This window comes from Lissotriton vulgaris, chromosome 5 (assembly GCF_964263255.1).
Source record: "Lissotriton vulgaris chromosome 5, aLisVul1.2, whole genome shotgun sequence".
NCBI classification, from domain to species: Eukaryota; Metazoa; Chordata; class Amphibia; order Caudata; family Salamandridae; genus Lissotriton; species Lissotriton vulgaris.
Genome location: NC_141693.1, coordinates 809,013,830 through 810,167,262, shown reverse-complemented (window position 1 = coordinate 810,167,262; position 1,153,433 = coordinate 809,013,830). Strand labels below are relative to the sequence as shown.

At 44.6% G+C, this 1,153,433-nt stretch overlaps 1 protein-coding gene across 2 annotated transcripts; it reads right to left on the bottom strand.

Annotated features, from left to right (window-relative positions):
* Positions 1-288,125: 288,125 nt before the first annotated feature.
* MCU (mitochondrial calcium uniporter) lies at positions 288,126-1,062,243 on the bottom strand. Of its 2 annotated transcripts, XM_086922280.1 has the most exons (9): positions 1,062,067-1,062,243; positions 867,190-867,228; positions 557,168-557,237; positions 474,101-474,271; positions 431,570-431,674; positions 398,248-398,408; positions 342,883-343,086; positions 300,725-300,841; positions 288,126-290,125 (listed from the first exon to the last, which is right to left on the bottom strand). In XM_086922280.1, exons 1-9 carry the CDS (start codon positions 1,062,202-1,062,204, stop codon positions 290,048-290,050), a joined length of 1,083 nt encoding a protein of 360 aa, XP_086778406.1. In that variant the 5' UTR covers positions 1,062,205-1,062,243; the 3' UTR covers positions 288,126-290,047. The 2 variants fall into 2 exon arrangements, with proteins under 2 accessions (XP_086778406.1, XP_086778407.1); XM_086922281.1 differs by lacking the exon at positions 867,190-867,228 and having other exon boundaries at positions 1,062,067-1,062,222.
* Positions 1,062,244-1,153,433: the final 91,190 nt, after the last annotated feature.

Below are 1,153,433 nucleotides of genomic sequence, written 5' to 3'. Positions count from 1 at the left end.
CAGTAAAGCACCCCACCACCCTTCTCCCTAGAGTCACAGAATGATATTAGTTGCATCTATCAGTAAAGCACTCCACTACCCTTCTCCCTAGCGTCACAGAATGATATTAGTTGCATCTATCAGTAAAGCACTCCACTACCCTTCTCCCTAGCGTCACAGAACGATATTAGTTGCATCTATCAGTAAAGCACTCCACCACCCTTCTCCCTAGCGTCACAGAATGATATTAGTTGCATCTATATTCTCCCTAGCGTCACAGAATGATATTAGTTGCCTCTATCAGTAAAGCACTCCACTACCCTTCTCCCCAGCGTCACAGAATGATATTAGTTGCATCTATCAGTAAAGCACTCCACCACCCTTCTCCCTAGCGTCACAGAATGATATTAGTTGCATCTATCAGTAAAGCACTCCACTACCCTTCTCCCTAGCGTCACAGAATGATATTAGTTGCATCTATCAGTAAAGCACTCCACTACCCTTCTCCCTAGCGTCACAGAATGATATTAGTTGCATCTATCAGTAAAGCACTCCACCACCATTCTCCCTAGCGTCACAGAATGATATTAGTTGCATCTATATTCTCCCTAGCACCACAGAATGACATTAGGTGCATCTATCAGTAAAGCACTCCACTACCCTTCTCCCTAGCGTCACAGAATGATATTAGTTGCATCTATATTCTCCCTAGCACCACAGAATGACATTAGGTGCATCTATCAGTAAAGCACCCCACCACCCTTCTCCCTAGCGTCACAGAATGATATTAGTTGCATCTATATTCTCCCTAGCGTCACAGAATGATATTAGTTGCATCTATCAGTAAAGCACTCCACTACCCTTATCCCTAGCGTCACAGAATGATATTAGTTGCATCTATATTCTCCCTAGCGTCACAGAATGATATTAGTTGCATCTATCAGTAAAGCACTCCACTACCCTTCTCCCTAGCACCACAGAATGATATTAGGTGCATCTATCAGTAAAGCACTCCACTACCCTTCTCCCTAGCATCACAGAATGATATTAATTGCATCTATATTCTCCCTAGCGTCACAGAATGATATTAATTGCATCTATATTCTCCCTAGCGTCACAGAATGATATTAATTGCATCTATATTCTCCCTAGCGTCACAGAATGATATTAGTTGCCTCTATCAGTAAAGCACTCCACCACCATTCTCCCTAGCGTCACAGAATGATATTAGTTGCATCTATATTCTCCCCAGCGTCACAGAATGATATTAGTTGCATCTATGAGTGAAGCCCTCCACTACCCTTCTCCCTAGCGTCACAGAATGATATTAGTTGCATCTATCAGTAAAGCACTCCACTACCCTTCTCCCTAGCGTCACAGAATGATATTAGTTGCATCTATCAGTAAAGCACTCCACTACCCTTCTCCCTAGCGTCACAGAATGATATTAGTTGCATCTATCAGTAAAGCACTCCACTACCCTTCTCCCTAGCGTCACAGAATGATATTAGTTGCATCTATCAGTAAAGCACTCCACCACCCTTCTCCCTAGCGTCACAGAATGATATTAGTTGCATCTATATTCTCCCTAGCGTCACAGAATGATATTAGTTGCCTCTATCAGTAAAGCACCACTACCCTTCTCCCCAGCGTCACAGAATGATATTAGTTGCATCTATCAGTAAAGCACTCCACCACCCTTCTCCCTAGCGTCACAGAATGATATTAGTTGCATCTATCAGTAAAGCACTCCACTACCCTTCTCCCTAGCGTCACAGAATGATATTAGTTGCATCTATCAGTAAAGCACTCCACTACCCTTCTCCCTAGCGTCACAGAATGATATTAGTTGCATCTATCAGTAAAGCACTCCACTACCCTTCTCCCTAGCATCACAGAATGATATTAGTTGCATCTATCAGTAAAGCACTCCACCACCATTCTCCCTAGCGTCACAGAATGATATTAGTTGCATCTATATTCTCCCTAGCACCACAGAATGACATTAGGTGCATCTATCAGTAAAGCACTCCACTACCCTTCTCCCTAGCGTCACAGAATGATATTAGTTGCATCTATCAGTAAAGCACTCCACTACCCTTCTCCCTAGCATCACAGAATGATATTAGTTGCATCTATCAGTAAAGCACTCCACCACCATTCTCCCTAGCGTCACAGAATGATATTAGTTGCATCTATATTCTCCCTAGCACCACAGAATGACATTAGGTGCATCTATCAGTAAAGCACTCCACTACCCTTCTCCCTAGCGTCACAGAATGATATTAGTTGCATCTATATTCTCCCTAGCACCACAGAATGACATTAGGTGCATCTATCAGTAAAGCACCCCACCACCCTTCTCCCTAGCGTCACAGAATGATATTAGTTGCATCTATATTCTCCCTAGCGTCACAGAATGATATTAGTTGCATCTATCAGTAAAGCACTCCACTACCCTTATCCCTAGCGTCACAGAATGATATTAGTTGCATCTATATTCTCCCTAGCGTCACAGAATGATATTAGTTGCATCTATCAGTAAAGCACTCCACTACCCTTCTCCCTAGCACCACAGAATGATATTAGGTGCATCTATCAGTAAAGCACTCCACTACCCTTCTCCCTAGCATCACAGAATGATATTAATTTCATCTATATTCTCCCTACCGTCACAGAATGATATTAATTGCATCTATATTCTCCCTAGCGTCACAGAATGATATTAATTGCATCTATATTCTCCCTAGCGTCACAGAATGATATTAGTTGCCTCTATCAGTAAAGCACTCCACCACCATTCTCCCTAGCGTCACAGAATGATATTAGTTGCATCTATATTCTCCCCAGCGTCACAGAATGATATTAGTTGCATCTATGAGTGAAGCCCTCCACTACCCTTCTCCCTAGTATCACAGAATTATATTAATTGCATCTATATTCTCCCCAGCGTCACAGAATGATATTAGTTGCATCTATCAGTAAAGCACTCCACTACCCTTCCCCCTAGCGTCACAGAATGATATTAGTTGCATCTATCAGTAAAGCACTCCACTACCCTTCTCCCTAGCGTCACAGAATGATATAAGTTGCATCTATATTCTCCCTAGCGTCACAGAATGATATAAGTTGCATCTATCAGTAAAGCACTCCACTACCCTTCTACCTAGCATCACAGAATGATATTAGTTGCATCTATCAGTAAAGCACTCCACCACCCTTCTCCCTAGCGTCACAGAATGATATTAGTTGCATCTATATTCTCCCTAGCATGACAGGATGATATTAGTTGCATCTATATTCTCCCTAGAATCACAGAATGATATAAGTTGCATCTATATTCTCCCTAGCGTCACAGAATGATATTAGTTGCATCTATCAGTAAAGCACTCCACCACCCTTCTCCCTAGCGTCACAGAATGATATAAGTTGCATCTATCAGTAAAGCACTCCACCACCCTTCTATCTAGCGTCACAGAATGATATAAGTTGCATCTATCAGGAAAGCACTCCACCACCCTTCTCCCTAGTGTCACAGAATGATATAAGTTGCATCTATCAGTAAAGCACTCCACCACCCTTCTATCTAGCGTCACAGAATGATATAAGTTGCATCTATCAGGAAAGCACTCCACCGCCCTTCTCCCTAGCCTCACAGAATGATATTAGTTGCATCTATATTCTCCCTAGCGTCACAGAATGATATAAGTTGCATCTATCAGTAAAGCACTCCACCACCCTTCTCCCTAGCGTCACAGAATGATATTAGTTGCATCTATGAGTGAAGCACTCCACCACCCTTCTCCCTAGCGTCACAGAATGATATTAGTTGCATCTATATTCTCCCTAGCGTCACAAAATGATATAAGTTGCATCTATCAGTAAAGCACTCCACCACCCTTCTCCCTAGCGTCACAGGATGATATTAGTTGCATTTATCAGTAAAGCACTCCACCACCCTTCTACCTACCATCACATAATGATATTAGTTGCATCTATCAGTAAAGCACTCCACCACCCTTCTCCCTAGCGTCACAGAATGATATTAATTGCATCTATATTCTCCCTAGCGTCACAGAATGATATAAGTTGCATCTATCAGGAAAGCACTCCACCACCCTTCTCCCTAGCGTCACAGAATGATATTAGTTGCATCTATATTCTCCCTAGCGTCACAGAATGATATAAGTTGCATCTATCAGTAAAGCACTCCACCACCCTTCTCCCTAGCGTCACAGGATGATATTAGTTGCATTTATCAGTAAAGCACTCCACCACCCTTCTACCTACCGTCACATAATGATATTAGTTGCATCTATCAGTAAAGCACTCCACCACCCTTCTCCCTAGCATCACAGAATGATATTAATTGCATCTATATTCTCCCTAGGGTCACAGAATGATATTAGTTGCATCTATCAGTAAAGCACTCCACCACCCTTCTCCCTAGCGTCACAGAATGATATAAGTTGCATCTATATTCTCCCTAGCGTCACAGAATGATATAAGTTGCATCTATCAGTAAAGCACTCCACTACCCTTCTCCCTAGCGTCACAGAATGATATAAGTTGCATCTATATTCTCCCTAGCGTCACAGAATGATATAAGTTGCATCTATCAGTAAAGCACTCCACCACCCTTCTCCCTAGCGTCACAGAATGATATAAGTTGCATCTATATTCTCCCTAGTGTCACAGAATGATATAAGTTGCATCTATCAGTAAAGCACTCCACCACCCTTCTCCCTAGCGTCACAGAATGATATAAGTTGCCTCTATCAGTAAAGCACTCCACAACCCTTCTATCTAGCGTCACAGAATGATATAAGTTGCATCTATCAGGAAAGCACTCCACCACCCTTCTCCCTAGCGTCACAGAATGATATAAGTTGCATCTATATTCTCCCTAGCGTCACAGAATGATATAAGTTGCATCTATCAGTAAAGCACTCCACCACCCTTCTCCCTAGCGTCACAGAATGATATAAGTTGCATCTATATTCTCCCTAGCGTCACAGAATGATATTAGTTGCATCTATCAGTAAAGCACTCCACCACCCTTCTCCCTAGCGTCACAGAATGATATAAGTTGCATCTATCAGTAAAGCACTCCACCACCCTTCTATCTAGCGTCACAGAATGATATAAGTTGCATCTATCAGGAAAGCACTCCACCACCCTTCTCCCTAGTGTCACAGAATGATATAAGTTGCATCTATCAGTAAAGCACTCCACCACCCTTCTATCTAGCGTCACAGAATGATATAAGTTGCATCTATCAGGAAAGCACTCCACCGCCCTTCTCCCTAGCCTCACAGAATGATATTAGTTGCATCTATATTCTCCCTAGCGTCACAGAATGATATAAGTTGCATCTATCAGTAAAGCACTCCACCACCCTTCTCCCTAGCGTCACAGAATGATATTAGTTGCATCTATGAGTGAAGCACTCCACCACCCTTCTCCCTAGCGTCACAGAATGATATTAGTTGCATCTATATTCTCCCTAGCGTCACAAAATGATATAAGTTGCATCTATCAGTAAAGCACTCCACCACCCTTCTCCCTAGCGTCACAGGATGATATTAGTTGCATTTATCAGTAAAGCACTCCACCACCCTTCTACCTACCATCACATAATGATATTAGTTGCATCTATCAGTAAAGCACTCCACCACCCTTCTCCCTAGCGTCACAGAATGATATTAATTGCATCTATATTCTCCCTAGCGTCACAGAATGATATAAGTTGCATCTATCAGGAAAGCACTCCACCACCCTTCTCCCTAGCGTCACAGAATGATATTAGTTGCATCTATATTCTCCCTAGCGTCACAGAATGATATAAGTTGCATCTATCAGTAAAGCACTCCACCACCCTTCTCCCTAGCGTCACAGGATGATATTAGTTGCATTTATCAGTAAAGCACTCCACCACCCTTCTACCTACCGTCACATAATGATATTAGTTGCATCTATCAGTAAAGCACTCCACCACCCTTCTCCCTAGCATCACAGAATGATATTAATTGCATCTATATTCTCCCTAGGGTCACAGAATGATATTAGTTGCATCTATCAGTAAAGCACTCCACCACCCTTCTCCCTAGCGTCACAGAATGATATAAGTTGCATCTATATTCTCCCTAGCGTCACAGAATGATATAAGTTGCATCTATCAGTAAAGCACTCCACTACCCTTCTCCCTAGCGTCACAGAATGATATAAGTTGCATCTATATTCTCCCTAGCGTCACAGAATGATATAAGTTGCATCTATCAGTAAAGCACTCCACCACCCTTCTCCCTAGCGTCACAGAATGATATAAGTTGCATCTATATTCTCCCTAGCGTCACAGAATGATATAAGTTGCATCTATCAGTAAAGCACTCCACCACCCTTCTCCCTAGCGTCACAGAATGATATAAGTTGCCTCTATCAGTAAAGCACTCCACAACCCTTCTATCTAGCGTCACAGAATGATATAAGTTGCATCTATCAGGAAAGCACTCCACCACCCGTCTCCCTAGCGTCACAGAATGATATTAGTTGCATCTATATTCTCCCTAGCGTCACAGAATGATATAAGTTGCATCTATCAGTAAAGCACTCCACCACCCTTCTCCCTAGCGTCACAGGATGATATTAGTTGCATCTATATTCTCCCTAGCGTCACAGAATGATATTAGTTGCATCTATCAGTAAAGCACTCCACCACCCTTCTCCCTAGCGTCACAGAATGATATTAGTTGCATCTATCAGTAAAGCACTCCACCACCCTTCTCCCTAGCATCACAGAATGATATTAATTGCATCTATATTCTCCCTAGCGTCACAGAATGATATTAGTTGCATCTATCAGTAAAGCACACCACCACCCTTCTCCCTAGCATCACAGAATGATATTAATTGCATCTATATTCTCCCTAGCGTCACAGAATGATATTAGTTGCATCTATCAGTAAAGCACTCCACCACCCTTCTATCTAGTGTCACAGAATGATATAAGTTGCATCTATCAGGAAAGCACTCCACCACCCTTCTCCCTAGCGTCACAGAATGATATTAGTTGCATCTATCAGTAAAGCACTCCACCACCCTTCTCCCTAGCGTCACAGGATGATATTAGTTGCATCTATCAGGAAAGCACTCCACCACCCTTCTCCCTAGCGTCACAGAATTATATTAGTTGCATCTATCAGTAAAGCACTCCACCACCCTTCTCCCTAGCATCACAGAATGATATTAATTGCATCTATATTCTCCCTAGCGTCACAGAATGATATTAATTGCATCTATATTCTCCCTAGCGTCACAGAATGATATTAGTTGCATCTATATTCTCCCTAGCGTCACAGAATGATATTAGTTGCATCTATCAGTAAAGCACTCCACCACCCTTCTCCCTAGCGTCACAGAATGATATTAGTTGCATCTATCAGTAAAGCACTCCACCACCCTTCTCCCTAGCGTCACAGGATGATATTAGTTGCATCTATCAGGAAAGCACTCCACCACCCTTCTCCCTAGCGTCACAGAATGATATTAGTTGCATCTATCAGTAAAGCACTCCACCACCCTTCTACCTAGCCTCACAGAATGATATTAGTTGCATCTATCAGTAAAGCACTCCACCGCCCTTCTCCCTAGCGTCACAGACTGATATTAATTGCATCTATATTCTCCCTAGCGTCACAGAATGATATTAATTGCATCTATATTCTCCCTAGCCTCACAGAATGATATTAGTTGCATCTATCAGTAAAGCACTCCACCGCCCTTCTCCCTAGCGTCACAGAATGATATTAATTGCATCTATATTCGCCCTAGCCTCACAGAATGATATTAGTTGCATCTATCAGTAAAGCACTCCACCACCCTTCTCCCTAGCGTCACAGAATGATATTAGTTGCATCTATCAGTAAAGCACTCCACTACCCTTCTCCCTAGCGTCACAGAATGATATTAGTTGCATCTATATTCTCCCTAGCGTCACAGAATGATATTACTTGCCTTTATAAGTAAAGCACTCCACCACCCTTCTCCCTAGCATCACAGAATGATATTACTTGCCTCTATCAGTAAAGCACTCCACCACCCTTCTCCCTAGCATCACAGAATGATATTAGTTGCATCTATCAGTAAAGCACTCCACTACCCTTCTCCCTAGCGTCACAGAATGATATTAGTTGCATCTATATTCTCCCTAGCGTCACAGAATGATATTACTTACCTCTATCAGTAAAGCACTCCACCACCCTTCTCCCTAGCATCACAGAATGATATTAGTTGCATCTATCAGTAAAGCACTCCAACACCCTTCTCCCTAGCATCACAGAATGATATTATTTGCATCTATCAGTAAAGCACTCCACCACCCTTATCCCTAGCGTCACAGAATGATATTAATTGCATCTATATTCTCCCTAGCCTCACAGAATGATATTAGTTGCATCTATCAGTAAAGCACTCCACCGCCCTTCTCCCTAGCGTCACAGAATGATATATATTCTCCCTAGCGTCACAGAATGATATTACTTGCCTCTATCAGTAAAGCACTCCACCACCCTTCTCCCTAGCATCACAGAATGATATTAGTTGCATCTATCAGTAAAGCACTCCACTACCCTTCTCCCTAGTGTCACAGAATGATATTAGTTGCATCTATATTCTCCCTAGCGTCACAGAATGATATTACTTACCTCTATCAGTAAAGCACTCCACCACCCTTCTCCCTAGTGTCACAGAATGATATTAGTTGCATCTATATTCTCCCTAGCGTCACAGAATGATATTACTTACCTCTATCAGTAAAGCACTCCACCACCCTTCTCCCTAGCATCACAGAATGATATTACTTGCCTCTATCAGTAAAGCACTCCACCACCCTTCTCCCTAGCGTCACAGAATGATATTAGTTGCATCTATCAGTAAAGCACTCCACTACCCTTCTCCCTATCGTCACAGAATGATATTAGTTGCATCTATCAGTAAAGCACTCCACCACCCTTATCCCTAGCACCACAGAATGATATTAGGTGCATCTATCAGTAAAGCACTCCACCACCCTTCTACCTAGCGTCACAGGATGATATTAGTTGCCTCTATCAGTAAAGCACCCCACCACCCTTCTCCCTAGCGTCACAGAATGATATTAGTTGCATCTATCAGTAAAGCACTCCACCACCCTTATCCCTAGCGTCACAGAATGATATTAGTTGCATCTATATTCTCCCTAGCGTCACAGAATGATATTAGTTGCATCTATCAGTAAAGCACTCCACCACCCTTCTCCCTAGCATCACAGAATGATATTAGTTGCATCTATCAGTAAAGCACTCCACCACCCTTATCCCTAGCGTCACAGAATGATATTAGTTGCATCTATATTCTCCCTAGCGTCACAGAATGATATTAGTTGCATCTATCAGTAAAGCACTCCACTACCCTTCTCCCTAGCACCACAGAATGATATTAGGTGCATCTATCAGTAAAGCACTCCACCACCCTTATCCCTAGCGTCACAGAATGATATTAGTTGCATCTATCAGTAAAGCACTCCACCACCCTTCTCCCTAGCATCACAGAATGATATTAATTGCATCTATATTCTCCCTAGCGTCACAGAATGATATTAATTGCATCTATATTCTCCCTAGCGTCACAGAATGATATTAGTTGCATCTATCAGTAAAGCACTCCACCACCCTTCTCCCTAGCGTCACAGAATGATATTAGTTACATCTATATTCTCCCTAGCGTCACAGAATGATATTAGTTGCATCTATCAGTAAAGCACTCCACCACCCTTCTCCCTAGCGTCACAGAATGATATTAATTGCATCTATTTTCTCCCCAGCGTCACAGAATGATATTAGTTGCATCTATCAGTAAAGCACTCCACTACCCTTCTCCCTAGCATCACAGAATGATATTAGTTGCATCTATCAGTAAAGCACTCCACTACCCTTCTCCCTAGCATCACAGAATGATATTAGTTGCATCTATCAGTAAAGCACTCCACTACCCTTCTCCCTAGCATCACAGAATGATATTAGTTGCATCTATCAGTAAAGCACTCCACTACCCTTCTCCCTAGCATCACAGAATATTATTAGTTGCATCTATCAGTAAAGCACTCCACTACCCTTCTCCCTAGCGTCACAGAATGATATTAGTTGCATCTATCAGTAAAGCACTCCACCACCCTTCTCCCTAGCGTCACAGAATGATATTAGTTGCATCTATCAGTAAAGCACTCCACTACCCTTCTCCCTAGCGTCACAGAATTATATTAATTGCATCTATATTCTCCCTAGCTTCACAGAATGATATTAGTTGCATCTATCAGTAAAGCACTCCACTACCCTTCTCCCTAGCGTCACAGAATTATATTAATTGCATCTATATTCTCCCTAGCTTCACAGAATGATATTAGTTGCATCTATCAGTAAAGCACTCCACTACCCTTCTCCCTAGCATCACAGAATTATATTAATTGCATCTATATTCTCCCTAGCTTCACAGAATGATATTAGTTGCATCTATCAGTAAAGCACTCCACTACCCTTCTCCCTAGCGTCATAGAATGATATTAGTTGCATCTATCAGTAAAGCACTCCACTACCCTTCTCCCTAGTGTCACAGAATGATATTAGTTGCATCTATATTCTCCCTAGCACCACAGAATGACATTAGGTGCATCTATCAGTAAAGCACTCCACCACCCTTCTCCCTAGCATCACTGAATGATATTAATTGCATCTATATTCTCCCTAGCGTCACAGAATGATATTAGTTGCATCTATCAGTAAAGCACTCCACCACCCTTCTCACTAACGTCACAGAATGATATTAGTTGCATCTATCAGTAAAGCACTTCACCACCCTTCTCTCTAGCATCACAGAATGATATTAGTTGCATCTATCAGTAAAGCACTCCACTACCTTTCTCCCTAGCGTCACAGAATGATATTAGTTGCATCTATCAGTAAAGCACTCCACTACCCTTCTCCCTAGCGTCACAGAATGATATTAGTTGCATCTATCAGTAAAGCACTCCACCACCCTTCTCCCTAGCATCACAGAATGATATTAGTTGCATCTATCAGTAAAGCACTCTACCACCCTTCTCCCTAGCGTCACAGAATGATATTAGTTGCATCTATCAGTAAAGCACTCCACTACCCTTCTCCCTAGCGTCACAGAATGATATTAGTTGCATCTATATTCTCCCTAGGGTCACAGAATGATATTAGGTGCATCTATCAGTAAAGCACTCCACTACCCTTCTCCCTAGCGTCACAGAATGATATTAGTTGCATCTATCAGTAAAGCACTCCACTACCCTTCTCCCTAGCGTCACAGAATGATATTAGTTGCATCTATCAGAAAAGCACTCCACTACCCTTCTCCCTAGAGTCACAGAATGATATTAGTTGCATCTATATTCTCCCTAGCGTCACAGAATGATATTAGGTGCATCTATCAGTAAAGCACTCCACTACCCTTCTCCCTAGCGTCACAGAATGATATTAGTTGCATCTATCAGTAAAGCACTCCACCACCCTTCTCCCTAGCATCACAGAATGATATTAGTTGCATCTATATTCTCCCTAGCGTCACAGAATGATATTAGTTGCATCTATCAGTAAAGCACTCCACCACCCTTCTCCCTAGCGTCACAGAATGATATTAGTTGCATCTATATTCTCCCTAGCGTCACAGAATGATATTAGGTGCATCTATCAGTAAAGCACTCCGCTACCCTTCTCCCTAGCGTCACAGAATGATATTAGTTGCATCTATATTCTCCCTAGCGTCACAGAATGATATTAGTTGCATCTATCAGTAAAGCACTTCACCACCCTTCTCCTAGCGTCACAGAATGATATTAGTTGCATCTATCAGTAAAGCACTCCACTACCCTTCTCCCTAGTATCACAGAATGATATTCGTTGCATCTATATTCTCCCTAGCGTCACAGAATGATATTAGTTGCATCTATCAGTAAAGCACTCCACCACCCTTCTCCCTAGCGTCACAGAATGATATTAGTTGCATCTATATTCTCCCTAGCGTCACAGAATGATATTAGTTGCATCTATCAGTAAAGCACTCCACTACCCTTCTCCCTAGCGTCACAGAATGATATTAGTTGCATCTATATTCTCCCTAGCGTCACAGAATGATATTACTTACCTCTATCAGTAAAGCACTCCACCACCCTTCTCCCTAGCATCACAGAATGATATTAGTTGCATCTATCAGTAAAGCACTCCAACACCCTTCTCCCTAGCATCACAGAATGATATTATTTGCATCTATCAGTAAAGCACTCCACCACCCTTATCCCTAGCGTCACAGAATGATATTAATTGCATCTATATTCTCCCTAGCCTCACAGAATGATATTAGTTGCATCTATCAGTAAAGCACTCCACCGCCCTTCTCCCTAGCGTCACAGAATGATATATATTCTCCCTAGCGTCACAGAATGATATTACTTGCCTCTATCAGTAAAGCACTCCACCACCCTTCTCCCTAGCATCACAGAATGATATTAGTTGCATCTATCAGTAAAGCACTCCACTACCCTTCTCCCTAGTGTCACAGAATGATATTAGTTGCATCTATATTCTCCCTAGCGTCACAGAATGATATTACTTACCTCTATCAGTAAAGCACTCCACCACCCTTCTCCCTAGTGTCACAGAATGATATTAGTTGCATCTATATTCTCCCTAGCGTCACAGAATGATATTACTTACCTCTATCAGTAAAGCACTCCACCACCCTTCTCCCTAGCATCACAGAATGATATTACTTGCCTCTATCAGTAAAGCACTCCACCACCCTTCTCCCTAGCGTCACAGAATGATATTAGTTGCATCTATCAGTAAAGCACTCCACTACCCTTCTCCCTATCGTCACAGAATGATATTAGTTGCATCTATCAGTAAAGCACTCCACCACCCTTATCCCTAGCACCACAGAATGATATTAGGTGCATCTATCAGTAAAGCACTCCACCACCCTTCTACCTAGCGTCACAGGATGATATTAGTTGCCTCTATCAGTAAAGCACCCCACCACCCTTCTCCCTAGCGTCACAGAATGATATTAGTTGCATCTATCAGTAAAGCACTCCACCACCCTTATCCCTAGCGTCACAGAATGATATTAGTTGCATCTATATTCTCCCTAGCGTCACAGAATGATATTAGTTGCATCTATCAGTAAAGCACTCCACCACCCTTCTCCCTAGCATCACAGAATGATATTAGTTGCATCTATCAGTAAAGCACTCCACCACCCTTATCCCTAGCGTCACAGAATGATATTAGTTGCATCTATATTCTCCCTAGCGTCACAGAATGATATTAGTTGCATCTATCAGTAAAGCACTCCACTACCCTTCTCCCTAGCACCACAGAATGATATTAGGTGCATCTATCAGTAAAGCACTCCACCACCCTTATCCCTAGCGTCACAGAATGATATTAGTTGCATCTATCAGTAAAGCACTCCACCACCCTTCTCCCTAGCATCACAGAATGATATTAATTGCATCTATATTCTCCCTAGCGTCACAGAATGATATTAATTGCATCTATATTCTCCCTAGCGTCACAGAATGATATTAGTTGCATCTATCAGTAAAGCACTCCACCACCCTTCTCCCTAGCGTCACAGAATGATATTAGTTACATCTATATTCTCCCTAGCGTCACAGAATGATATTAGTTGCATCTATCAGTAAAGCACTCCACCACCCTTCTCCCTAGCGTCACAGAATGATATTAATTGCATCTATTTTCTCCCCAGCGTCACAGAATGATATTAGTTGCATCTATCAGTAAAGCACTCCACTACCCTTCTCCCTAGCATCACAGAATGATATTAGTTGCATCTATCAGTAAAGCACTCCACTACCCTTCTCCCTAGCATCACAGAATGATATTAGTTGCATCTATCAGTAAAGCACTCCACTACCCTTCTCCCTAGCATCACAGAATGATATTAGTTGCATCTATCAGTAAAGCACTCCACTACCCTTCTCCCTAGCATCACAGAATATTATTAGTTGCATCTATCAGTAAAGCACTCCACTACCCTTCTCCCTAGCGTCACAGAATGATATTAGTTGCATCTATCAGTAAAGCACTCCACCACCCTTCTCCCTAGTGTCACAGAATGATATTAGTTGCATCTATCAGTAAAGCACTCCACTACCCTTCTCCCTAGCGTCACAGAATTATATTAATTGCATCTATATTCTCCCTAGCTTCACAGAATGATATTAGTTGCATCTATCAGTAAAGCACTCCACTACCCTTCTCCCTAGCGTCACAGAATTATATTAATTGCATCTATATTCTCCCTAGCTTCACAGAATGATATTAGTTGCATCTATCAGTAAAGCACTCCACTACCCTTCTCCCTAGCATCACAGAATTATATTAATTGCATCTATATTCTCCCTAGCTTCACAGAATGATATTAGTTGCATCTATCAGTAAAGCACTCCACTACCCTTCTCCCTAGCGTCATAGAATGATATTAGTTGCATCTATCAGTAAAGCACTCCACTACCCTTCTCCCTAGTGTCACAGAATGATATTAGTTGCATCTATATTCTCCCTAGCACCACAGAATGACATTAGGTGCATCTATCAGTAAAGCACTCCACCACCCTTCTCCCTAGCATCACTGAATGATATTAATTGCATCTATATTCTCCCTAGCGTCACAGAATGATATTAGTTGCATCTATCAGTAAAGCACTCCACCACCCTTCTCACTAACGTCACAGAATGATATTAGTTGCATCTATCAGTAAAGCACTTCACCACCCTTCTCTCTAGCATCACAGAATGATATTAGTTGCATCTATCAGTAAAGCACTCCACTACCTTTCTCCCTAGCGTCACAGAATGATATTAGTTGCATCTATCAGTAAAGCACTCCACTACCCTTCTCCCTAGCGTCACAGAATGATATTAGTTGCATCTATCAGTAAAGCACTCCACCACCCTTCTCCCTAGCATCACAGAATGATATTAGTTGCATCTATCAGTAAAGCACTCTACCACCCTTCTCCCTAGCGTCACAGAATGATATTAGTTGCATCTATCAGTAAAGCACTCCACTACCCTTCTCCCTAGCGTCACAGAATGATATTAGTTGCATCTATATTCTCCCTAGGGTCACAGAATGATATTAGGTGCATCTATCAGTAAAGCACTCCACTACCCTTCTCCCTAGCGTCACAGAATGATATTAGTTGCATCTATCAGTAAAGCACTCCACTACCCTTCTCCCTAGCGTCACAGAATGATATTAGTTGCATCTATCAGAAAAGCACTCCACTACCCTTCTCCCTAGAGTCACAGAATGATATTAGTTGCATCTATATTCTCCCTAGCGTCACAGAATGATATTAGGTGCATCTATCAGTAAAGCACTCCACTACCCTTCTCCCTAGCGTCACAGAATGATATTAGTTGCATCTATCAGTAAAGCACTCCACCACCCTTCTCCCTAGCATCACAGAATGATATTAGTTGCATCTATATTCTCCCTAGCGTCACAGAATGATATTAGTTGCATCTATCAGTAAAGCACTCCACCACCCTTCTCCCTAGCGTCACAGAATGATATTAGTTGCATCTATATTCTCCCTAGCGTCACAGAATGATATTAGGTGCATCTATCAGTAAAGCACTCCGCTACCCTTCTCCCTAGCGTCACAGAATGATATTAGTTGCATCTATATTCTCCCTAGCGTCACAGAATGATATTAGTTGCATCTATCAGTAAAGCACTTCACCACCCTTCTCCTAGCGTCACAGAATGATATTAGTTGCATCTATCAGTAAAGCACTCCACTACCCTTCTCCCTAGTATCACAGAATGATATTCGTTGCATCTATATTCTCCCTAGCGTCACAGAATGATATTAGTTGCATCTATCAGTAAAGCACTCCACCACCCTTCTCCCTAGCGTCACAGAATGATATTAGTTGCATCTATCAGTAAAGCACTCCACTACCCTTCTCCCTAGCGTGACAGAATGATATTAGTTGCCTCTATCAGTAAAGCACTTCACCACCCTTCTCTCTAGCGTCACAGAATTATATTAATTGCATCTATCAGTAAAGCACTCCACTACCCTTCTCCCTAGCGCCACAGAATGATATTAGGTGCATCTATCAGTAAAGCACTCCACTACCCTTCTCCCTAGCGTCACAGAATGATATTAGTTGCATCTATCAGTAAAGCACTCCACCACCCTTCTCCCTAGCATCACAGAATGATATTAGTTGCATCTATATTCTCCCTAGCGTCACAGAATGATATTAGGTGCATCTATCAGTAAAGCACTCCACTACCCTTCTCCCTAGCATCACAGAATGATATTAGTTGCATCTATATTCTCCCTAGCGTCACAGAATGATATTAGTTGCATCTATCAGTAAAGCACTTCACCACCCTTCTCCTAGCGTCACGGAATGATATTAGTTGCATCTATCAGTAAAGCACTCCACTACCCTTCTCCCTAGTATCACAGAATGATATTCGTTGCATCTATATTCTCCCTAGCGTCACAGAATGATATTAGTTGCATCTATCAGTAAGGCACTCCACCACCCTGCTCCCTAGCGTCACAGAATGATATTAGTTGCATCTATATTCTCCCTAGCGTGACAGAATGATATTAGTTGCCTCTATCAGTAAAGCACTTCACCACCCTTCTCTCTAGCGTCACAGAATGATATTAGTTGCATCTATCAGTAAAGCACTTCACCACCCTTCTCTCTAGCGTCACAGAATGATATTAGTTGCATCTATCAGTAAAGCACTTCACCACCCTTCTCTCTAGCGTCACAGAATGATATTAGTTGCATCTATCAGTAAAGCACTTCACCACCCTTCTCCCTAGCGTCACAGAATGATATTAGTTACATCTATATTCTCCCTAGCGTCAAAGAATGATATTAGTTGCATCTATCAGTAAAGCACTCCACTACCCTTCTCCCTAGCGTCACAGAATGATATTAGTTGCATCTATCAGTAAAGCACTCCACTACCCTTCTCCCTAGCGTCACAGAATGATATTAGTTGCATCTATCAGTAAAGCACTCCTCCACCCTTCTCCCTAGCGTCACAGAATGATATTAGTTGCATCTATCAGTAAAGCACTCCACCACCCTTCTCCCTAGCGTCACAGAATGATATTAGTTACATCTATATTCTCCCTAGCGTCAAAGAATGATATTAGTTGCATCTATCAGTAAAGCACTCCACCACCCTTCTCCCCAGCATCACAGAATTATATTAGTTGCATCTATCAGTAAAGCACTCCACCACCCTTCTACCTAGCGTCACAGAATGATATTAGTTGCATCTATCAGTAAAGCACTCCACCACCCTTCTCCCTAGCGTCACAGAATGATATTAGTTGCATCTATCAGTAAAGCACTCCACTACCCTTCTCCCTAGCGTCACAGAATGATATTAGTTGCATCTATATTCTCCCTAGCGTCACAGAATGATATTAGTTGCATCTATATTCTCCCTAGCGTCACAGAATGATATTAGTTGCATCTATCAGTAAAGCACTCCACCACCCTTCTCCCTAGCGTCACAGAATGATATTAGTTGCATCTATCAGGAAAGCACTCCACCACCATTCTCCCTAGCGTTACAGAATGATATTAGTTGCATCTATCAGTAAAGCACTCCACCACCCTTCTACCTAGCCTCACAGAATGATATTAGTTGCATCTATCAGTAAAGCACTCCACCGCCCTTCTCCCTAGCGTCACAGACTGATATTAATTGCATCTATATTCTCCCTAGCGTCACAGAATGATATTAATTGCATCTATATTCTCCCTAGCCTCACAGAATGATATTAGTTGCATCTATCAGTAAAGCACTCCACCGCCCTTCTCCCTAGCGTCACAGAATGATATTAATTGCATCTATATTCGCCCTAGCCTCACCGAATGATATTAGTTGCATCTATCAGTAAAGCACTCCACCACCCTTCTCCCTAGCGTCACAGAATGATATTAGTTGCATCTATCAGTAAAGCACTCCACCACCCTTCTCCCTAGCATCACAGAATGATATTACTTGCCTCTATCAGTAAAGCACTCCACCACCCTTCTCCCTAGCATCACAGAATGATATTAGTTGCATCTATCAGTAAAGCACTCCACTACCCTTCTCCCTAGCGTCACAGAATGATATTAGTTGCATCTATATTCTCCCTAGCGTCACAGAATGATATTACTTACCTCTATCAGTAAAGCACTCCACCACCCTTCTCCCTAGCATCACAGAATGATATTAGTTGCATCTATCAGTAAAGCACTCCACCACCCTTCTCCCTAGCATCACAGAATGATATTAGTTGCATCTATCAGTAAAGCACTCCACCACCCTTATCCCTAGCGTCACAGAATGATATTAATTGCATCTATATTCTCCCTAGCCTCACAGAATGATATTAGTTGCATCTATCAGTAAAGCACTCCACCGCCCTTCTCCCTAGCGTCACAGAATGATATATATTCTCCCTAGCGTCACAGAATGATATTACTTGCCTCTATCAGTAAAGCACTCCACCACCCTTCTCCCTAGCATCACAGAATGATATTAGTTGCATCTATCAGTAAAGCACTCCACTACCCTTCTCCCTAGTGTCACAGAATGATATTAGTTGCATCTATATTCTCCCTAGCGTCACAGAATGATATTACTTACCTCTATCAGTAAAGCACTCCACCACCCTTCTCCCTAGCATCACAGAATGATATTACTCGCCTCTATCAGTAAAGCACTCCACCACCCTTCTCCCTAGCATCACAGAATGATATTAGTTGCATCTATCAGTAAAGCACTCCACCACCCTTCTCCCCAGCGTCACAGAATGATATTAGTTGCATCTATATTCTCCCTAGCGTCACAGAATGATATTAGTTGCATCTATCAGTAAAGCACTCCACTACCCTTCTCCCTAGCGTCACAGAATGATATTAGTTGCATCTATCAGTAAAGCACTCCACCACCCTTATCCCTAGCACCACAGAATGATATTAGGTGCATCTATCAGTAAAGCACTCCACCACCCTTCTACCTAGCGTCACAGGATGATATTAGTTGCCTCTATCAGTAAAGCACTCCACCACCCTTCTCCCTAACGTCACAGAATGATATTAGTTGCATCTATCAGTAAAGCCCTCCACCACCCTTATCCCTAGCGTCACAGAATGATATTAGTTGCATCTATATTCTCCCTAGCGTCACAGAATGATATTAGTTGCATCTATCAGTAAAGCACTCCACCACCCTTCTCCCTAGCATCACAGAATGATATTAGTTGCATCTATCAGTAAAGCACTCCACCACCCTTCTCCCTAGCATCACAGAATGATATTACTTGCCTCTATCAGTAAAGCACTCCACCACCCTTCTCCCTAGCATCACAGAATGATATTAGTTGCATCTATCAGTAAAGCACTCCACTACCCTTCTCCCTAGCGTCACAGAATGATATTAGTTGCATCTATATTCTCCCTAGCGTCACAGAATGATATTACTTACCTCTATCAGTAAAGCACTCCACCACCCTTCTCCCTAGCATCACAGAATGATATTAGTTGCATCTATCAGTAAAGCACTCCACCACCCTTCTCCCTAGCATCACAGAATGATATTAGTTGCATCTATCAGTAAAGCACTCCACCACCCTTATCCCTAGCGTCACAGAATGATATTAATTGCATCTATATTCTCCCTAGCCTCACAGAATGATATTAGTTGCATCTATCAGTAAAGCACTCCACCGCCCTTCTCCCTAGCGTCACAGAATGATATATATTCTCCCTAGCGTCACAGAATGATATTACTTGCCTCTATCAGTAAAGCACTCCACCACCCTTCTCCCTAGCATCACAGAATGATATTAGTTGCATCTATCAGTAAAGCACTCCACTACCCTTCTCCCTAGTGTCACAGAATGATATTAGTTGCATCTATATTCTCCCTAGCGTCACAGAATGATATTACTTACCTCTATCAGTAAAGCACTCCACCACCCTTCTCCCTAGCATCACAGAATGATATTACTCGCCTCTATCAGTAAAGCACTCCACCACCCTTCTCCCTAGCATCACAGAATGATATTAGTTGCATCTATCAGTAAAGCACTCCACCACCCTTCTCCCCAGCGTCACAGAATGATATTAGTTGCATCTATATTCTCCCTAGCGTCACAGAATGATATTAGTTGCATCTATCAGTAAAGCACTCCACTACCCTTCTCCCTAGCGTCACAGAATGATATTAGTTGCATCTATCAGTAAAGCACTCCACCACCCTTATCCCTAGCACCACAGAATGATATTAGGTGCATCTATCAGTAAAGCACTCCACCACCCTTCTACCTAGCGTCACAGGATGATATTAGTTGCCTCTATCAGTAAAGCACTCCACCACCCTTCTCCCTAACGTCACAGAATGATATTAGTTGCATCTATCAGTAAAGCCCTCCACCACCCTTATCCCTAGCGTCACAGAATGATATTAGTTGCATCTATATTCTCCCTAGCGTCACAGAATGATATTAGTTGCATCTATCAGTAAAGCACTCCACCACCCTTCTCCCTAGCATCACAGAATGATATTAGTTGCATCTATCAGTAAAGCACTCCACCACCCTTATCCCTAGCGTCACAGAATGATATTAGTTGCATCTATATTCTCCCTAGCGTCACAGAATGATATTAGTTGCATCTATCAGTAAAGCACTCCACTACCCTTCTCCCTAGCACCACAGAATGATATTAGGTGCATCTATCAGTAAAGCACTCCACCACCCTTATCCCTAGCGTCACAGAATGATATTAGTTGCATCTATCAGTAAAGCACTCCACCACCCTTCTCCCTAGCATCACAGAATAATATTAATTGCATCTATATTCTCCCTAGCGTCACAGAATGATATTAATTGCATCTATATTCTCCCTAGCGTCACAGAATGATATTAGTTGCATCTATCAGTAAAGCACTCCACCACCCTTCTCCCTAGCGTCACAGAATGATATTAGTTACATCTATATTCTCCCTAGCGTCACAGAATGATATTAGTTGCATCTATCAGTAAAGCACTCCACCACCCTTCTCCCTAGCGTCACAGAATGATATTAATTGCATCTATTTTCTCCCCAGCGTCACAGAATGATATTAGTTGCATCTATCAGTAAAGCACTCCACTACCCTTCTCCCTAGCATCACAGAATGATATTAGTTGCATCTATCAGTAAAGCACTCCACTACCCTTCTCCCTAGCATCACAGAATGATATTAGTTGCATCTATCAGTAAAGCACTCCACTACCCTTCTCCCTAGCATCACAGAATGATATTAGTTGCATCTATCAGTAAAGCACTCCACTACCCTTCTCCCTAGCATCACAGAATATTATTAGTTGCATCTATCAGTAAAGCACTCCACTACCCTTCTCCCTAGCGTCACAGAATGATATTAGTTGCATCTATCAGTAAAGCACTCCACCACCCTTCTCCCTAGCGTCACAGAATGATATTAGTTGCATCTATCAGTAAAGCACTCCACCACCCTTCTTCCTAGCGTCACAGAATGATATTAGTTGCATCTATCAGTAAAGCACTCCACCACCCTTCTCCCTAGAGTCACAGAATGATATTAGTTGCATCTATCAGTAAAGCACTCCACTACCCTTCTCCCTAGCATCACAGAATGATATTAGTTGCATCTATATTCTCCCTAGCGTCACAGAATGATATTAGTTGCCTCTATCAGTAAAGCACTCCACCACCCTTCTCCCTAGCGTCACAGAATGATATTAGTTGCATCTATCAGTAAAGCACTCCACTACCCTTCTCCCTAGCGTCACAGAATTATATTAATTGCATCTATATTCTCCCTAGCTTCACAGAATGATATTAGTTGCATCTATCAGTAAAGCACTCCACTACCCTTCTCCCTAGCGTCACAGAATTATATTAATTGCATCTATATTCTCCCTAGCTTCACAGAATGATATTAGTTGCATCTATCAGTAAAGCACTCCACTACCCTTCTCCCTAGCATCACAGAATTATATTAATTGCATCTATATTCTCCCTAGCTTCACAGAATGATATTAGTTGCATCTATCAGTAAAGCACTCCACTACCCTTCTCCCTAGCGTCATAGAATGATATTAGTTGCATCTATCAGTAAAGCACTCCACTACCCTTCTCCCTAGTGTCACAGAATGATATTAGTTGCATCTATATTCTCCCTAGCACCACAGAATGACATTAGGTGCATCTATCAGTAAAGCACTCCACCACCCTTCTCCCTAGCATCACTGAATGATATTAATTGCATCTATATTCTCCCTAGCGTCACAGAATGATATTAGTTGCATCTATCAGTAATGCACTCCACCACCCTTCTCTCTAACGTCACAGAATGATATTAGTTGCATCTATCAGTAAAGCACTTCACCACCCTTCTCTCTAGCATCACAGAATGATATTAGTTGCATCTATCAGTAAAGCACTCCACTACCTTTCTCCCTAGCGTCACAGAATGATATTAGTTGCATCTATCAGTAAAGCACTCCACTACCCTTCTCCCTAGCGTCACAGAATGATATTAGTTGCATCTATCAGTAAAGCACTCCACCACCCTTCTCCCTAGCATCACAGAATGATATTAGTTGCATCTATCAGTAAAGCACTCTACCACCCTTCTCCCTAGCGTCACAGAATGATATTAGTTGCATCTATCAGTAAAGCACTCCACTACCCTTCTCCCTAGCGTCACAGAATGATATTAGTTGCATCTATATTCTCCCTAGGGTCACAGAATGATATTAGGTGCATCTATCAGTAAAGCACTCCACTACCCTTCTCCCTAGCGTCACAGAATGATATTAGTTGCATCTATCAGTAAAGCACTCCACTACCCTTCTCCCTAGCGTCACAGAATGATATTAGTTGCATCTATCAGAAAAGCACTCCACTACCCTTCTCCCTAGAGTCACAGAATGATATTAGTTGCATCTATATTCTCCCTAGCGTCACAGAATGATATTAGGTGCATCTATCAGTAAAGCACTCCACTACCCTTCTCCCTAGCGTCACAGAATGATATTAGTTGTATCTATCAGTAAAGCACTCCACCACCCTTCTCCCTAGCATCACAGAATGATATTAGTTGCATCTATCAGTAAAGCACTCCACCGCCCTTCTCCCTAGCGTCACAGAATGATATTAATTGCATCTATATTCGCCCTAGCCTCACCGAATGATATTAGTTGCATCTATCAGTAAAGCACTCCACCACCCTTCTCCCTAGCGTCACAGAATGATATTAGTTGCATCTATCAGGAAAGCACTCCACCACCCTTCTCCTAGCGTCACGGAATGATATTAGTTGCATCTATATTCGCCCTAGCCTCACCGAATGATATTAGGTGCATCTATATTCTCCCTAGCGTCACAGAATGATATTAGTTGCATCTATCAGTAAAGCACTCCACCACCCTTCTCCCTAGCGTCACAGAATGATATTAGTTGCATCTATATTCTCCCTAGCGTCACAGAATGATATTAGGTGCATCTATCAGTAAAGCACTCCGCTACCCTTCTCCCTAGCGTCACAGAATGATATTAGTTGCATCTATATTCTCCCTAGCGTCACAGAATGATATTAGTTGCATCTATCAGTAAAGCACTTCACCACCCTTCTCCTAGCGTCACAGAATGATATTAGTTGCATCTATCAGTAAAGCACTCCACTACCCTTCTCCCTAGTATCACAGAATGATATTCGTTGCATCTATATTCTCCCTAGCGTCACAGAATGATATTAGTTGCATCTATCAGTAAAGCACTCCACCACCCTTCTCCCTAGCGTCACAGAATGATATTAGTTGCATCTATCAGTAAAGCACTCCACTACCCTTCTCCCTAGCGTGACAGAATGATATTAGTTGCCTCTATCAGTAAAGCACTTCACCACCCTTCTCTCTAGCGTCACAGAATGATATTAATTGCATCTATCAGTAAAGCACTCCACTACCCTTCTCCCTAGCGCCACAGAATGATATTAGGTGCATCTATCAGTAAAGCACTCCACTACCCTTCTCCCTAGCGCCACAGAATGATATTAGGTGCATCTATCAGTAAAGCACTCCACCACCCTTCTCCCTAGCATCACAGAATGATATTAGTTGCATCTATATTCTCCCTAGCGTCACAGAATGATATTAGGTGCATCTATCAGTAAAGCACTCCACTACCCTTCTCCCTAGCATCACAGAATGATATTAGTTGCATCTATATTCTCCCTAGCGTCACAGAATGATATTAGTTGCATCTATCAGTAAAGCACTTCACCACCCTTCTCCTAGCGTCACGGAATGATATTAGTTGCATCTATCAGTAAAGCACTCCACTACCCTTCTCCCTAGTATCACAGAATGATATTCGTTGCATCTATATTCTCCCTAGCGTCACAGAATGATATTAGTTGCATCTATCAGTAAGGCACTCCACCACCCTGCTCCCTAGCGTCACAGAATGATATTAGTTGCATCTATATTCTCCCTAGCGTGACAGAATGATATTAGTTGCCTCTATCAGTAAAGCACTTCACCACCCTTCTCTCTAGCGTCACAGAATGATATTAGTTGCATCTATCAGTAAAGCACTTCACCACCCTTCTCTCTAGCGTCACAGTATGATATTAGTTGCATCTATCAGTAAAGCACTTCACCACCCTTCTCTCTAGCGTCACAGAATGATATTAGTTGCATCTATCAGTAAAGCACTTCACCACCCTTCTCCCTAGCGTCACAGAATGATATTAGTTACATCTATATTCTCCCTAGCGTCAAAGAATGATATTAGTTGCATCTATCAGTAAAGCACTCCACTACCCTTCTCCCTAGCGTCACAGAATGATATTAGTTGCATCTATCAGTAAAGCACTCCACTACCCTTCTCCCTAGCGTCACAGAATGATATTAGTTGCATCTATCAGTAAAGCACTCCTCCACCCTTCTCCCTAGCGTCACAGAATGATATTAGTTGCATCTATCAGTAAAGCACTCCACCACCCTTCTCCCTAGCGTCACAGAATGATATTAGTTACATCTATATTCTCCCTAGCGTCAAAGAATGATATTAGTTGCATCTATCAGTAAAGCACTCCACCACCCTTGTCCCCAGCATCACAGAATTATATTAGTTGCATCTATCAGTAAAGCACTCCACCACCCTTCTACCTAGCGTCACAGAATGATATTAGTTGCATCTATCAGTAAAGCACTCCACCACCCTTCTCCCTAGCGTCACAGAATGATATTAGTTGCATCTATCAGTAAAGCACTCCACTACCCTTCTCCCTAGCGTCACAGAATGATATTAGTTGAATCTATCAGTAAAGCACTCCACCACCCTTCTCCCTAGCGTCACAGAATGATATTAGTTACATCTATATTCTCCCTAGCGCCAAAGAATGATATTAGTTGCATCTATCAGTAAAGCACACCACCACCCTTCTCCCCAGCATCACAGAATTATATTAGTTGCATCTATCAGTAAAGCACTCCACCACCCTTCTCCCTAGCGTCACAGAATGATATTAGTTGCATCTATATTCTCCCTAGCGTCACAGAATGATATTAGTTGCATCTATGAGTGAAGCACACCACCACCCTTCTCCCCAGCATCACAGAATTATATTAGTTGCATCTCTCAGTAAAGCACTCCACCACCCTTCTCCCTAGCGTCACAGGATGATATTAGTTGCATCTATATTCTCCCTAGCGTCACAGAATGATATTAGTTGCATCTATCAGTAAAGCACTCCACCACCCTTCTACCTAGCGTCACAGAATGATATTAGTTGCATCTATCAGTAAAGCACTCCACCACCCTTCTCCCTAGCGTCACAGAATGATATTAGTTGCCTCTATCAGTAAATCACTCCACCACCTTTTTGTCTAGCGTCACAGAATGATATTAGATGCATCTATCAGTAAAGCACTCCACCACCCTTCTCCCTAGCGTCACAGAATGATATTAGTTGCCTCTATCAGTAAATCACTCCACCACCTTTTTGTCTAGCGTCACAGAATGATATTAGTTGCATCTATCAGTAAATCACTCCACCACCTTTTTGTCTAGCGTCACAGAATGATATTAGATGCATCTATCAGTAAAGCACTCCACCACCCTTCTCCCTAGCGTCACAGAATGATATTAGTTGCATCTATCAGGAAAGCACTCCACCACCCTTCTCCTAGCGTCACGGAATGATATTAGTTGCATCTATATTCGCCCTAGCCTCACCGAATGATATTAGGTGCATCTATATTCTCCCTAGCGTCACAGAATGATATTAGTTGCATCTATCAGTAAAGCACTCCACCACCCTTCTCCCTAGCGTCACAGAATGATATTAGTTGCATCTATATTCTCCCTAGCGTCACAGAATGATATTAGGTGCATCTATCAGTAAAGCACTCCGCTACCCTTCTCCCTAGCGTCACAGAATGATATTAGTTGCATCTATATTCTCCCTAGCGTCACAGAATGATATTAGTTGCATCTATCAGTAAAGCACTTCACCACCCTTCTCCTAGCGTCACAGAATGATATTAGTTGCATCTATCAGTAAAGCACTCCACTACCCTTCTCCCTAGTATCACAGAATGATATTCGTTGCATCTATATTCTCCCTAGCGTCACAGAATGATATTAGTTGCATCTATCAGTAAAGCACTCCACCACCCTTCTCCCTAGCGTCACAGAATTATATTAGTTGCATCTATCAGTAAAGCACTCCACTACCCTTCTCCCTAGCGTGACAGAATGATATTAGTTGCCTCTATCAGTAAAGCACTTCACCACCCTTCTCTCTAGCGTCACAGAATGATATTAATTGCATCTATCAGTAAAGCACTCCACTACCCTTCTCCCTAGCGCCACAGAATGATATTAGGTGCATCTATCAGTAAAGCACTCCACTACCCTTCTCCCTAGCGCCACAGAATGATATTAGGTGCATCTATCAGTAAAGCACTCCACCACCCTTCTCCCTAGCATCACAGAATGATATTAGTTGCATCTATATTCTCCCTAGCGTCACAGAATGATATTAGGTGCATCTATCAGTAAAGCACTCCACTACCCTTCTCCCTAGCATCACAGAATGATATTAGTTGCATCTATATTCTCCCTAGCGTCACAGAATGATATTAGTTGCATCTATCAGTAAAGCACTTCACCACCCTTCTCCTAGCGTCACGGAATGATATTAGTTGCATCTATCAGTAAAGCACTCCACTACCCTTCTCCCTAGTATCACAGAATGATATTCGTTGCATCTATATTCTCCCTAGCGTCACAGAATGATATTAGTTGCATCTATCAGTAAGGCACTCCACCACCCTGCTCCCTAGCGTCACAGAATGATATTAGTTGCATCTATATTCTCCCTAGCGTGACAGAATGATATTAGTTGCCTCTATCAGTAAAGCACTTCACCACCCTTCTCTCTAGCGTCACAGAATGATATTAGTTGCATCTATCAGTAAAGCACTTCACCACCCTTCTCTCTAGCGTCACAGTATGATATTAGTTGCATCTATCAGTAAAGCACTTCACCACCCTTCTCTCTAGCGTCACAGAATGATATTAGTTGCATCTATCAGTAAAGCACTTCACCACCCTTCTCCCTAGCGTCACAGAATGATATTAGTTACATCTATATTCTCCCTAGCGTCAAAGAATGATATTAGTTGCATCTATCAGTAAAGCACTCCACTACCCTTCTCCCTAGCGTCACAGAATGATATTAGTTGCATCTATCAGTAAAGCACTCCACTACCCTTCTCCCTAGCGTCACAGAATGATATTAGTTGCATCTATCAGTAAAGCACTCCTCCACCCTTCTCCCTAGCGTCACAGAATGATATTAGTTGCATCTATCAGTAAAGCACTCCACCACCCTTCTCCCTAGCGTCACAGAATGATATTAGTTACATCTATATTCTCCCTAGCGTCAAAGAATGATATTAGTTGCATCTATCAGTAAAGCACTCCACCACCCTTGTCCCCAGCATCACAGAATTATATTAGTTGCATCTATCAGTAAAGCACTCCACCACCCTTCTACCTAGCGTCACAGAATGATATTAGTTGCATCTATCAGTAAAGCACTCCACCACCCTTCTCCCTAGCGTCACAGAATGATATTAGTTGCATCTATCAGTAAAGCACTCCACTACCCTTCTCCCTAGCGTCACAGAATGATATTAGTTGTATCTATCAGTAAAGCACTCCACCACCCTTCTCCCTAGCGTCACAGAATGATATTAGTTACATCTATATTCTCCCTAGCGCCAAAGAATGATATTAGTTGCATCTATCAGTAAAGCACACCACCACCCTTCTCCCCAGCATCACAGAATTATATTAGTTGCATCTATCAGTAAAGCACTCCACCACCCTTCTCCCTAGCGTCACAGAATGATATTAGTTGCATCTATATTCTCCCTAGCGTCACAGAATGATATTAGTTGCATCTATGAGTGAAGCACACCACCACCCTTCTCCCCAGCATCACAGAATTATATTAGTTGCATCTATCAGTAAAGCACTCCACCACCCTTCTCCCTAGCGTCACAGGATGATATTAGTTGCATCTATATTCTCCCTAGCGTCACAGAATGATATTAGTTGCATCTATCAGTAAAGCACTCCACCACCCTTCTACCTAGCGTCACAGAATGATATTAGTTGCATCTATCAGTAAAGCACTCCACCACCCTTCTCCCTAGCGTCACAGAATGATATTAGTTGCCTCTATCAGTAAATCACTCCACCACCTTTTTGTCTAGCGTCACAGAATGATATTAGATGCATCTATCAGTAAAGCACTCCACCACCCTTCTCCCTAGCGTCACAGAATGATATTAGTTGCCTCTATCAGTAAATCACTCCACCACCTTTTTGTCTAGCGTCACAGAATGATATTAGTTGCATCTATCAGTAAATCACTCCACCACCTTTTTGTCTAGCGTCACAGAATGATATTAGATGCATCTATCAGTAAAGCACTCCACTACCCTTCTCCCTAGCGTCACAGAATGATATTAGTTGCATCTATATTCTCCCTAGCGTCAGAGAATGATATTAGTTGCATCTATCGGTAAAGCACTCCACCACCCTTCTATCTAGCATCACAGAATGATATTAGTTGCATCTATCAGTAAAGCACTCCACTACCCTTCTCCCTAGCGTCACAGAATGATATTAGTTGCATCTATCAGTAAAGCACTCCACTACCCTTCTCCCTAGCGTCACAGAATGATATTAGTTGCATCTATCAGTAAAGCACTCCACTACCCTTCTCCCTAGCGTCACAGAATGATATTAGTTGCATCTATCAGTTAAGCACTCCACCACCCTTCTCCCTAGAGTCACAGAATGATATTAGTTGCATCTATATTCTCCCGAGCGTCACATGATGATATTAGTTGCATCTATCAGTAAAGCACTCCACTACCCTTCTCCCTAGCGTCACAGAATGATATTAGTTGCATCTATCAGTAAAGCACCCCACCACCCTTCTCCCTAGCGTCACAGAATGATATTAGTTGCATCTATCAGTAAAGCACTCCACCACCCTTCTCCCTAGCATCACAGAATTATATTAGTTGCATCTATATTCTCCCTAGCGTCACAGAATGATATTAGTTGCATCTATCAGTAAAGCACTCCACCACCCTTCTCCCTAGCGTCACAGAATGATATTAGTTGCATCTATCAGTAGAGCACTCCACCACCCTTCTCCCTAGCGTCACAGAATGATATTAGTTGCATCTATCAGTAAAGCACTCCACCACCCTTCTCCCTAGCATCACAGAATTATATTAATTGCATCTATATTCTCCCTAGGGTCACAGAATTATATTAGTTGCATCTATCAGTAAAGCACTCCACCACCCTTCTCCCTAGCGTCACAGGATGATATTAGTTGCATCTATCAGTAAAGCACTCCACTACCCTTCTCCCTAGCGTCACAGAATGATATTAGTTGCATCTATCAGAAAAGCACTCCACTACCCTTCTCCCTAGAGTCACAGAATGATATTAGTTGCATCTATATTCTCCCTAGCGTCACAGAATGATATTAGGTGCATCTATCAGTAAAGCACTCCACTACCCTTCTCCCTAGCGTCACAGAATGATATTAGTTGCATCTATCAGTAAAGCACTCCACCACCCTTCTCCCTAGCATCACAGAATGATATTAGTTGCATCTATCAGTAAAGCACTCCACCGCCCTTCTCCCTAGCGTCACAGAATGATATTAATTGCATCTATATTCGCCCTAGCCTCACCGAATGATATTAGTTGCATCTATCAGTAAAGCACTCCACCACCCTTCTCCCTAGCGTCACAGAATGATATTAGTTGCATCTATCAGGAAAGCACTCCACCACCCTTCTCCTAGCGTCACGGAATGATATTAGTTGCATCTATATTCGCCCTAGCCTCACCGAATGATATTAGGTGCATCTATATTCTCCCTAGCGTCACAGAATGATATTAGTTGCATCTATCAGTAAAGCACTCCACCACCCTTCTCCCTAGCGTCACAGAATGATATTAGTTGCATCTATATTCTCCCTAGCGTCACAGAATGATATTAGGTGCATCTATCAGTAAAGCACTCCGCTACCCTTCTCCCTAGCGTCACAGAATGATATTAGTTGCATCTATATTCTCCCTAGCGTCACAGAATGATATTAGTTGCATCTATCAGTAAAGCACTTCACCACCCTTCTCCTAGCGTCACAGAATGATATTAGTTGCATCTATCAGTAAAGCACTCCACTACCCTTCTCCCTAGTATCACAGAATGATATTCGTTGCATCTATATTCTCCCTAGCGTCACAGAATGATATTAGTTGCATCTATCAGTAAAGCACTCCACCACCCTTCTCCCTAGCGTCACAGAATGATATTAGTTGCATCTATCAGTAAAGCACTCCACTACCCTTCTCCCTAGCGTGACAGAATGATATTAGTTGCCTCTATCAGTAAAGCAATTCACCACCCTTCTCTCTAGCGTCACAGAATGATATTAATTGCATCTATCAGTAAAGCACTCCACTACCCTTCTCCCTAGCGCCACAGAATGATATTAGGTGCATCTATCAGTAAAGCACTCCACTACCCTTCTCCCTAGCGCCACAGAATGATATTAGGTGCATCTATCAGTAAAGCACTCCACCACCCTTCTCCCTAGCATCACAGAATGATATTAGTTGCATCTATATTCTCCCTAGCGTCACAGAATGATATTAGGTGCATCTATCAGTAAAGCACTCCACTACCCTTCTCCCTAGCATCACAGAATGATATTAGTTGCATCTATATTCTCCCTAGCGTCACAGAATGATATTAGTTGCATCTATCAGTAAAGCACTTCACCACCCTTCTCCTAGCGTCACGGAATGATATTAGTTGCATCTATCAGTAAAGCACTCCACTACCCTTCTCCCTAGTATCACAGAATGATATTCGTTGCATCTATATTCTCCCTAGCGTCACAGAATGATATTAGTTGCATCTATCAGTAAGGCACTCCACCACCCTGCTCCCTAGCGTCACAGAATGATATTAGTTGCATCTATATTCTCCCTAGCGTGACAGAATGATATTAGTTGCCTCTATCAGTAAAGCACTTCACCACCCTTCTCTCTAGCGTCACAGAATGATATTAGTTGCATCTATCAGTAAAGCACTTCACCACCCTTCTCTCTAGCGTCACAGTATGATATTAGTTGCATCTATCAGTAAAGCACTTCACCACCCTTCTCTCTAGCGTCACAGAATGATATTAGTTGCATCTATCAGTAAAGCACTTCACCACCCTTCTCCCTAGCGTCACAGAATGATATTAGTTACATCTATATTCTCCCTAGCGTCAAAGAATGATATTAGTTGCATCTATCAGTAAAGCACTCCACTACCCTTCTCCCTAGCGTCACAGAATGATATTAGTTGCATCTATCAGTAAAGCACTCCACTACCCTTCTCCCTAGCGTCACAGAATGATATTAGTTGCATCTATCAGTAAAGCACTCCTCCACCCTTCTCCCTAGCGTCACAGAATGATATTAGTTGCATCTATCAGTAAAGCACTCCACCACCCTTCTCCCTAGCGTCACAGAATGATATTAGTTACATCTATATTCTCCCTAGCGTCAAAGAATGATATTAGTTGCATCTATCAGTAAAGCACTCCACCACCCTTGTCCCCAGCATCACAGAATTATATTAGTTGCATCTATCAGTAAAGCACTCCACCACCCTTCTACCTAGCGTCACAGAATGATATTAGTTGCATCTATCAGTAAAGCACTCCACCACCCTTCTCCCTAGCGTCACAGACTGATATTAGTTGTATCTATCAGTAAAGCACTCCACCACCCTTCTCCCTAGCGTCACAGAATGATATTAGTTACATCTATATTCTCCCTAGCGCCAAAGAATGATATTAGTTGCATCTATCAGTAAAGCACACCACCACCCTTCTCCCCAGCATCACAGAATTATATTAGTTGCATCTATCAGTAAAGCACTCCACCACCCTTCTCCCTAGCGTCACAGAATGATATTACTTGCATCTATATTCTCCCTAGCGTCACAGAATGATATTAGTTGCATCTATGAGTGAAGCACACCACCACCCTTCTCCCCAGCATCACAGAATTATATTAGTTGCATCTATCAGTAAAGCACTCCACCACCCTTCTCCCTAGCGTCACAGGATGATATTAGTTGCATCTATATTCTCCCTAGCGTCACAGAATGATATTAGTTGCATCTATCAGTAAAGCACTCCACCACCCTTCTACCTAGCGTCACAGAATGATATTAGTTGCATCTATCAGTAAAGCACTCCACCACCCTTCTCCCTAGCGTCACAGAATGATATTAGTTGCCTCTATCAGTAAATCACTCCACCACCTTTTTGTCTAGCGTCACAGAATGATATTAGATGCATCTATCAGTAAAGCACTCCACCACCCTTCTCCCTAGCGTCACAGAATGATATTAGTTGCCTCTATCAGTAAATCACTCCACCACCTTTTTGTCTAGCGTCACAGAATGATATTAGTTGCATCTATCAGTAAATCACTCCACCACCTTTTTGTCTAGCGTCACAGAATGATATTAGATGCATCTCTCAGTAAAGCACTCCACTACCCTTCTCCCTAGCGTCACAGAATGATATTAGTTGCATCTATATTCTCCCTAGCGTCACAGAATGATATTAGGTGCATCTATCAGTAAAGCACTCCACTACCCTTCTCCCTAGCGTCACAGAATGATATTAGTTGCATCTATATTCTCCCTAGCGTCAGAGAATGATATTAGTTGCATCTATCGGTAAAGCACTCCACCACCCTTCTATCTAGCATCACAGAATGATATTAGTTGCATCTATCAGTAAAGCACTCCACTACCCTTCTCCCTAGCGTCACAGAATGATATTAGTTGCATCTATCAGTAAAGCACTCCACTACCCTTCTCCCTAGCGTCACAGAATGATATTAGTTGCATCTATCAGTAAAGCACTCCACTACCCTTCTCCCTAGCGTCACAGAATGATATTAGTTGCATCTATCAGTTAAGCACTCCACCACCCTTCTCCCTAGAGTCACAGAATGATATTAGTTGCATCTATATTCTCCCGAGCGTCACATGATGATATTAGTTGCATCTATCAGTAAAGCACTCCACTACCCTTCTCCCTAGCGTCACAGAATGATATTAGTTGCATCTATCAGTAAAGCACCCCACCACCCTTCTCCCTAGCGTCACAGAATGATATTAGTTGCATCTATCAGTAAAGCACTCCACCACCCTTCTCCCTAGCATCACAGAATTATATTAGTTGCATCTATATTCTCCCTAGCGTCACAGAATGATATTAGTTGCATCTATCAGTAAAGCACTCCACCACCCTTCTCCCTAGCGTCACAGAATGATATTAGTTGCATCTATCAGTAGAGCACTCCACCACCCTTCTCCCTAGCGTCACAGAATGATATTAGTTGCATCTATCAGTAAAGCACTCCACCACCCTTCTCCCTAGCATCACAGAATTATATTAATTGCATCTATATTCTCCCTAGGGTCACAGAATTATATTAGTTGCATCTATCAGTAAAGCACTCCACCACCCTTCTCCCTAGCGTCACAGGATGATATTAGTTGCATCTATCAGTAAAGCACTCCACCACCCTTCTCCCTAGCATCACAGAATTATATTAGTTGCATCTATCAGTAAAGCACTCCACCACCCTTCTCCCTAGCGTCACAGAATGATATTCTTTGCATCTATCAGTAAAGCACTCCACTACCCTTCTATCTAGCGTCACAGAATTATATTAATTGATTCTATATTCTCCCTAGCGTCACAGAATTATATTAGTTGCATCTATTAGTAAAGCACTCCACCACCCTTCTCCCTAGCGTCACAGAATGATATAAGTTGCATCTATCAGTAAAGCACTCCACCACCCTTCTACCTAGCATCACAGAATTATATTAATTGCATCTATATTCTCCCTAGTGTCACAGAATGATATTAGTTACATCTATCAGTAAAGCACTCCACCACCCTTCTCCCTAGCGTCACAGAATTATATTAATTGCATCTATATTCTCCCTAGCGTCACAGAATGATATTAGTTGCATCTATCAGTAAAGCACTCCACCACCCTTCTCCCTAGCGTCACAGAATGATATTAGTTGCATCTATCAGTAAAGCACTCCACCACCCTTCTCCCTAGCGTCACAGAATGATATTAGTTGCATCTATCAGTAAAGCACTTCACCACCCTTCTCCCTAGCGTCACAGAATGATATTAGTTGCATCTATCAGTAAAGCACTCCACTACCCTTCTCCCTAGCGTCACAGAATGATATTAGTTGCATCTATCAGTAAAGCACTCCACTACCCTTCTCCCTAGCGTCATAGAATGATATTAGTTGCATCTATCAGTAAAGCACTCCACTACCCTTCTCCCTAGCGTCACAGAATGATATTAGTTGCATCTATCAGTAAAGCACTCCACCACCCTTCTCCTTAGCATCACAGAATGATATTAGTTGCATCTATCAGTAAAGCACTCCACCACCCTTCTCCCTAGCGTCACAGAATGATATTAGTTGCATCTATGAGTGAAGCACTCCACCACCCTTCTCCCCAGCGTCACAGAATGATATTAGTTGCATCTATCAGTAAAGCACTCCACCACCCTTCTCTCTAGCGTCACAGAATGATATTAGTTGCATCTATCAGTAAAGCACTTCACCACCCTTCTCCCTAGCGTCACAGAATGATATCAGTTGCATCTATCAGTAAAGCACTCCACCACCCTTCTCCCTAGCGTCACAGGATGATATTAGTTGCATCTATCAGTAAAGCACTCCACCACCATTCTCCCTAGCGTCACAGAATGATATTAGTTGCATCTATATTCTCCCTAGCGTCACAGAATGATATTAGTTGCATCTATCAGTAAAGCACTCCACCACCATTCTCCCTAGTGTCACAGAATGATATTAGTTGCATCTATATTCTCCCTAGCGTCACAGAATGATATTAGTTGCATCTATCAGTAAAGCACTCCACCACCCTTCTCCCTAGCGTCACAGGATGATATTAGTTGCATCTATCAGTAAAGCACTCCACCGCCCTTCTCCCCAGCATCACAGAATGATATTAGTTGCATCTATATTCTCCCTAGCATCACAGAATGATATTAGTTGCATCTATATTCTCCCTAGCATCACAGAATGATATTAGTTGCATCTATCAGTAAAGCACTTCACCACCCTTCTCCTAGCGTCACAGAATGATATTAGTTGCATCTATCAGTAAAGCACTCCACTACCCTTCTCCCTAGTATCACAGAATGATATTAGTTACATCTATATTCTCCCTAGCGTGACAGAATGATATTAGTTGCCTCTATCAGTAAAGCACTCCACTACCCTTCTCCCTAGCGTCACAGAATGATATTAGTTGCATCTATCAGTAAAGCACTCCACTACCTTTCTCCCTAGCGTCACAGAATGATATTAGTTGCATCTATATTCTCCCTAGCGTCACAGAATGATATTAGTTGCATCTATCAGTAAAGCACTTCACCACCCTTCTCCTAGCGTCACAGAATGATATTAGTTGCATCTATCAGTAAAGCACTCCACTACCCTTCTCCCTAGTATCACAGAATGATATTAGTTGCATCTATATTCTCCCTAGCGTGACAGAATGATATTAGTTGCCTCTATCAGTAAAGCACTCCACTACCCTTCTCCCTAGCGTCACAGAATGATATTAGTTGCATCTATATTCTCCCTAGCGTGACAGAATGATATTAGTTGCCTCTATCAGTAAAGCACTCCACCACCCTTCTCCCTAGTGTCACAGAATGATATTAGTTGCATCTATCAGTAAAGCACTCCACCACCCTTCTCCCTAGCGTCACAGAATGATATTAATTGCATCTATATTCTCCCTAGCGTGACAGAATGATATTAGTTGCATCTATCAGTAAAGCACTTCACCACCCTTCTCCCTAGCGTCACAGAATGATATTAGTTGCATCTATCAGTAAAGCACTCCACCACCCTTCTCCCTAGCGTCACAGAATGATATTAATTGCATCTATCAGTAAAGCACTCCACCAACCCTTCTCCCTAGCGTCACAGAATGATATTAGTTTCATCTATATTCTCCCTAGCGTCACAGAATGATATTAGTTGCATCTATCAGTAAAGCACTCCACCACCCTTCTCCCTAGCGTCACAGAATGATATTAGTTGCATCTATATTCTCCCTAGCGTCACAGACTGATATTAGTTGCCTCTATCAGTAAATCACTCCACCACCTTTTTCCCTAGCGTCACAGAATGATATTAGATGCATCTATCAGTAAAGCACTCCACCACCCTTCTCCCCAGCGTCACAGAATGATATTAGTTGCATCTATCAGTAAAGCACTCCACTACCCTTCTCCCTAGCGTCACAGAATGATATTAGTTGCATCTATATTCTCCCTAGCGTCACAGAATGATATTAGGTGCATCTATCAGTAAAGCACTCCACCACCCTTTTCCCTAGCACCACAGAATGATATTAGTTGCATCTATTGGTAAAGCACTCCACCACCCTTATCCCTAGCACCACAGAATGATATTAGTTGCATCTATCAGTAAAGCACTCCACCACCCTTCTCCCTAGCGTCACAGAATATTAGTTGCATCTATCAGTAAGGCACTCCACCACCCTTCTCCCTAGCGTCACAGGATGATATTAGTTGCATCTATCAGGAAAGCACTCCACCACCCTTCTCCCTAGCGTCCCAGAATGATATTAATTGCATATATCAGTAAAGCACTTCACCACCCTTCTCCCTAGCGTCACAGAATGATATTAGTTGCATCTATATTCTCCCGAGCGTCACAGAATGATATTAGTTGCATCTATATTCTCCCTAGCGTCACAGAATGATATTAGTTGCATCTATCAGTAAAGCACTCCACCACCCTTCTCCCTAGCATCACAGAATGATATTAGTTGCATCTATATTCTTCCTAGCGTCACAGAATGATATTAGTTGCATCTATATTCTCCCTAGCATCACAGAATGATATTAGTTGCATCTATCAGTAAAGCACACCACCACCCTTCTCCCTAGCGTCACAGAATGATATTAGTTGCATCTATCAGTAAAGCACTCCACCACCCTTCTCCCTAGCATCACAGAATTATATTAGTTGCATCTATATTCTCCCGAGCGTCACAGAATGATATTAGTTGCATCTATATTCTCCCTAGCGTCACAGAATGATATTAGTTGCATCTATCAGTAAAGCACTCCACTACCCTTCTCCCTAGTATCACAGAATGATATTAGTTGCATCTATATTCTCCCTAGCGTCACAGAATGATATTAGTTGCATCTATCAGTAAAGCACTCCACTACCCTTCTCCCTAGTATCACAGAATGATATTAGTTGCATCTATCAGTAAAGCACTCCACCACCCTTCTCCCGAGCGTCACAGAATGATATTAGTTGCATCTATATTCTCCCTAGCGTCACAGAATGATATTAGTTCCATCTATCGGTAAAGCACTCCACTACCTTTCTCCCTAGCGTCACAGAATGATATTAGTTGCATCTATCAGTAAAGCACTCCACTACCCTTCTCCCTAGCGTCAAAGAATGATATTAGTTGCATCTATCAGTAAAGCACTCCACCACCCTTCTCCCTAGCGTCACAGAATGACATTAGTTGCATCTATATTCTCCCTAGCGTCACAGAATGATATTAGTTGCATCTATCAGTAAAGCACTCCACCACCCTTCTCCCTAGCGTCACAGAATGACATTAGTTGCATCTATATTCTCCCTAGCGTCACAGAATGATATTAGTTGCATCTATCAGTAAAGCACCCCACCACCCTTCTCCCTAGCGTCACAGAATGATATTAGTTGCATCTATCAGTAAAGCACTCCAGTACCCTTCTCCCTAGCGTCACAGGATGATATTAGTTGCATCTATCAGTAAAGCACTCCACCACCCTTCTCCCTAGCATCACAGAATTATATTAATTGCATCTATATTCTCCCTAGGGTCACAGAATTATATTAGTTGCATCTATCAGTAAAGCACTCCACCACCCTTCTCCCTAGCGTCACAGAATTATATTAATTGCATCTATCAGGAAAGCACTCCACCACCCTTCTCCCTAGCGTCACAGAATGATATTAGTTGCATCTATCAGTAAAGCACTCCACCACCCTTCTATCTAGCATCACAGAATGATATTAGTTGCATCTATCAGTAAAGCACTCCACTACCCTTCTATCTAGCATCACAGAATTATATTCGTTGCATCTATATTCTCCCTAGCATCACAGAATTATATTAGTTGCATCTATATTCTCCCTAGCATCACAGAATTATATTAATTGCATCTATATTCTCCCGAGCGTCACAGAATGATATTAGTTGCATCTATCAGTAAAGCACTCCACTACCCTTCTCCCTAGCGTCACAGAATGATATTAGTTGCATCTATCAGTAAAGCACTCCACTACCCTTCTCCCTAGCGTCACAGAATGATATTAGTTGCACCTATCAGTAAAGCACTTGAGAGAGCGTAAACTGAATAAAATGTATGAATATATCCGATTTACATGTAGTACGCACAAGTCACGAAGAGAAATGCCATGAGTGCGAATATTATATTCACCTATATCTGAACTGTGTAGCCAATGTAGAGAATATACACAATGAAGTGGAATTAATGTAGAACGAGTATGAAATGTATAACCTTATTAGACGTGATTAATCAGAGTCCATGCTAAATGTAGCTGCTAATGGCAGAAGGGCGTGCTGCAGGGCACAGAAGGGAACAGGCCACATGGCCAGGTCTGAAAGAGTTAGAATGAGATATTTTTCATTTACATGGACAGCACAAGTGTTATAATTAATGTTGTTTATTCGTTAGACTTATATTCTATAGATGTGAGTTCCTTTTATTAATTCAGAAATGATGCTAACATGTTATTTTAGTTAACTAATGCGAGAAGAGTTATAGGCCTGAAAGTTCTAATCTGCACGCAAAGGCACAGGCCGACTTGTGTCTAGAAATTGTTGCAAACTTCTGTTAGAAGTCTATGAGAATGGGGATCCAGCTACGGATGTCTGTCTGCAAATGTGAGGGGGTCTAAAACTAATAAAAGAAATGAATAGAGAACTGTTTAGGAGGTAGACACAGACATGTAGGAGGGTTTGAGAATGTTGGGGTGTATCAGCGGGCCGGAGACGAGTCTGAGAAGCAAGGTCAACTTTAACGCATGAGGCTCGACGGGGAAGATGATGGAAAAAGCCAGAAGAAAACATCACGTGAAGGGGCGTCTCCCAAGGGGCGTCTCAGAATGATATTGTTTTGTATTAGGGACAGCACCCCTGGGTGGAGGTAGAGCAGATGCCTGAGGACCCTTCAGAGAGCGGATGGGTAGGCAGAGAGGGGTTATGACTGGCAAATATAGGTTTCCACTTAGAGATTAGGAGTGGGTGATCTTCTCAGGAAGACATTCACAACTGACACCTTTTGGTAGGATGAGAACTTGTTAAGTAGGGATACCATCCAGATCAGGGTAGGGACAGCCTAACCTGTATTTTCCCTCCTGCTGTAAATGTCCGGGAGATCTCAATACGTATCCATGCTAGTAGCCTTATTATTTTTAGAACTGGTGCTTGTAGTTTTCATTGCTCGTCTGAGGGCTTTCAGAGAGCACATGTATGTAGTTGGGCCTGTATATCTCGTGAATCTCATCTTGAGATGCCTGTACTTGCAACTTATATTGATTTTATAATAAACCTTTGAAAGCTAGAAGTAGTCTGTGGTTCTTCCGAGTCAAGCTGTTACTGGTTGAACAGACCTGGTATTAGATGCACCTTCTTTCCTCAAAGACAGGCAACAAAGATTCAGTCGACCAGAATCGGGGTTAGATCAAGGGTGATAAGATATTGATCTAATCTTGAGCCCCAGCAGTTGGTAGCTATAGAGGATGGTTGCCTTCTTGAGGACGGTGACCTAGGCCAGGTTAGCTTACCCCAAGGCCCCTAGAGATCGATGATCGGAAGAATCGCCCGCCGAAGAAGATCCGGATGACGTGAGACCAGAAAAGCAGCAGTATCGGTCGAGAGTGAGTATAAAGGGTCATGCGTGTTAGATTGCGGTGTTTTTGTGTTGTATCCATGTTGTAATGTCTAGCGGAGTTGAATGCCTGTAGAGTGACTGTGAGACAGGTTGTGAGCGCGCGCAACCGGTGCAAATCTTAAGTTCAAAGAGAGCTTAAGTGGTTCGGGTGAATCGGACATCCAGAGTAATTGTCAACCAGAGTGAAGGGGGTCATGAGGTACCATTGATCGCCCGCAGGACCGTGATAGGGGGAATGAAAGAGTGAGTGCGTGAGTAACGGACGCTGGTCGGAAGTTACGGTGTGTAAGAAACCTATCGGAGAGCAGTTGAGGTGGCAATTACAGATAGACTGTGGACGTACAGTCAAGAGAAGTGACGGCTTGGTCCGAAGTAGTCATTTTTCAGTGTATGAATGGGACGCATGCATAACCGAGAGACGAGCTGAGAAAGGAGGGGTGCTGCTGCGAAGCGGAGACTAGTGACGTCAGAAGGTGCCGCGCTGGGATTGGCCGGTCGGAGCAAGACCGCGCTGTGATAGGCCAGATAGAAAAGCAGCGCTAGGATTGATGGATTGACATCAGGAAGTAAACAGAATAGCGAGGTTGAAAATTGTTTGTGTAATCATGAAATGTTTTAAATGGTTAAGAGCGGCATTTAAGAGAGAAAGGCGGAGATCTTATGAAGGGGAAGAAGCCCCGCCGGAGGGTACGCCGGCTTATTATATGGCGGTGAATGTGGGGCTGCATACCATTATGTGGATCACAGAGTGGAGTAAGATTACGGAAGGAAATGAGGAACTGACGTTCCCTAAATACGGAACGTTCAGATTAGAGGTGCTACATCGATTAAAAGCAGTTATGACCTCAATGAGACCTTTGCCTAGACCGACCCAATTCGAAGCTCTCAATGCCTGGATTAGGGCGGCGCACGAGAGAAACCTGAATAGACGCCAAGAGAGGGTGAAACGATCGGTAAGAGCAGTACAGGATGCTAAGTGGGATGCAGATGCTAAAAGATGGAGAGTGCATAACATTGAAGTAAACAAATTGTACCCAGTATTAGAAGTGGCCCCAAATAAGAGTCCATGTGAGGAGGATGATGAGAGTGAGACGGAAGACAGCCTGATAAATAGGTTACTAACAGATAGGCCACCCCCGTACAACAAAGAGACAGGTAAAGACGAGGCAAGCCGAGAAGGGGGGGCTAGCATAGGGGAGTATGGACCGCTTCCCATAACAGATTGGGATTCCCCAGCTAAGAAAGAACTGTCCCAGCCTAATCCGGTGCAGCAGGTAGTCGGAAGGTTTGTGGTACAAAGGGCCCCAGAAACAGAGTGTGCTACTTCCTACGCACTGCCAGATGCCCTGCAAGTACCGGTTACCATAGGCCCTATTGTATCGATTTATGACCCAGGGAAGGGCAGAGGAGAGGATCAGGTAAGAAGGGACAGAGAGAGAGTAGAAATGGCAAGGAGGAACGATACTAACATCTCCACAAATCAGATGCCCAGGCCGAGAGATTGGAGCACTCCAGTACACACAACAGTAGGTCCAACGGGAGATCCGGAAGGACCTAGATGGCCGACGGATCTAAGAGGGTCAGGACGCAAATCCTTCCAGGAGCTGAACGAGTACATGAAAAAATGGGATGAGGCAGTAGAGGCTCACAAGAGCATCATAGCCGCAGAAGCGGAAAGAGAAAGCCAAGATAGCAGAACCCGGACTCATTGCGGAGCGGACGAAAGTCGCCAAGAGTGGGGCGAGAAGGGACAAGATAGTAGCAGAGATCCTTGCCTTAACAGAAGCCCTGAGTGTGAGGGGGTGTCTCGCCGGATACACAGCGAAGAGGATAGGAGAACGCAGGAGTATAGGAACAGCTTTAAGTGCACTCACCATGCGTCTGGGCAAGACGGACAGAATGGGAGTCGCGAGAGGCCTTGCCATGACCACTGGGATCGCGGACAAGAACGTGGTCCGGGGGGCACGGAGAGCCGAGAAGGAACTTACCATATATTGAGCGACACTAGGCAAGGAGAGAATAGCGACAGGGTAGGGAACCGCAGAGAATCCTGTCTAGAAGAGAGGGAGGCCAGAGAGAATGGACAAAATAGGAGTGAAAGAAACAGGCCCGTGTTTCATCATCCCCCGAGGCCGGATGGTCGAGCATGGGATCTGGAAAGATGGGAACAAGGGAGGAATCTCCTTAATTCCCCGGAGCCTAAGCGTAGAGCCAGGAGCTGGGACGGAAGAGAAGCTAATGGACCACCTAACAAGGACATACTGAGAGCAGAGATAAGAGCCAAAAGACTTGATGTTGCCACCCTAAAGTCTGATCTAGATGACATGGTGGACGGTACCTTACCCTTAGAAAGAATGGACATGTATGAACAGGATGAGATATTGTTCATGTCGAAAGATGTCACACGGAAAGCAAGAGCAGCACATGAGAAGTTAGTTGAATTAGCCGAAAAGTATACGGTAGACCTGTCAAGGACCAGAGCATTACAGGGTAACCACAGGTTACATTATACGGATCGGGATTTAGATGAGAGAAGAACAATAGGGTTAAAAACACACATAAGAGAACTGATAGCAGGAATAAGGACATGGAGGGCACTGGACAAATGGGAAGAGAGATGGTCCAAGAAAGGGACCGTCAGGAGAAGCATGCTTGGTACGACACCTGGAGGATTGCAGGGAATAGAGGCATACCCTTTGCGTGAAGTTGCAAATGGGAACTACGTGCATGTGCCATGGAGTAGGGGAGATTTAGCTGCTTTTACCACGTCCTTCCCCAAATTGCGGGAAAACCCCGTTGAGTGGTACAAGCAAGTGGAGAGGTTTGTAAAAATCTCTAAAGTCCTATGGATAGATCTGAACACTCTGTTCGACATAGTAGTACCAGGAGATTTGTGGACAGCATGCAAGGTTAGTGCTGAGTGGCCCACATCAGAACCAGATAGAGATATACGGACAAATGGACCGTCCGAGACAGTAATGGCCAAGTATGAGAGAGTGATGACTTGGCTGAAAGAAAAGGTGCCAATGCAGGACATCGATTGGGTTAAAATAGATCGAACTAGGCAAGAACCCAAAGAGACAGTTCATGAATATTATGAGAGACTGCTGAAAGCGTTCAAGCAGTACAGCGGGTTGGACGTAATGGACCCTAAAGACATAGGGCAGTTTGTGTCTAAATTTGTTTTGGGTCTGAGACCAGACATTAGTCTAATGATTCAGCAACATTTGATTTGTTGGCAAAACAAACCTTTAGATGAAATCCTGAGATATGCTAGGTACTGTTGTGATGAAATAGATTCTAAAGCAAAGAAACTAAAGGAGAAATTGATGGTAGTACAGATGCAGTCAGCTAAAGGGGGGCCACAGCAACAGCAACAAGGAACAGGTACCGGGGGTAGGAAGCAGTATACCCCGAACAAGGACAACGAGGAGAACTCCACCTTTAAACCCAGGATAGACATAGCTGCCTTGAAGAAAACAACTAGGTGCCACCAGTGTAACGAGGTGGGGCATTGGAAACGCGAGTGTCCCTACAATGTTGAGATAGGGGAACAGGAGATAGAGGAGGAAGAGGTCCAGAGTACGCCTGCGAGAGGGGTAACACCATACCAGGGAAAGGTGCTCAAAGGGGGGACTCCACCTCCACGAGCCCAGTTCCCCCAGCCACCAAGAGTAGGGACTATGGGCAAGACATATAGACAGATGCCTCTGTTTGTAGGTGGAGAGGAATGCTATTACGTAGATCCACTAACTGGACAGAGAGTGGAAAGAGAGGACTGCACCCTCGGGGCAGCCTTGGAGGTGGATCAGAGGGGACCCTATGTTGAGGCCGAAGTAGCAGGGTGCCCCACGACATTCCTAGTGGACACAGGAGCCACTCGATCCACGATCAGATCAGCCGCAGTTCCAGACCTGCCCATGTCTGGAGAGACCATACAAGTGGTGGGGGTCGCAAACAGGAGAATAACCAGCCAATTGACAGAACCAGTACAGGTGAAAATAGGGAAGTACAGCGATGAGCATCAATTTGTGGTTTGCGATTCTAGTCCTGTGTGTCTGCTAGGCAGAGACCTTTTGTGTAAATTGAATTGCACAATATACTGTACGCCTCAGGGAGTAGAGGTATTGACCAATGATGATGACGCAGACTTCAAAGTCGCAAACTCAAGAATATGTGTGGAACTATATCCCACTTTGACAGTGGATGAGCTTCCATGGGACCTAAGGGAGACCGTGGCCCCGGAAGTGTGGGATTTCACAGGGGAGGAAATTGGGCTAGTCAAAGGAGTAGAACCGGTGAAGATAGTAGTAAAACCGCACGCTGAGTTTCCCAGAACACCCCAGTATAAATTGACTCCAGAAACGATTGCCGGTATAAAGCCCGTGATCGAGTCCATGATCAAGCAGGGAATATTGAAAGAAATCGTGGGTAGTCCATGTAACTCCCCGATTATGGGTTTGCAGAAACCAAATGGAAAGTTCAGGATAGTGCAGGACCTTCGAAAGATTAATAACATAGTCTTTTCATGTTGTCCAGTGGTACCGAATCCATCAGTGATACTGTTTCAGATACCATTCCAAGCTGAGTGGTTTACGGTGATAGACCTGTGCCAGGCTTTCTTCTCGATCCCTTTGGACGAAGAAAGCCATTACCTTTTCGCATTTAAGCTGGAAGATCGCGTATTAACATGGTGTCGTATTCCCCAGGGGTATACAGAAAGCCCATCGATCTTTAATCAGCTGTTGAAGAAAAATCTTGAAAGTCTAGTGCTGCCCCAGAAGTCGGTTCTGGTCCAGTACATAGACGACCTGCTTGTGGCGTCAGAAACAGAAGAAGCTTGCAGGGAAGACTCCATTGCCTTGCTAAATCATCTTGCTGTAAATGGGCACAAGGTGTCCCCGGGAAAATTGCAGTATTGCCTGACAGAAGTGCAGTACTTGGGGCACCGAATCGAGAAAGGCAAACGAAAAGTGTCACCAGACAGGATAGAGGCAATCATGAAGATGAATGCGCCTAAAACACAGAGAGAGGTCAGAATGTTCCTAGGGATGGTGGGGTATTGCCGACAGTGGATAGCCAACTTTTCACTGAAAGCAAAACCACTGCAAAAGCTGACGCACAAGGAGGTGAGTGATCCGGTACCATGGGACAAGGACTGTTTGATGGCGTTCCTGCAGTTGAGAGAGGACCTGTGTCGTGCTCCTGCTCTGGGAATGCCTGATTACAATAAAATATTTTTGCTCTACTGTTGTGAGAGAGAGGGTTGTGCTTTGGCTGTGTTAGTCCAAATCCATGGGAATGCCCGTAGACCAGTTGCCTATTTCTCAGCTACTTTAGATCCAGTAGCTGCAGCGTTGCCCGGATGTCTCAAATCCGTTGCCGCAACAGGTGTCAGCATTGAAAGATGTGAAAATATTGTTATGGGGCACCCGTTAGAGGTATACGTGCCCCATTCTGTGGAACTGTTGATGACCAGGACCAAGACACAGCATCTGACAAATAGCAGGCTCACGCGCTATGAGCAAGTCATTCTTGCTGCAGAGAACGTGACCCTCAAGAGATGCTCTGTCTTGAACCCTGCTACCTTGATGCCGCTTCCAAGAGATATAGATGATGAGGATGAATGTACAGACCATGACTGCCTTGATGTGACTGAACTATGCACCAAACCGAGACCCGACATCGTTGATGAGCCACTGACTGACCCCGATGAAGTTTTCTTTGTCGATGGCTCATGTGTAAGAGACGAAGTTGGGCAGCTGAGAGCAGCCTACGCTGTATGTACAATAATGGGAGTTGTGGAAGCCGGATGCCTGGAAGGAGTACACTCCGCTCAGGTAGCTGAAATTGTTGCATTAACGCGTGCCTGCCTGGCAAGCAAACAAATTCGAGTCACCATATACACCGACAGCCAATACGGTTACGGGGTAGTTCATGATTACGGGCAGTTGTGGTCTCAAAGAGGTTACATGACTTCTTCAGGCTCTCCTATAAGGAATGGGGAATTTGTTCGACTGCTGTTAGAAGCTTTGCAATGTCCAGCATCCATCGCTATTGTAAAATGTACCGCGCATACCAGAAATATGGACTTCGTGTCACAAGGCAATAGATATGCCGACGAAGTCGCAAGGTACTGTGCAGAACAAGGGTACTCTTTCACGGAGGTGGAAGTGGGTGGAATACATGTCAGAACTGAATTAGCTATGGTTCTGGAAACTGTTGACTCCTGGGACGATTTAAGGGGCATGCAAGAAAATGCACCAGACTTTGAAAAACAAACATGGAGAACTGCAGGATGTGTGCTAGGTGAGGCCCACTTCTGGGTGTCAGCAGATGGAAGAGCAGTGTTACCCAATGAGATGGTGAGCCCAATGGCCAGGCTGATTCATGGTTCAGCACATCTAGGAAGGGATGCCATGCTGAGAGTATTTAGGCAGACCTGGTACAACCCGAAGTTTAGAGTAGCAGCAGAATCGGTGTGCCAGCGCTGTGTGACCTGTCAGCAGTTGAACATAGGGAAGAGAACACCAGTCGCCCTGAGTCACATAGGGAGGTCAGGGGGGCCATTCAATAGGATGCAAATAGATTTCATCGAAATGCCAAGATGCAACCGCCTTCGTTATGTCCTGGTGGTTGTTTGCATATTTTCCAGATGGGTTGAGGCATACCCTACACGCAGATGCGACACCCTCACAGTAGCCAAACTATTGCTTAGAGAGCTCATTCCGAGGTTCGGGGTGCCGGCCTCTTTGGAATCGGATAGGGGAACCCATTTTAATAGCGAACTTGTAAAGATGATTTGTGCAGCTTTAAACATTGACCAGAAGTTGCACTGCAGCTATCGACCAGAAGCTTCAGGAATTGTGGAACAAATGAATTGCACCATAAAGTCCAGAATTGCCAAGATGTGCTCATCAACGTCCCTGAGTTGGCCTGATGCTCTGCCATTAGTCCTTATGAGCATTCGTAGTACACCAGACAGGAGAACAGGATTGTCACCGCATGAGGTGATAATGGGGAGAGCAATGAGACTGCCGTCTGTGCCGACGGCTGCACTGTTAAACATCACAGATGATATGATCCTGGACTATTGTAAGGGGCTGTCTGACGCCATTCATTCTGTGTCCCTTCAGGTGCAGGCTGCCGAGGTTCCACCGTGCCAGGGCCCGTGTCATGACCTGTATCCTGGAGACTGGGTCCTGGTGAAAAAACATGTGAGAAGAAACTGCCTGGATGTTCGTTGGCGTGGGCCCTACCAAGTTATCCTGATCACAAACACAGCAGTGAAAGTGGGAAGTCTGCCCAACTGGATCCACGCGTCACACACGCGGAGGGTTCCAGCACCTCTGGAAGAAACAGCTCCTCTCTCGGATGAAAGTCTGGAAACGGACAGAGAAGCCACAGAGGGGGCTAGCCAAGCTGTAGAGGTGCAAGAAGAAGCTGGAAGTGTGTCTGACCAGGCGGAGGACGGTCAGTACAACAGTGAAACGGACGACGCTACAGAAGGAGGAAGTAGCTGGGAGGACGAGTCGGACTCCGACCCAGCCGACAGAGAACGTGAGTCAAACCGAAGGAGAAGGAGCAGAAGGGTAAGGCGTGGAGAAGCCAGTTGGCCGCCAAGAAGGAGTACAAGCCTGAGGTCAACGCCAGAGAGAACCCTTGCTCCAATATCGGAAGACTCAGACCAGGAGGAAGGTGCTCAGGGCGCTGCAGCACCAGATCCAAGGAGATCAAGGAGAATACGTGTGCCAAACAGGAGATACGCCACCCGTGAGTGGACATATCTGGAGACAGATGTCTTGGGAATGAGCGACAGGGAGGATCAGGGCGGTGCTGGTGTCCTGCTCTGAACCTATCATCAAGGTGGAAGTAAAGCTGTTAGTGCCCGGAGTTGAAGCAGAAGGGACCCTAACTTTCACACTCCCCAGCCCTCCGCGCTTAAGCAAGTTAAAGCACATGTTTTTCAATGAACTGCAATTCCCCGACTTTGGAAATAAAGTAACCGACCATGAAGAGAACATTCTTCGCTTGGAAATATTGAACTACGCTATTCAAGCCGCAGGCCCAGGCCTTATAGTGGATGCTTAAAAGACTTTGTAAATAAGCAGAAAGAGAAAGAAGATTACCTAGCGCCCAGGAAGCAGAGAATTGTAGGGACTTCCCTATAAGTTGACGGAGAAGGGCTAGGGATGTCTGTGTAAAAAGTTTGAAAGACATTGCAAAAGAGGAGTGCCAGTTCCACAGGTGGTTCTAAAGACTGGAAGATTAAAAGAGACTGTAAAGGAGCAGAAAGAAAAGAACTTTGTGTTACAGAAAGAAGAGAATAGTACCATCTGATGAAATGGAGACCGGCACCCCAAACAGAAAGGCCAAATGTATAATAGGCACACTAATAGTGGGAGTGATTTTTCTTATAGCCTTAGTTGTAACTGTATCTTATGTAATGGGACATGAGAGTGAGGCAAAGGTAACTGATGACAAGGCTGTAGTGACACCGAAACCCACTGTTGCTAGTAAAAAGGGAGAAAATGTACAGGAGAAAGCGTTATTAGCAGCAGAAGTCCATAGGTTACACATAGATGAGTCCCAAGGTGACTTTAGGTCAAACGCTTATGCTAAACTTTTGTATGAATACGTGGATGCCATGGAGGTTAAAGACTGTTATGTCTGCATGCAGTTGCCGGCGTCCGTGGACGAAGGCATTAGATATCATCACCTCCCGCTGACATATGGCATTACATGTAGCTTATTGCTTAGTATATTTTATGGGAGAGATAGTTTTGAATACTATTTCTCCAATTACGATTCTGTGTTACCAGAAGTCCCAAATTATAAACAGATGAATAAATGGGACTACTGGAAGAGTGAAGACAGATTGGCCAAGTTCTTTATTCCTTGGATTACCTTAGATACTTCACATGCCCGTAGAAATAATCTGACATGTAAGGTGTCAGAAGTCGAGAAGAAGTTTATAGGGCAGGTGGATGATCGATATAGAAGGCAAAAGATCCTGAAGAAATCAGGACAGGGAAAAACAGATTGGACCGAAGAGGAGAAGGCACACAAGAGGAAAGGTAGTAGCGGTCCAATAGCTTTAGATAAAACGCAAAGAGGGAAATTATGTCTTCACAGAGCCAAAACGTATTACGAAAATGTATACGTAGGAGAAGTCAGTTGTGAGCATGCTTTCAACATAGAGTACTATACTAAGGACTTCCTGAAAGGGATGCAAGTGTTTCCAAATGTATATTTTGTGTGTGGTAGAAATGCCTACGTGAGATTGCCTGACAACTGGTACGGATCCTGTTATTTGGCAATCATCTTCCCCAAGATATACCATGCCCAAGACTTAGAAATCATTGAGGGCAAAGCTTCAGTGAGGGGGAGAAGAGACCTGAGAGATGCAGAAATGGTCGGAGATGTATTTGGAGCTGTTTTTCCTCTTTTAGGACTGATTCTCAATGATGTCAAAATTAGAAGATTGGCTACAGTTGTGGACAGGTTGTCTGCTAGCACTGCTAGGTCCTTAATGTTGGTAGAAGGAGAGATGCAATCGATAAGGGCCATGGTGCTTCAGAACCGTCTTCCGTTAGACGTCCTGTTAGCAAAAGAGGGCGGAGTCTGTAAGGCTTTGAAGGTCCAGGAATGTTGCACTTACATTCCAGACAATTCAAAACCCTTGGAAAAGGTCATCCTGAATATAACTAATATTCACAAGGAGATCGAAGACCTATCAAAAGAAAATGTTTGGGAAAAAGTGGGTCATGGAATGGGTGAAGTTGGAGGTTGGTTCACCAACATAGGAAGGAGCTTTGTTTGGTACATACTGAAACCTATCATCATAATAGTGATCTGTGTGATCATGTTGTGGGGATTGGTGAGGTTGTATCAATGGTATAGATCAAATGAGTTGGAAAGATCCAGAAGAGAGCAGCTACAGAGATTGGCTGCTATACAAGACAATCAGTACAGGAGCTTGAGAGCTCTTGAAACGCAGAAACGAGGAGCATTAGCAATTACTTCAGTTTAAGTGTTGGTGATGACCCCGAGAGGTCATCAAAGGGGGGAACTGAGAGAGCGTAAACTGAATAAAATGTATGAATATATCCGATTTACATGTAGTACGCACAAGTCATGAAGAGAAATGCCATGAGTGCGAATATTATATTCACCTATATCTGAACTGTGTAGCCAATGTAGAGAATATACACAATGAAGTGGAATTAATGTAGAACGAGTATGAAATGTATAACCTTATTAGACGTGATTAATCAGAGTCCATGCTAAATGTAGCTGCTAATGGCAGAAGGGCGTGCTGCAGGGCACAGAAGGGAACAGGCCACATGGCCAGGTCTGAAAGAGTTAGAATGAGATATTTTTCATTTACATGGACAGCACAAGTGTTATAATTAATGTTGTTTATTCGTTAGACTTATATTCTATAGATGTGAGTTCCTTTTATTAATTCAGAAATGATGCTAACATGTTATTTTAGTTAACTAATGCGAGAAGAGTTATAGGCCTGAAAGTTCTAATCTGCACGCAAAGGCACAGGCCGACTTGTGTCTAGAAATTGTTGCAAACTTCTGTTAGAAGTCTATGAGAATGGGGATCCAGCTACAGATGTCTGTCTGCAAATGTGAGGGGGTCTAAAACTAATAAAAGAAATGAATAGAGAACTGTTTAGGAGGTAGACACAGACATGTAGGAGGATTTGAGAATGTTGGGGTGTATCAGCGGGACGGAGACGAGTCTGAGAAGCAAGGTCAACTTTAACGCATGAGGCTCGACGGGGAAGATGATGGAAAAAGCCAGAAGAAAACATCACGTGAAGGGGCGTCTCCCAAGGGAATGATATTGTTTTGTATTAGGGACAGCACCCCTGGGTGGAGGTAGAGCAGATGCCTGAGGACCCTTCAGAGAGCGGATGGGTAGGCAGAGAGGGGTTATGACTGGCGAATATAGGTTTCCACTTAGAGATTAGGAGTGGGTGATCTTCTCAGGAAGACATTCACAACTGACACCTTTTGGTAGGATGAGAACTTGTTAAGTAGGGATACCATCCAGATCAGGGTAGGGACAGCCTAACCTGTATTTTCCCTCCTGCTGTAAATGTCCGGGAGATCTCAATACGTATCCATGCTAGTAGCCTTATTATTTTTAGAACTGGTGCTTGTAGTTTTCATTGCTCGTCTGAGGGCTTTCAGAGAGCACATGTATGTAGTTGGGCCTGTATATCTCGTGAATCTCATCTTGGAATGCCTGTACTTGCAACTTATATTGATTTTATAATAAACCTTTGAAAGCTAGAAGTAGTCTGTGGTTCTTCCGAGTCAAGCTGTTACTGGTTGAACAGACCTGGTATTAGATGCACCTTCTTTCCTCAAAGACAGGCAACAAAGATTCAGTCGACCAGAATCGGGGTTAGATCAAGGGTGATAAGATATTGATCTAATCTTGAGCCCCAGCACACTCCACCACCCTTCTCCCTAGCGTCACAGAATGATATTAATTGCATCTATCAGTAAAGCACTCCACCAACCCTTCTCCCTAGCGTCACAGAATGATATTAGTTGCATCTATATTCTCCCTAGCGTCACAGAATGATATTAGTTGCATCTATCAGTAAAGCACTCCACCACCCTTCTCCCTAGTGTCACAGAATGATATTAGTTGCATCTATATTCTCCCTAGCGTCACAGAATGATATTAGTTGCCTCTATCAGTAAATCACTCCACCACCTTTTTCCCTAGCGTCACAGAATGATATTAGATGCATCTATCAGTAAAGCACTCCACCACCCTTCTCCCCAGCGTCACAGAATGATATTAGTTGCATCTATCAGTAAAGCACTCCACTACCCTTCTCCCTAGCGCCACAGAATGATATTAGTTGCATCTATATTCTCCCTAGCGTCACAGAATGATATTAGGTGCATCTATCAGTAAAGCACTCCACCACCCTTCTCCCTAGCATCACAGAATGATATTAGTTGCATCTTTCGGTAAAGCACTCCACCACCCTTCTCCCTAGCATCACAGAATGATATTAGTTGCATCTATCGGTAAAGCACTCCACCACCCTTCTCCCTAGCGTCACAGAATATTAGTTGCATCTATCAGTAAAGCACTCCACCACCCTTCTCCCTAGCATCACAGAATTATATTAGTTGCATCTATCAGTAAAGCACTCCACCACCCTTCTCCCTAGCGTCACAGGATGATATTAGTTGCATCTATCAGTAAAGCACTCCACCACCCTTCTCCCTAGCGTCAGAGAATGATATTAGTTGCATCTATCAGTAAAGCACTCCACCACCCTTCTCCCTAGCGTCACAGGATGATATTAGTTGCATCTATCAGTAAAGCACTCCACCACCCTTCTCCCTAGCGTCAGAGAATGATATTAGTTGCATCTATCAGTAAAGCACTCCACCACCCTTCTCCCCAGCGTCACAGAATGATACTAGTTGCATCTATCAGTAAAGCACTCCACCACCCTTCTCCCTAGCGTCACAGAATGATATTAATTGCATCTCTATTCTCCCTAGCGTCACAGAATGATATTAGTTGCATCTATGAGTGAAGCACTCCACCAACCCTTCTCCCTAGCGTCACAGAATTATATTAATTGCATCTATATTCTCCCTAGCGTCACAGAATGATATTAGTTGCATCTATATTCTCCCGAGCGTCACAGAATGATATTAGTTGCATCTATATTCTCCCTAGCGTCACAGAATGATATTAGTTGCATCTATCAGTAAAGCACTCCACCACCCTTCTCCCTAGCATCACAGAATGATATTAGTTGCATCTATATTCTCCCTAGCGTCACATAATGATATTAATTGCATCTATATACTCCCTAGCGTCACAGAATGATATTAGTTGCATCTATATTCTCCCTAGCGTCACAGAATGATATTAGTTGCATCTATCAGTAAAGCACACCACCACCCTTCTCCCTAGCGTCACAGAATGATATAAGTTGCATCTATCAGGAAAGCACTCCACCACCCTTCTCCCTAGCGTCACAGAATGATATTAGTTGCATCTATCAGTAAAGCACACCACCACCCTTCTCCCTAGCGTCACAGAATGATATAAGTTGCATCTATCAGGAAAGCACTCCACCACCCTTCTCCCTAGCATCACAGAATTATATTAGTTGCATTTATATTCTCCCGAGCGTCACAGAATGATATTAGTTGCATCTATATTCTCCCTAGCGTCACAGAATGATATTAGTTGCATCTATCAGTAAAGCACTCCACTACCCTTCTCCCTAGTATCACAGAATGATATTAGTTGCATCTATATTCTCCCTAGCGTCACAGAATGATATTAGTTGCATCTATCAGTAAAGCACTCCACTACCCTTCTCCCTAGTATCACAGAATGATATTAGTTGCATCTATATTCTCCCGAGCGTCACAGAATGATATTAGTTGCATCTATATTCTCCCTAGCGTCACAGAATGATATTAGTTCCATCTATCGGTAAAGCACTCCACTACCTTTCTCCCTAGCGTCACAGAATGATATTAGTTGCATCTATCAGTAAAGCACTCCACTACCCTTCTCCCTAGCGTCAAAGAATGATATTAGTTGCATCTATCAGTAAAGCACTCCACCACCCTTCTCCCTAGAGTCACAGAATGATATTAGTTGCATCTATCAGTAAAGCACTCCACTACCCTTCTCCCTAGCGTCACAGAATGATATTAGTTGCATCTATATTCTCCCTAGCGTCACAGAATGATATTAGTTGCCTCTATCAGTAAAGCACTCCACCACCCTTCTCCCTAGCGTCACAGAATGATATTAGTTGCATCTATCAGTAAAGCACTCCACTACCCTTCTATCTAGCATCACAGAATGATATTAGTTGCATTTATCAGTAAAGCACTCCACCACCCTTCTCCCCAGCATCACAGAATTATATTAGTTGCATCTATTAGTAAAGCACTCCACCACCCTTCTCCCTAGCATCACAGAATTATATTAATTGCATCTATATTCTCCCTAGCGTCACAGAATGATATTAGTTGCATTTATCAGTAAAGCACTCTACTACCCTTCTCCCTAGCATCACAGAATTATATTCGTTGCATCTATCAGTAAAGCACTCCACCACCCTTCTCCCCAGCATCACAGAATGATATTAGTTGCATCTATATTCTCCCTAGCGTCACAGAATTATATTAGTTGCATCCATCAGTAAAGCACTTCACCACCCTTTTCTCTAGCGTCACAGAATGATATTAGTTGCATCTATCAGTAAAGCACTTCACCACCCTTCTCTCTAGCGTCACAGAATGATATTAGTTGCATCTATCAGTAAAGCACTTCACCACCCTTCTCTCTAGCGTCACAGAATGATATTAGTTGCATCTATCAGTAAAGCACTTCACCACCCTTCTCCCTAGCATCACAAAATGATATTAGTTGCATCTATCAGTAAAGCACTCCACTACCCTTCTCCCTAGCGTCACAGAATGATATTCTTTGCATCTATCAGTAAAGCACTCCACTACCCTTCTCCCTAGCATCACAGAATGATATTAGTTGCATCTATATTCTCCCTAGCGTCACAGAATTATATTAGTTGCATCTATCAGTAAAGCACTCCACCACCCTTCTCCCTAGCGTCAGAGAATGATATTAGTTGCATCTATCAGTAAAGCACTCCACCACCCTTCTCCCTAGCGTCACAGAATGATATTAGTTGCATCTATCAGTAAAGCACTCCACCACCCTTCTCCCTAGCGTCACAGAATGATATTAGTTGCATCTATCAGTAAAGCACTCCACCACCCTTCTCCCTAGCGTCACGGAATGATATTAGTTGCATCTATCAGTAAAGCACTCCACCACCCTTCTCCCTAGCGTCACAGAATGATATTAGTTGCATCTATCAGTAAAGCACTCCACCACCCTTCTCCCTAGCGTCACAGAATGATATTAGTTGCATCTATATTCTCCCTAGCGTCACAGAATGATATTAGTTGCATCTATATTCTCCCTAGCGTTACAGAATGATATTAGTTGCATCTATATTCTCCCTAGCGTCACAGAATGATATTAGATGCATCTATATTCTCCCTAGCGTCACAGAATGATATTAGTTGCATCTATCAGTAAAGCACTCCACCACCCTTCTCCCTAGCGTCACAGAATGATATTAGTTGCATCTACCAGTAAAGCACTCCACCACCCTTCTCCCTAGCGTCACAGAATGATATTAGTTGCATCTATCATTAAAGCACTCCACTACCCTTCTCCCTAGCGTCACAGAATGATATTAGTTGCATCTATATTCTCCCCAGCGTCACAGAATGATATTAGTTGCATCTATCAGTAAAGCACACCACCACCCTTCTCCCTAGCGTCACAGAATGATATAAGTTGCATCTATCAGGAAAGCACTCCACTACCCTTCTCCCTAGCGTCACAGAATGATATTAGTTGCATCTATATTCTCCCCAGCGTCATAGAATGATATTAGTTGCATCTATCAGTAAAGCACACCACCACCCTTCTCCCTAGCATCACAGAATGATATAAGTTGCATCTATCAGTAAAGCACTCCACTACCCTTCTCCCTAGCGTCACAGAATGATATTAGTTGCATCTATATTCTCCCCAGCGTCACAGAATGATATTAGTTGCATCTATCAGTAAAGCACACCACCACCCTTCTCCCTAGCGTCACAGAATGATATAAGTTGCATCTATCAGGAAAGCACTCCACCACCCTTCTCCCCAGCGTCACAGAATGATATTAGTTGCATCTATATTCTCCCTAGCGTCACAGAATGATATTAGTTGCATTTATCAGTAAAGCACTCCACTACCCTTCTCCCTAGCGTCACAGAATGATATTAGTTGCATCTATATTCTCCCTAGCGTCACAGAATGATATTAGTTGCATCTATCAGTAAAGCACTCCACCACCCTTCTACCTAGCGTCACAGAATGATATTAGTTGCATCTATCAGTAAAGCACTCCACCACCCTTCTCCCTAGCATCACAGAATGATATTAGTTGCATCTATATTCTCCCTAGCATCACAGAATGATATTAGTTGCATCTATCAGTAAAGCACTCCACTACCCTTCTCCCTAGCATCACAGAATGATATTAGTTGCATCTATCAGTAAAGCACTCCACTACCCTTCTCCCTAGTATCACAGAATGATATTAGTTGCATCTATATTCTCCCTAGCATCGCAGAATGATATTAGTTGCATCTATATTCTCCCTAGCGTCAAAGAATGATATTAGTTGCATCTATCAGGAAAGCACTCCACCACCCTTCTCCCCAGCGTCACAGAATGATATTAGTTGCATCTATATTCTCCCTAGCGTCAAAGAATGATATTAGTTGCATCTATCAGGAAAGCACTCCACTACCCTTCTCCCTAGTATCACAGAATGATATTAGTTGCATCTATTAGTAAAGCACTTCACCACCCTTCTCCCTAGCGTCACAGAATGATATTAGTTGCATCTATCAGTAAAGCACTCCACTACCCTTCTACCTAGCGTCACAGAATGATATTAGTTGCATCTATCAGTAAAGCACTCCACTACCCTTCTACCTAGCGTCACAGAATGATATTAGTTGCATCTATCAGTAAAGCACTCCACTACCCTTCTCCCTAGTATCACAGAATGATATTAGTTGCATCTATCAGTAAAGCACTCCACCACCCTTCTCCCTAGCGTCACAGAATGATATTAGTTGCATTTATCAGTAAAGCACTCCACTACCCTTCTCCCTAGCGTCACAGAATGATATTAGTTGCATCTATATTCTCCCTAGCGTCACAGAATGATATTAGTTGCATCTATCAGTAAAGCACTCCACTACCCTTCTCCCTAGGGTCACAGAATGATATTAGTTGCATCTATATTCTCCCCAGCGTCACAGAATGATATTAGTTGCATCTATCAGTAAAGCACACCACCACCCTTCTCCCTAGCGTCACAGAATGATATAAGTTGCATCTATCAGGAAAGCACTCCACCACCCTTCTCCCCAGCGTCACAGAATGATATTAGTTGCATCTATATTCTCCCTAGCGTCACAGAATGATATTAGTTGCATTTATCAGTAAAGCACTCCACTACCCTTCTCCCTAGCGTCACAGAATGATATTAGTTGCATCTATATTCTCCCTAGCGTCACAGAATGATATTAGTTGCATCTATCAGTAAAGCACTCCACCACCCTTCTACCTAGCGTCACAGAATGATATTAGTTGCATCTATCAATAAAGCACTCCACCACCCTTCTCCCTAGCATCACAGAATGATATTAGTTGCATCTATATTCTCCCTAGCATCACAGAATGATATTAGTTGCATCTATCAGTAAAGCACTCCACTACCCTTCTCCCTAGCATCACAGAATGATATTAGTTGCATCTATCAGTAAAGCACTCCACTACCCTTCTCCCTAGCATCACAGAATTATATTAGTTGCATCTATATTCTCCCTAGCGTCAGAGAATGATATTAGTTGCATCTATCGGTAAAGCACTCCACCACCCTTCTATCTAGATTCACAGAATTATATTAGTTGCATCTATCAGTAAAGCACTCCACCACCCTTCTCCCTAGCGTCACAGAATGATATTAGTTGCATCTATATTCTCCCTAGCATCACAGAATTATATTAATTGCATCTATATTCTCCCTAGCGTCAAAGAATGATATTAGTTGCATCTATAATCTCCCGAGCGTCACAGAATGATATTAGTTGCATCTATATTCTCCCTAGCGTCACAGAATGATATTAGTTGCATCTATATTCTCCCTAGCGTCACAGAATGATATTAGTTGCATCTATCAGTAAAGCACTCCACTACCTTTCTCCCTAGCGTCACAGAATGATATTAGTTGCATCTATATTCTCCCTAGCGTCACAGAATGATATTAGTTGCATCTATCAGTAAAGCACTCCACCACCCGTCTCCCTAGCGTCAGAGATTGATATTAGTTGCATCTATCAGTAAAGCACTCCACCACCCTTCTCCCTACCGTCACAGAATGATATTAGTTGCATCTATATTTTCCCTAGCGTCACAGAATGATATTAGTTGCATCTATATTCTCCCTAGCGTCACAGAATGATATTAGTTGCATCTATCAGTAAAGCACTCCACCACCCTTCTCCCTAGCGTCACAGAATGATATTAGTTGCATCTATATTCTCCCTAGCGTCACAGAATGATATTAGTTGCATCTATATTCTCCCTAGCGTCACAGAATGATATTAGTTGCATCTATCAGTAAAGCACTCCACTACCTTTCTCCCTAGCGTCACAGAATGATATTAGTTGCATCTATATTCTCCCTAGCGTCACAGAATGATATTAGTTGCATCTATATTCTCCCTAGCGTTACAGAATGATATTAGTTGCATCTATATTCTCCCTAGCGTCACAGAATGATATTAGATGCATCTATATTCTCCCTAGCGTCACAGAATGATATTAGTTGCATCTATCAGTAAAGCACTCCACCACCCTTCTCCCTAGCGTCACAGAATGATATTAGTTGCATCTATCAGTAAAGCACCCCACCACCCTTCTATCTAGCATCACAGAATTATATTCGTTGCATCTATATTCTCCCTAGCGTCACAGAATATTAGTTGCATCTATCAGTAAAGCACTCCACCACCCTTCTCCCTAGAGTCACATAATTATATTAGTTGCATCTATCAGTAAAGCACTCCACCACCCTTCTCCCTAGCGTCACAGAATGATATTAGTTGCATCTATCAGTAAAGCACTCCACTACCCTTCTCCCTAGCGTCACAGAATGATATTAGTTGCATCTATCAGTAAAGCACTCGACTACCCTTCTCCCTAGCGTCACAGGATGATATTAGTTGCATCTATCAGTAAAGCACTCCACCACCCTTCTACCTAGCGTCACAGGATGATATTAGTTGCATCTATCAGTAAAGCACTCCACCACCCTTCTACCTAGCGTCACAGGATGATATTAGTTGCATCTATCAGTAAAGCACTCCACCACCCTTCTACCTAGCGTCACAGAATGATATTAGTTGCATCTATCAGTAAAGCACTCCACCACCCTTCTCCCTAGCATCACAGAATGATATTAGTTGCATCTATCAGTAAAGCACTCCACTACCCTTCTACCTAGCGTCACAGAATGATATTAGTTGCATCAGTAAAGCACTCCACTACCCTTCTCCCTAGTATCACAGAATGATATTAGTTGCATCTATCAGTAAAGCACTCCACTACCCTTCTCCCTAGTATCACAGAATGATATTAGTTGCATCTATTAGTAAAGCACTTCACCACCCTTCTCCCTAGCGTCACAGAATGATATTAGTTGCATCTATCAGTAAAGCACTCCACTACCCTTCTACCTAGCGTCACAGAATGATATTAGTTGCATCTATCAGTAAAGCACTCCACTACCCTTCTCCCTAGTATCACAGAATGATATTAGTTGCATCTATCAGTAAAGCACTCCACCACCCTTCTCCCTAGCGTCACAGAATTATATTAGTTGCATCTATATTCTCCCTAGCGTCACAGAATGATATTAGTTGCATCTATATTCTCCCTAGCGTCACAGAATGATATTAGTTGCATCTATCAGTAAAGCACTCCACCACCCTTCTCCCTAGCGTCACAGAATGATATAAGTTGCATCTATCAGTAAAGCACTCCACCACCCTTCTATCTAGCGTCACAGAATGATATTAGTTGCATCTATCAGTAAATCACTCCACCACCCTTCTCCCTAGCGTCACAGAATGATATTAGTTGCATCTATCAGTAAAGCACTCCACTACCCTTCTCCCTAGTATCACAGAATGATATTAGTTGCATCTATCAGTAAAGCACTCCACTACCCTTCTCCCTAGTATCACAGAATGATATTAGTTGCATCTATTAGTAAAGCACTTCACCACCCTTCTCCCTAGCGTCACAGAATGATATTAGTTGCATCTATCAGTAAAGCACTCCACTACCCTTCTACCTAGCGTCACAGAATGATATTAGTTGCATCTATCAGTAAAGCACTCCACTACCCTTCTACCTAGCGTCACAGAATGATATTAGTTGCATCTATCAGTAAAGCACTCCACTACCCTTCTCCCTAGTATCACAGAATGATATTAGTTGCATCTATCAGTAAAGCACTCCACCACCCTTCTCCCTAGCGTCACAGAATGATATTAGTTGCATCTATATTCTCCCTAGCGTCACAGAATGATATTAGTTGCATCTATCAGTAAAGCACTCCACTACCCTTCTCCCTAGCGTCACAGAATGATATTAGTTGCATCTATCAGTGAAGCACTCCACCACCCTTCTCCCTAGAGTCACAGAATGATATTAGTTGCATCTATATTCTCCCGAGCGTCACAGAATGATATTAGTTGCATCTATATTCTCCCTAGCGTCACAGAATGATATTCTTTGCATCTATCAGTAAAGCACTCCACTACCCTTCTATCTAGTGTCACAGAATTATATTAATTGCATCTATATTCTCCCTAGCGTCACAGAATTATATTAGTTGCATCTATTAGTAAAGCACTCCACCACCCTTGTCCCTAGCATCACAGAATATATTAATTGCATCTATATTCTCCCTAGCGTCACAGAATTATATTAGTTGCATCTATCAGTAAAGCACTTCACCACCCTTCTATCTAGCATCACAGAATGATATTAGTTGCATTTATCAGTAAAGCACTTCACCACCCTTCTATCTAGCATCACAGAATGATATTAGTTGCATCTATCAGTAAAGCACTTCACCACCCTTCTATCTAGCATCACAGAATGATATTAGTTGCATCTATCAGTAAAGCACTTCACCACCCTTCTATCTAGCATCACAGAATTATATTAGTTGCATCTATCAGTAAAGCACTCCACTACCCTTCTACCTAGCGTCACAGAATGATATTAGTTGCATCTATCAGTAAAGCACTCCACTACCCTTCTCCCTAGTATCACAGAATGATATTAGTTGCATCTATCAGTAAAGCACTCCACTACCCTTCTCCCTAGTATCACAGAATGATATTAGTTGCATCTATCAGTAAAGCACTTCACCACCCTTCTCCCTAGCATCACAGAATGATATTAGTTGCATCTATCAGTAAAGCACTCCACTGCCCTTCTACCTAGCGTCACAGAATGATATTAGTTGCATCTATGAGTGAAGCACTTCACCACCCTTCTTCCTAGCATCACAGAATGATATTAGTTGCATCTATGAGTGAAGCACTCCACTACCCTTCTCCCTAGTATCACAGAATGATATTAGTTGCATCTATCAGTAAAGCACTCCACTACCCTTCTACCTAGCGTCACAGAATGATATTAGTTGCATCTATCAGTAAAGCACTCCACCACCCTTCTCCCTAGCGTCACAGAATTATATTAGTTGCATCTATATTCTCCCTAGCGTCACAGAATGATATTAGTCGCATCTATCAGTAAAGCACTCCACCACCCTTCTCCCTAGCGTCACAGAATGATATTAGTTGCATCTATCAGTAAAGCACTCCACCACCCTTCTCCCTAGCATCACAGAATGATATTAGTTGCATCTATCAGTAAAGCACTCCACCACCCTTCTCCCTAGCGTCACAGAATGATATTAGTTGCATCTATCAGTAAAGCACTCCACTACCCTTCTCCCTAGCGTCACAGAATGATATTAGTTGCATGTATCAGTAAAGCACTCCACCACCCTTCTCCCTAGAGTCACAGAATGATATTAGTTGCATCTATATTCTCCCGAGCGTCACAGAATGATATTAGTTGCATCTATATTCTCCCTAGCGTCACAGAATGATATTTTTTGCATCTATCAGTAAAGCACTCCACTACCCTTCTATCTAGCGTCACAGAATTATATTAATTGCATCTATTAGTAAAGCACTCCACCACCCTTCTCCCTAGCATCACAGAATTATATTAATTGCATCTATATTCTCCCTAGCGTCACAGAATTATATTAGTTGCATCTATCAGTAAAGCACTTCACCACCCTTCTCTCTAGCGTCACAGAATTATATTAGTTGCATCTATCAGTAAAGCACTCCACTACCCTTCTATCTAGCATCACAGAATTATATTTGTTGCATCTATCAGTAAAGCACTCCACCACCCTTCTCCCCAGCATCACAGAATGATATTAGTTGCATCTATATTCTCCCTAGCGTCACAGAATTATATTAGTTGCATCCATCAGTAAAGCACTTCACCACCCTTTTCTCTAGCGTCACAGAATGATATTAGTTGCATCTATCAGTAAAGCACTTCACCACCCTTCTCTCTAGCGTCACAGAATTATATTAGTTGCATCTATCAGTAAAGCACTTCACCACCCTTCTCTCTAGCGTCACAGAATGATATTAGTTGCATCTATCAGTAAAGCACTTCACCACCCTTCTCCCTAGCATCACAGAACGATATTAGTTGCATCTATCAGTAAAGCACTCCACCACCCTTCTCCCTAGCGTCACAGAATGATATTAGTTGCATCTATCAGTAAAGCACTCCACTACCCTTCTCCCTAGCGTCACAGAATGATATTAGTTGCATCTATCAGTAAAGCACTCCACTACCCTTCTCCCTAGGGTCACAGAATGATATTAGTTGCATCTATATTCTCCCCAGCGTCACAGAATGATATTAGTTGCATCTATCAGTAAAGCACACCACCACCCTTCTCCCTAGCGTCACAGAATGATATAAGTTGCATCTATCAGGAAAGCACTCCACCACCCTTCTCCCCAGCGTCACAGAATGATATTAGTTGCATCTATATTCTCCCTAGCGTCACAGAATGATATTAGTTGCATTTATCAGTAAAGCACTCCACTACCCTTCTCCCTAGCGTCACAGAATGATATTAGTTGCATCTATATTCTCCCTAGCGTCACAGAATGATATTAGTTGCATCTATCAGTAAAGCACTCCACCACCCTTCTACCTAGCGTCACAGAATGATATTAGTTGCATCTATCAGTAAAGCACTCCACCACCCTTCTCCCTAGCATCACAGAATGATATTAGTTGCATCTATATTATCCCTAGCATCACAGAATGATATTAGTTGCATCTATCAGTAAAGCACTCCACTACCCTTCTCCCTAGCATCACAGAATGATATTAGTTGCATCTATCAGTAAAGCACTCCACTACCCTTCTCCCTAGCATCACAGAATGATATTAGTTGCATCTATATTCTCCCTAGCGTCAGAGAATGATATTAGTTGCATCTATCGGTAAAGCACTCCACCACCCTTCTATCTAGATTCACAGAATTATATTAGTTGCATCTATCAGTAAAGCACTCCACCACCCTTCTCCCTAGCGTCACAGAATGATATTAGTTGCATCTATATTCTCCCTAGCATCACAGAATTATATTAATTACATCTATATTCTCCCTAGCGTCAAAGAATGATATTAGTTGCATCTATATTCTCCCGAGCGTCACAGAATGATATTAGTTGCATCTATATTCTCCCTAGCGTCACAGAATGATATTAGTTGCATCTATATTCTCCCTAGCGTCACAGAATGATATTAGTTGCATCTATCAGTAAAGCACTCCACTACCTTTCTCAATAGCGTCACAGAATGATATTAGTTGCATCTATATTCTCCCTAGCGTCACAGAATGATATTAGTTGCATCTATCAGTAAAGCACTCCACCACCCGTCTCCCTAGCGTCAGAGATTGATATTAGTTGCATCTATCAGTAAAGCACTCCACCACCCTTCTCCCTAGCGTCACAGAATGATATTAGTTGCATCTATATTTTCCCTAGCGTCACAGAATGATATTAGTTGCATCTATATTCTCCCTAGCGTCACAGAATGATATTAGTTGCATCTATCAGTAAAGCACTCCACCACCCTTCTCCCTAGCGTCACAGAATGATATTAGTTGCATCTATATTCTCCCTAGCGTCACAGAATGATATTAGTTGCATCTATATTCTCCCTAGCGTCACAGAATGATATTAGTTGCATCTATCAGTACAGCACTCCACTACCTTTCTCCCTAGCGTCACAGAATGATATTAGTTGCATCTATATTCTCCCTAGCGTCACAGAATGATATTAGTTGCATCTATCAGTAAAGCACTCCACCACCCTTCTCCCTAGCATCACAGAATGATATTAGTTGCATCTATCAGTAAAGCACCCCACCACCCTTCTATCTAGCATCACAGAATTATATTCGTTGCATCTATATTCTCCTTAGCGTCACAGAATATTAGTTGCATCTATCAGTAAAGCACTCCACCACCCTTCTCCCTAGAGTCACAGAATTATATTAGTTGCATCTATCAGTAAAGCACTCCACCACCCTTCTCCCTAGCGTCACAGAATGATATTAGTTGCATCTATCAGTAAAGCACTCCACTACCCTTCTCCCTAGCGTCACAGAATGATATTAGTTGCATCTATCAGTAAAGCACTCCACTACCCTTCTCCCTAGCGTCACAGGATGATATTAGTTGCATCTATCAGTAAAGCACTCCACCACCCTTCTACCTAGCGTCACAGGATGATATTAGTTGCATCTATCAGTAAAGCACTCCACCACCCTTCTACCTAGCGTCACAGGATGATATTAGTTGCATCTATCAGTAAAGCACTCCACCACCCTTCTACCTAGCGTCACAGAATGATATTAGTTGCATCTATCAGTAAAGCACTCCACCACCCTTCTCCCTAGCATCACAGAATGATATTAGTTGCATCTATCAGTAAAGCACTCCACTACCCTTCTACCTAGCGTCACAGAATGATATTAGTTGCATCTATCAGTAAAGCACTCCACTACCCTTCTCCCTAGTATCACAGAATGATATTAGTTGCATCTATCAGTAAAGCACTCCACTACCCTTCTCCCTAGTATCACAGAATGATATTAGTTGCATCTATTAGTAAAGCACTTCACCACCCTTCTCCCTAGCGTCACAGAATGATATTAGTTGCATCTATCAGTAAAGCACTCCACTACCCTTCTACCTAGCGTCACAGAATGATATTAGTTGCATCTATCAGTAAAGCACTCCACTACCCTTCTCCCTAGTATCACAGAATGATATTAGTTGCATCTATCAGTAAAGCACTCCACCACCCTTCTCCCTAGCGTCACAGAATTATATTAGTTGCATCTATATTCTCCCTAGCGTCACAGAATGATATTAGTTGCATCTATATTCTCCCTAGCGTCACAGAATGATATTAGTTGCATCTATCAGTAAAGCACTCCACCACCCTTCTCCCTAGCGTCACAGAATGATATAAGTTGCATCTATCAGTAAAGCACTCCACCACCCTTCTATCTAGCGTCACAGAATGATATTAGTTGCATCTATCAGTAAATCACTCCACCACCCTTCTCCCTAGCGTCACAGAATGATATTAGTTGCATCTATCAGTGAAGCACTCCACTACCCTTCTCCCTAGTATCACAGAATGATATTAGTTGCATCTATCAGTAAAGCACTCCACTACCCTTCTCCCTAGTATCACAGAATGATATTAGTTGCATCTATTAGTAAAGCACTTCACCACCCTTCTCCCTAGCGTCACAGAATGATATTAGTTGCATCTATCAGTAAAGCACTCCACTACCCTTCTACCTAGCGTCACAGAATGATATTAGTTGCATCTATCAGTAAAGCACTCCACTACCCTTCTACCTAGCGTCACAGAACGATATTAGTTGCATCTATCAGTAAAGCACTCCACTACCCTTCTCCCTAGTATCACAGAATGATATTAGTTGCATCTATCAGTAAAGCACTCCACCACCCTTCTCCCTAGCGTCACAGAATGATATTAGTTGCATCTATATTCTCCCTAGCGTCACAGAATGATATTAGTTGCATCTATCAGTAAAGCACTCCACTACCCTTCTCCCTAGCGTCACAGAATGATATTAGTTGCATCTATCAGTGAAGCACTCCACCACCCTTCTCCCTAGAGTCACAGAATGATATTAGTTGCATCTATATTCTCCCGAGCGTCACAGAATGATATTAGTTGCATCTATATTCTCCCTAGCGTCACAGAATGATATTCTTTGCATCTATCAGTAAAGCACTCCACTACCCTTCTATCTAGTGTCACAGAATTATATTAATTGCATCTATATTCTCCCTAGCGTCACAGAATTATATTAGTTGCATCTATTAGTAAAGCACTCCACCACCCTTGTCCCTAGCATCACAGAATTATATTAATTGCATCTATATTCTCCCTAGCGTCACAGAATTATATTAGTTGCATCTATCAGTAAAGCACTTCACCACCCTTCTATCTAGCATCACAGAATGATATTAGTTGCATTTATCAGTAAAGCACTTCACCACCCTTCTATCTAGCATCACAGAATGATATTAGTTGCATCTATCAGTAAAGCACTTCACCACCCTTCTATCTAGCATCACAGAATGATATTAGTTGCATCTATCAGTAAAGCACTTCACCACCCTTCTATCTAGCATCACAGAATGATATTAGTTGCATCTATCAGTAAAGCACTTCACCACCCTTCTATCTAGCATCACAGAATGATATTAGTTGCATCTATCAGTAAAGCACTCCACTACCCTTCTCCCTAGTATCACAGAATGATATTAGTTGCATCTATCAGTAAAGCACTCCACTACCCTTCTCCCTAGTATCACAGAATGATATTAGTTGCATCTATCAGTAAAGCACTTCACCACCCTTCTCCCTAGCATCACAGAATGATATTAGTTGCATCTATCAGTAAAGCACTCCACTGCCCTTCTACCTAGCGTCACAGAATGATATTAGTTGCATGTATCAGTGAAGCACTCCACCACCCTTCTCCCTAGAGTCACAGAATGATATTAGTTGCATCTATATTCTCCCGAGCGTCACAGAATGATATTAGTTGCATCTATATTCTCCCTAGCGTCACAGAATGATATTTTTTGCATCTATCAGTAAAGCACTCCACTACCCTTCTACCTAGCGTCACAGAATGATATTAGTTGCATCTATCAGTAAAGCACTCCACCACCCTTCTCCCTAGCGTCACAGAATTATATTAGTTGCATCTATATTCTCCCTAGCGTCACAGAATGATATTAGTCGCATCTATCAGTAAAGCACTCCACCACCCTTCTCCCTAGCGTCACAGAATGATATTAGTTGCATCTATCAGTAAAGCACTCCACCACCCTTCTCCCTAGCATCACAGAATGATATTAGTTGCATCTATCAGTAAAGCACTCCACCACCCTTCTCCCTAGCGTCACAGAATGATATTAGTTGCATCTATCAGTAAAGCACTCCACTACCCTTCTCCCTAGCGTCACAGAATGATATTAGTTGCATGTATCAGTGAAGCACTCCACCACCCTTCTCCCTAGAGTCACAGAATGATATTAGTTGCATCTATATTCTCCCGAGCGTCACAGAATGATATTAGTTGCATCTATATTCTCCCTAGCGTCACAGAATGATATTTTTTGCATCTATCAGTAAAGCACTCCACTACCCTTCTATCTAGCGTCACAGAATTATATTAATTGCATCTATTAGTAAAGCACTCCACCACCCTTCTCCCTAGCATCACAGAATTATATTAATTGCATCTATATTCTCCCTAGCGTCACAGAATTATATTAGTTGCATCTATCAGTAAAGCACTTCACCACCCTTCTCTCTAGCGTCACAGAATTATATTAGTTGCATCTATCAGTAAAGCACTCCACTACCCTTCTATCTAGCATCACAGAATTATATTTGTTGCATCTATCAGTAAAGCACTCCACCACCCTTCTCCCCAGCATCACAGAATGATATTAGTTGCATCTATATTCTCCCTAGCGTCACAGAATTATATTAGTTGCATCCATCAGTAAAGCACTTCACCACCCTTTTCTCTAGCGTCACAGAATGATATTAGTTGCATCTATCAGTAAAGCACTTCACCACCCTTCTCTCTAGCGTCACAGAATTATATTAGTTGCATCTATCAGTAAAGCACTTCACCACCCTTCTCTCTAGCGTCACAGAATGATATTAGTTGCATCTATCAGTAAAGCACTTCACCACCCTTCTCCCTAGCATCACAGAACGATATTAGTTGCATCTATCAGTAAAGCACTCCACCACCCTTCTCCCTAGCGTCACAGAATGATATTAGTTGCATCTATCAGTAAAGCACTCCACTACCCTTCTCCCTAGCGTCACAGAATGATATTAGTTGCATCTATATTCTCCCTAGCATCACAGAATGATATTAGGTGCATCTATCAGTAAAGCACTCCACTACCCTTCTCCCTAGCGTCACAGAATGATATTAGTTGCATCTATATTCTCCCTAGCATCACAGAATGATATTAGGTGCATCTATCAGTAAAGCACTCCACTACCCTTCTCCCTAGCATCACAGAATGATATTAGGTGCATCTATCAGTAAAGCACTCCACTACCCTTCTATCTAGCATAACAGAATGATATTAGTTGCATCTATATTCTCCCTAGCGTCACAGAATTATATTAGTTGCATCTATCAGTAAATCACTCCACCACCCTTCTCCCTAGCGTCACAGAATGATATTAGTTGCATCTATATTCTCCCTAGCATCACAGAATGATATTAGTTGCATCTATCAGTAAAGCACTCCACTACCCTTCTCCCTAGCGTCACAGAATGATATTAGTTCAGTGGCGGCTGGTGACTTTTGAAAAAGGTGGGGCGTAAAAGTTGTGCGTGAGTTATATGCGACAAGAGAGACTGACGGCCAAAAGAGGGGTTCAGGGAATTACCCCATGAGAACATTTTGAAAAAAAGAGTGGCCAAATGGTGCATTTCAAGCAAATTTGAGAAAGCAAGTTGGTTAATAAATCAATAAAAAGATTTCATATGATAATGACATAGGTAGCTGCTTATCTAGTATATCCACAGAACTTCATAACAGACTTTGCGATAATACCTCTGAATATGCTAGTGAAGTATCTTACATCTGATGCTGTGATGGCAGCAGTGCTTCGTTATAGGAACAAGACTTGCTAAGTGTCAGTGGTGGTTGGTGAAGTCTGAGATTGGTGAGCTGAGAGGGGGCACAACATTTTTATGGAAGTCTGTGGCGATTTACTGTGCATTTTTTTATGGGGTTATAGTAGTTCTCGGGCTGATTGACAGAACGGAGTTACACATGTAGGGGCCAGGCAAAGTTCTTTTCATTTTAACAGTAGAGTGCATTGTTTACAATATATATTTTGTGAATGGGGGAGATCAACGCTGGCTCATTAATAGGCCTAGCAAAAAAGTGCCACATGCAGGCAAGTCTGCACCTGCAATGTTTAAAGAGGAGACTCCCTTCGCCTATCCATAAATAAAGTCAAAATCAGTGGGAGTCTGAGACTTTTGACACAAAAGCACGCTACCATCGCTCTCAAGATAAGGGGCTGCAATTACCCCAATTATAGAGCATATGTAATTGTAAAGCGACAATAAAGACAAAAGAGAGTTGATAAGGCCCCATAGCCACAGAAGCTTGAAAACACTGGAGTTTACAGTACCCTTTGATTTATGGCAAGGCAATATTCCCTGCTCTTCACAAGGGCGAACAAAGCGCACCTTTTAACTGTTCCCTCGTTGAAAAAAATTTAAAGAAATTCAGTCACACTTCATCCAAGGAAAAGGCCAGACATTCATTGTAATCTAAAATGTTCGCAATTATATTTACATGATAAAGATTCGTGATTCCATTTCTTCCTTGTCGTTTGTATATGCTGTTGATATATATATATATATATATATATATATATATATATATATATATATATATATATAACCCCACATGGGTAGTTACTAATGGAGAACACGTTTTGCAAAGAAGGGCCTTCACTTTCATCACCAACAATGAGGTGATTGTGCTGTCAATGATATCACCAAAAGCCCCTCAGTCAAAACATCTCTGCTGTGGGCCTCTGCCCATGTACAGTGCTATGATAATGCAGAAGCCCTGCTAATGAGGTACAGCGGACGAAAAGAAGTGTCAGAGATTGTGATAGGCTGTAGAAGCCATGACGTAGCACATAGTGATGTTTGTTTTTTGTAATAATGATTTCATGCACAAAAAGCATATTCCTACTAATCTCTCTTGCTGGTTGTTTAGAAAATACATTTAATCACCAAGATTCATAAGTTATGACAACCAACTAATTTTTCATTTATCAAACAAGAAATACTGTTATGGATAAAAACAAGCAATATATTTCTGAGCCAATACCCTCCCGCTTCAGGGAGCAGTGATTCGGTCGTGGGAAGGAAGGCTGTGGAAACAAGATTTTCAAAGTGAGTCTTCAAAGGCCTTGGCGAGCGAGATGTGGGCTGTCGGGGAACCTTTATTAGGCTGAGGTCGGCCCTAACCCCACAATTCCTTTGAAACGAGTGGGTGTGTCACTTACAACATACCCTTTGCCTGGAAGAACGACCGTCTGCAATGCATTTGTAGTTATTATACCGGATATGAGAAAAATAGTCATCAAAACAGCTATTTACATTTTTGTGGAATTTACAAACAAAACGGTACTAAAGACGGCTAGAAGTCTGTTTCGTGAACCCCCTCCCCAAGGAGCTAAATGAGTGATCGAGTCCTAGGGCTATGGAAGATGATGACGACACAGGAAGTTTCTGTGATTGGGTGATCTGATCTCCTTCAAGCTTTGCTTTTCAGTTCACAATGCTATCGAGTGAAATCGACACATCCACGGAATGCAGTTAGGCGTCTTACATCAAATGACAGCTTTATCACAAATGTCATCAGCTTTCAGTGCTTCGGTCTCCGTGCACTTTAAATGTGAAATTCGTAGTTCTGCAAGACTAAATAAACAGCAGCACTGGCCTACAGCTACATATTCGCACACTGGCGACGGCGGCATTGGCATACCATTAAAACACTCACACTCACTTAAACACAGAAAAGAAAAAAACGGAGTTTACCTTTTGTTTTACTCTGTGTGGCCCACCGCTTCTTCTGTGACTTGGAAGTGGAACATGCTAGTAATTTCGGCCCGCCCGGGTCATGTCCAGTGGCGAGGGGAATCACGAGGTCATGAAAGAAGGGGTCTTGCTTGCAGCGCTCTCTCATGGTTCCCAATGGGCAGGTTGAGCATAGCCAGTCAGCCACCCACCCATGCTCGCCAGCACCACCATCCTCGTGCGCGGTAACTTTACTTAGCCAATCCTGGCGCAGCATAACATCGCCACTGCGCCAGGATTGGCAATAGAGCAGGGCTAAAACTGCCCATACTGAGACCCGGCTCCCCCGGGTCTCTGCCTGTGTGACGGCTTGGGGAGGAGGAGGAGGGAAGGGGCTATTGCGTGTGTGCGCATGCGAGGGCAAGTCATAAAAATGACTTGTCCTAAATGCGCACACTGCTGCTGCCCTCCCTGCCACACTGCTGCTGCCAGCCTGCCACAGGCCCGCCCCCACACCTTCCGCGATGCGATCGTGATGACGTTGTGACTCCGGCCTCAATTATGACAGTCGGCTATTTTTGTGCGCTCTGCGCTGTGCTCATAATTTTACTTTTTGCGCAGACAGTGCAGTGTAAGTGACAGCAGTGAGACGGTCATCAATGTAGCTAGTGGGGCAACGCCCCAACGCCCCCAATGGACGAACCGCCACTGTATTAGTTGCATCTATATTCTCCCTAGCGTCACAGAATGATATTAGTTGCATCTATATTCTCCCTAGCGTCACAGAATGATATTCGTTGCATCTATCAGTAAAGCACTCCACCACCCTTCTCCCTAGCGTCACAGAATGATATTAGTTGCATCTATCAGTAAAGCACTCCACCACCCTTCTCCCTAGCGTCACAGAATGATATTAGTTGCATCTATCAGTAAAGCACTCCACCACCCTTCTCCCTAGCATCACAGAATGATATTAGTTGCATCTATATTCTCCCTAGCGTCACAGAATGATATTAGTTGCATCTATCAGTAAAGCACTCTGTCGTAATTGACATGGCCGCGTTAGCGATTAGCTGAAACTACACGTTTTCTTGCTTAACTTAGCTATACACGAAAACGCCATTTTGAATGTTACGGCGGCCATCTTAGATCATAAGCGGCCTCGTGGCAAGCGTGCCCTTTAGTCCGTTGTCCGTGCCACTGACCATTAGAGTTTGCCCAGCAACAGGCTATTTTTAGTACTGGTCAAGCTTGTACATGCGCAGTCCCCACTGACCAGTCACCCCTCAGGAATGTGCCGCCAAACTGACCAGCGGAGTTGTGCCCCCCTCCAATGAGCTGGCTGTGTTCCAAAACATGACCATATATGTACATAATGCCTTGTAACTTTGTGCCGCCTATCTTTTATTACCTGTAAACTGTATAAAAGACGGAGTCACACCGATGTTCGGTGTGATACCTCTTGCATTACCGAAGGGTGCTGTATGAGTGTACCACCACCCCATGGGGTCTTAATAAACTTGTTCTTTGAATTTTACAGTTTCCGTGCCAACAGTTCTTGAATGTAAGTGGGTTATCTACGGAGCATGTAGGCCTTGGGAACCCTGATTACTTCAAATTGGCGAAGGTTTGGAAACTCGCCATGGACGCGTACGCTGCCACCGAGTGACCCGAGTCTTGGCACCCGCGGTGTTTCTTCCTTTCCTTCCGATCTGACCTTCCAGGTGGCGCCGGTCTCCGACTGAGTTTTCGATCGTCTGCGTTGCTGGGAAAGTGCCGTTTGGCTGATTCGATCACAAGACCTTGGCAGTTGGAATCTGGACATTTGAGATTTTGGGTAAGATTTGTGTTCGGTAAGGTAGTCTTCGGACGCTTACTGAAGTCCTATGATTTGTGTTCGGTAAGGTAGTCTTCGGACGCTTACTGAAGTCCTATGATTTGTGATCGGTAAGGTAGTCTTCGGACACTTGCCGGAGTTCTATGACCTATGATTTTGACTTGAGTTAGCTAACGTTGTGAATTTGTGACTTTTGAATTTATATGTGTAGTGCACTTCACATAGGCAGGCATGTAGAGATGTTTCTCTAACTTTGTTTTTTTCCTCTGAGCGGCACATTTGTGTGAAGTACTGTAAGTGCCATTTTATACGGTATCACGCTTTCGTGATACTTTTCGAACATGCCTGTTTTAAGCACACTCCGAGGGATGTGCTGTCTTGGAAATGGTACCTCAATTAGGTTAGCAGAAGCACAGCCGGCTCCCCCAGAAGGAACACCAAACCGTGATATGTATATAAAATTTGGCCTTCCCCCTATAATGTACAGCAAATTATGGCATAGGTATACCAAGTCTGATCCCGAATTGCAATGGCCTCTACATGGGTCGTTCGATTTGCGAAAAGTACAGTTTGTGGAACAATGTTTGTTTCAACGCAGGTCTAGACAAAACATGTTTGATTGTGTGCGAATGTGGGAGAAAGCGGTGCGTGAACGTATGAAGCGTGAAGTTGCCTTGGCGGACAAAGAGCAGCGTAAGGCTGCTCGGGATAAGGCTTTACAGCTTGAGGAAAAAGAGGCTCAGGAGAAGAAAGAGAGGGAGGAACGGGAACGTAAATTGCAAACGACTGGTCAATTTCCTATTCGCCGACCGCTTTATCCTGTCCTTAATAATGAAATTGATGATTTTTCATTGCTAGATCGGTCACCGCCTCTGTACGTTTCGCCTACGGCTCCAGCTGCAGATTCGGAAGATGATGGACAGGATAAGCCGGAAAAGAAGGGTGTATCCGCTCTCAGGTTTACTGCGGAGAGGTCCGCACATTTACGTAGTTGGGCTCGTAAAGTGAATAAGAACTGTGTTTCTCAGTCTGAGGTGGTTACGGAAAGGGGTAGTTGGACGGATCATGAATTACTGTATTTTCTGTCTAATTTGGCGGAAGAAGTTGTTGTCGCGTATCGTCAACTTTCAGATACGTTAGAATCTAAAGCTGTGTCAGTTCATCGTGAGAATCTGGATAAAGGTTTATTTGCTCTTACAGATGTTGATGACTTTTACAAGCAACTGGTCCAGCTGCGAGATGAGACCACCAGATTGCGGGAGGAGCGGAAAAAGAAACAAAAGGAGTCCGGGCCGGAGTCTAACGAGCGGTCCAAGGAGTGTTCTCTCCGGGGTTCAGATAAGAGTTCTGCACTGCATGTTATGCCTATGCGTGAAGCCGCACCTTTGTATGTCCCTCCTAAAGGGCAAGGTACAGATGAAGATAAATTGTCTAAGGATGCGAAGGGATATTTTATATATAACTGGGTGTATACTCCTTGGAATAGAGCAGATGTTATGGCATTGAAAAATTCTTTACCTGACCTTCGGAAAAATCCGGCGGCATTTTATGAAGGGGTGGAAGGGGCCATTTCGTCTTGTGTAATGACTCTTGTTGATATAGATCTGTTCTTTGGGTTAATTCTTCCACCTGATATGTGGAGACTAATTCGTAAAAATAATGATGAAGCAATACTGGGGGGGACATGGAAAGAATTAAACCAAGCAGATTTAGATAGGGAACCTGCATGTAAGCCATGTGAGTTGATTCTAGACCTTCCGGCGGCTATCCTGACTAAACTAAAAACGCTTGTTCCTTCTAAAAAGATTGATTGGACCATGTTAGCTTCGTGCAAACAAAAGCCTGATGAAACGGTTTCAGATTTCTTTACACGCTTCGAGGAGGCGTTCCATGATTACAGTGGTCAATCTTTAACAGACGATACGGGTCGGCATTTGTTCGTAGATAAGTATGTGGCTAATCTCCTACCGGAGATTGCAAAGCGATTGAAATCGAGTGAAAGTTCCTGGGCCACGGCGACCCCTGCATCTTTGTTAACTATGGCTCAGTAGGGGAGGAGCCAAGATGGCGACCTGAACGGACGCGCAGCTTTCGGCTCCGCCGGCCCCGGAATCCCGCACCGCGATCCTGCCTGCCCGGCTCTCCAGTTTTGGTACTACAAGGTGCGGGAGACGGAGCTGCTGCTGCCGGTGCTCCGCCGGCCTCTCTACCCGCCCGGGTTCGGATGCGGTGGACGGACGCGCCCTGGCCCGAGTCCCAGCTTCTATCGCAGCGCCCGGCTGCCCTCGCTCCCCCTCCCACAGCTGCTCCGTGTCGGTGAGTGAAGCGGCTGGACGGAGCTTCCCAGGGGGAGTGCGACCAGCGCACTGCCAGCCAACGGGGTCTGCAGCGCACTTTCCGGGCTCCATGATGCCGGTCGGCTTGGGCGCTTCGTCAGTGGGACCTTTGTTCTTGGCCGCCATTTTGCTGCTACTTGCTCCGTGCCCCTCTGGCTGCCGACGGCTGACCCAGCCCTGATCTGCGGACCCCCTCAAGGCACTGCCGGCCCTCGGGTGATCCTCTGTGACAGGCGGCCCTCTGCTATCCGGTGTGTGATCGGCGACCGCCTGACCGCGTCTCGCTGCTTCCCCCCCTGCCTCCCCTCGCACTGGGCTGGATAGAATTCATGATGGCGCAGCGGACGACTGCCTACTGCAACACAGTCTGCGCAACCCCCCATCACAGCGGCGAGCTCTCCGGCCCGAAAGAGATCGTAGCAGCGCCTCCCCGCGAGTCTGCGAACGTGGGGTCTTGGCAGCCCACATTCACCCTTGCCGACGTTGTAGCAGCCCTGGGTGAGGTGCAACTGGAGGTGTGGGACACCTGTAAAGCGCTGGGGGCACAACTAGAAGCCTGTTCCCGACAATCCAGCCTGGAGCAGGGGCATTGTTTTCGACAAGACTCCAGGAGGGAGTCATTACAGCCTGAAGCTGCAACATTGTCTCGTGGCAGTGCAGGGGCAGACATTGTAGCCATCGCAGGAGCCGGTAATGGTTTGGTGCCTCTTATCGCTACCGTTAACGACACAGTGTATCTCCCTGACTCCATGCAGTACTGTGTACAGCAGCATGAGGGATCGTGGCCTGGGCTATCAGTGTTGTGTTCTCCTGCCTCACCACCGGCAGGCTTGCCTTGGATTTGCTTTGTTCTACTTTGCGACTTGGACGGCTGGACTACGCTAGAGCGGACTGGGACTGCGGTGGGCACTCATCCTGGGATCGGACGCCATTCTTCCTTCGACCGTACACCTCCCCCCTCCCTCGAGCGGCCTTCCTTTGTTCTCCTGCGCTACACCGGAATAGCGAGCGGAGGGGGTGAGAGACTGAGCCCCAGGACTGGCCAGGGATAAGGGGCTTTCTTTGCTTGATTCCCGGGCGGGTGTGTGGAGGTAGGGTGGACCCCGAACTTGGCTTGCTGTATCGCTGATTACGTACTGATTCACTCCCCACTGTATTGCTTGCTACAGCTTTATTGATGTTGTTATTGGGGTGGGGATTGATTATTGGACTGGCGGAGCCTGCGCGCATGTTTAATTGACCCTCCTCCCGGATCTTTCTTAGGGACGTTCAGGGACGGGGTTCCTGTACATACTCCCTATGCTATTGGAATTAGTTCTTTATTCTTACTTTCACTTTCGCTTTCTCTTTTCCTCCTTTCCCTTTCCTTCCTATATTTCGGGTTTACGGGGCGACAGACACTCTGCTAGGGGGGGGGTAAGCCATAGCCTCTGCATGTGTGTAGGGTGGGGGGTTTAAATATTAGTTGAGTTTTTTCTTTCTATGGTACCATTTTTGCTTTCTTTGATTTTCCCTTCTTTCTTAGGCCCGTGTTGGGTACGCTAGGGGATGGGTGGTGGCGCCATTGGAGATGGGTTGCTGGGATAGCTTCCTGTAGTCTTACTATTCTGTGGCCATCCTCTGGTCGGGACTTGCTTGTTGTGAATTGCTCTGCCAGACATGGATGTTTTTGTCGAGTCCCGCCTACATGGACCTTGGTTTTTCTTTTCGTTGCTTGAGTGCGGAGCAGTACGACCTGCCTTTACTATTTGTGCAAAAAAAGACTTTGAAAATTAACCTACATTGCTCCTGTGCCTAGGTATGACGGCGCTTTCCAGCTTACTCTTGTATGTTACCCACTGTCGTGCCGCATTACCAGGGCATCGTATTGTATGCACCAGTGCTAAATGTGTGACCGTGGCCGGCCGGATGGTTGTGGGCCCGTACTTGTATTGTCTTTTAGCACAATAAAGGTTTTCAAAAATTTAAAAAAAAAAAAACAAAAAACTATGGCTCAGTATTACGAGCGGCAGGAGTTGGAGGCTAAAGAAAGTGTTGATAAAAAGGCGAAAGAATTGAAAACGAAGGTGATGTTGGCGCAGGTTCGGGGAACACAGGGTAGAGGGTATGATAGAGGTAGACGTGGTGGAGGAAATACATCGTATGGTCGTACGGATATAGCAGAGGATCAATGTGCCTATTGTAAAGAGTTTGGGCATTGGGCTGACGATTGTCCGGTACTTCGTGAGCAGCGTAGCCAGCGTGGTCGAGGAGGTGGTAGGTCGAGAGGCAGTTATACGGGGGCGAGAGGCGGTGGAGGTGATCGTGGAAGGACTGAGGAAAGGGGCCGTGGCCAGGACGAACGAAACACTTTTGATAGACGAAATCAATATCAAATATCAGAGGGTGAGAATGTGGAGCACCAGGATTATGTGCATGCATAGGACTGCGTAGGATGGGGTACGGAATCAATCGAAGTGCCGGTAGATCAGAAGGGTCCATATGTAACAGCGGGTATTCTGGGTTCTACTGATCAATTTCTAGTCGACACAGGGGCTACTCGTAGCGCTCTGTCGAAAAACTTGGTTCCGAGGGCTCCCCTGTCTGGCGAAATGATAACATGTGTAGGGTTCGATGGCACGCCCTCCCCTAGCCCATTGTCAAAACCCCTTGCACTATGTCTTGACAAATTTTTCAGTTTTGGTCAATTTTTGTTATCGCCCCATACACCAGATAATATCCTGGGCATTGATTTGCTTAAATATTTTCGAGCAACAATACGGTGCGCTCCTGAGGGAGTGCGGGTTATTCTGAATGACAATTATCCTGACTCAGATAGGTTTTGCACTATATTAGACATTCCAGCTTTGGCCTCTCTACCGCACACGTTATGGGCGACCTCAGATACGGATGTGGGAGAGATGCGTATACCACCTATCCACATTACTGTTAAGGAGGGGGCCTCTCTACCACGAGTGCCACAGTATAAGATTTCGAGAGAAGGTGAAATTGCCTTGTCACACATTGTTCAGGATTTGATAACTGCAGGAGTGGTGGAGGAGGTTCCTTATAATGTTTGTAACAGCCCTATTCTCCCGATTCTTAAGAGAGACACTGACGACAAAGTCTATCGATTTATTATTGATTTGAGAGAAATTAATAAAATTGTCATTCCCCAATACCCGGTGGTGTCCGACATTACGACCTTGCTCACACTGGTGCCACCAACGGCAACGACCTTTAGTGTAATTGATTTGAAAAACGCGTTCTTTTCCATCCCTGTCCATCCTGATAGCAGATATTTGTTTGGCTTCACGTTAAATAATAAATCGTATAGATTTTGTCGTGTTCCCCAAGGTTACACTGAGAGCCCGAGTATCTACAGCCAGGCTTTGAAAAGACAGCTTGATTCCTTTGAGTTACAGACTGGCGTGGTCCTTATCCAGTACGTGGATGACCTTCTGCTTGCTGCAGACTCTTACGCACAATGTGAAGAGAGTACAATTGCGTTGCTTTCTTTTCTGGCACAGAACAATCATAAGGTTTCGAAGAAAAAGCTCCAATACTGTAGACCCAAGGTGACCTACCTCGGTCATCTTTTGTCTAAGGAGGGGCGTGCATTAACATCAGATCGAATTCAAGCGATTTTAGATACACCAGTCCCCCGTACACAGAGAGATGTACGTGCCTTCATAGGGTTAACGTCTTTCTGCAGACAGTGGATCATGGGGTTTTCGCACATTATAAAACCTTTGCTAGCGTTACTGTCCAAAGCTACACCAATGCCCCTTGAATGGACAGATGAATGTCAGAATGCTTTTGAACAATTAAGACAGGCCCTTTGTTCTGCACCCGTATTAGGTACACCAGACTACACAAAACTTTTTACATTGTACGTGCACAAGAATGATGGGTGCGCGTTATCAGTGTTAGTGCAAGCACACGGGGATAAGCAGAGACCATGTGCGTATTTCTCTGCCATTCTTGATCCTGTAGCACGAGGGTTGCCTGGGTGTTTCCGAGCAGTGGCAGCAACAGCAGTAGCTATACGGCAGAGTGAGGGAATAGTGTTATCACACAAACTGTTGGTGTTAGTTCCCCACGCAGTAGATGCTCTGTTAAATCAAACAAAGACCCAATATCTCACGAGTGCACGGCTAACAGGGTATGAGCTTACACTTTTGGCGCCACATATCACACTGAAAAGATGCGCTACCCTGAACCCTGCCACTTTATTGCCCTATCCGGTCGAGGAGGGTCAGGAAGAAAAACACCATGACTGTGTTTTCCTGACCGAGGAACAGACAAAGGGTCGTGTTGACTTACAGGATATGCCACTTCCAGATGTGGATGGGGAACTGTGGGTTGATGGATCGTGTTTGAGGCTGCCAGATGGTACGACTTCCGCAGCCTATGCGATCACGACACTTAAGACGGTGGTAGAAACAGCACGAATACCACAGAAATCGGCTCAGGCAGCAGAGCTGATAGCCTTAACAAGAGCCTGCGAATTGAGTGCTGGACTATGTGTGAACATATACACAGACAGCCGATACGCCTTCGGAGTAGCACATGACTTCGGGCTACTCTGGAGAGAACGTGGGTTTTTGACTTCTCACAGAGTACACATCATGCACGGAGAACTAGTGCGTGATCTCTTAAACGCGTTGCTTTGTCCAAAGAAAGTAGCGATAATAAAATGTAGTGCCCATAAAAAGATTACCGATAAAGTGGGTCAAGGAAATGCCTTCGCAGACAGCATAGCGAGACAAACGGCTATGTCTCGGGCTGACTCCCCCATGTATGTGACACAATCACAGGCTGAGCGATGGAGCGATGCTAGAGCAGAAATATTGGATATTCAGAAATCAGCTACTGAATCAGAACTTGCGGCATGGGCAGCAGATGGGGTACTAGATGATGAAGGTTGTTGGAGAAGCAAGGGCATGGAAAAATTGAAATTGCCTGCAGCTTACTTGCAGGCGATGGTCCAGATGACACATGGATTGGCGCATGTGGGAGCTCTTGCAATCACTCGACTGTTAACACGAGTCTGGGAACATCCCGAGATTGCTAATACTGCCAAGAGAGTAGTGCAGACCTGCCTGGTATGTTTACAACACAATCCTGGAAAGGGGACCCATACTCCGAAAGGAGGGTTCGTTCCACCCTCTGCACCATTTGAGGTACTCCAAATGGATTATATCCAACTTGAGCGCTGCAACAACCTGAAGTACGTCCTAGTGGTGGTATGTGCCTTTAGCAAATGGGTTGAGGCCTTCCCCACGAAAGACAATACAGCCCTAACAACGGCTAAGGTGTTGCTTAAGGAATTCTTTCCTCGCTTTAGAGTTTGCAAATTTTTGTGGAGCGATAATGGGCCTCATTTTGTCGGGAAGATTGTGGAGTATGTACTGAAGGGGTTAGGGATTCAGCAGAAGTTTCACGCTGTGTTCCACCCTCAGTCGGCAGGTCTGGTTGAGCGGTACAATGCTACGTTAAATCTCAAATTGGCCAAGATCGTGGCATCCACGTCGTTGAAGTGGCCTGATGCTTTGCCGCTAGCATTACTCTCTCTCAGATCAGTACCCCACTCGCGAACTGGCCTCACACCATATGAGGTGGTGTTTGGTCGCCCTATGAATATCTGGGGGGTGCCCAAGCCACGGTTAATACATGATGTGCCTTGTATATTGATGAATGATTATTTGGCACGATTAACAAATGATTTGCTTTCTATTCATCAACAGGTTCGAGAAGCGCTCCCTGACAACTCTACTGGAGAGGGCCACGATCTTCGCCCCGGCGACCATGTTATGATTCGGTCGTTTGAGAGGGCGAGCAGTTTGGAGCCGAGGTGGAAGGGCCCCGAGCAGGTCCTCCTGGCAACCCGGACCGCTGTACGAGTGACCAACAGGAAGCGGTGGGTGCACTCGACACACTGCCGTCGTGTCTCTCCTAATCTGGTGAATCCTGCTGTGTTGACCGACTACAAAGAGATTTTGGAGAAAGAAAAGAGCCCAGCTGTGACGTCGGCCGAAGTTGAGGGAGCCTTCCCGGACCACGCTGTTGCCGGACGAGAGCGTTACAATCTGCGGCCACGATAAGAAGATTTTTGGTTTTTTTCAAGACTGGTTGGTTACCGCTCTGGGGTTTGTGAAACGGAAACCCGGAATTCCAAGGGGGGGGGATCAGTTCTGCCAAGTGTAGCGACACCCGTCTTGGCCCGGAGAAGAAAACAACGGCTACCTCGGAGCTCAGCACCGTATTTTTCTTTTTTAGGTATACACACACATGTATTTGAGACTTTGTGAACAATTTGAACTATCTGAAACTTTGTAAGAACTTTTTTCTGAACTATGACGTCTTCTGCTTCACGAGACAAACGAATATTAGGTGCCATTCTTTTTGTCTTGACTATTGTGGTAATAGCTGTAATAGCCTGGGTAGTTGAACTTGTGGTACCTGCACGTGAACATTTGCTGCCGACTACCCCGGCTCCATCTGAACATTTTCACTTTACCTTACCCTACCATGAAGAACGGCATCGACAAACTTATCTGAACAACAGCTTTATCCAGATTCTCCATCACACGCATAATATGACTAATACGTCCAATTGCTGGGTGTGTGGGATGTTGCCGGGGCACCAGAAGAAAGGGGGCACCCCACTCATTCCACTCCCGTTTTCACATAATGGATCCTGCAATGCCTGGTACACCCTCCTCTTTACTCTGAGATGGCCAACGAAAGGGGGGTGCTTTTTCGTTTGAATAAAATATGTTTCCATGACAAGGATGGGTTTCCACGGGCCGAAGGTACTCGATTTGAATGGGAGGAGTACCGGCCCGATAACATATCCGCTCCGCGTGTGTACAGCAATCAACGAAATATCACTGTATCCAGCTCACATGTCATTAATGTTATTGCTACTAAAGCCGATTTGTGTATAAGAAATAAAGGGTCGATTCCAGTAGGGAAAAGTGAATGTAACACCACACTTACTTTTGATAGCCCGAATGGCATCACGTTTGTAGCATCTCGCAATACGTATTTCATTTGTGGAACGAAAGGTTACCATCAACTTCCGCTGGGATGGCTAGGCACATGTTATGTATCGTTTGTACTACCCCCTGTATTCATTGCCCCGCCAATGTATCATAATGACTATGTCTTGTATCACGATTTTGTCCTGAATAGAGTCAAGCGGACTGTTGTTCTGGATGACATTGACCAGACTGATACTGCTTTACAGCAATATGTGGACTTCAATTTGGGACTGTTTTCCTTTGTGGGGGCCGCGTTGAACAGTCGGAAAATAAGACGATTGACACGTGTTGTTGAGGCTGTAGCAAATGATACTGGTCCTTAGAACAACAAACCAATACACGAAAGAATAAATATAAACCAAGTGGTAATATATTCTGGGGAAGTGTCCAGCAGGACAGTTTAATTCCCTGATACAAAAGTACTATAACAAATGTAACACTGGGTGTGATAGAAAACGGGGCACCGTCCGGTGTCCGACTAACACACTGGAAGAACATACAACATACACTTGGCCCGGTGAAACATTCGCAAATGTGTAACTTTAAGGCAATTACCCTCTGTCCTGAGGATGAACCTCTATTAAGTATGGTTCGAAACGTCGTCGACATATTACACTAAATGCAACGAATGCAGATACAATTTTTTCTTGCATATGTGTATATTTTAGATTGTCTGGTGTATGTCTTACTCTAATCAGATGTCTTGCTATTGCCTGTTATTTTGTATGTTGTATGTTCTTCCAGTGTGTTAGTCGGACACCGGACGGTGCCCCGTTTTCTATCACACCCAGTGTTACATTTGTTATAGTACTTTTGTATCAGGGAATTAAACTGTCCTGCTGGACACTTCCCCAGAATATATTACCACTTGGTTTATATTTATTCTTTCGTGTATTGGTTTGTTGTTCTAAGGACCACTGTTCTTGATAATATAGTACCTACCCATGGTCCTTAGCTTACTGCGCCTTGGGTCCCCTTGTTCCCCTGAAATAAAAAAAAGTAGTAAATGATACTGCCATTGCACTTGGGAATATTACTGAAGAACTCCAGATTTCTAGGATCGTTACGCTCCAAAATAGGATGGTGCTAGATGTAGTTTTAGCTGACCGTGGGGGGCATGCAGAATTATCGGAAGTAGCTGTTGTGTGTATGTACCTGACAATTCACCATCTGTTTATGACGCCATATCTAAGCTGCATAAAATAGCAGCTGAAATACACCCGGACAATGGAACCTGGACACTTTCAGGATGGTTCTGGTCAATACTTGCTACTTGGGGCTGGAAACTGTTAACGATTCTATGTATCATTGTAGGGATACTGTTCTTTGTATGCTTATGTATTCAATGTGGCCCAGCTTTGTGTTCTATGTGCTTATCAGCTTGTGTACCATCAAGACGAGCTCTTGCCCATGACAAAATGATGCTTCATAAAGAAGTAACTCAAATAATGCTAATAGATATTGAGGACGAACATCCTGATTATGTTCACTATGAGGTAGCTTCAGCTAAACGCTAAAAGGGTCGTCTGTCGTAATTGACATGGCGGCGTTAGCGATTAGCTGAAACTACACGTTTTCTTGCTTAACTTAGCTATACACGAAAACGCCATTTTGAATGTTACGGCGGCCATCTTAGATCATAAGCGGCCTCGTGGCAAGCGTGCCCTTTAGTCCGTTGTCCGTGCCACTGACCATTAGAGTTTGCCCAGCAACAGGCTATTTTTAGTACTGGTCAAGCTTGTACATGCGCAGTCCCCACTGACCAGTCACCCCTCAGGAATGTGCCGCCAAACTGACCAGCAGAGTTGTGCCCCCCTCCAATGAGCTGGCTGTGTTCCAAAACATGACCATATATGTACATAATGCCTTGTAACTTTGTGCCGCCTATCTTTTATTACCTGTAAACTGTATAAAAGACGGAGTCACACCGATGTTCGGTGTGATACCTCTTGCATTACCGAAGGGTGCTGTATGAGTGTACCACCACCCCATGGGGTCTTAATAAACTTGTTCTTTGAATTTTACAGTTTCCGTGCCAACAGTTCTTGAATGTAAGTGGGTTATCTACGGAGCATGTAGGCCTTGGGAACCCTGATTACTTCAACTCCACTACCCTTCTCCCTAGCATCACAGAATGATATTAGTTGCATCTATCAGTAAATCACTCCACCACCCTTCTCCCTAGCGTCAGAGAATGATATTAATTGCATCTATCAGTAAAGCACTCCACCACCCTTCTCCCTAGCGTCACAGAATGATATTAGTTGCATCTATCAGTAAAGCACTCCACCACCCTTCTCCCTAGCGTCACAGAATGATATTAGTTGCATCTATCAGTAAAGCACTCCACCACCCTTCTCCCCATTGTCACAGAATGATATTAGTTGCATCTATCAGTAAAGCACTCCACCACCCTTCTCCCTAGCGTCACAGAATGATATTAGTTGCATCTATCAGTAAAGCACTCCACCACCCTTCTACCTACCGTCACATAATGATATTAGTTGCATCTATCAGTAAAGCACTCCACCACCCTTCTCCCTAGCCTCACAGAATGATATTAGTTGCATCTATCAGTAAAGCACTCAACCACCCTTCTCCCTAGCGTCACAGAATGATATTAGTTGCATCTATATTCTCCCGAGCGTCACAGAATGATATTAGTTGCATCTATCGGTAAAGCACTCCACCACCCTTCTCCCTAGCATCACAGAATGATATTAGTTGCATCTATCAGTAAAGCACTTCACCACCCTTCTCCCTAGCGTCACAGAATGATATTAGTTGCATCTATCAGTAAAGCACTTCACCACCCTTCTCCCTAGCGTCACAGGATGAAATTAGTTGCATCTATATTCTCCCGAGCATCACAGAATGATATTAGTTGCATCTAACGGTAAAGCACTCCACCACCCTTCTCCCTAGCATCACAGAATGATATTAGTTGCATCTATCAGTAAAGCACTCCACCACCCTTCTCCTAGCATCACAGAATGATATTAGTTGCATCTATCAGTAAAGCACTCCACCACCCTTCTCCCTAGCGTCACAGAATGATATTAGTTGCATCTATATTCTCCCTAGCATCACAGAATGATATTAGTTGCATCTATCAGTAAAGCACTCCACCACCCTTCTCCCTAGCGTCACAGAATGATATTAGTTGCATCTATCAGTAAAGCACTTCACCACCCTTCTCCCTAGCGTCACAGGATGATATTAGTTGCATCTATATTCTCCCGAGCGTCACAGAATGATATTAGTTGCATCTATCGGTAAAGCACTCCACCACCCTTCTCCCTAGCATCACAGAATGATATTAGTTGCATCTATCAGTAAAGCACTCCACCACCCTTCTACCTAGCGTCACAGAATATTAGTTGCATCTATCAGTAAAGCACTCCACCACCCTTCTCCCTAGCGTCTCAGGATGATATTAGTTACATCTATCAGTAAAGCACTCCACCACCCTTCTCCCTAGCATCACAGAATGATATTAGTTGCATCTATATTCTCCCTAGCGTCACAGAATGATATTAGTTGCATCTATATACTCCCTAGCGTCACAGAATGATATTAGTTGCATCTATCAGTAAATCACTCCACCACCCTTCTCCCTAGCGTCACAGAATGATATTAGTTGCATCTATCAGTAAAGCACTCCACCACCCTTCTCCCTAGCGTCACAGAATGATATTAGTTGCATCTATCAATAAAGCACTCCACCACCCTTCTCCCTAGCGTCACAGAATATTAGTTGCATCTATCAGTAAAGCACTCCACCACCCTTCTCCCTAGCGTCTCAGGATGATATTAGTTACATCTATCAGTAAAGCACTCCACCACCCTTCTCCCTAGCATCACAGAATGATATTAGTTGCATCTATCAGTAAAGCACTTCACCACCCTTCTCCCTAGCGTCACAGGATGATATTAGTTGCATCTATCAGTAAAGCACTCCACTACCCTTCTCCCTAGCGTCACAGAATGATATTAGTTGCATCTATATTCCCCCGAGCGTCACAGAATGATATTAGTTGCATCTATCAGTAAAGCACTTCACCACCCTTCTCCCTAGCGTCACAGAATGATATTAGTTGCATCTATCAGTAAAGCACTCCACCACCCTTCTCCCTAGCGTCACAGGATGATATTAGTTGCATCTATCAGTAAAGCACTCCACCACCCTTCTCCCTAGAGTCACAGAATGATATTAGTTGCATCTATCAGTAAAGCACTCCACCACCCTTCTCCCTAGCGTCACAGAATGATATTAGTTGCATTTATCAGTAAAGCACTCCACTACCCTTCTCCCTAGCGTCACAGAATGATATTAGTTGCATCTATATTCTCCCTAGTGTCACAGAATTATATTAGTTGTATCTATCAGTAAAGCACTCCACCACCCTTCTCCCTAGCATCACAGAATGATATTAGTTGCATCTATATTCTCCCTAGCGTCAGAGAATGATATTAGTTGCATCTATATTCTCCCTAGCGTCACAGAATGATATTAGATGCATCTATATTCTCCCTAGCGTCACAGAATGATATTAGTTGCATCTATCATAAAGCACTCCACTACCCTTCTCCCTAGCGTCACAGAATGATATTAGTTGCATTTATCAGTAAAGCACTCCACTACCCTTCTCCCTAGCGTCACAGAATGATATTAGTTGCTTCTATATTCTCCCTAGCGTCACAGAATGATATTAGTTGCATCTATCAGTAAAGCACTCCACCACCCTTCTCCCTAGCATCACAGAATGATATTAGTTGCATCTATATTCTCCCTAGCGTCACAGAATTATATTAGTTGCATCTATCAGTAAAGCACTCCACTACCCTTCTCCCTAGCGTCACAGAATGATATTAGTTGCATTTATATTCTCCCTAGCGTCACAGTATGATATTAGTTGCATCTATATTCTCCCTAGCGTCACAGAATTATATTAGTTGCATCTATCAGTAAATCACTCCACCACCCTTCTATCTAGCATCACAGAATGATATTAGTTGCATCTATATTCTCCCTAGCGTCACAGAATGATATTAGTTGCATCTATATTCTCCCTAGCGTCACAGAATGATATTAGTTGCCTCTATCAGTAAATCACTCCACCACCCTTCTATCTAGCGTCACAGAATGATATTAGTTGTATCTATATTCTCCCTAGCATCACAGAATGATATTAGTTGCATCTATCAGTAAAGCCCTCCACTACCCTTCTCCCTAGCGTCACAGAATGATAGTAGTTGCATCTATCAGTGAAGCACTCCACCACCCTTCTCCCTAGCATCACAGAATGATATTAGTTGCATCTATATTCTCCCTAGCGTCACAGAATTATATTAGTTGCATCTATCAGTAAAGCACTCCACCACCCTTCTATCTAGCGTCACAGAATGATATTAGTTGCATCTATATTCTCCCTAGCGTCACAGAATGATATTAGTTGCATCTATATTCTCCCTAGCGTCACAGAATGATATTAGTTGCCTCTATCAGTAAATCACTCCACCACCCTTCTATCTAGCGTCACAGAATGATATTAGTTGTATCTATATTCTCCCTAGCATCACAGAATGATATTAGTTGCATCTATCAGTAAAGCCCTCCACTACCCTTCTCCCTAGCGTCACAGAATGATATTAGTTGCATCTATATTCTCCCTAGCGTCACAGAATTATATTAGTTGCATCTATATTCTCCCTAGCGTCACAGAATGATATTAGTTGCATCTATATTCTCCCTAGCGTCACAGAATGATATTAGTTGCATCTATCAGTAAAGCCCTCCACTACCCTTCTCCCTAGCGTCACAGAATGATAGTAGTTGCATCTATCAGTGAAGCACTCCACCACCCTTCTCCCTAGCATCACAGAATGATATTAGTTGCATCTATATTCTCCCTAGCGTCACAGAATTATATTAGTTGCATCTATCAGTAAAGCACTCCACCACCCTTCTATCTAGCGTCACAGAATGATATTAGTTGCATCTATATTCTCCCTAGCGTCACAGAATGATATTAGTTGCATCTATATTCTCCCTAGCGTCACAGAATGATATTAGTTGCCTCTATCAGTAAATCACTCCACCACCCTTCTATCTAGCGTCACAGAATGATATTAGTTGTATCTATATTCTCCCTAGCATCACAGAATGATATTAGTTGCATCTATCAGTAAAGCCCTCCACTACCCTTCTCCCTAGCGTCACAGAATGATATTAGTTGCATCTATATTCTCCCTAGCGTCACAGAATGATATTAGTTGCATCTATATTCTCCCTAGCGTCACAGAATGATATTAGTTGCATCTATCAGTAAAGCACTCCACTACCCTTCTCCCTAGCGTCACAGAATGATATTAGTTGCATTTATCAGTAAAGCACTCCACCACCCTTCTCCCTAGCATCACAGAATGATATTAGTTGCATCTATATTCTCCCTAGCGTCACAGAATGATATTAGTTGCATCTATCAGTAAAGCACTCCACCACCCTTCTCCCTAGCGTCACAGAATGATATTAGTTGCATTTATCAGTAAAGCACTCCACCACCCTTCTCCCTAGCATCACAGAATGATATTAGTTGCATCTATATTCTCCCTAGCGTCACAGAATGATATTAGTTGCATCTATGAGTGAAGCACTCCACTACCCTTCTCCCTAGAATCACAGAATGATATTAGTTGCATCTATATTCTCCCTAGCGTCACAGAATGATATTAGTTGCATCTATCAGTAAAGCACTCCACCACCCTTCTCCCTAGCGTCACAGAATGATATTAGTTGCATCTATCAGTAAAGCACTCCACCACCCTTCTCCCTAGCGTCACAGAATGATATTAGTTGCATCTATCAGTAAAGCACTCCACTACCCTTCTCCCTAGCGTCACAGAATGATATAAGTTGCATCTATCAGTAAAGCACACCACCACACTTCTCCCTAGCGTCACAGAATGATATTAGTTGCATCTATATTCTCCCTAGTGTCACAGAATGATATTAGTTGCATCTATATTCTCCCTAGTGTCACAGAATTATATTAGTTGCATCTATCAGTAAAGCACACCACCACCCTTCTCCCTAGCGTCACAGAATGATATTAGTTGCATCTATCAGTAAAGCACTCCACCGCCCTTCTCCCTAGCGTCACAGAATGACATTAGTTGCATCTATATTCTCCCTAGCGTCACAGAATGATATTAGTTGCATCTATCAGTAAAGAACTCCACCACCCTTCTCCCTAGCGTCACAGAATGATATTAGTTGCATCTATCAGTAAAGCACTCCACTACCCTTCTCCCTAGCGTCACAGAATGATATTAGTTGCATCTATCAGTGAGGCACTCCACCACCCTTCTCCCTAGAGTCACAGAATGATATTAGTTGCATCTATATTCTCCCGAGCGTCACAGAATGATATTAGTTGCATCTATATTCTCCCTAGCGTCACAGAATTATATTAGTTGCATCTATCAGTAAAGCACTTCACCACCCTTCTATCTAGCATCACAGAATGATATTAGTTGCATCTATCAGTAAAGCACACCACCACCCTTCTCCCTAGCGTCACAGAATGATATTAGGTGCATCTATCAGTAAAGCACTCCACCACCCTTCTCCCTAGCGTCACAGGATGATATTAGTTGCATCTATATTCTCCCTAGCATCACAGAATGATATTAGTTGCATCTATCAGTAAAGCACTCCACTACCCTTCTCCCTAGCGTCACAGAATGATATTAGTTGCATTTATCAGTAAAGCACTCCACCACCCTTCTCCCTAGCATCACAGAATGATATTAGTTGCATCTATATTCTCCCTAGCGTCACAGAATGATATTAGTTGCATCTATCAGTAAAGCACTCCACTACCCTTCTCCCTAGCGTCACAGAATGATATTAGTTGCATCTATGAGTGAAGCACTCCACTACCCTTCTCCCTAGAATCACAGAATGATATTAGTTGCATCTATATTCTCCCTAGCGTCACAGAATGATATTAGTTGCATCTATCAGTAAAGCACTCCACCACCCTTCTCCCTAGCGTCACAGAATGATATTAGTTGCATCTATCAGTAAAGCAATCCACCACCCTTCTCCCTAGCGTCACAGAATGATATTAGTTGCATCTATCAGTAAAGCACTCCACTACCCTTCTCCCTAGCGTCACAGAATGATATAAGTTGCATCTATCAGTAAAGCACACCACCACCCTTCTCCCTAGCGTCACAGAATGATATTAGTTGCATCTATATTCTCCCTAGCGTCACAGAATGATATTAGTTGCATCTATATTCTCCCTAGTGTCACAGAATGATATTAGTTGCATCTATATTCTCCCTAGTGTCACAGAATTATATTAGTTGCATCTATCAGTAAAGCACACCACCACCCTTCTCCCTAGCGTCACAGAATGACATTAGTTGCATCTATATTCTCCCTAGCGTAACAGAATGATATTAGTTGCATCTATTAGTAAAGCACTCCACCACCCTTCTCCCTAGCGTCACAGAATGATATTAGTTGCATCTATCAGTAAAGCACTCCACTACCCTTCTCCCTAGCGTCACAGAATGATATTAGTTGCATCTATCAGTGAAGCACTCCACCACCCTTCTCCCTAGAGTCACAGAATGATATTAGTTGCATCTATATTCTCCCGAGCGTCACAGAATGATATTAGTTGCATCTATATTCTCCCTAGCGTCACAGAATGATATTCTTTGCATCTATCAGTAAAGCACTCCACTACCCTTCTATCTAGCGTCACAGAATGATATTAATTGCATCTATATTCTCCCTAGCGTCACAGAATTATATTAGTTGCATCTATCAGTAAAGCACACCACCACCCTTCTCCCTAGCGTCACAGAATGATATTAGGTGCATCTATATTCTCCCCAGCATCACAGAATGATATTAGTTGCATCTATCAGTAAAGCACTTCACCACCCTTCTATCTAGCATCACAGAATGATATTAGTTGCATCTATCAGTAAAGCACACCACCACCCTTCTCCCTAGCGTCACAGAATGATATTAGGTGCATCTATCAGGAAAGCACACCACCACCCTTCTCCCTAGCGTCACAGAATGATATTAGGTGCATCTATCAGTAAAGCACTTCACCACCCTTCTCCCTAGCGTCACAGAATGATATTAGTTGCATCTATCAGTAAAGCACTCCACCACCCTTCTCCCCAGCGTCACAGGATGATATTAGTTGCATCTATATTCTCCCTAGCATCACAGAATGATATTAGTTGCATCTATCAGTAAAGCACTTCACCACCCTTCTATCTAGCATCACAGAATGATATTAGTTGCATCTATCAGTAAAGCACACCACCACCCTTCTCCCTAGCGTCACAGGATGATATTAGGTGCATCTATCAGGAAAGCACACCACCACCCTTCTCCCGAGCGTCACAGAATGATATTAGGTGCATCTATCAGTAAAGCACTCCACCACCCTTCTCCCTAGCGTCACAGGATGATATTAGTTGCATCTATATTCTCCCTAGCATCACAGAATGATATTAGTTGCATCTATCAGTAAAGCACTCCACCACCCTTCTCCCTAGCGTCACAGGATGATATTAGTTGCATCTATCAGTAAAGCACTCCACTACCCTTCTCCCTAGCATCACAGAATGATATTAGTTGCATCTATATTCTCCCTAGCATCACAGTATGATATTAGTTGCATTTATATTCTCCCTAGCATCACAGAATGATATTAGTTGCATCTATATTCTCCCTAGCATCACAGAATGATATTAGTTGCATCTATATTCTCCCTAGCATCACAGAATGATATTAGTTGCACCTATCAGTAAAGCACTCCACCACCCTTCTCCCTAGCACCACAGAATGATATTAGTTGCATCTATCAGTAAAGCACTCCACCACCCTTCTCCCTAGCGTCACAGAATGATATTAGTTGCATCTATCAGTAAAACACTCCACTACCCTTCTCCCTAGCGTCACAGGATGATATTAGTTGCATTTATATTCTCCCTAGCGTCACAGAATGATATTAGTTGCATCTATCGGTAAAGCACTCCACCACCCTTCTCCCTAGCATCACAGAATGATATTAGTTGCATCTATCAGTAAAGCACTCCACTACCCTTCTCCCTAGCATCACAGAATGATATTAGTTGCATCTATATTCTCCCTAGCGTCACAGAATGATATTCTTTGCATCTATTAGTAAAGCACTCCACCACCCTTCTCCCTAGCATCACAGAATTATATTAAATGCATCTATATTCTCCCTAGCGTCACAGAATTATATTAGTTGCATCTATGAGTAAAGCACTCCACTACCCTTCTACCTAGCGTCACAGAATGATATTAGTTGCATCTATCAGTAAAGCACTCCACTACCCTTCTCCCTAGTATCACAGAATGATATTAGTTGCATCTATCAGTAAAGCACTCCACTACCCTTCTCCCTAGCGTCACAGGATGATATTAGTTGCATCTATATTCTCCCTAGCGTCACAGAATGATATTAGTTGCATCTATGAGTGAAGCACTCCACCACCCTTCTCCCTAGCGTCACAGAATGATATTAGTTGCATCTATCAGTAAAGCACTCCACTACCCTTCTCCCTAGCGTCACAGAATGATATTAGTTCCATCTATCGGTAAAGCACTCCACCACCCTTCTCCCTAGAGTCACAGAATGATATTAGTTGCATCTATATTCTCTCGAGCGTCACAGAATGATATTAGTTGCATCTATATTCTCCCTAGGGTCACAGAATGATATTCTTTCATCTATCAGTAAAGCACTCCACTACCCTTCTATCTAGCGTCACAGAATTATATTAATTGCATCTATTAGTAAAGCACTCCACCACCCTTCTCCCTAGCATCACAGAATTATATTAATTGCATCTATATTCTCCCTAGCGTCACAGAATTATATTAGTTGCATCCATCAGTAAAGCACTTCACCACCCTTCTCTCTAGCGTCACAGAATTATATTAGTTGCATCTATCAGTAAAGCACTTCACCACCCTTCTCTCTAGCGTCACAGAATGATATTAGTTGCATCTATCAGTAAAGCACTTCACCACCCTTCTCTCTAGCGTCACAGAATGATATTAGTTGCATCTATCAGTAAAGCACTTCACCACCCTTCTCCCTAGCGTCACAGAATGATATTAGTTTCATCTATCGGTAAAGCACTCCACCACCCTTCTCCCTAGCGTCACAGAATGATATTAGTTGCATCTATCGGTAAAGCACTCCACCACCCTTCTCCCTAGCATCACAGAATGATATTAGTTGCATCTATCGGTAAAGCACTCCACCACCCTTCTCCCTAGCATCACAGAATGATATTAGTTGCATCTATCAGTAAAGCACTCCACCACCATTCTCCCTAGCGTCAGAGAATGATATTAGTTGCATCTATCAGTAAAGCACTCCACCACCCTTCTCCCTAGCGTCACAGAATGATATTAGTTGCATCTATCAGTAAAGCACTCCACTACCCTTCTCCCTAGCGTCACAGAATGATATTAGTTGCATCTATATTCTCCCGAGCGTCACAGAATGATATTAGTTGCATCTATCGGTAAAGCACTCCACCACCCTTCTCCCTAGCGTAACAGGATGATATTAGTTGCATCTATCAGTAAAGCACTCCACTACCCTTCTCCCGAGCGTCACACAATGATATTAGTTGCATTTATCAGTAAAGCACTCCACTACCCTTCTCCCTAGCGTCTCAGGATGATATTAGTTGCATCTATCAGTAAAGCACTCCACTACCCTTCTCCCTAGTGTCACAGGATGATATTAGTTGCATCTATATTCTCCCTAGCGTCACAGAATGATATTAGTTGCATCTATATACTCCCTAGCGTCACAGAATGATATTAGTTGCATCTATTAGTAAAGCACTCCACTACCCTTCTCTCTAGCATCACAGAATGATATTAGTTGCATCTATCAGTAAATCACTCCACCACCCGTCTCCCTAGCGTCACAGAATGATATTAGTTGCCTCTATCAGTAAATCACTCCACCACCCTTCTATCTAGCGTCACAGAATGATATTAGTTGCATCTATCAGTAAAGCACTCCACCACCCTTCTCCCTAGCGTCACAGAATGATATTAGTTGCATCTATATTCTCCCTAGCGTCACAGAATGATATTAGTTGCATCTATATTCTCCCTAGCGTCAGAGAATGATATTAGTTGCATCTATATTCTCCCTAGCGTCACAGAATGATATTAGTTGCATCTATCAGTAAAGCACTCCACTACCCTTCTCCCTAGCGTCACAGAATGATATTAGTTGCATCTATATTCTCCCTAGTGTCACAGAATTATATTAGTTGTATCTATCAGTAAAGCACTCCACCACCCTTCTCCCTAGCGTCAGAGAATGATATTAGTTGCATCTATATTCTCCCTAGCGTCACAGAATGATATTAGTTGCATCTATCAGTAAAGCACTCCACCACCCTTCTCCCTAGCGTCACAGAATGATATTAGTTGCATCTATATTCTCCCTAGCGTCACAGAATGATATTAGTTGCATTTATCAGTAAAGCACTCCACTACCCTTCTCCCTAGCGTCACAGAATGATATTAGTTGCATCTCTCAGTAAAGCACTCCACCACCCTTCTCCCTAGCGTCACAGAATGATATTAGTTGCATCTATCAGTAAAGCACTCCACCACCCTTCTCCCTAGCGTCACAGAATGATATTGGTTGCCTCTATCAGTAAATCACTCCACCACCCTTCTATCTAGCGTCACAGAATGATATTAGTTGCATCTATATTCTCCCTAGCGTCACAGAATGATATTAGTTGCATCTATCAGTAAAGCACTCCACCACTCTTCTCCCTAGCGTCACAGAATGATATTAGTTGCATCTATCAGTAAAGCACTCCACCACCCTTCTCCCTAGCGTCACAGAATGATATTAGTTGCATTTATCAGTAAAGCACTCCACCACCCTTCTCCCTAGCATCACAGAATGATATTAGTTGCATCTATATTCTCCCTAGCGTCACAGAATGATATTAGTTGCATCTATCAGTAAAGCACTCCACTACCCTTCTCCCTAGCGTCACAGAATGATATTAGTTGCATCTATGAGTGAAGCACTCCACTACCCTTCTCCCTAGCATCACAGAATGATATTAGTTGCATCTATATTCTCCCTAGCGTCACAGAATGATATTAGTTGCATCTATCAGTAAAGCACTCCACCACCCTTCTCCCTAGCGTCACAGAATGATATTAGTTGCATCTATATTCTCCCTAGCGTCACAGAATGATATTAGTTGCATCTATCAGTAAAGCACTCCACCACCCTTCTCCCTAGCGTCACAGAATGATATTAGTTGTATCTATCAGTAAAGCACTCCACTACCCTTCTCCCTAGCGTCACAGAATGATATTAGTTGCATCTATCAGTAAAGCACTCCACCACCCTTCTACCTAGCGTCACAGAATGATATTAGTTGCATCTATCAGTAAAGCACTCCACTACCCTTCTCCCTAGCGTCACAGAATGATATTAGTTGCATCTATCAGTAAAGCACTCCACCACCCTTCTACCTAGCGTCACAGAATGATATTAGTTGCATCTATCAGTAAAGCGCTCCACCACCCTTCTCCCTAGCATCACAGAATGATATTAGTTGCATCTATCAGTAAAGCACTCCACCACCCTTCTCCCTAGCGTCACAGGATGATATTAGTTGCATCTATCAGTAAAGCACTCCACCACCCTTCTCCCTAGCGTCACAGGATGATATTAGTTGCATCTATCAGTAAAGCACTCCACTACCCTTCTCCCTAGCATCACAGAATGATATTAGTTGCATCTATATTCTCCCTAGCGTCACAGAATGATATTAGATGCATCTATATTCTCCCTAGCGTCACAGAATGATATTAGTTGCATCTATCATAAAGCACTCCACTACCCTTCTCCCTAGCATCACAGAATGATATTAGTTGCATCTATATTCTCCCTAGCATCACAGAATGATATTAGTTGCATCTATCAGTAAAGCACTCCACTACCCTTCTCCCTAGCGTCACAGAATGATATTAGTTGCATCTATCATAAAGCACTCCACTACCCTTCTCCCTAGCATCACAGAATGATATTAGTTGCATCTATATTCTCCCTAGCGTCACAGAATGATATTAGTTGCATCTATCAGTAAAGCACTCCACTACCCTTCTCCCTAGCGTCACAGAATGATATTAGTTGCATCTATCAGTAAAGCACTCCACTACCCTTCTCCCTAGCGTCACAGAATGATATTAGTTGCATCTATCAGTAAAGCACTCCACTACCCTTCTCCCTAGCATCACAGAATGATATTAGTTGCATTTATATTCTCCCTAGCCTCACAGAATGATATTAGTTGCATCTATCAGTAAAGCACTCCACTACCCTTCTCCCTAGCATCACAGAATTATATTAATTGCATCTATATTCTCCCTAGCGTCACAGAATTATATTAGTTGCATCCATCAGTAAAGCACTTCACCACCCTTCTCTCTAGCGTCACAGAATTATATTAGTTGCATCTATCAGTAAAGCACTTCACCACCCTTCTCTCTAGCGTCACAGAATGATATTAGTTGCATCTATCAGTAAAGCACTTCACCACCCTTCTCTCTAGCGTCACAGAATGATATTAGTTGCATCTATCAGTAAAGCACTTCACCACCCTTCTCCCTAGCGTCACAGAATGATATTAGTTGCATCTATCGGTAAAGCACTCCACCACCCTTCTCCCTAGCGTCACAGAATGATATTAGTTGCATCTATCGGTAAAGCACTCCACCACCCTTCTCCCTAGCATCACAGAATGATATTAGTTGCATCTATCGGTAAAGCACTCCACCACCCTTCTCCCTAGCATCACAGAATGATATTAGTTGCATCTATCAGTAAAGCACTCCACCACCATTCTCCCTAGCGTCAGAGAATGATATTAGTTGCATCTATCAGTAAAGCACTCCACCACCCTTCTCCCTAGCGTCACAGAATGATATTAGTTGCATCTATCAGTAAAGCACTCCACTACCCTTCTCCCTAGCGTCACAGAATGATATTAGTTGCATCTATATTCTCCCGAGCGTCACAGAATGATATTAGTTGCATCTATCGGTAAAGCACTCCACCACCCTTCTCCCTAGCGTAACAGGATGATATTAGTTGCATCTATCAGTAAAGCACTCCACTACCCTTCTACCGAGCGTCACACAATGATATTAGTTGCATTTATCAGTAAAGCACTCCACTACCCTTCTCCCTAGCGTCTCAGGATGATATTAGTTGCATCTATCAGTAAAGCACTCCACTACCCTTCTCCCTAGCGTCACAGGATGATATTAGTTGCATCTATATTCTCCCTAGCGTCACAGAATGATATTAGTTGCATCTATATACTCCCTAGCGTCACAGAATGATATTAGTTGCATCTATTAGTAAAGCACTCCACTACCCTTCTCTCTAGCATCACAGAATGATATTAGTTGCATCTATCAGTAAATCACTCCACCACCCGTCTCCCTAGCGTCACAGAATGATATTAGTTGCCTCTATCAGTAAATCACTCCACCACCCTTCTATCTAGCGTCACAGAATGATATTAGTTGCATCTATCAGTAAAGCACTCCACCACCCTTCTCCCTAGCGTCACAGAATGATATTAGTTGCATCTATATTCTCCCTAGCGTCACAGAATGATATTAGTTGCATCTATATTCTCCTAGCGTCAGAGAATGATATTAGTTGCATCTATATTCTCCCTAGCGTCACAGAATGATATTAGTTGCATCTATCAGTAAAGCACTCCACTACCCTTCTCCCTAGCGTCACAGAATGATATTAGTTGCATCTATATTCTCCCTAGTGTCACAGAATTATATTAGTTGTATCTATCAGTAAAGCACTCCACCACCCTTCTCCCTAGCGTCAGAGAATGATATTAGTTGCATCTATATTCTCCCTAGCGTCACAGAATGATATTAGTTGCATCTATCAGTAAAGCACTCCACCACCCTTCTCCCTAGCGTCACAGAATGATATTAGTTGCATCTATATTCTCCCTAGCGTCACAGAATGATATTAGTTGCATTTATCAGTAAAGCACTCCACTACCCTTCTCCCTAGCGTCACAGAATGATATTAGTTGCATCTCTCAGTAAAGCACTCCACCACCCTTCTCCCTAGCGTCACAGAATGATATTAGTTGCATCTATCAGTAAAGCACTCCACCACCCTTCTCCCTAGCGTCACAGAATGATATTGGTTGCCTCTATCAGTAAATCACTCCACCACCCTTCTATCTAGCGTCACAGAATGATATTAGTTGCATCTATATTCTCCCTAGCGTCACAGAATGATATTAGTTGCATCTATCAGTAAAGCACTCCACCACTCTTCTCCCTAGCGTCACAGAATGATATTAGTTGCATCTATCAGTAAAGCACTCCACCACCCTTCTCCCTAGCGTCACAGAATGATATTAGTTGCATTTATCAGTAAAGCACTCCACCACCCTTCTCCCTAGCATCACAGAATGATATTAGTTGCATCTATATTCTCCCTAGCGTCACAGAATGATATTAGTTGCATCTATCAGTAAAGCACTCCACTACCCTTCTCCCTAGCGTCACAGAATGATATTAGTTGCATCTATGAGTGAAGCACTCCACTACCCTTCTCCCTAGCATCACAGAATGATATTAGTTGCATCTATATTCTCCCTAGCGTCACAGAATGATATTAGTTGCATCTATCAGTTAAGCACTCCACCACCCTTCTCCCTAGCGTCACAGAATGATATTAGTTGCATCTATATTCTCCCTAGCGTCACAGAATGATATTAGTTGCATCTATCAGTAAAGCACTCCACCACCCTTCTCCCTAGCGTCACAGAATGATATTAGTTGTATCTATCAGTAAAGCACTCCACTACCCTTCTCCCTAGCGTCACAGAATGATATTAGTTGCATCTATCAGTAAAGCACTCCACCACCCTTCTACCTAGCGTCACAGAATGATATTAGTTGCATCTATCAGTAAAGCACTCCACTACCCTTCTCCCTAGCGTCACAGAATGATATTAGTTGCATCTATCAGTAAAGCACTCCACCACCCTTCTACCTAGCGTCACAGAATGATATTAGTTGCATCTATCAGTAAAGCGCTCCACCACCCTTCTCCCTAGCATCACAGAATGATATTAGTTGCATCTATCAGTAAAGCACTCCACCACCCTTCTCCCTAGCGTCACAGGATGATATTAGTTGCATCTATCAGTAAAGCACTCCACCACCCTTCTCCCTAGCGTCACAGGATGATATTAGTTGCATCTATCAGTAAAGCACTCCACTACCCTTCTCCCTAGCATCACAGAATGATATTAGTTGCATCTATATTCTCCCTAGCGTCACAGAATGATATTAGATGCATCTATATTCTCCCTAGCGTCACAGAATGATATTAGTTGCATCTATCATAAAGCACTCCACTACCCTTCTCCCTAGCATCACAGAATGATATTAGTTGCATCTATATTCTCCCTAGCATCACAGAATGATATTAGTTGCATCTATCAGTAAAGCACTCCACTACCCTTCTCCCTAGCGTCACAGAATGATATTAGTTGCATCTATCATAAAGCACTCCACTACCCTTCTCCCTAGCATCACAGAATGATATTAGTTGCATCTATATTCTCCCTAGCGTCACAGAATGATATTAGTTGCATCTATCAGTAAAGCACTCCACTACCCTTCTCCCTAGCGTCACAGAATGATATTAGTTGCATCTATCAGTAAAGCACTCCACTACCCTTCTCCCTAGCGTCACAGAATGATATTAGTTGCATCTATCAGTAAAGCACTCCACTACCCTTCTCCCTAGCATCACAGAATGATATTAGTTGCATTTATATTCTCCCTAGCCTCACAGAATGATATTAGTTGCATCTATCAGTAAAGCACTCCACTACCCTTCTCCCTAGCATCACAGAATGATATTAGTTGCATCTATATTCTCCCTAGCCTCACAGAATGATATTAGTTGCATCTATCAGTAAAGCACTCCACCACCCTTCTCCCTAGCGTCACAGAATGATATTAGTTGCATCTATCAGTAAAGCACTCCACTACCCTTCTATCTAGCATCACAGAATGATATTAGTTGCATCTATCAGTAAAGCACTCCACTACCCTTCTCCCTAGCGTCACAGAATTATATTAGGTGCATCTATCAGTAAAGCACTCCACCACCCTTCTCCCTAGCGTCACAGAATGATATTAGTTGCATCTATATTCTCCCGAGCGTCACAGACTGATATTCGTTGCATCTATATTCTCCCTAGCGTCACAGAATGATATTAGTTGCATCTATCAGTAAAGCACTCCACTACCCTTCTCCCTAGCGTCACAGAATGATATTAGTTGCATCTATCAGTAAAGCACTCCACCACCCTTCTCCCTAGCGTCACAGAATGATATTAGTTGCATCTATCAGTAAAGCACTCCACCACCCTTCTCCCTAGCGTCACAGAATGATATTAGTTGCATCTATCAGTAAAGCACTCCACCACCCTTCTCCCTAGCGTCACAGAATGATATTAGTTGCATCTATCAGTAAAGCACTCCACCACCCTTCTCCCTAGCGTCACAGAATGATATTAGTTGCATCTATATTCTCCCGAGCGTCTAAGAATGATATTAGTTGCATCTATATTCTCCCTAGCGTCACAGAATGATATTAGTTGCATCTATATTCTCCCTAGCGTCACAGAATGATATTAGTTGCATCTATCAGTAAAGCACTCCACCACCCTTCTCCCTAGCGTCACATAATGATATTAGTTGCATCTATCAGTAAAGTACTCCACTACCCTTCTCCCTAGCGTCACAGAATGATATTAGTTGCATCTATCAGTAAAGCACTCCACTACCCTTCTATCTAGCATCACAGAATGATATTAGTTGCATCTATCAGTAAAGCACACCACCACCCTTCTCCCTAGCGTCACATAATGATATTAGTTGCATCTATCAGTAAAGCACTCCACTACCCTTCTCCCTAGCATCACAGAATTATATTAGGTGCATCTATCAGTAAAGCACTCCACCACCCTTCTCCCTAGCGTCACAGAATGATATTAGTTGCATCTATAATCTCCCTAGCGTCACAGACTGATATTCGTTGCATCTATATTCTCCCTAGCGTCACAGAATGATATTAGTTGCATCTATCAGTAAAGCACTCCACTACCCTTCTCCCTAGCGTCACAGAATGATATTAGTTGCATCTATCAGTAAAGCACTCCACCACCCTTCTCCCTAGCGTCACAGAATGATATTAGTTGCATCTATCAGTAAAGCACTCCACCACCCTTCTCCCTAGCGTCACAGAATGATATTAGTTGCATCTATCAGTAAAGCACTCCACCACCCTTCTCCCTAGCGTCACAGAATGATATTAGTTGCATCTATCAGTAAAGCACTCCACCACCCTTCTCCCTAGCGTCACAGAATGATATTAGTTGCATCTATATTCTCCCGAGCGTCTAAGAATGATATTAGTTGCATCTATATTCTCCCTAGCGTCACAGAATGATATTAGTTGCATCTATATTCTCCCTAGCGTCACAGAATGATATTAGTTGCATCTATCAGTAAAGCACTCCACTACCCTTCTCCCTAGCGTCACAGAATGATATTAGTTGCATCTATATTCTCCCTAGCGTCACAGAATGATATTAGTTGCATCTATCAGTAAAGCACTCCACCACCCTTCTCCCTAGCGTCACAGAATGATATTAGTTGCAACTATCAGTAAAGCACTCCACCACCCTTCTATCTAGCATCACAGAATGATATTAGTTGCATCTATCAGTAAAGCACTCCACCACCCTTCTCCCTAGCATGACAGAATGATATTAGTTGCATCTATATTCTCCCTAGCGTCACAGAATGATATTAGTTGCATCTATCAGTAAAGCACTCCACCACCCTTCTCCCTAGCGTCACAGAATGATATTAGTTGCATCTATATTCTCCCTAGCGTCACAGAATGATATTAGTTGCATCTATCAGTAAAGCACTCCACCGCCCTTCTCCCCAGCGTCACAGAATGATATTAGTTGCATCTATATTCTCCCTTGCGTCACAGAATGATATTCGTTGCATCTATATTCTCCCTAGCGTCACAGAATGATATTAGTTGCATCTATCAGTAAAGCACTCCACCACCCTTCTCCCTAGCGTCACATAATGATATTAGTTGCATCTATCAGTAAAGCACTCCACCACCCTTCTCCCTAGCGTCACAGAATGATATTCTTTGCATCTATATTCTCCCTAGCGTCACAGAATGATATTCGTTGCATCTATCAGTAAAGCACTCCACCATCCTTCTCCCTAGCATCACAGAATGATATTAGTTGCATCTATCAGTAAAGCACTCCACCACCCTTCTCCCTATCATCACAGAATTATATTAATTGCATCTATATTCTCCCTAGCGTCACAGAATGATATAAGTTGCATCTATATTCTCCCTTGCGTCACAGAATGATATTCGTTGCATCTATATTCTCCCTAGCGTCACAGAATGATATTAGTTGCATCTATCAATAAAGCACTCCACCACCCTTCTCCCTAGCGTCACATAATGATATTAGTTGCATCTATATTCTCCCTAGCGTCACAGAATGATATTAGTTGCATCTATCAGTAAAGCACTCCACTACCCTTCTCCCTAGCAACACAGAATGATATTAGTTGCATCTATATTCTCCCTAGCCTCACAGAATGATATTAGTTGCATCTATCAGTAAAGCACTCCACTACCCTTCTCCCTAGCGTCACAGAATGATATTAGTTGCATCTATCAGTAAAGCACCCCACCACCCTTCTCCCTAGCGTCACAGAATGATATTCGTTGCATCTATACTCTCCCTAGCGTCACAGAATGATATTCGTTGCATCTATCAGTAAAGCACTCCACTACCCTTCTCCCTAGAGTCACAGAATGATATTCGTTGCATCTATATTCTCCCTAGCGTCACAGAATGATATTCGTTGCATCTATCAGTAAAGCACTCCACTACCCTCCCTAGCATCACAGAATGATATTAGTTGCATTTATATTCTCCCTAGCCTCACAGAATGATATTAGTTACATCTATCAGTAAAGCACTCCACTACCCTTCTCCCTAGCATCACAGAATTATATTAATTGCATCTATATTCTCCCTAGCGTCACAGAATGATATTAGTTGCATCTATATTCTCCCGAGCGTCTAAGAATGATATTAGTTGCATCTATATTCTCCCTAGCGTCACAGAATGATATTAGTTGCATCTATATTCTCCCTAGCATCACAGAATGATATTAGTTGCATCTATCAGTAAAGCACTCCACCACCCTTCTCCCTAGCATCACAGAATGATATTAGTTGCATCTATCAGTAAAGCACTCCACTACACTTCTCCCTAGAGTCACAGAAGGATATTAGTTGCATCTATCAGTAAAGCACTCCACCACCCTTCTCCCTAGCGTCACATAATGATATTAGTTGCATCTATCAGTAAAGTACTCCACTACCCTTCTCCCTAGCGTCACAGAATGATATTAGTTGCATCTATATTCTCCCTAGCGTCACAGAATAATATAAGTTGCATCTATCAGTAAAGCACTCCACCACCCTTCTCCCTAGCGTCACAGAATGATATTAGTTGCAACTATCAGTAAAGCACTCCACCACCCTTCTCCCTAGCATCACAGAATGATATTAGTTGCATCTATATTCTCCCCAGCGTCACAGAATGATATTAGTTGCATCTATCAGTAAAGCACTCCACCACCCTTCTCCCTAGCATCACAGAATGATATTAGTTGCATCTATATTCTCCCTAGCGTCACAGGATGATATTAGTTGCATCTATCAGTAAAGCACTCCACCACCCTTCTCCCTAGCGTCACAGGATGATATTAGTTGCATCTATCAGTAAAGCACTCCACCACCCTTCTCCCTAGCATCACAGAATGATATTAGTTGCATCTATATTCTCCCTAGCGTCACAGGATGATATTAGTTGCATCTATCAGTAAAGCACTCCACCACCCTTCTCCCTAGCGTCACAGGATGATATTAGTTGCATCTATCAGTAAAGCACTCCACCACCCTTCTCCCTAGCGACACAGAATGATATTAGTTGCATCTATATTCTCCCTAGCGTCACAGAATGATATTAGTTGCATCTATATTCTCCCTAGCGTCACAGGATGATATTAGTTGCATCTATCAGTAAAGCACTCCACCACCCTTCTCCCTAGCATCACAGAATGATATTAGTTGCATCTATATTCTCCCTAGCGTCACAGGATGATATTAGTTGCATCTATCAGTAAAGCACTCCACCACCCTTCTCCCTAGCATCACAGAATGATATTAGTTGCATCTATATTCTCCCTAGCGTCACAGGATGATATTAGTTGCATCTATCAGTAAAGCACTCCACCACCCTTCTCCCTAGCGTCAAAGGATGATATTAGTTGCATCTATCAGTAAAGCACTCCACCACCCTTCTCCCTAGCGTCACAGAATGATATTAGTTGCATCTATATTCTCCCTAGCGTCACAGAATGATATTAGTTGCATCTATATTCTCCCTAGCCTCACAGAATGATATTAGTTGCATCTATCAGTAAAGCACTCCACCACCCTTCTCCCTAGCGTCACAGAATGATATTAGTTGCATCTATATTCTCCCTAGCGTCACAGAATGATATTAGTTGCATCTATCAGTAAAGCACTCCACCACCCTTCTCCCTAGCGTCACAGAATGATATTAGTTGCATCTATATTCTCCCTAGCGTCACAGAATGATATTAGTTGCATCTATCAGTAAAGCACTCCACCGCCCTTCTCCCCAGCGTCACAGAATGATATTAGTTGCATCTATATTCTCCCTTGCGTCACAGAATGATATTCGTTGCATCTATATTCTCCCTAGCGTCACAGAATGATATTAGTTGCATCTATCAGTAAAGCACTCCACCACCCTTCTCCCTAGCGTCACATAATGATATTAGTTGCATCTATCAGTAAAGCACTCCACCACCCTTCTCCCTAGCGTCACAGAATGATATTCGTTGCATCTATATTCTCCCTAGCGTCACAGAATGATATTCGTTGCATCTATCAGTAAAGCACTCCACCATCCTTCTCCCTAGCATCACAGAATGATATTAGTTGCATCTATCAGTAAAGCACTCCACCACCCTTCTCCCTAGCATCACAGAATTATATTAATTGCATCTATATTCTCCCTAGCGTCACAGAATGATATTAGTTGCATCTATCAGTAAAGCACTCCACCACCCTTCTCCCTAGCGTCACAGAATGATATTAGTTGCATCTATATTCTCCCTAGCGTCACAGAATGATATTAGTTGCATCTATCAGTAAAGCACTCCATCGCCCTTCTCCCCAGCGTCACAGAATGATATTAGTTGCATCTATATTCTCCCTTGTGTCACAGAATGATATTCGTTGCATCTATATTCTCCCTAGCGTCACAGAATGATATTAGTTGCATCTATCAGTAAAGCACTCCACCACCCTTCTCCCTAGCGTCACATAATGATATTAGTTGCATCTATCAGTAAAGCACTCCACCACCCTTCTCCCTAGCGTCACAGAATGATATTCGTTGCATCTATATTCTCCCTAGCGTCACAGAATGATATTCGTTGCATCTATCAGTAAAGCACTCCACCATCCTTCTCCCTAGCATCACAGAATGATATTAGTTGCATCTATCAGTAAAGCACTCCACCACCCTTCTCCCTATCATCACAGAATTATATTAATTGCATCTATATTCTCCCTAGCGTCACAGAATGATATTAGTTGCATCTATATTCTCCCTTGCGTCACAGAATGATATTCGTTGCATCTATATTCTCCCTAGCGTCACAGAATGATATTAGTTGCATCTATCAATAAAGCACTCCACCACCCTTCTCCCTAGCGTCACATAATGATATTAGTTGCATCTATATTCTCCCTAGCGTCACAGAATGATATTAGTTGCATCTATCAGTAAAGCACTCCACTACCCTTCTCCCTAGCAACACAGAATGATATTAGTTGCATCTATATTCTCCCTAGCCTCACAGAATGATATTAGTTGCATCTATCAGTAAAGCACTCCACTACCCTTCTCCCTAGCGTCACAGAATGATATTAGTTGCATCTATCAGTAAAGCACCCCACCACCCTTCTCCCTAGCGTCACAGAATGATATTCGTTGCATCTATATTCTCCCTAGCGTCACAGAATGATATTCGTTGCATCTATCAGTAAAGCACTCCACTACCCTTCTCCCTAGAGTCACAGAATGATATTCGTTGCATCTATATTCTCCCTAGCGTCACAGAATGATATTCGTTGCATCTATCAGTAAAGCACTCCACTACCCTCCCTAGCATCACAGAATGATATTAGTTGCATTTATATTCTCCCTAGCCTCACAGAATGATATTAGTTACATCTATCAGTAAAGCACTCCACTACCCTTCTCCCTAGCATCACAGAATTATATTAATTGCATCTATATTCTCCCTAGCGTCAAAGAATGATATTAGTTGCATCTATATTCTCCCGAGCGTCTAAGAATGATATTAGTTGCATCTATATTCTCCCTAGCGTCACAGAATGATATTAGTTGCATCTATATTCTCCCTAGCATCACAGAATGATATTAGTTGCATCTATCAGTAAAGCACTCCACCACCCTTCTCCCTACCATCACAGAATGATATTAGTTGCATCTATCAGTAAAGCACTCCACTACACTTCTCCCTAGAGTCACAGAAGGATATTAGTTGCATCTATCAGTAAAGCACTCCACCACCCTTCTCCCTAGCGTCACATAATGATATTAGTTGCATCTATCAGTAAAGTACTCCACTACCCTTCTCCCTAGCGTCACAGAATGATATTAGTTGCATCTATATTCTCCCTAGCGTCACAGAATGATATAAGTTGCATCTATCAGTAAAGCACTCCACCACCCTTCTCCCTAGCGTCACAGAATGATATTAGTTGCAACTATCAGTAAAGCACTCCACCACCCTTCTCCCTAGCATCACAGAATGATATTAGTTGCATCTATATTCTCCCCAGCGTCACAGAATGATATTAGTTGCATCTATCAGTAAAGCACTCCACCACCCTTCTCCCTAGCATCACAGAATGATATTAGTTGCATCTATATTCTCCCTAGCGTCACAGGATGATATTAGTTGCATCTATCAGTAAAGCACTCCACCACCCTTCTCCCTAGCGTCACAGGATGATATTAGTTGCATCTATCAGTAAAGCACTCCACCACCCTTCTCCCTAGCATCACAGAATGATATTAGTTGCATCTATATTCTCCCTAGCGTCACAGGATGATATTAGTTGCATCTATCAGTAAAGCACTCCACCACCCTTCTCCCTAGCGTCACAGGATGATATTAGTTGCATCTATCAGTAAAGCACTCCACCACCCTTCTCCCTAGCGTCACAGAATGATATTAGTTGCATCTATATTCTCCCTAGCGTCACAGAATGATATTAGTTGCATCTATATTCTCCCTAGCGTCACAGGATGATATTAGTTGCATCTATCAGTAAAGCACTCCACCACCCTTCTCCCTAGCATCACAGAATGATATTAGTTGCATCTATATTCTCCCTAGCGTCACAGGATGATATTAGTTGCATCTATCAGTAAAGCACTCCACCACCCTTCTCCCTAGCATCACAGAATGATATTAGTTGCATCTATATTCTCCCTAGCGTCACAGGATGATATTAGTTGCATCTATCAGTAAAGCACTCCACCACCCTTCTCCCTAGCGTCACAGGATGATATTAGTTGCATCTATCAGTAAAGCACTCCACCACCCTTCTCCCTAGCGTCACAGAATGATATTAGTTGCATCTATATTCTCCCTAGCGTCACAGAATGATATTAGTTGCATCTATATTCTCCCTAGCCTCACAGAATGATATTAGTTGCATCTATCAGTAAAGCACTCCACCACCCTTCTCCCTAGCGTCACAGAATGATATTAGTTGCATCTATATTCTCCCTAGCGTCACAGAATGATATTAGTTGCATCTATCAGTAAAGCACTCCACCACCCTTCTCCCTAGCGTCACAGAATGATATTAGTTGCATCTATATTCTCCCTAGCGTCACAGAATGATATTAGTTGCATCTATCAGTAAAGCACTCCACCGCCCTTCTCCCCAGCGTCACAGAATGATATTAGTTGCATCTATATTCTCCCTTGCGTCACAGAATGATATTCGTTGCATCTATATTCTCCCTAGCGTCACAGAATGATATTAGTTGCATCTATCAGTAAAGCACTCCACCACCCTTCTCCCTAGCGTCACATAATGATATTAGTTGCATCTATCAGTAAAGCACTCCACCACCCTTCTCCCTAGCGTCACAGAATGATATTCGTTGCATCTATATTCTCCCTAGCGTCACAGAATGATATTCGTTGCATCTATCAGTAAAGCACTCCACCATCCTTCTCCCTAGCATCACAGAATGATATTAGTTGCATCTATCAGTAAAGCACTCCACCACCCTTCTCCCTAGCATCACAGAATTATATTAATTGCATCTATATTCTCCCTAGCGTCACAGAATGATATTAGTTGCATCTATATTCTCCCTTGCGTCACAGAATGATATTTGTTGCATCTATATTCTCCCTAGCGTCACAGAATGATATTAGTTGCATCTATCAGTAAAGCACTCCACCGCCCTTCTCCCCAGCGTCACAGAATGATATTAGTTGCATCTATATTCTCCCTTGCGTCACAGAATGATATTCGTTGCATCTATAATCTCCCTAGCGTCACAGAATGATATTAGTTGCATCTATCAGTAAAGCACTCCACCACCCTTCTCCCTAGCATCACAGAATGATATTAGTTGCATCTATCAGTAAAGCACTCCACCACCCTTCTCCCTAGCATCACAGAATGATATTAGTTGCATCTATATTCTCCCTAGCGTCACAGAATGATATTAGTTGCATCTATCAGTAAAGCACTCCACCACCCTTCTCCCTAGCGTCACAGAATGATATTAGTTGCATCTATCAGGAAAGCACTCCACCACCCTTCTCCCTAGCATCACAGAATGATATTAGTTGCATCTATCAGTAAAGCACTCCACCACCCTTCTCCCTAGCATCACAGAATGATATTAGTTGCATCTATATTCTCCCTAGCGTCACAGAATGATATTAGTTGCATCTATCAGTAAAGCACCCCACCACCCTTCTCCCTAGCGTCACAGAATGATATTAGTTGCATCTATCAGTAAAGCACCCCACCACCCTTCTCCCTAGCGTCACAGAATGATATTAGTTGCATCTATATTCTCCCTAGCGTCACAGAATGATATTAGTTGCATCTATCAGTAAAGCACTCCACCACCCTTCTCCCTAGCGTCACAGAATGATATTAGTTGCATCTATCAGTAAAGCACTCCACCACCCTTCTCCCTAGCGTCACATAATGATATTAGTTGCATCTATCAGTAAAGCACTCCACTACCCTTCTCCCCAGCGTCACAGAATAATATTAGTTGCATCTATCAGTAAAGCACCCCACCACCCTTCTCCCTAGCGTCACAGAATGATATTCGTTGCATCTATATTCTCCCTAGCGTCACAGAATGATATTCGTTGCATCTATCAGTAAAGCACTCCACCACCCTTCTCCCTAGCGTCACAGAATGATATTAGTTGCATCTATCAGTAAAGCACTCCACTACCCTTCTCCCTAGCATCACAGAATTATATTAATTGCATCTATATTCTCCCTAGCGTCACAGAATGATATTAGTTGCATCTATATTCTCCCTTGCGTCACAGAATGATATTCGTTGCATCTATATTCTCCCTAGCGTCACAGAATGATATTAGTTGCATCTCTCAGTAAAGCACTCCACCACCCTTCTCCCTAGCGTCACAGAATGATATTAGTTGCATCTATATTCTCCCTTGCGTCACAGAATGATATTAGTTGCATCTATATTCTCCCTTACGTCACAGAATGATATTCGTTGCATCTATATTCTCCCTAACGTCACAGAATGATATTAGTTGCATCTATATTCTCCCTAGTGTCACAGAATGATATTAGTTGCATCTATATTCTCCCTAGCGTCACAGAATGATATTAGTTGCATCTATCAGTAAAGCACTCCACTACCCTTCTCCCTAGCACCACAGAATGATATTAGGTGCATCTATCAGTAAAGCACTCCACCACCCTTCTCCCTAGCGTCACAGAATGATATTAGGTGCATCTATCAGTAAAGCACTCCACCACCCTTCTCCCTAGCGTCACAGAATGATATTAGTTGCATCTATCAGTAAAGCACTCCACCACCCTTCTCCCTAGCGTCACAGAATGATATTAGTTGCATCTATCAGTAAAGCACTCCACCACCCTTCTCCCTAGTGTCACAGAATGATATTAGTTGCATCTATATTCTCCCTAGCGTCACAGAATGATATTAGTTGCATCTATCAGTAAAGCACTCCACCACCCTTCTCCCTAGCGTCACAGAATGATATTAGTTGCATTTATCACTAAAGCACTCCACCACCCTTCTCCCTAGCGTCACAGGATGATATTAGTTGCATCTATCAGTAAAGCACTCCACCACCCTTCTCCCTAGCACCACAGAATGATATTAGGTGCATCTATCAGTAAAGCACTCCACTACCCTTCTCCCTAGCGTCACAGGATGATATTAGTTGCATCTATCAGTTAAGCACTCCACCACCCTTCTCCCTAGCACCACAGAATGATATTAGGTGCATCTATCAGTAAAGCACTCCACCACCCTTCTCCCTAGCACCACAGAATGATATTAGGTGCATCTATCAGTAAAGCACTCCACTACCCTTCTCCCTAGCATCACAGAATGATATTAGTTGCATCTATATTCTCCCTAGCGTCACAGAATGATATTAGTTGCATCTATCAGTAAAGCACTCCACCACCCTTCTCCCTAGTGTCACAGAATGATATTAGTTGCATCTATCAGTAAAGCACTCCACCACCCTTCTCCCTAGCATCACAGAATTATATTAATTGCATCTATATTATCCCGAGCGTCACAGAATTATATTAGTTGCATCTATCAGTAAAGCACTCCACCACCCTTCTCCCTAGCGTCACAGAATGATATTAGTTGCATCTATCAGTAAAGCACTCCACTACCCTTCTCCCTAGCGTCACAGAATGATATTAGTTGCATCTATCAGTAAAGCACTCCACCACCATTCTCCCTAGCGTCAGAGAATTATATTAGTTGCATCTATCAGTAAAGCACTCCACCACCATTCTCCCTACCTTCACAGAATGATATTAGTTGCATCTATCAGTAAAGCACTCCACCACCCTTCTCCCTAGCGTCACAGAATGATATTAGTTGCATCTATCAGTAAAGCACTCCACCACCCTTCTCCCTAGCATCACAGAATGATATTAGTTGCATCTATCAGTAAAGCACACCACCACCCTTCTCCCTAGCGTCACAGAATGATATTAGTTGCATCTATCAGTAAAGCACTCCACTACCCTTCTCCCTAGCGTCACAGAATGATATTAGTTGCATCTATCAGTAAAGCACTCCACTACCCTTCTCCCTAGCGTCACAGAATGATATTAGTTGCATCTATCAGTAAAGCACTCCACCACCATTCTCCCTAGCGTCAGAGAATTATATTAGTTGCATCTATCAGTAAAGCACTCCACCACCATTCTCCCTACCTTCACAGAATGATATTAGTTGCATCTATCAGTAAAGCACTCCACCACCCTTCTCCCTAGCACACTATTTTTTGTTTTTTTATTTAAAAATTGGACTAGTCATCACACATACCAGTTCGACAGAGGGCAGGGAGGTTTGTTTGATTACCTTTTGACTATGTTGAGCATTATTATTTCTTCATAATATGTCTTAACTATTATAGCATTTTGTGCGCCTCACAAATTTATTGGGGAGCATATTGAATGGCACCTTCGCAGACAATTGCAAATGAGATAACAAATGCCTCGGTCTTTGGTACACAATACGCATTGTTAATGATGTCAATAAAAACAAAGTTAAACCTAAAATAATTGTTTAACAATTTTTCTAGCTTGTCCTATTCCCAAAATATGTATTAGGATTTCAATCTGTGCCACAGTGAAAAAATAGCTTTTGGGTAGTAGTCACTGTAAGGACATTTTAACAACTTCTACATGTTCTACTTTTAAAAACCATGCACTACATAGGGTGGTTTATTAATAATTCAAAGGAAAGTTTTATCTTGTCAAAAGGGTTTATTTTAACAGGTCCAATTGCAGAGTTTAAACTGCCACAGTTAAGCTACAGTGTTAGTCCTAAATACATATTTTACACTGTCACTGTAGTGGGTGGCACACTAGGTGCTGTAGTCTACTAGAAACCTTTAACTTAAAGGCCCTGGGTACATTTTGTACCATAAATTATGAATGATTAAAATTAGGAATATGTTAATGTCATCAATTTTAGAGAGGGTGGGCAGGCACCTAGCCACTGGTTAGCAGGGTCAAAGTACACAAAGGTCTAACACCAGCACAAATATTGGGTCAAGACAAAGGCAAAATATAAGGGTGAGCACACAGAAAAGGCTGATTATCTAAAGTAATATACAGCACAAACCTTGTTGGGGAGCAACAAAGCACTCATGGTTGTTGGGAGATAATGCAATATTGTGTCTATCAATTCCAAAATTATATTTCAATTACATATCAGATAAAAGTGAATTTCCATTACAAATCACTCATATTTAGGCACAGGGAGAATACGTGCCTGGACTCATAACTTTTGTATTCAAGTGAGGACTGGAAACCCAGGAGAGATGGTCCCAGAGTCAGACCTTTAGCCACCAAACCACATCTCTAAGCTGCTAGGGTTAGTCCAAAGGGTAGTGGTATAAAAAGGGTAACAAAATGGGTTAGGGTTAAGATAACATTTAAGGCTCAGATTTAGGTGAGAAAAGCAGTGTGATAGAGGTTGCCATTGCAGAGGATTAGTTGTTTAAGTGGTTACATATTAAGTTAAAAAATCAATATGGTGTGTTTATTATTGTGTATTCTCAGTTATGGTATTTCAATGTCATGAATGCCTTGCCAACACATAGATCACTACCCCAGAGCAACCACATGCATTAGTTCTCCACTGCCACTACAATTACCACTACTCAAAAATCACCATTGGTATCGCTCTTCATTAGCCAGGATGAACACCACTAGTCAAGATCCACAACAGGTTCTCCACAGTCATTCCCAGCATCAACCGTCCACAATCACCATGAGCATCACACCTCTACAGGCTTTACAAATATCGCTAACCCTCAGCTACTTCTACTACTTCACAGCCTCAATCAAAGTCATGTTATCGGTTCAAGCCAGCACCGCTTCTCCATGGCATCTATCAGCACTAATATTGGCAAGCACCTCAATCACCACTTCACCACAGCTTGTTCTAACTACAATCCTGCACAAAACTGTCAGTGCCACTGTATTTCAGCCCACCACAATGAAAGCCAGCAGATACTTGTCAACATTTCACCTCAATCTCGAAAACACCCACTCTTCTAAATCATAACACACCAACATAAACCTAAAAAACAGAGCTAATTATCTGTAACACTAAGACCCCATGCAAATGTTAAGCTTATTGTGCACTCTAGGTGTTAAAATGTTTCCCTCTGCAAATGTACACAATGTGGGCTATTATGTATATGTTGCGTATGTTACTGGTGTTGTGCCCCTTCCTGAAAGACATTATCTCAACCTAGAAGCCATTCCTGGTGTCAGGAAACACCTAATGGTTATGGTCCCCCAATATAAGGGTTCATTTCTGTCACAGTTATGACAATTCCTGACATAATATTGGCACTGGCATTATAAGGGTAATGCTTTACATATGCTAGGCATCCTTAGACTAATCATGGCATATTGGCAGGCATCCTTGCCATACTGAGGGTATGTTTGGTTTAACTGTGGCCATCTATAAAATAACTGTGACCATTCATGGAATAATAATATCCATAACTGACATGATACGGTGGTTCTTAGTATTATGATGGGCAGTCATGGCACAGTTGCGTCCCTGACATAATGGAGGGCATCTTTAGCATAATGTAGGCATCTTTGACATTATGGTAGGCATTCTTGTCATGTGATTATAGTAACTGGGCAGGTAGAGAAAAATCTCTCAATGTGATGCATTTGTAGTAAGGTAATATTATGCTAACATTCGGGGACATGGGGTTTCTTGGATTTGAGGAAACCCTCTGTTAAAAATTAAACCTTCCAAGCGAGACCCATTTTGAAACTGTTGCTTTGCCAGTGCTGCACCATCAATTGCTAGAATTGATTAGTAAAGCAATGAATTAGAGTGCTGTTCAACCTATCTACCTCACGACAGGCATGTGGACAGTGTTCAAGTCACAGGCCACATGTGTATCACTTCACACTAGGTCGCCTTCAGTGAAGTTAGCAGGCTAGCCACTGATCTCACTGTTGAGGACGCCTTTTGAGGCATTCAGTACCATGCAACAGTTACAATGTTCTCCATGGAGAAATTAGATAAAGCTGGCAATACCTTGCAATCATTTAACACCAAACTTGCTGCCATTGACAGTGGCATGGTTGACAGAGAATACGTCAGAGTCCTATGTTTATTGCTGTGCATCCACCTAATTGCGCAGGACATCATAAAAAAAGAAGCAGTAGTCAACAATATACTGGTTACCTGTCGCCAGACCTTTATTCATTTCAGTCATTCTGTCAAATTCTGGAAGCAGTCGAAGATTATTTAGAGTGCTAATGTCTGTTTGCAACACTTTTTTGAGCAGTGTAGGTCTATCAATGATCTTATGAAAACAAAAAAACTCGTTCTCCTGAGTTTGGCAAATGATTAGTGATGCTAGATTCCCCTGGGTGCCGTTTGCATCAGTGGGAGGGATTTAAGTATTGCGTAGGTTACCAAATTTACAACTTAATATGTATCAGACCAAAAGATAGCATGAAAACATTGCATACACAAAAATTAAAAGTTTCATTCATTTATTCAAATAATTTAAAAATATTAACACGTTATTTCATAAAAACAATCTTGTGCACATTCGTTTTTGCTGTTAGTCAGCTATATTAAAAAAACTCAAATTTTTAAAAAAAAACTGCTGTTAAGCATTGTTACACAAGTCTACATGTACATCATATTTATTTAGACATAAGGAACAAACTGTCGACGCGGCGTTTCGGTGCATCAAATAATCTTGCACCTTCCTCAGGACTTGTTCATTTAAATCATATCTATAAAAAACATATCACAATACATTTCATTAGGTTCAATATTTAATCTAATAATTGCACATTGATTCATTAACATTTTGGCTAGTCTCCTAATATTTGGTAACCTCGCTATTTTGTAATCCGGATCTATTCCCTACGTCCCCTGTATTACTAAGTGCCCACACCTTAGTATTACTCAGAGCAGGTTCTCTTCCGCTCTTCCGCTCTTGTGTTCTCCTAAGGAAGTTTTTGTTTGCTTTCCTCTTTCTTATTCTAGGAGAAAACGCACCTTATTCTTAGTTACCCTGTTTTTTGGGCTCTTTTCTCCATTTTGACTTAATATAATCTTATTTTTTACCTTATGTATCAGTTTTGTTGGTACTCCACCCGGGTTGATTAGAAATGGACCAACTTCAATCCTATCAAAACAGAAAAACATCTCTTTTGGAAGGAGTTGCCTTTCTATCACCTTTCTACGGTTATTCTCCGCTGTCTCATAGCCTTCTCTCCCTGTTTGTCTTAAAAGAAAGGGCTTACAGGTCCTATTTTCTTGGTGTCTTAAAGGGTTGGAAGGACGCCTCTGGGAGCTACCCATCGCTGTTCTTCTCACCACTTTGTCTACAAAATAATTTACGTTTTAGACTCTCTGGGCTTTAGTTTCCTTCTATTTGTCCTTACCCTCTGTCATAAAGATCTTACCTTCTTGGTGAAAATATTTACAACAAGGGGTGGTGAGGGACAGAGTCTCTGAATTAAGCAGAAAGCTCTCACCCAGTCAAGAGATCAGGGCTAGATCCAACACCGTTTTTTAGCTCACTGCACCATCCCAGTTTCAGAACCTGGCTGTATGCAAATTAGTCTGTTCCTGTCCCAGTGCATGATGGGAACAGGGCAAACCAAACTACAAAAGCCAATTCTTACACTGGGAAGGAAACAAGCTCCCGGGGACCGGTTTCTGGCATTACAGCCGTCTTCGGTCCGGTTTGCTTGAATCCTGATGGTGCAATGAGCAAGGGTCTCACATCTGAGAATACCCTTCCACGCTTAGGGTGGACAAAAATATTTACAACAAGGGGTGGTGAGGGACAGAGTCTCTGAATTAAGCAGAAAGCTCTCACCCAGTCAAGAGATCAGGGCTAGATCCAACACCGTTTTTTAGCTCACTGCACCATCCCAGTTTCAGAACCTGGCTGTATGCAAATTAGTCTGTTCCTGTCCCAGTGCATGATGGGAACAGGGCAAACCAAACTACAAAAGCCAATTCTTACACTGGGAAGGAAACAAGCTCCCGGGGACCGGTTTCTGGCATTACAGCCGTCTTCGGCCCGGTTTGCTTGAATCCTGATGGTGCACTCACCGCTCCATCAGGATTCAAGCAAGCCGGGCCGAAGACGGCTGAAATGCCAGAAACCGGTCCCCGGTAGCTTGTATCCTTTCTGGTGAAGAATTGGCTTGGTAGTTTAGTCTGCCCTGTTCCCATGATGCACTGGGCCAGGGACAGACTGATTTGCATATAGCCAGGTTCTGAGCTGGGATGGGGCAGTGAGATAAATAACGGTGATGGATCAAGCCCTGATCTTTGGACTGGGTAAGAGTGGTCTGCTTAATTCAGACACTCTGTTCATCACCACCCCCTTTTCTGAATCGTTTTTGGCCACTATAGGTGTGGCAGGGTATACTCAGACATGAGTCCCTTTCTCACTGCTCCATCAGGATTCAAGCAAGCCGGGCCGAAGACGGCTGAAATGCCAGAAACCGGTCCCCGGTAGCTTGTATCCTTTCTGGTGAAGAATTGGCTTGGTAGTTTAGTCTGCCCTGTTCCCATGATGCACTGGGCCAGGGACAGACTGATTTGCATATAGCCAGGTTCTGAGCTGGGATGGGGCAGTGAGATAAATAACGGTGATGGATCAAGCCCTGATCTTTGGACTGGGTAAGAGTGGTCTGCTTAATTCAGACACTCTGTTCATCACCACCCCCTTTTCTGAATCGTTCTTGGGGAAAAGACTGCTTTAAACTTGATTTCCTCCTTCTTTTTTTTAGTGTGAAATCAAGGGTCACTTTGTTGGGCTTTCATAAATTAGCTGCCAACTCTAGAAAAGCAACAAATAATGTCTAAATCTACTGTTGAAGCAGTGTTGTATGCCTGCTGCCCATATCTATTTAGGTAGCAAACCCCTCTCTTTCTTACTTGTTTTTGGTAGCTGAGCTGCGTGGCGTCCTCCTCCTTCCCGGGCTGTTTGGTAATGATTTCCTCTCTCAGTGTGCCTGGTATAAGTACTCTCACTAATTGGCTAATTGCTCGCACCTGGTTGCCCTGTTAAGCTCAAGGGGTGTGTACTTAGGAGTTTGATGTCCTCGGCGTGGTCGCCATCTTGTAACGGGTTAGATACCCTTTCTTTATATTATTGAATCACCAATTTATTATTTATTGGGCTGGCTTTCGATCATATCTCATTGGTCATTATTTATCGTATTATTTATTTTCCATTAGGACTCTGATGTGAGAAAACGAAGATATGTACTGTCAGTTCTTCGAATTCTCACTACTGTTTGTTTTGCACTCGGTTCGAGTGCGTCAATTTGTATTGGCCTATTGGTTGCTCTATTGTGGACATTCGGATTCAATTCCTCATTTTGTTCACCATTTCTGTGCCTTCAATCTTGTTCACCATTTCTATGCCTTCATTCCTGATGTTAAGAGTCTGCCGAACCTGGTAGTGCCAGGAAGGAAATACAAACCTGGGTAAGAATATAGAGGTACCTGTGGATGGGACTCTATAATAAAGAAGGGACGAAAATCTGACAGCCCTTTTTTACCTTTATACACAGCCCACTTGTGTCCGACAAAAGTAAATTGATGACACCGCATCCTAGCGATAAAAATATACCACGCTAGTTATGTCTTCCCTCTGAGTAATACTAAGGTGTGGGAACTTAGTAATACAGGGGACGTAGGGAATAGTTCCGGATTACAAAATGGCGGGGTTACCAAATATTAGGAGACTAGCCAAAATGTTAATGAATCAATGTGCAATTGTTAGATTAAATATTGGACCTAATGAAATGTATTGTGATATGTTTTTTATAGATATGATTTAAATGAACTAGTCCTGAAGAAGGTGCAAGATTATTTGAGCCACCAAAACGCCGCGTCAACAGGTTGTTCCTTATGTCTAAATACATATGATGTACATGTAGACTTGTGTAATAATGCTTAACAGCATTTTTTTTTTAATTTGAGTTTTTTTAATATAGCTAACAGCAAAAACGAATGGGCACAAGATTGTTTTTATGAAATAACGTGTTATTATTTTTAAATTATTTGAATAAATGAATGAAACTTTTAATTTTTGTGTAGGCAATGTTTTCATGCTATCTTTTGGTCTGATACATATTAAGTTGTAAATTTGGTAACCTACGCAATACTTAAATCCCTCCCACTGATGCAAACGGCCCCCAGGGGAATCTAGCAACACTAATCATTTGCCAAACTCAGGAGAAGGAGTTTTTTGTTTTCATAAGATTGTTGACTCAATCCTTTACCTGTCAAAAGGGTAGCTCCCTCTTTATCTTTTGATATTCAAGCACAGTTATTTAACTGGGGAGTCTTGTTCTCTCTTTCTCACCCTAGCAGTGAGGCGTTAATAGATACGCGGTTGTCCTAAAGTAAAAATGGACACCTTTAAAGTCCTTAGTTTTTCTGAGGACCAATTTAATAAATTAGTCAAAGGCCCAGAGAAAACTGTTAATACGATATCCACAACCAATACCAATGTAGAACAGTGGAAAGAGCTTTGGAATTTAAAAAAAAAGATAACCAGGACTGAACTACATTCTGATTTCCTGATACAGTACTGTAAGAAGGGGATGATCCCCAAAGGATTACAGGTTAAAAATGAACCCAGTTGATTTGTAAAAAATAAAACGTTCATTGAGACATGGACTTTCATAGCGAATAGGTGTAGCAGGGATTGACTTTTACTAATTATAGAAACAGCGCAAGCCACCCTGATCATAGAGAAGGCAGAACTGGATGAAATGGAACAAAAACTTAAAGATAACACCTCAGTAGAAGATGAAAAACAGAAACTGGAGGAAATCCAAAAGGATCTTGATGGGTACAAAGACTATTTGATAAATAAGAAAAGCAACAAATTCAGGAAAGATCTTAACCAATACAAACAGGAGATAGTCTATCCCTACATGCAGAAGGACTAATTTGATAGACAGAGGGAAGAGTGGCCAGCTAGAAATAATTGGCAATCAAACAAACGCCAAGGCCCCACGAAGGGAGTAACATTCTCTGATACATCATATACGAGTAGTGACTCAGAGAATGAGACTGCGCCAGCAAATCACAGCGAAAAGGATAGAGACATTCCACAGAAACAGAGCAGAGAAAGTCTTGCTTTTTTAGACAGGCGCAAGGAGAATCAAAATCACAACCCAAACCCTTGGCGGGAGAGGGAGAGGATTCTACCAGACAAACCAAGGCCAACAACATCCCTACATGAAGACCAGGAGTCAGAAAGCATGGGACTAACTCCTGAAACCAAAGCACCAATAATACATTTAGCGAATAGGAATATGACAAAAGAGGAAATTAGTCTATTAGAGAAGGGATTAGGCTTTGCCATAGCAGGACCCCCAGATAGATTTACACTAGAGAGGGACTTACAAAATTTTGTACGCAAAATTCGACTATGGACTCCTTTGAGTTCAATGGTGAATAAAAATGTAGAAACCTTTGAAAAGGTGATAACGAGGGGATTGGAAGATATACTAGACCAAAGGATTTAGGTAAAGAATAATCTCACAAAGGAAGAGAAGAAGGCCCTTAGAAGTCCTGAGGAATGCGAGGAGATTACCATTAAACCAGGAGACAAGGGGGGAAGTATAGTTGTACTAGCAACCTGTCAGGACCCTGATTTTTTAGGCTCTCTCTAAGGTTCCTCAGAAGCAGTTCACTAGATCCACCTTCCAGCACCACTTATTCCCCACTTAGCAAGTTAGTCTTGACCAGATAAGGCGAGTTTCAATAATAACAATAATTAGGAACCAATATCATCATTCCATGAAAGAAGCAAAAATGGTTGACATTCAAGTAAGAAGCTTTTATAAACAGTTAGGCAAACTGGCACAGTTACATAACAATAACAGGACCTTCTGCTCTTGCCTCACTTGAGGGATCGAGGTTTCAATTGACCATGAACATTATTATCCAATTCTCATGAAAAGTTTCTTGAAATGCAAATCACAGTAAATCTCACAGCATAACAAATATAAAGTTTGACTTCTGAATGTCTTAGGGTTCAGTACAATATTATAGCCACTCTGTTAAATTCACAGCACTGACTGAAACAATCCCAATGAAGATCGAATGAGAACCAAGTTCCTTAACACTTTTACAATACAGTCTCGTCACAAAATGAAACGGAAGTGAAAGAACAATCAGGCAAAGTCTGAACTCAGCAGAACGAGTTAAATAACTCCGTTCGACAAGCCAAAGCAAATAAAGCCGCCAGGGAAACGCCCCTCGCGCGATGACAGACGAGTGTCCTTGAAGAAATCACCAGCCGGTAACTCAGGACTTGGCACCAAGAACAGAAAAGGATAAATCCTACCTGCGTTTTCAGCAAGCGGATATTCGTGGTAGATTACTACCATTCAAGGAATCTGGAAACTGGAACAGCGGAGAGGTCCACAGCGCGGGAGCGAAGACAGGAAACAGGAGACCTCCAAACTCGGGAACCGGCAAAGAATAATCCGCATGGGGATCTGGGCGTGGCTCCTTTTATAGTCCGGGTTGAAGGTACAGGGGCTGCAGAGGGAAAAAAGACCTCGGCAGCAAATTCGAACAAGACCTTCAAAAGCCCTGGGGCCAACAAGCATTGGTAAAGCGGTAACACGCAAAGAACTACCAAGCGAATGCAACAAGCATTGGCAAGAGGAAACGATCCAAACGGGCACTGACACAGTTCAAGAAGCATTGGTACAGCACAAAATAAATACTATGACACTATAATACACATAAAGCGAAACCAGCAGTGTATCAGTGGTACGGTGCAGGCAAGAAAACAGGATACATAAGACAGTTGCAATAGGGATCCTGACAGTGCCCCCCAACAAAAAAGGTGACACCTCCCCCTGAGGCTCAAAACCGGGAGACCGGGTGCTTGACATGAAACAATCGTATCAAACGAGGAGCATGAACGTCCACCTCGGACACCCAAGAATCCTCCTCAGGTCCGTAGCCCTTCCAGGAAAGCAGATACCATAGTTTCCCTTTGACACGTTTACAATCCTTAATACAACGGACTTCAAATTCATCCTGGCCCTTCACACGTAAGGCCGGAGGACGAGCCCTCCTCTTGGCAGTCGCCTTTTTCAACAGAGAAACGTGAAAAACTGGATAAATTCTCATGCCCTTTGGAAGGAGAAGTTTGTAAGTCACAGGGTTCACACACTGAATCACTTTGTAAGGACCAATGAACTTCGGGTGGAATTTATAACGGCTCCTGAACTGAAAGTTCCTTGTAGAAAGCCAAACCACGTCCCCTATGTGAAGATCAGGACCCTTCTGCCTTTTTCTGTCTGCAAACCTTTTATAAGAGGCTTTAGCTTTAAACACATTAGTCCGCAAGACTTTAGTAACTCGTTCCATTTCACGGAAATGTGAATCCAAGGATGGTATATTGGTTTCAGGATGGGCTAGGAGTAAAGGTGAGAAATGAGGATGTCGGCCATAAACAGCAAAAAATGGCGACAAACCAGTAGAGGCATTCTGTAGATTATTGTACGCAAATTCAGCTTCCCATAACAGAGCTAACCAGGAACCCTGCTTTTTGAACAAAAAACGTCTCAAATACTGTTTCAGGACTTGGTTAACTCGTTCAGTCTGCCCATCTGATTCAGGATGGAAACTAGTGGAAGTGTTAGATTTGATGTGGAGAGCTGAACACCAGGCTTTCCAGAACTGCGAAATGAATTGTGATCCACGGTCTGAAGTTATGGACCTGGGAAGACCGTGCAAACGCACCACGTGTTCCAACACTAACTGGACTAGTTGAGAAGAGGTTGGCAGTTTAGGGCAAGCAATAAAGTGGGCCATCTTAGATAAACGATCCACTACTACAAGAATGGTAGTCATCCCCTTTTCTTCTGGTAAATCAGTTATGAAATCCATTGCAATGTCCTCCCAGACCTGTGTCGGGGTGGGAAGTGGAAGCAGAAGACCTTTTTTACGACCATGTTCCCCTTTTGCTTGAGCACAAACATCGCAGGCTTGTATGAACGAAACTACATCCTTACTCCAAGTTGGCCACCAGAAGTTTCTTTGTAGAAGTTCTTTAGTTTTCGTGATCCCAGGATGACCTGCCAATTGACTTTCGTGACACCACTGTAGTACCTGTGTTTGTAACTTCTTAGTTGGAACAAATAAGAGATTGGAGTAAAAAGGTAAATTCTGATGAATAGTTCTTTTAGGCCCTTCTTGAACCCAGGATAACAGAGTTGGAATTGGCATAGCTTGTCTTATTTGCTGAAAGAAAACATCGGACATTGTGGCACCTATTACTTGACCTTCTGAAAGCATGTTTGTGGGTTTGGGATCTTGAGGAACTTCATCAGGCTTGTGATCGTATCGAGATAAAGAATCTGCTTTATTATTTTTTGTGCCTGGTCTGAAAGTGATGATAAAATCAAACTCTGCAAAGAATAATGTCCAGCGAAGCTGCCTGGGAGTTAAGGCCTTGGCACATCTCAGGAATTGGAGGTTCCGATGGTCTGTGTATACAGTCACCGTATATTTAGCCCCCAACAGGTAGTGGCGCCATTCCTTGAAAGCATAACGAATGGCCAAGAGTTCTTTCTCTGCGATGGTATAGTTGGTTTCTGCAGGCAGGAATTTTCTAGATAAAAAGGCTATAGGGTGCAGTTCATTGGTGTTTTGATCTTTTTGAGATAAAATAGCCCCAATTGCGAAGTCAGAAGCATCGGCTTCTACGATAAAGGGCATCTCTGAATCTGGATGTCGAAGAACAGGAGCTTGAGTAAAAGTTCTCTTAAGAGTTTGAAAAGAAGAGTCTGTGTCGGTGGTCCAAATGAATTTAACATTCTTCCTTAGAAGCTGGGTTAAGGGTGTGGCCAGGGTTGAAAAATTCTTGATAAAACGTCGGTAAAAGTTAGCAAAGCCTAAGAAGCGTTGGATATCTTTCACCGAAGTTGGAATTGGCCAATCCAGGATTGCCTGGATTTTCCTTGGAGCCATAGTGATCCCTGATGGAGAGAGGATAAACCCAAGAAATTCAACCTTGGTAGTATGGAACTCACACTTAGACAATTTACAGAACAAACCATGGGTTCTTAAGGTGTTCAATATAATTTTGACATGTCGTATGTGTTCTTCCGTTGAAGCTGAAAAAATTAGAAGGTCGTCAATGTAAGCTATGACAAACCTATCTAAGAAGTCTCGTAGGACATCATTGATGAAAAATTGAAAAGCAGCCGGAGCATTGCATAAGCCAAAAGGCATTACACAATACTCAAACAAGCCAAAGCGAGTTCGGAAAGCTGTTTTCCACTCATCGCCTGGTCTGATACGTACCAAATGGTAGGCACCTCGCAAGTCGAGTTTCGTAAAAATTGTAGCTGAGCGCACTTGATCAAGAAGTACCGGGATCAAAGGCAAAGGGTATCTATTTTTGATAGTGATGTTATTGAGCGCTCTATAGTCAATACAGGTGCGCAATTCTCCATTGCTCTTAGGCACGAAGAAAAGAGGAGAGGCTGCTGGAGACTTGGAGGGCCTGATGAAACCATTTTTCAAAAATTTGTCAAGGTATTCACGAAGATGAGTGTTCTCCAGTTCGGTCAAGGCATAAATTCTGCTACAGGGTATTTTGGCACCTGGTACTAAGTCAATGGCACAATCATAGTCTCTGTGTGGTGGTAGAGTTTCGGCCTTTTGTTCACAGAAAACATCTGTGAACTCTTCATATACGGACGGTAAGTCTATGTCTTGTTCAGCAGCTGTGGAGATATATAGGGCAGAGGCTGAATGCAGGAGGGTACTAGGAGAGCCCTTTGAATATTTTTCAGGATTGTCTTTACATTCTTGTTTGCACCAAGAGGAATTGAAATCAACAGAACGATCTACCCAATTGATAACAGGATTATGCAGCGTCAACCAGGGGATGCCCAAGATAACTCCAAATTGAGGTGCATCAATTACATCGAAAGAAATGGTCTCTTGGTGTCTTCCTGAACCTACGTTGCAAACCATAGTAATGGGAGTGGTACAGTGAGTGATCATTCCGGAAGTTAGCTGAGTTCCGTCGACTGCATAGACGACTTCGGGTTTCTCTTTCGTGATTATAGGTATGTGTGTTTTTGCAATAAACTTGGAGTCAATAAAATTTCCGGTGGCACCAGAGTCAATCATCACTGCTACCATAATTCGTTTCAAATTGGGCAAGCTAAAGAAAACATTCAAAGTCAAATGAGGCACCGTTAACTGTAAGGTATTCGCAATAGACTGTTCAGGAGGGGATAGCCAACTCGAAAAAGTCTCCTGATCCAAATTCGAGTTCTCTAGTTTTCCGACTTAGTTTCCTTTCTGTCTCGAGACCAAGAGTTCTTAGGTTTTAACGAACATTCTCTAACGAAGTGCCCCTTTTTTCCACAATAGAGGCACAGTCCATTTTTTCGCCGAGTCTCTTTTTCTTCGGATGTTAAGGGTTTCCTTAGACTTCCGATTTCCATGGGCTCAGTGGCTTCCGGGTTATTTGGATGTGACCTTTCCTTGCCTCTAGAAAAGATTCGGACGTCTGTTCTTCTTTTGTCACCTTTGCGATCAGCAACTCGATGGTCCAAACGAAGACTAAGAGCTATAAGATCTGCACAAGTTCGAGGCTGAGGATCAATTGGTGCTATAAGGTCTTTCAATTCATCTTTAAGCCCTTGATAATAAAGAGCCGTCCTTTTTGCCTCTGGCCAATCAGTCTCTGCTATTAGGCGGTTGAATTGAGTAAGATAGTGTATTAGTTCCTTATTTCCTTGTCTTAGTTCTAACAGTTCTCTATCAGCGGACCCTGTTATAGTACGTCTATCAAATATTCTTTCAAATTCACGTTTAAACTGTACCCAATTGTATAACAGAGGATCATCCGCTTGCACCAAAGGAACTGCCCACATAGCTGCGTCACCACTCAGAAAAGAAATCAAAAAGGCAATTCGAGATTGAGCATTTGGAAATGAAGTTGGCTTAACCATAAAATGTAACTGAACCTGGGTTAAAAAGGTCTGGAATTTGTTAGGCTCCCCAGCGAACCTCTCAGGCTGGGCCAACGGAACAGTTGTAGGAACAGTTACAGACACAGAGGGTGATGAGCTAGCTACATTTGCCTGAAGATGGCCTAAAGATGGTGCTGAGTCTATGCGTGACTGTAAGTGAGTTACCTTGTGGGCTAAAGCTGCAGTTTCATTTCTACTAACTTGTAGTTCCGTCTGCAAGTTCCCTATCATTGCACACAGGTCATTCATGGTGGCTTCCATTAGGATGCTGCTCGGGAGGAACTGAATTCGTGGGCGGATTATTCTGTCAGGACCCTGATTTTTTAGGCTCTCTCTAAGGTTCCTCAGAAGCAGTTCACTAGATCCACCTTCCAGCACCACTTATTCCCCACTTAGCAAGTTAGTCTTGACCAGATAAGGCGAGTTTCAATAATAACAATAATTAGGAACCAATATCATCATTCCATGAAAGAAGCAAAAATGGTTGACATTCAAGTAAGAAGCTTTTATAAACAGTTAGGCAAACTGGCACAGTTACATAACAATAACAGGACCTTCTGCTCTTGCCTCACTTGAGGGATCGAGGTTTCAATTGACCATGAACATTATTATCCAATTCTCATGAAAAGTTTCTTGAAATGCAAATCACAGTAAATCTCACAGCATAACAAATATAAAGTTTGACTTCTGAATGTCTTAGGGTTCAGTACAATATTATAGCCACTCTGTTAAATTCACAGCACTGACTGAAACAATCCCAATGAAGATCGAATGAGAACCAAGTTCCTTAACACTTTTACAATACAGTCTCGTCACAAAATGAAACGGAAGTGAAAGAACAATCAGGCAAAGTCTGAACTCAGCAGAACGAGTTAAATAACTCCGTTCGACAAGCCAAAGCAAATAAAGCCGCCAGGGAAACGCCCCTCGCGCGATGACAGACGAGTGTCCTTGAAGAAATCACCAGCCGGTAACTCAGGACTTGGCACCAAGAACAGAAAAGGATAAATCCTACCTGCGTTTTCAGCAAGCGGATATTCGTGGTAGATTACTACCATTCAAGGAATCTGGAAACTGGAACAGCGGAGAGGTCCACAGCGCGGGAGCGAAGACAGGAAACAGGAGACCTCCAAACTCGGGAACCGGCAAAGAATAATCCGCATGGGGATCTGGGCGTGGCTCCTTTTATAGTCCGGGTTGAAGGTACAGGGGCTGCAGAGGGAAAAAAGACCTCGGCAGCAAATTCGAACAAGACCTTCAAAAGCCCTGGGGCCAACAAGCATTGGTAAAGCGGTAACACGCAAAGAACTACCAAGCGAATGCAACAAGCATTGGCAAGAGGAAACGATCCAAACGGGCACTGACACAGTTCAAGAAGCATTGGTACAGCACAAAATAAATACTATGACACTATAATACACATAAAGCGAAACCAGCAGTGTATCAGTGGTACGGTGCAGGCAAGAAAACAGGATACATAAGACAGTTGCAATAGGGATCCTGACACAACCACAGACTATGAAAGGAGAATGAATCTCCTTCTGTCCAACCCAAATCACTATGTAAAATCTAACATGCAAGAGTAGCAAGATTTAGGGTGACATATTAAGAGCCTACTCCTCCTGGCCAAGGAGGATGGAGTAATCAATCACGAAGAGTATAATTTTCTTAACAATTAAATGCCAACCATCCCGGCAATCTACAGGTTGCCGAAGGTACATAATTACATCAGCAATCCGCCCATGCGGCCGATAGTTTCAAGTATCAATTCTCTGACTGAACCTCTGAGTAAATATGTGGACACGTTTATACAACCATTAGTTACAGAGCAACCAGCATATATAAAAGACACCACCGACATGATAAGTAAGGTGGAACATACCGAGTTTAATCCCTACACTCAATAGTTAGTAACGCTTGACATAGAAGCGCTTTACACAAATATTCCCTAAATGACACCATAAAGGTGATTAAAAAGATGTTGGGAAATGAGGACGAGGAATTATCAGAACACTCAATATTTATTATAGAATGTATAGAGCTGATCCTTAAGAACAATATTTTTCTATTCAAAGAAAACATGTATAGGCAAACAAAAGGGACCATCATAGGGGCTACCTGTGCTCCTACGCTGGCATGCCTGTACGTGGCAGACTTTGAAAACAAACATATATTCAATTCATTAGCGCCCTTTTATGAAAACATTTCAAATTGGTCCCGATTTATAGAGGATATATTTTTCATCTGGCAAGGAAATGAAGGAGACCTGATAGAATTCATCACTTGGCTCAATTTAGGAGATGAGAATTTGAAATTTACCTCTTCATACAGTAATGAGGCATGTGATTTCCTGGATATCAAAATAAAAAACGTGGAGGGCTTCCTGGCGGTGGAGTTATTTACAAAACCATCAGATCGTAACACCATGCTCCATTTCACAAGCCATCATCCTGCTGCCCAAAAAAATAATATACCATTTGGACAATTTTTAAGAGTGCGGCGTAACTGCACAACAAAAAAGGAATATGACAAACATGCAAAGACCTTAACTAAGAAATTCCTAGAAAGAGGGTACCCTAAGGCAATGGTAAAGAAAGCTTACAAACGAGCCAAGTACTACAATAGGGAAAGCTTATTTGAACCCAAAACCAAACAAGAAAATCATGTCAAACCCATTGTTTTTGTGACTAACTTTTCCTGCATATCCAATAAATTAAAAAACTGCATTAACAGTAATTGGAAACTGATCAACGAACCCAGTGAAATTCCTATGCCCAAACCTATTTTTGCCTTTAGAAGGAACAGAACAGTTAGAAATTGCTTGGTTCAAACTTACCCAAATAAGAGCAAAAGGAACTCTATTAGGACCATAGATAGCACGACACCAACGGGCAATTTTGCCTGCGGTAATAGCAAAAACTGCCCTCTAATAATACCAGGCCCCAACATAAACTATGGAAGCATAATACACACCCACAAAGCCCTTTATAATTGCAGAACTCAAAATGTCATCTATATGATTAAATGCCCGTGTGAAATGGCATATATAGGTGAAACACAACGGGAAATAAGAGTGAGGATAAATGAGCACAAGTCAGCCATCCGCACAAAGAAGGCAACAGCCCCACTGGTAATGTATTGGATCGAAAAGGGCCACCAGGTTGATGACCTGAGATGGTGCATTCTAGAAGTTGTAAGTCTGAACAAAAGAGGTGGAAACTTAACTAAAAAACGTAAGAAAAGGGAATAATATTACATGTCCAGGTTCAGCACTAACAAAACAGGACTGAATAATAAAGAGGAATGGGAGAGAATCTTATGATGTATAGTCTAAAAACTAAATGACGGGTAGAACAGATGGGAAGAGAACATGGTACTACCAGTGAAGTCCATTCTGCAATAATCCTGTAATAGTGATACCCTCATGTCTGAACATATAAAGAATGTCTTTGGGGGAATAAGAGACAAAGAAGTAAATTAGTTCCAATACTAAAGCAGACATGAAACAGACAGCAAAACAGTGGGTGAGTAAGCTAGCAAAAGTAAACTGGCAGCAGAAGGGGGTAACATGATAGAATAAAGATTGAAACAATAGAGTATAAAATTCCACTGCTAGGATCTATCATCAAAGGTAGGACAATTCGAATATGAAATTCCGGTTGATAGCAATAGAGGAAAAATCCCCTTCCATTGTCCTCTAGAAATAAAGGAGAAAAATACATAGGACAATAGAGTATTAAATCACGTTTTAATAAAGTAGGAAATTCCTTTGTAATAAAGGAGCAAATTCCCTTTTATTATTCGATTTATAAAAGAGAAATAACATATATAAGATACTTGTCCTTTGAAACATCAGGAGGACTAATGATAATTTAATGGTAGATGTTAACAATAAAAAAAACACGACAAAGCATACTACATAAACAGCACGACAATTGCCCAATTCAAAATGGTGGCCGCTTAACAAGTTCGGTAAACGCCGATTGGAACGTCCAAAATTAGAACCAGAGGCACAAGAATGGGGAATAAACCGGGAAACTATTGATAATGTGAAGAATAATGATAATATTTTAACGGCCACAAAACATGAATGATCGTGAATTAAATGTGACCTACAGGTCTTTTAAATCTTGAAATAGCCAATAAAGAGGAACGCATATAAATTGAGTGCTGTCGATAATAAATCGTAGCAAACAAGAACAGGGATCGTGAGAATACTGTAAAACTATTAAATAAACAGTCCGATAGTTTCCCAATTCAAAATGGCGGCTACTTAAAAGGTTCGGCAGACTCTTAACATCAGGAATAAAGGCGTAGAAATGATGAACAAGATTGAAGGCACAGAAATGGTGAACAAAATGAGGAATTGAATCCGAATGTCCACAATAGAGCAACCAAGAGGCCAATACAAATTGACGCACTCGAACCGAGTGCAAAACAAACAGTAGTGAGAATTCGAAGAACTGACGGTACATATCTTCGTTTTCTCACATCAGAGTCCTAATGGAAAATAAATAATACGATAAATAATGACCAATGAGATATGATCGAAAGCCAGCCCAATAAATAATAAATAGGTGATTCAATAATATAAAGAAAGGGTATTTAACCCGTTACAAGATGGCGACCACGCCGAGGACATAAAACTCCTAAGTACACACCCCTTGAGCTTAGCAGGGCGACCAGGTGCGAGCAATTAGCCAATTAGTGAGAGTACTTATACCAGGCACACTGAGAGAGGAAATCATTACCAAACAGTCCGGGAAGGAGGAGGACGCCACGCAGCTCAGCTACCAAAAACAAGTAAGAAAGAGAGGGGTTTGTTACCTAAATTGATATGGGCAGCAGGCATACAACACTGCTTCAACAGTAGATTTAGACACTGTTTGTTGCTTTTCTAGAGTTGGCAGCTAATTTATGAAAGCCCAACAAAGTGACCCATGATTTCACACTAAAGAAAAAAGAAGGAGGAAATCAAGTTTAAAGCAGGTCTTTTCACCAAGAAGGTAAGATCTTTATGACAGAGGGTAAGGACAATTAGAAGGAAACTAAAGCCCAGAGAGTCTAAAACGTAAAATATTTTGTAGACAAAGTGGTGAGAAGAACAGCGACGGGTAGCTCCCAGAGGCATCCTTCCAACCCTTTAAGACACCAAGAAAATAGGACCAGTAAGACTTTTCTTTTAAGACAAACAGGGAGAGAAGGTCCATGAGACAGTGGAGAATAACCGTAGAAAGGTGATAGAAAGGCAACTCCTTACAAAAAGAGATGTTTTTCTGTTTTGATAGGATTGAAGTTGGTCCATTTTTAATCAACCCGGGTGCAGTACCAACGAAACTGATACATAAGGTAAAAAATATGATTATATTATTTCAAAATGGAGAAAAGAGCCCAAAAAACAGGGTAACTAAACATAAGGTGCGTTTTCTCCTAAAATAAGAAAGAGGAAAGCAAACAAAAACTTCCTTAGGAGAACACAAGAGCGGAAGAGAACCTGCTCAAAAGACCGAGAAGGTAGTGCCAGGAAGGAAATACAAACCTGGGTAAGAACATAGAGGTACCTGTGGGTGGGACTCTATAATAAAGAAGGGACTAAAATCTGACAGCCCTTTTTTACCTTTATGCACAGCCCACTTGTGTCCGACAAAAGTAAAATGATGACACCGCATCCTAGCGATAAAAATATACCACGCTAGTTATGTCTTCCCTCCGAGTAATACTAAGGTGTGGGAACTTAGTAATACAGGGGACGTAGGGAATAGATCCGGATTACAAAATGGCGGGGTTACCAAATATTAGGAGACTAGCCAAAATGTTAATGAATCAATGTGCAATTGTTAGATTAAATATTGGACCTAATGAAATGTATTGTGATATGTTTTTTTATAGATATTATTTAAATGAACAAGTCCTGAAGAAGGTGCAAGATTATTTGAGGCACCGAAACGCCACGTCGACAGTTTCTTCCTTATGTGTAAATAAATATGATGTACATGTAGACCTGTGTAACAATGCTTAACAGCATTTTTTTTTAAATTTGAGTTTTTTTAATATAGCTGACTAACAGCAAAAACGAATGTGCACAAGATTGTTTTTATGAAATAACATGTTATTATTTTTAAATTATTTGAATAAATGAATGAAACTTTAAATTTTTGTGTATGCAATGTTTTCATGCTATCTTTTGGTCTGATACATATTAAGTTGTAAATTTGGTAACCTACGCAATACTTAAATCCCTCCCACTGATGCAAAGAGCCCCCAGGGGAATCTAGCATCAATAATCATTTGCCAAACTAAGGAGAAGGAGTTTTTTGTTTTCATAAGATTGTTGACCCAATCCTTTTCCTGTCAAAAGGGTAGCTCCCTCTTTATCTTTTGGTCTATCAATGATTATGTACTACAAAGGAGAGTGGATGAAAATTTCATCACCATAATGATTGAGATTGACAAATTGAGACCAGTAACCAGTTGAGTGCCTGGTTCAACGCTAATGCCTTTTGCGACTTTGACAAAGGAAGTCAGCAAAGAGTGCAGTACAATGAGCCAAATGATCCCTGTTGTTACAAAAGCTGCAGGAACATTGCGGAAAGATAAAACAAACAATCTAGATCATGATCTAGAACACTAACAATTGCATATTCAAGGCCATAGCAGAACTGAAGTGCTGCCGTGAACCACCATACAGAGAGATGTTGGCCTAGAATTGTAAAGCATGTTGCACTGACATGCAGTAGCAGCATCCATCAGTGGTAAAATCATTGCTTGCTACTAAACATACAGCAACAACAGCTTCACTTCCAACATCTGCATTGGGTTGGTTTATGGAGAAAAGAGGACTTAAGTCAAGTGCTTAGGCACCACAGAAACAATAAGTCTCAACAATTGCCCTTGAGACTGTCTGCTCCGGTCCGGATTTTCCAGGGAGCCTGCTGAGTGTGCTGTAAGCCTTTTGCCATTGTTTGCCAAACTGCCATGGCACGGGCGGAATCTGCCCCACAGCTTTCACAGAACTTTTTCAGAAACGTTTACAGAACTTTTTTTGGCAATACTTTTCATCAATATTCCAGGCGCATCTTTCAGCTGGAGGCGTTCACGTGGTGCACCCTTGCTCACTCACTCGCACAGCCCACGCCGCCCAGCTTCCTGTCATCAGCCGTTGCTGCCGGCGCACCCCCCAGTCGGAGCTGGGTGCGGGGAGCCGGGAGTATTGTGTGCGATGCATCATCACGGCATGGCCACAGGCACATCCACCCCTTTCTGGTCTTGCCCACCCTGCCTGCCCAGAGGACCGCTGCTGCTGTAATCACCTGTTAGCGGACAGCCTGACCTCCTCCAGATCACCGCCTCCAGATCACCAGGATGCCAAAAGTTGTGTAGAGGTGTGGCGTGGTGAGAGGTGGGTGAGGTGAACAGTCATATTGGAGTGCACTGGAAGAGAGCCCACTCACCCTCCCAGAACCAGGCCCACTTACTTAATAGAAACTTAAAAGAACTTCAATAGCTTAGCTATCCAACGGGTGAGCAGGGCCGCAGGGGGAGTTGGGGGTAGGGGGGGGTCGGCATTACATCAGCGCTGCACTCTATTAGCCCACTATTAGTCCAACACTATCACCACCCTCTGCCTCCCCCCTGCAAGTGCCTTGACCATAGATCAACCATGCAGATGAGAAACTCAAGTCTGGCCCAGCACCAAGGCAATCATCGCCCACACAAAACTGCAAGGTGGCAAAAGTCAAAGATCCTGTACCCCCTAGGGAGAGGGTGTGCTAAATCCGGGCTATTCCCTAGGGAGGGGCTGCAACCGGGTGAACCGCCAACAGCAACTACAAGCTCATCTGAAAAGACTATACATACTAGCAAAAACTACGATAACCGGTAGTAATAACAGCCTTAAAAGGAGCAATACCACCAATAATGGCAACAGCGATATAAGAGCGTACCTCCATCATAAAACCTTAGAAAATAAGTTTGGGGAATCTGGCAAAGTAGCTCATACGTCCCGCACCGATAGCACTCCTAGATCATCGGCAGACGCCAACAAATATACGGACCCAAGTTTAGGATTTCAACCAGATGTTCCACTGTCTCCGGAAATAACCATCGTCAAGGGAAAAAAAGTCCCAGAAACAGCAACAGATCAAGCATCGTCAAGCCTTAACAACTCTGCATGTCGAGCTGCAGGGTACACAAAAGAGGACGGTGTGGACAAGGGAGCCAACCCTCTTATCACAAACAAACTACCAATGGGTACCATCCCTTACCAACACAGACACCAACATCAACACCTAAACTTGGCTCCTCCGACACCTCAAGGGGGTACACCAACAAATAGCCAGCCTAATGGCCAACCTACAGTGTCATCCTTAAAGGCCCCAAATAATGCTTCACTGTCTAGACTAATAGTTACGCCAACATGCTCCAACAGCAAAAACAGGGCCACAAAAGAAACAAGAGCAGCATCAATGGCAGCCCTAACGGCTGCACATCCTAATGGTACTAATCCAGCGTTTAATAGCCCAAATCACCCGCCAATCTTGAGAACATCAACTGCACTACCCGCAAATCCTTCTGGTTCTCGACTAGCCCACAGTGTTAACAACTCCACAGAAAAAAGCAAAGAAATATTTATTCAGTCAAATTCATCTCCCGGAATGGTAATTCCAGAGTCGAGTGAAGGCTCTCCTATGGCATCAAGAAACAACATTGGCTCATACAGAACTCCTTTAAGGTCTCAATCTGAGCCTGTTGACTCTTCCTTTATGCCTACTGAGTTCACTAGTCATCAACTTTCACCCAAATGATGCCCTAATCTTTCAAATTTCAGCCTTCTCCCACATGCAAACGAGCCTTTGGCTCGCCTAAAACTGGAGCGGAAACTGGTCTGCAACCTTATAATATCGAGAATCATCTTGCTCTGATCAATGACGCCTTGATTACAATGGGAAATTCAGCCATAATGCACGTAGATAAGTTGGATACTCAAACAAACATATTGCAAACAGTTGCTGGCCTGATCTCAGGATTAGACTCAAAACTGGAACACTTAAATTCACTGATCCACAGAGCTCAGGCAAACACGGCTTTAACAGTCAAACAAGAAGATTGGGGATGCAGTCCAATATTGTAGAATCTGGAAAAGCTGCCAGAGATAATGAGTACTCTAGTTAAGGACCTTAAGAATGAGGTTAAAAGGCGACCGTACACCTTATACTCCTCGCTTCAACAAAACTCAAAGCCGACCGCAAGTACGAACAACTTACAAATAAACAATAAGAAAGCCTTGTATGAAACCATAGGGACCATGGGAGACCAAATAAACACTAAGTGCAGAAGAATCAGAAACAAAAGCGTGCTCCTACTTAGCTAAAGGTCAGAAACAGTTAATTAGTTAAAGCCCACAACTTCAGAAAGTCAACATTTATCTAGAAAAAAATAAGAAAAAACTAAAAAAAAGTTAAATAAATCAAAAAAATTCAAAACCCAAAAGGAAGGGTCTATTTTGCATTGGCTCCACCCGGAAAGCAAGGAGAATGAAGATCTGAATAAAGAGCATCTTGAGGCAAACACCTTTCCTCAAAAACCGACTTCAAACAAACGCATGGCACAATCATCAGGAAAACTACCACCCCAGGCACATTAGGGTACCCTGTGGCACATCTGCCTAAAACCCTGGACATGGCTGACCTAGAAGGCACTTTAATAACACACAAGGGCCACAAGTTATAGAAGTAAAACACGAACAGAAGGAACATCTGGAACCTAATTCAAAGTGGTCACTAGTGACTAAAGCGGAAAACATAAACAGGAATAGTCCCCACCAAGGAAAACTCAATCCAAGCTATATAAATACATGTGTTCCAATGCAAATAACAGACAAAAAGCCCCAACTAGTAACCATAACTATTAATAATAGGGAGATGAAGTCCATTCAAACAAGTCCCGACAATTTACTTTTGTCCACCGCCCAAAATGACAATCATAGGAGCAATGCTCAGCGGATAGCAGTAGCCTCAAATCTGCCCTGGGAAGACTTGAACACCTGGGCGGACCCAACTCGGAACCCCATTGAGACCCCTGAGGTGCAGGAGGCAACCCTTTACCAAAATTTGCCACTCTCTGAACAGACGAATGATCAAGAAAAACTAAAAGTACTGTTGTATCCCGAATTTATCTTGATCGGGAAATGTGACATTTTTAATAGAGGCAATCTCCTGAAGCTTTGCTTTATTATTCTGGGCTTAGAAAAAATAAAATCAACTGATAATGACAGTGTGTCGTTCTTCGCCCCCGGACCAAGCGAGACAAACGAGACAACAGAGATAATCTTTGCCAATCTGGCTATGGCCGAGGTCCTGAGAGGAAATAATAAGCAACTGGAAAGACCCTGTCTGTTATAAAATATCCAGCAATCCTAAAAAGTAGAGGCACTAAGGAACAGCTAGGAACACAAGAAACGAAAGAGCAGAAAAGGGTGATCAAAAAGGATTCAACTTACCCAGCAACGACGACAGGGTCCATTCTCCATGGCACCAAAGGCGGACCAAAAATAAATCTGACCAGCGACAGTTCAAAACAAATAAGAACATGCGCAGAAGGGGGCAACTACACTTGTTCGACCATGGGCAACATCAGTAAAGACTGGTCCTGGCTCCCACGGGCTCTAAACCTTAGCCCCTAACATCAGGTCCCCTCAAGCAAGGGGTCTGCGTGGCCAAAGGTTCTGCCCCTCCTAAGAACCAGCTCTGTCCAGTATAGATGCCCTTCGGATAACACCCAAACATTAAATATCATGACTTGGAATGTAGCTGGGATCACCAAGGCTTTGCAAAGCCCACTGACAACTACATTCCTTGAATGTGCCCATTGGGCTACTACACCCATACCAATAGGAGGCTATGCAGAATCTTCCAAACCTGCCACCAAAGGCAATGTTTTCGGGGGACCGTCAGGGGGGCTCTTCATATACTTTAAACACTTGCTGAAAGTACATTTCACAGACATGTTTCTGGCTGGCACCCTGAAAGGCCATAACACAGTTGATGGCCCATTATCAATACTTCTGATTAACCCCCATGGTCTGGGCCCTAAGGACAAGCTTACTCGGTTGATAACTCAGATTGAAACCCTGCTTCTACGGTTTGCATCTATGGAACCCATTATTCATGAGGACTTTAATACTAACAAAATAGGGGACATCACATCTCAAAACCACCGCTCTGCGAGCACTGGCATCTTCAATGCCCTGATGCGGTCATACAACTTGCCAACAACGCACTCTCTATTTACAAAGTTTAAGCCTGGGGCAATCCTGGGGCAATCCTTGCACTTACTTACAACAACCAGACTACAATAGACTATATCTTACTAAGTGAGAGATTACAAAAACTCATGTCGAACTTTACTGTCCACCCAAGAAGTGAAAGCAATCATGCCGCCCTAATCGTTCGGCTAACCATCACAGCGGATACTCGCCATTTTCTTCGCTGTATTGGGGCATCCAAAGGAAAAGAACAGTATAGATTCCTCAGAAGAATAAAATGGGGCCCGATATCTATCAACAAATTTGATTCTTGGAAATTAACATGGAAAAGCTGGTAAACCAGCCCAAATTATGGGGGTATTATAGAGGAATGGGATATTCTCGCCTATGAATTAGCTTCATAACTTCGGGGGAATTCTAAGTACAGAATTCTCATAAACTCCTCCCACACCCTAGGACATGTCCCAGTATTCAAGGAAAGCGACAAACAACTAAATGCCAAATGCAGAGCCTATCAGAAATGCGGGTCAGAGCCCGCCAAAATGCAAATTAAATTAGCTGCAAAAAGCCACTCACAACAGGTTTGGAATGCAAAACGTGAACTCATGGAGGTAAAATGGTTGAAGATCTTTGAGCTACTTGCACCGTGCAACAATTTTGGCAATACTTTAACAACTTAATTCACGGTGCCACTAACAGAGAGAATCCACTTGACGCGGGCACTTGGGTAGCCCATGTGAAAACACTGTATTCTAGCGATTCGAACACCTGTGTAGCCCATTTGAAAACCCTGTACACGATCGATTCCAACACAACACCTCCAAAGAGTCCCTCGATACCAGGGGAGGTAGCAGGCAACACCACAGCTGAGCCTACCTGGGATGAGTCAATGCTCAAGGTAAAGGAATAGTTTGGACAATCCTAAAAAAGATTCAACACAATGGGGCACCTGGCCCCAACAGTCTACCTGGCTCCCTTTTTAGGGAAGACACAGACTTTTAGACGGACAATTTGGCTCAGTTATATGCCGAATGTAGGCGTTTGGGGGTTGTCCCAGATTCCTCGAGGAGCTCCCTGCTGCAACCAATATACAAAAATGGGCCTAACACTGATCCCAGGAATTACCGCATGATCGCCCTATTGGAAATTGAGGGCAAGGCCTATGCATGTACTTTTTTGGCGGAACTAGTAGACTGAGTCTCCACTGAAGGTCTTTAGCCTTTCTTTCAGATGGGGTTCAGACCAGGGGGTTCAACTGTGGACAATATCATCACCCTGTCATGCTTAGCTCAACAAGCGGTGGCCCGTCAAACTCTGCCACGTTTTGCTTGCTTTATTGATTATTCAGCAGCTTTTGACAGGGTAGATCTGGCAGAAAATGTCACTCTGGAACATCAGTCCATCCTTATTACAAGCTATCAGATCCCGGTATTCACGAACCTGGGTAAGGGTCAAACTCTCCAGCGACTTTGCCACAAAGAAAAACGCCATAGAGATAATCGCCACAGATCGGGGCTAAATCAGGGCTTCGTCCTGGCTCCAATGTTTTTCAATTTATACACAGCCGACATGGGCCAAGCTCTGCACGGAGCCACTTTAGCCACCCCCAGGATTGGGCACACAAAGAACCAATTGATGCAATACGCCAACGACCTGGTACTTTTGGGTCATACTAAAATCAGTCTACAAAAAGCGCTCACAGCCCTCGCTGACTACAATGTAAAAAACAAGCTGGTCGATAACCCAACCAAGCCCAGAGTATTGATCTTTGGCCACTACCCGAAAAAAAAGTGGCTAAGTGGAGGCTGGGTCCGCTGACCTTGGACTGTGTACAACATTATAACTGTCTGGGGGCCTGGCTCAGGTAAACGGGCTGTCCACGTGTCCATCTCCACAAACTTCAGCAGAAAGGGAAAAAGGTCGCCTACGCCCTCTGCAAATTATATGCTACCCTAGATAGCCCAACATCAATGGCCATTCAATGAGTACTGAGGGCGATACTACTACCATCACTCAACTATGCGCAACAGGCATTTTCAGGGAAATTTGAACATGACCTAGAAAGAATACACTGCACAGCCTACAAAAAGCTATTTTGTTTACCAGCCTGCACCAGGAACACCTTAATCCATCTGGAATTCAATCTCAATCAACAAATACTGTAAGAGATGGTGAACTTGGCTAAATACTTTTATCAAACAACAGCGGCACCGGAGAACTCTATGAAGGCCGTTATTGAATGCCTCTTCCAACAACCTGGCAATCCTTGGTTGAAACGGTCTTGCCTCAGGCAAATATCTCCTGCAACTCGCAACAGAGAACTGGGACCCTAGCATAATCAAGTCTGCCACTATTAATACAACAATACAAAAGCAAGTATGCCTACGTCCACCTACTTTGGACATTGAATCCTTGGTAGCAACAGCTTCCACGAGACCCAAAGCCTCCCCCACACCCTATCTAGCCTCAAACCTCATCTTACACAGGCGGTAGGGAGACAAGCCCTACACAGGATCCTAGCAGCCAGACTCCATCCTCTCCCTCTTAAAGAACTATATCTAACTGGGAAACTAAGGCCAGTCATCATGGAGTGTCACCTCTGCAAATACAAACGGGTGTCCTTGGCCCACATTTTACTCTGCTGCCCGGCTTTGCTGCTAGTACGCAGAATCTACCTCAGGCCCATTGTCCTCCAACTGGGCATCGCACAGCAAATGAGGCAGTCCATCGACTCTATATGTTGGACATAGTGAAGCATATGGCCAACTTCGGCAAATTTGTCCACTATACTCGTACAAAACTGATGGACAATCTAAAAGACTGATCATCACCTGTACTGTGCTTATTTAAGAAAGCAAAGAAGATATTAGCAATGTTGTGGACATATACTTGTTCTTTTAGATTTTTTATCACCTTCACTGCGTTTATTTAAGAAGGCAAAGGAGTTTTAACAACGGTGTGTACTTGTTCTTTTAGATGTCTTTTATCCTGCCATCTTCATATGTTGCATTTTTGTAATGGTTTTTAGTAATCACACAAATAAAGAATTAATTAATTAATTCATTCATTCAAATTGCCCTTGAGAAGGTAGTGCAGCACCATTTGGTTGACCCAACAGAGGTCAGCATGGATCAGGATCCATTGACCTACTTCCATGGGAAGAAGGAACATTGGCCAGAACTCATCAGGCTGTCTATAATGTAGCTGGCATATCTGGCAGCCAGGGTATCTTCAGAGTGTGTATTCAGTGCAGCTAGGGCAATTGTAATCGCCAGATGACCAGTCTCTCATCTCAAAACACGGAGAGACTGACAATGATTACAATGAATAAATATTTCATACAGAGAAATTAAAAGACTCGAGAAGATACAACTGAGGATGTGGGAAGTTTTGCAAACATCAGAAATCCAAAATGTCAACGATTCAAGGTGTTATTCATAATACAAGTGAAGAACACTGATACTGTATATAAATGGTGCAACACATTCTTCTGGCATTGTCTGTCTTGGGGGCAAGGGTGAACAGCAGAGCAGGAGCACCATGAAGGTTCCACCTCTTTGCATGAAACCAGGTCTATGGAATGAGAAAAGAAAATGACAATATTTGATCATCAAGGTAAACATGGTGCAATAGGGGTCAGAGTGCAAAGCATATGCTAGCATATAGGTAAATTGGGGAAAACCTAGTACCACCAATCCCAGACAACTAGATGCAAGTATTGTGAAGGACGATTACCCAAACAATAAAAAAAGCATAGCTGTCCCATCATCAATGGCCACCACAACCACTTAGGATTTGCCATTCAAGCCACTAGTCAGAGTTATTAGTTTTTCAGTCCACATGGGTAGGCCTTTGAGTATTCTTCTGTAGCATAGAAGCAAATGGACATCGGTCCTTTATTCAAATACTATTGTCTAGACTTGCAGATTGTGTTTCTTTCAGATAAAGACAGACCTATTGATCAAGATAATAAAAAGTATTTCCGTAGTAGTCTTGTCTGGGTAAACTGAGAAGTTTCAGAAGAATAAAGAAATGCCAGTGTGCAAATTACCAGAATGCTAATAACGTAACACCTCCAGTGTCCATCCTGAATCATATGATCACCAAAGCATGAAATACCAAGTTTTTACAAAAAATGAAGCCACCTACTCCAACAACAGACTTACCCATATTCCTTAATCTCTGAAAAACTCACTAAACTAAAAGATAATAAATCAAATCTATTCTATCCCCTTCCCATCTGTTGCCAACTACACCACCCAAAATATACCCTCACCTCTCACTACTGACACCTTATCCAAATGGTCAGTCTTTAATTTCCCTCTGGCTCTGCTTTAGTTTTTGAATGTTTTTGAGACATTTTTGGAGAGGGACCTCCAGAGTTGACGGGGAAGAGGTGGTCACTGCAGTATGAGACGAGGATCCACTCTGCATCTGTGGTTGGGTGGGGTGATGGTGCCTTGCCCTCTGTACCACCAGCTGGACACTGGCCGAAGAGATTGTGGTTGACTCCTCCAGTATCACCGGCCAGGGATACATCACCCCAAACTCTTTCGACAACCATCCTCTTAGGTGGTATCAGTAGATTTCGGCGATGGGTCTGTGACAGTAGGATCTTGTTGTGAGGAAAGAAAAACATAACATGAATTGTAGAACCCATTGCAAGCAGATTTGTATAGTCAGGCACATTGTGGTGATGGTTCTCTAGGGCCACTTGACCTTTTAGGTTTCGGCTACCGTCGCACTGCGTAAGCAGTGGGCAGAGCCGAAATCTTTTGTGTGTAGTATGGGGGCCTAAACACGCCCCTCTTCTCCATTGGCTGGCCTCGTAAATGCTGGCCAGCCATTGGAGGAGAGGAGCATCACTCAGTTCAGGGCCCGCCTTGACGCGATTCGGGGGCGTTTCTGGGTCTTTTTTTAAGTCCCGCCCTCTCCTCTTCCCATTGGCTGGAATTTTACCTTCCAGCCAATGGGAAGGGGAGAGGGCGAAAAACACGCCCCCGAATCGCAAATTGACCTTGTTATTACAATACTCTTGAGCGCGAGCGGACCAAGGTGCCGTCTGCGGGGAGGAGGCGGGGGCTAAATTCGATCCTTTCACTCGCGCGGGAACACGGGGGCGGTGCTGAAGGGCAGCAGAGGTGTCACAGTTGCGCGCATTCTCCAAAGGCCGCGCGCGCTGAATCCGACATTGTACCCAGGAGGTTGTCTCCTGTGGGCTTCCGTCGGTGTGTTGTACTGCCCACCTACTCCCCTCCCTTCCTGCGCGCCTTTTCCCTGTCTGTCCCGGCGATGCGCGAGGAGGAAACCATGCAGGTGAGCGCAACTTTGAGCTGCGGATACAGTGGTGCAAGTGATTCGGAGCTTTTAGTTTGGTACAGTGCCTTGGTTGGTGGAGGGAAATAATCTCACGTGCAGTGTACTTCCGGGTGGGGCAAATGTTTATGATTTCCGCGAACTTCGCTCACTCACCCATCCATGTCTTTGAGTGAATTGTCCCATGTATACGCGTTCCAAACCAACTTTTGATGTTTTGATCTTAGTTTTAGACCCATTCCACTAACGGAGTTTCTTCCCTACAAGAAGACTACATGCAAGAAGTTTCAAGCCGGAAAAGCAAAAAAAATCAAACCATAACGGCCTGCACTCTGGTGTTTTCCTCTAAAACTCTAGTAACCCCGTTGATAGAGCAGTAGTATAAGGAGGTGTAGGTAATGTTTTCTAGCAGTACAAGAGTATGGCGCAAACCTTGGCAAATGGTAGAAGAGTGCAACTTTATATACCTGAGTAATGCCAGCATAAGCAATGTTTAGGTGCGCCCTGGAATTATTATATTGGCTTCTTTCACTTGGCCGAGGTAAAAACATAAAGCACTGAAACGAACATTACCGATGTGTATCTCTTTCTTAATACGAACAGGCAGATATACTAACTGTTAAGTGAGGCACATACATGAGCTGTGTGTAGTGCAGCCGGTCTGTCTCTCCCCACTCTTTGTGCTTTTCTTCCTCTGTTCGCTTTTCTTGCTCTTACTCTCCTTGCTCACACTCCTTTCTGTCCTCTTTTCTCATCCACCTTACTTTCATAATAGGCTCTCGTACACTCTTCTGTCTGCTTTTCCCCCATTGCTTTTTCTTCTCTTCCTTTCATTCTCTTTTCACCTGTCATTTCCCTATTTGGTTCACTCTCCTTAGTAGCGTTTTCTCATACCTGTTCAACCTTCTCTCGCCCTTCTGTGCTCTCCTTTCGCTGGTTACTTTGGTATCTCCCAATCCTTTCTGTGCCTTTTGATTTGCCTTTCTCATCCCTTCATCCTCACTCCTCCATTTTATTTCTCACTAGTGAAAGCTTTTGCAACTATAATTCTGGACCGTACTGGTAGATTGCTTCATGCACCACCTCAAAAACTGGTGAAGCACAGATAAATAAAAAAAACACAGCAGACCACTGAATGGAGCACAGAGCTCTGCAGTTGACAAAAATTGAAACCCACCCACACTGAGAGGCCTTCCTGGTCTCCCAATAGACCACAAATGAAAGCCCTAGTGGCCCTTTTTGGATACAATATTGCCTCAGCACCAAGAAACAAACCGATTTCTTTACTGAGAGTACATTGCATTATTCTCTTAAACAAGGGATGCTCTATCTAGAACCAAGTTTGGGCTGTGTGGGGGTGTAGGTAATTGTGAGAGATTACACTGGCCACTTGGCTTTTACTTTCTCCTTGTGGTGTATTATATTTGGATTTGTATATAGTTTACTAATCTCTGGGTTATTGTTTGGTGGTGAAAGCTGTTGCCCCTGCTGCAGCGGAACAAACTTTGGGAGAGTGTTGACCTCTGCCCGCGCACCTATGGCGCGGACAGGCATCCAATGACGCGCTTCCGCTCGTACCGCAGGAAGAGTTGGTTGCGTGGGTTTAGTCACTGAGCAAATGAAATGTGTCCTTTTGGTAAACAACCACACAATGTTAATGTGGAGCACTTCCGGAGTCCGAGCCTCGAATTTCTTCTGGCACTTAAATTATGCTTGCTATTGCCAGTCGGCGTTACTCATGTTATCGCCCCTTGGACGATGAAAGGCTGAGTTACACTCAAGGGGTTCGGACTCTTGCAGCATGCAGCTCACCGGCTGCTGTTCATCACTGTCATGTTTCTTGAGATGTTAAGTTGACTTATTTCGACAGCTAGAAAGACGTCCTGGTGAATTGGGGGTGCGAGCTGGGCACTGCCGCGGAAGCTGCAGGCAGGAGCCAGTCAAGTGCTGGCATTGCCACCCCTGCGCCCAGGGGGTCTGGGACCAAGGGCGGCCCTCGTGCAAGACTGTGCTTGCTTCCCTGCCCCCTGGCTGTGCTTGCTCCCCTGCCACCTGGCTGTGCTTGCTTCCCTGCCCCCTGGCAGTGCTTGCTCCCCTACCTCCTGGCTGTGCTTGCTTCCCTGCCACCTGGCTGTGCTTGCTCCCCTGCCCCCTTGCTGTGCTTGCTTCCCTGCCCCCTCGCTGTGCTTGCTTCCCTGCCCCCTCGCTGTGCTTGCTTCCCTGCCCCCTCGCTGTGCTTGCTTCCCTGCCCCCTCGCTGTGCTTGCTTCCCTGCCCCCTCGCTGTGCTTGCTTCCCTGCCCCCTTGCTGTGCTTGCTCTCCTGAGTGTGTGTGTGGCTTTGGGTGGGTGTGTGTGGCTTTGGGTGGGTGTGTGTGGCTTTGGGTGTGTGTGTGGCTCTGGGTGGGTGTGTGTGGCTCTGGGTGGGTGTGTGTGGCTCTGGGTGGGTGTGTGTGGCTCTGGGTGGGTGTGTGTGGCTCTCTCTGCGTGTGGCTCGCTCTGTGTGTGTGGGTCTGTGTGTGTGTGTGGGGGGGTCTGTGTGTGTGTGTGTGTGTGGGTCTGTGTGTTTTTGTGTGGCATTTGCCAGAGATTAAACTATTGGCATTGTAAATGACAATGCCATTTATTTATCTGTTTTCAAAACCAACACATAAATACAAATGTTGTCATTTACAATGCCAATAGCTCAAACTTTTCAAAGGGCGAAACCATTGCATTGTAAATGCTTGTTTTTATTTGATTCTCTCCCTGTAACTTACGCATCATTTACATAATCACTAATTGCAGTATTTTGCATCAATGGAACCACCACACGGGTAACTGCTCCTTTACTCCCGGTCATACCATGGCCATAGAATCCACTCCTGCCTTTAGCCTCAGAAACACTGCTGTACAACACTAGGCAAGCGCTGGGCGATGTGTGACTTTGGTTTCATACTTGACCTGTGGACGTTCATGTCCCTGGAAAACATGAGGTCTGCCCTTAAGTAGACCCCACTCGATCTGTTCCTTTATGTTAAATTGAGGCATACGGCCTGACAACGGCTACCTGGGTTCCCGGAAGAAGCAGCAGACTTTACCCCAATAACTGCCTTTATTTAGTCCACAGATGCAACCCAATGGGTTTTCGGATTATACTTGATGTGTGCATCACTCAAACCACAACACATGGACCATTCCAGAAAGGCATGGGGGTGGGCCAAAGGCAACAGTATCACACATGCCCAGTGGCACTTTTGCTGCATGCAGACCCATCCTCGTTTCATTAAGCCCTCACCATAAGCTGTTACACTTTAAATTCATACCCCACACTCACTCTACACCTGCTAAACATCCCAGGATAGATGCTACTAGATCCCTCAAATGTCCCAGATGTGGCAAGGACTGTGCACATGTTATCCACCTGGCCTGGCCATGCCACACCATACAAACATTCTGGAGGGCAGTAGCACACACACTGTCTGACATAATATGCTTTCATATTGACCTACAGCCCCACACAGCCGTCTTGAACCATGCCCAATTTATCCCGCCAGGGGGGTCGTCGGCTAGCAGATTTTGCATTCCTAGCTCAGAGGAGAATCACCATCTGCTGGGAAAGTACCAACTCACTCCGCACACAAGACTGGCTAACGGACCTAACTTCTTGTAACACTACATGTGAAATACAAGCTGAGTTGCAGCTCTGACTTCCCGTCCCAGGAATATATGGGGACCCCTTCAAACCTACATGGCAGGGACTGCAACAGACACCTCAACTGAAGAATCTGACCCTCTGTTGCCAGATGACACATTGGACCTTGCTGACCAGTCATCCCCGTGATCCGCAGCAATCACGTGGGAGACTAGCCGGGTAGTACGGAGTCCCCAACACGCAGTCTCAGCGGCCACCGTAAGCCATTTCAGAATTTACTGCATGTAACTGTGTCAAAGCGTTACACAATGTATCAATATGTGATATACCATGTCTCTGCGTAGTTATTACTCCTAATGCTTCGCCAAGTGGAATATCTCTGTAACATATAATGGCCTCTGTAATCCCTCTATGAGACCTGTGACATACTGTAAGCTTGGCTTGTAGCATGTTATGTACTGTGAAACATTTTAATAATAATAAAAACTTTTTTTTAAATCCACCACAAGCACCTTGAAAATTTAAACATGTGCACAAAGGGTTCAGAAAAGAAAACAGAAAAGTTTAAATAAGTGATTTCTTGGGGGTGACACATTCTTTCGTTGGACACTTATTTAAAGCGTATTTAAAACGTTACTAGACTGCAAAGTTACATACATTGCCATTGTAAACTCTGGTGCTTTACATGTATGCTGCACAATTAATTTTAGTATATCAGGCAACATTATTAGAACTAGCCTGGTTGGGCAGCATGATTTTTAGACAATAGCATAAAACAATGGCACAGAACAATAATTCTAGTGGCCCTACTCATCCGTACTGAGTCCTGCCCCAAGTGAGACTGCCCACACTACAATCTCACACCTACTTTGTTATGGGTACTACAAATATTATTCTTGGGTGGGAGCAAAAGAGTGTTGGGTAATGCTGGTGTTTTAGGTCAGGTTTGGGCTAGGTTTATCTTGGGGTATTGACAGGTTGGGTGGTTAATGCAAGGTGGAAGACAGACCTGATTTACAGATGGCATATGAGGAAGAAATGCAGGAAGTAATAAATGGAGAATGTGTGGCAATTGTCGGGAATTGGGCGGGATGTGCAATGATAGGTATGGTATGGGTAGGAAGTGAACACTAGGCAAAGGCAACATGAACACCCCCCTGTGTCTTTCATTAATTGAAATGGTGGAGGGGCAGAGACAGAGACCTAGGACAGTGAATTGCTTAAAAAGGACTGGGGGTCAGGCTAATCGTGGAGCAAGGAAGGAAAGTAAAACCTTGACAAAATGCAACAAGTGCAGCCGTTTCTACTGAGAAAGGAGTTGGTCCCTGACTTACCACTTGTTCCAGCAGCCACTTGGTCCTCCTTCTGATCTTCCTCATTGCCCTCTTCCTCAGTGTCTGCTCGGCATGTTCTAAAAACAAGGCATTTCTTTAGTAATGTCACTGGCGACGACAGTATTCTCACAAGTAAAAAAAAAAAAACTAACAAATCTGAGTAGCCAAATAAAGACTTTAAAAGGTATATGGCTATATTTAAAAAACAAATATTCAAAAACTGAACGCTATGAACATTGCATTTGCTTGGGAAAGTCTAAGAAATACTTAAGAAAACAATGATGGAAGGAAGGAGAATGAAATGTATAGAGAAATGTAAGTGGAGGAGGGAGAGATTGATTATGTAACAGCACGAAAAGGGGGAAAGAAGGGGAAACAATTAAAAGAGGAGGTAGTAGGCTGTGGAAATAGCAGGGAATATACTGAGCAAAACACAAGGAGACATGCAGAAGGTAAGAACGCTAACTAAATTAGATAAAGGAGAAGTTGGGAAAAATGTATAAAAAATGCAAAGAAATACAGTTTGACAGAAGGCCATTATGTATTACTATTGGTGAGATTGTTGATTGAAATCTAAGAGTAAATAAATAATTATACATCACTTACCAGCACCAGAGGGTAAACATTATGGTGTGGTGATAGCAGAGAGCTTCCCTGTCAGTGGCCTCCTCTTCTATTGTGATCCTGAAAGGGGGAATGAAAAATAAGACACTGAATATTAGTAGGTCTATGTACAATAATATTAAAGCGAATGTGATATTTATAAAGTTTTATATAGCGCCAACTTGATCCCGAAGAATATCTGAGCGCTTTACAATTTGAGGCAATTAAATAACTTCCCACCCTATTCCACTATAAACTCACATCCCACTATGGAACTAAAAATGCAAAATTAGATTTAAAAAATGTAATAACTACTACAATTTTTACACAGATAATAAAAACAAAAAGTTAGATTCAAAACAAAGGCCCCAGGGAGAACTCTGTCCACCTCCAACCGTGATAAAAAAGAAAAAATGTCACTTGTGCTTATACTTTAGATTTGCAGCGCTGTGCTTATTCGAAAGAATTTATAGGCAAACAAATCTACTGCTTCGGTAAACAAAGTCAGGGGCTACAGCAGTCACCTAACAAAAAGATAAGTAAATCAGACAGAGAGCGGGAAATGTGAAACATAAAAGCACAGGGGTGTGTAAAGAAAATAAAGTGAAAAGGAAATTGAAAACAATGGGTGAGTTGAGCAAGAATGAGATGTGATGTATATGGTTGAATGGGTTAGGTAACACAGCCAGGAAGGAGCAGGCTGGAGTCAGAGTGCCAATTTCTCATCAAAATGGCTTCACATGTGTTGGGCTATGTCATTTTGCGCTGTTTTTTTATACGTGAAATGCATTTTCTCATCATAATTTTGCACAAGTCACTCCCCCTTTACAGTTATTTTTTAATTCATGCTGGTCTTCGATTTTACTCTTACTTTGTTTTTCTTTCTGTTTCATGTTGAAGAATGAAAATCTTTCTATGCTGTTTCACCTGCACCGTTCAGAATAAGAAGAACTATGATGTTCCTGTAACATCTTTGCTTTATGGCCTGTTAGGGCACCGTATTAAAGACAATAAATATAACAATGGTATTTTACCAAGGATAGGCAATATGCACTTTTTCTTCCACAATCTATGCCCCACGGAAAATCAATCTCCTTTATGATTCTACCAAAGCTTACCCAACTTGTATGTTCGTTATGTTTATTTTAGTAAATAGACCCTTTTTTCATTGTGTTTTTTGATTTATGATGGTCTTTGTCTTGCATTTTCCACTCACTCTGTTTTTTCGTTTTGTTTCATGTTGCACAGTGAGAATCATTCTATGCTGGTTTACCTGCACCGTTTAGAATAAGAAGAACTTCTGAATAAGAAGAGCCTTGTTTTTCCTGTAACATTGTCCCTTTTTGGACCCGTTAGGGCCACCAACAGTCGTTAATTGTGGAAACACCCATTCACGGGCAGAGAGGAACATTTTGTGTAATTACGTGTAATTGTCTGCATTGTTTTGCGAATTTCACGTGATTACGCTAATGGTACTGGCATATTTTGCGCACTCTTAGACTGTACATGTGGTGTGCACGCATGCGTGCTGTGTTGCCAGTATGTGACTTTATGTGGGTGATATGTTATCAGCATGTGCTTGTTGGGGGTACATATATGCTGATTTGCACTGTGTGTACATTTTGCCTCCCTGTGTATTTGTATGCCTGGAAGTGTGTGATTTGTGTTCCCAGATGCATCTGTAGTTTTGCTTGTGCATGGCTCTAAGTTTCCTTGTGCACATACAAAAAACAAAGCCAGACCCATTGCCTACATCAGTACTTGTCTTCTCGTATCAATCAATCAATCAATCAATCAAATGCAGTTTGTAAAGTACACGGTTGCCTCAAATGAGGCGTCCCAGCGCTCAAAAGTAGAGACCGAAGAACAAGACCAGACACTTATAGCTACACCTGCTTAAAGAGCCAGGTGTTGAGATCTTTCTTGAAGCAGTGCTCGGACTCAGCCATCTGGAGTTTGATAGCCAACATGTTCCAGAGCTTAGCTGTCAGTACTAAAAAAAGACAACCCACCCCGGTGAACTTTGGCAAACCTCGGAATGTGCATGAGTCGAAGATGATTAGATCTCAGGGATCTCTCCTGTTGGTACCGGCTGAATCTATTTCTCGGGTATCGAGGGCCATTAGCCCCTGTGGCTCGGAACATCAATGCCAGGGCTTTGAACTCAACCCTTTTAGCAAAAGGAAGGCAATGAATCTACTTCAAGTGAGGTGAGATGTGTTGGCGAAGGGGACCCATCATATCAGACTGGCAGACACAATTCTGCTCAATTTGAAGTTTAATGATCAAGAAAGCATGAAGATCCAGAAATAGACTTTTGGCGTAATCCAAACACAATGTCACAAGAGCATGGATTATGTTTTTTCATGTCTCTTCCAGAAGCAGAGTGTAGGAAAGTAGGATCTGCTTCTTATAGTTACACCCACTTTTTTCTAAATGTGATACTGTTTTTGACTAGTCTGACTGGGATCCTGCTAATCAGTACCCCACACTATCTGCTTTCTCCCTAAACTGATATTGTCCTGTACTTAGGTACAATCCAGTTTGGATATTGGGGTACCCTTGTCAGTTCCTAGTATGTGAGACCCATGTACCCAGGGCATACGTACCCCAGAGGCCTCTCATGGGCTTAGGCATGTAGTATGCCACCCCTGAGAGATCATACAAAATGGAACCTACAGGCCTGCCATTGCAGCCTGTGTAGGTTGGTGCATGCACTGCTTATTTAAGATATAGGTGTACTATATCTAAGGGTCACTAAACTTAAAATCTATAAGTCACCTCTATAGCAGGCCTTAACAATCTTGAAGGCAGGGTGCTTGGTTCTAAGTGAGAGGGTGCCACTGCATGAGCAGGACACCCCTGCAGCCTACAGAGTCCCTTCTCCCGGGTTGTTAGTGCAGCAGCCATTTACGACATATAGAGTGTCAATATGCGACCGTGTGATGACCAACTCTAAAACGGCTAAAATTAACCCGATTGTGTTTGGTGTCAAACATTATGGAATCATACCCCCACACGGGTGACCACCTCCCAGATTGGATTTAGTGTATTAGGGCTTGGTGGGTTCCGAGTGCCAGCGACGATAGTCTGCATGAGGGGGCACATATGCAATGCATATGCAATGGGGCAAAATTGCCCCCATTGCTTAAAAAAAATGGTCTAGACCCGACCACGCCGTCCAATTTTCGGCCTATATCTCTGCTCCCAGCTCTTGCAAAAATCTGTGAAAAGACCGTCTTCAAGCAGCTGGATAAATTTGTCGAATCAACAGAGGCTCTACATCCAGCCCAGTCTGGCTTTAGGGCCACTTATAGCCCCGAGACGGCCTTAGTTGAAATCTCGGAGGCCATTCGGGAGTGTCTCGACGAGGGTGGCAGAGCGGCTCTGATTTTATTGGACCTCTCTGCTGCCTTCGATACGGTGCCTCACTCCCTCTTACTCGCCAGACTAGCTGATATTGGTGTTACCGGCCTTGCACTTGATTGGCTAACTTCATTCTTAGATAACCGTACACAACAAATTTGGCTGCCCCCTTTTGCCTCCACCCCTAAATTACTCTCTACAGGTGTTCCCCAGGGGTCCATCTTAAGTCCTCTACTTTTTAATGTTTATCTTACCCCTTTGATTTACCTTGCTGAACAGTTGGGTGCAAAAATTATGGCATACGCCGACGACACGCAGCTCTTGTTTACCTGGCCCAGAGGCAATTTAGATACGTCGGTGGCCCAACATTGTTTGTCTTCTGTCTTTCAATGGTTAGCAGGTGCCCAGCTGAAATGCAACGAAAGTAAATCTGAGATCTTGTTGTACGGCTCTTTCCCTGAGGACTTTAATGAGCGTCTCTGGCCTGCTGACCTACCCCCTCCATCAGCCACATCTGGCCCAGTAAAAAACCTAGGAGTCTGGTTCAGTAAGAACCTCAAGTTTGAGGATCACATTAAGAAACTCACGGGGGTTTGTTTTGCCACCCTAAAAACTCTACGTAGGTTCTTCCCTCTCCTGCCAAAAGAAGCAAAAGAGACCGTTATTCGCGCCTTGATTCTCTCTAGGTTAGATTACGCGAATGGACTGTTTGGCGGATTACCAGCATACCTGATTCACCGCCTCCAGGTCATTCAGAACGCTGCTGCCAGGCTCTTATTCAATGTTCCTAGGCGTTCCAGTGCCCACCCCCTGCTGTGTGCTCTCCATTGGCTTCCTGTTGCCCTCAGGATTCAGTTCAAAATCCTAGTGATGGCCTACCGAGCTATACATCAAACTGGCCCTATCTACTTGTGGAAAAGGTTCCGTTTGTATGTTCCTAATCGCCTCTTACGATCGGCCAACCTGTGCCAAATGTCCGTTCCCAAATTCAAATACTGCAGACTTGGCGGCCAATCTATTTCGGTAAGAGCAGCAAAATTCTGGAACACCCTTCCCCTTCACCTAAAAACTGCTCCGACTCTCAATGTTTTTAAGAAAGGACTAAAAACTCACCTTTTTAATACAATAGTTTAAACTTTTTTTTTTTTCTTATGTTCAGTTATTAGTCATTAGTCCTCTCCCAAACTGTTCTGCCTTCAGCGCGCCAGGATACTATTTTTTTAGTAATAGAGCGCGATATAAAAGCCTTTAATAATAATAATAATAATGGTGTCCATGTGGATAGTCCTGTTCAAACCAGTCCTGGGAGCCGTTGGCTCCTGCTCTGGTGCAAAACTGGGAGTAACATCTCCACTGTCAAGACCCTCCACTGGGAGGGTTCCCTGAATCTGTCCAACCCTCTCCTGTGGGTATAAAAGGGCATACCTGGCTGTAGGACCCTAGATTTGACATGGACAAGATTCTGAACCATTAATCATTGAACTTTGACCATCTGGACACACTGGACTTAGCTGGGTTTGTTTTGGCCCGACTTAGTCTACCTCTCAGTCTGAAGCATCATTTGTGCCCATGCACCATACAGTCCCTGTGCAGGACCCTTGGAGTATGAAGGACAACCAAAGATATCTCCCTTGGAGCGAAGGAGTCACCCCACTGCATTCGCAGGCACCACATCATGACTGACTGGTCTGTTGCACCTGAGCTCCTACGGACTCCGAAAGCTCCAGCAACAGAGCAGGTGGGTTTCTACAACCCTCAAGGTTCAAGCTGCCCTCCTACCAAATTCAAAGGCAGAATCCCTCGTGAAGGCTGCAATACCCATACACCTGGGCACTGTGTTCATTTGCAAGTGCATATGCTTGTAGGCATTTCCTGAGCAAATGCATTGGGCTCAGAGTAGCACATATCTCTAGCACCATTTCCTACCAAGAACTCCGGCCTCCTCGCACCGGGTGCTCCGTGGGCTGCTGTTGGATGAAATAGCTCAAGGTCCTCTCGTGACTCCTGGGCCTCCGGCCAGTGCACCCATTTGAGGATCAACTTTGCATTTCTTGGGCTCCCCCGGTTGCTCTAGGCCACTCTGTCTCCCCTTGCTTTGGTGAGCCTCCTGGACTTTGCTGGTCCGAACCGTAACCTTCATTGACCTTCTGCAAAGGTTGCCGCTGCCAAGCCTTTTTGGTGCTCCCGCCAGACACCGACCCCTTAGCACTCAACATCCTTCATTGGACAGCTCGTTTCCGACTCCTGGTTGTCCTCCACATCTCCTGGTCCCCGTGGCTGCAGAGTCAAGAACACCCTCAAAGCACCTGAAGAGCCCAACATCGGTGGGCATTCGTCTACCGAGCCCCTTGTCACTCCTGAATGACCCAGGCTCTGTCCCCTCTGCTTTTAGGTACTCTTCTACAAGAATCCACCTTTGGATTCCAACAGACACTTTTCTTCCTTCGAAGTCCTCCATAGAGATCGACAACGGTTTCCAACGCCACTTCAGACCTATGCACCCAGCTCCTCTGGGATAGGTAACTCTTGTACTACAGTATCCACGGGTGGGGTGGCTCTCCAACCTCCTAACTTCCACAGGGTTTTTTTCAAAGTCCACTGGGAAGAGTTCTTAAACTTTAAAACTTCAACCAGGACTTCCCCATAGAATTGTACGGAGCACGCGGACGTGTTCCCACACTGCACCCACCCTTCGTGGGGTCCCTACTTACTCACGTTGGGTGGTTTCTTTGGGTCCCAGCGATTCTACATCCTCTTGATATTGTCTTGACTCGAGTCGTGGTTCTTATACCACTATTGTAGTATATGGTTTGTTCTCCCCCTGGAACCCACTGTGTATTAGTGCTATTTACTATTGGTACTGTGCTACAGTATTGTGTGCTTTGTGAGTCTCTTTGTGTAAAATATACTGTGTACTACTAGAGAGTGTTATATAAATAAAAACATATTTATAACTACTGTGTGGTTCTCCTTTCATTTAACCAATACTGTAAGATGGCACTCTGGTAAAAGAAGCTACTCAACATTCCTTCAAGACTAAGCCTGAAAGTTGCTCTCCACAGCTACCACTTGGATAGCTTTCTAAGGTTATCTTTGACCTCCTAAATCACCAAGAGGGTAATTTGGACTGGTGCAAGGTGCCCACTTTAATTAGTGGACAGCATATACCAGGCCAACTTCTCACATTGGTGTGCAGCGGTTGGGATTCAAGCCTGCATTGATTTACCAGATACATCTTTGCATTGATGAACTGAAAACCACTAGTACTAAGTACATATAATACTAGCTTAGAATAAGTAAGTTCCTCTGAACTTAGTGTTGTGTAACTCAAAGGTCTAGCACACCCTTTCTCCAACCTCAGAGAGTTTAGTTCCACCTAGGTTAGGTAGGTGCAACACCTCACCACATTTAGTATGTCTACTAAAGGAGATGTTAGTGGCACTCTTGCCTTCTAGATACAGTGAACTTTCATTCCAAGAATTGAAAGCCCTGTCACTCTTGAAAGTTGAAGACAGGGAGAAGTGGCAACACTCAGAGATGTTCCTGTTAGATGACCTAAGGAAGACTCCTGTGTCAGATGAGCAGGACAGAGTGGGATGAGGACTGGTCTGGAGGTGAAACCCTGTTATGACCTGGTATCTAACCGTGAACAAGGAGAACCTAATGGTTCTCCCCTGGATAACTCAGATCTTCAAGAGGAGGATGGAAGAGGCCATGAAAGCCATCTCTTTACTGCTCCTCGAAGAGAACAGAGTTTACCAAGGAGATCTAGATCTCCCTCTGCAGAAGGAAATCACTCAGGACATTCTGTAGGGACATCTGTATCTACCAAGATGGACCACTCTTTTGACAGGGAATACCAATTTCTTGCACTTGAGAAAGCTAGGCTTATGCTCAGGCAAGAACAATTGGCCCTTGAAAAAGAGTTCATAGAAGTCCAGAGAGCTAGAAAACATTAGGGACTCGAGTCCCATGGTCGCAGCAACAGTGTCCCTAGAATTAAGGAACATTCCTTTGATAATTGGAACCTGAGCAAGATTGGCCCTCCCTACCATGTTGGGGATGACATCCATAAGTGGATAACTGCTTTGGAGAGGGCCTGTAAAGTTCAGAGGGTCCCTCATGAGCAGTGGGCAGCTATCGTGTGACTCTCCTTTGCTGACAAAGGTAGATATAAGGTCTTCACTGTTAGAGAAGAGGATGCGGACAACTACTCAGTCTTAAAGAGTACTTTCATTGGTGGGTTTGGCTTAACCACTGAACAATAAAGGATTAAGTTCAGAGACACCCAGAAGACACAGACTCAGGATTGGGTAGACTTTGTGGATAGTGCCATTAAGGCTCTGGAAGGCTGGTTGCTTGGCAGCAAAGTGAATGATTTCAAGGGATTGTACAATTTGATTACGAGGGAGCGGGTCCTTAATAATTGCCAAAATCAGTTATTACATCAATAACTGGTTGACTCTGATCTGACTTATCCCCAAGATTTGGGACAGAAGGCAGATACGTGAGCCAGAACCAGGGTGAAGCAGAAAAACCAGAACAACGGTGGTGGCCAAAAGAAATAAGATTTTAAAACTCCAGATAAGGGTGGGGACAAGGGCAAACATCAAAAACAGACTTCATCAGGGCCCCAAAAACCTGCATCTGGGGGAGAGGGGGGGGGGGGAGTAAAAATCTAACAAAGGGAAAGACAAACATAAACCTTGGTGTTATCTCTGTAAACAGAAGACACATTAGACAAGAGATGCTGATTGTCCAAAAGCCAAGGAAAATCCTCCTACCACCACTGCCCCTAAGGCAACTGCGCCCCCTAACACAAGTACAGGTGGTACAGTGAACAAGGGATTAGTAGGGTTTACCTTGGGCTCTAAGATTGGTTCTGACCTAGTCAAAACTCCAGCTCAGGCTATGCTTGTCCGTGATGGTGGCATGGATCTTGCCACCTTATTTGTCAGTCCCAGTAACATGGGCAAATACAGGCAACAGCCTTTAATTAATGGTAAGGAGGCCATGGCATACAGGGACACAGGTGCAAGTGTCACTATGGTGACAGATAATCTTGTGGGCCCTGATCAAATCATACTTGGAGAAATGTACCAAGTGACCAATGCTAACAATGTCAGAACTGACAATTCCTTGCAGTTGTTAATTTCAGCTGGGGAGGGGTAACTGCCCCTAATAAAGTTGTGGTTAGCTCAGACCTTCCAGCGGAGTGTTTGTTGCACAATGATTTTGAAACTTCAGCTTGGGTTGTGGTGGAACTAAGGACTCATGCAGCAATGTTGGGCATCACTGCAGATGTGTTTGCTGTGACCAGGTCACAGGCCAAACTTTCCAACACTGAACATGGATCCTGGAACAATGGACCAAGGGCCTTCCAAGAGAAAGAACAGGAGGGTTAAGGTTGTGGCTTCCCCCCAGACTCAGTGTGAGGATCAGTCTCTTGAGGGAGATGATTTCTGTCCCTGTGAAGGAACTGTTGCAGATGAACTTGAACCTGATCAGATTGAGTTCTTGGGGACAGAAAGCCCTTTCAGGGAAAACTTGAGTTTGGAGCAGCAAACCTGCCCCTCTCTTGAACCTCTAAGAGAACAAGCAAGCTGCTGCTGATGCTGATGGGTGTGTCAGTGGAACCCACAGGATCTATTGGAATGAGGGACTCGTTTACTCAGAGGATAGAGACCCAAAGCCTGGTGCCACCAGGAGGTTTGTCATACCTCTGAAGTTTAGGGGCTTCCTTCTCACCTTGGCACATGACATTCCCTTAGCAGGTCACCTAGGCCAAAATAAGACTTGGGACAAGATTGTCCCTCACTTTCACTGGCCTCACATGTCAGAGGACACAAAGGAGTTTGGTTGCTCCTGTACCACTTGTTAAGCCAGTGGAAAGTCGGGTGGTACCACAAAGACCCCCTCATACCACTACCTGTGGTGGGGGTTCCCTTTGAGAGGGTTGGGGTTGATATCATTGATCCCATGAACGCTCCCACAGCAGCTGGACACAGTTATATTCTAGTGGTGGTGGACCATGCCACTAGGTATCCAGAAGCAATACCCCGGATGGGAGTTATCTCTCAAAGTTCCTAAGCAAGACATAGGAGACTATGTACTTGGTCTCCGCTCCAGGATGGCTGAGTACAGAAAGAAGGCCATCAAAAACCTTGAGGCCAGTCAAGAACTGCAAAAAGCTTGGCATGACCAAAACGCTGTTGTGACTGTGTATCAGCCAGGGCGGAAGGTGTGGGTGTTGGTGCTTGTGGCCCCAGCAGCTCTCCAAGACAAGTGGAGTGGACCCCATACTATTCTTGAGCAGAAGGGAGAGGTCACCTACCTGGTGTACCTTGGTACTCCCAGGAGTCCCCACAGGGTGCTCCATGTGAACAGGCTCAAGCCGTACATAAACAGGGCTGACATGGCTTGCTCATGATAACTGATGAGGGACAGGAAGAAGAGAATGACCCTCTCTCAGATCTCCTCTCTCAGAACCCTGATGATGGGTCAGTTGATGGTGTAGCTTTGGCAGGCAGCCTCACTGACCAACAGCAGATTGATTGCAGGAAGGTCCTCAATGAATATAGACACATGTTCTCTCTGACTACTTGTCAGACCACCTGGTGTACCCATGCAGTGGACACTGGTGAGAGTACCTGCTGGCTGTTGGCAGATCAGACTAGCTGAGGATGCCAAACCAAAAACAGCATTTCCAACCTCTAGTGGGCATTATCAATTTAGCCGAGCTCACCTGGGTCCTCACTCTTTGCTCCACGCCACTCAACAACAAGGATTACGCCTCCCAGTGTTCTTCGCGCAGGAGCGTATATAAATTGTCAATGCTGCCGCGGTACTTGCGGGGGAGGCACACGGGATAAGGGCGGGCCCGTCCACGTCCGGAGGAGGCCGGGCTGAGCCCCCCCTAACACCTGTGCCGTCTAAAAAGGTACTGTTTGGTTTTTTATTCTTCCTTGCTGTTTGTTTCGATATTATGGGAAAGCACAAAGGCCCTGTGGAGAAGGCGGGTGGAGGCCCTGTAGCAACGCTGGATGCATTTTTATCTAGAGCTGCCAGCGTTCTCAACCATGAAACTGAGTTATCTCAAAGGCACCTGTCAATGAAGCCGCTTCTCTTTCCATCGAGGTCACCTTTGGGGGCAACTTTGGAAGACTCTTTACATGTCTATCCTCCCCGTTTGACAGATTCCTGCGATCTTCCATCTGGGCAACAGGATTCGCTCCCCATGTCCTGTCCAGCTCTTGTTATATCTGAAGAGGATGCAGTCCTTCCTCCAAACTACTACAGCACCAACGGACCTTCAAAATGAGCCCTGGCAAAGCGATGTAGGGCAGGTACAACCAGTATCGCCAAACAGACTAAACCTGCCAAACCCACTCGCAAATACTCTGACTCCAAAATCTTTTATCAATGAGAATTTATGGGCAGAAATAAGTAAAAGGATGATGATACTCTTGGACCCAATTATAACCAAGCTAACCCAGATCGAAGTGAACAGTAGCTGGCTAGCCTAACGACATCTAACCTATCCCTCCACTCTCTGGTCGAATCCACCAGAGCAGATCATTGTCATATACCCGTAGTTGCATCTCCAGTTCTCCCTAGTGCGGCCAGATCTATCTCATATGTACCACCACGGCCCAACACACTTACTACGTATACTCTGGCAAACTGACCGTCCCCTATAGCAAGCTGTCATGTAAATCCACAAAGGGAGTCTCATAACCATCAAGGTACAGCAGGGGGGCAATATGTCCAACAGGCTCTTGGTATAAGTGTTGTACCTTGTGTACTGATTTACATTGTATTATTTCTACTGTATATGTTTTACCCTGTTCTAATAATGTTCCATGGCTCCTAGCAACTGTGCTGGCATTATTCAGTAGAGCTGCAGCTACTGTGGGAGTTGAGTTACCTTCTCCTTCCTCCATGTGTACTTAATAAACCTCTTTACTTCACCTCTGGCCAGCGTGATTACTACAGTATGAGGGTGCTAAATAGAAGGTTCCTTGAAGATACCCGCCGAAATTATACTTATTTTGGTCCAAATTCAAGATCATTCATCGACTATACAATGGTTTTATTGCCATTAATTCCACAGATTCAGCAATACAAAATCCTATCCTCCACATGAAGTGCTCATTCATATCAGACGCTATTGCTAGGGCTACCGTCTCAAAGTCATCTATTCACGCCAGCGGCAACAGGCCTTCTATATTTGACTAATCTAAAGCATCAGAGAAGGAACAGTAAATCGATAGTAGACCTTGCTAACCTGCTGAGAAGCCTTATGACCAATAGCGTACACACAAGCAGCACCAACATAGATGCATGGTCAAAGTTTAGCGTTGAATTGTTAACACAAGCTGCACCCAGGGATGTACATCTACCCACAGGGCAACGTCAGCCAGCTATTCTCTTGGCCCAGTGCACTACTTTAGGAAAAGACCTACAGAAAACCAACCATCAGATGTTCGAGAAATGGAGTGCAGCAGTTTTCTCCTTTTGGAAAAATCTAATTTCCTATAGAAACAGTACAAAAAAAACAATTTTGGGAGTACGGGAGAGCTTCCAATAAGACATCTGGGAGACAATTAATGGCCTTCAGAGACCTGCGATAAGCAACTCTAATATACAAGAGCCACAATGGGTCTCCCATCTTATCAATCTTTTCGTCAAACACTCTGCCGAGCAAGAGAACATCTATCAGTATGCTAACAGCTTAGTTTCAACTAATCTTCTTACATTTTCAGAAGTCTCATTCAAAAAGAAAGAGAGTCACTTGATCTCCAACAATGGTTTACAACATTCACCCTCTGAAGATAAAAAAAAGATATACTTGCCGGACGCTGTGATAGTGCGCCAGGCCTAAATGACATACCATAGGCCAACTATAAAGAAGCTCCCGAGTACTAGTCAGGGGTGTTATCTCCACAATATGAAGACATTCAGAAAAGCGGTGCCATACCAGAGAGCTGGTGAGGCTCCATCATAAGTTTGATATTTATTGGATGAAACAATTATAAGCTCATCGCAATTCTGTATTCTGAATCCAAGTACTACACTTCCCTTGTACTAGCGAACCTGGCTGATTTGTAGCCTCAAGCAATATAATCCTGTTAAACCAATCAGGTTTTAGGGAAGGTGTGGGTACAATAACAAATATCCTAGCAACTACCTTCATAATTGAACAAAGCAAAAGATCAAAGAAGAAATTACATCTCAGCTTTGTTGATCTTAAAGCAGCGTTCAACGGTGTCCGTAAGGGGTCACTCTGGAACAAATTAAGAAAATGGGGAATTCCCATAAGCTGCTTCGAGCAATAGAACAGCTCTCTTCAGAAACTTGTATTAAAATGAAAATCGATGATGGCTTAAGAATATTCAGGGAAATACCAACCAACCAAGGACTTAAACAGGGAAGTGTGTTGACGCCTCATCTTTTTAATCTATTCATTGCAGATCTCTCATCAGCCCTGAATCAGGTAAATTCTCATCCGCCCCAGCTGGGTCTGCTCTGCCTCTCTCATCTGTCTTATGCAGACGATATCATGCTGTTCAGAATGACAAAAGTGGGCTTTTCAAAGATTAGTAAATGCATTGCCCACATATGTCAATATCAACTATCTAGAGGTAAACAAAACAAAAACAATGTCCAAATCCAACCAACCAGGGAGGCTGCCATGATCTTCCTGAAAACACTCCCTTGTAAGCAGTAGGCAGATACAATCGCTTCAGTTTGTACCTGAACTCAAAGGGCATTTTATTCCATCAAAAACAATATATGGTACAGAAAGGGTATGCCCTTACCCACGCCTTCAGTATGTTAGCGAAAAAACTGGATGGTCCCTCCTTTCAGCCGCATTTAGCAGTAATCACTGCAACGTTACTCCCAACACCATATGCAAGTGCAGCCATGAGAGGACAAGACATAGTTGTACTGGATAAACTACAGACCAAGCTTATAGGCGAGCATTCTCCCTGCCTCAGGCATCATCCCTGGCACAAATCCGCCATGAGTTTGGACTCAAAAAGCAAGACCAGGATAGAAGATCAACCACAATAAAATGCTGGTTCAAGATACAGCAAACACTAGATGTCCCACTAAACAGAGCGCTATATGCAGCCCTGATAAATGACCCACTGTCGGCCTATAGTAAATACTTAGAAAAGTCCATCAAACAGTTAGATTTGACTGAATTATGGGCCATTAATCCGTCATGCAATATTTTTAAAAGGGTGACAAATAAAGCTGTAAAACTGCAACTGAGCATGGAAGGCAAAAGTAAACTCAGTGCTCCATCTCATGCCTGGATGGTAAATAAAAATGATGGTGCCCTGAACCCAGGAGCGTATCTAGACATCCGCTTACCAGTGCACCTAAAACACAGATTAATGGCCCAGATTACCAGCATTGGAGAGTCGGCCAATTTGGGACTATAGCAGATCCCCAGAATGCAGACTCTGTAAAGTTAAAACTGAGAAATTCATCCACCTAATCTGTATCTGTCCTAATTTGCACACTCTCCGATCACTGTTATTGAAAAAGGCTTTTAATGACGGAGGTATTCGATTGTGCCGAGAAGCTATCAGATCGGTCCTCAAGCCTGCAGACACCCAATTTAACTGCAAAGTGGTTAAGTTCCTGACAATGGTTCCCATCTGATACACCTCTAAATAATGCCTTGCCATAGTCCTGGAGGCGGCGGGATTAACACCAGTAATTTAGATGATGTATGATGATTATGCGCAGTTGCACCTTCGCTCTTATTTTAGATTGCATTTACAAAACAATAAATACTGGCAGCCGTGATATTATATATATATATATATATATATATATATATATATATATATATATATATATAGTTATGGTTTTAATTAACTAAAAAAATAAAGAATTTTGAATTTGAATTTAATCCAATGAACCTATTCTAAACTAATGAGGACATAGATAAGACACCTGCAAAGAAAGGGAAAAACAAGATACTTGCAAATCGTTTTGACAACGTAACACCTGCACTGAGGCCTGGTTACAGATTAGGCCAACTCTAGATTTAAACAGGTTCTAAATTGATGCAGTTAGCATAAGTGATTATATCAAATGTAATGTTAAAGAAAGCACACATACCTTTCATGGGGATTACATTTATAATTCAGCTAAATATATGAGTATCTCTCACTAAAAGAAGCATAGTCACTTACTAGAATTGATTAATAAAATATACACATATTAATTCAATTAAACACACATTGAGTATATATGTTGCATATGAAAGGGGTGGTAACTAAATGATGCTGCTTCAATCCCCCCCTCTGACGGCTAAAATAGTAATTACACAAATCAAATAAACCTTCTGTGACCACTTCAAAATCTTGCCACCTTCAACATTTTATGCCTAGACTTCTCCAACTCCTTTATCTCCTCTAAGCCTTTGATTGTTTCTCATCTAGCTCCACTTTATCCCTTTTTCTCTTAACTCATTTTGCTTCAATCGCCATTTTCTTTGATCCAATGTATTTAAATCCCTTAAACATAGCAAACAAACTAATCAAGCAAATGCAAATGCAAATAAGCAAAATAGTCTTCACTGAGTTCACTAAACCAACTACATAAAGCAGTAAATCATTTTCCGACTGCTTCCCAAGCACCATTTGCCTCTAATTCTTTAAATTGGTTTTCAACCCTAAGATATTCTTCACAAATCATCTTATCGCTTTGCTGTTATCAGGAATAAAGGTACAACATTGATGAAGCTTAAGTATTTCACAGACTGCGCCCTCTTTTGCCAGCAAAATGTCCAATGCAAGTATGTTTTGCAAAACCATGGACCTAATAGCTACTTGCTTTGTATCCACAGCCAATAATGCATGGGCTGGACTGGCAGTACGTTTGTCTACAATCGTGGAAAGTTTTCTAATTTTCAAATCATTAAGAACCACGCCTATGAAAGGAATCATAGCTCCAAAAATGCTACCTACTATCTGTGAAACACTACTTCCACTATGTTTATGTCTACTAAATGATCCCTCTACAGGCATGTCTAGATTCTTTGCATGGTTGATTTTTGGGAACACTAGAGTAAAGTATGTGCCCAATTTCGATGTGACTTAAAATAGGTACACTGTGCACGCACAAAATAAACTCCAGGAATCACTTTATCTTCCCCTGTAAGTATTTGAGCAGGGCTACCTAAATGTTCAAATTTAGGTTCAAACGTGTTCACCCTTATGCATCTGTTGCCAGTCTAATTCCTTCTTTTTCCACACATTCTTTAAAAAAATCCTCTCTTCCCATTGATCGAAGGTACATCTGAACGCTTTTGGCTTATAACTCATGAATAAACTGTTTCTCTACAGGAGTCATGGAGTATGTCAGATTAAATTTATGGGCACAATTAGTGTCAATATTATGAGGAAGTTGAAAGAAATACCAAGCTGTATCTACCTCATCTGCCTCAGAATGTGAAGTCAATTGTTCATTAAGAGGAACTCCAGAATACATTGAATCATAATTTCAATAATAATACTCAAAGCGTACCTGTATATTTAAAAGACTAAGCAAAATACAACAAGTAATGCCATAAGAAAGAGGAATCTAATGGTATACGACTCCCTCTGCTACTGAAACTTGTAAATGTGTGTATACATAGCAATCCTTCGCTTCCATAGTGCATTTGTACTCATACAGAAGTCTAGAAAAGATGTTAGTAGAATAGTTTCACTCTGAAGCATCTTTGTGTACAACTCCTTGAAAATTATTATAATCTTCAATGGAATGTCTATTCATTTTAGCCTTAGGTGTGGCCCTAACAGGACTATCATCAGCAGAAGAGCATAACACTATTAAAAAGATACACATATATTAACAGCTATTAACACTCCAGCTACAACTTACCTATGCCAATCTTTAATAAGGATACCCATCATTTCTCTACAGGCAGAACTTAGAGTAGAATAGCAGCAAGCAGACATATGAATTCTGCAAATTTTCTACTTGTGCAAATGGCCAAACTTTGTGTAATGCCACAAATAAATTAGTTATATATACAGAGGTTTAGAGAGTCATCCCTATCCCTACTCCACATTAGTCTAAAATGATAGCCCTACTCTTCTACTGGAGCCTTGGCCCTATTGGATCTTCCTAATTCAAGAAATGCAAAGTTCATCAAAGTTTAGTACAACAAAATTCAATGCGACTCAAATTCATAGGCACAATTTGTTACAATGATGACGATCAGCCCAAAACATGAAATGCTGTTGCTGTGTGGGCACGTCATGGAGGCTCAGCTGGGAGATTTCTCTGCTCACCCAGATCATAGGTAATTGGATCAAGTTCATTGTGAATGGAATATGTCCACTCAGGAGCAGAGTATCTTTTGCAAGCTACCCTAGCTTATTTTAATCTCCTTTGTACTGGTTGTTTGTACTTGCTCACTGGAAAGGGAGTGGATCACACCCCGTGTTGGGTGCACAGCTTAAGTATCCATTGCACTCAAAAATGCCATCACATTAGTTCTTTTATCCAAATTCTTTTTTAATTCATCATCTTTAGTCATCTCTTCATCATTTCTTCTTGCTGTTTGCGCAAATCACAAGAGAGAACGCTTACATCTTTACTCGATTCTTACTGAAGCAGACATGCTAATCCAAGCCTTATTCTGCGCCATGACAAGTATCCGTAAGTTTTGTACACATCCATAAAAATTGTTTACCCAATGCATTTTGGGCCTTCAGTCCGGCCCTTCGTCAGGGGTGTTCTAAAATATAAAATACATTCAATTAGACTATGCTAATCCCCACTCTTACACAATCCTGAGTGCACATAATGGCCCAACCCGCTCTCACAAATCAACGTTTTTCCCGCTAGAAACCGTAGCTTAATGCTACTTATTCTGATGAGTATATCTACTCTCCTCCGTGCCTTTCACCTTTTCACTCTTTGTGCCCCTCATACTATACCTCCCAGCCACATTACGTTACTCCCATTCTTCTCATACACTTCAATTCTCACATATCCCCTACTAATCAATCCTGCCTCTTTTTAAACTCCACAACCCTATTTATCGTCCAGCTATATGTTTTTAAACATTATAACCATTGTGAAATCTTCCCAACTCCTTGATGGCGATACCCTATCCATACCTTCCAAAACGATCGCGTTCGTGTTCACTGTTCTCTCACCAAACCGATCTCTACCTCATCTGTTGCTTCCTCTATACCAGGCTCCTCGTACCACAGTTCGTCTCCGCCTCTAAAACACACCTGCTTCCAAACAACCTCATCGCTTCCTTACCCCTCCCCCACTTAATCAACGCCTCCAAAGCCCATCATGCACTATGTATGTAAAACTGTTACTCCGATGTCAGGCACCATATGTAATCCCGCCCGCTGTGTTAATCCTCCTCACTTAACTGAATACCCATCCTATTTTACCCCGCCCACCCGTGAATGTTAAAATCTAACGTTGAAAATGTGGTACGATCTTCAAATGCATCTTGTCTAGATCAAACTAATACGGCAACTCTTACATTCTTTGTTCAAATTATGTTTTAAACATTAAAACATATGCCATTCTACATGTGTATTTCATACATTACAAATCTAATGACAGACGTTGTGAATATATGTGTTTAAACAATTGTCCCTCTTGTGACGTTTTTAGTATTTCTCCAGTTTTATCGTTGTTATTTACTGTGGGTGCTCCTTGTTCAGTGAGCTGAAAACTTTTGGAAACAATGCACTGTAAGGGTTGACAAAGTGCACACCTTATTTCTTTTACTTATGTCTTATTTATACCAACATTTTTCCTTTGGTTGCGTGCTTCCCCAAAAGGCGCGGACAGCCCGAAACCGCGCTGTTGAATTATAAATCACTGGAAAGGGAGTGGATCACACCCCGTGTTGGGTGCACAGCTTAAGTATCCATTGCACTCAAAAATGCCATCACATTAGTTCTTGTATCCAAATTCTTTTTTAATTCATCATCTTTAGTCATCTCTTCATCATTTCTTCTTGCTGTTTGCACAAATCACAAGAGAGAACGCTTACATCTTTACTCGATTCTTTAGGGGAAGCACGCAACCAAAGGAAAAATGTTGGTATAAATAAGACATAAGTAAAAGAAATAAGGTGTGCACTTTGTCAACCCTTACAGTGCATTGTTTGTACTTGCTGTCACTCAATCTACTTGGCTCGGTCTCTTCAATGACAGCTTGTAGAATGGGTTTAAAAGATAGACACAAACTTAGTCTCTCTCAATTCCTTGGCCACTCTTCTCTCCGTTTATCACTTCTGATCTCATTGCTCAGCCCTTCACCAGGTTCTGCATCACCAACCACCTGCACATGAGGCTGATTCACTGTGGTTACTCCAGATTCATGCACCACAGCTTCAGAATTTGCCTCAACTGGGCTTTTCATTACTGGAACTTGAAACATAGGTTAACTTTGAGGGTCTTGGATGTTCACTTGACCCCCTCAGCTCTTTCAATGTATTCACAAAATGGAAGTTGAAATTCAGCAGCAGTTGTTACCACCTCTTCATCTGGGTTTCCCAGTCGCTGGGTATGAGAGTCATGTATCTATTTCGTCAGTCCAACACACTTGACAGCTATGTTGGTTATGAAAATGACCCGATAAGGGTCTTTCCAACTGGGCTCCAGACATGAGTACTGGATATATTTCTTGACCAGGACACAATCTCTGGACAGAGGTTGTGGCACTGTCCTTGCTGAAGAAGTACAGTGGTAGCTTAAACCTGGTGAGAGACAGAATGCAGCACATCAGGCAGTCTTTTACAGTAGTTGTGGACCATTTCATCTGTGATATTTACAAGTGCATAAGCAGACACAACAGGCAATCTCATGGCCCTCCCCATGAAAATCTTGTAGGATGACAGACATGTGGCATATGAGAAGCACCTCAGAGACGCACCAACACCAGAGACAAAGCAACCAGCCACTTCAACGAGGGAGAAGCACACAATTTTAGCCAAACAGGACTTCAACAGCCCATTTATCTGTTCCACAATGCCAGAAGCTTTGGCTTGGTGACTGCAATGCAATCACTGTTTCACCTGCAAAGCCAAACACTGCATTCTCAGGACTTCATTGTTAAAATGAGTCCCTTGGACTGACTCCAGTGAAATCGGTCACCCATACCTGGGTATAAGTTTACCCAACAACTGCTCGGCTAAGACTATCATTCTTCCTAGTCAGATATGCTTTAACCCAATGGTAGGAAATGAAACTATAACCAGGGCATATCTCATCCCCTTACACACAGGCATCTCAATGGAATCTAATTGCATCCAGTTGAAGGGACTTCCTGATCTCCCAATATGAATCACAGTGACTGGGGTTCTTCTCTCTACATTTATCTGCTGACAGACAATGCACCTATGACACGCATTTTGAGCCATTATATTTATTGGGGGTTGAACCAGTTTTGTCTGAACAACCTCACCATCGCGACCATCCCTATGTGTGCCGGACCATGAAAGTGTTTAGCAAACAGTGATAACAAACTATAAGGCAACACAGGTCTTTCATCTCCGGAAACCCACATCTCACCCTCATTCTTCATACACCCTTCTCTAAGCCAGTTTTGCTGTTCAATTTCTGGTCTTCCACCTGCAATCTCTTCAGTTTCTCCCAAGTATCAGCTACAGTCAACAAAAGATTAAAGTCCGTCACATTTTCAGACTCATTTGCATATTCCCTGTGGTTGGACTTGGCCCTTTTCCCTGAAAGTTTTCGCTTTTCGCTCCCCTAATTCAGGATGTCCCCCCATCGTAATGAAGTTGTATAGGCCCTGTGAGGTTGAGATGCCCTGTATAATATTAAAATCAATGCTAAGGTGCAGGTGCTCTCTTCCCCCAACATGGCTGCCACTGGCCCCTGCTACTGCAGTGTGGTCTTTTTAGGTGCACACTAGTTGCCAGGTGCTGGCTGGAACCCCTAAACATTGTGCCATACCAGCCTACCTTGCCTGCCCATAGCTAGACTAGTGAAGCTCCTGGAACCTTCTAGAATAAGGGCAGAGTCTGCTTTTGCCGCCTTAGAGGGTGGTCACCTGACCTGGGCCTATATAAAGAAAAGGAGGGAAAGTTTTCAGGCAGTTGGGGCATCACTGACCTGGGGGATCCTACGCAGGAGACTTAGGCGGTAGGGCCTAGTCAGAAACCTATACCACTGGGGGTGACAGGGTTTAGGCGCTGCCCACCAAGCTGTGTAAGGAACACTGAACTATCTCACTGATCTGGCCCGGCGGGAGGCGAACCCAGGGACCAACCGAAGTGACCTGCTGAGGAATCCTGTCAGCATCCTTCAACTCAACCACCCCCCCCCCACCTCAAGAAACCAAGAATCAGTTATCTACCAAGGGCGCAGGAACCACCAAGCGCCAAGAAGAAACCTCCCTACGCTATCCAGGACTACTGGGGATCAACCAGGTATTGGGCTATGCCATCTCTGCGCCCCGTGCCTCACCAGTGCTTCCCAGTGCTGTCCTGCCTCATCTCGATTGTTGAAACTATCTGGACTGCTAAGCTGTCTGTCCTATCTACCCAGCGCTCTCCTGCTCTGCCCCTGAGAAGCGCCAGAGATTGCCAGAACTGTGGAGTCCTTCAGGGCGATGTGATCTACTCCAAGCGCTATCTCTGCTAAGCGTTGGTCCCACGTGTGCCCTAGCACTGAGGCCCTTGTACGCTGTGGCCGGCCCCCAGCACTGCTGAATTTTGCCCCTCAAGCGCCTGCTGTGTCCTGTAACTGCGCTGTCCTCACCGAGTCACCGCTGCGCCCAGGACTGCCTGCTGTGCCCTGAGGAGCGCCGACACTGCGGACTTCTGCCCCCCACGGCGGCCACAGATACCAGGAGATGGCCGCCGCCGTGTTCCTGATGGTCGCGCCTGGCCTAGGAGAGTGACCGGGAGAGGCGCCGTCATCCGGTGTGCCTGGGGGGCCGATATCACCACCGCACCCCGGCCCGAACGAGTCGAGTCCCCGCGGCGGCCTCTGGAGCCATGAGGAGGCCGCCGCGAATTCCAGTCAGGCCGCGCTAGGCCTTGGAGGCCGGGACACTCATCCCACGTGATGGGGGCACCCGGCCGCATCATTGGCCGCGCCCCCGCCCATAGCCACGCAGCCATTGGCTGCAACTGACCCGCCCCCTGGAGCCGCTCTGCAGTTGATTTCCCAGGCCGCAACCCCTTGCAGGCCACGCTGTGATTGGCGGCCGGCGTCATACCCCTCAAATGAAGCCTACTATTGGCTCCCGGCCTGTGGGAGACCCCGGAAGACTGGAGCAACGTCGGGGCTGCAGGGAGGCCCCGAAGAGAGCGCCGGAGCAGCGCGGGCCTCCACTGACCGGCCCACAATTCACCGGAGGGCTCTTAAGAGAGCACAAGCCCTCCCCTTCATCTGAAAATACAGCAAGGGCTCCCCGAGGAGCCGAAGACTAGGGTAACCCCCGGGGAGGAGGGCGGAAGGCCAGAGAAGGCCCGAGTTTGCCCCTCCCCCGGGGGCCGACTGTTGTTGGCCCCCGTGACGCCCACAAGGGCTTTCTGAACTGGGGAATAGCCCTGTTACTGACTGTGGTTGTGCCTGGGCTAAGAAGATAGTAGGGATCTGCAAGACTGGGTGATTTGATCCTGCTGTTTCCATTGCCAGTGCTAGGCCTTCCGTGGAATGGCCCTTCCTATCTGATGAAAGGGTTATGGTGGCTAATTAAATGTTGTTTACTCCCTACAAAGTGTTATTGCAGAGGTCATTGTGGTAAATGCTGATGAAGTCTTCATGCACCAGAGTTACTTCCGCCTAATGACCTGTTTACTCCTACCTAATGAAAGGTTGAGTAATTTCTAAAAGAGTGGTGCTGCAGAGGTTATTGAGGTAACTGCATTTGTGACCTGGTTAATGCAAATATCAACTGAGTTCCCCTTTACTGAGCTCCTTGCCTGTGCTACCATGAGGAAGGGGGTACAGTTGTGTAATGAAAGGGGTATCCTCACTTCATAACCTGTTGAAGTAATGCCTAAAGATCTATAACGAAAACCTTGCCTTACATAAGGGGATGGTCATTCTTTTACCCACGGGAATGCTTATCTTTGCATAAAGAAATGTTACCTGGGCCACATGTCATGCTTACTCTTGTCCTAGGCGCTATCGGGTGCACCCTAAGAAAGTAGAATGGCTCAAAGTCCTCTTAGGAATAGTTTACCTCTGCTAATTAAATGTTTTAATCCTGTCTAATGCAGTGTTTCCCGAATGCCTATAGGTATATGATGAAATATGTACTCTTGCTTCATGACATGCTCATCCTGGCCTGATGAGCTGGTTGTTCATGCCTAATGAGATGCTCACCTTCGCGGGGTGCCTTGTTATTTAATGCCTAATGAAATGTTCTTCCTGGTGAAGGAGATGTTCACCCTGGCGTAAGGAAGTGTCTTTCTCAGCGCAAAGTGATTACTGAGAGGTTTACTCCTAACAAATGAAATGTTTTCCCCCGGTTTAATGACATGCTGATTCCTGACACAGTGAAATGTTTAGTGCTAAGTAATGAGAGGCTAATCCCTTAATGAAATGGTTATTGCAATATGCTACATTGATTATTGAACTGCTCCCTTTACTCCCCTCTGATGAAATGCTTTGATGAAATAGAGATACCGTGATTTTCCCACTCCTGAACCTTGACCTTAGATAAAAGCTATTTGATTTTTACGCAAACTCACTGGAGTGGCGTCAGTCATTGCGGGCGTTTTATTGTCTCAGTGGATGCGTGTGCTGTGTAGTCACTTAACACCTAAGCTTTCGGGTGCCTACCTGCTCGAGCCAAGCTACCCCTTGGGAACTGGTGACCCCAGTTCCTACACCTGTTAAATGCACAGGACCAGTAAGTGCGTTACTTGGCGCCTTCATTGGCATATTGGTTACCAGCAGACACAAACATTTCCACTTGTGTGTGCTGTGCATCTAACTAATGCAATCTCTCAGGGTATCTGCAACACTTCAAGCAATATCATGCCATATTCCCCATTTCTTATAGGAGATCCAGATGACATCATAAATCCCCTTTGTAACCACAATTCTCCGAAGTCATGGACAACACCAAAGCCATATTGAATTTCAGTAATAATGGTAACACGCAATCGGTTTGAGACATAGCAAGCTCTAGTAACAGCGACAAATGCAATCACTTGGGCAGGTATTACACAGAAGAGACAGGAGGCTTCCACTAAGCCTTGACCAGTACAGAAAGCATAAGCAGTCCTTACAGTTCCCTCATCACCTCTTAAGCAGGAGCCATTAACAAATAATACATAATCAGTCTCTGCAAGGTTTGTCTTTAATATCAGGTCTTGGTTTGGTGCACAATTCCATATCATCGAGACACTCATGCTCAGCTTCCTTCTCCTCAAACTCGGACTTGGGTGGGGGAAACAGTATAGCAGGATATGGGCTATTGCAGCACTTCAATGTAATATTCTCAGCAGCGAGAATAATCTGCTCATATTTAGAGAGTCTACTGCTAGTCAAGTGATGGGTTTTAGTACAAGTAAGCAACATCTCTACAGAGTGACGAGCCATCACAGTAAGAGGATAGCCATAACTATGTTCTCACTCTGTTTGTTGCTGAGACCTCCTGCTGCTACCTCTTTAACCACATGCGCGCTGCTCTTATTCTGCTGGTATGCTGACTTTTTAAAAAACGCACTTTACATGACGAGCTGGGCTCGTCATCAGTGTGCGAGGAGGCTACACCATGACGAGCCCAGCTCGTCATCAGCCTCGAAGGGGTTAAGGCAGCCAGGTAGAACTGTGGCAACACGCTCAAGTATAGTAGAGAAATATGCCACAAGTCTTTGAGACTCTCCATGCATTTGAGTAAGTACTGAGAAAGCACAGTTGTCACTACAAAATAAGATAAACTCTTTAGTGTAATCTGGCATTTCCAGAGCCAGGGAGCACAGAGATTTTCTCTCAGTTTTAGGAAGGTAATCATGCTATCATTGTCCCATGGTATTGAATCAGACACATCCTTGTATGTCAACCTCTGCAGAGATTTAGACACTTGGGAAAAGTTGGGTACCACTGATGAAAGTAGCCCACTATTCCCAGAAACATCCTGACTTCTCTCTGTATAGTTGGAGTGTTCATTTTCAAAATGTCAGAGATTCTCTCTTGCAATACCTTCCTTGCTCCTTTTTCAATTTGATATCTAGGTACAGGGCTCCTTTCTGCCTGTACTGTAGTTTGCTCAGGGACATTTTGAACCAAATTTAGATATTGGTGGATGGGTTTTTCCATCCACAGTGACGATATCCCGTCCACCAAAATATAAATCCCATACATTACAATGAGATTTATATTTTGACAGATGGGATATCCTTCTCCGTTGTGGCGGAGTAGCCCTTCCAACAAGATCTAAATCAGGCCCTTTGTGTCCATTCTCAAACAAATGATTTAGTAGGGCAATATTGTCTTATCTGTAGGCCTCTTTCGACATTGAAGAAACCAATTGGTTATCAATGTACTAAAGAAGGACTGAATGACAGGGTAACTTCAAGACCTCGAAATAGTTTTTCAAGATGTGGTTAAAGATTGAAGGATTTTTCGTAAACCCCTGTCAAGTCAATCACTGTGAACCACTTGGCTTCACAGGGTACCTGTAATAATATCACAGCAGGATTCAGTACCACATGGAACAACAAAATTATTAATTTTTTGTAGGTCCTGCACAATGCGGTACTTGACGCTCAGTTTCTGCAGACCCATACTAGGTAAATTACATGGGCTCCCCATGATTTCCTCTGTATTACTTGTTTTATCATGGAATCAATATCTTGGGCAATACCAGCTTTTGTTTCTGGTGTAAAGTTATACTGTAGTGTCCAAGGATATCCAGTGTAAGGTTTGACAGTAATTTGGACAGGTTCTAAACTGTTAATAAGTCTGATATCTTTACCAGAAAAATCCCAAACTTTGGGTTTCATAGTGTCTTTAGGATTAGCTGCTGAGTCTTTCGCAGTCATCAAAGGAAAGTAGACAACAGATGATCCTTGTATATTCAAAATCAACACCCTAATCATGTTTGAAACTCAGCACCATCCGGTCTACAATATATGGTGCAGTTTAACTTGCACACCAGATCACACGCTAACAAATTGACTGGATTAGAACCAAATATCACAAATTACTGATTTTCTTCAAAGGAACAGATCTTAACTAGAACTTTCTCTGACACAGGGCTAACAATCTGTTTATTTGCAACGCCTATAACCAGGGCCAGACTCGGAACCAAATTTGGCCCTGGTAAACTGCTCGGCCCGGCACCCCCTATGGGGGGTGCGGCCGAGCTGTTTGCTAGCCCCGGTTTCGGCCAATTTTGTAACAGGGGGCCAATATTTATTTATTTATTTATTTAAAGTTTTGTAGAGCGCGTAGTCACCACAGGGGTATCCCAGCGCTAAAACCTTGTTGCTCATGAGGGGGAGCGGATCGGTAAGAAACCGGATTTAGGGAAAGAGGAGGGTTTTGAGAGTTTTTCTGAACCGGAGTAGATCAGGCTCTATTCTGAGGTTCAGAGGGAGTGCGTTCCACTTGAGACCGGTGTTTACCGAGAAGCGGCGGCCCCCTATGCGGGCCTTTTTCACCATGGGGATTGTGATAAGGTTCCCATGCTCTGAGCGGAGCGCTCTCGTGGGTTTGTAGGGGGTGATCCAATTGTTTAGTATGGGGGGACCGGTGTTATGTAGGGCCTTGTGGGCCAGACAGAGGGCCTTGAAAGTGACCCTTTCCTTAATCGGGAGCCAGTGTAGCTTCCTAAGAGCATGTTTGGCCGATGATCTGGCCGGGGTGCTTGTTAGGAGTCGGGCGGCGGCGTTTTGAGCCTTTTGCAGAGTTTGAAAGGTGGATTCCGGGGCGCCCAGGTAGATGGCGTTACTGTAATCCAGCCTAGATAGAATTAAGCCCTGGATCAGTATGAGGCGCGACTGGAAGGGTAGAAGAGGGAGTACTTTCCTACAAGATTTAAGTAACCCGTAGCAGGTTCCGGCCGTCTTTCTGGCCTGTGTCCGGAAGGTAAGGTCGGTCTCCAGCCACACACCGAGACTCTTGACCTCCTTCTTGGGAGTGGGAGGTTCGCCCATGCAATCGGGCCAGAAGTTGGAAGGGATGTTAGTAGTTTTTTGTCCAAGGACCAGGATCTCTGTCTTGGAGCCATTGAGCTTCAAGGCAGAGTCGCTCATCCAACCAATATTGCCAGCTCCTGTAACAAAAACAGCCCCCACCCTGGCGACCCACCGGGGAAACGTCCAGTGCCCGCTATGGCCAGTCTGGCCCTGCCCACAACTTGGATCTGTTTCCCCAAGAGGGGTAGGTTTGGGACATCCACTGTTCTCACAGTGGAATTGGCAGAACTGGTGACTATCAAAAAGGACACTAGGTGGCCATTCACCTAACCTTCTACAAATAGACCATTATGGTCTACCTCCCAGACTGCACCAAGGACGCAATCTTCGACCCCCACCAGGCGCCGTCATTGTGATTAGTCAGAACCGTAACCATCAGAGCATCAGAAACTCGGAAATTTGGAAGGTAACTTGGCTTGCAAAGGGATTCTGATTCACTCTCAGAACCTGGTTCACATTGTACCTCGTATTCCCCATATTCTGTTGGTGCATCAGTGCTAGTGGAAGTTGCATCACTGTGGCTTGATTACTCTTAGGCTTCTGGGGTCTCTGCATTGGCATAGTTTGCATGTGCATAGGATTCACATTCTGCGTTTGACCATCACCATTCAATCTACTGGGATTCAGTCAACAGTCCCAATTCCAATGATCCGACTTATTACAATAGTGACACAGATTTGAATGCTTCAACCTTGCCACCCTGAACTCGGATCAATTGGAATGCCACAACCTCTACCTTGTGGCACTCCACTTCCATTCTGCATCATCTGTCCTCCACTTTACTATTTAGCAACTTGCATTCTCCCAACATTTCCCACATAGGGTCCATTCTAAAAACCCTTCTACGCCAGTTTACTCTTGACCAACGTGAACTTCTCTTTAAGTCTTTTCTGTTTTAACTCTTGTTCATCACTGCAATACTTTGCATATCTTATACAAAGTGTTAATGTTCCAACAAATCACATTCTGCTGAATATGCAGGCTAATCTCTGTGCACAATCCAAGAACAAACTGTGAGAAGAAATTACTCATGTCACCCCTTTCTGCATTCTCCACACCGCTATGTTGTCTGAACACCTGCAACAAGTGCTTGTAGTGAGCATGTACTGACTCCTTAGCCTCCTGAGTAGTTCAGTAAATTTTCAACCGATCAGTCTCCTTCTCTGGGACTTTCCTTTTCAAAAAGTTAATCACTTATTTATACTTCTGCATTGCCATAGGCAATGGTGCATTTCTCCCAGCGACTCTCTGAGGTTCAACATTTGGCGATTGTATCAACACTTTACACTCAGCCGATAAGTCACTAGGAACCACTATATCGAAAAAGGTATTAAAACCCATTTTATTAACAAATTTAATTCAAGTTACAAATTAAATCAATCAGAAAAATTCAGTCTAAATGTATATATAATCAAAAAGAATATGCAAAACAAAATAACAGAGCGAACAAAATATGACCCAAGCAGGTTCTATAAAGGAACTTCAATAGTCTAAATTAAGGAGCTTAAGTAGCGAGGGGAAATTCTAAGAGTAAGGTGCCAGCATCAGTTGAATCACATTTAAGGTTCAATGAAACAAGTTTGAGTATTCATGCATGAAGCTTACCACTTTGGGCAAGTGAAATAAACAGAGTCAAGAAGAAGTCTCTCAGCAAAGTCAGGAATGGGTCTGCTCTACTATTCTAAAAGAACACACAATTAAAGCATGAAAGAACTTTCCATAATTCTTCTGCTTATAATCATCCACCGAACAAATCAATCAAAAGACAGTGTTCTAAGGGAGCAGGTAGACTCCCTAACTTTTCTGGCTTCCACCAAAGAAGCAATTATCTATTCGACCTTGGATGCAACATGAGACTGGTCTGCCTGGTACAGGTTGGTGTCTCCCACCGTCTCAGTCTCTCTATCCAAACCAAAAGTTAATTAAAGGATCAGTGGTCTGCTAACTTAGTACAATGAACCCATTCTAAACTAACGAGGATCTAGATAAGACACCTGCAAAGAAAGGGAAAAACAAGATACTTGCATAATATTTTAGAAAATTTAACATGTGCAGTGAGACCTTGTTACAGATTATGCAAACACTTGTTTAAATAGGTTCTAAATGAATACAGTAAGCATAAGTGATTATATAAATGCAATTTTAAAGAAAGCACACATTCCTTTCATGGTGATTATAATTCAGCTAAATATGCGAGCAGCTCTCATTAAAAGGAGTATACAGCAACAGATTAATAAAGTGCACTCATTAATTCAATTTAACGCATATCATGTTTATATGTTGCATATAAAAGAGGTCGGCACTAAATTATGCTGCTCCAGTCTCATTTCACACTTTAGGCCATATGTTTGAAACTTTGGTTTTGCGATTCTCAAATAGCGATTTTTGCGAATCGCTATTTGAGAATCACAAAATGCTATGTATGTAGGATTTGCAAATAATGTTGCGAATCCTACATATTCCTTAATTGCGAATCGCAAATTGTAATTCGCAATTAAGGAATACCTACCCATTCATTCCTAAGGGCCTTAGGTCCATAGGAATGAATGGGAAGACAATCTCAATTTGTGATTCTCAATTAGAGAATCGCAAATTGAGAATGCAATTTCAAGGGTGCCAGGGTGTCAAAGGGACACCGTGTTGCACCCCTGAAATGCACATGTGTGCACATGTGGCACACATACATGCATGCCCTAAGGGCATGTATGTGCGCCACATGGCACTTTGAAAAATGCAAAAAAGTGCATTTTTCAAAGAAATCGCAAATTACCACCAACTTGAAGTTGGTGGTAATTTGCGATTCCTTAAAGCCAAATTGCCCTTTTTCTGGACCTCTTACATTGCATTTAAGGAATCGCAATTTGCGATTCCTTAAATGAAATCGCAAAATAAGGAATCACAAATTTTGCGATTCCTTATTTTGCTTTCATTCATCCCACTGAGCCAAATTGCGATCGCAATTTGGTATGATACATATGGGCCCACATGCATCATTGTTTCATTTTGCACTTCCTAATCTGCGATTTTTAGGGAATCGCAAATTAGGAAATGCAAAATGGGATGCATGTACATTTTCTCAAAATATTTGAGAATCTGTAAAAATCGCAATTTTTACCGATTCTCAAATATTATGCGATTAGCAAAGTGCGAATTCGCAATTCCCATTCATTCCTATGGGCTAAAATGCCCATAGGAATGAATGGGAATTGCGAATTCGCACTTAGAATATCGCAAATCCAGATTGAATTTCAAGGGTGGAGAGGGGGTTCAAATGACCCCCCCCCTGCACCCATGAAATGTTGTTTTCGCATCATGTTGCACACACATATGTCCTAAGGACATGTGTGTCCGTAACATGAATGTGTAAAAAATGCTTTTGCAGCGTTTTAAACACTTTTTGCAAATTTACCGAGTGGTTCAACCACTCGGTAAATTTGACACCTTAATTGTGAATTCGCAATTATAAAAGTAATCATGCATTGCTTTTAAGAAACACTTTTTGCAAATTTACCGAGTGGTTCAACCACTCGGTAAATTTGACACCTTAATTGCGAATTCGCAATTATAAAAGTAATCATGCATTGCTTTTAAGAAATCGCAAATTTGCGATTTCTTATAAGCAATCGCATTTTTAGAAATCGCAAAAATGTTGCGATTTCTAAAAATGCTTGATGCATTCCAACAAGCATTTTTGGAATCGCAAACGGCCGATTTTAAGGAATCGCACCGTTTGCGACTCCAAAAATGCTTGATGCATGTGGGCCCATGGCCCTTTATCACGTGAATTGCACTCCACAAATACACAGCTCAGCCGGAGATGTCAGAGGCCTCAACATAGGAATATTAAATTGTTTGCATGTTTTGTCAGTACCAGGACAAGGCACTCGTGTGCAACTCGCTTTGTGAACTACAAAGTAGTTGTGTGGATAGAGCAGTGTCTGTGCCACCTCATCAGTAGTTGTAATGTGGTAGGGGACCAAAGGAAGAGATAAACATGTGGCATGGATAGACCGGACAAAGCAATGTGTGTCTGTTACTGCCTGACCAAGTTTGGGACTCTATATTGTTAACGGTTCTGCCTGGCTTCCCTCAGAGCACTCAGCTGTTCCAAAACAGCCTTGGAATCGTGGAATACTATTGGAGGAAATGCAATATTCACCAGCTAATTCCTCATTGTTCAGGGGAACCCCATGGCTACTGCTAGGCCAGCAGAATTAACGGGGTCCCTGGTAATGCTCACTTCGGCTGTGCGCGCGTACCTGACGTCCATCGAGAACATCCTGACGCACTTAATGAAAAAAAAATAATCGTAGTAGTAATGATTGACTTTTAATTTCATTAACTATCTTCACTCGCCCGCTTTCGCCCCATCTTTGTGTTTTACATCAGATGACTGTTTTGATCAGTTCAGTACAACCACTGACGCACTCTAAAACGATTCTTCGTGTTCCTCACGGTATTTAAATAGACAAAAACGAACTTTCTAAGTTGCTGGAGTTACATGCTTACGTTTGCAAGGCATATACAAATCAAAAACAGGAAATAAGATGTCCGGGGCAGAGTGGGGCGACCCTTCCCGGAAACGAATAGCATAACTGTGGCGGGAATGGGTGACGAGATTACGTGTTGCGGTACAAACAAGTGATACCTTCTCAGCATACAGAGCCGCGCGTGGCCTGGACAAAAAGAATACATACAAGTATGCACTATTGAGAGGGACTGCGAAGAAAGTTGATACAATCATGTCACATTTTGAGAACTCTATCAAATTCACCCAGAGTGCACTGCTTTTATAGAAAAACAGAGTAGGATGGCTCGGAAAATTACCCGTGTTGCTAAAATGTGCTGTTATATTACAGCTCTCTTGAGTTCGAATCCTTCCAAGCCATTTCATATGATCTAGGTCGATAAATAATACTTATTTCCCTCATTCCCACCTTTGTCGGATTTTGCTGTGGGGACAGCATGGGGACAGGAATCTCCGATTTTGGCCTATATACACCCCGTACCAAACTCCAGTAGTATCGAGGTTTGTCCCACTAATGGGGAATAACCCCACATACCTATGAATACCTACTTGCGCAAACAATGTCTTAGTTAATTTGTGGGTGTTCAAACAGTTTCTACTCATGCCACAACTTATAATTTGAACTTAAAGGCGATATGGAGTGTAATTGTTTTTGGAAATTCACAAAGGTGTGAGGGACCAATTAGTCCAGTGTATTTTTTGTAAATACACCATCCCAAAGCTCTGCTGCTTGGACGACTCAAGACATCACCCTACACATTCTTCGAATGGCTAAGGTCTAGTGTACCCCATACTCTTGTCCAATACAGTAATGGTTTGAGTTTAGCATTGGAGCTAATCTCGGTGATCACCAAGTTTAAATACAGAGGCCAGAAATAGGTCTCAGCAGTCCTATTGAAAACCCTCTTTCACAGATTGTCAAATGGGTGAGATCTGAATGACCCCATAATTCCGCTCCCCAAAGAGAAGGCTCTGTGCTTTTAATGCTTCCCAGGCTGGAGACTCAAGATGCCCTAATTTTCTACTGCAAAGTGAGCTGTCGCATATGCCTTCTCTTCCAGGACATTTTCAATTTCTTGCAATGTGTTGCTTCCAGGAGATGCAGGAAGACAATCAGATGCCCAGTTGAGGCAATGCTTCCACTTGCTTGAGGTGTGAGTTAACCAAGGTGAAATTATTTATCTTGTTATTATGTGGGCTGAACATCAAACGTTTAAGATGACCAGTGTCTTAACAAAAATCAGGAAAATTTGTCTAATTTGTCTAATAGAAGCTGTAGACCCTTAGGAGTCATGGAAACGAAGAGTGTTGTCAGTAAATAAATGTGTATTTTCTTCCGCCTAAACAGGGGGCGTCATTGGCACAGTAGGTAACCTCCTTGACCACCTCATTTATATACAGTGACAACAGAAGTGGCCCTAAAGAGCATTCCTGGTGGATACCTTTGCTCACGGAGAAAGACTGTATAGTTTTTTTCTCCAGCAGTTTAGAAGATCTGAGAGGATCCCCCATCTCATGTAGAGAGCTCCAAAATAAATGCCTTGGGATGTTACCGAAAGCTGACTGGATGTCCACAAATACACCACAAAGCAGTAGTTTGGTTAGGGCTCCTTTGGACACACCAAGGGAAGATGTTTCAAGATAGAGCTTTGTTATCCTATGTGAGGAATGCCTTTGAATAGAATGTGGTTAGCAAGGATTATCTTTCTCGGGCACACACGTAGCCATCGTGAGTCCTTCTGGAGGTAGAGCCTTAGCTCCCTGTGGTAATTATAGTGGACTATCGATGAGCTTGTTTTCTATCGTCCGAGCTTTGTCTCCTTCTGCAATAACTATAGCCTATGATAACCATTATATAGCTATAGCTTTTTTCGTGGCTTCTCTATGGTGAGACAGCAGTTAAAGGTATAGCATGGTGTTCTCTAAAATGTAATATCTCTGCCCCTACTTGCAATTTGTTAGTTTTCTTCCAGTCTGTGAAAACATTCCTGTATGATCATGCACCGTGGCTTTTCTTGACAAGATTTTGATTTACATGTTGCTTATGAGATTATGACTGGATTGCAATTCGATCCCTTTAACGGAGTTCCTTTGGATGTTTTTCCCTGTATCCTTTTGGACACCACAGATGGTATCCATACCCGGAACACAGCAGACTGCCGTGAGAAGTCATTGTGCCCATGCTTTAGGTCCTATTCTCACACATGACCGCATCTTTACTCTGAAGAGACTCACGGCAGACCTAACCTTTGGATCACCGGCATCACGGTGTTCTTTGACATAACAGTCCACCACTCTAAGCCTTCATACTGCCATTGAGGTCAGAATTATCACCCGTGGAAGAATACCAAGATGTTGGTTCACCATACAGCCCTGAGGAAGTCGCAGAATTAATTTCCAAATGCGACGAAACATGTGTTGGCTGGTTTCTGCTTTGCTCTACTGAAAAAGAAATAAAAGACAAAGCAACTTTCCTCCAAGAAGGACATTTGACCATTATTTCTAATTCACTAGAATTGTGTGAATACAACTACACTGTTTAATTACATTTATGTGTGCCTAGGCTTTTGTTGAACTTTGTAACGTGTAGGATCTTCCTATACAAAATTGAGGGGTTATAGGGTTAACCCCCTTAAATGGTTGCACCATACACTTCTGTGCCCACTAATACATGCGTTTACCAGCAGAGCGCTACATTTCCTGAGTTACTAAAAACCCTCCAACCCAGAATCCTTTTGGACACCACGTGTTTCTCTGGGTATTCAAAATGTCTGCTTTTTTTACCACCTAGTTAATTATTGGTCCTGATGACGATGGAAGACAAATCAGCAATGATACCCTGAAACAAGTATCAACGTTTTTAATCGTCAAATGTTTTACAACCCAAAGTAAGAATTGGAAATGTGATTGATTTCTTTGTTTTTTTTTTGGGACTTGCGGAAAACAACAGGACTGTTTTTAAACTTCAAATGGAATAAATGGGTTTAGCATAACATGTAATGTTTCTGTGTGGTCTTTTCTTGGGAATTATCGTTTTTCACAAGTATATTATTTTATTTCTAATGAATTACATTGGTTAAAATTACTTTTGTGCATTATAAGACATTAGATTGTTTGGAATATTTTCCTGAGAAATCAATGATGAATGTGTTAAACATGATTAATAGTTTAGTTTATACTCTCTACTGCATTATCAATAGCTTTGGGACCAAGAATAGTTTGGGTTGTGCTTTATAGCCGAGTGGGTAGTCTTTTTCGATTTCTCCCACATCCCCTCTCTGGCTTTGGATGTGCATATATCCTCAGCGCCAGGACTTTCGTCATTCTTGCAATGTGTGGTCTCCTGGAAATGAAAGAAGACAAACTGATACCCAGATACGGCAACTATTCCACTTGCTAGAGGGTTGAGTTAACCAAGGAGAACTGATCACGCTATTGTGTGGGTTTAACATCATAAGTTTGGTTTGTGTATATTAATGAGAAGATCTCGGTCTAAAAAAAACAGGCAAATTTGTCTAATATAAGCCGTAGACCCTTTGGACTTTTGGAAACAAAGAGTATTGTAGGCAAATAACAGTGTTCTATCTTCTGCCTAAACAGGGGTTGTCATTGGTACAGTAGGTATCCTCGCCTTGACCACCTGGTTTATCTTCGGTGAAAACAGAAGTGGAACTAAAGAGCAGCCTGGTGGACACCTCTGTTCAAGGAGAAGGATTGTGTTTCTACAGCAGTACCCCATCTAACGTCGGCCAGGTCCCTGTCATGGAGTCAGATCCCAATGTTTAGAAGATCTGAGGGGATCCCCATCTCATGTAGAGAGTTCCACAATAAAGGCGTTGGAGTTTATCAAAAGCAGACTAGATGCACACAAATACAACAAAGATTCTTTCAGTTTGACAAACTTTTTCAAGATGACATGGAGTCTGAAGACCTAGTCTACTGTGCCTATCTTTTTCTTGAACCAAGCCTGATTTATAGGCAGAATTGAACAACACAAGCCAGGACAGTATTACATAAGAGAAATGTATTTGAGATAGTGCGAGAGATTAACAGGGTGATAATTTGCAGGTTCACATCTATCTTCCTTCTTATATATTGATGCTATTTTTGCTCCATACATTGAGTGTGGTGTAGGGCCACCACTTAGTATAACATTACACATAAAATAGGCACAGCGCCCCTAAAGAACAGGATCTGATATGTACAGGTCGGCTGGGACTTTGGCAGGCCTTGGGGTGCGCCCCAATTTTCATTTGTTAATAAATGTGAGAATTTCAGTTAGTGTGAAGGACTCCACTTTTGCGGACCACTCAGTGGCATCAAGAGGGTCAATGACATGTTCTGCCAAATCGGTGGGGTCAAGGTACAAGGTCAAAAAGTGCGTGAACCAGTGATCTTTAGTTATGTGTACTTCAGGTTTTGCCAATTTGCATTTGCCACCATGTGCTTTGATCTTCCAAAACGTTTGTGAATCCGCCCTTTTAAAATCTTGGCATTTGGAGGATTGTCATTGCCCTTTTTTTTGCTTTATAGCAGGGTCTGGTAGTATGTTTTACTGTCTTTAATCCCAGCTTTTGGACTGAATTGTAGGGGCATGAGTAATGCTACCTTCTTCTGTCTACATTCCTTTTAAAACCTAGAATGTCGACTATATCTGATGAAAGAATGGTTAACAATCGATTTAGAAAGTTCAGTGGCTACACTATTGAAGATGGATAAGTGCAGGTTGAATCTTAGAGGAGGATCACGTGATGGCAGGTATGCCATGTCCAAGACATGAGCCAACAAATCATTAATTAGTTGAATAGATTAAAATTATACATGGTCCCAATTTAATTTTTCCTATTGCCTGCTACATAAGTATGAATACTGTGGCTAAGGTCTTCGGGGGAACGAGATGACTGCTTGTAGCAACAGATGGACAGCTAGAGGGCGGTGATCGCTTTCTGGGCTTTCCACTATGACATGTCAAAAATAAGATGCCAGCTAGGGAGATCTACCATTTATAATCTATGATACTCTTATGCGAGCCATTATTTACAAATATGGTGTCTGGGAAAATCTGATTTAGTTGTGCAGTTGCATGAGAGCAGGTGATGTGTTAAGGATAGATTGGCGAGCTGGTGGCCCATATGTGTACTTGAAGGCCGTCCCCTGTACCCAGGGAACACCCCAGACTTGCTTTCCCTCTTCCATGACTAATTTGTAGACACTTGTTGGGTCAAAGGCTGTGTAAAAAAAATCATCTGCAATCTCGAGGGATGGCTTCCAATTACTAGTAGGAGCACACGAAAATGAGTTACATGTAAGAGGTTTACAAAGTTCTTGTCTTCACTCTATTAAAATATTTTACTTTTTTCCCCATTGCATTCAGGTTATGGCTTTTGTTTACAGAAATTAAAATATATAGCAAACTGTAAAAGTCAACGTTTATTTTAGAAAAAGGTGTAGGTAGGAGGATAACAGGAAAGAGTATGAAGAAAAGTAACCCATGATTATGTTCGCCTATCGTATTTTACACAAGTGGGCGCATTCCTGTCTTAATTCTTGGTGGTGTGTGTTTGTTAGCAGTTAATAGTGTTGATACAGTCCTAAGATTCGCCTTGTGTGAGGTTGTAAATTCTTTGGGGGGTGGGGGGATGGGGGGGGGGTGAGGAAAGACTTTCCAGTTTTCTCTAAATAAGGGGCTCAATTGTAATTTTCTCAGCTGAGAATAGAGATTTGTATACAAGCATCACAATGTCCTTTATGACCCGTTACTATATTTATTTTAACGCTGCTTTGGTGCAAGAATGACCTTGTTTTGACCTTTAGCTTTGACAACCCTTTGTCTCTGTTATTGATCAGGCTAAAGGCTGAGTAGTCCAATCAAGAAACAAACTTAGCCCTGGACGTGGTGTTTTGATGACCTAGAAGGTGAACCTGGTGATTCAAAGACAGATCGGGATAGGATACTCCTTGGCCGAGAGAGCGAGAGATTACCCTCTTGTTTTCCAGACAATCCTCCGATCTGGCTAGGATGAACTTTATAAAGAATATGGCTTCTACAACCATTACATTTATGGGTCGGTACGACCTTGTGTAAATTTGATCTTTTAGGTCTTATAGAAAGGGGCAATGATGGAATTTAAATGGGACCTAGGGAACGGAAGAGTAATGCTTAGCTTGACGCCGATGTAGGTAAGAGCGACCCAGGGAGTTCCGCCCCGACATCCCCCATACCACAAGCCATAATCCTGAGCCCCAGACTCAATAATTACTGGCAGCCAGGGCGTTAGAAACAACTTGGAGTATGGCTATCCACCGAGAAAGAAGTTGCATACCGCCGTTCAAGCCAAGAAAGGAGTGGAAAGGAGACAAGCCCCATGAGGCAACACTCAAGATGCCGGCCATGGTGCCGCAAGCTGACAGGACCTGGTTGATCGCGACCAGGGGACACAGCAAATAGACCCCTGTGTGAAGTGCTTGCAAGGGAGAAAGACCAGAAGAGGCCGCCCTGGTTCCCGGAGGGTGTCAACAGTAAGTGGAGCAAAAACTGCACCAGAACCAGGCGAGGATGCGTTGGCGGCTGCTGGGTGAAGTGCAAGACATGAGAGTGTGGCGTCGGCGAGGCAGTGGACCTGCGCTGCCTGTCTGGATGAAACAGAGATCGGAGAGGAGCCTCAGTCCCGACCCCGCAGCCGGGTAGAGAAAGACGGAAAGGAAGTCTGCGGAGGTAGGAGACATCAGAGGGGCGCGACTGCCCTGTTGCTAGCGGGAGGTGCTGTATGGCGATAGCTGTCCAGCGCTGAATCAGGCTTCCCTTCGGGGGATCTGCGGGAGGTGCGGAGAGCGGAGTTGAGTATCGGAGCGGCACACCAGGAGATTTCCTCCCCGGCACAGAACGAGAGCGCCAACGCCTGAGAGCTGTGGAAGGCTGGAATGGTGGAAGGTGAAGCTGAGGGGTAATAGCAAAGGTCAGAAAGATTGAGACCAGGGGTGGCTCTAGGTCAGAGGTCTTCAAACTTTTGTAGGTTGAGCCCCCCCAGCTGCTTTATTTTAGATGTTGGGCCCCCCCTACCACCTCACAAATTTCTGAAATCGACCGCCACGCGCACATCCCGGGCATATCCAGCAAATGTTCAATACAATAAGAGTGTTTAGTAAACTGCAGGTTTGTAGTGAGTGTGGTGAAATGACAGAGGCTTATTACACAGCTCAAAACACCACTTTCCAAGATAAAATATTCACAAATTGTTTTTTCTAAGATGCTTTGTTTTACACTAAACATGGATTGATAATAACACTACCAACATAAATGTGACAGGTGTGCTTTTCAGAGACGGTCAATCTGTGGATTTGGTTTCCGCTCTACATTTAAAGAGCAGATATTCCAACCCTCCCGATTCAGGCGTGAGACTACCGATTTCAAGGCTAGTCTCCCGCCTCCGGATTCCTGCAAGCAAAAACCCGATTCCTGTGGGTTTCGACTGACAGTGCTTGGTATTTATTGTGTAACGTGTTAATTCTTCCAGCAATAGTCGCGATGCAGGGGCTCTAGAATGGGTGAAAAACCAACACAACAAAGCGTCATTAACAAGGGAATGGTCTTTTAAAGACCTGTGAAGTATTGAGGGGGGAGTCGGGCTGTGTGTATGCACAAGAAGCTGTTTTAGCCCGGGCTGTCACACGGGGGTGGGGGAGGGGGAGCATGCACTGCCAGCAACCTGCCAGGCCAGTGCACAACACATGCATCACCCTCTCTCTGCCTGCCATTGCGCTCCGTGCTTCTGAAAGGTAAGAAAAAAAATGCATTTGCGTTTCAAATGTCCGATCCTGCAGCGGCACACCTCCAAAGCCCATACATGCCAGTAACCCGATTCAAGGACACATTCTCCCGATTTTTTTTCTTTTAAGTCTCCCACTTTACTCTTCTGAAATGTTGGCATGTATGAAAGAGACAGTGGGCAGTCGGAGTTTCACACTCTTCTCCTTTGAGCCGGTGGAAATTGTCCTCACACTGAGCTCTTTCCCAGCTTCTGATATACCAGACCACAGAATGATGATTCTTTAGAAAAGTATGCTGCATGCATTAAAAAAATTACAAAAAAAAACTTTCATAGCCCTGTGGGGGGTTGCAGAAGGCAGTAGCACTGCAGGATGGCAGGTGAGCATCGTGCAGGTATCAGTTGGCACGCCTCGGTAGACACACACCCTCAGACTCTACCCCGAGTCTCTGCTTCTCCGGTTATATTTTTCAGCAGAAGGCAAACAGCCTTGAGGCTTCCAGATCAGCTGCTGGCAATTCTAGGCCTGTGGCAACCCAGGGACCTGAGTGCAGCCTGATCGTCTTTGTGCCTGCGAGATAGGAGAGCTCGGGGACAGGTCGGAAGGTACAGAGAGGTCTTCCCACTGAGCCCCCCCCCCCACCCCTTTGTGAGCAGGGGACCAACGCTTCAGGCTCCCCCCTCGTGTGTGTCTGCCCGTTTGCTTCTTAATGAGGCCTTGTTGTTTGTTAGCCCTTCTTGGAGTCCTTGCATCTCGACTCTGCCTCTTTCTGGAAGAATCACACCCCCACCCTCCACCCTCCCCGCAATTTGGATCTAGTTGCGCCTCTGGGTGTGAACAGTCGTGGAGCAGAGTAAAATTAAGGTTATTTACACAGTGAAGGGTTTCAACATCTTTGCCATAACATCAGCGCATTACATTTTTAACTCCTACGTTTGTATTCGAAAAAGGCCCACTTCACCTTTCATCCCAATTAGGCAGACAAGAATAGTTTCAAGCAGGGTAAATAAATGCTAAATAAATTAGCAATAGTGCAACATGCAGCCATGCTAGGACACTACAAAACTTCTGTGAGAGTTGCAGTGAGTTATGTACACGACAGGCACCCACTGTGGCAGCTACCGATGATCGCATGCTCTCTGAAGGAATAATTTAATAATCACACGCACATGGTCCGGTGGCTGCATTACAGCTGTGCTCTCTCACTTACTTCTCTAAGTTGCAGGAGCTCGAGCCACCACAGCATTTACCGTTTGCCGCGTCACGTGCCTCCTCAGAGACAGTCTTCTGGGTCTTATTAACCCCCTCCTGGGACAGTTATCAAAACAAAAGAACAGGTCGTGACGGACGGACGCAGGTAACAAAGATAAGATTGGTGTGGGCTGCGCGCCCCCCCTGGGATGGTGTCAAGCCCCCCCCAGGGGGGCGCCCCCCACAGATTGAAGAACTCTGCTCTAGGTTCATGGCGGCCCTGGGCAGGGAGTGAAGGTAGGGGGCCCGGAAGAGGGGGTCCGGGTGGGGAGGAGCGTGGAGGCCAGTGAAGAGGGGGGGGGGGGGGTCAGGGTGTTTGGAAGTGGAACAGAGCTAGAGGCCGTCAAATCCCTGCCAGGGGCCGCCACGCAAATATGCATCCATCCTCAGAGGATTATTATATTAAGGATATATATTGGTGTGTTGGCCCCTGGGGTTTGGTAGCCCTGTGCAGGTGCACAGCTTGCACATGCCTAAGGCCGCCCCTGTTGAGACTGTTGTGCAGATACCAGTGAGGTCGAGCAGCAGTACGGCAGAGAGAAGAAAGCCGCAGGGGTAGCGTGGACAGCATCCAGACCAGCAGCGGCATTGGAGCGAGGAAGCGCTGGGAGTGCCGGGAGAATGGAGCAGGGAACAGCTGCGGGGTCTAAGAATCATTACCACTGAGTAGTAAATTAGAGATTCTGCGAAGAAGTGAAGGGACACCCGAGGGCAGTATGGTCGACCACAAACGGATTGGTGGTCGGAGGAGAAATGCCATAGTTTGTGAGGGCCTAAGAGACTGCGCAGAGAACTGCCCGATGTGAGTATAAGTAACTGTGCTGGTTGTGGCGGAAAACCTGACCTGGATAGGGGATAACGGTACGTCCGGAGCGATGGGTAAAGTTCTGAAGCGTAGAGGGCTCAGGACCCTCAGCGTAGAGGGGGGCAGCAACTAAACAGATGATTATGAGGAAAGCCGGGATAAGAGAGGTGGGGTTACCCCCATGAAGCCAACTCTGTCAAATATAATGCAAGCTATCACAGCCTCCAGAGCAGCCCTAGAAACCAAAATTGATGCAATAGGAATGGACCTGAATTTATTAAAGGACGACCACCGCAAGCTGACAGAAAGAGTAGAGCACACGGAAAAGACACTCAGACTTACCCACAACAGTGGCAGTTCTACAAAAATCTCTCAGGAGCATTGAAACCAAGCTGCAGACTGTTAAACCTGGCACCCTGGCGAGGGTCTCCCTTCCATTTATTTTGCTGTTGCCTCATGTGTTTTTGCTGGTTATAGATACTTTAGGCACTGTGCCACTGCTATTCAGTGCCACAGTACAAGTGCTCCTTATGGTAAATTGATGTATGGATTAGTGATTCCATGATTGGTTGGTTTGGTTTACTTGTCAGACCCTAGTACAGTGTGTGGAGTGTGCCAGGGCTTGTAAACCAAATGCTGCTGGTGGGCTTCCAGCACTGGTTGTGCCACCCAGAGAATCAGCCTGTAAAAGTGTGTCTCAGGTCTGCCATTGCAGAGCCTGTGTGCAGTCTGGTACTGCCATGTTTACTGGGCAAGTGCAACCACTTGCCAGTCCCTAAACCTTCCCTTTTCTGCATATTAGTCACCCCTAGGTAGGCCCATGGACAGGGTGCATTGTAGGTAAAAGGTAGGACATGCCCTGATGTGTGTAGCATGTCCTAATAGAGAATTACAGCCATTTTCGTTTTTTACTATTGCAAGGCTACCTTTTCCCCATAGGCCAGAATGGGCAGTTTGATTATTACATCTTATAATCCGAACTGACTCAGGGAACTAGGTAGAAATTCGAGTTTAGTATGCCTAGTGAAGTTGGTCTTAACATTCTATGTTTGAAAATACCACTTTTAGAAAGTAGGTATTTTCTTGCCTAACTATCCAAGCCTGTCTCTGCTAGGTTGTGTATTCTTTGTCTGGAGTTTGAGTGACAGGGGCTGGGGGATTCCAGGAGACAGGGTGAGTCAGCACAGGGCTGAATAGAGAGATCTTCATGTAGATGGGAGGGAGGAGTTGCACCTGGGACCTGCATAGGGCTGTGCCTTCCCTCCACAATGCTGGCTCCACCTCCTGTGGTGCGTCTGAAGTCCCTGGCTACACTGTGAAAGGAAAGAAGGAGTCTTGTCAACAAAGTGCTAAAGGACTGACCAGAACTGGTTTGCACTCGGCAAAGGCCTTTCTGCCTTCAGAGAACAAAGAGAATAGGTGTATAAAAGACAGGGCCCAAACCCCAGAACTTTAGATCACTTTTGGGAAACAAGAAGAACCTTGGCTGAGGAGAAGTACCAGAGAAAATGAGGAGTCTATCCCTAAGCTGAGTGCTGTGTGGGGGACAGGCCTGCAGTGGTTGCCTGACTGCCAAAGAAAGGAGAAAGTACTTTCTGCTACTTTCACATCAACTTGTAAAGGATCTCCAAGGGCCTAAACTAGAGCTTGCCTCCTGCTGAAGTCTCAGAGACAACACACTTAACCAACCAGCTCATCAAGAGTTCTTTAGAAGTGCCTGCTGTTGTGTTGGGCCTTCTGAGGGACTGCGTGTCACAAGGAGCTGGAAGCGCGACTCACAAAGAAGAAGTAAGTTGCTGTAGCAGCCGCTGTCGTCGCATTACTGGAGAAGGGTATCACCACTGCCGCTTCACCTCGCAGAAGCACCCCGCATCGCCGGAGAAGAGTGTCGACGTCACATCATTGGAGAAGCGTGACGCCGCCGCAGCCTCTGTCATCACATCACTGAAGAAGGGTGTCGCCACTGTCGCATTTCATCCCCGAAGCGCCTCGCATCACTGGAGAAGAGTGCTGGCGTCGCATCACCGGAGAAGCGTGTCACAGGGCCTGTCGCGGCTCAGAAGAATTGTTGAGTTGCTGCAAGGCCGTCAGGCGTGCACGCATCGTTGTCGCATCAAAAAGAAGACAGCATTTTTGCTTCATTGCACCGGATCTTCATCGCATCACGGCGCTGCTGGTCTCATCGCCACAGAAGCGCAGTAAGAAACCAACGCGTCACCTCCCCACGCTGAGAAGAACCGACTCATCCCCTACACAGCAGTAGGGACCAGACGCATCACCGTTCTTGTGTGTAAGGAACCGACGCATCACATTCCCTGCAACACTTTTGTTGTATAGCGTTACGCATCCAAAGGTACATTGAACTTAAAATGTCGCATTTTACATCTAAAGAGAACTAATCTATTTCTACCATTTTAAAAGTACAGTATAGTGGATTTTTGTAGTTTGTGGTCTTGTGTTAAGTCTATATAAAAATACTTATTTTTATTCTACAACTTGTGTGGTGTCCATCTGTAGTGTTGTCAGGGTTTCTGTCAGGGTGTAGACTAGCGCGCCTACCTAAAAGACTACGTTTCCCTGCACTCCCTGGCAAAGACTACTTTTCCCACAATCCTCGGCGGGATTACAGGATAACACCGGGCGGAGTCCGCCGTTCGGTGCTAGTGATTCCTGTGTTTGGAGGCTGCTGTTCCTCTTCTCCGATGGGTTCCAAGTAGCCGGTTGGTTTCCAGCATTGACGAGTCGAGAGCCTGTACCCTGGTAACTTTTGAATGCGCTGGCTAGCGTGTTCCTTTTCAATACTTTGTATCAGCTTGTTCGTCCAAATCTGAACAGCGCTGAGTGTTTGTTTTGCTTCGCGGCTGCGAGGGATTATGTAAAGAACCTGTATTTTCCTTGCACACGTATTTGGAGGATTCTGGGCGTGTGTGGTAAAGGACTGTGTTTTGGCTATTCAAGTGGCGGAGTGCAGGGGGGGGGGAGTTTGGGACCTCCGCACTACCGTCACGAAGCATTGGTTTGGGGCTACCTTACTCAGAACTAGTGGATATACAAATACCAAAGCGGAGTGCTGTAGTGAAGAAACTACGCCCTGCCATGTTTGGTTATCTTTTTGTACTCATTGGAAGGAAGGAAAACATATGTGCTCTCATTTCACAATGGAGTGGATCTCTTTGCTTTTCTGTTGAGCACAAGGGTGCTCATTTAATCCTGGTGCATTTTGCTTATTCTTTGGAACTATTTACAAGCACATATATGTACAATGGGGTATGTGGATATCAACAACAATGGTTTCTAGATAATGGAGTACTGTGGGTTGTTGCTAATACCTTCTTTTGTGTTGAGCAGGATGGAAGGAAGACGGGAGACACAGCAATAGGGTGGCGTAGAGTCCATGTATTACAGGTGAATTCAGGGGTTATTGACCTAGTGAGGATTCATGAGAGTAGGTTTAAGTATTGTATTTAACCTTTGTACTTTTGTTTTTCAGTTTCTTTTTCCCTGCTGCCCCTTCCTTCTTTCTGGGTTTTTCCCCTTTTGGGGTTTTTTCCCTCACCGTATCATCTGAACACCCTGTGTTTATACTTCAGGGTGTTCGGAGGGTCCGGAGGTGGAGCATAGTTGCTGCATGCGGATCCTGCGGAGTGTACATCTGACAGTTTCTGTATGTGTTCAATTCAATTTAAAAAAACGTTATTGCGGCTATTATAGCCATAAAAGCACATTCAATTTACATCAGTTACAAATCCAAGCTAGATTAAAGTTACAAGATCATAACGTACATTGGCATCTAGGCATAAATAACAAATAGTACCATTGATCAAAAATATAGAATCATCATTATGGGAATTTCATAAGTTTAAAACATACCATAAAAATATAAATTAAGTATAGGAATACATAAAATTCTAAAAATGCCGTGTTCGGCTACCGATCCCAAGATAGATACTACTATAACTCATTTGGGTTTACCTCCGTCCACCTCATACTGGGATTAAGGTTTCCAGAATTAAGTCATAATACCAGGTGTAAGAAAAGAGAGGATGCTATGAATTACGTGTGGTCTACTCCAGTTAACAGATTCCTTTGTGTTGACCATATGGAAAACAAGAATTTTGATATTGCAACCACGTAAAAAGGGTCAGTATCTGTTTTTAGGATCCTAAAAAAATCAAGATAGTTCCTTATACCCAAGTTCCTACAGAGTTGGATAATCCATTTCAGCCTAGCCTGTTTGTATGCCACGCAGAAGAGCATTACATGAACTATAGTTTCTTCCTCCACATGGCAACCAAGACAAAAGCCATTGGATACTCCCGCCCACTTATTTGTAGTCGCGTATAGCGGCAGAGCTCCATATCTAAATTGCAGAAACAACTTCTTAGCTAACATCGGTTGTATAAAATCCAACACCCGCTCGAATTCATAATGACACTTAAAATCCAGAAACCCATAAGTTAGACTTATAGAGTTAACAAACTGCAGGATTTTAATCAAGTTATGCTCTTTTAGTGCACTTGCCAACATTTTCTTAGAGATGGCTGGGTAGGATAATTCTGGGTTAATCCATAGGTTCTCCCTACCAATTGCCCTAAAAGAGTGCCTTACAAATGAAAGCCAGGGTATACTGCCAGTCCCTAATGAGGTCATTACCTCTTAATTCTTCCCTATAGCAGCCCAGCTCGGGAGTACTCCACAACAGCCGGCACTGAGGCGAGAATTATCAGGTCCGTGGAATTTTGAGCCCAAGACCCGCCGAGGCAGGGAATTGAACCCTGGTCCCGGGCTAGACCTCTGCATCAGGGTCTGCCGCTCTAACCATTGAGCCACACTTCTCCACAATCCCCATCCACATCTTTAGGTCTGCTTCCCACCCATCCCACTCTTCTGGCAAATAAAATTTGACATTGCACATTTCTTGGAAGAGGTCTATTGTTATTCAACCAGTAAATCGATTTGTTTTTTAGTTCAATATAAGATTCAATTGCATTGTCGCCCAGTTTGGGGACCCCAGCCAGGACAACTACATAGGGTGCACTTTCGGGGGGTAGATCGATATATGGAAGATTGATCTTCGGTTCTTCAGCATTGGGTTTTCTTTTTGGCATTCTGCCTACAGTTTTCCAATCTTCCTCTCCCGAGTGTTGTAGAGCTTTAGTTGTTTTAATATTGCAGGCCATAGTCAAATGGTCGACTGGGCAAACAAAAGTAATTGGGTGAGTTGTAATATCCAAAGGATTAGAAGGACAACTACGGGTCAGTATGGAATTAGTGGGCAACGGCCCTTCTAGCACATTCTTTGCTTGAGTTTGTCTGTGATTTGCCTTTTTATCCTTAATGAAGTTCGGACTCGACCTAGAGAGTTCTTCAATTTTTGTTAACCTTTGCTCTATTAATAGCAATCTTCCCTCAAGGGGCTGCAGTGATGATATGAAAGCACCCAGTTTCAGCAAAAAGGATTCTTCTGCCAAAGATGGTGTATGGGGAATGTTCACCACATCGGGGACAATTATTGCAGGTGAGATCTCCTGCGAGCCTTTAGTGGCTTTTGGCTCCACAATAACAGAATCCTTATTGTTGTTAAAGCTTTAGCATTCTTAGGTTTTCTACCCCACATAGCAACTCCCGCCAGCTTCCTTTGAGGGATAGCCCCCTTGGTATGCCCACGTGACTGTGAAGGGGTACTGGAAACTTCGGAACTACATACTGCTATGTTCTTATCAGAATGTATTAATAAATTGTCAGTCATTGCTGCCGGTTGTGACAACCCTCCAGTCAAAGGTATATTGCCCATATCTTGAAGTAGCTGAGTGTTGGTCCCACTCGGAAGCCCAACAGCGACGACCCTTTGCTGACAATGCTCCGGTGTACGAGCATCTGACAGAGCCCCTAACGAAGATCTTTTAGTAAACACTGGGTCCTGAGAGAACAGACGCTCTGTTAGGGCTATCTCATGTTCCAAAACAGACGTTGCCCTCGTAATGAATTGATCTAAGGTCCCAGCTACACACCCACCCGTCATCACTTTCTTTGCCCTACCTTCACGCCCAGCAATTTTCGAGATCAAGTGCAATTAGCTTAATGAGTACTTACGAGATGGTGGGGCAACCTTCAATATAAAAAGTACGAGATGTTAGAGGGGGGGCCCGGTCCAGTCTCCTCCGGGCTACAATGGGCTTAAACGGGCCCGCCGCGTCCCGCGAAGTGGGGGCCACGAGCCGTAAAATAGCGCTGTGGGTGGTAAGAGGTTCCAGCAAAGGTGAGCAATGTAGATGGGCTCCTGGTCGTTGTAGTCCCCAGGCTCTACAGGCAGCAACAGTAAGAGCAGCACAAAGTCCGTCCGCGAGCCGTAAAATAGCGCTGTGGGCGGTAAGAGGTTCCAGCACAGGTGAGCAACGTTGATGGGCTCCTGGTCGTTGTAGTTCCCGGGCTCTACAGACAGCAACAGTAAGAGCAGCACAAAGTCCGGCTGCGAGCGGCTCCTGCAAACCGGGGGCGCGAGCTGTAAAATAGCGCTGTGGGCTGTAGGAGGTTCCAGCACAGGTGAGCAACGTTGATGGGCTCCTGTTCGTTGTAGTCCCTGGGCTCTACAGGCAGCAACAGTAAGAGCAGCACAAAGTACGGCTGCGAGCGGCTCCGTCGAAGTGGGGGCCGCAAGCCGTAAATAGCGCTGTGGGGGGTATGAGGTTCCAGGACAGGTGAGCAACGTTGATGGGCTCCTGGTCGTTGTAGTCCCCGGGCTCTACAGGCAGCAACAGTAGGAGCAGCACAAAGTCCGGCCGCGAGCCGTAAAATAGCGCTGTGGGCGGTAGGAGGTTCCAGCACAGGTGAGCAACGTTGATGGGCTCCTGGTCGTTGTAGTCCCCGGGCTCTACAGGCAGCAACAGTAAGAGCAGCACAAAGTCCGGCTGCGAGCGGCTCCCGCGATGCGGGGGCCTTGAGCCGTAAAACAGCGCTGTGGGCGGTAGGAGGTTCCAGCACAGGTGAGCAACGTTGATGGGCTCCTGGTCGTTGTAGTCCCTGGGCTCTACAGGCAGCAACAGTAAGAGCAGCACAAAGTCCGTCTGCGAGCGGCTCCCACGAAGCTGGGGCCGCGAGTCGTAAAATAGCGCTGTGGGAGGTTCCAGCAAAGGTGAGCAACTTTGATGGGCTCCTGGTTGTTGTAGTCCCCGGGCTCTACAGGCAGCAACAGTATAGCAGCACAAAGTCCGGCTGCGAGCTTGTGTGGTGTCCATCTGTAGTGTTGTCACTGGGTTACTGTATGTGTTCACAAATGCTTTACACACTGCCTCAGAAAAAAGCCTATCTGCTCGTGCCAAGCTACCAAGGGGGTGAGCAGGGGTTATTTTAGGAGTACACCCTCTTACCTGATTAGATGCAAGGGTCCCTATTTGGTCAAAGGTACCCACCTCTGCCAACTAGAGACCCCAAATCTAACATTGGTGATCAGCAGTGAGTTTTCTGGGCTTGCATTTGTGACTCATATACACTACTAGTGAGTGCAGACCAAACCCGACCACATACTTATGGTAGATTGTTGTACTTGGGATTTTATATTTTTGCCAAGAACTGCCAAGTTTAACCACCATGGATAAAGCAGCATCCATAGCATCTGTTGATTTTGATTGGGAAGAGGAGAAACTAGAATCCTACAATGTGAAACAGCTAAAGCACTTCTGCAGGAAATTTAAACTTGCTATGACCAGTCTCACCAAGAAGGGTGACATAGATCTTGGAAGTTAGAGCAGAGGACAGCGAGGGGAGGTCCCGCAAAAACAACCTAAGTATAGTAGGGGTGCATGAAAGAGAAGAGGGAAGTGATATGGTCCAGTTCATAGAGGGCTGGATCAAAGTGGAGGTAACGCCGGAGGGGCTTTCACCTTTCTATGCCCTGGAGAGAACACACAGGGTCCTGGCCAGGGCCCCCATCACGTCCCATAGTGGCAAGGCTACTACCCTTTAGGGACCGGGACCATGTACTACAACAAGCCCGCTAGAAAAGAGACCTACAAATAGGCAACAACAGATTGCTGATATTCACTGACTTCTTTTTTTTTTTTTTTGCAGAGATTTATATAGCGCGAACTAGACCTGAATCGAATATGAGAGCTCTTTACATAGCACCAGTTACGTTACATGAGGACACACATTCATTTTAGGCACGGGGAGATTAAGTGATTTGCCCAGAATCAAAGGAGGTTTTGGCGTCGTTACCGGGACTCAAACCCAGATCCCCAGGTCCGAGGTCGAGCGCAGAGACAATGGGCTTCCTCCTGGCAGTCAAGAGGAAACTGTGGCAACTACAGTTCCCATATGCCTTGATGTTCCCAGCTCGTTTGAGAGTGTCCAACCAAGACATGGCGCTGTTTTTTTGTACTCCGCATGAAGCTTGGGAGTGGCTGTACTCTAGACCAACACAGGGAAGGCGAGGGTCCTCATCAGGTCCAGCTTTGAACCAGAAGGATAAGGGCCAGAGCACGGCAAGAGCACCTTCCCCGGCAGAAGTCAGAGGTGAAAGACATAAGGCACTCCGAGCGGTGGCAGAGTTCAACTTGGGGGGCTCTAGCCCTGGATTGAGCAGAATGATCAGGAAGTGGACCGATCCGATGGCTCACTTACGAGTGCAGATGAGGACTCTGAGACGGAGTTACCAAAGATAAGCCCCAAGTCAGTCAATGACATTGTTTAATGCGTGTAGTGACCCCAGGAAAGCTATGAACATTGCCATATCGTGACCTGGAGGAAGAAGCTTCGGGTGTGACAGTGAGTAGGTCGATGACGGAGCAGAGACAGAACGTTAAACTTTGGGTAACTGGGGCTAAAAATATGAACATGATGTTGGAGGATGGGTGGAGGGCGGAGATTCCGGAACAGATGGGTCCGACCTACAACTCCTAAGCTATGAAGATTTCCTCTTGTATGTTCTTTGTTTGGATGGGATGAGGCTACCTAAATCTATCCTGGGGACGGGGAGTTTGTTTGAAACTGGTGTGTTTTTCGGGGACCAGGCGTGCCAGTGACAGGGGAGAAGCTGTAGTTAGGACAAGATCAACCCAATGGCGTCCCCACAGACCTTAGGTGCATCTTGTGGGATGTGTGGGGGATTCATTCCATGTTGAGGAGACATAAAATAAATGCATATTTGATAAGGAGAGGGGCCCAAATCGCTATGTTACAAGAGACACATATAATGGTGAAAGAAGGAGCGGTGCTACAGCGAAGATGGGTTCTATACGAATAATTCAGCATTTGCCAGGGGGTCCTGGTGTGGGTGAGGGCCGTTGTCCCGTTCCAGTGCACTAAACAAATACTGGATCCTGATGGGAGATATGTAATATTGCTGGGTAAATTGGATGGGAGGGATGTGACGATCGGTAGCATTTAGGGCCCAAACATCGATCAGGTTTCATTCCTGTCCCAACTCTCTGGAGCGCTAGCGCCAGCTCTGACAGGTTCAGTGATATTGGGAGGAGACTTCCATTTCATTACAGACGTTCTCACCCGTCCTTCCTGGACTCGCCCATGCGTAGAATAGCAGAAGCGCGCAGGCATTGGCTACAGCAGTGAGGGCTGATTGACACTTGGAGGGCACAACACCGGGAAGAAAGGGATTACTCCTTCTCGTCTCTACATGAACTACATGTCAAGTTAGATTCTATCTTGTGCTCCCTGGATGTACTTGCATGCATACAGATTAGCACATTTTTGGCAAGGACGATCTCGGACCATAACCCCCTGATTGTAGGTTTGATCTGGGCCATGGATAGACCAAAAATTGCGACCTGGCGTCTAAAACATGTGACACTAGAAGACCAGTTCTCCCAGGCCACCATATGCGCAGCAATAGAGCAGTATTTTAGGGAGAATACGGGGACAACCAGGAGTAGACTGATTGAATGGAAGGCCTTAAGGCTGTAATATGTGGCAGAAGCATTTCTGAGGCGATGGGGGTAAGGTAAGTACTCTTGAGGGGCACCATAGAGGCAGAACATAGGCTCCAGGACTTAGAGAAAGAGAGGCCAGAAGGGAGGGATAAACAGGAGGAACTATTGGCGGCTAGAGAAACAGTAGCTGAGCATGTGGAATGATTACGCTGCTTTGACTATAAAAACTACATGACAAGAGCTCATGCTGAGAGAGACAAGACTGGGTCACTATTGGCCTGGTTAGCTAATCCAGCCAGGTGAGGGTTGGCCATACTGTAAATGAGGGGGGATTGAAGGGAGACCTGGCACAGGCAACAGGATATCAACGATATATTTATCAGATACTATACAGACCTATATAAAAGCAGGATATCCCCCCCCAGACGAGGAAGTTGACGAGTTCATGGGAGATACCGACCTACCGTCAGTTGAGGAGGAAGATGCTGAGGCCCTTGGGAAAGACAGATATAGAAGTAGTGAAGCGAGCCAATAAATCCATGTCCAGAAATAAAAATCCAGGGACAGATGGAATCCCAGTAGAGTTTTAATCTACGTTTACTGACATGTTGGCTCCTTGACTGGTGGTCATATATAAGCAGGTGAACCAGGAAGGTCGGCTACCTGGTTTAACAAGGGACGCCGTGATTATTCCACTGTTAAAACCTGGCAAACCCCCAGCTGATAGGGCGGCGTATAGGCCACTGGCTATGCTTAACTTAGACTATAAACTTTTGAGCAAAATCTTAGCCACAGCCTCCTTCCACATATGGTGGACCTCATACACCATGATCAAGCAGGCTTTATACCATCCAGGAACATAGCACTGAACATCAGAGGACAGATACAGATCCTTGAGGCCGACTCCTACTGTAAAGAGGAAGCAGTGATATTTGCGGTAGATATAGAGAAGGCCTTTGACAGCCTTGAATGGCCTTATTTGTTCTGAGTGGTGAAGCCGTTTGGGCTGGAAATTTATTTTCTGGCTTGGATGGCCTTATTGTATGCAAACTCAATGGCCAGGGTCAAAACAGGGAAGCTTATATTAGATAGCTATCAGGTGGAAAGAGGAACACGCCAGCGGTGCCCTCCATCAGCACTGCTATTTGCTCTAGCTATGGAACAGCTGGTGGCCAGAGCAAGGAAAGGTTACTTTTATCAGGGATTGGAGGTCGCTGGTTGCATGCATCACATTGCACTATATGCCGACAATCTGCTCTTATGCTTGGGCAATGTGAATGAGGAATTGCAGGGAGCTAAAGACCTGCTTGCAGCATTGGAAAGAGTGGCATGCCTTAAAGTGAACTGGATGAAGTCATGCCTTTTCCCTGCCAAAAAGGGCAGAGAGGGACCTCACGAAGTAGAAGGGATTCAGTGGGAAAATAGATGTTTATCTTACTTGGGAACTCAGACATACCATGATCAAGGGGACCTCTTTGTGGGGCAACGTGGGAAGATCCCTGAGAGGGGTGAAGGCCAGCTTCGAATGTTGGGGGACCCTTCCTCTATCTGTGACAGGCAGAGTAGCATTATTGAAGATGATGTTATGTTAATTTAATTTTCTAGTGCGCACAGCTACCCAGCAGGGTTTCCCAGCGCAGATCCTGAAAGAGATTTTGCAAAACCTAACATAGAATTATTGGTTAAAAAGACAAGTTTTTAATTGCTTACGAAAAATGGAATACAAGTTCTCTTTCCGTATCATGTCAGGTAAAGAGTTCCACAGGGTTGGACATGTTAGATCTTTCGGCGGCTTTCGACACCGTCCCCCACAAGACGCTTCTATCCAGGCTTTATGACATCGGCCTGAGGGGAACGGTGTTGAGGTGGTTTACCTCTTTCCTGGAAGGCCGCCGCCAGACGGTCTGGGTCTCCCAGAGCTCCGCCGAGATGCCGCCACTGGGAGTTGGGGTTCCACAGGGTTCTGTGTTGAGCCCCACATTATTTAACATCTTTATGTCCCCTCTGGCGGCCTTGGTAGAGGCGTATGGGGCCCAGATCGTCTCTTATGCCGACGACACGCAACTCCTCTTCACATGCGGGAAAGATCAAGAGTTTGTGGGAGAGAGAGTCCGGGACTGCCTTGCGCTGGTCTTCGACTGGTTCCAGCGGAACGGTCTGAGGGCCAACTCGGGAAAGTCTGAGATTCTTTTTTTTGGTTGCGTTGCCGATCCGGATTGGCAGCATTGGTGGCCGTCCGACATGAGCCCTCCTGTACAGTCCTCTGTGGTGGCCAAAAACCTGGGCGTTAAGCTCGACAATCAGCTGTCGCTCCGCACTCACATTCTTGGCCTAGCCGGCACTTGCTATGGACTATTGAAAATGCTCCGCAAATTTTTGCCTTTGTTATCTGAGGAGCATAGGAGGACTACAGTGCAGGCTCTAGTCGGGTCCAGGCTAGATTATGCCAATGCTCTGTTTCTTGGCCTTCCCGACTATCTGGTCCAGCGCCTTCAAGTGGTGCAGAACTCTGCTGCCCGGGCGATTTTTGGTCTAGGGAGACGTGCCCGAGCGTCTGGGTTGCTCCAGTCGCTCCATTGGCTCCCCATCAGGAAGAGGATCCAGTTCAAATCCCTGACCCTGATGCACAAGGCTCTGCATGGTTCAGGAGCGGGATACCTGCAGAGGAGACTGACTTTCTATCGACCGGCGCGCTCTCTCCGTTCGGAAGCTCTGTGTAGAGCTGTGGTTCCACGGGTGAGGAAGGCTCGTGCGGGAGGGCGGTCTTTCGGCTGCAGAGCCCCCCAGCTTTGGAATCAGCTTCCATTCGCTTTGCGGAGCACTGTTAATTTACTCCAGTTTAGGAGGGGCCTGAAGACCTGGCTTTTTAATTCTTAGTGTGTTCATTACTGTTCATTATTGCTTTTGTTCTGCTTTTGTTGCCTGTTTTTAGCTGTGTTGTGTTATTTCATTATGAGCTGAGGGTGGAAAGCGTCGGGACACTCCCTGTGAGTAGCTGCACGCTATATAAAAAACTCTATAACATAACATAACATAACATAACCGAGAAAAGAGAAGGAACGCCCTCCCATTCTCACCATTTTGAACCTGGGAATTTCAAATTTCTCTTCTGTAGAGGAACGTAGCAGGCGGGCAGGGTGGTATGGACGCACCAGGTCTCGCAAATATTTGGGTGCGGACCCATGCTTGATTCTGAACATCTAACACAGAGCTTTGAAATTAGCACGGCTTTCCACCCTGAGCCAATGCAGTTCTCTCAGGGCATTCGACATACTAGCCATTCTAGGGAGTCTACACAACAATCTGGCTGCGGAATTCTGCACCACCTGCAGCTTACGCAACACATCCCTATTTACACCCAGAAACAAGACGTTTCCATAGTCCAGGCGAGATGTTACAAGTCATATACAACTCGGGACCTGTTCATACAGTGAATATACCCCTCCTAATCCAGACCAGCTACTAATGTTTTGTAGATGGGGCAGCGGCTATCACTTTGCCGTCTTGCCTTATTGTATTTGGGTCACCATTTTGCACAAAAGATACATTAAAACCGGTTGCAATGCCTTCCAAAGTAATTCCTCCTTCATTAAGCCCTCCCTTCCCCCAAAGTGTTACGTGGAGTAAGCGAAGAGGAAAAGTGGAGAGAAAAGTGTGAGGGAGGAGTGGTGGAGCCTCACGGGGGTATCACCATGGAGGCTAGCAGGATGGTACTCGCCTGCTGCCTAGGTTCTCATCATTAGCATCCACCACTCCAAACAAAAGTGGTGTGAGAGTGCACAAAGAAGTAATATGTGTGGTGCTAGAGTGTCAAATCCTGCCCGTACAGCCAGTCTGGTGTACCGCAGTTTTGGACCGAAAGAAAAGAAAAGAGAGAATGTGCCCAACCCTATGGCACAGTAATCCTGTGTTATAATGGTGCAGAGACAACGCTCCACGCCAAACGAGGTCCCGGCTGACGGTGGCAGCACGAAGGACGAAAGAGCGAGAGTGACTTATGCACATATCCAAATAAGAGTATAGGTATAGGTATACCTGTTGAGTGCCTAACCTCGGCACATATATGAACATAAGGTGCAGGGTAGAGTGATAGACCCACGCCCTAAAGAAGTTGCCGTAAGTTTTCTAAGGGCAACGAAACATGTCGGCTTTTTAAAGTGAGCAGACACACAGCACAGAATAAAGATTATTTGGCTAGTGTGGTCTGGCTCGGTTTTATAACACGGGATTACTGTGCCATAGGGTTGGGCACATTCTCTCTTTTCTTTTCTTTGATACTCTGTAATTTACATATCCATTTACATTCCCTTTGCCTAAGTAGAAGTTCCTGGTCCCCATCCCTTGAGAATTGCCCTGCTATGCTCTTGAATGCGTAACAACAGAGGACACTAAAAACATAATGTGGCTACCACCTAAACCAAACGTTTTTTTTGTCTGCAAAAACTGTAATATCTGCGACCTGGGGAAAGACAAAACAAAAAGCTTTTCGTATAATGGGTCACAGACATACAACATTGAGGGTTTCATAAATTGAGGCACCACTTTTGTAATCTATATACTGGGCTGCAGTTGCGGGCTAGTATATATTGGCAGCACAAAACGTAACCTAAGAATATGCATTCAAGAGCATAGGAGGGCAAATCTCAATAGGGATTTGAGATATCTCCTGACTGAGCATATCATGAAGACACATGATGGTAAACCAGAATTTTGGTTTCATGCTCTGGAACAAGTACACAACCCAATAAGGGGTGGGGACCGGGAACTTCTACTTGGGCAAAGGGAATGTAAATGGATATGTAAATTACAGAGAATCAAGTATGGGCTGAACTCAGATAATGAAATGCATTATTTTCTGATGTAAGGGATATGGGAAATATAAGATAAATGTGTTTGTCCAACTTTATGAAAAGTAAAACATCTACTAACAATATCACATGGAATCTAACTTCAATGTAAATGTGCCATTGTATATAAATGTCCAAATGTACTATACTAAATCATACTGTCAGATAACATTCCTTGACATGTGACATTGGCTGTTACAGGGATGACAAACAGCCCTGTTAAAGTCCATCTACCCTATTGAAAATCTTCTTTTCTTTCTACCATTACAGTTCTCTTTCCCTTGAATATATGTATACCCATTCTTAAGATGTTTCCATCCCATTGCTCCTATGTGCAGAATGTATCACTTTGATGATAATCTCATATGTCATATGCTTGATCAAGCTAACTATTCCTTGATGATTCTCTCTTACTAGACACAACATTTAAATACTTTTGTAATAGAATGTCTTAATGGTGGCAGAAATCACTAACCATACACCACTCTAAGATGGCGGCCAGTACGATGACACGGGCCCCGTTGTGCAGAATGTGTCACGTTGATGATAATCTCATGTGCCATATGCTTGATCAAGCTATCTATTCCTTGATGATTCTCTCTTACTAGACACAACATTTATAAGCTTTTATAATAGAATGTCCTAATGGTGGCAGAAATCGCTAACCATACACCTTTCTAAGATCACGGCCAGTACGACGACACGGGCCCCGTTTTGATCCTTATCATCTTAGGATCTCTATATTCTTGAATCTATGCTGAATTGCGGGACCGTAGATAGGCTATATAGTCGGTAGTTTGCAGGTAAAAAAGTTTTTCCTGAACTTTATAACTTTCGTTAAAAAATGATAATACCAAATTCGTGCTCCGGGCAACTTTGGCCCAACAAAATCATCTCTCTTCTTTCATTTTGGCTATTACGAATATGTGGACTTTTCGCTGCTTGTTAGCAGACATCTAATACTCGTCTAAGTATATTTAACTACCATTCCAAAATGGCGCCATGTTTGGGCTCAGTAACCATAATATCATATGCCAGAACTTAGCGGGCTTTTTCCAATTAACCTTCACGATTAGGCTAATTAATCAATTGGACCACTCAGCTGGGTCTATTTAAACCGGGAAGCAAACGCTTGCTTTGTTGCGCGGGACTTCCACGCCACTTGCTTCTCTGCTTTTTGAGATTAGAAACTCAGTAAGTGAGGGAGGGGGATACTATGGGTCCGCTTTTTGACACAAATTTTTAATTAACCAGTAGAGAGTTATTATGCTTCTCCGCTCGACACAGACTTTCTTTAAATAATTTTAAAACTAGGGAGTTCCTATTAGCTTAGAGTCACTTTTTACTTTCCGATTTTGCTTTTCTCCAAACACCATGCATCGTGGATATTGAGCCCATGGATGTCGTGTTGTACTTGTGTTTTTCGTTGTTATACTTGGTCTATTTATGATAATGTGAAATCGGTCTTTGTTAATAAGTGACGGTGATGCGTTATGGGACCGTGTTCCGAGGGAGAATATAATGCTCTCGCACAATACCCACAATATATGACTGTACCATTCGGTCTAACGCTGTGGTGATATATCTATTGACATAAAAACGGGATGGGCCATAACACTTTGGCTATTCTTTTATTATTATAGCACATATACTCAAAAAAACTTCTTAATCTTTTTAGGTCCTTATACATGGGACGGGGCCAAGAGGACACATCACACCTCGCCGATTTCAGGAGGAAGCACTGGCTGGCATTCCCCCGAGGATCTGTTGAAATAAAGTGAGATACCATGTGGGCTATTTTCCTTGAGGGATATGCTGTTAAAATTTAGAAAATGGGGTGGAAACCGTGCTATGTGAGTATGTTATGACAACCCTCTGTTAGGACCGAATATCCAAATAATTACCGTGGACTGGATGGCGTTGGTTATATATATATATATTTATATATATATATATATATATATAATTTTTTTATCCAAATATATTATTCTCCTGCTCTCTCTCCTTTTCCCCCCCCTTTTTCTTATCAACCAGAGACACACCCTATTGCACTCTTTCAAAGTATGCTAAATATATAAAATTTAAAAAGTCCTGCTTTCTTACATATTTGATTTGAATTCTTGTTGCACATACAGGACAGACCTATTGATAATCCTGCGCCTGTGATACACTGCCGACGAAGGAACTTTATTACGGGGGTACCACATTCCGCCGTGTACACTTGCATGTCCACATGTTCAACTGTACAACAAAGGTGGGTATGACCCACTATGTGGTTCTAATTCTCAGAGGTGGCTCAATGATTTAACTAGACCCTAGTGGCGGGACATTTGGGCCGACCTGATGATGTTGTAAGATAACTCAAGTTTATTCCTTATGCAATTTCTCTGTATTCGCATCTCTGAGCTGGACACAATCACTAATGTCCCAAATCCCCTCCCCTATATTTTCTAACAGGTCAGAAGTGCAAGGATTTCACCTATGAATACAATTGTCCAATTGAATATAGAATACCGCAAAGATATCGATAGGGTATGTATGGACCACTCACCTTAGTCCTGAATCCCCTTCCCTATTCCTAACAGGTCAGAAGTGCAAGGATCTTACTTGTGAAAATATTTGTCCAATTGAATATAGAAATACGCAAAGATATTAATAGGGTACGTATGGACCACTCCCCTCCATTTCGGCATGTGGCCATGCACAGCTGAAGTGGTCCACTTATCTGATTCTTCTTTTGTTTTTAATATTACAGTCAAGACCACGGCCGACTGACGTTATTCTCATTCCTGGTCCCAGATTTACTGGACTTCAAACTCCATTTATTAATATACTTACTCATCACCAATTCTTGAAAAAACTTTTAAACCTATATGGTAAGCTCTGTGTACTGTACAATTATACTCCATTTCATCTGGGATGTTCTGACATCCGTAGGGACCCTACATAGGATCGCTCTTTTTCCACGGTCCTTTATATAGCTAACTACTTTTGATACTATGATATGGTTACGCTCTTGAAAGGTGAATAACCCTTAACTATGAAAATTATTGTTGTTTCCTTGATTAGGACCCGTTTGATCTTTCTATCATACAAATTATCTCCTTTTCCCTCTCTCCTTTTCTATTTGTGATATGGGGAAGATACAGGGGTCCTTGTAATAGGCTATATGTCCACATGCAGGAATGTTGGGTAAACAACCCATGTCTTTTGCATCCTTCCTGCACTTTGTTTTAAATATATGATTCAAGGCTAATTTAGGTGAACTATCTGGTGCTTTTCTTCATCCCTCTCTTCTCTCCCCCCTTCTTTTCTCCTATTTCTTTTTCTACCCTCCTTTCTCTTCTTTTTGGTTTTGCATCTACTCTTTGCTTGTTTTTTATTTGTTTATGATAACATTATTTGCGCCGTCTTTTTTGTTCTTTAAAATTGTAACAAATGTAAAAATTGTACATGTCTCTTTTAATTTTGGTATTTATACGATCTTATGTGCTTGATTTCAGCCCTGAGGAAGCTTCCCTTGAGGGAGAGAAACGCGTTGGCTGATCTGTTTGATAATGAGAAGCTGTTTTATGAAAAGTATATATAAATAAAGAAACTTTTTGCATACAAATATCGTACTCTTTGGACTTTCTTTAATACGTGCACCCCCAACCAAAATTACAGATATCCTAGTGATCTGAAGCTCTGTGACGTCACCCAGCAGCTGACGTAGGGGTTGTTTGCACAAAACCATATAACTATCTTTGAACTGGGACTAAGGTGCGGCATCTGAGGGACCGCTGCTGCTTTTTGAATCTTTCTATATCCAATTTTCCCGAATTCCTGGCCCGACTCAATATACCAGATGACAGTGGGGGCGATTTTGATGGAATTCTAAATTGAAATTTAATCGCAAAGTGATCGGACTAGCAGAGTGGCAACACATTAGGACAATAAATATTGGACAGATTAGAGAAAATAGGGTCCAATAAGTGACCTGCTATGTGTGTAGGGCCTTTATTACGGAGGGGTAGATTCAACACAGATAAATCTGTGATCAGTGCCCTACTTGCAAAGCAATCATTACTTTCAAAATGAACATTTAAATCACCCAAAACTGTAAAATTAGCCAATTTCACTACCCAAGGGGCTATCAAGTCTTAGAGTAATGACACCCACGAACTGGCCGGTCCTGGAGGGCGATAAATCAATACCCCGGAAAAGGTGAACTGGGGGAGAGAGGAAGTTTAAAAAGGTCTATCAAATGAAGATCCTCCAGTTTACAGGAATAACTTCTTTTAAAAATAATTGCAATTCCTCCACCTTTCCTAAGGATTCTATCTCTCCTTATTATAGTGTAATTGTCAGGAAGAGCGGTAACCACATCCGGGCCTGAGCTATCGTTCAGCCAAGTTTCAGTTAAAAAAATGGAATTGGGTTCTTCACTATTTAACAGATTAAAAATATCCTCCTTATGTTTAGGGAGGGAGCGACAGTTTATACTCCAAAAGTTCAAACTTTTGATATTATAAGGGGACTTTTCCGACAATACCTGATCGCTCGGACCTACCATAGTAGGACAGGTGTCCGTATTCAGACTATAACTATTAAAACAGTAGTTACAGCCATTACACAAGGAGTTAGCCTGTGCAGGATTTAATACACTACACTCCATGCTCCTTCTACCTCGCAATCGAAGCAGCTGATCTGAGGAGTATTGTAGAATAGGCGTATGGGCGAGGACTTTTGGGACATGAATTCTGGCCCCTGGTCCCGGTTGGTCATGGACGGTCGCAGACGGTCTTGCCTTTGTCGCGACATTGGCGCGACCGCTGCTCGTAACCGCTGCTCGTAACCGCTGCTCGTCAAGGCCATGGCTCTTAAATACAGGCAAGGGATCGGGCGGCGTGCAATGTGTGGATCGCTGACCTCCGTCAGCGTATGGCAATTCAAAAATGGCCGCCCGGGGCGGAGCGCTTCCCGAGTGAGCAGGGGTTTTAAAAAGCAAGTACCCCAAATGTCATGCCACTCCGCAAGGCAAAAGTCTCCCCCCTGAGAATGAGGATACTTGGCAGATTCCCAGCACAATTACTATTTCAAATTAAAAGTTTTTGTTTGTTCATAAAAATCAAATTAGCAATAGATTTTAGCAGCAAGAAGGACTATTATCCCCCAACAGTGCAAAGTTTCTCAGTTCCGATTAAAAACACCACACTACTACATAAAAGCTTCAAAGCCTCTTACAGCCCAGCGCGACCAGCCCATGCCCCTTAAATACAGGCAAGGTATCGGGTGGTGTGCAATGTGTGGAGCGCCAACACTACTGTGGCTCCTATATTTCTTTGGAGTACTTCTGGTGTGGATCCCGTTGGGGATGTTTAAACAGCTGCAGGGACAGATAACGGAATTCTTGTGGGGAGCGGGTAGGACGTAGAGTGGGGCTCTCTCAACACTAACGAGACCAAGGGCAACGAGAGGTATGGCTGTTTTTCAGAATTCAAATATTAATTACATAGCAGCCCAGTTGCAATGGCTCACGAAATGGATAGCGAGTCGGGTGTGGGGAGACACGCGTGTCGCAGCAGGGGGGTATGACACTCAACAGGGAACTCCTCTACCTAGTAGTACCAAGACCTCCCTGCAAGAATTGCCTACTGAGCTAAAAGTGGCAAGCAGATGTTGGAATAGAAGTCTACAAAGGGCGGGGACCAAGCGTCCATATGCCCATGAGATTCCGCTAACCATATGTGAAGTACTTCCACATGGGGGGGGGACTGGTGAATATTAGAAGACTGGGAAGATACAGGCGTGTCCACAGTGGGAGACCTATACGAGGAGGGAGGCTTGACCCCCCCTCCAGGACCTTCAAGAAAGATATGACATTTCCGGGGGAGATTTTCTGTTGCATGCTACCCTTACAGCAGCAATATGTAAATACTGGGGAGGGGGACTTGTAGAACCCCAATAAAAGAATTTGAAGAGGGTCAAGGGAATATATTTAACGACCTGTCATTTCATTTCCCTACATCATAGACATTATACAAAAATGTAGAAATGACCGGTCCTCTATGTGTTGCTGTACTAGTAACTGAGAAAACAGGACTCATGCAAATAGTGAGAGAGTTACAACTGGCTGAGATATTCCCATCAGACCACCCTTCTGGCGGAGTCTCATCATATGGGATATTTGTTAATCCATCCAACTAACCGCCCAAGCCATCAAATGATGGTGCGGATATGGATGTGGAGTAGAAACTCTAGCCAGACTGTTACTCAGAGGGTAGTGCTAAGGGTGTGTGGTGCAGTGCTGTGGTGAAGAAAAACTTAAAATTAACGACTCAGACAAAGAATATAGTTAATGAAAATTGTCTAAGTGTCAAGGTTAAAACCACGCCTGGTAGCTTGAATATATTACTACACTGTGGCGCTGTGCAGGACGGTCAACATGTTTCAGCCAAATTGGAAATCTATCCGGCTTTCGTCAGGACCTAGATAATAAGCTACTGCAACATGGAAAACGTGAAAGTGAAAAATAGTAACAAAATTGTTTTAAATTATATAGGAATACTTATATCTACCAGGAACTTGGAGCCCCAATGTTCACAAGGAAGATGTAAATTGTGTCTTAATCCTGTTGAAAGAAGCAAAAAAACAGACACATATTCACATGTATATCCAATTATTCACAAGAGACGGTACAAACAACACAGAAGCGTAAGTAATTTGTACTCCACTTATTCTTGAGTATACTCACTCTTACACAGAAGAAATAGCCTATCTGTGAATACTCACCGCGCTTTGCGTGGGAGATGACCTCACCTCACCCGGCAACCGCTCGGGAATATGAGGCCCCGCTCTAAGGTGTAAAAGGAAGAAAAGGGCATAAATCCCAAGGTTATATGCCCCAGCTAGTAGCTGTTACATCCTATCTCTAACTTTCTAAGTGTGGACAAAGTCAATATAAACCATAGTCACAACCACACAGGTATTGGCAATATCTCAGCCAGTTGTAACTCTCTCACTATTTGCATGAGTCCTGTTTTCTCAGTTACTAGTACAGCAACAAATAGAGGACCGACTTGTAGAACCCACCACGTCGAAGAGTTGTCAGTATGTAGTGACCGCGGCGGGAACGTACAAAGCAGTTACCTGCCTCCATAGGAGACTTCACTGTGAGAGCCTTCCTGCCCTGAATAAAATACACCAGAAGTGGGAAGAGGATTTGGGGCAACCGATTGCTGAGAAAGCATGGGGAGAGAGCGAGTAAGAGTACAAGAAATGCTAGATTCAAACTAGTACACGTATTTTTTACATAGAGCGTAGCTTACGCCGAGCTGCATTAATAGTTGTTTCCACATACAAATGAAGGCATGTCTCGCTGCAATACACAGGGGGCAGAGTTTCTCCATATGTTCTGGACTTGCCCAGAATTGTGATTTCTGAAGGGGAGTAACTACATTACTAGCGGCGATGACAGAAAAGAATGTAGCAACAACGCTGAGTTACTGCTTGTTGCATTGGTTCCCCACACCTGCAAAAATAAAGTGACAAGTAAAATTCCAAGACTTGGGCTTAGGGTTAGCAAAGAGGGAATCACTAGCCATTGGAAATCGCAGCGGGCCCTAATATACACAGGTGGGGGATGGAATTTATGAAATGGGCAGAATGTGAGGGGCAGTCAGACTGAGAACAGCAAAGAATGGCTGCGAAAAACACTACAGGCAGTGAGAGCATGGATGGCGCTGGTGGACCTATTTAAGAACCTTGAGATTGGGACAGAAGAAGGCCCACAGAGGGAGACCCAGGAGGAGGTAGCAGAAATCCATACTCCTTGACATTGCAGTATTGAGCCAGTAAGAAATTGAATGGGAGGCAGGGACTCCTCTCCCTTCTACGGCCATAGGAGCTGTTAGTTCTGACACCATTGACATGGGTCTCCCTTCCATTTTTTTTGCTGTTGCCTCCTATGTTTTTGCTGGTTTAGATGCTTTGGGCACTTTGCCACTGCTATTCATTGCCAAAGTGCATGTGCTCCCTATTGTAAATTGATTATGGATTAGTGATTCCATGATTGGTTATTTGATTTACTTGTCAGTCCCTAGTACAGTGCACCATGTTTACACAGGGCCTTTAAATCAAATGCTGGTGGTCGGCTTGCAGCACTGATTGTGCCACCCACAGAAGCAGCTTGTAAAATGTGGCTCAGGCCTGCCATGGTAGAGCCTGTGTGCAGTCTGGGACTGCCATGTCGACTTGGCAAGTGCACACACTTGCCAGTCCCTAAACCTTCCCTTTTCTGCATGTTAGTCACCCCTAAGGTAGGCCCAAGGTACCCCTGTGGGCGGGGTGCATTGTATGTGAAAGGTAGGACATGCCCTGATGTTTGTGGCATGTCCTGATAGTGAATTACAGGAAAATGTCATATTCACTATTGCAGGGCTATCTGTTCCCATAGGCCAGAATAGGCAGTTTGATTACAACATCTTATAAAAATAACTAACCCAGGGAACAAGATAAGAAAATAAAGTTTAGTATGCCTGAACTCAGAATGTTAAAGTGCATGTTTTCAGTGTGGGTGATTTTAGCATTCCATGTTTGAAAATACCACTTTTAGAAAGTATGTATTTTACTTGCCTAACCATCCAGTACACCTCTGCTAGGTTTGAGTATTGCATGTCTGGATTCTGAGTGACAGGGGGCTGGAGTGGGCTGTGGCTCCAGCAGTCTGATGGTTCTGGCCTGGGCTGAATAGACCTGGGTTGAATAGAGAGTAGGGGGAGGAGATTTCCCTTCACTTGCCTGAGCCTACATTGAATAGAGATTAGGTGAGGAGATTTCCTTTCAGCTACCTGGGCCAGGTCTGCTTTTAACAATGCTGTCTCCACCTCCTGCCTGGAAGTTGCACCAGGTAGGACAGAACTTGTTTTGACTAGGTACAACCACGCTCTGCCTTCAGAGAACAAAGGATTTAGTAGTATTAATATTGGGGTCCAGACCCCAGAACTTCAGATCACTTCTGGGAATCAAGATGAACATTTGCCAAGGAGAGAAACCAAGAAAGCTGAAGGAGGAGACTGCCCCTGTGCTGTTTGCTGTATGGGGTTGGCCTGCAGTGGTTACTTATTGCCAAGGAAAGGAGAAAAGGAACTTTGTGTGTACTTTATCATCTTGAGGAAGATCTCCAAGGGCTTGAAGCTGAGCTTGCCTCCTGTTCTGAAGTCTCAGGGACACAAAGACTTCACCATAGGCTTCCCTGAATTTTCTTGCTGGGAATTCTACCTGCAGAGAGGTGCCTGCAGTTGTTTTTAGGACCTCTAGAGACTGCGTGTCCCTGAGAGCTGGAAGCGCGACGCAACGAGAAAGAAGCGTGCCACCTCTGCAGCTGTTGCCATCACATCGCCGAAGCGTGCCGCCTCCGCAGCTGTTTGACCATGCATCGCCGGGAAAGCATGTCGCTGCAGCAGAGGTTGCCGTCACATCACCGGAGAAGCGCGTCGCAGGGCCTGTCGCGTTTCAAGAAACCACGATTTTGCACACCGTGCACGCATCGTATCCAAGTTGTCGCATCGCATCAAAGATGCCATCATGTCGCATTGCACCAGATTGTCACATCGCATCGAGGAGCAATCTTGTCGCATCGTAAACGGGACACAGTGAGAAACAGACGTATCCCCTCCTCGCCTTCCCTGCGCCTTTTGTTTATATTGCGTTACGCATTCAAGGTACTTTGAGAGTAAAGTGTCGCATTTACCATCTACCTTGAACTAAGCTATTTCTACCATTTGAAAGTCATATTTTTGATTACTGTATTGTGGATTTTTGTAATTTGGTCTTGTGTTAAATCTAGATAAAGATTACTTATTTTTCTAAACTGGTGTGGTGTCCATTTGCAGTGTTTTTACTGTATTACTGTATGTGTTCACAAATGCTTTACACACTGCCTCTGAGATAAGCCTGTCTGCTTGTGCCAAGCTACCAAGGGGGTGAGCAGGGGTTATTTTAGGAGTGTATCCCCCTTTCCCCGACTAGTGGCAAGGGTCCGTATTTGGACAAAGGTGCAAACCATTGCCAGCTAGAGACTCCCAATTCTAACAGGAGCGAAGATCTAACATAACAGATGGAGGGAACATGGGCATCCTTCAAAGTTAGAGAACATAGGAGGACTACAATATATGACATGCCTGGGGGGAGGGGAGGTGGGGGAGGAGTTTGTTAGTTTATATGAGATGTTTGGCTGAGTTGTAATTTGGCCTTTGACACGGCGAATGTGATCAAAATTTTATTTTAAGAAGTGTTAGGATGGGGTACTGAGGGAGTAGAGAAGCGGGGGTATGTATTGTAGTGGAGAGATCGCACAAGCACTAATGTCAAGATGTATAGGTGGTAACGATATTGTTAATGGAAAAGTGCGAGTTGCAAAATAGTATGACCCTAACTGAAATGATATTTGTAAGATAATGTTAGCTTGAATGACGCAATCCTTAATAAAAATTTGTTATAAATAAGAGTAATCCTATCGAAAAGAACGTGTATGTCGAGATCATATCCAACATTCCTTAAAGTGCTCACAGACTTCGTTAGGAAACATTGTATCCTGGAACTTTCTTATTTGAAAGGAGATCAACTGTTCTCAATATGTGGATGTTCCTTCCTACCAATATACTCGTTCTTGAGTGTTGCGAGAGGACAGTCTGTGCTGGGGGATTGTTATGGTACTGAGTTGTGAATCAGTTGCTCGACTACCCACTTTGAACATTTATTCTTATTGAGTGCAGCAGACCTCGCAGGTGTGGCAATACCCTTCTATCTTACTTTCCTCATGCACCCCAGGTGGCCATTTTCCTGAATGCTTTCTTCGGTACCTTTATCTTGGATGCCAGGTGGAGTTCTTTCCGTGTTGTTTTTGAGATATGTTTCCATGGTGTTTGCCAGTTATCTGCATAGTATAACATAACGCGCTGAATAACAGATTTTTTTGATACCAAACTCAATGGTACCTATTTTACTGACATCAGAAGGATTAAAGGCAGAGTGGGCCTGTCTAGGTTTAAACCTATGACCATGTGGTCGAACCCAATACCTCTGCAGTGGAAGCATTAGTCCACTAAGCGACCAGACCCGCCCTGGAAGGCTTAATCTGGAAATCACATTGGTCTTATTCTAACTGATCTTTAGGATTTTTGTTCGTTTAGTACACCTTGATGACCTTTTGTTTCTACTGTAACTGTCAAGGTACATTAAATGTTCACTGTGGCTCATGACTCTCAAGGCCACATCTTATATCCGGTATTCACAGAAGATCACCCTCCTCACGTTGGCTAGGCAATGCAACAACAATGGTTTCATCCTTTGAATAAATTCTTATTTTCGACTAACCACTCATTAAGAAGTCAGTGCCCAATTCAAATCAAGCACGTTCTGGTACAGGCCTTAGTGGGGTAGATAGCAATATCGGTTTAGTTACCTGGTGTCATATTTTCACCATAAGCAGGTTATCCTTATGGTGGTACAAGATTACGAAATGAGCTTGCCTATTGCCATGTTATGCAACAGTGCGGCTAGCTGAGACAAGACCCTCACTGAAGCATAACGACGATAAGCTATTGACTTTCATTCTCTCTACTCTGTGTGAAATTCATTATCACTACCCAATTGTCCTCCTTACTTCCATGCAGATTATCTACTTGACTCCAGCCTGCACTATTACCCTTTAACTCCTGTTTTCAAATGCATTAGGTTCTCATATTTGGGCTGAAACTTTGAAATAGATTTCAAAACTTAAACAAAGGGCAGAGGTGGTTCTATAATGAGCATAGATGTTAAATGTACACAGGGATTTGTTGAGCAATTTCAGATCGATGATTAGTATTGCTGGGGACCAGGAATCCACCTGGTCTATGGTGATAAGTCTGCTCTCATACATATCTGAAGCCTGCCCAAATTACTTACACTGAAGTTAAAAGTGGTGAACCATACAGAAAGAAGTAAAGCCATGGAGATGAAACATTTTCTGCCTAGGTGTCCTGTAATTCCGTAATATCTGCTAGTGGACACCTGACTGTTGGGTTTTCAACTTCTATTCCCAATAGTTTCACATTCCATGACAGGATTATCAGTGTCTGACTAGTTATAGTCGAATAAGGCTTTTGGAAAGGTAATAGCAGACGTCCCAACAAACTTTGCTCATATTTCATTCTGACAGATGTTTAGTACTTGGCTTGCTTACTCCTGTGGAACTGGTGGGTGCAATAAGACAGGAGAAGTTAAAAGGACAGGAAGGAGGCGTATTGGCGATGGTGTAAGGGGCACAATAGTTTTGCATGACAGACTGCAAAACTGGCCAAGAGAATAGAGCATTGCAGAATGGAGGGAGGCAAGATGGCGGTCTGTCCGTAGACCGCGAAGCAGCACCACGCCTGAGCTCCGCTCCGCGTTCCAGGGAAATGTGAAAGAGGGAGAGATAAGGTCCCACTACGCCCCGTTCCTGAAGTGTCAAACCTAATTCAACGACCACCCAGTTTACACAAAATCGCGGTGATCAAAAACCCCCGCATGTTGCTCTTTGAGTTCAACGATCAGCTACAACTCCCTTGCTCCCACAGCATTACGGGAGAGCCGCTCACCTGGCTCTGCAGCGCCGCAACCTATCGGCTTCCCTCTGTTTTGGCTCCTGCTCCAGCCATAGATCTGGATCCAGCTCTGCAGAAAGGAGTCCGCCCACATTCGCAGCCGCAGCAACCTCAGTCACCGCGGCCGCTGCTTTACTATCGCGGCTACACTGTATCCCCCGATTGTTCAACGGGGGTGCAGTGCTACAATTTTTTTTTCTTCTGCTTGCGTGTTCATCGCGGAGCCACTAGACCTGGCTACAACTATGCCCCTCGAAAACGGCTGCCTCAGCTGCGGCGACCAGAGCGCGTGTAGCGAAGGCCGCCAGAATTCTTCGAAAAGAGGCTGAGCGGCAGCAGCATGAGGATTTGTTGGACGATTAGGAAGGAGGCAACATCCTTACCAATTCAGGAAGATCTAAGGCTAGAAAACAACAAGCCTCTGAACAATCTTCAAAACAAGACGCCCACGCTGCTAGAAGAAAGCTGAGCTCAACCGCGGTATAGTACTGGAATTGCCGCTTAAAAAGGGATTGCAGAGCAGACTGCAGAAAGATCCGGTAAAAGAGATTATCCAAGATACACTGAACAACTCTGCCAATGAGGAAATAATCCACAGTCCGGGAGCAAACATTGGTAATTCCGGGAGTCCCATAACAACATCGGAGCCTGAGCCTCTTCTGAACACCACCATGAACTCTTCGGCTGGAGTTACCTCTACTTCTGCTACCACGGCTCCAGGACAGCCCCCCCAATAGTCACCATAACTGTAAGTAACACTGATGCAGTTGAGTCTGCTCAATCTGTTCATTCTCCCCAACCTATTACACCTGATGGGGTCTCGGTGAGTGATGTTGGTCGTATTCAAGAGCTGGAAGGGCGCTGCATGTCGGAGGTGCAAGGCGAATTAACTCCGCTTGGGGTAAATCCCTCAACACAGGTGTTATCTACTGGGCTCCTGACTGTATCATTACCAGCCATATCTGTTGGGCCCAAAACTCACCCCCACCCCTCCAACCCACTGACAATTCTGGCTTGTTGGTTGGGAATCAAGTTTTAAATCAAATTACGTCGGGGGAAAGCTCGTTAAAGTCTTATCTGCTATCTGCTGGAGGAGAAAGATAAAGAACCAAGTGAGTTCTACTCCTTTTCCGACGAGAATGGGATTAATGCAGTAGACGAGTGGTCGGATGAAGGTGACTCTATAGAAGGCTCGGAAGATGGAGAGTCTGAATCAGAACCACTGCTCAGCTCTTCTGAGGGTAGCTACGATGAGGAGAGTTTGAATGTTAACACTGTCAGAGCCAAACCCAAACCGACATCCAGACTTAAACAGTGCGGCTCGGCCGATAACCGCTCAGTTTCTAACCCGGTGTTACATTTGGGGGGGCCCCTACAAACTCAGCTACCTCGGAGATATCACACTCAGCAGTGGAAACTATTTTGCAGGCTATTGCAGCTCATAGGGAAGAGACAGCTCAGGACAGTAAGAGATCCCGGGCTGCACTTCGTAAAATGCAAGGAGTTGTCAGGAAACTCTCAAAGTCTTGCAACCTGATAGGGGAAAGAGTCACAGAGATGGAAGCCAGGGTTATGACGTACGAGAAAGACGCCACTCTGAACTCTGAGCAAATTAAACTTCAGGAAGCCGAACTCATAGACATTAAATGGAAGCTGGAGGAGTTCGAAAATCGACAGTGGCGCAATAATTTGCGAATTCTGGGAATCCCGGAGAAAATGGAGGGGGCGGATACTCGAGCTTTTGTAGTAAAACTATTCAGAGAGTCTATGCCTGATCTTAAAAACTGGAACTGGGACGCCAAAATCCAACGAGCCCACCAGATGCCTTTTAACTTGCCATCTAAACCTGGGGTCTAGCCCGAGCCATTTTAGTATATTTCGGAAATTTCTTGTTAAGGCAGACAGTGGCTGACAAAGCGAGACCAGACCATAAGGTGGTATACAATGAGCTCTCTTATTTCACAAGACCAGACTTTTGCCACGTAACTGTGGAGAGACGGTGGCGGCTACGCTCTCTGATTAAACCGTTCCAAGATAAAGGTGCCCAAGCATAATTGAACAACCCTGCGAAGCTTAAAGTTGTATTTGGTGGCCTCACAAAATTCTTTCATTCCGAAATCAAAGCAAAAGCATACCTTGATGAATTGTCTTAGAAATGACTTATATTATTGACGCTTGTTTACCTAGGTTTTTTTTTTTATAATGATTTTCGGTTTGATTATTTGGCTTGGATTGTTTTAACCTTTGATAAATGCACACATTTAATCAGGGTATGATTTTGATATGATTAAGAAAGGAGGTAGTGAAACAATTTAAGGTTGTCATTTAGCACTTAATTGTATATTGATAGTATAGGTGGTATTTTGGGTCTCCTTTTTTCCCCTTTTCTGGGTATTCATCTATTATTTCGGTACTTTAAATGGCGGTAGCTTAGATGTTGTGCTGTAACTGCATCACCCAGACTATGGTTGAGTCTGTTTGTCTACTGTTTGGGGGGGGGGGTTCAAGAGGGTGTGTGAAGGTAGGGTGGGGAGGGAGGCAGGGAAGGGGGAGTGGGGGTGGGTAGGGGGGTTGAAAATACTAAAAAAAGAACCAGTTTTGTCAGCAAGCGGCTTAAGTAAGGGGAAGTTAAATGGAATAGAACTGGAGCTGGAGCAACGTCCCAAAACAAATTTGTATTTGCTTAAAGTGATCTTACTATCTTTTCCTATAAGCAATGGGTAGATTAAGTGTTCAAACTTGGAATGTTGTAGGGCTCTTATCTGGGGATAAACGAAGACGACTGGCTGAGTTATTGAAACTAAATCCTGTTGATATACTCTGTCTTCAGGAAACTCATGTTCCATGGGTTAAGAAATCATGGCTGAACTTGAAGGGGTATAACTTATTGATAGCCTCTACACAATCTTCGAACATAAGGGGTGTTGCAGTTTTAGCAGAAACAAGCCTTGGGTTAGGACTACGTCACCTTTCAGATCCCCAGGGTAGATGGGCTATTGTTAAACTTGCTTGTGGAATTACTATTTGCACCATATATGGGTCAAACCACGACGATCCAACTATCTTTGAGGTACTTGAAGCTGACCTGGCCACCTGGCAGGGCCCACTAGTTTTGTGTGGTGATTTCAACATCTCACGTATACCGTTGTTGTCCAATACTCCCTCCAAACAGAAATATCATGGTCGTAAACCCAGGGTGTATCAGGCTGTTAAAAGACTCTTGGGTAGCTATGGATTAATTGACTTCTGGTACAAAACAATGCTCACGACCCAGGATATACTTATTTTTCACATCCTCACCAAAAACAAGTTCGGATTGATTACATATTTGTCTCCGGAGACTTAGCACCACAAGCGACAATTAATAAACCCCCATGAATAATTTCCGATCATAATGCACTCATACTTGGGATCACAGCCAATTCACAATACACTCAACGGTGGTCCTGGTCGTTAGATAGGAAACTCTTGTCTAATCACGAGTTCATTACTCATAATAAAAACTGGACAGAAGAGTTATTTAACATAAATCGGTTTAGCGCTTCCAGAAATACAGTGTGGGACTCCTACAAATCCACTTTAAGGGGGGAGATTACTAGCTATCAGTACTTCGCCAGAACCAAATCAAGAATAGAACATGAGTCAAAGGTGTCAGCACTGGCTAAAGCTGAGCACGACCACACTTCTTTAATCGCACAGGGTAGAGATGCTAGTAGCCAGATGCTCCAGGTAGCGGTCATAAAAGCGGAGCTTAATACTAATCTTAGCCAGAAAGCTGCCCAAACCTATAGAGCTCATTTATTTATTTATTTATTATTTATTTTGCATACTTATATAGCGCTAAAACCTGTCACCCAAAGGGCATCCTGGCGCTTTGACTCAGTAGGCCGAACCAACGATGCGGAGCTTAGGCTACTCTAGGACACAGGTGAGTTTTCAGCCCTTTTTTGAAGGCTGGAAATTCACCCTGACTTCTTAACGAGAGTGGGAGGGAGTTCCAGAGTCTGGCGGCCGCAAAACTAAACAACCATCCTCCCATCCTTACTCTCTGCACTCTGGGGACCGACACCAAGTACGCAGACGAGGAGCGAAGGCTCCTAGATGTGGTGTACCAGGAAAAAAGATTCTGTAACAACACTGAGCCCTGCCCATGTAAAGCTCTAAAAACCAGACAGGATGCTTTAAAAAGGATCCGCTGATAAACCGGCAGCCAGTGTAAATCCTGTAGTGCCAGAGTAGACGAGGCAGCGCGCGGTCGAGAAAGTGCCAGCTTCTGAACCCACTGCAGCCTGCCCACCAGCGTTTTAGGTGCTTCCAGAAGTAGTGCGTTGCAGTAGTCCAATCTACTTAGGATCAGACCCCGCATTACTTCTGGCCTAGCCTGGGCTGGAAGAAGTGGTAGGACCTTCCGCAACATCCGAAGCCACGTCATGCAAGTGGCTACGGACTTGTTTACGAAAAGATCCAGTTGAAGGTTGGGGCCAAACATGACCCCCAGATTTCGAGCAGACTCTGCAGCCGTCACTGTCCCAGAAAAGGAAGGAGGCCAAAAATCATCCGGAAGAGCACGCAGTACACGGTCATTGGAGCAGTAGACTATCTCCGTCTTAGATCCGTTGAACTGTAGGGAGTTGGAGCACAAACAGTTCGATGTGGCAGTCAGGCAGCGGTGGAAAGTCTCTAAAGGGACGGCATCTTTGCCCTCCAAGGAGAAGACCAACTGGGCATCATCGGCGTAATTAAACACCGATATACCAAAGGATTTTATCAGTTGGATCAGAGGGCGGAGGTACAGCTTGAATAGTATGGGGCTGATGGCTGAGCCCTGTGGTACCCCCCTGCCCGACTTTCCGCACGTCCGACTTGAAAGGCGGCAGAGCCACTACCTGTTGTCTGTTGTCAAGGTAGGAGACTAACCAGTCCCTAGCCAACCCCGTAACCCCGCTCTCCTCCAGTCTCTTGATGAGGGTGGAGTGGCTGACCGTGTCGAACTCGGCTGACATGTCGAGCAGCACTAGAAAGGCTGCCCGACCTGTGTCGACCCGCGAGCGAAGATTGTCTAGCACGGCCACCAGCGCTGATTTTGTCCCATGCGCTGGCCGAAACCCAAACTGGGCCACATCCAACCATTCGTTATCCTCAAGAAAGCTAGATAGAGAGCGGGTAACCAACTTTTCCAGGATCTTAGCTGCAAAAGGGAGCAGGGAAATAGGCCTATAATTTGACAAACAGGTGGGATAAAGTGAGGGTTTTTTCAGGAGGGGAGAAACAACCGCTAGTTTCCAGCTCTCCGGGACGGTCATGTAGCAAGCGACTGCTGACAGATGGAGTACAGAGGGTGAAAGAGTTCATCCGGGAATGCTTTCCAGATTTTATGTGGAAGAGGGTCCAGCGGAGAACCAGATGATACAGTCTGTGCCAGTTTACAAAGCTCCTCAAAAGAAGGCAGAGAAAAGCAACTCAACTGAGGATGATTGGGAGGTTCAGCCAGAATTCCTCTCACAGGCACAAATATGGTGACAATCACATAGAGATGCTGCAAAATGCTCATAGGAGGAAGGTTTACGAAAGCGGTGAAAAGGTGGGCAAGCAGCTTGCACTTCGAACCCGTCAAAAAACGTAACAAATAACATTTCTACAATTGTAGACGGTGGGCAGACCTTTTCGCAAGCAGCTGATATCATCCTTCAATTCCAAAAATACTATCAAAGGTTGTATTCAGAAGAAGCTGTTACCACCGAAAAAGCTATTGATTACTTTCTGGCGAACTTCCTCAATAACTCGGAGGCTGTTAGCCTATTAGACGATATATCCAGGGAAGAGTTAGAAGGTGAGATCACGTTGGCTGAGGTAGAGTCTGCATTATCGCTTTTAACATCTGGCAAAGCAGCGGGCCTGGATAGATTGCCGATCCATATTTATAAAATTCTTGGCCAACAATCATGTCCCCTTCTATATGATTTATTTCTAGGGATTCAGTACAATGGTGTTCCTCCACACTCCTGGGATGAGGCCAGCATTATTGTATTCCCAAAGAAGGGAAAACCACCTGAGCAATTAACATCCTATCGCCCAATATCTTTGATTAATTCGGACTCCAAATTATACACAAAGGTGATGGCTGTTAGACTCAGTGGGGTCATTGGGCATCTGGTCTCTCCGTGGCAACATGGCTTCGTCCCGGGCAAAGGGACTACAGACCATACCAGTCGGGCTATTGCCCTATTTGATGCCATGTCTGTCACGGGGGGCCAGATGTCAATGATCCTACTTGACGCTGAGAAAGCCTTTGATCGTGTTTCATGGAACTTTTTGTGGGTAGCCATGGCACACACTAATTTCGGCCCTAAATTTTTGAAATCTATTAAATCAATGTATTTACGTCCCAAAGCAAAACTTCTAATGTTAGGGTCAGAATCTGGTTATATTAATATTGTAAGAGGCACAAGGCAGGGGTGTCCCTGTTCGCCCCTTCTTTTCGCTCTCTATATTAACCCCCTAATTCTTAAATTTTTGGAAAGCAATGTTATTAAACCAGCACTCTGTAATCAATTTGAAACAAAAGTGTTAGCTTATGCCGATGACATCGCGGTTTTAACACCTGACCCGATCGAGGCGATCCATGAAATTGAGCGAGTGGCCTTAGAATATGGTAATTGCTCTGGGTATTCTCTTAATAGAGGAAAGACTGTTATCTTATGTATTGATAATATTGTCTGCCCAGATCAAAGAAGAGCCAAGACAGCTACTTATCTTGGAGTAGTCATCTGCTCTAATACTAAGCTTGTAGTGAAACTTAACTTTTATCTGCTCCTGGAAAAGAATAAGATAAAGACTGATTTGGATAGGGTAAATGGTCTCTACATCTCCATTATAGGTAGGGTCAATTATTTGAAAACGAATGTACTGCCTAGATGCCTATATTTATTTCGAGCTATTCCTTTATCTGTTGAACCTAAAATTCTCACATTGATCAACGCCCTCATGTCTAAATTTGTTTGGCAGCACGTCAAGATTAGGCGATCACACTCTTTTCTGTCTCTTCCACTGGATAGGGGTGGGCTTACTCTACCTAATATAACTTTCTACCACTGGGCAGCTTTTCTTAAACAGCTAACTCCTATGGTGCTAATTCGATCGAAGAAAATTGGACTGATACAACGTTAATTCCCTCAATTTATGAGCTCGTACTCGGCCAAGATGCTAAAGGTTTATTACTAAGAAGGACCGAGGCAAGTTATTACAAGAAGAACAAGGGAGAAATCCTAAATAGCGCCTGGAAAATTTGGGATAAAGTAGCCAAACACATGCACATTGGGAAAATCAATCGCTATACACCTCTGTGGCATTCTACTATTACACTTGGTCTTGATTTTGAATCTACTGCAAGGAAATGGGACAGGCTGGGTATTAAAACTGTTAACGAGTTTTTGCTAAAAGGATCAGACACTGTTTTTATTGATTTAAAATCGAAATATGGTCTTTCTAATGGGGACTTTCTTAAGTTTGCACAGTTATTCGCTAAGCTAAGAGCTAAAGGGTCTTCATTGTGTCTTTCAAAAATGGATATAATTGAGGCAATTGTTAGACCAAATACTAGGATAGGAACGTTTTATGACACCCTTCTGACTGAAACACAGGATGACATGGAACAGACAGAAACTAAATGGGCGGCGAAACTTAATAATCCAGATATTGACATAGACAGAGTCCTGGAGTTGAGCCATAAAATATTTATGGCTAGTAACCTAAAAGCTCAACTGTTCAAAACAGTATTCGATCTCTATTTTACCACGGCCAAACTTTTTGCGTGGGGCAAAAGAGAGAGTGATCTGCGCCCACGATGTTTACAAGGACCCGATACTCTAATCCATATGTTTAGCAACTGTTCCGAACTTACTGTTATAAAAAGTATGATTGCTTCCTTTTGGGAGAAATTATTTTGTCATAAACTCCCCGAGTCTGATACCCTATTTGTCTTAGGTCATGACAACTCTTTAAAACTTTCAAAAACTGAAGAAAGATTGTTATTCATTGGTACAGCAGTACTGAGATTAATTCTGTCCGCCCGTTGGAAAGAAGCTTCCCCACCTAGCTTTCAGATGTGGCTAGCCCGCTTTTTAGCGGTTTACAGCTACGAATCGGCTACATTTGCTACTAGAGGCTTTAGAGCAAGGCTTCGAGGGGAGGCGATTTGGCGGGCTGTTTCAAATTGGAAAGCCGGGTTAATTCCAAGTGGAATTGGTTGAGGTTTACAAGATTCTATTTGATTTTATCTATGCCATTTAGTAGCTCTTAGTTTTTGCATTCAGCTCCACAGTTCTTAAATGTTCTTAAATGTATGTATAATGTACCCATTCTTGAAGCTTTATGTTCTGTTTTGTTTTTCTCTATTACCTGTATTTTTTTCCATGTATATACTGTTTAAAATTATCTCCGATTGTCTTATGCTGCTACTGGTTCTTTAATAAAAAAAAAAAAAAAAAAAAAGAGAATAGAGCATTGCTGGGTATTGGTGCGAGGGGTCATACTAGGACTTGGAGGAAGCCCAGCAGGGGACTGCGCAAGCAGGTGGCCGGGAGCAGAAAAAGCAAGGGTTAAATACCAGGTCTAGATGGAGTTTACTTCTAACAGAGATATTGGGTTGGTAACAGGTAGCCCCATTCCAGTAAATGTGTGGAAGGCCTTGCTCAATCTAGAAGAAATGTTCTTAAGCAAGACATACTTATGGGAGGAATAACGAGGGAGGGGCTAGGACTTTTCTGGTAGTTAAAGAAGCAGAGGAGGACTGGAAACCCCCACAACAAGTAAATCTATACAGGGACCCCAAACTAATCCGGCAAACACAAGAATGCCAATATGGTCAAAATATACCCTTTAACAGTGCCAAAAGCCTTAGCAGGCTAACCAGAGACCAAATAACAAAACCTCAGACAAATGTGCAGAAAGGGGGGATCAACGGTTTTGGTAGCACACCAAGCCACTAAGTTTTATCAACGGCAAGCATACACTGTTTTTGTTGAGAGACGTCTGGCTGCCAGAATGACAGACATCCCCAGAGAGGTCAAAACTGCCAACTGCTGCTGCTCAAGCTCCAAGCACGAAGGTGGGGCATGCACAGATTCGGGTGCAGGTTTCTGCCCTGTTGCTGTATCAGCAGATCCTCCTGATGGGGCAGCCTGATCAGAGAACAGATGCTCATACTCAGAAGGTCCAGATACCATACTCTCCTTGCCCAATCCAGAGCCACAAGAACGGCTTGGGCCTAGTTGTTCCTGATCTTCTAGAGAACCTGGGGCAGGAGTGGTATCAATTGAAAGGTATACAGGAGGTTTGAGCTCCACCAAGACGAAAAGTGTCTCCGATCGAAACTCCAGCACCCAGAGTTGTTCACATAGCATGTTCTCGGCAGTGGTAAATAGATATAACCAAGGTTCTCCCCAAACGCTGAAGAGACCGGCACCACCTCTGCATGGAGACACCATTTGAGATCCGCTAGGCACAGACGGCTGAGTTATTCTGCTCTGATGTTACTAGAAATCATAGATTCGCCCCACCAATACGCCCCGAAGTTCTAGCTATGTCCAGAGACGCAGGGCCTCTTAACACAGGGTCAACGACCCTACTCTGTGTTTGTTGCAATACCACAAGGCAATGGTGTGTCCATGTACACCTGAACCAGCCTTTCCTTGACAGAAGGAAACAAGCATTTACAATGCAACGGTCTCGCCTTTGCAAAAGTTAGCGCTTTTGGCATTGTAAATGACAAATGTTTTATTTATGTGTTGGTTTTGGAAACAGATAAATAAATGGCATTGTCATGAGCAGTAGAGAGTGAGTAGTAGAGAGTGAGTAGTAGAGAGTGAGTAGTAGAGAGAGTAGTAGTGAGTAGTAGAGAGAGTAGTAGTGAGTAGTAGAGAGTGAGTAGAGAGTAGTAAGTGAGTAGTAGAGTGTAGTAGAGAGTAGTGAGTGTGTAGTAGAGAGTAGTGAGTGTGTAGTAGAGAGTAGTGAGTGTGTAGTAGAGTGTGTAGTAGAGAGTGTGTAGTAGAGAGTGTGTAGTAGAGAGTGTGTAGTAGAGTGAGCAGTAGAGACTAGTGAGTGTGTAGTAAAGTGGTGAGTGTGTAGTAGAGTGGTGAGTGTGTAGTAGAGTGGTGAGTGTAGTAGAGTGTGTAGTAGAGTGTGTAGGAGAATGTGTAGTAGGGAGTGTAGTAGAGTGTGTAGTAGAGAGTGTGTAGTAGAGAGTAGTGAGTGTGTAGTAGAGAGTGTGTAATACAGAATGTGAAGTAGAGAGATTGAAGTAGAGAGATTGAGGTAGAGAGATTGAATTAGAGAGATTGAGGTAGAGAGATTGAAGAAGAGAGTGTGGAGTAGAGAGTGTGGAGTAGAGAGTGGAGAGTCTGTAGTAGAGTGTAGTAGAAAGTAGTGAGTGTGTAGTAGAGTAGTAGAGAATGTGTAGTAGAGTAGTAGAGAGTAGTAGAGGGTGTGTAGTAGAGGGTGTGTAGTAGAGTGTGTAGTAGAGCGTGTGTGTAGCAGAGTGTGTAGTAGAGTGTAGTAGAGTGTAGTAGAGTGTGTAGTGTAGAGTGTGTAGTAGAGAGTGTGTAGTAGAGAGTGTGTAATGTAGAGTGTGTAATGTAGAGTGTGTAATGTAGAGTGTGTAATGTAGTGTGTAATGTAGAGTGTGTAGTAGAGTGTGTAGTAGAGTGTGTAGTAGAGTGTGTAGTAGAGAGTGTAGTAAGTAGTGACTGTAGTAGATAGTGTGTAGTAGAGAGTGTCTAGTATAGAGTGTGTCGAAGAGAGTAGTGGCTGTAGTAGTGAGTGTGTAGTGAGTGTGTAGTAGAGTGTGTAGTAGAGAGTAGTGACTGTAGTAGAGAGTGTGTAGTAGTGTGTAGTAGAGAGTAGTGACTGTAGTAGAGTGTGTAGTACAGTGTGTAGTAGAGAGTAGTGACTGTAGTAGATAGTGTGTAGTAGAGAGTGTCTAGTATAGAGTGTGTCGAAGAGAGTAGTGGCTGTAGTAGTGAGTGTGTAGTGAGTGTGTAGTAGAGAGTAGTGACTGTAGTAGAGAGTGTGTAGTAGTGTGTAGTAGAGAGTAGTGACTGTAGTAGAGTGTGTAGTACAGTGTGTAGTAGAGTAGCGACTGTAGTAGAGAGTGTGTAGTAGAGTGTGTAGTAGAGTGTGTAGTAGAGAGTAGAGTGCGTAGCAGAGAGTAGTGACTGTAGTAGAGAGTGTGTAGTACAGTGTGTAGTAGAGAGTGTGTAGTAGAGTGTAGTAGAGAGTAGAGTGCGTAGCAGAGAGTAGTGACTGTAGTAGAGAGTGTGTAGCAGAATGTGTAGTAGAGAGTAGTGACTGTAGTAGAGAGTGTGTAGTAGAGAGTGTGTAGTAGAGAGTGTGCAGTGATTTGAGTTTTACATCAAATTAAAAACGGGAACGGAACAAACTCATCCTATACATTATTGTGGTAGGTGCCCACGCATATAGGGTTAAATGATGCGTTAGATGCCACAGGTCCCACCAACACGCTTCCTTTATGATAGGAGAATGCCCAACATTCCGGAGATTTGCTCTCTGCTCTTCCCGGATATTTGTATTTTCAAATGTATAATGTTATCCTGCTAAACGAAGACGATGCTCAAACTATAAAAGAAGAGGGTTTCACAGATATGTTAGTCCTTCCGGGCAAACGAAATGACCCAAAGAAAGATCAAGTGACAGTTTAGAGCTCCAAGTGAGTCTTAATAAAATCAGTGTCTGGAACGCATAGCATCAAAAAACGAGCGGGGCATCAAACTGCAGTGTCATTCAATCAAAGCTTCAAGGCTTCTGAGCGCTAGCCGAGAATTATTTTTTGTGAAGCACTAATCACTGTGGAAGGTGCCCCTGCTATCCCAGATGTGAGAAGTCAGTCTGATATGAAAATAAGCAGTATTTGGAATGAATGTATTTGGCAGGGGGAAGGTGGGGCGGCGCAAGACCGTACTGACGAGTGAACAGGAGCCATTTTGTACCGAGTGATTCTGCCTGTGTGCATGTAGACAAACCAGGCAGCAGCATGAGCATGTGATTCGGTAAAATAACAAGCATTTACAATGCAATGGTTTTGCCTTTGTTAAAGTTAGAGCTATTGGCATTGCTCTTGACACTCTGAAGCTCCACTCTGCACTCTGAAGCTCCACTCTGCACTCTGAAGCTCCACTCTGCACTCTGAAGCTCTACTCTGCACTCTGAAGCTCCACTCTGAAGCTGCACTCTGAAGCTCCACTCTGCACTCTGAAGCTCCACTCTGAAGCTCCACTCTGCACTCTGAAGCTCCACTCTGAAGCTCCACTCTGAAGCTCCACTCTGAAGCTCCACTCTGCACTCTGAATCTGCACTCTGAAGCTCCACTCCGAAGCTGCACTCTGAAGCTCCACTCTGCACTCTGAAGCTCCACTCTGCACTCTGAAGCTCCACTCTGAAGCTCCACTCTGAAGCTCCACTCTGCACTCTGAAGCTCCACTCTGCACTCTGAAGCTCCACTCTGCACTCTGAAGCTCCACTCTGCACTCTGCAGCTCCACTCTGAATCTGCAGCTCCACTCTGAATCTGCAGCTCCACTCTGTACTCTGAAGCTCCACTCTGCACTCTGAAGCTCCACTCTGAATCTGCACTCTGAAGCTCCACTCTGAAGCTCCACTCTGAAGCTCCACTCTGAAGCTCCACTCTGAAGCTCCACTCTGAAGCTCCACTCGGAAGCTCCACTCGGAAGCTCCACTCGGAAGCTCCACTCGGAAGCTCCACTCTGCACTCTGAAGCTCCACTCTGAAGCTCCACTCTGAAGCTCCACTCTGAAGCTCCACTCTGAAGCTCCACTCTGAAGCTCCACTCTGAAGCTCCACTCTGAAGCTCCACTCTGAAGCTCCACTCTGAAGCTCCACTCTGAAGCTCCACTCTGAAGCTCCACTCTGAAGCTCCACTCTGAAGCTCCACTCGGAAGCTCCACTCTGCACTCTGAAGCTCCACTCTGAAGCTCCACTCGGAAGCTCCACTCGGAAGCTCCACTCGGAAGCTCCACTCGGAAGCTCCACTCTGCACTCTGAAGCTCCACTCGGAAGCTCCACTCTGCACTCTGAAGCTCCACTCTGAAGCTCCACTCTGAAGCTCCACTCTGCACTCTGAAGCTCCACTCTGCACTCTGAAGCTCCACTCTGAAGCTCCACTCTGCACTCTGAAGCTCCACTCTGAAGCTCCACTCTGAAGCTCCACTCTGAAGCTCCACTCTGAAGCTCCACTCTGAAGCTCCACTCTGAAGCTCCACTCTGAAGCTCCACTCTGAAGCTCCACTCTGAAGCTCCACTCTGAAGCTCCACTCTGAAGCTCCACTCTGAAGCTCCACTCTGAAGCTCCACTCTGAAGCTCCACTCTGAAGCTCCACTCTGAAGCTCCACTCTGAAGCTCCACTCTGAAGCTCTACTCTGAAGCTCTACTCTGAAGCTCTACTCTGAAGCTCTACTCTGAAGCTCCACTCTGAAGCTCCACTCTGAAGCTGCACTCTGAAGCTGCACTCTGAAGCTCCACTCTGAAGCTCCACTCTGAAGCTCCACTCTGAAGCTCCACTCTGAAGCTCTACTCTGAAGCTCTACTCTGAAGCTCTACTCTGAAGCTCCACTCTGAAGCTCCACTCTGAAGCTCCACTCTGAAGCTCCACTCTGAAGCTCCACTCTGAAGCTCCACTCTGAAGCTCCACTCTGAAGCTGCACTCTGAAGCTGCACTCTGAAGCTCCACTCTGAAGCTCCACTCTGAAGCTCCACTCTGAAGCTCCACTCTGAAGCTCCACTCTGAAGCTCCACTCTGAAGCTCCACTCTGAAGCTCCACTCTGAAGCTCCACTCTGAAGCTCCACTCTGAAGCTCCACTCTGAAGCTCCACTCTGAAGCTCCACTCTGAAGCTCCACTCTGAAGCTCCACTCTGAAGCTCCACTCTGCACTCTGAAGCTCCACTCTGCACTCTGAAGCTCCACTCTGAAGCTCCACTCTGCACTCTGAAGCTCCACTCTGAAGCTCCACTCTGAAGCTCCACTCTGAAGCTCCACTCTGCACTCTGAAGCTCCACTCTGAAGCTCCACTCTGCACTCTGAAGCTCCACTCTGAAGCTCCACTCTGAAGCTCCACTCTGAAGCTCCACTCTGAAGCTCCACTCTGAAGCTCCACTCTGAAGCTCCACTCTGAAGCTCCACTCTGAAGCTCCACTCTGCACTCTGAAGCTCCACTCTGAAGCTCCACTCTGAAGCTCCACTCTGAAGCTCCACTCTGAAGCTCCACTCTGAAGCTCCACTCTGAAGCTCCACTCTGAAGCTCCACTCTGAAGCTCCACTCTGAAGCTCCACTCTGCACTCTGAAGCTCCACTCTGAAGCTCCACTCTGAAGCTCCACTCTGAAGCTCCACTCTGAAGCTCCACTCTGAAGCTCCACTCTGAAGTCCACTCTGAAGCTCTACTCTGAAGCTCTACTCTGAAGCTCTACTCTGAAGCTCTACTCTGAAGCTCTACTCTGCACTCTGAAGCTCCACTCTGAAGCTCCACTCTGAAGCTCCACTCTGAAGCTCTACTCTGAAGCTCTACTCTGAAGCTCTACTCTGAAGCTCTACTCTGCACTCTGAAGCTCCACTCTGAAGCTCCACTCTGAAGCTCCACTCTGAAGCTCTACTCTGAAGCTCTACTCTGAAGCTCTACTCTGAAGCTCTACTCTGAAGCTCTACTCTGAAGCTCTACTCTGAAGCTCTACTCTGCACTCTGAAGCTCCACTCTGAAGCTCCACTCTGAAGCTCCACTCGGAAGCTCCACTCGGAAGCTCCACTCGGAAGCTCCACTCGGAAGCTCCACTCGGAAGCTCCACTCGGAAGCTCCACTCGGAAGCTCCACTCTGAAGCTCTACTCTGAAGCTCTACTCTGAAGCTCTACTCTGAAGCTCTACTCTGCACTCTGAAGCTCTACTCTGAAGCTCTACTCTGCACTCTGAAGCTCCACTCTGAAGCTCCACTCTGAAGCTCCACTCTGAAGCTCTACTCTGAAGCTCTACTCTGCACTCTGAAGCTCCACTCTGAAGCTCCACTCTGAAGCTCCACTCTGAAGCTCCACTCTGAAGCTCCACTCGGAAGCTCCACTCGGAAGCTCCACTCGGAAGCTCCACTCGGAAGCTCCACTCGGAAGCTCCACTCTGAAGCTCCACTCTGAAGCTCCACTCTGCATTCTGAAGCTCCACTCTGAAGCTCCACTCTGAAGCTCCACTCTGAAGCTCCACTCTGCATTCTGAAGCTCCACTCGGAAGCTCCACTCTGAAGCTCCACTCTGCACTCTGAAGCTCCACTCGGAAGCTCCACTCTGAAGCTCCACTCTGAAGCTCCACTCTGAAGCTCCACTCTGAAGCTCCACTCTGAAGCTGCACTCTGAAGCTCCACTCTGAAGCTCCACTCTGAAGCTCCACTCTGAAGCTCCACTCTGAAGCTGCACTCTGAAGCTGCACTCTGAAGCTGCACTCTGAAGCTGCACTCTGAAGCTGCACTCTGAAGCTCCACTCTGAAGCTCCACTCTGAAGCTCCACTCTGAAGCTCCACTCTGAAGCTCCACTCTGAAGCTCCACTCTGAAGCTCCACTCTGAAGCTCCACTCTGAAGCTCCACTCTGCACTCTGAAGCTCCACTCTGAAGCTCCACTCTGCACTCTGAAGCTCCACTCTGAAGCTGCACTCTGAAGCTCCACTCTGAAGCTCCACTCTGCACTCTGAAGCTCCACTCTGAAGCTCCACTCTGAAGCTCCACTCTGAAGCTCCACTCTGAAGCTCCACTCTGAAGCTCCACTCTGAAGCTCCACTCTGAAGCTCCACTCTGCACTCTGAAGCTCCACTCTGCACTCTGAAGCTCCACTCTGAAGCTCCACTCTGAAGCTCCACTCTGAAGCTCCACTCTGAAGCTCCACTCTGAAGCTCCACTCTGCACTCTGAAGCTCCACTCTGCACTCTGAAGCTCCACTCTGCACTCTGAAGCTCCACTCTGCACTCTGAAGCTCCACTCGGAAGCTCCACTCTGCACTCTGAAGCTCCACTCTGAAGCTCCACTCTGAAGCTCCACTCTGCACTCTGAAGCTCCACTCTGCACTCTGAAGCTCCACTCTGAAGCTCCACTCTGCACTCTGAAGCTCCACTCTGCACTCTGAAGCTCCACTCTGCACTCTGAAGCTCCACTCGGAAGCTCCACTCTGCACTCTGAAGCTCCACTCTGAAGCTCCACTCTGAAGCTCCACTCTGCACTCTGAAGCTCCACTCTGCACTCTGAAGCTCCACTCTGAAGCTCCACTCTGCACTCTGAAGCTCCACTCTGAAGCTCCACTCTGCACTCTGAAGCTCCACTCTGAAGCTCCACTCTGCACTCTGAAGCTCCACTCTGAAGCTCCACTCTGCACTCTGAAGCTCCACTCTGAAGCTCCACTCTGCACTCTGAAGCTCCACTCTGAAGCTCCACTCTGAAGCTCCACTCTGAAGCTCCACTCTGAAGCTCCACTCTGAAGCTCCACTCTGAAGCTCCACTCTGAAGCTGCACTCTGAAGCTGCACTCTGAAGCTGCACTCTGAAGCTGCACTCTGAAGCTGCACTCTGAAGCTGCACTCTGAAGCTGCACTCTGAAGCTCCACTCTGAAGCTCCACTCTGAAGCTCCACTCTGAAGCTCCACTCTGAAGCTCCACTCTGAAGCTCCACTCTGAAGCTCCACTCTGAAGCTCCACTCTGAAGCTCCACTCTGAAGCTCCACTCTGAATCTGCACTCTGAAGCTCCACTCTGAAGCTCCACTCTGAAGCTGCACTCTGAAGCTCCACTCTGAAGCTCCACTCTGAAGCTCCACTCTGAAGCTCCAATCTGAAGCTCCACTCTGAAGCTCCACTCTGAAGCTCCACTCTGAAGCTCCACTCTGAATCTGCACTCTGAAGCTCCACTCTGAAGCTCCACTCTGAAGCTCCACTCTGAAGCTCCACTCTGAAGCTCCACTCTGAAGCTCCACTCTGAAGCTCCACTCTGAAGCTCCACTCTGAAGCTCCACTCTGAAGCTCCACTCTGAAGCTCTACTCTGAAGCTCTACTCTGCACTCTGAAGCTCCACTCTGAAGCTCCACTCTGAAGCTCCACTCTGAAGCTCTACTCTGCACTCTGAAGCTCCACTCTGAAGCTCCACTCTGAAGCTCCACTCTGAAGCTCCACTCGGAAGCTCCACTCGGAAGCTCCACTCTGAAGCTCCACTCTGAAGCTCCACTCTGAAGCTCCACTCTGAAGCTCCACTCTGAAGCTCCACTCTGAAGCTCCACTCTGAAGCTCTACTCTGAAGCTCTACTCTGAAGCTCTACTCTGCACTCTGAAGCTCTACTCTGAAGCTCCACTCTGAAGCTCCACTCTGAAGCTCCACTCTGCACTCTGAAGCTCTACTCTGAAGCTCCACTCTGCACTCTGAAGCTCCACTCTGAAGCACCACTCTGAAGCTCCACTCTGCCCTCTGAAGCTCCACTCTGAAGCTCCACTCTGCACTCTGAAGCTCCACTCTGAAGCTCCACTCTGCACTCTGAAGCTCCACTCTGAAGCTCTACTCTGAAGCTCCACTCTGAAGCTCCACTCTGAAGCTCCACTCTGAAGCTCCACTCTGCACTCTGAAGCTCCACTCTGAAGCTCCACTCTGCACTCTGAAGCTCCACTCTGAAGCTCCACTCTGCATTCTGAAGCTCCACTCTGAAGCTCCACTCTGAAGCTCCACTCTGAAGCTCCACTCTGAAGCTCCACTCTGCACTCTGAAGCTCCACTCGGAAGCTCCACTCGGAAGCTCCACTCGGAAGCTCCACTCGGAAGCTCCACTCGGAAGCTCCACTCGGAAGCTCCACTCTGCACTCTGAAGCTCCACTCGGAAGCTCCACTCTGCACTCTGAAGCTCTACTCTGAAGCTCCACTCGGAAGCTCCACTCGGAAGCTCCACTCGGAAGCTCCACTCTGAAGCTCCACTCTGAAGCTCCACTCTGCACTCTGAAGCTCCACTCTGAAGCTCCACTCTGCACTCTGAAGCTCCACTCTGAAGCTCCACTCTGCACTCTGAAGCTCCACTCTGAAGCTCCACTCTGAAGCTCCACTCTGAAGCTCCACTCTGAAGCTCCACTCTGAAGCTCCACTCTGAAGCTCCACTCTGAAGCTCCACTCTGCACTCTGAACGGTCAGACTCCAAAAATCGGCCCTAATCACAATAGTATTATTTCACCTGCGTGAATATAAGTCTTTGAAATTCTGGCCAGTGGTAATACACACAAGTAATATAAAATTGTTGTTCCAAAGAGCATTAAATGGAAATAAAACAAGTACCAGACCCATTGACGCCTGCACCTTAAAAGTGAAACTGACTGAAGCAAGCGCCCGGGCCAAGTTGAAAAAAAAAGCCACACACATTATATGCAGTCAAGGCGCGCTCACGAGGTCAGAAGGCACTCCACAGGAACAACTACCAGACACATTGTTTCATTTCACTCTGAAAGTGCAGGCGTCAAAGTGAAACTGACTAAAGGAAGCGCACAGCCCATTAGATGCAGTCAAGGCGCGCTCACGAGGTCAAATCTCCAAAGGAGAAGCTCGTGACAGCCTGACTACAGCAGAAAAAGCTCGTAACAGTCTGATGTCCACAATATTCCCAGAAAAGTGGCAACATAAGTTGTCTCGCATAGACAGCAAAAGCTTCGCTTTTGCTTTCGTCTAGGCGAGACCTAAAAAGATTTTCAATGCCAGACAAATCACTCAAATCCAACAGCTTGATGTGGAGCTGACACTCCGCCGGAGACAAAAGTCCTCTGATCTCCTCCTCTCACAGATTTCCACCCCACACCAGCCATCTGTCACCAATCAGCTCTGGGTGGGAAAGAGAGAGGGGTCTGCCACCGACTCAATCGTGGTTGGTCAGCCACCACTGCAGATCTTTTGCAATATCTGTACCAGGTTGGAGAAATTCCCCTGATGCTGCACACACTGGGACCACAGGTCCCACTCACTGCAGAGCTCGCATATGCCATCAGGAATGTGTTATACCAGTAGGATGTAGACTGTGAGGTGGGCAGTCTCAGAATCAGTCTCACTGAAATCCAAGACAGAGGCTGAAACAGTGGAAAAAAAGCCTGAGTATTCTGGACTTGCCGCTCCGGTGGATAGGCCAGAAAGTGCACTGTGTCCAGAAGGCTCTGATGAAAGGGAGCATCTGAGAGGGTGTCAGGTGCGACTTTGGCACATTGATAGGAAAATCCCCTGGCGTTCCAGCCATTTCCAGAGATGTAGTGCCTCTTGGCACAGGGTCCATGACCTCACCCCAGCTTATTTGTTGTAATACCACATGGCAGTGGTGTGGTCTGTGAGCACCTGAACAAGCCTCCCTTTGATGGATCGTGGGAAACCTTTCACGCCTAGTGTATGTCGTGCAGTTGCAAAAGGTTGATGTGGAGCTGGGACTCCACTGGAGACCAGATTCCTTTGATTTTCACCTCTCCCAGATATATCCAACCCAGAAGCAATACATCTGTCACCACTGTCAACTCTGGGTGGGGTAAGAAGAGGGGTCTGCTGCTGACCCAATCATAGTCTAATGAACACCACTGTAGATATTTTGTAGTCTTCTCTTAAATCTAGACATAGTGGGAGAAGTCCCACTCATGCTGTACCCAATGGGACTTCCGATCACACTCAGAGCCCGCATATGCAACCTGGCGTTCATGACCAACAGGATGCAGGAGGATCAGTCCCAGCAGCCTCAGTCATCCACAGAGACATCCTCACGAGATCCAGAACAGAGGATGAAACATCAGGATCAGAGCCGGAATGTTCTGGACTACCGTTCTGTGGGGGAGGGGGGAAGGAGGCACAAAACTGCACTGTGTCCAAAAGGGCTCAGATGAAGGGGAGCCGCTGTAACAGTGTCAGATATAACTTCACGCACATTTACAGTGAACCTCAACAAAATGAGGTTCGTCATAGTCTGGAGGTAGGTGACAACTCATGGGTGAGCCCGTTTTCAAGAGTCAGTCATCGAGGTAAAGGAAGACTGGACCCCCTGATCTCCAAAGATGTGCTATAACCTTTCCCATCCCTTTTGTGAACTCCCATGTGGCATTGGTGAGGACAATGAGAAGCACAGAGAGCTGGAAATGCTCCTGCCCCAACATGAACCATATATATATATATAGCACCTGTGGGCCTGAAGGATAGAGATGTGAAAATAAACATCCTTTTAAGTCCAATGAAATCATCCAGTCTCAAGGGCAGACCAGACTGGGAAAATGTGAGCATTTTTAATTGGTTCTTACACAGGAAAGCATTGAGAGGATGGGGTTTCCAATAAGGCAAAGGGCTCTGTTCTCCTCTAGCACCAGAAAGTAGATGGAGTGACAATCAAAGCCTACGTCTTGTGCCAGCACTCGCTCTGTGGCACCTTTGACCAGAAGGGCCTGCACTTCCTGCTGCAAGAGGGAAAGATGTACCCCCACCAGAGACTGTGGATGGCAGAAGGAGCAGGGGGGAAAGGAATGGTAGGGAGTCACTTCGTAGGACAATCTGTAGGACCCACTTATCCAAAGTTATCGACTGGCGGAAAATAACGTATCCTGCCTCCGACATGGCCACTATATGTTATGTTATGCTGGAGTTCATTTAAAGAGCGCCTATCACCGTGAGGTTCCGTGACAATTGTAAGTGGTGTTTCCGACTCGTACGAAAATGGTCGAGTCTGGTATCTATGAACCGCAAATGACGAGTTTAGTAAGTGTGCGCAGTTTCGCTGTGCTAACTTAAACCGTTCGTTTGTTACGTGGGCTTTTCATCTGTACCCACGGGTTCCATCTTAGATACGGCATCCATTTTGTCTCTTGCCCTCAAGTAGCCAGCGAACGGACGCTGTCCGCTTCGCGACCCTGGGACTCCCAAGATATTTGCGGAAGACACATGTCCTTTGAAAGTGTCTTTATGACGAGGGGGTTGCTACTGTAAGGCAGGTGGCGCCGCTCGAGGCTCATCTTGCCGCACGGACTTATTGTCTCAGCCGTGCATCTCATTAGGCACGTCCCTTTGATGCCTGTATCTCGTGCTCCCGACACCTCCCCTTTTACACCCTTTCCGATCTCCCCACTGACTCCGTCTTCCTCTGCACCTGTCTTCGTTCCTGTTTCGATCTACTTGATTGCTGATTGGAATTTGCTAACGGTGGGAAGATGGGTTTTTACAGTTGGGAACCGCCAAATGTTTCCGCACTTATGTTCCGGACCTTATGTGTTTCAAAGCGACCAAAGCGACCCCTCTGGGAGCTCGATGTGGGAACTGAGTTGTAAACCTTTGTGTTCAGTGTTAACCTATGGGTAAAAACTGTATAAAAGGAGCGATCCACATAACCAATTTGAAGCAGTCTCCACAAGTAGCACGCGTTGTACTTGCCGTGATTTCTGTGTTCCCTGCAGTAAATAAACCTTGACTCTTTGACGCCGAAGGAAGTGTCCCGTGTCTCTGTGACTTGTACGCCGGAACAGGTTACCCACGAAGGTTTCAGGTGTTGTGCCCTGGCACCGCTGGGTCCAAAAGAACCCAGTCCTTCAGTTGGCGCCCAACGTGGGGCTGCATCAGTGGTACCGGTCCAAGCCCGACGATCGTGAGGAACTTCGTGTGAAATCTCCGAGGGAAGGTGCACCCCGCTTCATCGATCCTGTTGTCGAAATAAGTGGCCCGAAGACTTTTCCCGCGAAGATTCCCGCCTCCTGACGGCTGCGACGGACTGCTGCCCTGACTGTAGACCTGTTTTGGCGCCTGGCGTAGACCTTGGTATAGCGAGACGATTGACGGGCCTTCCTGAGGACGCCATTGATCTTTGAGTTAAGTATTTGTGGGTCGCTCCCAGAATCCTTGGTTGTAAACACTTTAGCGAGTGTTTTTGTTGTAGACACTTTAGCGAGTGTCTTTGTTGTAAACACTAGTGGCTTTGTTGAACACGCTGTGTGAGTGTTTTTGTCGGTGACACTTTGCTAGCGTACTTTGTTGTTGTATTTGTTTGACGACTGCAGCCGCCAAAGACCGAGGGTTTTGTTCTTGCTGGGACTTGGTAAATCCCGTAACCCTTGAAGTTTGTGAAACTCGGCTAGCGTGCAAGATGCCTGGTCGCAGTACTTTGTTCAGTTGCTTTAGACCTTGTGGTGCGGATTCCCTGCTGGAGGACTCGTGTCCGATACCTCCGGTTGGAACTCCTACTTATGACTTATATAGCAAACATGGGCTAGGCCCGATTGCTTTTAACGATTATTGGATAAAATATACAAAGAAAGACGGCGATCTTCGTTGGCCACCTCACGGTAGCTTCGAAGCGTCGATCTTAGATAATTTGGAAATAAAGTTGTTCGAACGTAAATCTAGGCCGGCCATGTTTGATGCCTTTCGGTTGTGGCGCAAAGAAGCCCGACAGAAAGAGATCAGACAGAATAAACGTAGTGAGCGAGATAATGTTGCTACTATTGTGAAGAAAGCTGAGCAGTTTCAGCGTGATAAGGAGGATAAGGATAAGGAAGTGTTTGAGAGGCTACAACGTATGACCATAGATAAATGCTATCCTGCTTTGCCCACGGAGTTGGATAAGAAGGAAGAGGCAGTTGAGGATCCTTTAATGTCCTATCTTATGAAGTCGCCACCTCCGTACGTACAGGGTACCGCAGCTCCTGTGGTCCCTGCCGTACCTGTTCTTCCACCTGTTATTCCTCCACCCGTTCCTCAACCTGCACCCGCTCTTCCGACTGTTCCTGCTCCTGTGCCTGTTTCTATTCCTACTGCTCCTCCGCTTCCACATACTCCTGCTCGCGCTACTGCCCCTGTGTTGTTAACTCCTGTTGTTGCTAACGCTTCTATTCCTCCTCTTGTTAGTCCTGTGTCTTACTCTTGTCCCTCTACTCGTAATCGTAGTTCTCCCATTACGACAAATTTTTTCCAGTCGCTCGGACCTGTCTTTGGGTCCGCTGGTTCTGATGGTCCTCAGAGACGTAGCCAGCTTCCTGGTAATAGGGAACGCGCTGCGCTATACAATATGGCGATGGGTTGGATGGACAATCCGCAAAGAAATCCACCCCGAGTCGTTCTTGAAACATTTAGTCAATTCAACATACCGACTCAGAGATATGTGTTTGACGAAATGTGTAAACTCCTACATGATCAGATAGCGGCTGTTGCGCCTGACGAGGTGCTGACCGCCCTGTCTAATCTTCGGCTTCAGTTCGCAACTGGACTGATAGTCGATACTAATGTCCGACGTGCTATTGAGCAGTTGCTGTCTTTTCGCCTCGCTCCTATTCCTCACGCACTGTTTGTTGAGGATCTTGAACGCCAACAAGCTGAGTCTGGCCAATATCCTATGCGTGAAGTTCCGCCGGTTTGGGTACCCGCTGATAATACTAATGCTAACGCTCCAGTGGCGGCACATTTCCAGAGAGTATGGATACATCTCCCATGGAAACGATCGGAAGTGCTTCAGGTGAAACAAACTTTGCCTGATCCTCGCAAAAATCCTGCGGGGTATTACAAAGAATTATCGCAGCTTGTGGATGCTACAGTAATGAATCTTGCCGATATTGACATGTTGTTTGGCAACGTCGTACCGCAGCCGGTATGGGCTAAGATTCGTCATCAAGATCACACGAATGAATTAGGTGGTGATTGGGCTGCTATTACAGCGGCAGACGCTGGACAAGCGGCTGCTACTAAACCCGATCAGTTGATTGAACTTCTTCCCCAGCGAATCATTACGTTAATGAAAACGCTCATGCCAGCTATGAGGGTAAATTGGGACAAGTTGTCAGCCTGTAAGCAAAAGAAAGATGAGAGTGTTTCAGACTTCTTTACGAGGTTTGAGGAAACATTCGTTGATCATAGTGGACAGGATATGGGTACTGAGGGTGGACAGAGGTTGTTTGTGGATAAATTTGTATCGAACTTATTGCCCGATTTGTGCAATAAATTGAAGAATTCAGAAAGTGCGTGGGCCGTTTCTACCTCAGCCCAGATTCTGGCTACGGCACAATATTATGAAAATAGAGAGAAAGAAGAAAATGACCGAGCTGATAAAAAGACAAAAGAGCTGAAAAATAAAGTGTTGTTACAGCAAGCATATCCGCCGCGTTCTAATCAGAATGCGTCTCAGCAGAATAGATCACAGTCGCAATCGAATCGATCGCAGTCGCGTAATGATTCCTCTTTCAACAGATCTTCGTTGGGGTACAATCAGTGTGCTTATTGTAGACAGGAGGGACACATTAAATTTGATTGTCCTGCTTTAAATGATCGTAATAGTGGTAATTCGTCTAGAGGAGGCCGTGGTGGTTCACAGAATGCATCACGTGGTAGAGGTCGTGGTGCTCAGAACGACCGCTCTGACAACTCATCAAATTCTAATAACTGTTTCGACCAACGTGGATCATCGCAAGGACGATCTGCGCAGTACAATGTAGACGATTATTACGTCGATCAGGGAACTGACGACAGTAATTACTAGGACAGCCGAAGACAAGGAGAGGGAGTGGTATCAGTTCCGGTTGATCAGAGAGGGCCTTACGTCGCAGTTGCTACATCGGGCGTCGTTGAGCCTTTTCTGTTGGACACTGGTGCAGCGAAAAGTTCCATTATGCATTCGAAACTCCCTGGCGCACCTTTGTCTGGCTTAACAAATGTATCCGTTGGATTCTCTGGCGCCCCCGTTAGCAATCCAGTTTCACGCCCTTTGCCCCTTCAAATTGGGCCGCGTGAGCTCGAAGCTCCACTGATTTTGACCACTGGTTGTGGCGAAAATCTTTTGGGTCTGGATTTGCTTAAACGTTTGTATGCAACTTTGTATTGTTCTCCTGCGGGTGTAAAGCTTACGTTTGGGGAGAAAGTAGTCTCTCCTATGTATTTGTCTCTCGATAAGCTTCCACCGGAATTGGATTCTCTTCCTGCGTCTTTGTGGGCGACGGGTCCAAACGATGTGGGCCTACTTGATATCTCCCCTTATGTTGTTCAGTTGAAATCGAATGTGCGATTGCCACGTATTCCCCAATACCGTATCTCCCTTGATGGTGAACGAGCTTTGTTAGCGATCATCTATGATTTGATCGAGAAAGATGTTATTGAGGAGACTCGAGGAAACGTGTGCAATAGCCCTGTACTGCCCATTCTTAAACGTACTGATCCTACCAAACCGCCTGTTTATCGTTTTGTTATCGATTTACGGGAGGTAAATAAAATTGTGGTTCCTCAATTCCCTGTTGTGCCTGACATCACGGCGCTACTGACTCTGATTCCAGCTACTGCATCATGGTTTTCGGTGATTGACTTGAAAAATGCCTTTTTCAGCATCCCGATTGCCGAAGAGAGCAGGGACCTTTTCGGTTTCTCTCTTGGTGGACGTAGCTTCCGGTTCAAACGCGCTCCTCAAGGCTACTGTGAAAGTCCGTCTATTTACAGTCAAGCCTTGAAGGGTCAACTGGATGCGTTTAGGTTGCCGGTTGGTGCGGCCTTAATTCAATATGTCGACGACTTACTGGTGGCTGCTGATACTCAGGACATTTGCAAAATTGCTACGGTGTCTTTGCTGCAACATCTCTGTGAGTTGAATCACAAGGTGTCACCTTCTAAACTCCAATATTGTTGTCAAGAAGTAACCTATCTAGGTCACTTATTGTCAAAGGAGGGAAGGAGATTGACCCCAGAGAGAATTGCAGCGATTGCGCGAATGGCTGTGCCACAAACCCAAAGAGATGTGCGTGCCTTTCTAGGTATCACGTCGTACTGTAGGCAGTGGATTCCAAATTTTTCATTGCTAGCGAAACCATTGGTGGCTCTTACGTGCAAGGATGTTTCAACTCCTTTACCATGGACGGAAGAATGTCAGAAAAGTTTTTCTGAACTACGTGATTCATTGTGTTCGGCTCCTGTGTTAGGTACCCCTGATTACAGCAAACCGTTCACGTTATATGTTCACGAGAGAGAAGGCTGTGCGTTGAGTGTCTTAACGCAACCTTTTGGTGATAAGCAACGTCCATGTGCATATTTTTCCTCGACCTTAGACCCAGTAGCTAGAGCATTGCCGAGTTGTTTGAGAGCAACTGCGGCAGCTGCGGTCTCCATCCGACAATCAGCAGGATTGGTCATGGATAATATGCTCACGGTGATGGTTCCGCATGCAGTCGATACTCTTTTGAATCGAACGAAAACTCAGCACTTGACGAGTGCGAGGTTGTCTGGGTACGAATTGACGCTTTTGGCAAGCCACATTCAAATAAAACGTTGTAATGTCCTGAATCCGGCAACTTTGTTACCAATTAGTGCAGAGTCAGATGCAGTAACAGAACATGACTGCTACTTGCGTACAGAAGAGGAAACAAAAGGTCGAGTGGACCTTAAAAACACCCCATTGGAAGACCCTGACGGCACTTTGTATGTGGATGGGTCATGTTTTAAATTGCCGAATGGTGATGTGACTACTGCTTATGCTGTTGTGACGTTGAATACTGTTGTTGAGACTGCGAGATTGAATCAGAATTCTGCCCAAGCTGCAGAGCTGATTGCTCTTACTAGAGCATGCGTGTTAGCGAAAGGTAAACGTGTGAATGTGTACACCGATAGCCAGTATGCTTTCGGTGTAGCGCATAGCTTTGGACGATTGTGGCGAGAGCGTGGTTTCTTGACGTCACACGGCACGAAAATACAGCATGGCCAGCTTGTGAATGATCTTTTGGATGCATTGACTTTGCCTGCTCAAGTTGCGATTGTTAAGTGTAGTGCGCATCGTAAAGTAACGGATGATGTTGGTCGTGGTAACGCGTTTGCAGATGAGATTGCTAAGGAGACTGCCCGGAACCTTAGCACTCGAATGTATGTGACGAGTTCGGTTAGGTGGCCTACAGAATCGAGTATGTGTGAGAATACTATAGAGAGCGTGAAAGCAATTCAGAATGAGGCCACCGATACGGAAAAGACGAAGTGGAAAGAAAGTACGGGAAAGTTGGATGTGAATGGTTGTTGGATTGATTTGTCGGATCAGAAAAGATGGATGTTGCCTGATGCGTATGTGCTGGCCGTTGTGACAATGGCACATGGGTTAGCACATATCAGCGCGAAAGGCATTTGCAAGTTGTTGTCGCCTGTGTGGAAGAATGATGGCATTACAAAGTGTGCTGAACGTCTGGTGAAGAATTGTATGGTGTGTATAATGTACAATCCTGGCAAAGGAACCCCAACTCCCCCTGGCAGTTTTGCTCCTCCTTCGTATCCCTTTGAGGTGATCCAATTGGACTTCATCCATATGGAGCGATGCAATAACTTGAAATATGTTTTGGTTGTGGTTTGCGCATTCTCCCGATGGATCGAGGCCTATCCCCTCAAAGACAATACTGCTTTGTCTACTGCGAAAATCCTACTGAAGGAATACTTTCCTCGGTATGGAATGCCTAGAGTCGTGTGGTCAGATAACGGAAGTGAGTTTGTTGGAAGTGTGATGAAGAATGTGTGTAAGGGCCTTGGAATTAATCAGAAATTCCATAGCGCCAATCATCCCCAGTCAGCTGGATTGGTTGAAGGGTACAATGGTACCCTTAAACTGAAGCTAGCGAAGATTCAGGCTACGACTGGACTTTCGTGGCCTGACGCTTTGCCTCTAGCATTACTGTCAACTAGGGCGACTGTACACTCCCGAATAGGGCTTAGTCCCTATGAAATAGTGTTCGGCCGTCCTGCGAATGTGTGGGGGGTTCCTAGGCCAGGTATATTCGTTGATCTTGAGTATCCGATGTTGATTGACTACTTACATGACTTGACTGCTAAACTGAGGTTAATTCATCAACAGGTTTACGACGCCTTGCCGACGCAGACGGAGGGTCCAGGCCACCAGCTCCAGCCCGGTGATTGGGTTGTCACCCGTAATTTCTCACGCAAGAAGAATCTGGACCCCCGTTTTGTTGGACCTCACCAGGTGCTCCTGGCCACGAGGACTGCCGTTCGTCTTGAGGGGCGGAAGAATTGGGTACATGCTACCCATTGTAAACGAGTCCCTATTCCTTTACCGGCAGACCCGTGGGTGAGGAAAGGCATTGCGTCAACAGAAGCAGAGACATTGCCGGCGTTTGTACCTTTTAGCGACGCACAGCTTGTTGGTGAACACTCAGCGCAGCAGAAAGCCACTGTTGGAACATTGTCAGCAAAAGACTCAAGACCAAATCAACAAACTGATCAGCAGGACGCTGTCTCTTCAACGGATCCTTTGTTTGACGAGCAGACACGTCCCGGGAAACATCGATATTCTTTGCGTTCTCATACTAAGGACAAATAAAATTGTTTTCTTGCTTTGCTGAAACTGATAATTGCAATATCCTCGTTCCCCTGATCAACTTTGAACATTCGTATCGTTGAAACTTGTTTTGTATATACATCAAGCTTCTTCCTTGTATCTTTTTCCTTCCACAGCTGAATTATTGTGTTAAATAAATACATATTGTGTATTGAGGGCCGTAGGGCCGCGCGCGTACTTCCTTCTGGACAGTAGGTCTTGACGCTAGGTTGAAGGCCGTCGGTTCCTAGGAACTCCTGGGAATTGACCATTGCTGCACAGAACAAAGTGCGTCAAGAAACGTTGCGGACGGTCATAGGGAAATGGCATTTTCGAAGCTGAACGATTTGGAAGGAGCTCAGGCGTATAGAGTCAAACTGCAGAAACTCAGTCGTACTAAATGTTTTGTATTCCAATTGTTTGTATTGTTCTTAACTGCTTCTGCATTCTTGGCGGGTGGGGTGTATTACGCTATGTCTTACTTTTTACTTCCTACCCCTACTCCTACTTCTTACCCTAATCTTACTCTTACTGCTACTACTGTTTCTCCCCATTCCTTTCACATTTTACCGGAACACGAACAGGCTAGACGTGTAGAATTCCGCAACAATTCCTTTATCCAGCTCCTCCATCAGCATCAGTTAGTGGTTAACACTACTAATTGTTGGGTGTGTGGGTTGATGCCACATACTACGGGTAAGGGAATTCCATATCTGGTGTTACCGTATAGTTCCCAAGGGTCAGCTCGAGCATACCAAACAATGCTTCGAAGCGCACTAGGTTTCCAACCCTCTCCAGAACGTTCCCCCAAACCTGGTCCTACCTCGTACCAGTGGGTGCTATCGATGGCAATACAGGATTTGGAAGATGAGATCTATGATGCTTTTCTCATCCCTAAGGCAGAGGTACAAGCCTATAGGGCACCGGATAGAGGGGAATATAGTATGTTCGCTAATGAAAAGCAGCTTAAAAGCTCGCCTCCAATATGGGTCGTACCCCACACTGGTAATCTTTGTCTTGTGGGTCGTGGTTCGCAAGCCTCACTTGGAGTAAGTGCTTGCACTGAAAGTTACGTTCTGTCAATGTCCCCGATCCCTGTGTTTCTGGCTGCCAAGGGTACGTACTTCATCTGTCATGATCGTGCATACACATGGTTGCCCTCAGACTTCATGGGCTCATGTTTTGTTGCAAATCTGTTGCCTCCGACGTTCACTGTAGATGCCGATTACCATAAGACTAGAGTTGTACGAGGCGTAATTAGCGAAGAGGATACTGCCGGTCAAGAGGCAGGAGACTTTTTCAAGGGTTTCCTCCCGTTTTGGGGACCTATGGTTAATAGTAGGAACCTGAGACAGTTGACTCGAGTGGTAGAATCGACAGCTAATATTACTGCCAGTGCTCTTGGTAATATTACCACTGAACTTCAGGCGGAGAGACTTATGACGTTACAAAACCGTATGGTTTTAGATGTCGTCTTGGCAGATCGTGGTGGGGTATGTAAAGTGATCCATTCGAGCTGTTGCATTTTCATACCTGATAATGCTCCTACTGTCTATCAAGCTATCTCGAAGTTGCATAAGATCTCCGAATCCATACACGTGGATGTAGGGGATTGGACGCTACTCGGTTGGTTTTGGGGCCTGATGTCGACTTGGGGTTGGAAGATTCTGATGATCATCGGAGTTGTGGTAGTGTTCCTGTTCACGTGTTGCCTTTGCGTGCAGTGTGGTCCTGCCTTATGTGGCCTCTGTGCTACAACGTGTATGAGACAACCACCTGTTACCAAGGGGACTCGGTTGGACAAGGCTATGCTACAACGACATCTTGATGGTCTGATGAATATCGAATATGATTCCGACTAGTGCTTGCCTACATGAGGGCAAAAGGAGCGTCTGAGGTTCCGTGACAATTGTAAGTGGTGTTTCCGACTCGTACGAAAATGGTCGAGTCTGGTATCTATGAACCGCAAATGACGAGTTTAGTAAGTGTGCGCAGTTTCGCTGTGCTAACTTAAACCGTTCGTTTGTTACGTGGGCTTTTCATCTGTACCCACGGGTTCCATCTTAGATACGGCATCCATTTTGTCTCTTGCCCTCAAGTAGCCAGCGAACGGACGCTGTCCGCTTCGCGACCCTGGGACTCCCAAGATATTTGCGGAAGACACATGTCCTTTGAAAGTGTCTTTATGACGAGGGGGTTGCTACTGTAAGGCAGGTGGCGCCGCTCGAGGCTCATCTTGCCGCACGGACTTATTGTCTCAGCCGTGCATCTCATTAGGCACGTCCCTTTGATGCCTGTATCTCGTGCTCCCGACACCTCCCCTTTTACACCCTTTCCGATCTCCCCACTGACTCCGTCTTCCTCTGCACCTGTCTTCGTTCCTGTTTCGATCTACTTGATTGCTGATTGGAATTTGCTAACGGTGGGAAGATGGGTTTTTACAGTTGGGAACCGCCAAATGTTTCCGCACTTATGTTCCGGACCTTATGTGTTTCAAAGCGACCAAAGCGACCCCTCTGGGAGCTCGATGTGGGAACTGAGTTGTAAACCTTTGTGTTCAGTGTTAACCTATGGGTAAAAACTGTATAAAAGGAGCGATCCACATAACCAATTTGAAGCAGTCTCCACAAGTAGCACGCGTTGTACTTGCCGTGATTTCTGTGTTCCCTGCAGTAAATAAACCTTGACTCTTTGACGCCGAAGGAAGTGTCCCGTGTCTCTGTGACTTGTACGCCGGAACAGGTTACCCACGAAGGTTTCAGGTGTTGTGCCCTGGCACCGCTGGGTCCAAAAGAACCCAGTCCTTCAACCGGAAGGTCTTTAAGTTCTGCAACATGAATCAGAAGTCCAATATCCCCATGTGCAACTATCCACGACCACCATCAGAGTAAACTTAACTAAACTCCTCTGTAAACAGAAGGGTTTTAAGTCTCCTCCTAAATGGTTGTAGCCTGCTTTCCTTGCGCATACCGGTACAAAAGGGGGTGGTGATGGACGGAGCATCTGAATCAATCAAACACTCACACTCAGTCAAAAGATCTGGGTTTAATCCATCACCGTTCTTTAGCCCACTCTGCCACCCCAGTTCAGACATGGCTATATGCAAATCAGTCTGACCCTGTGCCTCATGGGAACAGTCCAGCCCGAACTGCAAAGCCATGTCTTCCCTGGACCGGAAACAAGCTTCCGAGGACCAGTTTCTGGCATTCCAGCCGTCTTCAGCCCGGCTTGCTTGAATCCAGTGGCAAAGTGAGCAAGGGACTCACGTCTGAGCATACCCTGCCACACTTATGGTGGCCAAAAGCGGTACAAAAGGGGGTGGTGGCAGGGGGCAGCACAAGCACATCTTGGCAACCTAAAAATCAGTCTTGTCGCATCATTCATAACCACTTGTAGCTTCCTTAGAAGTAAATCAGGAAGCACAATGTAGACTGCATTTCCATATTCTAAGCGTGACAAGATTACTGCCATCACGACAGTCTGCATAGTGGAGAAAGATAGCATGGTCACCAATTTCAGGAGTTGTCACATCATGCCAATACAACTCCCTATGACAGCAGAGCTCTTAGTTTTTCAGGGTTAGTCCCGTGTCCAGCTTTATACCTAGGCTCTTCACTGCTGGAACAGAGATTGGAGTGGTGCCTAGCTCACACCTCAAAAGATGCGCTTCAGCGGTATTGAGGCTGTGGCAGCAGGAGGAGGAGGATTGTGTTGCAGGCTGACACTGTTGTCAAGTAGTTTGTGGATACTGCAGCCTCGGTCACGAAAAGGTTGTTGGATTTGCTGGACAGGCTGAACTTGATGGCAATATTGGAAGCTCCACCATAGCCATGGAAGGAGCAAAAAGGTACGTGCAGCTGATATACAGGACGGATAGGAAAGAAAGGGCTTATGCCCTGCTGTCCTTAAAGTGCTCAAGGGCAGAATCTGCATTCTCTTCAAAAAGATGAGCCATCAAAAGGTTTGTCTATTAATGTGGACTAAACATCGCCTCAGAAGCCCATGGATCTCATCCAGGCATACCGTCTGATATCTACATTGGTGGCATTTGCCTGCCTAGGCAATCTGTGGTGTCCAATCCACAGCGGATGGTAAATTTAGCTGCATCACGCCATATTGAATAGGCTGTTTGAGGACAGGATGCAAATCATCAGGAGCTGTGCAATGGAGTTCCAAAGGGCAGAAGTATAAAACCCTAAGAGGAAGCTGCCTTTAACAGATCGTTGTTACAAACATGTGAAAGTAAATATGCACTTCCCAAAGGTTTCCATGCGCACTGACTCCCTATCTAGGGAGTGGTAGGGAAAGAATTAGGGTTGGCCCTGCTTTTTGAGGCCTGCACAACTAGGCTCTCAGGCAGGGATGCAGAATCGAAAAGGCCGGATCACCCAGGGCTTTGATGATTATGTAGCATGGTCTATCCACGAGAGGACCAGAGCAGATATTGTACCCAAGCCCCATGAAGGGTGTCCTTAAGGCATCTTTAACTGTTGCTATGGCTCACTATTTGTTTTCCCAGGCTGAAGCACCTCCAACATTAGTATTCATCCTCATAGGTGGCTACTGGTGGTTGAGAACCTCAGCCGTTCTCTGCTTAACCATTGCAAAGTAGGCAGTTTCTTCCATGGCTGGGCCCGGAAACCAAACATTGCCCACTGTGTGGTGAAGTGTGAAGGCCACTAGCATCATGTGTTACAGCAAACAAATGATGGACGGAATGCTGAGAATGCAAACATTTTTCCCCAGTCAAAATATCTGGGTTAAATTCCATTGTTCTTTTGCCCACTACGCCACCCTAGTTTGGACCCAGCCATATGCAAATCAGTCTTGACCCTGTGCCTCATGAAAACAGGCCAGACCGAACATCCAGGCCTGGTCCTCCCTGGACCGGAAACAAGCATCCTGGGACCAGTTTCAGGCCATGTCACCCTTCTTCAGCCAGGCTAGCTTGAATCCAGTGGCACAGTGCGCAAGGGACCCAGGTCTGGGCATACCCATCCCACTTAGGGTGAAAAGTGTTACAGCAAACAAATGATGGAGGGAATGCTGCCAATGCAAACATTCTCCCCCAGTCAAAAGATCTGGGTTAAATCCACTGTTCTTTTGCCCACTACGCCACCCCACTTTGGACCCAGCCATGTGCAAATCAGTCTTGACCCTGGGCGCAGGGTCAAGACTGATTTGCATATGGCTGGATCCAAACTGAAATGGCATGGTGAGCAAAAAAACAATGGATTTAGACCCAGATCTCCGTACTGGGGAGAATGTATGACATAGTTCTGCATTCTGTCCATCAATTGTTCTTTTTGCATTTGTCACCCCGAGTGAGACAGGTATGCTTAGACAAGAGTCCTGTGCTCTCCATGCCACTGGAGTAAAGTTATCCTGGCTGACGAGGGCTGAAAGCCAGAAACCGGTCCTAGGATGCTTGTTTCAAGTCCTGGGAGTGCCTGGCCTCGCAGCTCAGGCAGGACTGTTCCCATTTGGCGCAGTCAAGCTATCCAGGCGGATGACGGCTGATAGCCAGAAAACGGTCCTAGGATGCTTGATTCCAATCCAGGAAAGACATGGCTTAGCAGTTCGTGCTGGACTGTTCCCATGAGGCACAGGGTCAGACTGATTTGCATATAGCCATGTCTGAACTGGGGTGGCAGAGTGGGCTAAAGAACAGTGATGGATTAAACCCAGATCTTTTGACTGGGTGTGAGTGTTTGATTGATTCAGATGCTCCGTCCATCACCACCCCCTTTTGTACCGCTTTTGGCCGCCATAAGTGTGGCAGGGTATGCTCAGACCTGAGACCCTTGCTCACTTTGCCACTGGATTCAAGCAAGCCGGGCTGACTGATTTGCATACGACCATGTCTGAACTGGGGTGGTATGGAGTGCAAAAAAACGATGGATTTAGGCCCAGATCTCTGCACTGGGGTGAATGTATGACATTGTTCTGCATTCTGTCCAACTGTTGTTTTTGCATTTGTCACCCCGAGTGGGACGGGTGTGCTCAGACGTGGGTCCTGTGCTCTCCACACCACCGGAGCCAAGCTATCCTGGCTGATGACAGCTGATAGCCAGAGACCGGTCCTAGGATGCTTGATTCCAATCCAGGAAAGACATGGCTTAGCAGTTCGGGCTGGGACTGTTCCCATGAGGCACAGGGTCAAGACTGATTTGCATATGGTCATGTCTGAACTGGGGTGGTGTGGAGTGCAAAAAAATTATGGATTTAGGCCCAGATCTCTGTACTGGGGTGAATGTATGACCTTGTTCTGCATTCTGTTCATCAACTGTTTTTGCATACACAAAATGCAGCACTTGTACCGTCAATCACCCATACAATATAAACGATAGACCGTTAAATGTGCTAACAAACCAAAAGGGCCCCCTGTCCAGGAGCACCTTCCCACTGAAGGGGATACAATACAAAAAAACACTGAATTGGTTCCGTACCACAATCTGTCAAAAACAAAATCCGTAGTCACTGCTAATACAAAACCGTCTTGTTTCATTCTTCTGTTTTATTCCATTTAATTAAAAAAATTCACCAGACGACGCGTTTCGTCCTCTTGACTCAGGACTTCTTCAGGGCTGAAATCTAAAAACATATACATGTACAAAACGTTTACAAAAGACACTACATAGACACAACTACAACCATATTACATACCACAAAAATTACCGGAGTCTGATGGTATGCCCCAGGGCTGCGAATGAAATGAAATGAAATTGGATTTCTTAAGCGCATGGCTGCCCAAGAGCGTCCCAGCGCTGATACACACATCTAGCTTCCACGATCCTCAGGCAGCGGACTCATATTCCTCGTGGAAAAAGGAATGTCTTTAAAGATTTCCGAAACCTCTGAAAACAGGGTTCCAGACGGAGAGCTGCAGGAAGATCATTCCAGATCTTGGCTACGTTTACAGAGAACCTCCTGCCACCTGAGCGAGTTCTCTTTACTCTGGGAATAGTCAGTAAATTGCTCCCATCAGAGCGGAGGGGGCGCGAGGACTTGTAGGGGCATATAAGGTCCCTGAGGATTGGGGGACCCATTCCCTGGAGAGACTTAAAGGCGATGGAAAGGGCCTTAAATTTGACTCTCTCCCGGATGGGGAGCCAATGGAGGGCTCTAAGAGCAGGCTTGGCTGAAGTTCTTTTTCCAGTACCTGTCAAAACCCTGGCCGCCGCATTTTGTGCTCGCTGAAGGGTGTTGATGGCTGATTCAGGGGCACCAAGCAGCAAGGCGTTACTGTAGTCCAGCCTTGACAGTATTAGCCCCTGAACCAAGAGTTTCCTAGAACTAAAGGGGAGAAGAGGCAAAACCTTTCGGACCGAGCGTAACAAACCGTAGCAGATCCCTGCCACTTTCTTCGTATGTACTCTGAACGTCAGGTCAGGCTCTAACCACACTCCCAAGCTCTTAATCTCATTTTTGGGTTGGGGCGCCTCACCCAAACAGGGGGGCCACATAGTTTTTGGAAGGGAGGTGGAGAGGTTGCCCAGCATCATAAGTTCCGTTTTGGAACCATTGAGTTTAAGCCGAGATTCTGTCATCCAAGCCATGATACTTGTCAGACAGCACCCGAATCTTTCTGCCGCATTTTCATGATGGGAAAGTGAAACGACAAGCTGGGTGTCATCTGCGTAGGTCACTATTTTCACCCCAAAGGGTGAAACCACATCCTCCAGTGGGGCCATGTAGATATTAAAAAGCGTAGGGCTCAACGAGGAGCCCTGCGGGACTCCACACTGGAGGGGGATCGACTCAGACAGGTTGATGCCATCGCAAACCTGGTAGGACCGCTCATTCAGAAAAGAAGTGATCCAGCTTAAAGCCTGACCAGATATTCCTACCCTAGTAAGGCGCTGAATAAGGATATCGTAATTAACGGTATCAAACGCCGCGCTGAGGTCTAGTAGGACCACAGCTGCGGAGCCTCCTGCATCAAGAATGCATCTGGCTTCTTCCACTACTGCAATCAGGGCAGAGTCAGTGCCCTGCCCAGGGCGAAAGCCTGTTTGCGAGTGCTTGAGTATGTTATGATCTTCTAGGAATCTGGACAGCTGGCGGTTAACAACCTTTTCTGCAATTTTGCCCAGACCAGGGAGCAATGAAATAGGGCGAAAATTCGCCAGGTCGTCAGGATCAAGTCCCGGCTTTTTAGGGAGAGCCTTAACCATCGCCTTCTTCCAGCTAGGGGGGACTTCCCCCCCGCCGAAGGAGGCGTTCATGAGATCCGTGGCCCGCGAGGAGATGGTCTGTGCAATCCTCTTGAGAATATGAATGGGCATAGGATCAGAGGGGGAACCACTTTTAAGATTGGCTAATTCTTTGCGGAAGTCATCCTCAGTTATGGGGGTGATAGCTTCCCACAAAGGGCTCACACCACTCACGACCTGCGTGGTGGATTCAGAGGGAGGAGTGCTAAGGGGAATACTTTGTAAGATTTTCCTGACCTTGTTATCAAAGAAATGTGCAAGCTTGTTGCATCGATCTCTGCTCGTAGCTTGTGACAGTGAAGGAGAGGGGGTGTTCAAGAGTTCCTTCAATATAATAAATGTTTCTCTTGAAGAACTGGAGGCAGTCCTAATTCTCTCTTCATAAAAGGTCGCTTTCGTGAGGTTACAGGCAAGCTTATATGCCCTCATGGCTTCCTGATAGGGAACTTTACTATTATTCGACCAGTCTTTCCGCCAAGCGCGTTCCAAACGTTTGCAGACTTTTCTAAGGTCGCGCAGTTCAGTTGTGTACCAGGGGTTTTTAAACCCATTGCTTTTCTTGGTACTACACTTCTTAGGGAGCACCAAATCCAGTGCCTTTAGTAACCAATTATGGAAACTGCAATCTGCTTCAAGGGGATTTAAGCTCGGGGCAGGAATAGATTGTTCAAGGGCCGTGGTTAGGTCGTCAAAAGACAATTTAGGCCAGGGTCTATAAGAAGATCGACTAGAGCCTTTACATTGAGATCTAGAATCATACATAATTGTCAAATGGAAAGGAATAAGAAAGTGGTCTGACCAGGGGAGGGGACATGGCGGTGAGGCCTTCAGGAGTGAGACATTAGAAAATAAAGGGTCCAATAAATGGCCCTTCAAATGTGTGGGTTCATTATTATGCAGGGTCAGGTTGCATGCTTCAAGGTCAGCCCGCAAATCCACAGCTACTTTATCTCCCCGGTCCTCCAAGTGGAGATTCAGATCTCCTAAAAGAAGGAAATTGGGGGCTGAGGCTGCCAGTGTAAGTGCTGTCTCCAGCAGGGAACTGATAAACTGCTTGACCCCGCCAGGAGGTCGATAGATCAGCAGTCCTGACAAAGAGTAGTTGGGGGAGAGTTGGATGGAAAACCTAATGCTCTCTGCATCAGCGATCTTGCCATTTTCTGTCCTGCAGGCTAGTGTCTCCTTGCGGGCCAAGGTGATGAGGGCTTTGCCTTGATCAAGGTCTGGAATCCAAACAAGGGTTCAAGTATAACACTTAAAATAATAAAAAGATGCAAAATAACCAACCCAAAACCATAGTTAAAATAAAGAGGAGAAAAGAAAGAACACAGACTTAGTGAAAAATACACAATAATGAACAGTGGAAAAATGGGCGTGAAATTGGAACGTTGGCCCCTGATTTTAAAAAATGTGTGTGCATCTTTTATGGTTTTATTTTAACCGAAATAAAGATATTTGATGATAATGAAGACCGTCAAATTTGTCTTACATATGGTAATTTGGACACAATATAGACAGCATAAAAAAATGGATGTAAATTCTTCGTCTAGGATTAGCTACTGACTTTGCCAAATTTAGCACAAAAAAAACAAGCATCGACGCGTTTCGGTGGTATATTAATTTGAGGCTCACACCAATGTTTTTAATATGCACTACAACCGGAACACGTCCCTGGCCCTCGTGTGTTATGAATTGCCAATCTTAATGTCCCTTTTGTTGTTGGCACCCGGTTCATGTATCCATAGCTTTTTATTGCCACAGAATCCGCTCCTCCCAGTGCTTGCTTTCAGTCGTTGTGCTTCATGAATCCGTGATCTGGGTGCCAACAACACAAGGGACATTAAGATCTGCAATTCCTAACACATGAGGGACCGAGACGTGTTCCGGTCATAGTGCATAATAAAAATGTAGGAGTGACCCTCAAATTAAAATCACTCTGAAGAGACAAAAGAGACTGAATCCTCATCGAACCCTGAAAAATGTACTAAAAAAAGATTACTTCTAATTTCACTAAGATTTGTTAAAGCAATCTTTGAAGTACCATCGATTAACTCCCCTTGATTGGGAGAAGTTTCCACCTGAGTTCAGCTGCACCGGAGTGATTACTGATTGAAATGAGATCCATTTACCAAGGAGAAAATAGTTTTGCCCTGAAGATGCTGGTCCCACTGTGACTATACCACAGAAACGCGTTGACGCTTGTTTTTTTTGTGTTAAATTTGGCAAAGTCAGCAGCTAGTCCTAGACAGTGAATTTACATCCATTCTTTGTGCTGGCTATATTGTGTCCAAATTAACATACGCAAGACATATTTGATTGTCTTAATCAACTCTCCTTCTTAGATATATGTAAAACTTAATCTAGGAACCAATGTTTTTAAAGTTATGATATTGTCCATGTGGATTTAAAATTTGTACATTTTTATTTATTAAAAGGATTTCTTATATATATCTACCTGTGTGATATAAGTGGTTTAAATATCCTGAGTGGAGAGTCAATTGTGTTAAGTATGAAAGTGGTCGCAGATTTAGTATAAATCACCTCTGCAGTTCTTACCAAAGGGAACATTTATTTTTAACCTCTGAGATAAACAAGCCATTATTCACTGAGTGGTTTGCCCCATATAAATGAGCTGGCAGGGACACCAAATGGCATAAACCACATTTTGTGAATTACAATTGGTGTGGTCACGCAGGTGATAAGTTATTGTACCAAGTATAACCTGTTTGGTGTTAAAGGTCGAATCACACATGAGGCAATTACCACAATGGTAATGGCCCATGATCTTGTTGAAACCCCACAGTGTAGTCAAATCAGGTGGATCAATGGTAGGTAAGGCAGCCAGAACCAAATGGTCACCTATATTTCTACCTTTCTTAAATAAAAATAGGGGTTGTTCCTTAGGGATGCCAAGAGTTTGGATCAACGGCCAATGTTTTTTTTTTTTTTTTAATAAAACTTTATTGTCAGGATAACCAACATCACATTCATTTCCACATATACAATCCATCTTTGCATGTCAGTTGTATTTTGCAATCTTGAGAAGCAGTTCAAACATGTTATTTTCTATCCTATTACGTGTGCCATCACGATTCGTGCCTGGAGCAATCATGACCAACCAATGTACGGTACCCCTGTCTTATCCTCATAGCGTTCTCACATGTCGGTCCATGAGTAGCCCATTCTTGGAATGTGTGTTTGCTCCCAACATTTCAACTTTTAGATATAATGAAAACAATAAAACCCAACTAAGGTCATCATTTGGCAATGGTTATCTCCTTACACAGTCTGCGGTCGGTCATTCCACATGTGTCTTCACATTCCCATGGTATCATTGTAGCTCTGCCCCCTCCCGGCACACATCAGCACTCAACAAGTAGACCTACGCCATCTAGTCCTCATCTTCCTCGGAGTCCGAGTCCCCCCCTTCTGGCAACGGTTCACATGGTTCCCCCCTATATTTGTTCCAACTCGTCCACACCCTATTCCATTTACGGGGGCAAGCTCGTAGCACATACACCGCCCTCTCTTTTACCATTAGGAGGTCCATGTTCCTGATCCACCCAGCCACCGTAGGAAGTTCCGGGGCACCCCATTTCTGCGCAATGTCTCTTTTGGCCACTGTCACAGCCAGCGTAACCCACAGCTGTCTATACCTGTCCAGGTCGTTAGGGTCCCAAATGTTTAGCAAGCACTTACGGGGTTCAGGCAGGACTGACACTTCCATTGCTTGGGAAATCGTGCGCATGATTTTTCTCCAGACTTCCTGGATCCGCGGGCAATCCCACAAAGTGTGGAGCAGAGTACCTTCATCTCCGCAGCCCCTGAGGCAGTAAGGGTGCGGCGCCCTCTGTATTGTATGTAAAAGTGGTCTAGTGTAGTAAGTGCGGTGCAGAATCTTGAGCTGTACTAATCGGAACCTGGCCGATATGCCTACTTCACGCGGTGATGCAAGCGCCTCGTTCCATTCCGTCTCATCCATCTCCCCCAGTTCTCCCACCCATTTCTCTTTAAGCTTCAGTGTGGGGTCCGGTAAGTTGTTAACTAGTTTTTTATATGTGAGGGAGGTTGCTTTCTGTTCCATGAAATCAGTCAGTAGTCTGTCCTCCATTGGTGATGATTCCGGGAGTGTGGTGTCGGGTGGAATCGCCTGTAATAATGCGTGTCGGATTTGCATATATCTAAATGTCTCAGTGGGGCTTAAACCGTATTGTTGTTGGAGTTGGGAAAGTGCAACCACCGTACCTCCCTCCCAAAGGTCCCCTACCACTGAAATTCCTATGTTGTCCCACTGTGTGAATCCCTTACAGGCCCTCAGGTTCCCCAGCGCTTTAGTGTCCCACAGCGGTGTTAACCTGGTGATTTTGCCTTTCCAACCCAGACGTGATTGTGCTGTGTGCCATAGTTTCGCCGTGTGACGCGTCGGACCGGTTAGGTTTTTAACTTGTGAGTGATTGTATAGCACCGCAAGCATGCCTTCTGTACCCAGCTGTGACCAGTCCGCCCTATATGCAGGGTCCCCCCGTGGGGCGTGGATCCATTGGTTAATTATTTTAAGTTGGGATGCCCAATAATATAGCTGGAGGTTGGGTAGCGCAATTCCTCCCTCATACCAGCTCCTCACTAATTTATCATGCGCTATACGCGCCGGGCCATTGCTCCACAACAAGCTGGATACCAGTGCAGCGACTTTTTTAAAGTATCGCGGGCCCACGATATAGGGGGAATTCTCAAGTACATATAGAAACCGTGGGAGAGCCATCATTTTATATAGTGCTGCCCTTCCAAGGAGGGTCAGCGGTAGTGTGGCCCAGAATTTAACGTCCGCCCGTAGGCGTGTCAGAGGTGGCATCAAATTTCTAGTATAGTACTCCGCAACATCAGTGGTAACGAAAATTCCCAGATATTTGAAGGAGGTGGATGAGATTTTCAGGGGACAGTCGTCACGTAACGTTGGGGCCGGGCCCCTGATTACGTATATTATGGATTTAGACCAATTCAGGGTATATCCCGACGCCTTGCCATGCTCATCGCACAGTGTTAGTAGGGCAGGGATCCCCTCGGTGGGATTGACCATGTAGACCAGCATGTCATCCGCATACAGGGAGACTTTGTCCTCCCACCCTTCCTCCCAGGTAATGCCGCGGAACAGTGGCGTCGCTCTAAGTAGGATTGCCAACGGTTCCAGCACCAACGCAAAGAGAAGGGGCGATAACGGGCATCCTTGTCTAGTTCCCCGCCCCAATGGGAATGGCGGTGAAATGTGGCCATTCGCGACCACTTGCGCGACCGGTGACGTGTATAGTAGTCGCACCCAGGCAAGAAATTTCGGGCCGAAGCCCATTCGGGTCAGGACGGCGAACAGGTATTCCCACTCCACCAGGTCAAACGCCATCCTGGCGTCCAGCGATAATATTACAGCTTGGCCCGTAAGGAGATGCGCCCTCGCTAGCACCCCGTGTAGCCTCCGCAGGTTCAACGCCGTGCTCCGGTGAGGCATGAAGCCCGACTGGTCGGGGTGTATCAGGATGTGTAGGTGCTGTGTTAGGCGACCGGCTAGAAGTTTCGCCAATATCTTTGCCTCGATGTTGAGCAAGGAGATGGGGCGGTATGAGGTGCATTCAGTTGGTGTTTTATCTGGTTTGGGAATGGCTACAATCGTGGCCGTGCGCTGATCGAGTGGGAGCATCGCCCTTTCTACACTATCATTATACATATCCAGCAGGGGTCTTGCCAGCACCGAGGCATTCGCTTTATACCATTCCACCGGTATTCCGTTAGGTCCCAGTGCTTTGCCGGATTGTAATGCCTGTATCGCCAATTGGATCTCGCCCTCTGTTAGCTCCGTTTCTAGGTCTTGTTGCACCTCGTGTGGCAGCACAGGGATCTCGATGTGTTCTAACGAGGCCATTGCTTCCTGCTCCGTGACAGACCGCGCCGGGGTGTATATCTCCTGAAAGTGGCGTGCTAGGGTGCGCACAATGTGCTCCGGGTGTGTCTGTATCTTGCCCTCATGATCATATAGTCTCTGTATCCCTCTATTACTGCCGCCTCGCTTATCTAACCATGCCAGCATCTTCCCGGCCTTGTCTCCTACGTCATATATGCGGTGTGCGGTGTTTGCTAAGTGCCCTTTTGTAATCGCTGTCAGGTGAGCCTGATGTTGCAGTTGTCGGAGGTGTAGCGTATGGGCTGTGTCCGGGGTAGGGTCTAGCATGTGGGCCGTGTTCGCTGCGCCTAGCGCCAGTTCTAAGGTCGCAAGTTCCTTCTTGGAGTCCCTTTTATGTCCAGTGATTGCTGCTATGGCTGCACCTCGCAGGACCGTTTTATACGCCTCCCAGAGTATCGAGGGTGATGAGACCGTTCCTGCATTTTCAGCAAAGTATTGTGTTGTGGCCAGTTTGAGCTTTTTCCTGACTCCAGGAATCTGAAGATAATTGGGATAAATTGGGTATATTCTTGCGCGTTTCGACTCCCTGGTGGTGAGGTGTAGCAGGACTGGGGAGTGATCGGATATGCCCCTGGGTAGAATTTCCAGCTTGTCTATGGAGCCCAATCCTATCCCTAAAAAGAAGAAGAAATCAATACGCGAAAGGCTGTTGTGTGTGGAGGAGTAGTGCGTATATTGGTTCGCCGTGGGATGTAGTTGGCGCCAAGCGTCCGTGAGACCCAGTGCGGTCAGGAAGCTGGGGAGGACCGTAGCCTCCCGTGGGCGGTTTCGTGTGGGGAAGGTGTCAAGTAAGGGGTCGGTGATAGCATTAAAGTCCCCCCCCTATGAGTATGTCACCCTCCGGCAGATCAAGCAGAAATTGCCCAAGTGCCGGTAGTGCTGTGGAGTGCAACGCCGGGGGAATGTAGACCGACACCACATTAATGGCTCTACCCTCCCACTGTCCTGTAAGCGCCGCAAAGCGTCCCTGATCATCCTTCTTGTGGCTATGGACCAGAAAGGGTGAGTTCTTCTTAAGGAGTATCCCAGTGCCCCTGGAGCCCGTAGTAAATTCAGCATGAACTGCCATTGTGTACCCGCGTCTGTCTAGAGCCTTGCATGTGGTTCCTGCTAGGTGTGTCTCTTGAAGCAGAACCAACTCGGGCCCATGGCGTTTGACGGTTTGCAGTACCAAACCCCTTTTAATTTTATCCCCTAGTCCCCTGACGTTCCATGTAAGCAGTTTCAGTGGGGGTACAGTCGTCAGCGCATGTGCACCCTCAGTGGGTGCAGCTTGTTCTTGTTGTGCCATTTGTAGTTAAGAACATTGGCGCCAATGTGTAGCAGTGTGGCGCAACCTGTATGTAATGACGTGCGTCTGAGCACCAAGTGTGAATGACCAGCAATGTGACCGTGTTACTTATGTGTGTAGCGAAGACCAAAAACCATAACAACAACAGTATAACTTCCCCCCCCCCCCTCCCTGCTCCCCTGCTCCACGGACGATGTCCCGCCCGCTTCCCCAACTCGGCAGAGTGCTCAATCCCTTCCCTATCTATCTTACTTGCTCGTGGGGTGGTGAGTCTCCCACAGGCATTCGGCCAATGCCCGCCCTACTCAGCTCCATCAGCTACGAGGTCCCAAGGGTTACAAGCGTGCCGGTCCATCTGTGGCACAATCAATCAACCCCTAACAGGCTGACCTGAGTCGAGAGGGTCCCTCTCTAGATCTGAGTCCAGTCCCGCTGCTCCGTCTTCCGTCGTGGGGCCAGTGGTTTGGTGTTCCGTCGTCCTCCCGTTACGTTGGCTCTGGCGGTCCCTGTGCGGCCTCTGGGGTTGGCCCACCTGCCTCCATCCATCTAGCCATTCTCGTGCCACCTCCGGTGTATCAAAAAACCATGTCTTTCCCTCTGCCACAATCCGCAGTTTGGCGGGAAAAAGCATCGAGTATGGCAATCCCCTATCACGTAGCGTCTTTTTTACTTCCGTAAACGATTTTCGGCGCCTGGCCACTTCCGCCGTATAGTCCGGAAAAAATGCCAAAGTCGAGTTTTGAATTTTCACCGGTGGTGCGACCCTCGCCGCCTGCAAGATGGCGTCTCTATCTCTGAAGTTAAACAGCCTGGCCAAGACAGGTCGCGGTGTAGCTCCCGGTTTGGCTGCACCCCCAGGTACCCGGTGCGCCCTTTCAACAGAGAAGAAGTTTGACAGGCCTTTCGGTTGCAGCTTGTTTTTAATGAGGTCTTCGATGTACAGGTCCATGGCGCCCTTCCCCTCCGATTCCGGAAGGCCTAGGATGCGGACGTTGTTCCTTCTGGAGCGTCCCTCTTGATCGTCGAGCTTGTCCTGCAGCTGTCTTGTGACCTTCTCCATTCGCTCCATCGCCACTTGCAGGTCCGAGGTGTCCTCAATAAGCGACTTCGTGACCACCTCCACCTGGGACACTCTCTCCGACATTTTCTTGAAGTCCGCTCGCAGCAGATTCACCTCGGTGGAAATAGTGCCCACTGTTGCTTTTACCTCAGTGAGGGTCCTCATAATATCCTCCAGGGTTACTTTCTCCGTCCCTTCTGTGTCCGGAGGTGTACCAGAGGAGTTGCGCCCGCCGCCCTGAGAGTGTCTCTGCTGAGTATACGCAAATTTATCCAATTTTGCTTGCGTCGTCGCGCTTCTTGTGCCCTTGTTTGCCATGTCGTCGCGCTCACTGCTGTGCAGTCCGGTCTCCTCCGTAATCCACCTGTCACCAGGCAGCGCTCGCTTAGATGGGGACTCTCCCGGTAGCAGGAGTTTGCACCGTCACCCGCAGCGCCCCAGTATAGCACGGCCGCGTGGTCACTAGTTGTGCTAGGAGGTCCGTCACAGTGCTTTCGTTGCGTGGTCCACCATGTGTGCACTCCGCTCCTGTTCGGTCGAGGTATCACGTCCAGCACCAGCGTCACACGGTTGCCCCGGCGCTCTCCGGGCAGGGAACACCCCCAAAGTAGTGACAGGCTCTCAGTGCGGTTCTGTGCTGCCTTGCCAGGGCGGGTTCCTAATGAGGCTGTTGCCCTGTCCAGTAGTACAAATAGTGCAATATATGTCCCCTCTGGACAGGTTACGTGTGGTGCGGGGCAGGGAGCAGCGCCCGCCCCCCCCCCCCGGTGGGCTCATGGAAATGTCTGTTATGCTGTTCTGTGGGCGCGCTGCTGGGTCCCCAGGTTAATTGGGCTCACCTCTCACTGGGAGCAGTATTCCCGATCTTCACTCTGTCCCTAAGATGGCGTCGCCGGACTCCATGAACCTTTCCACTTGTGATGGAGCACACTCCGTGTGCGTTCGACAGACGCAGCCAGTTCAGGACAAAGCTGCCGATGCTCCCTCCACAGGGGCTCGCTCCGGTAACACGGAGCGGTGAGTCACGCCTTTTTGCGGTGCGCCGCGGGTGCCGGCTGGTATCGCCGCGACTCACCCCGGCAGGGGGCACTTCCGCCCGGCTCCGTCAGTTACGCTGGCCCGGTGCTGCTGGGCAGTTAGAGGCCCCAGCAGTCCGTCTTAGCACGGAACACTTCCCGGCGTCAGATTCGCTCCGGGAGCGGATCAGTGGGTGCCGCTTGGGTCCTGGAGCCGATGTCGCTCCTTCGAGCGGGCGCTGTCAAGGATTCTAGAACGGATGTATGTAAAGGCCGTTATGCCTTGTGGAGCTCCCCGTTCAGGCTGCCGCCATACTCGGCAGTTGGCCACGCCCCCCCGGCCAATGTTTTTTATGATCTCGGTTATCTTGTTACTCTGAGTGCTAAATGGGTGACTCAAGATATGCGTTCCATGGTTTTGGAAGCCCGGGTGAGAATAGAAAATCAAGGTGGTTATACCAGGCTCTCTTCAGAGAACGTTTAACTAGTCTCTTTTGGTAGCCACGGTGTTTTAACTTTCTGGCTAGGATATCCGCCTCCCGAAAGTAATCTTCTTGAAATTGGCAGTTTCTACGGATCCGCAGAAACTGACCAAAGGGAAGGCCATCCTTCAGACTCTTGGGGTGGTGGCTAGTATACTCCAACATGGTGTTGCGAGCAGTAGGCTTGATGTAAAGGTTCCTGGCTAATTTACCCTTAAAGGAGATGATGGTGAGATCAAGAAAGTCAACACATTCATTGCAGGCATGAGATGTAAACTTAAGATCCAAAGACCATGAATTAATTCAGTCCAAAAAAATGGCAAGGCTTGATGTACTACCAGTCCAAATGAAGAAAATGTAATCGATGTAACGCCGCCAGTGACTGACATTTTCAAAGTAAGGCTTATTTTCAGAGTGGTAAATGAAAGTAAGTTCAAAGTTATCAACATGCAATATTGCAAAGTTAGGGGCATAAGAAGCCCCCACTGAAGTTTCCTTTATTTGCAAGTAAAAGTCCCCATCGAACTCGAAATAATTCCGAGTGAGGGAAATGGCCAGCAAATCAATGACAAAATCAGTTGGGACAGTCATCGGCCAGATCGAGTATCCAAAGCCAGCCTAATTACCTCAATACCCTCCAATTGGGGAATATTGGTGTATAGAGACTCAATATCCAAACACAGCAATAATTCTGTTTCAGGTATAAATTGCATTTGCTCGAGCTGAGTAATGATGTTGCCACTTTCCCGTACGTAACTCCTGCTGTTAATGGCCAAATCTTTAAGGAAAAAATCTATGTATTCCGATAGTGGTTCCAGTACTGCCCCACAGCCAGAGACTATGGGTCAGTGGAAGGTTAGTAAGATTTTTATGCACCTTCGGAAGGGTGTTCAGGACAGGGGTCCTTAGAGCTTTAATGTTTAGATAATCAAATTCCTTATTACTGAGACAACCAACCAGTTTGGCCTCAGATTTCATCGTCAAAATACGTTTCTGGTTTTCAGACAGAGGATTAGATCTCAAAATGATATAGTGATTTACATTAGAAAGGTGTCTTTGAATTTCAGCCTTAGCTGGCATGCTAGCTGGGATTAACTTTTCTGTTCCAATATGGGAGACGCATAATCGGCCCTTGGAAACCATGAGCCGTCAGTGCGCATTCCATTTCCATACACTGGACGCTATAATTGCTCAGTGTCCGTCATGTCTTAATCTTTCCAGCCTCACCTTCAGATGTGAGTCAGGTCGTTATACTGGTGGGATCGGGCGACTTTTGAGAGGGGCAGTAAGTAGTAATTACCCCTTTTACTTTCTTTTTTTTTAATCTTGCCACCGCTTTTAGCTTAATACTTGCGACTGTCAGTGAAGAGCAGGGACTCCTGCCTCCTATATTTGCATGCGTTTTTGTGCTGGCACTCCTTGTAGCAGAGTTCCTTAAAACCCCATGTTATTTTTGTTTAAAGACATGGCGAGATATACCGCCTTATTGTATACTTTGCACACCTATCATAGCGTGAGCATGCCTTTGATGAGGTTTCTGCCCTGTGTACTTATTTGTTGAATTTATTTTCGTGGAGTGTTTATTGTACACCCGGGACACTTTGAGTGCATGTAATCTTTTTGGCCAACGATTTCTAGTTACTGCAATTCTTTAGGCTATTATTCGTACTTGGTGTGCCAACTAGGGATAAGATTTGCACAATTTTGTAAGCTTTTCTAAGCTCTTGCACCTTTTGATATATACTGCTGTATACTCTCAGTCTAGGAGAGCCCACCAACCGGGATTTTCAATACCAGCTTGGCCTCTATGCCGTAATTACTCGGCTTGACCTGTTTATAAGTACCTACAGAATTCTTTGCTTGTCTTTTTTTAAGGGTACCACTATGAATCACCCTAGAGCCCCAATTTATTTAATTCCTTTAACAATCTTTTGACTCCTTCCACACTGGCATATAATTAGTTGTCCCTTGAATTGCCATATCAGTGGGTTTGTAAGTATTTATCTTGGACAGTTCTTTTCATATTTCTCTTTTGATCACAATTCCCATGATATGTTACAGTTTTCCTTTCACCTTCTGCATTTTCATCTAAATCGACAGTTAATTAGTGGCTAAACGGAGTCTCTTCTTGATTCTCTACGTTTATCATTCATCCACCTAAGCTTGATATGTCACCAAGTAGGTGGAACCTAGCAATTCTTTGGCTACTATATAGTGATCGATAGGTGTCAGACAGGGTAGTTTAATCTCATCTCCTTTTCATATTGACAGGGTGCGACTTCTTCATTGTGCAGTGAAGCTCTATACCCTCTGCGCTTTAAGCTTCATTTTATTTCTTGATATAGGTGATTATTTCTTCTCCCTTCACTCTTTGCATAATTGTATCTCTTACTCAATTTTCTCTTTTTCACGTGGCCAAGATACTGGCACACTATTTCCATCTTAGCCCTTGAATTATGTATATTGGAAAGGGGAGACCACTCGGTCACCCCGAACGTATGGATGGGTGCCCCGATCCCCCGGGAAACCGTTGCAGGCAGGGGGCTGCAGTGTCCCGGCCGGTATGTCCATAGCGGCGTGGTCGGAGCACGCCCCTGCCGCCTAAAAGGGGTTGTCCTAAACACCCGCCCGGAAGTCCGTGTACCTATGGGCGGGATGGGGGCGCGGCCCCGCCTTCCCGCTGCTGGATAAAAGGCGCGGGAATCCAGGGAAGCGTCCTCTTGTTCCTCCGCTCTGAAGGCTGCACCACTCGTCGCTCGTGAGCCCTCAAGGGAACATGCTGCAGTTTTTTGACCCACCCACCAGCCCCTGTTGCAAGATATTTGGAGTGAAGTCCTATGTTGCTGTTTGATTGTAATAAAACATGTTTTATTGGAATCATTGCTTTCATCTTAAATTGATGACAAGAGTATGCATGTAACTGAATACTTGCTTATAGGCCTTTTTTCCTTTGTAGAAATGTTAAGGAATGTATGCAATAAAGATTGTTCTGTGCTATAGGACCTTTTTTCCTTTGTAGCAATGTTGAAGTCAGTGGATTTATCGAGCTGTCTACAAGAGTAAGCATAGGTTTTCTTTCCCCTAGTAGGTAACTAATTGTCGTATTTATTTAGTCTTCGGTCGGGCGGTAAGGTCATGATCGGTGAGCAGTGATTTCAAGGTCCCTAGGGGGGGCGCCACCCATTATGGATGGGAGCGCCCGGGGGGGGGGGGGGGGGAGGCGGCCATTGGCCCCTCCCACAGGGGGGGCGGCACCCATTACGGATGGGCCACCCAGGGGGGAGACGGCCATAGGCCCCTCCCAGGGGGAGACGGCTATATGCCCCTCCCCAGAATTTCCCGGGGGCCGGATATCCGCTCCGGCGGAAGCAAGTGCGGAAAAAGGGGGGGGTAGAGTCCACGCTGTCCTTCTTACGGATACCCCGCACGGGAACTCGGACGACCTTAAGATGGCGTCGAGTGAAAGAGGGCCCCCACGATAAGGGTCGTTACAGTTGGCTACGAGGGTAAAGTCCTCTGTGCATGCGCCACTCACACGTGAGGGCGGGAATTTGGTGATAGGGATCTGACACCGGTTAAGACCTTGCCGTTGGCCCCTAACGTTAGGATGTACAAATTCGTATACAATGCATTTGTCATGATGTTAGACTTGGCTAGGAAATCTTTGTATTAGAGATTTGTTAATGTTAGCCTGAATACCGGTCTTCATCAAATGCAATGGAAGTTGAATTTGTACATGATACATGAAACGTTTTTAATTTAAAGTTTTACATTTTGTTTACTATTTTAATAAATATGGCCGGGGGGGTCGTGAGGCCCCCCTACCTTCCAAAAGTTCAAACTGTGTCTGTCTCCTCCCATTGGGATTGGTGGTGGAAGGGGTGGCGGGCATACCAGCCCATATGGCTGTGGGTCTTTTTGGCTTGGCACGGAACATTTCCTCTTTTCCTTTTTGCACATTAATTTCCTTTTTCGCACACTATTATTTTTCCAAGAGGTTTTTTGGTGCATCTTTTGTTTTGTAATCAGTCTGACCCTGTGCTTCATGGGAACAGTCAAGCCCGAACTGCCAATAGGTGGTGGTGAGCGCCCATTCCATAGCAGAACAGTCCGCGCTGAGCCACACAAAGCCACTGCTGGATAAATAAAGGATCCAGTTTCAGGACTGTGGAATATACAAAATGTAAGTAATCAGCGGTTAGAAGTAGCTATCATAAAATATATATTTCAAGAGAAATAAACAACACTATTGTACCTTCTGCTTACTGAGAAGCTAGTCTCTAGATGAAGAAAGAAAAAAAATGTATGGTGAGGAGACTTTGCCAATATCTGAAAAGAATGATCTGCACCTCAGGAAGAAAGAACATTTGTGGGAAGGTTAATCTATCTTCTTTTGAAATGGGAGAGAAAAGGATGCCTTGCATTAGGCGCAATGAATGACCTTGCCTATAGCTATGGTAAGGACTCTCCTAGACTAGTATTATGACTAGGAAGATTAAGCAAGGTGGCTATTGCCTGTCTTCCAAGTGCATATCTGTATGTTTGCCCTTGCAATGTGCCCCTCTTTTTTTAGGCCAATATAACTAAATAGAAAAAAATCTATTTATGCTTGTAATATAGTACTTGAGCACAAAATCTGGTAATATATTTACATTCAAGCATGATCTGACCCTACAAATAGTAAGCCTTTCTACACTTTCATTTATCTCGAAGAGATATGGATTCCTTTATAAACTAACTATGTTTACATAGTGCTTTATGCACATTTATGCACTTTGTAACAACTACAATAACAACATTTAATGTCACTCACTTTAAGGATGATGGAAAGCTTACATGGCCATGCAGGTAACAGCAGTGAATTGTAACTGTCCCATGTTGTACGATTTTATAGCACAGGAAAAACATTTAAAGAATCATTGACAGTTTTTTTTATAACTGACAGGCTAGAAGGTATATCCTTTATTTAATCAAGGACATTTGGAGAGCGTGATTGGAAGGCCAACATGGCAGATGCATTTTAGCAGCTCTTCGGCCTATGCCCAGTCACTAGCAGCACCCTTTAGATTTACCACCTACACTTATCCTGTGCCACTGTAGCAGTGTAAGTCCATCCAAGGCAGTGTTCAATTTGTGATTTTGAGTGCTTGGTCGTTAGGTAAATCTGTAGCAGCCCAATCCAGCCACGCCGCATGACTTCAAAATGGCAGCTGGGGGTTTGGCTGGAGAAGACTGGGACCAGTGAGCAGAGGGTACGCCTGGGGCAGGATGCTGTTGCCCAGGTACCCTAGGCAAGGTGGGATCTATTAGCGCAGATGGCCCGTATGCAGCCTATTTACCTGGTCGGCAAGCCTTACCTACTGCTGGTTGCTAGAGTGGGTTGGTGGTGGTGCTTTCCTGATGGGTGGTGCCTTCTGGGAATGGATAAGGGATGGAGAGCATGCAAACAAGGAAGCGGAGGGCTCACACGCCTTATGGTGAAGGTGCTGGGTGTTGGGCCACTGAACTGGGAGCTAAAGACCCTTGGAACCTAGCAGATGAATTATTGGAATGGAGTGCTCCGTTGAGTCTGGGGTCCAAGGCAGGTCTTGGAGGCATCTGCCGCTAGTCCTGCTGTAAACATGAGCAATCTCTTTGGTGACAGAAGCGGACCAGAGTCCACAAGGTGAGGAGATTATATCGCAGTGTGAGTCTCAAGAAACTTGAGCTGACATTTGGTCTTGGGAAGTCACTCAAGGGCAGAGGAAAACTTGGACTACAGGCCATCGTATTATCCTGGCCATCCTGTCTACTTGGCTTGGGCACTTGTAAAGAGGTGGGGTAGTCCTTGCATTGCATGTGGTGCCTTGCTATTGAAGAGGGTCATTCCCCGCCAAGACTCATTATTCGAACAACACAATTAATATGTGCCTTTCTTTTGATCAAACCGGAGTGAAACTTCCAAAGCATATGTGTCCTCCCTGGCATCCTCTAATGTCGCAACTCTCTGTCGAGCCATTGATCTAAGGTATGGGCTGTAAGGCTTTTCTACCCAAAGATTGTGGCAGCTGTCTTCCTTTCTCTATTTTAGAGTGCAGACAGGCAGCATAAGGCCCACCCTCCTCATTTAACCGGGCACACAGAGGCGGGGAGGCAGATACCTATGCACAAACTGCTCACCAGCATGGAAAAGTAGTCCAAACTAAGATGCTGAGAGGACAGCCCATACAGCGATCCTAAGGTCAATTAAACATAAGCTATCCTTTAGGTCTATAGTACCGAAGAATCCAAGATAGGTGTGCTGGGGTGAATGTAGTGCTGCTCCAACAGGACCTACTCAATGTGGTTGACGAGATGGCAGAGCACAGCTGGAGGACATAGTCAAAGATCTCAAAAACAAAGCAACCAATCTCAGCGCAATCCAAGATCCTGTAAGACTATGCAGCAGGCAGGTTGAGCAGAAACAATCTTCACTTCATGGGATTCCCCGAGGAGATAGAGGGCCTCAACCCAGAGAAATTGCTAGAGCAATTAATTGTCTTCTGAATGCTCGTGACAGATTCTCACCATTCTTTTTTCTGGAAAGGTTGCACATAGCTCTGGCACAGCTGCCTCCACCAGGGGCTCCTTCCCAACATCTCATTGCCTGAGTCCTAAATGATAGAGACCAGAAGGCAATCCATAGGGCAGCCAGTGGCACTGAAAAGTTGGCATTCAGATGCTCAAAGATACTAGTGTTCCCTGACTATACCCGCCACATGCAGAAACAGAAAACCCTTTGACATAGCTAAACGCAAACTGAGGACAATGAAAATCAAGTACATGCTCGTCTTCCCCACCAGACTCACGATTATTCATAAATCTCAGACTATCTTCTTTGACACACAGGAGGCAGACTGGAATTGAGTGGCAGAGAATAAAAATACTTGAAGCAGCATCCTACTTAACCAAGGTGGGATATGGTTCATAAGGCAGGTGAAACTGCTGGGAGGCAGTGTTCCACATAGAGGTGATCTGGAAAGGACGAGAAAACCTGGAAAACTTGTGTCCCCAGACATTGAAGAGGATTACTCGTGACATGGTATGGTGGAAATAGTGTCCTTGGTGACTGGTCCTCTCATGCTGCGACTGGCTGGGAGTGAGCTTGGATAGGAGAACTAAGAAGACCTAACCTCAAAAGAAGTCAGTTTTCTACAATACACACAGGTCACCAGCAGATCTTTGTAGACCTTCTAAGTAGTTGGCAAAATATAGTCCTTAATATGGGGTTACCTTAAACAACCTTAGAGTTACACCTCATTTTGTATGCTGTTAATTGGGGTGACATGCTTAATTTGTGGAAGTATGTTGTGGGTGTGTTAGGTAATTGGATTTGTATTTTCGGTTTATCTATTTTAGTATAGGATTACACAAGAATAATGTCCTGACATGCAGTGGTACACTACAGTACATACTTGTATCACTATACAAGTTCTGTCACAAGGTACAATTGACCACCCCTGGAACTTTAATAGCCTGAATGGCAGATTCAGGGGGTGGGCATTTTGCCAAAGGACACCCTGCTGTACTGCTATTCTAAGAAACTCACTTACCTGGGTCCAAATTTTCTTTATTAGGATGGTTTAGATGTGAACAGGTGTCCCACGCAGGATGTACCAGGTCTCCAGATGTGTAGCCATTTAAAATATATTTGGTCCCTGTCAATTACGCAAGTGATGTCGGACAATCAGGGCCGCTACATTACTTACGTTGTTGCGTTGTACAAGCTTTATTCGAGATAAATTCTCATAAAAGCACAGCATAAAATTAACATGACAGAATAAAAACATATCATTTGACAAATACAAATTCATTTAAACATTTTGTGCAGGCTCATACATACATATATAAAAAGATTTACATATATGACACATTAGATTTAATACATTACTATAATGGGTAGAATGGATGGGAAACAATATAACCTGGCTAACGCTAAAGCTCCTTTGTTGGCCAATAAGACTTTGAATGACCTACGATTGATCTTCGAAGTGCTAGCACATGATGGTCTATTTTTGGGGAAAGACTTTACAGCAGTTAGGAGGTGACTGGGCTGCATGGGACATCAGCCCTTGGCAACTGGTCACCTTAACCCCTTCCGTGCGGGCGGTTTTCCCCGCCCATGCTGACTCCGCCTTGCGCGGGCGGAGTCATGACGGAACGGTTCCGTCATCCGCACAGCTCACCCGTAGTGCATGACGGAACCGTTCCGTCAGCAGCATGGAAGGGGTTAAATTAGTTTCTGTGATTTCTGTAGCACCAAATTTATGTCAAAGAACGGATTACTTTTTTTAGGCCTGCCACTGATGTACAGCAGAGTGCAGGCTCCCGAATTCTTCCATGATGACCATGAGGTATTTCAGACCACTCACTGTTGGTAGTGTCAATTGGCTGTCCAAAGGAGGATGAGTGCACCATGGGGAGACTAAATGCTTGGTTTATGAAAGCCCAATGTATCTGGTTTTTAAAGACTGAGCTGAAATCATACTTTGCACTCAACACAGGATGTGTGCACTCACCGGGCACCCAGCCCTGCCAAGTACCACGAATCATGGGTTAGACTAATACATTTTAGCGCAGATGACTGCATCTCCACACTAAAAAGCATTAGTCATGCATTACAGATCCTCCAACTTCATGAATGTGTGATGAGGCGCTGCAGGGATATTTAACAAAAGGAGTCCAGGTGACCTTCTGCTTGCTGTTTTTGCTGCAGCCTGCCTCACACAATATACTAGAGTAAACAAAAAGTGATTGCTGGAATACTTGAATTAATCTCAGACACTTAATTACTCAGGGCTGCATCCAAATCCATTGTTATTTTGCACAACAGGTCACCTTAGTTTGGACTCAGCCGTATGCAAATCAGTCTAGACTCTGCTTCAATCAGAACAATCCAGCCGGCACTGCCAAGCAAGGTCCTTCCTAAACCAGAACCCAACCAACTAAGAACCAGTTTTATCCTCGGTATGGGCTTATCAGCTGGGTACAGGTTGGTTACAGGGACACAGTGTCCACAGGACCCATGCCTGGGCATACCCGTCCACTTTACGGCGACACAAAGAGTATACCAAAAAGTTATGGATGGAATGCTTGAATTAATCTCAGCCACTGGTAATTATCTGGGCTGCATCCCAAACCATCGTATTTTGCACTCTGTGCCACCTCAGTTTGCATACAGCTGGGTCCAAGATGAGGTGGCATAATGTGCAAAATAACGATGGACTAGGATGCGACCCGAGTAATGACCAGTGGCTGAAATTGAATTAGAGCATTCCATCCATCACTTTTTTGTATACTCTTGTGTGTAGCCCCAAGTTGGATGGGTATGCCCAGGCGTGTGTCCTGACCGATCCGGAGTGGTTTGAGTCCTGGTTCAAGAAGGACCTGACTTGGCAGTTCAGGTTGGACTGCTCCCAGTGGACCAGGGTCAAGGATGATTTGCATATAGCTGGGTCCAAACGGATGTGGCATGGTATGCAAAGTAGCGATGGACTAGAATGTGATTCAGAAAAGGGGGTGGTGATGGACAGAGTATCTGAATTAAGTAGAACACTCGTACCCAGTCAACAGATCAGGGCTTGATCCATCACCGTTTTTTAGCTCACTGCACCATCCCAGCTCAGAACCTGGCTACATGCAAATTAGTCAGTCCCTGGCCCAGAGCATCATGGGAACAGGGCAGACCAAACTACTAAGCCAATTCTTTTACTGGAAAGGAAACAAGCTTCCGGGGACCGGTTTCTGGCATTACAGCCGTCTTCGGCCCGGCTTGCTTGAATCCTGATGGTGCAGTGAGCAAGGGACTCACGTCTGAGCATACCCTTCCACGCTTATGGTGGACAAAACGATTCAGAAAAGGGGGTGGTGATGGACTGGAATGTGGCCAGAGTAATTACCAGTGGCTGAGATTAATCCAAGTATTCTATCCATGACTGGTTTGTATGCTTTGAAGTTTCGCCCTAAGTGGGATAGGTATGCCCAGATGTAGGACCTGTGCACACTGTTACTGGAACCAAGCTGTAACCCGCTGATGAGCCCAGGGCAACACTGGTCCTGGGTTGCCTGTGTTCCCGTTTAGGGAGGACCTGGCTTGGCAGTCCGGGAAGAACTGTTCCCACTGGAGCAGGCTCTAGGCTGATTTGCATCTAGCTGGGCCCACACTGAGGTTGCATGGTATGCAAAATAACGATGGACGGGATTTGTCCCAAGCAAATACCAGTGGGTGAGATTAATTCAAGCATTCGATCCATCACGGTTTTGTAGATCTTCAGGAAATTTACTCAACCGCTGCCATCCTGGTCTTGTTAGGGTCACGCTAATCGGAAGTGTATTAAGGTGATACATAATTACTACTGTTTCTGCAAAGGCGCCCTGCTTTGAAAAAAATGCAGAAGCAAAGCACACTCCACAACTAGCAGGAAGAAATCTCTCAAGATATCCACTTCACCATGGATGCCCTGCTGAAAATCAATCTTTGGAATCACGAAGGTCGCTGCCAATTACGATCATGTGAATCCCTAATTGATTGGGTGCATGGCTTATGAACGCTGTGGTGTGTGTGTGTTAACCTTTGCCCCCACCCGACTTGCTGTTCCAGCCAATATATACAATAGACTCTTCTGTTTATGGTTGTGCTTTTGTTGAGAGAGGCAAAAGTCTGGTTAGAAACTCAGGCCCCGGTCAGGAGCAGTGAGTACCCACTCTCCAGCCTATTACCAGTAGAGTGTTATATGGTGATAAAGATTCCTGCTCTTGGTGGCACAAACGCTTCTGAGCCTTTCTAGCCGAGGGAGGAGTACAGAGCAGTTCTATAAATATTTCGAATGCTTCACTGAACATGTTAATTGAACTATCTGCATTGTTTGATAACACTCCTTACGAAGTGAGGCTGAGAGGTGTCCTTTTTAGGTTGGAGCCAACCAGACACTAAAGACATCTTGGGGACATTCGGAAAGTTGACCTAGGAATGTATTCCACCCCTTGCTTTCCATTGGCTTTGTGGTTTGTAACTCACGTTTTCTGCCTTCACCTTTGCTGACTTTATTTGCTTTAGGCTGTCTAGCTAAAGTTCATTCCTACAGTTGCCCAAACGTTGTTTACTTTATTCTACCACAACCTTGCTTTTTGTAAACAGGCCTTTACATCTTGTTCTTATCTTGTTACATATGCTGTGCGCTGTATACTTTTATCAGATAAACTGTATGTGAATGCAAATGTAATGGTCATTTCAATTGGAGACATGCTGTCTGTAATGGCAGTGCGTACAGTACCATGCATACTCCACGTTAGTCCACCTTACTCTGCACCACTCCACACAAATGCACTCTACCATACACTTCACTCTACCCCATTCTGCGTCATCTTCTATGCCACCCTACTCTGCAACACTGCACTCTATGCCAATGCTCTCTACTATGTACTTCATTGTACACCAGGGCACTATGCCAATCCCATCTACGCCACTCTAATCTACTCTGCACTCTAAACTGAAACAATCTACTCTACGCTGCTGCACTCCACTCTTCACCACTCTACACCACTTTACTCAAAACCTCTTCACCACTTTACTCAAAACCAATGAACTATATGCCACTCAATTCTACTCTAACACTGCACTCTCTGCCACTCCTTTGCAACTCTGTATCGCTCAACTCTACACCACTGCACTCTGCATTGCTCTACTCTAAGCCACTCTAATCTACTGTGCACTACTGCACTCTACGAAATTCTACTCAATGCCACTTTACGGACATACTCTATGTCACGCTACTTCACTCTACTCTAAAATCTACTCTGCGCCACTGCAGTCTACACCCCTCCATGCCACTTTGTGCCACTAATCTATGCCACTTCACTCTGTGCATTGCACTTTGCACCACTCTACTCTATGACACTGCACTCTCACTTGCACCACTATAGTCTGCTCTGAAACAACTGCACTGTATGCCACTCTATTCCAAACCACTGCACTCTACACCACTTAACGCAAAACCAATGCACCCTACACAACTGTACCTATGACTACTCTGTAACACTGTGTAACACTGCACTTTGTCACTTTACTCTACAACATTCTACTCTATGCCATTGCACTCAGTCATTCTAAACCATTGCCCTTTATGCCACTCTATTCTACTCTACGTCACTGCTCTCTGCACCCCTCTACTCTGCACTACTCACCACTGCACCCTACACCACAGCATTACTTTACTTTATGCCAACACTCTACACAAATCCACCCTATGCCACTGCACTCTACCCTGCACCACTCCACTACTGTGCATTGCTTCATTCTACGCCACTATATTCTACTCTGCACTACTGCACCGTCCGCCACTTCACTCTACTCTGAGACAATGTTCTCTATGCCGCTACAAGCTATGCCAATCAATTCCTCTCTGTGTCACTCCACTCTATGCCACTCATCTAGACAGCTGCAGCTCCATGCCACTGCATGTCACACCAATGCTCTCTACACCACTTTACTCAAACCCAACACACTATGCCACTGCACTCTATGCCAATTTAATCTGCACCACTGCACTGTAAGCAACTATAATCTATGCCACAGCACTACCCACCACTGCAGTCTTTCTGCAGCACTGGACAATACCACTGAACTCTATGCCACTCTACTCTGCACCACTTTAATCTATGCCACTACAATCAACACTGCACCACTCAACTCTATGCCACTGTGCTCTATCGTTTAACACAATACTCCACCGAGCACCACTCCACTCAGAAACAATCAGCTCTACTCCACTGCACTCTATGCCTCTGCACTCTATATGCCACTGTACTCTAAACCACTGCACTCTACGCCAATGAACTCTTCACCACTTTACTCAAAACCAATTCACTCTATGCATCTGTACCTATGCCAACTATGTGCATCACTTCACTTTACACCACTATACTCCAACACTTTCTACTCAATGAGTCTGCACTCTATGCCACTCTATTCTACTCTGTGCCATTATACTCTACGTCACTGCTCTCTGCACCACTCTATGACCCTGCACGGACACTCTACTCTTTATGACTGCACTCTATGCCACTGCACCAATCCACCCTGCAACACTCTACTCTATGCCACTTCACTCTACTCTTTACTACTACATTCTACGCTACTGCAATCTACTCTGCACCACTAGTTTATGCAACTTCACTCCAGGACACTCAACTTAATGGTGCTCTACTCCATTAAACTCTGATCCACTAACAAGCTACTCCACTCTATGCCACTTTACTCCACTCTATTCTGACACACCGTACTCTACTCACACAATCTATTCTGCTCCATGCAAGTCTACAACAGTCTATGCCACTCACTCTACACCCCTCCACGACTATGCCACTCCACGATAAGCAACTCTAACACCTACTCCACTTCCACCACAACACTGTATGTTACTCCATGACGCTCCCCTCTTCTCCATGCCACTCAACTCTACTATACGCCACTCCACTCTACTCCGCGTCGCCCTCCTTTACCACACTAACTTTTAACCATGCGAAACAGCAGCTAAACTGGTGTACAACATTGCTAAAACATATTGGCAAAGCCAAAAGCTCTTGCATAGGTGAGACCTATTAGCTTTGCCAGTGCTTGTTTTATCAAGTAACCCACTTGATTCAATGACTTTATCTATCACTGTTCCATCCATGACTAACGCATTCCCTTCAGTGTTTTCTTTGAATTCTGGGACTTGTAGTCGTAACTGCTACAATATAATCAAGACAGTCTCAAAAGACAGACATCTTGTGGATTTGATACAGATTCATAAAACAATGAAACATGTGGCTCCAGATAGACTGTGCATTAAAAACCAAGATTATAAAAGGCTCAATCTAGACAAATCAGTGAAACACTCCCTACAATCATTAATTATCCAAAGAGTGTTAATTGTGTACCCCACAAAAGCCAAGTCAGCCTTCCACCCTTCAGTAAATGTATGGTAAATTGATTTGAGTAATAGCAACACTTGTTACGTGTAAATCTCACAAATCAAAAACATGCTGTATGAGGTGTTATGTAAACATATTAGTTGAAATAATATGAACTAGGCCTTCAGCTATTTGTGCAGTACACATTGTCTTTTATAACTATTTGCGATAGTTTCACACGTGGGAGAGGATGTGGCCTAGCGGCTAAGGCGGCCGATCTCAAATCTGGGGAACCGAGTTAGAGTCTCGGCAATGACGTTCATCATCCTGTGATTCTGGACAAATCACTTCCTCTACCGGTGCCTAACAAAAACAAGCATTTGCAATGGAATCTGTCTCGCAATCGAGAGATTTTGAGCAATTGGCATTGTAAATGGCCATGCCTTTTATAATATTAAAAGGCATTGTCATTTACAATACTTTGCCAAAAGCGAGACCTATCGTATTGCAGAGCACGGTGTCTGTTAAGAGGGCGTCGCACTCACCATTATAGCAACAACAAAAAAAGCAGAGAGCAGTGTCCCTGAAGTGGGCAGCACGCCGACCAGTAAATTAAAAAAATAAATAAAAGAAGCAGTGCGGTGTCCCTAAAGCGGGCGCCAAGCTCACTAGTAAAGTATATTGACATAAATAAATAAAGGTAAAACAAAGCGGTGTCCCTGAAGAGGACGCAAGGTTTTCAGAAAATATGTTGCCATTGTACCGTGGAGGTAGGGGGCAGGCACTTTTAAAGTTAGACCAGCATAGCGCTCAATACGAAAGCGTTTGTTATTGTCCTGTGTGGGCGATATGCAAATACAACAAAAAGTAGCCGCCATTGTCCCCATTAGTCAGCAATAGACTAAAGAGTGCTCACCTACTTAGAACGCACACCGTGTAATAAGTGATGTAAAAGTGTCAGTCTTCACGGGAGATAAAAAAATTAAGACAAGGCGGTACTAGGAAGGGACTAACAAGCCAATTTATCAATCAGAAGCCAGCATTTATGAAGGGCAATAACACAAGCCAATGAAAAATATGGGCGGAGAGTGGGCAGGGCTACAAATTTGCACTCCAATACGGCATGCCCTGCAGCGCATGCGCGCGGACTCTAAGCTCGATCTGATGAATGTGTAACACAATTGGTGCTCATGTACAGCGCTCTGATACCGGATACCTTCAGGTCACGTTTGCGCTATATAAAACTCCAGGGGAAAAAAAGAATGTTGGCAAGGACCGGAAATTGGTAGACAGGGTTTCCTCTCTTGTGCATAATGAGCAATGTGGGTTAATCTGCAATTGCAGTATGCAACACTTCATTTGTAGGGTTTGTGTAGTCCTGGCAGAGATGCATGTAGAGATCCCAGTATGCTCATACCGAAAAATTTTGAGAACTCACTTAGAACACTGGTATTGGTCCTTCCTGTTTTGGGTGTTGAGACGGATGGGATTTGGGCCACGTTTTTAGTTCTACATTAGAGCACTTAATGCCTGTTCTCATGCATAGGTCTAAGAATTTGGAGTCCTGTCACCATCATTTCAGATTTATCTCTGTACCATGCAGGGGTGCCCACGGTTCCCCTGCTCTCGTTATGGCGACAGAGCCACTTGTGGCCTGGGTACGGTGAGATGCACAAGGGAGGGACTTTACTGGGTAGGAAGAATGAAGACCCTCATTGCCCTTATTGCAGAAAATGTTGTACTCTTCACGAGTCATCTCCAGGATACTTTACGTAGGTTAATGAAAATGCTTGAATTGTAGGTCGTGGTCTTCAGCCTGAAAGTGAAACAGGCTAAGTCAATCCTGGTCTTATATGTGTCAGATATGTGTGAATACCCAAAGTTTCAAATCCCTTGGCGTGCATATAGTTCCGCATTCTAAACTCATGCGCAGCCTTAACCCGACTTCACTGATACCCAGCATAAATAAATATATGGATGGCTGGGCAAATCTATCTTTGAATGTACTGGGCAGGGTAGCCCTCATTAATTTTGCCAAAACTACTCTACACATTTTAAAATGTACCCCTATAAATCTAACAGGTTTAGATTGAAGACCTTCAGACCAGAGAGCGCTCCTCTCTATAGGCAGGAAAACTCCTATGTATTGCATTCAAAAAATCTATCCAACCCCCTTATGATGGGGTTAAATATAATGGGACAACCCAGTGTCCCTCAGAACCTGGGTACAAATGATAATTGCTTGAATGTGTTCTGTTGGGTCAAACAATTGCTTAGTTTCAAGGAAAATAATCACGATTAATCACTTAAAGCTTGTAAATTCCCCAGATCAGTTGGGACACACCAGACAAGAGAATATAGTTAGTATGTTAGAATTTATATATCCATTAATTGTTGAATGGCTGTTGTGCAGTTACATCACAGGACAAAAATCAGAATGCAATAATACAACATATAACGTGGCGGTGTACCATATATATTTACAACAAATAACTAATACACACATCGAGACAACAACAGAAATTATTTGGACAAGCGGTTTGATTATTACACATATAGTTCAATCTACACCATGTGTTATCCTTAACAATGATTGCAAGGGTGTGGTGACTTATGACGGGATGTTGCTAAGCATCTACGTTTCGAGCCACAATGTATGTGTCAATTGAGAAACATCAAGGGGGTCTCCCTCAGGGCTATTAAGTGTCCTGCCAACAGTCTAAATGGGTAAAAAATGATTACACATAAGTATGGTGTGTCGAATGGCGGAGATATATATAGCACATATTTAGGGGGCCAATTAAGGCAACTCACCGGAGGAAGAATGGTGCAACTAATATGGACTCTTCTTGGTTACGAAGAAATCATAAAGGACATGCACCAATCATTCATGTCCTGGATTCAATTAATGGGATTAACGTGTCCCAATTACCGGAATTCTAAAAATGAAATCAATGAAGCACCATTATAGAGGAATTTCTTGCGTTTACCCTTATAGAGTCAGGGCTCATCAGATCATCCCCCATACACTTGAATTGTGAGTAGAACATGATCAATGAAACTAAGTAGTTGGTCACTTAATTCAACAAAGGGGCGAGACTTACCGTCTAATTTGGTCGTCAACGAGCGTTATGCTTGACATATGAAGCACACTATACAGTACTAAGCATGACCCCCTCTATCGGCGAGTAATAGTCAAGACGCACAACTATAGAACTTCCTAAACCCACCGCACTTACCAAGACCAAATTGTGTCCTTCGATACTTGCCATTATGGATATGCCGCACAAACATTTTCAAAATCTTATAATCCATCACTCCCTGAGGAACTCTATCAGTGTTTCGATATGCGAAGGGATGTCCTGCCCACAGTTTAATAAGTCATGCCACAGGACGTGGCTAGCCATGCATTCCATACATACCTCTCGGATGTGCACACTGACGTAGCAGCCGTCCTTCCTTTCTTAATGAGCAGTCTGCTGACAGGACGCGGTCCTCGTTGCCAGTGCCGTGAATTCTCTGCCGAACGTCGGAAAAGTGAGTCCTCTCCAGACTCTCTTCACTTCTCTAGTTTAAGTAACGTAGGGCCATAGAGTTACATTACATTAATCTCTGCCTTATTTTGATTAGGTCACTTGCAGGCTGATTGAATGAGCCAGGACCAGGGGCGTATTGGCAATGCGGGCATTCGGGCATCGGCCGGAGGGCCGGTATCTCCGTGCCCTCTGTGGGCCGGATTTTTTTCTCCCCTTTCCCAGCCGCAAAGTGAAGCTGCATTAATTTCTCTGTCTCCGTGCTCTCTGTGGACTAGAAAAGGGGAAAAAAAAACGGCCCACAGAGGGCACGGAGACAGAGACAGAGAAATGAATGCAGCTTCACTGTACAGTGATTATCCGCTGTGGCCTCTCCTTCACCCCTGCCCTGCAAAGGGGGGTGATTGTTTGCAAAAATCAGCCTCCCTGGGGGCCAGGTGTTGCTCAGGCCTTTGAGCCATTTTCACCTCGGCCCCCCTGGGGCCCACGCAGCACAAACAGTGTTAGTTTTTTTGTTTTTTTTGTAATTTAATGCGATTTTTATATAGCACAAACTTTACCAGAAGGTGTCAGAGCGCTTTACATAAGAATCAGTTGCGAAACATAAGGATTTAGGATTACATGCGTTACATACAAGATACAAGCAGAAAAAGTTGCAAATGTACAAGATGTAAAGTCACACAAGGAAGAGATACAAACGGAAAGAAAAATTGCAAATGTACAAGTAGTAAAGTCACTCAAGGAAGAGAAACAAATGGATATACATAGGAATGGTAGAGTACAAAGGTCTACTACATATACTAGTGATTAGAGTTATCTCTACATACCTAAGGAAGGGATACTAATGGATATACTCTAGGAGTCACATAGGAATGGTAAATAGTACAAAGGTCTACTTCATATACTAGTGATTAGAGTTATCTCTACATACCTAAGGAAGGGATACTAATGGATATACTCTAAGAGTCACATAGGAATGGTAAATAGTACAAAGGTCTACTTCATATACTAGTGATTAGAGTTATCTCTATATACATACATACATATATATATATATATATATATATATATATATATATATATATATATATATATATATATATACACATAGTAGATTTTCTCAGGCAGAGTTTCATTACGTGGGGTCGGAGGGGGGATGCAGTCACAGCACCAAGGGAGGGTGGGAGGGATACAAGGGTATGGAGAAAAGGCAAAACAGAAAAGGGAAGAAACATTTGAGGATCGTCAAGGGGGAAACGAGGGAGAAGGGTACAAGACGAGGGAATGGACAAGATGGCGGGTCGGGGTCCAGAGAAAAACGGCCGAGGGTATAGTGGGCGAGGAAGAATGGGTCTCACTGTGGGGGCCAGGTGATCTTTGCAACTTGCACCATCTTCACCTCAGCCTCCCCCTGGCTACCATGGATGACCCAGCAGCTGTGTTTTGTGCTCCCCTGCCAGGACATTGCCCTGAGGCCTGGAGGGCTGGGGAGGGCTGATTAATTTACTAATTGCAGGGGCCTTACTGCTATTCATGTGCTCCTGAGCAGAAGGTCTGGGGAGGGCTGAGTCGGTTAGTAATAGCAGGGGCTTCGCTGCTTAATAGGTGCTCCTTCCCTGGAGGGTTCGAATAATTTTGTGACAGAAAGGGGCCTTGCTGTTTTTTTAGTTGCTCAGCATGGCGCCATTGTCACCTTTGCCCTGTGTCCTGTGCAAGAACAGTATCCTCTCACTTTAATTCATTTCTGTGCCAAACAGCTTAAGGATTTTGGGGGCCCTGGGCAGGGCCGGACTGGGAACCAGAACCGGCCCTGGCAAAGTGCTCGGCCGGCCTCCCCCCCCTAACCCCCGGAGGGGGGTGCGACTGCGCTATTTGCCAGGGCCGGTTTTGGGCCGATTTTGTTACAGGGCCGTTTTTGCAGCTTAGCTGCAAAAACGGCCCTGTAACAATACGGCCCCCAGGGGCCCAAAACCGGCGCCCAACCATGCGGCCCACCGGGGGATTGCCCGGTGCCCGCAATGGCCAGTCCGGGCCTGGCCCTGGGCCAAACATTTTTGGCCCCTGTTTGGAACCGATTTGAATTTATAATCCAATTTCTGATCTTTGATGCCCTCTTTCAGCTGGTCACTGGACAGTGCACAACCATACTTGTCCAAATTCCTAATGTATTTACATCTAATATTCAAGGACATTGACATGTGTAACCAAATGGTGTTTCATGAAAGGGCACGCCCCTTGAATGTGGGCCAAGACCCTTAATTGTGGGCCACGCCCCTTGAATGTGGGCCACTTTTTTCGTCAGTGCCCGGGCCAAATTGTGATCCCAATCCGACCCTGGCCAGGACCCTCCATGCACTTAATTCAGCAAAGGGCAAGTCCTTTTACTGTTACTACGACCCCTTGAAGCAAGTAAGGTTCCGTGCCCAAGGATACCTCCATTGTTTTACCATAGAGTTTGATTCGAAAGGACAATAAACGAACCCATCGATGAATTTGTATAGGACCTAATTAGCCATGCCCTCCAACACAATGCTACAGATCCCGACGAAATTAAAGGGTGAGTCACCCCTCCGCCTTTGTTGTAATAAGTGAGCGACTGCTTAGTTTCATTTATCAAGTTCTACTCACATTTAAGATGTACAGGGGCTGATCTGATAAGCCCTGACTTTTTAAGGGTAAACGCAAGAAAATCCTCTTTAATGGGGCTTCACTGATTTCAATTTTGGAATTCAAGTAATTGGACACGTTAATGCCTCTAATCGAATCCAGGACATGAATGAATGACATGTTCTCAATGATTTCTTCGGAACCAAGAGTCAATATTAACTGCACCATTTTTTTGCTCCGGTGAGTTGCTTTAATTGGCCCCGAAATAGGTGCTATTTATATCGCCACCATTCGACATACCATACTCACGTGTATTCATTATGTACCCATTTAGGCTGTTGGCAGGACACTCCGTACAAAGACCCCTTGTGATGTTTCTCAATTGACACATACATCCTGGGTCGAAACGTCGAAGCTTAGCAACATCAGGCCCTGAATCCCTAGACCCTTGCAATCATTAAGGATAACACAGGGTGTAGATTGAACTACCGTATATGTGTAATAATCGGATGGCTTGTCCAAATAACTTTGCTGTCCCGATTCTTGTATTAGTTATATGTTGTAAATATATATGTTCTGATTTTTGTCCTGCGATGTAACTGTACAACAGTCACATATTCCATGCAACAATGGACACATAAATTCTAACATACTAAATAACTATGTTCTCTTGTCTGGTGTGTCCCGACTGATCCAGTGAATTTACAAGCTTTAAATGATTAATCGTGATTATTTTCCTTGACACTAAGCAATTGTTGATCCGACAGAGTATATTGTAGCAATTATCACTTATGATGGGAGTCATTGGTAATGCCAAATTCTGCCTCTACCACTCGGCCTCGCATATCCTGTATATAAATGAAAGGCTCTTCAGGGGACATGGTGACCCAGCGTTTTGCTACAGAACTGGAACTCTTGGGTTCTGAATAGCCAATAAGTGGGTCCTGTGCACCCCAGCCTCTCTAAGAGGTAACCAGGGTGGCCATACCGTGCTGGCACAGGAGGCTCAGTTGGATTCAATGGCATGGGAAAACAACCCTGGATGATGTTATGGCACAAACACGGCTGAAACAGTGCGCAACTGTCAGGCTTCAGAAAGTCGGATCTTAATGGAATCTCTAAATTGGTAGATATGTGGAAGTCAAACACATGAAATCATTCCAAGAGTTCCAAACTGAATGTGAGTTACACAAACCACCATATACAAATACCTCAAATTACAACATGCCCAGCCCACCCAAACACAAGTGATCGAAACCCCAGAATACAACTAACTCATTGGAGGCAAAAGTGGTCCACTGGGCAAAGTGGGTGGGAATCTCCTGTAGGCACAAATCCCTTGTTAAGGATTTACCGGACCAATGTTTAGACATTAGGGTAAAATGGGAGTATTGGGTGGGACAACAGGATGAAAGTAAACAAAGGGATGGTGGTATTGCTCCTCGGGAATCTCCACCAGATTAAAACTTATTTTGTTAAAATACTTATGTAGAGCTGACCTTACTGCGCAAATTCAGGCGATCCTCTCACCAAGTGGTTTTCGTTGTGGTTCCTCTGAAAGTCAATTCTGTCACGTGTTATGGGACTGTTTAGTGATTAAGACATAATGGACTACAATTTTTTTTTACCCTAGTGAAAATATTGGGGAGTCCAATTCAAAGCTCCTTGTATGTCGCCCTCAGGAGAATAGTGGAGGACCATGGAGGCATTTATGTGCAGCGAATGCTGGAGGACAGAGGCAGAGTTGTAGCAAAAAGAGATATTACCAGTTATTCACAGTCCGCAACAGCTCCCCCATTCATGTACTGGCTGAGAGAGATGGATAGGAGTGTGAAATTAAAGGAACCTTTCTATAAGTTGAGTGGCTGTCCCCGTAAGCACATTATGATTTGGGTGAAGCTGTAGGAGCATTACGGCATCCGTTATGTTATGTTATGTTATAACAATTTATTATGCGCACAGCGACTCCAGCGAAGGAGCATCCCGGCGCAGGGACACGGAGCAACATAACACAACAAGGAGATAATGCCACAGAAGGAAGGCTAAAACAGGCTAAAACAGGAAGGCTAAAACAAAAAGGTCTTTATGGCTCTACTGAAAGACAACAGGTCATCAAGCAGCCGAATTTCGACTGGGAGGGTGTTCCAGGTTAACGCAGCTTTCACCCTAAAGGAACGACTCCCCATCCTGCTGAGCCTGAATCTGGGGACAACAGCAAGGGCCTGACCTTGAGATCGAAGGTTGCGGGTAGGGACATAGAAGGAGATGGAGTTGGCCAAAATCTCAGGGCCTATGCCTCTTAGGATTTTAAAGGTCAGACACAAGACCTTAAAAAGAATACGCTTCCTGACCGGGAGCCAGTGCAGGGAGCGAAGGACATGAGACACCGGGCAAAACCTAGGTAGGCCGACAATGGCTCTCGCTGCGGCGTTTTGCACCCGCTGCAGACGGGTTAACTCAGCCTGGTTAGCCCCAGCCAGCAGAGAGCTAGCGTAGTCCAGACGGGAGATGATGGTTGCCTGGACCACAAGCTGTCTGGTAGGGGCATCGAAGAACTTAAGCACTGGCCTTAAACCTCTTAAGAGTCCAAAGCAACAGGCTGCAATTTTTTTGGTGTGCCCTATGAATGTGAGACCAGCGTCTAACCAGACCCCTAGGTTCTTCACCTCCGACACCGGGGTCGGAGTGGGGCCCAGCTCCGGAGGCCACCACTGATCGCCCCAGAGCTCCACTCCCTTCCCGACAACCATAACCTCTGTTTTTGTGGCATTAAGCTGGAGACAGTTACCTGTCAACCAGCTGGCCACCGCCTTCAGTCCAGACTGAAACCTGGGGTCATCCTGTTCCGCATCCCCACTGAGAGTAACTGCCAGCTGTGTGTCGTCGGCATATGAGACCAGAGTTAGGCCCCACTGCCTAGCGACATCAGCCAGCGGTCTCACGTAAAGGTTTAACAACGTGGGGCTCAGTGAGGACCCCTGCGGAACCCCCATGGCCAGAGGCTGGAACCTGGACTTGAAGGGAGGGATGGCAACACAGAAGGAGCGGTTGGCTAGGGAGGAGCGGAACCATTGCAGCGCCTGACCACCGATACCGATCTCCTCGAGCCGCTGAAGGAGGATGCTGTGCGATACAGTATCGAAGGCGGCGCTGAGGTCTAACAAAATCAGCGCCGCCGTCTGCCCAGCATCCAACCTCGCGCGGAGATGTTCCACCATCACAAGAAGGGCAGTCTCCGTGCTGTGGCCAGCACGGAAGCCATTCTGTGTGGGATCGAGGGCATTGGACCGGGCTAGATGTTCAGACAGGGCCAGATTGACATGGGCCTCTGTCAACTTAGCTGGCCAGGGTAGCAGCCGGCTTAGACGGGTCGAGAGAGGGTTTTTTAATGATCGGTGACACCACCGCCTGCTTCCAGCTAGTAGGGACAACCCCCGTCTCTAGGGAGAGATTGACAAGGGAACGTATAGCCGAGCGTCCCAAAAAGGTCTGGTCTCGAAAGAGGGCAGGCCTCACTGGATCAGATGGAGACCCAGACTTAACTTGCATAGCAAGTTTGTCAAACCCTTCCTGGATGAGAGGGGGAAATGAGAGCAAAGTGATCTGGTGAAGTGTCTCCTTGGGGCTACCCGGCACATTACCAGTACAAGGGAAGGTCCGATATATAGCCTGGACTTTTCCCAAGAAATAGGAAGCGAGGGATTCACAGTGTGTGACAGAGCTCTCAGCCGTAGAGGTAGACCGCTTAGACATAAGATCTTTAACCGCCTTAAAGATGGCCTTCGACGGGTCCGTGCTGTTCCGGAATTCCTCGGCGTACAAAGCCGCTCGGGCACGACAAATGGCACGGTGATAGAGCTTGACGGACGCAGCATATGCAGCTTTTAACTCAGCCCCATATGTCTTCCGCCAGGCCCTCTCCGCCCATCTACAGGCTCCCTTCAGGGCGCGCAAAGCGTCATCATACCAGGGGCTCGACACACGAGGATTGATCTTCGTCGTAACAACAGGTATCAAGGCGTAACAACAGGATCACCCCGCACTTAAGTATCCCTCGACAATATGCTACATATAAAGAACTGTTCCACAACGATCCTTTTATTCTACTTTATAATTAAAGTTTATGAAAATAATAAAATACGGTTTAGGAAAATAAACACAGAAGCTTAGTGGCAAGACTCGAAACTGTGGTGAACTTAAATAGGCGTTTTTAGCTAACATTATTTGACGACTTCTTAATGGGGCAACAATTAGCTGCGATGTAATTTCGTTTTAGATCATCTTTCGATTATTCTGTAATTTGCTCCCAAGATAAAAGTCACATAAACAGTGAATGAGTTGTAACATAGTTTAACTTGGACACAGTCAAAAATGTAAAGCCCACCATCTTTGAAGAACATTTCTCAATGAAAGAGCTTGACACTTCCTTTCAAAAATTGAATAAGTATTTATTGTTTCAGAATTACATTTCTCTTTTATACATATTTCATAAATGATACATGATTTTACACACCTTCAATAATTTGCCTAGTTTTTAAAGGACATTTCTTCATGCCCCGCCCACCCCACATACACAAACGCCCAGCAACAGTTGGGTGACAGACCTTGTGTTAAGTGTTTCTTCTCTTTAAAACTTTGCACACACACGTAGGATAAAACTATTAAAAATAACTCAGACCATTCAATAATATATTTATATATATATATATATAAAAAAAAGAAAATGTAAAGGAGGGAAAAAAGAAGGGCTGGAAGGGAAGTAAACATCCACTCCGTCCATCATACTTAGCAGGATGAGGTGGCGACCACACATTCATTTGTCCTTGCCACTGGCTGGTGTGGCAGCGACTGTTTGGTCTGCCTGCTGAAACCTCAACAAGTAGTGTTGGGAACAGATTGCTCAAGAGATCTGCCATACCTTCCAAGAGATGGCAATCTGACATCTGTTTCAACTTCACAAGGCACCTGACATCTGTTATTACCTTTTCTCTGTAAGAGTTTTGATATCTTGAATATTTCTGTGGGGAGAACTAAAAAACGCCCTCCCCAATGTTAAACATATAACCCCCTGCCCTACCCCTATCATGCCATGCCCCAATAGTCCAACAATGTTTTCAGCTAGAGGGAGGAGACTGCATTCTTGACATCCTGGAGGTGAGTTGATAAGAAAATAATGTATCCATTGTACATTTAGTGTACTTTTCACATCCAAGAAAAGGAGGAACAGAGCATCAGAAACTAGACCCACTGGATGTATGGCAACTTCATTTTAGGAGGACAGTTCCAATAAATCCCAGATGGATTTCAGCATCTATCCTCTACAGACAGCCTTTGCTAGGTAACAAAAAAAACATCCAGGAAGATCACGATTTGTGCAATGATGTGCATATTCGTTACAAAAATGCAAATGATCATTGCTTTAGACTTTGGCGCACACACTGCACTTCCATGCAGGTCTCAGTCCTGGTTCAGCAAAAACCCTCAGAAATGACTATTCACTCACCAGCCCAAACAAGCTGTGCTCTAGTCAAGGGCGGTGGGGGAAAGCCCCTCCTCCAACGCGATAAAGAATACATATAAAACCTATCATGCATTAAGCCCACAGACTGAAAGTTAAAAGTGCTAAGAAAGAGAGGAACTTTAAGTGTTAGGAGATTACAACGTGCCATTTACCTGACGTTCTCCACAAAGCTTCTGTTTGGTGTCTGGAGAAATGTGATCCTTGATGCAAATAGAATAGGCGAATGAGTGAGGGGTGGAGGAAATTGTAAAGACATCTGGGTTTGTGCATGGTTAGATGATTCTAGACAAAATACAGCTTAGGATCTTTCCACGGCCCACAGTCAAAAGGTTCTCTTAGAACAATCTCCTGCCACAGCCAGGCATGAATCCTTCCTATAATAAGGGATGTGGCCCAGTCTGAGGTTCCACTCCAATGGCTTTTATTGTGCATGCAACTGCCACGCCTGATCTACCAAGCCTGACCAAAAGGCAGGCATGTTACAGTTATGCAGGCCAAGACAACCCTCAACCAAAAAAAAGAACATAGCACAGTTAACTCAGTATGGAACCTTCTACTTTACATTTTTAAACCCACTGAATTTTCATCCAGAGAGGGAAAACAAAGACATGTATTAAGACAATTTTCCCCAAGCCCTTTACTGAGAGACTTTCAATTCGTACACCCATTCTTCAGATTTTATTTCATTTTATAATCCTCTCTTATTTTATTAATGCTAAAAATAAACATTCCACCCCAAACCACCTCCCAGCCACCACCTGCAACGTTTCATTCAAAGGCAAGAGTTTTCCACAGGTTTTGCCGGGTTATACAGTAGGTCTCTTTTTATCAATCTTTATCGCTGATCTGCTGGATAGGAAGGTTCACCTGTAGAGGGTCACGCAGCCTTTTAAGATCTAACTCCGTCTGCATGGAAAAAGAAAGTGATACGTTTGTAAGTAGCGGCTTACACCAGTAGGGCACAAGACTGTTACACATTTAAACATTTTTATTAAGAGTTAATTAATATATAGTTGTGGAAACACTGAGCCTTGTATAACAGTTTCGAGGCCTGTGGAAAATTTCTACTTGTAAATTGTGCTGCCCTGGTGACGTATTAGAACTATTGCCTGCTATGCAATCCCAACTCAAATCATATTCCTATAAAACTTCTGTGATCCATTCTGGCGATATTTCTAGACAGAGGCAAAGAGCCAAGGGCTAGGCTTTACAGAAACAAACCTCTTTGTTGGGGATTCACAATTATTCTTTCATTACCTTTTCCCCATCTTCTGCAAATATTTGTTTTCGGCGACTCAACTACATTATCTGCTTACAGGCAACAATGATTTTATTCGTTTTTATGCACTAGGGAAAAAAACAAGTTACTTCCCTGCACAATGTGGTTCTCCAATATTGATATATTTTATAGACTCACACGCTTGAATCTTCCTCATCGTCATAATGGGAGTCCCACCATAACATAAGAAATAGCAGTAATGCAACATCACCATTGACCTCCATCGAACAGAAAACGCACTTGAGTAACTTTTCCGAATCATTTTAAAACATCCAAACTTCAGCCAATCACAGTTAAGACATCAGAGTTCCCTTACCCACAGAGCCACAGCACAAGTGAATAGGTATACAAAAACTCTGAAGTAATTGGTGAGCCCAATCGGAGAGGGTCACATGTGAATCTATAAAATATATCAATACTGGAGAACAGGGGTACAGGTAGGCAACTTGTTTTTTCTCCAGTATTGAATCTTTTATAGATTCACATGCTTGAATCCAACTAGTATTATCAAACAGAAAATTACCTGGCCACCAGTTTAGTGTCCTGCTAATTTATTTAGCAGATTCAACATACAACACATTTAGTGATTGTATTATATTTTACCAATTGTACCTGATTCAAATCATTTTTGGGCAACAATTATTCAAATTTGATGCATTGAAAGAATACACATTTCATTCTACATTGTATAATTTTGTAATCTCATAACAAAACATATATTCATAAACTAATAAAGAAAAAAACTGTAAAATAAAATCACTAAATTACACCCGTCGATACTGTAAAATACCTGCCAGCGCTGGGACTATTTTTATTATTCGATTTTTAGGGCGCAAAGACAGGCGTGCTACGGGGATAAGACTTTTGGGGGGCTTTCTCGGGGTATGTTTGATGTGATGACACCCTCACTAGAGCCCCCATCAATGTGGGTCCCTCGTAGGCGAATATGGACGAGCCAACGCGTTTCCAATCCCCCTCTGCCTTAGGGGATTATCATCAGGGCTTGGACCACGGTGTAATCTTATATTCATCAACGTGACTCACTCTTGCAGTGGATATTTCTTCTTCTGTGGTGAATATGTACTCAATATCTTCGCACGTGTGTATTGATAAATTCCAATTTGTTTCCTTGCTCTTTATCAATTAGACTGAGGCTTTTTGTTGAGGGTTTGTAACTCCGCCTTAGAAGTAGTTCCTCATTCTTCAATGAGTGTTTATGGTTTCCACGTACTTCCTAAGTCCGCTCTTTTCAAGTGTAATCTTGATGGCTTTCAGGGAGCTTCTCTTCGACCACAGTTTGTCGGTAGTATATCTGAATGAACATGCATGAATCCAACTAGTAAGCAGTAAAAAACACAATAGGAGAAAAGAAAGGTGGTGGGCAGGCGAACCATACCACCATTACATAAACTTGTAGCATCAGAAACATAGAAGGCTAAAAGACGCCTACGTTAAGCAAAGAGATGCTGAAGTGTAGCTTGTCCAACAGCGATATTTCAATTTTTCCAACCATCCAGGCAGTAATGCTTTGTGAGTGTGTAATCGTTTGCCCACGTTGCCGCCTTGCAAATGTCCGGGAGAGATGCTCCCGCAAAAAGGGCAGAGGTAGTCACCACTTTCCTAGTAGAGTGAGCTTGTGCTTTCACAAAAAGCGGGAGGCCAGCTTTTTCAGGACAGAAGGAAACCGTGGAGGAGACCCAACAAGCAATGCTGGCCAGTGTCAAGGCCTATCCATTCCTGGGTGCTGAGAAAGAGATCAGTAGCTGAGAGGATTTACAGAATGTCTCCGTTATATGCAGAGAATGCAACGCCCTTTCCGCTGCGGAGGATGGATTAGGAAAGGAAGTTGGTAAAACAATCGGCTCATTGAGGTGGTAAGCTAAAGGCACCTTAGGTATAAAAGAAAGGCTAGTGCACAGGATAACCCTGTCTGGCAAAAACTGCAGATACAGTTCTTTTATAGTGAGAGCTTGAATTTCATGGAGCCGTCCGGCTGAGGTAATGGCCAAGAGAAAAGACACTTTCCAGGAGAGGAACTTTAATTCACATTTGTGTATTGGCTCAAAGGAAGGATGCATTAGTTGCGGCAGAACAGTGTTTATTTGCCACAAAACTGTAAGATGCTTAAAAGGAGGAAATACTCTAAAAAGTCCCTTTATAAATTCTTTGACGAGTTAGTTAGACCACAGAGAAGTTTGATTTGAATGTTTTCTATACCTAGAAATTAAAGCAAGATTAACTCTTATGGAAGAGTGAGAAAGTCCTGATTTCGCTAAGTGCAAGAGATAAGGCAGCACCTGCTCCGGAGATTAAGAGAATGGATGCAAAGCTTGCGAGATACACCAAGCACATAATCTCTTCCATTTAGCTGTGTAACATTTCAATGTAGATGGAGCTCGAGACTTCTGTAGTATCTTAGTATACTCCTTGGAAAGCCTCAAATCCCCAAATTCAATGTGGTGAGGAGCTAAACCGGCAAATAAAGAGGGAATTTGTGGATGAACCACTTGGCCCTGGTCATGTAGGGAAGATCCTCCTTTGGAAGAAGAGAATCATAGAACACTCTTATAAGCGATGTAGCTCGGTGTACCGGAACTGGCTTACCCAACCTGGAGCAATGACAATGATCGAACAAGTGTCTTGCTTCATTGTTTGAAGTACTTGAGAAATGGGTGGAAACAAGGAAAAAGCATAGGCGAAAATCCCCGTCCAAGGAAACTGGAAGGCTTCTCCCCATGAATTTTGATGAGGATGTCCGCTTGCAAAAAGAGGACACTTTTTGTTGAGGAATGTAGCAAACAGATTTAATGTTGAATAACCCCAGGATTGAAAAACCTACTTCAAAAGTTGGTCGCTGAGATCCCAATCGTGGCACTGTTTGGAGGCCCTGCTGAGAGAGTCGGCCTTCTCGTTGTGAATCCCTGGCACATGCTCCACTTGCAAGGAGATGTGGTTGACAAGGAGCCATTCCCATATCTGTTGAGCAAGCAGGGAAAGCACTCGAGATCTCGTTCCGCCTTGCTTTCGGAGGTAAAACATTGTTGTAGTGTTGTCCATCCTGACGAGCACCGACACCTTTGAATCGAGGCAGGAAGGCCTTCAGACCTTAAAACAAGGCTTTGAGCTCCAGAATGTTTATATGACACTCTGATTTCTGTTTGGACTACTTGCCATGAACCTGTAATTCTTGAAGGTGAGCCTCCCATCCGTCCATCAACACTTCCAAGGTCATCACCAGTTGTGGTACAGAGTGAATGAAAGACCTTGCGACTGGGTGTTCTTGACCATCCACCAGGCCATAGCGGCAGTCATTGATGGTGAAATGCGAACCTTGTCGTTGAATGAGCCTCGAGACTGAACCCACTGTGCACCAAGCTGTTCCTACAGCAGTCACATGCGAAGCCGGTAATTAGGAATGAGCGGGATAAAAGAGGACATAATCCCCAGCATGGACTTGTACTGCTCCCACAGAAACGAACCTTCTTGTTGAAAGAAGCTTTGTCATATTCATAATCCGCATTATTCTTTCCTGAATGGGAAAGGCTTTGTCCAGCACTGTGTCGAGACAAGCACTCAGAAAGACCAACAATTGACCTGGATAAAGGACCATTTTTCCAGATTGATGCAAAGTCCTTGATTCTGGAAGAGAATCTAACAGGCTCTGGGTGAAATTTCAGCCGCTTGAAAAGACAGAGCCTAGATGAGCCAATCGTCCAGATATGGTAACACCTGTTGACCTGAACTTCTTAAGAAGGTGTAGAAAGGTGGATATCTGACTATATGGTTACCCAAACTTTTTGCCTAGTGTTTAGCTGGTTTTTTACTTAGTTGGCCTGGGATCCTGCTAATCAGGGCCCCAGGCTATCCGCTCACTCTGTAAAATGGACTCCATGTACTTGAAGTACATCTCCAATTGGATATTGGGTCACCTTGTGAGCCCCTGTATAGTGTACCATAGGTACCCAGGGCATAGGTGCATCCAAGGCCTACCAGGGGCTGCAGCATGTATTATGCCACACCTGGCTGGCCATCCAAACTGACAACTGGCTGATCACTCAGCTGGGGCAAGGTCATGTAATCACCCCTTGCTTAGTTATAGTATTCCTATACCTACCATTACATATAGACACATATATACCTATAAGTCACTCCTATGGCAGACCTTGACAATTCTGAAGGCAGAGTGCTTGGTTTTATGTGAGATGGTGCTCTAGCATGAGCTGAGCCTGTCTGCAGCTTTCGGAACCATGTCCTTATAGCTGTTCTATGATATAGCCATACCATATATTCTTAAGTGCATTATAATCCTCGCGGTTAATCCTAACTTTGGTTTGGCTTTATCAAAACATGTCGTGTAAGGTGTCATACGCTTTGGAATACTACCCCGCCAGTCCTGGCGGCGGGGGAAGCATTCCACCTTTCTGGAGGGAGAAGACATGTAGGTGTAGCTTTACCCGGTTAAAGTTAAACAGAGCCTCAGCATCACAAAATGGATGCTTCTGCCACAGACACGAGTCTGACCTCCTGCTGCTGGACGAAACTCCGTCAGGGGAGGCCTGGACAATAGGTTTTCTGCCTTGGGAGGTGCTAGCACCTCCCCAGACAGGTTATAGTGTATTGGGGCAGGGTGGGTTGAATGAAATGACACTGCCTGGGGCACACAAGGTGCTCCATGCATAGCCCGGCTCAAACCAGTTGCTGGGGCACCCCAGCCCCAGCTCTGGCGCGAAACTGGACAAAGGGAAAGGGGTGTAACCACCCACTTCCCAGGTTCCACCCATAGGAGGGACCTAGCAGGTAATCCAGCCCCTTAGATTGGTATAAAGCTAGGAGCTGTGTCTAGAGACATTAGATTATCCTGAACTGAAACAAAACTCTGGACCTTCGACATTCTAATGCAACTAGAAGACTGAAGAATCTCCCTTGTGGGCAAGGAGTGACCACCCTGTGCAATCCGTGACTTGCCGGTTTCCTTTGTCGACGCAGCATCTGGACTTTCAGACTTCTCTGACTCTGACCCACAGCAAAGCTGAGACCCATGGCGGACACGAGAGACGTGGGTCTGGACTACCTGCAGTACCTGCTTTTTGCTAACTGTGCAGCTTCTGAGGCGACCTCGAAGTTGTGCATTAGGACTTGAGAAGCCCCAACCCGAGCCGTAAGTGCACCGAAGCTCAGCCCTCCACTCTCCACGAGTGCCGCGTGGGGCCTGCGCTTGCATTTCTCCACGACGCGTCTTCGCGGTTGCTAGCCCGTTGGCTAGTGGCCCTCCTGAAGACATCCTTGTGAATCAACGCTGCTTGCCTGGTTGCTCTGGGCTTGCTCCTGCTTGCCTGTAAAGGGGAAGCTCCTTAGACCTTACTGGTCTGAACAAGAAGCCGCTCTTCCTTCCTGCGTGGATTGCCTTTGCCAAGGCTTGTTGACTCCAATCCGGAAGCCGACACCGCAAACAGCGAGATCCTTCGTGGGAAAGTCTGTATCCAGCTCCTGGTCGTCGTTGCCTCCTGGTCCACGTGGCTGCAGAGACAAGTTTCGCATCTTTACCTGATTGCAACTCGACATTGCCTGGCTCCTTCCTGGTCACTAGCTAGTGACCCAGACTCGGTACCCTCTGCTTTCAGGTTCTTCACTGCTCCGATCCACCCTTGGATCCATCCGGACATCTTACTCCTGCACGCCTGCAGCATCTTTGTGCAGCTCTCAATAGGATTCGACCACAAAACCGGACACCTATGCACCCTGCTTCCCTGGGTGAGGTAACTCGTGTACTCCGGTGCTCTCGTGGGTAACAACTATCCAAGTGTCCTAGTTTAACTGGGTTTTCCCGTAGTCCATCCGGAAGTGTCCGAAATCAACTACTTTGTAACTTGAATTCCCATTGAAAGCCTATGGTAACTCGCGTGTGTGTTTAGACACTGCACACGCATCCTGTGGGACTCCTACTTCCTAACCTTTGGTTGGCCAGTGTAGCCCCAGCGATTCTCTAGGCCCTAGCCCTATTCACCTTTCCTGAAGTGGTACTTATACCACTTACTTAGTATATGGTTCGTGAGGCCCCAGGGCAGAATTGTATTTGTGCAACTTATAGTATGCTTATTGAGTAACTTGTGCTGTATCTCGAACTCTGACCTCATAAAGAGTGCAGAGGGGTTGTGTTAGTAATAAATACATATATATTTGATATATACTTTGTGTGGTGTCCTTTCATTTGGTATTCAAGGGGTTATTATTGGTACAACAATTGGCTTCACATGCTCTCTGAAGTGTTAGCCTAAGACTGCTTTGTCCCTGGTACCACCAGAATAGCTGGTCTATAAGGTTGACTTTACAACCATCACCATAAGGTTTTTTTTGACTGATACAGGGTGCCCACTAGAATATTGGACATCCCATATCAGGCCAACTTCTCACAGAAGGCTCCTATCGGTGCCATGCACTTTGTGAAAACCGTGGGACTGGACTTTGAATTGGTTAACCATATATTGAATTTTAATGGCGCCTTTGCACCTTGAACTTGAAAAATCTTCGAAGTTGAGGGTGAATGGGAATATGAAAGTAGGCGTCTAGGAGATCGAGAGAAACCAGAAAATCCCTTTTTCCATTAGCAGAAGAATCTTCAGAAGAGAGCACCCTGAAAGATTGACTCTTGATTAACTTGTTCAGCATCCTAAGGTCCATGACCTAAAACCATTTCTCATTTTTCTTTTTGATGCGGAAGAAGTGGGAATGAACACCCCGGTTTTGCTGGTTGACTGGTACTTCCTCTATGGCCTGCTTGAGAAGAAGCAAGTTTATTTCCTTCTGGAGATCTGGAAGGTGACTGAGCAGAATATTGTGCGGTGAAACATTTGGAGGATGCTGAATGAATTCTAGTGTGTGGCCATGTTGGAAGATGTCTAGAACCCATCTGTCTGAAGAAATGGAATTCCACATCTGAAAGGATGCGGAGAAGATGCGATAGTGGTGTGGGACTATGGTAGCAGGGGCCTGATGAACTTCATTGTCTCCTGTTGTATTCTTGGGACTTTCCAGCAGATTGCTGCCTCTTGCGTCCTGCCGGTCTTTAATAAGTCTGAGCGGTGTTGGACTGCAAGGACCGTTTGTACGGCTGGGAGGTAGTCTGCGGATATAGTTGGCACAGCTGCTGAAATTGCGGAAGGGGTAAGAATTTCCCCTGACCTCTGGCCCGAAAACGGCGCTGCTGGAGGTGGTCTACGGCTTTGACTGTGTCCGAATCCTTCTTGATAGATTGGTAAGCACAAAGGCAAGGAGCTACAAACAAGCAATCCCCATCAAAAGTCATATCTAAAACCTTTCTTTGGACCTCTGGACAAAAGGTGGTTGCTTTTAGCCATCCCTGGCGACGCAGGACCGCCGCTCCAGCAAGTTGCCGAAATGCAGTGGATGAAACTTCCGAAGCTATCTCAATGAGCTCCAAAGACGCTCTTTCTGTCTCCAAAAGAATATCTTTTGCCTCTTTCTTTTTATCCTCTGGGAGATACTACAACAGAGTAGAGATGTCCGAACACATCTGCCGGTCATTTCTCCCCCAAATTGGACATGGCATTAGAGGCTCTAATGGAGGTAGCCGCCAAAGCTGAGAATCTCTTACTAATATTGTCGATGCGACAACCCTCTTTGTCCGATGGGGCAAGTCAGGGAGATGCTGGATTATTGGCTCTTCTATGTGCTTCTTGCATGATTACAGAGTCCAGCCTCGGGTGACCAATGAGGCATGCAGGCGAGTCATCAGGAGCCTTCCATTTCTTGTCCAGTTTTGGAATAACATCTGTAATGGAGGCAGGTGTTTTTATTCATTTTAGCCTTTCTTGCCATTTACTGTCAATGATAGGAATTGCTCTCACTGAAAGTCGAGTGCCTGGCTTAAAGTCATATAGACAACACTCCGTCTGTTTGGTTGGCATTGGCAAATCAAAATGTTTGGAAGCGTGCTCTAGAAGATCATAAAATCCCTGATATCTGCCAGAGGGGAATACGCAGCAGGAGGATTATGAGATGGTGGCAAGGGGCTATGTGGTCATCAGGTTCATCATGGGCATCTGTGTCTGCTTGTATCTAACCTTCTTCTGTCTGAGCATCCGGAGTGTTCTCTACAATGACTATAGGAGGAGGAAGGGTCTTCTCTCTTGTGGATTTGGGAGTACTTTGGCCTGGAAGAATAGTGCATACCTCTTGGAGAGGTAAAGGCTTCTGAGGAGCATTTGTGTCCGGAAAACGCTGGTAATAATCGTTAAAGATGTGATGGAGATCCAACACCAGAGACATTGGAACGTTCATTGATGGTTCCCTGAACTGATGACGCTCCTCCTCTCTGTCATCGTAAGGATAACGTTCCTAGAAGGAATCCTGCCTCTGCAAGGCGGATGTGTCTTTCCGCAAAATAAAATCCCCTGGCAGACAAGATGGATCATTGCCCTCAATGTCCTCATAATCAGAATATTGGCACTTGACCCTTATTTGCGATGGACTTTATGCAGGGCCAAACATACCTTCTGCTTCTGACTCTTGGAAGTACAGAAGGCAAATAGGAGGTAAAGGAGATATTTTGGAGAAATCCTGAATTTGCCTGGGCTGAAGGAGACAGATTTTTTCCTCCGTTGGTGGTCTAGTTGATGGGCTTGATGGAAGTTCAACCACCGATGCAATCCTCTGTGGTACAGTCGAAAGTGCGTGGACGGCCTTAGTCTGCGGGGACGCTGTTGCTAGAACAGACAACAGATTGGTGGTGAACTGTAAAATTATTGTCGGTGAAGGCCATCGGTGATGACTACATTACTGTCGTCGAAGCTCCCGTTGACGCTGCTGCCGTCTACGTCTTGACAGTCGCTGACAAAGCTGTCAACAGTGCAGGAACCTCTTGTTTTACTGAGGAGTGAAATCTTCGACGGTCGAGAAGATTGGTCTCTAAGAGGAGTCAGAGAAGCAGATGGAGGAGCTGGAGAGAGGTTTGACACCTCTGCCTGAGGTTTCTTGTGGTGTTTAGGCTCAGATGTATCATGGGACTAAGATCTCTTAGAGTCCCCAAGGTGTGAAGAGGGACTGCCCTCCTTTCTTTTCTTTGAGGAAGAATGGGTCTTTTCCTCAGGTTCAGAGTCTGAATCTGTAGCAGCCTTAGTCTTCATTAGCCAGAGTAACAGCGTACCCTCCCTATCTTTGAGGGTTTTAGCTGAAAAAGTGCGGCAATACTTGCATTCCTCGGGTTTGTGGTCAGGTTAGAGGCAATATAGGCACTGTTTGTGGGGGTCTTCAGAGAATAGCCTATACTTCCCACAGGTGTTACAGGGCCTAAAAAGCCCTTTTTTAGGCTCTGGCATCTCAAAAGCAGGAAGGGCTAAAGAATAAAACCCAAGAAATACCTTGAGAGTAGCTAAAGCCGAGACTGGAGGTCAAAAGTTGAGAAGAAAATACTGTAATGAGCAAAGCTCAGGGAGACTCCCTATCACATAACATGCGGTAAGAAATCTGAGGTATGGTGGCTCTGTGGGGAAGGGAACTTTGAGCTCTCAGCTGTGATTTACCTGAAGTTTGGATGTTTTAAAATAAGGCTGAAAAGTTACTTAAGTGAGTTTTCTGTTCTATGGTGATGTTGTATTACTGCTATTTCTTATGTTACCGTGGGACTCCCACCATGACGACGGGGAAGATTCAAGCAAGTGAATCTATGAAAGATTCAATACTGGGCAACCAAAAATATAAATATTAACAGATTTGTGACTGTTTCCATCTCAAATGAAATTCACTGGTGCAGTGCATCACAACAAAACTCGGCAGAACGGATCTGGCCCGTAACAGTCAACGAAGGGTGTTTGTCATCAGGGTTCACTTAGACAGGAGAAGAGGAACTAAATATCCACTGACTCCCAACATGCTGCTACTAGAGGTTTCGACCCCAAGTTACACATGGTTTAACACAAACTGTATTGGAGGTGGTTTTACACCCAAGTGGACATAGTGAATCTACAACCCATTTTCCAACACACAATTCAACAGTAAAGACTCTGAATGTCAACCGCTTTTGAAGTGCACACCACAACTGTGTCCAATAGTTAGAGGGCGTAGTCATGAGAATTCAAGCTGCAAAGTGTTACTAGTCCTCATGCTTGTGATATTTGATCACAGTTTAATATATATTGGAGGACCTATGACATTATTATAAAGCAACATGAGGCACACCATTTTTTAATGCTATTGCACATTTCTATTACCTGAGCAATTGCATCCTTGAGTTCATTGTATTTGTCTAGGTCAAAACGGGTCTTTTTGGCTCCTTTATGGAAGAAAAGTAAGTACTGTCTGTCCCTTGCATCTGGATAGATGTACTCCTGCAATGAAGCAACGTCAGTAAAATTAGCATGAAGTAACATTTAAGGTTTTGAACAGATTACTGTTGATGTTAAAGGTGTGCTAGAATCCAACAATTTACAACTCAAAGTCAAGTAAATCCATTAAAATATAAATTATGTTGAATATCACCGCAAGTTACCTCAAATGCCTCTATATGAATTATGTCAAGGTGCCAACAATGGATTTTAGACTTAAGAGACTATTTGAAATCTGTGAATACGTTGAGTGCTCTACTGTTGCATCATAAATTAATTATCATGAACAGTATTAAATCTAATCTAAAAAATTGAATGACTCCACAAAGCCGGGTGTATTGCTTATTTCTGTGTTTATAACCATTCACATATGATTTCAGGGTACAAACATTTCTTCTAGTAAATCGAAGAAACCCATTTTCTGTCCAGCTGTTTAAACATAGTTGGATGCAATCTAGGCCCTATGTGTAGGTCTGTTATTGCTATGTTGATGAAATGGGTTTGGTACATTGCCAACCAGGATGAAGTGTTATATGTAATTGTTGGACACCTGTGATCAATGTACTTACTTGAAGAAACGTTTGTACCCTGAAATCATATGTGAATAGTTATAAAAACTGAAATACAACCGGCTTTGTTCAGAATCATTCATTTTTTAGATTTAATTTAATACATGTTCATGATAATTAATTTATGATGCTACAGTCGAGCATCTAAACTATTTACAGATTTGAAATTGCCTGGTAGTTAAAATCCCTTGTTGACACCTTAAACAGATAACCCTTGTTACCCAACCCCACATAGGTAGATTGGGTTGCCCACATTTTGATGATTTTATATCTGAAATAAAGCATCTTAAAAGGAGAATGCAATTTTAAATGAAATGAATTAAAGGTAAGTACTGGCATTAATTAAAGCTAAAATGGCCATGAATGTCACATTGCATGCAAACAGACGCATGATGACTTAAGCAGACAAATGGAAGCGGAGGCATGACAGCCATCTTGGTATAGGTTTTCTATTAAAGCAAAACCACTCAAAATTGAAATTGGTGTCCAATGCATGGGAAAGCAAGGTTTACCATCTTGGAATGGGTTTGTATTAAAGAAAAGCAATTCCAAGTCGGCAGCGATGCATGCGTGTGCATGTATCAAATCCAAATAAGCTGCTGATGCGGGCACATGTATTGTGATGGACTCTGCCATTTTGGCACTTTTATTGTACTGCTTCAACATAGCTGACAGCCATTTTAAAACAGTCATTTAAATGTTGAAAAGATGGTGTAGGGCAGCGTTAAAAAAAATGTGGATAATGGCTTGGAAGCAATTTGCATCCGACGGTAGCCCCCCAACATAATTAAAGTAAAACTGAAAATTGGGAGCGGCAGAAGGTGCATCGGTCACGCAGGAGTACATACAGAGACCATGGATAGAATGATGGCAAAGTTTGATAAACAAATGTAAAAAAAAAAAAGAAAAAAAGAAATACAAACGGGGAATTGAAAGGGTGACTGAGTGAAAAGAAAGTGCGTGGGGGTGGGCCCTGGGATGTTAGAGGAACACGCATGGGAGACACCAAGACAAGTACCCCACGAGTGCCGAATGGATGGATGAAGAAAAATAGTCCCTTCAAGTCAACAGTGAAAGGATACAACTCATTCAATCAGAACACTGAGACTGTAATATCCAGGGGAGGACCAAACACAATAATAGGAAGGAACGCCACTGATTCAAGAGTGGAAATCTGCCCATTCATGGTCAAAGGGCTGACATAAAACCATTGGAAATAGGTATGGACAATTCACAAACATTTTGAACTCTGTCCAGGCCACCCTCGAAGACCATGTAATTTACATCATCAACTGTGAAATCCATCCAAGGAGATGCTATAACACCCCTCTTGAACAGCAAAGCCTCAAACAGTGAAGGAATCTTCTGAGAATTCGTAAAACAGGACAGATCCATTCACTGCAGAAAAATGATATCAGGGATGTAGATGGTCTCACCAACTACCTCCTCATTGCGCACAAATGAAATAATCATTGGTAAAGCAGTCTTCAAGCAACATGATCAGATCAACTAGAATAACGTCCTTCAGAATTAGTCATCCAGATTTGGACAATGTTGTGGCACAGACATTGCCTTCCCTCAGGTAGTTGACAACACCATCCTAATCACAACCAAGAATGACCACTATTCTACTATCCTTCTTGACCTCAACTTCAGCTGTGATTTTTAAAGACTGCAGGCAGAAGGAACACACATCATTCTTGATGGCAGAGTGCTTTGAGCCAAATACACGGGCTACTTGAAAGCCAAAATCTCCAGGAAATAATTCCTTTTGATCGGGGACAAAACTGCCTGACATTCTTTCATATTTGCTCAATGCTGATTCAGGGGGTGGTTCTTCTTGTAAATTCTCTCTGCTGGTGAATCTCTTCAGTAATCCCAGGTAGAAATAATATGCCAGATCTGAATCTAGTACCTATAATTCCTCTTTAGTAGGCTACCACCTCTCTTCTTCCTAATGGTTCTAAGCAATATTTTCTGAACCTTCTTGACTTGCTGGGAGAGAGCTTTCTGCTATAATGCACTCACTTGGTTTTGTATGCAATGCGTGTGCCTCAATTACAGGCTGGTAACTTTACTTTGTGCATTGATGTAATATATAAAAGTTATGCTTCTTTTGATAATTAGGGAATCTAATGTAGAGTTGCCAGTTTCTTTAAAATGTACGCCATGCCATCCCTTTCATGAACAAACAAGAGTACTAGTGAGGCCAAAATGGAGCACTGTGCACTGAAAATGCTCCTTGCCCACCGTGAGCGGCAGGTAATGCTGGAAGGACTGCAGGTTAGGGGTAACAAAAATTAAGTGTCCTGCAGGTCCAACACCACCATCCAGCCACTGGGCTCTAGGGTAATAAGGACCTGGGCTATCATGAGCATCTTGAATTTGCCCTTCTACAGGAAGGTGTTGGGAGCACGGAGATCTAAAACAAAGGCTTTCCTGCTCCTTTGTTCACAAGGACGTAGTGAGAGTAACACCAAATCCCCACTTCCTAGGACATACCCTTCTCTGTGGTCCCTTTGGCCAAAAGGGCCTGCACATCAGAAAGCAAGGCTGAGTCCGCTTTGTCACCAAAACGACAAGTCATCAAAAGGCATGTACATTAAGGATGCTTTGATATCCACAGAAAGGCCTGTAGACTGCATCCAGTCCTGGCGTCAGAGCCACGCTAGTGCCCACTGCTTGACCTAGACAGACAGTCATGTCCAAGCCAGAACATATGACAAACTTTGCAGCATTGCGGCAGTCTTGCATAGCCTGGTAAGGGACGCCCGAAGGTGATTCGGAACAGCTGGTAGGACGAGTGAGACGGTATTCTAAAGAGCATAAGATTAGCAGACTATAAGGCAGCTGACATTCACAAGCTCAGGGCCAGGCTGCTAGAGGGGAAAATAAAAGTTTCCCAAATATTTCTATTCTTTTAGATTCAAAATCAGGTGGAGTGGAGGGAAAAGGGTTGGGATTTACTTTGCTTGTGAATGCCTGTACCACTGGGGTCTCTGGCATCAGGTGTGGAGTAAGAAAGCAAACACAAGGAGATGGATGGAGCACAAACTTTTCAGGCACTCCCACTCCCCCCCCGGTCACAGATCTGGGTTGAATCCATAATCGTTATTTAGCTCACTTAGTCATCCCAGTTCAGACACAGCCATATGCAAATCAGTCTTGACCCAGTTTTGACCCTGTGTCTCATGGGAGCAGTCCAGCCTGAACTACCAAGCCATGTCTTCCCTGGACCGGAAGCAAGCCTCCTTGTATCGGTTTTGGGCTTCAGCCCTCATCAGCCAGGCTAGCTTGAATCCAGTGGCAAAATAAGCAAAGGAACTATGTCTGGGCATACCCTGTCAACTTAGGGCGAACAAAGCAAACACAAGGAGACGATGGACGGAGCGCTGAAACTTTTCAGACACTCACCCCCAGCCAGGCAGGGTCACCTGGTGTGAAACAATGGCAATGAGATACCGGCTAATTAACAGGCAGACCTGAACGTGGTTTTGACCGAGTAGTATCCGCAAGATTATCATTAAATGCGAATAGTGGTTATGTGGGTGCCTGGCCTGGTTGAAGTACTTCAGTCAACACATTAGTCTTCACTTCCACAGTGAGAAGCTGAAAGTCTAGAACTTCTGCTGCCCTTCGTATAACAACTGACAACAAGAAATTTCCTCTATGGTAGAGAAAGACACAAGGCCAGTGCCTGAAGAAGTATCCAGGCAATTGGCACCATCAAATTCTTCAGATCAGTTTTTCACATCATATTGGGGAACTCAGTAACTCTTCATTGCAGTCGTCATTGTCTAAGCTAGTGTCAAAAAGATTGTGTAAAATGTGGGCCCTACCACGTGCTAAGGGCATGTATCAAAATCTGAAGTATTGTCAAGGGACTGCTTGCCAATTGTAGTCGGGCACAATGTCTGTGAAGGTGTTGGTGGATTCTATTAAGAGTAAGATAGCACGATGGCTGTACATCTGTTGTCGGTGGAAAAGGTAACAGTGTAGTGAATGGTGCTAAGACCAAAGTTGGCTTTGAATCGGATACGGAGGCAAGGAGCATAGATTGTGTCAAGGGCTGACCTGCTGGTAGAGGTCCGACTGCAGATCCTTGGGATCGTCGCAGGCCTAGAAGTTGTGCCCTGTCCCCAGGCACCATAAGCAGACTTCATGTGTTTTCAGCAGTTCATACATGGTTTAAATCGAGAGATTTTCCCCTGCACACTTGATAGGTACGGTGAAAATACAGGTCTTAAGACCAGAGAGAAGCACCGGATCAGAGTTGTGAAGGCACAGAAAGAAAGTCCACTTGCCACTTCCGGAAGAGAATTACGTCTGCACATAACTGCATGATGCCACCTGCAGGTACACATGAGTACTGCTTTAAAGCTTTCAGATGCAGTCTGACACCTGGGAAATATGCACAAGGTGAGGAATCTGCAGTTAGAAGTATCCATCAGAAATGTCTTCCAACTGCCCACAAGCTGTAGTTTAGCACCTTCTAAGCTAGCTCACACAGTCTGGCTATTTTTTTTTTTAAAGAAGAGCTACAAAACTGAGGCTTAACGCCCCGAATCATCTCAAATGCTGATCAATATATATGTAAAGTACATGGGCGAAGATTTCTTTAGCAGTGGCAGATAATTGGCAGCACTGACCTTCAAGGTTATCATTCTTGAATCATAACTCACTGTTTTTAACCATATTAATACATGATAATGGACATATCTGGTAAAGCGTGACATTGATTATGCTCCCAGATTAGAGTATTTACCTTTAGAACACTCTCGAGGGGATACTCTCTCCCTTGGCCCCAGAATGGATGTGGATTTCTAAAAGTAACTGCTCTCGCATGCTGATAGGTGGCATTGTCAAACTCCGGGATAGGCTCACACCAGCCGGGAAGTGACAGAGCAGAGCCACATATAGGCACCACGCCCTTTTCCATAAGTGGACCCACCAAGAGAGACTGCTGGGGGTAGTACGCTGAATATAACTTGGGACCTTTTTAACAGTCACCGGTCCACTCCAGAAAATGGAGAGGAGGTATGACATGGGGAGGAATCTGCTGTTAGAGTATCCACCAGAAACCACGTTACTGAAGGAAAGTAACTTGCTCTCTTGATAAAACCTCTAACCTCAAATGCCTAAACGTATGAATAGATAATAAAGCAGTGCCACACAATAAACAGAGGAATTTGAGGAGTAGACAACCAAAAATCTTTCTGGATTGAGAGGACAACATTTCCCTTCACAAGTACCTGTTGAGGTAGAAGTGATTGGTGAATAAATGCACCAATAAACAGGGTGCAGCCTGACAGACGTCTAGGACAGGAACACCCCATGGCCAGCACAAGCAGTGGAAGCAGTCTAGGCACTGGCCAAGGAGCCTGTAGTCCCTCAGTGGGATGCTTCTTAGAGAGGGCATAGCAAGTCTTTATGCACAGGATGATCCACCTTGATAGCGTTAATTTCTGTACTGCTTTACTCTTTTCTTAGCACTGGCAAACCCCACAACAAGCGGCCATCTACTTTTTTGTCCCCTGCATGCACCATGTAGAATATGAAACCTTCATATGGTCTAGAGGGATGGGGTGGAGAGAAAAATTTGAACAGGGTGATGGATTGACCGACGTGAAGGGCACTACAACCTTTTGGCAGAAAGGAAGCAAGAGGTCTCAGAATCACTGACACGAAAGAAAGTGCTGTACGCGCTGCACTGACAGCACCTGAAGCTCACTGCAATGGAGCGCAGAGGTAAATACGATAAGGCAAACAGTCTTGATAGGGAGGAGCTATAGAGATCAGCTATGCATGGATACAGCATGCAGATTAGAAATGTAAGGTTCAAGTTAAGTTCCTATTGAGGCATAATGAAAAGAATGGGTGGAAACGTGTTACACTGCTTTCAGGAATCTCATCATAATGGGTGTCTTGAACAAAGAAAACGTATACGTTTATTGTAAAAACGCTGAGAGAGTCAAAATATAACCTTTAACTGCGCCCAAAATAAATCCTTCCAGGGTTAGACATAAAACAAACCAATCCAAAATTCAGATAGCTTGGTCTCTAGGGGATCAAGGTGACAGCCCCCATATCAGGCCACACATTTCATCCAACATCCCAAATAGATACGTTTACTTGAAGGGCATCTAGCCGCAAGAATCACATCCAATACTTTCCCAGGTATGTTGAAACTGCTCAGTTGTCGGAGCTCAATCTTCATGGATAGAGGTGTAGCCTGTGGAGTTACGGGTACAGAACCTTGCCCTGTTGCTGGGCAAGGAGGTCTTCCTGAAGAGGCTGACAGGTCAGAGGTCAAATACTCTAGCTCATAAAGTTGGAGTACCACACTTTTGGTCCAGTCTGGAGATATGAAAAGGACATAAGCTCTGTCTGTGCTGATCTTTCTTAGAACTCGATGCAGCAGAGGCAGCAGTGGAAAGGTGTACAGGAGCACTGTGCCCAACTACAGACTGAATGGTTCACATAATGCTACTTGTGTTCCGCCATTTGACATCTGCTGAGATTGTCCACCCTGGTTTGGAATGACCCTACCAGCTGATGACAACCATGGAGAAGCTGTGAAAATCCAGTCATCTCCAAACGGTGCTTGATGCAGTACCACATGGCAGTCATGCTGTCCTTCAAGACCCACATTGGCCTCCCTTTGATGTTTGGGAGAAAGGCTTCCAGAGCTAGAAGACATGCAACTCCAGAAGAGTATTGTGGAACGTTGGTTCCAATGGGACAATTGACCCCTAATCACCACCTATCGAAGGACACCCCAAACTGGAGACAATGTATGTATCACTTCTCTGAGCTCTGGGCTTGGACAACTGCCTGCTGCATGACAAGTTGAGGTCCACCTGCCATCAGTGAAGGGTCTGGGCTATCTCTTAGAGGCAGATTTTGTCTGACAGCTGAGCCCAATGGAAATGGAGGCCCAATTGCAAGGCCCACATACTCCAGCAGGCAGGAGGGAGCAGGAGAATTAATGAGATCAGGAGTCAAAGACGTTTCAGAACCGTCATCACTGAGACTCAGAATTGAGTCCAAAACATCAGGATAATATCCTGAATATCCAGGTCGTGCTGCAGGGATGGAAACACACTGAACACCATTGTGTCCAGGATGGCCTTGATGAAGGGGACGCTGTAAGCCGGCTTCAGCTGTAAACTTTGTTTGCAGATGGAAAACCTAGGAGATGAGAGTGTGACCATTATCTGAAGGGGGTCGGAGCATGACTGCAGTGAGCCTATCTTGAGCAGTCAGTCATTGAGGTTTGGGGATACATACATGTGTTTCTGACATGACTTTCATGAACACTCGATAAGGCCGAAGAGCAGAATGGCATGTTGAAACAGCTCTGACCCTCCTATGAAACGAGAGTAGAGTCTTAGGGACTGCATGACGACAGATGAAAGGACACATCCTGCAAGTCCAAGGTTACCATCTGGTCCAACGGTCAGGGCTGAAAAAAAAACCGGGTCTTTGTCCTTCCCTAGGAAGGTGCACTATGAATTATAATGAGTAATACTCATCGCTTTCTTTGACCAAAAGCAATGGGAATTCCTTCAGAAGGACGGCACATCGAGAACCCTTCTTTTTAAACTGAGGCAGAGGCCGACAAAGGGGTGAAAAAAAGTAGGAATCGGGGAGTGAGCTGGGAGGAAGGAGATCAGAACATGAACAAACAGATGAAAAAGGAACCAATACCAGGAACAAGCAAATCAGGATACCAAACACAGATATCAGACTTACAATTGAGTGAAACAATGATGCAGAGATAAAACACCTCAATAAAGGTCTTAGTTTTGCCTCTACCCATCACAATGATTTCCTCAAACTTAAGATGGAGATGGCAGAGTTTCACAGAAAAATTAGACCGGGTTTTCTTTGATAACTCAGGAACAGATGATTAAGATGTACCCAATAAGAACACTGGCTTACGAAATAGATCCACATTTGTTCCAGCTGCATATGAAACTCCTCCAGAAGAGCTAGTATTTTGAACAGGCAAAGAATCAGGAACTAGACAACCTTAAGAAAAAGAGACCATTCTAAAATATTAATAGGAAGGAAAGAGAAGCCCTCCAACAGCTGTCGGGAGATCCTTCAATTGTTTTTCAACCAGCCGATAAAAGTGGAGCTGTGGTTATCCTTCCCATGGAGATGTATCACGCGCAGAATGTCTACGACTGCTTAATGACACAATTACAAACGTTAACAAGAGCCTTGCCAAGCACTGGATGACTAACACAGTGTTCCTAGCCAGAAAGCAATCAAGGGACACATTTTTACATATTCCAAACGGTACATAAGAACATGGAAGAGTTATATTGACTACATCCTCCTTAATTGCAAAAGTGCTAAAGATGAAGTGAAAACTGTTTCAGAATGGCTGAATGAACTCAACCTGCACTTTAACTTAACTTCACTACTAGAATTGAGCAACCGGATTTGGCCTTCTTAGACCTACATATTTACCCAGAGTAGCACTTCAAAGACAGAGGTTTCGTATAATGCAATTGATAGAAATAGCCTTCTCCATTTCATTTCATTTCAATATCTTTATTCGATTGTAGATTTTACAATCATAAAAGTTCATTTTAAAATCACATAATTAAAACGGTTACAGTTCATTATCAAAGGCAATTAATGACACAATAAACAGTACAATATATCAGACAATAGGGCAAGGGAAGTATGTAGTTAAAAATATAAATAACTGTAAGCTTAAAAATCACCAGCACACATTTTTTACATCATGATTAGCCGTCCATGCTTTTCCTAAAGCAGATGGCTTTTTTTAAAAAATTACAAATAAACAGGGTACAGTCAATATTCAGTAGTTGTAAATAATAGAGTGCGGGTTTAATTTGTGTGAAGCTCAATTTTTTAAGACATGGTTTAAGATATAGATTCCGTGGAGTAGAGTAGTAAGGGCAGATAAAAAGGAAGTGGGCCAGATCTTGAGGAGACTTCCCGTCGCAGCCACAAGCTGGCAACACTTCGCCCCGCTGAGCGCCACTGGGGAATGCCAGTAGAAGATGGTAAAGGTCAAAACGGAACCTTATTAAAAGGAACCGTTCATAGCTGGACATGGGCCATGTCAAATAAGGTTCTATTTGCAAGCATGTTTTTAGCAATAGATGATTCCTGACACTGACCTTCTGTGTCTCAGCCTCTTCTCTGTCGGTACATCTTAACAAAACTATGGCATTCTTGACCAGGTTCACATCAGGTTTTCTAATTGTATTTGGGGCATAAAACAAATCACATCGGCCTATTGTCGTTAGGCTATCCTTTATATACTTTACCCACGGTATCTTAAATCTCCCGTCTAGCTGTAGAGCTTCTTTCAGTAGGGCGTGTGTTAGTGGAATTTCGCTGTTTAGCCAACATTTCAGCCAGCATAAAACTGGACTTATTGCTATTCTGTCACCTAGAAAGGGGACCCCCAGCTCCTCATGTACTGAGTAGTTCCCAATACCCCTGGGCAGTCTTAAGATCTTTTTTAAGAAGTTATTTTCTGCGACCTCTAGGTCTTTAACCTTACGATAGCCCCAGAGCTCGCTCCCATAACAGGCAATAGCAACGCTTTTTGCCTGGTACAATTTAAGCAGTGCGGCCAAGGGGCAATTGCCGATCTTTTTTGCAAAGCCAAGGATGGCCGCATTGACCCGTGTAGTTTCACCCTTCTTTTTGGAGACTGCTGGTCCCCATGATAACTTTTGATCTATCAGAACCCCGAGGTAAGAAAAGGAGTTGGTTGAAGGGATTTTTTCCCCGTTTAAACTGAAGTGACCAGGTTTCAGAATGCCCTTACCTGTTTTCATAACGAAAGACTTGGAGTTGTTTATACTTAAACCACGTGACTCCATAAATTTGTGGAAGGAGTTTAAAAGTTTCTGGAGGCCGTTTGCTGTTCTAGAAATAAGAACAGCATCGTCGGCGTAGAGTAGGACAGGTACCCCTAGCCTTCTCCAATTTGATAGTTTCCATCCTCGCTCGCTGAAGGAAAATCTTCGTGTAGGCCAATTATTTCACCTCAGACTAAACTGCATGGATCTGTGCATATATGAGAAACACCCGGAAAAACTCACTAAGAAATTAACAGAAAAGACTTATCCTGATAAAAATATCAGAAAGCTAAGAAGAGGGCAGCAAAAAACAACAGAGAACAGTTTTTGACTCCCAAAGTAAGATGAGATACTGACAAGCTGTTCTGTGTCACAACATTCTGTCTGAGCATTCTTGAAGTTAAGAAACTAGTGAACAAACTCTGGAGAATAGTAAACTCAGGACAAGGGAATACTGACAACCCTTGTTTGCTTTTCGGAAAGGCTGCAACCTATGCAACATGTTAGTCCACACTCATCATGTGAAACCAAACTTTGTCAGGGGCCATTTCCCTTGAGGACACTGCAGTGTTTGTCAAATTTACAAAAAAAATTCAAAGCAACCCCCTGGCAACTTAAGTAGTTTACCAACTCGAACTCCATAAATTTGATCTACATGATAGAATGTCCCTGAAACATTCTATATATTGGAATGAGGACACAAGCGATAAGAATCGGGATTATTAAACATTGCAGTACCTTTATGTGTACCAAGAATTTGCAATGCAATAGGTCTCGCAGCATTAAAGTTTGAGTTAATGGCATTGTATATGACAATGTGTTGCATGATTTTTTTTGTTGCAAACTCTGTATTGTAACTACACCCAGCCATACTAGTCCATCACTTACTGTGTGCCTCTTGTAAAAGAGCAGAATGTTGTCACTCACAGTGAAGGTAGCCCAAAGGATGAAGTAGGCTGACCCATCGCCCCATTTTTTGCTGTATTGGGAAGAGAAAAAACTGTGAATGACAGCCGACCAATGGATGAAGAGGGTTGGCTAAAAGCCCCTTTAACTGAGTATAACGAGCGAGGTAGAATTGGGGACCGGGGATTTTAGAGTATGGTTTCAGATCACATCCCTACCAAAGGCCAATCATGTTAGGTTTTAGAGATGCCTATGCTTCCGTCCATGGTTTTCTAGGTGGTACCAATAAGGCTGGGCAAGGGGGGGAAGTCCACCTTGAATGAGGCGGGGCCCAATGTGCTCTTGAAGGCAGGTTGGCTAGGCAAGGCTCTTGTATTTTTTTCCATTTTCCATTTTATTAAAATAAAAGTCTCATCTGTATAATTCTGGTCACTTCTGCTCTCCAACTCGAGCAAGTGCACTTCATGATTTATTCTGTACGTAAACCAAAATGCATTGCGTTTGATTCTGCTCATCTATGGCCACTGAAAATAGTGGTATCTATTTCGGTTTTCTCACCTGCCAGTAGACACTGTCTTACCTAAATCCATGGAGAGCGTCCGCTCTGCCACCTGCACCGCAGTGCACGTGGGTCCTGGAGTAAACCCAACTCTTTAGTTCTGGTGAGACACCGTGTGGTTCACTCATCACACGACTACTTTCTGGTCCCATGCTGGAGTAAATTCACCCAGCCTAGCCTAGTATTTCAGTTAAATACCTCTGAATGCTGGGATATACGTTCAAGAGCAAAACCATATACAACTTGCTAAAACTCCAGGTTGAGCAGTAGGCGTCACCCATGACGTGGAGCAAAACAAATCGTGATTGCTGGATTCATCAGTAAAACTTCTAATTTATGTGTTAATATTTAGTGCCATGTATTCAAGGGTTAAGGTTAATTAGAGGATTCCCCTGCATCATTGTGTGTCTTTTTCAGTGAGTCATCCTGAGTTGCACTGGTATGCCTAACTAACGCCTTGAAGTTTTTATATACCAACATTGTATAGGGGCTATAGTTTGTAGAAGTAATAACAAACGCACGTCTGCCATTGCTTGTTTTTCCTGGTAAGTTGGAGTGTGGCTAGCGGCTCACCCTACCCCTCTCGGGGTGGGGCCAAGAATACCTGGCATATGGCTGCTCCCTGTCTGGAAAGGTTTAGTCAGCAAAATAAATAAATGATGGAATGTAATAAAATTCATCTAAGGATCACCATCCACCTCTTTTTATGTAAGGTAAGTAGCAGGGTATGTACAATGTACGAGCCGTAGTTCACTCTCCTGAAAGGCCTCAGGGTGCACCTCTCAGGTGTCCCAAAAGCCTCAAACGTCTGGACTGCTCTATGCCTGCTCAAGAGGAGCATAATCTAGCCGCTCAGGCAAGACTTTCCTTGGGTGGCACAGTGAGCAAAAAATCAGATGGAATGTAATGCTCCCAGAACAATTTCCAGTGGTTACGATTAAGTCACTCGTTCTTATTCATAACTTTTGGTCTCACAGACTAGGCACGAGGGCACTTGACAATTATGTATCGGGCAAACTTTAAAAAACACGAGGAGAATGAATAAAACACCACAAAACTGCCTGAAATGGATTGCAGAGCTCCTCAAATAGTCATAACAGTGCACAGCACCCGACTGAGGTGATTTGTAGGACGCAGATATACTACATGGAGCCTCCACGGAGACCAGGAGTAAAGGCTCAAGGAACACAACCTTGCCCTTGTCCTCAATGACCCTCATGGACATCATAGAGCAAACAGAACTGGATGACCTACTAAAATATTACATGAAAAACCACAAATTATCTCCAGTGCTAGCACATTGTCATTATTACTCAATCTGGCGATCTTGGAAAGATGAAAGGTGGAGCCGAGTAAGCCGGCAGTCCTGCTTTGTGTATCACATGTGGCCAGTCCTGACCTTTAGCCTGCGTTAAATTCAATTCCACTCATTGCAGTTTTGCCTGTCACATTACAAGCGTGGACTCTCATACCCCAGCATGTTAAGTGCTTCTAGTAACAAAAGCCAGGGCTGATTAAATATGTTCTTGTGACGTGTCATGGGAACATTAGGCAGCCATCGGACAGGATTCACATCTGCCCGTGCCTATTGGGGGCCAGGTTAATATGTTTCTCCAATGGAATAAAAAGGAAGGTCGGACTTACCTCTGCGTTCCCTGCCGGGCTCCCTTTTCTCGCTCATGAAGGAACTCCTGAGCCCTGGGCAGCTGCAAGTATTGCAAAGTTTCAGGCGCTCCGTGGGTGGGTGGGTGGGTGGAACTAGTTAAGTCAATTTCTGTAATCTGACTTCCTGGTCGGAAGCGCTGCCCTGCCTCGGCCGCTCGTTGGCATTTATACGTCTCTGAATTTCTTCGCACGCATTTCGCTGCTTGCCAAGTGCAGACATCAGAATTGCGGTAAAGGGCACCTGATCGTGCGAGGCCTTCATCCGCTTGTATTCCGGAACTCGGTGTCAGAGCAGGCGCTGGGAGGGGCGACACGACCCGTGCAGCTGCACAGCCCCATCTCCCACTAACCCTTCTTGCACAATGGCATGGGGCCTCGTGCCAGGCCAGTCCTGAAGCCTGACCACACTTCTGCTGACAGAAATCACAAGACGTGCGCGCGCACTGGCAAAAACGAAACCTGTGGTGGGGCGGGACTTCTGTCTTTTGCCAGAAGCCCACGCCCACGGAGTGCCTGGACAGAGAAGCAGTGGAGACGCGGGGCTCCCATGCCCGAGGGAGAGCCCCGCAGAGGCTGAAGAAGTCCGGAGTGGTGGTGAGTGGGGCTTAGTTGTAGGGGGGACGGCGGGGGTCTTGATACGTTCATGTGTGTGTGTGAGCGTGTGTGTGTATGTGTGCGGCGGCGGGAGGGGGGTGTCTCTGTATGTATGTGTGCGTGCGTGTATGTGCGCTCGTGTGCGTCTGTGTGTGCGCATGCGTAAGCAGGGGGAGGTGTGGCTGTATGTGTTAGGGCTTCCCAGGAAACAGGAGATGTGCACCCGCGCGCGCGGCCCGCTCCGATCAGATTATGCGCGCGGCCATCTCTTGTCTCCTGGGAAGCTGAGCCGGTGACAATAGGTCTCTAGCGAGACCGCGCTTTCGCTCGGTAATCGCCACTAGACCTAAAAAGGAGATCAAGCTTACAAAATGTCTTGGAAAAGTTATTCTGCAGATGAACTTCAATTATGTGTCATTGAACACTGTCAAGTAAACCACATGGATATGACTAGACTGCTTTTACGCTATGTGCAATGTTGGATCCACAGACTGAGGACTAATAGAAAGGGGTCAAATGTGAATTCGAGAGTTATAATAACCCTTCTATTTTTCTTTGTGTCAAAAATCGCAAACCGATGGAACGCACCTTCCAATACCACTGTATGGGGCTCTTGATTTGGATAAATGCTTAGAGGAGTGATCAGATGGGAACAATTATTATTGTAATTATTTTTTTAGTGCTCCTCCTCATACAAGTCCCCGGGCATCACAGACAAGAGAACCCTCCTGATCAATCGTACTCCCTCCTGTTCTGCATTCATCTCACCACAGGCACCAACATTCCTTCTTCTACATCCTTATCGATATCACCCCTAAGAATACTGGGTTCTAAGAGTTTTTTAAGGTATTCTCCTTCCCTTAACTATACGTCAACAAATAGGGCTAAATTGTAGTTTGAAAGGTTTTTTTTACCCGTAGAACGCATCGGTTTTGTGTTTCTTCACATTTGCAATAGTTTTACAATAATATGCAGTGTGGTAAAAAAATAAATACACACCGGGAACGGTTTCATAATGTGCCCTTGGGGCGTGCTCCAATCAATCGATCAATCAGAGTACTTGTAAAGAGCGTTACTTACCCGTGAGGGTCCAAAGGCGCTGAGGGGAGGGGGGGGGGGGGGGGGAGGGGGTGCTGCTACAGTAGGTCTTAGGTCTGCCGTATGTGGGTAGGGTGGGTTTTCCAGGTGTTGACGGCGAGGTAGGAGAACGATCTGCTGCCCGAAGTCGTTCGTTGGATGCGGGGGGACAGCGGCGAGGCTGGCGGAGCGGAGCTGGCGGGTGGGGGTGTGGAAGCTGAGTCTGCTGTTCAGCTAGGCTGGTCCGGCGTTGTGGAGTGCTTTGTGTGTGTGGGTGAGGAGCTTGAAGGTGATTCTGTTGTCAACGGGGAGCCAGTGTAGGTCTCTTAGGTGGGGTGTGATGTGGCTGCGGCGGGGGACGTTGACGATCAGTCGGGCGGAGGAGTTTCGGATGCATTGTAGTCGTCGTAGGTGTTTGGCTGGGATTCCTGCTTAGAGTGCATTGCCGTAGTCCAGTCTGCTGCTGACGAGGGCCTGTGTCACCGTTCTTCTTATTTCGGTCGGGATCCACTTGTAGATCCTGCAGAAAGTGTTGTAGCAGGAGGAGGAGACAGCATTGACCTGCTTAGATGGAGAGGGAGGAGTCGAGGATGAATCCTAGATTGCGTGCATGGTCGGTGTCGGTGCTGTTCCCAGTGTGGTCGGCCACCAGGAGTCGTCCCAGGCTGAGGGGGTGGGTCCGAGGATGAGGACCTCCGTCTTGACCATGCTCAGCTTCAGACGGCTGCTCCTCATCCAATCGGCGACAGCCTTCATTCCCTCGTGGAGGTTGGTTTTGGCGGTGTCTGGGTCCTTGGTGAGGGATAGGATGAGCTGGGTGTCATCAGCGTAGGAGATGTTGAGTTCGTGATGGCGGGCCACTTGTGCGCCGCAGATGATGTCGGTGGCTTTGGATCGGAAGGGTGGGAGGCGGACGCTCTGGGTTCTGCCGGAGAGGAAGGAGGTGGTCCAGTCAAGAGTCTTCTCTTGGATTCCGGCTTCTAGGAGGCGTTTCTTTAGAGTGCGATGGCAGACCGTGTCGAAGGCGGCTGACGGGTCCAGGAGGATGAGGGCTAATGTTTCGCCGTTGTCTAGTTGGCGCCGGATGTAGTCTGTGGCGGCGATGAGGGCTGTCTCGGTGCTGTGGTTTCGTCTGAATCTGGACTGGGACGGGTCCAAGATGTTGTCTTCGAGATGGCAGGCCAGTTGCATGTTGACGATTTTCTCAATGACCTTTGCCGGGAACGGGAGCAGGGAGATGGGCCGGATGTTCTTGGGGTACTCTTTGGGCTTCTTGAGGAGGGTGTTGATTTCGGCATGCTTCCAGCTTTCCGGGAATGTTGCTATTTCGAAGGAGATGTTGATGACCTTCCGTAGTTGGGGTGCAATGGTTGCGTCTGCTTTGTTGAATACGTGGTGTGGGCACGGGTCAGACGGAGATCCTGAGTGAATGGAGTTCATGACCTTGCGTGCCTCGTCGTTGTTGATGATGGACCAGGAGGTCAGGCGGTTGGCGCTGGTGGTGTTCACAGGGGAGGTGGAGTCTGGCGTAGTCGGGGCGGTCATGGTGTTGAAGCTGTTGTGGATGTCCGCGATCTTGCGGTGGAAGCAGATGGCTAGTGAGTCGCACAGTTCTTGTGAGGGCGGGATGTCGGCGTTGGCGCTGGGGTTGGAGAGTTCTTTACGATGCTGATGAGCTCTTTGCTGTTGTGTGAGCTGTTATCCAAGCGATCTTTGAAGGAGGATCTCTTGGCTAATCTGATGAGGTGGTGGTGTCTGCGGGTGCGTCCTTGTGGGCTGAGTGGCTGTCTGGTGTTCGTTCGGGGAGCCATGTCTTCTCCAGTTTCCGGCATGCGCGTTTAGAGGTCTGGAGCTCATCTGTGAACCAGGTGGCTCTTGTTGGCGTGGCTGTTGGAGGGTTTCTTGCTTGGGGTGAGGGTGTTGGCGCAGTCGTCGATCCACTGTCGGAGGTTTCGGGCTGTGGCGTCTGGGTTGGTGGGGTCGGTGGGTGGGTTCTTGGCGAGGGAGGTGATCAGCTGGTCTTCGGTGTCTTTGCTCCAGCAGCGGCGAGGCAGCTGTTGGGTGCGGTGGTTGGTTTCTTGAAGGTGAAATGGATGCAGCGGTGGTCGGTCCAGTGGAGTTCGGTGGTGTGGTCGAAGGCGACGTGGGAGCCTTTGGAGAAGACGGGATCCAGCGTGTGGCTGGCAGCGTAGGTGGGTGCAGCGACGAGTTGTCTGAGGCCCAGGTTGGCGGAGTTGGTGTAGTTGTTGTTCTCGAGGAGGAAACAAGGAGGCAGCAAGGAGGCAGGAACCAGGCAGTCAGGTGACTAGCAGTGGCGTGGGGGAGCCCTGCCTGCAAGCAGGGTCAAAGGTCACAAAAAAGCGCAGAAAGGTCACAACAAACGGTGGGAAATGAGTGGCACAAAGGTCACAAGAAAGGGCAGAAAAGGTCACAGAAAACGGGGGGAAGCGTGTGGCACAGAGGCAGAAAAGTCACAAGAAAGGGCAGAAAAGGTCACAGAAAACGGGGGGAAGCGTGTGGCACAGAGGCAAAAAAGTCACAAGAAAGGGCAGAAAGGTCACAAAAAATGGGGGAAACAAATGGCATAGAGGCACAAAGGAGAGTAGAGGCAAGAAAGCCGAGTACAATCAGTGGAGCAGAACGTAAGAAAAACGGGTACAATCAGGGGAGCAGAGGCAAGAAAAACGGGTACAATCAGAGGAGCAGAAGGCACGAAAAACGGGTACAATCAGGGGAGCAGAGCAAGAAAAACGAGTGCAATCAGGGGAGTAGAGGCAAGAAAAACAAGTGCAATCAGGGGAGCAGAAAGCACGAAAAACGGGTAGAATCAGGGGAGCAGAAGGCAAGAAAAACAGGCACAATCAGGGGACAGGAGGCAAGAAAACTGGCACAAATCGGGGGCAGCGAGGGGGAGCAGAAGGCACGAAAAACGAGTGCAATCAGGGAACAGAAGGCAAAAGAACGGGCACAGATAAGAATGCAGGCACATGGGGTAGACAGGCAACAGCGGTCACAGACACCAGGAGACAGTATGGGCAGTACAGGGAAGATAGAACAGACAGACAGTGATACAAACCTAAGGCCTACCACTGGCCACCAGGAATGAGGCACAGGTGGTAGCCTGCGGGTGGAGGAGGGCCTCAACTTCTACAGCAGCGGCAGCTGGGGCAGGGTCATGACACAGGCGGAACTGTGTGGTGGGGGAGCGACCTACCAGCAAGCTGAACTCCTCAGATTGGCAGCACGGCTTTAACACGCCACGGCCCAATATGAAGTCCACCACCTCTTAAGCTGCTTCCGCCACAGTCAATGCATTCCGGACAGCAGATTGAAGGGATATGGCATAGGTTCTCTGTCGGCACACTCCTGGACAATGTGAATAAGTATTTAAGCAGGAGTCGAATGTCTCACGCAGCCTCCCTCTTCTCAGACTTAACATTTTTGTTCCGAATGGCAGCTTTCTCATTTACCTATTAGTGAACCAGCATGTATAGCCATTGATTGGTCCTATATGTGCAATGTTTACTCCTTCTATTAGGGGACCGTTTACTCTTAGTAAACCATCACTGTGCTCAGGATGACATTCCTTGCCCGTAAATGAGGTAACCCAGGTACTTAGTTTAGCGGCCCTAGCTTTTCCTGTTGGCAATAATGAAGAAGCAGTGTCATAATTCAACCAACTGTCCCAGTCCCTCAGAGGAAAGCCAATGACAATTAACCATGTTATGAATATTTATGTAACCCTGTGAGTCATGTATTGAGTTATTATTACATGGTAACGTTACCATGGAATGTATGACGTTACTTAGCATGCTATTACTTCGCATGCCTTTACTACAAAGTTTTTACTTCGCAAATGCCTTTACTTAGCAGTTTTTTATTACGCATACCTTTACTTCGCAAAATCATTAAAAAGCATTAAATAGGCATTACTTAGCAGTACTTTATTCGCAGGATTTTACTACGCATAAAGGTTCTTTTTTTTCTTTCCATACAAAGCAACACTACCCTCCAAGCCCCTTACACTTCCCAAAACACTACCCTACAGATACACTACCCTAAACCCTAAAACACTACCCTACACTACACATACACTACAACACTACCCTAAACTCTAAAACACTACCCTACACTACACATACACTACCCTAAACACTACACATACACTACAACACTATCCTAAACCCTAAACACTACCCTACACATACACTGCAACACTACCTTCAACGCTAAAACACTACCCTACACTACACATACACTACAACTCTACCTTAAAACACTACCCCTACACTACACATACAATACAACACTACCCTAAACCCTAAAACACTACCCTACACTACACATACACTACAACACTACCCTAACCCCTAAAACACTACCCCTACACTACACATACACTACAACACTACCCTAAACCCTAAAACACTACCCCTATACTACACATACAACACTACCCTACACTACACATACACTACAACACTACCCTAAACCCTAAAACACTACCCCCTACACTACCCTAATCCACTACCCTCTACACTACACATACACTACAACACTACCCTAAACCACTACCCCCTACACTACACATACACTACAACAGCATCCTAAAACACTACACCCTACACTACACATACACTACTACACTACCCTAACTACACTGCCCCACTTACCTCTCTCTGCCCATGGTCCACTCTTCTCCTGCGAAGTAACAGCATATGCAAAGTAAAGGCATATGCAAAGTAAAGGCATATGCAAAGTAAAGGCATGCTCAGTAAAAGCATGCAAAGTAAAAGACAATGATAAGTAAAAGATGCTAAGTAAAAGAAGTGCGAAGTAAAAGATGCGAAGTAATGGTTGTTAACCGTTACCATGCTCTAAAAGAACTGCCTACCTTGGTCCTGACCATGGTGTAAGCATCAGCCCACAGTGGGGTAAGTCAGGCTGCCTGAATGTACGCATGATTTTAATTATTGTCCACATATGAAATGTGTTGTTTGCACTGTCACCAGTGAGAAGCATGTGTGCTGCTAATGTTTTTATTTCACAGAGAACGACTCCTATAATTAATATCTGATATAATACTCTATCCCTAGGAAACCGCCTTTGCCTGGTGTAGGTAAGAAATCTTTCTTCCAGCTACATGTAGATGTGCTCATCAACTTTTTAGGGATCCTGTATCTTAATGCCCTAATGAATGCCCTGGACCTTTCTGCCATCTGTTATGGGCAGAAACAGGTCTGCAGATAATTGGATGTTGAAGCTATTGGGCCCACAAACATCCCCTGCTCTATATCCTCCAAAACACGTATTACAAAATCCCAGACGCTGCCTTTCAGGCACTCATGGATGAGATGCAAACACTGCTATGGGACTGCGGCCACCCACGAGTAGCACTTCAAACTCTACAGCGTAGCCAGTACAATGGGGAATTGTCCTCCCAGACATACTGACCTACTATAGGGCAGCACACCTAATAGTTATTAATGAATGGGGGCATGCACCTGGTGATCACCCAACATACACTCTGGAGAGGCTACAATTCCAGAAGCACTCCCACTTACACTACCTCTATGGAGGCCCTGGAATGAGAAGTTAATTACCCGCAACGCAGAGGGAGATTGAAGTCTGAAAAGAGACTGATGAAATGGGAAAAGTGATTAACTAAATCCACGCCGCTATGGGAGGGTAAGCAACTGCCCGAGTTAGCGAAACTGCAGGGCTTTAAAGAGTGGAACACAATTGGGTTCACAACAATAGGGGACATAATAAGGAATGGAGAAATCATAACCTTTTCAGAACTCCAAAAGGAGTATAGTTTGTACAATAAACAACAATACAGATACATACAACTCCAACATGCCTGGAGAGCGCAAAAACCTGATACAACATATCCCGAGTACGCACCGTTAGAAGTCGGACTGTTACAGGAGGAAATACTGTAAAAGGCAGTGTCCTGGACATACAAAAAGATAATTAATAATATTCCTGATACACTATCCCCACTTAGAAGAAAATGGGAGGAAACGATTCGTACACTGGAAGACATCGCGTTAATACATCACAGAGCAGTAGCGATTAAGCTTAGGCTACGCCCAATACAGTTCTAAGTACTACATAGGGTATATTATGACAGAGCGAGACTCCATGCCATGGGCGGAGCACAGACTCCAGAGTGTCTACGATGTAGCACGGAAAAGGGTTCCTATACCCATACTCTGTGGGAGTGTCAATTAATATGCAGGTATTCATTACGGATAGTGACATAGCTTAAATGTAAATGTATTTGTACTTGTATAGCGCACAGCTACCCGCAGTGGGTTTCCCGGCGCTTGCTTAGGGAACCCGTCCTGGTGAGATAACCCCGGCAGGGTATCCACAAGGTGAAAGCCAGGCATCCCGCCGCGAGGGGCCGTTGTGGAGATTAAGCAAGCTATTGCCCAGAGTCGCAGAGTGTGAACCCGTGAGTCGAGAAGGCACCGGAGCGAGAATTATCGAGTCCGTGGAATTTTTGAGCCCAAGACCCGCCGAGGCGGGGAATTGAACCCTGGTCCAGGGCCGATCTCAGCTTCCGGGTCTGCCGCCTCTAACCCCTGAGCCACACTTCTCTCTTAACAATGTACTCGAAACACAGATCCAAAAGGATTCAAAATACATTCTGCAAGGTATAAACAAAGATGTTGATACTCCCAGACACAAATTACTGCTGAGTAACCTAGGCATCATAGTTGCTAAGAGAGCTATGCTAAATACTGGGGTAGGGCAGACTTGCTCACCATGGCTGTATGGCGGGCAAATATGGACCTATATATGGGGGCGGAAAAAACAGTATACGCGGCAAGAGGGTGCCCCAGGAAGATATGGCAGTCATAGCGGAGTTATTATAGCTTAGATTTGATGGATGAGGGCCCGAATGAGACGCAGTTTAGTACACAGGGGTCCACACAAGTGGCGTAACACACTCTGGGTCCATCAAGGGGACATGCTAAATAAGACATGACTATTGTATAGGATGGGAGGGGGGGGGGGGCATGTCAAAAGGAATTGTTTCATGGTTTGGTCTGCATTTCTACAAATAAAAGTTTATAATTTTGTAACCTACGAGATACACCTGTTGACGTTTTGGCTGATTCTTAGAAAAATAAATATAAACAGTTAAATAAAAAAATTTAAAAAAAGAATTAACCAATTGGTACATATTGCATTAAAATATCTCCCCAAAATTACGCAATGTGGCATAACAGCATAATGTCAGTAATTTTGCGTAAATTTTGTTATGTGAAATTATGAAGGTGTAATTAAAATATCAATCGGGATACTCTTGAGTGCTCTTTCAAAGTATTAATCCGAAAGAACCATTTTTACCAATGCTTCGCATTCTGTACCATGTTCAGAAATGACCCAAGACATTGCCCATAAAAAGCAGATCAACATGTCAAAGCCTTCTCAGCATAAAAAAAATCTAAGGAGTGCTTAAGTTTTCCACGCAAATTATTTTAGGGCAAACAAACAAATCTTCATATACTGTAGAATGTTGGCCAGCCTCATAAATGCCGGACTTCACGAATCAATGATGGAGGAAGAACTTTTAGATAAGTGGACAAAATGTTGATGTGGAACTTGGCATCTACATTAAGGAGTGCAACACGTTTTAACAAAGAATGGAGTTATAACAATGTTTTTTTTCTCATAAATGGGGTTAAATGTCTTGGTGTTCCTGGCTGAACAAAATAATTCTATAAGGACATCTACTGAAAGAGCCCCACAGGTTTTAAGGCGGTCTCTTGGGAATCTTCCAAGTCTGGAGCCTTAGGTTTAGAACTTCTTCGGTAATTTTTCGGTTTGTTCCATTTCTTGAAGTTTAGAAGTTGAATCTATGTCAATTAAATAGGCTGGCCTTATTGTGACCCTGGATAACTTTAGTAAAGCTATTGGTATACATGTATAAAGTTTACAACATCTAGGACTGCTTAGGTACCAGAGGGATTTGTTTCCTGCAAGTTCTCATACTTCATCTCAGGTCCACTAACATGCAACCGTATTACCTTTTTCATAGAAATGGTGTTTAAAGAAATATTAGGGGAACTATGTCTACAACTTGCAGATGCGGTGCAGTACCAGTTATTTAACATCTAGCCCCGGGCTCCTGCTCTCACTCCAAAGCTAGCTATTTCCTCATGAACAATATAAATACTGGCAGATACTCTCACAAAGGATTCCTCACCTTTTTACCACAGACCCCAGACTGGATCAGCAACCTTTTCCAGCAATTGTTTCTACGTGCCGATAGGTGTCCCAATCAAACTCTATGATGGCCCCGTCAAGCATCTGGAAGTGATGCAGGGAGCGACATATAGGTGCCACAACTTTGCAGTGATATGGGTTTACAACAAAGCATTCCATGTGGTCAAACGTGGAACGTCAGAGACAGATACATATTGAGGCAGTGTGCAGAAATAGAACATGGAACTTTTTTAACAACTAGACGCCCACCCCACAGAACAGGATGGAAGAATCTGCAGTTAAAGAATCCAACGGAAAAAGGGTTACCGAAGGTTAAGAAATGTGTGAATCATCATTTGAGTAGATTACAAAGCAGGACGGCCTGAAATGTTGAGGGTGTGAGGAGTGGGACTTCAATACATGAAATGCAGCAGGACCAAGCTGGCAATTAGTCCTCCCTATAGACATGAGAGTTAAGGCAATAATTCCTGGTCACTTTGTGGATTGACACCCAAGGACCCTGGCAGCTGTCTAGCACTAGCACACCCCTGTCCAAGGTCAAAGTTGTGGCCTTACTTCTGGTAGAAGGAGCAAGGCCTTCAGGAGGATCTTTTTTGGCCAAGACAGCATATTTTTATGTAAAGAATGAGCCATATTGGTAAGGCCTATTTTTGGACTGCTTAAACCTTCACATCATAACAAGGTTGGGCATCTACTACTAATTCAGCCCAATATGTAAAAGCTAGGGGCCCAAATGATGCAGCTTCTCCTTCTCCTTCTCAGAGGGATGTAGTGGAGAGAAGATAGCTTTGAGTGGGACGGCCTGCCTCACTTGGAAAGGCCAATACGACCTTTTCCAAAAAGGATGCCTAAATCCAAAGCTCCAGTTTGTAAGGAAAGAAGGTGGGATATAGTAGTTACACTGACAGCAGCTTGAGTTCACAAGTGGTAACAAACAATGGGAGCTGGTCAGGCTGAAGTAGAAAGAAGAAGGAGGTCCAACAATTGACCTTTAACCCAGTAAAGCCTTGGTGGACCAAGAATAGGAGGAACAGAAATCAATGAGAAAGCTTAGTTTGCAGGTGATGGACCGAGGGTCTTTGCACCACACCACAAACTTCGTCCAAAATAGATTGACTGACTTCATGAACAGCAAGGGAGTAACCTTGATGACATCCAGTATATCCGTAAGAAGGCGCATGCCTCTCCACAAGTAGTGTGGGACTCATTTAAATCCATAGTACGGGGAGAGACAATCAGCTTTGCAAATTATAAGAGGAAGAAAATCCAAACAGATTTTAAGGAGAGGCTAAATAAGATTAGGATAGCCGAGATAGATCTATCTACTGCTTGCTAAAACAACGTAGGAATAGAGGATGCACAATTACATCTAGTTACTGAACGCTCTGGTCTGCGTATCCATATTGCTGACGAAGTTGCGGCAAAATTCAAGCAATATAAAACTGAACGCTATGAATACAGCGAACGTACCGGAAAAGTCTTAGCTCAGCGCCTGCGACAAAAAGCCTCAGCTAATGAAATACAGTGCGTTAAAGACATGAATGGTGTTTTTCATGAACGTAGGGAAGAAATATTAGAGGCATTCCATGATTTTTATAAGACATTTTATAATGATCTCAGTAATGAAGTTGACAAGACTCTTAATCCTGTAGATTATCTTAGAAGTGCTAACCAACTTTCATTGTGTCCAGAAGAGACAGATTTATTTATAAGGCCAATAAGCTGGGATGAGATTGAGAAAGCCATTATGAGTCTTGCGGCAGGTAAAGCGATGGGGCCAGACCAGATACCTCTTGAATTCTATCGGACATTCAGACATATGCTTAAACCAGAGCTGTTAAAAAATTTTAATTTAGCGTTTCAAGGAAAATCTCCCGATTCTTGGTCTACTGCCACTATAGTTGTCTTTGTAAAAAAGAATAAGGATCCAAAAGAATTAGGGTCCTATCGTCCTATCTCCCTCATCACCGCAGATAGCAAGATCTATTCTAAAATTCTTGCAAATAGATTAAATGATGTAATGGCATCTTTGGTCTCTCATATTCAACATGGTTTCATTAGACATAGGGATACCACAGATCATGTTAAACGTGTTATAACATTATTGGATTGGGCTCAAGCAAAGGAATCCCCAGTTGGGGTGATTCTACTTGATGCTGAAAAAGCGTTTGATAGGGTCGACTGGGTATTCCTTTGGACGGTACTACAATGGAAGGGCTTTCCGTCACAATTTATTAAAGCTATACAAGCACTCTATTCTAATCCCAAGGGTGTAATAAGATTAGGCACTGATACCTCTAGACCCTTTTTAATTACTAGAGGGACCAGACAGGGCTGCCCCTGCTCCCCGCTTTTATTTGCTCTTTATTTAGAACCCTATTTGAACAGACTAATTATGGAACCTGATATTCCATCAGTTCAACTCTACGAGGTAGACCATAAAGTTCTCGCGTACGCAGATGATGTGGCCATTGTAACCTCTGATGCTACCACTGCGCTACCTAAAATAATTGAAGTAGCTCGAGAATATGGTAAATTTTCCGGATACAAACTTAATATTTCAAAAACCCAGATCATACACTCTGAGATTGGTACACCTACTGACATCCCATTAAGTTCTACTGGCACATATCTTGGCGTAACTATTTCTCCTAAAATCGATGACATTGTTGGATTAAATTTGGATCCTTTGCTCATATCTACTAACATAACTTTAGAAAGGTTAAATAATTTACACTTATCTTTACATGGACGAACCAATGTAATCAAGATGATGATCTTCCCAAAATTTCTTTATCTTTTCCGAACTATTCCCCTATTTTTTTCAATGTCTCTTTTTAACAAGATTGACAGGATGCTGTCCAGATTTTTGTGGGGGTACCGCCGCTCAAGAAGATCTTTAAAGTGGTGTACTCTTCCGCAAGAACGTGCTGGGTTGGGATTCCCGAATTTTAGACTGTATTATTGGGCTATTACTCTCAAAGCAATCAGGGTGCTATTATTCCATGACCATGTTACCGAAACCTCTATGGCACCCTCTATTTTTGAAATACTAATGGGCGCTGATGTGCGTCAATGTCTACTGAAGTTCATGGAACCAAGTTACTACAAAAGAACAAAATTCAAGGTGTTTTTATCTGCTTTCTTAGTTTGGAGACAAATCAATAAAACCTTGCGGATAACCTCAAAGCTCAATTTTTATACACCTATTTTTGGTAATACGTCATTACCGGGGATTTTTCAAGATATGGCAATATATCGGTGGCAAATGAGACAGATCCATTTATTGGGGCAACTGTATCAAAATGGGATTTTTGTGTCTTTTTCTGAACTTCAAGAAACATTTGGCCTTTCTAGGAATGAATTCTTTAAATATTTACAGATCCGTAGCTTTTTGGAAAAAAAAAAATCTGTTATATAATGATGCTATGGAGACTATTGATATTCTAGAGAGCTGTAGGAAGAACAGCCGTATTGGTACGATTTATCAATTAATGGTTAATAGGTTGCAGGATGATCTTGATCAGCGGGCCCAGAAATGGCAAAGAAAATTAAGCATAGAAGGAATAGACTTGGCAAGGGCCTTTGAGTTGAGTAATAAAGTACTAATTAATAGTTCTCTTAAAAGTCAACACTATATGTCTACCCTAGACCTCTACTACACACCTGCTAAACTAGCCAAATGGAAGGCCACGAAAGGTATTAATTGTAGCCGTTGTGGAATCCTAGCAGCGGACTCATGCCATATGTTTTACAGCTGCTTTAAATTGGCGTTATATATAGTTAAGATTGAAACAATGTTGACTAACTTGCTCAATGTTAATATTAAACTATGTCCTTCTTTGATTATTTTTGGTATTTATTTTCCTTCTGAAAACTTATCTGCTGATCAAGAATACTTTCTGTTTATTGGAATGGCTGTATATCGTTTCTGTATTACTTCTAGATGGCTGGATATAGATTCACCTACATTTGAACAATGGCTGGGAAAGCTGCTAAATATTTATAGAATGGACAAAGCAGTTTATAAACTGAAAGGACAGAAAAAGAAGATCTTTGCTCGGAATTTATGGTCCCCTATTGAAAATTGGATCTAAACCTAATAATTACTGTTTATTGCAATGATATTTTTTTTTGTTTTTTTTATGCCAATAATGTACCAGAAACTATGTGAATGACGGTCGCTGATTAGAAGCTGTTTTTGTCCTTGTATGTTTTATGCCTCTGCCACAAAATAAATAAAAAATATTAAAAAAAAAAAAGAAGGCGCATGGCTGTTTTTTGCTCAGTCTCCACACTTGGAGGTGTAGGTTGTGGAGGTTCCGGTGTAGCGTACAACCCTGCCATATTGTTGAATCAGCAGGTCTTCCCGTAGACAGAGCCAATGGGAATGGAAAGGGTTGGAGGGCTGAGGAGGGAGAGATCGGGGGAAAGACCCTCAGTCTCAGCAGGTACCAGTGGAGTATTAGATCTTCTGAGCTCACCACAGGGCTAGTAAGATTGAGCTTGCCCCCCCCTCCTGAGCTAATTCAGAACTCAGGGAAGAAGAGGCAGAGATGAGAATGTATAGCAGAATCCACAGGCTTACTGAAGGTGGAATGGTCTCCAAGGGAACACTGAGGCGGACCCTCTAGAAAAAAGCAAAAGCTCAACAATGTGTTCTTGAAGGTTAGCGAAAAGTAGTACTAAAGGAATGTCCCACTGAATAAAAACCACCCTGAACTACTTCTGGGGGCAGACACCACCCAGGACTAGCTAGAGGTACCCTGCCAGTAATCAAAGCTTTCTGGCTCAGCATGCCTTGCTGCAGTACCACATGGAGGTTATTTTGTGCATAAGGACTTGCACAGGACTACCCTCGACGGAAGGAAGAAAGGAAGTGAGAGCCAGTAGGATGGATACAACTCCTGAAGACTGATGTGGTGCCTCTCCACTAACAGATTCCAGGACATTAATCTCCACAATATCCTGGTGGCCTCCTCGTTTCAGGGCAGAGGCATCAGTTACCACTGAAAACTGGATGTGGTAGTGGGAATGCTCAACTACCGGTCAGGCTGCGATCCTTCATCTACTGATTAATGTCCTGGGCCACATTGCCTGATATATATGTTGCCTGAGAGGTATCCCAAGTGCTGGGCCACTGAAGGTGGCGATTGCACTGCAGAGCCCATATGTGCCAAAGGCCACGAGCCACTAGCAGGGTGCACGAGGTTACCACACCAAGAAGACACAGAATCTGAGCACAGGCTGCCCTTCCACAGTCAGTTGTTGAGGTACAGACATGTGTGCACTCTTGAACTGCAGAGGTGGCAGCCACCACCGGCAATACATTCTTAAATACCCATGACACCAAAGAGCAGGAGAGTAAAAAGTGTTCTTTCACCACAAGAAAGCCCCCCGGGGCAATTTCTATTGCATAGACGTAATGGGGCCAGTAGTTGCCGGTTCTGGAAACTACACACAGGAACGACCAACAAACCTAGTATTACATGCCATACTACTTATGGGGGAGGGCAGACACTTAGTCACATGGCTATATAAAGCCGTTCGGGAACTACTACTCAAACCCTTTACTGCACTGCATCAGACATGGGAGGAAGACATAGGTCAGTCGTTACACGACAAGGAGTGGGAACAGGCTTTTGAATACCCCAAAAAGGTTTCCAGAAATGCACGCTTTAAGAATACACAATTCAATATCTTACAAAGGGCATATTTGACACCAAAGCGCCTACACCTCTTCTATCCAGATACGCATTTCCTGTACCCCCGGGGCTCGGCCCCAGCAGCGGACTTCAAACACATGTTTTGGGGGTGTCCCACATTACAACAGTACTGGGATTACATTCACAAGACACTCCAGGCATCCACGAATGACCCAGGGATCATGTCGTGGGAGGCATGCGCAAAAGGCGTGTTTAGAAGATGAAAAACAGATAAAGTACAGGTCTGATTCATATCACTCTCCCTACTCCTGGCGAAAAGAGGAATAGCCATGCATTGGCGAGCCCCCGAGGGACCCCCAGGTGAGGCTTGGGTGGAAGCAGTTAAGAAATGGGGGGTGGCTGAAGAGGAAGAAATACGGGATGAGGAAGTGAAAGGGACACAAACATATTTCCATGGAATGGGCACAACTACTGTACCAATTTGGACAACAAACTCCACGAGACGACCCAGACGAGGCACACCAAACCCAGGCACCACCCGTCACACTGATAAGCCCTCTTAAAAGACATACTGAGGGACACCCCATAGCAACTCTTGCGTATGAGCTCAATTCCAGATTAGCGTCAGGGTGATAATCACCTCCCCCTTATCCCCCCGCATTCAAGGCCGTAGCACGCTGAATCACCAGATTAACTTCGACAAAAGACCTGCCCCCCCCCCTCCCTCAGTCTGCACATCCCCCACCCCCAACCCCGTATCCATACCCCAGTTTAATGCCCCGGTTATTGGCCAGGGATAAAGGCCAGGAATTTAGTATCGACATTAGTTAGCAGATATATAGCCCAACTCTGGGGACAGAAAACCACGGCTCCTAATGACACCAACATCATATCTAACACACCACAACTATGTGAACATATGAATGTACTCTAGGACAAAACAAATGATAAGAGGCTATTACGTGTGAAGATCACCTCTAATGTACAATCTACTGCCACATTAATGTCAGTCTATTTCAGTATGTAATTCATGTGTGAACCTATGCTTCTTTGTATCAACTATCAAAATCTAAAACAAATTTAAACAAAAAAAAGAAAGCATAGGATATGTTTATTGGACTGTTACATGAAAATATGTTATCACAGAAGTCCAAAGACACCACCCAATCCCCAGGATCTAGGGAACAGAAGGGCTAGGACAGAGACCGCATCATAAATGTGAGGAAGGTGTTCAAGAACAGAAGGGACAAAATTGGTCCAAACCCACTGTCTGTTAGGGCACCAAAATGAATTGGAGTAGCACCAATGCTCTTCTTAGGAACTTTTGGTCAGGAATGGCTGAACCTCTTTGGCAAGAATGGAGGTATGTGCTGCAGAGGTCGGAGCAAAAACTGGAGGAGCTGTGGAGTGGTACGTGTGTGACAGAAAGGGAAAGTCTTAACCATGATGCACAATATGCAGGAGCCACTCGTTCAAGGTAACTGCATGTCACTGGGCAGATGAGGAATGGCCATGTTGTTGGTTGACATTACCTCGGCCACTAAAATGCTCACTGGAGCCCGGAAACTACAGGATGGGCTACAATGGCGGTCTCTGCTGTTATACCAAACCTCAGACGTAACCCATGAATTTCTGGTATCGTGACTGGCTACTGAGAAAGGAAGCCAAAGGAGAATGCCTTTGAACAGCTATCTTTAAACCACTATAAAGCTGAATCTGCCCTTTCTCCAAACTGCCTACACCCTTCAAAATGCCTTTCCATGACAGATTCCTGCACATATCTGGAGAAATCCATCGCGAGCATGCAGGTGTGTTGACAAATAACTATACCAGTGTCCATACCACAGCATCCACAGTATGTGGTGTCCAGCCCAGTCTGCAATTTGTATTTGTCTATGTCCTGTCCATTATTAACTGTGCCAAGTTATTTCAAAACTCCTCTCGCCATATCTCAGAGTGGTTCTGTCCAACAGGCAGACCGCATGCTGATCAAAATGCCAAACTGATGGAGGAAAACATCCTTTTGCCAAGCTCTTCAATTGTCTACTATGAAGGGAAGGCATTTGGATTTACTTTGCTGGCCAAAGCTTGCACTACAAAACTTTCCGAGTTGGAGTGCCGATTCAGCCACAAAAGGCCTATGTTTCCTAGCCATTTACAAGTGGTGCTGAGTAAGTCTTCCACACCACAGTCTTTGTCTTTCGTGGCTACAGTTAAAAGTAGCAAAAGCTAAAGTTGAAGGGCCATGTTGCAAACTGTCTGTAAGCGGATTAGCCTTAGTCTCCATAGGTGCCAACTGCAGCTCCAATACCTTGGTAATCCAACATAACACTACAGTAAAGGAGGCGCTCACCCTGGCGCATGGGTTCCGAATGGACAGTCTAATTCCAGCTCTGGTGATATATCAAGAGTACTAGCATTCTAGATGTCCAAATTCTGTCAGTCGCTAATGTGGCGAGGGAGCAATAAATTGTCCACCTCTTCCTCATTATCTTTGTGATATGGAATATTCTTAAGATCATGTATGGCATGCGATTCAAATAAGGCCTGAAGTGGTTAAAAATAATGGGGAAGAGGGACTGCTGGTGAGACTTCGAACACCACTGACTGTGCCTTCGTATTTTGTAACAATAACATTGGTTGAGATCTAGCTGAACTCTGCCCCAGATCAGAGATCAGCGCTGGACCAACTTGAACTGGTATGGCAATCCTCAAAGGAGTAGATGCTCAGTCCAGGGCTTGAGGGTGTTGAGCCCAAGGCCTAACTGGGTACGTTGGCACCAAGGAAGCCCTGCCAGCAGAAATTTGACTGAGGACGGTAGACCCACAGGGCCCGAAGAGGCTCAAAGGTGACCTGGAATCATTCAGAAAATTTGCAGCCTTACATCCTTGAATGATCTGATATGAAGTTTAGGATGGATTGACAAATCGTGGAATGGGGTCGAAGTCAGACAACTGGTGCAGCCGTTGCACAATCTCTCCCTGGAGCAGGTGTGAAAAGGACATTCTTCTGGACTTCTATTTGCAACGAAATGTATCCTTAGACTTCAACTTGAACTTACCCAAGGAAAAGACCTGGCCAGGACGGAGACTGGAACCAGATCCACACATTGGAGTGCAACCAGCCTCAATTTTTGGTCATGGTGATGAAGACCTTTTTCTCTCACTCCTTGATGGTAGTCATGTGCATCAGGGAGCATGTCATGGGACTTCAAATCATGACTGTATCCAAGACATCAAAAACAGACATCGTTAAGAGTCCATAAGCGACATTTGCTGCCTGCAGGTGTGGCAAGGCTTGAAGTCCGACATCTTTGGGGAGAGACATACCTAGCACACTTTCACCAAATAAAACTTATGAAAATTAGTGAAGAACCAACAAAGTTTGGGAATGAAACTCCAGACCCATGTTGAAGAGCATGGAAAAAAGGAACTGACAATGTCTAAGAGTGGTGCATAAACAGAGATCTGTGCTGTCATTTCTGTGTGCAGGGAAGGAGGATGTGGAGCATCGGCCAGAGCGGCTGACTCAGGAGCTTGGGATCGGGGTTAGAGTTTCCGCTTCAGCGCAACAGCCTGTGATTCTGGGCAAATCACTTCATCTCCCCATGACCATGGACAGTTCCTGGATACCCTCAAATGCGATGAGCTGCACTATAAATCCACAAACTAACTTGAACAGGATGAGGCTGCTTCGGAGTCTGATTGCACCACCTATCAAGCACCCAGGAGCAATTGCTAGAAAAAGTTATGGTGTTTGGGTGAGTTCAAAAAGTGAGGACTCAAGTTAGAAGAATTCATCAAAAGAATGGAAAAGTTTCAAGAGTCAGAACCTATTGTGCTTACAAGTGTAGCTGATTGAGACAAACTGCAGCAGTACACTGAGACCTTACTGGGAAAACCGTTTCTGTGGGGACTCTGAGGTGTAATGTGGTACCACAGAGTTCATAGAGAGAAAGAGTAAAAGATTTTTTGTGGATGAGTTCATGAAAGCCTGGCTTCCCTCTGGATGTGGTGGAATAGGGCGGAGTAATTTTCTGCGAGCAATGACACTTGAAGAAAATAAACAGTGATGTATCAATTAAAGGGGGAAAGCTGGCTGAGGGTCCAACATTGCAGAGCCTTTCAGGATAATGAAATGGAACTGGCGGAGTTCTTGGGAGTGACCCTTCCACAGAGGAAACCTTCAATAAGGCCCACCGTAAAAACTTGCAGAGCACTAAGTAAATAATCGATGGAGGACCAGTGCCCCTCTCTATAGTGCAATATGGAGGAAATTAAGATATGCATTCGTTTAGAGGAAAGAGAAGTGATTCCTTGAAATAATACATGAACAGTGTGGCAAAGATAAGTAACATCAGAGGAAAATAGAATGAAGTAAACTCAAATTTAAGAGCCTATGTTTGTTTTGATAGTGACTTTTGAGACAAAAATGGCATTTTTAACTGCTGTTATCCTGTATTGGTATGTTTTATACATTCACATGCTGGAATCATTCCTAATCTTCCAAGTCCTAGGGTACCATAGTAAAGTATTATGTTTAACCATCATAGATAGGCTAGGATGGCAATAGGCCATCAGTTTCATAGCCTATCTATATTCTTTTTGAAATAGACCCAACTGGTGCTAGCACCCTCTAGAATTATCCCAAGAGAGGCTTAGTGCCTCAGATTTTCAAGCAAAAGTGGGAATAATATCTCTATCCATAAGTAGAGCCACTCAGGGAAGGAGAGTGGGTTGCATGTGAATTAAGGGGAAGATGGGAAAAGCGTATGCATAAATTCCGGACCATCACGTCGAAAGGGCATCCCACCACGACCCTGGAAGGGGGTATCGACTGGCATAGAACTAGCATTTGGTGTTGCTGTTTGTCACAGAGATCTAGAGCTGGTTTCCCTCACAGTAATATTTTGTCCAGCTGTAGTTGGTCCAGTTCCCACTCATGGTAACTGTCTATGGGCTGCTTAGTGTGTCCGCTAGGGTGTTCTGTACATGTGTTTGCCCTGCAAGGATATCTTGTGACCGTGAGCCAACTCCAAAGCTCTTGGGCTTCGTGAGAGAGTGTTCGAGATTTGGTACCTCTTGCTTGTTGATAATACATGCTGGTCATATTATCCATCCATAGAAGCACAGAGGATCCTGTTATTCTTGGGAGAAAAGCCTGCAGGATGAGAAAGATGGCTTTCAGTTCCAGGCTGTTAATGTGCATAGTGTTTTGACGTGCAGATCACTTTGTTTGGATCTGTAGGTCCTGCATGTTGCCTGCCCAGCCTTCCAGTAAAGCATCTGTGGTGATGACAAAATCGGGTACCAATGACAGAAATGTGAGGCCTTGTGATAGATGGGAACTGTGAGACCACCACATTATTGCGTCCATCATCCTTGGGATTATGGCTTTCAGGTCCCCCAAGGACCCTTCTGATTGAATCCATTGGAGCTGCATTTCTTCCTGAAATTGTCTCATCTTTAGGCGTGCCAACAGGACTAGGTCGATTGTGAAAGAGATCATACCCAGTTGTGCCTTGAACAGCCTCACTGAAACATACTTTTTTCTTGATGTTTTGTGAGCCAAGTCTACTAGCCTCCTTTGTCTTTCCTGGGAGAAGAAGGCTTAGTTGAATTGTATCATGGTCAGCTCCTAGAAACATCAGTTTGACTGGGAGTAGTTGAGGATTTCCCCCGATTCACAGTGACACCCAGCTTGAGAAAGAGGCAGGCAGGCTTTCATAGCTCTGCCAGCCTGCCTTCTGAGTCGAAGCTTTTAGCAGCCAGTTGTCTAGGAAGGGGAATACCGGATTACATTGTTTCCTCAGATTGGCTGCTACTGGGACCAAGAACTTGGTGAATATGCAAGGGGGCTGACATAAGGCTGAATGGGAGGAGGCTGATTTGGTAATTGAAACCAGCTACAGTGAAGCGGACATATTTGCAGGGTTTGGGATGAATGGAGATAGGGAAATATGCATCTTTCAGGTTTAGAGATGTCATGTAGTCTCTGCTGTTCAGGAGGTGAAGGATGTTGGAGAGAATATTCATCTGAAAGGATTGCTTGTGGAGGGATTTGTTTAATTTCCAGGTCTAGGATGGGTATCCATTCCCCTGATTTGCTGCTTATGAGTAAAACACAGGAGTCGAATCTTCTTCCCTTTTGAGCAACCAGAACTTTCTCGATTGCTCCTTTGGCAAGCATTATGAGGGCTTCCTTCATAATAAGTGAAGACTAGGGGTGCGTGCTCACCCTGGTGGAGTGTTTGGTGGTCTTTTAGTAAACTCTAGGGTATGGCCATAAGTAACTAGGTCCAAAACCCATCTGTCTGAGGTAATGCTTTCCTAATGATGGAGGTAATTGAAGATATTTGCACCTACAGGGTGAGACGCAGGTGGTGTAGCTGGGTGCGGTCTTTGTTTACGACCTGTGTCCCTGTTCTGAGGTGGTGGCCTTATGCAGGGGCCTTGCTTTGTAAAACCAGCTGTGGTTCGATGAGGGTATGCTTGCTGTTGATAAGTAGGCCAGTATTGGGGCTGGCATTGCTGGGAAAGTTGGTATCCACCTCTGTAGGTTGAGAAACCTCACCCACATGCCCCTCAAAATGGCAACTTCCTATGCTGAAGGGTGCAGAAGACTTTGCAGTGTCAGTGTCCAGCTTAATGGCAAAGAATAGCATATTCCCTTCATAGGCCATATCAAGTACTTTGGATTGAATTTCAGGCCCATAAGAGATTGCTTTAAGCCATCCCTAGTGCCCAAGACAGCTGTGCCTACCAGCTGACTGAATCCAATGGAGGCGATGTCCATGGCACAATCTATAAACTAAGAGACAGTGCGCTCACCTTCCTGTAAAATATTCCTAGCCTCTGGTCTTCTATCTTTAGGTATCAGGTCAATGAGGGAACTGATATTCGACCACATCGGCCAGGGCAGCGGCCCAGAATAGCCAGGGAGTTGGCCGCATGAACTGTGATGGCAGCATGGTGGAAAACCTCTTGCCGATGTTGTATCAATGGTGTCCTTTCTTGTCCGGTTGCCAAGATATAATAAGAGCAGACAGGTTTTTTGGAGCAAGATTGTGCCACTTGAAAAATTACTGAATCAGGTTTGGGGTGTCCTGTCAGACATGCAGAAAAATCCTCTGGAACCCTGTACTTGCAAATACGTGGCAGAACCGCCACCACTGTAGCAGGGTTTTCATTAGTATGACACACTTAGTCGATGATGGGCATTGCCCGGATTGACTATGATTGCTTCTTGAAATCAAAGTAAACAGTTGGACTGTTTAACAGATAAAGGGAGGTGGAACCTGGTTGCGGCTCCATCTATAAGATTATGAAACCCTCGGATGTCCTCTAGAGTCTCAAGACAGCTAGGTTAGACCTATTTAAAGTGTGCATGTGTGGCTGCTTGTCGCACGGCGCCTGGCCAAAAATACATGCACACTTTAAAAATAGGGCTTTGCCAGCCCACCCTCCTCCCTGCTGAGTGACATGCTGCTGTCACTCAGCAGTGGCACCTGCCCCGTCCTGATGCTCTGTTCGGGACAAGGCATGAAAGATAAAAAGGTAAAAAAATTACCATTTTTTATTCATCTCAGGGGCTTGTCGGGGAGGGGGGTTAAGTGGGAAGTCTGATGGGATTACCTGCTCTCCTCAGCAGTCCCTTTACAGGACTTAGCTCTCCTATGAAACCTAGAAGAGGTATCAATGGCTTACTCTGAAGATGTTATCTGAGTTTGGGATTTTTGAAGTCACAAGTTGCAGCCTCTTTTCCCTATCCATCAATGTTTTATGAGAATGTGCGACAAATCTTGCACTCTTACCTTATGTTGGGTGTAGAGGCAGCTAAGGCAATCCTTATGTGGGTCATCCACATGTAACATTTTCTTTCCACAGGTCTTGCAGGGACGAATAATGTCAGACATTGTAACAGTAGATAAAGCGTTCAATATCTTTCTTGAGGAAAAAAACTGAGCAGAGCTTTAGAAAAATTCCTTCACACACGACATGCAGTGAAATTTCTGAGGGACTAAGCCTCTCTTGGGCATGTTCTAAAGGGTACTAGCACCTGATTGTTCATGGTTCAAGTTTGGTCCTTTTTTTTTTAAAAGAGCCTAGCTTGGCCATTAAAACTGCCATTAAAGCCTTTAGATAGTTATAAATTCTGCTTTACTATGGTACCATGGGACTCCCACTTTGAAGACAGGGAATGATTCATTCATGTGAATCTATGAAAGAATCAATGCTGGATAACTTTGAATTCTGGGCTTCCCATGGCTCAAAGACTAAGTGGAATGAAAAATGATTGTGTACAGCTTTTCCTGAGACATGATCTTCTGAATGGGACACAAAACAATCTTGGTGAATAAAGGTTCATGTTTACCTACCCGGACAACAGAGGCAAGGATCAAATTTCTAGAATGACGACACTGACTCGGATCAAAAAAACTTTTGGTGTTTAAACGGTGTGAATGTCTAAGATGCTCGGATGACCATAAGATTTGACTCGCACCCTCTTCTCCTCTCCCCCTTAGCCCATATGCTTGTTACCCCCCTGCTCGAACACCCATGTTCTACCATTCACCTGTATCATCTGTTTGTACATTATTGTATATGCTGTGAAGCGCTCTGATACCCCTGGGTCCAGCTAGCGCTATACAAAACTAAAGTAAAAAAATAAATGTAAATGTAAATGTAAATGTAAGCTGTTTTATAGCGCGCTCAATTACTACCGGAGTATCCTGGCGCGAATGACCGCTGGGGAACCCGTCCTGGCTTTCCCTGTGAGATGGTCCCTGCTGGGTATCTCCAAGGCGAAGCCAGGCATCCCCGGCGTCTGTGGGGGGCCGTTGTAGAGATGAGGCAAGCTTAATGCCCAGAGTTACCGAGTGTGATCACTGACCAAAGTGGGCACCGAGGCGAGAATTATCAGTCCGCTGACCCTGGTCCACGACCCTGCCGCGTCGGGAATCGAACCCTGGTCCCGGGCCGTTCTCAGCCTCCGGGTCTGCCGCCTCTAACCAGTGAGCCACACCTCTCTAAATAAATAAAATAAATAAGTGGGGAGAATGTTGGCTGAACTAGAAAATTCTGACAGGCATGAATTGGTCACCGGAAGGGCAGCCAAGAAAGGGAAGATTAGGAGGGATGGCACTAGAAATCACATTTCCTCCTCTGCCCGGGCTCCACCTTGATACTTTAGGGCATAAGCAGGACCTGCCACACTTGGTTATTGAGGCAACTTTGGTGGTTGCCCATTTTGAGATTCAATTTCTAGGGAATCTAAGATCCTATCTGATGTCCCTATGCAAGTCAAAGAGGGTGCAAGTCAAAACCTTACTTTGTTTTGATACACAGATTTTGGTTATATAATTGTTCTGGGTGAAGTGTAGTTTGAAAAACTGAGTACTTCTTCTCTTTTACTCTCAACTCCTCCAAATCTTCATGCAGATATTCTTTATGGGTGGCGTATCTTACTGCTTTAAATGCCAGTAATATGCTAGATTTACAAGTTCTTTTTCTCCACAAGTGAATTTAGGTGCTGAAATCTGCCTGTATCACTGTTTTAATCTTGTGACTAAGCAAAGATTTACATCTAAAACACTGTGGTTCCCCTCACTATTATTTCCTTTTTATGCCTCCTCTGACTTTTCTTGTGTACTGTAACTACTTTCCTTCTCACCACTCCTATCTTGTGGACAATACATTTCCTCACAGAGGTCCTGATTCTGTCTGCAGATCAAATCCATGTAAAGGAATGAATATTTCGCATTCCCATGGTTTCCCAATGCTGGGGAATTTTCATTCCAAATGTGGAACTGCATCTTTCTCAGTAGGAAACAGAACTTATTTACGCTCTATGGCTTATTATATCAAATTTCTATCATATCTAATGTACACATTTTATTGTTAATTAAAGGCTCTTGGTATTCAGTCTCCTTGGCACCCACATGCTGGTCCACTCTTAAATCATTGTGTTTGTTCTTGTCTTCATTTGCAGTCCCAGACTATTATAAGCAACTACACTATGGAAGATTGACCTATCTTTCTTTGATCTTGTCAGATATAGCGATCAGTTGTGTGGTCCTAAATGTATACATCTCTAGAGAGTGTTGGATACGTACCCCAGTAAATAAGTGTGATCCTGGCATCCCTGGGATATTTTTGTAGAATCCTCTCCCACAAGCACCACCTGTGGCGTGCGTCATCTTCGGATCCTCATCCCCTGTACCTAGTGCGAGTGGGTGGCCTCAACACACTTTGTAAGTGGAGCAATTAAATTAAGAACGCGGGATTGTCAGTGATTTTAAATTGTCTGCCAGGTCCTAACTTGCTCTACTACAGACGAAGTGCGTTGAGCCCACCCATCTTGCACACTTCAAACTGAAGAAAACCACTGTGCCTACTGTGCACAACCTGAATCTTTCAGTGCAGGTCAAGTTGGAATACAGAGGACAGACCATCATGCATCTCTGAGACTGGTATTATAGGTTCTAACCTGGACCAATCCCAACAATGCCTTGTATTGAGACAAGAAAAAGTAACCCTAATTCACCATATATTACTACTGGCTACTTCACAATTAATGACATGGGACCTTTGGAGAACCCACACTTTCAAACGCTCACAACAAAAAAAAAAGACATTCTTCCTACAGCAGAATTTCCAGAGTATAGAGAAACGTATTAACCAGACCATCTTTTAAGAGACTGTTCTACCCCCAAGAAAGATCTCCTAATTTAGCAATCAAGGCACATAACAAGCAATGCTTCTCCACTTACTTTCAGATAACTCAATGAGTTAGACCGATCTGATAGTAAGTGGGTGACTTAATGAGTTATGCCGATCTGAAAGTAAGTGGAAAAGCATTAATTTGTATGTGCTTTGACTGCTATTTTCCCCTGGTGTGGTCTTCTATTATTCAGTTTACAGGGGTCTCTTGTACTATGTTGCCATACAAAAAGAACTGAAATGACACTGGTGAACCTTACGACACCAATAAGAACATATGCAGGGAGCAGGGAAACCTGTTAAAATTAAAATAATTAATTGGACATTCTTTGACATCATGTAATTTGTTTGGGATGGTGGGCATCAATAGTTTTAAACCAGGGATGGTTTACTGGAAAACATTTTTGACGTTTTCAATGGTCCAAACTATGTGAAACCATTTAAATGAAATGTGTGCTTTGTTCATCTGTGTTATGTAAAAGTGCGTAAAATTGTTCAAATTTGTAAAACAGCTTATGTTTGTATTATATTTATGTTGGTAGATATTTGGTTTAAATGAAGTGTATTGTGGGAACAAACGAATAGTCGAGGATGTGGCCTTGCCGCTAGAAGTCGCCATTGAAGCATGGAAACCGAGTTCAAGTCTCGGCAACGACGCTCAAACATGCTGTGATTCTGGGCAAATCACGTAATCTCCCCGTGCCTAACAAAAATGAAAGTGTCCTTCTGTAAAGAAACTGGTGCTCATGTAAAGCGCTCTTATACCATATTTCTCGGGCCTAGTTCGCGCTATATGAAAGTCTAAAAAAAAACAACAACAAAAAACACACACTTAAAAGCCTTAAAGAACTTTCATTAGAGAAACAGGGTTTGACATGATGAAAAAGCTCATTGTGCCATTAATTGTCGAGTAACAGCAGTAATTATGGTGGATGAGAGTTATTTTTGTCTCATTTATTGTACCCCTTCCCCCATTTTCTTGAATGGGGTCAAAGCTCATCTTTTGTTGATTGTATTGAGGCTCAGCCCAGGGTGTCAGAAGTAGATATGGAACAGCTAGTCTTCCATGGTTTAGTCCCATTCAGGATCTCTTCCATTGTTTGAAGGTTCTGCACCTTGTGCACGCACTGGACTGCACTTCTAAAGCAGAAAGCCGAGTTGTGGCCAGAATTCTGGGGCTCGATGAGGTGGCTAACTTTCCAATCAGGGAACATCTATGGCGTCGATCTAAAATGTAAGCATTTGAGAGAGGAAGTGAACTGTACCAATGTAGCAGAACACTTCCCACATTCGAGTCTAGAGTTCATTCACAGAGCAGAAGAAAGCAAGGAGGGTAACGCATGAATGTGGTCACTGGCTTCTGCCTGGTAATGTGGGAAACAAATGTTATTTCTTTTGTGTTTTCCCTTTGAATAATCAAGCCAGGAGATGGTGACTTTTTCCAGTATTTCAGCGATGCAAAAACCAGGAGTTCCCTTGAAGCAGTTTAGTTATACTACTCACCCGAATCGTCTATGGTAGGGTTTGCCGCGATATCTATTCGGCCTTATACAGGCCCTCCAAATTCGTGAAGTATAAAAAAAAAAAAGTAAAACCTATACTGTTCTTGAGGGTTTATCTAAATTCTCATTATGCTACAGAGTTCGGACAATGTTCAGTGCGCGCTCAAGAGTTGTCATTCAAGGCAACCTTGAATTAATCCACATTGGCGAATATATTCCGTGCTTTACGGGAGGAAAGAAAGCTGGTCTAATTATATATTTAATACAGAACAAGCATATGGAATGCAAGAGGTTTGTCCTATTACGGCGTGAAGGGAGGTTACTGCAGTGTATGTGAAATAAACAATCTTTGACATCGTTAGTCACAGGGCGTGGGGGGGGGGGCAGAATCAGACCTCAGAGCTTTATTTTAGCTCTGAACATTCAGCAGGGTCCACAAGTTAGCGTGGGCTACATAGTGTTACAAGTGCAGTACACCGAACCTTGATAAACGACAACTACCAATGTTTGCACCACTACAGAGTCCAAGGAAAGGGAGCTCTGTCATTCACCCACCTTCTGGGTTCCTGAACACAAGAACATTTTGAAACCTGTGCAGATAGTTAACTTTGCATAGGCTTTAACATCATCTTAGAAAAAAGTGCCCTAAATGTTGCCTTTCCACGGCAGCTCGTGCGTCTTACCTGACGTGTTAGTACAAAGTAGGCATACATCGCCATGGCACTGCCATAGGTAATGAAGTAGGTAACTGGTTCCATAATATCCCAGGAGTATTCCCACCATGTAAGACGGGCCAGAATGCCGAACTGGGTCGCCATGTACGCCAGACCGCCCCAAAGGACCCATGTAGTGCGCTTCTCCGCTCTCCTCCCAAGGTCTTCCTTTACCTACAAAAGAATCAATAGTCAGTCACAGTAACAAAGTACTTTGCAGCAAGATACTTTAATAAAGTATGAACAATAGCTATATTCAAACCAATATTGTTGTGGACTGTACACCACGCCTTCTACAAAGAAGGTTTTAATTCTCGCTCTACCCCACTCTCTCCATTTATCCAGCCTGTTTATGATCCAGAACTGCTGCAAATCTCTCCATCCCTTAAACTATTTGTTTTTTTGGACTATTCAATACGAAAAGAAAGAAAATTTGTCCAGTTAGTTGTACAAAAGAATCCTGCTCCCTCAACTCCGCCACCTTCCCGGAAAGCTGGAAACACGCAGAACTCAGCGCCCTTCTGAAAAAACCCACAGCTGACCCCACCGAACTCAAAAACTACCGCCCCATCTCGCTTCTTCCATTCCCGGCCAAAGTCATTGAGAAAGCTGTCAACAACCAGCTCGCCGCCTTCCTCGAAGCCAACAAATCCCTCGACTCCTCACAGTCCGGCTTCCGAGCCAAACACAGCACTGAAACCGCCCTCATCGCAGCAACAGACGACATTCGAACTCTACTGGACAATGGAGACACAGTCGCCCTCATCCTCCTCGACCTCTCCGCTGCCTTCGACACAGTCTGTCATAGCACCCTTCTACAGCGCCTCAGAGACGTAGGAATCCAAGGAAAAGGACTGGAATGGATCACCTCGTTCCTCACCGGAAGAACACAGAGAGCCCGCCTCCCACCATTCAAGTCAGAGGCCTCTGCAGTCATCTGCGGCGTGCCACAAGGATCGTCACTCAGCCCCACCCTCTTCAACGTATACATGAGCCCCCTTGCGGCCATCGCTCGCCAACACAATCTCAACATCATCTCCTACGCGGATGACACTCAACTGATCCTATCACTCACCAAAGACCCTACCACCGCCAAAACCAACTTACACGAAGGAATGAAAGAAGTAGCCGAGTGGATGAAACACAGCCGTCTGAAACTGAACTCAGACAAAACAGAAGTCCTCATCTTAGGCACCTCCCCCTCCGCCTGGGATGACTCTTGGTGGCCAGAAGCCCTTGGAAAAGCACCCATCCCGACGGACCACGCACGGAACCTGGGCGTCATCCTGGACTCCTCACTCTCGATGACCAGACAAGTCAACGCCGTTTCATCATCTTGCTTCAACATTCTTCGCATGCTCAAAAAAACATTTCGCTGGATCCCCACCGAAACTAGAAAAACGGTCACCCATGCACTGGTCACGAGCCGCCTGGACTACGGAAACACACTATACGCCGGTACCACCGCAAAACTCCAGAAAAAAACTACAACGCATCCAGAATGCTTCAGCCAGGCTCATACTAGACATCCCACTTAAAGAACACATCTCTGGTCACCTGAAAAACCTCCACTGGCTCCCAGTAAATAAAAGGATTACTTTCCGCCTCCTAACCCACTCACACAAAGCACTTTACGAACTTGGACCCGAATGCCTCAACACACGATTATCCTTCTACACCCCCTCCCGTCAGCTGCGATCCTCCAACCTAGCCCTTGCCACTGTACCTCGCATCAACAAAACCACCATGGGAGGTAGATCCTTCTCCTACTTGGCAGCTAAAACCTGGAACTCACTTCCCACTCACCTTCGCCTTACTCAGAACCACCTAGCATTCAGAAAACAACTTAAAACTTGGATATTTGAGAAGTAATTTCCCCACCCTTCCTCTAGCGCCTTGAGACCCTAAGGGTATGTAGCGCGCTATATAAATCTCTTGACTTGACTTGACTTGACTTCATTGACTCCTAGCCCTCCATCGCCCATCTCTTGTGCTACTCACACATCTGTTTAGATTTAATCGGCTGAGTCGACTGAACATGGCCAGAATAGAGTCGGTGAGAATAAATTAGGTTTATTAATAAAATCGAGTATATTTTACTAATACCAGAGACAATCTAGGTGATCAGCTGTTGCTTACTATATTGTCTAGAACTCTTGCACTTTCAAAACTTTAGGGCATCAGCAGGAGAATGACCCAGGTCGCACTGGACCCAGGTCCGGCTACGGGAATTTTTATTTGGGTGGGCCACTGTGGAAGTCATGGCCGGCATGATTTGTGGGGGTGGGGTTGGGGCGGGTTGTCACGCGGGGGTTTAACTTAATAATACTTTTTTTTTTATAAAAAGGTAGCAGGCAGCCAGGCTCCCTCCCCAAAGCCAATCACAACACTGCAAGCAGCGTTGCGATTGTTCAGGATGACGCCTAGCCAGTGGCTTATGTGCAGGCCATGTACTAAATGCAGGCTGCATGGAGAAGGACAGAGTACGCATGACTAGTTTGGGCGGCCCCAGATTGCTGACCAAACAGTCTTTACGCACTAAGGAGCGGGCACACCACTCCTCCCATTCCAACCCACAATCAAACATAAAATGGTAATAACTGAAAATTATTTTCATTTTATTTTTCTGCTTCTCGCACTGCAAGAAAGCAAAGGGGCGACGCTACTTCGCCCAAGTGTAGGAGCCGCCCCTGCACTGTGGGCCCAATTTGTTGCTTATGGAGGTAGCCTACAACCCTAGATTACATCATATCTACTTGCAAACAGTCACCATGATACAACAGATTGCTTCTGTGTGTATGCAGAGCATATGGAGAGTTATTGGGAAGTAAGAGCAACGTCTGGACCCAACTGCAAACCCTCAAATTCCAGCAGGCTAGGCTTCAATACAAGTACTTGAATGCTAAGCATATTATAATGGTTGAAGATTAAGGAAGTCCCTATTACCACAAGAAAGTCTTGACATCACTGTACTAGAAAGGCTGGCTATTTACTTGTTGCAATTTGTCTAACACTTATTTCTCTGCACAAATGTAACTTGATACATTTTACTTTGTCATTCTTTTGCGATGTACTTTCAAAGATACAAATTCTTGAAAAACAGTAACACATTTGAAAAAAGAGAAAGGAGTATTTTTGAAAACTGAGAAAACTATTCTTTGAAAACTCCCTTACAAACTCATCCATACATAGTTTTGCCATGAGCTCCTTTCTCATGCGCTAAAATAGTCAAATTATGAAAGATAAAGCATTAATCTGTAATGCAAAACAGGAGAATGAGACAACCAACTAGTTGCTGAATTGCACAATGTGAAACCTGAATCCTGGGATCAATACTAGCTTACATGCTTGACTAAATTGTATGATCCTAGCCAAACCTTTATTTCCCTGAGCCTTCTTTATTGTTCATCACATAAAAGGGCACCTTCGAATGCATGCGTTCTAGATGTGCACTGTGCAAAATACATTTTCTGTCTGACTTAGTCTACTATAATAGTGCTTCATCTGGACTAAGAATCTAAGCCACAAGTAGGGCGCATATAACAGACTTGCCTTTTAGTTCACTAAGGGCTAGATGTACAACAGTTTTTTTCAGTCAGTCAAATAAGTACAGTACACAATACAAAATATAATAAAATCACGTAACCCAATAAAACATGAGTGATTTAGAAAAGGAATTAATACAGCAGGATCAATTTTCTAATGCATGAGAGCTTGTAGACCCAAGAATAATTTCATACAGAGATAAAACAGAAGTTTTCTTTATAATACATAGGTATGCAGATTTTAACATAGGGTCCTTTTTTTTCGGAGACGAACTGCTGCCACTAAAAAGCTGGCAATGTTAAACATCTCCCATGGATCGTTAAGCAGTTGAAGATAAAATAAAGCAGGTCTAACCAGTAAAAAACCCTTCCCCTTGACAGAGGAATTAAAAACCTCCTACGAATGGCATTGTAATAGTCAGAAAACATTATGAAATGCATCGTGTCCTGTGATGAAAAATTATCACAAGGACATGGCCCTAAATCCTCCGGTTTACACCAGCCTTGCAGATTACCTAAAGAGAAATGGATTAAATTAAAACGAAACCTAGTTAAAAGCAAACAAAGAGCTTGGTAACAATTCTTAAGTAGGGCTCAATTAATGGAGAGGTTTTTAGCAGAAAGTGAGCCTTAACGGAGGGTTTCAATAACTCTCGCTCCTCACGCTCCACCATCAGTAAATTCAAAAGTTGGGATTTAACCCATTTAGCATCCTCTTTTTTGATCCTATCCGGATGATTAAAAAGATCTGGACGCCTCAATTTAAAAAACATTTTCTTGACGTAATACAACCACGGGATACAACAGGCTTTCTCCAGGGTAACACAGTCCCGAATGATCTGGTGATTCAGGGTTAAGTCTTGCTTAAGCCAGGTCTTGAGCCAGCAAAACCACCAAGGCCAACCTCATCGAATCCGACACATTTCCGAGCCCCAATTCTTGATGAATAGCAAAAGTTGGGGTTGATTGAGGGACCGACAAAAGAGTACGCAGAAATTTATTTTCAGCTATCTGGACCCCTTCCAAATGTGTATAGACCCAGATGTCAGAGCCATAGAGAGCAATAGCCAACCATTTAGATCTATAAATATTGAGCAAGGCTTCGACAGGCCAAGCCCCAAGACGCTGTGCGAATCCTTGAACAGCAGCCGTTGATCTTAACACTGCACTTCTTTTGATTTTCTGTAGGGGCCCCCAGGAAACTCGCTCATCAAATAAAACCACCACATAGGTAAAGGAGGACACCCTAGACACCTCAGCTCCATTGCTGTAAAAAGTTTTTACTTTTCTGTTTCTTTGCCTCATAGACATAACGTGCGATTTCGATATGTTCACTATTGGGTCCAAGGACCTCATATAGGCCCCAAAGGCATCCAGTATCCTCTGTAGGCCTATAGCTGTACGGGCTGATAACACAGCGTAATCTGCGTATAGGAGAACAGGAATACCTCTTTCTCCTACTCGCGGAATGTCCAAACTTGCCAGATCTAAAAGCAGTGGTGCCAAAATACATCCCCGACGACTCCTCTGCCAGATTTAAAATGCCTCCTACATTTTCCTTCCTGGGTGACCCTAACTGTTGCTGAGAGATCCCTGTGTAAATCCGCCAGGAAGTGAACTAGACATGGGTCAAGGCCCATATCAAGCAGGATAAACCACAACTTTGATCTGTTAACCAAATTGAAGGCCGAGGAGAGGTCCAGAAAGGCCAACTGTAAAGTGCCTTCTTTTTCTTGAGCTATAGTATATTTACCTATTATTAGATGTAAGTTAAGGCACTGGTCCATAGTACTCCTCCCTTGTCTAAAGCCATATTGTAGGTTTGATAAAATCTCGTTTTCGTTCACCCAGTCTGTGACTTTAGCTAGGATCACTCCATCTAGGATTTTCACAGCAGAATCAATTAGAGATATTGGTCTGTAACACAGTGGATAACCTCTCTGGCCCTTTTAAAAACTGGGATAATCGTGGATAAAGACCATGATATAGGGAAACCCTAGAAACCTGAGACATTAAAAACATTAGTTAGTATTTTAGCCCAAAATTTTGGATTACATTTATACAGATCTGCAGGGACGGCATCAGGGCCAGGTGCTTTGCTTCTAGACATCTGTACTATCGCCCTTTCTACATCATCCTCCTTAACCCTTTCGATGCTGATGACGAGCTCAGCTCGTCATGGAAAATGTAGTTCACAAAGAGCCAGCACAGCGCAAAAATCACCGCAGCAGCGATGCGGTTAAAGACCACAGGATGAAGAGTCCTATCAGCTTCTTGGCTAGTGTTTGAGGCTACAGTAACATTACACCCATAAATTCCTTCAAAATGGGAATGCCACTAGTCTTCTGTAATATTACATTCCAGAGGGCCATTCTCTGTACCTGAGAAAAAGGGTTTATTAACAATGGCCCAAAATCTGGAGCTGTCCGTAAGAACTTCAACTGTTAAGAGTGCATTCCAGGCTTCCTCTTTAAACTTGTTTTCCACGTAGAAATAGCACTCTTATACTGTTTCCTTAACCTAGCTATCTGGCCCTTATCTCGTGGTATATTTTTGAGGGCTTGAGCCAGGTTACGATGGGCCCGAGAACAGTTGTTATCAAACCACCTTTCTGCCATAGTTAATCTGGATTTACTTGTCATTATCAGGTCAGATGCTACCTGACCGCAAATACCTTCAAAAGCTCTAATAACCTCTATCCCTTGAGTGGTATTATCAAGGCAAATTGCAATATTGTCGTTAGCCTTCTCACATAGGTTCGAAAAGAAGAGGTCCGGGATTACCTTGGCCTATTTAAGCCTCCTCCTGTGATCACTTGTTACCACGCTATTACCTCCCTCTTTCTTTTCCATATTTCCCAAAAGACAAAATTCTTTATTTAACACAAGTATGACCGGATTGTGATCACTAAAGGGGGACAGCCTGGCATTATAAAATAGCACCTGATATAGCATGGAGGGGGAGATAAATATGTAATCTATTACAGTATCCCGCTCCCGTGCTTTAAAGGCTGGGACCCGGTTCATCTCACCTGAGTTATAAAAGTTACAAAGTAACATTTTAGTGAGGTTAGGGGTTATCAGTTCTATAGCCAAGCAAGTGTGAGACCCCCACCTCCAACCATCTTTGAATCCCTTTCAATTTTTAACGAGAACAACACTACAAGGCCCCCCTTTGCTCTACCTGCCTGAGCAGGACGTGCTGGGGAACAGTACGATTTATACCCATCCATCCAAATGTTATATGATTTGTCCCAAGTCTCCTGAAGACCAATGATGTCACATTTTTTTTAAAGGCCCAGCCAGCTGGGATCATCTCTCTTGCTAAGACCCGCTATATTCCAACTAATGATCTTAAAATTGAGGGCTGCATCTACATCTGTTACCTGACCATTACGACTGTCCCCTGGGCTGCTCTCTTGATACTGAGCCGTCTCCAGTCAGTCGTTCATATCTAATTGGGACAGTGGGAGAAATCTGTTTTTTAAGACTAGGTCACCGCCTTCTTCATTCCGCACAATGGACAGGGCTAATTACTGTGGGGCGGATACTGATCTTCTGCTGGGCCTATCAGAGTGGTTCTTCACCTCATCATTTAAAGAGGGCGAGTTACCACCCTGGTTATGCATCATTTGGCAAGCCCCACTTCGGGATCTAAGCGGTACAAAAGGGGGTGGTGATGGACGGAGCATCTGAACCAATCAAACACTCACACCCAGTCAACAGATCTGGGTTTAATCCATCACCGTTCTTTTGCCCACTCTGCCACCCCAGTTCAGACATGGCCATATGCAAATCAGTCTGACCCTGTGCCTCATGGGAACAGTCCAACCCCAACTGCCAAGCCATGCCTTCCCTGGACCGGAAAAGCTTTGTTCGCCATATGTTGGCAGGGTATGCTCAGACGTGAGTCCCTTGCTCATTTTGCCACTGGATTCAATCAAGCCGGGCTGAAGACGGCTGTAATGCCAGAAACCGGTCCTCGGAAGCTTGTTTCCGGTCCAGGGAAGGCATGGCTTGGCAGTTCGGGCTGGACTGTTCCCATGAGGCACAGGGTCAGACTGATTTGCATATGGCCATGTCTGAACTGGGGTGGCAGAGTGGGCTAAAGAACGGTGATGGATTAAACCCAGATCTGTTGACTGGGTGAGTGTTTGATTGGTTCAGATGCTCCGTCCATCACCACCCCCTTCCCCCCCCTTTTTGTACCACTTGGGGATCTGCCAAGTATCTGTGTTCCTCTTGCTGGTGGGTAGAAGCCCAGGGGCAAGGCCCTGATGCCCCCTTTCCCCAACACAGGACTGTCCCAGAACAGCAGGCCACCTATATCTTTTTTATCAAAGTTTACAACAATACAATCGCCTTCAACCTGTTTAGGACGATTGCCAACCCATCCCACACGTCTAGGCATAATGGTGTGAGATGAAACCTTGGGATTGCCACTACATTGTTGGTCACACCAGTATTTAGTTTTCCGTAAAAGGGCCATGGTAGGTTCACCTTTGCACTCTATAAGTGGGGGCACCCTCTATAAGAACAGCTACCAAGGGACTAGCTTCTGGAGGGAGGTTAAGTCTACAATTATTTGATCTAATATTCCTCTCTTGGGTACCCTGGTTCCCACTGGTAGCCAGGATCATGCCATTGGGCAAAGGACTAAAGGGTCTCATCCCGACGAGAGGTCCTCCCCTACTGGTCTCCCTGAGGTTGCACATGAAGTGTTCAAAAGGCAACCCACACTGGTATAGGAATTAGGCTGTATTTGCACCCGGGTTATTGTGGTTGAATTGGAAACCTCACATGGAATTTTCGAGACCCCTAAGAATGTTTCAATACGCTCGCATTTCCTCAAAATACCGTCCACACAAGAGTTCAATGTATTAGTTATATCTTTGGCAATGCTCGTAAGTATAGATTCCAGTCGAGACCTAAATATCTCCTCCACAAATTTCCGCAGTGTCAATTGGATATTCCTGTCCAAACCTTCAGCCTGGGTAGAAATGCCCTTATCGGTTGCTTTATCACATTTACTTGTCCTTTTTTTTGCTCTTTTTCCCCGGAGGACCTGTATAAGCCCTTATCGTTGCCTTTTCTATGGGTGGCATTTTTTTCTTATTCACACTAACCACACCCCTTGTCAAAGTGTCGTCATATGTTAGGTCTTCCCTCACCATTACCACACTTGTTATCAGCACAGTTGTCTCCAGGGGAACAGAGATACTAGGGCTATTGATTACAGTGCGCCCCTTCTCAGCGTCTTGGCTCGCTCTCAATCCCAATTCTTTCTCAGCGTTAGCTATTTCCTTATTGAAGGCACCCACCGCAGAGGTCAGATAAGATATAATGGAAGCACAGAGTTCCTTGGCATTTTGGCTTTTACACCCCCCCCCCCCCCCGGTCCCGATTACGATGTTAGGGGGGTGGCCCAGCCCAGGCGCTGCGTCAGGTTGGCGGTGTTTTTGACGCGCCTCCGTCACAAGGTGCAGGGCTGCTGGGAATGTTAGTCCTGCCGCTCCCCTCACGGCTCGTTTGGAGCGAGACTGGCCGTTCCCCTCACGGTGGCAATGGCAGGTGAAGAACCGGACCTTGAGCATCCCGCTGCGCTGCGGGAAGTCGGCGATGTTTTAGACGCGCCTCCGGGCATGTGTGCTGCGTCACTAGGTGCAGGGCTGCTGTGAATGGTAGCCTTGCTGTTCCCCTCATGGCTCGTTTGGAGCGAGACTAGCCATTCCCCTCACAGCGGGAATGGCAGGTGAAGAACTAGATATTGAGCGTCCTGCGCTGCGGGAGGTCAGCGGTGTTTTTGACGCGTCTCCAGGCACGTGTGCAGCGTCACAAGGTGCAGGGCTGCTGGGAATGGTAGTCCTGCGGTGTCCCTCAGAGCTCGTTTGGGGCAAGACTAGCCGTTCCCCTCACGGCGGCAATGGCAGGTTAAGAACCAGACCTGGAGCGTCCCGAATGGGCAATTGGCCTGTTTGCGACTGCAAAAAAGGGTGTTGGTATGTACGAACGCTATTGGGCAAGCCAGTATTAGGAAGGGCTTTCCAAGAGCGTCCCTTCCTAATAGCGAGCCGCATTTGTATGTATCATTGTTTTGCAATGGCAGTCGCAAAACACTTACAGTTTACCACCTACTTAAAGTAGGTGGTAAGCCACTTGGAAAAGAGGAAGGAGTCGCCAGGGGACCCCTTTCCCTTTGTGAATTGATGCGAAAATATCTTTTAAGAGAAGGCAGTGGTCCCACGACCACTGCCTGCTCTTAAAAAATTAAACAAACGTTTCATTTTTCTTTTGAAATGCATCCCATGTAAGGTCCCTTTGATGGGAAAAGGAGGTTTCTGAGGTGGGAGTATCAGGCAAGTAACACTACTCAGCCCTTGTTGCAGCCTTCAGAGAGAATCTCTCTTCATTACTACCGCCACCTGACCCCGGACTCTGCAGCACACTCCCTTCCAGGCCCGATTATCCATTTTCTACCATCCATATCCAGTGCACCTTATCTCCCAGCGGACCTTGGGCCCCAGCCCCATATCAGCCACCATCCGGCTCCAGTTTTATTATTACCAGTAAAAAAAAAATCGTAAAATCACCTCAAACTTAAAACATTGACTATAACAGTAAATATAAGGAGCGGACACTGTCCAATATGTTCCACAGAGCCCTAATGACCCAACTACTTATTATATGAACAAAAACAGAAAGGCCTTGACAGGGCCAGCTTTAGCGCTGGTGCAAACGTTTTTATTGGTGCTCCAACACTGACCTCTTTCTCTGTGGATACCTTTACTACCAACCTCCAACAGTGCCCTTCATCTCTCTGTAGCCTCTCCCCCTCATGACCTCCTCCTCAGACTCCCACACTACCATCCTCCACTATTGCCCCTCATCTCTCTGTAGCTCCCATCCGCCCTCCACCCCAAGACGACCTCCTCGGATGACCTAATTGCCAACCTCCACCTGTGCCCCTCATCGCTCCATAGCCTCTCCTCCATGTCCTTCTTCTTAGATTCTCTCACTACCACCCTCCACCAGTGCCCCTCACCTCTCCAAAGCCCCTCCCCCTCATGACCTTCTCGTATGCCCTCACTGCCACCCTCCAACAGTGCCCCTCGTCTCTCCATAGACTCTCCCCCAATTGACCTCCTCTGAATCCCTAATTGCACCCTCCAACAGTGTGCATCTCTCCGTAGCCCCACTCTCATATGCATTTCATTTGTTGTATTGCGCTTCTCACAGTGAAGGGTGTCACAGTACTTTACATCATGCACACGTTATGCACACATTATGCAGAGACAATTAATCATACAAGTATGTAAACCAGCCTATAGCTTATCAGGTGTAGGAATCAAGTCATCCATACTGGTGGGCAGTATGTTTTAAGAGAGTTTGGTCTGGAGAAGCACAAACACAGGATTTAAAGCATACCCCAATGTTGGTGGTGGGGGAGGGGGGTTGACTTTACTGATTAAAATGTATATCTGTTCAAACAAACTATGTAGCAACATTAGAATAATGAAAGACTGGAAATATTAACTAAATTGCAACACACACAAAAAAAAAAAACTGTTATACCATTCAGGTTTGTATGCGGTTCTTTGATGCCAGTTCATAGGTCACGGTCTTGTTAGGATTGTAACTTCTGAACTACAAGTAACAAAAGGATCTCTTTAACAAAGGCAGTAAATCACTGAGCTATCCACATAAACTACTGTTTATCTGCAATTCAAAACTAGCAAAAGACAAAGGATTGCTCTCCAGCAGGATAATTAACCACCAGAGTCACTGACATTCACCTAAGTATAGCATTACTTTACCCTTTGTTTTGTCAGTGAGTTTCTAAGTCTTTTTCTTTTTAAATGAAAACAGATCTTTTTATCACACCTAAATATAACGTTACTTTAACCTTTGTTTTTTTTCAGTGAATTTCCAGGTTTTTCTTTTTTACGTAAAGTAGTATTATATTACCATATGTAAAGCTATCCCCCCCACTGAGCATTGAAAGTGTTGGCCACAGGGCCTAGCCTATGGCCATGCCCTGCGGCAAACCCCATTCACAGGCAGCCAACTTTACGCTGCACTTGGCTTTGCGCAGCAGCAGGTTGGCACACCAGGAGGCAGCCAACATCACACTGCACACAGCGCACATGGGGTTGGATTGGCCACAGCGCCTGGTTTGCAGCCAGGCCCTGCGCTCATCTCCCCTCAGGCAGTCACCTGGAGGGGCCATCCTCATGCCACGCGCCGCCTTTTGTCGTGAGTGGTGTGGAGTTAGCTGCAGGTCTTCTTGTACAGCCAGGCCCCAACTCCCCGAAGGCAGCCAACCCCACACTGCACACAGCCTTTGGCTGTGCACAGCGGAAGCTTGGCCAAAGGGCTTGGCCTTTTGCCAGGCCATGTGGCCAAAACCACAGCATGCTGCTACCCCACACTGCACATAGCCTTTGGCGTGCTCACCGTAAGGTTGGCCTTGTGGGCCCATCCACTGGGAAAAACATGTATATTAAGGGAAGCTTGAAGTCCCCCCAAAAACTCTTATTTAGCCACATACCCAGGGTCTGTACCAAAAAAAAGGGACTTTAAAGATCCCGGGGCCAAATACAATTTAACAGGGAAGGAGGGTGTGCAGCCCTCCTCCACGAACCTTAATTGGCCCTAGGGACCCCATCACCCCTGGCCAAATACAACAGAAATGGAAAGGCGGGCCCCCTCCCTGAGCCTTCTTGGGCCACTGAGAGCCCAACCCCCCGGGACAACATCAAAGTGGATGAGGCATGCAGCCACTCTTCCTGAGCCTTATTAAGACCTGCACAGCCACCTTCCCTTTTTGTTTTGTAAAACTGATACCCTAGGGGGTGGGGTCCCCAGGGCATTTTAAAGGCTTGTGCCCCCTTCCCTTAATCAATACTTTGGCCCAAGAGGATGGGCTCCCAGGGGCCAAATAAGGCTCAGGGAGGGGGCGACATATCCCCCTTCCCCATATTAATATATATGGGGCCCTAGGGATGGTGTTCCTGGGGTGCAGTATGACTCCGGGAGGAAGCCCCCCCCTTAATGACATGATGTAGCCCGAGCCGCCATTTTGTTTTCCCCCCCAAGATCACAGCTTACCAATTTTTTTTATTTTATTTTGACTCCCTTGGAGAAGGGGGTTCTCCCAGCCTGGAGGGGCAGGGTAGGCCTTCCCTGCGCCCTTATATAATTTTTTCTTTAAAAGTTCAAGACAGGGAATTTTAAGTACCCGAGCCCTGTAATAGTTGGCTGGTTATAGGGGTGGGTAACCCAATAAACCCTTGCGGGCTTGGGCAGTCAATATGTTTAAAGTAAAAGGTGCCAGCAAGGGATTTGTTTACAAATCAAAGTTAAACAGTGTAGTGAAGTCTATATTATTTGGACTTATCAGCTGAGCAGAACAGCAACTGTTCTTCGTATTTATTATCTGTTTATGAACCGTAAAGAAGCTACCACACTAGCCCCATATAAGTGAAACAAATTAAACAGATAACCAACACTATTTATGATTTTGCTCATTAAATGAACTATTGGAACCAGAAAAGAAGATAAAGCAACACGGAGAGGTTTGTTCTTCAAAGAAATTTTTTATATTCTTTTGAGTTCAAATTGACGAATTATGTAGGGTACACAGTCAATGGTAATTGCATATATATCTAAAGTAAATGGAGATGACAAAACAAACCATTAATACATAAGTAAACAATCCAGTCTAACAGAATATATAAAATGGACTTCTTTTAAAAATAAAAAATAGAAAGTCAAGTGCAGGATGTTGACTTGGACTGGTGTGTCGACGTTTCGGTCTCAAAGGTGAAATCCAAAGACCATCATCAGGACAGTGAATTTAATGCAATGTAGATGAGCCCTATAAGACAAGGTTTATAAAATTAACAAATAATCCTAACACGTGTTGCTAACATGTAACAATTTATTAACATGTGTTTAAACTATTTACATTGCAGAAGTAAATCTAAAAAGGATGGGAAGCTTAACAACCTGGTCAGTGTGGTGACAAGAGTGTGGGCTTATCTAGTTGTTTAAAGTGAAATAAAACTGATGCACTTACTTATGGTGAAATTTAGGACAAGCTGTGAAAAATCAGAGCTGCTGTTGAAAGTCAAGGTTCTTAGCCTGTAGAAAATGGAAATGTATAAGCTCAAAGGAGCCTACAGTGTGCAAAATGAATAGCTTAATGTGTCCCTGGTACAATACAAGAATCCAACTTAATAATCAGTTACCTTGAGGGAACAAAAAGTCTCCCCTGTAATTGTATCCATGTATTTAGGCCGAACGGTATTAAAACCTTTTGATGATGAATCCTTAGTATTCAATCTCAGGAAACAAGAATGCTGAAATATATAAAATTTGCAATTTGGAAACGGATCTAAAAGGGTTCATGTCATTATTTCAATGTCTATCCACTTCTTAAAAAACTTAGGAGAGCGCTGCTTATGATATTAGGGTTGAATGGGTTTATATTGGTTGAAGGCTAAGTTAATCATGAAAACAAATTGTGTTTATAGCCTAATTATGAACAGGAAATGACTCCACGATAATAGCAGAGCATAAGGCCAGCCATTGCGGAAGCCTATACAGATTGAGCATCAACAGCGATCCGAGTGAACTTAAAAGCACAACAATGCTTTTTAGATACTTTACGAGGTTCATATACAAGACAAGAGTTTACACGTATAAAAAGGCGTGGAAAGCTAGAAAAAATCCGTGTCCAAACTCACGAAGAAATGTGTAGATGAAAACATTGTTTATATCAAGGCTTCGAGTGTGAAACTCACTAACAATTTTATTGCAACGCTGCGGCTTGAAAGAAACCAAACGTAGCGGTATAGATGAAGACATTGTATGCATCAAAGCTTCATATGTGGAGCTCAATAACAATTTAATTGCATCGCTGCTGCTTGAAAGAAGCCGAACGCTCGGCGTAACATCTAATTAGCATGTTAGCGTTTTAAACCGCTGTTCACAAGTCTATATTTAAGCAGCGGTATAACATCTAGTTAACATATTAGCATTCTAAATCCGCTGCTCACAGGTCTGTACTTACTTTTGGAAAAATGGCGTAACCGGCGTAAGGGCTCCTCTGCGTCACGTCAAAGGTGATTAGAGGGTAAACCCAATCAAAGTCTTTATATAGTGGCATGACGTGGTGCGTGATAGTCATGTGACCTAAGTTAACCAGATGACTATTGTTTTGTGAATACGGCCGCCATATTGTAGTGCTCATATGGTTAAGTTATAGACACGTCTTGGCATTGCTAAACGAGTCGGCTCGAAGTATAGATAATTATACATGCCACTACAACAAATGTCATAGTATACATCGGTAGAAGGAACTATTCGTAGTCACTTGCATCTGACAGATATACATGTTTAAAGTTGGATATTAACTGAGCTGATATTACTAAAATCGCCCGTTTTAAGATTGTCCATTACTCAAAAAGTGTAAGTTACTCGGGCCTAAAAGTTAATGAATATTGAATATGCAAGATAAGAATCATTTAGAATTTGTTATGTGCCTGTCGCGTTTATAAAGCGCGTACATTCTACAAAATTAAATCATAATACATGTCTCTCGTCAAAACTCGTCAACTGAATGGTACTCACTAGCCTGCATGACTTGATATGCTACGATCTGGCAGAGACTATCCCTCACAAGAACATGACCGCATAATTCCCCAAAGATTGTGAGAGCTTCTGTATTGCGACAGATGTCTACATCATTTCTATACATATATGCATAGAGATACATGTACCATTTTCTGCAAGTTACAATATGTCACAATTTTGAAGAATGTGCGTTTATCGGAAAACATTGGTTTTCATTCCTTTATCTGTATACATAGAGAGACATGTACTATGATTTGTTTTTGTACAATGTATGCGCTTTAGAAACGCACCACATATATGCATAGTGATACATGTACCATGTTCTGCAAGTTACAATATGTCACAAATTTTAAAAATGTGCTCTCATCAGAAAACATTAATTTTTGTCCCTTTAACTGTAGACACCGAGAGACATGTATTATGATTTAATTTTGTAGAATGTACGCGCTTTATAAACGCGACAGGCACATAACAAATTCTAAATGATTCTTATCTTGCATATTCAATATTCATTAACTTTTAGGCCCGAGTAACACTTTTTGAGTAATGGACAATCTTAAAACGGGCGATTTTATTAATATCAGCTCAGTTAATATCCAACTTTAAACATGTATATCTGTCAGATGCAAGTGACTACGAATCGTTCCTTCTACCGATGTATACTATGACATTTGTTGTAGTGGCATGTATAATTATCTATACTTCGAGCCGACTCATTTAGCAATGCCAAGACGTGTCTATAACTTAACCATATAAGCACTACAATATGGCGGCCGTATTCACAAAACAATAGTCATCTGGTTAACTTAGGTCACATGACTATCACGCACCACGTCATGCCACTATATAAAGACTTTGATTGGGTTTACCCTCTAATCACCTTTGACGTGACGCAGAGGAGCCCTTACGCCTGTTATGCCATTTTTCCAAAAGTAAGTACAGACCCGTGAGCAGCGGATTTAGAATGCTAATATGCTAACTAGATGTTATACCGCTGCTTAAATATAGACTCGTGAACAGCGGTTTAAAACGCTAACATGCTAATTAGATGTTACGCCGAGCGTTCGGCTTCTTTCAAGCAGCAGCGATGCAATTAAATTGTTATTGAGCTCCACATATGAAGCTTTGATGCATACAATGTCTTCATCTATACCGCTACGTTTGGTTTCTTTCAAGCCGCAGCGTTGCAATAAAATTGTTAGTGAGTTTCACTCTCGAAGCCTTGATATAAACAATGTTTTCATCTACACATTTCTTCGTGAGTTTGGACACGGATTTTTTCTAGCTTTCCACGCCTTTTTATACGTGTAAACTCTTGTCTTGTATATGAACCTCGTAAAGTATCTAAAAAGCATTGTTGTGCTTTTAAGTTCACTCGGATCGCTGTTGATGCTCAATCTGTATAGGCTTCCGCAATGGCTGGCCTTATGCTCTGCTATTATCGTGGAGTCATTTCCCGTTCATAATTAGGCTATAGACACAATTTGTTTTCATGATTAACTTCGCCTTCAACCAATATAAACCCATTCAACCCTAATATCATAAGCAGCGCTCTCCTAAGTTTTTTAAGAAGTGGATAGACATTGAAATAATGACATGAACCCTTTTAGATCCGTTTCCAAATTGCAAATTTTATATATTTCAGCATTCTTGTTTCCTGAGATTGAATACTAAGGATTCATCATCAAAAGGTTTTAATACCGTTCGGCCTAAATACATGGATACAATTACAGGGGAGACTTTTCGTTCCCTCAAGGTAACTGATTATTAAGTTGGATTCTTGTATAGTACCAGGGACACATTAAGCTATTCATTTTGCACACTGTAGGCTCCTTTGAGCTTATACATTTCCATTTTCTACAGGCTAAGAACCTTGACTTTCAACAGCAGCTCTGATTTTTTACAGCTTGTCCTAAATTTCACCATAAGTAAGTGCATCAGTTTTATTTCACTTTAAACAACTAGATAAGCCAACACTCTTGTCACCACACTGACCAGGTTAAGCTTCCCATCCTTTTTAGATTTACTTCTGCAATGTAAATAGTTTAAACACATGTTAATAAATTGTTACATGTTAGCAACACGTGTTAGGATTATTTGTTAATTTTATAAACCTTGTCTTATAGGGGTCATCTACATTGCATTAAATTCACTGTCCTGATGATGGTCTTTGGATTTCACCTTTGAGACCGAAACGTCGACACACCAGTCCAAGTCAACATCCTGCACTTGACTTTCTATTTTTTATTTTTAAAAGAAGTCCATTTTATATATTCTGTTAGACTGGATTGTTTTCTTATGTATTAATGGTTTGTTTTGTCATCTCCATTTACTTTAGATATATATGCAATTACCATTGACTGTGTACCCTACATAATTCGTCAATTTGAACTCAAAAGAATATAAATAATAATTTTCTTTGAAGAACAAACCTCTCCGTGTTGCTTTATCTTCTTTTCTGGTTCCAATAGTTCATTTATTGAGCAAAATCATAAATAGTGTTGGTTATCTGTTTAATTTGTTTCACTTATATGGGGCTAGTGTGGTAGCTTCTTTACGGTTCATAAACAGATAATAAATACGAAGAACAGTTGCTGTTCTGCTCAGCTGATAAGTCCAAATAATATAGACTTCACTACACTGTTTAACTTTGATTTGTAAACAAATCCCTTGCTGGCACCTTTTACTTTAAACTGTAATAGTTGGCAACAACAGTTTTCTTAGGTTGCTGGCAGCCAATCTGAGTGCTTGCTCTCGCAGCAATGAGCTGGCCCAAGGGAAAAAATAAGACCCCCTGGGCCAAAAGGAATGCCCTATTTTTTACATTAGGTTCGAGGAACTCGCATTTTACACTCAAATCAAACCGTCCAGCTATACAAATATTTTTGTAACCTTCATTTCTGAAAAACTACTGAATGTATTCACACCAAATCACAACAAGCATTTGTAATGCAATAGGTCTTGTAATTGTGAAAGTTAGAGCTATTGGCATTGTAAATGAAATGTTTTACTTTTGTTTGTAGTGGAGTGTGATATAAATAAGAGCCTGTAAATCAGCTGAGTTTTCTAGATATTCATGCTCAGTTGAAGGAGAACCTTGTGCAAATGAATGGAGTTGTGAACTGCTTTATTGCAACCTAATAACATTCGTTTTGGCATCTCAAAGTGTAGGAAAAGGTCAAAGAAATTACAGTTACACAAAAATAAAACTAGACAGCAGGCGGACTGTGGAGTTCCTTAAGTTCTTTCTAGGGCTCGCCTAGACGAAAGCAAAAGCAAAGCTTTTGCGGTCTAGGGAGCCAACTTATGTAGTCACTTTGGGGGGAATGTAGACAGCAGACTGTCACGAGCTTCTCCTGCCGGAGATTTGACCTCGTGAGTGCGCACGCCCAGCCCGGCGCCGTGCACGTCCCTGAACACACACATGCACACGCAGGCAGGAAGGCACTCACACGCGCGCACCCCCCCCTACTTCCCCCCACCGCACACACACAGGAGCACACCTAAACACACGTACGCACACAGACATACAGAGACCCCCCCCCCCAGCCGCCGCATACATACAAGCGGAATTCTGCATGGCTCGCCCCTAACGGCCGAGGACTCCTTACGTGTGAAGTGACACTCGCAGAGTTGGGAGGACGCCCGCTGCTGCTGGCGGGACCTCTGTCGCCCATAGACGGAACACCGCGGGGGAGGCCGCGCTGGTCTGTGGCGGTGAGTTCTTTGTGCCGGTTGTGGACTCCCGCTGCGTCCGCTGTTCCCTTCGCCCCCTGTATTGTACTGACGCGGCGGGTGATCCTGCCGCTTTCTAAGTTGTGTGCTGCAGCAGCAGGGCGTGGCGACGGATGCCCGCCAGTCTGCGGCCTAGCACACTGAGCCCCTGGCTGCGGGAGCTGAGTGGAGTAATCGATCCGAGTGCCTGACTCCAGAGGTGGGGGCTGCCCTGCATGCACCGCTGTGGCCGAATCCGCCGCTGCCATCCTCCTGCACACAGGGCCTGCTGTGCTGCGCTAGTGAGAAATAACCGGGAAAATCATGATGACCACCGTTTCCCTGCTGCAGTGGCGACGCGGCCTTGGCCCTGCTGGAGCATTGACGGAGCTCGACCCTACCTTCATGGATGCTTTGAGGAGCGACGGGGTGGAACGCTTGTCTCCCCTGCCTGTGGAGTCGCAAGAGAGGACCCTGGGGCAACTAACTGAACATCCCCATAAGCTCACACTCAAAACAACTCACCGCTGTGCACCGAACACGGAGGTATACCTGCCTGCCGGGGAGGCACCTATGAGGAGAGACTGCTGACTGATTAGTTGTACACCCACAGAGGCCGAAGGCCCGTCTATCGGCCCCACTACTGTGTTCTCAGTCAACGGCTCACTGAGCGCACAGCCGAAGCACATAGAGTGGAAACTCCGCCACCTCACACTGGCAGGTATACACAGCACGATCCACTGTGGAAGAAAGAGTATTGCAAGGAGACGGATTCCCTGGCAGTAGTCGCACACCACACTTCTGGCCCCCACCATAACTCAGTGAGTGTGCACACCTGGAGTGGGAAACTGCTCTTAAAACTGCTAGTTTGCTCCAGCGTTCCCTCTGTTCTTTAGTAACTTACCACCTTTCTTATCTGTTTCGATCTATCCTCACTAACCTTTCTTTCTCGGTTCCTTCTCAGTACTCTGCTTCCACTTCCCCAATATCTCCTCCCTGCAGCTCTTCTCCGTCCCGCTCTCGCCTTCCCTCTGCCCGCAGCAGAGGCATCAAGGCACAAGTCGGGGGGTGGGGTGGAGTACCCCTCCCCTCCCCACGCTAATCTTAAAAAGTTGGTGCCTTTTTGCACAAGGCTTACTGAGGCTCGTGGGGGAAGGGAGGTGTCCTTTTAGTAGGAACTGAAGTCTGATTGTCTCGTCGCTTCCACCCTCCAACCAGAGCTGCTCTTATTGTTTGCCGTTGTACACAAACATAATGTGGCCTGAGGAGCAGGGGCGGGGGTGGGGAAGGCTCGGACAGCATTCTCCTTATACTTGAGAATGGCCCAGCAGGAGGTTATCAGGACAGGGCTGCAACCTTTGACCCTCTCCTTCCTTAGGAATGTGGAAATCCGACCCGTTTGTGCTTTTGCAAACACGACCAGGGATCAAATGCACGAGCCCTAGTAATTAACTCTTAACCCAAGCGCTTTTATTTATTTGGTAAAAACTTCACTTTTTCAATCCAATTTCTAGTGTATCTCGGGTCAGTATATATGTTTGTGTGTGACCATATGTGTGCGTGCATATGCATGTGTGTATGTCACTCTCAGTCAGTTCTAAACTCCATTATCCCAAAGCGTGGAACATGTGCAGGCAGTTTACAAAAGTGAAGCTGAAATGCAACATGTTCGTGTCACGTGTTTATATGTGAGTGTATTTGTTTTGTGAAGTTCTCCTGCTGTCAAGAGGCCATTTCACAGCCCACATAAAACAAAACTAATCATTTCAGGTATCCCTGGTTAACGCCCTTGATTTCACATCATCAGCTTGAGTTAAACATGTACATGAGTTAAACATGTACATAATCACATGAAACGTAGCGCTCCGTAAGCAACATGTGCATTACCTGACTAACGTATTCTTAATTCTATAGCGGTATGCACTTGTCTTCGCTGTTTGGTAACGTGCAGATTACTGTTCGCATACATTATTTAAATGTAGGGTTTGTTTCCAAAACTTCCTCTCCTTAGAATTAAGACAAAGCGTGTGTGATGTAGATGTGAATACCTGCATTGATACATGATCTTAAATTAATATATCCATCCTTCACCTATTGTATCTCCTCTCGGACCGGTAAATGACCAATCCTTTTAATGAGTGACTAAAGGTAGCATGCCCGCTTACCTTGGTCCAAAAGAAGAAAATAAAGTGACCTTATTTGATGACCATTGCTCATGGAGAAGGCTCCAATACCTTCGGGTCATGTTCGAGCTATATAAAACTACACAAAACATTGGTTGAATTGGTATGTAGATCAGTTAGTTATGTGAAATCATGGGCTCTTGTGCTCCTTGAAAGGGATGCACGGTGGGCGTTAGTGTACTCCTGTAGTGGCTGCTCCGGTTTCACTCCGTTACCCCCTCCCCTTTGGCTGCAGACGGTCACACCTTATGTATTCCTCAGAAGCAGCATTTCGTTGATAGAAGCTAACTCATCCCTTGCTGTGCCCACACTGTTCTTTGCCCTGTAATGAGTGCTAAACACGGGCACTCGGCAAACTATACTGCAGTTCAAATTGAGTAACATTTATTTGCATTCCAGGCATACATTGTCATTTAAGAGATGGTAACACCGGTTTACAGGTTCTCCTTATTAACTTACGAATTACTAATTCTTGACTTGTGTGTGTGGTTCTCTGTGTGTGTGTGGGGGGGGGCTCTCTGTGGGTGCAAATGCAATAGGTCTCACGTTTGAGCGAGATTAAGGTATTGACATTATAAATGACAAAGCCATTTATTTATCTGTTTTCAAAACCAACACAAATAAACATTTTGTCATTTACAATGCCAATAGCTCTAACTTTGGCAAAGGCGAGACCGTTGCATTGTAAATGCTTGTTTTATTTTGTTTTGTTTTAATTAAGGCTGCGGGCAATGGGTGATTTGGGCAAGATCCAAATGGGCTTAAAACAACTTAAGAAAATCTTTAATTATAGTGCTTGGCTAGGAAGACCATGCAAATCTTTTTTGTCAACATGATGCCTTCCACACAGTGTTTCAGAGGTGTGCTATCTATGGACAAGTGTAGAGGTTCCCATTGTCCTTGTTCTACTGTGGGATACATTTTAGGAGCATTGTTTGGGAGATGCTAATAAAGCCACTTGGGCCAGGTAAACAAGTAGACGGAATGGGAGGGATGGAAATAAGGACATGGGGAGTGGGAACAGTGAGACTAGATGGGAAGGAGAGATATGGAGACAGGAATATAGAGTGAAAGGAAAGTCATTTCAAAAGGAACTATTTTTATTTAATCATTTAAACATATGCAATCTAGCTGATGTGGTTTAGTTTTTGTTTTTAGTTTTCAGTATCCTTCGAGAGAAATTAGTCATACTACTGGTTTAAATACGATGAACCTATAAAAGAATACTTTATTAGAAATGATCTGCTGGGGAGTGTTCGTACTACGCCAGCGAATGATTCTTAAATCACTGACCACTTTTTAATTTCCCATTTGGTTTATACATGACTTTTGGTCATGGGACAGGGCTCCGCTTAGTGAGTTATTTTGATGCTAAATGTTTTATCTGATCCGTTTTAGGATGGGTATTTCTCATTTCTTGGTCTCCTACCCTCGTGATGCACATCTTGATGCTAAATTAGATTTGTGCCCATGCGATTCAGAGTCTACACAGAGCACTTTGCACTTTGTTTTTCTTGCAAACTTTATACTATTCCAAGACGTGCTTTTTTAATACCACTGTTAAGAATTTTAAATAAAGTGCAGGCCTGCATTACATTATTTACTCCAACTAAACGGTGAATTTACTAGTCTGATGATTTATAAGTACGTCTACTCATGTACGGTTTCGAAATATTGTTGGAAAATGATTCTTTGTGCACTGATTATGTTGGATACATTTTAATCTGTCAGTTCCTTGAAATGTCGATTTAAGATGTATTCTTTTATGGCTAGCACTCAGCCGAGTTAAGGTTTTTGATTGACTGACGGATGCTAAAGGAATAAACGAGAAATGCAAAGCACCGAACGAAAACAATGGCCTGAGCGGATGATGCAGAGATGTCATCATAGTTAATTTGTCACTATTGGTTGATACCTTTTTGTTGTTGTTGTAGTTTTATATAGCGCAAACTCGACCCCATGGTATCAGCGTGCTTTACATGAGCACCAGTTGGTTTTCAAAAGGACACATTCCTTTTTAGGCACAGGGAGATTACGTGATTTGCCCAGATTCACAGGATGTTTGCGCCTCCTGTCAGACTCAAACCTGATTCCCCAGTGACAAAGTTGGCCGCCCTAGCAGTTATGCAACACAAAAGAATATAGGCATCAATATTAGTGCATCAGCATAGTAATGGGATAAGACACATTGGTATTATTTCCCCATAAAACCCAGGGAGACGTGCCATTGAAAATAGTAGGCAAAAACAGCTGGCACCAAAAACTTTATGGAATGCTCCACCCCACAGGCGTATTTCCCTCCATGCATAAACCTGCTTCCCAGCTGAGAAACAACGCATACATCTGTGGACAGAAGAAACATTTCCAGAGTTATTATCCAAGAAGTAAGAAGTGGCACACGCTGCAAATAATGGCTATGCGACGTAAAGCATGCATGTCTGAGCTGCCTGTGCTAGCTAGAAGTAGGTCTTGTTAGAATTAAAGCCTGACGTGGCTAAACGATGCTTTGTAAAAGGGACAGGTGTAGAAAAGTAAATAAATGGAGCTTGTGAATCATATTCCTCTATTTCAAACATATGTCTGAGCTTCACTGATAATCTCAACCTGCAACATAATGAAAGAGCAGACCTGCTCCTTGTAGAAAGATACGTTTATTGAAGAAGTAAATTACCAGGTATGAAAGAATTAAGTGCTCATATTTTTTCATATCTAGTAGCCAGAAATGTAAAGCCCCGCCAGGATTTCTTGTCAAACTTTTAAGTAAATCATCTAAAATCTCAAAGGAGTGATGCTTAAGTTTGATTTCATTTGGTATGCAACTCTACGAGGGGTATCCTCTGTGTCGTGTCTGCCTTAGGCTGAGTGTTTTGATCACCATTTCAAACAATATCTGCCAAAAGCTAGCCAGGAGGTGAGGCCGCCATGCATGGATCCGGGACTGTAGAGGTGGCAGGCAGGTGCAGCTACTGCTCGCCTAGGGTGGTTGCCCTACTGTGCGTAGCACTTGGGCTCCGGTTTGCTAGGCAAGTTCAGCTTCTTGTTTGGAGTTCCGGCGCCAATGTCTGCAGCTTGTGGAACTCCTGCAAGAGCTTGCCCATCAGACAGGCACTGAGGTTTGAGCACCGCTTTGACATGAGTCTATGCCGGCTACAGGGAGAGAAAAAAAAATTCTTCAGGAGGAAGAGAACGCATGCTCTTGCGCACTTCTGCAAACTACTTGTCAAATATAATAAGTCAAATACCTAGCTTGTCATGCGTAGTTAGTGCAGACTGTTTTTCTAACAGAACTTCGTTCACAGGCAGTGTCTATGAAAACAAGAGTGCAGAACTGTCTATATTCTTTAAAACTAAAAAAAATGCATTTCCATTTGCAGCTCATAACGCGTTCGTGAAAGAAAACATTTTATTAGGTAGATTGCGGTAGCGAAGCAGCGACAGGTGGAAAGCAAAGTGGTTCTACCCAAAGTCAATGGTGCGCCGGAGACTGAAAAATGTGTTCACCCAAACAAACATGAACAATGGAAGCGGAATAAGATTGTACTTGGCCGGTGCTCTTGTGCCACAAAACGGAAGTGACATATGGCTGCATGAACCATTTACAAAGCAGCAACAAAGAGAGAAGCTGTACTGAACCAAAGGGAAGGCAGTGGTGGGAGCAAAGTCCTTTTGGACTAAAGCAGGTCGTCTAGACAACGCATGCACACTGCCTAGGGTCGACCTAAAAAGCACAAACTGCGTACCAAGATCTAGCTTACTGCCAAACTAGTGAAATTCTGTTCAGAAGTTTTTGCTGTAGCCCTGCTTAAAGAAGTCTACGAAAAAAGGAATAGGGATTTTGTGTTTTGGGATGTTTGAAATAAAACGTCATATTACTCGTATTTCATATGATATGTTAGCATTATATAGCCAATTCTTTATATATGCATACTGTATTTACACGCAATTAGTAAATGCAGTTGTTGCGTTTGTTTGGTTGACATTTGTGCCACCATTTTACCTCTCGAAGACGATATTTTCTATTATAATCGAAACGGTTACTTGATTATTTACGAGAAATGGTTCTTGGTAAGTTTTGTTTCTTCTTAGCTGAATCCTGCTCATTAACACATGCCTTTTATGTTACATAGAGGCTTTCTCCCACCTGCCTAGTAGGGAGAATAAGCCGGACGACCTTGGGCAGTAGGTCGCTTGTGCTGATAAAGGGAGAATGGAAGCCCCTTTAGGGTGTGGTCACAAACCATAGGTGAGTCACAAGCCACCGACAGTAGCCCCAGGTCACCGGCGCAAATACTTCACTGAGAGACAAGGAACACAGATATGAGATGACAAAAGCTCATGTTGAAGTGGCACTTTTATTACACAAAAGACATGTATTTCGATAAAACGCATTGCTAGTGAACACTCTTAAGAAAAACTGGCTTCACTCTGCCAGGAGTACATGCTAAATAGCAATCGCTTCGAAAATGCTGCGAGGCAAGCTGAAATGAGTAATCTTTCAAAAAGGCATAAGGGAAAACTGCAAGAGATCCAAAGACATGGAGTACATTTGTTATAAAATCATAGTGTCTAGAATCAAGCCTTTCTGATGAGAACTATAAGGCAAGCTGGAGTGAGGATCCATTAAAAATCACATTTAAATCAGCTAGAGACTCAGAAAGACACAGAATACATTCTATGAAAGTATAGAGAACTTGAAACAAGCCTTCCTGAAGACAATAATTCATGCAGGTTAAACATTTTAAAGAGACCCAGAATGTCTGGGGCCAGGATTATTAAAAAGGCACAATTGAAATTAATTAGGGAATGAAACACACATTTCTGGAGTGAAGGAGAAACTCAGCCAATGCAAAAATATTTTAAATATATGGAAATATTTTCAAAATGAAAACTACTCTTGACTGCAATGCTGGTAATGCACATGTTAAGTTAGGAGGAACAACGTTATTGCTTTGCAATTGCAATAATGTTTTAGAATAAGGGCAATGCAGAGGAGAGAGAAAAAGACCATTTTAAAGTGCCAGAAACAATTAGAGCTTCAGCCAAAGATGCTTAGATAGAGGGCTGAAGGAGACCACACAGGCGTCAGTGACCCAAGGGGTTACTGCAGCGAGGTAGTCTGTTGAATGGACTGAGGAGCAGATCTTTATAATCTGTCAATGATGAACCATTGACCACATAATGACGACATTATCAGGTGTCTTTGACCTATAGGACATGACACATTTTGGTCATGTCTGGAAAATATTTAAGAAAACGGAAGTGCCACCCACGCTACAAAAGGTTTTTCAAAAGGTCACAGGATGTCTGACCATGAATCATAATGAAATTGCACATCTATTGACCAGGATTTGCGTCACTTCAGGGAAACTTTTATAAGAAAGAGGAACATTTAGGAAGATAGAGGTTGCATGTCTTATTTACACTAAAGCTAGCAACAGATACAATAATATGAAAGATGACAGATGGCATGTGGCCCCAACCATCAGGTATTGCGTGAAGTCTCTTTTAGCTCAGGAAGTTCCTTATTCTTTTGGCATTGCTTTTCTTGCGGTATCTACGTGGGTGTAAGAGAAGAGGTGCAGATCGAGGAAGTGGGGGCTCCGGGGGAGCTGAGCCTCACTGAGAAGATGTGTATGAGAGAGACATTTTGGGGCCTATTCGTAGAAAAAGAAAAGCTGGGACAATTGGGTCAATTTAACAGATTCCTTTTATGCTAGCTGGTGGGGGCTTATCAGGGTATCATGCCTCAAGGGTGGGCAGAATTGGCCTGGGGTAAAAAATAGACTCTGCTTCAGTGCCAGGCTGCGGAATCGAAACTTATATTCTGTCCCTCCATTGTATTACGGCATCTACCAGTGTGTTTACATGATAGGCGGGTCTTTGTGGACTCCGCAACATACATAATGTAACTGTATGCTTGTTAGAGTCAGGCCCTCGTCAGGCATCATAGGAGGCTGGTCAGATTGGACTCCACTGCAGTGTATTTTGTGAATAAACTAGTTTGCTTGTATTCTCTACTGCGTCATTGACTCTTCATTATTGGAAGGGTAGAGGAGGTAGAGTGACACGGGTGGCCCTATTTGGGAAATTTCCTTCAGTTGGTGCCCGAACAGGGTCACCCAAAGGTGGCCCATCCCACCCGTATTCGAGCTGTGGGGTCGGGGTTGCGTCCTGTTGGATGGCCGAGCGGGGATTTCCATATGATAGCACTTGGTTCTCATGGCTGCCCCGCCTGTCTGATCTGGCGGCTCCTCGTCTAGTGGCCATCTCGGCTAGGGTCCTGAAAAGGCGAAACCCTCGGATCGGACTGTTTGGTCTGAAGAGCAACCCTGGGGGTAGTTCGAGTAGACACGCTACGCGTACCTACGAGAAGTGCACTTCGCACTACGTAATCTACGAGTAGCTTATGTAGCTGCGCAAGCTGCGTAGTGCGGTAGGGAAAATGCTGCTTGCACTGATTGCACAGTGCCGGATGCTTGTCCGCTCTGTGCAATCATTGCAAACGGTATCTTGCACAGTGCAAGCGGTCGTTTTCTCCAGCTCGAGTAGATTTGTACTCGAGCTGCAGTTTTCTCAACGCGGACTGGTAGTTTCTCATCGCAAGTGGTCGTGAGCATACGTGACCACTCGCAATGAGAAACCTGACCTCCCTACATTGAGAATCTTGCTGGGAATTTTATTTTCCAGGCTCGCGATTGTCAACTTGATGTTGCTGATCGCGAACGAGGTAAAAGTCTTGCCGGGATGTCATTTTGCTCGCTCGCGGTCACCAACTGGACGTTGAGGACCGCGAGCACGCAAAAAATGTCCCCCACGCTGTGCGTTTTGCACTGTGTTACGTGCAATTCGCATAGCGCGTAATTGCGCAAACTACGCAAGCATAGCGTAGTCCTACACCCAGGGTTACTGAAGAGTCGCAGTGGAGAATAACCTTCTTTGACCTGTGTGCACCAGTTGAGTTAATTTTGATTTTTGGTAAAAAGCGGCGCCCTCTTGATTAACTCGGTGGGTCTGCGGACCCTTGTGATAGGGAGTGTTCTTGAACGTTCTGCCAGGCCACTTGTTGAATTTGGATTATTCTTGAAAAGGCCTGGGGCTAGAGCCTATCTTATCTTGGTGCAGTCTGAGGACTGACTTGTCTTGGCGCAGTCTGAGGACTGCTTTTGAGAGCTCTTTTGTTTATGTGTGTTTTTATTGCGTGTATGTGTGTGTTGGTTGAGTGAATAGTGAATGTGTCTGATGCTAGGATGACTGGGAGTAACGTGGGGTGCCGCTGTTGTTCTGCAGAGCATTGCCTGGAGGAAAGACAGCCTGCGCCTCCAGAAGGCACTCCGAGTTTTGAGATGTATGTAAAGCACGGTATTGGCCCTATTATGTTTTGAACGTTATGGCACAAGTACACAAGGGACAATACTGGGCTTCAGTGGCCATTGGAGAGTACCTTTGACGAACAAAAATTAAACTATTGACAGGACAAATTGTTCGCTAGAAGTAGTAGGCAGTCGATACTTTGCAAGTATGGCAGAAGGCAGCTAAGCAGAGGCGTATACTGGCCGAGAAGGAGTCTAGGAAGAAGGCAAAAGAGAGTGTTTCAGAATGCAGTAGCTTATGACAGAGAACAAACCGAAAAGGGTACTGAGTGTGCAGATAGGATGTTTGGGTGACAATGTAATAAGTCTTATGTTGTTCGAGAGGATGAGGATCCTTTTGTAGAGGATCTACTGGAAACTTATCTCCCACCTCCCTTTGCCCCGCAGAGAATATAACCTGTTCCGCCGTCTCAGTCTTCTGTTGTTCATCCGCTTTCTTCTGGTCTACCTGTGGACTCAACCGCTTCGGATCCAGCCCTATCCGTCTCCTCTCCAGCTTCACAACCTGCGAGTGTGGTGACTGCAGGCAGCCCCTCAGTGTCTGCTATTTCTGCTTATGTTTCTTCTCCTTCTCATACACCTACCGCACAGCCATTGTTGACACTGTTCCCTACGTCTGTATCTTGTGTCTTCCCCAGACATTTCATCCACAGTGTTGTGTAGTTTTGGGACACCAGTGCAAGGGGCGGATGGAGGGGATTGGGCGGCAGCACGGGAGCGAATCAAACCGGTATTGATCAGATCTGATGTGGGTGAAAAGGATGGTTGCAAATCAGGCAGCACAGTCAGCTTGGCGTCTGATTTATAGTGTGGAGGATAAATGGAACATGATGAAAGATGTTGATCCATTTGTACAACAACATTCTCTCCAGCATATGTTGAACAATCAAGATTCTCAAATTAGGAGCATGTCCCTTTTGATCAGCTCCACTCCATAAATGAAAAACACATGAATAAGGCAATAGCATCCAATTCCAAACACAGGTACAATATTTTAATCTATTGTATCAATTTCAACCAAGAATATGAAATTCAAAGCTTCAATTTGCAAATCAACACAGAAATATGTACATTGCCCCGTATAAAACGTGCAGCATAGCAAAGGGTGTCAAGAATTGTGAAAGTGATTAAAGAAGAAGGAAAATGAAAATAAAAAAAAGGTGAAATACAGTTCCAATAATTTTAAATGTTAACGAACAGTATCAGGCCTATAAATGCCGGATCTGCATAACCTAGCCACTTAAATTGATTAATCCACACTCTCTCTATTATTGACCTCAAACAGAATTATATGTCATTAATATCTGCACATAATCGTGGGGAGATATATTAGTAGTGGTCCAGGTTTCAATATATTGTCGACGTTTCGACTAGTCTTGCGGCCATACGGTTAATTATGCCTGGGCCATGCGAGTCTTCTTTTTTTAAAAATATTTTTATTAGACATTTTTTAGAAAATTTTTCTGCACAATTCCTGTATGTGTCACAGCACACAACAGTTCCACAAGTGGTTGTACAAGATAACCAAATTACAGCATACTTCTAATACATGGCATCGTAAGAGGTCCCCCAAATAAACATACAGTATAATCTAAACATTCCAGAAAAAGAAAAACAGAAAAAGAGAAATAAGCATCCATACAGATAAGAGAGATATACACAACTTGCATATTGACCTATCCCGCATTATGTGCCTAATTCTATAACAAAAATCAACCTTCCCCCGCCTGTCCTATGTCTAGCCTACGGCTTTTCCAATTTGTTATAGGCTGCCATATCCTTTGACCTAATAGCTTAGCTTTCCTACCTTTCCTATCGTAGATTGCCTTTTCTAGATTATACATAGCAAGTAGGCTTGCAATCCATGCTTGAAACGGGGGGGGGGGGGGGGGGGGGGGGAAAGCCTTGTCCAACCAAGTTCTTGCTATGCATATACGAAACACCGCAAGGGAGACAAACATGAATTCTACTGGCAATCCATCTGACATATCCCCCACCCCCAGAATAATTAGTTCATCTGTGAGCTTTATCTTAATCTTGAGCGTATTATCCAAAAACTCCTCACTAGCCTTTTTCAAGGTGTACAATTGAGGACATCGTGCAAACATATGTACTATGTCTGCATCGGTTGAATCACAGCGGGGGCATGTTATTCCAGTTGTACCGCCCCATTGGGCGATTCTGGGCGGAGTGTGGTACAGTGAGTATACAGTCTTAAAATGTTGTGATTGTAAAGTAGCTGAGCATAGCACCGTTCTTCCCAGATCCAGAGATAACTGAAAGCTTTCTGGCTCTGACCCCAGTTTTTCTGTCCATTTTAGAGCATATTTCCCCCTTTTGTCAGTTTTACTAGCTTTCAACTCCGCGTACAACTGCCTTATAGTACACATATTAGATCCTTCTATGTACTCCATAACTTTACATTGACCCAGCCCTGCGGGGCCGCCCTGTTTTTGCATTAAGAAACTTCTAATTTGCAGGTACTTGTAAAAGCTACGATGTTCTAGCCCAAATTTTGCTTGTGACTCCCCAAACTGTAACATGTTCCCCTGGCTATCCAGAAGATTACCTACTTTCACTATCCCCTTGCCAGTCCCTCATAGTAACATCCCTAAAAATATCCCTGGGTAATGAGCAGTTCGTATACAGTCGTGTATAATTATTGTACCTTCCTAGGCCAATTTTTTTTTGTAATCCCTTTCCAGACCCTGTAGGCCGCCTTTAATGTCTTGAACCGTGTGTGTTTAAAATAACTGAAATCAATTGTGTTTAAAAACCTGTTCTCTGCCCCCTCGCCCAATAGTGTAGTATAAACATTGGTGAATCCCGAGCTACCCTCCGCTGTGTGATCTGTACCTCCGCCTCCTATCAACCCCTGACAATACTGCAAGGCAGCAGCCCAATAGTAGAGCCTAAAGTCTGGTGCCCCCCAACCGCCCTTTTCTCTGGATACCGTTAGATGTCTATAGGCTCTCCTTGTCTTCCCCTTAACCCATATAAACTTATTCAAAATCGCTTCAAGTTTAATAAACCATGTGTTATCAAAAAATAACGGGATGGCCCTAAACAGATAGAGAAACTTTGGGAATGTTACCATCTTTATTACATTGATCCGGCCCATCCGGGTCAGATGCATATTGTTAATTCTTTCCGTATTCTCTTTTACTTTCGCCAGCAGGGGGCCCATATGTATTTCCACTAGCCTGTCTAGGTCGGCTGTAATTTTTACACCTAAATACGTAACTTCTGGAGCCACTCTTGTATCCTGGTAATTGACCAAATTATTCTGTACAATTTGTGTCTTTCCTTTATTTAGGGAGTAACCCGACACTCCACCAAAAGCTGCGGCCTCCTGCTCTATTTCTATAATTGCCGACTCCGGATCTGGGGTGACCACCGCAACGTCGTCTGCATAAGCGAGTGTTTTATACTCATAGCTGTGTACTTTTACCGGGCAAATGCTAGTATTTCCTTCCAGTTTGCGCAGAAGGGGGTCCAAATATAGCGCGAAGAGAAGTGGCGAAGCCGGACAGCCCTGCCGTGTGCCGCGCCTTATTCGTATTTCGGCGGTATACCCTCTGTTTATCCTCACTTTTGCCATAGGTTCCACATACAGAGCCTGAATGGCCTTTATAAAACCTACCCCTATGCCAAACCATTCTAAAACCTTCCATAGATAGCCCCAGGAGTCCCTGTCAAAGGCCTTCTCCGCATCCAAGAAAATGGCCGAGACAGGGTCCCCCGTGGCACCTGCTGCATCCAGTATGGTAACCATCTGTCTTGTATGTTGTGTAGTCCCTTTCCCTGGTATAAAGCCGTGCTGTGTTGCACAGACCAAACCCTCAATCACCTTGCTTAGCCTTTGTAAGAGTGTCTTAGAATAGATTTTTACGTCAGCATTCATAAGTGTTGTTGGCCTGTATGAACCCGGCTCCAAGTGTGATTTGTTTTTTTTCAGAATTACTATGTTTGCTCCGGCCCAAGATCGATGAACAGCTTCCCCCCTCTGTGCTTGTCTTAAGGTCTCCAGCATATCGATCCCCAGGGTATCCCAAAAGGTTCTATAAAATTCCGCCGGAATTTGATTGGGCCCTGCTGCCTTCCCTGAAGGGAGTTTGGTTACTGTGCTTTGACCTTCCACCAATGTCAGTGGCAACTCCAGTGCTTCTTTACTCTCATCACTCAACTCCTCATGTGGGATACCTGTTAAATAACCCTCTATCTCAGCATCTACATTACCCAGGTCTTGATCATATAGATCAGAGTAAAACTCCCCAAACACATCCCGCACATCCTCTACCTTGGTCACGACCCCTCCCCCTCTATCCTTGATTTCTTTTATTTCACCAGCTGCCATATTTTGTCTAATACGGACTGCTAAGATGTGACCTACCCTCATTAAATTCATAGCATTTTTCCTTTTTCATTAAATAATTGCTCGCAGCTTTCCTTGCCAAGCTTTCGCTAGCCTCAGCTCTTTTCAGCTCAATCTCCAAGAAGATCTCCTCGAGTGGGTCTTGACTAATGACTGCTCGAATAAGTTGCTCTTCCAATTCCATTGGGTCATTCAGTCTTTTTGCTAAAGCTGATTTTTCACTTTTACCCCTATGAAGTGTGTAGGCCATTGTTTCCCCTCTACCCCTGCTTTAAAAGTGTCCCAGACCACCCCCGCAGATGCCGTACCTCTATTTACTTCCCAGAACTGCCTAATCCATAACCTCATTCTAGCTACGTAATCTTCTTCCCTAAGTAGCCCTCTCTCAAACGTCCAGTGGTATTCTCTGTGGGCTCCCCTAGGGTTCTGGGGGATAGTTAATACTAAGGGATTATGGTCGGAGAAGACACGGGGGAGTCTCTCTATTTTTAACCCAGACTCTAGAGAGCTAGAAGCCAAAAAGTAATCTAATCTAGCTATAACCCTATGAGGAGCGGAATAAAAGGTACTGCCTGTCCCAGTAGGATTGTTGGCTGCCCAGGCATCTACCAGTGCATTGTGGTACATTAAATTGCCAATAGCCCTACGTGTTCTCTTTTTGCGATCCCCCTGAATCCCCCCTCCCAACGGACCCAACCCCGACAATCCGTTAACATTAAAATCCCCACAAAAGATCACAGGTTATGGCCAGAGGGCCAAATCCATATCTAGAAAGTCAAATACTTCAGGTTCATCGTCGTTTGAGCCGTATACTGAGAAAATAGTGTAGCGCCCCCCAGGTGTTTCCCCTTCTATCATAACCCATCTCCCCCCATCATCTTCCTTCTTTTTCTTCACCTGCATGACCCCCTTTTTAGCAATTATAGCCACTCCTTTTGTTTTAGAATCCTGCTGCGTATATGCTAAGACCTCAAAACCAAGCTGATCCATGAGGTATTTATCCTTTCCCCTCAAGTGTCTCTCCTGAAGGCATATGAAATCCAGTTTCAGCAATCTAAGCATAGCTGCCACCTTCTGCCTTTTCCCGCCCTCGTTTAGCCCACAAATATTAATAGTGGCAATCCTTAACGCCATCTGATCTTAAAGATTGAACTGACCAGTCGCCATCCTCTTAGAGTAACTAACACTTGTTTATTCCTGTATGTCATCCTTTCTTGTGCTGTACATGTCCATGATTTATCTTGCTTGTGGTGGTGATTCAGCGTTAGCATCCTGAGAGACATGAGTGGCATGAGTAACAGCTCCCTCTTCTATGTAGTGCTCCTGATACACTCTAGAGGTATTAGCATAGTGCCAAAGCAATTTCCTATTTGTACTAGATGCCGATCGGTCTCTGTCCCGTCTTATCACTGATCTCTTTTTCTTCTGTGTCTCTTTGCCTCTAGAGGTGCTAGAGCAGGATCCCTCTGACTCTGTCTCTGACGACAGATCTGTAGTACTGCCCTCCTCCTCCGTACCCACTTGTGAGGAGTCAGAGCCTTCAGTTACTGAATAGAATTTCTCCCCTTCTGGGGATCGGACTCTCCTTCCCTTGGCCCCCTTATGCCCCCTTGATGCATGGCTTTCCACGCTTCTCATACTCCCCCAAGTAGCAGATTGCATTAATGTATTTTTGTCTCCGGGGGGTGGGGGGGGGGGGAGGGGGGGGGGACATTTACCTGCATCAAGGCTTCCAACATTTGGGCATTATTATAGTTTCCAGAGTCTCCCAAGCCTGCCCCCGGCTCCTCCAGCTTCCCTCCGCTCACCGTGTCTGCTCCGCTCACCGTGTCTGTATTCTCAGCGTCCTCCTTTCCCAGCGCGGCTCCCGCGTGAGGCGTATGCAGCTGGAGCTCCTGTTGCTTAGCAACCGCCGTGCTTGCGTCCTCGGGGCCAGTGAATGCAGCATCAGCGTTTGTTTCCGCGGAAGCCTCGGGAGCCTGAATCCCCGGCTGGGTTCTGCCCGCAAAAGCCTCTGAGACGGTGAGCTGCCTCGAATCTTTGCTGGGAGCAGCGATCGCTTGTTTTGACCCCCTGCTTTCTTTGTAAAGCGATCCACCGTCTGATTGCGAGCGCCGCTGCTGCTGTCCTTTGATGCCGGGAGTGCCTGCCTGCGCTGCTATCTTGAGTTCCGTCTTTTCTTTACCGGCTTTCTCTGACTTCTCCCCCTTCTTGAGCTGCTGTTTTTTTTGGAGGGTACTGTTCGCCGGGGTAGATCGTTTATTCACACTTGGGAGCTTCGAGACTGCTCCTGAACGTTGTGCCATTTCTGCGATTGCTCTGGCTCTGACCCCTCGAGCGCACAACTTTCTCCAGTGCCTCCCGAGGAAGACGAAAATTGGCGAGAAGGTCTTCCGTATTACGCCAGTGCTTCCTTCGTCCTGGATCTTGCTGAGCCCTTGGAGAATCGGCATGCCTATTCAAGCTGCCAGCCACATGTTCCGTGGGTCAGGAGAGGGAGTAGTTGCGACTGCTCTCTACAGCAGCCTAGCGGCCATCTTGCCTCGTGAATCACACTTTCTGACAATTCGTTCACCTTCCAATGAAGAACAGCTGCTGTTCGGGCCATGCGAGTCTTCTTCAGGACATACTGTAACGGGGCAGAGCAGGGATCTATATGATGACCCCTTCTCGGGAACAACGTGGTTATAATTCCCACATCAATTGCATCGATCAATTCAATCCTAAAAACTTCCTGTTATACGTGCTGGTATGGAGGTTAAACCAGAGTTCCCCTCAATGGTCTAGAATTCTCGTGTCATTGGTTAATGTGCACCTTAGTTTCCCATGTCGTGTTACCAGGTAGCGTATGATAATTCAACACCACAGTCCTGGATTAGTAGTGATGATTTTCCCATACTAATCCAGGACTGTGGTGTTGAATTATCATACGCTTCCTGGTGACACGACATGGGAAACTAAGGTGCACATTTACCAATGACACGAGAATTCTAGACCATTAAGGAGAACTCTGGTTTAACCTCCATACCAGCACGTATAACATGAAGTTTTTAGGATTGAATTGATCGATGCAATTGATGTGGGAATTATAACCACGTTGTTCCCGAGAAGGGGTCATCATATAGATCTCTGCTTTGCCCCGTTACAGTATGTCCTGAAGAAGACTCGCATGGCCCAGGCATAATTAACCGTATGGCCGCAAGACGAGTCGAAACGTCGACAATATATTGAAACCTGGACCACTACTAATATCTCTCCCCACGATTATTTGCAGATATTAATGACATATAATTCTGTTTGAAGTCAATAATAGAGAGAGTGTGGATTAATCAATTTAAGTTGCTAGGTTAGGCAGATCCGGCATTTATAGGCCTGATACTGTTCGTTAACATTTAAAATTATTGGAACTGTATTTCACCTTTTTTTGATTTTTATTTTCCTTCTTCTTTAATCACTTTCACAATTCTTGACACCCTTTGCTATGCTGCACGTTTTATACGGGGCAATGTACATATTTCTGTGTTGATTTGCAAATTGAAGCTTTGAATTTCATATTCTTGGTTGAAATTGATACAATAGATTAAAATATTGTACCTGTGTTTGGAATTGGATGCTATTGCCTTATTCATGTGTTTTTCATTTATGGAGTGGAGCCGATCAAAAGGGACATGCTCCTAATTTGACAATCTTGATTGTTCAATTTGATTGTAAATATAGAGGTCTCGGACCATTGTTCCTCCAGCATATGTTGGCTATATCGATCGGTTTGTGGGAACAGTGTATTGGAGGCACAGCTCCTCAAATATTTATGATATTCGAGATCGTGTATATTCAGCTGGTATAACTCTTGTAGAAGTTCTTCGTAACGTTGGGACACTACTTGGTTATTGTGAAAGATTACATCACCCTACTCAGACTAGTGTATCCCAATTTCCGATGAGGGAGGTGCATCCTATTTTTCACCCCGAGATTCCAGAGCAGCGCAATCAAAGAGGAGATGTGGTTTAACAACGGGTGGCGGCTCATTTTCAGGAACAGTGGGTCTATACCCCCTGGAAGAGAAGTGAGGTGCTAGCTCTAAAGAGTCAGTTACTGGATCCTAAGAAAAACTCTACAGCATATTATAAAGAGTTAACAGAGGCCGCCTCCTTGTCAGTTATGACCTTAGCAGATATTGAGATGTTTTTCGGGCTGTTGGTGCCGGTTGATATATGGAGGCAGGTCCATACACAGGACCACTGAGTGGAATTGGGTGGCTCATGGGATGAGATTAAGGCACGGGCTAAAGAGTGAAAGCCCAGGGAAAAACCTAGGGCTGAGATTCTGGCCTTGCTTAGCCGTATCATCACTTATATGCATTCTCTTATCCCATGCAGACGAGTAGATTGAGACAAGCTAACAGTGTCGTCAAAAGAAAGAGGAGAGTGTGTGATTTTTTACTCGGTTTGAAGGGGTGTTCTTGGATTTCAGTGGACAGTATTTGTCAGTCAAGGGTGGTGTTTGTTTGTTTGTTAAGAGGTTTGTCACAAATGTGCTTCCGGAGAATGCAGCTCGGTTGCAGGCTTCGGTGATATTGAGTATGGCTCAGTACTATGAGCATCGAGAAAATGAGGAAAAGGACAAGGTAGAAAAGAAGAGGGCGAATTTGAAAACAAAGGTGTTGACTATAGCAGGTTGCAAGAGGGTCCAGAAGGGGACGGGGCAATGGTCCGGCTAAAAGGTGATGGGGTACCGGTAGGCCGAATCAGTGTGAGTATTGCAAAAAGGAAGGACATTGGCGCAGCGAGTGTCCAGATTTGTTATAGAAACTTGCAGTACCTAGAGGGCGGGGTTCGGGTAGAAGGGGCAGTTATGAGGTTGGTCAGGATGAGGCTCAAGTAGGTACATCCTCGGGGGGTCGTTCTGATCAGAATTATTTTGATGACCCCCAGGAAGGCAGTACTATCATGATGATTATGATATGGATGAAGCTGCAGGGATGTCCTATGGTTAGGACAGACAGGGAAAGGGACCAGGCCAAATTCCTGTAGATCAGCGTGGTCCTTATGTCATAGTAGATTTGCATGGTTCGGCACAGACATTTTTGGTGGCTACAGGGGCAATGAATAGCTCATTTTCTTGATCACTTGTCCCTGGGGAAGCCTTGAATGGCCGTAATAATGTTTCGGTAGGTTTTTCAGGCGTACCCGTTGTGAGCCCCATTTCTAAACGTCTTGCTTTGACTGTTGGTCCTTTCACTGTGGACTCCCCATTTTTGTTGACTGCAAATTGTAGGGAAAATGTATTAGGATTGGATTTGTTGAAAAGGTTACATGCTACTAGTTATTGTTCCCAGGATGGTGTGTACATGACTCTTGGACCTAATATGGTTAGGGCAAAACCGTGTTTGGCAAAGGATTCGCCGCTTCCTGTTGAATTTAAGGATGTCCCGTCCGCATTGTGGGCCCCAGGTGATACAGATGTGGGATTGTGACAGATACCACCAGGGGTGGTTGAGGAGACAGTAGCACATCCATATGTTTATCGTTTTGTGATTGATCTCCGGGAAATTAATAAGATAGTAGTTCCTCAGTTCCCGGTGGTACCAGATATTACTGGCTCTTGACAAGGATTTCTTCCACTACTTAATTCTTTTCCCGGATTTGAAAAATGCTTTCTTTGGTATTACTAGCCATCCAGACAGTAGGATTCTGTTTGGATTCACTCTGGCTGGTAGAAGCTTCCAATTCGGTCGAGCTCCTCAGGGGTATAAAGAAAGTCCCAGTATTTATTGCCAAGCTTTGAAAAGTCAATTGGACTCTCTCTCTGTCAGAACGGGGCTATTGCCCTAGATGCACAGGAGCAGAATGGTATCAAGTCCCAATGCCCCCACTACAGTTTCCCAGTCAACCACGTTATGCCAAAAACATGAATACCCGAGGAACCCAAAGGGGAGAAAGGGGAATGGGACAGAGAAGAGACAGCTGCACTTCTTCACTCTGGTTCCTCTTCTATAATTCCGCTATCTTCTTTTTTTGCAAGATTGAGTCATCAACATTGGAACTGCAACAAATGTTTTATTACAACTAATACTTTATTCTCTTAACCTCATTACACTTTAATCTTATTTTTCTTTATTAACTGACTTAATTGCACCAACCCGAGTTTCTGGTGACCAATGCCTCTTCTTTCTTCTTTTAATATTTAGTACCCTTTTTCTGTAAATACAATGAGATTTTTCTTAAGTGTCTGTACAATGTTGTTCTATGTTTTAATTATTCCTTTCTCTCTTTCAGACTCTCACCACTTCCTGTACAGAAGGTACCTTCAATGAAGTTCTTATGTATATCTGGTAAGTATCTCCTCTTTCTTATATTTAGATAAGGTTGAAGTATTAACGTATATTTACACCTTTTACAGTTGGGAATCTTATCTCTTAAATAAATCTTTTTCCCTTTAATAATGTAGAATGAACAATTTAGGAATGAATTCCCAACTAAACTTTTCTATTGGAAGGTAAGAACACTCTACAAGGGATATTTAACGGACTACTCTCAAATCCAAATATACAGTATTCACACATTTGTGCTGACTCTGCCTATTGTAAATCACTACATTCCCAGAGTCTGAAGAAATGACCTCTGGGAAAAGCATGCGCAAAGCCGCATTACCAGACTAACTCCTCTTGTACTTTGTAGCCTCCCACATGACTAAACCAAAACTAAGGCTTACTGACTTGCGCCTACTCCTCAAGACGGAAACTCGGTAACACGACAGGAGAACCGTAGAGAAAAAACCAGACGAGTTTTTACCCGACTAAACTTTCGCTGATATCTTCTGAGCTCCTTCCTACTCTAACTCCTCAGGTGTAGTGCGGACTTCAGTGGGAGCTTCACCTGGACATTCTAAATTGCCAACAGGCACTGTAACACTAACCTGATGAACCAATTGTCGCTCCTTGGCGGCTATTTTGGATTTGCTCTGAACTCTCATTTTATGCAAGTACTATCCATAGCTGAATTTTGTGGATCCGCTCAACCTAATGACACTAATTGTAGAACCTTTTTGATAAAAGGGCAGGGTGGTTCTGACCCTCTCTCTTCCCGCAGGTAATGTATTATTTTGATAGCCTCCGATACCGAAAAGGGTTGTCGGGATGCCACTGTAAAATTGTTAAAGCATTTGGCAAACAAAGGACAAAGTGTCCCTCTCCAAATTCCAATATTGTCAACAGCAGGTCACCTATTTAGGTCACCTGCTGTCGAAGGAGGGACGGAAGCTAACACCTGAACAAGTGGATACCATTGTTAAGATGCCTGTCCCTGTGACTCAGAGGGATGTGCGTGCTTTTATAGGCATCACCTCGTATTGTCGACACTGGAAACCCGCTTCTTCTTTATTATTACAGCCCCTGCTTCGCCTAACTAAAGATGAACCTTTGCCCATGACACATGAATGTCAGCATGCTTTTGAGAAACTAAAAGTTGCGCTTTGCAACACACCTGTGCTTGGTACACCCGATTATATGAAGCCTTTCGTGTTGTATGTACACGAAATGGCTGGGTGTGCGCTTTCGGTGTTAACCCAAGTCTTTGGAGGTAAGCAGAGGCTGTGTGCTTATTTTTCTGCTACGCTTGACCTGGTTGCCAGAGCCCTCCCGAGTTGTTTAAGAGAAGCAGCAGTCTCTATACGACAGTCGGCAGGGCTCGTCCTTAATCATGATCTCACTGTAATGGTACCTAATGCTGTGGATGTACTTTTGAACAAGACAAAGATGCAGCACCTTACCAGTGCTCGTCTGACTGGTTGTGAAATTACACTATTTGCACCTCATATTACTATCAAATTATGTGCCATTCTGAATCCAGCCATGTTACTACCCCTCCCTTGGGAAGATGTGGATACAGATGTCCATGATTGTCTCTTCCCGATGGAGGAAGAGACGAAGGGACGGGTAGATTTGATTGATGTTCCCTTATCTGATCCACAAGCGGAACTATATGTCGATGGTTCTTGTTTTAATTTGTCAGATGGCACCACTACAGCGCCGGATGTTATTACCACGCTGCACACTGTAGTTGAGATATTACGTATTCCTTACCAATCCCCACAAGCTGCTGAGTTGCTAGCCCTTTTGGTAGCATGTGAATTGAGCGAAGGACTGGCTGTCAATATTTCTACTGACAGCCAGTATGCTTTCGGGTGGCCATAATTTTGGAGGCCTCTGGGCAGAGAGCGGATTCTTGACGTCACATGGCACGAAAATTCAGAATGGTCCGCTGATAGAAAGGCTTTTGACAGCCTTGACCCTTCCCAAACGATTGGCAATAATAAAGTAGTGCCCATAAAGCACTCACTGAAGATGTGGGGCGAAGGGAAATTCTTTTGTAGGTCAAATAGCAAAGGAGACAGTCAGGTCATAAATGATGAAAATGTTTGTGGGAGGACCTGCTAGATGGGTACCAGATGTTACCATGTTTGAAAATTCGCAAGAGAGTGTTAGGGAAATACAAATTGAGGCAACTCAGAGACACCCCCTCCTGCAACTTGCGCTCAGCTCACCTCTCGCTCCTTTCCACTCCCACTTTCAGACGGAAACATCTTGGAGGCTGCAGATTTGCACCTCTCGCCCCTAGACTGTGGAACGCCTTCCCCTTGGAGATCCAAGCATGCACTGGCCTTCTGAAGTTCAGAAGGTCTCAAAACCTGGCTATTTGCACAAGCCTACAACGGACGTCCCCATAGGGAATGATCAGAGCCTTTTTTTCTACAGCGCCATGAAACCACCCGGTGTACGTGCGCTTTACAAGCTATTCTTAACATTAACAATTGAGGAGTTGGCAGTGTGGGAGGAAAGTACAGGGCGTTTAAACGACGAAGGGTGTTAGACTGACAAATCCGAGAAGCAGAGATGGATGTTGCCTGATGCATATGTATTTCCTGTAGTTACAATGGCACATGGTCCAGCTCATATTAGCGCTAAGGGAATATGTTGGTTATTGGATCCTGTATGGCAAAATTATAATATTCCAAAGGTTGCTGCGCACCTAGTGAAACACTGATTTGTATGAAGTACAACCCTGGAAAAGGTACCCCTACACCTTCTGGTAATTTTGCGCTACCCTCTCTCCCTTGCGTGATACTCCAGATGTATTACATTGAGATGCAACGAGTTAATAATGTAAAATATGTTCTAGTGGTTGTTTGTGCATTTAGCAAACGGATTGAGGCTTACCCAACGAAAGAAAACACAGCCATGGCAAAGGCTCTTGTTAAGAAGTTCTTCCCGCGCTATGGTTTGCCCCGTTTGATTTGGAGTGACAATGGAAGTCACTTTAATGCAAAAATGATCCAGTTGGTGTGCGATGGTCTGCACACCAAGCAAAAATTCCATGCAGCAAATCATCCTCAGTCAGCAGGCTTAGTTGAGAAGTACAATGGTACTCTCAAGCTAAAATTGGCTATGATTAAGGAAAGTACTGGGTTGCAATGGCCAGATGCATTACCCCTTGCTTTATTGTCCACCAGAATGACACCCCATTCTAGAACTGGATTATCGCCGTATGAGGTGGTCTTTGGCCGTCCGCTAAATGTGTGGGGCGTCCCTAGACTGAAAGTTTTCTGAAATTGATTATCCTCGGTTAGTCGATTAATTATACTTGTACTTAAAAAGTTGGACATGTACTTTTAAGTTTTACATGTTCTGGTAGTGAAAAACTATCACATCCGTTTTTTTTTACTATTGCAAGCCCTATCTCTCCCATAGGACAACATTAATAATAATACTAATAATACTAGTATTTATAAAGCGCGAACAGCTGCCTCAACTAGGAGGCGTCCCGGCGCTGTGAGGGCTCAACAAGAAAGCTAGCTGGGAGTCTGCAGCTTAGAGAGGCACCGAGAACAGCCACGACTTAAGCGGTCTCCTAAAACTTGTTTCTGATTGGGCCTTTCGCAGCTCAGGAGGTAGGGAATTCCAGAGACGGGTCACGTTGGCTGAAAAGGTCCGGCTGCCCAATCTAGCCCTTTTGACTCGCGGCACACTCAGTAGCACCTGATCATTTGAACGAAGGGAGCGGGACTGTGTATATCTAGGCAGACGGGCTCTCAAATAATTAGGACAGGTGCCGTAGAGGGACCTATAGGCCAGAGTAAGAGTTTTAAATTTGAGGTACCTCATTACAATTAATATGAGAACTTGTTTGGGAACAGGTAGGACTGTCATGTGTGGTGTCCGAGTAATTGTAATTTACAACCATGTTTAATGGTAAAGTAGGATTTTAAGTCATAAATCTGAAAATTGCACTTTTAGAAAGTTGGCATTTTCTTGTGCTATTTGGTGCCTGCAGCCTGTGTCATGGGTTACATGACTAGGTGTAGCTGGCAACTGGAATTTGTGAATTTCTTACAGATATCTACAAAAAAGAGGGTGTGGGTGTTGGAAGGATGGCCCATTCAAGGCAGGATTGGTAGGGCAAATCTGTGCAGCTGTACTTGCAATTCAAAGACACTGCCTCAGCTCACACAAAGAGCTTCATATTAGCCTACTGTGACTGCAGACAGGACAGGGAGGCAGGTAATTTCAAACATCTGTGTGTGCATGTGGGGGGGGGGGGGGGGGGGGGGGGGGGAAATCACTCCAGAAGTGTCTCCCATTTCAAAGCTAGCAACAAGTATAAAAATAGGACCCACAGACCTACTCTTCCATATCCCATTAGACCGGTGGATACTATAGAAGGACTGCCCTGCTGCTTAAAGCCTGTCCTGCTGAAAGACTTGCCCTGCAACTGTCATCTCAGGCTGAAGAAACTCCAAGGGTTAGCTAACTGACCTCCTGTTCTGAGCTACACTGGCCTCTCCCCGAGAAGCTCCAGAGGCCTCTCTACAACTGCCCAGCTGGACCTGCAATCTAGAGGTAGTTCTTGATCCCAAAGAGATGCCTCCCAAGTTCTGGACCATTGGGGTGGCAACAGTTGAGCTCACTCTAGAAAAAAAGACAAAGTTTTTGGCTCTTTGAGACTGTGAATGGGTCAGTTGGCACCAAGATCTTACCACACATACCTACCACCAACGCAATGCTTCGGTGAACTCAACTCTTCGTACTACAATGACCGCTACAGACGACCAGCAATGTGAGAGCTGTATTTCGCACTACTGCTTAGACAGCCCATGGTGACAGCCATCACAAAGCCAGGATATTTATGCTACAGCAACAATCATCCACGATGCCTGGTAAACAAGTTACTTACCATCAGTAATGATATATCTGTAAGAGACATATATTAGTTATATACTCGGGATAGAGGCTGAAATGTCGGAATCAGAGCCCGAATATCCCGGACTCGCTGCTCGGGAGGATAAACCCGAAACTGCACTGTGTCCAGAACTGCCCCAATGAAAAGGAGCATTTGAGAGGGAATCAGGGCATCAGGTGTGACTTCGGCACGTTGATAGTGAACCTCAGCGAATGCAGGAGATCCGCCGTAGTCTGGAGGTGGGAGACGACAGCTTGGGGCAAACCCGCTAGTCGTTGAGATAGGGGAAGACTGGGACCACTGATCTGCGCAGATGAGCTGCGACCACCGGAATCACTTAGGGGGAACACCAGAGGGGCGCTTGTAAGGCCAAAGGGGAGCCCAGTGAACTGAAAATGCCTGGCGGCCTACCATGAACCGTAGGTAACGCCGGTGGGCAGGCAGGACGGGAATGTGAAAATAGGCGTCCTGCAAGTCCAACACTACCATCCAGTCTCCAGGTCAAGAGCAGACAGAACCTAAGCCAATGTCAAAATTTTGAACGGTTGATGTCCCCGAGATCCAAAATAGGACTCATACCTTTGTCCTCCTTGGGCACCAGGAAGTAGTGGCAATAACCTACTTCTGGCACAATGACTCACTCAATGGCTCCCCTGGCCAAGAGAGCCACAACTACCTGATGAAGAAGGGCCAAGTAATCCTGTGACATGCGATGGAAAGCAGGTGACATGGAGGGAGGGGTTGTTTAAAAGGGGAGGAAGTAGCCCCTTCGGACTATATACAAAACCCACCTGTCCGACGTGATGTTGTGCTAGTGGAGGAGGTGATGGTGAATCCTGCCACCCACGGGCAACTAGTGGCCCAGAAAAGTCTGATTAGTAAGGTTTGGAGGCTGCTACAAAGGGGATCTGGTGGTTTAGCCCACCCGCTGGCCCCCTGTCCCTGGCCACGCAGAGGCTGAACAGCTTGCGCCGGGCTGTGGCTCTGGACGGAACGTGGTGAGGCACCCCTTCCATAGCCACAATAGGGGCAAAAAAGCAGGGCTGCACGGGGCAAGAGGTGGTAGCGAGGCCCAAGGATCTGGCCGTAGTCCTAGAATGCTTAAAGCTCTCAAGCGCATTGTCGGCTTTGTCGCCAAACAATTGACGGCCAAAGGGCATGTCCAAAAGAGTCGATTGGACATCACCTGAAAAGCCAGTGGACCTCAGCAAGGCGTAGCATCGCAGGGCAACAGACATTGAAATCATCCTGCCTAGCGAGTCGGCGGTGTCCAGCCCACATTGTATGGCGAACTTTGCTGCACCTCTACCCCCAGCATTTGCATGGGTGAGCACGGCCCAGGCCTCCTCCGTGCAGTGTGGCAGCACCTGCACAACCGTGTCCCACAGAGTGGGTGTAACGGCCCAAGAGACATGGGGTGTTCACCGACCACAGTCCTAAGCTGGCAGAAGAAAACATCTTACCAAATGATCCAGCTTCTTGGATACCCTATCTGGGGGAGCAGTAGGGAACGCGCCTTTGGACGTTGAGGCTTGGACTACCAAGGGCTGTTGGGTGAAGAAAGTGGGGTTTGTCAGGGCCGGGCAGTGGTGTCAGGCAATTATCCTATCCACAGGGGCCCCTGTGCTGGGCTTGGACCAGGTGCCCAGAAGAATGTTTGTGAGGGCTTCATTGAACAGCAGCAGGGGCTGCTGCTGGTTGAAGAACCTCAGTCAGGAGGTTAGTGCCAACTGCCACAGTAGGTAGCTGAAGGCCCAAGGTCTCAGCCACTCTATGCACCACCACAGCATAGGAGGCTCCCTCCTCCGTAGCCACGGAAGGAGGGGAATGCATGCCAAGGTCTGGGGATGTATCCAGACCACTGGCCTCACCTAGGTCCTCTCTCCAGTCCAACTCTTCCAGCTGGTCTGCTAGAGGGCCAATAGACCTCTCCCAGTCCTCCAAACCCTCCTCTTGCTGCCACTCAGGGCGAGAAGGAACGCCAGGATAGAACAGAAGCACAAAAGTACTGGTCGACGCCAGCCCAGCTAAGGGTCCATGTCGAGGTGGAGTCCGGGGTTGACGCCGGCTGGGGACACAACTGGCGTTGGAGGGGGAGGAGGTGTCGCCAATGGACTTCGTACTGGAGGAAGTGGCGTAAGGTCAACTGGTGCCGATCCGGATCCAGGCCTGAACTCCTGGCGGCCTTGCGGAGCCAAGGCCGCCAGCATCAAAGGGCTAGAACCCCCAGCCGAGTCCTCGGGCCGGCCAAAGATGGAGTGGAGGGCTTCGTAAAAGCTACGAAGTTGGGCAGGGGTCGCCCTAGCTCCCGGGAAGGGAGGGAAGCTCGGGCCACCCAACAGTAAGGTAAGGAATCTATAACTATTAGTCTCTTCCAGAGTGGCGCGTTTTGTGCTTTTAGGCGTTATACTTGCCTTAAATCTTTGAAACTGCATACATCTGCTTCTGACTGGATTTGTATCGTATTGGAGTAAAATATTTATAATTTGTTTATTTTTATTGATAGGGAATATTTTTTGATTTTCAATTTATCACCGTTTGTGTACTGCATAAATACTTTACACATTACCTCTAAATTAAGGCAGGCTGCTTTTGTGCCATGCTGCCAGAGGGTTAAGCACTTATTAATTTACTGATTTTTGTGGTTCACCCTGACAGGGATTGCCGCTGTTGCTTGAGAAGGGCTCACAACTCAGTCAATGAACAACCCAATTTCTCTCTCCTATTTTTTTTAATTTTTATTCAATGCAGGCCTGGATGCATTTTCCTCGGCTGTTTGTTAATTGGCACACAGCATGGTATAGGAGGTCTCTTTCATGGATTTGTTCCTATCCAATATATTGGCACCATGATCTGCTACCTGAGAAATTGGAGGGTCTAACCTTACAGTCCCTTTAAGACAACTACAACTAGTTATCTAAGTAATGCATTTGCAATACACACCAACCTGGCATTTGGGGCTAAGCACAATTGCACCTATCCCTAGTGATTCCTCTGTCTCTAATTTAGGTGCAGCGGACCAGAGATTCAAAACCCCTAAATCTCCCCAGAGACTTGTCTAATTTTGCAACAACATACATTGGTCCTGCACTCTTGAATATAGTTATAGGTCAAATAACAACAATAATTTCATGTCTTAACACAACTTGTTCAATACAGATGATAGGGATTCAGTGGAGCCGTTTGTACTACAAACAGCTCCACTGAATCCCTATCATCTGTATTGAACAAGTTGTGTTAAGACATGAAATTATTGTTGTTATTTGACCTATAACTATATTCAAGAGTGCTGGACCAATGTATGTTGTATCTAAGTAATGCATACCTGAGGAAGCTTTAATGCTCAGCACTGAATAGACTGGGCGCGCCTCTAAAGACCTCACTGTACTTGGAACACAGATCCATCAGTGAGTACTGTCCCCACAATTTCACTATATTGATTATAATTTAAAAATATTAAATTCACCAATTCATAATACTTACGAACTTTCTCCTACCTATCTTTGTGAGTATATAGTTTCACATATTTGGCTGCACACAATACAGCTTATCTATTGCATTTACTCAATATGGCCCCCTTCCCTTGCTTCCCTTTTTCTATCTTCCCCCTGTAGATACTTTTCTAATGACACATCCGGCCTACTTACAGTTTTTCATCCCTAGGACCAGATGAAATGTTATAAGTCACTAGTTTCTGACTCATTTCATTCCCTCACACCTTCCACTTCTTTGACTATCTTCTTTTGTCTCACAAATCTGAGTGTTATAAACTGAGTTTAGTCCAGAAGATGACCTTTAACTTAAGTGAGAGGTCAAAACACCACTAACTTGAATACATATTGACTAGTTAACTATGTTTTTCTGCATACTTTGTTGAGTCAGGAGTTAGTTGTTCACCTATATCCAAATATGCCACTTCTTCATAATTCTTACATTGGGTGTTCAGTGTTCGACTTGACAGCCTTAGGGTGATCTGCCCCCAACTTTTTGCCTACCTACCTCAGTTTGTAGACCTTGTTTTTGCTGGTTTTAGGACTCTGCACCCTTTACCACTGCTGACCAGTGCTAAGGTGCTTGTGCTCTCTTCCCTAAACAAGGTAACATTGGTTTAACCCAAATATGAATACCTCATTTACTTATAATAAAGTGCACTACATGCACCCAGGGCCAGTACATTACAGCGCTGTACACTTTAGTAGCCCTCTAACCATGGCTCAGGCCTGCCATTGCAGAGCTTGCATGTGCAATTTACACTGCCACTTCGACATCACAAGATATACCTCTTCGCAGGCCTTAACCATCCCCTTTTATAAATATAAGTCACCCTTAAGGTAGGCCCGATATGATCCACTGGGCAGGCTGCAATGTATTTAAAAGGCAGGACATGAACTCTTAAGTTTCTCATGTCTCGGAAGTGAAAAACTCGCAATTTCGTTTTTCACTAATGCAAGGCCTAGCTCTCCCATAGGAAAACATTGGGATTAGATCTTTTAAGTTTAATTCCCTAATAGGGAAGAGGTAGGCTTTTCAAGTTTGGTGTCACTAGACTCACAATTTAAAATCACTACATATGGCGAAGTTGGATTTTAAATGACAGTTTACCAAATTACACGTTTAGAAAGTTAACATTTGCTTGCTTTAGCCTTTTGGTACCTGCTGTCTGTCTCTGTTCAGTCTGGGTTGGGTGACAGCTGGGCTTCGTGTATTCCCTCTAAACAGCCACACAGAAAGAAATGGGAGGGAGGAGCTGGACACAGCTTCCACACCTGCATAAGCTGTCTCGTGTCCACACACAAAGGGCTACATACCCCCCTCCATGGCGAGTCTGGAGCCAGGGCAGGGGGGAACTCAAAGATTTCTTTGAAGCAACCCCCACTTCAAAGGCACAACTGGGTATAAGTACTGGATCTCTGACCCTATGACTTCAGTATTCTTCTGGACCTGTGAAGCCAAGAAGGAGAACTACTGTGCTGCTGAAAGGAATGCCACTCTGCAGAACTGCTGCTTTGCTGGACTTTTGACCTGCTTTGTGCTTGTCTTGCTGAGCTGCCCTGCTGCATGGGTGAGAAGAACTGGACCTGCATCACTTGAACCAAGAGTGACTCCAAGGGCTTGCCTCCTGTTCTAAGTATTACTCATTGCAGCTTTTTACCTTTGTGCGCCTATAATTTGTTTAACAGACTTGTGGCTAAGAACTAGTGGGAATAGAGGTCAGTGTTCGTTTTTTAATGGACTATTCCTCTTTCTCCTTCCTCCACCTCCTGATGAACTGTGTGATGATGACAGAAAGTACGTGTAATTCAAGCCACGCCTATTTTCCTCTTGCCTCATCCGAGTGGACTCACTGCATATATATAAAGGTATGCGAGACCAACTATTTCGAGGGATTCCATGTAAATGGATACTGTGATGAGACCCCTCTGTCCTGATTGGACTCGGAATTGCGATTCATTTAGTTTTTGTTATATGTTTATTATAGGAATAATTTCTTATACTGGGGCTAGAAAGTGATTCCCGCCCCGCCCCCCACCCTTGTGTGGGTGGTTTTGTGTGCTGGCCGCCGATATCTGTCCGAGAAATTGCTAGGACCCTGAAAAATAGGTATATATTCTTCCTGTCGGGTGACAGGATCGGGTTTTTTTTAGGCACTGGAGTTCACTGTGGGAGATAATGGGTACATATTTGTGGTGTCCCTTGTGCTCCTTTACACGTTTTTTCCCCACATAGAGATGTGGTTGAGGGTACCTCTGATATACACGTTGTCTTATTTAATTTTTTTCCCTTAGTATGCTTGATCTTTATTTGTACACTGTTGGATAGTATCCCCTATGTTCTGCCTTTCTTTGGCTTTCTCTTCTTCCCCTTACCGGATGAATCTATAAGTAGACCTTGCATTTCCACGCACGGGGGAGATAATGTCACTTGTGCAGCTGTGATGTGATTTTAGTATATGTATTCCTACTTGGCTAGTAAGAAGGTATGATATATGTACATAATTGTTATTACCAGAGTACCCATTGTCCTGATGAAGCCTACATCATCTGGCTGAAACGCGACCGCGACTGCGTCAACACTTTTTTGCTTCGACTGGAGTCCCCTGTTACTATTAAAAAAAATTGTTTGATTTTTGTCTGATTGGCACCAATACAAATATAGACTGGGTTGACGTTTTAACCCCCAGGTGCTTTATTCTTGGGACTACCATTGTGTTGTGCACTCTATTGTAAATTAAGTGGAGGCACTGATCCGAATTGGGATATATATATAATTTTTTTTATATATACCTTGTGTTTAGGGTACATAGAAACGTGATACTGTAAATGTGATGTATATTTGTATATATGTATATGTGACGTTTTGTATATAGACTGTCGGTTGTTGTGCTTTCCTTGATGTCCGCTCATATGTGTGTTGATGAGTTTACATATGTATATTTTTTTCATGTTTGATTTCTGATTCACAAGAGAATTAATTGTTTCTTGCTTGAGAATTCAATTTGGATCAATCCCTTCGGTACCCTTTTTTGCTATTTTCTCATCCTAGGATGTCTCCTGCTCAGGTACGGGAGGGTTAAGTGGGCAGAACCCCTGACCATTTGTTCGCTAGTCCAAGTCTCAGGGACATCAAAGACTTCAACTGATCCTGCTACAGCACCTGGACTTTGCTTGCTGCAAGTCTTGCTCTGCCAAGTGGTGCCAATTCAGTTCTGGGCCCTTGGAAGTGCTGCTACAAACTAGAACGGACGCCTCCTTATTGGAACCAGTGCATCCTCACCTTTGCGCGAGTCAGAACCAGTGCATCCTTGTTGTACGGAGTAGACCTGGTGCATCGCCTTCAGAACCATCGCATCGCCTTTGGAATTGACCCTTCACCTACTGCTGGAGCATCAGCCGTGCACCGCTTTCAGTACCAGCACCTCATACTTCGAGCTGTTGCATTGCTGCAGTAGTGTGGAGCAAAATTGATGCATCTTGTCAACTGCGTGGCTCGACACAGACGCATCGCCTGCACCCTGCATGTTTGTCGTTGCGACCCAGATCAAGGAACTTTAGTTCAGCGGTCCAAGGTGGTCCCTGTATCCGGCCCGTGCTCCATTCCAATCAGCCTGACTTTTGACCTTGCCCGGTCCAGCCCGAACAGATATCCCATTTAAGCACTTATTGCTTCGAAGCAATATTTTACATTTATTCTTTAGAAATTCGCATCTCGACTTCTGCTTGTATGAGTTTCGTCGTTTTGGTCTTGTTTCATTTATACTATTATACTTGGTTTTCCTAACGTGTTTTCGTGTTTTTTTCAGTATGTTGCTGTTTGAAGTGTTGCACAAATACTTTACACTTTGCCTCTTAAGTTAAGCCAGACTGCTCTGTGCCAAGCTACCAGAGGGTGAGCACAGGATAATCTAGAGTGTGTTGTGACTTACCCTGACAAGGATTGTGGTTCCTACTTGGACAGGGTGCAAACCTCTGCCAACCAGAAACCCAATTTCTAACAATCACCCTTTACTTTTGAGCACTCTGCTCTCATTAACTGAATGAATGTCAATTTATTTAAGTTTGTGTCTAATACAGATGCATTGATCGGACGCTAGTATACGGAATTTTAACTGATTTTGGATAGATCACACACCCATAGACTTGGCAATAATAATGGAGTATGCCCTGATAGAACCACAGTATTTTTTTGGGCCACTACTGGTTCTCGATTCTCATACCAGGTAAACCTTCTGTTTTTTTAGCTTTAAAGGATAGAGAATACCTAACTTAAAAAAACAGAAGTACAAGATACCAACATGAGAATGGTTTGAGCAGAAAATGTATTTCCGAAAAAATTTTCACAAACTTCTCTCCCACAGGAAAAAATTATATGAAACCGCAGAATGTAAAATATTCAGAAATTCTACAAATTGCATGTAAAGTGAAAGTAGGGAATTTTGCAAATTTTACCTGCATAATGTACATTTTGTCATGCCCTAATGTGCAAGACACAGGTTTTCATTTAGTCTCGTGTTGGCTGAATGTCATTACAAAATTATTGATATAAAATACGACTGGGGGTGGGTTAATGTGGTAAGGAACACGGTCCATTAAAAGATTGATTATAGAATAGAGCTGGTTTAAACTTCGTTGAAAAACCAATTAATTTCAAGGACTAAGTCCTCACAGCCTTCTGTTGGACTATCTGAATGACCTTCTTTAAAATAGATAAGAAGCATTACACATTATCGTTTGCTTAAGGCCAGTGGGTGAATGAAGCAGCCATGCTAAAAGCCAACAATTTCCAAGAAGTTTTAATTCCATCTTTAGGAAATAAGGTAACCTCTATTAATCTTTAACACGTGTAAGGATCATGGAAATGCAAAGTACACTCTCTAATTTTGGCATCACAATTTCCGAAGAGGAGGTGTAGATTATGTCAACTTCGATTATATTGTGAAACCTCATGTGCTAAGACCATCTAGAGTACTCAACTAGTATGTCCCTAGGGCGTTTATCAGTCTTCACAGGTGATGGGTGTGGGTTGCTTTTCATGCCCGAAGCATGGCATGTGGCCTTTCCTCTTCCACTGCTACATCCAGAAATGGGAACTAAGCCTTTTCGTGTATTCCCATGCTAATTTAGACTGACATAATACAACTGTGTAAGTGCAAAGTACAATACAAAATTCCTCTCACTACAGTGGTCTTCTTGCAGATACAGCTAACTCAGCTCTCTTAAAGGAGAGAGAAACTGAGCTGTTTGTTCGCTTTGAGTTTTGCTTTTCAATTGTATTTCCTCGGTGTTAAGTAATGACTCAGTTGGAGCATTTATTCATCTGCTGTGACCCCATAGTAACCTTAGGACACCTTGAACGTATTCCTATACAAGTATTTGTAAAAAATGAAAAATAAATAGGAGATTGGCGATGATTTCTATATTTAGAAAGCTTTTCCGAAGGCTTACAGGATTACTTTTTTAAATTCCACAAAGTACAGTAATCCAAAATAAATAAAATACTAACGGAGGTCCCAAGAAGGGACAAAAGAGCTTTAGAAAGTATGAATGAAATAGAAAAATGAAATCCAATAAGGGGCAAAGGATCCTTTTCGTGTGCCAAAAACACTTTAAGCAATGCTTAAGGTAACCTTTGCCTACGTAAGACCCACACCCCATAAACAAATGATTTAAGTCACCAGCCTCATTTTGTCCCAGATTTAAATCATAGATGGAAATGCTCCAATCGCCATCGCAAGTGCATGGATAAGACTATTATTCCCCACTCACGAGAAAGATAATTAGTATTTACATAAGTTCAAAAATGGACTCTAAACATCATTGAATACCTGGATTTGATCTTTAACCTTGTAAATCCTACGTTCATATGTGGCTAATCTATAAAGTTCAGCAAGCCATTCTTGATGTGTGGGCGCCTGTGCTGTACGCCAATGCGGTAATATGCAGATCTTAGGCACTATAAGAGCTGTTGACATCCATCTACGCCAATAATAAGTCGTACTATTCAAAGGAACCAAATCATGCAACAAAGCTAGCCTGTCCGATTCCTCAAAGGGAAAAAAACGAGTAGAGCAAAGTGTCATCCATATACAACGCCAATAAATATTCAGTGCAGGACATGACCAGAGTACATGGTACAAATCACACGGAACATCTTCACATCTCCAGGATGCTGCATTAGGAACCAGTCGAGTCTTATATAATTTGAGAGGAGACAAAATACCAATTATGGAGGATTTTGAAATAGGTGATGAGGAATTAAGCACAGACGCTTCCGAGTATTTACTGGATTTAAATAAAGTGAAAAAAGTTTTTATTGTTTCAGTTAATTAAAACCACAACAATACATTTTAAAAATCGACTAATGTGTTTAAAATTTCTTAATATATAAGTGCAATCTCTGTTAGTATATTCTATTTAAATAAAGATATCTATTATTCAAGGAATTAGTTCAGAACTGATGGCAGGGTGAAACCCTAAACATCTCCAATATTGACGGTCCATTTGTTAATGTTAATTTAATCCAAAAGTTGATAACTAAACTGCTCTCCTTCATTGTTTCACTCTATATAACCACTTCCAAATAGTGTAGATTGGCTGTGATAAGTCAGACCCCGCTGCTTTTCCCCGCGGCGTCCCTTGCTGCTCAAATTATACCTCAAACCACTGACCGCAGTTTGTGAGACCAGTGCTGCAATCCATCGGTAAGCCGATGACCCACAAATCTACAGGGCTACCTCCTTATTTTATTTATTTATGACATGACCATTCTATGATCAGTTCTTTTCAAACTCAAATATTGGATTTTTGAGAACTTCCTGAAACTCTACCCCCAAAAGACTTCGTTTTCACTTCTTAACCCAATGCCAATGCCTAGCTCTGCTCAATGAACTGAAAATTGCTATATTTCGTCTTCCCCATCTACTACTGTGCATTTGGTCTTGACCCCCATCTCTCAAAAGTTCCACTTACAAAGTCACTAATGCAGGTCAAACTCACATACTAGCGCTCCAAAAAAAAAAAAAACTAACTGCTTTAGAGATCCAATCGGCTTAATATGGCAGCCAATGCCCTAATACAATAAAGTCTAATCTTACGAAATGGTCTTCTAATGGGGCCGCAATATTATGCATTCTACCAACTTACTCTCATCCAGCAGGAAATGCTATCACATTAGCCACATCCTCCACAATTTATGCTTGCCAAAGAGGCTAGAATAAAGTAAAATTATACCTGTTTAACCTACAAAGCTATTCACTTAATATGCCATGGTATATATCACTAACCTATTTACCATGCCAGCCAAAGTGGACTCAGAAACTTGACATTCAAATTGTCACCCATGAAGCACCAGTCTTTTTTCTGGAGCAGTCATCCTTTTATCTTTTAGTAAATTGCTACCGGTGAACTTGAGGACCAAACATCTCTGCATTTCTGTCAGCAACATCGGATTGTATATTTTTTTCTGACTTTACCTAAGCCAGGAATGCAAACCATCCTCCTGTCGCTGGTTGGATGATTCCTGTGCTCAGGAATCAGTATCTGATCTGTGCTGTTTTCTGTCTTTTAGTGTTCTAAATTATCTACAATTCTTACGTAGCAAAAGCTAGTATTTTATTATACCAAATCACTAGAGTTTTTAGTCATCTGATGCACTGCTTAAGGGGTAAATTGGCTGCAAGGAAAAACTAACAAGGCTAATGGCTTCCTCCAGTCCATAATGCCTTTATCGTAAATTCATAAACAAACTGCTTCGTTCTCAGGCATGTTATCACTTGTAATACCTTTTCTAGGGGTCCAAGTTGCCCCTTAAGCTCTTCTAGCCGCCCTATTAGTTCCCTCTCCTTGCACAGCTGGTGCTCATCGATGCGAAGGGTACTATACAACTGCTGCACCAGAGTCTTCAAGTCATTTAATGTTGTTGCATCTTCATGGCTCAGGAGGTCTGAAATAAAACGAAGGCCGCATTAATGCTACGTCACAATGTACAATCTTACAGGTATACAACTTGCATAAGCGTACATATTTACATTCTAACAGAGTGCAAACAAGCGCACAAACGTAGAAACTAAAGTCATAGTTTTATGGAAGTAGACAGAAACGTAACAACGATTTGTACTGACTGACTACCTGGATTAATCACTTTACTGAAGAACCAATCCATCGCTGACTTTTCCCCAGTCTAACAGACCACTCTCTACCGAGCTCCTATATAAGGATTGCGACTTCACAATATATACTTTTATCAATGCACTTTATTTAAAAATAATGCGTAAACAGACAGTGGATGCACAAGTGAATACATTCGGACTATACTTGGACACTAAATTTCACAAAACATACATGCAGGCACACAAACATACAACAACAAAAAATGACACAAACCCTGTGCAGCAGGATGGCACAGAGTGCAGTGCATTACCATGGTACAGGGTGCAGTGCATGACCATTGCACAAGGTGGTATGCATTACCAGGGCACAAGGTGGTATGCACTATCCGGTCACACGGCGCGGCACCTCAGGGGAGCACAGCCTAGTGTGTCTGTGGGGAGGACAAAGTGTTGAGCATCATGGGGAGAGTAAACCATGTTCAGGTTAGGGGTACAGTGTTTTATGCATTAGGAAGGCACAAGGTGATGCCCCATAGGAGGAGCACTTCAATGTAGTCCATGTGCTGTGGTACAAATTCCGCCAGCCCAGCCCTTGTGGCCAACTGCATTTTGCATGCTCGAATTGAAGCCTTCCCTTTTAATCATAAAAGAAAGTCTTTAAACCTCAAAATAGAAAGGTATATTTAGTAAAACCCTATAATCTTCTGAAGGTGCCACACAATGTTTGCAACTAGGCAGGCATGGGTGGATGGCTGCAAATTAAAATAAAAACTATACTATTCATAATGTTGTTTAACATTTTTATGCTTCAAGACTTTTATTTGGTGTCCGTCATTTAGACTAACACTTTGGGCCTTAAAGAGCAGTTTCAGTAGTCAGTCACAACAGAGGAATTATTCATTACGTCACAGCAATGAAAAACAAAAGATGTTTGTCCCAATCTGCATACGACTATAGAGACCCAAGAGAACCAGTGAAATGTGACTATCGATTTTGCGGCTCACTTGGCTTCTTCTACCTCTCCCAGATCTATGCAGACCAGAGACGGCACAGGCATTACCAACCTCCATCTTTCCTGTTGTCCGCAGATCTGAACAGACAGGAGAAGAGTCCATGGCGGGGTGGCTTTCAGACCTGCTGTCGGCTAGGGGGCTGGCACTCTGCTCTCACACTTACAGCGTAGCACCATCACTTAGGGTACTGGATAGAGAAGGTATAAAGGACGATAAGGAAGGGCAGAAGAACACCAGGTATTAGAGTTTTTTTGAAGGCGGAGATTGGCCAGATTGCAAGGTACATCTAGCCAGAGAGATGTGGTCTATGTCTTCTCCGTGACTTCACAACCCCTTGGCAGCCGATTCATGGTATCAGATGTGCCGGAGGAGCGACTGGAGGTGCCAAACAACATACAAATGCAGATGTCAGCTTCAAATAAAGTAGTGTTCACCAACTTGGAGTATCAGCTGATCTGACAGACAACTTCAGCACCATTCTCGTTCGTTTGATGTCATATGGAACCCCTTGGTGGCAAACAAAGGTTATACTTGTGTTTATTTAGCTTTGCTAACAAAAACAATGCAGAACTTAATTGCTCTAGGCACATAGGCAGAAATGGAATACACTGCAATGAATAGAAAAGGGAATAAAGACATTCGCATGTTTAGTGAGAGTCAGAATAGGTTACAATGTTTAGGGCTTTATTACAAAAATACGTATGCATAATTAACTTGGTTTACATAGGTTTGGCTTAGATAGTAAAATAGGGTAAATAGTGGTTACATAGGTCCGGGTATACATGAGGGTTCCATCTCTGGACAGGCAAGAGGTACAATGACTGGGTTTCATAAGCAGCCATACTATACAAGCGGGCATGATAAAGGATGCAGCGAACATTGAAGTGATACTAAATCATGGTGTTCGAGGAAGTGCACTGTGACTTGAACTGCACGAGACATTGGAATATTGGGAGTACTGGATTTGCCTGAGCAGGTAGCTCCAGAGGAGGGGGGGTGACAGTGACCGAGAAGCAAAGCCTCTGTATTTGAGGTTGATTTCTAGGTGTTCGGGAGACATTCTGGTGCTGAACATATATTGCATGGGGGTGGAGATTACAATTTGTTCTTGAAGGTGTTCGCAGGCTCTGCGTTCGATGCATTTGTTTGTGAGACAGAGAATCCTAAATGTGCGTACACCTTTTAAAGGAGGCACGGAAAACTTCATGTGAGCTGCTACTGGTTTATACTTTTTCAGGGCAACAATATGTCTACCAATTGCATTTTGTAGTCATCACTTAGTAGGCTGACCGACCTTAGTACAAAGTGCTCCTATTTTTGATAGAAAAGTTCAGTAATGCCCTACTCCCATCGGAAGTGACGGGGTGGTTGTCAGATTAGTGGGCGAGCCCATCTTGGAATTTTTATTTGGTGGAAGAAGGATTTTACTATGGCTTACACATGGTGAGCTCAGGCAGAGGTCTAAGTTCTACAATTCTCTTAAGTTTCTAACTTTAGTTTTGATGGGCACATCACCACAAATCTAGGTGGGGTACAAGTGATATTTTCGAAGTGGTGTGGTGGGCCAAAACTAAGATTTTTGAAGGTGAGTAATTTAGTTTTGTGGCTGTCATCTCCCATGGATATTCCATCTTGATGTTTCTGCGCCACTGCTTATGATTTCAAGTGGATTTGAATGTTCTGCGACTTCACAGTACTCCGTATGTCCCCCATGTAGGTGGTGAAAACAAAGTCCAGCAGTGTGTTTATGTCGCTGTTAAAAGATGGTATCCTGTGGGGCTTAACATGTGACCTAGTGGGTGGGACACGGTTTTCCCATTCTCATGTGTTGAGCTAATTTCTCAAGGAATGATTTAGTTTAATCATCTGCTAGAAATTATTTGAGATGTTGGCCACCATTTGGAGTCTGCAGTAGGATGTTGTGGTCTCATGTGTCAAATGCAGCTGAGCGGGATAGTCATATACACACCATGAGTGATCTCTTAGCCACATTTCAAATACATTGTCCCAAACACTATAAGACTATGTTTCTGTTTAGTGTTTGGTTATGAACCTGTAATGGTGTATTTTGAGGATGCTTTGTGATGTGTCACTGGTGTTGGTGGGGGACTTAAAATATATATATTTTTTGGGGGGTTCCAAGGGTGGCCTGCAATATGGCAGCAGCTGTTTGGGTCTGTAGGGACTTCTTTATTTATTTTTGCTAAGGGCGTGATGTTGGACTGCCTATGGGTGCCGAAGGCCTATCCTTCCTTGGAGCTGCTGTTCAGCAGTTGCTGTAGAGAAGAGGTCGCCTGGGTCTATTCCTAGTTTAAGACCTATAAGGAAGGTGAATCAATTCAGCTGCTGTCAGTGGAGTGTAGCTGACATGTTTGTGATCACCTGAGATTACTGAAATGTATGCAGCAGCATTAATATTCATTTAAATAGCAAATATTGGAGCAAGAGGAATGTACTGAGGGAGGGAGGGATGGGGGGGAAGGACCCCAGGTATAAATTATTTTAAGGTACAGATAGGAGGCTGAGGGAGGTGAGGCTAAGTCAGGCATGGATCCTCTAACTTTGTACTGCTAATTCAGTGGATATGGGGAACATGAGAAGGGAATTCGGTGGACATACACAATATAATAATGTAGCTAGGATATGTCACAAATGTGCTGTTTCCCCCCCAAAATGACATCATAGACAACTACTGCCTATTTGATGTGTATTAGAAGCTGTTTGGTGGAAACAACTCCGACTTTAACGGCTATCCGTTCACAATACTATATCTAATTGCAAGAGCCTGCAAAATCAGCATCCGGAAAGTGGCATTAAAAACCCTAGATAACAAATGTCACTTTTTGGAATGGTTACTGTCAAAAGCATTATTTTTCCATCAGCACCATACCAACGAGAACAGCAAATGCTGTTCTGAGAATGTAGTAATGAAGCAAGATTCCATTCTTGAAACATATAGGCAGCTCAACCATCTGTACAGTCAGCAATTACCCGCACCGCTCCATAATTCAATGTTTTCGCATTACCTCTAAAAGGATTTGTGAAATAAATGCTTAATATTCCTAACCTTTCCCTCAACAACTGCATCGAGCTACCGATAAAGTGTATCAAGTCACTCACCAAGTATTTATTATTCACACTCCTGACTTTGTTCTGCATCAGAGCACTCTAAACACAATTACCGATTAAAATACACATAGCACCATTAACAAAGAAGGGCAGAGGCATGTCGGAGGTACACTGCTGGGAAACGCGCAGCAGAATTCTAGAGGCTGGAGTCACGGCTGGGGAAGAGGTGTAGGTGCTGGAGAGAATAAAAACACAGTAGTGTCCTCTGCAAGCAGAATATGGATTTATTTGGCAGTTCATCTGCTGGCAATAGAGGCTTCTGGCTCTGAGAAGCACGGATATACTAGGAGCTGTGATGGATGATGTGTAGTGACAGGATGGCATAGGGGTGGAGGAAAAGATGTTCCTAGGGTAGGGACAGGCTCGAGAGAATCTCCAAACTGGACTTTATATCTCGTATGTATAATCATTTGAAATGGGTAAGCGCCATTTGTGGGGCAAGTGTGGAAATAATGGTACAAGTTACAGACTAGTGTGGCAGCAAAGAACTTTGTACAGAGGAGCTTTAAGTACTACGAGCTGGTCAGATGGGGAGCATAACTAGAGGTGTTAGGAAGGCATGTTGAGAAGTGAGAAAGAATGAAAGGCATAAGCACTATTGCACATGGGCAGCCAGAGCAAAAATAGCTAAGGCTAGGAACGTGACTTCGGACTTCATCCAGTGCTTTCCCCAAACTGGTCAAAGCGGGCTAGCAACAGGTTGCTTTTAGGGATAGTGACCTAGGTTTTAAAATAATTTACCTAGCAGATTGTTTCTTGGCCCTTAGCAAGCAACGCGTTCATTCGAATTACAAATGGCTGGGAGGACAGGTATATGGGAATGTATGACCTCATGACAGGGCACTATCTGCTTAGCTGTCAGGCCATCTAGCCTGAACCTCGGCAGTGCGAGGGCGTCAGAAGCGGGGCTTTGCACGGGGTAAGCTCTAAATCGGTTAATGACCTGTGAGGAGTGATGTAGAGTGCTAAGATGTATACACCAGACAAATGTTGGGGGCTGGACATAAGAGGAGGGTCAGGGAATGGAGGGTGTGGACAGATACAGCAACCAACCTGAAATTCAGCGGTGCCAGGGCCTTGACTGGCAGCAACAGTAGAGAGGCCTCTGGTTTCCAGCTGTCTGTGAAGAGTAATGTAAATTGGTAAACGGTTTTCAACAAATATTTGGAAATGGACGCGCCAAGTAATGTGGGGAGGAGAAGGTAGACATACTGTGCGTAGCGGCACATGAAATGGGAACACCAGAGAGCACAGTCAAGGTATGGAGCTCAGAGTATGAGATTTGGGGAATAAAATGAGAGGGGATATCAGGGCAAGCCTCAATAAAAGAATGAGTGATCAGGGTAGCTGTGGCCAAGAGAAACGGGTACTGATGCCTGGCCAGGATACATCCGGTCAGGTAATGTAGCGGCAGGCATCTGCTATGGGGATGGGGTCAACTTTCAGCAGGTTTATGGATGTAGCAGTGTCAGGAGAACAAGAGATATAAGTTAGGTGAAATTAGAGTAGAATGTACTGTTAAGGGACCTCGGATGAAGAGACACGTGGAATACCTTGCAAGGGTCAAAGGTTGGGAGGACAGAAGGCCAAGGGAAGGTGAGGGGGTCAGGGGAAATATAGGAGAGTAAGAGTGCAAGAGACGTGTCATGGTTGTCAAATTTGAACAGTCAGGAGGCAGATGGTTGGAAAAAGCAATAAAAGGACTTGGGCGGCATGAGGAAAAATAATAAAATAATCACAATTATTGAAACAAGGCGAAGGAATTCATGGAAAGGAGCAATCGGTACACCGAGAAAGGGGCAGCAGGATGAATCGAGGGACAAATACGTTTAGAAAAATGTGTTAAGAAAGCAAGGGAAATAGGTGAGGTATCATGTAAATACACCGAGTGATGCAGAGTAAGTGGGATGGGGCGATTGAGTAGCAGACAGAGGAAAAGGACATGTGAATGGTATAAAAGCCATTCAAAATGGGGGCTAGGGACATGGTGGTTGGAAAATGTGCAGGGTCAGTTTAACAGATGGGTCAGTGGGGAAACCAGGGGAGGTACAATGTGAAATTAAGGAGAGGTAGAATCAAGGAGCAGAGGCCATTATGCATCAGTGGGATGTAGGTGAATGGGACAGTTGGGTCAGCATTTATGTAATGGGAGCTTAAGGAACTATGACAAGTCGAATGTACATGGTAACGGAACAGAAGGGGTGTGGACAAGATTGGTCCAGACGACTTATGGGTTGGGGACACCAGAGGGGCACAAGAGATAAATAAGAAGGGATCAAAGTGAAGGGAAAACATGATGAGGAACTGGGCCAGAAGATGTCAGTGAAGGCAGATATGATCAGGAAGGAAAATAAGTGAAGGTCAAGAAATGCAATACAAGATAGGAGACCGGTATACATGGAAGGAGATATTTTGGAGGAAGGAACTCTTGCACACTGTGGTGGCCTTGACATATGTGGGGAAAGAAGACTGTGGGGGAAGATTTGTATGATCAGGAGATAATCAGAGGGAATGTGGGGGAACATGCGAAAATGTCAAGAGACTCATGGGAGGGAGAAGGGGCAGCAGAGGGTTTTAAGATTGGCATGGAGGGATTCAGGAAGGGGGCAGTGTGGTCAGCAGCACAGTAGAGGTGAATCAGCAGCACAGAGAGAGTCATATTAGGGCACAGAAGGATCAGGAGGGGAATGAGTGGAAATAAGAGGGCAGGAGGCAATCAGGAAGTGAAAGAAGGGAATAAGAAAGGTGGAAGAGAAGAATTAGGAAGAGGGGAGTCAGGAGGGGGCAGAGGGCGAATCATTAGGGGAGACGAATAAGTTACTTACCTTCAGTAGCAACATTTCTGGTGGATACTCTTTCTACCTGTAGATTCTTCACCTTATGAACCTGCCTAAGGCACCAACCTGGATGTGGCATACTTGAAATTACTTTACTGTGCTGGTCAGTGGCGCCACAGCTTCAACACGACTGTGGTGGCTCACCATATGTCAAAACATGGAGCCATATATAGCTCAACCCCCTGAGTTCTGACATCAGTTTCCATCTTTTCTTCCATACCCTTGAAGACATTCTCAGGAATGGAGTGCAGAAAACTGATTTAGGGCCTTATTAAACATATATGAATGCTCCTGAAAATGGGGAGGTGGGTTAGGTCGTGAGGAATTTGCAGGTAGAGTGTCCACTGAAAACGTTGCTACCAAAAGAAAGTAACTTATTCTTCTGATGGACACTTAAACCAGCTGACTCCACACGCAAAGAATCAACACCTATGCACTACTTACGTGGAAGGTGGGCCAAGTGGACAACTCATTAAAAAACCCAAAAATATGTCCATGCCTTCAAGCTCAACATACATTATGATGTCTGGTAATAAACATAACTGACTCACTTGCTACAATGTAACCCAAAGCCCAGGCTAGGAGTACTCTTGGAAAGGGCCAAATAAATGATCTTGTCTCAACAAAGTGGGTCCAACTTCCACAAAAGCACCAAACGGTGATATACCGATTAATAACTTATTTAGTGACTTACTATTTCCTACCTTTCAATTTATTATCTTCTTCCATCCTCGAAAGACCATATAGCTAGGCCACAATCCATTAATAGGCCACCCTCCATTCCAGCCAGCGTATCCAACAAGGACTCGTCAGTCCAGACACTGGCAAAATAAAACAATGTAAAATGCCAAAAACAATAAGAAATTGGTTGAGAATGCCCCTTGTTCTTCTATGGAAGGATAGGGATATTCAAAGAGTACAGAAAGAAGTAGTAAAGCCCATATTAGCAGCACCAGGATGACGGGAAGAACCATAGAAAGGTGGACTACTGATGAAACTCGAAGCTCTGAAATGCATAAAAGAGACATGAAAACAGGAAACAGCCATAAGGAAACGCTGCAAGTAAGATACCATTGATATGTGAGAAACAAACAAAACACGTGAGCCAGGCTATACAAAAAAAAAAAAGAAAAAAAAAAAGAAAAGAAAAGAAATCAACCACCACTACACTGGAAAAATATGAAAACTTCATCAACCTTGTCGGTCCAGAGAGGACATGAGGGGTACCACAACTGATAATTTACAACCTAGGAAAACATCTCATCCTCATCGCCTTAAATATTGTCCCATTATTACGATATAAAGTCACAAATACGGAACAGCGTGGAGTCTAGTAAACAATCCGATACCTTGGGAGCAAATCAAATCAGCACGAATCTCCTCCACCTAACCCTGATCACTGGAGAATCAAACACATAGGTCTGTAATAAGAACCCATTCCTACTAACAAGAGGGAAACCATTATAAACAGAAGTGTAAAACGGAAAGGAAAACCCAAAGAAAAGAGCAACAGAACTACATGTTGCCTCTTTTGCGGCCGATTCCCTTTAAATAAAGTCACAAGCCTTCTATTTTCAAGAGGCTGCTTGGTATCTGGAAGGCATAAGACTGGGAGAAGTTACACAATAGGAATCAAGGTTCTACCCAAAAGGGGAATTCTCCGAAAAATCCTTGAACACAGAAGAGCAGCACAAAATAGAACACCGACATAAGACACAATACAATCTCCAGAAGAAACACCCACTGAAGTATCAAAGTACAACACAACGGTGAAACAACACAAGGAAGAACGCCTCTCCCCACAGCAATCCACGGGGTAGACAAATGGCGACCAACAAGGACTTTAAATCCCAACCAACGTCATAGTCTCAAGGTACCAGACTCTGGAACCATGACCAAAGTCATCCTGTGTGAAAGTAACATCTGGAAAACAGAGGCTTGATGTAAAATGTCAGCCGTCCCGATGACAGTAAGAACTAACACGCCATGTCCCTTTCACCAATAAAAATGTGTGTAGATCCAGGTAAAGTAAAAAACAGCTAAATGATAGAAATGAACATGTTCAGGGCAAAGCAATGTTTCAGTGACTAGCTCGCTGCTGGTATCCAGTGTTTGACACATGCGAACCACTGCGTACCCGGGCACGTAGTGCTAATACTACGCCAAACAGAAAATTTTGTTGAAAATTAATCAAAATAGGGCTGAACAAAAACATCTTCTAAGAGGTTGCAGGACTTGAGAACAATTACCCAAATACCACAGTGGGCATACTGACAGACAATCCGCTTTAAGAAACCCCCTTCCCAAAAGGAAAATATGTGACATAAGGACACATGTCTATAGCCTGGGAAAACTGCTGCGGTTTTTCTTGATAGACCTCAAAGGTCCAAAATAATGGCCCTCAAAGCACAGACAGAGGTTTATCAAGTCTGGACCACAGGTTTTGCCTGTTAGATCGCAGTGTCAGACATTCTTTTAATCACCTGTGCTGCTGGTGGAGACACTCACATTAAAGAATCTAGACCCCCAAGATTGGATAGTGCCAATAAAAGCCAAGGAAGTCTCTCCGCCAAAGTGGTGGAAACCCTGGAAAGCTGTAGCCACTGGATGCCCCTTATGTCGCCATGAATATCACTGGACCATAACCAAGCATGATCCCAAAAGGATCACAGAAGAACCCATGGCCACAAATTCATGGTGTTAAGACTGCATCTAATGTGTTGTTTCAAAGCTCTAAAAACATCGTAATCGTGAAACTGTTCACTCACGTAGTCTAGTAGAAGGGAAACAATCTCTGTGCCATCTCTTAAATAACATTGGAGTAGCGTCAACAAGTACATGAATGAAGAGTCAGGTTCCCTGATGAGAACAATGTCTTTCCTATCCTCTCTGTCCACCAAAAAGCTGTCAGGTGGAGATGATGGAAACATTATTTACAGAAAAATCAGGCGCCCATGGTAGCAGCCACGAGGTGACTTATGACAAGACACACTGAGTTGTCTCGGGCTGAGCGATGAAAATCAGCAACTTGGCAGTGGAAGACCTGTGCAAAGGCTGTCTTTATCGAGGTGGACATAACCAGGTATACAAGGACCTCATTAAAAGGCAGAAAATGTTCCAATTCAAGCACAGGGCTGAAGGATTTCCATCAGCTTGTCTTGAGCTCTGCAACAAGCAGAGGCAGTTCAAGAACCTCAGCGTGCCTTGTGTAATACATTGTACTTTTTTGTTATCGCTCTAGTCTTTATAGAATACCTTTCTAGAATGTTTAATGTGTTCTTTGTTGTCGTATGTCTTGTGGGTTCTATTCTGTGGCAGTTATCTGGTTGCTGCTGCAGGGAAGGGTCCGCTCTTGTTACTACTTTCTTACTTATTAAAGGATTTATTCAACTCATCTGCATCTTCTACGAGTTATTTACAACAACTTTTTGGCGACAATACTTCAAAACCATTGCTTGCTACGAGCCTTGTCTTACTTCATCTTATGGATTTCTACAAGAGCGGATCAAACTCAGTTTCTTTACGTCAGCTCTTTCCTCACTCTTCAATCTCCGTTCAGTTACTTTCGTGAGGTGAGCATTTTATTGACTTTACGTTTATGGACCGTGTATTTGAGTCTTTATAGACTCTGGGTGAAAAAACACTTCCTATTTTAATTGGATGAACTTTCTTCGTGTAAACTCAAAAACGATGCTCTAGACCAGGGGTCTCAAAACCGGTCCTGGAGGGCCGGATCCATGCCAGATTTTTTGGATATCCCCATTAAGATACATGTAGTCATTTTAAAAATCTGGCATGGATCCGGCCCTCCAGGACCAGTTTGGAGACCCCTGCTCTAGACTGTTTCAGGGATTGTGAGCACTCACCTGTTTTTAAGCGTTTGGCTTCAGTGTTTGTAAATCGCGCATTCTCGCCTCTGAGTCGCGTATAACTCTGCCTAACGTTTTTAATGGTTCTGCTCACACTGCATTCCTCTGCAGTTATAATGACGTCATAGAATCTTCAATGGGAGTTGGTGGAGATATTGAGGATGTCTTGCCTAGCAACTTACTATTGACCAATCCGCTTGCTCAAGGTGACTTCTACCCTCCAAGCTCACGCTAACGTGATTTCATCCTATCGACTTCCAGTTTAGTAACCACGTCATCCAAAGCAGCCATCTTGTTTCTCACTGGTTACCACAGCAACCTGTCTCCTCCAATTACTCTGCAGTCACATACCGTGTTACTTTACGAGGTCATTCGGCTTTTTGCGGTTACCACAGCAAACAGAGGAAGTTTTACACGCCGGACAACATTTCTTCTTCAAAACTCCTGTTGGCGATACACACGCCATTTGTGTATCGGATTGCTACATTGGCCAGTTTTATTCTCTGGGTGCTCTCTGGCGATACACACGTCATTTGTGTATCTGAATCACACTGTGATTTATGTCCTAGACGATACACACGTCATTTGGTATCAGGTACTGTCTCTTTGGTTTAAACTGTTTTCAATTCAATTGTGTTTGTTGACAATTACTAGTACCTATTGTATATTTAGCAGCAACCCATCATTACTATGTCAGCACAAAATGCTCCACAGAACTGTACAGTTGTACTTCCACCAAGCTTTCTTCCTAATCCTGGTCAACCTTGCATATCTTGGGAAGACTGGTTTCCTATGTTCGATAATTACTTAGATGCACAGGAGTTTTCTGCCAAGCGAAAAAAGTGCTGCTGTTGAGCTCGTTAGGGAAAGAAGGTCAACGTGTTTTCAAGTTTCTCCCTCAAGTTCTACGAGCAGGAGCTCAAGCTCCTCTAGATGAATACCGAGAAGCAGCTTCTCGCTTGGAAATCAGATATTCTAAAGAAGAGAATCTTGTTATGAATAGGTACAAGTTCTATACCAAGTCTAAAAAAACTGGTGAGTCTATTGATGACTTTGTTTCTAGACTGCGTGAGATGTCAGTTAAGTGCAAGTTTGGGAACATGACTGATGAACTAATCAGGGATCAGCTCATCATCCAATGCAATAATAAAAAAATCCAAGAACACTTGTGGGCAGCTAAAACTCCAGACTTGCAAACTGCTATTGAGTTGGCCAAAATAGAATAGTTCCCACCTAGAACTTGGTTCTAGGCGGGAAAGTGCTGTCTCTGTCAGACCTTTCATCAAGGTTCTGGACGATGTTTCCATCAACAACGATAAAATTTTGCTGAAAGATGAGAAATGTATACCTCCATTTGGCCTTAGGAATAAATTGTTGGCTTTAGCTCATGAGGGTCATATGGGCCAGACTCTTAAACAGCGGCGACTTAAAAGTCACTTTTGGTGGCCGGGCATTGACGCTCAAGTGGTAGAGTGGGTTGAGAATTGTGTCATGTGTAGAGAAGGTGAGAAACGTTTGAAAGTGGGGCCAAAGTCAGTTGAGACACATATACAAAATCCAGGCTTACCTTGGCATACTATTTGTCTTCACTTCATCGGCCCAATGGGAGAACTCAATGTGAATGATAGGTTTGCCATAGTGGTTGAAGATGTTTATTCAAAATGGTTGGTTGTACATTTTGCTCATGACATTACCACTAAGAGTAAGATTAGTTTCTTGGGCAATCTTTTTAAGGATGAGGGCATACCTTCTGTCATTATCACTGACAATGGCATACAACTTATTTCTAATGACATCCAATCATTTTTGAAGGGGTGTAGAATATCACATCACCGCATGTCCTTGTATAATCCTCAGGGTAATGAGATATGTGAGAGGGCCAATAAGGTTGTTAAGGGTATTATACAAATGTTATCCACTAATGGAGGTATTGTTAGGAAAATGGTCAATGAAATGCTTTGGGCCATCGCTCAACTCCAATGATCCATGGGCTGGAGTCACCTTTTCAGTTGAGGTGGGGACGGAGTCCCGGTGTGAAGCTAATACCAGTCTGGATGAAGCAGGTTGTTACGTTTTAAACAGAGCATTCTATCATTCCTGCTGCTGTGAGTATTCCATCTCCTTTCATGGTTGGTGATTTAGTCAAAATTAAGAGTGGTAGGGTGCAGAGAGGTTTGTCAAAATTCAAGGGGCCTTTCACGGTGAAGAAAGTCCTTGATCATTGTGTTATTCTCAACAATGGAGAGTGTTGGAATTTTAGGAGAGTGGCTCTTATAAGCGGAATGGGGCGGAGTTCAATGATAATGTAGATTCTTCTTCCCTTGGTACCATTGGTTATCTTCTAGCGGCTCATGATCTAGTTCAATCTTAGTGTTTGAGTGAAGAAAATAATTCTGGTGCTGGGGATGCTAGTGTTCTTCAGGATCACACTAACTCAGAGTTTACCTGGGTGCGTTTTGTCAAATGAGCGTATTCCAAGATTTCGAAGACCTCCTGCATATTTACAGGACTTTGTTAGTTTTTTGTTTTTTTCTTCTGTGTTTGAGGTATTGTTTCATCTCTTGTTCAATAGAAAGTAAGAAGATGTGTAATAAATTGTACTATTTTTGTTATCGCTCTAGTCTTTATAGAATACCTTTCTAGAATGTTTAATGTGTTCTTTGTTGTCATATGTCTTGTGGGTTCTATTCTGTGGCAGTTTACTGGTTGCTGCTGCAGGGAAGGGTCCGCTCTTGTTACTACTTTCTTACTTATTAAAGGATTTATTCAACTCATCTGGATCTTCTACGAGTTATTTACAACACCTTGCCTAGGCCCACCTTAAAAGAAAATCATCCAACGGGACTACCAAAGACCTATCAGGAATAACCTCTACAAAAGGCACTGAAATCTCTGAATTTCTGGAGATCCAAGCAGGAGACGTCATGAGAGCGAAAAGTGTACGGAGAACTACTTCGTTTCCAAATATGAAATCCTGTAACAAAGCCTGAACAAGGCCCTTAGGAAGCCCAAGGAAGTCAAGCTCATGCTTTTTACTATGGCCAAAACCTCTCCATTCCAAGAAAAATCAAAAAATTGAGCAGCGGATAACGTTACTACCAGCGTCCATACCACAGCAACCAGCAGGGCCTTCAACGGCAAAATAGGACTGCTGTGGTTGGGGCAGCATGTGAAGCATCAACAGTGTTGAATGGGGCCAGGTAAGAGGCTGCCAGCAATGGCACAACCAAAAGTGCTGTGTGGCACGAAAGCGCGCTGAAGGAGAATGGAACACAGCCAGAAAAGCAAGAGTTATAGCTTTCACTTCACCAGGATCAACATCACAAGCTGGAAAGTCTGACAACAATTCCAACAGCACAAGACAGTGCAGAAAGGAGAGAGGACTTGGGCCCATGCCTTCCAAAACCGTGTATATTCCAATGAGGACATCTGGGGAACAGCTAAGCTGACTAGAAGACTTGTCCTGTGACCACGATGAGCATGTCCTGAAGAATATGAGTCCTTTTCAAACTTCTTAAATAAGGAACGCAGAAGACCTGCTTGGGAACAAAGCCGTCCTCCCATACCAGTTTCAAAAGCGGGATCTGACTAAGTGCGGAAACCTGTTGTTGCTTGTTGTGACATCGACATAACGTAGGTCTCCGCTTCGACAGCTGTCACATGCATGACTGTAAGCAGTTGTGGGTGCATGTGCAGGATCAAAGCTCTAAGGACAGTCATGGGGTAGAGGTGGGTGGCCCACAAAGGACCTGTGAGAAAAACAGGAAGGATGTTTAGGAGCTCCTGATCTTTTCCATAGGAGACATTCCCAAAAGGTAGAGAGGAACTACAGATCTGAGTTTGACATGAGCGCACTGGGGATGGTGCCATATATGGCTTTGTGACTTGGCATCTGGTGAGGCACAGAAGTCTAGTTGGCACTGTGGCACAATCTGCTGGCACAAGAGAGCGGTTTCAACTTTTCCTGATCCAGTATAGAACCAGAGTCGGTTACCCGGTGCAGAATCAGTTGATCGAAGGGGGCCATAGAGGATTGGGAGGCAGTTGAGGGTCAGAGGGGATTCAGGGCAGAGAGCCCCAGAGGAGAGCAGAAGTGACTGTCATATAGTACAAAACAGGAGAAAGGTTTCTGTAAGGACATCTTTTGGAGGGGGGCATAATGGGCATTAAGGTGGCCTCTACAGTTGTGGGAAAACAAGGCTGGAGGTGAAAGCGGGTCATAGGGTATGAGATGATCAGAGAAAATGTCAAACAATTTGATTAAAGGTCATACCAGTTGGTGATAAGATGTCAGACTCTGAGCCCGGGGGTGGTGAGAGGTCAGATTGGAAAAGGCTGTACGATCAGCAGTCCTGACAGGGGAGACTATCAGAGGTTAGACCAGGGAAAGGGACGGTCAGGGGTCAGAGTAGAGGGACATCAGATTTGAGGTCAGACAAGGAGAGTGCTGGTCATGGGTTAGGCGAGGGGGAGCAGGAGGAAGTTGGAGTGGTCATTAGCCACTGGCGGTCAGGAGGACGTGAGCATTCAGTCAAACGTTTAATGGGTATGAAGTGGACTGTTGAGAAATGCGGGGAAATGGGGAAATAGGGAACATAGTGACAATGGGGAGACATTTTGAAGAATTGGAGGTGATCTTGGCAGGCAAGGGGTTAGGGGATTGAAAGCCCTGAGACGGTGGCTCCTGGGAACATGGAAGGGGAAGAGAGAATAAATAAGTTGATGTGGGGGCAGGGGTGTGTGGTGGTCTAGATTTATTTGGGATAATGGAATGTAGAGTTCAGAGGATAAGGGGATTTGGAGCTGAGAGGATGAGTGAGATGACAGTGTTTAGAATACAGAGATCAGAGTACTGGTCAAGAGACTGGGGGCCAAGCAAAAGGTGAATGCCCAGAAAAAGAGGGTACAGGATTCAGGAGTGTAAAATCGAGAGGAGCACAGGGTAAAAGTTTGGGTCATGGGGGTTAATGGATGGGTTACGTTACTGGATTTGAGAAATACTAATTATAGTGAAGGTTTGTGGACAAGCAGGGCAGGGAAGGAAAATGGCTCAGTTCAGGGACAATGCATGAGGGCAAGGGTTGCAGAGGAGGCGCAGAGAAAGAAAAGTGACTGCTGAAAGGGCCCGTGAGGGAGGGACACTGGCTCAGAAGTAGGGAGAAAAAAAGGAGCGCAGTGGAGAGATAGGTTATGGTGACAATGGGAAAGAGGAACAAAATGTGTTTGGGGATCAGAAGATGGTCGGAGAAAGAAGAGAATCTACGGAATAGAAGATCATTAGGGGATAGTATGGCCTGTAGAGACATCAAAGCTATAAGGCACAAAGGTTCAAATTACTCAAAACCATTAGTCGATATTAAACAGTTTATTTAAAAATAAAAGTAAAGACAAATATAGCAATATTCCCCAGTAATATGTCGGATGAAGGCATGATTCTTCAGTTGATTCTATAGCGACAAAGCAGATTAACAGAGACAGTTTTTAACTTGATGAAGAGCAACACAGTTAATCAGTGAGGACCAACAGCATCCTGCTAATGAAAGAACAGTGGTCAGAGGCGGTACAAATCGAAATGTTTAGGCTGTCACCATTCTAATGTTCTTTTATACATATCTACTGATTTCAAAATAATACACCCTCATCTCACACAACAGGCAATTCAGGATTATTTACATAATTCAAATATATCCCTCAGCATTAGTTTAGTTTTTGAATTTATAATTAGCAACAGCTACACAAAAAGGGTTTCCCGGCGCAAAGGACGAGTCTGGGCTCAGAGGAGGAGAAATGACAACGCAGTTTATCTGTCGAATAGTCAGGTTTTTAAAGACTTACAAAACTGAATATAGCTTGTCTCATTGCGGAGTGCTGTTGGTAAAGAGTTCCAGAACGAGGGGTCAAGGAAAGAGAAAGATCTACCACCCATCCGGGCTAGTTTGAGTTTAGGGATGATGAACCTTCCTTGGGTAGCAGAGCAGAGATTTCGAGAAGGGAAGTAAAGACTGGCCAAGGACTGAAGATAATGAGGAGCACAGCAAGATTTAATTTTGTGCAAATAGCTCAGAGCCTTGAACTTTATTCGATTTTCAATTTTTAACCAATGTAGCTTGTGTCGATAGGTTGAAATGGAAGTGAACTTTGGGACTCCACACAGAAGTCTGATAGCAGAATTCTGTACCATCTGTAGTCTGTGGACTACAGATTTGTTTGAGCCCAGATACAGGTTGTTTCCATAATCAAGCCTAGATGTAATTAGGGCATCGGTTTTTCTGGTAGATTCTGGAAGCATCCAACAGATTTTCCTTAACTATTTAAGAATGGTGAAACAAGTCAATGCGACTGACTGATTGGGGGTGCATACTGAGTGAGTCATCAATCGTGATACTCAGATTTCGAACTTGAGGGGAAGGGGACGGAAGATCACCCATTTCACAAGGCCAATTTAAGGGGTTCCAGAGATCTTTGTTTTTTCCTAACACCAATATCTCTGTTTTTTCTCCATTTAGTTTGAGAAAATGTAGCTGCATCCAAGATGCTATTTTGTTCAAGCCAATTTTGAGAATAGAAGGAGCGTTTGTGTTATGGGAGGAGAGGGAGAAAATGATTTGAGAATCAACGGAGTAAGAGAAAAGGGATCACCCAAAATGTTCTGCTACCTCAGACAGTGGTCTTCCATATAGATTGGACAACAAGGGGCTGAGGATGGATCCCTGTGGCACCCCATGGGCAAAAGAGTGGATTTCAGAACAGGTTGTTTGTGAGAAGACTTCAAAAATGCGATTTGAAAGGAAGGCAATAAGCCAATTTAAAGCGGGTTAGTCAATACCCTGTGATTTTAGTGTATTTATTAATACAGCATGAGACACCCTATCAAACGCAGCGCTTAGATCTAGTAGAATGAGCGCAACGGTGTCTCCATTGTCCAGATGGTGACGTATGTTTTCAGTGACCCCAAGTAAGGTGGTTTTGGTGGAAAAACCAGCTCTGAAGCCTGATTGGGAGGGATAAAGAAGTCTGTGTGTTGTTACGTACTGAGTTAGGTGTGAGTGGATATGTCTTTCCAGGATCTTGAAAAGACAGGAAGGTGAAATATAGGGCTGTAATTACTGGACATATCAGGGGCAGTATTTGCCTTTTTAAGAAGGAGATGGATCATAGCATGTTTCCATGTTGGTGGAATGATGGCTTCTTGCAATGAGGCATTAAGGAGATCCGTTACCACATAGTGAAGAGTAACTCAACTGCTTTAATACTGAAAGAGCTAATGGATCATTTGGAGATACGGGTTTAATATTATTTAAGAGTTTAGTTAAGCCTTCTGTAGTAAGTAGAGGCCAAGTCACAAGAGAATGGTCCAGGAGATCGGTTTCTCTGCTTTATTTAGGAATGGATCAGTAATACCAAGAGAGAGTTGAGGCGAGGGAGCAGCGGGGGGGTTTTCTTGCCCATTTCAGCACAATGTCTTGATATATTTGATCAACTTTTTGCACAAAAAAAGAGGCCAAGGCATCACATTTGGGTTTAGTTAGTGCTGTGCTTGAGTTTTGGAACCAGCGAGTTCCGTGACAGTGTAAAAAAGCGTCTTGGAGCAATTGACAGCATTTACAATGATAGTGGAAACAATCTGCACAAGCTAATTTGCAGAGTTTATGATGGTTTAAGGCATTTTTGTAGAGAGACTTAGATAAGGAAGTGTAATTCTTTCTCCACTTTCTCTCCAATATTTTACAGTTTGTTTTTTCAATTTTCAGTGATTCATTGAACCATGGAGCCGGTAGTCGATGGTTATAGATTTCTTTTGTTGGTAAGGGGTAAACATATGTTTATGGCGTCTACTAGCCAGATTTGCACTACAAATGATAGCTGGTTTACGTGTTGCGAGGAACAAGGTAGATTGGAGTCCAAAAAAGTATTAAGGGAAGTGATATCTAACTTTTTCCAATTTCTAATTTGTGAAACTGGCGAGCTGGAAAGTATCAGCAGCTAGACTGCTAACCGCAATGCGCGAAATGGAGTCAGCCCGTACTTCCGGTTTCGTGTCGTGTTTCCCTCCACACAAACGGAAGAATCCGTGGTGGACCGGGAAAGATGCTATGGCTGGTTGTAAAGTGAGCTGTGCAGGTGATCGAGTGAATTTCTTTATAAGCAGTGAAGGCTAAGATTTGTAAAAACAGTTTCAAGTGTAAATTCAGGTGACTTTCAAAGATTAAAATGGCACCTTAACAATGAGAAGGATGAAGCCCTTTACCAGGCGTTTTGTTCATCAGCTCATGAAAGACTGTGCATGTCCCTCTAAGCGCGTAGGTAGCATTATGCATGGCTACCTAATTTATAATATCCTTCATTTATTCAGACCTTTGAACTCTGTACAAGTTGTTTGACACATGTATGAAAGAATAACATGTACAACTGAGTAATCATGAGTCTTTACACGTATGTGTGGGAACTGCATGCAAGTGTGTGCCAAATACATATTTGAGTGTATGTGTGTCAGTGAATATTATGTCTCTGTACGGGGGAGAGTGGTGATAGTCTATGTTTTAGAGAGATGCAAATGTTCCTACAAGGATCACATGGGATTTTGGAATACAGAGGTTACTGTGGTCACTGTTTTTCACGAATAAGGATACCTTTTGGGCTAAACAGGGCAAGTGTTCCCGCAGATCGTGCCCACAGAGGAGGCGTACACAAACAAATCAATAAAAACAATGGGGCCTGCCCCCTAGCCACCTCACCTTCCTAAGCCATATTTCAACTTCCATAAGGGCCAGATCAGGAAGGGGTAGTCACCCCCCCCAATTCTCATTATAGTGATATCCTTGATTATATTTCCCTCATCTTATCCCCCATATGTACAAGAAAAATCTGCTCCTCCCAAAACTCTTACATACTATATTTTCCTTGACTAGAAACTTCGATAACCCATAAGCTATGTTTCTGTAATTCCCCTCTTGAGTGGTTAACTGGCTAGGCAGACCTATATAGCACACTGATTTACGGAAGTGGGCCTCCATATGCTTGAGGTCTACTGATCTTCCACTTTACATAGGCATCAAGAAGTAAGGAATTCAAGTTTCCTTCTTAAAGATTTAAAACAATGCTTTGATTAAAAGTACATTTAAAACCCCCTAGTACAAAGGACATGGAGATCATGTCATCAGTAATATCTCTGCAGTTGAGAACATGCCCCCACATTGTGGTAGCAGGGTAGAAGCTTTCTGGTGATTTAGTCACTAATGGTTATTTAGTGGAATAACTTCTGCTACCCAAGTGGGACCACCCCTTGCAGATACACAACATTTGTACATTCCGCTATGAGAACATCAATTAATCATGTTGGAGTCTATTGCCGCTGCATTTCTGCAAAGATGCAGAAGTGCACCGGAAGCCCAAGGATGCATGCTGCTTCCAATATATGCAGCAACATCTGACAGGCACCATCAGAAAAGAGATGATTCTTCTTTTTATGAGCACCTCTTCTTGATGAATTTCTGCATGGGAAATGAATCAAGACTTCAATGCTGGACCAAACATCCAACCACTGGAGTACCAGGTTAGTAAGATTAGGGGAGAACTGCATAGGGCATACAAGTCACCTAACCTCAGGACTACAATCTTTACCTCACCTGGTCGTCTCAGTAGTGATTCGACGGGGAGTGGAGTGACAATTTCTCACCTTACCATGACTAGCCTCCCCAGAGGAGTGGAAGCCTACTTGAATGAGGAATTCAAAAGCACAATACACTAGCTCAGTTCTTCACTCAACATTGTATAGAAGTACCCGCATGTGTCGCATTGCATTCCACTTCAAGATGTCCTTTAACTCCATGAAACTGCCAGAAAATAGCCATGATTTTTGAAGTGGTGATATTCCCCACATTAACTATTGCATCAGCGTCTATGTTGGACTCCCCATAAGTCTATATCTAGGCTCCAACTGGTCTACAAACAGGTTTCCCGTCTTCTGTTTGGTGTAAATCGGGACAACCACATCTCACCAGTGCTACACTCCCTTCCTCCACTAGCTCCCAGTAAAGTTATAAAGTTCAATCCTTTTGTTTCATACACAAAGCACTGCATGTGGATTACCAGACCACTTATACAAGCTGCTGCTCAATTTTCTCTTCTTGATGAGTCGAAGATAATCAAACTGCAATACGCTGCCGATTCGATTTTACTGAAATTTGAAGGCAGGATTTTTCACAACCAAATTTCATTAGATTTGAAGACTGCTAAAACCTCAACTTTTCAATGAACCATAATGGCTAACTTTCTGTGCTGCAGCCTTCTCAGCCTGCCGCTGTCCGGTTACTAGACCAGGCACCGATCGCCATACCATTCGTTCACCCACCACTACCCTAAACCAAAGTGCGCTTGCTGACCTTGGTGCTTTACAAAAATCCCAGATAAATAAATAGAAAACTGTGTTTTACCTGACGAGGATATTATGCACTTCTTCAAATGGTTGCAAGTTGCAACTTGTTACAGTGTTTCTATGCCTCTGTACAGAAACAACTCCAGACCAAACCTACGCCCTCCTCTGAAAAATGGCCGAAAGAGCCCACCAACACTTGACTTATTAAATAATGATCCGACACAAAAAGGTGAATGTCAAGTGCAACTGCATCAGAACGGGTACAATTCTTTGGTGTCCACACCAGTGATGGACCAAAGTAGATTGCTCTCCCACCTGCATCACATTTATTTTATTTTTTATAGTGTGCCCTATGGCTGGGACGAATCGCTCCGAGTGGTACAAACTCCATCCTGAAAGCTATTCCTGCTCCTAGATTAATGTTTGGTTAAAATTCTGTAGCACTTTTTGGAGGAGCACCATTTGAAAGGGGTGCAGATCAAGCGTACTGCCTCCACCTCTTAGGAGGTAACACCCTTTCTCATAGGAGGCCATACCCTTTCCCATAGGAACTGAAATTATGCTTTGTAGCAGGATTATTTTTATCAAGTGAAAAAACTGAAAACAGACATTCTGGCTGGCGTAAAGCATTTCACTTCCTATTCACCATCTGCCATTTCCCCCGTTGACCCGACCTGCTACTTTCACAGTTTCTGGAGGTCTTTAATGCTGTAGGTAGAAGACCTGAGAGGAGCAAGAGAACACTAAGAAATAAGAGTGGCCTTATATGGGTCAAGTGGGTGCTAATCCCTTAACCTGTTCCTTCAATGCAGGGATCTAGAAGAGAGGCACTAAAATGGCCCTCCCCCATTGCAATGCAGAATTATTCCCAGATAAAAGCCGCAGGCTAGAAAAGTATTATACTCAACACTGGAGTCCTGTGCGTCTGAATGAAGCTTTGATGGCATGGATTCGGTCATGTTATCTGTGAAAGAAATCACCTCAGTGCCAGTTCATTGGACAATTCCTCACACATGTTCAGAAAAGATGTTCCAGGCGTCGAAACAGTAGCAGAGGTTCTAAACACAACCTGAGCGTCAACAGCTTCTCTTTGTTAGCTCTAGAAATAATCTTTGTATAGTAAAATGCCTTTAGTTGCGATGATTAATAAGTTTGATGAACTTTGATGAACAATTTGGAAAGTGGATTCTAGCTAAACGGTTTCTAAATTACAGATTCTCTCTTTGCAATGATCCATTATGCTATTTTAACTTTGGTGGAGTGGTGGCAGGCTATTAAGGACTTCAGTGAGCCCATAAATGACGAAGTCAATACTTGAACCAGCCAAGGAAAGGCATAGGGGAACTGACTTCGTGGGAGGTTGGAAAGTATTTCAACAAACATGGTTGTTTTCAAGAATTCTGAGGATTTTGCATCTTGAAAGTTAAAACAAAATGTGTGCATGGGACGTAAAAGAATAAAAGGGAAAAATATATCAATGTATTGCATGTTTTGTGTAAGACAGTTTTGTGTAAAAGCTAGGCCAGGTTCTCAAAGTGGGTTGCTTTGTGATGGCCAGTGAATAAAAGTTGTACAATAAGTGAAATACTGCCATGTGATAGGAGTCGACTACTCTGGCAATATTTTATCATAATCGAGATATACAGTGATGCAACACAACCCAGTATCTGAGATAACTATCTGAGAAAAGTAGATCTGGGCAGATTAAGGCAACTGGGGAAATGGCAATTCAAAGAAGAGTAGGAGCAGTGAAAAGAGCAGTGTCAATCATCAGTTCCTCGTCACAGCAAGGGGTGTACTAATGGGGCAAGTATTGATGCTCAGAAAAATAAGCTGCATCCGGAAGGCACATTAAGAATGACCACGCACGAATCCGAGGATTATCACTCCCAAAGACTCCAAATCATCTCAGCGAACTGCTTACTATTCGTGTTAATTCATTTAGTAATCATATTGAAAACTGTTTTGAATTAAGGGAATGGTCTCTCTCTTGGGCCAAAGTGTCCGTTCACTTGCATTAAAAAAAAAACATGACGCAGTCATGAGAATACGGCCAAGCTAATTTGGAGGTCACAAATCACTAGTACCCTCAACTGGATGTGTTGCAACTTACTACTTATTATTTACAGAATTTTACTTACACAGTCAAACCTAGCCACAAGGGAAGCAGAGCACTCTACAGTGACATGGTTAACAAAAGGAAAAGTAACAGCAGGCACGACTGGAGCAGCACAACTGGAATCATGAATGAGTCCAGAATCTGGAGGAGTGGCGTCTAAGAAGCAGAGTTTGAAAGAGTTGGTTGATAAATCCCATCTGAATGCCAGAAGGGTGGGTTTGGCTTGATATGTTACGGTATCGTTGTTGTAGGAGCCAATACAGCAAACGCTTGTTTTGAGGTTTTAGGTTTTTTTGGGGGGAGAGAATTTCCAGTACTAAGTAGATCTTACTCCTTGCTCATTTTAGGCCTCTTAAAATTTTTCGAACCTATATTTTAGATGAAGAAGGGAGGCCAGCATAATGCAGAGTATTTTGGGGTGATCAGGTCTATTAAGGACCACAAATACTGCATTTCCTCGGTCTAGATGAGACCAGTTATAATGCTATCTTTATGTCCCATGGTGATGTGTAAGGTTTCAGACTTCTCACCAGTTGATGCTGAAATGAGGCAGTTTAAGTTAGATTAAAGATATGTTCAGACATATTGAGATTTTGATTAAAGTTGAAGCCAAGACTACTGGCATATAGAAACAGAGCTATAGAGATTCCAGTTAGATCTAAAGTTCTGAACTGTTTTTACACAAGTTTTTCTAAAACCAGACTGGTATACAGGCAGGTGATCCACCTCATTAGCCTCAATTAGAAGGTCCTTTAATAATAATAATCGTTATTATAATAATTATTAATATTATTATTATAATGAATAGTACTTTGCCTCCACAACCAGAAGAACTAGAAGTCTGCATTTGCTTGCCTACTTTAATCACTTCTCTCGTGTGATGGTATTAGTAAACAGAATGATTTGCACTTTCTATTCTTCTGTAAATTTTATTTAAAATATATCAATTGGTTTTTAAATCCTTATTTTAGAAAACAAAGACCCCTTTCGTTGGGGGGAGTCTTATACAATGTTGCTCTCCCTGGACACAGACGAACTAATTTTTCGCACTAGCACTTTTCTGAGACTTATAACACGTGTACGCAAAATGATGGAAAACCCCTGAAAATATTCTTATGAGAGTTGTATTAGATTTTTTAAATAATTATGAATTCTGTAATTTTGATCTGTCATGTAATTGAATTGTTTTAATGTGGTACTTTTATGAATTTTAAGAAATTCGAATAAAGGTCCTTTGAACTTGAACTTCTCTTTTGTGTACAGGAAAAGGGTGGAGCCCTTCAATGATTCCAGTCTTTTGTTTTTTTTAAACATCTGTTTATTAGTTTTTGATCTTTGTCACAGTTACAATCAATATTGAGTGTATTTTTCAACAGTGATATAGTAGACTATCAATATTTCCTGTTACAATTGATTTTTTGGATGCATACCTTACAACTGCTTAATTATTCTTGATATTTTGGTATACCAGTAAGCATACATTGCCTATATTTAAATCTAAATTGGTTGTTTGCACATATTTAAGCCACTAAACAGATGCCCGTTACAACCGGTATTAACAAACAGTTACTTTTGAGCAATTTCCCTGGCATTCCTTCAGTTATCTCCCTCTACATTTCCTTACACATTATGGGAGATCTAAATCGTGTGCTTCCAGCCCGTGTATGGGAGTGTTATACGAGCTGAGTAGGCATTGCATGTGTCATCATGGTGCGCATGTTTATCAGTTAGTTTGCGCCTTCCAAGAAAACTCTGGCTTGAGGTGAGGGCTGCATGACAACTATGCTTGATTGACAACTGATAGCCGATTCAACATCTATACTATACAAAACATCAACATTGGTTTGTATGCACAAGAAATATTGTTAGACTTGGTCCCCATAACTATGAGAGAGCAACATGGCCTGTCTTAGCCAGTTACACACCATATCCAGAAATAGACATACTGACCGCTCCAGAGCTATGTATGCTATATACAGATCTGGGAAAAACATATAGATGTTCAACGCAATTAGTCAAGCGAGCAATGACAATAAATCCTGCAAGGGCTGCTGAAGCTGCACAACCACAATTGGCTACACCTGGAATTAATCCACAAACCATCAATGCAGTCATGGGTAAGATTCCAATCAGGTGGGAGGAAATTCTGTTCTTAATTACACAAAAAACACAAACCAGCTTGAAGCAGTATTTCCCCATTTGGGACATGAGGAAACACACTGAATTCTCACCATATGTCTGCCAGTGGAGATGGCTTCCCCAGTGGAAGACTGCACCACTTGGAGTATGGTCTTTGCTGCAGCATATACCAGAACACACGGTGCACCCTTATTAGCTGTTTTGCCAGAGGTGCTTAAACAGATGCAAAATGAGTACGGGGCAGAAAAATTGACAAAGAAAAGACTAAATGACCGAGTGAATCTCCTCAACAGGAGACCGCAGAAAAGTGCTATAATCTGCATAATATTAAAACGCCTTAGTTATCCGAATACTGATACACGTTCATCTTGTTCCATTCAGAAGTCACCTGAAAAACACTTGGAGAGAGGTGGACGATGAGAGCACAGATCAAAGGAATACATGAAGCTGAAGGACTCACAAAGCTCTTCTGATTACATAATAAAAAAGGAAGATAAACCCAAACAGTCCAAGCCTCAATTCAAAAAGAAGGAGGCTGGTATTAAAGTAAAGCATGTCACGGATATTGAAGACCCTGCTTCCGAGCAGGGAGTGGGCTCTGACCATACTGGACAGCATCGCAGAAGTCCGAAGAGTTTGCAGGGAGTCTGATGGATTGTCTGGCGGAAGCAGTGTTGAGCAACTATGTCCAGGTGGAAACACTAGACACAAGAGTGAGTTCTAAATCGATTATATGAAATACAACTCAAACTGGAGAGGGACATACAAAGAAACCTTAATACTCCCTTTTGGGAGACCTTTCCATTTGGCTACAATATTCTATTAGCCAGAAAGAATTGGCCAACAGATGGATTGCCCAGGAGGGAGAAATGGTCATTTTACCTGCCTTTTCTGACTTCGTCCCAGATGTAGTTAAACATTCATATGCCAGGGAGTAGGCTTCAGCGCTAGCTCCTGTTTAATAATGCAACCATGTAGGGGTGGATTACTGTTTCCGTTATAATGTAATACCAGTGAGGACAACCCCATAAAGACAATACCCTATTACAAATTAGGCTAAAAAAAGTTAGAGAGATACTCACTCAACTTGAATACCAAGGTGAAATTGAAAGTTGCACCTCCCCTATGAATATTCCTTTGTTTTCAGTGATCAAACATGACCGTTCATATGGTCTAATATTAGATTAGACACATCTAAACAGAGCTACATGCACATTCGCTCTAAGGAACGTGCACAACATGGCACTAATGAATAACAGTGCGGAAAACCAAAACCACTTTAGACATTCCGAATAGATTTTTCTGCCAAAACATAGCGCCTAAAAGCAGGTACTTGACTGCATTCAGCATTCGGTCTCAAAAGTAGTTCTGTTGATTACCCCAGGAGTAAAGGAACAGCCCAGGGTTGTTTTCAGTCCATGTTACAGAACTTTTGCAAGAATATGTTGAGCAGGCATTGTCCTAAGTTGATGACATACTTGACGGATGATGACCTTTCACCTCACTTGGCCAGGGTAGATTGAATAGTGTTGGGATTTGCTCACATGGGCTATAAATTCAATCCCAAAATTTAAAAATAGCCTACCTAAATGTCCTATTTTTATTAGTTGCCAAGTGAAGGCAAAAGCCTAGCAACACATTTCCTTGAGATGCGTGTATTTCTACAAATACCACACACCTTGAATAAACTCCAGTCAATATTGGGTGTCCTGAATTTTGGCAGAATATACATTCCAGACTAGGTACAGTGGGTACAACTGTTCTAAGACTTAAGCACACATTGGACAAATGAACACACAAATCCATTCAGTACAAGCAGACAGGCTAGCTTCCGTACACTTATACGCATAAACACCACCAACTTGGACATACATACAAGTGCGAGTGCATCAGGGTACACCTTCGTCACATTTAATGAAGGGAAAACTGTATCAACTGCAAATAAATGTAATTTATACACCAATGCTAACAAGCCCTGAATGCAGTCACTAGGTGATTGCACAGCACACTTGGCAGAACTGCTGACAACGCCGCAAAGGCAACAGTTTAAACTGCTGCAGTCGCTGCAATTACTTTATTTAAAATATATCAATTGGTTTTTAAATCCTTATTTTAGAAAACAAAGACCCCTTTCGTTGGGGGGAGTCTTATACAATGTTGCTCTCCCTGGACACAGATGAACTAATTTTTCGCACTAGCACTTTTCCGAGACTTATAACACGTGTACGCAAAATGATGGAAAACCCCTGAAAATATTCTTATGAGAGTTGTATTAGATTTTTTTAATAATTATGAATTCTGTAATTTTGATCTGTCATGTAATTGAATTGTTTTAATGTGGTACTTTTATGAATTTTAAGAAATTCGAATAAAGGTCCTTTGAACTTGAACTTCTCTTTTGTACAGGAAAAGGGTGAAGGATTCCACCGTGGCGCGACCACCAAAGACACATCTACAGATCTCAGACAAGCCTCTTGCTTTGGTTTACCTGGACCACTGTGGCCCTTTATAATCAGACGGGGCTTACAAGTACATCTTGGAAGCAGTGGATTCCTGCTCTCAATTCCTATAGCTTTGGCCACAGCAATCGGCTGACGCCCAACTGTTATAATAGATCTGCACGTCTTTATCAGGACGTACACAGTAGCCACATTCCATTTAGACCAGGGTGCAGTGTTTGCCTCAAAAGCTTACAGAGACACTATGGGAAAATTGGGTGTGACTGTGTGGTACTCTTCCCGCAATCATCCAGAGGGAAATTCAGTAGTGGAGATGAGGAGGAGGGGTTTAAAGCAGTCTTAAAAAGAGAGGGTATTGGGTTCAGGTTGCAGTTGAGTCTATCGCCTATATGGGGTACAGAGAGCCCTAAACAATCTGCTTAGAATATCCCTGGGTGGTCGGGCTCCCTATGAAGTCCTGTTTAGAGTTATGATGTGGGTTCCAGACTTCGATAGTCCCGGTACAGTGACGGCAGTAACACCATTTGACTTCAATGAACGTTTGGATATTTTACAGGATCTGAACAACTTGGGTGGTCAGGCTCCCTATGAAGTCCTGTTTAGAGTTATGATGTGGGTCCAGACTTCGATAGTCCCAGTACAGTGACGGCAGTAACACCATCTGACATCAATGAACGTTTGGATATTTTACAGGATCTGAACAACTTTCGAGTAGCTCAGTGCAAAGTCCAGGACTACAGTAACACCACTGGAGAAGTGAAGGAGCACCAGCAACTGATTGGCGAACTAGTCCTGGAGAAGATTGTGAACAAGTAGGGATTCAGGCCATCTTTCAGAGCGCCTGTACCTATCCTAGCCTTTGAAGATATGAGAACTGTACTTCTACCGCCCCTTGCTGGAGACTTGTATCAATAGATCAAACCACACTATGTGACTGGTTCGACACAGTAGGCCAAGAGGGCTCCTAGGTAGTTACCTGCCTCCTCTCACTACCCTACAGGAAGTCCCTATGGAAGCTTTGATTAACTATGAGGACTCCTCTCCCCTTCAGGGGACAGTTAACACTGAAGTATCACTTATTTCTGTTGCATCAACAAACTTCTCACAATCATCATGCACAGAAACACAGATGTCTATTCAGCAAACCGACAAAGATGGTATCTATAGAAACAAATCACCATTTTTGACTACTCCCAGTTCTACACAACCGCAAGAGCTGCCAAATCTAAATCAAACAGCCAATGGCTACTTCATTAACAATGATGGCTTCAGTTTAGACTCATATGACCCCCCTACCGCCCTGAGGTAGAATGTGTGACTGGTTTACCGCGAGAATTTTAGGCAGAGGAGAAGTGAACTATGCAACGGAAGACGGTCGGGCAGAGTTAGCGTTTTTTTTATAATCATCCAACTTACTCTCCATGGAATTACATCCCGGAACTGATAAATATCTTGTATTATCAGAGCAAGTCCCCTCGTAAGAAAACGTCTAACCATATTATTCCGAATAAAAGAACTGCGGAAGCCATTAGCTGACTAGGAGTCAGCCTGATTCATGGAAGACCTTTCATGTGCTACCATAGAGAACTGATCTATTGTTAAGACCGAACCACGTGTTGGACCTAGAACTGGTACCTTATATATATCCTGTCTCTCCAAATTGGTCATCCTAGATGAAAACAGGATCCAAGAAATAGGAAATATCTGTTTTTACCGTCCCCTGATATCTTGGAGTTAATTGCAAGAAAAAGGTCCTGAGGAAGGTGGCGTAGAGCCGCCGAAACGCTTGTTGACCTGGTGCAGGGGTCTCAAATTGTATCGTGAGACCCAAGAATTGGCACTTTGATCTTGCCAACTTAGACTCAGTTCTTCCTTTTTCCGATGGTGTGGTTTGAATGAAGTATGGGTGTGAGAGTGTTAGTATCTTGAGTTTGTGTGTATGATATCAGGTGGTGTTTTCTTAAGTATCTTGTGCTATATTATTTTGTACATATTCATAATTACTTTGTGATATTTGTTTGTATTTGTCAAAGAATCATGTATTTTGAAAAAATATTTATAAAAAATTTACTTGTGATGAAATGCTTTTTATAAACTTAACAATAAGGAATTATATAAAATGAAAATAAAATAAGTGATGAAATAAAACATGTCTAGAATATCTCTGTCACCAAGTTCAAATTAATAGGATGTATACCAATATTTGAAGATTATGGCCATTGATGGAACAAGTCTTTCACTAAATGTGTGACTTATACATTCAGCTGAAAAAGACATAATTTATCCCTTTTTGGATATACATTTGGATTACAATTTTGTTACTTTTCCTCTTCATTTGGATTGGTTTTGTGCCAGTCTTTCTTGATCCTAATCAGACACTAGCTTCTAGAACGCTCTGCGGCTGAACTTGATTTTAACACCCCATTCGTCATCACACAAAGTGAAAAGAGACCTTTCCCAGGTAAACATTTCTGCTATTCCAGTTCCTCATGGAATTGTTTGAGGTAAGGCATTGTATTCTATATTTGGACCAATTGAATTAAATCAAATTCCTTATGTGTTTGAAATGTCTCTGCATATCTTTATCAATCATAGTACTATCTCTGATGACTGGGACATTGATAGTGTGTGGTCTTTCTTAGTTGTGATCCTATGCAGGAAGGATTTGGGTGCCATTCCTAAGAGACCAGAAAGATGTTCTTATCTTATCTGCAGAAGCAGCGCTTAGCCGAGATGGATGAAGGATTTAAGTAAAAAGCTCAGGTTTGAAGTTGTGTTGGCTGTCTGCCTACGACTTGAAGCAGACATTTCTCTTGAAAGAGGGGACTTAACCATACGCTTGTGCTTAAATGTATGTGCAACCTAAAAAATAATTTTTACAGATTGTGTACCGTCATATCATTTGATAATTAGCTAAACCAACGCAAATTAGTTTTATTAAAAAACACCTGAGCTAGACTAGATACAAATGCTTGCTGGATATGTTTATGTATGAATTAAAGCTTTTCAGAGACCAACATTGCAAAAAAATATACATTTTGCCAAAACGTGCAAATGAAAGAATATAATGCAGAAGAAACGTGGCAATAACGCATGCCAAAAACGAAAACCTACCAATTTGGCTGCTGCACACATCAAAAAGAGTAAAAAAAAAATGGAATATATATTTGTGGGCGTTAGAAGGAAAGCAACAGTAAACAAGAAAATATCAAATTGCCAGGAAAGGCAATCTACACCCTCAGAAAGGTCATTTACTAGCTGTTCCATTCGGGGCATAATGCAAACCCCTGCAGTGCAGGAAGAACCCCATTAAGCCTATGGATAGTGATGAAATGTGGGATTCTCTGGAGCTACTGATCACCTTCTGCATGGGTAACCCATAATTGTATGTTACACCACTGATTCTATTACCCTATAAAACTGATTTCATTGCACAGTACTGAAATGCTTCTTATTCAATCACGCACTACGTCAACTGCCACTACTACCCAAGGAAGTAATAAAGAGGGTCGTTGATCAACTTTCAGTCCAAGACTAATGAAATTGACAAATGTCCAGTTTTTCTAAGCTGATGTCAGTGCAAATCCACCCAGAAGTAAGCAGAACTGGCTGCGAAGTAAGGCAGGCACATCAGTTCTAGGAAAGTAACAGTCTCTAGGAACTCTGGCGTGTACCCAGTGGAGAAATTAGGCAAAACAAACTTGAATAGATTCTGACTGAAGTCCCATTTACTAATTATGAATCCGTATTGAAAAATAACCAGCATGAAATCGCTTTTATGTGCTCTCGGTCGAAGCAAGGATTAATGATAAAGTCCCATCAGAATAATAAAATCATCCTTAGGAAAGATCAGCAACATTTACAAACATTGCCATACATTGTTCACCAACTAGAAATCCCTAGACAACTGCACCTTACCACTTAAAGATTCTTCAAACAGGTTTCAATGAGCCAGATATTTGTGAGTTCATGGCCCCAGGCTTTGAAATTACCTCAGTCCACACGAGAGAGTTCAATCAAACCACGTGGTTTAAAACACAGCACTTTTCAAGCTGGTCTATGGAGTACTGGGTGAAAACAGACAAGGATCAACTACCCTTCTCATTAACCAAAGTTGACTTTTCATCTGCAAGTCCTTTTAGACTTCTAAAAAGACCAAATTAAGAAAATCGGCACTTTAAAAACAAAAATACATAATCTGCTAGGAGATAGCAAGTAGCCTGCAGCAGCTTGCACACTAAACCAGTCCCCTTTCAGTTTATGCTTATTCAAAACAGAATGAAGTAGAAGCAAACGTTATGGAAAAGGGGGAACCGGCAACAAAAAGGCCCACTAAGAAATATTCAGAAATGTAAATATTTCTAAACAGGGAACAAGAGCACATACCGAAATCAGTAATTAAGGGCTGAACTGATGTCAGTCTCTTTACTGTAGAAACGTTTGGTCAGCAACTACTGTTGAGCATCTTACTCACTGTAATTTGTTTTCTCCTGTATGGAAAAGGAATTCCATGCTTAGCCGCACAACAAACAGTATTATTTTCACAAGTTAACTAAAAACAAACCAAAAGTCATTGCAATTTCCATGTTTAAATGGGTTTTTCATGAATCTTATCATTCCTGGCTACTGCAGTTGGGTTAAAGTTTGTATCTTTCAGATTTTGTTATTTTAACCCATGATATTTTTACTGATAAAGATCTCATTTTTACTATGATTCAAATGTTCATAATCACGAAAGAGGTAAGCAAGCAATGCCAATTAATTTCACATGAAAATCGTTTATTCACCAGTTTAGTATATGTGTTTGTACTTACAGCACAAATTACATGAACACAATGTTATTCCACATATTCATCCTTCCAGCATAGTGATGAACATATAGCATTACAGGATTGCCACTTGAAGCTTTTTTAATCCCAGTGCTTAATATGTGCCAGAAAGTAAATACATTCTATTTTGTTGCAATATATTATAACAGATGTAGCAGTAAAGATAGCTGTCACTGAGATGTAATACCAAGGTTATACTGGTTATCCATCAAATAGTAAGATGTACCTCTCATTGGTGGTCGCACATGGTAGGTGAAGTCATTAATGGATAATTTAAAATCATCTAGTAGGAGGATGTCGATACCCGTTGAGGAGGCTATCCGCGTTCCGTCTGAAAAAATGTAATAATAATAATAATAATGAGGAGACTATTTCAAGTGAATTTGCGCACAATGAACTTACAAATAAACACAAATCAAGCATTAGTAAACTGCTATGTAGTATCATGGTAGAGCTATAAAGTACCTGGAAATATAAGACTGTTCGAATATCAATATTATTACATTTTTAGTAGCATATACAAGACATTAACATGTCATCCAGCATTTCAATACACCCCCAATCTCATATCCACATTTTACCTTCAACAAAGCCATTATCACACTATCCTTCAGATTATACTGTTAGTCCAGTCACTGTTATTCCAGTCACATCTCTCTGTTTCAACCTGTTGTCTCATTATAAATTTTGACCCTGATCTCAATTATGTGCAATTTCTGCAAGATACAGTGTCACCTATACAGATTTTTAGACTGGCCATTCTCAGCAATGCATCACTTCACTAAAACTATTCCTAAATCTTTGACCCCTTTCTTTGCCGAACACCTTGAGTATTCACACAATAAAGTGAGAATTTTGTTTGTGTGCGAGTTCTAAATTCTGTTCGTCATTCTTGTCTAGAGGCAGCTTTATGAAGAAGTTTACTTTTTTTAGCAGCCCTTTAATTTAAAAGGAGTGATAAAAACAACTTGTGATCCGAAGATGTCGGAATTGATTTGTTTTTATAGACATGGAAATATTTATTTGCTTGCTCTCAAGTCTTCACAATCCCTCCCGTGAACACATCCTTTATTGTGAATCACCCCACCCCATATCCCTTCAATGTCTCTCAATTCCTGGTAAAAAGTCAGGGTTTTTCCAACAGTCATGTGAAGGGTGAAAACAATGATAACCCAAGCCGTGCACTCAACTGATCAAACACCATAAGAGTTGCCCTAACCACTGGGGAGGTGTGTAATCTAACCTCCCGATACTGCCTCTGGATCCAAGGTACTTCTTTTAACATACATCCAGCTAGCATATGATCTACACTCATTTGGTTATTTAGGGGGTTCTGTGGTTTGGTACGGATTAGTAATGAGTGTATGTATATTAGAAGGTCTGGTGCCACAGTTCTAGTTGGGATCTTTGCTGGGTCTCTGCAGACATTCCATAATGCTCTTGCATTTTTCAGATCCAGGAGATGAAAGAAGTTGCTGACTCAATTTAAGGTCAGAGCGTTTGTGGCTGTGTGTTGACAATCACATCTTGTGGTTCCTCCCTTGAACAAGGCTTTGCAAAGGGAGTAATTGCGATTTAAAGCAGGACAAAGATTTCATCTGCCAACAGACAATTGTCATGAGTCGCAAAGCAGGAGGTTCAGTGTGTTATTCTCTTTGTGATCTCCTTTTACAGCTCCCCCAAAGAAGGACCCCCCCTCCTTATGAGAGTCTTGTTTTGCCCCAAGATTTAAGGGTTGTGTTCAACTTATCCACCAATCCATATGCAGAAATGTGCTCCCTCCACTCCACAGAGTATAGGTGAGGATATTTAGTGTGAAGGAGAAGGTGTGTAAACATGGCTACAGCTGTGAAGTGCATGCACGAGGGTGTGCGGAGCATGGAAGAGGAACAAAAGACAAGTTTTTGTACCAAAAAAATGCAGGTTCCTGAATGCTGTGGTCTCTTAAAACATCGCTGGAAAACCAAAAACACATGGACTCCTAATGCTGCTTTAGCTTGGACTTTAGCATCCGTTCACTTACATATTTTTCCGTAGTCACCTTAGGAAATCTGAGGATCTGATTAGATACATTTCCTCAAAACTACCTTTTCTGTTTGAGACATAGGTCCTAGAACAAATATACAACCAGGATACATTAAGGGTCAAATAAACAAGAGAAAAACATTTGTATGAACGAGTGAAGCAATGTGCCAGAAAGGCATCATTCCCATTTACAAAAACCGCTGTATGTAATTTATGTTATACATTTGAGTGCTTACAGTGACAACTTTGTTGTGGGACCTGCTGGTGAGAGTTCGCCATTGACGGTTCCATCCACTCACAATAACCGAATTGCTGACTGAATTACCAAATCATACAAGCAGAAGATGCTTGAGAAAAAAGAAGTTTCAAACGTAGGTAGCAATTTCAAACATCAGAAAACAAGGTTAGCCAATCAAAACTTTTATATATTTGCTTGATTGAATGTTCACTACCATTAAGTAGAATGCGCAAAAGCAGAAAACAAATGTTAAAGAGAAAAGGTCATTATAGCTAGCCACAATACACGAGATTGCTGTTAAATAACCTGGGTCGGGAATCATGATAGGGTACCATCAAAACTGGAGCAAATTATCAGTGAAAAATGTATTTCCTGAAAGTTTGGTGAGATAGCAAAATTTATTTAAATACCCTTCCGGAGAAGTGCAAAATTAGCTCCACAAGTTATGAATATTTGAACAAGGTCAAATGAGACGGCTCAGTCTATCAGACAAAATGGGGGTATCACTGGTAGATTCCTGTGCAAAAAGAAACCCAGAACAAACACGCTAGATCTATAGCTTTAAGTTCTAAACAATGGGCTTTCAAGCTCAAATGTAAGCATATATACCGTTGAGCACCAGGACCAGGATGAGATGTAGATTTATTATCTCTTCTAAGGGCAGCAGTCTGTGCCGTATTCCCTCTGTTAAATGATAGCCTTCACTGTTGCATTCGGTTTCTGATGAACCTTTATGTTTGCAATTAACCGTGACTATGACAACTGCTAGGAAGTGCTTTCTGGTAGCTAGATGGACCAAAAAGATCTAGCCATCAACACTTTTACATCCCTACAATCTGCAAAAAGGAACTCACTTTATTAAAATAAAGCCAGAAAACCTTCACGAAAAATTACATGTCTCCAAGAATAAGAAAAACATTAGTAAACCAAAAAATAATGTACAACACAAGTATACACAGCTGACGGACAAGTGGCAAAAACGTGTAGGTAGAAGGTTGAAGAAGCTTCATGGAAATCACAGGGACAGCAAGGTGCTTAGAAAAACCAAAAAGGCTTAAACGTGAACTACTGTCAAACAGAGGAAACTTATAACGCTTACTTTATGTTGCAAAAACCAGTAGCATAACATTAATAATCACGAACAAAGCAAACACACCCTCATTGCTTCAACATTTCTACTGACCAGACATATAAGTGTTAAGAGAAACTACTCAGTATCTCAGTAGACTGGTTTGCACAGTATCGTAGTAAGTAGTTTCTTCAAGATGATTGGAAAAATCCCATTTCAAAAAGTAGCAGATTAACAAACGCTAAACCCAACTTCGATTTCCTAAGTAGAGAAATATGCTATAGGAATCAAATAAGATTTAAAACTGGACTTTGAAGAGAATATAAGGTAATGGGCACAAGTCACATTACTATGCAGCAGAGGCGTCAGCAAGAATTATTTTAATTACAAAGATTTCCTTTGGAAATGTGGATTTTTTTTTTTTTTAATCAAGAGCTCACCTGTGGTAATAAATTAGCTTGAGGTCTTTGTTCTGAAAAGCATATGGGAATATATGGTACATCATATTTATACACTAAAAACATTTTGAAACGAAGCAAAGAAAATAGTGGTTTGTGTTCGTAATAAGCTAACAACAATTGGGGTAAGGTCGGGGATTTGAGACAACCAACCCCCATGGATACCTTTTTCAATGGACTTCTCATACTATTACACCTTTACACACCAGGCTCAAGACATCTTTTCTTTTTTCGATACTACAGAAGCCATTGTTATTTTTATCTGGAAGCAAATGTAAATATTTTGGGCAGAGATATAAAACCCTTGTTTCATATCTACCTGCTCATTAATACGGGTAGAGAATTCGAAGATGTTAGGAGGTCCACATGTATCGCAAGACTCCTAAAACTGCAGAGCAAGTATTAGTCAATTACGTTATTCTGTCTCTAAACCAGAATTTCAGATGTTAGACTTTATGAAGCAATCCCTTTAGGCAAACTGTAATCTGATTACAAGAAAGCTGGTGTGATTGTTTTTCATTGGTATTGAACGCATAAGTCCCACAAAGAAAAACTACTCTGCCTAGACGTAAAAACCATAGGCCGACAATAAAAATGCTCAATTTAACTTTAAATTTCCCTTGGCATGTAACAGAGGTGAACTTATTGGTACAAAAAAATATATTATAGGCTTTGAATGAAAAATGTCCTAGCTAACGTAACAGAAAGTTTTAATTCTATTAAGGACTCTGAGGCAAGCATTATGCCTTCTTTCTCCACTTTATTGCATAGCAGCGAAGACAACCACAAACTACACTTCCCATGAAACACAGGGAAGAGGAGTAAACAAGAAAATACATGGCAACAGCCAATCACAAGTCCCAAATACAATGTCCAATAGGGGCTAAGGAAGCCCAACATAGTCCATCAACTGTGTTCTCTCCTCCTCTTTCTGGGCTCGTAGCCCAACATCCCCTTACTAAGACTGATGCCTGCTTCCTGCATCACCTAGCGAACCCATCTGGCTATAGTGGGTGAAGAGACTGCCTTAAAAGGCTTATGCAAAGAAATAAGAAGCTGTCTCTCACCAGGAGGTCTGTATTCTACAGTCATCTCCTCATAGGCCTTTAGGTAATTGACCACACAAAGCTTCGGGGAATCCGGAAATTGCGGGTAGGAAATGGATCTGGAATGGCACTTAGTGCGTCTGAGTAGGGTTAAAGTAACTTCATCCAGAGAAAAAATCCTGCTCGAGACGTCCAGAGCTCGGACGTCCGACACCAGTCTACAAGAAATGAGACACAGTAGCATGGCCAACTTCGCCAACAGTTTTTTCCTAGAAAGGTATGTATTTAGTTCCCACAACAAGAAAAGGTTAAGAACCTGATTCACATCCCAGAGATCAGAATAGCAGGACTCCGGAGTCAAAGACAATCGAATGCCGCCCAACAGCCTGCAGACCAAAGGGTGTTCCCCCACTGGAGATCCGTCAACCGGTACATGGCCCGAAGAGTTGGCCGATCAAAAGGTATTGATAGACCTATAAGCCAAACCCTCTGAGGCCAACTAGGCCAGGAAATTCACAATGTGGACCATATCCGTGACCAAGGGATCAAAACCCCATCGCACACACCAACGTGTCCATCTGCCCCATGCAGACCGGTATCTTTTGACAGTGCGGTCTGCCCATGTGTTAGAGATAAAGCTCTCAGCCTCTCGCGAAAGGCCAGGGGCTTCCCATCTACCTCTGAAATTCACCACGCCATGAGTCTCAGAGAACCCGTGGACACTAGAGGATGCAGAGACCCATCCTGAGCTGAGAGAAGGTTCTGAAAATGGGGGAGTAGGATTGGAAAATCCCAGGAAAGTTCCAGAAGAACTGGAAACCCTACTTAAGACCTCCACAGGGGAGTGAAGATGATCAAATCCGCCGATTGTTGACCGACCTGGGCCGAAACCCTCGTTATCGCAAACGGCGGGAATGTTTAGCTCAGCTCTAGGCTTCAATCCTGGAGGAACGCATCCTTTGCCGCCGCTAGGGGGTCTGGACGCCAACTGAAAAATTGGGGAACCTGGTAATCAAGCCTGGACGCAAAGAGGTCCACCGAAAACAGACCCCAAAAGGCATTCAACCTTGCAAAAACTGAAGGATCCAGCCGCCAAATACTGGAATCTCTGAAATGGCAGGAATGGAAATCTGCTTCCAGATTGTCCCGGCCGGGGAGGTATTCCGCCGTGACAGACACCTAATGTTCGAGGCAATACTGCCAAAAACTCGCCACCAGGTCCGATAAGGCCTTCGACCTGGCCCCCCCAGGTGATTGACATAACAAACCGCTAAGACGTTGTCCATTTTCAGGACTACACACGAATGTACTGAATCTTTAGTCCAGCAACGTAACGCAAATTACCCCACCAGAAGATCTAAACAGTTTATGTGTAACTTCTGTTCCTCGGAAGACAACAACCCTCCTGTAGAAAGGTCTCCGCACCCTGCGCCCCAGCCGAGCCTGCTGGCATCTGATTCTATGACCATATCTGGAGAGGAACCAAAAATTGCCCTTCCGTTCCAGGCTTCCATGTGGTCCAACCACCACTGGATCTCAGACCGGGCCTCGTCGGACAAGGGGACCTTATGAGAATACGGATACCCTTTCCGTAGGAAAAAACCTTTCAGGCGTTGCAAGGCTCTATAATGGAGGGGGCCCGGGAAGATGGCTTGGATGGAGGCTGACAAAAGGCCCATCACCCAAGCCAGCTGCCGGAGGGAAATGAGCGGCTTTGCCAGAACCCAACGCAGCTCGTGCCGAATCTTGGTCACTTTCCTGCCTAGAAGGCTGAGTGTTAATTTGGTGGAGTCTATCACAAATCCAAAGAATGTAATGGTCTGAACAGGCTGTAACAGCGATTTATTCTTGTGGATTACAAACCCATGGGCCTGGAGAAGTGATATTGCCATCTGAAGGTGATGCAGGAGACGTTGGGGGCAAGAAGCCATCAAGAGAAGTTCGTCTAGATAAACACAAAGGGGCAGAAGAAAGGCCTAAGGGGAGAGAGGTGAACTCGTAGGTACGGTCGTTCCACAGGAATTGTAGGAATCTGCGGTGGGGAGGAAAAATAGCCACCACCAAGTACGCATCCTTGAGGTCCAGACGGAGTACATCTCAGAGGAGGTGGATCCCCTCCATCTTGAAATGGCGATAAACCAGCCATTGAGTGAACTCGCTTAGGTTTATCACCGGCCTCTTGCCACCATTGGTCTTGTCGACCCTAAAGATGTTGCTCAAAAAACCTCCTCTTCCACTAGGATTGTATCCTGTGCTGAAAACTGAATGGGCCGCGGGGGGAACCTCTGCACCGGGGTCCCTTCGAATTCTATATAGAAACCCCTGACTGTCTGCAGGACCCAAGCATCTCGAGTAACAGTTAACCATGCCTAAAACACCCCGCCAACCGCCCTCCCATTTCCTGAGGGGAAGAAAGAAGAACTCTCACCTGGGCTGGAAGTTGTGGTTCCTCCACGGTAACCTCTGCTCCTTTATACTCGCGTTGAGTAAAAGTTACCAAATCTGGACTGATCTTGGTCAGGGTGCCCTTCTGATTGGTGTGGTGTTGCTGACGACCGGCCGAGTGGCCCCTTCCTCGGCCGGCTCCGCGAAAAACATGGGGAAACACCTTCTTGATGGTCGACTGAGCCCGGTCTAAAGAAGTGAAAGTGTTCACCAATTTGCCCAGCTCCTTAACAAAGGGCTCTCCAAACAGCCTGCCTTGTGCGACGGGGCCGCCTCAGAATCTGCCATGTCCCTGAGCTTCGGATCGATTTTGATGAGAAGGAACCAGCGACGTTCTGTGGAGAGGGCACAGATAGGGTTGTCCATAAATATGATGATTCGCTGAGCCCAGCCGGACAAGGACTCGGGAAAAAAGATGGATCCTGACTCCTTAGCCTCCTACGCCATGCAGAGAATTTTTGTAATCGGGCCCAGGGTGTCCAGGAGTTTATCCTGGCAGGCCCGCCAGGATCTATCTATGCCCTTCTTGGGGTCCCTTATAAACTTCTGGAGGAAAGTACCCATACGGGGATCTATCTCGGGCATAAGAGCGACGTTAGCAACCAGGGAGGGGCTAGGATATTCCGCCCTTAAACAGTTACGTGCCTCTTTTTCCAGGGAACGGCGGATATGGGCAGCCACATAGGCCGCAACCTTATCTTCTGGTGACCACTCAGAGGATCTCGGGTGCACAATGTAATTTGGAGCCAACATGTCTGAGGTATTCGGGGGATCCTTGGAGGTACCAGGGAGGACCCGAGGGACCGGAACCCCCATGGCGGGTGCTGGATCCGGTACCGGTACTGTGGCCGGGGCAGGAGGTACTGGAGCCGAGGCAGGGGGTAACCAAGGAAGAGGAGCAGGACGACTGGCGAGGAAAGCCTGCTAAAGGCGAGCAAAAGCGCCCATGTCCACCCCTGCTTCGCGGGACCTTTTAGGTGGCGGGGAACCCATAGAGTCCTGATCTGCACTGGTGGAAGGGGCGTGGAGCAGGGGGGGCAGTTGTTGGGACAGTTGGGTAAAGGCTTGCTGAATCTGCCAGGAAAACCTATCCTCTAATGGGGACATGGCCTGGTCCACTGCCCTATAAATAAAAGTATCTACCGCCTCATACAAGGAATCTCCCTAGGGCATATGAGCGAGGGGGTCTTCCTCCTCTTCATTGTAATCCTCGTAATACTCCATACCGGGAGGCTCCTAATCATAGAGAGGTAACTCCCGCAGGGCACAACACAGAGGCCTCAAAATGTTGGGTGGCAACCTGAATGTTTTTAAAAGCGGTAAAAACCACCAATTACCGGGTGCAAGCCAGAGGGACTGAATGCTGGCACAGAATTTCAGAATTAACCCCCCTGGAGAAGGGTTAACTGGTCTGGGTGAAATCCCTAGCTGCAGCGCTAATTAGTACAAGACCTCTTATCATGAGGCGTTCACCCACCGCAGTGGAATACTGGCTCTCTCTCTAATCACGAGTGACTAGGCGCGAGGAAGAGCGTAGAAAAATCAAGGAGGAGCGAGGCGTTTTGTTAGTTACTGCTGCCTCATCGCTCTACACCTTCCGGCATCAACATCAGACCAGGGCCTGCTGTGAAGACGGAAGCGCAACCTTTGAAAGTCCCTGAAGAGAGTTTCAACTTTGCGCCACTCTCGCCAAAGCCTCCGCACCCTCTGGCGGCGGGAGGACCGGGCACCTACCAGCAACTCAGCCACGTAGGTACGGACACGACCGTACCAGTGGCTTGCCTCTCCGCAGCGCAGTCCCTGCCACGGGAGGTGGAAACAGACGCCGAGTGTCACAGTGAAACAACGAAAACTTTATCAGGCGTGACTGCGCCAGCCCGTGGAATAAACACCGGAGCGGTCACCGCCAGGAAGCCTCAACGTAAAATAGCATTGACAACAGCCAAACAATCGCAACAGCAATATAAATATCACCAAGATAAAGTTACCAGTGTAGATCAGATCAGATAAGCTTTATTCGATTTTAGTTTAAAAATCATAAAAGCATCAACAATACATGAATAAAAACCATAACATTCCATGGACATCGTAAAAGATCATTACAAAATTAATAAAACAAGATTAAATAAGTATAGCGAATCAGCTAATCGATATGCAAGGGTTTCAAGATCAGTGAAGCAACTCTAAAACAATATACTTATCAATTACATCCTACCCTGTCAGTTTGGCTCAAACTTATAGGTGGCCTTTAAATAGTGGTCTTAAAAATACAATTTGTAGACAAAAGTTCGAAACCTTTACAGCCTAGGAAATTGGTTCTATGTAATATGTGGAGAACTCGGGTAAAAATCGTACAAATCCCATATGCAAATAGTGCCATGTCTTGCTTTGGGGGGGCAAAAGCATAATAGGGGACGACATTTCTATTTTTGAATTTAATTAGTACCAAATCCCCAGCAATGTATTTGGGCAGCGTGCCTAACCATCCCACCCCCTCCTGACACTCAGGATACCACCATCTAACTCGGGTGGCAAAGGTCTATTGTTTTGTAGCCAGAAAATGACCTTATTTAGCAGGTCCTGCTGGGATTCATGTGTTCCCTGGGTGAGGGCAGGGACATCAGAGAGGACAGACACATATGGGGCGGCTTCAGGAGGTAGGTTGATACGTGGAGCGGGTCTAGCCACTTGAGTTTTTGAAATGGGTTTTAAGATTACTTTTGGGCCTGTTTGGGTAGGTATACAGGGAGGATGTAATAAAGCTACACCATGACAAATACCAGATTTATGTTTTTCGGGGACGAAGGGGGGGTTAGGGCAGATGGATGTAGCCGTTTTGATTGTTGGAGGAGGGTGCTTTCTGATTACTTCCTCGATGCTTGTCAGCCTTTCCCCCAAGTCGCTGATTTTTTTAACCAAAGGAGAGATGGCAGTTACCAACAGTTGCTCAATTTGGGCCAATAAATTCAATTGGGGAGACAGGACAGGGTCATCTGATTTGTCCACGGCAGGGTCCTCCATTAATGCTGTTGGGTTAGGGGGAGATAATATTGCGCTGGTACACAAATTTTGTGTACTTACAAAGTTCCCATTGTCTATTTCGCTGTCGTGCTTCCCTCTAATGTTGGGTCCCAGGGGCGAAGTGTTTACTTGGCTTTGGTCTTTATTTACGGGAGGAGCAAGATCCCGTGGGGAGCTATTTGGCGTAACACAATAAGTACCCACAGTAGGGGAGATTGTTAAATCAGGGACGTACTTTGTGCCACACAGGGCGTTGAGCTCTTCCCAAATGGACATTATGTTTTATGGTAATGAATTCGCCAGACAGTCGATAGAAAAGGAGCATCACATTACCTCCTCCTGTGATAGAATCAAATGGGGTGGCCCGTCCCGTCCTCCTCGTGCCTCTGAGGGCCTCAGAGGGCCCACCCTTTGCCCGGGCTTCGCCCCGGCCGCCGACTCGCGCGCGATCCCGCGACGCGGGGGCTCGCGCTGTCCTTAAGCGCAACTCCGGGGGCGGGACAGGAAACACGCCTTCCTAGGCGCTAGCGGTGCTGGGGGATGTAGTCCCTGATCTGCCGCCTCGCCGCGATTATTCGGAAGCGGCAGGCAGCAGGGAGCCTGGTGTGTGTTGCTGCAGAGCAGCGCTGAGGCTGCGGTGGTGGTGGTCAGGAGCCAAGATGAAGGACGACCTCCCAGGTCAGTGTGGCCCAAAGTCCCCCGCGGCTCGCGCTGTCCTTAAGCGCACCTCCGGGGGCGGGACAGGAAACACGCCTTCCTAGGCGCTAGCGGTGCTGGGGGATGTAGTCCCCGATCTGCCGCCTCGCCGCGATTATTCGGAAGCGGCAGGCAGCAGGGAGCCTGGTGTGTGTTGCTGCAGAGCAGCGCTGAGGCTGCGGTGGTGGCGGTCAGGAGCCAAGGTGAAGGATGACCTCCCAGGTCAGTGTGGCCCAAAGTCCACCAGTGTAAACATCAGCAAGGAATAATCCTAAGAACAAGACACACCAACTCAAAGCACTAGACAGTTAAAGAAACTGTAGAGCACTTATCTTGCTGCGTAGCAGCGAAGAAAGAGGATGAGAGAACACAGTAGATGGACTATGTTTGGCTTCCTTGGCCCCTATTGGACATTGTATTTGGGACTTGTGATTGGCTGTTGCCATGTACTTTCATGTTTACTCCTCTTCCCCGTGTTTCATGGGAGGTGTAGTTTGCGATGGTCTTCGATGCTATGCAATAAAGTGGAGAAAGAAGGCATAATCCTTGACTCCAGTCCTGACATAGAATTACTATAACGTGATCACACAGCTTAAACATATAAGGGCAACTAAAAAAAATAAGGAATGGAAAAAAATAATTTGCAATGTAAGAATTGTCCAACAAGCTCTGGCATGGAAATACACGATATATAGAGATATATATATATATATATATATTTTTTTTTAGAGTTAATGTGCACAAGTGAGCAGGAAAAACGCTGTAACGCATACAATTCTTACAGTGCAAGGGAGCCAATGGTTGAATTGGTCTGAACCATTGCCATATGCTCCATATTATGGTGGGCAGAAGCAAAGTGTGAGTGAAAGATAAACAGACAAATGGAAGCAGTGGGCTGACCTAAAGCTTATACATATCCATTTTCATTTATTAATTTTGAGTTTGTGGGGCTGGCAATATTGCTAAAGCATTTCATAGGCTAGACTAAAAATAAATCATTTAAAAAGTTAGAGACATAACTATAATAGGTAGAAATTAAAAGAGCTAAATATCAGACAGCTCTAGATTATAATAAAATAAAATTCAAAGCAGTGGATGTAAAGCAAATTGTTATGAACATCTAGAAAGTCAGGGTAGAATTGAATTACCTCTTTTCATCTTTGTTGTAGGAGAAGAGCATCAATTATATATAATCTTCTTTTGATCCACTCTGGAAGAAGCAATTCAGTCTGAAATACTAGGGCAAGTTTTATTGGAAGAGTAACAAAGATCTTCAGTGGAGTCTCAGCCGTACGTGGCTTCATTGTGAGGTGCAGTCTCCGTCCCTTGGCAAAATGACTATTGGACCCACAGCAGAGCATAGAAATATCAGTGACACAACAGGCAATTCTGGTGTGGGAAGGTTGTGTTGAGAACATACCCCTGCTTGCTGTGTCATATGGGCTCCAGATTCACCTCATAAATGAAGCCAAGCAATGATCAAATCAGGCCTCTCCAACAAGCAGTCTGTGATCTACTAGTAAGTACCTGTAAGTAGCTCTCCTGCGTCAAGCCCAGCCTACGGAATATATGTATACCAACATTTATAAAGTATATTCAAGAAGAAAATGTGTGTATTTTCAGAATTCATAAGCTGATGGTTGTAGCAAAATGATTGAATTCCCAAAATATTTTAAAGCTTACTAATATGGTGCCAGGTGCATTCAAGCTGTAGATATTATGCCTTACATATGTAAAGGCTGTCCAGTCTGACAAAGCCTTCTTAATGTTACTGCTGGCTACTCTACCTGATGCACGAAGGCGATCATGGCTATTAATCCTGGTGTGGCTACTATGTAATTTAGTTTCATGTGATCATAATTATAATATCAATACTACTGGTAGCACAGGATGATTTTCACTGATCTTAAGTGGCTCTTATTACAGAAACGGTTGGGGACCCCAGGCATAAATACACCTCATCTCATACGTGAATTTATGTATGTTGTATTTGTGTAGTGGGAACTTAGCTGATAGGTTGTGGTGAGCTGTACAGGGTCAAAAGCAGAGATACAGTCAAGGAGTGATTTGAGAGGAAGCTGAAGTCTGACAGCGGAGGTGGACTGTAAAGTCATTGTGACATTGCTCTTAAATTTGCTAACTGTAGTTTTTTTTTTTAAAGATTGGATGGTTGAAAGACAGGTGGTCAACATAATCAAAGGATCACCTCCTTGTGGTCTTAATTGCTTGTATTGCCGCTTGCGGTCACAAAAAAGGTTAAGAACTTGGGATTACATTGGATAAGGAGTTCAGCATTATCCATCAGAATAATACAGTAGTACCCACAAGGTTGTTTTTCCAACTAAAGCTGTTACAAAAAGTTTTTTAATTGCAAATAACAGCAGTGCAGGTGGATTCAAGTCTGAACCATGCAAATGCATGCTGTTGAAATCTCCCAAACAAGAGCTTTAAGCAAGCTTCAGTTCATAGAGAACTTTGCAGTAAAAACTTTATTAAATCTTGCAAAATCTGATTTTGTCTCAAGACACCCACTGATCTCTTCATTGACCTTTGGTCAACAGACATATCAAGCTCAAGGCAGTGTGCTATTGCTACAAGACCTTTCACATCAACTCTTTGCTCCTTCATAGACTACTCCCAAAATAATATAATATGTCTCTGAGATCAGAGCATTGATTATTTTTATCAGTGCCACTTATTACAAAATCAAGAAGATGAGGTTCAGAATTCTCTGTTTTAGATCCACTGTTGTGGAAGGCGCTGATGAACTTGCTTAGCCAAAAGCACAATCTGGATGGTTGTTAGCAAACATCTTAAAATCCATCTCTTCTGTTGAGAAGACGGACCGGGTTATAGGGCTTATGTAATTCTTCAGCGCCATGAAGCCTTAAGATTTATTTTTACGCTACATATATATCTGTTAAATTACTCTTCAGGTCTTCCCTAAAATGGATCAGCGTTGAGACAGTCCTGATGTTCCAGTGCTGTTCTGCGTGCAGTGACCCAAGAACTCCAGCTCCACTTCCTGTTGAGGGGCTGCAGCAGGAATTATATGGCAGACCACCTCTGTAATGACGAAGACAAGACACAATAAAATGCAATACTACTGTTAAAGAGAAAAGGAGATCTGCTAATAATGATTTGAAATATTTATCAAATTAGTAGGAACGCAGAGCAAACAACGCTAGCTGCCTCCAAGCTCCAACTGTCTGTATTTTGAACTCAGACCGTCACAGCCAACTCCGCATGGCAAACGGCAACAGCCACACTATGGGATATCAGAAAGAGTTTCATGCCCCATGTTGTTTCTGACGACAAGTGTCCTGAGACATTTCATAATCAGAATCCATCCCCCCACAACTCTGGTCACTCGCCTGAACAACATTAAAATCTTGACCAAAGAAGATCAGATGCATTACACACATTTCTTACACCACTACTAGACTACTGCAAGTACCAATTAGTGTAACATGACTAGCACTCCATGTCTTGGTTTTAGCAATCCAGCTTTTGTTCCACCATCTAACATCTTAGATCCTGACCAAACCTTTGCTGATGTGTTTTATGTGCTGGTGGAAAAAACGTAGACTAACACCTTGAATCAATGTTAGGCCTACGCACACCGACCCACGCACACCGACCCAGTTAACCAGGGAAACACATTTTCTATAGTATGATGCTCAGCATTGCATCACTTACTACTTTAATTTTGTTCATTAATCACTCTCTCCTTCACCTTGGACAAATCCACGTTGACTGTGTTAAGTGCAAAATGTCCAACGTAATCTGGTACTAGTTTTGACACAGGTTTCTTCAGTCCAGTTGTAGAATGAGGTGTGGAGTGATCTCTCCAAAACCTCCCACTTCATTTCAATATCCAAACTAGAAATAAATCAAGTTCAATGGTCTCTTTGACCACTATTAACACATTCAACAACACCATTACGTTGTGAAGACTATGCAGCTATTATGGTATACACAATACATGTTCTGTTCAAACATTCCTTTATCTCTTGAGAGGTGAATTGAATATCACTGTCCGCAAAAATTAGTCTTGGGCAAACTTTGATCGTGCACACATGCTCCAAAAATGTTAGGGCACTACCCATGCTGGAATCCTAAATGGAATCATAGTAACTCCACTTTGAATGGTAATCAACGAACACTATGATGGGGCACATTCCATTTGTCAACTCAGTTCTGGATCCAATAAAATCAATTTCCACTTTTTCCCATGAGTCTATCATGGTCATCCACAGGAATCAAAGGTGTGCTAAATGTTGTCAAGCTTTTGTTGAGAATGAAGTCAGGACTAACACAAACCAAAATGCAATTCCATATCACTTTCCAAATCTGGCCAACAATAACGTTGTTTTAGCCTTCTCTTTGCAGCCCATCATGTCCTTCACAGGACAACCTCACTAACCTAAACTGAACATTAATAGGAACAACCACCTGCCCACATTTTGTAATAAATCATTCTCAATACTCAACACATCCTAGACTTCGGTAATGGTTTGTAATTCACCTTGAGAACACCTTTCCGTTGGCCAACTATGCACAATACATTTGACTTCTTGTAAAACCAGGTCATCATTAAATTCTTTGGACCGTTCCTCCTGACTGTTCGCTTTACCTTGTTCTTCAAACAAATTTTGGAAATCCACAGCATGTTCCACTTTGTAAACCTATTTTCCTCATATCAGTGTCATCCATAGTAAACCTGGACAGAAAGTGAGCTCTCAGATTTTCATGGTAGGTTCACCCCTAAACTTTTTGCCTTTAGCCTCTGGCATGGTGGTACTGATTTTAGGCCTCTGCGCACTTTAGCACTGTGGCCCAGTGTTAAGTGCGTGCTAAGAGTGCGTGTGGTGAGAGTGGTCTGCCCTCCCATAGGAATGCATAGGGAATATGTGTGTCCATGGTAGTTCCTGATATGTGGGGAGTGCAGGGTCAAGTTTAGTATGTGCAAACTCGTGAGAATAAATGCTGGGCAATAGTGTACGCAGATTGATTTTGGTTAGTTTAGAAATGCCACTCTTAGAAGTTGGCATTTCTGTGTGCTGTGAGATGTGAATTGCCTGTCTGGCTTGTGAGTGACAGGGGCGGGCCTGCAGCCGGGCCGGAAGGGCGCCAGAGTAATGTGTTCTACGCGGGGCTCCCGTGGGGTGGAGGGAAGCCCTGCGTTTTGAGGAGGTGAAGCCTGGTGCCTACCTGTGAGAGGCTCCCATGACTGAGGGAGAGCCCCGCAGGCGCCAGCAACTACCGATGGAAGGCGGAGTGGAAGTGCCGCCCAGATCAGCCCGGTGAGTGAGGTAGTGCTGGGGGGCGCAGTGTGGTCAATTGATGGTACCTGATCGAGGCACAGGGCTATTTTCGCGTCCGCTCCAACCTTGCCATATTTGTTTAAGGGGCCCAGCGGGGTTCTCAGGGGTCCGTGCTACCCAAGTTTGAGCATAATTAGTTCAGGAGCCCCTTTACTCCATGGGACATAGGTGTTTTCAGAGCCTAGCTGGCGCCAATGTGTTGCTGATTTGTAGAGCCTAGGTGGCTCCAACCGTGGGCACATTTGTTTCTAAGGGCCACTGAGAGCCCATGCCGCATTTTTCCTATTTTCCAGCTGCCCAGCAAGTAGTGGGCAGCTGCACTGTTTAGGTCTTTCTTTTTAGGGGACATGTTGAATCCAGGAGTGAGTCCACTCCTTCGCCCCCATCTTGACCTGCACAGTTGCGCAGCACTTAGTGCCAGCTGCTACGTTTGTGCCCTACATTTAAGATTCACAGCTGCCCATCAAGTAGTGAGCAGCTGCACCGTTTAGGTTGGCGCCAAGTGGGCACCCTTGACTGTCGCTGCATTGGCATGGCGCGCTGACTTTGGACAGAGGGCATTTGAGCCCCTTAGAGATGGCCAGTTGGCCAAGGAGACTGTTAGATTTGTAGGGCGCCAGGCCCTAGTGTGTTATGTAGGGGCTAGGAAATGTAATGTCTATGCTATGTTTTACTTGATTTACGCTTATAGATGTGATTTTATCCTTATTAAGTTTTACCTACTGTCATATGTTTCATGTGATTCTCTACTGTGGTCTAGGTTTGATGTATTCCCTACTGCAGGTTATGTTATTAAGTTTGTTTCCTAAAGCAAGTTATGTTTAGGAGATTATGGTCTACTATATTTAGGCTTAGGAGGTAGGCGCAGAATAGAGTTCTCGCCTTATGTGATACTGTGCATGTTATGATTTATGTTACAGGTTGACACGGAGTATAGTGTCTGCCAGTGATTACTGGCTGTGTTCTAAGTTCATGATATATTCTTACTTTTACTATTCTTTACCAAGTGATGATTCGGACAGTGGCCAAGTCATGTGTAAATAATGCCCTGTAAATATTGCCCGTGCCAGTTGGCACAGTGTATATTATGTGATTACTATCTAATGTCTTTATGATAATACAAAGGCTATTTTTATATATAACCTTGTGTGGAGTTCCTTTTGTGGTGTGCCTAGTATGTTGTTACTGTGTGTGTTGTGCAAATGCTTTACACATCGCCTCCGGGATAAGCCTAACTGCTCGTGCCGAGCTACCAAAGGGGTGAGCAGGGGTTATCTTTGGCATGTAACTCCCTTTCCCGGACTAGAGTGGTGGTCTCTGCCTGGCTTTGGCGCAAGCCTTAGCCAACCAGATATCCCTATTTCTAACAGATACATTCTAGACAACAATTTGGCCAATCTAGGTAAAGCTCTGCCCATCCCATTTTCACCTATTAAACACCTAATGTTTCTGACCCATACACAATATGAATTTTCTGTCCCAGCCATGCAAACCATGCTGGCCTCCCCATACACATGCCAAGTCCTCCATCTAAATAAGAATGTAATTCTTCGAAGTCTTAAATCAGCAACTAGAAGTGAAAGCTACCGTTCTGACTCGGTCCATATTAATTTTATTCAACATAGCACTTAAATCGTGATTCACTTTAGTTCACAGTTATGATGCACAACTGCCCTTCTACATATGGTGATAATGCAGGGGCCTGAACAATCATGTGCTTAGTTATCTCAAATGCATTGTGTTCATCCTCAGTCTGTTCAAACTTAGCACCCTTCCTAAAAAGTTTTAGAGGTTCAGTGAGAATTGGAATCCCATTCATAAGCCGTGAATATAACTCACATAACCCAGAAATGTTCCACGTTGATCAACGTTATTTGATTGCGGTGCATTGAGAACTGCTTTTGCATGGTCCACCCTGGGTTTAATTCCCTCAGCAGTCCTTAGTATCACAGACTATTTGTGAGAAACATGCCCTTATCCTCCTGTATTGTCATACCATGCTCTTGTAAAATGTCAAGGACCCTGTCTAAAATTCTGTTGTGTTGCTCAACTCCTCTAGTATAAATTCAAATATTCTGAACTTCATATGAACTCCAAGCACTTTTCAGAATACGTTGTACACAGCTTTATGAAATAGTGATGCTGTCAAGTCAGGGCCAAATGGCACATGGAAAAAATGAAATGCATCAAAAGGTGTAACAAAAGTTGGGAGAGACAAACTGATATGCAGATCTTAGGTAGATAGTTGTAAACATTTTAGCTCAACCAAATTGCAAAAATTTATCGTATTATTGACAGAGGATCGCAATCAATTATAATATTCTTGTTTAATGTCCTGAGATTTGCAAAGAAGCGTATTTCACCCCTTCTCTTCGAGGCCACTACCACAGGAACCACCCATTTCGCAGAATCAACAGGCTCAATAACCCCAACACTTACAAATTTTTCTAAATGATCTTGGAGATCTTTACTGTGGCTAAGTGGAACATTATGCACATTTCAGCTATTACTAAGACATTTTTGAAAGATGATCTTTTGTTCATAGCCATTCATAAACCCTAGTGACTGCTGTCATACATCTTACTGTGGGCATCAATATCCAGTTAATCTTTTTTTCTAAAGTAACCAATAATATGAGGCAATCTGCTCTAGGTAGTAACACCATGCCATAACTACCTTGGTCCCTCCATCCCAAAATACTCTATTTTTTTGCAACATTTACTTTCTCTACATTTTTGTGGCCTTATGTACATTTTCCCAAGAATATTCCAACATATTAATTCTTTAATTGTACTATTTGGGGAAACAGAATACACATTCACTCTGAAATCTACTGATCCAATCATTGGCCCACATACTGGGTCTCCCTAGTGCAACTCTTGTTGAATGTTATTTTCACGAACTGATAAAACCATGCCTCGTTTAGTGCAACCCTTTGTTCTGAGTCACGTAATGGGTTTTTGGGTGTTAATTTTTGCTTGCTTTTACATATTTTGCGAAGTAACCTAACTTTCCACATTTGTTGCATGTTCATGACAGGAAAAGCCTCAATATTTGCTAAATGAAAAAATGAAACCTGGATCTACAGCGATATCTACCTTTTCTTTCCCTTTATTATCCATTATATTCGAGCCCACAATACAACATTGTGACTGTGGGAACAGTACTGATCTAACTTAACACTCTTGTTGAGGTTCTTTGAAGCCCACATGGAACGCTCAATTCCTTTTGCTATATCTACAGTTTCACTCAGAGTAGAGTTCTTTAAACAGAACAATTGTTCATATACCCCTCTTCATCCCGATGGCCCGATCAGAGCGAGAGGTAGAACGTTTGTACACTGTCAGGGACACGTGGAGGATAAAGAATACAGAAATGATTAGTCGGGAGTCTGTTTTTTTTGATCAGTTAAAAGGGGAAACGATGCGCAGATAGAAAGCTTAAGAAAGGTACAACAAGGAATGGTTCACAATAAGCGGTACTTCTGTATAATCCAGGGCATGTTGATTAGCGGAGAGATGATAATTTTCTTCTGGGAGCATAGTACAGAGCATTAATTTATTTGGAGGGACAAATGATAACTGTTAATGTTTGTGTACCAGCAGTTGGTAATTGTGTTTTTTCATGATCTTCCACGGTGACCCCCGAAGAAGGGCGATGAACCCGAAATGCATTGGGTCATTTTTTATCGAATAAAATGCTGCCTGAAAGGAATCTAAGCCTCAGTCACGTTCTTAAGGAAAGTCTGGATAGACACACTAGGAAAAGTAGAAACGTGCAAATAAGCTATGTATACTTACCTTGTGGACTCGTTTCAGTGCTTGAAAAATGGGATATAAACATGCGAATACAAGGATTACATGGAGAAAACATTAATGCTTGATACAGATATATGTAGGCCTGAACGGCACAATGAGCTGTGCATTTGATTGGGACGTGACCACGCCCCACCAGTTTGATGGAATATGCTATTTACTAGTATGCATCTGTTCTTGGCATGTAGGGCTGCTGACATTCATATCTGTGCATAGATCGCCGCCTAGTGTTGGGTCCGGATGATTGCACATTGTTGTCCTGGAAGAGTCTTTGAAGTATCACGAGATAGGTGGCTCCTCCCTTGGACTACAGTGCGCATGGGCATCCTCTCCATCCTCAGATTGTTTTTCGCCATTGTGGCAGAGATGGGGTATGATACAGTAAGTGATGTCCATGCTAGAAAGTAATAGTGAATGCTACAGCTCCGACAGGCACCGGGGAGGAGGGTGGGCAATATGAATGTCAGCAGCCCTACATGCCAAGAACAGATGCATACTGGTAAGTAGCATATTCCGTTCGAGGCATGTGGGCTGCTGAATTCATATCTGTGCATAGAATGTATAGCAGTCTCTCCCCTAGCGGTGGTTGCCCGTGCCAGCTGCAGCAGTCTGAAAAAGAGTTTTGAGAACAGCCTGTCCTACAGTTGCTTAGAGTGTTTGGTAAATGTATGTATGGTAGACCATGTGGCTGCTTTACATATCTCCTCCAGAGGAATGTTTCCTAGGAAAGCCATGGATGCCCCCAGTTTGCGTGTGGAATGCGCTCTTGCGGGAACTGTTAAAGTGCGTTTAGCTTTAATGTAACATATTTGGATGCACTTAACTATCCATCTCGCTAAACAATTTTTGGAACTGGGGTTGCCTTTGTGCTGTGGAAAAAAGGCAACAAACAACTTTTGTCTTCCTGAAATCTTTTGTCCTGTCTATGTAATATAGGAGAGCCCTCTTAACATCTAGTGTGTGTAGAGCCCTTTCAGGTACTGACTGAATTTGGGAAGAACACTGGAAGTTCTATTGTTTGATTGATGTGGAAGTGGGATACCACTTTTGGCATGAATTTAGGGTTTGTCCTAAGCACGACCCCATTCGCGTGAATTTGGATGAATGGCTCTTGAATAGTTAGGGCTTGCAGCTCACTAACTCTTCTAAGCGAAGTAATCGCTACGAGAAAAGCCACCTTCCGTGTTAAAAATTGTATTTCACACAAGTGTAAAGGTTCAAAAGTTGGTCCCATTAGTCTGGTTAAAACAACATTTAGGTTCCAGACAGGTGTAGGTGGGTGTCTTGGGGGGGGATCACTCGTTTGAGCCCCTCCATGAACGCTTTAATTGCAGGCACTCTAAATAGCGAAAGGTGCGGCCTGTTCTGAAGGTAAGCTGCTATGGCAGCTAAGTGTATCCTTATGGATGTATAGGCTAGATTGCAGCGGTGTAGGTGCAAAAGATAGCATATGATATTTTGAGTTGATGCGTCTAGTGGGTTTATGTCATTGTTGTTACAATAAATGACAAAACGTTTCCACTTTGCCGCATAGCATACTCTTGTCGTAGGTCTCCTTGCCTCTTTGATAATGTTCATGCAGTCAGGAGGTAAGCTTAGGTAGCCAAACTCTAGGACTTCAGGAGCCTGATTGCAAGGTTCAGCTGCTGCGGATCTGGGTGCTGAATGTCTCCATGGCTCTGCGTTAAGAGACTGGGTGTTAGTCCTAGTCTTTGATGAGGCACCACGGAAAGTTATAAGAACGTGGTGTACCACAGTTGCCTCGCCCGTGTTGGAGCAACCAGGATTAGGGTCATGGAATGCTGGCGCAGTTTGCGTGCCACTAGCGTTATCAACGGTGCTGGTGGAAAAGCGTAGGCAAATTTGCCTGACCAGTTCATCCATATCGCATTGCCCTGAGACTGCGGGTGTGGGAATCTTGCTGCGAAGTACTGGCATTTTGCGTTTTGTTTTGTGGCGAACAGGTCTATCTCTGGTTGTCCCCACTGTTGGAAGTATGGTTGTAGCACTGTGGGATGAATCTCCCACTCGTGCACCTGTTGGCTGTGTCTGCTGAGCAGATCCGCTATTTGATTGTCCTTGCCTGGGAGGTGTTCCGCCATGAGAAAAATGTTTCTCTGAATGGCCCACTTCCACACGCTCTGAGCTAGATGTGACAGCTGTGGAGAGTGTGTTCCTCCCTGTTTCTGTATGTAGTACATTGCAGTCATATTGTCTGTCTGGATCAACACGGTCTTGTTGCAGAGATGTACTTTGAACGCTTTTATTGCCATAAAAATTGCCATCAGCTCCAGTAGGTTGATGTGCATTTTCTTTTGCTGCGTGGTCCATAAGCCCGGCACTGTGTGGTGGAGGACATGGACTCCCCCCATTATCAGGGATGCGTCCGTCGTCAACACTATTTGTGGTACAAGCTCTTGGAACAGTCGTCCCTTGCAAAGGTTTTGTGGATTCCACCAATGCAGAGAGTTGTATACACGACTGGTCACCAACACTAGGTCGTTTAATTGTCCTTGAGCCTGGTTCCACCGACGTGTTAGGCATCCTGCAGCGGACGCATGTGTAGTCTCACGTGAGGGACTATGAAAATGCATGAGGCCATCATGCCTATTAGTTGCATAAACACTCGGGCTGGGAGCGAGCGTTGGGGCCTGAACCTTTGGATCAGCGTCCGAATGCTGTTTATTCTGGCGGAATTTGGCTGTGCTTTTGCTGCCAGAGTGTCTATAGTCGCTCCCAGGTACTGTTGTACGTGGGCAGGCTGAAGATGGGACTTTGGGTAGTTTAGCGAGAAACCTAAACTGTGCAGGAGGTGAATAGTGCCTGACATGTGGCTGGCACATTGCTGGGCTGACTGTGCTTGTATTAGCCAGTCATCCAGATATGGATAGACATGAATATGCTGTCTTCTCAGATGTGCAGCTACTGTCGCTAGACACTTGGTGAATACTCTCGGGCTGTTGTCACCCTAAAAGGAAGGACTTTGAATTGGTAGTGCTGATTTTGTATTGTAAACCTGAGATATTTTCTGTGTGCTGGGTGCATCGGTATATGCAGTATATGGAAATATGAGTCTTTGAGGTCTAGTGTTGCGAGGAAGTCTCCTTGACGCAACAGTGGTAATACCTGCTGTAGAGTGAGCATGTGGAAATGCTCTGATAAGATATATTGGTTTAGGGGCCTGAGGTCCAAAATTAGTCTGAGAAACCGGTCCTTCTTGGGGATTAGGAAGTACAGTGAGTACACCCCTGTACTCTGGTGTTCTAAGGGTACTAGTTCTATGGCCCCTTTTTGCAGCATGCTGATGACTTCTTGCTGCAATAAGTGTAGGTGTTCTGCGGACATAGGACGGTGTCTTGGAGGTATGTTGGGTGGTGTGGAGGTTAATTCTAGGCAATAGCCATGCTGGATAATTTGCCTCACCCACCTGTCTGTAGTTATGTTTTCCCAGACTGGCAGGAACTGCTGTAACCTTCCTCCGACAGGTGTTACATGGTCTGGGGGTAGTGACAAGAAGTAACTGTTTGGTATTGTTAGAGGATCTGGTGGTGTTGTTCCCTCATCCTCTACCCTTGTTGTTATTGCCACGGTATCCACCTCTACTGTTTTTGTTGTAGGTGTTTTGCGTGTTCCCTTTGTTGTATGAAGTTTGCTGTGTTGAGCCTCCTCTTGCAGCTCCTCTGTTGCCGGAGCGATGAAAGGAGCCGCCTCTGTATTGTTGTGACTGCAAGGCTCCCATAAACTTGGCTGTCTTGGTAGCCTTCTTCATTTTGTCTAATATTGTGTCCACATTAGGACCAAATAAATAATCAGGGTTTACAGGTTGATTGAGTAAAGTGCTCTGAACCTCATTTTTAAACCCAGAGATGCGGAGCCACGCATGTCTTCTGAGCATGACACTGGTATTAATAGCCCTGGCTGCTGTGTCTGCTGCATCTAGCGCACATTTGATGGAGGCGTTAGATATTAGCTTTCCCTCTTGTATTAGGAACTCTGCCTGTTCCTTATAAAGGTCAGGTAGATGCTGGAGAATTTGCTCTAGTGTGTCATAGTGTGCCCTGTCATACCTGGCTAACATGGCTTGTGTGTTTGAAATTCTCCATATGTTAGCTGCTTGAGCAGCTACCCTTTTGCCTGAAGCCTCCAGAATTGTAGACTCCTTGTCTGGAGGTGGAGCCTCGCCAGTAGTCTGAGAATTAGCATGTTTACGTGCATTGGATACTACCAAAGAGTCTAAAGGCAGCTGTCCCTTAATGTATGTAGGGTCCACTGGTGCTGGCCTATATTTCCTCTCTATTCTGGGGTTAATGACCCGTGCCGTGGTTGTTTCCTTAAATATGTCCCCTGCGTGTTTAAGCACCCCTTTTAACATTGGCAATGTTTTGACTGATCTTTCAGAAGTGTTGAAAGTGTCAAAGAGGAAGGCTTCCTCAATGGGGTTTGCATGCATTTCCACGTGGTGATTGTATGCTGCTCTTTCTATCAATGCATTGAAAGCAGCTGAGTCCTCTGTAGGCGAAGTCTTAACAGGGCATGCAGTATTGTCTGGAATTGGCTGAGAGTCTGCAAGATCTACAGGGTCAGACCATGGTTGATTCTGGTTGTCCTGGTCATTGTCCACCGGAAAATTGTACAGTTCATTATCCTCATATTCCACATCCTCATCTGTGCGTGTGGGAGAATATGTATAAGTCTCTTGTACATGTGGTCTGATAGGCTCAAAGAGAGTTGGAGATGTAGAAGTGTCTCTTTTCTTTTTGAGTGGTATCTTATCGGTCTCAGCGTAAGTGTCTGGTCTGATTTTCCTCTTATAGAGGGTAACTGCCAGTATCGGGGTCAACATACAGTTTTGAGTGTTCATCTGTTGAGGGCTCTTGCTCTTCAGGTGCTTTAGCTCTTTTCCCCGTTATCGCCTTTTTTGTTTGTGTAGGTTCGATTTCGGTTGTTGGTTCGACCGCTCTTGGCTTCCCGTGTGTTGGAGGACCAAATTCTATAGGTCCGAGGGACTTCTGTGTATCAACAGTCTTTTTAGTCTGTATGAACTTCGAGGCCGTAATTGTTATCGACCCGACTGTTCTCGTTTGTTCGATAACCACTTTTTGGCCTTGTGTCGTAATCGGAGCTTGTTGCTTCGGAGCGATGTTTTGCTGCCTCGGCTCGACCGACCCCTTCGGTTCGATCCTTGCCTTCGGCTCGAGTGTCTTTGTGTGCACCAGCCTTGGTTTGTCCACTTTCTGTTTCGGTTCGACAACAGTCTTCTGCTGGAGTCCTTTGTTTGTGTTGCTTGGTGTCGACATCTATCTTGTCGGTTCGTCGGCCTTTAGCTTAGGCGTGGCAATGGGTGCACTGGCTCTCGGCTCGACAACCCTTATATGAGACCCAGCCGGGTCGACGACCATTTTGTTTTTGGTCGGCTCCGATGGATCCACACCTCTCGGTCCGAAGACTGTAAAGTCTATCAGTTTCGGTTTATGTTTTGGTTCCAGTACTTTCGATTTTACCAAGCTATGGTAATGCTGCACCAATGGCTCTTGTCTTATATTCTTAGCCGGGCTGAATTGCGGGGCTATAGAATCGATGTTATGATCTTGGCTAAGGCCTTCCGGCGATGCCTCGACCTGAGCCTCTGGAAGCGTATCAGTAAATGTACTGGGCTCCACACTCACGGTTGGCCCAGTGTCCTCGCCGGAGTCGTCCTCGACAGCTCCGATGCCTGGATCGTCGTCCCCTACCTCGACGATGTCTTCTTCTTCGTCGAAGTAGTAGTTGAAGTCATGTTCTGACCCCTGCTCCGACTGCTGATCCGAGTCTTCAGCTTCGACGACCTCTTAGTCGTCTTCAAAGATATTTTCCGGGTCAGGCGCTGGCTTCTGCATCGTCTGCCACGCTGTTTTTCGAATCCGAAGTGTCTTCTTTGATCGAAATTGTGCACAAGCTAAGCAGTCTGCTTCATTGTGTTCTGGAGATAAACACTTGTTACACACAGGGTGTTTATCTATGTGTGGATATTTCGAGTTACAGTTGCGGCATCTTTTGAATGGACTTCGTTCCATCGATGATCGGTCCCTTGGTGTCGAAAAGACCACGCGGCCCGATTCGACGTCCTGAGTAGAAAACAACAGGAATAAAGTTGTCGGCACCGATCGAACAACAATACCGACGACCCCGAAGGCCTTTTAGAAAGTTGTTAATCGATTCCGAACTCGGAGTTAAGAAATTACATCTGAACCAATGGCGGAAAAAAACTATCTGAGGAGGGAGAGGATGCCCATGCACACTGTAGTCCAAGGGAGGAGCCACCTATCTCGTGATACTTCGAAGACTCTTCCAGGACAACAATGTGCAATCATCTGGACCCAACACTAGGCGGCGATCTATGCACAGATATGAATTCAGCAGCCCACATGCCTCGAACACTATGTTCCTTTTAGCCACCATAACAGCCAGAGTACCCTATTGCTTTGTATAAGAGGTATGGTCTGTAGGATCCCAAATGTTTAGGAGGCACCTACATGCCTCAGGCTGCAAATCGACAGCAAGTACTTCCCGGAGAGTGCAATGCAAAGCACGCCAGTATGTTTGTATGTGTTCGCATTCCCATATAATGTGAATAAACGTACCCATCTACCCACAACCACGTCTACACTCTCCACAATCTGTTCTACCCATAGAGACCAAGCCCGGCCTAGTGATATAAATTATGTGTAGAATTTTTAATTGCACTAAACACAACCTGCTTGGATCGCTACTTCCCTGGGGGAGGAGACCGCCTCTCGCCAGTCTTCGTCGTCCAGTTCTAGGCAGTCGTTAACCCATCTGTCTTTGAGGGACTTAAGTGGGTCTTCCATGTTATTTATTAATTTTTTGTAGATCATAGAGATAGCCTTCTCGGGAAGATGACCGTCAAGTAGTCTATCTTCGAGGGGGGATGCATCGGGGAGGGAGGGCTTACTAGTTATTGGAGTATGAAGTGCATGCCGGACTAGCAAATATCTATTGTACTCGGTGCCCGCCAGGCTAAATTGCTGCTGAAGGGAGGCGAAGGAGAGAACATTGCCCTTGATTCAAAGGTCCTTGACCTGGGAAATGCCAATTAAATCCCACCCTTTAGTTTGCCAGAGGCTCCCCAGCCGTTCGGAATGCCATAGGGGAGTTGCCTATGTGAGGCTGCGGTCCAATCCCAGGTGCTTGTTAACCTTGTGCCATACTTGGACTGTGTGCGCAATCGGGCCTGTGAGGGGGTATTTACCAGGTTTCAAGTAAATTGCTTTAAGATAGTCCCCACCATCTATCCATGGCGCAGCCTGGATAACCATACATCCCCTGGTGTATCACGGTCAGATGGGCCGCCCAATAATATTTCCTAATGTCTGGGAGACTGATGCCACCATCGTACCAGTTGAGGGTGAGTTTAGCTAGGGCAATCTGAGGTTTGCCTTCCCATAACAGTTCTTTTCAGGGTTTCTACTTCTTTAAAACATGATTTGGGAACTGGGTCCGTGGAGTTTTGAAGGGCATAGAGGAAACAGGGCAGGGCTGTCATTTTAAACAGTACAGCTTTGCCCAGTAAAGGGAGAGGCAAGGGCCTAAAATGGTTGACGTCATTCTTTAACCTCTGAATTGGTGGTAGGAGATTGAGTAAAACGGAGTGTAGGGTCCGATGTGATAAATATTCCAAGGTAACGAAAGCCATATGAAGCTATCTGTATCGGGTATCCGTTTGGAATAACTGGCGGCTTTCCCTGTAGGACATAAATCACGGATTTTGACCAGTTTATAGCAAATCAGGAGTATCTGCCAAAGATAGCGAGGATGTCTAATAGGCATATCAATTAGGCCCTCGGGGAAGTGAGATACAGCAGTGTATCGTCTGCATATAACGATATCCTGTCTTCCCAGTCAGGGGACTATCGCATACCACGGATCATTGGATCTCTAAGAATCCACGCTGCCAAGGGCTCCAACCCCAAGGCAAAGAGGAGTGGTGATAACGGACATCCTTAATTGTAAACAAATATCGCTGCCAATGTTACATTCAAATGTGGTGAAGTCATTAGCCAGTGCATACTGTTTCAGATCTGCCCGGCATACATGCTGGTGGGTACAGACTGATTGATGCACGGTTGTGGAATTCCTCCTCCAGCTTTCAGCCTTCATTTTCCAGTAGGCAGTATCAACATATGCAACATCAACAAGTACTTTGAGGGTCAGTAGAGATTTTCTTTAACTATCATTTTTCAGGGGAGCGGAGCTAACCGGCGTTGATGGCGGACGTCTAAGAGCAGAGCTCCGCGCCATTACCCACATCTATCCTGTTTAATATCCTCTATTGCCCGAGACATCCGGAGCTTCACGGAGACTTCTACCCGTGGGACCCTGCTGATACCGGTGGGGGCTTTTCCCGGCTCCTGGCGACGCCCAGAAACATCTTTTTTGCCTGCTTCGGCTTTGCCGCGGACCAGGCCGAGATCCCCGGCCTATCCTGGAGAGCTGCCCGGCCGACGTGACCCTGCGTGCGGCTTGAGAAGAGGGGGCGAACCCGGCTCGGCCGGAACACTTGCATCAGGAAAGAAACTCTGGACCAGGTGCTGTGTGCCCTAGCTGGAGGGGGTGAGAGCGCACATTGCTGTTGGCGGCGTGTTGGCTTGTGTTTACTCTGCGAGTTAGCCCTGGAGCTCCCTGAGGTCCTAACACCACTCTGGCCCGCTATATATCATGGCGACGAAAAGGACTACCGGTAACTACGAGCTGTGGGCAAGATCCCACGTGGGCGCTCCTGAACCCTCCCCCCAGCTGCCATTTTAGAACACACGCTCGGCGACATGGCGCAGCATCCAGCAACGGAGTGAAGTACATTCTGGCCGCCGACGGGGAACGGCTTCAGTGAGACTAGTTGGTGTGGTCGATTCGTACTCGCCTCGATCCAGGTGAGAGGTGGTCGGGGGGCGCTCCCCTGGCTTGATCGAACTAGCAGCTCAGCATGGGCAAGCCTGATAAGACCCAGCCCAAATTGACTTGACTTTCGACCATCGGAGAGCGAAGGGCACAGAGACCCAGGTGCCTGAGGGGTCGCCTCGGAAAAGCACCCCCGAGACATCGCTTTGCGCGGACATCCGAGAAATGCTGACTACGATGGAGAAGGGCCTACAGGACAGCATGGCGTCCATCGGCTCTAAAATGGACGCCCTCACATACCGTATGGATCGTATGTCAGAGCGGGTGGACAAACTCGCGGAGCGCCTTGACATGTCCGAACGACGTATAACAGAGGTGGAGGAAGCCCAGCCGGAATGGGACAAGGACCGCAAACAATTTGGCAGGCTCCTTCAGGTCATTCAAGATAAGTCGGAGGACTTGGAGGCCCGCTCGAGGCGATCGAATATACACATAACAGGAGTGGCGGAGACAACGCAAACCGGAAGAATTGAACTCTTTGTTGGAAAGCTGCTCGTCACTCTACTGGGTCTGTGGTCAAGTGATGTGGAAATGAATAATTGTATACTTGCTTTGAATAGATGCCGAATACATGTCATCTTTTCATTGAACTCTGTCAAGGGATGTGTGAGCACTTATAAATATGAGAAACTAACAATGTACATAAGGATGGGTAAAAAGAGCTTACCATATAAGAATACAAGGGACACTTTACTTAAATGTCAATTTACTGAGTGATTATATGTATGTAGACATAGTTGGGTAGAACATAAAAAATGTAAAATTAATACAAAGTGAGAGGAACATGATTTTTCGAATATAAATGTCTGTTTACTCTTTTGACGTCTCTCTGTTAGGTTTAATAATTGAATTGTGGATGAGGAAAGAAAGTTATAGTCCTGAAGGTGTCCTTATTCATCTATGACCACTGAAACGCATCAACGCAGTGGTGTTTGTTAAATGTGAGGTGTGGCAGTGGCCATTTAGACAGGGACGGTCTTACCCTGCTAGGTGCTGTCATAATACAGTTCAGATGAACAATTCAAAGGCAAAATTCACTGTCTTGTGCAGTTTCCTTTCCAGGGGGTTTACCCATTTATGAATCTGTACTCACTGAGTTAGTCGGGAGTTTTTAAAATCTTTTATTGTGTTTCTTTAGTGTGATGCCATACAATGTGTATTGTTTTTTTTAATGTATTTTTATGATTTGATGTAAAAAAAATTATGTTTGATTTATTAAAATGTGTACATAAGTACTTCCACATCTTGAGTAAAGTGTTTCTATTAATTTAATTTATAAAGTTTGTTTAAATGGTGATGGCTGTCCTGGAATGATGTATGCTTGATATAAGAGTAATGAGTGCTACTATTTCTATAAGGAATATGTTGAACTGTTCCAAAGGAAATTTCGTTTTTTAACTACTTAGTTATTTTGGTGCTCTGTCCCTTTGGATCTGAAGAGCCCCTCTCCTTGGTTTGAAGGTTTTCAGAACAAGCAGTTGGTTGGAGAGTTAAATATCTTGACAGTTGTTAAACATCGTTTTTTTCATACAATTTGATCATGGACCCATTCAAAACGTTTAGGTCCTCTGAGGACCAATATAATACAATTATTGGCTACTCATCAAAAACAGGAAACAAAATCATGGTAATAAGAGGGAATAACGATAAATGGGCAAAAGCTCTCAATCTAAAAAGAAATTAGTGCGCACTGCGTTGCACGCCAAATTTCTTATTGAATATCTTAAAGCAGGGGTAATCCCAATTGGATTTCAAGTCAGAAAGGAACCTGGCCTATTTGTGGAGAATAAAACGTTCTTAGACACCTGGACGCATATGGCGAACAGATGCATTCGCGACTGGATCCTTCTCATTATTGAAACAGCGCAAGAAATGATTATTGTTGAAAAACAAGATATTGAGGAAATCGAAAGTATCCTTAACGAAAGTACAGCATTAGAAGATGCTAAAAGGTGGTTAGATGAGCTTAATCAAGAGGTAAATGGATATAAGGAGTACCTTATTAATAAGAAAAACATTAAACTAAAGAAAGATGGGAATACATTAAGTCTTGAATTAGTTTATCCATACACCACAAAAAATTATTTCTAGCAAACAAGAGAAAAAAGGGGTGACAAACAATATGAACCAAGGCCCATTTATTCTAGAGGGGGAAAGAAGGGAGTAACTTTTTCGGACACCTCGGGATCAAGCAGGAAAGAAGAGGGCCCCTCTGGCACTGACCAAGGTGGACATACTCCACGCAACAACTATGGGGATTTTTTACATCACCGCAAGAGGAGGGAGACAAGGAAACTCAAACCCAAATAAAATCCAGCTGAGAGGTCAATATCAGCGGAACCCACCCTAGGAATCTCTAACCACGCAACCAGAGATATTGGCGTTAGATCAAGGAAGTCATAAAATCCCTATACTCAATCTTTCAAAAAGGGATCTAACACAGAAAGAAGTTGAGGTTTTAGGGAGAAGCTTTACCTTTGCACCCACGGCAAATGTAAACAAATTTACTTTGGAAAAAGATCGGAGTGCCTTCTTTAGAAAGATCCAACTAAGTAGATTCTTCGAGAATAGGGACTATGTAGCACCAGATATTTCTGTTCTAAAAGGAAAATCCACTTTCACACCGACAATTACACAAGTGTGCAAAATCTTAGAAACTTTTGAAGGGGTGTTAGACACAAAGGTTAAGAGAATAATTAAAGAAGCACACCCTGATTTTAATAATATGTCAAGAAACCTTAGAACAGCCATGAAGACTTTGGAAAGATGATACCAGCCTGACCATTAAACCAGCTGATAAAGGGGGAGGTGTGGTTGTCTTCGACACACAACAGTAGGATGTTAGTACTCCTTGGTGTCGCGGACCATTACACTAAAGTACCCGACTCCAAAATGGAGATTTTAGAGAAACAGGTAGCAGATGTCCTTTCCAAAGCGGAGAATAACAATTAGATCTGTGAGGCGGAATCTAGGTTCCTTAAAAATGAAAATGCTATTATTCCAGCCATCTATGGGTTACCTAAAATTCACAAAGATGAAAGAGACCCCCCATGTGACCCGTAGTTGGAGGCATTGGCTCTTTATTGGAACCCTTCAGCCAATATGCGGATACTTTTTTGAAGCCTTTAGTTTTAAAGCAGACGTCCTCTATGAGCGACTCAGCTCACATTTCTATGACCAAGAGCACCACCTTTAAGGATGATAGACCATGGTTGGTGACCCTCGACATATAAGCTTTGTATACAAATATCCCTCAGGACGACACTATTAAAGTTATTAGTGAGATTTTAACTCTTGAAGATTTAAGAGGAACTAACAAAGAATTGGTCATTGATTGTATCACTCTGGTGCTCAAGAATAACATGTTCCTGTTCAAAGAAGAGCTGTATCTCCAAAGAAAGCATGCCTATATGTTGGATGCTTTAAGGACAGACATATCTTCAATGAGGCAGCGCCATTCTATGAGAATATTATCTTGTGGCGCGCTGCTTCATTGATGGCATATTCTTCACCTGGGAGAGTGAGGAAACTATTTTGTTACAATTCCTGGAATGGTTATATTTGGGAGACCAAAACCTTAGATTTACGGCCCATTATAACAAAGGTGCAGTTACATTTTTAGACATTACTATCAAAAATGTACAGGACACATTAGCAGTTGAATTATTTACAAACCCAACGGACAAGAACACGTTACTACATTATAGGAGTGATCACACTCAGGCCAAGAGGGACAACATACCATTTGGTCAGTTTCTCCGCTTATGGAGAAATTGCTCCTCTCTAGAGGATTTTTATAAACATTCAGATAATTTAAAAAGCAAACTCCTAGATCGTGGATACCCAAAGAAACTAATAAAACATGCCTTTAAACGTGCTAGGTTTTATAATCGTGAAAGCATGTTAGAACAGAAGCCATCTGAGAAAAACAAAAAAAGATATGGCCTTGAATAAAAGAATTGTATTTGTAAGCCAGTTTTCCAATATCCGCAATAAACTGAAAAATTTAGTCAATTCAAATTGGAGTATCTCAAATGAAGGTAACGACATCAAACTTCCGAAACCACTCTTTGCATTTAAGCGAAATGACAACATTCACAAGAGTTATAATACTTATAGAGCCCCGCGCCCTATGATACAGAGTACTCTTCAGATGAGTAAAGTTCTAGGTAACTATAGATGTGGAACCTGCAGTATCTGTGATCACGGTTTGGTAACCAAGACACTTACCTATAACGGTTACACCATGACCGCTAAAAGTCGTAATAACTGCAGAAGTATTAACGTGGTATACCTACTACGCTGCCCCTGCGGGCTAGCGTATGTGGATGAAACCGGAAGGGAACTTAGACTTCAGCTATTGGAACACCGTTAAGCCTTGAAGACCAATAAACCTAATGCACCTTTCGTGGAACATTACAATTTGTTAAAGCACAAACACAGAGTTTCAATGGTTTGTGATCGAAAAAAATCACCACTAACAAAAGAGGAGGGAACACTGAAGTTAAGAGAAAAAACAGGGAGCAGTGGTACATCTCGATTTTAGATACCATCAACAAAGGTCTTAATACCAGGGAGGACTGGTTGAAACTGGTAACCTAAAAAAATATTTTAAATAACAGCCATTGCTTGTAGTAATCTAACTATGTTATAGTTATAGGACAAAAGTATAATCATGTTCCAAACTATGCCCAAATTACCATGTAAATCATAGCTGCCAAGGTTTCAGATTGCTATGTGTGACATTTTCATTTTTTCAGTGTAAATATGAGTGGCATTTCACCGACTATGAGTGACAATTCCTTGCGCGCAAAATCAAGCAATGACAATGAGGGAATCATATAAATATGAGAAAGTAGACCTATTTGAGTAATGGGATGGTCTTTAGGATCATGTGTTCAGCCACACGTAGTTAAGCTAAAAGGGTGTGGACCAGACTGGTGACCAAAAACGCTAAAAAATGATAAAACAGGCAATTGACTTTCTCCATGTATGCATGAAGGATCTGGAAAAACATTCCTGTACCATCAGGACTACCTCAACACTGCTCCAACTGAGGAAAGAGTTATAGAAGAGCATGACAGCACAATGTAGTAATATTACATGTCTCCTCAGTCCTCACAGAACCCAGGTACCTCTCCCATCACTCGCTGACTGTACTTGTGCCTTTGACCCTGTACAGCACTCCACTGGTCTTGGTTTGTGCTATTAAAATAGCATATACTTAGAATAATCTCCCTTCACTGACATAGAACTTCAGAGTACACTACATGCACACGTACAAGAATGCAAACGTGTTGCTAAGCCATTTATGGTGACTACTAACTAGAATGTAAGAAGAGAAGCGATGTTCAATACAATAATCAAATTTAACAACCTTTTTATTTAAAAAGTAGCACTACAGATCTGGAATAACAATGTTGGAGTTAATAAAATAGTAATGTATTGCCAATGCACGCTTAAACAAATGAAAAATGTTTATTTGCTATCATTCTTGTACCCGAACTCAGTTCCAACAGTGCACCTGCCTGGAAACCCTCGCTGCCTGTGTATTTACGTAGCTCCAGCAGTTCCTAGAGGCCCTGGCTGCCTGTGCCGTAGCTCGGGTGTAAATGTCTGAAAATCCCCCCCCCCCCCCCCCCCCTGCTGCAGACAGAACACGACTGATATAGTGAAAGGCTTTAGAGCAGCCCTGTCTGCAATTGTGTCTGAAATTAAAGGAACAGATCTTGCTGAGCGTGTGCTCGGCTCAGCGCTGTGTGTGAGACAAGTTACAACAGACACACACACGTCTGAGGCTGCCTGGTGACTAAGTACTTAAAATACTAATGAACTTTACTTAAGTGCTGCTTTCAGAGGTGGAGGTCGGAGCCCAGTGGAAAACCTAAGGTGCCACGAGACAGAGAGCAGCTCCCCACTGCGGCCTGCAGATCATGAAAGCAGGAGGATGGGAGAAGCCCTGCCTGCAACAGTGTCTGACAAGTAAGACCACAACTTCACACATACTACAACGTACGTCAGTGGCAGCATTGCACAGGCAGCTGCCTGCCATTACTTACTTCTCTCTCGGAGTCACGTCACTGAGCCGCAGGGGGGTCTCCAGACTCTCCCTCTGCAATATGGAAGATCAAAATGCCTGATGCGCGGGCGGCCCATGCCGAGAGTCAGTTATTGACAGGTGTGGGGCACTGCGGTAATAATTACATTTTTTTCAGTTTAGTAAAGTTTTATTTTGTTTAAGAAGAATAGTACAGCATAATATAACAGTTTATATGAACCGCAAGCTCTAAGGCAGCAGAAGCTCGACTCTCTCTAAGTCTCTCCAGTCCCCCGCTACTTCTAACGACTTCCTGAGTTCTGGAGGCAGCCGGAATTGAGGTCCCAACATCCGATAAACCCCCTCCCATCTCTGTCGAGCTGAGGGCAGGAAGTCTTCAGTGATTGACAGCCGCGCCGAGGGCCCGGGGTGCGCAGGGTCCGTCGCAGCGGCAGATTGCAACATTGTAGCATCTCGGACTCTCGGAGGAGAGACAGATTTAACTATTTAACTATCTGATGGAGCCAGCTGCAGTAGTGAGTCTGCAGCGCCGGGGAGCAGCCGAGCCAGCACATAAGTGAAGCACGAGTTTCAGGGAGTGCCATTATGCGTGACAATGCATTTCAGTGCGGTGATGCGGATCACTGCACTGAAATGCGTTAGAGTCACACCTGTTGCGTGACACTTGACAGGACTGCTAAATACATTAAAGCTGTAGGATAAAAGCAAAAGGGTGCCCCCAAACTATATTGTTTGAAACTAGAGAGTTTGGGGGAAGAGGCCATAAACAATCTAAATTCTTTTTTATTATTGTAATACTGAGTTTTTATTTATTATTAAATATTTTGATGGGGTCTATATGTAGACTAGGCAGAACCTTAATACATACCGCCATTTTAATGGGTTAAAATAGCTTCATATTAAAAACACTTTATGAGACAACATATAAAAAAATGCGCTCCTAGGTGGAATTGGTACAATTCACAATTGGATTTTGTGATTACATTCAATTACACTGAAATGAGGAATGCTGAATCAGACCGAGAAAAATTATTAGTGGAAATTGACCGCATTAATAATCTCCTGGAAGCTACAGGTGAGACTGATTTTATCATCAAAAGAAAGGTGGAAATTGACATTCGTGTTAAAAAATTGGAATAAACTATCATAGAAAGAAAAATCACAAAGTTCGCACGGGACAAAAATGATTACGCTATGGGGAGAATCTTCATGTTCTCTAGTAAATACGACTACCTAAATTCTTTGACCTTTAACAGTGATGAGGGTGGATCTGAAAAATCAGCACCAGTCCCAAGTATCTGTGACAATTATTCACTAGTTGAGGAGCTGAATTTTGTCAGCGAGGACCGACGTTATTCCCTGCGCTCCCGGAATCCTCAAACAAAGCAAGGAAATCAATCAGCCAACGCAGGCGCGCAAGGAAGCGGATCTGCAAACAAAAGTACCTCAAGGCAAAACAAAAAAGAGTTGGAGAAGATAACAAGCACAATGGAAAATACGGTTATCAATCTTACTGATCTTGTCTTGTATAAAGCTGAACAACAACTACTCTCTTTAGGACTTTCTTATTGTCCGCCAAATAGGTTTTCATACAACCAAACACGGATTGACGTTTTTAAATTTATTCGCAAAATAAAACTGATAAAACATTACCAACTTGAATCCAAGCGAACTAAAACAGTCAACATGCCTTCAACTGAAGATTCCACACCAACCCTGCAAGTACGTGATATCAGTGGCTTACAAAACCTATATGATTTGCCATATAATGATGACTCACAAACTCCACCGATGGCGAGTCAAGCTATCAATATGAACTGTCCAGTCACAAGTCCTTTCCGTCCGAAATCCACGTTTTTGCCTTTGATGCCAAGAGACACAGTGGATGTGTTTAACGATAGAGTTACAACAGAACTAAAAGCTTTAAATATACAAGTCATGACTCAAAGGAAACAGCAAGATTATAACAACCACCAATACCATCTGCTTATAAAAAAACTACAAAACAACAAGGATGTGATAATAAAAAATGCAGACAAGGGAGGAAATACGGTTTTATGGCAATTGAAGGACTACATGATTGAGGCAGAAAGACATTTATTGGATACCTCGTGTTATCTAAAATCTACACAATTTGCTATGTCTCAAAGTCAGGAAAAAACTCGTAAACAAATTGCCAATTGGAAAAGACTAGGTTTACTATCGAAAGAAGAAAGTAAATTCTTAACCAATGAACATCCGATTACTCCGAATCAATATTTCCTCCCTAAGATCCACAAGCAAATCACACCTACTCCTGGTCGTCCCATTATATCTGCGATTGGAAGCACAAATGAAAACATATCTAAATATGTAGACCTCTTTTTGCAACCCCACATGACTAAACTAATGTCTTATCTAAAGGACACTACAGACTTCCTAACCAAAATTGAGAATGTAATATGGTGTGAGAACTATCTATTCCTGGTAATAAACATCGAATCATTATATACCTCTATTAACCATCAACAGGGTATCAATGCTTGCAACTTCTATCTGAGCAAACGTGACATATGTTTCCGTGATCATAATGTGATGTTGATCGAAATTATCAGAATTTGCCTTACTTCTAATTTCTTCCGTTCTCATGGTAACATCTACCAACAGCTACGTGGTGTGGCAATGGGCTCGTGCTTTTCCCCCAGCTACTCATGCTTGCATGTGGGTTGGTGGGAGGAGCACGAGCTCAGAATCACGCATCGGCACTGGTTGAGTAACATCGTCAATTATTGGCGTATTATTGAGGACGTGTGTATAATCTGGAAAGGGACAACAGATGAAGCGTTATCTTTTGTATCTGATCTAAACACCAACACAACCAACCTTAAGTTCACGGCCTCTATCACTTCTGACACGGCAGAATTCCATGATGTGCAGATGTTGATAAAAGACTCTAAACTTGAGACGCGATTACACCGCTTATCTACAGCGGGCAATTCGATCCTGCTTGCCGGGAGTGCTCACCCACTACATACCATTAAAAGTATCTCTTATGTGGAATTTATTCGTACATGTAGAATTTGCAGTGATGCCACAGCACTTGATGAGTGTTTAAATGACTCTAAATTGCATTTTTTAAGTAGGGGGTTATTCTGAAAACACTCTGGATCAGGCCCTAATTAAAGCTAGATCGCTTGATCGTAAGTCCCTACTTGCACCGAAGAAATCTGATAATTCTGATAACATCGTTTCTGAATGCTCAGTTAGACTGATCACAACTTTTTGTGCTCAGGAACGTAAAATATGACGTATCATTTGCAAGGAATGGCCAATAATACTAACGGATGTCATTCTTGGTCCCATTTTACCAGCTATTCCTGATATAACCTTCAGGAGGGCACCTTCAATGCGTGATGCGTTGGATAAACCATCACCTGAGGTCTTTCCGAAAAAACCTTGGTTTCACAAAACAGGATTTTTTTAAGTGCACCTCTTGCCGTGCTTGCACGTTTGCAAAGAATAGTACCCACTACAAGACCGTATTTAGTGAGGTTCCTGTGCCTATTCGAGAACATCTAACTTGCAGATCAGAATATGTAATTTATAAACTAAAATGTACCGGCAATCTCGAATATATTGGTAGCACGAAGCTTCCCGTGCATAAACGCATCTTGCAGCACATACAAGCTATTATTAATAGCGATGAGAACTATCCTGTAGCAAGGCACTTTCGATCTGTATATAATAAATTGCTTAAAGATCTGGAATATACTGTGCCAAGTTCAGTGCCCCAGCCCGGACGGGGAGGGAATCGGGACAAGCTACTGAGGCAAAAAGAATCGCACTTCATACTCGCTTTAGACACCAAGGCCCCTAATAGGTTCAATTTAACGGAAGACTTAAATAACTTCCTATAGACCTGGTTGGAAGTATTGTTCTGTCTTAAAATATCTATTCAGAATGTTTGAAAATCATATATTTTTTCTATACAATTGCTCTACATGAATTTGGTCATCGGCTGATGACCATTACAATTACATTGGTTTCATATATGAATTCCACCATAATCCTGTTTCTATAGAATATCATCTTTATAAAACACTGTACATTTCAAAGTAACTGTCTTTACTGCTTACTCGGCTGTGAGCAACATATTTTTATTCACATTTAATGTGGGTTTCAATTTATTATTTATGTTTTTTGGTAACAAAACTGCACATTTTTAGTACTTTTTGTTTGGCAAACCATAAAGTTGAAATAGATTAATACGAAAATGAATTATTAGGCATGTCTGTAACATTCTAGACTGGTATATTGATAGTCTACTTACTGCAAAACTGATATAATGAATTATGAATTTGAACTTTTATTAAGTGACATTCGTCAAATGACTACAACTGTTTGCAATTGTGAATTTTTATTAAGACACTATGTCGTAATTGTAATGATGTTCATCATTTGCAATCATGGTCATTAATCATTGATTATGTATTTATTTATTAACTGTTTTGTTTTTCATTCAACCACAAAATGTTACTTTCAACATTCATACATCAAATTGATAATGTAATCTAATCTTGGTTAACATAGCCATTTAATAATGGCGCTTGTTTGTATTTTCTAATATACCTTTACATATTGGTCTGTCATTTGTTTCTATCACCTTCACTGCGAGGCGGTGCACACTTTTGATTTGTCCCACTATTATGTTTATTATAAATTTGGCTGTTCTTCCTGAGCGCGTTATGTGAGCACACTCCCTTGAGGAGTGAAACGCGTCGTCGGTTGGACAGTTGTCCTTTATTTTTTTAATAAAGCACTCTATTCTGCTATCCATTTGAGGAGTTGATGATCTTCCTTGGAACGATTTATGCGCTGCAAAAAGTGAGTTTGGTTTTAGGTCTGCATCTGGAGTGATTCCGTCCTCCATTGGCGGAACAGGACTGATATATATATATATATATATATATATACATATATATATACATATACACACACACACACACACACACACACACACACATGGATGGGTTTAAGCAAACAGGAAAATAGAACGTAGGCGGGGGGAAAGGATAAAGAGAGCACAAGTTCCCGATATTGTATCGATCACAGAAGTTAACAAAAAATAAAAACCCTGTGAGGGTTAATGGGGTAAATTAAGATAGGAGATTCCCCAAATAGACAGACTAAAATAGTTGTTATTGTGTGTGATCTTACAGCCTACCCAGATGTGCTCCGGCTAAAAAAAGACTAAACAGACCACCTGCCCTCCCTTTTGAATTCCAGAATCCGCAAAGTGAATACAAGGTGAGACATAGGTCATAATGACCATAGCTATAATTATTAAATAACAGACCTCCATTATAAAAATGAATTAGGTGTGTAAACAGCCTCTTTCTATAAATTGAATTCTCGAGATTAACCAAGACGAGTTCCGGTTTCGTTGTGAACTGGCATCCGCCTATATCTTTTACCAATCCGAGGTGAGATCTAAAAACGTCAAATAGTGCTTATGAACATTAAACGTGATTCCCTCAATGATCGAATAAAAGACTTATGAACCAATGCACCTATTATTTATACAGGGAGGTGTCTGACCAGAAGCTTAATTATCCAAGAAACAGATGTTCTTGTTTAAACAACATAACCAGAGAAAGTTATAGGTCCTACATTTTAACACTCTATAAGACAGCACAATAACTATAGAAAAATGTGGGAGTCTAATGCAAGTTGTTTAAAATATCTTTCAGTGACTAATAGGAAAAAAATCAGTATATTTCTTCACATATACGTGGGTGCACTGGTGAGAGTAGGAAAAAAACTCTTAAATAAGGGAGAGTGCGTGATTGTATACTTGCTTTGAATGGATGGCGAATACATGTAATCTTTTCTCTTTGAACTCTCTCAAGGGATGTGTAAGGACTTATAAATATCAGAAACCAACAATGTACATAAGGGTGAGTAAGAAGAGCCTCCCCCAAATATGTATTCGATACGGACCCAGTCCAGTGCACCAAGCAGTCCCAGAAGAGATAAGGCAAAGCCGGGGTGAGAGGAAAGTCAGCAATAGAGACGGGCCAGCAGAGGTCCAGCCACTGACCCAAGAGGAAAAGAGGGCACGGAAGCCCAGCCACAGTCCAGCCGATCGTCCAGAGGCTCTACTACCCCATAACCAGGCACAAAGTCTCGTACCGCCGGCTGCCCCGGTCCCAGAGAGCGAGTTCGCCGTCCAGAACGGGGGCTGAGAGGGCATCGCTGATGGGAGGGGTATGTCACCCCAGTATGAAGGGAGAGGGTGAGTCCACCGCAGTACTCCTCCCGGTAGGCCTCAGCATGCAGCGTCAGCTATCCTCCCTCCAGCCCACTGCCAGATCCAATGAGTTCTCGGGCTGTTTCTGGGCATTTTCCTGACCAGTTCGCGTGGGTAGGCAACAAATGAGGTGGGGGTACACGATCCGATTAGAAGCCCCCCCCCCCATGCCCAGCAGTTTAGGCCCATCCGTAAAGTGTGCCCAGCGGCGCTCCAAGAGATGCGATTTCTTCTGCCACCATCTTGGACACACCCCTGAAATTGTTTTTAAACAATGTGTAACCTGTGCAGGGAATTATGGGTAAGAAAAAGTGGCGGTATCCTCATAAGCCACAACATACAGGTCTTCTACAGGTTCTAGTGTTTAACTTCATCAGGGGTTGGTGCGCTTCTATAGTTGTCGTACAACCCCAGAGAAAGTAAGATGCAGTTCGTTTTTTCTGAAGCTAAGAAAAATTCAAAAACGCATTAAGGCGTAGAGATGTGCTCTGTGCCCCAAGCAAGGAACAAGACGCTTTGTGAATTTTTTTTTTTTTAAGGCTAAAGAAAATCCGTGCTGAAGCAGAGACTCCGCTCCTCTGGACAGAGAAGCACTGAAAAGAAAGGAGGTGCATGAAACTATCATTAACTGGGACCCGGAAGGGAAAGTCTACGAACAATCCTAATCCATCCCCTTTCAATACCCACCTCCTGGTGTGTTTCTTCTGTTGGTGGGTTGGTAGAAGTAACAATGAGAAGAGATTTACTGATCCTCCTTCCCTCCCTTTCTCCCACATCCCTCCATCCCAACAAAAAAATAAAATGTCTCAAGCGGGTAGCCATGGTTACAGAGCTGTTGAAGTAGTAATATATGTCCTTAATTTTTTTCGGTGGGCCCATCAACCAGCTCAATCCTTAGATAGACCTGGGAGGAGCAAGGGAACCCCTCCCAGTCCCTTCCAATACGTGTGTAACATCATTAGTGATATTACATGGACATTAAGAAGCCAGCTCAGAAGTGAGAACTGGGAACCTGCAAACTTGTTTCATACCAACCCCATGACCAGGAAGAGCCCCGTGATATATATACATAAGTACATCATTCTATGATGTATATAAATATTAATAAGGTAGAAAAGGGGTTAAAAAAACATAGTAAAAGCCAATTGCGGGATGACCAGAAGTCCACTCTTTCTACACTGTATGTGCATATTGCATATATTTAGCAGAGTACTGGTAACACGAAATCTATGACAGGCAGTTACAGCGGTCTGTAGGCAAGACCTAAAAAGTGCTTTTAAGTTTAAAAAATAAGTTTAAAAAATAAAAGAGGTACCTGATGAGTAGATCGCAACTCGGTCAATTCCCCGGTCTTCTGCTTGAAGCTGTTGCAAAAATACGCCTACTGAGTCTGAGATAGGTTTTAGTGTAAACTGGCATCGCTCCCGTCGAGATGGTAAGCTAACAGAGATAACAGGTAGGCCATTTTGGTAAACCACAGTTACTTCTGGAAAGAAAGAAAAAACAAAAATACTAACGGTAAACCTAGGTTTAAAATATACTGTTGCACAATAAATAGGAGCATAAGCATTTCTATATTGTAAGGATCAAGATTAGAAATGTTACAGTGCCTGAATAGGTTTGCATTGTGTTGTTCTTCTATCACAACCATCACAAATGATTAAGAAGTAGAAATAATATTTTTGTCAGTTATAAAATGTTAGAAATTAGAAAACATTAACGTGTGGCTGAAAAAGCACATACAAAATCAATATGAATTATTTCAATGAAAAAATGATCAAATTAAGCAACAAACTAATGCATTAATGATACAGAGAAGTAATAAACCTGAACAGAAATATCTACAACACTCTAAGAACGAGCTCCTGTAAAGCAGACTTGAGAGAGGCTACACAAAATTTATTTAGATAAGCTAACACTTGCTTGCACTTGTACATCAATTACAAAACAGCAGAAAAACATGAGCCATACTATGTAGGGTTGTCAGACTTTAAAGGATGTGCCTATAAAAGCCAAGCTTCCCTTTGCGCTATGTTTGCTGAGGTGTGCCGGAGGGTAAGGGTGCTCTGGTCTACCTAGGGAGCTCGTAGGGTTTTAAATATGCTTCGTTATTTAGAAATCACTAGGAACATAGAGGCACAACAAATCCCATCAATATGAAGCATGGAAAACACCAGCTGTCCTACTTGACTTAGTAACAACGATTAAGATATTAATCAAGGCGCTAAAGCAACAGTTCTTAACCTTTTGACTTGTTTGGACCACCAATGAACCATTACTAAAAAACAGGGGACCTGTTCCCACACAATTTCTAGGATTTGAACCACAAAACATAAAAACAAGTATACAATCAAAAATTCCCCAAATGATTAAATATTTTAATTTATAAACAGTACAGAAAATTCGAAATTTTGATGGGAAGGTTGGACCTTTTCTAAATTCAGATTTTAATTTAAAACGTTGAAGTGATATGCTAGACTCTAGCTCGTCACTCTAATTGTGTTCTTAAATGCTTGCTCTCTTTTTGTCTGTGTTTGAGTTGAGGCCACACATCGTCTATACTATATACTGATTGTTTTGCCTGCACTGCTCCCACGAATCAAGCTAAACATACCAACTTTATTTTAAGCTTCTAATTTGTAAATTCCTTCTTCATAAATTTTTTTTTTACATTTCCAAAACAGTTGCAGACCCCAGGGGTCTGCAGACCACAACTTTACAACCACTGCTCTAGAGGACGAATCTACGGACGAATCTACTGAGAGCAAGAGATGTAGATTAAAAACTCTAAGTAAGCAAATAGCTAAACACTCGTGTTGGGAGTAAAAACATTGGTGACTTGTTTGTTCACTAGTTTACCGTAAAGATTTCGACAAAGTCTTTTATAAGCTGAAGGTGCATCTTGCACAGCTTTTAGGCCACCAAATTCTTCTAGTTAGCCCAGTCATTCTCAATCTTTTTCAGTGTTCGGGCTAACATGTAGGTTCATTTATTTATTTTGAGTTTTATAGAGCGCAAACTTGACCCGTTAGGGTATCAGAGCGCTTTACATAGTCAAAGAGTTGTACAAAAAGCATGGAATCACGAGAGTATACCATAGATTGGGAGGGTGGGTGGGTGCTGAGTAAAAGGGGGATGGAAAGAACACAAAGTACAGTTAGCTTTACAGTTGCTGAGGACACAGGAGGGATGGAAGGATACAAGGTACAGATAACATAGTTGCTGAAGAAGACCCCGGGTTTCATGGTAGGGTGGAAAGTCGACGGAAGAAGGCAATAGTCTGTTGGAGTTGCAGGACAGGGTTTAGTCGAGGAATTTACTCATGAGGATGGATTTGGCCTCCTTTTTGAAACGTGCAAGAGGGGATTTTTCTGATGGCGGGTGGGAGGGAGTTCCATATTCTTGCCGCAGCCCCAGCGAACGCCCGATTATAATTTTTTTTCTTTTTTTTTCAAAAGCGTGCGGGTGTGAATAGGAGGTCTCTGGCGGACCGTGAGTTTCTGGTTCCTCCAGCTAACACAAGTTTCTGTGCAAGATATGAAGGGGAGTTTGAGTATAAGGCCTTGTGCATGATGCATGCCAGCTTAAGCTGTATTCTGGCCTCGAGAGCAAGCCAGTTCGGCGGTTTCAGGTGTGGAGAAATGTGATCAAACTTCCTTGTGCCGGTGAGTAGTTTGGCTGCCGCATTGAGGCAGGCTTTTAAGGGTGCTAGGGAGATCTTGGATAAAGCAGAGCGGGTGGAACAGCCATTTTCCAGTCTAGAAAGGACTAGTGCTTGGACCGCCATTTTAAGGTCGGGAGAGTCAAGGAAGGGTTTGTTTCCATAGGTAGTTCAGGTGGAATCTGGCAGATTTGGCCATCGAGCTGATGTGGTCTTGCATGTTCAAGAAGCAGACAAGGTTATTCCCAGCGATTTAGCTGAGTTCACAATGGTCGGTGGACAGTTTAAGGCTGTGATGGTCTTAATCCAAGTCTGAATCTCGGGTCGGTTTTTGGAGGGGAAATTAGAAGAAATTCAGCTTTCTTTGCGTTGAGTTTGAGTTGATTGGAGGCGAGCCATTGGGCGGTCTGCTTCAGGGCCTCACTCAGGGAGAGAACCTCCTCGATAGGTGAGATTTTGATGTAGATCTGCGTGTCATCAGCGTACATATGGTAGGAGATATTTGCGGTGTGAAGGACTTCGGCAAGTGGTTCTAGGAAACGGTTGAAGAGGGTGGGGGACAGCGTTGAGCCTTGAGGGACTCCAACCGCGATCGAAAAGGGAGCGGACAGGATGCCGTTGATTAGGAATCTCTGAGATCGGTTTTGGAGGAAGCATCTAAACCATTCAAGGACGGTGCCATCTGGTACCATCCTGAGTTTTAGACGTTCGAGAAACTTCTCATGGTTGACTGTGTCGAAGGCAGAGGATAGATCTATGAGGATTGGGAGACAGGTTTTGCCTTGGTGAAGGGCTTGGCAGGCATCATCGACGATGTGGAGCATGGTGGTTTTAGTGCTGTGTCCCGGTCTAAATCCAGATTGGAAGTCAGAGTAGGTTGAAGTTGTTGATGTGACGTCTTAGCTGCAGTTGCACACACTTCTCCAGGTCTTTAGCAAAGAGAGGGATGTTGGAAATAGGTCTGAAATGGTCAGGTGAAGCTGGATCCAGAGACTGCTTTTTCAGAATGGGGAGGACTTGGCCCACTTCCAGGGAGTCAGGAATTGATCCCTGCTGGAGGGAGGCATTAATTATCGTAGTCCAGCTAGGAATAATGGATTGGGCGACGGTAGCTAGGCAGTTGGAAGGGAGCAGGTCGTTGAAGTGGTTGTTCGGGTTTAAGGTAGATAGGATTTTGGAGACAGTCTTCGTCATAGAGTGTGAAGTCGGTCCAGTTTGCTTGATTCTTGGGCGAAGCCTGTTGGGGCGACATGGGTGGAGGAGGCAGATCAGAGGTGGGGGGGGGGGAAAGGGGGGATGTAGAGAGTATGGGGCGGAACAGAGTTCTTTACCTAAGGTTTTAATTTTGTCCGCAAAAAACAAGGAGAATTCCTCTGATGAAATAAGAGACTTGGGGTTTTCGTTCGATGTTTTGGCCAATTTGTTGGATTGGTGTTTGACAGTTCGAAGAGTTTGCGGGGCCTGTTCTGAGCGTTCCCCAGTTCCGACCTGAAGAATTCTTTTTTTGAGTTGAGGATTTTCTTGTTGTATGTATTTCTGGCCTGGCGGACAGGTTTTAGCTGAGCGGCAGAGGGGTGCTGTCTCCAGATCTCCTCTCAATGTTGAGGGATCCAGTGAACCAGGGGTTTCTATCTTTGATTTGAGTTTTTTAGTTTTAGTGGGGCTAGGTCATCCAGAATGTTGGACATAGTTGCAGAATAGTGACTGTTGAGGTCACTGACCGTTGTGGTATGCGCGGGGAGGGGAGGTCAGATTTGCCTCGAGTTCCTTGTAGTCTAGGTTCTTAGTGTCTCGGACCCAGCGTTTAGGAAGCACCGGGTGTGGTGCCCTTGTCTTGAGGGTGCCAGATAGTAGGAAGGCAATGGCGTGGTGGTCAGACCAGTCACAGGGGTCTATTGAGATAGGCTCTATGGTTGTTTCCTTAGAGATGATCCAGTCAAAAGTGGTCCCTTTCGAGTGAGTTGGGAGTAAACAAGATTGGGTCAGGGCTTGATCGGTCAGGAGGTCTTTAATGGCGTGGACATGAGGATCCTTGAGGTCGTTCCAGTGTAAGTTCAAATTGCAGAGGAACATTTTTTTTGCGTTGGAGGAACTCTTTGCTGTGAGGATTTCCATGAGGAGGTCAGTGAAGGAGTCGTTCATGCCTGGGGGTGGTAAAAGATGTGGAGGTTGCATAGTTGGGTGGAGTTATTGCAAATTGAGAGGGCGTGGTATTCGCAGGAGTCGGTGGTATCCGCCAGAATTTCCATGACATGAAGGCTAGAGCGATAGATGCAGGCGATGTCCCCTCCTTTCTTGCTATGTTGTCTGTCCAGCCTAGCAATGTTACAGTTGGGAGGGACTAAGATGTCCAAGCATGGGGATGAGGAATCGTTTAGCCATGATTCTAATAGAACTGCTAAGTCGAACTTATTGTTCATGATGAGAGCAGCAACATCAGCAGTGTGCTTTACAGCAGATTGGCAGTTGATTAAGAGACCAGTCAGGGAGCCGGAGGGGCTGTCAGGTGTCGAGGCAGACAGAAATACAGGCATTAGATTGCTTCTGGTCACACTTCTGTTGCAGAGGGTAGCAGATCTGCAGGGGTTGATAGCGACTGTGCAGATGGGATGTTCTTCACTCACGTCTGATAGACATGGGGTGACTGGGGCTGTATTGTGTTCCGGTAGAATGGCGAGAATTTCTTTTTCAGTGAGGTCTAGCAGATTTGGTGGGGCAAGGGGAGGGTTGTAGGAGAGGACGAGAGCTAGGGTTTCTTCCTCCGATAGGTGGCAAGGGTGCTTGCGAGGGCGAAGTTGCCTCAGGGATGGAGTTAGAGGGTGTTTGGAGAGCACTGTAAAAGGTGGGGAAGTGGAGTTCAAAAGTGGCTTGAGGCTGACGACTGAGAGTTCAGCGAGGTGGAGGAGGTTTGTTAGATCCAGGATGGAGAAATGGATGCTGTGGATTATTTTGGTGGCTCTGGAGTGCAGAGTATCGATATCCATATAAGAGGGGGCGAGGTAGGGGTGCTAGGAGGGTTAGGATCAGCTGTATTGGGAGCAGGCGCGATAGGGGTGCTAGGAGGGTTAGGATGGGCTGTATTGGGAGCAGTAGGGGGGTGGTTTGTGGGCTAGCAGGGTTAGCTTGACCTGCATCATAGGTCATTAGAGGCTTACCGGTCTCAGAGTCCGAGTGGGGAGCTAGACCGGAGGAGTCCAGGGGTTTTGGGTCGATTGCGTTAGCAGGGCCGGTAGCAGAGCAGAGGGGGTTGGGGTGACCTGTGTTAAAGCCCTCCGAGACCGTAAGGTGAGAAAGAGGGGAGGGGACCAGGGGTCTCGGGCGGTAGAGGTGGCAGGGCCGGTAAAGGAACTGGAAGAGTTGGGAGGAGTAGTGTTGGAGAACCTTAGAGAAGTGGTTTGTGGGAGGGTAGATATACGGGGCGGGCCGGTCGGAAGATCGAGGCGAGTGTTGGTCGCCCTGCTAATGTCATGCACATGGTTTTGAGGAGGGTAAAAAGGTCCGCAAATGTATTAAGGTTTTTGGTTGAGTCTTGGACCAATTCAATGTTGCTTTTATAAAGGGTGAAGGTACGGTCGGCTCGCAGGGCTGCTGAGGGCGCTACTGTGAGCTTAGTGCCATAGGGAATGTTCCTGGTTGAGCGTACATTAAGGAGTTGCTCAAAGGTATTTCGCCAAGCGGGGGTTCTTCTGGAGTAGAAAACAAGGTCGTTGATGACTGTGCCGTTGTCCGCCTGAAACGTAGGTCAGAGATCAGAGTCTCAGGGTGAATTTGCAGGGTGAGGTGCTTGAATTTCTTTGCGGCGGTTTTGGAGAGGGTCGGGGGGTAAACCAGGGTGTATGCGTTTACCCCCCCACATTGTCGAACCTACGACCCATCTCACTACTTCCGGCCCTGTGTAAGGTTACAGAGTCAATTGTAAATAAACAACTTACTCGTTTCCTGGAAGAGAGTGAGGCATGGCACCCTAACCAGGCGGGCTTCAGGGTCCAACATTCCACCGAATCGGCCCTCCTGTTCACCACAGAAACTATCCGCTCAGCCCTAGACCAAGGTAAGAAGGCCGTCTTGATTTTATTAGACCTATCGGCGGCCTTCGACACGGTCTCACATGCCATCCTATTAGACCGGCTAATAACATCTGGCGTCACCGGGACAGTGCTTGAGTGGATAAGAAACTTTTTAAGTGACAGGAGGCAAGTGGTGACCCTGGGGGAATTTTGCTCCAGTGAAAAAGCGCTGTTGACGGGAGTCCCGCAGGGTTCGAGCCTGAGCCCGACCCTGTTTAATGTCTATACCGCACCCCTGATAAAATTGATTTCGTCATTTGGCATAGACGCCATAGCCTATGCCGATGACACACAGCTTATCCTGGTAATGGATAAGGATAACCAAGCCTGGGAGGAAAATCTCAAAGGTTGCCTAACGGCCACCTTTGAATGGATGCGTCTAAACCATCTGAAATGCAACACAGGCAAAACGGAGATCATGCCTATAGGCCCAAATAATGAGTTCATCCCACGATTATGGTGGCCAGAAAAAGCTGAAATACCACCTCATACAACCAACTTGGCCCGTAATCTGGGGGTGCATTTTGACTCTGACCTGTCTTTTAGACAACAAGCGGCTAGAGTGGCAGGCATGTGTTTTGGGGTAATAAAGGGGCTGAGAAAGTTCTTTGATCTTTTGCCCCTTGAAGCAAGGAAAACAGTTACGGTTGCACTAGTAACATCACGCATCGATTACTGTAATAGCCTCTACGCTGGCACAAATAAAGCTGTCACACACAAACTTCAGATGGTGCAACATGCAGCTGCGAGGTTGGTTTTAAAGTGGCCGAAAAGATCATCTGCAACCAAAGCCCTTAAGGCACTACACTGGCTGCCTATTATAAAAAGGGTCTTGTTTAAAGTACTCTTAATTACTTTTAGAGCGGTCCACAACTTAGGCCCATCCTACCTGAGGAAAAAATTCAGCAGATACTGCCCAACCAGAGCACTGCGTTCTTCAACGGCCAACTTGCTTACTGTCCCAAGTTTCAGACTTAAAACTCGAGGGGGTAAATCCCTGGCGGTACTGGGAGCAAAAGCATGGAATTCCCTTCCCCCCCAGTTGAGATCACTGGATAAAGAAATAGATTTCCGTAAACACCTAAAAACCTGGATCTTTAATCTACAAGACACGACTGCCCAAAGTCTAGTGTAATTCGGGTCTCGGTCAAGTAAGCATAGGAACTACCTAACATCTGGTGGTCTTTTCTGGGCGCCTAGATGCTCCTTGGAGCGATTGTCGCGCGTTATAAATTGGTATTTACATTTACATTTACATTTACCCCAGTAGCAGTCAGGCCAGGGCCAACCAGGATGACAAGGGTTGGGCACTAAAGGAGCGACCTGGGTCGGTAATCAGCAGAATTCCTTATATCCGTAGTCATTGGGATAGTAACTTTGGGACATCACTATTAAAAATTTAGCCGGGTCGTAAGTGAGACTAAATTCCTGGAGCTTTCCAAGGACCAACAGGCTTTTATTGATTGCTATAGCAGGTCAGTGCCACCAAGATGGCCGCCACTCGAGCGAGCATGGCTCAGGGTGCAGTTATGGGCCCTTGTTTGTTGAGAAGGTGCAGTCCTCTTTCTGTTACCACTGCTAATCAAGCCTGGCTGGGGTACAGCTGTGGACCCTTGTTTGTTTCTATTGTTCAGTACTCTTTCTATAGCCATTTCAAGGTGCTGCCATTTTCGAGGGCGGACTGTCTGGGCAGCGTGGAGGTGCAGTTTTGTGAACAAAATGGCAGGGGCAATAAAGCTGCCGTTGTGCCATAGACTGGCCACTTCACTGTACCGCTAAGAATTCCGATACCAGACCCGCCTTTGTGTCTGGATATCGCTATGTTCCTGCTAATGCACACTGCTCACTCTGTGCCTGCCATATTGTGGGGGGCTTCCCATCTGTTGGCAGAGTTAACCGCCTGTTGCTCTCCATGAGTAAGTCTTCAAAGGCAGGCACACCGTTCACAGCCTTTGAGCTTACTGCTGCTTTAAGTGTGGTTACTGTGTCGGGGGCGGGGCTTTGTCTCGAGCCGTGAGCCCGTTCACCAGCTCCACGCAGCTCGTGGTGTCCCTGCCGCCCTGAGCGCGATCGGAACGGCAGTACTGCATCGGGTTGTTAAAGATTGCAGGGATTTGTTAGCATGAGCTGAAAGCCATTTTGTATTTGGCAGCCATTTTAGGTAGCCATGTGCTCGCCTTATGCTGCTTCCCTCTTCAGAGCCTTGCACATGCTCAGAGAGGTCTAGCTAGTAGAATGCGCCTGCTCCTCTTATATAACTGTCAGGCTAATCTTGCTGATGTATGGAGAAGTAGCTCTCCTCCCACTTTGTTGAGCAAGCAAATCTTGTATACCCATATTAGTCATTTTGCATGCTTACATGAGCCAGGACCTCCCATTGGTTTTATGCTGACTATGTAACCCTAAGCATATATAAGGTCCTTGTTTTCTGTACTCCTTAGACTTCCTCATACAGGTTCTGAGGGTACTGTGTGACATAGTCTCCCTCATCTGAGGTTAATAAAGAGGTTACTTTGATATGTCAGCTTCTGTGCCAATTTCTTCTTTGTTGGTTTAAAGAACCAGGTTTATCAGTGAGACCCCTGAGAAGGTTTCTATGTTCTACAAATGGCGCGCCAACGTGGATCTCATCAGAGAAGTGGCTATCCAAGGGAGTGATCTTGACAGGAGACAGGAATCTACTGAGGAAGCGAGGACAGGACTCTACTAAGGAGGTACTCTGTGCACTGAGATTATGGGGATTCTCTGTCTCTGCAACCCAGTATATTTCTGTTCTTCCTGATTTTGATCCTCCACATGTTTACCGCTCCTGACTGAGAACCTTTTTGGTGTGAGTATTCTAAAAATTGACCGTTAGGTCATTCAGAACTTGGCAGTTAGAATAAGGACACCAGGGATTGGTAAGGGTCGTTTTGATGCGACACTTGCTGTTCGTTTGATACCAGGGATTGGTAAGGTTGTTTTATGTGGCTTACTGTTTGGTTTTGTATTGGCCAATTTTGGGATTTTGATTTGGTAATTTATAAATTGCAATTTGTGTGGGCAGGTAATGAGGAGACACTTCTCTACTTTGTATAAGATTTGAACGGCACAACGTACAAGTGTACTTTAAGTGCTACTTCCGTATAATATTTGCATATGTTGCAATAGCTACTTCTGTACTTCCGTATAATATCTGCACATGTTGCAATATTTTTAACATGCCCGATTCAAGCGCACATCAAAGAATGTGTTGCTTTTTGGAGGTACCATAGTGAGATTTGAAGTGAATTAGCCGGCTCCCCTAGAGGGAATACCTAAATAGTTTAGGTATAAAAACATTTCTTCCTTGGTGATTCTGTACCCCATGGAATTAAAATATGGACATAAAACAAACAAGGATCCTATTCTGCGCACTTTTATAAATGGAGTTATGCAGAGCGATTTTTGATGTTCTGCCAGCCAAAGCTAGTGAATTGAGTGTATTTTGGCTTCTTGAAAATAAAACCGTCTGTTGGGCTGTTTTGTGTAGTCTTTTGGAATACTATTGAGAAGCTCTTCTTGTAAATATGACTTACAACTAGTATTTACAAATGGTTTGGTTTAAGTACAGTCTGTGGGCTGTCCTTTGTTTCTGTCCTAAGTGTTGATCTGTGGGTTAATCATGTGTTTAAATGTCTATGTGGTTTCACATTAGTGATACTTCTGTGAGTAAATAGCGATTGCGCTCTTTGTGAAAGAATGGCTAGTCTTAAGCGCGCTGTATTGTGTGTTCTGAGTATGATCCCCTTACGTATGTCTGGAATGAGCTCAATGTGTGTGTTTGTGTTTTTTTTTGCTGGGATTCCCTGGGATTCTCAGCTAACGCAGCACTTTAATACCTGACAAGGTAATATGTTAACTACTATACAGCGCTACACTAGAAAGATATGAATTTGGAGCTTAAGGTTTCTTGTGAAATTGGATTCAAATGTGGAAACTGATGCGAATAAACTTGACCTAAAAATAATCAATTCAAATTGCCATCTATTCTGAAACAAAACTTGTAGAACCATGCTGGGGAAGGTAGAATAAAGTGACAAGTGATGTACTGTTTCTCCATTGGTATAACACTACTATGGCTACTCAAAGAGTCTCCTTGAACCTACCTTTGCAGTCCTCCTAGCTGAGAGAATGTTAAATCAAAAAAAATCTGCTCTGTTAATAGTAAGATAATAAGGTTAAACGTTAACATGATATTAATATAGGCACAATCTCAAACTGGATGCTGCAAAATGCATACATAGAATGAAAAGAAGGGAGCAGGCGGAGGAGGTGGTTGAAACAGAGGTGCCTTCTACAAGTAATGTAGTACTAATTCCAATTGTAATCAAGCATTAGCAATTCAATAGGTCTCACATTCGCGAGAGTTTGAGCTACTGACGTTGTAAATGACAATGTCTTTACTCATGTGTTTTGGTTTGGAGTGGATGTATTAAAAAGCATTTGCAAAGCAATCCGTATTGCATTTGTAAAAGTTAGCGCTCGGCGTTGAAAATGACAAAGTTTTTTACTTTTTTTTGTATGCGGCGGGGTGATATTTGCATAGCGCTATTTCCATTCATATGACCTCGCAGGGCTGGAGAACCACAAAAAGGAAATGGGTTATGAGGGAGAGGATACAAGAGTAATATACTGGCTGAAATAAAAAAGTAACAACATTTTGGAAATAGCAAACACTTTAAGGGAATGCAAGATGAAGTAAAGCATGTACAATGTTAGCAGCAACAACATAGCTACCTTAATGCTTTTACATTTATTATTCGGAAATCATGGAGTGTTTTTGCCTGAAAAGTTAGGAACATGACTACAGGGCTGGAAGTGACCTGTTTCAATGTCCATTGCTTATATTCTTATTAAACTTAACCAGTACAGTTTTAAAAGACCACATCCCCGAATATAAAGCCACAGTACACATTTTATGAACTAAAACAAGGAAAACCACTGATAAGGATTACATTAAATATTTACCACTTTACTCATCAACCAGGTATTGCAGTACCTCCAGGAATGGTGTACTTCCCCACCGGTGAAAACAATGTTGTTCAAAGAAAGCGTAAAAAATGAAAGGAGCTCTTCACTGGCAAACTCTGTAAAGTGGCGCTAATGTGTGTGGTTGTGAACAAAACCTTTCTGATAACTTTGCAACCACTGTCTCGCTTTATTTAGAGTTTATCGTATTTTTAAACTTGTTTTTCTGTCTGTCCAGAGTCTGCACTTTTGAATAGAAAAAATGTCTGAAAAAGATGACATTTGCAGCCAAAGTGTTTTTTGGATCGATTCCACAGGAGAACACAAAGGAAAGGAGAGGAAAGAGGGTAAGATCCATTTTTTGAAGTCCTAGTTTTCATCAAGTGAGGAGCAAGACAGAGACAGAAAGAAGAAATAAGAAGAGGAACAAAGAGAAAGGGGGAGGTGCAGCGGCAGAGCAGAAGTGAACACTGTTCAAAGAAAAAAGAGAAACCGCTTTACTGGCAAACTTTTTTAAAGTGGCGCTAATGTGTTTGGTGTGAATAAAATCAATCTGGCCACTTTTCGTATTTTTAACCTTTTTTTCCCTCTCTATTTCCGAAGCTACACTTTGGAACAGAAAAATGTCAGAAAAAGACGACATTTGCAGTCAAAGTGTTTCTTTCTTTTTTGGATCAATTTCATGGGAGAAAAATTCAAGGGGAGGACACAGAGGGTAAGAGCAGTTTGCTGAAGTCAAGGTTTTCAGCAAGTGAGCAAAGGAGCAGACCTAATACCGTCCGATGACTTTGTTGGAAAATGGTTGCACGGCAAGCTGCCATTTTGGAACTGGAGCTCATGTAAAGCGTTCCAATACCTTCCGGTCTGGTTAGCGTTACAACTGCAAAACAAATATCAGGAAAACGGTACCTCCATTGGCGTGCGTAGACACCGAATTCCTCTCAACTGTGCATGCCTAATTGCAAAGTGAAATTAAACATGCTTCATATTAGTGCACAGAGCAGTTGTGCCAATTATAATACAAATGTCCTCGTTGGAAAATGTTAGAGCAGTGAGCTGCCACTTTGAAACAGAAGGTTTTGTAAAGTGCTGCAAAACGTCTGGTCGGGTTCGCACTACAACTACAAAAAAAACAAGCAATGTTGTGAGGGTGCAGTATCATGGGCTGTCACAAAGTGTCCCTTGGGACCTCTTTTGGCTACATATGGCACTGCACCCTGCAACATGGCTAGGCACAGGATATGGCGCAGCGGTGAGAGCTGCTGACTGTTGAGCTGGGGATATATGCTCAAGTCTGCGATCGGCTCAACATCCTGTGATAATGGACTGATTGTTTAATGTCCCCAAGCCCATGGCTAGATGTGCTATATAAATAAAAACATTTACCATAGGAATTCGATGCAGCAATCTCTGGGTGGGCAAGCAGTGTCCTGCAGGAGGGTGGGGGTAGATGGCAAACTGATATTAAACAAGGGCACTGCATTGCAAATTATGCATAAAGTAACCAAAAAACAAGCAAACCAGCAGTTGCCTCAGACAGGTTGTGGTGGCCTGCGAGCAGTGTGATGGGGAGGCACGGGAGATTAGGGGACATGAAGCAACAGAAGCAGTGTTGTGGGAGGGGGGAGGCACAGGAGATTAAGGGAAATGAAGAAACCGAAGAAGTTGTGCGGGAGGAGTGAAGGGGAGGCACAGGGAAATAAAGCGACAGCAAGCAAATGATGCAACCGAAGTTTCATTGCACAAGTAAACAGAACAGTTAAGAAGCAAATTGGCAGGCCAACTAAAAATAGGTTTCTCTCGAAGTATAAATCACCTGAACAGTAAGAACACATATAAGAGGGCCAGTCTTCATGGGAGGATACAAAATACCAAATACAGGGACTACTAAGTGTATTCACCAATAAAAAGCATTTCTAAAGGAGAGCAACAGGAACCAATGAAAAAGATGTGTTTTTTCAAGCCTATATCCTAGATACAGAATGTCTTGAAGAGACAGCACAAGTGCTGCCTAGGTGAGACCTAAAAAGGAGAAGCGTCATGTCAGAGGGCAAGACTAGAGGAACAGATAGATCATCACTACGTTGGAAAAATTGCAACATTGTTTGCCCAAAGCTGATATTACATTTTAATTGCTTATGCCAAATAAATATGGCCATCTTTGGACAACCCCTCACAAATTGCTCAAAGCCACAGTGAAGCGTTCCTAAGCAAAAGACAGGCAAGTTGAGCATTCCCATGGATCCACTAATGTACAAACTGGTCAACCTTCGGTTGTGGCCAAGACTAGCACAATCATTTGTGTGAATAGTAGCCAAATATTTGGCCTGACAGCCGTTGTTGATGCAATCTATTTTCCACAAAGTTACATATTTCAAGCCGGGTATACAAGTTGCAACAATTACTAATATAACGGACCATTACTTCCTTAACTATACTAAATATGCCCTAGAAAAGAGTATAGAATTGGCTGATTTCACTTTTGTTGCGGATCCCATCCTAGCTCATAAAACAAAACCAGCATTATGCTAACATTGTTGGATGCGCGCCACTGTATTCTTTCTGTCAGCGAAATCATTTTGTCTTGTTTTATTCTCACCTACACAATTCGTGTACAAACTCCAGCAAAATATAGTCCATCTGGGAAGAATGTGTCAAAAAGTAACCAGTGAAGCTTGAGCTGTCTCATATAAACCGGAGGGCCACTCAGCACAATTCAGGAGATTAATTAAAATTGCTTGAATAACAACAAAAAAATTGTTGGCTAGGGACTGCGTTCTAAAAGTGGTGATGCTTTCTTTTAAAATGTTTAACTCCTTAACTACTGAGACTTTTTCATCCCAGTGCAGGGCTCTTTTTTGGGCATTTGGGGTACTTCATGCTTGGCCTCCATTCCCTTTTTTTTCCACATAAGGTATCAATGCAAATTTGCATCCTTTTTTGCAACATTCTGGGATTGTAAAACGTACCCAGGATTTGAGGATTCCCCTTGAGGGGGGAGAGAAAATAGCCAAAATATATCTACATTTTGAGTTTTGGGGGAAGAAGAGAAAAAAGTGCTCTGCAAAGAAAAATATCTTTTCTAAAAATGGCATCAACGAAAGGCTTCCTGTGCTAAAATCACCATCTTCACAGCTTTCAGAAACTTGCAGATCCGAATTAAATATATATATATATATATATATATATATATATATATATATATATATATATATATATATATATATATATATATATATATATATATATATATATATATTTTACCACAGTTTTGGAATTTTTCAAACAGGTGGCACATTTGTTTTCTAATTTTTATGCCTGCAACCTACTTGCAGTTTGTGGTGGAAACTGGTGTGAAACCCATGGGTGATCCTGGAAAGCTATAGATTTGTGAAAAGTAGACAACATTTTGAATTCCGGAAGTGGTCATTTGCACAAATCTCTATGGTCATTTGTGTAGATCTCTAAAGGTTTTCCCAAAGAAACAAACTGCTGAAATAAAAATATATAAAAAATTATTAGGAAAAAATTTCCATGTGTGACAACGTTTTCATCTGTAACTTCTGGTCACTATGGCAGATTTACAAAAGTAATGCACAATTACATCCGCTTGACGCTACTGGTTGAAGAGATGTATAGTTTGTAAGCTGTCCAAGAGCCCAACGTACCGAGAACCAACAACTGACCTGCACCTCAACATCAAATCAAGGTCAATGGGAACCCCCTGCAAGATTTACCATTGACCCCAGTTTGATCGTTTCTGTTGCAGCTCACACCCCCCCCCCCCCCAAATAAAACTGCAAAGCTTCGTGCTCTTGTGTGTCTAGAAGGAAGATGGGTGATAAACAAGCACCCGAGGGTCTTTTGAAGACCTTCTTAGTGTCAGCCAATGTCCGACAGATGCACTGGGGAGGTAGTGCAGGCATCGTCCATTGGCCAACAGCAGCACTAAAAGATTAAGAATAAATATTGTTGCAGGATTCCACTTTCATATCACTGGTTTCGTTCTGGTATACCTAGGTCTTTCTGCTCCACATACCTTGTAAGATAAGCTCATATTGGTTTTGGGTAATCTGGTCATCACATTCTCTATAATTATTGCCTTTTTAGTTTCCACACAAGTCTCCTCTTTTGGATGAAGGGGGAGCGGTTACTCAGTTTTGCCAGTCTCTAGAACTATCTTTGTTGGTAGAAGACATCTCACTCTGCAGATCATATTTTAGATTTAATGGTCGACCCTTAGAACTTTGATCAATCAATCAATCGAGAATTTGTAGAGCGCACTACTTACCCGAGAGGGTCTCAAGGCGCTGGGGGGAAAAAAGGGAGGGGGCGCTACTTGTCAAACAGCCAGGTCTGGAGTAGCCTCCTGAAGGTTAGCAGGTCTTGGGTCGTAGGCTCAGTGGGAGGGTGTTCCAGGTCTTGGCGGTGAGGTGGGAGAAGGATCTGCCGCCGGTGGTTGTTCTTCGGATGCGAGGGACGGTGGCGAGGTCGGCGGAACGGAGCAGCCGGTTGGGGATGTAGAAGAAGTCATTTTTTGAGGTAAGCTGGGCCAATCTTGTGGAATGCCTTGTGTGCATGGATGAGGAGCTTGAAGGAAATACTCTTGTTGACGGGAGCCAGGGCAGGTTTCTCAGGTGGGGGGTGATGTGGCTGTGGCGTGGAACGTCGAGGATCAGGCGTGCAGAGGAGTTTTGAATGCGTTGCAGTCGTTTGATGAGCTTGGCCGGGGCTCCCGCGTAGAGGGCGTTTCCATAGTCGAATCTACTACTGAAGAGGGCCTGGGTAACTGTTCTTCTTGTATCTGTCGGGATCCACCTGTAGATCTTTCGGATCCCTGCGTCGTGGAGGTGTGGGCGGTGGCAGACGGTGTCGAAGGCAGCAGAAAGGTCCAGGAAGATGAGGGCCGCGGCCTCACCGTTGTCCAGCAGGTTCCTGATATCGTCTGGGGCAGTGATGAGGACAGTCTCGGTGCTGTGGTTGCCGCAGAACCCGGACTGGGATGGGTCCAGGATGCTGTTTTCTTCAAGGTATCGGGTTAGGTGTCTGTTGACGATCTTCTCGATGACCTTGGCTGGGACATGAAGCAGGGAGATGGGCTGGAAGTTCTTGAGGTCTCTCGGTCCGCCTTGGGTTTTTTGAGTAGGGCGTTGATCTCTGCGTGTATCCAGTTCTCTGGGAAGGTCGCGGTTTCGAAGGAGTGATGGAGCTGCTGGCTTTGTTGAAGATGTGGTGCGGGAGTGGGTCTGACTGGGAGCCGGAGTGGATTGTGCTCATGGTCTTGATGGTGTCATCTATGTTCACATTGGCCCAGGTTGGCACGGGGTCATGGTCAATGGTGTGCGGGGGTGTCTGTCGGTTGGGGCTGTCTGGGCGTTGAAGCGGTCGTGGATGTCAGATCTTGCTGTGGAGGAAGGTGGCGAGGGAGTCACACATGGCTTGCAACGGCGGGATGTCTAGGTTGGAGCTGGGGTTGGAGAGTTCCTTTACGATGTTGAAGAGCTCCTTGCTGTTGTGTGCCTTGTTGTCGAGGCGGTCTTTGAAGGAGGTCCTTGTTACAGACCTGATGAGGTGATGGTGTTTACGGATGGCGTCTTTGTGGGCTGCGAGACTGTCCGGTGTATTTTCATTGTGCAGTTTCTTCTCTAGTTTCCGGCATGTTCGCTTGGAGGCTAGGAGTTCTGGGGTGAACCAGCTAGCTTGATGATCTACACTGTATTGATCCCCAGATTTGGGTGACCATTTTCTGTTTCCTTTTGACATTATGCCTGGAAGTGCCACTTAATACGGATTGCCATCACCCTCACATTTTGGTGGGAAACTCCCCGAATAAGCGGAGTATGGATGAGGCCAAAGTCAAATTTTGATGCCACTGGTTAGTTTTCTCCTGAACTTGCCACATGTTTCTAGAGACTGTCTCAGGGAGTCTGTTCACACTGTACACATTATCTTGGAAGGGAATACTCTCCACCACTCCTTCCAATCGTTATTACTCGCGGAATTTCAAGTTGAAAGGCGAGTGAAATGCTAATGTAGTCTTACATATTCACATATTCAGAAGAATCAAATTATGAGCACCATCAGCAACAGAGACAGTATAAAATGCCTGAATATGGACCTTGTAAAGCAAACAAAAGTAGATGGGCAAGCTTCTAACACCACGAGGGGACTATTCAGAGTGGGCAACCTCATCCTTCATTCACAACTGCTGTGTGAAAAATTGGCTTCCACTTCTCTGATAAATTACAAAGCATATACGAGAACATGAAAACTGGGAACTTTTCCTTAGAAACAGTCTCTGTTGAGGGCTCTCATACTTTTGAGATTCCATTCAAGGAAGTCCTCCTAGTTATCTCTGTGATCCAAGTGATTGTCTTGCTATACACAAAAGGGTCTTGCTCACCAGATTCTGCATGCCCAGTGTCAGTATTTCAACCCTGCGTGCTCTCAGTGGTTCCAGCCATTACCTCCTTTTTCTGGATACCTTTCCCTGCTTCAGCTATCACACTTAGTTCAAAGCAGGTGGTGCTTGCGCCCTTGTTTCAAGGAGAGCGTAGAGCCTTATCATAGACCTACTCTATTACTCCTGGCAATATCCAAGATATGTGAAAGAATAAATGGCTGACTAACCATCTGGGGGAGTGGTTCATCCAGCTGGTCTTATACCAAGAAATGGGGATAGAAACCACCCGGACAGTAGTCCTGGATGACCTAAGAACGGGTAGCTCTGCCAAGGGTGGCATTAACCGGATTCTCCTACTTTTGCCTCTGGCTGAAACAGGTTCTCCCATGGGTTCCATCAGGCACTTCTCTCTCCCTCATTTTATTTAATGTAAAGGCCTCCACTGGGGCGAATTTAGATATTTTGACATAGGTTCAGTTTCCGACACTGATAATACCCATCTTGACCCGCACTTCAATCAACATCCATTGGAGATTCAGCCCACACTTTATTCCTACCCATCAGCCGCCCAAGCCCCAATGAAAATTAATCATGTAAAGCTCTGTACCCGCAAAACGGATTAGCCAGGACAGCCTGTAAGAGCACACTTTATTGCCCCTTAACAAAGGCTGTCCTATTTCTAAAGTATCAAGGTCAAGAATCGTCGATTCTGCTTTGCAGAGTTGCTGTCCTTTAAGCAACATATTAATAGTATGGCTTTTGTGTTTTTACCACAAGGCTACTGGTGATGGTCCTCTATTTTGTTCCACAACATCATTGCGCTCCTTTTTTTGGATTACTTTTCTATTGAGGCTAGACTATTCCAATCTGCATTATGTGGCTTTTTCATTTGGGACAACAGCGAGGCTTCCGATAATTTAGAATAAGGTAGCTGGACTAGTTTTACATTTTTGCACATTTGCCCACGTTTCTTCTGCCCACCTTTCCCTCCGCTGGCTACCTACAAATAAATTATCATTTTTAAGTCCATGTGCTTCGTTTATCTGTACTTTTATGGCCAGTGGTCTAAATGTACTTGTTTGGCTGCTAAATTTCTGTTTTCCATCTTGGATCTAGCTCTCTCGCTCTTTTCACGATTCCATGGCTCAAGTGATCAAGGAGTGGTGGCTAGCTGTTTCTGTCCTTGTCGCTCCAACTTAAACAGTCTGCTACACTTAGTCTGTCTAATCCAGGCTTCTCAACCCAGTAGTTTGTGACCTTCGGGTAGCTCTCCAGATAACACTAAGTAGTTCTCCTGTGTGTAGCCCATCCTAATTAATTAGGAAAGCGTGTATTTGAGACAGAAATTGGTGTAAGTCAGAACTCATAAAAGGATGTTTGGTGGAAAATGCTTGAATTTCCAAAATATTTGTAAAGTTAATATTTGAATGATTAATCATGTGGCAATGGAGAAAATTACTAATAGTATTACATATGTAACCTGCGTAAAGGCATTCCAGATTGTAAAGGCTTGTTTTATATTTTTTCTGGCAATCCTTCTTGATGTACAGAGTTGATCATGGCTTGTATTGTTTCATAGGATGAACACTAATTTAATCTTGCTGATGTGGTCTATTACAACAGTGATAATATTAGAAACTTAGTAGAGCGGGGTAATTGTCAGTGAACTTGGGTAGCTCTTGTTACAGGAAAGGTTGGAGACTCCTGGTCTAATCACGTATCATGGACATTGTCATAAAGCACTTGAACCTAATTAGCATCACAAGCCTCAAGCTATTGTTGTCTTTTCATTCAGTCCTAGCACCATCAAGCATTTGTGTGACTGACTCTTGATAATTTACTCACTCATTCACTTAGAAGACCTTTTTGGATACATTTGCATCATCTTTGCGATTCTGTTTTGATACAAATTTAGAAACAGTTACTGACAGAGGTGATCACCAATATAATCATACACCCTAGTACAAACTACAGCATAAAATAAATATATTTAGATCGTAAAGCAGACATTTCCAAACAAAAACACCAATCTGTTTATCTGTCAGGAGTAGAGCTATTCAGAAGCCGCTGGCTTCAGTGAATGCAATTCCAAAAAATGGTTTAACAATGTTTTCTGGGGGCTATTGGGTATAGTTTTCCTTTTGGCTCAGAGCTGAGAACATGCGAAGGCAAATCATTAAGGCACCCTCTCATTCACCATTCTCCATGTTGCAAGGCATTTGTGATGGCTGCCTACCCTCGCTGAATCATCCTTTCTCTTGATGAGAGCATGCTCTTGCCATTTCAAAAGTGAGATTGAATAGATGTATTAAAATATGTTGCATATTCAATTTACGTTTTGATGCACATAACTATTATGGAGTAGTCTACATTTGTCTACGTCAGAGTCAAATGCAAACTGAAATCACAGCTACTGAGCGGAGTGTTATTCCATACATCAAGTTTGCTGGAAATCTCATGTTAACAATTGTGTTTTAACGGCAAAAGGTCTCTTCGGGTACAGTGGTGTATAAGTGTTCATATCTCTCAAAACCTTTCATTTAGGAACTAGGAATAGCAAGTACTAAATTCCTAAGTATAGAGATAAAGAAAGAAATAGGTACAGTCAAACTCTGACTTGTGGTTTGGTTTGGGTAGCGGCAGATGTATTATGGCACATTTCATGTTCATTTCTAAAAATAAATTAGAGAAGTTAATCATAGGCTCTGAAAGTAAACGTTCTATAAGTCTAACTGTCCACCAAAAAAATGTAAGTATTTTATACAGCTGAGTTGGTCTACGAATGTAGAAAAAAATGCAAGATAAAGCCATTAAGGCTAAAGCAAAGTAAATTGATGCTTCACAAAATGAGACTAATTGCTAGCCAGCATAGCATTATCCCTTTAGAGTCATCATATCAGCAGTGCCGGCTTAGAGTATAACATTTCTTGAAAGCCAAAGTCCTGCAAAATCTTGACTTACAAAGCGGGCATGTGGGCTAGTCATACCTAGCCAAAATAAAGTCCACAATTGCCTAAAGGGGTACTGCACTGCAGTGGAGGTCGCGGAGGATGAGAAATGGTAAAAATACTGTAGAGAAACAAAAACATTTTCTTACTATTTACTTGAATGATCTAACACGTAAACAAAATAATTCAGTTGTTTTCTTGTTATGTTCTTTTTCTTGAGGAGACTAGACTGGGGGATAGGGTAGATCTTCGAGCTAAAATTCAGTCTTTCTGCACCATAGTTATTCTTCCTCTTGGCAAACCAAACTTAATTACTGTTAAGAGCATTTTTGCATGATGGAGACACAGATTGAGAGGCGGTAAGGCGGCCTTATTTGCATCTTGGTGAACATAATCTACTTCTACAGAAAAACCTTAAAGATGGTAAGATAATAAGCACCACTGGAATCAAGGCATTAGGTGTACATTCACTATTGTACTTTCCTGCATGATCTGGTTTCTGCCATTGTTATTAGTATTACGGGGATGCACTCTTGCAATGTATGCACTAAGTTGTTGACGGTCCTCATTTAAAGGGAAATGGTAGAAGCACAGGGAATCCAAACGATGTAACACCATTTAACAAGCTCTAAAATAGACAGGATGCAGGACGCAATACTATATACGAGTGGGACTCCCAAATGCTATCATACACAGACAAGAAATAGACAGACTGGAAAACGAATGATGAAGGTGGCCAACACAGTCAGCAAAGTTGGTCCAGGTTTTGGGAACTGTTTTGTGTGAAATAATTGGAGAATATAAATTTCACCACAAAACAAATGCGCGCAAAGCAGATTGCATGTTGGTATAAGAAATGTGAGGTTTAATCGCTTTAGTTTAGATAAAGCTCTTCTACAGTTAATATTTCAAATGAAATGTGTTAGTTAAGTGTGTGCAATATATAAAGTCATACAGTAAATAAAGAAAACAAACGTTCCTTTGCCTGTTTGGTGGTGTTCCTTTGCTGCTCGCTACACCACAACCACCCTGCTAAGTACCCCTGGTGGGACAAAGGTCCCAGGGGCAACGCAACCAACGCTACCACTGCTGCGCCATCCGCGCTGGTCTTTACACTCGGGAATGGACAGCAACCCCCAGAGTGCACCGCTATTTCCGTTGTTCCCCGCAACTGCCACAAGTGAAGGGGAGGCGTGGCCAACGCGCTCATAGCGCAGCTTCTCCTCCCGCGGGAGTTCCTTTACCTGTTTGGTGGTGTTCCTTTGCCGCTCGCTACACCATAACCATCCTGCTAAGTACCCCTGGTGGGACAAGGGTCCCAGGGGCAACGCCACCACTGCTGTGCCATCCGCTCTGATCTTTACACTCTGGGGTGGACTGCAACCCCCAGAGTGCACTGCTGTTCCCCGCAGCTGCCGCGAGTGAGGGGGAGGCGTGGTCAATGCGCTCATAGCACAGTCACTCCCACCGCGGCGCGGGATGCAGCCCGGACGAAGCCTGGACCAAGGGCTTGCCCGTCTGTGCCTATCCGGGGCCGTCAGAGGCCGGGATGGGCCACCCCCTCTGACATCTCCTACCAGCCGCGCCTTGCAGTGGTGAATCTGATCAGTTTCATGTCTGGGGCAGCAATCATCATGGGCAATTGAGCTAACTGAGAGGCGCTTGTCCTTGGGCTCAATAAAATCCCATTTTCCTCTACAAACCGAGAATACTGATAATAGTGACTCTCAACCAATGTTGCCCACACAAGTTGATCATAGTTTACATTTGCCAGTCCGAGAAAGCGATCTGGGCGCTGAGGGAATTGTGGCCATTGAACGTATTGGGGCAATGGAGGATTCTGCATCCATGGTACACTCTTGTATCGGCAATTGTGAATGTCTCCCCGACCCCTGAAGTTACTGGTTCAAAAAGGAAATGGAAACCAGCTAAGCCGGTCTGTTCTAAATGGAAACAACCCCCACGTTCAAATTCCCAACGCACTGCGCTAACTACATGGATTCAGGGTTCAACAGCTCCGTCCGACTTATGATTTCCGCCGGAAATCATACGAGATACTACACATTAAAGATCCCTGAAGAATTATATTATATTGTGTTCGCCTTTGATACAATTGTATACTTTACAATGGAATGTCTGTTTGGTGTGATAGCGATTTGCATACATTGTTGTTGATCCACGATCATAATTTTGGGGTAATTTGGATGATTAACCCCTCTCTAAGCACCCAATACTAATATTAATTTCCTGTATAATCTCACCGAAATCGAGAAGCGCCTTTTTTACCCAGGAAAATAATCATCCAATGACGTTCGTACTCTGTGTATATACTCAAACTGAATCAACACCAACACCTTTTTCTAATCTTAGACTTGGGGATACAATGTATGAGGAAGTTAAAGAGCTTGCAGACAAGAATTTTGCCGCATTATGGAAGCGTTTAGACTGTTTAGAATCTCTAACCAATAAGTTAAATTTGCCCAGTAAGGTATCTAAGCAGTCATCTCTACAGGATAGCACTCATAAAATACAGACCCTGAGTGAATGTACTCCCAAAGAACAACAGGGGATTATAATTTCCACGCAAGCTCTTGTGACACGTGTCGTAAAGCCAAAGATTGTATCCTTCGTAAACTTGCACCAGACTCTGCTAAAACCCAAAATTTAGCCTTTACCACTACATTACATCCATCTGGACAAATTGCTGCTCACGTTCTTCCAACCGCTTCTACCAATACCATCAGTAACAATGCTAGCGGGTCTGCTGAGTCATGTAAAGAAGTTTTAAGTCTACCACCAGCAGCCTGTCCTTATGTCCGGATTCTCGCAGGGGTTCCCTCATTAGAGAAGAATAAATTAGAGTCTTGGGACCAACCACGGAATTAAAGTATTGATTGGCTGGCTAAACAAAGGGTACATGAGGTTTAACATTAATGACATTTTAATGGTACGTAGGGTTGGTTGGGTTGGATCGTTAGAAAAGACCATTGAGGGAGATTGCATTGTTATTAATTTTTGACGTCCAACACTTGTTAGATCAATACTGATGGCAAAGGAGATTAATTGCTCCTTACCTACAAATATTTGGGCATTGCTTCTTGGCTTCTTTTATTAACCAAACTCTGAGCAGCAACCTTCAATTACACCTTCATATCTGTTTGTAAATGGGTTCTCTGCCCTTTCTGATCTTAACAGCTTAGATTGACCGTCATTTACACCAAAATCTACTGAAATTGCCCCTCTGACATCTATGTTGGCCATCTCAGAAAATGACGGTTTTAAGCCTTATGACCCAATGTTACACGTGCTAAGCTGGAATGTCGCCGGCTTGGCCTCCAAACTAAGTAGTGATGATTGGGTCAAGACGGTAAACAAATACGATTTCTTTATGTTTCAAGAGACTTGGGCAACAACATAGTTATTATTATTATTAAATGGGTTTTATTAAGCGCAGACTACCCGGAGGCCTCGTAGCGCTGAATGTGACTGGGGGGCAAGTGAGGGTAGTGTGATTTACGTGAAAAGGATAGTTTTTAATTCCTTCCGGAATTTTAGGAGATTAGGTTCACCGCGCAGGGAGACTGGCAGAGAATTCCATGCCTTGGCCGCATTCCAGGAAAAGGAGCGGCCCCCCCATCTGGCACGTTTGACTTTGTTCTCAGTGGCCAGAAAGGCTGTACTGGAGCGCAGCGACCTGCGGGGGAGATATGGAGTAGCCAACAAGCAGATCATTGCTGGTGCTTCCTTCCACATAGCCCTATGCATGAAGCACATTGATTTAAACAGTATTCTAGCCTTGATGGGTAGCCAGTGGAGCCTTTTTAGAGCAGCAGTCCCCGAGTCCCGCCTGTTGAGGCCCAGCAGGAGGCGGGTTATATACATATATATACATAGTTATATCTTGAAGGGTATGAATGCCTCAATACTACCTCACCCCCCCCCCCTAAACAAGAGGCAGACCCTCTGGTGGTTCATCCATCTGGGTGAGCATCTCATCTGGTGGCAGTGTAAAAACAATCCCCACCAAAAGTGCTAACATTCAAGCCTTGATATACACACACGGGGGTTTCGATTTGTTTTATTAATTTTTTATAATATTGATTTCTTAACCACACCTAATATGAATTTTGTCAACCTTTTTAACTTTATTTTGGATATACTTAATTTTATAGGATATCAAACACTTGCAGGAATTTTTTCGGGTGGTGATTTTAATGCACAGAAGCAGATGGAAACATTTCAACTCCCCTCTATCACCCTCTGGTCAATCCATGCGAAAGGGGGTTTGAGTTATTGGATCATCTATCAAATAGTAGCCTATCAAACGTAATGGACATCGCAGCTACAAACAACGGGGATAGCCTAATACCCACCATTTAGAGGTAATGGCTGGACCTCAACAATAGATTACATTTTTATAACGGCCACATTAGAAGTTTACCTAGTTACAGCAGAGGTTAAACCATCCACTTTTGGGATCCTAATCCTATTTCAGTTTTATTCAGGGTCGCCCCCAGATCTGATCTTAGAAAAGAGATAGGGGCCGGTAACTTAGAATCCTCAACAGACAACTTAAGGGTCAAATGGAAAGGTATTGATAATAGCAGTGGGTTCCTAAAATGTAAAAAAATTATCGATCACTCTGTGAGACTTGTCTTTCACCTGTTGATCCTAACCCTAAGGTAGTTTCAACATTTGCTCAACTATGTGCAGGCATTAAAAAATTGATCTCAAGACCCGCACTTGCACCCAACTCTAACCCTAGGTGGTTTAACAACATTTGCTCTCGGCCAAACAGAGAGCTCAGAGCTGCACTCTCAGCTTCTCCAAGGGATTGTAACCTAATCAGATCATTGAGGCATGAATACAAAAGAGTGACTAAGCAGAGGAAAGACGAGATCTTAAAAGAACAATGGAACAACTTGGCTTGTGCTTCAAGATTTAAAAACTGAAATGGTTTTTGGACAGCGGCCAAGTCACTGAGATCATTGGGCAATACACTCACTCCTTTAAGTTGTATTAGAACATTGGAATGTTGGGAGCTCCATTGCAGACAATGGAGTGCTCCCTGCTTCTATGGGCCGGTAAAGGCCCACAGAGCAACATTCCAATGTTCTACAAAGGTTTCTCGAAGCTCGAGGGGATTTATATCCCCTCGAGCTTTGAGAACCCTTTGTTTAATTTGTTAGAACATTCTGCCCTCTAGTGGCAGAATGTTCTAATAGCCTTATAGCCCTTCGTAGCAGGGCTACACCGGCTATTAAAGTCCCACTGTCTCGTTAAAGTCCCTCGCCTTCGGCTCTGGCCTTTAACGATTCAGCAGGCCTTTAATAGCCGGTATAGCCCGCTACGGCGGGCTAAAAGGCTATATTATAACGAGTGAAGCCTGGGTAGCCAACTTTTCCAATATATATGCTGCTACATCCCAGTGCGAGGATAGGGTTGATAATCTCGCTGCTACCCAAATTCAAATATCATTATCAGAGGTTGAGGATGCTGTTGACCAAAGTCTGGGTAATAAGGCCCCTTGCCCAGGCGGGCTTCCCATTGATCTTTATAGATCAAACCGGAGTTGTTATAGAACAATTTCTTTAATCAACAATACCCTTAAGATATTGGGGAAGGTATTATTTAACACAATCAGAACCTAGGCCGAGGAGGAAAACATTTTAAATAGATGTCAGCTAAGTTTCAGAAGCAATCTTGGAACGGTGGAACAGTGTCTTAACCTTAATTTTAGCATAGGTAAATACAGTATAGTTCGACACAACCCCATCTACACAGCATTTATGGACCTCACCTCGGCCTTTGATTTTGTTAATAGATCACGGCTCTGAAAATGCCTTTTAAACTACAGGTTGGATGAGGACATAGTGCACTTTTTTGCATATTTACACAGAGGCTTAAGGGCACGGGTGAGAATTAGCACGGACAGGGCAGTGTCAGGGGACATAGTGATTGGAAGAGGGGTAAGACAAGGGTGTGTCTTAGCCCCACTCTTGTTTATTTTATATATTAATGAGCTACATAATGTGTTGTCTGAACTGACTACAGATGTCCCAATGATTAATGGTAATAAACTGTCCGCCCTTTTATATGCGGACGATGCTGTTTTAATGGGTCGTACACCCAATGCATTGCGTATATTAGTTGGAGGTTTTGTTGATTTTATGAATGGCCTGAACCTTTGTACGAATTTTTAGAAATCTTTTTTATTTAATGTATTGCGGTCATAAAAAGTGTCTTAATAATGCTATTACTTCTGGTTCTGAAACTTTGCTACGTACACACGTTCCCATATTTGGGCCTCCAATTTTCAGACAATGGATCCTGGGCATCTCACTTGGCATATGGTCAGAGTACATTTTTAAAGGCAGTTAATTTGGTCTTACATCTCCCCAACCAAAAAGAATTGAGGTAGTATTGTCCCTACTCAAAATCTATAGAGCACAGTGTGTACCCACTATAACATACAGCCAGAAATCAAGGGCTTTATAAATTCTAAAAGCTTCCTGGTCGAAGAAAAGAGATTTTGTAGGAGAATTTTGGGGATACCTTTTTCCTCTTCATCCTTTGTACGCCATAACGAGTTAAAATTATTTTATTTAGAAGATATTAGGTCTCGTCCTGCCTTGTTCTGGTTGAATGTTTCTGGAAACAATGGTCTTGGAGGACGCCTATCCGGTCCTCTAGCAGCCTGCGCTGAATAAGTTTTGAAAGGGGGTTAGATCAGTTTAAACAAATTACACAAACGGGTCCAGAGAGTACTTAGTTACTTAGTTTGCACGGACACAGGATTTGGATAGTTTATGACAACAAATGTATTATCTCCATAAATTTGCTTTATCTTATATTTGCTTCGTGATATATTGTGCTCACAGAAACAGTTTAAAAGTGCGTGAAGTGAAGGTGTGTAGGTGACATTAAAAATGACACCGCATTGTACAACAATCTGATTTTTCAAAACTCCACAGTTAAATGAAATAGGTGCTGGAGTTTTTGTTGGGAAGGTCGACGGCGTTTCGATCTCAGGTTACTGAGATCATCATCAAGATGGCAGCCTGTGAGCACTAACTATCTAAATGGGGAAGGAGAAAGTATAGTAAGGTACTGGTCCGTGCGGGACTGAAAACACATATACATAAGATCAATAGAGTATAGTGTAGTGAGTACAGGAGCAGGCGGTGGCTTGCATGTACTTCCACTCTATTAAAGGGCTGATCAATGGGGGCGTGGTTTTACATTGTAGTGCAATGCCTGGGAGCACGTTCCAGACTAGTCAGAAAGTGCTGGATCACTAGTCTGATCGATTATACTAGGTTAAACGATCAATTCCACATCATTTATCAGGTGGTATTGGGGTTACTATTATATGTGGGGGTCGGGGAGCACTCCTATTTATATTGTTTTTAATTAAACGCAATACTTTTAACCCTGCGTGCTACTAAGGCAAACTCACTGTCCTGGTGTGTTGTATCTATAAAAAAAAACATCAGGTGCTGCCACCTGGCCTTTGCGCACTATTGCAATTCCACCCTTCTGGTGGCAAGTTTAACACATTTTTAACATCAAACTTAATCAAAGAAATTTCAATATCCACTCAATTGTATATGTTTAAACCAAACAGGTTTGATCTTTTACTTTCATATTATTATTGTTATGAAAACCTTTTTATATTACATTCTAAATCAAACAATAAATCATATCATCAAAAACATTTTCAGGACTGCCCAATGCATTTCGGGCCCTTGGCCCTTCTTCCGGGGCTTGATCTGTGTATCTTAAATAACAAAGAATCCTTTCCTGTCAGGAAGCAGAAATTTTGCTTAAACTACATTAAATGCATATTTCTAGTATATAATTAAAAACTGTACATGATCTTATGGTCATATGATTAACGTTGCATCTCAACTGTGTGACTCAGTCGTCATTAAACTTATAAAACATAAAATGGAAATAGGAAGAGTGAGGCTAGAAGAACAAAGTAGTGAAAATGAAAAGCTTCGACTTCTTCTTTATAGGTATATCTGTCATTCATACCTCTTTGTTTATCACCTTAATATGTCGCCCATGAAAAACACGTAAACAGTGTGTAACACTCATGTATGATCTGCGTCTTGTTACCGGTTATTATGTCGGTAAAGAAGATATGAATAGAAGTATGCCTATGAAAATAACAAAGTGGTTCTCAAGCCTAGTTTAAGCGAAAATGCTCCAACCATAGAGCTCCTAGAGTCTTATCTGATCCACTAACATGAAGAAATGAGCGATAAGTCATCCCGTAGTACGCTGACACACTCTAGTAATTCTCGGCTCTAAAAAAAATAACACGACAAAACCTTGAAGGAATCTTTTCAGTATAAATCCCAGATGCCAATCTAAGTATCATTACTGATAATTTGTGGACGTACCTTTTTGAACAGAGAGTTTTCTCGCTTTTACTTTTAACACTCCTTCATCGATTTTCAATAAAGTTTAGACAAGCTGGAAACCGCGACGCATGCGGATTTAACCCTAATCTTAGAGCTGTGACAAAGTAAGCTACTCTTTCATAAGGATTCACAGACGACCAATAAACAGAGCATTAATCCTTATGATGAACAGACCGCGTTATCGGTCCATATCTCAAAATGAACTGAAAAAATTGTTGAACTATTCTCACAACGATATAAGCCCCTTTGTTTTGAATGAAAAAGAAAAGTGAATAATTACCAAGAAGAAACAAACAGAAAGATCTAAATTGTGTTTACATGAACATATGCGATACATACATTTAAATATAACTGTACCAGTTCTGTTAGAGCTTCATAATACCTCACGTATTCACAACATCAATCAAATGAATAAATGTACAGGTTCATCTATATACATCAAACGCCTACCTAGCCCGGTAGTAAAGTGCAAGTTATAAGAAACATCCTAGACCTACTCTATCATTGATCCCTTTGGGATCTTGAGTATCTAAACGTCTGATCCAAAAGATCTCTTTTTGAAGCAATGTTTTAGTTAGGTCCCTTCCAGGTTCGGTTTTCACTACTTCGAGAACCTGAAATTTTAATTGTGCTATGGTGTGTCTGTTGGCTGTCCAGTGGACTGCTAAGCTGCTGTTGACGTTATTATTTCTGATGGTACTTGTGTTGAGATATTCAAATTTTTATTTTTCGTTCTGTTTTGCCTATGTATAACAGGCCGCAAGGGCATTTTATAGCATAAATTCAATTAGAGTTACAGTCAGCATTATTTTTAGTGACAAGGGTCTCTCCAGTCTGTGGATGCTGAATTCCTCTGCTGTCAATCACGTTGTTACAATGAACACAATTCTGACATTTTCGTGTACCTTTGTAAGTTTCCACTTCATTGTTGATTTGCATTTTCAGAATCTCTTTGATGTTGCGTGACCTTTTGTAGGCAAAAATTGGTTTATTGACAAATAAATCCCGGAAATCACCTTCATTCACTAAAATATCCCAGTGCATATTGATGCTTTTCTTAATTTGGCTTGAACTGGTGGAGTATCTTGAAACAAATACTTGTCTGTTAGTTTCAGGTTTGGTTTTGGTTTCTAGTAAAGTTTGTCTTTTTTGTTTTTCCACCTTCATCTTGGTTTCATATAAAAGTTTATTTGGATAACCTTTAGTACCATATCTTTGCTCGATGATATTAGTATTATTGTGAAAAGCAGTTTCTTCCGAGCAAATTCTCCTTGCTCGCAGCATCTGTGAATAAGGAAGATTTATCACATTTTTTGAATGAAAACTAGAATACAGTAAAGCAGTGTTCTTGTCTGTTGATTTGTGGTATATTTCTGTCTGAATTTGTTTGTTTTCTATTTCTTCCAACACATCCAGAAAAGGTATCTTTTTCGTTTCAATTGTCCTGGTGAACTGTATGTTTTCATCATGGTCGTTAAGTTGTTCTGTTTTAAACTTCAACAGATCTAAACTGTTGTCCCATATCAGGAAGATGTCATCAATGTATTGACATTACAACTGCATGTTGTCCATCCATTCTTTGTCATTGAATATAAATAATTCCTCAAATCTTGCCATATAGGTGTTGGCATATGCCGGTGCCCCGGAAAAGCCCATAGATGTGCCTTTTAATTGCAAGTAAAACAGGCTGTCTCACTGAAAATAACTATGGTGAAGACAAAAATGTAGCATTGAGGATAAAAACCTTATCTGCCCTCATTGCATCTTGTTTTAATAAAGCCCATTCAACTGCGTCCATGCCCCCTTGGTGTGGAATAGAGGTATTCAAGGCTTTAACATCCAATGTACACAAAATAGAATTTTCGTTCAGTGCAATAGTTGCCAGTTTCTGTAGAAAGTGAGTAGTGTCTTTCGTGTAAGATGTCCAGGCCTGGACAAAAGGCTGTAAAAAATAATCAATGTAATGCCCAAGGGGCTCAAAGATAGTGCCTCACCCGGTTACAATTGGCCGAAACGGTGGATTGGTTAAGTCTTTATGGATTTTTGGTAGCATGTACATCCCCGGTCTTTTTGGGTTGTTAACAGTGAGGTATTGTCTGGTGTTCCCTGAAATCCATTTCATTTCCATTGCATGATCCAAAATCTGATTGAGAGTAAAGAGCACTTCTTTCATGGGATCTTGATCCAATTTTAAATATGTGCATGTATCCGAAATATGTTCAATCACTTTAGAATGATAAAACCCTTAAAAAGTTCCCGCACATAAGTGATAGTTCAGACCGGAACCAGTCCGCATCCCGGCTAGCTCAGCAGACCCCGGATACCAAACTTGCCTCTCCCACTAACGGGGTATGCCCTTCCCCACCAAGCCACCCAACGCGGTGCACCTCCTAATCCTTCACGATCACGCACGTGATACGGGGAAGCATGCCCCCGACCCATCCCTCCCTCCTCTAAGTAGAGTATGCAAGACTGATCCTTTATTACAGTACAATCTTTCTCTCAGCAGGGTTCTTGATAAAACTAGCCCTGTACTTGTCAGCAGCCGTTACCAGCTGTACCTTGCTCAGGCCACGAACCACTTGGCAACCAGCACCTCATCACCACTCCTCACGATAGTCACGCACATGAAGACTAAACCTGAACTAGCTTGCAGCCAATTCAGCGCTAAACCCACTTTTTGGGCTCCTCATGGGAGTAACCCCAATACCACCTGATAAATGACGTGGAAATGATCGTTTAACCTAGAATGATCGATAGGAGTAGTGATCCAGCACTTCCCGACTAGCCTGGAACCTGCTCCCAGGCTTTGCACTACCATGTAAAACACGTCCCCAATGATCAGCCCTTTCATAGAGTAGAAGCACGTGCAAGCCACCACCTGCTCCTATACTCACTACACTATACTCTATTGATCTTATGTATATGTGTTTTCAGTCCCGCACGGACCCAGTACCTTAATATACTTTCTCCTCCCCCCATTTAGATCGTTAGTGCTCACAGGCTCACGTCCTGATGATCTCAGTAACCTGAGATCGAAACGCCGCCGACCTTCCCAACAAAAACTCCAGCACCTATTTCATTTAACTGTGGAGTTTTTAAAAATCAGATTGTTGTACAATGCAATGTAATTTTTAATATGTCACCTACACACCTTCACTTCACGCACTTTTAAACTGTTTCTGAGAGTGCAATATATAACAAAGCAAGTACATGATAAAGCAAATTTATGGAGATAATAAATTTGTCAAACTATCCAAATCCTGTGTCCATGCAAACTAATTAACTGAGTCCTCTCTGGACCCCTATGTGAAATATATTTAAACTGATTTAACCCCCCTTTCAAAACTTATTCAGCCCAGGTTGCTAGAGGACCGGATAGGTCTCCTCCAAGACCATTGTTTCCAGAAACATTATACTTTACCCCAGGTCTTACTACGGGGCTAACCTTGTTTTGCTAAATCATTTTCTGGTTGAAGGTCTGGCAAAATCTGGCAGCCTCGCTAACCGGGGAAATTATAGTCGACTGTTTAAAATGCGACAAGGGCGGAGATATGCCATGGCTCGCAGAAGTAAGGGCAAGTTTAACTAGAGTAAATCTTGGACTCTTTTTTCATAAACCAGACCAGTTAGAGGGAATTAACAAAAAGTCTATCCGAGAAGCTATATATAAATACTATGGGGACATAAGATACGCACAAGAGCTCCCTAAAGTATCCGTCGCCCGTTATATAGCAATAGTAAACGACGGAGGCACCCCTCTTACTTACCAGTTAAGTTATCTTTTAAGAGACATTACCCATTGGGATCGAAGTTTGCTCTTTCGTCTTAGAACTGGCAAATTAACATATTTGTTGTGGTTCCCCATAGGTTTCCAGCCCAACATTGAGGAATTGTCTTGCCCTTGCGGCAATTTAGGTAAGCAATCCATGTTACATTTCCTGTTCTTTTGTAATTTTTATCAAAGGTACAGCAAGCAACTTCGGATTCCCATTTTTAGGGCCAGTGGAATAACGGACTTCAAGGTTGCTTACGGGATTATCCTTCAGCTTAATCGGGAAGACTTAACACTCCGTGTCTGTACTTTTTTGAAAATGGCTATGCTTTTATGAACCCCTGATAAGCTGACCCAATTGTATTATATGCACTTATTGGTTTTATGCTGATAAAGAAATATGCTTTTTGGTTCTTGACCTATGTCCAAATCTGTAGAGTTTTATGCATTGAATTCAATAGCTTATTTTCCCCTGCTGCTACTCCCCCCAAAACCATTTGCGCTTTATTATATGATACTGGTATATAACTGGATACATTGTTGGTCTTCGTGACAACTTCATGATGATTCATCTAACTGTTTTTATATAGCTAAAGCTTTGCTGTAGGTTTTAAACCCAGATTAAGCTTTTTTTTTTTTTTTTCATAACCAATTTTATTATGAGTTCAAGCAAAGCTCAACACAGTCCTCCACAGTCAGGAGGGAACTGTCAAAGACAGACAAAAAGAGATACATCAGTAGCACAGCATCGAACCCATCGTTATATAGTAAATGGCGTCGAACCACCCCTCCCACCCAACCCCAAAAACACCAATCAGCCCCGCCCGCAACTACCCACCCCTTATCCCACCCTAACCCAGTGCACGCAATCACAGTCCAGCAACTTGAGACAGTCTGCAAAGGTGGAGCCGGCCAGCGGCCTAAGGTGCGGGATCCACATCCAGCTGTAATGCATCATCAATGTCCACGGGAGGGTCAAGGAGCAGGCCCCGGTAATCCGCCCACCGTTTCCAGATTTTATAATGTTTGCGGGGACAGCCCCGGGTTTCAAAAACAGGCTGCTCCAGACCCATGAGGAAGTCCAGTCCCGCCCTCCAAGCCCCGAGGGGGGGGGGGCGCGCTCGCTCTTCCAGGCCTGCGCCAGATCCCTCTTCGCCACCACCAGCCCCAGTAACAGCAAATGGCGCTTGTAAATATTGCCCCCAACATTCTCTAGAACATGACGAAGACCCAACCTGGGGGTACGGGGCAGGTCCCAGCCCAGCACCTCTGACAGGCAGTCCCAAACCCCAGCCCAGAATCGAATCAATCTCTCACAGGACCATACAGTATGGAACAGGGTGCCCTCTTCAGAACCGCACCTCAGGCATTCGGGAGACGCGACAAGGCCCGCCCGCCATAGACGGTGTCTAGTAAAATATGCCCGGTGGAGGTATTTGAACTGGATGAAGCGAAGGCGGGTGGCTATAGCAGCACCTCGGGGAGATTCCAAGGCCTCACGCCAGTCGTCATCGTCCAGTGGACCTACATCAGCCTCCCAGGAGGCCCGCAGCGCTGCGAGTGAAGGGGAACAGTGAGTGACCAGAGAGCGATATATCTGCGAGACCTTCTTGTCCCCCAGGTCTCCCATAAACAGTTTAGCTTCGATAGGACTAAAATCAGGGAGCTGTTCCATGCCCACCAGACTTGGAGTAAGCGCGTGGCGGAATTGAAGGTAGCGGAAAAACTGGGTCTTGGGCATGCTAAATTCGGAGCTAAGCTCTTGAAAGGACTTCAGGGTAGTACCAGAGAGGACATGACCTAGGGAGGAGATCCCAATCGCATCCCAGCCGTCAAATCCGGACAGGGACGCCAGCGCCGGTAACAGACCATTTCGCCACAGCGGGGTTTCAGCCGTAAGGCGACCCCACCAGCCCATCCGATGCAAGGCCCGCCGCCAGACAGCGAAGACCACTTGAGTGACCTGCGGAAGCAGTCGCCTCCGCCTAGCCGAGTACAACAGGGTATGAAGGGAGGCGCCACCCATCAGGGAATGTTCAAGGGCATAGGCCGGGTCACTACGGTCGCCATACCACCACTCGTTGAGCACAAGGAGATGGGAGGCCTGATAGTAAGATAAAATATCCGCGGCCGCCAAGCCGCCGCATTAGGTAGAGAGGAAGCATGTGCGCAGTGCCACCCTAGCGGCACCGCCAGCCCATAGAAACCGGCCCAGCACAGAATCAACAGTACGGAACCACTGCGGGTCGACCTGGAAGGGATGATTCTGCAATTGGTATAGCAGACGGGGCAAGGCCACCATCTTGAAGATGGCCGATCGGCCGTAGATATTAAGCGGCATGCGCGTCCATGTCTTGACGTCCAGTTGGACCCGATCCCATACAGGCAGAATGTTACGGTCCCATGCCACTGCAGGCGAGGCCGAGAGGAAGACACCCAGGTACCTCACCCCCTCAACTGCCACTTGAAGGGATGCAGCCCACGGGCAGTCCACTGCGGCGCCCCCCAGCACCCACATGGTCGATTTGCGCGGGTTAAGGAAGAGCCCCGATGCCCGACCAAACTCCTGCATCAGCTCCAGAACACGAGGACCCGTACGCTGCAGGTCGGTCATGAAAAATAGCACATCATCCGCATATAAAGCTATGCGGTCCGAGTGATCTGCTCCCCAGACGAAGCCACGGTAGAGCTCATCGCGGCGCACCCTGGCGGCCAGCGGCTCCATGGCCAGTGCGAAAAGGTAAGGGGAGAGCGGACACCCCTGACGCGTGCCCCTGGACACCGGAAAACGGGCAGACGTCGTACCCGAGATACGCACTGAGGCCGTGATCTCGGTGTAGAGCAGCCTGATATAGGAGAGAAACACCGGGCCGAGATTCAGCAGCGGCAACAGGGCAAAAAGAAAGGTCCAGCTGACCGAATCGAAGGCACTATCAATATCAGCCAGCAGGAGCGCCGCCGGGTCCTCCGAAGACTCAATCGCTTGTATCGCGGCCTGCGCCCGTCGTATATTGTGTCTCGTTGCTCTTCGCGGCATAAAACCCGCCTGATCTGGGTGGACAAGGGCCGAAATGTGTGGAAGTAAACGGTTCGCCAGCGCCTTTGCCAGGAGCTTGGCCTCGAAGTTGATGAGGGATATGGGGCGATAAGAGTCATGGCGATCGGGGGGCCTACCTGGCTTCAAAAACACCACTATTTCGGCATGACGCCAGTCCGATGGGAGGCGACCAAGCTCGCGTGCCTGTTCCAGAGCCCGCAAATAATGCGGCCCGAGCTGCAGATGGAACTTCTTATAAAATTCGCTGGGGAAACCGCTCGGCCCCGGCGCCTTGCCTACATTTAACTGACCCAGTGCATCACCCAGCTCCTCGGCCGACAGGGGAAGGTCTAGGGCCCCGCGCACTTCATCAGATACAGCAGATGGGGGAACCGAAGCAATATAATCAGCGATAATGGCAGGGGAGAGAGTCTCCCGAGAGGCATACTGGCGCCCATAATAGCGCGCAAAACTCGTTGCGAGAGTTGCCGGATCTGTGATTGCCACTCCTGCACCATCAACAAGGCCCGGCAGCGTAAGAGGCTGTAGGGTCTGTTGGCACAGCCTATGGAGCATGGTGCAAGACTTGTCGCCCCACTGGTAGACCCGACTACGAGTGGCTAACCACGCCTGACGAGCCTCATCCAACAGGACCGAGGAATAAGACTGTTGCGCCTGCAGGAGTAGCCGCAGTGCCAAATCATCGGGTGCCTCACCGTGTCGAGCCTCGAGCTCCTCCACCCGCTCCGCGGCCGCAGCAATGCCTCCCAGCCGAGTCCGTCGAACAGATGCACACCAAGCAATATCTATGCCCCGCAGGGTGGGTTTCATAGCCTCCCAAACTGTCACCGCATCCATCCCTTCAGTAAGGTTGTCCTGCCAATAATGGGCGATCGCGCTACGCAAATGTTGGGAATAATCAGGGCGCTGCAGATGCCACGCGGACATTCGCCACCGGAAGGGGGAGCGTGCTTTGCGCAAGTCAATTTGTACCGCCACTGGGGAATGATCAGAGAGCCCGCGAGGCCGAATCGCTGCCCCCTTCACTCTGTCCAGGAAAGCCCTCGGGACAAACACACAGTCCAAGCGTGAAAGGGAGCCATGGACAGCCGAGACAAAGGTGTACTCTCGCCGCTCCGCATGCAGATGCCTCCACACATCTACCCAGCCCAGACCATCAACCATAGCCCCCAACCGTGTAGGGGAGGGTACAAGTGCCACTCCCGGCCTCCTCTGCCGGTCCAAAGCCACATCCATCACATCGTTCCAGTCTCCGCCAATCACAGCCATGGAGCGGGGGAGCTCAGCCCACACAACAAACAACCGTTCAGCTAAGGTCCACTGCAAGGGGGGGGGGGGGCATACACACAGCCAAATACAACCGGCTCCACCCCGACTTTCCCCTGTACAAAGACAAAACGGCCCTGGGGGTCAAGCCACTGACGCTCATGTACATACGCCAGCCGTCTATGAATAAGAATGGCTACACCTCTGGACCCCCTGGTGAATCCGGCATGGAACACTTGATGGAAGCCAAAGCGCTGCAAGCTCAGGGCTTTCGTACCTAGCATGTGCGTTTCTTGAAGAAGGAGTACATCTGCCAAGTCCCTCTTAGCCCATCGAAGCACCGCCCCCCGTTTAATCTTGTCCAATAGTCCCCGTACATTCCAGCTAAGGACACGCATGGACGCGCCATTGGGCGCCAAGTGAGGAACATCAGCCATGATCCCAATGCTCCCAGCCCCACGCTCCCAGACCCCCGGCCCACATCCCAGACCCCACAGTTGCAAAATACACAAAGACCACGTGCACCCCCAGAACCAGAACCCCATACCCCACAAATCCCGAAGCCCCAAACCCTACTACCCCTCCAACCCCGACCCAACCCATAATCAACCAAACACCCAGGTTCCCCCCAACCCCACCCCCATACTTCAAGGAACAATGAAGTACCTGTCGCGGTATACGGTACTTCAGGCCCAAAACGCAGCACCCAAAGCCAGCCATACCAATGGATCCCAACTAGTCCCCCCCTTAACTAATCAGACACACCCAGAACCACCTCCCAGTCCCGACAGGAGGAGGCAGCCCAAAGTACGTGCCCTGAACCCCAATAAACACACAGTAAAGTCATAAGCAGAGCACCACAAGAAAGTTACAGCCCACGAAGGCCCCGGCATTCGCCAAGAAGGAAGCCATACTGCACCAGCCAATGTATGTCCCATCGACCACAGCTCGGCCTCCGCCAGATATGGTCACATGTAGAAGGCAGCCAGCAGACAGTCCCCATGACGGGCGATCAAGAGCCTCCATCAGATTGGTCCGCATCCGGCTGTGTGTCCCCCAAGAGAGGGTCCCGGGACAGGGACCTCCGCCGGGAGCGGGACTTGCGATGACGTTTCCCTTTGCCAGACGGGTTGCTCCTGTCCTGAGACGAGCCACGCGATGATCCAGAGTGCAGCCCCGGTTGGACGTGAGGTCGGATCCTGACTGTTTCATCGGTCCAGTTGAAGACGGCCTCCGGTGTATCAAAGAAGAGGGTCTTGGAGTTGAAGATCACCCGGAGGCGGGCCGGGTAGAGCAGCGAGTATTGAATTTTCAGGCCACGCAACTTGGCCTTGGCATCCAGGAACGAGTGCCGCTGTTGGTGGACCAGTTTGGTATAGTCCGGGAAAATCATTATTTTATGATTGTCATACAGCAGGGTGTCCTTCAACCGCGCCTCCCGGAGGATGACGTCCCTGTCGTGGAAGTTGAGGAGCCTGGCGATGATCGGGCGAGGCCGCTCCCCGACCGGCGGCTTCTGTGTCAGGGCGCGGTGGGCACGTTCCACTATGAAACATCGCGACAGGGAGTCCGGAGGTAGCCAGCTCTCCAGCCACCGGGACAGAAAAGCGTCCATGGGTCCCTTCTCGCAGTCCTCCGGAAAGCCAACGAAGCGTAGGTTGTTTCGCCTCGCCCGACCCTCGGCATCCTCCACACGAGTCGCCAGGCCCCGTTGGATCTGTTCCATGTCGGCAATCTTCTTCTTAAGGGCACCAACATCACCCTCCACTGTCGTGACCCTGGTCTCAGTTTCAGTAATGCGGGCGACTGCATTGCGAAGATCCTGACGCAGCAGCATCACATCGGCCCCCACCGCGCCGATCTTCGCATCCAGCATGTCACGGGACTGTGTAATGGCTGCCATCAACGCCGCGTTGTCCGGTCCAGCAGGATGACTCCCACCAGCCGCCCCGGCCCCTCCACCATGGCCAGTGAATTTGTCAATGGGTCCCGTCTTAGTGGCGGCCGAGCCCCTCGTCATGACGGCCGTGAGCAGTGACACGCACCTGTACTAGGGCCGCTTCTCGCAGTAGTCCACCAGCCAGGCCCCGGCCGAGGCGTCTCGAATACACCAGGCCACCCGAGAGTTCCTCACCTCCGGCCCACCGATCGGGTTACACCCCAGGCAACGCTGCTCCGCCAAGGTGTATGAAATCGTCTTCGCGCCCAATGGATCCGGGCCGGTGATTCCGGGTGGGGACCACCGATCCAGAGGTCCCGACTGCACCAAGGCCAGGCAAGTCGCAGAGCTTCCAACAACTCCTCCAGTCGCAGCGAGGAAGGGCCGATGATCCCACTGTAGGTCGTCAGGAGCAGGGGACCCCGGATCGCGGCCAGCCCAGGCTGCAAAAATCAATGTCCCGACTGCGCCCGGGCCACCAGGCCACCTCTGCCGCTCCGGCCCCTTCGCCGCGTCCACCCCACTGGTAGGTTCAGCCAAGCCCTGGGAGGATAAACATTGGTCCAGGGTCCAAAGCTTGCCGCGACCCTTTCTGGCACAACTCCTCGCAGCAGCCCCCACTGCGCCGGTCAACAAGGATAGAGGACACAGTTCTCACCGGCAATGGAGCCGCCGCCAGTCCCAGCGGGGGGGCAATGCGTCTGCCAGCAGTGGGGGACAGCAGTAGCAGGATGTCCGGACCCCAGTGTAAGCGTCTTCGGGTGTCGCCAAACTCGAGGCCCCGGCTCCAACAAGGCCAGGTAGGCCGCAGTCCCTCCGAGGCCCCCCACCTCGGCCCCCGCCACCGGCAATGCAAGGACAGGCCGGGCACTCCGCTGTGAGTCGCCGGCAGTAGATAGCCCTGGATCGTGGTCTGGGAGCGGCTGCGCCGGCTCCGGGTCAGGTCCCCCGGTCGGGGACGCCAAAATCGAGGCCCCGGCTCGTCCGGCGGGCACCAGGCCGCTCGCCGCACTCACTTGCCCCACTGCCGCAGGCGGTCCCGGCGCGTTATCTCCGGCACCGGACTGCTCCCGGTGTCCTCCGCCAACACTGCCCGGGATGTGGTGTACTTTCTGGGGTTCAGGGCCAGGATAATTCAAGGATAAGCGGCGGGCCGGCGGGAGCTCTTAGGCAGCCACGTCCGCCATGCTCGCCCGCTAAGCCACGCCCCCCCAGATTAAGCTTTTTTATGTAAATGTTTAAGTGATTAACTTTGTGAGAATTGGTTGTGCTTTTATGGACACGTTATATCCGAATAAAGATTATTGAATGAATGAAAAAACAAATTGATAGAATTTGATAAAATAATTAGCCTTGTCATAGTAACTACCCAATATTTTTGGGTTAATTCATATATTTCACAAAATTATGTTTCAAACTGCCTTCCATAGTGTTAAAACATGTCAAAATTGCATCTTTGCAAGTACCTATGCCAATTTTTAGGTTTAAAGTATTTTATTAAGGTACAAAAAGAACACGGGGAAGGGAATAGGAGGTCAAGCGAACATACAGTACAAGAAGCGGAACGTTGCTGCGGTTCAGAAGGAAAGTAGGGAGGCAGGAAGCCCCAGAGGGTAACAAGGCAGAAGTCATAAGGCAATAAGGCATTGTGAATGGCCCCCCAGTAGACCCCCATTCCCTGAGCAAAGCCGAGCTGTAATAGCGTCCCGCAACACAGCAAAAAAGAAAGCACACCATCCCTCCAACCCCCCGTCCCCGGAAAAGGAGAAGAAAGAGAAACAAAGAAGGAAAAGAAAGAAAACAATACCCCAACATCCCCGTCCGTAAGTCAGCATTAGAAGCATATAACCCCGCCCCCCACCCCCAGCCCCAGACCCCAGATCCCGCACCTTCACTCCGCTGTAGCCGCCGGCGGCGTCAGCCTAAGGAGTCGCAGGTACCGTGGACATGTGAGCTCGCGAAATTCCGTGGACAGCAGTGCCAAAAAGGGGTGCCAGAGCTCTTCAAACTGGTCAACATTCCCAGCCACCGTTAGCGACATCTTCTCCATGCCCAGTACCTGCCAGAGCCTGTGTAGCCAACCAGTGATAGAGGGGGCAGCGGGGGTACGCCAGAGTACAAGAATGTTTTGAACCGCGGAGCCTAGCGCAATCGCAATCTGCCTACCCCTACGGGACTTCAGCGGGTACATCCGGTCATTGGGGAGGCCTAGCAAGACATACGCAGGGAAGCGCGGGAGCTCGATCTCAAAATGCCTATCCACCTCATCCAAGACCTCTTTCCAGTAGGCCGACAGCACCGGGCACTCCCAGAGAATGTGCGTGAGGGTGCCCTCCTGTCCGCAGCCGCGCCAGCAGCCCTTATCGCCGATTTTGCGCATCTCGTAAAGCCTCTCCGGGGTGTAATACCAGTAGGTGGACACCTTAGTAAAGGTCTCCGTCAGCCCAGTGTGGTACGCAGAGTGCCTCGCCCGATACGCAATCCTGTCCCACTCCTTGTGGCTCAAGGTCCTACCCAGTTCCCTGTGCCAGCGCTCCCTCCCTGGGTTATGGTAATGAAACGGCGGGGGTTGGAGAAACTTGTACAAGTCGGTGATAAGCTTGGCATCCGAGGTCCGGGTTACCAGCCATCGCTCATAGGGCGTAATCGAACGGTCAGCGACGTCGCGTACTGGGGGTTGAAGAGCCCAGTGGCGGACTTGCATATAGCGCAATCTGTCCCCCTCCGTCAGGCCAAACTCCTGTCGAAGCTGCTGGAAGGGGAGCACACCCTCCGGCCCGTAAATCTGGAAAAGCGCCCTACAGCCTGCGCTCACCCAGTGGGAAAAGGCTCCCGGTTCCAGACCCGGAGTGAAGTCCGGATTGCCAACAATGGGAGTGAACGGCGATGGAAAAGTGGTGAGCTCACGAAGCTCACACACCGTGTCCCACACTCTCAGCGGAACCCGGGTGATAAAGGAGGCGTAGAGGTTGTGCGGGCGGTGAGTGCGCCGCAGGAACGGAACTTCCTGGAGGGTACGGCCCGCAACTGCCTGGTCTTGAAAGAGCCAGTGCTTGTCCGATTCCCACCGGCTCCACTCCACCAAGTACCGAAGTTGCGCCGCCTAAAAGTACTTCCGGAGGTCCGGGACCCCGAGACCCCCCGCCTCCGGGGCAAGCATGGAGAGGACCCGCTTCATCCGAGGCTTACGGCCCTGCCACACAAAGCGGGAGATGTCTGCCTGCGCCTGCCGTATCCAACCCACAGGGGGCTGGAGAGGTAGAGCGCGAAAGAGATACAGGATTTGAGGCAATATCGTCATCTTCACCGCTGCGATACGGCCCAGCCACGAGAGCAGGCCTTTGTTCCATCGGCCTAGCTCCTCTTTGATCTTTTTGCCCAGAGAAGAATAGTTAGCTGCGACCATTGCAGGCAAGGAGGGTGCAAGCAAAATTCCCAGGTAAGGCACCGTGGAGGAGGACCATTGCAGGGGAAAAAGACGCTGGAGGTCCCGCCTGGTGTCGACAGAGAGCGACACGTCCAGGGCAGCCGACTTAGTCATATTCATTTTAAAGCCCGCCACGCGGGCAAAGGAGTTTAGTTCCTGGACGCAGGCAGGGAGCGACCGCTTGGGGTCATCCAGGGTCAGCAAGACATCGTCCGCATATAGACTAACAGTATGCGTGTATTGCCCCATCTTCACCCCAATAGCATCCGGGTTATCACGAATCCTCTGGGCAAACGGCTCCATATAGAGGGCAAACAGGAGCGGCGAGAGGGGGCAACCCTGTCTCGTGCCGCGCTCAATGGCAAAGCTGCTGGAGCTGTGTCCATTGACACGCACAGATGCTGACGGTCTCCTATAGCAATTAAAGACCATAGTGCGGAACTTCTCGCCGATCCCCAGTTTCCCGAGAACCAGCTCGAGGTACGGCCAATGAACCCTATCAAAGGCCTTCTCCGCATCGACCGATAGCAGCATCCGCTCCCCCGGAACGCGTGAGGCCTTTTCAAGCACGTGCGTCACCCTCTTGGTGTTGTCGACCGTCTGCCTACCGGGTACAAAACCGGCCTGGTCCGCCTCCACCAAACCTGGTAGATGTAGACCCAATCTGGCCGCCAAGATCCCCGTGTAAAGCTTGAGGTCCACATTTAGAAGCGAGATGGCCGATACGAGCCACATAGAGTCCGGTCCTTTCCCGGTTTCGGGATAACCGACACAGTCGCCGAGAGAAGGTCCGGTGGGATGGCTCCCGGTTCGGAGAAGGAGTTGAATAAGCGAGCCAGGAGAGGTGGGGCAGAAGGTCTTGTAAAACAAGGCCGTATAGCCATCCGGGCCCGGGGCCTTGCCGTGCTTAAGCCGTGCAATAGCGGAGATGACTTCTTCCACATGAATATCCCTCTCCAGGTGGTCCGCCTGGGCGGGATCCAGGGCTGGGAGGGTTACGGAGTCCAAATAGGCCTCAGCCTCTCCCGGTGGGGAGGGCTCTGCAGTGTACAGCGCCTCGTAAAAGGCACGAAAGGAATCCGCCACCTCCGCATCACCGGATACCGGGACCCCATCCACTCCCACTAGCTCTTGTACTACGTTGCGTTGCTGCGCAGCCCTGAGCCGGTGGGCCAGGAGCTTACCGCATCTATCTCCGCCGGTGTAAAAGGCATGCTTCAGGCGCAACGCCGCATACTCCGCCCGGTCCAGGTCCAACGCAGAGAGGAGTTTCCGCGCCGCCTTCAGCTGCCTCCAAACACGAGGAGCCCCCGTCCGGCGGTGAACCTGTTCAAGTTCCCTGACCTGCGCCGTTAGTTCCTCCCTTTTGCGTTGGCGCTCCTTGTTCTCCGCCGAGGAAATGGAGATAAACTCCCCTCTGACGACCGCTTTCAAAGCCGCCCACTGCGTTGCCAGGGACGTGTCGGAGTTGTTATTGTGGGTCAGGTACTCCTGGATGACCTCCTCCACTCGCTTCACCACCGATTTCTTATGGAGAAGCGTGTCCCGAAGCCGCCACATCCTTCTGGAGGGGGGGGCTGCCGGCCAAGCAAAGACTCCGGAAACTGGCGCATGGTCGGGCAGGGACAAGACCCCGATGTCCGCCGTCGTGGCGGCCGAGCGAAGCGGTCCGCTCACCAAGAGGTAATCCAACCGCGAATAAGTGCGGTGTGCGTGGGAGAAATATGAGTAGTCCCTATCGGTAGGGTGCATGGTGCGCCAGAGGTCATGCAGATCCATCTCTGCAATCTGGTCCTGTACCGCTTTAGAAAGCTCCCCCGTCTGCGGAAAGCGCTGGGCGGACCTATCCAGGGTGGAGTCGAAGACCATGTTCAAGTCTCCCCCCAGGATGATATGGCGATCGGGCGAGGCAGTAACGTCCACCAACACAGATTCCAGGAAACGATCCTGGTGGTCATTCGGGCTGTACACGGAACCAACCGTAAAGGCAACACCTCCCAGACGCATGCGATACACTAGAAGCCTCCCCTTCTGCTCGGCATGTTTATATAACACCTCACCCCTGAAGGAGCTGGCTAGAAGAATGGCCACCCCTGCGGTCTTAGTCGCAGCCGAGGAAAAGAGTTGCGTGGGGAACTTGGCAGAGCGCAACCTATGGCAATCTTTAAAGAGTAAATGGGTTTCCTGCAGGAGGCAAATATCCGCCTGCGACCCCTCTAGCAGAGAAAGGATCGCCCTACGCTTCACAGGGTTATTCAGACCCTTAACGTTAAGGGTCACTACTTTCAGGGGCGGCATCTCTCCCGGGGAAGCAAAGCGCTATGCAGCAAGCGAGGGACTAGTGGAAGGGGCGCGCGGGGCAGGGGCGCAGGGAAGGCCAGAGTCGGCTTCGCATGTGGTCGGACAGTATCGGACGGGACCCCCCCAACATCAAACCAGTTCTTAAACCCCCCCAAAACCAACCCATGGGAACCAGCCAAAACCAAAAACAAGAAAAAACACCCCATTGTCTCAGTCAAGCCCAAGTGGGCGAGTCTGCAGAAAAAAGTCAAGTGGACGTCCAGCCACACACCTCCAACCTCTCCCCCCCATCCCCCAGCCCCAACCCAGCATCGTAGAAGCTAAGAGACTCTCCCCCCGGAGTAAAGTTAGGCCGTCTGGGCCACGCCAGTAGATTCAGGCAAGTTCCTGGCCGCAGTCCTCAGGGCCTCCGCCATGTCCGCTCTGATGGTAGGGGAGTCAGGGCGACTCGCCGCCGCCGACGAATGGCGCCTCCTCGATCTCCGTCGGCCCTGCCGCTCGGGGCGCCTCCACGCGGGGGTAGCCCCTTCTTCCTCTGTAGCTGTGAGTCCCAGCACCCCACAGACATCCTGTAAGGAGCGCAGCTGATGTAGCACCCCATTCCATCGAAAGATAAGACGGAAGGGGTGACCCCAGGAATAGGCCGTTTCATGCTCCCGTAGAAAGTCCGTGGCGATGCGGAAAGACCTGCGTTTCTGCAGTGTGATGGCGGACAGGTCTTGATAGAGCGCCACGGGTCGTTCTCGAAAGGACAGCGGCTGCTTCCTGCGGGCCTCCGTCATGATGCGCTCTTTTAGGGGGAAATCCGGTAGGAATGCCAGGATATCAGGCGGGGGCGCCGATGACTGGCGCTGGCGGCCCACCCTATGCGCTCTGTCGATGCGGATCGGGAAGTCCGCTCCTTCTTTCAAGATGTCGCGGAACAGGTCCTGCAGATAGGCCACTAGGTCCGTACCCTCATCCGCGGATGGAACGCCTCGCACCCGGATGTTATTCCGTCTGGACCTGTTCTCAAGGTCCTGCGAGTGGGCCTGGAGCTCGACACACTGCTCCCGTAGGCGAAGGACGTCCTGCTGGAGGTGGACTATCTCCTCGTCGCGACGCTGGGCCGCCGTTTCCACAGTGTCGACCCGCTCGCCCAGGCCTTCGACTTCCCTACGCACTTCACGGACCTCCCCGGCCACCTCGGTCTTGAGAGTCTGAAATTCCTCCTTGAGAGAGCTGAATAAGTCCTCCATGAAGGACCTCGTGACTGGTGGTTCGCCTCCGGTGGCGTCCGTTGAGGCCCGGGAGGACCCCGGGGACGGCTGCGTCCTGTTGCGTAGTTGCTGGGTCCTGCCGAGCATTTCCGGCAGAGTGCGATCTCCCCGTGCCGCGCCTCGTCGCCCAGTCATCTTGGCTTCCGCGGTGGATGAGGCCTAAAGCCAGCCGCTGTGGACGTGCCCAACTGCTCGTGGGCACCAGATGCGAAGTCCTCACCGAGGACAAGGGTAGTGCGTCACAGGCGACAAAATGGCAGCCCGGGTCAGGGCGAGACGACCATCGGGCCAGTCGGGGTGGTCAGCAATGTTCAAAACGGAGGCTTCCAGCCATGTGTTCCCAGGGGGGACAGTAGATGCGCAGGCACCAGAATGAGCCAAGGCGTCTGCGAGGCAAGGGCGCGGGCGAGGGCCACCAGTTCCAGCTCCACAAAGACAAGATGGCGGGAGGGCGGAACCCAGATGGACAGCATAGGCCAGCAAGTCTATGGGCGACCCTCAAACAGCAATGGATCGTGAAGGTGCGAAACCAATGTCCCCCATTAGCACCGGCCAATACGCCCGTTCCGGGCACCGCTCAGACTCCGTCGTCCTTCGCATCCAGGCTCGGGGTCCGCAAGGCGTCACACACCGACATCCATGGCAGGGGGGTGGATCGTCGTCGCAGGGCTAGGGTCTGTCGTCCGGCGATGGTTCTTGCCACAAGGGCGCCGGCCAGGAAGCCTCCACACTCCGCGGAGTCCGACTAGTCCGCTCCCCCAGGGTCTCCAGCGTTTCAGCACTCGGCCCAGCCGAGGCGCGCGGACAGCGCCGCAATACGCTCCGCCTCCAGGCCCTTCTCCTCGGGGCGACCCAGGCTCCACTCCTCGGGGCGATCGTTAAGCATACTTTTCGGGGACTTCCCCCGAGGCAACAGAAGTCAAAGTGGTATCAAAATGCGCCCCAAGAACTCCGGCACAGTTCTCTCGCCCGCAGTGCAGCCGCGGGGGGAGAGAAGCGCAGGAATCGGGGCTCGAGCTGAGCTGGGCCGGGGGAGCTACGGGAGGAAGCGTCCGCTCACCCCGCCATCTTGGCCACGCCCCCCCCCATGCCAATTTTTAATAGTGCTGGTGCTAGAAGCATTTTGCGTCCGAGAAGGAAGGCAGGGCAGCAACATACATGTGCATGTTCTCTTTTCATGAATTGTAACAGATGTATGTAGCAATCAAATATTTAAATTTCCACAGCTGCTTGACATCTCCTAAAGCTGATGAAGCCAAAATGCAGACTAAAGTAATGCTGCTGATGTTCCCATGGTATGGTTGTGGCTTGGTGGAGTTGTACTTTGTGTCAGGTTCCTTGATTCCCAAGAAGTGGACCTGGTTTCTGAAAATCGAAAGATACATTTTATGCGAGTTGTGAGTAATGGAATTACTCAAGTGAAGCTTGAAGTTGTCAAACAAGTCTAGCTCCCACAGCAAAACCATTTTAGATCTTGTAAAATTGAATTTTTTTTAACATGCTAGGGAGTATTACAAGAGCAGTTTCGTTAGCCTAATTCTTTTCTAATATTGCTTTTTCCGATTTTTTAGGATAACCCAGGGCAGGGGTGCCATGGTCACTAGTGCCGGGCTGGGGACATCCACTCCTGCAATTGTCCACAACTCTATATGGGTACTCCTTTATATGGTAAAACACAAACAATTGAAGAAGGGTCTGAGGGAAATGTTAAGACCTGCCCAGTTCGTATCCCCCTAACTGTAATCCTAACAACAAAGAACCGGGGGTCTATAACGGAGCTTCAAGTACTCCGGGCTGCTGCAAAACTCCTACATAAGTGAGTTAGGCGCTAATAGAGCTATATAAGTCTCTATATCAGAATGTGTGCCAGGACAAACCTGTCGAAGGACCTACTGAGATTGTTGGTAAGACCCGTACAGAGATGTGTTGGATTCCCATCAAATAGGTATGTAGATCAAGTGTTCTCATTTGGTCATCCAAAAATGGGGTGGTATGTCTCTTGATCAATGAGACCCATCCATCGCCCTTACTCAATTGGGTCGCACCATCAATCGCTAAGGTACCCATGAACAAATGATAAAGATGGGATCGAGTGCAGTGCAAAAATCAAAAGATGTGGGAGTTAAAAACAAGGGGTAAAAGGATCAATAGGCGAAAAACTAATGTAATTTGTCATTTCCCCTCAAACAAACAAGAACAATGCAGAGGAAGCAGTCTAAACATATAACTGCATTTACAAGGCCAACATGTTTCAGCCGGTAGGGACAAGATCCCATGGCTTTCTTCAGGGCCAGAGTTCCAAGCATTAGCTACTGCATACATAAAGTGAACGTAACGACAATCTGTAAAGGATATACATAAATAGTCCAAAATCGTGTTCCTCTGTACCAAACGGTGTCTCTTACATCTGAATAGTACAGGGAGTGTACCTCACCTCTCCTGGAACCCAGATCAGGAAAAAGGAGGCCCCGCTCTGTCCGGCGTTGTCTCATTGCCTCCCACGAAGCTCGGGTCCTGCAATGAGACAACGCAGTAGCTAATGCTTAGAACTCTGGCCCTGAAGAAAGCCATGGGATCTTGTCCCTACCGGCTGAAACATGTTGGCCTTGTAAATGCAGTTATATGTTTAGACTGCTTCCTCTGCATTGTTCTTGTTTGTTTGAGGGAAAGGACAAATTACATTAGAGTTTTTCGCCTATTGATCCTTTTCCCCCTTGTTTTTAACTCACACATCTTTTGATTTTTGCACTGCACTCGATCCCATCTTTATCATTTGTTCATGGGTACCTTAGCGATTGATGGTGCGACCCAATTGAGTAAGGGCGATGGATGGGTCTCATTGATCAAGAGACATACCACCCCATTTTTGGATGACCAAATGAGAACACTTGATCTACATACCTATTTGATGGGAATCCAACACATCTCTGTACAGGTCTTACCAACAATCTCAGTAGGTCCTTCGACAGGTTTGTCCTGGCACACATTCTGATATAGAGACTTATATAGCTCTATTAGCGCCTAACTCACTTATGTAGGAGTTTTGCAGCAGCCCGGAGTACTTGAAGCTCCGTTATAGACCCCCGGTTCTTTTGTTGTTAGGATACTCCTTTATATGCCCTTGGGATGTAGGAGGAGAAGGTGGCTACACCAGAGGACCAAGTTATGGCCCCGGCTGCTCAGGCTCACCCTCCTGACTGGGTGCCAGGGATTTTCCCTTAATCGGATTACTCTGGCATGTATATTTAGGAGGGGCTTGTTGCTTTGCTTGCCCTAGCTTCCTCTATCTTGAGTGTGCAGAGAATCAACCTTGTAAATCTGTTGAGGGACCCAGAAATTACCGGGCCCAAGTCAATTGATTTATGCAATGCCCTAGGATCGGAGGGGTGGTCAATCATGACTTAAATGAATGTGAGAATATGTTGGTAGGATATTGCTTATATTAGTCAAAAGACTGTACCAATTTGGTATATAAATACAACTGCTGAAGTTTGATGTCGTGTTTATGAAGTGGAATAAACACGGGCAGAGAATATGGGCATTCTCTAATGCAAGAATGGTGGCTGTCATTGCATCATTTGTGGGGTACCGCTTTGCTCTAGTTAGGGAGGGCAATCGTAGTCATCTTTCCCAGCCCACTGGTGTCACAACAGTCCCTCACATGTTGACCAAGGGCCGCATCACCCCCCTTCAAAGGGCCCCGAAGACAGATGCAGGCTGCAATGGACCAGTCAGTCAGTGGCCCATTGGAGGCTGAGTCATGAAAGGTTTTGCGGGTTTTGTGGGTGGCAACGATTGGTTGCCAAGAAAGGGGGGCAGTGGGGTTGCCTAGGCAGTCAGTATGGGCGACTGTACAGCTTAAAAGGGTCAAAATTACTCTGAAGGACACCTTGGTGCCCGTCTGCTCCAGAGGACTGTCGGTGCATGTTGCCCCAAACTACGGAGGAGTTTCTTTTAGCCCACCCACCCTTCCATTTAGCAGCGACAATCTTTATGGGGGACGGTTAAGGAATCCTGTTTTGACCACAAAACAGGTTGCCAATATGTGCATCACAGATCTAAGCGCAGGTGGATTCAAGGCGTTTTTTTTTTTTTTAGAATAACCAGTTGCAGGGCTACCACGATCACTAGTGAAAGGCTGGGGCCATCGGTTACCACAATTGTCCATAGTACTATATGGATACTCCTTGATATGCTCCTTGGGATGTAGGAGGAGATGGTGGCTGTGCCAGGGGACCAAGGTGTGGCCAAGGCTCATTGTACCAATTGGGTGCAGGAGATTTCTCCTTATTGGGTTGCTCTGGCATAGTTATTTTGGGGGCCTGCTGCTTTGCTGGCCCCAGCTCCCTATTTCTTGAGTGAGTGGAGGGTTTGCCTTGAAAATCTGTTGGGGGACACAGAAATTACCCAGGCACAAGTCAATTGGATTATGCGATGCCACTAGGAACTGAAGGGATGGTCAATCATGACTCTTAATGAAATATGAGAATATGTTGGTAGGAGATTGTATTAGTCAAAAGACTGTACCAATTTTGTATATAGGGAAAATGTCTTTCAACATAAAGATAACAGCTGAATTTTGATGTTGTGTTTATGAATTGTAATAAATATGACCAGAGAATTGGAGCATTCTCTAACGTAAGAATGGGGGCTGTCATTGTATCATGTGTGGTATACCGCTGCGCTTTGATTAGGGAGGGTAATAGTCTTTGTTCCCAGCCCACAGGTCTCACAACAGTTCCTAAACTGTATGGTTCTAAACAACTTGCTCTGTACCCGTCTTAACCAAGAGTTCAATTCAAAGGTAAAACTTCTGATCCATAGCTTAACAAGAGTAAATATTTTGCCTCAATAGCTTAACGAGGAGTTATCACGGACCATCAAGGTTCCTAGATAAACTTAGGATAGCAAATCTTAGTGTGGCACTTAGTTTTTTTTATCTAAAGCATAGAGTTGATTGTCCTCTTACATGGAATTTATCTCCCATGCACGTCTAGGTTTGAGATCTTGAGCCTGTTCCCTAGCTAGATTTCAAGTGTAGCATGGATCATGTTTCAATCAAAATCTTAGGACTTTTATCATTATGTATTGCCCAGTTGCTCAAATCCTCCAACAATAAAGATGTGAAATATTCTGAATCGACATCCATGAGGACAATCATTCTGTTTTAGGCTGTTAAGGGCTTGCCACGAGTTCGGAACTGTACTGATAATGTAACATCTCTCAAATAGATTCTCAAAGGTTTCTACCCAACAGCTTTGCTGAACTTCAAAACTGATGTAGGCTAATTTGCCAATGACGACATGTTTTTCCTACTTCTATTGATATTGCTTAATAGTTGCCCAATACGCGAGGAATGAGTCATTTATTTCTTTGGGCCAAATGGAACTGGTTGGGGACTTTTTGGTTAGGTTTACAGCCACATGTTTTAGGAGTCTCTTTGGGGTAACAGATTTCAGTTTAGGATTGTCAAACACAGAGATTTCATGTATGAGAACTACAGGCGTATTTAAATTATTTCATAAAAGGATGCCTCCAGAGACTGGGATCTTATTTACATAAAACCATAAATCTCCTGAATTTAGAGAATGGCAGGCTCTTTGGAGAAATAACCACTCCTTCCAAGAGCGCATGTTTGGTGTTCCAAAAAGGTTTTTGTATTGGTGACCAGGACTTTAAATCTCCAAACTAAGGTCCACATTTCTATTTGTTGTTGTTGCGATTTTTGCTTTCCTCGCAGGTTTTCTATTTTCTTGGCTTAGTTCTAGTGTGAACCATATATTTGTAGTTTTTCCTTTCTTGCGTATTGCATGGTGGAAGTTTATTAGATTGTTTTTAAATATATCTGTACATCGATCCTAAATTAACAGATCAAGTGACTACTCAGTTTGTGATGTCCAGGTATTTGCTATCCAGGTTTCTAATGTGTTTTCAGTTAATGATTCTTTAGCTTCTCTAGAAAATTAGCATGTTAATACTGTTCACAATTGCAAAAATATTCTCCCAAAAAAAATGGTCCTTATATTTCGAACTTAAATAATTATCACCTTGCAAAAATGTGCCTAGAGTTTAATTTCTAAATCTAGCTAAATTCACATTCCACACACTTTAGGTGTGCAGTCAGAGTATTCTAACTCCAGTCCTAGACTATTTCCAAACAAGTGCTTGTTTATCTGCAGGTCTATACGTTAGTGGGTTGCAGTTTATCAAGTCCATGGTTTAAAATCTGTTTATTTTTTCACAAACTAGGTTTTGTAGTCTGTTTTTACATGGCTAATCTATTCCTCACATTTTGATCCTCCATGTCCCTAATCCCATAACTCAACAAAATCATAAGAATTAAATAAAATAAAAAAGTAGGTGAAATTTAAATCAGTATTTATGTAATTACTCATACAGACCGATAAATCAGAAATTCTTAGAGTGCAAGTACATCTCTTACCCAGGAGTTGAAAAGGTAAAAAAGACTGCCTCCAGTAGTTTCTCTTAAATACTTGTGATGTGATAAGCTATGTGCAATTGTTTCCTTGTATTACATTGCACTGGTGTTATGCTTCAGATGGCTCCCAATCAGAATGATCCTGCAGGAGGGCTGATTGCCTTTGTTCTGCTCTCAGCTGGATGTTAAAACAAGAAAGCTCCCCTCCCTGCCAGCACGTTTGCTGCACCAAACTGAATGCAGGCAATGTGTGGGCACTGCTGAAGTATGTCCTGGTGTCAGAAAATAAGACCAGGACAAATTCAGAATGTTTTTAGGTCGAGCCTTAGCGCAGCACGCATGCGCTGCTCTAAGGATACGGCCTCATACAGCTGACCAGGACTTTTCATACGCCTGTGGGTGTGTTTTTTTTTGCTTATTTTAATTGGGCTCTGCGTGCTGTCTTAAAGAAAAAAACAGCACGCAATTTGGCAAATGCGGGTGCATATCCCGCCTTTGCTCCGCCCACAGGCTAGGGCTTGCGGTTACCCGCACGGGCGACATCGGTTTCCAATTGTAGTGCCCAGATCCATCCGCGATAATTGAAAACTGATGGGCTGCTCCCTCACACAAGCGTGTACCGCTTTTGGCCGCCATAAGTGTGGCAGGGTATGCTCAGACGTGAGTCCCTTGCTGACTTTCCCACTGGATTCAAGCAAGCCGGGCTGAAGACGGCTGGAATGCCAGAAACCGGTACTCGGAAGCTTGTTTCCGGTCCAGGGAAGGCATGGCTTGGCAGTTCAGGCTGGACTGTTCCCATGATGCACAGGGTCAGACTGATTTGCATATAGCCATGTCTGAACTGGAGTGGCAGAGTGGGCTAAAGAACGGTCATGAATTAAACCCCGATCTTTTGACTGGGTGTGAGTGTTTGATTGGTTCAGATGCTCCGTCCATTACCACCCCCTTTTGTACCCCTCACACAAGCGTGCGCACCACTCGCAGGCTTGCTTTTGTAACAAAGGTGAGGCACGGCATGCCCTAGATACGGGAGAACAGTGTGTGGAGGAATTCCCCCTCCCCCAATTTGTCTCTAATTGCGCATCTGTCCCGACGAGAGTGCTAGTGTTTGCCTTATAACGAGCTCCTTGTCTATTTGTCTTCATTGGGTTGACTTTCCTTTGAGCCCGCTACTGGGCATAATTCCTGCTATTTCCTTTTTAAATCTTTTCTTTCGGCTCTTTTTCACTCCAATTTTAATGTGATTTGATGATTGGTTGTTAAGAACCCTGAACTGTTTCTTGGAGTCGCAATTCTTTTTTTTTTTTTTTTTTTTTTTTTTTTTGTGTTGAAATTTTTTATTGGAGATTTTTCAGATAAAAGTACAGATACAAAAGATAAAGCAGGGTAATATCTTTGACAAGTAAAATAATACAAATGAGGAAAGGCATTACACGAAGTATGATAAATATGAGGACATAAAAATATCGTATATTCCATAATCTTAAATACAATAATAATGAGAAAGTATCAAAATAAATACATTACAGAAGAAGAATAAAGAAAAGGAAACAGGAGGAAAAGGAAGAAAAGAAAAATGAATAAAAGGAAAAGGAAGAGAAAAAGAAAAGAAAAAGAATAAGCAAGAATCCCAGAGCAACATGAGTAAGCACAAAAGAGGTAAAGGAGAAAAAATGTAAAGCTGAGCAGTAAAAACCTAAAAGAAAAGAATTAAGAAGGTGGAACAGTCAAAAGAGAAGGAGAAGTGGAAACAGAGTCACTATGCACAGTGGCTTCCAAAAAAGGAGACCACACCTGGAGAAAAATGGAAGTTTGATCCTGCAAATTATAAATTGTACGTTCATGTAGAGCTGTTTGCATCATTGCTACCAACCACTCTTCCTGCGAAGGAGGCAGAGGCGATTTCCAGTGCCGCAGTATACAAATTTTTGCCGTGGCCAGAGCCGTGTGGAGAAGACGAGTTTGCGGCTTAGAAAACTTCGGAAGGCTACGAAAATCATGCAAAATAATATTCAGAGGAGTAAGGGGCTGAGGGAGTGACATGGTATTGTCCAATGTCTTCCATACAAAACGCCAAAAAGGTGTCGTACGAGGACATTCACAAATAATATGCGTAATATCACAGCCAGAAGCTGAACACCTCCAACACAAAGTATGTGATAACAATTTAGCATGATGCAATTTGACTGGAGACCAATGCCATTCATGTAAAATTTTGAAAATGCAAAATTTAAGACGGGCTTCACGGACTCCCTTATGCAACCCTTCCAAGATTTGGTCCCATTGAATATTGGAATATGTAACCGATAGGCGAGATTGCCATTTTAACTGGAGAGCTTGCGAGAGAGGCTGTGAAAATAAAGGATGCAAAAAAGTTTTATAAAGACCAGAAGTCACACCTTTAAGATTCCCCCATGACTGTAGGTAAGACAAAACAGGAGATATAGATATTAAGTCAGGTGGAGGATCTAAATGTTTTGTAAGAACTTGTTGGAGCTGAGTGTATTTGCAGGATTGTGTAGATGGCAGATGAAATTCCTCACAGAGTTGAGAAAAAGATTTAAAAGAGTTATTATGAAATAATTGATCTATAGTCTGAATACCAGCTTCATGCCATATAGACCAGGACAGAGTGCGACCCCCAATGCGAACAGCAGAGTTAGTCCATAAAGGGGCTTTAAAATGGATACGTGGGTTAGATTTAAGTATACGATGACTTCTCTGCCAGGATTTGTGCATTGCAGATAAGATAGGGTTTTTAGGATCAGAAGAACTGACCCCTTTACCATATAAAAGGGACAAACCAAGACCCGAAGCTAATAAGTGTCGTTCAAGGGGGACCCATTGAGGTATGTCTTTAGATTTGGGTAGAAAAAAAACAAGTTGTGAAAGATGAAGAGGGAGTCGCAATTCTTGAGTTGCATATTTAGGAAGCCTGTTATTTCATTATGATGCAGCACCAGACTTCTTTAAGTTAGTTCTCTGCGTGTCTGTAATTCTGTCTGCCTGTGCATCTCCGTGTCTCAGTAAGATTGTGAATGAGTGTGTGTGGTTTGTGTGGTTTGTGAGCATGTGCGGCTGCCTCTCTGCATGTGTGTCTGCCTCTGTGTGCTTGCGTGTGGAGAAGGCTGTGTAACTGCCAAATGGTCCTTTCAGAGCACAGCCCAAAAAACTCTTCGAAATCAATCAACAGAACCACTCCTTGAACCAACTCAAGGACTCCATCTTAAGGAGTGAAGAATTCTCCGCCCACTTCAATGAAAAAACAAGAAAGATCAAATTAGATTTGCAACTTTCCTTACCAGACTCTCAGAATCAGGCACACTAAGCTCCTGACTCAGGGTGTCCTTAAACGGGCTCTCCTCTGTTTGAATTGGTTGCCTATGCTCCGAAAAATGATGGGTGTTGGAATACATTCAGACTATTGGGTGATGCTGAGCTGCTTAACATCATAGCTACAGCAAAACAGTCAAATCACTTCAACGATCCAATGCCCACCAAATTCTTTAGAGAGCTTATCTCGCTAATTTTCCCTCGCTGGTTGAAGATTGTACATGAATCTCTCATGCAAGGCTTGATTCCAGATTGCCTCAAGACTGGACAAGTCACCCCATCCCAAAGAAACCTAGGGCAGACTTATAAGGTCCTAACAATTTCCAACCAATTTCTAACATCATGGCTTTATCCAAACTACTTGAGGATTATGTTCATGCACAACTCTGCAATCATATTGAACATTTTCAACTATTTGACCAATACAATCTGGCTTCAGGTCTGGACACAGTAACGAAACCGCGTTCACATACATAGTGGACGATGCCTTAAGACTACTTGACCAGAACAAACCTTACCTACTTATACTGTTTGTTATTTCCTCCGCGTTTGACACGGTCAAACACTACAAATTAATCGACCTTCTAGAAACAAAGAAGGGGTTCAGGTCCAGTCCTAAATTGGTTTGCCTCGTTCCTTCAAAATAGAACTCAAAGAATCAAAGTCAACAATGACCTTTCCAACAGTGAGCCGGTCTTCAATTGGAGTTCCACAAGGATCAGCACTCTCACCCACTCTTTTCAACCTCTTCTCGGAACCTCTCACCGAAATTCTGAAACGGTCTAACATACAATATCACAAGTACGCGGATGATCGTCAACATAAAAATGTCTTCCTGGACAACATTACTACTCTCAACTATGCTCTTCTGAAAACCCAACAGTGGTCATCTCACAACCACCTTAAGCTAAATACACTCAAAACGGAATTCCTCTTGCTTGCCTCCCACAAACATACTGCATCCATTCAGGACTGGCTCAAACTACTAACAGCCCGCAATTGCACCCCTTATGGGAACTCTACTAGATCATTAGGCCTAATCCTGGACAAATACCTGAATATTCAACATACCATCGGTGCAACAAGAGGAGCCAATCACCAACTCTGCACATTAAGGAAAACCAAACCGTTCGTACTGCCTACTGACCTGAAACAAGCTGTTGATACCCTAGTTAACTCCCATTTAGACAATGGAATTGCAACCTTGGCAGGGCTACCCAAAGTTAAACTGTCCCCTTTAAGTACCACTAGTGGAGAAGTGTGGCTCAATGATTAGAGCGGCAGACCCTGATGCAGAGGTCTAGCCCGGGACCAGGGTTCAATCCCCCACCTCGGCGGGTCTTGGGCTCAAAATTCCACGGACCTGATAATTCTCGCCTCAGTGCCTATTCAAATCATGGAGTCCCACTCTGCAACTCTGGGCAATAGCTTGCTTAATCTCCACAACGGCCCCCACAACGCTAAGGATGCCTGGCCTCCACCTTGGGGGTGCCCAGGAGTGGACGCCTCACAGGGAAAGCCAGGATGGGTTCCACAGCGGTATTCGTAGAAGCGCCTTGAGACCCTTGCGGGTGAGTAGTGCGCTATACAAGTATCAATTTATTTTTACAATTTACTCTGAACTCTGCCGACAGACTCATCAAGGGCTCAAGAAAGCGTGACCACATCACACCAAACCCTAATCCAACTCAACTGGCTCTCCATCAATACAAGGATCAGATATTAGATACCCTGCTTGGCACACTTACCTGGCAAATGAACGTGACTATAGGGTGGGAATCGCGCACTAAGAAGTTCAAACACTCTACTGCTATAACCACCAAATTTCAAAAAGAAGAAAACCTACAGCTGTGCCTTCTCAGTCTCTCAGGGAATTTGGAACGCTTTCCCTGCCGAAATCAGAATGAACCCCTTGATCTCTGCATTTAAAAATGAAGTCAAAGTTTGCTCCTGAATAGTTATATGTGACAATAATACTGTATTCTTACAAACTAATGGAAATGACCTTACAACACTGCCTTCCCCTATCTGCTATGCAATCTACATCTTGTTAACTGTTTATATGTCTTGTTTTATCTCCAATGTGCCTCTGATGCACAAGCTTAGTTATCTATTATGTTTTCCAGTTCCACCTTAACCAGCTGGCTTTGTGGTACAGGGCTCTGATACCCTGACAGATCTTGTTTGAGCTCTATAAAACTTTTTTTGTCACAAATCTGTTTATAAAAAGTTTATTTTTTCTTTTAAAAAAATTATACAGTCCGGCACATGGCCACACGTCATATCCCGCCAGCATCCCTCCATCTACAGTGTACACAGTTTCTTAATATTCTGGAAATCATAAGTACCTGTGCCTCTGCAGGCCTCCATTGTGCCAACATCATATGATCCGAACTATAGAACATAAAGAAATTAAATAACAAAACCCTTCCCACCCCAATCCCTCCTCCCCTGTGGTGGAGAAGCCACGCTACCCAAATTCTTACTCCGTACTGAGTGTGATTAACTAAGTGAGTACTGTCTATGTATCGCCAATAGTGACCCCCAACTTCTTTAGGGCTGTGGTGTGGTGAGATTACCCCGCTAAGCAACCTACAACTGAAATAGATAAAGGCCTCATAATGTGGGAGGGCATACCGCCAATGGGAGGCCCTTAGTAAGCTATGTCACCAAAGGGCCCCATTCATACTCTAAGTTCTTTTATTTGTCTCTAAAGATATCTGCCATCTGTTCGAATATAAGAATTCTCCATAAACAGGAGTGCCATTGTCCAATGCTGGAGCCTCCTCCTTCCAGTTCATTGCTATGGCCTTTTTTGCTGCCCCAACACAAGCCTACATAATCGCCTTGTCTGCCCTGGTTTGATGCTCCAGATAGACCCAAGAGGGTCGCTTCTATGGAATTCGGTAGGGGGTATGACAGCATTTCCTTAATCTGGGCCAGAATCACCTCCCAGAAGGGTTTGATGGCCGAACAGTCCCACCAAATGTGGCGGAAGTCTCCCAGCAGTCCACACCCCCTCCAACAGAGATCTGAAGATTGGGGGAAATATTTTTGTGTTTTGTTGGGTATAGGTACCAATCAAATAACGTTTTGTAGTGTGCGTCTCCGAATTCTAATGAATGATTGTATTTAGCAATGTCTGCCCATAAGTGTTTCCACTCCCCCCTCCAATACTTCTCTCCCCAGTGTCCGTTCCCAGGAATGTGTGTACCTCGGGCTCTGTGTTATTGTAGTGGAGACCAAGAGGTCATATAGGTGGGAAATACCTCCTCTCGTGGATCCTGCCTTCTTTACAAAGGATTCTACTGGAGTCAGTTCCCGGGTTGCCACCTCCTACACCTGTGGATGTAGTGCCCAGCGTTTCAGTTGTTATGTAATGGAAATATTCCGATGATGGGATGTTAAAGTCCCTCTGGCAGTGTTCAAAAGTGAGGATGTCTTGATTGTGAAACAGGTCAGTGAGCATAAAACACCCTCCATCTCTCCAAGCATAAACGGAACCTCCCTCAGCGCTGGTGAGAACACTGGATTGAAGTGTACGGGGATGAAAAAGAAGTCCACCCCTATCCGTGCGTCACCTCGTCCCATAACCTGAAAGTGGTTCTGGTGGGGGAGCTTAAGTAGGAAATAGGGGGGGCTCTCTTTTTTGGGTTTCCAAAGAACGTCCTATACGGTCCTACCCACAATAGCCCGATCCATGTGGAGCCAGTGCTTATCAGATTCCCTTTTGGACCATTCTGATATCACTCGCAATTGTGATGCCTTGTAATACAACCCAAAGTCTGGCAATGCTACTCCCCCCTCAGACTGTGGTTTCCTCAGCACCTGGAATGGCAGGCGTGCCCTCGCATTTTGCAAATGTAGCGCAGAGTCATGGAGTGGACCCTGGGGATGAAATGCTTCTCCAATTCTAACGGGAGCTCCTGGAATAGGTATGATAACTTAGGGAGAACAGTCATTTTGACAGCATGTATCCTCCCTGGCCACGAGATGAACAGCGGCTTCCATCTCCTAAGCTCCTTCTGTATCTGGGAGACCAAGGGAAGGAAGTTCTCCTTAAACAGGCCATCTATACGTGAGGTGATCAGGATCCCTAGGTATGTTATTGTGTGTTTGGCCCAGGCAAAAGGGGATTCTCCCTGAATTCGAAGACTCTCCCCCTCCGTCACTGTCAGATAACTCGGAAACTCGCGACTGCTTCGAATTTCTACAATTCCCCTTGGAGGGTTCGCAGAGATGTTCTGGGGGAAGTAAGCGTAAAAAAAGAACATCGTCCGCGAAGAACGAGACCCTGTGTTCATCCCCTCCGAACCGAATACCCTGTATGTCCATTGATGCACGTACTCAGGGCAAACAGGGGTAGAGAGGGCACTCCTGGCGTGTTCCCCAGGCAAGCCTGAAAGTGTTTGAACTGACCCAGTTTACCTGGACCCTGGAACTCAGGCTCACATAGTTTGTTCTAATCATTTGAATGAACTTATCCCTGAAACCAAAGCGTTTTAGAGTAAGGAACAGGAAGTGCCAATCCACTCGATCGAAGGCTTTCTCTGCAACCAGCCCCACCACCGACATTGGATACAGTTTCCACTAGCTGCAGTGTTCTACGAATATTGTTGTGCGTCTGATGCCCTTTCATGAATCCGGATTGATCCGGGTGGATAATATCGGGCATTAATTCCTCTAGGCGGGACGCTAGTAAAGCAGAGTATAATTTGGCATCCAGGTTGAGCAATGCTATTTGTCTGTAGGAGGCACAATATTGAGGATCCTTTCCTGGTTTTGGAATAACTGTACTCTGAGCCTCCGACATGGATGCAGTCACCCTCCCGTCCAGACGCAATGTCATTGAATAAAGTGGTCATATGTGGTATCAGTTCGGGTGCAAATGGATAAATTACTTACCTGTAATCCTGGTTCTCTTCCAGGGGTATCCTCATCAAAGTCATAAGCACTGAATATTCCCGCCCATGTGCGGGACCCCGGAAACAATATAAAAAATATATATGTAAAAACACATATCTAGCTCCACATATATGTACGTACATATATTATTTTTCTCATACCAATGCAGCCTCAAACAGAGGCTAACACAATGTAAAATCTTGTACATGTACTGCAATTATAAAGGAAACAAAGAACACAAATCAAATATCCATTGAATTTTGAGTTTTAATTAGTAAAACCACTCATAACTCCTGAAAATTGCTCATAAAAAGACATGGTTAGCCTCAGGCTGCATGGAAAAGCAATAACAGAAAATTAAAGCATTTTCAACAAAAAACTGACACTGTGCCTTTAAGGCAGCCCTGACCCAGGCTTCCCATCATGCCTCAGGGGTGACAGTTAGGTCAGTTGTTGTGCATAACCCTGATGTCAGGGCTAAATACAAATATAAAAACGTACAGCTCTCATTTACCTGGGGAGGCGGTGGGTTGCTTATGACTTTGATGAGGATACCCCTGGAAGAGAACTAGGATTACAGGTAAGTAACTTATCCTTCTCTTCCAGGGGATCCTCATCAATAGTCATAAGCACTGAATAGAATAGCAAGCCCAACAACCACCTGCAGGTAAATGAGAAGTACATCTTCTACCTTAAAAGACCCAACATCACAGCCCAGACTGGCTGTTAAACAGATTTCGCAAGGAGGCTTGGCCTACTTGGGTATCTGCTCTCGTGTCAGAAACAAGACAATAATGTCTGGTAAATGTATGGACAGACCGCCAGGTCGCCGCCTTACAGATCTCAGACATGGGCACATTATTGAGAAAAGCCGTAGTCGCAGCTCTTCCCCTGGTGGAATGCGCCTTGGGAGAAAACCCCAGGGGCTTTTGCGCAGCTGGTAAGTAAGTTTAATACATGAAACGATCCATCTGGAAATGGAACGTTTTGAGCAGCATGGCCTGTCCTGATCGATCCATAGTTAACGAAAAGATGATCAGAATGACGAATCACTTTAGGCATGTCAAGATAGAATTTTAAAACCCTTTTCAGGTCTAAAGAATGCAGAGCCCTCTCAGCTGGAGTAGAGGGGTTGGGAAAAAAGTGGGCAGAGAAATGGTCTGATTTACATGAAAATCAGACACCACTTTAGGCAGAAAAAATGGATGCGTCCGCAGCACCACCCTTCAAATTGAACACTGTATAGGGTTCTGATGCACAGAGGGCTTGAATCTCGCTCACTCTGCGAGCTGACGTGATAGCCACCAAAAAAGCCGCTTTCCATGAAAGATGTTGTAAAGTAGCTTTGTGAATGGGTTCAAAAGGAGGAGACCCATTAACTTTGATAGCACCAGGTTCAACTCCCAGGGTGAAGAAGGAGGACACACTGGAGGGTATACTTTTTTCAAACCTTGCAGGAAGTCCTTGACAGATGTTAGCTGGAAAAAAGAGGTTTGAGAAGGTGACCGCCTATAAGCCGTTATGGCCACTAGGTGCACCTTGATGGAATTAAATTTTAAACCTGCTTTAGCCAGATACAACAAATAAGGAAGAACTAACTGCTTCTTCTTGATATTTGATCGGATCAGGACTATTCTGTATACACCACATATAGAATCTCTTCCACTTGCATGCATACGAATTTCTGGTGGAAGAACGCCTTGCCTCTTTCAGAATGCACATGCAGTCCTCTGGCAAACCTAGATGGCCTTATTGGATGACCTCAGGAGCCATGCTGCCAAGCTCAGTGACGGAAGGTTGGGATGGTAGATCCTCCCGTCCATCTTGGACAACAGGTCCGGCCTGCATGGTAGCCTCTTGGGAGGAGTCACTGACAGGTGAAGCAGGTCCGTGTACCACCATTGCCTCGGCCAATCGGGAGCAATCAGAATCATTGTTGTGCACGAGTGTGTTAGCTTGCTCACCACCTTCGGAATCAACAGGAGAGGTGGAAAGGCGTACACAAATTCGTTTGACCAGTCGATCAAAAGAGCATTCCCTCTCGAGCCTGGCCGGTGGAACCTGGAGACGAAGCTTCGGCATTTGGCGGTTTGGTTGTCCGCGAACAGGTCTATGGTGGGACGACCCCAGGATTGAAAAAGTTCCTCTACCACTTCGTCGTGAAGAACCCAGTCTTCCTTGTTGGCGAAATGACGGCTTAGAATGTCTGCCCTCACGTTTTTTCTCTCCTGGAAGGTGAACCGCCGTGATAGACAGCCGGCGAGCCAGAAGCCAATGCCAGATCCTCTGCTCTTCCAATGACAACGTCCGGGAGTGCGTTTCCCCCTGCTTGTTCAAGTAGTACATCGTGGTGGTATTGTCCGTCTGTACTAGCACGGATGCCTCTTGGATTGAGGGGAGGAACGCTTTGAGAGCTAGGTGGACTGCTCTCAGCTCCAGCATGTTGATATGGTAAGTGCTTTCTTTGTGTGACCACTGACCTTGCACCTGCAGTGGGCCCATGTGCGCTCCCCAGCCCAGAAGGGAAGCGTCCGTGATCAGTGTCTGCACAGGGGGAGGTTGGTGGAACAGGACTCCCACCTGCATATTCTGAGCTTTTGTCCACCGCGGAATAAAAGCACGAGCTGCGTCTGAGATGGTGATGTGATCGTCCCTGCGAGCCGATTGTTGATCCCACTTGTCCTCCAGATCCTGCTGAAGAGGACGCATTCGAAGTTTGGCATTCGGGACCAGGAAGATGCAAGACGCCATCGACCCTAGCAGGGAGGCAATCCTGCGCACTTTGAGCCTGCCGCGAAGAATCAGTTGACATTTCTGGGTGATTGATGATTGTCTCTCCTCCGAAGGAAACACTTTTCCAGCTTCGGAGTCTAGCAGAGCTCCAAGGAAGTGGATCCTCTGGGTGGGCTGAATGACTGACTTTCCGAAGTTGACATGTAGCCCTAGTCTCTGGCAGAGCTGTATACAAGTCTGGAACTGATTTCTTATGCTGACTGGGGAAGGTATAGGTATAGGTGCCCGAAGACCCCTCTGCGGCGTAGAGCACCTGCCACCACTGCAACACACTTTGTGAACACCCGAGGGGCCGACTTCAACCCAAATTGTAGGACTTTGAACTGATAATGGGAGGTCCCCACCCTGAACCGAATAAATCTTCTGTGACTGGGGTATATTGGAACATGAAAATAAGCATCTTGCAGGTCCAGCAAACACATCCAATCTCCCTTCCTGAGATGTGGATATATTTGGTGAAGTGCCAACATGCAAAATCTTTCCTTTTGGCGTGCAGATTTAGTGTTCGCAAGTCCAGAATGGGTCTGTATTCTGCCTTCTGTCCTTTTTTCTTGACCAGAAAATAATGGGAGTACACCCCTTTTCCCCTCAGAGACCGCAACTTCAATAGCTGACTTTGAGTAGAGTGGCGACTTCTCTTCGCAGTAGGTGCAGCTGATGATTTGATGTAGACATCGGGGAACCGGTGGAGGCAGATGATTGAAACAAAGACAGTACCCATTCTGAAGTCTTGCCGGTGTTGTTGCCTTGGCATTGATTACTTCCTCCCTTGTAATTACGCTTTCCTTTGTACTGGGACTTTTGCTGCCCCTGCTGATCGTGGCTCTTCTGCCAGTTCGGGGTTTGAACCCGCTGCTTTGTAGAGCCCTTGTTGAAGGAGCGGAATTTCCGCTTGAGCTCCTTCTCAAGACCCACCGCCTTGAGAGTTTCCAGCTCTGCCTTCATGCGCTGAATCTCTTCGTCCGGACTTGTGCCAAGCAACGAAGCACCTGAAAAAGGCAAGTTCAAGATGCGCGCTTGGGCTTCTGGTTTCAAAGCAGTTATGTGCAACCATGATGACCTCCTTGCCGTTATCCCATGAGCCTACCCATGAGCTGCTAGGGTAGCCCCATCCGCTGCTGCGCTTATCACCTGGTTGGAGACTTGACTGCCTTCCAGGAGGATTTCTTTAAAGTCCTTACGATCCTCTGCTGGGAGTTTCTCCACAAAACGCTGCAGAGAATCCCACGGGGATCGGTCATACCGCCCCAAGAGGGCTTCCACATAGGCAAGTTTGAGAAAAGCCGCTGATGTATTGTAGACCCGCCTTCCCCCACGAGTCTAGCATCTTACTGTCCTTATCCGGAGGCACAGTGGAGGATGAGGTGACTGCATTGGACTTCTTCGTCGCCGCGATAATCACCGAGTCCGGAGGAGGATCAACTCTGAGGAATAGCAGGCCGTCCTCTGGAGATTTGTACTTTAAGGATCCTTGCCGGAGCCGCCTTGACCGTCGCTGGGGTTACGGAGACGTCCATAACTGGCTCTATAATCCCCAGCACCGAAGGCTGAAGAGGTTTGGGTGCAGACCTATGCTGTAGTGTTTCACAAATTACTGAGGTCTTGATCTGTGGAGCTTTTAAGGTTAACTCCCAGCTTAAGAGCTCCCCTACCAAGTATGTCCTGAAAAGTGAAGATATCATCAATTGGAGATACCCTCGTTGAAGGAGAGTCCGTTAGCGTAGGAGAGTAGCCTCTGTGAGAGCGGGTCGAGGAAGAAGAATTAGAAGGAGTTCTACGCTCTCTCCTTGTGCTTCATGATCGTGATCTACGCCTGCTGGTTGGCACCCTGGAGCGTGATCTTTCCCTCTGGCGAACTGGGGAGCGTGATCTTTCCCTCTGGCGAACTGGGGAGCGTGATCTTTCCCTCTGGCGAACTGGGGAGCGTGATCTTTCCCTCTGGCGAACTGGGGAGCGTGATCTTTCCCTCTGGCGAACTGGGGAGCGTGATCTTTCCCTCTGGCGAACTGGGGAGCGTGATCTTTCCCTCTGGCGAACTGGGGAGCGTGATCTTTCCCTCTGGCGAACTGGGGAGCGTGATCTTTCTCTTTGCCTCACCGGAGAGCGTGACCGTTCTCTAGGCCTAGGGAGCAGTTGCTGCATCCGATACGCTGCTTCCTTGTCCTTAGCCCAGTGATGAAGTGGCCTGTACCATCTCGGTGAAAGCCTGACAGTAGGCGACTTTGGAGCTGAATCTTTCACTGGAGAAAGTGATTGAGGTGTTGCATCCCTTTACGAATGCCTGGATTCCTCGCTGCCAGACTTATAATTAATTAAATCCGGGCTAGAGTCTGAACCTGAGCCAGCCACAGACCTGGAGCGACTGCGAGAGTCCCTCTGCTCTGGAGACCTCTTCCGCTTGGCAGCGTGACTGTCATTCACTTGCGAGCCCTGATCATCCTCCGCAGCTGAAGCGGATCCAGAAGACCTCAGAGACTGCTGCGCCACTGGTTGAGGCTGAACCACTGGAGTCCCATGCCTCAATGTCGACTTCCGAGGAGGTGAAGTCCATAAAGGCTTTTCCAACGTCGAACTTTGTTCATCTCTCGACGGCGAGTGTCGATGTCCTGCCGACACTTGTGAATGCCTAGACGTCGAGCGTCGATGGTGTGACGCAGACGGAGGAAGCTTCGACGTCGAACTACCATGGTACTTCGACAACAATGAATGCCTCTACGTCGAGTGTCGATGACCTGGCGGCGACGGAGGATGCCTTGAGGTCGATCGCTTCTTCTGCGTCGATTGCCGATGACCTGGCGACGACAGTGGTTGCTTCGACGTCGATCGCCGATGACCTGGCGACGACTGAGGATGCCTCAACGTCGAACGTCGATAACCAGACGTCGACGGAGGCTGCCTCAATGCCGAGCGGCGATGACTAGGCGACGGCGGAGGCTTAGACGTCGAAGACTCTACCTGAGCCTTCGACGATGGAGGTCTCGACGTTGACCCGCCCTGCTTCAACGGTGATCTCTCTCGATGCTGAAAGTCGCCTGGTTGACGGCAGCGGAATTTTCTTGACTTTCGACGCTGAAGACATCACCTTCTTCGTCGTTGGAGACCTCGACGCTGATCCTGACACCGAAGGAAAGCAGGTCAGGACTTTTTTCGACGTCGACCGCTTCTTAAGTCTCTTTGGAGACCTACCTCTCTCAGAAAGTCCATAAATCCTGCTTCTTTTTCTGGCCTTGATAGTTCTGGATGACAAGGACTGGCAGTGGACACAAGATGCTACCTCATGAGAGTCCGGTAGACAGCGAATACACACTGGATGTGTATCTGACCAAGCCTTTCTTATGCCAACAGGCAGGGCAGGTGTCAAAAAGAGCCTCCTTAGGCATTTTGACAAAAAAATTACCTTTTTTTGAGCCCAAAAAAGGTATAACTATCTCTCTAGAGTAAAAAACCGTCGAGTGAGATCAAAAAATTGAAGAATACACCAAGTAATTTAGACAGTCAAAAAAAAAGGTGGGAGCTGTTAACCAGGGCCTGACAGAAGGAGCCGGAAAGAACAACTGACCTAACTGTCACCCCTGACGCATGATGGGAAGCCTAGGGTCACTGCTACCTTAAAGGCACAGTGCCAGTTTTTTGTTGAATATGCTTTCATTTTCTATGTTATTGCTTTTCAATGCAGCCTGAGGCTAACAATGTCTTTTTATGAGCAATTTTCAGGCGTTATGAGTGGTTTTACTCATTAAAACACAAAATTCAAAGGATGTTTGATTTAATGTGTTCTTTGTTTCCTTTATAATTGCAGTACATGTACAAGGTTTTACATTGTGTTAGCCTTTGCTTGGGGCTGCCTTGGTATGAGAAAAATAATATATGTACGTACATATATGTGGAGCTAGATATATGTGTTTTTACATATATATTTTTAATATTGTTTCCGGGGTCCTGCACATGGGCGGGAATATTCAGTGCTTAGGACTATTGATGAGGATCCCCTGGAAGAGAACTATATATATAAAAAGGAATGTATGTCTGTCTGTTTGTCCTTTATGCATTAATACACCATTCATCCAATCGGCATGAAACTTTGGGAAGTTGTTGAGTACACTCCCGCGAAGGTTTCTGGCAAAAAAAAAAAAAAAAAAAAAGAACTTTGTTAAATATCGCCCCCCCCAGGGCCCTCATAATATTTCCAATACTGAACGTTTACAGTTACTGCTGCGACTCGCTTTTGCAATGACCATCAACAAAGCTAAAGGACAATCGCTGCAAGTGTGTGGACTAGATTTGGAGAATCCGTGCTTCTCACATGGACAACTGTATGTGGCCAGCTCACGCGTCGGAAAACCTTCTGATTTATTTGTGTACGCACCAGACGGAAAAACAAAAGACCGTGTATCCACAAGCACTCGAATAAATAAACAGAATTAAAACACTTTAAAATGTTTTCCATATTAAAATGAATAAGTTTCAATAAAAATGACACAATGTAAATTCAATGTGATCATAACAAGTTTCCTTAAATTTCCTTTCTTCTGAGATCGCAGCCACGCTTGACGGGTAAGCTAGTGTTTTATAAAAATGAGTGGTCAGTTTGTCACTCCCTGGCGATTTATGGGCCTTTAGTGCCTTGATGGCTTGACTCACCTCCTCCTCAGATATTGGGGTGTCTAACTGTTCCTGCCATGTGACTGGGATCTGAGGGAGCGTCAGTAGAGACAGATAGTCTGTCTGGGTTAGCCATATATAGCTTCTGATAAAACTTGCCGAATATATTTACCTTGAGCTGATAGTTCAGTTCAAACTCCCCATTATTGCTGTTGATCCCCCCCAATATACTCTCTTTCTCTTATCTCTTGAAGTTGACGTGCCAGATGGGTACCCCCTTTGTTTCCATGGGCGTACGCATTGAGCCTCAATCAGAGCAATGTGAATCCTGCTGTATGGGTATATATCGCACCAATTTCCTTTTCAAAGAGTTCAGCTAGCGCTTCAAAGTGCGTGTGGGGGGTCTTTTTATATTCGCATTCTATCTGGGAAAGACTAGCTTCTAGGTAAATCCTTTCTTTTGCTATCTGCTTGTTTAAAGCGGAACTCAATGTAATGCATTTCCCCCTCAGAACAGCTTTAAAAGCGTACCAGTTGACTTGAGGAGACGTATCTTTTGGGTACTTCAGCTGGAAGTATTCATTGATCGTTTCTCTCCAATAATCCCTGAACAATCTATCTGGGGTCAGAGAAGTTGGAAAACACCATCTCAGGGGTCCCTGTTGTGTCCCCCCCACCCCACCCCAACGGAGACAGATGGCCACTGGGCTGTGGTCTGGCAAGGATAGGGGGAGAATTTTGGCATCTTGGAGCGTGCCCCTTAATCCTTGGGACAGGAAAATGTAATCCAACTGGTAATACAACTGGTGTGGATGAGATAAATCTAAAATCTTTAGTAGTCGGATGGAGCTCCCTGCAAGTGTCTATGAGACCCAAATCAAGGAATGCCCGCTTCAGTGAGTTGGGAAAGTTTCAGCCCGCCGCTCTATGGGCTTCTCCACTCCCCCCCCCCCACCCCCACCCCCTCACCAGAAAATAAAAAATAAAAATAAAAATGATAAAAAAATACTTCAACTCAGAAAAATTTGAAACCCGATACGTGGGACTAATTACTGCCCGCTTTGGTAACGGTCAGGCCAATGGGTTTCGGCTATAGCCACTGCCCAAGCCAGTCGCCCCCATTGCTGTTCTAGAGCACACAATATTGCCCCAGAAAGTTAAAGTTCAATGTGCTATAGGATCTCTGATGAGAACACACCAGAACGAGTGGCCAGAATTTATTTTTACTCTAAACAGACCAAACTGTTGAGTCTAGAATATCCAAATTATCGCCTCTCTCAACCTCTAGTTTCAGGACTCAATACCATAGCCTACCCTGAGATTAAATAACAGCCCTTCTATCCCTTGGTTCAAGTCTTCGTTTGGCGACCTTTCAAAAACGCTTTCTACTGTGTTGTTTTCGTACGAGACGACTCTCCCACTCCCCCCCCCCGCCATTTTGGGAGTGTCCTCATCAGGTGCCGGCAGACCAAGAATTTCCAAACCTTCTCTGAGTTCCGTAATGTGGCATTGTTAATTCTGATATTTGAAGTCTAAACCGAAAGGGAATGTCCAACGGTATCTCACCTGGTCCCCACGTAGTTTCTCTGTAAGTGTCCTGAAGGCCTTGTGTTGTTGTAAGGTCGCCTGTGATAGGTCTTGAAAGAGTGAGCATCTGAATCCTTGGAAGGAAATTGCGTCTTTTTTCCTGGGTTCTTTTAGTATTGCCTCGGTTTTAGAACGAGTGGCATTTACCGGACATCTCTTGTGCGTCTTCTCTCCCCGGGTGCCACCGGCCCAACTCTGTGGCTCTCTCTATTTTGATCTTCATCTGCTTCAGCACATGAATCTCTGCAAAGAGCCCTTCTATACAAGCCTCCATGTCGGGCCCTCCGCCTCCTCCTCCATGTCCCCGATACATATATTGTCTCTCCTGGACAGGTTTGCCAAATCTTTGTTCTTCAAGAATGAAGTCTGTAGCCGTGCGTGCATTTGTTGACACTTCTCCTGTGTGTCAGGCATTTTTTTATTCAGTTCTTGAGTTTGGGCTTCAGTCTCTAGTAACCTTGTCCCTATAGAGTCTACATCTTGCTGCATCAGTCATCTTTTCTGATAGGTCGGCTTTGAGTTGTTCCATTGAGGCCTGGAGGTCTCCCTTTAGTTCATTAAGCAGCTCCATCTTGAAGTCCTTCAAGGATGCCAACACTTCCCCCTTAGTCAGCGCCATTCCCCTCTGCTCGTCTGGATGCTTCTTCTCTGCCAGGTTAAAATAATTAGAGAGAAAGAGAAAAAGAGGAAAAAGAAAAGAAGAGAGCAAAAGAGAAGAGAAAAGAGTAAGAGTAAGAGTGAGGGGGGATGCACTGCATTTATTATGATGCATCGTGGCAAACTGAGTGCTGAGTGTGAGGCAGTGTGCGCCCACCCCCTGCTAGATGAGTTACAGTGTTGCCCTTCCTGTAGTCACCTTTTAACCCTTTGAGTGCTCATCACGGGCGGCGTGTGATCATGATGGCGTGGAGCCGTCATGCTGCTGCCGCTCCGCCCACGCGGCACTAATTCTACGCCTGTGCGGGTGAATTATTGAGTGGGCGGGGTCATGACTGCTCCACACCGCCCTGAGCACCCGCCGCCTGTTACTCATGACGGCGTGGATTGCAACATAATCCTAGTGGCCGCGTCTAGAAACCAACAGGTTCAATTCTAGCAGAGTTCAGTGTCCCCTGCCTCAGACATATACGTGTGCATGCGTAGGTAACAGGTCTCATCTGCCGCAAGACACCTCAGTGGATTCATGCAACTGTTGCAGAAGGGGGTCAATTTCCAGGTCCAGTCAGATTATTCTGTAAATTAATGCGCCTCGTGAAGAGAACTGCGTGTAACATGCAGACCACAGATTTCACTGCCAGTGACTCTTCTGTGGGCTCATGCACCTTTTGTTAAGAAAATCATTGTGCAACCTGTTGGTTACACAATGTTAAACAACTGCGGCCACTGCACGTAAAAGCGGTGAGGCCAGCTGAGGGGGGATTTCGAGAGACTACCACAAGGAAACATCAAATAAACTATTATTTTTCCCCCGTGGTCGTCTTTTTCAACAGGTTAAAACGCCTACAAGTTAAGGCTTCCAAGGGCAGTGACAGTTCGTGGGGTTAAAGTGCCAGTTGTAGAGATGCTTGTGCCACCTGCAGCTCACCGATTTCTTAGGATAGACCAGTGAGTTAATTCACCTGCTGTAAAAAAGATGGGTTTCCCCTGCACTTCACAAATTTCAAACACTGTGTACCCCTGGAAGAGAAATTTGTGTGTCCTGCTAGTCACGTGGGTCCATCCCAGTACAATGGTTCCAATGGTGAAAACACTTCCTGCAAATCTCTGTATCCAACTTAAAGATTAACAAGTCAATTGCCAGCAAAGTTTAATGGGTTTATGAAATGTCAGTGATACATGTTTATAACCCGCTAATCACAGGTAGCATGCCAAGTGAAAGGCCTCAATGGGCTAATGCAAAACTGTGCTATAATTATTATTATTGTAAATTAAACTTCTACATTTATTTAGAATGCAGGACAAAAAAAAGCCAGAGCACTTTTATCCTAACTTTGAATCAAATCTTTAATTTAAATACATTAAATTCAAATAAAATTATTTTTCTGAAGTTTAAATTTAAAAAAATCCCTCATTAAGAAAAACAAATTGCATGAATAATTATTGACATGGATATGTGTCATTAATTAAAAATAGTGTCATTTTTTGACAACATTAATTTATAAATTTAACCAAGGGCGTTGTATATTTTAGAATTAAATAGGTTTTATTTTTGGATTTATGTATATGTTAAATTATATTTATTTATATATTAAACGATTTTAAATAATGTAATCTATTTTCTGTGGGTTGTATTTTAAGTCACCACTTCTTTTATTTTCTATGGTAGGGTGTTCAAGTATCAGTGGTTAGCCATGTGTTGTGCTGGACTCACTACTGTTTCTTTTTGGCAGTCGTAACTTACACTCATTAATTTGACCCATCCCATTTTTCAAGGGATTGCGATATATATGTCTGCACTTTTGAGTAACTTTACACTTGGATTCTGTGAATAACCAAAAGTAGTAAAGTTACTCAAAAGTGTCAGTAATTTACACATGAAAATTACTTACAAGTGTAAGTTACCTCCATGACTAGCCCCGGAAGTGTTACTCAAGTGCAAATCCGCACCAAAATTGTAAGTTTCCATCCAGTTGCTCTTTTGGGTAGAGTTCAGTCACAAACACTATGGGAAAGATTCACAAAGGTGTAGCATCATGTTAGCGTTGCTTTTTTAACGCACACCCAACACTAACCCTGTTTGGGGAGTCACAGCATTTGTTTGTAGGGAAAAGTAACGCAAAGCAGCGTGAAGCGCTCCTTTGCATTACTTTGCGTCAAGGAGGCATTACATTGGTGGTACATGGGCGTTTCCATGCGACCACCTACTAACATTAGTAGACCAGGTTTAGTGCCAAAAATTAAAGCTGCTGGAAAGCAAACATTAAAAGAAGTCATTTTCATTTCTCCTTGCTTTTCGGACTTTGCATGTGTGCTGCACTGTGCAGCACACATAAAAAGTAGGAACATGTTTTAAACTTGTCTAGCCATACTATATTGTACAGGAAGGGTACCTTTCCTGTGCAAAACCTATGGTAGACTCATGCACGCCCCCTAGCACTATGGCGCTAAGGTGTGTCCCTGGCACATGGCAGCTGAAACCAGCGCCTCGCTAGGGAGAGGAGAGTAGAGAGCCATATCTCTATGAATATGGCGCTCCCCTATTTTCTCCCTGTCACGCAGCGCAGTCTCTTTGGGTGCTGCACTGCTTTGAGTGACACCTTTGTGAATCTTTACCTCTGACACTGCTGCAACTGCTATTAGTTTGCGTGCCCTCCATCCATTCCCCTGCCCTCAACTTTTAGACCCGACATTGTGGGATATATTTACTATGATTTAGCACAGTGTTTGCATCACAAAACTGATGCACATCGATGTTAAATCTTTTTTTTATCTATCTACTTTCCAGCGCAAAACCTGTTTAGTGCTGAAAATCACTTGAAAGTAAGAAAAGCAATGCATAGTGCTGCTTTGCCTTACTTAGCGACAAGGAGCGTTCCATGGGTGGTGCATGGGCGTTCCCATGCAACCACCCAAGGTTTTTGACTCAAAACCCTTATTACCTAAAAAAGTAGACTGAGTTTTGTGGCAAAAAACTGCGACCATTTCAAATAGGCGCATTGCAGGTTCTCTTTCCCCTTGCATTTTGCACCAAGAAAAGCATTGTGAAACCTGCAAGGTGAAAACGTCCCAGTAATGAGGTCTAGAGGAGGGGAGGGATGTGCTAATTTTAACACCAAGTGTCTCATGCATTGATGGCCTTATTTAGCGTCTGGTAATTTCACCCAAAGGAAAAATCCAGTTACTAGTGCCACTGAAGTATACGATTCTGCACCTGCATTTTACTCCTAATTATGGATTTTCTTCATTTGCTTCATAAACCTTCACCTACTGCATAAGCTGCAGATTTAACAGCAAATATAGGGGCATATGCATGACAAAGTAACGCCGCGCAACGAGTAACCTTGCCTCACTGCGTGACCGGGAAAGGGCAAAATGTGCCCTATTTATTCCAATATGGCACATTGTTGTACTTTCCGCAGTGCTGGAGCACAATGTACTGCCTGGCGCAAACACAGGCCCCCGTTCAGCATGGGGCTACGGTACCTCTGTTGCATGCAGGATTGTTTTTGTGCAAGAAGGGGCACCTTCCTGCACACAAAAAGACCTTAAGGCATATTCCTCTATCTATGTGTGCTGAAAAATGCAGCACGCATATAAAGAGGAAGTAATGAGGAGAAATAAAGATTTTTCTCCTCATTACTCCCCCCTGGGAAGTCGTAACATGATGGTCCATTTGCAGGTGCATTTCCAGGTCTACTAGTAATAGTTATTCTGGGAATGCATCAAACTCCATTAATGCTGCATGGGAACACCTATGCATTGCTAATGGAATGCCTACACACGGCAGAGTAACGCTTCGCTGTGATTTGCTCTGCGTTACTTTTGGTATATCAAGCAACTCAGGGCTAAGCAAGAAGGCCTTGCATGGCTTGATAAATTGCATTTTGGGTTTGCGTCACGCTATCACCATGTTGCAAACACGATGCAAACCCCTTCATAAATATGCCCCATAGTGTCTGGCTTAAACGGTTCAAAATTACTAAAAGTGTGACCAGTGTTACTGAGCAGTGGAAAGTCCTTCACAAAGGTTGACTGGTCACTTTTCTGTTGCTTTGTGCTGTATTTCAGTGTCAGAATGGTACTAGTGAGGTGAAACCTACGCCCAGATAGTGCTAACGTGTATGAAATAACAATTTAACTTGCGGTATCGGAGTTACTGAGATTTACATATTTTCTGACCTCTTTTCTCTGTGCTCATTTTGCCAGGTGCCGCCTGGTGAAATAGCTACGTGGACAATCTCTGAAGAGTACACGTTTTGCCCACCTGCTAATATCGAATCAGCGCAAAGTAACGTTTGTGCCAGAGTTCAAACGCCAAATCAAGGCGCTAATGTTGAGGGCCAAGTGGTAGCTCATTTGAGAAGCTGCACGAGCTTATTGGCATTATCTTCATGAATAGGTTATTACATTTGGAGGGAATATGGGACGTATTTTGTCAGGGCTGGATTAAACCGGAGGGGAAGAAGATGAGGGCACATGTGCAGTGTTCCAGGGACCCTGTTTTATGACGACACCCTGTGGTGGTCTAAAACGTTCTCTGTTTTAGACTACAAATGCCCTACTTGGGCCACCTGTTCAATAATACGTTTTTTAGGTTTCACCTGGCGTTCACTGCACAGCAGTGTTGCGCAGGTGACATTTTTTGATCTCCAGTATGGGGCTTTCACCCGTCTCTCTCTTCCATTGGCTAGCTCCATAAATGGAGGCTAGCCATTGGAAGAGAGATGTGGCAATCCTTCTCGGAGCAGATTCGTGGGCGTTTCTGTGTTTTTTAGCCCCGCCCCCTTTTCTCCGTCATGCAGCGGTGGGTGTTTGTTTATTTTTTTTTTCAAAGCTTTGTTTTTGTCATTCCTCTTAAGATCGATTTACAAAAGGGGGTGGTGATGAACAGAGTGTCTGAATTGAGCAGACCACTCTTACCCAGTCCAAAGATCAGGGCTTGATCCATCACCGTTATTTATCTCACTGCCCCATCCCAGCTCAGAACCTGGCTATATGCAAATCAGTCTGTCCCTGGCCCAGTGCATCATGGGAACAGGGCAGACTAAACTACCAAGCCAATTCTTTACCAGAAAGGAGACAAGCTACCGGGGACCGGTTTCTGGCATTTCAGCCTCTTCGGCCCGGCTTGCTTGAATCCTGATGGAGCAGTGAGAAAGGGACTCATGTCTGAGTATACCCTGCCACACCTATAGTGGCCAAAATCGATTTACAAAAGGGGGTGGTGATGAACAAAGTGTCTGAATTGAGCAGACCACTCTTACCCAGTCCAAAGATCAGGGCTTGATCCATCACCGTTATTTATCTCACTGCCCCATCCCAGCTCAGAACCTGGCTATATGCAAATCAGTCTGTCCCTTGCTCATTGCACCATCAGGATTCAAGCAAGCCGGGCCGAAGAGGCTGAAATGCCAGAAACCGGTCCCCGGTAGCTTGTTTCCTTCCCAGTGTAAGAATTGGCTTTTGTAGTTTGGTTTGCCCTGTTCCCATCATGCACTGGGACAGGAACAGACTAATTTGCATACAGCCAGGTTCTGAAACTGGGATGGTGCAGTGAGCTAAAAAACGGTGTTGGATCTAGCCCTGATCTCTTGACTGGGTGAGAGTATTCTGTTTAATTCAGAGACTCTGTCCCTCACCACCCCTTGTTGTAAATATTTTTGTCCACCCTAAGCGTGGAAGGGTATACTCAGATGTGAGTCCCTTGCTCATTGCACCATCAGGATTCAAGCAAGCCGGGCCGAAGAGGCTGAAATGCCAGAAACCGGTCCCCGGTAGCTTGTTTCCTTCCCAGTGTAAGAATTGGCTTTTGTAGTTTGGTTTGCCCTGTTCCCATCATGCACTGGGACAGGAACAGACTAATTTGCATACAGCCAGGTTCTGAAACTGGGATGGTGCAGTGAGCTAAAAAACGGTGTTGGATCTAGCCCTGATCTCTTGACTGGGTGAGAGTATTCTGTTTAATTCAGAGACTCTGTCCCTCACCACCCCTTGTTGTAAATATTTTTGTCCACCCTAAGCGTGGAAGGGTATACTCAGATGTGAGTCCCTTGCTCATTGCACCATCAGGATTCAAGCAAGCCGGGCCGAAGAGGCTGAAATGCCAGAAACCGGTCCCCGGTAGCTTGTTTCCTTCCCAGTGTAAGAATTGGCTTTTGTAGTTTGGTTTGCCCTGTTCCCATCATGCACTGGGACAGGAACAGACTAATTTGCATACAGCCAGGTTCTGTAACTGGGATGGTGCAGTGAGCTAAAAAACGGTGTTGGATCTAGCCCTGATCTCTTGACTGGGTGAGAGTATTCTGTTTAATTCAGAGACTCTGTCCCTCACCACCCCTTGTTGTAAATATTTTTGTCCACCCTAAGCGTGGAAGGGTATACTCAGATGTGAGTCCCTTGCTCATTGCACCATCAGGATTCAAGCAAGCCGGGCCGAAGAGGCTGAAATGCCAGAAACCGGTCCCCGGTAGCTTGTTTCCTTCCCAGTGTAAGAATTGGCTTTTGTAGTTTGGTTTGCCCTGTTCCCATCATGCACTGGGACAGGAACAGACTAATTTGCATACAGCCAGGTTCTGAAACTGGGATGGTGCAGTGAGCTAAAAAACGGTGTTGGATCTAGCCCTGATCTCTTGACTGGGTGAGAGTATTCTGTTTAATTCAGAGACTCTGTCCCTCACCACCCCTTGTTGTAAATATTTTTGTCCACCCTAAGCGTGGAAGGGTATACTCAGATGTGAGTCCCTTGCTCATTGCACCATCAGGATTCAAGCAAGCCGGGCCGAAGAGGCTGAAATGCCAGAAACCGGTCCCCGGTAGCTTGTTTCCTTCCCAGTGTAAGAATTGGCTTTTGTAGTTTGGTTTGCCCTGTTCCCATCATGCACTGGGACAGGAACAGACTAATTTGCATACAGCCAGGTTCTGAAACTGGGATGGTGCAGTGAGCTAAAAAACGGTGTTGGATCTAGCCCTGATCTCTTGACTGGGTGAGAGTATTCTGTTTAATTCAGAGACTCTGTCCCTCACCACCCCTTGTTGTAAATATTTTTGTCCACCCTAAGCGTGGAAGGGTATACTCAGATGTGAGTCCCTTGCTCATTGCACCATCAGGATTCAAGCAAGCCGGGCCGAAGAGGCTGAAATGCCAGAAACCGGTCCCCGGTAGCTTGTTTCCTTCCCAGTGTAAGAATTGGCTTTTGTAGTTTGGTTTGCCCTGTTCCCATCATGCACTGGGACAGGAACAGACTAATTTGCATACAGCCAGGTTCTGAAACTGGGATGGTGCAGTGAGCTAAAAAACGGTGTTGGATCTAGCCCTGATCTCTTGACTGGGTGAGAGTATTCTGTTTAATTCAGAGACTCTGTCCCTCACCACCCCTTGTTGTAAATATTCCTCTTAAGATGGCGCCTGGGCAGTAGCTTACTTGCGAAGCTGCTCTGCAGTGCGGTGCGGTCTTGTTTTTTTTTTTGGTGCGTGCGGTTTTATCATTGTTGCCTCGTTCTCCTTTTTTTTTGCTGCTTGCGGTTTTATCATTGTTGCCTCGTTCTCCTTGCTGGAAGGAGGCACTGCAGAATATGCAAATGATGGCTGCCACGGCTGCGCAACTTTACTGCCGCACGGCCAATGCTTGTTGCATCTTGTGCTGCTCGGTGAAATCAGCGCCCGCCATGTTGTGCTCTTCTGAGTCACAGCCGGAGCCACCCCCTCGGTCGAGTTCCTGACTGCGTCGGCGCTGCACACAGCAAGGTGAGGAGTCCGTGCCTTCCCCGGGAGAGACAGAGCAGGGGGCGAGCTGCTCTCCATCGTCTACCTTGTTTATCTTGCTCGCTTGGAGTAACTTCGCAGATCTCTTTGACATGCAAACTGAAATTTTGGATTTTGAAATGGAGACGGACGGCATATCGAGACGCGTATATTTCAAAGCACGAGTGCTGTTTTGCTTTTTAATGGCGTGGGCTGCAGTTGCTGGACAAATCCGCTATACCATTCCCGAAGAAATGGAAAAGGGGTCGTTCATTGGAAACGTCGAAAGGGATCTCGGACTCCAAACTGTAAAGCTGTCGGAGCGCAGCGTACGGATTGTTTCCAGAAGTAAGACGCAGCACTTCAGCTTCAGTTTGACAAACGGCTATCTCTCCATCAGAGAAAAGATAGACAGAGAGAAGATATGTGCGCGCGCGAGCCAATGTCTGTTAATTTTGGAGCTAATTGCGCAGAATCCTCTCGCACTTTACCAGTTTGAAGTCGAAATTCAGGATATAAATGACAATGCGCCCAGCTTCCAGGAAGAGGCGCTGTTGCTGGAAGTCAGTGAGATCAGCGCCCCAGGAACACATTTTTCACTGCCTAAGGCCAGCGACCAAGACGGGTCTGTGAATTCTATTCAAGACTATCACCTGATGGAGGATGCAAATTTTAAAATAGTTGTCAGCAGAACCAGTGATCAAATGGAGGCAAAACTAGTTTTAGAAAGTGCCCTAGACAGTGAAAATGTGTCTGTGCATCACCTGATACTGGTAGCCACAGATGGGAGACCCCATCAGGTCAGGAACATTGCAAATCCGAGTGTTTGTTTTAGATGTTAATGACAACCCACCGGTGTTCAGCGACTCTGTGTACAAAGTGACTGTCGAGGAAGATGTGGCAGAAGGCACCCTGCTGACTATAATTACAGCAGCAGATGCAGATCAAGGCATTAATCCGGAGGTCATCTATTTTGTTGGTCTTCTTCCGTTGGGGCTCCCTCAAAAAGCACGCATTGACTCTCAGACGGGGGATGTGGACTTTGAAGACACTGCATTCTATGAAATTAAAATTCACGCAAAAGATAACGGAGGTCTAGTAGGTGAAAGTAAACTTGTGATAGAGGTTATTGATAGAAATGATAACTCTTCCACAATTACCACCACATCTCTCTCCACACCCATTTCAGAAGATTCGGAGCCTGGCACAGTGATCGCTATCTTGAATGTGCATGACAGAGATTCCCTGGAAAATGGCAGAGTGACTTGTTTCATCTTGGGACATTTCCCATTTCAATTGGAATATTCTTTTAGTATTTACTACAGTCTAGTGACGGTACAGCCATTAGACAGAGAAGAGGCCTTTGAGTACAACATATCGATTGTGGCTGAAGACCATGGAACACCTTCCCTGACAACAAGTGAAACGATCAGGCTACTTATTTCAGACATAAATGACAATGCACCTGTCTTTGATAGCCCGTCCTTTACAGCCTATGTCAAGGAAAACAACCCAAAAGCAGCCTTGATTTTCTCAGTGAAGGCCAGAGACAGTGATTGGGACCAGAATGCTAGAATCACATACTCTTTAATGAACAGTTTTAAAGAGGATGCTCCTCTTTCATCATACCCCTTACACAGTTTATCTGGCTAGTCTTCTCCAGTATTTATCCAGCTCCCCCGCTGTGTGCAAGATATCAGTTTTATATCCAACTGCTCCATACTCGTTTTACTGAACTGCCCCCCGCCATGTCCAACTCAATACATTCAACTGCTTTGATGTCGAACAACCCTCTATATTGAACTCCCGCTTTTAAGCATAAAGTCACCAAAAGCCCCCCAGACTACACTGCCTATCAGCCCCTTCTCCAGTAGTTTTAGATCTTTGATCTCTTCCCTGACCTGGCACACAAGTAATGCACATAACAACTGCTACAAACATTTGTTTCAAAACGGTGTGTTACACACAAAAGTGTGTGTGTACATATATTAATTGTATGGTAACTGCAAATGGTCGCTATGGTCACAGCTTCTCCGAATAGAGGTGAGGACACTCATTCTTGCATTCTTACCAGTGTAGGGTGTCAGAGTACTTTACATCTAGCACACTACACATAGACAATCAATCATAGGTGTGCAAATCAGTGTAAAGGAAATCTTACAGAAGAAAGAGGACTACAAGGTGTAGGAGACACATGTCATTCATACTGGTAGGCAGGATAGTATGAATGCTTAGCCTGGAAGAGCACAAAGTAAGAATTTAAAACGTAACACTATGGTTGGGGGTTCTCTTTAATAAGTTTTCTTTAATATTCAGAATTGATTTATATCCAAATGAACCCTATTTCCAACGCTAGGATAAAAAAACAGACGGGAAAAAAACAAAGCTCTAATCTATACCTTGCAGTTTGCATGCAGCTATTTGATGACAGTTAATCGCTCACTGTGCTACATTAGGAGTATAATGTGCGTAAGTCGGGCAGTGACTGAAGCGTGGAACCCCCTCTTCTGGGGAGAGCACCGTGACTGGTATATTGGGTCCTGTTCTCAACTTCTCACTCCAAAAGATTTCACAATGCGAACGTGTGTTTGTTTTCGTTGCTCCGAGCGAGGTGTGACGTCAGCAGTGCTCCTGCCACCCTTGGCAGGCCGGGCCCACTGGTCCGAGCTGCCAATCTGTCAGAACGCTGAAGCTTGTGGTGTGGTATCCTTCACCGGGGGACTTTTAAAGGTTTGCCAATCATTGGGTAATACTAACACAAAAACAAAACTTTCACTTGAAGTGGCTTCCCGCTTCTAATCTTACACACATTTTGATGCTGTGTGTATATCTAATTCATTCACACATGTATATGTGGCTCTGTGTGTAGCTCTGTGTGTGTGTGCGTGTGGGGCTCAGTGTGCGTGTGGGGCTCTGTGTGCGTGTGGGGCTCTGTGTGCGTGTGGGGCTCTGTGTGCGTGTGGGGCTCTGTGTGCGTGTGGGGCTCTGTGTGCGTGTGGGGCTCTGTGTGCGTGTGGGGCTCTGTGTGCGTGCGGGGCTCTGTGTGCGTGCGGGGCTCTGTGTGCGTGCGGGGCTCTGTGTGCGTGCGGGGCTCTGTGTGCGTGCGGGGCTCTGTGTGCGTGCGGGGCTCTGTGTGCGTGCGGGGCTCTGTGTGCGTGCGGGGCTCTGTGTGCGTGCGGGGCTCTGCGTGCGTGGGGGGCTCTGCGTGCGTGGGGGGCTCTGCGTGGGGGGCTCTGCGTGGGGGGCTCTGCGTGGGGGGCTCTGCGTGGGGGGCTCTGCGTGGGGGGCTCGCTGTGTGTGGGGGGCTCGCTGTGTGTGGGGGGCTAGCTGCGTGTGGGGCTCTGCGTGTGGGGCTCTGCGTGTGGGGCTCTGTGTGGGGGGGCTGTGTGGGGGGGCTGTGTGGGGGGCTCGCTCTGTGTGTGGGGGGCTCGCTCTGTGTGGGGGGGGCTCTGTGTGGGGGGGCTCTGTGTGGGGGGGGCTCTGTGTGGGGGGGGCTCTGTGTGGGGGGGGCTCTGTGCGGGGGGGGGCTCTGTGCGGGGGGGGCTCTGTGCGGGGGGGGCTCTGTGCGGGGGGGCTCTGTGCGGGGGGGCTCTGTGCGGGGGGGCTCTGTGTGGGGGGGGCTCTGTGTGGGGGGGCTCTGTGTGGGGGGGGCTCTGTGTGGGGGGGGCTCTGTGTGGGGGGGGCTCTGTGTGGGGGGGGCTCTGTGTGGGGGGCTGTGTGTGTGGCTCTGTGGTTGTGTGTGTGGCTCTGTGGTTGTGTGTGTGGCTCTGTGGTTGTGTGTGGCTCTGTGGTTGTGTGTGTGGCTCTGTGGTTGTGTGTGGCTCTGTGGTTGTGTGTGGCTCTGTGGTTGTGTGTGTGTGGCTCTGTGGTTGTGTGTGTGTGGCTCTGTGGTTGTGTGTGTGTGGCTCTGTGGTTGTGTGTGTGTGGCTCTGTGGTTGTGTGTGGCTCTGTGGTTGTGTGTGTCTCTGTGGTTGTGTGTGTGGCTCTGTGGTTGTGTGTGTGGCTCTGTGGTTTGTGTGTGGCTCTGTGGTTGTGTGTATATGGCTGTGTGTGTGTGTGGCTCTGCGTGTGTGTGTGGCTCTGCGTGTGTGTGTGTGGCTCTGCGTGTGGCTGTGTGTGTGTGTGCAAATGCAATAGGTCTCGCATTTGCGAGAGATTAAGCTATTGGCATTGTAAATGCCAATGCCATTTATTTATCTGTTTTCAAAACCAACACATAAATAAAAATGTTGCCATTTACAATGCCAATAGCTCTAACTTTTGCAAAGGCGAGACCGTTGCATTGTAAAAGCTTGTTTTATTGTGTAACGTGCAGGAGCTCTAGAAGGGGTGAAAAACCAACAAAGTGTCATTAACAAGGGAATTGTCTCTTTAAGACCTGTGAAATACTGGGGGGGGGGGCGCGATGTGGCTGGGTGTTGTCCTGGGAAGTTGTTTCAGCAGGGCCTGCCACACAGGGGGCGGGGCGGGCGGGGGGAGGTGCATGCAATGCCACTTGCCAGCAACCAGCCAGGCCAGTGCACAACCCTTGCATCACCCCATCTCTGCCTGCCATTGCAATCCATGCTTCTGAAAGGTAAGAAAAAACGTGCATTTGCGTTTCAAATGTCCGATCCTGCAGCAGCACACTTCCAAAGCCCATACATGACAGTAACCCGATTCCAGGTCCCATTCTCCCGATTTTTTTTTTAATCTCCTACTTTGCTATTCTGAAATGTTGGCATGTATGCATTACTAAAAATAATAATTAATAGGACCACAAGGCATAATTAGGAAAATAAACATTCTAATACTCACCATCAGAGGGCACCGCCGTACTACAAAAGACCACTCTCTGGCTGTGCCATGCGGGGAGCCTCTGATGTACCTACAAAATGAACGAGAAAAAGTTAGAATATTTCGCAAGATGGACACAGGTGCTTTCCCAGAGCCCCACTCTCCCTCATTTCCCCATCCCACTTTAAGGTGCAGCCTCGATCAACAACTAAATGTAACCCCAGCAGCTGGTGTGAAGTTTTTACAAAACTTTTGAATCGCACTGGAAATATTTCGTATTCATCTAATGTCAGTGTCTCATTGATAAACGTTCTAAAGCATACCGGTGTACACTAGAGTAGCGATAACGCGAGTCTGACGACGAGATCTTGTGCAAGGCAATAGACTGGGTTTTAGCACAACAGCAACACCGCGGGGGTAGCGGAAGTGAATTCCGCCTCCTTTATATGCAAGGGGCTCTACTGACGGGCAATTCACTTTTTTTTGGTTTTAACAATGCCCACCGCAAACTCGTGGCTGCAGCACTCCAGGGCCGGCTCTAGGCTCATGGTGGCCCTGGGCAGGGAGCATAGCTAGGGGGCCCGGAAGAGGGGGTCCGGGCGGGGCGGAGCGCGCAGGCCAGTAAAGAGGGGAGGGGGTCAGGGAGTTTAGAAGTGGAACAGAGCCGGAGGCCGCCAAATCCCTGCCAGGGGCCACCACGCAAATATGTATCCATCCTCAGAGGATTAATATATTAAGGATATATTATGCGCGTGGTGGCCCCTGGGGTTTGGTGGCCCTGTGAAGGTGCACAGCTTGCACATGCCTAGAGCTGGCCCTGAGCACTCTACTGAACAATGACCTATTAGACACAAAACCTTGATATGAAAGTCTAAAAGTTAAATATGTAATTACTTCTAAAAGTAGCGCCACCCGATTGGTAAATCCCGAGGATTGAAAAGTACTTAAGCACAATTAAGCTTCAACACCCAAGATGCAACTAGTTATCATAATGGACATCCACGAGATACATTTTCCTAAGGCTGTCAGCTCAAGTTTAATTACGTGGGAAGTACAGAAGCCTTCTATATAGCTCAGTGATTTTTCTTTTTTTTTTTAAGCAGACACGCACATACAAGTATAGCTCTACCCTGATCTGCGATGGGCGTACAAAGTGTTTGCAGCACACAGAAACATCCCAATCCATCCCTCGTACCTGCTAGTCAAGTATATAAGTAGGTCGGAACAGAAACCGACCGAAGCAAGGTAATGGAGCAATGCCAGCCTCTGAATAAGCAGAGTGCTGAACGCTGCTTAGCATCATCCTCAAGACCTGCACAAAAACAGAGGGGCAGCAAAAATGACAACGCGAAATCTTGCATACAGCTCAACCCGCGCTTTGGACGTCACACACGATTCACACATGTTCGCTTCTTCATCGAAACAAGTCACCAGGATTTTAAGAGGGATGGAAAAAGTGTGCGAGTGTCTGGAGAGCTGTATCTCCAAAAGGGTGTGGGCTATTAAGTTAAACTAGGGATTCTTTCCAAGAGGCATATATAAGCCTTATATAATATAGTTAAGGGAGGGCCTTTGAATGTGTGAACTAAAATCTTGTGCTTCCCATAGCTCCCGCCCAACCGGCATTTTGTTGCCTCTGGCTCTGAGCTTTCCGTTATTGCATTCAGATATACATACATACCAAACAGGAGCGAACATGCACCTAAAATAGCCAAACCCATTGTCTTTGCTTGTTAGCAGTGTCAGATAAATGAGTAACAACGATGTTGTTGTGATTAATAAGAATTTATAACGTTACAATTCGGAATATATGAGGCAGTGAATTAAACACTACTAAGAAGGTCTTAAGGTCCGTGGGAAGGATACTAGACTTCAGAGTGTCACTTCGTGTTTTTGCCAATAACATGAAGGATATGACTATGGGGCCGACGATGGGGACCCGTTACAATCTCAGTTTTTAATTACTGTAGAGTATAAGACCCGGTGGGACCATCGTAGCGTGCTCTCCACTGGGCATTTCCCTGGTGGGCTGGGGTTCTTGGATGCCGATTTTGAAAGCACTGGGCCGCCTCTGGTGCCTTTGTCACTTTTTCAAGCGACTCGAGATTAACAGCAGCAGGCACAGTGAGGCTTCAAAGGAGAGGGAGGGAGGGAGAAGGGAGGAAGAGAGAAGGAAGGTAGAGAGAACACTATCAGAAGGAGAAGAGAGCAAGGAGAAAGTGTTCACGGATGGATGGAAAGCCACAAATAGCTCAAGGAGACAAATGGAGTGGGATCACTTGGGAATCTTTGCTACAGCTGCTTTTGGTTCCACAGTCCGGCCATGTACGTGTGTGCTACTTCAGCTATAGGTGTGGTGCTTGTGTGCCTGAAGACGCCAGTAGGACTCCAGGGAAGGTCGTATTGCACACTGTCATTGTTTGCACCCGGCCCAACTCATTCTGCCCTCACTGCAGCCTGCTTGCAACCGTTCTGTGTTTTTACAGTGCAGGCGGCAATCCGCAACCTGCCTGCACTTTTAAAGGGGATTAGAGATCCCCGTGCAGGCGGAGTCAGTGACTGCACCTACCAACAAGGGGATGTCTGGAGTGTCCCTGGGACCTGCTCTCATGGAACGCACTGACAGTGCGTCACCCGAGAGCTCTTTGCCTCTGCACCCACGTCTATAATATGCCATGGGCGCGGAGGCCAAGGAATCCCTTCATTTGCACAGGGCACGTCCCTAGGCAAATGAGGGAACGCCCCCTATTGGTAGCGCCGATACTTTAAGTGCGCCAGCGCATCACAGAAGGGGACTCGCAACCATCTGCATCCCCTTCTGTAATACCAAAGTGCACTGGGGCGTGAAAAGCCGGCGCAAACCCCTGTTGCGCCCCGGGTCACTTATTGTAATATGGCCCCAGGTCAGTAACTGATTACTGTCAGTACAAGGGTCAACTGTCTACTGCTGTGCCCATCATCTGTCTTCGTAGTGCTGGTTTCTCCTCAGTAGTGAACCTGTTTAAATTGTTGAGAGCTACCAGGGCATTGCCTGATTTTAAAGGCCATTACAGGTATAGGGAGACCCAAAAAAAGTCTGGACCTGGGTGACGTACGGTATAGAAAACAATGGTCCTCAAACCAATGATTTAAACAATTGATACTATTTCAGTGTTTCCTTAGTTAGGAGCTAAAGTAAAGTTAGTGCTCCTTAAAGGCAAACGTGTCCAACCATATACCATTCCTTGTTTTGTAAAACCATCTGTGTATAAATGAAACCTACATTTTCAAAAACATGACAAAGTGGATGTGCAGAGACTTCAATTTGGTAAGTCAGCAGCATGAATTTATTTTCATTCCAAACTTATTTGCATTTTATCAACAATAATATCAGTGGTTGCTCCACGGGGAACGTGCAGAGAAGGAGTGCTCGAAGGTTTGGGTGGGTGGGGAAGTATTCCCAATGTGGGATTAGAAGAAAAGGTAGAAAGATTAAAGGTGAGATTGATCAAGTGTATCAATCAAGGTGTCCTGACCCAGTGGTCTATTTTACATAGTCTATTTACAATTGTTCATACAATCACAGATTGTAGTCATCTGTGGCGCGTATTCATTAGGGACGCCGTGGGTCCAGGTACAGGGGGATGTGTTCGTCGATGTTTCGACTCGACTTGTGGCCTATGGGAGAGTTGAGCCTTTGCCTGTGAGTCTTCCTCAGGACAGCATGGGGATGAGAAGGGGGGAAATCAACTTGTGGTTAATAACTCTCGTCCTCACTGGTCATAGTGGGAAGGGTAGCCATATCATAGGACTAATTCAATCTCAATCGGATGCCTGGAAGGTCAGTCCTGAAGCCAATTCAATTGACGAGATCTGTGAGATGTGTTCCACAGCGGACAGTTATAATAAGTTATAATGAGATTTTTTTTTCAATAAACTTACATTATCTTCCTCAGCCATGCAAGACTAAAGTCTGATATTCTGAGTAAAACGTACTTGGCAACGTCATCGGAAGTCTTCTGCAGCTTCCCACAGTGTTCTACAGAATAACTAGAGCTCTAACAATCTGCATTTATGAGAACAGTATAGAAATCCTCAATGTAATAAAAGCTGTTAAACCATAAACATTTCCTTTATAAATCAACATAATGAGGAAGAACTAGAGCACTAAATTTGTATTCACGAAAAAAGTGTGGCACGCCTGAAGTCATTTTGATGAAGCCAAAGCTGAAAACAAAGAATTCCTTAAGAAAATAAAACAAGGGGGCTATTTTTGTCATAGAAATTATGGTTAGTGCTCTACAAAGCAAACATGGGGACACATTTTCTAGGAGTTCTCAAATACCTTCCTCAATGTTAGTAAAACATTCTGACATGCAAATTCCAACATGTATTTCCAACACCACAAGCAGTCTTTCAGCTAACTCCCTAGTAATCAACTGCATTGTAACAGAGTTCTAATGAACAACTGACATTTTGTATTAAAGACAAAAGTGAGTCACTCATGAAAGTCATTTTGTTGGATGAGGAGCTGTTTAATTTGAAGCTTACAGTGGAAACACCCTGACCGGATTTAGACTAGACTTGGCATTAATACAGACCTTTACTCAGAATCCATGGTTTTCTGGTTTTGGTATACGCATTTAGTAGTTTAAAAGATGTTTATTGAAAAAAAGGCCCCTAATGGGCGTGAGAGAGTTAACACGTGAGAAGCAATTTCTTCCTGTTTGATGAATATGTATTCTAGGTTTAGCATATTCTGAAAATTTTCAAATTCATGCCAACGAGTTAATGGGGAGAAGGGGGGGAGGGGGGGGGAGGCAGATACAAAGGGAGGGCCAAAATTGTTAATTGCCAATAACCTAAGAAGGATGCTAGCGGTCCCAAATTTAACTTCCAGTACCATCATCCATCTTAAATTCTGCCTACAGCCCATAGCGGCAACCACAGCAGCGAGACATCTACTGCTTTGGCATTCAATCTGGTTGAAACGTGTAGTTTAACTAACCCTGGATATCATTAGGGATTGTATGTCGTTAGACCAAGTATATAAAGATAGTCTTCGGTCATAAAGTCCCTGCTAATCATAGGAGATGATATGAATGTGTGGGAAACCCCTAATATGCTCAGAAGCAAATGATAAAGGAAAAATTCGGGCAAGCTACTAAAATTGTGAAGGAGATACCAACGACAGTTGCGTTATACATATCATACCTTAACCACCATGGACTTCAGAACTACCTGGGATGGGTTCACAATTCACATCACAGGTTTTTACTACCGAGACTCAGGTTTTCCATCTTTCATCACTTGGTAGTATTTCAATTCACACCAAGTGGGCACATAAGGATTTCAAATGTCCCTGTGATAATGTAACAACCCAATGTGGAGAAGTGTGGCTCACTGGTTAGAGGAGGCAGACCTGGAAGCAGAGGTCAGCCCGGGACCAGGGTTCAATTCCCGGCTCGGCGGGGTCTTGAGTCCTAAAATGTCCATGGACTCGATTCATGGGTTCACACACTGCGACTCTGGGCAATAGCTTGCTTAATCTCCACAACGGCCCCTCGCGGCAGGATGCCTGGCTTTCACCTTGCGGATACCCTGCCGGGGTTATCTCACAGGGGAATACCAGGACGGGTTCCCTAAGCTGCGCTTAGAAACCGGTTGGTTATTTGCGCTATATAAATTCCTGTACATCTACACTGTAAGTAACCATCTTCTGTAAATTTTAAAATGAAGGTAGAAAAAAGTACCTAAGGCCCTCCTTTTAAGTGAAGGTTTGGACACATAGAAAATAGCGTACCAATACCTGATGGAAACGCAGGATATAAAGACTATTTTTGCTATAGCGTCCTTCCTTACCTATGTAGTAAACACGAGGAAAGTATTAAGGTTTATATGTCTATGTAAGTAATTTATAAAACTTGACTGTTACTCTGAGGAGTGTCCTGGCGCTGTAGCATAGGAGCCGTCAGCAGGAAAATAACAGAGAAAAAGTCTAGGTGGAGGAAAAGAGTATTTCCGGAATACCAGTGTTTCCTCGATGGCTCGGAGAGTCAGTGGCAGCTTGTTTCAAAGGGAGAGGCCTAGGAAGGAGAAAGATCTGCCCCCTTATACGATGACTGGTGGCAGTCACTTTTCGTAGGTGTAGATTAGGCTCATCCTACTTTGGTTTTATTTGATTTTTTATTATAGGACCATTAATTTAATTTTAAAGAATATTTATCTGCATCTTGTCTATTTTTTGTTATAAATGTGTGATGGTTTTTCAATCAATCAATCAATCAAATACACTTATAAAGCGCGCTACATACCCGTAGGGTCTCAAGGCGCTGGGGGGGGGGGGGGGGGGGGGGGTGGGGGTGCCGCTACTGCTCGAACAGCCAGGTCTTCAGCTTCTTCCTGAAGGAGAGGTGGTCTTGGGTCAGGCGCAGGTCGGACGGGAGGGAGTTCCAGGTCTTGGCGGCCAGGTAGGAGAAGGACCTTCCTCCTGTAGTCGCTCTTCGGATGCGGGGGACGGCGGCGAGGGCGTGGTTGGCTGATCGGAGGTGGCGTTTGGGAGCGTAGAAGTTGACTCGGCTGTTGAGGTAGCTCGGGCCTTGGTCGTGTAGGGCTTTGTGTGCGTGGGTGAGGAGGCGGAAGGTGATTCTTTTGTTGACGGGGAGCCAGTGAAGGTCTCTCAGATGTCCGGAGATGTGGCTGGAACGTGGGATGTCGAGGATGAGTCTGGCTGAGGCGTTTTGGATCCGCTGGAGTCTCTTCTGGAGCTTGACGGTGGTCCCGGCGTAGAGGGCGTTGCCGTAGTCCAGTCGGCTGGTGACGAGGGCCTGGGTGACGGTCTTCCTGGTCTCTGTGGGGATCCACCAGAAGATCTTCCGTAGCATGCGTAGGATGTTGAAGCACGCCGAGGAGACGCTGTTGACTTGCCTGGTCATGGAGAGGGAGGAGTCCAGGGTGAAGCCCAGGTTTCGTGCATGGTCTGTCGGTTTGGGTGCGGTGCCCAGGGCGGGAGGCCACCAGGAGTCGTCCCAGGCGGAGGGTGAGGAGCCCAGGATGAGGACCTCCGTCTTGTCCGAGTTCAGTTTCAGGCGGCTGGTCGTCATCCACTCGGCTACCTCTTTCATCCCTTCGTGCAGGTTGGCTCTGGCGGCGGCGGGGTCGTTGGTCAGGGAGAGGATCAGCTGGGTGTCGTCGGCGTAGGAGATTATGCTGAGGTGGTGTTTGCGTACGATGGCCGCGAGGGGGCTCATGTAGACGTTGAAGAGGGTGGGGCTCAGGGATGATCCTTGGGGGACGCCGCAGATGACTTTGGAGGCTTCTGACTTGTACGGTGGTAGGCGGACTCTCTGTGTTCTTCCGTCCAGGAAGGAGATGATCCATTCCAGTGCCTTGTCCTGGATTCCGATGTTGCTGAGGCGCCGTACTAGGGTGCGGTGGCAGACCGTGTCGAATGCCGCGGAGAGGTCTAGGAGGATGAGGGCCGCTGTTTCTCCATTGTCCATCAGGGCTCGGATGTCATCGGTGGCGGCGATGAGGGCGGTCTCGGTGCTGTGTTTGGCTCGGAAGCCGGACTGTGAGGGGTCGAGGGATCCGTTCGTCTCGAGGAAGGCGGCCATCTGCTTGTTGACGGTCTTCTCGATGACTTTGGCTGGAAACGGGAGAAGCGAGATGGGGCGGTAATTCTTGAGGTCGGTGGGGTCCGCTGTTGGTTTCTTGAGTAGAGCGCTGAGTTCGGCGTGTTTCCAGCTTTCAGGGAAGATGGCGGTGTCGAAGGAGGTGTTGATGGTGTCTCGCAGGTGGGGTGCGATGACAGCGTCGGCCTTGTTGAAGACGTGGTGAGGGCAGGGGTCGGTCGGTGATCCGGAGTGGATGGAGTTCATCGTGCGGATGGTGTCTTCGGTGCTGATCGGGGTCCAGGCGTGGAGGGTGGTGGTGGGGGGGGGTGGCTGGTCGGTCGTGGTGTGCGTTGGTTGGTTGTTGAAACTGCTGTGTATGTCCGTGATCTTGTTGTGGAAGTATGAGGCGAGGGAGTTGCAGAGGTCTTGCGATGGGGTGATGTCGTTGTTTCCTGCGCTGGGGTTGGAAAGCTCTTTCACGATGTTGAAGAGTTCCTTGCAGTTGTGTGCGTTGTTGTCCAACCGGTCCTTGAATGCAGTTTTCTTGGCGGCGCGGATCAGCTGGTGGTGTTTCCGGGTGGCAAGTTTGTAGGAGGTTCTGTTGTCCGGTGTCGGTTCCCTTTTCCAGACTTTCGAGGGCTCGGCAGTTCTTCTTGGAGCTTTTGAGTTCGTCGGTGAACCATGGGGCCTTCTTGCTGCCGGGTCTGCTGGGCGGGGTCCTCAGCGGGGCGAGTTCGTCCGCGCAGTTGCTGATCCACTTCGTGAGGTTGTCGGCGGCCTGGCTGGGGTTCGCTGAGCTGGCAGGAGGGTGTTGGCTCAGGGAGGTGGCGAGCTGGTCTGCTGTGATCTTGTTCCAGCTTCTGCGGGCGGTCTGTTGCTGGTGTTGGTGGGTCGTCGTTCTCTTGAAGGAGAAGTGGACGCAGCTGTGGTCCGTCCATTGAAGCTCTGTGGCGTGGCTGAAGTCGATGTCTGTGCTGGATGAGAAGACGGCGTCGAGTGTGTGTCCGGCGAGGTGGGTGGGGGTGGACACCAGTTGCTTGAGTCCCAGGTTGGCGAGGTTGTCGAGCAGGGTGCTGGTGTTGCGGTCGTTGTTGTTCTCCAGATGGAAGTTGAGGTCCCCCAGGAGGATGTAGTCAGCGGAGGGGAGGGCGTGCGGGCTGACGAAGTCGGCGATGTCCTCGCTGAATTGCGTGCGTGGTCCCGGGGGTCGGTAGATCAGGGTGCCTCTGAGGGTGGTGTTCGGGTTGGTGTGGATCTGGAAATGCAGGTGTTCGGCGCTGGTCAGGGTGTTGTCGGTGCTGGTCGTGAGACGGATGGTGTTCCTGTGGATGATGGCGATGCCTCCTCCCATCTGGTTGGCGTTTCGGTCTCTCCGGACGATCTTGTAGCCCTCTGGGATAGCGATGGCGATGTCGGGAGCTGAAGAGGCGTTCATCCAGGTCTCCGTGAGGAAGGCAACGTCAGGGGCTGTGGCGTCTAGAAGGTTCCAGAGTTCGATGGCGTGTCTGTGGACGGAGCGGGTGTTGAGCAGGATGCACTTGAGGTGGGAGCTGTTGGTGTTCGACTTGGCGGGTGCTGGTGCGGGGCTGGTCCGGATGCAGGAGAATTTGCAGGCGTGGCAGCTGAAAGGTCCGTGGGTGCGTCTTGGAGTGGCTTGGTGGCATTCTGGGGGTCGGCCGGTGTTGAGAGCGATGAGGGTGGCGGCTGAGTACGTCAGGCGGGTGCGTCGAGGTGCTCGAGGACCAGGGGTCCTGGCGCTGGTCGCGATCCGGTCGCGGACGGGCGCAGACGGGCTTACCTTTGGCGCGCCTTCGGCGCACAATCGGCGCGCCCGCTGCGCGTAACCGCTGCGCGTTCGCACGGTCGCCATTTAAGGCGAAGTGCGCGGGTGGGCGGAGCAGCTGGGAGGCGGGAGCGGGGAGGGTTACAGAAGGCAAAAAAGGGGCGGGGACAAGCGGCGGTGGCGGGAAGGGAGGGAGGGGGGCGGCGAGGTAGGCGGACAACAAGGAAGGAGAGCCAAACACGGGGAAAATGCAAAACAGTGGAACAGGCACAAAGAAACGACAAAACAGGGGAAAAAAGACAGTAAAACCTTAACAAGCACAAAAAACCGTCAAAACAAATGGCAAAAACACTCGCAGCGGCGGCGGCCGGCAAACGAGGCAGCAGCGAGGCAGGGGCAGGCAAGGGGCACACGTAGCAGCTGGTGGCCGTGCGGCGCGGGGGTGTCCCACAAGTGGGTCACACTCACCTGCGTCGCACGGTCGCCATTTAAGGCCAAGTGCGCGGGTGGGCGGAGCAGCTGGGAGGCGGGAGCGGGGAGGGTTACAGAAGGCAAAAAAGGGGCGGGGACAAGCGGCGGTGGCGGGAAGGGAGGGAGGGGGGCGGCGAGGTAGGCGGACAACAAGGAAGGAGAGCCAAACACGGGGAAAATGCAAAACAGTGGAACAGGCACAAAGAAACGACAAAACAGGGGAAAAAAGACAGTAAAACCTTAACAAGCACAAAAAACCGTCAAAACAAATGGCAAAAACACTCGCAGCGGCGGCGGCCGGCAAACGAGGCAGCAGCGAGGCAGGGGCAGGCAAGGGGCACACGCAGCAGCTGGTGGCCGTGCGGCGCGGGGGTGTCCCACAAGTGGGTCACACTCACCTGCGTCGCACGGTCGCCATTTAAGGCAAAGTGCGCGGGTGGGCGGAGCAGCTGGGAGGCGGGAGCGGGGAGGGTTACAGAAGGCAAAAAAGGGGCGGGGACAAGCGGCGGTGGCGGGAAGGGAGGGAGGGGGGCGGCGAGGTAGGCGGACAACAAGGAAGGAGAGCCAAACACGGGGAAAATGCAAAACAGTGGAACAGGCACAAAGAAACGACAAAACAGGGGAAAAAAGACAGTAAAACCTTAACAAGCACAAAAAACCGTCAAAACAAATGGCAAAAACACTCGCAGCGGCGGCGGCCGGCAAACGAGGCAGCAGCGAGGCAGGGGCAGGCAAGGGGCACACGCAGCAGCTGGTGGCCGTGCGGCGCGGGGGTGTCCTGCACAATTGGTATATTTTTATTTTATGTGCTTTTATAGTCATATTGTTACGTACCGAATAATGATCTTTGATTAATTAATAGATAGTAAATGTAGCATATTCTGAAAAATTTCAAATTTATGCCTACGAATTAATAGGGGGGGGGGGTCAGATTACAAGGGAGGTCCAAAACGGTTCATTTTCTATTAACTTTGGCGCGGTTCGACAAATTTAGCACACACGTTGGCAAAATTTAGATGGACATTCATTTAATTTGCAAGCTATTTTTGTGCCAATCCATCAGGGGGGCGAAAGTTAAAGGGGGAGTTTATAACCTTTATATAGGCTAATAACATTAGCGCTGTTTCAAGACTCTGCATGAATGTGGCAGGAAGTTATGAAGTTACACCCAATGAGGGTATTTCTAGTTTTCCTGCAGATCCAATATATGAAGTAAAGTTCAAAGAGAGGGTTAAAAATGATTGCATTTTCTATTAATACTGAAATTGTTTAAGGGGCCAGCCTGAAATTTGTCAGCATGTTTATCTTGCTCTTTGCATACTTAGTCGCATGAAGATAGGTTAAGGGAACAACTTAAAGGGAGTCAAAAGAATGGTTTTCGTACCATGTAAAAATATTTCACAAACTGTGTCAGATCTGTTAAGTTTAAAGGGGGGTTTGGGGCAACAAATGTAATTATGGACACGGTTTGATGAATCTGCCTGAACTGAGCAGGCAGTTACCAAGTGAATCCTAGTGTGGGCATGTTGTTTGAAGGTATGGTGTGTGGTTGTTTGATGGTGGGAAAAAACACATCTAAACACTAACAAATCATTTACAGACAACCACCATAAACCATAGTGCCGATATCCCATCGCCTCCCCCCCAGCATGCAATTGAGACATGAAATGAGCGACCCAAACCAGGACATCTTATTTTTGTTGGAGGAAACTTGCTGAATTTCGAACATGAAGGCAAGATGAAATTGGATTAGCTTACAGACGATCCAGGTCAGCCAGTGGATGCAACCTATACTGACTGCCCACCTGAGTGAGGAAATAGCACCTGGACTACATACCAACAGGCGATATAACTCTTTGGGGTCCTCACTATGTGAACCTCCTAACACGGACAACCGGTTGCAGACTGGTACCAGGCAGGCCCCCAGGTACTCAGGTTTACAACAGCCCATGGGACTAATAGGGTGCTGTCGTTTAGCCCCAGGACCCTGCCATAAGGCCTCGTGGGAAGTTGACCTGGAGAACACCCTCTGTACTCCTTTTGGTTGCACTCTGCACCAGAAAACCTTGGATCACCCCATAACTGCGCCTCTAACACAAAACAAATTAACCACTGCCAATATAAGAAAATAATCAATCTACAGCAAACCTAGGTAGAGGGAGGGTTGGTCGCTGTCGCATGAACGCCATAAGAGGATGAGGAGTCGCGGCAGCCAGGTATTTATCCCACTGCCCACAGTCCCTCCCCCAGGGTGTGCCTGCCCTGGAAGAGCCCTCCTTGGCCCCCAGAGATGGGCTAGTAGAAGTCTGCTGGCTTGAACCCCAACAGAACCGGATCCTCTTGGGGAGGGGAGCGGCTCATGGGGCATGGTGACGCAGCACTAGGCCTCTGCCAGTCAAGGTCACTGCCTTGCATGCACAGCGGGCAGCCCAGAGAGCTGATACCCCATAGACCCCTTCACCCCCCAGCATGCAAGGGACACATGAAATCAGTGACCCCAACAAAAGACCAGGACACCAAATTTTTGCAGGAGGAAACTTGCTGCAGGTTCATTTTGCACATGTAGGCAAGACAAAATTGGGTTAGTTTACGGGTGATACAGGATGGCCAGTGGATGAGCAACCTATACAGACTTCTCACGTAATTGGCCAAATAGTGCCTAGACTACATACCAACAGGCGCTATAGCTCTTGGGGATCCTTACCCCTGGGACTCCTAACAATGAACTTGCGCCATGTGACGGAGTGGTGCCGGGCAAGCCCCATGTTTCTCAGGTTTACAACTGCCCAAGGCACTAACTGGGCGCTGTCACATTTTTCCCTGGGGCCTTGCAGATAGTTGGCCAGGAACACATCTCTGTGCTCACTCTTTGGTTGCATTCTGCACCAGAAACCCTTGGATCACCCCGTAACTACGCCAAGCCCACAAGGGAGGCTATCGTCAACACTGCTCCACCCTGCTCCCCACCACCATCCCTTCAAAGCTGCCTTGCCAACCTATTACCTGCATTCTGCTCTCTCCAGGACTTCCTGCAAGTCCAGCAGAAACATATCTGTGCCAAAGTCCGAAAGGTGGACTCTGTCCTCTGCAAAGAAACCTTTGGTTTGCACACTGATGAGACTGTGCCTTATGAAACCCCATCTCATTTGTTCCGAAAACTTCCAGATGGAGCAGTTGGTCCATCTGCATGACGCCTCAACAGCCGCCCCCAGTTTGGGTCCCCCTCCAGAACCTAAGTGGACCACACAAATTTGCAGAGCCCCTTGCATTTGCTAACTTAGCACAGGCCATAAAGGAGGCATAGGTGGACAGAGGAGCCTACCAATTGTGGTCAAATTGTTGGCCGACAGGAGGATTATGAGCATCTTGGGGCCCCTTGGGTCCCTAGCTAGTCCCTGGCGCACTCTAGTCATGAGGCTTGCCCAGCGCATGCCTGGGAAACCCATCCAGGTAATGGCAGTGTGGAGAAAGCCCTGGCTCCAATTCCATTACTTTGCTCGTTGTACCGCCCTTAAGACAAAGGAGTCGCCGATGACTCAGACTCTGCGTGATAGGATCTATGGTGCCCTATGTGTAAATGTGTGCCTTTCTGATTAGGATTTTGCTATGCCCTGGGTTTACACCACACTGACCAGGCCCCGGGTTCAGGGTTTACTGGTAACCATATGCCGCACTAGCATACCACCCAGGCGAATTACTAAAGTGTGGGAAGGGGGACCCACTCCCCGCTAGTTTCTGCTGCATTTTGGTGATCGCTTCCCAGGTCATGAGCATATTTGTTAATAAGTTATTGTTTGTGGTAGACACAATTCAACCATCTTTATCCACTTACTCCTGTTTGAACTGGAGTATGGCACAGGCATAACATAGGACCCCTTCAGGAGGATAATGCCTTTTAATGACTTGGAGAGTGTGGAGTATTACCCCAGATCGTGCCACTTTATTGCTTGGGCTGGGGTGGAAGATCTAGCCATGCCCCACCTTGCCATCCCTGGCCGTTAATATGTCCCTAGGGGTTGAGGCTGTGTCATGTCCATTCATGGATGCCCAGTGTGCATTAACTGATCATTCTACATGAAGGGTGAGGTGTCTACCGCAGCCAGTAACATTAGAGATTATGATTATGCCCCTTATTCTGCTGGGTACACACTGTTACATATTTGATGAAAAACTCCTTGTCACGTAATACATTGGGAAGAAAATTAGTGAGGAATAATTGCTCTGTATGCAATGAATCTGAGCCTTCCCTGAACTGTGCCCAAGGAAACACCAGGCTCATTAAAGGAAAGCTGTTCCATGATAATGGTCTGCACCGGAAACTTGATCCAGCAGTTGTTAGTGTGGAAACTTATCCTGTAGACCCCAAGTAATTCCCGCCCCCCCAATAATTGTGGCCTTGTAAACGTAGTGCTCTGATACTGCAGCATATCTTACAAATTGCAACAATAGAAGAGACAAACCAGCTTTCAAAATGAGCCACTGGAACCTGCATATTTTACCTTTCCATATTCCCGCGCTGGAACCACGGAGCCCTCACATCGAAAGGTGTGGCACAGAAACATGCATCGTAACATTTGGTACCCAGGCTGTTTTAGCAGCCCCTTCACACAAATCGGAACCAAAGTTATTCTCTAGCAGTACTCAGTTTGTGGCCCTGGGAATAGGCTGCGATGGTCATTGCCACTTTCCGATAGTCAGCGGCCATTTCCATTTGAAAATGCAAGGTAACAGCTGTTAACTTACATTTTCTTCCTCCAACTGCAAAATAAAATCTACATATATATAAAAACGAAAGTATGTCTGTCTGCCTGTCCTTTATGCATTACTACACCATTCATCCGATCACCATGAAACTTTGGGAAGCTGTTGAGTACACTCCCGCGAAGGTTTCTGTCAAAAAATTGTTTTTAAAATCGGCCCCCCAGGGCCCTCATAATCTTTCGAATTCTGAAATAGACAGCGAATTTGCAAGCATCGTTGACAGTTATGACCCCCAAACGGAAATCGATTGGTCAATCTACATCAGAAGCGCGAAAGAAAAAAGCATTACAAGCTTCAGAAACAGACAAGCAACTGGAAGCAAGATTAGAAGCTGTTCGAATACAAACTGCTCAAGCCCGTAATTCCCAAACAAGCAACGAGAAACAAGATTGGAAGCCAATCGGGGACGCACTGCTCAAGCCACACTTTGAAATGTTTAAAAAAATAAAATGAATACGTTTCAATTACAATGACACAATGTAAATTTAATGTTATCATAACGAGTTTCATTGAATTTCCTTTCTTCTGAGAGCGCAGCAACGCGCAAGCTAGTACCTAATAAAATTAACCAGAAATTCGTAAGAAGACATAACAACATTCGACCTCTGTCTTTGAAGCGTAGCGAGCGTGACAAGTCAAAAACATAGTTTAAAGGCATGACAAGTCAAAAACATAGTTTAAAGGCATCTTTATTTAACATAACTTTACAACCCATGCTTTAACTGATCCTTCTATCTGAAGGGTGTGGTGCATCCCACCGCCCAGAAAATGTAGGTGTGCACAGATACATGCATCGTAACATCTGAGGCCCAAGCTTTTTCAGCAGTCCTCTGCCCCAAATTAGAACCAGACAAAGTTATTTCCTGCCAGTGATCTATTTATGTCCCTTGGAAATAGTTGCAAATGGCCCTGACACTTTCCAGTGGTCAGCGGTCATCTCCGCTACTCTGAACCTAAACCTCCATAGGATGCCAATGCATGCTTATCTGTTTATTAACCTATTATTACCCAACTAATGTTGCTTGGTTAATTATTAATTTAAACCTAAGCAAAGTACAGTTCCGGTTGCTTGAAACGTAACTCACATCTACACTATCTTCCACATGGTCTCAAGTTTATGAAGGGCATGTATATCTAGATCACAGGACTCAAATGGGTAAGGTGTGGGCTACTGGTAGCTTGCGAACACCCATGGAGTGGCTCTCCAACCTGAATCTCCGCCCTGTTCAAATTCAGAGGGTTCTTGTACATTAAAGAAGGCAGCATTGTTCATATTGGGACCCTTAGAGTAGAAACCAGCCGAGCCACTTAAATGCCCTCATGCTAAAGCTCAAACACAAAATGACCAGTACGTGACCAAATGTATCCACAAAACTTTGATCTGTCAGACCAAGAGCTGGAGTCGGAGCAGTGTCGCCTTAGAGCGGGCCAGAATTGAAGCGGTATCTGAATGAAAATTGTTAATCTTCACAAACTGATATGCTGATAAAGACAGAACGGTTGTATTTCGAAATATTTTAAAGCTAATACTTGAATAGTAACTCAAACTGCACTGGATAGACTTATTTATTACTGTTGTAATGTCTTTAGTGTTAGAAGGGCATGTGGGCGATATTGTACATCGATAACATTTATTAGTGGCCGCAGATGATTTTCATTTAGCTGAAATAGCTCTCATTACAGAGAAAGTTGGAGACCCCCGCTCTGGATGGAACAGACTAGTGAATCTGCACCTTACTGGGGAAAATTGTGAACCCTTGTGCCTATTGTTGGTGGCACTGCTCACCTGGACAAGAGAATGAACATCTACTACATTAGGCTTCTTTCACATAAGGCTAACTGCTTTGGTTCTTTTGAGTACACATGGTACAGTAACTGTATCGACCAGTTCTAGGGCACGGACTATTTGGCTTTGCATGTTGTAGAATTGGGTTGCCTAAGCCCCACTGCCCTTTTGAGGCCGGTTGCTTTGTAAACCCCCATCTTACCAGTACTCTAGTATTGCAACCCAAGGAAGAGTGATTGGTTGATAAAGTGGAGTGATCTGAACTGCTATGACCACGCTGCTTGAAAAGCAGATGTGCACACAGTTCCATCTAGTGACACACCTCTGATGAGTGGCCGCGGCAGCCAGGTATTTATCCCCTGCCCGCGTCCCCTCCCCCCAAGGCAGTGCTTCCCAAACGTTTTAGAACCATGACCCAATTTTTCGTATAACAGACATTTGCAACCCACAGAGTTTTAAAAGACATAAGAATGGCGATTTTTCGTGTGCTATTCATTATTATTTGCAGGAATGCTCATTTCCCACTGAAATGGTCACTAAACTTGCAGACAGTTTCAGTGAATAGTTATTATTTGTGCAATACCAAATAAAGTATCTTGATTTGTTCTGATCCTACTAAATCTGCTTCCATCACACTTCAGAATTAAAAAAAAAAAATTGCTTTCCAACTGCTGAACGTTTACAGTTCATTCAACAGGTATTTACATTTTGTCCAGCTTTCCTTTTACACTTCATCTACCTCAGCCGGATTGTCACATAATACACTTTATTTTTCTTTCTCTGACTGCAACGTGAGAAGAGTTTGTAAACACCAATCTCTGTGTCAAAAATATGCAGTAGAAGATGTAGTCATACATTTGGCCTTGGTCTTTGAAACACAGTAAATGTGACCACGATAAATACAGAACTTGAAGGCATCTGCATTTATTGCCTGGACTTTGGCGACCCACAAAACATCAGCTCCCGACCGACTAGAGTGTTGGGACAACCAGTTTGGAAAAACACAGCCCTAAGGTGTGCCTGCCCTGGAAGAGCCCACCTTTGCCCCTGGTGTGCTAGTGTTAGCCTGCTGAGTGCAACTACCCAAAACCAGGTGGTCTTGGAGGAGGGGAGTGGCTTGTGGCGCATGGTTATGCAGTGCGTCTCTGCCTGTCAAGGTGGCTGCGCGCGCTGTAGGCAGCCCCAGATGCGCCCTTATGCACCCATACACCCATCATGAGACATCCAAACAGCCAACATGAAAACTTTTTTTTTGTTAAATTCACTACACGAAACTATTCAAATATGGCTATGGCTTGCGTAGTGTATTCCATTTCTAATTGTATGCCAAAGCCAAACAAAATCACTGACAAAACTATAGCTATGGTTGGTTCATTGAAAATCCTGGCAATGCACCAGTTATGGAATACTACAAGGATCATAACTTGTGCCCTCATCATGCTCTGCTCATGAAGTCACGTCCTCACTGATGACACCTCAAAATACATCATATTACCACACACACATTAATACAGCCGTTTTCACACACCCACCACATAATATACATATACCCGCAACAAGATCACCTAATCCATCAGTTGACACATGATCACACATCCACCACCAGAAGGCCCCACACAAGTGATCATATGGTCACCCTACCACCATGGGGGGAGGGGGCGGGGCATCAAACATTCACTACCGTAAACCAAAGACACACAATCACAATCATACAACATATCTACCATCTTATACAAAAACAAAACCGGCACACAGCCACACACACCGTCATATAAGACCACAGAAGCTGCAGCATGCTCTCAGTTAAATGGCATCACATCCACCAACAGTCACACTATCAAAACCACTATCATATTAAAGAACACATAGCCAATAACATGCCAACACACATACATCATAACACTACCATACATCCATAGTAAAACATACACCCATCATTATTTGATTAAACACACTCATTATATGGTTAAACACATTCAAATCAAATTGTAATAGCCACCCCGCACACTACCATCATACACCAACAGAACCACTAATTAATGGGAAGTCATCATCACATACCCAATATCGTACACAAGCACAATACCAACAACATATGCTCACGCACCCACCGTCACACAACCAAGCATTAATCAGTCACCCAGACACAGACCATCATGTAGCCAGATAACAGCCAACATACAGACAGGCACCAACCATCTTATGAATAGAACATTTTGAGAAATTGGTTTCACATACGTGGTGTCATTGGTAATGTCATCAATGGAGTAATGTGAGATGCCATATGATGTCATAGGCAGTGAATAGCTCGGATGCAAGTTATGATTCTCGTAGTGTGCCACAACTGGTGTTTGTCGGTTGCTTTATAAAGTTTTTCAAATGAACCATAACATCACTAACTGTGGTTTAGTCAGTGAATATATATGCACACAAGTATATCAATATTATAGGTATTAAGATACTGCTTAAGCTCATTCGACAGAAATTCAGTGCATTGTTATCTTTTATCCCTTACCTTTGCATCTGGAATACGAGACTAATAGTGGATTGTTCAGGAATCTGGCACTCCTCAATTCTTTTTTAAATACATAGCATCCTGTAACCTCCACCTCATTAAAAACGTGTATGGTAAAGAGGATACAGGTGTGAATAGTTGAGCTATAACAATTCTGTCGAGTTTGATGGATTTCATAAGTTATTTTAACACAAAAATCCTACCAACATGGCAGAGCATGCCTTGTAACATGGCCACAACAGCCCTAATGGGCCTCTGGTGTCATATTTTAGTAGCAAATCCAGTGAAGATTTTTTCTGATACCTGGCACTCGAAAATTTTAAATGGCGTAGATAGGATTACAAGTAACAGAACACAAATCTAGAAACTGGAATGGATGGGCTGATCGCAAATGCACCTGTAAAAGCGGAATGCTCTGGATCACTTTCAGAAGAGTATCCAACGTATACCATTTCTTTTGCATTGCATGCCTGCTTTATCATTTATTTAACAATGCTGCGTGTGCACTAGAGAATAAAAAAACGAAAAGTACAACGGCAGAATATAAAATACAATTTTTTAAAAATAAAAAAGCTAATTTGGCAGAATATTCATTCAACGCCAGCTTTAACCATTACGCTTCTACAACTCACATTTTAGAAGAGTACATTCTTGTAACATATATCATACAGTTGTCAAACGTGATCTAGAAAACAAAGAAGGTCGAAATGACCCAGCAGAAGTTAAGCTGGAACACAAATATATTCGCATTCCACATTCGCTTTAAATGTCAAATATCAAACTAATGTGGAGTTGATTTTAAATCCCTGGGATAGGCTTCGAATATTCGGTTTGAGACGACTACATTCTTGAAAAATGTTTGCACATTTTCAAAGGCGACAGCACGAATAAGTCATAAGGTTCTCCTGGAAGCTATGCTCTACCGTGAAGTATGTGAAAAACTTGAAGGAGGAGGTTGCTATAAATATCTTCTCTGTGATCATCCCTGACGCTTGCTTTACAGAGAACAGGCAGCGTGGGGCGGTAATGTTGGTGAAAAGAGAAGGCCTGCACACGGAAAAGGACAGGCATAACAGTGATGGATTTGGCAGAAGGGGAAACTCCGGACAAGTACTAAAATCCAACACCAGTTATGTCTGCAAGCGTTGACTGGCAAAAGAAAGGTTGCGATACAATAACACATCTAAACTGAAAAAACCTATGCAGAAGATCATAATATATGCAACTGCTCAAGATTATGCCAGGCTTCCTCTACTGAAGGTCTGGGAAAAAAATAGGTTCTATCCCATTACCAATAACCATGCAAGTGCCTATCAAATTATAACAAGGACAAAACAACTCAATCCAGGGCACCTTGAAGCTAGTTGTGCTCATGCATTATTTACAAGTTATAAACACAATAAATACAAATACAAAACACAACTACTAACACTTATTCACTTAGCATGAAGTTCATCGGAAGTGCTTTTCTACATACTAGTGGTAATGTATTTGTAGCACAGATATGCCACGCAGGACTGGTTTCCAACTTCACTTCTAAAGTTGGCAACAACTCTTTGACCATTCACCATTTCTGTATCACCCCTACCCACCTTAGTGTAACCACAAATTCTCAATTGATGCAACTTTCTCTGTACATTGTGGCAGTTGATGCGGACATCAAAGTCGAAGTTTATGTTCACCAAAGGTGACCCAACAAGTGAGATCTGGGTAAATGGCTCGCATAAGACTGCTAATTTAAGGCTCGTCCTTTTCCCTCTGTTTTTTCACAATGACTAACAGAAGTGCAGAGTGCTAACTCACAGAGTGCCCCTATGTAACAAGGTGAGGAGCCGAAACCAGAGGGTGGCAGGAAAGACGTGCTGGAAACCATTGTATACAATGGCTTCCCAGCTAGTCTCTGGAGGCAATCAGCAGCCGATGCCCATTAAGGGATGCCAAAATAACCCATAACATGGGGAACAACCTCAGCGACCTTTCTTTGGGGGAAGGGGGGGGGGGTGTTGGCGGGGAGATGCAGGGTTCAGAAGCATGTTTTAGGTCCTGTTTAATTATTTTATAAACTGAAGAGAATCAGGAAATATCAAAATCATATTTGATATTTTGGCTGCGTTTGATTCTTTCACGGATAGGTAAATTGGCTGGTTTCATAAGAATCTTTCCTAATATGTGTCATCACATTTACCCACAGAGAATGGGTAAAAACCCTTAATACATCAGCCCCCAGTTTCTAGTGAGTCAGTATTGATAGTAGGTGAATTGCCAACACCTCAGGCTTTAAACATTCAATGCAAGGTATAGTGGCAAGTATATGTGAAAAGAGCTATCACAAAGCATCTCGGATAGTGGTGAAAACAGGACACCAGACTTTTGGAAAACATGGAATGCAGCGTCACTTGAAATGCTCTGCAAAAAAGGTTCTTTCCAAGTTTAACCAAGATTGGAGGGATATTGTTGGTAGTGATTCAGCCGTGTATGAACATTGTCTGTGATGACCTGTCAAAATTGATACCAGAGCTGAAGTGATTCCCTGTAAGAGATCCGTGCCACTTGTTAAATGGTATGCTGAAAGCATCTTTACAATCTTCAGAGTTAATGAGGAATGCTAGGACTTTAGTCCATTCTGGTGCACGGTTTTCTTATACACGGGAAATAAAACGCAAATATTTATCATTTCGTGCTTTGTGTGGCATCAAAGAAAGTCATACCTTAGCTGATGGATCTCAGTCAAAGGCGCTATGAATATTATGTTATCCATGTGGCAACCATTTACAGAATTTTTGCTGAGTGATGATGCCAAAGGCAAGAAATGTGAGGATCTTTGGTCGCGCATTGATAGAGATGTGAAAAAAAGTACACTACTGCATTCTTGGATTTTTTACAGGAAAACATAACTGCTGTAGTGGAAATAATAAAAATCTAGAGTCTGAAAACACCCTTCTCTGCCAAGTGTTCAACATAATTTGTGCAGATGTGAAAAATCTCCTGGAGAGTAGGCTGGGCGACACCTTTAGTGACTTTAGCACTGCAACATGTTCCATGTTAGAGTGCTTTCCACTTGGTAAGCAAAGCAATGTTGAAGAGCAATTCAGGAACTTTTTTTTTTTACAATGTATGAAAAATGGCTTGCAATGATGCATAGAAATGTCCCTTCACCACTAACGGCATTTGAAGTCAATGAAACCTCACTGTGGTACACTGTACAAGTTATATATCCCTTCAGTAAAAGGGGATTTCCTCTGTAGTTTCAAAACTGTTGATTCATTTTTGACTGCTTCAATAACTGAGGGCAAAAGCCCCCAGCACAATGCAATTGTTGTAGAACCTGCCCTGAGAATCACAATCTTCAAGTGCACCAGTATTGGCATGGAAAGCTGTCAGTTGCCAGAGTTAACTTGTGTACTGGCTGTTTTGGTGTTGGCCTTCTCAAGTGCCAATGTTGAGAGGGCCTTTTCACAGAAGTTTACATGGGAATGAAAGAGCGAGCTGCACATGACCAAGGACTCACTGAAGAAGTATTGTATGGTGTATCAAAATAAGTTTAATTTGCAAAAATCTATTTGGACCTCATATACACTATACGTACACTGTCTATGTACACTGTCTCTATACCATGCACTATCAGGGCAGAAAGCAAGCAATAATAAAAGCAAACCTTCCATAACCTCTGGAAAAGCACGGTCTGTTTTTAATGACACAAAAATGTTCAACCACTGTTTAACGTATTGAAATCACTTTAAAAACACTGAAAAAAAACACCAGAATTGACCAAATATGGAAACTGAAAACAGGAAAGCCTATTTATAGTCTATATTCAGCATTCACATTGGTCGATAAGTTTTGTGGTCATATGCAGTCCACCCGGCTTCAAAAAAGATACTACCAGGGTCTCTGCTCCAAGCTTGGCAGGCGCCCCATGTCCTGTGCTGTGCTGTTTTGAACAGATCCACTAGTTTGGGCTAAGACAGCCGTATATTTGTCGTAGAACTCTATGGGGAGTCCGTCCGTCCCAGGCATCTTGCCACAGGCTAGACCTTTAATTACCCCTTGTATTTCAGGTAAAGTGATGTCATCACCAAGCTGTTCTATCTCCTCCAGTGTGAATTCGGGAACCATCATTGGTGTCTGGAAAGCCTGTATCGTGTCCTCTGTGACACTGGCATACAAGGCAGTATAGCACTGGTAAGAATGAGGACTTATCTCCTTCTGCCTGTATATTTTGCCCACTTCATCAGTGGTGAGCTCTATCAGCTGGCCCCTTTTTGATGGCTCAGCCACAACTACTTTTCGTGCTTGGCCACGTACAGCTTTGCCTCCCAGACCTCGATAGCCCTCAGTTGCGCGATGGCACTTTTATCACAAAACTTCAAGTTGTGGCCTGAGCTCAGACAAACACTTCATTTTGGTCCTTGACTGACATCTCTTTTTTGTAATCACAGCATGGTTTGAAACCTGCCATTTTGGTTGGGGACATTTAGCTCTAAAAGTTGTTAAAAACTTACGAGATTAGGAGCGGAGCTCCGAATCGCCATTAGAAGGTGAAGAAATAGAGGGACAAATTAGAGCGCAGGGGTGGCGCTTATATACGGCATCGCTGTCTCATTTCTAGGTGTTATGGAATCAATGCACAGCTGCTCAGCCACATAGTTGCAAGCTCTAGCATTGCTGAAGAAACATTTCCGGATTCAAAAACTCAAGCTAATATAGCACACCCTCGGTCAATGTTACTGGGTCCCCCACAAAAAACAATATTAAGGAACAGGATATATCCAAGATCATAGAGAAACAATTGACCAGCACATAAAGTCCTATACGGCAGTACAGCCTTCAAAAAGATTAGATCAACAGTCCATGAGGCTCCAGTAGAAAAATATTTGTTTTAATTCGCAGTTTTCAAATCAAAAGCCCACTGCACAAGAACAGCCAACACGTGTTTCGTCTGTACTAGTTCGTACTCCGACTTTATCAAGGCTATCTGGTGATTCTGTAAAGTCCAGGATCACCTCAGAAGTAATGGAAGGTGTAGGGGCACTATAAATGAAATCCAGGCGACGACATAGAATTCAGTAATGGTGGTCACCACTGGTAAAGAAATGTGGCGAGTTCAAAGTATATCCCCATCTGATAAAGAGAATCACTGCTGTGTGATGCCCGTTATTGAAAACTCCTCTATATTTGGGTCGCCATGAAAATATTCACAAAACCAGTATGAATTCTTCCAGATAAAAAATGTCACACCAAAAAGTAGGAAAAGTAGTGCCAATAAAACCCTTCTGAAACCAGGGTTACTGGGTAAAGTTAGGAGAAAAGTAATGTCTAAACGGATCCTCCGACCCCAGTATGCCAATTCCTCAAAAGCAACCAAATTGTCTTGGTTGCTTTTGAGGAATCGGCATACTGGGGTCGGAGGATCCGTTTCGGCCTTTGCACACATACAGGGATCATTAATTGTACAGAATAAATTTGTTGTGCAATGATTAATTTTACATTATTTAGCAGTTGAGCACAATGTTCATTGTTTGCATATCAACAATGACTGCACCAGAAAGCTTCCACATTCATGTGCTTGCTCTTTGGGAATCAAGCTATCAAATTTAACAATGGAGTACAATGTTATCCAGTGGGCTTCAATTCTAGAGTTGAATGGGGTCTTAGTGGAAACGGATGGAAAAGAATCACCAGGATGGCGGCCAAGCATCAATTATTATGGAATGTGTTTATTATGTTCCATAAAGGAGAGATTCCTAACAGGAATGGAGTATAGATGGATAGCTTCATTTGCCACAGGTGAAGAAATCTTGTGACAGAATGCCGCATTTTTGAAAAGCCATGAAACATATTTGGCTGTGCCACAGTGATTAATTTTAAACCAAAGTATATTAGAAAGCTGGAAGACATCTTCTAAAACTCTGCTGGAGATTATATGCAGGATTTCAACACCCAGGTGTAAGTGTGCACTACACAAAGAAAACAGACAAACCAGCAGTATAATTGGGGTAGATCCCATTCACTGTTGGAATCATCTCAAATGCAGTGGGAATGAGGGGATAATAGGCATTGTCGTTTTCGCCTTTTTTTTTTCGTTTTCGCCTTTTAATGCTTTCCTGTTTTCGTTTGGTTTATTGGCATTTCAAAGGAATAATTATTTCAATGGTACTACAAGAACACATAATGAAGGAAGTTATAAGAAGCTTTGCACATTTTGTGTGTGTGTGTGTGTGTGTGTGTACATATGTGCAAAATGCATAAATGTTTACATCCTTTGCACGTGCATGCAGATACTAAAATAGAGACATGATTATGGATATGTACATATATGCACATACAGAGGTCTATACTTCGTATAGGGATGACACGTATCTGTATTTATATGTGGATATATAACTATAAGTATGTACGTTTTCTATGTCAAAATCTATTTGTAAAAAAAATGAAAGTGCTCCATTTATAAGACATTTATGCTAATACATTACATTCTTCAGTACCCCATTGTATATAGAAAATAAATACGTAAATGAGTGTCGACATATATGCCTCTACTGACATACGAGTAGAATATATAAATATGATCATAGGGAAAAATAATATTAGTATATAACAATATATTTTCATTTTAAAAAATATGAGAAAAAATACTGCATATATAGTTTATATATACGCCCAACATACATAGGTATATCTGGGTTCATGCCTTTCATTGAAACTTTTTAAAGAGTCATTTGTAGATTTACACATGCAGATCACTACATATTTAGATGTGTGGGAATGCTTACATACATGCATATGTTAAATTCAGTTATTTGTTAAAAAAACATATTCCCTTCAATCATTGTCCCATCCCTCCTCGCTTGAACTCATCTCAAATCCTGCCTACTACTGTGAACTATCCAACATCCCAATATTAACTTACAGCTTTCCTTTTCTAATCCACTCCCATCATGCTATTCCTATAAAAATACTACTAAAAGCATGGGAACCTGAGAGCACACATTTACGACAATTAATCCACAAAGACTATTTTTTCCGTTTGTGGCACCACTTTGCTACTCCTCAACACAAACTCAACGCAATTTACAGCTCTGCCTTTTCAATTTCACAGGGGAGAACAGTGAAATTGTGCTCCGATTTGTTGGTATAATTGGTAAGGGTGTGTTTCCGTGGAAATGTTTAAAATATGCAGCTAATCAACTACTCACTGGCTCTTTGTTCAATTCATTCAATATCATACCCAAACTGAATGCTGCTCCTCTCACTTTCAGTGACCCACTCCCAAGAGACTGACTCCTGCTTTGAACATTAAATAGAAATGCACTAAAATTCGGACTACACACCTTTCCTCCAGTCATGAAAAATTGTGTGTAACATTTATGCATGAATTACATTTTCTGCAATTATTGGTATATTACACAAATGTTCGTCACGTTTGGACAATTAGAATACTACACAACTTTTTTTTTTAACGTAATATTTTATTGAAACAAAGGTGGCAATCCATACATTACAGAATAATCCTACACAACTTTAAAGCAATAACTGTCTTGTTGTCATAGTTTAACGACTGACCTCTATAAATTAACTTAATTCACAAAAAAGATCAAACCGAAGTCGCTACCCCTAGCGCGGTGCCCCCCCACAACTGCAGATGTGCATCACACTATGGCAGGAGCTTTCACCTGCACCAACTGCCAGTTCTCCAGCACGTTGCAACTCACACAAACATCAACAATGGCTTCAAGACCCGTCCCCACACATGCATCAACAAAATCCTACACCCAAACCTAGACCACACGCCACAGGAAACTCGCATGTTGACACCCACTTGCATGCATGCTTCTCAACACACAAACAAAATAGGAGACCAGCTGAGCAGCGCTGCACCAGACATCCTCTTTATCAAGAGACCTGGCTCAACCCCTCATTTAATCTCACCATCCCCATGGCAATCCAAGCAGGCTACAATATTGCTCCACAGGACTGCCTTAAGCCAGGTGGAGGGCTCCTCATCTTCTACAAGAAATCCTTCATATGCACAACTTCCACAGAGAAAGCCACCCAAATCATCAAACACCTGCACTTCAAGCAGCAAATCTTAGTAAACTTTACCACGAGCAGACACCTTACCTACCAACCACCCGGACCATGAGCCACCTTTACCAACCTAATCACCTAGTTCGTTGTTCTGCTCACCATCGACTTCAGAGCCTACAATCTCCTCCCGACCTCAACTTCACCTGGAATACCGAAATGATCCTTGCTCCACAGTGATCCACAACACTCCACACCGTTCATATGGACCGACCCCCCTCCATCATCAAGTTCCAAATCAGCACACCTCAAAGCACCACCCCTATCAGGTTCAGGATTGCAAGCTGCAGTTGGGGCAAAATCCCAGAAGTAGACTGCTCAGCGTCCTCAGCGCAGACCAACCTAGTTCCACAGACAACCTCAACATCAACAAATGAAACAAGAACTGGCAGACTCCCTCACACAAATCAAACCCAACAAGCATAGGAGACAAAACAAGCCAGCTGGTACACAGAATACCTCAGAGACACCAACTGACACTATAAGCAGCTAGACAGAAAATGAAGAGCCAGCTACAACACCACAGACGGAACTACCTACAAGACTGCACTCAGATGTTATCACCAGAAAATGAGAGACCAAGAAAAAAGCCTTAATAGACCGCATCGAAGGAAGCTCCAACAGCTGCAAGGAAATCTTCTAGATCATCAGGGATTTCACCAAGCCCTCAGCCACTGCCAGAAATATTGCTGCCTCCCAACAACCTTGTGGCAACCTATCCAACTTTGTTGAGCCCAAAATCGCTAACATCTAGAGCAACATTGCCACCAACCCAAGCCCAGAGAACTCATTGTTAACCTACCCACCACCAAGCAAGACTGCCACCTGACCGAATGGAGAACAGTCACTAGAAACGGCATAGCGGCAATCATGCAGACTATCCACACAGGAGCCAGAATGGACTCATGCCCCCACTTCTACAACCTGCGATTATCACAAATCAGCACCACACCAACCCACATGATCAATACCTCCATCACGTCAGCCACTTTCCCAGATGAATGGAAACCTGCAGAAATAGACACCCTCCTCAAGAATCCTACAGTCTATCAGAATCAACTGAGCAACTTCCAATCCATCTCCCTGCTCTCCTATCCAGCTAGTGATTCAGAATGCCATCAACAAGCAACTCACAACCCACCTCAAACTTCATCTTCTAGACAACTCTCAATCGGGATTCAGAAACACTCAAAGCATAGAAACAGCACCATCCCAACCCTCAACAACATTCTAATCAGCCTGGGCTGAGCATAAACAGTGGCCCTCATCCTGCTCTACCTCTGCACAGCCTTAAACACGATCTGCCACAGAACTCTCCTCAGACGACTCCAAGAAATTGGCATGAAAGGATCAGCTTTCAAATGGATCTGTTCCATCCTTACAGGTAGAACCCAAAGGGTCAGAATAACACCCTTTATACCAGAGATCAAGAACACGATATGTGGAGTACCACAGGGATCATCCCTCAGCCCAACCCTTTTTAACATACACGACTAAGCTCGCCATCATCATCCAATCCCAAAACATCAATCATCTGCTACGCCGATGGCACCCAACTCATCCTCTCCCTCACAGACAAGACAACTACCAGAACCGACTTGAACAACTGCATGACCTTGGAGGCAGACTGGATGCAAACCAACTGCCTGAAGCTCAACTCCAACAAGATTAAAGTACTGATCTTCAGCAACAAGACCTCATCGTGGGACTACACCTTGGGGCCATTGGAGCCAAGACCCAAAGACCAAGCTAGAAATCTAGGGATCATCTTATAGGAAAAGCTCACCATCGCTGCTTAAGTCAATGCAGTGTACAACTCTGCTACCACATCCTACACATGCTGATAAAAATCTTCGAACAGCTGCCTCAGAACACATGAAAGACCATCACACAAGCACTCGTCAAAAGCAGGCGAGACTGCGGCAGCACACTCCATGCTTAAATCTTTTAACAACTCCTACAGACTCCTGACCATTCAGAACACCGCCTCAAGGTTCCTGCTCGACCTCCCACACCACACCCACCGCACCACACCACAGGAAGCTTCACTGACTTCCCATTCACAAATGCAGCCAATTCGAACTTCTCACGCACACTAATAAAACCCTACACAGCACATGACCAAAATACCGGAACAGCTGCAAACACGGTCACAAACCCACCAAACGCTGACGCTCTACCACACACTCGCACAACCTGCCCACAAAAGCAAAACTGGAGTTCATTGATTCTCCTACATCGCACCCAAGACATGGAACATCCTCCATCAACACAGAGTGCCCTCCTCATTTCTTTAGTTCCACAAGAAGATAAAGAACCTGCTCTTAATATAAGCACCTTGGGGACTGCAAACCTACACACCTAACATGCTATGTTATCCAATATGTTTCCCTGCATTACCTTCAACCACATGGGGTAAGACGCAGATCTTTGGCGTCCCGCATTTTGAAATTATCACGGCACAGGAGCCAATTACTAATCAACTAACCTGGATACAGGGGGGTATAGTTCGAATGCTGGGAACATACTGGATACCACAGCATGTTTGCAATTCCTTACACAGATAGGATTTTTTTTTTTTTTAAGCGAGCCCTGATGAAGTCCACTGAAGCTGGCCGAAACACGTTGGCTGCTCGGCTGTTTATCTCAAGAGAAGAATAAAGTAATTTAATAGTAATAACACTGGATGAACCCGATTATTTGTGAAACATTAACTTGGTGGTGCAATCCACAGTTGCAACTAATTTAATTCTGGTCTTGGAGACTGCTCTCTGGAGGCAGCAGGAGCGGTCGAGGTGCACACCACTGGACTATAATACTCCAAGCATTGGACTTTTTGTGGAGAGTTTCGGTTTTTTCTTCAGTGGGAGGTGTGTCACATATACACAGTAGTGTGTATGTATGGTCCTGCTGTTTCACGTTGGTACTGTAAACCTACACACCTACCCAATCGCCTGCATACCCTTTCATGTGATTAATGCACTATACAAATCAACAAAGTAGGCCATATCTCCTTGATGAAGGCACTACAAATCTGATCACAAGTTTGTATATTCAAAGAAGTGAAGAGTAATCACCTAGCAAACATTTTCCAAAGTTACTTTATTTGTTAGAACTCTACACAATTAAAAATCATTCAGTGTTAGAAATGCTCACAACACTTTAATCTGGATTAAAAGTAGTCTGCACAAATTTTGTAAGGCCGACAGAGTTGCAAATGATATAAATAGAAAACCAGCGAGCTCCTTTTGAAGCAGGGGTAAAACAGCACTACACAACAGACCTGTTTTTCCTGTCTTGGCAAGAGATTCAATCAGTGTACTTTCAAAGGGCAGCTATACACACACACACACACACCAATACACCTTTGTCTTAATTGATTCTTCAGGGCAGATTAATCAACCTGAGCATTAACTCCATTGTTAGTATCCAAGCACCAGTGTTTATTGAAAGCAGAACCCAAACAAGAGTTGTGGTCACATTTCAGTGAGAGGAATACCGTACACGACTGGTTTCATTTCGAAAATACGTTTTGTGGAATCAACTATGTGAGCATTCTCAAATGATAGATAACAGAAGTTGGAAAAATTATCCAACTTTGATATACTGCTTTCAGCAACAGACCTCCCTCTTTATTTGAGTTTTATATAGCGCTGGCTAGACCCGGCGAAATCAGAGCGCTTAACATGAGTTTCCACATAGTTAAAAAGTGACATCAGTTACAAGTCACATCTGTTGCTAGAAACATTTAAAGAGCATAGAAGACGAGATAAGTAATGGATTGCACCCCGGTTGTGAGTGGCGGACCCCCAGAGATGTGGAAAGAAGAGTGAGGGGTGGCCCCGTTGCTGTGGAGGTGTGGGATGCCCCCCTCACCACAGCAGGATTGCCTATACGTGGCCCGGGTGCCAAAGCTGAGCTTTGGCAGTGTGCTGCTGCATCCGCCCGAGTTCCCGGTTATCGCTGAGGGTCCTGGAGGAGCGCACATCGTGGTAAGTGTTGGCATTGGGGTTAGGCTGTGGACTGCCCACCCGGATCACTGTTGAACACTGGTGGAGCGCGGGAGCCTCCCCCGCCCTTATATTACTGAACCGGGCAGCGTTGGGGTCTACTGCCTGCATTCCCAAGTCTAGCAAGTCTGCATTAAGGTTTTCTGCCATCGATGTGATAGATAAGCGTGAGGAGCCAGTGTTATTAGTTTTTGAGGACTTATTGACAACGATGCCAACCGCAGATTCTAGATGTCTTGCAAGATGTACGGTGCTTGACCCTAAAATGGCGGCCGTGTAAGATGTAATAGATTGCTTTATGTTTCTGATGTTATCGGGCTTGGTGTAATAGCTGTATAAACAGTGGCAAGGCGGACTGTGTGTACTGGGTCTGGACTGTGGAACACAGTGGCGGTGGCCCACCATGAGGGATGTCAATCTCCTAAGGAAATCCTCTAGCGAAAGACTAATATGGGTACCGGCTGTTTCTATCTCCGAGGTGAGGATCCCTGGCCTTCCCCCAAGATTGCTGCCACAGTTTTTCCCCTACCACCAGACTCCGACCAGACCTTGATCACATCCCCCATGGGCCTATTTGGTAGCCCCACTCCTTCTTTTGCTTGTTTTTACTCCCTCTCCCCAGCCTCCTTCTGCTACCTCTATCTTCGTAGCCTATGTATCTATTAAAAACTGTTTGTTCCCTGAAAGTTGAGACTTGAGCAACATGACTGTTGCCCGGTGGAGTTGCTAGGCAGCTAATGAGGAGATTGGCCCTGGTTTCCCCCTCGGCCTTCACCTACCCAACTGGACATCAGACACAGTTCTTCCTCGTCTCCCGATTATGGCTCCTTCCCTACAAATTCTCTCATCCTTGTTGTTACTGGACTGCACCTTACTAAGCTATTGAAATTGATGTAATTTGAAATGCAATGTTCATCTTGTACAGCGCTCTGATAACTCCCGGTCTTGCCAGCGCTATATAAACCTTTTTAGATATACCTTGTAATGCAACAATGCTCTGGTTTTGGGCTCCGACACCTACGGGTCTAGCCAGCGCTATATTACCTTTCCCAAATCAAATAAACTAAAATCTGGTTTTCCTGAATGCTGGGACCTGAGCAACATGGCTGATGCCCGGTGGAGCTGCCTGACAGTTAATGAGGAGATAGGCCCGGGTTTCCCCCTTGACCATCACCTACCCAGCCGGACATTAGGCACAGTTCCTCGTATTCTCCCTGCTCTTATTCTTTCCTCCCCTCCCTCCTACGAATTTGTGAATCATTCTTTATGTGTACTGTATCTTACTAAGCTCTTGTATATGATGTAACTCTTAAAGCAACGATTCTAACTGTAAAGCGCTTGGATACCCTCTTGGGTCTAGTTTGGGCTATATAAAACTTTATAAATAAATAAGAGACGAAGGAAAGTTTGTCCAGAGTCCGGCTGGGTAGATGACGGCCAAGGGGGAAGTCAACAGTCTATCTCCTCTATAGCTAGCAAGGTAGCTCCACCGGGCAATGGCCAAAATGCTAGGTCTCAACGGTCGGTGGCAAGATCACAGGTTCAGTGTCCTGAAGGGTGAGCCGGATGGGGGATATGCTTGAGGTCTGGACAATGTCCAATTTTTGTCAAAGAGTAGTACCTCATCGTGGTAACGGACCACTGTGGCGGACACCTTGGGATTAGGCAAGAAGCTCTGCCCCTGGTGTTCCATTCGGCCGGACTCCATTTTTTCTTTCCCCTTTGTATTCTCAGTGCCCTCAAGGGTACTTTGCGCTGCTCTTTAGGTGTCTCCTGGGTGGTCTCAGTAGGCTGCCTATTAGCCGCCATTTTAGGGTCAGGTGTGCAGGAAGAGTACTTATGGTGCCTTCAGCAGGGGCCGGGTGGGAGGTTGCCTCACCACTTTTAGAAGGTTTGTCTGGGTGCCTGACACCATACAGGCAGAATCTCCAGGGGCAGGGACTTCGAAGGAGGCCCCAGACACACATGGGCAATCCAGCACTATGGAGCCGATGGGGGAGGGGCTCGACCGTGTGCTCTGTATGGAACAAAGTTTGGTGCGCACTTTCACTGGCAGGGGCCAGGCCTCCTTCCCTCCCTCCCTCTGTCCCCGGATTGTTCCGTGGGGACCCTCAATGGTTCAGAAGGGGAGTATCACTCACACTGAACCTGAGGGGCTGCGAACGTCTCAGCAGCTGCGTCCGGCATCACCCCCCTAGCTCCGGTAGCTCCCTCTGTAGCATGTTCCCAGAATTATTGGGATGTATCACCCCCGAGATGCACCCATTCCACAAAACTAGCAACAACTTTCCTTTTATCATATATAATAAATGCTACTTAGAAGTAGCTGAAGAAATAAATGTAAACAGAAATTACAACGGAAGGAAAATTATTATCTATATAGAAAATAAACTGGATAAAATCTACATAGTCTTTAATCCTAATAAATTACTAGTCAATAAATCAAAAATCTTTTTTCGACATTTCGAAATGTCATAAAAGTATACATTAATAAAATACGTGCAAACATAAGCCAAATCCATTAAAATATCAAAATGATTTAAAACTACATCTCATTCAAATACGGACTATTGAGTCCGGTGTGTGAAACTAAAAGGATCCTTTTTAAAAGTTTTGCTGTTCATAGCGGTTTCTTATTTTCATGGCGTCCTTAATAAAATTCATATTTCCAATACATATTTTGACCAATAGTAACCTTTGTTAAAAAATTCCACTGTGGGCATAGATTTTATAACCAGCTTGTCGCAGTACAGGTTTTAGGAAAAGCGATCTAGGGCGTGCTGCTTTCAGGGGTTAAAACAGATTAAAGTGACATGTGCATTGTCTAGTTACTGGATTACAATGACATGGTGGCAGGTCATGGCTCCAGGTACACTGAGTGGAGAAAGCCACTGGAAAATGTATAACATTTAGTCTAAAAAGTGTTACAAGCAAATGATTAAAAGAGTTATCAATCAAACATAAATATGGTTAAAGGCATTTAACTGACACAATCGATATGAAAGCTTCCACCATCTTTATATTCAACAGTTTACATAATCTTTTGTTGACACAAAATTCCTGAAAAAGCAATGTCACAGTCTTTTGCAAGGTCATTAATTCCAGATGGAACAGTGAAATTTTTCTGGAGGCCTAGATTAGCAAAGCATCATCAAATCATTATTTTCGGTCGTACAAACATAAAAATGCAGTGAGCAATACAACTCAAATAAAAATACATTAAATATAATAAAACATGTTACACAATAAAAACAAGTATAGACTAGGAGCAGAATTACAGTCATCAAGGTGGACAGATCTCTCTGTAATGCAAACATAGCGATAACAACAAAAAACTCAGAATAGCCACGGAACACTAACAGGGTCCGTTATGTTGTCAATGTTCACCTACTACATTGCTACAACTAGGCCTTTAATACTTCCCCATTCAAAAGACGTAAATGATATCATCATGGGACTATATTTCAATCAATATATCTTAAAAAGCACAGAACACCTCATTGAAGCAATGGAATAACAGACAGATCGGTCATAAAATACAATATGTCAGGGATGTGGAATTCCTATAGTCTGACGCCGAGGAATATTGTTTGGGGTAAAGGGAAACAAGTTTATGTGTATTTTGTCCTTGGGACAAGTAGGCCCAAACCCTTGCAGTACAAACCCTTTGGCTGCCATTTTACAGTACCAAATTATGGATCAGGAAAGGGCACTGTCTGCAGTTAAGGTAATATTTTTGTCTATATGTTAAGGCTGTTTAAATTTGTATTTATGGTTCATTAATTGAAAGCCTTTATTATTTAGGTGAGTGCTCTAAGAAAATGTTGTAAACTCTGACTGCAATACTGATGGTTCCAGTATAAAAATATGTACATCCGTTTTCAAAGTTCAGCAACATGAGGCAATGTATAATGCTCCCAGAATGCTCTCTGATTTGATGCAAATATTTGCAAAAGTTTGACAGCAAGATTGATGAATCTGCTTTCAAAATAAAATGCTCATAAAAAATGAGAAAGAATAAAAACATTTTGCTAAACTACTCACCATTATAACAAACACTGGCAAAAGCAAAAATTGTTTTTGGTCTTAAAAAGCACACACTGCCACAGTAGTTACTGGCACTGCACACAACTATTTTGTGAGCCGATATGCTCCTTGTGAAAGAGCAGAATGCTTTCACTCACAGTGAAGCCAGCCGATACAGAGAGACAGAATTTTAATAAACGTAAAAGGTCATGGTCAACGTCAGACCAAATTTGTGACCCAATTATTAAAGAAAGTCTCAAAAGTGCATCCATGGCATATGCCCTTGCATTAAGTGCAGTTATACAGCTTTCGTGAATTCCCAAGAAATTACAGAAGTAGGACAAGAAATAGTACTCCTAGAAAAAAAATGGTGAACTGCATTTTAACATGAGCAAATATGCACGTGTAGATTTGCTCATGCGAAAAATCTGAGTGTTTGCAAGTTCATTTTCCCTCCAACCCCTTTTTTTCCAACTCTGGAAGAAGGTTTATGTCTGCCATTGTAGCAAATTTCCAACATTTCTCAGTATGGGAAAAGATTAGACAAGAGTTGTTGAAACACCTTAAAACATGCAAGTTAGTAGGTTTGCACAGACTCAAAAGAGCATTCTAACCCTGGAACTATTGCTTACCACTACCTTCAACCCCAGTATGCAGATCTGTGGAAAAGTGGCAACAGAAGGGGAATTGCAAGTATTCAAACACTACTATGGTATGATCCCTGGGGTAATCAGAGAGGCTCTATCCGAGCTCCTATGTAAGCTGCCATCATTTGTAGCAGCAATACATGGCACAAAAGGGACAAGTAGATTTTGTTACAGGCCAAGTAGATTTCTGAAGCAACCTGCTCAAAGGACAAGTAGATATTTTATTAAATTCCACACCCATATATGTACAATAAAAATATAAAAACAATTCATAAGATACATTTGTCTTGCATAATCCAAAGTGCGTGCCAGTATTTGGCCAAGCAAAAAACGGTTATCCTGCTAGTGTCCATGGAAAGAATTCTCAACACCGCAAGATGGTGACCACGGCCAACCAATCTGCACAATGGAATTAGCAAAGCATGTTCAAGATATGACAAACCAAGGTATTTGACATTTTGAAAGGAAAAACTATCAGCTATACACTATCTCGTCAAGCTTGCCTCAGGATTTAGCCTACATTGCAACATGAGAGAAAGTGGAGCCAGTTTAATTTGAGCCTCTAAAAATGGCTAGTCAATGGACATGACATACATTTCACCAAGTTCGGTATAGAGAATAACAAAGGAAAGAAGGCCACTTTTCAGAATAAACATGTTAAATCACAATGAGACATGGGTTCAAAAACTCATCCCATAAGCTTAGGTATAGAATACATTTCCAAGTCACAGATGAGTGTTTTCAAGGGAATTTTCCTTTGAGGCATGCAAAGGAAGTCATGAATTTTTCGCACTCTGATAAAGAAGACGGATTAGACCTTGCAGATTATTTCGTGATGGACGAACATTTTACCAAGTTAAAATCTATGCAGAACTGAAAGACAAAGATGCACCAACATATAAAAAGTGGGAAACAGCCTCATCATAAATATTTAAATGATATTCACAATTTTTATTTGACCTCCCGGAGCAAGATATTGTGGATGGTGAACTCACAAAGAGAAAATTGCAATGGGTTCAAAAAGATTCACCTTTTTAGGTTCAGAGTGTTAGTGTAAGGTTCTATGAAAATCATGCAGAGCCTTTTGGATTTTTGGATAAGGCCTTGGGATAAAACGCTTTTTCAAGGTTGGAAAAGTGGGAATGGAGCCGGGTCTGGTGGCTCAGTGGACTAATGCATCCACTGCAGGGGACTGTGTTCAACCTCATGGTCACACATTCAAATCCCGGCCGGTCCACTCAGCCTTTCATCCATTTAAGGTCGATAAAATTCGTACAGTAACCATTAACATCTGTTACTCGGCGCCAAGAGACCTACGGGTGAACATGCGCTTTACAAATACACATGTTTTATGTTAAATAGTATCTCACACCCTGTCTAGAGTAAGAAACATGCCATACATGCAACAGATTCGGGTTCCAGGTGAAATCTGTCCTTCCACACCCAAGAAGTAAAGCCATTCACAGATATCTTAATATCTATCACAGCCCCCTTGTCAAAATGGCAATGTTTACTTTCTACTGCTTGTATGGGTATTTCATACTGATAATCAATACACTAACAAAATACAGAGATAAAATCCAAACACTATATGTAATGTAGTATATTTGATACATTTTCATTTTAACAATGGCATTTCAAGCCACAGAATATTATTTATCGATACATATATCTCAAATTAGGTTTTTCAGATGAATCTTTTTAAAAACACATTTACAACTTATGGGAGCTCTTTCACGTTTTAGAATATCTTTAAAATGAAATTAAAATAACATGTCTAATACCAGGTGTCTACCCATATCTTTCAAGGTAGTGTAAATATGTATCTGGAGTTATTCCATTTATTAAGTCGTTTGACTATTGTAGAGGCAGAGCTTCGTGAATATGAACAGTTGACCACCATGGGAGGCAGATCCTTTTCATACCTGGCTGCTAAAACATGGAACTCACTCCCCGCTTACCTTCGCCTTACCCAGAACCACCTAGCATTCAGAAAGCAACTTAAAACGTGGATATTTGACAAGTAATCCTCCTCCCCTTCCTAAGCGCCTTGAAACCCTCTGGGTATGTAGTGCGCTATACAAATTATATGACTTGACTTGACTTGACAGTCGCAGTGATTCACGCTACTCATCCGGGAAACGCATTTCAGCACTACAAACACAATCAACAACCTTTTGAGACCTAAAGCCCCCCAAAAGCAGCTTCATGGCTTTTATTACTTGACAGCTGTACATGTAGGCTTCAACTTGGTTTCTAGAAACACGTATTCATTCACACATGACATTTGTTTCGGTCTTCATATTACTGCGCCATTCAGTGTGAGCGTGACCTTATTTGGAAGCAGTAGAATTATTCCCATGGCTGCCTGTGAAACAATGTTCTACCGTCGTTGTAAAACGAACGGTGCTCAATGCTTTCAACGGGCATTCTGTCGGAGGTGGCAGCTGCCTTTAACTGTTTTCTGATGAGGTCTTCAGCAAAAAATAATAGAGTGTGCATTATGCGGCAAGAAGTTTAGATAATCACATTTATGATCGCCGATTAATAAAGGGAGCTAAATAAAAGTGTTTTATCACATTTACTTATTGTACAAAGCCAAACACAACCGGAAATATTACAGGAAAAAACCACAAGGAAGTCTCGCTTTCACCCACAGGAAGAAAATCCATCCAGCTGACATTCATCTTGACGCATTTCAGCTTTTCCGACCTGCTGCCAAATGACAGACATGCATTCCGACAGTGCTCTGCAGACAGAATGTGTGCTGAATATATTCCAAGCCAGCAGATCACCAGGGACAGAGGAAGGTTATGAGAAACTGAGCTCCTCTCTGTTTGATCAGATAGAACCCGAGCGTTTTCTCAAGGGCTGGACTCTGAAATGGTGAGTTAAAAAAACGGTATTATAGAAAAGCAGGAAGAAGTTTGGGTAGGAAAAGCGAACTGACACAGGAGAGGGAATATATATATATATATTTTTTAAACGGACAGGAAATGGGACTTTCGAGTATCCATAAATAATAGCACAAAACCAACTGACAACAACCCCCCCCCCCCCAGGAACGCAGGCGTGGAGGCCAATGAAGGGGGGGGGGGGGGGGGGGGGGGGCAGGGTGTTTGGAAGTGGAACAGAGCAGGAGGCCGCCAAATCCCTGCCAGATTATATATATATATATATATATATACACACACACACCAGCAATTCCAACCACTTCCGTTTGTACGGCGAAGCAGGAACTCAGACCGACCACAGCATATTCAGGCATGGTAAAGTTTTATTTTCGTTCCTTCACAGCCAGCAAGACGCGTTTCGGGCTTCAAGAGCCCTTGATCACATATCTGTATGCCACTTTACTTTTTTTTATTTAGTGCTTAACACAGTACACACCCCTTCCCAGGTGATTGTGCGGGTCATGTGATCATAGATAGTAACAACAACTACTGCCACTACCTGCTGTGTGAGTTTAACATTTCTGCCTCAATGCATACACATTTGACACAATATGGCACTTCATATTGATTGTGCAATCATATTAATACCAATTCAATTTGCAGTTTATATACTGCTGTTTTATATATTATAAATAATATTATTTAAAACAATATAACAAAGAATTGTTTATAGATGGATAAATCCACGATGTAATAAATACATTATTTTTCGTTCACTGTAGAGTTGGATATTCGTTAAATCTTAATTTTGCAAACCTCATCACATTCTACTGATCAACTTATTGATCCAGACATTGATTTACTTGTGAAAATACGTAAAAAAGTGCAATTGTGCTTTCTTATATCTAGTGCAATCTTCATAAATAAAGTTCTACAAGATATGTGCAACATTAAGCCAATAATAAATATAAAGTGCATTTTCATAAATATATACATTAACAAACAATTATAGATGGGTTTATATCTTAGAAAAAGCAAAATTAATTTCATCCAATCTCAACAGTGTAAAATTTTAAACCCAGCCGGATAAAAAAACACTATTAAAAGATATATGTAAAAGATTTGTAAAATTGCTTATAAGTATAAAACCAACAATGTTTGTTAAAATTCAGAGAGAGTACTAGTAACTGGCAGAAATTGTAGATAATCTTAAATATTTCTACAAAAAATGGGCCACGACTGATAAAACCTCATCTTTTATATTATCATTTTTTCTTCACAGTGGTGTATATTCTTCACAGTTCATATTTTCTGCCGTATTTATATGTAAGTGTGCATATCCTCAGCGTTATTCAACCCTCGTGGCCATTTACTGTCAAGAGTAAGGATAAAGGTGGTTTCCAATTGTCTTAATTGTGTGTCTCGATTCCCTCCTCTTTTGTTAGCTGGTACTGCTCCAATAACAAAATAAGACAGACAATTTATATCCCTCTTATGACACTTGTTGCAGTGTCGCGCCACGGGGTATGCTGTGTCATGATGGAGAATAGCTCTTAAATGTTGTAATATCGTGACTTTATGTCAAAATAGAATTTCCCTTTGGGCACATTAATGTAAGGACATCAACTAATACAGACAAAATCAACATCAATTATACAAACAAAGACTTGGAGCAATGCATTAAATAACAAATTTATGTTAAAACAAATGGGTTCAATATGCACATTTTATTAAAACAATTAAAAATTAAAAATTATGTAAAACTTGGGAACACAGAGAATATAAGAAGGAACAAATCAATTATATAAATTAATCCAATCTATTTCCTAAAGCAAACAAAGGGGAGGTACAAAATAAGGTATATTCAGCAACAGTCCGAACACTCCTAAATCAATATATAATGTACTTTTCCCTTAAATTCAAAATTCAACGCGTTTCGACGGACAATTGACATATAGCCGCCTTCATCAGGAAAGTATTAACTGTACTCCCAAGAAATCTGATTAAAAAGCTCGCCTTCGAAGATGGAGTAATACCACCTTCCTCGTACACGGAAACAAAATTCTCAGGTGTGACGATGTCTATTTAAACCATCGCTTGATCAACCCTGTTCGTTTGTTGATAGCGTTCTAACGGATGGAGTGTAGTTGGCTCTTTTTAAGTGATTAAAAGAGTGAAGCTTAAAAGCCGTGATTTCTGATAAAAATGGGCACGCGGTACTTTGCCAAACTCACTGATATTTATTCAGAGTCCATAGAGATATTCAGAAACTTGGAATGCAAGATTATTCTGTATTGATAAACCCGAGGCCTGAGAGCTATATCCAGTCTCTTCAGTCTTTACACTTTACAGCCTCTTGGATTAAAGAGCGCCTAACGTCCCGCGTGCCGTTCCGTACGTGACACGTGGCACATCATGTATGACATCTCAACATTCCTTCCTAGATCATAATGAATCCTGCTTATTTCTCCTCCTAGACTTATCTTCTGCCTTTTACACTGTGAACCATATCAAACTACTATCTACTCTGGAACACAGAATGTGCTTTTCTGGGTCGGTATTTAAGTTGTTCACTTCCTTCCTTCAAAACAGATCCCAAAGCATAAAGATGAATCAATCTCTTTCCCAGCCCCAACAGTAACTATGGGGGTTTCACAGGGGTCCGCCATATCACTCATACGGTTCAATTTATTCTCGAAACCGTTAGCAAATGCCTTGAACTCCACACTCTTTTTCATATGTATGCAGACAACACTCCTCCATTTGAAAAACACGCCCCCTGAAGACATCTCACTAAACTCAATCCTGATGAATACTCACAACTGGCTCATGGACAACTACCTCATGCTCAACTCGTCCAAAACCAAATTCCATCTAATCGCGCCCCCCTCACTCAAATCACATTCACAAGACTGACATTTGGATGAAACACCTCACAACCTTCAGCTGTTATCCCCACATCATTGAGTCAGCTAAATCGCTCAAATCACACTAGATTTGCACTTGAATATGAATCATATCAACAATGCAAACAAGGGAGCTAATCATCAGTTGAGTATACTGAGCAATCTCAAACTATTACTTCCACAGAAAGTCTTCAAATGGACGGTACAAGCTATAGTTTTGCCAGGACTAGACTACGGTAGTTCCACACTATGTGGTCTCCACACACTGAGCCTGGCCCCTCGAAGGGGTTCCCTGAAAGCCGCAGCTATACGGATTAATGGAACAAAAAGAAAAGAACAATTTTACCTAGCCCTAAAATTCCTAAACTGGTTACCATAATAGGCCAGAATTCACCTAAAATTGCCTGCATGACGCACAAGCCCTTCACTTCAAGACCCCCATCTATCTGGTTCAAAAACTAGGACTATCAGGGGGCTGAAGAGCGTCTTGAAGTGCAAGTACGATGCTACTGAAACCGCAGCTCTTCCACAAAGAGTAACAGTGCCTTCTCTGGCATTGCACCAAAGATTTGGAACATTCTTCCTCCGGAAATCCGTACAAGCTCCTCGACCGCTTCCTTCAAAAAGGAAGTGAAAAAAATCCTAACACTCAAGCTCCTGCCTGAATTGGCATTGACTACTTGACTCCATTACTGCCCTCTATTCGGTATTCTTGATTAACTTTGAACATGATTGTATACCTGGAAATGACATTGTTAGCATGCTCTGTACATACATATGTTTGAATGTTCCTCACACATTGTTGTATCCATCCTATCCTTATGCCCTACCCTTATGTGAAGAGTTACGACCTACATGAGTCTTGTACACGTCTTGCATAATTATGTAACGAACAAATGTTTTGCCTCCCAGTATTGTATACTGTATATTCCCAATTTATATCTATTACCCAAAACTGAAAAGAGCTCGGATACCTGCAAAGGTTATGTTTGTGCTATACAAACCTTAATAAATGTAAATGAGAATATTTTTAAAATATAGTTGATGCTCGGCAAATCTACACGTTCCCATTATGGAGACTGAGGCCTTTCAATCTGTTTTCCAGGTTTGTTTTATGCTTTCACGTTATTATTCCTTACAGCTAGTCAACGTTCCAACAATATAGAGTTTGCTTTCCTCATTCTACCATTAGCTCTCGAATACTATTTTCATATTAGATGAACAGTGATGCCTCAACTAAATGGTACCCTCTACCAAAGTATTAATAAGAATCAGGGTCTCCTCTCTAATTGTAAGTGGTTGAAAATTTTCTGGCGGGACCAGAGTAAATTTGGCAACCAGGTCCATTGCCATCCGAATTTTCTCAGTTTTAGTGAGCCCCAGTAATCTGTGGCTCTCTGTGTCGCACAAAGTTGGACAATTTTGGTAGGCAGCATTACCATGCCAGACTGCATGTCCTTGCATCCACTTTATCCCTTCCATGGAAGGCTGTCGGGCTTGGGGGTGTTAGAATCGGGGTGTGGGGCTGGGTGGGGGTACGAGAGAGGGCACATCAGGAGAGGAAGACAAATACATTCAGTGAAGTCCCTTCTTGTTTTTGGGGTTCCCCTTTATATACAGCACAGCTCCAGAAGTCGTTATCTTAGGGCGATTCAGTACTGCAAAACCCACCCTACCACTTACCCTTACTGACACATTTGTGATCACTTATCTAAAGCAAATGTTGGGATTTATGTTTGTCTTCTGTTCTGCATTGCAGACGTAGTTACATGGTGACCCAAAAGACTATGGTGTATAAAGCAGCCACAAGAAAAAGCAAAGGGGGCTTTTTGCTAATACCCCAATAGTCCCTACAGAAAGGCGCCAGAATAAAACCAACAGCGTCTCATTCCCACAGGCAATTGTAATCCATAGCAACTGGGGACATGCCTAGTAAATCTCCACCTCTGGGTAGGTGTTATTTTCCTTCACTTTTGGGTCCAGATCTGGGGTGCACCACCAAAAGTTAAGAACCAGATATTGTGTTTGCCTTGTCATCATTGGCTAATCAGGCGGGCAGCCAGCCTAGTCATATCATCACTGGCAGCCCTTGGATCACCCGGAAATTAGCCCATTACTTTATCAAATACGCCTGCAACATAACATCTCCAAAACAAAACTGGTGTTTCTCAGTCATTTGCAAACTTTTCCTTGCATATATTTATTCAGTGTGATTTGCACCTGGCAATGGGATATCTGCACTGCGTACGGACATCAATCCTAAATGTCTATTTGGAAACTTCACAGAAGTTGAAATGAAAAGCATTGTATTCCAATAGTTCTGACTGTACATTTAACCAATAAGCAGACTACCTTTAGAATTGGTACAGAAGAAAATGGGGGGGGGGGCTAAATATCTTTAAAAAACAAATGTTTGTCAACATTTTAAAAATATAGTTACAGCAGGTACCGAACATCTTGAGGAAACTTTACAAACTAGTCACAAAAAGAGTGAATTTAACAATATAGGGATGGCATACTACCTAGTTTACCCAAATCTTTGACAGTAAATACCAAGAAGTTCAGAATCAGTATTCAGATAATGATCATACAACATCTCTGCTCTCTAGACTTCAATTTTGAGGCTTGCCTGAGTAACAGAATTGTTCAAATCAAAAAAATGGAGGGAGACAGAAGCAGAGGTTCATTCAGCTTCCAAGGATATGTGTCATCAACCAAACCAAAGGGAAGAATGAAACCACATAGGTACCAATACAATAGTGTCTCGGAGACCCTCAAACACATGTTCACAGTCTGCCATGGCGGTGTATATAATCTCAGCTTAGTGTGGTTCGGTGGATAGTGTCATCATAGGGTCTGTCACTTGGGTGTCCTGTTCTCCAAGTGACATCATAACCTCCACCAGGAGGGAGACTGTCTAGATAGGGAGGATATTCGCTTTGTTTACCCAATCTTCTAGCTACCACCTTACTGGGGATATCTAGCAGCATGATCATACAGTTGCTAGACTGTAGGTACCACTTCCCCTTTTTATGCAGTAGGACCATAATACTGCCTTTCCAGGTTCCTGGAAACGCTTGGCCGCTTATTAATGCTCCAAATATCGATGCTAGGACTTGGGCCCACAAGTTTGAGTTAAGATTATTTATTACGGAGGGGAGGCAGAAAAGTTGCATGCACAAGCTGCACATATTACACACAGTGGTGTGGAGTGCAAAAAAACGATGGATTTGGGCCCAGATCTTTGGACTGGGGTGAATGTGTGACATTGATCCACATTCGGTCCATCAACTGTTTTGTTTGCATATTACACACAGTGACACATGAAATTTAAAAAAAGTTCGTAGAAACACCGTAAAGGTGTGCTTTAAAACTTGTGTGTGTGTTTACTTTACCTCACTAGACAACACTAATACATATAAACAAATTGCACTGATAAATCTCTTAATACATATGGTGCTTATCTTCAGTAGGAGTATCACTAAACTCTCAAAAAATTAGAAAGATGTCTACTATTGTTGATAAACTTGCCACCAGTACAACTGGGGGTTTGGCTATTGTAAACAAAGATATTACTTCTATAAGATCGTGGGGGATTCATAATAGACTTGCCCTTGATATCTTCCTCACAGGGAGGGCGGAGTCTGGCAATTGAAAATCTAACACTGTTGTACATATATACTTGACAGGAGCAGGTACTTTCAAGGTTACATTAGAAACATTAGTGACTTGAACAAGAATTTAAAGACTTAAAAGCAGATAGTGCTTGGGAAACCATAGGTGAGGGCTTGTTGAGAGTTATCAGCTGGTTGGAAAATTTAGGAAATGGATTAATATTTACATTTGGAGACGTGTAGTAGTGATCTTTGTGCATAATGCTGCTCATATTGTCAATCAAATTTTGAAGATGCCAAAAGGCCAAAAATCGTGGAGTGAAAAGTACAAAAGCGGATCTTGAAATGGAGGATGCACAATGGAAATTTCATGGTAAAATAAATGCCTTAAAAGAGTAGAAGAACGAGGTTAAAGATAACACCCATAATCTGTGATGAGATCTGATGTGGTTGATAAGATGGCTTGATTTGCCATCAGAGGGCGGGGCCTGATATAGCATGATTTTAAAAATCATAATACAGGACGTTTATTCACAGAAGACCCAAAAAGTTTGAAGTACATCGAACACGTTAGACACAGTCACACATGAAATTTCGACAAGTGTAGGAAAAGCACTGTTAAAGCGTGCTTTAAAACGTGATGAAAAAAACACACACACACACACACACACACACTAGCCAAAACGAATACATAAAAACAAATTGCACTTCTAAATCTCTAATGCATGTGTTGCTTATTAACATATATTGATGGAAAATGTTGATTGATGTTAAGTGAAGTGGCTTTGTGTTTTAAATCCTTTTTGCTGGGTGCGCCCCCAACTAGAAAAGTCAGTGCAAAATTGTGTAGAAATGAAGTACAATCTTGAAATTTTGTACAGTGATACTAGAGCTTCCGTTTATGAAATCAATATTTGAAAAATTACAAGAAAATATGCCCTTATATGAAAATTTGTGGAAGTAGGGTATTTCTAATGTTCGTTATTTTCAAGTAATAATACTTGGTGAAATTTTTATATACTCTTTAATTTAATTGATTTCATTTTGCTATATTCAATATTGGTCTAAATCTCATTTCATTTAAACGTGCGATGCAAACTTAAATGCCTTCTCGAATTGCTTTTTTTCTAATGCTGACCATCCCCTGATTTAATAAAATAGATCATTTTCTACAAGTTAAATGTTGCTTATTTCTCCCATACATGTACACACCTTGACATTCCCGAATGTTTCTTCTATGTTCACAGTGAAATATTCCTGTGGAAATAGAATTTCAGCTATTGCTATAAATTGCAACTTTGCATTTCTTTTCTACCAATATTAGGTCTATGAGGACTTTTGACTCCCTCATTTCTCATGACTAGCTTAGGAGACCAGCTCAATGTTTAATCTATCTCAGGTGGAGGTGTGAATATGGACAAGTAACGGTCTTTCAATGGTGGTATGATGCCACGCTACTGCACGCTGCTGAAAACTCTATAAAAGAAGACATCCAGAAGAAGGGGAAACAACTGCCACTGTGATCTTTTCTACTTGAGACCTGGATGCTATTCTAATCGATATTTTACTCTGGGTTGTTTATTGATGCTATAATCTGTAGCTGATGAACTCAGACCTTTGCCAATTTTTTTATTTCTATTTTTCATTTTCATTATATCTCTAGCTCTAAGTTAGTTAATGGACTCGCCCCAATGGACTTTAAGTCTGAAATCTTTCTTTCTTTCTAGGTAGGACTCTGTAACTCTGCAACTGAATTTTATTAATATCTATTCAATAAAGATTTGCCTAAATGTTTTGTGCTTTATTGCAAGCTGTAATATTCTTGACCGAAATTCATAAAAAATTGTAGGGAGAATCATCGAGCTTTGACAGAACATCAGGTGTTACTTTTATCTTGCATTGTTGTTGCAGAGCTTTTGGTCTGCATAATCCTAACGACTTAACTTTAGGAGGTTGGGTCTTCCTGTTGCTATCGTTTATTTCTACCACATGGTCTTAAGAGTGGTGTACCTAAATTTGATCTCTCATTTGTGAGTTGGCTGTCAATTAATATTCCTCATTGGACAGCTAATGTGGAATTTGGTCACTATCATTTCCACCCCTCCTAAAAACGGGGAAAGATTCATCAGTGGATCATGGCCTCTGTGGTAGATGAAAGTGGTGCAGTTTATCTAATCGTTAAGAATCCAGTAGGATTAAAGGAGTAAATGAGAGTAAGCGTATAATAAATATTTGTACCACGCTTTATGCTGCAACAAATCTGAGGGAGAACTCTGGTGATAAAACGCTCTCCAATCTTAATCCTTGTTCTTCAATAGTGATGTGCAAACTGTTCAGGAACATGGGGGGGTACAAATAGACTAGAGAGAAGGCACCGTGAAGCTGTCGTATAAGCACATGGACGCAAGAGCGACTTGGGGGATAAGGCACACACCAGCTTTAAAGAGGAGGCCGGGGGAGAAGCCCACTGTCAGTCAAATAGTAAAACTAGCGCAATTGAGGGAGAAAAATATACGAATGAGAAAGTTGGAAAACACACATGAGTTCTTAAACAAAAAGAATAAAGTATTACATTAACCCCTTCGATGCTTGTGACAGAACCATTCCGTCATCAGTCACGGTTGGTCTGTGCTGATGACGGAATGGTTCCGTCACAACCACACCCATTAACATTGGGCCCCAGCACAGGAGGAGAATTCCATCAGCAGCGATGGTGTTAAAGGGATCAGTGGAAATGCACAGTAATAAGTCCATGCTCCAGGGAAATGTAAGGAGAGGAGGGAAATATCATACATGCTAACAAATAAGAAATCAAATGAGTGACAATGATGCCTGAAGCCAGATAATGGTAAGCAATGGGTGGACTTTAGGCCTGCTGAAAGGTAATAATATATTGCTGAATGCTGTCTAAAAACGAATTAAGACCTTTCAGTTATAAGTATTCTTTGGTTCAAATAGAAATCTTGGGATAACTTAAAACTGCTCCTGAGCTACACTAGTCCTACTTGTCTTCAGGTCTCTCATAAACAAGCCACAAAATCTCTCAATGCTTATGCACCTGAAGATCTGAAGCAGGACTTACTAATTCCTTGCTGAAATCTCATTACTTGTATCGGTCAGTCACAGCAAACTATCAGCTGATTTCTGAACCCCAATCTGTTTCTCTATGAGAAGGTGCACTGGTGTCATATAAACCATCGATGTACTAGAAATGAGTCCTCCATTTCCAGCTGGGCTTTGGCCTTCGGCATAATAGCAAAACCGTGATTTTGATCTTCAGAGTGAACTGTAAACTGCTCTTCACAATATACTCCCTTTGTGCATTAAGAGCATCTGTAGTATATAAAGTGCAGTACTGCAAATCCTTTCTGTCACAGTACAACCAGGAGGTGAAGTGGGCATCTTCCTTTGAGAGACCACCTTTTTTTCCTACACTTTGCCTCAAGTCTACACGGTCCTTAACCCTGTTTAAGGAATATATGGTCTAACCCACACATGTTCTTGAAAACCACAACATATATATCATATACATGCCGAAATTCTTCTGAATACCTAGCTTACCGAAAATCCTAGGAACCGACATCAGGTAATAGACTTATTCATGCAAGTCAGCATTGAATTCAAAATACTATTGTAACCAATATCTGAAAGACCCAGTGCTTCAACTACAGTACATAACCTAGGAGCTACCATTGAGGAGGATGTTTTTCACCTAAATTAAACAAGCATTTGCAATGTGCTTGGGCTTTTATTCATTCATCAAGATCTACTACAATTTGCCAAATGGCATGACATGGCCATTGAGGCTATCAGTCAGTCAAAACAACTTTATTCGTCTAATAAAAGCCATAAAAGAAGACAGTTAAAATCATTTTAAGAGACTTTAAAAAGCAATCAATGCATTTGAGAAGAATAAATTGCACATAGCCCATCATACAAAGTTGTGTATCCTAAGGTAAATCACTTAACAGTTAAAACTAAAAAACTCATTATGGAGAGTCAAGCCACAAATACCAAGACGCTGTTAAAAATACAACAAATAAAATGCCAAATATAATTTCTTAAAAAGGACCAGCATAATTGAACATTTAAAAAACTACTCAGAAGTGCATCTAATGTGTTAACCATGTTTAAATAAATGTAGTGTGACTACTGCAGGGGCATCTTCTTACTAATCCTTAAGGCCCCCACTAGATAGCTCGCAACCCCAAAGCACACCATGCGAGAGGATAGAATCTGTAAAAATAATAATGCAGGTCTTACTTGGACAAAGTTGGCCTCTCTAAGTAACGGCAATATACATTTTTTGCGCAGGGGGGCATAAAATTCACAAAAATAAAAATGCAAGGTATCCTGCACCGAAAAGTTGTCATAGGGGCACGGCTTTAGGACACCCGGGAATGCATGTCCCTTAGGGAAGGTGGATATCCAGGGTACCTGGTTCAGCCGAAATCTAGTTAAAAGAAAGCGATGTTGCAGGTTCGAGACTAGTGACAGGTAGGGCTGTAACTGTGGAGACCGACTTATAGTGACGTGACTTCTCAGTGACGGCTTGGCTATTTCTATGCCCTCCCTAATCGCCTGCTGTCTGGCCTGAAATTTCATGTTTAAGTCCCTGATGGCTGCTGGGCCTGGGAATCTTGGTTTAATGTACATATCAGGGCAGCCCAACTGCTTCATTTGCTCCAAATTTTATTTTAGCCACGGACTACGTAAGGCCCTCTCATGAGCAATAACGTTTGTTATAACCAACTGATTCAATGTAGTGGTTGTGCTCGACCAGATCCTCAACCAACTTATCAATGGCGCAGCGGCAATATGGGCCGAGATGTACCTCACGCCAAGCTTTTTGTGCACAATAATTGCAGGGGTACTTGAGGGGACAGCAAGGTGGTAATGTATGAATTTGTTTTCAAACCCCTGTATGTCCCTCAAGTCCTTATAGCCCCAAACATCACACCCATATGTGGCCATAGGATACATTTGTCTTTGTAAAGCATAAGGAGGGCAGTTAATGCATTTGCAATGCAATAGGTCTCGAATTTACGAGAGTATGAGCTATTGGCATTGTAATTGACAATGCCTTCTATTGATGCGTTTTTAATACAGATACATAAAAGGCATTGTAATATACAATACCAATAGCTTAAACAAGAGACCTATTGCAAATGCATTTGTGTAATAATTTTTTTAAAGCATTAGCATAAAGTGTGTCCTGCCTGCATCAGCAGGCAGGACATAGCTATTTGAGTATATAGTGCATGGAGGCTGCAATGAAAGCGTATAGAGTAACACGTAACATGGGGTGTCGCCTTCGGAGATTACAAAATTAGACAAAGCGGTACTAAGGAGAGACACCTAAGCCTATTGACCAAAGAACATCTACATTATACAGCAGACAATGACAAGCCAATGAAAAATATGAGTGATGAGTGGGCGGAGCTTCAAGTCCCTATCTGAATTCAGCATGCCTTGCAGAGCAGCGCATGCGCTGCCAAGGCCTGACCTAAAATCAAGACCAAAACAGTTGTTAGCACTAACTCACCAGAGTACAGAAGTCCAAGCAGTTGTTTCTTGATGAACTGACTACTGCAATGAAGTCTTCATGGGCCTCATTGCCAAAACAAGGGGCATTCTTTGGCGGGTATATAACATGTTCTCTTCGGCTGATAGGGACAACGTTATGAGAGGTAACCTGTAGTATTCTGGTTCAGACTGGAAGCCGTGCTGTGCAAAAAAGTTTGTACAAATCTAGTACTAACTCACGGTTGGAATGCTTTTTGCAAGTCAGTTGAAGCCAGACATCGGACTGTAGTTTGAAGGAAGAAAAAGAGAAGCAGGAAAAGACGCAGGGCAAAAGTTAAGAGGAAAACTGAAAGGAGTGGGAGAAAAAAAGGCCCGGTAGGTCTGATACATAGAACTCAAATTTATATACGGTCAGATAGTAAATCGGAGGCCAATTTAGTGTGCCACTGCCAGTTTCGTGTTTTTCATGTGACCCACACGTAGTGCGAACCTTGTAAGTATACCTTTTGTAGCCAATCAAAACATTTTCTAGAAACTCAAGACAAAATGACGTTTTAAAAGCCCATGCAAGCGCCGGGGCACTCCCCGGTATAGCCGAGCGCTATATAAAACACCACCTAACATTAACATTAACCAGGGGCGGTGCGTCCATTAGGGTGCTTGGGCGTTGCCCTGCCAATTTGAGCCACTCGCAACTGAGTTGCCTTGACTCACTCACATCATTTATTTAAATACCTGCACCCGCCGGAGGCAGTCGGCTCAGAAGGGGGCGGGGCAGCAGGAGTTCAGTCCAGGGTCTGTCTCATCATGACATCGATACGGTTGGCGGAGCCCACAGCAAGAGTGTGCATGTTCTGTTTAAGGCTTAAAGAATTTTGCACCAGCCCGAACATGCGCACTAGGCCGCTCATTAGAAGAGCGAGGGTTGTTCTATGCCGCTCTTCTAATGAGCAGCCTAGTGCGCATGTTCGGGCTGGTCGCAAAATTCTTTAAACCCTAAACAGAACATGCGTACTACCTGAGATGCAGGCGGCACTTGCCAGCCAGGAGCGACGAGCCAGACACACCTCGTGTTCAGTCCGGCCGCGGCTGCTATGCACAATCATGCAGGAATGCTATGGTAATGAGAGCAGAGAGCTCTCAGCGCCTGGATCCGAGACTTCCTCATGAGCGGTGTGTAGAGGTGCCAGCCAGGTAGGTTAAAAGTTCTTTGCTGTCTAAACTGAAATTGCTTGCCAACAGCTCCGCCATTCACCCAGTGCCCGCCTGTACAGGCAAAGACCATTACGAGAGAATTTGGTGGCATCATTATGCGATCCCTGCTGAGTTTGTCCCTTGAGATACAGATGACGCCGGATAGCGGATTTCCCGTGACTGTTCCCTTGAGAAATCAGGGATTGCCGTTGGATTTCCTGTGTAATTCCCTACTTCCTTAAAATGTGATGAGCAGTCAAAACCGGTAAATGGTGCAGGTTTATTTTAGTAAGAGTGTCGTATGCCCCACTGTGTAATATTGTATGTGTGTGCGTTTCTCAGTGCGTTCTCCGGTCTGAAGTAGCGGAATGGATGGATGCTTGAATGAATAGTGCACCGATTTATTTTTGAATGGTTTCTTTTAGTTGGGAGCAGAACTAATTTTAGGTTAAACGAGTTTTTATAATAACGTGAAGTAGGAAATGGTGTATTTCTGGAGGAGATTATAGGAGAGTTAATAAGGGGTGCCCATCACAACAAAAGACAGCGTGTGTGTGTGTACAAACCCGTTCATGGTGTCAGTAGTGTTACATCTGTTACTGCGAAAACAATCCGAAAGTGTTTTGTTTAAATTCGAGCATTGAAATGGGTACCAGGTAATAGGAACGTATAGAGATGAGGGGACCCGGTCACTTATAAAAACACACATTAAATGAAGAATGCAGCAGCATGAACCAGAAAAAGTACGAGGGAAGTAAAGGGCGCGTGAGAGCAGACATCGGGAAAAATGTGCCTGATGCAGAGCCCTGCAGGTTGCAGTTTTGATTCATGGCAGGCCTAAGATAGCATTCCATCTTCCAGAGGCCGATACATGAGAACCACTCTTAAAGGATATGGTAACATGGGTTATTTACAGTGCTCAGAAATTGAAATATACACGGAACATTTTCAATGTTAATTATTTATAAAAATACATGGCAGCAAGTGCTCTATATTGTTTTACAGTGATTTGCACAGCGCCATATTTCCATCAAACTGGCCTCACAGCACTGTCAGAGTTTGAATTCCTTACAGCCTGCATATGTTGATTCGTTCTCCTTACGCCCTACCGGTTTCAAATTCCACCAGCCGCCACTGACATTAACACACAATCACCACAACTGCTCTTCTCCAGCTCACCACATCTCTAATCCCCTTGTCACACTTAGTACATCAAACTTTATCTCAAGCATTTAATGCCCACATTGAGGGGTGTAGCCACTGCTAACAAACACGCTGCCAAACACGTAGACAAAGAACGACTGGGTACTTAGCAGAGTTCCCACTAAAAATCCAGTACTAACGACATTCAGAGCAGAACAGCAGGTATCGTAGCAAAAAACTGAAAACAGACAGATTCAATGACCTAAAAGACGGACATAGTCACTGAAATTCAATTAAATGCATTCATCCACTCGTAGCCAAAATTAAATATTGAAAGATACAATTACAATTTAAGCACTACGTGGAAGTCAGAGGCCCTGTGACAATACCCAGCCACGTTCACTCTGTGAACCAGTGCATGAATATTCATTCTTCGTCATTCACCGTGCGGAATTCCCTTTCATTACCAAGGCAGTTGCGTCTCATATTCCAGCGTGACTGAATTGGCTGAGGCCGGCAGCATTCCAGACTCCGCACGCGCAGCGCCGTCTCCTCTTGCAGTGGAGAGTAATGGCATGCGAGGACTCTACTGAGCAAAGCAATATTTTTGTCCTGGCTCATCTGTTCATTTCATTTAGCACTGCCCGTTTCTCACAACATTCTTTTTTTAGTTTGTAGATCCACTAACGAAACCTAGATTAGCCAAGAAAAATGTTCGAGGAGTTGAAAATATAAAGCTTTCCACATAATGAAATCTCCTGGATTAGAATCCCCGTAAATGTACTTATTTGGGTACTTTTATAAGCGGCCACTGGACTTTTTAACACACAACAGATTTCAATACTAGAAACTAAAGCAATTAATGCGAGGAACAGAATGTGGTATTGCCATAGTGCAGGGAGATGAAAGTGGAGTCTGGGACACCTGTATTTACTACTCCATTAAATGTTTTTTAAACAGGTAGGGTCATCAGGAATTTTCGGAATCCCATTGACATTGAGAATATAGTCTCAATATACCCAGGAAATCAATCAATATGTTTGGGGCTAGAATACTTGGCTGGCTATTTGAGTGACTCTTACAATATCAAGTATCTAACAAAAAAGTGGAGACTTCAAAAAATTGTAAAAACACATTTTTATAAGTAATACAGGCAGATGTACAGAGTGATATATAATCTATTACCATTGTGGAGTGTGTGGAGGAGCCATGACACAAGAGGTAACACTTTAAGGGGTCAGGATATTGTTCCTCACCAACGACCCAGCAACCGCCAGAACCAACCTACACGAAGGGATGAAAGACATAGCCGAGTGGATGATGAACAGCCGCCTGACACTGAACTCAGAAGACGGAAGTCCTCATCCTGGGATCATCACCCTCCGCCTGGGACGACACCTGGTGGCTCCTTGCCCTGGGCAGCGCACCCAAACCAACGGGCCACGCACGCAACCTGGGCTTCATCCTGGACTCCTCCCTCTCGATGACCAGACAAGTCAACGCCGTCTCCTCGTCATGCTTCAACATCCTACGCATGCTACGGAAGATCTTCCGGTGGATCCCCACCGAAACCAGGAAGACGGTCACCCAGGCGCTCGTCACCAGCCGACTGGACTACGGGAACTCCCTCTACGCCGGAACCACAGCCAAACTTCAGAAAAGACTCCAGTGCATTCAGAACGCCTCAGCACGACTCATCCTGGACATCCCCCGACACAGCCACATCTCCGGACACGAGAGACCTGCACTGGCTCCCCGTCAACAAGAGAATCACGTTCAGACTCCTCACCCACGCACACAAATCTCTCCACAACCAAGGCCCCAGATACCTCAACGACCGCCTGACCTTCTACATCCCAACCCGCCAGCTACGATCGACCAGCCATGCCCTCGCCGCAGTTCCCCGCATCCGAAAAGCCACAGTGGGAGGAAAATCCTTCTCCTACCTGGCGACCAAGATGTGGAACTCCCTCCCCATCCACCTCCGCCTGACCCAAGACAACCTCTCCTTCACAAAGCAACTCAAGACCTGGCTGTTCGAGCAGTAGCGGGGCGGGACGGGCCACCCCCCCCAGACCCTAGCGGGTGAGTAGCGCGCTATACAAATGCCTTGATTGATTGATTGATTCCTCTCTCTCAGCAATGGTAACAGCCTATTATTGCCTGTCCATCTGTAAATATGTTTTCTGCCATGACATTGTATGTCCGTCATGCTCTTCCTCTTTATGTTCTTTCCTTTGTTTCGGTCTGATATGAGATGGGTCAAATAAATCATATATGCATATGTCACATATGTGATATTTAGTGCAGAAAAATGATATTGCAAAACCAACGATATCTGGGTGTCTACCATCTTGGTACAGTCACGTGTATGAAAAGGAAAAGCTAGGAACAGAAAATAAATGCTTTTTTCGCAATGCATTTACCATTTTCCCCGTATGCATTTACTACTGCAGCACATTCAACCAAGTGAAAAATGAACTGCAGAGCAAGTACAAGGCTTCACATTTCCAGAGAGTAAAAGACAGAAACGTGATGGTATTTCAGATGACAACAGTACCAGAAATCCACAGAGCATGTGAGTAAGAGGTTGACAGGAGGCCCAAGAGGCAGCTTTCACAACACGACCATAAAAAGGAAGTTAAACCGAGTGAAACAGATGGATGGTGAATTATTGTTTCTTATTCCAGGCTTCAGCTGCACTTGGTGACACAATCCTAAGAAAGAAATGCTACTGCGACGCGCGTGCCTTTATGGCAACGCGACACCCCTTGCATGCATGCATGCTACATTCCCGCGGCAGGGGCCGCCAGCACGCAGCGTTTATCCAGTTAGTTAGTGCCTTTATCATTCTCCCAAGCACCTCCTTTGGCAGGGCCCTCCAGTTATCAGCCAGCAACAGACTTCCTCGACTTATGCAACGCAGCCCCTAGAGGTCTAGCCCTCTGACGGCATCTGGGTCCCCTGCTCGGCGGATTCCTACATTAGAAAAGCATTTATAAATTGTGGAGTGAGGGTACATCTTAAGAAAGATGCTCCAAGAATAGGGCTCTCTGACGGAGCGCGCACCATTCAACGCACTCTTAAAACACACCACCTGCACTCGGACTAGTTGATACTGTACAGCGTTGGTGCGAGTTGGAGATTCATAGTGCTCGCCTATAATCCGTTTTTTCAGGTCCGACAACAAAGCAGCAATCTCTAACCTACCGCAGAATACGCCCTCCCAGAACTATTGACGCTAAATAAACAGTAATGTTCAGAATACTGGGACGAGCGCAGCCTCTACGTATAGTTCAAAGAGGTGTCTTTCTCACATCAGTAAAGTTCCCAAGGTTTTAAACTTCACAACCTCTGCGCAGTTCTCAATTTATGTGCCGCTTCGTCCGTGCAAAGGTTTCTAAGGGTCTCGAGATAATTTTAATCAAACTGAGACAAGATGAAAAAGTATACATGCAATGTTCCTGCACGTTCATCTTTTTGCATAGGTTTTTCTATGAAAAAAAGCAAATCTAGCTTGAAAACTTCTCCTCAAGTTAACCTTCAGGGGCATCAATTATTACGAAGTCCCTATTTTCACGCACAAATAGGGCCCCGTAGACCGCACATTTTGTGTTTTTATTTGTTTCTACAATCCTAATGTTTTACATCATTTAAGATTCAATGTATTTCACGAAAACTGGATCAATACTGTAGGTAGTTCCTTAGAAACCATGTTTAATAGATCGAAGCCTACCAGGCAGCGCAGCTACCTGGTTTGCTAACATCTTGGAGACCTTTGAAAAGCTTCCCTGAAAATGACATTCTGCCCATTGCTTACCATTTGGCTTTGTGGTTTGCAACACACATTGCTTGGCTCCTATTGGCTGGCTTTATTTGTTTTAGTCTGTCCAGCTTGAGATAGTCCATCACCTGCCCAACATTTAATTTACAGTATCCTTCCACCATGCTATATTTCTGTAAATAGGCCTTTAAATCGTGTTCTTATATTGTCACATTTGCAATGCTTTCAAAGACAAAGTTCAAATGTCAAGCTCTGTCTTCCCTGACTGAGCATGGTGTTTACTTTTCTTTCTCGGACTTCCAAGACAGAGGATTTATGTGACAATCATGCTGGCTACTGGGGCTAAAATAATACAATAGGTGATAAGTTACACACATTATTTGTGTGCTGTATACATTCATCAGTTAAACTGTATGTCTGTGAAAATGTATTGGTCATTTCAATTGAAGATGTGCTGTCTGTAATGACATTGTGCTACCACACCATGCATACTCCACGTTACTGCACTCCACTCTGCGCCACTACACTCTACTCTACTCTGTACCACTCCATGCTAGTGCACTCTGCCACTCTACCCTCGACAACTCCACTCAACACCATTCACTTTATGCCAATGCACTCCACTCTGCATCACTCCACCTCACTTCTCTACTCTGAAACAATATGCTCTGCACCACTCGTCACTGCAATGCACACTGCACCTCTTCACACCACTCTACTCTATGCCGCTTGACTCTACTCTGCCCCACTTGACTGTCACTGTACTTTACTCCAACCACTGCACTCTACCCAGTGCGCTCCACGCAATGCCCTCAACACCACTTTACTCAAAACAAATGCACTCTACACCACTGCACTCTATCTCGTCCAATCTACTCTGCACCATTGCACTCTACACCATTGTACTCTATGCCACTCTATTCTACTCTGCACCACTGTACACCACTGCACTCTAAGACACTACTCTATGCCAATGCACTTGACCCCATTCTACTATGCACCACTACACTTGTGTAACTGAACTCTACCCCACTCCAGTGTAGGCCAATCCACTCTATGCCATTCTACTCTGCAAGACTTTACTCTAGGACACTGCACTCTACTCTGAAACAAACCACTCTACCCATGCTGCACCACTGCATTCTATGCGCCCCACTCCACTATGCACCATTCTACTCTATGCCACTCTACTCAACCCACAACTCTCTGCGACGCTGCACTTAACTCATAACCAATGCACTCTTGCCACTGCACTCTACACCACACTACTGCACTCTACGCCACTTCACTCTACTTTGAAACAATCTACTCTATGCTACTCATCTTCACCCTGTGCCACTACACTGCACCACTCCACGCCAATGCTCTCTACACCACTTTACTCAAAACTCTATGCCACTATACTGTACGTCAATCTACTCTGCACTTTACACCACTTCACTCTAGGCCACTCTACTCCATGACCCGCTAGGCAACGCCCTCAACACCACTTTACTCTACTCTGTTTTACGACACACACTACTCCACTTTGACACACTGCCGCTCTACTATACTTCTCCACTCTACATCTACTTCGCTCTACACCACTCTCTTCTACAACATTCTACTCCGCTGTAAACACCCTCTATGCCACTCCACTCTGCTGTACTCCACTGTACTCTATGGCTTTCTATGCCCCCCTACAACACTCTGATACTCTTCTTCACGCCACTCAATTCTATGACTACACCCTTCCACTATACGTTACTGTACTCTTAACACCACTCCACAACAGTACGTCACTACACTCTATTCCACTCCACTCAACACCACTACCTTTTAGCCATGTTGAATAGCAGCCACGCTAGTATACAAGGTGGCTAAAACATTTTGGCAAAGGCAAATATCTCTTACATAGGTGAGACCTATTGGCTTTGCCAATGCTGGTTTCATATTACAGCGAACATAGTTGGCATGTACTGATTAGATTGTGAAGAATGGAGTAACGTCAACTGCAACCCTGCCTGTGAGTACAGCAAGATTGTCTACCCTATGTCTAACATCTGAACGGCAGACTGAACTGACTATGCTGCCATCCCCACTCATCGCACCCAACACCACGCCCACTTTGAAAGCTCCTCTACAACCCCTTATTACCTCTTCTAAGAGTGTCACGTGAGCACGCGCACAGACAGACATTTAAGAGCGGTTCGACATTTCAACCCCCAGGGTATCACCACGCCCCAGTCCACAGCGGGAATCAAACATCACTGTCATGCTAAACTTGAACACAAAGCAGGTGAAGGTGTGAGGTTAGAGACTACGCCTTGCCCGTTAAACAGCTTTCAGTCTTGAGAACAGGGCAATAGCTTGGTTTGAGGTAAGGGAACACGAAGCACCTGCTGGGCCACTTTATACTTAATAACCAGGTAACCCAAATAATTGCAGGGGATTGCCGGAACAAGCTGCCAGTTCGGCTTTTAGCTACTGCCCAATTTCCCTCAATTGCTTCCATGTAGTGCAAACTTAACTATTGACTTTCCAATTTCCCCGGCTATCTGTAGACATGTCACCCAATGGTGTGCCAGGACACGTCTCTCAAGCAATAATGGCTTGCTTCCTAGTGCAGAGGGAGGGTCATATTTGTACACTTTGAATTCGGATATGCCGATGGACTGGCTCAATACGGTTCTGAATTTTCAATCTTACAAGCAATATGAGCAGAACGAATGGCTCTCACTGGTAATCTGTCTGCGAGAAGCGCGTCTTTTCACTCAGCATAAGAATACAGTATTTCTTTCACTTCGCTACAACCTTTTTTTTGTTAACCACAAGCAAAACGGGTGCGTTTGTTTTATATGATCTAAATTGCATCTCATTTTTGCAGCTGTTAATCTCGAAGGTTGGATGCATCATTTTAAGTGGTGCAAATGGACGTTTAAAACAATGGACGCATCATAACCTTATGAACAACCCCTGTCTACTTGAACAAATATTTATTCTGCATTTCCAAATTCATCAAAAGAAACAATCACACGGTTTGAAAATACTGAGGCATGTAGTTGAAATATGTCACTGTCACAGCACATAATAAACTCAAGACAACCCGTGGTCCCAACAACACCATTCTGGGAAACAAGTTTTGCTCTTCAAGTAAAATCTGGTACGATTATCGTTTTAAAGATTTCTAGTAGCAGAGAACTACTATTCGTAAGGCGTATTGACGAATACAAATGAGCAAGATCGCAGAGAAATCTCCCCTTCCATTCTGGGTAGAGAGGATGAAAATGGGTGGGTTCCAAGGGAAAAGAATAAAAGCCAACACGGTGAGAAACGAGAGTGCAATTAACAGAAAACTAAAATGGAGGACAATGTGTAGTTCTGTAGCCATTGTTTGTTTATGGGGCAGGGGCCCATTTGTAGCGGACTGGTTTGCTTAAGGTAGGGAGTATTAACTAAGAGTTTGTGTCTTTTCGCAATAGGGAACAAATAATGGCCATCAGCAAAAGCCCTCTTTTCCTGCTCAATGATGATTACAAACTACTCAATGCATCGGTTTTCCTTCTGAAACTCAATTGACAGACTAGAAAACTTGTTAACGCCTTTAAATCTACGCAGATTCGTACTTCAGCCTAGGCACCAGCAGGACAGTTGAACTGAGTCGGATGCTGATTTAAGCATTTTTGTCACTCGCAAATTAGCAACAGATAAGCTTGTAGCTGAGATTGAATAAAGACTCGAATGGCAGCAGAGTGTATTCATGTTCCTTCATCAGCACCAAGCTACGGGCCACCTTTGGAGAATGGAATCAAGGCAATGCAAGGCGAACTTCAAGCAAACTTTGTGAACCCCGTTTGGTTTATATTTAAAAGTCCATTGAATCTATTAACGAAATACCGTAGATTAAGATATTGAAAAAGTTAACGGGAGAATAAAATTCCACTACACCACTTTAAAGATTATCACCCTAGTCACTATTAGTTGGAGAGAGAGACGAACATCCACTACTTCCCAAACATTTGGCATTGAAAATATCTTAGATTCCAGTTGTTTCCATAGAGGACAGTCCAGATTAATTCACAGAGTACCACAGCATCAAGAACTATCTGTTCACGTCCTAATATGTTTCCCCAGGCTTTTGAATTTTACATTCTTTAGCCATTTACGTTCTTGAACACTAAATTGCTACAGCTTACACCTTTCACTTGCAAGCAATGAGCTGAAGGGTTATTGAACCCCTTACACCAAAATAAATAATAGAACATGAGGCATGCGGGAGGGTCCAATACTGCAGTGTGAAGTATGGGAAAGGAAGACCCATCTTGCTGGATCAGTGGGAGGCTTATACAGCTATAAGTCTATCGAGATTTTTTGGGACAGCCAAAAGAAAGCTACACACTGCCATTGCTGATTCGATTTTATCACTGATTCTATCTTCTTTGCTATACAGAGACAGTTCACACTGTAGCCCCGTACCAAGCAGACCGAAAAAGTCCACCAGAGGGAAATCTCGTCGCAAACCACCAGCTTCCCAAGCTGCCCCAGCAAGAATGCTCCAGTCACCAGAGCAGTGAAGAAGTCTCACCACTACTGGCCCAGGACCGTGACTCTCTGAAAGATCTGCAGCTTCCATAAATCCACTGAGCTGCTAATCTGCAAACTGATCTTCCAGTACTTGGTGCAGGAGATCTCGCAGGACTTCAAGACCGATCTGCGTTTCCAGAGCTCTGCAGTCAAAGCCATACAAGAGGCCAGCAAGGCCTACCTGGTCGGGCTCTTTGAAGACACTAGTCCATCATGCCAAGAGGGTCTCCATTATGCTCAAGGACATCCAGCTGGTCCGTCAAATCCGACGCAAGAGAGCCTAAGGGGACAGCAGATTGAAAGGGGACAGCAGATTGAAAGGGGACAGCAGATCAACTGTGGCACACTCAATATTAGGAGCCTCCTGAGAATCTGTTGTCTATTTAAAATTTAAATTAAATATCTGTGCACCATCGATCGTAAGCGTATGGCAGAACCCTGCAGAGCATTGGCCCTTTAAGCAGAGGCAGAAAATGTACTGCGGCTTCCTGTCAGTCACTCCTAAAATACAAATACCCCTTTGGTGCTAAAATCCCAACACAACACCACCAAAGATATTGCAGCCCCGGTACTCAAGCTTGGTTAACAGAGATACACTACCCAATGACAAGAGATGGAGTAGTTTCTGTCCTGTAACTCCAGTTCTGTAGTAGGGGTATCTCTGTGTATAGTCATAATCTAGTGACTAGTCCCGCCCATGTGCGTGGACCCCGGCAATCAAAAATAATCTCTTAAATTGTCAAAAAATGCAGAACTGCAAAGACACTTAACCCCTTCGAGGCTGATGACGAGCTGGGCTCGTCATGGTGTAGCCTCCTCAAACACTGATGACGAGCCCAGCTCGTCATGAACAATGGGAATTTTAAAGGATCAGCGCAGGAGGAAAATAACACTAGCATCGATGGTGTTAAGAGAGAATTTAAAGACAAATAATGCAGCCTATATCCACAGGCTACACTGTCCAGTACTTCAACTAGAAATTCCACAAAAAAAAAACACACACACACACACAACACAGCCTGCCCAGTTTCCGCCATAGAGAAACTTGCCTCTACCAGTAATAGACTCTGGAATGATAGAGAGGAAGGTATGGACAGACAAGCCCCATAGGCGGCCATTATGTGGCTTAAATAGGATACTGTGCCTTTAAGAGAACTTTCCAGAACTTCTCCCAGTATCCCAGAATGCGCAGCAGGTCCCTTTTACTTTCAGTTCTTTTTGAAGGCGTAGCACGCCAGACCTGTAGCATTCCTTACATGAATATCTTTCTTCACCGGGGAGGAGGGCGGGCGCTTATGACTATAACAGAGATACCCCTACTACAGAACTGGAGTTGCAGGACAGAAACGACTCCTTCTGTAGTAGGGGATCTCTGTGTATAGTCATAATCTAGTGAATAGAATGGCAAGCCCATCCCCACACCAAAGCGGCGGTGGAGAGAAGAAAATTAACATCACTATTGTGCGAACAAATTTCGCAGCGAAGCCTGCCCAACCTGAGCATCTGCCCTGGCATCAGTGTCCAGACAGTAATGCTTAGCAAAGGTATGAACAGACTTCCAAGTGGCCGCCTTGCAGATTTCTGCAATCGGAACATTACGGAGCAAAGCTGTAGTGGCAGCTTTGACCCTGGTGAAATGAGCCTTAGGTTTACCCCCTTAGGTCTTATTAGCTTTCTGGTAACACAGTTGTATGCAGGACACAATCCGCCTAGAGATGGACTGCTTAGAGGTAGCAAGACCCGTCCTGACCGATCCATAATTGATAAATAATTGGTCTGACCTACGAATATCTTTGGTTTTATCCAGATAAAATTTCAGCACCCTCCTAACATCCAGGGAATGTAGAGACCTTTCCGCTGGGGATGAAGGATTCTGAAAAAACGTAGGCAAAGATATGGTCTGGTTGACAGGAAAATCAGAAATAACCTTGGGAAGAAATTTAGGGTGAGTACGCATAAAAACCTTCGCAGCATGAAATACAGTATAAGGCTCTGGGCAACAACGCCTGAATTTCACTCACCCTGCGGGCCGATGTAATGGCCACGAGGAACGCCGCCTTCCAGGACAGGTGCTGCAACAAAACCTTATGAATAGGTTCAAAAGGCTCCTTCATCAATCTGGACAGCACCACATTCAATTCCCATGAAGGCGAAGGAAGTCTGACAGGAGGGAACACTTTCTTCAAGCCTTCCAAAAAATCTTTGATCACAGGGATCTGGAAGAAGGAAGTCTGTGAAGGGCATTTCCTGTAGGCAGTCAATGCAGCGAGATTAACCTTAATGGAATGAACATTAAGTCCAGACTGCGCCAAATGTAGAAAGTAAGGAAGGATGACGTCTTCCTTGCACGTCGTCGGGTCATAGTTCTTGGACTTGCACCAGATACAGAACCTCTTCCACTTGTAAGCATAGGAAGTCCGAGTAGAAGGCCTCTTAGACTCCTTCAGTATGTCCATGCAATCTTCGGGCAGATTCAAATGGCCATATTGCACTATCTCAGGAGCCATGACACCAAACTCAAAGACGAGAGGTTGGGGTGCAACATCTGCCCCCCAAACTTCGTGAGAAGGTCCGGCCTGCACGGCAGCCGTATGTGAGGAAGGAGAGACCGGTGAAGCAGGTTCGTGAACCACCACTGCCTGGGCCATTCCGGGGCAATGAGTATCATCCGAGCCCTGGACCAGGCCAGCTTGATGAGTACCGCCGGAATCAAGGGAATGGGTGGAAAAGCGTACAGAAAGCTGTTCGACCAGTTGATCCATAGCGCATTCCCCAGCGTCCCCTGCTGGTAGTACCTGGAGGCGAAGTCTCGGCATTTGCTGTTTTCGGCGGTGGCAAACAGATCTACGTCTGGAGTCCCCCACCTTGCGAAGACTTCTCCTAGTACTTCGTCGTTTATGACCCATTCATGGTTTTCCTGAATCAGTCTGCTCAGTGTGTCCGCCTGAACATTCTGCACACCTGGCAGATGGGTAGCCGTTATCGTCAGTCCTCTGGCCAGAAGCCAGTGCCAGATCGCCCGCGCCTCCTGCGACAGTGTGTGATCTCGAACCCCCCTGCTTGTTGAGGTAATACATCATGGTCGTACTGTCCGTCTGTACAAGCAGAGAGTTGGTCTGAAAGGACGGATGAAAGGCCTTCAGTGCCAAGTGAACAGGTCTGAGTTCAAGGAAATTGATGTGATACGTGTCCTCCATCGGGGACCACGTTCCTTGAATCTGTAAGTCTCCGGAGTGCGCCCCCCAACCGTGGAGAGAAGCATCCGTCAGAACAGTCTGCGTGGGAATGTCCTTGTGGAAGGGAACCCCTCTGAGGAGATTCTCCGCTGAACACCACCACTTCAGAGACTGAAGTGCATGCAGAGACAGTCGTATCTTGTCGTCCCAAGATCCTTTCCTCTGATCCCACTGGTCCTCCAAGCACTCTTGCAACGGTCTCATGTGCAGTCGTGCGTGTGGCCTTCGGAAGATACAAGAGGCTATCGATCCCAGTAGAGAAGACACCGTCCTCACTGTTGTAGATGGAGTGGTCATAAGAGCCTGAGCCTTCCAAAGGAGTGATAATCGTCGCTCTTCCGAAGGAGACACGCTTGCTGACAGCGTATTGATGGAGGCTCCCAAGTACTGTATGCATTGGACCGGAGTCGGGACAGACTTGGACATGTTGATGTGCAACCCCAGCTTGTTCAAGAGAACGCACGTCTTCTGGAAGTGTGCGCGAGCTTCCGAGAAGGAGGCCTTGATCAACCAATCGTCCAGGTAGACAAACACCTTGTTCTTCCTCAGGTGTGCTGCTACCACCGCCATGCACTTCGAGAATGTTCTCGGTGCAGACTTTAATCCGAATGGGAGTACTGTGTATTGATAATGATTGGCGCCGACTTGGAATCACAGGAACTTCCTGTGTTTGTGTGCAATGGGCACATGGAAGTACGCATCCTGTAGGTCTATAGCACATAGCCAGTCTCCCTGTTGCAACTGAGGATAAATCGGATGCAACGACAGCATGCGAAACTTCTCTCTGCGAATCCACTTGTTTGCCTGTCGCAAATCCAGAGTGGGCCTGAACTCGTTCTTGTCCTTCTTGCGAACCAGAAAGAACCGGGAGTACAGACCTCTTCCTATCAGAGACATAGGTACGTCTTCTATCGCCCTTTTCCTTAACAGGATATCGGCCTCCGCCTGGAGCTCGCGCAGCTGAAACTGTGAGCTGACCAGTGGAATTGCTGGAGGCGGGCTGGTGAACCGAAGACTGTATGCATTGCAAACAATATTCAGCACCCACTTGTCCCGAGTAATTTTTCTCCACTCTGCCAGAAAAAATTGAATGCTTCCCCCCACCGCAGTGGGTAACTGATGCAGGGGAAGTAAGCGCTCAGAGCCTAGACCCAGCCAGGCCTTTGGTCGCTGGTGCCGACTGTTGGCCGCCTCTACCCTTCGGGCGCTTCTGGAATGGCCTTCGGAACTGCTGCTGTTGCGGTTGCTGTCCCGAAGCTTGGCCACGCCCTCTGCTCTGTCCACTGAACCGTCTCTGGAACGGGCGGTACGATTTCTTTGTCTCTTTGGGCTTTTCCAGACCCACAGCCGTGAGTGTTTCGGCTTCCGCCTTCATGCGGGCCATTTAGTCATCCGCATGTTTCCCAAATAGGGTTTTGCCAGAGAATGGAAGATTGGTAACCCTTTGCTGTGCGTCAGGTTTCAGTGACGTAAGGCGGAGTCAGGCGTGTCGTCGCTGGTTAATCCCATTTCAGAAGCCATGCGCCGCCAAGAGGGAAGAATCGGCTGCAGCGCTGATGACCTGATTCGCCACCAACATCCCCTCATTTAACATCTCCTGGAAGTCTTCTCTCTTGTCATGAGGCAGGTGTTCCACAAACTGCTGGAGGGAGTCCCAGAGGGCACGGTCATAGTGTCCCAACAAGGCTGTGGCATTCGCAGCCTTCATGGAGGTCGCCGTCGTTCCACACCTTCCTCCCAGCCGAATCCATCCATCTAGACTCTTTATCTGGAGGGACTGTGGATGACGGGGTGGTAGCATGTTTGCGAGCCGCCGTCACTATCACAGAGTCTGGAGGAGGTTCCACTCTTAGGAAAGCCAGATCAGAGTCGGGAGCTCGGTATTTTTTCTGTAGTCTCGAGGGGGCCGCCTTAGTCACCGCCGGGGTGAGAAAAAGGTCCATGGCCGGTTCCTCCAGGCCCGGTACCAGTGGCAACAATGGACGTGACAGATGTTTCTGGTGCAGCGTCTCGAAAATTACCGATGTAATGCCACCAGATCATCAACCGGCGACACCCTTGTCTCCGGTGACCCCGACAAAGTCAGAGTAGTCCCTGGTCCCCGAGGACCTCGTATGGGAGCGAGACCTGTGCCTCCTGTGGCGGCGTCTCGACCGCGTGGATGACCTGTTGCGCGATCGTTCCCTCCTCCTGGAACGAGAGCGCGACCTCCCAGTTCGTGGGCACTCCGCAGGTTTCCGTGGAGGCGTCTTCCGTGGCCTATCCCGGGGTTTTGGTCTAGGCGTCCCCTTAGGCGGTGTAGGAAGAGGAGGCATTGACACCGACCTTGGCGGAGGAACAGGAGGTATCTCCGACCGAGGGGCGGGCCCATGCGGCGGAAGCGGCGGTGGTGGTTGTCCTGAGGGAGGAAGTGGTGGAAGCGGAGGGTTGACGGGAGGATCCTCCTTAGGTACAGGAGGAGGGGGAGCCTTCGGCAGAGGTGGTGTATATACCCCAGAGTACACCGAGCCTGGTGACTTCTTCGGGGGAGGGGACTGCGAACCAGACCCAGCGTGACTTCTGCGCCAGAACTCCTTCTGCGCCGCTTAGGAGAGTTGGAACAACTCTGAGACGCCGATCTCTTCCTTAGACGCTGAGCGTCGCATTTCCGGCGTCGAATGTCACCTCCGTGACTCCGGCGTCGAACGCCGCCTCCCCGACATCGATCTCTTCTTCCTAGACGCCGAACGCCGCCTCCGCGACGTCGAACGTTCCATCCTCGACGACAAGCGTAGACTCCTCCTTGACGCCGACCGCTTTCTCGAGGTACTAGACGTCGAGGATCCCCTAGACGTCGACCGAAGTTTTTCTATGGAGGAAACTGGGCAGGCTGTGTTGTGTGTGTGTTTTTTTTTTTTTGGTGGAATTTCTAGTTGAAGTACTGGACAGTGTAGCCTGTGGATATAGGCTGCATTATTTGTCTTTAAATTCTCTCTTAAGTGTCTTTGCAGTTCTGCATTTTTTTGACAATTTAAGAGATTACTTTTGATTGCCGGGGTCCACGCACATGGGCGGGACTATTCACTAGATTATTACTATACACAGAGATCCCCTACTACAGAATTGAAAGTCCTTCCTTGGTCTCATCCACTCCCACCTCTTATCTGATGTCACTAAAATAATCGGCCCCTCTCTGCAGCCTTTTCCAGCATGTACAACTAGCCGACTCAAGTAGTGAACACCGGGACAGGTTAAAAGGAACAGGTTTGGAAATACATTAAAAAATAGGGTTTAAGCATATGTTTTTACAACTGCAAGGAGAATTGTCGCCCTGGTCAATTCATTTTTGTGCATTAGCAAAGCTCGTTTAATCACAGCTATAAAAAAAAAAGGTATTGTCTCCAGGTGTGTCTTAAAAAAAACTGGTATCCATTGGTTTTTATCGGTGTGCGCATGTTTGGTTGCAAACGTCAAAAAGGGAAGTCATTTCTTGGAAGAAATACATGCCAGCGTCCAGTTATATCTATTGTGATTGACTGTCATTCCTGCCAGGTCGCCTAGGAAGGCCAGCACCACAGTACCAGGGTCCATCACAGCCACATACATCCCAAACCAGAAGCTCTGTTTCTATATTATATCAGTGCAATTAAACACAATAACTTGCTAAAGAACTGTTAACTTTGAAATTGCGAAGCTGGAACCCGCAAAACAAATAGTAACACAGCCAATAGATTATCTTCTGTGTTTAATTAACTATAGTTTCACAGCTCAGATTTATATTGTGGAAATTAAATAATTCCGTGTTGTTTCTGCTATGTCTAGCTCGTTCTTAAATCACTAAGAATACTAATTAAAGCCTATGCTAAATAAAACGTCTGTCAGACGGCCAGAAAAAAGGAAGTAACTCCCAGAAAGTATTTTGTAAATGGGTACACGAACAATTTAACAAGATGAGGTGCATTAGCTATGAATAAAGTAACAAATATAGTGTCTACATGGCAAGATCTGTTAAATAAGTGCCTTTACATAACCAGCTTCTCACATCTTGGATCCAGTGCTTGAATAACAGCTGGTATAGAAAAGAGAAACACACAGGTGCGGATTTACAATTAGGGAGATAAAAACTTTTGCTAGGCATGTCAATTTATTGAATTTTTGTGACCTATCCTAAAAGGAATAAGCAAAATCAGCACAGGCAAAGTTACGGCATACCTGAACAGGTAGAATGCAATGTGATGTCTTGGAAGATGCGTGAGAAATTAAAGAGAAAATAAACAGGAGGAGCAAACTTCGCACTTAACTAGAGGCTGGTGCAGCGAAGAAAGAGGGATTCCGATGAGGGACAAAATTGGTTATCGTCGAGGCTGACTCCTGATTGGTAGACTATTGTTATGACTTGATACTCCACGTTCCCTGTGGTTATGGGAAAATACGTTTTTTCTTGAAAATGTTTAAGTATTAAAACGGTTGCTGTTTAATAAAGAGAATAAAATATTGCCCAAGCCTCGCCTCAGAGTCCTAATAGAATTGAAACTTTCCGTTACGATAGCTAGGACATTTTTCATTCCCAAGGATTCAAAGGTGTTACATAGGAGAACAGCTTCAGTAATGTTTGGGTCTATTGATACTGAAATACTATGAGGGAAACTATTGAAAGTGAATGTAGTAGCACTAGACACTCTTGGAGGATCTGGGGGTGGATATGGACCAGATACAGATGCATGGAATTCTGACTGTCTCTTCCATAAGACCACTCATTTTTGTATATTAAGGTGGCAAGGCTTTGGTAGAGAGTTTTTAACATTTGTACTCAGGCTAACGACATACAGGATGATACAAGCGGGTCTTGGGCATCTGACCTGGAAATAAGGTGAAATTAGATGTTTCAATGGAGTAGAAATAGCCAAAAATTACTAAATTCTGCATTACAGTTCGAATTAGTACCCTATCTGATCAATGGGACTGGTGACAAAGTATGCTACAATAACATAACAAATTAACAAACATGTGTATTTCTTCTGTCTAAAATTACACTAAACTTTAACTTAGCCTTTAACATTAATGCTAATCCCTGATAATGTAATATAATTCAAGGTGGATTTGAAAAACACTGTTGGTCACCCCTGAGGGTATACAGGCACTGAGTAGGCGTGTGGTGCAGCTGGGCCTGAGTACAGGCAGTTTTGATGGTCCAACAAGAAGACTAAATGAAAAGCCAGGTCTTCAGCTCCTTGCAGAGTTCAAGAAGTGAGAAGGCCCTGATGAGTAGGTCGTTCCAGGATTTGGCGACTTGGTAGGAGAATGATCAACCTCCCATTCAGCTTCTGTGGAGGAGTGTGTGCGTGTGATGTGCATGATGCTAAGCAAAGTGGTCTGGTGTGTTTGTGGAAGTTAAGCCATTTATTAAGGTATAGCGGTCCCATGTTATGTAGTGACTTTAATGTGTGTGAGGAGTTTGAACTGGCAGTGTTTTTAGATGGGGAGTCAGTGTATTTTTCTGAAGAGCGGTGAGGTGTGAGATCAGCATTGGAGTTCGTTCGAAGAGGAGTCTGGCAGCATATCCGATGGTTTGATTTCTGTGAATATGGGTTGGGATGTCAACCATAGATTGCATTGCTTTAGTCCAATCTGCCTGTGATTAGGGCCTGCATGATGGTATGTCTGGTGTCCAGTGGGAGCCACTTGAAGATTTTATTCAGAATGCGGAGGATGTGGAACCGCTGCAAGTCATCCAGGAGTATGTAGCGTTCTAGGTGGTCAGAGAGTTCTATGTTGATGGTCTTCTTGATGGCTTTGGCTGGCAGGGAAGCAGCGGGATGTGTTAGTAGTTGCCTAGTACTTCCGAGTCAGCTGAAGGTTTTTTGAGGAGGTCGGTGACTTGTGTGTTTTCAGCTATCTGGGAAGATGGTTGTCCTTAGGGAAGTGCAGATGATGGTGCGGATTGTGGCTCTTCCCAGGTTGGAGATATGGTGGGGGCAGGGGTCTGTGGGCACCCTTAAGTATACTGTCTAGAGGGGGCCATGCTGTCGGTAGTTTTTGGTGGATGAGCTTAGTAGGCTGGAAAGGTTGATGGGGGGTGGCCGGGTTTCAAAGTAGCTCTAGACCTTGGTGATTTTTTTTGTGGAAGAAGTTGGAGGTTTTTGCAGAGCTCTTATGTAGGAATTATGCTGTTGGTTGCATCTGTTGGGTTGGAGAATTCCTCGATGAAGGTGAAAAATTCCTTGCAGTTGTTGGAGCTAGATTTGACTCAGAGTCCGGGCCTTTTTCTTGGTCTCTTTCACTTGATGGGGATAGTGTCCAAGTGCGGACTTGCTGGAGTTTCTTGCGGTGGTCCCTCGGCTGATTTTCATTTCCTTTTGAGTTGTTAGCAAACTTCCTTGAAACCTCTGAAGTAAGCGTTGTACTAGTTAGCATGTTTGTTGAATCTTTTGGATTTGGTGTTTTTCAGGGGTGCCAGGATATTGGCGCAGGTGGTGATCCAGTTGCTGAAGTTAAGGAGTAGTCTGGGTAGTGTATTTGGAGAGAGTAGAGCAATTCCAATTCTGTAACTTTCTTCCAGCAGTGGCTTATGGTGTTGCTAGACTCTGTAGGGGTGGTAGGCGGCCTGGTTATGTGGAAATGCCTGAGGAGTTGAGTGATGTGGCAGACTTTAACCTGGTCGCTGGAGGAGAAGATGGGGTCCAGGGTGTGTCCGCTGATGTGGGTAGGGCCTAGTACGAGCCCAATGTTCTGTAAACTTTCGAGTCCATGAAGGTGGTATCCTTCGGGTAGTCAGATGACAGTTGAGAACGCATAGGAGTATGAAGTGGGTGCGAGGTCCTATTGGGGTATTTTTATGGAAAGCATTGGTCATAGTTATTTAAAAGTCAACATCTGCTGTAGCTATCCAATAAAATTACATACACACGTATATGTGTGTGTCTGTATGTATATGTGTGTGTGTATATTATATAAAATATGAATGCATACTTTACAAACTACAGGAAAGTTATCCCATTTAAGGTACTTAACAGAAGGATAAACTATCAATGACCACAAGGACTGTGATAGCTGCACTGGCAGTAAGCCACGTTTTATGATCAGACCACGAACACATGGCACCTGAACATAATCCACAACCAGCTAAAACATAAGACTGCCAAACAGATACAAAAAGTGAAGATCAGAAGGAAGACCACTACAATAAATACAGTAGATCATGAGGAAGGCTGATCCCTCTGCCTAGGATTTAGCACGAATGACTGTTCACTCTATTGAATATTGTATTTGTGATCTTCAGGTCACATCAAAGACTTTCTATAACATGCTTGGACGTCTACTTGGGAATATAGTTCTGTGCATGCAAGCCTACCTGACAAAGTCCCAGGAAAAACGAATCCAAACCTCCACCATCTGAAGGAGCACAGTTCACTGCACATGTTTATCCTTTTCCTAAACGCCAATTGGGGAGGGGTTCGGGGGAGGACGGGTCAATCACGGTATCAACTCCTACTTCCAACTTGCCTTTGGTACTATTTGCAATATCTTTGTTACCCCTGCTCTCAGAGGTTGGTGATGGGGCTGCAGCAGTAACAGAGAGTAAGCAGTGTTCAGTGATATTAATGCTGTGTGATATCACCAAGTGCTATGCTTTCTGGGACCGGATTGGTTCAGTGTGTGCCACACTACGATGTAGATGTACTAAAAGCTCTAGGGACTTTTGTCGGTTATGCCTAGGTCCCTGTCTTCATTACTTGTACTTCTGTTTGTTGCCTAACAAATGCCTCCTACAACATCTCGTGCTAGAGAGACCTCGTGATTACATGATGGTATTTATGTGCACTCCACATCCATAGCCTCACTCTTCAACAGAAAATAAAAGCCTGTAGAAAATATGGGGAGTTCAAAAGAGTCAACTCTGAAGACTTTGGGGTTCAACCTGTGTGTGATGTCACTCGAACTACCAATGGCATTTTCGTAAATTAATGTGCAGGTCCGTTTTATCTCTTTTGAAGTACTGAATGTGTAGGTTTTCACACTGGTGTGGATTACTAAAATGTGTCACCGAGTAACTGCAGTCCCACTCCGCCACTGGAGCAGAATTCGGTGTACACTTTGCACCAGTGTCTAAATCAAGAAAACAGCATCACTGCACCTTGTTGACTCTTAAACATTGTGGCGCAGATGCAGTCGGTACTCTTTAATGCCCAGTAGAAGAGGCTAGATACGTAAAGAGAGAATCTTATTACATTTAGCTCATGGTGTCCTTGATACGCCGATGGCCAGCCCACGTCATCTCCGGTGACCGATGCTTTGCTGGCAAGTAATACCCACAGCTGAAATGTACTCCTGCCAGGCTGTGAACATCAACTTAGGAAGCATGGATGGCATTTTATTTTGCATTGTAAGGAAATAAACGGTGTTGAAATTTCATCGAAACTATGCAGAGTGTTCAATTTATGACTAAGTGGTAGCCAGCAGAGAGTGAGCATTAACGGTCCTAGGATGCTTGTTTCCAGTCCAGGGAGGACCTGGCCTGGCAGTTCGGGCTTGACTGTTCCCATTGGGCGCAGGGTCAAGACTGATTAGCATATGTCTGGGTTCAAGCTGGAATGGCACAGGGAGCACAAAAACAATGGATTTAGGCCCAGATTTCTGTACTGGGGTGAATGTATGACATTGTTCCACATTCTTTCTATCAATTGTTCTTTTTTTGCATAAATCAAAAAAAAAAAAAAAAAAAACAGCTGCACGGCACCTTGTTGACACGTACATTGCGGTGCAGATGCATTCGGTACTCGTTAATGCCCAGTAGAAGATGCTATATCTATGCAGAGAGAACCTTATTACATTTAGCTCATGGTGTCCTTGCTACGCCAATGCTCTGCCCACGTCATTTCCGTTGAATTATGCTTTGCTGGCAAGACCCACAGCTGAAATGTACTCCTGCCAGGCAGTGAACACAAACTTAGGTAGCATGGAGAGCATTTTATTTTGCAGTGAAAGGAAATAAACGGTGGTGAAATCTCATAGAAACTATGCACAGCGTTCAATTTATGAATGTAGGTGGTAGCCAGCTGAGAGTGAGCATTAACTTCTTGGCAGGGCTTTGCTCCTTGAATCCGAATGTATACGTTTATCATTTCTGTTTAGGTCATTCAATGTTGCTTTACTGTTTTGAATATGTAGTTTCACAGCATGATTTATGGCACATTTTCTGAAATCTGCAGTAGGCGCGGTTTAACGAGGCAGACGCTCATTTGGTTTACACTTTATACTGATGCACAGCTCCAAAAAATGCATTACTTTATAACGGATTGTCAAACAATAAAAAGAAAGTTAATGTTCTTTTTACACCATGGTCAACGACTTAGAAACCTAAGACTTGACTGAATGCTTCGATGCTTTCACATTTGAGAGAATGCTTTTTCTGTCTGTAACGTTCAATGGAGAAGTGAAGCGTTAAATTGTAGGTCCTAGCTATAGGAAAAGAACATCAGATGGAGAAAGAGCTGCTGATGTCACTTGAAGATTGGACTTTAATTCTAAAAAAAAAAAAAACTCTTTAAATCTGACCAGCGCAATACAAACACAGTTCTCATATTACCTCTCAAACGGAACACACCTAGCAAGAATTGGCAACTTCTGCTCCGCCAATAAACCTACATGTGGGCCTCACCTCAAGGTTCCATCTAACCCCCACCCTTAACTGCAACCACTCCATGTAGTTCAAACAAGATAACATTACAATTCATCAATATATAGAGGATACAAAATTGTAACGGGCATGTTTTTTTTTTTACAAGATATGGCCACTGAAAATCAGCCCATCAACTTTAAGAATCGATGCCTCAAATGTTTTGAGACTTAATCCCGGAAAAATTGTAAATTTATTTGCATGAACAGATCTAAGGACATTCAGCGGCATCCAAACTCACAGATGGACTTAAACTCAAGTGCACTCTCATCAGCACCGGACACAGTGGCATCGTTTCACATCTGGCTGGATAACCAGCTTACTATGCCGTAAAATGTGGTGGCTGCACCAGTTTAGGCTCCAAGATCAGCGCTACAGTCCTTAAGATGTTCAAGCCTTATTTCTGACCACTGGGAGACTGCAGGCTCCTTGTGCACGCTCGTGTGATGTCTCATATTGAATATGGAAACTCAGCACTGACAGCAGTGTCAAAAGCCAACTCCACAACCATGCTGGTTTAAAAACAACGCAACAACAACCGAAATACAGACCCCTGCCGGGGCGTTCAAAAATACAATCAATGCAGGAATACAGACTCGAGAAACGGGCGTTTGTGGTAACAGCGGTGGACAAGGTTCCGTCAGCGCGAACTGCAACAGCGCAGTCTCCTCATTTTGAAGAGACGCGCCGCAGGAGCAGCGAGACGAAACAGTCGGTCTAGCCGGCTTTCCAAGCACAACAACATCAGTGGCACGGCCGCGTGAGGAGCGCTATTGCACTAACACGTTCCTGCGACCAGGAATCTAACAAATTAAAGCATAATCCGAAGCCTCCAGTCCAGACAGAATTCCAAAGGGTTTCTCAATTCACATTTCCCATTGGGGTCTATCAGAGTGTAGCATGGTTGCTCGACTAGAACACACATCAAGTGATAAAAGGTGACACGTCAGTATGACAAAGGCAGCAAAGAGGTCCTTCCTCTTGTTATGGCAGAAGACATTTGAGACTTTGCCTTTACTGCTATATTTGGTATAATGTGTTAAACAATTTTACAATGTATATGTAAAACTGACATTGCAGTAAAATAGAAATATATACCACATCATTATAACAGGATTGCTGAACACTGAATACAGGTACCTAACTGCACTCAATGGTTCGACAGCATGGATATACTAGACTGTGGCTATGAAAACAACCTCTGCAGATGGGGGGAGGGTGTTGGCGTATGAAGAGAGGAGCCTGCAGTAGAAGATTGTGCATAGGCATTTTTTCTTTTTAATTCGAAGCCACTCATCAAGACCTTGCCCCCAATATACATACTGCATTGATGAATAACCCTTAACCTCAAAGCTGGACAGCGCCCAGCGAGGGCAGCCTCTGTAACCGGTTTTCTTTGATCTCTTCAGGCGGAGATTTGAGCTCATCTAGCAGCAATTAAAACAAGCATTGGCACTCCCAATGAGTCTCGCCTTTGGGACCTTATAATTTTTTAGTCATGCTTTATATTATCGTGGGTGAAAGCTTTAACACATTTAGTAGGCATATTATAGAACTGCATTGAGAAGTACGTAGTTGAAGTGTTTTTTGTATAACTAAACTGCAGGCTACAATACTAATAATAGGGTAGAAAATTAAAACTGCCAGAGAATTGAACATAAGTATTGGGACGGTATAAACACAGGGGAACAGCAGTTGTTATAATATGTTGTGACTAAAGGTGGTGTAGTGTCACTTGGCCCATTTATGAACTGTCCTATGGCATGGTATATGTTTTACCCGCAAATTTGCATATTTTATTACCATTTGCTGATGAGTGTCCCGGCAGACACCTGTTGAAATTAAGCCCCTGTATGGCTATAGTGGCGCTGCCAGAGTGCTGGGGTTTCTTGTTTGCCTTATTAAGGTGGATATTGCGAGGGGGTGAGGGAGATGGGTATGTTGCTGATTAAAACTCAGTGTTTAGGAACGTGCAAATATGTAGCTACCAAAGGTGGTGTAGTGCCACTGGGCCCATTTATGAACTGCCCTATGGCAGGAGTGCTGGGGCTTCTTGTTTGCCTTAGTAAGGTGGATATTTTTACAAGAAGAAAATTGTTAAAGTAGAGAATAAAAACAAAGGCCCTCCACTAAAAAGGCCCAATGACAGAGGCGGCAGTGTTAGAAAGGGTATACAATCTTGGAATTTTTGCTACCATGTGGAATTTTGAGAATAATGGGTGAAAGTGAATGGCGGCATGGATGCACTTAACGGTCACTATGCTTGTAGGATAGATGGAAACTAAAACCTACGTCTTACTTTCACTTACAGCGAAGATTCCCCTTAGGGAGTGAGATATATTGAATACATAAGAGTCTGCATACCTTATATGGTAAAAGGATAGAGCTCCAGCTTCACCAATGGATTGGAAGTGGTGGCTAGAAGATCTGCCCACATTTATTAGAGGACGCATAGCCCTAGCGACAAAAGAGGAACCAGTCCGAAACCAAATTCAAAACATCAGAATACTAGCGTTACTAGGGTCAAGAATAGTCTATAAGAATCAGAAGATCTTTGCCTAGGAAACATGCCTCCGAACAATTGATCCCTTAACAGGAGAAAACCATTATATAAACTCCACAGGGAACATGGACTCCATTCTCGTCCACAATGCATACTTCTGTGGCTCCTCCATTTCTATCAAATTACAAAAATGGGTTTAAATAGTTTTCTAGGAAGGTTTCTACACATTGATCATCTGCTAAAAAATTAGGAGTAAACTGTGTGTGAAAGGACGAGCTCAACGCTGTCTGGCCCTGCCGTATTTGTTACCATCAATGGGAAATGGACAGCAGTCAAACTGTGCCCTCCAATCTTCCAACTGAGACGCTGGATCACAGCATTCAGGTCACGTGGCATTGCAATGCTGGAAGTAAGAGTTTAAGTGCACATCCACTAGATACTCATTCACTCTTCCAAGCTTTGATCCTAGTAGATCCCCAACACATCAAATCTGTATTCACTATCTAGGCAGCTATGGTCTTTATTCGCCTTAAAACTCTCCAGGGTCTGGCTCATGCACATTTTGTTGCTCTCCACTCTTGCTCCGAAAGCTGGGTCTCTTTCTAGAATACTTGTTCCACAACAGTGCATTGTTAGATCTTTAGCACTCCTTTGGTATAGCCAGGTTACCATTTCTCCCTTGGTGCCTTACTGCATGAATGGCTTCCCCCATCTACCTAAGAATGCTTATCTGACATAGCTTTCTGCTTCACCTTAATCTAGTTTCCCAACTTTTAGTATGAGTTTAATCCCCCTTCCTAATAAAACATGGCTGTGCTCCCTTTGCACGGCCAAGCAATAAAGTCCCTTGTGGCAGGCTTTTTCGCTGCTTCTGATCCTATCCTCCACCTCATGTGTCTCATCTCTCTGAACCAATGACTGGTTTACCCACACTCACTGCTCCCTTGCAAATTCATTCTTCACCCACACTACTTCCCATTTCCTACTTAGCACAGATAACCTGCTTCCCCATATTGCCGATCCCCTTTCTTTAACTCATTCAAAAGCCAAGATGGCCCCCTCTCTTCAAGTCCCTAAAACTCTGTAAAAAGGCATGCCTTGTATGGATGCTAAGGCACACCCATTTTGATAAACTTTTCCACTTTGGATTACACAAAAATACCTGAAATGCACACAGAGTCCATATTATCAATAGGCATCCTCTGGAAACTGAAAGTGAGATCCATTGCCTTGCCTTGGACATTTATTTTTTACTGATAATGATTCCTGGAGTAATATCCTTCTTTTGATAGACACAAAGCTACTGCACTTCATGTGCCAGTTCTCCAAAACGAAGATACAAGCTTCATGAGGAACAGCATCGAGAAACTGCTAAAGAAAAGGCAATGCACTATTCGAAGGGGCAAATGAGGCATAAGCCAGTCCATTAAGTAAAAAGAATAAAGGAAACTTTATAGGGAGTACAATCAAAAGAAACACCTGTGAACTAAATAAAAAAATGGAAAAAGCGTCATGAGATCACTCAAATAGTGAATCATTACAAAGAAGCTGTACTGAACAGGTAATAGAAGTGATTCACCAGAACATAAAGCAATGGTCTATTTAGTCACCCTCCAGAATTTTTAAATGCCTTTAATGATTTTTGTGAGTGATCTTGATTAAAGATACATTTGAGCAAATCTTCCATTATGACGAGTCGACCGAGAAATACGATAATCAAGACCCATTTTACTGGGGAGGCAGAGGTCACTAAAGACACCACATTTAAATACTTGGGAATTATGCATGACACTTCGCTGCAATGGGGAAATCTGATAAACATTAGATCGCAGCAATTCGTAAGGGTGACTGAGGTGGTCTTTCACTTTGCAAATAAGCTCGGACACAAACCCCTGTGGGTGATGCTACAGCTGTAGAGTAGCAAATGTATTCCAGTAGCGCTACACGGGTCAGTTATATGGTGTCCTGCTAATTCTGGTGCACTTCAAAGAGCAGATTTTTTTTTTAAACAGACTCCTTTCGGTACCTACGAGCACTGTGAACTACATTTGTCACACCGAATTAGGGATAAAACGACATATCAGAAACTATACGATAAACCCCACTACTACTATGGATTAAAATTGGGCTCTGACCAGAGGCAACATTGTCAAGACTAGTATTCAGAGATTGCCTTGAGATGAATAACTCTCTAAAGGTACCATAGCTCGCTTATATCAAACATTCTATTTCAGAGTTTGCTTAGTTCAATGATTAACATTTGCAAGTTTTATTTTATTTATCTGTGTATCACCGGACTTGAAAAGTGAGTTGACTTTAAATATTTTGCTAGAGCTACGAGTATTGGATGAACTATTTTGTATGCACACGTCTATTGTATTTGGACTTGAAATATTGTGTTTTAATGTAACTTCTATGGTATTTTTTCAAATATAGGGGCCCAATAGGATGGCGGGCGGATGGCTCCCGCCGGCCCTAGGAGGGGGCGATTCGCCCGCCATCCTGTTATGAATGACCCCCCCCCGCCACATTAGGATTGCTGTGGGGGTCTGCGGCGGACGGAAAGACAGTCTACCGCTTTTCCGCTGGTCGACGTGTCGACCGGGCGGAAAAAGGCCATAACATGGTGGCAGTGTCTACAAAACACAGACATCCATATTATAATGCAAGCGGTTACTCTCCTTTCCACGGCGGCATTGCGGGTCTTTGCTGTTGGGTGCCCGTAGCGGGCCCCCAGGGTGTTGGGTAGGTGGGGGGGTGCACATGGGGGGACCTATGGTACCCCCCTGCATTTGCATGCAGTGCCTGTCACGTTGTGTTCGTCAATGCACAACATGCATTTGTGACACTGCAGCGGGTGCTGTGTACAGCACCTCCCGCCGCAATGTTAAAAATGCAGTATGCGCCCACCAGTGTGGTAGGCTCATCCTAATGTGTATGGGGGGACCGCTGCGACTTGGGCGGGCGGTCCCGTGACCCGATGCAAGCTCCAAAGTTGTTTTTACTGACTAGTGCTGTATGTATCCCGGTGTTTGAATAGTAGAGTATTAGACACTAGCATGAAGATTTAAAACATATGTAGTGTATGAGCATGCACAGACCAAATTTTGAACTAATTCCAATATATGAACTAAACCCGTAATTATATTTATAGTGCATTTGAAACGCTGCTTTGAATTTCATCATACAATTATTCCCCTAATGAGAGAATGGGCCCTGGGCCTACCAGAAGTGAAGCACACTCGACTTTTGAAACTAGAATTCTGTATATGGAATCAGCAGCTGGCAAATAGTCTGTTAAAAGACGAGATTTCTTGAACATTGGAAATGTAATTCAAAATCAACTACTATAATTTCTAAAGGAATACATTCAACATAAGTGGAATCAATAGTTATTTGAATCTAGAATGTAAACTTTTAGTAAAATACTGAAAATGAAAGGCTTCATAACAGGACACATTTTATGTTGCAACTATTGTCAAGGTTATCAGTATATAACCTGAAAATAACTACGAAGGACTAGCTGTAACTGAAGATTTACCAACAAATATTTAAGGTTACACTTGTGAACAAATTTGAACAGATTGCACATCTACCACACACACGACATTCAACTTTCAAATAGAGCGGCCTGTAGAAAGGCATGGCAAGTGGGTCTTTTCACAAACGAATCCTGATTTGGACATTGACAAAAACCACCAGGCTCCAACCAAGTAACATCCAAAAAGGGATGTCAGAATAGAACTATTTGTTATTAGTAAAAAACTCCAACCTCCGTTTTGGCAAAGAGATCGTATTCCTCCATCTTTTTCTTAAAGTTCCTTGGTGCGTTTATGTCCTACAACTGTAACAAAGGGTGGAAGACAACAAGCACAACTACAACAAATATGGTTTAGTCCTGTTAGGGTCAAGGAAAAGAAATCCTTCACAAGTATCCTCTTACATTCATCATCGAAATGAACTACTTCGAAGAACACCCACACACCATTTTATTAGCTACCTCTTCCCACCAAAGAATTAAATCACCAACACAAAATCAAACTTCAGGACTAATCTCCAAACCCTTGTTCTCTTTCAATTACATGTGTCAATGCACTACTCACAAACCTCTAGGAATCAACACTATCTACTCTCGAGACTTTTGCAGGATGCTGCTCATTTCAAAGACTGTTTTATGTCCCTATCATTCCCAACCTGAGAGGTCTAGCTCTGCTTTCCGCTGAAAGCCTAGATCACCTTCCAAAGCTGCTGTACCTCCTACAAGGCTGTAACAGACTACATAACTGTGCAGAGCTACAAAAGTTACCATCAACCTAGTGCGGAAAAACCATGCAGGGTATAAGTCTGAACAAGAAAGATAAAGGAACAAGCTTTTTCCAGCTAAGAAAAATTGTTTGGAAAGTACCCCATTTCACATCAGACATGCCTCCAGACTCCTGTCCTTGAAGTAGACTTCAAACTTAACATCCTTGATTAGAACCTCATCCATCAGGGCTTAGTAGTTCACTTCCCCAGTCAAGAATTCTGCACCTAAAAACCCCCATTTTAACAAGGCGAATATTCATGCTTTTTTTATTCATACATAATCCTGAAAGTTCCCCTACCTTTATTTCTTTCCATATGTACGCTTTGTAAACACCTATAGATGCAAGTTCTTCATTTTGAAGATGTATTAAACATAATGGCCTTCAAAATCACACGTTATATATTTATAAATCGGTGTTTCACTACAATAGACCATGTCTAAAGTTACACACATTGTAAAGTAGGAGAACAATTGAACTCTCAGGTTGTAGAAAAAGATCAATGTCGTCTTTTGGGTAGTTTGAAGTAGGTCAGTTTGAATTAGATGAGGTTAAGTTTGAAGTAGAATGGCCTTCAGTTTTTTCTGAAAAGAGTAGTTTTGGGTGTTCAGTTACACTATTTAACAGACTTGGTATTAGACGAGATAGTCTTTTTGCAATTGGGATTCCTCTTAGTTCTGGATTATCCTTTAGTTCGGCGCGTAGACCAAGATTAACAGATACATGTGATGCAAGCTATTTTAAGACCACTCTGGCTCCAAGATGGAGGTGATGAGGTCTGATTTCTTAGCTCCTGAAACGAGTCAATCTACCATGTGAAGAATTACAGAGTTTGGCTAAATTGGACTCAAACAGTCCAGAATTGATTTGTCATTGCTTATGGGTAAGGTCCCCACAGCAACCAATGTTGTCATGTAGTCCATGGGAGGAGTAAAGGCTTTTCCTTTCCTCAGTAGGAACATTTTCGGTCAGTTTAGCAACATAAGCATTCAGATGTCTAGCAATTTGGAGTTAGGAACTAAGGATTGTCAGATTCTCAATTGGAATACTACCTATAAACAGTTTGGACATGGAGTGCCTTTTAATCTTCGTATATGCACCAAATGCATAAAGACCTTTTTTTTTAATGTAACATTTTCTGAACGGGGTCTATTAGCTTAATTAAAAAAAAAACTTGCAGGCCTGCTGATTCCAAGGGAATCTGTCACTAGAATAGTTATCCAAAGACGAGCCAATTGCTACCAAAACTTGTCCCCTGTATGCCCATTATAGCTCCCAGATGTTTTTCACCTGTGCCACCATGGCTGAGAATATTTTTTCTTTTTTAATTTATTTCTTACTACAGCCTGTCTATATAGGAGGCTCCTGATCCTTCAATACAGTCCTCTTTTTGTTGCGTGTCAAATCAAGGTTGACCGGCAAGAGAGTTCATTATAGCCCTTCCTTTCTTTCTGACATGCAAAGGAAAAAATAACTAATGAAGGCTCTCTTACCATCCAAAGTTTGACACAGAAACAAACACAGGACTGTATTGAAAGCAGGGTACTTTCAATGCAGACCTGCATGTTACCACAAAATACCCAGAAGTACGGGTTTACCAGTGCTGGTTTGGGATTAGTAGTCATTGTAATGTACTAGAAAAGTTTCAAGGTAACTGTCACTACTGTCTAGAATTTATTTATTTATTTATTTTATTTTCGAGATTTTTATTGCGCAAACAAATACCCGAAGGTGTCTCGGCGCATGTGGCGGATAGAGAGACCGAGCAGCAGGCTTACTGGTTGAACAACCATGTCTTTAATAGCCTACGGAAGCTCATCAGATTGGGGCATAACATCAGAGCATAAACACAGGAAATAGGATTCAATTGACCATGTGAAATGCAAGACAGAGTAAATTCAAACACAAAGCTAGCACACGGATCGGAAACATGACTCCCTTTTTTCCATCATTTAAGCCCAAGTCGTAGGCCTTGGAGGGCACATGCTGGTAATGGAGCAAGGATTCGCACATAAAGCGACTTGCTCACATTCAAGAACCTCGCATAATCAATAATGTCATTAATCAACCTGTTTTGTCAATAATAATGCACTTTCACACAACACGCGGGTGTCCCAGAGATGCTTGCCTTTGTGTCTATTAATCTTAACGAAGCTTGCGTACTACAGGATCGCTGCTTTGCAGAAATCTAGTCTGCGCATGCGTCGGTCAAACCCATGTGGTGCGACGCACTCGTAGTTCTGGAGGGATTTTTCGCACATGCGCATTACTGCTAATATGGCCGCTTTGTCTTTAACATGCTCTCCGCTTGCTACTGCCGCTTTTGCTCAGCTGTCTATTTCTGCCTAAAACCCTAATGCTATAGATATTATAAAGTAAGGGGTGCAGTGAAGCTAATCCTGGTATACAGTGTATTCATTTTTTCTGTGTTTCTAATTTGTTTTCGCGTATTTTTCATGTACCGCGTATCTGTGGGCCTGGGAGTGGGGAGCCTCTCCATCTTAGAAGTCTGACAGGGACTCACCACGTGACATGAGAAACGAAGTCTTGCAACAGTGGAACTCAGCCAGCTGGCTGCCGAAGCTGAGATGCTCCTGGGAACCTGCTCTTTGGCCTGAGAGAAGACTTCGACTTGTACCTGAAATGTATAAAAATATGTGATAATGTTTGTGTGCTCCATTGTTTTCATAACACGTATGCCATGGGAGCTGGAATGTAAGGGGTGGGTACGGAAAATTAAATATTCATTGTGGGAACACTAAATCCTAGGTGGTGACAGTGACCTAACCACCTCTCTTGTCCAATCCAAAGTTGGGGATCCTGTATTTGCAACATTTATGGGTGGTCCATGGGCCCGAAAACAGTATAACTAGCCTAGCTTTAGATCGAGAAATTGTCCGACTTGTCCGAGTAGCTGACCTGTCACTGACCCTACGAACTCTATAGGCGATTGATACAGAGAGCTGCGGAGCATTCTGTCCGTAATTTCCACAAACTCCTAGGGGTGGAATAGTCTTAAGTGCTGTCGAAGCACTTTGCTGGGAGATTCGAGAACCCAATCGGGGTTACTGGCGGATTCCGTGCAGTGAGGGAGTAGCGCAGGCGTTGCATCCGAAGCTGCAGGTGTTGGTCGTGCCCTTTGATGAGCCAAGTCCTGATCCAAATCCTGAGGGGTATCCTGTCCTGACTGTCCATGAGCTGTACCTGCTCGCCTACTGGCATCCTAAGTCCTTGAGGGTCCTTGTCCTCTCCTTTCCCAAACTGACCCGTGGCCTGGGTTAGTCCTCATTTCCGTCCTAGGTAAATATAATTGTGGGTGTCCGTCCATCTCTACTCTTTTCTTCTCTTCCTTTTAATAAAGCATCCTTGCCTATGTTATTCTCACTGTCTTTACATGCAAATTGTTTATTAGCAATGTTCCATTTTTCCCTTTACCTGTAGGAAATTATTAAACTGATTATTTACTTAGTGTGATTAATTTTACTCTTGTTTAGAACTTATGCTTAGATAATAGTCTGAATAAGGTCTGTTTAAATCATATGCTGCAAACTAGCATTCTACTAAATAGTATGTTCTTGCCCACTTTTATTTGCCTTAGAGTAAGCTTGAAAACTGAGTAGCATGTTCCCTGTCACCCATACCCTGTAGTTTTTCATTCACACTCAATGGTGCTTGCTCTCATTCACAGTTATATTATAGTTCTAATTCTAGTTATTGACGTTCTAATCTGTATCAATTTTATTCTCATGGCATTATGACTTTAAATTTTACTATATAGTCTTGAAAATCCTTCAGGTGTCTGTGGTTATTACGAAAGGTATAAAAAAAAATTCAAATGTATAAGGTATTTTTGTTAGTCTTATCTCCTACCCACTGCTAGCTCCTGATTCGTCGGGAAAATAGGTACCTGTGGCAAGGTGGTAAGTCAGGTACTCTGGTAGGAGTGGTAAGAAAACACAAAGAATTACTGATAGTAGTGTGTAAACTCGTCCGATTCACAAAATACAGTCATTAAACACGTCATGGGCCCAATGCGTGTAAATTAGGTGTGAAAAAGAGTTGGACGACCTGCGCGCTCTATCACTGGTTTCACTCCACAACGCGCCAGAGTGTGTCTCTAATGCACGCACATTGAGTCCATTTTGTAGCACTAGTAAGCACAGTGGCCAGGTCACTTCAGGCTCGTTATCAGTATAGGACAGCAGATTTCTACTCTGTCATTGGGTTTTTACTCCGAGCTGATCGGATATTAAACTACGTGTAAATTATGTATCCGTGCACCGCACCAAATGGTGAATGAAAGCAAAAAAAAAAAACAGCAGTTAGTGTGACCTTATAAACTGAAGACAGAAAACCGTCTAGTGAACATAAAAGCTGCACATAATCAAGAAAGACGTATAAACAAAAGAATCCCCAATGACATGCACACAACTTTCCGTATCCCAGGTTAGAGAACCAAGACTCACGCCTTTGAGGAACCAATTATACTTTATTTAGGCAAAACTATCATATTCCATGTGGGTTCTTTCAGATTGAAATTGCCTAAACCGCCTGATCAATTAATTGCTGCAGCTGGGCCTCTTCAAAGTGGTGGAGAGGGGCTCATACCGCATAAACAGGCATGGATACACCAGCATTTCAAGGATATCCTTGCATGGTCTCTTCTCAACCTTTCAATATCTTAGCAGTTCTAGAATGTTTTTATTTATTTTTTAACCCCTTCTCTGCCGCGGCAGGTCCGACGCAGCGCTAAGGGGGTGGGCGGGCCGCGCGGCGCTCCCGTACTCGTGACGGACCCGCTCCGTCACGAGCCTCGAGTGCGCTGTGCTGACGACGGAGCGGTTCCGTCACGGCCCCGCCCGCTCAACAGAACGTCCAGCGCAGGCGCGGAATCCGCACCGCGCAGGCGCGCCGTGACGGAACCGCTCCGTCATCAGCACAGCGAGTCCGTGGCTGGTGACGGAGCGGTTCCGTCACCAGCAGGGGAGGGGTTAATAATTCAAGTGTGTGTTTAGACCGACAATAACATCCGAGATCCCATTAAATCACATCCTCCTTTAAGTTATTGAGGAAACAAAATGCCATTGGTTACACTAGACATTATGTACTCTTTATAAAACGGAATGACCCCATAAGCACTGCAAAATTGCAATCCACTATACCCAAACTGGGGTTCGCTCTACCTAGAATAAAGTGAAATCCTTACTACCCTAAGACTCCAGCACAACTGTGCATACCCTGGCCTTCCCACACCTAAATAGTGGCAACATGCTGCTCATCAGTCTAGTCAACACCATAATGGAACCCATGGAAGGCACAATGCACCACACAGCACAGCTCATCAGGGGCCTGAGCAAGTCTATCGACATTTTCACATTACCTAAAGCTTACGGGCTCACTCTAAAATCGTACGTCATCTTCAAGCCCAGCTGCTTCCCCTACAAGACCAACCAAAACAATGCCCCTCTACACCTGAAAAAGAAACCAATCAGATCAGATGGAGAGCGCCACCCAGGATTCATGAAATTCTGGGACTGGGGTCAGAGAAAAGACAAAAGACCAGTACCAGAAGGCAAGCCTTCTCTAGCTACACACATGATCTGGAATTACATAAACATCAACACCTCTGTTCTAACTCTCATACAATTAAGAAAGAAATGCGATTCAGGTCTCCAAAAAGCACAAACACCTCACACAATAAGCACCAACTTTTCACTCGCCTTGTAAAAGATCCAGCATCCTATCACTGGGCATCCTCTCCTCCCTGTGTTTAATGCTCTGTGGTTCCCCACCCAACTTTACGCTACACCTAGATAGATACCGAATACCTTTGCAGACAACACATATAATCTTCCTTCAAGCAGTGGTGTATGGAAACTTGAGCCCCCCCCCCACCCCCCCCGGCCCCAGTCCCCACCCCCGCAAAGTTCCCAGAGGGGGCCACCCCACACTCCAGAGCCAGTCAGGAACTTTTCAGGCCAAACAATGCTAAAAAGGCATTATAGCAAATTAATATGGGGACAACACTGGTTAAGTGTCATTTTAGGCAATGGGCAATCCCGCTGCCAGAATTCTGTTTAATCATGCAAGCACTATTTGAATAAATGAATGAACTAAAAGAAGCTTGTACTGCGTGATTTGATCCAACTACAGTATCAAGCACTAAACGCTCTCGTCGGATGACGGTATATAGAGTATGTAGATAAATGTTTTACTGTTTATGAAGGGGGGGGATTCAAGAGCCCAATCAAACTTTTTTTAGGCAGTAAAAGCTAATTATGGCCTTGTGTACTTCAACCTTGATGGAAAGAGCAACGTCTTGCAAATGTACATAGAATAACCATTGATATTTCGCCATGGGCGGCTCTAGGCTCATGGCGGCCCTGGGCAGGGAGCGAAGATAGGGGGCCCCGGGAGAGGGGGTCTGGGTGGGGCGGAGCGCTGAGGCCAGTGAAGAGGGGAAGGGGGGGGGGGGGGGGGGTTGGGTGTTTGGAAGTGGAACAGAGCCAGAGGCCACCAAATCCCTGCCAGGGGCCGCCACGCAAACATGTATCCATCCTCAGAGGATTATTATATTAAGGATATATATTGGCGTGGTGGCCCCTGGGGTTTGGTGGCCCTGTGCAGCTGCACAGATTGCACATGCCTAAGGCTGCCTCTGATTTCGCTCTCCTAGACTTCTGAATCCTCCTTACCTATTAATATACTGTATCCATTCAAAGCGGATGAGTTTAATTTCTTCTTGTTCATCTAACCTCTCACAAACTACCTTTGTTTGGCAGAAATATTTCCCTGAAACGTAAGCCTGTTTACATAAGCATTAACGAGCACCTGTTTCAAATAATCTACATGCGTACATTCATTTTCACGTCCTACAAAAACATGAACTGTTAATACAACGTTCCACACTTCGTAGAAAGTACTCAGGCTTAATTGCAGATGTTTCCTCAAGAAGGCAGTTTAGCCTTTCACTTATTTTTCACAAAATGTAATAACTGCATCGCCGATCATTTTAAAAACTCGATTATATACCACTTTTCTTTAAAGTGAGGTATTCAAATCCAAATTTTCAATGCTGGATTTAAAAAAAGATCTAAACCTTTTTGTGACTAGGTTTTAAGGAGGACGACTCCTGGGAAATGCAGCATACACATTTTTTTCATGGTCGCATTAAGACTGCACACAAAATTCTCTCAAACTGCAAAACAAAAAAATGCTGCAACGGAATACTATTCCCATGCAAGAAACTTTACAGGAAAACCCCAACCAGAAAATCGAATAAACAAATGTCATTATAAACTCAGGATAAGAACTAAAAAGAGGACAAACTAAGCGGGAAGCTCACACATCGAGAACCAGCTTAAATGGACAGATCTTGAGATCATAAAAGATCTACAAAACGGCGACACTGTCCCTAATCTCAAAGAGATAAACTACTCTCATTCTCAAGTGCAACAGCATTAATATAGGACTTGCCAGTTTAGTCCCACATTTCTACCAATGATCTACAAATCTGACAGTCTCCCCCCGTGTTTTTTTCCAGTGGACATCAACGACCTCAAGGAACTATTTTTCCTCACAACATTTTTTTCTTCTCAATTACATTTCCTTAAAAAACAATAATGCCTGCAGCTGCCTCACTAGCCTATAGTGACACTTCCCCAACTACGATTTCCATAATCAGTTTAGTGACATACTGACACCTTTGTGCGCAGATGGCACCAAGCCCATACAATTGAACACCCCTCGTGTCTCTGCTTAAGCATTGGCCAACAGCCCTCAGATTATATGCTCCAGCCTGACGCATATAGAAAACTCCACCCACAATTAAAGGATTAATGCTATGTCTTGCACATGGGCAATTTACTTCCAGTACAAGTAGCAGCACTGTTCGACTGCACAGGTCTCTCACTTTCTGGTTTCTTCCTGGCCCTCCACGAGTGCCTTACGCCGCGATGGTCCAGGTGTGCCATGCTGACCCCAGTACCCATGCATGGTACAGTGGTACTGGGCAGAGGTCATTTACTGGTGCCGGGCACCTCTAGTTCAAGTGACGGCCCGATGCGGATTGCGCATCTGCGCTGAGCCTTCCATTGAGCAGGCGGGGCCGTGACGGAACCGCTCCGTCATGAGCACATCGCGACCGCGGCTGGTGACGGAGCGGTTCCGTCACCAGCATGGGCGCCCCGCGCGGCCCCCCCACCCCGTTAGCACTTCGGCAGAATAGCCACCGCAGCGAAGGGGTTAAAAACATCTATCAAAAGAGGCAACTGGAAATACCACTGCAAGCTCACGTGCCCCGTGTGCAGGACTAGTTATCAGCCTGGAACTGACTGCTCATCAGAACATAACAAGCATTTTCAATGCAATAGGGCTCGCATTTTGCGAGAGTTTAAGCTATTGGCATTGTAATTGACAATGTCTTATTTATCGGTTTTAAAAACAACACGTAAATAAAAGGCATTGTCATTTACAATGCCAATCGCTCAAACTATCGTAATTGCGAAAACGATTGCATTGTAAATGCTTGTTCCATTTAGTGCTCCTTACTGCTGTTTTTCAGTTTCTAAAGGCTGTAACATAACAGTTGGTACAAGTATCCGATTAAGTTGTATTTGAATAGCGTTTGTCGGTAGACAGGATAGATCTGATACCTTAATAATTGGAACAAATCATTTATTTGCAAAATTTACTGAACGAATGTCAATCCAAAAGCAATCAATATTCCACTGAAAAAAATCATATTTCTAGTGCGTCCGTTCATTAGTTTTTTCTACTTAAAAATGTTTTCGCTTCCTCGAACATACTGTCATGGCAGTAAACAAAGGCTACCATCACTGCAGGCAAGGCCACTGTTTTATTAGCTCAAGTGCACAGGGTCCCTCCCCAACCAGCACTCACCCAGTGAGAGAAATGAAACAAAAGTAAAATGCAGCCCACCACGAGAACTTCGAATGCACCAAAACACATATTAGAGCCCTGCTGAGAAGAGTTTTATGATATAGTTCCTTTTTATTGAATGCCAGAGAAGAAACGCCATAGAATGAAAGAAACCCTTAAAAGTTAACATGAGCAGCTTTATGGGTAGCCACATGAACCGCAGCGGCCGTGGAGCAGACACAGCGCTAATCAGCCCCAAAAAGCATAGATATATAAAAACAAGCACGAACGCGCGCCACTCGCTGCAGACTGGTGAACGCGCCCAGAACATCTGGATTCCATTAACGCGGCCCCTGACAGCTGTAATTGATAATTAATTGCGCTCCCCTGCGCGTAACCACACACAATATGCAGGAAGTCTACATTGAGAAATTCCTACGGCCTATGGCGCGCTGTCTTACTATAACACAGCCTTGCCAGGACCTATTGCAAAGCATATGCCACAAAAACACCATGAAAATTCTCGCGCATAATGGAATGTCTGGCATTTTTCAACTGCTTTTCTGCAAGCCCTTACAAGAGTGCTTCAAAACTCCGCCCACTTCTAACGAAGTGGCGCAGGCCTCGCCCTAAAAAGAACATAGTGCGAAGCGTGTGCATATATTAAAAGAAGATTGCACCTCTGAAGCGTGTGCCACAAGGTTACTGCTCGATTACACTGAAGCTTGGCAGCCGTGAATGGGGCGCCACTAAGTGGGAAGTGCTGCTCTGAATGTAAAAAAAAAAAGTTCCAAAAACACAAAATAAAATTAATGGCACAAGTGGAAGAGGACAAATTGAGGCAATACTCCATGGGAGTTAACAATTGAGAACAAGGTGGGACAAGCAGTAACCATTACCCCACCTAGAAGCAATGTTTTTTTTTTTTGGAAGGACACTGACAAAAGCCAATCAAAAGTTGGAGGCGGCTGTAAGTCCACACAATGAAGGCAGACCGTCTGGAGAGACAACAAATGTGCTGCCAGGTTTGACCAGTTGGTAGTGTTTTTTTTTTTTTGTTTTTTTTAAATGAAAGGAGTGCAAAACAGCATTTTCACATCCTGAACAACTGAATAGCAGGTCAAGTATTCACATAAAGGCTGATTGGACCATACTTAAGGCCGAATGAGTGTTTTACGAATCATAACGAACAAGTTACTTACCTTGGGTAGTGCCTTATTTGTGAGAGACTTTATTTAGCTGCAGATTCCTTGCATTTAAAGATCCCCAGGTATCAGACTAGATCCAGAAGATTCGAGCAGTACCCCTGCGCACTTTTAGATGGAGTCGTTCTTGTTCATCATAAAGCTTTACGCTTGAATAGGTTTACTGAAGGGGTTTACTGAAGGGGTGGACCTGAGCGAATGTTGTCTTTACACTTGAGGACATTTGCCAGGAATTCAGGCTCTGTCCCGCAACAAAGCCATAGGACCCGATGGCATTCCCCTGGATCATTTCAGATATATCAATGTCTGGAGCCCAGTTTTGCCCCTGGTTTTAAATGCTGCAGTGAGGGAGGGTGTCCCGCTGTCAAGGACCTCTGACATCACAGTCTCGATATTCAAAAAAGGAGAAAAGAACAATCCACAGTGCAATCGTCCTATTTCACTCATTGATGTAGCAGTCCTGGTCCTTGGTAGGGTCTCTTTAGATAGACTATCACTGTGGGCAGCGATAATGAGATACTTACTATCAGAGGTCCAATATGGTTTTAAGCTGGGCAAATTGATAACTGACCAGTGCCTAGACCTTAATGTAATTGTAAACAAATATACTGTTGCCCCGCCAGGATCCTTGCACCTGGCCTTTATGGACCTCACGTCTGCTTATTACAGGGTAAATCGCTGGAAGTTATGAGATTTGCGCCTCTCAATGGGCACAGACCCTGATATTGTACTCCTCTTAGCGAATCTCCATGCTTATACCACTGCTGCAGTGAGATACTCACAGGGGGTGGGCCTCACTGAACATTTTAGATCTAGAAGGGGAATATGTCAAGGGTGCATACTTGCGCCTTTCCAGTTTATCCTTTACATCAACAGTTTGGAACAAGCTCTTCTCTCAGCACAGGATGACTGTCCTAGGGTGGGCTCGAAAGCTCTCGCGGTTTTATTGTACGCAGACTATGCGGTGCTTATGGCCCGTACAGCTGTGGGTTTGCAGTCCTTAATAGATAGGTTTGTCTCCTTTATGGACAGTTTGGAACGGATGGTTAAATTCACAAAATCACGTGTGTTGGTAGTTGGCCCTCAGTCTACCAGTTCTAAAACGTTTAAGGCAGGGGGTCACACTCTGGCCAAGGTCCCAGTATTCTCTTATATGGGGTGCTTTTTGATGCCAATTTGAGTTGGAAACCCCTGGTTGAGGGCTATCTTTGTGATTTTAACAAGTCAACAGGGACTATAGCCAGTTTCGCTCAGAGGCTGGGCTCATGGTCAATAGTTACTTTGATCAAGCTTTATCAGTCCAAACGTCTCACCAAGGTATTATGAACTGAAATGTAACTCCAAACTTCACTGCCATATAAGATCCAGCTCGCACAAAATATGTTTTTATGATGCATTTTGCAGGTTCCGCAAAGTACACCGACCTTTTCTGGTCATGAGGAGCTTGGCGTTAGATATATTGCTGATTTGGGGCCCTTAAGCATTTGCTGTGCTGGATCAAGGTATGGACCGGGGAGGGGTCTCAGTTAAACTGATTAGTCCTGTTGGATTATTTGTCCTTTGACAACACACACAAAATCCCCTTGATCACCTATGTGAAGGCTACTCTCATTAGTTTGGGCAGGGCACACATTTATCATATTTACCATGCTCTTAGTTCATGGGACAGCAAGCATGTGAGGGACCTGTTTCTTGGACATGCCCTTTCCCAACGTACAGCGCTTGCAAATACCTATGGTATGGGGCATTTGCTAAAACTGTTCAGGGCATGGAGACATACCTCTCTTCTTTCCAATGAAAGGTATAGGTTTTTTGGTGGCACATTTCAGGTTTAACCAGTTACATTACCTGTGGCCTCTACTTCTGGTTGGTCCAGTTCAGGCACCGTGGCTGCAATGGTAGGTATCCACAGTATACCCTACATTTTACACTCCTATGCAAATATTTTAGTCAGCCTAGGAATCGTTCCTTCGGCCTCTTCTGAAAGCCCTGCACTTCTCGTAAGCCCACCCGGCGCTCATGTATAAGTAGCTATTGTCGCTTGAGCACATTCTTGTAACTGGTTTCCTCCAGGCTGCTTTGAGTTCAAGACACTCTAGACCCAATGAATTCTAATGTGGTTCATATGGCCATTCAATGCACAGAACTCCGATTGTTATTATATGGTTTCAATCTTTTTAATGCAGGCATTTATTTGCCAATCTGCACATTTTAACTGTTCACTCATTTCTTTGTTCCATGATTTTATGCTCTTTTATGGTTGTATCGGCAACCGAATAAATATTTATTAGAATAGATACCCAAACAGTACCTCCCTGGAAGTGGGTCTGAGCAACTAAGTAAACCAGAAAGTCTTGCAGGATAGAACATGTATAGTGGCAGTCACGCTGGATCTGACAGTCCAGGCAGTAACTATTTGTGAACGTTAGCAGTAATGCCCATGTCGCTGCCTGGCAGATGTCCAGGAGAGGAAGGTCACACACTAACGCAGTAGTCGCACCCTTGGCTCTGGTAGAATGAGCCGGCAAGCCCACACAGGCTTGGACGTGGGTCCTGGGCTCACTGTGCCACTGAAATCAAGCTATCCTGGCTGATTAGGGGTGAAAACCTGAAATGGTCCTAGGATTCTGGTTTCCAGTCCAGGGAGGACCTGGCTTGGCCCTTCGGGCTGGACTGTCCCCATGAGGTCATGCTCAAGACTTATCTGCATATGGCAAGGTCTAAACTGGGGTGACATGGTGAGCAAAAGAATGATTAATTTAACCCAGATCTCTTGACTGGGGGGTGAATGTTTTGATTTGTTCTGCATTCTGTCCATCAAATGTGTGTCTTTTGCTATCCATCAAATAAGGCACTGGCTCCGCTCCGGGAAGGATATCCATGGTCGGCACCAGATACGGTATCTGAAGACGCCCATCACACTCCATTTCAGAGTCCAGCACTACAATGGGTATGGCGCCGCCTAGGGGCCCAGGCACCAGAGCAGGTGCAGAGGAAGGTCTGTCTTACTGGCGCTCCACTCCGGATCCAGTGAGGGTTCCTTGGGGCCTGAGGGGCATTGACGGTAAACCAGCCAGCGTGATCCCAGTACAGGCCCCTCCCACGCCCATGGGATCTAAAAGTGCTTCAGAGGGGGCGTGCTGCGCAAAATTACTTGCAGACATGCAAAGAGACCTATCTACTGTTACTAGCAATAATGCAGAGAGGTCTATTATTGTTAATGACAGCAATGCAAAAAGGTCTACTTACTGTTCGCCACGAAGGGAGGTCTATATACTGTTACTGGTAGCCATGCAAAGAGGATTATCTACTGATTATGGCAGAAATGCAAAAGGGCCAGCAAACATCCAAACACAACTATCCACCATTACTCGCAGCCATGCTACAAGGTATATACCCTCGAGAAAGCCTGGCGAAAAAACTCGACTACAGACATGACCGCCCTCAAGCACGCCACCCGCAACCACCACCAGCTGATCCACACCACCAAGAAGACAGCATTCAAGGAATGACTAGACAACAACGCTCACAACAGCAAGGAACTCTTCAGCATCGTCAAAGAGCTCTCCAACCCCAGCGCCGGAAACAACAACATCACTCCCTCACAAGACCTCTGCAACTCACTCGCCTCGTTCTTCCACAGCAAGATCGCAGACCTACACAACAGCTTCGGCGCACAGACCACGCACCCAACCACAGAACCAACGCCCCCCACCACCACCCTCCGCGCCTGGAACCCGGTCAGCACCGAAGACACCATCCACACGATGAACACCATCTACTCCGGATCTCCATCCGACCCATGCCCCCACCACGTCTTTAACAAGGCCGACTCAGTCATCGCACCCCAACTCCGAGACATCATCAACTGCTCCTTCAACACTGCCACCTTCCCGGAGAGCTGGAAGCATGCCGAACTCAGCGCCCTCCTGAAGAAACCATCAGCAGACCCCACCGACCTCAAGAACTACCGCCCTATCTCGCTCCTCCTGTATCCTGCCAAAGTCATCGAGAAGACAGTCAGACAGCTTTCCGCCTTCCTCGAGACGAACGGATCCCTCGACCACTCGCAGTCTGGCTTCCGAGCCAACCACAGCACAGAGACCGCCCTCATCGCAGCCACTGACGACATCCGAGCCCTGCTCGACAACGGGGAAACAGCGGCCCTCATCCTCCTGGATCTCTCTGCAGCGTTCGACACTGTCAGTCACCGCACCCTAATACAACGCCTCAGCAACATCGAAATCCAAGAGAAGGCACTGGAGTGGGTCATCTCGTTTGTTGCCGGAAGAACCCAGAGAGTCCGCCTCCCCCCGTTCAGATCCGAGGCCACCGAAGTAATCTGCGGCGTTCCACAAGGATCATCACTCAGCCCCACCCTCTTCAACGTCTCCATGAGCCCCCTCGCAGACATCGCACGCCAACACAACCTCAACATTTTCTCCTACGCCGACGACACCCAGCTGATCATCTCCCTCATCAACGACCCAGCCACCGCCAGAACCAACCTACATGAAGGGATGAAAGACGTAGCAGAGTGGATGATGAACAGCCGCCTGAAACTGAACTCAGACAAGACGGAGGTCCTCATCCTTGGATCATCACCCTCTGCCTGGGACGACTCCTGGTGGCCCCCTGCCCTGGGGAGCGCACCCAAACCAACAGACCACGCATGCAACCTGGGCTTCCTCCTGGATTCCTCCCTCTCGATGACCAGACAAGTCAACACCGTCTCATCATCATGTTTCAACATCCTACGCATGGCCCGAAAGATCTTCCGTTGGATCCCCACCGAAACCAGGAAGACGGTCACCCAGGCACTCGTCACCAGCCGACTGGACTACAGGAACACCCTCTACACCGGAACCACAGCCAAACTACAGAAAAGACTCCAACGCATCCAGAACGCCTCCGCACGACTCATCCTGGACATCCCCTGACACAGCCACATCTCCGGACACCTGAGAGACCTGCACTGGCTCCCCGTCAGCAAGAGAATCACATTCCGACTCCTCACCCACGAACACAAGGCCCTCCACGACCTGGGCCCCAGGTACCTCAACAACCGCCTGACCTTCTACACTCCCACCCGCCAGCTACGATCAACCAGCCACGCCCTCGCCACTGTTCCACGCATTCGAAGAGCCACCATGGGAGGAAGATCCTTCTCCTACCTGGCAGCCAAGACTTGGAACTCCCTCCCCATCCACCTTAGTCTTACCCAAGACCACCTCTCCTTCAGGAAGCAACTCAAGACCTGGCTGTTCGAGCAGTAGCAGACCCCTCTCCCCCAAGCGCCTTGAAACCTCCAGGTGAGTAGCGCGCTTTACAAATTTCTTGATTGATATTTACTGTTAATGGTTACCAATACAAACTTACCTATACACCGTTACTGGCGACCAAGCAGAGAGGTTTACCCACTCTTAGTGGCAGCTGTGCAAAGAGGTCTATTTACTGTTACTATCAGCCATGCAAAGATGCAGGCAGCCTTGCTAAAAAGTCTATCCACTGTTAATGTCAGCTATACAATGTTTCCTATTGTCCGATACAGACTGTCGGGCAAAGAGATCCATTCAGTTACTGAAAACAATACACAGGAAGGCAAAGTTATAAGAGGTCTATCTAATGCTACTCGAAACAGACATTTGCTGTGATCTGAAGGTCACGAGTCAGAACCCCAGCAAGGACATATAAGCCCTTCGTTGGCAGGTAAAGTGAGAATCATTAGACTGGTTAAGTGTACAAGCAGTTACTGTAAGTCTCACACCAAGACCTTAGTTGGCCTTTTGAATTTCCAATATTGTCTTTATTGGTTCGATGGCTTGTTATTACTAATTAGGGACATCAACAGTGAAATATTCATTCTCCAAAAAATATTACACCCGGTTTGGCTGTCTCCAGTGAAATGAGATCCAAGCATTTTAATTACAGCACACATATTTTTGTCGGGAGCACACTTTGTGAAAGCCACATCCATAAAATCTACAAACCTAATTCACAAACGCAGCAGGATGAAAGATGCTTTAGTTCAAAAGTATTCAAACTGCCAAAAATATACCAAGCAGATCATTTTCAGAAGCCTGAAATAAAAGCAATGTCTTAAAGGCATATGCTTTTTCAGCTACACATGGAATCATGCCGGCTTACATTTAAATGCAAAAGGGTGTGGTTGCTTTCCTTGCTTCTTAAAGCAGAGTGAGACGGCTGGTGTTCCGCATTCAGCTTTAATAAAGATGTTGTTCTCTATTTTAAAGTAGGTCTGGGGATAATATATAGTACGTCACCTTAATTCGTGTAATTTTAGAAATTGTGTTTTACCCTCGTTAAGCCCGATTCCTGAAATTATGCAATCATCCAACTTTGTATAATCAAGCGCAATTCACTGTAAAACTGTACTGTGGCCGCTTAGGAACAATAGAACCCGGGCAGCCGTTGTGCGCACTGTTTCGGTTTGCACTATTTCTTTTTTGCATGTTATGCATCCAACAGATACCGAGGCAAGGCGAAATTGCGCGCTAAAATATAGTGGAAAGTGACGGATCTGAATAGCGGGTTATTTCACTTAATTTAGCTCAAATTTTGCATGATTATGCAACAGCAAATTACATGAATTCCACACACCCTACCAGACTAAAAATAAGGTCAGTGTTTTTAATACAGATGTCGATATATACCTACTAACTATATATAAAAAATAAAAAAAGTAAAGAGGACATGTTAGTGACTCCTTTTCTGAGAACAAAATTGATTTTGTTGCTGGAGTTGTATACAGCACCACGTCATCTTGTTTATTTCGGAGCACTGGAAGCAACCATACAGATTTAAAACAAAAGTAAGTAAAGAGGGTTAAATCCAGAAGAATTTAGGCACCTACATCCAGCATTCTTAAGGTGCGCCAGTTGTTGAGGCAGATGCATAGTCCAAAGCTTGTCTGAATAACTCCGTTTCCAATAGTCTACAAAGAAAAGCAAATCTAGGTACATGAAGATCACAATGACCTCTTTACTTAGAAGTGCTTACGAATCAGCTGACTCCGGAACCAGATTGCCTTTAGAAAGGCTATCATGCCAAAACGGTCGACAATGATTCTCAAAGTCTTTAAAGAAGAAAATGAGTAAATTTAACTAAAAAACAACAGTACATCACTCTACAATTCTCAACTAAAGGAGGAAACAAAATTATGAATGTACTGGATTGGCTACGAAGAGACTAAAGAAGCATTTAAATGTAATCTGACCAATAAGCAACGCTTACTTGTCAATAAGCAATGGCTACTCCCAAACCGGTTATCAGCAGCGCTCCAAGCAAGAAGTAAAATGTTACTTTACAACTACAAAAACATTGGAGGCAGTGGCCTCAAGTTTACCGACCAGAGAACTGAAATGGAGAGAGCCCTACCCTAGAGACACCTGTTAAACCAATTGCTATCATCTTTACCCTTTGAACGTTGCTTCCTACAAATCACCAAAGAAAATACATAAATAGTTAATATGTAAAGCACGATTCAGCAGAACTGCGATGCATTTTGAGGCATACTGAAGTTACATAAGGCAGACCACCTATCCTTATTCAAAAGGTAGTGTTTGCTGCCTAGATTAGCACGAGATACCCTTACTGCAAAACAGGAAATTACAAATTAATACCAGCTTAAACAATACTATTCGTGTGTTAGATTTACTAGTATTGGTGGGTTACTAAAACAGTCTGGAAAGCCTCTGATGGTGCATGAGCAGCAAACTAGGCTGCATACAGAAACAGCATTGGTAAAGTCAAGAGGTCTCACCTGTGGGTGAGCTATTGTCTATTGGCAATCGGGCAGGGGTGGTGAACAGGAGGGCGGATTAATTAAGGAGTGTGCATGCCTAATGGAACATATCCAAAACATTTTTATTCCAGTGGTAGAATGTTAAAATCATTTTCAGAAGAGACACATTCAACCTGTAACCTGCTAACAGTATGCACAGGCTTGCATTTAGGCAAGCACATACATGTTTTGAAAGTGTATTAGCTGGTCACGCAACAACTTTAACAATAAAAAAAAGGGAACAGGACAAAGGTAAAAATTGCCAATGCAGTACAACACCATATGAGAGATGATGCAAAACCTTTAACCACATACATTAAATTTAAAATGTTTGGTGTGAAGAAAACCCATGATATCACATACTGAAATTACACTGGGGTAGATGGTCAAGAGATAGTCCAAAGGCACCCTCAGGGAAACGGCGTCTGACATTAAATCTCGGCCTTTGAAAGAACAGCAAAGGCGACGAGATAACAAGAATTACAGCACTGTTTATAGAAAAGCTTACAGTGAGTTCAAACACAGAGCGCTTGTGTCAACTGCTCACATGAAAATGAGTTCAACAGTTTGAAAAAAAGCGTATCATAGGTTAAGCAGAGCATTAATCTATTTAACGTCACGGAAGCAAACCCTGCACAAGCAAGCATTAGCTGCATTTGAATCATACTGTTCACTCTCCCATCTTCGAAAGCAGGACGCAGTGGTTGTGCATGCGGGCGCACGCACACACACACGGGTTGGCTGCTTGTGCGTCTATTTTTGTGCGCATCAGTGTTTCCACGTTCCTTTGACTGGAGCTGTGTGACGTTGATTTGGATGAGAGTCTTTATATAGCCATTGCTTGAAATAAATTATCAGAAATGCTACTAAATGAAAATAAATCTGAAGGATCTCACATTTTTTATTTTAAATGATTGGAGACGGAGAGGTCATTAATTAACAAGCAGAGCAGCAAAACACTGCTATGATGTTGAAATAATTTTCAGTAGCTACGCATACAACCTATGACCTGTTAGCAGTACGCACGGCATGCATTTAGGCATGCGCAGATTACCAGCTGTTACACTTTCAAAACATGTAACATCTTTCATATAGAAAAACTGCAGGAACATGGGAAAAATTGGCAATGCTAATACAGTACAACACCATATGTGAGATGATGCAAAACCTTTAACAACTTATGGCAGATGGCCAAAAGATAGTCAAAAGGAAACAGACACACTTCACAGAAATGGTCTCACAATTTATTTAGGTCTTTAAACGAACAGAAAATGTGACAAGATAAGACCAAGATTATCAGGCTTGTTGACAGCAAACGCTAGTGTGAAGTGCTCTATCCGAATTAAAAAAAATAGTTAATGCGGCAGTAGCTAAAAAGGCTGCAGGTAATGGGGCGCTGCTCTGTGGGAGTCAACAACCAACGAAAATGAGGGAAAAATAGGAAAGATTACCCACTTGGAAGCAAGCATTTTTAAAAGGACACAAAGAAACAAATAAAAAGCAACAGGTGGGCCGTACAACCACAAAGTATATGCAATGCAACATGTCTCGAAGAGACGGCACAATCGCCATCTAGACTCGACCTAAAAAAAGAAACGCTTTTGTGTGTGTGTGTGTGTGGGGGGGGGGGGGGGGGGGGGGGGGGGGGGGGGGGGGGGGATTTATGAGAAACCACTGGATCACAATTAAAATAATTTTCCATTTCTTCATGCCTGCTCACCTACACACCAATTTATACATATTACCAAAATGAAAAAGATGCGATATCCTCCTTTTAAATGTGATGGAAATAACAAAAGGGAACTGAAAGGATAAAAATCTTAAAAAGCACACTAACAGATGGGAACCGGTGCACAGGGAAAGCCCTATAAATTGAATTTGATTTCATCGCCAACTGGGGGTGCTTCTGAAAGTTAATGACTTTTGTGGTTTTTCATAAAATCTTGATAGCAAAAACGAATTTCAAGGACTTAGACTCTTCCTTTATAATTTAACTGCTATCAAACTAAGGAAATGCAAACAGATTTTTGGCAAAGGAATTATGACACAACCCTGGACTGTAAACAGCTGAGGCACTCTCTCAAGCAAGCTTGCTTATTTTCGGAGTGCAGTCGCAGAAACAGATTTCTAAGGGGTCTTTATGTGCTAAACTCATCAAGTTCTTCAATAGATGATTGGTTAAATTAGCAAATAAAGCAATTATCCCAAAACAAAGTTCAACTGGGGGGCTGTCTCCAGAAAAATACCTCTGGCTAGAATGTATTATTGGAAGCTCTCAAGGAGGCGTCTAAATGCAACTCTTCCATTTCTGGTGCAGGAATGTTCTAGCAAACCTAGAGACATGAAAGCACATCTGGCGATGTTGGGCAGACTATCATCTGTGCATTAGTAAGCTTCATGCGGAGGCTACTAGAAAAAAGTGCCTTTGTCAACAGAATATGTTGGACATCTTGCCATTTATAACAAATGTGATGAACAATGCCAGTTGGTCCATGGTAGTCACAACGTGTGCCTTTCGAATCTGGGTACAAATTTAAGACAGATTTGCTTTTACTTGACTTTCGATTTTCCCCCGAAGGCATCTGTAAACTTATGAATACTCCAGTATTCCCTTCCACAAAAACTGCTTCATCCATTGGTACGTAAACACTATACTGGAGGAAACAGTATCTTTACACAAGGCAGCCATGACCTGTTTTCGGGTGCACATGCATCATAACCTCATACGAAATGCGCGAGTCAACTATACCAGTCATTTCTTATATGAAAATATTTTTGCAATTTGAAAGGTAATATCGACCCCACCTAAAAATGCCTATTATTTTAATGCACTTCTATAAATTAGTGCCATTTGTTTAATTAACTCATACTTCAAATTAAATTATTTGTCTTCTTGGTCATCTGCCTATATGGAGCCAGATATAGCCTCAAATCTTTTACTTCTATTTGATAGAACACCAATGGTCCGGGAAGCTGGAGTAAGAAATGGGAAAGAGAGTTTAAAATGATCTACTGACTGGCTCATTAGGTAATCACTGCTGCAGGACTATCTCATGACAAGCAAGTGGGACAGACATTCCACAAGTCTTACAGGTTCAGCTCAAACCACTCTAGGATGCTCCAGTCAAACTAGATCTGCCACCTATCAATGACATGGAGATTCCAGTAAAAGCCATTTGATTTAAAGCAGAGACCTAAGATTCATGGCACTAAACCATAAGGTATGAAAGGTGTTCTAATATACAATTAGTTTAACTTGGCAATGTCACAATTTCCTCAGTTTTGTTGGTGGCGAATCCCTATTTTTGATAATAAACCCCCCCCCCCCTCCCCCTCCCCATGCGAAATAGTCCATGCATTTTTTCTTCCTTGGTTTTGTATAGCAAGAATTTGACCCGAAGGTATCAGAGGGCGTTACATGAGCACCAGTTGCGTTACAAACGGACACATTCATTTTTGGTAGCCCTGGGAGAGATTGAGTGATTTGCCCCAGAATCAGAGGATGATGAGCCTCATTGCAGAGACAGACTCGAACCTGGTTCCTCAGATTTGAGATCAACCGCCCTAGCTGTTAGGCTACATTCTTTTCCAATTCAGGCCTTTGAGAGGGAAAAGTACTAAAAGAGTGAAGAATTGAATATCCCATCAACAATTAACGACGACGAAAATGTAACTTCTATTTAGCCATATTTTTGCAGCTGTTTTATTGCAAATCCCCTCATGCTATGCACTCTACTCACATAGAGTTCCAGATTTGTATCTTGTGTTTTTAACTAAGTCTTTATTTCAACTTCATGTGTGCCTAAAATGGTCTGGGAATAAGTGGCCTGAAGAGCACTAACCAGCTGAAGATTATTATTCGGCCACTGTGATGAGCCAGACATCTCCTTTTCTCGTTCTACCTCACCTGTTCAGTCTAGAGCTCGCTATAGTCAGCACACCTTTTTCTTGGATTTAGCACAGACACAGGGTAAGATGGAAGTCACTGCGTGCTTGGCCCTTTCTGTGAAGAAACCACATGTCTCAAGAGACGGGAGTGCATACATTATTTTCATTGTCTGGAAAGCAGAACAAAACCGAGCATTGGCATGGCAAATCGGTATCACTTTACAAATGCGGAGCGATCGGAGTATAAGAAATTGCTTTCTATACATTCTAGGTGGTCATTACTAAGGTTGATGTAACATAACGATGCAACACAGGCTGCATCACACAGTGACCATATTGAAAGTAAAGAAAACAATATTTTTTATCTTTTGAATGTGGCTGGATGCCACAACAGGTTTTGCCAATGGCAGTAGAATTTAAAAGCCTCAGCACTGGCAAGGGCAATATTGGCTTTCACCATGGTGCAAGAGTGGAGAAGAGGAGAAATATCTCAACACAACAGAGCAAGCAGGCATCGGGAGCAATGGGCAGAAAAGGGAAAATAAAAATCAGGCTGACAGATCGGGCCCCTTACTTGCACGCATAATCCGTGACGTCCCAGCCTCTATGCCTATAACGACGGTACAGGACTGTAAGTTAAGAATGGCTATTACACAATCAGCAGTTAATACGGGATTATTATGACCAACTATATGGTCCGCCACCGCAATGGCGGACACTCAGTTAGATGCTTTCTTTGAGGGACTTTTGCTGCCGCAATTGACAAAAGACCAGAAAGAAGATTTGAACCCTCCTATCACAATAGCAGAGATACGCTGTGCCATTAAAGCGTTACCACGCAACAAAGCTCCCGGGACAGATTGTCTCCCCACGGAGTTTTATGGTACATACATCGACCTTCTAGCCCCACACCTACTGACTCTATACCATGAGTCGGTAGCGACACATGCGCTTCCGCACTCTACACTACAGGCGCTCATAGTCTCCTTTTTGAAACCGGGAAGGGAGGCCATGTATATGCACAATTACAGACCGCTGTCTCTTCTAAACTCAGATTACAAGATTCTCAGTAAGTTACTAGCAATGCGACTGAACAAGTATATACAGCAGCTTATACACACAGATCAGTGCGGATTTGTGCCAGGGAGGAGCACGGCGCTCAATCTACGGCGCTTATACCAGATAATGTTAGATACGGAGGTTGTGGGCAGCGAGGAAGGATGAGTCTCACGGGATTTGAAGCAAGCCTTCGACTACTTGCGATGGGACTATACGTTCACCGTCGTGGCGCTATTCGGTGTGCCCTTAAGTTATCTGGCGTGGGTGCAACTTTTATACACAGACCCAACGGCGCGAGCACGTACGGGAAGCTGCATATCTGCCCCATTTCGCATAGCACGGGGCATGCAGCAGGGCTGCCCGTTGTCCCCCTTGCTGTTCATCCTGGCATTGGAGCCCCTATTGCACAGAATCAGACTAGCCGCCTCCCAGAGAGGTATACTGCGCAATGGGATCAGACACGTAGTATCGGATTATGCCGATGACATAATTTTGTATATTAATGACATGTCTGCCGCACTGGACCCTCTACCGACCATCTTCGATTCCTTTGAAGGGATCTCGGGACTTGCTATTAAATGCGCTCAAGTTGTATGGTTATCACTTCAATGTTGATATTGGAGGAGACCAGTTAGACTTTGCCCCTCACACGTTTTACATAGCCCCAGACACATTTAAATATTTAGGGATTAATGTATATCGAAACAAGGAGGATCTTCTAGATGGCAACTTGGGTCGTGCACTAATATCCCTCAAGGTGCAAGTTCAATTCTGGACTGCACTACCGCTATCCATAGCGGGAAGGGTAGCTATCACCAAGATGGTAGTCCTACCACGCTTAATCGATTATTTCACGAACCTCCCTATCCTTGTCCCAGTGCGCTTTTTCCAACTACTCAACACTCTTCTTATCGATCTTATCTGGAGCACAGGGAGGCGGCGCGTTGGATTAGCTAAGCTACAGCTGCCCACTACCCAAGATGGCATGGGAGTCCCTGACATGCGTGCTTATAGCTATGCTTGCCAGCTGCAGTGGCTAGCCTATTGGCTGGCGGGCGTAACTTGCATGAGATTGATATGGTCCCAGCTGATAAAGATAGAGGACTCATACATAGGCTACTGCTCCCCAGGGCTGCTCTTCCCCGCTCTATGCCGCACTTACTAAGCTTGGCAATCTTCTGCTGGCGAAGCGCCACGAGATATACAGGTAGATCACCACCTTATGCGCCTGCTTTGCCTCTTCTTGGTCTACCCACTAGGTTGGGGGTCCTCACTACTCACGCACTGCAGCAATGGACTGAGGCCGGAGTTGCGACATTAGGAGACTTCTTTACGGATGGGCAACTAATGTCCCATACCGAGTTTGTAGATCTACACCACACTACGGAAGCCTTATTTTTATTGGATGCCCATGTTGTGCACTATATACGCGTCACCTGGACGCACACAGGAACAGAACCTCACCCGAATTCGCTTCTCACATTGCAATACTTAATGGGCACTGGCGGGCACTTGACAAAATGGCTTACGCATGGCATACATACCGAACAAGCGATTCCCCTGCAGCCCTTACGTGCTAAGTGGGAAGGAGACATGAATAAGGGTTTTACTGACAAGGAGTGGGAGCAAGTTTTAAAATATCCTAGACAAGTATCGCGTAACCCCAAATTTAAGTTTATACAACTAATGATCCTACACAGGGCGTACCTCACCCCTCATCGATTACACGCTATGTACCCGGATGCTGCTGATACATGCCCGAGAGACCACGATTCCGATGCGGGTTTATTACATATGCTGTGGACCTGTCCTAAACTGGGGTACTACTGGAATACGGTCCGCACAGTGTTGGCTGAAATTGTCCCACGAAGGCCCTATGACACTCCTAACTACTGCCTATTGGGCCTTGGTACTAGGGAAAGAAAGAAGAACCCATCCTCTAGATTTGTTAATTTGGCACTACTCCTTGCTAAGAGAACAGTGACGGCACGCTGGAAGTCCGCCAGACCCCCACATCTGGAGGACTGGCACAACGAGGGGGTGAAATGGGGGAAGGTGGAGGGAGCCGAGTTGCAGCAGGAGGAATATAGGTGACTGAGGAAGACGCCAATATAGTCTGATTGACAGATGTTGTTAGAATTTGAAAATCAAGGTCCCTCCTTATAGAGACCTTTTGCCTCTTATGGTCAGAACGTTAATTTTAGTGCCTCCCACTCTAACACCGCAATGCTACACCCTTTGAAGTTGCGCAGGTCGGGGACGACCGAGGCTGCACACACCAATACAAGTTGGAGGTCAAACAACGTCGCTGCAACAGCACATACTACTTTATTAGCACATACATCAATCAGACATATGCGTATTAATGCCTAAGTGTGAATGTACCAGGGGGAGGGAAATGGGGGACGTTGAGTTGTTTTACAAGTTTTATAACAAACTGTTATGACAGAACCGTTGTGTGCCATTTATATGAAGTATGCATGTGGATTTTGCTGCAAAAGATGGAACTGGTAGCGGTATTTGTATTTCTTGCAGATTTCTGAAACAGTATAATGTAATATGCTTGATTTCATTTATTGTTTCTCTAGCACAGACAATCCTTGGTGCAGCCTTTGTTTGATTACTTCATTGATTTTGTACTATATATTGTGACGAGAGGCGGTAATTGGACGATGAGTCTTTGTATAATGTTAATAAAAAACAGATTTAAAAAAAAGTTCTTAGAAAGTAGCAACGTAGTTTTAGGTGCCATTCAGCTGCTTTTACCTCCGTGTACACCGCCTTTATGCACTCGTTCTGCTTTCCTTTTATTTAATATATCTATTTTATTTATGTATTTCTTTAAATATTGTGGACTCCACCTGCCTAGGTTCAGCGCACTGTATTCGATGTTGTGGTAACGGTAGTGGAAGAAACATGCGTGCAAGCAATTTCAAATCGCTGCACAAAACGGTTTGTAACATAATGAATAAAAGAAGCAGTATAGAGCTTTAAAAAAAAAAAGGGAAAATAAAAGAACAAGTGAGAATACGGAACAAATAAAGGAAGGGGGTAAAAAGTCAGAAGAAAAGGACAGCAGCCATGCATTCCTATACAGTGCTAAAAAGACAAATGATTTGTGAAGGTGCAAAGAGGATAAAATAGTCCCCCTGATGTCAGTTGTGCTTGGGATGCATCACATCCAATCAAAAAGCATGATGAGAGAACTATGCTCCAGAGGTGGGATAAACACATAATGGGGAGTGAAGCATTGAATCCAAAGCAGAACATTAAAATAGCCTAGCAACAAGAAAGTTATCCAAGGAAAGATCCTAGAGCACATGGGAAAGAAAGGAATGCAATACTGATTACAATGGAGAGAAAAAAATGCCTGTAGCAACACCGCATGAAGATGGAAGGGAAAGAAAAATAAGCAGCAATGTAATAGTCTTGTTCAGAGAAACTAAACACTACTGTATGATGCTCAACAACATTTGTTGTTTTTTATCTAGCCTTCCGTGTTGCCCTTTAACCATTTCCAAGAAAAGTGAATAGGCTTTTCTACTTATGATAATGGTAGTCAATTTACTGGCCACGAAAGATGGAGTGCTAAGTAGGCTTTACCAGGATTCCAACTCTTGAAAATCACAGCACACAAGCACATTAATGGACTGTCTGAGCTATTGTGCAGGAATACGTAAAACGAAGTTAACTCCAAAAGTTATGTAAAAATGTAAGGGTGCAGCACAGCCTAACCATTGTGATACTGGCTAAGCAGCATGGTGTATTTAGAGATAGCTACAGAAAGGTTCAGGGGAAGTTTAAGGGGGGGGGGGTTGAAACAATACCACATCCTGAACACAACTGTTTGCTAACATTTTTCTTAAAGAACCACATGTTATACCAGTGGCTTACTTCACAGTCCTATTAGCAGCTGTAGTAACTCAACAGTCAATACCCCGAGGGATACATGCTCGGCTCCATATTTATGTTGCACTAATTTAACTCCATTTTAAATAAAAGAAACCGTGAACGGTGCTAGACTGATCTGGTTAATGGCACCTGTGTCTCAGAAGGTAAACTAAGACACAACAGATCATGCATAATGCAACACGATGATTACATCTCGTAAAGTTGATGTAATCATAACATTACCTTTGGCAGGGACTGTAGTGAAGTGTTTTTTTTGGATGAACAGCTAAAGGAGCTTGTCTAGAACAACCGTGCTAAAAGGCCAAGAATATTGTTGATGTGGAAGTAAAGTAAAAAAACAAGCCACTGAATAGTTAAATGTGGAAATGTACAATTTTCTGAGGGTTTTAAAAAATGTACAGTGGCAGGATGCATTTTTTGTTTAAGATGAACGCGTTCAGGGGAAAACAAGATTGGTGATACTATCTCATTCCCCAAATCTCAGGAAACTATGCCTACTCGCCGCGTTTCCAATTTCTCCTATGAATCGTAATACAGTGTGGTGTACGAGAAGAGTGGAGAATTGTGACAAAGGACCAAATCTCTGTTCAAGTGACAAGCGAAACGAAAAGGTAAAGGCTTATCATTATCACTGAGCTTTTGCTATGATGCAATCACTGTGGCATTTCTGAAGTATTCAGGGAATATTAGCAAATTGTATCCATGCTTGTGACTAAACTGCAGAAATAACCAGAAGTCTGAGGTCACAGAACACGTTCTACTTTCTGCACCAAATCAAACAGTGCTGCTCTCAAACAAATGAGGCAAAAGAACAGAAGGGTGATCCAATATCATACCCAAGTCCTTCAGTCATCCAGTCCCATCATTATTGGGTCTGGCCTACGCAGCACGCATGCACTGTATAGGAAAGAGCCCTGTAGCCGTGGATTGCCTTTTTCAGGCTGAAACGTGCACGCGTTCTATTGCCTTCAATGGCAACGTGTGGCATTTACCTTGCGGGAGCGCACCTGCCGGCTCCCGCAAGGTAAACACCATACATGGACTTCCAGCCGCACGCCAGTGACACCCCTTTGAGTGGTGGCCTGAGCGTCACTTTAACTTAAGCGGCCGCGGGACAGTGCTTTTTGTGTAAGCTGCTAACTATGCAGTGTTCGAGCAATGTATGATGAACTGTTGGGGGTCCCACGTGATGGAAACAACAGCGCACACAAAAATCCACACACATAATTGCCCGTTGGTGTAGAGACATCCACCAAAGGCCACACTGGCAATACTGCAACACAACATAAGCTTACGCTTCTCTGATTTAAAAAGACGCCAAGTGAGGACACACTGTTGGCACAAAAGCCTTAAGAAGTCTTCCTGAATAACAGAAGCTGTAGTGATCAGGTGGACGTCCAAGCATCCCATTATTCTCCGTTAAAGCCTGCGTAAGCATGCGCATTAACACATCGAGCACGTCACGTCACTGGGAAGAAGCTGACAGGAAGAAAGTAAATAGGAGGGACAGCCTTGTGAACCGGAAGCGAGTCTGGCGCATTGAGAGAGGCGTTGCGAGAGTCTGGAGCATCCGGATTGAGGGTAATTGCCGCCCGGTACCATGGCAACCAGCGTCATCACCGAACGAGGCCCGGTGAGAGGAAGTTATTATTGTGAACCCTCAAACCTTAGGACGCAAGAAATATACTTTGGCCAATTTCTCACCCTTAGGAAGTCTCTGTTGGTAGAGCCAGAGGATTCTCCCCCTCGTCACCTACGCTGACCGATCCTTTTGGAGATACCTTCTGGCTAGCGTAGCACCTCTATGTCCATAGGTCGATCACAACGAACATCCTAGAGTCTTCATTGTTCGTTGATTATGTGTGTCCTCTTTCGTGCTATGCCCCATCCACTTCACATGCTGTTAGGGTGTTACTCGTGTAAATCTGTAGCTACTTGTTTATTAAGCTCCGGCCAATAAGTTTACCATCAGGCCAAATTGTGACCTTCTAGTGTCTCTTTTTGGAAATCTGTTTTCAGGGGCAATCCAAACCCTGTACTGGACGCTCAGGCCTTTTGATGAGGGGGGGTATCGGGGGGGGATTAGAATGGGGCTACACCATATCCACCTCTCAAATTAATATCACATTTCCCTGTACTAATTAACCACCAATATCATTTGGGTTCCGGAGTAACGCTCTACTCGCCAAAAAGCGATTAGACTCCTCTTATATGAATAAAATTATAATGGGGTTTTTCTAAGATCTGAACTGCACCCAATGAGTAATGAAGTGAAGTGTCTCACTTGATATCCCAAATTGGGGAAACAGTTGGGGGCATTTCAGTCACGCTGCCAAGGTCTGCTGTGGAACGAACCTATGTTGCAAAATGCCTTCTCGTGCGTTACACCTACAAGGCTTGTTCTTTCTAGACTGCAACTTCCTGTGTTGCAAAGGTAAGTAATGCCTTATGTATAAATAATTTGGTTAAACTTGTCCAGTGTGAGGCCGATAACAGGAGCTGCACAGATAGCTTGTATGGATATGGTCAGTTCTCAAGACAGGACACATTGCATTTGAGACCTGGCTGTGCAGTTCCAGCTTTCTCTTATAACACTCACTCCATCCCCACTTACCGGCAGGCCGTAGCTCTACATGCTTGGTAAGAGTTTAACATTATTTGCCTATCTTTAAGCAACTGCGCGCCTTAATCAACTTTTAGAAATAATGATTCACGTGCAACATTTATATTAAATGGAGGATCGATTTGAATGTGTAAAATAATGTGCACAATGCTGATCGGTATCACCTGCAGATACAGCAGATGCATGGGGAACAAGTTGCTCTAGCAACGATACAACACACTGTCCCACATTAAATGCGTTGGCGGGCGCCCTTGTTTTACAAAGCACAGCACTCGTGCACCCGCTAAAGGGTATGGACTTTGCTCCAGTCCCAGCTACGCACCGCCTATACTCACAATTGCAACTACTCCAAAAAGTGAGATCAGTGCTTACACAGCCACATCCATAATCTTTCTGCGCCAGGGTGTTCTTATCGCCTCCCCATCTGTAGGTTAATACATCTATACATCACTGTTGCAGTTTCAGGAAGGTGCAGGTCGTCTCATGTTCCACTTTCACAAGTGTTTGTTTTAAAAAACTCAGGGCCAGATCTCACACCCTGAGGCTAAATCATGACATCATTGGCAAAGCATCACAGGAACAAAAATAAAAACACGCCCTCCTACAGGACGGATTTTGTTTTTGCATATTTAAACTTTTCAATAAGCTGTAATGGCCTCGAGTTAAAAACATTTACATTGCAGCACCAATAGCTCTAAATCAAAAATAATGCGAGACCTATTGCATTGCAAATGCTTGTTAATGTTATGTTATGTTATCTGTTTTGTAAAGCGCAAACAGCTGCCCCAGCAACGGGGCGTCCCGGCGCTAGAACCATAACACAACCAACTGAGACGAGAGACGAGACCTACAAGGAGGGAAAGAGATGGGTTTTGGTCGCTCTACGGAAAGCTAGCATATTGTCGATGCATCGGATGTGGAGGGGAAGGGAGTTCCATAACTTGGCTCCCAGTAGTTTAAAGGAACGCCCTCCGATGCGGCAGAACTTTGTGTGGGGTATCATGGCTAAATGTTGCCCCTTGGACCGGAGATTCCGTTTGGGATAATAGGGGGTCAACAGCGAACGGAGGAGCTCTGGACCTTCGTTCTTCAGGATTTTAAAGGCGAATATGAGAGCCTTGAATTGGATGCGGGCTTCGATGGGTAGCCAATGTAGTCTGTGAATGGTCGCTCTCGCCGAGCACCTTCTAACCTAATGTTAACAAATATTGTAGCACTTCGGCGAACCAAGCATAGTGAACTCCCACACAAATCCAAACAGAGCTGCGAAGCAGCACCTGATGGGTAAGTTAAATCATCTCTTCTCTGGTGTAACACAAGCACTGAACACATTTCGTTCAGTTCATCAGTTATTTTTGCTTTCGTTTCATTGAATTTACATTAAACCACAGCATGTGAGTCATGGACATCAGCACATACTTTAAGGTCATTAGCATAATCTCAGATGGGTGGTAGCGTATCCCCAGGATAAGGCTTCAGCAACTGTGCATTAAGCTGCCATAAACATTACAGCGCACAACCAAGTTAAACGTGAGTATAAGTAGGCAATGGATCTTAAAGGAGACCTAAAACAAAACGGATTACTAGCACCAGAGTGCATAGGCATGTACTATAGGAACAGCAGAATACCCAAATACCTTGAAATTAAATGAACAGCACAGCTTGTTAGGGCACTGAACAGCTGAGACAAGTTATTTGGCGACATCCGACTACCTGCCAGAATGTTGACACTAATCTGGAGAAAGCAAATCAGAAATATGCAATGGTCCTTAAGGGACTGCTTCCCAAACTGTGGGTACTTATCCACTGGTGGGTTATGAAAGCCAAAGCAATAAGATGCCTTTGAATTCGACATTTATTGCCTAAACCTTAAAGTGAGCTTATGAAGTCTATTATACAGGACTGCCTAACCTTGGAACCTGCTTTTAAAATACTGTGGCTGTTCTTTATTAATAACACTCTCAGAATGGTATTTGGCTTCACTGGACTTGAAGAACCAGCGTAGATTGTAATGTTAGAGAAGCCGGCAATGAAAGGCTGACTTGCTAGATGCAAGGGCAAGCAATAAAACATTTTCCTATAGGGGGAAACAAACGGTAACATACATGACATACCCTATCTATAGGTTTCCAATCTTATTTATCCTGTGAGACCAATTATCAACACCGCTTCGCCCGGACTAGACTACGGCTGAGTACGGTGCACCATCTCTTTTCTTTCCCTAAAATAAACCAATGGGATTTAACAGCTACTCTGTGCCGGCGTAATGGAAATTACAAACAATGCACTTCATATTGTATGCTTTTCTGTCTGTTTTATGCTAATTTAAGAAGCAATTTTTAAAACCTGTATTTATTGTACACAATTTTGGGACCATAAAACTGCAAAGCACCTTTTGTGCGCTATAAAATTCCCAGCTGTTTGTTTCAGGGTTGCCTCGTTTATCTGTACAGCGAATTGGATCAGGAAGAGGATGCACTAAGTCTGATGTGTTTGCACGTAAATGGTACGTCCTTTAATTAATTGCCTCCAGATGTGTTGCCTTATTGTTTATTTCCCATTACAGAGAAATAAAGTTTTTAGACGTTATTAATGTTTTATTAATTGGACGGGGTTGGGGATGATTGTTCTAACCGTGTCTTGAATTTACTGAATGATATTTTACTTGCTTATTTTATGCACTTTATTGGCCTAAACAGATAGTGCCGAAATAAAGTTTCTTTGAGTTGACTAGCGGTTGGACATGGGCCGCAAGAAGAATTATTGCATTACCGAAGCGTAGTAAAATGACTTACGTATCTAAACATGCAAATCATTTACATCCAGTCACTAATGTATATCCCAATGGTTATAGAAATGTAATATTAAAAGGATCAAATTCATATAATAACGTCATGAATACATGTGTTTATATTCACTGATACAAACAGTGCTCGATTTTATCAATCGCCAATATGTTTGATGTACTACTGGACTACTAACGACCGCAAACTTATACATGTTTTGTGTATTGACTAAAACATTTAAGTACCTGCTTGCTATCCGCAATATTTCATTCTGTTGCATAAACAAACTTGTGTTAAAACATTGTATTTCCAGATATATAAAGCAAAAGTATAATTCATGCCGACACTTTTATAAGAGTATTTATTTGCCTTGTGTTTTTACAGTATGAAAGCTAAAAGAAATTAAAATGTCAGAAACCTGTTAACCAACAGCTGTGCTAATCATGATAAAGCCATAAACACGTAGCATGGCCCCAAAGGGGCTACTGCCCTGCCGGTGACCTCCCCCTACACCCCTGAGCAATGGCAGAGAAGGGATTGATTTCCGTCCACAGCTTCAGTGCTGCTCCACTGCTGAAGGGGGAAGAACTGATGACTGCGCTCCACTGGGCGCATGTCATATCTGCTACTGAATGTCTGCCAGTGATTAAGTGACTAAAATGTCATTCAAAACCACCCACTCGGAGCTAGGGAGGATCGATATATTTTTAATTACATGAACTGCCCACGCAGCTTTCCTTACATATATTAACTGGTATGTTAATATGGACCATGAAATGTGGACTGCGTACATGAAAGCCTCAGGATAAGCCTCAAAGGCAGAAGATTTGAAGTAGTCTGAAGATGCGCCTTTGTTGTCTCCAATTTCTACCACTTACAACACACGGGGCCCGAGTCACACACCGAGTTGAATTTTTCAGCTCAGCTTAGAGGTTAATGGCCTTTTGTTATAAAAGCACTTTTGATATTCACAAAAGATGATTTTACATTCAAAAAAAGATTTACACAGAGGACGATTGTTATGGGAGTTGACAGCAGGGAGTGAATATGTCATTTCAGGGTGAGAGTGACATGAAACAAGTGTTGAGAAGAGGGTTATTTTGCTTTAAATATAAACAGCAATAAGAATGTTCTAAGCTGTGGAGGACATTAATCAATCAATGCCTCTACATGGGTAATAAATAACAACCATGCAATGCCCTTGGCACCAAGGTGCATAAAAGGCCTCCCAAACATCAGATCATGAGTTCTGAAAATGCACACATTTTCGCATCGAATAGACAATTTTGGTAATGTATAGATACACTAATTCAACCAAGCAAAAGCTCCTCATTTATTATCCTGGTCTGCAAACAGGAGAGCTACTTAAGGGTAGTTAGAGAGCTACTTTTAGCTCAGGAGCTACTCACTGGAGATGCCTGGTCTAGATTGAGTTTATCCAAATGTGCTCCGTGGCTGCCTCTTTTGCGTTTGACTCAATCATTATTTTAGGGTGCAGCCACGGTCGGTTAAGGGGACCTAACCTGGTGCCAGATTCTCTACTTTGTTAGTACACTACAGTGAACAGTGCAGGCTCTGCATTCCCTGGGCGATGTTCCTTCATCAGAGTCGGTCAGCACACTTTACCTACGATACTGAAGGAAGGGGTAAAGTACTGTGACGCACCAGCAAATGCGGCTTTTGCATGCAGCAATCTTCCTTGCTAGAAAAGAAAAACTTTGGTCATGGGTGTCATTTCAGCGAAATGGCAGTGGTAGCATCGGTCATACGAACAGACGAACACCCTGACTGATCACACCCATCGGTTTCAGATTAAAAGAGTTCTACTGCTTCGCCAGGTATCAATGCAGACCACAACCATTAGAATAGCTCTTATTCGTACATAGTGCTTCCTGATGCCGTTTTCTAGTATTGCAATTAAACGATCTTACTATTATTTAATTTGATGGTAATCAATTTATAGGTTTTGTAAGGGTGAAATGTAAAGATGGCCCTGCGAGAATTCAAACACAAAATGTATGGACTAACCAAATAAAGTGCCAGATGACTTTGCTAACCAAGCAGGAGGAACTTGAATCTGTCTCTCTCTCTCTGCCACCTGGAGTAGAAATATTGAAGTACAAGCTTTGCTTCATTAGATTTTCTGGAAAGGATCAACCACAATTTAAAGGCGCATTTGAGAAACCTAAATAGAGTTGGAGAAGAACACTGTGCTACACGATGTAACAGGACTGCTAAGAGAGTATTTATACACAGTATGAGGTAAGGTTATAGAAACGTATGCAACCATTTTTAGCCTGTGGTGGTAGAAGAAAGGGAAGGATAATAAACGTATGGTTGAAAACAAAAGGATCCTGTTAAATTGACCTTTGCAAATTCACCACATATGGATTTTCTACTCCGAAGTCAGTCAATCAGGAAAAAACAAACGAAAAGCAGAGGTAGGGAGCGAATCACACAATAACATTAGTATTTCTTTTCCGTGAGTGTATGTGTTATATAGCAGGCTTGTCGGACACTGGAAAGCCATGTCAAAAAGCTAAGAAATGTAATACTAAGCATGTCCTTTAACTTCCCAATATAGAGTCCATAACATTGTAAAGTCAGCGTTGACATCAATTTATTGATTTTTGCTAAAGAATCTTTAAAGCACAATGTCCACCAAATTTTAAACCAGGTTTCTACTTCCAGATGTGCTCATCATGGGGAAATCATGTTCTGCTTCACCTTTTTAATATTGATATATGATGAGACTTCAATGGAGCTTATCCCATGCCGTACATTGATTTCACTTAAATGACATGTTTGGATTGCATTGACTCTTTGCACTGGTCTTCTTGCACTGGTCTTCTTGTAATGACTATTTCCTTTGTGCCCCTCTTTTTAGGTCAAACCTGGGCAGCGCATGTTGTATTATGGTATGGACTGGAAGCTCAGCCCACACTCCACCCATTTTTTTTTCATTAGCTTGTGTCCTTGTCCTTTGTAAATGCTGCCTTCCGGTTCGATAATAGGCTTGTTAGTCCCTCCTCAGTACCGCCTTTTCTTCATTTGTAACCTCCAATGAGGACTAGTCCTTTTACTTCTGTTACATGGCATTTCTCAAATAGTCTGTAAGCACTATTTTCTTTAATAAGTTTCTCCTCCTGCAGGCACAACATGTTCTCCTGCAACATCCAGTGCGCCATGTGCGCTTTCTCTTTTCAAGGAGCCGGGACAGAGGTGGTTGCTTCTTTGAACTGAAATAGATCTTGCATTTACAGGAGTTTCAGATAATGACATTGTAAATGACGATGGTGAAGTAGTGTGGCTCACTGGTTAGAGGCGGCAGACCCGAGAGCAGAGGACGGCCCGGGACCAGGGTTCGATTCCCGGCGCGGCAGGTTTCTAGACCAGGGTCAGCGGACGCGATAATTCTCTCGCCTCGGTGCCCACTCTGATTAGCGATCACACTCGGCAACTCTGGGCATTAGCTTGCCTCATCTTCACTAACGGCCCCACCAGACCGCCGGGGATGCCTGGTCTCACCCTGGAGATACCCATTAAGGGACCATCTCTCAGGGAAGCCAGGAAGGGTTTCGCAGCGGTCGAAGCGCCTTGGGACCCTCCGGGTAAGTAGTGCGCTATATAAATGCCTATACATTTACATTTACATTTACGATGCCTTTTATATACGTGTTAGTTATCAAAACAGCAAAATAAAAGGCATTGTCATTTACAATGCCAACTAGCTTAAACGCTCATAAATGCAAGACCTATTGCATTGCAAATGCTTGTTTAGCTCTATTGTGAACTACTGTAGTCCGTCTAGAAGGGCTCCTTATGCAAATGACTCTGTAAACTCTGTTATATGACCGGTACATGTACTTATTGTTGTTGAAATTCAATAAGTAGATTCTGAGTTAAAAAAAAAGTTTTGCAAAATGGCACAGCTTAACACAGCACGAGTTGCATCTTGCCCTGGTCCAGCGGGTGCTTTGCTTCACATGAAACCAAAAAGAAATAATTCACCAAACAATGTATTTAGATCTGCACATATCAAAGTCATCCAAGCATAGGAAATAATTATTCCAATGCTCCAATTAGAATACATATCCTCTTTAACCAGCTAAGGGCTATCACATCAAAAAAAGAAGCTTTGTGTGCCAAACTGTTTTATCTTTTTTATTCAGCAGATCAGCCTAAGATCACCACTTTAAAAGACTTCAATAAAATGTGGAGAAACCGGCAGCCGGAGTTCTCTATTCAGTAGAAACTGCAATGCAACAAAAAGATTTGTTCAGAATAAGTTACAAAATGGATCTCCTCATTTATTCCCTGTGCTCATGTGGAAATATATTGGGGCCTTAGAACAGCTTTGCACAGAAAATATTAATAGCTATATATCTCGCATCACAAAAGAAGCGGCATCTATAATAGATATTTTTTTTTTAATACTCAACCCACAGTCATATACCGCCTTAAAAAGGGAGATCATGTTTGATGTCCACTGTGGTGTTCTTAACTATTGTTTGGCAGGATTTTGAGCGCATCTCATCCTAATGAGCTACACAGATATATCTTACTGGAATTCTACACAGAAAGCAGAGGACTAACCAAGTAGAGTTAACAATCCCAAATAAACACATCAAGTAGACTTATTTTCCACAGGTAAAACCGGTACAGATGATACCTCACAAACATGATCTTGGTTCATCTATTGGCCCTTTTGAATAACTTCATCTCTTACACACTTTAGCAACTCGAGCACTACTACAAACCTAATAACAAACTAAGATACTGCTCTCAACTGCACTTATCTCATCGTAGACTCAGCCAAGTCTCTGTGGATCACTATGGATAAGCACCTGAACATGAAAAATCATATCAGCAATGTAGGCAAGGGAGCAAACTACTTGATGAGGTCACTCAGAAATATGAAACCTTTCCTTCCTCTAAATTATTTCAAGCAGGTGGTCCAATCGCTTGTCTTGTCGAGGCTAGATTACAGCAGTGCTACCCTATGTGGCCTTCCCAAATATGCCCTGGCTCCACTAAGGGCCTCCCTGAATGATGCTGCTAGACTGGTTACAGACACCAAATAAAAAGATCATATATCCTCAGTCCTAAAATTCCTCAAATGGCTGCCCTACGAAGCAAGAATTTATTTTAAGATTGCTGTTCTTACGCAAAGCCCTTCACTCAGCACTCCTACGTACCTTGCTCAAAAACTTTAACTATCCTGTGGAGTAAGAGCCTCAAGAAGCGCCTCTACCTTCCTACTGAAACCACTCATCCTTAACAAAAAGAGAAGTTGTCACCGAGCCTTCTCTGGAGCTGCCCCTAAGATATGGAAATCTCTTCCTCCGGAAGTGCTTAGAATCTCCTCATCGACGGACGGCGTTCAAAGTTGAAGCCAAAAGATTCCTAATTAACACATTCTTACCCTAATAGGGATAGACTCAAATGCCTGTTTAATTTGCTCCTACTACCGTTTTACTTCCATCTGATACGGCTCCACCTTACTGCTTTTTGTGACTCCCCTTTGCTCCCCACACACCTGTTTATTGCATTACCCTCTGTGTGTACTGTTTTTTTCCTCCCATCATATTGTAAAGCGCTCTGATATCCCTAGGGATCTTGTTCCCGCTATATAAAACTTTATAAATAAAATAAATAAATAAGATCATATTTGAAATAAAACATTCTGTTAACCATAGCGCATGCATCACCCTGACCTCAATTAGCAGATAAAGGCAGCGATGGACATGTGATCATCAGCATGGGCATTTATTCTGAAACTCCCAACCTGCTTTCAAGTGCGGGAAACCTTGAACGCTTCTAAGACTCGGCCATATCACATCATACAAGTAACATTAAAAAAACAGACAGATATAGGCAAGGCACAATATTTGTTCGCCAATTTGAGAGTTTCTCAAATTACCCAGACTCGATTGGGATAAGTTTAAAAGCTACAGTATAACAGAGGCATTTTTTATTTAACATAATTTGTACGCAATTGTATTGATCAGAGGATGAATTGACGTAGAGGTTAATAACCCAGAGGGAGACTCTACAATTAAAGTGCCTTCAGAAACTCTACTGTCTAGATGTTTTTCATCTGATTATATTAATGCTTTTTTGCGGTTTCGGGTGGAGTGCTAGCACACCCATTTAGAATGCACTTTGAGCTGAATTAGTTCCTTTTTCAGACAAGCGACCAGGTTGCTAAGTATACAGGGCTCTCCGCTTACATGAGCAACATTTCCACAAATGACTGTGCAATTTCAGACTTGACAATAGCACAAGGCAAACTAGGATCACCTATGAAGCTGGACCACGCCAATCACCAGCAATTCTATGTTACTTCTCACTACCACTCCAACATTAACCTAACAGGTACTTTCCTAACTGCAATATCCAATGGGGTAAGTTGGACAAGCAAGCAACCAGGTAGTAGTAAATCACTGCATTCCGGAATCCACAGCCATAATTTCTCAAACTTAATGGAAAAATTGGATCATAATAAAGGTTCTATAGGGACTTTGATTAAATAAAACCAGGGCTAAACCTCCCTATTTTAATAAAAATTGCTCCAAATTCCACTGTCGATCTGAAAAGGAAAACGAACATAAAAACACAATTTTATAGAGTTTTTAACAAAAATTCACACTTGGAACATACTTTTTGGAACATACGGAGTAGCGTCCCATTAAGAAAGGGTGTGGTTTAACAGGCATTCATTGTGCTCCAAGCAATGCAGCCCTCCACCATTGTGGTAACGAGGATCAAACACTTCATGAAATCCTATTACACTGTCCAATCAAAAGGACATGATAAAAGACACTGTGGCAATACAAATTGATAATTTCAGATTACCAGCCAACATCAAGAGTTTAAGGGGTAACATGTTAACAGATTTCTAAATTAATGTGCTGCAGAAACCTACCTAAATCTTGAAGCGGCTGACACAGAACTTTGGATTTTCTGATATTGATAAACTATTCAGACTGCAGAACATGTTACTTACAGCACTAGAAGATATAACGTTGTTTGTGTTTGTTACACCACTTACGAGAAAAACGTTCCATAGATTCCAAGCACAAGTCACACAAGAAAAATATAGAGGTACACAGCAGTAACAAGTACACAACAGTGGTCCCTGGTGCTGTAATAGTGAAGGGACTACAAGCATTAACTTTCTACTAGAAAGTGAAAGCTTAAGCCAAATGTTTATTGAGGTCTTTAAACTGGTTCTGGAGGAAGACTGGAGCCACTCAGAATAGGAGAATTTAAAATTAGAGGAATGCCTTTAAGATACCGAGGGAGATTGGAGACCAGAGCATTAAAGAAAGTCAATTTTAAAATTAGGGAGCTTGTAATGCAGATGAGCAGAACCGAGAGAAAGTACATAGCCATCTGGAGACATAGGGAGTGGGAGACACCATTATTTTCAATAGGTATTGTGGCTTGTAAAGTGCGACTACCTGACATCAATCTGAATGGCAGGAGTCAGGCACGGACTACCATTGTTATAAATATGAACCAAGTCCTTTTCTGCAGGTTGGCTATGTGATGATAGGAAGCACTTCCAGAATAGGCAGCATCCGAAGAATTTATTGGCCAAGTCTAGTACAAAAAAAGTAAAATTAATTAACAATTTAATAGATCAGCCATTTTAGGAAATAAGCCCTCCCACCTTCAGGTGGGTCAATGTATAATTCTTAAACTACACAGTATGGCACCCAGATTAGGACATCTATGTGTCTTGATCACTCGATTACTGAAGAATAAGGAAGGACAACTGAGAAGCTAGAAAGAGGAATACAAATATCCTAAAATGCATGCCTATTTTAAGACGTCATCATTCTTCCTTTTCACTTAAGTGCGGTAGAGTGACAATTGAGGCAGAACAATGATCGAAAAGGGGAAACTGCCACTACAACACGGCCCTTTCCACGAAAACCGTTACCACATATGCATTACGATGCATGCGTGGTTACAACGACCGCTATTACCATGCATATCTTTACTAAGAGATACGTAGTAAAGGCATGTGTGGTAAATGCTAAAAAAAGAAAAAGGGGGCTTGGGGGGTCTCCCACCAAGAAAAAAAAAGTGTGGAAAAAAAACAACTGATGTTCCTAAAAAGAGGCAATCAGCATTGTTTAAGAGGTAAGGGAAAGAATCTTACGCTCTCTTTACGACGTCAGTGACGTCACCAATGAAGACGGAAATGACATGAAAAGGTAAGAGGGAATTTTAGTTAAAAAAAAAAAGGGTTAAGGGCAGGGGTAATTATAAGGAGTGAGGGCTGAGGGGTCATGTAAAAGTACAGGTGAGGGGGTATAACCTTTACCAAGAGTATGCCCTTACCATGCATAAATTTACAACGAAAATCGTTGTAAATCTATGCATGGTAAAGGAATATTCGTGGTAACGCATGCGTGGTAAAGGCATGCGTTGCAACGGAATGCGTTGTAACGACATACAACCATCGAAAAGTGATGTCCTTAAATGAATGCTGTAGTAAAGTGTGGCTGTGGGTGGTTTGAAACCAGCATTGGTCAGGTTAGGGAGTAGCTAAAGGCAGACACACTGATCCAGGCACCCTATTCGGCAGAGTGTAGTAGTATAAGTGTAAATGAATGCAATAAATATTCAAAGAGAAATGCTGCAGTTTGGTGAATGATTTGGGAAACCTGTTAATATGACAGGATGTTTGTTAGCACTTTGGCTTTAAATTCAACACATTTCACATCCTTTCTGTCTGGGAGGTTTTCAGCAGTGTCTGGTTCTCTTCACCGGTTGTACATAATTTATCATATCACTTACGCCTTGCAGCCGTGCTCTGCAGCAAGGCTAAGCAATGCACTAGCATGGTCTGCAGGTGCTCTTCGAGAACATACAGGCAGATATTGCGTGACTCTGGTTACAAAACTGAATCACACGACTACATTTTAAATGTTCAGTAAGATTAAGAACGATGTTCCAAGAATAGCACAGAATGAAGTCACGTGCTTGTATATATAAATATATTGTTCTTTACATTAATTTTACAAATCAAAGTGCATGAAACATCTGGGGTTTATCAACAAATGAAACGCTTTTTAATACAGATCTGTAAATATTGCATTTTGCATTAGAATGTACACGGTCCGCATAATGTGGATGCACTCTGGCGTCTTCTGCTAATGTATGGTGCTGCAGTAAAAAAGCAATACAGCACAGCTTCTGCTGCAGTCCATTTGCAGCTTTTCCCGCCCGCATCTTCGAGACCTCCAGTGGGAGGATGCGTGTGTGAAAGCACTCAGGACCTTCAGACTTATTCTTAATTTATAACTAGTCTGTTCCTGGAGCAGCTGAAACTGGTAATACGCTTCTGTGCTCCACATACAGCCTGCGATCTGCTGACTGCAGTAGAAAGACATATACTGAGAGTAAGGGGATCTGGTGCATTCTTCGTCCAACCCGGACACCACTGCAGCAAATAGTCAATTTAAAAAATTGAGAAGCTTGCCAACCAACCCCTTCTGTGTACAATCGAGGTATGAACTTCACAGCCTGCCCTAAATGCAGGCAAATCAATATGAATCCATCGGCTTCTTAAAAACAAGCTTTACTGAGATGACAAGGTAGCTGGGCGAACTAACTAATGTAATATTCAGTCATTTGTTTTATTTGCCAGTGTGGCATGTCAGTAAGAGACCACCTTAACCGAAGGGAAACTGCAGCCTCGGATATTAACACCACACAATGCACACTTTTAAACTGAAGAAGCTCAGTGGAATTGTGTAGACAACAAAACTGGACATTACTGCTCCCAACTGGAAAAGTGCTTCATTCTTGTGAAGATAATCAAGACATCATGTACAAGGACTGGAGAGCAAGTGGTAGAATTATGTCACATAATCCACACTAAAGTCTAAAGCTTCCCCACTAAAAATTTAGCTTGCTCCGTAATATTCAATGTGCACATTGAGGACTAGAATATTCCTATTGATCCACGTTCTCCAAGCATATTCAATCCCCTGGTCGGATTTGTCAAATCTGAGACCGATCTCTCTTCTCCCTTTTATAGGGAAGCTTGCTGAGAGATATGTGAATCAGTATTTGTCAAAATTTATTGAACAAACGGGTGGACTCGACCCCTCTCAGTCGGGTTTCAGGCCAAGGCACAGTACGGAGACCGCCTTGCTGTCCGTCGCTGACAATCTCCAGATGTTACAGGACAAGGGTTACTCCGTCGTCCTGGTGCTTCTGGATTTGTCAGCAGCGTTTGACACTGTCACATGAAATCATGACCTCCAGACTAGTTGACATCGGTCTGGAAGGCAAGGCTCTGGCCTGGCTAAGGAGTTTCTTCAGTGAACGCACCCAGAGAGTCATTTTGGGACCATACCAATCAGAGGAGGTGGTGATCTCAAAGGGGGTGCCACAGGGCTCGTGTTTGAGCCCTACGTTATTTAATATCTACGTGGCACCCCTAGCTAACATCATGAGATCCCACGGGTTCATTCCAGTATCATACGCAGATGATACACAACTCCTCTTCCCTTTTAAAATCATGACTCCCGAGGTGCGTGACTCCTTTGCCCGGGGGATGAAGGAGGTAGCACGCTGGATGGCAGCCAACATTTTGCAGTGCAACGTCTCCAAGACCGAGGTGATGCTCTTCGGAGAGGCCAAACGTCTTTGGACTCCTGACTGGTGGCCTCAAGATCTTGGCCCCGTCCCTGAGCCCAAAACGGTGGTTAAAGATCTAGGAGTGAAACTGGATCATGAGCTCACCCTAACACAACAAACCAATCAAGTAGTGGGTTCATGTTTTCATGTAATTGGTCTTCTCAGGAAAGTATTCCCTCTGCTACCAGATTTCACCAGGAGAACGTTGGTCCAGTCACTAGTGTTAAGTAGGCTGGACTACTGCAATGGTCTGTTGCTGGGTGCTAATGAGGGTATTTTGGATAGATTACAAGTTGTGCAAAACACTGCTGCGCGACTAGTTTTAAACGCCCCGCCTCGTACTCCCTCAAAACCATTGTTGGCCAAACTGCATTGGCTTCCGGTAAGGCAGAGGGTGATGTTTAAGATCTGCTGTGTCATCCAGAAATGCCTTATGGGTAATGGTCCTGGCTACCTCGCGGAAAAATTCATCCCTTATGTTCCATCCAGATCTTTGAGATCAGGAGATCAGGAATTGTTATGTGTTCCTAGGGCCATGAAAGCTAGAAAGGGGGGTAGGGCCCTTTCTGTAGCCGGCCCGAAGTTGTGGAACCAACTCCCTAAGGAAATCAGGGTATGCAGGGAACATCTCCCTTTTAGGAAGAAACTCAAAACTTTCCTTTTTCAATCATTAGCTGGTTTAGGGCTCTGAATTAGATCATGACGAGTTGCTGCTCTTTAGTTGCTGCCAAAGGCGCGGAGCTACTCCTTCGGGAGTCGATTCGCAGCGCCATAAAAACATGCAAATAAATAAATAAAAATAAAATATCCGATTTCAGGAGTTTCAGGGAAAATCTTCCTCTGCATCCCTTTCTGCTCCATGAACATTGATCAAGAAGAAAAACCTGCCCATGAATCACACTTTGTTGTTTAGGAGAGATGAAGTTTAAACTTTTCAAAAATGACTATACCCATGCTCAACCCAGCAAAGCAACTTGTTACAGAGGAATCTACTACTATGTTGAATGTGCAATTTAGTTTTAAATTGCACGATGAGAGATCAGAAAAACAACAGCAATTGTTTTTGAAAGAATGTCCTAGTAAAACACCAACAAAGAATTTAAGGAAAAAAACCTCCTCCCATGGCGATAGACACCCCCCTTTGTCGAAGCTTTTGAGATTTTGGAGAAGAGGTGATCATCTCCTAACTTAGCTGAGCTAACTTCATCAGCAGGCCTTTGTCTTCTGTTGTCTCCCAATGCAACAGTTTTTGCCCACGGAAATGTAGGCCTGGCCTGGGCAAGATAAACTGCCCAATGTTTTTATTCTCTCTGCACCAATATTAAGAAAAACAAAACCGGTAGGTGAGCACAAATTAAACATTATCCAGAACATTTAGAAAAATAGCAAGATGGAGAAACTTTATCAAAAATAAATTGGTGCTTTAGTGGTCTACATTTCAGATTACTGAACACCTATTTTGATAATTTCACAAACAAGATTTCCTTTAACTTAACAGCACTTTCAGTAAACGACTTTGTTTACAGTAATCATCCTGCTATTCATACTATACACGTTAATAACTTAGTTAGGTTTGTAACTCATCACTACCCCCACTAAAATGGAGTAACTCAAGAATCTGTATCGCTGCTCAATCCCATCCTTTTAAGGAGACCAGATTAAGTCTTCCTAACTGAGGAAATCATCCAGGAACAGTAAACATCTTTGTATACATGTTTAGTCTATTACCTACTTTTTGATGAAATGGAACCAATACATTTTTATCCTATTTGCCCACTGAAAGGTTGGCCAACTTCAGAAACTGTGCAACTTCGTAGCCTGCATTGGCTGGTCAACAGCTGGTTTACCATTTTAATCACACCTGTTATTTAAGCTGCGGTATGCTGTTGTATAGCCTGATTTTACAAATATCAGGGCTCTGAGTTATGGCATATTATGACAAACACATTCGTAGTGTAAACTGCTTACTTTATTCTTGGGCTGCGATGGCTCCTATCACATAGTTCACCACAGTCTAACAATTCGGGCGCACACCACTAAAACATGCAGGGCAAATTTGAAAACATACAAATGTAATTACTGGGATTTGTCTAGAAAATTGGAAATGAGAACTATGCACATGAGTCAGGAAACCATCTCATCACATGAAGAACTTTTAGCAGCCACAGTCGGGAAAAGATGTTAGGTCGTTTTACTGTGGCGGTCTACACCACCATCATATGTTCTGTACCTGGAGTAAAATTCAAATTGTGGGGGGGAATGCCTAATAGTGGGTATAGAATGAACGTTGTGAAGTATAGCAGACAGGCAAAATTGCCAATGTAATTTAAGACAACAGTTCTTAACCTGTGGTCCGCTGATCATTGGGAGTGCATGACTGTTAAATATCTATTAGAGGGCTTAGGAATCAAATGTTTGTCTGTATTTGCTTTCTTATTCTGTATTATGCAAAGTCTGTGTATGCACAAATGTATGTTGTATTTCTTTTATGTGGATCTCTTATGAGTTCCAAAACATAAATAAAGAATTGAATTGTTTGGAAAATTCAATATCAATAGATTCATAAACTGTATAAACAAAGTAAAATTAAAAATGAGGCAAGCAAAGGTTGCCAATTTAATTTTTAGCTTCAAATATCAGATTCCTTTACATTTCACAAAACACTTTTACAGCAAACAATCTAGTACAGAGGATCAATTGAAACGCTGACATACACTGAAAAACAACATTCATGAGGAGCAAAAAAGACAAAGTAGTGTGTTGGAAGCTCGCATATCACGTGTATTCTATAAATAAAACCAGATTTTGAAAAACTCCAACCTTCCTAAAAATAAAACATTTTACATAGTTTTTGGTTTTGTGAATTAAATAACACTTGATCATTTATGTGTTGGGTGTATACTTGTTACTGTATTTTTGCACATTGTTTTGAGGTTCTAATCGTACAAAATGTTGAAGTCAGGGTTTCTGACTTCAGTAAGGATTCAGTGGGAGACACAGAAGTCAAGTGGGTAAGAACCACTTTTAGAAAGATTTTTTGAAATCAATGGGCTGGTCAGACATAGGATTAGCTCACCTGAACACATACATTTTTAAAGCGGTAAGCACTGCGTTAATGACTAATGCGCTCAAAAGAGGCCACGTCGCATGTGTCTATGGGTACAGAAAACCTGTCATATCTACAGAGCGAGTTGTCTCAATCATCAGGATGCGAACAAAAATTGGACTGGACAGTAGAAAGAGGATCAGTGGGTAGGGAAGAGGCTATCAACAGCCACAATTGCCCACTTTGTGTGCCCCTGGGACACTTTGGTATTACAGAAGGAGGCCACAGACACTTTGTGCAGTCTCTTCTGTAATATCGATAGCGCTGGTCACACGTTGCACCATGCACATGAGGGATTCATTGCCTCTGCACACGCGTCGTATTATGGATGGGGCGCAGAGGCAAAATTGCCTTTGAGGCACACTGAAAGTGTGCCACAAAAAGGTTGCGCACTTTCAGTGCACCTCCTTAAGGCAGTCTTCTGGAGGAGAGAAAGGGCGTTGGGGTTCCATGAACTCCCTAGATAACCCCTTGCAGGCGAGTGCTGTCACTCACTGCACAAGCCTGCAAGTGGATCACTGTCCCCGCCTTAAAGTGCAGGCGGGTTGCCACCCACACAGCGAAACATGGATCGGTTTGGAAGCAGCTGCTCTGTATTTCTCTTCAATGCATTGCCCCCAGGACAGCACCAGTTCGCTGTCATCCGGGGCAGCGCATTCATGGTAATATGGTGCCCTTTCAGTTTATGCGCAAAATTTTAATGAGTAAATATGCAGGTTTACGGTTCACACAATCCGATATTTAACATAACAGAGCTTTGTGATGAACTCCCAAATAGTGGCCTACCAAAAAATGCCAAAACGATTAAAGAACGTTGTTTAAAAGGGAACACAACAAACTTTTGTAGGAGACACCGACAGGGGTACATGCAAACCAGTCAATTTATAACTGTTACACAGTCGCATCCCAATATACGGACTACCCACAGATCAACAAACCAATACATTAACATATTACAAGGTTATAGAATTGTTCGAGGAAGGCAAAAGTTAATGTTTAGATTCCAATTATGGTTAGGATTAGGTTTGTTGTGAAGAGTAGCTTAAATTCAGAGCTTAGTTTAGCCTTTAGCCTTGGAATTAGGCTTGGGTGTAGTCTTAAGGAAAAGGTTATGCTTAGTGTTCGGGAAAAGGAAGAATTATTTTTAATATTAGGGTAAAGCGTCAATTTAGGTCTGGGGTAGGTTTACCGAAAGGGAGACTCAGTAAGGTTACACATCAGCATTAGATTTTTACTAAAAGACATGAGATTGGAGCGCGCCAAGAGTTAAAACGAATCGTAAGATATGTGAAAGCTATTGGAGTAGACAGCATGAAGCCCACATATCAAGAGAATTTAATACCTTTTAGTGGGACTTTGGTTTCAAATAGGGCCTGCAACTAACACATAAGCTCCAGCAGTATTTCATAGGTTGTACTATACCCATCCTCCACCACGAAGAAACAAATCTTGCTCAGTGAAGGTAAAGACCAGCTCCTACTCCGTGCAGAGCTGTCGAGTGACCTTGGGGACAACTTCCACTCATGGCCTTTGCAGTGGACATTACCCCAGGGCTGGAGGATTGATCATTTACTTAATGCTACCAGCGTGTCAGACGCAAACCCATTTCAGTAAACAATGTAATCCCATTAGAAACATACAATTGAATATTATGAATTCGTTAGTAGCCCTCTTCAATTAAGTTTCAAGGCAGAAAAAATAATTTTAAATGATTGAAACCAATTACCCATTTTTCATCTTCGTTCAACTTCTGAGACGAACCTTTAACACTACTTAAACACAAACGCTACCATCATCAATGAAGTGTCAGAATAGCAAGGATATGCAATGAATTATGGCCAATGAGGAAACAGAAAAACATTCTTCACCTAGACAAAAGGTTTTTATTCATGCGACTATTTGGAGAAATGACATGTCACCCTCCTGCCTCTCTCTTCACACACACAAAACACCCAACCACGTTGCTTGACGATGTAACAACTTGTTACTGGTTTAGGCCTGGTCAAAAGTGCGCATTCTTCACGTACAAAGTTGCTTCTTAAACATTAGAGTATATGCAGTAAGGGGCAATTAAGCAGGGACGAAGAGGAGGAAAGCTCTAGGTTGTGCATCTCAGTCAGCAGACTGCAATTTAAATAACAGGGAAGGCACACTTTCATGTCCACCAAACACTGAAATCAAACACACTGTAAGAATACTCCAGCAGTGCCTTTCTAGTCTTGTATAACCCAGAGTCGGTAAGTCAATGCACTTAGATCAGCCGTTCTCTGGACTGCGGTAGTCAGACAATCTGCTATGGTCTTGATTTTAGGGACTAGCAGAAGTCAAGTTTAACTAAAACAGCCCTTCGTCAAAGGCTTGTCTATAAAGTTCAGTATTCACGGTATTCCTAAAGATCAAGAGGGGGTTTCTGCCATCCACGTTGGGTTTGAGACATTGGCGAACTTGGGGTAGAAATTATTAACTGTGCTTCGAAGTTCAGAATGTTGACTGGTTGATTGATATGGGAATTTGCACAATCCAAGGAGGTGAGAGCTGCAGGAGGTTTGGCAAGTACCATGGTTCTCTGCTCCACTGAACTATGTGCATGTTACACACTTTTTGAATTATATCCTGAGCTTCATATGAAGCTTTGCAATCAAAGAGTGCTTTATGAGTTCGATGAAACATATGTTTTAATGACAGATGACGTCCTTAAAATGTCTGAGAATCAGAACCATAAATGTGAAGCTGGTGAAGCCACGAATTCGCCCAAATGCATGTAGGAATGACTGTTTGAAACCCTCTATCTGCTGCTGTTTCCGCTACAGGAGTAGCACAGCTGACCGCCCAAAGCGCTGCTGAGAGACTGAGATCGTCGCAAGGCCGCAGAGGAGGACGAGGCGCCGGCCCCGGGACTGCGAGGACCAGCATACACCATCTCCAGCTGGTCCTCTTCCCGTGAGAGCCGCGCCCCCTTCCAGTGCCCCGCCCCCAGCGAAGCGCTACAACTTCTCGCGGCACCCGCTTCGCGGGTGCCACTCGTGGAGCAAGCCTCTCTGCCAGATACTGTTTGAAACCCTCTATCTGCTGCTGTTTCCGCTACAGGAGTAGCACAGCTGACCGCCCAAAGCGCTGCTGAGAGACTGAGATTGTCGCGAGGCCGCAGAGGATGACGAGGCGCCGGCCCCGGGACTGCGAGGACCAGCATACACCATCTCCAGCTGGTCCTCTTCCCGTGAGAGCCGCGCCCCCTTCCAGTGCCCCGCCCCTAACAACCTCTCACTCCTCATAAACGCTACCAGGACCGCGCATCGCGGGACGCGCGCGGGTCGCAGCCCGGGCCAAGGGCGGGCCCGTTGTTGCCCGTTAGTGCCCGATAGAGACCGGACCGGGCCATCTCTCTTTCATCACTGAACCAGCAACAAGTCTATAAACATGCCACCAAAAACAAGGAGCACCTCTAAGTCAAAATCCAAACACGCGCAGGAGGTAGCACAAGTTACAGGCCCTATTGACCTATTCATCTCGCGGGTCCACGAGACAATAAACCAGAGTATAGCCCTGATGGAGAAGAGAGTATCATTAGATCTCATGAGTGCTAATGCGAAGCGTTCGTCATTAGGCGCTATAGCAAACGCCACCTCTCCCATCAATTTCAACACACAAAACTGTTCTCTTCGAGTGACTCCGTCAGTACCAGATTCAAACACAGTCCCGTCGGTAGTAGACCTGTCAGTTACACAGTCTGAGTCAGACCTCTCCATAACATTTGACGACTTGGAAACAACCCCTGATCTAGCCGTTTGTCAAACTCAGGGGGACGCCCAATCAAACGAAAACCCGCTCCAGCAAGGTGAAAGGGAAGGAGCAATTCCAAAAACGCACTCAGTAAACAATGAAGAATTAACCAGTGCACCGTGTTCTGAACACGCAACAACTCATTCAAATTCTACAACGTCCCATAGCACACTACTTCTTCCAGTAACTAACCTACTACACAAGGCAATTTCAAATGACCATACTGAAAACCAATGTAAAACTTGCAGAATCACCTCGCAAGTTCTTACCACAACAAAAGATTTGTTATATCAATACTTAAAGCCCATCCAACTCAGCATTAGGAATCTCGAAGCCCAACTAACCATAATTTCGGCCACTCTCCTAGATACAAACACCCGTATAGAAACAAAGGGGCAGCGCAACATCTCGCAGCCACCTAAAAAACAGAATCAAGCACACATGCAGAAAACAGCCAACCACACAAACCCAACGTCCCTAGCACAGAAAAACCCCAAACAAAACACCACACTTCCTAAATCTGCAGTTAAATCGTCCCAGCCTCAGAAAGAGAAACCTCCTGCTATAACCATTCAGCAAACAGTAAACACAGATTCAGTCATGATAGACACTCCAGGCCCAGCGACAAATACAGACACCAGTAGAGCCTGTTCAGAAAAAAGGCCCGAAACTTTTCCATCGAAACCACTGCCCCCCCAAATGACTCCTAAAAACACATCCAAAAAACCTCCATCAACAAGACGTCCTGACCATTTGCCTCCGGAAGCCACTCCCTACACAATAGTTCTCACAGGAGTACCAGAGCTAACCGACGATACACCAGAAACTGCATGGTCACTCAAAAACAAAGCCATGCAGTGGTTAAGCATCAATAGACCTCTCGAATCCCACCTATCGGGAGGGATCACCAGAGCCCGTAGGGTAGCCTGGATAGGCAAAACGACAAAAACAATCCGCGGAGACTGCATCATTGTAACATGCAGAGATCCCTCAACAGTAGACTATATCTGTGCCTGGCCTCAGCTCGACAAAAAAGGGGGGATCGTTGCTCGACATCTTTCCTTCTTCTATCCCCCAGCTAAACAACAGCGTAATCCTCCACCCTGGTCATGGCACCAGCTCCCCAAAGAACCATGGAACCAGGAGTCATGGTACCAAGTGCCATGGAAACAGATGGAATACTCTTACGACTATATAGGTAGGGGTGGACCGAGAGAAAGGCCCAGAGAACGCCAGAGGCTCTATTGGCAAGACAGACCCTATCAAACCTATGAAGGATGGCAGGGCCTTTCAACCCAAAACCGTTTTGATTGTCTCGAAATGGTCGACTGACCATTCCGGGACAAACCTAGCCATCATAAACCAGATACTATTCCGCAAACAGTAAGTGCTAAGCAGCATACAACATCTCTAGAGTTTACACATGTTAGACACGAAATCACATTGCAGGAACCATTTAATATCCTCTCCACCAAAACCGAAAAACCCCTCCATACCTCCCAGGTATTATCTAAACCCCCAAAAAAGACTTCGCCTATCATCCCTCCAGCAGAAGCTGATACTAAGTCGGGAATGTGCCATCAACAAACCGCAGCCATTACTAACAACCCGACAACATCTGCAACCGCGAAGGAACCATCAACCCTGAGTTTGGCCATTGCATACTGGAACGTTGCAGGTTTAATTACAAAAATAACCTGTCCTTCATGGCTCGACACAGCAAAGAGTCAGCAAATTCTGTGCCTGCAAGAGACCTGGTGTACAAATCCACTTCATTTAGCGGGCTACAAAACATTTTTCACCAAAGCACTACCTAGTAGTATGGGCAGACCAAAAGGCGGACTTATGACCTACTTTTCCAATACCCTTCCTCTCACTGCGAAACTGTTAAAGGAAACACCCATCTTTCAAATCATACAAGTTACACAGTTAACAGTATCGAAACGAAACTTACATATATTCATAAACTATTACAATAACTCCGGCACGCTGGAATGCTGCGCACACCTAGACGAAATAGCCGCATATTTATCCTCACTTCAAAAAACAAATAGCAATTCCACAATCTACCTCATCTGGGGAGGCGATTTTAATTTCACATTATGCCCAAACCACAAAAATGGGAACTGCGGGCTCCAGAATGAACTTGGAAATCCCATCCCCCACTTTGTGCACACGTTGGGTGGTAACAAATTAAATGAAATCCTCTTCACCCTAGACCTTGACTTTGTCAATGAACTAGTCAATCCGGAGCAGGACTTTCTACCCAGCTTTCACGGGCGAGGCTGTCTGTCAACCATCGACTATATTTTAGCCTCAAACTCTTACAAAGGGCAACTAAGCAACTACAAAATAGGGTCTAATCCAATCAGCGACCATTATCCTCTTAGTGTGGAAATCCTCATGAAGCAAGCTGGGACACTCCCTCCAAAAGCTAGTTCCCTTGACCAACAATCGCTGGCCATGAAGAAGCTGAATGGGTACGCAATTAAATGGACAAAGATCGACCGGAAGAGATAACACAGAGGGTTCTTGAAAAAACACACCTCTGGTTAACAAACTGTCTGTCCCCCGAGGCATCTCCAGAATTAATTGTCACCTCTTTTTATAACATCCAGGAAGTAATAAGGGATGAGCTATTCATTAACAGAAAAAACAAGCGCAGACTTCCTACCACGAGATGGTTCGATACTGCCTGTCGGAAGGCCCTTACATCCTCAAAGAAGCCCTAAGACAGCAACCGAGAGACCCTCAAATAATCTCACAATGGAGGAAAACTTACAATATCGCTCGGAAAAATCGTAAAAAACAGATAAAGCAAGATCTATGGCTTCGACTACACGACAGTGCATTAAGGAAAGATAGCACTGCTTTCTGGCAGACCATAAGATCACCTCTCCTGGCCAACATCAGCGACCCAGACCACCTCGATGTGGCAATAACTGAGGATGACTGGGTCTCCCATTTCTCAAAAATCTTCGGAATACCATCGGATGCTGTTCCAACAATCCAAATACAGGAATCTGAACCAGCAAAGAGCAAGATCTATCCAATCAAGCTACGCTTTACCCTCAACGAGGTCAGAAAGGCAATTCAGGCCTCAAAAACAGGCAAGGCCCCCGGCCCAGACAGGGTCCCCATGGACTTGTTCCTACATAACGTGGACTATTGGTCAAAAATAATTACACGGGTCATGGCTGCAGTCGCCTCAACCGGTCTCTTCCACTCATGGTCAACATCTACACTATTGCCCATCTTCAAAAAAGGGGACCGTAACGACCCTGCATGCTACAGACCGATCTCCCTTCTGGACTCCACGGGCAAGATTGCAGGTCGAATACTCCTGGACCGATTACAATCTTGGGCCCGGGAGAATAACATCATTACTGACCTGCAATACGGTTTCTAGAAGGGGCTCGGGACGGTGGAACAGGCCCTAAACCTCGTCCTCCTGGCTGGAAAGCACGCGCGCGCTAAAGGAGGCAACATCTTCCTGGTCTATGTAGACCTAAGCGCGGCATTCGATTGCGTACAGCATGCAAAGCTTTGGCAGATCCTGGCACATCTCGGAGTGGACCCACCCATACTAGCCTTCTTGAGCGAGTTATACACCAACGCAGAAGGTCGAGTTCGTTTTGGCACCGGCGGTGAACTATCACGTCCCTTTAAAATATCAAGAGGAGTAAGGCAGGGATGCGTACTGGCTCCCTTCCTGTTCAACCTATACACAAACGGGCTTGAACAGGCTATGCTGGAAGGGAGCCAGGACCTCCCGCAGATAGATCACCGCCCGATACCCATTCTCCTGTATGCCGACGACTCTGTCATCCTGGCACGGACTTCTAATCAACTCCAGCGACAGCTAAATAAATATGTGACTTTTATGGACTCACTAGGCCTAAAAGTTAATATCAAAAAAACTTTTACAATGACCATCGGACCAAGGCCAGGAGTCTCCAAGCCCATACTCATCAACAACAGCAGATTAGAAAAAACACCGGTGTACCCATACTTGGGCATTCTAGTGGATGACAATGACCTGGCGTAATGCAGTGGAAGCCAGAAATCTTAATTTTCGTCGTGCTGTATCAGCATTAAGTGCTTTCTCAAGGAAACTAGGCAAACCAGCCCCAGCGGAACTGTTAACGATATACTACGCAAAATGCCACAGTGTGGCTACCTACGGAGCAGGCATTTGGGGCTATGGATGTATCGACCAACTCCAGGTTACCGAGAACGCCTTTATCAAATACATCCTAGCTCTCCCCCAAAGCTCCCCGATCCTAGTCTCGCATCGGGAGCTTGGTATGGAATATATGATTGACACCATACGATGCCAGCCTATCCTACTGTGGCAGCGTATATGGTGTAACCCTGAAAGTCACATCACCCGTTCCCTCATTACCGACTGTCTTGGCCTAGCGTACTGGAGGAAAATACCGTGGCTTAATTACATTCACAAATTCTTTCTAGATCTTGACCGTGAGCACTACTTCCTCGAACCCCTCTCAATTGAAGACATCTCGAAGAAACAGCTGAAGGAATTATGTATGGGCCATCTAAGGGAACTCCGCAATCAAGCAGAGATTACCAAAACACAAAATGAAAAAACTTGTATATTGCAGACAGGGAAACTCATTCAGCCGTACCTGACCTATCTCCTGCCAAACTACGAAAAGTTTTTAATTACAAGACTCCGGTTTGATCTTTTTTACCGTCTGGTCTCATTCCCAGAAATGAAAAACTGGTCCCGAAATCTGACGAGCTGTCCTTGCGATGGAGTTTCTGTACAATCCACGATACATGTCGTCCTTTTTAGGTTTTGCCTCGCCAAAGATGCGCTCTGCGCATCTTTTCGGCGCAGGCGAAAACCTGATGAGAAGAATAGTGTGGCTTGGTTCGGCCCTCGTCGTTGATTGGCTGGCTCCGTAAACGGAGCCTTGCCATTGGACGAGGGGCCTGTCCGTCAATGCCGGACCAGACACGGGGGCGTTCCCGACATTCTTTGGCTTTTGCCGACGTCACGGGACGCCGGGAACGCCCCCGTGTCTGGTCCGGCATTGCCGGCACTACTGCGTTTCCCGTTTCCCGCCCCGTGACTGGCCGCCCCCTCACTCTTTGACTGGATTAGTAAGGGTTAATGGAAGGCACATGCTTTAGTCCAGATGCGGCTTGTACGCCCTGGTCTAAAACATGCATGCTAACTTCGATCATATTATCAAAACGCGTTTCAGTTTTTCTACAGCGTCTGCATGTCGCTGAACTGCAGCTTCAATACCCAAAGTCCTCGAATGCGCCTGGAAGCTCACGTGTGGCTGATAGGAGCACCGATTGTAAGGCAAACAGCGTGGAACCGAATATACACAGTAAGCTCTCATGTTAAAAATTAAAATGTTCCCGCCTCGAATAAAGCAAGCTCATTGGGCACAAAAAGATTGGCGCAGGTTTTGTGTGTGAGCATAGAAGGGAGCGCTTATACATCACAGAACTTCAGGGCGCTAGAAGACCACAATAGTAGACACGGATATGTGGGAAGGTAATAGACGCAACCTCGCCGGGTCAGAGATCGCAACATCTCGGCGCACGGTCTGTGGTCAGCATAGCCCATTGTGTGCCTACGGACGCATCTCACTGCTGGACTTAACCCCCTCCCTCCCGTTAGAGTCAGCAGTCTACAACACAACGCACAGGGTACATTCCCTTCCGACCCCCTCCGTGTTAAAAAGTTTTTTGCGAATGCTCACAAAATACCAGGCAGGAAACACACAGCACATGGCCTGTCAGAAGGTTATCCAAGCCTGTGAAACAAACATTGGCACAAGAAAGTTTACCTTCTAGGTTTCCTCCTTTTTTTTTCTCTGGCAGCTTGTCCAGCAGCAACAAAGTGTCCACTCGCCATAAAGCCACCTCTCCGCAGCTTCCCTCAAATCAAAAAATCCCCTCCTTCACAGCGGCATGACGTCATGCGGGGAGGGGGTGGCCCTGCCCCTGACACAGTCCATACAAAGAGACCCTTTTAACTTTAAAAAAAAAAAAAGAATTATACGATGACGTTTCGGGAGCAGAGTGAAGGAAGTGGTTGAGCTATTTCGCAAGTTTTTTTTGGTCCGGAATGCGGGCGCCGAGGAAATCTCCCAAAAAAGGGAATTCGCTGAACTTCAGTTCTGGGTGATTTCATGGAAGTGAGAGCACATGTCCCAGAGCTGCGCTGCAGTGCCTGGTGAAGGCGCTAGAGGGCGGCACAGCGACGGCTACGAGGCAGGACCGTGGCGGGACAAGCTAGTCTCTCTGTCTGTCCGACAGACTCTCAGCTCCGTCTCCCCTCCGTGCCGCTTTGAATACAGTCTGCGGCCGGCTCTGTGCAGACGGATGCAGCATACTCCCCAGAGGGAGGGGGCGGCGCAAGAAAAACAGAGGAGAGAATTCCAAAGGAAATTCCCAAGCTGCGAGTGTGTTCATTTCTCAGCCCTGCAGTAGCATTCAGTGCATTGTGGGGGTGTCAGGGCTCAAGTAATTGAAGAAACCCGCAGAGTGCTGTCGAATACTCATACCAGAGGTCAACCGAGGTTTCTGCTACAGCATCATCCTCCTTAGCTCATCCTTAGCTCGCCGGTTTCTTGTTCGCTTAGGGGCGTAGCTTCCATTTGTGCTGCAGGTGCAGTGGCACCAGGGTCAGGGGGCCCGAGGGGCCTGCTGAACCCCGAATATTGCTCTTTGTTATTTATCAAGCTGCAACCAGTGCGGGGCATTTCATACACTGCACTACATGACAAGGAAGCAGCAGCCCACCCCGATTGACAATTTGGCAAATAAAACTTTAGCAACATTCGAAGCGCACTGCCAGAGTTCGAATTGAGGTGGAACCAGGCTCCCCTATTCCTATTTTTGTGGTTCAGCTTCTTCACTACTCTTTGAAAACATCTATACAACTTTTGAAATCTAATCTCTACATTTCTAGTGTTTTTTTTTAGGTTTTGCCTGGCGAAAACCTAATGAGTATGGTACGGGAGACAGGAACGGCCCCCGTCTTTCATTGGCTAGCTCCATAAATGGAGGCTAGCCATTGGAAGACGGGCCTGTCCGTCAATGCCGGACCAGATTCGGGGGCATTCCCGAGAATTTTTGTCTTTTGGCTACGTAACGCTACGTCAGCCAAAAGCCGGGAACGCCCCTGAATCTGGTCCGGCATTGCCGGCACCTGCTTTCCTGCTCCTGTTAGCGTTGATTGGTTGAGCTGCGTGGACGTCACTGCTGGTCGAGAGCCCCCGCCCATCTCCATCTCCTTGGGAAACTTCGCCGCCCGCCTGCCTGAGCTAGAGACGGGCCGCCGCGCTGCCCGCGGCGACCCGAAGTGACTAGCCGGCCGGCCAATCATAGCGCGGCCGGCAGGAAGTGCCCGCCCCCCGCAGCCCACGCTTCAAGTAACCGCTCTGGTGCATTGTAGGTGGCGATAAGCATACCGGCGGCGGAAGGGTATCTGGCAGCGATGCCTGGAAGCATTATATGAGGAGATCTACCTGGTAAGTCGCATCTCTGTCTGGGGTATTTTAAAGGGCAGGGTGAACTGTAGGTGGAAAATGTACTTCTTTGTGGTTCGCTGCGGGAGACTGTTAGGCACCCGCTAATTATCATTTCTGAGGAACCTGTTTGCAGTGGCTGCTGTCGACATGCACGCTAGCATCTCTTGTCACCTCGAGCTGAGGGATAGCTGTGGCGGATTACTTTCCGTAGCTAGCCAGTTCCACCAACAGTGTTGTACTCTGTTGTACTGACAGAGGCAGCCCTCACTGGTTGTGCAGCTTTTTCATGGCTCTAGAGGGAGAGACGGTGGTAGAGTCCAGGGTATGACAGATTTAGCAATCCTCGTCCTCTTCATCACTCGATATAGCTGCCACCATGCTGCTTTAGTTTTCCCCTACACGTGTCACATAGGTCTTATGAGAGAGAATCCGATTTTGCTCATCTCACTGACGTGCCGTTACTCTGGAACAGCAGGTCTTTCAAATTGTTCAACTTGGTTACGCCCCTTCCATTTTTGTCCAGCCCTCCACATGTATCACCAGTAGGTGATCAGACATTGGTAGAGCATGCCAGCATTCTAATCAGAAACGTTTGGGTGCTGTTTGCCAGTTGTGCGATCAAATTTGACCCAAGGCAGCACGGGGCGCAAGATGCTACTATCAATACTTCTTTAGGGGCCAGGTGGGAGAAGTGAGCTGTGAGGAGTGAAGCCAATACTGGTTCTCAAGACTAGTTCAAATCCTTTCTGCCATGGATTCTCAAGATCAAATGGTGTCCTTGACCTTGCAGGACATGCACTTTAACGTGTTGATTCTGCAGTCCCATTCTCCCTCCAGTTTGTTGTGGGGTTGGAGTACTTAAGTTTACTGTCTTACCCTTCTGTCCTCCCAGGTATTTACAAAAGTGCAATTAGTTGTTGTGGGTCAATTTTTCCATACCTCGTTAACTGGCTGCCTCCGTGTGCCCCTGTTGCCTGCTTGTGCCTCCGTGTGCTCCTGTTGCCTGCTTGTGCCTCCGTGTGCTCCTGTTGCCTGCTTGTGCCTCCGTGTGCCCCTGTTGCCTGCTTGTACCTCTGTGTGCCCCTGTTGCCTGCTTGTGCCTCCGTGTTCCCCTGTTGCCTGCTTGTGCCTCCGTTTTCGTGCCCCTGTTGCCTGCTTGTGCTTCCGTGTGCCCCTGTTGCCTGCTTGTGCCTCCGTGTGCCCCTGTTGCCTGCTTGTGCCTCCGTGTGCCCCTGTTGCCTGCTTGTGCTGTGTGGGTGTGTGTGGAAGGCTCTGTGTGGGTGTGTGGGGGGCTTTGTGTGGCTGTGTGTGTGGGGGGCTCTGTGTGGCTGTGTGTGTGGGGGGCTCTGTGTGGGTGTGTGTGTGGGGGCTCTGTGTGTGTTTGTGTGTGTCATTTGCGAGAGATAAAGCTAGTGGCATTGTAAATTACAATGCCATTTATTTATGTTAAAAAAAACATAAATAAAAATAATGTCAAGAGCAATGCCAATAGCTCTAACTTTAACAAAGGCAAAACCATTGCATTGTAAATGCTTGTTTGCAAATACTACAGACTAGCAAGAAAAACATGGATTTTTCCCATCCTCCGATCAAGCGGTCTCAGACAATCATATCCAGCACTCTCCCATTTACAATGCCCGAAATCCCCGCATGAAGCCAAGTTGATAGCGACCTTTCTTAAAACAGTAATATCAACCCGTCGCAAAGTTTCCACCTAAACCTGTATCAATTCCAAAATGCAGAAACAGTACCCCACTTTGAAATTATTTTTCTTGTACAGTGACACAAGTTCTGTGACCTAATGCTTACCGATTTTATCTTTCTGATTTATGTTTAACTTCTCTTTTTAAGATGTACTTTTTATGGTTATACAAACCTATAATCGAATAAAAGTTGATGAAATGAAATGACTGTTTCCAAGTTCATGTTTAAAAACTATTGCTTTAAAAAAATGCTTCTCAGGGCAGTGATCTATTCTCCTGTATGAAGGCGAAATGCTTCAGCACGTCCACTTCTAATGTAAAATTGTGTAAATAGTCTTCTAGGCTATGAAAGTGATGGGTCCGCAATTTGTCACAATCACGAAGAAGTTTCCAAGGTTGTGAGGGCTGAAGATAAATTACTTAGGCTAAAAAGCAACGTAATTAAAGCAATGACTGTGAATGAATGAAAATCGAAATGACTAAGTGCGCGTTTATAAAGAGGCACTCCTAAAGCTAAAGCTTTATAATGGATAGAAGAGGAAGTGAAATAACCTAAAAAAAAATCACTACGTGCAAAAAAGGGTACTACATCAGTCGTAGTTTAGTCTTGGACTTCCTCAACCATCTATAAGGAACATTTATCTTTCTCCTAAAAAGAGATTTTAGTGCTAACCTCTACAAAACACTGATGCTGGTGTAAAGAAGTGATCTCTGGTGGTTCAGATTGACCGAGAACTTAATCACTACTAGTTGCCTCGTGATCCACATCAGCAGTAAAATAGTCTCCTTCTCTCGGATGGCTCCGCATTTTATACTAACTCTGGAAGAAATTTAAAATTACACTGGTGTAATTTGGGGGATTTTTCATTACACTTGTTACGCGAAATTACAGACATTCCTCCACATCGTGCAATTACTCATCTGTGGTACAATTTTACCACAAGCCTGCATGAATAAAGGGAGCAGCCAGAAAGCAGCAAGCTGTTGCTTGTGCTGCTGTTGGTGGTTTTTCCAATATATATATATATATATATTTTAAAACTGAAATCCATCCTTATATCAAAAATCGGCACAAGGACACATTTTGCCCTATGTTATAGTGCTAAATGACAATCAAATTTTGCCTTAATATACAAAATGTTTAATTTTCATGAATGTTCACATAATTACGCAAATGCAAATTATGTGGTTTCCTTCAGCAAGAAAAAAGCTCCTCTTTTGTTCTAGTTAGAGACTGCTTTAGCTATCTACTTGAACGTATGTGACAGTAAAAAAAACACAAGCATTGGCATAGCTAACGGGTCTCGCATTTGGGACCTTATAGGTATTTAGTTGTGCAGCAGAATATCCGTGGTGCAACAACATCAACTGTTGCATGGCTAAACACTTATAAGGTCCCAAAGGCAAAACCTATTGGCTATGCCAATGCTTGTAAACCGGAGGAGGCTATAGCTCAAAAGTATTGATTTTGGTGAGAACGAGTAGCACTGAGGATAGCAAAGGTTACTGGTAGGTAACCTGTTCATATCAGCCCCTGTAGTAAGCGAGTCAGTGTAAGGGAAGATTCGTACGGCAACATATACATAGGTGTACAAGAAAACGTTGTGTGCTTCTTCATTACTTGCCAAGCGGAGAGCTGATGATCGCTCCAGTTCAATCACACAACCCTAAAAAACAACACCCGTCCTCAGACTAACAGTGATTTTCTGTGTTCCCCATACAACTAGTCTGGCACTCTGTCCAAAAAATCACGATCTTCAATTCTTCCTGCAGCCTGGTGCAGTCCCTGTTCCGCTAACTGAATGCCCAGACGACAAAGTTAGACCTTGCTACCGACAGGATCCAATCCGAATCAGTACATTATTCGGTTGCCTAATTCGATGTGTTGCTTCTGACTCCATTTTACCTCTCACAATATGACACAATATACCTTACCACTGATAGGTATATGGTGACCAGCTGCCCGCTACTTACGCGGAGCATCCGAAAACCACAGCACAGGTTCTCAAGTCCGTTGTTGATCTTTTAATGGGTGTCATTTGTCCAGGTGGCCAGTCAATCTCACGGCAGAATATACTCTGCCAGTCAGAGAGCGGGAGGTACTGCTCATGTGTAAGATGATCAAGAACTGGAGCCTCAAAATGTACATCTGAGCCAATCCTAGTACGCTACGAGGGGTTATGAATTGCTGATTGGTTGTGGCGTCTGCGCATGCATCTGCCAAAGTTAGTCGTGGCACTTTTCTGGAGTTTTAGAAGGCGGCTGGTGTCTTGCTGGTCAGCTTGTGTGGGGGTAACTTCTTTAGACTGAGTGTGGGCCTCTTCCTTCAGAGGGGTCATGTTTCAGGTAAGACTCTACAAGAGGGTCAAGCCCCTGCCCTTCAGCCGCTTCATTCTCAGCCTTCATGCGCTGTGCCTCCGCCGCATGGCTTTAAAGTGCAAGCAAATGTGAACCATGCCCCTCACTGGATTGGCACAGTTAAGGTGCAAGTTGCTCCATTAGTGTGAATCTAGGGGCCGCCCGCTTCTGGTGCACAGTGTGAAGGAAAGAGGCGAAGTGTGGCTGCGCATGTATCGTTGCTGGTCTGAAGTCGGCTGGACCCTGCCTGCTTATTCAACACTGTTGTGCTGTGAGCAGCTGCGCTCGTGAGAAAGCACAAATCGTGGCTGCGGGAAGAAAATAAAAGTGAGTGGCCGCGCTCGTAAAAAACAAGCATTCGGCCAAGCGGCCACGGCAACTTTCTAACATTTTAGTGGTGTAAAATAAATGAATGAAAAAAGGCTCAAGATAAAGCAGGTTTTGCTGCATTTTGTGACTCTAGTATGGGTTGGAAGGAATTGCCTGAGGAGACCGTGCAGGAACTAAAGACGGAGAGCACAGGCAGTCAATTAACCCGAAGGCAGGGTAAGTGAGAGCTCAGACCTGCAGTGTAATATGAGACAGGCAGTGGAAAACAGTGTGGAAGCAGGAAGACGCTAATTCTGAACCGCAGCCCAGCAATACTGATGTCCGAGGGTTTACCTGTAGGGTCTCCTTTGGTTTAATTGTGTGCAAGTAACAGGCAGAGAGCATACACTTCTAAGGCGTACGAGAAACAGTCCAGGCAGGGAGGTCGGGACACTAAGGAATCTGCACCTGGACGATGAGTGACCGACCTTTTATGACACTGCACATGACGTGATCTGCGATTAAGAGTGGCTAAAATATTTTTAAAAGGTACGAACAGTAAAGTGAAAGTATTGTTTTCTTCTTTAATGTGGTTATCGCTATTTTTTCATGCAAACACGTGATAAAACGCATTATTAAACAAGCATTGGCAGCGCTTCCGTAAAAGTAACAGCCGCGCGTCCGTGAAAGCAAAAGTAATCGCTATTGCGATCAAAGCAAAAGTGATCGCGATGACAGGACGCGCTGTGTGGTAAGCACGCGAGTGGTTTACACGCAGCCGTGATTGGCGGCTGCACACGTGCACGCTCGTGTGAACACAAGCGTTAGGCCAGCGAGGTCTGGTATCACTTTGGAAACCCGTATACTAAATATCTCTCCGAGCAGCGTATGCGCTGGCTCAGGCGAGACCTAAAAAAGACAATAGAGAGGGTCTTTCAGTGTTGAGTTTAGCCGTTAAACATTTCAAACTGTAATCTTTCAGAGGTTGGTGGGAGGTTTAAAAAGATAGCTCCTCTCCCTAATCAAATTATGGAGCTTCTCTGACAAATATTTTAACCAGAGTTCCCAGTGGTGGAGTCATCACACAGCCAGCAGGGCCTAAAGCAGCAGCCACATCTACCACCACAACAGGGACAATAGCAGCAACCACAAGTTCTGCAACAACAATCGCCACAGCACCACCCTGGAAGGGATCAAAACAATAGCAGCTGCCAGAACAGATGGGACAAGAGCAGGCACCATTGCTTTAGCAACTGTAGGGACCAAAGCTGCCACCAGGAGTTGTCCGATAGAAGCAACAGCTGCCCACATTACAAAGACAACCGCAGCAAACAGCTGTGACTCTAGCAGGGAATACAGTAGATACAGCATAAAAAGGTGCCACACCAGCCATCCTCACACAAGCGGCAAGAGCTGTCAAAGTAGCCACAGCTGCTGCCAATCAGGTCACCACCATCAGCAACAAAAGCCGCCATAGCAATAAAAACAGCAACAAGAATAGCAGAGACCACAGCAGTTTTAACAGAAGAAACGACAGCTGCCACAGTGTAATGACCATACCTGTAACCACTACAGGAATGAATAAATCAACGAGAGCTGGCACTTAAAAAACAAAATGGCAGTAACAACAGCTTAGGATACAGCAGGGAGCACCCAGCAATAACAGCTGTGATGACTGCCACCATCAAAGTAGCAATAGAAGTAACAAAAGTAAGCATAGTAGGGATCTCAAAAGTGACCACAGCTTCAACCACATCTAACTACAGCACGGACAACATCAGTGATAAAGCAGTACCAATTTAACTGCAACATCAGTCATCACCACAGAAACAACGAATGCATTAACTAAAGCAGAAGAATAACAGCAAAAAAAGTTATCCCAGTAGAGTAGGTACCACACTTGCAACAACAGCACAGACAACAGAAATCAAAGCTGTAACTTCAGAAGGGACTGCTACAACAGCAAGGTCGACTACCTCAGCACAGACAACAAAGATTATCGCAAGAACAACAAAGACAACAGCTGAGACAACAGCAGCAAGCCAACTGCCACAACAGCAGTCACCACAGATGTCACAAGTGCAACAACAGCAGCAGGTACCAACCAGTGACCATAACAACCGCCATGACATCCACAAAAAAGGTACACACTATGATAGCAGCAATAACACCCAGGGTTGTGGAATTCATATAGCCCGACGCCCAAGACATATTGTTTGGGGTCACGGGCAACAAGTTTTAGGGCCATATGCATCAACACATTTTCCCATAGACACAGAATGGGCAAAACTCTTTGATGCATCTGGCCCTTAACCCCATGGCTGCTAGGCGTTTTCCCGTCCTGCGCTGGGTTTTATTCTTTTTCATTGTTTTATGACGAGCTGGCCTTGCCATCCGCGCACGGCAGGTAAGCGCCATGACGAGGCCAGCTCGTCATTAGCCTCGAAGGGGTTAATGTGTATTTTGTCCTTGGGACAAGTAGGCCCAACCCCCTACAGCACAAACCCTTTGGCTGCCAGTTTGCAGCGCCACATTAACCCCTTTGTCGCGGCCGCGATTTTGCGGAAGTGCGGCACTTCGGCAAAATGGGCGGGGCCGCGGCCATTGGCCGACGGCAGCACTAGCAAGGTAGTGCTGACGTCGGCAGACGGCAGCACGCAAGGGGTTAAGGGTCAAGGAAGGGCACTGTCTGCAGTTAAGTTAATTAATATTTGTGTGCATATGTTAATGCTGTTCTAACTTGTATTCATGGTTCATTAATTTAAAGCCTTTATTATTAGGGTGAGCGCTCTAAGTAAATGTAAATTTTGACTGCACTACTGACAGGGATTCCAGTATAAAAATGTGTACACACGGTTTCAAAGTTTAGCAATATGAGGCTATGCATAATGGTCTTAGAATGCTCTGATTAGATGCAAATATTTGCAGAAGCTTGAAAGCAATGATCATTTGCTTTTAATATAAAATGTTCCTTAAAAAAATGAAAGTAGGGGACAAATAACATTTTGCTAAACTACCGTAAATTTCAGGTTCCATTTCATTGCAGCATTATTTAGTAAAATGTTTAGATGCATAAAAGTATTTCTGAAAAATATTCATATTTGAAAATCAGTGTAACCAGTTTCCATAAGATTAATGGAAACAAAAATAAACAAGCTTTGGCAAATCCAGTTGGTCTGAAATTGGTGGTCAGCTTTTTAGTTTTGGCAATGCGTGACTTGTTTTAGCATGGTTTTTGGAAAACCTTATTGATGCGAGAGCTGCCGGACCCTCACCATTAGAAATCAACATTGGCAAAAGCAAAAATTGTTTTTTGTCTCAATAAAGCACACACTACCACTTTAGTTATTGGCACTGAACACAACTACTTTGTGTGCCAATATGCTCCTTGTGAAAGAGCAGAATGCGATCACTCACAGTGAGGGAGAGTACAGCTATATGGCTTTTGTGAATTTACAGAAGTAGTGCAAGAAATTGTACTCCTAGAAAATTATTGTGAACTGCATTTTAGCATGAGCAAATATGCATGTGTAGATTTGCTCATGCAAAAACCTGAGTGTTTGCAAGTTCATTTTTACCTCCAACCACTTTTTTTCCAACTCTGGAAGGTGTACGTCTGTCATTATCAAGAGTACATTTCCAACATTTCTCAGTATGGGAAAATATTAGAGAAGAGTTGTTGAAAACCCTTAAAAATTCAAGTTAGTAGATTTGCACAGACTCAAAAGGGCATTCCAGCCCTGGAACTATTACTTACCACTACCTTCAGTCCCAGTATGTAGATCTGCCGAAACGTGGTAACATAAAGGGATTGCTAGTATTCAAACACTACTATGGTATGAGCCCTGGCATAATCAGAGAGGCTATATAACAGCTCTTATATAATGAGATTGCTGCCATAATTTGTCACTGCACTACATGGCACCCAAGGGACAAGTGGATTTTGTTACAGGACAAGTAGATTTATGAAGCAACCTGTCCCATGGACAAGTAGAATATTTTAATAAATTCCACACCCCTGAACACCAGACTCCTTGATTATGAGCAGTAACAGGCCTATCACTCTTTTGCCAGCCATAATGAAAATGTCGGACAAACTGCTTAAAAAACAACTGTCCTATATTATCAAAGACAGCCAATTACTTAATGCGACTCAATCAGGCTTCCGTCTAGGATTCAGTACAAAGGTTGCCTTACTGTAGGTCTCAGAGTTCATAAAAACTAACTTAGACCAGAGGAATAAATCAGTGGTAATCATGTTAGATCTATTTGTGGCATATGACACAATGTCCCACCCTATTTTGCTGGAACTCTTGAAGGGGTACGGAGGGGCAGGCCTGGCCAGACAACAGTTAAAATCTTTTTTAATTGATTTTGCCCAGGTCCTGCATCTATCCCCCCACCCCACCCTTATTCCTCCATCTATAAGGAATTAAGGTATGGCTCAAGATTCGCCTCTCAGACCCACCTTGATTATACACACACACATACACCTATATGTATACATACACACACAAATATATATATATATACACATATATATATACACACACACACACACACACACACACACACACACACGCATATATACACAACAATCCAATATTAACAGGGTCTAAGGGAATATTTTAAGACCTAGCGTGGATATACTCCCCAAATACAAGACAGATACAAAACACCGATAACCACGGGTCTAAACAGTCAAATTGAACCACAAAAGACCCGAAAGAGTGCAACCACTGACCTCTCTAACTCTAGCAGGCTACAAAGGACAAAAACAAAAGTACTTTTAAAAAAGACGGATTCCCATCACTCGCCATTGGTGACATGCTTCATCCTCTGGGTCTCCTCCTAGTGTCACATTGGTGGCACTAAGGGCTACAACCCTTTCAAAAGGAAAGGGGAGCTCGCAGATGTTTTTATCAAGAGCTATAGATGTAGCGCTCAATATAAAGCGCTTATCGTTAGACACCTACAGACATGAGTGATTGAATTGTGTGGAAGTGAAATGTGCAGTGCAAAATGATTTGAAATAGTGAATTAAAATTGATCAGTGAGAGAAAAAAACCTTTAATATCTCTCAAAGCTCAAACCTAAAAATAGTGCAATCGACAGTTCAACAAATAACTGTCTTCATATGGACGAAAGGGTTAACATATTTCAGCAAAAAAGGAAAATCTTTATCTTATGCCTTCCTTCAGGACCACAAAATAATTGCTACTACAGACGGTTCAACAGACCACCAGAGGTACCGACGGAAAGAGCGGTGCCTCGTTTTTCCTGAGCCGCAGCCAGGTGAGGTGAGGTCTTCTCCTCATGCATTACAGAAGCTATCAGCATTCCGTCACTTGCAGAGGACAGGTTTCATATTTGATTACCGGTGACAAGGTTGTATTCATTCCAACCTTTTCTTATCTATTTCACATTTCACTATTTCACATTTGCAGTAGCAATTCTTTTCAGGGATATATTCAAGATCTTCGGACTCTGCTTGAAGCCGATGAATGATACAAACAGTCTCAAAACAATAGCTAACATCAAACAAACATTCTAGAATACAAATTTGTGATTGTTAAAGATGAAAGACTGGACCATGAAAACATTTTTTCTTCCAAACCAGATGGTCCCTTAAACAGTTACTAAATTCCTTTTTCCCGTCAATGTGCTAGATGGCTAATGGTTGAAGTGTACCATCTTCATTTTACTTATCTGTGAATGTATTTTAAACTTACTCTGAGTTTAGCCTCTAGAAGGTTAAATCATATGTAAATCTCGATGTCAATTGGTCTGTTTTAATGTGCTAATGCATGAAAACAGACATCCGCAAAGTCAAGTAGACGGTTTATGCCTTGTAACTATGTTACCTGCTGAATGCCATGCCTATTGTCTTTGACGATGCTGGTTTATTTTTCTCAGATGCCCTAACTGAAAAGAGTATATATAAATGCAGGCAAGGGCCTGGTCCTCGCTGAACCATAGGACTTGAGCTATATCTCATTGATGAGGTCCAACAAACTAAACTGATCTGGGTTTGTTTGTACAGTCAGTGGGAACATAGTTTAGCAGTTTTAACAGAACCAAGGATAATATGCATATAGTTGGTTGCTGTGTGTATTGGCACACTGGGCAAAATAAAACGCTGGTTTTGATTGTTGCCTCGAGTAATCACCAGTGGATGAGATGATTTGTGGACATTATACCGCAGGATTCACACGGATGCGATCTCTCTGCTGGAGGATGGCCGGCTCCGATATCTACGCCTCAGTTATCCTTTCTGCTTCACTTCCTCATTTACCCACATACTGATATATATTTTTGGAATGCCCCCTTTGCTGTCTCCCCCCCCCCCCCCCCCCCCCAGAAGAGCAGCTTCTTTAGTTTACATGTTTTTAAGGTGGACCATGACCCGGGTGTGAAATTGGGCTTATGCGGTTGGCTTTATTTTTTCATTTATTTTTACAGCGGCTTGTCCACCCCTTCCATGGCTCTGCTTTTTTTCTTTAAGGGAAGTGCCCTCCCACCCCTTGTCCCTGCTCTTTCTGAGTGGAGAGGTGCCCCCCTTGTGACCATATTCTCATGCATTGCAGTGTAATATTTATAGCCAGAAACAAATCTACTGCAACTGTGTATGCGGAAGAAAGACTGCATACCAGCTGAGATTAATTAAAGCATCCACTCCTAATTATTATTGCTTTTACAACCACAGTTGCTGCCATTGTCTCCACAGTTAATGTTGCAATGGTTGTCTCTGCTGTGGTGGTGGCTGCTATTAATGCTTTGGTCGCTCCTCGAGGCAGCTGTTAAGGCTGTGCCTGTTGTGGGTTTGTTTGTTGTCTATGCCGATATCCTTGCCTCATTTGAATTGACTGTAATTTGTTCAGCGTGACATCTCCTTTCGAAGGTGTCCTGGCACTAACCAGCAGATGGTTACTGCTTTAAACCAGCAGCTACCTGAAGAACAAGGTTTTCAATCTTTTTTTGAAAAGGTCTTCAGAGTTGGTCTTTCTCAGATCAAATGGAGCTCATTCTACAGTTTGTCTTCCAACAGAGTGGGCCCTCTCCCATTCTTTAACACAATATTTTGCCCCAGGGAGGTGGTGGTCTCTGAGGTCAGGGGGTAAGCAGACCCCCCTTTTTGTGTTATTTAGCTTAAGGGGTGGCTGCGCACCCTACCCCCCACAGTGTCTGCTTTCCCAGGGGCTAGAAGAGCCTGAGGAGGTGGGCCCTTGTGCCCCCTCCATTATTTAATTAAAGTCCCAGGGAAGGTTGTCCTCCCTGGGGCTCAATGAGCCTTAGGAAGGGGGCCAACAATTCCTGGTTGAAGTGTTGGTAGCCAAACAGATTTCAGCACAGGGACTGAGATCCTTAGAGGAACTGTGTCCCTATATACACTTTTTGTTTTAACCATCTCAAAAACTAATGAACAGATTTACACGTCGTTATTCTCTTTATTTTTCGTGGCTGGGTTGCTGCGATACGTGGCTGGTGTCAAAGCCTGGGAGGAGTGGTTTTCACACTCCAAGTGCGCATGACTGTTTGCCCAGCTGTCTTGGGCCAGCCTAACAGTCATGCACACTTTGAATGGTCCCCAACATGCTATAATGCACAGCCTGGTGGGGAACATGCACAGGCTCGGTGTCCCAATCTGTGCGTTGAACCACGATGCTCAGACCAATCATATCGCTGCAGGCAGTCCTGTGATTGGTTTAGGGGAGCCTGTGTGCCTCTCATTCCGGGACTCGCCAGGAAGAGAAGCAACAACTGAGGAGAAACGGTGGCCGTGTGGAGGTAAGTGTTTTTTTATATAGTTGGTTTTCTTGTCACACCACCACCCCACCCACTCCCGTTCCCTTCCAGCCGCCACTGTGACAATTAACATGGGGGGGACGGGGGGGGACACTTATTTTGCCCCTCCCATCCCCTTTCTCGGTTCCTGCTTGACGGATCGCTTCAAAACTTTCCATGAACAACAAAAATCACTGGGGCACTTTTTGGGGGGAAATGTCATTAAGATTCGTCCTATGAAACCATGGTCCTAACTATAACTACCTACTATTGTTCCACAAATAATAACAGGCTGTTTGCTGTATATTTCTAGCTATTAGAGGGTAAACAAGATTTAGCATGCTCAATGTAAATTACGATTGTCAATTTCATGGCACAGGGAAATAAATATGTCATACATAGATTAATCTCTATTGTTGAAACTATGACACTTTATGGCAATACACTCGTTCTAATCTGTACTTCCATATAATCAATACCCGCTTTTCTGAGCTCCTTTGGTACTCAAACCCCGCAGAACTAAAGGGCAATATGTCACCTTACAATTTAATGATATTGATTTCCTGGCAAGCACTCACAGTATGTGTCCCAGTTTCTTTCAGGGAAGAAATTGACAACTGGTCTGGCAATTGTCAAACAATCTCAATAGGTCACCAGGCAATGTCACCCCTAAAGGGAAAGCGTACTTTGATTCACAGGTCAAAAAGCCACCCACAGCCCCTGCTGGGCATGAGTTCTCTCGTCAGTTCAAGACCTATGAATGTCAGTGAGATGTGGAAGACTCTCGGGCCTCATCACATTCTGATCGGGGGCCTCATCATTTTGCACTAAGCCACGGTTGGTTGCATTTTCAAAAAGGCAAACTTCTTACCAAACAGCTTTAGGTGCCCCTTCTGATCCTTTACTGAAGGTCACATTAAGTTATTTAAAATATGTCTGAAACCAAAATCACATGCCCTTCCCAAACGGGTCCTTATTCAATCCTGGCCTTGCCACCCACAAGAGTATGAGCCTGTCCGTCTCACCTCCTGTTATACACCTGGAAACGTGGTCTTGAATACAAATGTCTTTATTTATCCACAGAAGAGGGATCGTAAAGCCAGCCTAGTAATTCGAGAAAGAATAATCAAGATGAAGAAAATGGGTCTCAGTCACAGAGTATCGAAAAGACAAACTTTTAGTCAGGGAGGAAAAAAAGAACAATCCTTTTTTGCAAACCTCAGCAGTTTGTCCATATCTAAAAAATAACAGGTTTCTGTGCGTAACAGAATAAATCTTAAGACCTTTGTTCAACCTACCAAGCCAGAAACATCAATTACAATTCCCCAACTGAATGAATGGGATATATGAAAGCCACCCTTTATTTACTAGAGACAAATTACTGGGAAGCACCTTTAAAAATATAATTCTGAGATACACCGACATTTAAAAGTGCCCCAGCCTCGAACATGGTGAACTTTAATTTCTGAAGTCGCAATATGCAGCAGGTATTTTTTTGTATTTTTTTTGTTCAAAGCTTGTCAGGGCAAACGGTGGCGAATAGCCCACAACAGTGTGACCAGTCCTACTATGGCTCTGGAAACTGGGTCAAGTTCGCCCTTTACGCACTTCACTCAGGGTAGCAAAGACCCAACCCTGCATATCTCTTTGAAGAACAAAAGAAATACGATACATTAACAGTCCACCTTCTCTCTTAGAAATCTACGACCCTTCCAATCCCACACTGACTCGTTGCGAATACCACACACATTCAATCCTCACTTCTGCGGGCTTCCAGTGGGAGAATCAGGCTTGCTCAATGAGGGCATTCAGGTTTGGTGTAAAACTTTTTTTGCAAAAGATGCTTTCAATTCCTAGTTCAGTGACTGCACGAGGAGGGAGAGTTAAGAAATGATGGTGAATGTAAATGCCTCAAAATCTGAAGTGTCTACTACACAGACGTTACTAGCTAATATGTCTCCTTGTCTGTCTCAAGTTATATAGCTGCAAAGTGCCACGCTATGAAGAACGGTTATTTCAATCAATCAGGAAGTTATGGGTAAATATTTGTTGTTTTAATGGCCTTAACAATTAAATCCCTTGTGTTTTATTATGTTTTATACTGGGCCAACCTTCAAACTCCAGAAATATTTTATGAGACATAACATTTGATCAACAACTAGACGTAATGTCAAATGTTTTTCAAATTGAATCTAATTTGTTTTTTCACAGCAAAAACATGGGCGACAGAGTACATTGAGCAGTGTTCTACCGTAGTTCGAGCTGTGGCATAGGAGATGTTTGATAACGGCAAAGATGCTGGAAAAAGTGCAGAAATTATGGTGTGGGGGGGATCTGCCTAAGCAGAACAGAAAAATCTTGAGACCCTTGATGCAGCAAGATTTATACAAATACACAACATATTTGTGAACTAAAGGATGACACTTTGCATACGTTAGACAGTGACACATGAAGATGAGACAAATGTAGTAGAAGCACCGTAAAAGTGTGTTCTAAAACGTGAAGATGAGGTGAAGATTAAGAAAATATATAGCAGACTATATTAATACTTCTAAACTAGCTGCACTAATAAATTTCTAATGCACATTCATGTACATTGATGGAATTTTGGCGTTAAGTGAAGTGGCCTAATATTTAAAATGCACCAGCTAGAAAAGTCGGTGCAAAAACATGTAGAAATGAAGTACAAGCTTGAAACTTCACATGGTTATATTAGAACTTCTAGTTTATGAAAATATAAAAATATTTTGTGATAAGAGTTTAGAAACATACGCACTTCTATTAATGTGGAGAAAAATTGTGGTAGTTGTGCATTTCTAAAGTTAGCCATTTTCAAGTAATAATTAATGGTGATCATTCTATATAACCTTTTTGTGAATTGATTTAATTTCACTATATGTGAAATTGATTTAGAGCTCAGTTCATTTAAAGGTGTGATGCTAACCTAAAGGCCTTTTCTAATGCTTTTTAGGTCTCGCCTGGAATTAGCATCCGAAGGATGCGTCCAGGCTGGAGATCTATAGTTGCCTGTCTCGGGGGAATGAAGGACAAGAAGGTGCCACAGGCTTCTCTTGTGCTGGATTTGACTGCGTGCATGCGCACCCACACTCACGCATGCGCACATACACAGCCACAAGCATACACAGCCACACGCATACACAGGCACCCCCCCCCCGTCGCCGCCGCACCTACACACACACTAGCGCACCTACACGCACACACAGAGACCCCCCACACACACCCCAGCGCACCTACACACGCACGCACACATACAAAGACCCCCCTCCCCCCGCCACCGCACACACACACACACACACACACACACAAGCGCTCCCCCCTAGAACTAAGCCCCACTTACCGCCGTTCGGGACTTCTGTAGCCGGGGCTCTCCCTCGGCATGGGAGCACCGCTCTCAGGCACTCCGTGGGCGCGTGCGCGGGACTTCCGAAGACGGAAGTCCCGCCCAAAGGAACTGGCTCAAATGCGCATGCGCAGTGACCAGACGCTCCAGCCAAAGCAGCTCTGCGCCTCCTCGCACCTGGACCATAGGAAACTTGTTTACCAAGTTGAAATCCGGACGGAGAAAAGCGCAGCTAGAAAGGTGGATGGAGTCACGTTGCCAGCGAGATCACATGACATAGAACTTGAACTTCCCTTTTGTGCCTGTCTGAGTCACGGATGCCGGGGAGGGACAGAGGGGGAATCACCGAGGGCAGTCTGTGGGCAGCTCGGAGCAAGGGAGGACAGCGCTTGGAGCACGCGTGCAGTAACCCCCAGAGACCTGCAACAGTGATACTGCACCCCACGGATATCACCCCCTACAGCTACAGCACAGGTACTGTGCCCACCCCTCCCTCCGGAGACCGACGCCTAGAATACTCCTACAGTATCTTCCATAGGGCCCTCCCTACATCCGAGACCGACGCTTGCAACGCAGTGCAACAACCCCCCCACCCCCCGGAACACCTCTTTAAAAATTACCTTCGGCACGTGCGCAGTGCCCCTATTCCCAGTAAGAACTAGCACCCAGGTTATAGGGACAGCTCCTTCGCACCAGGAGTACTGGTGCACAGCCCGTCACCTTCACTCTTACAGCACGAGTACAGTGATAGAGCCATCCTGCATCCACCTCGCCCCTAGTCCAACTATTGGAGTGTGTCCTCTCCCTCACAAATCCATTTATGGCGTAAAATACAGTGTCTGCCACCCCAGAGACCATCTCTTGTACGACAGAAGACGTTTCCCTCCAGCAGAGATCAGTTATTGGGCTCAAGTACTGTGTCCCCCTGAAGTGAAGACCAGAGCGGGCGGCACAGGCACAGTGTTCCATCTCACAAGGCATATGTAGTGCCCTAATTCTAGGGTGACTAGAAGTCCCCGTTTTGCCCGGACAGTCCCGGTGTTTCTGCAGCTGTCCGGGCACATTTCAGGAAATTAAGTTTATGTCCCGGTTTTTAGAGAGGGTTGGCTGAAAACGGCTGGAGGTATCTTTTTATGTTTTGCAGAGAAGGGATAGTTAGCGGCTGTAATAAGAAAGTAATTTAATTAAAAGACACGCTATTGGCTTTAACATCGGCATTTTATGTATGTTCTAACTGCCTCTTCTGTAATTATCTAAGGAGCACTGTCATTCTGTACGCTGGGTAACTGGGTTGATTAAAATTGTAGATCTTCTATTTTTCGGAAATGTCCCGGTTTTTGGCTTTAAAATTCTGGTCACCTTACCTAATGCTGATAGAAAATACTTGGAGAATAGGTGTAGTGCCACCCTCCCCAGTAGAAGGCACCTGGTGCCAGGGTTCGCCTTTGCTCAGAGAGCACCCTGAGCAAAACCAAACGTGGCACCCCGCCCACCCATCCTCTTTAACAGACTGTGTGTTGAAAAATATAGGAGGGGTAGGAGGAAGGCGAGGGGGGAAGAGAATGTTGAGCCATGAGACGAAAAGTTGTCAAAATGTAGACATGAGCACCAGCAGCCTCCAGAAAGAGTGTTTAAATGCACTTTTGTTTAGAGCCACCTCAGAAAAGAGTGCTGCAGGCGGCTTCTGCACCCCTCTAGGGGTCTACGCCCTGGGCGTGGGCCCAGCTTGTACATACAAAAGGCTGACCCTGCTTGTAGAACAGGTATGGTGATCTTCTGAGACACTAATGCTAGGTGTGCAAGTGCAGTTCCCGGTGGTAGTGAAAGATATTCAATGTCAGATTAGGACCAAAATTAGACCCGCACCCTCTCGTCCACATCAAAAAACGTGGTCCATATTTGCAGATGGGGAATTTGTGAAAAACATTCCGTCTATGAGGGGACCAATTTTGGGAGACGTTTGCAATAAGTTGGGTGTTTTAAAGCTTGTAAGGCGAGTACCCTTGTTAAAGATTGAAAATGCCATTATTACACTGAAACTCGCCCTCGGGTCTCATGATGTTCAGGTTTTTAATCTCCATCCCACCATTAAATCCCTTAATCTGCTGCTCACTCCTAGGTCCCTCAGCCCCACTCACCCTGAGATCCATGATTGCCCTCACCACCATCATCCTTGGGCGTCCTCCGTTTCCACTGACCAACAGATTTGTAAAAGATCATGCTGACCCTCAGGTCTGGAGATTTTCTTTTTTTTTAAAAAAACTTTTTATTAGCATTTAGGTACACCCCTCTCCTGCCCATTCACCCCTCTCCTGCCCATTCACCCCTCTCCTGCCCATTCACCCCTCTCCTGCCCAACACCCCTCTCCTGCCCAACACCCCTCTCCTGCCCAACACCGTTCTCCTGCCCAACACCGTTCTCCTGCCCAGTCAACATTCTCCCGCCCAGTCAACATTCTCCCGCCCAGTCAACATTCTCCCGCCCAGTCAACATTCTCCCGCCCAGTCAACATTCTCCCGCCCAGTCAACATTCTCCCGCCCAGTCAACATTCTCCCGCCCAGTCAACATTCTCCCGCCCAGTCAACATTCTCCCGCCCAGTCAACATTCTCCCGCCCAGTCAACATTCTCCCGCCCAGTCAACATTCTCCCGCCCAGTCAACATTCTCCCGCCCAGTCAACATTCTCCCGCCCAGTCAACATTCTCCCGCCCAGTCAACATTCTCCCGCCCAGTCAACATTCTCCCGCCCAGTCAACATTCTCCCGCCCAGTCAACATTCTCCCGCCCAGTCAACATTCTCCCGCCCAGTCAACATTCTCCCGCCCAGTCAACATTCTCCCGCCCAGTCAACGTTCTCCTGCCCAGTCAACGTTCTCCTGCCCAGTCAACGTTCTCCTGCCCAGTCAACGTTCTCCTGCCCAGTCAACGTTCTCCTGCCAGAGACTTTTTAGGTCGATCCTGAGCAGCGCATGTGTTGCTCTTTGAAGCACGCTGTATTCAGGTATGGACTTGCTAAGATAAGCTTGCAGTTTTGTCCTATCGCTGAAGGTTGGTAGGTTGGGAAAGAAGTGTCTGGGGCGTCCTTTAAACAAGCATTTGCAATGCAATAGGTCTCACTTTTGCGAAAGTTTAAGCTATTAGCATTGTAAATGACAATGCTTTTTATTTATGTTTTAAAAGCAAAAACATAAATAAAAGGCATTGCCATTTACAATGCCAATAGCTCTAACTTCAATAATGCGAGACCTATTGCATTGCAAATGCTTGTTTCTAATGCGGACGTTTCCCCCTCACTGCTGCAACACCCTTCTTAAAGGAGCCGACTACCTATCTTACGTCAGCCCTGATATTTTAGTAAACAACACTTTGTAAAATGGGATTTTTCAGCCCACACATACTAAGCTAAAAGCAAAAAAATAAGTTCTAAAAAAAAAATCTCACTTTTACTTAAAAATCTAATAAAGGCTGACTGTATTACACATGACACCGGGCCATTTGGAAAATTTGCAGCAGAGGCTAAAAAATGTTCGCCCAAAAAGGGAACAAATGGTTTCAACTGAGGTGGAAAGGAGTTTTCAAGAAGGGAATAGGTCTCAAACAGTTCGAATTCACAGAAATGTGATCAGTGAGCAGCCCAGACTTTCATGGTGTTGAACTGTGACATGCTAGGCCATTACATCTATATTGTATTAGACTAGCACAGTACCAAGATAGACAGAGGATCCAAAATATTCCAAAACGTCCAAGGCTTTGTGGCAGCACGTCAGGGTGTGAAGGGTGGGGGTATCGGGTTTCTGTGTTAAACACTCATGAAGGTACTGAACAAAAACTGAAGATAATGCATTAATAAAGGTCGATATTTTCGGGCAGATGGCTCCCCGTCAAGAGATGTACAGCTAAGGGCAGATTACAGATCGCTATGCTGCAGACTTTAAAAGTACCAACCTATTCGGCACCAGCAAATCACAGCATTTCTCCTTCACTGCACCAAACACTTTGAATTGTTCGACTACATGACAAAAAAGCTTTCATGAAAAGGAAGGGAAAGCTTGGAGAGAACATGATCCAGTACACGAAGCTGCCGCCTGCAGGTAACCTTGGAGGGGAGCCTGCAAGGTTACTACTGCACGAGCTGTGCAGGCAGCTGCAGCGCCGGCCGGCTTTGCCATCGCTGCGCTTTGTTACGCGTCTGATGTATGTGGGAGTCAGGGAAGCTACTCTGACTGCATCATGAGACTCTCCCTGCATGCTAAACACGGGAAAACCTCCGCGTGGCTCCGGAATCCCGACTCTCCTGACGCCGCAGGATTCTGCGCGCGCTGCATTTCAATTCCAATAAAGCGCCACTGATTAAGATGAATGGGGCTTATTTGATGCCGTTTTTTCCTTCCCGCCAACTCCCAGGAGTGGAGAGCGCCAGCCAAGGAAATGCCTCAGACCTGATGTAGGGGAGCTCCCCATGGCAGGATGGTAAAGTAAAATAACGATGCTCAAGTAGATTGGGAGGCTCCTCTGCAGAGAGGGGGAGGGGAGTAGTGGGTACACGTCTGCAGTACCTCGGCACCGTTTAATATTGATCATTGAGAAGAAAAAAACGGGCAGCTGACAATGTCGTAACACATGCTCCTTCGTTTCACTACTTGTGAAATAAAACACTAGTTACCGTTGAGAAAGAGGAACATTATCAACGTCTCAAGAGGAGCTGTGTGAACCAATGTTCTTCCTTTTCTGGCTAACGGGTATTTTGAGTGGTATAAACAGACAAAAAGCATACCTTTGTAGCATACATTTTTTGAGGACCATAAAAAACGCATCCACATACAATCTCTTGCCTATAAGCAAATACGTGATATTCATCAAGGGGTGCCTCCCAACGTATCGTTATGTATGTGGCTGCAATGTCTTCTGTTCACACACCGACCGACAACGCGCCTGTAAAATACATAGGTTTATACCAACAACAAAGGCCCCATCTCCTTACTTGAAATACCAGCTACAAACCAACCCATACAAATACTGTCCTTAATCAGGGTACAGCCATGACAGTGATTCATCAATAGTGATTATTGCAGCGTTGGATGATGAACAGAACCACATACCTCTCAGAAGGTATCTAGGATGAGAAGAGTTGACAAGGAGCTATGACAGGAAAAGGTAATCAAATTTGACTCGTGAAGAAGGGCTGACTTGGTAAGTTTTGAAGCAGGGAAGATTAATGTGAAAGTTAACCCTGTGTCAACTCATGTGAGTAAAGTCAACATATCACTGCCGGGGGAAGGCAGTAGAAGGTACAGAAGAACACTTGGTAGTTATGAGCATGGGCATCACAGAGGAAATAATGAAATATGGATAATGTAAAAGGGAGTGGGTCAGCAAGCAATAAGGTGAGGGAGAATGGTAATTATTTTGGAGAATTATGAGGCAAAGTTGAGGCCAGAACTAGGACAGTGGAATGGTTGTCCTTGGGAACAAGTAGATTGATTGATTTTAAACTTGTATAGCGCGGGTATCCTGGCGCTTCAGAATGAAAACCTTACCACAATGGAATAGGTCGCAACTGGCAGAGCAGGAGAGAGGACTCCGACTAAGCCTTAGGAAAAAGCCAGGTCTTCAGGTTCCTGCGAAACTAACAAGGCGCTGATCTGTCTAATGCCCTTCCTCCTAGCCTGGACCGTTTGAATCTAGGCACCGTGAGTACCCCGGTACTGGAGGAGCGGAGCTGCCTTGTAAGATGATACCAAGAGAACCTTTCCTGCATAGGAACAGGGCCTAGTTCATGTATCTCTTTAAAGACCAAGCATAGGGATTTGAAACAAATACGTTCCATCACTGGCAACCAGTGCAGTTCTCTCAGAGCCAATGTAGTCGAGGAGCAGCGTTGCCAGCCAAGGGCTAGTTTAGCAGCTGCAGACTGGATTCTTAGGAGACCCTGTAGAATGTATACAGGGGCCCCCAAATACAAGGAGTTACAGTAATCCAGCCTGCTGCCTACTGTACTACTTAAGACCAGTGGACGCGCCTCTTTAGGTAACAAGGGGAGTATTTTATGCAGCATGCGTATTAAAGCAAAACAGACACTGGCGGTCTTATTTGCCTGTGATTCCATCTGGAGATCATTGTCAATCAGCAGCCCCAGATTACGTACCTTACTAGCCGGGGTCAATGGTTCCTCCTCTGGGGTAAGCCTGAATTCGGAAGGGAATTGTCTAGGTAGCCTACCAAAGGAACAGTACATCAGCTAGTCTTTTCAGCGTTGAATTGAAGGGAATTCCTTCTAAGCCAATCAGCTGTCTTCCGCATGCATTCCTGGAACAAGTCCAGAGATACTGCGTTATCACCCTCCAGAGAGAATGCCAGTTGTGTGTCGTCCGCATAGTTGACTAAGCAGACTCCGGCAGACTTTATGATGGGGAGCAGGGGCTGCAGATAAATATTAAATAGGATGGGGCTGATCGCGGAGCCCTGCGGCACCCCACGGATGACTGGTGATTTATTGGCAGTGAAAGGAGCTAGTGTTACTACTTGATGTCATCCTGCTAGGTAAGTTTGTAACCATTGCAGTGCCTGCCCCTTCACTCCTAGCTTCTGTAGTCTCCCCAGTAGGATGAGATGGTTCACTGAGTCGAATGCGGCCGACATATCGAGAAGCACTAACACAGCCTCGTTGTCGGCACGCATCCGTAGGTTATCCAACATTGTGACCAGGGCCGTGTCCGTCTCATGGCCAGGGCGGAAGCCAAACTGATCCTTGTCAAGCAAGGAGTTCGCCTCCAAAAAGCACAACAGTTCACTACTGACAGCTTTTTCTAAGATTTTCACTGGGGAGGGAAATGGGCCTAAAATTAGCTGGTACGGACGGATCCAGGGAAGGCTTTTTAATCAATGGAGTCACCAGTATGTTACTGTTTGCACAAACTATTTTGAGTGCAAGTTTTGGAAGTTTACAAATTCCTAAAGTAAGCTGATTTTACAGTATTGAACATCAGAAATCAGAAAGTGAGAGCTTATTGGCAGCAAGATGTCCTTTAGGTCATCCTCCACTTGTTTAGGAGAGAACATATTTGAATCGAGGTTGAAAGTTGGAGGAGGGAGTCAAGATTGTGAAATCTACAAGTGAATGTGTGTGTGAGCTCTAAAATATAATGAAACAGCGCTCTGCCAGGGGCTGGAGGGGTGTGCATGTTCTGCATGCAAGCTGTAATGCAGCCTGCATGGAGAACAGGGAAGTGTGCATGACTGGTTTGGGCAGCCCGAGTGGGCCGGCCAAACCGTCATTGCGCACTTTGGAGTAGGCAAACCACTCCTCCCCTGCCCGGAGAACAGAGCAGCCCCGCCCGCTCGCCCACCCACCGCAAACCAGCAGGACAGGAAACATTAAATGACAATAACCAAGTTATTGTCATTTTATGTTTCTCACTGCTTAAAAGCAGTGGGGTGACGCTCCTCCATCATAGCGGAGGAAAAACCCCTGCACTACACTGTACTTTGCACCACCCCATTCTATTCCACTCCATGCTACTCTACTTTGTGAATCTGCACTCTAGGGCACTTCACTCTACTCTTTACCACTTCACTCTAAACCAATCTACTATACGTCACTACAATCTAAGCCACTCTTTTACAATCAGTGCCACTCCACTCTATTCCACTGCAGTATACGCAGCACTACTCTATGCCTCTATGTTCTACACAACTTTACTCTACACCACTGCATTCTACATTTCATAATCACTATACATATAATTCCACTGCACACCATGTCACATATTTACACTACACAAATCCACTCCACACAATTACACAACAATTTCAAACCAACCCACATAATTCCACTCAAACCACTTACATCCACTCTAACACAAGGGTAAAATACCTTGAAATTTACAACGCCATTCGCTTCAACTCAAAAAAATTTGCTACTTACTGCATTTCAAATGCTTACTTATTTTTTTAAAAGGTCACTTGTGTCAAGCGGCTGGTGATTGCTGGAGGGATGGTCGTTGACAGAGGGGGAGAAATTGCAAAGAGTTTTCTTTCTATCCTACCCCTTTGTTGGGTGGGTGAGTGTAGTAGTGCAAGTGTGAGTAAAAAAAATAAAATAAAAAAAACCTTCAGCCAGTGAAATTGCTTCAGTGAACGGAATATTTGCTATATCAACTGCACCCTAACTAAGGTAATCAAACTAGTTGTCCAGAAAGTGCAGCTTCATGTAAGAGCGGACACCAGACCATGTGGAAAGTTTTATTCGATGGTACGAAATCACATATTCACATAACAATTGGTCTTTAAGGGCTCCCAATTTACACAGAAGCATTGGAAAGCAAAACAGGTCTCCTCTTTGAAAGACATTAACTGACCAGGCCTTTTAGGTTTAATGAAGTTTTTTGCTGAAAAAAAAGGCTTGAGTTAACATATTTAAGAACTTAGGCTCTATCAAACATAAAGAACTTAGACCTACAAGTACAATCATCATCTTTAGCACAGTACCAAACATGCTTAAAGAAGCTTCTACGGTAGAGTAGATTACAGTTAGGGCTGCACACCTATATACTGCAGAAGACTGGCTCAGTTCTAGTCTGCTGTCTTTCTGGCAATGGTTTATAAAATTCTTAGATCACTATCAGCAGAAGGCACAACGCCATAGGCTCAATAGCAGATATGGATATTGCAAATTTCCAAAAGCCTGGGGGTTCTTAGAACACCTAACTGACCATCACATTAAGATGGCAAGACTTCAAATGTGTAATATTAGAGGACAAATATTTATCAATATAATTAAGTGCTAATGATGTGCATCTTTAAAAAGCTTTTAATCCTCTATTTATAATGAATGAATGACAGGGAGGAGTAGAAGAAGCAAGGATGAGCTGGGAAGAGAATGCAAGTGGTTCAAGCAGCACATGGTGCAGAGAATAAAAAAATGGATGCTCTCCCATGGAATTCTGAATGAAAATTACAAATATATGCAGTGGAACGATACAGTTAATTTGCAGTTAGCAAATTGGTCATAATCGGAATGTCGCAAATCTGCTTGTCGGGTCTCAGACCAAGTGGCCATTTTAATGGGGGCTCCACCCTTGAGGGACAGCATAATTGAGTCAACCCTAAAGTTGATGCGTAAAGTCAAATTTTGGAGTGATAATGCGATGGATAACGGTCCTGCCCTAAGCCCCACACATAATTAAGGCTAGAAGAGTGGGATGGGTCAGGTATAAAGAGAAACGTTTTGAAGGTGGCTGTGTGGTGATCAACCGGAGGAATCCGGGTTCACAAGTGATTTAGTGCAAAATAGAAAACAGTCACAAATCTTTTACCCTGTCTTTCTTCTACCAGCAAAAATACTCCCATCACAGAAGGCTGAACACTGCTCTGCAGAGCGCATGGCCAGAAATTCGGGGTGGTGAACACTTCAGGTTAACCCCCTTATGAATAGATTTGAGCCCTGAGTAGGCTAGACAGCATCGATTGACTGCTTTCATCCCCCTTAACTCCACTGAAGTTCTGTATAATTGAAGAAGATTATGGGCAAAGAGACCATAGGGTGCAAGCCTTCCAGGGGCAGGGGTCTATGCTATGCTGATATTAGTTGGAATATTGCGTGGGGTGAAGATATCAGTGGCCAACTTAACGTTTTGGACAAAAAAATAAAAAAAATAAACTGATTCACCAGTTATAGGTAATGGAGCTAACTAAACTTGCGTACCACTATGCACTGCTTACGTTCACACTTATTACATCACTAATAACATGTTCAATTACATCATTTATTTCACTATTGACATTTTCCAATAAGTGTTCTAGTTTAATTGACAGTTTATATAGTGGAGGGTAACTATCATACTACACTACCAAATTTTGTACTGCCAGTGTCCAGCTAATGGGTGTGAGTGTTTACAAAATGCTTGTGCTGTCTATGTGTCATATGTGTGCAGAAGTAATGAACACTTTCTTTGTACTGAAGAGTAACTCTGTGTGGGGACGACAGATGACCAATTCTGTCTAGTATGTGCCATACAAGTTTTTTGGTCCTGCAGAAAAAGTTCCCAACAAGCCAATGATTCTACATAGTAGATATGAAGTACGGTAAGCAGGCTTGAATTATTAGACAGAATTGTCTTAGTATAACAATTTTTACATAATGCAGAAGACTGTGTGCACCACATATTAACCCATGTACATGTGCTTCTTTTGCTTCAGAAGGTGGGTTGTCTAAAGTTTTCACTACAGTATGAAAGCTGCAGGTAGTATATTCTTTAGCACTTTCTGACCTTGGTTATTTTAAGCAAATAGTGCTCTTATTGACAAGTATTGCATAGAGTGTACAATATTCTTAGTAGATCCTTTTAATACCCTGTGGTGCGTTTCTCATGAGAGTTTCAACATATGCAAACAGTGTAGTACAGAGTACTACATAGAGTAAACTGTTTAAGGACCCAGTTTTCTACTCATATCAACTTCATTTCTCAGTGTAGGTTCAGTGACTGAGGAGTTTGATACAGATCAAAGTTGTCTATTGTAGGGCATTCATTTCGGCACAGATGTGGAGTATTTTGAGGACCTTGGCTTTCTCAGAACAGTTGTATACAGATTGAGCACAGTGTGCAATCAGGGTTTCCCATATACCAGTTGCTGATTGTTAATGTGAGCTAGCCTACCAGTGAGGTACAAGGTATAGGGTCGGTGTTGCAAGGAACCCATGCATGCTACACCAAAAGGAGTTGCATCTATGATGACAATAATGCTTCATATTATTCTGAGCAATTTTGTACTTACTTTCAGGCCTCTAATGTCATACTAGTTTATACAGCTAAGTGTGCATAAGAAACTTGGATGATGAAATCAGTGAAGTCATCCAGGTCAGTTTTTCTGTCATAAATAATGTCACAGAACAGGTCATGAGTTATGGAATGTGAGATCATAACCAGTGCTTGGCAGAGGCGCAAGTTACAGTTATAATTTCTAACTAAAACTGGTGAAAGTCTGTTTTTTTAAAATTCAAAATGTTAATGTCACTAACATATTCACCTAACTATAAGGTTACTTGAATTTAAAAAATTTTCAGTGAGTTTTCAAAGTTTTTTTTCCGCACTTCTACAAAAACAGATCTTTTTCTTATCACACCTAACTAACGAGACTTTAACCCTCAGGTTGGTTTTCCCCAAGTAATAAATGAAATATATATATATATATATATATAATATCCATCCATATCCAAACAAAAGTTAGCCAGCAACAGGTACGTTATCTTGCTTTCATTTAATGAGGAAACCGTAAATTCAGCAGCTCGATAAGCCAAATAAAATTCTGCCCGACGCGTTTCGTATATTTACGCACTTTTTCGGGGGCTCTTGGCGCAAAGATGAGACACAGAAATTTTGTCGGCACCATTTATCATCATAGTTACCCCGCCTCTGTGGCCGTAGCCACCCCATGGCATTGTGGAACTGTTAGTGCGTCCGTATTCCTGCGGTGAGTTATCTGTGTCTCATTTTACAATACTGCTCTTGTTTTGCCCAAGTGGGTTGCTTCAAACATTGTTGCTGGTGAAGTTGCACATTCACAATCCCCAAGTGCATAAGCTGTGCCTGATTCCGCTGTATCGGTTGGCACTGCAGCAGGATCACACTCACGTGTGGCAGGGCTCTCCTCACGGCCAGACGGTGTATGTGTAAATATGTATAAATAAATATATATATATATATATATATATATATATATATATATATATATATATATATATATATATATATATATATATATATATATATATATATATATAAAAGAGGAGACGAGGGGTTAACAGTGAGGGAAATTCCGCTTCTCAAAACTCTCCACAGCTTAAGGCGGAATACAACAGAGCAAGATATTACGAACACACAGGAAATTCTGGAACAAGAGAATATCCAAACTCATTCCACCATTGTCAGCCTTTTTAAAGCACCCTCAACCTTTGTCCCCATTATGCCAAGGGACGCAATAAACTTCTTCCATGAAAGAATTATTGATGAACTTAAAACATTACACAAGAGCACGTGCAAAAATAAATTAAAGGTCAATGAGAAAGACAAACAATACTTCCAACTAATGAGCAAACTAAAAAACAATGACTCAGTGGTCATTATTAGAGCCGATAAAGGAGGTAATATCGTCCTCTGGGACAACAAAACATATAGAGCTGAAGCCTTTCGACATTTAAATGATTATGACGCCAATTGCTATGAGGTATCTAATTGAACAATTGTACACAAGACTAATGAAAAGTACAAAATGGAACTCGGCAGATGGCAAAGAGAAGGATTAATCACTAAAGATGAACATAAATTCCTGCTTAAAAATCATCCAATTCTACCAACATTCTACTTAATTCCCAAAGTGCACAAAGATATTAACCCTCTACAAGGACGACCTATTATTTCAGCGATAAATAGCACTTTTGAGAATACCTCAAAATACGTAGATTACTTTTTACAAGAATTTGTAACCAAACTACCATCGTACCTGCAGGATTCACAAGATTTCTTGGCAAAGCTCAACAATACACAATGGGAAGATAATTACATGTTATTTACTTTGGACATTGCTTCCTTGTACACATGTATCAAACATACGGACGGTCTGCATGCAGTGGACTATTATTTGAAGCTAAGAAAGATTGAACTGTACCATCATAACACAATGTTATTACATATGATACATTGGTGTTTACACAACAATCTATTTATGTTTGATGGCAGAGTGTACAGGCAAACACAAGGTGTGGCCATGGGGCATGCTTCTCCCCCAGCTATGCATGTTTTCATGTAGGCTGGTGGGAGGAGCATGTCCTCAGGGGGGAACATCAAGCACTGTACGACATACATGTGATACAATTATGAAGATATATTGATGATATTTTCATCATTTGGAAAGGGTCAGAGAAGGAAGCTATTGCATTTGTGGATAAAATTAACACCAATAAACTTAATCTCAGTTTTACTTACCACATTGATCCCCTCTCCATTAGTTTCCTGGATATCTTGGTATCCATATAAGCAGGGAAAGTTGAAACCAGTCTCGATAAAAAACCCACGGCAGGAAATCCATTACTTCATGCCAGCAGCTTTCACCCACACCATACGATCGCCAGTTTACTATTCGGCGAATTCCTACGTATTCGTAGGGCCTGCAGCACAGAAAGCGTGTTGAAGGAAGCACAACGTGCAGCCAAAAATAGAATGATGGAACGTGGTTACAAAGAAAAGAAATTCGATCAAGCAATTCGAAAGGCAAATCAAAAAGACAGAATCTCTCTTATTCAACCTAAACCAACAGACAGTGTATGTTTAGAGATCTCTAGCCAGTTGATAGGTGTTACGGACTATACATCAAGCACTGATAAGTCCTGTAGATTTATATCTACTTTTAGTAGACAATCCCAGACAATAAAGAAGATCATAAATAGAGAATGGCCTATTGTACTCACTGACAGTGTTTTAAATGAAGTTTATACATCTAGACCCAATTTTACTTTTCGCAAGGCCCACTCGATGAGAACAGATTTGGTTAAAACTAGCCCGGAGCTCTTCAGTAAAGAAAGTTGGCTGCCCACCAAGAAAGGCTTTTATAAATGCAGCACTTGCAGAGCCTGAAAATTTGGGATTAACACCACCACATATACTAACGCATTTTCAGAAACCCCGATTAAAATCAAGGGGCACTACACGTGCAAAACTGAATACGCCGTGTATGTGTTAAAGTGCATATGTGGTCTCCTATATGTAGGCAGCACAAAACTGCAAGTACATGCAAGAATACTGCAACATCTTAGGGCCACTGTCAATTCTGACCCTACCTACCCAGTGGCTCGACATGTTAAAAATGAACATAGTAACAACCTTAACGTGTTACAATATTTTGTAATAGACAGCATCCAAGCCAACAAGAGGGGAGGTGATCGTAAAAAACAACTACGCCAACTAGAAACCAAATATATATTAGAGCTTGACACTAAAACCACGAAAGGGCTTAACATCTGTGAAGACTTGCACCATTATCTGTAATAGCATCTACATCATTTTGGAGTTAGGGCCTTTCATAATATGTATTTATTTTCTTAAAAGTTATTAAAATAATATGTTTTTTGAGATATCAAATAATTTAAGTAAGCCTCAATTTTCTGACGTGGTTTCTTATAGATGTATAGTCTAACATTATGGAATTTTGACCACATAAATTAAGTATTCTAATTGGGTCTCAGATGCTCATTCTCATTATCCTTGTTCCTCTCCTCAAACTTTCCTGAATAATTTTAGTACCCACCATTCAGTATTAGTACAGATATGATAGAAAATTATCTATACACAGATATCTATTTCTGCCCGGATACCCTGCCCCTTACTTTTTAACTACTTTATTAGTTAAAATCATAACTCCCTGCTGGGAGTCATTTTGCACTTTGTCATTAGCACTTTAGCACATGCACTTTTATTGTGATCTTCTCACCAAGATTGTGAACATAGACCAATCAATAGGTTAATGGTAACCAGACGTATTTCAATGTTTAATGTATGATTCAAAATGATACTAATGTATTAGAACAGTTATAAAGGATTTAATTCAGGTATTATGTATATATATTTTAACCGAATATACTACGTAACACACGGCTGCCTGGCCGTGGAGTGAGCACCATCGCCTGCTAATTGGAAAGTCCGAGCAGCAGGATGAAGCTCAGGTTTCCAAACCCACATTGGAAGCATCACGAGCGCAGGACTCTTTTCGAACGCACAGCGCACTGCAACGCATAGGCAGCCTACTAATGGTATGAATTACATGCTGGATGAATCCAAGACCCTCGACTTTACTTAAAAGCCCATGAACTTATTATGCACCACAAGAACGACTTCAAGTCCCAGAATGCAGGACGGACGGTGGATGAAAACACACGCCTACCTGAAGGACTTGTACCTTTAAAAGACAGGAAATCACGTGGTGCAGCATCGAGGATCTCAAGGAAGCAGCCCCTGAGGAGGGGGGGAGGTTCCCCCAGAAACGCGTCGGGCACTTGAAAACTTTTGCCAACATGTGAAGTGTGCTGGAATTTACAAGCCCGGAGGGCAGAGCCCTGCAGAGTGCCCCTCAAATGCCACAGGCAAATTGCTCTCTATATATATATATATATATATATAGGTATTTCAGAAAGAAGATTGTCATTCATTACCTTGTGATAAGTACTTTTATATAACGATATGTATATGATTCAATAGTCTGTCTTCCTATTTAACCATGCCTTAAAGCGAATACAGTCTGACTTCTATGTTTATGTATAAACTTGACTGAGAAGATCACATGTGATTGTACTTAAATGTGAAGGGGTTTTTCAGCACAACCTACCAGCGAGCAAGGTGACAGGGATCGCCGAAACGCGTTTGGTGTCCACAGCAATGCACTTTCAAAATTGAAAAAATAAATACCGGCAGTTGAAATTATTTGAAGAGTCAGTTTCTTTCGCTTGTTGCCGTCCGGCAGCGTGGATTATGGAAACCTGATTGATATATATATATATATACATACACATACACACACACACACACACACACACACACACACACACACATACATACATACACATATATACACCGCCGCGCAGGAAGCGGTACCTTTGTGCGTGATGATCGAGTGCACCAGGAGGAGCTGGAAATGCCGGTATTGCCAGGATGGATATTGATATGCACTGTGGCAGTTTTTCCTTACAGCACCCACTTGGGATTGTTTACTTTTTAATGTACTGAGACTTGGCAGCAACCACTTTGGCTAAGTTACGGACTACTTACCCCAGAATGCCACTGTGCTTGAGAACGTCCCACTAGGACGGGGTTAAAGCTATGAGTCCACACAGCTCCTGGAACTTGGCACATGCAGCCAAGGTCATGGAGCCCGAAACATGTTTGGTGCTTTGTTTGTGCGGTTTAAACGTGCTGTGCATCTTACCTGCAATAAACAATGGCTATATTTCCAACTGATCAGGCGTCACTATGCAAGGTAACTTGGATTTTGGGATAGATATATATATATATATATATATATATATATGTATATATCTCCGAACCTCTCTGCAGTGCCCAGCCGGAACACAACCAAAGGACGGAATACAGACTCCAGATTTTGTGGAAATGCAGGTCTTTTATTTCAAAGTTTTGTCAGACGCGTTTCGAATACCTCCGTATTCTTTCTCAATCGACAAACAGATGGTCCGCTTTTAGTTTTTATACATTTTTGGTGTGATGCTTTCACCTCATCTAAGTGATATATAGAAATAAAGAAAATACTATATACATATGCATGCTGGGACTTGTAGTTTTGAGACAAGCCTGAATTCAATTGCTTAGCATATTAACTTTATATAACATTACAGCATGAATGCTGGTTCATTTGAAATGTCTATAGCGTTATGCCCAGTTGTATTGCTATATTGGCACAATGCACATTATAATTTGATAGGTTTGCCACTTTCCGTGTATGGTTCAATGAATATGCATGAATGCACAATTAAAATATGTCATACAAAAATATATATCTCTTTAAAAAAAAAAATATATATATAATAAATATGCATGATATATAAACAATATACAATGTAAAAATAGAAATATACTATTAAAATATTGGTACTCCACAGTTATATATACACGTATCCCGGAATAAATTCCTAATTTCATGCGGGCTTAACCTCATTAATCTAGACTAGTCAAGATAAAAAATGTGCAAATATAGCAGTGTGCAAAAATACAAAGCAAGTGCAGATTTTACATTATTTCATAGCAGCATGGAAGTATTTCCTTGAATAAAGTGTTAACAATCGAAGTGATAATACCCAACTTCATCAATTAAGTGCTCCTATTAAAGAGAATATCTTGATTTTAACAAGATATGTGATTTAAAAGTTATAAGCTAAAAGTAATTTATGCTTATAATGTGAAAGACTAAAACCAATATTGAGATGGATGGAAAAGAAACTGAGGCCACAGTAATATTATCAAAATTAACAATAAGATACAGGAGTTGGAAAACATATGGGAGACATAACTAATGGACAGGACCTCAGAGAAAATGATGCAGGTCCTCAGTATTGTTTAATCCATTGGGTTGTCTGCTATCTAGTTCTACAATAAACTTGGACTCCAGCTGTCGCAGGGACTTTTCTCTATTACCACCTCGCGGATTCTCTTTTACTGATCCGATGACAAAATATTTTAAATCCGCTAGATTGTTTTGGTGGATTGCCTTAAAGTGTCTTGCGACCGGATACGTGCTGTCGTTGTTCACGATGGCACGCAAGTGTTGCAGAATTCTGACGTGTACTTGCTGCTTGGTACTACCCACATATCTGAGCCCGCAAGTACACGTCAGAATGTAAACTGCATATTCAGTTTTGCAGTCATACCATCCCTGAATTTTCAGTTCCTTCGGGCTAAAGGGTGTAGTGTATTTTTTGGTTGTTATGCCAAACTTGCAAGCCCGACAGGACGAGCATTTGTAAAAACCCTGTTTTTCTGGTAACCAAGGAGTGCTTTTCTTTTTGGTACCGAGATCTGAGATGCTTTTAGCTATTTCACTTCTCATGGAGGTGCCTCTTCGATAGGTTATTGTGGGTTTTTGAGGCAACTCTGGTGTCATGACGGCATCTGTCTGAACTATCGACCAGTTTCGATTAATTATTGATCGAATTTGGCGATGCTGGTTATTGTAGGTTAGGATTAGCCTAGGTGTGTTTGAAGTTTCCTCACTCCCCTGCAGAGTGCTTTCTTCTGTATCTGACAAGAATGATTCCCTAGATCTACTATTGGCTTTGTCCAAAGCCCTTTGTAGAATTTTTGCCGTATAGCCTCTCCTACGGAATCTTTCCACAGCTTCTCGCATGCATATATTTTGTTGTTCCTCACTACTGCATAAGCGTTTGATTCTGAGAAGCTCTCCATAGGGAATGCTATCAATTAAGTGTCTAGGGTGGGCACTTGAGGCATGTAACGTAGAGTTACCGGCAGTAGATTTTCTATGTAGAGTTGTTTTTAATTCATCATTATCTACGTATACTTTTGTGTCCAAAAAATCTACCTCATTACAACTTATGTTCGAAGTAAAGTTCAGATTCTTTTGGTTCACATTGATGTAATGTATAAAGGCATTGGGACTTTCATCATCCCCCTTCCACAGGACAAAGACATCGTCTATGAAACGTAACCACACTATTATGTGGTTCCCATATTTTGAGGACAGTTCTTGCCTGAGTGTCTGCTCCTCCCACCAGCCAACCGCTAAACAGGCATAGCTGGGGGAGAAGCAAGACCCCATCGCCACGCCCCTGCATTGTCTGTATATCTTCTTTGAAAATGCAAAATAATTGTTGTTTAGGCACCAGTCAATACTTTTCAAGATTACTTTGTTGTGCTCATAATACTCGATTGGTCTAGTGGACAGGAAATGTTTAATAGCATCTAACCCCACTTGGTGATCTATACAAGTATATAAGGATTCAATATCCATTGTTAACATTCTCATGCCGTCTTCCCATTCAATATTGCTGATTTTTGTTAAAAAATCGCCGGTGTCCTTAACATATGATGGTACATCCCTGACCAAATCTTGCAAAAAGTAATCAATGTACTGTGATAGGTGTTCGCTTGCACTTTCAATGGCCGATATTATCGGGCGTCCTGGGACTGGAGTCCTCTCCTTGTGGGTTTTGGGGAGAAAGTATATGGATGGTAATACAGGTGAATCATTCCATAGAAAAGCATATTCCTCTTTGGAAATCATATTGTCTCTTTTACATTGTAGTAGGTGTTTCCTCAATGTTTCCAAAGCTCTTGTGTATTCTTTATTGTTAGTTTCCATATAGCACTTGGTGTCCGACAACTGTCGATTGGCTTCCCTTAGATAGTCTTGCTTGGGCCACAAGACTATGTTGCCGCCTTTATCTGAGGCTTTTATGATGATTTCAGTGTTGTTTCCTAGTTTGGTCATTAGACGATTGTATTGCAATTGATTTGAACTTAAGTTATACTAATATAACAATTTATACTAATATAATAAAGAGAGAAGCCAAACCTTTGAGCTCAGGAACCACAGCACCAATGACAACACCCAATACAGCATTGGAAAGGACAGTTGCAGCAGAAAGACATAGGCTATACAGATGCCCACCATATACATTAGAAACGTAAAAGAAACTTACCGGCAAAGTAGTCCCTTGTGGGCCGGGGTGCGGCATTCCGACGAAAAGAAGCGTTCCTTATGGGCGTGGGGAAACAAAACGTGTGCATTGTGCTGGGGGGCGTGGCCAATGTGGCATTCCGACAAAGAAGCGTTCCTTGTGGGCGTGGGGAAACAAAACGTGTGCATTGTGCTGGGGGGCGTGGCCAATGTGGCATTCCGACAAAGAGAAGCGTTCCTTGTGGGCGTGGGGAAACAAAACGTGTGCGTTGTGCTGGGGGCGTGGCCAATGGGCGCGGCAATCCCGCGCCAGCAATTGCGCGGCATTCGTAAATCCTGGAGCGGACAAATCCTACAAAAAGTGAAGGTATGCGTTCAGCTGGGGGTGCGAACACACGTTACAGGGTCACACACAACAAGTGGAGGTAGGCTTTCAGCTGGGGGCACGGACACACACGTTACAGGGTCACACACAAAAGTGGCCGAACGCGTTCAGCAGGGGGCGTGGACACACACGTTACAGGGTCACACACTTCGCATTTTAGTTTGTGCTGGGGGCGTGTCAGACGTACTGTGCGCGTGTGCGTTGTGCTGGGGCTGTGTCAGACGTACTGGGGCGAAAGCTTTTACAATAACACTGGGCGGTGTGTTAAGAAAATTCCGGTGCGTTCGCCGTTCACGCCATGTGGGTTGTCTAAATGACAAAATAGCGGATGGCAAAATAACGGTCACACGTTACAGGGTCACACACTTCGCATTTTCATTGGGCCTGGGGGCGTGTCAGACGTACTGGGGGCGAATGCCGTTACCATAACTAATGGACTACACAGCGCACACACTGCACGGCAATTGTTACAGAAGGCCTCACTCATCTTATCTGTTCTAATACTTACCGAATGCTGAATACTACCTTTTGTCAAACTTGCCGAATGCTGCATACGTAACGACTTACATTTCTGGACACAGTGTAACTAACAGGCTTTCATCTCTAGGTCCGGCAATGTCAATAACCCATTTATTCTCCGTCCACATTCAAATAAAAACAAAAAATGTTGTATACCGGGAGATTTAAAAAATATTTTTGAATTGCCTATTACACACATAGCACTGATTCTATTTCATATTATATTATATATTCACCGAAAAAAACCATAGGTTTCTAAGATGTTATAGTTAGTTGGACATTTCACTCGTACAAAACCAGAGAAGTTCGGCCGTTATAGTTAGTTGAGATAACTATACCTCGCGCCCGCGCAATGCACTGCTGATGACGTCACATAACATTCATGGCAAGAGTGGTGCACAAAAAGGCAAGAGAGGTACAGAAAGAGGCAGGAAGGGTGCAGAAAGATGGAAGAGAAGTGCAGAAAGATTTAAGAGAATTGCTCAAAGAAGCAACAGAGGTGTAGATAGAAGCAATAGAAGTGCAGAAAGGGGTAAGTAAGGTGCAGAAAGAAGCAAGAGCAGTGCAGAAAGAACAGGGGTGCAAAAAGAGGTAAGAGGTGTGCAAAAAAGGTAGGTGGAGTGCACAAAGAGGCAAGAGGTGCAGAAAGAAGGAGGAGAAGTACAGAAAGAAGTAACAGACATGATGAAAGGCATGAAAAGTGCTGAAAGAAGCAAACTAGTTGCATGAGAAGGAGGTGCAGAAACAGACAAGAGGGGTGCAGAAACAGGCAAGAGGGGTGCAGAAACAGGCAAGAGGGGTGCAGAAAAAGGCACCAGATGTGTAGAAAGAAGCAAGAGAAGTGAAGAAAGAGGCAAGTGGGATGCTGAAACAGGCAAGAAAGGTACAGAAAGAGGGAAGACGAATGCAGAAATAGGCAACAGGGGGGCAGAAAAAACAAGACCGGTGTAGAAAAAAGCATGGGAAGTGCAGAATGAAGCAACAGGGGTGCAGGAGGCAAAAGAACAGCAGACAGAGGCAAGAGATTTGTGGAAACAGGCAAAAGGGGTACAGAAAGATGGAACAGAGGTGCAAACAGAGTTAAGAGATGTGCAAAACAGATAAAAGGGGTGCAGAAAGAGGCAGGAAGGGTGCAGAAAGATGGAAGAGAAGTGCAGAAAGATTTAAGAGAATTGCTCAAAGAAGCAACAGAGGTGTAGATAGAAGCAATAGAAGTGCAGAAAGGGGCAAGAAAGGTGCAGAAAGAAGCAAGAGCAGTGCAGAAAGAACAGGGGTGCAAAAAGAGGCAAGAGGTGTGCAAAAAAAGGTAGGTGGAGTGCACAAAGAGGCAAGAGGTGCAGAAAGAAGGAGGAGAAGTACAGAAAGAAGTAACAGACATGATGAAAGGCATGAAAAGTGCTGAAAGAAGCAAACTAGTTGCATGAGAAGGAGGTGCAGAAACAGGCAAGAGGGGTGCAGAAACAGGCAAGAGGGGTGCAGAAACAGGCAAGAGGGGTGCAGAAACAGGCAACAGATGTGTAGAAAGAAGCAAGAGAAGTGAAGAAAGAGGCAAGTGGGATGCTGAAACAGGCAAGAAAGGTACAGAAAGAGGGAAAACAAATGCAGAAATAGGCAACAGGGGGGCAGAAAAAACAAGACCGGTGTAGAAAAAAGCATGGGAAGTGCAGAATGAAGCAACAGGGGTGCAGGAGGCAAAAGAACAGCAGACAGAGGCAAGAGATTTGTGGAAACAGGCAAAAGGGGTACAGAAAGATGGAACAGAGGTGCAAACAGAGGCAAGAGATGTGCAAAACAGATAAAAGGGGTGCAGAAAGAGGCAAGAAGGGTGCTGAAATTTGCAAGATAGGTGCAGAAATAAGCAAGAGCAGTGTAAAAGAACCAATAGAGGTGCAAAAAGCAGCAAGTAAGGTGCATAAGGAGGCAAGAGAACTACAGAAAGATGCAAGTAAGTTCCAGAAACAGGCAAAATGCGAGGACAAGCTTGAGGAAGATGGCGGCGGGTTGACGCCGGCCGTGAGAGCTCCGTCCCCGATCGGAGAGGTCTGGTTTTACCGGCGTACCTGTACCTTCATAGCAAGCTGCACGAATGATAATTATGCGGTGAGCATAGGAAGACTATTTTCCCTTTTTGAATACTATTTCTTACTAATGTTTTGTAACTTTGTACCTTTATTCTCACCCGCGATCATACCGAGAGCAAGCCGAACCGAGTGTGCACTAGGACCCGGAGATTCGATAGGCGTAGACGCGGAGCTCAACATCGGACGCGGGGAGGCCGGGAGCCGAGGCGAGCGAAGAGAGACCGGCATAGCAAGCCGATCGAGTGTATGGCGCAGGATTCAGGGAGCAGCGGCAAGAGTTTACCCACGAAGACGCGGGACCACGGCGGTGAGCGGGTACCGTTCCTGGGTCGGCGAGGCGGGACGAGATTTATCCGGCGTTTGCACTGTGCCTTTTACAGATAGGGGGCTTGGAGAGAGGCAGTGTTACACTCGAGGGTTGTTTTAGGCTACAGATATCGACACAGGCTCCCTGCGATATATCCACAGGTCTCAAGGGGATGGACTCTGATATTGACATAAATACCAAGACTATTCAGACCCCCTTAGTAACTCTGAAAGAACTTTTTCCGCAACAAGGGTGCCAAAGGGAGAGTAATAGCAATTTAGAGATCAAGGAAACATTACGAGCATCAGAAGACGCAGTTGCGGCTTGTCCAGTTATAAAGAGTAGATAGCTCCTTCGCTCTCTACCAGAGAGGGAATATCCGCATTCTTCTTTGAATCAAGCTTATGGCTTGTTTCCAGCCCCTTTGACTCCGCGGCAAAAAAAAAAGAGAAAGGAGGGGGAGAAATAAAATAGGTGAAAAAACAGAAAAAAAATCTCTACAGTACTAAAACCTGCCCCCTCCCTAAAATCGTACGGCAAAAGGGGTACAGAGGAGGAAACGGGTGGGCAGACTGAGGCAAGAGAGGTATAGAGAGGGAAGAAGGGTCCAGGAAAAGGCAAGAGGGATGCAGAAATTTTTAACATAGGTGCGGAAAGAAACCAGAGCAGTGCAGAAAGAACCAACAGAGATGCAGAAAGTGGCAAGGGGGTACAAAAAGTTGGAAAAAGAGGCAAGAGCGATGCAGAAAGGATAGGAGAGGTGCACAAAGAAGCAGGGGGGTAAAGAGAGAGGCAGGAGGGGTGCAGAGGAAGACTTTTGCAGAAAGAAGGTGGTAAAAGAGGCACTAAGGAAGCAGAAAGAGAAGGCAGGTGAAGAAAGAAGCTAGAGTGGTGCAGAAAGAGGGAAGAGGTGTAGAAAGAGGCGAGAGAGTTGCACAAATAGGGAAGAGGGTGCAGAAAAAGGCAAGAGAGGTACAAAAAGAGGCAAGAGAGGTGCAGATAGATCTTTATTATTACAGGAAGGGCTAAAAATGATTTATTGAAGCATACAGCGGAGTATTTTAAGTTTAATAAAGCCACTGCATCTGATCAAATAATATGGGAAGCATTCAAGTCTTATTTAAGAGGGACATTCACAACTATAAATGACACAGAGAAATAAAATCAGGAAGAAGGCAGAGGATGATTCTTTATCTAAAATAAAACAAAAAGAGCAAGAGCTACAGAAAGCCTCCCTAGAACAGCAGACCAACTTGATTTCCACACAGAAAGAGTTGGAGAGCTTAAAAGCTAAATATCAGGCTAACCTGGATAAAATCATCAAAGAAAGGTGGGATGTTAGCAGATTACAGAACTTCTCCTATGGGGAGAAATGTGGTCGTATCTTGGCTTGGAAGGCTAGATCCGATCGAGCTAGGAACCAGATAAGTAGACTAAAGATACAGAGCTCTGGGGACATATCATTTGATAATGATGAGATTTAGGGAGAAGTTAAAACATATATGCAGAACCTATACTTGGGGAATAACGATAAACCATCAACCGAAGGTGCAGTTCATTGGTTAGAGGGGTTATGCCTTCCACGTTTAACTGAGACAGATAGCCTGTTCTTGGGTTCTCTGATCAAAGAGGGGGAGGTACATGATCAATTGAAAAGAATGCCAGGGGAAAAGCAGCCGGCCCAGACGGGCTTCCAGTAGAAGTATACCAAATAGGTTCTGATATTATAGTTCCCATCCTTACGTCTTTATTTAATAAAATACATCAGGTAGGAGAGTCTATCCCCCCCGACCTGGTTAGAGGCTACGGTCACGTTAGTTCTGAAACCGAATAAGGACCCCTTGAGCGCCGAGTCCTACAGGCAGATCTCGCTGCTAAATACACACTATAAAATGTTTGCGGGTGTTTTGGCAGCGAGATTGGTCAAAGTAATCAAGTCTGTGGTCCACGAGGATCAGAGGGGCTTCATGCCTGGCATGCAGCTGAACGAGCTGACTTTCCAGGCTATTGCGGCAATTGATTTCGCAATAAAGGAAACAATTCCATTAACTATCGTAGCAAATAGACGCCACCAAGGCCTTTGACCAGGTTAGCTGGCTGTACTTGTGGGAAGCTCTGTCACACTTTGGTATTCCAACTAATTTTATAGCATCTGTGAAAGCATTATATCTCCATCCCAAGGCCAAGTTTCTTGTGAACAACTTACTTACAGACTGGGTCCAAATAACACGCGGTAGCAGACAGGGATGTCCCCTCTCTCCCTTATTGTTCAATTTATATATAGAGCCCCTAGTAATCCAGTTAAGATCGGATGCTTTAATTAAGCCTTTCCACATGAATGAACTAGATCTAAAATTCGCTCCATATGCGGAAGATCTTTTAATGTATACTTCTAATCCAGAGGTATCAATCCGTCTACTATTTCATCAGGCAGAAGCCTTCGGAGAGGCCTCGGAATATAGAATCAACAAAGAAAAAACAGAAGTCATGCAGCGGAATCAGGAGGATCAACTCCCCAAAACGAAGCCCCGGATGAGATATCTAGGAATACAATTGGTTCAGAACATCTCAGACATCCAAAGTAAACTTGGATAAGGTCTACAAGGACATCAGTGGACTCTTGCATCGCTGGTCGGGACTGCCATTGAACATCTTCGGGAGGGTAAACCTCATAAAAATTGTTATTTTGCCAAAGATCACTTTCCTCTTTAACTCAATGCCCTTGTCATTCAATCCCAAGGATATTGCCAAATTACAGGGAAGAATAGGATCTTTCGTATGGAACTCTAAATCGCCCAGAATTTCCCTGAAAAAATTGAGAAGAAAAATGAAAACAGGTGGACTCGCTATGCCAGACATTCTCCACTACTGCCACTCTTTTCATTTTAAAAATATTAGACCAATGGCAGATAACGCAGATACATCTTGCATGGGTCGGCTATTTCAGGCGTTACTACATGGTATTCCTCTAGGGCATGAATCTTTCTTATTTAAATTTGGAGACCCAAAATTCTACAAGAAGGTTAGATTGAAGGTTTTGGACACGGCTCTGAGAAATTGGGTGTTTGTTAGAAAAAAACTAGGCATCCCCCATTACACACCTATTGCCACTATATGGGATTCCCCGGGAACACCTGAATGCCTCAGAGACCAAATATCGCTTCGCCTTAAAACAGCTGGTATCATGCAGTGGCAGGATCTTCTCGATGACTCAGCGTTATTGGGGTGGGATACACTCTCTAGAATGACAAATGGAACTCACCAGGTTCAAATTTTATCAGTTATGTAGCTGGTGGACTACCATACCTTGGGATTTAACAACTAACCCGAAGTTTGAACTGGCAAAGAAAAAAGGGAGCTGGAAAAAAGATTTCCTTTTGGTATGAAGCACTAAATGGGAAAGATGAAGTTACAGAACTAGACCTTAATAAGCTGTGGGGAGAAGTTGAAACTTTGCAATGTGATAATCTACCAGCTTCATGGGGAGATTCCTTTAAATTGCTTAATATAGTGGTGAAACCAGCTCCCTTAAAACAATCATCTGTTCACCTTATATAGAGCGTATATATCCCCTAAAAAATTGGTTAAGATCACGAACCTTGAATATTGTTGCCCACGCTGCAAGACTTCGGCTGCGGACGACTTACATAGGTTAGTTGAGTGTCCAAGACTGTCTCTCTTTTGGTCCAAAGTTGATGAATTTATAACAGAAGTTTTGGGTATACATTTTGTCATCACCCCCTAAGATTATTCTTTTTGGCCTAGGGGTAGAGTACCAGCTTAATGATATGAGGACTAAATTTTTATTTTATGTAATGATTTTAGCTAGACAGGAAATTTGTAAGAGCTGGAAGTCAGAGAATGCACCCATTTTTGCTGACTGCCTAAAATATATCATATATATCAGTGAATCTGATATAGCATGCAGTAGCTCTAGCCTTGATAAGATCTGGGCGGCCCTAGTGGCTTGGCTGAACAGATGAGTATTCCTATGATATCACCTGCGTACTGTTGGCGCTTGGTCTCCAACCCAACCAAGGGTCTTCCAGTCTAAAGGGTATGGAGCGGACCTAGCAAACAGTTAAGCCTAGAGGGGTTTTCCCTTTCCTCTCCTATTTTGGATTAAATCCCTCGGATTGAATCCTTGAGGCTGGTACATCGCAATATGGGGAGGACGAGATACCCTACCTAGAATACCCATCATCGGTAAATGAGGAATACAAAAAAAAAAAAAAAAAAAAAGAAGAGGCATGAGGTGCAGAAAGAGGCGCATGAGGTGCAGAAAGAGGCGCATGAGGTGCAGAAAGAGGCGCATGAGGTGCAGAAAGAGGCGCATGAGGTGCAGAAAGAAGCAAGATAAGTGCAGAAAGATGGAAGGGGGTGGAGGGAGAGGCAAGAGAAGTGGAGAAGTGTGGCTCACCAGTTAGAGGCGGCAGACCCAGAAGCAGAGGTCGGCCCAGGACCAGGGTTCAATTACCGACGCGGCAGGGTATGGAACCAATGTCAGCGGGCTTGATAAATCTCGCCTCGGTGCCTCTCTAACCATGGGTCCCACGCTGCAACTCTGGGCAATAGCTTGCTTAATCTCCACAACGGCCCCCTCGCTGCCGGGGATGCCTGGCTTCACCTTGGGGATGTCCAATAGGGACCATCTCACAGGAAAAGCCAGGACGGATTCCCCAGCGGTACACAGCGCCAAGAAACCCCAAGGTGAACGTGCGCTCTACAAATTCATACTAACATAACATAACAAGAGAGGTACAGAAAGAAGACGTGCAGAAAGAAACAAAAGTGCAGAAAGAAGGTACAGATGCAGAAACAGGCACACAAGGTGCAGAAAGACATAAGAGGGGTACAGAAAAAGGCAAGAGATGTGCAGAAAGATGGAAGGGTGCAAAAAGAGGCAAGAGGGTACAGAAAGAAGCAAATAAGGTGCAGAAAAAGAGCAACAGACAAGCAGAAAGAGGTCAGATGCAGAAAGTAGATAAGATTAGCAGAAAGAGGCAAGAGAAGTGCATAAAAAAAAAAAGATGTTCAGAAAGAAGCAACAGAAATGCAGAAAGAGGCAAGAGAGGCGCAGAAGGAAGCAAAAGTGGCTTGTACACCATTAGTACCAATTTAACACCCACATTTAGCAATAAGTAACAGGTGACCATTCAAGGGTTGCAAAGAGCCCATCAACACGCTGTAACACTTGTCGCTGCATTTTGGTAACGTTTGAGCCGTTTGACCTAGAAACAACGCTTTTTTTGTTCAAATCTGCAGATTAGAGAGCAGATGATGAAATGTGTGGCTAATGCGGAAAATGTATGTTTTTGCGAAAGTTGTTGCCAAACAGTCGCATAATTCCAGACGACCTGCTCATACCTCCGACTAGGTCCAGAAGTGCTCCTCAGTGATTCCCTACTTTTTTTGCCTCATTGAGTTCATAGTGGAGCTTCTATGGAAATGAGGAACACCAAACCTAACGACCAAGTTACTTACCTTCGGTAACGATATATCTGAAGGAAACATTAGCTAGTTATAGATTCCTTACCTTAGAACTACCCCCAGGCGTCATATTGGATCCGGAAAGTTTTCGCAGCAGTACCTCTGCGCATCGGAAGGTGGCGTTGGTTGGCTCCGCGTCGGACGTAGGCGTCGTGTCGCCAGGATGACATCAAGACAGCTACTTAAACACCGCCGTTGCACGCTGACATCCGTTCTGTACACAACTTTCCAAGCCAGAAAGGCAGACTCATGCAAGACACTGACCACTGGTGCACAAAACTAGGGCCCTGAACGGATATCCTTAACCCTAGAAATCAGTTTGCAGAACAGGGAGGATGGGTGGGGCGGTAAGGAATCTAAACCTAACTAATGTTTCTTACAGATATATCATTACCGAAGGTAAGTAACTTATTCATCTGAAAGAAACACATTAGTTATAGATTCCTTACGTTAGAATAGATACCCCTGCAATACCAACCCCGGTGGTGGGTCTGCGAACAAAGATCACACCAGAAATGCATGGAGAACAGAATGGCCAAAGAAGCGGTCTCTCCAGACTTGGCTGTCAAAGCAGTAGTGTTTAGTAAATGTGTGCAGCGATGCCCACATGGCCGCCTGACAGATGTCATTTAGAGGAACTCCTCTTCCAGACGAAGTAGTGGCTGCCGTCGCACTGGTGGAATGGGCACGTAGCCTGACCGGAGGCTCCTTTTTAGCCAGAGAATAGCATGCCTTAATACACAAGAAGACCCATCGAGAAATGGTGCATTTGTGTACGGCCTGACCTTTCTTGGCGCCCACATAGCCAACAAAGAGTTGGTCATCCACCCTGAACTGTTTTGGGCGATCCAGATAGAGAGAGTGCAAGTTTTGGGTCCAGGCGGTGGAGCATCTCTTCCTCCTTCTAAGGATGCGGAGGCGGAAATAAAGTGGGCAAAGTAATGGTCTGCCCGATGTGAAAGGCAGTGACCACCGTAGGAAGGAAGGATGGATGGGTCCTAAGAACCACCTTGTCCGGATGGAGAGACAGGAACGGAGGTTTGGAAGAAAGGACCTGGAGCTCACTCATCCTTCTAGCAGAAGTGATGGCTACCAGAAAAGCAGTCTTAAGAGTCAAGAGTCTTAAAGGACAGTTATAAAGCGACTCAAAGGGAGCGCACATTAAATTGGTAAGAACAAGATTCAAGTCCCACTGAGGAATAATGAAGGGTATTGGAGGAAAGAGCTGCATTAAGCCTTTTAAGAAACGGTGACTACCGGGACTTGAAAGAGTAGGTTGATCTGGCAACTGAAGGAAGGCAGAGATAGCTGAAAGATAGCCTTTGATAGTGCCCAGAGCAGAGCCCTGCTGGGCTAAAGAAAGAAGGAACAAGAGAACTTCAGAAAAAGGGGCAGAAAAGGGATCCACAGCCTTTGCTGTGCACCATGCCACAAACGTGTTCTACCTGCAGGGGTATACTGTCTTAGTGGAGGGACACCTGGCTGCCAAGACTACTTCAAAGATTTCGGGAGGCCGGTCGAAAGACGTTAACTGCTGCTGCTCAATCTCTATGCAAGGAGGTGGAGACTGGACAGGTTTGGGTGGAGGACAGTCCCCTGCTGCTGCTACAGAAGATCCTCCTGAAGAGGCAGTCTGATCGGAGGATCGATAGCCATATTGAGCAGCTCGGGATACCAAACTCTTCATGCCCAGTCTGTAGGCTTAAGAATGACTTGGGCCTGGTCGCGCCTGATCTTCAGCCCTCTAGGCAGTAGTGTGGCTCACTGGTTAGAGGCGGCAGACCCGAGAGCAGAGGACGGCCCGGGACCATGGTTCGATTCCTGGCGCGGCAGGTTTCTGGACCAGGGTCAGCGGACTCGATAATTCTCTCGCCTCGGTGCCCACTCTGATCAGCGATCACACTCTGCAACTCTGGGCATTAGCTTGCCTCATCTTCACTAACGGCCCCACCAGACCGCCGGGGATGCCTGGTCTCACCCTGGAGATACCCATTAAGGGACCATCTCTCAGGGAAGCCAGGAAGGGTTTCGCAGCGGTCGAAGCGCCTTGGGACCCTACGGGTAAGTAGTGCGCTATATAAATGCCTATACATACATACATACATACATACATACATACATACATAGGCAGAAGTGGTGTAGGCAGAAAGGAGTACAACAGACTGCAACTCCACTTGGGACGAAAAGCCTAGCCTAGCGAATGCCACTTTGGAAATTCCAACATGCAGAATTGCTGACATTGCGCGTTCTCTTCAGTGGCGAATAGATCTAACCAAGGCTCTCCCCCTCTGTCGAAAGAGACCTTGCACCACCTCAGAGTGAAGATGCCATTTGTAAACAATCATGCACCTGCAGCTGAGTTTGTCTGCTCTGATTTTCAGGGAACAAGCCAGGTGTTGAACCACCAGGGATATGCCCTGATGTTCCAGCCATGTCCAGAGACAGAGCCTCTTGACATAGGGTCCACGACCCCACCCCGCCTGGTTTGTTGCAGTACCACATAGCAGTGGTGTTGTCCGTGAACACCTGCACTACTCTTCTCCGGACAGAGGGAAGGAATACCTTCAGCGCAAGACGAATTGCCCAGAGCTTTAGAAGGTTGATATGAAGCCCTGACACTGCCGCAGACCAGATGCCTCTAATCTCCGCCTCTCCCATGTGGCGCCCCATCTCTGAAGGGATGCGTCCGTCACCACAGTGTGGTCTGGTTGGGGAAGGGAGAGGGATCTGCTTTTGACCCAATCATGGTTCATGAGCCACCACTGCAGTTGTCGTGTAGTGCCCTCCGAGATCTGGACGCAATCGGACAGATTCCCCTGATGCTGCACCCATTGGAACTTCAGGACTCACTGTAGAGCCCACATATGCCACCTGGCAAGATCGACCAGCAGGATGCAGGAGGCCATGAGGCCCAGCAGCCTGGGAGTCATTCTGACCGAAACCCGGGATAGAGGCTGAAAGATCGGAATCATAGCCCGAATACCCCAGGCTCGCTGTTCGGGAGGATAGACCCAAAACCGCGTTGTGTCCAGAACCACTACGATGAAGAGGAGCTTCTGAGAAGAAAACAGGTGATACTACAGCATATTGATGGAGAACCACAGCAAATGCAGGAGGTCATCCGTAGTCTGGAAGTGGGAGACGACTGCCTGGGGCGAGCCCGCCTTCAACAGTAAGTCGTCGATAGGGGAAGACTGAAACCCCTAATCTGCACAGATGAGCTGCGACCACCGCCATCACTTTCGTGACCACTAAGGGGCGATGGTAAGGCTAAAGAGGTGCATGGTAAATTGAAAATGCTCGTGGCATACCGTGGATTGTAGGGGACGCCAGTGGGCCAGCAGGATTGGGATGTGAAAATAAACATCCTGCAAGTCCAACGCTACCATCCAGTCTTCCGGGTCGAGGGCATGCAAGACCTGAGAAAGCGTCAACATCTTTAACTTCTCCCTCCGGAGGAAGCGATTAACATCCCTGAAGTCCAAGATAGGACACAGGCCCTTGTTCTTCTTGGGAACCAGAAAGTAGTGGGAGTAACAACCATGACCTACTTCTGGTACAGGAAGCGCTCGATGGCTCCCTTGGCCAAGAGCCGTAACTTCCTGCTGGAGAAGGGGCAGATCATCCTCCGGCACGCGGTGGTATCTCTGTGGCATGGCTGGAGGGCTAGCCTCGAAGTAAAGGGAGTAGCCCCTTCAGACTATTTGCAAAACACACTTGTCCGACGTGATGGTGCGCCAGTGGAGGTGGTGATAGCAGATCCTGCCGCCCACTGGCGTTTGATGGGCCTGAAAGGTCGGACTAGGAGAGTTTGAAGGCTACTGCGGGGGGGGACTGGCCCCCGGAACCACAACAGTTGATCCCACTTCCCCAGCTGCGCAAAGGTTGAGTAACTTGCTGCGGAACGTAGCGGGGTACCCCTTCCGTAGCCACGAATTGGGCCAAAAGCAGACTGTGCAGGGCTGGTGGAGAGGCCCAAGGACTAAGCCGTAGTCCGGGAGTCCTTAAAACGCTTTAGAGCGTTGTCTGCTTTGTTGCCAAAAAGGCGACGGCCATCAAAGGGCATGTCAAACAAGGTGTTCTGGACATCCCTTGAAAAGCCACTGGACCTCATCAAGGCGTAGCGATGAAGCGCTACTGACATGGAAATAGTTCTGCCTAGCGAGTCATTGGTGTCCAGCCCACAACGTATTGTAAACTTTGCTACATCCCTCCCAGTGGCAACTTCCTGGGAGATCACTACCCGGGCCTCCTCCGGACACTGAGGCAGCACCTGCGCAACCATATCCAACACCGAGTGGGAATACCGGCCCAAGAGACATGCAGTGTTTACAGACCGCAGTCCCAAGTTGGCAGAAGAGACATTTTCTTGCCAAGGTGGTCCAGCTTCTTGGATTCCCTTTCCGGTGGAGCAGTAGGGAAGGCGCTTTTAGAAGTGGAGGCTTGGACTACCAAGCTCTCCAGGGTGGGGTGTTGGGAGAAGAAAGTGGTGTCACCAGGAGCCAGGCAGTGGCATCAGGCAATCATCCTGTCCACGGGAGCCCTCCGTGTTGGACCTGGACCACGTGCTCAAAAGGACATCGGTGAGGGCCTCTTTAAACGGCAGCAGTGGCTCCAAAGAGGTCGCAGCCGGTCAAGCACCTCTGTCAGGAGGTTAGTCCTGACCGTCACCGTGGGAAGCTCGAGGTAGAGCGCCTCGACCGCCCTACACAACACCACTGCGAACGATGTTCCCTCACCTATAGCCACGGTAGGAGGAGACAACATGCCATGGTCAGGGGAAGTGTCGAGACCCCGGGCATCCTCAGTTCCTCTCTCCAGTCCTGGTCAGAACCCAGCTGGTCAGTTAAAGGGTCACCTGACCCCTCCCAGTCTTCCTCCTCATCGTCTGGATGCCACTTAGGGTGGAAAGAGGCTCCAGGAGTGAACAGGGGCACAAATACCCAATTCAACGCCGGTCCGGCTCCGCATCCATGTCAAAATGGAGGCTGGGGTCGAATGCGGTAGTGGTTCCGTCAGAAGCGCCGCCGGTGGAGGTGTAGCCAGGTCAACCGGTGCCGATCTGGATTCAGGCCTCGATCCAAGGGGGGTCCTGCGGCACCAGGCCGGAGCCACCGGTAGCGAAGACCTAGGCCCCCCCAACCGAGTCGGCGAGGTCGTTCTGCCTAAAGATCACATGCTGGGCCTCTTAGAACGTACGAAGCTGGGCGGGAGTCGCTCCGGGTCCCGGAAAGGGAGGGGAAACTCAGTGTAGACTCTGCGGGATCCACGCGCGGAGCCGCTGTATGCGCATGCCTAGTCGGTCGATCGGCGGACGATGAGAAATCCAAGAGCGGCTATGCTTCTTCGACTTCTTATGCTTTGACTTACCCGACCCAGAGTGCGAAGACTTTGAAGATTTCGAACCAGACTGGTGATGGCTCTGCGGCCAGTCTCTCGACCTCCCTCTCAATTGGGACCTCAAACGGGCGTGAAGCAGACTGCCTGTGCTCAAGCAGCTTTCGGGACTGCTCCAGCAAAGCCTTCAGCACCATGGACCAGTAGTCGGAACATGACTTGGGATCGTGGTCGCTCTCCAGACAAAAGAGACAAATGTAGTGAGGATCCATCACAGACATCATGCGATGACACGATCCGCAGGCCTTGAAACCGGGAAACCCTTGTGCACTTTCGGAGTCAAAGACTTGAAAAAGAAGTCAACAAAAGTCGAGAAAAAGTTAGTCAATAAATGACTGAGGTGCCACTCTTCCCGTATATGCGCTTGCTGGCGCAGAAAAAGAAAGAACTGACGTCCGCGCACCAGGGCAGCGTTTACATAGCTGCCGCAAAGTCATCCTGGCACCACGACACAGACGACTGACGGAGCCGATCGACACCACCTTCAGACACGCAGAGGTAATGGTGACGAAAAAACTTTCCAGATCTAGTCTGACGCCTGAGGGTAATTCCATGGTAAGGAATCTATAATTAACTGTTTCTTTCAGATATTACCCCTCCATAACACAGACTACCATACCACATAATTACTCTCCATAAAAAATAATCCCACTCTACATAATTGCTATAAAATAAGTACCATATACTTTCTATTCACATAATTTCACTGCACAACTTACCACATGATTCCACTACACACAACGTACATCCACTCCACTCTAAAAAACATTTAAAAACCTTGACATTAACATTGCCAATAGCTCCAACTCTCGCAAATACGAAACCTATACCATTGCAAACACTTCTTTAACTAGTAGTCGCGTTTGCAGAGTGGTGGAGAAAGGATGCTGGACCTCCAACCAGCGCTCAGGAATTCCGCTGAATAGGACTTACAGGAGGTACCGGGTGGGCTTCTTGGCCCCCAAAGTCCATCAGGAGTAAATTGGACTTCTTCCCAAATCCCATACTCTGCTAGGAGGCGTGTTTGCAGAGTGGGGGAGAAAGGGGAGGGCATGGCCTCGGTAGACTTCTTTTCAATCCAACTGTGTGGGACTTACTGGAGGTAACAAGAAGAGTAGTTGCCCCCCCCCCCCCCCAAAGACATTCTTGGGGGCCAACTACTCCTCCTATTACCTCCAGTAAGTCCCACACAGCAGGATTGCTAAGTTGTCATAGCAGGCCACGCCCCCTTTCCCCACCACCCTGCAAACGCACTTCCTGGAGCGCACTTGGAAGGGGATTGATGTCCCCTTCGCTGCTGGGGGTCCTTAGAGGCAAACTAGCCTACCGGATGCCTCCAGTATGTCACAGATAGTGGGATTGCTGAAAGCTGGACACAGGGCATGCCCCCTTGCTTCACCACTCTGCAAATGCCCCTTCTGGCATGTTCTAAGTTGGGGGATTAGGTCCCCTTGAATATTGAGGGTCCCTAGGGGCCAACTAGCCCATCTGTTACCTCCAGTAAGCCCCATAGAGCTAGATTGTGGAGAGTGCTCAAAGGCCATGCCCCCTTTTTACACGACTCTGCAAACGCGACTCGTGGCACACTGATGCTCAGGGGATGAAATTCACTTGTGTCCTGAGATCCTCAGGACAAAAGAGGACCTAATCGCCCCACCAGCAGCACACCAAGAGGCGCGTTTGCAGAATGGTGTAAAAAGGGGCGTGGTCTCAGACCACCTCTCAGCAATCCAGCTGTGTGGCGATTACTGAAGGTACCTGGTAGGGTAGCCGGCCCCCAGGGACCCTCAGTATTCAAGGGGAATTACTTCCCCCAACCGAAAACACGCTAGGGGGCACATTCCCACATTGGTGCAGGGAGGGGGCAGGGCCTCCGGAGAGATGGCGGCTTTTTTATTTATATACATTTTTGTGATCCCCTTTCTAGTATTTCTGGGGCCCTGGGGACCCCATTCCCCAGGGCCTGACCCTTTAAAAAAAAAATTCATACAAATTTCGGCCTTAGGGACCCCATTCCCTGGGGCATGGCCTCCTTTTTTCAATTATATTAATAGGGAAGAGGGCCTGTGTGGCTTCCCTTCCCTAGACAGCTACTGGCCCCGCAGAACATCCCCCGGGGCTGTCCTCTTTTTTTAATTATTAAAAGGAGAGGGGGGCAGAATGGCCTCCCTTCCGGGGCCACTATTAGCCCCGGGGACCCCATCCCCCAGGGTTTTTTTTTTTATAATTAAAGGGGAGGGGGGCCCGAGTGGCCCCACCCATCCCGGGCCACTATTAGCCCCGGGAACCCCATCCCCTAGGGTCCGCACTTTACGTTGGGGACCGTGGGGGCAGCCCCAATGCCCCCACGGTCCTGCCAGCTCCCCGCCTCCTGCAGGAGCCAGCATTGTATTTACACAAGGGGTTCAAAAGCAATCCTGCTTTGGTTTTTGGAAGCGAAAGCAGATTTTCATGCTCTCACTTCCAAAAACCAATGCAGTGTTTGCTATGACAAGGTGGGACACGTGCTCCCACCCTGCCATAGCAAACACCAATGTTCCGGGGTGGGCACCCCGGGACATTGCAGGAGCCGGTCTGAGGGGTGGCAGTCCCCAGGGCCATCAAGGGCTCCTGGAGGGGGGCAGCGCGGCCCTAAGTGTTTAAAGCCCCAGGGAGGTGGTGGTCCCTGGTGCCCGCAACGGACCCCCGTATTTGAATATTTAGAACCCTGGGGAGGTGGTGATCCCCGGGGCAGTGTGGGGGGTAGGAGCCCACCCCCCCACACATTTATTAAACAAATCGCTGGGGAGGTGTTGGCCCTTGGGGCTTGGGGGGCCAGAGATGCCCCCTGCATATAGTTATACAGTGTGTTGGGGGAGGGGGGGGGGGGACAGGACACAGAGGGAAACAGCCTTTGAAAAAGCTATATTAGCGAAACGCGTCAGGCTTAAGTTTGTGAGCTAAGGAGTCTATGGGGCATAGCTGATCCCGGAGTGCGCCCTCGCCAGCTGGGGCGAACTTGGAGCATTAATTTACACGTGGCAGGCCCTGCCACGGAGGGTGCACCAGTGCGAGGAAAGAAGCAGGTCGTGAACTGGGAATCGTGTCCGGTTTTGCTTGAAGGGACCAGTACCAGGACTTCATTAACCACAATTCTGTGAGAGGCTCATTACAGCACAGCCTATCAGAAGGCAGCTGATCTACAAATGAGGAGCTGCAAAGGCTGCCGAGACACAGAGGGAAACAGCCTTTGAAAAAGCTATATTAGCGGCGAATCTGGGGATCACGGTTCGATCCCCAGCACCAGCAGCAGATTAGCCCAGCACCATGTGACTCTGGGCAATAGCTTGCTTAATCTTCCCAAAGGCCCCCAGGGCCTAGAGACCCTTAGGGGTGATTGTGCGCTTTACAAATGTGGATTATTATTATAACGCGTGAGGCTGCAGTTTGTGTGCGGAGGAGGAGGAGGAGGAGGAAGAGAGAGAGAGAGAGAGAGAGAGAGAGAGAGAGAGAGAGAGAGAGAGAGATCTCACACATCAGTAACTAACAGAGGCTGAAATCTACTATAGTCTAAACTCAGGCAACAATCAAACTCAGAGGAGTGGTCAATCTGAGGTGTTCAAAGTGACCCATGTCAAGGCAATGTTGATTTAGCAGACTTTTTTTGGTTGCAGTTTTTTTATATAGTGCAAATTTGGCCCGCAGGTATCAGAGCGCTTTACATGTGCACCAGTTGAAGACAGACGGACACAATCATTTTTAGGCACTGGAAGATTAAGTGATTTGCCCAGAATCACAGGATGTTTGAGCGTCCCGCGTGACTCGAAGTTGGTTCACCAGCTTCAAAGTCGTCCACCCTAGCCATTAAGCCACACCCTCTCCTCTCTTTCGACAACAATTATGCTTGTTATCTTAACCAAATGTGATAGGGTAGCCAAGTAAATTCATTAAACTATTAGGAAGTACAGAATTCTGTTCACATGTTGCAAACCAGGTTTTGCTCGTACAATAGTGCTCAGAAAACTGTCCCTTTTAGCCCCCATAAATGTTTTTTCATTTCACAAGGACCTCGAGTCTGCACTCTGGTTTGGTTCCATTTTTAACTATAAAAACACAATACAACAGACGGACGATCAATAGGAAAAAGGCCTACACGTTACATTTGCTTCTAAAATGGTGCAGTTGATTTGTGTTGAAGAGTTTGAGCTGATCCATAAATGCTAACAAATGCCAATATCACAAAGTAATAAAAATATTTAGAGTTGACCGAGTTTAGCATGTATTCTGTTTTTCATGGTATTCAGAGCAAACAGTGCAAGCCTCTATTTAACAAATAGGTAGTAGCAGGTCAATATTTGTAAACAATTAAATTATCATTGGGAGCAAATACATTAGCAAAATAATCTAGGTTTCATGTCACCTCCTTTTAAGATGACTTTAATATATTGATTTTATTAAGGTTAGAATTTCTATTGTACATTCTGAATAATTCAAATTAAAAGCATTTCGGTTAATGAATACCATGCATGCAATGTACACAGCGCTTACCTGGAACAAAGCAATAATTGTTCTGCACAAAGGGCGGTTTGCAGTAGGTAATGCAGAAATGAGGTTGAGGGAAAATTGGGATACAGCATCAAGGACAAGAATTTCCAGTGGAGAGGGAAAGGAAGCTGGATGAAGGGTGCAGGGAGGAGCAAGAGAGCTAGATAGGAGCAGTGATTTAGGGGATAGTGTGGGAAAGGATGGAGTGGAGACTTCGGGAAGAGTCAGGAATTGGGGTGGTTACCCTGACATTTTACCGTAATACACAATCAAGAAAATTACAAAAAACACTAAATCCATATTTTCATGTACAAATATAGACAAAGTAACTTACTGCCTCATCAGAATTTAAATATTAATCTTAGTCTTCACATCACAATAACAGGCTTGTAAAAAAACAACCTAACAACCGCTCCTAGTCCAGCCAAATGTTCCATCTTGTCCAGCCAAATGTTCCTCATTCAATAAGAAGTAACACTTTTTGTTATCATTTTTTTTAAACAAACGGTATATGCCTCTTCATAACCTTTACAAACAATGGGCACAGTATCAGAGTTATTTAGGTCTCCATCACCACATACCCACAAATTACAGTTCTTTAGTATCCTAGATTTCAATTGCACCAAAGGGAAACAAAAAGAGGCGTGTTAGTGACTTTGTAGTGTGTTGAATCTCAAATTCTCAACGTGTACTACAGGCTTTTTAGAAAAACTCTTAAAGATGTTCAAGTGTAGCTTATTTGCACAGCTTGGGAAACGTAGGATGCAACTTCCTTCATGGTTAATCAACTAAGTACAAGTGGTTTCCTGTTTGCCAAAAACTAGGAAGCTGTATTGGCACAATTAACGCAAACTATATATGATAATCAGTGACCATCAAGGTATTTTTGTGAACCTACCGGCATTTTAACCCAAATTATAATAGTCTGAATATTACAAAAAAATAACTGGTTGACAACCAGTCCTCAGGGGGATTAGATTCTGCTGCCCATATCTGGTCTGAGAAAGACAACACAATGAAGATCATATTCATGCAAGCCAGGAGGCAGCTCAGCTTTGATCAGTTATGTGCTGGAATCCAAATGGAGACTTGTTCATATGACCGGTTTTCCTATCTCCATCCCATGTCAGAGTGGAAGAAGATAATAGATAGCTCATCATCTTGAGCTTCTTATTTTAGCTTCTCCCAGTGTTCTGTTAATGGCACTGAACACTGCATGAAAATAAATGAAGGCAAAATATAGGTGCTGCCTGCTAATTACGGCGTGTTTTCAGCAATCTAACTTAGTGATGAATGATCGGTTGTTGAGAATCCACTGTAGAAGTTCATTTTGTGGTAAACAGTTATCAACTACCACTCCTCTAGTCTCCCAACAAGAATTTAGAAAATGTTTATCCAATCTCCAACACGGAAAGCAATCCACACTTTATGGGAGTTTGATAACACCCATCTTGTATACTTGAATGATCTGCCTTCTACAAGACCTAGTGATGGTTTCCCTTCAGCAGAACACTCCCAAAAATAGAGCGTAGGATAGGCCCCGCCAAACTCTTGTTTTCTTTGCCATCTTATTTCAAAAGATCTTTGTGACAATGTTTTTAATAATTCACTGATATGGAGAGAGAGAGAGAGAACACATCCTCGTCAATGCATCCCAACTGTTCTAATCTATTTACACAAAGATTATGACGAAGCTAAATGATCCTTATATGTATATTATAGGATTAAGCAACTCATCCAAAATATTTTGAAGCAAACCCTCACCCACATTTGAAGGAACTGTTGAAAGTAGTGTAGCTCTAGCCACATTCGTATCAGAACATATGATATGCTAAAAAGTGCCCTTTCCACTCAGACAAGAAGTTAGGCTGGGGTAATAGGACTATAAATTTGCCCTGTGCGTTCATCTTCGGGTTAATGAAATACCTATAATTATTCACCGTAGGACTTCAGGCATTTTCTACTCCAAGTGCCCCTTTCACTAGGGGCATTCTTACATTTAGAGTACCAGATAACATCAACAGTACCACCATATTCCCATATTTGTGAAAATGCAGTTTCACAATATTCTATCACTAGGTTATACTTCTCCGTGACGCTATTCAAAGTGCGCACTTTAAACACTGTACTGGCTTCCTTTAACATTATCTCTCGCCAACGGCATTGTGGGGGTACGCTCAATATAGCTATTCAATCCAATGCAATTTACCATATTTTCTGGAACACTAAGAGTTATGTTCTCCCAAAAATTATAAGTGCTATATCCTTTTTTTCAATCTCAACCTATTGCATCTCATGAGACTGTCTTGCAGGAACCTTGTGTCTACAATAGTCACGAAGGTGTTGCTCTCTGTTCTGCTAGCGACTTATTGAGTGAAAATTCACCAGTTATTTAACACTGAATCACCATTCAGTTGCATTTTCCATTAACTGCTAAATACAAATTTACTACCACGAGTATCTTAAGTACGAGTACATTATTTTTTGATTTAATAGCCACTGAATTTAAAGTTTGCCCCTTACTTGACAAACTAAGATGCGTTTGAATCACTTACTTTAAACACATTTGTAAAGAATGGGTGTCCTTATTCTATTTACAGCTTTACCAACAGAGCAAGCAAAAATCCAATATTTAGCTCATCTGAAATTCAAGCGAAATCCAATTGTTTCACAAAGGCATACCATCAGCACATACAAACTAGAGATTTCATCTTTTTATTCTGCAGGAAGCACATCTTTGACCCAAAATCCAGTTAGTGTCAAGCCACTTTTCGTTAGCAGAGGATAGGCATCATTCACTCTCGACAAGTGGTCAGGGGAATGGAGTGCAATTAGGTTTTAAAAAATGTAAATACGGGGTTTACGTACAAACAAACATTTGCAATGCAATCAGTCTTGCAATTGTGAAACTTAGTTATGGATGTTGTAAATGATATTGTGTTTTACTTTTGTTTTTGTGTGGAGCCATCTTGTGATAAAAATAGCAGGGAACAAAATGGAAAAAGGGGTGAGCTATCAGAGGGGTGGTGGGGCGGGCAAGCAGTGCTGTAGGAGGGCTGAGGGAACAAACAAATACTGTATCTATCTTTCAGAGATCTGAAACCCACCAGCAGATAAGTCAGAAGGGGAAGCATCACATCTGTGCCTTTTTTCATCAGCATCCTGAACTCCAGAAGAATGATGGTAGTTGGATGAGTCCTTCCTATGCTCCATGGTGAGGACTACACAACGATGCATCCACACATACATCTCCTCGGAACACCACAAAAAACAATCAGCTGTTTAAACAGTGAAACTACTCCCAAAAAGATGCACTAAAAATCAAATGCGGCTGACAAGAATGGTCGTCGGAGAGACACAGTACACAAAACATGCGCAAGCCCACCCAGAAGAACACATCCACAAGTGCCAGCGTTTGACAAAAATGCAGTATTAAGGGGAGATGTGCGAATTAAATCGAACATGCCTCCCAGTCATAAACATAACAGCAGCCTACCTTTTCAGAGTGTGTGTCTCGAGGAATGCGCCAAAACCCTCCAGTCGGAACAGCAGAGATACACCATAAGTAAGGTCAGAACTTCACTGTAGTTGAGCCACATAGTAGAATCGATTAGGGATTTCAATAAGCAATACAAGTTTCATGGAGAAACACAGCCTCCAATCAAATTAATAAGATGGGGGTGATCCATAACTCAGAAAAATATTACCAGACTTGTGACTCGGAGCCCTGCACAGAGTCCTATTCAGTGGTCAAGCGCATCAGAGCTACCGACTTGGAAGCTGGGTACTTGTGTTCAAGCCTCGGCTCAATATCCTGTCAATCTGGGCAAATCACTCTACTCCTCCCATGCCTGTGCTATAGAATTCTACAATTCTTTTTGTTTTTAAAAAACAGCGTTCTCAGAGGGGTGGTGGGGGCGGCAATCAGTTGTGGGAGGGGTGGTGGGTGGGGAGAGATGGCACAAGGAGATTAAGTGTGAGAAGCAATAATGTAAATTAAACTTAAATTAATCAAAAGTAAAAAGGAGCAGCGACCTCAGAGGGGGGGTGGGGGGGGGGGGGCAAGCAAGCAGTGTTCTGGGAGAGATGAGACAGTGAGGGAGATGGTACAAGGAGATTAAGTAAGGCAGGGCAAATGAAGCTGCCAAAGCAAGTAAACAGAGCACTGAACGAGCAAGCATGCAAAAAAAAAAAAAAAAAAAAAAAAAAAAAGAAGAAAGTGCGCTCTGAAAGCTCTTGACACAACCTGACATGTAAGAGCCCATGTAACAGGGGCAGTCCTTGTGAGAAGATACACAAGTCCAAAAGGAGGGACTATTAAGCGTATTCACCATACAAAAGCTGGCATTTCCAAAGGACAGAAAGAAGAACCAATTAAAAAGATGGGCGGTGCTTCAAGCCCATATTCTAGATAGAGAACGTCTTGAAGAGGCGAGACCTACAAAAATAATTTGAATCCAATCCAATGTGTCAGTAGTAGTTTACTACAAACATATCTACATAAATATCCCATGTATTCTGAAAAGTTTCTTGATAATGGCCAGGTTTCCCGGTCAACATATTAGTCACAGCATGCAGAAACAGTAAAAATTATTGTTTCGGGAACAATAAAACAGCACTCAGACCTGTACATAAATGACCACATATTTGCAACTTTGATTCAATTATTACTTTTATTTTTTTATTAAAGCGCCTTAAAAAAAGGCTTGGAATCCCACAAGACCTCACAAGAAAAAATAGCTGCAAACCAAATTCAGCAGATGAAGTAACTGTTTTAGAGTTTTGTCACTTTGAAATACAATTTAGTATCTAATGGCGATTATATTATTGGCCTACAGCATACACTCAAAGCTGTTCTGACGGTGCATACCAAGTAAAGTTTAAATATGAGTAGGCCATTTATTTTTGCCTTATAAATGCAGGCTTCTGGCAAACTGCTCTGGTGTTTTTGCTACCTGAGAGTCAGATTGTTCCATTATGTTACAGCCTAGAGAGCCAGCTATCCAAGCCGCTGGCCATCAGGACACTTTACAAGCAAAAGCAATCCAATACTGCAATACTATGAATGCCTGAAAGCCTCAAAAACATTAGCGTTTCAAGTACGATTCAAGTATGATACAAGATACGAAGCAGACAACATTCTTTCCTGAACCCCCTCGTAGCACAAAGTTATTAGGGTAATCCCAACCATACAAAGAGAGCCGGATGTGTTGCTATAACACAATCATAGGTGCCAAAGTTTCAGATTGCCATGTGTGACATTTTAAAAATTTGAGTGAAATTATGAGTGACATTTCAACGACTATGAGTGACACTTTCTCGCGAGCAAAAATCATGCATTTAAGAAGAGTGAAACTTTTAAATATCAGAAATTACAGCCACCGTGATTGACAGCTCTGAGGCTGTACGACTGAGCGGGCAGGACGGGCGCCGGCCGGCCCCCCTGCAGACTGCACAAATCGCTGCATTCTCTAGTTTCCAGGGCAACAGGGAACACCGTCGTCCGACTCTCTGGCAGGCAGAGTAGAGATACATTGTAGCGCGGCGCCGCTCAGAGAGCTCAGCTGCAGTGTCTGGTTTCTGTTTAGGCACTAGTCTGGCAAAGCGGCACTCTCAGAACTGTAGAGAGCCTGGGCACACAGGAGCTGCAGGCGCGCTGGCACAGGTGGCAGAAATGCGTGACAAATGCATTCAGTGCGGTGATGCGGATCACCGCACTGAAATGCGTGAGTGTCACACCTGTTGCGTGACGCTTGGCAGGACTGCACAATCCTTTTAGATTTAATGAATTTAGCACATTCACACGTACAGTGAACTTAGCAGCACAAATCGTTGTAAGGTAACCCCATCAGAAGGAGAAGCAAGAGCAAATATCAGCTAGGCAGGGCATATAGTCTGCCTGCATTCATGGCTTAGGTTCCACCCAATACAACTATGCGACGTAGCACACGTCCATACATTGTGCACATTTTTCCCAACAAAAAAATACATTTCTCACAGATTTCATATATTTTCGCAAAATTTCGCAAATATTCTAAAGATTTTGCATGCTTTGGAAACTAATTGCAGTTATTTACATATCTGACAATTTCGAAGCAGCTAGAAAATGCATTAGTAAAAAAGAAAATGAGAAGTCGAGGTTAACATAAGCTCTCATAGGGCGACCAGAGGTCCAGATTTTCCACCATCTATCCAGGAAAATGTCACTTAATTGCCAGATTATAGAGTGGGCCAATTTATAGAGCAACCATTTTTCGCGTGCCCCAGGGGAGACCGAATTAGCAGCCACTAGCATAAAGCAACTGAGTTAACACACATGATACTGTGTTAAAACACTGCATTTATTCTGCTCTGTGCTCATTGTCCAATATTTTCTATGTTGAGGAGTACCACCAATTGAGTCCAAGTGTGCCCCACTTACTGCAAAAATGTAGTCCTACTTCTATGTTTGTGCAATGTTCATATTTTTAGTTTTCACAATCTCGTCACCCTAAACTACCAACACCGCTGGCACCGACTGAGTTACTGATTTATCACAACAGGAGGTAAGCAGTGGGTGAGTGTAGCTTGCTGTATTTTGTTTAATTATTGTTAAACATTAACATACATTTTCAGAAATCTTTTTAGGTTTCCCATACAGATTTTAACTTACTGGAAGATTTTTTTTTTTAAATCACATATTTATATATTTGTTTAATGCGTTGGGACATTAGTGATGAGTAAAATTTCCTGGGATCAAACACCAGCTTGGTTGCTGATGCAGTACAGCCTTCAGTAACATTAACCTGGTTGAGAATACCCGCAAGCAAAGCATTGCCAGAGCTACACAATAGAATAGGTTGAGCCACCCTGCAAGTGTTCTCAATGTGTGATACATATGATGAAGAATGAGCAACACAATGTAAAAAGATTTGTACATCAAACGCAGGAGGGACTTTTGTTTCCAATAAGAGCCCCAATGATGATTAAGCTATCACCACAATGCAACAAAAATAAAATTGAACAGAGCCGGTCTTACCTGGAGGAAAGGAAAAATTAAATTTTGGAAAAGTTGACCCCCAGGAAATGACAGTACATCCAGACCTCATTGAACCATGAGAGGTATCAATCATGTCATATCACAATACTCTAAGTTGATGTGGGGCGACAATCAGTGAGTTGATCAGCTCTCTAAGCCATTCCAAATACAATTGTACCAACAATGGATGTCCTATCCCACCTCGTTTAACAAACATAAGTATCAGGGAGTGGATGTGACAAAAGGATGCATGGGATGAGGTGATAATGGATTTGAGCCCCACTCCCTTTAATGATAAACTCCGATCATCAAATGGGGTGCAGAGATGGATATTCCCTCTTATACCCTGTCACTATATGCAAAAGATAGGAGATCAGCTGCTTATCAAGGAGTCTTCCTGGAAGACAGTGCTGTGCAATATACGGAATTATTAACCTCGTGCTTTTATACTCTGCGGACGCCACACGAAGTGAAAGCCTATTTAAAGACAGTCTACACACAAGAGTCACAAAAGCATCATAATTAAGTTACCAGGTCAGAAGGCGAGCTTGTTCCAATAAACTCTGACCAGCTAGAATACAAACATCACACAATAAGATCCCTAGCTACCACATTGTCAGATAAAATGTGTAATGAATAGCAGAAAGAACTTTTGTTTGAGCATTCTGAAACGATAAACTCTGAATTCTGCATGCAAACTTTTGAATTGCCTGATGCATGAAAATATTCATTTAGCATTAAACTCCTTTATCAAATTAATCCCAGCCCGTGTAAAACCTAGTGAAGACTATGATCACATTCAGCAGAAAATCAATATTTTTTCAATTCAAACTTTCTTTCATAAGTGCTAGAAACTGATTGGGGCAGCTAGGCACTTCGATCCTGGGCACACTATGCTATTAATTGGTGTTTTCAATGCCTACAAGGTTATCGCTCCATTATTTGGGGGGTTGATGAAAGAAAACCCCAAAGTCAATTTAGGATTTCACAAAACAGCCCTGAGTTACTGCTCTTCCGTCCACGGACACAAAGTTGTGAATCGGTCTTTAACCACATGGCTGCTGCGGGGATTTTTGCGCTGTGCTGGATATGCTCATATTCCATTATTCATGACGAGCTCAGCTCGTCATCAGCACACGACACCCGTGGGTGATGACGAGCTGAGCTCGTCATCAGCATCGAAAGGGTTAAAGCTTCAAATTCTAATTAAATGATTATGCCTCACTTGAAAAGCACTTGTAGTTTTTTTCTGTAAACAGATTTTATTGTTTTTCTTACATTCAACATCCTAATCATTGCATTTATGTGCCAGGATTAAAAGCAAGGAGACCTGTGACATGACCCGGCAGAGGGGGGTGGTGGGATGGGTCACTTGCAGTGACAGGAAATAAAAAATTTAAACTATGTTATATAAAACTGATAATTCCCAACTGTCACGCTTATGGCACTTACGAGAAGTTCAGTACTTGCACCCCGACTTGGATTCTATCGAACATCGCTAGGGAAATTAGAAATTCTTGTGATTTGCATCCAACAGCTAAAAAAACACGTGCAAATTGACTAGTGAAGGATTACTGTAACCCAGAGTTACACACAAAAAAATCATGAAGTGACCAAATAAAAACTCTAGTAAAACTATTTGTTAGGAAAGACGCAATACAGGTTTCAGGTGCCAAAGCCTTCAGGGCCAAGACTTGGCATACATTGTGTCAGTGCTGTGTGATTCAAGGTGCCAAAAGCAGCATAGTGAGAAAAAAAAACTTGAAGACAAGAACAGTCACAGCGCAATAAATGTTGCCGGTATCTGGTGGTCAAAGCTGCCTTCCATACAATAAACTATCTTTCGACTTGGAGCAGACGGCAATGATGAAGCATGACACCTACAGGTGGGTGAGGGAATTTGTTCCTGCAGACTCACGCTCCCAGCGTACTCTGTTGAACCGACATGGACCTCAACGGACATACACACTTTCTAGGAACTGAATATCCCTTATACCGTACCTAGATTTGACATATGTCCCCATTTTAACCAATCTGGCCCCAACACTAATCACTAGTTTGCCACCTCAACTCAACTCAAGCCTACCCTAATGAGCATAATTTGAGCAATCAAGCACTCTCCTTTAGTGGAAGCACATAAGTTCTAATCCAAGTCTGCAGAGAGGAAGTGTTCAGGGCTAAAGCCCCTTTCCCAGTAGTGCTTTTCAAAGCTCTTTTCTGTTGGTCACATAAGGAAATGAGAGCAGCGCTGTCAAGTCAGACCTTAAGATCGATGAGGATACTTTGCCACTTGGAGAAAAAGTGAATTCTGTGTGTAACAAAGGTATGGACATGTCTAGCAGTTTGTCCGACGTTGAAGTGCCCGGCATCGCAAGGGTTTGATAGAAGAATCCTCACACACCAAAGTAGTTGGTGTCATGCTTCATCTTCGGGTTCCCAGCGGAGTAGCCGAATGCTACTCAGCTGTGCTGCGACACCTGATTACAGTGGAGCTGGGTTTTTTTTGTGTACGTGTGATGAAGTGGTGTATTAAAAATACCTCTGGGTCTCTACCTGATAATTACTTTATTCCCAGTGGTCCAGGGTATATTAAAAACGAGGGATAACATAAGAAACCGTTTTGTGGTGGTGCAAGTGAAAAAAGTGAAAAGTGAGTGGCAAAAGAGATTAACGCCACGTGTATATGCATTTTATAGCACAAGCGCTAAGGTGTTTCTGCAGAGCCCGAATTAGGTGTAAATACAGGCGAGCCCTTCGTTACAAATAATGAAATAAGTGTTCTCCCCACCTGGTGCCATTGTAACGTTGTATTTTCGTAAACAAACTAATTTTTCAGAGGTGGACGCGAATTAAGATCAGTCCGCACAGCATAATTTAGCACACCTTCACGCATGTGCTATAAAATACATACACGTGGCGTAATTCTCTTTTGCCTCACTTTTCACTTTTTTCACCGACACCACTATTTTTAATTCACTGTGAGTAAGGTCCTGAAGAAAGCCCCACAAATGTTTTACATGGACTGAAACATGTCGACCTAGCTGATAACTGAGACGCAATTAACTGTCCATTTTGTTATCCACTCGTTTTTAATACACCCTGGACCACTGGGAATAAAGTAATTATCAGGTAGAGGCCCAGTGGTATTTTTAATACACCACTTCATCACACGTACACAAAAAAAATACTGCTCCACTGTAATCAGGTGTTGCAGCATAGCTGAGTAGCATTCGGCTACTCCGCTGGGAACCAGATGAAGCATGACACCAACTAGGCTGTTGTGTGAGGGTTCTTCTATCAAACCCTTGCTGTGCTGGGCACTGCAGTGTCGGACAAACTGCTAGACAGGTCCGTCCTAGTTGTTTACTTCTATTTACCATGGGACAAGGACGGCCCACAAATAGTCCTAGCTCATGTAAAAAAGGTATCACATCCCTCGATTGCCAAGATGCCTTAACTGGATTCCTCTCAGAGTGAAACAAAAAAAAATTGAAATGGATACAGCTGCTTATTATTTTGACCCTTCCCCGGCGTTTTAAAGTTTTATCTCATGGCATTCACCTCCAGTAAAAGTTTACTCTTTGCTAACCACCTGCCCGGTTCAGTATGGCTTCCAGAACTTTGGTACAAGGTCATGTTGTTGTGTATCCTTCCCCTCGCTCTCCTGTGGAACAGGCCTCTCCAAATCAGATATATTCCCACCCTATATGTCTGAGGCATCAGAAACGTTCATGTTGTGACTATTCTGCAGCCAAGCGCAGAGTGTTTGCCTTACTCACATGCCTACGTCTCCCAGCCAATCCTGATCGAAATACAGCTAGATAATGCAGTTAATATTGGGTGTATTATATCTTCAGATCAATGACAAAAATGTGCACTGTAGTGAGAATGAGGAAAAACCTTCCTTTATGTATAGCAATCTGGGGAAATGGTAGAGAAGTACAATATCACAAAAAGAAAGGTTATTGGGATGGGGTCTATATGGAGTAAACCTTGCAGAAACATTAGAAAAGACAACTAAAGGCCAATGCTTGGTTTCATGTATTATGTTCTTACTCAATGCTTGTTCCTTTGAAGCACAGCAAGACAAAAGGCAAAACAACAATGTGGAAAATAGATTCCAAGCCATACGCAGCACTTAACCGCATCGCTGCGGCGGCTTTTCCCGCTGTGTGCGGCTATTTTCAAAAAGCTGCGTTACACGACTAGCTCAGCTCGTCATCAGCATACGAGTGCCGTAGCGGATGACGAGCTGAGCTCGTCATCAGCATCGAAGGGGTTAATTGGTGCTAGTGCGTACCCCAGCCACATAATACTAGGTAGCAGAACTCTTTACCATATTCCATTTTGTTGTGGTGTGCTGCTGCCTTAATTCGCAGAGCAGCAGCAGTACACAAGAGAAGTTTTTTTTCATATCCAAGGTACTTTACAGACATAGGACAGCCAACACAGTTATCCTTCACCATTTGTTTTATTGGCAACACATCTCTTTCCACAAACCATAATGAAAATAAAGGAATTACTGTGGCTCTCCCTCATGGACGGCAAGCTAGAAATTGAGCACTGGTCAAAGTTAAATTAAAAGTAAGTGTCCATGTTCTCACACCTCGTGGTTTTAAGAGAACTTAAAACTCCCTCGTCGGATGACAGACAGAACCAGTGTGATTTCAAGACCAAACAATGTCATGTGGAAAGATTCAGCGAAAACACAAGATGAGACAAAGCTTTCACACAGCAGCGAATGGCAGTTGTGCTCAAAAGTAGTCTAGCCTGGATTTCAAGGCTTCATGCACTAGGGCAGTGCAGCAGTCAAGCCAATTAAACATACCAACCACGGAGATAAAATAATTAGATATTGACACACAAAGCAACCCCCTCTGTAAATGTGCGTAAATTGTTGATCAGGTTTCAAGTATTAGGAATGCATTAAACCTTCCTTTGAAACTAATTGTAAATTGAGATGAATGCAGCGCTTTGCCCCCCCTCCTTTTTTTCCATTCCACGTAGTGCACTGCAAGAGTCACTTAGACAGGGCAGATGAGCATTCTTGAAAGCAGAATGGTTTCATGTTCGGGTTTACAGTAATCTGCCGGACACCCAGGTCACTGTGGATGATTTCCCATGGCTACAAGAAAAGCAACAGGGAAAATGCCATGATGGTTCTTTCATTCTAGAGGACGTCATGGGACAAAGTGAAGACCTTAGACATCTGCCCGCCAGCCAAAGTGAGGTTACTGGCCACCAGCCTTTCAAGTAGTTCCATTGAATAGCCGCCAGCACAAGTGAGCTCAGTGGACATTCCAAGTGAGGGTACTGAATGCCTACCAGCTCAAGCAAAAGCACTGGCCTCTGCACTGGCCCAAGCAAGGGCACTGGACATTCACAGCCATTTTGCCACACGCATTTCGCTGTAATCTGATGCTTTGAAGGGTCGGTCATCTGGCTACGATCCCCTAGTGGCACCATGTACCGCACACGGGTTGTCTTAAGAGTACAATATGCCTAGACATATACATTAAACTGTGCATTACTGGCATGACTTGAAACACAGACAGCAGGTGTGCTGGAGTTAGAGTACATGCCCAAAATAATATACCGAGTGGAAACATTTCAAACATTTCACACTTGCCGTCTGTCAATCTGTCTATGAAAGACTATAAGGTACTCACGTGTGAGAGAACAGCTGTGAATATCCAACCCCGACCACAGTATCTGAAACCAGATAAGTCAGCAGTCACCGAGGCCAGGGGGAAACTGATACCGCATTGATTTAAGCATCCGTGTGTTGGATGCAACTGCTGCTCGTCTGCCAAACAGGATTTTAAACGGACTGCTCCCAGTCAAAGAAACAGGAAAACGAATCCTGTTTCTGTACAGATGCTTATTTTCTGAACACGGGCTCACAGCACTGCTTCTTAAAGAGAAACAAGAAGGACTCCCTCTCTTCTTGACCATGGCTAAGACGGAGATGTGCAGTGGAAACAGCAACATTTCACACCTTCAGCACAACATACGCACGGATTTTAAAAATCTCAGAAGAGTTAGACCCATACGTTTAAAAGTGGCAAAACATAATAGGTAATTAACCAGGGCCTGTTCGTTATAGGCTCCAAAGAAGGACAACATACTATGTGTTTTATTAATTACAAATTTGTATTAGCAGCACTTGTTTACTGTGGCATGAATACAGAAGGTTGTGAATTATTCCATAGAAATCAAGTTACCCGTTAATTGTGATTAGACATTAAATGATGTATTTTGCAATGAATGTTAATCCATGCATTGATTTTCATAATTAAGTAAATCACTTATTCTCAGCATTTTCTTCAAAAATTATTTCATGTATTAGTTTTTATTAATATTTTCATAATCAACAGTTCGATGCTTACATATTAAGAGAACACAATGTTGTTCATCTAAGAGATTACAATATAACCCTTTCCTCCCCTTCAGGCTCTAACAGAACCACATTGAATAACGATCTTGGCTCACTGTGAAAGATTAGCAGTGGAAAACTGAATATATAATCCGATACATGCAATAGTGCATATCATCTACCAGTTCCCAATCGGCCAATGCAATCCCTCAATCCTTCAGCAGCATACTTATCTAAGGGCTATGTTTCTGGGGGAGCCAACAGTTCAGTGAGCATGGCTGCCCAGGCCTGTAGATCATCAGCGAGTTTATTGTCCCTACACGTGTTGCACATCTCGCTCTCTTCAGAGTTCGCCCAATCGGGCAAGTCTTTCAGTTAACTTTGGTGCAAATGGAGATAACCATTGTATGGCTATTCTACGCTAGGCTAGCACGAGACCCAGGAGGAGGAATTTCCAATTAGTTTCAATTTTTTTCTCAATCTGGATTCGTCCCAACAGACACTGCCCTACATCTCTACGGATGGACCACCCAGTGGTCTCATTCAGGGACTTAAGAACCGCCTCCCAGTATTCGTTCAGCTTAGGACACACCCAAAACATGTGATTAAGACCGCTCCCAACCATGTAAAGCGGGCGCACAAGGAGGGTTGCGCTGGATATGTAGTGTAGTTTGGGCAAGATAGATCTGGTGCACCACATTATACTGAAGCAGCTTAAACCTTGCATTAGTGAAAGTGGTATTAATCCTCTCATGGATTCCTTCCCAGTCTATCCTAAATAATTATGGTTACGAAAGTGTGAATGCTCAAACAGTGATACCACGAGAGAAGTTTAACAGAACATTTGTATGGGCAGAAAGGAGTCCAGACCAATCAGAGACAAAGGGACAGCTTAAAAGGAATTGTGAACATCAAACTAATCTAATTTTAGGCAATGAGTTTCCCACTCAGTATATTTCATCATCAGGGTAGGGAGAATTCATATCATAAATATGGAATTTCAGTAAAAAAATTAATTTCTATTTTTTTAAATGTCAAAATACTTTATTGATTTTCACAAGATATACAGAAAGCATACATCAGGGTAACCATAATGTATCCTAGGTAAGGTTTTACACATGAATACATCGATTGAGGGTAATGCACCTTTATGGTTACCGTGAGACTAATCACGTCAAACAGTGACAGAAAGAAAAAGAAAGGACAGGCAAAAGAAAGGAAAATGAGAGTGAAAAGAAGGGAAGGAAGAGCATTTAGGTCACAAGTGTAGATAGTTTTTTAGAGGAAAAATACTGCATGGCAGTATGCTTTACACATAACCTGGATTTTTAAGTATTGCTGGAAATATTTGCCTTAATCAAAAAGGAGGCATGCATATGACGTGACACAAATGAGAAATTATACTAAAAGAAAAGAGTCAATTTAGATTATTTGGTTTGCTAGTACACTGAGCACTTATACACCAACATTCCTCCAGAAAATGGAAACAGGGTGTCAGAGGGCCTTTTAAATAGCGTTAAGCTTCCACATAAGTGTTGACCAACTTTATAATGCTGTTATAGCCGGATATCCTCTACGGTGTTTGCAATAACTCTGTAAGGTTTTACACATGAATACATCGATTGAGGGTAATGCACCTTTATGGTTACCGTGAGACTAATCACGTCAAACAGTGACAGAAAGAAAAGAAAAAGAAAGGACAGGCACAAGAAAGGAAAAATGAGAGTGAAAAGAAGGGAAGGAAGAGCATTTAGGTCACAAGTGTAGATAGTTGTTTTAGAGGAAAAATACTGCATGGCAATATGCTTTACACATAACCTGGATTTTTAAGTATTGTTGGAAATATTTGCTTAAACCCCTTACACGCGGATGACGAGCTGGGCTCGTCATGGCATAGCCTCCTCGCACGCTGATGACGAGCCCAGCTCGTCACGTAACATGAGTTTTAGAAAATCTCAGCATGCGAGCGGAATTCCGCTAGCGCGCATGAGGTTAAGCAAAAAGGAGGCATGCATATGACGTGACACAAATGAGAAATTATACTCAAAGAAAAGAGTCAATTTAGATTATTTGGTTTGCTAGTACACTGAGCACTTATACACCAACATTCCTCCAGAAAATGGAAACAGGGTGTCAAAGGGCCTTTTAAATAGCGTTAAGCTTCCACATAAGTGTTGACCAACTTTATAATGCTGTTATAGCCGGTTATCCTCTGCGGTGTTTGCAATAACTCTGTCCAGTATTACATTCACTTATCAAACAGTTTTTAGAGTACATATTCAGGATACGAGAGGCAATGAACACTTCTTTGCCAACTTCATCCAATGGATTAAATTCAGTACATTCGGACTTGCACTTTCGCACAAACATAGTTAAGACCAGGCTTTCTTGATAATACCATAAACCCTCTGAATGTGTGCTAGGCACTATGTGATACAGGAAGCCAACAGGGCAACTCTGCTATAATATTCCCGTTGTCACCCTTGAGCACAGGTGGGCTGGTCTCCAGATCTGGATAAACGGAAAAAGGGAAAATGACAATATCAGAGAAGCAAATATGCAATTAAGTATTTGTCTTTTTAAAATACTCCTTATAAAGAAGCTGCTATATAAATTATAAGGGTGCAAAGCTCAAGTTGTGAAAGCAGTTAAACGCACCTTAGAGGACCAGAAGCGGTCGCGTTGGTTAGCAGCTTATGAAGTCTTTCAGAGACTTGTAGAAGGGAGAACAGCTGATCGAGGAAATAAGAGTTTGTAGCTCAGGGACTCGCGGCGGAAAGCAGACTTTGCAAACCAGGCGCGTGGGTGCCATTATTAAAGAAAAAGCTGCGTGGCGTGTTTGAAAAGTTGATTTGGGCGAGACGCGCATAGGAAAATAAAACGTGGCCGCCATGTTCAAGATGAAGCACAGTGTGCTGCGCTGCAAAAATAAAATATACAATGTTATACTCCAGGCACTCTTACTGAGCTGCCCACTAAGGGGGAAGTGACAATGTAGTGAGACCAGGGCGGGATGCAAAAGTGGGAGAGAATACCGTGCCTCCTTAAGCAACTACAAAGCATACATTAACTAAATAGTGCTGAATAACAGTAAATGAAACACAGAGTAAGGACAGATGTAAGAGAGGCTGTCCTTGTTGGAGGTTACAAGTGAAGAGAAGGAGGTACTACAAGCATTGGAAATGCAATAGGTCTCGCAATAGGAAAGTTTGAGTTTTTAGTGTTGAACATTTTTGTTTATTATTTGCTAAAAATAAAACTCTTATTTAATATATTTGAAATGCCAATATGTTTTTTTTGCACATGTGACATGTATAGCATTAGTAAAGTTACAATATCTATTTCCCCCCTGTCTTACATGTGTTGCCTTCACAAATTTTAAAGTGTTAACATTTTTTGAAGTGAAAACATTTAACATATTATTTTGACATTTGTAATAAAGTTTGAAACATTGGTAGTATACATTTGAATATATAGATATATATATTTTTGGACAGATTGATGATGTTGTTGCTCTGAGTGATGTTGTTTTGTGTACAAGTGGTGCTGTGGTGTTTGAAATATGCTGTTGTTGTGCATAGTGATGTGTGGTGCCCCTGAGTGATGCTGGGCTGGTGCTGAGTGTTGCACAGTGATGTTGGTGTTTTGTTAAAGGATGCATGTTTTTTGCTGAGTCTTTGTGTTGTAACTGAGTGTTGGTGTCATTGTGCTGACTTATGTGTTTTTGATGGGGAGTAATGCTGGATTATTAGTGAGAGGTGCTGTCCTGTTACTGATATGTTGATGTGTTGGTGCTGAGTGTTGTTTGCGTTTTGCATAGTTGAGTTGTTGTGTTCTTGTGATGGTGTGTATTAATAGTTTTGTATATATGTTTGTTATGTAGTGTATTATATGTTGTTGCATTATGCTTTGTGTTTGTTGTTTTATAGCAATTGTCAGATGTGATGTGTGAGTGTTATTGTGTTGCATGTATGTATTTTATTCTAACATGTCCTTGTATGTATTTATTTTTAAGTATGTGTTATGTGTAGTAATGTTTTTTGTTTTAACGTTGTGTATAAAGTTTTATTGAAATAAAAATGGCGGGCGCTATGTGTTTCCTTTACGTGATTTACGTTAAGTGTTTAGCGTTCTAGTCTTTTTGTGTATTCTTAATGTGTTTGATGTATGACTTAATCCTTAGCCAATCGCAGCGCTACGTTTGGTGACGTAGCGTTGCTTTTGACGTGCGTTAATTGGGAAATCCCCAGATGTTCGGGAACTTTCGTGGGAGAAAGGCGTGTTGTTCCTGTCTTCTTCCGGCGTCGTTTGACAGGTAGGTTTTTTTTTTTACAACTATTTAATGTATGATGTGAATGTATTATAGACTATGTAGAGATGTATTTGATTAATTTTTACAGTTTAATATTAATGTTAGACTTTTGTGTATCACAACTTTTTTTACGTTATCGTATGTACTTAGTATATTAAATATGTATTGAACTTTCTAAATTGTGAATGTGAAATGTTGTAATGTAATTTTATGTAATGTATAGCAATGTATTGATTTTAAGGTATAGTCAAAGTGTGCATTGTATGCATTTATTGATTTTGTGTACTTTTTTGTTTTTGCTAATAGTATTTCCCTTTGTTTCCGAGTTGTTAATTATTAATAATGTAATGTATTAAAGTATTGTCATGCTTCGATAGAATCGGTATATATTAAGTAGGTATTGGGTTATTATTTAAGGTATCGTATGTACAGTATTGGTCTTGTATTTTTAATAACATGAGTATTACTTCCGTCCCTCTTTCCAAGTGCATTTTTTTGGTGTAAATTGATTTGGTTTTTTGGCGTATGTACAGGAATGGTCTTTTAATTGTAATTTACAAGAGTTTTTTATGTGTTAGCAAGATCTTATTGTGTAGGTGTTTTTTTTGGCGTGTTATTTAGTCCATCATTACATGAATACATTGTATTGTTTATTATTTATTTAAATGTGGTGTAATCCTATTATTGTATAGATGTTGTTGTTAATTTGTGATCTATATAGATAGTTAGATAGGTATATTGAGGGCGATAGCTAACACATGCAGCATCACTTTCCAGCAGCCTAGCAACACTTACCAACACAGCCGCATTAATTATTAAACAATAGTATCATTGTGGTGTTGTTGTTTTGTCCATGTGGTGATGCAGAGTGGTGTTGTGATGGTGCGGAGTACTGTTGTATTTTGGAGTGTTGGTGTGGTGCTGTGTAGTGTTAATGTAGTGTTTGCGAGTGATGATGTGGTCCTGGAGAGTGATGTTGTGGTGTTATTGGGTGTTGTTCCGGTGTTGCAGAGCGATGTGGTAGTGTTGCAGTGTGACAATGTTAATGTGCTGAGTGTTTTTGTGCTGGTGCATTGTGTTAATGTGTTGTTGCGGAGTGATAATGTTGTGTTGATTCGTGGTGTCTGGGTGGTTGTTTGTAGTGTTGTTGAGTTGTGCTCTTTTGATGCTGTTTGATGCGGTTTTGGTGTACGGTGTTCCTGTTGTTGTGCACTTAGCACCACCAAAACACTTTGTGCAACAGCAGCATGAGTTAGAGCAACACCAGAGTCTCGTGCTTTTGTGATTACGCACTTTGTTTGCGTTTTTGATTTTTTCTGGCATTGTTTAATGGTTTATTTTCCCTTACTTTAGTAAGTGCTTTATGTTGTGAATTTGTTTCCTTTAGCTCGCTTTGTCCACTTTTAAATTGTTGTATTATTTGCTGTGTATTCAGAGGTTTGCCTTTTTTGTGTGCATTTATGATCTTTGTGAAAGAAATGTTTTATTTTACAATCCCTTTATTCATTTTTGTGTATTAATTGCTGCACTGTCCTTGCGTTGCATTAAGTTTTAATTTTTGAATAGCTACAAGTGTGTAATCCGATTTTTACGTATTAAAATAAATGTTGCCTAACGTTATTTATGTGTGGAGTTGGAGGGTGGAGTTGTAGTTGGAGGGTAGAGTTGTAGGGTGGTATAGTAGTTATAGGGTGTAGTTGGAGGGTGGACTTGGACGGTGTGAGGGTGAGTGGATGTGAGTGTTTGGGTGTTTGAGGGTGTGTGATGGTGTGTGAGAGTGATTGAGGGTGACTGTTTTAGTATGAGTGAGGGTGTGAGTGTTGTGAGTGTGTGTGAGGATGAGGGGGTGAGGGTAAATGTTGCCTAACGCTATTTATGTGTTTTAGGGTGTAGTTGGAGGGTGGACTTAGACGGTGCGAGTGTGAGTGGATGTGAGTGTCTGGGCGTTTGATGTTGTGAGTGAGGCTGAGCGTGTGTTGGTGAGTGATGGTGTGTGAGGGTATGAGTGTGATTGAGGGTGTGAGGTTGTGAGAGTGGGATGTAGGGTGAGGATGAGTGAGGTGTGTGAGGGAGGCTGAGGGTGTGAGTGGTTGTGATGATGCCTATAAGTGATCATTTTTTCTCCGTGAATATTGTACACTTAAAATGTATTAATGTTGTGAAGCTTTTTTTTAGAAGCTAATCAAGACCTATGTAATGTTGATTGATGCGGTTAACGCTGAATAAAAAAACAAACACATCAGTAACATTTTATATAATGCATGTAAAAAGTTATATTGTTTTTGTAAGGTACACATCAATTCGCACTGCAAAAGCTTGGCTTGCATTAACATAGATGCGCAGTGATTTTGTCTGTGTTTGCTCATTAGAGACAATGTTTACCTCCTTTTAAATTTCCGACTACAGATGCGCATTAATTGTGGCAAAGTATAAGTATGAAGCCACCTTTAAAAATTGTATTGTTTTTGTTGTGTAGTTTGAGTGGAATACTTTCTTGTACTTATGGAAGAATTGCAATTAGGATGTGAGGTCTCGTGCTCTTGTGATTACGCACTTTTTGTTTTGTGGATTCTTTCCACCATTGTTTAATGGTTTATTTATTTCCCCTTACTTTAGTGACTGCTTTATGTTGTGAATTTGTGTCCTTTAGATGTCTTTGTCCCCTTTTAAATTGGTGTATTACTCGCTGTGTATTCAGATGTTTCCCTCTTTTCTTTGGATTTATTTTTTTTTGTAAAAAATGTTATATTTAACAATCCTTTTCAGCGTTTTTATTGATTAATTGGTGCACTGTCCTCGCGATGCATTAAGTTTTCAGTTTTGAATACCTACAAGTGTGTAATCTGATGTTTTGTTATTGAATTAAATGTTGCCTAATGCTATTTACTTTTGGAGTTGGAGGGTGGATTAGTAGTTGGAGGGTGGATTAGTAGTTGGAGGGTGGAGTTGGAGGGTGGAGTTGGAGGGTGGAGTTGGAGGGTGGAGTTGGAGGGTGGAGTTGGAGGGTGGAGTTGGACGGTGTGAGTGTGAGGGTGAGTGGATGTGAGGGTTAGGGGGTGTGAGGGTGTTTGATGGTGTGTAAGGGCGAGTGAGGGTGACTGAGTATGAGTGAGGGTGTGAGGGGTGTGAGGGTTGTGAGGGTGAGGGGGTCTGAAGATGAGGGGGTGAGGGTAATGGGGTGTGAGTGTGTGTGATGCTATGTGTGGGTGAGTGAGGGCGAGTGTTGTGAGGGTGTGAGTGTGTGAAGGTGAGTGAGGGTGTGCGAGTTTTAAGGTTGAGTGTGTGACTGTGGGCGAGGGTGGGTGAGGGTGTGTGAGGGTGAGTGGGTGATGTAGAGTGATGGTGTGTGAGAGTGAGTGAGAGTGAGTGTGCTGAGGGTGTGTGAGGCTGAGGGTGGGTGAGGGTGTGAGTGGTTGTGATGATGCCTATAAGTGATCATTTTTTCTCCGTGAATATTGTACACTTCAAATGTATTAATGTTGTGAAGCGTTGTTTTAGAAGCTAATCAAGACCTATGTAATGTTGATTGATGCTGTTGTTAACGCTGAATCAAAAAACAAACACATCAGTAACATTTTATATAATGCATGTAAAAAGTTATATTTTTTTTGTAAGGTACACATCAAGTCGCACTGCAAAAGCTTGGCTTGCATTAACATAGATGCGCAGTGATTTTGTCTGTGTTTGCTCATTAGAGACAATGTTTACCTCCTTTTAAATTTCCGACTACAGATGCGCATTAATTGTGGCAAAGTATAAGTATGAAGCCACCTTTAAAAATTGTATTGTTTTAGTAGTGTAGTTTGAGTGCAATACTTTATTGTACTTATGGAAGAATTGCAATTAGGATGTGAGGTCTCGTGCTCTTGCGATTACGAACTTTCTTTGTTTTGTAGATTTTTTCCACCATTGTTTAATGGTTTATTTAGTTCCTCTTACTTTAGTAACTGCTTTATGTTGTGAATTTGTGTCCTTTAGATGTCTTTGTCCCCTTTTAAATTGGTGTATTACTCGCTGTGTATTCAGATGTTTCCCTTTTTTCTTTGGATTTATTTTTTTCTGTAAAAAATGTTATATTTAACAATCCTTTTCTGCGTTTTAATATATTAATTGGTGCACTGTCCTCGCGATGCCTTAAGTTTTCATTTTTGAATACCTACAAGTGTGTAATCCAATGTTTTGTTATTGAATTAAATGTTGCCTAATGCTATTTACGTTTGGAGTTGGAGGGTGGATTAGTAGTTGGAGGGTGGATTAGTAGTTGGAGGGTGGATTAGTAGTTGGAGGGTGGATTAGAAGTTGGAGGGTGGATTAGAAGTTGGAGGGTGGATTAGTGGGTGGAGTAGTAGTTGTAGGGTGGAGTTGTAGGGTGGTGTTGTAGGGTGGAGTTGGAGGGTGGAGTTGGAGGGTGGAGTTGGAGGGTGAAGTTGGACGGTGTGAGGGTGAGTGGATGTGAGGGTCAGGGGGTGTGAGGGTGTGTGATGTTGTGTAAGGGCGAGTGAGGGTGACTGTGTGAGTATGAGTGAGGGTGTGAGGGTTTGTGAGGGTGAGGGTGTCTGAAGATGAGGGGTTGAGGGTAATGGGGTGTGTGTGTGTGATGCTAGGTGTGGGTGAGTGAGGGCGAGTGTTGTGAGGGTGTGAGGGTGTGAAGGTGAGTGAGGGTGTGCGAGTTTTAAGGTTGAGTGTGTGTGACGGTGAGGGTGAGGGTGTGTGAGGGGGTGTGAGGGTGAGGGGGTGATGTTGAGTGATGGTGTGTGAGGGTGAGGGTGAGTGAGGGTGTGTGAAGGTAAGTGTGTTGAGGGTGAGGGTGTGTTGGTGATTGATGGTGTGAGGGAGTTTGAGGATGAGTGAGGGTGTGTGAGGCTGAGGGTGAGGGTGTGTGAGGGTGTGAGTGAGAGTTGTTGTGATGATGGCAATAAGTTTTTTTTTCTCCGTGAATATTGTATACTTCAAATGTATTAATGTTGTGAAGCGTTGTTTCTGAAGCTAAGAGACCTATGTAATGTTGATTGATGCTGTTGTTAGCGCTGAATCCAAAATCAAGGACATCAGTAATTATTTTAATATTATACATGTGAAAGGTTTTCATTTATTTTGTAATGTACACATCAAGCCGCACTGCAAAAGCTTTGCTTGCATTACCATAGATGCACAGTCATTTTGGAGGGTGGAGTTGTAGGGTGGTGTTGTAGGGTGGATTTTGAGGGTGGACTTGGACGGTGTGAGTGTGAGTGGATGTGAGGGTCAGGGGGTGTGAGGGTGTGTGATGGTGTGTGAGGGTGAGTGAGGGTGACGGTGTGAGTGTGAGTGAGGGTTGTGAGGGTGGACTTGGACGGTATGCAGCTGAATGTGAGCACGGCTGTATTGCATTGCCTGTTTGTACACAATTTTTTTGTACTGAAAGTTATAATCCCCTACAGGGACTCGAAGTTGTGATGCGAGCCTAGAGTATGAATGTATAAAATGGATGCTGAGAGGTGGCCATGAGGGTATAGACGGCCCTGCGGCGATTTCATTTGTAATTAGTCTGTGAAGTCGTTTGTTTTTTGGCGGCGATTTCAGTTTCAAGTCTTTTGTTTATTGTGTTGTGCGAGCCTGGCTGTGTGCAGGGAGAGAGAGGGGAGGTGCTGGCGTCTGGGGAGGGGGAGGAGAATTGAGAGCCTGGCTGTGTCCGGGGAGAGAGAGGAGAGGTGCTGGCGTTTGGGGGCTGGGGAACAGATGTCGAAGGATGGTGAATTTTTAAAAAAAAATAGTCTGTTTCAGTGGTAAAAAAATGAGTTGTGCAGGTTTAAGGGTTTAAGACGAGACAAGGTTTAAGGGTTTAAGACGAGAGAAAGCCGTGATACTGCAGGGAGAGAGAGAGAGGGGAGGTGCTGGCGGATGGAGGCAATAGGTCTTGTATTGGAAAGAGTTAAAGCTATTGCCATTGTAAATGACAATGCCTTTCATTTATCTGTTTAGATCATTAACAATTACAATGCCAATAGCCAGCGTTCAAATGCTGGTGAGCCCAACAAAAACAAAATACAATGGCAGCCCTCTATCTGTTTCGTGTGGCTTGATGGGGTGGGGGGCTGAGGGGGCTGAGGGGGCTTTCAATGCGGCTTCCCTTTGCAGGCTCAGTTTGAAGCCCTGGTCTTAAGTATGCAGCCTCGGCACTCGATACAAACGGAGTAGCAGCAGAAAGGAACGGGCTGCAACTTGCAATCAGCATTTGAACGCTGCCGTTCACTACCACACATCTAGATAGTGTATTTTTTGTTTTCGGTACAAGGTAAATTAATGTGTGTTAGTTAATACAAATTCTTTTAAGAACATGATGCTTCCAACATGTTTTAGTATTCAATGCGAAGATGTGAAATGCGGGGTTTAAGACGAGAAACAGCCGTGATACTGCAGGGAGAGAGAGAGGGGAGGTGCTGGCGGATGGGGAGGGGGAGGAGAAATGCCAGCCTGGCTGTGTGCAGGGAGAGAGAGGGGAGGTGCTGGCGTCTGGGGAGGGGGGAGGAGAATTGCAAGCCTGGCTGTGTCCGGGGAGAGAGAGAGGGGAGGTTCTGGCGGCTGGGGCTGGGGAACAGATGTCGAAGGCTGCCGAATTTTGTTTAAAAAATATTGTGTTTCAGTGTGTGAGTTGTGCATGTTTAAGGGTTTAAGACGAGACACAGCCGTGAAACTGCAGGGAGAGAGGGGGGAGGAGCTGGTGGCTGGGGAGGGGGAGGAGAAATGCCACCTGGCTGTGGAGGAATGCGAGCCTGTCTGTGTGCGGGGAGAGAGAGGGGAGGTGCTGGCGGATGGGGTTGGGGATTGCCGTGGGAGGGAGCCTTGTCGCTTTCATGTGCACGCGCTTTTAATGTCAATGCGCTTGCGCATTAAGCTTCAATTTGACGGGCACTGCAAGGAATCGCCATGGAATCGCAAGTTGGTTAAAGTCTGTTTAAGCCCCCATAGTCTCGCAAGCTCAATGCGCATGCGCATTGACAGGCGAGACCTAAAAAAGGGACAAGTAGGGACTACTAAACAAATAAACTAACAAATTCAACAGAGTTTCACGGAATACTAAAAGAAGCCAATAAAAAACATGGGGGGGGGGGACATGGGCGGAGTTTAATGCCCTTACCCTGAATACGCAAACAAAACAGGTGATGGACAGAATGTGGATCAATGTCACACATTCACCCCAGTCCAAGGATCTGGGCCCATGGGGCACAGGGTCAGAGCTGATTTGCATATCGCCATTGTCTAACCCAGGGTGGTGTGGAGTGCAAAAAACGATGGATTTGGGCCCAGATCCTTGGACTTGGGTGAATGTGTGACATTGATCCACATTCGGTCCATCACCTGTTTTGTTTGCAATTGCCGCCCTAAGTGCGCTGGGGATGCCCAGACGTGGGTCCCAGGCACTCCACACCACTGGAGTCAAGCTAGCCGGGCTGATGAGAGGTGTTACCTCGAAACCGGTCCGGTCCTCGGATGCTTGATTCCGTTCTGGGAAGGACATGGCTTTTGTAGTTCGGACTGGACTGTTCCCATGGGGCACAGGGTCAGAGCTGATTTGCATATCGCCATTGTCTAACCCAGGGTGGTGTGGAGTGCAAAAAACGATGGATTTGGGCCCAGATCCTTGGACTTGGGTGAATGTGTGACATTGATCCACATTCGGTCCATCACCTGTTTTGTTTGCACTTACCCTGAATACAGCAGGGCTTGAAGAGACATCACAAGCACTGCCTAGGCGAGGCCTAAAAATTATTACGTCCTTCCAGCAAAGTACTTGTAATGCGGGCTCCTTTGAAGCCCTCCTCTTTATCTACTCAGCGTATGCCTACAAGGATGCTTCATTATTAAACGCAATGCAATGACCGATAAGTGCATTACTCTCAGAATTCCTTAATTTAAAATCATTAAGATCCATATTGTAACTTTTTATCCCATCTACCCAGTACACACATTCTCAAGATTACCGTGGTTTGGGTAGTTTTATATCTAGTATTCAAAACCTTTGAGTCTATAATCTAATCTGGAATCACTCCCTCTGCCACATATCCGAGTAAGTGATATACATAGGCAGCTTAGCCATGTTTGCAAAACATGTAGTTGTTTCTCCCCAACATTAAAATAATTCAATCAGAGTATTCGGTGCTCTAACTACAAACTGAGCAAATTATACTCCTTTCTTTTCCAAAGGTAATTTCCCAGGTGTGCAGTACCACATAAATAGCTCTCTTTGATGTAGGGAACAGCCTCCAACAATACTTTTTGAATATTGTTTTAGAATATTCAAAGAGCATTTTCAGCAACAAGAAACACAACCTAGTTATGACTGACACTGGCATTAAGCAAGGTTTCCCTCTAAAACTTTTAATCAGCACCTGCAGTGTTAGCACAAGCAATACATTTCCTCAGAAAAGTCCTGCTTCTGCTCCGAATTCTCAGTGTCCCAATGAGGACCCAGAAATCAACTCAGGGTTGAAACGGCGTAAATATCGTGGGCCTTAAGATCCGGAAACCAATTATCTAATTTAGATTTGCTTACTGAACACAATCTGTTTTGCCCATATAAAATCATCTCAGTTATGTCTTTTGCCTCATTTCTAGATGTCTATACGTTCTGTAAAGTTTCACATTTTATTACCATGTGAGCGCAAAGCACTTTCTGCCCAATAACTGATCAAGAAATCTGCTGAATATTACATCACACTACTAATTATTTAAGAAAATCTCTACATCCAGTTACCTTAAATTGCAGAATCGATCACTTATCAAGGATTCCTATGTAATTTAAATTCTCTGAAATTCATTGATAACTTTCTACATACACACCACTTTGAAACATTGTTGCTTATACACCCTTTTGGAAGCTGCATCATAAATTACAGTGATATTATCAATTTACTTAAAAGTTTGAAAGACAGTGAGTGTAGTCACGTTTAACCTAACGTACTCCTATGTACACAACATAAATGTGGCTGTACCTCGCTGATCCAGGCAAACTTACAATGGTTCTTCATTACTCACCATTCTGCATGTTAATATAGCAATCAATGCATTCATCAATGAAAATCAAATTGTCATTAACTAAATCGCCTGTTGTGATCTCCACATCAACCTCGACTCATAAATATGTAGTCAAGCAGGCCCTGAGGCAGGAAACTCTTGATCAATCCCACAGCTAGGCACAGTGATATTACAATGGTCAAGGGAGATTTCCCCAATGAATCACACGTGGCCAGAGGGGGTACGCAAGCTCCTAAAACACCATGAAAAGTCAGATACCACATGAGTAACCAACACATAGCCAATCATGACCTAGCACACGCAGTGATCAGGAGATCCCCATGTCGGATATCTGTACACTATATCCACTGGCCATATTGTGCCACTTGAGGTCGAGACGCACCTGTTGTAACCCGTAGGCAATTAATTTATTACTCCCACGGAAGCAACCAACATTCCTTTCCATATATGGTTCGCCAGAACCTTTTATAACCCATCATGTTTTGTACAAAAAAAGGATACATACAGATTGTAAAATGACAGTCCTTTGATCTCGTGCCTGTAACGGTTCTCCCAGCGGTAATGTTTAATTAAACAAACTGTTCCTGTTTTTGCCATACACCTGGTACCTTTTTTTTTTTTTTTTTTTAAGGGATTTTGAACTCAAGTAGCATTTTGATGAGCCAGATAGGAGGGATTGGGGCCGCATACCAGACTACCAGACTTCAGCTGAAGGAAGGAGACCTCGCCCGGACGTATTCATGATTGCGCAATAAGAAAGGTGGGCAGGCACCGCAATTGATTCGAAGCACTGCTTAATCCCTGGGGTAGGAGTCTGACCTGAAGCAGCAGTCGCAGAGGATAAGAGAATACATCTGAACCTAATACATAGTCTAAAGCACTGGGCATATGATAAACTAGGGAGAAGCATAAAAAGATAACCTAAGTGCTTGTGCCACTGACCGGGTCTGACATATTAGCTACTTTATATGTCCTAACTGATCAGTCATAAGGCAGCCTTGGAGGCGTTCCTACAGAAGTCATCTTTTTCCGATAGCTTAGCATGCTAGTTAAGGTGAATATAACCCTTGATAACTCCCAGGACGTTGATTTTTGTGATACAACTATCCTGAATAGGTGAAGTTGATACATCAGTCTCATCGTTTTTCATTTCAACTATTTACCAGTGCTAAGAGGTTTCTTAACACTCCCAGTATCTAGCTTGGACCCTGGGCGTTCAACAGTGTGGAATACGGGCACAGGGGAAAAAGTGAGCCCAGGAAACTGGGTGTAACTTGTGTCTGGCCAAAAGGGGCCGGTGATTCCAGAGTTATTATTACGATATGGTTTCCATGGTTACCACCTGTGTCTAGTAGCAGATATTGGCAGACTATCCAGATCACTTAGGAATGTGTTCCACGCAAGCCTTCTCTTTTCAAAGGATAATGTGCTGAGAGCGTACTGATTTTTAGACAGAGTATTTTTTTCTGTCAACCATTATTGAACTGTACTCTGTATGTGATGTTGTATTGGTTTTTTGACTGGAAACTGTACTGCGTGAAAAAACGGAGATCATGCAAATTCTATTCTACCATATTGCATATTCGCTCTACGTTGTAAATCTACATATGCATTGTTATCTTGTTTTTATTTAAATGTTCAGTCGAACTGTTTGATGCAAATATCGAAAAAGTGCAAAGCTACTAGTACGTAATTTGTAAGAGTGCACCACTTAAGATTAGATAAACAAAAGCACTAAACGCCATTTGAGTTGTATTTATCCAAATTACCAAAAGTGTGGGGTTACAGGGATTGCCAAGTAGCTGAGGAGGAAACGGAGAGTGAATTTGATGGTAAAGCCATGCAAACCAAAGTAGAGTGTAGCTCACCACAAAAAAGACTGGCAAGACGGCGCAAGGAAGAGAGGCGTTAACGGATGCACAAGAGAAAGGGCACGCAACCGGGAGCAAGAGTACAGGACAGCATACTCTTTTCATGCGGGAAGCGGGCCAGATACATGATGCAGCACTGGGAAAAATCGGAGGTAGATGAAAGGCCACTAGCAGAGCTTGAAGCCACACCGTCTGGTCGACAAAGGAGAGGGGCTGACAAAGAAATAAGGGAACAGGGCAGCCTGGTACTTACCCACCCGCGAAGCAGGAATAAACAAAATGGCACATGTGCGTACACACAAACGAAGCAGCGATGAGGATACGCACTGCTCTGCAAGTGTGCACCCCTAAGGGCGATAATAGCCAAAATGGACGGCAAGAATTTGCGTACCCATTTTGAGATCCATTAGCAGATTGGACTGAGGAGAGGGACCAATATCACAGGTCTTGGCCAAGGGAAGGATAGTCTGAGCCGGAGGACATGACTGTAGCGGAAGACTGCATCAGGCATGAAGAAGGAAACCCCAAGTTGGAACTGCCTCTACATGCCTCAATGTCTAGCAAAATGGGAGTGCTAAGTTGAGGAGAAACCCGAAGAGTCACCAAGAATGAGAATGTACCCATTACTATAGAAGGGCGCAGCGGAGATTGTATACATGCCATGGGCCTAGATGGACAAAGAGGGGTTGAGAACAAAGTTACTGTCATTGCTGGACGGGGCAGGGGAACGATTACATGCTTGGAGAAAAACACTGCAGGTATCAACCGAGCGATAGGCGACATTAAGAAACTGCTAAGCAGGCAAACTGGGGAGCAGACAACCACTGTGTTCACCCAAGTTCGCATGCCAGTAATCATGCTATCAAATACACAGCATGACAGGACCGCATTTAATCTGCGCAGGCGCCAGATATGGACCACTCGGAGACAAATATTCCCTGACTGTCCAGATGTAGGAGGGCTAATGGCAGAGATCATAAAGCCAGAGGAAAGCATTAACGATTTCCTAAATATGAGGCAAAGATGGGGACAGGAAACTGGACAAACTTAGGCCAACACGGACCTGCGGGTCACATTTTTCTATAATATTTTTTAGAAAGGGTATCCCACGGAGATACAGAGCGAGCTGAACAGCATAGTTGGTTTAGATACCAAACCCTGGCAGGAAATACAAGCTCATATACTCCATTTCCATAAGAAAAAGCAAGAAAAGGACAGAGAGAAGCAGGAGCACACCCAAAGAGACACAGCAAAATGAGTGCAGCATAAGTTGAAAGACTGCCCTCGAGGGCACAGCAATGGCCGCAGCCGTACAGATGGCACCAGTCACAATGGGGGTTCAACTGGAAAACGTTAGAGGGTTCCTAACAGGTAGGGCAGAAACACAGACAGGTTATGGTAGTAGAGGCCAGGAAGGCTGGCACAACCAGACAAGAGTGCTATTGCTGTAGGTGGGGTCACCTGGTAGAGGTATGCCAGAGAAACTCATACCATGAGCAGCAAAAACCAGAGGCTCGAGAATACTGGCGACCCACCCCAAAACCCAATGCGACACGATTTGGTTAATGTCCTTCCTCTGTACCAAGCAATGGATAACCTGAACATATACACCTGTCGCAGAGAGGTCCGCTGTTCGCCACACAACGGCAGCAGGGATCAAGTAAGTAGGGGAGCAGGTGGAAGCAGGAACCATAGATAGGGAGCTCAGCACAACAGGGACCGGGCCATAACCCCGTCAAGGAGGGGTAACGGTGTGGGGAGGTAGGGCCTCCACGCAACCACAGAGCCAAAACTTACAGCAAAATAGACCCTCCACACAGTAAATTAAGACTTGTAATAATTCAAGCGACTTAAACCCCAGTAGTTCACCTACGATGATAAAGGCAACCCCCTACCCTCGTCCTAATAATTCTATCAGATCAGAAAGGACTATCAGACAGCATTGGGGGTCCCAAAAAGGTTTTACTTTGGTCCAGGAGTTCTGGGCTGCTGTCTGCTAGGTCGATCAGGAGTACACACGGATTCCAGCATCAATGGTGATTCTGTGGGAGCGCAGAATAATCAGGTTGCCTAAGACACCTAAAGAAACAGGCCCGTTATGCTGCTGATCCACCCCCAGGGCAGGGTCTCTGGCCACACTCCAAGGGCAGGGCCGTCTGACAAAGGGGCAGGACAGCATCTAGAAAACGTTTTAAAAAGAAGACCAGCAGATCCTCCTGTCAAGGTCTAATGGCACACATTCCAATTACCAAGCCAGAAGGACCCCATTTCGGGCATCATGTCGACACGCAGTCCAGATAGCGCCCCATAATGCACTAAAAGCCTTCAAACCAATAGAGCTTTCCCTTTGAGCTATAAACTAAGCCATCCTCGGTGACGGGAACAATGTTAGTCTTGCGTCTGGGATGATAATACCCTAAAACTCCACAGCCCCCACAAGCGAGAGTCAATAAGCTAAGCGGTCTCAGCCCACATTTGCCAGGACAGTACCAGTTTTTGGTTATCTGTCTCAGCAGATTTCAGTAAATTAAGCAATTGCCCCGGGGTTTTGGAGAGGCTCCACTAAACAAACCTTTTGAGTGTCGATGCATGCTTTTCAGAAATCAGCTTAATTAGCACGTCTGATAGTCTGTGTAATAGCTGTATAATTAATGCCCCTTAGTGCCTCTGGGTTGTGTTTGCTGCGTTAGTGAGTGTTGTCTTTCAAGTCTTTCTACGCCATTCTGCAATGTGTAATTGTAGTCCTACGTCTTAGTGAAATGTCCCAGTTTTTGTTTTTAAAAACCTGGTCACCCTTCCTCAGCTTGATGACCAGTTTGAGTCTCAAGTTGGGTGTTCACTCAACCTATCAAACCGGGTGTGGTCCCAAAGACGGATGCTTCCAAAGCCCCCACCCCTGCTCGCGATGGAACGTGGGGTACCGGGTGCATCCCTTCAGGCTCACCTCCATTGAAGCAGAGTCCACTCACGTTGCTCCAACCCTGCAGGCACAACCCAGGAAAACAGTAGGCCCGGACTTCAGCCCCACAGGGTGGGAAGGGGGCCACAGAGCAGCACCTGACCCTCTCCACGCAGGTCAAGGGAAAAATTATGTGACTCAAGAAAATGCCCAAACTAAAAGAACTGCCCAAAATGAGGATTCCAGACAAAATGGCGGGGTCGAGATCAGACAGAGATAGATGGGTATGTGATGCCACATCGGAGGGCCCCATAACACACCACGACCCAGAAACAGGAAGGTGCACAAACAAAAAATTGTTCACTGGGCACATTTTGAGCACCAGCAACACCAAATGGCAACACGCACCCTCTTCCCACATTTCCATGGACTTGTAGCGAACATACAAGGACCGAAAAACACAACTCACAGCAAGCACAACTGAGGGGAATATCAAAAGAGGTAGCCCTTAGCAAGATAATAGTCCAGGGGAAGGGATGTACAGCAACCACACTCTTATGCACGCACCGGGCAAGGTGTTTCTGGAAACTAATGCCCATAGAACCCTTGCTAAAGCCACAATCCTCTCCCTCCTTCAACTGACGAGACCACTCCACAACATACCTACCACTGATCAGACCACCCAGATCAAAATATCGGAAAAGGCTTGAAAACACCCTAGTAACGTATCACTAGAAGACGTATCTCACCGGGGATCACTTTCCGATACCTCACCAGATCACGACTAGTAGGTTGATGGGATAGTCCCCAAAAACCATTGAGAACGGAGCATATGTAACTAAGCTGAATTAACAGTCAAAGTTACTTCAAAAAGATGTAACCGCAAGGAAAACAAAGTGCACAAATTGGTCATCAACCCCCATGACCTAAAGAAAAAACAAGAGTACTGAACTTGTGCATATAGAATTAGGAAAAGCCCACAGGCCCTCAGTCAGGGGTCTGCTTAAAAACCACAGCCCTCAAAAAAGGAGGGGAAAAGTGTGTAGGTGCACTGTTCCATCAGGCAGTCATGAACGTCCACGGCAATATAACACTAGAACTAAAAACTGCAAACTTTAATGAACTGGACAGAAGGAGCACTGCCATGGAGGAGCGTAGAATACTCCCAGGAGAGCCATACCTAGAAAAGAAGTCAAACGTTACGTATATTTATATGGTTATGTACAATCAGTTTACTATGGATCGTCCAACACTTTAGCACTACAGAGGAACCCCAGAGTCAAAAGAAGTTTGCTAAAGGAAACTACAGCCCCTGCGTGGGGATCTCTCATGTTACCTACAATTACACCAAACAGAACACCAGCACCCTACATGCACTGCATGCACTGCACAGCGCCCCGTTGCACAACACAAGGTAGCAGCACATGAGCACAGTCGGCTCCCAAGCATCTGCCAGGTCAAGTTATGTCTGTTCATTGATCCCACATGCAATAGGCGCTGATGGGCTTTACTTGTCCCAAGAAGTAGCCCCTGAGAAAGAAAAATGCTTTGTGCATCTCTACCTATGTAGAATAAGGACCAAGATCCAACTCAGCAAGATAGAACCACACAGGGTAGTTATAAAACTAACCTGATACAACATTAACCCAACAGCTCTATAGATCCTAACTGAACCCACTGATATCCAAAACGAGCTGCGAGTACCACATCGGCATCACATGGCATGAGATTTCCTAGAGAAATGATTCTTGGAGGTGGCAAAAACTCAAACTCCGTGCAAAACCACGAAAGCGCCTAGATCCATCTTTAGACCGAGAATGGCTCTTCATGTAACCGGTCTTCTTAAACAAATGGTCTCCCGACATGGACGTCCTATGTAAGGCTGTCCAGTTTGGGGATAAAAAGGGGAATGGGTTGCATGGGGCAAGGTTGAATGAAAGTATGAATACCCCATGTTAGGAAATCTGGGACACTGAGGGGGGTGGATACACTTGGTTAGATGGGAAAGGACAACCCCTGATTGCACGGAAACTTACACTGTATTCCTTATGCTTTGGAGGGAAGGGAACGCCTCCAATGGGCACGAATGCTAACTGCAGAGTGATTTTATATATTACGGATATCCAATGGGGCAACGGCACTCAGATGGATTACTACCTGCAATGCGGCAGGCAAGTCTACACTCAGCTTGATCCTGGATGAAAGGGAATGTGTTCCCTGCTCATCATGCACACCAAGACTGGAGAAGAGCTATCAGACTTGTACCAGCACCTGGTAAGGAAAAAGACAACCATGCTGCACCAAGCTCCTGAAAGGAGCTCTACGGACTATTTTGACTGGGTACAATTTAAAGACATTCCAGAAGAATTTAGACTGTTCACAGAAGCTCGGGTGGACAGCAGAGGAGCGGATACCCTTCTTCACCCTGCAAACAAAATCTCATGCCCGCTGGTTACAAATAACCCGGTGAGAGATGCTCAAACTGATTTACATTGAGCCCGTCCTCAATTCTATCAAAATCAAAAGAAATGTGAGCAATCCATCTCATGGAAATGCAGCACCGATATGTACTGGACTTAATGACTGCAATGAAGGGTGGGGGTATGTTCCAAGATCAGAGCAGCCTGCTGTACGTTCCTCCGAGAGAACAACATGGGCAATGGGACTCGACGCTTGCCATTCAAACACTGCAAAAACTACAAACAAACAAGTGTGAAGAGGGAGGTGCCCCTGAGCAGGAGTGGTTTTCTAATTCGTTTTACTGGCCCCCATAATGGACATCCGGTTTATGTAAGCCACTGACACCAGTTATCATTATGTTTCTATTGGTATGTGGGGTTATACAATTGTGGATCACCTACTATAAAAATGCAGTCCTCAAACTAAGAAGAAAGCAGGTAACTAGGAAGATAGTTGTCAAATGCAAGAATAAGGCAAAACAGGCCGCAAATAAAGTAATTGTCAAAACGCATCTCGTCCTTATTAACTGAATCGCCTGTAACTGTAGCTGGCAGGAAAACACTTGGGCAGGAAACTCTTGATCAACCCCATAGATAGGCGCAATGACATTACAATGGTCAAGGGAGATTGCCCCAATAAATCACACATGGGCAGAGAGGGTGCAAACGCTCTTAAAACACCATAAAAAGTCAGACGCCTCATGAGTTAGGGACACTTAGCCAATCAGGACCAAGGCACATGCAGTGATCACACGCTCCCTATGCCAGACATCCAGACAAGGTATGCACTGGCCACACGTGAGGCTGAGATCCATCTGTGGTAACCCTGAGACAATTAATTTATATGGCCGAAGGCATCAACCAACATACCTCACCTTCTAACGTACGCCGGAAACTTTTATAACCCAAATTGTCTCATCCTTATTGTTGCCGCTGCTCAAATCAATAACATCAGTAACGGGATCTGAAGGATGAAAGACGGTGTGGCCCCAACTTGAGTATGCATTAGGGTCCACATGCTACTCACAAACACCCGCCGGCAGGTTGTACAGAGGTCAGTTGCAAGAGCTATTCTCACTTTCCATTTTAACAGCAGTGCTTAATTTGAGCGGGTGGTTTCCGGTGTTAAGCACCCGCACTTAACCATCAACACCGTACTTTTCATAAGCACCACTTAAGGACACATTCATTTATGGCAGGCACGTGAAGATTACGCGATTTGCCCAGAATCACAGGATGTTGAACCGACGCAGAGGCTCGAACTTGGTTTCTCAGCCCCGAAGTCGGCAGATCTGGCCATTACTCCACATCCTCTCCCCACTTTCATAGTTGGTTCTGGTGTAAGCGGCGCTAACAAGCTGCCTCCTGGCGAGAGCACCGGCACTTATTCCTTACAAGTTACCTGCCGCTGAGCCCGCATTCCTGCAGGAGGTGACCAGGGTACAAACTGCATTTAATATTGAGCTGTGGGAGGTGACGCGAGAGAAGCGGCCAGGAGGGAACAGCTCACGCGCTGATTACTAAACGCTTCGAGGCACAGCCGCAGACGGGGCGCGGTCTGAGGACTTCCTGACCTTTGAGGCGGCCTCTGCGTGGGCTCGGCATGGACTGACGCAATGCAATCCCAGCGAGGCAAGTGATGCAGAGCGCACTCGGGGCCAAGCCAGGCCAGTGGTCAGCAGCGGGGACCGCGGGCACCGAGCAGCAATTAGAACATGTTTTCACAATGCGGTGTAACCCTCGATTGCCCGCGAGCTGCTCTGACGGAAGCTTTTGTGACCAAACTTAGTGCAAAGATCTCGAGTTGTACTACTGGCTCAGCTGTCACGCGGCCTCGCGTTCGGCCTGACTCCTTTCACCAGTCCTGCCTTTTCAGTCGATAAAATTCACTTAAAATAGAATGTTGCATTTTGGGGCTGGTAGTCGCTTTTAACATTGTGTGAATGGATCATCATATCAGCACACAAAGGGTTGCCTGAAGAGCCAGTACTGCTTTGGACTGGTCAAGGGGCCACTTGAGAGTATGTACCAGGCCAGGTGTGAATACCTCGCCCAGTCCGACCTTTCCATTCTGACACATATGGTAATAGCAAAAACTAAAGTACCAGAATGCAAAAAATGTAGCCATTTACGTACATGTGGATGGGGTAAAGTAATGTCTCTGCTCAGCAACTCTAATTAAACTGACCCCTACACTTCTACAACAGGTGCACTAGCCAACCGAGCTTTCTTTAAAAGGCAGATGAGCGCAAGACGCTGTTAATAGTCCCTCGTATGTAACTTTAGGGTGTTTTTTAAAACAAATCCGGGTACCATTACATATATATTTGTATATAGACATGCACACACACATACAGACCCCATATATTTTTTCTCAGAAAAAATGTTAGTGATATTACATAGTTAGATATCAAACTAATGTTTAAAAACAAAAAACACTGAATCTCAGCAGTTCTAGTTTACTGAGCTAACTAAAATGTGCAACCCTGCCATGCACTGCGTATTATCTCACCTTACATCAAACAAGGCATGTTAAATTACATCACTGATGACTTCACTGAATGCACCAGTCATATACAGCATATATTTACTGAGTGAAAATGTGTGGGTGCATAGCATAGAAATATAGCAAATCTTGGAGGTGTGTGGTTGCACGTGATGAGTTACATCACTGAAGCTTGGGATGCAAGCATCACTCCTTTTAATACAGGATAAAGGTGAGCCCATCTAATGTAAAGAAACAGAAAGACGTGCTACACACAGAAGCAGTGCCAGTAAGGAAACAGCTACACATGCATTATCAATGGACAATGTCAACGAGAAACAGAAACACTGCAGTGCCCAGTGGCCGTGCCAGATAGGTGACACAATAATATGCAAAAGCCAGGCACTGTTAAACCATGCAGTGCCAGTGAAAGGGCCAGCCAGGAAACTTAAATAGATGCAGTACCCAGGGCCCATGGCTGATATTTAACAGAAACACATGCAGCAGCCAAGCGGCCGTGCAACCCAGGAAACAGAAACACAAGCAGTGGCCAAAGGGCAGTGCCAACCAGAACACAAGTAATGCCCAACAGAGAGCATGGCATACGAAGTGCCTAGCAGTAGTGCCAGATAAGTGACACTGGAAAATACACACTCCAGAGACAGTAAAGCCATGCAGAGCTGGTGGGATGGATGGCAGCAGACTGCAGTAACTTGGGGGCTCAGTGCCAGACAGGTGGGCCAGGCACGCGCTCTTCCATCACTCACTGCTGCTCTGCCACGAGGAGGCTGCCTGTGGGCACAGGATTCAGTCCGTGCTGCCAGGTGGAGGCTGAGCGAAGACTCCTTACCAAAGTACACCTCCTTGGCACAGTTCGGGCACTTGGGCATATTGGTGCGGGGCGGTGTCGGGTGTCAGGCGAGGTGTGCGTGGTGCGTTGCTGTCAGGCTCCGAGGGCGGGTTACGGCTCGGCAGCTCCGTCTGTCTCTAAGCTCTCGTCGCGTCCGCTCGTTTCTTGTACACAGGGTGCGGCAGGGTGGGGCGTAGAGGAGGGACAATACCCCCCCCGGGGAGGCGGGGGAGGCTGGCAAGCCTCTGTGACTGCATCTGTTAAGCAATAAGCACCAAATGGAGAAACGTAACGTGGAGTAAAAAAACTGCAGCAGATAAAACGATAAAAAAGACCACTAGAGAAGCAAAAATAAAATAAACCCCGGACCGAGTAGTGGAAAGAGAACGATGCAATAAAAATACTGAAAAGAAAATGAAGCCAGAAGAAATGAAATAACATCCCTGCATTGGCTTACACGACAGGAAAAAGTACAAAGCCACAAGAAAGTATAACTGGAGCTCAATGAAGTAAACCAGTCTAGCGCCCCCCCTCCCCAACCCTGCGATCCTGTGCGGGCAGGCTGCAGGCAGCTCAGACTCGTGTCCAAGAGCTCTATTGAGTGCCGGGAGGGGGCGGGAAAAAGACACGGCGTGGAGGACAGCGAGACGATCTCATCAGCGGATGGGGAACAAAGACACGGACAGCGGGAGGGGGCGAGAAAAAAGACGGCGGGAACGAGGAAAGCGAGAGCAGCCTACCTCAACCTTACCAGCAGCAAAATGGCTGCCTCAAGCTTCCGCAATTTTTCGGATTCGGGGGCGTGTTCGGTGTTCTCAGAATGGGCGTGGCCTAAAAGTGGAAATTAGAACACCGAACACATCTCCAAATCCGAAAAGGACGGAGCCTATTCGGAAAGACAGCTCTCTCCTCCAATGGCTGGCCTACGTTTAGGAAGCCAGCCAATGGGAGAGAGGCAAAAACAGATAATTTTAATACAATTTAAGAAAAATAGTAACATAGATGTACAAACAGAAAATCATAGAATGGCATGAGTTGAAATACAGTTACAATGTGCTTGTAAATGATAAATGAATAAGTAAGTAAATAAATAAATGGAAAACAAAATGGCGAAGGAATTGCAGAGAGGCAACGTATTCAAGTAGCCTTTGGACTAGCCAATAAGTTAATCATGCACGGTTTTCGTTTTGACATTGTGTAAGGTCGACTGGTTGCAAAGCTAAAGGGCTTCTTATCAGCAATACTGCAAGAGTCCTGGTAAGGATGGTATCTACTACAAATGGAATCTACCATTCAAAGTTAGTTGGGTAGTCAGATAAAACGGCACAGAGTTCAGTTGCACACACCAGGTGATCGGAGGTTAGAAGATGGAATGCCAGCAAATTCAACTCAGCCTTTCATCCATAACAGACTGAGAAAGTGAACACCTTTATTTTGTGTAATGTTAACACCCACTATTTGCAGCACTTAAAAATGGCAAACGTTCTGTGGAATTAAACACTATGTAAAAGACAATACTACTCTTGGTAGATATTTTAACTAGAATGTCAGACGTTTAGTGAGAAACTTAATATCGAGTGCTGGAGAACTCTGCACTTATGTCTTAGCAATCATCTCATCTAAAAAATAAAAAAAATCTAAATTGAGACCTCAACATGCAAAGGTAAATGGAGGACAACTTTCCTATCGAATCCCGTGTGAATTCAGAAACTCCACTTTAAAGCTAAATGTGTATTAAACACAGAGAAAACAGACCATTGAAGCAAAAGCTCGGGTTGCTATTGCTGGCAATGAACTCAGTTGCTGTAGCTTCTCCACTGGGACCTCCCTCCAAGAAATAGATCTAACTATCTATGGTAGTGGAAGGGATTTACATTTTTTATATATATAGATTTTTTTTTTAAAGAATAACTACCATAAGAAATTATACAGTGATGTGCTGGCTGGCAGGAAGGAACAAGTAGGGTCTGGCGTACAACACAGTAAGGCTGCGCCTATCAAGCAATAAACAAAACAGTTTGCCAGTACTGTGAACTGGATTATGTGAATTACATTTGAAGAGCTGTCAATCGCTCTCTCAAGCTGACCACTTTTTCAGTCGCTACAAATTCAAAGCACAAGGACTTTAAAGATAGATGTTTATTAAATTCAACTTGTAAATTTATATCTGTTTTTTAGAGTTTGTTTTTTGTTATTTGTTTTTTCAAATCATCTTATTCAAAAAATCATACAATATATACAACAATGAACAGTCAATTGGGAGGAGAAACTAATAAAAGGGCCGGGAAAGGGTCAATAACACATTTTGGGCAACACTTAGACACTTGACATACAATTAGACACTAGACAACATATATAAGTAGTACATAAGAATTAGGGTTGGTAGAGGTTAATGGCGTTATTTACAACTATATACAACAAAGCAGCTGTGTCTTATTCTCCTAGATGTAAAGTTATTCATCGAAATGAATGAAGAACATTGATAATTTTCTTGTCACTCAATGAATGAGCAATTTAAATACAGCTTGGGCAAGAAATCAGATCATTTTAACGCCTACAATTGGCCTTAGTATTCACAAAACAGCCACTATAGTGGCGCCACCATTCATCTACCACCTCAATAGTTCATAGGTCGACGCGTTTCGAATCCTATCTAATTGTGTAGGATTCTCTTCAGGACCAAACCAACTCAATCTGTGAAAAATAAGTGAAAAACTCTGTCAGTGGAAACTAAAGAAAGACTCTCGGCTCACATTCTACATCCAACCACTCTCAATATATTACCTGTCATTCTTTCGACCTTGTTTTTAGGCGTGATGAATTTACTGCAAAGAATCGAAACAATATGTTTCAGAAATTGTGCACATGAGTTAAACATTTTGAGAAACAACTCCGTGACGATCGTATTGGTACTTACAGAGTCCTAAGGATAAGCCTCCCTTTTGAATACGTGTCCAATTGGTTAATTTTTAGTTCCAATTGAGGGGGCGCATTCGCCTCGTGCACTCAATCTAAAATGAAAAAACAACGGATGAGGTTATTCCGTTGTGGTCAATAAAACGACCTGATCAGCGAGCCAGAGAGCACCAGTTTACCGTGCAACTCCGCTCGCGTTTACTTGCTGGATCGCGGGCTCTGTAGACCTGAGGCTGCGTGATTCTCCTCCAGTATGGTTCGCGGTCGGTTTGAAAAACGCGATACCAAATGGGCGGAAAAGCCTCTATTTACTCGCATTCATTTCCGGTTTGCGGGTCGGGGGTTCATGGGATTTGTAGTTTTCAGTCTGCCGGAGGGCCCTCCGGCTTCTTGTTACAGTCATGTCTGGGAAACGCATTTAGGGTGCCATGGTGTAGTGGTGACACATCTTTAGAAGCATATTAAGATCTTCATAGGCTGTACAATTCCGACATTTCATTTAAACCTTGTGTGGTTGTATTAAATTTCAAGATTAACATAGCCTCACGTTGTCGCAATTTGGCCTCTACGTCTCCGCCTCTGGGGTCAGGGTCAATTTTCGAAATAACAGTCCATTTTAAGTCGTGTTCACTGTGCAGTTGATCCATCCAATGTTGAACTAGTGGGGCAGTGACCACTCTCCTCTTTATCCGTGATTTATGTTGGGACAACCTTTGTCTTATTTCCTGATTTGTCTTCCCTATGTATAGCTTATCGCAGGGACATAGGATCCCGTACACCACATTTTTTGATTTGCAGTTAGTAAACTGGTCATGTTTCCAGGATATTCCTGACTGCTGGAATAGATCCCCTTCCTGAGTGGAAGCACAGCAAAGGCATGTGCCACATTTATGATGACCTTTAATAGGTGGCAAATTGACATAGTCCCTCACTGTCACTGGTTTAGTTTTAGGAATTGCTGCTCTGACAATATAATTTGCAATACTTTTATCCTTTTTGAAGGCAAATAAAGGATGTTGCGAAAATTGAGTGTCTAGATCTTTAATCAGATGCCAATTCTGGTAGATCAGTTTTTTGAGGAAATTCGATGTAGGACAATATGTTGACACGCAGACAATCCGTGTCTGTTGTTGTTTCTGTCTCCTTTTTAACAATTCCTCTCTAGGTGTGCACCATGCTCTTTTGATGGATTGATTTAATAGTTTCACCGGGTATCCTCGGTCTTGAAGTTTGTTTTTTAAGATATTCGCATGATCCATAAATTCATCTTTGAATGTGCAATTTCTGCGGATACGCAGAAACTGCCCTATCGGAAGGTTTTGTTTGAGACTTCTTGGATGATTGCTCGAGAAATCTAGCGCTTTATTGCGATCCGTGTCTTTCTTAAAAAGGGTGGTGACTAGTCGTCCGTCTACACAATATACTTCTACGTCCAAAAAGGACATTCTTGTTTTTGAAGTTTGTAGTGTAAATTTGATGTCACTTGTCCTGTCGTTGATCCAGGTGTGAAATTCATCCAGTTGTTCTTGTGATCCTGACCATTTGAAAAAAATATCGTCTATATATCTTACCCATCCTCCTATCCACTGGAGGAATGGGTTATTATTATAAACGAACATCTCTTCATATTGGCTCATATAAAGAATTGCCAATTCCGGGGCAAAAGGACAGCCCATGGCTACTCCTCTTGTTTGAAAATAAAATTCTTCACCAAACTTGAAATAGTTCTTTGTGAGGGCCAGTTTCGCCAGTAGTAATATGAAATCTGTTGGAATTCTCATAGGGCTCTCTCGCTTGTTCAAAAAAATCTCTAAAACCTCCAAAGCCTGGTCCTGGGGGATTTGGGTGTACAGCGAGACTATGTCCATGCTTACTAATGTGTCTCGATTCTCAATGAATGTCATTTGTTCCAGTTTTGATAAAAAATCAGTGGTATCCAGAATGAAGGAGCAGCAATTCCTAAAACTAAACCAGTGACAGTGAGGGACTATGTCAATTTGCCACCTATTAAAGGTCATCATAAGTGTGGCACATGCCTTTGCTGTGCTTCCACTCAGGAAGGGGATCTATTCCAGCACTCAGGAATATCCTGGAAACATGACCAGTTTACTAACTGCAAATCAAAAAATGTGGTGTACGGGATCCTATGTCCCTGCGATAAGCTATACATAGGGAAGACAAATCAGGAAATAAGACAAAGGTTGTCCCAACATAAATCACGGATAAAGAGGAGAGTGGTCACTGCCCCACTAGTTCAACATTGGATGGATCAACTGCACAGTGAACACGACTTAAAATGGACTGTTATTTCGAAAATTGACCCTGACCCCAGAGGCGGAGACGTAGAGGCCAAATTGCGACAACGTGAGGCTATGTTAATCTTGAAATTTAATACAACCACACAAGGTTTAAATGAAATGTCGGAATTGTACAGCCTATGAAGATCTTAATATGCTTCTAAAGATGTGTCACCACTACACCACGGCACCCTAAATGCGTTTCCCAGACATGACTGTAACAAGAAGCCGGAGGGCCCTCCGGCAGACTGAAAACTACAAATCCCATGAACCCCCGACCCGCAAACCGGAAATGAATGCGAGTAAATAGAGGCTTTTCCGCCCATTTGGTATCGCGTTTTTCAAACCGACCGCGAACCATACTGGAGGAGAATCACGCAGCCTCAGGTAAACAGAGCCCGCGATCCAGCAAGTAAACGCGAGCGGAGTTGCACGGTAAACTGGTGCTCTCTGGCTCGCTGATCAGGTCGTTTTATTGACCACAACGGAATAACCTCATCCGTTGTTTTTTCATTTTAGATTGAGTGCACGAGGCGAATGCGCCCCCTCAATTGGAACTAAAAATTAACCAATTGGACACGTATTCAAAAGGGAGGCTTATCCTTAGGACTCTGTAAGTACCAATACGATCGTCACGGAGTTGTTTCTCAAAATGTTTAACTCATGTGCACAATTTCTGAAACATATTGTTTCGATTCTTTGCAGTAAATTCATCACGCCTAAAAACAAGGTCGAAAGAATGACAGGTAATATATTGAGAGTGGTTGGATGTAGAATGTGAGCCGAGAGTCTTTCTTTAGTTTCCACTGACAGAGTTTTTCACTTATTTTTCACAGATTGAGTTGGTTTGGTCCTGAAGAGAATCCTACACAATTAGATAGGATTCGAAACGCGTCGACCTATGAACTATTGAGGTGGTAGATGAATGGTGGCGCCACTATAGTGGCTGTTTTGTGAATACTAAGGCCAATTGTAGGCGTTAAAATGATCTGATTTCTTGCCCAAGCTGTATTTAAATTGCTCATTCATTGAGTGACAAGAAAATTATCAATGTTCTTCATTCATTTCGATGAATAACTTTACATCTAGGAGAATAAGACACAGCTGCTTTGTTGTATATAGTTGTAAATAACGCCATTAACCTCTACCAACCCTAATTCTTATGTACTACTTATATATGTTGTCTAGTGTCTAATTGTATGTCAAGTGTCTAAGTGTTGCCCAAAATGTGTTATTGACCCTTTCCCGGCCCTTTTATTAGTTTCTCCTCCCAATTGACTGTTCATTGTTGTATATATTGTATGATTTTTTGAATAAGATGATTTGAAAAAACAAATAACAAAAAACAAACTCTAAAAAACAGATATAAATTTACAAGTTGAATTTAATAAACATCTATCTTTAAAGTCCTTGTGCTTTGAATTTGTAGCGACTGAAAAAGTGGTCAGCTTGAGAGAGCGATTGACAGCTCTTCAAATGTAATTCACATAATCCAGTTCACAGTACTGGCAAACTGTTTTGTTTATGGCTGGCAGGAAGGGGCTTGATATTTTGTGATGAAAAATCTGAAAAGTAATATTGCAAACGCTAAATTTGTACTGCAGAATTAAGAAGGCAACACAATCTACTAGAGATCCACAAGGGCCATGCGGTTCAGGGGTGGCGAGTTTGGGCTATGCATTCGGCGTATAATTGTGTTAATCAATCCCTGTTCACACCTTCACTGTAACCCTAGCCCACCCCACTGCACTTGGACCATTGTACTACCATTATTAACATGCGTGATCAAACAAAACGCTAAAAAAGCAATGAAATTCAAATACACAAACTAGTTGCAAAGTCGAGTTATGCACAGAAAGGATGGGTGTTACGACATTTACAGAAGCTACCTTCATACAGACAAGTAGCAGCGAGCACGTTTGGGTAGTAATGAGCCCAAAATTCCGAGCCAGCTTGCCACTATATGCAGCTCTATAGTTAAATTCCTTGGCCCTGCTTTTACACTAGATTATGGGGTATTTCTTTATTCTAGTTGCCAAGACAAACTTAATTAAGAGAACCGTCTAAAGTTCTACTTAAGTGGATGAGGACAACACGAGGAAGCTCTAGGAGTCTGTAGCTGCATCAATATGTGAATTGTAATTCACAATTCATACAAGGAAAATGTGATGTCAAAAGACTTGTATATGCTTGGCACACGATACTTCCAATTTCACAAGGAGGTTTCAGTGATGGCAAATCTATTCTCCTCAATTAACTCGCATACTAGAGAATATTACAAGTGTAATAATCTTCACAAGGTGAACCAGACTACATTCTCAACTTGGCACCACCATCCATCCATCCATCCATCCATCCATCCATCCCCCTTACAGCCATTAACCTGGGCACAAAGAAACACTAGAGCCATCCTCTTCAAGTTGTCTTTCAATGTCCACACGTTCCACAGTCACAAAGCCATCATATTCTCAGTATGTGTAACTTAATCTGACCTCCATCCCATTATTAACACATCAGTCCGCCTATTACCTCAAATGTCAAACATCATTCCGCTATATCCTGACCTCATTATGAATGATCCCCTCTCAAGAAGGAAAACCCATTCAGACACTTTCCCCAGCTACCTTAACCATGTACTTGTCAATTTGACTCAACAGATGGACAATATCTTTTTTAACCATTTTGGTGGTCTACTTTTCTCAACCTTCAACTTCCAAGGACATCCTTGAACTTCTACCTTTGCCACAGTCATGATCACAGCACAGAAGTGGGGGGATTCCAGCAGTTAAGGGCAAATGTATACCACCTAACAGAGATGGAGGAAATCTCACATCCAGGAACACATGAATATCTAATGACAAACAATCACATTTGCCAAAGCCATCGACTATCATATCCACATAAAACACAGACATCTTCTGCTCCATTAAACCTCGCTTCCAGAAATGATTGGCCAACAATCGCCAATGCTTCTCGACTTGACGTTTTCACCTGAAAATTCATCAGAATGATCTTTAAATCTGATGAACCATTCTGTACCTGCCAACCTTTTCTTTCCACAGAGCCTCTTGCTCATCATTTTCAGGAATGAGCTGCCTTCCTACGTTCTTCGATCAGTCTTTGTATCATGAGTCTCAACCTTCCCTCATGCATCCCTGAAAATATGACCACTGCTCATACCATAAAAACAACCATCCATCCAGCAGTCCTCCTTCCTATTTTCTCCAAAACAATCCAAACTTCAAAAACGTCTTTCCATGTTCATCCTCTTCAAGCTCTTAGATACATTCAACACTGTGGACTCCGTATCCTTCCCTATTCTAACTCACCACCACCTATCGAAGAAACCTCATGTTTTGAGTGGTCATACCATCTATACACTTAAGACACCCAGATTTCTCTCTAGTCCAACTCTCTCACCTCTTTTGCAAACAGTCTCTTAGCTAATCAACATTGTTTACCACTTCACTGCCTTTGCCAAACTCACCAAACACGGAAATCCTCTTGCTGCTCTTATTTAGTTCCCTCTTAATATCCTGATTCTCATCCCACCAACTAGAAACTTTGGGGTGCAACAGAACTTCAAAATATAAAGTTAAATATAAATCACTATGTGCTCTACTGCAACTATATTTCACTTGATCAACCTGTAGAAAATCTGTCAAGTGTTTGATGGGCATCTCAAAAATATTTACTGGGCCGATTTCTACAATATGCCTTTTCTTACTTCAAAAACAATTATTTTTCCACAGGCACATTATGACCTGCAAGACATGCACACTCAACTTATCACTCCATCACCAAGAGGCATGGCTGTCTGATAAACACAGGAGCAGGACAAATTGTATTCTTGTGTTTAATCCTCTGTCAGGTACAGTCCCACTGTTCCTCTGACAACACTACTGTAGCACTCCTTATACTGAACCAACCCCTACTACCTCACAGTACTCAAACTCATCAGTGCGAGACAGAGTTCATCATTTTATTAACTTCACTAACCAGACAAGGTCAGCAACATACAGTTCATGAAGTATATGACAATGGAAAGGTAAACAAGAGTTCGAGTACTGTTCATTCTTTATCAAGTACTGCAGTACGTATTCTTCCCTCGGTTCTGATGAGCACAATTTTTTGTTTTTTCTAATCACAGAGGTAGGATAAATCTTGAAGGGTAGTCAGAGGGAGAAACAGATCACCTGTGATGGGTGTAGCTAACCTGCTAGCTGTTTGGCCAGGGTGATCTCAAATCCGATTCATACCACTCTGTTAATTGGCATTTTTGGATTTGGGTCTATTATATGGTATGGCTGTGCGGCCATACCATGGAATATACTTGCAAAAAACTGTCATGGGGCCAGCCAGGCTTGTTTGTACAACCTTAAGCTCAACTCTGGCTTTATGCAGTAAATATGGACCAAAGGAACAAGAGTAAAGCATTTAACAGCATCAAACAACGAAATTAGAAAACCATTCAAAAAAGAAATGCAACACTAATTTAAAAAAGTGGATTCTATTTTAATAAATTTTCAGAGTCCAAGATGAGCAAAATACACCCGAAGGGTTATGGAGATACAGATTTTTAAGGAAATCTTAATTTTTAATTTAGCTGCAAACAAGTATTGGCAACTGTAAAGTTTGAAAACGTTTGAAGAGTTTGTAAAGGGTAATTTGGCTACTGTGGCCCAGCCAAGGGGGTAGATTTGGACAGTTACATGGCCACCAGAGCGTTTGCCAGTCCACTTCCAAACATGACAGAATGACGGCCATAGATTTCAATGGAGTGGTGGTCCGGATGCTGTGGGTGTCTTTGTTGTTATTCCTTGGTCCACGTATCAGGTTGGGTGACTTGGACCACAAAGGTCTATGTCCCTCAAAGTCCTCTTTGAGACCGTAGAAGGCCAGCTGAGGCTGGGCTACTGGTTTCCTTACTCAGCAGTTACAGCGAGATCCTTTGGTGGGTATTGGTGTCCCTCTTGAGCAATCAATCTGGACTCAGACGGCACTCCCGGATCTGACTGACCTGGGTGCAACTTTTGTCCATCAAGGAAGAGTCTCTTGGGGAGCCAAGCAGAGCCAGTAGTGAATCTTCTATGTAGGCTAGCAACTTGACAATATTGTCTATTTCAGCTGTGCTGACCCTAGTGCAGGTTTCAGTGGGTCAGGCCACTGACACCGAGTCAATCCTTTGGCCTGGGACTGGTGGGCAACATTTCCCCAAGCGAGAAGCCACAGGCGCAGTCCACTCTTCGCTAGCCCAAGGTGTCGGAAGTGCAGTCCAGCAGATGGTGCAGCCTCTCTTTGTGCAGAACACGGGGCAGCAGGGCTGTTCTTCAGTCTGTGTTCCAGTTTAGACGGGATCTGATGGGTAGGGTGCCATATTTTTAGCCAGAAAGTGCCCTGGGAGGATGATGCGCTCACTAGCCTATGGGCTCTCCAACTATGTGTGACATCTAGCAATCCCAGAGTTCACTATTCTGTCTCCTCTCATGTCGTCGGACCCCTCCTCAGGTGTCAGGAGGTTGGTAGCCACCCTTTGAGGTGTGGCAACCTGTGGGCTACACACCCGTGCGAAAATCGGTTTAAACACTGGTCTTCTTTCTTTGTTCCGGTCTCCAGCCTGTCTACCTGAACAAAGAGCAGCCCCTCAGGAGTGTGAATCCAATTTGACCACAAAAGGCGGCTTTGCCTTTGAAGCTTGCCATTTGGACTAACACCCTGAGAGGCTTCCTGAGAAGGGGAGGTAACACCTCGCACAACAGCAGGCTGCTATTATTCCTAAGCCTGGGAGCAGTTTACACTAGTCCCTAGGGGGGGACGAACGCGGTCTGTTGGCCAGTGAGCTAATGAGGCCAATAGACAAACTGGGTCACAGAACGGCAAAATTCTGAAAGTTGCATTTCTTTAATAGTGACATTCAATTTGACCTGGGCATCCAGTTGGGTTAAATACCACAATTAATTTGATTCCTTACAATACCCAGCTAAGCAGCCCCATTTGTCAGTTATCCAGGCTGAGGGGTCAGCCGGTAACCCTGTGTTAGCCAATTAGGTTACTAGCCACTCCACAGCAATATGACAATTTGGAAGTGTTGCTGTTAAGACCTATATAAAAACAAGTCCTACTTAATATACAGCTCCCTGCCTTAGGGCTCAATAGTCTTTCCTATAGGGGAGGCTTACATATATTGCTAAGGATGTAGGGGCTTTGCCATTAGATTAAACTGCAAAGTCGAACTAGCAGTGTTACTACTGCCCTTCCTTTTCTTTCTGCCAGTTTTGTGTTCCTGGATTAAAGGAATAGGGTTTAGAAGCACGTTTTGGGGTTGGTCTAATGATTTTATACACAGCAGAGAATCTGGAACTATTAAAATCATATTTGATCTTTCGGCTGTGTAGAACTGTTTTACTGACTGGTGAAATGGCTGGCTCATAAGAATCTTGGCTCATATGTTGTATCACATTTTTTTTTTTCGGATTTATAAAGCGCATAGCTGCCTCAGCGACGAGGCGTCCCAGCGCTATCAGACACCTAGGAGCCACAGCCAGGAAGAGCTGGCGATACAGTACTTACTTGAGGGGAAAGAGCCAAGTTTTTGCGGAATGCCAGATGATTCGATATTACTCTCATCAAGAGAAGTAGAGAATTCCAGAGTTTGGCGGCCAAGAGGCCAAAGGAGCGGCCGCCGGCCCTCGCTCTCCAAATATGGGGAGCGAGGGCTAAGGCAAGGTCTGCCGAGCGAAGTGTGTGGCCTGAATACATAAAGGCACAGAATGGGTAAAGTCCTTTGACACACCAGCACCCTTTTCTAACAAATCAGTATTGTTAGCGGGTGAACTGCCAAACGATCCAAGATTTAAGCATTTAATGCAAGGTTTAGTGACAAATAACTGTGAAAAGAGTGCGGTCAACAAGCATAACGACAAAATTCATAGCTACAAGGTGACCCATCATGTGCAATCCTGACCTTCTACGCAACTGCACTTTACTGCAGGGTTTTTGAGCACATGGTTACGTTAACACCAAAATCTCGAGTTCCAGAATACAATGTGATATTAGTTCTAATGTCAGGACTGACAAAGTGAGACATTTTCCATGAGGATACTTAGCGGTTATGAAGGTCCACACAACAGCAGCACCACCTTAACACCATCCATGCTGGTGACGAGCTGAGCTCGTCATGGAGTACAGCTGAGCTGTACTCATGACGAGCTGAGCTCATCAGGGGCGTTTGAACGTTCACACGCGGGGCTAATTTCCCCGCTGTGCTGAACGTTCTAAAACTGGTGCAGCCCTGATGAGCTCAGCTAGTCATGAGGGCAGCTCCGCTGTGCCTCATGACGAGCTCAGCTCGTCACCAGCATGGGGGCGCTGCGGCGCCCCCCCCCCCGCTCAGCGGGGGGGGGAAACACCCCGCAGCGAAGGGGTTTATGTAGGCAGGCAAAGAGTGAAAAAACGTGGTGACGAGCATGCTTAAACCACCAAGTTTCAGATGCCTTAAAATGCAGGGCTTCAAATTAATCTTGTGTAATTCAAAATGTTAGCTGTTTCACAAGGTTCTATGCTATATTCAAGGTTGACCAAACCTAAAGTGTTATAAGATTTACTAAGTAACAGCCAAGGCAAATGTGTTCAGGAATTTATTAAAACATTTGAATATATAACTTAATTTTTCCATTAATTTATTACATTAATAGTACTGTAAACCAGAGACCTGATGACATTACGAGTGTGCGTGGTAATTCAATATAAGAGGTTAATGAGAGGCGAGTGAGTGAAAGTGCAATACACAGACTTTCTACACTTGAAACAGTCTAACATGTCCACAGGACACACTGACAAGTTGAAGACCCTACATACCCCAAGTTGCTTCTCCTTTAAATTAAATGTGCGCTTTAGGAGAATCACTGCAAAATACACCATGTTTTGTAAATACGGGAAACACACAGTTTGTCTAGTTTGAGGTTTAGGAAGCTGAATAAAACACTGATTTCAGAAAGTTTGGAAAACACAGAAAAAACAACTAAAATCAACAAAAACCAACACTGTAAAAACGACAGCCTATGTATTTCAGACATTGCATGCTATTCAAAACACACTTCAGGGTCCACCATAGCAATACTAGAGTTATGGGGCAGTAGAGACAAGTAACAAAATGGGGGAACAATCAAATACTTGCAAAACATTGTGTAGTCTCATTGCAGTCACCACTTTGCAGGACAGTGCCACCCAATGTAGTATTCTCCAACAATCTCTTTTTTGCCCATATCCCGTAGGTTAACTTCAGTCTTGTATTTGATTATCTTGCCTATATGGTTTTACCCATATCAGCCTTTAATATTATCAGAATCCTATTGTAAGCTGGGAGCTGTGGTGGATATCCTTGCTCACGTACCAAAGGGTCCTTAGGGTGAGTGCATCTGGCGGAACACACATAGCATCTTGAAAGCTACCCTTTTCTGTGTGCAGTGATTGGAGAAAGCACAAAGCTAGTTTTATATGTGGTCTGATCAGGCCCAGACGGCCCAATCTACCATTTAACCGTATGCTGCGAGCTGCTTTCCGACCTCAATGGACTATCATAACCAAACTATGAAAGCCTGATACCCCATTCTACTTGCGGCCTCCTGCAGTGTGAGGCTGGTTTGAGTATTTTTGTCAAAGATGATTTTGGTTTCTAGTCTCTCCCAGGGTCTGATCCTTTCAAGTGTATTTTTAACTACGATGCGCTGTTTTTGGTTGTTTTTAAGAATTTTTGAAGTAATCCAGCCAAATTATCAACATGTCTTTCATCAAGTCCTCATCTAGAAGCTTAACACCAGTAACTGCACAGCACGGAGCATGTGCAGTGACAGTGGTTGTCTTAGTAATAATTTTCACTAGTGGAATGCAGGAGATGTCTCATGCTTCACATACTGTTATAGTTGTGTTTAAACTCCCGAGCTCTCTTCTTAGTGTTCAACAATAAGGTAAAGTTTCCTCCAAATCAAATTAGAGTTGCTCTACTTCCAGATTTACCAGTGGCCAGGAGTCGGTGCATTAAAACATTAAGGAACAAAACCCTTTACTCGCCTCTGCCTCCTGAATCAACACCTTACATTTTTTAACAGATGTTTTAAAAGTGCACAAACAGCCTGAATGGAAAAAGAATCTGGCGGTAGTCCACATAACCTTTCAGTTCAAAAGCCAAACCCCAATTCGTATTTTATCTTTGCATGGAGCAATGTGCACAGTCTTATCACTGGAGACAAATGTATCTGTATAGTACAGTGGGTCTGACGGGCCTGCTCGAGAAAGTCAGAGAGAATGGGCAAAAAAGTTGATGTTACAGGGCAGACAGTTAATCACTGCTGTAAACACAAATTACACCAAATTACTCTAAAGTAATTAGGTTATTTAGCCTGAAGTTATAGGATAGCGAGTGTGCAAACCACCTGTCTGAATAAGTGGGACTTAATTTCATATGTTTTGTAGGTCACTAGAGAATTACTGATCTTCAAAAAGCTTCCCAGACCTTAGAGTGATCTTAAAAATATACATTCCAATCCCGTAATGGATCCCCCATTTGATCCCCCGTTTCTCCTCTCATACACTTTCCTTTTTTCAACCTTACAAATAACAGCTCCTCGACTTCACCGTTTTAAGGACGACTTGTTTTTGTTTCAACAACATTGTTATGTATCGGCAAATAAATGATGATTTGGAAGATAAAAGTGCATTCCTCTCACAAGGGCCACTACTTGTGGCTCGCCTGTCATATTCTGATCTTAGCCCTTGCCCATAATAGAGGTGAGGACTGGAGTCCTCATCGGTTACCCGGCTCGTTGTGGAAGCAAGAGCCTTGGATCCAGATTCCCAACTCCACCAAATTGCATCTTCATTGTGTGGAAATAATTTTCGGTCTATGCATGAGCACCTTTTTTAAGACCTAAAAAAAAGGAGTGATATAAACTTGCAAGGATTGCTAGGAAAGAAAATGATACATTTAAAAAGTATACATTTGTTTTTGGTCAGTGCTGAAGTATAACTCCGAGGAAAACCTACGGGCGCTAGCCCTTGGGAACCACACTTTGAATAACAAACTAGAAGACACTCTGAGGTCAGAACATATATTGGGAATGGGAGGGGGGCGGCGGCGGCTGCATGGCCTCACGGCCATCGCCCCACAAAGATAGAGTCTGGTAACCTGCCAGGCCTTAAGGTGGCACTTTTAAATACACGGTCACTGCAGAAACATAGCCTTTAAATCTTCTCACTCCTCCAGGACGGGACTATGGATATCCTGGCTGTTACTGAAACCTGGCGTGAGGACACTTCAATCCCGGATGTTGTGGTAGCCCTCCCCGGGGATTTTGATGTCCTATGGCACAATAGACAAGGAAAGACTAGAGGAGGGGAGTAGCTTTATTCTACAACAAACCACTTACAGTAGATAAGATAGCGGCAGAAAGCCTTGATAGCGCGGACATTTGGAGGGTAAAAATTGGCTCTAAATCCTCCCGCTTGACACGCCTAGTGGCGTATTGCCCCCCAAGATCAACCCCCATGGTTCATCGAGCTATTCACGGAAATTAGTGATTTTTGCTCACGGTACCAATGACTCCTTGGGGTAGGGGACTTTAATTACCACTGGTATATAGCACCAAGAGAATTGCTTGCCAGTAAGTTTGAGGAAGCCATGAGCTCGATGGGGCTCCATCAGCTGGTCGACTCCCCCACTCATTAAGGGGCATGTCCTCAACCTAATTTGGATCACCCAGCCATGAGCCAAAGTAATAGAGATTAGCCCCTGGGCGGACCACTCACTTAGCTGCTGGGTTCCGCTGGCCAACCAACCGACACAACCTCCCTGAGTAGAAAGTGGTGCGCAGCTGGAACAAAATTGAGGCAGGCAATCTAGTGGGTACCCTGCGCAGTGTCCCTCCTAAAAATTATACAAAAGGCAACCTTAACCAGGAGAGCAAGGCCTTCACGGACACGGACACGTGGCACCTACTCGGAGGGAAAGAGTAAGGAACCAGGGCAGAGGGGCACCGTGGTTCAATGAGGACTTGAGGGGTAGGAAGCAAACCCTCCGCCATTCGGAGAGACTTTGGCACAAATCTTAGGACGCAGCTGCGCTTGAAAACTATAAAACTATGCTAGCCACCTACAAAGTCTATCCTGGCCAGGAAGGCGGAATACTAAGAGTCAAGAATCAAAGATGCCACAAACACACAGAAAGAAACTTTCAGAGTTCTGAAAGAACTAAATGAGAAATCAAAACAGAAATCCATACCAAAGCAGGCAGACTGCAACAAGTTTCAGGCCTTCTTCCTTCAAAAAGTCAAGGACCTTTTAGAAAATATTGGCAACAGTCAAACCCACCAGTGCCCCTGGGAAGGGGATTCAGCCCCCCGCACCCCCAGTAAGCAACTCACCTCTCTACCTAGCCTTGACCCTACCTCCCTGTCACTCCTGATGACCCGGGTTAAATCAGGTTCACCAGCGTACCCCAGTCCTCCAAGGGTATTTCGAATTGCCCTTCCCGGGATAGAAAGGGAGATCCTTGATCTACTCGATCGCTCCCTGGTGACAGGCTGTTTGCCCACCAGTCTGAAGGAAGCTAGGGTCACCCCTCTAATAAAAAAAGGCAGGGGCAGACGTAGCTAATCTAAAGAACTACAGGCCCATCTTCCAGCTCCCTTTTTTGGCGAAAGTAGTGGAACTCTCTTCTAATCAGAAGGGGGGGGGGGGGGGGGTGGAAAGGAGGATCCTTTCAATTTCCAAAAATTGTATACATTAATCAAGAGAGAAAGGATCACTTGTCTTGTACAACCTTTAGGTCTGCAGGAGTTTGTTGGTTTGGCGTCCCAAAGTAAAAGACCCTCATGCATGTGCATAATCATAAGGTCATCGAGTTATGCAGCCTCCACCTGGAGGATCTTACCCAAGGTTGCGCCAGTAGTGAGCCAGTGATAGGGAGTCTTAAAAGGACCCGGAAAACCAGATGAAGGTATTTATTAGGTCTGGGTTCGGGTCTGAAAAACTCTATAGGTGTGCACCTTTAGATATGTTATGAGTCGTAGATGCACTCAGAGTTATGGATTAAAAATATTGTGAGGGGGGAGTAAGGAATGGTCAACATGTTTCTGCCCTCTCTGCCTGGATTAGGGCTTACAGGCATTCGTCAGGACCGTTACGTGAAGTGAGGGAAAAAAATTAATAAAGTGCTCTCAAAAAAGTGATCAGAAAATAGGATTAATTAACCTGTTTTCTTTGAGTAAAGGTCTCAATGTACCTGGAATAGAAATAATAGATGCTTTTAAACGTACAGGGGGAAAGGGAAACATTTACAAAGGGACACATATTAAGCAGGTATCTGCTTAGTGAGTCTAACATTTTCTTAGGACTACATTCACAACTAAAAAATGGCAATACTTCATAAACCAACAGTACATCATGGCAATGTCAACTCTCTCATCTCACACTCCACGCTAGTGCAGTGGGCTACAGCATGCTCAGAGATGGTGTGTCATGCATGTTTTCTCAAATTCACTCATGTTCAGATTAGGCGAGAAATTACCTAGGGGGAGATTGTGTCGGTGGTGCCCACCTGGTAATAGATCGTACATATATCCCACAAATATAGGTCTCACGTTGCTAAGTGGGAGTGTCAGGCTTTAGGGTTTGTTTTAGTGCCGATAGCCGCGTGGTTAGCTGTTCGTGTTACCAAACGTGATAGAGATAATTCGTTACCTTGCGCGTCTATTGTGTTCGCTCCTATCGGGTGCAGGGCTCGGGATAGACTAGTATAGAAAAATGGAGTATCGGATTATTTCCAAGTTTGCATAGGGATACTTGCGGTTAAGTGGTATCGCGCCGATTCTCCTCGATACCTATGGTGTCCGCTCCTCGCATCTACGCTGAAGACGCTGCTTGCTGTCACCCGGAAACAGTGATTCTGTTTCCGGGTTGATCTTATGGGCGTTTTTTGGGGGCGTGATTTAGGCGCAAAGGTTATGCTCGGTTTCTATGGTAATTTAGGTAATCAAAAGAAGAATGGACACTTGGTACTACTTAACCATTGGTTAAGTTGGGACACTCTCATAAACGCGGTGTTGTTCGTGCGGTGTATCTCTTTCTTCCGCCCCTCACTCGCGTTGTGGCATTTATCATTGAGTGTTCCAACAACGTGCTGTATGCCAAGCATCAACCCGAGGCAACCTCTGGCGCAAGTAGCAGTGTCCAGAGATAAAAATGCATGAAAAAGGGGGCACCCAAAAGAAAGGTTTGTAAAAAACATATACTTCACCCGTGGTAGGTTTTAATGAAAAATAGGTGAGGTATTGTTATTAAAAATGAAAATTGCGGTATTGCTGGAGGTCGTGTTAATGAATCTCCTTATACCTTATGAACTATAGTGTCAACATGTTTCTGCTCCATGTGGCCCAGACGGGTCTAGGGAGCATTCGTCAGGACAGAACATAACAGATGTATAACAGACAACAAAGGGTTTACTTGCACGATTTGTGTAGTAATGTTAATTCAAAAGTTGTATCCAAAGGAGCCTTTTGGAAATTTTCTGAAAAGGCAGAAAAAGCATATATTATAATGGGTGCGAGGGTAGCACATATATAATTTCTCAGCTTTATGGAGAATTCAATACAAACAGGTAAGAGAGCACTCAAATTTGCTCTGTGGGCAGACGTAAATGGCTTCATTAAGAGGACAGTGGGAGAAGAAATAGGCATTACAGGTGCTTTATTAGGTTTTAACGGCGTATTGCAACCTCTCTGCTCGAAAGAGGTTGAAAAAGAAGTGCTAGATGGTTTGGAGCACAACATGGGAACGTTATCAGTGGCATATTGTAAGTGGAAACACGGGGGCGTTTTTATTCACACCACGGCACAATTTAGAAACCCCGTGTTTCCACTTACAATATGCCACTGATAACGTTCCCATGTTGTGCTCCAAACCATCTAGCACTTCTTTTTCAACCTCTTTCGAGCAGAGAGGTTGCAATACGCCATTAAAACCTAATAAAGCACCTGTAATGCCTATTTCTTCTCCCACTGTCCTCTTAATGAAGCCATTTACGTCTGCCCACAGAGCAAATTTGAGTGCTCTCTTACCTGTTTGTATTGAATTCTCCATAAAGCTGAGAAATTATATATGTGCTACACTCGCACCCATTATAATATATGCTTTTTCTGCCTTTTCAGAAAATTTCCAAAAGGCTCCTTTGGATACAACTTTTGAATTAACATTACTACACAAATCGTGCAAGTAAACCCTTTGTTGTCTGTTATACATCTGTTATGTTCTGTCCTGACGAATGCTCCCTAGACCCGTCTGGGCCACATGGAGCAGAAACATGTTGACACTATAGTTCATAAGGTATAAGGAGATTCATTAACACGACCTCCAGCAATACCGCAATTTTCATTTTTAACAACAATACCTCACCTATTTTTCATTAAAACCTACCACGGGTGAAGTATATGTTTTTTACAAACCTTTCTTTTGGGTGCCCCCTTTTTCATGCATTTTTATCTCTGGACACTGCTACTTGCGCCAGAGGTTGCCTCGGGTTGAGGCTTGGCATACAGCACGTTGTTGGAACACTCAATGATAAATGCCACAACGCGAGTGAGGGGCGGAAGAAAGAGATACACCGCACGAACACCGCGTTTATGAGAGTGTCCCAACTTAACCAATGGTTAAGTAGTACCAAGTGTCCATTCTTCTTTTGATTACCTAAATTGCTGATACTGGGGTAATGAATGGACCTTCTACCCTCCTCCCTACTTTTTTGATTATTGCGGTTTCTATGGTAACCTTGGTGATCTTAATTAGCCGAGCAGTCGCCGTGATAGTTCTCATTTGTATCGGCAGTATTCTTTTCTGTTCACGCACTGGTTTAAAAGTAAAGAGGCTATTGTGGTATTCTAATACCATAATGTGTCAACCATTGGTAGTGTTAGTATAAGAGGTGGAATACTTAATGGCACAAACTCCTAAGCTTATAATAGGATCCCGATACGATGATGTATCTCCCATCGATATTGTACTTATGTAGGAGATGGAGTACTTTTTGGTACAAACACCTGAAATCATAGTGCAGTTTATTTTGTGTACCACTAAGTACATGGATAATTATCAATAGTATCTAATTGGGCCCCCATTATTTCCTATATTGTCTACAGGAAACATTAGAGATGGTGTCTATGTGCTGGCTTTTAACAAAAGTAAATGGGTTCTCATCTTTTGGATAGACAGCCACGGAATGCTGTCGTTCAGTCCTTCGTGGTCAGTTCCCAGTCTGTGCACCCATCTCTGCTCCTTTTCGAAAATAATTTTCTCAGCATTTTTGTCCTTCCTCGGTAGGGTCTCTAGGATAACCCAATTCAGGTCTTGTATTGTGTGGCCCTTTTCTAAAAAATGGGTGGCCATCTTAGTGGTGCTCTTTTTGCACTTCACGTTGCTTCTGTGTTCGCAAAGTCTTTGCTTAGCTCTTCTGCAGGTCATGCCCACGTACCTGAGATGACATGGGCACGTGATCATGTAAATTACATGACTAGTATTGCAATTAGTATGGCTCCGTAGAGTCCATTTGAAATTTGGCAATAGTTGGAGTTCTTTCGTAGGCTTTGTTAGACTGCACACGGAGCAAGAGCCACGTGGGTAATGTCCTGTCACTTGGGGGGTTCCCCACGGATTTGTAGGTTCTCTGGCTATTTTTGGAGCGGGTCTTGTGTGGACCAGAATGTCTTTAAGATTCAGACTCCTTCTGTTTGCGAAGCGAGGTTTAGGCCACATGAGGTTTCCTGATGTTACAATGGACCAGTTCTTATTTATTATTTTCTTTACCTTATTCGTCACAGCATTGTATGTAGTGACACATGTAAGGATGTCTTCTGGTGGAGGTTTTGGTACTGTTTCAAGGAGAGATTCTCTATTCTGATTTCTTGCCCGTTTTTGGCATTTGTTGATGACTCTCCTCGGGTAATCGCGAGCCACCAATTTTTTATGCAAGTCATTGGCTTGTGTTTTGTATTCATTGATATCACTGCAATTCCGCCTCAATCTAAGGAATTGACTGTATGGTAAGTTTTCCCTCAGTGGGCGGGGGTGGTAACTGTTGTACGAGAGGAAACTGTTTTTTGCAGTGGTTTTAAAGAAAGTTCGAGTTTTTAAGGTGTTTTCAGCGTAAATGGTTATATCCAGGAAGTCAATGCTTCTCTGATCTGAGCAGTAGGTGAACGTCAGGCATTCATCTCTTTGATTCAGCCATATGTGGAATTGTGATAGGCTGTTTTTATCTCCGTTCCAGATGACCAAAATGTCATCTATATACCGTTTCCAGAACAGTATATGATTACGATAAGGGTTATGGGTCTAATTAAGGATGTGTTTGTCCTCAAAAGTGCTTACATATAGTCCAGCCACACTAGGGGCAAAAGTACTGCCCATGGAAGTACCATGGCGTTGTAAGTACAGGGTATCCTTATATTGAAAAAAGTTTTCCATGAGTGCCAGCCGGCAACATTCTAGTACAAAGTGTCTTGGAGTTTTGTAAGTCCAGGCAGAGTTGAAGAGAATGTTCTCAAGGGTATCCATGGTTTTCCCTTGAGGAAGGCTCGTATAAAGGCTCTCTACATCGAAACCAGCTAGGAGCATCGTATCAGGGCAGTATTCAATGTTTTGTAGTAAATTAAGGAGATCTCTGGTGTCCTTTAAATATGTAGGGGTCTTTTGAACCAATGGTCTCAGGTATTGATCTGCGAACTCCGAAAGGGGTTCTAGGACAGACCCTATACCCGACACAATAGGTCGTCCCGGTGGTGGTACTCTGCCTTTGTGTGTCTTTGGTAGGGAGTAGAAGTAAGGGGTTCGAGGTGTCATGTCACGAGATAGTCTCCTTTTTTTGTAGTGGAACAACATGTTCTCAAAGCTCTCTCGCTATTTATTAAAGAACAACAGCTACTGTAGGAATGGCAGGCAGGCTTCAGGGTCCATTACAGTACAGAACTAGTGATGCTGTCAGTTCTGGACGAACTTAGGCTCATGGCCGATAATAGAAAGCAGAGCGCCCTGGACCTCTAGGACCGGTCAGTGGCGATCAACATGGTCAGTCACCCACTACTTCTGACCCGACTTTTCAATCCGGGCATCCGTGGGCTGGCACATCAATGGCTCGAGACTTTCTTATCCGGTTGTTCCTAAAGGGTCCAACTGGGTGAGCAGGTGTTGGACATCAGCGCACTCACTTGTGGTGTCCCCCAGGGTTCAGCACGGTCGCCTCTCTTATTCAACATATACTTCCAGCCACTTGGGGGCCGCACTGATGTGCATGGATGGCCAAGCATTTAACTATTTAGACAATACGCAACTGATTCTCCAGAGCGATAACTCCACCCAAACCCATGCCCGGGTACAAAACATTCTTAAATACACGGTCAATTAGAAGACATCCAATCGCTAAAAATCAACCCTGATAAAACAGAGGTCCTCGTCATTAGGACTAAAAATAATCCCTGGCGTGACCTCTTCTAGCCACAAGAACCGGGTACCACCCCTACGCCAGTTCCTGTTGTAAAAACCTTAGCCATCAAGATTTATACCAACCTCTCGATGGCTAATCTAGTCTCTGCCGTGGTCGGAACATTTGTGGGCTTACTGAGAAAGCTAAAAGACTTTCCCAGCTCCTGTTATCAGACACACTACAGATGGTCGTGTCAGCTATGATCATGTCCAGACTGGATTATGGCAATGCCATATACATTGGTCTCCCAGAGAAATTTATCAAAAAGCTACAGGTGACCATGAATGACGAGGCTAGACTGATCTGCAGGCTTCCCAGGCGAGCTCGCGTCTCCCCCCTGCTGCATCAGCTGCACTGGCTCCCCATTAAAAAGAGAGCTAAATTCAAGGGCCTCTGCATCGCCCATAAAACTGTTCATGGCCAGTCCCCAGTTTACATCAAGGAGTGCCTAGGGCATAATGTGCCAGGACGTACACTTCGGTCATCCAAGGCAGGCCTTCTGATCCACCCTCGGTTCAAAACCACAACGAATGGTGTTCAAGCCTTTTCTGTTCCAATTCCCCAACTATGGAATCATCTGCCTCAAAATCTCTGCAAAGAATCCACATGGCTTCCGTTCAGGAAACAACTCAAGACTCTGCTGTTTAGGGAGGCTCTGGACACAGCATAAACTCCCTCTAAGCGTTGCTTCTGTAACTGCTGGGGGATTTGGCCACTTTCTCAAAGCGCTAAGAGACCTGCCGGTGATTATGCGCTATACAAATCTGAGTTAACAATAATAACAATAACTGACACAGAGTACCTTGAACGGAATTATTCATCTCATCGGAAATCTGAGGAGAGCGCAGTGGTGCTTCAGACACATTGAGTTATTCCTGGGCTTCATAAATTTGATAAATAGCCATATTATGAATTTACTACAAATTAATAGTGTGATATTCTGCTAGGCCTAAAGGGCGTTCCTGTCCCCGGTTTTCCTCAAGGCTCTCAGCAGAACAGGAACATAGTGCACATTTAATCAATACGGGGGCACAAAGATATAACGCCATTGAGCCAAAACCAATATTTTTTGACAGAACTGGCAGAGAAGGGGGTGTTGACAAGGGATGATGGCCACATAACAGTTGACCATGTCAGGGAATTGCCTTCACAGATTAGAATCTCCATCTCGTTTCCATTTAGCTTATTTGCTACATCTAGCTTTGAATGTCTGCCAAGCAGGACCAAAAACAAACAAAAAATACTTCATACCATGAATAATGTCTTTGCACAGTAGGAGAAATACTGTCCATGCTTTATTACAAGATACATTAAGGATAAACCATAAAGAGGGACATAGTGGCAGGGCAGACATGTGTTTGTACTACTAATCTAAAAGATATGAAAACTGCTCAATGGGGACTCAATAGTAATTGAACAAAAAAAGCATATTTCCTAATTGGGCAATTTTCTCAAAAGCCTAACAATTTCATTGAAAACAATGCTAAGGCTATGAAACAAGAGATCTTAGACAAGCAGCCACAGATTAATGCAATTATGAAAGATAACATGGCAAGGGAAAGTCTACTGGAAACATTGGAAAAAACATCTACAGACATATCAGCCGATACCACCTAGACCTTAGGCAAAGAAACAATGTATACAGAAGGATCTATTGGATCTTGGGTATCAATAGGTTAATTCAATCTTTCCCAAAACCAAATAGTGTTCAACTCGGATTATCCAGCTAGAGAACCAGAACACCCGAGATATTTTACTCACTGCAGCAAACTAGAAGGTAGGAATGCTCTTTGAGGACTGTCACGAAACCCAAGAAAAAGGAGGGGTTGCCTCTGCACCCTCCATGAAATGCTTTAACAAGCAGGGGCCCAGGCAGACTCCAACGTACTGTGGTTTTTGTGAGGTTGAAACAGATGCAGCTGCCCCCACCCACCCAAACACTGTTCGAGAGGTTTGAACTTGCTAAGTATACTTGCTTGGCGCATGGGATCATTGTGCATTTTTTCAAATGCTAATTTAGTTTTCCCTAGTGTACTTTCTCATAACGGTATCGTAGATTTTATAACGTACTTTTAAATTTGGCATTCCGGGCTGCTTGGCTCAAACTGTTTTTAGGTCTGGCTACTGTCAGTTTTAGTACAGGCTTCCTGTCTTCTGTCATCACTTTCCTACATATGTACAGAGGTTTCAGGTACGTATTCCTCCCTTACCACCATCCTCATGTTATCAGCCATTTGGAGTAGTATTCCTCCACCTACAGAGAATTGTCATCACACTGTGAGAGGTGAATTGTTTTAAGGAGCAGTAGCAGCAGCTGGCATGGAGTATTTGGTGAAAGCACAAGCCACCCTGAATAGAAGGCTTCCCCCAAAAAAATCAACAATTTTCAAAGCTTACAATAAAGGGGAATTACTGGCAGACATCTACCTCCTTGTTGGTTATTGGCATTCAAATCTTTCCACAAGATTGTGGCTTTGGTTATTGGTCGCTAATATAATGTTCTTTGTGGATCTGAATCTTGTTGCTATAGATGAGGTACGCTTCTTACATATGATTAGGTTATCACTTTGTTTGGATTAATTAGTCTCTAGCCGTATCTAATTTTTACAGAGGTCATAAAATACGGGTATATGCAAGTGCAGGCTGCCTTTAATGTCCCTGTGCGGCTACTTAAAATCCAAGCAACACTACAGTGTACACCGTAAAATAAGCATTTCTACCACATTTGTCATTCAATACGCTGCTAGGACACTGCCTACATTTTTTTTTAAATTACTTTGCAGGATCATTTATGTTTTTTTAAGAAAATTACATGCACAGTATTTGAGAGGGATATGAGACCAGCATTCAAGGCTGGATTTCGTTTGATGTTGTAGCATAATTATTTGACTATATAAAACAGCGTAGCTCTCCAAGCCTCTATGCTGCTCAAAGACCAAGTGGCACATTGTGTGGCAAGTCAAGATGGCTTCTTTCATAGCTTTAAGAGCCACCATCACACCAAAGAACATTAAAAAGACGAATTGATATTTTGTTTTACCCAACAGATTACAAAAACATTGTTCTCAATACAGGTTACTGCTGGAAAGGTGGCAATTCCCTTACAATGAAGGTAGAGTTTTCCATTGGACCAGATTGTTCTAGTCATGTAACTGTAGCTCCTAAAAGAACTGCATGTTCCTACTGAGAATGGGACCAATATGGTTGACTCAATGCGCCCCAATCGGTGCTCTAGAAGCGGTCTACTGTTGCTCCACTTCCAGCATAAATAATGTTTGCAAGTGCTCTGCGATGTTTAAAATCATATCAGTCAAGGACATCTAAGGTTACTGGATGTTAGTTGCTGTCATTCAGAACACACTGTTGAGGTGAATACTTTAGGATAATTTTGATCACCATTTTGCTCCCCTTCCTTTAGACTAAGATGTTGGGTATTTTGATAAATGGTACCTTTATATATGGGCGTGACTATCTTTAAAGGCTGCGCTTAGAGAGCTCTGCCTGGCAATTTAACAGTCTGAACGGCGGGGCACACCTTTACGTAGTGGGGTGTTTTTTTGTATTACTTTTATTATCATTGTTCTGTACAGGAGTGCTTGGTGCAAGTTCCCATGTGAGAAAAAAATGGCAGAGGGGTGCAAGTGGCAGGGGTGAGACAAATATTTTTCGTTGCCCCATCTGAACTCCATATATATATATATATATATATATATATATATATATATATATATATATATATATATATATATATATATATATGTACATCCACTTTCCTCCAGGAAGAAAGAAAAGACCAACTTAAGGGGAGACGTTTGGAGGCACCTTTAATCAGGAAACAGATGGCAAATTGAAGTCCAGGTACACCCGCTCTGGCGAATGCATTTCGGCGTGGTTTGCCTTCTTCAGCGCCGTGGGTGTTGCTTTCAAAGTGCAGGTGAGTTATTTCAGACTTTATATTCCTGCTGCTGTGGAGATTGCTCCACCCCCATGGGTGAAATACCAAAAAAACGCCTTGACCTCCTTGTGGACACAATGTTCAGCGCCTACAGGTCCCAGCATGCTTCTTTCTATGCTGGCAGGAAATGCGTTAGGTGGAGCAATCTACGTTGAGCCCCAATGTCCAGCCGTCCCAACTTCAGGTGCCCCCTCGAGTCCCCAACCGCAACAACCTCTTTCACTCAGGGAAATAAAGCGGGGGCAAGGCAAATCATACCTCGCCCAGCGTGATGTCAGATGACACCTACACCGCTCCCAATCCATCCGAGTTCTGGAGGTGAGCCTTGCTTGTTCCTGTACCCATATATATATAATAACTATAATTGTATTCCACACTAATTTTTACATTTGGGGTGAATTCGTGTGACTCCATTTAAAATATGCTCACTCATTTTGGTAAATAGACCTGGAGCTGCCCCTTAGACCTCTAAGAATCATGGGCGTAATGTGTCAACAGAATAACACAACATTTATTTTCCAGCCGTGCTCAGTTTGTAGATTTGCTTCATGAGCATGGTGCCTTCAAAAAACATACTATTCTTTTTAAAATGTGCCTCCCAAGTTTTTGATTAAAAAGGTAGATAAAATGTGTTTAGTCCAGTAGACACGTAGATAATGTAATGACATGTATTTTATGTAGGTTTTTATTTCTACCACCAATGAATGATTCACTCACCAATGTCCAATATGATTAATGGCAAGATGTAGGGATATGTATTTATTATTCCCAAGCATGGGTTAATGCATAACCTCAACCTGCCTGACTGCAATACATTTAATTCATTTGGCCAATAGGTCTTGCTTTTATATGTGAACAAAAACAGACGTGCACACATCTTACATCACAAGTTGGTGCCTTGTGGTGTCGGCCTTGTGAGGTCAGGTCTGGTGGCTTAGTGGGCTAATGCGTTCACTGTAGGGGCCTGTGTCTGACCTCATGGTCATAGGTTCAAATCCTTGCAGGGCCACTCAGCCTTTTATCCTTCTGAGGTCGCTAAAATGAGTACAATCGAGTTGGGTAACAATAAAAAAAAACGTTATTCAGCGCCAAGATGCCCAAGGGTAAATGTGCACCTTTACAAATAAATATGGTATACTATGTAGGCATGGGCTCGCAGTGGTCATCATTCCAAGGTACTGATTTGCTTTTGATGTTTCGAGATGCTGCTTTGCAGGTGGCGGTGGGTCATTCGTAGTTAGTATCCAGGTTTGTTAGTGATGTGTTTACTGTGCATAGAACACTTTTTTTTTATACTTTTCACTCTTTCTCTCTCTCTGCACTAGGAAAACAAACCAGTCTTCCCAGCAATGCAGCAACTGTGGCAGTTAATTCAATCACATCTCCTTCCATTCAGTCACCCATTTATCTACCACATATACATCATACACTCATTGATTATTAATTTCTACATTAAATATACTTTATAGAATGTGATCAAAACAGAGGTTCCGAATTCCAGGAAATGGTTGGGTTCAGAGCTCAAGGTAGATTTATATATGAAATCAGTCATTCATTCATTCATTCATTCATTCATTCATTCATTCATTCATTCATTCATTCATTTTTCCATGCACACGCAAACGTGGACTCATTCTCACATTCAGCCGTCCACGCAACTACACACACGAAACTCAAACAACGAAAAGGGGCTTTTACTTATAAAGTTTCCTGATTGATCGGAATTTCCAATTCTGGTCAGTAAAATGCCATTTACTTTGTCTTCAAAATCTTCAATTGTGCTTTGTGTAGCCACCTGCACATTATTTAGCCTCGCAGGCAATCTGCAGGGATAAATATTGTTGATGTGTTTTTATTTGTACCTTTCGTAATGTTCTGACAGTTCTTAATGGTCTAGGTAATTGTAAATATTTTTTTTCAAAATAAATAATTCTCAAAAACGAACAAAACTACAGCCGATAAAATACATGTATTGAGACATATAAAGCTAGAGTTTCTCAATGCCTCATAATGAGAATTTTTTTATAGAAAATGTAGTGGCACTGTCACAAAGGAACAGTCCCTATGAGCCTGATGAACAAGAAGTATGCTTAACAAGATTACAAGGAATTGGTAATACCGACTTCACATATGGGAAACTAAACAGGAGACCATGAGCATATAACTATGTCAACAAAAACATTGAAGAACAAGTTACTCATCTTCGGTAACGCTCTTTCTGGTAGAGACTATCTAGCCGCAGATTCCTCATCTTATATTCTTCAGGCATCAGACTAGATCTGGAAACTTTTCCATAGTACTTCTGCATGCCGGAAGGTGGTGCCAAGCGACTCTGCGCAGACGCCGTTCTGCTCCAGATGTGTCACTAGGGGCATTTATATGAGACATTTGCGCGTGGAAATCAGGGGCTTTCTAGACTCACCACAGCCCCAGATGTGGAGCACCAAAAGCAAACTCAGACTGGTGTGAAGATTCCTAAGCTTGGGAACATACTAATGGATAGAGGAGTCCTGCTGTTACTACACAAGGTCATGTTTCCATCTTCCTTTGTATAAATGATTGTTCCATTCTGGGTACTGGTACTTAAATGAACTTTCTCCTTTCTCACTGGGCCCAAGGTCGTCATGTGATGGGGTGTTCCTACTTCTGTAGTAGGGGATCTCTGTGTATAGTCATAATCTAGTGAATAGTCCTGCCCATGTGCGTGGACCCCGGCAATCAAAAATAATCTCTTAAGTTGTCAAAATAATGCAGAAACTGCAAAGACACTTAAGAGAGAATTTAAAGACAAATAATGCAGCCTATATCCACAGGCTACACTGTCCAGTACTTCAACTAGAAATTCCACCAAAAAAACACCACACACAGCACAGCCTGCCAGTTTCTACCATAGAGAAACTTGCCTCCCCCAGTCAAAGACTCTGGAATGATAGAGAGGAAGGTAGGGACAGACAAGCCCCATAGGCTGCCATTATGTGGCTTAAATAGGATACTGTGCCTTTAAGAGAACTTTCCAGAACTTCTCCCAGTATCCCAGAATGCATAGCAGGTCCCTCTACTTTCGGTTCTTTTTTCCGGCTCCTGCTTACAGGACCCTGGCATTGAGCTCTCCCTTTTTCAAGGGTTTATTGGATTTTTTTTTTGACACTTTTGAATTCTAAAAGTATTGCAGTTTAATTCTTGGTGTTCTCTTCTCCTTTTTTGTGCTGTTTTAGGCGTTTTAGGACCCTAAAATGCCTGGCCTGTTTGTTCAGTGCCCAGCATGTGGGAGGAAGAAGGCCAAGAGTGATCCCCATGATGTCTGCATTGTGTGCCTCCCTGAGGATCATGTCCCTGAGGATTGTACCATCTGCCAGAAGTTTACTCCTCGGACTCTGAGGGACAGGATGAAGATCAGGCTTTCTGGCCTTGAGGAGAGGCGTCTGCAGGCTGCAGGTGGGTCTGGGCAGGTTGGGAAGGCTCCCTCTGCCTCTGCTGAGGCCTCTGGGGGGCTCCCCGGAGGCAGGAAGTCCAGCAAATGGTCCCAGTCTTCGTCGACGTCGATTGCATCGACGACGACGTCGAGAGGGATGACGGCGGTGTGCTCCCCTTCTCCCCGGGGCTCCGGGTCGAGACGGCGGGACGGCTCGACGTCGAAGATCATGGAGAAGTCGCCGTCGAAGCCACCATCGACGTCATCGTCTTAGTCGACGTCGAGGTCTTTCTACCGACGCCGGAGGCGTAGTGACAGGCATCGGCGCTCGCCGTCGAAGCGGCATCGAGGCGACACAGTCGATCGCCGTCGAGGCGACACCGTCGATCGCCGTCGAGGCACCGGTCGACGTCGAGGGGCTCCTCGACGTCGAGAGCATCAAGAAGACGGCGACGTTCGTCGTCGAAGACAGAACGCTCGACGTCGAGAAGGCGGCGTACGACGTCGAGGAAGAAGAGATCGACGTCGAGGAGTCGGCGATCGACGCCGAGGAAAAGAGGGTCGACGCCGAGGAGACGGCGATCGACGCCGGAGTCGAGGAAACTGCGCTCGACGCCGGAAAAGCGTCGCTCTGCGTCCAGGAGTCGGTCAGCCTCTCCGAAACGACGCAAGAGGGACTCTAGTCCCAGAAGTCACGCTGCTTCAAGTGGAGGACGCAACAGGAAGCGGTCACCGGCTGATGGGGCTGGCCCCACGCACCCTTCGCCTAAAGGGTCACCGGGCTCGGTGTACTCTGAGGTGTACACTCCATCTCGGCCCAGGACTCCGACTCCTCCCCCTGTGCCTAAGGAGGACCCTCCACCCAAACCTCCACTGCCTTCAGGAGACCCTCCTCCGCCTCCGGTCCCTCCGCATGGGCCCACCCCGCAGCCGAAGGTTCCTCCTCCGAGGTCCACTTCCCTGCCGTCCCTGCCTGTTCCTCCTAAGGGGACCCCAAAACCGAAACCCCGGGAGGAACCGACGAAACCCCGTGAGGAACCGAGGAAGACCCCTCCACGTAAACCGAAGGAGCGGCCACGAGCAGGCAGGTCTCGCTCTCGCTCTGGGAGGAAGGAGAGATCGCGACGCAGATCATCCACGAGGTCGAGACACCGCCGTAGGAGGCGCGAATCTCGCTCACACACGAGGTCCCCTTGGACCAGGGATTATTCCCCTACCCTATCGGGGTCGCCGGACACGAGAGTGTCCCCGATAGATGACCTGGTGGCGTTCCATAACGTCCTGTTGAGGGGCGCTGCGAAGTTGGGCATATCCCTGACGGTGCCTACTCCGAAGACGCCAGTCATTTTTGAGACTTTACATCAAAAACACCCGTCTCGTCCTCTCCTGCCTCTGGTGCCGGGCCTGGAAGAACCGGCTATGGCCCTGTTTCTCACCCCTGCGGTGACGAAGGCGGCTCCATCAAGATTACTAAAGAAGTACCGGGCTCCCGACTCGGATCCGGCCTTTCTGAGAACGGAGTCTCCGCCTGACTCGGTCATTGTGACGGCGGCCCGCAAGCAGCATGCCACCACTCCGTCCTCCACGGTTCCCCCGGATAAGGAGTCAAGGTGGATGGATTCGGCGGGGAGAAAAGTCTGTGGAACTTCCGCTACCTCCATGAAAGCGGCGAGCGCCACGGCGCTGTTGGGCCGATACGACCGCGCCCTCTGGGACTCCCTCGAGCGCTTTGCGGAGCAATTACCTCGGGAGCAGCGAGAAGACTTCATGGAAGTACTGAGTGAGGGGATGCTGGTGGCCAACCAGATTATCAGCGCGGCAGCGGACTCTTCCCTGTTGGCTGCGCACGGATTTTGCCACGGAGTCAACCAACGGCGCCTCGCATGGCTCCGGCTTACGTCCCTGAAACCGGACGCACAGCAGAGGGTGGCCAATCTACCGTTCTCCGGTGAGACCCTCTTCGGGAAGCATGCGGACGATGAAATGGCCCGCATGAAGGCGGAGGCCGAGACGCTAACGGCTGTGGGCCTGGAGAAGCCTAAAGAGACCAAAAAGCAGTACCGCCCCTTCCAACGGCGGTTCGGCGGGCAAGGCCGAGGACGGGGACAGGCTTCGGGGCAATACCAGTTCCGTAAGCCGTTCCAGAAGCGCCAGAAGGGCAGAGGTGGCCAGCAGTCGGCCCCAGCGCCCAAGGGCCAGGCTGGGTCTAGGCCCTAGGAACCTACTTCCCCCGGATCCGTTACCCACTCCGGTAGGGGGAAGCATTCAATTTTTTCTGGCAGAGTGGAGAAAAATTACTCGGGACAAGTGGGTGCTGAATATTGTTTGCAATGGATACAGTCTGCGGTTCACCAGCCCTCCTCCAGCAATTCCCCCAGTCAGCTCGCAGTTTCAGCTGCGCGAGCTTCAGGCGGAAGCGGATATCCTGTTGAGGAAAAGGGCGATAGAAGACGTACCTCTGTCTCAGAGAGGAAGAGGTCTGTACTCCCGGTTCTTTCTGGTTCGCAAGAAGGACAAGAACGAGTTCAGGCCTATTCTGGATTTGGGACAGGCAAACAAATGGATTCGCAGGGAAAAATTTTGCATGCTGTCGTTGCATCAGATTTACCCTCAGTTGCAACGGGGAGACTGGCTATGTGCTATAGACCTACAGGATGCTTACTTCCATGTGCCCATTGCACACAAACACAGGAAGTTCCTGCGGTTCCAAGTCGGCACCAATCACTATCAATACACAGTACTCCCATTCGGGCTGAAGTCTGCACCAAGGACGTTCTCGAAGTGCATGGCGGTGGTAGCAGCACACCTGAGGAAGAACAAGGTGTTCGTCTACCCGTACTTGGACGATTGGTTGATCAAGGCATCCTCCTTCTCGGAAGCGCGAGCACACTTCCAGAAGACATGCGTTCTCTTGAACAAGCTGGGGCTGCACGTCAACATGGCCAAGTCTGTCCCGACTCCGGTCCAATGCATACAGTACTTGGGAGCCTCCATCAATACGCTGTCAGCAAGCGTGTCTCCTTCGGAAGAGAGACGATTATCACTCCTTCGGAAGGCTCAGGCTCTTATGACGACTCCATCTACAACAGTGAGGACGGTGTCTTCTCTACTGGGTTCGATGGCCTCTTGTATCTTCCTGACGCCACACGCACGGCTGCACATGAGACCACTGCAGGAGTGCTTGGAGGACCAGTGGGATCAGAGGAAAGGATCTTGGGACGACAAGATTCGACTGTCGCTGCATGCTCTTCAGTCTCTGAAGTGGTGGTGTTCGGCGTAGAATCTCCTCAGAGGGGTTCCCTTTCACAAGGACATTCCCACGCAGACTGTCGTGACGGATGCGTCTCTTCTGGGATGGGGATCCAACTCTGGGACTCTACAGATTCAAGGCACGTGGTCACCGATGGAGGCCACGTATCACATCAATTTCCTGGAACTCAGGGCTGTTCACTTGGCGCTGAAGGCCTTTCTTCCGTCCTTCCAGACCAACTCTCTGCTTGTACAGACGGACAATACCACCACGATGTATTACCTCAACAAGCAGGGGGGCTCGAGATCGCGCACTCTGTCACAGGAGGCGCAGACGATCTGGCACTGGCTCCTAGCCAGAGGACTGACGATAACGGCCACCCATCTGCCAGGTGTGCAGACTGTTCAGGCAGACGCACTGAGCAGACTGGTTCAGGAAAACCACGAATGGGTCATAAACGACGAAGTACTAGGAGAAGTCTTCGCAAGGTGGGGAAACTCCAGACGTAGATTTTTTCGCCACCGCCGAAAACAGCAAATGCAGAGACTTCGCCTCCAGGTACTTCCAGCAAGGGACGCTGGGGAATGCGTTATGGATCGACTGGACGAACAGCTTTCTGTACGCCTTTCCTCCCATTCCCCTGATTCCGGCGGTGCTCATCAAGCTGGCCCGGTCCAGAGCTCGGATGATACTCATCGGCCAGGGAGTGGCGCAGGCAGTGGTGGTTCACGGACTTACTTCACCGGTCTCTCCTTCCTCACATTCGGTTGCCGTGCAGGCCGGACCTTCTCACGAAGTTCGGGGTACGGATGTTACACCCCAACCTCTCGTCTTTGAGTTTGGCGGCATGGCTCCTGAGATAGTGCAATATGGCCATCTGAATCTGCCCGATGATTGCATGGACATACTGAAGGAGTCTAAGAGACCTTCCACTCGGACTTCGTATGCTTACAAGTGGAAGAGGTTTTGTATCTGGTGCCAGTCTAAGAACCATGATCCTACGACCTGCAAGGAAGATGTCATCCTTCCTTACCTTTTACATTTGGCACAGTCTGGCCTTAATGTCCATTCCATTAAGGTACATCTTGCTGCATTGACTGCCTACAGGAAATGCCCTTCACAGACTTCCTTTTTCCAGATCCCTGTGATCAAAGATTTTCTGGAAGGTTTGAAGAAAGTATTCCCTCCTGTCAGGCTTCCCTTGCCTTCATGGGAATTGAATGTGGTGCTGTCCAGATTGATGGAGCCTTTTGAACCTATTCATAAGGCTTCGTTGCAGCACCTGTCCTGGAAGGCGGTGTTCCTCGTGGCCATTACATCGGCCCGCAGGGTGAGTGAAATTCAGGCGTTGTGTTGTAATGAACCTTATACTGTATTTCATGCTGCTAAGGTTGTTATGGGTACTCACCCTAAATTTCTTCCCAAGGTTATTTCTGATTTTCATGTCAACCAGACTATAACTTTGCCTACGTTTTTTCAGAACCCTTCATCCCCAGCGGAGAGGTCTCTCTATTCCCTGGATGTTAGGAGGGTGTTGAAATTTTATCTGGATAAAACCAAGGATATTCGTAGGTCTGACCAGTTGTTCATCAATTATGGATCGGTCAGGACGGGTCTTGCGACCTCTAAGCAGTCCATCTCTAGGTGGATTGTGTCCTGCATTCAATTGTGTTACCAAAAGGCTAATAAGACCTTAGGAGGAAAGCCTAAGGCTCATTCCACCAGGGGCAAAGCTGCCACGACGGCTCTGCTCCGTAACGTGCCGATTGCTGAAATCTGCAAGGCAGCCACTTGGAAGTCGGTTCATACCTTTGCTAAGCATTACTGCCTGGACACTGACGCCAGGGCAGACGCTCAGGTTGGGCAGGCTTCGCTGCGGAATTTGTTCGCACAGTAGTGGCGTTATGTTCTCCACCGCCACTTTGGTGTGGGGATGGGCTTGCCATTCTATTCACTAGATTATGACTATACACAGAGATCCCCTACTACAGAAGGAGTAGTTTCTGTCCTGTAACTCCAGTTCTGTAGTAGGGGTATCTCTGTTATAGTCATAAGCGCCCGCCCTCCTCCCCGGTGGAGATTGTTCATCATGTAAAGAATGCGACAGGTCTGGCGTACTTCGCTTCAAAAAGAACTGAAAGTAGAGGGACCTGCTATGCATTCTGGGATACTGGGAGAAGTTCTGGAAAGTTCTCTTAAAGGCACAGTATCCTATTTAAGCCACATAATGGCAGCCTATGGGGCTTGTCTGTCCCTACCTTCCTCTCTATCATTCCAGAGTCTTTGACTGGGGGAGGCAAGTTTCTCTATGGTAGAAACTGGCAGGCTGTGCTGTGTGTGGTGTTTTTTTGGTGGAATTTCTAGTTGAAGTACTGGACAGTGTAGCCTGTGGATATAGGCTGCATTATTCGTCTTTAAATTCTCTCTTAAGTGTCTTTGCAGTTTCTGCATTATTTTGACAATTTAAGAGATTATTTTTGATTGCCGGGGTCCACGCACATGGGCGGGACTATTCACTAGATTATGACTATAACAGAGATACCCCTACTACAGAACTGGAGTTACAGGACAGAAACTACTCCATTTAACTCACCTGAAGCAACTTAGAGTTGCTTGGCTTCGAAGAACTTGTTTTCTAGATTCCTTGTTGGAGTGTCTCGCTGTATCCCCCATCTCTGAACATTTCACTGTGTCCTCGCATTGCTCGGCTGTGGCAGTGACATCACCATGCTTCATACTGCAGGAGTAGTATTCTTTGAAATCGTGGCGTTCTGCTGCCGTCTTGAACACAGTCGTACTAAATGCTGCAGGAGCGGTTGACTTTAATTATTTGCTCCCTTTATGGTGTACGACTGCCGTTGTGACACTGCCACGCCCCTTACTGCAGGAGCGGTTACAATAGATTTCTCCTACACCCGTGAACACCTCAACTACTTCCTAAAACACCGACAGAGCGGTTCCTTTTCATTATTTCCTTATTCCAAGGATACGGCTCATGCCGCGAACATCGCAATTTGTGAGAAGGGTCCGCGGGAGCGGTTCCTTTTTATATTCTTTCCCTCCGGGATATCAAGCTTCCTTTTTTTCTCAACTCTACATACTCACTGCAGGAGCAGTTCTCCAAATTTTGTTTCTCCTACCTGAAGTATCCCCCGTTTTTCCTATACTTATTACATATTGGGCTTCAGTGTACTGGCTTAATGGACTTGTAGGATACGCGGTTTGTCTCTTTTCCGTTGTGTAGTCATCCCATCCAATAATCTCCTCATTCAAAGCCTTACTCTACATTATTCTTTGGTGAGTGAATGAATGTTTTTTTCTTCTGAAAACCATGTAACGTAAATCCTCTTTACCAGTTCTGTACATCGTCCCTTTGTCTCTTTATTCTCACACCATCCTTTTTCTGTGTTTTCCAGACAATGGTCTTTCCCTGCCACACCAAGATTCTCCCCAAGGCAGGGTTCGTCTTCCATCCTCCTCCATCCACAACAGGAAACGGTCGGCCTCAGGCATTTTTATGAGGAAAAATATATATCTATAGGTTTGCATCAATCCCAACTTCTCCCCCACACTATCTCACTCCCCGAGCTAACCATGTCTGTCTCTGACCAAACTGCTTGCTCTGGGTTCCTAAAATCACCCATCCTTTACAAATCTATTTCAGCCTGAACCAAGGACCTTTTATTGCCCTCTCGACATGTCCTGGGTTAACAGCGGTCAAAATCCTCCGATTCTTGCAGGTTTCGCTTAAACTTGCTTTCTGTTCCCATGTGACTTTATTTTGCTCTATGTCTTGACAATTCTATTTGTATATGTACAAACGTATTTGGCCTTGTCTACATCTAAGGAGTTCACGGTTGACAGCACTTTCTGCCCTATATATGCTCCCCTGAATATCTATGTGGGGCAGAAGAAGCTTGTTCCAAGCCATGACACTGCGTCTGCCTTCTGCCTCGGCATGCCTATAAAAGAAGAAAGGTGCAAGTATATTTCCTGTGTTTTGTGGCTGCTGGAGTCTGTTTGCTTTGCGTTGCTCTGAGGAGGGTTGGAAGATTTATTACCCAACAATTGTCCTCTGCTTTCCCAGGCTTTTAGCGTTTTATCCACTTCCTTTTCCCCTTGAGTTCAATCGCCCATCCTGCTATCAGCGGTGTGGAGGGTTGGTCTTGAGGTGAAGGGGAAGACTCAGTTTCTGCAGTTCTTGGTTTTCAGGTGAGGGGGATCAAGACACCTGCCTTTTTTCGCATCAGAGTACCTCACTAAGAGCTGATCGTCCACCCAGTGTTCTTTGGTACGAATAATGTAGACGCTCCATAGTCTCTAGGGGTCCAAGCATTTGCCTCCTCCGAGGGATGAGGCAAAATATAGAACATCAGCCGGGTTGATTATTTAGCGGACGTGGAACGGTGTTCACAACTTTTGGCAGGAAGAATGTCTGCAGCTGCAGAACCAATTTATCTGGGAAGAAGGTGGTGTATGAAGAGGCGACAAAAAAGCCTGAAACTCACTTCCCCATCGTGCCAGGGTGAAGGTATTAAGTAATATAGTCTTTATGTTAAGGACTTGACAGCTGTAAAGTGACTCGAACGAACTGCACATCAGATAAGTCAGGACAAGATAAAGGTATCACTGAAGCATGACAAAATGAGAAGGGGAAACATGTTGCAGCCCTTTGAGAGAAAAAATTCATCACAACCGGTGATATACAGAATCTGGCAATCGCAAAAAGCCCAAGAGGGCAGAAAGATAACACTCACTATTTCAAAGCAGGAACCTTGATAGGCAAGAGACAGAACGAATAACAAAACAGACAGTTTGGCCTAGAGGGGCTCAATTTGGTGAGTGCCACACCACATCATATAACAGTCCCAGCGACAGGAGTATATGGTTTTCGCTGAGGGATGCCTGGCTGCTAACATGGCATCAACCACCTCCGGAGGAAGGTCGAAGGTGTTCAGCTGTCGCAGCTCAATCTTCATGCATGAAGTTGGAGGCTGTGGCTCCTCTCAAAAGGGATACCTTGATCGGAGGACATATGCTCAAGCCCAGGAATTTATAGTACTACACACTGTCCCCATCAGGAGCCACTTGGACAACTTGGGCTTGGTCTGTTCTGATCTTCATGACTTTAGCATGTTGATAGTGAGCCCCAAAGAAGACAGGATGTTTGCCGTAATTTGGAGGTGGTTGACCACTGACTGCCTGGGGCAGGCCGCCTTCATCAGCAAGTCGTTGAGGTAGGGGAAGACAGGCAATCCTGACCTTTGAAGGAATACTGACACCACTGCCATCACTTTTTTGAATATCAGAGGGGCATTAGTGAGAGCACAGAGAAGCATAGCAAACTAAAAATGCTGCTCTCCCATCATGAACCGCAGAAACTGCTGATGGGCCTGGAGGTTGGTAATATGAAAACGTAGTCCTGCAGGTCCAATGCCGCCATCTAGTCTCAGGGTCCAGACAGACAAGATCCAGGCCAGGGTGAACACTTTGAACTTTTTGCAGAGGAAGGCATTGCGAGGACGCAGATCTAGAATAGGCCAAAGTCTTACCTTCTTCTTGGGCACCAGAAAGTATCATGAATAACTACCACACTCTTTTTATGGCATCGGCACCCTCTCAACAGCCCCCAGGGCCGAAAGGGCTTGCACTTCCTGCTGGAAAATACAGATGGTCATCAGTCAGGGTTGACAGTGAAAAGTGCAGAAAGGAAATGTATAACTCTAGCAGACAATCTGTAGAACCCACTTGTCTGATGTGATTGATTGCCAGCCCACATATCAGTAGATTCTGACTCCCACAGGGTGACTGATCCTGTAAGGCTACTCTAAAAAGGTTTGGTAGGTAGGGTGGGACTTCACTGCAGTCTGTCCTAGGCTGCGGGGGCGGTGGGCACCTCCGAGAATGCCTCATCCAAGGCCATCAAAGCATCTCTAGAATGGATGCTTGCAAGGCTTGGTAGAGAGGCCCAGAGAGCGAGCGGTAACCCTACTTTCCTTGAAACATTCAAGGGCAGAATCAGCCTGGTCCCCAAACAAGCAAGTGTCCCTGAACGGCATGTCCATCAGGGAGAACTGAATGTTGCCCAAGATACCAGTTGATCACAGCCATGAATGGCAACACAGGTGCCTCTAACTCGCCCGACTGAGTCGGTAGCGACCAAGCCACAACAAATTGTAAACTAAGCCACATCCAAACCGTCCTCAATTGCTGTGAAATAACAGGGTGAAGTTCTTCAAGAATACCAGAAAGGGCTTGTACCATTGATCCCAAAGAGCAGGAGTATAGAGGTCTAACAGGAAGCATTGCTGACCGCAGGGCCAAAGAGGGTGACGAGAGTAAGCTTTTCCCGAAAATGTCCACTCTTTGATTACCTGTAAGGGGGAGTGGTAGAGAAATTTTTGGGGTTGGTTCACCTTGTGGAAACTTGCACCACAAGTTTCTATGGAAAGCAGTGCTGTAATAAAAAGGCCAAGTCACCTGGAGCAGAACGGTGGCACGTGGCAATCTGCCGGTTAACTGGAGGGTGGGAAAAAGGTATAGCCCAAGCCCCTAGGAGTGGTGTGGCTCACTGGTTAGAGGCAGCAGACCCGTAAGCAGAGGACGGCCCGGGACCAGGGTTCGATTCCCGACGCGGCAGGGTCGTGGACCAGGGTCAGCAGGCTCGATAATTCTCGCCTCGGTGCCTACTCCAGTCAGGGACCACACTCGGCAACTCTGGGCATTAGCTTGCCTCATCTTCACAACAGCCCCCCCAGACTCCTGGGGATGCTTGGTCGCACCTTAGAGATACCCATTAGGGACCATCTCTCAGGGTGAGCCAGGACGGGTTCCCCAGCGGTCGAAGCGCGGAGATACTCCTCCGGGAGTCGATTCCTAGCGCTATATAAACCCGCAATTAGGAGAGTATATATATATCAAGGCTTCATTGAGGAAGGAGAGGCTCCCAAGCAGTCTGGCCAAGCTGAAGGACTGCGGTAAAGAAGTTTGTTTTTAACCCCATGGTGGGGTGATGGCGATCAAGGACTTCATACGCATAGCCATGACGTAGGAGGCAGACTCTTCTGTGGCCAGACCAGCAGCAGAGAAAAGGACTGTCTCAGAGGAAGTTATCAAGCCCACTAGCCTCTTGCAAGTAGTCATACCAATTGTCTTCAGCATAGGGCTGCGCAAACAAATCATTCTGATAGTAATTGTTATCAGCGTCTATCCCAAAAAGGGAATGTAAAGAATGCTGCCTACCTGGTGGTAAATCAAGTGCAGAAACCTCTATTGGACTTGGTTGTAATATGGGTCTAAGAGAACAATCGAGGGCCACCCTCTTCAGGCAGTGAGATCGACATAATAGTAGATGTAGCCAGGCCCGGTGTGGCAGTGAGCGCCGGATGCTGCGTTGGGACTGGAGCCAAATGCAGAATTGTCTCAGAGGGGCCAGCTGGTGCCGAAGGCGATTCTACTGGCAGAAAACCAGGTGGGAAGCCTCTCTGCTCCTTGGAGCCTGAAGGTGTGCCAGAGGGAGTCAGCGGAGAACTAAATAGCCAGAGCTTAACTATGCTGAACTCCTTGATCCGGCGCAGCATGGCCGATGCCCCAGGAAGCGGATGTTGTGCCAAAACCAGCTGCATAATCGGCTTCAAAGTCAGCCAACTTCAGGTGTGGGAACTGGAGGGTTGCGCTGCCCACGTACTTCATCAGGTGAGTGGGATTGGTGTATAGGAGCAGAACTCCTTTACTATTTCTATTTCACTTTGTGCTTACCAGAGGACTTGGAGGGGGACGAAGACCAGCCTCTAAAGCAGATCTGTCGACTCTGGAAACATATTTGAGCTTTAGACTTGAAGCAAGACTTGGAGCAGGACTTAAAGTTGTTTGGGCTCAGCTCCGTTTTGGGCTTGGCAACAAAGTTTCGCCTTGAGTTGCCGGGTTTGGCATTTAGGTTCATTGGCGTGCAGACTCCATAGGTCTTGGGAGTTGTGGCTCAACCTCAAACATGACGAACACAGATTATTGTACCCGTTTTGATGAACATGAATTATGGACAAAAAAACGTGTATTTTGTACAATGTAATATCATTGTAAATCACAGATGCGTTTTTCATTATATTCATTGGATACCATACAACAAATATAATATTCTTTCGAATTTACTAGAGTCTGAATATTCATTGGAATACATAACTATTTCGATTGAGAATTCTTAAGTGTAAAAGTGTTAAAACATTAATGAACATCACTTTGTAGTGCACACAGTGTTTCAAGCAATTGTATGCTTGATTTCTTTACATTATTTTTTTATGTGGGACAGGCAGTTCACACAAACTGCTATATAGGCCCTGCATGTCACTTCCGGAACAGAACAGTGTCAGAGCGCAGTCGCACGCCGTGCAGAGGTGATACACTTGGAGAATAATCAAAAGGGGAATATTCTCTAATGACTATGGCAGCTGAATGTTGACGCTGCACTGAAGATCTAATATGCGTTACTGTATACCATGTGACAGCAACAACAAAAATAAAATATTAAAAAAAAAAAGGGGGGAATATTCTGCAGATAGAAATTGTCATCAGAAAACTTTTTTCTTCCCATTTGTATGCTAGGAATACTTCAGTATACTGTCAAGAACATAAGGCATGTGGAGCAGACATGTTAACAAGAAGTCCATTTCACAATAAAGTAGTCCTTCCAAGACCAAATTAGGATTTCATGAAAAGCAGGACATACAGCAAGCATTGCAGAGGTTGTAAACGAGCTGCACTTTAATTGTAAGTAAGTAAAATTTTTATTGTATATGGTTAATAAAAACCTTTACAAAAAGAGAGAATTTAAGAGAACTTATTCCAATAAAATAAATAAGAATACATCTACTGACATGTGACCATTTCAGAGTACAAAAAAAAGCCTATCTTTCATTGTTTGGCTTCAAAGTCTTTTGTTTCAGTGAGACTTTGTATTTTGTCCCATTGGTTGCCTCATTTTCGTTTTTCATCAATAGGAGGTTCACTTTCTGAAAAAAACGGGTGGCCCTGCAGGCTATCTGCAGCTGTTCACTGTTCAGTACTAACATGACTGCCGACCGGCAAGTTCTAATATGGAAGAGGCGGAATATTTGAAGTAGATAATACCGTCTCAGGTTGCTCAGAGCGGGACAAATGCACAAGACGTGGATCAGGGATTCTTCTGTCAGACCGCAAAGTCTGCACAATGATGTTGGCCAAGTTTGCCGCCAAGCCGGGATCTGGTCTTTTGTGGAATAGGTTCCCAGACGCAGACGTAATAGCATTTGTTGCGTTGATGGAGTTATGTAATGGACTAGGTACGGCTGTGGAATGCTTCTGTCGTACGTGGCCAGTACCATCCATCCGTGTTTTTTCTTGGCCAATGTTGCTTTGTCAGCAATCCTGGATTTATGTTTCGCCGCACTATTGGCCGCTTTTTTAAAGGCCGCGAAGGTGTGTTCATTGTTCCACGTCTGTTGCATGTCAAGATTTTCCAACGCTTCTTCCAGTGTTTTTATCCATGCCTTTTTTCCTTTGGTTTGATTATTGATTTCAGTCCAACAGTGACCCATCAGTGTGTCCGCTTGTGCTGCTCTTAGTTTCCAGCACGTTTTTATTAGGGCGGCTTGTCTTGCGTGAATCTGGTTAAGTAATCCGAATTCAAGGCGTACCTGCGCCTGTGATGCAAACTTCGGAATTTGGTAGAGGTATTTGATCAGCGCTGACTGTTGGAGATTCAGGAAATTCGCATCTTTGCCTCTGTATAGGTCGGAGCCATACGTGAGGGAGGGGAAAAATTTGGCAGCGATCACTTTCAGCAAGTATTCGTTAGATGGACATATTAGTTTTGTTTTTAGTATGTTTAGGGCAAACCGCAATTTGATTGCCTGAGATTTTCTGTACAAGGTGTGTTCTTTTAGTGACCATCTTGAATCAACAAGTACTCCCAGATACTTATAGGTGAGACATTGCTCTATGTTATTTCCCGCGATGTGCCATCTGAATGTTTGCTGCCCTTGGTGAGACGCGAAGCAAACCACTTTTGTTTTTTTATAGTTGAATTGCAGCCCATGCGTGCTGGTATATTTATGCAACTTTGTGTGTTTTGTCTACACTGAAATAAAGAGTGTTGTGGAGGTTACTTCTGATTGGGCATTAAACGACTAATATTTTTGGGCCCACACATTATCCAACACTGCCCCTTTCTGTAAAAATGAGCAGAAACGTACATGAAATACAGCCTTGAGTGTCAACATATGTGAATACAAGATTAGCAATAAGATAGTAAAGGGTATCCTGTTTATGCCATTTGCTAGAAAATACAAAGAGGCGGGTTGACCCAACTCTCCTAAATCCAGTCTTGTACTGGGTTGTATGTGTGACCGTTCCAATATCTCAAGCAAGTGAGCTGTAAGCACCCAGGTAAATTAGTTCTCGCGCCACATTTCCTGGCTACATTAGTTGGGTCCTCACCCATAGGTACCCCTTGTAGCCTGCTTCATCATTGGACCAACACCCATGTCACCTGGTGTGAGGGGGTGGGCTCAACACAATTTTTATTCACTCACGAAATCCCTTGCCTTTCACCTTCCAAGGGCTCCACTTACAAACGTGTGTTTTCCTAACTCTGGAGATAATTGCTGACCCGCACCATCACACATCCTCTATGGTGTGAACTTACACCTAGGGTTCCTTCCTCTCATCACAAACGGTGACCTACCAGTAGGAACATTCTTAGTCATCCTATAAGCCCACACAACTTTAACCTTAATTCTCCAATCACACCTCTTACCAAACGCACTCTAACCCCTTTGATAACAGTTATTTCTTTCCACTTTACCACTGCCACTTGGGTTATAAAGGCCAATGGTTAACGCTTCACACCTTCCCTCTCAAAATAAGTTTAGCTGTATTTAAAACAAACTTCACTCGGTTATCGCTCAAAAGCAAAGCAAGATTACCTTTAAACCCAAAAGTCTAATCCCAAAACTGAAAAACTACAGTAGCATCCACTCTCTCTACTATATCCACCACAGGCCACAAAGTGAAACAATTTATCAACACAATTCGGTACTCCAGTACCTCCACAACCAGACCAAACAAATCCACTGCAACACTGTAAATGTAAATGTAAATGTGCTGGACTTGTAAAGCGCACAGCTGCCCGTAAGCGTCCCGGCGCTTGCTTAGGGAACCCGTCCTGGTATTCCCCTGTGAGAAACCACGGCAGGGTGTCCACAAGGTGAAAGCCAGGCATCCCGCCGCGAGGGGCCGTAGTGGAGATTAAGCAAGCTATTGCCCAGAGTCGCAGAGTGTGACCCCGTGAGTTGAGTAGGCACCAGAGCGAGAATTGTCGAGTCCGTGGAATTTTGAGCCCGAGACCCGCCGAGGCGGGGAATCGAACCCTGGTCCACGGTCGATCTCAGCTTCCGGGTCTGCCGCCTCTAACCACTGAGCCACGCTTCTCCTGTCCCAAGGCTGTTTAGAAATGAAACACTCGCTCATGGGTGGTCTTCAAGTACTCAAAGTTTTGTCCTATGTTGAAAATATTCCACACTTCCGGATAAACCTTTCCACTGCTTGTTCTACTCCTGGCCACCAAAACATATTTTTTGACTAATTTGGTCCTTACTATACCAAAATGATCCTCATGACAAAGATCCAAAATTGTGCCTTGCACCCCATATGGAGTAATAATCTTACACCCTTGAAAAACAAATTTCCTATCCACAGACAACTCTGGCCTTATCTCCCAATACAGTCTACAATCTTCAGATAAGTGCTCTTTTTTTGGCCAACCATCCGACATGTTCTTCAAATTAATTTGCAAAAATGAATCCTCCCGTTTTTCCTCCCAATCCTCCTTTTCGATAGCTGGTGACCCCGAATCAAGTACCAACACAACTTTAAAATCGTTCCAAGGGTCAACCTGACACTTCTAAAGGACACAGCAGTCTGGACAAGCAAACTGCTATTAAAACGTCCTTCCTTGGAACGTACATAATGTTGTGAATGTAATTCTTCATCCTCATCGACAACCTGGTAATCATGGCTGATGCTGTAAAACTCCCCTCCGTGATCAATAACTTGAAGGATTTGTGATAGCACTGAATGGGAATAGGTCTACCCCCCTACAAAAGCACGAACAATGTTAGAACGCCCATGCACAATCTAGTGCCTCCTTTTCTATTATAGGACAGCTCACTTCAGCTGAGGACAAAAAAATGATGATGCTTTCATTTTCCTCAGGATACATCTGTCAACACTGCCCCCCCTAAGCCTTTATTTCTGGATGTAGTCGTTAAATAACACTCATTTCAGGTCAAAACTGCTCAACCTCTGCACTTTCTCCAAATAGCCCTTGACCTTACAGAACTCATTGTCACACAACGCATCCCATGAAAATGTCACGTTTCTTGAGGAACTGCCTAATATTGTACACCTTTTCTGTAAAATTAGGAATACATTATGCACAATACTCTGCCATTTCTAGGAATTACCTTACCTCTCCCTTAGTGTCAGGGCCCCAGTGATAGCATTTATCAAGGAAGGTTTTGGTTTGAACCCCCCTTCTCCAATCACATGCCCCAAATAAGTCACACTCCTCTCAGCAAACTTGCACATACTCCACTCCACAGTCAAAACTTTGCTTTCCAGTGCACACAGCACCTTCTCTGATCTCTCATTGTATCCTGCTCCAACGTCCCCAAAGACTAAAATGTCATCTTGGAAGTACATCACCCCACTCTCTTTTCCAAACTAATTGTGCTTGAAACATTTGAAAATTCTTCCATCGATTCCAGACCAAACGGCATATCAAGCTCAAACCATACAAGAAACAGGTTTGACTGGCTCCACTGCTGGAACTGTAATCCTACCGAATGCCACAGTGGAATCACACAATGTAATAAAGTGGAACCAAACCAGGTCATACCATAGTTCCCAAAATAAGCAAACCACAACAATATGCTAGTACTCAATTTGTTGGTCCTCCTAGGCCCATGCCTTTAATCGTTCCCGGTAGTGAAACACCAATCAACCTGCTATGAACATAGCCCCATCAACAGCATAAGTGACCTGGGAGCCAAACAACATGTCCCCCAAGTCATGATATGCTGTCCCTCACCATGCAGTGCAGAGGAAAGGCACCAAGTTGGCATCTGTGCTACCAGTGGCGGCTGGTGACTTTTGAAAGTGGTAGAGCGTAAAAGTTGGGGATGAGTGTTAAATCACAAGCAAGACAAGCAAGCAAACCAGAACAACACATTGGGGGACGTCTCCACAGTGAAAACTTTGAGAGAGAAAAAAGTGGCATTTCATTACAAAACTGTTTTACATGAAATTAGACCTGGGGTCGAGCATTCAAAAAAGTTCTTGCAACTCCTTCCTGAAACTGACCTCAGTTTTGTTCACAATGGTACCCTTTATAATTTGGTCTGGCACACATTTAAATCTAAGAGAAGAATCACAAAAGAGGCATTCAATGTCATTAAGTGCAGTTAGGGGTAACATGATAAGGGAAATAAGAAGGGAATAGATTTGATAGGAAAAATGTAAAGCATTGTTTAGTTCCTCTTTACAATGATATTGGCCTTTAATCAAATTAAATAACATTTGCAATTGAACCACTGCGTACACCCCCAGAGTGAGGGGAACTAAGGTGCGGTTACCACGGTTTATCAGACTCTTGCAAATGATGCACTTCCAGCGCATCTGAGATGGTTATGGACACTGGGTGGAGGCTGCACACATGATGCAGTCCAGTGCATCTGAACAGGTTCCAGACATGAGGCTACTGTGGCAAATGGTCTAATCTAAGGTCACCCCAGCCTGTCATGTAATAGGGTGCGGGGGGTCAAATCGGATTCAGCCAACGGCCTTATGGGCCACTTTCCACCAAACACCGCTCTTGAGAAATCACTAAGGTCGCACAGCTTGGTCAATGTGCCAGCTCAAGTCACAGGCTATCAGCACCAGTGAGCCCAACCTAAACGAGCTTATCGCCAATCTGGGGAGCGTGCTCTGTAAGAGATTTAGGACAGAAATAAGGAGTTCATATGTTAAAGAATTACATTCTAATAATTGGAATTTAGCACAAATGTAGTATCTTACTCTCCACTGCACATAATTCAAATGTGTGCATTTGAAAACATTGGAAGTCACGCTGGCCTGAAACACACACATCACTCATGGCTTATTCCACTTTGTCACTGGATCCAAGCAAGCCGGGCGGAAGACGGCTGAAATGCCAGAAACCGGTCCTCGGAAGCTTGTTTCCGGTCCAGGGAAGGCATGGCTTGGCAGTTGGGGATGGACTGTTCCCATGAAGCACAGGGTCAGACTGATTTGCATATGGCCATGTCTGAACTGGGGTGGCAGAGTGGGCTAAAGAACGGTGATGGATTCAACTCAGATCTGTTGACTGGGTGTGAGTGTTTGATTGGTTCAGATGCTCCCTCCATCACCATCCCCTTTTGTACCACTTTATTCCACGCGTCAACATTTTTTTGCCCTGCAGTTTTATGTAACGAACGTGTTGGAGCACTTTACATGAGAACCAATGACATTGGGGTGTGTGTGTCTTTGATGGTGGGCCTGTGCGTCAGTGTGTTTGAGTGTATGGCTGTGTTTGTGTGCGCAAATCCGTCTTTTAATTAAATTAAAATAAAAAGTACCTTCTCCAGGCCGCCTCAGCTCCTGGCAAGGTCCCGATTTGTGCTTTTTCTGCTGCTCTCCTCAACAGTAAGCAGCCACCTATAGGCAGCCTCCCGCCACTCTGCCAATCACAACACTACAATGGCAGCGTGGTTATTGTTGCGGTGCAGGCGCACAGCGCTCACAGCCGTTCACCTAATGGGAGGCCCTTTACCCTATGTAGGCTGCATGCAGCCTACATCGAGAAAAGGGAGAGTACGCATGACTGCTTTGGTCGGCTCCAGGCCGATCAAAGCAGTCAGGGCCCACAACAGTAGCAAGCCACTCCCCCCTTGCCCTCGAACAGGGCTGCCCACCCACAAACAGGCACTTCTGCTTTCTTGCAGTGCGAGAAGCAGAAACATAAAATGGGAGTTTTATTATTTTAGGTTTCTGCTTCTCGCACTGCGAGAAAGAAGTTTGGAGACTCCCACACGCCACTATGGAGGAGCCACCACTGTGGGCTACCCAGAAATAGATAACTTTAAGAGGGTCTGTGAGGTCTTTGACCTTGTACCTGTAGCAGGCATACCCGTTGCTCTTTAGATCAGATGGCAATATTCTCCTCATAAGTACAAAGAAATGTCCTACCAACTGTAGTCATTGTGCTGTGGACAATAGAACCCCATTACACAAAATTGCCTCTCTTAAACTCAGACACAAGAACATCTTTCAGTTACAAACTCCTACCTGTGCACGGGTAGTTGATTCAATTGGGTTTGAATCAGGGTTTTTTTTGTTTGTTTGTTTATTTATTATAGGAATCCCCATTTACATTCCACGATCTTGAAGATTTTCACTATTCACCAAAAGTTCATAAACTTTAAATGTTGAAAAGAACTGAATTTGTTTGCTGAAATGGTAACAATTTTAACAGATTTCCTAGTTTTATGATCACAACAGCATTCACGAACAGTTACTGATAATAAACAAAGCACATTTTGTGCAAATGCCTAAGGTTACAACCACATTTCTTTCCATTGTTATTTATTCTGATCTTTTTAAAACGGCTACTATATATATTTTTCATATAAAATAAACCAGACTTAAGTTTTTTTTATTGCGATTGTGACAGCTGTGTTGAACAGTATATTCAGACATTCACACCACCTCTTTTTTTGGCTACCCTCTGAATTCTTTACCACACAATCCATAGCGTCAAGGATGTGCGGGAAGCCAATTTTAACTGCTGCCAGCTTCGTTTGATTTGAAACCTTTATGATGACACCTAAAACATTGTTTAATGGGTTCCCGATTGACCCAGGAGGTTGCGGCACAGGCAAGCCAACTACATGGTCTATGTCTAGAAAGGTAATCAGCCAACTACATGGTCTATGTCTAGAAACGTAATCGCGAACATTAGTTAATACTCTACTAATGCACAAGTGCAACTCACAACCCGGAAGTGTTCTCCAAATCACTCCTTGTTGGGGTTTGTAATGAGCTAAACACACTCGTTCAGACAGTTTAAGTGTGAATATCATTTAAAGTTTCAGCAGCTGCCAAGACAATGCCAAAACGTTCAATTATCAGTAGAAACAGTGTTCTATTAAGTTATCGTGTTAACTAGCAAAAAAACTGAAAGAGGTTTTCAAGATGGCTTGTATCCAAACAATGTGAAAAGTTAACACTGTTCACCTGCACCAATTTTGGCAGAAAAGCTACGTATTACCGCCGCTACATGAAGGTTCCCAAATACCACGGCTGCCTTTGCTGCATGCCAGAACCTACACAGACTCAGTCAGGAAGACTTTAACACCAATGTATTATTCTGCAAATTATTAAATGATCACATTTTTCAAAGAATGGACGCTCTACACAGAAACGGCAATTTGTCATGTTGCTACTTGCCATTGTTCCCAGCAACGGATATATAGTGCCTGAACAGAAAATTAATTACCATCTTTAACAAAGCCTAAGTAGGACTAAGAATGCCATTTGAAAAATATTATTTCATGTGTGATTTCCTAAAAAGTATCATGAATATGTCACAGGGGAGTGCATCAGATATTTTCAAAATCTATTTCACCATTCATAACAGTGTTAGAGCTGCTAGTACACTGGCACTGTCCCAAGATCTAATAGAAATAAAAAATATACATTCATAAGGTAGGCACCCATGAGAAGGAACTGACATCTCAGTGTGATCATGCTAGGACTTTCCAACAGGAAGTGATCCGATATAGGTAAACCTCCTGCTATAATTGGCAATGTCCACCAGGGTTGTTTGATTTTCTCCCTGCTCCAGTTTCTATTGTGTGTCAAACTGTCTTCAGGCCAAGCTAACGTCCACATTCTTCAACCCCCACCTTGTATCCTACCATATACTGTAAATGATACTGATGGAGCAAGGATTCAAGAAAACGAAACTTGCTCGGATCAATCTCTCTTTAACAAGTACTAATCACTGGAACTAGAAAAGAAGTGAAAAAACACGTGCACGGCATTCACATATGTGTAAAAGCACTTTATGCACGCTTAAGTAACAAAGAATAATCTGCACATGCAATCCAATCCTACATGAAACAGAAAAACGCTTTTGCGCGGTACCTCAACACTGTAGGTGTTGAGGTACCGCGTGCCTGGCATATGCTTGCCTGAATTTGAAAAGAAGCTGTTGCTGCGAATGCTTTTGTTTAAACAAAGAGAATTTAACATGGGATAGAGTATGAATGGGTAGTGAACAGTGACAATCACATATTTGAGAAATTAACATCTGTTTATGATTCCTTTATTAATAGTGTATGTTTGGGCCTAATGTGCTAAACCAATAAAAAAAGATGGCGGAGAAGATGTACGCCAGCTGGGACATGCGCAGTGTGATAAAAATGACCTGCTGACCGTATCGTTGACAGGTTGCCAAGAGCCAAGGACATGTCGCTGTGTGAACGCTTTCCACTGTAGAATCCTATTGAAAAATTGTTTAAATTGATACACCATACGCATAAGAAAATAATAAGACAGAATAATAAATGAGCTAAATGGGAAGAGTTTGTTAAACAAAAGAATTAGTTAAGAAATTGAGCATGACAGCATGAGGTGATGACAACTCCCCTGCTCAATCACAGTCCATGACCCACTGATATTTGGAACTTTTAAGGGTGGGACATGCAGAATGAAGACTATAATTAGGGTGACCAAAAGATTAAGAGTTAGTGCTGCTGGAGATTGCTGCGAGAGGTGTGGGTGAGAGCTGCTGCTGAAAACAAGAGATTAGACTGGGAAGATTTATTCCTAATAGACAGCCTGGTTAAATTGAAGATTTCGGAAGACCATCGAGGAGGGAGAGTAAGAGGGATGCGTTCCAGTGCACTGGGGTTCTAGAGAAGTTTAGGACAGGATCAGAACAGGATAATACTTACTATAGTCTTTGTCTCCTGATTCTTAATCAGGAGACCTCCACCAGTCCTTTGGCCAGAGGGTTGGGTTTCCAGTTTCACCATTAGGTAATTATTATTCGGTCTTAAATTTACATATATTTTGCAAATGTATGATTTATTAGGTCTTTTGGCTCTTCAACTATCCACTCTCAATGCATTAAATTGTTGAATTAGTCTGTGAATTGAATGCATTTGATAAATTACATTTTATCTCCCATGAAAGTTGATGAAGTTTGCACTGTGAATTTGTACCAATGAGCGTTCACTTTTGACTGAGAATTTTATAAAATCCATTGAATCTTACCCAGGGCCTGTGGTTATTTCATTAAGATTTGCAAGTTAGTTAGTTAATTGTTAATATCACCAGCAATGACGCAACTAATGAGTCCATTGACCAAAGGAAAAGTGATCTGTGAAGATTAGACATTGACTAATAATGATCACAGTGAAATAAAACGACCACCCAGCGAAAAGGTCGGGAAATTTGAATGTGCATGTGGGCCCATTTGCAAAATGTTGTTGATTGTGAAAGGTTCATCCTGGCCTTTCGCTGGATCAATACCTGCATGTACAACTTTTTGGTTCATCATATACCATGCCGCAGTCTAATTGTCATGGTGACAACTATTCACATCACACAAAATATGATGAAAGACTGAATGAATCGTGGTAAATGATTTGGAATCCCCAGAGAGGTTTTTCCGTCACTTTCTAACTTCTGGGTCACTTCCGAAAGAAATATTACACAAATAAGACCAACACTGCTTTTAAAGAAGCAGTCCAATTCTCCCAGCACAACAAAACACACAAACCCAGATGTCCTTCAATCTCACTGGACATAGCCAGTGACGTTTATTTTCAATTGCTAGGTAGGGCAAACAATGTGTGTCTTAAAATACCCAATTCACTGAAGGAGTCAACAAAAAATACAAAATCTAATTAAACTCATTGAAGTAACGCTGCTAAACCACTGAAAAAAACACACAGCTGCATGTTCACATTAATGTACGTACTCTTTGCCACTCAAGAAGGGGGATCAACATTACCTACATCACTCCTAAGACAATCTACAAGATGTCTAATCTGAATTGAACTGCTAGGCCACACCACCATTTTAAATAGAAAACGCATGCTGTGGGCTTCATTGGTCCTCTTCAAGAACAGGATGTTTGGGAAATTAAAAAAAAACAGCTCTCCCACCATACAAAAAATATTTAAATTAGATTTTTTTGATTAAGTTACCTAAAACCACTAGAAGTTGTGAACACTTGGGACCGTGTATTGCATCTGTGTGAAAGTACCTAAACTGAAGGTCCCCTGACCAACACAGTGGCTCCGCACTTACTGGCAGCAGATTGTACATTAGTAAGCGCCACCTGTGTGGCTCCCGGGCACGGCTGCGGCCATCAGGGGATGGATAAAGGCGTGGTGACCTCTTTAGCCGGAGGCAGTCTACTCAGAGCGCTTGAGTGCCCCTGCTGACACTTCTTCAATGCTGCCATCAGATATCCAACAGATCCTGGTCCTCCCTGCTTCCATTGCCCCCACTGTTCAGGCCAGGGCCATAGCCATAGCGTAAGCCTAGTTGCGCATTTAGGAGTCCACCTACAGCTTGGCCTAGGGTCTCTGCCTTCAGCACTCATTGCAGCATACCTTAGCTGGGAGGCTACTGCCCTGCGGTGGTGTCATTTGAGGCTGCATGCCGAGCGGCCGACTGGTGGGAGATTCCAGGGAGCTGGCTTCTGCCATCTGCGGTCTGCTCCTCATAACTGTTTGCAGACAGACTCCCCCCTCATGTTTGACATCGGGGTGTGCTGCACCGCTGTGCCCTACAGACTGCCAAACTGTAACTTTGGTGACCTAAACGCCTATGGCTCTCTCTCATCGGAAAGTTGCCCTCCAAAAGGGCTTAGGCCTCATGCATCACCTTCTGGCCATCTGCGCCTACCTCTTGGGCTAACACAGAATGGGTCACAGGGACCCAAAGCAGAGAAAGCTGCCGTTAAAAAACACCAGAGATCAGGACACATCCAAGACTGACGGACATGGCTGATTGGGCAACTGGGGCACCTGATAGATCAAGCAGCACCGACACCCTTCTGGCAGGGATTCGCTCTGGCTTTTGTGCCATGGATGCCTAATGCACAAGTTACTTACCTTCGGTAACGATAGATCTGTAAGAAACAGTAGTTAGTATTAGATTCCTTACCTTAGAATATCCTCAGGCGTCAGACTGGATCCAGAAACTTTTGCGTAGCAGTACCCTTGCGCGTCGGTAGGCTTCGTCTGCGGCTCCGGGTCAGTCGTCGGCATGACATCGCCAAAGTACTTAGACGCCGACCTCGCGCGCAGACGTCCGTTCTTATACACAGCTTTTCCGCGCCAGAAACGCAGAGCCATGATAAAAAACACTGGTGCCATGAAACTAGGGCCCTGAAAGGGAATGACCTTAACGCTAGATATCGGTTTGCAGAACAGGGAGCTTGGGTAGGGCGGTAAGGAATCTAATACCAACTACTGTTTCTTACTGATATATCGTTACCGAAGGTAAGTAACTTGTGCATCTGAAAGAAACAGGTTAGTGTTGGATTCCTTACCTTAGAATAGATACCCCAGCAATACCAACCCCGGTGGTGGGTCTGAGAACCAGTAATCACACCAGAAAGTCCTGGAGGACGGAACGGCCAAAGAAGCCATCCCTCCGGACTTGGCTGTCCAGGCAGTAGTGTCTTGCGTACATGTGCAGCGAGGCCCACGTAGCTGCCTGACAGATGTCCTGCAAGGGGACTCCCCGGCCCAGGGCAGTAGTAGCCACCGTGGCCAGAGTGGAATGGGCCCTCAGCCCAACAGGAGGCTCCTTCTTAGCCAAAGAGTAGCATGCCTTGATGCACAACAAGACCCACCGAGAGATGGTCCGCTTGTGTACCGCCTGTCCCTTCTTAGCACCCACGTAACCAACAAAGAGTTGGTCATCCACCCGTAACTGGCGTGTGTGATCCAGATAGTATGAGAGCGCACATTTTGGGTCTAGACGGTGGAGCCTCTCTTCCTCTTTCGAGGGATGCGGAGGCGGAAAGAAGGTGGGCAAGGTGATGGACTGCCCGATGTGGAAGGTTGTGACTACCTTGGGCAGGAAAGAGGGTCTTGTCCGCAACAAAACCTTGTCCGGATGGACAGAAAGGAAATGAGGCTTGGAGGAAAGAGCCTGGTGCTCACTCACTCTCCTGGCAGAGGTGATGGCAAACTGGAAAGCAGTCTGAAGGGTAAGAAGACTGAGAGGACAGTTATGAAGCGGTTCAAAAGGATGGCACATCAGGTAAGTCAGAACCAGGTTCAAGTCCCACTGGGGCATCACGAAAGGAACAGGGGGAACATATGAGGGATGCCCTTCAAGAACCTATTTACAATCAGGGATTTGAACAAAGAAGACTGATCAGGTAGCCTTAAAAAGGCGGAAAGGGCAGAAAGGTAGCCCTTGATCGTGCCCAGAGCAGAGCCCTGCTGGGCAAGAGAAAGAAGGAAGAGGAGAACCTCAGAAAGGGGGGCAGTGTGTGGATCCACAGCCTTTGCTATGCACCATGCCACAAATCTGTTCTACCTGCAGGCATATACAGACTTTGCGGAGGGTCGTCTGGCTGCCAGAATCACATTACAAACTTAAGGAGGCAAGTAAAAGTGCCTCAACTGTCGCCGTTCAATCTCCAAGCATGGAGGTGGAGACTGGACAGGTTCGGGTGGCGGACCGTCCCCTGCTGCTGCGACAGAAGGTCCTCCTGAAGAGGCACACAAATCGGGGGATCGACAGACATGCTGAGTAGCTTGGGATACCAGTATCTTCGTGCCCAGTCTGGATCCACAAGGATAACTTGGGTCCGGTCGCGTCTGATCTTCAGCACTCTGGGCAGAAGTGGTATAGGCGGAAAGGCGTACAACAGACCGCAGCTCCACTCGTGACGAAAAGCCTCTCCGAGCGAGTGCCCCCTTGGAAATTCCAACGCGCAGAACTGACGACATTGCGCGTTCTCTTCTGTGGCGAATAGATCTAACCAAGGCTCTCCCCATTGCTGAAAGAGGCCTTGCGCCACGTCAGAGTTCAGACGCCATTCGTGATCCATCATGCACCGATGGCTGAGTTTGTCTACCCTGGCGTTCAGGGAACCTGCCAGGTGTAGAACCACCAGGGTCACGCCCTGACGTTCCAGCCACTGCCAGAGGCGCAGAGCCTCCTGGCATAGGGTCCACGACCCCACCCCGCCCTGTTTGTAGCAGTACCACATGGCGGTGGTGTTGTCCGTGAACACCTGCACTACACTCCCCCGTACAGATGGAAGGAATGCCTTCAGTGCAAGCCGGATCGCCCGCAGCCCCAGAAGGTTGATGTGGAGCCGGGACTCCACCGGAGACCAAAGGCCTCTGATCTCTGCCTCTACCATGTGGACCCCCCCAGCCCTGGAGGGACGCGTCCGTCACAACTACGTGCTCCGGTTGGGGTAGGGAGAGGGATCTGCAGCTGACCCAATCGCAGTCCGTGAGCCACCACTGCAACCGTCTTGCAGTGCCCTCAGAGATTAAGACCTGGTCGGACAAGTTGCCCTGAGGCTGGGCCCACTGAAACTTCAGGTCCCAATGCAAAGCCCGCATCCGCCACCTGGCATGATGCACCAGAAGGATGCAGGAGGCCATTAGCCCCAGAAGCCGCAGCGTCAACCTGACAGACTCGGGAGAACGGCTGAAAGATCGGAATCAGAGCCTGAATATCCCGAACCCGATGTTCGGGAGGATAAACTGCGCTGAGTCTAGAACCGCTCCGATGAAGAGGAGCTTCTGAGATAGACACAGGTGTGACTTCGGCACATTGATGGAGAGCCCCAGCAGGTGCAGGAGGTCGGCCGTAGTCTGGAGGTGGCTGACGACTGTCTGGGGCGAGCCCACCTTCAACAACGAGTCGTCAAGGTAGGGGAAGACAAACCCCTAACCTGCGCAGATGAGCTGCAACCACCGCCATCACTTTTGTGAACACCCGTGGGGCACTGGCAAGGCCGAAGGGGAGCAAAGTAAACTGAAAGTGCTTGTGGCCTACCGTGAACCGCAGGTAACGACGGTGGGCCGGCCGGACGGGGATGTGAAAATAAGCGTCCTGCAAGTCCAACGCTACCATCCAGTCTCCCAGGTCCAGGGCAGCTAAGACCTTAGCCAAAGTCAGCATCTTGAACTTCTCCTTCCGGAGGAAGCCGTTGACGTTGCGCAGGTCCAAGATAGGGTGCAGGCCCCCTTTGCCCTGCTTGGGTACCAGAGGAGGGAGTAACAACCACACCGTACTTCTGACCCAGGACCGCGCTCGATAGGCCCCTTGGCCAAGAGGGCTGTAACTTCCTCTTGTAGAAGTGTCAAGTGATCCCCCGACACGCCATGGTACTGCGGTGGCATGGCTGGAGGGGTCGCCTCGAAGGCGAGGGAGTAGCCCCTTTGGATGATTTGCAGCACCCACCTGTCCGATGTGACAGTGCGCCAGTGGAGGTGGTGACGGCGAACCCTGCCCCCCACTAGCGTTACATGGGCCTGAAAGCTCGGAGGATTTGAGGCGGATGCTGCAGGGGTAGGTGTGGACTGGCCTCAATGTTGTCCCCGACCGCCGCCACAGCGGTTTCCACATCCACCACGGCGCTGGATAGTAGTCTGCGGCCCGTGGCTGGCAGGACGTGTGGGGGCGCCCCTTCATTGGCCACGAAAGGAGCGAAAGGCAGCCGTTTGCTGGCGCGGGCCGAGAGGCCCAAGGACTTGGCCGTAGCCCTGGAGTCCTTAAAGCGCTCAAGCGCATGGTCTGCCTTGTCCCAAAGAAGCGACGGCCATCAAACGGCATGTCCATAAGGGTGTTTTGGACATCAGCCGAACAGTTGGCGGACCTCAACAAGGTGTGGCGACTTAACGCCACCGTCGTTGCCATCGCTCTGCCCAGTGAGTCAGTGTTATCCAGCCCACACCGGATGGAATACCGTGCCGCATCTCGACCCTCTGCAAGGGCTTGGGCGAGTTTAGTCCGGACCCCCTCCGGACTCCGGACATTGTTGCAGCACGTCCGCGACCGTGTCCCACAGAGACTAACCGCAATCCCAAACACAGGGAGGAGAAAACCTTTTTCCCGTATTGCTCATACCTCTTGGATTCCCGATCAGGGGGAGCAGTCGGGAATGTGGTCTGGGAGTTAAAGGCCTGGATGACCAGGCTCTCGGGGTGGGGTGGGTGGACAGGAAGCAAGGGTCGCCCGGAGCCGGGCGGTGGCGCCTGGCCACGTTCCTATCTACAGGCGGACCTGTAGCAGGCTTGGACCAAGTGCCCAGAAGAACGTCTGACAAGGCCTCATTAAACGGCAGCAGAGACTCAGCCGAGATTGCCTGCGGTTTAAGGACCTCAGTGAGGAGGTTAGTCCTCACGGCCGCGACGGGGAGCTCAAGGCCTTGGCAACCCGCATCAGCACCACACTATAGGCAGCCCCCTCCTCCGTAGCCATGGTAGGAGGGGAGACAAAACCAGTGTCGGGCGAAGTGTCCAGACCACTGGCCTCCCCAAGCTCACCTGCCCAGTCCTGAGAAGACTGGCACTCACGTGCCAGAGGGTCCTCAGACCCCTCTCAATCCCCCTCATCACCCATCACCTGGTACTCAGGTTCAAAGGATGGGGCCGGGTCGTAGAAGTAGAAATTTCCTAGCGGCGTCGAACACGGCGCCGAGCGGCGCTGCTACGAAGCCGGACCCGAATCGAGGGTAGGACCGGGGACAGCGTCGTCCTGGGACAGCGCCGGGGGAGACACCATGGGGGCGGGCGAGGTCGTAAGGTCGACCGGCGACGACCCGGATTCGGCAGAACCCTGAGGCGTCAGGACCTAAGTCACCGATGGCGCCGGGACTGCTTGGCCCGAAGGCGCCGCGGAACCCGACGGAGGAGCGAGCGACCTCATGGCACGAAGAAGGCCTCGATCTCCTCTGGCGTCGCGTTCTGCCCAGGGACCGGCGGGTGTGGAGCAGGCCGCGACGCCTGCGGCTCTGGCGGAGCCGCGGGGGCGGTGACGCCCGAACCCCCGGCCATGTCACGCGAGCGTCGGGGGGGGGGGGGGCGGGGGGATTTGGGGGAGTCAGAAGAGCGATGTCGCCTCTTTGACTTCCTGTGCCTCTTACCTGAGAACTTCAAGCCCGAAGACTGATGACTAGTCCCAGAACTGTGGAGACTCTGGGCCCGCGACCGGTCCCTCGACCTCCTTGCGGACCGGGACCTCAAGTGGCGCGGGGCTGACTGCTTGAGCTCAAGTCGCTTGCGGGACCGCTCCAGTCTAGCTGTAGACGTCAGGGCCCGGCAGTCGGAGCAGGACTTGTCATCGCGGTCAGGGCCCAGACAGTGAAGGCAGCGGCGATGGGGGTCGGTAACCGACATCAGTCGGTTGCAGTCGACGCAGAGTTTGAACCCGGGCATCCCTACTGGCACCGTCAGAGTCGATGAGGCTTCGAAATTTGATCAAAAAGGATCGAAAAAGTTAATCAAAAATTGACTAGGGTACAACTTTTTCCAGATCGGTGCGGAAAAAAGAAGAACGGACGTCAGCGCACGAGGGCGGCGTCCAAATACTCCGGCGTCAGTCATCCTGGCGCCAACGACAGATGCGGAACCGCAGACGCCTACCGACGCGCAAGGGTACTGCTACGCAAAAGTTTCCGGATCCAGTCTGACTCCTGGGGATATTCTACGGTAAGGAATCTAATACTAACCTGTTTCTTTCAGATTTAACACCCTGACTAGCAGGCTTAATGTATGGGTGAGCACCTAGATCAACATCAGGTCCACTTTGATGGTGCTGAAAAACATCTCACAAGCTTGGAGGAGGGTGAGACAAAGGCGTCAAAGCGATTGAATTAAGTAAAACAAGGAGAGAGTTTTCCCTATCGACCCAGAAAGGACTGGGAAATGTAGCTACACAAAGGGGGGTTCCTTTCTGTGGTTGTTAAATAGAAGCGCTAAATGCTTTTACACATAAGACACCAATAACATTTCTATTCACACTGATATGTATCCTGACCTGTTCCTCAGTTATTTCAAAAAAGCAGAATATTTCATTAAAATCAGATTTATTAAAACTTAGTCAAAAGCTAGCATGGTATGCATTACACAATTTTACAATATTAAAAACAATTGCAGTAAGTAAACATTAAGCACATATATATTTTTATACACAAGTTAAAAACAGAGAGTTTGATTACTCTGTTTTTAACTTGTGTATAAAAATATATATGTGCTTAATGTTTACTTACTGCAATTGTTTTTAATATTGTAAAATTGTGTAATGCATACCATGCTAGCTTTTGACTAAGGTTTTAATAAATCTGATTTTAATGAAATATTCTGCTTTTTTGAAATAACTGAGGAACAGGTCAGGATACATATCAGTGTGAATAGAAATGTTATTGGTGTCTTATGTGTAAAAGCATTTAGCGCTTCTATTTAGCAACCACAGAAAGGAACCCCCCTTTGTGTAGTCAAAGCGATTGAACAAATTAGAGCGCCGCAATGACCTGCGTATAGTGGAAGTTCCAGTGTCAACCGACACTGGTAAGATTAATCTTTTTGTGAAATACCCCCTGACTGACCTTTTTAGCCATGAACATTTCACTTCCACATTTGTAGTGGAGCTCCCCCATACCGCTTGCTGGGCCTGCAACTGACCGTTGTCCCCCCCAGCACTTCACCTCGCCCCATCATTGCTCGGCTCTTAAATTTTAGGAATCAGAACATTGCACTTAGATTAGCGTGTGAGGCTGGGCAGGTGCAGTGTCAGGGTACCAAGCACTCCCTCTATCCCGACTTTACGTTAGCAGCACAGCAGACAGCGCAAGTTAATGGACACTAAATCCATGCTCAGGAATCTGGGCTTGTAGTAACTGGGTCTGAAGTATGGCATGCTCTACCCGGCCCGACAGAGTCGAGGTTAACAGTAGGGCACATCTCTTCAAATCCCACGCCAAGCAAATGCCCATGGTTTTAAACAATATTCCAAAGACCACCAGTCACCGCTCCACACTGGATCACTCTACATTGGATCTGCATGCCACCAATAGCTCCGATCTATTACACCCCTCAATAGACCAGTCGCAGGGAGCACCAGCATCGCCCTGATACCAGTACCCACTTGCTGAACCATGCCTTCATATATGTTCATGACTTTCAGCCCTTTCTTCTTCTCCCATTCCCAGTATCCGACAGCTGTCTCTTACTACTTTTTGATTACTCTTGGCCTTAATTTGCTTTCCAACATTTCAATGCCCTGTCATGGTAGGGGTCCAGTTGCTGCAGTGTCGCTTACAAGCCTTGGTGTACACAACGGTGTGATTTGAAGGTTATCAGTTGTAGTGTTGATATTTTGTAATGTGGGGATTCACTGGGTAGTACATCAGGTCCCCATCTCATCCATCTGCACCCCACAAGGCAGATTACCTTACTCGCAACAGGATATCCATTTGGAATTTACATGGCACTATGCCACATTATACAAATCCATAGTCACTAACGGCAGAAGAAATCTACCAATACTTATCTGAAATAGCCCTCCCTAAAATAACCCCAGAGCAGAGGCTAGAGCTCTACACCCCAATAAACATGGAAGGAATCCTGGCAAGTATGCGCTCCTTAGCTACAGGGAAAACCTCAGGTCCAGATGGCTTGCCATCCAAATTTTACAAAGCTTACGCCGAGATACTAGCGCCACAACTCAAAAGAGTATGTCGCTGCATTAGCAGATTTCACACTCGCAGACACATAAAGGGAGGAACTGCTGGTCTCTCTCCCCAAGCCAGGCAGAGATCCGGCTTTATTTGGATCCTACAGACTATTGTCACGACTTAATACAGACTATAAAATCTTAGAATGCATTGTCGCCGCAAGATTGGCACCGTTGGTAAAAACTTTATTGCATCGTTACCAAAATGGTTTTGTCCCCACCTGGAACACTTCATTGAACATACGTCAATTCTTCAGAATTCAGGAATGTGGCACAAGCACTTGGCCCAACTCAGGTTGCATGGTCCTGGATCTGGAGAAGGCCTTTGACTAACTCAAATTATCTCTTCACGATACTAGGCGGTTATGGGTTGGGAGACACCTTACTCCAGTTGAGCAGACTGGTCTACACACAACCCATCATCAGGATACACACAGGTAGTAGAACATCGGAGAGTGTAACTATTAAGAGTCACAAGACAAGGTTGCCCCTTGTCACCGATGCTTTTCTCGCTAGCAATGGAACCGTTAGCAACACAATTGCGTGGTGGAGATTGGGGCATCCAGTTGGGAGATGGCTTACATGTGGTTTCGCTATATGTGGACGATCTCTTGCCATACCTAAGGGACTTACACAGTAAACCAAACTCTATAGCAGAAACACTAGGTCAGTTCAAAGCTACGTCGGGCCTGACTGAATTGGGCCAAGTCATGTCAGTACCCCTTCAGGAGCGAGACCCGGAACCCAGACCTTCTAATAAACAACTCACGCCTTAACTGGCAACCATCCACCCTCAGATACCTTCGCAATTTTATCTACAGTAATCGAGCTGTCATTTTGGAAGGTAACCTGACCAGAACCATATCCTCCATCAGTTCACAATTTAAATCACTAAATGTGATGGGCAGAAATGCTTTGAGCAAAATAGTAATATTGCCAAAGCTACTGTACTATTTTTCCAACTTCCCTGTCTATGTCCTGACCAAAATGTTTCGGGAGCTGGAACAACGGATTCAGGGCTTTATCTGTAACTCAGGCCGCCACAGAATAGCACTCCGGAAACTACATGCAGCCTCAAACAAGGGAGGGCTAGCTGTCCCAAACATGGAACTGTATTACTTGGCAGCACAGCTGCAGGGGGTGATGAAGTGGCTCGTTGGACTTAAAGCACAAGCTACTTTCCTTCTATAATAATATCGGATATCCTTCAGGATCTTGTTCGCGCTATATAAAACTGAAATAATAATAATCTGTAAGAAACATTAGTTGAAGATTCCTTACCTTTGAATTACCCCCAGGCATCCAACTGGATCTGGAAAGTTTCTTCATCAGCCGTACCTCTGCGAGTCGGAAGGTGGTGTCGGTCAGCTCCGCATCAGTCATCGGCAGCTACATGGATGACGGCGCGGCAGCTACATGGATGACGCCGCGGCAGCTACATGGATGACGCCGCCCTCGCACGCAGAGGTCAGTTCTGTACACTACTTTCCGTGCCAAAAAACGCAGAGCCATGCAAGACACTGACCATTGGAGCGCAAAACTAGGGCCCTGAAAGGATGTCTTTCAGCCTAGAAATCAGTTCGCAGAACGGGGAGGATGGGTGGGGCAGTAAGGAATCTACAAATAACTAATGTTTCTTAGCAAGAAACACGTTAGTTATAGATTCCTTACCCTAGAATAGATAACCCAGCAATACCAAACCCGGTGGTTGGTCTGTGAACCAAGATCACACCAAAAAGTCCTGGAGAACAGAACAGCCAAAGAAACCGTCTCTCCGGACTTGGCTGTCCAGGCAGTACTGTTTGGTGAATGTGCGCAGCTATGCCCACATGGCTGCCTGACAGATGTCATTAAGAGGCATTCCCCTTCCCAAGGCAGTAATGGCTGCGGTCGACCTTGTGGAGTGAGTGTGTAGCCCGACTAGAAGCTCCTTTTTAGCCAGAGAATAACAAGCCTGAATACACAACACGACCCATCGAGAAATAGTGCATTTGTGTACGGCTGACCCTTCTTTGCACCCATGTAACCAAGAAAAAGTTGATCATCCACCTGTAACTATTTTGTGCGATCCAGATAGAAGGAAAGCGCACATTTTGGGCCTCTCTTCTTCCTTTGAAGGATGCCGAGGAAGAAAGAAGGTGGGCAAAGTAATGGTCTGCCCGATGTGAAAGGTAGTGGCCACCTTAGGAAGGAAGGATGGACGGGTCCGGAGAACAAACTTGTCCAGAGGAGGTTTAGAAGAAAGAGCCTGGAGCTCACTCCCTCTTCTAGCAGAGGTGATGGCTACCATGAAAGGAGTTTTAAGAGTCAGAAGGCGTAAAGGACAGTTATGCAGTGGCTCAAAGGGAGCACCCATGAGATAGGTTATTACAAGGTTCAAGTCCCACTGAGGCATAATGAAGGGGATTGGAGGAAAAAGATGCGTTAAGCCTTTTAGGAAATGGTTATCTACCAGGGACTAGAAAAGAGAAGGCTGATCTGGCAACCGAAGGAAGGCAGAGATGGCCGAAAGATAGCCCTTGATAGTGCCCAAAGCAGAGCCCTGCTGGGCTAAAGAGAGAAGAAACCAGAGTACTTCAGAAAGAGGGGCAGAAAGGGGATCCACAGCCTTTGCTGTGCACCATGCCACAAATTTGTTCCACCTACAGCCGTATACCGTCGTAGTGGAGGGACGCCTGGCTGCCAAGATTACATCACAGACTTCAGGAGGCAGGTCGAAAGAAGTCAACTGCTGCCACTCACGCAAGGAGGTGGAGACTGGACAAGTTTGAGTGGAGAACCGTCCCCTGCTGCTGCGACAGAAGATCCTCCTGAATTGCCCGTCTGATCTGAGGATCGATGGCCATGTTGAGCAGCTCGGGATACCAGACTCTGTGCCCAATCCGGAGCCACAAGAATGACTTGGGCCCAGTCACGCCTGATCATCTTCAGCACTCTGGTGGCGAATAGATCTAACCAAGGCTCACCAGACTGTTGCATAACCTCAGAGTGAAGATGCCATTCGTGATCCATCATGCACCTGCGGCTGAGTTAGTCGGCCCTGGCGTTCAGAGAACCGGCCAGGTGTTGAACCACCAAGGAAATGCCCTGATGTTCCAGCCATGTCCAGAGGTGGAATGTCTCCTGACATAGGATCCACAACTCCACCCCACCCTGTTTGATGCAATACCACCTGCACTATTCCTCCCCGGACAGAGGGAAGGAATGCCTTCAGTGCAAGCCGAATCGCCCGAAGCTCCAAAAGGTTGATGTGAAGCCCAGACTCCACCGGAGACCAGAGGCCTCTGATCTCCGCCTCTCCCATGTAGTCCCCCCATCCCAGAATGGATGCGTCAGTCACCACAGTTTGGTCTGGTTGGGAAAGGGAGAGGGATTTGCCACTGACCCAATCCTGGCTAGTAAACAACCACTGCAGTTGTTGGGCAGTGCCCTCCGAGATCTGGATGCAATCGGACAGATTCTCCTGATGCTGCGGCCTCTGGAACTTCAGTTCCGACTGCAGAGCCCACATATGCCACATGGCATGATCGACCAGCAGGATGCATGAGGCCCAGCAGCCTCAAGGTCATTCTGAGCGAAACCCGGGTTAGAGGCTGAAAAGATCATAATAATCGCCCAAATATCCTGGACTCGCTGTTCGGGCGGATAGACCCGAAAAAGTGTTGTGTACAGAACCGCTACGATGAAAAGGAGCTTCTGAGAGGGAATCAGGTGTAACATTGATGGAGAACCCCAGCACATGCAGGAGGTCGGCTGTAGTCTGGAGGTGGTAGAAGACTGCCTGTCATCGAGATAAGGGAAGATTGAAACCCCTGCTCTGCGCAGATGAGCTGCGACATCCGCCATCACTTTCGTGAACACCCGAGGGGTGCTGGTAAGGCCAAAGGGGAGCACAGTAAACTGAAAGTGCTCATGACCTACAGTGAACAGTAGGCAACCCCGGTGGGCTGGCAGGACAGGGATGTGAAAATAAGCATCCTCCAAGTAAAACGCTAACATCCAGTTTTGCGGGTCAAGGGCAGACAAGACCTGAGCAAGCGGCAACATTTTGAACTGTTTTGAGCGATTGAAGTCCCTGAGAACCAAGACAGTACGCAGGCCCTCGTCCTTGTCCTTCTTGGGGACCAGAAAGTAGTGGGAGTAACAACCACAACCTACTTCTGGGACAAGAACGCGATCAATGGCTCCCTTAACCAAGAGAGACGTAACTTACTGCTGGAGAAGGGTCAGATGATCCTTCGACATGCTGTGGTTTCTCAGTGGCATGGCTGGAGGGGTAGCCTCGAAGGTGAGGGAGTAGCCCCTTCGGACTATTTGCAAACCCACCTGTCGGACGTGATACACCAGTGGGGGAGGTGATGGCGAATCCAGACGCCCACTGGCGTCTGCTGGGCCTTATAGGTCGAACTAGGAGGCTGCTGCAGAGGGGGGGTTGGTGGACTGGCCCGCTTGCTGGCCCCCGGAACCACGCTAGTCATTTGTTTCCAGTCCCCGGTAGCTTGCTGCGGCCTGTGGTCCTGGGTGGGACTTTGCAGGGCACCCCTTCTGTAGCCATGAACGGGGTGAAAAGCAGTCCTTGCAGCGCTCTAGGGTATTGTCTTTGTCACCAAAAGGGCGACAGTCATCAAAGGGCATGTCCATCATGGTGTTCTGAACATTCCCTGAAAAACCACTGGACCTCACCCAGGCGTAATGATCGAAGCGCTACCGACGTTGAAATGGTCCTGTCCAGAAAGTCGGCGGTGTCCAGCCCAAAACGGATTGTTAACTTTGCTACATCTCTCCCGGCAGCAACAGCCTGAAAGAGCACTGCCCGTGCCTCCTCCTGACACTGAGGCAGCACTTGCGCCACCGTATCCCACACGGAGTGCAGATAATGGCCCAAGAGACATGCAGTGTTTACAGACCGAAGTCCTAAGCTGGCAGAAGAGACATTTTCTTGCCAAGGTGGTCCAGCTTCTTGGATTCCCATTCCGGTAGAGCGGTAGGGAAGGCGCTTTTGGAGGTGGAAGCTTGAACAACCAAACTCTCAGGGGTGGGGTGTTGGGGGAGGAAAGTGGGGTCACCCGGAGCCGGGAGGTGGCGTCACACAATCATCCTGTCCACAGGAGCCCCCGTGTTGGGCCTGGACCATGTACCAAAAAGGACATCTGTAAGGGCCTCATTAAACGGCAGCAGGGGCTCCGAAGAGCTTGCAGCCGGTTGATGTATCTCTGTCAGGAGGTTAGTCCTGATTACCACCGTGGGAAACCAGAGGTTGAGAGTCTCGGCCGCCCTACGCAACACCACTGCATATGACGCTCCCTCCTTCGTAGCCACGGTAGGAGAAGAGAACATGCCAAGGTCAGGAGAGGAGCCAAGACCACTGGCATCCCCAAGTTCCTCTCTCCAGTCCATTTCAGTATCTAACTGGTCAGGTAGAGGATCACCTGACCCCTCCCAGTCCTCCTCATCCTCTGGGTGCCACTGTATTGAAAAGGGACCCCAGGAACAGGGGCAGAAAAACCCCACCCGGTGCCGGATGACGCCGGTCCGTCTCCACGTCAGGAAGTGGGCCAGGGTCGCTGCCAGTCAGGGAGCCGACCAGCGCCGAACACGGTAGTGGTGTCGTGAGGAACTCCGCCGGTGGAGATGTAACGATGTCAACCGGAGCCGATCCAGGCCTGGATCCAAAAGGGGCCAGCGGACCCAGGGCCGGAGCTGCCAGCAGTGAAGACATAGGCCCTCCAAACGAGTACGTGGGGCTCGAAGGCACGCCGGCGGGATCGGTCCGCCCAAAGATGGCATGCATTGCCTCGTAGAATGTACGAACCTGGGTGGGGTCGCTCCAGGTCCCAGAGAGGGAGAGAAGCTCGGCCTCGACCCATCTGGCTCCTCACGCGGAGCCGCAGGACTGGTACCACCCACCTAATACGACGAGGAGAAGTTGAAGAGCAACAATGCTTCTTCGACTTCTTTTTATGCTTTGACTTATCTGACCCAGAGTGCGAAGACTTCGATGATTTCGAACCGGAATGGTTAAGCGGACTGTCGGCATTCAAGCAGCTTTCAGGACCGCTCCTGCAAAGCCTTTGGAGCCAACATCTGACGGTCGGAGCACGACTTGGGGTCGTGGTCGCGCTCCAGGCAAAAGAGGCACATGTGGTGCAGATCCGTCATCGCCATCAGTCGGTTACAGGAACCGCAGGCCCCTTCCTCGTGCACCTGTTGGGAGTCGGAGACTAGAAACAAGAAGTCGACAAAAGTCGAGAAAAACTATTTAAACAAGCATTTACAATGCAACGGTTTCGCCTTTGTAAAAGTTAGAGCTATTGGCATTGTAAATGACAATTTTTCTCATTTATTTGTTGGTTTCCTGGTAACCTGCCAGCACAACCTGTAATTGTGAAAATTCAAAGCTAGCTCCATGAGGTGACTGCAGCGCTATACTATGTACAGCTCATGTATTCATTCATCTCCCAATGCTAGAGAAGGCCTTTCCAAGCTGCTTTAGTGAATCCTCTACTGAATGTATCTGTTTTTCGATCACCCCCTTGGCCCCCGATAGGCATGTCATTAGTGATTGTTGTGGCCCCTCATCTGACTTTAACACATTCCCGGCCTTCCTCTTTCCCATCCCTCTCACTCAAATTCGAAGATACACAAGTCACAGTAATTCAGGAACAATACAGTCTTGAAACCATTATGGGTCTGCTAGGGTCTGAATGCTATATGAACCCAGAACTAACAAAGTTGAGTGATAAGGCGACGGTCCCCTCAAGACAGAGCTACTCAAGAATACATTGGGAACAGGCTTGTGTCCAATCAAATACATATGAAAGCTACGAGTTTTGGCACTCTCACTCTGCACTCACACTGCACTCACGCTGCACTCACTCACACTAGACAGGGCGGGATACGGCCACTGGCCGCAATGGCTACCGCCTACATATATTCTGACTCACCACTGAATGTCATCCTTGTAATGCCATCCTGGGGCAGGTCCCCCCGCCCTCCCCACTGGGCTGTGCGCACCTGTCCTCAGGGCGCTCATGCCCACCATAGAGCTTAGAATCCTGCAGCGCTGTAGAGGAGCAATCCCAGCGCATCCCTCTACAGAACCGACCTCTCCTTCGCTGCAGGATGTGACGGCGCCTCTAACCTCGTAAAAAAGTGCTGCAGTACCGTAGACGAATCATGAGGGTACCTGTGACGTGTACACTACAGATGCCTTTATGAAACAAGATAACACCTCCAAGACCCCGCCACCCACCCCAAAAAAGAGAGATTACAATAACACACTGGGCTGGTAAGGCTCCGCTAAATGGAACTTTGGGCTAGTAGCGCTTCGATGCCCTAAAAAACACAACCCCCGCAGCCGTCATTCTTACCCGACACGCTGTTGTTGCCAAGTTTCCGAAATTTCGACACAGCGCACCTGCGTGCCCTCCCCTGTGTGTTTTTTTTTTTACGTGTTTTGTTGACATGTGCAAAGTCCACAGTGTGGGGTAAACTTTCACAGCTCTCCGGATGCCCCATGACTGGCACAAGTGCCTCAGCGACGTGTACCTTTGTGTTCCCAGAATACAGCAAGCACTGGCAAAGGCATTAAGACTGCTAGGTAAAAAAAAAAAACCTCGGCCTGGATGCCCTGCCCGCAGAGCCCGGTGGTGCCACAGCTGTGGGAACCCTGCCCATAGCATGTACTCACAGCAAGCGAGTCCCCGGGGGGCATGGGCATCTCTGGTGTCCGTGGGGCGGGTATCCCCTGTCCATGAGGCCCTTTGAACCCAAGGGAGGAGGGGCCTGGGCACGTAGGCCCTCTTTGGGGTGGGTTCGGGGGACCTGATACAGGGCTACGACTAGGTGTAACAGAACGCAGCAGTTATTCTTCTCACGAGCACCCCCATCCCGGCCCGAATGACACCACTCATGGGTGTGAGCCCATTCTTTCAGTGGCCTCGGAGCTGAGAAGTGTAGTTGCCTGTGGCGTTGGTTTCGGGCTGTGACTGTGAGCACGGGAAGCCAACAGGGAGTTTGCCGAGTACATGAACAGGGCTGCAGTCTGGTGGGTTCCAGCATGTGCAGGGGCGACAGCCAGCGTGCATCAAGCGCTTTACCTGTGCTCCCTTGGTCGATCTCCGCACTGACAGGGCCGCTTTGTGCCCCTTGAGATTACGAGCAAAAGACAGAAGACCGGAGATATGCGGAGAGGCCGATCGGGGAGCACGGGGCGTCACTCGGGAGGGACTTTCGCCTCTTCCACCTGTCCTCAGGGCGCTCATGTCCACCATAGCGCTTAGAATCCTGCGGTGCTGTAGAGGAGCGATCCCAGCGCATCCCTATACAGAACCGGCCTCTCCTTCGCTGCAGGCCTGGGCACGTAGCGGGAGGGGGGCGTGGAGGGAGAGGACACGGACAGCGGGAGAGGGGGGGCGCGAAAGGACACGGACAGCGGGAGGGGGGGCGGAGAGGACACGGACAGCGGGAGGGGGGCGGGAGAGGACACGGACAGCGGGAGGGGGGGCGGGAGAGGACACGGACAGCCGGAGGGGCGGCGGGAAATGAACGCAAAGACTGACATTCAAAAAGCCGTAAGTAAACAGAAACTGAGCTACATTTCCACTTACTGGCATTTTAGTATGAAATGGCCTTGGGTTCTGGGAAAAAGGTGCGGGCAAATGGAGAGATGGCACGAATAATGAAATACAAGCCTGAAACGAGCATTAGAAAGTGGTGCGGGAACGGGCACACAGAGAGCGGGAGGGGGGGGCAGGGGCGGGAACACGGAGAGCGGGAGGGGGGAACGGGATAAAAACACAATTTTAAAAAAATGCTGCTTACCTGAGCATTGAGCAGGGGAAACAGTGGTCGACGGGCCCCGGCGCCATCTTTGGCGGAATGAGAAAACACGCCCTGACAGAAAAAAACAACAACACGCCCACCGCCGAGATGACGCGCACAGAGGGGCGGAGAGGGAAAAAATCGCGGGAACGCCCCGGAATCTGGTCCGGCCTTGACGGACAGATCTGGCTCCCAATGGCTAGCCTCCATTTATGGAGCTAGCCAATGGGTGCCGGGGGACGTTCCTGAAGCCAATATATGTAAACAATAGATTTCGCCTGCGCGAACTGCGTGCGCAGATCGCCAGGTCGAAACCTAAAAATGACTGAGGTACTGCTCTTTCCGGATCTGCGCTGGCTGGTGCGGAAAAAGAAAAAGCTGATAACAGTGCACAAGGGTGCCGTCGAGATAGCTGCTGCAACGTCATCCCGACGACAGACGCAGAGCCGACCAACGCAAACTACTGCTGACGAAAAAACTTTCCAGATCCAGTCTTAAGCCTGGGGGTAATTCTAAGGTAAGGAATCTAGAACAAACTTGTTTCTTTCAGATCTAGCTGGCACAGCTACATCACAACCATCATGTTCACAATCCCAGATTTACCATTTGTTTCACCCAATGGCTCGATCCCTCACCCCGTTGCCGACCAACCTAGCCTTAGCTTATCGTCGTCACAAATGCAGCTTATACCTCACAATGAGCACAATCCATATGCCCCAGCGCTGCCTCTTGGGGACTAAAGAGGCAAAACAGGCAAAACAGGCACCCTAAATAATGCACTCACACATTGGCATGCTGCCGAGATACATACACTTGGTGACCTATATGCAGACGGTACTCTGATACCTTTTGATAGACTGTCTTGTGAGTAAACACAGAACCAGAAAGGCAACTGCTGAATGAATGAATATAATATAATATAATATAATATAATATAATATAATATATATATATATATATATATATATCGTTAAGTCCGATGCTACGCAGCAAAGCGCTGCCACGCCACACAGCAAAAGTCGGAAAGATCGAGTAAAGCCACAGACTCCGTGCTCCTGTTAGTGCATTTATTCGTGGACAATAAACAGCCCACCAGTCGCCATGACGCGTTTCGCCTCAGCCGAGGCTTGATCACATGTCATGAAAAGGAGGAAGAAGGTACTTTTTAAATAGCAAATTTAGTCACATGACTGATAGTACATCCTGTTATCGTTAAAGGGGTACACATCACAAAGTAATGATGGGCGCAGTGCCCTTATTAGTATCCCAAAAGCAGCTAAACCAATATGTAAAGTGCATATCAATACTGTACATTTAAATGTGAAACCAGTCGGTCAACATAACAAAATTTAGTTTGTGACATGAGGCAAATAGATGACGTATTTCATCATTACAAGCAGAGTATTTCTAAAACTAATTCAGTTTATCGAAAAATATAAATCTATGTATACAAATATATAAATATATCTCTAATTTCATATATTTACATCATGTGCAAAAAATGTGCAATTATTTACATAAATTCTACTTGTAAACATTCATTTCAAACATTGCCTCGTATGTCCCGTGTCTACTCTATCAATTCATAACGACACTTCATCAATGTAATGGGACTGCTGACTGGTAGATCGTATTGTTGGAAAAAAGATCTCAGTTTTTAGCATAATGTAATAAATCATACCCAAGTGGGTGAGAAATGCACATACTATCAGTCCAATATCAGACAAATGTAAATCGCTAAATACCTCCCTATGGGTTGCTAAATATAAACTTAAAATAAAGTGCTTGTGCAAAAATAATAAAGAAAAACTACTCCATAGAGTTTCATCAGTTAAAAAATGCAGGCTGCTAAAACAGAACACATACAGTTAGGTTGTTTCATCAATGTTCTATCCAATTCAATGGGAAAGACAGGGAGCTTATTATAAGCAGGTATAAAGGTCCTCTGTACTGTTCAGCCCCCCAGGCTGTTTGCTGTTTAATTCGAGGATATAGCGGGTTTCCAGTAGACGCAACTTGCTGTCTCTGTCACCCCCCCTCCTCAAAGGTAGGACTGAGTCCACCAAATAATATTGCAGCTTTTCGGGGTTGCTGTTGTGACATTTCTCGAAATGCCGAGCTACTGGATAAGCCTGGTCTTTTCCAGAGATAGCCCTCAAATGCTGAAGGATGCGTTTATGTGCCGGGAGGCGGGTACTGCCCACGTATTGAAGGTCACAAGGGCAGACTAATATATAAACCACAAACTCCGTTTTACATCCCAGCTTTTGTCGGATCTTAATGGGCTTATCATGGAAGGGACTAGTGTAGTGGGTTTTATTTATGGCGTGCTTACAGGCTTTGCAGATCTGACATTTTTTAAAACCTGTGATGCGTTCCCACCATTTCTTCGGAACTTCTAAGGTGTTATTAACAATGGCACTGCCTAAGCAAGGAGATTTTCTAAATGTGATCTCTGGTTGACTCTTTACTAGATCACCAATAATTTGATCTCCTTGCACGAGATTCCAATTCCTAGAGAATATTTTGCGAATCTCAGCATGTTGTTGACTATAGGTAACTATAGCCCTACACTGGATTTTTTCTGTTGGTGGAATTTCAGTTATATTATTCGTTTCTGGACATTTCTGTAATAGATGTTCTCTTACTAATTTTGTGGTCTTCAAAATAGCATCATCTATCATTTTAGCGCTGTACCCTCTTTCTAAAAAACGCATTTTGCACTGTAGTTGAGCTGTTCTACACTCTTCATCATTGCTACAGATAAGTTTTATTCTTAGCATCTCCCCGTAGGGGATGCTATGAATAAGGTGACGCGGGTGACTACTAGAGGCATGTAGTACCGTATTACCAGCGGTACTTTTCCTGTGCAGCTTAGTTTCTATTCTGTTTGCAACATATACTTCTACGTCCAGGAAATTGACTGAGACATCACTGATTGTCGAAGTAAACTGAAGATTCAGATCATTAACATTCAGCTTGTTAACAAAATCAGTAGCACTATCCATGGAACCTCTCCAGATAAAAAATAAATCATCGATATATCTGAGATACAGAATCGCATGTTGTTCCATTAGTTGTCTGTACTGTCCCATCAGGGTTTGCTCCTCCCACAGTCCCATGTGTAGACACGCGAAACTGGGGGAGAAGCAAGATCCCATTGCCACCCCCCTAAGTTGCTGGTAGGTCTGGCCCCCAAACATAAAGAAATGTTGTTGCAAGCATATGTTGAGCATCCCCATGAGCATCTTGTTATGCTGTGCATTATGTATGGGGCGTTTGTCCAAAAAGAATTGGGTTGCTTTTAAGCCATCAACATGCCTGATAGATGTATAAAGTGAACAGATGTCCAGTGTCATCAGTAAATAGTTCTCATTCCAACCATGTTGAGATAGCTTACTCAAGAAATCGCTCGTGTCTCTGATGTAAGAGTTCAGCCCCTTGACCCATTCTTGTAGAAAGAAATCGATGTACCTGGATAGGTTTTCCGTCGCACTATCGATTGCCGATATGATCGGTCTCCCTGGAGGCATAAGAGGGTCCTTGTGGATCTTGGGCAAGAGGTAGAATGTCGGAATCACCGGGAATTCCTTTTTGAGGAACTTAAATTCCTCCATGGAAATCAGACCACAGCTACTCCAACCCATCAACTTTGCAGTAAGATCATTCCAAGCCATTTTAACAACTGTAATATTGGTTTTGCGATAGCAGGCAGTGTCGCTGAGTTGTTTTTCAGCCTCCGCTACGTAGTTATCTCTTGTCCATAGGACAATATTGCCCCCCTTGTCTGCTTGCTTCACAATCAGATTTTCCTCAGATTTTAGTTTTTTCACCAATAAGTTGTAGTTTTGGTTTTGTCGTGCAATGGCTTGGCTCTTTTTATTTGTGCTTGTATAGAGTTTAAGATCTTCCACCATCAGATCCTGGTAGGTATCCAGGTTATCGTGTGCCGAAATGGGGTTAAAAGTAGATTTCGGCCTGAAAGGTGTTATCACTTTCTCTCTGCTAGTACTGGTGATGGCAGCCGTTGGCGGCATATCTGAGTTCAATGCATTCTGTTCCGCTTGGAGTTCCCAAATTTCCTCAAAGGAGGAGGCATCCCCAACTGTAAGTAGATCAGGGCTCAAAGTTACAGTGGCCTCATCTTTGTTAGGTTTTGGTCGCAAGCGATGGAATTTGGTCAATTTGAGTTTCCTCACAAACCTATACATATCCATACGTGTGCCAGCGTAGTCAAAGGTCTGTGGTGCACAGTAGGAGAGCCCCAGGCTAAGTATCTTCGTTTCCTTAGGGCTTAGAGTTATGTTTGTCAAATTGATTATTGAGGGACTCCCTGTTGGTTCCCCCGTTTTTTGTTGGACCACTTCCGGTTTGTTCTCTTCTTGGTTGTTCCACCTTTCTTTGTGGCGTTTGCGTCGCTCTGCTCTTTTTCTGTTTGCGCTTTTCCTGGTTGAGCAAAGGCAACTCTTGGTCTTAGGGTTTCTCGTCTGGCCTCGCACAGGCGACTCACCTCCTGTGCGGGTGTTAATGCTGTAAACCCCAACGATGCATTCCGTAATTCACCTTCAAGTTCACTACCTTCAGTTGAACTTAAGCTTACTGAGGAAGCTGAGCTTACATTGCCCTTAGTGTTGTTGGCACGTTTGTTATTCCCCAGTGAATTTTGGTAGTTACCATTTTTTTCAAATCTTCGTGCAAACGTGAAGATACGCCCATTTAGGTAGTCCAACCTGTCCCTCTCAAATTTAAACGCTTTGCGTTTTTTAATAATTTCTTCCTCCTTTTGTAGCCGGGATTCCATTTCTTCTCTCATCTTTTTCATGTTCGCCTCGTTATCACCCAATTTTTCCAGTTCCGCCTCTACCATTACGATTTCGTCTTGGATTTTCATCCGATCACTTTCGGCATATTTAATTAGAATTTGCATTAGTTTTGCCGAGGATTCCAAGTTAGACGCTGCCCGTTCCTCGAGCATGCGAGGGTCCGGAGCTTCATAGCTGGGGGCCAGGGTGATACGGAGACCGCATGGTACACGACCGACTTCCAAATACATTGATAGGGATTTGTTCTCCCACCATTTGGAAGTCTTTCTTCATTAGCTTCTCCAGTTTGCGGAACAAATCGCGCGCCGTTGGATTTATAGCGCTTGCAGATTTTCCCGTGGATGTGGATGCTGTTGCCCCCCCCAGCCGGGGTGACAAACACAAGTTCTGCAGCCTGCTCCCTACCCCTTAACACGGCGGCTGACATGGTGAATTAGGCTCGTAAAGTAAACTACTAACAACAAACGTATTCAGTCAATATGAGAGAGGCTTCCCAACGACTGCAAACGTGCACACTGCGTTATTTTCGCCGCCGTACCTTAACCTGGATGTCGAGGTGTCCCCGTAACGTTCAGACACTGGACTCCTTCGGTCAAAATTCGGCGTGTGCTTCCTACGCAGAGGCTTCTCGCGGCTTCCTCCAGCCAGAGTGCTGAGTCCGGTTCCGGGTCACGGAACTAATCACTTCCTGCCGCTTCTTGCCACTCGCCGAGGAGGGGCTTTACTCAGTGCCTCGGAAGTTGTAAGGCACACAATATTTCGTTAAGTCCGATGCAACGCAGCAAAGCGCAGCCATGCCACACAGCAAAAGTCGGAAAGATCGAGTAAAGCCACAGACTCCGTGCTCCTGTTGTTAGTGCATTTATTCGTGGAGAATAAACAGCCCACCAGTCGCCATGATGCGTTTCGCCTCAGCCGAGGCTTGATCACATGTCATGAGAAGGAGGAAGAAGGTACTTTTTAAATAGCAAATTTAGTCACATGACTGATAGTACATCCTGTTATCGTTAAAGGGGTACACATCACAAATTATATATATATATATATATATATATATATATATATATACATATATATATACATATATATATACATACATACATATATACATACACACACATATACTAAAGCCACATTATCCTTTTTGATGTGTCGGACAGCCCCCGGCCATCCGACGCCACGGTGAAGCGGTTACACTTTGGCTGTCAGAAGCTTTACTAACACACATTACAGCCCCCGACATCCCTGTGCACGCGATCGGAGGAGAAAGGGAAACACCATGGACGGACAGAGAATGGGACAATTCTGGCCAGCCCCCTGCAGATACCACGAAACGCCAAATTTCAAGTTATACAGCCGTACATTATACACAGAGCATACCTGTCTCCAGACAAACTGTCCAAATACTTTCAGCTACCTAACTCAACCTACCCTCGCTGCACACAGGTGGGCACAGACTTCCTACACATGATGTGGTGTCCTGCCCTACGCTACAACTATACTGGCAGGATGTGACAGTAGCACTGGCAACCTACATTGATAAACCACAATTACACACATGGTAAGCGTGCATACTAGGTTCATTCCCCAGACAAAAGAAACACAAAGTCACTTCTAGATTCACAGATCTAGGGCTCATTGTTGCTAAAAGACTAAACAACCAAACAATAGAAAAACAGGCAACTCCCCCGCCCTCAACAACTGGAAAGGCTCACTGGTGGTATGAGCGCATGCAGAAAGTACTGCTCTGCACAGGGAAGAGATAGCCGGCTTGCGCAATTACCCCATTGCACAATGCTGGGACACGGTATCAATGACGCTCGGACACGATATCGATGGCGCTGAAACCAGTAGACCAAGAACCTGAAGGTAACAATTCGCAACATGGTGAAAAGATTGGGACAGACACCCAAGTGGCTTACAACCCATGTACGAGGCACAACAACTCGGTAACACTATATGAGAGAGTGGCATTGATACACTTAGGTGCTGGGACAAACTCAAACCTCAGATTACTCCGTTTTGTGGGGGTGGGGAACGGAGCCGAGAAGCAGGTGCTACCCATGGCGCAGCCATTAACAGTAGCCTGGAGCAATCCGTGTGTGTTGGTTTGTTGTAACAAGTTTATCTTTACGTTAAATATGCATTGCACTACTCTGTAATAAAGGCCACGCAGGTCCAGCAAAAGTCTCAGTGGATATGTCAACACATACGTCTGTCAGGATTTGGTAAGCCTTAAAAATATGTGGCACCTATTATCATACCCGCTGGGCATAAAAACTATAATGTAATTGTTAATAATTCATTGAGAAATGAGACGCCTGCTTAAACATAGCTAATATATTCAAATTGTCACGTCTTGCCATGTTTATGTGAACTCCTTTATAATTTGGAATCTGTTTATTTGACCTCTAACTGGAAGACCTGTACCAGTATGCCACACGCTACATTTACTGTATCTCTAGCACAACGTACCAATGTCACATAGTCGCACTGACCCAGGGTTCCTACTAGCTTTCCTATCCTAGACCCTCATAAGGGTAAGCTGGTGACCCGCCACGGTATTAGCATTGTTACAGGAGACTTCTCTCCCCTGACACATAACACACTTTCAAGTCTTCATGGGGCCTACATAGATTTTCTTCCACCTATAATACATATTAATGTGTGGTCGGCATTTTAATATACCACTTGGTCCCCTTTACCCCTAGAGCTCTTTTGTCAATGCCAGCGGCCGATATGTGATCATAGCTGGCCTGCTGGCGGCCATAGTGTACTGTTTCTAAATGTTATGCCTCTAATGTCGACACCCCAGAATTCTTTCACGATCTGCGCTTGCCCCTGGGGCAAGTCCATGACGAACATTTTATAGTGACTTTAATATGCTCCTGAACCATTTGCTGGATTCCACAGGTGCAGCCCCTAGCGGTCAGCTGAAATCCTTCAAAGTCCTCAGTGAGATCTTACTCTCTCCTAGACACATGGAGCTTTAAATCTGCTGCGCTCCCGGGATACACATTTTACTAGGTGCACATAGTCCTGCATTTATTATTGGCTGGTATCCTCCACGGTGCTTCCCTGGTTAGGTGATGTTTCCCATCTTTCACACCCACTATTGGACCATTCCCCAATTTTCATGGTATTGGTTGGACCATTTGGCAGTGGCAGAGAAGGCAGGTGATGTTTTCCCTGCAATGCTCTCCATGATGACGTTTTACGTGAGCAACTGCGTGCTGCCATAGTGGATTGCTTTGAACTGAATGTAGGATCAGTTACGAAGCAGGCTACCCTTTGGGAGGCCTTCAAGGCCTACATACGGAGGATTTGTATTGCAAAACAAGCAGGTGTACTGCGCGATATCCAACATGTCTTGTCCCGAGACGAGGCTGCCCTGCATGACTTAGATGGCGCAGTGGTGCGGGGACCTGATGACCAGCAGCTACTTCACCCCGTGTCCCTCATGGATGTGTTTTGGGAGTTGGCTGATCGTGAGCTGGTGCACCTGGGGAAGCACGCTAGGGACCGGCCTTATGAGGAGGGTGGACACTGGTGTTGCAGCTTCACTCACAGAGGGGCGGGGATACATCCCTAAATTGCTGCTTGAAGAGGAGACACACACAACTGATAACAGCGCAGTGCTCGCATAGCCCCCATGTTATTACTCTCATTTGTACACCTCAGATACATGGGCGAGATTTTGATGAATACCACGCAGAGATCGCTATGGTCTGGCTCACGAATGCGCAACATCAATTCCTCAGCGAACCCATGTCAAGGGAAGAAATCACATCCATCATCAAATTACTAGACGGCTCCAAGACCTACAGTCTGGATGGCTTCATGGGAATTTTCAATATGGCACATAAGCACCTGCTAGCACCACACCTTCTCGCCATCTATGCTGAATCGCTGGATGCGAGGATCGGGCCCCCTACCCTGCGAGAAACTGATTACGCTTCTTTGGAAGACTGGCAAGGAACCCCTCAACTGTACCTCCTACAGACTACTGTCCCTCCCCCGTTTGGACAATAAAATACTGGTCAAAATATTGCAGGCCGGTTGTCACTTTTCCTTGAGCCAATTATCTGCCCCCTACAATCAGGCTTTGTTCCCCACCGCTCCACTTCTCTGGACTTGCGAGCACACCTGTCAGTGCTGAATAGAATCTCACCTGATGTTCTAGCAGCAGCTGCATTTCTTGAAGCCGAAAAGGCCTTTGACTCCCTAGAGTAGCCTTTTTTGCTCGCCAAACTACAAAAGTTGGGGTTGCCACGCAGATTTCCCTCCAATTAAACTTATCCACTCCAGACCGCTGGCCCACATATGTGCAAACGGCTCCCTTACTGTCCCATTTGCAGTTCCTTGGGGAGGAGACAGGTTGCCCACTGTCCCCATTGCTATTTAAATTTGCTATGGACCTGTTGGTTTGGCATATTCAAGCCAAACATCTCCATCGAGGCCTGCAATTCAGATCTGGTCTGGTGCTCCCGTCACTGTACACCGACGAGGTCTTACTTTTTCTTCACCACAATTCAAATAATCAAGCTCCCATTGGGCGTGAGATTTTGCGATATGATCTGCTCTCTAGCCTCAAAATAAATTGGGAGAAACACGAACTATTCCCACTCACAGAAGTGACAATGCTGGTGACGTGCGAATTTCCAATGAGGTGGTGCCCTGATTTCTTCAAATACTTGGGCATCCCGGTCCATCAGGATAAGGAGCAAGTTCTCTGACTAAACTACATCTAAATAGTGGACAGATTAATGACACACCCGGATGGCTGGATACACCTCCAGCCATCACTGGCGGGATGTGTCGCCATTATGAAAAAGGTAGTTCTTCCCCAATTTTTATTCCTCTCACTAATACTTTCTTTGCCACGCTGCGGAGTCTGCTCCTAGGATTGATCCGGGATGGCAGCAGGCGCCGAGTGGGGTGCAACAATTTGTTGCTCCCCAATGAGTGGGGAGGGTTCGGCATGGCACATCTGCAGTTCTACTACTTAGTGGCGCGGTGACAGTATGCCCATCACTGGTACCACAGCGATGCCCGGCTACCTTAGTATAGGCCTGAACAAGACCAAGTAGAAGGAGCACCGCTACAGGCTATCCACCATCGTGGGGATACCTCTGGACCCAAACAATATCTAGACACTTTCCACTACTTGCTGGGTGTGGCGTAAAATGGAGACTTTTTATATTCTCCCTACTTACACAAAGTAGATATCCCATGGTTGCCTCCTGCGTCTGAGACTTTGTTCAAAACACCCTGGAGCGACATGGCTGCGCACATTTGGGGATCTCTAACCAGATGGGCATGTCCTGTCCAATGCTGATAATTGTTTTTCAGAGGCCATCAGTATGGACTATTTGGTTTTGCAACGAGTGCACAGCGTGTTACTTGCACAGATCCCCTCTTATCCACTCGCCCCTGCGGAATTTGCCCCACTGACTGTAGTGATTGAGGATGCGGATGGAGGGCACTTAGCTTCCAAACCATCACACCAACCTGGCCCTCCTCCCTACCCGGAACAGGCATCTTTGGTAACACTGGGAGCATTAGTTACACCAGCCCCTACCAGATAAGAGTCGGCATATTTGGGGTCAGCAAACGAGTTTTATTTCTACCAATCACAGACACAAGCTTATACATTTTAAATTCCTTAGGCGCGCTTACAACACACCTCGCTACAAATACCTTACAAGGTCCATATATTGCAAAGTTGAGGAGCAGAGTATACCATATAATTAAACAGTGCCTATCAGCCATTGAACAAGAAATAGAAAGCAATATTTTGTTATGACGGGCAGAAAGCACAGTACTCACATTATTTTTCTATATTGATAACCAGAGATTTCTTTGCTATTATTTAGGACTTTACATCCGATTCAAAACCCTAACATTGGGTCAAGCTCAAACGATTACATTGCCTCAGATATTGGCTGCACTCCGCTCCCCCTAAAACCTTTTCCTGATTGTCTCACCACAATCCCCCCTATAAATACTCCTGTGTCCAAGTATATTTTCAACGTAAAGTTTTGGCAAATATGTTCTTTTTTATCTTAAACTATTGCTAATTTATTTGCCCATGTAAACCAATTGTTTATGACAATCACAGTAAATGATAGAGAGCGGGAAGAACATTGGTCCGAAGCCTTCTAAGCAATGTACAGGGGTTCATTTCAGGAAAATAATTTACTCCCCACCATTTTACCAGCAGCCTCCATCCTCCCGTATCTCATCCTCCCCACACTACCTCTTTTCATAGTAACCCCAACTTCACCTCTGACAGGATGGCATTTGTTCTCTTCGGTGTAATGTTCTGGAAAAAACAGGAAATGAGAAACAATTAGTGGGTATGATTTTAGAAGATGAGTAATGTGCACCTTCAAGCTTGTGACTTTGTTTAACTCGAATAGACTAAGGAGGAAGAGTTGTAATTAGTATAAATGGATTAGACACTGCTAGAAAATAGATGGAAGGTGACCGCCTTGACATTGTGCACATTGGAATGCATGATGTTTAAAGCCACACCCTAAATAATGGGTGGAAACCTTGCACAAATGAGGTTCCACAGATTAGCTCTGAAAACGAAATGGACAATGTCAGGAAGAGATCCACCAACCGCTTCATAGGAGCAACTCATCAGCTTCTTGACATGTCCAAACTCCTCTCAAATGGAAGCCGGAATCTACCTGAAGCAGTAATAGACTGCAGGCTTTTGGTTAAACAATGGAACCTCAGCTTAAAGTGAGTTTGAAGGAGGGAGGTAAACATAGGTATGGCACTATTTAGACATCACAATACGCAAGGTAAGAAATAAAAGTGAATGGAGTTGAAAAAGTGACATAAAAACGCGATCATGATACCTGACATCTATCAACTTCTTGAACTACCAGTATTTGTAATATGTTTTTCCTAAAGAGGAATTCTTCGTGGTACAGGGGAACTTTTCAAAGTTAAAGACACTATTAACGGCTAATTTTAAGTATAGAAGGATGACAACTGTGGAAGGAAATTATTGAGTTCATCATGTCATAATGGAAAGAAACAAAACACACAGTGGCAACTATTGTAATGCATGACTGACCAATCCCTCCACCGAGTCCATGAAGATTATGAGCAGCTTCAATTACATGAATACTTAACCCAGGTGTCCAATGCATGTCCAAGAGGATGTCTAGGCAAAATCAGCAAGGTTTTCAGGATAACTACACACTCTAAAAGTTCCATTCTGTGTTCCTCGAGAATATACAAACAGGTCAACCAGATCAACAATGATGCAGCTATATCCTTCCGGCGATACGATCTTGTGAGAAAGTTCATTTCCTTGAATCTGAACTTTTTCATATTGATAGAACGTCAAAGTTCACAAAACACTGCCTCTACATGAGCCCGCTTACTTGCAGCCCTCCAGAAGCAGGAGCTTTAATACCCTTTAATAAAAACAAAAACAAACGGTGCCTTCTGGAAAAGTTCAAACACTTCCCTGAATGGCCTCATTTTTAACTATGTTAAATGTATCTGATAGCACAAAAAGATAAGATGCTTTATGGTTTCAGTTTTAGTACAATGTATTCTGATTTCTCTGTCTATCCCTCTGTTTGCACTGTTCGTGTGGCTTTAATGCTACTCACTGTTACCATGAGTACAATTATTAGTGTTAATTTTTATTCATAGTTTATTGAAACTAAGGAACACTGTAGGGCTGAAAATGAACGTTTCATTAGAGGCAAGTTCAATTTGGGGATCCGCATGCAAGAAGGTGACATTGTCTTATTTGTCATGTGCCTGCCTCTTCTCGTTAATGGATTTCCCAGCTACCTGAAAGACTGCGCTCTGCACTAAATATGGTGTTGGCAGCCACTTGACGTTCTTATAGGAGCCAAATAAAATATTTAAGGTTAGCAGTGTTATGAGCCCTTCTACTTCCACTTGCATACATTCAAACCAGCCATGATTCAGCAGGTAGATAAGCTTGGCCTGAAATAGAATTCAAGCATTGGCAATGCCAATAGATCGGTCTTTAATAAAATGTTGTATTGTAATGTGAAGCATTAAAAGTAAATATCATGGGAATGGATATGTATGTGTGTGGAAGAAAAACCTGTACAGTAATATTGGAATTGGTGAAAAGGTCTAGAGATAGAGCCACTGTCAAGTCAAACCGAAAAATCCATGTCGGTGAATGACTGCCCTCCTCGTATCAGTGCTGCTGCCAGAGAAAATCTACAGAAAGTATCTAGTTATCTAAGACACTTTAATAGCATTGCAATGTCATGTGAGTGGCCCTGCAAATTCAAATTCAGGCAGCTGAATAGACAAAATGATCACAGGTATGTGAGGGCAAGCACGTTTTTGCTTAAGCACACAACTTATGCTCATGTACTCCTGAAGTAGTGAAGTAGTGTGGCTCACTGGTTAGAGGCGGCAGACCCGAGAGCAGAGGACGGCCCGGGACCAGGGTTCGATTCCCGGCGCGGCAGGTTTCTGGACCAGGGTCAGCGGACTCGATAATTCTCTCGCCTTGGTGCCCACTCTGATCAGCGATCACACTCGGCAACTCTGGGCATTAGCTTGCCTCATCTTCACTAACGGCCCCACCAGACCGCCGGGGATGCCTGGTCTCACCCTGGAGATACCCATTAAGGGACCATCTCTCAGGGAAGCCAGGAAGGGTTTCGCAGCGGTCGAAGCGCCTTGGGACCCTACGGGTAAGTAGTGCGCTATATAAATGCCTATACATTTACTCCTGGATGCTCGCATATTGGCGGAGCCAAATGCCCTATCTGGTGCAAAACACACAAAAAAACAGAACAAAAATCGAATTTGGCTCTCAAACTGGAATCAATGCAATGTTTACACAAAGTACAGCAACATTATCAGATTACAGCTTTGCCACCATGAAAGAAGGGACTGGAAAATGTTCAAACAGTGGGAAATTCCCCCAACACAGTTTGATGCCAAAGGAAATAATCTACCACGTAATCATAGGAACAATCAATACGTGAACAAGGGGCAGAATTATTGTGATTAACAGAGAGCCTGAAGCACAGAAGGAAGCAACGTCTAAAGTGAAAAAATGCACATTAGGTAAAAAGCCTCAAAAGAAGCCTTTTTTGAACAAGAAAGGAACTTTCAATACAAGCAGGGGTGCCTCTTGCACGTGTGTGAACTTAATGCTACGAGGAAATCAAGTTCGCACCATTAGCTTCATCATATTTTAAAAATACTTTATAGATTTTTTCGAAACAAAAGCAATTAATTGCATTGGACAAATGGAAACCCCTCAAAATATATTTTATAGGTTGTCAATAATACAAGTATGGGGTTTCCGAGGTGGCATGCTTTTGTATACCTTAGTCACTAACGTTTCAAGCACCAATTCCGACTGTCAATGTAGTGACTTTGTTGCATCTAGGAACCAAGTGATGTTTATAATTAGGGGCTTTTTAAAAAAAAATATTTTTAACAACATTTTTCAAATGTACTCACATTACATTAAGATACGCATAACTACGCAACAGTGATACAGGTATGCAATAAGCAGGCATACTGTTTTCAACGATATGGGGTGTTTGCGCTGTACCTTTGCTTCCTCCTCCCTCAGGGTTTCCTCCTCCCTCAGGGTTTCCTCCTCCGCTTTCGCCCATTTCTGTACCGCACCCACCCATGCCTCTAACGGGGGTCCTGATGCTGCTTGCCACTGCATGGCAATATTTCTTTTGGCTAGGAGCAGGGACAGCCGCGAAGCGGACCTGTACTTTGTTTTCGGCATGCAAAATATTCCGAGAGCAAACGCTTCCCATGTGTGTAGCTCTGCGAGTCCTGTGAGTGTGCGGACAGAGTCGAGACTGGTAGACCAATATTGTTGTAAAACGGGGCAGCTCCAGATGATGTGTTGGAAGTGCGCGTTTGATGAATGACACCTAGGGCAGAGGAATTGTGTATCTGGGTAGAACCGCTGGAGGCGCGCCGGTGTCTGATACGCCCTGTGTAAGATGTAGAACTGTATGTTTTTAAACCGCGCGTCTCTGGATACCTTCTTGAGGAATTCCAGCGTTCTAGCCCATTACCTGTCATGTAACTGCCGCCCAAACTCGTCCTCCCAGGTGGGACGCAGATTGTGTAGTGGCCTGTGTGTGAGTTCTCGTATGGACTTATACAGCCAAGTGACCAGGTGCCGGCCGATGTCCATATAGAGAATGATGTGGACGACCGGGTATGTTGCCGCCTCGCCGACAGTAAGATCTCAGTGTGGGCGAAAGTGGTCTATGAGTTGTCGGTGCATTAAAAACTGTCCCGGGGGGAGGTTGTAGTCCTCCATAAGCTGCTCGGAGGGGCGAAGCTGTCCTTCCGCGAATAACCCCTCCACCTCAGTGATCGCGGATTCTGTCCATGCGCGGAGCATGGCATGTGTGAAATAGGTTTCCCGCTTCGGCCAGCCAACCAGCGGCAGTCGCGGGGAGTAGCACGGGGTCTCCGCCGCAATGCGGTGGATCCTTTGCATACACCTGCGAGCCACCGACACCTGCAATGGATACGTCCGACGAGGTTTGGTGCCTGGAAGCAACAGACGACGAAGTTCGGGAGTAGGGACTGGGCCCTGCGCTGTGTATGTTTCACCGGTGTGCCTACCCGACGTCTAGTATGACAGCCACTTGAGCTGCACCGCCAGGAAATAAGACTCAAAGGCGGGGGCACCCAGACCCCCCTGCGTGGTGGGCAGTTGCAGTTTGGCGAGAGCTATACGGTGGCGGCCAGCCCTCCATAAGAGTGCACGAAGGAGCGCGTCCAGCTCGCGAAAGAAAGCCCTGGGTGGAATAACCGGCAGATTCGTGAAGTAGTATAGTAGGCGGAGAACAATGATAATCTTGGCTATAGCCACACAACTGATCAGGACTAGTGGGAGGCATCTCCAAAAGCCTACGGATGACCTAATGCTGGCCAACACCTTACGGTGATTGCCCTCATAGATGTCAGCAGGGGAGTGGTACAGGTGGACACAGATAGCGGGGGCACCCGCGTTCCAAGACAGACTCTGCGCACCCACTCGTATCTCCCGTGGCTCAAAGGACAGGTGTAGTGGATACATTTTAGATTTATCAAAGTTCACCTGGAGGCCAGACGCCTCCGCGAACTCAGTCAAGGCTGTCCATATGGGTGTCAGGTCCTTGGTGATATCCCGGATGTACAGAAGGAGATCATCTGCGTACAGGGAGACCCAGTTAACAGTGTCCGCTATGGCGGTTCCCTCCCTGCGCAAACGTATTGCCAGGGGTTCCACCGCCAGGGCAAAGATCAGGGGAGAAAGAGGGCAGCCCTGTCTGGGCCCCTCTCGACCCGGAGACGAGACGTACCGACCGAGTATGACACGAGATGTAAGGTTAGTGTATAGCAGCCGCGTGTACCGTAGAAGAGTAGGACCTATTCCTGCCCGCCGCAGGACAGCAAAGAGGTAAGGCCATGTTAAGGTATCAAAGGCCTTTTCAAGGTCGAGGATTATGCAGGCCGCACAGGGAAAATGTCCCCTACCTGATCTTGGACATGGAACAGTCGCCTTATGTTCTGGGATGTGTTTCTGCCTGGGACGAACCCACATTGGTCCGGATGGACCAAGGGGCGTAATATTTGTTTGTACTGCGCTGCGAGGATTCTTCCCAAGATCTTGCTGACAGGAGTGTGATGGGGGCGATAAGAGGACAGTCGTTGCGGGTCTCGGTGCGGTTTAGGAAACGTCACTATGACTGACTCGCGAAGAGAGCCCGGAAGTTCTCTCCTCTCAAATGCATCCGCAAATGTTGCGGTCAGCCGAGGGACCAAAAGGTTAGAGAACGTACCGTAGTACTCGAGGGGGAGACCGTCGAGTCCCGGTGCCTTGTTTAGTGCCAGCGCGCGGAACCCGCAGGAGAGGTCCACCTCCGATACTCTGGCGTCCAGTGCGGCCTTGTCCGCGTCCGTGATGTGTGGGATCGGTAGCGGATCCAGGAAGTGGCTGATCGCTTCCTGCCAGAAATGTACCGGAGCACAGTAAATCACGATGTAGTGCTGCTGGAAAGCATTTAAAATGTATATTTGGGAGCGCACTAAATTACCTGAGGGAATCACGATCTCGGTGATGGGTTTGGTGTCCGTGTCCTGTTTCGCTAGCCACGTTAGAAGTGTGGACGTTTTGTCCCGCTTCTTGTGTATCCGGGCGGCATAGGCTCTAAAGCTGTATTTGCGCAAGTCAACCAGGGCGGTAGAGTATTGTGTTTTGGCCTCTGCCACCTGGGCTACCGTGGCGGCATTAGCATCTTCTTGTTTCGTGAGTGTTGCTAGCGTGCGTTTCGGGTTGATGAGTGTTTGCTCCAGTGTGCGGCGCACCCCTACTACCTGCTTGATACATACCCTCCCGAGCTACTATTTTGAAAGCATCCCATTCCACTAGTCTTGAGGTGGCGGACCCTGTATTGTAAGTAAAATAATCTTGTATACTCTGTGCAGGATCGCCCCAGAATACCTGGTCTGTCAGACAGTCCTGTGGCAGGCGTCATGTGGGCACCGGAAGGTGAGGGGGGGGGGGGGCCTCCATTGTACGCGCAGTATGTGTGCATCGTGGTCTGAGATTACCCGGCCTAGATAATCCGTGTGTTGGACTTTAGGAATCAGTGACAGGGCATAAGAACCTGTCTAACCGGATCCGCAAGTTGTGGAGGATGGAATGAAACTAGTAAAGCCTCGCCTGAGGGTGATGAGCTCTCCACGCGTCTACTAACGCTCAGTGACTAATCCAGCTGCGGAAGCGCTCTGACCGTGTAAGGGCAGGGGAGTGTGGTGGTTGTGGGTGTGATCTGTCGAGGGCAACATCGAGCTCACAGTTGTAGTTACCCCCTAAAATCCATGGAAGAGATGTGAATTGGGCCAGAACACCTGTAAGGGAGTCCCAGAACTTATCCTGCTCAACATTCGGCGCATATATGCTGCCTAGCAGAACGGGCTGGCCGTCCAGTATTTCCTCCAACAGGGAATACCTACCCTCCCTGTCCACTACTCTGCGTGTTTCCTGAAATGGGGTGCCCGGGCAGACCCAGATCAGCGCATCAGTAGTGTAGTTTCCCACTAGGCCCTGCGCATTGGAAGAACATAAACAGTAGTATCGACGTGGAACTGCGGATATTCCAGGCCTCCACTGACTATGCTAAACTTAATTGGGTTGTGTTACCAACTAGCTCAGAGGTCACTGGAAACTTTCTTCTCTGCATAGGAAGTGATCAGCTTCCCTGGCACAGACAAGAAGGGATTCAGTTTTCCAACAACCGTGCAACATGACAACTTTGCTCCTCAGATCAAGAGTCGATCTCTAGGGTCGTGTGAAACAATAGACATAGATTTCACTCAGTCAGTCTAGTGCAGTTTACTTTCACAATATGTAGAGAATAGAGAGACGGGCGTGTATCAATAAAGGGTAACATTTATTGAACAGTCTTTCTTCTCGTACAAGAGAAATGTATTGCCACAATTGCAATAACTGTTATTATAAAAAGTACGTACAGTAAGATAAGAATTGCGAAATAGAACTGTAAAAGCATTGATATGGTTTCTTAGCCATACAATGGTTTAAAAGTAATAAAACATATATACAGTCATATATACATTAGGCTAACATACTCAACTGGTGCTTCTAACTAAGCCTACCCCGGTGTGCCTGACCTAGGCCTAACACGTGAAAAGGGGAGTAAGTAAGTAGCTTAAGTTAAGTTGGTTTTGCCAAGGTTTGTTTCAAGAATTCTCTTCTAAGGGTTTAGTCAACACCATACCTCTGAATAGAATGATGGAGGATTGGTATCTCCTTCAGGGGTCTCTCTCGATATCCCAGTCACCCGCGAGGGTAAACCGGAAGCGCCGGGACTGGATTTCTCTGCACGAGAAATGCAGCGGCTTCTCTCAGCGCGTCGGGAGGAAGGAGGGGTGACAGCGTCCGCGGGCAGCTGGGCTGGATGTCTTCGCAGAGGACGGCTGCACGGCTCCTCAAGCGTACTGAACCACAGTTCGCGCTGTAGCGGCGATAATGGTAATCAGTAGCTTCACCACCACAGGATAGCAGGCTGCAGCGACAGAGTGCTAGTTTTTACCAACACTGGTCATGCAGGCAGCTGGCATCAGCAACAGGCAACGCTCATTGCTTAAGGCAACGTTGGTAATATTTATACCTGACAGGTGCCGGGTTTGACGCAAGTTTGCTGGACATAAGACGTCAATTAAAGATGTCACTAGGAAGTGATAGTTATCAGTTGCTCATTAGAGTTCCATTACTAATCAAAACATAGCAAGCGGGGATTTCCAGGTTTGCTAAGTTTTTATCTTGTTGAAGAACTCGGAGTGTTATCTAGGAATATCAGATAGTGACTGCTGCTCTGTCATTGCACTAATTGGTCGCAAAGGAAGTAGCAGAGAGTCATGCTGGAATGTGGCTCAGTGGCTCTGCTCGTGTGAGGCCAGAGATGACTTTTCAGAAAATCGCACTTGAATGGTTATGCCAATATAGGGAATAAAGGGCTTTATAGCCGAATAGGGGCATAAGGTCACAGTATCGATCAGGAACCTAGATAAGCACATGACACCCACTCCACGAATTCATGTCCATCAAAATTACTAAAACTAAGCAATTAGATGCATGTGTAACATTGTGTAACATAGCCCACCCCAAAATACATAAATGCATTCGAAATAGGCGTACTTGTAATACATGGAATTTAGGTACTGTACGTTGTTTTAAAGCATAGTAATCATTCAAAAGGTATTGCATATAAAATCAATGAACGATTATGCATAAAGAATTACACATGAAGTATCTCTGACAGAAGAAATGCGAGATAAATCATCACATAAAAAATGCATTGTAATAACATGTGTGCTAGAGGCTGGTGTTATGTTGTTATGTCTCTAGATGTGTTTAGAAATAGAAGTGTGAAGCTTCTGTTCTCTAAGAATAGTTTTTACGTTAAGCAAAGAATTGTTCGTGCCAAAAAGGAAAAGGGTCAATATTTGAAAAATTGTCCAATTCAAAGAAAAATAAGTTTACCAAAGCTCCTGGCAGTTTTTTGTTGATCAAAACTGAAGGCCGAATCCAGAGTTCATAGGAACGCTGTGTGTCGGAAAGCTTTTCAAAAGGTTATTGTTTCTCTGTGGGTGAGAACATCGTATCAGACAGGCTCGCAAAGAATTGGTCTACAAAATCAGGTGATAGTTCAACCAAATTAGATAGCGCTGTAACTTGGCAGGTGTGAGAATGATTGCTGTCATCATATTCGGGAGCAGCAATGCTCACAGCTCGCTGTACCTGGGTGATGTTGCTTTTGTCACTCGCTCCACTGTTACCACTTGGCTGTAGTACAGGAGTCTCCACAAATGCCGTCATCAGGATTGGTAGCCGCTGGGGACAACACAATGCGTGAGCCGTTATTGGACTTAGCAAAGTATCGACGTCCATTGGTACTGCTGATGGAAGTGAAAGACAGATGTCCAACACGCATTCCTCGCCGCAAAGCATACACCGTAGCACAGGTAAAATGCAATTTTGCCATATTGGTCTGAATGAAAAGAACCAGGTCATGTTTAGATCTCTCAGCCTGGCCAATCCGAGGACGTTAGTTATCCTGTCCCTGTAGCGCATTGCTAGGATTGTCTCTTCCATTCCCATGGGAGCTATGTCTGAGCCGAGGCTTGCCATAACGAAGCAGGAGGGTCAAAAATAGAATCCCTGCGATGAGTCCCAAAAATAGTGGAATACCACCAAAGATGGAGTGCACAAAATTAGGAAAGATTCCCAAAATTGCCTGGAAGGGTGTTAGCAGTCCCGTAAAGACTGTCTTAAATATGCCTGGGATGCTTGTAGCACTAGACATGTTAAGGAGTTGGCTAAACATTTCTACGAAATGCACGGGGCAATTTGTTGATAAAAGGTCATGGACCTCAGTAGCCGTCCTTGCGACTAGAAGATCATACGTCTCTTTAGATGACGTTATAGGCACTGTTGTCTGTAAAAGCACAGATTTCATTTTGCTTAATGTATCAATTCGTATAGAATAGAGATTCAGACGAGGCCAGATGGGAGTCACTATGTCTGGAGGCCCGCTCGGGAACAATGCTTGCATACAGCATTTGACCATGGACGTTACTTCTACTAGATAACTTAGTCCGGGCGCGAGGCCACAGCACCTGTGATCCGTTCTTAGAATGTAACTCCCGTTTGCGAGTTGCATAAAGAAGGGCTCTATCTGAGTTGCAGGTGTGACTAGCTGGTGGCATGAAAGGTTGTTTGTATTTCCATCACATGCTCCGTGTAAATTAATACCCTGACACAAAAGTATACCGCTTAGTGAGTGTTTACAGTTGTCACCACTAAGAAATACATTTTTGTCGCTGTCACTATAGCAAGAATGAGTGTATGGTAATTTCCATTCGGATTTTAAGTATCCTTTACCCAATTGTTCATACTGGCCAGCAGGTATGTACTCAAGGCATTTATGAAATCGGAAAGTTGTTATCGGAATTGTGATAATCCCGTGTATTATCCATTCAATGACAGGACTCTCTGACATTGTCAATGGTAATCTCTCGAGTTTCTCGATGCTCAAGATTGTATAGTCTGCTCCTTTCTGTGCCAAACTGATCTATTTATCAGTAAGGTTAAAAATGGAAAACAATGACGTTGTGTTGATTAAACGCCAAGGCACATAGCCTGAACGAAGATTTTGCAGCGTCCAGCCTAGTTCTATAATAGAGCGCAATTGAGACTGGCCATGTTGTAACATTAGCAAATCTCTGTCTATCACATCAAAGGCAGAGGATACAATATTGTCCAAAGAATATATTCTGGAAGACAGAGTCATTAACCCATTGTCTACCACAGAAAGTGTTTTCTCCAAATTAATACGATCAATTTCTCGTATTTTTTCAGCAGTTACAATTTGCTTTACTTTCCAAGCCTCGTTGTAAGCAGCATAGATGCTGGTCGCTATGAAACGCTTTTGACGCTGTTTGCGTGGTCCAAGAATGAAATCGCGCAAATCAGCACCATCTTTTAATAAAGACAAGTGTTGCTTAATTTCAGCCAGTGTGGATGTAGCTAGCCATTCTAGGCAGAGTTTCCCTACACTGTATGTTGTTATAATCCCTGGATGTTGTCTCTGGGAATATCTTGAGTCTAATCTGGTCATTTTTAAACCCTGTGTTTTATTCAGGAACCTATCTTGACAGCTATTTGTGTCTGTAGGCCAGATTAACCACTTTTTCCAATCAGGATGTGTTCTGTTGAAATGTAAAATGTGTGACACGTCTAACTCATTATCTGCAGTTGCATTCTCAGCTATTGGCTTTGGTATAGACGGTGTTTTAAGGTCTTTGTTCTTAGCTAGGCCAAGACAAGATGTTTGGTGTACTGTGTCATTTAAAAATAACATTTGTGGGGAGGAGCCAAGATGGCGGACGGACCAGACGTGTGAGCTCCCGGCTCCGCAACCCGCCTGTTCTTTTCACAAAATCCTGATGTCTCCTCTTACCTACAACGCGTGCAGATGAAGCCACGAACGTGTAGATGCTGACCGCGTCCTGCCAATATCCCTGCCGGCTGTTTTGGGGGCGGATTTCGATGGTTTGAGGACTCCCGGCTCTGCCCCTGGACTCTGCCCCGATCGCCGCCGCCGGGCGCCGCTGGTCGTGCTCGGTGGGACGGGCTGAGGCGGAGCCGCCGATTCAGGATCCGTGGATGACTGCAGTGGTGGGCAGACCGGCGAGGCTGCCTTCGGCGACGGAGTGGGTACTCGCGAGGCTGGGGCGGTGTGGCGACGCTTCCTTTGTTGTGCGGCCATCACCCTGAGCAGCCTCCATCTTGGGGCGCCTCTTCCGCCGCGTCTCACCCGCACCTACAGAGATCGCGGGGGTCTTCTCACTGTACAGGTACCGGACTACGAGCTGTGTCGCCTTTGGTGGCCCTAACTGCTGTCCCTGCTGGATATTGAGTCGCCCCCCCCCCCCCTCCGCTGTGGATTGACCGCGGGGACGATGATGGCGCCTGTCTGCCGAACCGGTGAGGCGGAGGTCCCCTTATCCCCAGTGCTCGCTGCCCTGCCTACTCTCGAATTGGTATATGCTCCGGTGACGTCGCTGCATAGTGCCCACCGGCCGCTGCGGGGGAAAGCCTTGAACTGTGCTGACATCCTGATGGCCCTTGCAGACCTAAGGGCGACATGGCAACGGAACACCCAAGAGCTGGAGCGAAAGATTGAAGGAGCTGTTTCTCACTGTGAGCGACGGCGGCTGGCTGATCCCTTATTGCCTTTCATTCCACTCGCGGTGGATACAATGTTGCTGCACGAGCCTGTCGAACGTTCTGTCCCTGGCTACTGTATTGAAGGTTCCCTTACTGACGACGCTGTAGCTACAAAGTCTCCTCTCACTACGGCACCTGAGACTTTGCCTCTGCCAGTGCTATCACGGCCTTTTTTGCAATGCTGGTGTATGTGCAGTTCTGCTGTGGGAAAAGCGCTTGTCATGGTGGACATGGTGGTGGACGGTGACTGGGAACGATCATTTCCTCTCCCTCTGCTCCTTCTATATCGAGAGCGGCCATCTTGCTCCTTTGTTCTGACTGCGGTGTGCTCACGGAGGCGCCTATGCTTGGGAAGGTTCCAACGTTCAGGCCAGGGCTGAAGCGCTCTCTCTCGCTGATTTTGCCTGCTCGACTGACTGTGACCCGGACTGGAATCCTTGCCGACCTGATGGTGTTGATACATTTGTGAAACCCCCTATTTCAAACTGTAATTGCTATTCTTTGGCATGCTTATTTTATTTCGGGTCGCAATTACGGCATTCCTGGCGCTGACTCTGCCTGATTGGCTAGCGGAGACCCGGACTGAACTGATGCCTTGGTATTGTTAATATGCTCTGTGTAATGTTTTCCCACATGAGGTTGCTTGCTGGGCACATTTGCTGGTTAATATCTATGGGGAGGGAATTCTGTGGTCAGGTAGCCCGATGGTAAGTGCTGATGGCGACGTCTTCCCTGGATTTTTAAATGTTCTGCTGACTCGCACCTGAACTGTCTTACCCTTTAGATGCATTGTGCGACTATACTGTTGCTATTAGTCTTCTTTAATGGATGCAAATGCTTTGTACTTCTTCATGCGCTTCTTTTTGGGTCTGTCTGAGGTCGGGTCAGGGCTAGGTTCTCCTTGCACTGTCGGTTGCTGGGTGGGTGGGACCGGGATTGGAAGTAGTACATTCTTGCTTAAGTCGCACAAGTTAGGATGTCTTTCCCTAACTGCTTTTGTATTAATATCTGGCTTTCAATGACTGCAAATTGTGTGGGGACTGGGTTTCTGACTGGGGTACTGGGAATGGCTTGCTTGGCTCCTCCTCCCGCTTCACTTGTAGGTTTTTTGAGGGTCGCAGATTAGGGTGGCCTTTTCTCACTCTCTATATTTCATGGTAACATTTCATTATTTTTCTTCCTTCTTCTTTCTTCTTCCTTTGCTTGAACTATATTTCGGGTTCTTTATGGGGCGACAGGCACATTGTCGGGGGGGGGGTAGGCCGTAGCCTCCGCGTTGGTGCAGGGTGGGGGGGGTAGATTTTAATTTTCGTATTTAGTTTCTATGGGCCTTTTCTCTTCTTTTCCTGCGCTTTCTTATACTGTTTCCTTTCTGGGTCTGTGATAGAGGATGGTTGGGAGTGGGTGGCACTGGGAGCGGCACGAATTTGACTTCTGCTGTACGCTTTGTTTTTTTATTGTTCTGCCGCTTTGAAGAAGAGCTCTACGTAATTGCTGTCATTTCTACTGTTGCCTACTCATGTGGACTCAATGTACGGACTCGGATCTCCTTTATACCTATCCTTTATTGACTTTTATTTCATCAAAAACTTTAAAATTTGACCTCATTGATCCTCCTCCCTGGCGACATGTCCTTTCCAGTGTAACTGTTATTAATAGTTGTTGTATCACTTGATACCGCCGGAATACCGTAATGTTGACACCTGTGCTCATAAGTCTTGTGGCCGGCCAGATGGTTGTAGGCCCGTATTTGTTTTTCTGCAACATGCACAATAAAGGTCTTCAAAAATTGGGGAAAAAAAAAAAAATAACATTTGTTCTGGTATCATGCAGGTTCTAAATAGTGCTTCAATGCCTTGCACCTGCCAATCTTTTGTACCCCAAATCGTTTTCGTTTCAATATTATTTTTCCAATAATCAAAACCAAATGTCATCATTTTGTCATAAAATGCTTCTGAATATATCAATTTAGAATTTGTCAGCATTGTTTTCATTCCTGTTTTATCTAACAGTTTGTAATAAAACGTTTCTGCATTACTTGTGTTAAACCCTGAGAAGTATTTAAATTTCTCAAAAAATGCTTTAGAACTGCTTTTAGGTGGTGTAGAACAATGTTCCCATTGATTATACATAAAAACATTTCTAGGCTGTGCAGATTTATGCAAGTAATGATCCCCATAGTGGGTGTAACAGAATAACTGCTCATAACTAGATGAACCTTGTAAATAATCATGATCTGTGAATCTAGCTGACATTACTAAATCAGACATCATGTCATTAATACTGTTAAAGTCCCAATCATCAGAGAATGTACTTGGTGTCACAAAGTCACTTAAGGAAACCTTTAGTTGATGAGGATACTTCAGGATTTCGACCGGACCATAGATCTCATAGTCTGTTTTCTCCCATACTACCCCACCAGGTATTGGAATTGCTGTGACATTTACTGTTGACAGTTCTCTTTTCTTCACGTGGGATGATCTGTGTGGTTTCAGGACTAGGTTGATGTTCTGACTTGCTGTGTCCATTGTAATATATTTTCCTTCAATGAATTTTCCCAAACACAGTACCATGATGAGCCAAAGCAGGAGGAAAAATACACCTAGACCGAACCAGAACTCTAGCCAAGGGGAAACAAAGTAGATTTCCTTCAGTTGATGAAAGAGTTCCGTTGCTTTTTCTTTAAAAGACTTTTTTGTTTCTGGCATCACTTCGGGGTCGTTAAAATCTTCAGAGAAGTTGTCGAAGTTGATGAAATAACCAGAGGCAGTTCTGTCAATTCTTTCAATCTGTCTTTCGGTAGCACTTTCTGATGCCACATCATTGTAGACTGGTGTTGTTTCTTGACGAACTGTTTCAATCTGTGTTTCAAGAGGCACGAGTTCCATGGCATTATTGCATAGTCCTTCATTGTGCACTGCAGGCTGATCGAATGTGATGAGTCTTTCAGTTTGAACCTCTTGGATTGTTGCAAGTTTGGGTATTCTGTTGTTTCTTGGGAGTCCACTGGGCCTACTGTTGATTATAGGCCACATGCTTGTGGTTTTACCAGATCGATGGACACGATTCTGTTCTCCTTTTTACCAGCAAGGGGCGGTAGCACAACTGATCTTGTTCCGGTGACTGCTAAGACAGGTACTGCTTTTCTGTAAGAAGGCCCAAATTCCTTCTTAACCGCGATCTTTTCTCTGACTAGATCCCCAATCTTTGGAATCCAGACAGGCCTTGCTGGGGCTGTTGCGGGTGGTGCCTCGTCAGTGGTATTTGGCTGTTGCTTTAACTTTATGTTGCTTAATGATTTTCTTGTTTCATTCAGTTCCTGTAAAACAGCCAAACGGTCTTTTACTTCAAACTGCTTTGTTTCTTTTTGTACCACTGACATCTGACTATCGAGGTCCTGAACGTTCATTCTAATTCCGAACAATAGTTCGTATGGGCTGAAACCTTTTAGAGAATTTCTTGGCATGTTGTTAAGACTAGTCTGGACACTTATTAAATGTTTGACCCACCCAGCGCCTGAACCTAATACCTTCGCTGTTATAGATTGCTTTATATCCCGGTTTTTTCTTTCTACCACACTTATGCGACGGACAAGAATACCGCAACCCAATTCCCATGCTAGCCATGGCCTCCTTATAGGCTCGAGAGCTGAAAGCAGGACCCTGGTCAGAATGGAACGTGGTAATTGCGTATGTGCCGATATGGACTCGCTAATCTTTTATAACCGTTCTAGCGTCAGCCGAGTGCTGGAGGCCTCATTATTTAAGTGTATTTCGTCTTAAACGTTGTACACTGGGACGCGCTTCTCTTCTTTGATTGCGCAGATAGACCGCCTTATGCTGTCTAGAAGGGATCCTGAAACTACACTGGCCTTTTCATTTCTGCGATCTCTGTTGCAGTCTTCACAATTTTGAGCAAAACATTGAATATCTATACTCATTCCTGGCCACCAGTACTCTGATTGTAATTCTTTCAGAGAGGCTTTGATTGTTTGGTGTTTCAGACCCAACCCCATGTGTGCTTCCAGTAATAGGAAGCCCCTCCTGCTCCTGTTTGGAATTACTCTATCCCCCACTCCAGGGATTCGAGCAAAAGGAACGGAGTTTGCATCGATTATGTATGCATAATTGAGTGGATAGTTTATGGGTAGTGCTGCACAGTCGCCTTTTACGGTCGTTTTTACTGCCAGCATTGTTTCCCCGTCTATATACTTATCTGTACGCTTTTTTGTGGCTACGGAAGCCGGGTTAGTTGCTTCCGCTTTGGCTGTACTAGCCAATGAATTCCCTGCAACGTGAACGCCATCACGTTGAAGACTCTGTGCGTGAATCACGTGAGTCTTTTGTAGTTCTTTGTGTAAAAGAGCTACCTCGTTCCAGAGCTTTTTATGCTTTATTGTGGCACCTGTGTCATCTTTGTAGTCGTTTTCGATCCAACTCTGCAGTTTGTTATTGTAAGAATTGACGCAAAAATGAGAATCGCACACGATAAGTGTGGGGAATTCGCGTTCTGCATTTTCGAGCGCCATCTTTAAAGATCTGATCTCATTTCTTTGAACGGAACAGTACTTTACTGATTCAGTTTTTGTTACTTTCGGTCTGAATTTACCGCACAGCCAACGACCTTTAATAATCGCACATGCTGCATTGTAGGATTTACTCTCTACATTAAAATGCTGTACAAAGCTATCTGTATAGATTATACATGCGTATTGTGGGAGAGGCAGGATTTCGATTGGCAGAGGATATTCTTCTTCATATTCTAAATCATTCAGTTCTTCGTATTGCGGGGCGAAATAGTATTTCACGTCTTCCGCTCCTAGAGAATCTATGCACTGTATCCATTTTGGATCCAGTGACACTGTAGGCAGGTTTACTGGGCTGAATAGCGCCTCGAAGGCGGATTCCGCTGTGAGGATATTAATCCGTTTGCCGTGTGCTAGTTCTCTTTCATTTGCTAATGCGATTTGCACTGCGTTCACAGTTTTTTCTGTGCGACTGAATGTTTTTTCTGCTTGTGTGTACAAGTGAGATTTAATTGAAATAGGTACCTTTTCTCCCTCATTAGAGGTTAGGTACGTGAATCCGCATCTTCCTGGGATGACTCGGATTACAAGATCGATCGAGTTGTCACGTGTATCTAATTTTGTTTTTGCTAACATGTCTGTTTGCAGTGATCTCAAAATTTCTGTGTGTTTTTGAGTCCAATTGATTTGTTTTAAATCAGGTTTAATTAGTTCGTAGAGAGGTTTAACCCTCTCTGCGTACTTTAGAATGTAAGTTCTTCCGATATTCAGAAAACCTAGTATTGATTGTAAATTCTTCAGCGTTTTTGGAGCTTGGAGTACAGCGCACTTCTCTAAGAAGTTGTCCGCTAGGCTTTTCCCTTCACTTGATAATTCGTACCCTAAAAACAGTACTGTCAGATGGGCAATTCGGGACTTTTTAAAGTTGAATTTGTAACCCTCTGCTGCGAACCCAAGTATGATGGTGTTCACTCTTTTCAAGTGAGTATCCAAGTCGTCGTCTGAGAGATAAATATCATCTACGTAAGATAATGCTTCATCATCATAGATTTGTAGTAACTCTGTTACCCTAGCTGAGAATAGTCCTGGGCTGTTCTTGAACCCCTGTGGGAGTCGACAGAATTTTTTCTGCGACCCAAATGCGGAGAAAGCGGTCAAGTATCTGCTTTCTGGTGCAATGTTTTGAAAAAAGAAACCATTAGAAATGTCTAATGTCGTTTTATATTTTTTCCTAACTATGTTATTCATTAGGGCTGCACTGTGCGAGTTTTGTACTGCAAAAGTTTTGCAACATGTATTAAGGTGTCTGTAGTCCAAAACTAGACGATATGAATTGTCTGGCTTGGAGACAGGAAACAAAGGATTGTTCATTTGAGAGGTGCATGTTTCAATCACCCCCTGGTACTCAAGTTGATCTAAGATCTCCCTGACCTGTTTTTTAGCTTCTTGCTTTATGGGATACTGCCGTTGGGCAGTTGGTTCACTTTTTAGTTGGATTTTGTGAGGCGGAGAGTCCTCATCCCATCCTACATGATTTTTATACAACGCAGGTGCCTGGGCTACTGCCCATTTCCTTGCATATGTGTATTTTTTATGAATCGGTATGTGATTCGAGAAGGCAGGCATAATCACCTCTTCGCCATGAGGGCACTCCCTGACAAACTCCGGGGGCCAATCTTTTTCAGCTAACAGAATATCATAGCCTTTTGAGAGCTTATCCCAAAATAGACCCTTAATTTTCCTAGTCTTATCACCTTCCATACGCAATGTTATTTCGTATATTTTATGGGGCTCGCTAAGTCTGGCGTCGGCAGTTTCAACCTGAATGTACTCATTCGTGTCCACTGTCTCCAGATGACTCATCAAGTTCTTGCGCGCTATACTGATTTCTGCTGCACTGTCCAACATTGTCAATGCCCACTCCCCGTTTTTCAACTGTGTCCTCAGTATTCTCGGCATGGTTGATTACTCTAATACTGGCTACCTTCTTTTTCTGAAATTGAGATTTCTTATTTTGAGCAGGTTCCTTGTCTTTGGACTTGGTGTGCTCTCCTGGGTCTGACCGTCCTCTTCTTTCCGAATTCTGTGGAAGAGATCGAGAGGGACGTGTATCAATACTTTGATATCTGTCAGGTCTTTTTATATTATCCCTATTTCTAAGGTTATATCTTTTCTCAGAGGGCTCCCGTTGGGGAGACTGGCGTTCTCGAGTCGGAGTTCTTTCCCTCCGTCGAGGAGACCTTCCTCTGGACTGGAAAACTTTTTCCTTGGGAGTGGATTGTTTATTTCCATCCCAGCTCTTTTTAGGAGTGTTTAAATTATTTTTAATAAATAATTTTTCAGGATTTTCGAGCAGTTGGGGCTTAACTGGTTTTCCACCCAAGCTGTCTCTACCTAATTCTTCATAGCATTTTTCTATGATTTTTGCAAGCTCAACAGGATCTTTTATATCTGTTTCCCTCAACTTGTGGCGAATCGCCACAGATGCTGCTTCTCCCTTTACATTGGCTAATAATATAGCCGTGACCTGCTTGAAGTCTTTCAGTAATTTCATACCTAGATTTAAAGCGGGCTCTGGACCGAATTCATTTTGAATCTGTTTTAGCACGTCTGGTATTACCGCCATAGACGGAACACCGTGTGTTTTTGTGTAAATGGAAGCAAAGACTATACCCCAAGTGTCACAGTCCTCCACGTGTGGTGCGATTCCCATAGGAAGGCAGATGGTCAAGATTCTGTGTTTCTCAATAGGGGTAGTATCAGGAAATACTGCCTCTATTTGAGTGATTTTCTGGGCTAACCAGAAAGGAATTTGTTCCCGTTTTACGGGTGTTTTACCAAGACATGACTGTATGTTCTGTGGTGTAATTTTATTTGTGTTCCCCTGATGAGGGGTCAGCTGGTGTGAATTAACAGCTGGCTGGACTGTTGCAGTCCGTATTACATATTGGACTAATTGCCTATGTATTTTTATTAATGTGTTTAGCTGTGCTAACAGCTCTTCCTTAGACATTTTTGCAATGTCAGGATGTGGTGTGTAGCTGGCTAGAACCGGCCACGTGGCTCCTGGTCTACCTAGTGGACCGAGCCTGGTAATGTGATCATTATGTTTTAGGGCGCCATTAAACCAGAGCAGGTGCTCTTGAAATTTAAGTGGGATTTCAATCTCCTCGAAAGGAGCGTACTCTCCCGGAGGTTCCTCTATTTTGTAATAGTGAAACTCTTGTGTTATAGCGTTTACCGCTGGAAAGTTTATCCATGAATAGAATACCTCTGTCTGCCGATACTCGTGAGCCTCTATCACGAAAATTACTGTACCACCTTGAGGTGTCAGTCCGTTTTCTATAAGTTTTAAAGTTATAGATCTTCTTAACTGGACCGGGATGATAATAGCATCCGGGTCAGCCTGTAGGAGACTCGTGTCTTCCTCTATCAGTATGGAAGCCAGCCTAGCTGCTCCTTCATTGTCTGACATTTTATAAATGCAGTTTTTGCAGAGTAGGTCTCCAAGGAGACAAAGATTAGATGCACAATATTTTGGAACACTGTATCCTTCAACGTTGAAAAAACCGGAGCTTTACATAGGAATCTCTTCCTACTAAGGTCGGGCGGATTTTAACCTTTCACCCACTCCAGACGTCTATTGGAGTATTTACGGGAGAAAGGGGTGTGAAATATGCACGACTGAGTTACTCTATAAGTCTTACGTTAGTTTATCGCCTTACCAAACGTTGGGCGCCATGTAGTGTAGTTTCCCACTAGGCCCTGCGCATTGGAATAACATAAACAGTAGTATCGACGTGGAACTGCGGATATTCCAGGCCTCCACTGACTATGCTAAACTTAATTGGGTTGTGTTACCAACTAGCTCAGAGGTCACTGGAAACTTTCTTCTCTGCATAGGAAGTGATCAGCTTCCCTGGCACAGACAAGAAGGGATTCAGTTTTCCAACAACCGTGCAACATGACAACTTTGCTCCTCAGATCAAGAGTCGATCTCTAGGGTCGTGTGAAACAATAGACATAGATTTCACTCAGTCTAGTGCAGTTTACTTTCACAATATGTAGAGAATAGAGAGACGGGCGTGTATCAATAAAGGGTAACATTTATTGAACAGTCTTTCTTCTCGTACAAGAGAAATGTATTGCCACAATTGCAATAACTTATTATAAAAAGTACGTACAGTAAGATAAGAATTGCGAAATAGAACTGTAAAAGCATTGATATGGTTTCTTAGCCATACAATGGTTTAAAAGTAATAAAACATATATACAGTCATATATACATTAGGCTAACATACTCAACTGGTGCTTCTAACTAAGCCTACCCCGGTGTGCCTGACCTAGGCCTAACACGTGAAAAGGGGAGTAAGTAAGTAGCTTAAGTTAAGTTGGTTTTGCCAAGGTTTGTTTCAAGAATTCTCTTCTAAGGGTTTAGTCAACACCATACCTCTGAATAGAATGATGGAGGATTGGTATCTCCTTCAGGGGTCTCTCTCGATATCCCAGTCACCCGCGAGGGTAAACCGGAAGCGCCGGGACTGGATTTCTCTGCACGAGAAATGCAGCGGCTTCTCTCAGCGCGTCGGGAGGAAGGAGGGGTGACAGCGTCCGCGGGCAGCTGGGCTGGATGTCTTCGCAGAGGACGGCTGCACGGCTCCTCAAGCGTACTGAACCACAGTTCGCGCTGTAGCGGCGATAATGGTAATCAGTAGCTTCACCACCACAGGATAGCAGGCTGCAGCGACAGAGTGCTAGTTTTTACCAACACTGGTCATGCAGGCAGCTGGCATCAGCAACAGGCAACGCTCATTGCTTAAGGCAACGTTGGTAATATTTATACCTGACAGGTGCCGGGTTTGACGCAAGTTTGCTGGACATAAGACGTCAATTAAAGATGTCACTAGGAAGTGATAGTTATCAGTTGCTCATTAGAGTTCCATTACTAATCAAAACATAGCAAGCGGGGATTTCCAGGTTTGCTAAGTTTTTATCTTGTTGAAGAACTCGGAGTGTTATCTAGGAATATCAGATAGTGACTGCTGCTCTGTCATTGCACTAATTGGTCGCAAAGGAAGTAGCAGAGAGTCATGCTGGAATGTGGCTCGGTGGCTCTGCTCGTGTGAGGCCAGAGATGACTTTTCAGAAAATCGCACTTGAACGGTTATGCCAATATAGGGAATAAAGGGCTTTATAGCCGAATAGGGGCATAAGGTCACAGTATCGATCAGGAACCTAGATAAGCACATGACACCGTGCAAACGCCGAGTATGACTTGGCACATATAGTTCCCCGCCATCGGGACCGTAGTCTGTCAATCTCTGGCGCGGTGAGATGCGTCTCTTGCAGGAAAGCAATTTGTGCGTGTTGGCGTTTGATGTAGGTGTAGGTTGCATATCTCTTGCGTGGTGTATGGAGACCCCATGTGTTTAGGGTTAGAATACTAACATCTGCGCACTGCATTGGGGAGCCTGATGAACACTAATTACGCCCTGTAGTTGGTGTCATGGGTGTCAATAGCAACCTCATAGTAGGCCCATACCAACTCCCACCCAGATGTGCTAGTTGCCCTGATGCTCGCGTCCCCCGTGGAGTGTAGGGTTAGGGAAAATAGGGTGAATAAAACATGTAACTGGGTGGGGAAACTGTCCCAATACCTGGGGCGTACCGGCAAGCCGGATACGTCCAAACCAACACGCATGAAATAGGAGGGCAAACAGTCAATGCGTGGAGGCGGCAGTATGTGCCTGCGAGGCTGGGTCCCACAGGGGAGTTGGAAGGATCAATGTTAGTCGTTGAGGATGGTAATGTGCCATGTAAGTCGGGACACATGATGCAGGCTCTTCCTCATGGGGGCGCCTGCTCCCATATGCCCATCGGTGCGAGATGCTTCCAGCCCATCGGTGCGAGATGCTTCCAGTCTTCTTCTTTTTTGTCCCTCAGTGCAGGGTATCCGTAATTTGTGGAGTGACCGGGGTAAAGTGATAGTCAGCCGTGGAATAGGCCTCATTGCTGTCTTCGCCTCCCGAAGAGAAGAGGTGGGGGACCCCCTTAATGTCCTCCTCAGGCGGGGGAGCCCCTAAATCAGTAACAGCCTGAAGGGCCTTGCGATGCTCCCGAATGATTTGCTCCAAAGTCCGGGGAGTCAATCACATGGCACCATGTGGGCTCCCTCCAGCCCTGTTGTCCTTGCTTTTGCGTTGGTTGCGGGGCACGCTTCCTGTTGCGCGATGCTCTGTGTGCGCCCTTGTGGTGCATCCGCAGGCATCTGCGGCAGTGGAGAAGTGCGTAGTACCAGCATGAATGACTTTCAGGCGGGCTGGAAATAACAAAGAATACTGTATGTCATTCGCCCGCAATCAGCGCTTCACCTCAAGAAAGGAAGTCATGAGCTTCTGCACCGCTTTTGCGTAGTCAGGGAAAATCTTGACTTGCTTATTTTCAAGGGACCTGCAGGTCTGGCAACCCACAGCACTGCATCGCGATCCTGGAAATGGAGGAATTTTGAGAGTAGTGGGCGAGGTGCACTGCCGGGCGGTGGTTTGCTGGCAGGTACCCGGTGGGCTCGGTCTATGGAGAAAAAAGCTGTGCGGTCCTTGGTTGGGGTTAAGGATTTGACCCAGGCCTCCACATTTCCGATGGGATGCCCCCCTCAATGCACTCCGGAAGACCCAGCACGCGTATGTTACAGCGTCAAGAACGTCCTTCTAAATCGTCCATACGTTTTTCACCAGGTGTCAGGCGACCCAGGACCGTTTGAAGAGTTTTCTGTTGCGCACTCAAGGCGGGCTGTATATAGACGAGGGATCTCTCCCCTTCCCTCACCTTGTCAGCTAGTTTCCGATGGTCGTCACGGATAAGGTTGATGTCCGTGGTGAGGGTGCCTAGGCGTTCCTCCATGGAGGCCCTGGAAAGTTCAATAGCCGCCAGGACTTGGTCCAGTTTGTCAGAGATGGTCGGGTCCGGCAGAGTCGAGAATGTTTCAGTGATCCCGCTAGTGCAAGGCTAATTTTACGGTGCAGTTTCTCTGGACCAATGTATTTTGTGTGGCTCTCAGCTTCCCCATTCTGCCGTCCGTAGTTATCTCCCCTCCTCCCTGAAGTGTCAGCCACGGTGACGAGGCCGGTGTAGAGCGCCCCTGGGAGTCGACCGCCCTGTTCGTGGACCTCTTGATGTAGGGGGCGTAGTGCGCACGTAGGTCGCCGGCATCCCAGCAGGGCCCGGTCCGTCGCACCTCCAGCCGTGCCTTCAGGGGGTATCCTACAGTTGCTCCCCGTCTATGTCGCCGTCAGCCCCCAGACGTGGGGGCCCACAAAAGAGCGGCAGCGCTCGTCCCGGTAATCCCCGGGGGGCGACCACGGATCCGTGACACTCCGGCGGTCCAGTGATTTGTACCAGCGGCAGAGATAGCCTGAGCGCCCACTCGTGGAGTCCTTGAGTGATGTGGTAGCCCGGTGTTAGCCTATACAGTGTCTGAGCTGTCCCCGTGGCCGCCATGTTGAGATCAGACAAAGGTAGTCTCTAGTCCGGTCCCCCAATAAGGGGGGACTGCAGGGGCAGCAGGGGGCAAGATTATGCGCCGCTCACCTTCTGGAGCACTGCGCGCCAAGTCCCCGGGGAGGTCCAGCCGGCGAACGCGAGCATCGTCAACTCGCGGGCGCCATTTTGGGATCAGGCAACTCCAGGCGCAAAAAAGGCCCTGTATGATAGTCCGCGGGAGGGGAGGGCTTCCGTGCCACCAGCCCCAGAATCTGACCCCCGTAAGATCGTAGGAGATGGTCACCGGCTCCGCTGAAGGCGTCCGATCCCTCAGCGACGTTGTTGCTGCGGGGGTGTCTCCGTTGGTCTCCGGCTGCTCCCGGCCTCGCTGTCGCTGTATGGCGTGCCCCTGGTGGTTGGCGTCGGGGGGATGAGGGGTCAGCACCTCGCCCAGCCCGGGTACCTTGAGGTCGCAGGGAGCACCCGCCACAGGAGATCGCCTCGTCCGGTGCGTCACGGCAGGTTAGTCCGGGTTAGGGACGGGTGGCTGCCATGTTGTGTCCGGGCCCGGAGGCAGGTGTCTTCGCCTCTATCTCTGTTAGCGCCGCGAATCACTGCAGCTTGCAAGCACCCTCCGGTGCAGCCGTGGTTCCAATGCCAGGGGAGGGGGGGGGGGGGGGGTGATTTACCTCCCCTGTCGACGAGATGGTGCTGTCTTCTGGGCCGCCCGGCTGCGGAGCCTCAACAGACCCCGTCCACCATCGTGGCTTGCTTACACGCTCCATAATTAGGGGCTTATAATGTTAAAATGTGCAAGGAATTAAATTAAATCCACCTGTGGCAGTTAGAAGATATCTCCACACGGGCTAGACATACAGGTCATAGTTGAATAAAGTATCTTTGTTTCTACATACCTGGAGCCCGGATATCATTGGAAGATCTGGAGCCAGGTTATCATTGGAAGATCTGGAGCCAGGTTATCATTGGAAGATCTGGAGCCAGGTTATCATTGGAAGATCTGGAGCCAGGTTATCATTGGAAGAGAAGTCCACATTGGCGACGAGTTACTGAACCCATCAGCCAGTCCTAAACAATTGTTTGATTTGCAATTGACGTTGTTTATGAGGCAAACTGTATATCCCATCCACTTGCAAGTGTACATCAATATGTTGGAAGTTAAAGGGGAGAGTATCCATAAAACGATAGCCTCCGCTACATTGTGACACTATACTAATCTCCAGCTTAATGAGTAAGTGGCTGAACTATTGTGTTATATACATATATCGCTTGCATGCTTTGGGTTGGACTTAAGCATCCTAGCGTGAAAAGTCCACGGGAAGAGTGCCTGCATCGAGCATGGAGGCTGTTGTGGTATACATGTGCACCACTGTTCAGTACGTTCATGACACTAACCTGCATCATCGCATGACAAAGCGTTCAAGAGACATTGCAAGCTTATAACATGTAGAGCATGTTACAAGCATCTAAAAAGTGGAAGGGCAAGGAGAAGGTCACGACGGAGGTGACAAGAGAACATTTAACAGGTAATCTGATACAGATGGGGATGTTGAAGTGTTGATTGTATGTGATCTGTAAATGTGTCAAGTATGGATAAACGCTGTTGTTGAAACATATCGTCTGCAAAAATGTGTGTTGAGATATGTGGTGTGAGAAGGGGGATGAGGGCAGATTCGTGTAATCTTACACACTGATTGATTAAGTAATAGGGGTACATTTGGAGAGATGAAATTGCCCGCCCAAAGGTACTTCCAAACATACTTTTGTATTAATGGGTGTGCCAGTGGTCAACTGCAAAACTTATTTGCCTGTATTAGCTGCCCCGAAAGAGACAGCACCAATTTTCCCAAATTATATCATGCTATTTTTCAAGCTGCAGTAGGAGCTTCAGATACCCCTTAGAGGTGTGCCATGGACGAGAAACTAACAATGAAAAAACGAAATTCATGAGATTCAGTCCGCACGAAAATCATAGCAGATAACACTGGGAGATAATGCATTAGATGGGGTGACAAAGCTTGATCATCTTGGTCTGAGGATATCGCACTCCCTTGTATGGCACAAGCATATTTTAAAAAGCACACTTATTAAAATACAGCTCTTCAGCAATTGTCAAATATGCACAACAGGCATCAACTTACCACATATACTCAGCACTTAAGATTTACAGAGCCCAGATACTTAGTTATGTCAGCTATGGCTCAGGGCTTTAGGGCACTCTGGTGTGGACCATCTTCGTAAATTTGAGAACAATTTTATTAAAATCGCTGCCAAGGCTCCCTCAGAGCACACCATTTCTGATGTTACATTTAGATCTGGCTTTAAACCGATAATGGGGTATCCCAAGTTGAGGTCCATCCTACACTGGGATTACAAATAGGGTTGACAAATAAGCTGATACAATACAAAGAAAGCCTACTTGATTTTACAAGTAGGTCCCAAGCTATTTAAATTCTCTGACTGAAGTATGTCAAAAAGACCCTATCTGATCTTGGGCTAGGTAAATTTTGGTTATAGTTCAACAACGATAGAGAAAGGGTCAGAAAGTCACTCACACCCATTAAATAAATCTCAACAAACAACAAAAGAGTGACAGAACAAGTGCAAAATACTTCGAGGACATGAATCGTGAACCTTGAAAAAATGGACTAAAAGTGACGAGGGAGTGAACTACAATTTGAAAAGAACCCTCATGCACCAAACAAATTGGCGACTGGCTTCATCATTGGGTTCACTTTCGAGGGCTTGTGAATTCGTGCCCAAGTGTGTGTTAGTGAAGATTAAAAGAAGACATCGCTATACCCTATGAACATTTTAATAGAGGGATAGCCCGCCAACAGTAAAAACAGAGTGAAGGTGGACACCTAAAGGTTAGGTAAATTTGAACCAATGTGTCCTAAAAGGTCATGTTATGTTAAAAATTCTTATACGCGCACATTCACCGAAACGGTTTCTTGGCGCTCATAACAGATGCGGAAAGTAAGGGCAAAAGTTTACTCAAATGCTGATTTGAAAAGGAACGTCTTCAGTGTCCTGCGAAAACATTCATAGGAGGGGCTGTGGCGGAAAGGGAGGGAGTTCCAAAATGTGGGGGCTAAAAAAGAGAAACGAAGGCCACCATGTTTCTTGCGATGGATTTGAGGGATTTGCAAGAGGTTATCAGCCGAAGAGCGTAGGTTTCATGTTGGTATGTACCACTTCAGGCTGGAAGAAATAAAGGCAGGAGCAAGATTGTAGAGGGCTGTAAAGATAGTGCATCCAAGTTTGAAAGTGCAAACTTTGGCCACTGGAAGCCAATTAAGGGTCCGTAATAGCGGCGAGACGTGCTGGTGCTTAGGCTGGTGATCTACTAAGCGAGCAGCCTGATTTTGTATCAGCAGTAACCTCTGGAGCTGGTAGGCAGGAATCCCTGCGTATAAGATGTTAGCAAAGTCAACTCTGGAGATAACAAGAGCCAGGATGACTAGGATGAGTGCATCTTTGGTGAGGAATCTACAGATCTTGCGTATCCTGCGCAAATGGAAAAAGCAGGATGATGTTACCGCAGAGATCTGACACTTCATGGATAGATCACCCGAGATGACTACACAAGGCTTTTCACAGAGTTGACAGGGGGAGGGGGGATCCCAAGTGAGTGGGGCCAGAAGCTATCGTTCCAAGGGTTGGCCGGCCCATCCACCAGCACAAGCTCAGTTTTTGTGGGATTTAATTTGAGCTGGCTGTGAGCCATCCAGTCAGAGATGTCAAACATGGTGGTTTGAAAACCAATGTGGGAGGAGGGCGAGGAATCGATAGGGAAAATCAGCTGCAAATAGTCTTCATAGTTGAAAATTGTTGCGGAGGATTTGCGGAGAGAGACCATAAGGGGCTGCATATACAAGTTAAAGAGCAGAGGGGATAGAGCTGAGCCCTGAGGGACTCCGCAGGAAAGAGAAGAGAAAGAAGCAGAGAGATGTACAGCTTGGGAACGCCTGTCAAGGAAAGATCGGACCCAATCGAGGGCAACACCCTGAATGCCGGCGTTAGTGACACGGTCGATCAGTATAGAGTGATCGACCGTGTCAAAAGCCGCCGACAGGTCTAATAGGACGAGGGCTTGAGAGATGCTGTTGTCAGCCCCAGTTCTGAGAGTGTCCATGACGGCAACAATGACCGCCTCAGTAGAGTGAAGGGGACGGAAACCGGCCTGTTGGGGATTCAAAAAGGATGAGCTCTCAATAAAGGCGCTCAAACAGCGTGTGACATGGGTCTCCAAGATCTTTCCTAGATAAGGGAGGAGGGAAATGGGCCTGTAATTTCTAAGGACCAAAGGGTCTGCATTAGCTTTCTTTAAGATTGGTAGCACCACTGCCTGTTTGAAGGAGTCAAGAACTACTCCAGTGGCCAATGAGTTGTTAAGGAGCACCAAGGCAGGGTCGGGGCAGGCCAAGAAGATTTCTTTAAGGATCTGGGGAAGGCAGCAGTCATTAGGGGAGCCGGAACTAACTTTATGCAGAAGTCTCTGGAACTCGGTAATAGAGATAGGGGGGAAAGCATCCAGATGCTGCGAATTGTTGGGCGGTAAAGGAAATGAGAGAGAGGGTGAGGGCGGAGGAATATTGTTTTTGATAGTAATAATTTTATCCAGAAAGTAAGTGTTTAGTGCTTCACATAGAGCCTGAGTGGGCAGAGGGGGGAGGGTGACCCAGTCAGGAAGAGAGAGCTCGTTGACAATGGAGAATATATCTTTTGCCTTGGATTCAGACTCCATTATTTTGCGAGAAAAGTAGGTTGTTTTGGCCTCGAGAATAGAGGATTTATAGGTTTTTAGGCGGTTCACGAATTCAAGCTTGAGATGAGGATCATAATTGCGACGCCATCGGCGCTCGGCCTGGCGAAGAGCCAGTTTATCAAGTTTTAATTGATCAGTGAACCACCGGCGAGCGTCATGAGGGTGCATAGATTTTATGGTTTTCAGTGGGGCTACAGAATTGCAAGCGGACAACAGCCATTGTTCAAGGATGGAGGCTTGATGAGTGGCTGAGCCGGAAAGCAAAGGGACTGTGGATGCCAACATAGAGTGCAGTTCTGTCAGATTCGTTTTCTTCCAGTTACGGGCTAGAACGTTGGTTGTAGGAGGGGGACGGCAGGGAATAGATAGGTCAATAGAAAAAGAAATAAAATAATGATCTGACCAAGAACAGTGAGTCACTAAGTGGGGCGAAATGTCAAGGTTTGCTGTCCAGACCTGGTCCAGAATGTGACCCTTGCAGTGGGTAGGTGTCTTAATGAATTGACGGCAATTCATGCTTGAGAGAAGGTCTGAGAACTCTTCCGATAGACGGCTTTCCCGAGGGTCGGAGGGCCAATAATTAAAGTCACCAATAATGATAACTTTGGCGTTATTAATAATAAGTTGGGAAATAAGAGCGCCGACCTGTTGTGGGAAAGAGGGCATATAAACAGGGGGTCTGTACATGAGGGCACAGATAAGGGAGGATCTGGTAGAACTGAGTTTGATTACAAGAGTTTGTGTATTAGGAATTGCAGTGCAGGCTAAGGTGGAAAAAATATGTTCTGTACGGATGATGGCTTCGACCCCTCCACCAGCTTGTCCCCCTGGGCGGTTAGATTGTATAATGTAGTAGCCAGTGGGAATAGCGGCGAGCGTGTCGGGAACAGTCGTCAGTAAGCCAGGTTTCAGATAGAAGTAAGATATCCACGGCGCTGTCATCTAACAGGTGAAATATTTCCAGCTGATGTTTCACCATAGACCGGGTATTAAGATACAAAACGGTCAAGGGAAGCGTCCCCGGTGATGGTGGGGACTGGGGCGATGAAAAAGGTTTAGGGGAGATAGGGGAAGGATCAGGAATCAATGTAACAGGGGGAGTCAGAATGCCACAATCCAGAGCCTCCCTAGCGGCACGAGGCGATAGGGGCCCTGCATGCCGAAGAGCAAATAGGTTGGCAGACGAGTATGAAAAGGATTGGGCAGAGTAATTGGCCGCTGGCCGCGATCGGCCGCGGACGGGCGCAGACGGGCTGGACTTAGGCTCGACTTCGGCACGAAGTCGGCGCCCCCGCTGCGCTTGTCCGCTGCATTTCCGCCATGTTGCCATAATATGTAAATCCTAGGTGAGCCACTAGACCGCTAACCTGCGAAGTGTAGGTGCAGGGCGGAAGTGGTAGTGGGAACCCGGAAATGGCGCTCGAGAAGGCGGCCCTCCGCACAAACGGCACTATGCCGGGGCGGAACAGGGCCAAGAGCGAAATGAAGGCAGGTAAGAGGCACTCAGAGAAATGTGCAGTCTGTCACAGTCTGTCACAGTAAATAATACAACACAATATTTTTCTAACGATGTTGACCATGTTGACCTTTTTTGGTCACAAGCCCTCGAAAGTGAACCTAATGATGAAGCCAGTCGCCAACTTGTTTGGTGCATGAGGGTTCTTTACGAATTGTAGTTCACTCACCCGTCACTTTTAGTCAATTTTTTCAAGGTTCACGATTCGTGTCCTTGAAGTATATTGCACATGTTATGTCACTCTTTTGTTGTTTGTTGAAATATTGGTTATATACAGAGCCTATTGTTCCAAAATCGGATCACATTGTGAAAGATTTTCGGTCTGTGCTCTAGAGAACGAAATTAAATCAACGGCCATTGACAGATTGCATTTCAGATCTAAAAAGCAATTAGTCAATTATAGTTTTGAAGAATACCTGGTCAACACTAGACTCCCTCAGAGTAGAACTCTGGTGTTAAGTTTAGGTTGTGGGACTCTTCCACTTGCACTCTTTACAAGTTAATGGCTGGCTCCCGATTGTACAATTTGCAACAAATGTTGATTAAAACAGTTTAAATATCCTTGCTTGCTTCTAGGAATAACACATCAACTGGATGCTATAAGAATTTGCAAATATGACACTGGCACCCTTGTAGTATTTGCTATTTTAAAATGTGTGCAAGCTGCCTGGTACTTGGGAATCAAAGCATTGAGATTTTCTCTTTGAATTCTTGAATGCACTATACTACTCCACAATTTTTTTTTAATGAGAAAGACTCATTTGTGGTTTCAAAGATTTTAATTATTAATTTTGTATAATTGTATAGTAATATGGTATTTTAGAAGTATTTTGTTGGTCGATCATTATGTATTGAACTGACAAAAATACTTCCAAACAATGCTATCATTTAAGAATAGGTGTGCCCCTGGAAGAATATACGTCACTGAGAAAGGAAAAAGCTTGTAGGTTTGAGACCGTAACATGCGCTGGGAGTAGGGTTGGATTATAATAAGGCTTGAGCAAGTTTTGGCAGCAGTTCAAGGTGAAATGGAGATATTAGTACAGGAATTACCAAAGTTATTTGGACAAGAACCTGAATGTTTAAAACAAATTACTCATAGAATAAATCTTTTAAAGGAAGAGCTGGCGAGGTTGTGTGAGAATAATATAATTGAACCAACAGAATCTTCAGAATGGTCAAGTACAATAGTTAGAGATGGCAAGGAAGACCACCGGTAAGATCAGGATGTGCATTGATCTTTGGGCTCTCAACAGTAACATACTGGTGGATCGCTATCACAGATCAAATACAGATGAGATATTGGCTTGTGTAACAGGAGGACAGTACTACTGAACCATAGATTTGTAAGTGTATCATCAAATATTGCTGCGTCCGGACTCTAAATATATTATTATTGGGTGATCCTCCTCAATCTGAGTGCCGCTTTTGACACAGTACATCATAAAATTCTGATGAACCGTCTCGCCGACCTAGGAGTGTTCGGAGAAGCCCTGGCTTGGTTAAAGTCTTTTTTAACTGATAGAACCTTCGAGGTCTTTGACGGCACATCCGTCTCGTCGAGCAGGCCTCTGGGGGTGTGGAGTTCCTCAGGGTTCGTCACTGAGCCCTACGCTCTTCAATGCATATATGAGGCCGCTGGCTGGGATTGTTCGTCCGCACGGTATTGACATCATTTCCTATGCGGACGACACCCAGCTGGTGGTCTCCCTTGTGCAGAAGAGTGGCCTCCAATCACTGCCTAATTTAGCAGTGTGTCAGGAGGAGGCGAGGAGCTGGATGATGAGCTCCTGTCTGAAGCTCAATGACGACAAGACCGAGCTCATGCTCTTGGGCCCGGCAGCCCCTTCTACTTTGGAGCTGTTATGGCCCGTGAGCATGGGTGCGGTCCCTGCCCCCAGAGATAACATGAAAAGTCTGGGGGTATGGCTAGATAAGTCGCTGAGCTTCAATACACAGGCTACCAAGGTGGCGGCCACCTGCTTTGGCCTCCTTAGGGTGATAAAAAAATCCTTCCCCTTCTTCCGTTTGAGGCCAAGCAGATAATTATACAGGGCCTCGTTCAATCCCGCCTGGATTTTAGTAACGCCCTTTATCTTGGAGCACCGGACTACACCTTACAAAAACTTCAGCACACTCAAAATTGTGCGGCTCGTGCATTACTTGGAATCCCACGAAGAACTTCAATAAAAGCTGGGCTAAGAACGTTGCACTGGCTGCCAGTCAGGGACAGAGTAAAGTTTAAATCTCTGTGCATTGCTTATCAGGCATTCTGGAAAATGGGCCCAGAAATCAATCGTTCCTTGATTTCCCCTTTTCTGCCCAATGAAGTGCTTTGTTCCTCGTCTGCATCTCTGGCTAAGACTCCTAGACTCTTCAGAGCAGGAGGCCGTTCCTTCTCTTATAATGTATCAAAGCTATGGAACACCCTCCCTCTGCACATGAGAAACAACCCTAATCTATCCAGCTTCCGGAAGCAGCTTAAAACTTTTTTGTTTCAGTAACTAGAACCCTTGTTTTTCATCTGATGGCACTCTTAGTCTTAGCGCCTGGACGCCTGAGGGCAGCTGGAGCGCTTTACAAATCCTATTTTCATTTCATTTCATTTCACTTAGAGTATTAACCAGAAAGAGTGTTACCAAAGGTAAAGTAATTTGTTCTTCTGATGGATACTACTAACCGTGGATTCCTCATCTTGAGAATAGATATCATAGCAGTACCTCTCATGGTGGTGGGTCTGTGAACTCACTAAAACCAAAAGGTCCTGTAGGGCAAAAAAAGCTAAAAGACCCTCTCGACTGACCTGATTATTAGGCAATAGTGCTTTAACATTTGTAACAATGCACATATAGCCGCCTGGCTAAAGTCAAGGACAGCTACTCCTCTTGTTGGCTAAGTTGTAAGTGCATAGCAGATCTTTATGCAGAAAACAATCTATTGGGAGAAGGTCAGCTTTTGTATGGCCTTCCCCTTCTTTGCCCCGAAGATAAGAGCTGATGGTCCATCTAATGTTCCTTGCTACAGCCAATGTAAAATCTTAGTGCCCTCTTGGAATCCAAACACTCAAGTCTCTCTTCCTCCTTGGAGGGATGAGGTGGGCCAAAGAATGCAGGAAGAATGACAGCCTGCCTGACATGAAATGGAGTGACCACTTTTGGCAGAAAGGAAGCTTCAATAATAATCTATATGGGAAGACAGCTGTATATGGTGGATAGACAAAGCCTGCAGCTCGCTCACAAACCTTGCCGAAGTCATGGCAAAGACAATGACCATTTTCAATGTCCAGAGCCTTAATGGGCAACTGTGCAGAGGTTCAAAGGGGGTGCACATCAAAATAGTGAGGCCGAAACGCAAGTCCTAATGGTGCATCATGAAGGGTGTTGACAGATCTTTCAAAATTATCCAACAGGTGATTTAATAAAGTAAACTGGTCAGGCAACTCAAAAAAGCTGAAACAGTGCCCAAGGTTAGTCGTTGCTGGGCCAGGGACCATCAAAGAACAAAACCTTTTTTGCAATGGGTCAGTTTGTCAGGTGCCACACCAAGCACAAATTTATCCTAACGAATGGAGTACATCAAATTTGTGGACGGATACCTCAACATTAATATGAGGACAAAAGTGTCCTCAGGAGGCAGGTCGAAAGAATTCAACTGAAGCCATTCAATCTCCAAGAAAGGAGATTCAAAATGTTCAGGGTCAGGCTCAGTGCCCTGCCCTGTTGCCGGGACAGAAAATCTGAATATGCTACCGCTTCGAAAGGGAGACAAATGCTAATTCCCAAGAGTTCCAGTGACCACACTCTCCTAGCTGAAGGAGGTCACTGGTTAGAGGCGGCAGACCCGAGAGCAGAGGACGGCCCGGTACCAGGGTTCGATTCCCGGCGCGGCAGGTTTCTGGACCAGGGTCAGCGGACTCGATAATTCTCTCGCCTCGGTGCCCACTCTGATCAGCGATCACACTCGGCAACTCTGGGCATTAGCTTGCCTCATCTTCACTAACGGCCCCACCAGACCGCCGGGGATGCCTGGTCACACCCTGGAGATACCCATTAAGGGACCATCTCTCAGGGAAGCCAGGAAGGGTTTCGCAGCGGTCGAAGCGCCTTGGGACCCTACGGGTAAGTAGTGCGCTATATAAATGCCAATACATTTACATTTACATTTACATTTACATTTACATTTACATTCACACTAGAATGCCAAATTGCGAATAGAGCCTCATGACAGTACCCAAGACTCCCACCCGCCCTGATTTTTGCAGTACCAGATAGCGGTGGTGTTGTCCATGAGCACATGCACCAGCCTTCCTCTCATGGTCAGGAAGGACATGCATGCAAGCGAATCAGCCTCAACTTGAATAAATTGATGTGGAGTTGAGTCTCCGCAAGAGACTAGAGGCCTCTAATCTCCACCTTTCCCAGATGGCCCTGCAAACCCAGAATGATGCATCCATCACCACTTTGAAGTCCATCATCGCGGTCAAATAAATCTGGGTGGGTCAACTACAGTCTTGTAGCTACCCCTGCACATCCTTTGCATTCTCCTACAATACTGGATACAATCCAACACATTCCCCAGTTAATATGCCCACAGGGACTTGAGTCCCACTGCACAGCCTGCATGTGCCATCTGATATGTTTGACAAGCACAATGCAAGAGGCCTACAATCTCAAAAGCCTCAATCATCTGCACCGAGATACAGAACAGAGACTGGAAAACTGGGCTAATTGCCCCAATATCCTGTACTCTCTGCTCTGGGGGGAAAGGGACAAAATGGTATTGTATTGGAGCATCTGTGAAGACTGACTTCAGCATGCTGATAGTACACTTTAAAGATGTTAGGAGGTTTGCAGTTATCTGGAGGTGGTTGTAGACTTCCTAGGTTGAGCCTGCACTCAGTAGTCAGTCAGAGGCAGGGGAAGACTTGTTTCCATGACCTACAAAGGAGTGATGTTCCAGACAGGTGAGGCCAAAACTGAGCACTGGAAATTGAAAATGCTCCTGGTTCACTGTGATTAGCAGGCGGCACCTGTGGGACAGTAGGATGTGGATATGGAAATAAGCATCCTGCACGCACAATGCCACCATCCAAACTCTGGGACCTATGGCTGACAGGACCAAGGTTTGCGTGAGAATCTTGAATTTGTCCTTCCTCAGTAAGGCATTGAGAGGACGCATATCTAAAATAGGACGAAGACCTCAACCCTTTTTGGCACAGGGATTAGCGGGACTAACACCTAGTCTCTACTTCAGAGGTCAGAACCCTCTCAATGACCAAAAGGGCCTGAACTTCCAGCTACAATATGGACAGGTGGTCCTCGGTCAGCCGACCTGATGCTGGTGGGAGGAGCAGTGGACTGGAGAGAAATAGGAAGGCATAGCCATGATGTATAATTTGGAGGACCCATTTGCCTGAAGTTATGGCTTTGAAATATTGAATCCTGCCTCCAAAGAGATCACACTAAAGCACTTTTGTGACAGGGGACCCAAGTGGAAGGGGGCTGAGCTACAAATTGTTTCTGTTGTCCTAGGCATGGTCTTTGTGAAACGCAGCCTCAGCCACGAAAGGTCTGAAAGGCCTTCTGTGCTGATGGAGGGGTCGGGCACTGTCAAAACTGAAAACCCCGACTATGGCCAAGGAGAGGGCGAAATAGTTGGTGGAATTGTCAAATAGGGCCAGAATTACCCAGAATCATGCTGTGGGTCTGCTTTACTTAAACCACTCCAAGGTAGTCATCAAAAGGATGAATATTATGTCCATTACGGATGATTGGATAACCCCTGAGAAGCCCATAGACTGTATCCAGATGAGGCACCCAAACACCACACTTTTATTGCCGACAGATAGAGCTCTTTGAGCTTTTCTTTAGAAGACCGACCTTTTGTCAGTCTCCTAGTTAATTTTTATTTCTTTCTGTAATAAAAATAAATTTTGAATAAACCCACAAGGAAATTGGGCATGTGCAGTTTTAAGTTAGTTTTGGAGTAGGTCCATGAGACACTCAGATACTCCAGTTCCCATCTAACGACCATCTTGATTAGAGCACCAACAGCCTTCACCTCCAAGAGAAGGTAAGTATCTGCAGAAGTATCCAGGCCGCTGGCATCTGGTAGCTATTCACACCAGTTTTCCTTATGTTGAGAATAAATAATTGTCCCCTTCATCAAAGTTATTTTTGTCTGAGACAGTGATAAAAGAGTGAGCAAAGTGGGGGCTTTACCAAGTTGTAAGGGCAAGATACCACAATCGGAGGAATTCAGTTGGTTGTGCACCGGTGGTTTGCGAACATGGTCTCGCTGTAGGTCATGGTGTATTTGGAGTCAGAGTACATTAAGCTGCAAATTCTCCTCCAGCACCGATGCAAAGGCAACAGACGTAGAGCATGGTGCTGCAACTGAAGTCTGAACTGGACCCAGTGCTGAACCAGAAGGGGGTTCAATGGGCACAGTTGGTGCTAAGGGCACCACCACCAGTGGAACCCAGATTGAAGGTCCCTGCAGATCCTTGGGGGCTGAAGGTGCACCAGAGGTTCAGCAAAGTACTGAAAATGAAGAGCTTGGACTTCCCGAAGGCCTCTAACCACCTAACTGATGGACCCAGAAATACGTGGTGCACCGGGACCAGATTCAGGATAATCTCTAATGGAAATAGGGAGCGAGACAGAGTGGCACCTTGATGCCTCTGTGACTGCTCTGGAGTTCGAGAGTAGCAAAAAGGTTTGAATCATGCATGACATTTTTCTTTTTCTTACACTTAATCAAAGACTTCAACTACAAAGACTATCGCAGAACAGGATCTCCCTTTCCATTTCGGCCAGTTGCGGTGCAGAGTCTATCAATCTTCGGAATCAGTCCTGTAAGCTCTTTGGATTCATCTGGAAGCAATCATCACAGGTCTGGAGGACACCAGGTACCAAGGGCATACCACATGGTGGTCTGATACAGACAATGGTTTGCGATAGTCCCTTCAAGATTTAATCTATTTGTTATAAAATGAGATATATTACAGCTGCACAAGGATGATAAAAAAAAGAATTTATTCGAAAAAGGACACGTCAAAGACTAGAGCGATCACTCCAGTTCTACATCCTAAGGATTGAGAAAGAAAAGGACTAAAATCTGCGCTCATGGGTCATGCTTGTATGCGGCTCTACTCATCACTTATGGAGCGGAATGTTGGCACAGAGCCAAATGACAAATTACAGACTAGTAAGAATACTCCTTTAAAGCGTCCAGATCTGGTCTTACGTATGAGGAATAGTCACAAGGTGAGGAATCTGCAGTTAGAAGTATCCATCTGATTATGTTCGATTTTGGGATCCTGGTAGAGAGTGATGATTAATTATTAAGGAAGGCACTTAGGATATTGAAAATGGCTGGACTTTGTGGAAACTGACAAATGTAGATTTGCAGTTGAGGAAGTGGTATATCTAAGCCATACAGTGTCTGGTGATAGAACAAAGCCAATATTCTAATTGATACACAACTGAAAAAGCTTGATGTACCCAGGACACAGATCAACTGCGAGCTTTCCTTTGATTGGCAGAGTATCACACCAAATGTGTGAATCATTTTTCAGACGGAGTGCAAGTTGTGACCATATTAATAAGAAAGTATCAAAAACGAGTGATCTGAAGTGTCAAAGTAAGAATAAGGAAATTAAAAGGTGCATAATAAAGACTGTTGAGCAGACAATAGGATTTGAAGGAACGTTCCACAATAGTGACTAATACCAGCATGTATTGCCTAGATGCTGTGTTGATGCAATCTGGTAGAGGACAAGAGGGGTGGCTTTCAATTCCAGAATATTAAGAAGTGCAGAGGCAAGGTATATCACTATAAAAAGGAAAAATTAGCCTACTGGTGCGGTACTCAACACTTCGAGGCTTATGATCTGTCCCCAATTTAAACGTATCCCACACAATTCCCCTAATTGATTTTTTTTATCATGCCTGCGTAAGGCAACGCCATGGATTGTTAAGTGGTTATACAGGTGATAGGAAATTCTATGTCAGGGGCGGAGGCTTCTGATTAGGCTTATCTTTCCTGCTTTATTTCCTCCTGCAGCCTTTCCAAAGGTTCCAACATCATAAAACAAACATTATTTCCCATGAACACAGGGAAAAATGAACATAGAAAATGTCCGATCCTCATCCTCCAATCACATGTCAGGACGCCTCATATCCTCCTCTGCAGGCGCTCTATCTTCCTCTTTCTTCGCTGCTCCAGCAGCATTCAGATGAGTGTCTTGTGTTTATTTCTTTATTCGGTGTTCTGACAGGCATGTAATGTTCTATGTGGCCTAGTTTTGCTAGCGATACATGCGGCATGGTACGGAGCCGCTTTCAGAGTGTGTAGACAGTGTTTACCACGGGAACGGCTTTCCGCTCCTTTCGCGGTCTCCTTTGACGGGCGGCTCTGCGCGCGGTGCGGCCTCCCGCCGCCAGGGGACCGTGCGCCCTCGCGTCTCGGCTCTGCGGAGCTTACCCCCCCGGGCAGCGGCGAGTCGTTTGATTCTGCCTAACGGCAACAAGCGGTTCAGACAGACTTGTGCGCCACGGGGGAAGACGTGCATTTTGATCACGAGATCGACAGATTGACGCGCTGGGCTTTTACTAGTCTTGCAGAGCCCCTGCCTGGAGCCTGAACACCCGCGCAGCGGGTAAGATCATTGCAGCTTAAGGAAGGGACCGGCCCAGGCAGGCTTAGAGCCCTTTTTCCCTCAGAATAGAAAGACGGTGCTGGTCCCAGTGTTGGGTGCAGGTGCCGCTCACGGGAGGCTGGTGTTATAAGGGTTGTGCCCTGCCTTGATTCCCCTTTTAGTGCTACAAGAGTACTTACCTGCTATTGGTTCACAATGGAGCATGATGAATATTATGAAGAGGAGGAAGAGATCATGTACCTCCCGGTCGATGATCACTTCTGTCAGGTTATGGATTCGTCCATTTGGAAGGCGGTGACTAGGGTGGTTGAGCCTTTGGAGAAGAAAATAGATTCTGCAGGCACAGTGTCAACCCCTCGCTCAGAGGGAAGATCAATCGGGGCATACAACTCCCCTACCTCCAGGCCAGCCTACCGTCACTACTGCAGTGGAGCCCTAGCGGAAGCGTTCTGGGGATGCTGGGGTGGACTCGGACGCTTTCGCGAGGCTAAAGCGGGTGTTTCTAGATGCTAAGAACGCGGAACCCCTCAGTAAACCGGAGGAGTCAGACGGGACCCCCTGGGGCTACTGATGACGCCGCTACACATGATCCTGATGAGTCTCCCCAGACTTCTGATGGTGATGGGGAACCGGAGCGCTCGTGGCACCCTTCTCAACCCAGTCAGTCCACTTCTGCAGATCTGAGCGCGGACATGCTCAATCCGGATGAGCTGCTGCACCCGCGCTCCTCCCAATGGGTTCCGGCCCCTAAGGTAGCGGCGTATATGGCGGCTAGACTACGTAAGCCCCTTGACCAGGAAGTTCGTAGTTGCCTGCGGGCGGAGTGCCCACGCCCTACCTTGGAGGACAAGGTGGCGATAACTCCTGAGATAGATGCTAAAATGTCCACCTTCTTGACCAAGTTTGTGAGGGACCCGAAAAAAGGTATTGACCGCTCATGGCGAGCGTGTCAAGATAAGTTGTTAGATGCTGCCGGGCCTTTGGCGAAAATATTAGATATGGCTGAAGATGCCAAGGCCTCAGGTCATTGATTGACCCGGACATAGTCAGGTTGGGCACAGAGGGCCATCATTTTTTTAGGCAATGCTAACGTAGCGATCTCTACTGAGAGACGTCAGTCTATTTTGATCAAGATTGATCCCAAATTGGGGGAACTGGCCACCTCAGAGGCGGGCCAGGTTGCGGAGGGGAATCTCTTTGGAGATCCCTTCGTAAAGGAGCTTGGCAAGTTCGTGAATACATTCAATTATCTGGACAAAGCCCAGTCGTCAATCAAGCACATATTTACCCCCCATGTTTTTGGTGCAGCCAGTCGTGGCAGGGGGCGCTCTGCTGGCCGTCCCTACAATAGAGCCTCCACCAAGCCTGGGGAGTCCCACAGAGGACAGTATCAGGACCCCGACAAATTCGTGAATTTCTACCAGACCAGAGGGTATCCCCGTCGACGAGGCGGCAGAGGAGACAGCGGATACAATAATCAAAGAGGTAAGAGTTCAGAGGGCGACTGGTGTGCGGTTGGGGGGCAGACTGCAATGTTTTCTTCACAACTGGTCTTTGCTTACCTCCGACGCTTGGGTTTTGCAAACGTTCTGTGGGTCTCAAATAGAGTACTCCGGCCTGCCAAAGCAACCCCGTCGGTCCAGTTTTTACCAGGGATCAGACAGTCCTAATAGACAACGAAATTTTGGAACTGCTACGGAAGGGAGCGATTACTCGCTCGATCCTACACCCTGGGGGGTTACTCAGCAATATTTTCCTGGTGGAAAAGCTGGATGGGGGTACCAACCAGTGAAATCTCAAGGAGTTCAATGGATGGCTCATCTATCGCCATCTCTAGTAAAAGAGAGAGGGACCCCAGAACCAAAGGGATAGGGTTCCACAAATGACGCAAGTCAAAAAGTAATTCCCTTTGGGCGAATTAACCTAATACATAAGTACTTACACACATAAAAAGAACTGACCAATACCAAACATATAACAGGAAGCAATGAAAATAAGTGAAAAAAATCGGTAGGACGAGAAGATAACCACGCGGGACGCCTCAGAGCTCACTGAACAGGGTTAACGTAGAGGGATTCGCCTCGTGTCTTGGGTATCTTACTGGAACCCTGGTAACCCCTCCAACGGTGAAAATCGCTCTATTTTCGAGTGGGTCCATTATTGGAAATATTACTACCGCGTGTGTTGGACGCAGCAATTTTAACTCCTTTTTGTCAGCCATTATGCTGGATGCGCCGCTATTGAAAGTACGAGTATGTACTTGTCACCATTTTTAAACCAGAAATCTATTTAGATCAGGAAGATAACTCGCGGGACGATTATCTCTACCTAACGACAAGGAGGCAGCATACCCCTTATGAGATAGAGATTCTTTTCTTACCTGAGAAACATTGGGAAACATTTGTATACACTGTCCTGATGAAGGCGGCATTAGATTGAGTAAACCGCCGAAACGCGTCGATGCTAAAGGAGTAAATCTGGGATTACATATTAAGGAAAATTCAAAATCATTGTTTTGTTTGAGTTTAGTCCTGTCTCTCTGTAGCTCCTTTTTTAATGGAATGTTGATTTTATTAAGTATTGTTCTGTCTTGTATGTGTTTCCCAACTTTTAATAAATGTAATGTATGCTAATAAATTGTTTTATACCTGATTTTCACCATAGTGTTTTCACATGTATTGAATTTTTTCACTTATTTTCATTGCTTCCTGTTATGTTTGGTATTGGTCAGTTCATTTCATCTATCGCCATTTCAAGATGGAGTGAATTCACCTCCTGCGCGATCTTCTGGAAGGGGACTGGATGGTTCGCCTGGACCTGAAGGATGCTTATCTGACCATCCCGATCTTTGCCCCACACAGGCGTTTCCTCCAGTTTCAATGGGGCTCTCAGACTTTCGAGGTCACCTCCTTGCCTTTCGGGCTGTCCTCCGCTCTGTGGTGCTTCAACAAAGTGATGAAGCCGGTGGTGGAGCATCTCCGGTCGGAGGGTACTCGGTTGATAATCTATTTAGACTACATACTACTCATGTGTCAGAGTCTATGCAGGTTGAAGGACCAGTTAGACGGCGGTGTCCCTGTTGGAGTCACTGGGGTTTGTCATCAACAAGGCCAAATCCGATCTCCGACCAGCACAGAGCATGCAGTTTCTGTGATTTCTGATCAACTCTGTGGAGGCCAGCTTATCCCTGCCCTCGCGGAAGGTATCCAAGATCCGACACGAGCTGAGGCGGACTCTTGCGAGGCCCACGATTCAGTTGCACCACCTGGCCAGGGTGGTGGGCCTATTATCGTTCTAGATCCAGGCGATATTCCCGGGGCCTTTGCACTACAGAGCCCTTCAACGTCTCAAGGCCTTCCACTTGAGGAGAGGTCTTACCTATTCACAGGTCGTTCCCCTCCCGGACAAGGTCCGGACAGAGCTGCGATGGTGGATCGATCACATGGAGGCTTGGAACGGTCGTGCAATATGCGGCTCCAAGCCAGACCTGATCAGACGCCAGCGGGTCGGGCTGGGGAGCTCGCTGTGGCGATGTGTCTACAGGCGGAAGATGGTAGTCTTCAGAAAAGGCTCTTCATATCAACTGCCTGGAGCTGATGGCAGGCTTGTTCGCAGTGAAATGCTGGACGAAGGATGTGGTCCAGAGTTGTGTTCTTCTCAAGAGGGACAATGTGGCGGCGGTGCACTACATCATCCATCTCGGGGGGGGGGGGGGGGGGGGGGGGGGGGAACTCGTTCTCAAGCGTTGTCCAATCTCGTGCGCAACCTCTGGTAATATTGTCTGTCCAACCAGATATCCCTGTCAGCAGAGCACTTACCGGGAACGTCCACTCAGGTGGCGGACTGGTTCTCGCGCCACTGGAAAGACACCAGTTTGTGGCAACTTCACCCGGGAGTCTTCAGGGCGATTCAGAGCCGGTGGGGTCCGTTCTCAGTGGATCTCTTTGCCTCGCGCCCTGGCAGTGGATGCCTTCCTTCAGGATTGGAGCGAGGAGCGGGGGTATGAGTTTCCCCCCCTTTGCAATGATCAGGAGGTTGTCCACGCAAGTAAGGAGGCAGCAGGCGGACCTGGTGGTGATCACCCCGATCTGGAGGTCGCAAGCCTGGTTTCCGGTTCTGATGGAACTTTCCTGGGATTTTCCAATCCCTCTACCCCTCAGTCCCGATCTCCTCAGGGACCCTTAAGGGAATCCTCACCATCTTCTAGCCATGGGCAGCCTGCGCCTGATGGCCTGGAGGGTTACAGGCGACGCTGGCAAGTCCCAGGCCTTTCGCACAAGGCTGCCACGTTACTCGAGAAGTCCTGGGCAGACAGCACCAATAAGAGGTACAGATCAGCTTGGTCCCGCTGGGGCCGTTGGTGTCCGCGACGACAGGTGGATCCATTGGGGGCAGATGTTGTCCACGTCCTTAATTTTCTAGCCTCGCTGGCAAAGGATGGCTTGGCCTATAGGTCGATTAATACCTTTCGGTCCGCCATTTCGGCAGGTCATGTGCCAGTGGATAATCACCCGGTTGGTGAGCATCCCTTGGTACGTAAGTTGTTGAGAGGCATCAGGCTGTCGGTCCCTCCCAAGCCCCGCTACTCGGTCCTATGGGATGTGAATAAGGTCCTGAACCTGTTTCGGTCGTGGCCTTCTAATAAGTATTTGTCGAGAAAACAAATGTCAGCAAAACTCGCAATGTTGTTATGTTTGATTTCTTGTCAGAGAGTCTCGGATGTGAGAGCACTAGATCTAACAGTTCGGGTTTTTACCCCAAATGGGGTGACTTTACACATTTTTGGCCCCCCAAGTGCAATTCTCGTTTGGTATCTTATCCGGCCTTTCCTGATGTCCCAAAGTTGTGTGTGGTCAGAGCGCTTAAGGCCTAGGAGGTCGCCACAGTAGATATACGCCCACAGGGTGTCCGGCAATTGTTTATTGCACACAAAGCCACATGGGGCGGTTTCGTCACCTACTATTGCTAGATGGATCCGGTGGGTCATGCAGGAGGCTGGTATAGATACTTCCCGCTTTGGTGCTCATTCAGTGAGAGGGGCAATGGCGTCCAAGGCCTTCAGTCTGGGAGCAAGGCTCGAGGACATCCTCAATGCAGCAGACTGGTCCTCAGATTCAACCTTCAAGAGGTTTTACTTCAAGCCGGTGGTCTCCCTGGGCTCTTTGGTGGTGGACAAGCTTTAAACTAGCCTAATCAGAAGCCTCCGCACCTGACATAGAATGCAAAATGTCCTAGCTAATGTGCAGGAAAGTTTCAATTCTATTAAGGAGGAGGAGGAGAGGATTAGCCCACCCGATGTTCATTCGGACACTCCCAGAATTCTTCGTTGGTGAGTAATCTATTTATGATATACGATCATTTCGTGAGCTGTTTTGATGGTTTTCCTCTGATGAAAGGAGAGACTTATTGTGGATTTGTTCACAGGTTGTGTTACAGATATGACAAATTGTCCCTTTGACGTAGGTTCGGATATCGGCAAACAAGAATAGAGTAGAAGGCTGCCGTGAGGGGTCGCAGGAAGAAAGAGGAAGATAGAGCGCCTGCAGAGGAGGATATGAGGCGTCCTGACATGTGATTGGAGGATGATGATCGGACATTGTCTATGTTCATTTTTCCCTGTGTTCATGGGAAATGATGTTTTATGATGTTGGAACCTTTGGAAAGGCTGCTGGAGGAAATAAAAGCAAGAAAGAATAAGCCTAATACTCACCTCCGCCTTCTTAATTGAATGGAAACTTTCCTGCACGTTAACTAGGAAATTTTGCATTACATTTATCAAATATGTTCCTGGTGCAAGGAAAGTAAATGTAGACCGCTTTCTCAGTTCCTAGTGTATTAACAGGGAGGTGAAGAGGAAAGTGACGGGTTGGTGGCAAAATAGGACAAGCAAGCAGTGGCTAGAGTGTTGATGAATGGTATCAACTTACTGCCACAGTGTTGGATACCAGGTTTTGATAGCATCACAGAACTAGATCATTTCAAATCTGGATGGCCAGAATGGTCATATTTCAAAAGCATTTTGAGATGTGGAGACAGGTTGTTGGTACCATCAGACCGAGATTGAATGGAATGGGGAAATGTCCTCCACGAAGAGAAAGACACTCAGATTCTTAATGTCCTGAAACGGATCGAGCCATGGAAAGAACAGAGGGTGGTGATTCACATCAATAAATCTTATGTGGTGAAGGAGACTCCAGTTGTTCCATAGACTTCCCCCTACCGTGCAGGCCCACAGTGGTGACAGATGTGTGGTCCTTTTTATTATATGCTATACTCTGTACAGATTATTATTAAAAATTGCCTAAAGTAAGTTTAGCGAGTGAAGTGAAATCTAGGATGGTGACAATGAGAAGAGACGTTTTTAGAAGAAAAGGATATCCAGAGGAAATAGTTACAGATAACGGTCCACAGTCTGTATCGGAAGAGTTTGAAAGACTTTTAGTGCACAATGGAGTGAAACTTGTAGAACAGCAATGCATCATCCATGTAAGAATGGTTAAGTGGGGTGTATTGGGGATCGCACGCAACTGCAGAACAGCCAAGACTGGAGGGAAGTATTAAGAAAATTATAGCAGAACCTCTACCCACTCTACAGCGGAAGCTAACTTTCGTTATACTGAAAGATCCTGTTCCGGGATGTAAGAATTAGAAGCAAGTGTGAATTGTAAAATGTACATGTAAAACAGCTGAGGTATGGGGGGACGTTTTAATAAGTTTGGGGAAGGCTCATGATTTCAAGGTGGGTGATTTTGTTTGTGTGAGATTAGCTGCAGTAATAAAGAAGGGTGCATGAAAATGATATTTACCTAGATGTGTGCAGAAGGCTGGGTGGTATACAGTTTGATTGAGTAAACAAATAAATGGAATATGAAGAAGTGTGGAGATGTAGACCTGAAGAAGGAGCGAGAGAGGATGAATGAGGTAACTGATTCAGAACAGTTTCTTCCTCAAAGTACACATCAAGTTAAAGAACTATATATAATAAAGGATGTCCTGGGGCACACATGCCTCCTAAGCAGAAATGGTTTATTAAGAATCGCTCTTAGCTATTCTTTAATTGCTGTTCTGGTTTCTTGTAGTTATGACCTGAAACAGTTGCTGTTTTATGAAGCATTTTTCACTCCTGTATATAGTTTAGGATATATTTTTAGAGTTTTATTGCTAATATATGCTTTGGAAGGGAGGCATGTGTTATATCGAATAACCAAGAGATGTATATTACTCTGGCTTAGAATGCTAGAATATGAAAGGATGAAAATGTAATCTGTAGCAGATACCGGATGTTTCTCCCTAGGGTGGTTGTACATGTCACACTGTAATAACATGTTTATTTCTACCTGCCTAGATGAAGCCCTCTTATCTTGAGAAATTAAGTCCACATGCTTGGCATTAGGCAGGGCAGAAGGGCTTAAAAAAAGTGGGGGTATAACCAAGTTAGACAGTATGCAAATGACATGGCGCATGACACTGCACATGGCTTGGCAGGATGTGACATTGCAGGATGTGACATCACAACCCATGACCTGACAGAAAGTGACAACAAAAAAAGTGGCATAATATTTTAGGATTAGACCCATATGTTTAGCAGGCGTAGCATGAGTGTATGTTTGCGCACTTTACGAGATAAAAAAAAATTCGATTTTCCGTTAGGGTTGTGACAGAAAAGTAATGCAACTGAGAGGCAAAATCATAATCTCAACGTATAATTTTTTTTTAAACTCTGCCACAATACAAATTGCCATCAAGGAGAAAGGACATTAAATCTATTCTGCTCAATTGTTTGCGAAGTCTGCATTTTAAAATATCTTATGGGATTAAGGCACCTGCTGCAGAGATCTTTATGTGCTCAGAAAATGACAGGATATAATAATAAAGAAAGAAAATGCTGAAGTGTACACCATTTGCTGGAAAGATCTTCGTTTTCTCTAGTCCAAGTTTTGACTCGAAGTAGCATAGAGGGTTGATCGGTCCACCCTCAAAAAATAGTGGGTAGACGCAGTCTACCCACGTGTAGTTTAGATTCGTGCCCTGCCATTAACCTCATGCGCGCTAGCGGAATTCCGCTCGTACGCTGAGATTTTTTAAAGCGCATGTTACGTGACGAGCTGGGCTCGTCATCAGCGTGCGAGGAGGCTATGCCATGACGAGCCCAGCTCGTCATCAGAGTGGAAGGGGTTAAGAGATATTTGTATTCCATTCTGGGTCCATTGTGTACGTCGCTGGTTGTCGCTCTGCTTTAAACAAGGATCTGTGCAAGTAACTTGGATAATTGGCAACGGAAGAGTGAGCATCACAACAGATGTTCTTGTTCTGACTGGTGGTACAACTTTCTATTAGAAACTGGCATAAATAATTGAAGAAAGGAATAAAGCTAAAAATGGATTCCTTCTGAAATGGTTACAACAGATTCCGCAGGGCTCGAGTCTGGGTACCACGCGGGTGGACGGCGTCCCCCCACTTATTTTACCGGGGGAACGCAATCCCCCTGCCAAACAGGTGGACTTCACTCTTTGGCCTCTCTGGGACGAGGAGCTCGGCACCTTTTGTGACGTCACTTCTTGTTCATGATGTCACTTCCAGTGACAGCGTTCCCCCACTTCTCTTTTTACGACTTGTGCCCTGAGATTCCGAAATGATGCCCGGATCTCAGTGGAAGTCGAACATTCTCTTACTTAGCCTGTCCTGTGGTTGTTCCTCACTTCCTCGTACAAATAATAGTCTTATTTAAGGGGTCTAAATATCCACTTGGCTGCTAAGGCATTATTTGAAGGCTGGTTTGTTTTCCATTGAAATCAATGGAAAGTCCATGACGAGTTACCCTTGTCATTAGCGGCGAAGAGGATATATACATTTAAAAAAAAAACATTTTTATTGTACAAAAAGGAAGGACATTACACAACTCAAAACTGACCAGAGCGCATTGAGTGACTGCAAATATATACAGTGAGAACATAGACCTCCATCAGAGACAAATGAACAGAATATAAAGTACGGCCTTAGGAGTCCTCCGGTTCCACACTGGCGGGATCTACATCAGGTGGTGTACAGATGTCACCCCGGTAAGTGTTCCAAACCCCCCAGATCTTGCCCATTTGCGGGGTCGCCCCCTCGATACATACACAGACCTCTCCCGAAGCATACACCAGTTGAGGTCCTCCATCCTCTTCCCCACCCGAGGAGCCCGAGCAGCACCCCAGAGTTGTGCAATATTGCGTTTGGCTATCGCACAAGCTAGAGTGACCCAGAGTTTGCCATGGCTCGAAAGGTCGGAGGGCTCCCAAACATTTAATAAGCATCGACGCGCCTCCAGCTCGATCTGCACCCCCCACACTTTACTCATCTTCAGATGCATCCTAGTCCAGAAATCACGGACCTTTTCACACTCCCACAGGATATGAAGGAACGTTCCAGGCATTCCACACCCTCGCCGACAATCACCAGATACTGCCTGCCCCATTCTCAACAATCCAGGACCTGTGGTGTAGGAACGGTGGAGGATCCTTAGTTGGACCAAACGAAGTCTCATTGGGACTGCCACTACTCTAGGGGATGACACCGCCTCCCTCCAATCTTCCTCATCCAGGACTGACCCATTGGTCAATGAGCTGCACCAGGGGATCCTCAGTATGATTAATGAGTTTTCTATGGGTCAACGATATTGCTTTGGTGGGCAGATACCCATCCAACAGTGTCTTCCAGCAGGGAGGCTACTGGAGGTGTGTCTCCACTGGGGATTACAGCATGTAGAGCATGGCTAACCTGAGGATATCTGAACCGTACTATGCAGCTGGTACTTGGCCGGCAACTCCTCAAAACGTCAACACCCTATCTTTACCCCACACATCACGCACCTGAGTAATACCAATCAAATCCCAACGGTCAAACCCTTTCGTTTTCCAAAGAGTGCCCAACATCTCCGAGCTCCACAAAGGCGTAGCTAGTGTTATCCGCCCAGCCCATTTGAGGGCCCTGTTGGCCTCATGCCACACCCTCGTCGCCGTCGATGGAGGACCCACCAAAAGGGAAACGGACGCATTTCTCATACAACACTCTGGTATACTCTCCCCCGGGGACTTGGCCACGGTCCATCACAAAGCCCGGGTCTACCGGCGAGCCATAAATGGCATGATTGATAGGAGCTGGGACGCCCAATAGCATTTCCTGATATTAGGCAGACCAATAACTCAGTCCTACCAGGGCAGCATTAATTTCGACAATGCGATACGCGGCCTCCCCTCCCACAGCAGGCCGTGCTGCAAAGATTCAATCTCGTTAAAATACGACAGAGGCAACGGATCAAAGGAATTCTGTAGAGCATACAAAAAGCGCAGGAGGGCCAACATCTTGAAGAGGACCGTGCGGCCCAACAAGGAGATCGGTAATATTTTCCACCTAGCAACATCACCACGCAGCCTGGCCAAGGGGGGTAATAGATTCAGGCTAAGACGTACCTTGGGGTCCTTCGATATCTGGATCCCCAGATAACGAAAACTGACCAATTCCAGCTTCTCCGGGCAGTTCACTGGCACCTTGGGTGGTTCACCACTTAACACAAAGAGGACCGACTTTGCCCAATTAATAGCGAAGCCAGAATACCTCCCGAAAATAGCGAGGATATCCATAAAAACTACTAGGGAACTGTGAGGGGAGGTCAGATACAACAGGATGTCGTCAGCATAGAGGGAGATCTTATCCTCCCACTCCGATGTCCAACGCAGTCCTCTAATCGAGCGGTCCCGTCACACCCAGGCAGCGAGCGGCTCAAGTGCAAGGGCGAACAAAAGCTGTGATAGAGGGCAACCCTGGCGAGTGCCTCTCCCGAGTGAAAAGTCGTGGGATCTATGATTGTTAACGACCACACAAGACAGGGGGGCTGAGTAGAGAAGACGAACCCAGCCAATAAATTCTGGGCCAAACCCCAACTTCTCTAGGACCGCAAAGAGGTATGGCCATTCCACTCGATCAAAGGCCATTGTGGCATTCAGAGACAACAACACCGCCGGTTCATGGATGCAAGATGCCCCCGACACCACCCCATGAAGCCGTCTAAGATTAAGGGCGGTGTTCGGACGCGGCATAAAACCAGACTGGTCCGGATGCACCAGTGTCGTGATGACCTGCACTAGACGGGCGGCGAGCAATTTGGCTAACACTTTGTGCTCTACATTTAATAGGGAGATCAGGCAGTACGATGAACACTCCAGACGCGGCTTACCATCATTATAGATGAGCACAATATTAGCGATGCGTTGATCATAAGGCAACTCACCATGGTCTCTACTCTCAAGATACATATCTTTCAGATGTGGGGCCAAACGGTTGGCGTGAAGCTTAAACAGTTCAATGGGGAGACCATTTGGGCCCGAAGCCTTGCCGGAATGAACCCCCCTGATGGCCATCGCCACCTCATCATTAGTGATGGCGGAGCCCAGGAATTCCCTGTGTTCGGCCGACAGAACCGGCATCGGAATATCACGAATCATATCGGCATTTTCTCCCTCTGTGAAGTCCCCTGCTTAGGTATAAACCTCCTCAAAATAACGGGCAAATTTGTCTACAATTAACTGAGGGTCCGATGAAACCGCTGCACCAGCGATGCGCAGTTCCGGCACCAACCGAGATCCCCAATCACCCTTTTCCAGCCATGCTATCAACTTCCCGGCCTTGTCGCCATGCTCATACATTCTACTCTGCGTGGTAGCATGTTGCGTCTTTGCTCTGTCACGTGTCAGGGTCCTGTACTCGTCACAAAGTAACCCGAGGCGGTGCCCCGCACCAGGGTCATTCCCCGAGGAGACAGAAGCTTCCAAGACCAATAGCCTTCACCCTATCTATTTCGGCCTTGCTCTTCTTCTTCTGCCAAGATACTAGGGAGATAACCTCTCCCCCTTGCAACAGTTTTGTACGCTTCCCACAGGGAACACCTCACCATCCAAAACAGCAAAGTCCCCGCCCACCACCATTGTCCCGATGGGCAAAGTCAGAAAGACCCGGCCCAAATCATGGAAAGTATCCACCTGTAACGCTGAGGTGACATAAATAGATAGAAACGTGACAGTCCTACCCTCCAATAAACCCGAAATTCCAACATAGCGACCTCTGTTGTCAGACCACGTCGACTGGATAGTGAGGGGAAAGGAGTTTTTCACCAAAATCCCACTCCTCTAGAGCCGGAAGTAAATCCGGCATGAGCCACTAATTTGTAGCCTCCTCTGTGAAGCGCCATACAACGTTTACCCATGAGATGAGTTTCCTGGAGAAGCGCCACGTCAGGCGAGTGCCTTCTAATCAGCTCACTCACTATAGTGCGCTTGATCTTATCACCCAAACCATTCACGTTCCAGCTTAGGACGGAAAACCCCAAGCCCAACCTAGTGGAGGCCAATCCTATCTCCAAAAAAAGAACAGAATATCCATAGGCAACCATAGCGAACTCTGGTCACACAAAACAAAAAACTAAACAATCAAAACAAAAAAAACAAAAAACAGTCCCCCCAACCCCCCTCCCTGCCCCCTGCATGTAGCAAACGCACATCCCCAACTCAGTGTGTCTGTCACCCCCCACTAACTACAGGTATCTAAAAGTAGAAAACGGGAGGAGGACCTTACAAAAGGCCGCCCGCCCCCACCACCCCTAACCAACCACTGTCCCCCCCGTACGACAAAGCACATAAAAAAGGGAACCCAGCAAAAGTAGCCGGGGGGGGGGGGGAATAAAGAAGAACCCCAACCAGTTCCACTACGCCACCAGTAATGTTAATGCGGTACAGTCACAGCGGCCAGTCACTGTTCTTCACCATCAGTCCATGCCTGGCCCCCGGAGTCCGAGCCCCCAATCCAGCCAGTCCGCAGCAACCTCAGGATTGTCAAAAAGACAAGTTTTCCCGTCATGTTCAATCCGAAGACGGGCCGGAAACATCATCGAGTACTTCATCTCTCGGTCCTTCAAACGTCGCTTGATGGCCATAAAGTTCTGCTGCTGTCTCTGCACCATCTGAGTGAAGTCGGGGAAAAATTATAGTGAAGCATTCTCATAGGCCAGCGGACCCGTGGATCTTGCCGTTTGCAGGATAGCGTCTCGGTCTCGAAAGTTCAGGACCCGGGCTATTATGGGGCGAGGTGGTGCCCCCGTCTTCGAGCGACCACCGGGAACTCTATGGGCCCTCTCCACCGTAAAAAAGTTACTGAGGCCCACAGGCTTGAGATGTTCCAAGACTAGTTCCTCGACAAAGAAGTCTGGAGTCAACCCCTCCGACCTCTCCGGCACTCCCAGGATACGGACGTTATTCGGCGCGCCCGTCCTTCATATTAGTCGAGCTTTCGATCGAATTGAGACCGGGCCGCCTTAAGGTCTCGCACCTCTTTCTGCAGCTCCGAGACATCCTCAATGAGGCTCGTCGTCCTAATTTCCAAGTCCTTAACTTTCTCCGCCGTTTTAGTCAGGTCCGCTCTTATTAGGCCCACTTTGATCGACACCGAGTCCAGTTTAGTGTCCATCTTGCCCAAGGATGATTGGACCCTGGTGATCGCTGCCATTAAATCTTTCATTGTAGGGTCCTCAACGACCGAATAACCATCCCGACTACTAGTCTGGGTACGTTTCGCATCAACCGGGGACCCCTTGGAGAGGGCATACTTGTCTATTTTGTTGGTCTGAATCTGACAAGTATTCTAAGCCAACTTCGATTGGGGCTTCTCAGGGTCTCCTCTCGAGGCCATTGCGACAACCAATCGGGTCCTGGCAGTTCCCTCAGCAATTAAACCTTAGACCAGGATAGGTGGACTCAGGACACCCCAGCCACAACTCTCTTGCGATGAACCGGGATCTGAACGATCACTTCCGGTCCCAGAGGCCGATGTCGCACTCCAGCACGGACCCCTCCAAACTCGGGGTCCCGGCTTCCACGTCCGTAGGCCTCAAAGTTTCGGACGACGATAGTCTGTCGCAAAGCGCCCAAATGAACCAGAATTTCACCTAGTGACTCAGGTGCTGGTCCCCCACCCGATGGTAGGGACGGGGCTCAGGATAATATGCCGGATGGCTGGTCAGGATGTGGCGGCCGGCTGAGCAGAGACTCAAGCGGCCATTTTGGTCGTCGGCGCGGCTCCTCTCCCCTAAATATTTTTAACGGCTTGAATGAGTTTCCTTAAAGGCATCAGTGGCACATTTATTGTAGTCTACAGAAGCCACGGGTGTGACTATTAGTGGAACTGGGTCACTAACTAGCATGTTTCCATGGTAACAATGTACAGTGTAAGCTCCTTATTTCGGACGCACTGAATTTTTTTTCTTCCAAATTCGACATTGCTTTATGGTAATCTATATTGTCTAGTATGGCTTTTAAAAAGTTACGTTGGTGCCTTAGCAAATGCGGCAAATAATGATTATTTAACTTCAAGTGGTTCACAATTATAGAAAAGTGATGGATTTTGGCATCTAGATCTAAGTTTAACGCCAACTAGGAAACGGTCTTCTGTGAGCTTGAAGACAGTCAGGGGTACAAATTATGTGATCTTCTGGTAGGTTTCACTGGACATATCCAATCATGGATAACAGCAAGTGGACAAGTCAGTTTATTCACAACTGTACACAGTTTGACAAAGCATTGTTTTTACTTCTGGCTTAATAGCTCTCTTTGAAGAACTTTCTACAAGCTTTTATTTCACTCTAGAACACAGCCAAAAGGATGAAATTACTGTTTGTTCTAGCTCTGACAGCAACACTTATAACCAAGCATTTGGCACAAGATTCCTCTTCAAAGTTGGGTGAACCATCTGAAGAAACGTGGATATAACAGTGCTGGCAGAGCTCAGTCAAAAGTATGCACCAAAAATGAACGCATAAGAAAATAGGGAATAATGCATAAACCTATAGTTTTTCATGAAATCCACTTCAGCACAGATATATTTGCTTGGGATCCCATTCCTCTTCTATGGATACACGTATGTAACTTTCTGTTTTCAATTCAATGCAGAGGCTCTATGTTGAACATCCCTCCTGTAGAAGAGTTTCCACAAACAGGCTTGAAATCCATTTCTGGGTGTATTTGATCTAGCTGGCCCAATGGATTTTTCTGTACTTCACCACCACACAACTATAATTACATAACTCTACAGCCTCTTTATAGAATTTAAGAGGATTTTGCTTCTTTATATAAAGCAAAGCCATGAAATTAATCCCTCCTAATCAGGATTATTTTGCAGTCAAATAATGGAACCAAACGAAAATAAGAAAATGATACCACATGAACCACACGCAGCACAAAGGCACCGAAACATCTTCAAGGTATCCCTGGTCTCTATCTCCAAATAAAGAGAGAAAACAAAGTATCCCTTTTAGCAGATTGTTCTCTTTCAGAAAGAATTTGGTTGAATTCCTAGAACCCTGGAATGGCCATGGAATTCATGACTGCTTCTGAAACTACAATAACGCTAGAACCATCTGAAAACATGAAGAATTTGTGCTGCTCCTGCACTGCAGAAAATTACAAAAAGGGAAGGATGGACTGCCAGAATGAATCTCTGCCACTGATAATCACTAATTTTGCGTCTCAGTACATTGTTTTTATTGCCTACCATGCTACCTCCGATTAGATCAAGCCTTAAGCAAATCAGCCTTGGTCTTACTCAAGTGGGAACAGTCCAGCCCAACCTGCCAAGCCAGGTCCTCTCTAAACCGGAACACAAGCAACCCAAGACTGTTCCGGCCTAGTGGGGCAACTTCAGTCAGGTGCAGCTTGGCTTCAGTGGCACAATCCGAAGTAAAGCCCACATTTGGGTATTACAACTACACTTGAGGCGTCAAATGAAAAATACAGAAAGGGGATGGATAGAATGTATCAATCTCAGACACTGGTAAATTACTGGGGCTGCATCCCAGTCCCTTATTTATTTTTAGAAGTGTATGTCTGTGTGTGTGTATATATATATATATATATATATATATATATATATATATATATATATATATATATATATATATATATATATATATATATATATCTCATCAAGCCTTTTTTCGGTACAGACAGCGTTCCGTGGTCGGATACATTTAGGCAGCTCTCCCATCATTCGCAGCCTTCCGCTTTTCGAAGGTAGTCCTCCTTCCTCCGAGGCACGATGGAGTGAAGTTTTGTGCATCTCGGTACATGGATCCCAATTAATTCATGCTTGATCCAAAGCCCACAAATGCGCTGCTCCATTGAGTCTGTGAGTGCATTGTGGGTACTGTAGTTCTCGAGTCTTACCTCCACAGCACTAGTTACTGTCAATTGTTCCAAACCCTCAGATGGGTCTAAGTTCGCGGTCCCGTCTTTAATCCTATGCGGATGCCCCACACCTAAGCCACACTGAATACCCCGCCTGATGGCCCCCTCCGATAACAGGCGGTGCATGCTCTGCAGCATGTTATCTGGGGGGCCACGAGGTGGGGTATTCAGTGTGGCTTAGGTGTGAGGCATCAGCATAGGATTAATGACAGGACCGCGAACTAAGACCCATCTGAGGGTTTGGAACAATCAGCAGTAATTAGTGCTGTGAAGATAAGACTCGAGAACTACGGAACCCTCAGACTCAATGGAGCAGCGCATTTGTGGGATCAGCATGAATTAATTAGGACCCATGTACCGAGATACATGCAACTTCATAATTCCATCATGCCTCTGAGGAAGGAGGACTACCTTCTAAATGCGCAAGGCTGTTAATGATGGGCGATATATATATATATATATATATATATATATATATATATATATATATCCCAAACAAAGCCGCTTCTGCTGCAACGCTGTGACCCATAGGAAAGTGGCGTACTCTCCGGTGAAGCACACCGGTAAGCATTAATTCCAAAGCAATGACGATATCTGTACGCTCTCAGGAACCACACAACAATCCAAAATACTAATTCTTCGGTTTATTCATATATATACAAAATCGCTGCTCAAAAGCCACCTCCAAAGACTGCTCACAGCAAGCAGACACGGACCCAGATTGAGTGCATAAACTTCCACGTTTATTTCAGTCGGGCTTTACGCATTTCACCACCACAGAAGCTTGATCACATGACCACGCCAAATAGATCTTGGACCAATTATGAAGCAACACCTTTGCACGTGACTGTGTGACAAATAGTGAACATAAAGGAAACACTTTCTTTGACCGGCAACTGAATAAAAAAAAACATGAATGAGATATTGACAGGATTCACACGAATTAAATGTAATTACTTTCGAATATATTACGATCGGTTTGTAATTTAAATAAATTGTATTATATATGAAATGATTATATGCAATAATACAAACATATAATTTTAGATTATCTTTAAAAACCTTAAAACCTCCACTGGCTCACAGAGTTATTAAATACGTTAGTACAATTCATTTTCAATTGCCTAGAATGTCATAATTATGTGCAAATCTAATCCATCTCAAGAAGCACATAAGATTGTCATCCTGTGCTAAAATCACTGCTTAAATGCAAGATCAGTTCATAATGCTACGGCACATTATAAGTCATGTGCCAGGTCTGTATTACCAAGGACATATTTTTTCCTTTCCTAGAGAAACTAAGAAAGAGTGTGAAATAAAGTGCATAAGGTGAAAAGGATAGAAATGTTGTTAAAAAACCAATATGATTCTTGGTTAAGAGAGGACATAGCAGCTTATGGAACCCAATTAATAATACTCAAAAAGTCTAACACTATATGTTAACTGATAGTGCTTGTTTTCATGGCATTAAATATTAAATTTGAGATTTAAGCCATTTTTTACGCTATGAGGGTTAACGTGGTGAAGGATTAGTGGGGTGAAGCCAAAAGGAAGAGCGCCCAATGTCACCAGATTTTCTATACTACAGGCATGTATGTAAATCTTCCGTATTGTTTAAGCCCCCAGGGTTTTTGCTATTGAAATTAAGTATGTAACGGGTCTCAAGTTCTCATACTTTATATATATATTTTTTATATTTTCACAGCAACTCTTTCCAATTTCAGTAAGAACAAGCCACTCCGGTTGTAGAAATCAGGTTGAAGAATTTATTTGGGCACAAATACGACGTGTTTCAACCTATCCGGGTATTGGTCACATGACCATCTGAAAAGACTTCCAGATTTTCAACGTTTCAAGCACCCAACATGACGCAACAACATGAAAGAAAGACTTCAATACATTTACTGGCAGGCGCAATGGCAACTCGCCTACCTCACGAACAGACTACATTTCCCCTGATTCTTGCCGGTACAGTGGTCGGGGCCATTCCGTCATTACCAGCGTGCGCGAGCCTTTGGTGCGCGTAATCTGTCTAATTTAGTTGTCGTGATGACTCGCGGATATCTGGTTCCCCAATTCCTGCCTCGCTTTGAATTCTGCCAGTCCTTGAGGTTTGGAGACGCTCCTCGCGGAACCTGTGTTACAGTGTCCAAGCTTCTCTCCCCAGAAGAGTTAGGGGGGAGGACTGTGGATCGAGCTGGCCTTATCGCGCTGACATAAGTGCTAAAACACCTGCTTAAGTAAGCGTTGTGTGTTTCTCTGGCCGGTCAGCTTCTCAACCTCGTGCTGAAGGAAGCGCTGTGTTGCTAAAATTCACTTAACTCTCGGATTTGTTGTCACGCTGACGTAAGCGTTGTGTGGCTAATGAGTACTTGACTTTGGTTTGGATACCGCACTGGCGTAAGCGCTGAGACTCAAATGCTTGGTTGGTTGTTTCTAGACTGCTTTTGCGTGGGCAGAGAAAGGGTGCAGGTCTGCCTTCCCATTACCCCGCATTCATAGAGAGATTACTCAGATCTCAACAATTATTGGTCAAGGGAGGAAACATTCCCTACTTTGTATTAGTTGTACTTTGGTACTGTATCTACTTCCAGCAGTCCGCTTGGAGAGTTAAACTACTTGTAGAGGATTGCTTACCTTATGCTCATATTTTCCTTTTCATGATTTTAAAAGATCTGTATTGGGAGAGCATCCTTTAATTCCTTCTTTATGATTCGTCAGAGCATAAAAGCACTTTTCATTGGCTATGTAAGAGTATGAGAGTTGAGGTTTCTGATTGCCAACAGGAATGATTGGGGTTGAATGAGTGTCACACTTTCTTGTTGTAGGTATACAGCAAATGGTATTGGAGAGCAGAATCTCTATGAGCTGAATGTTGATATACAGGAAGGCAGACTCCTTCCCTTTTGAGTTCACAGGTATGCAACAGTCATAGCGAGTAGCCAGAGTCTTAGGATTTGTACTAACCTTTTATTCTTTTGTTACAGGTATCCCCATCCCAGATGTCCCTTCTCTAATCCCTTTCCCTCGCCTGATTGCCTCAGTACTCTGTGCTACCTTATCCAGAGTTGGAGACGTCGGGAGGTGGACCCCTTTGTGCATCGTCCGGAACCTAAGGAGCACACGTGGATCTAACATTTACATCTTTATACAAACAATCACTGTGAAGAATTATTTAAAGTGTATGACTGCTATAAATTCATGTGCAGGTGAAGATAATTTAGCAATGCATGAAAAAATAGTTTCTGCATTTTATACAAACAATATTGCTGTTAGTGTAATTGTGCTCCATCTCTCTCGGGTTTCCCCAGAGTTATTTCACTTTATAGTTTACTTGCAGCCCGCCCCAGCGTTGCCCGGGGCAGAAGGGGGCTGGGGGCAGCATTTCAGGCTTGCGTGCACTCCCGCCCCGGCCCCCGCCCGCCACAACATTGTCTGTGTCCCGGACAATGTCGTGGCTGCCGGGGCGGGAGTGCATGCAAGCCTGAAATGCTGCCCCCAGACCCTGAGCCTTACCACAGTTGTTCCGGGCCAACCTCCCGCACCGGCTCCCTCCCGTCCCGTGTCCCAGAGCCTTACCTGAGCCGCCGCTCCTCCCCGAGCTCCTCACTACACCGCTGCTCTTCCGAGACATCACGTACGTTGCGGCCAGCGCTACGTCATGGCCGTCAGCATCGTGGCTGGCGCTACTTTCAGGGCACTACTTTTTTTTTAAGTTATATTTTTAAATGTACGTTTTTTTTAGTTTCGATAGCCTATGTCCATCTGCACACTCTAAGGATTACAACAATGTATTGGGTGTGTGGATTGGCGCTGTGGTTCCCGAGTTTACCTTGCCAAAAGGTTTGTGTTCTCTCTTTATAATAGTAGTATAGATAGAGGACACCGTGGGACATTGTTTACATTTATTGCTAGAAATCTAGGGTTTAGTTTAAAGGGAAAACAACAAATAAAATAAACGAAATCTTATAAAACTGGTTCAAAGAACCTCAGAAGCTCTTGTTCCAAAGTCCATGTGGGAAATCCTTTTGCCTCTCATAAATGAACAAATAACTCCTAGTCATTGTTCATCCCTATAGGGAAAATACTCCCAGCTTGCAGGATGAATCTGGACTATGTTCTGCTTTAAGCTTAAATGCGGTTACCACCTCTGGGGTTCTTGGGGATAGTGTCCAGACCAAAATACTTAGCAGTGGTCCAGTCACCATTGTGTGCCTCGTGAAAGTGCCTGGCGGTACTATAGCTAAAATCCTAATTAGTTATAGCCCTCCAGTGCTCTAAAATCCTTTTCTTCAGAGGAAACTTTGTGGATCCAATGTACCACTTCCCACAAGGGCAAGTGATAACATAGATAAAGTTGGTTCCACAGTTGATGTTTTTCTTGATCTTCCACTGTCTATTAGTTCTCAATAGCTTGACCATATTCACGTTCTCACTATGGCTGCAGGCTTTACATTTTCCACATTTGTGGAATCACCCTTCCCTTTCCAACCAATTAGTCTTCGTTGTGCCATAGCTTCTGACTAACATGTCCTTGAGGGAAAGACTTTTTTCTGTATGTGATTGGAGTCTGCCCCAATTTAGCCTTTAAAGTGGGATCCTGTGTTAAGATGTCCCACCTCTTTGATGATTTTCTTAAAATCTGTGGACTGGGTATTTTAGTTAGTGATGAGTCTAATAGGGGCATTCTTGTCCTCCGGTCTTATTTTTGGTGTTCGATATAAGGCTTCATTTCTCTCGATGGTGTCCGCTTTGCGGGCTCCTAGTCAAAGCATTTTCAGGGGATAACCTTGTGCCCTAAATCTACCCATCATTTCCTTTTTATTTTTTTCATAGTTACTCTATGAACTACAATGCCTTTTAGCCCGCAGCAATTCACTGAAAGGTATGCTCCATCTGAAATTGGGCGGGTGGCAGCTAGCGGAATGAAGTATGGAATTCCCTGCCATTTCATCCTAAACAGATCAGTGTGCAATGTAAATGTAAATTGATACTTGTATAGCGCACTACTCACCCGCAATGGTCTCAAGGCGCTTGTACGAATACCGCTGTGGAACCCATCCTGGCTTTCCCTGTGAGGCGTCCACTCCTGGGCACCCCCAAGGTGGAGGCCAGGCATCCTTAGCGTGGTGGGGGCCGTTGTGGAGATTAAGCAAGCTATTGCCCAGAGTTGCAGAGTGGGACTCCATGATTGGAATAGGCACCGAGGCGAGAATTATCAGGTCCGTAGAATTTTGAGCCCAAGACCCGCCGAGGCAGGGAATTGAACCTTGGTCCCGGGCTAGACCTCTGCATCAGGGTCTGCCACTCTAATCATTGAGCCACACTTCTCCAATTTGCCTTATTGGACAGTTAATCTGAGGTCTAAAAAATCTACTATATGTTGACTACGTTGCATAGAAAATTTTAAATTGACAATGTTACAATTCAATTACAGTCGTAAAACCTTCTCATTGCCTTCCCATACAAAAAACACATCATCGATGTACCTTAGCCACAAATTCACCCTGCTTGTCCAATGTTCCAATACTTCGCTCCAGAGCACCTGCTTCTCCCACCATCCTACCAAAAGATTGGCATAAGTGGGAGCGAAGCAGGTGCCCATAGAAGTCCCTTGTATTTGTTTGTAGTACACCCTTTTAAATTAAATAGGAACACATTTTCCTTCAAACAGATGTCAATCAATTGAAGCAACATGTGTGTATGCTCAAGCAGATGTATGCATCTGGTTTTCAAAAAATGTTCACAAGCTTTCAAGCCATCTCTGTGTCTTGTATTAGTGTATAGGCTTTCAACATCTAAAACAGACCAACCAATGTTCTGGTCTCCAATGAATATTCTCTACTTTTTAGGAGAAAACCTTTCTATTCCTTACATAGGAACTCAGGTCCTCACTTATCCTGCTAGAAAATGATCTACAAAGATGAAAACGTTCTCAAATAGGCGGGGCGACTTGGTGGATTTAGTGGGTCCTTATGTATTTTGTAGAATGTGGGTCCTTATGTATTTTGTAGAATGTGGGTACAGTCGATGTGTCATTCTTCAGGAATTGAGGTTCATTCCAGTTAAGTAATTGGTTCTCAAACCATCCTTTAAGAAGGTTAGAGAATCTAAATTTGTAGGTTTGTCAGATAAGATTTGTCAACCCTCAAACAACAAGTGGTATTATTCAGTTGTCTCAGCCTTCTGTGTGTATACCTCTACTCATCAGGACTACATTTCCTCCCTTATCTGAGGGTTTGATGATATTTGTCACTTTGTAAAGCTAGAATTGCTTCCCACTGATTTCTAGTGATATTAGTCCTTAATGGTGTTTGTTTTTTAAGGAGTTTTAAAATGTCTTGGTTAACCGCCTCATGAAATAGGTCAGTGTTATCTCAGGCAATTTGAGGTACATAGCTTGATTTGGCCCTGAATGTTGTCCCACTCTGTACTCTGGGATCTATTTCGAAGGTTTGTGCTACAGTAGAGATATTTGCTGGATCAAATAGCTCCATCGATTGTGTGACATCTTGTGATTGATCACCTAAATCATGGAGTAATTTCAGAGTGTTGATGCCTTCAATTAATAATGGTCAGGTGGATCGACTCGGGTGTAGTGCTCTGAAACTTCTTTTTTACACTATGCACTTTAAACAATTTTAACTTGCGTGTATACATGTAGAGGTCAATGCGAGTTTGTGTATATTCCAAAGGTGTATCCGGACAGAAAGTCAGACCCAACTTCAAAGCCTCCTTCTCAGTTTGTGAGATATTTATTTTTGATGAGTTAATTACTGTTAGTTCTTGACAATCCATTATTGTCTCTTTTTATTCTGGCCCCTTGTTCCCTTGCCAGTGTTGTACTTTTCTGCGGCATTCTCGTAGTCTTTTGTTTTTGCTTTTCCTCCTCTTCCTCTGCCTCTTGGCTTTCCCCTTGTTGAGTGTTCATTGCTCCTCTGCAGGAGGCGCAGTTCCTCGGAAAAAGAAACAAATTATGTGGGATTGGAGTTGCTGCTGTCCACGGATTTGGGGTCAAAACTCAGGCTCGTTCCGGATTACCACCTTCCTTTGTTCGCCATTCCAAGAGCTCGATCTTTGTTGAGGTCCGCTCCTGCCTAAATCAAATTCTCGCAAAAGTCAGGATCCTTCCCGTCTTATAATCCCTCTAATCTCTTTGGAATTTCCTCAATTTTCTCTATTATCTCCTTTTCAAAACTGATGATCCTCTCATTTACATCGGCCAGAACCTTTTTTCATCATTCTGGTCTGGCTCTTTCATGATTTCATCTAGTAGGTACTGTATTTATTCCAATAGTTCCTTGTGCTCCTCCCAGGCATTTTTTTATCAATATTAGTAGGATCGCCCTGGAGCATGCTGTGGTGTTGTCCATCCATGTTTTTAATAATTCCGGTTTGGGATTATTCAATGTGGGTACTATAAAGATCCTTAGGCCCATCAGTATTCGGTCCACATCGACAGTTTTGAAGCGATGTCGCTTCCCCCCCCCCCACCTGCTCAATACTTCGAGGCATTCCCCTTTAGTTTTATACTTGTGGTAATTTGTTGCTGGGTAGTGTTTTCCCCCGGTTGAATACTTTCCATTTAACTCTTTTTGAAAATTAGATTGGCTGAGGCCTCCCGACCTTTCAAGAACTCCTTTGCCCAGTATGCATTTGGATATTATATTATTATAATTAGAACACATTCATGCACACCGTGTTCAGCTTGCTAAACACAATAAGAAATAGAACTTTCCACTGTACCTTGCACTGTATTCTAACAAATGATGTTATTTTAGAGTCTTAAGATTGTTATAATGGATAAGATTTTGTATGCTATAAGTGATGTGCTATAAAAGGGTATAAACAGTGCACGAAGGAGAGATGGGAAAAATCGTACGAGTAAGTCGTGCAGAAATCATAATTCTTATATGGAAGGGTTTTAAAATAAAAGTAATAAAGCATACAACTTTTCCTTTGCTATGGAACCACGTACTAAAATAGAGGAAAGATGCGGTAATGGAAAGTCTAAATATTTATAGTCATTACAACTCTGAGAAACGAGTGAGTGCAGCAACGGTATTGTTAAAACACAGCCAACTTCTCTGTTCCACTCTAATTAAGAGGACGTAAAAAGTATGTTCTGCTCTCTGTGAAAAAACACACTCAGAGCAGGGTTACACTGGCACCAAACACATCTGCTTTTATACCCTAAACCATGTATTACCTTCTCACATGAAAAGAAAAAACACACGCCCACGACTCAGACAACTTCCTGAAAACAAATTCACACATCTTAATAGCATAAGCACTCCACCGGTCCCTGTTCAATGTGTTCGCGTGGAATCTCCTGAGGTGTATTCAGGTCTTGCTTGGTTATGTTTTGCCTAAAGAGAAGCGCTGCCGAGACAGCATCACTTCATTTGTAACATTCATCTTCAATAGAGGATTTTTAAGTGCCTAAAAAGGAAAATGTACTTTGTTCAGTACACATTCAATATACATTCAAACAAGCTATGATACGGTATACATGTGGTGTTGCCCGTTGGTGAGATCCTTAGCACTGAGTCAAGTGGCCAAGAGTCAGATGGATGCCAAAGTATTGCAGGGAAACAAACTCTGGTTACAGAAATGCGCAGCATTCCAAATCATATCTTTGCTCCACCATACAAACAAGTCACACACCATACCTGGCATTTATAGACCTGCTTTTAAGAACTGGAACCTCTTTACATACAGACATGCTCTCAAGCCTTCTCTTACATTCCCCAAGTATGTGAGAGAAAGGACACGAACATTTTGCTGGGGCAGATAAGCAATTTCTTCCATTTTGATTTAAGATGTAGACATTTTTTTTTACGTTTTTCCATTCGTGCCAGCTTATAACCTATTCAAGGGAGTGGTAAATGTTTGCTTCGGTGAATTAACATACATCATGTTTGACAGGCATATCTGATAAATAGAGGAGGCAAGACAGAAATATACATAAGTAATACTTGAAGCACTCAGTCCTGATCAAGGTAATGTTGCACTCTAGTTCAGCCATAGATTTGAGTTGATCCGGGGTGGGGGCAGACCCCCGACATGGCTGGCAAGCTGAAGTCTGGAGAATTGCGGCATACATGCTATAGCTGCAAATGCACAGTACCACCTCTGGATAGGAGGTACCCTCTAGCATGTAGCCTAGCTCAGAGCAGCGATTAGGTAGAGGCGTTTTCTACAAGTGTCCTTACTCCATGACGGTACCAACAACCATCCTAATCAGTGTAAACTCATGAGTCTCCTTCAAACATCTTGCTGAGTTTCAGGTCCCTTTGTTCTCCATCTTTACTCCCTTCTCCTTCCACTCCTATATGGCTTTATGCTGGAACACCCTGCCTCTCCACCTCAGGCAATCCCTGTTGCTATCCCAATTCAGGAAGGATCTCAAAACATGGCTCTTCCACTCAACCCCTGCGCCCCGAAGAAGCAGCAGCCCGCCCTTTCTCCCCTCAGTGCCTTGAGACTCCCGCAGGTGAGTAGCCGCGCTCTAAAAACCCGTGATTGATTGACTGATGCCACCTATGCCTGTGATGAACAGGGTTTTCACCAAGGCAACTTTTAGCGAGTGCGAGGGAGGAAAAAGGCACCCGAACCTTCACAGAGATGCAAAACTATAATAAAATAATTGATTAGCTAGTCTTCAAGTCAAAAACAAGCCAATCCATCGATTGGGACACAATTCAAATGAAAGGCTAATACCCTGTTTTTTAACTGTTCTAACAGACGTTTAACAAGTCTGTGACCTAGACAATTGAACACTAGTTGTGCGAAGATGTACCTACTGAATGTGCAAGTCAATTTAGTCCAACAAGGTTAATGTCGCCAATTGAGGGTAAAGAAAGTTGTGAACTATTACATTAAAAAAACAGAACACCTAATAAAGGAAGTAACTAAAGATATCAGCAACATATGTGCAGTATACACCACCAATTATCTATTATAAGGCCTGATGTACCGGTCTGGAGAAAGGCTGCAGGGAGGGCAAAAGTGACGAGTGGCAGAGTTCAAAGTTAGTTTAGGCAAACACAAACGTAATCATCGGGTTTGCTGTGCAGCTAACCTCTGTTTAGCATGTTAATGAAGCCAATTTCTCGAGAAATCTGATTGTGCCACATTTTAACTGACTTCCTGGTAGATCAGACTGCCCAGTGCTATACCACCCGGTCCTGTAAATACACTCACCGTCGTCTTTTCCAGAAGCCGCCCCCACCGCAGGGCTTTGAAACGTGAGAACATAATTAAAGACAAAAATAATCTGTCGACAGTAAGTTCTCGGCCTGGTAACCAAATCGAGTCGAACACTTCGGAGTTCAAGGTAACTGGTCTTTTTTTAGGCATGACCCTGATCAAAAACCAGTTATTAGTGAAAAAATACTTTAATCAACCGCGGAGAAATAATTCTGTCAACATTGGTGTAAGCCTGCACACAAAGAGTGAAAAAACGACAAGGTAAAACGGAGCATAGATCGATCCAAGAACATATACTTCATATATTTAAGACGTGAAGGAACGGAGTGCATTTGTTTAAATGTTCCTGGAAGAGGGCGTGATTTGAAAAACAAATTTTATCAAAGAGATGCAATAGAATAAAATGATAATCTTATTTATCTGCAGAAATGTAGACACAAAACCAAAACTAACTTTAGAGTCTCTTAGAGAACGTGATACGTGTTCACTTTGAGAGGGTATCTAACGTTTTATTAATGGACCCCACAAAGCAAGTTTGGGAATCAAAGCAAACTTGGTTACATAATATTCACAGCAGCAACCCAGATAGTCCTGGGAAGAACTCAATGGGAGCATTAACAGAGCTGTCAATTACGATCACAAACAGTATTGTACAACACATTAAACTAACATGATGGAAAATATGAATTCACCAGTTGTATCGCACATTCCAAATTGTCCTACCAACACAAAGCGGGCTTTCCCAAGGCTTAAGAACTTCTAGGTAGCTCCTGATTTTTAAAAAAGTAACAAGCCCAAGCAGTGCGTGCAACTGCATAATCAGACAGTAATCGGTGGCACTTCGAAGCCTGCCTCCAATGAACTGGTTTGTCTGGCTGCTGCTGCAAATCGAGTATTTCAAAGCTCTGACGGCAAATTCCTTTTCAAAGAGTCACCGACCAAACAATGGCAATTAAGAGCACACGTAGACAAAACCTGAAAGGCGGGTCGCGGCCTCGTATGTTTGTATGTGTTAAAGAAATAAAAGATCTAAATTCAAGAAGGCATGCCATATTTACAACATACAACCCTTTTATTACAAAAGAAAAACCGTAACAGAAAGTAAACCCCATCTCGAAGCACCCAAAATCTGCACCGCCAGAGTTTAAAGGTTAAAAGGACCTTTCAAGCAAAAAATAAATCCTAAATAAAAAAAATGAGGCAGTGGAACCTCTCTAAACCTCGTACCTTTCCAAGAAACAGTGGCTCGCCTTCCTGATCTTGAGTCTAATTTACTGCCTTAACTAACCCCTCTATGCTGATGACGGCCCCGGACGTCATGCATCACGGTGCTCGTGTGCTGACGACGACTGGGGGCTGTCATGAACCCGCCACCCACTCAATAAAATTGCTGCACAGGCACAGAATCGCGCCCGCGCCCAAGGGGTTAAAAAATTATCTGCAAGGCATAGAGGGCAAGCCTGGAGCCCTGTGCGGTGGGTCAGGTAACTTCGAAGAAAGCACTATTTATGTGGAATGGAACTGGGTCTGGTGGATTAGTGGACTAATGCATCCACTGTAGGGGCCTTGGTTCGACCTCCTGGTCACAAGTTAAATTCCACACTTCTGATTACAACAGAGTGGTTGTCTAAGCTGGGTGTGTCTTCCATCACGGTCCTGTAGTGTTGTGATGTTCTAGACAACACCATGTAGAACGCCCGAGGGAAGGGCATTTTGGTACACTACCCAGAGATCGTGCACAGTGTTGCCTTGATCTGAATCTCATGTCAGACTGGCAGTAAATAGCTCGTGCACAAGAGGCATGGTCAGTTTTGTGTGTCTCCATTTATTAAAGTTGCCGCACTGCCACGCCTTCTACAGCTCTGATGCCGGATGTGAGAGCAGAAAGCGACCACAGCCTGGTGGGACCCGTCAGAGGCATCTCATGGGGTAGTTCGCCGGTTTTAGGTCCACTTTCTCTGCTGTGATGGAGTGGGTGTAAGACATAGACACCCCTTCCCCCATTGTTACTTTACCTCGAGTCCACCCTTTTGTGATTTTTTAAGTTCAGACATCAACTAAACTGTCAGAGTCCACTTTCTTTTCCTCTCCTTGCAGGTCTAATCTGAGACCTGGTTCAATGACATTTCTCAAGCAATTTTCAATCTTCTGCTCCCCCTTAATTTTTCCATTATCAAGATGGATAGGCTAGGTAGAGTCAGAGGCGTTCTCAACATCTTCAGAAAAACACACTTCAGTGCAGGGAACTTTCCAGTAGCTCCTTTTCTACCTTCAAATGCCTGACTTTGGAACTCCATGTCCAGCACAACTTCCCCATCATCAGGACAAACGCTATCCATCACCGACCTGGTGACAACTCCACTCTTACTGAGGAATTAATCTTCACAAAGTGATAAACTGATTCTTCTAGGAGATTTTAACCCTCACTGGAGATTTTAACCCTCACTGGTGTTCCTTGGAAGACTGCTGCCAACCAGCTTGCTATATTTCTCTCCTGTAATGATCGCACACAACACTAAACCAAAACACTCTTGAGGCTCCTCGCTGGAACTTATTTCCAAAGACGACCTGCTCATAGTAGCTGATCCTATTCCAGTAGACTGGTCTGACTATTCCTTCATCCCCTTCTCATTTCACCACTCATGTGGCAAACATAGGCCAAGCAAAAAGGGCAACTACCAGGTTTTGCACTACCAAGAACAACAACTTCAACAATCTCAGCTACAGCACAAAAGTAGTAGTACATGACATCAGCCCCAACTCAGATGTCATCAACCCGACTACTCGCTGCTTCACTAGTCTATGCATCTTGTTAGACAATGTTGCTCCTCTACAAAGCAAAAAGAAAAGACCCACGTCTTCTGCTCAGAAAGCCTGGATTTACACTGACGTGTACCACCTGCCTGGTGTTCCACAACTGACAGACATATGAACCAGTATGTACAGGCTATGAAGAAAAATTGAGCATTGTTTCTGCATGAATATTAAGCACTGTCGACAAATATTAACAATAAAAGACCCCGCACAAATACCAGAATAGGTAGGTACTGTCGATGTACTAATTCAACATCAGAGTTCCGAACTAAATGAAAGAACATTTGGGTCCCTAGGATTAAGAAAATGGCATACAAAACGCAGTATTTGGTGGATTTAAAGATGGTGTAAATCATGAAGACATGGTACCGTAACGGATCGCACCAACTTAGTTTTATTTGCCAAGGAAAAATGGCCAACTGGGATTCCTCCTGACAAAATGCAACAAAAACTATTAGTCGTCAAACATTCAACAAATATAGTCCATTGCTTAAGCTCAAACACATTTTAACAGATATGAATGTTCCCGATTTCCAAGGCAACCAAACGCCCGCTTTTAATCAGATCATACTAGTTTCTATGGAAACTTGTGTGGTTAAATGAAAACAAACGATTTGAAAGCAATTTACTCGCTATTCTAGTAGCACGGTATACATTGCTACCTTTTAAACTGTTTGTTACTGTGCCATAACGCATCGAGGAGGTCCAATCATCATTAAACAAGTTTTACATCAAACAAGTTTCAAACATGTACTAACTCTTGGGCATCATTGCTGGTCATCCTCTTTTGAGATAGTCATGGAAATGGTACAGATCAGCAACAATGTATATAAATATATATCCGGATCCGTCACATCAGTCGGTTACAGGACCAGCAAGACTTGACACTGGGCATCCCTCGTGCACCTGGAGTCGATGGACTCAAAAAACGAAGTCAACAAAAATTGAGAAAAAGTCAAGTCAAAAACTTACTGGTGGTACCGCTCTCTGGACCTGCGCTTGATGGCATGAAAAAAGAAACAACTGACATCAGCTCGCGAGGGCAGCATCCACGTAGCTACCGCGACATCATTCCGGCGACCTCGACGACGAACGTTGAGTCAACAAACGCCACCTTCCGACACGCTAGGGTAATGCGAACGAAAAAACTTTCCATATCCAGTCTCACGCCTGCAGTAATTCTAAGGTGAGGAATCTATAACTAACTGTCTTTCTGATTAGCAAATAAACAGAGTTGTTTACACTGTCTGGGGGGGGGGGGGGTAGCTAGTATTGCGTGCTCACCCTTGCCCCGTTTCTAATGTACATTAATGGGGTTGAAGCAGCATTAATTAAGCAGGGCAAGGATATGCCCATGATTAAGAACAAGGTTGTGCCCATATTATTATACGCAGATGATGCAGTTGTTGGCAAGAACCTTAAATGGGCTTCAATGTTTGCCGGATAACTTGGTCGATTGTAGGGCCCAGTTAAACCTTGAAACTAATTTAACCAAAACTTTCATTATAGCTTGTGGGTCTAGAAACATTAAGTCACATTGCCTGGCTGAAAAGAATACCACTGCAGTTAAGTGTTACAAGCTTCTTTATTTCCGTCCAGTAGCTCCACTTCCCCGGCAGCAACTGTCAAGGCTACGCATTCTGTGTTCCATGCAAGGAACAGCAGAAGAGAATGCGCACAAGAAACTACAAGAAATCCCAACACACCCCCTTCCTTCATATAAACAAAGGACAAAATTAGATTAACCAAGAATGTAAAAAGGAGAAAAAAATATATACAACTGTTAAAAAGGAGAAAAAAATATATACAACTAAAATCCAACAATCCTGAAATTTAGTGGGAGGAGCCCTAGTTCTGGGAAGACATTGTCGAGAAACTGTATCCCTGGTAGGCACCGGAAACCTTGAGCTCGCCACCACTGGAGGTACAACCACACAAGTTGTATTCATGCAAAATTTACTTCTCACAAACTCCGCCATAGACTCAGGCACAACAGAAACAGCACACTTGTTCCAGATTTTCCTATTCTCCAGTACAACAATATGGTCTCACCTCACTCACTAACAGGAGCAGAAAACCGAGAGAGTGCCTTGCTCACACAAACCGGTTTCTTAATTCTCACCCAATCTCCTTGACGTACAGGAGATACTCTGACACAATTAGATGCATACTTCGCCTGAGCAGCAGCCCGGACGTCAGCCACACTACCTAACTTCTCTAGATTCACATCTTTCCTCGACATCCAGTCTTTATTTAGCTTAGAACCAGCTACTTTACCTCTTAACAAGGGGAAGGGAGACTTGCCAGTATTAGGGTGAGGAGTAGTCCTCATAGCCCATAACATGTCAGAAATCGCCACCTTCCAGTGTAAGCCATTGATTGAAGCCAATTGTAATTGATCTTTTGATCACACGATTCAGCCGTTCAACCAAACCATTGCTGCAGAGATGATAAAGGGAGGTGAGAATATGTTTAATGCCATGCACCTTCAGAAACTCCTGCATCTCCGCAGATACGAACTGGGTGCCATTATCCGTCACTAACTCCTCTGGGAACCCTTCCAGAAGAAAAATATCCTTAAAGAAATTGATGACTATAGCAGAATTGATCCCCTCCACAAACCTGATTTCAGGCCATTTGGACATGTAATCAATTAATACCAAAACACATTTTAGAGAACTTCCCAAATTGCCAAACGGACCAGCTACATCAAAAGCCAATTTGGACCAAGGCGAGTTCTTCACAACAACCGGACTAATGGAAGAGGGATAAGTGGCTTGGGATTTATCACTCAAAATGGATGCTCCACACTCACGAACACAGTGAGCAATGGACTTATCCACAGCCGGCCACCAGAAATCCTCCCCGACTCTCTGCTTCATGGCACGGATGCCCAGATGACCTCCATGGGCCAGATCCAGGGCCTTCTTACGCATGGTCATGAGGACAACCAGTAAACCACCTCTACGCAGGATCCCATCAACCAAGGACAACTCATCACATACGCTTTCGAAGGGAATCATTTCAAGAGTCAAAATCGTCCTGTTAGGCCAACCATGAACCACAAAATCCATCACTTCTCTTAATGTCCACATACTCTGACAGGACAAACTTCCAGTCCGCTTCAGACAATGCGACATCAGTATTCGCTACTGTGCCGACTGCACATACCATTTCCAAATGATCATCCTCAAATTCGGGGAACAATTCAGTGAGGGGTAACCTGGACAGACAATCAGCCACATGATTCTTTACACAAGCCACATATTCCAAACAATAATTACATTAATTCAGTCTGTACTGTCATTTGGCAATACGAGGAGTGGCTCTGCCACCATCCTTAGTGGTAAAAAAGGTCAACCAATGGCTTGTGGTCCGTCCTAAGGACAAATTCATTACCCGACAAATAGTTTAAAAAATATTGTACGCCCCACCATAAAGCAAGGGTCTCCTTATCGATCGTGGAGTATGTACTCTCCTCTCCACCAAGGGCCCTAGAGGCAAAAGCAATGGTCTCTTCACTGTTGTCAGATCGTTTCTGCATGAGAACAGCCCCTAAACCCACATTACCCCCATCAGGGTTAACAATGCAACAATCATTAATATTGAATAGATTGAGTGGGCGTGCTTGAACAATTGCCTCTTTCAGCAATTGAAATCTCTAGCACACTGATCAGACCATGTATACCTTGCATTCTTTTTTAAAAGCTCACACAAACACTGTCCCATCAGAGAAATTAGCTACAAATTTGGCGTAGTATTCAACCAGCCCAAGGAAAGAGCGAAGCTGGTCCTTGTTTTGCGGTTCAGGTGCATTTTTGTATGGCATCAAGAAGCTTAACTTTAGGCTCTACCCAGTTTCCCGAAATGTGGTGTCCCAGATAGTCTACACCCTCTTGAAGGAATTTGCATTTATCTTTCCTTAATGTTAAACCACTTGACTTAATGATCTCTAATACCTGCTTGACTCTGGCATTATGCTCTCCCACATTTTTCCTGTGAATAAGAATGTAGTCTTTGAAAAAAACGACTTCTGCAGTGTTCTTGAACAGATTCCCCATAAGACGCTGGAACACTGCAGAAGCTGAGGCTAAACCAAATGGCATACGTACATAACGGAATGCTCCTTCAGGTGTAACAAAGGACGTGAGGTGTCTCGAATCCTTGCATAACTCTACCTGGTAGTAAGCAGAGGGGATGTCAAGTGAGGAGAAATACTTTGCACCCTCCAAAGTTGACAACATCTCATTGATGTTTGGCAAGGGTTGGCGATCCACCAAAAATACATGTATTAAGGTCGCGCAAGTCCACACACATTGAGTGATTTGTCCGCCTTGCGCGCCAAAATGATGGGGACAACCATTCAGACCCTTCAATGGGCTCAATTACGCCCATCGCACACAATCGGTCAAGTTCCTGTCTAAGCTCACCGCACATACTAAGTGGTACTTAGCGCACTTTGTGGGCAACAGCTACGGTGACTTCCTTGAGAATGATGCGGAGCTGAAAACGCTTAAGCCATCCTAACTTAGCACTAAAAATCTCAGGATAGTTAAGAATCCAATCACAACTAAGTGACGACTCAGCAGTAACTGAGTGCACAGGAGTAGTAGCAGGAACATTGGCATAATATTCTTTAGCCTCATGTTTAGTTAGAACAATATCTGGATGATTGGGATCCAGAATCGTTCCAAGCTCACCCTGTTCCTGTCAAGCCAACAAGTTTGCACCTTCCTTGACTATAAATCAAGTCCCATGTGTCACATCACCTTTAAATCCCAAACTGCCCCTGAATTTGCCAAGAACTTTGTAGTAAATGTGCTCTCCACTGTTCTTCTCTGGATAGACAGTACTTTGATATCTGAAACATCATAGAATGCCTGGGTGTCCCTCTGGCTCACAGTGCCTCTCTCTAACTTACTGTGGCAGTTGGTCTTCTCAGGCTGAGCTGCTAACAGCTGGCTCCTGGTGGGGTTTTACTTCTGTACTTAATATCTTGGAAGGAACTTACAATAAAGAATCTTACCTACACAGTGGACTGTGCATCATTCACTTACCACAAACTTCAACCATTTTTCCACCATAAGCAAAAATCTTGATGTTGGACTGGTCAACAGAAATCTTACCTAAGCTTTCAAAATCTTTGGTATTAATGAGGGTAAAGAGAGAACCAGAATCAGCAACAAACTAGGTCTTTCCCATTAAAACTTATGGCACAAGAAGGTAATTTCCTTCAATGAAGATCACCAATAGAAGTAATTCCAACCACTCCATCTGATTGAATGTAGGAAGAGGACAACATTAGTAATAAGACTCATCTTCACTATAGTTAACACAGTCCTCTTCAATCGTTTTAACAGTTTGTGATGGTCTCTTATGATGCACTGTGGCTTTACACATGCGTGACAAATGTCCTTTCTTCCAACATTTGAAGCAAGTTTGATTTATGGCGAAACAAAATTTAAAATTGCCCAAATGGGATCTGCTCCCACAACGATAACGAGAGATAATGTCCTTCAGATTTTGTTTTGGGCAAACTAACAGCAGATGGAGAAGTACGAGACGCATTCACACTGGTTGCCTTGATGGGTTTGGTGGTAGTTTTGGTACTGACCAACTTAATTTCGCTGGAAGATGTAGATGATGGTGATGTAGACCCACTTATTTCTTTCATGCAAAGTTGAGAATGCTCAATGCTTCTTGCTAAGATGAGAGCAGTCTCCAAATCAGGATCTTTAGAAGATAAAAGTTTCTCTTGGATCTTCTTGTTGCATGTGCGTTCGATAAGCTGGTCACGGATTATTTCATCTCTAAATTCCCTACAATTGCAAGTGACCAGTAATAATCTAAGGGCAGCAACAAAATCATCTATGGATTCACCAGGAATTTGCGCACGTTGCAAGAATTTGTGACGCTCCAATACTATGTTTCGTTTGGATTACATCTTTTTTAACTAGCGAGGCATAGTCATCAACAATTAGGGAATCACCATCATCATCACCACCACTAATACATGTTCTCACAAGTTCAAGGGGTAAGATTTTTTAAGATATTCCTCCCCTCCGCACCCAAATTATAAACCAGCAAAGCTTTTTTCTTTTTCAAGGTGAAAGTGTCTCCATCAATTGCCTTAATGTAGGCTTCAAATGTCTCCTTCCACTGTTGCCACACAACAGGAGGAGTACCGGGTGACTGTAAAAAGGGGGGTGGTGCAATTACGTGATCCATTTGTTGACTGTGCAAAGGTAATTAACAGTTTTGTGTTTTTTATTTAAATGAGACTTGGTTTTCCTGGTTCCCTGGGATTGGGAAGGATTCACTAGGTGGAGGTAACGTCAAGGCTTTTGCACTAATTCCCTTACCACCAGAGGCGATCGGTGAAGCGCACCAGTATATACGCACCAGCAATCGCCACAAAGTGAATCACAGAGAGACACGCGCTGATGCGCACGCTGGTTGCTAAGGTAATGCAGTAGTCACAACAATCCATATCAGAGGGTGAGACACGCGCCGATGAGCGCGCTGGTTGCCAAGGCGACGCACGTCGATCACACGCACCGACAGTCGCAGCCCTCAGGATTTGTTGCCAACGCCTCGCACACGGAAAACGGACTACTGAATTAAATAACCTCACCACGGGAAGTCCGGAAGAGGCACACGTTTTGAACAGATGAAAAGCTTCAGACAGTCTTCAAGGCTCGCCGCTGCACAGGAGACTCTGGAATCGCTGGCGTCGCTTCGAAGCACGTCCCGCAACATGCGATGGGGGAGGCAGGAGGCTGGACACCTCGTCGCCACTGAAAAAAAGACCACTGCAGGTAAGTGTTACAAGCTTCATTATTTCCGTCCAATAGCTCTGCGTCCCCGGCAGCAACTGCCAAGGCTACGCATTCTGTGTTCCATGCAAGGAACAGCAGACGAGAATGCGCACGAGAAGCTACAAGAGATTCCAACACCTGGCCATTCAGGGCAAGCCCATTGCCAACGCTCATGAATTTCCCCATTTGGGACTAACATTTGACTCACAGGGCTGTTGGGCACTGTCTGAGAAATGGGATACAGAGATTCTCAAATGCTGCTGGGTTTTAGTTTAATTTGGCATTTTCAATAGGAAAAATACCTGTTGGCGTTAGAAAGTGCCTACCAGTCCTAATCTATAGCACAGGAATGTGGACTATAAGAATGTCAGGGGACTACATAAGGAAAACCGAGTTTGTAGCTGAATTTTAGGCCTCCCAGACAGTAGATCTGCTTACGTGATTCGCAAGTGGTTGGGTCTTGCATTATCAATTTATCGCCTCCGCTATGGTGTTCGATCTGGTGTAACATGCAGGATACCTTTAACAGAGAGGTCATGGAGGATTGCTTATCCTGTGACTGGGGGCTTCAGTCTCATGGCTTTCCTATATTAAACCGATCTGTATGTACTATGGTAGGTAGGCTTTCACTGCTGTCCAATCCCAGGGAATTAAATGTTTAAGAGAAAGGGCGATTGAAAACGAATTGTATAGCCGAAAGTGTCAGGAAAGGGAATTAATCAAGACAACAAATGACAACCACTTTAGGATATGTACAATCATGGGTGTGGAGCCTTGTTTGTATGGTGTTTAATACTAGGGATCGGATCTTACTTAACAGATTTAGGTTTTGGTCTATTAGAAGTCATTTATGTTTTTTTCCTGGGTCAGTTCGATCCGTCAACTATTAGGATACGCCATTGCGATGAACACTGTTCAAAACCTATTGCATTTTACTCTTTTTGTACATTTAGTATTCATACTAAAATACTTAATTCCGGTTTCTTAGAGGGGTGGTCTGATTAAGTATAAGCCCGCCTTATTGTGTCTTCAAAAACTTTGCTCTCCTTTGGTAGCTCTTAGTGTTTGTTTAGTTTTAAAATCTGCCTGCGTCAAAGGAAAGCGCGTATGTAGCATTTATAAATGAATGACACATTGGGACAGCCTGCACTGTTGAATGGCCTGTGTGGTTTATTGTACATTTATATTTATTGTGCTCTTAAGAATGTTTTTTAATGATTGAATAAGCTATTATGACGAAGAGGTTTAGTGGAAGCACCTGCAGTTCTACAAAAGACCTTTTTCTGGTGCATTTAAACATGCAGCATGAAAGGTACCCTTTACAATTCAATCAGCTGTACAAATACCAACCCCTTAAATGCATAGACTAGACGCGTACTTTAAACAGTCTTTCTCCCTTCTATTATCTGTCTTGCTTTTAAAGGATTGGTCCTAGAAAAGAAAAATCAATAACTCAACAGAAAAAAAGCAACGCAATTCCCTGTCTCCGATCCTGTTCGAGCCACTGGCTCCCCGCTCAGTGCAATATGCCATTTGCTGGTAGCCCTTTTAAGAAATTGCCTAATCGGCAGTTTTCAAACATTGAACTATTTATAATGATGTTCCCTCATAAAAAATGCATCGATTAGCATTTGAAATAAACGACGAGCAGTTTTAAAATATAACCTGCAGGATTTTTGAAAAAAGAAAAAAAAGTACAATGTTCGATATGGGGCATTATGTTTTAATGCAAAGGGGTGGCAGCAATTTCATGACATTATCCGAACTAATTAATACAAGAAAAACCATTACCAGTGCTCTGAAATTTTCAGCTTTGCCTTCCCTTGTTAGCTACATTTTTCATTTAATTTCTGTAATCACACCACCACCTTTCACATTTAGCATGCATTTACTAGAAACTAGTCTATGGTCTTGTACATTTCTGCTCAGGAAAGGCCAAGGCTGCTGGTTTGATTTATGGAAATGGCAAGCTAGTATTCGGTCGTTTGGGAACATGGTTGAGTGAATAAATCACATAATTCCACAGTACACTTTACAGTTCCTCAAATCAGTCACTGACCTGTGGACACATTTACTTTGGCTATGAATCGAAAAAAACATTCCACGACTTTACTTAAGGTGGCAGTTATAGGAAACCATATATTATGGGGGACGATATTTATTCTTCCCAAATGTCTGTCTGCAGGAAAGCCGAAGCCTGTCGTTGGATATATAAATGCAGATTATGCCTGTATTGCAATTGCCAGTAGATGTATACGGTTAAGGGACTCACTGGCATGCACCGCTGGAAAGGGATTACAACTTCCTGCAACCTTTTTAGTACGTCACCTTTGCAAGACTTTCGTAAGATTATGCTACATTTCTTTTGAATCTGGAGGTTCTTAGCATGCCTACTTGTAACGGGTTTAATAGGAAATTATATATTAAAAATATACCAATAAAAGAATATAACGACAAAGCATGCACAAATGCACATAAAAGCCCGTAGAATGCAATTTTTTAAAAAAAGACAGTAGGAAAGACAATAGCACTGGACTTGGAATACGGTCATTTTTGTTCTGGAAGCATATGCTAAAAAAGAAAAATTATATCCCTCATACTGCGGTAAAATGTATATATTTGTATTACATTCATGCACTAGTAATTTTCCATTAAAAGTAAAGTACTATTGTATATAATAGCACATTAAGGGTGCTTTATAGCATGTGTATGTACTTAGAGCAGCTATACAAAAAACTTTTTTAGCTTTAATGCACATCACCAGAAAATATGATGCTAACTGGCAAGAAGAATTAATAGTTTTTAATTACCGTAACCTGAGGGCTTAGTTTAAACATACACAAATGACTAACATAAAACAAAAAAATGATAAAAAATTGAAAGAAAAAAAAACACTGGCAATGTAAAGTATTGGCCCACCAGCCCTTGCACAGAAGAACACTTCTTTTTAGGCTGTTGTGCACGTGATCAATCCACATTGCATCTCACAGAGCCAATGGTTGAAGTGGACTAAACATTTATAATGTGCCGTCAAGGGTTGAAGCAAAATGTGAATGACAATTGAGCAGACCAGTTAATTAAGAGTACCCGCCCAAACCACATTTTGTGACTGACACACACTTTAATTACACAAGACCGGCCAGAGAGCTAGGGTCGTTTCTAAGCCACTGCTAAAGAGCGAGGGTTAAGGAAAATCATATAGTGTCCACTTAGCAGAATGATCTAGGGAGATAGCTATTTAGGTAAGTAGCTCGAAAAGCAAAGCTGCCCTTTATAATCTGGAAGTGGATGCATGCAAATAGCCTACCAACTGTTCTCTTCCAATGTTATGCTTTTGGAGAACAAAATCCAGAAGTAAAGCAGTCTTGCTTAAGATCAGAACATCTTGTCTAATGTAATCATTCCAGAACCAGAATTATGTGAACCAGAGCTGTGTATCTGAAGCAGAGGCTTTCCACAACACTAACTTGGTGTCACATTTCTGACCTATTTAATGAGGAGGAAAGGCATTTAACAGACTCCTTTAAACCTAAAGTAAATGCTTCCCAGTTAACCTTGATCATTTCAATTTACTTAAGTACATCTTGGCATTATATTTAACCATCAAAGAGATATCAGCTCACCTCTTTGAGCACCTGGGCTTCCCCTATCCTCCAAGGGAAAGCCTCCTCCTCCAAGACCTCGGACATCCATCACCCTTGTCCACCACTGGAGAGTTGACACAGGAGTACTAAAGCTCATTCCAAGATGTCCCGGGCAGGTGCATTGTTACGTCGTTTACTTCTACTGAACACAAGCATGATGGAAATGCTTAGGCACTTGCCCATCAAAGTGTTTTGAGGGATGTGCAGAAAGGATAGAGCTGCTGTGATTCTAGTTCTCCTAGGGTCTGATCTATCGCCCTGTCTGGCAATTGGGTGCTTAACCAGCAAATCTGCAGCATGCAAGAAATATATATATCAATTATTTCTAGTATTTGAAATAACACTTCTCTCCACAGCCTGTATAAATTACAATGTTGGCTGGGAGAAGGGTGGTGGGGGTATGGACTGTAAAATATAACTGGGCCGTTGTAAGCACCAGTCTGCTCTGAATTATTTACCCAATCAACCACATCCCAACCGCTAATATTCTGAGACAAGTTGGTGCAGTTGTTTGCTCTTATCCCCATTGTTTGTGAGCAGGTGCCACACACTACAATAGATCTAGAATCTCTCTCCTGCATGGTCAACAAGTTCTCCAGAAAGACCACAGTAAATGCATCAGAGCAAGCCTGCGGGTGACTCGGATGTCTGACTGAACATTCTCCAGCCCTATAAGATGCAGTGATTCAGAAAAGGGGGGTGGTGATGAACAGAGTGTCTGAATTAAGCAGACCACTCTTACCCAGTCCAAAGATCAGGGCTTTATCCATCACCGTTTTTTAGCTCACTGCACCATCCCAGCTCAGAACTTGGCTATATGCAAATTAGTCTGACCCTGGCCCAGTGCATCATGGGAACAGGGCAGACCAAACTACCAAGCCAATTCTTATACTGGGAAGGAAACAAGCTACCGGGGACCGGTTTCTGGCATTTCAGCCGTCTTCGGCCCGGCTTGCTTGAATCCTGATGGTGCAATGAGCTAGGGACTCACATCTGAGTATACCCTTCCACGCTTATGGTGAACAAAAATGATTCAGAAAAGGGGGGTGGTGATGAACAGAGTGTCTGAATTAAGCAGACCACTCTTACCCAGTCCAAAGATCAGGGCTTGAACTGATCTACTTCTCACTCCCAAGAACACAATTTTTATGAAGTATGGGACAATCCTCCCTGTTAATACAGCATTTTTCAATGTTTGCTTAAAGTAGCACGTAGCGGCATTTCAGAAGGCAGAGGGGAGCTTGCCCAATTGCCTCTAGCTACAATTCCGCTTAAGAAAAACGGGCCCGAAATTGACCATGTACATTTCACCTGTATATCAAAATCTTGTCCATATCATTGAGAGGAATTCCTTCTCGTGTTAAATTAAAGAAACACAAATCATTCTAGATGTGGGAGTGTAATGGTGAACCTTCACAGTTGTTCAGACAAAAGATAGGCCAGTTCGTATAAACCAGTTCGTATAAACAAGTTTGTTAACCGTAGATAACATGTTTTGCTTCTCCAAAACTCTTAATTGATATTTTTACCATGTCATACAAACATGTATGGAACCATTAAAAAAATCATTAATTGATCTTGATTTATGTAAGTGCAAATGGTATCCTGGCATATGACGAAGCGCAGAGTTAACAACAAAATTCAAGTCGGACCTAAAATTGTTGGCGGATTCATGCTGTAAACAATTCTGTGTCTGTTTGTTGTTTTCAGATATGGGCACCCTATCTACCACTGACAACTTTTAACTGGGGCACTTTTATATTGTGAGGAATATAAAAAGGGTTCCAGTATAGTTTACTACATACTTATTAGCAGTGGTTAACCTAATCTTAAATAGGTCTAATCTTTGAGGCTAAATGGAATATGTTCAAAAAGTGATCACGCAAGAGCACACAAATTTGTTACAAAAGGAGACTGAGATTTCAACCCTCTGCCTTATTTCGTGTTTGATGGACGGGAGTATCTTTCAGATACTCCACACAAGTGCTTTAAATGGGCCGGCACTCACTGGTACAGAGTACCAGCATTTTCCAGTTCGTCAGTACCGACACTTCTCTGTAGCCAGAGAAAGTAGTGGTACCCTGATAGGCGGCACAGCAGGTTAGGTTTCTCATCCAGCGCAGGGCCGCTCTGCTTATGAGGAGCTTTTCAGTACCCAAGCCAGGAAGTAGCACCCATTTCCATGTACCCAAACTGCAGGGATTTGTGGGGGCTTGTGTCAAGCTGTGTTTAACAGGACAGAACCTGCACCGTCAATCAGATGCACAATGACCATCGGGTGAAAGTGCTTCAGCCCCGTCCGTCCACCCTTTCGTCAGGTACGTGAAATGAACTGGGGCCTCCAGTCAGTAATCCACTCCCATCTAAGGTATTGCACTGGCTGTAGTAAGGTAAGTGGCAGCCCTTCGTCAAAGTAGGTTTTCTTTACATGTTTTTGTTCAGCAAAAGATCTGTTTCCCTTTGTGTGCCCCTCCAACACTAGACGCTGCATTTACACAATAACAGCGACTGCCCTGGGTAATGGGTACATGGGTGTGAAGTTAGCCCATCCGATAGCGCAATGAATAGCAGGTAACCTGCAACACTCCAGGAATGAGCTCCCATAGCAACTGGCAATGGATTTGGTTGGGGTAAAAACTTTGACCATAGATGGAAGTGGAAGGGACAAATGTAAAGAAGTGAGGTGGCATGTGAAGTAAGGCTTGCCACTTTTATTCAGATAAAAATACCAGATATGTGTGAGTTCTGAAATCATAATCATGAATGGGCTTAGAAATTTTATTTTAACACAAAGTTTTGTAAAGTCAATCAATTAATCAATCAAAGCCTTTGTAAAGCGCACTACTTACCCATGAGGGTCTCAAGACGCTAGGGGGTGGGGGTGCTGCTACTGTTTGAAAAGCCAGGTCATGAGGAGTTTTCTGAAGGTCAGTGGGTCTTGGGTCTGCCGTAGGCGGATCGGGAGGGTGTTTCATGTCTTGGCGGCGAGGTGGGAGAATGATCTGCCGCCGGCTGTCACTCTTCGGATGCGGGGGACAGTGATGAGGGGGTGGTCGGTGGAGCTGGCGGGTGGGGGTGCAGAAGCAGAGTCGGCTGTTGAGGGACGCTGGTCCGGTGTTGTGGAGTGCTTTGTGTGCATGGGTGAGGAGCTTGAAGGTTATCCTCTTGTTGACGGGGAGCCAGTGCAGGTCTCTCAGGTGGGGTGAGATGTGGCTGAAGTGAGGGATGTGGAGGATCAGGCGTGCGGAGGTGCTCTGGATGCGTTGGGAGTCGTTTCAGGAGTTTGGCCGAGGCTCCTGCGTAGAGGGTGTGTCCGTAGTCCAGTCTGCTGCTGATGAGGGCCTGGGTGACCGTCCTTCTCGTTGTGGTGGGGATCCACTTGTAGATCCTGCGGAGCATACTGAGGGGGTTGAAGCAGGAGGAAGAGACGGCGTTGACCTGCTTCGTCATGGAGAGGGTGGAATCGAGGATGGCCCATAGGTTGCGTGCATGGTCGGTGGGTTTAGACCCTGTTCCTAGTGCATTCGGACACCAGGAGTAGTCTCACACAGAGGGTGTGGGTACGAGGATGAGGACGTCAGTCTTGTCCAAGTTCAGCTTCAAACGGCTGTTTCTCATCCATTCGGCGACGGCCTTCATTCCTTCATGGACGTTGGTTTTGGCAGTGTGGTGGTACTTGGTGAGGGAGAGGATCAGCTGGGTGTCATCAGCGTAAGAGATAATATTGATGAGCCCTGGGGTACATAACCGATGATCTAAGTGGATTCGGAGCGGAAGTGGGGGGGGTAGGCAGAGGCTCTGTTCTGCCGGAGCGAAAGGAGGTGGTCCAGTCCAGAGCCTTCTCTTGGATCCCAGCGTCTAGTGTGCAGTGGTAGACCGTGTCGAAGGCGGCTGACAGGTCCAGGAGTATGATGTTGTCGGTGCAGCGATGAGGGCAGTTACGGTGCTGTGCTTGCTGCGGAACCCAGACTGGGACGGGTCCAGGATGTTGTTCTCCTCGAGGAAGCTGGTCAGTTGCTTGTTGACGGCCTTCTTGATGACCTTCGCCGGGAACGGGAGCAGGGAGATGGGTCAGAAGTTCTTTAGGTCCTTGGGGTCCGCCTTGGGTTTCTTGAGTAAGGCATTGATCTCGGCGTGCTTCCAGCTCTCCGGGAGTTAACACCCCCCCCTCGAAAAAATATACAGGCACGGTAACAAACTTAACAAAGGAGTATAGCATGGAGGGGAAAACAGGAGGCAAGTAGGGAAAAACAGTGAACAAATGTAAGACTTGTGGAGAGAGTAAGTAAGAGGGGCAGAACTAGCAAGAGAAGGTTAGAGGCTGGGTAAAGATGAGGCATGAGGAGAGGACATGGGGATGTAAAAGCACGGAACCAGCGAGACCCTGGTCATAGGGAAAAGGGCAGTGGCAGTGCTTTAAATGGGACAGTACTCACAGGTACTCTACCGGCACTTCTTATTTTTATCACTATAAGTACCGGCACTTCTCTACTGTGGGCTCATTGGCTGCAACTGCTGGTGAGCAAAAGACTGTCTGGGATGGAACCTATCTAACAGCCAAGGCCCTTCTGTATTCCTGAGCGGAGCTGCTGCTTTACTGATCAGCGTGGTCTCATTTGCATTATGTCCCTGTGCTTACCATCACATTGTGTGACAGTGGAGGGCCCATTTAGGCCCTGTGCTGTTAATCACATTTACACTATTGTGTTGATTTGTGCAAACACAGGTATAGCTGGCAGCAGGCTGACAGTGGCAATTAAGAAAGCCACAGGAGGTAAGAAGTTTAAAATGGCTTTAATCCCACCTGAGACTTTGTGCGAGTGTTTGCTGATGTCTGTGTGCTTGCCTGCTTGTGTGTGCCTGTTTTTGTGTGAACGAAAAGTGAGAGAAAAGTGAGAGAAAGAGGGAGAGAATTAGGACACTCTCAGGAGATATTTTATAGGGAATGTGTGGAATGCTTTTGTGTACATGTGTGCTTGCTTCTTTCTGTAAGTGTGCACGCTTCAGAATATATAGTATTGTGCCAGACAGCAACAAATAACAGTATGGCATTGAGAATGCAGCAAATATTATGAAACAAGAAAATGTTAACATATCCTGTTTGGCATTCAGTTTGTGTAATGATTTAATCTTTTTGGCACTCATTTCTCATGTGTTTTGATAAGTGCTGCAACTGGTACCGAAGTCATTATGTATGATCATATCGTGCCTGTAGCTCTGCCCTAGGCCTGCCCCTAGCCCAGCCCACTCTAGCATCTTTTAATGAGTACCTGCTCTTATTTTTTACAATTTAAAACACTGCTCCACACACATTTAGAGTGCTACTGACATCAATACACTCTTAATAGGGCAGACAGGACGCCCTCCACTGTTTGACGGATGTCTGCTTCTGTCGTCTAATTCCAAATTGAAGTCCAACTCCAGCTAGTGAGAAAGGGACTGAAATTAGGACAATAAAGCTGAAAAAATCCCATGACTAGAGACCAGGGTCCTAATCTATAGCAAGCAGATACATAATTAAAGGGCAAAAACGTGTTTCAAAACTCATTTTCTCCTGCATTGGTTTATTCCCAAACTCGCTTCCCTCCAACCCTTGACCCTGTCTGGCATCACTGTGGACCTCAGTTACACTGCAGAACATAACTTTTGACCCAAAAGACAATGTGAGTGTCAACAATGCTCCAATATAGGAAAGGGCTGAAGAATAGTCTTTAGAGCACACATCATGATGCAGTGACAGTCAACTCAGCAACCCCTCCATTCTCCCTCCCTAGCAGTTCCTCATGTTAGCACCCCCTGCAATGGTGCTCCTGTCCAGCTCGCCCGTAGTCCACTACCCTCTAATGTCTTCCCAAAAAAGAAGTTGGACAGTACAGCTTAATACAACACCTATCGTGGCCTGAGGGGTCTTTAGTCAATGATTTTATTGAGGAGACCGCCTCAGTGTCATATTCCTCAGTTGACGTTGCTATATCACTGGTTGTGACCGCGGGCGCAACTGCAGAGATGGCGAAATGCGACATAAAATCAGCATTTCGTTTGCTTCCCGTACATCCGGATGATTGGAGTCTTTTGGGAATCCATTTTGAATGACAATGGTACGTGGACAAGGCATCACCGATGGGTTGTTCAATGTCTTGTGCTTTGTTCCAGTGTTTCAGCACATTTTTACAGTGGTATTTCACACAGCACACTGGTCATGGGCTGGTAACACACTACTGGGACAACTTATTTTTTGTTGGTTCCCCGGGCTCCACGGAGTGCCAGGTAGCACTGGACACGTTCCATGAGCTTATGGGAGAGCTGGGTGTGCCCTTGGCACCAGAAAAAACAATGGGTCCATGTACGACCATGTCATTCTTAGGCATTGAAATTGATTCAGTAGGAATGCAGGCACGGTTGCCAGCTGATATGAAAGCAAAGATGTTGGATTTGTTGGAAGAAAAGCTTGCAAAACATAAGGTAACGGCTGAGACGCCGCTTTGGCACAATGGTCTGCTCCCGGAACTGGCGGCCCTGACCGGGTTTGAGGGTTGGGAAGCCATTGGGGTTGCACAACTGGGCCAGGTCATGTCCGGCACCACCCTCAAATCCTTCGAGGAGCTCCGCACGGAGTTCCAAATGCCTCAGTCCCAGTTCTTCCGCTACCTCCAGCTGCGGCACGCCCTTACCCCGAGCATTGCCGGCCTCGACTCCTTGCCGGAGTTTAGCCCAGTCGAGGCTAAAGTGTTTATGGGAGACCTGGGGGACAGGAAGGTCTCTAAGATTTACCAGACACTTGTTATCCACTGCTCCTCCACCCTGCACTCTCTTCGGGAGGCGTGGGAAGTGGACGTGGGCCCCCTCGATGAATATGATTGGAGGGAGGCGCTGGAATCCCCTCGTGGAACCGCCATTGCAGTCCGGCTCCGGCTAATCCAATTTAAATACTTGCACCGCGCTTATTATACGCGTGAAGGACTGTGGAAGGCTGGTTTGATTGCATCCCCGGAATGCTTGCGCTGTGGGGCGGTGCCCGGCTCCTTGATGCACACTGTATGGTCGTGTGGCCGGCTGACTGGGTTCTGGAGGGGTGTGTGGAGTTGCCTGGCTGAGGTCCTGGGCTGGGACCTTCCTCGTACCCACCGGCTGGGCCTACTGCACATTATGGAAGGGATTGGGGGTAACATACACAAACGCCACCTATTGCTCTTGGGGCTGGTCGTGGCTAAGCGGGACCTGGCCCGGGCGTGGAAGTCAGTGAGGGCTCCCCCCCTGTCTGCATGGAAGGCTGGGCTGGATTATTTCATGGGTCTGGAGAGGCCGATCTTTGAAGCGAGGGGCTGCCCGCGCAAACACTACAAAATCTGGAAGCGTTGGCCGACTACCGTGGTCTGTCTCTGGACCCCCCGGCGGAGCAAGAGGAGGACATTTGATCACAGTGACAATTTTGGCCCGAAGCGGCAACGCCCTGGTGGCGCTACACCTGCTTATGTTTCTCTGTTGCTTTCTGTACACGTGTGGTAGGGGGGTTGGGGGGTGGTGTTCGGAGCGGGGGGGGGTAGAGTTGTGGGTTAGGGTGGGTTGCTGGGGAGTTTCTATACTGAGCCTATTTTGAGTCTGCTCTATCATTTGCTGCCTATGTAACTGCTATATTGATATTGTCGTGGTGATCTTCGAGTGTGGAGATGCCACGTTCTTGATGCTCATTTGCTCAATAAAATTGGTTGTGAAAAAAAAAAAACATAAGGCAACAGTGAAGGACATTCAGGTTTTATTGGGCCATCTCAATTTCGTCTGCAGGGTAGTCAGGACTTTTTGCAGGAGACTGGGACGTGCTTTGTCAGGACATCATCTGCCTCACCACCATGTCAACTTGTCGGCTGGGGTGATGGAGGATCTGCGTATGTGGAGAACATTTTTGCATTCCTTTACTGGAATACCATTGGTCAGAGAGGATGACTTTCAGTGGGATGTTCAAATTTTTTCAGATGTAGCAGGCAGTGATGGTTTTGGTATATACTGGCAGGGCAGTGAGTGTGCGGAGAATTGGCCTGAGCAGTGGAAGGACGGTGGGAGGAGCATCGCCTTTTTGGAACTTTTTCTGGTGCTAGTGGCATTGTCGCTGTGGGGTGAGGAGCTGGCATCTAAGAAGGTGTTGTTCAAGATTGACAACATGGCAGTGGTGGAAATCATCAACAGGCAGTCGGCAAGAGATGATCAGATTTTGAAGTTGTTGAGGGTGTTTGTTCTTGGCTGCCTTAGACATGATATTGCGCTCAAGGCACTTCATATCCCTGGTGTGGACAATGACATTGCGGATGCTTGGTCTCGTTCGCAGTGGTAGAGATTCCATGGGCTTGCCAAGGAGGTGGACAGGACACCGATCCCAATGCCGGAACATCTGTGGTATGTAGGCAACGTAGGGTTATACAGTTGGTGGTAGGTTCATTGTCGGCTTCTACTTGTGCAGCTTATGCTCTGGCCTGGAGTGAATTCATAGCATCAGGTGCCTGTCGGCGGGAGGAGGCAAGGAGGCAATCAGAGGATGTAATACAGTTTCTGCTAGACCTCATTGAGAAGGGTCTTTCTAAGGTTACCATTGCAGGTATTTCTTTTATGGGGAAACTTCTGTGGGGCTACTCCCCCTTCTGCTGGGGAAGTAGGGAGAAGGATGTTGGAAGGTTGGGCTAGGGAGCGGGGCAGGGAATGTTTAGCACGTAGGCTGTTATCATGGCAGACTTTAGTGCATTTGTTAGAGGCGTTGCCTGTTTGTACGGATGGTTTTGAGGTATGTTTGTTTACTACGCTCATGGCCTGGATGTTTTTCGGAGCCTTTAGGGTCTTCGAGCTTTTAGGTTCCAGGTTAAAACTAGGTATCACTTGGCAGGAGGTTTTCTTCTCTGAGAGGGGGATTCATATTTGGCTGGCCAGTGCAAAAACAGACCAGAGAAGTGTTGGTAAGGGAGTATGGCTGGAAGCAGCTTCTCCCGTGACGACGTGCCCTTTACATTGGGCCAGGCGGTGGCGGACTCTGTCTGGAGGGGAAGGTAGTGAAAGGGTTTTTCCGACATGCTGGTGGGGGCCGGGTGACCGATTATCAACTGCGCATGGTGCTGTGTAACGACTTAAGGCATATAGGTCTGGATGGGTCTCAGTTTGGGACACATTCTTTTAGGATCGGGGCAGCAACAGAAGCTTGTAATCGAGGCTGGTCTAGGGGGGATATTATGCGGCTTGGGCGCTGGTCATCCAACTGTTTCCAACGCTATGTGAGGAGTACTGCGGAAGAAGCGCTCGAGTCATCCTCGTTTACATGAATCTCATATTGTTTTTTCTTGTTGCAGGTTCTGTAGCGGGTCCCCGCTCCCCGGAACTGACCATATGGATAGTGGGGCACTCTTTCATAAAATGGACTCAAGTCCAGGCTGGCTGTTATTTTGGGAAAATGTTGGGTTTTAATGAGCGTTTGTTTAAAATTGTTTGCAAAGGGAAAGGAGGCATGCTGTGGAAGGAGTCGATTTCTGCTTTGAATAAGTGGTTGGTTGGGGGCCAGTGCCCGGAAGTGTTAATTCATTTGGGGGAGAATGACCTCTGTGGGGTAAAAGGTGTTGTTTGGTAAGGGCAATGAAGAGGCATTTGGCACTTTTGCGGGAACAGTGGTCTGGTTGCCATGTTTTGTGGACGGAGCTAGTGCCGCGTAGGACTCCGAGGGGCGCTTTGAATCCCCAGGGCGATTGATCGGGCGCGTAAGAAGGTAAATCTGGAGATTTCAAGATTTTGCAGGAGTTTAGGCTTAGGGAGGGTGTCTCATAGGGACATTCGGTTTAAGTCAGTGAAGTTTTTCAGGAGCGATGGGGTGCACTTGTCCAGGATGGGTATGGACCTTTATTTGTTGGAGGTAAGAGAGGTGCTATCCAGGTATCTCAATGTACAGGAGCGTTCGAGAGTACCATAGATGCGTGGTTTTGTTTGAGGGCAGAAAGGGGGGGTAGTCTTCTCCCCCCCGGCTTTCTGGGTGGCGGGGATTATGGAAGTTTGCCAGGGGTTGGCAGAGATTTTGTTATTTAGTTTAAAGTTGGGTCAGACAGGAATTGTTTAGGCAGGTTGACTGTTGGGGTACTTACTGAGGTGGGGTGATTGTAAGTGGTGAAGGGGCAGGCAGGGGAGTTTGGATAAGAGATGTTTTAGATTTACAGGCTTATATGTGTATGCATTTTAATTATAGTTTTTGTAATTTTGTAAAGTTGTAATGTTCGGGTGGGGGCGGGTTCGAGAAATGTTAGGGGCGGAGGGAGGTGGGACAGGGTTAGGTAAGTGTTTGTATTTAGTGAGGTCTAGTTTTACAGGGCATTGGCTGAGGAGTATAATTGTTATGTGCACCTGTTCCAATAAAGCAGCCTTTTACACACAAAAGCGGGTTGTGGTCTGCTCCCCCCCACCCCTCCCTCCCAAAGCTCATGACTTCCTTGCAGCTCTATTGAGATGACAGCTTTTGGCGTTGGTTTCTACACAAATTGACTCTATAAAGACACAACCAGGACATCTCTGATCAAATATCAGAATAAACCACAATCTGGCACTGGAAATATAAGTGCCACTTCTACCTACCTACAACAACAATCACATTCACAAAGGAGACAAACTGAATACGAGGTTCAAAATCAAATACATCAATCTAAACTTGTACATGCCTGTTCCCTCCATGAGCGTGTCTGACACAAATTCTCTAGAATATGTGAAATGTTGCTCAACCTAGAATTAATAGATCTGCCAGTATAGGAAATCGTAAACTCCAACAGTGTGATATCACACACTGCCGGAAACACAAACCACGCCAGTCAACTATGACGAGCAATTTTTTAAATTTTATTTTTATATGTTTAGCTTTAGTTGCGGTAGCATGGTTTAAATAGTTTAGGTTATTATCTGCATATATGTTGACAATATTTATTTTAATGTAAGCATTGAAAAACAAGCATTTTATTTCAATCAGACAAGCGAACACAAAAATTGAAAGTCAATATTTTAGCTGCATATACTTTTGATTATTCTATGCACTATAAAAGTCTAACAAAGGATTGTTCTTAAACTGTTCATTTAAGGTTGTTACCATAATAAGACCACACTATACTACAAAAAAAGCAGACTTACTGACCACAGGCATTCCTACTCTGATTTTTTTCAAATCAGTTGTAAGATGTAATGCCCAAAGCCAAACCACAGCTTTAAACAAGCATTTACAATGCAATGGTTTCGCCTTTGGAAAAGTTAGAGTTATTGGCATTGTATATGCCAAAATTTGTATTTATGTTTTTGTTTCGAAAACAGATAAGTAAATGGCATTGTCATTTACATTGCCATTACCTTTTTTTTTGCAGTCACTTGGCACTCTCTAGCACTCCCTAGTACTCTTTATGCACTCTGCATTTCTTATGCACTCTGCATTTCATATGCACTCCCTGTGCACTCTGCACTCCCTATGCAGCACTCTGTATGCACTCTGTACTCTATATGCACCCTGCACGCTCCACTTCCTATGCACTCTGCACTTTTTATGCAGCACTCTGTATGCACTGTGCACTTTGTATGCACTCCACACTTCCTATGCACTCTGCACTCCCTATGCACTCTGCACTTATCATGCACTCCCTATGCAGCACTTTGCATAGAGAGTGCAGAGTGCATAGAGAGTGCAGAGTGCATAGAGAGTGCAGAGTGCCTAAAGAGTGCAGAGTGCACTCCCTATGCACTCTGCACTGTCTATGCACTCTGCACTCCCTACGCACTCTGCACTCCCTACGCACTCTGCACTCCCTACGCACTCTGCACTCCCTACGCACTCTGCACTCCCTACGCACTCTGCACTCCCTACGCACTCTGCACTCCCTACGCACTCTGCACTCCCTACGCACTCTGCACTCCCTATGCACTCTGCACTCCCTACGCACTCTGTATGCATTCTGCATTACCTATGCACTGTGCACTGTCTATGCACTGTGCACTCTGCACTTCTTATGCACTCTGCACTCCCTATGCACTCTCTGCATTCCTTATGCACTCTGCACTTCCTATGCACTTTGCACTCTCTATACACTCTGCACTCCCTATGTACTCTCTCTGCACTTTGCACTGTCTATGCACTCCCTATGCACTCTGCATTACCTATGCACTCTCTATGCACTTTGCACTCCTTATGCACTCTGCACTCTCTATACATTCTGCACTTTTTATGCACTCTCTCTCTGCACTCCTTATGCACTCTGCACTCCTTATTCACTCCCTATGCACTCTGCATTCCCTATGCACTCTGCACTTTGTATACATTCCCTATGCACTTTGTATGCACTCTTTATGCACTCTCTCTGGACTCTGCATTCCCTATGTACTCTGCACTGCCTATGCACTTTGCACCCTCTATGCACTCTGCACGCACTCTGCACTCTATGCACTCTGCACTCCCCCTGCTCTATGCACTCCCTACTCTGCACTCCCTTTGTTAAAGTTTGAGCTTTTGATAAATGGTGTTTTGTATCTTCATTGAATTATGTGTAAAACGTTGATGTGTTTTACTTTACACAGAAATCTGGAGTGCATTTATAATGCAATTATTTGTAGAGAGAGGGAAGGGATGAAAGAGGCCAGGAGTAAGAAAGCTCAAAAGGAAGCGAGTGCAGGATAGAGAGGGAGGGCAGGAGGGAAGGAATAGACGCAGGAGAGAGGGAGGGCATAAAGGAGTGTGAGGGCATGAGGGAAGGTAGGAAAGTGTGAGAAAGGCAGAAAGGAGAGGGCGGCAGGTAAGAGAGGGAGGGCGGAAAGGAGAAGGAGGGCTAGAGGAGGAGAGAGAGGGAGATGGAGGACAGGAAGGTGAAAGAAAGAGGTGGAAAAGGGAGGGCAGTCGAGACTAAGAAGGCAGAAGAGAGAGATAACAGAAGAGTGGCATTGTAAATGGAGAGGGAGATGGAGGACAGGAAGGTGAAAGAAAGAGGTCGAAAAGGGAGGGCAGTCGAGACTAAGAAGGCAGAAGAGAGAGATAACAGAAGAGTGGCATTGTAAATGGCAATGTCTTTTCGCCATGTGTTATGGAGTGTATGCATGTGGTGTGTAGTAGAATTATGTGGGTATGATTGGAATTGTAGCAATGGTGGCATGCTGCGCTTTAGATGAAAATGTTTAAAAGTAAAGTGTGCCATACTGCGATGCTCCAATAGTTAATTGTGGATGCATTAACAATTGATGTGTGTACTGATCGCTGGTGGTGTGTGTGCCTGTAGAAATTGTGCACTGATGGCTGGTGGTGTGTGCGCCTGGTGGAAGCGTGCACTGCCGGCTGGAGGTGTGTGTGCCTGGTGGAAGCGTGCACTGACAACTGGTGGTGTGTGTGCCTGGTGAAAGCGTGCACAAACGTCTGGTGGTGTGTGTGCCTGGTGAAAGCGTGCAATGACGGCTGGTATTGTATGTGCTTAGTGAAAGCGTGCAATGACAGCTGGTGGTGTGTGTGTGGGTGTGTGTTGGTGTTCCTGGCGAAAGCGTGCAGTGACGACTGGTGTTGTGTGTGCCTGTTGAAAGTGTGCACTGACGGCTGGGTGTGTGTGTGTGTGTGTGTGGTTGTGTGCCTGGTGAGTGTGTGTGGGGTGTTTGTGTGGTGTGTGTGTGGTCTTATGTATGTGGTGTTGTGTGATCCTCTGTGAGATACCGGGGTCTGTCGTCTGGAATGGAAGCTTTGGTCAGATGGGGGGAGCATGGAAATGTTGTGCTCCTGTGGAGTGTCCTTATTTGCGCGAATGTTAAATGGCATATATGTTAAACAATATTAAATGCAACGTGCGTTTAAAGCTGACAGATGTGCACTGAAATACATGAATGTGTGGAGTATATGACATTCAATCCGAGGTAGGTGAGCACAAAATTCCATCAAGACTATCACTATCCAACAACCACGGCACTGGCATTGGCCACCATTCAGTAACACAACTGGACAAGGGGTGCAACTCACGCCCAATAAATAACATTTGATGCCTGACGCATCTGCGTTTCTCACTTACCACGGACCGTCGTTGTACAGTAAAACACGTTTAAAATGTTTCTAAAATGTTCTACTGAAACATTTTTGTTTTCATTCGCACCGGAATCTTACGGTTCCACTGTAGTTTCTAGAATCGTGAGAAGCAGCGTGGACAGCCGGTGGCTTTGGGCAGGGGATGGGAGTGGAGCCGTACGCTGTTGTCATGGAAACGAAGCAGCAGCAGCGCCGCTGCAGGATGTGAGGCGGGTCATGTGCTAAGGCAAGATGGCTGCCCGGAGTCCGGAGGATGCTGTCTGAGCGCATGTGCAAGCCTCAGCCCGAGAGTGATTGCCTGACCCCGGCCACCGTGACCGCACCGCTCCAGGCGCTTACAGTATCCCGAGTCTGCCCCTGACGCTGCCGCCATGAGGACCGGCTTCCCGTGGCACAGCTGAGCGTGCGGTGCTTACAGTCAAGAGCACGCCTTTGTGGGCTGACTTGCCCTTAACTTTGTGTTGGTGCAGCATTTCCTGCGGAGACCGCTTTTTTGCGCATTGGCAGCTGGTCTTCACGCGCTGAACCTAAAGCCTTACCATGGCACTGACTATGTTTGGTAAGTCTGACGCACAATTTATACTTATCGTATCTGAAGTGGCTATATGCCGTTGTGACTGATTCGGAGACGGTGACAGTCTGAGATACAGTGCGTGTGTCTGCCGCCTGAGACAGTATGACTGTCTGAGGAGAGCTCCTTCCCATTGTTTCCTCGGGCAGAGCCCATGGGCGTGTACTCCTGCTAATTTTAGCCCCGCTACGGCTAGTCCACTGAATCTTAATAAAGATTTGGCTGTAGGAGTGCTCCATTTCCAGCCGTTGATGATTTTATTATGCACAGCTGTTTAACTGTCCCGACATTTACCTGCATTTCACATTCCCATTGCATGCGCGTTTTATACAAGAAAGTCGGCCAGTGGTGAAACAATTTCAGCAACCCATGCACTTCAGCGCTCGTCATTTATTTTAACACGCTGGCCTCTCTGCTCTCTTTCGTCAAGACGTTTGGGACGGCAGGCCGGGGGCACAGGGGCACTCACGGTCTCCTCGGCGGGGATGGGTCTCCTCCGGGAGGCTCTTCGTCGTGCTTCAGGTGCAGCTCCTCCGCCGATTGCCCAATCAGGTCGCTGCTTTGCAGGCGAGCCCTCACAACCACCCGGGAGTCAGCCAACGGCAGTGCGGCTCCCGGGGCAACCCACGATGACGAACCTTGAGCGGCCAATCCCTGCACAGCTTCAGTAGTGACGCGACGGCGCACGGGCCAATCCCGTCGCGGCGTCAGTGAGGGGGCTCGACTCCTGTGGCCAATGGGAGCGCGGCGGCTTCGATCTCAGCTACCGCAGCTCCCGGTCACGAACACAGCTTGCAGAGGGTGTTTCTGGCCCCGGGCCGCGACAGTGATTTAGCGGCCAGAGATTTTCGGGCCGCAGATCGCGGTCAGCCTGCTTCCTCGCCAGCAGATCGACACGGGGGATTATAAGGCACAGGGAAACACCACGGGTCTCCCCTCACCCCTGAATCTGTGCCGATGAGCACAGCGATCGCAGCAAGGGAGGTGCCGGCAATGCCGGAACAGACTCGGGGGCGTTCCCGGCGTCGCGTGACGTCGGCAAAAGCCAAAGAATCTCGGGAACGCCCCCGTGTCTGGTCCGGCATTGACGGACAGGCCCCTAGTCCAATGGCTAGGCTCCATTTATGGAGCTAGCCAATTAAACAGAGGGAGGGACTAAGAGTACACACTAAGAAACATAAGATTTCTCTGGAGGAGGAGCCTAACGGCTCCGCCCCCCAGCGAAACCTAAAAATAGGATAAGAGAATATATTTTATGAAAGACAGCAAGTTCAATTTTATCAGAGCCAGTGGGCTTCCTGAAAAATCTCTGATCTAGCTTTTAACATCTTAAAAGGCAATATTCTGTGTGAGCCCAGAAGTGACCTTTACCAAGAAACTATTCTTAACAGTATAAGAGTAGTTGCTAACAATTCCAGCTTTTATTTCCAGTGCTCATAGATACCCACGTTTAGGTGAGAGTGAGCACTGAATGTTTTAAAATAAAATGGAATGCTGATTCAAGGCTAGAGCAAGCAACAGAATAATTATAACTAATGCATACAAACCATGCAGCAATAATTTGGAACAGCCTACCGATGAATCTAAGAATAGAACCATGCGAAAGCAGTTTTCGTAGGCATCTAAAGACATGGCTGTTTGTACAACCACTCTAGCATAGGACTGGATATGGCCAAGTGTCGCACTGGTCTGGCACTAGAAACCTAATCTCTTAGAGCTATCTCTCAGCACGGGGACAACAGTGGTGTAACCATGCGCTTAATAAGTGAATTAAATAATCAATTGTAGCATTAGCAACAAAGAGGACCACCAATGCAAAAACATTCTTTTGTCAACTATACAAAACTGAGATGTGTTAAAGCTTACAAAATGAGGTAAGAAATACAGTAAGATATCTAAAATCGGAGGAATCGGGCTTGAGTGCGAATGTAAAGCGCTTTGATACCAGATACCTTCGGGTCAAGTTCGCACTATATAAAACTCCAGGGGGAAAAAGTAATGGGTAGGTGCATGACTTACATTGGTTGCATCACTGAGAGCAAATACTGCTCAATCTTATCACAGGTCGGTCCAGCAATATACTTTTAACCGGTTTGTTTTGGACAGAGATAGAAGCCTGGCCCTGGTCTAAAACTATGAGAAAAAACTATTCGAGTGGCCATGGTCTTGCAGAATGAAGGCCACCATCTACCAGTGCTGATATTTTCTATGTGGACAAAACACTGTAGCCACGGTTCGTAGGCCATTTTTCCCTTTTGATTTGTGGTGTCTGTAGTCCTGTCCTTGTAAGACTATGAAAAGTGCAGGTACCAAAAAGAAAATTAAATCCAGGTCTGGGAAAGCTGCACATATCCAATTTGGGATAACAAAGGCCTGCCTTACATTTCTTTCTGGCACAATAATGGCAATGACACATGATGGTCAACCCTTACGCTTAAAATGTGAGAGGGAAAGTCAGGAGAGTACACTTGAGTTATGTGAAAGTAAACCAGTCAGGCAGACACATTGAGGAGACTAGGAGAAATACAATGCAGACAAACTGATCACAAACTACCAGAAGGCAAGAGATGCAATGTGAAGTCACCATAATTTTAAGCTGTGCTTGAGGTCCCCAAAACCTGATCAGTACTGGACTAGTTCAGAAAGGTCTGTAAATGCAGGTTCTGAAATTTACAATATCACACACAACAAATGTACCATTAGGATACCATTTAGAAGAAGGAAAGGATGGAGAGCTGGTTGCCCCAAGTTTCAAGCTTGAGTGGAAACGGCAGGATTATTCTACCAGATTCGTTGTGCTGAGTTTTTGTACAGCACCGAAATCCACCCTAAGGTCACCACAAAAGGAGAGGAAGAGGAATGGTAAACAGGAAGGTGGAATTAGAGTGTTGGATAGAGGAAAATAATATAAGACTTTAATGGAGGAGCGGAATACAATAGAAAGTATAGATTAAACTAAGCCAGCTAACAAATAGTGGCTGCACCAGCATGTACACAAGATAAAAAGCTCCTAAATGTAGGCTGCAAAACCATGCAAACCAGTGTTGAACATCAGTTTTATCATTTAACACGAGCATTCTTTCACACATGTGCCAAGTAGGTAAAAAAAATAAATTTAAAAAAAGAAGGATGCCGAGTCTTTACATATAACTATACCCATGCCCAGCACTATGAATGAGTTATGTGAACTCTATTCATGAGAAAGATATTTACACTGGGTTGAGTTGCTACAACAACGTTTCTTGGAGCTAAGTGGAAAGACCATTTTTCTAAACTACATAACATTCCGCCAGTGGTGTAACGCAAAAAGATGGGGCATCTTGAAGAAGGTCATAAAGGTCCCCCCCCCCCCGCCCTCAGTCTCCTATACCTCACATATATTCATTTTTGCTGAATGAGGCCCCTCAAGGTTCAAAATGTAGGGTCCTGTGTTACGCCTATTGCAGAGTGAAGCATGCGTAAAATTGTCTTCTTACTCTCATGTATTCCTCTAACCGTACTGGACCTTTTACTATTCAACAACGGCAACGCTTTCATCTGCCACAGAGGCAATAATCCTCTGATAAATCTTTCTTCATAGGAGGTGTGGAAGTTAGCATGATCAAACTTCACGTTATCTGTCCAATGAGGACCACTAATTGACAGTCAACTAACAAATTGAAGATCAGATTTAGGTACACCACTCTTCAGTCCATGCTGTAGAAATAAAGAATAGCAACAGGAAGACCCAACCTCCTAAAGAAGTTAAGTCGAGTGAGGATTATGCAAACCAAAATCTCTAACTGCCACGGAAAACAAAAAAACACCTGGTGTTCTGTCCGAGGTCGATGATTCTCCCCACAACACATTTAAATGATCAGGACACAGCACAGTTTGAATGGAAGAAACAAACAGGACTCAATAATGGATTCACACAGTATTGATTAATTATGTTTTTGTATTAAAGAGTTAAAATGCATTGCCATAAGCAGTTGTTTGAGAATGTCATTTAAAAAGATAACAGCTAGCATAAAAATTGCAAATATTTAAGCAGGCTTTCTTGGATGGTTATAATCAATCAAACTACAGTTACAGAGTCCTACCACCTTTAAGGCAGAAGGATAGTCCATTGTTCAACAGCTGAGGTCCTAAGAGGAGGGAAAAAGGAGTTCAGAATTTAAGTCTGTTATGGGTGAGTCCATTAGCTTGAACTAAGAAACATAGGAAATAGAAAATGGTTTGGTAAGAAGATTCAGTCAATCAGCTATAGACTGTAGCATCGATCAAATAATCCAAAGTAACAGAAGAGTTTATCAAAAATCAGTCTGCATAGCATCTAGGTCTCAAATAAGAATAAGAATTTGCAATTCAATAGGTCGCACATTTGAAATAGTTTGAGCTATTGGCATTGTAAAGGACAATGGCTTTTATTTATGTGGTTTGAAAACCTGCAAGCAATGACTACAAGTACAAAGTGCACATAAACAAAAGCCATTGTCATTTACAATGCCAATAGCTCAAAGTTTTGATAATGCGAGTCGGCTGCCATGCGTTACATAGTGAGAGGGCGCTTACCCAGAGAAGTAAAATCTGACTCAGAGCGTGAGTGTTCGCAGCTGTTGGTTGCCACGGGGATACCTTCTCCCAAGGGGAAAAAAAAAACATGTGCAGCCGCTATAGTAAAAGTGGGCCGCCCTTGTAAAATAAATAAACAGTACATATAAAAAAAGGGGAAGTTCAGGAGAAAATAAAGGCTTGCTGCACAAATACTAAAAGCGTACAGTGCTTGCAAAATAAACAATGCATATAAAAAGGGGCAAGTTCCGAAGAAAATAAAGTTGTGTGGATGCTGTAGTAAAAGCGTACTGCACTAACAAATACAAAAATAACTTGCATGAAAAGGTGCAAGTTGCCCCTATTTGTAAAAAAAAAGTAACAGCGGGTGCCGTACTGGAATTGTAGCAAAGAGGGCACCCTTGCAGAACATATTGTGGGTGGAATAGGAGAAAGTCATTATAGAAAATAGTGCTCACAGACCGGATAAAACAGACCGTGTAACACAAGTGAAAAGTCACAAATGCAGGCAAGGCGGTACCAAGGAGGGACTGCTAAGCCTATTCATTAATCGATTTTGAAATAACAGTAACAGGAGCCAATTGAAAAGATTAGTGGAAATGGGTGGAGCTTCAAGTCCATCCATGAATACAGCATGCCTCACAGCGCATGCACTGCCTAGGCTTGACCCAAAAACGTTCGACAAGCAGACAAATGGCCACAAGGACATGGTTATGAGTGATCTATACAAAAACTGAAGTTTAAAAATGGCTTTAATAATTGTCCTATAAGAAAATGAACTGAAATGGTGTTGCTTAGTAGAAGCAAGAAATCCCTCGACATGTCATCACATTTGGTCTTGTGATCAAGAATAATTTAGAATACTTCTTAGGTAGTGCTGCTATCAGAAACTCATGATAAATTCGGCCAAGAATGGAAAATAAAAGCATCTCCATCTACAGGACTTTGTAACCACAAATTTGATGTCCATAAAAATAACTGTGGGGCATGAACATCACACTCTACCTGCTCTGGCTTAGAAGTGCACATGGTTCCAGACTTCCCAGGATCCCGCAATAAGTGCTTGGACTTTACTTTGATTCCTCGACTTCTACGCTCCGGGGTGGGGGTGGGGGGGTGGGGAGGAGTAGCTGGACACCTGTTGGTTGCTGTGCTCTTTATAAATCCTATGACTGATTTGTTTTGTGCAGCACATTATTTGAAAACGTAAAAAAAAAATTTTTTTAAACGGTGTCCCAGTTTGAAGTAGTATTTAACTAAATCTCTATGGTGTTGGCTGCATATTGAGCAATGCACAAGTGGACATCGCAGTGTTTAGTAGTCCAAACAATCTGTAAGTTTTCAATTCAATAATAAACACCTCAATGGTGTCAGGTAGGAGAGAAATTCTAATACTGGTCAGCAGAGACTAACACTGCTTCCATAACTGGAGTCTTGGAGCAGTAGTAATTCACATGTGGCAATTGGAAATTTTAGACACGCTCGCCACATGGCCTGATGATCTGGAAACCACGCCTAAGAAAATCGAAGGCAGTAAGAAACCTTGGAATGTCCATGGACTCTAAGCTATCGAATGCCCAAGCGGACAAACTAGTAAGTTCAAACTTTGTTACAATAAAAACTCGGCCCCTATTTGGGATTTCCACACAAGGTCCATGCTTCCATACCCCTTGTTTTGTCCAAACTTGATTAAACCAATAGTGTCTACCACGGGTCACCTTTAACAGCCATCAAAAGACTACAATGTATTCAGAACTCGGCTGCCAGCCTACTCTTACATATAAAACCGCAAGACCACATCTACCTTGCCTTGAAAGTCATGCATTGGTAACCAGTTGCAAGAAGATCCACGTTCAAGCTGCTTTGTATCACCCTCAAAGCGATAAATGAAATGAGCATGCTTTTCATCAGAAATAAAATCACCAAACACACTCAAAGGAACCTCCGCTCTAGAGTGGCACCTCGCCTCAAAATCTAAAGATACAAGAAAAAAAACAAAGGGTGGCACATCATTCTCTGTCCAAGCAGCCAAACTATGGAACTCTTTACCTGATCTTCAGAAAACTACTCAAGAATTGGCTCTTTCCCACATAACCACCACACACAAACCAACAGAAATATACAGCATATCTCTCTGTATAGAAGCATTTATTTGTACTATAGATATGTACCTATATATGTTTATTGCCTTGTATAAACGTGTAGAATTGTGTTTAAAAAAAAAAAATATATATATATATATATATATATATATATATATATATATATATATATATATATATATATATATATATATATATATATATATATATATATATATATATATATATTCGTGAAACGCAAAAACCCAAAGCTCCCGGGTTTAAAGGAAAAGAGAGCACTCAGAGCCAATATGGCGTAGGTCAGCCAGATTCTTTATTCATCAAACTCCCTCGGTAGTCAGTTAGCAAACGCGTTTCGGCGTTTCCGCCTTCGTCAGTGTAACTGACATTGTTTTCAAATCAAATTTAAATCAAGAAACATCGTGATCGTCATTGATCACGTGACTCAATCCATGTGCATTGACATAAACGAAGGTACTTAAAACAATACATTCACTATTTCTGCGGCGGCCATCTTTCAATATGTAATCCACTATATTACATATGTACATATATACAAGATGCGAGAAAACTCAAATAGCTGATTCATTTATCATATCCATTTGAAATAAAAAGAGAAGAAATTAATTACAGTACTCAATCTCGCTTTCAAATCATAAATCTAGATGGTAAATGTGCCGCTGGTACCAACAGATGCGGGTTTCACTTATAATTTACCGTGAAAGTCGCCTATGTTCACATAATTTCGACGTTACCATTGTTGCATCGCAGTTATCTATATACAATTTAGCCCTGGATGGGCATAGCCATTATTTACATTCAAGCCTTGAATAGGCTTTTCATCAATGACTGAATCTAATCAACTGATTGGTAACTGCATTTCATATTCATCCAAAACATTAAAGAATAATATGCAAAACATTGGTAGTAACATCATTCTACTCTGTTTAAAGGAAACTATATACAAATCTACATCACTGGTTCTTCAAAAAAGAGGGAAGGAGATATGAGAGGGATGCTCAGATGTGAGTCCACATCTCTTCTTCATTATTCATCCCTCCCGGGGTTTTGGTCTGCAACTGGATAATGAATCGTGATTCCAGTGTTCTCAGCTTTTTCACCCAATTGCCCCCTCTTTCTGTTCTGACCAACTGATCTAGAATGAAATAAGTCAGAAGATTGCTATTGCTATCATGTTCCTGTTCAAAATGACGGGCTACTGGGTAGTTGGGGTCCTTTGATGTAATCGCCCTCATATGCTCTAGGACCCTGAGTTTGGTTTGTTTCACCGTGCTCCCTACATACCTCTTCCCACAGGGACATGTTAGACAGTAGACTGTGTAGTCAGAATTGCAATTCAACAGTTTAGTTATTCTACCTTTCCTCTTTTGACCAGGTATGTAGTACTCCTTGACTTTCTGGGAGTTCTTACAGGCCTTGCACTTCATGCAAGGATAGAAGCTGGAAACAGGTGGTTTTATCTTCCTTTTCTTTTCAAAGTGGCTTTTTACAAGATGGTCTTTGAAAGATTTCCCCTTTCTATAAGTTATCAAAGGGTGATCAGATAGGGACTTCCCTATTATAGGATCTGCTTTTAGAATCTTCCAGTTCTTCCGCATTGCGTTGAAGACTTCTGGAGATTTTTCAGAGAAGTCAGTAATTAGCCTGATCTTGTTGTCTCTCGGCTTGGATCGATCAATTAGTAGATCCTTCCTTTCGACCACATTGCTCCTCACCTCTGCTTGTGTGAGAATTCCTTTCCCATAGCCTCTCTGAGAGAATCTCATTTTCGAATGTTCCCTAGAGCTCACAAACTCCTTGGTGGTCGAGCAATTGCGTTTCATTCGCAAGAACTCTCCCAGGGGGATGTTATTAATGACACTTCGGGGATGGTAGCTGCGTGAGTGCAGAATAGTATTACCCGCCGTGGGTTTTCTATAAACAGCGGTTTGTATTTTTTTTGTCTTCCACGAAGACCCGTAGGTCTAAGTAGAACACCTCACTTTGACTAATGCTGCTAGTGAAGCTGAGATTAAGATTGTTTTTGTTCAAATCTGAGATGTATTCCTCAGCCTCATTCTGTGAGCCCCGCCACACCAAGAACAAGTCGTCGATGTAGCGGGTCCAGAGAACGATATTGTCCATCCACCGTTCGTTAGTCCCCGCCCAGGCCACGTGCTTCTCCCACCAGCCCACGAAAAGATTCGCGTAGCTGGGAGCGAAGCACGTGCCCATCGCAGTCCCCTGCAGTTGTAGATACAGTTTTCCTGCAAACAAAAAAATGTTATTACGGAGACAGAAGTCTGTGAGTTCTAATAACATCTGGTTATGGCTTCGATACTTGATGGGTCTTAATTCAAGGAAGCTTCTCATTGCCATAAGGCCATCTTCATGTTTAATTGATGTATATAGGCTGGCAATGTCCAAAGTTATAAGGCACATGTCTTCTTCCCAAACCACATCCTGTATGATCCTCAAAAAGTCCTTCGTATCCTTAAGATACGAACTGAGATCCTTCACGAAAGGGGCAATGAAGCTGTCGATGTAGCTCGATGTTTTCTCTAGTAAGCTATCTTTGGCAGATACAATCGGTCTGCCTGGAGGCCAGATTTTACTCTTATGTACCTTAGGCAGGTGATAGAAAGTCGCAATTTGCGGGTGGAATCACGATTCATTATCCAGTTGCAGACCAAAACCCGGGAGGGATGAATAATGAAGAAGAGATGTGGACTCACATCTGAGCATCCCTCTCATATCTCCTTCCCTCTTTTTTGAAGAACCAGTGATGTAGATTTGTATATAGTTTCCTTTAAACAGAGTAGAATGATGTTACTACCAATGTTTTGCATATTATTCTTTAATGTTTTGGATGAATATGAAATGCAGTTACCAATCAGTTGATTAGATTCAGTCATTGATGAAAAGCCTATTCAAGGCTTGAATGTAAATAATGGCTATGCCCATCCAGGGCAAAATTGTATATAGATAACTGCGATGCAACAATGGTAACGTCGAAATTATGTGAACATAGGCGACTTTCACGGTAAATTATAAGTGAAACCCGCATCTGTTGGTACCAGCGGCACATTTACCATCTAGATTTATGATTTGAAAGCGAGATTGAGTACTGTAATTAATTTCTTCTCTTTTTATTTCAAATGGATATGATAAATGAATCAGCTATTTGAGTTCTCGCATCTTGTATATATGTACATATGTAATATAGTGGATTACATATTGAAAGATGGCCGCCGCAGAAATAGTGAATGTATTGTTTTAAGTACCTTCGTTTATGTCAATGCACATGGATTGAGTCACGTGATCAATGACGATCACGATGTTTCTTGATTTAAATTTGATTTGAAAACAATGTCAGTTACACTGACAAAGGCGGAAACGCCGAAACGCGTTTGCTAACTGACTACCGAGGGAGTTTGATGAATAAAGAATCTGGCTGACCTACGCCATATTGGCTCTGAGTGCTCTCTTTTCCTTTAAACCAGGGAGCTTTGGGTTTTTGCGTTTCACGAATACTTTTCGCATCTCACCGTGCGAGAGAGACACCCGAGTTCGAGTGGAGCGGAGGCTGGTGAAAAACGAGTGCCGAAAAAAAAAAAAAAAAAAATACATAAAAAAAAAAAATATATATATATATATATATATATATATATATATATATATATATATATATATATATATATATATATATATATATATATATATATATATATCCATTAGTTCTGCTTAATGTACATATTACTGGTAGTTACATTATTCTATGTTTTTAACATGCATGTAAGTGACTGCACAAATAAGTAAATCCTTTTATCATAACGATCTACAATTGCGTCACTATTTCTCTACAAAAAAATATATATGTATAAATAAAATTTAATTTAAAGTACAACACTTGAAAGCCATGCATATATTGCCTTCCTTTATGCATCTATGCACCTTCAATGTACTTGTGGATCTATATATGTATTACTTTTGGATCTATACATTTTTTATTTATTGCTTTTCTTCCAATTTAGCATATCCATTGCACTACCCTATTTTCACCCTATACCGCTCTCAATATATCCTCTATCTAAACTAAGCTACTAAACCTCTTTTTACTACTCTTTCCAAGGCACTGCCCTATTTCCCACTATACACCTATCAATATATACTCAACCTCCACTCTTATTCATCCCAAACCCCATACCACTACTATTAGCCAAAAAATAACTCTTTCTAGACTCTTCCCTACTCCACACCCTCCTTGCATCATCTCATACCTCTTACAATTCAAATTCCCCAAAATAAGCCTGTCTAAACATTCCCTCAAACTCTTCCCCCTCCACCTCACTTTAACTCATCGCAAGCCTCCTCCTACTACAATGAACTTCAAAACTTATAAATCCTTCCATACCTCCACTGTCCTTTACAATCCAAATAATAGACTAACTTATCCACCACTCAAATTACTTTCATAGTTCCCTATACTAGTTCACCACTAAGTCTGAATGGGTTCCAGAGTAGCATGCTACACATCGAACAAGCACTTCAACACCCCATCAAGGGTAGCAAGCACTATAGAAATGCAAGCCTTTTCCCCTCTTTTATCCCTCCACTATCCTTCTCAATACAAGTAACTGACTAACATATCCATCACTTTCATATTTTTCTATACTAATTCAACACTACTCCTTTAAGGGTCTGGAGTATCAAGCGGCGCGCCACAAAAAGCGATTTGACCCCTAGTCAGGGGTAGTAAGCGCTATATAAATACAATTACAATACAAAAAGACAGAGAGCCACGTGCCTCAGGGTGGCAGAGTGCACAGTCAATTTATGATTCAGGAGACTGAAAACTTTTCTGCAAACTTCTTTTTAACTGCTCTTAGAAAATGGAGGACAGAACTGAACCATTTCCTGAGATCGGGCAGTAAGTTTTCAGGAGATTCAAAAAAGGCTCTGCAAGATCATAAGATCATTGGAGGACCAAAATGGAGACTCAAGTATTTTCTAGGCAAGACCCATGGAAGGACTTGATAACAGCACTGCCATATGAGAGAGGAGTCCTCAAAACAATATCAGGAAGCTTAACTAGTGAAGGTCACCGCTTCCCAGAATCCGTGGCTTTTGAAGCCTAGTGGGACATGCAACTGTAGCCGGGCAAGCTTGTACCCAGAGGGTCCTTTATTATGTGGAAATGTGCAGGAATTGGGCATGAAGCAAGCATGATGAATACTAGGGAGAACAGAAAATTGGCATTTGGGCTTGCACTTTTTACATTGTAATTGCATAATTAATGGCTCTGCCACTAAGTGTCAATAAGACTTCCAGCAATTAGGGCCCCACGGGACCAGTACATGGTGGGAACACAACATACAATATTATCTGATGGAGGTGCAGGTTATCAGATAAACATGTACTTTTTGTTGGCTTTAGTTTGAAGATTCCCTGGCAAGTTAATCTTCTTTTCTACTACTCAATATAAAGTTCTGGCCACACCAGTACCAGAGGACTCCCGGTCTGCTGAAAGATGAGGAGAATTGGCTCCTAGTAGGAAATTTGGTCTATAATGTCACTATGGATAATTTCGGACGGTGGAAAAAAAACGGTTGCCACTACCCTCAATACATAATGGACGTCAACTTGAAGGGTGGAGGAGGATAATCGGGAATTGGGGTGTTTTAAAAAAATATATATTATTCAGCTGTAGACCTCTGGTTTTTGCACATATTTAGTGCACTAATGGAACGGAGGAAAACGGAGACAAAACGATGCGCCAAAGTTCACACCATTTTGGTCAAGTGGGAGAATAAAAACTGAAATGTCTGGTTCCTCAACCGATAATAAGCACTCTTCCCATGTGTGAAAGAGGAAAAAAATACAGCCAGTAGCAGAAAGGAAAAGTCTGTTCGATGCACACAAATGTAATGACCTCCCCTCAACTGGAATGCAATCAGGTCACAGTGCCTTTTCTGCTACTGCTAATGCTCGACTCCTTTAATCAAAGCGATTAGTTTGCTCAAATTCATTCAAACGGGCTAACAACTGCATACTCAAATAATATATTTGCAACCTAATAGGTAAACTCTTGCATTTGCAAGAGTTTAAACTGTTGACATTTGCAATGCAAGACCTATTGCATTTCAAAGAAAAGGCCGCCATTGTCCCGGGCTGCTTGACAAGTGAAAGCGTGCATGGCGCGCTGAATGTAAGGAAAGCACATTGGGCCTGCAGTATGGCAAAATCTATAAACGAAAATAGTGCCTACAGATTAAATAAAACATACCATGCAGCAACAGAAGTAAAAGGGCCATTCCTCTGTGGAGATTTCAAATGAAGACAAGCGGTACTAAGGAGGACTAACAAGGCGATTAAGGAATCAGAAGCCAGCATTTACAAACGACGAAGACGACAAGCTAATGAAAAATATGGGCGGAGTTACAAATCACTAACTCAATACAGCATGGCTCGCAAAGCAGACCTAAAAATCAGAATGGCATTCAGTCAAAATGCAAAAATAAACAGCATTATCCCTGCTTTGGGGGTTTCTTCTTTAATAAGATTTTTAAGATTGTCCCAGTGAGGTGGCATCACACCACCATTGAAATATTATCATGTCACCTAAGACAATTGCAACATCGAGATAGTTTCCTATGCTAGTCATGAAAAACGAAAAATTGAGTCCGCACTGCCGAATATCAAAATTAATTAAAAGATATAAAGTAGTTGGTTCATAGAAATAGCTGAAATTCTATTCCCACATGAATAATTCACGGTGCACATTCAGGAATGTCAGGGTGTAGACATGTACGCGACAAATAAGCAACATTTCACTTGTACAGAACGACCAATTGTATTAAATCAGTGGAAAAGTCAGCACTGGAGAAAAAGCATTAAAAAAAAGCCCTTTAAGTTGGCATTACACGTTTAAAGAAAATTAGCTCTAACGTCACTTAAATTTAATGAAATTATAACAGTTCAAATGAAGTGTATATAACACTTTCACAAATCATTACAACATGAAAATAGCGAATATTGGAAATGCCCTACTACCACAATTTGTTCACAACATTCATATAAGCAAATGTTTGTCTAATTTCATACTACAAAATTTGTTTTCATGTTTTCCTAAACTATAGAGTTTATAGTACTATACTGCGAAATTTCAAGCTTGTACTTCATTTCTACAGATTTTTTAACTGGTGCATTTTTCTTTTTTTGTGCTATTAATAAAAACCAATACAAAAAATTCGCTATATTCACATGTAAACAAGATAACAGTACACTAGTATCGAACACATCCAACAAAAGGCAAAATTGTGTGGTATTCTAAAATTCAACAATATTCAATGACTAAAGCTTAAAAGCTACATCGAAGAACTAATAATAGCAGCATGACAAAACATTCTAACATTTCCTCATAATTCATTCATTTGTAAAAAATACACAAAGATACTCGCAACTAATTTCAAACTGTTGTAGGGCAGAAAATGTGGAATATATAAAGTTCTTTCAGAATACTTCTACTTGGTACTGCTCTTATTCTTGCAGTACACATGTTGAAGAAAAAAGCTGATCTCAATCCAGTTAGAACATGCCCGTCTAACCACGTACCTCATTTAAAGGTTTCTAAAATTCCGTGAAGTGCATAGAGTGAGAAAAGTGCTACAGAAGTTGATAAATCTCTGGTCACAGCTGCGTTGTAAGATACTGCGATTTAATACTACCCTTACTTTAAGTTAAAAGCTGATTTCAGACAAGGGTAAGCCAGTCTAGCCATGTACCTCGCTAAAAAGTTGAAAAATGGGGGGGGGGGGCAGCCGTATGTGTAAGAAGTTGGTAAAGTGCTATCAAAGTTTCTACTTTTAAGATTACAGCCCAGTGCTTAATCTGAGCAGATGGTTTCCCGGGCTTGGCAACAGCACCTATTTGTCAACACCAGCGATTATGACAGTCTGCAACATGATGCTGTCAATCTAACTTACAGATGAGAAAAACAATGTTTTATTAATTGAATAAATATTACTAATATCTGCCACCCAAACAAATCTTCTACCTTTGGGGGGGCTGGAATTGCCTTAACTGTCATCAATGTAGGAGTGTAGGAGTGTAATAGTAGTTGTGTTGGTTCAGTCACTGGCACTGCATGTAGTGGCCTCCTAGACCGCCTTTTGTTTCAACAAAGCAGAGAAGATGCAGACAATGTGCATAGCGGTTTCACTATCAAATTGGCAGACACTTTCCCTTCTATTTGCAGGAATGCAATCCTAAATCTGCAGACCTTCTAGCCTATATCAGATTAGTTGTGCTTAATATGTTTTGACATGCAAACTTTTGTGATTGGTTGCGTTCCCAGTTAGACATGGTTGCTTAAGACCGACCAGGTTTGCAAGTATGGAGGCAATTTTTGTTTATCCGCTAGTCATGATATCTAGTGTGCCACTTGATTACTATCATTTTGCATTCAACAAAGGTGTTATGAGTTTCCCACAGAGAGGCTACCTGTAGATTTTGGACAGATTGATCCAGAAAGGCCCAGGCCACAGAGTATTAAATCTCTTTATTCAGAGCAAAGAAAGTACCGACCCATGCTTGTGTAGGCACCGGCCACATAAGTACAATGCATAAGTAAGGTCATAGCAGGCATAGGTGTCAGTCAGGACACAGTAAACACAGCAAGCCGCCTACAACCCAGACGGGCCGGCCGCGTCAATATGCAATGGAGCATGTCGGATGCTAAAAGAATCTGTGCAACAAAACCAAAGCCCCACCAACCCCAAACAACCCCTCCCTGTCCCCGCCCCCCTTCTTGTCCGCTAAGTAGGCCATGCCCAACCCCGTCCAACCCAGCTGCCCTAAAGGGCCGGTTCCTGAACCATCGCACTCTGGGCTGTGCGTCTGCGGGCCTTGGTCTTAGGCTCAGGAAGCGGGGTGTCCGCAAGATGCAACAATCGCAGGTATTGGGGGCAGCTCAGCTCCCGAAATTCCCCGGTGAGCAAAGTCAAGAACAGCCGCCAGATGTCTGCAAACTCCTTGCTCCTCCCTGCCGCCGTCAGGGACAGTTTCTCCATCCCTAAAACTCTCCAAAGTCTATGTAGCCAGCCCAGGTGTAAGGGTGGCTGTGAGTCTCTCCAGCGTGTCACAATGTTCTGTACCGCAGCACCCAAAGCTATGGCAATCAACCTCCCTCTCATGGATTTCAGGGGATACATTAGCGCATTTGGTAAGCCAAGAATTACATAGGCGGGAAACCTAGGGAGTTGGGTGTCTAAGTGCGCATCAACTAGGTCTTGAAATCTGGTTTTAAAAAGGCAGCTGGTCTTTCCAGGACTTTATTGTAAAGGCCTAATTCTATCCGTATTTGTGCTGGGCAAGTGTGTTTTGGAAAGTGAAAAATCCTTTTATAGATTCTCACAACTAGTTTAGCCAGTACGTGGGAGCCGCTTCCATATATGACCTCTGATCCGTAAGCTAGAGTGGGCTGCAACATAGCACTTATCACCTTCATTAACCCCTTCGAGGCTGATGACGAGCTGGGCTCGTCATGGTGTAGCCTCCTCAAACACTGATGACGAGCCCAGCTCGTCATGAACAATGGGAATTTTAAAGGATCAGCGCAGGAGGAAAATAACACTAGCATCGATGGTGTTAAGGGGATGGAAGAGGGTCTGGAAAGCTTTTTGGAAAGCTTTATAAATGGATGTAGTCTGTTAGCTGCTTTTGACTTTTTGGCCTCCTGAGATCGGAAAGTTCCATGGTCATTCATAATTATGCCCTAGTACATATAGATCACACTAGTATTAACAATGAGACCATTCGAAAGCCACCAGCCCGGTTTATTTTTTTTCTGCCCATAATCATTATTCTTACTTTCTAGGAGTTGATGGTATGCCTATTTTGCTTTGTGTAAAAGTATGGTAAGTCTAGAAGCCACTGCAGCTCCACTCTTGATATGGGTATAAGTAGGACATTGTCTGCATAAAGGAGGCAGCAGGTGGATTTGCCTCCTAGCTTTGTGGCATGAGCATTCCCTTCCACCAGGGCTGCCAAGAGATCCGCAAAGAATATGTTCGAAAGCAGAGGAGCAAGGACTCAGATTTGTTTGAGCACTGTCAAGGTCTGTATTTTCAGTGTCATAGATAGGCCGTCTCCCAGATTTACTTGAAGCAAGGTGTTGGGAGTACTGGGTGACAATATTGGTCAATAACTGGGGCGGAATATTCTTTGTTGCCAGCTTCTGAAATAAAATGTGGTGTTGAACTGAGTTAAAGGCCGCTTTGAAGTTCACAAAGCATAAATAGAGCAAGGATTTGCTGTGGCACTTTTCCACTTTAGTCTATGTAGGCTAGTAGTTGGTGATACTGAGCAGAGACTAGGCTTTTTGCAAGTAGCGGGCATTTGTTGCTATGTTGAAAAGTTTGTGTATTAGGATTGCTTTCTAAGCGAACATCCATCTTGAAAGTCTCCAAATATCCAAACAGAGAAATGCTAATGAGTGTAATCTATGATAGATCATGATTTCGGGGCAGTGTGTGTTGCAGTCAGAGGATGGTCCTCTATTGCTCTTCCATTCAATGATGATCTAAAACAGAGTTACAAGCATACACCCAGAATATTCTATCTAATATGGTCACGTCTTTTAATCAATGGTAGCACTTGATGAGAATGTGCCAGAGATTATCTTGTAACAATATGGTTTCATATCCCTAGCTGTTTAATAGATTGGAGTTAAAATCGTGGGTTAAGATCATGTGCGCCCCACCGTATTTTTGGCTTAGGTCCGTTATTATTGCCTCCAGCTTTGGTATATTCTCCTGTATTGTGTGTGGATGTTGCCTTGAGATCACCTGCTCAGTTGTAAACTAGTACAGCCATAATCCACGGTTCATGTAGAGCAGGGGTCTTTAAACTGTGGGGCGCGACCCCCAGGGGGGCCGTGGAGCGATGCAAAAGGAGTCGCGCAATCCCAGTCACACTTCTGCTCAGGCCCAAGGGCTTCAGCCCCCCTCTTCCCCCCCCCAACCTGTGTCTCAGCCCGGGCTGCTGCAGTGCAACCCGAGCTGCTGGGGCCTCAGCTGGGCAGTGTCTTGTGTCTCATCTCCAGCAAGCCAGTCAGAGTTTCACAGGTCTTTGTAACCAGTTTACAAAAGCATGTAAATGGTCTTTAGAGGCTTAGTGTTTTTTCCTGATTCCAGTACCCCCTGGGTCCCACTCTGCCTATTCCTGACGTTTGTAGTTTACATTTACTGCTGTAGTGTGAGAATGCATTTCATGAAAAGGAATATAAAGTAGGGTTACCAAAAGTAAAATGCCTGTGTGTTGTTTAAAGAGCCTGCAGAGACCTCCTCTTGACACTAAACAGATTTATAAATAAAAAGGTATGCATTCATTCATTATGTGACTTTTCTGTCTTTGTTCTCTTTAATTATCAGTCATGGATCACTGAGGTAGTCCTAGAACACAATTAAAAGTGCTTTCTATTTATATTTGCTGCTCGAAGTATGCACATGTTGGACAGGCCACATGACGGGCCGCTCTCCCCCGGCTCGACCAAGCCCGAGCCAGTCATACAAGCACCACACACCACCATTGCACGTCCTACGTCCCCTCAGGGACACCTGCCCTCGAGCATGATAACCTCGTAGGTCCGATCCACGGCCGACCCACGCGCCCAGCCCGGGCCGCCATCTTGGACACTTCGCCACGAGGCCGCCTGGCCCCCGATCGACCTCAACCCCGGGCCTAGCCCGGCCTCAGACATTCCGGCACCACCCTCCACCCAGGAGGTGAGCGGGCTACTTGGCAAGTCAATGAGAGAAAGAGGTGCCGATGGCTCTCCCCCGCCAAGTGCCGCTCGCCCATCGCCTCCCCGGGCGCTGGCTCCACCCCCCTGCTGGGTGTCTGGACTCCCTCATCCCGGACCTCCCGACCTCCAAGTGCGAGGGTCCGGACATCAAAGCACGCCAGCCCTATAACTGGGGCAGCTCCAGAACAGGAAGGCAGTTGTATCTTGGAGTCGAGAGACGAAAGAAGAACTCATCCTGGACGGACTACTGGCGCTGCCGTAGCTCTGTCCTGTGCACCATCATCCTGCCTGTTGGCGCTGCCACAGCCGTCGTAACCTTCATCCTTCACCGTCGTCCGGATCTGCTGGCGAGGCCGCGGACCGTTGTAACTGTCATCTGCATCGGGACCTGCTTGGCTTCTCCACGGCCCGTCGACCATCCTTCATCCATATCGGGACCTGCTTGGCTTCTCCACGGCCCGCCGACCACCCTTCAGCCATCTCGGGACCTGCTTGGCTCCTCCACGGCCCGACCAGCAACCACGCCGAGCTCGAGGATTGAGAGCTATTGAACTCATTGGTAACTAAGACTGTCCCGCTACCCTTTTCCTCAACCAGAGATCAGAACCGAGGGGACCCCTGAGTCCAGACCTCCTTGTATTATATCAACGTAACCTAAGAAGTGCATATAAAGTCTCGTTAACCTTCAATCTTGTGTGGTGTCCGTCTGTGGGGGGGGAAGTTACTTATCTGTACAGTCGTTGGAGACGGCTCTCCCTGGAGACCTCTCCCCGTAATCTCGGCCGACCCTCCCGGTCCGTCTAACAGCACATATAAGTGCTTAAAATACAGCTTAGGAGACTGCTTATTTTTGTACCAACTGGGCCATCAAAATAATCTGCTGGCAACCCTTACCATGGGACAGGAAGTTTGTTGCAGGATCAGCATATTATTTATTTCCTCCACCCTCAATCCCCAATCAATGCCATAATAGCAATAGTTTAACTTAGATCTTAAACCCTACGCCGCCGTCAATAACATGCAGAGTTACTTCAAGTGTCTGGGAATGCACCCTGCATCCAGACAAATCACTCCTCATTCACGTCCTTCACTTTCACACTCACCCTGCACTCCTAGCGATCACAATACACTCACACTGATCACCATGCACTCACACCATTCACCTGCTAACCCGGCACTCACAGTGATTACTCTGCACTCACAATGCACTAGATTGGGGCACCAAAAAAGACTGTTGCACCGTGTGCAACCAGTGTTAGGGTCAGCCCTGGCTGGGAGTATTAGACCTCCCTCCCCCAGAAGTTCTGGTCTAGTGGCTCCCCTGCTTCTGCAGATTATTATTATTTACATTTGTAGTGTGCTACTCTTACCAAAAGATGCCCTGGGGCTAATAACCATCTGCGGCCTGAAGGCAAATAAGAAACACACAGAAGGAGAAGGAGAACCAGCCAAATTGGGTAACCTACAGAGCATAGAGAAAGGTTTTTATATCTTTCTAAAGGATAATCGATTCTTGGTGGCGAGAAGCAAAGGAGGGTGCAAGTCCCATAACTGTGCGGCCTGCACCAAAACAGTGAGACAGACAACTCATGCCTTTTTGAATTAGGGAACAATAAGCAGAGTGGCACAGGCCGAGAGGAGCAGAGGTCCAACCCGTATGCTTGGTGAGGAGAGATGAGAGGATGAGAGAGGACGGCAAGGAAGTGTGGACACGCTAGAAGTGAGTGTGAGCCAAAGGTGAGAGCTTCTGTTAGAACAAAGGGGGGATGTGAAAGATGAATGGGGGGACCAGTTAGGTGAAAGATACAAATAGACAAAAAGTTGAATGGAGAGATGAGGTGAATGAGAAGTGCTGAGGGGGATGGGTGGTGACTAGGCCAGAGAGGCCATGAGATAAATGCAAGAGACTGTTAGAGATGAGGGCAGTGAAAAGACAGAATGGCACAAGGTGATTAAAGGTGAAGTAAGATTGAATGGGGAGAGTTCAGAAGTTGAAAAATTGGATGAAAGAAAATGGCCTGCAAAGTGAGAGAGGGATCCAGGGTTGGGAGAGGAGAGAGGGATGGAAGGGACGGGGTGAGAAGAAAACTGCATGGGTAAACAGCTTAACTCTGCACTAAACCGCCAGGCTTTTAAGGGACCCCTGCTTCTCCCGGCCAGGGCCAGGTGAGCTTCTAATGTGGCAGCATGTATTCATGCGGAGTGGAAGGCCCTTCACAAAGGTTAACTAGAAATCTTTCTGATGTTAGTTGCTGTATTTTGGTTAAAAACAGGTACAGATGGGGTGAAATCTTTCCTCAGTGTTACTGTGTGTAAAAAAATGTATTTCAAAATAATGAAGCAATGCTATCCCAAAATATGCGGCATCACATTTACGTTTTCTTCCCACACAATTTAGTCAAGACTGTTGCGTAATTTGATCCGCAGCTGCCTCATAATTCCAGTTGCATACAGGTTTAGACATTTTTGTCAGGAGGGGGTATTTACACCTCAAAATGTTGACGGGGGGTCTCAGCATCCAAAAGTTTGAAGATCTCTGATGTAGAGTGATATCTTCTATATCCACATCCAAATCTTAGACAACGTAAATGGCCAGGCTGCCTTAAGGTCTGCCTTTTGCATTAGTTTTATGTTTATGCAGCATAACTCCAAATACCCAGAGAGTGCTCCAAGTTTCCTGCAGCATAAATACATTGTTTTTGCCAGTGAGTGACCACTTCTACGCCGTCAACCAGGTTGCTCAACCCTCTTATGTTCCAAAAACATATCTTTAAGCCGGTCAAGGAACCAGAAGGACTGGACATACGTGTGGCAGGAGGTCATTTTCCAGTTCGGTTAGTTAAAGCCATTGGCAGCCACAACCAGCCAGTCTCCATATCGCTAATTTGGGACGGCCTGTGTTCCCTCAGTCTATACCTTCCAACGTGATTGCGTGCCTCTTAGCGGGAGGAACACTTTTGACTTTGTCAGCACTGGTTAAATGCGGCACAGTTGCGTGTCTTCTAAGTAGCTACTGGTCTTTCCTCCGTTTTGGATGCATATTGAGGATAAATTAGAATCCTGTGTCCAGATTGGTGACTTGTACCAGTGCTTTGGGCAGTGGCAACACCCAGCGATGGCTTGTGGGTTGCATCCGAGGCAGTGAATTGCACATTTATGCCTGAACTCTTCTGTGGAGGGTATGAAAGTTTTCCAGTAAATGTTTGTGGTTGATTGCCTGAACATGGAGGGGTTCGAAATGTGAAATCTTCAAAATGCTTGCGATTAACATTTTCCACTATGAATTGCGGGGTCCCCGTGTTTTTCATGGGGTTCTCCGCTGGGATAGTGACTTTCCGCAGTTTCAAGTGATCTGATAAAGCAGCAGGCCCTTCTTTGAATTAGAAGGTTGTTTGGTTCACCCAGGCAGTTGTGCTTATCGTTACTGTCAAGTGATGTGATTTTATCCTTGCCTGCCCTGATGTCACCCATGTACTACCAGAACAGGTATCTTCTAAAAACAGCTATCAGAGCATGATGTGTCCCAGCACTACCGTTGTGGAGCACACCTACCTATGCCAAGTTAGCAACAGCAGCAAAAGTCGCTGAAGGAACTAAGGCTGGAATAGTTACCCTGTCGGACTGATTTGACAGGAAAGTAATAAGTTTCAGAATAAGCACAAAACACACCTTGTCCTAACAGGTCAATTCTTCTCCTTTAAAACTCTGATCAGGACTGTGCAAAAGACATGGGTATGAAGAATGACGGCGTCACATACACAACCTATCCTGGGCACAATGCTGAAAATGCATGAGGGTAGGAAAGCGGTAACCCAAGGGCCCTCGTCCCAGTTGGACAGGTCAGCTATAACCATATGGCAACAAAATACCTAGGCAATATGACCAATACCATTACAGACTTAGACTGGTGATCGATAATGGGTTTTAATACACAGGAGTTCGCAATCCTTGTAAAAAGGCCAGCCTTTATTTTCCTTATTACCGGTGACTTGGGACTATCCAACTCACTTAAAACAATGAAACAGCGTAGCTGTTCAACTGTAATAACTTGTTATAGTTGGGGTCTGATGTCGCATTGCCTGCTGCTGGAGCCAGGGGTGGAGAGTAGGTCAGGAAGGGGTAGTAAGGTCACAAAGCGTAATTAAAGCAGAACTATAAAAACTAAAATGAAACGTGGCTTTACTTCCTACTGCTCTGTATTTCTAAAACAGTGATAAGATAGGAGATAGCTATGGCAACACGTAGTTGTTACACTTTATGTAATTATAAGAAAGACAGAATCTCTGCATGTTCACATAGATTTTAATATATTTTTGTAATAAACATCCAACTGATTTTTGGGTTCTTTGACTTTGCATTAGTCAAATTGTATTCTTCATGTTTACAAATATCCTATTGATTCCCTATGAAAGAGCACCACACCAACGATTTTAGGGATTTGTAGGAAGGGTTACAGTGTGACCATGTATTATAAGGAATGTGTTATATATGGGATAAAGTACCCCCCTACCATATTGTAAGGATACTGAACGTCAGCTAGGAGTTCCATAGCCTTATTAAAAGGAGCTCTGCCTTTGGTCTCGTTCCTCTATTTAGTCATGTAAATCCTCTGTATCTTACGATATCCTTATAGTTTATGGCAGAGGTACTTTATCCCACATACCCAAACGATGACAAGAAACAGAAGATGCAAACAGCTCTGATTTAACACACTGTACTGCGCCTGCCAGACCTTCAACTCACTGCACAAAATATTCTCAACGGTACCAGAAGCTTGCCTCGGGAGTCACTCCAAGAACTCGGACAGGACTCACATTTTTGGGAATTGCACAACAATAATGCACTCGTGTAAAAGCATTACTCGGACGAAAGTAAGCCTAATGGGTTAGAAGTCACTCCATAACCATTGCACATGTGTGCTAGGCCTGATGACTAACTAAACAAAAAAATGTCAAGTCCAAGTGCACACTTGCAGGCTTGATCCAGGAAAAAGCAAGCTAGCCACAGCATAAACATGGCACCACTGGTAGTGCTCCAGACAGTAAATCTCCATAAATTGGAGGAGGCCGAAAGCACGGATATCTGTGCTGCACAGAAGGGACAAGACGGAGTTAACCTCTACCTGGACACAATACACCTACAGTTCGTAAGAACCATCTTAGACCGACGTGGCTGGCAAGACACTTCACGCCATATACACGGTGCTAAACTCCTGCCAACACTCACCATAAAATTAAACAGTCTAACCCCCAAAGTGATGCACAGTCCGGCAGTGACATACAAACACTCGTGGCAGCTGCTATGTCAGACTGTGCTACTATCACACAAGCACCAAAGCAGGACTACTGGTGAAATGTCTGTAATGTCCGTTTGGTAAAATCTAGGATTATGTGTTTCATGAAACTGAAATGCCACTAAAAATAAATTTTAAAGAAAGTTTCTCTGTCCTAGACTAGAAGCAGATAACAGAAAATCCATAAATCGGAGAAGTCCTAATAGAAAATCCAGGGCTTCAATTGTCTGCTGCTTATTCTGCAGGTCACAGGTTCCAATTCCTTTTTTGCTGTATAGATGGCTCAGTCTTTCAAATACAGACCACAAGATAAGAGTACCGGGAGGGGGGGGGGGGGGGGGGAGCGCCCACAAAACCTTTTACACTGAGCAACGATGAGTACTTAACACACAATGTTAAATGTATGCTACATAGATTTACTGTATAAGCTAGAAATCAACTTTCCGCCACATGTAAGACCATGCTCAGAAGCACATTTGTGCTGCACTCATTTCCTTTCACCCACAACATTTATTTAACCTGACTGCAAGAAACGTCCTGCTTTTCTAAAATAAAAAAATATAAAACGGTTCTGCAGCAAAACGCCACTAACTCAACAGGAGAAAAATGTAGAGTGAAAATAAAGCACTCTACAGCGGTCTTGTAGGCGGGAATAAGTGGTTTCAAAAGGCAGTTATTTACCAATAACCAGTGTTTTGCAAAACCAGTTATTTTGAACAATCAGCAATGTTAGGGCATGCTTTCTGCTAGTTCTCGTATCAAGCATAACAGCGCATGTACTGCTTGACTAATTTTAGGGTCTTCGGCTTCTCCTCTCAAGTGTGGAACCTTACTATGGGAGAACGCGTGCCATGTTTTTACTCAGCAGTATTTTCAAAATACTATAAGGACGCAAATTACTTTGGTTGGTACCTCATGCTACAAAGGCCCTATCGTCAGCTAAGATCTCAATTGGATACACCCATTGATCATTCCTGAAATTTTTTTGTGCATTAATAGAATTGTGAATTATTACCAACATGCAGAACAGTAATCTACGCTTGAATAAAAATGTGTATACATATGCTATGGCCTTTGAAACGAGGTTACTAGTGCCCTAAGGCTATGGAATTTTGCTTATGCTAACTAGGCCTCAGTTATGCCTCAAGGCCATCTTGTTTAAAATGAATGTCTCAACTTATCACATTCACTGTTTATTATTTCCGCGACATATATTCAAAGCAAGTCATGTTTGTTTTTTAGGTCGAGCCTAGCAGCGCACATGGACTGCTCGGCTAGGCATGCTGAATCCACTTCACAGGCTTTGGCCAAACCCTCGCTGCCGATTGGTTAAAGTGTGTGCCCTTCCAAAAAGCTTTCTTCTCTATGGTTTCTTGTGGGTATAGGACGCACCTTCTCATGTCTTACTCCTCCCCTGCAGTATTGGCAGATTATGGTATCCTTTATCCGACGGTTTGTCCTTTGGGTTTGTGCACTCTTTGCAGCTTGTACGCTGGCTTTGGGCTTAAACATGGCAGCCGCCCGCCTTTCTTTTCTATTTATTTACTTTTGTAGCATTGGCAGCACACCGTGCTTTAGCTTCACATGGTTAAAGAAAAAGCAAAGCGTGCCACATCATTGAGACCTTTGCAGCTTGTATGTCGGGTTTAGCTTTAACCATGGGAGCCAGCTGCTTTTCATTACTATTTATTTACTTTTGTGGTATTTGCAGCACACCAAGCTTTAGCTTTAAAAATGTGAAGTTGAAAGTGCAGCGTGGCTAGAATACTACATAAGTAAGTAGGAAAAAAAGGCAGGAGATCGCCATGTTTAAAACTAAAGCCGATGTACAAGCTGCCAACATTGCCAGCTTTGCTGCTTCTAGGTTGGCTTTAGCTTTTAACTGAAAAGAGGTCAATGGTGAATTATAGTCGACCCACACATCCATCACAAGTCTTCCGAACATACAGCTTTTGAGTAATATGAATGATCTTGTGTCTAGAGACCATTACAAAGCACTTCAAAATACGCACAGTGGCATACAAAATTTGTGGAAAACTAGCAGGAGAGATTATGCAGACACTGAGAAGCCCCTTCAGGATTGTGCTATCTCACGATTTGAAAAAAAGATTTTTTTTATAAAGGCGCCCACAAAATTTAAAAAAAAACTTGGATGCTTATTTGACTCTCCTTTTATTGACCCCGCTCTGACACACTGTGTCAATAAGAGGAAAGTGTTTAGGATAGAGGTGTTCTCATTCCAACTTTCCTGCTCTACAAATCTACAATAAGCTTCCTGGAGGCAGAACCTGGGACCAACAACATCAAAGCAGGTTGTGCATTAAAAAAAGAAAAGACTGCTGTAGACTGGGACACAGCAGGTAGGGGAGCATCTTGGTCCAACTTTGCAGTCTCTCTATTCCTTTTCGGTCTATGCAGGGAGTGTTTATAGTACCCCCTTCACTCTCCTCACAATGTATATTAAGGTGCTAGCATGGTGCGGGGGGAGGACATTTTAACAACTCCCTCCAGCAGCATACATGTAACTGTGGGCAGCAAAGTTTCAGGATGATGCTAGAGGGAGCGCAAATATTTAATTGAGTTTTGCGCTCTGTAGCATCATACATCCAGTTGCCCCTACCTCATGACTGCTGTGGGGTACTGGTTTTCTCACTAGGTCACAGTATTTTAGTGAAAGGCGCATTTAGTGCCTTTTGCAAGAATTCCACATATTTCACTGCCTTTGGCCGCAAAATTTGGAAAATCAAGCTGCGATGCTCTGAGGGAGTTTATCTGAGGTGTCTTGCAGTTTAACATGGATGATCGCCATAGGGCTGGGATGAGTTCATCATCCAGGTTAATGTGGCTATTCGAGTGGTCCTTTATTCAGATGACTGTGTCCTATAACTTGGTTTCAATCAGGCAGGCAGGGGAAACTGTCCTTCATCCAGAATTAAATGAGACGCAAACATATGGGGATGCGGACTTGGGTTTCGGGTCATTCGCCGATAAAGGCTAATGCCATTAAAAAGTACGTGCTCTCTTTCAGACCACTAAACCAGCCAGTAAACTGCTGTAGACTGGGACACAGCAGGTAGGGGAGCATCTTGGTCCAACTTTGCAGTCTCTCTATTCCTTTTCGGTCTATGCAGGGAGTGTTTATAGTACCCCCTTCACTCTCCTCTCAATGTATATTAAGGTGCTAGCATGGTGCGGGGGAGGGGGGAGGACATATTAACAACTCCCTCCAGCAGCATACATGTAACTGTGAGCAGCAAAGTTTCAGGATGATGCTAGAGGGAGCGCAAATATTTGAGTTTTGCACTCTGTAGCATCATACATCCAGTTGCCCCTACCTCACGACTGCTGTTTTAAATAGCACAGTGGGAAACAGTACAGACGTTATTTGGGATTTACAAAATCGGGGAAACGCAAGTGTCTTCCATCATTACAAATGGACTACCCCTCCAAGAAGGCACCCACTGCTCTATATTTGGGCCAGGATGCCCATACTTTCTTCCATTTTTTTGTGCACCCTCTGCTTTTACATACCATTTCTTCCGCTCTTTGGCACCAGTACAGATCTCACTGCCAATCCTCCCGGAGCGGGGGCGCCTGCACCCCGCGGACCCTAGCAATGTTCCATTTTGCAACCACTGCAGCCAGGGCCAGCCAAAGCTCCACATATCTCAACCAATCATTGTCCCCCTTAATCCACAATAAAAGCCACTTCGGGTCCATCTGGACTGACACCCCCCCTACCTTAGACCAGGTATCCGTAACCTTCGCCCAGAATGGTATTATCACCGGACACCCCCATAGGATATGGAAGGGGCCCTCTTGTTGACAACCGCTCACACAGAGCGCCAACTGACACCTTCCCTATGTATACAGGTGAGTGCGAGGGTAGTATGTGCGATGTAGGATTTTAAACTGCACAAGCCTAAACCTAGAGCGGATAGCGATCTCCCTGGGACCCTGGAGTGCGTCTTGCCAGTTTTCCTCATCAAGGCTCCCAAGGTCCTGGCCCCAGGCCGCTCCGAGACCCCACCAAGGGATCAGGGATATTATTAATCAATTTGCGGTAAATTGTGGATGTGGGTTGCTTTGCAATGGGATCGAGTAACAATCGATCCTCCATCGGGGAGTAATCCGGAAGTATTGTACCACTTGGTATATGAGAGCGCACAGCATGCTGGAGGCGTATGAACGGATATTGCTGTGAGGTATGAAAGCTGTACTCCTTCTGAAGATAGTCAAAAGTATGGATAGCATCTCCCTTCCAGACATCCCCTAAGAAGTCAATGGCTATCTGCGGCCACGCCTTGAACCCAGTCAATGTTGTCACTTCCCTCAACAGCTCCCCCTGCCAAAGCGGAGTTCTCCCGGTTAGCTTGCCAGCCAAGCCAAGGAGCCGATTAGCCTCCTACCAGCAGTTGAAGACTACCTTAGTGTGTTTAGGCCATGACCTCTGAGGTCTACAGGAATACAGAAGAGACCATTCTGTCCACCCTATAGGTGGGCTCGTGTACACCTAATCATTGACCACCTGCAATTGTGAAGCCCAGTAATATAAATTTAACATCTGGGACCCCCAACCCCCCATCGTAGACCTGCCTGTGTAATTTGTGTAGCGCTATCCTGGGGGACCTTCCGTCCCATAACAAGGTCTGCATCGCCTGTGAGATTCGTTTAAGGGGGTATTTAAAAAAAAATACTTTTAGTTCTTTTCAACTCGGTGAGATTCAACCAAATAATCTCAAAGTTACTTTTTATTGCATTTTGCTTATTAGAGCGGTTGGAAGAAACTGACAAGGAAGTGGGGGTACAACATAGAATATTTCTAACATACACAATGTGTAACACAAACAGTCACACACGGTGCATGATTGAATGCACTTTTCAAATGCAAAATAGTTCCTTCTGCATTCCGATTGAAGCACTTCCTAAACGGCAGAATGATACTCTAAGTAGCCAACATCATTTAGTGAGAGAGTGGCATACCTCTTAGTGGAGCTAAAGTCTACTCAATGTAAATTTGTAAAGAAATGGTAGTACGTCAAGAGAAACATTCCCAAGCCAGACTTTGGAAAAAGCACATAAGTATTTATCACGATTGACGCTTTCCTTAATAACTGCCATCCAGTAACCACAGAGAGCATTAGTCTCTGCCAGGAGGATGTGGAGGGTGCTTTCAGATGTAACTCATTTAACTAAAAATTGTTTCGTCACTGGAAGAAAATGTAATTAACATACCTAGACTTTAAAGACTTATGAAGGTGGCTTCCAGGACTTGGCTTTGCTCAGGTTTGATGCCCTCTCAGCTGATCTTCAAAATATGCGGTGAAGTTACGCTTCCCTGACAAGCTACTGACAAGCTACTGGTCCACAGTGACCGACATACTCACTTATGTCTATTAGTGGCTGCCCCAACCTCAGAAGCTTGGAGGATTGTGCACTGGGACTCTTCAAATGCACCAAGAAAAATATAGTGGCTGCGAGCTTCTTAAACCTAGCACTACTGTAAGCTAAACAAACCTTATCATTGAAACAGAAGGCAAGTACACCTTTTTCAGCCACAGCCTGGCATTGGACCATTCTATGAAAGGGCAAAGGCTGAGTGCTAAGTCCTGAGAAAGTAAGAGGCTAAAAAGGTTCATGAAGTGCCCTACAGACAAAGGTGGAGACAACATAACCCTCAATTCTAAAAACCAATGCAAAAAACAATATTTTCGTATCTAATGTGCCTGCCAAAAATTCCACCAAAGGGGGCTCCTCGCTAGAATGTTGAGTAGCTTTTTCGACCTTACCACAATGAAGGGCATTTGACACTGCTAATGAGATATCAGTCTTATACAACTATCACTTCATTCTTACTATGAACTTGTAGTTATTACCAGATGCACAACCAACAGCAAGTCGGTAGGTGCATCACATTATGCTTACTCTAACTGCGCACCTCACGGTCACAACCGGTCTCCTGCATTCCCTTACCTGTATGGCTGTTTTGTGCTTTTGGTTCAGTTCAATTTAAGAGCATTACTTGCATCGACACACCAAACTCAAGATCAGCAGTACAAACTAGAATATGCCCTGACATTAGTAAGACATGTTACGCACAGCTACGTTTGAATAGCTGCCATAATCTGTCAGCACTGCAAGCTTGTGATCCGCTCGTTTCAAAAAGCTAATAACGATGGTTTAAAATGCAATGCATTTTTAAGGAAATAATGTTTCAATCTCATATACATTTTCTCACAAAATTAAGTTCCAAAATGAAACGTCTGTATAGAGCATATCAGCCATAACGCTCGTTCTACCGGCAACCAGAGTTTCTCTGGTCAACCACTAAGAAGTAGCAACATGGTAGGCCTCTGTCAATTTCTGTGCAAAGCGGCAACAATAGCATTACACCTATGAAATACACGGAACGCTTATTTATTTTTATTTCTGGTATTTGTAAAGCGCGACACTCATCCCATGGGATATCACGGCGCTGTAAGAAAAAGGAGACTGCTGAGACTGTGCTGGGAAGTTAGTTTTTGGGAAAGAGGCGAGTTTTTAATTTTTGGCGGAATTGAAGGTGTGTCTGAGGTCCACAGGTAACTCATTCCATCTTTTAGCCGCCAAGTATGAAAAGGCGCGTCCGCCTGTCCTTGCCTTGTGAATGCGCTTGGATTTAGCCAGGGCTGAGTTATTGGATCTTAGATTCCTGTTGGGGATATAAAATTCAATTTTCCCTTGGAGGATGGTAGGGCCCGTTAGGAAGAGCTCTGTGCGCATGACAGAGTAATTTGAAAGTGGCCCTCTGACGCATTGGTAGCCAGTGAAGTTTTTTTAAGGCATGCGGATGCCGAGTCTCGCTTGCCTTTGTTACAGACCAGTTTAGCCGCCTGGTTTTGTAGGACCTGTAGGCGAGAGAACAGTTGCTCGTTCATCCCTTCGAACAGGGCATTGCCGTAATCTAGGCGGCTGACCAGGAGGGCCTGGGTGATTGTACGTCGACAATCCAGAGGTATCCAAGAGAAAAATTTTGCCAGGAGTTTGAGAATTGCGAAGCCTTTGCCCCAGAGTATGCGTATATGGTCCTTCATGGACAGGGCGTCGTCCATCATGATACCGAGGTTTCTGGCGTACCGTTTCGGGATGGGGGCTGATCCCAGTGACGGTGGCCACCACGTGTCGTTCCATGAGAGTTTGGCTCCTCCGAACAGTAGTATCTCCGATTTTCCGGCATTTAGTTTTAGGCAGTGGTTGCGCATCCATTCTGCCATTTCGGAGAGACAGCTGTGTAGTTTTTTCTTAGTTGTTTCCGACCCTTCATCCATTGTCACCATCAGCTGTGTGTCGTCGGCATAGGAACATATGCCGATGCCCCACTTTCTTCCAATGTCGGCCAGAGATGAAACATAGACATTAAAGAGAGTGGGGCTTAGTGAGGTCCCTTGTGGGACCCCACAGCCGATGGGATAGGGTTTTGAGTGAAATTGGCCCATGTGCACTGCTTGGGTGCGATTGCTAAAGAATGATTTAATCCAGCCTAACGCTGTAGATTGCCTACTAAACATCCTCCTGAGCAAAGGAGTGCAATCGTGTGATACCGTATCAAACGCCGCTGATAGGTCTAGCAGAATCAGAGCCACAGATCCCCCTTGATCTGTGATGCATCTGACACTGTCCGACACTGCCAGCAACGTTGCCTCGGTGCTGTTGTTGGCTCTAAAGCCGGTCTGGGTGGGGTCCAGAAGTGAGTTGTCTTCCAGGTATCTGGATAGTTGTATGTTAACCAGTTTCTCCAAAGCCTTGGAGAGGTAAGGGAGCTGGGAAATTGGCCTGTAATTCTCCGGGTTGAAGATGTCGGATCCGGCTTTCTTCAAGAGGGGGGTTACAGATGCGTGTTTCCAGGTTTCTGGAAAAGACGCGGTGGTGAGGGACTGGTTAAAAAGTTTGGTGATGAAAGGGCACAGTGTTGGTGCAATTTCGGAAAACACAAAATGGGGACATGGGTCTGCAGGAGAGCCGGATTTGATTGTCTTTAGTACCGATAATACCTCGTTTTCGGAGAATGGTTGAACATTAGTTAGACGTGGAGAATTGCCTGCGTCTGGATGGACATTGTCTTTGTCTGATGTTGGCGAATTCGTCGGGGTTGTCGGACAGGAAAGGGGAATGTGAGGGGGTGAAGGTAGAGTAGATTTTATTAATTTTCTCAGCAAAGAAAGTGCTAATACGTTTACAGGCCTCGGTTGAGGGGGTGAGGGTTTGTGAAGTGCTGGATGGATTACTGAGCTCCTTTACAATTTTGAACAATTCTTTTGCGGAGTTGTGGTTTTCGTGGATTTGTTGCGTGAAAAATGCTTTTTTCGCATCTCGAATGGCAAGAATATATTGTTTCCAAGACCTTTACAGTACTATGTGACATTGAATTAGATACACAAGTATATTTAGGCAAGCCCAGCAACAAAAGTTGAATATAGGTGAAGCCCGGCCAGATTAGAGCTGCAGCTATTCTCCTGTTGGAGGACAGCGTCTGCATAGACGCAGAGCAAACCATCCTCTTGCATAATTACTCTGCACTACAGCACGACCGCATCCAAACTGAAACCTAACAGTGGGATCTGTAGCACAGCAGATGTCATCGGTTGGGTTTATGCAGATTTTCTATGTCCTTTGATTCAAATAAGTCACCACGCACCAATATCTTCTGTTTTTTCTATTAGTTCATCTTACACACATGGGGTCACTGGTTGCTGATAAACAATATTTCAATGATCTGCGACAATATCATTGTTAGAAATGAAGGATGGAGATTTTTCAACCAACCACAATTTGCAGTCGTTTTTGTCTGTAGATAGTATAAACTTTGATGACAGCTCAGTATACCATTAGCGCTAGAAAATAGCAATGCACAGGAAGGCGGACAGTCACAATGTATCAAAAGATAGGGCGGACAGCCACAATGTATCAAAAGATAGTCTACTGCAATTACCAATTTATAAACACATCTCTCCAAACTCACATCTTCAATGGCTATTTACTGTACTTGCTATGCTCCTTCAAATTCACAATTTCAACATATGTGGAAGAATCAACACCACGAAGTGACAAATATACGACACTGCCACATCGTCACAATTTGTCACTAGATAAGGCTTCCTTACAGAGTCCCGACATCACCAGTGCATGTCGATGCATTACAATACCTCCTGCTAGGTTTTCATTCACATTTGCAGCCAGCGGAAGATTGCTACACACAGGAAGTCTAATTTAAATTGTGTTCTAATACACCTTCCAAGCCCTTTACAGTACTATGTGACATATTGAATTAGATATACAAGTATATTTAGGCAAGCCCAGCAACAAAAGTTGGCAGCAGTGCACCCAATGCCACTACGGCACAAAGTACCTCACCAATTAACCTCTGTCAACATCTTAGACCCTCTACCACCACCACAATTTGTATGGGTGTACAATTATTTTACTTTGCAGAAATGAAAATTGAAAAGAAATTTCCGGCAGCTAAAAACAGTAACAGAAATGGAGTCGTAATATGGTCTTCCTTTGGTTAAACGGAGTAAAGCTCAGTCTGTGGATGTTGCAGATTTTAGGCGTTTCTCTTAAACCTTTGGCGGTTTAGCTCTGTTCTCCGTGATAGGCTTCTAGGTTCATATGACCTACCTCTGAGTTTCGTACATTTAAAATTGGTTGGACAAGAAATTTCTGATCAGAGTAAAAGTGCACAAGTTGCTACATATGGATGTGTATACTGCACGTTGAAAATGTGTTAAATGAATAATAGTAAGTGCGGACTGCTGGGAAAGTCTAATACCAAGTCCGCCTAATAGCCGCTTAATTTAGACTCAAGCCTCTAACTTCAACCACCCAAGAACGTCCAGTTTAATTATCTCTTTATAGTGGGTTATTTTTCATCTCTGATTTCTTCTTTTGTCGCAGTTTTCCTATCGTTTGCTTTCTTTTTCGGTCTTCATTTTTGGCCTCTCTCTCTGACACTGAGCCGAGATCTGATGTAAATAAAATAGGCGGCAGTACCCAAAAACAAGTGACACTGTTCGCCACCTGAAATTGCAAGCACAAACTATTCACTACATGTTGATTTACAACAGGGCTATGAAAGGTTTCCAAAAAATGAACATCAAGAAAAATGAAGTAAAATGAACAAAATAATAATAAAGATATCAATTCTGAGGCATACCAAAAACCGAGCACATGTGTGGTGGTGAATCTTGTAGTGACGTGCTTTCCTTCTTTTTAATATCATAGAACGTTATGTGTTGGAGATTGACTTTCGTAGGCAGTTCGATCTCGGCTGAGCTACCAACATCTACTCCTGGCCGGGTCTGAAATACATGCTTGTACCTATGCAATTATACTGAATAAAGCTTCCTAAGTCCGTTGTCAATTAACAATGTGTGTGAGAGTTCCTCTGCTGCCTACCTGGTAACCCAATTGACTGCAATGGTGAGGATAGGATGATTTTCTAAAATATATATATTTTTTTAAAGTTCCTCTAGTCGGCGGAGCAGTGGTTTGAATGGTGCCAGATGTTACTTTAACAAGCTACACTACGAATTTATCAAAATTATACCAACTTTTGGGGTCGCTGGAAATCCCTAACTTGCACACTCCAAAAATTACAACAAAGAAACACGCCCAACGGTGGAAGAATAGGAGACTGTGTTAAAACTCAATTTCATGAGGCAATGTGTCCCAGAGATAAGGCACCTAACAGCATATTAAAATCAGTTAATTAAGCAATGAAAGACTCTATAAAAGGAGTTCCAGGGCAGAATTCGATCATTTAGGATTAAATACATGCATTGCATTCAAAAGGTGCAGTACAGAAATTGCAAATGCATAAAGTCACTGCCATAAAGGTTCAGAGACCGGTCAATACAGAATAAAGAGCAAAATCAGGTAACATCCAAGTTCCAAATGAGCAGCATAATCAATAAAAAAGCAGATCGCATCCCTAGAAGTATCAAGAAATCAGGAAAGTTCTGGCTTGCCGCCAAACTCGAGGGTTTATAAAGACAGTTTTCTATCGTGGAAATCCATTAACTTCTGCAAAATCATCATGAGGTTAGCAGAAGAATTACAAATTTAGCATATACGAGCATAGCTCAATTAAACGTCATATTGCCTTACCAACTAAGCATTATCCCAAGACATGAATGTTGATTCTGCCAACTCTAAGATAATGTCTTCTGGAAATGACAGGACAAACTAATTACAAAAACACAACAGCAAACTATTGTGAATTAATGCATTACAGTGAGCTAACCAAAGTGCTTTGGTTATCTGCAATAATACTGTGTACATGTTGAAAGTTTCTCTTGAGAACCATAAGGACTACATCAATGGAATTTAACAGTCATGATGCTACTTGAGTGTGTTGCGGTAATAATAAACAGTGAGCATCGAGGAGCCATGCATTTGGAACAAGATACTGTCAAGACCCAACTGAGGCCTAGCCAGGAAAAGGCACTTTAATAAGACAGCAAATATGTTTCAAATTGAAAAGTTTTTATCTTCTGTAACGGCTTAGCCGGTAGTGACATGATCCAGCTGCAGATTCCTTACCTTTGAACTTCCAGGCGTCAGGCTGGTTCCAGAAGATTTTTCTTAGCAGTACTCTTGCGCGCCAGTCAACTCCGCGTGACGCCGCCGACATCTTTATGACATCCGCATTGTCAATATAACCGCCACTCCGGTGCGCTGAAGTCAGTACTTTTCACGACTTTCCACACCAGAAGCACAGACCCATGAAGTGACTGACAATGGTGTGTTAAACAAGAACACCTAGGGCCCTGAAGGGGAAAATCCCCGACAGTAAAAACAAATCTGCTGAGTGTCAAGAATGGGTGGTCGGTAAGGAATCTGCAGCTAGATCCAGTCTCTACCAGATAGGGGGTTAACGAAGGTAAGTAACTTTTCCATATGATAGAAACATCTAGCCGCAGATTCCTTACCTTTGAATAGATACCCAAGCAATACCTTCCCTGGAGGAGGGACTGCAGAAAAGTTTTAGACCAGAAAATCCTATACAACAGAGAGGCCAAACAAGTCCTCCCAGCAAACCCGAGAATCCAGGCAATAGTGTCTGGCAATAGTGTTTGGCAAATGTGTGCTGAGACGCCCACGTGGCAGCTTGGCATATATCAGCAATCGGAAACCCACACTGGAGGGCTGTGGTGGCTGTGTTCGTCCTGGTGAAATGGGCCCAAAGGGCTTCAGGAGTCTGCTTCTTTGCCAAGGTATAACAGATTTTTATACAGAGGATAACCCAATGAGAGATGGTCCTCTTTTGAACCTCTTCTTTGCTCCCACGTATCCAATAAAGCGTTAGTCAGCCACCCAGAAATCTTGGAGTACGATCAAGGTAGAACGATGGCGCTCTTTTTGGGTCCAGACAGTGGAGACACTCCTCTTCATTTGGAAGGGTGCAGCGGTGCATAGAAAGTGGGCAAAGTAACCGACTGTCTAAGTTGAAAGGGAGTTACAACTTTGGGCAAAAACGATGTCTCAATGTCACTTTTTACAGAAAACCTGTCAGTTTAGGAGGCTGTGATGACAGTGCCTGCAGTTCGCTCAAGCTCCTGGTAGAGGTAACTTCCACCAAGAATGCCGTTTTGATGGTGAGCACATTAAGAAGTTGAGGACCAACTGAAGGTCCTATTGTGGCATAGTGGAAGGGGGAAACAAATAGGTTAAAACCTTCAGCAACCTCTGCACCAGATCAAAAAAGGATAAATAGGAGGATATCTGCCATAGAGGCAGACACAAGGTCAATGGCAATTTCTGTACAATATTTACAAAATCTGTTCTATCGGCAGGCGTAAACAGTTTTAGTGGACGGCAAGAAGGCATTTAGTGCCAGCTGGATCACTCAAAGCTCCAACAGGTGATATGGAGCCGAGCCTCTGCCAGAGGCCAGAGTCCTCCGATCTCCACTTTCACCAGATGGCTGCCGAATCCCAGACGGGACACGTCCATCACTACTGTGAGATCTGGGTGGGGAAGGGACAGAGGTCTGCCTCTGACCCAATCGTGGTCTTTCAGCCACCACTCCAGATCTTTTGCAATGCCCTCCGATATCTGAACCAGGTCGGTGAGATTTCCTTGATGCAGAGTACATTGGAACTTTAGGTCCCACTGCAGAGCCTGCATGTGCCACCTTGCATGGTTCACCAGCAAGATGCAAGAGGCCAGAGTTCCAGTAGCGTGCCAGTCATTCCCACCGAAATCCAGGATAGAGGCTGAAACATCGGTATCATAACCTGAACTCTGCGTTCTTGAGGTTAGCTTGGACATCCTCTGAAAAACCAGAAGTTCTCAGCCAGGCGTTGCGACGTACGGCCACCGTTTGAGAAATTGCTCTGCCCAGCGAGTCATGTCCAAGCCATATTTGATGCCGAAAGTTGCTGCATCTCTCTTGTCTGAAATAGCTTGGGAAAGTAGGGCCCAGCCTTCTTCCGAGACCCTGGGCAGCACTTGCGCAACAGGATCCCATATCAAATATAACAGCCAAAAAGGTAGTGTTCACCAAGCGCAATGTTAGACTGGTGGTAGAAAAAAAAATTATTTCCAAAACTCTCCAGTCTCTTGGATTACCGGTGCGGAAGGGAACATGCCACAGGAAGTCGAAGCCTGGACCACCAAGCTTTGTGGGGTGGGGTGGGTGGTTAAGAAAACTGAGTCGCCCGGTGCAGGGCGGTGGCAGCAGGCAATCGTCTTAGTCACAGAAGCCCCTGTGCTGGGTTTCAACCATGTGCCCAAAAGGATGTCCGTTAAGGCCTCATTAAAAAGACAGTAAGGGTTCAGAACTGGAGACCCCAGGCTGCAGGGCCTCCTTCACGACGTTATTCTCGACTGCCACCATAGGGAGCTGCAGGTCCAGGACCTCTGCAACCCTACGCACCACCATAGCAAATTATGCCCCCTCCTCTGTAGCCAGGGTACGTGTAGACAGGATGCCAGAGTCTGGGGAGGTGTCCAAACCACTGACATCACCCAGTTCCTCATTCCAGTCCATACCTTGTGGGTGTGGGATTTCTAAGGGATCCTGCTCCCCCTGCCAATCCTCTTCATCCAGCCCTAACTCCTCAGAATAGGGCCCGTTGAACGGCATGGAGCTGTACGGCCCAGTCTGCGCCGGTCTCTGCGTCAGAGGACGCCAGACCGGCTCGTTGTCGTCAAGAATGAGGATCAGGGAGGCGGTGCCGGGCGGGCACCTCGGCGCTGGACCAAGTGCTGGGGATGGTCGCTACAGATGTGCGACCGGCGCTGGTCCGGGAACGGGTCCAATCGGAGGCTGTGGCGCCAGAGCTGCAGGGGTCTGAGCCACGGACCCCTCCATCATCCAAGCCTGCAGGGCCCGAAGGTGCGCCGGCAGGGTCAGACCGCCCAAATATGGCACACATGGAATGTTATAAGTCCTTAAGCTGGGGTTCGGACCCGGACCCGGAAAGGCAGGGAAACGTGGAACCAACCAAGGCATCCACGCTGCGGGGCCTTAAATGCGGAGGTTCCTCTGCTTCGACTTCTTGTGGTTTTTGAGGTGCTCTTACCTGGCTTCGATGAAGAGGACTTCGATTCACCGGAGCGGTGATCGGACCTTCCTCTTGACCAGGACCTGACAAGGTGACCTCCACCTCAAGTCGTGGTCGTGCTCCAGGCACCAGAGACACACGAATTGGGGGTCCATGACCATCATGGAGCGGTGACAGGCGCCACACGGCTTGAACCCCAAAGTTTTCTTGCATGACATTCTAACACACCAAGAAGTAAAAAAAAAAAAAACAGAAAATAGTCAGTTTTTGACAGACAGTGGGTAGCACTCTTCAACGGATCTGCGTTGGCTGGCCCGGAAAGAAAAGAACGGGCGTTAAAGCGCCAGGGTGGCAATTATATTGACAACGCGCACGTTAAGACGACGTACACGAAGCAGACACGGGGAGTCAACTGATACCACCTACTGGCGCACAGGGGTGCTGCTAAGAAAAATCTTTCGGATCCAGCCTTAAACCTGGAAGTTCAAAGGTAAGGAATCTGCAGCTAGATGTTTTTTTCAGATAGCACCATCCCAGTATATACATATAAATTGGAGTGTAAAACTATTCTCTGCATGTTGCACATTCACTGGCTCGTAGAAAAGCTTCCCAGCTACTCTTTGCACTGGTTTTGATTTTAGGTGTCTGCTATCTAGTTCATGGCCTATCCTCTGCTATGCTCCAAGAAGTAGATGGTAGGGTCTTCATCAAAGACCTACCACTCAGGTAGAAGGTAAGTGGTTTACTTCATGTTAGGCCAAAAGCTTACAGCAATAGCAAGTAGCTCTGTCCTCCCTTCAATTGAGCCCTCCTTGTAGCCCCTACTGCACAGAACACCAACATTTTAGGACATCATTCACTTGCAGCATTCCAGACACCAGCTCAGACATATACAAAACAGGGAGACACAGAATACTACAGATCTACACTTAAAAATGGTTATGTTTCCCAAAAAGATTTTGTGTCCAACAATGCTTCGAATTAGCAGGAGTTCAAGCCACTATATGAAATCACACAACCTCAAGGACCCATCCCACAAGGAAATACCAAAGATTAAAAGTGTGCAAGGAGCTGCCAACTCTAATAAATCTGAACCTTCTCACTGAATCATCAAGAGCAAAGCATAATTTATCATCTCTTCAAATCTTCCATCTATGAACAACCTCTGATAATGGCAGTATTATGACTGTCAATAGCCCATCACAGGGAATATTTTGAACCCTTTTCCGGGCAGTTCTTGTTATGAACAATTGACAGTTAATTTGGCCAAAATAGCTGCAAATGAACTCATTGCAGTTCTACTCCTCACTAACACAGCAAAGTCAAACACAACTTAATTCGTAAGACAATATCAGAGGATCAACTGCCCGTCATCACTGAAAGTCGAGCTACAAAAAGAGTAAAATTACAATGGCAGGAATGCCCAGCAGCAGCTACTACGCTTTTGAATAGCTTGCAATCGGCTATGGCTACAAGTTCTAACAATGGCTAACACATTTAGAAAAGAGAGTAAGGCAGTGGTTCCCAGACTTTTTCGACTCCCGGCTCCCTTGACCCATAGGCCATGGCTCCCCACTGTTATTTTTTGGGGAAAGTGGGTGGGATGTAAGCCGGCCTCTCGAGTACTTTCATTTTTCTCCCTGAAAATAATTGGGATGAAGCGGAGGAAGGTATTATAATCATATTTGCAGAGTGTTTCATATTACTTAGATGGAACCTCTAATAAAATATTCTTAGATACACTTCTTTGCCCATGCTTATGTAGTACCTTCTCAAACTTTTTTATCCCACTTACAGTGCTAGATAGCACCCCTATGCATATAGGCCCCATTGCCAAAGTGTTTCTGCGCTTGAAGAATATTTGCATACACTTCCATTTCTACCCATGTCATACGTGCCACTAGACCTCTCAAAGCAGGGCGACTCACGATTTTGTAAACCACATACAGCTTTATTTTTGCTGTCTTCTCCCTAAAATTGCCTACATATAAATGCAAGTAAAATAAATTCTTTAGCTTTTGGTTTTGTTTTTTAAACGTCCCCCTTTCTTGCTTCCAAATGTTGGCATTATGCCATATATGGGCTTTTACTTCCCTGTGCTCAAGGAGAGAGCCAGCCTGTCTGGAAATGTGTATGTACTGAAAGAAATGTGTACTGGAAGTACCTTTGATTCAAGTACAAATGTCAATACTTAATAATAATTAGTGTGCTTAATAGACAGGACAACCATACTTTTCTGATAAATTGCATAGGTGTAAAATGCATTTGGAAAAAACAAAACTATTAACGAGTCTAAGAAAAAAATCAGGCATCTTCTGCCTACTTTGGGAGTGTTGGAACGTGGGGATCCAGTGAAATATGGAGCTCATATCCCTCAACATGCCATCCATTACGCACTACGTTTACAGTTGTAGGCATGTCACTTACAAATCTTCGTCACCATGCGTTTAAATCTAATTAGTTTAACTGAAGCCAGCAGACCATTCAACATTAAATGCATTAAAGTTTTGGTGCTCAGCTCCCCTGGCTAGGTTTTGTGGCTCCCCAGACAGCCACGGCACATAGTTTGGGAACCACTGGAGTAAGGGGTTAACGAGAATGGATTCCTTCACCCTGATATTGGTAAAAAATCTTTAATTTCTTTTCAAATCACAATGATACCAAATTGTTATAACAATAACACGAACAAGGGAAAACATGTTTCTATTTGAAGAGAAAAGTAAAGCTCGTTTAGTGCAACTCAAATACAAATAGGTCACAGGCACACGCCCAAGAAGTGCTCCTACGACCTATCGTTCTGCAGATGTCAATAAATTGGTACGTAACCACTAGGTTTGCTAAAAATTGCACCTTTCATTTAGGTGCTTAGGCACAATCCTGTTTTTTTGAGTTTCAATATAAATAAGGTTTACCGGGTATCATGATTATATAATAGATCAAATCTTGTTCATAAAGTAGGAGTGTTAAGCATTAGTTAATGAGACAACTTTACAGACATAGTCAAGCATGTCAGAATAATATAGATAGTGTAGTGTTTAACCAAATTGCATGAAGGTGGTGAAGAGGGTGAATGGATGTGCTATGATTGGATCACTCACAATAATTAAAGAGTACTGCACTGTATTCTGTAAAGCCACCTCACCTACAAAGATCTCCATTGTCAGAGCAGGCTACCTAGGTGAGGGAACACTGTATGGCCCCCACTGTAGACCTAACCGCCACAAGATGCTGGAACAGCAGCCACTAACTCTACTACAGAGTAAAGTGGAGCAGAGGACAGGGAAGTTTAATATCTTCAAAAAAGGGTGTGGTTAGAGGCAGGCATCTCATCAACAAGGTATGTAATGAGTTGAAACAGATCCCAAAATGTGCCAGTTAAAGTCCCCAGCCACCCTTCAACTACCCCGGCAAGTTACATCGGTAACCGCAATGCAAGTTGTTACAATGTTTAAATATGGGATTTTAGGTTCTGCAGCGGTCTGCATAGAATATTCCTGAAAGAATTCCAAGTTAAGTTAAAATTTTGTATTTTCCTTGCTTTCTTTTGTGTAACATTTCCTCCTGAAATTGGAGGGCATAGGACGCCCTTTGGTCAAAGGAAGATGTTAACTGCTGTGGCAAATTCTAGTACAACAGTTAGAGATGGATATTTTCATGCGAACTTTAAACCAGAGTTGTGAAAAGCCTACTGCAAGTGGAAACCTTGGACAGGAGTTGAAGAACCCAGTCCTGAATATGAAAGGGCTTTCAATCAATCCAGTACTGCTTGGTGCCTGTTCTTGAAGGAAAACGTTGAGCTCGGAGGAAAAACTGTTGCATGGAAAATACCATTTTTTTCACTTTTTCCCCCCCATTAAACAGAGGGCGACGTAGCTATTCTGCTGTGCTTTTCCAGACCTGCCAACATTGAAAGAAATTCTAATTCTAACTGTGTGAGAGGTGGTAGAGGAACACGGTCTGGAAAGATGGTAGAGCATTGCGCAGGTTACGTTCCTACTGGTCATGTTGGGACTTTTGAGGAGATGGGCCATGGAAAGAGGGCATGAACTCATGCTGGGTACTGCCAGAGAGAGTCTCCCTGCCTTCCTGAGGACAGGGTGAAACAAAGTTTGGACTGCTGCTGATGTCTGGGTAGTTTGCTACACCCACCATGGAATCAACTATGCAGTGTCCACAAAGTAAGTAGCTGGAAACAATCCCTCTGTAGGGGTTCCCCTCTCGTTGATCGCGCAGGTTGCCGCCAAATTGAAACAATATGGTTCACAATTTCTATTACCTTCACTTACAAGGTTAAGCCCCGTCCTGGTCTATTTCTCCTTGGTGACAGATCTTGGTCACACAATTATGATTCAAAGATATTTCAGCAAACAATAACAAATTTTAATTAAGATTCCCAATTCATGCAATGCGGAGAGTTTTGTATGAGTTTCAAAAAGCTTTCTGCCGATTACGAGATTAGCAATTTTATTTTATTGCTTTAATTTTTCATATTAGTCAATACATCTTTAAAGCTACAGAATATCATAAAAAGGTTTGTTTAGAATCAGACAAATAATGCATCAAGTACGTTCCATAAAGGAATCTACCCTATTCTAAAGTTTGAATCAGGATTTTCAGAGGGTTAAAATTCTGGAGAGTTCAAGGATCAAAGAAAAGGAGTGAGATTTAAGGAGCATGAAGCTTTAAGTCACATTTAAGCAGCAGAACTCCCCATAAACAATAGTTCATGAAACTCAGCGGAGTCTTTTTCAAGAAAGTGATCCTACAGTTGCAGTAGCAATCTGTAAAAAATAAAGCCTTAAAAGTAAACTAGATGAACAGAAGCAGCAGTAGCCACAAAAGGCATGGAGAGGTGTGGTGCAGCGGCCAGGGCAGCTGACTTCGGAGCACGAGGTTCACGGTCGAACCCCGGCTCCGGCAGCAGCTTAGCTCAGCACTATGGGACTCTGGGCAATAGCTCACTTAATTTCCACGATGGCCCCTAGTGCCTTGAGACCCGCAGAGGTGAGTAGTTCGCGCTTTACAAATATGGATTTACATTTTTTAAACATGACAGCCTAGGACAAAGTTATAGGTTGGGGAAGCATCCAGAGAAGCGTTGAAACAGCATTAAAACTAACTAGGAACACGCAATAATATAAAAGACATGAATACATGCTGCAGACATTGTAGCAGGGTTGTTCCTCTGTGAGCAGGTTCAGTTCTTCCTTTCCCACAACATACATGTGGATTGCAAAGCCTTATCACAAGTTAGCTACCGACATTCTTGCGCAGTATAGTTCTAGAAACCTAAACCTCCGTTCCCATAGGGGTTGATTGTAGACGGGCATTCTAAATTAACTTCCTTCAATGTGTACACCATGAACTATACTAAAAAGAAAGAAACTTTTTTTGCAAAAATACTATTTGTGTACTTTTCAGCAAAATTAGGCTCATATCTAGTTATGGCCCAAACACATAGCTATGACTGTCTTCTGCAGTCTGCACATTTTAAATGCGTGTAATTTCAGCTTTTAAGTTTTCATTAATCGTTGCACAACTTAGTCTAAATAATTTGCCTTTTAATTAGTTGGTCTTAACAAGTTGTCTTACAATGTGTGGTATTGTTACTTCAGCGGATTGCTGTATGAAGGAAGACGGTATAGTGTGACACTGTGTTGCCGTTTGAGGAGGTAGGTCTAGTTTACTATAAGACTTGTTTTCTTGGTAACTTTAGATGCCTTCACCAACATTTCTTCATTGGTGTGCCATTTTTAATTTTGTTTCTTGAATTTTTTGGCTAGATTTTAAGTTTTTTAGTTAAGTGAATTTCGGAGTGTGCAACTACAAATGCACGCTTTTGAAAACATCAATCAATATAAATCATAGGGGTCAGGATGAAAGGTCTATTAACAAAAGCCAAGCTTGCTCTCTGCTGTGACAGCCATCAGGGCTGCCATTGCCGAGCAGATTTATACATGCGAATACCGGTTCCGTGTTCCCTCCATGTGAGATAGACTCTTCTCCTTTAGGGCACTGTAGTGTACTATCATTTCCTCTTTGTACTATGTATTTCCTCTTTGTACTATGTATTTCCTCTTTGTCCTTTGTAACAGGTACTCTCGTTCTATGATGGAGTGTGCACATGTCATCATAGTACGATAAGTAAACATGTTTGTATTTGATTTGTTTGCTCGTGCTGATGAGTCTCTCCATTTGAGATCTGAAAGAAACTCCTCGGGCATTGAGACAGTTGCAATTGGATCTTCAAGGATCAAGACTCACTCCTGTGGGCACTGCGGTTTACTGGATTAAATTCAAAAGGATACATTTGCATCGGTTATTTATTTTATATCACCATCACAGGCACCTTATGAATTTGCACTATTGAAAGAGAAGGGAAAACTCTTAAACTATAGACAAGCTGTTTAGTCAATACCTTTGTGACAATATGCCCAAAATGTAAAACTAGCAGATGTAAATGTAAATGTAAATGTATTGGCATTTATATAGCGCACTACTTACCCGTAGGGTCCCAAGGCGCTTCGACCGCTGCGAAACCCTTCCTGGCTTCCCTGAGAGATGGTCCCTTAATGGGTATCTCCAGGGTGAGACCAGGCATCCCCGGCGGTCTGGTGGGGCCGTTAGTGAAGATGAGGCAAGCTAATGCCCAGAGTTGCCGAGTGTGATCGCTGATCAAAGTGGGCACCGAGGCGAGAGAATTATCGAGTCCGCTGACCCTGGTCCAGAAACCTGCCGCGCCGGGAATCGAACCCTGGTCCCGGGCCGTCCTCTGCTCTCAGGTCTGCCGCCTCTAACCAGTGAGCCACACTACTTCACTACTACTTGCAGTCAATAAATGGTGCGAAGTTATAATACACTAAAACTGATATTCTCAGCTCTCAAGGGGGAATCTAATAAAGAAGAAAGGTGAATAGCACAGTAATTGCTTTCATGATAATCGGATGCGTACTGGGTTAGCTCTCCGAGTCCAAAAAAGCTTCAAGCTTTTTAGCAGCTGCAAAAAAAAACCACAGGAAATGGAACATCTTCGATCAGGAACTTTATTGTTTTAATAACACTGAAAAGCCCAGGCCAGGAAAGATGCACTGGAACAACTTGTACACAGGCAATACAACAACAGTACCCACACATTCCAGTTACTTGGAAAATTAGGGTAGCATACTGCAATGACTGTTTATGCCAGTGGTCGAAGTGGGGGGGGGGGGGGTGGAAGTAGGGGAACTGTGGGTGGAGAATCAGAGGGTGGGAATAACCCAAGGATTGAATCAGTGCCCGGAGCCAGAGGTGTGGCCAGAATGCGTAAACATCTCAATTTTTAATATCTGTTTGGCATTTCACTGCCCAGTGTAATCAACTAATGGATACACATGATTATTTAAGGTTATAATGAGTTATTGAAATTAAAATACATTCACAAAGTGGAATATGCTTTTAATCACAGAATGTCCCAAATATGATAAAATGTGGAAGCACAAGACATTTGTCTCAGAGCCATGGAGTTTGTCATCAGCACTTCTCCGTTTTTCCACAACAGCAGTTCAAACATGAATGGCAAAATATCTAGTTTGCAAAGGTCTTCTATATAATTATGGCTCTGTCATATTTGCCTCATAATGAAAGAGCTGTTGCATGATTGACTATTTAAACTAATAAATTGTTTGCAGCTCAAACGTATCAAAAGTTGATAAAAAATGTGACGTGTTGCTGGGGAGTGGATGGCCTATTGCAAAGGTTGACTGATCACCTTTCTCACTGCCGCATTTGTATGATACACTGGTATTAATAAGGCAAAATCTTTCCGGAGATTTAGCATATGTACACATTAAAATATCAGAAAATATACTGCATTATGCTGCAGCCCTTTTTTTTCATGCATAATTTAGTCAACACTGCGGCATATTTCGGTCTTCCTTTGCTGCATACTTAATTCCAGTGGCCCCACAACAGGCAGCACATGTTAAAAGTGCTTGTGAATGAAGCAGAGAGACTGAAGTTTGCGAACTTAGTTTGATGTGCATGCAAATCCTGCATTGCCAAACCCTGGTGAGTTGCAGCTACTACTGCTGAAGCAAGGCCAATGGAGGTACCTATGGGTGAGGCAAACTGGCCTCAGGGGCAGGGTCAGCCTTAGCACCTTTGGTGCCCTGTGCATTAATGTTTGTTAGTGCCCTCCAATGACCACTTCAGCCATGGATTTCCCCACTACCACCCTTTAACAGTGCCCCTCAAGTCTCCATAACCACACTCTCTCTCAGATGCATTTAATTTGATTTACAGCACCACTCATACCATTGTAGGGTGTCAGAGCACTTTACATCACACACATTACACAGAGGCAATATGTGTGTAAATCACTGTATAGAAAATGTTACATAAGACTAAGGACTAAAAGGTGTAGGAGTCAAATAACAACCATACTAGTAGGCCGTATAGTTTAATAGTGATTGGCCTGGAGAAACGCAAACTCGGAATTTAAAATGTAATACCATGGTTGGGGGTTCTCTTTAATAATCAGAATATCGGTCCAAAAAAAACACTTTTTGCAACATTAGGATAATCAAAGACTGGGGGGGGGGGCAAGGGGGGTTACATAACGCACTAATTTAAACCTTGCAATTTTTATGCAGCTCTTAGATGATAGTTAATAGCCCACTGTTCTATGTTAGGATTTTAACTTATAAACTGCAAGTAACAAAAGGGTCTCTGACAAAAGCAGTAGTCCACTGACCTATTTACATTATGTGCACTTTGTGATCTGCATGGTACATGTTCTTTGCAGAAGGCACATTAACTCTCTGAGCTACTTTTCCATGAATCAAAACTTCCACTAGACAAAATTCCAATCTCTCTCTAGGAAGAACATTAATCAGAGTCATCATGACATTTTTATTGTTGTTTATTGCTGGAGGGCAGGAAGGAGGCATCAAGTGCTTTTAAAACCATAATAAACCTGAAAACATAATGCCTCCACCCAAAGTCAGCCCCCAGTGCGGTCACACTGATTGCACCGCCCTAGAGCTGGCCCTTCTCAAGGGTCCTATGGCCTCAGTGACAGAGTCACTGTTGTTCTAGGCTGTGCTGCTTCATAGGCCTGCGCACAAGACTGAGGTGAACTTCAGTATGGATTGTGGTGGACAAGCCCTGAAGGTTAACCTACACTGGTCATACTAGGGTCCACCTGCTGGTGCTAAGACACCAGGGCATCTAAGGTCTTGTGAAGCCTTCTAAGGTCTAGCAGGGGATTGTGCTCTCTCAAGAGAGTGGTCTGGTGAACTGGTCATTAAGGCTGAACCTGGTTCCCCAGTTCCAAATTAAGCAGCTCTGGCCATAGTGCCACATACTCTCCCCCACTGAACACCAAACTGCCCCACTGAGAAAAACTCACACTGCCTTTAACTACAACCCAATTGTTGCTGGCTATAAACACCTGGATGCGGCTCAATTAAAATTACGTACTAGACAAGAGCAATATGTGGCCTACAAAAAAAAAGTAACAACATCCTGGAAAAAGAAAACTCATAGGGAATACAAAATGTTGCAAACCATGTGAAATGAAAGCAGGAACATGGTTACTTTTACACTCACTATCCAGAAATCAGTGAGTGATTTTGCCTGAAAAGTTAAGGACATGACTACAGGGCCCTGACTGGACGTCTTTTAATGTCTGTTGCTTAAAGCTTTACAAAACGTAAGCAGTATGGCAAAAAGACCACATCCCTGTACGCAGAGCCGCAGTACACATTTTGCTTATATTCCACACATTGCAGTACCCTCCAGGATTGTGCACTAGTTGCAAGCCCAGGAAAAACAAAGACAAGAAAACAAAATTACCACTTCACTGGCAAACTCTGTAAAAGTGGCGCTAATGTGTTTAGGTGTGAATAAAATCAATCTGGCCAGTTTGCTACTACTCGGTCTTACTTTATTTAGTTATTTTTCATATGTTTAACCTTTTATTACCAATGCGCTTTGGAATTAAAATGTCAGAAAAATACGATATTTCCTGCAAAAGTGGTTTTCTTTTTTGGATCCATTTCACAGGGAAGCAAATAAAAGAAAGGAGAGAAAAGAGAGTGAGAACCCCGTCTTGAAGTCACGGTTTTCAGTAAGAGAAGAACTGCTAGACAGAAAGAGAGGGAAGTAGGGGAGAAGGAAAGAGTTGGGGGGGCAGCTGAAGCAGCAGAGCGGAAGTGGACACTGTCTTTGTCTTCTATGGGCAAGAATAAAAGACAGTCATGTTAATTCTCTGCCGCCCCGCCATCACGAACCCCTGGAACGCCGAACTTTATTTATAAAGGATGGCGGTTTCTTGCGTCCTGGGACGCATTTTTAAAAATAAAAAATAGGGGAACGGAATCCTTAGAATTAAAGAAGTAGGGGCACGCCGTGCCCTGCCGATCCCACCCACTTCGACCACAGGTTTAGCCACTTGATGTGAGCATGCAGCTGTGGAAAAGAACATGCACAAAGGAAAAGAAAATCCTCGTTTTTGGGCTGTATTGCTATATTAAGCGATCTATGCAATAATCTTTTTGCGTAAAAAAAATCTTCACACCGCTACTTTTCACAAGAAAGTGTGGGGTGTTTTTGTTTGCAAACTACAGATTATGGCAAAGTAACATGTGGCAATTCAGCATTGTAAGACTGTAACATGTCCTGCTAAAAACATGCCAAGTATCCAGTGATATCAGAGCTACTCTAAGGACCTAAAGTTACATTTAGTCTTGAATCTACCAGACAAAATGTGGGCTTCTGTAGTTTTCTACTACCAGATAAGACTTGAACCATAAAAAGGCAGCATGAAAGTAGTATTTCGTGTATTTCAGAGACCCAACCACTGCCTATTGCACTGCAGATCACACACCTTCGGTGAGCAGAATACAAGTTTTTCTATTATGCGGTCTTCCCAGACAAGTATCCAGCCATCAGACAAAACAAGTATTTGCAAAGCAAAAGGTCTCGCATATCCGAGAGTTTAAGCTATTGGCATTGTAAATGACAATGCGTTTTATTCATCTGTTTTGATAATTACCACAAAGAAAATGCATTATCATTTACAATGCCAATACCTTAAACTCTGGAAAATGCGCGACATATTGCATTTTAAAGAAGCAGTTGCCATGGTCCCGGATTGCTTGGAAAGTCAAAGCTCGCATGGTGCGCTGAATGTTGTAGGAAAGCATGTTGTGCATACAGTAGGAGAAGCTCATTAAAGAAAATAAGACATACCATGTAACAGAAGTAAAAGTGCAAGTACTCATGGGAGGTTAAAAATGAAGGCAAAGCAGTACTAAAGATGGACTAACAAGCCTATTACCGAATCAGAAGCCAGCATTTAGGAAGGACAATTATACAAGCCAATGACAAATATGGGGAGAGTGAGCGTGGCTTTGGAGTCCATATTCTAATACAGGGTGCCTGCCTCACAGAACATCACATGCACTGCCCAAGAACGACCTAAAAACGAAATTAAACAGAGTCAGAGCTGATGCACATCTGAATAGGAATATAAAAATACTCCTGCCATGTCAGGATATATCTCTATCAAAAGGATAAAGGATGACAAAGACTGCAAAACATTAGTAGAAAAAGGATCTGAGTAAATAGCCATCGTGGAAAAAGATAACTGTAAGACGCTTACATTGGCATCTGCATGGTGCAACCCTTCAATGTGACTTAAAGAAACCTCACACTGTCACAATGTTATTCAGAACATCCGCCACAGCTTGCAAGCAAAGATGTCAAAAGCATAAAGGAAAAGGGTTAATGGCTAAGATGAAGAACCACACCAAAGGAGAAGCATAGGCTCCACAAGATGGAGGATTGCGCCTATCCATCCAGCTGAAAGCACCCGAGTGTACAGTTCATAAGATTCCAAACAATGGTATTCACAAGAGTTCACCAAATAGAAAATCAATGTGAGTGTGCACTTCTGGGTCTGGTATCAAGAAGATCAAAGAAAAAAAATGGAACTGATCACAAATTTTTTGTTACAGATCAGGAGAAACTGCTCTCCCTGCTATATGTCCAACAGCAGAGAGGATTCAAAGGGCTGCTTTGGGGTATCCAGGAACCAGAGATAGCAGCACAGATGTTATGGTGATGCGCATACTAAAGTTATGACATTCCCTCAGTGTGGTGTAAGCCGTCTACAGAGGCGGAGACCGGTCCTTCAGCCTCACTCCCGTTAGAAGCAAGAAAGTAGTAGCAGCCGGGATATAGTTACAAAGAAGTAAGTTAGAACACAGGAAGGGCTTCTCAGTGACCGGGTAAAGAGAACAATGCCGCAAAAAACAGCAAATTGAGTGCCACAACCACTTTCCTATATTACGTTTTTATGAGTGTAAAACTACATTCATTATCAACATGACGTGCACAAAGGGCAAATCCGTGGTCAGGAAATACTAGAACAGCTCCTTCTCCGGCTGAAGAGACAATTGAGGAGGAATGTGATGGAGGAGCTCAGAGCGTGAATGAACCAGCTGGTATTGGTTGAACCCTGGAGGGACTGAACATACTACTTTGAAATAGGAGATGGTTAGTGTGAAAGTTGATTGCGCATTAAGTCTACTACTGGGGAGCTTGCAAGGGCAGACTGCAAGAGACCGAGATTATCATCGAACAGGTGCGCATAGAGAATGTTCAAGGAATGTACACTGGGGGCCTATACATTTTCATACACACTCCTGGGTGCGGGTTGTCGTTGTTCAAAAGTACTCTTTTTCTGTGCCTTGTAGGATATACGCCGCCTGCCCGACTTGGGTTGTTGGCTAAATGACTGTGTACCATGATTAAGAAAGTGGGCTAAATGTATGTTTAGAAGGACTGTATTACAATGATGTGCTGTGTGGCTGTTAATGACTGCAATACAATGTTTAATAAAAAAAATAAAAAAACAACTTCTTCTCGTCATCCATCCTCCATACAAGCCCAAGTGAGTTTAAGGTGACGACAAAAGAAACCTAGACAGAGCGCACGGCTGTCTCCTGCGCTGTGTCCCCCAAGTCAGTGTGCAATGCTGTGTAAACAAAATAACATCTTAAATGCCTGCTGCTAGGCATATTCAAGTAAGTATGCACAAAGCTGTACTGCGCACTTACAGTGCAAAATAATATACACAATCGGGGCAGATTCTTGTCCCTTTAGGTGAAGCGACACTGAGCCAATCTCCAAGGTTTCTAAAAACATTACACTTTTATTACTATGCATTACAGTTATAGGACAACGTAGACGCTCACCGAATAGGCAGACCAACCCAAGACGATGCTCAAAAGGGAACACCTTTTAAGGGTTTAGTCTTTGCCGTGCCAACCTGTTGCAAACATGCTACCAAGCAAGGAGAATCAGAGAAGAAACTCACATAATGACAACGCACTAAATACATCAGCATCTGCCAGGGAAAAGAAATGCTCTCTAAAAATGCATTCCTTCATTCATATCCACGCACCTGTAGACCTTACAGCCGTCTAAGCAGTGTGACCTCCCTCCAATAACGTATGTACTAATAGAGAATGTTCTTGTAGTAACTGGACCTTTCTTTATGGTGCCTGGATCATTATTATACAAAGCAGGCCCTAGTTTCAAAAGGACCGCTCATAGAACACCAAATGATTCATATCAGGGTGTTCGGCTGCCTCCAGTAAATGGTGTTCACCAATCAGCAGCAGAAAAGACTAAGCAGTCCACCCAGTGCAGCTTTTATTTAAACTTATTAAAAGTTTCATTTTGAAAATCTAGATTTTACATATCCAATTTTTACATGAGTGGATGGGTAAGTGCACGCTTAATAATCTGGCATGACAACTCTATATTGAATCTCTGCGTATGTAGTAGGCCTATAAGATGTATATCAAAGGCAAGCCAAATGAAAAGGCAGAAAACTGTTTTGATCACGAGTAAGCATACAGTTAACAAGTGATTGGAGAAGTATCTGGGTTAGAGAAGCCTACGACAGCAATTCAGACTAATTTCGCAGGCGTCCATTTCCAGTGTTCACAAGTATGCCGAAGACACTTCTATTGTACCATATGGCCGTTGTCTTACAACGATCCCTGGACGCTCTGAGAATTTATTGAAATGAAAATTAAATCTCTATGAATTCCACAAATTCAAAAATAATGGTCTGCGGAAACAAAATTACCAACAAAGTCAAATTCCATATGGATTAGGTAAAACTAGAGCAAGTACAAAGTATGAAGTATCCGGGTATACATTTTAATCAGCATGGCTCCCACCAATTACAGCCTAGCTACTTGGGTAGACAGAGCTCAATGCCGATGCTACTGAGGACTATTTCAGTTACCTGAAGACACTTCATCATCCCAAATCCGACCTGAATTTGGATTATGCAGGCAATTGATCATGGCAAAAGCAACGTTCCTAGGCTAGTATGTCAAGCTCAAGGATGCTACGACTGGATCTTTAGGGGATTGATATGGCTAAACATACAGGACCAAAAGTTCCAATGGGAGTCCTATGTGAAAGACTCAATGGACTTTTTGGGTTCCCAGGATATACCGGACTTAAACCTGCCACATAAACTGTGCCAAAAATCTCGTAAAAAATGCAAGTCAAATCTGACGAAGACTACAGACACTGAAGGCATATTCGGATCTGTGTGCAGTCTTTCATCAATCCATTGGGAAGGCCTCATATTTAGCCAGCCATATGAGCTTTGACCAGAAAAAAGACCTAATGAGGTAGAGATGCAGAATACCTTTGAAAGCATATAAATATGGGCGTCTCAAAAGGTCTGCTGCTGTTAATTGTAGACTGTGTGCCTATAGTTGCATGTAGTGTGCTTGCTACACCACTTGTTAAAACCAGTAATTCTCCAATTAGGAATTAAACCTTATAAAATAGCGATAAAAATGTACAGTTAACATCGATGTTTTTGAAGTGTATAAAGGATGCTTATAAGATAATTAATAAGAGCATTGTTCATGAGAGGCTAACACCATAGACCTGGACCTAAAGGCAGAGTCATGCCTTAGTTTGACCGCCTTTACCTGGATTAAATCATGGCATACATCTAGGTCTGCCGATCAAGTTGTTAGCAATAAATACACTTTAGTGGCGACAATGTGCAGTTAACATCTAGGATTGTCAAGTCTTTGAAGAATAGCTTAAAGTTCATTAACAAGAGTGCTATTCATGGTTCAGGACGGTCTCTAGGGTTTTTTTTGGTTTCTCTGTGCCCGAGTGACAGTATTTCGTATTATACAAAATATTCTGTTTTGCTGTTCTATGCATTCACCGATATTGGCGCCTGTTGTGCAGGACTGTCTTTTCTTTTTTAATTAGTTTTCTGCATAAAACAAAAAATACAAATACTTAAAAAAAAAAAAGTGCTATTCCTGGATAAAGTTGTCATTGTCTTACTTTTATTGTTAATTTAAGAAGATTATAAAGTTTTAATGTATACTGCAAGTTACTCGGTTGGCTCAAACTGATTTTGAATGTTTATCAGGTTCTCAGTAATGAATGCACTTTATGTTTTTGATGGGAAATAGAGGTTGGCTACCGCAGGACCTTACCATTTGCACTTTATATGGCTACAATTGGGTGGTAAGGGATATATCAAAATACCAGTATATTGATGCGTGAAAAATATGCAGGAATTTTTTTGTCTCAAATTAATCGTTTGTATTATTAAATGGGCTATTTTATATTGGATGCAGATGTAAAATAGCGAAAATATAAAATTTGATACTGTTTTTACATGGAATGATTGGTAAATAGTTATGGTTTTAAATAAATGAAAACAATAAAACCTACTTATGCAGCATGATTTAGTGACGTGAAAAACTTTGAGATCCCAAGTGCACAGACGGCCAAAGATTGTTCATTAGCAAACTATTCAAGTCAAGTCAAAATATACTTTATTTCGGCATCACAGGACCATAAAAGCACATATACAACATTTACAATTCATTAGAATTTATCAATATAGAAATATTCTATACACATGAATATAAAACCATCTAAAAAAGTTAGAAATACAATATTAAAAAGCTTGGTAGGCATTGTGTATCTCAGAAGGGAAATATAAAGACGAAAGGATTAAGAGGTCAGTAAATAAAATGAAGTGTCCGGGGTCTTTGGAAAGTACAAAGAATGGGCAGTTTAAACTTGTAATTTCTTTAGGACTACACGACGAGCACACCACATTGAAAAAGGATAACAGGACACAGAATAAACAATAGGCATGCCAGTGTCGTATTTCAGGATTCTATAGGCCTGTAGGCCTGCAAAGCAGTCTTAGCCAACGGGCCCTTATGACCTCGTAGGTAGGGCAAAAAAACAACACATGCAGGTCGGTCTCCGTACAGTTTTTGCAAGACAGACAAGCTTTCGTCTGGCTACCCCCCTTACTTATAGGTAACAGCATGTAAGGGGAGTTCGCCATGCCTGATCTGCATGTAGAGTTTTTTGGCTAAGAAGGGATGTATATCATTGATGCTAGGTTCTAAGAGGTATGAGAATTTAACATCTGGGAAGGATGTAGTAAGTGTGCCTGTCTGGAGTAAATTGAGGTGGTAATCCTTGAAGTTTTTTATCAGGACTTTTCTTGGTGTAACCAAAGAGCTTTCTTCTGGGCTATTCAATAAATCTACCATTCCAATGACTGCAAAGGAATTCTTAATGTAGGTAAGCCAGGAGATTTTGCTTGCCCCCCGTGATTGGCCACCTCCCTCAATTCCTCCTTGTAAGTGGATAACTCGGGGGTGCTCCATAATCGACGCCAGTAAAGTAGGGGTCTGAGCGCTACATCCTGTGCCATTGGGCTCACGCCCAAATCCATTCGGAGCAGAGTTAAGGGGGTGCTATTAGGAAAGCCCACCAACTGTCTAAGGAAAGAATTTACAATCCTTGCGAGTTGTTCGGTTGGCCTATAACCCCATAATTTGGCTACGTACAAGGCGGCCCCTTTAGCTTGCGCCTTGTAAATTTCCAGCACCGGACTTCCTCTGCTGTTTCGCGAGGCCCCCTGACGTTTGCATCAACTTAAGACAAACCTTCCTGATTTGGTCACCCCACTCCATATTCGTATTGAGGGTTAGGCCCAAATAGTCACAGATGGAGGGCTTTCTCTAAAGATTCTCAAGCTAGTTGTGGATTGGGACGCTATGAGTGGCCTGCATTGAACACCATATATTTTTGTTTTCAGTGTATTTATTTCCAGGCCTCTGTTTTTGCAAAATAGGAAAAAAATATCCAGTGCCCTTTGCATACCCATCCGTGATTTTGACAGCAGGAGGGTATCGTCTGCGAACATCAAGGCAGATACCTTGCAGCCCGCTAATTTTGGTGCGTCAAGATCCCCTCCGGCAGCCAAAGCCTCCACTAGGCCATTTATAGAGAGACAAAAAAGGGTAGGGGCTAGAACACACCCCTGTCTCACACCTCTCTATGGGTATGCGATCAGTGAGTTCTCCATTTCTTCCAAATCTAATTTGGGCATAGTTGTTCATATGCAATGTTTTCAGAATCTCACATGAGTAGGGAGGCGCTCCTAGATCGTACAGAATAGCCCATAGTTTTCCTCTGGGAACTAGATCATAGGCCGATTTCAAGTCCACAAAAATCACAGAAACTGCCACCCTCCAAGATTACTGTTTTCCAGTGCAATAGTTGCAACCTGAAAACATGATCAAATTGTGGATGTTTTAGTACGAAAACCGGCCTGGTAGGGGGTAAGAATAGAAAACTCATCCATCCAATTCTGCAAACGGTCCAGAAGCACTCGAGCGAAGATTTTATTGTGCAACATCGATGAGGCTATTGGGCCGATAGTTTGCAGGAAGGAGGGGCACCCCTTCTTAAAAATAGGGATAATTTCAGTCCCTAGCCAGGTTATAGGGATCTCCATTCCCTGTAATATAGCATTAAATATGCTCCAGAGATTGGGGGCCTAGACACTAGGTTCATTACGGTAGAGGTCTCCAGGGATCTTATCGAGCTCCAGGGCCTTAGCAGGTATTACTCAGGCAATAGCAGCCGTAACCTTTTTTAGAGAAATTGCCAGAGTTTTTAAGCTGAGTAGATGTGTGAGAGGTGGAGGTTTCGGCATGCTCAAGAGCACCCTCTTTCCTGGAGTAAAGTGACTGAAACTGTGCCCTCCAGACCTCGGAGCCCAAGTTTGGTTCAAAAGCATGTTTATCCTCCTTTGTATCTGAGCTTAATTTCCAAAAGGTCCTCATGTCCCTCCTGTTTAGAGCATCTCTCAGACTGTCCCACTTTTCTATTTCCCACTCCTTTTTTTTGCTTGTTTGATTTCAAGTTTATATATTATCCTGTAGCCCTTCATCGCTGGCTTGTCATTACTTTTGATCGCTGTCAACGGGTTTGTCTTAGCCTTACGGCATTTGGCATTGTACTAAGGATGTCTAGGAGCCCTGCCTGCCTTTGCTTGTATTATTTTTACAAAGCGGTCCACTAGAGCCGCCAGTACTCCTTGATGATTTTCTGCTATTTCACTGAGGGTGCAGACAATCTCTGGACTCACCTAGTTGGATTGAAACCTCCAAATATGGTAAGATTGTTTGGTAAAGTGAAGATAGTCTATCTTGGGATTTGCATAGGGTGCCCCATCTTACTCTCCTCCTGCATCTAGTAAGGATTGGCCCTGTTTGACAGTTGGCCCTTAGGGGCTTCTCCAGTATACAGAGAGTCCTATTCTAAGATAAGAGCATTGTGATCACTATCGAATCTATGAACAATCTTAAAGTTGGCCAACCAATGCCAAGATTTAGTATTCACCATGATGTAATCTAAGATTGAAGGGGAATCCAACCTGTTACAGGTGAAGTTAGCCGGACTGTCAGCGTTAAAGCGCCCATTACACGCCCTAAGCGAGTAATTCAGGGGGAGGGTGTTCAGTTGGACAACTAATTGTGTCCATGCCTATGCTGGCTGTGCATTGGCCACTGGAACGGCCCAGTGCAGATCCTCATCATTTGGTTCATCAGCCTCCAAGTCCCTCAATGGTTCAAACTGACCATTTAAACAGCCAGCCAAAATCACTATGTCCTAGTCAAGGACTGTGGATATGAATGATAATTTGTCTAGGGGAGGGGACTCTTGCCCGTGTCCGGTTGGCCGTGAATATACATTAATGAGCACTAACCTTGGCCTGGCTAGGGAGCTCAGAATAACACATAGAATATCACTAGATGAGGTCTCCACCTGATTCCCCGTGCAGCCCAAGTGTGTGGCGACCCAAGTGATAAGTCCCCCAGATGGTCTGCCCTCCCCCCCCCCAGATCTGGCGGGTATGGCGCAAGTTGCATAGCCAGATCTATGGATTGTCTCCCTGGCCCAGGTTTCCTGCAACATACATATATCTGAGTCTTGAATAAGGGCACCCCACTTTGGGTTTTCTATTTTAGAGCAGAGACCTGCCACATTCCACAATAGGATGTTGAGCTTCGGTGAGAGGTTTGTGGGGTTGCTGTCGTTTTCAGATTCCCTCTCCAATAGCCAGTGAACTCTCTTAGCTATGGACTGATGAGCCTCAGCAATTATTAGAGGTGTGTTCACCAGCTCTTGAACATTTTGGATCTCTGGTAGTAACTCTGCGATTTTGTTGAGAGGAGGTTTTCCTGAGGTCTCATTCCGTTTATCCCTACTGCCTCCCCTACCCTCTACTACTCCCGGCGTATGAGGCATGAAGATATCGATGCCTCTAGTTTCTGCCCTTCTCTTGTGGTTTATCCTTCGATAATTCCTGTCAATCTATATCCTCCATAATACTAAGGGCCGCATAGTGATTGTACACTGGAATTTTAAAATCTAGATTGGTTCCGGCCCCCACCCCCATCCGTTCTAAGTGGTGGCTGCTTCTGGCTAGGAGTCTTGTAAAAGAACCCCAATGGTAGAATGTGAATCCCTGTTTGGTCGACTGTCCAGTTTCCCGCCCTGTCGAGTAATAATTGAACACATTTGGCGACCCAAAAGAGAACACCACACAGTCACTCCCTAACAACTTCTTGGAGCTGCCTATCCAACAAACCCGTCTGGCCATTTTGAATTCAGCGAAGAGTGGGGAGGATAATCCTGATCTCGAACTGAGCAGGGACAGTGCTTTATTTCTAAGAGAGAACCAGTTTTCCTTAGTGCCATCGGGCAGCATTGGGACATTGGCTAGCACTATTGTATAGGGCAGGGGTCTCCTAACCGGTCCTGGAGGGCGGGATCCATGCCAGATTTTTAAAATGACTACATGTATCTCAATGGGGATATCAAAAAATCTGGAATGGATCCGGCCCTCCAGGACCGGTTTGGAGACCCCTGGTATAGGGAGTTGCTTCCGGTGGAAGATGTAGGATATTTGCGACGGATGTACAGCTTGGTATGTGTGATGCTTTATCTTGTCCAACTATCTTTGTTGACTCCCTTGAGTTTCCGTTTCTGGGTCTACTAGTTAAAGGTTCATTCTGTATATTTAATAGACGTTCCTGAATAGAACTCTTAGCTTGCGGTTTATGGTGCACAGTAGACATTCCTGCCTGATTGTCTTGTGTGCGGGGGAGCTAATTGACCTGATTGCAATGCGGTCTCGAGACCAGGGTTTGGAAGACTTGAATGCAAAGGCGAGGGCCTATCAACCCCAGTTATTCATGTGTCTTTAGTGGTACAGCGACAGTGGCAAGAATTGGTCAATGGGTGCTGGCTAATCAACGGCCCTAGCTGACTTGGCAGAGGCTGATGCATCCATTCAAGTTTGTCAATGCACACTTCAATTTGATTTAGTTTTTGGAATAGGGTTTCTAATAGGGTTGTGACCAGCCCTCCCAATTTTCCCCCGAATTCTCTACTTGCTTTGCCCTGTAAGGAATGGGTAGGACTTGTGCAGGGTGCTAAATTGGCGGGATTACGGAAGGTATCCCCTCGGCCACCTCCTCCATCTCCTCCCTCGTGGTTCTATTTTTGCGCCCTCTCTTTGGCGCTGGGAGTGTAAGCTTGGTTTGGACCTGCCCCTTTCTTTTCTTGGTCTGGGATGGGGAACTTATCCCCTGATTGGGCCTGCACTTCGTTCCCCATGTGTTTATTCTGGTTTTAGCATGTGTATCCCTCAACACAACACTGACCCTTTCTTTAGTGGTGATGCTAGTCGTTACCCCGGTGGGGAAAATACTCTCATGACTATCAGTGCTGTTGGTAGCCTCTAGCGGAACGAGCTGTCCCTGGGGGAGTTTTGGTTCCAAGGACAGTCTTCGCTCCGTTAGGGCGATTTCATGGATAAGGGCTGACTCGGCTCGTAGCAGAAAGTCATCAAAAGTCCCTCCCACGCCTTGTCCTGAAAGGGATTTTATTTATTCATTTTATCAAACTATTTCAAATCAAGTCTTATGGTGTCTTGACTGTGGGTGGGTCGAGAGCCATCTGAGGCGGCTATTGCCACACTCAAGTATGTGACTTTGAGAGGAGACAGGAACAGATGTGGTAGACGGTACGGTAAAGCAGCAAGGTTCATTAAAACAATAGTGAATATATATGTCAAAGGTTCAGTAAAATTGCAGGTGCAGCCATCCTCTGTGCATTAAGATAACTGGAGTTGCAGCAGGCCATCTGAACTTTCTTTTTATAAGCCTTCGAAGTGGAAAGGTCTGAAGTTCGGAGAAAAGGCCCTCGTGGTATAATAACCACAATTGGAAGGTTGCTCAAGGTGTTGCGCCTAGAAAAGGAGTCAACGTTTTAAGAATTAAGAAAACCTGTATATGTATGATACGAGTGAAAATAGTTGAACAATGTGGGGCAATGCTCGTTACACCTTTGTAACACCAAATTCAGGAAACTGAGGGATTTTTAAAAAGCTTGCGCTTATTCAGGTATTGTGATGGAGTGGAGGCAAAGAGAAGATGGTGCCACCCATACCATTCTTCACAAACATGGGGAAAAACATTAAATTGGAGAGGCACTTGGGAGGACCAACAATGGGGATCAAGAAACAGCCTTAAATTCTGGCCCCTTTCAATACTTCTCGATTCGGCAGACTATGGTTCTGCTACGTTTTTTGGTCAGTGCCCACAAAGTCAAACTGGTATACACAGGTTCTTCTACGACTTGCAAGCTCAAGATGCATTTAACATACCATTCAAAATGTTCTCTAGTGGGCTGAAATATAAAGGTATCCTCATTCCTGCTTCAAAGAGTACAGTGCTGGCATAGAGATGAGATCAATGGGTTCGAGACCTGCTAGCTATTCTTATACCAGGCATGGTCCAAGCCCAATTCCAGTGGATTGTCTAGACTGTGCTTTGGTGCCGTGTACTGACACCTGTGCATGCATGAAGTATCGTTCACATACATTCCAGTTTTCTTGTGCCATCCTGTGCTTCAAGAGTGTAGGTGGTTAGAGGCTCATTATCCACCACCAGCACACCATGCTCCAAGTACCTTTTGGATTTGTCGCTTCAGAGATACGGCCTAAGCGGGGACAGGTGGGGACAGTCAAATGTAACCCAGCTGGACGCTGCGTCACCTTGCATTATGCTCAGAAGGTCCTCAGGAGAAACTATTAGATATTATGCTTGCCACTTCAAAGCAGACACAGAAATAAATAAGATAAAGCATTTTAAATCTCAAGATCGTATTGCAAGGTACACAACTTAATAAAAGAATTGGCTATTTATACTGGCGATAAAACATTTTTTGCTGCTGAACTGGTGTCAATTGATACCCATGTCAGCAATGCACATTCCATTTAAAACTTACAAAGACTCGCACATCTGCCTTTGTAAGTTTCATGATGCTCTTTTCAGTGGGTGTATAACCTGCACACCTATTTTATCAGGGTTGAAAGGTCTGATCTGTAGATTATTAATGTATCTACACAATAAGAATCTTGCTCAATCTAAACTGTTTAAACACCTTTTTTCGATCCCGCGACACATTTCACAGGCCCAAATACGTCTGGAATATGGATTAACAAACCAGACCCCGGCAAGACAAGGAGCATTGGCCAAATATTACTGGCGTATGAGGGACGCCGAAGACCACTCACTTGCCCACCTCTGTTGGCTAGAGTTCGAAAAACAGGCTGGGTTCTCGAATTCAACATATAAGTCCCTTAGGCAAGCGCTTCAGTCTCTAAAGCTGGAAGAAGCCTGGCTTTCACCCGTGTCTTATAACATTTTTAAACAGATCACTAACAAAGCTATCAAACAAGCATCGCTGATAATGGACAAAGGCGCAGTGGCTGGCAAAAGCCACGCCTGGATTGTGTTACCAACATATAATCATCTGAAACATCAGCCATACTTGCAAGATTGTTTTAGGGATCACTACAAGAGGAAATTAAGTCTTCTGAGGCTGGGTTGGTTCTCGAGCAAAGACCTCACCCCCAAATGGCTGCGTACCTGGCCAACTTCAAACTGTCGCCTTTGTGGCAAGGGCGTAGAGTCATTATTGCATTTATTATGCATATGCCCGGCACTCCAAAATCTAAGGAAGACGCTCTTGTTACCACTCCTAAGAGAAGCACAAGTAAGAACCTGCAGGGCGGCTGTAATAAAATGCCTTAGCGGGTCTTGGATACAACTTTCCTGCAAAACTATAAAATTCTTGGCCCACGCTGCCCAAGAGCTGGGAAACAAGGAAACAATTAAAGACGACCCGTGCCAACTGGCCCCCCCAAGGCTGGGCCCAGACTCTCCCTCAATCTCTTAATGGATACCCTTCATTCCACTCTTCCGGCATAAAAAAAAAAAAAAAAAAAAAAACCTTCACTCTGAGTTAACAACGCGTTACTTCCATCAAGTTACACTTAACCCCCAAGCACTGTACCCCGTTTAGAATATCCATTTGCTGACTGGCAGCTGCAATGAGACATTTATCCCCGTGCCCAGTTCCATCTGTGCTTCTCAACTTTACACAGTAACTGCACATTCGAGCAACTTGCTACTGCTTTGCGTCACTTTAATGTATTATCTTTTCATGGGATTTATGTTGTTTTTATGCTGTTTCAAAGATGTAAAGTTTTATCCCATGGTGGTAAGACCCACCCTTTTATGATTTTCACAAATCAAATAAAGTATTACTTACTACACAATAAAAATCATTAACCATTTTATCTACCTTAATACTAGCAAATAAACGGCTATTTACAACAGCATGGTTTCTCCATCAAGCATATTAACCTTCTGAGCAGTTAAAGGGGTGGAGTGGCTTCCGAGGAAGACCTCCAGTTTTTAATGCGTGGGCCTAAATAATTTAACTGCAAAATGGAGGATAAATGATGATTAGGATAAAGGAGAGATAAAAGATGGAAGGGTTTGTAAAGAGTTCTTTGGGAGTCCGTTGTAGTATCAGAAATTCGGGATGAGTGAGAGTAGAGGTAGGGGCACAGTTGTAAAGGTTTTTTTGTTTTTTCCTTCACAATAGGTGGGAAATATGTAAATAGATAGATACTCGTACATAAAAGACATACTTACTCAGAAACGTTAACATATTACACTAAGGCTGTGAAAAGAACAAATAAAACATCTTTATACAGGGTTTGCGAGATGAAGGACTGGGGACCTCCTGATAAATAAACAGTTGAAAAGCAATGTTAACTACACTAGAGACTGAACAAATATTAGTAGATTAAAACATACAAATGTTGTACTATGTACCTACATTTCGATGTAAAACAATACCTGTATAGACCATGGAACTGCCCTAGATTTGGCCATCCTGACACAGACTTTGAATACCTGGTTTAGGATAGCCCGGAGTTTGTCCTATACAGGGACACAGTCGTGGAAAAGCTCAGAAAAATGGTGGAGTTTACAATACAATGTTTCTTCGTCATTGTAGCTCGGGTCTCAAAGATAATGCAAAAATAAAACAATGAGGTACATACTTTTAGAGCTGTGCATATATAAGTCCCGGCGTCTTGGTAACATTTACTGCGCACAGCTGCAGTCCTTCAATAGAGGGGGTTGATTGCAAACAAGAATTGGGCACATGGTTTGTTTTAAGATCAGGCCCTGTTGCAATCTCTTGCTATTAGAGGGATGGGGAGTGATGAAGGTCAAGCATACACACTACCAGGTATATAATGAAATAGTGAGTACACTGTTCCTATTATTACACCAGGTAAACACCGCTCGGGTACCCAGGAGTGATGGTCGGAGCAAATAGTTATATTTTGGAGCACAAGCCCACACCCAATGAAATCATTGGCTGTGTCATCGGGCAGCTACTCATTGGGCGTGCGCTGCAATACCCAACCAGCCCCTCAAGGGAGTTTGTTGCCAGAGTTCTTGCTAGTTTGCCGTGAAAAGCATATTATGATGAAAGGATTGTGGCTGATGTAGATTGGTGAGAATATGAGTCTTTTGAGATTAACTAAGGATTGCCATCTCACTTATTTTTGTAGTAGTTCTTGTTTATGGATAAAAACAGAGTGGAACAGAGGAAAATAAGGTTCCGTCTTATTCTCAAGATGCGGCCAAGTATAGTCATTAAATAACCCCAGCAATTGGTCCTATGGACCTTTGCTTGTCAACAAGAAGTTTAAAGAAGCAATCATCTACATCGATATTTTAGTACAGTCAAATAAGAACGTATGCGAGTTAAAGGGTTTTATTACTCAATTTCTTAAGTTTTCGTTATTCATTCAATAAGTATTAACCTTTTTAAGCATTGGCAATTAAAATAATCTAATAATCCATATTTCAATATGCGAAAAAAATTGTTGAAATAGTAATAATGCAAGAAACATGTTTAATAAAGTAATTTTCCTAATCTATATTGAAATTGAATATTATAAGGAGTCAGCACAGAAACCCAATAAAAAATTATGATGAGCTATTAAATGCATAAGCATAATGCCTTTGCAATTCAAATAAAGAAAGGGTCAAGCTGGAACGTGTTCTCAGCTATGAATCAACAGAAATCTAATAAAACAGAAAATAGACTCAAAAGTAATCTCCAATGAAGAGACATGGTTTCAAGAAACCACAAGACAGATCTACAGAAAATGCATGCAGGAGAAGCCACCTCTACTCTAGGAACATGCACTAATATAAACACACAGTATTGCAAATGGAAACATATTACATTCTTAGTTCACAACATCCAATAGGATTTCACTAAACCCGTGGGAATAGGTTAAACCCCACGGTTTGTCATATATTTACAGTGGGTTACCAACACAGGTCCCTGAAAAGTTATTTTGCCCACACTTTGCAGTTGAAACACTGCTTCATGTGAATCATCTTTCATGTTGCCTCCTATCCCACTGGCAAGTATCTCACTATCAGTTGTCTAAAACAAATGCCTATTCACTGCGAAAAATTACAGCATCTGCAGCGAAAGAAAAAATCATCTCGTGCAAAACAACTCAAAGTGGAAAACAGGCCTTTCAATGCTAGTATATTCTTTGTGGTTAAAATACCATTGACAGTTAAGCTAACTTAAATCATTACATTATTATTATATATTCTTATATTGTCCAAGTATGATTACCTACTACAGATTTTTACTTATTATGTGCTATATTCAACATAGAGCCTGATTAACACTTGGTGGGATTGGTCCCACTGTCACTTTTTTGGGGGTCTTCCTACCCTTCACCTTGGCAGACGGCCCGCTAGATTTAGATATTGGCTGGGCATTGAAGGGAAGCCCACCTACTGCATCAACGACGTCGGAGGCTGCTGGAGTCTTGCAGAGATTCCCCACTATCTAGATTACGAAGTGCCTTTCCATTGAGGCAAATGTGGTGAGGAAATCTCCAAGCTCGAATTGGCGTAAATTAAGAAAAAGTAGGTGAAAACTCATCTTTTTTTAGGGTCTACCACCGATTCCTTCAAACACCCCGTTGTCAATGGAATGTAAAGTAGGCTTCTGTGGTGGGTTTGTGTGTGTATAGTCAATGGTAAGTGTATGTTGTTGCTGTGCAATGCTGTATGTATGAACAATGGCCAGTTCACATTACCTACAAGCAAATGTTGACATATACACAGCATGTATAGGGATGTAAATTAGTAATACTATTTCCACACCCCCACCATTGTCCCACTACATCAGGACTCTACCGCCAGCAAAACAAGAACATATCAATCAGCAGAATTCCACATGCCTGACAGCAATGGAGTACTACTAGCAGAAAAGACCAATTGCTGCAGTATCTAAAAAAGGTGGACGTACAGCCGTCAAATCGACAGATACTTGGGACCGCCGCCACAGCAGGACAGCAGTAAGACCGGCAAGATCTAAATCAGGTCCATAGACTTTTGCACTTTTTAGATTTCTGTAATTTTTTTTTTTATTGTATATAAAAAAATATATATTTACATGGAGCATACACGAGTGGCGGAAAGAAAGAGGAAAAAAAAGAAAAAGAAAAAGAAAAAGAAGGCGCGGGGGGGGGGTACAGCAAATATAGTCCTGCCATAGTTCGTTCCTTGCCATGGTGCGTGGGACGGGTAGTTCGACTAGTCCCAGAAAGAAGAAGTCCGTATTCCGAGTCCTGCTTGGCGTTGTCTTCTTTCCCCCCTTTGCGCTGCCTGGTGAGTATAACGCCCCGGACGATAGAGAGGATAGAGAGGGATAGAGGTAGGAATGGAGATAGGAGAGTGTTCTTCCTCGCAGGTTTCTTTTATTGGAGTGTGGGTCCCTAAAGTGTGTCCCTTGATGGCTGTCTGGTGTCTAGTGTCCGCGCCTAGGGGGGTTTATGTGATGAAAGGTAGAGGTCTAGGGGCCTCCATATGTTTGATTGTCTGTGTGTTTTCGGTGAGTGTTTCGCTGTAATGTTATCTGCCCCTCTTAGGAAAGTGACCCAGTTGAGCCACTCCTGTGGTGTGGCTTTTGTGGTGTCTTTCCAGTTGCTTAGGATTATTTTGACTGCAGCCGTTAGCAGTAGGTCAATGAGGTCTCGGTCTTCTGTTGTTGTGATGGACGGGGCTGCAAAGCCCAGGACTAGACTTGGGAAATCTATGTGTAAGGCTACTCCAGTTATGTCATTGATAAGCTTCCCCGTTCTTTCCCAGAAATCCTTGATCTGAGGACAGGTGAGTAGGAGATGCTCTAAATCCCCCCTTCCGCTGTCACAATTCCAGCATGTGTCGCTCTCTCGGATCCCCAGGGTGGATAGGCGGGCCGGTGTCCAGTATGCCTTGTGCACTAACCAGTATTTGGTCTGATTTAGTGAAGCAGTTATTTTTTCCTAGTGGTCGATCTCCACAATTCTGCCTTTTCGGTCTCGCTTAATTCCTTCCCTGCTAAAGTCCCCCAGAAGTTTGTGACCTTATCATTGAGTTTGGTGTTTTGGGGACGTAGGGCTCTGTATAGGTGTGTGTAGGACCCAGAACTGTATCGGACCACCCACATATAAGCCTGACACTATCGGGCAAGCACAACGACGAGCCGACCCGCAGATGGCGATTCGATGACAGTCTGCTCCAAAACGCCTCAGCGAAAGCCGAGATAGAGGAGGCGATAAAAGAATACCTACTCTTGAATGACAAACCAAACACAAACAGGGAGGTCCTATGGGACGCCCTGAAGGCCACCATCCGGGGAACAGTCATGACAGTCAAGGGCAGGATGAACAAAGACAGGAATAAGAGAATTGCAGACCTAGAGAAAGAAATTAAAAAACTTGAGAACAGCCACATAGCCAGAATAGAGGACAAGAACACACTCACAAACCTGACTAAATTAAAGTATGAACTGAACAGAATACTAAGCGAGAGGGCGGGCACTTGGATCAATAAATATAAATCTATTAATCTTTGTACCGCAAACAAAGCGGGCAAAAACCTAGCATCATACCTGAGAGGGAAGCAGAAACACCACACGATAGGAGCCATCAAAGACAAACATGGCATATCCCAGACCTCGAACAAAGACATCCTGGAAGTCTTCAGGGACTTCTATGAGGGACTGTACACGAAAGACGTTACACTGCATGATGATGGGGGAAAAGAGCTACTAGCGAACATAACCACACCCACACTGTCGAACCAAGAACGAGACATCCTGGAAATGACCATAACGGGGGATGAGATAGAGAGAGCCACGCAAAGCCTCAAAGAGAACAAAGCACCGGGGCCAGACGGTTTCACAGCTGGCTTCTATAAGCAGTACCTAAACATACTCAAACCCACAATGAAAGAGGTATTCACAGCATGCGCCCAGAGCGGACACATGACACCCTCAATGGCTGAGGCAAATATAATCGTGATACCCAAGGAAGGGAAAGACACAACAGAGGCGAAGAACTTTAGACCGATCTCCCTCATTAACGTAGACTGCAAGATCTACGCAAAAATACTAGCCAACAGACTCAACGCATACCTGCCGAAACTCATACACAACTCGCAAGTAGGCTATCTTAAAAACCGCATGTCACACGACAACACGAGACTTCTATGCCACGTAATTAACCACTCCTCCCGTAGCGACAATGCAGCAGTCATGATAGCCCTAGACGCTGAGAAAGCCTTTGATAGAGTCTCATGGCCCTTCTTAGACCAATGTATGGGGAAATTTGGGCTAGGTCCAAACTATAGGAAGATGGTGATGGCCCTATACGAGGACCCCAGAGCAAGGGTGGTGGTCAACGGAGGCACATCAAACATACTCAACCTGGGTAGGGGAACTAGACAAGGTTGCCCCCTGTCACCAGCCCTATTCCTACTAGCCATAGAACTGCTCCTTACGATGATCAGAACTAATGTGGACATTGTAGGGATACCAATAGGGGGAGAGACTTTCAAACTAGCGGCGTACGCGGATGACGTACTAATAGTCACAGAAGACCCAGAGAGATCCATAAAAGCACTGACTGACACCATTGACAACTACGCCCAGGTCTCGGGGTACAAACTCAACAGAGACAAATCTGAATGCAAACCCTTAAACATCCACGCAACAAGAACAGTATTAGGAACATCAGGACTAACATGGCAACCAAAACCTATAAAATATCTAGGTATCCTCTTCGAGAGAGACCTAAGAATGACACTGGAACACAACGAACACGCAACAATACAGAAAATCAAGGACAAAGTAGAAGGGTGGTCCCCCAAGTTCACAACATGGTGGGGGAGGATAGAAGCAATAAAAATGATGCTGACACCGATGGTCAACTACATGCTAACCATGCTCCCACTCACTAACACAGAGAGCTTCCACAAGACACTTGACAAGATACTGAACAGCTTCCTATGGCGGGGAAAAAAACCCAGAATAAGCCTACACAAGCTAAGGCTATCAAAAGAACAGAGTGGCCTGAACATAACGAATTTCAAGCGATTCCAGACGGCTTGCATAGCTAGACAGGGACTACACTGGCTAGACCCAAGACAGGAATACACCCCAGCATGGCTATCATTTGAGTGGGGACTACTAAAAGGCATGAACCCTATCACTCTCCTGACAGCCACAAGACACCCAGCAGTGAAGGATAACCCCGTCCTCAAGAACACAAAGACAGCTCTTCTGTGCGTCGACAAACTACTGTCAACAAGCATCAGAGGAGGCCAATTTGAATCCCTCTGGCACAACCCCATTTTAAAATACAGAGATAAGGTTCTAGACATGCCTGAGTGGTACAGACATGGCATATCCACGGCCCATGACCTTCAAAGACAGGGCGAGAACACAACTTTCGATACACTCAAGGAAGCGCACAACCTACAAAACATAGAACTATACAACTTCCTGAAAATAAAAGTAGCAATTAGGAAGGCAAACCTTACAAGCCAGACACCTTCGCTCTTACAGCTTGCAGCCAATCTCAACACAACAGGACGACTTTTGCACTTTTTACTTGCGTTTTGTGGTTGAGCCTGGGCAGCGCTTGCAATGCTCTGCAGCATGTTGTATTGGAGTATACAACATGCCAATGGCAATATTTGCCATTGGCTTGTGTTATTGCCCTTCATAAATGCTGGCTTCTGATTAGTTAATAGCCTTGTTAGTTCCCCCTTAGTACCGCCTTGTCTTCATTTGTAACCTTCCATGAGGACTCGCCCGTTTACTTCGATTGGTACACAGGAAGTCTTTTTTAGTCATTAAGCACTATTTTCTTTAATGAGTTTCCACAAAGTATTTCCAGCCCTCCAAGTGCCAACAATTCATGCCAAAAAGGATATAGATTTTCATCATAGAAATAAAACTATATTAGAGATTTTAAGCAGACTTGTGCTTTTTTGTGTCAACACAGTGAATTTTCGTGTTAAATTAACAAACTTAGATGTCAACAGAAGGAATCGCATTACCCTTTTCATGCTTTATTAGTTAACAGATGCACCAATCGAAATACACAGCTTACTTTGGATAGGAACAAATGAGTAATTTGAGAAAAAAGGAAGATAGCATCTCTGTGTTTTGTTTCGCTACATAGTTTTTATATAGGGTATACTAGTCTTTGAAATAGAAAACTAAATATGCAGGTACCCTTTAGTGGAGCACTTGTTTGCTTACAAATAGTACAAATTCTCTCAAATTAAAAGTACTCCACTTATGCTGAAAAGACCAGGTCTGGATTAGCTTTAACTAAAAAGGACTGGCCTTAAAACTGCAATGAATTAGTCCCAAAGTCTTTAATGCAACTAGTTCACCAGGAATTTACCCTGCCATGCTTTTGCCTCAGGTGTATCGACGCTATTGTAAAGTTTACATCGATGCACAGCTTCAAGTCTATCCACCACATTGCGCAATTAGATTGTTGCTATAAATTCTTCAAGTTTCGAAAAATAAAACTTTGTAACTAGCTTTTGTTGTGAAATGGAAATCGTCATTAAACTACATTTCCGGAAGGAACAAAATATTTATTTGTAAAAAAAACAAAAACAAACAGTGTATGTATATGTATATATTATACATCCGTAAATGAATGCTAGTTTTACAAGTGTCTTCATTGACCCTTGTGAGATGGACTGCTTCAATCAGTTTCAAGGACTTAAAAACAATTACCACCCCCTCTTAAACCAAAACATACTGCAGCAAAGTCCTAAAAACAACCCAAACAGTTATTAATAACGGACAGTTCGACAGAGATCAACTCTGATGAATAATTACTAATTCGGTTAGGCTGCCTTTTATTTATATTTACCTAAGAAAAACTCTTCAAACTCTTGTTTCATCAAGTTTAATACTAGAAGTTATTTTCAGCTCGTTTCCATAATACGCAAGACAACAAGACATCAATGGAAATTGGAGGCCAATTTCTATTTTAACACCTTTTTGTTGTTGCTGCTATGTTCGGGCTAAAACCAAGAAATACGTTTTGAACTACTCAAATGTTCAACCAAATACGCCTATATTTTAAGTGTTGCTCCAAACGCCTGAAACCACAATATTTCGGGCTTTTTGGCATCAGAAAATAACAAGTATTGGCAAATTCAATGAGAGTGGAGTTGGTTAGTTTTAAGCAAGACCTTGTTTCCTTTGGTAATTGTTTTGTAAATCAATATTACAAAAACCATTACACAAATTGCCACCCATGCATGCAGGTCGGCTGCCACCTTGAAATTCTTCTTGTAATAAAGTTTAACAAAACACATTTAAATATGGGCACCTATGTGTGTGCACGCCAGTTCACACATGTGGCAATCTTTAAATGTAAATACTTTTGTAAAATAGTTCAAATATGGCCTGCTTTTGGACATGGTTTTGCTACTGTCGTCTCTGGCAGTAACAAGGACTTCTTTTTGTAAGGATGTGCACTTTTGCAAGGGAAGATTCCACCACTCAAAGTGAAGTGACCCTAAGGGTATGTGGACCGACCCACCACTGCCCCATGCTGAACTCTGTAGTGGACAAAATAAAAATGTGAATGACAGTACAAAAGATCAGTGGAGGAAGACGGCTGAGGAAAGGCATTATAATTAAGTATATTTTACATATAACGTTAGTAAAATCAAAGTGTCCTGGCTAATAATCGACAAGGCGTCAATAACTGGTTTACTTAAAACATAGCGAGAAATTGTGCATAAAAATGTAGTTGGATATCATACCAGACAATCCTTCAACAGTTATACTATAGACGGGACCTGTAACACAGCTTACTGGGATGTGGATCACTGCACCAGAAATAGCAAAGCACTCAGAAAAAGGTTTGCATCAAAGACATAACAGGCTACACACGAGAAAGGGTAGGAAATAATGTCTACAATAGGACTTCACACTGCATTATGTTAAAGCAGTGGTTCTAAATCTGTGGTCTACAGGCCCCTGGCGGTCTGCGGCGGTTTAGAAAATTAAACGTTAGATGATTTAAGTGTATATATATATATATACGTCACCTACCTGGTAACAAGATGTTGGATTCTGGGTAATGCAGTCCACAAGGATACCGGAATCACACCAGGTGAGCTGACACACAAAGGGGCGGAGTGAACCTGAGACTATAACTAAGGAGGCAGGACTTACCAGCAGCTTGCCAAGAACCTCCTGCTATTGGGCGCTGAGGAAGGCTGTTTCAGCAGCCGAAATGCATTCGCCATTTGAAAAGAATATAAGAAAATAAAGCTGCTTCCAAAGGTTTTCCCTGTTGTGGCCTCTGCTCTCTGCTCAGGAGGGGTTCTGTTCATAAATTCAGCGTTTGTTAGGGACGCTCTACAGAGGCCTCCACTTCCTCAAAAGACTCGGAGAAAACCTGACACGGCTGTGCCTTCGTCTTACTTCCATGGTAATGGAATTTCCGAGTCTGCCTTGAAGCACGGAACTAAAGAGGGTAGTAGTGCTGAGGTATTCAGACCTCAACCAGGACGGTGCGCAACGGCAAGCTGTCCCCTCTACACAGGTCCGGACTGAAAGGTTGAAGTGGCAAACGGGGACCGGAGGAAGCGCATTCCAAAAGAATTTTGCAGCGGGACATTGGTTCTTTTGTGCGGATATTGAGACCGTGCACCTCCGTGCAATACCAAGATTAAATTGCAAAATACTCCTCACGTCACCTACCTGGTAACAAGATGTTGGATTCTGGGTAATGCAGTCCACAAGGATACCGGAATCACACCAGGTGAGCTGACACACAAAGGGGCGGAGTGAACCTGAGACTATAACTAAGGAGGCAGGACTTACCAGCAGCTTGCCAAGAACCTCCTGCTATTGGGCGCTGAGGAAGGCTGTTTCAGCAGCCGAAATGCATTCGCCATTTGAAAAGAATATAAGAAAATAAAGCTGCTTCCAAAGGTTTTCCCTGGTTGTGGCCTCTGCTCTCTGCTCAGGAGGGGTTCTGTTCATAAATTCAGCGTTTGTTAGGGACGCTCTACAGAGGCCTCCACTTCCTCAAAAGACTCGGAGAAAACCTGACACGGCTGTGCCTTCGTCTTACTTCCATGGTAATGGAATTTCCGAGTCTGCCTTGAAGCACGGAACTAAAGAGGGTAGTAGTGCTGAGGTATTCAGACCTCAACCAGGACGGTGCGCAACGGCAAGCTGTCCCCTCTACACAGGTCCGGACTGAAAGGTTGAAGTGGCAAACGGGGACCGGAGGAAGCGCATTCCAAAAGAATTTTGCAGCGGGACATTGGTTCTTTTGTGCTGATATTGAGACCGTGCACCTCCGTGCAATACCAAGATTAAATTGCAAAATACTCCTCACGTCACCTACCTGGTAACAAGATGTTGGATTCTGGGTAATGCAGTCCACAAGGATACCGGAATCACACCAGGTGAGCTGACACACAAAGGGGCGGAGTGAACCTGAGACTATAACTAAGGAAGCAGGACTTACCAGCAGCTTGCCAAGAACCTCCTGCTATTGGGCGCTGAGGAAGGCTGTTTCAGCAGCCGAAATGCATTCGCCATTTGAAAAGAATATAAGAAAATAAAGCTGCTTCCAAAGGTTTTCCCTGTTGTGGCCTCTGCTCTCTGCTCAGGAGGGGTTCTGTTCATATATATATATATATATATATATATATATATATATATATATATATATATATATATATATACACACAATAAAAAGCAAAAGGTAAAATTGAATACATTTTCAAGCATTGTATGTGTGCAGGAATTTGAAATTGAGGCTATAAATTAAGTTGGTTCCATAAGCTAGATTTGTAGGGAGCAGTAGTACTACAGCAAACAATACCAAGTATGGATGATTGTGCAGCTATGCAATCTATATAAAATGTTTTTAAAATCAAATATCAGATCCCCCGTATTAATTTACACGACTGAGAATTCATTTCCTGGAATGTTTTAAGATTCGTATTGCGATATATGGGCTTGGCATGTCGTTATGCTGGTGGGAGATGTAATGGGACGTGGACCAATGCAATTTTTTTGTGATTTACAAAAAGAGTTCTCATTCCCAAAACACTTTTTTTAAATTATGTTTATGAATTAGGGACTATTTTAATAAGATTGAACTCTCGAGTTTTTTTTTAATTAGTTTTTTTAAAGCTTGATAGAATATCCGAGAAATGGTTCGGATAAATTCATACAAAATATAAATGTAGCGAAAACTGAGGGGCCATAAAAATGGGACACAATATTTTCATTATTCTAATTTGCACATACATGAGAGTTTGTCATAAATAGGCTTTGACGTAAGCTTTGCCCTACAGAAACGATGCATAGTTGGTAAATAAACACCTCCTGGTGGGGATTGTTCTTTAAGGAATAATAATTGTACTATACATTTGTTAATGAGTGTGAACTACAAGAAGGGCGCTGACTTGAATAGGTCATACAAAATTTAGAAACCATGCAGAAAAATTAGAGAAACTCAGACTTTCTAGGAATTTTCATGAAAAAGTTAGGAAACGTTTTCATTTCAGTTGTGATTAAGTGACATGTGGTACTGTGTAAAAAAAGTTAAATAAATAAACGATCTAAACAATATAGAATCTTGCAAGCTGTTCGATATTTAGAGATTAAATATGAAATACCTCTACTCAGTTAAAATAAAAATGTATTCATGTTTGTACTGTATTTCTGATAAGATTGTTTAGTGGGTAAATGCAGAAAACTGCATACATTATTAGGGTACTTCTTTAAATCCCATTATGGGTTGTTGACTCTTGACTTGGAGTTTAACAAATCAAGTACTACAGTTTTTTGTTTTTTTACTCTACTCGCCTTCTTGCCTAATATTCTAGCAGAAACGAACCCGTATAGGTGGTAAAATAATATTAGTTTGAAGGAACTGATAGAAACGTGTAGTGAGTGGATGCTTCTTTCTATGCACAATTCAATATATTTGCACTTGGTGGCATAATGAAGAAGCAGACTGCGGATAAATGCCCCCATCCACCATTCTGCAACTCCTTTGTTGTACGAGGTATGTTAACCAGATTAACTTCCCTGCTCACTTTTTATCATGTAATGATAGCAATTACATTTTGAATTTTCCCAAGCAGTTTTTTGTAATTTTACACTTTAAAATACATGGCCCACAGCACTCTGCTCAAGATTGTTACTTAAGAGTTACAAACAAACAAAAATAGTGGGCAGGGACCACAGCAGGCATAGACTAGTTTTATATGAAGCGTTTTCCTTGAAGATAAAACTTCAAAACAGCAATTTAGAAAACTATAATTTGTTACTAGGTGGTGGCCATCTCCATGTCAACAGGTCTCGCTTTTGGGAGCAATTGGCTTTGCCAATAGTCTTCCACAATGCTCTACAGCATCCCAGATGCTGTGTAACATGGCTAAGGAGTTAAAGAACAAGAAAGGCTAAAATACTGCCGGCTGCTTCATTTTATGGGTGTACACGAACCACCATGTGTGCGCCTACATAATGATTCAGGTGTTATTGTTTTTTTAATTAACAATTCGAGTTGGATCGGTAAGTAAAAGAAATAGTAGCAAGAAAGCGTTTTATTTTTAAATGGGATGTAGAAGAAACACTGAGTGCAGTGGGCAGAAGCAACATGTAGGGTAGGTTGCAGAAGTAAGACTGCGTGGGTGGGGGGAAAAGCTTAGAGGGTGTAAGTTCAAGGAAGCAACGCGATACGTAGGGAGAGCAACGGTGAGCGCAGCAAGAGATGTAGAGTTTGGAGATGATGCACACACGGGCAAGCTCAACTTAGAGGGAGGTGAGCGATCAGCACTGAATGCAAAGATGGGGAACCGAAGCACATAAAGGAGACAGCTAGAAAACACATGCACTCTTATGAAATGTATAACCAAAAAGGAAAAAAGCATTGCTTGAAAAAAAGGCAGCAGGAGGATACAAGTAAGGAGGTCACACATCAGGGGAGGGACAAACAAGAAGAGGAAGGAAAGCCTTCACACACTAATTTAGAAGCAATACAATATCAGGAACATTAAAGCCAACCAATGGTAAGCAATGGGCATGCTCCAAGCCCACTGTAAATTGACAATGAGACTTCGTATTACAGTGCCTGCAGCCCAGGCCCCTCGAATGATGGACAAGAGAACTGAAATGTTGGATTGTCCTGAGCTGGGTGACGACACCAGGCAACTTGATAGTGGATGGTCTGCCCAGAAGCTGCCCAACCCTGGCAAAAATAACTGTGTTCAACAGTGCCTCATTAAAAGGCTACATGCGCTCGGATATGGAAAAGCCCTTCTGTAGGGTATCAGTCAAAAGTTTTACCTTAATATCTTCAACTGGCAAAGACAAGTCTAAGGCCACTGCTGCCTTGCCCAAGACTGCCTTAAAAGATAGAAAACCCTCAAAATGGACAGCCAAGGGACCCCCTCAGAAGGAACACTGACGTCACTGGGACTTTCAAAGCATGTAAAGGAGCCCTTGACAGTCTGAATAACAATGATGCAAGGGTCCTCATTACAGACCTTTGGAACAAGTAAGTCATTAAATGAGCAAGATTCGTATAAGACCCACAATAGATATTTCCTGTGTGTTCCACTGAGCCCAAAGCAGTTCATCTCCATGCACTTCAAAAAAAAGGAGCCGGAGTCAGAAGATGTTGAATAGTCGCAGAAACAGCCTCTAATGGCAAAATGAGGGATGCCATCATCAAAAGGGTGTCAAAAGTGTCCGTATGATTGACCAACAACAGAGAAAAGACCACAGATGAAGGCATGGTTGTAAGTCCCAGAGTGTGCCTTGTGGGCACAAGGCGCAATTGAGGGAGCTAGAGGACAACAAAACATAGCAAGGTTTGGATGAATGCCACCACCTGTCGATCAGAGCCAGGGGATAGAAAAGCAAGAAGAAGATCCAGCAGTGTCAGACATGGAGCCAGAATGGAGCTGGATACTGGTCAGACTCACGTCTATCAAAACACAAAAAAGCTCTGAAGCTGTTTGGTCAGGAACAGGCCCGCAAATCAAGGTGATATGTTGCATGACCGGGAGCGATGTTGAACGTAGGGCTAGTTTTCATCTCAACATGTCCTGAACATGAAGATTTCCCTCTGGAACAAAGCAGGCACTCCCAGAATAGAGAGGCACATGTGCGAGTTTCTTGCCTCCAGTTGCACTCTCAGGGCAAGAGAGGGATTCAAGGTTGGGAAGGCAAATTTACTATCCTAAGCCCAGTCTTAGAATGTCTGGTTAAAGTGTGACTTTCAGACTAGAAGAGTTATATACTATTCTAACTAACATTCATTGAACATTTAGGGGAAAGTTAAACATATCCAGAGTGGTTTAAAGAAAAAGACCGAAAAGTAGTAATTTTGCATTGCCAGAAAATGCTGCCTTGGCGGTGCCGCGTCACGAAAAAAATCAGAAATATCCAACGTAGCATTGATTCGGCTACTCATCTCGGACAACAGAACTGAAAGAAGTTCTCTCACGTTCCTCAGCAAACGTCAACAGCAAAAAGCCATAAACAGAAGCAGGCCTGTGCAAAACCTGAACTCCAATTATAAAGCATTGGGGGTCCTAATAAGGGACCTCAAGTACAGGAAAATCAGCATTTATGGCAGTTTTGCCTCTTCTTCAGTGACACTGCTGTAAAGGTGCAGCAAAAAAATGCTTTCAGCTGAATTCAAATTGATAAAAACCCTATATCGGTGTTGAATTGAATGAAAATAAAATTAAACATCAGAGTGCCAGGATAGCACCGTATAGGGCTTTGTGACATTACATCTTGGGAGAACTAGCATCAAGTTGGAGCCACGCAGGCTGGAAAACTAGTTCAAATTTTCTGGATCCGGTATGTCAACTAGGGAGATCTGTGATGTGAGCAATCTGATGGTAGAAACTTTCATCAGAAACGGTTGTATAAGATCTAAAAATGTTAACAAAAAATAAAATAGCTTTAAAGGATGCAACTGGGATTATCTGGGTCATGTTTGTCTGAAACTGCATGCAAATGGGCCTTTCCTAAATACATTTATTAAACAGCACAAGTAACCGCAGATGTAGCCTTTACATACTTTGAAAGGCTGTGATGGAGCGAATTTAAAGAGTGACATCTTTAAAGTAAAAGCTTTATAGGCCCTTCTAAATAATGAAGTGTACTCTAGTATGAAAACCAAAGAAAAAAATCCTTAAGAAAGGAATATGGTTATAATTACTGATGCGGGGGTCAGGGTACCTACTCCCTTGTATGGAAAACAGTATGGACATCAACCTAATTGAGGAAAAAGCATGCTGAAAGGTGTGTGTGTGTGTGGGGGAGGGGGGGGGGGGGGGGGGGGGAATTAGTAAGAAAACTTGGGTCGCCACAACTAGATCTAGCTCTCTGAGCAGCTAGGCGAATCGATTCAGCTAAGAGCATGGAGCCTTCAGCAGCCCATAGGTAACATTTTTAAGTTACTTATCTGCATTCGCTTTGTGCAAAGCCAGCAAACTGCTCTGTTCTTGCCAACGTCGAAAATATTTGCTTTCTGGCAGACCATGGTTTCCACTTTAAGAAATTATAACAAAAAATGGCGCTATAATATTTAAGCAACATGTAAAAATGTCTACACCAACACCCATTTTAAGACTCCTCCTAAAACCTCACAACACTTTATGCTTCTGACAGCTTTCCACTGGATTTAACATGCAGTGTAGGTGCCATGGAAATAGATCCAGTGTATGGTTAGGGTGGGGCATGCTACAATGCGTTCAACAGATTTTAAATTAAATAAGCAACTCATCACTGCATTGGGTGCATAAGCGAAATGCTAAGACTGTCGAAATAAGATAATGGACATTTAAGACTAAGCCCTGTTGTACAGGCAGAAACCACATACGGTTGAAGGTGTGCCAATAGCTTCCTGATGGTGGGAACAATGTACCCAGGCAGACCATCCAACTTTACCTCAGGGATTTGGCTAGCATGTGGAACTACACTGACTTTTGAATGTGACAGACTGAAGATGGTGGACTTTTTATCCAGCAACTCAAAAACACTGTCAAAGGACTTCTAAGAAGAAAATACCTTTACGACGTGGAAGAGTTGTTTTACGGTTGTTTTTTTTTTTAAACAAACAAGTAATGCAAAGAACTCCTGGTACAACATAAACAAGACATGCCGGAGAATTAGCACCTGGTACCACAGTAGAATTGGAATTGGAGACACCGAATGCCCTTCTTTATGATCATTTTCAATTGGAGGGCTGGTGTAGGACTGAAGGTACCGAAACTGAATTGCAGAAGGAGAAACAGGTCAGGGCATGGAATTCTTGTGCCTAGGACTTGTTCAAAGAATCTTCCCTTAACTGCTGCTACGAAGAAAAGCCTTGCTTTCACAGAATCACTGGATTTGCGGACAAGAGGGCACAATGCAAAACTGGATGTGCAGAATTGGCAAGCGATCACGTTTCAGGCTCGGCAAAAATCATGACCGTAATTGGCTGAAAGAGAAGGAAGCAAGAGCTGTGCGCAGCCGCCTGCGGTATCCAAAATCTTTCTTGAATCCGCTCTCCCCCTCCCTTTCCTTTGCATACTGCAACAGCGCGGTCCTTCTTATTCCCCTCCAAACCCTGACTGGAGGTTTATGAGACGCCCACGATTCACGTTTCTTAAGTTAAATACATCATGGTTTCTACTACTACCGCCTCATCACGCTAGAGAGACGAGGCCTGCTGATAAAAGCCTCCTATACTAACTCCCTGAGCCTCCCAGCTATTCGTGCCTTCATCTCCTTCTCTGATCAGTTAAAATAAGAAATTAGCTCGGTCGTGCAATAAGCACGAAATAAGTATGGGGGTGTTTAATCCTTCAAAACAGATCATGGTTTTTGTACTAGGAGATGCATATATGGTCAATATAATGACAGTTGATGCTTTTTACCTTTCTTTTCACATGAACAGTTTTTTTTTTTTTTTTTACATGGAACAGTGGAATGGTACAAATTCCCCTTCGTTTTTTCCCGCAACCCTAAACAACCAAACTGTAATACATAACTTTATGAATGAGTGTTCAATGACTGCACACTGAATGATTACAAAACATGCATTTGCAATGCAATAGGGCTCGCATTTACGAGAGTTTATGGTATTGGCATTGTAAATGACAATGTCTTGAATTCATCTGTTTTGAAAACTAACAAATAAAAGACATTGTCATTTACAATGCCAATAGCTCAAACTATTTCAAATGTGAGACCTATTGAATTGCAAATGTTTTTTTGTTATGCAGCAGAGTGATTAAATTTGCACAGTGCTATTGCTATTTGTATGGGTAAGCTGACAAAAAAAAAAAAAAAGAATGTTACTGTGTGTAATGAAACCAGGGCTTATGTAAAGCGGTGGAGATCACTTTTTCATGAAGCGGAGGGAAAAAAGGAGTGGGAAATCAATATACAGCGGAAAGAGGTCTCGACCTCGGAGGGGTGGTGGGGAGGGGTGAGATGGTGTTGGGCATGGGAGATTGGAGAGATGAGCTATGGGTAAGATGACTAAAAAAAGAATGTTACCTTGTGCAATGAAACGGCTCAATGACTTCCCTGTATAGTACAGCAAAACTGGCAGAAAAACACCTCTATGAGCAAGATACATGCCACCCCTCAGGTGTGGGCCGCCAGTGGCTAGTACTCCGATAAAAATAAAAGATGGCGGCTGCTATCGTTAAAGCAGGCCTCGCTGGGAATGTAAATAAATAAAGGCGTGCATCCGCTAGTTAAATCGGACAGTGCAAGCAAGGTAAATAAAGAAAGGAGAGCGGCCCCTATAGCCAAAGCAGAAAGCGATGGCAGCGTAAAGAAAGAAAAGAGTTCAGCTTCAATAGTTAAAGCAGACCACACTGCCATAAAATTAAAATGTCAATGAAAAGGTGTAAGCTGTTTTTTTTTAAAATAGGACACGTTCGCCATTACTAAACAAGCTAGTTTTGTAAATGTGACGCGTCCGCCATTACTAAAAAAAATATATAAAAGTGGGCGCCTTGCTGCGTTACAGGAAAGTATGCCATGGGTGGAATAGGAGAAATCATTCAAGAAAATAGTGCTCATAGACTAAATAAAACATAATGAGCAACAACTCAAGTAAAAGGGACAGTACTGATGGGAGGTTACAAATGTGTACAATGGGGTACTAAGGAGGGACTACTAAGCCTATTCATGAATCAAAAGCAACCACTCAGAAAAGACAGTAACAGGAGCCAATTGAAAAAATGGGCGGAGCTTCAAGCCCATACCTTAATACAGCATGCTTCGCAAAGCAGTACATGCGCTACCCGGGCTCGACATAAAAATGAAAACTTCTTCAAAATGAAAAAATTACCCCATGAGATCTTTTGGCGAGCAATGTAAAAAGTAAATGATGCCACCAATTCTTTGGAAGAGGGTGGATTATCATGCAGTGTAAATTGTGGCAGCCGTAATCCATACTTCCAGCACTGCACAAAGAACTGCCTCTAAAGCATCAGGCTTCTCCAACGAGTAGCTCGTGAGCTACAGGTAGCTCTCCAGCTAACTTAATGTAACACTCCTTTGTGCAGTCTCCAGTCAACTAAATTTGAAACTTTTGCTTGGTTGAATTATTATTTGGAAAACACATTTTTAAAGTGTGTATTTGCGTCGGAAATGCATTTTCAGGAAAATAAATTATATTTGGAGAAAAATAGGTGAGTTTGCAAAATATATTTGAAGCTGATATTGGAGTGAAAACATGTGCCAGTCAGGAACGTATTACTAACAATATTATTGTAGCTATGACTGTTATGCATTACCCATTAAAGGGATTCTAAATTGACAAAGCGTTTTATTTTTAACATAACAGCTGACAACCCTCCTGATGCAGTGATTATCACTGCTGGTAATCTAGCATGGGGTGGCCACTATGGTAATCTGATATGGCCCCTATTACAAAGCTAGTAGTAGAAGATCACAATTATATTCATTGAGCAAAAGTAGCTCTTATTAGAGAAAAGGTTCGAGCCCCCTGATCTAACTGTACATGTCCCAAAATAATGTGTAACTAGTTACTACTCTACAGAGGGACCACAGGGCCTAAAGATGACCATTTTTTTTGTAATTCATGGATCTGCATTTTAGAACATTACCATTAAGGATGTTGTATATCAATGAGAAGATAGATTTGAATTAAGCAAAATACACGAAATTACAATTTGTGTGTTCATTGAGGACAAGACTAAGATGTCCTGCGACATCAGTAGTCATGGTTGATCAGGAAGGTAGTGGGACCAGATACAGAGATTTCTGCAATGTATTGCTGCTACAAATCACATAAATCTGCTTTCATCTTGCTGGATAGAAATTAAAACACTTTCCACTACAGACGTGATGCTGTAATCAGCAGATAGTTGGGTGTAGATAAACCTACAAGCAAGGAGTCATATTTGTGTACAGAAGTGTAGTGCATTAATATTTTGTTGTTGTTGACGTTTTGGTACTTAACGCATAGCTTCTTAAACGAGACAGATTCACATACCACTTGTACACAGCATGTTAACAATGTATAAATCAATAAAGTGAGAAGCTCCATTTACATAATTTAGGCAACTGATATATTTTCAAGGTATGTAGCATAATAGTTCTAACCCGTATGTGTCCTCACAATAATCAAAGAACACTAATGGTAAAGAAAGTTGAGTGTCTTTGTGGGACCTCTTCTGCTCTTGCAATGCAGAAGAGAAAAACATCCAATAATCTGGACTAAGAAAGACATCAAGTATTACTACAGCCAAACAAAAATACTCTGGGACTTCGGAACCCAGTTCTCACCATCAAAAGCCTGTTTATGTTTGCAGTGAACCTCTACCGGGAGTGTTTAGAAAATACGTGTTGCCCAGAACGCCAAGAACATAAAGAGCTTCACTGAAACCAAGGATTGCTTCAGATTCGACCATCTTATATTGATCTATAGACCCGCACGTGGTGTTAAAATTATCAAGCAGGCATGCACTCAAACTAAATTACGGCCAATCAACACACCACTCTCATCCCTGACCGTAAAAAGAAAACCACCAGACTCTTGGTCGGATACCTAATGCGATTGTAGGATCAGTTTTCCTTTTCAACTGGAATGAATGTGTAAACTCTAATTTCAAACAAAGTAAAGTAACTATTGTGTCTGTCAAGTAATAAAGACCTTGTTAGGTTAGGGGTAGACGTGCACAGCAGGCGAAGCGAACGATCTACAACACAACAGGTGATATTTAACTATATGATTTTTCTCAAAATTTGCACTTTAGTTCGGTGGCCCATCATAATCTGTTGCTGTAGCATTGCAAATTGGAATCTGTAGATGAAACCAACTACACTGCTGTGCTTTCACTGAAACTAGACATGGATTTTTGTGTGCCAATGTGTTTTGCGGGCTTCAAATCAAGGCTCCTGACTCCACACTCGGTACAAACGTGGGGTACTGTTTAAAGCAAACTTCATTTTTAGGTTTCGCTGGTGAGCGGAGCTAGGCTCCGCCTCCAGAGAAATCTAATGAGTATAGTAAGCACTATGGAAGACGCCCCCCCGTCCGATTGGCTAGCTCCATAAACGGAGCCTAGCCATTGGACGAGGGGCCTGTCCGTCAATGCCGGACCAGACACGGGGGCGTTCCCGACATTCTTTGGCTTTTGCCGACGTCACGGGACGCCGGGAACGCCCCCGTGTCTGGTCCGGCCGGCCGTGCTTGCTGCTGTCCTCCCTCCTCCCGCCGTCCCCACGTTTCCCTCCTCCCTCCCGACGTCCGTGTCCTTTCCCGCCCCCCTCGTCCTCTCCCGCCCGCCCCCCCCCCCTGTCCTCACAAATTGTGGTATCCCGCAGCTGCTCGGCACCTTGGCCGAGGCACGAAGGGGCTGCGACCGCATTGGTGGCTTTTTGGAGGCTCGTCGGCAGAGGCGCGCTCTGATTGGCCGCTCGCCGTCCGTTCCGCCCCCCTCCCCGTGTGAAAGGGATTTGTTTCTGTAGCTCGGCTCGGGTCCATTCCCGCCCCCTCCCGCCCCCCCCCCTGTCCTGTGCCCGTTCCCGCCACCCTCCCTCCCTGTGCTCGTGGTGCTTGTTATATCCATGAAAGACGTGCCTGCAGTAGCTTCACTAGCGTCTTACTATCAAATTGTACGAGTTTCTGGGTTGATTGACGGCAACACACTGGGCCTTCGTGCTGTGACTCCCGTCGGCAGAGGCGCGCTCTGATTGGCCGCTGCAGTGGGCCTGTCCCCGTGAGCTGCGCCGCCGTTGGTTGGAGCCTCGCCGCGTCATCAGGATGTGTCCGTTCCGCCCCCCTCCCCGTGTGAAAGGGATTTGTTTCTGTAGCTCGGCTCGGGTCCATTCCCGCCCCCCCCCCCTGTCCTGTGCCCGTTCCCGCCACCCTCCCTCCCTGTGCTCGTGGTGCTTGTTATATCCATGAAAGACGTGCCTGCAGTAGCTTCACTAGCGTCTTACTATCAAATTGTACGAGTTTCTGGGTTGATTGACGGCAACACACTGGGCCTTCGTGCTGTGACTCCCCCTCCTGGGACTTCCGAGGCAGAGATGCAGGTAAGTGCGAATCGATTCTTTTTATGTTTGGTGCATGCGTGTATATTTGAATTTTTGGGAAGGAGTGTTGTGAATGATGTGTGTGTGTGCACGTGTGTAAATGTATGGGTGTGAATGAGTGTATGTGTGCGTGTGTGTCCCGTCCACCCTCCTCTCTGCTAAAACCCTCCCTGGTCCCTGATCTAAATACTGGCTAGGGAGTGTAGTAGGGAAGACTGTTGCCCTAGGCTGTTGTAGAATCCTATTTGGACCTGAAAGCAAGCGGTGTGCTTGACACTTCAAGGCACTAGTCCATAGCTGCACGCCTTCGAGCGGAATTCAGGACGGCGCCTGTCTATTGGGATAGGAATTTACATGAATAATTCTGTCTCACTGACTCCGCCTCTCATCATTCACTACACGCCTGCTTACAAGCTGCAGCGACTCAGCCTCTCATCATTCACTACACGCCTGCTTACAAGCTGCAGCGACTCAGCCTCTCATCATTCATACACACCTGCTTACAAGCTGCAGCGACTCAGCCTCTCATCATTCACTACACGCCTGCTTACAAGCTGCAGCGACTCAGCCTCTCATCATTCACTACACACAACGCACAACTTGCACTACGCTCAGCATCTCTGGCACTTAACAGTAGGAAACGGGAAGTATGGTACAGGACGTGGCGTTGTGGCCCGAGCTATCGCCGCGGGAGCCAGGATCAAATTAGAGGGGGAGGGGGGGGGGGTGACCTTGTGTTATGTAACTTATGCTCTCCGATACCTGCGAGCCTCGCCGCGTCATCAGGATGTGTCCGTTCCGCCCCCCTCCCCGTGTGAAAGGGATTTGTTTCTGGAGCTCGGCTCGGGTCCATTCCCGCCCCCCTCCCCCCCCCTCCCCCTGTCCTGTGCCCGTTCCCGCCACCCTCCCTCCCTGTGCTCGTGGTGCTTGTTATATCCATGAAAGACGTGCCTGCAGTAGCTTCACTAGCGTCTTACTATCAAATTGTACGAGTTTCTGGGTTGATTGACGGCAACACACTGGGCCTTCGTGCTGTGACTCCCCCTCCTGGGACTTCCGAGGCAGAGAGATGCAGGTAAGTGCGAATCGATTCTTTTTATGTTTGGTGCATGCGTGTATATTTGAATTTTTGGGAAGGAGTGTTGTGAATGATGTGTGTGTGTGCACGTGTGTAAATGTATGGGTGTGAATGAGTGTATGTGTGCGTGTGTGTCCCGTCCACCCTCCTCTCTGCTAAAACCCTCCCTGGTCCCTGATATTAATAATTCTGTCTCACTGACTCCGCCTCTCATCATTCACTACACGCCTGCTTACAAGCTGCAGCGACTCAGCCTCTCATCATTCACTACACGCCTGCTTACAAGCTGCAGCGACTCAGCCTCTCATCATTCATACACACCTGCTTACATGCTGCAGCGACTCAGCCTCTCATCATTCACTACACACAACGCACAACTTGCACTACGCTCAGCGGTGCGTGTTTGCTGCTTTAATGAAGTTAGTAAAGTATGATTTGTGTTGTGCGCACAACTGTTTATTTCACACATCGCTCCCCGCGCTAAAGTGTTGCTGGTTTCTTAGCGACACTTTTTTTGTTATTTGGTTTAGAATAATGCCAGCGGTGTAACTCCCACGCACGTTTATCGATTTTATCATGATATTTGACATTTCTTTCCTCTGAATTGTTAATTGTGTTGTGTACTTTCTGTGCTGCTGTATACGGACGTTTGGCCGGACAAACAGCACACTTGCCGTGTCTGTGTTGTCCTTATGCCTCTTGTGCGGCACGCGCTGATGCCCTTGCAACTTTGAATGAGAGAGCATCTCTGGCACTTAACAGTAGGAAACGGGAAGTATGGTACAGGACGTGGCGTTGTGGCCCGAGCTATCGCCGCGGGAGCCAGGATCGAATTAGAGGGGGAGGGGGAGGGGGAGGGGGGGGTGTGACCTTGTGTTATGTAACTTATGCTCTCCGATACCTGCGGGTCGAGCTCGCGCTATGTGCCTTCTCTGCTGCATGCCATCGCTGAACACTCGTTGCCCTCTCTGCCATTTCTGTTCACAAACTGCCCCCGTTCATACACTGCCTCTCTTCTGGGCCCCATCTGAAGACTTAATGCTGTCTCCACTCGCAACCACTCACACACTGCCCTCACAGCTCCCTGTCCCTTCTCCTCACACACTACCCCTTCTCCTGTGCTCCTTTTTGTCTCTGATCAATCACTGCCCTCGCAGCTTCTTGACCCTTTAGTTCACACACTGCCCTGCCCCTCGCTTCCTTAGCTCCAGGCTATATTTCAAAAACATTAAAACCAGCATGGCATTTAGATGTGGGAAAAGTATTTTCCATTCATAAATATCACACCACTATTCAGCTAGGGTGACAGATTTTCCAATGTTGTGAATATTAGTTATAGCCTAGGTTTGGATAATTTTAGCATGATCTACCTACCCCCCACAAATAGACGAATACTTGCAAACATGTAGGCTTGTATATTTTTAGATTTCTTCAGCATGTGGGCTTGCACACAGTGCATTAACACAGGGTTACTCTAGTGACAGATACAGGTGACTTTCTTGGGTGAATGGAAGACGCTTGTCTCTAACAGAGGCGTAGGTGAAGCGCTTTTCCCTGGGGAACCATATTCTTTCTATGGAAAAAGAACAATTGTTACATTTACAATTTCACATGATATTCTCTTGTTTTCCACCTCCTGGAAAGTCTGCACGAGTGAGTTGTGCAGGTTTGAGCTTTAAAGAAATCTATGATGGATTTTATGGAGCGATTTACGGAATTTGTGGTGGGAGAAATAATCCACTAATTTGCCATATGGGTGAAAGCTGACCATTTTTCAAATCACTGACATGCAAAGCAAAATTACGGTATAAAAAATGCATAAATTGACTGCAAGTAAACCTTGAGAAGCAGGCAGAATTCAGGTGTTTTGGGCAGCTCATGTATTTTATTGTGGGTCTTCCTGGCAGCAGGATCATGGAGACTCACGCAAACAGCACATCTTTTACAAACTGCCCACAGAATAGGCACTTGTTTGCAGTCTCAGACCTTAATTTGTACCTATGGCAGGCATACAAATATCAGCACGGTGTGATCCGGAAAAAATGTCTGGCCTTAACCACTTTTCCTATTCTTTGTATAGTGTCAATAAATATTGCTGTGCTCCTGCCCTTGCTGTTCATGCTTTGCCTGTTACTGAAGCTCGTTGAAACATTTTCAGTATACTAAAGTCAAATGCCTGATGAGAATGAAATAATGTACTCCAGTGAAACTGATGGACAAGGTTTTAATTTAGTATTACATGTGGCTCAAGCAGTAACCAAATTGGTAATGGAGTGGACCATTTTGTAACATTTAAAAACAGAGCAACACAGTGATTGTATGGCACAGGTGACTACTTAAGGTATTGATTGCTGTACTTTTCAGTCCACATTTACAATGTTAAAAACACAAGTTCCGCAATACGAAATGCTGCTACATGAAAAGCCAGCACTGCCTGAAGGCAGGGAATCTCACAATAGGCCATGTGATAACTTTGTTACAAAGTATTAGAAACACGTTTCAGTTTGTGACTTTAGGCCTTTATTCTTGAAAGCAATCAATTATCGAAGTGGGAAACAGGCATAGATTAAAATTCTAGTGTAAGTCTTGATAAAACATTACTTCCTAATGCACTGAGACCCTCTTGGGTTCTGACTAATGTTATATAGCGCATCCTGCAAATTCTCCGCTCATGTACTTACGCTGCAGAGAAGCAGCAACTGACCGACTCCGAGCAGAATACAGCAATCATGTATGAAGTTTCGTTCCTTAGCAGTTCCCAAGCCTTTAATGTGCTTTCAACTGCTGCAAAGTGGAGCTAATCAGCTGAAATATTGATTGGGCCCCACAGAAGTTGGCGCCCATGTTCAGGGCATGCACACATTTATCTTTACACATGACCAGGTGACTCCGGGCCTTTATTGGGGTTACTTGAATGGGTGTATTTCTATGCAGTTCTTGTTTTGGGCTGCTGTATAACCACCATGTGTTTCTGTTCTGTATACTGCTGGAGTATGCTGTTCTGTTTGCGAGGGTTTACCTTCTCTGAGTGAGTTCTGATGTACATACTGTAGTTCTTCATACAGACTTCATCTTTGTAAACCGCTTGAACCCACTCTTATGTTTTAGCATTTGCGCTTTTGGCATAGCAAGCTGTTTGGTATACCTTATTTGCTGTTTTGTCGTTGATTTCTCCCTGCTCTGTGTCACTTTTTTCTTCTTTACACAGCAGACTGGTAAATGTCATCGTACCACAACATTATAGATCTTGTGTGAATGGTAATAGATTTTACTGCATATTTGTGGCTTGGTGAGCACCAAGCTTCGGTGCTATGAGCATAAAAAAAATCATTACTAGAACACCATGGTTTGTAGTAGTATGAGTGGAGGAAGTGTTTGCGTTCATGCTTTTGTACATGTACATGTATGCACACGTTAGTGACGCCATGAGTTGTTGTGGTGCCAGGGTATGTACCTGTGGAGTTACATGTTCAGTCTGGGCATCCACTTTTTTGTTTTGACGTAGCAATTATATTTATTCCCCATGTTTACATGCTTTTTACTAAACTCATTTTCCTGCAAGCTTGTCTGTGAACACCCTCAATAAGACAGTGGTAGTGCTCTTCGGAAAGGATTCTCCACTCTGTCCCCAGCCTGCTTATCTGAACTTGGACCCATCCCGTGCTGCTAGGCCAGGAACCTGGGAATCATTGTAGTCAACAAACCAATGTCCAGTCACCTGATTACCTCTTCCTACTTCCACAAGACTTCCCTCAACACCCGTATCCAAATCTTCAGATGCTTTCCTTCTACACCCAGGCACCCAACCAGATTACCATCCAGGCGCTCAACAGCAATCTAGTCTAAAGAAACACGCTGTATGTCAGATTCTCCACCCAGCTGACCAAACTGCTCCAGATCATTCAGAATGCAGCAGCCAGGCTCACTCAACCACACTCCACTCGCCTCAATGACCTCAGCTGGCTTTCCATGCACACTAGTGCACTGTTCAAATTACACACACATATAAAGCACTGCATAATCTAGACTCCTCTTACCTGAATAGCCACAGCAGCTTCCACACCGCCTCTAGACACATCTGCTCAGACAACCTTCTACTTGTTGCTGTCTCGCATCCGACGAGCTAGAATCGGCGGTCCGCCCTTCTGGTACCTGGCTCCTAAAGCCTGGAACAAACTCCCACCTTCATATTAGGGCTGCTAGCTCAGTCCTTGAATTCAGGAAGAAACTGAAAACATGAATCTTCACGTAGGCCCTGTTAGACCTGGCACCATTGGCCTGGGTCTTCCTTCCATTTTTGTTGTTGCCCCATGTATTTTTGCTGGTATTAGATGCTTTGGGCACTGTGCCACTGCTATTCAGTGCCACAGTGAAAGTGCTCCCTATTGTAAGTTGATGTACTAATCGGTGGTTCCATGTTTGGCTATTTGGTTTACTTGTAAGACCCCAGTCTAGTGCACGGAGTGCCCAGGGTGTGTAAATCCAAATGCTGCTGGTGGGCTTGCAGCACTGGTTGTGCCACCCACGGAAGCAGCCTTGTAAAATGTGTCTGAGGTCTGCCATTGCAGAGCCTTCGTGCAGGCTGGTACTGTCATGCTGACTGGGCAAGTGCACCCACTTGCCAGTCCCTAAACCTTCCCTTTTCTTCATATCAGTCACCCATATGGTAGGCCCAAGGGCAGGGTGCATTGTAAGTATAAGGTAGGACAAGCCCTGCTGTGTGTTGCTCTGTTTGTGTGGCTCTGTGTGTGTGGCTCTGTGTGTGTGTGGCTCTGTGTGTGTGTGGCTCTGGGTGTGTGTGGCTCTGGGTGTGTGTGTGGCTCTGGGTGTGTGTGTGTGGCTCTGTGTGTGTGTGTGTGTGTGGCTCTGTGTGTGTGTGTGTGTGGCTCTGTGTGTGTGTGTGTGGCTCTGGGTGTGTGTGTGGCTCTGGGTGTGTGTGTGGCTCTGGGTGTGTGTGTGGCTCTGGGTGTGTGTGTGTGTGTGTCTCTGGGTGTGTGTGTGTGTAGCTCTGGGTGTGTGTGTGTGTGTGTGGCTCTGGGTGTGTGTGTGTGGCTCTGGGTGTGTGTGTGTGGCTCTGGGTGGGTGTGTGTGTGGCTCTGGGTGTGTGTGTGTGTGTGTGTGTGTGTGTGGCCCTGGGTATGTGTGGCTCTGGGTGTGGCTCGGTGTGTGTGTGTGTGTGTGTGTGTGGCTCTGGGTGTGGCTCGGTGTGTGCGTGTGGCTCTGGGTGTGTGTGGCTCTGGCTGTGTGTGGCTCTGGGTGTGTGTGGCTCTGGGTGTGTGTGTGTGTGGCTCTGGGTGTGTGTGTGTGTGTGTGTGTGTGTGGCTGGCTCTGGGTGTGTGTGTGTGTGGTAGTAATTGCTGTCTGCTGAGCTCGTCAGTAGGGTACAATAGGTCTCACATTTGCGACAGATTAAGCTAATGGCAATGTAAATGACAATGCCACTAATTTATCTGTTTTCAAAACCAACACATAAATACAAAATTTGTCATTTACAATGCCAATAGCTCTAACTTTTCCAAAGGCGAAACCATTGCATTGTAAATGCTTGTTTAATGTTGACACGAGGGTACACAACTTCGCCACGTGATGTGGATTGGGTCAGATGGAGCTCAGTGGGCCAAAATTAGCTGCTGGTGGAAGTAGATCAGAAAGTAGTGTATGTGTGTTTGTTTCTCACGGTCAAGATTGAATAAGGCAAAAATATAATATTCTACATAAATACACTTCTGTAAAAACCCACGGTGATTTGGAGAGGGGGGGATAGCAGACTACGTTATCTGCTAGCTTAGACAGCAGATAACATTGATGCGGTCTTCATATTAGTCTATTACACTATATGTTATCTTTCAGCTACAACAGTTGCTGAATACCCAGATGTCAATTGAACGGTTATATAAAACACCAACCATGTTCAGGCTGTTTTACAGTGAGAACAAGCAGTGGTTATTAAAAGTGACAATGTCTGTTAAACAGCCATTATTCCACATATGACAAAACTAACTTGTACGGTGAACGAAGAGAGATATGTTAAAATTGCCATACGATTGTTGTCCGAACCCACAGCTTCCATTTTGAAGTCGGAAAGAAGGGTCAATTTCTGACTGTGCTTTGAGGAATAAACACCAATTCCTTAGTTGCTTGTATTTCAATGGTGGACTAGTAAAACTTCAAATGGGAGTAAATGTGGGAGTTGCTTGGCCTAGCCACGTGGACTGCTACATTTTAGATCCATTCAATCAGAAATGGTATGAGTTCTAGTAAAAAAAAATATTGCTGTATTCAGGTTCAATGATATTATAAGTGACAGAAGCTCTAAATTACGTGTTGTCAATAGTTGAAGTCCAACACAAAATCTTAATAATCTTCTCTCTCAATGCTGGTCCAGGACGCTCACCTAAATAAGTTAAGCAACATATAAAATATTACATTTTTTGTCACAGAAAACCATCAGCAAGAAACTGACTTGGGTACTCTGGTTTCTTTTAGTAATAGGCAACTAAGGGAATTTAATGATGATGCCAGTGACATCTAAGCATGACACGCAAAAACATTGTTATATCCTTGAGGCACAATGTTAAAGGGATCAGAGGAAACCAATTTTAACATGCACATTTTTCTAGTGCACATTTATTCGGAAAAAACGTATTACAGTGACGCTAACAGTCATGAATTACTGGATGTCTACAGTATGTAAGCGCTGTAAAAAGTCCTAGATATTTTATGTTCCCATGTTATTGAATTTTCCTAATTGGGGGATACTGTGGCGCAGGAAACCCTACTTTAGCAGCTCAATAGGGGGCTCCTACGGAACCTGATAAGCCGGAGGTCCACAAACATTCATTGTTTAGGGGTCTCTTCTGTCAGCACACAAAATGCGGATACATGGCACTGCTAAGAACTATCATGAGAGAGAGTTATGGGCCTTCAGCGGACATGCTCAGGGATGGGAACACAATGAACAATAATTAAATAGTGGGAAATGCAGAGAGAGGAACACATTGGAAAACAATGAGCATGAAAGAAAAAGTACAGATAAGAGAAAAAAGATAGCTAGATGCACAGGGAAAACAACAGAAAGAAAAAGGGTGACAGGAAGGAAACAGGAAAGGAGAGCTGGAGGAGAGGTGAATGGGAGGAGATAAAGGTTACAAGAATGAGTGGATGGAAGAGTTAAAGGATTGGCTGGTAAAAAGTGTGAATGGGTGGAAGTATGGAAGAATGCACAGATGTAGAGTGAATGGATGCATGGTTAAAAAACAGATGAATACATGAACATTGGTAGGTGGATGGGGAAAAGTTGGATGGATGGGGCAATGGGTAGGTATGTCGAAAGGTGAAGGTATGGACAGGGGAATGGATAAATAGAAGGAGGGTGAAAGGAACACTTATAAGTAGGGTCGCATCCACTCGTTTTGCATGCTCGGTCTTATTAAAGGTATATTTCAAGTGGGAGGGGCTTTAATTTTCCCGCTACTCCTTTGAGAGGCTATCACATCTTCTCAGGATTCCGATGAGGCACAAAGGTTTTACCAAAACCCACCACGAAAAAATACCGATTTTTCCTGCACACTCATAGCACCCACTTCTCTCTCCTATGGGGGATTCTCCTGCTTCTTAAGTACATCTTAGGAAACTCTTCCTGTTTACTCTTAAAAATAAAATTTGTTTCTGCATCTCTCTTGCCTACAAAAAAATGGATCATAATACTGTATACAGTACCAGATATAATAGTTTTGTTTAGGGACTCCTTTAAGCATATTGTATGAAATGTAAAGATACTTACTTCATCAGCTGGAAAAAAGAAAGGCTTATCTGGCCTTGCGAGGGTTCATACTTTAACTGTAGGCAACAAATTCTTTAACTTGCTGAATCACTTTCTCTATTATGTTGAGTCTCTCTACCAAGCACCCGCATCGTCAAAATTGGTCTGGCTTCTGCTTTAAAGCTATAAGCTTGTCGTATTTCAGTTTTGAATATTCATGCATCATCCAATTACATCTACTATTACTGTAATATTTTTTTTGACATGGTTATCCCAGAAACCATAGTCCCTTATTGAGAATGCATGCATGGCAGAAAATAAACATTGATGCTTCTTTAGCTAACATCAACCTGAAAATGCTCAACGCCTCTTTCACCCAACAAAAATGCCCGTCTCCCAAAAAGGTCAAATTTCTCTCAATTATCAGATAAGAGAATCTAGGAATGAACTGTTTACAAACCTCAACAAGCATTGGAAATGCAATAGGTCTCGCATTAGAAAAGTTGGAGCTATTGGTCTTGTAAATGACAAATATTTTATTTATTTGTTGGTTTTTAAAATAGCTAAATTGATAGCTTTGTCATTTACATAACTTTTGCGAATGTGACACCTATAGCATTTGGAATGCAACATGTTTTGTATTTACGTGACATAGATGGCAGCTCTGGTCGTTAGGCCACATCTCTAGAGAGCAGGAGAGTGCAGCAGGGGAGAGAAGCACAGCAATATATAGATTCAATGTATGGATACTTTATGTTGATATAGTGAAAATCTACACAGATCCGCCCATGAGGGACAGACCTTCACAAACCTGCTCCAGAACATCACATCAAATTAGGATGTAAAGAAGTTTAGTAACAATGTAACAGGATTGCTGCATGTATAAATACTATTATTAGTAGACTTTGCAACTATTGCACTTCAAACAACTTATACATTTCCGACTTGTTTTTATCGTAAAGATCTTGGACGAGCCATATACACCACATGAACTTTATAAAAAAAGCATATGTAAATTCAACAAGTATGGCGTTAAGTCAAACAGAAGCATGTCTAAGTTTGCACTTGCACAAGCTTGTGTTTACATGTAGTAAATCCAGACCTAGTGGTGTTGTGGTGTTGTCTATGCTTGCTATTTTAGGAATGTATGACTGCACAGTTGCCCCAACAAAACTACCATTATTTAAAAAAGCTTTCAGCACAGGTAGGCATCATCCTTCAAAGTGAACATAACTCAATGTGTATGAATTGGCACCAAATAAACGGAGACCAGATTAAATTGTACTTAATCATGCCCTATATCATAATTGTGGGGGGAAAAGGCAACAAGCTTCCTCCATCTACGCACCTGGGATCTGGAACAACATCCCTGTATGCACCAGAAACGTCAGAACTCTACTCTAATTAAAGAAAGAGCTGAAGACACATCTCTTTATAAAAAAAATGTAAACAACATCATGATGCAGCTACAAGTCCACTTCTGCTCCCAGAACACAGCTACTTCTTCAACCATTTGTTGAATGTATCTTTGCCTTTGACCCTGAAAAACACTCTGCCGACCTATGGCAAGTGGTATTCTATACAAACACCACATCCATACATGCATGGCATGCTCTACAATTCACAAGTGCAGAATGTAATAACGTAAAACGTATAAGTACACTTGCAACTATAACAGGGCTTACTGAAAGTTTCATCTGCATACCCAAGTCAAGTCAAGTCAAGTCAAAACATTTATATAGCGCACTACATACCCAGAGGGTTTCAAGGCGCTTAGGAAGGGGGGTGGATTATTTGTCAAATATCCACGTTTTAAGCTGCTTTCTGAACGCTAGGTGATTCTGGGTGAGGCGAAGGTAAGCGGGGAGTGAGTTCCATGTTTTGGCAGCCAGGTATGAGAAGGATCTGCCTCCCATGGTGGTCTTGTTAATGCGAGGTACAGTGGCTTGGCTTGGCTGGAAGAGCGGAGTTGGCGGGAGGGGGTGTAGAAGGACAGTTGAGAGTTGAGGCAATCTGGTCCGATGTCGTAGAGTGATTTGTGTGCGTGGGTAAGCAGTCGGAACGTGATCCTCTTATTGACGGGAAGCCAGTGGAGGTCTTTAAGGTGACCGGAGATGTGTTCGTTGCATCATCCATACATGATGTGGGGACTCAGCAGGACATGTTAGTCTCCTAAGTATATTAGGGGAAACAGAAAAAAAAATTCATAAGCATGCCTGTCAATGGGAACTGAGCGAGCCGGGCCACATTAGGTCTCAGACCCGGTATCAATTAAAAACGGCTGCTGAAAAGCTTCTCTATGGGCAAATATTAATGTTCTTAACATAAGTGGCATAAACACTGACTGATTTCTGAACAATGGATGTAAAAAAAAAAAAAAAAAGGATGGTAATCCACTTGAGCGATTTAGCTCCTGTTTATATTTCACATATTTTGCATCCCCCTTAAGAGTCTTAGTTATTTCCGGTATGTTTATAAATGGACATGATTGGGAGCTCTGGAATTCCTAATTTTAGAGGCAAGATTGAAACAATCCAACTCGTAGTAGATGTCATCAATCTTTTTAATGAACCTCAAAGTTGAACAGACACAAAAGTCATTGCTTCATACTTGGAAACAATGGAAGGGTAGCAGTGCACATCACAGTTGACAAGGTTTTTCACCTCTGCTGTCTTGTGTACTGTAGCGCGATGTTTGCAGCCTGCCAGTGTGGGCTGCCTCGCATTCCTTTTGGTTACTTTTGTCGTAATCGTTTGCACTGCAACTAAAAGAAAAGGGCAACAAAGGGACATCGGAGGAACGGGTCAGGTTTACAAATAAAGCCTCAACACTCACCCTGCAAGTGACGCCCGTCACATAAGCGCCCGGATCTCGGAGTGGGAGGTGGAGGCATCTGCGCCCGGCTCACTGATGACGCAGACCAACAGAGGAGGAGGCAGCAGTGAAGATAGAAGACGGACAAGGATTGCAGATGCTCCTCACAAAGACGGCGGTATGGCAGGGATGGCTTTGATGAGTGGGAGGTGGTCAACCAATGGATATTTATGCTATGGGCGGCATAGGTAATGAAGGGTAAGGAGGAAGGCCTCATGCTGGGCTTTTTGTAGGCGGGGTAAATGGAACTATAGCAACACTGGCGGCCTGACACAAAGATGGCCGAAGCCTCGCGAGATGACATTTCTTGTCGCTTTCGTGAGAATAGCGCCTAAGATATGTTATTAAAACACAGCCAGGATAGAGATAGAAAACGATAACACTTACATTGCACGGGCATCCCAAAGGAGAGAGAAACATAACACTACTAATTTAGTCGGTTCTTGTTTTTTTAAGCTTCCCAATGTGTTTTATTGCCTATATTTTTATATGAATAGTAGTCGAACAGAGAAGGCAGAGAAGGGGAGGGGGGAGGAGAAATGCGACACGGCGGGCAGGGGAGGGGGCGGAGCGGGGGTGTGGGAGGAGTGGGCCTGAGGTAAAATACGGCTGGGGTCATGTGCACGCGCTTTCAAGCTCAATGCGCATGCGCATTGAGCTTGAATTTCACGGGCACTGCAAGGAATCGCCACGATTCCTTGCAAGTTAGTTAAAGAGTGGTTAAGCCCCCATAGTCTCGCTAGCTCCATGCGCATCGAATAGCGAGACCTAAAAATGATAAACACACAACTTCAAGAGCAGGTTGTCAAAAACTACTTACTTCGCTTGTGATAATACAGCTTTAGGCTTAATGAGATTCAAATCTTACAGGCGTTGGAAAAAAAGAAATTACCATTTCGGGGAAGGATCGACTCACAGTTTTGCTGAACCCTTGAACTATCTCTTGATACATTCAACCATGAGGTACTGCATCATTAAGGAAATGCATTAGCAGTTCATTCAGTTTCATTAGATAAATACAAACCACCATCTACAAATCTACTGTTCTAGATCCCTGCGACTTAACCCAAATGGAGGGGTTCCTGGATAACGGCCACTACAACGCGGCCGTTTCCACGCAAGCTTTTACCACGCATGCATTAGAACGCATGCGTGGTTACCACAAAAGTTTTTACCGTGCATACCTTTACTAGTAAAGGCATGTGTGGTAAAGGCAAAAAAAAAGCGCAAGAATAAAAAAAGGGGGGGGGAACCCCCGCCCAAAAAAAAACGAAAATGAAGTGACGAAGCGAAGAGGAGGCGAGCGGTGTCGTTAGAGAGGAAACAGAAAGAAACTTCTGCCTCCTCTTTACGGCGTAGGATGTCCTCAAGGAAGATGAAGGAGTGGAGACGACGTGAAGAGGTAAGGGGAATTTTTTTTTAATTGAGGGTTAAGGGCAGGGGTAATTCGACGTAGGTTTGGGGGCTGGTGAGGGACATGCAAGGGTACAGGGGAGGGGTATAACCTTTCCCAAGAGTATGCCCTTACCATGCAAAAATTTACAACGAAAATCGTTGTCAATCTATGCGTGGTAAAGGAATATTCGTGGAAAAGGTTATGCAGGTAAAAAACATTCCGTTGTAACGCATGTGTTTAAGCTCTGTGCTGGAAAGAAAGATAATGCCAGAACACGTGTTAGCCACTCAGCGCTGAGCTATGCAGTTGATTACAGCACTAGAAGACACAGTTAACTAACAAATGTAACCCAACAGAAAGCACACATTACTAAATCTTGATCCTTATGCACTACTGTTCTGTAAATACGAAGCTTGCTGTTCCTATAGTTGATGGATAATAATTTCTAGGAATAGGTCTTCTCTCCCCACCAAGTTTTTGCAGCATCCTGGTGTTTAAAATAACTCACAAGGTCAGTGCTTGGTCAGTATATCCGGAAGTTCCGTTTGTGATTTTGGAAGGTGAGAAGAAGAAAAAGTGTGTATATCAAGCTTCACGCTCATTTACCAGTTTATGGGAACAGTGTTCCTGGTGTATGCGATTTTACCAGCATCCCGAAATAGACTGATAAAATATACAGTCCATAATTGCAACTAGTGGCGCTGCGTATGATGCTGCCAGATCTGCGTTATCTGATACGTTTTGGCACGCTGGTGGCTGCAGGATCATGCACCCCAACAGACGGTTTGGACTTAGTATTGGTGCCACTTGTGTAATTTATTTTGGCTGAGTACTGTGGTAATCTAGTTTGAGTTGATTGGTACTGGCCTTCATCTTGTAAACTATTATCCCAATCCGTAAGGTCTTGGCACATCCCTCTGTCTGACTCAAGTGACTACAGTGGTCTTCTTATTCCGAGCACTTGGGGTGAACTATTGCTGGGGAGAGAAAATATGGCAACTCTCCTGTTTAGCCCTGCTTGAGCCAGAACCCCAACATCTGCCATGGACCCCTCAATCCCACTAACCATATTGCCAGGAATCACACTTTATAAATATGAACTTCTGAAGGAATCGCTAGTCCTCCCTTCCTCAGGCGACTTGGTCAGCAAATTAAAGAATTGCATATTTAATACCAGTGAACCTTGTCCTAGAGAGACAAAATAATATTAATTGCAAAACAAAACGTCCTATGCCTTAAAATCTATATGTACAACAACAAAAAACACTGGTCCTTAGAGACAATACTTTCTTTGCTAAGAATCAAATGGTGAATAAAATGCATTTGTTTTTATTGGGATCGTAATGCTGTCTACTTTAGAACTACGTACCCTATATGATTTCTGAGAATTTGCTCTACAGGCCATGCAGCTCGTGTTTGTTGATACACTTGTTGATCACTATTTATTCATCTTTTGAATGTATCACCTCTAAAGAAAGCACCGAGCACGTTTATTGTGCACCAATAACCACTGTGCAGCTATGTGTCTTGAAATTGTTTTTCATAAACTCCTTTGAATAAATTGTATTCACAATTTGGTTCTTTGCATCTAAAGTATTGTTAATAGGGACCTGTGTGTTTTTGATATAGTTATTACCCCAGGTCCCCAGTGATATTTAGGTCTTTCTTGTTGAAATTTCAACTTTATATGGACAATTAGACTAAGGCAGCAGCTTCAACAGCACGTATTCCAAAATGTTACTTCCAGCAGTATTGCAACTGCATTACTGGGCCCTGGCCGATTTCTGTATGCTCCTGCTGTCATTACAAAATTTCAACTGTGACCCCGACTGAGGCAACAACAGACCACATATTGTAAAGTATAGAGAGAGAGAGAGACTTTGGGGCAGAAGTATATATATCTATCTCAATGCTTCAGTGTTGACATTGTCTGAGAATTCCCTGCACTGAAGTTAATGAGTAATCCCATGATGGGAGATACCTTGCAGTGCAGGGTATGGAACTCTGTATTTTTTTACTACATGGTTTCTAGGAGAAAAGATGCTTTATTAACTAGCTCCACGTCTCAAGGAACAGGACCAAAAAGAAAGTTGTATTTGAGGGTGCTTAACAGTGAAAAACTGAGATGAACCAGGAATTTACTTTGCGATTACAAGTTCTTCAATGTTTGGATGTATGTATACTGAAGCTTTAGGCTAGGGGATGTTGCTGAACTGCGAACGATAGCTTCTACGTTCATTTATGTTGTTTTGCTCAGATCGAACAGTCAATTAAGACTACATTTAGCGATCTGCAAGTGTGGCAGGTAGGTAATGTGTGTGATACTCAATTTTACACTTTCACTGCAAAGAAGAACAATATCACGGTAGAAGATTTAAAACCTGGCAATGGCCGAAAGAAAAAAAAAAGAAATAACTGTACACAAACCGAAGGAGGTTAATGAGTCAATACAATAAACCAATAACTGGCTAAAAGAAGCAACACCAATGCAAGCTGTGCCGGTAATTAGAAAACCTTCCTTAACAGCTTTTATGAAGAGTAGGTAAGAAACGTGGCCTAACAATCTTTATTGAGAACCACTCAATAATATTAAATTCGAAAGTATTAATGCTACTGGTTGTGGAAATATTGTGTGATAAAGTAAACTCCTGTGTTAAAACAACAATAAAATAGGTCATACACGTTTTTTTCGGCTGCTGCTATAAACTGAAAACGCCCCCGGTTGTTATGAGAGTAGAGACACACTGCTCCATCGCTACAATACATATCAGTTTGCAGTTAGTAATCTCTTAAACTGCCTATGCATTCCGACTCACACAGAAATAGTACTGCAACTTCCTCCTTTCTATCTATGTTTGCATCTGTTTCTCACCAGAGCTAGGGGTTGCACATACTGGATGCTACGCTTACCATGTCTCACACCGCCCACTGAAGCCCCAAGAGACACTCTAGTGTAACCCCGCCCTCTCGCAGATGCTGGACTGCGGGGACACCACACATGGACCTTGGAATGCCAGGGAGTGCACACGCGCCTCTTACGCTGAATAAGAAAGCCGCTGCACGGCTCGCCTACCCCGCCTGCCCTGAGTGGAATCCCTTCCTGAAAAAATGCACCATAGAAACATTAACCCTGACGACACCTTGCATGAGGCTGGCAAGCGGAGAGAACGCTGCGGTCGCCGCCAATCGCTCTCTTCCCGTCAGACACACGATAGGCTTGGAGCCACGAGAGGCACATGGGAAAGGTCTGGTCGTATACCAAGACTCCTGCTGTATGTTTGGTTTTTTGTGCAGTTTTATATGGCGCGAACTCGACTCGAAGGTAATGGAGCACTTTACACGAGCACCAATGATGTTACACAAGATACATTCATTTTTGGGAGGCACCGGGAGATTGTGTAATTTGCCAATGTTGAGCCTACTAAAGGATCCATCAACTCCTGATTACAGGCTACTAAAGGACTTGTAAAGCAGTCTGTTATCTAGGAGAACCCTGCCATCAATTCCAACGGAACAGTATTTGAAATGTGCGGCAGTGTCCGACTGCATCACCACATGCCGCCGGAGCTTAACGTGGGAACTTTTAACCACAGCACCTCATCTGTTACTCGTTATGTAGTGAAATGTGCTACAGGGGCGGCCCCAGAAAGCAGGCACATCATTAGATTATTGACATTTTCAAGGGCGGGTCCTTGTAGTACGCATTTACACACTGGAACGACCACTCCCCTCGGCCCCTCCCCTACAGGAAGGCTCTGACACGCTCCACACCCCCTCCCGGGAGCTCCTGCCCGGCCTGTGGTGCAGGCGAGAGGCAGTCTTGACTTCTTCGCCACGCCAGTCTCTGTGTGTCAAAGTGCCTATTATAAACATTAAGACCAAAAAACTAGCTCGTCAGTGATCTGTTGTCTACTGAGCTCGGCCATCGTATTACTGAAATTCTAAACAATGATGTTCGTTTAACACAGTATGCAAAACAAAAAAAAACGAACCTTTTTTAATTTTCTGAACTGGTAAAAACCATCAAGTACGTCAATATCATAGAACTCAGTTATAAGGCATTTTGTGTAACACAGACCAATGCAGCTCGACAGCATTACATTCAGTATTAAAGGCGCAAGCAAAACGACAGTGAAAAAGATTTGTTGACAGTACATAAACTTGAGGGGATTTTTTTTCTTTGAAGGGAGGGGGCACTCGGTGGACCCCGTGATTCGTGAGCACCTGAAGGCTTTTACCGCTTGAACATCCAGGGGTGGGGCCAGGGTTTCTGTCAACTCCCTCCCCACAGACCCTGTGCCTGCAGGCTTCCTTGGCCTCACTCACCGTCCTGTGCTGCCGCTGCCTGACGCCCAGCCCTGGGAAGCCGGCCGCCACCAGCGCTGCCCCGCCGCCGCAGCCCCCATGTGTATGGCTCCTGCCGGTGAGCAGTAGGAGCCGCGATCTACCTGCAGCAGCCGCCATCTCTCAACTGGAAGCGCTCGCCCAGTCAAGCAACGCGGCGCAGTGGGGTTAATGGGAGGGCGTGGCCAGGGCACGCCGCTCAAACTAGGTGGTGGCCAATCTGAGAGCTGTAGAGGCGGGGTCGAGTAGGCGTCTTGGGTCGACGGGGAAGATGGAAGGGCGGAACCCAAGAGGGAGGTGCTTGTTCTCCAGTATGCTCGCTTGTCACGCCCGTTACAGTATATTATGGGCAGGCTCTAAGCTGGGGATCCGAGAGCTTCCAAGGTTGCGTTTTCTGCAGTGCTCAGCAGGACTGTACCGGTACCAACGTCTCAGGATCATGTGTAATATTATAATTGTATTTGGAATTATATTTGATTAGCTCTTACTACCCCTGGCGAGGCGTTGATATTAATATACAAAGTTTTAATCTAATTTTGGTAATAAAGTCAACATTTTTATTAGTATGTGCTTTCACATAATTATTTTCTGTTAATTTGTGGTATACCCGTAGTACCTAGAAACAGTGGAGCAAAAGGATATGCTATTATTGCCTATTATAAATGGTTATCTATATGGCAAAATGTTATTTTGGTTTTATTATAGAACTTCTACTGTTCATAAAGTCTGTTTAAAGCTTACCCTAATCATTAAAGTCTTCCAGATCAGCTATTGTATATCCTAAATCACCATTATCTAAAAAACTATGCATCACATCAGTATTAACAAACACCATACAAAGAGTAGTCTGTACAGGTAAAGTCACTAAATAGTTCAGTATTTATATACAATATATAAATACACTGCTTTTATGGTTTTCTATTTTGTAAAACCGAATAAAGAAATATATATTTAATATATAAATATATATTTCTTATTTGTCATTTTTGTTTGTGTAACTAAGTGATAAAGGGTAGCATAAAGACCAGTCACTTAGGAATTTCGTCCATTAGTGTATATCGATCAGGGAATGGAGGAAGAGGGACAATGGGGGGGGGGGGGGGTAGGGGGGTAGCGGGGAGTTATATGTCATGGGTACATCCCATCAGAAATATATCTCTTTACAAAAATATGTATTCATACCCTATATCGATTCTTGTCGAATAAGAAAAAACTATAGAGGAATATATCCTGCAAACAGAAAGTAATACATTGAAATAAGTTCTATATCGATTGCTGTAAGAGAAGCAGGGCTGGACTGGGAACCAAAACCGGCCCTGGCAAAGTGCTCGGCCGCCCCCCACCCCCCCACTCGGGAGGGTTGGAGGTGCAGCCGAGCTCTTTGCCGGGGCCGGTTTTCGGCCGATTTTGGTACAGGGCCGATTTTGCAGCTATGCTACAAAAATGGCCCTCAGGGGCTCAAAACCGGCCTCCACCCGTGCGACGCACAGGGGAATTGCCTAATGCCCGCTATGGCCAGTCTGGCCCTGAAGATAAGGTGACATTATCAAGGAGTTATCATACATGCAGAAAACATGGTTATCATGAGTGTTAGTTCCTATTAGAAATCTATTTATTGCTTCTATCATGTGCCTAAGAAATATTGAAGTTTGTGAACAAAATTAAGACCCATTTCTACAGCGTGCAGTCTCATAATTCAGCTTGCCTCACATTGACGTTACCTCAGTTCCCAGTTACCTCCCCTTACATCATCCTGTATTGCTTCAGTCCCATGAAACCTAAAGGTCAGGTGTGAGTCCTGAGCCTCACAATCTTTTGCGTGTGCTGCAATAGGATATCTGTCATCGTGTTGTTTAAGTCCTCTAAAATGTTCTGCAATACGTTCCTTCAGGGACCTAATAGTACTTCCCACATATATTTTTTACATTAACAAATCACAACATACATAACAAACTTGGTAGTACAGTCAATATGTGTGCCTATCTCAAATTTTGAAAACTTATTGTAAGAAATTTCAGTCATACCATCAATAGCCAGGCTGCAAATATTGTAATGTCCACATTTATACAAGCCTATGACTGTCTTATGTAACCATGTCTCAAACGTCTGTTGTTTGGGGTAACTGGGATTAATATTATTAAAATTGTATTACGATACTTAATCCAATGGGAGTTGGTTATGAAAGGTCTCATTGTCTGTTCCTCTGTGAGTAGGTGCCAATGTTGTTTTAGCAAGTTATATACCTTGTGTGAGTGTGGTTGGTAGTTCATAATCATCCTCACCATTGACTTATTGTTATTTTTAACTCTCTTGACTTGCTTGAGAGTATCAATACCTTTCAGTGCGCATGACTTCTTATATGCAATACTGTGTTGTTATCATATCCTCATAAGAAGAGTTGTTCTTCAATTTCATTGATGTTATGTAGGTTTTTAATATCAGTACTGCAATAACATCTAGCCCTTAGCATATCTCCATATGGTATTGACACTTTTTGACACCTAGGGTGAGAGCTGCTCACATGGAGCAGAGAGTTACAGGCAGTAGCCTTTCTAAACATTTTACTTTCAATCTTACTTCCATCGATGTAAAGTTCCACATCTAGAAATACATTTCTTTTCTTGGTTGTACTCCATTGTAAAGGTCATATCATAGAGATTACCATTCATAAACATTAGGAGCACCATCAGTTCTCCAGTAGTGCCTGCCCAGATCACCAGGCAGTCAACAATGTAACATCCCTAATAGTGTATATGTTGTTCCAGTTTGCGCCCGGTGGACCCCAGATATGCACCGGCCCAACCATCCCATGAAGAGGTTGGTGAAAGACGGCACAAACGGGAGCCCATTGCAGTCCTGCAGATCAGTTTATACCACCCTCCATCGAAGAGAAATACATTATTCTCCAGCATGAACAGGTAGATAACAATTAACATATCCTAATGGTTCTTGTATTTAATTGATCCCCTAATGTGAAAATATCTCAAAGCTGTGATCCCAAAGTGGTGTAGTATATAAAGACACTACATCCATAGGATGATCGCTATGACAACTTACAGCTCTGATGAGACTAACATTTAAACTGTTAACAATTAACGTCCACAATATTGATATTTTGGAAATTTTAATTTGGAAATATTTGTATCTAATAATCAGAGAAGTACTGATATGGTTATCGTTCCTCTTCACATAATTTTAATTATTTACTTACATTTTGTTGTATTATTATGAACATATCTTGGCAATAGGAAGGAACTTATTTCTCTATATATAAAATTATATTTTAGGGGCAACCTGGAATCTACACTTATTATATGTACGCACAAGGATTAAAATGGCTGAGCAGTACGAATAACTTTACACTAGATAATTCTGGTAAGATCCCTGCTTATATTTATAACTTACTTATAAAGGCTCCTCTATGTAGGGTGCTTCTTAATACTGATGTGACGCGTATATTTTTTTTAGATACTGGTGATTTAGGATATACAATATCCTATCTGGAAGAGTTACCTGGAATGATTAGGGTAAACTTTAACAGACTCTATGGGCAGTAGATGCTCTATAATAAAACAAATATAACAACACTTGGCCATATAGATATAGGCACGAATAGTACATACTTTTGCTCCACTTAGATTCACTCTATAAATAAAAAATATTTTTTTTGCACTTCTGATGTGCCTTATGCATGCGATATTATATGTAGAGATACTAATACTCATTGTGGTGATGGAATAGCAGATATAGGAAGCGCAAATAAGTAATAATTATGAAAGTATTGCCTTCCCTGATTAAGTCACTGGTTTAAATACCAATAGACGAAACATGTGTTGGCTACAATTGTGAGCTTTCGTTGGATACATATGAATTGAAAATAAAGCATCAAGTTTGTGATTTCTGCCACAGCAACAAATAAAAGAAAGAACTACTACAACGAAAATATCGTGTGGACTACTAAACTTTGATTTAATATTGAGTGCTCAGAACTGTAATTTGACTAGTTTTGAAGATTTTTCTCAAATATGGGAAGGGTTTTGTGGCTCCTTCAGGTCCTTGGAGCACCATCACATATACACTTCGATCTAGATACACTTTAATACACAGTTTTGAGCCACTTTTACCCTGCCTCTTCTTTTTATTTACTACCTAGAAACAAATTTATGAATTTAACACTGTATAACTGCAACCATTCAAAGAGCATGTACATATATTGTTGTAAGATTAACAGTATCAAGGGCACACTTGTTTTTTCCTCTGTCTATGATCTGAAGTTGCACTTAAATGACATATAATGATTCACATCATGCATATAAAAAATATGTGTACTTATTATATGAAAATCTTCAGTTAATTTTCTATTTATAGGACAACTCATCACCAATAACCAAACCTACTAGTGAAAACCAAGGGCCGATTTAAATGTTGGCTGTAAGCATACACCATTGCAAAGGCAACAGATACCACCAATATGATGGTTCGCCTAGTGCATTTAAAAGTAGACGGACCATAGTTTAACCACAGACTACTCGGTCTTCTCCATCTCTGCCGTGGCCAAACTTCTCCGACAGCTTGATGGATTAATGGCCATCGGAGAAATGGCTATATGTCTGTATGCCCAATTAGGATGGGTGGACATATGGCCATTTTTGCTTCCCATCACTGCCAGACAAACTTTGGCGGTAAGGGACATTTAAATAAAACAGGCATTGGCATAGATTTTGCCTATGTTAGAGCTATTGGCTATGCCAATGTCTTTTAGCCATGTTGTACAGCAGGGTGGAGTGGATTAGAGTGGAGTGACGTTGAGTGGCATGGCATAGATCGGTGTGGAGATGTGCAGAGTGGAGTAGAGTGGCGTGGAGTAGAGCAGAGTGGAGTTTACCTGCGTAGAGTGGCGAAGAGTGCAATGGCCTAGAGTGGAGTGATATAGAGTAAAATAGAGGTGAGTAGTGTAGATTGGCATACCGTGGAGTGGGGTAGACTAGAGTGCCTTGGATTGGAGTGGCATAGAGTGGAGTAGAGTGGCTTGGAGTGGCGTAGCGCCGAGTGGCATAGCGTGAATTGATGTAGAGTGAAGTGGTTTAGAGTAGAGTGGCATAAAGTAGAGTGGCATTGTATGGAGTGGTGTAGAGTGGTACTGTGGAGTGATGTGGCGTGGCATAGAGTAGAGTGGCATACCATGGAGAGGCAGACAATTAAAGGGAGTGGCATAGAGTGAAGTGGATCAGATTAGAGTAAACTGGCGTAGATTACAGTGGCATACAACGCAGTGGCGCACAGTAGAGTTGTGCAGAGTAGAGTAGAGTGGCATAGAGTGCAGTGACATAGCATGAAGTGGCGAATAGTAGATTGGCACAGAGTAAAATAGAGTAGCATAAGATACATGATGTATGGGCAATAGTGTAGAGTGGCATAGAGTGCAGTGGCACAGAGTAGAGTGGTGCAAAGTAGAGTTCAGTGGCAAAGAGAGCAGTGGCGCAGAGTAAAGTGGCATAGAGTGCAGTGGCCTAGAGTGCAGTGGCTTATAATAGAGTGGTGCATAGTAGAGTAGAGTGGTGTGGGGGCAGTGGCGTAGAGTAGAGTTGTGCAGATTAGAGTAAAGTGACATAGAGTGCATTGGCATAAAGTCCAGTGGTGCAGAGTAGAGTAGAGTGACTTAGAGTAGTACAGAGTACAGTTCAGAAGTGTAGAGTACAGTGCTGTAGAGCAGAGTGGAGCAAAGTAAAGTGCAGTGGTATAGAGTACTCTACATCACTTTACTCTATGCCAGTGCATTCTATGCACTCTTCTCTATTCTGCACCACAACACACTATGCCACTGCACTCCACAGCACTGCATTCTACATCATAGCACTCTACTCTGCGCAACTGCACCCTATGCCACTGCACTCTACGCACCTCTACTCTACACCACTGCATTCTATGCCACTTTATTCTACTTTGCACCACTCTATGCTGTACCACTGCACTCTACTCTGCACCAATCTGCTCTAAGTCATTGTACTCGACACCACTGCACTCTATGCCGATCTACTCTACTCTGCAACCCTCTACTCTACACCACTGCACTCTACTCTGCTTCACTCTACTCTACACCATTACACTCTAATCCACTTTACTCTGAATTACTGCATTCTTTGCCACTCTACTCTGCACAATTCTACTCTTCGCCTGTGCTCTCTACGCCACTCTAACCTGCACAATTCTTCTCTACACCGCTGCACTCTATGCCACTGTACTATACTCTGCGCGACTGCACTCCATGCCACTACACTCTATGCAACTGCACTCTACGACACTGCACTCTCCTCTGCACCACTCTACTCTACGCAACTGTACTCAATGATACTGCTCTGTACACCACTGCACTTTAAGCCGCTCTTCTCTACTGTGCACCAATGTTTAATTTAACCTGGTGGTTTCCGGTGCTCTTCACCAGCACTTACAACACCAGCGCATATGAGAGTCTGCCCAAGGTGGCCCTGTCTGGATAATATAGAGATGACCGCAACAACAAGTAATTATTAATTTAATATATATTAGAAATGATTATTACTTCCTGTCATTCTTATAGCTTTGGAGGCCTGAAATAGTCCTACCTGTCACACTTGTGGTAGTGTGATGGTTAGTAGTTGTGTTGTTACTATTATTGGCAGTGTGGCTGGACAATGTGTGGTGCAAGCTGCAGTGGCCTCCTCACGAGAGCCCTGGCACTTAATCTTTTTTTTACAAATGAAGTACTGCTTTGCACCACTCCACTCTATGACACTAGTCTACTCCAATGCACTGTACTCTACTCTGCACCACACTACTTAACAACACTGCACACTACTCCACCACAATCTGTGCCACAGCACTCTATGCCACTGCACTCTACTGTGTACCATTCTACGCCACTATGCTTTGCATCCCTCTGCTGTACGCCACTGCACGTCACTCCACTATACTCTATGCCAAATCAATCTACGCCTCTCTACTCTGCGCCACTGCACTCTATGCAACTGCACTCTACGACACTGCACTCTACCCTGCACCACTCTACGCCACTGCACTTTATGCCACTCTACTCTACTCTGCACCATTGCACTCTACGCCATTCTATTCTGCACCGCTCTACTCTACTCCTCAGCACTGCACTCCCCGCCACTGCACTCTACTCTGCACCACTGTATTCTATACCACTGCACTCTATTCCACTGTACTCTACTCTGCACCACTCCACACCACTGCACTCTACGCAACTCTACTCTACACCAATTTTTTCTATGCCACTGCACTCTATGGTACTGCACTTTACACCACAGCACACTGCTCTGCACCACTCTACTCCACTCAGCTCTATTCTGCACATTTTACTCTCTGCAACTGCACTCTATGCCACTCTGCTCTTCTATGCACTACTCTACACTTCGACACTCTACTTTACACCATCTAAGTCACTGCACTTTATGCCACTCTACTCTACAGTACTCTACTCTATGCCATTGCACCTTGCACCACTGCACTCTATGTCGCTGTAATCTGCTCTGCACCACTTTACTCTATGTCACTGCACACTACGCCGCTGTACTTTATGCCACTGCACTCTACAGCACTCTACTCTACTCTGCATTGCTCTACTCTAGGCCACAGCACTTTATGCCACTGTATTCTAAGCCACTTTACTTTAAAGTGAATTAGACTACTGTGACATAAAGTGCTGTGGCCTAGAGTACTGCACGCTATGACACTTCACTCTATGCCGCTCTACTCTAAGCCTCTACTGTACGCTGCATCGCTCTACTCTAGGCCACGGCACTTTATGCCACTGTACTCTAAGCCACTCTACTCTGCATCGCCCTAAATGGTGAAACATATTTAATCTAAAATGGGTAATTAAAAATCTATCATGGGCAGTGGTTAAAATGGAGAGATAAGTCTCCATGCCCTGTACTGATTTAACTAGGACAAATCCTCTTACCATGGGTTTTCTAAATTCCATGCCCTCTCGATTGCCATAACTTTTTTTTAAAAAAAAGGTCTTTGACCAGATTTTTGTCCTGTTGCCTCACTTTGAAACATCTCGTAAAAATGTCTGCTCTTCGCAGGGCCGAGAAAGGTTACTTAATATACCTTAGCCACATGATTTTAAAAGCTTGGTCATGTGAGAAGCAATCCACCATTACTGCTCGATTAAAAGATGCCTCCTCATTAGACTAAATATTCACCCAGCACAACAAGGGCTTAACAGCGACCAGGTCAATTATGTACTCCATGCCTAGTTCTTCATGTACAGAATAAGCAGGTGTACCCTGGGGGACTTTCAGCAACCATTTTAGAAATTTGTTTTGTGCCATCTGTAATTTGTCTGCTCCCAATTAGCCCCAAATGTCACTGATAGATATTCTTTATTGTTCGATTACTTAAAATCTTACAATGAGACATTATACATATATTACAATATAAAACAGTTAAAACAAGAGTAAAAGTACGATATATAATTATGAGTTGCATTCAATAAAATCCATTTCATATTATTTTTTTTAGAAAAAAATTCATTTCATGGTATATATTTAAAATATTTCAATCAGTGCTAATAGATTTTTGATTGTGTTCATCTAATTTGGCTCCTACTCTTAATAAAAACTTTACCAAAGCAGAATTCATAATTATATAATCAGATTGCAGACATATTATCAAAGCTTGCCTACATGTCCTTACTCTTCGAGCATTGAAAAGAGTCTTGAGTATAGTTTTTCTTTCTGTATTCAAGTCGGGCAGAGACATAGTAGGTGAATAATGTTCTCCTCTCCTGTTTTACATTCTCTACATAGTGTGTCCTCTTCTAACTTTATCCATGATGGAAGATGGCATAGTCCAGGTGATACACCAAAATCGTGCTTTTGTAAAGATTTATTTATCTTTCAATGACCACAGTGTTTCTAAATATGCTTGTATCTTCTTTTTTGAAAACCCACTCATTATTGGCCAGGCATGTTTTCTTTTTGCTAATATATCTTTAGCTCTTACAATCAATAGATGATTTGTTGTATTATTGATTATTTTTTTTAATGATTCCTGGGTTATTGTGGTTCTCCAGATCTCCAGCACATCAAATTCTTCTAGCACTGTATTTAAATATTTCCAGGCCTGTAATTTTCTATTTTCTTTTTTTTTTAAATTATTTTTATTTGCATTTTGTTTATAACTCAACAGTACAGTCATGTAATTAGCAGTACTCAACCCCCTACTCCCTCGCCCACCCCTCCTCATTTTTACTTTGCTGTTACGTTTCATATCATACTTGTTCAGTGTCCATAGATTCGATGTGCAGGAATCTCTCAATGTCCCCTCCAAGACCTTCCTGGCGGTGCCCATGCAGACTTGTAGCCTAGCACTGAGCTCACCTCCTTCCAGCCCCCCATCCAAACCATGATAGTGGCGCCACCTGGTCCAAACCTTACGGAACTTCCTTGGACACCCTCTAGCTTTATAGGTCACTCTCTCGGCAGCCATGTAGAGATCCAGCCCTCTTCTCCATTCCTCTAACTCCGGGGGAGTCGGTGACCCCCAGTATTTTGCTATGTCTCTTTTGGCTACCACCAAGGCCAAAACCAGAAAGGTTAGGAGAGGGCACGGTAGGTCCATGTCATTAGTCATTCCCAAGAGAGACAGCTTGGGCTCCTGGATAAGTGGAACCTCCAATACCTCTCTCAGTTCCATAAAGATGTGGTTCCAATAGTTGTGAATCGCATCACATGTCCACAGTATGTGATAAAAATCTCTGTCTTCTCTGTGACATCGGAGGCATTTAGTGTCATCTATTTTCCCCATTTTATGGAGTCTCACCCTATCATAATAAGTTCTGTGGAGTACATTGTATTGGATGAGGCGCAGCCTAGACTTAATCGCCACCTCCCGGGGATGCATCAACACTATGTCCCAATCTAGGTCATCCAGTTCTCCCACCTCCTCCTCCCATGTACTTCTAAGTTTCGCCAGATCTCCTAGCATATTGTTGGTTAAGGTTTTATAGGTGAGTGAGACCGCCTTTCCCTGGATCTGTTCTTGCAGGAGCCGACCCTCCAGTGGTGCATATTCTGGGAGCCCAGGTAAGTGTATGTTTTGTGCCCCCCAAGCATGACGCAGCTGCGTGTATTTGAAAAGCTGTGAGTGTTGAAGCCCAAACTCCGACTTTAGGGTCAGAAATGATTTCAATTCCCCCTTGGCGATCACATCTCCTATGGTGGAGATTCTGATGTCATCCCATCGTTTAAATCCCCTAAGTTTATGAAGTTCAGTTAGCCATTTGCAGTGCCATAGTGGTGTCTGCCGGGTGGGTTTCTTCTCCCAGCCCGTACGTTTCGTGGCCTTGTTCCATAATAATAGTCTCTGGGAGGAGCGGTTCCCGTCCAGAACCCCCATACAGATAGTACAGTAAATTGTGTGGGGACAGTTTGTGTCGTTCTAGGGCATATGTGGGATGGTCTGCCTGGGTATGTAGCCACTCATTAATCGGGGTCATGTGTTCCGCCCAGTAGTAGGCTTCCAAATTCGGCAGCGAGATTCCTCCACTATATTGGTGCCTCTGGAGAGTAGTCAGTGCTATTCTAGGTTGTTTACCTAGCCAGAGAAAAGCCCTAAGATCTGAATGGATTTTAGGCAATATCGTTTCCGGGAGCGGATAATATTCATTCTGTAGAGCGTACAAATATTTGGGGAGAATAATCATCTTATACATAGCTGCTCGACCTAAGAGTGTAAGTGGCAGCTGTCTCCAGCGTTCCATATCAGCTGTGGAGTTCAGCATGATCCTCTCTATGTTTTTCTGAAGCAATAGTTTCCTGTCAAGGGTGATGTAAATCCCGAGATATTGAAAGCCCTCCGTCGTCGTAATTAGTTGCCCTGGCAATGTCGTCCAGCGTTCACTGCCCCTTGGGTCGTACAGGATCGATTTGTGCCAGTTTATTTTGTAACCGGAGTATCTACCATAGCATTCCAGTTCCAGGAATAGCTCTGGGACAGTGGTTTCCGGGTTGGTAATGTATAAGAGTACATCATCCGCGTAGAGGGATAGCGTCTCTTGTGCAGGGTCTATATCGGCTCTTCGGAATCCAGTGATTCCTGGATTTTGTCGGGCCCTAGCTGCTAGTATCTCAATGGTAAGTGTGAAGAGGAGGGGGGACAGAGGGCATCCTTGTCGGGTCCCTCTTTGGATCTGGAATTCACGTGACAGTCTCCCATTCACCCTCACCCTAGCTCGCGGAGTGGTATAGAGGAGCCGAACCCAAGTCTGAAACTTAGGGCCAAAGCCAAATTTATGCAAGACACCCTCCAGGCCAGTGGACCGCGTCGAGAAACCAGTGTGGTAGCTCTCTATCTCTCACCTCTTGTAGCCAATTGTGGGTGCGTCTAAGGTTCAGCTTGGTGGCCCTGTCTGGCAGAAAAACGGTTTGATCTAAGTGTATGAGGTCCAGAATCACTGACCTCAATCGTAGTGCCAAGATAGTCGCAAGGAGTTTAACCTCTGTGTTCAGGAGGGAAATGGGGCGGTAGGCCTCGCAGTCCTCTTGTGGTTTGTCCTCCTTATGTATCGGGATGATTGTCGCCACGGAGAGGTCTGAGGGGAGCCTCCCCTCCTGATATGCCCCCATGAAGAGGTTCCTCAAGTGGGGAGCCAAAAGGTCCGCCGTACACTTGAAAAATTCAGCCGGGAAACCATTTGGTCCCGGTGTTTTACCAGATCTTAGTCGAGCAATGGCCACAGAGATGTCTTCCACTGTGATGTCAGCTTCTAGTGTCTTAAGGGCCTCAGGATACAACGGTCTGCTCCATATATTGTAGAGCATCTTCGCAAGTCCCTAAGTCTCTGGCGGTGTAGAAGCGTTCATAATGTGTAGCAAAAGTCTCAGCAGTGTGTGCATCAGTACTAACAAGCACCCCTTCTGCATCTCTAATGTGGTCCACCCATCTAGCTGCCAGTTCCTTTCTACTAAGCCACGCCAGGAGTTTGCCTGATTTATCCCCCACGTCATAGAGGTGTTGGAGGGTGGCCAGGTTTTGAGTCTTAGCCTCGTCCGTCACTAGTTCTCTTTATTGTTTCTGTTTATCAACCAGTCTCCGAAGAGTCCTAACATTTCTCGAGCTCAGGTGTTCTCTCTCTAAGTCCAAGATAGCCCGCTCCACTACAGCCACTTCCCCCTGGCGTTTTCTCCTTTCCTCTCCCAGTCTATTTTGTATCCTGTCCCGCATCACGGGCTTCAAGGCTTCCCAAAGGGTCACCCCTGAGTCAACTGACCCCTCATTGTCGGCGATGTAGACTCGCACATCCGCTCTCACACCTCTCAACACAGTTGCATTTTGGAGATCCCAGGCAGCAAGGCGCCAGGAGGCCCCTCCGGCACCCCGATTCTGACCCATTCTCACTAGCAGTGGTGAGTGGTCGGAGATTCCCCTCGCCTTGTATTCTGCAGTGGCGTCTACAGTCAAGTGCTGTCTGGACATGAATATGTAATCCAGTCTCGAGAATACCTTATGCGCGGCCGAGTAAAATGAATAGATGGATTGGCCCGGGTGCAACCATCTCCAGACATCCGTGAGGCCTATAGTAGCAATCAGCCGGGCTAGGGGGGTCCAGTTCCCCCCCTTCGCTGGCGTCACTGCTCGGTCCATCCCTATTTCCATTACATCGTTAAAGTCTCTACCTACTATTTGAATGGTGTCAGCCGTGTCGAGGAGTATGTTGGCCAGTGTCCTAAGTGTGTTCGCCTGCAATTTGGGCGGTGCATATACGGATATAAGCATGTATGTGCGTCTGCGCCATGTCCCCTGGACCCCCACACAGGTCCCCAATGGGTCTACCCAAGTGCGCGTAGTACAGAACGGGGTGGTGTTCTTTATAATAACTGCTACCCCTCTCGAATCAGTTGTGTAGCCCGCGTGTGCCAGAACTTTATGGCGCCCCCTGGCTATGAAGGGGCAGTTATTTCCCTTGAGATGAGTTTCCTGTCGGAAAGTTATATCTGGGTCTAGTCTTTTAAGGTAGGAGTTCACCAGTCCTCTTTTAATCTTATTACCAAGTCCGTTCACATTCCAGGTCAGGACACTAACTTTCCCGTGTTCTGTAGGTTGTGTTGCTACTGCACTCGCCATTCTAAAGTACAACTAGAATGGTGTGGATCATCTCTGGTGTAGGAGTGTAGCGTGGAGCACCAAGGCACATGACTGTATTCAACCAATTGTTTCCCCCTCCCCCCAACCAATTTCTCCCCAACAAAACTGTTCGAGAACCACCATCCCCACCCTCCCCCTCCCCACCTTTTCCTCCCGTCCATCCCATCCGTACAACAGTTGACTTACAGGACTTTCAGGTGGTAAAGGTCTATCGCCCTCCCAATAGCAACCCCAACTAAGCTATCTCTAAGGCTCTATCTGGAGCTCCCACAGGGCCCTTCGTGTCTCGACTGCCCAGCTAACAGTAGGACGGGTCTACCTGTGCCATGTGGGGCGATAGAAGCGCCAATAAACCAACAAACAATGGTGTGAGTCAACACCGGAAGAAAAGTGCTTGTAACTTGCGTGCCCCCAAAACGATGAACTGCTGTTTCGGATATCAGTTCTATTCTTCCTCAGGAGTGGGAGTCTTGCGTTTCAGTGTCTTGATCATCTGACGTGCCAGTCGCTCCTTGTTCCAGCACTCGGATTGCTGTGACTAGAGGATGGAGAGATTGTTCCGTCAGTTCTTCCACGTCTGACATATGGCTACTTCCCTCGTCTTCCGCCTCCGCACCTGTGTGGTGTGCCAGGCAACTGAACCTGGATTCTGGCACCAGATCTTCCTCTGCAGGCGTAGCCTGGTTCCGTCCCCCTCGGCCCGTCGCGGGGTGATCCGGATATGGAGTCAATTGGGAATGTCTTCTCGTCCGCGGATTTTGAGACCTTTGAGCCTTGGGCGGACTCTTCCGGAAATTGGCGGCCGCCATTTCGGTTCGTATTCTGTGACCCTCCTCCTCGGCTTCTCGTAGCAGGGGGTGCTCCTCCAACCACTGCCAGGCCTCCTCCGGTCGATTGAAAAAGTGGGACTTGCCTTTGAAAAGTACTTTCAGTTTCGCAGGGAAGAGCAGCATGTACAATATGTGCAAATCTCGCAGCTTTGCTTTAACTGAGTCATAGGAGCGTCGTTGTTTCTGTACATCCTGGCTGTAGTCAGGGAAGATCATGATATTCGTGTTTTCCAATCGAAGTTCACCCTTTTTTCTTGCTTCTCTCAGAATGAGGTCCCTGTCTGCAAAATTAAGAAAGCGTGCAATGATCGGTCTCGGTCGCGCCCCCTCCGGCGGTTTCACCAGCTGGGCCCTGTGCGCCCTTTCGATGACAAAGCAGTTTGAAAATTGGGCCTGTGGAAACGTTGACGTTAGCCAGGAATGTAAGAAGGCCGCTACATCCGTCTTCTCGATGCCCTCTCTAAAGCCCACGAAGCGTAGGTTGTTTCGTCTCGCCCTATTTTCGGCATCATCCACCCTCCACAGCAGCTGTCTGTGTGATGCTTGTAGTTCCGTCATATCTTTTCGGAGGGTGGTGAGGGAATCTTCTGCTTCGCCGAGCTGTAGTCACCCTCTCATTCAACTTCCGGAAGTCTTGGCGCAGCAGGAAGACTTCAGAGCCCACCTTGCCTATTTTAGTCTCCAATGCCGCTCTAGAGTCCTGTATATCTGTCCTAGAGGCTTGGATCGCCTCCAGGAGCATGGCTGTGTCAGTGCGAGTGCCCGGCACCACCGGGACAGTCTCCTGCTGTGCCCGTGTTGTGGCATAGTTGTCGATGGTTTCCTGCCTTGCCGGTCTCGCCACCGGATCTCTCTTCCCCATCACGCCTTACCGTCCTGGTCAAGAGTTGCCTCAGGGTGATGGGGGGGGGGCTCGCCTGATTCACGTCTAGGCCAGCGGGCCGCCTCGGGCGGAGAAGCAGAGTGGGCGGAGAGGGTGAGGGGCCGAGTCGATATCTGTGTGTCTCTCGTGAACAGACGGAGAGGTCGCACCACCAGCCAGTTTCCACAGCCGGTAGTGGGCTCCCTCCCCAGCCGTCAGCAGCGATGGAAGGCCTTCAGAAAGTCCAGCCCTTATGAGTCTTGTGTGGTAGACCCCTTGTCATCAATGGCGGTTCGCAGGCCCAGCGGGGTCCCCCAGGCACTCTCAGGCGTGTCCCCTATCGCGGGCCTCTTCAGGAGGGGTGCAGGGCAGCCGGGGTCGGGACTCCGGGGTCGCCAGCACCGCTGCAGGCTAGACCCCGATATGATGTAGGCCAGTGTCTCCGCGCGGCGGGGACCTCCTCTTCAGCGTGCCCCCCCAGTCAGTAATGTCTCAGGCCGGGAGTCTCAGCCGCCGCACACAGGGGTCAGGACCAGCTCCTTGTCCTTGCAGGAGAGGGGAGGGCAGTCGTCCACTCACCGGCCACTGCAGGCGTCTCCCAGACCAACGGACTCCCGATGTCGCATTGCCCTGCGAGGGGCGATCACTGCTGCAGGCGGTGCCCCTGTCGATCGGCGGTAAGCCTCGCCGGAGCTGATCTCGGCAGAGCAGGCGGTGTCCGGTCGCTGGTCGAGGAAGGCCCACCAACAGATCCTCCGGGTGTCTCCGCCTCCCGGCCTCTCCCGGGCCGCAAGTTCTGTAGCCCTCCTCCGTGTCGGCTCCCCCGCAGTCTCCGCACAACCCGCAGCAGGGCCCCGGCCGGGAGTCAGGTCTTTGCCGGATGCTCTCCCAGCCCCTGCAGTCACCGGCAGCCCCGGCGCCCTCGATAGCAACTCACAGAGGGGGGGGCGCAGGGGTCGCTCCGCTGCCAGCAGGGCTCTCCCTCAGGTCCTGGATGAGTGGAAACACCAAAGGCGGTAGGCTCCAAGGTCGGGATGTAGCTATATTCGGGCCGACGGAGCGCAGCCGACCGCCATCTTAGGGAAGGGGTTTCGCGCCAGCGAACTTTCTGTGGCCGATTTCAGATCGCAATCGAGAGGAGTGCTCAAAACTCTCAACTTCACAGATACAGCAACTGTTCCGGTCGTTGATTTTCGGGTTTTTTGGAAGTTTTAGCTGTGTTATAAGTCGGATCTAGTGCAGTTCACCGGGAGCTACGCAGAGGCACGTCCTACCCGGCCATGCTGCTGGCCACGCCCCTGTAATTTTCTATTTTCATTTATTTTTGCCATAATAGCTCAGATATTTGATTTTCTTGATCCTTTTTTATTCTATTCCAAATTTTAATATATTGTTTTTTTCTTGCGTACAACTGGTTATTTAGACCAAATTCCAACCTTATTTGTGCTGGTGATGCATTGTTAGGTAGGAGAGAAAGGGATTTAAAAGTTTTTGAGACAGCATTATTTATAATCACAGCATCTTTCCCACTTAGAGCTTCACTACCGTATGTCAAGGTAGGCAGGAGTTTTGCTGATATAACCTTTAAAAAGGAACGATAAGTAAGATTACCTAATGATTTCTGCAGAATCCTAAATGCTGCTGTCAAGGCATTTGCTTTACTTTGAATGTCCAATTTTTGCGGGCGAAAGTTTCCATTATCATTGAATAGTACTCTCAAGTATCTATATGTTTCTACTTGTTCTAATTGGACTTTCTCCAGAAACCATTTGAATTTGTTTTAATCTTAAATTAGTAATCACAATAACTTTAGTCTTTGTTTCGTTTACCGCCATCCCATTTTCTTTAAAAAATGAAGGTATTCGATCTATTAAGTGTTGCAACCCCACTTTTGTTTGGCTTAAGAGGATGACATCATCTGCGTATAGCAGATTAGATATTTGGTTTCCAGCTAATTTGGGCGGATGTACATTTGTTTCATTCAGAGCATCCGTTAGATCTGCTAAAAACAGATTAAAAAGCAAAGGGGCCAGTCCGCACCCCTGCTTTAGACCTGCTGTTATTAGTATTTCCTTTGTTAATGTCTGGCCATCCCCCACCCGCACTCTAACCCAGGTGTTGGTATATAAAAGTTGAATTTGTTTTAACAGTTGCCCTGGAATATCCTTCTCCTGCAGTTTTCTTCACAAAAGATGTCTGTGCACGTAATCGAACGCCAATCTAAAATCAACAAAGCACAAATACAAAGGTTGTTTCGTTAAACTAGATTTGTCCCTTAGTACCGATAATGCCAATATATTTATATTAGTTCCCAGTCCTTTAATAAATCCTGTTTGGTTCGGTGGGAGTATCTTATTATCCGTTGCCCATTCAGTGAGATTTGAAAGTAAAATCCCTGCAAACAACTTGGCATCTGTATTTTGAAGTCAGTATTTTCAAGGTGGGCCCAATTTCCTTTTTTATAAATAGGGGATATTAACGACCCTCTCCAGGATTCAGGTATTTTCCCCGTCCTTTCAACTTCTTAAAAAACTTCTGTGAGGTGCTCTGACCATAATTCAGTTTTTTCCTTATAAAGAACAAATGGAATCCCGTTGGGTCCTGGTGCCCCTTCTTTTTGCTTAGTTAGTAGTTTAGAGACTTGAGATTTTGTTATGTCAATTTCACATCCACTGTCATAAATTGATGTATCCATCCTGCTCTGATTGTCTTCCGGATTCATAATTTTCCGATCGAAGTTTAAGTGATTTACCAGAAAGTTAACCCATTCTTTTTCAGTTAAACCATATGAAACCACAGATTTATTGGGTCTTACTAGACCATTTATAATTTACCAAAATTCCCTTGAATTTGTTTGGTTGCTAGCATACATTTTGTTTGACCACAGGTCTTACTTAGCTTGGTTTCTTTCGTTCCAAGTGAGTTTCCTCACGTTTTGATTTATACTTTTTAATATTATTGGTAATTCCTCATTATATGGAAACTTGGTAATCTGTCTCCTTAAATTATTACGAGTCCATCTCAGTTTCCTTATTGTATACTATAAATGTATATCAGTTTTCCTTTTCTCTCCTTGTATCACTTGTTTTTTCTTAACTTTAGGTGCAGAATCATTGGGTTTGACTATTTTATGAGTGAAGTTTACCCATTGTTCAATTGGGGACTTCCAGGTTTTATCTTCAAAACAATCTTTAACCAGTTTTAGCAACGGTTTATTGGTGTCATCTTTGTTATGTTTAGTTCAGATAAGTCTCCTATAGTTGACAGTTCCAGTCTTGGTACAATTGATGTTTTTTACTAGTCAACTTTGTAGTGATAATTTGCTGACTATGATCACTATCAGGGACCTTCCACTATTGATACGAGGTAATATTGTTGAAGATATTAAGTGATATAATCGTATAGTCAATACGTGACTTTGAGTTATGTGAGTAAAAACTCCATGCAGGTGTTGAGTTTAACATGAACCTTTCATTCAATATTCGTAGACCCATTGCCTCTATGTCCTTCACAAAATTAATTCCTACTTTGCTTTTTAGGGGCTTTAATTCTGTTTCTAATACCTGGTGAGGCATTGCCCATTGATGATCTTGTGACTGTGTAATATCTTCTATGATAAAAAGGTACTAAGAGATTTAAATTAAAATCCCCTGTGAGTATAGAATCTGCAAATGGATAATCGATTGTTTGTTTCAACAAAAACTCCTAAGGGTAGCACACATATTAGACCTTGAATTATGTGTCAGGTGTATATATACATTGATCAGTATTAAGGTTTTTCATTTAACTTGATTGCTTATTTTATATCGTAGCTTTACTGTTAGGATATTAGGATTATTTTTATCCAGTTGCTCATGTTCTACTTTCAGGTCAATGGCTATGAATATTGCTAAACCCTTGCTCGGGCGACCATATATATGTTGCTTGATTGCATGCTCAAAATAACCTTTATATTTCCGTAGCATTATAGGTTGGATTTCCTATGTATCTTGTAGTAAAATGATCTGATATGTACTAGACATGGAATTTAAGTGTTCGTTTTTTATCTTGTTACCTGCCCCATTTATATTCCATGAGCACATCGTAAAAATGTCACTGTCCTTATTTGATTTTTTTGTTGCGCATATTGCTGTGTTCTGTCATGGATAATTATAACCATGGAAAGCCGAAGATATCCATTGTTCATTTATTCCTGTTGCCTTTTATGCTTTACTTTGTGTCAATGTCGTTTCAACATCTTGCTCTGATCTTCCACGGGCATTTTTTAGTATAGAAAAAAATAGCTTGTCGTTCTTTCCTTTTTTCTGTATCGAACACTCTTCATTAATGAGAGGGGTTGGATATACTTTTGGAACTGGCTTGCTAATTATTATCCCCAAGCTATGGAAAATTTCCTTTTAGTTTATAGTTTGTTCTGCTAAGGACACATAATTTACAGTTATCACGGTTAGTGTCTGGCCGCCTTCAGTATTTGGTCAAAATTCGATACAGTCAATATCACTGCCATACAGGACCTTTGAGGTACAAAAAGACTAGTATAATGTTAAAATCACCCCTTGGGACCATGTGCTTATTCTGTGTCCATAATTAGAAATTGTTCCCATGTATTTTTTCATATCCCTTACCTTCCTCTCCTTCATGGTTTTACAATTTAATTTAGCATCGAACAAAATGTCAAGGTATGAAAAAGCTGGAACCTCAGCTAGACTATGTGTACCTGCCTTGTAAGTTTTTAGTCTAGTCCCTCCACTACCTAACTCCATCACAAATGATTTAGTGAAATTAGAGGACAGGTCAAACCCATTTATAAAAGAGACAAACCCATCTATTAGGACTTGCGGCGCCAAAGATGTACGCGCTATAAGGACAGCGTCATCCGCATACAATAGGATTACGACTGGTCTCCTGCCTATTTTCGGTGTATCTGTTATGAATGATGTCAGAGCAGATTCTAAAAGTTGCTATATAACGTAAATATAAAAGGGGCAAGAATACTACCTTGGTGCACCCCTCTAGAGCAATAAAAACTATCAGTAAGTTCTCCTTCTTTGGTGAACCTGACTACAGCTGTGTGTGTGGGCGTAGAGAGTCATTAAAACATGTATGATTGCAGGCTCAACTCCTGACTCACCAAGTATCAACCACAATTTGTTATAAAACACTTGATTGAATGCTGTAGTAAGGTCCATAAAACTCAGGAAAAGGGATCCCTCTTTGGTGATCGTATATTTGGATTGAGATTTAGGCACTGATCTACTTTAGATTTGCCTATGCGAAAGTCATATTCCACCTCCAAAATAATTTGGTTGTTATCTGCCCACTCAAATAGCCTGTTTAATAAATCCCTGCCCAGAACCATAACCATGAAATCAATAAGGGAAATGGGGAGATAGCCTTAAGGATTATCACTATCTCCTTTTTTGAAGATCGAGACAATAATGGCAATGGACCATGAAAGTGGCATAGCTGCCGATGATGCAGCATTTAATATCTGGGACAGAACCTGGTCCCACACCTCACTATTGTTCAGGAACAAATCTGGAGGTCTTCCCATTGGGTCCTGGGGCCTTGTTCCAGGACAGTCCCTCAATTCCTATCCTTCCCTAGTCAAGGAATAAGTTAATAGGCACCTCACAAGGCAAGGGCTGTAAATCATTAATGACTTCCTCTTCATGACTATAGTTGTAAACAGACTTGAAGTGAGCCTTCCTTTCGTCAGAGGTACTCTGATGACATAAATTCGGCTTGTCTGGCTCAGAAAAACAGGGACTGTTAATGACCATCCAGAGAAGGGTGCTATCTTTTAGATCGCTTGCTTGTAGCAAATCATCCCAAGCTTGTTTTTGTAAAAGGCTCCTTCGTTCCTTAATGGCTCTTTTATAATTACTCCGACAACTAGCCACTCTGTTATGTGGGATCTGTTTCAGGGCCAATTTAAGGTTCCTGTGTGCCTTGGAGCACTCACTGTCAAACCATCTCAGGTTTTCTGAGCAGGTAAAAGTTACAGGGGCGGTTAGGAAACTTGCAAGTGACTGGGCCATAACATTGAATGAGCTAACTATTTCTTCTGCTGAGGATGACATATCTAAACACTTTACTATCTCCTGTTGCCACAATTCAAACAGAGAATGATTAAAACACTAGTATCTACCTGTGACCACAGTAAGCCCTCCCCATATCAGTTGCTGATAGTGTGACTACATTCCTAATGCCTGGCACTATCTGGACGCCCCGCACCGCAAGTATCAGATTCAGAGGGTTGTGATCACTAAAGGGACTATGTAAAATTTTAGAAAGAGATATGAGACAACCCACAGATGGAGAGATGAAAATAAATTCAATGGTTGTAGCACATCCCCTCCCTTAATAAGTTGGTGGCTGGTCACAGTTTGAGAGTTTAGGTACCCTATATAGCGTGAATATTAGATCATGTGTATTTAAAAGTGCATTTATTTCATGGCCATCTGGTGAATGTTCCATGTACAGATGCTCTATGACCCTGTATATGGGAAGGCCTCGCGAGAACTGACCAAAGTTAGGGCATAAGTGACAATTAAAGTCTTCTAGTAACTTAAGAATATCCTTAGGTAGATCGTCGCTGTGAGAAGTTGGCCTGATATATAGTGCCCACTATTCTAGTGATCACTGTGTATCACTATGTATCATACCAAACGACCCTTATTGATGATTGGTTGTAAGTCAACCTTATAGACCAGCTATCCTAGTAGTGTGGACAAAAGCAGTCTTTAGGCTAAACTCTAGAGGGCGTGTTAAGCCAGCTGTTTTACCATCACATATACCCCTTGAACACCAAGTGAAAGGACACCACACAAGTTGTTATGAAAATAAAAGGATATTTATTTATAACAAGTCTACCCTGATCTCTTTATGAGTCAGGGAGCTAAGCACACAACAAAACTCTTACGAAAATACTTCAAGTTGCACAATTTACACAAATGCCCGAGGGGCACGAAAAACCATATACTCTAAAAGTGGAATGCAAAATACTAGCAGGTAAGTAACAAGATCCAGAGGCTTCAGGATCGCTAGGACTACACTACAGAACCCTAAGGTTAGGAGCAGGAGGCCTTGAGGTAATATAAATTATATGATCGATTGTGTCCCCTATCTTAGACCCCACCGACTCCATGTACGAGCTTAAGGTGCATGTAACTTCCCTCCTGTGCTAGCTATGATGACGCAAATACATTTGCGTCCAACGTTAACATGTTCTCTTTCCGATCCACCATGAACGGATTGGATATTCAGTTCCTAAATATGCTATGCCAACGTCTTTTTGTGGTATACCTTACACGTTTTTCAGCTCTGGCGAAGTAGGCCTGAATTCTGCCATCGAGCCTCTTTCCTGCCTTCTGACTTCGAAAACCTCAGCCCAGGCTGCCTCTGTGCCAGTGACCCTTGCCTTACTTTTTGGCACGGCTAACGGTGCTCTCAACCCGTTGCCTGCCAAGACTGCCTTCAACTTTCGAATTATCTGCTCCACTCCTCGAAAATACATTCCTGTCTGGTAGATTCACGTCAACATCCTTCCAGCTGCAGGGCAGAGGGTAGGCCTCACTGTCTCTATGCAAGTAATTCATGGCCCTGTTTCCATGGTAGGCCCATGCCCTCCCTCACACCCCTCGCGTCTCATGTAGACACGCAGACGCTCATACACGCACTCATAACCAGTATAGAAATAACCACTTGTCCGAGAGACCTTTTCCCTCCAGATAATGCAGTTCCTTAAACATGAGATATTAGATACGATTTGGGGATTAGGTTGATCTGACACCCAGACATCCGTCTACACCTGTAGGACTAAATGTCAAGTCCCCCTTCACCCCTCAAGTTACACGTACATTACACGTCACCCCGCTGCGCGCGCATCTCTGCCATGTAATTCTGCTGACACTGCTGGATTCATTTATGGATCCACCCATTTGTGACATCATGTACAATGACGTTCTTGTCCACGCCTTCATGCACGCCTATTGTAACGCCTCTTGTATTACGAATATGTATTCTTATCTCTCTTCTCAGCTGTTACGCCTCCTGCATATGCCTTTACTGTAATGCATTGACTATATATATGAATGCCTGTCAATTATGTATTGTCGCATACTTGCATATCCGCATATTACCATTGACTCTGTCAGTCTGTCCCTTCCCGAACCTATGTGGTGACGGAATGGTATGCCACCTTGGCTCGAGCCAATATGCTAATCACCCAATTCCTTTTATAGGAATAAAACCCTTTTGAGAAACCTCAAATATCACGGATTTTGCCTCTTATTTTATTATGAGTTATTCTTATTGATTATAGAAATTAAGCATCGGTAAATTAATTATTTACGACAATTTGGCGCCCGAACAGGGACCATTCCCCCATCTCACGCGCCGGTGGTGCGTTGCAGGCCTGGCCCCCTGCCACAGCCGGACGGACAACTACGCGTACCCGCAGGATTTCCTGTATCTCCCTCAGGCCAACGGAGGTGACTGAGGCTGCGATCGGCACCCAGACGAGGCGGTGAGAAGTGCGGAGGATCCCGACCAGAGCCTAGCTGAGAGAGCAAGATCCGAGGTATACGGAGGCCCACCAGGTTCCGACGTTCCGAAGTATCAGCATCACGAGTCGAGTCCGAATCCAGTCCGAATCCAGTCCGAATCCAGTCCAGGGTTTCCGAGGCCTTCCGTTTCCGTGCTTCCCGGTGAGTACCGTTGCTGGGGACGCATATAGACGTGCGCATTAGTTTGTGCCGGTCAAGACAGGTGTGGGTACACAGACCTGGTCTGCACTGTTTTAGACAGTGTATCTGTACTGTTTAGCAGTATATCCAGTCTGCACTGTTGAGCAGTGTATCTAGTATTATGCAGTCAGCAAGTTACCTTCTAATTGTCATCATTCATGTTAAAATGTTTTAATGTGTCTTAAAAATGTCGTGGTAGGAGTGATTGTTCGATCGTAATTATTGTGATTATTGTGTTCAGTGTGTTCATATCTGAGTAAGAACCAAGTAGCCAGATTTCAAGATGCCTTTGTTCTCCAAATTAAGACAGATAAAAACTAGAAAAGGGGTATTAGAAGAAGCTGTTCCCATTCCACCTAGGGACACCCCAGGGTACTTTATGTACCACAAACATGGCCTAGATGCCGTTTTATTCCTCGACTTATGGGTGGACTACACTAAAGAATTATCCGAGAACCAGAGATGGCCTGCTACTGGGACATGGGATGCAGATTGCATCATGAGGGTAGAGGAAGCATTGTGGAAAAAGAAAGCCAGACAGTCACAGAAGGATGCCATCGAATTATGGCGTAAAGAATCACATAGGCGTACAGAAAAAGCACTTAGAAAAGAAGAGAAAAGGAGGGAGGATCCAGAGAAAGCCCAGGAAAACGTATTAGTTGAGGAAGGTACCCGAGTAAAATTAGAACAGGTAGACAGGCAGCGAAACACACTCATGAACGGCATGTATCCCCTCTTGACTGAGGGTTTGCCTAAAGCCACCCCGGAGGTACCAAAAGAACTACCACCCCCACTGCTCCCGACTAAAATACACCAGAAAACAGCAAAGGACATTTTTCTTGCGTCCTATCTAGATGATGTGGCTCCCGCATACGCAAATACCGCACCGCCACGCACACCTCCACCTGCCGACCAAGACGGTCAGCTCCTTCCTCCCCGACAAGCCACTCCTCCTCCTGTTCCTCCTGGTCTTCCAGCTGTCCTTCCACCTATTCCTGGGCCTGCTCCCTCCGCTTTTCACTCAACGAACCCCTTCGGAGCTGGCGCCTCAGGAGGCGCGTCCGGAGGAGCGACAGGTTACCAGACCCCGCCATCGGCCCATCGGCTGACCTATAGAGACCTAGCACAACAACGTACACCTAGAACAGGCGATATTACACTACATGGAGATCGTCTTGCAGACTGTAGATATGATCCAGTACCTGGTAAAAAGAATGACGAGAGAATGTTGCTCGCATCAGTACGTCTGCGGCGAGTTACGAATTTCTTGTTAACTCTACCTGGAATGGTAGATCATCTAGATCGAATATATCAGTTCGTACAGACAGGAGTAGGGCCTGAAAGTATTAAGGAGGCCATGGCCTATCAGAAAGTGGATACGAAAGCCAAGATATTACGGTTTCTTATAAACTGTTTCATAAGGGAAGTGGATAGGCCGGGTATGAACCCGGACGACGTGAAAGCACTCCACCGGTGGGGCCAGAATATTGCAGACGGGAATCACGATAAAGAGGCCTGTGTAGAAAATATGTACCGAAGAATAAGAAATGCAATAATAAAGATGCATGAGAAAAGACAGCCACCACCGGAAATAGATTCAGACAAAGTTGAATCCTCAGAAGAGGAGGACGAGCCAGACCAGACCCCAGAGCAGACACAATTACCAGTTAGAGAAACAATAGCATATGTAGGTAAGGGAAGACCCTTCAATAATTCAATGCGCCCAGTGCGTCCAGAAAGTAAAAGAATATTCCAAGAAGCCATGTGCAATCCAAGAACTCCTGAACACTTATTCCAAGCTACTGATAACAGACTTCGAGAACGAATGGGGTACCATGTACTTGATTCTATGGATGAACAAGAATTAGCCAGGTCAGCCGTGCAATGGGCTGACAATTCTGAGAAATATGGTGATGATGCGTTAGCACATACGTTTCTGAACCTGACACCGGGTGAACAGCGTTTAGCTGGTACATACATGATACAACATCTGCTCTTATTGTATAGAAGCCAACACTCTGATCCAGGCCCCTTGCCTGATATATTAATAGAACTACTCATGAATAAATGGAGAGGTCTAGGTACTGATCTAATCAAAGTAATTCTAGAACACCGACACAGATATAGCGCCTTTCTATGTCCACAGACCAACTCAGCACATGTCATGGAAAGAAAAATGTATTACATGGACGGCCAGAATCCGTTGCGAGAAGTACACCCAGTACAGAACGCCGACAATACGTTTAGACGTGTGTTTGTGTACACCCCCATAACTAAAATAGAACTATTGGAAATGAAAAAATTAGTATCTAGTCATGACAAAGATCCCGCAGGTTGCCACCGTGAAATAAAAGACATGATACTAATGGGTGACTATACTTATCCCGATATTATGAAAATATTGAAAGTGTTACTGCCTCCCGGGATATACGAGAAACTCAAAGAAAAAGAGTGGGAGGTGGGAGACACAAAGATTGATTGGGCTGCATTAGAAAACGAAGAAAGTACTAAAATTCCGGGCCAAGGGCTCGGGGATAAAGTTAAAGCATTACCAGGATTGTTAGTACAAGTGTTGCCACGTTTATTAGGTACTAAAAAGGAAGATTGGGGTGCCATTTCAGCTTGTAAACAGAAACCCGATGAAGATACCAGTGATTTCTATACCAGATTTGAAAAATGTTTTGGCATTAATAGCGGTCTGAAAGCAAGTAGCGAGTCATATCCACATCTTTTTGTAACGAAATTAGTCGAGAATTCACTGCCCCAGGTTAAGAATAGAGTATTGAAAGTCGAAAGTACTTGGCAAGCTAACACCCCTTCACAAATGTTACAAATGTTACAGTACCACCAGAATAGAATTAGGGAAGAACAAGAACATGAACAAAGACGCATGAAAGACACGAAAATGAAAATGTTAGTTGCTCAGTCAGTTCCCACCGAAGGACATAAAAAGGGTGGGACCCAGCCTAGTAATACGACAGCTCCTGTTAAAGGGACATGTAACTACTGCAAACAGCCAGGTCATTATGTAAACGATTGTGCCGTTCTGAAACACAATATCTCCACGGGTAAGACCAAGGAGAGACCACGCATGCCCAGACAAGATCAGGTCCAGCAACAAGTACCACAGAATGTACAACATATTCCGCCTATGCCAGCTTCATCACAAACGGTGGCAGTCCCACAGCAACAGCCTATAACTGCAACACAGAACACAACACAACAGATGTACCAATACGCACAGAACGACTACCCTGATTATCAACGATACACATGAAACAGCCTAGAGAGGGAATTTGACTTGCCCCTTATTGAAGTTCCCGTAGATCAAGAGGGTCCTTATGTACACAGTCAGGTGCTAGGAAAAGACAGAAAGTTTTTGATTGATACAGGGGCAAGCAGGACCACAATTAGTCACAACGAGGTTCCAGGGGCACCCCTCTCAGGCTCACAGAATGTTTCCCTTGGATTTTCAGGAAAACCTATCATTAATGAGGTATCACAGCCACTCCCCCTTGCAGTAGGTCCTCTGACACGGACTACAGATTTACTACTCACAAAATCATGCCCAGAAAACTTATTAGGAATAAAGACACTAAAAGCTCTAGGAGCTATAATATGCTGTTCTCCGGAAGGAGTACTTCTATTTTTGCGAGATTTTAAAGGTCATTATGTGTTAAGAGATATGGATCCCCGGTTACAGAATGTACCTGCACACTTGTGGGCACAAGGCCCCACTGATGTAGGGTGTATGCACATTACACCATATCGAGTCACACTCAAAGCAGGAGTGGTACTACCACGAATTCGACAATATAAGTTACCTCCAGATGCTGTAGTGGCTTTACTGAGAATTATTGACGAGCTCATTGCACAAGGAGTGGTTGTGGAAACTGACTCCAATGTATGTAATTCTCCTATCATACCAGTTCTTAAACGTACTGATCCAAATGCTCCACCAGTTTATCGATTAGTTATCGATTTACGCGAATTGAATAAATGCATTGTACCACAGTATCCTGTGGTCCCAGATATCTCTTCATTACTGACAGCTATTGATTCGGAAGCGACGTTCTTTACTGTAATTGACCTCAAGAACGCCTTCTTCAGTGTTCCAATTGATCCAGAAAGCCAATACTTGTTCGGATTCAGTTTAAATGGACGATCTTTCAAATTTGCACGCGCACCTCAAGGGTTCACAGAAAGCCCCAGCATCTATAGTCAAGCACTGAAAAGACAACTCGACAGTATTCACATGCCAGCTAACACCGCCCTACTCCAGTATGTCGATGATCTGCTGATCACCGCACGGAGCGAACCCGAATGTGAAAATGCATCACTGACAGTTCTGAATTTTCTGGCCGACAAGGGGCACAAGGTGTCCCCTTCGAAGCTGCAATTCTGTGTTCAGCAAGTTGTGTACCTGGGTCACTTGCTGTCCAAAGTGGGGAGACAGCTCACTCCTGATCGCATTCAGTTGATTGTAAACATGTCACCACCAAAGACACAAAAGGAGGTGCGGGCTTTCATAGGCCTCACCTCGTACTGTAGACAATGGATTCCCCAATACGCATTTCTAGCAAAGCCACTCATCCAGTTGACAACCCAGGAGGCAGCGACATCGACTATCCTCCCTTGGACTCAGGAACATACACAAGCTTTTGATAACTTAAAGAAAGCCTTATGCCAAGCACCTGTTTTAGCAACACCATGTTACAGTAAACCTTTTACACTTTTTGTCACAGAACGTGAAGGTACTGCCTTGTCAGTCCTCACCCAGGAACAAGCAGGTTCACACAAACCGTGTGCTTACTTTTCTAGCACATTAGATCCGGTGGCTCAGGCTTTACCTGCGTGTTTGAAATCAGTAGCAGCGACAGCTTTAGCAATCAGACAGAGCGATACCATAGTATTAGGGCATCAGTTGACAGTACAAGTTCCACATTCCGTGGAAGTTCTTTTAAATCGCACACAGACCCAACACTTGACCATAGCAAGACTGACAGGTTATGAATTGACATTGTTTCAACCACACATAGAAATCAGACGCTGTAGCACATTAAATCCCGCCACATTGTTGCCAGTAAACGGAGTAGATCCCTTGGCACATGATTGCATTGAAGTCATTACTATTACAACAAAACCCAGACAGGACTTGACAGATGTCCCATTACCAGATCCGGACCTGACACTTTATGTGGATGGTTCATGTATGAGAACAGGTACAGGAGAATTAGTGGCAGCCTACGCAGTCACTACAGATACCGAAGTTATAGAAACAAATTGTATTGACACCTTGTCAGCTCAAGCCGCAGAGCTTATCGCTCTGACACAAGCATGTATTCAAGCCAAGAATAAGAGAGTCAACATATACACTGATTCACGTTATGCATTCGGAGTCGTTCACGATTTTGGAGTCCTCTGGCGAGAGAGAGGTTACTTAACTTCTCACGGTGCCAACATCCAGCACGGTCCTCTCATTCAAGGTTTATTAGATGCAATACATCTACCTACTGCAATCTCTATAATGAAGTGTAAAGCACACACAAAGGTTACCGACACGATCTCCCAGGGTAACGACCTGGCAGACCGAACAGCTAAGCAAACGGCTCAGAATCAAATGCATGCAACTGACTTGACAAAGACAATAGTTCCGACACCATCACACTGCATGACAGTCAGGGATCCCGCCCATGATGTAATTGACATACAGACACATGCCACACCAGACGAAATCCAGAAGTGGACTGAACTAGGAGGGATCCAAACAGATCAGGGATGGATGACAAAGGGAAAATCTACATGGTTTCTCCCCGACTCTATGGTTCAGGTCATCATAAACACAATACATAGTCCAGCGCACCTAGGAGAAAAGGCAATGCTAGATAGCATCCAACACATATGGTACAACAAGAACTTACGAGCAGCAGCCAAACAGAAAATGCGTACTTGCATGATTTGTTGTCAGTTTAATCCAGGTAAAAGCATCCCTGTAGAGCAAGGTGGATTTCAGCCACCCGATCACCCTTTTGAAGTCCTCCAGATGGATTACATCCAGATGGACCGCTGCCGAGGTTTCAAGTATGTCCTCGTAGTTGTATGTGCACTTTCCCGATGGACAGAAGCATACCCAGTCCCAGATTATACTGCTCCAACCACAGCCAAGCAACTGGTTCGCGAGTTCTTCCCGCGGTACGGTTTGCCCCGTATCGTGTACTCAGATAACGGTCAGCCATTCTCATCCGAGCTTGTGAAACACATTACACTCTTGTTAGGCTATCAGTGGAAATTCCACTGTGTCCGGCATCCCGAGGCAGCAGGTCTTGTGGAGCGTCATAATCAGACCCTGAAAATCCGACTTTCCAAAATCTGTAGAGAGAAGGGCGTTGACTGGATAGTTGCTTTGCCGGTAGCCCTCTTCTATATGAGGATGGTTGCCCATTCTCGAACCGGGCTATCCCCGTATGAGGTGGTCTTTGGTAGGCCTCCGAATATGTGGGGGACGCCTATTCCGCGAAAAATTACAGATGTTGACTGTATTATGCTGACAGATTACCTTGCCTCCTTGATGTCTGCACTACAATCTTGTCGTTCACAGGTAGCTGCAGCCTTTCCCGACAATGCCGATGTGAAGCCCCACGAGGTGGTTCCGGGTGATTACGTCTTCGTCCGCAACTTTGATCGGAGAAGTCCGTTGGAGCCCCGCTGGCAAACCCCGAAACTGGTTCTTCTAACAACGAGGACAGCCGTCAAAGTAGAGGGCAGGAAGGGGTGGCTACATTCCAGCCACGTGAAGAAGTTCCACGGACTCCCTTCGGACTTGGACTCTAAGCCCTGCCCTCCTACACAAACTGACTCAAAGCTCCCTTTGGTTGAGAAAACAGACTCTGAAAAATATAGACTTAAATTACGATCTAGCAAGTCAGACAGTTTAATTGTTTAAGTCCTCCCCTAGGTGAATCGGTTAAATTAGTTTCTGACATGTATCCCCTAGATCGAGACAGAGAGAGAGATAGGCAGAGAATACTGAAGAAACGTGCATATTGTAAATCACTTCATAGTCACTGTATAGTGACATTGTTAATCATGTTTTTTCTGAGTCTTCTGATAATCGCTGCTAGTATCCTGCTGCACATTTACTACCCTATTTTCAAGCGTGTACAATCTGCTTATAACGTCACTGCCGAACATTCTTTTAGCGAATTACCTCCACATGAGCTTTCCTACAGACTTGCGCTGCGCAACAACACATTCATTAGTATGTTACATCACTCTCATCAGACTAACAATGCTACAAACTGTTGGATATGTGGCCGCCTCCCTCCCTACCAGAAATACAAGGGAGTTCTGCCTCTCTTTCCGTACCCATTCACTCACAATGGCTCCTGTGGGGCATGGTTTAGGTTGATTAATTCCTTAAATTCTGATATTGCCGTCTACGATGGGAATTGGGTTTGGGGAAACCTGAACTCAGTTCTACTTAAAGTCTGTTACCCTGACAAGAAAGGACTTCCCACTAGAACAGGAACTGATCTGGAAAATGAAGTATATGGATTAGGTAATTACACAATCAACCTCATGATTCTTACTGTTGAATCCGAAACTGCACCAGTATTGCCTGCTATGTCAGTGTTGCCAGTCAAAGGTGAATTATGTATCAGGAAAAATGGTTCCATACACTTAGGTCATAGTAAATGTACTACTGTAATTGAATTCAGTGATCAAGGCAAGTCCACGTTTAGAGCTACACGTCATTCCTACTTTGTTTGCGGTCATATTGCATACATACGATTGCCTCCAGATTGGGATGGTACCTGTTACATTGCATTCCTTCTGCCACCTGTTTTTCTAGCACCTCCTGACTATCACAGAAACACTAATCTAGTAAACAATAGACTCCGAAGAGACCTCCCGATTGTCGACTACACTGAAACGGCATGGGAGCAATACACCGACTTCAATAAAGGTTTCTTCCCCTACTTAGGTGCTGTTTTTAACAGTAAATTGATACGCAAATTAACTAGAACCCTTGAAGCAGTAGTGAACGAAACTACCTCAGCTTTAGGTAACTTAACAGAGGAGCAGTCCGCTATGCGGGTTGTTGTTCTTCAAAATCGTCTCGTTATTGACGTCATCCTAGCTGATAGGGGTGGAGCTTGTAAGGTCATCGGGTCAAGTTGCTGTGTTTTCATTCCAGAAAACGCGCCAACGGTATATAAAGCTATAACACGTCTCCATAAAATTGCAAGTCTGATACATCAGAATCCAGGCACCTGGACTTGGTCCGGTTGGTTCTGGACAACGTTAACCGCTTGGGGATGGAAGATCCTATCCTTCCTAGGTATTGGCCTTCTCATAGTATTCAGTTGCTGTCTGTGTTTACAATGTGGGACGGCGATTTGCGGCGTGTGCGCCACATCATGTATTGCGCATTCAGATTCCCATTCAAAACGTCAAAAGAAGAAAGAAGAGCAAATGATGTTACATGAACAGATTGATCGATTCATGCAGATCGATATATCATGAAGGGTCCGTAGGGGACAAGGAGGGAATGAGGTAATATAAATTATATGATCGATTGTGTCCCCTATCTTAGACCCCACCGACTCCATGTACGAGCTTAAGGTGCATGTAACTTCCCTCCTGTGCTAGCTATGATGACGCAAATACATTTGCGTCCAACGTTAACATGTTCTCTTTCCGATCCACCATGAACGGATTGGATATTCAGTTCCTAAATATGCTATGCCAACGTCTTTTTGTGGTATACCTTACACGTTTTTCAGCTCTGGCGAAGTAGGCCTGAATTCTGCCATCGAGCCTCTTTCCTGCCTTCTGACTTCGAAAACCTCAGCCCAGGCTGCCTCTGTGCCAGTGACCCTTGCCTTACTTTTTGGCACGGCTAACGGTGCTCTCAACCCGTTGCCTGCCAAGACTGCCTTCAACCTTCGAATTATCTGCTCCACTCCTCGAAAATACATTCCTGTCTGGTAGATTCACGTCAACATCCTTCCAGCTGCAGGGCAGAGGGTAGGCCTCACTGTCTCTATGCAAGTAATTCATGGCCCTGTTTCCATGGTAGGCCCATGCCCTCCCTCACACCCCTCGCGTCTCATGTAGACACGCAGACGCTCATACACGCACTCATAACCAGTATAGAAATAACCACTTGTCCGAGAGACCTTTTCCCTCCAGATAATGCAGTTCCTTAAACATGAGATATTAGATACGATTTGGGGATTAGGTTGATCTGACACCCAGACATCCGTCTACACTTGTACGACTAAATGTCAAGTCCCCCTTCACCCCTCAAGTTACACGTACATTACACGTCACCCCGCTGCGCGCGCATCTCTGCCATGTAATTCTGCTGACACTGCTGGATTCATTTATGGATCCACCCATTTGTGACATCATGTACAATGACGTTCTTGTCCACGCCTTCATGCACGCCTATTGTAACGCCTCTTGTATTACGAATATGTATTCTTATCTCTCTTCTCAGCTGTTACGCCTCCTGCATATGCCTTTACTGTAATGCATTGACTATATATATGAATGCCTGTCAATTATGTATTGTCGCATACTTGCATATCCGCATATTACCATTGACTCTGTCAGTCTGTCCCTTCCCGAACCTATGTGGTGACGGAATGGTATGCCACCTTGGCTCGAGCCAATATGCTAATCACCCAATTCCTTTTATAGGAATAAAACCCTTTTGAGAAACCTCAAATATCACGGATTTTGCCTCTTATTTTATTATGAGTTATTCTTATTGATTATAGAAATTAAGCATCGGTAAATTAATTATTTACGACAGCCTAGGGAGATCGGGTGCAGAGTGTGCACTCTCACGCGGGATGCGGGACAAAGTCTATGGAGGCTAGTATTTCTTAAGTTACTGTTATCGGACGAATCCGACTAGATAGACTAAAAACGACAAAGGATCTGGACACTTGGATAGTGAACCTGCGTTGGAGCACCGAAATGCTCGGGTTACCTAGCCCAGGGGCTGCGGCTGCATAGGGTTCAAAAGACGTCGGGAATCCTCGTTGTAGTCTATGGAGCCTGAAAGAAGAAGTTGCTGGCAGGCGACCAGTGAAGTTGTTCGGAGTGATCCAAGCCTGGATCGATGATGGAGATGACCTGAAAGCAGAGGGGACTCAGTTCTTAATCACTAGCCAGTGATTGTGTGGGCACCAGGATGGCACCGGATGAAGTCACCTCGACCAGGTGAGTGGGCGACGCTGGACTCTGCAGTCACACGGGCTAGGAGGCGTTGTCGGCGACCAGGCTGGAGGTGCGAGCTGTCCCATGAGGGTCTCTGCTGATGGTGATGTTGGAACCAGGATTGGAGCAACAAGCCTTGGCAAAGGCAAGCCCAAGCGGTGGAGTCAAGATGGCGTCTGGAGTGGACCAGGAGGGTCCGGGGTGCTCCTCTTTTGGAGGGGAGCAAGGGCCAGTCTGGAGCAACCAGACCAGCGATGAAATCATCGTGGTACGTCGTCAAGAGGGCCACTAGCCAACGGGCAAGTGACTGGACGACGCGGTGAGCAGCAGAGAGCAGAAGGGCCCCACGCAGATCTCGTGGATGTTGGGGGCTGGACTTCGGTGCTGGAGCTGCTCAGGGTTAGGGCTTCTCAAACCCCAAAGCACTCACTCGAGGATCCCTCGGCGGTCGTGCTGGTTAAGCGTTGTGCAGTTTCAGAAGATGGCCGGTCCCTTAGGTCTCGTCATACCCACGAATCTCAGCTGGGCTGATGATACAGGTAGAGGTCAGAGATGCCAGGGAATCCGGGTCTCGTCGAGCTGGGCAGTCTTGATCCGGAGGATGGACTTACAGCAAACCGCGATGCTTAGATGGTGCCTGCGGGTGCAGGGTGGCTACTCCTTAGCCACAAGGGAGAGTCCTCAAAGAAAGTCAAGAGTTCCTTTCGTAGAAAGTCGTTCAAGATTCAGGATGATCTAATTTGGGAAGGGGCCCGCTCCTACCTTTATTCCAAGAAAAGGGGCTGGCACGCGACTAGGTCCTGCCCATGGGTGGGACCAGGAGGTGGGTGGTTACACCCCTCTCCCTTGTCCGGACTTTCCCCAGCTCAGGGGCTGGTGTGCCCCTGGAACTGGTTTGAGCCGGCATATGCACAATGAGCACCATTTGCAGTCACCTTCCTCTCAGCCCTGCCTACCTGGGAAACACAAAACTCTGTCTGGGATGGTGCTAGCACCGCCCCTGACAGGAAACCCTTTGTCCAAGCTCTCCTCGCTGGAAGGACTCCCAGCAGCAGGAGGTCAGACTTGTGTCTGTGGTGGCAGCATCCATTTTGTGATGCTGAGGCTCGAGTTAACTTTAACCGGGGTTCACAGTTACATACATGTCGTGTCACTCTAGAAGGGTGGAATGCTAACCCCGTCGCCAGAATTGGCGAGGGGTTAGTATTCCAATTCGTATGACACCTTACTCGACATGTTTTGATAAAGCGATACCAAAGTTGGCAAATAACCGCGAGGATTATAATGCACTTAAGAGTATATGGTACGTGTTATCATGGAACAGCTATTAGGACTTGGTTCCGCAAGCTGCAGACGGGCTCAGCTCATGCCAGAGCGCCACCTCACATAATTCCAAGCACTCTGCCTTCAGGATTGTTAAGGCCTGCCATAGGAGTGACTGATAGGAATATATGTGTCCATTTTAGGGTTAGATATAGAGATACTATATCTAAAGCAAAGGGTGATTACACCACCTTGCCCCAGCTGTCGTGCAGCCAGTTGTGTCAGATTTGGATGGCCAGCCAGGGGTGACATAATACATGCTGCAGCCCCTGGTAGGCCCTGGGTACACCCATGCCCTGGGTACCTAAGGTACACTGTACAGGGACTGATAAGGTGACTCAGTATCCAATTAGATATGTACCTAAGGTACATGGAATCCATTTTACAGAGAGAGCAGTGGGCCTGGGGCCCTGAATAGCAGGGTCCCAGGTCAACTAAGTCGAAAAACCAGCAAAACACCAGGCAAAAAGTTGGGGGTAACCAAAGTCGGATATCCACCTTCCTACATAACCCACCTCAAACGAAAGGAGATAAGGCTATCCTTGGCCAGGTAAGCCTAAATTGCCTGAGTGGCCATATGAGGTGGTATATGCACTGGTATGGTTACCCCCTATATCATGGTCCACTAAGCAATCCCTCACCCTAAGGGTATCTGAGGGTCTCCACCATAGGGAATCTCTACCTGTGGTGTGTTTTGGCAAAGTAAAAGGCTGGTGCTGGGATGGAGCACTGAAGTGAGACTCCACTAATGTTGGGCTCAACATCCTCCAATCACTATCCACCATATGTGCCTTTCTTTCCAGGACTGAGTTGCTGTGAGCTCTCAGGGTCAACCTCTGGCTACCTAAAGCTGGAGGCTGAGTCCCTCTGTTTGGCTTACTGGAGGGACAGGTCAGGTTTGGGGTTTTTAGGCCCCAGGTTTGGCTGTGCCCAACAGTGTCCACCTGGAGGAGGTCCCTAGCTAATTTTAAGGGGGATCCCTCAGGAGTTTGTTTTATTTTCACTTGGCTAGGACTACTAGCTTCAGTGCCCTTAATCTTCTGATTGGGGAGTTCTTTTGGACAGGGGGCCCTTGGGGTCCACCACTGGCCTCCCTGACCTCCACAGCCCTGGGCTGACTGAGGCAGGGTAGAGAGGGGCAGGTTACCTGCTCCAGACTGGGTCCCACCTTGGAAGGGTCCACTGACATCAGGGGTTCTGCCAGGCTAGGCCTGACTACCTCTGGGGCAGTTTCTTCACAAGGGGTCAGATCAGTTCCCTGAGGAGGTTGATCCTTTCCTAAAGTCTGGTGGGAGGGAGATTTCTCTTCCTCCTCAATGCTCTCTGTCTGAGTGGAGTGATCCATAGTTTCAGGCTTCACAACACTATTATCTGTCTGAGTTTGAGCTGTGGCCATCACAACTCCACCAACCTTTTCAGGAAGGAACTCAGTTTGGGTATGGGCTGTGACCATCACAGCCTTGCCAACCTGTTCAGGGAAGGAATCTGTCTGAGATTGGGCTGTGACTGGCACAGCCCTCCTGACCTGTTCAGGGAGGACATCTTGGACTGGGGCTGTGGCTATCACTGCCCCACTAACCTTACCATGGAGGTTTACCATTTTAAAATGGGGTTCTTGCTCTACCTCAGCCCAGGCTGAGATCTCTAAATCATTCCCCAGTAGGCAATCTACAGGCAAGTTTGATGACACTGCCACTCTCTTGGGGCCAGTGACACCTCCCCAGCTGAGATTTACCACTGCTATGGGATGATCTCTCTGCACTCCATCAATGTTGGTCACCTGGTATGTGGCTCCAGGTATAAGTTGCCTTGAGGGGACTAGGCTCTCAGTCACCATGGTGATGCTAGCCCCTGTATCTCTATAGGCCTCAACTTTTTTGAACCATTGATGAGGGGCTCCTGTCTGTACTTGTCCAAAGTGTTGGGACAAGCTGTGAAGTTGGCAAACCCCATGCCAGTCTCACAGACAAGAGTATCTAAGTTTGGGGACCTGGTTAGGCCAGAGTCCCCAGGAACTCCCAAAGTAAATGCACCCAAATTCTTGGGGGCACTCCCACCACCTGGGGGATTACTACTAGTAGTAGTAACAGGAGGCTGGGAAGTGTTACTTGGGGGTATATTTTCCTTATTGTTGTTGGCTCTTGGGCAACTGCTCTCAGTCTTCCAATGGCCTACCTGTTTGCAGGTATGGCAATAAGGTTTCTTTTGGGTATTGGAAGGATTCTGGGACCCACCCTTTTCAGAGGATGTTTGGGGCCCTGGGGTTTGATCAGAAGATTTATTCCCACCCTTCTCTTGAGGCTTGGTTGATTCTTTCTTTTGGTCACCACCCTGGTTCTTAGGCCTAATCCTGGTTCTGACCCATTTGTCTGCCCTCTTACCCAATTCTTGTGGAGAGGTCAGATCAGAGTCTACCAGGTGCTGGTGTAATAACTGGTTCTGACAATTATTTAAGACTTGTTCTCTCATAATTAAGTTATACAATCCTGTATAATCAGTAACTTTACTTCCCAGTAACCATCCTTCAAAAGCCTTAGTGGCACAATCTACAAAGTCAGCCCAATCCTGAGACTGAATTTTCTGGGTATCTCTGAACAGCAACCTGTACTGCTCAGTTGTTAGGCCAAACCCATCAATCAGTGTATTCTTCAGGACTTGGTAATTGTTAGCATCCTCAGCTCTAGTAGTGAGGAGCTTATCTCTACCTTTGCCTTCAAAGGAGAGCCACAAAATAGCTGTCCACTGACTCTGGGGGATGCACTGGACAGTGCAGGCCCTCTCCAAAGCAGTCATCCATTTGTGGATGTCATCCCCTTGTTTAAAGGGGGGCACTATTTTACTCAGGTGTCTAGTATCAAAACCCCTGTCTTTATCTCTAGGGATAATGCTGCCACCAGTGGGGTCTGTCCCACTCAATTTCTGCTCTCTAGCAAAGGCAAGTCTTTCCTTGGCAAGGGCAAGTTCTTCCCTCTCAATCCTCAGATGGACTTCCCTCATCTTAGCTTCATGCTCTCTCCTCTGAGGGGATGTCATCCCTCTGTGAGAAGAGGCCTGAGAGCCATTGGTATGGATAGATCTGTTAGAGCCTCTGGAGCGAGACCTAACTCGTCTATCCCCAATGTTAAGCCTACCTGAGAGTGGGCCAGGGGGTCCCCCAATTCCATTCTCATGCATGCTTAAGTTGGTCCTGGTGAGCCTACTGACTACTACCTGACCTTTGTCTGCCTCATCCCCTGACATCTCCTGTTCCTCTTCCTCCCCTTCACTTTCTGTTCCATTGAGGTTGAGGTCAGGGTCCCCAAGGGATCCCTCTAAGGGGGGCATACTCCCATCTGGATTAAGGGGGCCTGTGTTAGAAGCCCTCCTGGCATCATAAGTCTCTAAGAGACCTATCAGAAAAGGAGTGGTAGGGTTAGAACCCTGTTTTAGCTTCCTGGAGGTACACAGTTGCATCATCTCCTGGAAGCTAAGAGCTGCATATCTTGACATGACCTGTGGATGGTCAATGACCACTGGGGGAGTCTGTGAAGATTCTCCTCGGTCAGACATGCTTTTCTAGTGAGGTGTAAGTGGTGCACTTACCTACACTATTTGTTTGCCTACTGATCCCTTGCTAAGAGTTGTAGTCAGGGTGTGCTAAGCCCTGTTACACTACAACAGCTGGTTCAGTAGAACTCAGAGTATTCTAAGCTGAGTTATATGTACCTTGGTACTTATGTGATCTTTCAAATGATATTCTTAGGATACGTGCGAGGTAAAACAACAGCAAGCTCAAATCCCAACCGCTGCACACCAATGTGAGAAGTTGGCCTGATATATAGTGCTCACTATTCTAGTGATCACTGTGTATCATAACAAACGACCCTTATTGATGATTGGTTGTAAGTCAACCTTATAGACCAGCTATCCTAGTAGCGTGGACAAAAGCAGTCTAAACACTTTACTATCTCCTGTTGCCACAATTCAAACAGAGAATGATTAAAACACTAGTATCTACCTGTGACCACAGTAAGCCCTCCCCATATCAGTTGCTGATAGTCTGACTACATTCCTACTGCCTGGCACTATCTGGACGCCCCGCACCGCAAGTATCAGATTCAGAGGGTTGTGATCACTAAAGGGACTATGTAAAATTTTAGAAAGAGATATGAGACAACCCACAGATGGAGAGATGAAAATAAATTCAATGGTTGTAGCACATCCCCTCCCTTAATAAGTTGGTGGCTGGTCACAGTTTGAGAGTTTAGGTACCCTATATAGCGTGAATATTAGATCATGTGTATTTAAAAGTGCATTTATTTCATGGCCATCTGGTGAATGTTCCATGTACAGATGCTCTATGACCCTGTATATGGGAAGGCCTCGCGAGAACTGACCGATCCTAGGACATTCATGGTGAAACTTCTCCAGAGATCCTTTTCTGATCTTGCGGACTGGGACTGGGATTCACAGTTGCAAAGAGTTCATAGGCTGCCTCTGATACAAAAGAATACTAATAGTAAATTTCCTCGACCGTTTCTGATTTATTTTGGTAATTTTCTTTTGCGGCAAGCTGTTTCACTGAAAGCAAGACCGAACAATCCTGTGACTGTTGATAACTTAACATTTTTTGTGAAATCAGATCTTAGCAAGGGCACCATGGACAAACGCTGGGAGCTTAGGAAACTGATAGATCCTTTTAAAAATTTGGGGTGCATGGCCTATCTCCAAGAACCTGCTCGTCTCAAAGTTATACGAAATGGCAAGGTGGTTTTTTTCACAGATTTAGAAGATGCCGAACTAGCTCTGGAAAAACTCTCTAGGGAAAGTGAAAGAGAAAAAGAAAAACAAAATGAACACTAAAATGAAAATTAAACAGCTAGTTGGCTATACCGTTGTAGATAAAAAAGAACGAGCAAATAGGGAGCTATGTAAAGGCTAGGATTAAGCAATTGTGGCATGAGCATGAGCAGTTTATCATGTTGGCTTTCTCTCTCTGCTGCCTTTTCAGCGGCAGCACTAGATAGAGGGGTGCTCCCCCCTAAGGGACGGGTGGGTGCGAGGGCCTCGTGGGGGTCCTGGCAGGGGTGGGTCTGACCTTGCCGGTCTGGGGTGGGGGGGAAAAAATGGGTGTAAAAAATGGTTCGCAGGATTCGATTATTGCTTTAAACTTAACAATGAAAATGGAACGTATATGAAATGGGAAGAGGTAGCTGGGAGAAATTTGTACTGGATAACCAACAGGATAATAACATGTCTAAATTAAGAATATTAAGTTGGAATGTGGACGGTCTGAATAGTAAGAATAAGAGGAACTTAGTAAAGGAGGAGATTAAGATGTACAATCCGAATATAGTGCTACTGTCAGAAACACATATTAAATATCAAGACCGCAAGCTGTTATCACAACTGAATTATAATGTGGTGGTATGCTCTACTTTAGATGAGACCATAAGAGGGGTAGCTATTTTAATACAACGAGGTGTTAGATACGTAACAACAAAAACTGCATCAGATGTCCGTGGGAGGTGGGCAACTGCACAGATACAATGTGATAACTGTAAGATAGTATTATGTGTGATATACGGACCAAATATTGACGATCCTAGGGTATACGAAGAACTAAGTTTATACTTACTGGATTGGGATGGAGAATTAATAATAGCTGGGGATTTTAACTGTACAATTAACTATAAAATAGATTCTACCGGACAAAGTAAACTTAAACGAATGAATAAAGTTAGAACTGCTATCTTGGAATTAGCAAGATTGAATAACGTCAGAGACATATGGAGATCAAAATATCCTCTTCAGGCAGGATACACTTATTATTCTGTACCACACAGATCTTGCTCAAGAATTGACATGATATGGGCCACAGAACAAATTTTAGATAACTGTTCAATAGATATTTGCCCTAAAATTACTTCTGACCACAACCCATTATTACTTGAGGTTATGTTTCCTGATCAAACTAAAGAACCACGAAAGTTTTCTTTCCCGAGACATTTATTAACAGATACGAGATTCTCAATTCTACTCAAGCAACATATTCAGGAATTTATCTCAATTAATATTAATACCGCTAACATTAATATGGTATGGGATTCATGTAAATGCAGTATTAGAGGTTTTGCCCAACAGTACATATTTAGACAGAATGCTGAGATTCGCCATGAGAAGAAACAAATAATAGATGAGATACGAAATTTGGAAATCAGCTTGGCAGAAGCAACGAAATATGCAAGGGATAATATAGAGAGTATTAGGCTAAAACTGGCGAAATCACAAGCAGGTTTATTAAAAACACTGAGAGAAAGATACACCTCACAATTACAAAAATTTAAATTCAGACAATATGAGGGCGGCGATCGTATTGGGAAATTACTGGCCTTCAAAACCGCGGATAGGAAAGCCAAAACAAAAATCAAAGAAATAGTAGGGGATGACTTAAAGATATACGACAGAACGGATCAAATATTAAACCAGTTTGTTTAATTTTATCAACAATTGTACACCCCAGAGACATCACATGCGAAATCAGCTATAATACAATATTTAGATAAATACTTAACTGTATCTCAAACACTCAGTATGGAAACTATTGAACAAATTAACTCTGTAATAACACTAGACGAAATAAAACGGGCCATAGATAGTCTACCATCAGGGAAAGCAGTCGGGGAAGATTGCCTTCCAGGAGAACTTTACAAACTTTGTGCACAAGAACTGCTACCTTTATTGGAGAAAGTGATAAACTCAATCAAGGTATCCAAAAAAGCACCTCCTTAATGGAAAATAGCGAAAATAATATTTTTTTTGAAAAAAGGGAAACCGGAAAAAGAGTGTGGGTCTTACCGACCGATTTCTTTACTTAACACGGATGTCAAAATCTTCTCTAAGATACTGGCAAATAGGCTGGCCCCTAGCATGCCTTCCATGGTTAATCTACAACAACACGGTTTTGTCATGGGAAGGGATACTACTACACACGTTAACACCTCAATAATTGCCTTTGATGTTGCTGAAGTTACACACACCCCACTCGGTATGATTTTGCTAGACGCAGAAAAAGCTTTTGACCGAGTGGGGTGGGACTATCTGTGGGAAGTATTAAGGAAATTGGGTCTTTCCGGGTCTTATCTGGACTGGGTTATGTCCCTCTATGACGAACCTTTGGCTTTGGTTAGTTATGGAGACAAAGAATCAGCAAATTTTAAAATACTAAGAGGCACGAGACAGGGCTGCCCCCTTTCTCCTTTACTTTTTGCCTTATCCTTAGAACCTTTTTTAAACGCACTAAATGATCAGGTAAACATCATCCCAGTAAGTCATGGAGGAACTGTTCTGAAGCTAACGGCTTACGCCGACGACATAGCTATTTATACAAAAGACTTTAACGGAGCTATGCCAGAAATTATTAATGAGGCACATATATTTGGTCTAGTTTCAGGTTATAAACTGAACGTGAGTAAAACCCAAATCATAGCTAATTATACCCCCGATATACATGTTTATGACACATGCAAAGAAGCTACTTATTTAGTTATCAAGTTAATGGCTAAAGTAGGGAAAATTCTGGAAACAAACTATGATACCTTCCTAAAAGAAACCTCCACAACTCTTAAGAAATGGCACAAAATCCCTCTCAGTCTGCTAGGTCGGTTAAACCTGATCAAAATGAAAATACTTCCCAAGTTACTTTATTTGTTTAGAGCCATACCACTACAACCGAATCAATCTTTCTTTAAAAAATTGGACTCTGTTTGCAGTAGCTTTATTTGGGGATACAAAAAGGCACGCAGGGCTATAAAATTTTTGAAATTACCAATCTCAAAAGGGGGACTTGTTTTTCCTGATTTTAAATTATACTTTTTGGCAACTTTTTTCATAGAATTCGGAGCTTACTTAAGAAAGAGTCCTGTACTTTTTTTTATCGCTATTTGTTAGGTACTGATTCAAATCAATTTCTGCTCCGCACACACGATCCAAACTACTACAAACGGGTGAGATTTAAGACAGCTAAGCATGTTATAAATATCTGGAAAAAGATTATGCACATTAGTCAGATCTCATTTTATAATACGGAACTCAGACTATGGGACAATCCGGGTCTTCCTGTAATTTTTTCAGACGGGACTGGGCATCGCTGGATTAATTGCGGCCTCAACACACTAGGCGATATATTTGGACATGATGGCATGCTAGATTTCGACACCATGAAAATTTTAAATGGTGTGACAAATGATATGCACTATCGATATCGCCAGCTGAGAGACTTTTTTATTAACAAACTGAAATTAACATCAATTACGCAGTCTGAGATTATAGAGTGCATATATTCTGATAAAACTAAATCACTTATAAAATTGGGATATCAACTTTTAACCAAGGATAAAACTGAAAATACCACCAATATAGCTAATAAATGGTCCCGCCGGCTAAATCAGGACATAAGTTCAGAACAGATCAGTAAAGCTTTAACTCATATAAATGATGTTGTGCACTCTTCCAATTTAAGACTACAATCATATAGGACTATCACAGAAACGTATTACACCCCAGAAAGAATATCCGCCTGGGCGCAAGGGAACCAAGCATCAGAAAAAACAAAATGTGTGAAGTGCAACACTCACGCCGCTGACATAGAACATATGCTTTACTCTTGCCCGGCGTATTCTGGCTACTGGACGGGTATTATAAAACATCTTCACGACAGTCAGATTAAAATACCGGATCTATCACCTCAGCTGGTTTTACTCGATGTCTATGAGACTTACTGTCCCAATCAAGACTTTATAACAATCTTATTAGCCTGTGCAAGATTAATTATAGCAAGAGCCTGGATATCTAAGAACACTCCAACCGTAGCTGAGTGGTTAACATTAGTTATAGAAATCAGAACCATGGAACTTACACTCGCTAAACATAGAGGACCTAAAACTTTAGCTAGAAAAGAAAAAATTTGGATGCAATTTATTTGAAGTATAACAACTGCGGAATAGAGTTGATACATGAAGATATTTGTGTGAAATAACTGAATCAGTATGACTTGTTTTTGTGAAATAGTTCCTTTCCTTTTTTCCTCTAACAAGGTCGTGCCGAAGCGACATAACTTAACTCTTGCTTTGCTTTTCCTTTTTTTTTTTCCTTTTTCTTTTTTTTTCATCCTTTTTCTTATTATTGCTTTCTCTTGCCAACACAAAAATCAATTGAGATTGTAAATGTACTTATGTATGATATTTTTGTTTTATTATCGATTCCTGCGACAATAAAAAAATTCAAAAAAAAAAAAAAAAAGAGAGTTTAGGTACCCTATATAGCGTGAATATTAGATCATGTGTATTTAAAAGTGCATTTATTTCATGGCCATCTGGTGAATGTTCCATATACAGATGCTCTATGACCCTGTATATGGGAAGGCCTCGCGAGAACTGACCAAAGTTAGGGCATAAGTGAAAATTAAAGTCTTCTAGTAACTTAAGAATATCCTTAGGTAGATCGTCGCTGTGAGAAGTTGGCCTGATATATAGTGCTCACTATTCTAGTGATCACTGTGTATCACTATGTATCATACCAAACGACCCTTATTGATGATTGGTTGTAAGTCAACCTTATAGACCAGCTATCCTAGTAGTGTGGACAAAAGCAGTCTTTAGGCTAAACTCTAGAGGGCGTGTTAAGCCAGCTGTTTTACCATCACATATACCCCTTGAACACCAAGTGAAAGGACACCACACAAGTTGTTATGAAAATAAAAGGATATTTATTTATAACAAGTCTACCCTGATCTCTTTATGAGTCAGGGAGCTAAGCACACAACAAAACTCTTACGAAAATACTTCAAGTTGCACAATTTACACAAATGCCCGAGGGGCACGAAAAACCATATACTCTAAAAGTGGAATGCGAAATACTAGCAGGTAAGTAACAAGATCCAGAGGCTTCAGGATCGCTAGGACGACACTACAGAACCCTAAGGTTAGGAGGAGGAGGCCTAGGGAGATCGGGTGCAGATTGTGCACTCTCACGCGGGATGCGGGACAAAGTCTATGGAGGCTAGTATTTCTTAAGTTACTGTTATCGGACGAATCCGACTAGATAGACTAAAAACGACAAAGGATCTGGACACTTGGATAGTGAACCTGCGTTGGAGCACCAAAATGCTCGGGTTACCTAGCCCAGGGGCTGCGGCTGCATAGGGTTCAAAAGACGTCGGGAATCCTCTTTGTAGTCTATGGAGCCTGAAAGAAGAAGTTGCTGGCAGGCGACCAGTGAAGATGTTCGGAGTGATCCAAGCCTGGATCGATGATGGAGATGACCTGAAAGCAGAGGGGACTCAGTTCTTAATCACTAGCCAGTGATTGTGTGGGCACCAGGATGGCACCGGATGAAGTCACCTCGACCAGGTGAGTGGGCGACGCTGGACTCTGCAGTCACACGGGCTAGGAGGCGTTGTCGGCGACCAGGCTGGAGGTGCGAGCTGTCCCACGAGGGTCTCTGCTGATGGCGATGTTGGAACCAGGATTGGAGCAACAAGCCTTGGCAAAGGCAAGCCCACGCGGTGGAGTCAAGATGGCGTCTGGAGTGGACCAGGAGGGTCCGGGGTGCTCTTCTTTTGGAGGGGAGCAAGGGCCAGTCTGGAGCAACCAGACCAGTAATGAAATCGTTGTGGTACGTCGTCAAGAGGGCCACTAGCCAACGGGCAAGTGACCGGACGACGCGGTGAGCAGCAGAGAGCAGAAGGGCCCCACGCAGATCTCGTGGATGTTGGGGGGCTGGACTTCGGTGCTGGAGCTGCTCAGGGTTAGGGCTTCTCAAACCCCAAAGCACTCACTCGAGGATCCCTCGGCGGTCGTGCTGGTTAAGTGTCGTGCAGTTTCAGAAGATGGCCGGTCCCTTAGGTCTCGTCACACCCACGAATCTCAGCTGGGCTGATGATGCAGGTAGGTGTCAGAGATGCCAGGGAATCCGGGTCTCGTCGAGCTGGGCAGTCTTGATCTGGAGGATGGACTTACAGCAAACCGCGATGCTTAGATGGTGCCTGCGGGTGCAGGGTGGCTACTCCTTAGCCACAAGGGAGAGTCCTCAAAGAAAGTCAAGAGTTCCTTTCGTATAAAGTCGTTCAAGATTCAGGATGATCTAATTTGGGAAGGGGCCCGCTCCTACCTTTATTCCAAGAAAAGGGGCTGGCACGCGACTAGGTCCTGCCCATGGGTGGGACCAGGAGGGGGGTGGTTACACCCCTCTCCCTTGTCCGGACTTTCCCCAGCTCAGGGGCTGGTGTGCCCCTGGAACTGGTTTGAGCCGGCATATGCACAGTGAGCACCGGGGTGCCACTTGCAGTCACCTTCCTCTCAGCCCTGCCTACCTGGGATACACAAAACCCTGTCTGGGATGGTGCTAGCAACGCCCCTGACAGGAAAACCTTTGTCCAAGCTCTCCTCGCTGGAAGGACTCCCAGCAGCAGGAGGTCAGACTTGTGTCTGTGGTGGCAGCATCCATTTTGTGATGCTGAGGCTCGAGTTAACTTTAACCGGGGTTCACAGTTACATACATGTCGTGTCCCTCTAGAAGGGTGGAATGCTAACCCCGTCACCAGAATTGGCGAGGGGTTAGTATTCCAATTCGTATGACACCTTACTCGACATGTTTTGATAAAGCGATACCAAAGTTGGCAAATAACTGCGAGGATTATAATGCACTTAAGAGTATATGGTACGCGTTATCATGGAACAGCTATTAGGACTTGGTTCCGCAAGCTGCAGACGGGCTCAGCTCATGCCAGAGCGCCACCTCACACAATTCCAAGCACTCTGCCTTCAGGATTGTTAAGGCCTGCCATAGGAGTGACTGATAGGAATATATGTGTCCATTTTAGGGTTAGATAAAGAGATACTACATCTAAAGCAAAGGGTGATTACACCACCTTGCCCCAGCTGTCGTGCAGCCAGTTGTGTCAGATTTGGATGGCCAGTCAGGGGTGGCATAATACATGCTGCAGCCCCTGGTAGGCCCTGGGTACACCTATGCCCTGGGTACCTAAGGTACACTGTACAGGGACTGATACGGTGACTCAGTATCCAATTAGATATGTACCTAAGGTACATGGAATCCATTTTACAGAGAGAGCAGTGGGCCTGGGGCCCTGAATAGCAGGGTCCCAGGTCAACTAAGTCGAAAAACCAGCAAAACACCAGGCAAAAAGTTGGGGGTAACCATAGTCAGATATCCACCTTCCTACAGTCGCCCTGTAACGTTTTCATGGGCCTCTTAGCTCCGACAAACTAGAGCGTCCCTGCTTTTTTCTTTTGACATTGTAAAATGTAATTAATGTTAGCCTCAGCGCTTTCCCTACCACTAGTTTAAGGCCTTGTGCCACTTTAGAGTCCCAATTCACCTGCTTCATAGACCCGCCAAGCGCAAGAGCTATAAAAATAACTGAACATCCCCTCGCTCTGACCGAAGTGGAACCCTCTGTTGGAAAAAAGAATGTCTGATATCCTTCAATGAAAAACTTATTTACCACATCCCAGGTCTCCTGAATACAGATAATATTAAACAATCTTATAAATTGAATCCACCTGACGCCTTCAAATTTGGAGGTTAAGCCTGCCACATTCCAGGAGATGAGATTTAAATCTTCCCCGTATTCCAACTTGAAGGATGTATAACGTGCTGTGGCCTCTGTATGGGAGTCTATCGGGTTAATTGAATTAGGGCAGCTAGAATAATGCCCTTCCTTTACGCCGGACCCGGACTCACAAGGCTTACTTTCCTGTGTTGGTAGCTCATCAGGCGTGACCTGCGCTATACTATTACAATCGCCCTCAATTTGTCAATCTAAGCCATTAAGATACGACAGGGGGGCAAAGGGGTTAGGTGTGGCCTCTACTCCCCCAAGACACAGACTCTCCCATCCAGACCTGAAACATGGCTGTTTTTTACAGGAGTAGGTCAAAAAAATAAATGGGAGTGACTTAATGTCAGAAGCATAAAAAAGAGACTGCAAGGAATGTCTCAGTATGTTTTGTGCAAGCTCTGGGAATCTGAATGAGACACACTATCTCCCTCGATTGTTTTCTTGGATCAGTGAATTCAAGAGACCCTCTTGGTCATCAAAATTTGGCTATGTTCTTCCACCTTCAATCTACTATGTTTGCCTAATCAGTGAGTCACTTTATTAATGAATTTGCTCGTGGATTCGTCACTGTGAGTGCCCAGACTTGGTACCCCAGTCAAAACCACTGTATTGGGGAAGCAGGCAGGCAGGAGATCAGTAACTGGTAGGCCCGGACTATTTGTAATAAATTAGCTTTCTTTAGATGGTTCAGAGACGCATAGCAAAGGGTGCTGCTCACTATAGCCCCTATCACAATAACCCCTGTCCCCACCTCTAGCTTGGGGGTTAGACGAGCTGTGAGGAGCTGTCCCCAGATCTGTTTCGTGTATCAAAACTCCTCCCCCTCAAGTGGTTATTAGGTAGTTGTATAGACTTTAAGTTGGTTAACAGGGGAGTTCCAGATCATACTTCCTGTACCTGGGGATCTGGGGGGGGGGGACTTTATTATTAGTGTCCAACATTCTGTCCACTCTAACAAGTGTATCTCAAGAGGCTGATAGTACCTTATTCACTTTGTCCCACCACTGGGACCACAGACCCGTCAGCACATCAATGATTTTTTGCTTTAAAAAAATTCCCAAATTCCCCCCTATCTGTCCAGTTATTTGTTGTTCCGGGTTCCTCTCCTCCACATTGGGGCTCATTTTGCTTCATGGTTCTTCGTAGCCTCTTGGGTGCTGGGTAGCCCCGCGGTTTCACTACTTGTTTGGGGGCAATTGTCGCTCTTCTTCCGTTATCAATAGGGCCGGAGGGGGTGGTACTAGGTCTCACAAATATTGCAGCAGTTAATGAAGATAATAAAACACATATAACAGATTTCATTGAAGGTTTGAAAAGTTTGAGAGTATACGATTTCAATGACTGAGGTTTCACCAGAAGGGGATAATGAGGGGCCAGTGGGTCCCAAAGATAATCTCTTCTCTGCTCTGTCTATCTCCTTTGGGGCAGGTTACCTGCTCCAGACTGGGTCCCACCTTGGAAGGGTCCACTGACATCAGGGGTTCTGCCAGGCTAGGCCTGACTACCTCTGGGGCAGTTTCTTCACAAGGGGTCAGATCAGTTCCCTGAGGAGGTTGATCCTTTCCCAAGAAGGAGTCAATAGTGGTTTTCTTGTTGCAATGGGGAGTATTATCCGTGTGCACTGCCTTCCTTTCTCCATGGCGATCAGCATAGCGAGAATTCTCCAAAAGTATAAAGTACTAAAAGTCAAGCCACTGATACAAAGGCAAGCAGAGCACTTTCAAAATAGTACTCACTGTGAGACAGCTGTCAATGCAATGTCTCCACTACCCTCCAATGGTGATGTAAATTCCTTTCCCTCGATGAAAAATGGTGTGGCACATCCAAAAAACCGGTCAACACCAGCCAAGAGAAAGGGCCCAGCTCGGCCTCAGTCAGCCGCGGCTGGGTGCAGACAGACCTGCCCTTGGCCCGAAAGTGCCCGCATGAGTCCCACGCTGCAGGAGCCCCAAGCTGCAGCTAAAGAGCCTCCGGATGCAAGGATGACCTGTGGCGGTAGTGGTGACGGACGCAAGCAATTCTGGGGCTTGTAGGCTCCTACCCCTGATGCGGTATCAGACTTCCTGCGCTGCAGGAGCCCCAAGCTGCAGATAAACCACCTTAGCCAAGGATGAAGTGCGGCGGTGGCAGCAACGGCCGCAAGCAATTCTGGGGCCGGTAGACTCCTGCCCCTGAAGCGGTATCGGGCTTCCAGCGCTGTTGGTGCCCCAAGTTGCAGATAAAGCGCCTCTGGGCGCAAGGATGACCTGTGATGTGGCGGCAACGGCTGCAAGCAATTCTGGGGACTGTAGGCTCCTGCTCATGACTCCGAAGTGGTTTACGCTTCCGCACTGCTGGAACCCCAAGCTGCAGATAAAGCCTCTCCGGACACAAGGATGACGCGTAGCGGGCATGGGTGCAAGCAATTCTGGGGCCTGTAGGCTCCTGCTTCTGTCCCTGAAGCGGTATCAGGCATCACCTAGATATGAGTTTTTTAAATAAACATAAAGTTTATATATAATTTTAAATTATTTCAATATATTTAATTTACATTATATTACTTTTTAATGTTAATATATTTAATGTTTACAACATTTAACTATGTTTATATTAAAAACAATATTTTTGTAATGGAAATTAGTGAATAGCGATAGTTGCTTTCGAGTTTTTTTTTATTTACATTATAAGTATAGGATAACGAAATTTTTGTGCTCAATCTTTTTGATACAATATTTATGTCCCACCATATATGTGGTTTCGATATTTTGTTACTGAACCGCAGAGTAGAGTGGCATAGAGAGCAGTGTCACAGAGTGCAGTGGCATAAAGTACAGTGGCGTAGTGTGCAGTGATGTAGAAGAGTAGAGTGGTGCAGAGAAGATTGTAGTGGCGTAGAGTGCAGTGGTGCATAGTGCAATGTCATAAAGTAGTCTTGCAGAGTAGAGTAGAGTGGCATGAAACGCGGTGGCGTAGAATGCTGTAAGTAGAGTGGCGTAGAGTAGAGTGGTGTAGTCAAGAGTAGAGTGATATAGTGTGCAGTGGCATACAGTAAAGTGTGCAGAATAGAGCAGAGTGGCGTACAGTAGAGTGGTGCAGAGCAGAGTGCTGTGGTGCAGAGTGCAGTGGCATTGAGTGCAGTGGTGTATAAAATAATGGTGTAGAGTGGTATAGAGTACAGTGGCTTAGAGTGTGGTGGTGTGGAGTACAGTGGCGCGGAGTGGAGTACAGTGGCGCGGAGTAGAGTGCAGTGGTGTAGAGAGCAGTTGAGTAGAGAAATGGGCCGGGCAGGTAGGAAAAGAAGCAACATGGAAGGGTATCTAGAGGCTACATGGATGGGGATATGGGAGACGGACTGAAAACACAAGCACTCATATGGAGTGCCTGAACACAACAAAAAGTAGCTCAAAAATTGGAAGCAGTTGAACGGCACAAGTACATGGTTCATGCTCAGATGAAAGCCAAACACAAGAAGAGGACACTACGCCAGCAAGCCATGACAGTCGGGAGTGAAACAAATGAGAGTGACTCTGAAGCTAACAAATAGTAAATTATGGGTGGGTTTACAGCCCACTGTATGTAAGCAAAAGACTTGCAGAGACAGTGCATGAGCTTTGTAGGTACAATCTAAGAATGCCCCCCTCGCCACAGGAGTTGACTTCCATTACGAGGGGGGCATTGCTGTTTTTTTAATTTCAAACTTTTGAAAATAAAAATAACTTTAGAAAGTTTGCCATACATTTTCATCATGTTTGACTTGACAGAGCTGTAGGGCAACTTTCAAAGGCATTCACAGGAACCACTTTAATAGTGGTTTCTGTGAATGTTAGAAATGTCAGTTGATTCGATGGACATTTCTAAATATGGTGACCGGTACCTCCGCAAGTTCAACGGAGCACTTCACTCCGCTGCAGTGGCAGAAAACGGACAAGAATGAAATCAGACCTTAAGTTTTACATAATTCAGTTGTTACCAATTTGATTCACATGTATAGAGGTGTATTTTAGTCCATATATTAATTGAATAGGGAGCAGGGTAAATAAACCCCAAGTAAGTTAGAATGTTGGGTCTCTACATTATCTTCAGTTAATATATTATATATTCATTGGAAAATAATTAGGTTTAGTTAGGGTCAAAGCCGGTGAACAATGCCTGCAGCACAAAACTTTAAAAGACAAAACCACACCAGTTAAGGTATTATGCTGATTTTAATTCCCAGCTTTCATTTGAAATGTGTTACATTGGGTTGTGATATGTGAAACTGTTGAAGCAATATATACCTACATTAATTGTATGTTAAGCTTTGATTGTTTTTACTCTCTTGTGGTCTTTTCTATTTCCTAGCCATTACCTCCTCTTGTGTCTGTGCGGATGGACCCTTTGAATACTGCTTTATAATGTTGAACGTTGGTTTAGTGGTTGGGGGAGCGGTTGGGCATTCTATGTGGAAACGGCTCAGAAGTTAGTAATAAACTTGTTGTGCTCCCTACTCTCAGCATGCTGTTGCTATTACAGGTTCTTTTTTGGCAACAAGCAATGGGATAGTCCTGTCCCACATATGCTGGTGAGTCGTAAGCTCCCTCCTGCTTCCCTGGTCCTGCAGCTAGTCTACAATCTACACCAGGCTGCCTTGGCTTTTCCCCACATCTTCAGCATAGTAGTGCTGCTTTATCTTTATGACCAACACTGTGTGTCATCTACATTGCCTCTCCCACCTGTGAGGCCCACTTCTTCTCTTTCCAGTGCTCCTTCCTGACTTGTTTCAGCCATGCCTCTGGTGGAGCCTTTTACCCAATAACGCCTCTACCCCTACTACTGGATTAATACCATGTCCAGTTGTCATTCACATTTACAAGGTACGTCTTTCCAAATCCAGTTTGAACATTGCAATGTACTTCACTCTACCCTCTTGATCCCTGACACAGACCCCTGGTGACATGTGCTTGCATGGCTATCATTATAATTCAAGCGAAAGAGCGCAAGTTGTCCACGGAACTTTGCCTTTTGTCTCAGCATGGCTGCAGGTTCAATGAATACAGCGTCCATGCAGGCAAACCTTCCTGAAAATACGTGGGCAACCCAGAGAACAGTGGAACTGGTGTGCCAAGAGCTTCAAAATGTACTTGGAAGCTATTAATGGACTAGAATATAGTGCCCAGAGAAAACAAGCTCATTTGTATAACTGTCTAGGTGCCAAAGGCAGGCAACTGCTTGATAATATAGCACCAGTTGCAAAAACCATAGGGGACAGATATTGGGACCCATACATAGAAGCCCAAAAAAAGAATGGAAGAACATTTTGATACCAATATCAGTATCATAATGCAATATCAAAGCTTTTATTACAGATACCAAGGCACTGGTAAAACAATAGAAGCATATGTTGCTACGTTACACATTCTCACATCAACCTATGTGATTGGCAACATGGATGAAATGATTTGTATCCAAGTGGTAATGCACGCAACGTGTACCAAGGCACAGGAAAGGTTACTATACCACAAAAACCCATGCAGCGACAAGGTTATCAGCTCCATCAAGCGCAGTGAGCATTCTGCATTAGCTGTGAAAATTCTTAAGAAACCACAAACGTGAATCTTAAACAAGCCAATGTACAACTGCAACACAAAAGTGCCAAACCAAAGAAGAGACCAGATTAATCTCATCATGGTGAAAGTTATCGTTGTGGTTCTACCAACAGCAGGGCACCTTGTTAATACTGTCCTACACTCGGAAAGGAAAGCTGCAAATGTGGAAAAAGAGACTATTTGGCCAAGGTGTACCCTGCTGCTACATGTCCTAAGAAGGTCTTTGCAATCAAGAATGATGACGATGACGTGACAGACATAAAGGAATGATAAGATCTTGTTCTCCTGGTGGCAATCCTTGATAATTGGGATGCAAATGGTCAACCCAAATTCACCATACAGATGAATCACCACAACATCATATCATTGGTCGAAACTGGTTTATGGATCATGGTTATACCCAAGGAAGAATGCAACAATTTACCAAATGAGAACATGTTACAACCAAGCCATATCACATCTGATGCTTACAGGAGACACCGAATTAAACTTGTGTTTGAAGCTGATCTAGCATTTGAAGGAAATCTACTTAAGCCAAAATATATGTGGTTAACCGGGGTGTTAACATCTTGTGGTGGTCTGACCAACATTGTCTTCACCTGCAGATTAATCCATTCATACTGTACTATGTTTTCAGCTTTTCTAATGCCAATCTCAGTGAATAACTATGGAGCTATTTTGCAAAAGGCTTAAAAGGTACCAGCATGTCATCAAATTAAAGGCACAGGATGTGCCAATTAAGCATAAAATACCCAATATTCCACTTTCTGCATAAAACTATGTCGAAAAACGATTACATAATAGGCATAAAGAGGGTGTAATTGAACCTATCTCAGCGTCCTTATGGCTATTACCTGTTGTATCAGTCAAAAAGAGAAATGTGAATTTAGACTTTGTATAGATCTATGACATTTGAACCAACAAGCAATGGTTGAAAATCATCCTCTACCTAACGTACATAAAATGGTAGCTAACTTGGGTAATGAAAAGGTTTTCTCCACACTGGACTTTATTGCTGTGTACCATCAAGTTGTTCTGCATGAGGACTTCTGTGACCTTACTTCATTAATCACACTAACCAGGGCATTCAGATTATGTTGTGCTCTCTTTGGTCTTAATTCTGCATCCTCGGTCTTTCAGAAAATAACTGTTCCATGCCATGAAATGGATCAGGGCCATGCAGGATGATATACTGGTATTTTCCAACAACCACAAAAGCCATCTAGAAATTTATGAGAAGTTGTCAAACAAACCCAAGAAAGTTGCTTGACCATGAAAAAAGTGTGAATTTCTGTAAGACAAGGTGGAGTACTTGGGTCATGTCATCAGTGCTAATTCTGTGGCATAATGCAAATTCTACTCCAAATTCAGAAAACACATAAAAGGTAGAACCCATGCACACATTGACTAAAAAGGATGTTGACTTCACATAGAACAAGGAATGCTTATATTGAAAGAAGAGCTACAAAAAGCACTATCCTTAAAATCCTTTGGTGAGACATTACGTTCTCTGGTGGCAGTTGACACCAGTCATGTGAGTATGAGAGCTATTCTTAGCCAGATTGTAAAGGATGAGGATCACCTGATCGCCTTTGCTTTGTGGAAGTTGAAGTGTTCTGAGACAAGATACTCTGCTATTGGAAATGAACTGTTGGCATGTGCATGGGCTGTGGGTAAGTTCAAAAGTTTATTACGGAACAGACTTTTGCTCATTAGGACCCATCACATACCATTAGTAAGCATACTGATTAATGGTGTCCCTCTACATTACAAGCCTGGCATGTAAGTTGCAAAAATAGGTATTCAACATCGAGCATATTCCAGGTAAAACCAATGTTGCTGCTAACTATTTATCTTGCTTCCCATATGAGATGGATTCTTCTTCAAATGATGAGAGTGAGGATGTGGCTGTTGCATATCCGTTGGTTCATTCCTTGTGTCAGCATTCCTTGATTAGACCAAAGTGAATGGCAGCAATTGCTGAAGATTCCAAGCATTCTAAAGTACCTGCTCTTGTGAATGTTTGGTCAAAGATGAGGGGATTGGCTATATACCTCCGATCATGCTGGAAAGTAAGGTATGAATTGGCAATCAAGGTTGAGGTCATTGTGAGGAATGACATGCTAATTGCTCCCATTCTCTTAAGACCTCATCTTATTGCTTTAGCAAACGAGGGGCATCTAGGTATGACTGGTACATAAGAGAAACTAAGAATCAACTACTAATGGTCACCCATGGACCGTGACATAGACATTTATGAACAAGAGTGCCTGTGGTGTGAAAATGCCAACAAAACATTGAAGGTATGTACTAGTCCCCTCTCACCTTTTCCCCTTCCTGGGAGTCTTTGGCAGAAATTGGGTGTGGATTTAATTGGACCTATGAATAAGTTATCACCCTCTTTGCATTATGCCATGATCATGATTGACTATTATAGTAAGTGGATAGATCTGGATTTCCTAGATCCATAGTAACATACTCAAACTGTTCAAATACATATTTTCTTTGCAAGGGTACCCCTTGGGAATAGTAAGTGACAATAGCACACAGTTCCTTTCCTCTGAAATGTCTGAATTTCTTAGTTCTTGTGGACTCACACACCATAAAACATCCTTTTAGCATCCTCAAAGTTATGATCAAATTGAGGTGGAAACCACATCATCAAAGCGACCATACAATTAGCCTTGAAGGGCAAACTCCTTATCTGAAATGCCTTGAGAACTCGCTTCTGGATGTACCAAACTACACCCTATGGCATGAAAGGCAGAGTCCCCTATGAAGGTTTGACGGGCAGACTCACATACATGAAATTTAAGCCACCTTGGTTCAAAAAAGGGGGAAAGAGAGTTTTCATTGAAGCTATGAGTAGTGATCAGAAAGTCATGAGTGAGAAAGTGAAAATAAACCAAGGCAAAATTAAGCATTATTGTCTTGATCAGGGCCACACAGCTGCAGTGGTATTATGAGATCTCTTTGCAGCTTATGACACTGTCTTCCATCAGATATTGTTACATCATTTAGCGAAGAGTGTCATTTGCGGGCTGGTTCTACTATGGCTAAGGTCTTTTCTATCTGACCGGTACCAATTGTCTATCGGCCTCCTTTTACATCTTCTCCTAAGCTATTGAAATAAGACGTCCCTCAGGGCTCGACCCATAGTTCTACGCTGTGTAACCGTAATATGGGCTCCCCTGCAGAGAATTCAAGGCAGTGAAGAAGATACACAGCTTCTGTTTTCTTTTTTAGAGATTAACATTGGATGCTTACCTTGTTAGAACGGCTATCTAGATGAAGAGCAGGTGTTTAAAAGTAGATTGAGCCAAAATCAAAGTACTGCTCTTTTTTTGCTTCCCTTAAATCTGGCCCAATGCACTGTGGCCTTCAGAATTTGACTCTCCCCCTTTCAGTAAAGGAGGTAAGAAACCTTGCAGTCAAATTCAATAAGGAGCTGCCCTCTGCTCCGCAGTTGAAGGCAGTCTCAAGTACATACTTTACCCTACTCAAAGCCTTACAAAATTCTTTGGTTACATCCTGAAGTTACTATGAAAACCATTATACATCCTCTGATTGCCTCTTGTTTTGACTATGCCCACATTCTGTGTCTTCTAGACTAACTCCTTGGTTGCTTGTAGCTGATTTAAAGTGCTGATGCTAGGCTCCTATTGAACATCCCCAGACCGGAATCTATCTAGAGCCACCTGAGGAACCTATATTTGTGTGACAACGTATATAATTTAATTGTTTTCTTATGTCTATCAGGGCATTCCATAACAGAGGCCAAGTGTTTTTGAGGGACAGAATCCGAGTATATTACCCTGCAAAATCTCTCAGATCTTCTGGTCAGGTGTTGAAGGTGGTGCCTACAAGTGCTCGTTTGGGGGGCCGGACCTTCTACTTTTGGCCCCTACACTATGGACGGTCCTTCCACTTAAAATGTGAGCCTCCACCAATGAACAGACCTTTTAAAAACACAACTGAAAACCAGGTTATTTCAGTCATAGTAAGTAGCATTGCTCTCTTCCCCTCCTTTTCTTCAGCCTAAGTAGCACCAGGACATCTCTCAGTGAGCAGTGTGCTACATAGATGAATCATTCATTCAGGAATCCCATGCGAATTATCAAAACCTCTGGTTCTGCCATTGTGCTTCATAATGGATGCTGGCGAAACATGTCACAAGCTGCACAGCTTTCATCCTATCACAGGACTTCTCCACCAGCTACAGGAGTCCCTGTCTCGGTGCCCATAAGAAGTAATTCTATTGGATCTTCAATGTTTGAAATCCTGTTACAACCACTCCATCACCACATGGTATGACTTTGCCCCACGACGGTTTGAGTGCCTCTTCTATTACTCCTCCTGAAGGCCAAAAGGGATCAGGGAAAGTAACTTTGCATTACATGGGTATGTCATTCAAGCTCAGCAATTATTGTTTAGACTGTCTTCTTCCAAGAGAGGGAGAATATGTTATATGTGGAACCGTTGATATAATATATAGGAACATTGTTTGATTTTTTTCACTACCTTGTGCTCTTTCCCATTTCCTACCCTCCCCCTCCTCTATGCATGCAGGCTCCTCGCAGGCTGCTTTAGAATGTTGATGTTTGATTTGTCAGTCAGGAGAAGCGGTTTGACATACTGGAGCCTATTACAACGTCGGTTGTAAGTCCTCTAACCGTAAGGTCTCAGTCCTTTCAGTTGGAACCGGCCAGTAATCCAAATGGACAACAATTTATTCAGTCCAGATTATGGTGCATGGTTTCTGGCAGGGTTACCATGCTGGCCTTTCTGACATGGAAACCCTGTTGGACAGCTTTTAGGGGGCCCCTAGCAGGGCTCCCTTTCCCTTGCGCCCTCCCGTTGGGTGCGCGAGGGAGCACCATGTTAATCTGTTAATCTTGTGGCAGGCACCTTGAGGTTAACACCACCTCACATTTCCCTATGGGAGCATGTACTACGCTCCCATAGGGAAATATCGAAATACGACGGAATAATAGGCCTGATTACGAAAGCAGGACCACCCGCTTAGAAGTCGGCAGTCCCTCTGCCTTGATTACAATGCAACCACCTTCATGGCGGTTGCAATGTTTATATTTTCTAGTGCGGCGTGTGCTGTGGGCTACATCACATGTCACAATAGAAAATAAACACATTAAAAACATCCCTGCAGCGGTGCCTGAGCAGGCACCGCCCTCATTGTAGGGATGACTAACCCTTCAACACACCAACTGACTCCTTAAGATCGTTGGAAGCATAGCGGATGGTCCCTCAGCCAGATGCCTCCGCCAGATGCCCTTGGCCAGATGCTGCTGCATCGTAATGAGGCGGGTAGACCGCACGGGCAGATGTCAGTGGATCCGACTCCAACTAGCCATCGGTGTCGGACCCACCTACATCGAAATCAGGCCCAGTGTTTGGTTGCAACATAATGAGGTGGTTGGTACCGCCGACATGTGGTTGGTCGGTCCCGTTTCCGTGACGGTATCGGGCAGATGCAAGTCCTCCCAACATTGTAATGGGCCCCAATGTGTGGAGAAGGTTTGGGAGCTAGTAATAAATGCAGCGTGCCCCTTCAAGCAAGACTGAGTGAGTGTGTTGATGTGTGTGAAACTTTAAATCATTCAGTCATGATGTTTGAGGGGTAAACATTTAATTGGAAATGGTGTCTTAGTGTACTACTGCTATTTATTGAAAGCATGTAATTGGAAAAATGATTTATAGGATTTATGGTATACTCATGATGCTTCTTGGTTTACCATTGTCTAGGAGTAGTTATAGGTAGGTCAGTATCCTTTAAAATAACTTTTTTTAGTTATTACTAACTTTGCCCCCTTTTATGACTCTGCACAAGCAGTTCCTATAAAAAGTCAATCCAGTTTGCGTTCAGCATGGCATTCTTTGTGCAGTTCTATTAGGCCTAGGCAAATATTAGAGAGGTCAAAAAAGTAACTTTTCCAATTTTAATTCACATAGGATGTTTTGCTTTCCAAATATAAACAAGCTGTGGCAAAGCTGATAGGACTCATCTTGTTGACCTATTTGGCAATTGTTTCTACCAATGGTGTGCAGCATAGGCAACAAAAATGATGCAGCCACTGCTGCAAGCTGTACCATTCTGTTGGCACAAGCATGCAGGATGATTTATATACACATATGTGCACCATCATGTGCTCATCACCAGTATTATATTTGTAATTGTATTTAAATAGCACTTGCTACCCCCAACGAGTCATTGAAGCACTTTTCGGCAAGTAGAATGCGACTCCAGAACTCTAAAAGGATTAGTGGTAAATTAACAGGATGTATGTCGTTACTACGCATGCTTTAACAACGCATGCCTTTACCACGCAGATTTTACAACGCAAGTCGTTACAACGACTTGTGTTGGGGGCGCTGGATAGTGAATAGTTAAATTTACTATTCCAACTCCAGTCCCCGTGGGTAGTAGGGAAGGTTTTGGATAGTAAATTAAACTATTCCCTATCCTTCAGCGCCCCCCAGCGCAAGTCGTTGTAACGACTTGCGTTGTAAAAGTTGCGTGGTAAAGGGATGTGCGTTGTTACAACGCATGCTTTTACAACGCATGCCTTTACAACGCAACTTTTACAACGCAAGTCGTTACAACGACTTGCGTTGGGGCGCTGGACAGTGAATAGTTTAATTTACTATTCCAACTCCAGTCCCCGTGGATAGTAGGGAAGGTGTTGGATAGTAAATTAAAACTATTCCCTATCCTAGAGCGCCCCCCAGCGCAAGTCGTTATAATGACTTGCGTTGTAATGGTTGCGTCGTAAAGGTAAGTCATTGTAAAAGTTGCGTTGTAAACGCTGTTCCCCGTGGTAAAGGTACTGCATGGTAAAAGTTGCGTTGTAAACGCTGTTCCCCAAATTAATATAGGGAAATATGAGTTAATTTGAGCGATGTGCATGGAAGTCTGTTAGTTGAATTAAATAGGCTAATGGGTTGATAGAAGAGTACAGCAGCACTTTCAATTTTATATTTTTGTCAATATTTTAATATTGAAGCACTTGTAGATAAAATAGTTATGATTATATTCACATATTGTGGTAGATAAATAAAACAGGGATCCATAAGCATTTTATCAAATAACATATTAAAACTATGTTGTGACCTGTATACATGTTACGATTCAGAAAAGGGGGTGGTGATGAACAGAGTGTCTGAATTAAGCAGACCACTCTTACCCAGTCCAAAGATCAGGGCTTGATCCATCACCGTTATTTATCTCACTGCACCATCCCAGCTCAGAACCTGGCTATATGCAAATCAGTCTGTCCCTGGCCCAGTGCATCATGGGAACAGGGCAGACTAAACTACCAAGCCAATTCTTCACCAGAAAGGAGACAAGCTACCGGGGACCGGTTTCTGGCATTTCAGCCGTCTACGGCCCGGCTTGCTTGAATCCTGATGGTGCAGTGAGAAAGGGACTCATGTCTGAGTATACCCTGCCACACCTATAGTGGCCAAAAACGATTCAGAAAAGGGGGTGGTGATGAACAGAGTGTCTGAATTAAGCAGACCACTCTTACCCAGTCCAAAGATCAGGGCTTGATCCATCACCGTTATTTATCTCACTGCACCATCCCAGCTCAGAACCTGGCTATATGCAAATCAGTCTGTCCCTGGCCCAGTGCATCATGGGAACAGGGCAGACTAAACTACCAAGCCAATTCTTCACCAGAAAGGAGACAAGCTACCGGGGACCGGTTTCTGGCATTTCAGCCGTCTTCGGCCCGGCTTGCTTGAATCCTGATGGTGCAGTGAGAAAGGGACTCATGTCTGAGTATACCCTGCCACACCTATAGTGGCCAAAAACGATATTTTGTCCACCCTAAGCGTGGAAGGGTATACTCAAATGTGAGTCCCTTGCTCTTTGCACCATCAGGATTCAAGCAAGCCGGGCCGACGATGGCTGAAATGCCAGAAACCGGTCCCCGGAAGCTTGTTTCCTTCCCAGTGTAAGAATTGGCTTGGTAGTTTGGTTTGCCCTGTTCCCATCATGCACTGGGACAGGAACAGACTAATTTGCATATAGCCAGGTTCTGATCTGGGATGGTGCAGTGAGCTAAAAAACGGTGTTGGATCTAGCCCTGATCTCTTGACTGGGTGAGAGTATTCTGCTTAATTCAGAAACTCTGTCCATCACCACCCCTTGTTGTTAAATATTTTGTCCACCCTAAGCGTGGAAGGGTATACTCAGATGTGAGTCCCTTGCTCATTGCACCATCAGGATTCAAGCAAGCCGGGCCGACGACGGCTGAAATGCCAGAAACCGGTCCCCGGAAGCTTGTTTTCTTCCCAGTGTAAGAATTGGCTTGGTAGTTTGGTTTGCCCTGTTCCCATCATGCACTGGGACAGGAACAGACTAATTTGCATATAGCCAGGTTCTGATCTGGGATGGTGCAGTGAGCTAAAAAACGGTGTTGGATCTAGCCCTGATCTCTTGACTGGGTGAGAGTATTCTGCTTAATTCAGAAACTCTGTCCATCACCACCCCTTGTTGTTAAATATTTTGTCCACCCTAAGCGTGGAAGGGTATACTCAGATGTGAGTCCCTTGCTCATTGCACCATCAGGATTCAAGCAAGCCGGGCCAACGACGGCTGAAATGCCAGAAACCGCTCCCCGGAAGCTTGTTTCCTTCCCAGTGTAAGAATTGGCTTGGTAGTTTGGTTTGCCCTGTTCCCATCATGCACTGGGACAGGAACAGACTAATTTGCATATAGCCAGGTTCTGATCTGGGATGGTGCAGTGAGCTAAAAAACGGTGTTGGATCTAGCCCTGATCTCTTGACTGGGTGAGAGTATTCTGCTTAATTCAGAAACTCTGTCCATTACCACCCCTTGTTGTTAAATACTGTATACATGTTAAGCATAGAATAATATATATATATATATATATATATATATATATATATATATATATATATATATATATATATATATATATATATATATATATATATATATATATATATATATATATATATATATATATATTGAAAACCAGTCCAAACATCCACATAAAGAATGATGGCACTGACTCCGTGAATTACAATCCAAAGAAACTTTAATGGTCTCAGTTGCTGCTCAGACGCGTTTCGGCAGTTAGCTACCGCCTTGCTCACTATATATATAGTAGTTTTTTGCTAAATGTAAGCTTTCAGATTTTGCCCTAGGCAGAAAATACACAGAAGTAGGACTAATAATAATAATAATATGTCTATGAAATTATGAAATATGAAAGGAATGTATGCCTGCCATTTTCAGAATTGCCAACAATATGTTATATTTCTACAGAATTGCTATTCTAAGGTACTTCGCATTTTATGTGAATAAACCCCAAAATTCACATATATTCACATATTTAAAATAGCAGACAAACAGCATGGGACGCAAGGAGATTTGTTTTTATTTACTTATCTAAAATTGATGTGCGATTTAGGTCTGTAAATATGAAAAAATATTAACCTTAAAAAAAATTCAAAAGTCTGAGATGGTGTGGGGGTAACAATGGAGGACAGGGTGAGGGAAGGTAAAGCAACAGGTTGGCATAGGTGTTGAGGTGGTAAGCAGCAGACGTGAGAGAAAGCAACACATGGAGTGCTTAATAAAAATGAAATAGTGAGTTCCCTAAATGAGAGCAGTGGAAAAATACAAGTTTGCCAAACAAAAGGACGGTAAAGGGACTACGTTCCAGATTTTTGATCAAAGACTAGAGGATGAAGGCAAGTCATCGGATAAGAAGCAAGCAAGTGACACTGATAATAAAGGCAGTTGATGGTAAACCATAAGCAGGTATATGTTTTTGGTATGATTCACAATAATCTTTGCCTACAGACAGCTAAAGATAAGACAAAAAATAATGCACATAATTACAACAAATGTGGCATGAAAATAGAATTCGATTCAGGGCTTTTATTTGGCTTGGTGTATATTAGTTCAGGAGTGTTTGAGAAATTACAGCCTCATTTCAATGTCGGGCAGACCACCACCGTCAGGCATTTTGATGCATGCGGTCGGAACGCAGAGGTTGGGGTGGAAATACTGCTGCTTCCAACAGGATCCAATATCCAGTGAGGGTGGCGGTTGGAATCCTACCCCTACAATGGAGGCGGTGCCTGCCCAGGCACAGTCGTAAGGATTAGGATATCCCTTTCCGACTGCCTTTAAATAGCGGTTTCACCGCCAGGAAAAGGTAGAGGGTCCAGACTTTAGAGGCCCCTGTGTGCCACTGCTGAGTGACCATGGGGGCACATGTAGTGACCCCCCACACATCCATGCACCACATTGGAGACAGTGCATGGATGTGCACAGAGCACTTTTTTGTACTGCAGCCCTTTTCCTGGGCCGCAGCACAAGCTGCAGGAAAAAATGCACTTTCCGACCGCCCTACTGGTGGACATAGGGCAGGTGGGACCACCAACTCATTGTCGGATGGTTACCTGCCCGATGGTGGTCTGTGGTCCGATCAACCACCATCGTAATTAGGGCCTTGTAGTGTTCAAAACAATTTGTGGGGGATGGACATGAAAGGGTTACAAAAAATAGAGCTCTCTTGAGAGGTGGAAAGGTGCATTTTTTATTTGCCCAACAACATTAGCCTGCATGCTGAATTTGCACGAACATAGCATGGTTATCCTATATTTAAAAATATAATTCTCCACCATCCTATTAGACTAGGGAGGTTTTTGTTCTTGTCATCAATTTTGGGTCCATTGTACAAAATGTGGGCCCCCAAGCTCCAAATCAGGGATCACAAACCCTTACAAAACTGTAAAAAAAAATACAGGGTCAGACCACAGGGCAGTCCCCAAGGCCAAACCCCACTTCGGTTTGCCTAAAGCTGTAAGAAACAGGGATTGAGAGAAGGGCTTGGCCACAAGGACAAGCCTGCAGTTAACTCATCTGCATGCATGACCTCTTTATCTTTGTCCATCCCTTGACCTGTGCCCTGTTTGTCAGATGTTTTTGAAGCCTGAGATCCCTGTTATGAAAAAATAGCATTAAAATGTGTTGGTGGGCTTGAAAGGTTTAAAAGTTAACAGATTGTCAGGATTTTAGTCCAAGGCAGCTGTAAAGAGTCAATGTATGACTCTCTTTCCTCTCAAGTTAATTACCGAATCACCTGGAAACTCGGGTAACGGCAAGTGAGAAAGCTGAACAGCTAACCATTTCAGGGGTGCAAACTTGCAGATTAGCAAACGCACTTACAGATCATTAGCATCCAAGCATATTTAACCACATTAGCCCACAGGCCTTCTTGCCTGATAACGATTTGGAGTTGAATTGGCTGACCGCTTTCAAATAGACCATTCATTGGACCTAGCGTCTCACACACCTTTGATTTTTCTTTTAATTCTTTTCGCTTCCCTTATGTTAGTCTTTTTCTAGAACCCTTTTTTGGCTTCTCGCTGCTTCTGTGTTTTATCTGCTTTAAAATCCTTCTGTTATTCCATTCACTTGTCTCCATCCCCTGGGCATTGTAGGGAGCACTGCCTTTATTCTGGTCAACGTCTGTTCTCATGACGATGTCATCCGCCACAAAATCGGGGTGAATGACAAAAATATAGAATCAAAAATATCGTGTGAGGTGAATATTGTGTCAAAATATTGTCTCTACAAACATATCGAGTGACAAATTATAGAAGGTAAGAATATCAATTTTTATTGTTTTTAACAATATTGTTGTATATAATATAATTTACTATAATATAGTTGTGTTAAATATTAACTTTTATTTCATTTAATATGTACTAGTTATATTAAACGTAAGTGGTAATATTATTAATGTAATTTGTTCAAAAAATGTATAGCTTGTAGTTTTTAATGTGCAATTACAATTTTGGTTTGCATTTAATTGGTAATTTATAATTCAGTACTGGGTCATTTGGTTTGTTGATAAATAGGATGGGAAGTTACAAACTACAGAGTATCCTTACCACCAAGAATGCGACTCGCCTGCAGATTTTAAAATAAAGACAGTCCTTGGGGATAACCAGAGAGAGATTCGTTCATTTTCACATGATTAATCCCCTGCAACAGACCTGTGGCTGACCTGTCATTCTGTCCACCTAATTTAGATGAGTGAGGTGACAGGTCATTTTTAACTGCCAGTCACCATTACAAAACCCTTGCAGTAAGGGTCAGTGAAAGCAGCTAGATGCTCCCCTTCATCACAGGAGTGGACTCCCGTCACAAGAGGAGTATTATATTTTTCAAGATTTAAAAACAAAATAGGAATTTGTTTGGTACAGGGCTTTGTCCCACAGAAGGGGCTCTGCACCTGTCAGAAAAATGGGTTCCTTTAGATAAAGACTATAACCTCACTTGAGTACTCCTATTGTCATATAGTGGAAGAAGGGAATTATTTAGGAACTTAGTTTTCATTAATCTTTCTCGAATATCTTATTTATACCTGGCAATTCTCTTTATACTTACGCAACTCTATCTCTTCTTTGGTAGGAATTTCTCCTGTTTGCCTGGTCATGTCCATGAGTAGGGGTAGGCGTGGGTGATATTTTTTTCCCTTCCGTGTTTTCCCTTCTTCCCTTGGTTTGCTGTTGTTGCTTTGACTTTGTTGAGTACTTCAGCTGCCGAGGAAAGTTGGGACCTTACATCTTTTCATGGCGTTCCTGCGGAAACATAAGTAAGAATCTGACAGGCAGTCCCTCCACCAGGGAAATGGAGTAATTTACTCCATCGCACTGGTGGAACAAAGCACCATCTGTAAATATATCAACGATGCACTTAGTCTGACACCTTCCAAGTCCAAAACTTTTCTTAGTGTTGTTTATTTTTTTCTGTTTTTTTTTCAATATTGTGCATTTTTTAAATTAAAAAAAACGTGCAAGGTCAAGTGCACTCCTTCTCTTTGCTGAAACTCTTTGTCAGATTAATTCAGGTTTACAATGTTTGGCGTGCGCTCGATGAGCGGTCTGTCCTAGAACCACGTGGTGAATAGATGCGAGTGAAATTGAAGCGAGTAACTTCAAGTTCGAGCGCGCCGCATTTGCCGAAACGGCGTATATCAAAAGTTCATCAATAATTTCAAGTTTTAATCCTTTTATTTGTGTTTAAATTGTTTCCTAGGCTGTGCTTGTTACAAAGTAGACCGTGAAACGTAACATTGCTTCTACACGGCAGCTGTGTTAAGAAACTTCTTGCTGTCGCATGCTTGTACTTTCAAACAAATCTTTGGTGATTCTGCTGGTTCCCAATGCATTTCGGGCTTATAATGTAGCCCTTCTTCAGGGGGATCACTACAAATTTAAACAAACATCACTGTTAAATATAATTATGTCCCAACTATATTGTAAACATAGCCTTATTACCTGTGCCGGTAAACATTTTCCAATAGACATTTTCCCTCTATGCGCTAAGTAAAGCGCTGTAACCTTTAACCAAAAACGCGTGGATGTTTTCCCGTTCTAATACAACTGTGAATGTGGGCAATTCAGTTATTTCATACCTTCATATGTAAAAAAGTGGTGGGTTAATCGTAGTCTCACATATGGCATTATGGGACTCGTAGTATAAGGGTGTTTTCACCTACCGTTTCATTGGTCGAAAAAAGCAGGGCGGAGTCCCGGTGAACACCTATTAATGACGAGCATGTTGGAAAGTAATGTAAGAACTCATTTTTAGAAATTGAAGGCTGTGAGGACCACGATCGAAGGTATGAAATAACTGAATTGCCCACATTCACAGTTGTATTAGAACGGAAAAACATCCACATGTTTTTGGTTAAAGGTTACAGCGCTTTACTTAGCGCATAGAGGGAAAATGTCTATTGGAAAATGTTTACCGGCACAGGTAATAAGGCTATGTTTACAATATAGTTGGGACATAATTATATTTAACAGTGATGTTTGTTTAAATTTGTAGTGATCCCCCTGAAGAAGGGCTACATTACAAGCCCGAAATGCATTGGGAGCCAGCAGAATCACCAAAGATTTGTTTGAAAGTACAAGCATGCAACAGCAAGAAGTTTCTTAACACAGCTGCAGTGTAGAAGCAATGTTACGTTTCACGGTCTACTTTGTAACAAGCACAACTGAGGAAACAATTTGAACACAAATAAAAGGGTTAAAACTTGAAATTATTGATGAACTTTTGATATACGCCGTTTCGGCAAATGCGGCGCGCTCGAACTTGAAGTTACTCGCTTCAATTTCACTCGCATTTTTTAAATAGTCATAAATTATTTTCAAAGTATTTTCCTTTGTAACTTTTGTGTTTTTAATAATTTTTTTTAATTAATTGTGGTATATGCTATTGCCAATACATTTTCTGTTACTTTTAATTCTTGAAGTTATTATGAATATTATAAATGTAATTTGTAAAATTGTTTAAATATTTGTATTTTATTTTTTAAATGATATATATTTATTTTTATATTTTAGTTCACAGTTTAATTAAAGCTGTTTTTAAATTAAATTATTTTTTAAATTAAGTTACATGTATGTTTTGGTTATTTTATTTTCAGATTACTGTTAATATATTTAATTTAATGTATTGTAAATATTGTTTTATTATTACTTTGTAGTTTTTAAGTATACATGTTTGTATTTATTTTACTCACATTATTTCTTAAAACTTCTTAATATCAATTGTATTATTATTTTACAGTTTAATATTTTACATAAATTCTATTGCTATATATTTTACAATTTGGACATTTCTACTTTTTGGGGGGTGACACAATATTTTGGCATGGTAGACATAGTACTTTAATAGATTACATGCAAAGTATATACACCTGATATCTTTTGTTGATGATATTTTTGACACAATAGTCTGTTCCTCATGATACTGTTGTTCAAGATATTTTGTCATACCAATGGACTTGGGTGAGCCTGCTGGCTCTCTGGTGGCTAAATAGATGGCATTACAGGAATCCAGGCACAAGCTTGAAGATCAATGGGAATCAATGGCAATTGTTTTTTAAGTTTTCAAAAGTAGAAATAAGATGCGGTCAAGTGATTTATTTAATCTTTGCAAATAAGTTTAGAATCAAAGATCACTCCAAGACTTTTTCCCTTGGGGACCAATGATGGAGGAGCCATCAGGAGGAATTCCAGCAAGACATATTTGATTTAAAAAAAAAAACCCTCCGTCTTATCGGAGTTTAATTTTAAACATTGACTGTCCATCCAGTTGCCTATGGCAGACATGCAGCTGTTAAATCTGTTAGCTACCCCTTAAATATTGGAATGGATAGAGACGACAATTTGTCAGCATAAGATATTGTGCTTAAACCATAAGATCTCATCAGAGCAGGAAGGAAAGCCACGTAAATATTAGACAGTGTGGGACTTAAAGAGTTCTATCACACAAAAATAAACTGGAAGGTTAAGAGCAGAGCCTTTAAGTCCAATCTCCCTTAACTGTTGAATTAAGATCTGATAGCTCACAGTGTCAAAGGCAACTGAAAGGTCCAAAAGGACCACCACGGCCCTTTCCCATTGGCCAAAATACCTCTGATCTCTTCAGGTGCCCCTAACGGAGCAGATTCAGTGCTGTGTCATTTTCTGAAACCAAACTGAGCTCCATCTAAGATTTTGTTCAGCTCCAGAAAATTTGAGAGCATCACATTCAAGTGCCTCTTCAAGATTTTTGCTGCCAATAGGCGTCTAGAGATAGGACGGTAATTCTTCTCTAAAACCATTGCCAACTAGAGACTCCCATTTCTAACACATTTGTACAAAGAAATACACATATCTAGATACATATAATCAAATTATAAATGTTTGCGAACACTGGGATATGTTGTACATTAGTGTTTGAGTATGATGGTTATGTAGGTAAAAGCCAACTCTTGAATAGTCTTCTGAAGATAAGAAGGTGCTCATGTAAAGCTCTCTAATACCTGATATCTTCATGTCTAGTTCACGCTATATAAAACAACAACAAAAAATAATAATAATAAATAAATAAATGGTTGATTCTAGAGGTTTTTTTTTAGTTGCAGATGGGTTGATGCACGATTCCATTCGGTAGGGAAAATCCCTGTTTCCATGATCTCATTTAGCACAGTTGTGAGTGGGAAAGCCACAATATGAGTCAGACTATGAAAAATGCCAACTGAGCAAAGGTCTCTAGGGGCCCCAGACTTGATCTTTAATGTTGACTGGGCCACTTCCTCGATTGTAAGAAATGGAAAAATACTTAGAGGAGGAATCCTAACAATAGAACTTGTGGTGCTAACAGGGGAGCAAATCCCATTCCTACTTTAAAAACTTTGTACTCTATTTCAACTTTGTTTTTGAAGAAATTTGGCAAATTATCACATAAGTCCTGTGTAGGAACTGCAGTGATTGTGTTAAGTGGATGGGAGAGCAGCTGTCCTGTTTTAAATGATTCTTTAGAGGAATTGCTTGCTCATGTAATTTTTTCGGTAAAAATTATTATTTTTTTCAGACTTTATTTCTGCTTTACAAGTCACCAAAAGCATCCTTAATTTTACTTTTTCATACAGGGCATAGCTGCTTCTCCATACCTTTCCACTGACCTGTAGGCACTTTTGAATTCCTTGAATTTGAGGATTCTTTGCTCTCTGATACATAGAAAAAAGCTGAACTGAAGCATGCACCAAGCCTGGTATGAAAGCAGAGCTTTAGTCAAGTAAGTTTCTTTGGTTGATTTAGTGTTTCAAGTAATTCAGTAGTTCTCTTTTAGAGACTGTTAGGCTGCGAAGGTTTCACAGCCCTCCAGAGACACTTTTTAAAAAAAAAAAGAACAGGCCCATATGGGGCATCCAAAGGGACTTCTAATACGTTTAAAAAAATCTAAACTTTGTTGCGGGGTTTGAGAAACCTATGGCAGGGTTTGTGGTTCGTGGCATGACCCCTGAGGTCTGTGAACCCTAGCTAAGGGCCTGCAAACATACGGCAGGAGATATTTGACCTTTGTTTGAAGTCTGTGGCATTGATGGGCAAACATCTATGTCTGTCAACCCCACAGGAAGTTCAATAAGTGACCACAACCCTGCAAGGATTTGCAACCCTAGCAGCAGTATCTGCAAACCCTGAAAATGAAAAAAGAGAGACTCAGGTTTAGGTTCAGGTTATTTATTCGATTCAATTGAATCATAAAAGTTTGCATATATACATTAAAAAAAGCAAGACAGAATGTACAGGAAAATTGTGTGCAAAAACGTCATATACAATACATTTATTTTATATTCCTAGGTCATATTATCCCAGCACTGAATCTAGATAGTTGAAGAAAAACCTACTAAAGTTCTGTGGCATATTTATGCAAGATATTAAAAACCCCTAAAATCACTGAAATGTATATTCATACATTAAAAATATTTAATTAAAAAAAAAACGTAATATGCATTGGAAATAATGTTTGTGCAAAGGTTAAATATGCAGTACACCTATGTTCTTCTCCTAGATTTTCTTATCCCAGCACAGATTCTACGAGTTAAAAGGAAGCCTCCTACCATTCTACAACATATTTTTATAAGATATTAAAAACCCATAAAATCACAATAAATGTAAGTTCATTTTATGATTCATAACGTTTCCTGATGAAGAGTTCAGTTCTAATGAAGTTGAGCACAGCACTGCAGATGACTGCAGTAGATAATGACCGCAAATAATTAAAACCCTCCTGATAGGAGCAGGGGCAGATTTCCTTAAAAATGAGCTTGATAAAACGTGCCCTTGGGTCTTTATAAAGTGTGCAAAACAACATAAAGTGCATTGTGCTCTGCTGGGCTAAATTATTACAAGGACTTGTGGGGGGGTTAGTCTCTCACACCAACCTACCTGATTGGGGAAAGCCACAAGAAAGTGCAATGTGCAGAGACGGAATCTGGTCATTAGGAAACGTGATTGAACATGCATGGTAAAAGACAAGTAAAATTGAGGTTAGCTTGGAAATATACATTCTAGTGATCCATGATTCGGGTTAGACATACATATTTCAGTATGAAAAGCTTTCTTTATAGCCTGTTTCAGGTTTTGTTGGATTCCCTTGGGGTTATCATAGTAATTTTCCAAGCCAATTTTATAAAAGGTATCTTTGATATAACGTAGCCAAGGAATTGACATTGCATTATCAAGATTCATACAACCTCTTAGAATACTTGTTGAAAACAATAAGTCCTCCGAGGTCCAGATTTTCCCCCATAGAATCAATGGGAAAGTGTTTATCCTATCCTTTACATAATCCAGACCCACTTCAAAGTGACAAAAAATATGGAAGAACTGCTAGGAGTTATCAGTAACCTTTTTTAAAATGTGTTCTCTGGAATCTTGATCTGGGAACTTTTATGGTAGCCCCATACTCATGCACCAAAGGTGGCTACTGACAGGCATTTCGATTTATATATTGTTAAGATTTCTGCTACAGGCTTATGTCCGAGTTTACCAACAAAGCGAAAAAGCCCCTCTATTATTCTGCTAGTATATTGACTCCTAGCCACAATTAGATTATCCCAATTCAATTTAATATTAAAAACATTACCCAAGTAGGTCAAATTTGGCACCTTATCAATAGTTTTTTCCTTTACAGTAAATGTCCTTGTTTTTGTCAAATTGGGACCGCATACCATAATAAATAATAAATAAACACTTTTGGAGACTATTGGCCCTTAAGGACATCAACACTGTATCATCTGCATAAGACAGCAATGGGACCCGTTTACCTTCTAAGCTTGGGAAGTCCAATTGCTGCTCTAACAGGAATGATTCCAATCCATTGGTATATATTAGGAATAAAAAAGGGGCCAAAATGCATCCCTGGCGTACCCCCTCGGTAGAAGCAATTGACCTAGTCTTCTCTCCTCCAGGGCCAAAGCGAATGCCTACAGTAGCCGACGCAACAGGGTAAGGAGGGTTTCTTCAAAGCCCATATTTTCCATCAGTGTCCACAACTTCCCATGGATCACTGTATCAAAGGCACTCGACAAGTCCATGAAGGCCAGGTGGATCGACTCGCTCCTGGCCTTCATGTACTTGCCCATGATCATGGACAAGTTGAGGCACTGTTCATTTGTTCCCATCCCCTGTCTGAAGCCATGTTTGGTATTCGATATAAGTCCAGAGGCATTGGCCCATGACCCCAAACGTGCAAGGATTACCCTCCCCATTACCTTGCACGTGGCGTCAATTAAAGAGATTGGCCTATAGTATGTGGGGTAATTCCTGTTACCTTTTTTAAAAATCGGGACTACCATTGCACTTTTCCATGATAATGGAATACGGCCCACTATGACCATTTTAAAAACATTTAGCATCGGGGGCCCCATAATTGAAGGTTGCGTTTAAATAAGGTCCAAGGACACCCCATCTGGTCCTGGGGCTTTCGCGGGGATGCCCTTTGCTAGGTTGTCCTCAACCTCATTTAGGAACAGGGATGAACTTGGTTGACATGCCGTTTGTGAATTAATGGCTATTTCATCCCTTTGATCTTGTGAATAGACACCTCTTGGGTTAAATATACTCAGAAAGTGAGACTCCCAGGCTTCCCTCGTTATAGTAGAATCCAAGTGAGGGCGATTTATGACCTCCCAGAAACTCTTGGAGTCCTTGAGAGTGCTAGCTCTCCTAGGTCTTCCCAGGCCTGTCTTCTCAGCTCATCCCTTCTATGTTTAATAGTGCTTCTATAGGTCTGTCTAACAGTCTTTATCAGAGCCCTATCGCGGGGGACCGCGTGCAAAACTGTCTTTACAAGCTTCTGAGCATTCAACATTGAATCATCTTGTCTCTGGTAAATCCTACATCTTCAATGTTTTAGTTAGGTTTTTTTTTTGATAATCAACTTTATTAGTTTTACAAGAACAGTGAAAATTCATTGGTTGCAGTTTAGTAAGCATTAAAAAGAACATGACAGGGCTAATTGATTACAGAGATACGGCTGGTCCAGCAGAATCTAACAGAGCAATCCATACAGTAAGTACAGTGACACGTGGATTAAAAAGGGGAGACAGAGCATCATGGTGGCAGCATATTAAACCATTTACCCCACACTTTGTTGAATAGGTCAGGACAACCCCGGGCTTCAAATAGGGCCTCTTCCTGGATCCCACACCAGTTTACTCCCTTCCTCCAACCCTGCATGGTAGGTGCCTTGGCCTGTGACCAGTGCGCTGCTATGTCTCTCTTGGCCACCGCCACCACTGTCCCCAAGAGGCGTTTGTCCATCCTAGAGCCATCCAGGCAATCAAAGACCCCCAACAGCATATGCAATGGATCATTTGGAACCTCCCACCCCAGGGCCTACGTAAGCTCAAGCTCAACTCCTCTCCAAAACGGTGCAAGCGCCGGGCAGCACCATACCATATGGTAAAAATTGGCCGGGGCAAAGGCACATCGCGAATGCCGGGGAGGTCTGCAACCGGGCCCGGAATCGACGTGCCGGGGTGAGGTACGCCGCGTGGAGGTAGTACAATTGGACCAGGCGCAGCTTGGAGGATGTGGTCAGGGTTTTTTGGCGCCATAAGGGCATCCCTCCTATCTGCTTCTTCTAGGGGGCCCAGCCAACCCTCCCAGCGAGCCTTGAGCCGATCTAGGGAGGCGGGACCATTATTCACTAGGGAGCGATATATACAGGATACCCCCCCTCTGCCAAGGTTCCCCATCATCACCTGAGCCTCACATCGGCTAAACTCTGGACGGGAGACAGGAGGTGAAATATGCGCGTGTCGGAGCTGCAGGTAGCAATAGAGTTCGGCGTGAGGAAGAGCGTGTCGCTGCTCTAGGTCTGCAAAGGAACGGATATGATCCCCCACCCAGACATCCCCGACCACAGAGACTCCAATGAGGTCCCACCTACGGAACCCCTGTAGGGACGAGGCCTCCCGCATCCAGGACCCATGCCAAAGTGGCGTCTGCCGAGTGAGCTTCCGGTCCCATCCCACATGACGTAGGGCCATGCACCAGGCCAGAAACACCGTCCCGGTGACCGGGGCCAACGCCTGTGGCACTGGACTACCGTACAAAAATGCCCGAACCCGTGCGAAGTCCAACACACTGAGCTCCACACGATAGGCAGGGTCGGACCAGCCGCTCGCGTACCAGTCGTGGATGACAATGAGTTTCGTGGCTAGGTAGTAGAGGTGGAGATTGGTCACTCCCATACCTTCGTCAATGGGGGGGATGCGACAATGTGCCAGGGATAAGCGTGGTCTTCCGCCACCCCAAAGAAACCGGTTGAGGACGCCGTCAAGCTCGCGAAACCAACTACCCGAAAGATGGACCGTGATGTTCTGCAGTATGTAAAGAAACGGGGGAGGACCATCATTTTGTAGAGCGCACTTCTGCCCAGGGGGTTTTAGGGGAAGGGTTCGCCATTTCTTGAGATCTGCCTTCATCCTGACGACCAAGGGCGTTACGTTCAAGACCCATTCAAGCTCCGGTAGAAGAGCCACCCAGATGCCAAGGTATTTGACCGTGTGCCTCCTAAGGGGGATATCCGACTGCCAGTCATAACACTCTCTGGAGGGATGCAGCGGGACCAGAATGGACTTTGCCACGTTGAGATGAAGCCCAGAGATGAGCTCGGACTTCGAAAGGACCTTCAGGCACCTGGGGCCAGAACTTGCGGGATCCGCGAGGTAAAGCAGCACATCGTCCGCATATAGGGCTATCTTGTCCACTTGGCTCGAATCCCAGGCCCAGCCCCGAATAAGTGGGTCCTGTTGGATGAGGGCCTCCAGGGGCTCCATCGCCGTAGCATGGCATAAACTCAATTGTGCTAGCTCTACCATTGCGAGGATAGGTTGGAAACTGGGAAGAAGAAGTACTGACCAAAGAATCAATCATGCATAAATCATTTACTACAATAATGGTATTTAATGCTTCACCCTGAGGGGTATGCTTAAAGTGAGACAAATGTTGATCTGCGGTATCTACAATCCCACATATTTTATGCATACTATTGCTGACATAATGAACAATTAAAATCACCAACCCAAAGTATGTATTATGGGAAGAATCTCCCTGCAACTTTATCAATCTCTTCTTTAAGGGTGTTTATCATCTGGCAGTTTTGTGGATCAAAGATATTGTAGTACAAATGAATCAACAATCGTGTGGGGTCGATCAGGTTAAAAATCAAAATAAGCTAATACTAGGGAGAGTTTATTATGTTCTCTATCTTTAGTGACTCATATTGAACAGAAATCAGTCCGTAAACCTCCCTTTGCCCTCCCTCAGGTGATGGTGTAGCCTGGACATTAAATGAGCAATATCCATCCATAGTGACATCATCCCTGCTCCAGGTTTCCTTGGCACAAATGGTATCAAACGTCTTCACGTATTGAACCCAGGCCTCGTCTGCTAGTTTTGACGCAATGCCAACAATGTTCCATGAGATAAGCCTGAGTGAGCGGGTATTAGAATTCCTAACCATTGAGACTTCCCCAACAAAGTGGCTAGTGGGTAGCTCTACTGGCAAGATAACTGAATCCAGCGCTACTGTTTCCACACTATCATTATGCAGAAGCAGTGGTGGATATAAGCTATTCTTGGCCCTGCTATAAGAGGAGAAGCTACAATGCTATCTAATGTTTCTAATTTATTGGAGTCAATCTTTGGGGCATTGCTTAAGATGACATATTTCCCCGTGGTAGATGATGTTTTTCCCTGGATTTGCAACCCCAGCAGCAGTGTCTGCAAACCCTGAAAATGAAAAAAAGAGACTCAAATAGGAGCTGCCAGCTCCCTGCAGACATCCCCTGCTATGCTGCTGTGGGCTGCAGGGGTTAGCTGAACTCTGCAGGTTGGTCACAGAGCCCAGGAAAATACCAGTCTCTATGGTCAACCCTTACTGTGCATGACCAAAGGCCTTCCACAACCCCGCCCACAGCCTGGCCTATACTGAGGCTAAAGCCTACTGCACAAGGCTGAAGGCCCAGAGTAGCATGCCCCCTCTACTTCATCTCACACTGCTGCTCCAGGAATACAGTAGTCATGGAGAAGGCATGCATAACATTGCCTCACCAGAGTCCACTCATTCCTTTTATGTTATGTCTTATCTTTTGCAGATTTTTGGGCCTCCCATCACCTGAGAGGCATCCTGGTGCTCAGCAGGTGTGAGTGTAGCCACACCCAGGGCCTAGCGGGACTACTATAAAAGGCAGGTCTTCAGCTTCTTGCGAAATTCAAATGAGAAGGGGATGCTTCACTTGTCCTGCCTGCTGCCTCTCACCTGTAAGGCTGTGCTGGGTCCCCCAGCTGACATCACTCTCCCGAAGGAGAGGGGAGGAGCCTTCCTGCAGCAACAAAGGTGCTGCCTGTTCCCCGTAGCGCAGGACTCTTTACTTCTTTGCCTGCCTGCCGCCTCTCACCTGTTGGGCTGTGCTTAACTGGGGTGGGACTCGGTTCCCCAGCTGACAACACTCCCCCGAAGGAGAAGGGAGGAGCTTTCCTGCAGCTACAAAGGTGCTGCCTGTTCCCCGCAGCCGGGGCCAATTCAGAGTTCGGAAGAGGCTGGGCTGGGCCACCCCCCTAAAATCTTGCTCCAGAGGACTGCCAAGACTATACCCCTAAAGGGACTGTGTGCTATTTAGATCGTTATTGAGAATCCCTATTCTGTCCTTTCTGGTGGGCTTTCCCTCCTTATTTTCTGATTATTGGTGGAATGAGAAAGAGGGAGGTAGCCGAGGGAGGGGTGGGAGGAGCCCACAAAAAGAAAAATATTAAAAAGAAAGCTCAAAGCTTGAGCCCAGTAGTGGGGCCCTGGCGTGCTCGACCGCAATGATGATCTTCTTACCGAATGTGAGGAGCTCCTTGAGCCCACTGCCACCGACAGAGTACCCAATAATAACCCCACCACCTCACTGGCCCCTACACCTGCTAGCCCTCAAAAATGGGGCGCATTCTGAGGATATTTAAAAGGGCAACTATTAGGACAGAGTTACCGGAGGTCACTGCTAAGTCACCCAAAAACATGCAGAGTGCAAGTAGCGTTGAGTCAATGACTACAGCTTCAGATTCCTACCCTTTTCAGACCCATTGGACCAACTGGACACCAGCAATAACTCAAGGGAACAGGATGAAAGGGCAGACAACACCCTGAGAGCCAGGGAAGGAGAGTCCGCGACCCAAGAAACCCAAATCACCAAAACTGATCTTTATAGGGAAATTCTCTCTCTTAAGGCCACAATAGGGTCTCTCACCGGGCTCATCTACAAGTTGCTTGATAGAGTAGAAGGCCCAGGTAGCCTAGATATTTTATCAACTGTAGAATTTTCTAGGGTAGCTGCCAATTTGAAACAATCCTTACAACTTTCACAATCTCCACATCCTGTCCCACCAGCAGTCCATATATCTTCCACAACTATCATAGGCCATTGCAGTACAGGCAACCATAGCACATTACTACCAAGGACGAAACAAGCAGAGAGGGACATGGGGGCCAAGAATGGCCCTGCACTGCTTGTGTGGGCACCTGGACATCAATCACCCACCCTGGGAGGGGTGGGGGGGGTAAGACACCTAATCAGCTAAGATCCCAACCAAAACAGCCTATATCCCGTCCCCATTTAATCTGCATGACAAATGTGCCCAAAAGTGTCAATTTGACAAAATATGAGAACGAAGACTCCCTTAAGAATCCATCCAGTGGAAGGGGAGTGGGAGGAGTCAACCAGACTGGGGGAGGCATCGCCATCGTCCACAAGAACACCATCCGCATCACGACCGACGCCGACGACACCTACACCGCCGCCGAACACCTCCACTTCCAGATTCACACCGACCCAAAGATGACCCTCAGAGGCACCCTCGTCTACAGACCCCCGGGACCACGCACACAATTCAGTGAAGACATCACGGACGTCATCAGCCCACACCCCCTCCCCTCCGCCGACTACATCCTACTAGGGGACCTCAACTTCCACCTGGAGAACAACAAGGACCGCAACACCGTCACCCTGCTGGACAACCTCGCCAACCTCAGACTCAAGCAACTGGTCAACACCCCCACCCACTACGCCGGCCACACGCTAGATCCCATCTTCTCATCCAGCAAGCACATCGCCTTCAGCCACTCCACCGGATTTCAGTGGACAGACCACAGCTGCGTCCACTTCAACTTCAGAAAAACCAACACTCACCACCACCCGCAGCAGGTTCCTCACAGAAGCTGAAGCAAGATCCCCGCCGACCAACTCACCACCTCCCTCAGCCAGAACCCACCTGCCAGCACACCGGACCCCAACGAAGCAGCCCGCAACTTCACGCAGTGGCTGACCGCCTGGCCCAACGACCTCGCACCACTGAAGAACCCTCCCAGCAATCCCAGAAGCAAGAAGGCCCCCTGGTTCACCGACGAACTCAAGGACTCCAAGAAGAACTGCTGCACCCTCGAGAAAGCTTGGCTCCTCGACCAGACCACTGACAACATGACCGCCCTCAAACACGCCACCCGCTAGCACCACCAGCTCATCCGTGCCACCAAGAAGAAATCACTGAAGGATCGACTGGACAACAACGCCCGCGACAGCAAGGAACTCTTCAGCATCGTCAAGGAGTTCTCCAACCCCAGCACCGGCAACAACAACATCATCCCATCGCAAGATCTCTGCGACTCCCTCGCCTCGTTCTTCCACTGCAAGATTGCCAACATCCACAACAGCTTTGGCGCACCATCCTCGCACCCAACCGTCGAACCAACGCACCCCACCGCCACCCTCTGCACCTGGACCGCAATGACCACCGAAGACACAGCCCGCACGATGAACACCATCCACTCCGGTTCTCCGACTGACCCCTGCCTCCACCATGTCTTCAACAAGGTCGACTCCACCATCGCACCCCAACTCCGAGACGTCATCAACACCTCCTTCGACCCCGCCACCTTCCCGGAGAGCTGGAAGCATGCCGAGCTCAGCGCCCTACAGAAGAAACCTACAGCGGACCCCACAGACCTCAAAAACTTCCGCCCCATCTCGCTCCTCCCTTTTCCTACCAAAGTCCTCGAGAAGATCGCCAACAGACAGCTTGCCGCCTTCCTCGAGATGAATGGATCCCTCGACCCCTTGCAGTCCGGTTTCAGAGCCGACCACAGCACCGAGACCGCCCTCATCTCAGCCACCGACGACATCCGAGCCCTCCTCGACAACGGGGAAACAGCGGCACTCATCCTCCTGGACCTCTCTGCTGCGTTCGACACTGTCTGCCACCGCACCCTAGTCCAACGCCTCAGCAACACCGGCATCCAAGAGAAGGCATTGAAGTGGATCATCTCGTTCCTCGCTGGAAGAACACAGAGAGTCCGCCTCCCCCCGTTTCGTTCCGAGGCCACCGAAGTCCTCTGCGGTGTCCCGCAAGGATCATCACTCAGCCCCACCCTCTTCAACGTCTACATGAGACCTCTCGCAGCCATCGCACACCAACACAACCTCAACATCATCTCCTACGCCGACGACACCCAGCTGATCCTCTCCCTCACCAGAGACCCCAACACCGCCAGAACCAGCCTCCACGAAGGGATGAAAGACGTCGCCGAGTGAATGAAGAACAGCCGCTTGAAACTGAACTCAGACAAGACGGAAGTCCTCATCCTTGGACCATCACCCTCCACCTGGGACGACTCCTGGTGGCCCCCAGCCCTGGGCACTGCCCCCAAACCAACAAACCATGCACGCAACCTGGGCTTCATCCTGGACTCCTCCCTCTCGATGACCAGACAAGTCAACGCCGTCTCCTCTTCATGCTTTCACTCCGCATGCTCCGCAAGATCTTCCAATGGATCCCGATCGAAACTAGGAAGACGGTCACCCAGGCCCTCGTCACCAGCGGGCTGGACTACGGAAACACCCTCTATGCCGGAACCACAGCCAAGCTACAGAAAAGACTACAATGCATCCAGAACGCCTCCGCCCGCCTCATCCTGGACATCCCTCGACGCAGCCACATCTCCGGCCACCTGAGGAACCTGCACTGGCTCCCCGTCAACAAGAGGATCACGTTCAGGCTCCTCACCCACGCACACAAGTCTCTCCACAACCTGGGCCCCAAGTACCTCAACGACCGCCTGACCTTCCACACGCCCACCCGCCAGCTACGGTCCGCTAGCCTCGCCCTCGCCCCCGTACCACACATCCGAAGAGCCACCGCTGGAGGCAGATCCTTCTCCTACCTGGCGGCCAAGACATGGAACTCCCTCCCCATGCACCTTCGGCTGACCCAGGACCACCTCGCCTTCAGGAGACATCTCAAGACCTGGCTGTTCGAGCAGTAGCGGCCCCCTTCCCCCAAGCGCCTTGAGACCCTTCCGGGTGAGTAGTGCGCTATACAAGTGTTATGATTGATTGATTGATTGGATTAGGCACGTAAGGGGGTGCAGGTCCGTGATAAGGGACAATATTCTGACTGCTAGGAGATGCGTTCTGACCAACAGTCCAGTAGATGTTATAGAACTCTCATTAGCTGATGAAAGCATGGTGCATAATCTAATTGTCCTAAAAGCCAGGACATGCTCTCGCCAACTTCTAATATTCAGTTTAAGCGGCAGATGGTATGCAACATCTCTGTCCACCTATAACTTGGTTCCCACAAAGCAGTTCCTAACATGTCCATTGGCTGAAAACGACTGACTATATCTAGGCCCCACATCCAGATATGACAAAGCTAGAGCCCACGTCACTGCCATAAACCCAAGTGCTCCATCACCAGCCGAGATAATATGGACAACAAGTCTATGGGCTGGGTCAGAACCCTCTAACCATATCACGCAGCCTCACCAAGGAGAGGGAGCTGTAAACCATACCATAGGCATCGATATCTATAACCATACACTGCCCCAGGGAGAACAGACCCAGGATGTCCATGTTCACCCTGATTTGCCACTGCCTGTAGATTATCAGCTCACAATGGTCTTATGGAATGTGGCTGGCATAAGGAGTAAGCTATGTCTGGCTCAGTTGATCAAGCTCACCAACTCGCATGACATCTACACACTGCAGGAAACATGGAGCCTCACACCCACATTTGTGCCAGGTTTTGTGACATTCAATAGGCCGACCATCTCAGCCAAACAGGGCCAGCCATCAGGAGGCTTGCTGATCCTGATCGGCATTGCACTAAACTGCACCATCAGCGAGCTTTATACTAATAGCCCAGCTATCCTAGCAGTGTGGCTAAAGGGTAGATGAGGCAAGATTATAGACATTATCAATGTCCAAGCAAGGGGCACCAGAGGGGGGAAAATCCCCCACCCTACAAGTTTTTCATGAGCTGTTAGATTCGAGATGGCCAGAGCATCCATTAGTAGTAGGTGGTGGTTTCAACGTGACTTTTGAGCCCCTTGATCAGGAGGACATTCACGATGTCAATGAGGAGGATAAGTTAATGTCAGTTCCATCTCTTGACCTCCCACCAATAAAGAAGTGGTCACATTCAGTACTCCAAATGAATGTATTGCCCCTAGAATATAGGCTGCGGGCAACTAATGGGAGAACATGCGCAGACAGAGGAGGAGAATTAATCTTCATTGGCCCAACTAGCGCCAGTCATATTGATCACATTTTTGTGGACCTTCGGCTATGGACAACTGTAATTGACATGACAATAGCGAACAAGTGTGATAGTGATCATAACCTGCTAAGCTTGAGGTAGGTGCACCCATGGGGCAATGGTTATGGGGGACGAATCCAAACTTAACAACATAAAACAGGAACTAGAAGAACATTTGGCTGTGATTGAATCTCCATCAGATGAGCTGAGCTCAACGGTAAATGTCAGTGCCTTGCACGTAAAATTCTTCAACCACCTAGCCCGAAACCTTGCCACCCATCCCCATTATTCTAGGTTTAAGTGGAGAGAAACAAACAAGGCAAACCCATGGTTCACACGTGAATGGAGGTTGTTAAGGCGATGTCTGGCCATAGACATTAGACTTAGAAACATGCTACTGGTGCGCGAACAAAGGAAGCTATACAAATCATACCTAGCAAGGGTTAAGCGTGACTGGGATGAAAGGAAGTGGACAGAACTTGTGGAGGATTGCTCTCAATCTGACCCTAGGAAATTCTAGGCTCTGGGGGGGAGAGGAACTCTTGAAAATCAGTCCCCCTTAGGCAACAACACTACGGCAAATACTTGGCTAGAGCACTTCAGTGATCTGTACATCAACATTTGTTGCCCTGCTATAGGGCCAAATTCCCCTGATACCTACCAGCCCACAACAAGGATCTTTTTCACTAAGGAGGAAATTATGGTCTCCATAGAGGGTATTGTACCTGTCGAGGCGGCCGGGCTGGATGGGATCCCAGGGGACCTCTTTCGCTTCGACAAGGACAAATGGTCAATATACATAACAGCTCTTTCTAACGACATCGCTAGAGAATCCCCAATTCACGATTCTTTAAAAAGGATGACAGGAGCAATCCATCTAATTACTGGCCCATTTGTTTGATTGACTGCATCCAAAAAGTGTTCTGCTGCTCCTTTCTAGTGAGGATACAGGACTGGATGGCCGACAACCATATCTTGTCCCAGTTTCAAGCAGGGGTTCGCCAAAAAACGGAAACAATCGACCATGTCTTTCGGTTTGTTCTCCTTTACTGGAAGGTGGTTATACTAGGCAAGGGGACTTTATACCTAGTTTTTATAAATCTGAAGTTTGCGTTCGGTCTGGTGCCTAGAAACAAGCTTTGGCAGGTGCTGAAGTAGATGGGAATGCCCTGAGAAATATTGTTGTTACTTGAACGCCTTCATGAAGATAATTATGCCAGGGTGAGATTGGTTGGACAGGGCCAAGTCACTGATCCTATAAAAATCAGTAGGGCAGTTCGACAAGGTTGTGTTTTGGCCGCAACACTAATCTCCCTCTACATTAACCTTGTGGTTGACTTCTGTGCCACAACACTAACAGACATGCCCACCTTAGGTAAAGAGGAAATTTCAACTCTTCTTTTTGCAGATGAACCCCACTCGTCTCCAAAACATCAATGGGGCTCCAAACTCTACTTATTCGATGTAAGACCTTTTGTGTCGAGAGAGGCCTTGAAATAAACACCTCCAAAATGAGATTGATAACATTGAACCCACACAAAACCTTCAAGGGGCGTTTATTTTTAAATAGTACACCTTTGGAGAGAGTGAGTTATTGATTACCTGGGCATTAGATTGTCTGAAGGCATGGTCTGGGAACAGCATCTAAATAATACCTACCTCAATGTCGTGTACCCCACAAGGCCTACCTTTGCTTGTTAAGCAATTCAGCAGAGACGACAAGAGCCACCGCCCCTGTACCCACCTGACCCCGTACGGAAGGATGTACCCGGCAGGGATGAGATGCAACCAGGGAAAGGAGCCAAATAAGGATGGGAAGGAGTCTTGTTGTAGCAGATCTTAGGTAGGATCGTGGGCTTCAACTGAGGGGAGACAAGAGCGACCCAATTAGAAGGAAACCCACACCACCCGCTTCCCAAGTACACCTCTAAACACACACAGAAGAGAGCCACCTGTCAGCAGACTCACCAAGGCTCATGAAGACCTCACAGCCAGGGAAAGCATAGGTGCTCCAGTAAGGTAAGTAAAACAAAAGGCAAGCGTTCCTGCGTAGCAAGGACCAAAGTAGGAATAGGCACTTCATGATGTACCCCAAGAACTCAGCGCCTGCGCGGAAATAATACTAAACAGAAAGCGCTCCAGCGCGGAATTGTCATGTAAACATAAAGCGCTCCAGCGCGGAATTGTCATGAAAACATAAAGCGCTCCTGCGCGGAAACAAAATGCCAACTTTAAGCGCTCCAGCGCAGAATTGTCATGAAAACATAAAGCGCCCCTGGCAGTGAACAAAATACCAAAGATAAGCACTTCCGTGCGGAATTGTCACGAAATCAGAAAGCGCCACTGTGAACATAATACCAAAGAGAAGCGCTCCAGCGTGGGGAGAAACAGGGCGTTTCCGGAAGGATCAGAAAGAAAGGAGACGGACGCAGTAACAGCAAGGCGTCCTCAGAATACCAGTGGTTTGGGACGTCTTCGGCAAGGAACTCGAACCAGGATTCCAGCGAGAATGCGAAGCGCAGAGCTGGCGGGAAACGCTGTGTTTATGCGGATCCCCCGGAAGCGTTTCAATGGAGAAGGCGATCCGTAAAAGACTAGACCGGATCTCGCCTTCCGCACGGAAGTGAAGATGCGCGTCTCCTGTACGTTTTTAGAGGCAACGCCGGGACGGCAAGACGCCGCAACCATGACACTCAAGTTCACATAGGTAACAGGGGCTCTAAGAAAGGAGCAGTGCTGCTCCTACACAAAGCCGGTTGCACCTGCCCTAGAAATATACAAAAGCAAGTCTGTAAGCAGCGCCCTTTATGGGGCTGAGTTGTGGAGCTTCGAGAAAGTGAGTGATTTGACAGTGAACAAATTTCTCAGGAACCTGGTGTCCCTCCCAACAAGTTCACCACTTTTCCCACTCATTGGGAATTAAATCTGTCAAAAATGTAGTAAAACTCCACTCGCTTTTATTTTGACAGAGGATAGCAACCACTCTAGAATTGTCCCAGTATGCTTTTACAGAAGTTTGCATACTAGATATATCTAAAAAAATAGGCTGGATTAGAAACATCAGAAATCACCTTAACAACATCGGGATAGAGGGTAGTAGTATCAGCAGCCCAGCACTTCCCACCAGGAAACAAATGAAATCACTGAACTGGGAGTGGGTTGTGCAGAATGAAACCAGCAGGTGGGTTATCTTAGCTGAAGAATTTATGAATTTCAAACTGACATGGACCTTGGAAGGATATTTCAAGCTTATCCAGGTACCAGCTGGCAGAAAGCTCTACACACAATTTAGGCACGTCATAGTACCACTGAACGTATTTACAAGCTCTTGGGCAGGCAACACTGTTGCGACTAAAGGCTGCCCTGCCCCTACTGAATCAATTGGTCATGTCTTCTTTGGCTTTCCTGTATACTGTGGCCCTAGGAAAAAATGTCTGACCCCGTTTGTAAACAGCTTGGAACCCTCAAGTTTGGGGCTGCTCTGCGTATACTAAAATCAGATACAAGATCGCTATTTGTGTGCACAACTGCAAAGTTCCTGGGGCACATGTGGGCAATAAGAAGAGATGCCAAGACGTCAACCCTGCCACCTTCTTTAATAGGCCTACATCATGGCAAATTCCTGTCCCGTTCTGCTGGTGGGGGAACTTAGGGGGTCATTAGTATGGCCTACAGCATGGCAAAGTCCTGTCCCGTTCTGTTGGTGGGGGAACTTAGGGGGTCAAATTCCGCCTGCCATACCTCCGGGAAACGGGACCGCCCGTAATGCTTGTGGCGGTTTCACAACCACAACTAGGATGCGCCCGCCACACTGGCAGGCGCATGCTGGATTTGTATCATTGCGGCGGGCGGTGCTGAAAGCACCGCCTGCCGCAATGCCACAAAAGCAAGTTGTGCCATTCCATGCACAACGTGACGGGCACCACGAGGTGCCTGCCACATTGTACATTGAAATGCAATGGTACCCCCCCATGTGCACCCCCCCAGCGCCCAGAATATCTGGGGGCCCGCTACGGGCCCCCAAAGGCAAAAACCACCTGCCTAACGCTGCCATGAAAAGGCAAAACCCCGCATATATGCTAATATGATGGCAGTGTCTCCCAGACACCACAACCATGTTAGCAGCTTTTCCACCCGGTCGACTCTACGACTGGGCAGAAAACCGGCAGACGGTCTTTCCGTCCGCCGGGGTCCCCCCGCCATGGTAATGTGGCGGTGGGGAAATTCGAAGCAGGCGGAGGTTTTTAGCTGTCGGATCGGCGATCCGCCCGCAATCCTAATGACCCCCTTAGTCTGATCAGTAGGGAGTGCTGTCAATCGCGTACTTATCTGTGTGTTCTTGCACTAGAAGAAGCACCATTGAGACAGTCTCATGTACATCATTTTTGTGTCACAGCCTGATCATTTTTAGTGCATATCTGCACTAGGTCCCATGAATTAACTAGTTGAGAACTTTTTTCTTTTTAAGCCAAATGTTGTACATTTTTAGACCCATTAGAAGATCTGTGTTGTCAAAAGTATTCCCTCTAATTTGATTAGTATAAAGATGGTTTTATAAGAATTAAAAAATAAAAAAATTGTTAATTTATTGGGCAGTAGTTATGAATTCTCTATTTTTATGGTCTAACGACCAAATAAAGTTTATTGATGATGATGAAGTGAGAAGGAGGCTCTTATGTGTAGCAGGAAGTTGTTCCATGCTTAAGGAGCCATGTAGGAGAAGGCTCAACCACTGGATTTTATTTTCCATACGTGTGGGATTTGTGCAAGCAGAAGTTTAGACTAGAGGTGGTGTCTGCAAGGTTTGTGAAAGCAGATGCGATTGTTGATGTATGCTGGTCCCGTGTTATGTAGTGTCTTTAAAGCGTGGGCCAATCAAGCTCCTTCAAGTGTACTGTGGTGTTAGTGTGCCATTGAGAGTGAATGTGGCTGGCGAGTTTTGAATGGTGTGCAGCCTTCTAGATATATCTTTTGTTGATCACGGTATATAGGGTGTTCCCATAGTCCAGCTTGCATGTAACCAGGGTGTGTGTGACAAATTTTCTGGGTGCTGATTGATAGCCATTTGAACATCTTCCTCAGCACTTTCAGGGTATAGAAGTATGTGGTGGTCATTGTAATTGACATGGACTGTCATGCTGAGTTTTCTGTTGATGATGATTCTGAGGTTCTTGGCGTGAGTGGTGGAAGTGGATGTCGGTCTTAGCTATGTTAGCCACCAGATGGAGTCTCACAGTGATGTGCCGTTCCTGAGGATCACGATTTTGGTCTTGTCAGTGTTCAGCTTCAGACAGCTGGTCTTCATACAGTGGACGATTTCAGTCATGCAGGCATTAGACTTGATCCTGGATACTGGGTGTCTTTTTTGTAAGGGAGAGAATTAGTTGTGTGACATTGGTATAGGAGAGATTTTTAAACCTGGTGTCCTGCTATTGCCCTCTTGCTGACGCTCCCTATCACCTACCAAATTTTAAATATGGTATCTGTTGTCTTGATAACCTACCACACACCCTCAGCACAACCCTAATTTCCCCTAGGGGTGGGTGGAATCAGAGGAATTTAGTAATTCCATGTTACTCATGTAACATGGAATTACTAATACATTCTGCGGCTCTGACGGTGGGATTAATTCCTCTGCAATTCTGTTATTCAAGAATTGCTGGATTATAGTTGAAGGTGCAGCAGACATTAAAATCCACGCCATTCATAAAGATAACTTCTTTATTGTAAGTGAGTTGTGTGTGCGTGCATTCATAATCACCACATTTGAAGCATTTATGAGCTATTGGATCTCCACTGGAGGTGTAGTGAACATCCAAAATTTCCCAATGTTCATAAACAGCACTGCTTCATTGAGAGTGTGCGTGTTTTTGTGATATTAAGCCAGTTATATTTTGTATGTCGGTGGGCTTTAACAGCTGTGCACAATATATTTTTGTTACCTGCCAAGGATGAAATGAATAGGCCTGTCATAATTTGGTGCAGATAAAGTGTACCTGGTACTTAAAAGTTTGAAGAGAGATTCTCATTCTTTATAATGTAAGCTGTGGGGTGAGCCTCCTGTTTGAGTCGATGGGATCACTGTGACCTCTAACATCGGCATTCTGCACCTGTACTGCTGCATTCCATCCAGGAGATGCTGCTATAGCACCAGCGGCCTGCGAACATAACACTAGAAGTTTGTGTTAACTGTTGCTTCTGCAAAGAAAGTTGCCTGTTGAACCTCCCTCTGCTCTGTCGAGAGCGGTGCCTGGTGTGCCGCCCTATGAAATACCCGATGCCCGATGTAGTGAGCCACTCGGCCGCTACTGTACAATGTATCCACCTGCAACCTTCTGGCCCCGGCTTGGAGCAGAAGTTATGAATAAACGTGCAGCCAGCGCTTGTGGCTGACTGCGCTCATCCACTATATTGTGTAGCATCCTTTATGTATGATTCCGTATCTCGAGTGTATCCCGAGTAGGTCTCAGTACACGTGGGCTGCCTCTCAGCCCATGTCACCCCTCCACATTGGCTATGAGTGGGATCGAGCACATTGTGTGCGTTGCCAGGAGCTGAGGAATAGTGGGAGTACATACATGCTGTGCGAGGACGTTGCAATACTGAAGATCACAAGGCGGAGCGCACTGCTTTGGGAGGGAGGGGTGAGGGGGGGTGAGCAGACACCAGACCAAATTGAAAGTGTGCAAAAGGCCGCTTTTATTGAAACAGGTGCATATTTACAACAATACAAACCTGGCAACCGCCTCACAAAACTAGTCCTCACTAAATAGGATGTTATCTTACAACCCCAAACGTCAGGCCCGCCCCTAACACGTCACAAACCCCGCCCCCACCCAGCACAACATAATTACAATTCAAACAATACCAAAACCTGATAATCATTTACATATCATCCCAACCCACCGCAAAACATCACATTGCAAAACTTACCCACCAACAACTTACATTACCCAAAACCTTGTAACCACCCCACGAAACAACTATTTAAACTTTTCCAGCCATAGCCCAACTTTAGCAAAAACCCCAACAACCTTCATGTCCCTGCTGACCAAGAACGCCCAATTTCCGCACGGCACCTGTTCCAAGCGACAATGAACAACATGTTTCGTTACCCCATATCCACCTGTTCCGACAAAAAGACCCTAAAATAATGGAGGATAAAACAATAAATAACGAGAATAAATAAATAAATAAAAGACCTGGGGAATATACGAGAAAGAGCTAACCGAGAATAGGGAGGGAGGGAGGGAAAATTTTTAAATTAACTAATGAGCTCCCGGCCACCAGGTCATTCAACCTAAAATGGTGGCCGGGAGGAGGGGCCAGAGGATTATATAGCTGGGCTCCCTCAGTAGGAACCGAGGGAGCCCAAAACCAGCCCAAGGCTGGCGCTCTGATGCAACCCCCCCCCACTAGCCCCTCCCAATCAGCCCGGGGGTGGGGACCTCCCTGCGGTCGGCTGCCCCCCCCCCAAGCCCCCCTTGGGAGGGAGGGGTGAGGGGGGGTGAGCAGACACCAGACCAAATTGAAAGTGTGCAAAAGGCCGCTTTTAGTGAAACAGGTGCATATTTACAACAATACAAACCTGGCAACCGCCTCACAAAACTAGTCCTCACTAAATAAGATGTTATCTTACAACCCCAAACGTCAGGCCCGCCCCTAACACGTCACAAACCCCGCCCCCACCCAGCACAACATAATTACAATTCAAACAATACCAAAACCTGATAATCATTTACATATCATCCCAACCCACCGCAAAACATCACATTGCAAAACTTACCCACCAACAACTTACATTACCCAAAACCTTGTAACCACCCCACGAAACAACTATTTAAACTTTTCCAGCCATAGCCCAACTTTAGCAAAAACCCCAACAACCTTCATGTCCCTGCTGACCAAGAACGCCCAATTTCCGCCACCCAGAAAAGAGGGGGAAAGGAATTACCCTCCTCTCTTTCTGCCCCCCAAAACCGACCAACCGAGGAACCAGAACCTCAACCCAAGAAATTCTGAATCTTCAAACACCTGGAGAGCACCTCTCGCAATTCCAATAGATATAAATCCATCCCTATACGAGATAAGTGAACACCATCGCCGCGAAAGAATTCCACATTGTCATACCGGATGTCCTTATGGGACACCCGCCCAAAACCCAGATCTCTACAAAAACGGGAAACCTCTAGATTCAACTTCCTTCGCGCCTTGTCAACAGCCCTAGGCTTGATCGCACCCCTCCAGGTTCTTCTAGGGACCAACTCTGTCCATAAGACATGGCAACCCGCCCATTGTTGACGAATAAGAGAAAGATCCTTCTTCATCGCTCTCAATAAAACCACTCCTTTCACCCCACAAAGGTCATTCTCCCCAAGGTGCAAGAGCAACACGTCAGGACAAATACCTCCCACCAACCAAGAATTCAAGGCCGGGATAAGCTCCCTCCAGATCATACCTCCCTTCCCCTTCCATACAACATTAAAAAGATGAGAATTAAAACCAAGTGTTGAACCAAAATAGCTTCTTATAGCTTGATCTTCCGCGCGCCTAATGAAGGAATGTCCCACTATCCAGATCGTCATGACAGCAGAACGGGGGCCGGCCACTGAACCTGAAAAAGAAAAGCAGCATCAAACTCAAGAAAAATTATCATCCGCAGGCGCCATAACAGGATCAGTACGCACATAGCGCCTAACAGTTGGAGGACCAACGCCCTAAAGACATAATGTCTTGCTGCGACCAACCCCTGTTATGAGCTTCTGTTGCTGCCCCAATCCTGAAAGAGTACGTACCATACTGAGTCTCATCCAATCCCATGAAGCGCAGCGCTTTACGCAAAACCATGCGCAGTTGGTACTCGGTCACCCTGGAACCATCCACATGTCGAAAAACAGGGCCCTCAAAGACGGCCCCCGAACAGTCCCGCAAACGCCTAGCCCACCTCAAAGGACACGTCTCAGAAGGGGAAGAAGCTTCCAGCCAAATACCCCTCCCTTTGCTATGTTGATCAGTTTTTGCCCGAGCCAACCAGACGTGCAACCCTGTTTCCAAAAATCGAACAATCTCCCACCCCACCCCAAAAGTAACTTTCGACCCCAGTAACTCAGAAACTCTGAAAGCACCAAAAAACATCCAAACCATAAGAGTAGAAAAAAGACAAACCTCAAACTCATTCAAGGGCAAAACCTGCAAAACTCGGGCTAACGTCTGCCAAGACAAAGGTCGGCGAACCATATGTTCCCTACCCCTCTCCCTAGACCAACCTTCCAGCATGCGCTTACCCACCTCCCCTGCCGAAGGAGAATAGCCCCACAGTAATTTGCCCATGAACGCAATACCAGCCAATTTTCCAGCAATCGTCACACGTGTCAACCCCCTGTTTATCAAGTGAAGAATGAACTGTACCACATCTTCAGAACGTCTCCAGCCCGGAGCGCGCCAGCTGGCCCCAGATTCTAAAAACTCTTTCCAGGCCAATTCATACGCTGTCCTAGTGGAAACTGCGAGCGAACC

Coding starts and splice junctions, on each gene's coding strand:
- MCU (XM_086922280.1), bottom strand. CDS start 1,062,204: ATGGCGGCTGCTGCAGGTAGATCGCGGCTCCTACTGCTCACCGGCAGG. Junction 557,238..867,189: donor CAAATGCCATCCTGTCAGAG/GTGAAGTTGGGG, acceptor TTCATTTTGTAG/GTACATCAGAGGCTCCCCGC. Junction 474,272..557,167: donor TACGGCGGTGCCCTCTGATG/GTGAGTATTAGA, acceptor CTTTCTTTCCAG/AAGTAACTGTGGTTTACCAA.